This window comes from Ambystoma mexicanum, chromosome 7q (assembly GCF_040938575.1).
Source record: "Ambystoma mexicanum isolate Mex_15411 chromosome 7q, UKY_AmexF1_1, whole genome shotgun sequence".
Lineage (NCBI taxonomy): Eukaryota > Metazoa > Chordata > Amphibia > Caudata > Ambystomatidae > Ambystoma > Ambystoma mexicanum.
The window spans coordinates 1,057,902,248-1,059,055,680 of NC_090941.1; the positions used below are offsets into that span (position 1 = coordinate 1,057,902,248).

A 1,153,433-nucleotide genomic window follows, 5' to 3' on the forward strand; every position below is an offset into this window, starting at 1 on the left:
AATCGCGTATGAGACTACCCATGCAGTGGGGTACGTGTATTCGGAGGGGTGCGCGGGGAGTTTTACAGGCGTTTTCGAGGTTGTGAGCCTGTGCTCCATGTATGGGATTTGTGCGCTGCACATGGCGCACAGGGAGGGGTTGGGGGCATAACTGACGCTGCTGCAGGGTTGATGCGCCACTCTGCGCCACAGCTGGTTTTGGATGTTAAAATCCATGAATACGCTGTGCGCGGAAATGGGTTTTAGCACACGCGGCTGGTGCTGAAAGTCACACGCGCACACTGTGCGCCAGCCGCGTGTGCCACTTGTGCGTTGAATTCTATGAATTACCACCTTAATCGTCAACCCTCTCATCAACTGGGACACACTTTGGACTGGCTTGCAGCAATGCATGTACCCATCACTGACCAAACTACCTTGCCATGCCCATGGTCAGATCATTACTTTGTCAATTTTGCAATTCGGTTGCCCTTTCCTGTCAAACCTAAAAGCAAAATCTCCCCGCCTATAAAGGGACGTAACTCCAAACTGCTCACTTTGGAACACATTTCCCCACTAGTTAAACATCTGACCAACGATTTACTCCCAGAAACAGCCCAGGAACTCTCCACCATACTCATGGAAACCTTCGATGACATTACCAACTGTCTATCCCCAGAGAAAGTGAAAAAACACAAGCTCATCACCCCCAATAAATGCTGGTTTATCGCAGCGCTACACACTCTAAAAGTGGCTATGCGTAAACTGTATTTTAAATGGAAAATTAATTATTCTGATGACTTACGTGTGGCCTACAAAGAGGCAAGATTGTATAAATTGGCCATCCTAGATGCAAAGAAGAATTTCTTTAACAATAGGATTATTGAAACACGATCAGAGGCCAAGGAATTGTTTAAAATTCTCAAGGAGCAGGAATCGACTCCTGTCCTCGAGGTCAACGAAGTCGTAAAAGGCAAGAAATGGTGCCAGGCTATCCAGGATGCTATGGCCACGAAATGACAGGGAATCAAAGCTAATATCAGCCTAAAAAAGGCATACGCCCTGAATGAAGGTAACACCCCAGAACCTCAGGAGCACATTAGAAACCCATTAATTCCAGAATTTTCCTTCTCAGCAATTAAGCTGGAAGAGCTGACGGAGGTGGTTAAACACCTGAAAACAACTAGTTGCAGGGGTGATCCCTTCTCAGGCATTATAATTAAAGCATATCCCCTTTATTGTTAGAGGCCATCCTGCAATTTGTTAATGCCTCCTTTAAAGAGAGTGCCGTACCAGACGAACTGAAACGCTCCTGGGTTACTCCATTGCTCAAAACAAAAAAACAGGCCTTGCCAAAGACGACCCTTTCAACTATAGGCCCATCACTAACTCGGCATTCTTGCTGAGGATTCTGGACCGAGTTGCCTATATACAAATAGGTAAACACATAGAAAGCCACCCAATTCTTAACTGTCGGCAATCAGGTTTCAGGGCGGGTCATAGCACTGAAACGGCCCTCCTGGATCTAAAATCCAGGCTGCTTTCCAACATAGACAAGGGAGTATCCACCATGCTTATGCTGCTGGACCTTTCAGCCGCGTTCGACCTGGTTGACCACACGTTGTTGGTCACCAGGCTCGAACAAGTGGCAGCTTTCTCCACCAAAGCCTCTCAGTGGGTGTCTTCTTTTCTCAAAAATAGGGTCAGCTGTGTATGCTGAGATTTAGCTGAAGCAGACACAATCCCGATTGAGTATGGAGTCCCACAAGGAGCAAGTCTTTCGCCCTGTTTTTATAATATCTTTACTGTCCCCGTTTTCTCTATGCTGGTGCATGAAAACATCGGGTTCACTAATTTCGCAGATGATACCCAATCTATCATTCCCCTTACGGGAGACCACACACAAGATGAAGAGTGTATAAACAAAGTCTACACCTGAATCGACATTGGATGGTACAAAATGGACTGGCGCTTAACAGAACTAAAACAGAGCTCATGGTTTTGGGATCCCCGATTCGGATCTTAAAACCTGACCCCAGGTACAGCAAAATTCAGCTTGGCGAACTAGACACACTTAAAAAAAAAGTCCCTAGGGGTGATTCTTGATGAACACCTCTCTATGAATGCTCATGTGGGAAGTGTGGCATCAGGGGCAGCCTACTATCTAAAACTCTTCACTCACCTCAGACCTATGATTTCTCAGGCCAACGCCGAAACACTGGCGAGAGCCATAGTAGGCACAAAAATGGATTACTGCTGCAGTCTGCTGACTGGTATCAGCAAAAGGGAGATTAATCGGCTGCAAGTTATCCAAAATGGTGCTGTGAGGGTGGTCACAGGCCTCTCCAGGTAGGACCATGTTACACCAGGAAGAAGAGCACTACACTGGCTACATGTAGAGGCCAGAATCCAGTATCGCCTCATGCTCCTAACATTCAAGAGCCTCCTGGGCACTATGCTCCGCTACATTAACAAACTCATTCTGCCCAAGTGTTCCCCTCGCGTTCTCAGATCTCAGGACACTAATATGCTCTTAATCCCCAAAAGCAAATCCCGGAAAGTGGAAAGGGGTGCATTTGCCACACCAGCCCCTATTGCCTGGAATCGTCTTCCCCTGGACCTTAGATTGGAACCGACTCTCGAGGCCTTCAAAAGCAAGTTAAAAACATGGCTCTTTGAATAAAGCCCAGTTGAATCCTTGGTTCTCTCCCCCAGCTTTTTCTGCGCATATATGTTTTTTGTTGACTAGTCTCATCCGCGCCATCATGCCCACGGGTTCATTGCTGCGCAGTACAAATGCAATAAAGTAAAGTAAAAGTAAAGTAAAGGTTGGTTGTGGTTTCTAACAATTTCTCATGGTGAAAATGTAGACATATAAGCCTTTTCTAAATGGCACAATTAAGCATTAGCTCTGAGCTAGTGTTAAAGCAACTTACAAACAGAGCATCAAAAAGTGTCCTAGAGTCCTAAATTAAATCATGTGTATTCAGTCTGGTGAGTCATTTTACAATGGCAAGCAGCCCTATGACTTGGTGAACAAATCCAGAGAGGCCTGCTCATCAGCACAGTGAGTGCCGTTCACTGTGCTTGGGAGCGGGCCTTATATTTTGGGATGCATGGGGAGGGGGTACATTTGTACTAGGCATAAATCTAAATATTTATTATTAATGTGATACAGCTTATTGAAAAAAAACTTTAAACATGAATCAAAAATCATATTAATAGATTTCAATCAAATCAATCTAAATAACACATAACTTATATAGCAAACAAATAATGTATACTATGATTCACAGTAAAAATAGAAGACATGATGTATGTTACATTTGGATCAATCTATCTGTTGTATATAGATGAAGATATGTCAATTTGTGGGTGTATTATTATTAAGAAGGTGACTGGCATTTAGCCACACTCTATACAGGGACAGATGGAGACTGGCATTGAGAGTGTTCAGACACATGTACCAGAACCCGTCCTCCTCAATATGGTCCAAATTGTGAACAAATCTCCCATAATGTTTTACACACAGGAGTCATAGCAGTGCATTTTGTTAATATATGCCTAGCAGTTTCCTGTTCCTCCTGCTTTATACATATTCTGCAAAAAAGTTTGTTTTTAGGTATAGAACGTTCGTAGTTGTAAGTAATGGTAGATGGTTAATATGCAGAAGTAATATAAATCGCCTTAAGTTGACAGACGGGCATAAATTCAGATATTTCCTATAGGTGTATAATATATGTGTCACAAAGCCATAGGTTTTCAGGTTTTCTAAGTGGGCAAAATTATTTTGCCAATCCCAGATATTTACACGGAGGCCTAATTGATATTTCAGAAGATTATAATCTTCACCCCATTTCGGAGCCCAATTGATTGCTTTGAACAAAGTGGCCATGTCAGCAGCAAATTTCTTTTGCTTATTACTGCAGATATCTTCCTCAATACACCTCAGCAGGTGATTAGATGGGAAATTGCATATTTCAATGAATAGTTCAGCCCTCTTTTTTAACACCACGGATCTCAAGGAAAATATTCCTAATTCCAATCTTAGAATCACCACAGGAATACTCTTAGGGAGGCCCAAGAGTTTCCTCCAGAACTTTCCCTTGATAATCTGTAGCCAATCAAGATTCATATTAGTCAATGGGCCTCATTCCGAGCATGGCGGTAAGGGATAGCGGCCACTGGTAACGAGACCGGTGGCGGTAATCCTTTACTGCCATACTCCGAGTTCCCTTTGCGCCCTCGCCCTTAACGCCTGCTTTGAGCAGGTGTTCAAGTCGAGGGCGCAAAGGGGCCTCCAAGCCAATAACGGTGACCGTAATGAACGGTCACCGTTGTTTGCATCTTCCCCATTCCCATTGAGCCCTATGGGGGCTCATTTGGGAATGGGGAAGAGCCTTGGTGAATGGGGAATTACCGCCCCGCCAACCTTGGAATGGGGCGGTAATTCCGCCATCCACCAAGGCACTGCCGGTCCGGGTACCGCGTCAACCAAGGCGTTAATAGCGCCATTGGTTAGCGCCTTACTCGGAATGAGGCCCAATGACTCAAGTCCGTAGGTTATCAACGGGACCAGGCACTGTATATACAACTGACGCGCCCCCAGATGGAAAACCCACTCTGGTTACACGTAAATTGATATATCATAGCCGTGAGCTGAGCAGCCTTGATGTTCCAGACCTGCTTGCATGTTTCATAGCTACCCTTATTGTCAAAATCCACCCCTAAGTATTTATATGAAAAGGTATATTGAATCTCAGTGGAATTAATCTTCAGGCGAGGCCGGGCGACTTTTCTATGCGACTATAACAGGATTTCGGTTTTATTTTGATTGATGACTGATTTGTTTATTTTAGCATATTCCCAAAGTCGTTCTGCCGAACGGAGCAGTCTGCTGAATGTATGGTCAAAGATTACCAAATCATCGGCATTTGTGTTATAATCGCACAATGTGTGGATCCTATCTTAGGTGGACAATTGTGGGCTTCCAAAATGTAGTTAGGAATATCAGAGACAAAGAGGTTGTAAAGCAGGGGCGCGGTGACACAGCCCTGCTTTACTCCTCTGGTCTGAGTGATCGGGCTTGTCAATGTGCCCGCTGTGTTTAATCTTAGTTGTACTGAGGTGTTACTATGTAAGAGTTTCAAGTAGTATAGCAACTCCTCAGGGCAAGCCATCCTTTCCAACTTTTGCCACAACATATTACAGTTGACTACGTCAAACGCTGCCTTGAAATCTACATAGAGGGTATAAAGGGGTGGATTCTTGGGTTGCAACGCCCTATCTCTCAAACTGTTCATAATATATAGGTTATGTGAAGTCGAATAGCCTGTTCTAAAACCACTCTGAAAACTATCAAGGACCACGATCTTGTCCACCCAAGATTGTAATTTCTGTAAAAATAGAGAGGCAAACATAATTGCTTTATCATTGATGGCCAGTAGAAAAATGCAATGCTAATCAGAAAACATAACTAAACAGGCTGCAGCAATGCACAACAAGTGTTATTACGTGGCTAGAGAGACATTTTGGTGCAGCCAGCCTAGCCAGTTCTTAGTGTGTCATGATATTTTTACTGGGCATTTAAGATTAAGAAAACATGATGTGTGTTTACCTGTTGGGCATGTTTTCTTATGTGCAGGTACTGGTATGTATTGGCAGAGCAAGGTTGGACATATATCATTACTGGTATTATGCACAAAGCAAACATGAGTGTGTTCCTATGTGGGAATAATGGCATGTATAGGTTCAACCAGCATGGAAATGTAGGGACACAGCCAGCATGAAACTGTTTTTTATACTGGCATATATTGTAGGGAAAGGCATCATGAAAATGCATTGGAAACTGTTCCTGTGCCCTGTTGGTGACCTGATGACTGATTGCAAATTGTCTGGCTCTTTATCCAATTTGAATGGGAGGCTCTTTGCACGCAGCTTGCTTTTGGGGATTGTTGCTAGGAATCTGAATGGGAGGCTCTTTGCACGTAGCATCCTTGTGGAGGAACATTGCAAGGAATCTGAATGGGAGGCTCTTTGCACGCAGCTTGCTTTTGGGGATTGTTGCTAGGAATCTGAATGGGAGGCTCTTTGCGCGCAGATTCCGTGTGGATGTTCGTTGCTAGGAATCTGAATGTGAGGCTCTTTACTCGAAGCTTGCTTCTGGGGGACCCTTGCTAGGAGTCTGAATGAGAGGCTCTTTGCATGGCAGCTTCCTTTTGGAGGACTGCTGCTAGGAGTCTGAATGAGAGGCTCTTTGCATGGCAGCTTCCTTTTGGAGGATCATGGCTAGGAGTCTGAATGAGAGGCTCTTTGCATGCAGCTTGCTTCTGGAGGACCCTTGCTAGGAGTCTGAATGAGAGGTTCTTTGCATACAGCTTCCTTGTGGAGAATCATTGCTAGGAGTCTGAATGAGAGGCTCTTTGCATGCAGCTTGCTTCTGGAGGACCCTTGCTAGGAGTCTGAATGAGAGGCTCTTTGCATGGCAGCTTCCTTTTGGAGGACCCTTGCTAGGAGTCTGAATGAGAGGCTCTTTGCATGGCAGCTTCCTTTTGGAGGACTGCTGCTAGGAATTGGAATGGGAGGCTCTTTCCACGCAGCTTCCTTTTGGAGGATCATTGCTAGGAATTTGAATTGGAGGCTCTTTGCACGCAGCTTCCTTTTGGAGGATCCTTGCTAGGAGTCTGAATGAGAGGCTCTTTGCATGGCAGCTTCCTTTTGGAGGATCATTGCTAGGAATCTGAATGGGAGGCTCTTTGCAACAGCTTCCTTGTGGAGGGTCATTGCTAGGAATCTGAATGGGCTGGATCTGGGTTTTGTGGAAGTCGCAGAAGTACATGTGTCAGAGAAGGATTGGATTAAGCACTTCAGCACTCTGTATAGCACCAGTTGTAATACTGAGGGGGCAGGTGAGGAGTGCTTATCTGTAGATGAAGAGACATTGGATCTCATTACAAGTTTGCCGGTCTGGAATCAAGAGTGCCGGTAACCCCACTGGCACCCTTGTTTCCGGACCGGCAAACTACTAGTCTGCATGCCGGAGCTGCTCTGCCCTACAGGTCTGACCCTGCCGGGCACAGTGGTCACGGTAGGCAGACCATCACAGAAGCACCGGCACTGTTAGCAAGGGTGCTGGTGCTTCCGTGGTCCCCACTCCCATGGGGTCCTATGAGACTCTATGGGAATAGGGACTTAGAAGTTACTGGCACCTGAATTTCCAGGCTGCCAGGGTTGTAATCTCCTGGTGGCACCGGGAAGTCAGGTACCAGGAAATTATTCCAAGTCCGGCAGCAACCCGCTGGTAGCACCGCCAGGGTTACCGCTGGATTCAGAATGAGGCCCATTCTTGGTTGGGGAATTTATATCTGCAATAGGAAAGCAGGTTTTGATGGGCTGCCAAATGACTTCTTCTGTGCTAACCCTGATATGTGGACTCTGTTCCGCACACAAGTTTTGTGTTCCCGTATTATCACCATGCACATATCAGGTAGCTGGAAAACTGGCATCATATTGCACAAGTTCCAAAAGGGCAAGAACTGCATCTTCCTATCGTCCAGTCGCCCTGCTGGATTTAACGTGTATGCTTTTTGCAGGATATTACTGAATAGACTAGAGGACTGGGTGAGGGAGTTGGGCCTGCTGGACGGAACATGTACGCTTTTTGCGGGATATTACTGAATAGACTAGAGGACTGGGAGAGGGAGCTGGGCCTGCTACACTGAACCTGTACCCTTTTTGCAGGATATTACTGAATAGACTAGGGGACTGGGTTAGGCAGCACAACCTTTTGGCAGATACGCAACTGGCCTTTAGGGCTGGTATAACAGGTGTAGTTTGGGTTGCATCTGTGACATATCTGGTACACATGTGCCACTTTCCCGAAATGAGCTGATACATTTGTGTATCAAAAACATTTTCTCTTATTTCTGTGCATTTTTTAACATTTGGTGATATACGGCCTCATTAGGAGTGTGCCGGTCCAGTAACAATGGTGCCAGTAAGCGGACCGTCACACTCCGAGTTCTATTAGCGACTGCCTTCCTGCATGCCAGGACAGATATGGCAGGCGGGATGGCAGCCGCTAACAGACTTTGACGGAAGCACCGGCACTGTTGGACACAGTGCCCGTGCTTCCATCCTCCCCATTCCCATTGAGTTCTATGGGACTTGAACGGGAATGGGGAGTAACATTTTCCGGCGCCTGGCTTCACAGACCGCCGTGGCTGTAATGCCGGCACGATTACCACCGGAGTTGTAATGAGGCCCATAATTTCAATGCAGCTTGTTCTAAAGCCACTGAATACAGTCTTTTTGCATTTAGCGCATTTCTCACAAAATGTATGATGACACAGATATATCTTTTTTCTCTGTAAGGGAAACACTTAGAGTGCTGAAAATCCCTCTGTGAGCTCACTAGTACTATGCCATTGCAGCCATCTAATTTAAATTCAGCAAACTTGAATACTTTTTAAGGCTCCAAAGGGGACGAACTCAAAATCTTACGCGACACTGAGTTCCATGGCATCGGACCAAAAAAGCCCTTAGACACCGTTTTTTTTTCTGTGTACATTTTTTTAAATTTATAGATATACATTCAATGCAGCTTGTTCTAATTCTCCTGAATACAGTCTTTATTATGCATTTCTAATAAAAATGTTAAACAATTTTGCACTTTGCATCACTGCTTACACAGAGATAAAAAAAATGTTTTCTTGGCGACGGAAACACTTAGAGTGCTGATAATTCATCTGTGAGCTCACTGGTACCATGCCATTGCAGCCATCTAATTTAAATGCAGCAAACATGTAATACATTTTTGAGGCTCCAAGCGGGAACAAACTCAAAAATGTACCCGAGAGAGAGAGTTCCATGGCATCGGACCAAAGAAACCCAATAACACAAAAAGTGAAAAAGATACATATGCGGGACACTCCCTCTACACCAGTGCTGGGTTTTGAGTTGTACTAACACATCAGAATCACATAAACTATATTTTGCCTAGACATAAAAATTAGTGACACCCTTTGTCAGAGCGCCATATATGGCGCTTTGACCAAGCTGTCCTTTTTTCAAAAAGCCGCCTTGCTTGTCAACTATTCTTCATAAAATCCCAAGTGCTACATATATTGGCTATCATGCACAGTTAAACTGCACATTATTATTTTTTGATTTTTATTGTGCTACAACAAAATTTTGGTTTTTCACTGAACAAACCGGCAAAAACAAAAGAAATTAAAAAATATAACATATTACAAAATGAATTAAAATTCTTAAATCATCACAGATACGCTACCCTTGTAATGCATAAACAAATATAAATCTAAAAAGAAATAAGTTAGCAAAATTTCAAAGCAATGAACCCTGTCTCCTGTAACACTCTAACAACATTTATCGTCAAAGCAATTTCATGGCCAGCGATCAATCTCTCCCAAGACATCGATGAAGACAAACGGTCAGTAAAAACAGTAAAACGTCCAAGTTGGTTTTTTCTAGAATCCCAAGTCCCCTGACAAAGGGCCTCATCACGAGTTTGGCGGTAACCCTTAAATCCGGCGGTCACGCTATTACCGCCGGATTTAAGGGTCCGCCAAATCAGGGCTTCAGGAGATTTCTCCTGGGGGGGAAATCCGGGGGGGAAACCCGCGGAAAATTCACGCTATTACCGCTGGCGGGAAATCCGCCGGTGATAAGAGTGTGAAAATTTCCCATTGAGCCCAATGGGGAATGGGGCATTCGCGAATGGGCTAGGTGGGAAATGGGGAATTCCATTACCGCCAAACCCGTGTTCCGGCGCTAATAGCACCAGGGGTTTGGCGGTAGGGCTAATACCACCGGCGGTAATACCACCAGCGTTACCGCCCAACTCATGATGAGGCCCACAATCTTAACTGGTGCTCAATGGTCTGGTGTTTAGGGTTTGTACATTCTGGGCATAGAATTTTTATCCTGTCCTCGAGATGCCAACGGGTACGCACTGATCCCGTTTGAACGAGATTAAGTCGTACTCTAAGAAAATGATTTCGCACCTTAGGATCTGGGAATTTGTATAGATATTTCGGAAGATATCCCAGCTTCTTGTCATAGGGAGAAAGGGATGCTGCAACAGACGAAGCTCGCATTTGCTCGATTATCCGAATCCAATCTGCTGTTAGCAAATCCTTCTTCGTCTTCATGGGATTTTTGAGCAGTGTATCTTCATCGCTACCACAACCAATGAGGATCTCCTGTGCCCTCCTCCTTAGATCTCCCAGCACTGAGGACTGATCCCATTTAAGATGGATCAAGAGGTCCTCATATAGTGTGTTGTCCAAGGGATCTATTATTAGTCTGTACAATGAGAGCAATTTCCAGTCCACTTGGGACTTGAGTGATCTTAAACCCAACTCAAATCTCAAGCTTACTATCGCCAGGCTGTTTGGCAAACCCAGAACTTTCTTCCAGATCCTACCCTTGATTTTCTGCCAATCAAGGGACCATGCCAAAGGTTTGGTCTCTAATCCATAAAGAAGTACTGGGATTACCTTTGCCGTAGAAAACCTTAATGCTGTTAGGAGGGAGAATTTACAGTATTTCCCAACGATCTTTTGCAGTTGTGAAGTCAGCTGCTTGGACAAGAACTCTAACAAAGTTTGGGATGGTCTGGGAGAGACGTATAAGGTATATCCCAGGTAAATTATCCCCTCTACCAGTGGGATAAAATAGCCTCCCACCATCCACGGGAATCTTCCTCCACAAATCCCCTTGTCTCCAAAAATAATGACTCTTGACTTCACTGGATTAACAGTCAGGTCGTTTTCCTTCATGTATATATTCAGAGCATTCAATATTCTTTGAAGACCTACTGGTGTCTTGTCCAAGAGGACAATATCGTCCGCATACATGAGCCATTTAATTACAGTGGAACCAATTTTTGCGCTTGCTGCAGAGTCAACCTCTCGTCCGAAATCAGCGAGCTAGAAATTAAAAAGGAAGGGAGCAACCATGCATTCCTGTCTCACCCCTCTACCCATGTTAACATGTTCAGAAAGATGGCCCTCAGAGTTCAATCTGATCTTCAACGTGTTACCCTCATGAAGAGAGGTGAGAATGTTAATGAGCGATTTCAGGTCTCCACTGTTTTGTAGCTTTGCCAGTAGTCGATCTCTATTGACCAGGTCAAACACGCTAGATAGGTCAATGAAAGCGCTGTATAACCTGGATGCTTTCTTGGCCTCATAGTTGTCACAGAAGGTAGCCAAAACTATGCTGTTGAGGGATGTGAAATATCCCTTCCGGAAACCAGTCTGCTGTTTTGGCAGGATGTTATTAAACTTGGCCCTTCTCTCCAGCTCTTTTAATAATAGACTCGCAAACAACTTGCTTTCCACATCCAACCAAATATGCAAAATGAAGGTGTACTGGTGTCAAGAGATGCCAATTTCAGAATCAGTCCTCAACAGTGAACCGAGCAATAAGGCCTCATACTGGAATTTTCAAGTTCTCACAAAGAAAGTTGTATATATATAGGTTAGATACATATGCGGGACACTCCATGAACACCAGTGGCGGGTTCTGAGTTGTACTAACGCCATCAGAAGCACAACAACCATATTTTGCCTTGACATGAAAATTTGTGACATCTTGGTCAGATGTCACTTTTTTCAAAAAGCTACCTTGCTTGTCAAATCATCTTCTCAAGATCCCAAGTGCTAAATATATTGGCTAGCATGCTCAGTTAAGCTGCAAATATGCAAAATTAAAGTGTACTGGTGTCATCAGATTGTGCATTCGAAAGAGGAGTAGGCCTGCATAGGCCTGCATAGGAATGACAGAAGCAGGAGTCTTGGATCAAGATGGAGCCATTCAGGTAAACATTAATGATGACCTTAGAGGTGTGGAAGGGGGCCAGGAGGGCTTCCCACCAGGTGCCACCATAAATGGGAGAAGAAGAGAAAGGAGAGGGCACAGAGACCATATGAGGAGTCCATAGGTCTGGTGAAGAGACGACAAAGAGGAAGTCGGTGAGCGTCTGTTTGGAGGAAGCACTGGAATAGGTATCAGCGATAGGGAGGCCTCGGTTGGAGACCTGGATATCCTTTTTGAACTCCTTCCTACAAGACTTAGTGAGAAGAGGACGATAGAGAAGCTGTCTGAAAAGACAGGAGAAACAGACAGCGCCATAGAGGAGGTGGGGGAAACAGGAGAGAGGAGAGGGGCGTAGGTGAGGAGAGGGAAAGAGCAGTAAGGGGGAGGAACTGGAGGAGGACACAAGGAGGGTTGCAGGCATATGAGACAAACAGTGACAAGAACAAATAGTGAGTGAGTTAAACTAAGTGAGATGAAGAGCACAGTAGAAAACAAGGCAATCAGGTAAACAGCAATCAGGTTACCAGGACATCAAGAAACAGAGCAGTCGCTAAAATGAAAACCAAGCAAGGGGTAGAGAACTGTCACGCTCAGCTGGTCTCCGCGGGGGCGTAGCACGTAGCTGCACAAATGATGTCTGCACTGGCGTTGCACAGCTTGAGTGATGATGCCTGCCCACGTCTTCTACCTCATTATCACCCCAGGAGGCGTTTGCCTGCAATATCGAAACAAGATATTAGCTAACTGAGTGGAGCCGGATTGGTTCCACCTCCTTTAACCTTCTGATGCCCTTCTCCTCTTCTGTCTCACCTTGGAGTTTTTAATGGTAGGCTCTCCGTCCTGCAATCTCTAGCAGGGACGCGGTATGCACAGTCTTTCCCAGGACCAAGTTACTTCACTGATCCTGCGGGGCTGTTGCAGAGTTTTGAATAGCTGGATTAAGCAGGAGAGTCTCTATGCCAATGGATGCTTGGTATAGGTGCTTAATGTCCTTATTGCCCAGGTTTTAACCTGTGTTTCTCTTTACTTTCAGGCGCGGTCTTGAGCGGCTTTCGGATGAAGATTTGACTCTTCCTAAGATGCTGAGCCGATTTCCTGCAGGTGAGTATTAGCACGAGTGAGTGGCGCTGAATGTCTGTTTGCTGTTTCTTTTCCGTGCGCGACTAACCTGCTGTTTCTTTTCCTTTTCTGCAGGCGCAGTACGCCTCTAGGACGGCGATGGGAAGAACCGCTTCAATGAAATTCCTGAAGAATGCATACCCCGGGTGAGTATTGTGTGTCCGTGCTGATGCCTTCTTCTCTGCTGGTGCAGCGGCCGGGAGAGCAGCTGAAGGCGTGGTCGATTGGATGGAATACTGCAGGTAAGGCCTTAGTTGCTGTAATAACTCCTGTTCTCTTCTTTTCCTTCTCTCAGGTGCCGCTGGATCGGGATCTCAGGACGGGCGTGGCTGTAGAAGTTCGAGTACTGAGCAGACACGGTGAGCGTTACGCTGCAGGAGTGCAGAATAACGCGACGCGTGTTCTGCCTGTAGGGTGTGGCTAAAATAGCCTTGTAAGTAGTTCCAGGTAAAATAGTCCCTCAGCCACACCCTGCAATCTCATGTAAAGTAGTTCCTCAGCCACACCCAGGGTATACAGAAAGGCTCAACCCTATTAGGCTGTGAATGCAGTCCCATGCAATTAGCACATGCTATGACATCCTAGGACAAACTTTTGGGGATTGATAAGGGGTAGGCCCATAAACTCCAGAGTTTTGGGAGTTTGTACCATGACAAGAACAGCCGAACACAGAACATTATACAGCGGTACAGAGCAGTCGGTGAATGAAACCTAGAGGAAGGTTGAATACAGCAGAACACAGAGCAATACAACATACAACAGATCAGTCAATGAGGAAAAACATAGAAGAGGGAAGAGCACAACAGAACACAGGCAATAAGCAGGGGACAGGGAAGCAGCTGGAAGTGGGATGGGGCAGGGGAAAGTAAGGGTAGGACCCGCAGGGGGGCAGGAAAACTGAGGGGGGCATGTGGATGCAGGTGACTGGAGAAGCAAGGGCTGGAGGGAGCGAGGCGCATGTGAACAGGAGTTGAGGGGGACCACGCGGTCATGGACGAGCAGCTGCGGACAAAGCCAACGATGAAAAGTGTGAGGTACCCACGCGATCAGGACTGCGAGGGACCATGTGGGCTTAGGACGCAAGCATGGCAGAGGATGGAAGAGCGCTAAGACGCACGTGATTGGGAGTTGTGAGGGACCATGCGGTCAGGGATGCACAGCTGCGAACGAGGCCAAGGAAGGAAAGTGTGAGGAACCCACGCAATGAAGATAGCGAGGGACCACGTGGGCTAAGGATGCGCAGGCGCAGGCAAGGGACTCGAGGTGCGGGAAGGCAAGGAAGGAGGGGGCGAGGAGGTACACATGATCGAAGATTGTAAGGGACCACGCAGGTCAGGGGACATGCAGTATGAGCAGAGTCAGGATCTAAGTGGCATGGAGGCACATGCGATCGAACATTGTACTGTGAAGCACACATTTAGCCATTTGCATATAAATGCATTTAATTCTAGCCAGAGCAATTAAGTAAGTCCCATAAGGATTGTGATACATGTTCGGGTCCCCACAGTGATGGTACTGAACACGCAATTAAAAATAAGCATTTTTGCAAATCCTATGTATCCTCTATTATGATTATTTTCAGAACATATTTCTTATACTACCATACTTTTAAAACTTTGGGAAAGGGTAGTCCCCACAAGGCTGCTTCCCACACATAGTCCCCACAAGGTAGGTAAAATGTGTGTGTGGTTTAGTAATGAAACGAGCCTATTCCCAATGGCATTTCTGTGCTTTGGTTGGTTAGCACCCCTATCCAGTAAAAAGGGGGTCATGATTTTTAATCTTTTGGTTGCTTTGCTGGAAATATTTATTATCAATGCATCTATAGTGAAAATGAAATATTGATCATGTTGTCAAAGGAAGCGGTAGTCCTTTCCATGGCGGGTAGAGAGAGCGCTGGGTCAGCGACATGCCCAGACTCTTAAGTGGGGTCGCCTAAGCGGGTCACTGACTTATGCAGGGGAGGAATGAAGTACGAGCGCACACATAATGATCAGAGTTTAGGATAATGGGGTGGCATCTGGGGTGGCCAATCAGATTTGCGGGGTAGCACGTCCCACCCCAGGCCACTCCCTGGACACGCCACTGCTCTGGGTGTCTCCAAGACACCGGCATCACAAGGGGTGGGCAACATTTCGACCAGTGAAGCGAAATTAGCGAACTTCAACTTATATTTTGCTTTCACTGTTATGCATGGAAAAAAGAAATTTTGCAGCACATTTAGTCTGAGTGAAACCTAGAATGTCACTTCATGGCTGATGTTTCAGCGACTTACCAATTTCGCAGCAATTCCAGCCACAAATTGTAAGCAATTTGTATGGGAAACAAACATTTTGGGTGGGACAGAATTGTGCTAAATTGGTGAAGGTTATTCAAATTCCAATGAAAATTCTGAAGAACGGATGCTCAGAATTTCACTGTCCTCTAGTAGTTAGATCATCCCCTCTCTCTCGACTATTGATTTTCAGACTCTATGGCCCTGATTTGCACACGTTTTCAATGGGACTTTCCCATGTTAATAAGAGGCTGCTACTGCTGCTGCTGTAGTCATGCGTAGCCCGGAGGCACGAGCTTTACCATTCAACAGAGTTTTCTCTGAGCCATGATTGGGGCACAGAAAGCAGTGATATTTCCTTAGAATCGTACTCGTCAAAGAGCCAATCGTTGATCGGTCCGCTTAACCCTATTCTCCCCTCTTGAGTTTCCTCCACCCCCTGCTCCCCATATCCATCCCAGGTTCTCTGCTACCCCTGCACCCTTACTGATAACCTCTTGGGTGTGTCCCTTTCGTTGATTCGCAGCTGCTTGTGTGCTTTATAAATCCCAGACATATACCACACATTAAGACGAGGTTTACAAAGTTTAGTAGTAAAATAAGGACTGACCCTAGCCGCCTGTGACGCTCTGGATCAGTTAGTTAGAGTTAATTCTAATAATTCAGAAGGAGTCCCGAGACTGAATCTTAGTCATGTGTCATTTATTTTTTTAGTTCAGCTTTTACTGTACATTTTTATCATCGAAACGTATGGAATGAAAATCCAACACTGACACGGTTTTTGTATAAGGGAAACAGACATCATTCTGTTGTCAGAATAAGCTGTGCGAGTCCTTGGTCACTGTAATGACACAAGCGCTCACGCAAGGGCCATCTCGTCTATACACGGATGCCATTTAGGAGTCGCCAGGGGTCTCCCTTGCTACCTAAAAAAAAGAAAAATGTCAAACAATATATATATATATATATTTTTTTTTTTTTAATGGAGGCTCCTGGGATGTGGCCAGCACCCTGCAGCTCTTTGTTTTCGGAGTGGCTGTCTTTCTTGTTCAGGCCTCTTAAAAAAACTGTGGGTTACACAAGTGTAACACTGAACAGTGACCCTAAATAAGAAGGAATAGGAATAACAAATCATTTTTTGATTTTTTTTAATGCTTGATTTAACTGAGTTTTTTCAGTTTTTACAAGTGTTGCATAATCTGAGTAGAGTTTAGTAGAATGGCACGCAATATCTCTATTCGAAGTTTGGAGTTTGATCCTTCAAGTGAGAGGAGTTCATAGCTCCTTTCCCCTTTGATGGCCTAGTGTTTGTTGTCCAGGTTCAAACTTTCCAGAAGGTTTGCTATTAGCACCTTGGTCCATGCCGGTGTCCGCCATGGTGGAATGGGGAATTACCACCCCATTCCGAGGTTGGTGGGGCGGTAATTCCCCATGCCGCCATGGCCCTTCCCCATTCCCATTTTTGCCCCATAGGGCTCAATGGAAATGGGGAAGGCGCTAATTACGGTACCGCAAATTGTGGTACTGTTATTAGCACCAAAGTCCCTTTGCGGGTCTCTACTTTAACGGCTGGAAAAACCAGCCGTTAAGGTCGGGTCCCGCAAAGGGACCTCGTAATCAGGCGTTAAGGGTTTAACGGCGCCGACACCCTTTACGGCGCCGTTAAACCCTTAACGCCAGGGTCGTAATGAGGCCCAAAGTCGTATTATGCCATTACGATATTTATATATAAGTACATCGTATCAAATACGGAGGCAAAATGCCCAACCTTTTTTGTGGAAAACATAATGTATCACCATCACAAAAGGTTAGGCACTGATTACAAGTGCTGATCCAATCCATTTGATGTATCTTAAGTTTTGCTTTGTCGGGATTGGTCAATAGTAGGTCAATCATTATGTCAGCTTTAGCTAAGATATGGTAAACTTTGTCCAGCCAATTGGTTACAAAAGCATATTTGGCAGTAAACAAATAGTGTGAAAGGATTTTCAACAGTACATTTTCCTTGGTGGATAACAGGTATTTCCTAAATAAAGAGCAAAGACACCAACTGTAATGGGGCTGGAGTGAAAGCAGCCCGAGCTCATATCTCAACCACGCTATTGGTGTACGTTGAGGCAGATGGAGCACAGAATGCCAAAATCTAGCTTCCCATTGATTACATTTGAAGGGTGACTCAATGTGCATGGATTCTAAACCATATAACAATATTGGGATGATGTTTTTGGTCCAAAAGTGCCATGCAGGCAGGATCGAGAATTTGCCAAATTTATACATGATCACGCGGGCTTGAGATATGGCAGAGGTTAACTTGCTCTCCACTCGCTCCAACTGACCCTGCCCTTTCCACTTTCCCTCAAAGATCATTCCCAAGTAGCAATAGTTGGGTACTACCTCAATTGGAATGTAATCAATGGACCAAACAAACGACAAGGGCCCTGCACGTCTTGGTGAATATTGAACAATTTGCATTTTAGATTAATGGACAGTTCATTTGACTTTACATATTCTTGAAACGCCTTAAGTAAATGCATAGTCCAACCTGGGTTCGAGAAATTAATACCAGGTCATCAGCATACATGAGTGATTGAATTTGTTCATTGTTGAGCTTGGGTGAATCTGAAATGACCTTTGACAGAGGGTCTTTAACATCATGTATATAGTAGTTAAAAACAGCAGAGGCTAGCGAGCATCCTTGCTTTAGTCCCCGATAGGTAGGAATTTTTTCTGACAAACAGCCCGTCCACATTTAGTCTAATGCGGACGGATGTGGCATGATGGAATGAGTAGATGATATCATATAGAGCTGAAGGGCAATTGTCTCTCAATAGCTTTTGCGTTAGCAGACGGCGACTATCCGAATAAAATGCTGCGTTTAAGTCGATAAATGCAAAAAAGACCTGTTGCTTGGTCTCCTGGCATTGTACTTTAATGGCATTGAGGGTCAGTAGATTGATATACGTTCCCATTCCTGCCAGAAATCCTGTCTGATTAGAGTCGCGATGATTGCAGGTTCCAGTCCAGCTGTTAAATTCCCAAAGGACCAGCCTTGTGAAGATCTTGCCAGGACCGTCTAAAAGCGCTATTTGGCGATAATTAGCTGGAACAGTTCGATCGCCTTTTTTAAATATGGGAATGATTATAGAGGATTTCCATGACAACGGTATATTGCATGTGTGTAATATGTCTGTGAAAATGGTAGACAGTATGTGAGCCCAAATCTGTGGGTGTGTTTTAAACATCTTGTTGGATAGCCCGTCGGGCCCTTCTGCTCGTGAAGAACTGATTTTTTTGAAGATGGCATGAATTGTTTCGTTAGAGGCTTCCAGTTGCCAGGGAGATGTAGAGATCGGTTCGTAAGATCAACCAGCATACTGTGGATCAGCAAATAAGGTTGAAAAGTGGTTGATCCACACCTGCTCAGACACTCCATTTAATTGGACATCTGCTTGTTGATGGCAAGTGTGATTATTTAACAAAAACCATATTGCAGAGGAATTTTTGTTAAGCATGGCATGGGCCATAGCTTCACTATCTTGTTGGTATATGGTAGACTTCCGTCCACGAAGCCAATTCCTGTACTTACATTTTGCAGATTTTAAGTCTTGCCACTTGGAAGATGACACGGAAGTGAGAATTTGCCTTTTGGTTTCCTAAATTCAGCTCTTTCTTTTGCGATGTTGGAGTCAAAGGCATGTAGATGTCTGATAATGTTACCCCGAGGGACTGTAACCGTTCGAGCAAAGGCATGCAACAATTCGGTGTACTGATTTCTAGATGACACTTTCGAGTTGTCATCACCAGATGCTCGAACTGAGTCAATGAATCAAGATTCCATTTCAGACACATGCGTGAGCTATTGACTCCTACATTAGCATGATGATAGACTTCACATCGTTTTGGCATCGGTTCAAATTCTAACCGAAGGATCAGTAAATTGTGATCACTATTAAGGAGGTCTTTAATGATGAATGAATTGATCCTTTGAAATAATTTGCTGTCGACATACATGAGTCGATTATGCTAGTAAGTGAACCGCGATGACAGGTATGATGAGCCGGGATGTCACCTTGAACTGAGCCATTCACCATGTGAAAGTTTCTCTCATGCATTAGTGATTTCCACTTGGGTACTGCTTGATTATGTGAGCTGACTTTCCAACAATCTAGATTTAGGTCACCTAATAGGATGGTATATGTGATTGAATTGTCGAACGAGATGAGAAGAAGCTTGTCATGGAGACCAGCAAAAAAGGTTTCATCGGACATGCTGACTACATTTCGATATATGTTGATCACGGCAAAGACTTTCTTGCCATGAGTAATTTTAACTAGCTGTATGTGTATTCCCACAGAAGCCCATGGAACAACTGAGAAACCTGCTTTAATGTTTACAGCAACAAGAAGGCCTGATGATGGTCTGCCCCCTGTGGGAATGGCGGGAATACGTGATAATTCGTAGTTGCCCCACAATGGAGGTTTAAATAGCCATGTCTCCTGCAACGCTATGATGTGATAAGATTCGCACATCTCTCTATATGAGCTGGATAAATGACTATGACCCCTGGAATTCCAGCTGACAATACTCTCTTTGACAAGGGTATTACATTGTGTGAGTAATAATTTTGATGGTTATTGATGTGAACTCTCAGATACCCAATTTTGACTGATTTCCCGCCGAGTGCCTTGGTAGATCTTGGGTGTTATGATCGATGTTTTGGTTTTGAGTGAGGCATTCTGAGGGTCTTCTGCTAGCAAGGATCCCATGTCAAACAGAAGCATTTTGCTGCACCAAATCGAGTGCCAGACCACTCCTGATGGAATCCAGAGTCTAACTACAGAAAGCGCTGAATCTGTCAAAAATTCAATCTGATCTATATCTAGTGTGAAGATATGACACAATTCATCAATTTCACCAAATATGTTTTGTACACTTTGCCGATTAAGATCGTAAATCGGATGGTTGCCCTCTCTACATTTTAAGATCAATGTGTGGAAGTTCGCATGTTGTGGGTGGAGATGTCGGGAGGGCAACCGGGTTTCAGGTCTACGTGGTGTCCATTTCGCAGAGGCTGGAGTACTAGGCAATTTGGAAGACCATTCATTCCTTTGATTCTGTAAGTCTCTTGGTTCACATGAGTTAGCTACTTTAGGAAAGCCAGTCAAGTCATTGTCACTTCGAGACACATTGTTCGAACAGGGGGGCTGACCAACTACTTGCGAGAGTGCATCGCGATATTCCGGGATAGATATTCATCCACTTTTTTTTTCCAGTTCATCAGTCATTATCTGGGGGACAACATTATCCAGTGGGCAAGGCTGTGGCGGTAGAGGTGCAAAAGTAACTGATTTGTTGCTGGATCGGAGGAATCATTACCGATTGTGATGATACTATTTGGGCCAAAAAAACAGCTCTTACTGTCTTCTGGGAATCAGAGGTCAAAATAGACCTGCCGCATGTAGAAGGAGTGGCGACTGTGTCGATTTTGTCAGTAGGAATTTTCTGAACATCACGAAGTGCATGGATCAGCTGTGAAAGTGGAGAAAGATTCACGGCTGTCCTCAATTTCACACTGGTATCTGGTATTGCAGAAGTATCCTGGATATTTACTTCTTTAGTTTTGGGTTGCTCAGGCACAATAGGGACTGAGGCAGGGGACAGGCGAACTTTAGTCAAGGTTGATGATTTACCAAGTGCTTTAAAAAAGGTATTAAGAGTGCTTTTTGGATTTTTAGATCCAATCATGTTTTTTGTTTTCTTAATCGGTATTATTGATTTTTTTTTTTGTTAATGTCACACTTGGGATTTTTGGATTTCAGGTGTTGTTGATGACTTTGCCCATTAGAACAACCGAGTTGAATATTTGACTTCTCCACATGTCGCGGCGGTGGTTCATCGCTCAGAATTGCATTTGGTAAAGTCGGAGTGATTTTCTCCGCATGGGAAGCCACAGGGCCTATAATGCCCAAAATTGGCAGAAGAGGACAAGGGGCCAAATCAACCAGAGTCACCACCAAAGACGTTTGTATTGGCAATTGAGCATTAAAGGAGTCTGCAATATCTGGATCTGAGGGTTTGGAGATCATGATAACAGACTCATTGGGACATTCCTTGCTTAGGGAGGCTTTGGACAACTGTTGCAAGGACAGCCATTTCATTAAATCCTCAAATTGTACAGTTTGACGCATCACTTTGGAGTCTAGGGATTCAAAGAGTTTGCACAAACTATATACAGCAATATTAATTGCAGTAAGAGCTGGTTATATCAAGAGTAGAGTTTGTGCAATATTGTCAGTTGAATAAGATTGGTTAGGACGAGGGGTCGGTAATGCGAATGAGTTGAGCATTGGTAATGCATTTGCATGAGATGTGTTACAAGATGCAGAAGTGGCACTGGATATGCATTCGACCACCCTGGTGGAATGGTCAGACTCACGTATACTAGCATGAATTGAGAGCGCGAGGGAGTCTGATAGGAGTTGGGGAAATGCAATAGGAGAAATGGACAGTCTCGAGTTGCGAATCCCTTGACAGTTTTTGGTGGATTCCATCATGGTCTTATCCAAGATTGGCTGAGGATTGACATGTCTTGGTGGCGTGTAGTGAGATACATTCACTTTGCCAATGGTCAAAGGGGAAGGTGTGTGTGCCTCGCTTGGTGAAATGGTACACTTGCAGAGATATGCCAGTTCTGCTAGCTCGAAAATTAAAAAGAAATCTGGTTTGCATGTTAGCATATCATGGAGTAACAGATGTGGCAGAGAAAAAGGTTTGGGGAAGCAAGGCAGAGTCAAAAGGGCTTTGTGACATAAGATTGGAATGGGTAACAAGTGACAATGGTAAAATGGAAGGCATACTGGTTGTTAGTTTATAAGAGGTGTAAGAAGTCATCAAGAAAAGGGACAGTAAATGCGGAAAAAATTGAGACACAGAACAATGTAATATGCTTTCTGACTTTGAGAACATTTGGAATCTGAATCTGGAATCTGATTGACCACCCCAGGTGCCACCCCATCTTCCTGAACTCCAATCATTATGTGTGCGTGCGCTCGTACTTCATGCCATCCCTGCATGAGTCCATGCCCCACTTGGGCCACCCCAGTCAAGAGTCTGGACACGCCACTGATGTCTGCGTAGCTTTCTAGCAAGGTTTGCGCTATATAAATCCTTTATATACCGCATGGAGCTAGGTTGTACATTGTACTGTGGGTTTATGGTTTCCTTTTCTTCACGCTACTTAATTTTCTGTACACAACTTCTTCTGATTGCTTGTACTTTTCTTTGCGCAGCTCTCTAGAGAGGTTTTCGCTATATAAATCCCTCACATATCACACTCACGATCACCGCAGATCTGGCCGAGGCAGTCCGTTATAATTGTGTCCATGCTACGGACCCAGCCCCGTTTCTTGGCCCGTCCGGAGCGGGCGCAGAGCTAAATAGCTCAGGAGGAGGGTGCAATAAGGGGCCCACCAATAAAGCTACTTCCGAGCTTGCCGGGCAGTAGATTAAGCAGCCTGCTGTGCCGGTGAGTGCTGCTTCTCTGCCATGTGCGGCTGGTTGATCTCTGCCCACTGTGATGCATTTGAAATATGCAAACAAAGGAATGCATATTCCAAACACAGCATGTGAGATGCTCTGGTGTCACAAACCCAGTGCCCCTCATCCTTTGCACTGACAGCCTTTCAAGTGGGGCAAATTTTAAGTGATGGCTCATTTAACAAGCAATTGTTTTTTTTATATAGTATGTGCTTAACATTTCAGTGTTAAGAAATGAACATGGGTCATTTTTATTCACCAGGCCAGCACACGTATCAGTTAGCTGATCACACTATGCAAAAGAGAATTAACGTGCCACACAGAAAAGTGTAAAACTATTTCCTTTACTTTCATGTCTCTTTATTTGATTTAGCAAAACGTTTTTGTATATTACTTTTTAGTTACATATTGCACATCCTTGGGAAGGGGAACTGTCATATTCTTGCTTAAGTATTCGAGTGGCTGCTTTGTGACATGGACTAAATCAGTTTAGCAGCAAAGGTCTTTTAATTTTCTAAACAAGCAAGCCACTGCCTATCCCGCACACCAGATGGCACCTCAATGTGACTTGGCACCTTGATTAGGAAAGCAGAGTTCATTGTGTGTCACCATGTAGACAGTAGTCCATGGCAAATCAAAGCAGTGATTTGTGTGCAGCAATGATTTGTGTGCTGCCCAAGCCACCACCCTGTTGGTTAATGGCATCTGTGTGGTGCTCCCTTATGTAACAGCAAGTATACCTGTTGCGTTCTAATGTGCCCAATGTCCATACAATAGCACACTGGAATGTGTTGTGTATGTGGCTTTGATGAGCACGCCATACTGTGCCCACATTTAAATACATAAAGCAATCAAAGAAGTTGCCTCAAATTGTACATCCACTAGGTCAAACGCCCTTTCTACACTGCCACACCATGATTTTCACTAGCTGAAGGTAAGAAATAATATGACATGCTAATGCCAGCTCTGTTAGAGCATGGGCCTACTCTTTTTTGCTGAAATACCCCTGAGGCCTGCGTAATCGTGAGGAGGTAGTGGCTGAGGAACTGTGGACCCTTTACCATGCATTAGACGCCGGTTTTGTTTAAAACGCTTCATCAGCTTATTACTGCTCAGGCTAAAGTTTGTAAGATGCACAAACCTTTCTGTGTAGTCTTTCTGTGCATTGTTTATTGGATCTCTCTTGTGCGGTATCCTGTCCTGTCTGTAGATATAATTCCCTAAATATGTTTCTGTATTGGGGTTGGGCATGCCCATACTGAGACCCAGCCCTTCCTCCTCTAAAATTCTTCAGAAACAAGATGTACAAGAGCCTGTGTACTCCATTTGAGTGGCTGATGTTGCAGCCATTTAATACTCGCATCCAAAAACGTAAGCTGTCCAGGTGAGCATGTATGGTTCATTGCTACAAACATTTTAAGTAGTGTGAACCATGATGGGAGCACCAAACCAAGCATCGTTTATGAATTTAGAGATTCACACATAAAATACTTTTATCACAGACTTGTTTATCAAATGTAGAAATCTCTGATCGCTGTTATAGTCCTGAAATGCTCTGTGATTTAATGCAAAGCTTAGAGAAATCCTCATTCGTGCTATTTGTCCCCTTTCCCACTCTCAGGGAGGTACTTTGAAAGAGTACAATAAGAGTGTAGAAGACTGTCCATCTTGGAATGATAGCTGACTATCAGAAAATTATTCATATGGTTAGTCTGGTATTGCTCCTTGCGAAATACAAGTGAGGTTGTACGAAGAGACCCCGGTAGGCTGGTCACATCGCAGTGTGCCAGTACGGACAGTTTGAAACTGCATTCAGGCAAGGACTTCCCTAAGAGATGATGATAGAAAAAACATTTCCTTGGGCAGCAACAGCTGTATTTTCACATTATAATTCTTCTGTGAAGTATTTGAATTACAATGTAGTGATACCAGCTTCATTTATATTGCAATTATTAATTCATATTGAGGTGGGGTTTTGTCACATTGACAGAGGTGTAGTTTGGCAGTGACGTGAGCCAGTCGGAGGGGTGGGGGTCGCATTCTGATGTTTCGCCCTTGGCACCATGTTGGCTAGAAACTGACCAGTACGGACCGTATGTTATCCCATCCTATCGGGACCAAGGCAGTGGTTGAAGTGAGCGGGAGCGGTCGGGAGCGGTGCTCCTCTACTTCTTTTAATTAGGTTTTACCGTTCCATAACTTTTATTTTAAAAAGAAACCGTTCCGGAACGGTTTTGTTTTAAAATAAAAGTCTAGGAAGAAGTTGAAACTTGCACTTTCAGTGCACTGCACAGGACGTTTCCTTAAAGAGCAGGCGCAAGTGTTTTGGGGGTTTTATTGTGCATGGGAGGGGGCGCGGTGATGGTGTCTGTGTGGAGCGTTGCAGGCCAGTAGGGAATATAGTTCCACTACTTCTTTTCGTACACTTCGACCACTGGACCAAGGTAAAAGTTACGTACCGCTTCCTTCGCCCGCTTCCCTGAAAACAGTGGCACTTTGTTTCAGCCTCCTGGACAGTGGTGTGGTTCCCGCCATGCAGTATTTGTAGCGTTCTGGTGCTCCTTAGTGCGATGCACAAGCCCCAGGAGGTGGTGTGCGGGAGCTCATTAACAGGTGCCATATCGCGAAGTGACAGCACATTGAGCATAGCCAATTCAGCAAATACACCAGTGCAACACAATCCACAACTCTTTTATGGAAGCCACCACAGGGCATTGGCTTCTGGGAATTAATTAACATGGTGAAATAATTGGACTTCATGCTGTGGAATCTTCTGAGCCTCACACCTGCGGCTCCCTCCCTGTCCACCCTCTCTGTCACTTTCAGAGCAGCTGCTACAGGTATAGGTATGCTATGCATGAGGGATTCTTACGAAAAAAGGATGCTTTAGTCGTATGCATTTTCCTAACAAGCAAATTCACTCAAGAGATTTCTAGTTAGTGGTGTGTCTAGACTGCTGCAAAGAGAACACCTCTGTTGCATTCTATAGAATAAGGAATATTTGATATGATATGATATGATAGTTTATTTATATAGCGCCTATACACAATGTGTTTCAAAACGCGTCAAGGCAAGGGAGGGGACAAGGGAAAATACAATGACATTCTTACAGGACATGAACAGTAAGGATGTGAAATTAACTATCATACTCGACCTAATGACATTTCAGATAGTGCAAGAGCTAAGACGTAGATATGGAAGGAAGGGGAAGAGTGGGAAGGTAATGGAAACAGACAGGCGACTACCATGCTAGGCCTGACAACATTTCTGGTAGAGACGGAGAAAACAAAAGGTGAGGGAGAGGGGAGCAGAAAGGGAGGGGAGGAACAAAACAAGCGACTATCGTACTAGGCCTGACGACATTTCATATAGTGCTGGAGGGGGGCAGGTGGAAACAAGTAAGGAGAGGGGGGAGGAGACAGACAGGGTTGCTATCATACTAGGTCCAGGGACAATTCTGATAGAGTAAGTCTATAGAAGAAAGTAAGGGGAGGAGATAGGAAAAGGGAGAAAGGGAGAGAAGGAGAGAACAGAGAGTAAGCTGTCAAAAAGTGTGGAGAAGCAGGGGAGAGCGAATACAATTGCAGAAGCCAGTAGTAACACATAGGGCCTCATTACGCGGTAGGAGGTAGCTTACCGCATTCCGGGTCTGGGTTCCCGAAATAGGGACTTACCGGGTCATTCCAACCTTGGAGGACCCGGTAAATCCCCATTCCGGGAACCATTCCCCATTCCCATTCGAGCCTCCATAGGGCTCAATGGGAATGGGGATGGAGCTAATAACGCTACCGCAATTTGCGGTACCGTTATTAGCTGTGAAGTCCCTTAACGGGTCCCGTCCTTAACATCTGGTTAGACCAGGTGTTAAGGAAGGGACCCGCTAAGGGACCTTGGAATAGGGTGGTAAGGGATTACCGGCACCGGTGCCCTTACCGGTGCCGGTAATCCCTTCCCACCTACTGCGTAATGAGGCCAATAATGTTGCAAGCCAGGATACAAGATGTAGTTTGTGGGTTTGTGAGGGAGGAGGACGGTGGGGACCATACTAACCTGACCATTCCTTCAACATCATTAAACTCAAGCATACATTGGTCTCTCACTCATTCATTCTAACTCGCAAGTCACTGCAAGTCCTATTAAGGGAGTAATGTATTGTTCCACAGACTCTCCTTTTTCTTGAGCTCTTTTCCCAAAGTGCTACCGTTCCAAAATCACGTTAACCTTCTTTTATAATGTCTGCCTAGCAATTTCCTATATGTGCCATATTCATTTAACCCTTGTGTGTCATTTTCACTGAGCATGGGTGCAGGTTTTCGAATTGTTCTTATAGTTGCCTAAGCAGTGTATCAACAGAGACCGCTTTCTCTGTGCAGCATAATTTGAGCCCCTTTTCCACCTTTTCCACATTACCGTTGGTTCACCTTGCACTGGTAGAAAGAAATTGGGTTGTGGTACTCCTTGCATTTTGATACTGTTGAATTTGTGTCCTGGTTAGGTGGTTTATGTGTTCTCACTCTTCACAGATGGCAATTACACGTGTAATGCTAATGTTGACTTCATATAAGTTATTTTATCTGTAACAGAGAACAATAAACAAAAATCAAATTTCCAGGTTGGGTATCAGTTTGAGCATTTTTACACAGAGCGGTTCATTCACTTCCAAGAGCCAGGCAACCCTTAAACACTACTCAATAATGCGTGCCTGGCTGAAGGTTTGTTGTGGTTCCCAATCAAAGTCCTTCCCCGGAGACATACACACAAAGTACCTTTCCTTTAAGTTAAGGCCAGCGCTTTCAGGTGCACACATGGCCTGCCACACTCTGGGCTTAGAGCTATTAGCGTGCAGTGCTCTCTGAGGCAGATTCCTCTCCACAATACCATTTGCGCAGGTAACGCCCCTCGCCAGGCCCCAAAGCCTACAGTATCCAAGTTGGCAGTGTATTCACGTACAGCAGGAGTCGCTCATGTTCGCTCCCTCCTGTTGCCTAAGAGGGGTTTGCTCTGGGATTGTCCTGTGCAGATGGGTTCCTAAGGAGGGCTGAGGGGGCTATAGCTCCGGATCTTTTGGTTGTAGCCACAAATAGAAGCTCAGGAGCTGCAGCCAAAAGGCTAGCTAATCCAGAGTACCAATTTACCAGACATTAGTATAACCCCAGACCTCTTCCAGACCTAGCAACACCCTGGTCCTATAGATGGCTTTCTCCACTTCTGGTGCATTCCGGTCCTTCAGCTGCCCGTAGGTGGGGCCAGCAGATTGATTACATCATTGTCAGTGTAATTATGCTGCAGACATATTCAGATTGTTATAGGCTTTTATTCATCATACTAAAGGGCCCCACCCAGGTGCAGTGGAAGGACGGAATGTTCCAGAAGCGAAGAAAGACGGACTTGAGAACACAGCCCACTTGGATATGCTGGATCAAAAGTGTGCATTGTTCCAAGTTCACCCAAGTTATTCTTAATAGTGTGTTTTATTTCCAAGATATGTACACAAAACCACACCCTGGGTGTTACGCTCACCTGGTATCCACAGGGACGCCACCCAGCCGGGTTACTCGCTGGTATGCTTCTCAGCTTTGCCCTGATGTGGTCTGCGGGGAAGGTTCTGCCTGAAAATACAGGAGGACTGTATTCAAGACTGACCGACTGGGGTAAGTATCCTCCCTCCACTCCCGTATGATTTCAGTCCCTCTGGCGCCCTTTCCTCACCTTATGGTAGAATTAGGCGTGCTCTGCGTCCTGCCTTCTTTGCAGTGGTGCATTGTCTTTCATGGGCGAGTGCGGTCCAGTTACTTCACTAACGCCGGCCCGTTTGATATTGTTCCGGTAGGTCTTATTGCTGTTCTTTAGTTTTGTTGTTATCCTACATGCCTTTCTTTGTTTAAAATGTCTCTTTTTTCTCCCTTAGGTAAAAGTCTTGCCTTTGCTAACCTGCGTTTTCCTTCATTGTAGGTCGTGGTGTTCTTCAGCACGAGTGGAATGTCCGGAGTGGTGCCAGCCGAGAGGCGACCAGCCAGGTAAGCCTTTTGAGCAGTTCGTAATTTGTAAATGTCTCTACTGCTTTCTTTAATGTTGCCTCTATCTTCCTCTTTCAGGTTGTTCTGTCCGGGAGGCGTGCAGATTCGAGGAAGCTGTTCTCAGTAGCTGCGAGTATTTAAAGATGAAGACTGCAGGTAAGATGCTGCTGCTAATGATGTTCCTTTTGTCTCCTTGCAGGTTCTGCTTATCCGAGGTTCGAGGGAATAGCTGGACACAGTGAGCGTCACGTTGAAAGCTGCAAAGTAACGCGAAGCGTTTTGTCTTGCTTGGGTGTGGTTTAAATAGCCCCAACAAAATAGTCCAGGTAAAGCAGTCCCTAGGCTACCACACCCAAAACACTAGACCGCATAGGTTGGTTCTTAGGAGCCAAGCTATGTGGATGCCTCCATGTTTTCTGACAATACAATAAAGTAGTTCCCAAGCACATTGTTTTTCATGGTGTATGAGCCCAGCGCCATAGGTGCCAGGACTGGCCCCATGAGGGCTTTTGAAGAGGATGCCAGGCTCTAGAGGCCCGAGTCCTGACTCCACCTGGCCAATGGGTTTGCCAGAGGGGGTTTTGGGCAAGGTTCGTGACACTGGGTTCTTTCTTAGTTCAACCGGCTTTCCACATTTTAACAATGTTTCCCTTATTCCCAATATTGTGCACACAAGCACTTAGCATTTGTCTACTTCGCCACCACACTATAGAAATTAAGCCATTTCACGGTTAACTGAATCCTTTTACTGTCAAGATTAATGTACCATCATATATGAAGAAAAGAGATGTGTGGCATTCTCTAGAATGAGGAATGTTGGTGGGATTGAGAGTGAGAACGAGTGGAGGGAGACAGTTGGTAGAGATAAGGAAGGTGGGACCCTTTAGAATATACTTATGAATAATAACAGCCTTTGCTAACCTGGATGGGCCTGCATCATAATTGGAACTGCCAATCTCAACAAACTCTGAGGGTCCGATTGACAAAACCTTTTCTCTTCTGTGCCCGCTCACAAAGAGCATCAGAATGTACACTACATAAATGCACACATTCGGATGCTCTTACTCTCACCATGCACAGTTATACAAATTAGATGTTGCTGAGGGCTTTAATGCATTAGCAAGTCTTATCCTGATTCACAGATGGAATACGTTTTGAAATGCATAGAAAAGCAAGCCACCTCTATAGCTGGTTTGGAACAGGCGCAGGGGGTTGCATAATGCTGTTAACCGAAATAACAAAAATGTTACATGTGGTTTAAGTGGGCAATGAAGTCAGAGCTCCTGAAATAAGTATTCAGTTAAAAAGCATGATGACGTTGGTCCTTTGATGTTTGTTCAGAGTACCCAGTGAGTTAAATACAACCTAGAAAGTGGTTATTATACCCATTAGAAAAGGCCTACATTTGTTCTTATTTCCCTGTCTCTTCCTGTTTCCTTACCATATTTTTCCCTGATGCTTTGAAACAACATGACTTTGCATATGGCACGTTACAGATCAAAATATAATGAAACTAAATAAAATGCATATTGGGTCATTTGCATTTGTCGTAAATGTGAACTTCATCCGTCTCAATGCTGATTTCCCACTTACATTTCTGTCCCACAAACTGGGATGGAGATTCTTTGGTAGTTTAATTGTTTTTACGAATGATAGGCACTTTAAGGAGTGTCAGAGTGAAAGTGGGCCCAGTGGGTTCTGGGGCCCTGAAATCCATTTATTGCAGGCAATGGCACCTGAACTAGTCTAGGCAAGGGGGCAGTCCAGTGTGTCATTTCATTGGGTGTACAGAGCCAGAGAAACCTGCAGGCCACCTGTGCAGATGTGGTAACATTCATATTTCTTTATCACAGAAATTAACAAAGGACCTCCTCTGCATTTATTTTCATTTGCACAATTCACTGCTGTCACGTATTTTAGCTGGACAGGGGGATATACAGTCAGGAGATACGGGCATTATCCAAAAACCATGATATCCTGTTATAAATTAGTACTGGAGGAGTAGCTCAAGGACAAACACCCCTGCCTTGGAAACAAGATGACTCGTAGCAACACAGGCTTGATCCCCGGGTCTGAGCTTAGAAAACTCTAGGTATTAAGGGCAGTTATAAATAACCAATTATAATAATAATAATTTTAATACTGTTAGGAGACAGATGGGACTTAGATAAGTAGGCATATACATATGCATTTTAGTGCATGCATTTAAAACAAGGCATATTTGCATTTACATTGTTTTCTGCAAGTGAAATATTATGCAATCCTTTACTGTCTCACAAGAAATCCAGGTTATCAGTTAAAAGATATTTTGGTACACAGGGAGAATACTGTAAACATACATTCTGGTCTGCGATCCAATGGCTATTTTTTATGTAAATAGTACCCAATATTCCAGTAAATTATAAACAATGTTCTGATGGACTGCAACGGACTATGAGACAATGCTTGTTGCGGCTTCCGGAGAAGGCCGGCTGCCTTTGCTCGATATTGTTTATGCACATGCCTGAAGTGTATTCATAAATATTATATAAGACTATGTTTTGATATGCCTGGAGCATAGCCAGAAACATACTAGGAGCACATTCGTAAACAATAGCAAAGCCTATACATCAACACACCAGAAGACTATGTTTTGATATGCCTGGAGTGTATTCATAAACCTTCGAGAATCCGATGCATAGACAAGGCAGCTGCCTATGTTTTGATATGCTCGAAGCATATGCATAAACAAACCTGGGAGCTCTACAAATGGAGGATCTAGGGTGGTGAGCAGAGCTGTTTGAGATCTTTGCGAGATGCTGTCGGACTGGAGGCGGCACTGAGGGCCTAAAAGCAAGCTGAAAACCTCTCCATTCAGACCTCTGGAGGAAGGAGGGGCCAATTGCTTCTCTCTTTTTGCTCTGGAATTTATTACAGCTTTTGCAGCATTAAATTGGATGTTGACTGTGGAGGCTCAAAAAGCTTCTTTTTGTACCTTTTTGAAAGAAATATCCTTTTTTATTGAGCTATATAAGGAAGCATCAAGCCCTAACTACAGCAGCAGAAGCCCATTAGACTAACTTGCTCACATCCGGCTTATGATTGCATGATGGTCAATTCCAATTGACACTAGATCTCGTTTAAGGCTTTGTTACAGCATTAGAAGACCACGATTGATTTTATTAGGTGGCTTTCATAATTGGATGTGATATTTCGTGGATTTTGTAGTGATCTTAGGATCGTACAACTGAGCCTTTCATCCAGCTTGCAGCTTTAGACTATCAGCTCTCAGCTCTCTACTATCACTGAAGATAGTTGCGAGTATGGGAAAACGTTTTACCCATTTTTTACTTCATATTGAGAAAGAGAAGAGGTATTGACAAGGCAGTTCAATTCATGAGCCTTTGAGTGACAAGTTATGAGCATATGATTGCCTTTTGAATTGCTATTGTGGTTGTCTGGTTAGTGATTCATTTAAAGTAGGATCTAGGCTAGAAAATGATCGAAGTATTTACATTGATACCTTCTCACATTGAGTGTGTTATGTGTAGTCACAGTAACAGTTGCAATGTTTTTTACTTATTTCTCTAAATAAAAAGGAGAATGTGAGAGCTTTGTTGAGTGTTCTTTAGTGAGAATCTGTTCATGAGCGATTGTACGCATGAGTTAAGTGTGGGGGCATCTATGTAAAGTGCCATATATTGTCTTACAATATATTGTGCTTGATTCAATATGGAATGGGTTGTTAGGGGACTTACTGCAGGGGTAAATTGTATACTTTCTCTTTGATGCACAGTGAAATTATATGCTTTTCCTACCACAACCCTTACTGGGTTGGGGGGTCTAGCATATTGCCTTTGGGGTGGAAGGAAGGGTCTGGTTGTAGAGGTGATCAGAATCACGTCATTTTGGCATCCCTGTGTGGGCTCTAGATATATTTAAAACCACAATCCTACACCCTAATATAGTCTCCCTGCTAAAGAGGGGCTAAGAGTGTTACTACAGACCAGGAGATGCAAAGAATGTTTAAAGTCTTAAAGGTATACTGTAGTGAAGAGCAGGTTATCATTAAGCACGTAATCTTAAGAAGTCTAGCTAAGAGTTACTACACTACACTTTGCCACCAAGCAGTAATTAGATGCTTACAGGAAGGAGGTGTGAGAGATGTCAACACTAATGTTGCAGTGGCTGTGCCTGGAGGATTGTCTGGGGAAACCCTTTTCACATACATGAAGACACCTGGTGTCCAGCCAGGGGCTAGGTTTTAAACTCTACATTAGGAGGTACCTAGACTATGTACAATATGCCCCTTACAGGTATCCTGCGTTGGCTTTTCAGAATGTAGATCGCACAAACTGGTTTCAAGAGGGTTTGACATATCCCACTAGCAGGACCAGGCATGGCCTTTTAGCGATGGAAGGATTAACCTTAGAACACATTAGGTACAACACAAATAGGGAGGCAAATGATTCCTACACCAGGAAACATTGTGACATTTTGAGGCAACCCTTTGAAACTGTTCATGCTCTGTGTGTAGAGGTGAGAGCTCTGGGGGCTTCAATAGCAGCACCCAGACCAGTGGTAGAAGGAGAGGAAGGGGCACTTCCATTCTAGACCCCCAAAGCTTTGTTGAGCACCTGCCCCACTAAGCATGAGGTGATCCCTAAATGGTCTAACACTAAACTGAGCCGGCTTGAGGCTGCCTGCCCTCAGGTTACTCCCCAGCAGAGGCAGAGGTTTTTAGCAATCCCAATGCCAGCAGGTTGTAATCCACCAAATAACACTGTGATAGCTGAGTTTCAGTGTATAGTTGTTGATGGTTTATAGTGATAATTTCGAAACCAAAAATGTCGAAAGTCATTATTTCGAAAACAAATGTCGAAAAAAAAATGTCTAATTTTTTTTCTCAATACGTTTTTTTTTTCGAAATGGGGGTTTCCCCCCCAACCCCCCTTTTTTTGATTTGTTTTTTGTTGTACCCCCTTTTTTTTACTCCCGGACCCCAAAATAAATATATAATTTAAAAAAACGGAATTTGACAATTTTTTTTTCGACATTTTTTTTTCGACATTTGTTTTCGAAATAATGACTTTCGACATTTTTTTTTCGAAATGATGACTGACCACCGTTGTTGATACCTTCAATTGATAGGGACACCCTCTTCTACAGCTTTAAATTCTACTCTGGTAGAGGTATGGAGCGCATAGGGAGCAAAAGCAGCAATGAGTCTAGGGCTAGCCATAGCTGGGGCTATTATCCCATGATTGAGGGGGTCATTATGCCACTTATTTAGGAAAAATCAGTGAGACTCGAAGTCTTTCAACTCCTTGCCATGTTGCCCAGTGAACAGGAAAAGAAATTTCAAATTGTGACAGCTCCATATATGTCCCTAGGTAAAGACCCCCTGAGTAGATGCCCAGGGAAGGGGGCAAAGAAGGTGGTGAGTCAGAGTAAACAGAGAAAGAGAGCACCACGTAGTGGTAGTACTCGTACCAGACAACACATTTTCAGCAAGGGGGATTTAAAGGGAAGGGCACATGCTTCCAGCCTGCCACACATAGGGGAGGAAGAGAGTGAGACCATTCATAGCTGAGCAGTTTCTGTAGAGGGGATGGTAGCAGCCCCAGGTGCGAGGGTGGTTAGGGTAGAAGATCCTATGACAGCAGGAGTGGTGTGGGAAGTACCTATCACCTCATGGATAGGACATAGCTCAGGAAACCACACAGATACAGATATGAAGACTCTCCTTCTTCACAGAAAGAGAAAAAACAGACCTCAACACCCAAGATGGAGCCAAAGCCTGTGAAGAGGGAGGAAAAGGAAGGAGAAAGGAAACAAACATCATTTTTAAAAGTGGACAATGGCAACAGCTCTAAAGCAGAGCACAGTTTGCTGGCTGCAGTGGGGGTTTAGGTAAAGTGGTTATGCCCTTAACCACTAAAATATAGTACAACAGTGTTAGACTATGTTCAAACGTTCTGCCCTTTGATCGGTTAATGAATATCCTGTGAATGCCGTACCCATATGTGTATTTATTTTTGGTTTCCTATAGATCTGCACATATCTAAATGTTTGTATTCCTGACTGGTTGATTCAATTTCAGTCACTCCTAACATATTATTCTAATAAGAACACAAAGCATACATTGTTGTGTTCACAAATCCAAACTTAATTCTTACATTTTGTCTCCCAAAGCTTAGATCATATCATCAAATATATTAGGCCATGCCACAGAACCACAGATATTTAAGCTTGAGAATTCAATTGAGTACAAAGTACACAGTTAATATCATTGTGTATCTCGTATTTGTATTGTGCATTTATTGTTAGTCTTCCATATATTGGTTAATCTACAAATAATGAATTGTTATATATTTTATTACAGCTATATTTAGGAAGCTATCCTATTTTGTATTATAGTAAATAATTCTTATGATTTTGAATGAGCTAACTTTCCTCAAATTTTGAGGTTCAATATTTCCTTCCTTACATACTTCTTTCATCGCATGTCTCCTCTAGTTTCCAATGTTGTAATTTCTATGATTCATATATCAGTTATAGTAATTATTAATGTTTTCTTGAGTGGTCCAAGACTCATGAAGTCATTCTTTAAGAAATTGGGCTTATCCTGCATTTGGGTGGGATATTCAAAATCCTTGCTGTGTTCTGTTTCTGTTGGCATGCCGCGTCACCATTTTGAAGACAAATATAGTCTCATCGTTATATCACACATCTCAAATGTGATGTCATTGACAGATGCACTATGTTTTCAGTGTGTTTCCTCAAGAAAATGGTATGTTATTATTCCTGAATTTAAGAAAGTTTGCTGAGTAAACTAATCCCTCTGAATTCTTATAGGGCTATATATTGTACAATAGCATGGTATCAAATTTATTTTTGAACAATATATACACATCGTGATGTCATAGGTATTGTGTGTGATGTCATTGACTGATGCTCTATGTTTATATTGTGTTTTTATTATAGAGATGTAGTATGTTTTTGTTATTTTTGGATTAAAAAAACGTTGCTCAGTAAACTAATCCCTCATTATTCGTATGGCCATATATATTGTATAGTACAATGTTATAACATACCTTTTTATGAAAGTGAAATCCTCACAATTACTTGCCAGTATTACAAGGTGGTAAGTCATATTGTAGTCTAATAAGGGGTTTTAATAATTGGAAAGCACTTATTTCTAAAAAAAAAATAGATTGGTCAATGTGATGCTGGAAATGCATTGGAGGGACAGGGCCTCCATGTCCGTGTCCTGTATTCCCTTATCATGAGTGTTCTGTGTTGCTTTCTTTACAGGAGTCTAGTTGGGACTCCTGGCAGTGCAGCTCGTCCTCTTTTTGGTTGTGGTGAACAGAGACCCTTCGGATACCGTTATGGCACCCATGGGTAGGTTGTATGATATGATATGATATGATAGTTTATTTATATAGCGCCTATACACAATGTGTTTCAAAGTGCTTCAAGGCAAGGGAGGGAACAAGGGAAAATACAATGACATTCTTACAGGCCATGAACAGTAAGGATGTGAAATTAACTATCGTACTCGGCCTGATGACATTTCAGATAGTGCAAGAGTTAAGACATAGATAAGGAAGGGAGGTGGAGAGTGGGAAGGAAATGGAAACAGACAGGCGACTACTGTACTAGGCCTGACAACATTTCTGGTAGATCCGGAGAAAAACAAGAGGTGAGGGAGAGGGGTGCAGAAAGGTAGGGGAGGAACAAAACAAGCGACTACCATACCCGACCAGACGACATTTCAGATAGTGCTGGAGGGGGGGTGGGGTGTGGGGAGGAAAATACCAGTTAGGGGAGGGGGGAGGAGACAGACAAGGTTGCTATCATACTAGGTCCAGGGACAATTCTGATAGAGTAAGTGCATAGAAGAAAGTGAGGGGAGGAGATAGGAAAAGGGAGAAGGGAAAGGAGGAGAGAACAGAGAGTTAGCAGTCAAAAGAGTGGAGAAGCAAGAGGGGAGAGCAAATACAATTGCAGAAGTCAGTAGTAATACATAATTTTGCAAGCCAGGATACAAGATGAAGATGGGAACAGCATGATTCAGGGCCACCATGAGTACAAGATACAAAGGAAGTCCAATATGAGAGTTGGGAAAGGGTGATGCACCGTGAATGAATCAAGTCCATAAAAGTCAAATCCAGCATTGGCCACAAGACGGTGACGGTGAAACTAGAATTTATCAGGACAGACTCCTGCAGAAGTAGGCTTGAGGAGTGTGAGGGGGGAGCTGGGTAGAAGAATCAAGCAAAACAGGCAACACCTGTGTGCGAGAATGGTGGGGCACAAGGGAACATCACGGGGAGACCAGAGGGAGTAACACATGTTGGTGCATGCTTACCTGCTGTCTAAGCAGGGGGTTGGGCCATGGGTCCTCCTGGTCTGAACAGGTCCAAACAGGAATTGCCCTTTTCTTCGTCTGCCCTTCGCTTCGGACACCCGGGCGAGAGACACCCTTGATCTAATACTTAAGAGCAGAAAGGAAGAGGCAGGGCTAAGAAGGTGGGTGGGGCTTAGGCTAGGTGACCTAGATCCACTTGCACCTGCTCCCCATCTGCAAAGGAAAAGAGGCTGGTGGACTCCTTAAGTAGGGAAAAAGAGTGGCAAGCAGGAAGGCACCAGGTGGGTGGGGCTTGCTAAATGGTGAAAAAGAGCGGCAAGCAGGAAGACACCAGGTGGGCAGGGCTTGCTAAGTGGTGAAAAAGAGCAGCAGGCAGGACGGCACCAGATGGGCGGGACTTAGGCCAGGTGACCTAGATCCACGTGCACCTGCTCCCCATCTGCAAAGGAAAAGAGGCTGGTGGGCTCCTTAAATAGGGAAAAAGAGCGGCAAGCAAGAAGGCACCAGGTGGGCGGGTCTTGCTAAGTGGTGAAAAAGAGCAACAGGCAGGAAGGTACCAGGTGGGCGGGGCTTAGGCCAGGTGACCTAGAGCCACTTGCACCTGCTCTCCATCTGCAAAGCAAAAGAGGCTGGAGGGCTCCTTAAGTAGGGAAAAAGAGCAGTAAGCAGGAAGACACCAGGTGGGCGGGGCTTAGGCCAGGTGACCTAGATCCACTTGCACCTGCTCCCCATCTGCCTGTACCCCAAGTGTATGTTTTTGGCACCTGCGTAGTGGCAGCTCCATGCTGAATTTGACAGGTGCTCTGATTATCCTCCATTTTGGGAACCCAGGCCCTGCCATAGGAATCAAAGGATTCCTGATAGAAGGCAAGATGGCCCCTGTGGCCTCTTGGTTTCTATTGCCTTTTACCTTGTGTTCCCAATGTCCTGGGAAGCCCTGACTCTGTCCCTTCCCCTGACTGGCTGTTGGGTGGAAAAACCATATATGGTATTGTGGGGAAATCCAGGCCAGACTGGCTGGAGCTTGCCCAGTGACTGTATGTTGTGAGTACACCGTTGGGGTGGGACCTGTGTGAATATAGTTTGTTACCAATATGCATTCTATGTTATGGGTGTCTGGTTTCTGTGTGTGTGACACAATGAATGAGACAGCCCTGACTGTAACTGACATGAATGCAGTGTGGTGTGCTGAAAGGCATAATTCATATACTTCTTGCTATTAGCTCTACCAGATTAGGTACCTTCTTATGCAGATCAATTGTCATTCATTTGAGTATGTATTGCAACTCATTTATGTACTCAGTCATGCAGAACTAGCATTAATCTGCCCTAATATCGGACGTTTGCAGGGTGAAAGAAAATACATGTTATAGAAAAGCATTCATTGGATGCTCAATATTTAAACCTTGCTGTACTGTTTGTAGCTTGCATATGAGTCTCAAATCCATTTGCCTCTGCTTCAGATCTCTGTCGCCTCCTCTTATATCACACTTTCTTCTTGTTATCATTCTTGTGGAACTTTTGCCAGTGGGATCCTAATAGCATTTTTGGATTCTGACTTCCAATCATGTTCCTCTTAGAAATTTCAGAATTAAGGTGGGGTTTATGAACACAACAATGTCTGCTTTTATCTCTTATAATAATGTGCTACGAGTGACTGAAATTAAATCAACACGACATATTTCATATGAAAAATCAAAAAAGAATGTTAAGATACTTGCAAAATCTATAGTGAATCAAGAATAAATACACCCTAGCACAAGACATAGGCTGGATTTTCATTAATTGAACATCGGGCAGCATGTTTGAGTATAGGATAACACTGTTGTCTTTTATTCTATATTGTGCCATTTATCCCCATACCCTTTCACATAGCAGATTTATTAACAAAGGACCACCAGAGATCAAGCTGAATGACTCAAGATACATGTTTGCAGTGTCTCTTGCTTTTATTATTAGTATAATTATTAGGGAATTTGTTAAGCGTAGACCTAGCTTTGGTAAGCAACGGAATGCTTTACAAATCATGTGGAGAATCACACAGTAATGAAATACAAGGGAGCAGGGAGCTAACAATGGGGAGGGGAAGGACGGCCAATTTGGTACCAAGGTATCTACAAGTAACCTTGATATAATGCCCCCTAGTGATAAAAACCTGGGGGCGCTGTGGTGCAGCCGACATGATGGCTGCGTTGAGCTGAGCCCCGTGCTCATCATCAAAAGTCTGCTGTTTCTGTACCTGCACTGATACTTTCCTCTCAGAAACTGTTGGGGGACGGTAGGGAGGAGAGCAGGCACCCGGAGTACCCATCAGAGCGATCCTGCCGGAACTGCTGACTGCCTGCGCCTGCGTGTCTATTGGCATGCCTGACCTGGGCCTATGGCATCCATCTCTGCTCCTCTTGGTGCGGGGGCCTTCTGGCGGTGTTGTGGCTTTGTGCCAGGGTGTCCCTGCTGAGTGGAGCCCAGCACCTGCCTGTTCACTCCTGCAGAGCTGCCTGACTTGCTGCCTGAAGTACGACTTGGGGGACTGACCTGATTGCCTGGAATCTGGGCAGATGGCCAGACCGTGCCACGGGTTCTGGAGGGCCCAGGGCTGCATATTCCAGTGGAGGACTGCTGATTTCACCACAATCATCATCACAGTGACTTTTCTCCCCCTGCCGGCTCTTATGACAAAGAGCTGCCATGGCCCTCTAGCACATGCCCCCTGCTGAGGCATCGCTTTTGTGACTGATGCTGGCAGAGCCGTGTTGGGGGCCTCCTGCACCTTTACTTTCATTAGAGGATCTGAACTGTGAGTGCTGTAGTCTATGCTGCCGTGGTGTGACACAAAGGCCGAAAAGGATACTCTGCACAATTCTAGGCCTGGCCCAGTACATCCATAGCTGCATCTACATCTACTCCTCATTGGTGTGGCCAGCTGGACTTAGAGGCGGCACCCCACTGTTTTGGTGGGCTCGACTGTGGACACCTGCCTACACTTTCACCTTTGAATTAGCAGTAAGCACTCCTAGAGGGACTATTTAACCGCTGCATGACATCCTAATTAATTTAATCGTACACTATCATTAATCATTAGTCTCCTCAACCCTGTGGACAGTGCCACTGGGTATCATGACCAAGGGCGGTGGTGGCGAGAAACAGGGGAACATTGATCTGTTCACAAGGCAGCCGCACAGATCTGTGTTGCTTGATGAACCATGCACGAGTGCAGAGGTGGCCTCTTTGGAATCGGAGACCCCACGATCCAGCTCTTACTTGAGAGCATAAGAAATTGCTTTGCTTCATTCAACACTAAGCTTGATGATGTCACAGCCAGCATCAGAACTTTACGTACCAATGTTATTCTATGTTATGTTATCAAATTTCTAAGCGCACAATCGCCAAAGGCATCATGGTGCTAATGAACCAACAGGATGATCTGTCAGCCGTGAAAACCGGTCTTGCCCAACTGTCTCAAGACCTAAAGTTGGTGAAAGTGAAATCAGAGGACTTAGAATCTCAATCACAGTGTAATAATATCTGCATTGTTGGTGTCGCTAAGCACGCTATGGTGGCCAGATGTAAGACTTGTGGAACAACGTCTACTGAGCATCCTGGGGGCTACATCCTTCTCTCTACACTTCACAGTTGAGATGACGCATCAAGTCATCACCCCTAAGCCGAAACCTGGTGCTCCACCTAGGCTGATAGTGGCTTGCATCTTTAATTGCAGGGACTGTGATAACATCCTGTGCTTGGCCCGCTAGAAGCCAGAGCTAACTTTCAAAGAAAAGAGATTCTACACCAACCCGGACTTATCGGCTGCTGTACAAGTGGAGTTTAAAACATTCTCTTTGGTCCAATATATAGCCAATGCTTTTCTTTTCCTGGCAAAATTGTGGTTTCAACACGAGGGCAGGCCATACTTCTCCACACTGCCAGCCAAAAGTGCTAGATTTATAGAAGCCAATATACTGCTCCCTGCACCCATGTCTAAAGACTGCGCTATAGGAACTGCTGGCAATACTGGATAGCCGGCCGAGGGCCTCCATTGTCATCAATACTTGTCATGTGACTATGCCACCCTGCATATATCATGTTATGTTATGTTATGTTATGGGAACTTGTTGAGCGCACGTATGCCCAAAGGCATCATGGCACTGAAGGCGTAAAGGAGGTTTCAATAGAGATACGCTATTAGAACAAAATAGTTTTCCATTTACGCCGAAAGACAAGGTGATCGGCAGTCCTCCGCAAAGCAAGAGGAAGAACGTTCCAAGCTTTGGATGCCACAACAGAAAAGGCACGACCCCCTGATCGGGCCAGCCTAAACCGAGGAACAGCTATCAGGAGGGCAAACTGGGAGCGGAGAGCGCAAGTAGGGGAATAGTGCACAAATTTAGCTTGCAGGTACTCTGCTTCACTACCGGAAAAGGCCCGACGCACAATACACATGGACTTAAACATATTCCGAGCCACAACAGGGAGCCAATGCAGTTGTCCCAACAAAGGGGACATGTGTGTTCCAAATGGAGGGCGTAAAATGGCTCTAGCCACTGCATTTTGGAGAGGTTGTAGCCGCCTAATCAGGTAAAGAGGCTGCCCTAGGTAGGGCGAATTACATTAGTCTAATACACTCAATACTAGGGCGTCAACCACCGGGCTTGGCAGACTGTAGGGATAAAAGTGAGAACCTTCCACAGGACCAGGAGTTTAAAATGGCCAGTCTTATAGACTGCTGCCACCTGCTCATCCATGGCCTGGGAGGCAGTGATTTTAACCCCCACCTTTCTGACCAACAGAACAGGTGTAGGGAGGTGGCCAAGAGAAGAGGGCCAGAAGTCGACGGTCCAGAACAAGTGGGGAGAGGTAGTGCCTACAACCAAAACCTCAGTTTTGCTAGCATTGAGCTTTAGCCAGTTAGATGTCATCCATCCCCCTAGGTCCTCAAGGCATTTCCTCAGTCGGGCAGGTGTCTCAGACTGAGTCAGGTCCAAACGGACCAGAATCTGTGTGTCATCTGCATAGAAATAGTAGCGGAACCCATATGAATTGAGAAGGACCAAAAGGAGTCTAATATAAATATTAAACAAAATGGGAGATAACGCCGATCCTTGAGGAACCCCACATACAAGTGAGATAGGAGCCGAGTGGAAAGGAGGGAGAGAGACCGACTGACAGCGGTCTGCCAAAAGGCTGAGAACCAATCAAGAACGTGGCCAGATAGCCCGGTAGCAGACAGCCGGGAGTTCGGGGGGAATGATCGACCGTGTCGAAGGCCGCCGATAGTTCTAGTAACAGGACGGCTCTGACACCACCCTGGTTCACCAGGCATACCAGGTCTTCAAGCACTGAATTCAAAACCGATTCAGTGCCTCTCCCCGGCCGGAAGCCGGCTTGAAACACATCAAAGTACCGAGACCTTGAAGGAGCGTAAACTGGTTATTGACCTTGAAGGAGCGTAAACTGCAACCACAAGGGAATTATTACTGCGGGGATGGATGGGAGGGGCGATAAGGAATACGTCGGAGGAACATCCCATCGAAAGAACGTTACCAGGTAAGAAGTAACTTCTTCGAAGGGATTGTGTCTTCCGACGTATTCCTTATCTTTGATAGACTCCCATAGCAGTGTTGTGTAATTGGAGGTGGGAGTAAAAACGCCATGCTTTCTTTTAGAAATGAACACAATGTAATACTGCTTTGCCAAACCTAGTCTCTTGACTAGAGGAGGAATCCAGGTTGTAAAATCTTGTGAAGGTATGTGCGGACGACCATGTGGCAGCCGCACATATATCTCGAACTGGAACCCCTCTTTGGAGGGCCGAAGAGGCTGCGATACCCCTAGTTGAATGAGCCCTAAGATTTTGAGGAGGCTCTTTCCCTGCTAGTTTGTAACATTCCAGAATGGCCAAAATAATCCATCTGGAAATAGTCTGTTTTGTTATCGGTAGTCCCAGTTTGTGCCCTGAGTAACCTACGAACAGTTGGTCTGCTTGCCTAATCCTAGCAAGTCTGCTGATGTAAAAGCTTAAAGCCTGCCTTGGGTCCAGCCTGTGTAGCCTTTCTTCCTCTTTCCCCGGATGGGGAGGAGGATAGAATGAAGGTAATGTAATTTTCTGGGTGATGTGGAATTCAGAAACCACTTTTGGGAGGAAATTAGGCTTCACCTGTAGGACAACTTTGTCTTTATGAAAAATTGTATGAGGGGGTTTACAAGATAGAGCTTGTAATTCTCTCACCCTTCTAGCAGATGTTAGTGCCACTAATAAGACAGTTTTAAGGGTGAGAAATCTTAGCGAACAAGAGTGGAGTGGTTCGAAAGGAGTATCCATCAGGAAATGTAAGACTAAATTTAAGTCCCATAAGGGAACTTGGAATGGTCTTGGAGGATAGACATTAGTTAATCCCTTTAGAAATTGTATTACTAAGGGTAATTTGAAATACGATGGCTCCTCTGCAGTGTGCTTGAAGATCGATAGCGCTGCGAGATAGCCCTTGATTGTGCCAACTTGAAGGCCTGAATTTTCCAAATACAGTAGAAAGGATAACACCGTTGGTGTACCACATGAAAAGGGGTCGATATTCTCTTCTCTACACCAGCTGCAAAATTTGTTCCAACGGCAGCGGTATAAAGACTTTGTTGCTGGCCTTCTGGCCGAAAGCAACACCTCCATATCGTCATCAGGGAGGTCCCAATCCTTGTATCTCAACCTTTCAGAAACCAAGCATGAAGGTTGAGGGTTCTGATGTCTGGATGGCGAACCTGACCTCCCTTCTGTGAGAGAAGATTCTCCTTGAGTGGAAGGCGAATTGGAGGGCAGATGGACATGTCCAGAAGGTCCCGGTACCACGTTCTCCTGGCCCAGTCTGGGGCAATTAGGATCATGGTCCTCCGGAATCTTCTCAACCTCCTGATCATTTGAGGAATGACAGAGACTGGTGGAAACGCAAACAGGAGTGGAAACTCCATGTCCACTACGAACGCGTCCCTTAGAGCTCCTCTCGGGGGAAATTCCCTTGAACAAAACAGATCGCACTTCCTGTTGGTACTGGTGGCGAAAAGATCCACTTGAGGGGTTCCCCAAAGGGCGAAGATCTCCTGAAGGACTTCCTGAGCTAGTGCACAGTGGCAGTGATCCCACACCTCCTCTTTTGTTGAGGTAGTGCTTGGCCACTGTGTTGTCCGTCATTATCAGGAAATGTTTTCCCTGTACTGATGGTAGGAAAGCTTTCAGCGCTAGTCTGATCGCTCTCAGCTCCAATAGGTTGATGTGTAGTCTGGACTCCGATGGAGACCAACGACCGCTGATGGTCAAGTCGTTGGCATGGGCTCCCCACCCCGTGAGTGAGGCGCCCGTAACTACTGTTATAGCCCGGCCATGGTTGCCAAAACAGTTCTCCTTTCAAAATGTTCTCTCGATAAGCCCACCATTGAAGGTCTCGGGCTACCTTGTCCAAAATCCGAAGGAGATCTGTCATTTTTCCTGAGAACTGCGACCACTGGGTTCTTAGTGCCCACTGGAGAGATCTCATTCTCAGGCGAGCCTCTGGCACAAGGAAGATGCAGGATGCCATGAGGCCTAGCAACCTCAAAAAGTCAAAGGCTGGGAGATGTTGGGCATTTTGAAACTTGGTGACCATCTGCAGAATATCTTGAGCCCTCACCTCTGGTGGCGAGGCTTTTCCCAGAGAAGTGTCTAGGACCGCTCCGATGAACTGGAGCCTCTGTGATGGTATCATCCAGTTGCTGGATGATACCATCCAGTTTGTGAAGGAAGTGGCAGACATAATCTAGCAATCTAGCCCTGATCAGCAAATCGTCCAGGTAGGGGTAGACGTGAATCCCTCCCTTCCTTAGACTTGCCGCCACTACCGAAATTAAGTTGGTGAAGACCCTTGGGGCGGAGGTCAGCCCAAATGGCAGAACTTGAAATTGATAATGAGAGCCGCCAACTGCGTACCTCAGGTATTTCCTATGTTTGAGATGGATTGGCACATGGAAATAAGCATCCTGGAGGTCCAGAGATACCAGCCAGTCCTGGACCTGGAGGGCCTGAAGGATCTGGGAGAGAGTTACCATCTTGAACTTGTCCTTCGTGAGGAACTTGTTCAATTCTCGTAAGTCCAAGATAGGTCTCAGTCCTCCGTCTTTCTTCGGGATGAGAAAGTAGGGGGAGTACCAGCCCTTGTTCCTCTCCGCTACAGGTACCAGTTCTATGGCACCTTTCGCTAGCAGGTCTACAATTTCCTGCAAGAGGAGCGGATCTGGAACTTTCAGAGAGCTGTTCCCCGGTGGATGACTCTGAGGGATGCGTAGAAAAGGCAGACAGTAACCTTGGGCAACTGTCTCCAATGCCCAAGCATCTGACGTAATAGCCTGCCATTCCGTCAGATGTTGAGTTAACCTGCCCCCTACTGGTGTCTTGTGAGGAGAGTCCTCAGAGCAGGTTGGAGGCTGCTGATGCAGATGCCGAGGGTAAAGAGGTACCTGCTGCTGCTGCAGCTTTCGTATTTTTAACCCGTCCACCTCGGGTGGATTTTTTCTGACCCCTTTGAACCGGCTGTCCTCTGCCTCTTCCGAATGCGGAATAGAAGCGAAAGGACTTATCTCTCCAAGAGGTTCCTGAGGGGCGATATGGTGTCTGGCGGATTGCAGCTCCCAGGGATTTTGCTGCTGCCTTTGATGTTTGAAGCTTTTCTAAACTGTCATCCGCCTTCTTACCAAACAAAGAAGAGCCGTCAAAGGGCATATTCAATAGTCTGCTTTGCACATCTGGAGCAAAACCAGACTTTTGCAACCAAGCAAATCTCCGGGTTGTTGTACTTGCCGCCATGGCCCTGCTGATGCTGTCAGCAGAATTGATGCTTCGCACATTGCGTCCTTACCATCCTTAATGATGTTGAGAAACGCTTCAGTCAGCCGCTGATGAAGCACACTCCCAAAGTGTGTGGCTGAACCTTGCGAGCGTACAAGTAGCATTGATGGATTTCAACGCCATGCTACATGCAGAAAATACTTTTTTGGCCATAGAATCATATCTCTTGTCACCCCTGTCCTGTGGAACAGTAGGGTAAGCCGATTTACTACTTGATGAAGTTGCTGCCTGAACAACCAGACTCTCTGGAGTTGGGTGTTTGGATAAATATTCAGTGTCAGCAGTAGACACCCTATACTTGGCTGATAATTTTTTGTTAACTGCCGGGATAACCTCAGGGGTTTCCCAGCTTGCCAATATTTTGCTTTGTAATGCCGCATGAAATGGCACCACAGGATCCTCCTGTGGACCTTTAACCAAAATGTCTGTAAGGTTGTCTTGCTGAAAAGCAGGTGAAGGTGTAGACCACCCCATAAACTCTATTATCCTTGCCATCAAGGTTCTATAAGGGGTTTCAGCATGTTCCCCTGGGTCTGGTTTGGCAAATTCCACTTCTGGGGAAGTGTCCAACCCACTTGCTTCATGTAAGGATTCATGGAGGTCCTTAAACCTACCTTCCTCAGAGGTAAATTCCTCTGGTACAGGAGTTGCAGATCCCTGCAACTCAAAAGGTCTCTCCTGATCCGAATTCTCCCCTTCCTCATAAATGTATGCTAAGGCTCTGGAATGATCAGATCTTGGAAATGGTATAAATCCCATTTCCAGAGCAGAAGGGGCCAAATTTGTCATAATTGGCTGAGAAAATGTTGACGTCATCGACGCGGACGTTAAAGGCTTCGAAGCCATAGAAAAAGGCATCGAGAAGGTTGGTAGAGGCCTCGAGGAACTCGAGAGTATCGGAATTCTACTCAAGGTTGTCGACGACATTCTCGTGATCGAGGCTCTGGGTATTGCCACTGGCTGTGAGGTGGCTGTGGGTTTGTCCTTTCTCAGCGTCGACGTCGGTGTCGACAACGGCGTCGAATCGACTGACCTGTGTGTCGAAGAAACCTTCGATAATGCGTCGAAGGGATCTTCGATTATGGCGTCGAAGACGTGACCTTGCCTTTACTCGAGGGTTTGTGACGCTCTCGAGTAGCTTCTTTTGCCGGGTGCTGCGACTCGCAGCGTTTTGATCTTTCGGGTTTTTCACCCAGGGTATCACCCTCAGCAGTCTTCAAGGGGGGTCGAGGCCGCTTTCTTGAAGACGCTAAGCATCTTTTTACTGAATTACTCCCACTCAGCCTGAGAGCTATGTTTTGTGGGGCAGGAGACCCTTTTCGGGGAAACGGAAGAAGAAGAAGAAGACGAGGAAGGGGATCTTCGACGTCTCTTTTTTGAATGCTTAGATCTTGAAGAGTGATGGGAACTGCTTCAAGATCTAGAACGAGAATGTCTTTTGTGATGGTGAGGAAACGAATGTCTCGACTCCGCCGAGGAAACTTTTGAAGAAGTTTTAACTGCCTTAATTCTCTCTAGCTTCCCCTTACGCTCCTTCAAGGCTTTTGCCGTCATGGACATGCAGTCCTCGCACTCCGAACAATGGTGCTCGACTCCCAGGCACCACAAAAAGAACCTGTGAGGATCTGTCAACGACATTTTCTTTCCACAGTCTCGACATTTTTTAAAGCCGGACCGTGGAGTCGTCGGTTCGGATGAGGAAGCCATCGAGTACGAGTCGGTATTCATGAGGAATAATGATGTATATTTGACTGAATAACTGAGCAACGATATTCCGAGGCCCCATGAAGCGCGGAAAAACGGAACTGAGCAACGGACGCTGCGCGTGGCTATTTATGGGCATGGTGACGTCGGCGCTGATACGGTGGCTGTCGAGGGACACCAACTCGACGGACGTTGATGCGCAGCGCCCTCTGCTGAAAAAATGTTCCGAGGCCAGCAAGCTGGAGATGAATTATCAAAGATAAGGAATACGTTGGAGGACACAATCCCTTCGAAATTATACTTCTTAATAAACTCAATCGACGGGTGTCATGACCGTTATCCATAAATACCTTTAATTCACATTCACACTGGTACCCCTGAAGTCATTTCTCTTTATGCTGATGACACACCACTATACATCAGAGATCCACATATCAACCTGGCCACAATATTAGATGATATCATCAACTATGGCTCTTACTCAGGACTGAAATTAATCAAACTAAGTCTGAAGTGTTTCCGCTCACAGATATAACTGCTCCTCCCCCTCCTCTAGTATACTGAGATCGTCCATGACTGCCATTAAATACTTGGGTGTCTGGGTAAGCAGAACTTATCGCTCCCTACTCAGCGACAATCATGAGGCATACACTGAACAACTGGCCAATAAACTAAATAGATGAAGTGCTTACCTTTATCTGTGCCTGGACGATTGGCCCTAATAACAACGGTGGTCCTTCCCAAGATGTGTTATCTGTTCTCTAATATTCCGCTCTTACTTTCCATTTCCATGTTTAACATTAAGATTTCATAAATAATTAGAAGTTGATACCCTCCAGATATAACATTCCTGCTAAAAGAACTGCATTACCAATAATCTCATAAAACCAATCTCTTTATCAAAAATGTGCAAAATATAGTTCACTAATATCAACCCAGTGAAGGCCAATAACAAAGATAGAGCAGGAGCAAAGGTAATGGTAATAAGCGTTAAAACACCTCGGGCCCTATGACTCCCTGCCTCCCTTAAACCGTATAATTTATATACAGGTGGTATCTTAGCATCATAGTATACAAAATACAGTAACGTAATAATAAATCAGCATAATAATGCAAAAACTGAGGCCTTATCGAACCCACAGGTTTGCACTACTGATTTTGTTCGGCCTTCAATATAAACATTTCTACTACCTTTCATATCATTTATAGGGACATAAGGAGACTTTTATATACTGCTTCCAGAAAAGGGGGTCCCTGATTGTGTCAAGCTGCTCCCCCTCGGTCCCTGCTCCAGCCTACTTCTGCAGGAGTCTGTTTTGATACATTCTGGTTTCACCATCACCGTCTTGTGGCCAATGCTGGATTTGACTTTTATGGACTTCATTCATTCATGGTACGTCACCGTTTTTCAACTCTCATGCTGGACTTCCTTTGCATCTTGTACTCATGGTGGCCCTGATTCATGCTGTTCCCATCTTCAACTTGTATCCTGGCTTGCAACATTATGTGTTACTACTGACTTCTGCAATTGTATTCGCTTTCCCCTCTTGCTTCTCCACTCTTTTTGACGGCTTACTCTCTGTTCTCTCCTCCTCTCCCTTTCTGCCCTTTCCTATCTCCTCCCCTCCTCTCCTCTCCTTACTTTCTTCTATGCACTTACTCTATCAGAATTGTCGCTGGACCTAGTATGATAGCAACCTCATCTGTCTCCTCCCCCCTCCCCTTACTTGTTTTTTTTCCTCTTCTCCCCTTCCCTCCAGCACTATCTAAAATGTCGTCAGGCCTAGTACGATAGTCGCTTGTTTTGTTCCTCCCCTCCCTTTCTGCACCCCTCTCCCTCACCTTGCGTTTTTCTCCGGCTCTACCATAAATGTCATCAGGCCTAGTTCGGTAGTCGCCTGTCTGTTTCCATTTCCTTCCCACTCTCCCCCTCCCTTCCTTATCTATGTCTTAGCTCTTGCACTATCTGAAATGTCGTCAGGCCGAGTACAATAGTTCATTTCACATCCTTACTGTTCATGGCCTGTAAGAATGTCATTGTATTTTACCTCCCTTGCCTTGAAGCGCTTTGAAACACATTGTGTATGGGCGCTATATAAATATACGATCATATGATATGATATCATATCATGGACAAATCTACCTAGATGGACTATGTAGGCTTTCCCCAGGCTGGGACATTCAGTTAGGACCTGCTTTGCCGTCTCAAGCTGATCTTTATTGAGGCAGATACGACAGAAGAATTCCTATTCCTCAACTGCGCGGGCTGGACCTACAACTGCCAGGACTGGTAAATAGTTAATCCACAACAGGAGAATAGGGGGGTAATTCATGGAATATTTGTGCCGAAAAAAACTGGATTTCTGCGCCATTCTGCCTGCAAATCCCTGTTTAACAAATGGGGATTTACAGGCAGAATGGCACACAAATCCCGTTTTTTTTGGCGCAAATATTTAATGAATTACCCCCTAAATCTTCTGAGACTGGGAGATGGACATACATTCAAATATGACTGTGCTTTCTTAAATGTATATATGTCAGGTATGAATGTATAACTTTTCAGCCGGCCCAGCCAAAGAATATTCTCATTCCAATCCCATAGATAAATATGTTTCGCAAGGGAAATCCTCATACTAGTGTAATCGTCCCCCCAATTAGGGGTCCACCCTATGTCATAAAACAATGCGCACATACTCTTACTCATAGGAGCTTTCTCCTGCTGCCTACGTTCATCAATGCCCATACTAATTAGAAGCGGATTTGAGGGAACATTCATCATCTTAATATAAAGTTGCGCTCTCTTTTTCAGTACCGGGGATTTGAGCGACATAATTTCCAAATCCAATCTAATAATTGCCATGGGTTTGTAATTAGGCAGACCCAACAGCTTTCTCCAAAATCTCCCCTCAACCAGTTGAAGCCATTTCAAGTACATCTCAGTAAGGGTTTCAAGCCTGTATATCACTGTGGATGTCAGACACTGAATATACAGCTGTCTGGCTCACCAGAGTGAATACCCTCCTCTTCTTTTGGAAGATTGGAGCATTAATTCTGTCAACTGCGCCGCCTTCCTAATTCAACTATCAATACAGATACTATAACACTTGCCAGAATCAAATTCGACACCAGGGTATTTGTAATGGGGGGTGTATGCGATCTCAACAGCCTGTACTTCCAGGTGAGGTCTGGCAATCTTTTTGCCTGTGAATAACATAAATTGGGGTTTATCTCTATTGATAATCAGGCCATTAGTATCTACGTACACCCATAATGCCTGTGCCGATCGCTGGATAGCACAGAAAGTGTGATCCAGTATCTCTAAATCATCGGCATAGGCCAGAACTGTGCAATGAGTAGTGCCAATTTTAGGGGGACAATTCTGAATATGCCAGAAATGCAAGGAGGTTGGATACAAATAAGTTGTGCAATAACGGAGGTGTAATACAACCCTGTTTTACCCGCACTCCTGACTAATCAATCCCGTCATAGTTCCCTTAGCATTCAATCCTAAGCACAATGAGGTATTTTTATGCAATCATTTCAAATAATACACAATTGCAGTAGGACAACCCAAGAGTTCCTATGTGTGCCAAAGAAGCTCCTAGAAACCATGTCGAACACAACTTTAAAATCTTGAAATAGAGCCTACAGTGGCGGACTGTTAGATCTACGTGCTCTGGCAACCAATGAACCACAATGGCCACTCACATGTATGATGTTTTGAGTGCTTGATGCAAATAACTTCAGAGTGAATCTCCCAGTGAGTTGGTACCTGCCACATTTTAGAATTAATGCGGGTCTGTGACTGGGAGCTGAGCTAGTTCTCAGCTCCAAGGATTCCTAATCAACCAAGGTATCGGCACACATACAGCAGCAAACTACAAACCACAGAAGGTGGACCTTGGGATGAGCCCTGCAGAGAGGAAAAGGTGACCCAATATGAATCATAAGAAACTTTTGCTGGACTGCATCCTTCAAATACACTTTTCTGAGGAGAAACTCTGCCAGTGTGTGCACACACCAGTCTTCTTCCATTGACCAGAGGTGAACTCAGCAGATCAACCAAGTCTCAAGCTCTCCATAATCCTTGCAATAAGTCACTTGGTTATTACTCCTTAAGTCGGCGTTGACCCGCAAAGGTGAGTATGCTGTTCTTCTAAGAGACATAAAAGCTAGCAGCTTCTTTGATCTGTGGCATTCATCCTTTTCAGATGTACAAAGTTTCTCTATACCATGGAAAGTTCTTCAGACATCGCTGTACCTTACAGCATTGTTAAGCATTGATCAGGGCATCTGGGACACGCTGCCATGACCACAGGAATGCAAGAGAAAACTTGGAAGGCCTTGCTGAGACATTATGTTATAGGTCTTTGCAAGAAACTGCAGTAGACAGTCTGTGATTAGGATTACTACTATAAATCCAACACTGTACACTCATGAGTTTCAAGGACCATGCCAGTCGGTGTTGAGTAATCGGACACCGTTTGCCTTTCAGCTGAAGCACACAGGTCTTATAGCAGTAGCTTTGCCCACACATTAACAGTGAGCCCGATTGGACCACAGGTTGCACGGCAGGTTTTCCACCGGTAGGTGCCTTTATTAGCCTGACTCTGAGCTGTGGCGAGATATTGTTGCTTAGGAAGAAGAACCTGGCCCGAGATAAACAGAAATTACTTATATTTTTTCCCAGTTCCTTGGTAATAAACCAGCGCTGACCGACTCAGAAACACTTTGGGGGTTACCACAAAGTGCTCGGCGGACAAATTCTACTATGATACAAATGACAAAGCCCCGAGAAGATAGAGAAACATTTTACTGAAGGTGAGCAATAGTTTAACAGTGGTATGTGACTGCAATACTACTATCTATTTCACATTCGTTAAATGCAGATTCATTTCCTTTTGTAGAGCATAGTGATTTACAGTTTGAAAGAGTGTCCCTATTGATAATAACTACAGAGCCCTTCAAGGGAAATATAATATTCATGAGCTTTTTCTAACATTTTTAAAGATGGCGTGTTCTGTTGCAAGTTAACTAGAGGAGTCCACACATAGTTCTAAAACATGATTTTTGGGCATGTTTGCAGGTACACATTCACTTTTAGGAATTAGACACCTACCTGCACAGAAAGAGGGAGAACTCAACCACACACAACGCAAGGTAATAATATTATTATGTTTTTGTTTCCTTGGGCTGCAGGGAGGGGTTAGGCACTCACCTCCCACTTTTTCTAACACTACCAGCACTAATAGCTACCCCTTTGTCTTTTGTCTATGTAACCAACAGTGGAATAAACAGTGGCTTATTTGACATTAGGTTCTATTTTGGGAATTAGCTAAGGGTTCTATCTATTGGGCCGTTGGATGAAGTGTGACCCATATTAATCAGCTCCTGAAAAAGGTTCACCAATAATTGTGTTCTAGCAACTGAAACCTGTTGGGCATAAGTCATTGGAATATTACAATGACTGTTGTAGAAAATTGTTGACACTACAACTGAGACAATTCTCCAAGTGATCTAACATTAATTTCCAGACCTTACCAATTTTAATTACCAGTTCTAAGTTAGATAGACAGGTGTCACAACTATAAAGCTAATACATTATTTGTATATTGTTTTGTTAGAAGTGTTTTTGATGAATAATTTCACCTTTATGTTGTCATGTATATTGATTGTATTATGGATGTTGTATACTCATGGTTCTAACATTTTTTTTTTTATATTTATAGATTAAAACTGGGTTTACATATTTTTCTACTCTATAAATTGTGTCCAATTAATAAGCTGCTTTTTGCTTTGGCATACACACTCTACCCCAGCCGCAAGTTGTGCACTGTTTGTTGTTACCTTCTCACTCCTGATCTCATTTTTGTTTTTTGATAAATATTATGTCCGGGGAGAGGTCAGGGCTGCATGTATATTCAGATACAGGTGTGACCCGGTTGCCCCTTTTGAAGTAAAGCGTATACAAGAAAATGCAATGCTCGCTGAGAACAAAAAGGTGGGTAATTTGCCAAAAAGCAATTACAAGCACCCCAACTTCCAGGAGGAATGTACAAACCCCCAAGCACCTAAAAATGCAAAACATTTGTTATTAAAAAAATGTGTTTTAGTGTTTTTCCCAACAGCCTGGACATGTCAGAGTATGCAGAGCTGTGCTTCACCTCGAAATAGGCTTGGTCAAACATTTGACAGTAAACAGCCACCTCAGCTTAGAATCAGTGATTTGTGACAATGCAAATATCAGGTGCAAAGGAAAACCAGAGTACTGGGGGGGTGTTGTGTGAGTCGGGATAATAAGAATGAGCCATGTCAAGCATGTGAACAAGGCTTCCAGAGTTACTTCAGTTACAGGTGAAACAGTAATGGTGCTATCATGGCCGTTAACGGCCCGTCATCCCTGTGTTTTGCTCGCCCAAATATCAGTGCACAGATGTCTATATATCTTATTATTTTTTCCCCAATACACTGAATAGGAAGGCAATGTACTCTTGGAACGCAATCATTCACTCACTCTCAGTAATTATTGAGCAGGCACTTATATGGCTGTTTGTTAGCTCAAATAAACATTACAAAAAAAAATGCAGAATTAGAAAAAAGGTTACAGCCCCATTGGCATTGGTTTGCACCACCCCATCCCTGCCAAGAACTTCAGTGGACAGTTTCTCAAACCAGGCTTGGCGCAGAGAGACCACACAACAGAACTGGAACCAGATTTGATACGTCTACTGTCGCTCAGTTCAGCTGAGGCTATGTGCCCCTTTTTGCCAGCCTCATCCGATGCCCCCCAATCTAACTTACACAACTACAGACTAGTACTTATTCAGCAAGGTCACCTGCTGATAGCACTTCACAGAGACCCGGCATATGTACTCTGTGGAATGCCATGATAAGAAAACACTCTCTGTTTCTCATGGGAGCCGAAAGAACTCCTTACGGCTTCTGCGGAATTCAAAACAAACCTTGACTGGCCTGGGGAAACTCAAGATGCAGAAATGCCGACGATATTCAGAAATTAAGCTTTCACTTGGAATTTGAAGCAAATATCCACTGCTGCAAACGCCCACTGCTGCATTTCACAAAGACTCCATATTTGAGTCAAACATAATACACTTTTTAAATGCATTACATTGCACCCTTGGAAATTTGACTTCCATAACTCAGTGGCACTAAAGTTGGTTTCTGAACCCTCCAAAACATCATAGCTAAACTAGAAATACATTGAAAACAACAACAGAAAAGAATCACAATCATCAAAATGATAAAGATGCAAGCCAAAGTATAACGTTGGGTTTCACCAATAATTGGGATCCATGAAAATAGCCAATCCTACCAGTTCCCAGAATGCAAAGAAGTTACTTGCTTTGTCAAATCCTTCAAAATTTGAATGTGGCTTTGTACAGACTGCGAATTGTCACTCAGATTGAAACAGCACATTCCTTCAAATGCATTACACCGTACATTATGTTTTAATTAGTGGCAATCAATAGCAGCTCTATTTTGCAAATCAACTTTTCTCATAACTTGGCTATCTAAAAGGCTTGAGAAGTATGATTCAACCCTTTCACTACTAAACATGCTGGCTTAATAAAAGATGTATAGCCCCCAGCAGCCAGTCCCCAAACTCCCACCAAAGAATACGCAAAAGCTAGAACCTCTGGTTCAGACAATAAATGCACTTTTGAATCACAATCTGGGGTTAGCCCTATAGATTCAAACATAGATCTCTTAACTCTGTGTAATGCTGTCTGCAAAGCAAACAAGGTTAAGACTAGAGGCGTTACTGTACATGGTCCTCCACAGATGTTAGCAGGAATGTAGGTAAACGTAGTATTCCCGCATGAGAATAACCATCCCACCTGAAGTTTGACATGGTTCAAATGACTAGCAGCTACAATTGAACGGTTACAGGCCGTGGTATTGGTCACATTGGTGCATGTGCTTGGGGCACGTGTACGTAGTTGTTTTTCAACCACGGTCTGGTTGATTTCATTATTCATATTCCATTGCTGACACTTGCCAACCTCCTCTGGCTGACAGGTCATTAGGAAACAAATATCTCCTTTAGCAATATTGCAGGTGTGGATTTTAGTGAGATTTCTCCATTTGTCGTTGGTCTCCTGACAGAACTTAATATATTCATAAAGCGAAAATGACTGATGACTATCATTTTCCTCCACTGAAGAGATGTTATGCATCTCACTAAAAATATGTCTCAAAGTTCAAGCAGGTGCTGGCACGGCTACCAGACAGGTTGTCAGTAGGTCCATTCCATTATGTGAATTTGATAAGCAAAAGTAAGTGATGTGCAAATTGTCCCAAGCCAGGCAGGTCCATATATTCTCTGTTTGGGCAATTTGTATTTGATTCATCGTCAATGCTTTGCGAATCCATTTCTTTGTGACTGCTTGGGCTGGTATGTTGACGTAGCCATCAAGTGACCCGTGAATCTCAATCGCCAACCTGATCAGATTCAGATTGGTAGGTTGCGCAAATGTGACATTTTGAATTTGCTTCTGCTCTGTGTAACTTGAGTCTACCAAATGGAGACCATTTAGAATTACACTAACACCAGCCATGCACCAAACCTGTAAAGCAAACCAGAAAAAACATGTCAGTGTTGATGATCATTCTCTTAAATAACATTTGTTAGCAGGGACACAGTCCGATTTTTTCTTGCAAGGCTCCATTATTAATAATACGTGGTCTCTGCCTGATGCTCTGACATATGCGGCTACAGGTGGGCCACTAGGCTTCTCCACCCACACTTTCGCACTCGGTACCCTGCAGTCTAATGGACCAAAACCACAGTTCCCCCGAGTAGGTAACACTGTAGATGGCTCTCCATGTTTGACCATGGACAGTTTAACAGATATGACAATCAATTGGGCTATCCTGCATCCTACATGGATAGGCAATTTCTGAGCTCCACTGTTCATAAAAATTACTTTGATTTGTTCTTGATAATCAGCATCTATCATTCCTCCCAGTAATTGGATGCCCTTCACTGCTAATCCAGATATAGAGGCAATAAATCACATGTGTTCTGAGGGAATTTGTACTCCAATCCCTGTCTCAATGACTATTATACCCCTGGGTGTTCTAATCTGATTCCTCTCTGAGAATGCAAATCTACTCCTGCAGATTCGTGAGATGCTCAGTAAGGATCTAAGGCACCTGGAGTAAACTCCCAATACAACAAGCTTTTTTGTAGCTAAATTAGGTTTCACAGTAGGAGTTAACATGTGTGTCAAAGGCATCTCACACTCAGCCACTGGACTATTGTTCAACATTTTACATCATCAAACACACCCTCATGCCAACCTATAAAGCTACAATTTCCTGATTTACGCAATTGATCTTTCGACAACCTATTCAGGGCCACCCGTTGTGAATGATATGGGACATGGTAGAGCCACTCAGCATTGTTCTCCTGACAATACTCCTGAATTAGCTTGCCTTTGAAATGTGTGCCATTGTCACTCTGCATTTGCAAAGGCACTCCATAATGCAAATTAAGGGCGTTCAATTGTGTGACTCTCTTGCATAGCAACTCCATCAAATAACCTGAAAAATATCCACAATGGTACAGACATATTGGAAGCCTTTACTAATTGTCATAGGATGGATATAATCGATCAGCCAAATTTGAGCCGGTAACCTGCAAAGTGCCCTGGACAATATGAGGGATGGGTCTATGCTGTTGATGTTGACGCAAAATAACTGTTTTCACTACCTCTAAAGGGATCTCAAGCTTGCGCCCACCTGTGAGTAGCTTTTTCTCCAAGATGCCCACATGTTTGGCGAGCCCACTTTGCCAGACCCTCCAAATCGTCCTCCTGAGCCTCTGCATCCACAGATGAAATCTTGGTGCGTTCATCTGCAACAGAATCAAACCAGCGTTCTAATGAGTCAGCAGTACAGTGTGCATCCACATGATACACTGTTGCTTCACTTTGTGATTGCATTTCACCAATATCTTACCAGAGTTCCTTACCCTACAATTCTTTTGAATGAAGTTTCCATCCATTCTTTTGCCTTGTTGGCAGCCGCACAGCTAGCCCATTGGCTCCTGACCATGACTTTGCGTACAAATGACATTGACCAGGTGTCTCTTGTTTCAGAGCTTGATAGACTTCATAGAGTTCTGCAAACTGACTGCTCTTCCCTTTCCCTGATGTTTTCAAGATCCTTTTTGTCTTCAGATTATATGACACTGCTTTCCAGTAGCGCTCAGGTCCCACATAGCGAGCAGTGCCATCAGTAAACCAAGCATGCTCTGTCTGCTCCGCTGTCAGATCTCCTTAGGTTACTCCCCATTTCACTGGAGACTCATGTACTTCAGTCACTTCCTGGTGTATGTAATCTACGAGTGGTATATTAGCCACTTGCACATGTAACTTCACAATCCCACCGCATCCTGATTTGGCTGTCTTGAATGCACCGTTTGCATTTGATTACACTGGCCTCTTGAGCATGTCCGATTTTGTGTGTTCTATGATAACTCAACATCCATTGCATAATTTATATTTCAGGTCTAATCAGTACATCATGACCCACTGTCAATTGTTCTGTATCAATAAGAGCCAAATAACCTGCTAGTAATTGCTTCTCAAATGGAGTGAACTTATCGCCTACCTCAGGTAATTTGCGACTCCAAAATCCCAAAGGGACTCGCTTATTGTCCTGCTTCTGCCACAGACGCCAGTTAGCAGAGTTTTCCTGTACAGATACATTTAGCGCCACTTCTCGTGACTTCAAAGGCCACAAATCAGGCACACACTGCACTGTGTCCACTGCCAAGTCAAATGCTCTCTACTGCTCTTCGCCCCATTTATTTTTTTCCTGTCTCTTTGTATAGTGGGGGGTAAGATTTGCCCTAAATGTGGTGTATGCTGTCTCCAAAAGCCACACAGCTCTATGAATTGCTGAGCTTGTTTCTTGTGGATTAGTAAATTCAGGTATCTTTTGTTTGGCTTTTGGCACTATCTCTCGGTGCCCATTGTGCCATTGAATTCCTAAAAATATCAGTGTCAACTGGCCCATGAATCTTGTTAGGGTTAATTTTCCGCCTTAATTTTTCAATTCATCAATGATTCTTCCAACTGGTTTTTCACAATGCGCTCTTCTTTGCCCAGAATCTGAATATAATCAATGTAATGTGAGATCTGTATGTCAAGCTTACATGGAAACTTGTCTAAGTGTTCCACCACCAGCTGGTGACAGATGGTTGGACTATGCAAGCATCCCATAGGTAATCTTGTGAAGGAGAACTGATGCCCACCCCAAGAAAATGAGAACTGCTCCTGGCATTCTTAAGCGATTGACATGTTCTCAATCAAGGTAACAGTATCTGGCACTGCAGGAACAAACAGGGGGTGATTTTTTAACTCTCTAAAGTCCACGGTCACCTTCCAGCTTCCATCTCCTTTTTCAAGTGGTCCGATGGGATTGTTCCAAGCAGTAGAGACGGGCCTCAATATATTCTTCAAAGGAGATTTGCCTGGTATTTCGGTGCTGGACTGTCCTTGTGGGTGGGACAAAGACTGATATGCGAATGGATGTTCCTCTTGTGTGAAAAGTACAGTGAGCAAAAAGCGATGGTTGCGGACTCTCAAAATGGAAAAAAACCACATAACAGGTTATCATGCCATGTTCTTTCTAGAGAGGAGTGCTTGCAACCTTTTCTGTATTTTTGCAAGGAACATGGGTTTGTCACCCTAATTTACCTGGGGGAACCCAGACGTGGACCACTTGCTCACTTTGCTCAGAGAGACACAGCTCCACCTCACTGATGAGGCTGAAAGCTGAAACACGTGTCTGGGGTTTCTGTTGGTACTGTTGTTCAAAGGAGGTTTGACTGGCATTTCGGTGCTGGACTGCCCTTGTGGGCAAGACAAAGACTGATATGCAAATGGATATGTCTCCTTTTCCAAAAGTACAGCGAGAAAAAAGCCATGTCTGCGGATGCTCAAAGTGGGGAAAAACCACAGAGAAGGGCGCCTGCTATATTTCTTGGATTTTTACAAGGAACTTGGGTTGCTCACCCTACGTCACTTGGGGGAACCGAGATGTGGACCCCTTGCTTACTGTGCTCAGGGAGGGACAGATCCACCTCACTGATGAGGTCCATCAAGGCTGAAACACGTGTCTGGGATTGCTGTTAGTACACTTGTTCAAAAGAGGTTTGACTGGCATTTCAGTGCAGGACTGCCCTTGTGGGTGGGACAAATACTGATATGCAAATGGCTATTCCTCATTTGTGAAAAGTACAGTGAGCAAAAAGCGATGGCTGCAGACTCCCAAAGTCGGAAAAAAAAACACAGAACAGGTTATCCTGCCATGTTCTTTCTAGAGAGGGGTGCCTGGTACTTTTTTGTATTTTTGCAAGTACTTTGGGTTGGTCACCCTAGGTTACCTGGGGGAGCCCCAAAGTGGACCCCTTTCTCACTGTGCTCAGAGAGGCACAGCAACACATCACTGATGAGGCCCAACAAGGCTGAAACATGTGTCTGGGGTTGCTGTTGGTACGCTTGTTCAAAGAAGGTTTGCCTGGCATTTCGGTGCTGAACTGCCCTTCTGGGTGGGACAAAGACTGATATGCTAATGGATATTCTTCCTTTGTGAAAAGTACATTGAGAAAAAAGCAATGGCTGTGGACTCTCAAAGTGGGAAAAAACACAGAACAGGTTAGCATGCCATGTTCTTTCTAGGGAGGGGCACCTGCTACCTTTTTATATTCTTTAATGGTGTCTGAAATGTCCTTATGTCCCCCGGGAATGTGCTATTGTTTCACTGACACACGCTTCGCGGCCAATAGCACATGCACTGGAGGGATATTCAATTTGCCTACAATAAGTGGTGTTCAAATCAATGCATTCAATCCAAGTTGATAGGTTTTACCTCCTAACCCTAAAGTTAACCCTTCCAAAATGTCAAACCCAATGAAATAGTCAGGTATTGAGATAATCAACACTTGATATTTCTGTTTTTTCAAATTGCCTATCTTCATCTCCACTCCTATTTGTACTGTGGGTGTCTCTTTTCCATCCAGTCCAGTAATGGTAAAATGTTGACCATTAAACCTTGAGAGAGTTCCATGAATCAATGAAGCTTCCGCCCCGATGTCAATCAAAGTTCAGACCTCTTGTGTTTTCCCAGGCTTCGAAAATATCTTTGCATTAACATGAGGTCATCTGTCCATTTTTATGCAAGCTGACTGTCAGGATTTGGTCATAATCCTATTCAAATTTAGAGCATTGCACTCACTGCTTTTCTCAGCTCAGCATGTATTGGCTGATATTGGAATCCCCATCAATCTTTCTCCCGGCTGCTCCTCAGGAGGTGCTGAAAGTGAAGTGTCACTTTTCTATTTGGAAACTACCTGTCTTTTGACTTGTTTTTGGTGTGCTTTCCCAGCAAGCCCTCTCTTTTTGTACAACTCATACAACTCCCTAGTTTCAACACCATCAATTTCATCTTGTGGCACACCACCTTTCAACACTGCTAAAACATGTCCTTTCTTGACACCTGGGAATCTCTGCTATCTTGTCTCCTGTCTTCTGTTCTCCTCTCACTGCACCGCTCCCTCTCCCAAGACTTGTCTGCACCTTTGTTCCCTTTCACCCAGATCTGACAATTGCCGTATAGAATTCACCACTTTATCAGTGGGTTTGCCTGTCATGCCTACCAGCAAAGTCATGATGACACCTTTATATGCAGATGGGGCAGTTCTGATAACCATATTTCTGGTAGACACTGAAAGTGGCACCACCCTCATATGTACTGGCTCAAACACATAATTTGCCTCCTTCATAGCATGCTCCCTGATCTTTTGAACAGTCTCTTTCAAAGTATACCACTTTTTCTACTCAGTGGGCCAATCCATTGAATAGGACACTTTCTATTACACCCCTGTTCTGCTAGGTGCAACAAAAATACCAGAGAGGCCTGTCCATTCACATCTGGTGGCGGCCCAGCTCGCAACACCTCCTGAATATTAGTATCAGTGGACAAAGGCAAGAAGTAGGCCACCAGCTCTGTAATCATACATGCGCAACATCCAAGCCAATAAAGGCTCACCTGACTTCTGCCTCAATCGAGTTATAATTTCAACCCTCTTCCTGTTGAATGTAAAATCACAACACCCCCCACCCCCGGATTATGCTGATCAGGATCTGCTCGCCACCTAGTAACCTCCACCTAGTAACCGATTTAGCAGTAACCTTCCCATGCTGTTTCAGTCGGGATTCTGCTTTCACTTCTGGGCTATAATCTGTACCATCAGAAGGTGAATGTGAAATATGAGCAGTGGCAGTGGCAATGACAGCAGCCATCTTGCATCTACCAGCCTGTCCTCTGCATTTTCTATATTTAAATTGGGCTACCCTAACTTCTGCCTTCTCTGCAATGTCCTGATATCTAGAGGCCTTGTCACTCCAAATGTTTTACTGCAGTTGTTGCATTAAAGAGACCTGTCTATCAGCAGCTAATTTCCTTTCCAATCGCAAGACATCTGCATCTAACTGCACACTCCTCTGATGCATCTTCTGGTAAGAATAGAGCAAAATCCAGCCCCTCCTCCCTAGAGCTTCTGATTCACTTCCTTTAAAAACTGGAACCTTCTCTATACAAGACACCACATCAGTAGGCCCTGCATTGAACAATGAACCATTCCATGGCTCACACAGATGGGACGCACATGCAAATTAATTTGCTAATAAATCATATGGGGCAGCAGTCCAACCTGGAATCATTACCTCACTAGAGTCTCTGCCAGTCTTCTTATCTCACTTTTTAAACAAGGAATGCATCTTCCAAAAACTGTGCACTGGTTCAATGTTCAATGAATAAATCACTGGAGTCTCTTCAAAAATATAACGAAAACAATTACACGCAAAGCGCATGCAACACAGCACAATTCACAGTTGCCAAGAAAGATTTTATTTTTAAAAGTGAAAACAAATGTAAATGAAATTGTGTGTTACAAAGTACCAACACAGATTATGGATTGCCTGGCAATCAAACGGCACAGAGCAGCTGCTTCATGCCACCAATTTGTTTTGCTCTCCCAAATGCCAGTCCACAGATGTCTATATATCTTATTTTCTTTTCCCAACACACTGAATAAGAAGGCAATGTACTCTTGGAATACAAGAATTCCCTCACTCTCACTGATTATAAAGCTGACACTTATATGGCCATTTATTCGCTCAAATAAACATTGCAAAATAAAATGCAAAATTAGAAAAAAGGTTACATCACCGTTGGCATTGTTTCGCACCCATATGTCTACCGTCTCTCAGTTCAGCTGAAGCTATGTGTCTCTTTTTGCCAGCCTCGTGTGATGCCCCTCAATCTAACTTAAACAGCTGCATACCAGTACTTTTCCAGAAAGGTCACCTGCTGATAGAACTTCACTAAGACCCGGTCGATGTACTCTGTGGAATGCCGTGACAAGTAAACACTCTCTGTTTCTCATGGGAGCTGTGAAAAACCAGAGGTTGTTTCACAACCTAGTCCCCGGGGATCCCATACTCAGATGGCCAGGGAAAGGCCATCGCTTTTGGATCCCGATCCTGGAGGTGGACAAGTGAGGGAGGATCTCCTGGGTAGGGGGTCCTCAAAAAGGGGTGGACAAGCAACTGATGGTGAGACATGGTATAACCTTTTCCCACAGCCTATCTAGCCCCTGTCCCTACCTATTTTATGGGAAACTACAGTTCCCATAATTCCTCCCCACTTCACACTGACAACATTACTGAGCCAAGGAAGATAAGGAATGATGTCAGGAAGATTACCTCTAATGACTTGATATTCCTCTGTCCCTTTAATGAGATCAGGCAGAGTCAGGCATGCAATCCTAACTACACACACCTGCCACTTGTTAACACTACCTCTTAGAATAAAATGTGGCACGCACAGCAGGCACACTCTGAGCGAGGCTGGGTATGAGAAGGAGCAACTCTTCCAGGGCTGATGAGAACCAGGCTATCAAAGTTGGAAGGCCAAGGGGCTGATTGGCACTTGTGGAGAATGAGAGAGAGTCATGTGAGAATTCCATACTTTCAGAGAGTCATAAGCTTTCCAAGACTGAAACCGATTGAGAAGAAAGGATATACCTTCAAAGTGCTTCAAGGTGGCCCACTCCCCTCCCAGGTGAACGGCGAAGTCGGGAAGGAGCAGAGGAGGTATTGGTAACAGCCTTGACTGCTACACGAAAGGCGTTGAAGAAAGAAACCCAATTCAGACGACCAGTGAGTTATCGAAGGCAACAAAGGCCCGGTTTGTGTTAAAGGCAAATGAAACTGAAGGTTACGCATGTGCCAATAAATGCGTAATGGAAAAGAGCATTGCTGAACTGTGATGAGAGTATACAAAGTAACAGAGTGGTCCTGCGAGGTGGAATTGCACATTCAACAGTCCCTGTAAAATGTTTCAAGTTGTGATAAAGCGGTACATGAAGGTGGGAAAGTAACTGCGATCTTGAATGAAAGTTGATTGAGTGGAAAACAAAAGTATATTAACTTTAAATACGGCCAGAAGTATGAACTTTAAGGGCAAAGTAAAGAAATTATAATTCCAAGGAACTACAAGTACCAAGAAGCATTGGTGTTGAGAGTTGATGAAAATTGTTAAATTGTTTAAAGAGATGTCGAAGTGGTCTTACAGAGGTGTACGTAAAGTCCTTGCAGTTTCAAAAGTCTCTGACAGTAAAAGTAAAGTAAGATAAAAGTTGTATGGAATGAAACTTGGGGAAGAGAACCCCATAAAGAGAAAAGGGCTTATTCTCCTTAACTTTCGATATGTCATCATACATGTCTGTATATGTGGAGCAGTCATATACATAATCACCTTCATCTGCTAGTTCTGCGATAAAGGTTTCTGGGTTGACCATTCAGCACCTTACAACCTTAGTTGCAGGGTTCCAAATGATCACTTCGCATCCAGACACTCGCTGTATTGTGAACACTGATTTTGTTTTTTGCAAGATTGCTAATAGGCATGCCCTATATACAGTGTTACAGCACAACCCATCGTTATTTTTGCTGATTTCTCAATGGCAAATGCTGTTGCAGCCAATGCTTGTTGTCACTGCAAATGTCCCTTCATTAATGGGACCAAAAGACCACTGTAATACACGATGAGCTTGTACCATAGCAAAGTTCTTTGTGTGAGGACAGCTGTCATCACATACCCATTTGAAGGGGAAAATAAAAAGAATCCTTCTCCATAATTTGGTATTGCTAGGATTGGGGCAGTAGTGATTGCATTTTCCTACTGCTTCTATCATTTATTGTGTCCACTTAAGGGTACTTCCCTCTTCCTGTGTCTCCTTTACTGCTTGCAACAAGGGTCTGATATATGAGGCATAAAGACAAACGTTTGGCAATAGTTACACAATTCCAAAAACGGTTGCATTTCTTTTAATGTGGTTAGTCGGCTGTGTTGTGAATTGCTTGGGCACTTTCTGATGTCACCTTCCCCCTTCTGACAATATTATTTGGCCCAAATAAATCACTTCTTTCTGGCAATGCTGCACTTTCTCCTTGTCCACCTTGTATCCCTTTTCTCCTAGTAATGTTAGAAGTAATGCTGACTCTTGCCTGCATAGCTCTTCTGTGGTACTGCACAACAATAAATTGTCAACATAATGTATGATAGCATATTCCATTTGTAACACTCTGTTAAACACACTGGGGGATTCACATTACCCCTGGGGTAATCTTGTATGTTGAAATGTGTGCCTCTGATAGGTAAAACCTGTTAGATATTACCAGTCTGAATGCAATGGAATAAAAAAGAAAGCATTCTTAAGATCAATTACTGTAAAATATGTGGTGATAGTGTGTATGCTACACACAGTCGTAGCTGGATTAGGGACCAATGGAAAGTCTGCCTCCACAGTAATATTCAAAGGACATAAATCTTAAATGAATCGCCACGACTCTCCTTTTGATTTTTTCACCGGGTACATGGCCGTGTTACATGGGGAGCCTGATGGTATTATAATGCCTTCCTGCAATAGCGTGGCAATAGTCTTGTATAGTCCTTCATCTGCTTCTCTTGACAATGGATATTGTTTTACATCGGGAAATATCACTCCTATCTTCTGTGTAATTTGGACTGCTACCGTGCTTTTGAGGAGTCCTACATCATGTGGATTGCAAGTTCATAACTCTTTTGGTACGTTCTCAAAATCTTCCTGAAAATGTGGTGACAATTTGTTGGCCAATAATATCCTCTGGGGGACCTCTGTGTTCTCTACTCTTACTTGACATGGGATACATATCTCAAATATTAATTCATCATCATTGTCATCATCCACATCATAAAACTGTTGTTCGTCAGTTCCATTAGTCATTTGCAATGCTGGATCAATAGCTAAAACTGTGCACCAATCAATGCATCTTTGTCTGTCCCATGCATGATTACTCTGCCCTCCCTTACCACTGCTGCTTCTAAGTGCACTATAATCACTGTCCCATGTTCAATGTATGTTTGTACTTTGGGTCTGAACAATAACTCTGTTGGTAATCATAAAAGCTTGTTGTATTCTATGAACCCATCCTAATAACACCTGTACTCAATAGGAGAGTAAATCTGCATTAAGCGACATTTCCCTCAAACCTCTTTGGCCACAAAAAGCGGGTATGAATATTTTGCCTGCATATAGTGAATCCCTGCTGTAGTGCACATTATACCCTTTTCTGTGAATTAAATTGTCATGTTCAATTTGTTCATCAAATCTCTGCATAATATGTTCACTGGTGGATTTCGTGAATATAACAGGGGTGATAGCACCATGTGTGTTCCCACTGAGACCAGTAAATCTTCTGTGAATGGAACCACCATCATAGCCCCAGAAAATCCCTGTGTGTCCATGATCATGTCTGACAACATGAACCCTCACTCTCTGACACATGATCGAGTCGCCCCTGTTTCTAATAATAATAAGAGAATGTGTTGTTTCTTATTCTCATCCCTATCCTTGGGTCCTCTTCCGGGTCTGGAGTCACTCATAATATGGCACATGTCAGGCCCTTCTGTGGGCGACCCTGTTGTGGGTATATACTTGTAGCTGTAGATAGAAAGGGGTTCCCTCCTGTAACGGTAACCCCACCAAAAAGCGGTACAATGTCAGCTGGTATTAAATTCTTATCCCATTGTTGTGGTGTTTGCTGTGCTTGATTCTGCAAGGCATTTGGTTGCTGTTGCTGAATTTGAGGCTGTCGTGGTACTGCTACGTTTGGAAATGTATGTTGCTGCATATAATCAAAAGTGTTTGTCGGGCGTATGAAGCCTGCTGTGCTTGTGATGCATTATAGGGATACTGTTGAAGACACTGACCTTTACACATGTCCCAATAATACAACTACACCCCATATGGGAATAAGACCAAGAGATAAGTTGCAAGGATACAAGGTTTATATAAAATATTAATGCCAGCAAAGAATTCTGCTGCACGTAAGCGCTCTGCCAAAACATTACACAGGCAGCACATTATAAATGACAAATGCATCATTGATGATGATTTACACTAAGACACATGTGGTTTTGCTAGTTGGTGGGGGGGCCTGTAGATTTGCCTGCTCTATATGGAATGCCAGGCCCTAATTGGCTGCTGCATCCCAGAAAGTCTTGTTGCACATGGGTAAGCTGGGCTCATCTCTGCGGTGAAGGTCAGTTTGTCCAGATGTTACATTTCTAACTAATCTAAGCTAAACAACAGGAGCCAACAATTTATGAACCAGGACAGATACCTGAGCATCACATGAACCGGGGTTTTATAAAGACAGAGAAAAATATATAGACATGCCGACCCCAAATTCAGGGCTTGTATTATCAGTTCCTGCACCCCAAGGGTCTCGCCTGGGGGGGCTTGATCTATTGCCTACTCTCCCTGGTTGCTCATGATACGAACAGGCATGTGTTGCTGCCTTAGGAGAATATATTTCTGCCTAGGATTAAGTCTATGGTGGGTGTTCTGGAATGGTCCAGGCGAGGGGGTTAGATTTTTAACACCATGAAAGGAATTGGGGGGTGAGGGCTGGTGGACACTGGCCTAGTGGGGTGTGGGTAGAGAGGGCATGGACAGTTCAGTGGAGATGAATGGGTATGTGTGCTGCGGCCTGTTTCTGTCTCACGCTCTCTGTGGTGCACATTGTTTGAAAAACGATACTAGGTAACGGCAACATTGAACGGACAGTGAATGGATGGACTTCTGTGGGAACAAGGCTCCTGTGGAGCCGGCTTGGTGTGTGAATCACTTGGCTCTGCAGGGAGAGAGGCCAAGATTTGAATGCCCCATCCTCACTGAGTAGTTTTTTTTGGGCCTAGTAAAAGATGGAGTCTGGGCTTAATACAAAATGGAATCCTAATGCTAAGGCATGGGTGATGTCATTTGCCTACTTCACTATGTTATGAGGCTCTTACCCTTACAGTGGAGTGGGGCAGCTTCTCCCCCCTTGGTTTGGATTACGTTTATTCTCATGAGCGGTGGCTAAGGGGAAGGGATAGGATCATCTCCTTCAAAACATTCCCCCTTTTGTTACTCATAAAGTAACAAATACCCTCCCCCAACATTTCTACGTTCATCGGCCCTTCCCTCTGCTTCCTCCCATGCAGGGCTCCCTTTTATGGGCATCCATGCTCAACACACGCTTCTAAAGCTTTCCCCCTATTGTGAATATTCCTCAGGTGAACAGATAATATATATACATCCCCCGTCCCCATCTAAGTTCACCCACACCACTTTGTAATTTTCAAGGTCCTGTGGTTGCTTGATAATTGTGTGATAATGATTGTCCACTTCATCCCCAGTATGATATATTGCTACCATTCAGTATTTGGGCTCATTGCTTTCTCCTGTCAGTATCTGTGTGTCCTGAGTCTCATGAGACACCTTATTACTATTTCTATTTCCAATAGTCACCATCATCATTGCACTATTAAGTACTGCCTTTGCACAGCATCGGAGACCTAACTGGCACACACAGAAGAACAGCAAGATAAACATGATGATAGGGAACAGCATCTTTATGATTGTCCCAAGCCATGAGGGTACCAAGCTGAACGCCATGTTGAACCAGTCATCTTCTTGCACTCCAGCTTCGGTTTTCGTTTTCACTCCTAGTTCATACACTGCTGCTGTCACGTGTGATAGTCTTCCATTGTCAACACCTTCAGAAGGTACGAACGTGCAACATGAACTCCCAATCATTTTGCAAACCCTGCCCTCCATAGCTGTGAGGAGGTCCAGGAAATATCTGTTCTGCATCGTCATGAGTCGGAGTGCTCTTAGTTCCACCTTGATGATATTAAAGCCTTCTTCTCTGTCATTGGCCAACTGGATCAGCGCCCACCTGATGATCTGGAGCCATGCTGAATGCTGGGTACCAGGGAAGCAAAAAATGTCTCTGCTGAGTTGAAAAGTTTGTATTCGTTTAGAACTTGTTTAAGCAAATCAAATGACTCTTGGAACCGGTAGTTTGAGGAGCGCTTCCTCCAAAACAGGTGATTGTGCCGCTCATCTTCAGACAGCACTCGAAAGGTGTGGATGGTGCTGTTGGTAGCGACTCGGTGGGCCGAGGAGATGTTTGTCCATCTGCAGTTACCTTTCCCCCATTTAGGTGCTCCTCAGGTATGACCAGCAGTGTGGAATATAGTGTTGCAAGTGCGCATTAGCCCCTCCAGGATGATGGGAGGTACAGGTACGCCCTCTTGCCGCAAACTCAGTAATAGTCCATCAGTGCTGCAGTTCCTTTCCGCATATCTGGAATGATGATTGTTCTGTTGCAATGTTTGTTTGAGTCCATTGACACTTTTCCTTCGCCATAAAAACACAGTTCATAATTTTCTTCTTGCTGTACCTTGATTGGTTTATGAAGAGCGGTGACCCACGTTATTTTTGTAATATGCTCTGTCCATACGTGCTCACATGTCTTCGTTACAATATCCGGTTTTTCATTCGAAAGGCCACAGAGCCCCTCTGCTTTTCCCATGAATGTTGATTCTTGCCATTTATTTTCTGCGAAACTTGTACCATCGACTGCCAGGAATGGTTCATTCAAACATTGGTTGTTCTTTGATGCCATTTTGCACTTTCTGTTGTCTGGGGGGAGGAGCTTCTCTTAATTGTGCTTGCCTGAAAGTTGCCCTTTATCCTATATAGTGCAAGGTGGATGAGACATTCTGAGTCTACTAGGGGTACTTCTTGCTGTACCAAAACCTTAGGCGCCCCAGATGCATGCGATATTAAAGAGCACATGTAGCAGCTCCCATTGCTCACATTCCCGTGGTACTCATGTCTGAGTACCAACTGTTAGATTGCCAGGATATCGAAGGTCCTCTACTTTATGTAATCCTAACCCATGATAGGCATCATACTTGTACTGTTGTGTATGCCTTCTCCTTCTACTACCATGTAGGAGCGATTGTCACCTCCCTGTCAGGCTTGGGCATAATATGTTGTTGTTACATAGTGACCTTTGTACATTAGATGGTAATAACTGAACCATTAAGATGTTGAACAGAGTGGATTGGGAGCTGTTACATGCTATATTAGTGGTAGCCACCATTGCAGGTTGTCTGCTATAGAGTGGGGAGATATCAGTATTTACTTTGACACGTCTGTATACAATAGTGGGGAAAAAGGTGCTGGGTGTGGCACTGGGAACGGGGTCAATAATATGCTAGACATTTCATCAAACATTGAGGTAGACATCATGTTAGGTTGTGAGGTAGTTTGCTGAAATGCAAACATAGTAGGGGGTGGCAGTGTAACATCTGATGTATCAGATATACTTTCAGTCCCATTATATACGGACAACAAAACATTTGGAGTTAGATTTGTTACATTTTTGTGTAAACTCGTTAAATTCAATGACATATTGCTGCTGAACACCCTTTTCACCCCCTCCCTCCTTCTTTTATTTGGGACCCCCAGATAAAAGACGTTCCCCAATAAATTCCCAAGCTAAACATAAGAATTACAAATAAAATAGCATTAAGTGCAACCCGCAATTATAGCAAAATGCGCTGTTTTGCACTTACTTTACTCCTATTGCTATCTAACTCAATAGATGTAATAAGTGGCATCAGCTTCATCGTCATTACACCTATAGAAAGGGTTAAATGGGGTGGGTATTAATAGGGGTGTAGACGGGATATGGGAAAGTGGGATAGCGCCAGAGGGAGAGAAAGGAAGAGGGAGAGAGAGAAAGAGAAAGAGAGAGCGAGAGAGAGAGAGATCACTGCAAGCTTTTTATATTGCTTAACATTTTCCTTTCTCCCTAAATCCAGTTCCTCTGACAATAGTGAGCATGTTACTTATCATTGTCTTGTGTTTGAGGGACCGTGGCATTTGTTTGGCACACATTCTGTGTTGCTGGGATGCTTTCATCCTGTGCTTTTCTGATGTCTGAGAGATGAATACAATAGTGCAGTCCCTTCACTTTTACAGAAAGCGGAGTACAATAGACCACTTCATATGGGCCATGGAATTTGGGAGAGTTCCTTTTACAGACAAAACTCTGCAGATACACTAATTCACCTGGCATGAGAGGTTGTGACCTGTTGTTTGCTGTTGGGACCTCAGTGGTTGTTTCACCCTCTACAGTGAATGGGGGTGAAATTTGCTTAGATATATATCTGATTGGTCTGGTGAGTTGTGTTAGATACTCTTTAAACTCTTCCCTGAGTACCATGCCTAATCGATGGGCATCAGACGCTCTTTGTACTGGTGACAGTGGGATTTGCATTCGTCTAACAGTTACTATTATATGAGGGGACAGCTGGTGATCCTTACTAGGCTGTGTGCGCAGTACAATACACCCAGTTCTTTTTAAGGGACATACATAGCTTAGATAAACTGCTTTTGAGAAGGCCGTTTATTTTCTCCACCATTCCATTTGCTTGTGGGTGGAAAGTCAAACACATTTTGTGTTTTATCCCTAGCAGTAGTGTCATTTCTTTGAAAAGCTCATTGAAAAAATGGGGTTCTGATCGAATGACCTCACATACTTCCATCAGGGTAATACCTTTCTTACTAAGAACTTGGCAACACACTTCGCATCCGGGTGGGCACAGGGCCCTGCTTCCACCCATCTAGAAAAGGGACACACCACCACAATCAAATATCTGGCACCATTGCATCTTTCTCCCATGTCTGCATAATCTATATGCAGCTCCTTAAATGGTCCTACAGGCCGGGTCAGAGTGCCTCGAAGTGTTCTTAATGTCATCCCTGTGCTGAAAACTTGGCGCGTGGTGCATTGGACCACCATCTTGGTTAGGTTTTCTTGGAGGTTGGGAATGAACCAATCTTCTTGGAGATCGGCAGCTATGTGTTGCTTTGAACTGTGTGTGGTAAAATGTAGCTGTTCGAATGCTATATATATCAGGTCGGGAGGCATGACAACTTTCCCTGTTGTGTCCTGTCATCACAGTAAATCTATAGGGAATTGGGTGCACCCCGATTTGAGCCACAATTCTTGCAATGCTGCTGGTGCTCTTCTTTGTAATTCAATAACTTTTGCAATGGGCAGGGCATTCTAACTGTCTTCTTTTGACACTTTTTGTTTTTCTCACTAAAATACATTTGGTGCGTATTGGTACTGGGAGATTTGCTGCTTCTGTAGCTGCTGCGTCTGCGGCTGTGTTTCCCAAAGATATTTCATTTCTGTTGTGCGTGTGAGCTTGGCATTTCATTATTGCTATTACAGAGGGTTTTGCCAGGATGTCAATTAGTTAATTTAACATTTTAATGAACAGGTTATCATGCCGTGTTCTTTCTGGAGAGGGACGGTTGCTACCATTTATGAAATGTTTTTGCAAGGAACTTGGAGTTGGTCACCCTGAGTTACCTGGGGGAACCCAGGCGTGGACTCCCTGCTCACTGTGCTCAGAGAGGCAAAGCTCCACCTCACTGATGAGGTGTCACGATGCCTGCCCCCAGACATCCAGAACAGGTTCATCTGTCCAGGGAACAGGCACCCAAGAAGAAACAGGAATTCCCAAAACCCCACCTAGGGGCTATATGGGTTCAGTCCTGGCGCCATATTGCCAACTTTAAACTATGCAGGTCATCCTGCAAAGAACTCATGTACAGGCCATCATGAGGCCATGAAGGGACTTTGTTATTCGCTGGCTACTGACCAAAGAGTAGCGATCACCTCTGAATCTCCTATGAACCTGCTGAAGTTTTGTAAATAATGTAAATTGCTGTAATTTGTAATTGTTGCACCATGTATAATGCATACCTCATTCCTGTAACTTAACTCTTTATGCGCACATCTACCCATGGGTCTGGAGTGCTATACAAATAAAATAAACAAACAAACAAACAAACTTTCCTTTAGGAACTATTTTGCTGCTTGGGTGTGGTACTGCAACTTCTTACCTGGGAACTACTTTTTTGATGCTATTTAAAACACGCCCCGAAGAGCAGCACACGCTTCACGTTATTCTGCATTTTAGCAGCGTAACGCTCACCGTGTCTGCAGTCCAGCATCCAGTCTACAGCCACCCCCGTCTTGTGTCCGGAGCCGATCCTAGAGAAAAGGAAAGAAGAAGAGAATGTTAGAACAAGGGAATTTCCATTTGAAACATCAGCACCCGTTGAATCGCCGCCCGAAACATTAGCATCTGAAAAGACAAGAACAAACAAAAGGTGAGCGGGGTTCCGCCAAAGACATTCTTTTACTTACCGCAAGATACTTACTCGGAATTTTACCGCTCGAGGCAGCACTGGTCACCATCCTACGTTAGACATTTTCGGCAAGGCGCCGCACCTGCAAAGAAGATAGAGAACTATTGGTTAATTACATTTGGAACAATATTACTTGCTAGACAGTGCTTGGTACCAACTGACTCTTACCTAAGCGCTACCTTCATCCATCGAGGCAAACTCACTCCTTGGCTCACGCTGCAAGGGAAAAGGTATGAAAGGAGCAAGTGTGAATTAACAGACATTTAAACTCTAAAAGAACTATACATTCGGTTTACACACTACCTACCTCGGAGTCATTGTTGTCTGGAACTCTGCCAAATACCTTCGGATCAGTGAAGTAACTGAACTTCTACGTGCCCCTGCACTCCACGTAGGATGGAGAGTTCATCCTTCCAACCAATAGGTGAGACTTTATGAAGGGGAATACTAGAAATTCTCAGAGAAAATAGTGTTAGTGCAACCTCTCTACCACGGGTGGCTAATCCCCTTTACTGCTTTTAGGAAAATATTCTTGTGGGCCAGGCAGACGAAACTGAGTGGGCAAGTGCAGTCGATCATCACTTCACTACGAGTCACACAGGTGGAGACTACAGCAGTCCAGCTTCGTTCGACGCCCCTGTGGAATCCAGGTGAGCGTAATATGAGGTTCAATAAGGCTGAAACACATGTCTGGGGTTGCTGTTGGTACTCTTGTTCAGAAAGGAATTGCCATAGCATTTCGGTGCTGGACTTCCCGTGTGGGTGGGACAAAGACTGATATGCAAATGGTTGTTTCCCATCTGTCAAAGGTACAGTGAGCAAAAAGCAGATCGCTGCAAACTCTCATAGTGTGAAAACCACTAAACAAGTTACCATGCCGTGTTCTTTATGGAGAGGGGCGTCTGCTACCATTTATGAAAAAAGTGTATTTAATAGTAATGTATGTTGTACAGGTGACCCATCAGCTCTTCTAAATCTCCTCCTCCATCTTGAGAGCCCAGCATGTACCGTTGTGGTCATGTATGCTGAGTCTGAATATAGTGTCACTGAGCACCCTTTTACAGCATGGAGTGGTTCAATTAGTGTTATAAGCTCTGCCGCTTGCAGGCAGGAGTGCATAGGCAAGCGTTTTCTGATCAGTGTTTCATATTCCCCTTCTTCCATCCTCACTACTGCTGCTCCTAACATGCTTTTAACCTGTTTCTTGGTCAATAGATGATGACCCATCAACGAAGAACACTTCCCCCTCTTCCAATGCATGTTTTCTTGCCTTGGGAATATCATCTCCTTCCCCCTCGTATGTGGCACAGTCATGTTCTTGCATGTCTTGGATGGTACATGGTTCTGTAACAAAGGTGGCAGGGTTTACTATCTAACTTCTTACCACATGAATCTTTGGACAGGGCAAGATCACTTCATATGCTGAGGCTCGTTGTGTGGTGAGTTTGGATTTGGATCTCTCTAATATGGCAAACAGGGAGTGTCCACAAACAGGGTGACAGAACACCACATGACAATTGTCGAGCTTTTCTCAATAGCGAAGGCTGCTGCAGCGAGGGCCTGTTCGCACGCGAATTGACCTTACATTACTGAATCGAGTGTGCCGCTGTAATAGGTGAGGGGCTTGTGACCCATTGAAATCTTCTCTGTTAATACCACCGTCATAAGGGTGCCATTGGAATGTGAAAAAAGGTAAATCTCCTGATCATAATAAGGTGTTGCTAGGACTGGAGCTTTGGAGATCAATTATTTTAAATCATTAAATGCTGTTTGCATTTAAGCTGTCCAGCGAATATTCCTGTTTTCTCTTTGTGCCTCTTTCAGTTGCTGCAAGAGGGGCCTGGTGTATGCAGCATAATCTAAAATCTATGCCCAACAGTAATTGCAGAGTCCAAGGAACTTCTGCATGTCCTTTACTGTGTTCAGTTTGGCAGTGGCACAAGCTGTTGCCGCCAAATCAGGAATGATCCTTTTTACATCCTTTGAAATCAATTGGCCTAAGTACAGAAACTGTGCCAAACAGTACTGCAGTGTCTTCTTGTCTACCTTGTACCCGTTTTGTGTGAGGAGCTGGAGGAGTGCAATGGAGTCTCTTTGACAACTCTCTTCACTTTCACTGCACACATTGAATAATGGTACTCGGGAATGGTACTCAGGAACTGGATTTTCATGTAATATCCTGTTAAATATGCTTGGGTTCTCACAATAACCCTACAGCAAATGGCTGTGTTCATACCTATGTACATACCTTCTCCCTCCCAGGGTAAAAGCTGTGCGATACTGTTATTCTGGGTCAAGGGGCACAGAGAAAAGGGCGTTTTTCAGGTCCACTGTAGTAAAGTGGGTGGCTTCTTTTGGGATACTAGACAAAGTGGAAACTCCTTTTGGACAATATCATTGAGGGGGAAAAGGTTCTGGATCATACGCCAACTCCCCCCTGTTGCTTTCTTAATGGGGTACACTGCGGTGTTGAATGGGGACGTGGATGGGACAATTATACCTTGCTCTAAGAGTGCTTGCAGTGTTTCTTGGATCCCTTCCTCTGGCACTCTAGACAGAGGGTATTGCCTTACTCTTGGTAGTATTGGTCCTGACTTGTGTGTTATTTTTACAGGAGTCACTTCCCTCAATAATCCTACATCATGGGGGGTGGCGCTGTTGAGCAGCCCAAGACGGCTGCTTAACTCTTGGGCTCCGTGTGGCTACAGCGAGAATCCGCCTACAACTGCGGCTGAATCCTTCCTGAGCAGCCCCCATTTGCCTGATGTGCTGCCCCTACACCTTTGGCTGTATCCCGGAGAAATTCTGGCTCAAATCGGAGCCTGGGAGCCAGAGAACGGATCCTCTGCAACGGCGGCCTCCCAGTCTGCTGGAGCCTTGGCGCGTGCCCGTCTCTTTCTTCCTCCGCTCCGGCTCCCGCTTCCCTCAACTGGCGTGGAGGCGTGGGACGGGTCGCCCAACTTCTCTGCCCTCACCCCTCCTCTGGGGGCCCACACTGTGTTGGCCGCGTCCGGCCTGTGGGGGTGGCTCTGCACCCTCTGCCGCGGCAGCCCTCTCCCCTGGACCGCGCTACTGCATGAACAAGTTCACCATGGGGTCCTGCGCTGGAGCGTGCCCCGGCCTCTCCTTGGACTTTGACTGCCAGACCCTGCGGCGTCGTGGGGCACGGAGCGACTGGGCCGGAGCCTGGCTGCTGTGTGGGGCTGAGGCTCGCCCCAACCAGGTGAGGAGCGGGTGTGGGCCTGTGTTGGGGTCGCCGCCGCCCCCCTGAATCTTTCATCGGTCTGCTGCCCGGCTGGCGTTGGGCCCGCGGGACCCCTCATCCTTCTCAGCTTTGGCCCGGAAGACCCCCTCTGCCCAGCCTGGAAGGCGGGCCCGGGGGATATTGTGCTGCTGACGCCGGCCACCTCTCCACCTCCCCGCTCCGGGGCCTCGGGCCGCGGCATGGCCCATGGGCTGCTGAACATTCCTAGACTGGAACCCCCCCTGGGCGGACTACACTTGGTATCCACTTCATATCTATTTTGTGGCGCCTGGGGCCCTATGGAGGTGTACTCCAGCGGGCTGATCTAATACAGAGCATCCCAGCGATGGGGGGGGTCCCTCGGGCCAAAGCCACTACTTGCAACTGTTGGTTGGGTATCTCTCCTGCCTGGCTCCACGGGTGCCCAGGCGCTCGCTATCCAGCTGTGTCCCCCTCGCCTCTATTACTGCCAGTGTTTGACCTCCCGGCTACCACGGGGGTGGTGCCCGCGGGTTCTCCGACATCTTGGACCCTGGGCCGCCCATCCTCCACCACTGACTGCTCTGGTGGGCCTTCACCGCCTCTGGGTCCTGCCAGTAATGCCGAACAGATCTAAAGGGGCCTCTGGGAGGGGAGCCATGGATAAATTCACAAAGTCTGTCTCGAGGGCGGAGGCAGGGCACTCATCAGCCTCGCAGGAGGACCCTGAAACTGATGCTCACTCGGGTGTGAGGAACCCCAGATCTGACCACGCTCATGGAGTCTATGGCCAAGAATTTTGCCTCCTCCCACAAAAAATTAGACGACATTAATGCAAATGCGCCTCCCTGAAAACCTGAGTAGATCAGGCAGGTACCAGAATTACTGAAGCTGAAAGCAGGATATCAACAAATGAAGATGAGATCCATGTGCTACAGAATACGGTTACCTCCTTGTCACGCGACATGAAGAGTGTGAGAGCTAAGTGTGAAGACCTTGAATCGCGCTCTCACAGAAACAACCTGCGCATTATTGGGGTGCCTGAGAACTGTCTTAAGGGGTGCATGGAGGACGCCGTTGAGGCCTTACTCAAAGATCTACTAGGCAATCCGGCCCTCTCACCGTACTTCACTGTCGAGCGCACACACAGAGACTTATCACCACGCCCCAAGCCGGGGGATATCCCAAGGCCCATTATCGCCAGGATTCTCAATTACCGGGACAGAGACCTTATCCTCCGCCTGTCGCGTGAGAAGGGTGACCTTCGCTTTGAGTCCCACGCCATCAGGATTTTCCCAGACTTTTCAATAGCGGTGCAACAGGAAAGGAGACAATTCCTTGGGGTTAAGAAACTGCTTAGAGAAGCAATGTCCCACAAGCCATTCTGTTCCCGGCACGTCTCAAAATCACTCACAACGGCAAATTGTACTTCTTTACTGTCCCGGAGGAAGCGGTAAAATTCATCGAAGCACATATACCGTTGCATAATCCGGCAGGTGACCGTGCCGGCGATGACTAACCAAATTGAACTCGGCCCGACGTGGCTCACCTTGGCTAGTAATCCTTGATTCTGAATGTGACGATGGTAATAATCTACCGCTTATCATGCGAGCTAGGCCCCCTTTATACACATCCGAAAGGTGGCCCGGCTCTGGGACTGTGGACATTGATCTCCTTCTCCCCTCGAGGGAGTGGAGATGGACTCTGGCATTGGACACCTCTTCAGTCTCACCTGGCCTCTGATGACTTACCAGCTTTGGGGGCCAACATAGGCTCTGTCTTCTGCAGGAACCTGTCTCTGACGGCCCATGTTGTCCTATTAGGATGTTCAAGTAGTTGTCCACACGGCAACAGCGCACCTCACTGCAATTGCAATACTTATGTTTTGTTGGATGTTACTGCTTGTTGGCCCCGGTTGGGCCTTGGAAGGGGCATATCCCCGTTGGATATTGCCCTCCGACTTCTACTTCTCAGTGAGTGTCGGCTTAGTTGGTGACACCTGCATCCGGGGTGTGGGGTTTTCCACTGCACGTTGGGGGTGGGCAGTGAGGGTGGGGGTTGGTAATGTTGGGGAATGGGGTAACGGTAATGTAAAAGACGGGGGCAGATTGGCAGAACGCATGGCATCAGGGCACCCCCGTTAAGGATTGCTTCACTCTTTATGTAAGTTTCGACAACTATGGTGGGATGTACCCTAATCTCTTGAAATGCCGACAACAGTGATGCCCTGGAATGTCCGGGTTTTAAGTAACTACACCAAGGCCCGCAAAATCATGGCCTACGCCAGTAGACATGGATGCAAAATACTACTCTTGCAGGAAACACACTCTACGGGCCATCTGACCAAGTGCATAGCACCATCATGGGGCCCCCATAGGTATTCTACTTCGCGCCAGAGGGGTGTTGACAATGATCCATAGGTCACTTCAGTTTGTACTACACAAGAGCTATATAGACCCGGAGGGGAGATATATTGTTTTACACTGCTCTATATCTAACCGGGAATACTTGCTAGTAAATACTTATGGCCCTAATGTAGACTCTCCCGACTTTGTCGACCAGGTGGCATCCATTTTGCTGGGCTATGTGGGTGTGCAGATCATCTGGGGGGGACTTGAATTTTATATTAGACAGCGCACTGGACAGAACAGGCACAGCCCCCAAACCGCTGTCAAGCGCGGCGCGCAGACTCCTAGTACACAGCACGACTCTTGATATTCGAGACGCATGGCGGGCACTGCACCCAAAGACTCATGAGTACACCCATTACTCCTCCGTGCATGATAGTTCCTCCAGAATAGACATGTTCCTCTGTCCAGTGCGTTGCTGGGGAGGGTGGTGGACACTCAGATACTGGCGCGCACCTTATCAGACCACTCGCCGATGTGGATATCCCTAGAGTTAGGAATTCCTGCCCCTACCATAAACACATGGCGTTTCAAGACCCTGGCCCTACAGGATATAGTATTTAAGGCTGATATTCTTTCTGACATCCAGTCTTATTTTGAGCTTAATACTCCCCAGTCCACCTCCTTGCTTGGGGGTCCGTTGGGAGGCTTTCAAAGTCGGGGAAGGTCCATTTCAAGGGAGGCGGGAATTCTCAATGCCATAAGAGTGGCCCTTGCCCGCTCTGAAGCCAAATTGCGTGAATTAGAGAGGACTCCCCCTTCATCCGTTGACCCTGCCACTCTCTCCCAGATCAGTAAAGAACTCCAATTCTTTAATGAACAGGCCACCAGGGAGGTCCAATACTTCAGCCGTCCACAGGCGGCCCGGAAATACGGAGAGGGGGATAGACCCGGTAGGACGTTGGCTGCATTGGCTAGGGGTGAGTGGGGCCAAACTCAGATTACCTGCGTCAAGGACACTCTGGGGTCGGAACGGTGGTCCGACCAGCAAATCCTGGAAGTCTTCACAGACTTCTACTCAGAACTGTATTCTCAACCCCCCCGAACATAGTGAGTCCCATATGCGTGATCTCCTCGGGCAGATCCCCACGACTCTCGTCTCCCCCTCAACCAGAGACCACTTGGCCTCCCAATCCTGCTGGACAAAATAGTCAAGGCTATATCTAAGTTCCCCAAAGGAAAAGCACCTGGTCCCGACGGGCTGACAGCAGAGTTCTATCAGGAGCACGTGGCCATTTTGGCCCCTAGGCTACTTGAAGTTTGGAACAAGTCGCTCCGGTCAGGCACCCTTCCCCCAACACTGCGTGAGGCCGCTATTACGGTCTTACTCAAACCGGGAAAACCCGCTGATGAGTGCGGATCGTAAAGGCCTCTCTCGCTAATGAATTTGGATACCAAAATCTTCGCCAAAGTAATTGACAACCGCTTCCTGCCGGTTATGTCATATATGGTCCACGACGATCAGTCAGGCTTTGTGCCTGGGAGATCAACATCCCACAAGATTAGAAAGTTGCATAATGTCATGGCGCGCATTGACCAAGGTGTGAGCGCTGTTGCGGTCACACTGGATGCCCAGAAGGCGTTCGACATTGGTGTCCTGGAAGTATTTGTGGTTGGTGTTGGAAACTATGGATATAGGCCCTAATATGATTGCATATATTAAGTTGCCGTACACGTCCCCGGTGGCCAGGGTTCGAGTTAACTCCCAGATGTCAGATCTCTTCCCTCTTTTTAGAGGCACCCGACAGGGATGCCCATTCTCCCCAATCCTGTTCGCCCTGGCAATAGAGCCAATGGCGGACTACGTTAGGTGGCGGCATGTATGCAAAGGGATACATTTGAAAGACTCCCCTGAGATTATCTCGCTCTACGCGGATGATGTGTTACTCTTCATAAGACACCCGGCCGTTCATCTAGACCCAATCTTACGTGATATCACTCGCATAGGTACATACTCCGGGTTTACTATAAACTATGCTAAATCCGAGATCTTCCCCCTCACCAGCTCCACGCTACAACCCACCACTGAGTACCCACTCCGCTGGTCCCCGGATGGGATCAGGTACCTAGGTGTTCAGGTGTCCCTGACCAAAGATAAACTACTGGCAGACAACTACCGGCCGTGGCAGAACAGGCCGAGGCCAAAATTACGCGCTGGCGCACCCTTCCGCTATACCTAGCTGGAAGACTATCGCTGGTAAAGATGATTTTAATCCCCAAGTTGCTATACATATTTAGTAATGTCCCCATTTGTCCGGGTAAGAGATACTTCGCGAACCTGCACAAGTTGCTTGCGCAATTCCTATGGCACTCCGGCGCGGTGCATAAGAAGTAGTCAGACATGTCATTACCCTACGATAGAGGGGGCCTCACCGCCCCACACATGCTACAATATTGGACTGCATCACAGGCACAGTTCGCATCATACTGGTACCCCGGGCCCCCACCCCGTCCTCACGTCAAGCTGGAAGCTCTGGTGGCGGCAGGCACCAACGTAATGTCCTTAATTCTAAACCGGCAGTACGAGCTGGATTCACCCATCGACCCGGTTCAAACCATGGTGCAAGCCTGGGGTCGGATGTTCAAAACTTGTGCCGAACAATACCCGTACTACAAGTGGCTCGGCGCCTGGAACTTTCCTGGGTTGGAACCCACTCATGATACCACCCTGGCGCGACACTGGGAGGCCCTGGGATACCGCGCTCTCACTGATTTCTATCCAGATGGACAGTTTATAACATTACTGACGTGGAGGCCAGGTCACTCGGGTTCCGTTCTGGAACTTCTGCAGTTCTACAGACTCCGCGCTGCTTTCCGAAATGCATGGCCTGACTTTCCCAATGAACCCCAGAACTCCCCTCGGATTGCTAACATCGCCAACTCGAGGGGTGCTCGTGGGGTGGTTTCTTCGCTATACAAACTCTTGCTGACCACTGCCTCACCCCAGCCATCTAAGGCCCGGGAAGACTGGGCATCCGAGCTGGAGTTGGAACTCACTGATCAACAGTGGGAGAGGATGTGCTCTCATACCAACAGGATCTCCCTAAATTTCCGCTACCAATATAAATTGCTAAACAGGCTGTATTACACTACGCGCAGAGTCTCTAGGTTTACGCGCTCTGACCCTCAGCTCTGCCCGCGCTGCGGAGGATGCTGGCCATTTGCACATGTTCTGGGACTGCCCGGAACTAGCCACATTCTGGGGTAAGATCATAGAAACGCTGTCTGTAATCACTGATTCTGTTGTTGGTCCCGATCCGATGGGGGTTATGTTTGGGGTGTGGCAGCCTGAGGGGGCTAAAGATGTTGTTAAGTTCCTGAACGTGAGCTGTGTGGTAGCCAAGAAATGTGTCTTGCAGAACTGGAAGAGCCCCACCCCCCTTCATTCCAGAAAGGGCTCAATTTACTCACGTGGTCCCGAAATTGCGAGGAGGAGTTTCTGGGTATGCTCCCAGCCCACTCTCGTCCCCAAAATATATGGTCCGCCTTCAACAGCTATTTGAACAGTTTAAATGACACCTCCTCAGTGGACGAGTCCCCCCAGCCATCTCCATTGACTGTTTGATAACTTGTGCACTGCGATATTTCGTTACTCATCTACTGTTGTCGCACTACTATTGCTATGTCCTTTTACTTATCTATTCATGTACCATATTTGTTTTGATGGCTCTGATGTGTGTGTATGCTATATGCCTCTGTCAACAAAAATAAAAGTTAAAAAAAAAAAATAATCCTACATCATGGGGGTTATTTGTCCACAGATGGGGCGGGAACTGCTGCATATCGGTCTCACAAAAAGATGGAGGTCCACTGACGAAAGCTTGAAGAGGCTGAGTACCTTTCTATACTGTACCATAACACAATCTCCCCATCATTATTGTCATCAGCGAATAGCTCATTATCAGTTAACTCACGCAATGGCATATTTGGTTCAATGCACAAGCCTGTCAGCCACTCACAGCCGTGAATGTCAGCCCCAATCACAACAATTCTTTTATCAGACACTTACACTCCTTCCAAATCTAAAGACAAGATAGTACCTAGAACTATCTCTGGGGCTGCCATGGGGCAGAAGACAAAATCAGAGGGCACCCTCCACTCCTTCCTGGTGAGTTCTGGTACTGCTTTAACCAGCACCTTAATCCCATATATAAACATATTGGGATTTACAGGCACCCCTCTCATCCTGATCTCGTTGGCCATGGTGTGTATCAATAACATTGCCCTGAGGTAGCACATACCTATGGTGGAGCAAACAATCCCTCTTTTCGTGAATGATATTGTCATGTTTAGTTTGCTGAGCAGATCTCTTCCCACTAGATTGACTGAGGACCTTTCGTAATACAACAAGGGTACTACCTTTCCTCCTATTTTAACATCCTAATCTTCTGTGTAAGGACTGTGACCACAGCCCCAGAGAATCCCAGCGTATCAAGAGTTTGGCAATATAATGGACAATCACCTTCATAAATGCATGATTTCTCTGCCCCTGAGACCACCATGAAAAGGAACTGTTTGTTTCCTATCTCTGCCCCCACTAGTGGTCCCTCTTCTGGATGCAGGGTAGTGGATGGTACTGGTCACGCAACTGCTCTCTGTGGACTGTCCTAGTCGGGATATGTTTCTGTCCCCGGGCAAGAGAAAATGTTTACATGAAGGATGCATGCTCCTTTATAAGGTGACAGTGCGCCATTTGGGGCAGTGGCAAATGGGTTATTATTTCTCATCATTTGTTGGGTGGGGGAGTTCTGAAGTGCTTGCATCATGTGAGGTGGGTGACGCAGCATGCTGTAACCAGGCATCAGGGGAGCTGATTGTACATGTGGCAAAGGTGTCTCATATGTTCCCTGTACTGGTCCCTGCCGACTTCCCATCATGGGTTCCCTTATTGTTGCTGGTGATAGTAAGGTTGGTTATATTGGTAGTTCCCTCCCTGTCTTCTGTGGCATTCTCACGAAAGGTGCCCTCATCTCCCGCAGGACCAACATTGCCCTTGGCTCCCCCTCTAGGGCCTTGTCCTCCAAATCCTCTTCCTCCCCTCTGTCCTCGAGACCCACCTCATCCTCTTGCCGGTCTTCCTTGCCATTTGGGTCCCATGTATTGTTGCTCTCCTCCCACTGCTCTTGCCCGTTGTCCATCCACACGCCTGCCATTCTTGCTTGTGTTACTACCGAGACATCCCCTTCTCTCCTCTCTGCTCTTAGGGTGGCAACTCTGTTGCAGCTGCAACCGTCACTTGTTTCATCTGTACAAGTTTTGCTTCTTCTGCTAACCTCCTCTGAACAGTATATTTTTCTCTTTCTTTGATCCTCCTACAATGATGCACTATGATGCTTTGAATTTTAGGCCAACCCTTGGCTTCTGGTCCCGCTATTTTGTTGAGTGCCTTCTGCACTTCCTTTGGCAGGCATCTCTTTATAATGAAATAGAATAGGGAGGTAGACTGGTCCCACGTTGTGCCTGTCTTCATGCACCACATCTCTTGGACCCAGAGAATTAACTGCGCAGCATCTTCCTCATCCCCCATGGTGCATTGCATTATGTGGTGTAAACCGGCAGTATAAAGGAAGGTCCTTCACAGTGCATCCCATACTTGTGCTCAGACATTATTGAATGATGCCCCGTCATGGTTGTCATTACTTACTTATGGTACCCTGCTTTTACCTACACAGATTCTGCTTGGTCGCCAACAGCAGACACCAGGAGGCTTTTGATATCTCCTATGACGAGGGGCACCCCACTGTGTTTTTCTCAAATGCATAGATACATTGCTCCGGACCTGCTGTGAGCGGGGGCAGGGGGGTGGACTTAAGGAGGTAGTTTTTATCAAGTTGTGCCCATGGAATAAAAGGGGGCCGCCCGCTCCCTTGAGGATGAGGGGCATTTGTAGTTTTTACTTTACCCTTTCACCCTTTACTCCAGCTCTTTCCTTTTTGGCTAGGACCATCCTCCCCAGCCTGCTCCTCAGCGTGTTCTCCACTCTTCGGGTTGTCCATTGTACCTGTTGTACTCCTCCCACTGCGTCCTCCTCTACTTAATCAAAATCACTCCAGTACTCCTCGTCCCTTACCGACCCCACATTCTCATACCCCAAATATCTGTTTCTTCTTCAAGTTCTACCCTAATGGCCCGTATGGGAGCACTGTCAATCCTGAAGAGAAAATCTCCCGATTTCCATTCCTCTTCTGGTATAGTCGGGGTAGTACTTGGGGGTTGTGGCCCACCCTCTGGCTCTCTAGCTACTCCACAAGCTGCTCACAATCAAGCCAATTCCGCTCGATGGACGTTAATGTTACCTCAATATCCCTATCCCTAGTACTTACTGAAGCGTGGATGGGGGTAGTGGTTGATGGGTCATAGGGAGGAGGTGGGGCTATGCTAGGCATTGCTTGTGCACTTTCTCCTGACACATAAGTTGGATTTGAGTACCCTTCTGCCGGCCGTGTGAGCAATGGGTAAATCTCCTTCGGTTGCTCTTCCCTTCCCGCACTACTCCCTTTCACTGTTAGCTGTTCTGGTGATACTTCCTTTTTCTGTGTGGTAGGCGTTACTTCAAACATCTGCCACACATCTAAGACCTCTCGTCTATTTTGCAGCTGTGTCCCTTTATATGTGGCTGTCAGATATGGGGACAAATGGTCAAACATTCCCATATCAAAGGATCCATCTTCTGGCCAAGCATGAGATAGTCCCTCCCCCTTTGTTTCTATAACCCACTGTCTGTGGTACTTTCTGACATGTTCACTGTACAGGAGGAAGTATTTACAAATGTGGGATAGGGGAGTATCAATCTCCATAGCAGATCCCTTTCGTCTACTACGTCAGTCCCAATAAATAGTTGTGTGGCTGATTCCTCCCTTCTACTCCTATGGTGTAGCCTCCTAGTACCCCCCCTAACGTCTAGTAGCGTTACTCAATAGGATAGAGGTCACATAAACATCAGCTTTGTTTATCAAATCATCGACCAGACATGAACATGAAACAATTTTGACAACGAAACAACGATACATAAAACAAAACATATACTTAACAACCCCTATTTATTTCCCTTCAAGCACTTACATCCCTCACCCATTTACTCCTCACTCACATCCCCCTTTCCACTTCTGGGCCTCCTCCTTGCATATCAATGAAAGAAAACACTAAAAATAACAAGCTAAAATAAAGAGTTAAAATAACAAACACTACTTGTTCCCGAGCCCACTAATTATCTCCGTATTTATTCTCTGCACTGATCGAGACAGTGCAATGTGGCTGCCACCCTCTAGCCTCTTTCGGGGTAGGTTCTGTATCTCCTCTTTTATTATCTCTTCACCCCCTTAATATAAAGAATAATAAACGGTCATTAAAAGAAAACACTTTTATTTCTCCCAACCACTCCCTTCAAACATACTGTTCTAAAAAATCTCTTAAAACCCCAGCATTTGTTTCTCCTTGCAATTTACACTCACGAGCCTGTGTTCTTCCAAAAACCTCCATTTGCAGTTAATCCACAACACGTCTGGGCCTCTGCCAGGGGCCGCACCTGGCTCCAATGAGCAGCGGGGTATTTGCAAAGTTGGGACCCACAAGAACCGCTTCTTCTGCATACACGTTTTAGGAGGACTGGTCAACTGTAGGTGGGCACGGCCCTGCCAGAGAGGCCCTCGATCTCGTTACAGGTACGGGGGGTAAGGAAATCACGCTAAGGAGTCACCAAATTAAGGCACTGACCTTTACACATGTCCCAATAATTCAACTACACCCCATCAGGGAATAAGACCAAGAGATAAGTTGCAAGGATACAAAGTTTATATAATATAGTAATGCCAGCAAAGAACTCTGCTGCCCGAGAGCGCTCTGCCAAGACTTTACACGGGTAGCACATTACAAATGACAAATACATCATTGATGATGATTTACACTAAGATACATGTGCTGTTGCTGGTTGGTGGGGGGCCTATAGATTGGCCTGCTCTATATGGGATGCCAGGCCCTAATTGGCTGCTGCTTCCCAGTCCATCTTCTTGCACGTGGGTCAGCTGGGCTCATCACCGCAGTGAAGGTCAGTTCCTCCAGGCATTGCATTTCTAACTAATCTAAGCTAAACAACAGGAACCAATAATTTATGAACCAGGGCAGATACCTGAGCATGACATGAAAGGGGGTTTTGTAAAGACAGAGAATAACATGCAGAAGTGCCTTGAAGTGTCTGTTGGCTGGGAGGAATGCCGGCTGCATACTACCTATGTATGTGAGTTGACATCTTATTCAGCTATATTGATGTCTCTTTATCCTGTGGCTCTGCCCCTTAATTTGAATGACCTTTATATTTTGGGTGCCCGCGCACTGCGGAAGTGCCTTGAAGTGTCTGTTGGCTGGGAGGAACGCCGGCAGCATACTACCTGTTGTGATGCTGGAAATGCATTAGAGGGACAGGGCCTCCGTATCCTTATCCTTTATTTATTTTTATCATGTGTTATGTCTTGTTTTCCGTGCAGAAGTTCACATGGCACTCCTGCCGGTGCAGCTCTTCCTCATTTCGGTTTGGTGAACAGACCTTTGGGATACCCTTATGGCACCCATGGGTGGGAGTACAACCCTGTACTCCTAGTGTATGTTTTTGGGCATCTGTGTGTGGCCCACAGAGCAGGGTATGGGATTGTGGCAGCTCTGTGCTGAATTGACAGGTGCGCTGAGTATCCTCCATTTGGGATACCCAGGCCCTGCCATTGGAATCAGTGGATTCCTAATGAGACAAGATGGCCACTGTGACCTCTTGCCTTCCATTGCCTGTTACTGGGTTTTCCCGTAGTCCCGGGAAGCCATGACTCTGTCCCTTCCCCTGACAGGCTGTTGGGTGGAAGTTCCATATATGGTATGGTGGGGAAGTGAAGGCCAGACTGGCTGGAGCCTTCCCAATGACTGTATGTTCTGGGTACGCCTGTGGGGTGGGAGTGTGTGACGAATACACATTTCATGTTATGGATGTTTGATTTCTGGTGTATGACACAATGATTGAGAGAGCCCTGCCCGAAACTGGTATGAATGCAGTGTGGAGTGCTGAATGTTTGGGTGCTTGTCCAAATCCACATTCCGTGTTGTGAGTGCCTGTATGGAGAAGAATGGCCTGAATGCACTGTGAGCCTGATTGGCTGCCTGCCTGCCTGAATGCCCTTCTGAATGATTGGTTTCCTGAGTGTGACCCATCACAGTGAATGGGAGATCAACAGTATATCTGGGGGCCTCTCACTGATGTAAATCGTTTGGAAGCTGAACTCAAACTGAGGCTTAACTTTGAGGCCCGCTGGAAGAAGAAGAATTGCTGCTGCTGTCCTTCGTTAATCTGAAAGCTGTGTGACCGCCAATGAACTGATCCAAAAGAGGACCTGGCTAGGAGACCTCTTCCCGAACTACGAGGGACCATCGTGCACCAGCTTATCTTCACCAAGGCTCCCTGGAAGTCAGACCCTTGAAAGGCTTCCGACCAGAGAAGGGGATTGCCGAGGAGACTGAAGTTCAGCGCCCGGACATTGAAGTCCACCGTCGACTGAGGTACCACTGTTATCTTGTTGACCGGAGTCGCCATGCTCCATTGCCAAAGAACACTTTGAATCAAGGACCCCCTTGCTCATCACTGTTGACCGCTTTTCTCGAGCTGGAGAAAGTCAAGGTCGTTAACGATCAAGCAGAATCCGCCAGTGGGTTTCCCACCACCCGAAGACCTCAAAGACGCCAAAGAAGTTCCAGACGCCAGTGTGATTGAGTCATGATTGCAATCAGAAGCCGATGACCAGATGCCCTTGCTTGGCATACAGTTCTTCATTTGCTTCCCTGTGCGGCAACGAACACTCATCAGCGAGGTGCACTGCACGCCTCATCTGTTGCAGGATGTTTTTGACCGATCGTCAACGAGCACCGCAAGGACCTAAGCTGCTGCCTCAATGACAGTGTTCACCTTTCTTCATAAAGGAAATTCGACGACCCGTGGCTCCTGCCTTAAAGGAAGTTCACTCAAGAAGGACCCGTCCATGACCCGACGAAGAACTCTCCGACACCAGGTACGTTGGGGGTACAGAATTTTATAAAGGGCCAAGACTATATTAAGCATAACTGGACTGGGCTTGTTAATACGCTTTATTTCCAGGTTGCCCAGTTGGCGGATTCTCACGGGAGTCAGTATTCTGCCATTTCTTGATTTAACCTGTCTTCTTTCTGTTGTCTTTCATTGATTCATCTTACAATCTGATTTGTATATCATTTGAACTGTTAGCAGTTGATGCACTTCAAATGAATCGATAGTTAAGAGTGGTACCACGTAGACCTGTATATATTTTTGCCATTATAGTATTACCAGAGTACAAAGTGCGTTATTGTGATTGTGTACATAACATGAAGCTTATTTATAAAAAAGAGCTGTATTTTTACTAACATAGTGTGTGGACATTCCTTTGTGGGGGCTTGGAGACTACACTGTACTTAAGAACCAGCCTGCATCACCTCCTGAGAGCTTAGGCCTTGATTGCTCAACCACGCTTTACCAAATAGAGAATCTTGGCTGGGATGCTCTGTGCTTCGACTCTGCCATGTAGAGAGCAGGAGTACAGATGCCCCCCTCCAGTCTTTACACCTGTGTCTGTGGATTTGCATCTTATTCAGCCATATTGACGTTCCTTTATCCTGTGGCTCCGCCCTTAATTTGAATGACCTATATATTTGGCGTGTGCGCGCACTAGTGCGTGCACACCGCGGAAGCACCTTGAAGTGTCTGTTGGCTGGGAGGAATGCAGGCTGCATACTACCTGTGTCTGTGGATTTGCATCTTATTCAGCTATATTGATGTTCCTTTATCCTGTGGTATCATCCACCAAGAATACTAGAGATTATTTAATCGTGTGATCAAGTTTTGGGGGCATAACAGCTGTACAATATGTGTTATTGCTCTCTTTTTATATAGGCATTGCCCCTTAATTTGAATGACCTATATATTTGGCGTGCACGCGCGCAAACTGCTGAAGTGCCTTGAAGTGTCTGTTGGATGTTAGTTGTGAGGGAACCGTGAGTCATGTTCTATTAGCTCAGGTCATGTACTTTCATTATTTCCTCTGCGGGGCGCACAAGAGAATTCTTCAGCCCTGTGTCTACCGTGCTGGAGCCGCACGAGCAGCATGAGGTGTGTAACGTATTTAGAACTGAGCTTTTCATTGTCCTTCACCCTCTATCCCTCATGTGCATGTGCTGAGCTCACGTCTGAGGTCGTAGAGGGCGTAGATTTTTGTATTGCCTTGTTGTCACCCATCGTTCAGCTGTTGCTATTGAGTTCTTAATATTGCCGAACTTGCGGACGCATTATAGACATCCCGAGCTTACATACTCGAGCTGCGACCGATGGGCATTTGAACTGTGAACTGCACACGTAGGCATCGAACGCTGTGTTACGCTGCTATATGCCTTTTTCAGTGTTCCTACTCTACTATCTTGTACTAATTGTGACGTGGGGACGTTTATGCCATCTTGCTTCTGGTGGTTGTATGTGCCTTAATATTGTAGAATGGAGGCATACAGTACAATGTCACACCTTGAACAACCTGATGGCGATATGTTTGGTAGTATTACTCATGGAAAAGAGGATAATGATTTGAAACAGAGGGGACGACGGGTATGTCCGACTGAAATAATAACGCAATCTGACCAACAAATGATACCCGAAATTAGACCAATTACTATCAGAAAGTAAGTCAGCTGAACTCTGATGATGCGACCCAGGCTCCATTAGCAGCGACTAACAAGCTTCAACTATCCCTAAGTTGTCTAGGCTCTAAATTAGTGAATAATCTTTTAGTATCTGCTAATTTTAGTGAAAGCGAAAGTGAAATGGTAATCCGGGAGGATAGCTCAGCGGCAACGTGCTCGCCTTGGAAGCAAGACGACATGAAACAACACAGGTTCGATCCCCGGGTCCGCGCTTAGAAACCTCTTGGTATTTAAGCGCATTATAAATATGCAACTAAGACAACAACAACAAAAATACAATTACTACAATTACGCAACAAAAAAAAGTTTCCTGTAACAGCCACGGGCTGTGTGAGCACGTTAAAAATGCAAAAAATAAAAATAAAATAAATAATCCAGGCTGCTGTGTGATGAGATCACAGAGTCTGAAGTGAGTAAGTGATCTAATGAGGCTCCAAAACAAAAGGAAATATATGTTCACTTCGTCTATCTACTGCCCATGAACATGAATTGGATGCCCCACCAGTAAACTTACCCACTCCCACCCTGACAACAGATGCCCAAATCCATGTCTCTTCTCCTGCCTAATTGATCTTAATATGAGTAGGTGTGATGTGGATATTGAGTTTCTAGGCCCCCTGTTAGATAACTTGATGCCTCTCTTGAGTGTTTATGAGGGCTATACATTACCCATAATTTAATCTGAGCTACAAACATAATCAGAATTGGACAATTCTAAGAGAGTAATGACAGAAAACAATGGTCTGTTAAAGGATTGTACTTCTACCTCAATAGAACCAGGGCTATGCCTCTGTTACAACATACCAGTTCTATTGATGACAGAGAGTCTGATTTAAACATTGTTGGCCCCTTACCCAGAGTGCAACCAGATAACCATAGCCCCTACACCAAAACAGCTAGGAAGGATAGCACTACAAGTGTTGATAGCATGACCTCTGATGAAATGTTTCAAGCTTTTGAACGGCTACTCATAACGTTGATAGTTAAGTGCTAAAAGCTTGTAAATTAGATTGAGTTGCAATCCCTCCTGTTATACAAAAGTATTAATCAAGGAAGGAAACATGTACAAGATCAGTACACGAACACTGAGTCCTTTGTGTTCTATCCTCCTGACAAGGTCCTATCGACTCCCCTGATTTTCACAGCCAAACCTAGTGTGATTAACAGGGGTAATACTCACTGATTAAAATCTAAAAATAACATAAAACGGAAAAAGAAAGTGGTGTCAAAGGTTGTGATGTATGCAAAACAACCACAGTATAGGCAGACAGCTAGTGCTATGCCTCTTACGCTAGCTGTCGTACCACAAAGTGACTCAGGAGTCCTTAGTTTTAACAGGATTATGCATGCCCCACCTATATTGTCTGTCAGTAAATGAAACTGCTGTCATGATGCCTACCCCCGGGCATCCAGACCAAGTCCAGCAACCCGGGAAGCAGGCATCATGTTACCCAGAGAAAGCCCAGCAACCCTTGTTAGCGGCTATATGGGTACAGTCCTGGCGTCTATGGCGCCAGGCTCATATGGGGTAACAGTCCTGGCGCCATAGACGCCAGGCTCATATGTTAAAACTTACCTGATGCAGACCATGCTGCAAGAGATCCAAGCCCATGTGAGGCTTGGAAGGAACTACTTTACCTAGGGACTATTTTGTTACTCGGGTGTGGTTGTGGAGGAATACTTACCTGGGACTACTTTGGAGGCTATTTAAACCACGCCCGAAGGGGAGCACACGCTTCGTGTTATTCTGCATCCTTCAGCGTAACGCTCACCATGCCTGCAGTCAGCATCCAGCCTCGTGCCACGCCCGCCTCGAGTCCAGAGCGCCTAGAAAGAAGGGGAAAGAAGAAGAAAGGTTAGAACAAGAACTTTGGGTTTCTTAACTGATTCCGGATTCATCGCACCTTTGAACAAGAAAAATACTTTATTTAAACACGTCGCATCGCCAGCAGCAGCGCCGCGCCATACTTACCGTTCCTCGCAGCATCTCTACGATCCGGCGCTGCCTCCATCATTATATTGCCGCATTCCAGCACCTAAGGGGGGTAAGAGAACAACAAGGTGAGCCGAGGGGAAACAAACAAGGACAATCTCTTGCCACCATATACTTACCTTATTTTACCGCCGGAGGTATTATTCACCAGCACGCCAAATCTTCTTACGCCGCACCTGCAAGGAAAGAGAAAGCAGCAAGTTAAACTTTGGCATCATTTAACGGACAGCACAGACTCTTACCTGAACGCTTTAGCTGCCACAGAACTCTTTTGGGTCTAAGCTGCAAGATAAACAAAGGAATTGGACAAGAGTGATTATTTAGACATTTTTGAACTCTTAAGAACTATATGCTTACGGTCCTTCGCGAGGAGGTTTGGAGCCAAGATTTGTCTAGAACTCTTCCTATATCCTCAAGCCAGTGAAGTAACTGGCCATCAACGCGCCCCTGCGTTCCAAGCAGGATGGAGAGCTCATCATTCAAAACTATAAGGTGAGCTTTGTGAACGGGAATATCAGAGGTGATAAATGGGGACGCAGTGAGGGGCTATTACTCAAATCCACGGGTGGCTAATTCCCTTTCTCTGCCTTTAGGAGACTGCTTCTACGGGTCAAGCAGACAAAACTAGGTGGGCCATTCCAGTCAGTCATCTCTGCAATACACATCATGTTGGTGGAGGCCGTGGCTGTCCAGTATCGCCCGACACCCCAGTGGGAACCAGGTGAGTGTAACAACTGGGCCTCATTACGAGGAAGGCGGTAGGGGGTTAACGGGGCCGGTAGAGCTCATTTACTCACTACGAGGTCCGCTCGCAGGACCCGCTGAGGACGCCTGGTTTTACCAGACGTCCTTAGCGGGTCCCGCGAGCGGTCCAGCGTGCTAAAGACGGGCCCTTTGTTGGCATGCTCCCCATTCCCATTGAGCCCTATGCGGGAATGGGAATGGGGATGGACTGGATCCAGGTTCCTTGAATGGGGAAATACCGGGCCCTCCAAGGTCGGAATGGCCCGGTATTTCCCCATTCAGGGAACCCAGACCCGGTACCCGGAATGGGGGCAGCCATGCCGCAAAAAGCGGCATGGCTACCTCCTTCCTCGTAATGAGGCCCACTGTGTCATAACCGATGATGTCATAACCTCTAGTCTTCAGGCCCAGCCTGTAAAAGGTATGCCAGTGGGCACTAAACGTGATGGATGCTCTGAACAGAGGTATCTCACTGAGTTGTGTGCGCCCACGAGTGGACAAGCTGTGGCCCCTGTAGTCAATCAACCTAAGGAGAATGCCAATTTAAAAGGGGTGAATATGTTAAAAGTACTTCAGCTGCAAGCATTCTCCTCTAATGGGAACGCCCCCCAACTTAATCGGGCAGCTGTGTTTGTTCCATAACATTGCCCTGGTACATGCTATAGTGACGGAAGTTTACTAATATACCACGTTGATAATAGTTATAAACATTACCAATATTTGCTTTGAGTCCACTTCTATGTTAGACTATGCCATGTTTTATCAAGATGATAATTTAAAATGGGCTATACAATAAAATTCCTGTGGCTAAGTCACGATTGTCTCATGAAATAGACAAACCTAATACCAACAAGTCAGCATTGCCTAACTCTGATAAGACAAATGATGCAAGCAGACCTAATGGTCATGTTCTTTTAGCTAACTCTTGTTGTAATCATCAATGTAATCAGAGACCTAAACCTATACCCAAAGGTGATACATTAGATAAAACTGTCCACCGCAATTCATCAGCTGCTAAGGCTACACTCCTTCCTGATCGTCAGCAGGCCCACCCTCCAAAGCCAAACACCAGTTAAGTAGAAAGTGGTTATTGGCAGTGGCTCCCGGTAACATTCAAAACTCATTTTGTGCAGATGTCACAATGACATCCAAATAGAGATGTCTTGGAATACAAGAGGATTTGGCCATATTTTTAGTGTTCAAGGGTTAATAGCCAACTTAAGTAACCATTTGATGATTGCACTTCAGGAGACTTGGCTCAGGGATCCGTTGATTTTGATGGGCGTGCAACCATCCATAAAGCGGCGCTCAAAGCATCTAAAGGTCGACCTAAGGGAGGACTGTTGATATAGGTTGCCTCCCCTTGGAAAATATCAAAGAAATTCATAGTCCTGTATTGACGGTTCTAGCTGCAGAATTGTCTCTCTGCTCGATCCGCCTGGTTCTTATAAATGTGAATAATGGTGCAACAGTGGTGAATGTTGCAACAGTGGGTAATCCATTCAAAAGGTATCACCGGCTAGTGCCGATATTACTAGTCGGAGATTTTAATGCGTTAATAGAATTGGATGGTATAGATCTGTGTGAAAATCATGCGTCTGAGCCAATTATGGTCTCTTGTGCTGCCAGGCGCCGTGGAAAAAAATGGGTGTCCCTCATGGATGAGTACGCTATGACGCGGTTGAATGGGAATTGCCCAAGAGATACGCCCAAGGCCTATACCCGGGTAAGTGGTAAATCGGCCTCTACCTTAGACAAATCTTTGTGAATGAGATGGGTCTGCATTTGGTTAGTGATATAGCAATCATTCCTCGAAGTGAAAGTGATCATCTTCCGTTATGTCTGTTACTGACATCTTTAACTAGAGGTAACCAGCAAACTATAACAGCTACAAATTGTGACATTTTTACTAACATACAGGGTCGCAGAATCCATTGGAATGACCACAAAATTGAAAAGGCATCTAGCCTCTCGCGTATGCTGCTTAGCTCATTCACTCATTCAATAGATGTTACGAGGACCCAAATGCTGGAGGGCATTGTGAGGACATTGTCCCTGCCTTTGCAAAGATGGTGGCATTGCTAAAGGAATCCTCACTGGAGCAGCGTACAAATAAACGTATAGCAGAAAGAAGCAATAGGAGAATGGACTCACAAATTACATATGATCCAGTAATAGGAAATGCGAAGCAGGAGCTTAGAAAATCTATAGCTAAAGTACTTTTGCATCAGATTAGGCATTTATCTCCCAGTGAGGTCAGTAACCATATCAGATTAGTTAAATCGCAATATCATAAATGGCTAACTGATTATAGAGTTGAATGTAATATGAACAAATGGAAGAAAATCGCTCAGTTGGCTCTTGAGAAAGATAACATTGGATTTTGGAAAGCTCTGTGTGGTGCACAACCACCCGGTCTCTTAGCTATTGGAGTTAATTAACCTGATTGGGAGATACATATAGGTAGAACTCTAGGCATTAATGAGTATGATGATGCCCATTGGTCACAAGTAGATGAAACCTGGACTTGTCAGTCCTCACCTTATGATATTGCCAAGATCATTAGACATCTAAATAAATCTCAGGCATCCGGCCCCCACGGAATTTGTAATGCACTGGTCAAAACTGATCCGGACCTCTGGGCTCGTGGTCTAAATCTGCTTTTCACCCACATTGGTGAAACTGGCATAGTATGACCAACCTGGATGGAAAGCCAAATCCTTCCAGTTCATAAAAAAGGCCCTTGGAATTTAGCAGCTAACTATTGCATGCTGGCGATGCTGGATGTGCCATCTAAGATACTTGCCAATGTCCTCTTAATTGAACTGAACGATAGGATTGGTGCAAACAAGATATTACCTCCTAATCAGATGGGATTCATAAAACAATCTAATACTGCCTACAATCTACTGATACTAATATCTTCTATTGAATACGCATGGAACGAAGGAATGCTAAGGTTTATGCAGCCTTCATAGATTTTTCAGCTGCCTTTGATTCTGCTCTCATAGGCAGCCTCTGGAAGAAGCTCATTGCTTGGAATATTCCACTAGGACTTTTGTAGATGTTGATCCTCCTTTATTCTGATACCTCTGTTAGGATTAGGTTGAATGGGGAAGGCAGTCTATATTCCCCCTTTCCTACCCGTTGTGGTGTCAAGCAGGGGTGCATAGTCGATGCCACCCTCTTCAACCTGTACCTTTCTCATTTAGGACTTGAGTTTACGAATCCATTATTGTTTCCTGTAAAAGTAGGTCGGCATCTCACAAGTTGGCTAGCATACGCAGACGATTTGGTGTTGATCGTGCACACAACTAAAGGCCTACATAGCCTAGTTGAATCTCTGGGCAAGTACGCAGGCAATAACGGGTTGGTGATAAATATTGAGAAGAGCAAGACTATGGTATTTGCCCAAACCTCTCGCAAGGGCCAAACATATCTCTGTACCTTAATTTTGTATAACTGATTGCAGTCCTTGCCGGCTTTTTCTTCCTAATTTGGCAATTTCTAAGTGCAAAGTTTAGTTATTAATTTACCTAGATGCTGCACCCTTATGTGTATATTGCGGCTGCTTTAATATTTTATTCAAATTATCTTTTTTAAGAAAACACATATAGAGTGTGCTTCTGGTACCAGAAGCGCACTCTATATAAGTGTTTTCTTAAAAAAGATATCTCTGTACCTTAAATGGTGTGAAATTAGAGAGTGTTGATACCTACAAATATTTAGGTATCTATCTCCAGAGCGATTTGAAATGGGATACACATTTGAACGAGACTAAGAGTAAATGTAACACAGCAGCCAGTACGATAATCCACTTAGTAGGCAAAAAATGTGGTATGTCATTCGAGACGGTCCTGTTGTTATACCATACGATAGTCTGCTCGATTATGTTTCATGGTACTGCAATATAGGGCAGTAGTTATGCATCCATCCTCAGAAGGTACGAAGCAGGTGTTTTGCGTAAGCCATTTGGGCTGCCACCGACACTTCCAGTGAAATATATGTATTTGGAGTTTGAGCTTGCCGGAATTATTTTCGATGCAATGAGAAAATCTATATTATTTTGCAATAAACTGTTAAAACTGGAACCTGATGCTATGATGGGTGCATTTGTGGAGGCATTTTGTGATCTTGAAAACTATCACACACTGGACACCCTGGGTAAGATGATTAGCAACTGCATGAAATGGCATGCAGGATGCTGTGGTGTGCGACCGGATTGTGCAGTGTATGTTAAAAAGAGCTGCCTTAACTTAAAAATATTGGAACATAGCAAAGAACAATATCTGACTAACCTGTTGTCTGGCAAAAATAATACAGCCTTTTGTGAATATATCTCAAGCAGAGACACTAAACCCTCCTATATAGTAGCATTTCCCAGTAGTGCAATAGCAAAGCAGAACGTAAGATTGAAATGTAATGTACGTATTGCTCTTATGACCCAGGGTGCCCTGTCGAGTATTCAGTGTAATGTGCGTTACTGTAGGCTATGTGGCGACGATGTATTAGAAACCCTGGAACACTTATTACTTGAGTGCGAAAGTCTGGAAGGGCTACGATGGAATTTTTTGAAAGCCTATGAGAATAGCACTCATTTGGCAGATCCTGCTATGATATGGTCTAAGTTTCTTAAAGGCTGTGACATTAATCTGATATTTTATCTTGTACAATTTTACTGGAAGTATATGCAAATTATGAATATTATGTATAATGCAGTGTGAATCCTATATTTTATAATGTTTTTAGCTTACTTAATCATGTTTGTTAATTATATACAATAATATTATGGTGATCGACAGTTTTAATCTTTTATGACTATTGTAAGCGCCATCATGTTTTTATTGGTATCTTTTGTTTTACTAGGCGTAACTAAGATATTGGACCTCATCTGGGGGTACGGAGTGAATGGCGCCGTAAAAGGTGCCGGCGCTTTTCACTCCGTACTGCTGCATTACAAGTTCCCCACGCGGGACACGGTAAGGACGCCTGGGAAAACCAGGCGTGCTTACCGGGTCCCGCGAGGGGAAGAGGGAGCAAACAACGGGCCATCTCGTAATGGCCCATTGTTTGCTCCTTCTCCCATTCCCATTCAGCCCTATGGGGGCTGAAATGGGAATGGGGAAGGACCGTGTCCGGGTCAACGGAGGGAGGAATTACCGGGCCTTCCGAACTCGGAATGGCCCGGTAAGTCCTCATTCCGAGGACCCGGACCCCGACGCGATTTCGGCGGCAGCCATGCCGCCAATAGCGGCATGGTTACCGCTGAACTCGTAATGAGGGCCATTGTATTGATGGTTGGTTGTATGTTTTGTACATTGTATATGCAAAGTTAATTGCTAAATGTGTATTAAATAAATAAATATACAGACATGCCGACCGCACATTCAGGGCTTCTATTATCAGTTCCTGCACCCTAAGGGTCTCGCCTGGGGGACTTGATCTATTGTCTACTCTCCCTGGTGCCTCATGATACGAACAGGCATGTGTTACTGCGTTAGGAGAATATATTGCTGCCTAGGATTAAGTCTATGGTGGGTGTTCTGGAATGGTCCAGGCGAGAGGGTTTAGATGGTTATCACCATGAAAGGAATTTGGGTGTCAGGGCTGGTGGACAATGGCCTGGTGGGTTGGGGGTAGAAAGGGTACAGACAGTTCAGTGGAGATGGATAGGCATGTGTACTGGGTTCTGTTTCTGTCTCACGCTCTCTGCAGGGCACATTGTTTGAGAAACGATAATAAGTAATGGCAACATTGACAGGACAGTGAACGGATTGACGTCCGTGGGAACAGGTTTCGTGCTGAGCTGGCTTGGTGTGTGAATGGCTTGGCCCTGCAGGGAGAGAGGGCAAAGATGTCAATGCTGTATCCTCACTGAGTAGTGGTTTTTGGGCCTATTAAAAGATAGTTTCTGGCCTTAATACAAAATGGAATCCTAATGCTATGGCACGGGTGATGTTGTTCACCTACTTTGCTATGTTATGGGCTCTTACCATTACAGTGAAGGGGGCGGCTTCTCCCCCCTTGGCTTCGATCACATTTATTCTCATGGGCGGTGGCTCAGGGGGATGGGATAGGATCATCTCCCCCAACACTGTGTCTGATATTGCAGGGAATATGTAAATACAGAATGTGCTTCCCTTCCTTTGTGGCTATGAGGTGCTAATCTATATGGTGTCATTCCTCTATTCTTATATCCACTAGCTTAATGTCCTCCCATTTCACATGCCCAACATTGTCCTCCAAAATTCAAAAAGCCCCCAAAACCAGCATGGCTCCATCAAATCCTCCTCTGAATGCATATCCAAATCCATTTTCTCGGCTCATTTGTGAGTTCCCCCTTTCTCTTGGGTAATGCATCTGTTCTCGTCTCCCTGCATTATATCCCATTGGTCCTGCTTGCTGATAACCTTGTTCATATTGTTCTTCTTCCACATTCGTGATCAATGACCCTTCTACCGCAATCTTTGCCAATTTCTTTTTCACCAATTTAGCTTCTTCTCTCTCCTTCTGTTCTATTTTCTTCCTTCTCTTGTTTCAACCTACAAAAATGGACAATGTGCGATTGTATTTCGTGTCACTGTTTCATCTTAATCCGCAGTACCTTTCAAAATTGTGTCTGTATGCCTTTGGGAAAACACTGACATATAATATGGTAAAACACTGGGACATTCTTGTCCCATGCTTCTCTTGTTTCTAAGCAACACATTTACTTCATCTCCCTAATATATTGTGCAGAGACCTCATCTATTCATATTTTCTGTCTTGTAATGGCCTCATGTCTGATGTGTCTGGGTACATCACCCTTTATGCCTTCCACATATTTGTCCTAAAGTTATTAACCTGTCATGATTCTGCATATCCTGCTCTCCTCCACAGATCATTTGCCTGATCTCCAAATATTGAAGCAAATACACTTTTCATGTCACCTACAGCTAAAGTAATTCCTGCAGTTCTTTTTTCTAATTCATGAATCCACTTCCCTGTGCCTGATGTGAGGGATGATAATTTATTTTTAAATTATACTTTTCTGTCTCGTGCCACAGGATGTACTGAGTCAATCCTGTACCCTTTTGTACCCTTTCGTAACAAGGGAAACTGCATACCCTTCTTTCTGCATGTGGATATGTCCCCTACTCTTTTTCTCCTTATCACAGCCATGCTGCCTGGTAACTGCTGAAGTCTTTATATAGTGATACTCTCCTCGCATTTACTGGTGGTGCTGGGAACGGGGCCCTGGAATCTCCTCCTCGTCTCTTTGCTGTTCACATTCAACAGGATCGTCAAATTCTTCTTTCCATTCATTTTCTTCATCCACATGTACTGAATCAAAGGCAATGTCAATAGGCTGTCCAACCCTTTGGATGTCCTCCCTCCTCTCTGTTTGCTGGTCTGCTCTGCCTGGCCTACCTGGGGAATCCTCCCAGCGCTTCTGCGTGTTTGTTGCCTCCATTAATCTAACTAGGAGATCATCGGCAGCTCTGCTGTCTTTTTTACACATGATTTGTCCTGCTCTCCACTTACCTGGAGCAAACTCTGCGCCTTGTCCATTCCTTCTCCTCTGTATCACTCTTCTTGTGTCTCTCGCAATTGCTCTTCTATCCTTTTCCGCACCTTACCCTCGTGCTTTAGCGCAAGCGCACTTCTTGTGTCTTCCTTTACCTGCCCTGTCACTCTTTCATTGTCTTCTTCAGGGGGGATAATCTGGGGGATTGGTATCTCCAGCAGCTGGCAATAAAGGGTACTGTCTGGGAAGAGTTGATGCAAGCATGCATTGCAGAGGTGGGGGAGCTGTAGGTGGCACAGACATTGCATTTTGCTTCTTTTCACTGCTATTGCACTTGATTTCCTCCTCTTCATCAAACATTTTCGAGAATGCTTCACCTATTTGGTCCCTTTATATGTACAATCAAATGTTTTTACAAGTGCTGAAGCAATGTCTTTGTATGTGTTCCCTCTATGGGGCAGGGCCTGAACGTTTTACCTACAGTCTCACTTACCCATTTTGAATTTTATTTAACTATTTTCTCCAGATAGTGGGGGAGTGATTTACACATGTGTGCTAGTGGGGTATCCATCATTTAACACAATATTTACTATTTACCAATTATAACGGACACTGTTCCAGGTGTCTTCCAACCTATCCCATTTTCCCCTTAAATCAAATCATCCCTCCCACTTTATATTCTATACCAAAGAGCGTATACAACAAATTCAACTGCCACCCTTCCATACTCATCACCACAATCTCAAAAAACTTTTATCTCACTAATTCAAACAACTAATAACCACTATTATTTACAACAACAACCTCACACCAGCCCTCACACCGGGCCAACACAATATTAACACAATCAATAAAATACTACCTTTTAAAACCAAAAGCCATCTTACCCCTATTGTACACAGGATGCCCTTCCTCCTCTGGGTAATATCCTCTTCATATGCACAATTCTAAACTATGCAATGCTGTCTTCCCTCATTGTATGAGGACAGTATCTTAGGTTTGAAGAAGAGGATCCCACTGGCTTCTGTTCTGGTTGCAGATCCTGGGCCCCTGGGCCTCAGTCATGGGGACAAGGGGGAGGATATCTGGTGGACTCCTGAATTGCAGTTTGAAGGTCGGTGGCGGAATGGGGCTCTTTTCAAATCAGCAGCACTTTGTGGGTTCAGCTATGGGTCAATAGCACCACACGCTTCTTGGACACTTGATGGGCTTCCCTTGCTTCTGGAGTCCAGAATTCTGTTGAGGTGGCTCAGGCTCAGGTTGTCCTGCTTCAGGAGGGTCTTCTGGAGCTTCCTGAAGGTCTGGTCCAGCTTAAAGACGATGCACTCGATTCTGGGTTTTCTGACCTCTGGCACTCGGTTCCAGCAGCAGCAAGGAAGTACAGCCAGCAGGGAGAGGTGTTCCAAGCAAGTTTGTCTTGGGGTCAGTTGGTCTCCCCAACCCAAGAGAAGAGGTTGTCTGTTCCGGACTTCTCCAGTCGATTCGGAGCTTCAGCACTGCAGCAGGGCTTCACCGGGCAGTTCAACAGTTCAGGAGGGTGCAACAAGCTTCTCTTCCAGTTTCCTTCGTCAGATGTTTTGTCCAGTGGTCGACTCTGCCTTCTGTTCAAGAAACCTCAACTTTTATGTAGGTTTCTCCCATTTAGTGCAACATATTAATGCTAGGGATCTCCAATACTAATCTCAGTAAATTGCAACTCCTGCAAAATAAAGCTTTAAGTGCAGCATTAGGGATAAAAAAAAGTCTGATCACATCTCAAAGATCAGGAAAGATGCTCATTGGCTACCCATTAAAGTGAGAATTATTTTTAAAACACTCTGCATTGCACACAAATGTCTTGCCAAAAAAGCTCCAAGCTACCTCAATAATGCATTACAGAAAAAAGAAGACACCAGAACACTCAGATCCAATGGCAATCAATTCTTAGTCGCACCCCGCTACAAAAGTACCAGAGCGGGGGGCAGTAGCTTCCTTGTCCTGGCCCCCAAACACTGGAACGAACTGCCCATCAACATCAAACAAGAGACATCTTTCCCCGGATTCAAAAAATGGCTAAAAACGTGGTTATTTAACCAATACTAGTATTACGGTTATCCAACCGATCCTAGTATAATGCCCATCGCTGTTATGTGCAAATAATGTTCACCAATGTATGGTACTTTCTTCTGTTTTTAAAAATGTGTCTGGACTTTGTACAAATGTATGACTAATTGCCTAAGCTGTCTGTAACCATGCCGTGATACCCCATGGTCTGGGCATGTAATAAATGAATACAATTAAATAAATAAAATGTATGCACAGCCTAGCTGTCACTCACACGGCAGGGTGGCTGTCCTACAAGGACAGCCAGTGAGCCAATCAGCACTGGGTGCATTTAGGTAACCAAGGAGACTAAGAACAGGGAGTTTCGGGCACCTCCCTCGCTTCCTGCCCTTGCAGACACACTTGAGCCAGAGGCGGGATTCAGCCTTGAAGCCTGCCAAAGACAAAATTAACAAAAGGGTCAAACCTGGTTTGGCGTGCAGAGTAAGACCCAAAAAAGACCTCACAAGCAAGAAATGGCAAGAAAAGAAGACTGGAGCCATTTTGACAAAATGGATACCCATTGGTGCATCAAAGCAGCTGAGGATACAGCCTGCAGTAAAAACGCACAATGGTAGGAAAATTAAACCACTGCCACCAGCCATTAAATGTAGTGAGGGTAACATAAAAAATTAAATTTGACTTTACTACGCTTGGGAAAAGCAGTTTACCCAAGCGAAGGTATATAAACCTTATGAGAAATCCAAAGGACTTCTCTGTGACACTGCGCTGAACGTGATGTGTGTCACAATGCAGTTTGTCAGATTCCAAAACCAGAAGAAACACAAAGTCCAAATCAGATCAAAAATACCTGAGAGAGTGAGAAAAGGTCTCACTCACTCTAGGATAAACATCTAAAGTCCTAAGGTCCAGCAAACGAGCTGGGGGTCTCTAAGGTTGAAGGGAATTCCCACAGAAATGAGAATTCTCCCTAACACTAGGCCCCCCAAATCCCAGACTAAGGGACAGGAGGATCATCTCAAGGGTTAGTGGTCTGTCTGAGTCACAAAATTAGATCCATACAAGTATGGTCTAAACTTCTTTAGAGACAACACAATGGCAAAACACTCACGTTCAGTAGTCGCCCACCTTGTCTCGCTGTCCTTCAGTTTCCTACTGATGAAGCAGATAGGGTGTTCCCTGCCTTTCCCATCCAGCTGACTCAAAACTGCACCTATCCCTGTATTAGAAGCATCTGTCTGTACAATAAAGGATTGGTTGTAGTCAGGAGCTCTCAAGACTGGAGCTTGACAAAGGACTTTCTTCAGTTCTTCAAAAGCCTGAGTGCACTCCTCATTCCACCTGAACTTCTTGGGGAATTTGGGTGAGGAGATCACATTCAAGGGAGAAGCTATGGTATTACAGTTCTCAATGAAGTTCATATAGTACCCAGTGAGACCTAAAGAGGCTCTCACTTGGGTTTGAGTAGTGGGGGTAGCCAAGTCTTTTACAGCTTGCACTTTGCTAGGCAATGGCCTAATTTTACATCCTCCTACCTCATGTCATAAGGTAGACCACTTACCAATTTGACATTCAATCGCCTTTATGGTCAGATGGGCCTGCTCAAGAGCCTGCAAAACATATCGAAGGTGGTAAAGATGTTCTTTCCAAGTAGGGCTGAACACTGCAATGTCATCCAAGTATGCCATGCAGAGGTCCTCCATCCCATTTAGAACTTGATTCAGCATCCTCTGGAATGTAGCAGGTACATGTATGAGTCAAAAAGGCATGACCTTAAACTGGTAGAGGCGTCATTGGGTTGAAAATAATGCAGTTTTCTCCTTGCCATGGTCAGTCAGAGCTATTTGCCAATAGTCTGAGGTCATGTCAAATGTGCTGAGGAACTTGGCTGCACCAAGTTTGACACCAACTCATCTATCCTGGGTAAAGGATGGGCATCAGTCATGGTGACTGCATTACAAGCCCTATAGTCCACAGAGAACCTTAATTCCTTGGTTCCTGCCTTGTAGATGGCTATAGTACCCCCAAGATCAAGCATCTTTTTGACCTCTTCCTTTATATGGGATCTTACATGGTCTGGCATCCTGTAACCCCTGCTTTTGACAGGTATACTGTCACCAGTGAGTATGCTGGCCCCAAGGGGCCAAGCCTGGTGTCAATGAAAAAGGGAGGCAAACTGATGATTTAACACAGCATTTCACTCCTCCTGTTGTTGCAGAATCAGATCTGAAGAGAATTTCACTCCTTCAATTTCCTCACCTGAAGGTTGTCGTCTGAGGTGATGAGGGAGAGGCACTCTCCTCCTCCTCTTGGTCAGAGGCTAGAAGCAAAGCTCCTAGTTCTGGTCTGGAAACATAAGCTTTCAGCCGGTTAGTGTGATAGACCCTAGGGGCCTCCTTGGGGTTGCCCAAGTCCACTAAATAATTGACCTCTCCACGTTAGGTCACAACGTTGACGGGTCCAATCCATTTGTCCTGTAAGGGCCTCTGAATTGTAGGTACCATAACTAGAACAACCTTGTCTGTAGTAAGCTCCATCATGTTGACATTCTGGTCATACTAATGTTTGACCAGAGCCTGACCTGCTTTCAAATAATCAGAAGGTTCTGTCATCATGAGTGTCATTCTCCTCCGGAGACCTAGCACATAGTCATTGACTCTCACTGGCTTGAGGGAAGGAGCAGTCTCCAACCCTTCCTTGGTAGGGCCAAAGGGCCTCTAACCGAATGACCATAGAGCTGTTCAAAGGGGCTGAAACCAACCCCTGCTTGAGTGACTTCTCTATAAGCAAAGAGAAGGCCTGGCAGTAGAAGGTCCCACTTTCTTCTAAGGGGTTCCTCTAAAGCACCCATCATGTTCTTCATAGTTATGTTAAACCTCTCCACCAACTCATTGGTTTGGGGATGGTAGGCTTTTGAGAATTTGTAGGTCACTCCACAGTTTTTCCACATGGTCTGCATGTAGTGGGACATAAAATGTGACCCCCCTGTCAGAGATAACCTCCTTAGGTAAAGATACCAAGGATGGTCTTAGCCACTGCCTGAGCAGTGACAGTACTCATAGGTATGGCTTCAGGATACCTGGTAGCATGGCCTACCACAACCAATATATATCGGTAGCCTGAAGATGTGGGAGGTTCTAGGGGACCAACAATGTCAAACCCCACCCTCTCAAAAGGAACTCCCGCCACTGGGAGAGGCACTAAAGGTGGCACATTCTTGGCTACATTCTTGAGAGAGGTCTGGCAAGTGTGACAACTCTTACATAATTTTTCTACATCAGACCCCATATTGGGCCAGTAGAAATACAGAGATAGCCTCTCTTTGGTTTCTTGAAACTGAAGTGGCCAGCCAGAGGAATCTCATGGGCTAACTGTAAGAACTGTTGTCCCACCTCCTGGGGCACTACAGGTCTTCTGTAGTCTCCTGGGGTAGACTCAGTAGTCTCACTGTAGAGGAGGCAATCCTCCTAGTAAAGCCTATGCTTCCCTGGCTGTTGAGGGCAGGAGTGCATCATTAATGCTTAGAGAAAATCTTGTAATTAATGTAAAATGAAGTTTTAAAAATGCTATTTTGACATTCAGACACAGCCCTAGAACAGCGCAGGATGTTTCGGCACGGCCTTTGGGCGCAGCCGGCAGGGTACTGGGACATTTCGGCGCTGAGATGTTTGGGTGCGAGTATAGGTAAATAAGCACCGTGTTCAGCACACGTGTGCTCTGCAGGGCATTCACAATGAAGTTGCCCCATAGCAGTTTTTTATCCAGAGGATGGCACTTCATTAAGGGTTCAGACTCTGAATTATATTGCACATGAGCAACATCCATACATGCACATCACAAGAGGAAAAGTCAAAAACAGCAGGTATGGTACTAAACCAATGGCATTGCTCTTTGTAGATGGACGTGACGCCAGTGATTTTGGGGTCTACCTGCCTCAGCACCATCAACCCAGTTCTGTAAAATGCAATACATGCATAGTGTTACAGCAGACACGGTTCCCTCTTAGCTCCAAACAACTTTATTGATAAATGGCAAAAACAAACTGATTACCACCTCAGTTTTCTCTCTATCGTGCTAAAAACATGGCATACTTAGACATATAAATTGTGCTAACTTCATGACAATAAATTGGGGTCTGTATTATGTTGCAGCTTACTGGTGCCCACCATCTATTGTCAGAATCAGTGTCATTATACTGGCGGTCAAGCACATAAATTACTAATATTAGGGAGGATAGCTCAGGGGCAACATGCTCGTCTTGGATGCAAGACTACACAAAGCAATACAGGCTTGATCCCCGGGTCCGCGCTTAGAAAGCTAAGCATAAATAACCTATCATAGAAGCAGCACAAAGGACTTTATAAATAGGTGTGCTTCACACTCGGCCTTCAAATTCAAAAGCAAGGTCAAATATGCTGTGAAACTTCCCAAGTTAAAATAATGAGGGTGTGTAGACGTGGCTGCAATGCCAAATCGACGGCGCCAGAAAGGCTTCTGCGGCAAAGGAGACACTCGCAGCGAAATGGTGGCGCTGAAACGGGGTGCACCGTCGCTACAAAGTTCAACATTATGTGGAATAAGGATCCGGTTTTGATCAGCTCTAGTGGGTTGAGGGGGTCACGGCAGGGACATGTGGCCCACTCCATCATGTATGTTTGACTTATCTTATTTATTACATACGTTATTTAAATGACTGTCATATACAACATAACGACACATATGATGTTACATAGCACATGCACCTTTTATGTATGATACATACGTTGTTTAGGTTTGCTATTGCTAACAGCTTTTACATGTGGCCCGCCGCCCTACACTCAGGAGCCCGTGTAGGGCCCTCACTTTTGCATAAGAAAGAAATGCCCTTTCCAAATGCGGGTTGGCATAAAAATATATCGCTTACATGGCGCTAAGGGCATACCACGGATCAGCATGATAGGTGTGTGGCATTCTCCAAACCTGAACATATCTCCATGTGCCCCACTTGAATGGCCAACCAATCCCGCAGTGCCTTTAGGGGGGTACAAACACCTCTCTTCTCTGGAGTCCCTACACACAGAGGTTACTGGAATCTGTGCTTGCTCGCTTCTGCCCTCCGCTGGAATCCGTGCTTGCTCGCCTCTGCCCTCCGCTGGATCTGTGCTTGCTCGCTTCTGCCCTCCGCTGGAATCCGTTCTTGCTCGCTTCTGCCCTCCGCTAGAATCTGTGCTTGCTCGCTTCTGCCCTCCGCTAGAATCCGTGCTAGCTCGCTTCTGCCCTCCGCTGGAATCCGTGCTTGCTCGCTTCTGCCCTCGCTGGAATCTGTGCTTGCTCACTTCTGCCCTCCTGGAATCCGTGCTTGCTCGCTTCTGCCCTCCTGGAATCCGTGCTTGCTCGCTTCTGCCCTCCACTCTAATCAGTGCTTGCTCGCTTCTGCCCTCCGCTGGAATCCGTGCTTGCTCATTTCTGCCCTCCACTCTAATCGGTGCTTGCTCGCTTCTGCCCTCCGCTGAAATCCGTGCTTGCTCATTTCTGCCCTCCACTCTAATCGGTGCTGGCTCGCTTCTGCCCTCTGCTGACGGTTCCTTTCTCCTGAGAATTACATGTGCAGCTGGAAGTGCTTTTTAGATGGGGAAACAGGCTGGGGAGCCGGTATATATAAACAGCTGCATTGGCTGGCAAGGCAGTATATATAAACCGCTGCATTGGCTGGCGAGACGGTATATATAAACCGCTGCATTGCCTGGTGAGGCGGTATATATAAACCACTGCATTGGCTGGCGAGGTAGTATATATAAACCGCTGCATTGGCTGGTGAGGCGGTATATATAAACCGCTGCAGTGGCTGGCGAGGTAGTATATATAAACCGCTGCATTGGCTGGTGAGGCGGTATATATAAACCGCTGCATTGGCTGGTGAGGTAGCATATATAAAACGCTGCATTGGCTGGTGAGGCGGTATATATAAACCGCTGCATTGGCTGGTGAGGTAGTATATATAAACAGCTGCATTGGCTGGTGAGGCGGTATATATAAACCGCTGCATTGGCTGGTGAGGTAGTATATATAAACCGCTGCATTGGCTGGTCAGGCGGTATATATAAACCACTGCATTGGCTGGTGAGGTAGCATATATAAAACGCTGCATTGGCTGGCGAGGTGGTATATATAAACCGCTGCATTGGCTGGTGAGGCAGTATATATAAACCACTGCATTGGCTGGCGAGGTGGTATATATAAAACGCTGCATTGGCTGGCGAGCCGGTATATATTAACCGCTGCATTTTTCATTGAAGGACGCACAGGCGGCAAGTGATAGACTGTTTCCTTCAAGCATCACATTTACAAAGTATTAGGTTGTGAGTGAGTCCCTATAAATAAGAAGTTCGAGATAAGTTGAAAGGTTGGGCTGTGGGGCCTGCATTATAATTAAGGCGTCCAGTTTCCGTTTTTACTGATTTTTTGCACATAAATACAGACGGAAATCAATCTGCTTTCTGTCTGTATTTATTGATAAAACCCCAAAAACAGGTCTTTCTGTCTGGTTCTCGATGATGTCACTCATGCATCGCAGGCCAATCACATTGCAGATTGGCAGCATGGCGAGTGTGAAAGTTGTATAAAAATAGCATTAAAGTTCTCCAGATTGCTAACAACATATATCTTAAGGCAGCAGTAGTAACAGGAGAAACCATTTGTTGTTATGGAAAAAATGGAGCAAGCATTTCTTTCCTGTATGGCTGTATGTCTGCTTTAATAAATGCATTTTTTATTAGAATGAATACACAAAAATACTGGTTGTGAATTATCTTTTTAAATGACAAAATGTGGATAAACACAGAAAAAAGGCCTAAAATAAATGTGGCTAAATACAGGAGGAAATGGCAGAAAAATAAATACCATGAAACCAGAACCCTTAATTATAACCCATGAACCCAACAAAATGATGCAATAAAGAATGAATATTGAAATAAAGTTAGCAATTTCTAGTCCAACAGATCTTATCCAGGTTGGAGATGGCAAACCCAGCGGCCATAGTCTCAAAATGAGAGAGGCGTCGAGTGGGCAGTGTTATCCTGGATAACCCAAATTGGTGTCCTATTATTTTACATTTTGATATAGTTTTGCTGCAGGAATCATGTACAACTAGTTGTCTATTTGTTCCGGGTTATTTGACCCTTTATGAATTGGCCCTGCCAGCTATTGGAGGGCGTTGCAAAGGTGGTCTGGTGAGCATAAAATGGGTGTCCAGTCAACTGGTCGAAAAAAAACTGGTCGACTGCAATTTGGTCGACGCAATTTGGTCGAAAACCAAATGGTCGAATTTTTTTTATTATTTATATATTTATTTTTCGGGTTTTCGTTTAGTAAAAAAAGGGGTTTTAAGAGAAAAAAAGGGGGTTGGGGGGGGGGACCCCCCAAAAAAATGAAAAAAAAAGGGTTAAAATAAAAAAATAAAAAAATTCGACCATTTGGTTTTCGATCAAATTGGTTCGACCATTTGTCTGGTCGACCAATTTTTTTCGACCAAATGTCTGGCAACCCATAAAATGTTCTTGTCTACAACGTGAATCTGGCGAGAAGCTGCAGGAGTCCTTCTTTCATCCAGTGTTGGGGTTGAAAGCAAGTTGAAGCCCACCAATGGTAAGCGTCTGGTACATTCAAACAGCCAGTGGTTATGGGGCGTGGCCGAGAGCCGGAGCATGAGTGTGTGGCTTTCTGCAGCTACCGGGCCAACCGTGGATATCCTGCTGAAACCTTGTTTATTCTGTTACAACCACACAGCACTGGGGTGAGGTCCAATGTTAGGGTCCCTAGGGGCACATTTGGACGGATTTGCAGGGAAAAATGAATGCTGCTGGCACCCCAGTGACAGGGGCTGGGATCCATATGTGGCGCCAATAGCTCAGAGCTTAAGATGGCCGCCAGCACTGCAGGAAGATTTCTGCGACGACCTTCGGGCTTCGTTGCTGACGGAGAGAGGTGGCGGCAAGCAGATTGGAAGGCAGTGTGGTGGCAACAGCCGGTCCGGGCCAATGTCAAGGTGCAGGTGGCGAGAGGGCCTGTCAGGGGTGTGACCAGAGAGGGTGCCCGGGCCCGGGGAGGTGCTTAGGCGCAGCAGAACTCTTCCGATGGGGTACCCAGCGTTTGATTCTCAATGTGCAGGCCCAAGGTGGATGAAGGCCTGGAGTGACCTGGTGCTCCAGGACGTGTCCGGGAGTTCCTCGCCGGATAAGAAAGTGCTGCGACAGTTAGGGAGAATTCTCATAAATGTGCTAATTCCTTCTACCTTAGAGCCCTCCAGCCCTTTTGCTAAACTTTGGAACTTTGAACTTTTCATTTTCATTGGGCCTCATTACAACGAGTGCGGCCACGTAATGAACGGTGCCGGTAAGGGATCGGCACCGTTCATTCCGGCCGCCTCATTACGAGGCCTGCAGCGGGTCTCGCTGAGGACGTCTGGTCAGACCAGGCGTCCTTATCGAGATACGCTAGCAGACCAGGATGCTAACAAGGGGCCCGTCATTAACGGGCCCATTGTTAGCATCCTCCCCATTCCTATTGAGCCCTATGGGTGCTCAAATGGGAATGGAGATGTACCGGGACCGGTCCCGGGGAAGGGAATTACCGGGCCTTCCAAGGTTGGAATGGCCCGGTAATTCCCTATTCCTGGAACCCAGACCCAGTATCCGGTTTGGGGGTAGCCATGCCGCTAGAAAGCGGCATGGCTACCTCCAAACTCATAATGAGGCACAATGTGTTTTCTGTGTTTATTCTTTTGGTTATGGAGTCTAACCAACTCCATAGGCATCATTTCTTTTATTTGTGTTACACAACACCTTCAGTGCAGTAACACAGGGATGTCTTTTAGACTTCCCAAAAGGTATAAACACCTTCTCTGGGCTAAATTACTGATTACCAGGGAATGTAAAGTGAATTTGACTTTACTAGTCTTTCCAAATTCCTAGACCCAGCACACACTATTTTCCTATAGAGTGCTGGGGGGGTTACCTAGTATCCTCTGTGTCTAAATACTTATGTAGCAGTCAAATGCTACCCTTTCCTATTGAAATGGCTGGTGGCAGTGGTTTTACAACAAACTACCATGATTTTTTCCGACCGTGAACACCGGTAGCTAAAAATCGCAGGAGCCATGTTTTTCAAGATGGCGCCTTTAGCGCCTTTGTTAAAACGGGTCCCGGTCTTCTTTTTTCACCATTTCTTTTTGGAAAGGTCCTTCTAGGGTTTGTCTCTGCGCGCCAAACCAGGTTTGGTCCCTATGTTCGTATGCCTTTGGCGGGCTTCAGGACTGAAGACCGCCTCTGGCGCTTGAGTGTCTGGGGTGGGCAGGAAGTGAGGGAGGTGCCCGAAACTCCCTTTGCTTAGTCTCCTACGAGACCCAAATGATCTCTGGCCGGATTGGCTGGCTGACTGTCCGGCAAGGACAGCCACCCTGCTGGGTGACAGCTAGGCTGGAATGAATGGGAGAAAACTGTTTAAAAGGCGAGTTGTCGAATGGGAAAATGTATTATACCCTCTAGATCGTGTTTATATATATATAGGGTTTTGTTGTGAAAAAGCGGCGAGTTAGCCGCGAAACGCGTCACGCCTCGAGTGTTGCACTTGGGAGGACCCACACTGGGGTCACACTCTTTATTTTTGGAAATGGATTTCCATGGTTTTTAAATGCTTTTTTTCCCGTGTGGATCAATAAAAGAAGAAAATCAGCAAAACGAAAAACGGGTGGTGTGGAGTTTCATTTCCCCCCCCCCCCCACCTTCGTTTGCTGTTTGGTGGAAACTGGGCAAGCATGGCTTTGTGGAGAGTGCAGCTCGACTTGGCTACTTGAAGGTAGAATTGACAATATCTTTAAACGCTGCGATCGTGTCAGCGTGGAGCGGAGCACCAGTGTTGAGGTTGGAGGAGGAGCGCACAGTGTACACGGAGAAGTCGACTGTATGTCCTGTAGCTGCTCGAATTACGGCAATACAACAGAAGCACGTGAATACGGAGGCGGCAGCTGGAAAACCCATGAGCAACGCGGAACCGCAGGTCGAAGGACAGGCGGCAAGGTAGAGCTGGGTGAGTACAGCGGTTGTATTCTGTAGCGTGTGAGCGAACACATTTTGCATTTGTAATTCTATCTTACTCGGAAAAAGAACACGACTTGAGAAGTGGATTTAGACTTTTCTCATAAGTTCCATAATTAAGAAGCCCCCCACTTTTAAATCAGCAACAATAGGGAAAAACCACACATTTCCACACGGGCAAAGTATTTGGAGTGCATTGAACTCGTGATTACTCTCAAAGGGACATTTGAAAAACATGGCAAACTCCCAGGTGCAGAAAGAAGCAACACGGCGGGCACAAGCCCTTACACTTTTCAATGAAACATTAAAATCGACCACAAAAAAAGATATACCCACAGAAGCAATACCCAAAAATGACAGCGAGATAGGCCTGCTTAAAGAACTTGAAAAATTACAACGTAAGGAGGTTAGCAAATGGTGGGAGGAGCACTCCTTAAAAAATTATGTAGAAGTTGGGCGAATACCAAGAGGATTGAGGATTTTAACAATTCCATCCTTTGAAGAACAGGACCCACTGATGCTAGAAGAATGGAGTGGGGCCACCAACCAATGTTCAAAAACCTTCCTACTATTGCTTATTAAGTATGCAGGCAGTGATCGTGAGAGGCTGCTGGAAAAAATAACAAAAGTGGAAGAAAAATTAAAATTGATTACAGAAACTGGCGATGGGAAGAAATTGAAAGATTCAATGGAAAAAAACCTGCTTGAGTATGAGGAAGAAATAAAACAAAGAAAACAAAGAAAGTTCCTAAGGGACAAGGAAGATTATGAAATGGGCAGAGTATATACCTTCGCAAGAAGGTTTGATCAGCTGAGACTAACAACTTCCAGAGCAGCACCGATAACCACCGAATCTATACCAACAAGTGCAAGCGAATTTTCTTCAATGTCAGAATCTGACATAACAGGGAGCGACACAGAAGAACCACAAGTGCGCAGAAATTTTTTAGAAGAAATGCGTTTGCTACTCCAAGATGGCAAAAAAAACAAACAAAAAAGAGGTGGAACTGCGAATCGTGGCAGAGGAAGAGGCGCCCGAAAAAAACGAGGAGGGGAAAACGGAGCAGGAAGTTCCCAGAACAATACTTCGGGCAGATCGCTGCGCTCTGGCAACTGAGCGAGGCTGATATGCAGGAGGATGGTAGTTTTAAAATAATAAATTTGTCTGATCACATCTTAACAACGACTCAACAAAAAGTTCTGAGTTTGGGACTAAACTACTGTCCCTCTGCCAACAATGATTATGTGGATACTAGGATAGATCTGGACCACTTTATAATAAAGATCCGCCTCAGGAAATTCTTTGCCAACAATATGTGGCAACAAAAGAAAAAGGAAGTACAGACAGGAAAAACAGAGATTACGATTAAGGAAATGGACATACTTACTGATCTTATGGAACTAGAGAAAGGAATGGACATGGGAGAAGAGAACGTATCGACTGATCTTGCAGAGATAGGGATCAGAACTGATTGGATGGTAAAAAGCAATCTGAAATCGAAATCCAAATTCAATCCCACGACAAACGTAGCTAGCACTATTGGTGTATTTCAGAGTCTAGTTATAGAAGACTTAAAAAGTTTACGTCGAAAAACTAAAAATGTGAAATTTAAAGATAATTTGACAAGAAATGAAAGAAGAGCATTAAAAGAACTGCAGGAGCTGAAGAACTGCATTATAAAACCCTCAGATAAGGGACGCAACATTGTTTTGCAGAAAAAAACAGAATATATTAAAGAGGCGTATAAACAGCTCAACGACACCAAGTGCTACACGAGATTAAAGGATAATCCCATGCCAGCATTAGAACTAACAGTGAAATCCTTCCTAAAGAAATATGAAGAAATGGGTATTATATCGGAAGATACATATAAATTTCTCTATATCAGCAAAGCTATAACTCCGACTATATACTTTTTACCCAAAGTTCATAAGAATCTGCAACAACCTCCAGGGAGACCAATCGTGTGCCTAATAGGCTCAGCATTGGAAAACATATCGAAATACATTGACGAGGTATTGTTCCCTTTTGTGTGCACACTCCCCTCATACGTAAAAGACACCACTGATTTCCTGTGCAAAATAGAAAATATTCCTTGGGAAAAAGATTATTTGATGGCCACGATGGACGTTGTTTCCCTCTACACGTCGATAGGACATGAGGATGGGAAAATAGCATGCCTACACTATCTGAACACTAAATCTTTGAACTTTTTGAAACATAATGAGATGGTGATGCAAATGATCAATTTATGCCTCACGAATAATGTCTTCCTTTTCAACAATGAATATTTCAAGCAGATGCAAGGGACGGCGATGGGAACAACTTTCGCGCCTTCCTACGCAAACCTCATGATGGGGTCGTGGGAAGAACTTGAGGCATGGTCAGATGGGAATCAGGTACATACGCAAAATGTGGTTTTATGGTTAAGATACATCGATGACCTGTTTGTTATCTGGAGAGGTACTGCAAAGGGCTGGTTAGAGTACGTAAAGGAATTGAACCAAAACAAAAAAAACTTAAGATTCACGGAGACTCACAGCCGGACACTAATTACCTTTCTGGACGTCAATATCAGAATTGTGAATGAGAAAATAACTTGCGAGCTGCATCGAAAGAAGATTGGCTCAAATACTCCTCTACACGCACATAGTGGACATCCTAAACATGTGATCTGGAGTGTCCCCTATGGAGAATTTGTGAGACTCAGAAGAAACAATACCACTTTGGAGTCTTACGATAGAGAAAGTAAATTGACGGCAGCAGGTTTCAAGAGGCAGATGTACCCTAAAAAAGTCATTGAGAGAGCCTTCCTGAAAGCCAGAATAATTGAGAGACATACCTTATTAGCTGGAAACAAGAACAAAGACCAATTAGAAGGGGAAAAGAGCACTCGATGCATACTTACTTTTGATAACCAGTCAAAAAATATCAAACACATTTTGCAGAAACACTGGAGCATTTTGCTAACTGACCCGGATCTGGCCAAAAGCCTCAAACCCCATCCCGAAGTCACTTTTAGAAGAAACAGGTCTTTTAAAGATATGCTGGTCCCTAGTTTTATGGCCAAGGAAGAAGAAAAGACAGAAGGAAACTGGTTAACAGCGAAAAAGAAAGGCTTTCATAAATGCACACGCTGTAATATATGTAAATTTGCAATTGACGGCGACACTTTTAAACATCCAGTGACAGGACACAAAACAGAGATCAAACAACGGATCACCTGTGAAACAGACTATGTAGTCTATGCCCTCACCTGTGCATGCCACAAATACTATATTGGCAGCACAAAATGCAAGTTAAAGATTCGAATACAACAGCATGTGCGAGCCATCACACATAATGATGTGAACTACCCTATGGCTAAACATTTTTATGAATGTCATAACAAAGAAATAGACAGTTTCAAATTCTTTGGTGTGTATAAAATAGAGTTGGGCCCCCGGGGAGGTGACAAGGAGAAGCAGCTGAGACAAAAAGAAACAAGGTGTATACTAGATTTTGAGAGTAAACAGCCCAACGGGCATAACATTGATGAAGAGTTATACACCTTTCTGGGCAGCTAAAGGAATGCTTTTGTCCCTTATTTGCACATCCCCATTGAAACAGTAACTATATGTTTACTTTGCTTACTTTATGTTATGCAAAATTAGTATTCATATTCCCTTCACGGTTTCTAAAGAATGAATAGGTGCTCCGAAACGATATACGATATCTAATAGTTGGTTTTAAAGTTTTTGTATTTTGAAAAAAGTTTTTGTATTTTAAATAATCTCTAATGGTGTTGGTAATTTTGTGTTTGCTTTTGAGCACATTTGTTGCTCTGCACTATTTTCTCTATACATGGGAATGGGGGAGGAGAGAGGGGGAGAAGGAGAGCAAGTAGAGGCTAATTGGGAAGTAGACTTAACCAGAAAAATATAGTATGCAAACCGGATATCAACCCACTAATGTTGTGTTGTATTTGGGGACAATTTTCCATTCATGGCCAGATATATCGAGTATGTTATCTCGATTTCAATTATTATGTTGGAATTGGGATCTCTCTTGCACTAAGTATTTTATTAAATAAATAGACAAACAGGGGCCCGAGCAGAGATCTAATATTATAAACGATTGGATCCCGGACACTATTATTATAATGAAATAAGACCTAACAGATTAGGGGTGAGCCATAGAGACCCATAATTCGGGGTTTTAGATATTAAGGGAGTTATAGATGGTTTTAATTATGCACTAGTCATTTTAAAATTGAAAAACAATTTAGGCTGTGAATGTTCCATGCTTTTTTAAATCTTTCTCTCTTTTTGCCCAGTACGATCGATATATGTTTGAAGTAAAAGACAAAGAGGCAATCAGAGTCAATGGGTTGAATGAATGTCATTTAGGACATAGATATTTCATCTCAGCTGCTAATGCACAATGCACTTTAAATTTACCTCTAGTAATAAAATGCTCATTCGAATGAATGTATGTCTGTTAGGCAAATACACTAGGCAAAGATGTCTGCCATGGATTTGGTACGTAATGCAGATCACTAAATGTGGCCTTTTTTGATCTCTGTGTTGGCTGCTTGCCCACCCCCTCCTTTCCCTCTCTCCTCCTCCTAGTCTCATGTTTTAAAATGGTGTATGGTGGAGAGGGTTTTTGTTGTGAAAAAGCGGCGAGTTAGCCGCGAAACGCGTCACGCCTCGAGTGTTGCACTTGGGAGGACCCACACTGGGGTCACACTCTTTATTTTTGGAAATGGATTTCCATGGTTTTTAAATGCTTTTTTTCCCGTGTGGATCAATAAAAGAAGAAAATCAGCAAAACGAAAAACGGGTGGTGTGGAGTTTCATTTCCCCCCCCCCCCCCACCTTCGTTTGCTGTTTGGTGGAAACTGGGCAAGCATGGCTTTGTGGAGAGTGCAGCTCGACTTGGCTACTTGAAGGTAGAATTGACAATATATATATATATATATATATATATATATATATATATATATATATATATATATATATATATATATATGTATATTGGCCTAAGCCAAGCCGCTTTGTGAAGAGAATCCGTGTTACAAGGACTCGACCTTTAAATCTGTGTTAGCCGCCATTTTAGGTTCATCGCCATTTGAGATTCTTTCTCTAAAAGTCACCCTGTTGTCCAAGATGGTGCACAGTGTCATTCCGAATGTAACATGGCCGTCTTGACCTCTGTGTACAAGCTAATATGTAACTTGCCTGCAGGCCACATGTTGGGGTCATGAACTGAGACCTTGTCCTTCATTGACCTGTGTATAGAGGATTACCTATGCCAACAAAGCTAATCCGCGAGCACATGTTGAACATAATGTACTCAAATACTGAAATGTGAATACTTGTTTAACTGCATTGTATAAAGATGTGTGAGAAGGCTCAACGAAAAATCCGAAGACACATTGTTGCCATTGTAATTTGTTGGTGAATGTATTAATGGTAAATCCTAAATGTATAGATGTATGAACTCGGCATGAACCCTAGATCTGTGATGTATTAACTTGTAGGTGGGTTGGACATCATGTTTTGGACTGTATAAAAGGTGCAACTATTCTGATGTACAACCCCACTCACTGAACACACCGAACAGGGCTGGAGTTCGCTGTGTTGTACTGAGGACCTGACAGCTATCTGTTGCTTTGTCCTTTGAAACTGTTCAGTATAGAATAAAGATCTTTGTATCTTTCTTTGCAACCCGCGTTTGGTGTATTTCCTTTTGGGGTACTTAGCCTCGACATCTTCTTTTTGATTTCACAGATGGCGCCCGAATAGAGACCCTCAAGATTGATGCCAGCTCGTTGAAGGTTGACGCAAGCACTCGGACCGGGATCAGACGGTGTAAAATAAAGGGGCCCCTTTCTGAATGAGATGCGACATCTCAAAAGCACTGCACGGCCAGATCCCTGGACGGTGAGCTCGTGGTCCGAGTCAGCATCTTGACGAGGGTCCACATATCGAGGCAGGCAGATTTGCCGAAATCACCAAACACGAGGTAAAAATTCATTAGAAGAACTTTGTAATCTGATCGGACCTCCTTAGGATTGATCAGGTGAGTCGTGACCTGATTCTTAAGCATCCTGATAATTTGTTTTGGCGCATTGTATCTACAAATACAATTATTGACCAGGTAACACCAGTATTCTGATATGCCTGGGAAATTGTCTACCTGCTTCAGGGAGTTATTCCGCAGTGATAGACAATCTTTGGAATTTAGCCGTCCGGCACCATAGGAGGGGTCACCAGCTTGTACACTATGTACTGTATGCATGGCATGGGTAGTATAGTGTTTAATGATATTCGGCACAGACAAACTAGACATGCCCCCGAACTTCAGTGGGCGATCAATGGTAGTTTTGAAATCCCTCGTATTGAGTATTTAGAGTCGATTTTATTAAAGAAAAGGGCTAGACCTGCAGCATTTGATGTATTACAGAATTGGAAAAAAGAAGCTTTACAACAGTTTAAGAGTAGGGAAAAACATGCGCGCCGTCATAAGACGAACACCGAAAAAGCATTGTCATATGACCAAGATAAACAGTCTGAGTCAGCTAGGAATATGGATAGGGCTTGGCATTCAGAAAATCTATCCTTCCAAAGACTTTCATGTTTCCGACAAGCTTATCGATAAATTGTTAAATGAACGAAGGCCTGGTGCCACTGCGCCACCTCCATATGTTCCTCTTCCTGCTGGTTTGCCTCTTCCTGCTGTTTTTCCTCCTCCTGCTCCTATCGTTCCTCCTGTTGTTCCTCTTCGTCCAGTCGTTGTTCCTCCTTTTGTTGCTGCTCCTCCACCTGCTCCTCCACTTTTTCCTATTGCACCAGTGATAGTACCTCGGTTGAACTTGCTTGCTCCCCCTCTTCCAAGTGGTCCTGCACCGCTTGTAGTAGATCAGGGAACAGGATCGAGGGTTGTTACTCGCAACACTGTACCTCCAGAGAAGAAACATGAGTTGATTGCATGGGCTAAACATTGTATGGAGAGGGATGATCAAGCTCATGTTTTTGCCACACTTTCTAATATGGATAATTTTCCTGAGAAAAATGTTTTTATTGAAGGATTAGGGATTCATTTGTGTGTAATGAGGGACAGATTAAACAATACAGATCTCCCACAAGGATTGAGGGATCTGAGCACCTTAGCGTTCTCTAGAGACACTGTGGAGAAAGTACAAGAGCATGTTGAGAGGGTATTTGAGTATAGAAAGGAGTTGGAAAGATTACAGGATGAAGATGAAGATAGTATGTATGTACAGAAGCTGTTCCTTCCTTGTTGTAAACTGATATCTTAGGAAATGCGAATTTGCACAAAGGACGCAATTAGATGGATCTCAGACACATTGATAACTCCAGTTGAAGTATGTGACACGTATAGTCAGTATACGCCAGAAATGCAGAGGAAAGTGATACAGGTAATGGTAGAGTACCTGCAGGATGAGTGTGTAAAAAGAAAGATTTGCTGTCCCGCAGAGTTATTAAGTATTTATAAGAGAACTTTTTCACTTGACACTTCTTCGGCTGCTTTAGTGCTCGATTTGGCTCTGTTGCTTAGTAAGCGTTCGGAGTTGCCTACTTCTCAGTTGCCTATGAGAGAGGTTCCTCTGACATTTGTCCCAAAGGTTGAAATCCCTGCTAATGTTGCAGCGGGTACAGCTGCTGTGGAAATACCTGCACATTATGTGTCACAGGTTGTTCACGTCCCGTTTTAGAGACAGGAGGTGAACACTAATAGACAATCTATTCCCGACATTAGGAAAGATCCGACAGGGTTCTATAAAGAAATAGAGTCATTTTGCAGTCCTCAGTATTCACTTTAACTGATATTGATTTGGTTTTTCCTATACTCCTGCCCGTAGATTTGTGGAAACAGGTTAGGACTATAGATGATGTAGCATGGTTAGGATATACATGGGCTAACATAATTAGACTCGATGGAGAAAGGCCAGCTGGAGAAAGACCGCCTCAGGTGATACTAACTTTACCTGACAGAATCGTTGCGAAGTTGAAAACTATAATTCCCGAAAAGAGAATTATTTGGGACAAGCTTACGGCCTGTGTCCAAGGGAAGTCTGAGGGTGCTACCGAGTTCTTTAATTGGTTTGAACAGGTATTCTCGGATTTCAGTGGTCAAGACTTAGGCACAGAGTCTGGGAAAAGGTTATTCGTAGACAAATTTGTGCGTGGATTGCTGCCTGACATCCAGTCACAAATGATGTCTTCTGAGAGTGCTTGGCAGGCGAAGTCTCAATCAGAAGTACTGCACATGGCTCAGTACTATGAGAATCATATCAATAGTGAAAAGGAAAGAGTCGAAAAGAGAAAAGGTGATTTGAAGACTAAAGTATTATTACAGCAAATTGTTAGAGGCCCTAGAGGGGGTAATTCACAAATTAGAGGTCAGTATGTTCCACAAGGAAATGTGCCCTTGGGTCTTGTAAACATTAACCAGTGTGCCTATTGTAGACAAGAGGGTCATTGGTGTGCGCAATGCCCGGTCCTTCCTCAAAGGTCGAATAACGCATTTCGGAATATGGGTAGACCACCCAGAGGTCGCCCAGGTGTAGGGGGCCCTGGTAGAGGTGAGTTTGCACAGGATCCACAGCAATTTTTTTCGCAGGTTAATCAGGCGCCGAGTGTGGATACTAGAAACACATTTGATCATCCTTCTGCAGCTTACCTCTCTGAAGAACTTCCTTTTGACGATATTCTGTTTCACTAGGATTGCCCAAAGCAGGGTTTGGAACCTACACCTATTCTCGTTAATCAGAAAGGTCCCTACGTAGAAATGTTAGTGGGAAATAGGAAACATCTATTCTTGATAGATAGAGGGGCACAGAAGTGTTCCATTAATCATTCTCAGGTTCCAAACATTCCACTGTCCGGGCAAACCAATGTTTCTGTAGGGTTCTCTGGCACCCCAGTTGTCTGTCCGGTTTCTTCGCCGGTACCTATTTCTTTGGGTCCCTTTATGGACCATTGTCCATTCCTTTTGACTTCGAATTGTGGAGAGAATTTGCTGGGGTTGACTCTGTTGAAGGAATTAAATGCAGTAATTCATTGTTCTTCGGATGGAGTGCGTTTGATGATTTTACCACAGCAACTTTCTGTCTCTCAATTCTTGACCAGACCTTTACCGCCGGAATTTAGTATTGTCCCGGAGTGTTTATGGGCAATTGACGACAATGATGTCGGCGTTTTGCAGATCGAGCCTGTTAAAATAGTCTTGAAACATGGAGAAAAGCTGCCACGTTTTCCACAATATAAGATTTCAGTTGAGGGTGAGCAAGCTTTGAAATGCATCGTCTCCGATTTTGTGCATTGGGGGTGATTGAGGAGATTGCAGGTAGTTTGTGCAATAGTCCGATTTTGCCCGTCTACAAAAAAGGCGATAATGCAATTCCTTTTCGTTTCATAAGTGATTTACGTGGCATCAATAAGATCGTCGCTCCACAATTTCCAATTGTGCCTGATGTGACGACAATATTGACTATGATCCCGGCTTCAGCTACTTACTTTAGTGTTGTGGATCTGAAGAATGCTTTCTTTAGTATTCCTATACACAAGGACAGTAGATACCTGTTCGCGTTCACATTAGGGGGACGCTCGTTCACCTTTACCCGTGCAACACAGGGTTACACGGAAAGTCCTAGCATCTACAGTAGGGCTTTGAAAGAACAGCTTGATACTCTTGAAATGCCCTCTACCTGTACACTGCTTCAATATGTTGATGACATGCTCTTAGCTGCTGACTCAGAGAGTGCATGTAAGGAGGGCACTGTGTTGTTGCTTATTCATCTGGCTAAACATGGTCACAAAGCTTTGCTTAAAAAGTTTCAATATTGTTGCCAGGAGGTCACCTATTTAGGCTATCTCCTGTCAAAGGAGGGAAGAAGATTGACACCTGAACGGATAAAACTAATTTCTAGCATGTCTGTCACAAATATACAGAAGGAAGTTAGAGCCTTGATAGGAATGGCTCCTTACTGTAGGCAGTGGATCCCCAACTTTTCGTTAACGATTAAGCCGATGTTGGCTCTGACGAAGAAGGGCATTTCTTCGCCATTGCCGTGGAACATGGAGCACCAGCGTGAATTTGATTTGCTCAAGACTGCATTGTGCTCGGCACCGGTTTTGGGCACACCAAACTATGAAAAGGCCTTTGTTTTGTTTGTGAATGAATGTGATGGATGTACTTTGGCTGTATTAACGCAGGAACATGGAGGGAAGAATAGGCCATGCGGTTACTTTTCTTCCGCTCTTGATCCTGTAGTATGCGCTTTGCCAAGATGTTTTCGAGCTGTCGCTTCTGTTGCTGCGTCTGTAAAACAGAGTGAGGGAATGGTCCTAGGCCATGCTTTAACCCTAATGGTACCTCACACTGTGGATGTTCTACTGAATAGAACTCAAACGCAATACCTCTCTTCCGATCGGTTGACGAGATATGAATTGAACTTGTTTGCGCCACACATACAAATTAAGAGGTGTTGTGTTCTTAATCCGGCTGAACTTTTACCTTTCCCGCAAGGTACTGCTTGCAGTGACGAAGAGTCACATGACTGCCTTTACACTACTGAACAAGAGACAAAGGGTAGAATCAATCTAAAAGATACTCCTTTGAACAATCCACAAGGGGAGCTGTTTTGCGATGGCTCCTGCTTCAAACTTCCGGATGGTACATCTACAGCTGCTTATGCAATCACTACATTGAGCACGGTCGTGGAAACCAAGAGACTCACGCATAACTCCGCAAAGGCCGCAAAGATTATAGCATTGACCCGAGCTTGTGAACTTTCCAAAGGGCTTACTGTGAATATATACACTGACAGTCAGTATGCCTTTGGGGTGGATCACAACTTTGGGAGACTTTGGTCAGAAAGAGGGTTCTTAACTTCACATGGCACAAAGATCCAGCATGGCTCCCTAATAGTACAACTGCTCTCAGCGCTTGCACTCCCCACTCAGTTAGCTGTCGTAAAATGTGCAGCACATCAAAAGATTGTAGATGATATAGGCAAGGGGAACGTTTTCGCTGATCAGATAGCTAAACAGACTGCCACCGAACTCTCTGCAGACATGTACACTTCAAGGGAGACCGCAAATGCCTACGCAATGGATGAGGGTGTTGATTCTGTAAGAGATATCCAAGCCGATGCCACATTAGAAGAGTCCAAGAAATGGGCGGAGGGCTTGGGGAAACTCGATGATGATGGGTGTTGGGTGAACATAGTCGAAGGGTGATGGTTACTTCCTGATGCGTACATCATGATGATAGTCGTCATGGCTCATGGCCCTACACATATATGTGCCCACAAGATTACAAAAATGTTGGAAAAAGTTTGGGCAAATGACAAAATCTCTAAAATAGCTGAGCGCTATGTTCAGGACTGTATGATCTGTTTACAGCATATTGTGGGAAAGGGAACATCAATCCCTAGGGGAATTTTTGGTCCACATTCTGTCCCCTTCGATGTCATACACTTTGATTTCATCAAAATGGAATGGTGCAATAATTTGAAATATGTATTAGTTGTCATCTGTGCTTTTAGGAAATGGGTTGAGGCTTTTCCTGTTAACGACGCTACAGCCATGACTACTGCAAAAACTATGTTAAAGGAATATTTTCCTAGGTTCGGGCTACCAAGAGTCATCTGGTCGGACAATGGTCCGCATTTTGTCGCTGCTGTAATTCTGCAGATATGCGCGAGATTACAGATCGACAAATGTTTCCATTTGGCCAGACACGCTCAGAGTGCCGGACTAGTAGAAAGACACAACAGAATTATCAAGAACAAGCTCGCTGAGACGTGTGCCGGCACCAAACTAAAATGGCCAGATGCCTTACCGATCGTGTTGTTATCCATGCGCACAACCCCTCAAACTAAGACTGGGCTCTCTCCCTTTGAGGTGTTAATGGGGAGACCTGCTAATATCTGGAAACGTCATTCTTTGAGAAATTATGAAAATGTACTTCTTTCAGATTACTGTAGCCAGTTGACGAAAAACTTGAGGCCCACTGCAGGTGCTGTAATATTTGTCTGGTGCGGCTCACCAAAAGGGAGGAAGAACCCAGTGTGGAGCTCTTTGTGGAACAGCTTATACTGGAGACTGCATGTGAAGGGGCTTTTGAAATTCTTTACAGTGAAAGGGCGCATAGGGTGCCAAGCAGAGCCCCACCGCCTGGGAGGCAGCCAAGAGTGATAGTGGCCAAGAACTTAAATTTCAGGGAAAAAGCCGCTATCCTGCATGAGTCCCAAAGGGTCGGCTATTATGAGGTGGGCAATACAAAGCTGCACATTTTTCCAGACTTCACGCTGCAGGTGCAATGGCAGGAGAGAACCTATGACGCAGTGCGACGGCACCTTGGAGAATTAAATATCAAGTACATGATGTTTTCCCAGATAAGTTAAAGGTCATTGCAGAGGGCAAGTCCTGTTTATTTGCGATGCCGCAGGAAGTGTCGAACTGCTTGGACTCTACGACACGGCGCCCCGGCCAACAGGGAGAAGGGGAGCTGCAAAGTCAGGGCCCTGACCTTGGTTGGGGGTGAGGTTGGACTGAGGTCAATTTGCAGTGGACGACACAGCGGCTGCAACTGGGGTGGTACTTATCATACACTAAAGGGGTCCTGATTTGGGTGGCATTGGGGGTTCCTATTCAGGTGAATATGGTCTTGACCGATGAGATGGGGAGGACGGTGGTGCTCTGGGTATGCTTGAAGGGAGGGACATATGTGTGGTCAACTCCTATGAGCCTAATGTGGATGATAAAGACTACTTCCCTTTGGTGTTAAGTCTGGTAGGGGTATAGGAAAGGACTGTTCATATGGGGGAGATTTTAATTGTCTTCTGAATCCAGATTTGGATAGTACAGGGAAATTGGGTCCACTAAAGTAGCAGGCAGCGTCATTGCAGAGAGTATTTGGGGACCTGGATTTGGAGAAATTGTGGTGTGAGTCAGATGGGCAGGAGCAAGCTTATCTTACTTTTCAGGTGTGCATGACTCTTACTCTCATCTGATTGTATCTTTGTGCGGGCCAAATAATTTCACTCCTTTGCTAGTACAGAATACCTGGGGAGAGTCCTGTCAGATCACTCTCCCTTGGTAACATGTTTGCTGGGACTGTGGTGGAGTTCACCGATACGGTTATGGTGCTTACGAGTTAAGGCCCTTGAGGACGTGGCATTCAGGGAATAGTGCAGTTTATTTACATCAATGAAGGGTCGATGGATGCAATGGGGACCCTGTGGGAGGCTTTAAAACTACAATCCAGGGGGTCTATATATCGAAGGTCACGGGAGTAAGGCGGACACTACAGGACGCGTTGCGAAAGTTAGAGGTGGTGGTGCCAGACCTGGAAGGGACTTGGCAGATGGAAGGGGACTTGGCAGATGGGCAGCAGACGGCGGAAGTATTGGCAATGGTATTGGCTTATCATCAGGAGGCGCAGAATTCATTATCGTACTTTGGAGGGAGCCGGCGGATTGTGCTGATTCATGGGGAAGGGGACAAGGCCGTGCGATTAATGGCCTGGTTGATCCGCCAGGAGCAACCTCAGCCTACTATTACACAGATGAGGCAAGAATCGGGAGACTTGGTAAGTGCCCATGAGGCGATTAATGGGGCATTTCGGCCAGTGTGTGTAGTGAGGCCACATACTCCGAAGACGAGGAGCTGCTGGACTTGCTTCATTTGCTGGTGTTAGCTGGGGACCTCAGGGAAGGGTTGGAATAAAGTAATCTGATATAGCTTATGCGCTGCAGTCTATGAAAAAGAGCAGATCTCCCAGAAGTTATGGTTTCCCAGTAGAGTGTTATTGTCAGTATGTGGATCTCCTGGTCCCTCAGTTTAAAAAAGTATACGATGAGGCCTTTGAGAGGGGGGTTCTCCCTGCTTTGATGAGGGAGGCGGTCATAACAGTCCTGTAAAAGGAACCAAAGGACCCCTTGGACCTTGCATCCTACTGCCTTATTTCACTACTAAATGTAGATGCAGAGATTCGGGGGAAGATACTGGCCACCAGATTGTCCAGGGTGGCTCTGGTATTGGTACATCTTGATCAGTGCAGATTCATAGGGGGAAGGAATACCTCAATGGATTTATGCCGCCTGCATCATGTTATGGATCAGGTCAAAGACTCTGAGGGGGAAAGGCCTTCGATTCTCTGGAATGAAAATGGTTATTTAGGCTGTTGGGAGCCTTTGGGTTTGAGTACAACATGTGCCAATGGTTACGACTCTTATATAATAGGCCGGTGGTGAGGGTGAAAACAAATGATTGGGTATCGCTGCAGTGGACGTTAGGCAAAGGGACGCAACAGGGGTGCCCGGTCTTACCGATTCTATTCTCAATGGCATTGGAGCCGCTAGCATGGTTTCTTAGGAAGGATATGAGTGAGGCAGTGATACTAGCTGGGCGGTTGAGACCTATTGTCTCTTTATACGCGGATGACCTGTTGCTATACATAGGAAATCCACTTGACCATATGCGGATGCTGTCAGAATTCTGCATTAAGAAAGAAAAGTCCTTACTGTTTCCAGTTGGGGTTCTCCATGGTCGTGATCTAGAGGCCCTTTCAAATTAGGTCACACGATGGGAAGGGGAATCATTTCGGTACCTGGGAATCCACATTTTTCCATAGTATAAAGGAAACCTTTGTGAATAACACGGGCATGGCATTGTCAGGGATAGGAGACTCAATTAAATTTTGTAAAAAGCTGCCAATATCCTTGATGGGGACGGTGGCACTTTGTAAAATGGTTATACTCCCAAGGCTGCTCTACTACTTCACCAATGTCCCTTATGGCAGGATTTTGAATGAGAAGGTTGGGGAACTGCTGTGGGATGCAGGAAGGAGGAGGGTTTTAATGTGACCTCACGGCATACAAGTCTGGAGGGTGGTCTCAACTTACCAGACTATGAACGATATTTCATGGCTGCACAACTGCAGGCGGTGCTAGTGTGGGCGAACACAAGGGGGGAATTACTGACAGGGCTTCTGGGAGCCTACCCAGTGCATCAGCGAGGAGTAGATTTATTGTGGGGCACAGTGGGAGGAAAGGGGGCCACCAATGTTTTACAGGTGGTACAGGTGGTCTGAAAGAAGCTTCTGGGGAAACTGCATGTAACAGGGTTATATAGCGCAGGTTGCTGTGGCGTGTGGACTCGAGGCTTCAATCTACATTGGGAAGAATGAGGCTCTTGGACCTGAGGAATAGGGGATGATGGACAGTGGGGGATTTGTTTGAAGATGGGAGGCTGATGCCACTTGAGGGGTGGAGGGCCCAGTACGGGGTAACAAAGGGGCACTTCCTAACATATGGAATGGTGACCAAATGATTGGCTGCCAAGTGGAGGGAAATTCCAGAAAGCCGAACACAAGCCCACTGATGCAGGTGCTGCTCACACAGGATGGTGGGGGGGGGCCAGGATTTTCCGAATTTATCAGACACTGCGGAGTGAATTCCCCACAAAAGACCTGGTGGTCAAGGATAAGTGGAAGTGCAAATAAGACCAAAATGATCAGATTAACCGGCTCGCAGTAGGAAAACATGGTTTTGTGTGGAAAATCGTCAACAAGCTACTTGAAATAGTAAATGAGTTGACATTTTGGGGATTTAATCTGTGCGCAAACCCTAATAAAGGCCTTATTACACGGCCCTCGGTAGCAGCTATGTAGTTATGGTTAAGTTGTTAAACTCATAGGAAGAGCACTTTTATGGCGGCTTATAACTTCGCTCCCCCTGGACGAATCCTCACCAAACTTTGCAATAAAAGTATATGCCGAGCTCTGAATGTATTCGCCAAGTTGGGTGAGGTTTTGTGCAGGGGGGGGGAATTATAGGGGGACGTCCCAAAACATTTTTTTTCCATAGACTGAATCAGGAAAATCTTTGCCCTCAGCTACAGGCCGAACGGCTGGACAGATTTTCCCCAAATTTGCGGCCAGAGCGGGGGCTTGGGTCAGAAAGCGTGCTTTTGTGTGTTTGGTGGAAATCTGACTAGTTCTTTTGTTTCAAAGAACTGAAATGTATGTCTCTAAAAATTAGTGATATTTGTTCGCTCCACTGACAGAAGTGTCATTGGCTTGCGTTACGGCGTGCTGACGGAGAAGTTTGAACGCGGCCGGTGGTTGGCTCGAGGGAAGCGTGCTGTGCATCAACATTTTTCGCCAAGTGCCGCCATGGTGTGTCAGAGGACAGTGCAGTGGTGGAAGGTTCTGGAAAATATACCGTATGCCATGTGTTGGCGGCAAGAAGGGATGGAAAGGGTGAGGGAGTGAGAAGTGGTTCATGTGACATATGTAATTATGTGGAAGAAGACGGAGGGGTCCCTACAGTATTCCTGCGTACTGCCCCAATTCGTGGGCACCTGGACAGGCAACTACTTTGTGTGGTGAATGGAGGCAGCTGTCATAACCGCCCGCTAGCTTGTGCAGCAACCTGTTTGAGGTGACCTCTTTCCGTGGTGAGTGGTGCCAGGTGAATTTCAAGAGGGGAGTGAATTGCTCATGACATAGTTTGGGTGAGAGCGCGGGTGGCTGTGCTATGTGGAAGGATGGTGGTAGTTGGGCACATGGTGGCATGCATGGTTGCATAAAGCTGCAGTGGGTATGTAGAAGGACTAGGCCGTAGGCCGTAGGCCATGCATTCAAGAGTCTAGGGCTTCAGCACACCCACCACAGCAAAGCATGTTTGACTCTGCATCAGGTAGAGGGTGGTTCTTGGATAGTGTGATGTGTACAGATTGGTTGGAGTAGGGCTAATGTTGTGAACAATAGGTGGTTAGGTTGGCAGTGACACAATCATTTGTGAATGAAAGTGGGTATAACCATAGTATGTGAATGTAAGTGCATCGGGTGCCAGATACACTGTTTTCTTTGTACATTAACCTAACAGTTTCAGTGTTTGCGGTATATCTTCATTGCGGTGTTCAGGTTGGGTAGGAGTGCTGGAGGCAGTGGTCTGTATATGGATCGTGGTAGTTGGTGACATGGTAACATGCATGGTGGCATTACATTGCGGTGGGTGTGTTAAAGCCATATACTGTTGGGTGCATGGGCAAAGGACATGAAGTGAAGAGCCTAGGCTTTCAGCACATCCATGGCAGCAATGCATTTTTGACTCAGTATTAGTTATTGGGTGGTGACCTTTAAAGAATGGTTGCGGAGTACATTTCAGACGTCATAGAGCATCAGAAGTGAGCTGCCATGATTGGTTTTTAATGTGTAGTTGGAGATGGTGCTGGGAAAAGCCATGCAGTGTGGACATTGGGTGCAGTGTTTGCATACTGTCAGTATGGAAGAGGGTGTGGTTGAAGTGCAGCTTATATGTGCTTGGATAGTGTGCTGTGTGCAGATCGGTTGGATTAGGGGTAATGCTGTGAAGATTGTGTGGTGCAATTACAGTGACACAATAGTTTCTGAATGGCACTGCGTAAGACCATAGTATGTGAATGAAAGTGCATAGGGGTGTCAGAGACAGTGTTACATTTGTACAGTATGGTAAGTGGTGCATTTTTAGTTGTATATCTCCATTGCGGTGCAGAGGTTGGGCAGGCATGCTGGTGGCAGTGGTGCATATGTGGATTGTGGTAGTTGGTGAAATGCTGACATGCATGGTTGCATTACGTTGTGGTGAATGTGTGCAAGGAGGACACCCACTGCAGCAATGCAGTTTTGACAGTGCATCAGCCACAGGGTGGTGATCTTTGGAGAATGGTTGAGGAGCACATTGTTGACGTGTTACAGCAACAGAAGTGAGTGAAAAAAGGATGTATTGTGCGTTCCATGGTTGTAGTGATAGTTGGAATATGCTACAGTATTCGGAAGCAGATGGTGGAGTGAGAAGTTGTGCAGTGTGGCCACAGGGTGCAGTGTGTGTATACTGTGAGTATGGAACAGGGTATGGTTGAAGTGTAGCTTATATGTGCTTGGTTACTGTGTGCAGATTTGTTGAAGTAGGCCCAATGTTGTGAAGATGTTGTGGGTAGGTTGGCAGTGACATAATACTTTGTGGCGAAGGCTGTGCTATGTTTATGGAATCTGCTATTAGTGACATGATTTCCTGAATTGCTGTGTTATGGTATGGGGGAGTTGGGTAGAAGTGCCACTGTGCATGGTATGTTTGTGGATAATGTTAGCTGCCCACATGGTTGCATGTATGGATCTACAGGGTTGTGTTGGACTGTTGTGTGCATGGCCAAAGGTGTGCTGGGTGCGGCTCTGGATCTTTGTGGAGGCTGAAATTGTGGATTCTGCAGCAGAGGTTTCTGGTGGCGGTATTTTGCAAGCAAACACAATGTGCACTGAGAGGGTTTAATGGTAAATATGAAGTGGTGTACAGAATTGATAGTGTGCAATGCAGAGGTTGTTGTGTATGTGCTTGGTGCATGCGTGTCTGAAAATGTTACAGCACCCAATGACAGAGTGGTGGAAAAATGCCAGTGCAAAGGGAAGAAGTATTGTCTCTCATTTACCTGGGCGTGGCTCTCATTGTAGCTGGGAAAGCGCACATGCCATATCCTGCCATTAGGAGCTTGGTGGCCATGGAAATGGAATTGTGGGAAATAGGCAATTAGGTGTGTAGGGTGTGGTTGATAGGAAGGGGCGGTACCATTTTCTCCTAATACTGTGTTGTGAGGTTGATAGAGATGGAGAGATGGAGGGACGCACATTGCTTATCATCGATGGTACCTTTGTGCGCCATCTGCACAGGTATTGTGTGCAAAGAGGCGTTGCTGTTAATTTCGGGTTGGAAGGAGTGGATGCTTTCTGGGGCTGTCAGTATGACTGCAGTTTCGGCAGGATGGCGGGATGGTTCCCCTTTGCAGATATGTGGCCTCCGTCATGAACGTTTACTTTGTGCTGATGCACTATGGAAGTCTACATTTGGGTTACATGTCGGGTGGACGTGTAATCCGTCACCTGAAGAGGTTGCTGAACGCAGTGATGCAGATTTTTCCTACTGCCAAGGTTGTTTTCTCATGCATAACACCAAGAGAAGTATGGGCCCAGGCCGGTGTAATTTGTCCCCAGCCAGAGGTCGGAAGGTGTATCATAAAAAGTATGAGATCATGAGGTTGCATGATATGCAGTCGTTTTGTAGAAAAAGCATTTGAGAGCCATTGACAATGCCGTTTTCGCTTACACAAGAAGCGTTGAACACAATTTGGTAAAAAATGTGAATAGAGCCAAACAGAAACGCATATAAAGACCAAAAAACAAAAAAGTAGCTTGCAAGCACGGAAGAAAAAAAAAAAAAACCTTTGTACAGCGACACTGGAAGACTGACTCCTCTACCCTGCTTGAAATTGCTTCCCCGCTCCATGCCCACCCCTCACTATCATGACAAAGGTAGCATAGGATTATGCGTGCCACATTCTGGGTGGGCATGTGGATGTATGTGGATGGATAAATTGTGTATACTTTTACTGAACTTTGTAGTAGACGTGCTTTGGATTGCCAAGGCACTTGCAATGTCAATGTGTAACGGTACGTAGAATTCCAAGGGAGTGACAGTTTTGGATGACGGTGGCTTGGATGCGATTGGTGGATGCGTGTATCACTATTCAAAAGTACCCTATGAGGTAGTGGTAGAGCAACAGTAGTGGAAAGGGAAGAAGGACTACTCCTGCCTTGCTGGGGTGCACCCGTCAAGGTATTTGGGGAATTGCATGTGCCATATTCTGCTCTTCACACCATGGTGTCCAATGAAAATGGGACTGTGGGAATTGTCCAATCAGGTGGTCGGGGTGTGCATCACCAGAAAGGTCAGCACATTTTTTTTTTATTACTCTGTGCAGTGAGGGTGGCAGGCAGAGATGGACAGACGCACTGTTCTGGTCGTCGGTGATGTGTTTGTGGAATATCTGTTCCAGTATGCCATCAAAAAAGGCTTTAATTCTTTGATTAAGAGGCAGTGGACGATTTGTGGTGCTGTGGCGATGTGCGCGATTTCAGCAGACTACTTGCTGAATGTCGACGGGTGGCCACTTTTGCAACTCTGTATGCTGTGGTTGTGCATTAAGGAGCATTCCATTTGGGTTCCATGGCTTCCAAGTGAGTGGGGAGGGGTTGTGTGGAGAATGTGGAAATTGAGAATCGGGTTCAGGGAAGGTGGGGAAAGTGCGTGTGGGCTGATACCTGGTTGGGAAGATGCAGCCTCCCACTTCCAAGGAGGCTCTGAGCAGGGCTTTACCATGTGGTAAAGGCCCCATTCTGAGCCTCTTGATTGGCTGGGAGGCCATTAGACCCCCCACCAACCCTGCCGGGTACTAATAAAAACATTTTCTTTTAAAGAATTCCACAGAATGGACCACAGGGGGTCTGCAACTGGCTGCCCAGTCGGGGTCCCATCTGCCATTCCCTTATTTGACTATACAAAAGGAATACATTAAATCAAAGTAAAAAGGGGTGAGCACCAATGTTCCCTCTCAGCTGTGCGCATGTGCACTTGCCCAGCTGGCTTCTGTGTTTCACTCAGTAGATTTTTAGCAGCGCACACAGAAAATTCTCACCTATCCAAAAAGATTTAATAAGGTATAAGCCACAACAATTACCTTACATTTGTTTTCTTTTAAAATAACAAACTAATGTTAATATTCTGGGACTCATTTGCATTACCCGACTATAATAATAATAATAATAATTAGGCACTTATATAGTGCCAGGAACCCTCAGGAATCTGAGGGCTGCTTATTGTTACCCACGGTGCGTGGTGCTCATTTATCGACTTCGGAATGTGAAAGGCTGAGTTTAGCCCTGCCGGGATTTGAACCTGCGTTAGTAGGCTCTGCACAGATGTCAAAGCTCTCTACTCGCTGTGCCACTTGACCGGCTGTGCAAGCATGACCTAAACAAAAAAGCCCTAACAACCGAATCCACCCACAAGGGGTTAAATTCTAATATGAAAAAGTGGCTCCATGAACAGAAGAATGTAACCAAGATATCCCTGGACACATTAACCAAATAATGTTCCCTCTCATCTCATGATTCTGATACTTGACTACCACGCTTTTACCATATGACTCTGACTTCTGCCCCCAGAACACATTTAGATATCAACGTAGACTCTTCCTCACTTGGCTCTAGGAAAGGTTACCAGACGTACCTACATCCACTTGCTTCATATTTGTTGTAATATGAATAACGTTCAAGTGCCAGAATTTCTGTTTCTTTTGATGCCTTACCAAAACTGTCACCCACACTATGTAACCCAACTATCAGCCAAACATTGGATACTGACTGTCAGTAAGCAGGCTACATGGATGTGAAGCCTCATTCAGTGCTTCCTCTTCTTCATACATATGTCACGCAAGTGCTTTGCAGCCGTCCCCTTTCAAGTTAACACATTATGAAACTCAAATATAAATTTGTCGTCTAAGGATTTTGAGTGGATAAATGCCATGCTCAGCATCTCTTACTTTAGCATTGCTAACATTACCCTGTAAGTGGAGTGCAACATTGCAATATAATTTACTTGGCCTGCAAGGGTTGATGGATATGGACTGTGCCTGGCATTAATTGTCATGATCTCTGCTTCCAAAAGGTCAGGGTTTTCCCAACTCCCTTGGAAGCAGATCCATAACCCAGGTTCCGAGTGCCAACCAGTCCCAATTGGGACCTTTTGGACCCAGTCCTGGCGCCAGTGGCACCAGGCTCATAAATATGCCCAGTCCCAGCGCTGGAAGCGCCGGGCTCATAATGCTTGGGTGGACTTACCTGCAGCAGACCATGCTGCTTACTTGCCTGCCAGTTGAGTCTCTGATCCTCTTCTGTTTGGAACTACTTTTCCTGTTGGGTGGGGCAGGAGCCACTCCCTAGATTCAGAACACTGGAACTCTTCTGGAAAGCAGGAACTCTTTTCTTACCTAGGCGTGGCTGTGGAAGGAGACACCTAAGCACTACAGGAAGCTATTTAAACCACACCCGATGGATGAATCTTGCTTTGCGTTATTTTGCATTCTCAGCAGCAGAACGCTCATCGTGTCTTCTGCATCTGATCCTGGGCCTAAGGAAAAAGGCTTACCATTCTGAATCCAGTCTTCAGCAACACCTATAAAGACAAGAAAGAACAAGTTAGCATTACGGTCTTCAGTGACAGCTCTTCACTTACCTGGTCCATCGGCTGTCACCAACGCCTCACACTGCATTCCGGCATCTGAAAGACAAAAGCTTACCAACTCTTCGCACGCTCCGGAGGCCTTCGGCGCTGCATCCCGCATCTGAAAGACAAAACAAGGTGTGTTTAAAGACATTGGGGAACTTTAATACTCACGTGCCATTACTCCTTTATACATCTAACCCAGTGGGTATTCCGGCACCCTGCAGCCGCCCCGAACTTGTACCTGCAAAATAAAAAGACAGTTAGAGCGCATCGTGAAGCAGGCAACAAGCGCTTACTTACGTGCTTCCAGGCGCTTCTATTCATCACACGGGCTCCATCTTCAACTCACTTCAGCCCGCCATCCGCCATCGCCGGAACCCTGCAAAACAAGAGACATCATTACTAAAGACTTTAAAGACATTAGAATTACTCGAAACTTACCATTCGTGCAGTAAACGACGGACAGCAGTCCTCTGAAGTCAAGAGGCCTGCTCCCCTTATCCAGTGAAGAAACTGGTTACAGCACCCTGCCTCGAGGCAGATGGAGAGCACGGCGTTCACTTACCTAAGGTGAGAGCGTTAACCTTTGGGGTTCTACAGGAGAAGAGAAAGGGAAGAAGAGAGAGACATTCAATAACCCAGTTCATTAATCCCATATTTTCTATCTGCAGACATCTTACCCTTCGAGCCAGACATACAGTGCACAGAGGTCGAGCCCAAAGAGCCAGCCGTGTGTTACACATCACCTTTGAAGATACGGTATACGCCCAGTCAAGACCGGCGCCTCTACGGGAATCAGGTGAGCGTTACAGAACGCAAAGCCTACCACAAAACTCCCGTCCAGGCGCTATGGAAACCTCGGATACCGACCAGCTAGCCCAGTTACTTGGGGAACTAAGGGCAGAAGTGCATGCAGCCCGTCAGGAAACAAACGCTCTAAGAAGGGAACTGATTATTTCCAAGGAGCGAACAGATGATCTCGCTAGACAATTGCTACAGTCACAAGCCGGACAGACCCCGTTACCCGCATCTGGGGGAAATCTTCCTTCTACATCCTCTATGAATCCAGTGCAGATCAACCTACCTGGGAATGTACCTCTGGCTCCGCCCGAACGATTTCTAGTGACCCAAAGAGGTTTGCAGTATTTATCAATCAGTGCCGGTTGCATTTCTTATGCCGGCCAGCAGCCTTTCCAACTGATCAAGCTAAAGTAGCTTTCGTGCTTTCGTACCTTAGTGGCAATGCGGCAGACTGGTCGATCCCTCTAGTAAATCAAGATGATCCGGTCCTCCATGATTTTCAAGCTTTTCAGCTCAGTATGGAAAAACTGTTCGCAAGACATTCACAGGGGCAGGCCTTGGACAATGAGCTTCTTTCGTTGCGACAAGGTAATCAAGACCTTTTGGCTTATATTGCGTCTTTCAACAGACTGATAGTGGAAACTCACTGGCCTGAGGACAAAAGGATTACGCTGTTTTATAGAGGTCTACGCGGAGAGCTCAAAGATGTGTTAGCCCAAGTAGTGAATCCCCCACAACATTGTTCGGACTATATAGACTTAGTCGTTCAAATAGATCACAGACTGCAGAACAGGAAGGCCGATCGTTCCAAGTTTGATGCTCGAGTATTTTCCAAACCGCCAACTCCTTCCAAAGGAGTAGACTCCGAGGAACCCATGCAAATAGGGGGTCTGAAAGGTCCTCTAACACAAAAGGAGCGCAAAAGGAGAAAACAGTTGCAATTATGCCTCTATTGCGGAAACTCAGGGCACTTTCTTTGAGACTGTCCGGTGAAACCTGCCAAGAAGGCAGTAGGAGCTGCAGTTACCAAAGTTACAAACTCTGAGCAGGGAAACGACCTCCCCCGACAAGAATAGAGGTCCTCTTGCCGAGCGTGAAAACCAGTTCCGTGACCTCGCATTTCGTGATACCTATGGTCCTCATCAGCCCTGATAATCCGGATCGATTACATGCAATTGAAGCTTACGTCGACAGCGGTGCCATCGGCAATTATGTGGATCATGAAATGGTTTTGAGGATGAATCTAACTCTTTGTCCCAAGGCTGTAAAGGACGTCATTACTACGGTGGATGGTACGGAGATAGCCTCTGGGCCAGTAACGCATACCACTCAAGAAGTGACGCTAGTAAGTCAAGATGGACACCATGAGAAGATCGTGTTCGATGTGATCAAGGCCCCTCAGTTTCAGATTATTCTAGGAATACCTTGGTTAGAGAAACACAATCCTCTGATCGATTGGCGAGCAAGAACGGTCCAGTTTCCAGAATGTGTCTCTACTTGTCACCCTCCACCTGGTGTTGCACTGGCAGCAATTTCTTCAGAGACTCCCCAGTTACCTCCCGAATACCTAGAATACCAAGATGTTTTCCGGAAGGATCAGGCTAACTCTCTACCTCCTCATAGGTCTTATGACTGCCAGATCGACCTGATACCTGGATCTACTCCTCCTTGTAGTAGAATTTATGCCCTCACGGAGCCTGAGAACCTTCACCTTCGACAATACCTGGATCAATACCTGGCAAATGGGTTTATTCGTCCTTCCAAGTCCCCTGCTTCTTCAGCTTTGTTCTTCGTTCCAAAAAAGGAAGGAGACCTTAGAACTTGTATAAATTATCGCTCCCTGAACCAGATCACCGTTAAGAATAGATATCCGTTACCTTTGATCCCTGAACTCCTGGACCAAGTCAGAAAAGCATGCATATATACAAAGCTGGATCTTAGAGGAGCTTACCACTTGGTACGAGTAAAAGAGGGCGATGAATGGAAGACGGCCTTCCGCACCAAGTATGGGCTATTTGAATATCAGGTCATGCCCTTCGGACTTTGTAATGCCCCGGCCGCCTTTCAATATTTTATGAACGATGTCCTCAGAGAGCTCATAGATGTGTGTGTTGTTGTTTACATTGACGACATCCTCGTTTATTCTTCATCGGAATCTGAACATCGGAAACACGTGAAAATGGTCCTCGAAAGATTGCGTCAACACAAACTTTTCGCTAAGTTGGAAAAATGTGTTTTCAACGTGACTGAAGTTGAATTCTTGGGATTCATATTGTCACCTGGCGGAGTGTGTATGGATTCAAAGAAGGTCGATGCAGTTCTCAAATGGCCATCACCATCCTCCGTAAAAGGTGTGCAAAGCATGTTAGGCTTCGCTAACTTTTACCGCAGGTTTATCCCCGAATTCTCTCGAATAGTCCAGCCCATCACTGCCTTGTTAAAGAAAAACAAACGTTTTGAATGGTCTACCGAGGCGGAAAAAGCTTTCCAGGATTTGAAGACTAAATTTATCTCTGCACCAATCTTAAAACACCCTCGCCCCGAACTCCCCTACATCGTGGAAACTGATGCTTCAAGCCTTGCCATGGGGGCAGTTCTATCACAAAAGGACCCGGTAACCAATCAGTTGCATCCCGTGGCATTTTGGTCCCGCAAATTCTCGCCTCCTGAAATCAATTACACGATTACTGACAAGGAACTTCTGGCTATCAAGTCTGCCTTTAAGGCTTGGCAGCATTATCTGCTGGGGGCCGACACACTGTTACTGTGATTACGGATCACCGAAACCTGCAATATTTGAAAACCGCAAAAGCCCAATCCTCTAGACAACTCTGTTGGGCATTATTCTTTGCCGAGTTTGACTTCATAATTACCTATCGACCTGGTACAAAAAACGGTAAAGCTGATGCCCTTTCTCGGATGGGAGTGGAAGAACACTTGATCAACCCTAAACCTGTACCAATCATTCCCGAACAAAGAATTCTGGGTGTAATCGCCACAGAATCCATAGAGGAAGTTAAGGATAAAGCCAGGCAACTTGTAACTCCAGCAGACATACAGAATTGGCATCTGCAGGGAAAGGACTTTGCAGTAAAGGACAACTTATTGTATTTCCAAGAACGATTATATCTACCCAGCACAGATTTACAGAAAAAAGTAATCTCTTGTTATCACGATTGTTTAATGGAAGGACATCCCGGTATGGCCAAGACCTCAGAAAAGATCAAGCGCTACTTCTGGTGGCCGTCTTGGAAAAAAGATATCAGAGACTTTATAATGTCCTGTGGAGTATGCGCCCAAAACAAGAGTCTAAAGGAAAGACCAGCAGGCCTCTTACGCCCTATTGACATCCCACCTCGCCCTTGGCATACGCTTTCTATGGACTTCATCACCGATCTACCTCCATGCTCCGGGTACAATACGATTCTAGTAATCGTGGACTTATTCTCCAAGATGGCAAATTTCATTCCGCTAAAAGGCTTGCCAACAGCAGCAACTCTGGCCCGAGAATTTCTCGAAAACATCGTCCGACTGCACGGTTTTCCTTCGGTTCTAATTTCGGATCGAGGTAGTCAATTTATTTCTAATTTTTGGCGAAGTTGCTGTCGGTCGGCTCAAATTGATGTGAGACTATCGACCAGTCACCACCCTCAGACCGACGGACAAACCGAGAGGACCAATCAAACTCTGGAACAGTATTTACGCTGCATGCTGCAACAAACTGAAAAAACTTGGAAAGACATCCTTTGGATAGCCGAATATGCCTACAATAACTCTGTCCATTCGGGAACTGGGAAAACCCCGTTTTTTCTTTTGTACGGCAGTCACCCTCGAACCTCGGAGTTGGATCCCCTCAAAGATCTTGAAACACCAGCAGTAGACTACCTGCATTCTACAATCACCCAAGCCTTTAAGGAAGCTGTTTCTCACCTTCAAAGGGCTAAAGAACAATACAAGAAAGGAGCAGATCAACATCGGAAGGATGCCCCTCAATATCAAGTAGGGGATCAAGTCTGGTTATCCACCAAATATCTACCTCTAAAAGGGCCACGCACATTCAACCCAAGATACCTTGGTCCCTATTCCATCACTACCATAGTAAACCCAGTAGCGGTCAAATTGGACTTGCCCCCGCACATGAAGATACATCCGGTCTTCCACGTCTCTCTATTAAAACCTGTGCAACCTCAAACCCGACTAACCAAATCTCCAAAACCTATCCTAGTTGATGGAGAACTCGAGTTTGAAGTCAAAAGCATTCTGGACTCCAAGATCTCCAAATGTAAACTATTCTACCTAATTGACTGGAAAGGCTACGGCCCCCAAGAGAGATCCTGGGAACCTGCTGAATATGTCCACGCTCCTCGCCTAATCAAAAGATTTCACCGAACATTTCCTGACAAGCCAAAACCCCCGGAGAAGCCCGGTTTGGGAGGGGCCTTGAGGGGGGGTACTGTCATGATCTCTGCTTCCAAAAGGTCAGGGTTTTCCCAACTCCCTTGGAAGCAGATCCATAACCCAGGTTCCGAGTGCCAACCAGTCCCAATTGGGACCTTTTGGACCCAGTCCTGGCGCCAGTGGCACCAGGCTCATAAATATGCCCAGTCCCAGCGCTGGAAGCGCCCGGCTCATAATGCTTGGGTGGACTTACCTGCAGCAGACCATGCTGCTTACTTGCCTGCCAGTTGAGTCTCTGATCCTCTTCTGTTTGGAACTACTTTTCCTGTTGGGTGGGGCAGGAGCCACTCCCTAGATTCAGAACACTGGAACTCTTCTGGAAAGCAGGAACTCTTTTCTTACCTAGGCGTGGCTGTGGAAGGAGACACCTAAACACTACAGGAAGCTATTTAAACCACACCCGATGGATGAATCTTGCTTTGCGTTATTCTGCATTCTCAGCAGCAGAACGCTCATCGTGTCTTCTGCATCTGATCCTGGGCCTAAGGAAAAAGGCTTACCATTCTGAATCCAGTCTTCAGCAACACCTATAAAGACAAGAAAGAACAGGTTAGCATTACGGTCTTCAGTGACAGCTCTTCACTTACCTGGTCCATCGGCTGTCACCAACGCCTCACACTGCATTCCGGCATCTGAAAGACAAAAGCTTACCAACTCTTTGCACGCTCCGGAGGCCTTCGGCGCTGCATCCCGCATCTGAAAGACAAAACAAGGTGCGTTTAAAGACATTGGGGAACTTTAATACTCACATGCCATTACTCCTTTACACATCTAACCCAGTGGGTATTCCGGCACCCTGCAGCCGCACCGAACTTGTACCTGCAAAATAAAAAGACAGTTAGAGCGCATCGTGAAGCAGGCAACAAGCGCTTACTTACGTGCTTACAGGCGCTTCTATTCATCACACGGGCTCCATCTTCAACTCACTTCAGCCCGCCATCCGCCATCGCCGGAACCCTGCAAAACAAGAGACATCATTACTAAAGACTTTAAAGACATTAGAATTACTCGAAACTTACCGTTCGTGCAGTAAACGACGGACAGCAGTCCTCTGAAGTCAAGAGGCATGCTCCCCTTATCCAGTGAAGAAACTGGTTACAGCACCCTGCCTCGAGGCAGATGGAGAGCACGGCGTTCACTTACCTAAGGTGAGAGCGTTAACCTTTGGGGTTCTACAGGAGAAGAGAAAGGGAAGAAGAGAGAGACATTCAATAACCCAGTTCATTAATCCCACATTTTCTATCTGCAGACATCTTACCCTTCGAGCCAGACATACAGTGCACAGAGGTCCAGCCCAAAGAGCCAGCCGTGTGTTACACATCACCTTTGAAGATACGGTATACGCCCAGTCAAGACCGGCGCCTCTACGGGAATCAGGTGAGCGTTACATTAATCCTCTGTAGTATTAGGGAGATTGATATTTAGATAGTAGAATGCTTTTCACACAATCTGCATCCTTTCCAAGTGTTCAGAGTTCCATTGGGCATAGACCTTAACAAAGTATTTGGTAACTCGCTGCTATACAAAAACGGCTTCCCTGAGCACTTGTATAATACTGTAGGGTTGTAGGCGTGGGGTATGTTGCAAGAAATGCACTGCAAAATAATTGTGTACATACAGATTCATAAAATGCACATAATATCATAATGAGACATTAAATATATTTTGCTTGCAAAGTATTATTGGTATGCAAATATCCCAATGATTCTTTACTGCTACAATCCCTCACTTTTTACAGTGTTCTGTCAACTAGTATCAGAGGACAGCACAGGAGGTGGGGGTATGCCGGGTTACAGCCGGAAGGGCAAAGGAGAACACGCCTTGGTGATGAACAAATCATCAAAGTTCAAAAACCAAGTCAACCATTTCGGCAGTACAGGGAAGGAAATGTGTTTGTTTTCTAAAGGGTAGAAAACAACACCTTCTGTGTGTATCTGTACTCCGCTTCTGAGGGCTTTTCTATATAATCATGGGTTTTTCGTTTATTGACTCAAGCATTCCGCTGAAACTTATTTAAATGATAGCAATGAATTACAGAAGAGGGGTCCCTGGTTACAAAAGAAGGCACTCAGTAAGTTAAAAGTCATATATATATATATATATATATATATACATATATATATTACATGGCCACGGTAGTGGCCATGTAGTTATGGTTAAGTTGGTGTTTCCATAGGAAGAGCACATTTTGGGCGGCTTTTAACTTCGCTCCCCCTGGACGAATCCTCACCAAACTTTGCAAAAAAAGTATATGACCCACTCTGAAATTTTTTGCAAAGTTTGGTGAGGATTCGTCCGGGGGGGGAAGTTATAGGGGGGGGTCCCAAAACTTTTTCTTTTCCCATAGACTGAATGGGAAAAAACTTTGCGCACGGCTACAGCCCGAACCGCTGGACGGATTTACACCAAATTTGCGGCAGTAGCGGCAGCCTGGTCCCAAAAGCGTGCTTTTGCAAATTTGGTGTAAATCCGTCCAGTAGTTTTTTTAAAAATGACCAAAATGTAAGGCAAAACATTTGTGATATCTGTGTTCGCTTCGCGGACGGACTTCCCTGTTCGCTCCGCAGACAGCACCCCGATTGGCCCATGACCTTGCGTCATGTCAGCGGACATGTGACGTGTTCGATGTTTGCACGGCAAGGGGCGTGGAGCGCGTCAGATTTTCTGTGGCGCCCGCCATCTTGTATTCGCCGTCGACCGCGTACAGCGCGGTGAAACGTGGATAAAAAATTGTATTTAGTGCCCTGTGTTGGTGTGTAAGAGTGTTTGGGGAGGGTGGGGGAGTATGAGATAGGTTCAATGTTTTGTTTTTTGATGTGCTAGACGTTTTTGTTGCGTTCGATTTGTCCGCGGAGAACACGGCTGTTCTGACATTTTGTAAATAAACTAAATGGTGGGGTGTTTACAGGACGGAGTATGTGTCATTTTTGTTCGCAAGGAAGGTAAAAATGAGCTATGAACACTCGCGGTGTACTTAATTGTTCGTAAATACACAAACTGGGGGTGTCCTCAGGACGCTGTCCGTATTGTAATCTGTCTAGTTGAATGTGTTCTAAGAACACTCGCGGTGTCCCGAAATGGTTGCAATTACACAAAATGGGGGTATTTTGAGAATGTTGTTTGTATTGTTCGTTGTCAGGGTGAAAGTGTTTTAAGACCACTCCTTTTGTCCGCTAATAGTACAATTTCCTATGGGCGTCAACCGACTTTTTGTCCACTAAAGAAATGATAAATCCGGCTGGTGTGCACCGACATTATGTGATAATCCTATGACTGGCGCTATTGACCTGGCTGACTTGCTTTTGCGACACTAAATCATATCTCCTGCCCCTAAGCCTGATATTATCAGAGCATTCATATTCCCCGCCTCTCTCCGTAACGTTACAGGGGGCGTCATCAAACGCGCCCAGTCCTCTCCAGTCCTAAGTGACTTTACACAGAACCCGGAAGACAACACATATTATGTCACAACACAGCGCGTCACAATTCGGAATATGAAACAGTGATTTAAAAGCAAACAGCAAGATTGTAAATTTTGTAAAGTACTTTTATTTGACATCAAATGTTTAGAGAATATTCAGCAATTTGCATTTGTCTTTGTTGTCGATCCGCAAAAGTTCATGTTGAGGCACGCGATGTTCCTTTGCGGTACAGAGGGTGTTAGATCAGCTTACAACTCAGTGCGCCACCATTCGGAATATGAAACTGTGGTTTAAAAGTAAACAGCAGGATTGTACATTTGGTAAAGTACATTTATTTCACATGAAATGTTTAGTGAATATTCAGCGATTTGCTATTGTCTCTGCTGTCGATCAGCAAAAGTTTATTTGGAGCCACGCGTTGTTCCTTTGCGGTAGATAGGCTGTTGGTTTATGATAAAAGCAGTAAATGGTTGCTCCGATAATCGGAAGGTTGCTCCAACAACGAGCCATTAGACCACCCTATTTGTTGGTATGTTGTTTGTAGCCGCTAGTACTGCGTAAGGGCATATTGGTCCTTGGCGATTGTCCCATAAAATGGTGAGGGTCATGAAGTTGCATATTAGGACCTGCACCTGGCAGTTGAAGACCCCATCCGCTGGAGTCTGTAAATCGTGACATAGGCAAAATGGGGCCACATACCTGTTTTAAAAAACATAAATTAGTCTCACCAGCCGATCTTCATTAAAAATCATCATTTTATTTATTAGGGCGTGAAACTATTTGCTATCGAAGATAGTGCAACGTAGTATGTTAGTAATAAAATAATAATATTTTCCCATTCATATAGCGCTAAGAACCGTGAGGTATGTAAGCTGTGCTTATTATTAACCACGGTGTGTGGTGCTCATTTATCGACCACGGAAGGATGAAAGGCTGAGTTTGGCCTTGCCGGGATTCAAACTTGCGTTAGCAAGCTGTGCACGGATGTCAAAGTGAGAGTTGTACTCGCTGTGCCACTTGACAGACTACAGTGAAGTGGCACAGCGAGTAGAGCGCTTGACCGCCTATAGACCGGTTAAATTATTTCTATTAACCCACCCTGTGTCGTCTGCTGTTTCAGAGCCCTCTAAACGACAGGGGATCAATTCGGCGGTGATAGTGCGCGGTAGAAAACATTATGCCACTTTCAACTAACAAGTTCAACTTGAGCGGTCTTTAATGCTACGCTATTGTAATTATATTTGGTATAAAATAATCTAAAGGGTTACTTACAGTACAATTGCAATTTCCATTGTCTACGAGTGGTGCAGTCCCAAAGTACGACTCCGCGTGTGCCAACGATCTTTCGCATAGTGATATAATATATAAAAGTGGTTTTGTTTCAGAAATGTCATCCTTATCTTCTCTTACGTTTTAGCAACACTACTTCAAGAGAAGTCTTTCATCACAATCTCTGTCTGTCAAGGTCAAAACACAATACAACCTTATAGTCCGCTTCGTGAGCCTCTCCAGGGCCCGAGAAAAAAATGGAAGCAGCTGACCTTCACTGTGAACGAGCATAAATTCTTACTTTGCAAGATTCTGTGTAAAGCCATCTGTAGAAGTTGTTTTTTGCACGCCATGTTTGTATATTGTTTGCGTGATATTAAAAAAAGTTTGTTTAAAGGACGTTATGGTTCTAAGTACAGCCGAAAGACCCCTGAAAATCGCAAGTTATGGTAAGCTATGAAAAATAACTTGCGCCACCACCGTGCACTGCTAAGACTAACACCCAGGATTTCAAAGATGACATCGCAAATGTCATTGATAAAATCACTGATGACATCACATGTGTATGCACTTTTCATGGAATTTGTGTACTAGGGATTTTTATTATAATGTTGCGAAAAAAGTGTCAAGGATATTGCAATAAATATCATGCCGTTATTAGTGCTTTGAACGATGTATTGATATAAATAGCATTGTATTATGGGATTCTATCTAGTATACTGAGCTACTAATGGAGAAAGATAGCATTGTGTGCAGAGTACAAGATGAAAGTATAATATTTGTAATGTTAATATGTTGAATAATGAAATGATAATTGTCCTGAAATGTTCAAAAATTCACAAAATGGGGGTGTTCTGAGGACGTTATTTGTATTGTGTGATTGCTTAGCTGTATGCAATGAGGGAATGGCACAGAGAGTAAAGTGGACGCCGTCCGCGGACACCGCAGCTGTTCGTGGACAGGGCGTGCTACATCCGGGTTTTTCCAGGAAATCCAACATGGAAAGAAGACTGTACGGATCAGCCAATCAGATGTCGAGGTTGTGGATTTGTGTTGAAAGAGACTGTGTGTGGTGAAGATGGCAGAAGTAGAGAAAGTCAGGGTGTTGGTGCTCGGAGATATGTTTGTGCATGGTTTACAGCAGTACGCTGAATGCAGGCATGTTGCAAAGAACTTTGATGTGAAAGGAGTGGAGGTGGTGTGGAGCACTGTGCCTGATTGCCATGTACAGGGAATTGTACAAGTTTGTGAGGATATGGCCACGATGAACAGTCCGCATGTGGTAGTTTTGCACTATGGTGCTTTCCATTTGGGCAACGTCAGTGCCCCTACTTTGTTGGCTGATTTGGAACGCTTGGTTCAAGCCGTAATGAAGATCCTTCCAAATGCGAAAGTAATTTTTTCTGGATTACTACCTAGGGCAATATGGGACAATAGTTCAGTTTTTTGTCCTCAGCAAAACATTGCTAGGTGTGTCATCAACCGAGGCATGTGTGCTTCATGCTTAGAGCTGGTATGTTCTTCTGTAACAATGAGAATATTGATGCCAGCAATGCTCTTAATTTTAAAGAAGATGGCATTTATTTATCTTTTACGGGAAATGCCTTTCTATTTTGGAATGTAAGGGTTGCTTTGGAGAAGGTTATGTGAAGATTTTAGGAGTAAAGTAAGAAAAAAAAACACGAAAAAAAATACAAAATAACAGGTGTCTGTCAAGCATCTGTAAAAAAAAAACAAAAAAACGTCTCTTTTCAGAGTCAACTTCAAAGGGGAAATGGGGCACACTATTTAAATTTACATTCACCACGCTCAGATTTTCGATGTGTCGGCGGACATGGCGGTAGTCCGCGGACATGAAAATCACTACGAGGGGGTTAGTATGTTCTATGTTACATGTATATGAAGTCAGGGATATTATGGTTAAGTTGTGCTACTAAAAACCTATGAAATTTAGTGAAAAAACTTTGTTAAAGGGACGTTATGGTTAAGTTGCGCTACTAAGAACCTATGAAATTCAGTAAAAAAAACTTTGTTAAAGGGATGTTATGGTTAAGTTGCGCTACTAAAAACCTATGAAATTCAGTGAAAAAACTTTGTTAAAGGGACGTTATGGTTCAAAGTAAAACCGAAAAACCCCTGAAATTCGGCAGTTATGGTAATATAAGCAACCATAACTCGCGTCGCCACCGTGCACTGCTAACACTAACACCCAGGACATCAAAGATGACATCACAAATGTCATTGATGACATCACTGATGACATCACATGTGCATTTACCTTTCATGAAAAGTCTGTACAAGGGATTCTTAGTGTAATGTTAATAAAAAAAGTGTCAAAGATTATTGGAATAAATATCATGTGCTAATCAGTGTATTAAGCTATGCATTGATATAAATAGCATTCTATTATTAACTTCAATCCAGTATACTGAGGTACTCATGTAGAAACATAGGCATTGTGTGCAGCATACATGATGGAGGTGCAATATTCATAAGCTTGCCATGTTGAATATTGAAATGATAACTGTTTTCATATTAGAGTTTTGCATACAGTGAAACTTGTGATAAGTAGGTAATAAAACCCACTTACTACATAATTGCATTATTATACACAAATCACAAAGAGACAACACCTCATACAAATATGAATATATACAAGGGAATTGAAGTAGGAAAAAGAAACAGCAATAGTAGCAGAAAGTGTTCATAAGCTAAATGATTACCTTTATGGAGAGAAATGATTGTTCTGTTTCAAATCTGTTACTTACCCTATCTATATATATCACATGATGTGTCTGGACCCTAAGGAAAATAGTGTGAGTACAACATATAAAAATATGAGCATATACAGGGAAAGTACAGTAATAAAAAAACATCAAAAGTATCAGAAAGTGCTGATAAATCTACTGATAATTTTAATGCACAAAAAGGATTGCTGTCTTTCAAGGTTGTGACTTCTCCTATGTATATGTTTCATATGATATGACTGGACCATAAGGGAATTATTCTAAGAACATACTTGAAAGATAAGTCTACGAATATAGTAATTTACAATTTTTAGTTCCTGACTGTTACTGAAGAAAATCATGTGGCCTAGATATGTCAGGAAAGGAAAAAAAGGGAGAGCCAGCCACGTGATGTCATCAGTGATGTCATCAATGACATTTGTGATGTCATCTTTGATGTCCTGGGTGTTAGTGTTAGCAGTGCACGGTGGCGGCGCAAGTTATGGTTGCTTATCTTACCATAACTGCCGAATTTCAGGGGTTTTTCGGTTTTACTTTGAACCATAACGTCCTTTTAACAAAGTTTTTTCACTGAATTGCATAGGTTTTTAGTAGCGCAACTTAACCATAACGTCATAACATAACATAAGTTTTTTGCAACATGAGTGCATTGAGCGTACTGTTGTAAACCATACACAAACAGATCTCCAAGCACCAACACCCTGATTTTCTCTACTTCTGCCATCTTCACCACACACAGTCTCTTTCAACACAAATCCACAACCTCGACATCTGATTGGCAGATCCGTACAGTCTTCTTTCCATGTTGGATTTCCTGGAAAAACCCGGATGTAGCACAACCTGTCCACGAACAGCCGCGGTGTCCACGGACGGCGTCCACTTTACTCTCTGTGCCATTCCCTCATTGCATACAGCTAAGCAATCACACAATACGAATAACGTCCTCAGAACACCCCCATTTTGTGAATTTTCGAACATTTCAGGACAATTATCATTTCATTATTCAACATATTAACATTACAAATATTATATTTTCATCTTGTACTCTGCACACAATGCTATCTTTCTCCATTAGTAGCTCAGTATACTAGATAGAATCCCATAATACAATGCTATTTATATCAATGCATCGTTCAAAGCACTAATAACGGTATGATATTTATTGCAATATCCTTGACACTTTTTTCGCAACATTATAATAAAAATCCCTAGTACACAAATTCCATGAAAAGTACATACACATGTGATGCCATCAGTGATTTCATCAATGACATTTGCGATGTCATCTTTGATGTCCTGGGTGTTAGTTTAAGCAGTGCACGGTGGTGGCGCGAGTTATTTTTCATAGCTTACCATAACTTGCGATTTTCAGGGGTCTTTCGGCTGCACTTAGAACCATAACGTCCCTTAAACAAACTTTTTTTAATATCACGCAAACAATATACAAACATGGCGTGCAAAAACCAACTTCTCACAGATGGCTTTACACAGAATGTTGCAAAGTAAGAATTTATGCTCGTTCACAGTGAAGGTCAGCTGCTTCCATTTTTTTCTCGGGCCCCGGAGAGGCTCACGAAGCGGACTGCAAGGTTGTATTGTGTTTTGACCTTGACAGACAGAGATTGTGATGAAAGACTTCTCTTGAAGGAGTGTTGCTAAAACGTAAGAGAAGATAAGGATGAAATTTCTGAAACGAAACCACTTTTATATATTATATCACTATGCGAAAGATCGTTCGCACACGCGGAGTCGGGACTGCACTACTCGTAGACAATGGAAATTGCAATTGTACTGTAAGTAACCCTTTAGATTATTTTATACCAAATATAATTACAATAGCGTAGCATTAAAGACCGCTCAAGTTGAACTTGTTAGTTGAAAGTGGCATAATGTTTTCTACCGCGCACTATCACTGCCGAATTGATCCCCTGTCGTTTAGAGGGCTCTGAAAAAGGCAGACGACACAGGGTGGGTTAATAGAAATAATTTAACCGATCTATAGGCGGTCAAGCACTCTACTCGCTGTGCCACTTCACTGTAGCCTGTCAAGTGGCACAGCAAGTACAACGCTCGCTTTGACATCCGTGCACAGCTTGCTAACGCAAGTTTGAATCCCGGCAAGGCCAAACTCAGCCTTTCATCCTTCCGTGGTCGATAAATGAGCACCACACACCGTGGTTAATAATAAGCACCGCTTAGATACCTCACAGTTCTTAGCGCTATATGAATGGGAAAATAATATTATTTTATTATTAACATACTCCGTTGCACTATCTTCGATAGAAAATAGTTTCACGCCCTAATAAATAAAATGATGATTTTTAATGAAGATCGGCTGGTGAGACTAATTTATGTTTTTTAAAACAGGTATGTGGCCCCATTTTGCCTATGTCACGATTTACAGACTCTAGCGGATGGGGTCTTCAACTTCCAGGTGCAGGTCCAAATATGCAACTTCATGACCCTCACCATTTTATGGGACAATCGCCAAGGACCAATATGCCCTTACGCAGTACTAGCGGCTACAAACAACATACCAACCAATAGGGTGGTCTAATGGCTCGTTGTTGGAGCAACCTTCAGATTATCAGAGCGACCATTTACTGCTTTTATCATAAACCAACAGCCTATCTACCGCAAAGGAACAACGCATGGCTCAAAATAAACTTTTGCTGATCGACAGCAGAGACAATAGCAAATCGCTGAATATTCAATAAACATTTCATCTGAAATAAATGTACTTTACCAAATGTACAATCCTGCTGTTTACTTTTAAACCACAGTTTCATATTCCGAATTGTGGCGCGCTGAGTTGTAAGCTAACATAACACCCTCTGTACCGCAAAGGAACATCGCGTGCCTCAACATATAATTTTGCGGATCGACAACCAAGACAAATGCAAATTGCTGAATATTCTCTAAACATTTGATGTCAAATAAATGTACTTTACAAAATTTACAATCTTGCTGTTTGCTTTTAAATCACTGTTTCATATTCCGAATTGTGGCGTGCTGTGTTGTGACATAATATGTGTTGTCTTCCGGGTTCTGTGTAAAGTCACTTAGGACTGCAGAGGACTGGGCGCGTTTGATGACGCCCCCTGTAACGTCACGGAGAGAGGCGGGGAATATGAATGCTTTGATAATATCAGGCTTAGGGGCGGGAGATATGATTTAGTGTCAGGTCAATAGCGCCAGTCATAGGATTATCACATAATGTCGGCGCACACCAGCCGGATTTTTCGTTTCTTTAGTGGACAAAAAGTCAGTTGACGCCCCTAGGGCATTGTACATTGTACTATTAGCGGACAAAAGGACATGCTGTGCATAGGCCGACATCTAGTGGAAGCTGTGGAGTATTACAGTTTGTTTTTCGAAACTCGAAAAAGGGCGTCGACACAGGGCGTGCCAGTAATACTATCCCTAGTGTGACGTCCACTGTACCCATGATCCCTCACGCGTCTAGGACCCTCAGATTGTATTTTTTCTGACATGAGGTAGCATGAGGAGTAGCATCAGTACGGATAATCCAAGCAGATAGATAGAAAGGTAAGACTACAAGCATCCATGCGCTTTCTCTCAGAGGGGAGGAAGGGTGGGTCGCATGTGAATCTAAGCAGATACAGGCATCAGAAATACGATTTCGGTGAGTAATGTATCCCTTCTGAGGCTTGTGGAATCTGCTTAGATCACATGCTGTGCATAGATTAGCGAGCAGTACCTGAAGAAGGAGGTGGGATGTGAGAAGGGTCATGAGCAAATAAATGTCTTAGAATCGCTTGTCCCACTTGTGTATCTGTCTTGGAATGAGTGTCAATGCAGTAGTGCTGAGTAAAAGTGTGAATAGAGCTCCAAGTAGCTGCTTTTCAAATGGTGTCAAGGGGTACATTTGCAATGAAAGCCAGAGTGGCCCCAATGCCTCTTGTACAGTGGGCCCTAGGTGTGAAAGGCAGAGTTTTTTCAGAAAGTGAGTAACACAGCTGGATACAGTTAATAATCCACTTAGAGATGGCACCTTTAGAGACACGATCCCCCTCTCTGCCTGTAGCTATGGAGACAAACAGCTGATCTGTTTTCCTTAGCGGTCTGGTCTTGTTTACATAGTAGAGGACCACCCTACGAACATCTAGTGTGTGTAGTTTCACCTCAGCCAAGCTTTGTGGGTCTTGGAAGAAAGCCGGAAGCTTGATGGACTGGTTCACGTGGAATTTTGAAATAAACTTAGGTGAGAACCTAGGGTGTGTGCGTAAAACCAGTTTATCTTTATGGACAGTAAAGAAGGGATCTTGCACTGACAGAGCCTGAATTTCACTGACTCGTTTTATAGAAGTAATAGCTACTAAGAAGGTCGTTTTGTAAGTCAGGTGTTTGAGACTGCTTTTGTGCATGGACTCGAATGGGGGGCCCATGAGCTTAGATAGCACCACGTTAAGGTCCCATCCTGGTGGTGGGTTTGAAATAGGAGGGTGAAGTCTCTTTACTCCTTCCATGAAGGCTTTAACTACTGGTAGTTTCCACCACGACACCTTGTTATGGGAAGTGGTGTAAGCTGACAGGGCTGCCAGGTGTACCTTCAGTGAGTTAAAAACCAGTCCTGCATCCAGCAGGTGGAGCATGTATGTAACAATAGTGGAAGGACTGCAATCAACTGGGTTGATTTGTTTATTCTGGCACCAGATAACGAATATCTTCCATTTGTCAAAGTACCAGTGCCTCGTGTTAGGTTTCCTAGATTCCTTTAAGATGTCCATACACCACTGTGGTAAATTGAGATGTCCGAACTCTATGACCTAAGGAGTCATGCTGCCAGGTTCATTGAGATGGGTTGAGGATGCACTGTTTGACCTTGGTGCTGGGACAGTAGGTTGTACCAGCCCGGAGGTTTGATGGGTTCGCACACCGCTAATCTGCTTAAGTGTGGGAATCACGGTTCTCTTGCCCACATGGGAGCAACTAGGCCGAGCGTCATCGATGCTCTGTTCATCTTGTTGACCACCTTCCTGATTAGAGGAGTTGGTGGAAAAGCGTACGCAAACATCCCTGACCAGTTCATCCACAGGGCGCTCCCCTGGGAGTCTGGTTGGGGGAACCTGGATGCAAATCCTGGGCATTGTCTGTTTTTCGTTTGTGGCGAATAGGTCTATAGTGGGGAAACCCCACTGAGAGAAGATATCTTCTACGACTTCTCTGTGTAGACACCATTCGTGTTCCTCTGGGAGGGGGTCTCTGCTCAGAGCATCCGCTAGGGAATTGAGATTCCCTGGAACATGTTGCGATGACAGGAAGATGTTCCGTCTGAGTGCCCATATCCAGATTTTCTGGGCAAGCTTGGACAGATTTGGCGACCAAGTCCCTCCTTGCTTGTTCAGGTAGAACATGGCTGTAGTGCTGTCTGTCCGGATTTGCACTGACAGATTTAACAGGTAGGGCTCGAACGCTTGAAGTGCTCTGAATACTGCCAGAAGCTCTAACAGGTTGATGTGATTCTTTGCCACTGAGTGCGACCAGAGACCCTGAGCTGTGTTGGGGAGATGGTGAGCTCCCCACCCCGTCAGGCATGCATCGGTTGTGACTACCGCCTGTATCTCGTGATCGTAAAAGGGTTTCCCCTTGAACAGATTCTCTCTTGTCCACCAGTGAAGGCTTTGTACAAGTGTTGGCGAAACGACCACTAGATCGTCCCACTGACCACTTGCCTGAGACCACTGTTTCGCCAACCATTCTTGGATGGGACGCATGCGCGTGTGGGGGACCAGGTAAATACATGACGCCATCATGCCCAGCAAACGCATTGCTTTGCGTACCGTTATCTGGCGACCGGACTGATATTGCGGAATTTGCAGCAGTATATTCCGAATTCTTTCCTCGGAAGGAAAGGTCAACCCCTTTTGAGTGTCTAGGATAGCTCCTAGGAACAGTTTGGATGTGCTTGGCACGAGACTTGATTTTTTCTCGTTTATTGAGAAGCCCAATTCGAAGAGGAGGTCGATTGTCCTTTGAATGTTTGCTCTGCAAATTATTGGGGTCCCCCCCGTGATGAGCCAGTCGTCCAGGTAAGGGTACACTGGGATTGCCTCCCTGCGTAGGTGTGCTGCCGCCACCGACAGTACCTTGGTGAATACCCTTGGAGCCAAAGCTATCCCGGAGGGAAGTACCTTGAACTGGTATTGCCGACTGTCCACCTTGAAGCGCAAGTACTTTCTGTGCACTGAGAACATGGAAATATGAAAATAGGCATCTTTCATGTACAATGTTGCCATGTAATCCCCCTTTTTTAGGAGGGGGATTACCTCCTGGAGAGTAGTCATGCGAAACTTTTGGGGCTTGACATACTTGTTTGCAGGCCGTAAGTCCAATACTGGGCGCATTGTCAAATCTTTTTTTTGGCACAAGGAAGTAAGATGAATAAATACCCTTGTTTACCTGGTGTCCCGGGACAAGTTCTATCGCGTCATTTGCTAGCAGATTGACGATCTCCTCGAGGAGGATCTTCTGGTGGAGGATGGTTTCGGGGACGCTCTAACAGTTCTATGCAGTACCCTGCAGATACTGTGGACAGCACCCATCTGTCTGATGTTATCCCTTCCCAAGCTTGGGTGAAGTTGGAAATGCGTCCCCCTACTGGGGTTGCGTAAGAAGGGACCCTGAACTGAGCATCACTGTTTTGGTGGAGGCATGCCACCTCCTCTACTGGGGCTGCCTCTACCCTTCCCACGTCCTCTTTTATTACCCCTGCCGTAACCCTGGGTAGACTGTTGGTTATTATTGCTCCATGGTGTACCCTGCCCCTGGGAATAGTTAGATCCTCTCTGGGAATTTTGGCCATGTGGGCGACGAAAATTGCCATTCCCTCTCTGATTGGGGGGTTTATTGGTTAGTTGGCCTAGGGATTTGAGTGTTTCATACTCGTCCTTGGCATTTTTCAGCGCGTCCTCGACCGCCTTACCAAACAACAGTTCCGGCTCCACTGGTTTATCTAACAATGATGCTTGGGTTTCAGCTTTGAATCCAGACTGCCTTAACCAAGCGTGTCTCTTGATAACAGTTCCTTCTGCTATCAATCTGCCTGCGTTATCCGCGACATCAAGTTTAGAATGCAACCGGACACGGCTCTTCCCTGTGCCAACTGGCTCTTTTAGGGTTCTGGGTCGGAGTCTATGAGTGCCGCGACTTCTTCCCATTGATGGCAGTTGTAGCTGGCCAACAGGGTGGTGGAGTTGGCAATCCTTGCCTGGTAGGTGGAAGTGGAGGCTACTTTCCTGCCCAACCCATACAGTTTCTTGCTCTCCTTGTCGGGAAGAGCTTCGGACGATGACAAGGGTGTTCCAGCCCTCTTACGGGTGTTTGTAACAACTAGGGAGTCCGGCTTCAGATGCCCCCTTATATACAGTGGGTCTGATTGGGCTGCCCTGAAAAGTTTCTCAATCCTGGGGTTCACTGCTTTGGTGAGGTTAGGATTTACGAGTGAAGGGTATATTCTCCTCTGAATAGACTTCAGGATAGGGATGGCCTGAGTAACAGGAATCCTTTCTCCCACTAACTCTTCGGCGAAGTCCCTCTCCTCTTGAGCACCCTGGGTGTCAATGTGGAAATGTTCAGCTGCTCGAGACAGAAGAGGTTGGTTGTCGACAGGGGAGTCGGTAACCGGGGGTTCCTTCTCTACCGGGGAATCTACTCTGTAGGTTTCCGGGTCGTCCTCATCCTCTTCTTGGTCCTCATCATCCCCATAGTAGCCCGTACCAGTTTGTTCTTCCAACGTGCCCAAAACTGGATCCTCACAAAAGGATGTCTGTCATTTAACCTCCTTTGTTAGGGTTGCAAGCAGGGCTCTGATAAGATTTTTCGTCCTACTTGGAGTCAAATGATTTTTCCGCGAGTAAAAAAGTAATAGGGATATTTTATGCTTATTAAAATATATTCTTTCCTCTTAAAATTCCACTTGAGATTGTGCAGCAATCTTATTAGTGCTCTTTCCTATGCCACTGCTCAGCGGTAACTAACTTGACAAAATATCAGTGCAGCTTTGTGGGTAGAAGCCGGGGGTAGACTCCCATGTGTTCATAGTTTCCCATTTTTGTTGGTCACATTTTCCTGTTTTTATGGAGTAAAAACTGATGGTATGTGTTGTCACAGGACAACGTAATGTGGATAGTAAGCAGAGGGCCAGGATTTGTGACCATCACATACACGGTGCAGTTATTCTGATGCAATTGTCATTATTACACATTACATATCCTTACACAATCTATGACTGTTCTCCTGGCCCTTGAATTACTTCATTAAAGTGGCACAGTGTTTTCTTCCACAATAGTTTTAGTTGCCATTATTCCATCTGTAAATATTGTATTCTGTCCAGGTTTCTTGACAAATAACAAAGTGGGTCCTGGGAGGCCCGCTGCCAGACATTAGTCCTCGTTACGCGAGCCTTACCTAGAGTCTTCAGCTCACTATCTTTCACAGAGGAGAAATATCCAAAACATATTAGTCTTTGTCCTGCCCTGGGGCAGTCCAGCACCAAAATTCTAGGCAATTCTCCTCTGAACAAGAGTACCAACAGCAACCCCAGACACGTGTTTCGGCCTGGTTGGACCTCATCAGTAGGGTGGAGCTGTGGCTCTCAAAGAATAGAGAGCAAGGGTCCACGTCTAGATTCCCCTAGTCATTTAGGGTGAGACCCGCACATCGTGGAAGTACATGTGAAGTACTGTTTACTGCGGCTGCACGTTATCGGAGCTCCTCTGGAAGCTGACTCTCCGTGCACCCACGTATCCAACTCAGAGGCATCAGGAAGCCTTTCTTGGATGCACAAGTGCCTGGCCTCCCTGACAGGAAGTGAAGGTGTGTCCTGGAACGATGACCTGCCCCTTGGTCTAGTGACGCCCCCTTGAATGATTCAAAGTACGCGCACCCAGCGCACCCGCGCGCGCACATCGTGGAAGTACATGTGAAGTACTGTTTACTGTGGCTGCACGTTATCGGAGCTCCTCTGGAACCTGACTCTCCGTGCACCCATGCATCCAACTCAGAGGCATCAGGAAGTCTTTCTTGGATGCACAAGTGCCTGGCCTCCCTGACAGGAAGTGAAGGTGACTGTTTGCCTGTGTAGAGCTAAATCACACCCGAGGACTTATGAAATTGATGTCACGTTGTGTCGGTGGTGTTTAGTGTGTACTTGTGTTAGCCTCTTTGTTGTCCTTTGTTGTCCTTGATACGCTCGTGTGTAGCAGCGAGCATGCAAACAGTACAACAAACAACTTACTAATTATGGTAATTTACCTCCCCTTCTAAAGGTGTGTCCTGGAATGATGACCTTCCCCTTGGTCTGGTGACGCCCCCTTGAATGATTCAAAGTACGCGCACCCAGCGCACCGCGCGCGCACATCGTGGAAGTACATGTGAAGTACTGTTTACTGTTCACGGTGCGCGGGGCGCTGGGTGCACAAAAGGACCAAAATCGCGGGCTAACATCCGCGGTCTCCGCACAATACCTTGGGGGAGTATGAAACACTCTTGCATTCTATCGTAAGTCCAAAGAAACTGTATTTGTTCTTATATCTAGATCTCTGGATATAGGTTGTTCTCATTTTTATAACGCAATCTGCTACTTCTCATTTGAGAGGAACTCATGAATATTGAATGCACGGCCTGATTATATAATTCCAGCTAGCGAATTGCGTCGCTGCTATAACACTGACACTATCCAAATAGGTGAAATTCGAAGTGGATTACAAGTGGCTGTTGAGCTGCTGGGCGCTGAGGCGAGAAGCACGGGCCCCTGGGCTAATTCCCAATTAGGACATTTCTTGTTTTGGGTGGTACTTTGGTGGGACCTTACGCTTGCTCCTTACAGAGAGAAGCACGCTAGGCCTAAATAGTTTCTTGCTTACGTAGTGGTCATCCCTTAAAATTGTCTCCTTCTAAACCTGCAAACGCTAAAAAAACACAGAAAAACAAAAAATGCTTCTTTCAAAGGAAATCGTGAGGAACGATATTCCTATGTCGTGCGAAGGCGCTGTCTTGGCAGCGCACTGGGGTCCGGTAACTGACCAGGACCTAATAAAGCATGAGGTGGCATTTTCCTACGCGCGAGCTCAGCCACACGCAGTTGTAATAAAGGGGTCTCCCTCCCTTAGTGCTGACCCTACGTCTAGTAAGAGCTCACCTAAACCACCCCGCAAAAGCTTCCTTAACATGCGTATGGATACCATACCTCCTGGCCATGGACACCCCATTGAGGATACACCTTCCTCACCCTCTGATAATTCCATATTAGCCCCAGTCGTACTTGCTGCACTCGAAAAACGTGTACGGCTCTCGGTTGGACCTTCCACCCCAGTCACTTCAACTAACTGCAAGAGAGCGGATGTGCACATTCATTGCAAAGATGTCGCACATATGGAGGATATAAACATCTCTTCAACACTTCCTTTGCTTGAATCTCAACCCTCCAATTTCCCCACTTCTAGCTCATGGCCTTCTTCTCCAACCCGAGCACCAAGTGGCACTACAAAGTTTGACACAGACCCATTGCACTCCCCTGCCAAAAAGCTATCAAACCACCCATTGGGTTTTGACATTTTAGAACCCACCGAGGACATGCAATCCCTTGAAGCATCCTACCCCGTATTAACAAGAATACTCAATTTACTGGATCGTGGTCACGAGTACACACACTATGAATTGCGGGACTGCAAATCAGCGTTGACAGAAATCCTATTAAAAATTAATAAATTGGAGGGTTTCATATTTGCGGACAATCTGAGACGGGCACCAGAAGAGCAAAGACCATTGAAAATGGACGCACCTCTTAATAGCTCTGTGTCTACGCAAACAAATGGTCTAGCTGCACCTCTGAACGAATCTAGTATCACGAATGCTCCCTGTATTAAGTATGCATTCCCGCAATCATTTGCTCGAACTGTGATTGCTCCAAGACCAAACACCTCCTGTAATATTCTCACACATGCCCAACTATGTATGGAAGTTGCTTCATATGCTGAAAAGCTTGAACATGTGCTATTTTTCTTACAATCTGGCCCTGGGGAAGAGAAATCGGGGGATTCCTTTGACTCTACGGAGGGAGGTCAGATATTCCACCCAGACAGTCCCTCAGTACTAACTAAACTATTTGAAAATAATGACCAAATTGAATTTGTTCCTGATAGCCATCCACCTGTAGTTGCTGAAAATTCCCCCCCAGCCCTCCAAGTAGAGCGCTCCTTTATTTCAAGGAAGGAAAAAATACTTTTTTTCCGTGCCTTGAAAAGGAAAGCAGATCATAAAAAAGCGACCCAAATCTCCACAAAGGAAATTGCTGTCCAAGGAAAATCAGAAACCCCCCCCCCCCAAAAAAAAGTTGACAAATACCAACATACCCCCATCAGTAACGAATCCAGAAATAGAGAAAATCACTGAAGATGGTATGGAAACAATGGAAACTTCCGCTAATAAAAACTGCAAAAAAGTCCCATTTCAAAAGGGGCAGGCCCCCACTGATGAGAAAGTACACTCATCGTCACAGACCCAACTACCTAATTTTTTCAAACCTGCTGACAATAAAATCACTCAAATAGGAAAGGCAGTAGAGAATGCATCCACCAAAAATGAGAAGGAGCCAGATATGAAGACAGCCTCTAGGGATGTCCTAGTAAATGACGACTGTCATCATCCTCGCCTCTTGGGGCAGCAGACCGGGTCTGGCAATAAGCTTTCACTTATACAAGAATCAAAGGGAGTGGGCTAAAAGCACAGAGACTCACATCCGATATATGCTGGGGAAGACTTTGAAACGATGGGTGAAATCCCCAAACAGTCTACCACGATTATAGGATGGGAAATCATCTCAGTCAAGAATGGCATAAAGCGACTCAATCGGTCTGCTCTTCTGCAGGCCTTTGGTCGTATTCCCGGTCTTCGCACTCTGCACACGACTGATATTGAGTGGATTACCTTACCACGGATTCAGAACAATCGCATGGTATGCAAGGTGCAATCGGCCATTATTACCAACCTCTTAATGCAATACATGGAAGAGCTCCGTTATATTGGCCTGATGCTGTACTCTTTCGACTCCATTGATGATGCCATCTCCTTTAATGAAACTCCTATAGTTCATACTCCTGAACATCTGCCAAATTTAACCTCTGGTTCTGCACAGAGTGGGTTGAATACAGAAGTCATTGCCCAATTGGTAGGCCTATCCAACACCAGTAAGGATTGGTCATGGTTAGCTGCCCTACACAACACTTTGAACCCTGCTGTGAATAACACTCCCCACTAACCAGACTTCTTTCGTATCCTTTTTGTCTTGGAATTCGTGTGGTTTTAACAACTTAAAGCAGTGGTTTAACAATCCACATGAAGGTATGAAATGTGATATTATGCTATGCCAGGAAACCATGTGTGACCACAAATTATTGCTACCTGGATACACTGTCATGCAAACAAAAGCGAAACGAGGCACATGTGGTAGACCGTATGGTGGTTTAGCAATATGCTTAAACACCAACCTAAATGCACTGGTGTTAAATGTCTATAATGCAATTACAATGTTGGCCGTATTGATCGTGCTCAAGGGGAAACAATCAACTCCATTTCTTATTATATGTCTATATTACAATCCTGCAATTTGTAACATGACATTTGCCTTTCAAGAGTTAGATAACCTATTTGATGAAGTTCTATCAGTGCATCGTACCTCAGACATTATAATAGGAGGGGACTTCAATGCGTAGTGCATGGAAACAAACACTACTCTCATGAATTGCGAGGCTGCGCAGCAAGGGGTACACAGAGATCGTTTGTGGAAAGAGTATTTGGAATCCTGGGAACTGGACATCCTCCTCTTCGAAACTACCAATGGGTGTTCTACTTGGAGGAGAGGTGGCCATTCCACTTGTATTGATTACTTTGCCATATCTCGGGGCTTGCAGTCGTTCTCAACTAACATCAAAATCTCCGATCCTGGCTATAGTGACCACTACATGATTCATCTAAATCTACAGATAGATGTGGCACTATTAGTCAAGGACACACAGCAAGGTCTGCTAGAAGGGGATCGACCTGGATTATCAATTCAGGATGGGCAACCGGACTTTGTGATAAGGTAAACGATATGATCTCTGCACGCTTAACACTTTATTATAACTCGCACCATCATAGAATTTCCCCAGACCTAGAACTTGATGGTTTATCCAGAATAATAACTGGAGTAATAAACTTGTTGCAGTCGAATAGTCTCCACCCGCCTGTAGGTTGTACCTCCCTAAACTCCAAATTTATCCTTGAAGCCAAAAAATCGAAGAATATGGCTCTTCGTGAAATTCGTAAAACTTCTCCTACGTGGGAGGTCCTACTGACGGAAAAAAAGGGTCTTGAATACTTATCAAAACAAATGCAGAGATCATAAGCACTTTATCCACAATCTGGTAAATCAGAAAATGTTTGGTACTCTTTGTCATAGGGATAGACGATCCACATGGGCATTGCTCAGGGCGGGAACTACTACACTCGCCACTGATCAGTCTTCCATGATTTCTGCACAAGTCTGGAAGTCTTTCTTTGAAAATAAATTTGCCCTCCCCACAGCCTTTGCAAAACTCGAGTATAAATGGACCAGATTAGCTGCTCCATCTTTCCTTCCATGGGAAATAGAATGTATAGAAACCACGATTACCAGATTAAAATACTCGAAAGCAGCGGGCCCCGATGGAATTCCACCGTGTGTACTCAAACGGCATCCAGCCATATGGGTTCAGATATTTAAGAAACTCTTCGACAATATTCTAGTAAGCGCCGACACCCCCCCTCATGGCTAAATTCCATCATTGTGCCGATATATAAAAAGGGAGTGAGGTCTGAGCCAAGCAATTTTCGACCGATTGCGCCAATTGATACTGCTAGGAAAGTGTTTGCTAGCCTCCTTTTGCGAGAACAACAAGTGGTCATTGAACAGTTTAAGATCTTATCCAGATATCAAATTGGTTTCCGGGCAAGGATGGGGACCCCTCTTAATGCAACCATCATGGCGCATCTACCAGCGAAAACTAAATTACGGAACTCTGGCCCGCTTTACATGGCTTCAATAGATCTCACCTCCGCATTTGACTGTGTCATACGCGCACTACTTTGGAAAAAAATGGCCGCCTTGAATATACCTGACTATATCACACAGTTGATATCCAAGCTTCTCACAAACACCACCTTCTTGGTAAGATTCAACAAAGAAGGTGCAACAACGCATCCGATAAAGATTGATGTTGGTGTGAAGCAAGGATGCAACTTAGCGGCCACGTTATTTAATCTCTATTTATGTGCCATTAACGACATTTGGAATGAAGAGATTTCCTATCCGGCAAGGCTTGGCCATTTGAAAATACAATGGCTGGCCTTTGCCGACGATATAGTAATCTTTGATCGAACGCCCAAAGGGCTCCAAATAAAATTAGACGTATTTGCCTCCTATTGTCAGACCCGCAACTTAAAATGTAATGTGGAAAAATCTCAGATTGTTGTATTTAGGAATTTCAAGAGAAAAAACATCATCCGCAACTGGAAAATTGAAAATTATCCTATAACTATTGTGCCTGCCATCCGCTATCTAGGATACACAATATCTGATTCCAATTCCTTGGCAATGTGGAAGGAGATACTACAAAAGAAAGCGGCCCCCCTTGCCACTCAAATGAGGATGGTCTATGTAAAATTCTGTAAATTATCACTGTTGCCACTATTGCAATTCTACATCTTGAAAGTGGAATCTGTGCTCCTCTTCGCATTGGATATGTGTCTTGTGAATATCAACAGCTATCTTGACCAATTACAAGGACGATTATGGAAGGGAGCATTGTGGTTGGCCCAATCCATTCCTAATGTGATAATAAGACAAGAACTAGGTCTAACAGCGTTGTCCGCACGTCGGAACTGGCGCCTAGTCTCTAACTTTGCCAGAATGCTATATCCTCCAGATAATTGTCTGTATGAAGATCTAGGTCAACTAATGGTTGCCCCTGAACGATCCTCCATCACGATCTACTACCTCCAAATGGTTACTCTTTTGAAAGAAATTGCTCTTGAACCAGCAGACTTAGAATACAGACCAAATCATGTAAAATTGCGTATTATTGAGCATGACTGGTACAAAACATTCAACCGAATAGCTGAACTTAAAGGTTACAAGGAAGCAGCCCTTTTCTGCTCCCCAAGACGTCCTCATAAACCATATGTAATCCAGTTTCCCTGTGGTAAAGCCAGAGAAATATATTATCGTTTCAAAATGAATCAATCTCTGACTTTAGAAAGATTCGGTAGCTGGAACCCTCTCCTGAAAGCAGATGGGGAGTTGAGTTGTAGATTTTGTAAAGATGCCGCTATCAAGGAAACGCTGAAACATCTAGTTATATTTTGTCCACATTTTGAGACTACACGAAGATTAACAATCGCAACAGAAGGTTTACTCTCTGAGGCAACCAGGGAATGGCTTTGGCTAACCTGTATGTGGGGAACTAGAACGAGTTTCATATTATCTTTGTGTAGACTCTTAACAATCATTAATTATGAGCTTGAAAATATGTTCAATAAGATGCAAGTTGCTAAGTAGCTGCCGGTGAAACTAACACTCATTGTATACTATTTTTTTGGTTAGCAAACGCTGTTGGCCTGATGATATAATTAGCAAGTGATGTTTCCTTCTGTCATGTGCGCAATAAGAGGCGCGGCTATAACTATGTTAGCCGGCAGATACCTTTTAAAAAAAAAAAGTGCTAAACTTAAACCGCATTAACAGTGTATTACACTACTTTTACATAGGAAGATGTCAAAACAACGGCCCTGTGGCGAACAGGGCATGATTGACTGAATTATGAATTGTCTTATATAATTTATGTTAAATTGTACATAGCACCTAATGGTATAGCTACGCAGAAAGAAAAACTGCATTCAGATAAATGTTAAAATTGTATTATATGAAGAATTGATTAATGTATAAAAGTTGTAAAAGTTTGTTGATCGAACTAATAAACAACGGTTTGAATTAAAAAACATTTTTTTTTTAAAGTTACTTAAAATATGCAAATAACAAAGGGGGTCCTGGCAGGCCCGCTGTCAGACATAAGTCCTGGTTACGCGAGCCTTACCCAGAGTCTTTAGCTCACTATCTTTCACAGAGGAGAAATATACAAAACATATCAGTCTTTGTCCTGCCCTGGGGCAATCCAGCACCAAAATGCTAGGCAATTCTCCTCTGAACAAGAGTACCAGCAGCAACCCCAGACATGTGTTTCGGTGTGGTTGGACCTCAACAGTAGGCTGGAGCTGTGGCTCTCTAAGAATAGTGAGCAAGGGGTCCACGTCTGGATTCCCTTAGTAACTTAGGGTGAGACCCAAAGTTACTTAAAATATGCAAATAACAAAGGGGGTCCTGGCAGGCCCGCTGTCAGACATTAGTCCTGGTTGCACAAGCCTTACCCAGAGTCTTTAGCTCACTATCTTTCACAGAGGAGAAATATCCAAAACATATCAGTCTTTGTCCTGCCCTGGGGCAATCCAGCACCAAAATGCAAGGCAATTCTCCTCTGAACAAGAGTACCAGCAGCAACCCCAGACATGTGTTTCGGTCTGGTTGGACCTCATCAGTAGGGTGGAGCTGTGCCTCTCTAAGAATAGTGACGTCACGTGACTGCTGAGCCTAGAGAACCAAACTACTCCTCACTGATGAGGCCCAACAAGGCCAAAACATGTTTGGGGATGCTTGTGGTCTTGTGCAGAAGGGATGTGACCTAGCAGCAAGGGCTGGACTGCCCCTTTGAGGTGGGACCAAGCTTGATTTGCATATGGTCTTTCCCCTTCTGTAATGGCTTGGCAGGCGAAGAACAATTATCTGGAGGGTTGCCTAGAGCAATGCCAGTGGTTAAGATTCATTCTCAACCTTCCAGCCATCGCCTCTTTGTTTTTGCTTTGTCACCCAGAGTGGGGCGGTTATGCCCAGACATGGGTCCCGTGCCTGCTGGGCCTAGAGACTCAAACTACTCCTCACTGATGAGGCCCAACAAGGCCAAAACATGTTTGGGGATGCTTGTGGTCTTGTGCAGAAGTGATGTGACCTAGCAGTAAGGGCTGGACTGCCCCTTTGAGGTGGGACCAAGGTTGATTTGCATATCTTCTTTCCCCTTCTGTAATGGCTTGGCAAGAAAAGAACGATGGTCTGGAGGGTTTGCAATGCCAGCGGTTAAGATTTATTCTAAACCTTCCAGCCATCACCTCTTTGTTTTTGCTAGTTTTTTGACAGCCACATCTATTATGAAAAGTGATATTTGTTTTTTGTACTACACATTAGTGTTTTTCCAGTGGCATAAAACACACATTTGACCCTGCACAGAAGTATGTTTGCTAGGTACTGTGGCAAATCGCGAAGACTAGTTGATGAGTTGTCTTTATAATAACATCTAAAATATTTTTTTAGCCTACGTGTTTGGAAAAAGTGTTGAAAGATACAACATTTACACAGATTTGTAAAGAATTACAGTGGATGGAAATGAAAGGAAGTCCCTGTAAGGGTACACATAATTCTAAGTTTGCACCTTAATTATGCTCACACCAGAATAAATGTACCCCTCTAGGGAATTAAGGCCAGGAGCCTTTATCTTACAAAAGATAACAAATTTAATCTGTACAGAAGTGATGATGGGGCAAAGGACTCTGCTCCTCAGCGGTATATTCTGTCCCTCAACCGCTCCCAGGTCCTCCAGACTGGTGCTAAGCAGGCGCCTTATATACTGTTTGACGTGGTCACTGGATTCTGGCATAGTTCATCCAAAACTGTCCTTCTTCATTACAAGGGATGCTGCAGTCTTCCTTCTTGCATGGCCGGGTTTCCATTTAAGACAAAACTAATTAGCATACTGCTGCATAGACAAGAATACATTGTAGCTTCATTTTCCATCATTTTGCTATATTATGAACCTTTTATATATACACACCTTCCCACCATACTCTCCCCACTTCACTCATTATTGTCATAGCTTTGTCTGATCCAGTAATTCCCCTTAAAACCTTGTTGTAACATCATTCTGCATTGTGTGCATGAGCCACAGAATGCCTGGGTTTTTTGAGGGACAGGGAACAGCTGCTAAGTTATCTGCTGGCCTGCACTAGCAGAGCACCACAGTGGTACCTGTAGTATATTTTGAGCACAGGCTGCATTCTTTCCGGGAAGGGAGGGGGAGTTTTTTTGACTCAGGTGCTAAGAACTGCATAGGTTTTAACATTTACAAATTCATTCACCTTATATTTAAATAACTGCCTTCTTTTAATGCCACCCTCCCCCTGGTCTTTTGTGGTGCCTAGAAATAGTAGCAGAGGTCTTGCCCAAAAACAATTAACAGAAGACTTGCCTAATTCTAAAGTGCTATAAAAATGAAAAAAGGTTCCTTTCCAACATTCCCTGCTTTCGTTACTTCTACAGTAACTAACTCATCCCCACCCAACATATCTACAATCCCAGAAATATTAGTCTGAGTTTTGCTGTTTATTGTATGGCAAGGTGGTTTAGATCCCCCAATTGATACCATCATATTTGTACTATTAGGGACTATATGAACACAACATCGGAGACCCAGTTGGTACGTGCAGAAGAGGACCAAGTAGAAAACGATTACAGGCACCAGTATTTTTACTGCTGCACCCAGCCATGATGGGACCCAATCAAAGGCAAGCGATAGCCCATCCATGTTCTGAACTCCACGTTCTATCTTCATTTGAACACCTAGATTGAGCATCGCCTCAATGACGTGGTAAAGTGACCCATTCTCAGCATCCTCCGGGGGTATAAAAGTACAGAAGCTGCTTCCCAATTTTTTACACACTCCTCCTTCCATGGCTGTTAGCAAATCCAACATGTAGTGGTTCTCAATGCACGAAGCTCTACTTTGATGGCATTGAACCCATTCTCGGTGTCATTGGCCAAATGAGCTAGCTCCGATTGGACAATCTGAACCCACTTAGCGTTAGCCGCTGCTTGTACCCCAGGAGCCAAAAAAGATGAAAAGAAAGTCTCTGCTGAGCTAAAAAGCCCATACTTATCAGGTATTCCTCTGAGCAGTGTGGAAGAGTCCTTTGAGACATAGTTTGATCACTTTGTTCTTCCCCGCTGTTGAAATTGTCTTTTTCTGACAGCATACCAAATTTTTGTGTGGTCTGCAAGCCTCTTTCTGCTTCTTTAGGTGCTGGAGTGGCTGTTAGCACCGTGACAGGTATTTCTTCTCCCTTTAGGTGTTCTTCAGTGATTACTAGTAGCACTGCGTGCAGGGTGGCCAATGAACACTTGCCCCTCCAGGAGGGTGGGAGGTGCAAGTAGGCTTGGCAGCCACAAACCCAGTAGTAATCCATCACCGCTGCTGTACCTTTCATCATATCAGGGATCACAAGAGTCTGGTTGCACTTTGTGTTTGTGCCAACCAGAACTGTTGCTTAATTGCTAAAACAAAGTTCATAATTCATGTGTCTATGTATTCGCACTGGCTTCTCCATTGCTGCAATCCATGTCAGCCTTGTGATGTATTGGGACCATATTTGTGCAAACTTGCGGCCTGATTCATAGAATCCTGCACAGACAAGGCGCGAGTGCCACGCACCGAGAAGGGGCGTGCGCCAGCCGTGGCGCAAATAAACAATTGCACAGCACGCATATTCATGAATTTTCAGAGGCATCACTAGCCGTGGCGCAAAGAACATCAAGCTGCGCCAGTAACGCCCCCAACAAGCCCCACATGCAGCAAAAAGCAAGCGAAATGCCTAACATGGCGCAAGACCCCGCGCCATCCCTGGACCAGTTAACAGCCCCCCCCCCCCCAGCCAAATCACGTGAAAACTCATTGTGGACGGAGTACGTGCTGAGTTCCCACACGATTTGGCTAGTGTGCATTCCGGGGTACACAATGAGTTTTCACACAATTTGGCTAGGGTACATCCGGGGTACACGATGAGTTCACACACAATTTGTCTGGGGTGTGTCCAGGGTACGCAATGAGTTTACACACGATTTGGCTGGTGTGCGTCCAGTAACATGATGAGTTTTAATGCGATTTGGCTAGTGTGTGTCCGGGGTACACGATGAGTTCACACACAATTTGTCTGAGGTGTGTCCGGGGTATGCAATGAGTTTACATGCGATTTGGCTGGTGTGCGTCCGGGGTACATAATGAGTTTTCAGGTGATTTGGCTAGTGTGCGTCCAGGTTACGCAATGAGTTTCCGAGCAATTTGGCTGGTGTGCGTACGGGGTTCACGCCGAGTTCCTGCGAGTTTTAGCTGGGGTGCGGACGGGGTAATCGAGTGGAATCTCAGCGCGTACCTCGGATGCACAACAGCCAAATCGCATTGAAACCCAGCGCGCACGCACCCTATTCACTCCAACACAACACTCGACACTCACCAAAATCCACAGTAAGCAGGTTCCTCCTGATGGGACACCCACACCCCAGCCCACACCACCCGTCCTGCCACCCTGCACGCAGCACCCACTACATGGGACACCCCCATCACCACAGGCCGCAGGCATCCCCCACCACATGGGATACCCCAGCATCCACCACCTGAGCCCGCAGGCAGCCCACAACACCTGTGACACCCCAGCCCCCATCACCCAAGCCTGCAGACAGCCCACAACACCTGTGACACCCCAACCCCCATCACCCTAGCCTGCAGGCAGCCCAAAACACCTGTGACACCCCAGGCCCATCACCCAAGCCCGCAGGCAGCCCACAACACCTATGACACCCCAGCTCCCATCAACAGAGACCTCAGGCAGCCCAAAACACCTGTGAAACCCCAGCCCCCATCACCCATGCCTGCAACCTGCAGGCAGGCCCCGCCTCAAGTCCCCCATTCTGGACACCACCTGCATGATCGATGCTGACATAGTGACACACGTTCACTCCAACGATGGCATGATCAGGAACTTGCTTGCTGTGTAGTGGCACCCCCCTTAACCTCCTCTTCATCAAATATAAAGCAAACACAAAAAAAAATCACTCACCTGGCCCACAAGCTTCTCTGTCCAAGCTGATCACAAGCAATTGCTGACTACAACCATATCCCAACATGCACATCACAAAAGTGTATGTCAAAGTAAAGCCTAGCATGCTATGTGACAAAGTAATGTTAAGAATCCACATGTGCAAATACTCACACTGTGACAGAACGCAACGCACCCTAGATATATGTCACATAAAGAGACATTGCAATGGTGTGTCATGGCATGAGCTTCAATGAGCACACATCACCTGAACCGATAACCCCCTAAACATACGAGTGGCACACCCATGTGTGAAGGACATCACAAGACATACAAGCAAATGACATGTCATCCAGAATGACATGTACACAAAGGTGCAAAGGGCCAAAGACTCCCGGGAGGGGGAACAGAGTGAAGACAGACACAAGAAACTGGTAGGTGACAATGAGATGGTGCCCGTGCTTGGGAATTGGTGATTGTTGAAATGTGGTTCTGGAGGTGCAACTTCTGCACATGTGAAGGACATTTTAACAGAAACACCCGAAAGGACAAAAAATGTAATGTGGGCAGCCGGCGCAAATTCCAAGCCGAAGTCCAGTCAGGAGTTGCAAACTGTCGGTGGGTGATTTTTTAAAATACATCAAAACAGTCCAAAGATTGTGTCTGCCTGTGTGCCAGTGCAGGTGTGCAAGTGGCGTGCGAGGGCACCTTATGACATGTTCAGGGGGTAAAACATGTTTGGGGATGCTTGTGGTCTCGTGCAGAAGGGATGTGACCTAGCAGTTCGGGCTGGACTTCCCCTTTTGGGGTGGGGCCAAGCCTGATTTGCATATGGTCTTTCCCCTTCTGTAATGGCTTGGCAGGCGAAGAACGATGGTCTGGAGGGTTGCCCCGAGCAATGCCAGTGGTTAAGATTCAGTCTAAACCTTCCAGCCATCACCTCTTTGTTTTTGCTATGTTCAGGGGGTAAGCAGCTGACCATAGCAGTTTTCCACAGGACCTCATCAGGGCAGAGGAGATCCAAAAGCACAAGCACAGAGCTATGAGTCAAGTCATGATTGGGTACACGGCAACCATACCATTTATACAGCAGCAGTGGTCTATCCAGGTGTAAAACCACAACAACCGAAAAATAGGAATTACAAAGCTGGATGTCCAACTGCACGATACACAATTAAATTAGCACAAAGGCATGCTGGTGAAGGCCAAAGCACGACATGTGCTTACACTGCATCAACCAAATCCTGCCCCAAAATTCAATACACATCACGCTCACATCACTCACCCAACCCAACACCCTCACAAACACACTGAGGACCGATACACATTCATGCTGCACATGTGAAATGAAAGGCCACCACACAGTGAACACTCCAACTCCACCTAAACACCCATCCACTGGTCAAGCACACCAGAACATGCCCTATGCAAATGAATGTCAAACATGATACAAGCTGGCATATGTGTATACGCATGAACAACATTGGTCATCATCAGGGCCACAGAACAGAGTAAGGAAGCGTCAAACTTGCCCAAGAACAGGAGAACAAACACCACTTGGAGTAAAGTAAGGAAAATGCATTAATAACAAGTATTAAACTCATACTCATTTCCTTAAAATAAATAAAATGTGCATTAAAATAAAAAAAGCAGGACTCCAACATGCTCCTCTAAAACTCCCTGCAAGTCTCCACAAGGACCTCAGCCCGCCTCTCTGCCGGACACAGTGAATTCTCCGCCCTGCCCATGATGAGTCTTGCCTACCGTGCCTGCTGCCGCTCTGCCCCAATCTGCTGCCCAAAACACTCCAACACGGAAGACATCCTTTGTGTAAGGTCCACGTTTGCCTCCTGCCTTATGGACGATACCTGCCTCCCTGCGATTGAAAACCCTGAGTCCTGTAGCCTCCTACTCCGAGCCTGCTGCTGCCAAATAGCCCGGTGCTTGCCACCTTAAGGACAGCCTCCGGGATGATGACAACCCCCGGGGCTGTCGTACACGTGCCCTGCTCCTTGGTGCCTGCTCTTCCTCCATTGCCACAGCTCCTGTTGCCGGTTGGATCTGTGTTGTGACCACCTCGGCTGATCCAACTTGGACTCCTGACTCTGGCAGGGATGTGATCTCCACCAGACTGGCCGCCGGGGTTGGGACAAGTACACTGGGGGCCCTGGTGGTATCTGGGCTGGAAGATGGAAGGGAGGATGACTGGCGCACACAGGAGGAAGACAAGGAGGGGGTTGCATAAGTGACCAGCCCACGCACCCATTGCGAGACCAGGAAATGTACTAGCCAGTTCAAGACATGCCAGAACTCATTGTGATGATGTGCAACCCCCGATTGGAAGCATACACATCATCACGAATGGTGGCTGTATCCGCAGGTATTGGTGTTTCTGTTTGCATGGAAACATCCGCCACCTGCGGATGGGTCCGGCCTGAGGCATGCCGGATGGCGCATACTGATGCAGTCACAGTCCCAGGGGCAGGATAAGGCACAGGCACCTCCACAGCGACCTGCGCTGCATCCGGCCCCTGAGTCTGGACTGCAGCAGTCACACTCACGTCATCACTCCCGCCGGGCCCCATGGGCTGGGCTGATGCGGTCTCCTCCTCCACCTCCACTAACCTGGATGCCTCCCCACCATCTTCCTCATTGAATTGCCCCTGTGCTACCTCACCTGTCTCTCCCACTGCTGAGGGGCCTACAACTGACTTCACCCTCTTGGGCCTCCCCTCAGCAGCTGCAGGCATTGACTCGGATGCAGCACCAGTCTCCTCACTCCCCAAAGATGAAATGACCTGGGAGCGTGACTGGGCCTTGCGTCTGGCCTGGTGAAGGCATCCCTCAACAGCGCCTTCTCCGCCCTCTTCTTCCATTGTCGCTGTGGATAGGGAGTCATTGAACACAAGCGTCAGGGTACTGAGCATATGTCTGTTTGTCACAAAGCAAATGTACATGAGTGGCACTGTTAAAGGTCACAACCATCATCACCCTCCACAACACACAGGTCATTGCAATTAACACACATGGACAATCATGTATGTCATTCACAACAGACTATCACATCCTTGGACAAGGCACGGTCAGCACCTCCAAATAGAGCATTCCCCACACATGCATCATGACACATACACATCTCATTCACACACATCACCTGACAGTCATGAAGCAGGCCATGGAGCTATCACGTCAGAGTACATTTGAGGCCAATTTGGCAGCATGAGTCAATCACACATTTTAATGCTCAAGTAACATACATCCAAGAGTGTTGTCCAGTCAAACACTCACTTCTCAGACACATACACATGTACACCATTCATGTCCATGATATTGCAGACTGCACCCATGTGTCACACCTCTCACATGGCCACAGCCCTACACATGTATTCAACCATGTGCATGTATTTACATGTTGTTGAGCATCACACATTGCAAAAGCAACACCGTAGATGTCACACATGCTTGAATGGACACACATGCAGCCCTGTCTGGGACATGCACACAGACATCTGTACAAGAGGCATACCTGACATAAGGCCAAGTTGCACACTTTTTTTATTTTTTTTATTTATTTTACATTTATATAGCGCTCACACAGCCCGCAGGCATCGAGGCGCTGTTACAGGAATTGTTTTGTTTTTCTTAATTGCATAATTGTGTTTTTTTTTTTTTTGTCTTAGTTACGTATTTATAACGCGCTTAAACACCCAGAGGTTTCTAAGCGCGGACCCGGGTATCGAACCTGTTGTTGCTTCGTGTCGTCTTGCTTCCAAGACGTGCACGCTGCCGCTGAGCTATCCTCCCGGGACACTCCCACCATACATCAAAATGCACATGCACCATGGAGGACAACAACAAATGGACACTAACCAGTCGACTCCAAATGGAGCTGCAATTCCATGGCCTGGGTGTGCAGCGCTGGGTAGAACTGCTCCAGGACCCGCATGTCGGTGGTCAGACGGCAATGGCGCCCCCCTTGGTTCTCACCAGCATAGAGGAAAAGCCGGGTCTTGTTATGGGTCCTGGCTTTGAAGTCTTCCCAGTGCTTGTGGACATGGATGTAGTTGCGGGGTGCCAGCCCCTCCACGTTGATGGCACCCATGATGTCCGCCCAGATCTTCCTCCGTCCTTCCTTGCCGACTTGAGATGGTCTGTGGAAGAGGGAATCATAATGCCCCAGGACTTGCCCCACCAGGATGTCAACATCCCTGGCTGAGAAGCAAGCAGCCCTCTGCCTCGCTGCTAGGGGGTTGCCACGTGCCTCCGATGATGTTGCTTAAGACATGGCAACCCCGGAGGCAGGTGTGGGTGGGCAAGGTGGTCCTGGGGCTGGGCTGTGGAGCAGTGGTATGGCACATCGGGAGTCTTCTGGATCAGCAGAGGTGGTCACAAGTCCGACGACAGGAGCTCTGGCAATGGCTGTATAGCAGGCACCACAATTGCAGGGCATGTGGGCAGCAGGCACACACAGTGGGCAGATAGCAGCAGATGGCTCGTAAGAGGCAGCTCAGGGCAATTGGAGGCAGGTAAATTGGCTCATAGGCAGGAGCGCGGGTCTTCCGTGTTACTTGGGTAGGCAGCCAGAAACAGAGTGACTCCTCACATGTGAAAACAGCTTGTTAGCGTGTAATCAGTGGAAAGGCCCTAAGCGCGTAAGTTACGTGACGCGCCCCGAACGTTGGGCATTGGCATACAGGATCCGGATAAAGGTCTGCGTGGGATAACATTACAATGTACTTGCAATTTGCAGCGGACGGACGCATGGACTTCTGAGTATTTTCGGGTGCCGCTAATTGTTCACTACTGTGACAGTGCGTACTTCTTGTTTTGGTGGGGGATTTGCCTCTGGGCAAACGCACATGTATTTTTTCTTTCGTTATGAGGTGGTCGGTGAGTCGCATAACCATTTTTATTGCTGTGGGTGCCCCTGTCTGTCGCGTACCCCCCCATTTTCGAGGTCATAGTACCCTACGTGTCCTTCACGTATGCATTTTTTGTGTTGCTGGGTCCCACAGCGTACTGCTTAATGTTTTCCTTTATACGTGGGCTACCGAGGGGTCGCAAACACGTATTTTTACTTTCTGGGGGTGTTTGTGCTTTACGCAGGCAGTTTATTTTTCCCTAGGAGTTACATTGAGCCTTGCTGGAGCACACTGGTATGTTTTACATCACGTACCTTGCCCACTCACTCAAATAGCCCAGGACAATTGATAGCTGCACCTCCCATTGCACTAAATAATCAGTTTCATGACTGGAAGGGCAACAAATGGGAAGGGAGGCAAGGTGGCCAAGGTGGCAGAGGTGGACGAGGTGGCAGAGGTGGCCAAGGTGGCCGAAGTGGCCTAGGTGGCCGAGTTGGCCGAGGTGGCCAAGGTGTCCAGGCCCTTGCAGGGAGACCTATGCCCACCACCCAACAGGGTCAGGGAGATGCAGCTGATGCTGTCATCCATAGCATCTGGGTCCTGGAGCAGCATTGTCATCTGCTGTCCACACTAGCCAGGGTCAGGAAACTGCCGGGGCAGCTGCAGCTACCACCACCCAGGCTCAGGGTCAGCCAGCCAGGACTGTAGTGGTACCAGCCCAGGCCCAGAGAGACCCAGGGGCAGATGTCCTTGACCCTAAGGGCAAAAGACGTGCAGTACAAGGTACTGGCACCAACACCCAGGTACGATTACCTGCAAGGCAAGCTACTGTCGTACCATCAGTGGCTGATGCCATAGCCCAGTCCACCAGTACCCCAGCCCCTACTGACTCAAGTGGTCCCAGCCACTCAGGGTCTGCATGACCTTGCAAGAACCAAAAGCGTGCAGTAGCGGAAAAATGGCTCAAACCCAAGGCACGGCAGAGCTACCCACACGTCGAGGAAGAGGAACTTCTCTAATGAGGAACTGGACCTCCTCATGGACTACGTGTTGGAACACGAACATGACAAGCTTTTGCAGGCAGGGAGCACACATACACCTGCTCAGCGTATGGCCCACTGGCTGTGCATCACGGATCGTATAAACGCCTTGGGCTATGAGAGGCACACAGCTCATGAGGTGGTGAAGCGTTGGAATGACGTCTGATGCAGAGCCAAAGATAATCTGGGTTCCGCCTATGCCAATACTCTGGTGACTGGAGGTGGGTCACCACGAGAAGACGATGAAGTCACTCCACATGAAGAGATAATTAGTAATATGATTGATGTGAAGCAGATCCAAGGCGTAGGAGACCTGCCAAATTATGAGGGAATGTCCGGTGAGTGGTGATGTGTGTGCGTCCAGGTCCTGTGTATGTTGCTTGTTTGGAGTGTTATGATTGTCTGCCAGTTCTGCATACATTTACATGGCTGCCATGGGTGAACCATGTCATGGTGGACTGATATGTGCTTGTTGTCATGCAGACTGCATACAAACTATGTGCTGCACACTGTGACTATCCTCATCACCACACCTGCTCACTCCTTACATGTCATTCTCTGTCCAGCTTCTCTTGTCCCTCTTCCTGCTCCAACCTGTGATGGTGGATAGCCTGTGATGATCTTCCACTCCGCACTCCCCTTCTCTCGTCACAAATCTGACATCTCTGAGAGGTCACCCTACAAGCTACACCTCCTCAGAGGTTTTCTTACTTTCCTCTCCTTCGCCCAACAGATCACTTTCTCCAGAGGACTGGTGATTCCTATGGTGGACTACTGCAACGGCCTCCAACAAGATGGATATGCTTCTACTCTCTTCCCTCTGCAAGTCACCCAGTACAGCAATGTGGGAGTAGTCCTTTTGTCATGGGGCCAGGTATCTCACTAGGACTGTGATGATGGCACTGGCTCCCAGTGGCTACAACTGTTCATTTTCAAATCCTGTGCATTGTACAAAAGGCCCTATGGGTCCTGGGGCCGGTATCCCTACAATTCCATCTTCAATGTTTGCTTCCTTCTCATGGTCTTTAATTATCCCTTTCCTACTCAGGGTCAGTAGCTTCAAATGGCATTTAGTTTGTGGTTACTGTCTATCTTCACCCGGGGCCTCCCACTGGTACAGCCACCCTGCCTCAATGGAACTGGAGGTGTACCTTCTCCGGGTATGTAGGCACTTCTGATGCTTCCTCATGTGGTGTGCTTTCTCTCCTCCTCTACCCTGCTGGAGTCCATGATGACTGCGAGAATGCACTTGTCACCTGGCAACACTCTGATCTGTGACACAGTCCTCTGAGCCACCATTTGTACACATGCACTGGCTCCAGGGCATCCCCCACACTTATGGGGTGTTTACTGTATCCCTACAACCCACTACCAACACTTGACGCCTGATGTCTGCACATACCCTTCCACTGCATTCAGCCCACAACATTTACTAAACTGTTGTCACGACCCTCGTCCAAAACCCCCTCTGGCAAACCCATTGGCCAGGTGGAGTCAGGACTCGGGCCTCTAGAGCCTGGCATCCTCTTCAAAAGCCCTCATGGGGCCAGTCCTGGCGCTTATGGCGCCAAGCTCATACACCATGAAAAACAATCTGCTTGGGAACTACTTTATTGTATTGTCAGCCAACAAGGAGGCATCCACATAGCTTGGTTCCTAAGAACCAAGCTATGCGGTCTAGTGTTTTGGGTGTGGCAGCCTAGGGACTACTTTACCTGGACTATTTTGTTGGGGCTATTTAAACCACACCCGAGCAAGACCACACGCTTTGCGTCACTTTGCAGCTTGCAATGTGACGCTCACCGTGTCCAGCTATTCCCTCGACCCTCAGAGAAGCAGAACCTGCAAGGAGACAAAAGGAAAATCATTAGCAGCAGCATCTTACCTGCAGTCTTCATCTTTAAACACTCGCAGCTACTGAGAACAGCTTCCTCAAATCTACATGCCTCCCGGATAGAACGACCTGAAAGAGGAAGATAGAGGCAACATTAAAGAAAGCAGTAGAGACATTTACAAATTACGAATTGCTCAAAAGGCTTACCTGGCTGGTCGCCTCTCGGCTGGCACCACTCCAGACATTCCACTCGCGCTGAAGAACACCGCGACCTACAAGGAAGGAAAACACAGGTTAGCAAAGCCAAGACTTCGCAGCGCTGCGCATAGGGCTTACTTACCGTGTCATAGCGCTCTTAATGCGCCATCATTTACCAGCGGGCCTCAACCAAGCCAGTTCGCCACGCTGAAGCTCCGAAACCTAAGGGAGAAAAAAGAGACATTTTAAACAAAGAAAGGCATGCAGGATAGCAACAAAACTAAAGAAAAGCAATAAGACCTAACTGAACAATATCAAGCGGGCCGGCGTCATTGAAGTAACTGGACCGCACTCGCCCATGAAAGACAACGCGCCCCTGCAAAGAAGGCAGGACGGAGAGCACGCCTAATTCTACCACAAGGCAGAACCTTCCCCGCAGACCACATCAGGGCAAAGCTGAGAAGCATACCAGCGAGTAACCCGGCTGGGTGGCGTCCCTGTGGATACCAGGTGAGCGTAACAACTGTTTACGTAGTTGTATTTTAATTTGAGCCTGTTCCCATGTACTGCACTGCCCCCTCCCATGTCCACCGCAGGTGTCCCCTGTCCCCTTTTACATGCCTATTCACTTGTGTGATGTCAATGTGACCTGGACTCATGGAATCTGTGTGCCTGGCTTCACTCAATTCCACCACCCTAGCATTGTTCCACCTTGTAACACTAGTGTATTTTGAAATCGTGATTTCCATGTCATGTCACAACCATTGTACATGGCTGTTGGACAGTAGTCACCAAGTTGCATCTCATGCTGTTTAACAGTTCAGGCATGGCTATGCTACGTGGCATCTGTGTATTTGCATCTGTGATGTTGGTGACTCAACTATACAAGTCAGGTTCTTTTGTGCAAAGCAGGTGCTATGCACCATGCACTGGATGTGTTGTTGTGCCCTTTAACACACATCCATGGCTGCTTTCATGATACCCTTCCCTTCCATTGACACTGCATACGTGCGTGAGTTTGTGGTATTACTGACCGGGCAGGTTAATGTGTTCCATGACAACATTGTGATACCTATGTGTGAGGGCATTGCTATTTACAAGTGTCTTCATGTATTTTTCTGTCTATGTGCAGGTGATGAGACACTCGATGCAGAAGAGGAGGTGGAGGAGCTACAGGAGACTGACCTGCAACCACACACCAAGGGAGGATGTGGTGTGGTGGCCCATGAAGATCCACTAGTGCTACAGGCCATCCTGGACATGACTCAGTCTGAGTCTGCCTCTGAGGAAACCTTTGGCTCGGGTGGTGAAATGGATATGGATTCCTCAGTGCAGTCGCAGGTGAGTGCATCAACTGTGGGTGCTGTTCTATCCCAAACATCTGCAGGAGGGAAGACCCCTCACAGGGCCAGTCAGTGTTGGAACATTCGTCTGTATTGCTTACGAGTCCAGGGTCACGCTCCAAGCAGGCATGGGGTCTGAAAACGCGATGGCCGTGTAGCAACAGGCAATACTGTGTGGGAGCAGTCCATGGCCCTCATTACGACCCTGGCGGATTTTTTCCGCCATCGACGGACTTTCCGGCCATGGCGTAAAGTCCGTTTACGCCATGGCGGATGGTGGACTTACCGCCCCATTCCGAGGTCGGCGGGGCGGTAAGTCCCCATAGACCCATTTACCCTTCCCCATTCCAATTTCGGCCCCATAGGGTATAATGGGAGTGGGGAAGGAGTTAATTACGCCACCGTAAATTACGGTGGCTTAATTAACACCAAGGTCCCATAGCCCAATGGATTTTTACGCCCGCAAAAAGCGGGCGGAAAAATGACCATGGCGCTATGGGAACTCGTAGTTGGCGGTAAGGGGTCGGCGCAGCTAACGCTGGCGCAAACCCCTTACCGCCAGGGTCGTAATGAGGGCCCATGTATTCTGTTGCACAACAACAGGGGGTTTGCTGTGAGATGTTGGTTCAGGGCATGGAAAGGGTGGCCAATTCCATTATTCCCCCAGACAGGCAGATGGAGCTCCAGCAGCAGGTATTGCAGTCCACATGCCCCTCACACAGGCTCCACATTGAGGCCAGCAACAGGGGCAGATGGGCAGAACAAAGGCATCTGCGTGCATCCATGGCTGCAGCTGGTCGGGCCCACAGGGCTGCCCTGAGGGCAGAGAATAGGTCCCTCCGAACTACACTGGCTACACTCGAGGCAGCCCGCCGTAGACAGTCAGACCAGCAGATGCAACGGTTGACGCACACCATCTCTGTGGAACTCAGTGCAACCTCTGAGGTGTTGAAAGCAGAACTACGTGCATCCCGTGGGGTGTTGCATGCAGACCTCAGAGCAATCATGTTTGTGATGCAAACATCTCAGTCCTGCATGGCCGCTGCCTTGGAGGACCAGGCCAGGGCTGTGCGTGGTGACCCTCCCTTACCAATTACATCTTCTAATGCTACACCAGAGGGTGGCGACTGCAGCGACAGCTCTCCCAATCCATGCTAGCCGTGCGGACCATGAACCCATGGAGTTTTTTTCTTCTTTTCAACATCCACACATGTGGGAGTTCAGGTGTACCCTGCCCCTCCACCCTCCTGGGTGCACCCCCTACCCTTGCCGGTCCACCATGGGCCTTTTCGATTTTTGTTTAATTTGTGTTTTTCTATTGTGCATTTATGTGACAGTGTGTTGCTTTGTGCGGCATCTGAGGGCATCCACTGTAGGTTCCAGCTGGGCCCTTACAGGCTTGTTGGTGTTTGTGCCTTGGGATCCTGACACATATACCACTCCTGCTTCCCCTTTCCATGGGCTTGCAAGGAGTGCAGCGTGTAAAGGCAACTTACATAGAGGCATTGGGCTTCCATTATATCTGTGGGCAGTCTGAAGTCCAACTTGTGTATACACCCCTAGTGTGATTCATAATTGTTTGTCCAGTGCATGGTTAGCATCCCTTTTTGTTTGTACATTGTGAACCATCATGTTTTCATTATTTTGCATCTTCATGTATTAGCTTGCCTGTCTCCATTATTGTTAGCCTTCATGCTGTATGCGAGTCCCTGCACCATTTACTTAGCAGAGCCACACTTAGAATGGAAGAGTGCCATGGAACACATTGAGGGACTTGTGGTATTCTGATTGGTCACTGTCAGACAGATTCACTGTTGGGTCCTGTGTTTCTGGTATGTTATGATGACCAATTGCTATTCCTGGGTACATTATTATTTTGATGTGTGAGAGTCGTTATTTCTGGACTTGTTCCGTTTATCGTTCAGCGCTTTGGCACAGTGGTGTTATGTGTTGCCCATTTATTTTTCACTTTTGACCTTGCATGCCATGGCATGCTGTGGCAACCAGGTGACGTGAAGTGTGGGAGGGTTTATGTGACATACTGCCATTTCAATGTGTACTTTTGCATGGGGTTAGTGGCATATTGCATCTTACATGTGTGCCTTTTGTGCACACCATATTGGGTTTGTTTAAGTTGTAAGGGATGCACACAATGTATCACTTCCAAGGACAGATTCCCAGGGTGGTACGGTTGCATCAGATGATTTTCCCTTTGTCATCATTGATTGTTTCCTGGATTGTGCCAGGACTGTGTGCACACCGCAGGGGTTGGATTTTAGGTGAAGAATTGTGCCACAAGCTGGGAACAGGCAGCCTTGCCACGTGCCCTTTCCCCTCCCATGCACAGCCACTGTGCATGTGGTTGGGGATGTGGGGGCACCACCATGTCCACTGGTATGCCAAGCCGTATTGCAACGTTGTGCAGGCCACATGCTGCAACAATGATCCTACACACTACTGGTGGTACATATAGTAGGTGTCCACCAGAGTGGTCAAGGGAGCGGAAGCGTGACTTTAGTACTCCAAATGTGCGCTCCACTATGCCCCTATTTGCAATATGGGCTGCGTTGTATCTTACCTGGGGTTGTGTGGTGGGGTTCCGTATTGGCGTCATCGTGTAGGTGCTCAGTGGGTAGGCGCTCTCCCCTGTGGAGGTGGGATGGTTTGTCAGTGTTGTGGATTTGTCTGCGTGAGACAGGCATGCATTTGCAGGGCCATTTGTACTCACCAATGAGCCATGTGTTGCCATGCCACCCAGCTTCCCGGTGTAGGGGTGACATTCTGAATATGAAACTATCATGGGTGGACTCTGGATAGTTGGCATATACAGAGGTAATGATTCCCTTGGCATCACATACAACCTGCACGTTGATGGAATGCCAGTGCTTGTGATTGCGATTTTTTATTTTATTTATTTCCATTTATAAAGCGCACAACTGCCCTGAGGCATCATGGCGCTGTTACAGCAAATTCACTTAATTCACTTAGTACCCGATAAACAGATTGAAATACATCTTAGACAGTCTTCATGTTCCGTGGTTACAATGGAACAATGAAGTGGATGCAGATTGTTTGAATAGTATGGTTTTCAGTGTCTTTCTGAAGGCTATGAGGGATGTTTCTTGCCTGAGTCTGGGTGGTAGTGAGTTCCACGATTTTGGTGCTAGCACTTCAAAGCTGGCGACGCCTGCTTTAGCTCTGTTGTATTTGGGAATTGTGAGTTGATGAGAGTATAGATGGCGCTTGGGTCTGAGTGATTGGGTTAGATGTATCCGTTCGGCCAGGTATGTAGGAGCTGTTTGGGATAGACATCTGTGCGTGATTGTGAGTGTCTTGAACAGAATACGTTCTTTGATGGGGAGCCAGTGAGCCTCTCGTCTGGCCTGAGAGATATGCTCTCCCCTAGGTATACTGAGAGCAGCTCTGAGGGCATTATTTTGCGTAATCTGTAGTCTGTTGATGTTCTTGGCGGAGGTCCCTAGCAGGAGGACATTGCTGTAGTCCAGTTTAGCGCATATGGTAGCTCTGGCAATATTGAGACAGTTTTTGGAGGAGAGGTGGGGTTTTACTGCATTGATGATTTTAGTGGTGATGGCTGCTGATAAAGGGATATAGCTCACTTGTCTATTCATAGATAGGGAAGAGTCCAAGAAGACTCTCAGGGTTTTTACTGAAGTAGAGACTGCGATAACTATGTTCTCTATGTTGAAGTTGCTGTATTTACTGTCTAATTTTTGTAGGGACTCCTTGGTGCCTACAATCAGGATCGCTGTTTTGTCCCCATTGAGACAAAGGCCATTGGCCGCCATCCACACCTGGATGATTGCATATGTCTGTTGTAGGGTTTTGAGGTCTTGCTCATAGTCACCAGTTAGTGGGATAAGAATTTGTGTCTGATCGGCATAATCGGTGAACATTATGCCGATATCTTCTAGGTTGTTGAATAGTGGGAGGGTGAAGAGGTTATAGAGGGTGGGGGAGGTGCAAGAACCCTGTGGCACCCCACAGCCAATGTAGGACGGGATGGCTGATGCCTGGTCTGAGAAGACCCTCATGGCTTGGCCTTCCAGGAAGGAAGTTATCCAGGTGGTGGCTTCTTGTGAGAAATGGGCAAGAGGCTGTGAGGTATTTCTCTAGTGTTTTGTGGTCGACCAGGTTGAATGCTGCAGACAGGTCGAGAAGCAAGAGGAGCACCGACTTGCCCTTATCCATGTTTCCTAGAAGCTGTTTTTTTTAAGTCTAGAAGGGCTGACTCTGTGCTGTGCCAAGGGCGAAAGCCAGATTGTCTCTTGCCCAAGATGTTGTGCTTTTCCAGGTAAAGACTGTATCTGCAAGTAGGCAGCCTTATCAAGAATTTTCAGCAGGAATGGCACAGTGGTAATGGGTCTGTAGTTGTTAGGGGAGTCAGGGTCGAGTGTGGGCTTTTTTAATAGTGGCCGGACCCAAGCTTCCTTAAGGCGGGATGGAACCATGCCGGAGATGAACGAAGCATTAATAAAGGTATTGATGAAAGGGGCCAGTACTGCAGCACAGTCTTTTATTATGTTTGTAGGGCAGATAATGCCTTTACACAACAATGACTTTATGTGCTTCATGATTAGTAGGACCTCAGGAATGGTTACTTCTCTGAAGGCAAAGGGAGTCAGGGGTTTTGTGCTGGTAGCGGCGAATGCGGGCGACTCAACGCCAGTGTGTGCTGGGGGCACAGCCTTGGGTAGATTGTTGAGGTTGGCCTTGATTTTCTCCTGGAGTAAGATAATCTTGTCTAGCATTGCATGTTGGATGTCGTTACACCATTTTCCATCCTTAACAGTCCGATAGGTAGACATGGGGGGAACAGCCAGTTCATTGAAAAGGGCTAATAGTTCCTTGGATTGAGTTTGAGCGTTCTCAATTCTGGAATTGTAGGTAGCGGTTTTGCTTTGGCAATTGCGTTTTTATATTGCTTGGCCATTGTGAGATATGATTCATGTGTGGAAGCAGAGGAGCGCGAGTGCCATTTTTTCAGGGCTTGTCGATAGATGTGCTCTGTGGCCCTAGGTGGATGTAGGGCCAAATGGGTGCAATCGATGGCACCAAGCACCTTAGGGAAGTGCGCCACCCCATAAGAGTCCTGGACCACGGCCTGGCTTTCTGTGTGTGTTCTGGGAATGTATATGTGCCTGAGGACTGAGAGGCGTGCAGTCATGATTGCCAACACCTGGTGTAGTTAGCGTGACTGTGTGGCCTGTGAAATGCCCCCCACTCTGGCACTTGTCTGCTGAAATGACCCAGTGGCCAAGAATTGCAGTACATTGAGCACCTTTTCCAAGGGGCTCAGTGCTTGGGAGCACAGGGTGGGTGATGTGAGGTTATCTTCCCACTCCGTGACCAGGTCTAATAGGATATGAGGTAGAAACCTATACCTGGCATAGACCTGGTCATCGGGCATCCCAAAAAGGCTGGTCCTGGGTAAATAAATGCAGGCCCTGGCTATCCTCCTCCACCTGTGGTGTCCCATGATTACTGCTGCAAAAAGTGGCACATTCATCGTAGCTGTATACATGCGCTTGTTTTTGCGCAGTCTTTTATTCATTGTTTTTGGTGCACAGTAACGCTTACGCCAGCTTTTGCGTGGTGGACGTGTTTCCGGATTAACGTGTCTTTTTCTGCGCACCGGTGAGGCTTGTTAGATTCCATGAATGTGTTGTTAGCTCGTGTGTGGGCGTTGCGAGCATTTTACTGTGTCCCACGTAACACCCACATTTATGCTTGTTGTTCCCCATTCCACGTGTTCCGCCCCATTTTTAGGTGACTGCGCAAGACGGAATGCCCCTTCTCTGGCAGTCTTGCGCAAGGCATTAGTGGTGCTGCAGTGACTTGTTGGACCCACGCATATTCCTTGGAAGTCTCCGGTAAATCCCGCGCATTGTGTTCCATGAATCAATAAACGGGCCCTTGCATGCAGTTCCGCGTGCAAGTGCCCTATTTTCAGCGCTAATAATTCCATAAATCGTGCCCATAGTCTCTACTTGGGCTATTGCTTCTCTGCTGTACTCGATCAGTCCATCTGCCGGGCACGTCACTGTGGTTCCCTGCCATTTGTAGTTGACATGTGAGTAACCTCTCAAGGAAAAATATGGTACTTGTGGACACTGGCAGTATTTCATGTCGTCTTTGCATAACGCTGGGACTAGATCAATGCTCCTCAACTGCACGCTGTGTGACTGGAATGTGTCCTTTATCCTACATAGTGCAAGGTGTACCAGGCATTGTGCCTCTGTAATTGGGACTGAATGTGGAACTAAAACCTTAGGAGCCCCTGATGCGTGCTGGATAAGTGCACACACGTAACAGCTTTCATTGATTACTTTCCTTCCTGCCGTGGGCATATCGGAGTACCAGCTTTTGGAGGTTTCTGGATACTCAATACCAGAAATGGTGTCAACGCCCAACCCCTTATAAAACTCATACGTCATCCATACTTCCCGTTTCATTCGTCTAAGAAAACTTGGAGGGGTGGCCGGCAAAAAGTGAGACATTTTGCGATTGTGTTTTTGTTTCATAGATATATTTATACTAGCATTATTTTCCAATTGTCCATCCTCCCCTTTTTTATGGCCACCCCATATAACAGCCATACCTTCATCCACTCCAACAACCACGACCAGTGTCATACAAAACAACATAATAGTAGAATGTTGTAGATATGTTCTAGAATAAATGCAGTTTAACATAACAGAGGTTGTAATACGTTGTTCAGGCATTCTTGCTTATTCCAAGAGATGAGGGGAAAAAGGTTATCAGAGAGAGAGAGAGAGAGAGAGAGAGAGAGAGAGAGAGAGAGAGAGAGAGAGAGAGACAGAGACAGAGACAGAGAGAGAGAGAGAGAGAGTGTGAGAGAGAGAGAGAGAGAGAGAGAGAGAGAGAGAGAGAGAGAGAGAGAGAGAGAGAGAGAGAGAGGAGGGGCAGGAGGAAAGCAGGGGAAGGGAGACCAGGCAGAGAAGACCGTTTTACCACCAGGGCCGACCAGGTTCTGGATCTTCAGAAAATTGAAGACAAAAAACAAAAAAAATGTAAAAAGAAAAATAGAAAATGAAAAATGAAAAAGAAAGAAAAATTAACAATCAGGTGTGTGGCATTGCACACCACCCTGGCAGGGATCCCTTTTTTGTATTGTGCTCTTCTGTTGCTAGGTCCTTATTGAGCTTTACTTTGTCTCAGGTGCTCTTCGGACATCCAAGAGATGCACCCAATATTTTAACTCCTTAACACGGACGGCAAGAGGAGTACCGAACACCACCTCATAGGGTCCTTGAAATCTTTGATTGTTCCATCTATGCACAACATTTTTCACGTAGATCAGCTCCCCAGGCAATAATGGTCCAGTAGTGGCAGATATATTTGCAGTTGCTTTCCCTTCCGGTGTGTCCTGTCCTTCGCTCCTGGGTGGCACGATCTGTCAAGAGATATATTTGATAGCACATGTTAGTTCTGTTAAATATTCCCTAAATTCTTCTCCTAGTTCTGTCACTGCTTGATGTGCATCTGACGCTTTCCGCACAGAGGAAATGGGGGTTTGCATGCACCTGCATGTGACTATTTCCTGTGGTGTCAAATGGTGGTCCTTACTAGGCTGTGTGCGTAAACTGAAGAGAGCCAAGGGCAAACAGTGCACCCAGTTTTTCTTCAACATGGAACACAATTTTGACAGTGTATTCTTCAAAAGCCCAATGATCCTCTCCACAACACCATTAGCCTAAGGGTGGTAAATTGAGCACATTCAATGTTTTATGCCCAATAGCGCTGCAACATAGTGAAATAGAGTATTAAAGAAATGTGTGCTATTATCTGATCTCAATATTTCGCACATGCCCCATCGTGGAAACACCTCTCTGACCAGGAACCGTGCTGCACACTTTGCATCTGGGTGTGCACATAGTCCTGCCTCCACCCACCTTGAAAGCGGGCAAACCACCACAATAAAGTACCTATATCCATTGCACTTGTTTGTTTGTTTATTTGTTTGTTTGTTTATTTGGTATTGCGCGCCAAGCCCATTAGGTAGCCGGGCGCAGTAGAGGTCAAGACAACTTAAGCTTATTTACAGAAAGTGTACAGAGAGGCATATAATATACAAAACAGTTGGAGAAGTAAGTACTGCCAGTATGGTTACAGTGGCATACAGACGGAAGCACGGTAAAAGGCATGCAGCAGAGACAGGAATGTGAGGTACCGACAAGGTAAACTAGCAGTCATTTGTTCGTAGCCATTTAATTACATCGAGTCTAAATTTTGGATACGGTTGTTCCTTTCTGAGGTCGTGTGGTAATGCATTCCAAGTTTGTGCTGCAATAACTAGGAAGCTAGATCCTCCAGCTGTAACACGTTTAAATCTAGGTATTTCCAGGGTATGGGCATTGGCTACTCTTGATGGACGTGTGGACAATCTTCTGTTTATCCTTTCAGCAAGGTAGGGAGGGGCTAAGTTGTTTAAACATTTGGAGGTGAGGGAGGCTGTTTTTAGGAGAATCCTGGCAGATATTTTTAGCCAATGGACCTCTCTTCTAGCATCTGAAATGTGTTCTCTCCTAGGGATATTCAGGGCTGCTCTTAGGGCGTTATTTTGCATTCTTTGTATTTTGTCGATTATATTTTTGTTAGCGCCTGAGTAGAGAGCATTACAGTAGTCTAATCTCGACATTACGAGGGCATTGGCCAGGGTGATGCAACTCGAGATGGAGAGGAATGGTCTACATGCTCGGATAAGCTTACAGGTATAAGCTGTGGAGGGTGCAAGTGAGTTAACTTGCTTCTTAAGCGAGAGAGTGGCGTCGAGGTAGAATCCTAGAGTTTTGACCACTGGCATCACCTTGATGAGATTGTTGTCGATATTGAAGGCGGTATAGTTTGGGGCTAAGTTTTTTTATGTTAGTTTCAGAGCCTAGGATTAGTATCTCAGTTTTATCGTCATTCAGGCAGAGGCCCTGAGATGCCATCCATGCCTGAATGAGGAGGTATACTCTGTTTACTAAGGCTGTGTCCTCCAAAAAGAGATCCCCCAAATCTGCATAATCCATATGCAGTTCATGGAATGGCCCTATAGGGTGAGGTAATATACCTCTTAATGTCCGTATCATCCGGGTGTTGAAGTTTTGGCATGTCAGACAATGTGTTGCTTTTTTTAAAATGCTCTCCTGGAGGTTTGGCACAAACCAGTCCTCCTGAATATCTGCCACATAGTGTTGTTTGGAGCTGTGGGAGGGGAAATGGAGTTCTCAAATACCACAGAGAGTAATTCTTGGGGCATCACCACCTTCCCAGAGCTCTCCTTTCTCCACAATAGATCAGTGGGAGACTGTTTGCACCCCCCGCAACCATAGCTCCTTTTAACCCTCTGGCGCTTTCCCTTGCAACTCTATAATCTGTTATATCGGCAATGCTTTGTATGGAACTGTGGTCTCGCTCTCTGCAGGGGTGGTCACTCTACATTCTATTAACATTGTATCTCGATATAGGCAGCCAACTTGGCTGCCTGGCCTGCAGCCACGTTACCCTTAGAGATTTCATCTGTGGCATTAGTATGAGCAGCACATTCGATATCTGCCACAGCAGAGGGCCATGCTAAAGCTTCATTCAGTTCTTCCAACAGCCTTGCATGCTGCACTGGATAGCTATCTGCCCTCCGAAAGCCTCTCCTCTTCCACCGAGACAGACACACATGCACTGGATGGAACAATGATCCCTTGCTCTAATAGAGCCTGAATAGTGCTTTGTATCCCTTCCTCTGCTTCTCTTGACAACGGGTACTGCCGCACCCTCAGGAGTACGGCTCCTGATTTCAATGTAATCTGTACTGTGATCACATCTCTCTGTAACGCAACATCATGTGGATTAACAGTCCATAATTGTGCTGGCACATCGCAGGTCCTTATCAATAAATAAAGACAGGGTCACCACTTCCATCAGGGGGCACTGTACCTTGCAATACTGCCCATGATATCACAGGGGATGCATATTTCCAAAATAATCTCCCCATTTTTCTCACTGTCCTCAAATAACTCCTCATCAGTCATTTCCTTCAATTTTACTATCGGGTCTACATTATTGTTACTCTAACCTGGATTACACAAGGGCCTCGAACGAAGCTGGGCTGCTGCGGTCTCCACCAGTGTGACTCGTAGCAAAGTGATGATCGACTGCACTTACCCACTCAGTTTCGTCTTCCTGGCCCGCAAGAATATTTTCCTAAAAGCAGTAATGGGGATTAGCCACCCGTGGTAGAGAGGTTACACTAACACTATTTTCCCTGAAAACTTCCAGTATTCCCCTTCATAAAGTCTCACCTTATTGTTTGGAAGGATGAACTCTCCATCCTGCGTGGAGTGCAGGGGCGCGTAGAAGTTCAGTTACTTCACTGATCCGAAGGTATTTGGCAGAGTTCCAGACAACAATGACTCCGAGGTAAGTAGTGTGTAAACCGAATGTATAGTTCTTTTAGAGTTCAAATATCTGTTAATTCACTGTTGCTCCTTTCATACCTTTTCCCGTGCAGCGCGATCCAAGGAGTGAGTTCGCCTCGATGGATGAAGGTAGCGCTTAGGTAAGAGTCGGTTTGTACCAAGCACTGCCTAGCAAGTAATATTGTTCCAAATGTAATTAACCAATAGTTCTCTATCTTCTTTGCAGGTGCGACGCCTTGCCGAAAATGTCTAATGTAGGATGGTAACGAGCGCTGCCTCGAGCGGTAAAATTCTGAGTAAGTATCTTGCGGTAAGTAAAAGTATGTCTTTGGCGGAACCCCGCTCACCATTTGTTTGTTCTTGTCTTTTCAGATGCTGATGTTTCGGGCGGCGATTCAACGGGGGCTGCGCCGGGTCCTGGAGATGCTCCGAAGACAGGTGAGTATGGCGCGGTGCTGCAGCTGGCAATGCGACGCGGTTTATTTTAATGTCTTTTTCCTTTATCCACAGTTGTGGCTGCTCCAGGAAAAGATGATGACCAAATGGAAATCTCCTTGTTCTAACCTTCTCTTCTTCTTTCCTTTTCTCTAGGATCGGCTCCAGACACAAGACGGGTGTGGCTGTAGACTGGATGCTGGACTGCAGACACGGTGAGCGTTACGCTGCTAAGATGCAGAATAACACGAAGCGTGTGCTGCTCTTCGGGCGTGGTATAATTAGCATCAAAAAAGTAGTTCCCAGGTAAGAAGTTCCAGTACCACACCCAAGCAGCAAAATAGTTCCTAAAGGAAAGTAGTCCCTTCATTGCCTGTACATGAGTTCTTTGCAGGATGACCTGCATAGTTTAAAGCTGGCATTATGAGCCAGGACTGAACCATATAGCCCCTAGGCAGGGTTTTGGGAATTCCTGTGTCTTCTTGGGTGCCTGTTCCCTGGACAGATGGACCTGTTCCGGATGTCTGGGGGCAGGCATTGTGACAATAATACTGTGCGCCACTCGCACCCGTCCTGGCCTGTTGCAATCAAGACTACTCTTTTGTCTGACACTACTAGTCCTTGCAAATCTAATGACACTATTGCCCCTGCCACCACCTCAGGTGGCACCATGGGTCAGAAAATAAAATCTGTTGACACTCGCCAACATTTTGTCGCAATTTGAGGCACTGCTGCTTTTGCTAATATCTTGATACCATAGACAAATATGTCTGGGATCACAGGAACCCCTCAGACTACTGCCTCCCTTGCCATTGCATTGATTATTACCATTGCTCGAGCTACACACATCCCTGGAGTGGAACACACTATGCCTTGATCTGTGAATGATATAGTTATATTTAGTTTACTGAGCACATCCCTTCCCAACAAGTTAACAGGGGAATTTTCTGAAAATAACAAGGGAGCTCGTACTACCTTTCCTCCCACTTTTATATCCAGCTCCTCAGTGTATGGAACTGTTGAAATAGCCCCAAAGAATCCCTGTGTGTCAAGAGTTTTACCTGATAATGGAAAAATCCCCTCCATGATGCATGATTTAGTTGCACCTGAATCTTCCATAAATATAAATTGCTTGTTTTCTATTTCTGCCTCCACCAAGGGCTACCCTTCAGGGTGTGTGGTTGTCAATAGGATTGGACATGCAAGAGCTCTCTGTGGGTTGTCCTAATCATAATTTGTATTTGTCCCATGGAATGAAAAAGGGTCGCCCCCTGCCATTGTAACTCATTGGAATGGGGCGCCTGTTTTCCATGGCATCCTGATAAACTGTGTTCCCTCACCCTGCTGTAGTTGTTTCCCACGTTGCCATTGCCTGTCAGTCCCATAAGGGAACTCAATTTGACCCCCTCACCCAAATTGCTGTTGTCCTATTCCTTGAGCCCCTAGGAGTCCCCTGCCCTTAAGATAAAGGCCCACAATTGAATCCCATCCCAGGCCTGTTCCTGCATTCTCTTGCAAAATGCAGCCATTTGCCGCAATACCAGCATTGTGATGTTCCCAATCCTCCTCCCCGGGGCTGTATCCCCCCAAAGCCTCCTTCTCTTGCTCCTTGAAATCCTCCTCTTCCCCTTGGTGTTCCTTCATACTGCCACTGTGGGTTGGGGCACTGTCCCCCAACCCATTGTCCCTGTCCTCCTTCACCCCATAGTGCCGCAACTGTGGCATTCACAATTTGTGGATTGTCTCCTGTCTTTTCCTCCTGAACCAGTGCAGTCACTGGTGCTTGAACGACAGCCTTATTTAGTTTCTATTCCACTGGTTCTGCTTCATCCGTTTGCCGCTTCTGGGCTGTCTCCCAGTCCTGCTCCCCTTTTCTCTTACAATGGTGAGTATTATACTTCGTATCTCTGCCCAGCATTTGGCTTTAATTCCCACAATTTTATCTAGTGCCTTCTGGAGCTCTTTTTGTAGTCCCCTCTTTACAATAAAATAGAAAAATGGTACCTAATGGTCCCATCGCCCTCCTGTGTCAACTCCACATTTCCTGCAAGTAAAGGATAAACCTAACTGGGTCCTCATCATCACCCATTGTGCACAGCATTAAAGAATGTAAGTCAGGGGTATCTGGGTATATCCTTCGTAGGGCACCCCATCCCCTTACCCTTACCTCATTAAAGGCTGCCCCATCATGTTCATTATCTGCATGACTTACCCCAGGGTACCGAGCCCTTGCCCATATGTCCCCAGCCTGGTCCTCAATAATGGCAACCAGTAAATGCTTAGTGCTAAAGGTACCTCTGCTGTTTGTTTTTCAAATTCATAAATCCATTTACTAGCGCCGGCTTTAAGCTGGGGGAGAGCTTTAAGGAAATGATTTTTGTCCATTTGAGTCCATGGCACATACTGAGTTATACCTACTGCTTTATGAATAAGAGGCATCTGCACATCTATTTTGTTATTCTACTGATCTTGTACTACCACCATTAAATCTGGTCTATTTCTTGGTCTATCCCTCCTCACTGCCTCCTGTGGCGGGGCGGGTTTCTCGCAGCCTCTTTTCCTTGATCTCCTTCTTAGACTGCCTCTTCATTATTTCTACCACCTTGATCTTCATATTCCCTTGCTTATTCTACTTGTTGTCGCAGGACCGTCCATACCCTCTCCCCATCATCTGTTTCAACACAAACATTTCTTATTACCCGAGGGTCGAATCTAAACAAAAAATCTCCTGACTTCCAATCCCCTATTTTCTGGTGATGCTTCTTTAGATTCTTCTAACCTGACGAATCTTTCCCGCAACGCTCTTAACTCATTGTTTATATTTACTTGACGACCCTCTGGGGACACCGATGCTACGGGCATGTCTGCGCTTGTGGATGGGTTATATGGAGGTGGAGGGGCAAAAGCTCTTGAGCCCCCCCCCCACCTAGTTGCTAATCCTGTTGTTGACACTCTCTCTACCACTGGCGGCTTATAGACTGGGTTTGTATACCCTACAGCAGGTTTAGGTATTATGGGGTATATCCCTTTACATTGGATCTCTTTTTTCGCCTTCCTGATCTTCCATATCCTCAAATAATTGCCAGAGATCTAGAATCTCTTTTCTTTTTTGTGAATTTCCTCCATTTATATTTTGCTGCTAAAAAGATGGACATTTTTTATAGCATGTTTTTATTATGGGAGCCCTGCACTGGCCAGCAGCAGGACATCACCCCTTTCTTTGTTTCTACTATCCATTGTTTCGGGTACTTATTTATTCTGTCACACTACAGTGGCAGAACCCTATGCATGTGTTTTATTGGAGTTTCTTCCTCCATAATGTTGCGCGCATCCCTAATGCTTCACTTAGACCCTATTGCTATGCTGCACACACTTCTTCTTTTTAAAAATACAGATCAACCCACTTTCTCCCCACGCTCCTTACTTTTTCCCACATTGATTTCACACAAATACACTGCGACTCATCCACCTTCCTTCCTTTTTTGAACACAAAAGACAGCAAGAGAAAATATACAAAATGAATTGACTAAAATCCAGGCCCATTTCTTATAACGAGCCACTACTTGTTTTTTTTTCCCTTATATTGTTTATAATACCACCTTCCCAGCTTAGTATACTGAGGATCCCATTGCTTTTACTGTCATAAAAACATAATGCCTTGTACTACCTTCTCAAACTATTATGGCTGAGGATCCCTTAGTTCCCAGTCCTTTATAAGCTGAGGCTCACTTTTTCCACTATAAAAAGTAGAAAAGCAAAAATATGCAACAATTTCAATACACAACAATGCTCCTATCCAATGTACTCTTTAACACATCACAATCTACTCCATTGACCTCGTACTTCATCCACATCACCATACTATCATTCATACATACATGTCCCCTTATTGTTATCTCTTGCAAGTGTATATTCACATGTGTTCACTTGAGTATCCTCTTTTACAAAGCTCGCCTGTCTTTCTCTCTAGAGCCATTTCTTTTACTCCTACTGAAACCTCTCAAGATACACGTGTTTTTTTATTTATGGGACCACTCTCGGTAGATTGATGTGTCTCTTTCCTGGTGACTAGGCCTGCACTTCGCTAAGTATGGGGGAAAGACTGAGATCACATCAGGGTCACCACTGAAAGGGAGTCCCTGGAAGGGTACCCCTAATTCTAAGTTATGATTATGACGTTATGATAGGTTATTTATAACGCGCTTAATACCCAGAGGTTTCTAAGCGCGGACCCGGGGATCGAACCTGTGTTGCCCATGTCGTCTTGTTTCGAAGGCGAGCACGTTGCCGCTGAGCTATCCTCCCGAGTTTGTACTTTAATTATGCTCACCCCAGAATAAAGTGTACATTTCTTTCCAAACCCTATTCAGAGACAGTAGCTCGCCAACGACACATGCCCACAAAGTTGCTTAATTTATTAGTCAGTTGCGCCCATGGAAAATAAGGTGCGGACAATAGCCAATCAGTTCCGCACATAGAGAAAAATAATTAGAGGGAACATTGGGGAGCACGTGATCGCATTAGGAATATCTGTATGCGTGCAAGATTTGAAAATGCGCACGCACAATCTGGCGGGTCATGACATGGATACTTTATGTATCGATCTTAAGCTGAAAGAGAGGGCGTTTGTGAAGTGTGCACATATACCAGTGCACAGAAATACAGTTTAATTGTTTTACCAGCTAGGCAAATACTGGTGACGTAAATACACAGTTTCCATAACATTTTACATTTCTGTCGATATTGGTCTTGTTTGTGTTCTGCTAATTTAAAAAGGCAATTCATAGACCACTAGGGGTGCGGAGGAAGATGGCCGCCTAGGCTTGTAGTTCCTGTCCCTATCAGTGACATTGAGATGATGTAGTGCATTTTGGCTCAAGACTGCCGAATCCGAGCGCATCCAAGTGCAGCAGAATCACCCGGGGACTTGAGCGAGCGAAAACAGCAACCCAGAGTGAAGGTCGCAAGATATTACACTAAGGAGTGGGAGCAGTAAAGAAAGATGGCAAGAGGGCCTGTGGCCATCGGAGACCGAGTGACAGACCTGGCTGGAGCACCCTGCATACAAAGAGTGGAGGGCATGAGCACAGAGAGGGGTGCTGTGGAGACTCCCGAGTGACCGATCCGAACCTTGATGGACCCAGCCAGCCCCGGCACCAGGAGGCGTATGAGGAATGGAGTAGGCACCGGTGAGGAGCTGCACACTCTGGGACAGAGCGGCGAGAGAGGCGGTCCCCATCCCAACGCAAGACTTGCACTCTGCGGGGCTCATTCACCCGAACCAAACGTAAGGGGGCCCAGTATCCAGCAGTTCAACCGACTCCAGAAGTCAGCCACAGCGGACCGCCCAGTAGACGGAGAAACGGCTCCCCAGTGGGAGTGAAGGTGCGGGGTGATGGAGGAAGCCCTGTGTGGAGAGGGAACGAACCTCTCCCTGCATAAGGTATGTTGAGACGCCCACGACGCCCTGCACACCCCGAGCAGCAGGGGGGGGGACAAAGCAAACTGAGGATCGCCAGACAAACCCTGTAGGGAGAGGGACTTTGGGAAACATCTAGGTGCCTACAGGCTGCCCCTCTCACAGCCAGCCACTGAACACACAAGGTGGGAACAAACATGTCTGGCCAAATCGGACGCCATCTGTGTGCCGCCTTTCCCAGCACCTCCAGACACAATCAAGGGACATAATTAATAGAAACCAGCATCACAAAACGTGGTAACAGAGGCGGCAGAGAGACCACCATGACTCCCGGTGAGAAAGGGTAGCGACCCCTATGAGATACAGTGCTAAGGGGCAAGAAGGACCGGAGGACCAGAGAGGCCAGCAGGACCAGAGAGGGAGGCCCTGGACACAGGCGTGGAGCTTAAGCACTTCAGCAACACACTGCCCTACAATAACAGAAGCGGAAGGAGGGGGCGATGAGACAGGGCCCAATCGCATGAAGTGTGGCCCCCAAGCAGCGAAACTGGGGACAGCATGACAGTCCCCCTGACTGAGCCCAAGGCACGCTAACCAAGCCGGTGAACACAGAGATGGAGGGGGAGAGAGGCGCGGCCTGTGGCAAAGTACAGCAGGGCTGGAGCGGATGGTAATTTGCCACGGGTTGAAGTGATGAGACCCTCATGACCCTCACCACAGCTCCTCAGGCACGAGGTTGGCAACACGAATAGTTCCCACTTGATACCCAGAGGGGCACCTGCGGAAAGACACTATAACACCCACAACGCACCCACGCTCATCACCCAAAATGAGGGGAGAAGAGTAAATGGCGGAGCATAACGTCTGAAACACGGACCTATATGGTCCCAGGACACGCTAAACAAACCAAAGATCGGAGAGTGGCATGCCCAGACACGCAAGCACATTGCACCAAACTTGAGGAGTATATGAACCCGAGAGCGAAGACAGGCCAACTACGGTCCACCACAACTACGCAGTGCCACACAGGAGACAGGACCGGTCCGAAGCCAAGATCTGGGCCGAGAAATACAAGAAACCCACAGTGGAAAAGAAGAAGCTACACTTATGGCAGGTGGCACTGCAACAAAAGTACCAGGGGCCAGACGCCAAAGAAAGGAAACAAGAACGATGGGGGAAAGTTCCAGTGTCACAAATGGCGACATGAATGGACATGTCCAAGTTCTCACAAAAGAAGACACAGGACACATCCTGGTCGAGATCAAGGCCCTTCTGGGAGACATCAAGGCCTCTCTGGTGGATCTAACAGGCAGAATGACGTCTGTAGAGGCCAAAGTGGAGGGGCTTGAGCACAACCAGTTGAATGTGGACTTGGTCAAAATGAAACTTGATGCGAGGATGACAGAACTAGAGCTCAGAGAAGAGTTACTACTCAAAATGGATTCTCTTGAAAACAGGGAGAGACGCAACAACATATGAATACTGGGGCTGAAAGAATCAGGAAGGGAAACCCTGAGACAAGTGGAGGAGAAAGTCATTGGCCAGATAAACCAGCTCTTTGAAGCAGAAGGGGGCAAATCTGTATGACTTGAGAGGGCCCACAGAGGAGGTAGGCCCTAGGGTGATGGCCCACTCTTCATGGTAGCCAGATTCTTTAGCTACAGAGACAGGCTGGAAGTCCTGAACAGGGTGAAACAACAACTCGATGTCGAGTTTGAGGGCTTCAAAGTAACATTTTACCGGGACCTGTCTAACCACACCCTGGCACGTTGCAGAAGCTGTAGACCCCTTACGACGTGGGTACGTGAAAAAGAAATCTGGTATAGATGGGGATACCTGTTTTCGCTACAATTTGAAATGGAAGGAGTGGAATACAGGCTAACGTTGGCGGAGGAGGGAGAACAGGCCCTGAGACACCTCACAGCGGATGCAGATGCACAGCCGAGAAGTCCGCAAGGCCCGTCAGTAAGCAGGGAATGACTACAATCCCCTCCAGGCCCTCAGAGAAGAAGGAGGGGCCAAACAGGGAGGAAGTTCATGAGGCTCAATGGGCCCTCCCCCGAAAAGTACCCTCTATGCAGAAAATATGACCGGATACCAACTTGAGGGTCCAAACAGTGAGTAAACTGCAGTATGGCAACTGCAGACTGGGCAGATGCCAAGAATGATACAGACGATTCGCTACCAGAGGGCGACTTTGCTCGTTCCAAAGTGGCCCCTTGTGAGAGGAGGGCATCTCTAAAACTAAAGTTCAACACACCAAGTTGGGATTTTTCCTAGTTCAAAAGTTTGGTTGTAAACTCGTTAAAGGGATTGGCACCAGGGCTACACACACAAACGATACTGAGCAGGGTCTCCATACCATGGGACCAGTAGGAATGATGGCGTCCAAAGCCGGACACAGAGACAGGAGAGGGAAGTACAGATGCACGAGCCATGGGGAGGAGGACATGAGAACGAGTCTGACTGTGGGTACACTCATCGTAAAAGGCCTTAACTCACCCACGAAACGGTTGTTGAGAGTACAGGAATTTCGATAGGCCTCACTAGACGTGTTGTTTCTAGAAGAGACTCACCTGATAGAGGGGGGAACAGGCACTGAGGGGGGGGATAGGACCGGTGTACTGGGGATCCAGGAACACTAAAAAAAGGGAAGTCGGCATAATACTCCACAGACAGTGTAGACTGCAGGACTGTGTCGCCACAAACCTGCTAGAAGGGAGAATGCTAATCCTACAGGGCAGCCTAGAGGGAGCAAGGATTCTACTAGCAGTGATATACGCCCCCAACCAGGGCCAAGAGAATTTCCTAAGGGAGGGATTCGATAAAATACAGGGGCTTGCGTCGGACTTGTACTTAGTAGGAGGGGATCTCAACTCTTGGGCGATCGAAACCTGGGACAGGAAAAGGAGAGGTGACCCAGAAGGTGGGAGAGTGGACAGGCTGGGACACCTGGGTTTGGCTATGGAGAAACGAGGCCTGGTGGATGTGTGGAGGAGTAAGCACCCACGGGAGGAGGGTTACACATTCTACTCTGTGCCCCACAAGACATATACAAGGATTGACTACCTGCTCCTCAGTAAGGAGCAGGGAGCAAGGGTCATGGGGAGCGGTATCAGGCCGGAGGGATGGACGGATCATGACATGGTGGCCACGACCCTGGACGTGGCAGGTCTGCATAGGCCCAACGGCATGTGGCGATACAATGAGTCTCTCTGGGGCGATCAGGTCTTTGGCAACCAGTTGGCTAAGGGGATAACAGACTACATTGAATTGAACGACACAGGAGAGGTGGGCACTGAGGTGGTCTGGGATACGGGTAAGGCCACATGAAGGGGTCTTCTGATCAGAGAGGGGGCAAGGAGAAAAAGAGAGAGAGGGCTGATAGAAGACAAGCTCAGGAAAGAGATACAGGAGAACGAGGAGAGGATGCACACCACAAAAGGAGATACAGATCAAATCAGGGAAGAGATGTTGTCCAAAAGGGCAGAGCTCAAAGCACTGGGTATGGGGGAGACCCTTTGGAAACTTAGATACTTAAAACAGAAATACTATGAAAAGGGGCACAAGGCAGACGCACTGGCGGCTAGGCTCCATACTCAGAGGGCAGAGAGATGGGTGGCCAAACTGCGTCACGCCGAGGGGGGGTGGGGGGATAAGGTCAGGCCAGAAGACATAGCTGAAAAATGTGCCCGATACTATGAGAGATTATATGAGTCTGAAGCCATCGATAGGGGGGTGTGGTAGGGACTTACCTAAGCAGAGTGCATATGACCAGGCTAACACAACCAGAGATAGAACACCTAGAGACCCCAATCACGGAAGAGGACATTCGTGATGCAATCTCATGCCTCCCAAACGCCAAGGCCCCAGGTGAGGATGGGTACACCATAGGATTCTATAAAACGCATTCAGGTATCCTGGCACAGTATATGGCGAAACTTTATAAGCATATCATAGACACAGGGAAGGAACCAGCAACATTTAATAAGGCTCTGATATCAGTAATCCTAAAAGAGGGGAGAGAACCAGCCCAATGCCCGTCATACCGCCAAATCTCTCTCCTAAATGTTGATGAGAAAATATTCACTAGAATTTTGGGCGACGAGGCTAGAACTGAAGCTACCCCGCATAGTACACCGAGACCAAATGGGGTTCATAGCAGGAAGACACGGCCCAGATGCAGTTAGAAAGAAGCTCGACCTCATAGAACATACGAAGAGCAACCCCAGGGACCAGGCGCTAGTGAGCTTGGATGCTGAAAAGGCCTTTGACAGGGTGGAATGGGACTTCCTCTTCACAGTGCTGGTGGGGGAAAGAATGTGTCGAGCTATAGGGGCAATATACTCGGGCCGACAGCACAGGTGGTATTGAATGGAGCCAAATCAAGGGAATTTAAGCTCGGCAGGGGCACTAGGCAGGTGTGTCCTCTATCGCCTCTATTATGCGCTTTAACAATGGAACCATTCGGGGAGAAGATACAAAATGATGACCGGATAAAGGGGATACAAGTAGTGGCACAGACTCACAAGCTGAGCATGAATGCTGATGGCATACTGTTATATCTCTCTGACACGGGGACATCGATACAGAAGGTGCTCAGAGCTTTGGAGGAATATGGGGAGGTATCAGGCTTCAAGGTTAACGTCACTAAGTCGTCTCTCCTCTGACTGCATGGGGATACAGAAGTCCTATCTGGCGGGCGGAGTGACCTGGGGATTCCGGTATAAAGAAGCGATGCAAAGTACCTAGGGGTGAGGATACCGAGTGACCTAAACAAACTATACGACTGTAACTTCCCACCTCTGCTGCACAGGGTGTTCAGGGACCTCGAGGCCTGATTGAAACTAACAATCTCCTGGCTAGGAAGGGTTAACGCAATCAAAATGATGCTCCTCCCCAAAGTGCTACATCTCTACCAAGAACTCCTGATCAAACTCCCGGAGCCACACTTTGTGGAGATCAAAAAATGAATACTAAGATTTTTATGGCAAGGTAGAAAGCAAAGGGTGGCATATAAGATACTAATACAGCCCAAGGAAAAAGGAGGTGTGGGGCTACCTGAGATGCGCACCTATCATAGAGCAGCCCAATTTAGAGATCTGATAGCTCACCTACGGTTAGAGATAGATGAGAAATGGGTGGGGATAGAGAACTATCTGTTTTGGCCTGTAACATTAGGGGAATGGCTATGGGCGCCAGCGGTCACTGCCCCAAACAGAAGGCACACCCATAGGATGCTTGGCCCCCTCTGGAGTTTGTGGAGAGTCAACAGGGAAATGGTAGGGGTAACTACCTGGCCCTCGCCCCTAAGCCATTTATGGGCCCTCCCCCCCGATACGGGAAAGTATACCGAATCATGAGAGGTTCCAGGAATGGTTTGAGGTGGGGTTGGAGCGAATGGGACAGGTTTTTAAAAAACAACAGATTTAGCTGACCTTGAAGAATCCCTGGGAATAGGAAACATGTCCGTCTCCAGGTTCTTACAATCAAAGGGAGTGCTTATGTCAGACGACTGGAAGATGGAACTGCAGAGAGACCTTACGCGAACAGAGAGGCTATTTGACTTAGAGAGGGGGACCAGTGGTGTTATATCCAGATTGTACCAGGCAAGAGGGAATGATATTAGCGGGACTAAGAGGAGGTGGGACCGAAACCTGGTAGTGGAGACGGGGCCGCAGCAGTGGGCGAAAATATGCACCAATGCACACTGCAAGTCAGTAGCATGTCAATACAAGAAACACGGTTTGAAGCTGTTATACAGGTGGCAGTGGGACCCCGCGAGGCTGGCCAATATGTTCCCAGGGGCAGACCCTCACTGCTGGAGGAAATGTGGACAAAAAGCCGATTATTGGCACATGTGGTGGGGCTGTGGAAAGGTGCAACAGTACTGGAAGGAGGTCCTTTTGTGGATCAAGGGATTAGAAGGGATCGACAGTGTTAGGGAGAATTTTCATTCTATGGCTAATTTCCCTTACCTATAGAGTCATCCAGCAGCTTTGCTGGATTTGAAGGGTTTGTTTCTTTTTACCTGCTAAGAGTGAGACTCTTTTTCCCATTCTTAGGCATTTTTGCTATGTGTGTTCTAGGCTATTTTTGTGTTTAATGCCTATGGAATCTTTCTCAACCCCATAGGAACCATCTTTATTCACATGTGTTACACAGCACCCTCAGTGCAGTGACACAGGGGTGTCGTAGCGACCTCCAAACATAGACTCCATGCCCTCGGACTGACTACTGTCTCCCAGGGCATGTAAAGTCCCCATTGACTTTACTAGTCAAATCCTATAAACTAAACCAGTACAACCCATCTTACTATGGAGGTACTGGAAGGGGTTAATAGTTTTTCCCCCTATGTTAATTTTTCGAGAGGGTACCGTACAGTCCCTCTCTCAAAAGTTTCTGGCTGGTGGCAGTGGTTACTACCATAAATATTCGACCGCAAATATTTCCCTATGGGATTTTCGCATTGTTCAAGGCTACCACTTTTTCTGACAGCCTCTAACATACCGTGGTGTATTTTAGTATTAACTTTACTCCGGGTAGGTTTTTTATTGCCAGAACTTTAATATAACTTCTTTCTCGTGTCTTCCTCTAAACTCCTAACCCAGGTCGGGGATCCTTTGTTCGTCCTTTTGGAGGGCTTCTGCCGAGAAGCCCTCCTTTCGGCACCACTAGGTTTGGGGTGGGTCCATTGTGTGGGAGGGGGAGTAGGACCCCTGGACAGGGTTGCCTCAGCAACCCATGTCGCACTCTATCCTGATAGGCTGGAGGGTCTCCCGCCAAGATGACCACTCCACTGTGTGAGTGACAGCTAGGCTGTACGAATGGGGATCTTTTTGCATAAAAGCAGGGTCCTGAGGACTGAAAGAGCAAGACGTCGCCACTGGAACTAAGAAGCCGAAAAGGAGAGAAGCCAAAGACATCTGCAACAACTGAACCACCGGTGAAGCCCTGCTGCAGCGTCTCACCACTTTTCTCCACACAACGAGAGACGATCTTCACCTGCAAGAGCCTTCTTCCCTTGAACTGGTCAAACAGTTTGCCAATTGCTTTCCCGGACCTGCCTTGGTCGAATCTCCCGTACCCTGTACTCGGAGGCCAGATAGCCAGGCACCAGTCCACCCGGGCCCCGATTTAAAGGAGCATACTTATTATTCGGCGTGCAGCACCGCGGCTGGTTTCATCCCTGGGTAGTGCAGTAACTCGAAGCTTCCTCCACTACGAGAGCCTCTCTTCCTCTTCTGGATCATCCAACCTGCAGGAACTACCAGGAACAACCGCCACCGCAGGAGCCACTTCTCCATTTTAAGGTACATTGTTCCGCCAGGCCGCCCCTTTCTTCGCGGTAGCACTAAAGGTGTTTTAAATCCTTTACCTACCTGCTGGGTTGGCCGCTCCTCTCTCTTAACATTGTCTTTTCAATGTCTGCATCCACCTTTTCCACTTTGTTAACCTAAGACTTGACTGCAGCTACAAGAACATTTTGCTCCTGGGGCCTTGCCCTGTACCAACTGACTTTGCCACAGGCCTACTGACTCTGGTCACATTTGTTAGATCTGCCTTCTCTAGATTGATTCTCAGCTAGAACTGTGTGGTGCACCTCTTTCTTTTAACTACCCTTCCTTCCCATTTTTAAACCTTGTGAAATGCCATTTTGCTCAGTTTTCACTCTGGATCACTTGGTCTACAATTTAACTTGGGAGTGTGTATATTTTTCCTTTGACTTAATTTAACTTGCTTGATGACTGTGATACATGTGTTTTATTAGAAGTGTGTAAAATAAATATATAACTACTTTTTAAATACAAAGCTCTGGTCAGTGTTTCCTTGTTCCATAGTCTAGTGGGCCTATTGTGTAAACCCTGAATACTGCTCATCTCCCTCTTGAGATAAGTCTGACTGCTCAGCCACAGCTACCAACTAAATCTTTGTGGTACAGACTGATACCAAAAGAGGATTTATTGCTCTCACCTGTAGTCCTAATCTTGTGTAGTGCTCCCTAAGGGAACTGCACAGAATTCTGCCTAACACTGGTGTACAGCGATGAGGACTAAAGTATTGGATTTACATTTTAGAGTTCTGCTGGTGCTTTGGTTCAAATAACCACAAGGCTAACTATCACATCATGTTTATTTTGAACAAAAGTCAGAATTATGGAAAGTTACAGCCAGGAGACCCTCCTTACTAATACTGCTGATTATTTAATCGATCTGTGTAGACAGAAAGGTCTTCCTGTCAAAGGCAAGAAATTAGAAATGATTGATAGACTGTTAGAGAAACAAAGTCTGGATAGTGGTGCTGTAGTGCCCCCTACTCCAGCAAATGTAGCAAATCTTAAGGAAAATAATGTTGAAGATGTTATTGTTGAAACAGATGAGGAAGAGGAGGATAACAATGTCACCCCCTCTGGCCTTCTACCTGCTCAAAGGCCTCAACCTATGGCTACTGGACCCTTACCAGGTCCCACACTAAGTCCTGAATTTATTTCACTAGAAGAAATGAGACTTGATCTTGAATTCAAAAGAATTAGTGCCCAAACTGAACAGAGACATCAAGAACTAAGGCTCAAAGAAATGGAGCTCAACCATGAGCTTGAGATGAAGAAATTGTCTTTGGAAAATGCTTCTCTCCCCAAATCCTCTAGATCTTCCAGTCCAAAAAGACCCAGATGCCTAAAGAGATTGTGGGTATGTATGAACCTAAGTTGGATGTATTAGATTGGCTTGCTATGTTTGAATATAATCATGGACTCCAGGATATCACAGGGAATCAGTTGATCCCCTGGTTATTCTCTAGGCTCCCCCTGTTGCATCTGATTTGGTAATGGAGTTGTGGGAGGTGGATAGGATGGATTATGAATGTGTAAAGCTAGCTTTGATAGCTAGATTTGGGAAGACTCCTTCCCAGTACCTTAAGAGGTTTAGGACCATCAAAAAGCATGATACTACCTCTTGGGCTACTTGGGTGAATGAGTGTTTGAAGAACTTAGAGTGTTGGATTAAGGATTACAGAGTTAACACTTATGAAGGAATTAGACATCTTGTTATGATGGAGTCTATATATGATGCCTGCTCTCCTGAACTCAGACAGCACTGGGCTGATTCAAAAGAACAGGATTCTAAGAAGTTAGCTAAGGCTGCTGACTTGTGGGTTGCCAACAGGGCTACTCACAAGGATTCAGGGGTCACTCAGAAAAAGGATGAGGGAAAGCAGCAAAAGAAAGACAACAAGGATGATTCAAATAATTCCAATTCCAAAGAGGGCCCCAAACAAAATTCTAAGGGTAAGTCACAAGGGAAACCTAATCAGGCTAGTGCACCTTCTGGTCCCAGACCAGAAGGGGGTCAGAACAAGCCACCATTCATAAAGAAATTTGGAAAATGTTATGTTTGTGGCTCTACTGATCATGTGAAAGGGGATCCCAGATGTAAGGATAAACCTTCAGGGATCCACACTGTCTCCTTAGCCTACACTCCAGAGGAGGAAGTACATATGGCCAGTGGAAACTTTCAACTGCTAGCTGAAGATCCCATTGGAGTCTCAGCTAGTGTATCTTTAGTATCTCTAGGGTTGTGGTAACAACAGAATTTAGATGTGTATAATTCTATCCCTCCTAATACTGAAGAGTATTATAAAGACAGTGTCCTAGTCAATAGTCAGGAGACCCCTGCCATTAGAGACACTGGGGCCAGCATAACTGTGGTGGACGAATCTTGTTTCAAGGTGGAGGCTGTTGCTAAGGCACCCAAACGCCTCACCAAGTTAGCTGGAGGGCCTGTGCAGATGCTTCCCCAATTACCAGCTCCCATCCAGTGCAATGAAATGACTGTCAGGATACCTGTGAGTGTACAATCTGAACTACCAGGAAGGGTGGTGTTGGGCAATGATCTGAAAGACCTCGGAGTAGTGTCAAGTACCCCCAGACCTCCTAGAGATTACAGGAGCTTACCAGACCTGCAAGGGAGAGGACCTTGAGGGGCTCTCCTGAGGAGATGATAGAAAAATAAATCACTCCTACTCCTGTCAAAATCTGCAGAAGCCTCCCCCTGTGTCTCCTCACCTGTGACCTCCGGTGTAAGGGTTAGGTTAGACTCTCTGTCTCTTCTTCTTTCCTTTCTGCGTACTTCTTCACCTTTTTCCGCCTTCTTCCCCTTCCTTCGTTCGTAGAGAAAAGGACGCTCTCCACCCGAGGCCACCTTGACAATGATTTGAGAATCGTCAGACGAACCCAAGGGAGCTCGCCCCCAAATTCAGGGAACAAGCCTGGTAAGGCGCAAAAAACCCTGAGCGGAATCAACCTGCAGATGTAGATCTTGCTTCGGAGGAAAGATCCAAATCCTTAACCGGAGTATGCAGTGGACCCAGGTGTAATGGCGTACTAGCTGTACCTCCTGGAACAGGCACGATCCTGAGAACTCGGAGTCCAAATTGGTTCTGAAGGTAGGACAGCCACCTATGCAGGTAAGATAGGGAGAGCTGGAGAGTGATGGCTAACAGAAAAGGGGGAACGATAGGAAAGTAAGAGAGAAAAAAAAAGGCGAAGCTGGCAAGGTGCAAGAGAGGGGGAAGGAAGAGCTGACGTGCGAGGCAGGCTATCAGCGAAGGGGGAAAAGAGAGAAGGAAGGCAAACACGGTACGCGTAAGGATGCGACCGTAGAAGGAAAAAAGGAATTAGAGGAAATCGTCTCGGCCGTCACGAGGGAAGGCAAACATAGGCAAGGAAGATGTACGGTAAGGTAAGAGGGCTGAGAGCGTAGGAAACGGAGCAAAAACCACACGGAGAGAGCACCGAGCGGTCCGACGCGGGCAGTTTGCAGCGCGTCTGGCAAGGGGGCGTGTCGGCCTATGTAAACAAAAGGCACATGAAACACTAGTACGCTGGTACTGATTCCGCGGTGGCCTAATGAAGCCGCCATTTGTTCCATACTTTCCACGGTTGAACCGTGACAACTCATCTGGAGTTACTAACTGCTATTTCCAAGCAACCAGAAGCAAAGGGGAAACCCAAGACTTCAAAGAAGAAACCAGCAGGAAGCACCCCAGTGCTGTCAACCAGGAAATCTGCTAGGTTGTCAAAAATCACACCTGTGATTCCTCCTCCAGCTGAGGCTGAGAGTGAGGTACAACCCTGTGTGGTTGAACTAGAGCCTGAGGACTCAGAACTAGTAGGAGGCCAGGAACTCATTGGAGATCTTGACCCTGTGGACCATCCTGAGCTGCAGTCTTTAGTGGCAGAAGGTGGACCCCAAAGGGCAGACTTCAGTAAGGGACAAAGAGAATTTCCAACTCTGGAAGGTCTTCGCTACCAGGCAGCTTCTCAGCTTGAAGGGCAAGAGCCTGGGAGGTTTAGGTTATACTGGGAAGATGGCCTCTTCTATAGTGAACCAACAGAGTCACTCCCTGGGGACTACAAAAGACTTGTAGTGCCTCAAGCAAACCAACTCCAATTCTTGAAACTAGCCCATGAGATACCTTTGGCTGGTCACTTGAGCTTCAAGACGACCAAGGAAAGGCTCTCTCTCTACTTTTATTGGCCTAAAATGGGGGCTGAGGTAGATAAGTATTGCAAGAGTTGCCACACTTGCCAAACGTCTGGTAAAAGTGGTTCCAAAAACATGGCACCTCTACTGCCTCTCCCTGTGGTGGAAGTACCATTTGAGAGGGTAGGAATCCACATTGTTTGTCCCCTTGATCCTCCAACTTCTTCAGGCAACAGGTTTATACTTGTTGTAGTAGACCATGCTACTAGGTTCCCTGAAGCAATTCCTATGAGGACTGTTACAGCTCCGGCTGTGGCTAAGGCCCTCCTTGGTATTTTTACCAGGGTTGGGTTTCCTGAGGAGGTAATATCCGACAAGGGGTCAAATTTTATGTCCCACTGCATGAAGGTCATGTGCAAAAACTGTGGAGTTACCTTCAAGTTCTCAACAGCATACCACCCTCAGACAAATGGATTGGTAGAAAGATTTAACAGAACCATGAAGAGCATGATAGGAGCTTTAGAGGACCCTCTTCTCCTGCCATGCCTTCTCTTTGCCTATAGAGAAGTCCCTCAGGCGGTAGTGGGATACAGTCCCTTTGAACTTCTCTATGGCCATCCGGTCAGAGGTCCATTGTCCCTGATCAAGGGGGGTTTGGAGAGTGCTCCTTCCCCTACGCCAGTCAGAGTCACTGACTATGTGATAGGACTCCGGAGGAGAATGTCACACATGATGGCTGAGGCAAGTGATAACTTGAAAGCAGGTCAGGCTCTGGTCAAGCATTGGCATGACCAGAAGGCCAACATGGTTGAGCTCGATCAAGACCAGCTAGTTCTTGTTATCGTCCCAACAAGGCAGAGGGCCTTGCAGGACAAATGGATGGGACCCTTCAAGGTTGTGGGAAAACTTGGAGAGGTGAACTATCTGGTGGACTTAGACAATCCTAAGGAGGCTCCTAGAGTCTTTCACATCAACCGTCTAAAAGCTTATGTCTCGAGACCAGAACTGGGAGCTCTTCTTCTAGCTTTTGCTGAAGAGGAGGAGGAGAGCGAACCTCTACCTGACCTCCTCAGAGGCAAACCTTTAGATGAGAAAATAGGAGTTAATCTCTATTCTAATCTGACACCTGAGCAACAGGAGGAGTGCAAAGTTATGTTGAATACATTTGCTTTCCTGTTCTCTCTATCACCAGGCTTGACCTCTTGGGGCCAGCATGATATACAAACTGGTGACTGTTTACCTGTCAAAAGCAGGGGCTACAGGAAGTCAGAAAATGTAAGAACCCACATCAAAGGAGAGGTCAACAAGATGCTTGATCTCGGGGTAATAGAACCCTCTACTAGTCCATGGTCTAGCCCAGTTGTGTTAGTACCAAAGGCAGGATCCAAAGAGTTGAGATTCTGTGTGGACTATAGAGCTCTAAATGCAGTCACTAAGACTGATGCCCATCCATTGCCAAGGTCAGATGAGCTGGAGGATAGACTTGGTTCAGCCAAGTTCCTCAGCACATTTGATCTCACGTCAGGCTATTGGCAAAAAGCCCTGACTGATCATGCCAAAGAGAAAACTGCATTGTCCACCAGAGGTGGCTTATACCAGTTTAAGGTTATGCATTTTGCATTAAAGAATGCACCTGCTACATTCCAAAGGATGGTTAATCAGGTTCTGAATGGGATGGAGGACTTCTGCATGGCATAGTTGGATGACATTGCAGTGTTCAGCCCTACTTGGAAAGAACATGTTGACCACCTAGGATATGTTTTGCAGGCTCTTGAACAGGCCCATCCGACCATAAAGCCAAGTAAATGCCAAATTGGTCAGAGTAGAGTGGTCTACCTTGGGCATGAGGTAGGAGGTGGTGAAATAAGGCCTTTGCTCAGCAACATTGAAGCTGTGCAAAATGGGACAACCCCTTCTACTCAAACCCAGGTGAGAGCCTTCCTAGGCCTCACTGGATATTACAGGAATTTCATTGAGAACTATGGATCCATAGCTTCTCCACTGAATGTAATCTCCTCTCCTAAGTTCCCTACAAAGATCAAATGGAATGATGAGTGCAATCAGGCCTTTGAAAGCCTAAAGAAAGCCCTTTGTCAAGCTCCAGTTCTCAGAGCTCCTGACTACCACCAACCCTTCATTGTACAAACAGATGCTTCCAATATACGTATAGGTGCAGTACTCAGTCAACTGGATGAGAAAGGTAGGGAGCGCCCCATTTGCTTCATCAGTAGGAAACTGAAGGAACCTGAAACAAGGTGGGCAACTATTGAGAGAGAATGTTTTGCCATTGTGTGGGATTTGAAAAGGTTTAGACCATACTTGTATGGATCTACTGTCATCATTCAAACAGACCACCAACCCTTGAGATGGTTGATGCAAATGAAAGTGGAAAACCCAAAACTGCTAAAATTGTCAATATGCCTCCAAGGGTTTCATTTTACCATTGAGCACAGGTCAGGATGTCACCACCAAAATGCTGATGGTCTCTCTAGAATGTTTATAACCGACTAGAGGTAAGAGACTCATCCAGGAGTGGATTAGATCCTCCTGTCCCTTACTCTGGGGGGGGCGAGTGTTAGGGTGAATTTTCATTCTATGGCTAATTTCCCTTAACTATAGAGTCCCCCAGCAGCTTTGCTGGATTTGAAGGGTTTGTTTCTTTTTACCTGTTAAGAGTGAGACTCATTTTCCCACTCGTAGGCATTTTTGCTATGTGTGTTCTAGGCTATTTTTGTGTTTAATGCCTATGGGATCTTTCACAACCCCATAGACACCATCTTTATTCACATGTGTTACACAGCACCCTCAGTGCAGTGACACAGGGGTGTCGTAGCGACCCCCAAACATAGACTCCATACCCTGGGACTGACTACTGTCTCCCAGGGCATGTAAAGTCCCCATTGACTTTACTAGTCAAATCCTATGAACTAAACCAGTACAACCCATCTTACTATGGAGGTACTGGAAGGGGTTCATAGTTGTTCCCTTATGTTCATTTTCGAGAGGGTACCGTACAGTCCCTCTATCAAAAGTTTCTGGCTGGTGGCAGTGGTTACTACCGGAAATATTCAACCGCGAATATTTCCCTATGGGATTTTCCCATTGTACGAGGCTACCACTTTTTCTGACAGCCTCTAACATACAGCCGGTGTATTTTAATATTAACTTTACTCCGGTAGGTTTTTATTGCCAGAACTTTAATATAACTTCTTTCTCATGTCTTCCTGTAAACTCCTAACCCAGGTCGGGGATCCTTTGTTCGTCCTTTTGGCGGGCTTCTGCCGAGAAGCCCTCCTTTCGGCGCCACTGAGTCTGGGGTGGGTCCATTGTGTGGGAGGGGGAGTAGAACCCCTGGACAGGGTTGCCTCAGCAACTGATGTGGCACTCTATCCTTATAGGCTGGAGGGTCTCCCGCCAAGATGCCAAGATGACCACTCCACTGTGTGAGTGACAGCTAGGCTGTATGAATGGGGATATTTTTGCATAAAAGCAGGGCCCTGAGGACTGGAAGAGCAAGTCGTCGCCACTGGAACTAAGAAGCCGAAGAGGAGGGAAGGCAAAGACATCTGCAATGACTGAACCACCAGTGAAACCCTGCTGTAGCGTCTCACCACTTTTCTCCACACGACGAGAGAAGATCTTCACCTGCAAGAGCCTTCTTCCCTTGAACTGGTGGGGCCAACCAGTTTGCCAATAGCCTTCCTGGACTTGCCTTGGTCGAATCGCCAGTACCCTGTACTCGGAGGCCGGATAGCCAGGCACCAGTCCACCCAGACCGCGATTTAAAGGAGCGTACCTTTTATTCGTCGGGCAGCACCGCGGCTGGTTTCATCCCTGGGTAGTGCAGTAACTCGAACCTTCCTCCACAACGAGAGCCTCTCTTCCTCTGCTGGATCACCCGAACTGCAGGAACTACCAGGAACAACCGCCACCGCAGGAGCCACTTCTCCATTTTAAGGTACATTGTTCCGCCAGGCCGCCCCTTTCTTCGCGGTAGCACTAAAGGTGTTTTAAATCCTTTACCTACCTGCTGGGTTGGCCGCCCCTCTCTCTTAACATTGGGCCTCATTACATGGACGGCGGTAAGGGTTAACGGTCACCGTTAATGGCAACGGTGACCGTTAACCCTTACCGCCGTACTACGAGGTCCCTTTGCGGGTTGGAGGAATCAACGCCTACTTCTTGCAGGCGTTAAGTACCAACCCGCTAAGGGACCTCGGAGCTAATTACGGCACCGCAATATTGCGGTGCCGTAATTAGCGCCTTCCCCATTCCCATAGAGCCCTATGGGGCAGAAATGAGAATGGGGAAGGGCAATGGCGGAAGGGGGATTTACCGCCCCTCCAACCTTGGAATGGGGCGGTAAATCCCCTTTCCGCCAAGGCGGTGCCGGTAATTTACCGGCATGGTCCAGGGTGCTAATAGCACCCTGGATTACCGCCTTCCGTGTAATGAGGCCCACTGTCTTTTCAACTTCTGCATCCACCTTTTCCACTTTGTTAACCAAAGACTTGACTGCAGCTGCAAGAACATTTTGCTCCTGGACCCTTGCCCTGTACCAACTGACTTTGGCACAGGCCTACTGACTCTGGTCACATTTGTTAGATCTACCTTCTCTAGATTGATTCTCAGCTAGAACTGTGTGGTGCACCTATTTCTTTTAACTACCCTTTCCTTCCCATTTTTAAACCTTGTGAAATGCCATTTTGCTCAAGTTTAATGTAAGTATTGCTTATACTGATGCTCTGCCTTGCTTAAACTGGTTCACAAACTGATGGGAAGTGTTGCTAGGGTGTGTAAGAACCTATTTCTATCTAACTTGTGCTTTCCCTCCCTTGTGAGGAATTGTTAGAGGATCCCTTGTGTGTAGTTGTCACTGTGCCATTTTGCTCAGTTTTCACTCTGGTTCACTTGGTCTACAATTTAACTTGGGAGTGTGTATATTTTTCCTTTGACTTAATTTAACTTGCTTGATGACTGTGATACATGTGTTTTATTAGAGATGTGTACAGTAAATATATAACTACTTTTTAAATACAAAGCTCTGGTCAGTGTTTCCTTGTTCCATAGTCTAGTGGGCCTATTGTGTAAACCCTGAATACTGCTCATCTCCCTCTTGAGATAAGTCTTACTGCTCAGCCACAGCTACCAACTAAATCTTTGTGGTATGGACTGATACCAAAGGGGATTTATTGCTCTCACCTGTAGTCCTAATCTTGTGTAGTGCTCCCTAAGGGAACTGCACAGGATTCTGCCTAACAGACAGGAAAGCGGAACCCATGCTGGTATTGTTTGGCATGGAAACAATGGAAGGAGAATGGATGAAACTCCCGCACATGCCCCACTACCTCCTCCTAGTGGCCAGGGCATGCATGGCAGGGGGTTGGAAGACTGAGAAGCTCCCGTCCAAGACTGAATGGGCTCATAAAGAACTGGACCTGTACAGAATCGAAGACCTAAGCAGACGTTTGCATGACAATACCTTAACCTGGGCCACAGAATGGGCCACATTCCTGGCCAAATATGATCCTGAGAGACCGCAATGGGTAGAAGATAAGGGGGACAGGATGGCCTCGACATAAGTAAATATTCCCCCAGACCCACGGTGAGAGCGAAACCACAGAGGGGGAACCACACCAGTGTAGGCGAATGGGGAACTGGAATAAAGATGTGTCCCACGAGACGGACCCATACCTGCCTAACATCCAGATTTTTCCCAGAGACTCAGGAATTTTAGCCATTTCTCTGGGTCTCAGGAATTTTTATGGGGGAAAGCTTTCACTTATTGCTTTTTTGTTTTTAATGCTTGCAGGATTTCGCCGCCACAGACTCCCTGCCTGAGTGTGGCTTTATCTCTGCAGTAATGACTGTAACGCTTCCAGCACATTGGCAAAAAGAATGCAGGTGAAGCAAAATAACGCAAGTTTATTTTGCTTCATCGTTCATTCTTTTTTGCTGACTTTCAATGTGAACGCGCGTTTCTTTTGCTTTCTTTCTTTTTGCCCAGGTTAGGGTGGACTCAGCCCCATTGAACAACAGCCATCAGGTTTGCAGTCTGTAAAATTCACCACTGCACTACATAACCTGATGAAATACAACTACGGTGAAAAGTCCAATTTCGCTACTACAAAATTCAGGGAAAAACTTTGTGTTGGTTCTTGGAGTTTACATGTGCACATATTAAAGTGTTGATTTTATGGAAGGCGAATGCCCTTTGTCCTATGCAATTTGGGTGGTTGTGAAAAGGCAATTTAATGAAATATGCATATTTCACATTGAACTGCAAATTACTGACGTCACATCACATTACAACAGAGTTTACCTTTTTGACATGTGTGCGGAGCCATGTGAAAATGGGCGGAGTTTTGTGTGACTGTGGGCGGGGCATAAATCTCAGGAATTTTGATTTTCAAATGTAGGCAGGTATGGACGGACCCGTGAAAAAGATTTTAGGCTCTGTTAGGCTTCTAAGGCCCAACTAAAGAAGGAAGACACGCCAAGTGTGTGCATACATCTTTCTTTATTGAAGTTACAAAAGGAAGTGCCTAATCCCTTCTTCCTCCTCCCTCACCCTGACGTCACGTCCCACGTGGTCTGGCCCACGTGACACTGTCTCTTCCTTAAAGAGACACTAGCCCTTCAACAACACCCCCGGACAAATGTCCTTGCTTCACTCTGAACATTCTTCAACTAGGCGTGTTGGCCGCCTCACGATCCTTTGAGGCCGGCTGCCTGTGCCTTCACTTGAGCTTTCGTCTGGTCGATCTGCTTTCTGCGCTTTTGGTCGAGGTAAGAACCGGGGAGGAGTCCATAGGCTGTCTCTGACATCATGTGGCTCTGGATCTGGATCCGGAGGTCTCTCACTTTCACTGGTTGCAACATGTTTGAATAGCGAGCTGTTTCGAGTTACTTCTTTCTCCTCGTTTGCAGCAGTCAACCATGGTTGAGGTGACTTGAAGGGGGTTTGGGGCAAACAAAGAGTCGCTTTTCCTGACCATTGCTTGTTGTACTAGCACTTCATCTCCGATGTGAAATTCTTTCGGTCGTGCCCCTCTTCTTTCATCGGTCTCTATGCAAGCTCTTTCTTTCCACTCTGCATCCATTCTTAAGATCTCAAGGTCTGCTTCTGGCTGACTTGCTGGATGTCTTATGATTCTTGTGCGAACTTGGTACTTCATCATGAGTTCTGCTGGTGTCTTGTTCGTGGCCTTGTGCAGTGTATTGCGATAGTCACGAAGCATGCGGCATAGTGCTTGATGGGGGTCGACGTTCTCAATTCGAGCTCTCTATAGGGTCTTCTTGATAGAGGCCATGAACCTTTCAGCAATCCCGTTAGCCTGGGGCCAGCGCGGTATGATTTTCTGATGTCTGAACCCCAGGTGTTTGATGAATGTTGCAAATTCAACGGCGGACCATTGTCTGACTTGATGATTTCTGGTATTCCCCATTCGCTCACTACTTCATCAAAGACGTCGGCTACTTGGGCAAACGCCGTGGACGTGGATCACTTTACAATCGGGAACCTGGAGTGTTCATCGATGAATTACAGAAGGTATTCACCTGATTGGAGTGGTCCATAAAAGTCTACTGTAACCTTTCCCATGGGTGTTCCGGGATCTGTGTTGGCTGCAAAGGTGTTGGAGCTTCGGCTTTGGCTGTGCATTGGCACGCTACACCGTTTTTTATCCACAGGTCCACCATAGCATCCAGGAAGGGGACCATACGTGGCACGGTAGCTGTCTTTTGGTGGTGTCTGCACTGCGGTGCCCTTCGTGAGCTGTCTTGATGACTTCTGATCATAGGGTGGCTGGGACCACCAATCTGCATCCTTGTAGGAGTATGGAGTCATCTATCATGGCCAATTCCGCATGCACTTTTGCTAGTCTTTCTAGTTCGTCCCTGCATGCTCCTGGATGTGCCTATAACGCCCTCCTATAGTCTTTTCACTTGTTGTTTTCGGTGAGGCTGATTGCCAGGGCCATGGAGGGGTCTGCAGCTGAGGCGATGGATTCCAGTGAGATCGCTGGGGGAAGCGCATTTGTGGTGACGTAGCTGATGTATTCGACATCTCCGAGTCTTGGCTGTGGGGTGTCTGGATAAATAGTCAGCCGGGTTGTTCTCAACCCCCGGATGATGAATGATCTGGTAGTCATATTCTTGGAGTATAATTTTTTTTTTTTTTTTATTTGATATGGTTAAAAATTTCAACCTTTCAAATTCAGAGTATCACAAGTTTGCCACACTTTAAACAATACATTATACAAAACAAAACCAAATTACAAAATTACAAAATTACAACTATATGTCTATCAGCTTATCTTAAAATAGATATATTGCTTCCATAAGCATAAGAAGGTATAATGATTTCATTATATTCTGTTACAATTTCATAAAAGGATTTCTCAACATTCTTTCTAAAGTTAAGGGATCCTTTTGATTAAAAAGCTGGGGGTTGCGTAACTAAATTTTAAAAGTTGACTCTAAAACACACAACTTTAGAGGAACTAAACAATATAAAAGCACTTCGACATCAATTGACATCATCCTTAGCAGTATATGGTAACACTGTTTGGACAAATTGAGTTAAAGCAATGTGTATTACTGTTCTGTTGCTCGTGATCAAGGCAATCCATATTTCATAATGTGAGCGCAGACAAAAAAATTGCATTACATTTTTGAAATATTGTTCTCTCAATCCAGACAGAGCCAAACATTCTACAATTACGTGGCTTAACGTCTCAATTTGATTCAAATTAGTACAAAACCGACAAAAGGCTTCACTTTTGGGAATGATTCCCCGTCTTGCTAAGATTTGATTGGTTGAACACAAATTCAATCGTATTCTTAACATGGTGGCACGAACCACACTAGACGGACATTTAAGCAAGTAGTCGCTCATCTGTCTAATTTTTTTATGAGGGAAAACATTGATGTCAAAGTCAACATAGCCAGAACAAACCTGTTGGGTTATAATCCAATCATGACGATATAAACTTGTTTTGGCTTTATTCGGATTAGAGAGCAGCATCTCTATAGAAATATCTGCATCCACAAGAGCATTTAGCACAAACAGCCTCCAATTCTTAGAAAATATATCTGATGAGGAACACATATGGTGGCCAACGAGTCCTAGAATGTTATCTGATTGTAATCCCAATAAGAGTTTACGATAAAAATTGCAAAATTTCCACAACACCTGTGCATGCATTGAGGTCAGGCCCAATTCATATCTTATTAACCATATTGGAGTACAAGACGGTAGGCAAAAGACTGTTTTCCAAAACTTTCCTTCAAAGTAATCCCAGTATCGTCTTTCCCTGGGCGGGAAAGTTTCAGCCCCATAAGACAGAATTGGGACAACTTTCTGCATATAGAAAGTCTTGACATGACTTGTGGTAAATTGCCCATACTTGGATAGGATAATTTTGGCTTGTGATGTCAAAGCCATACTTTTGGCTTTGATAGTGTCCTCAAGGATCGAGTTTGTTCTTGACCCTGAAAATGGAAGGCCCAAATATTTATAATGCAGTACTTTCTTCAAAGATAGAGTGGACACCTTCCATTGGTAATTCATCATTTTTGGATTGGCTTTTCTAAGACAAGACACAATTTGCGTTTTATTTGCGTTTTATTTGTGTTAATTATTAGATTGTTCTTAGTCGTGTAAGTATTAGTTGGAGTATAATGCCCCATCGTTCTATCCTGGGGGGCATCTTCGTTCCGGAGTTCCCAAACAGTGATAGTAGAGCCTGGTGATCGGTGATGAGGGTAAACTTCTTGCCTATCACAAAGTTATGGAAGTGTTCACACGCTCATACTGCTGCCAGACTTTCCTTTTCGGCTTGTGAGTATGCAGGCTCAGGGGGTGCCAGTGCCCTACTGGTGTATGCCACTACATGTATTGAGTGGGCATCGATCCCATTGGTCTGCGCCAGTATGGCCCCTAGTCCTACGGGACTTGCATCCACTATGATTTCGGTATGTCACTGCGGGTCGAAGTAGGCAAGTTTCCTGGCCTCGGCGAGGGACTGTTTGATGGTGTCAAATGCATCTTGACATTCTGCTGACCACACGAAGAGGACATCTTTCTGGAGCAACCTCCTGACGGGCTCCGTAATGGTGGCATAGTGCGGGATGTACCTGCCACAATATCCTGCCATGCCAAGAAATTATCTGACTTCCGCGACTTGCCTGGGCTCTTGCAGGTTGAACATTGTGGAGACCTTGTCGGGATCAGGGGTCATGCCATCCGCAGAGAAGATGTGCCCAAAGAATTTCAATTTGGACTTGCTGAATCAGCATCTGTTGACGTTGAAAGTGAGACCCGCCTCTTGTATGGCGCAGCATGTGGCACGGAGGGCTGTGTCATGTTCTTCTTTCGATCGTCCATACACTGTAGTTCAGTACACCGCTTATTGGTCAGATGACTTGCCCAATGGCTTTGTGAAAGATTTCCGATGTGCACGAGATGCCAAAATTCAAACGTTTATAGCGGAAGAGACCATCATGGGTGGCGAAGGTGGTGATGCCTCTCAATTCCGGGTGGAGCACCATCTGATGGTAGCCCTGGTTGAGGTCCAGTTTGGAGAAGAGTATCGATTTATTAAGTTGGACTACCATGTCTCCTATCCATGGGCCTGGATAGCACTCTCTCTGGATGGCGGTTGGCCATTTGCATGTCTACACACAGTCTGAGTCGTCCTCCTTCCTGTGGCACTATGACCAATGGCGAGACCCATGGTGTCGGGCCAGATGCCGGTTAAATGATTCGGTCTTTCAGTAGTTGTCTGAGTTCAGCTGACACTGCTGCTTGCAGATGAAATCCAACTCTTCTTGGATGTTGGGGAACGGGTCGGACTGCTGGATCAATGTGTAGTTTCACAAGCACGCCCTTCATCTTCCCCAGGCCCTCGCATAGGAGTGGAAATTCTTTCATTATGGTGTCTTTCGTTATGGCACCGACTTGTGAGGGCCCGTACCGCATGTTGTATACGTGATCTCTTGCGTCTGGTGCTGGTGCCGTCGAGCGGATGGTGTCACCCTCTTGCACATGTATGTCTATGAGTCCCAGGCAGGAGGCGGTCCGTTAGCTCAGGAGGCATCTCCCTTTGGTCGGGCTCTGAATGACATGAATGATCGTCGTTGTGGAGTGATCAACATGGATGAGTCGACATCCAAACGACCCAATGTTCTGCAATGGGACATATTCACCCCATTGGAATTTCTTGGAGGCTGACTGTGTTAGCACTGATTTCTCAGGGATCTGGTGAAACTCCTTCTCACCCATTATAGTTACGGTGGCTCCTGAGTCGACTAGGAAACAGAAGGGTCTGCCACCTATCTCCACAGGTATCCTGGGTGCTTCTCGGGCTTCTCTTTCATCCATGATGAGATTGACGTATTCATCTTGAGAGTATTGATCATACTGGTAATCAACTCCTTGCTGCTCTACGCCGTAGTAGGTCTGGTGTGGTGGTGGTCCATCATATTCATCTCTAATACGTGAGATCTGGTCATGTGTCTCGGCTTCATGTGTCTCAGCCTCGGGGTAAATGTCTTCAACCACCCTGACGTATCTTCTTGGGATTTACTGGTATGGACGCATTTGATATGGCTGTGCTTGTGGGTTCATATTGAATGTCTTGTATTGCGGGGTTGCAGGCATTCGTATTGTAGGAAAAGGTCTGCCTTCCCCGCAGACTAACTGGAAATGGCCTTCCCTGCCACAATTTCCGCATCTTTGGGAGAGTGCGGGACAGGGAATAGCCATCCCGCAGAGGTAGCACTGACGTTGTGTTCTTGGAGTCGCCATGTAGGTGCTACTTGAGGGTCTGTCTGTAGTTCTGGTGTTGCTTGGTTGTATTGCTGCTATCATTTCATTCTTGTCCTGCTTGGCTGAGGTGTTGCCCACTTATCTGCGTTACCTGCTTATCGACCCTTTCGAGAATTCTGGCCATCTCACTGACCTCTTCAATGGTGATTGGCTTCTTGAGGAGTTGCTTTTTGAGGGTTTGAGATACGCACCCCTCGATCACTCGTAGGCGGATGGCCTTGTCAAGGGAGAAGACATCGAATTGACAGTGTTCACCTTTTAGTCGTAGGCGAGTGATGAATTAATCCACTGTTTCATCAATTCTTTGGGTACATTGATTAAAAATGTACCTTTCATAGTCCCTGTTGGGCTCGATCACTAGCCTCTTGTTCAAAGCTGTGATCAGCGCTGGAAAATCAGGGTGTTCAGCAATTGGGATGGTCTTAATGAGTATTTTGACTACATTCCGCACTAGATTGAAGAACATGCTGCGTAGTCTTGGTGAGTTATCTTCGCCGCAGGCTGCAATGAAGGTATTAAAGTCTTCCAGCCATTCAACCCACCTCGCCCCTTTGTCGGCCTGTGGCGTCATGGAGAATGGAGGTGCCATGCACCAGACGGTGACAGTAGCATTCCCTGTGGGCGCCGGGGGAGTTGGAGCTGGTTGCATTGGTGGAGAGCTCATGGTGGCTGAGTCTATCGGTGGTCAGTGATGAGCACTGTTGTTTGATGGTAATGTGGGTGCACGTGTCCTGCGGCACACTGACAGGCTCTTTGTGCCCCCCTCTGATGTGTGTCCTGTGAGGTGATTATAGTAGACATGGGACACTTGTGGGTTTACATGCACTCTGCACGTGTCTTTTGGCACTGTAAAGGCTTTTTTTTTTCTTGGTGCTTGGTGCTGTGTAGCAGTGGGAAACGCGGGGCGCCACCTACCTGGATTGTTTTTTTTTTCTTTTACTGCACGCCATCCGTCACTGTCGCAACTGCAGTCATCCGTTGGAACCGCTGGCGGGTTGCCGCGCGGTGTGTGTGTAGCGCGCTGCACGTGTGCGCACCTTCAATCAGGCCTGGCGTGACTGCAGTAATCCGTTGGAACCGCTGGCGGGTTGCCGCGCGGTGTATATGCAGTGCACTCCACGTATGCGCAATTGTAGCAGGGAAGGAGGTTGGCATTGTTCTGCACTTGGCTCGACGGCACGCGTGATCTGCTTGCGGCCGCAGGCGAAGGAGGATGGAGGCGGGGCCCGGGATCAGGCACTTGTCGGGGCTGGCTGGTATCAGCTGTCTGGCTGCACTGGAGCTGGATCGCTCGTGCGAAAAGGAGGAGGAGGAGGAACTCGGCGGTCTGGGAGCAGACTCGTCGTCAGTTGTTAGGTTTCTAAGGCCCAAATAAAGAAGGAAGACACGGCGAGTGAGTGCATACACCCTTTCTTTATTGAAGTTACAAAAGGAAGTGACTAATCCCTTCTTCCTCCTTCCTCACCCTGACGTCACGTCCCATGTGGTCTGGCCCACGTGACACTGTCTCTCCCTTAAAGAGACACTAGCCCTTCAACAGGCTCACTGCGTGCACCCGGCGTAACAGGAACGCTTGACTCAAAGGGACCTTTTGAGTGGTAGCTCAGGACCCACATATGACTGATGGGGGGGGGAAGGGGAGCGGGAAGGGGAGTTGGAAGTTGATGTTTATTGTTGGGGGAAGGGTGAAAATGTATGAAAATCCGTATGGTGTTCTGGTGTATCTATGCGCTTGATATTGTCTTAATATACTGTAACTACGCTACTGCACCAATAAAACAAATTTGAGAAAAAAATGCAATTTATTCCATGCACTAACAGTGTCATGTTTGTGCAGTACTCTAACCATTCCTGCATTTCTTCGTGGAAGAAACATAACTTTTGTCCTCCTTTTCTACAGTACATGCAGCGACCTCCTCCATCAACCAGTAGATGGCAGCAGCGCATCATTAATGCTTAGAGAAAATCTTACAATTTAAGTAAAATAAAGATTTAGAAATGCTGTTTTGTCATTCAGACACGTTGCTACAACTGCGCGGATGTTTCGGCGCAGCCATTGGGCGCAGCCGGCAGGTGCTGGGGTATTTCAGGGCCGGGATCGGATGTTTCGGCGCGAGTATAAGTAAATAAGCACCGTGTTCAGGACGCGGGGCATTCACAATAAAGCTGCCCCATAGCAGTTTATATCCAGACGATGGAATTTCATTAAAGCGCACACTGACGTGTATGTCTATGCATAAAGGGTTCAGACTCTGAATTATATTGCGCATGCGCAAAATCCATGCATGCAGCTCACAAGAGGAAAAAGTCAAAAGCTGCTCTTTGTAGATGGACGTGACACCGGTGATTTTGTGGTCTACCTGTCTCAGCACCATGCACCCCGTTCTGTAAAATGCAATATCAGCACAGTGCCACAGCAAACAAGGTCCTCTTTTAGGTTCCAACAACTTTATTGATAAATGGCAAAAACAAACTGATTACCAGCTCAGTTTTCTCTCAATCGTGCTAAAAGCATGCCATACTTAGACATATAACTTGTAATAACTGCTTGTAAATAAATTTGAGTCTGCATTATGTTGCAGCTTACTGGTGCCCGCAATCCATTGTCAGAATCAGTGTCATTACCCCGGCGGACAAGCGCGTAAACTACTAAACGTAGCAGCAGCACGAAGGACTTTATAAACGTGTGCTTCACACTCTGCCTTCAAATGCAAAAGCAGGTTCAATTATGCTGTGCAGCTTCCCCGAGTTAAAATATTGAGGGTGTGTAGACGTGGCTGCAATGTCAGCCACGTCCAAACGTCCCTCGCACCAAATCGGCAGCACCAGAAAGGCTTCTGCGGCGAAGGAGAGGCGCCGAACGGCCCGCCGTGAAACGGCGGCGCCAAAACGGTCTGTACTGTCGCTAAAAACGTCATCATTAAGTGGAATAAGGGTGTGGTTTTGATCGGCTCTAGTCGGTTGAGGGGGTCACGAAAGGGACATTGGGCCTGATTCATGGAATATTTTGCAATGTGCAAAGTGCTTTTCACTGGTGCAAAGTGACTTTGCACTGCCAACAAACACGATGATTCATAGAACAGTGCAAAGTGTCTTTTTACCATGCAAAGCCACTTTACACAGCAAAAATACAATTTGCACTGTTCCATCAATCAGGGTGGAGCAGTGCAAAGTGTATTGCACGGCAAAAAGACACTTTGGACTGCTCCGTGAATCAGGGTGTTTGTTGGCAGTTGCACCGGTGAAAAGTACTTTGCAACGAGCAAAATTTTCCATGAATCAGGCCCATAGGGTCCACTTCATCTGCATTGCGAAAATGTAGTAAAGATATATTTTAATTATGCTGCAATCACATGCGCTCCTGATTCTTTTGACTACAACTCCCATTAGCCTTAGCCAACCGGGTCAATTTTGAGGCATCATGGGAATCCTAGTACAAAACATAAGGAGAGCCGCTGGCTGTAGGCCCTTGGGGACATTCTGGCCTAGTTTCAGGCACAGCACACTGTTATTCTGCTGTAGCGCACATCTGCTGCGAAAGTTCCACATGCTGCTTTTGAAACATTCATGCACGTGTAATACATGTATGTTTGACTATGTTATTTAATACATACGTTATTTAAATAACTGTCATATACAACATAACGACTGTAATGCTGGAAATGCATCGGAGGGACAGGGCCTCCGTATGCTTGTCCTTTTCTGCTTTTTATCGTGTGTTCCGCACAGGAGTTCATGTGGGACTCCTGGCGGTGCAGCTCTCTCTCTTTTGGTTTGGTGAACAGACCCGTGGGATACCCTTATGGCACCCACTGGTAGGGGTACAACCCTGTGCCCCTAGTGTATGTTTTTGGGCACCTGTGTGAGACCCACAGAGCAGGGTACGGGCTGGTGGCAGCTCCATGCTGAAATGACTGGTGCCCTGAGCGTCCTCCATTTTGGAATATCCAGGCCCTGTCATTGGAATTGGTAGATTCCTGATGGCCCCATGGCCCCTTGCCTTCCATCACATGTTACCTTGATCTTCCCGAAGTCCCGGGAAGCCCTGCCTCTGTCACTTCCCCAACTGGCTGTTGGGTGGAAGTTCCGTATATGGTAGTGTGGGGAAGTGCCGACCAGACTGGCTGGAGCCTTCTCAACGACCATATGTTGTGGATACGCCTGTGGGTGGGACCTGGTTGAATGGAGTGTGTGCCGAATATGCATTCTATGTTGTGGCTGTCTAGTATCTGGTGTTTGACACAATGGTTGAGACAGCCCTGCCCGAAACCGGTATGAATGCAGCTTGGAGTGTTGAATGGCTCGGTAAGTGTCCCAATACACATAATTTGTTGTGAGTGTCTGGAGAGAAGTGAATGGCCTGAATGCACTGTGTGCCTCATTGGCTGCCTGCCTGCATGAATGACCTTAGTCATGATTGGATGCTTGAGTGTGACCCAGCGGAATGAATGGGAGATCAACAGTATATCTGGGGACCTCTCACTGCTACGAATCGTGTTTGGAAGCTGAAGTCCACTACGACGAGTAACTGGAGTAACTGAAGCTTAACCTTGAGCCCTGCTGGACGAGAAGAATTGCTGTTGCTCTACTTCACAATCTGAAAGCTGCTGTGCCTTCAAGGACTGACCCAGAGAGGACCTGGTAAGGCGCCCTCTTCCCGAGCTACGGGGGACCATCATGCACAGCTGATCTTTGCCTAAGCTCCCTGGTAGACAGACCTTCGACAGGCTGCCCACCCGACACGGGGATTGCTGTGGAACTCCAAGGAGAAGCGCCCGGACTGTTGTCCAACACTGTCGCCGACAGCCGTCGCTGACTGGAGCCGCCGTGCTCCCGTTGCCTAAGAACTTCATTGATCCAAGGATGCTCTCGTCCGCATCGTTGCCGCTGTATCCTGCTGGAGAAGGCCTGACCATCGAGGCGCCGAGGAGCATCCACCGGTGGGTTTCCTGCCAACCAAAGACCACAGAGACGCTGACGACTCGACGCCCTTGCTGGGCCACCGTTGTTCAACTCTTTGCAGTCCAGAACTATCGACACCGAGGTGCCCCGCACGCCTCTTCCTTGCAGGACGTTTACGCTTCCCCGTCATCGAGCAGCACTAGGAACGACGCAGCCACTTCACTGTGGTAGCTCGACCTGTTCTCCGTCAGACGTTCGACGACCCGTGACTCCTGCCTGAAAGGGAGGACACTCAAGAAGGGTTGTCGATTTCCCCGACGAGGAACGCTACAACGCCAGGTACTTTGGGATTGCAGAACTATTGGAAAGTCTAGTGGGAACAATATATGGACTGGGCTTGTACCTTTCTCCTATAGGGTGCCCAGGTGGGAGGCCTCCACACAGAGCTGTGTTTAGCGGTAGTTACCAGTATTCTGCCTATTGCTCATCCATCTTGTTTTCCTTCTTCTCTCTACTGCTGGTTTCCTCTTTATTTTGATCTGTGTCTCATTCTGACCGTATGCACTTGAAGGAGATCTAATAACGTTAGTGGTACCACTTTAGAATTGTACATATTAACCATTGTTGATTTTCAGAGTACAAAGTGAGTTATCGTGATTGTGTATATGACCTTAAATATTAATTATATAAAGACTGTGTTTCAACCGATACAGTGTATGGACATTCCTTCGTGGGTGCTCGGGGACAACACTGTACTTAAGAACCAGCTTGCATCACGTCCCGAGAAGCTAGGCCTGGATTGCTCTACTAGGTTACCATAATAGAGAATCTTGGCAGGGGTCTCTATGCCTCCCCTCTACCATATAGAGAGCGGAAGTGCAGATCCCCCCTCCGGTCTCTACAACGACACATATGATGTTACATAGCACATGCACCTTTTATGTATGATACATACGTTGTTTAGGTTTGCTATTGCTACCAGCTTTTACATGTGGCCCTAAACTCAGGAACCCGTGTTGGGCCCGCACCTTTGCATAAGAAAGAAATGCCCTTTCCAAATGCAGGGTGGCATGAAAAAATATTCCTGACAGGGCGGTAAGGGCATGCCACAGATCAGCATGATAGGTCTGCGGCATTCTGCAAACCTGAACATCGCTCCATGTGCCCCCCTTGAATGGCCAACCAATCCCACAGCGGCGTTAGGCGGCCTGGCTCCAGGAATTTTTATCTGGGTGGGCCAGGTTTGTGATCAAGGGGGCCAAACTTTTCTCAGATTGGTGATCCGGCAGAAAATGTCTTCCTGGATCAGAAAAATCAGTTTGCCCTTAATTTGACCTTAACTCTTTAGCCTGTTACACTGTTTTATAAGGTGCAGAAGCCTGGATTCAAACCCAGGGTTGACATATTTACCCACAAGACTACTTGAATGTCTGATAAAGATGCTTGTTGGGATTGCACTCCCTGGCAGATTCAAGCCAAATGGATCTTGGGTAGGGCTGACAGATGGTGCCGGGTAGGTGGGGCATGGGTGTGGAGCTTATGATGGGAATAGTTAATCGCTGTCATGAGTGCAACAAATGTTACATGTTTAAATTGTCTTTTTCTACTATTGGAGCTGAATGTTTAGGGGTAGGACTGTAGCTGGAAACAGCCTGTTCACCTCACCAGCTTTTGCTGACATAAGATGATTTGCACAGGTTCACTCAATTTGTTCAAATTGGAAACCTGCTCTCGCCTTCCACCTGCTCATCCCTTCCAAAATCACAGGCTCTCCAGTACCTCTTCCACAGTCATTTGCTCTCTTCTTCCATTTGCTCCTTTGTTTCCTTCCCTAAGCTCCCTCAGTACTTTGACCTTCCATTGGCTACTCACTTCATCTTCCATATGCTCCCCCATCTCATACGGAAAACGTCTTCCAAAAATGAAAAAATAAAAGCTGTATACTGCACTTAACAAGAGTATGAGAGATTACTCCCAATTCTTCATGCCCTAAGAAATAAGTTTTATACCATTTTTCAACTGCTATAATTGAGATATAAAAAAACAGTACAGAACAAAAGAGAAGCAGAACAACTAGTGTGGCAATATCACCTTCCACCAGCTACCCCTGACTACCATTCCCATTTACAATCACTCCTACCTACCCCATCCTTCCCCCACCATGTCTTCTTGGCCTGGCTCGGGATGATGCCACCTCCTCCTCTGCAGGGACTGAGCAACGAGGACGCCAGTCCTTATTCCAGCTAACATAGTGTTTGCTCAATAATACCTCCCTGAATACTGTGGCTACTTCCAGGAGGCCACGTAGGAGGTGCTTGTGGTCCAGCCATTTTGTTGTGAAAGACAGCCCCCACCCCCTCGATAAATATTGAAGCAATGAATAGGATATTTAGTTTCTTACAAATGACATTTTGAAGCACAAAATTGTATTTTTGTTGCAATTTTGCAGTTAGTTTTAATTGAGTTGAGGGTGTGTGGGAGTTGGAGCGCTAGCATGCAGGTGAGGGTGGGATCAAGAGCTAGACAGTGGGGTTTGAAGGGTTTCGGGCCTCCTGGCATCAATCCTGGTTGGATCGGGCAGGGAAGAAGGGCCGCCGCTCCCCAGCCACCCCTATACATCATTGGGTTTCATTACGAGGCTGGTGGTAGCGTATTACAGGCACGGCTGCAGCCGGTATCCATTTTTTTCCGGCACCCGCGAATGGGCAATTACCGGGTCATGCCGAGTTTGGCTGACCCGGTAATTGCCCATTCGCGGGTGCTGGTAATAAGGGACTCCCCATCCCCATTCGGCCCCATACGACTCAATGGGAATGGGGAGGGTGGTAGCACCGGTACCGTTAATAACGGTACCGGTATTACCATCAAGTTCTGCTCACGGGTGCCAGTACGGCCACCTGGTCAGACCAGGTGGCTACAAGGGCACCCTCGAGCAGAACTCATAGTATGGTGGTATGGTAATAACAGTGCCGGTAGCGATACCGGCGCTGTTGTTGCCTTGCCGCCATACCCGTAATGAGGCTCATTGTCCGTTACTTACTGTTTCCATACTGTATATAATATGCAATTGTCCATGATCACTTCTTATTTGACATTTTACTTTGCTATTTTGAATGTCACAATGTTGATCAATAAATGTGGCCTTATATATTCCAAAGAAAGATGTGTGTATGTCTCCTTGGCGGGCCCTGACCTATCTATTAAAACATACTGCAAACGGGATCACTACTAGGGGCTCCTAATTTTGGCAGGAAACACAGAGTGAGATTAAATGATTTTCCCAGGATTACACACTTTGGTTAAGTGGTAAAGCCAGAATGTCAGCATAGCCTGAAATAAAGGTACTTGACCACACATTTTCCCAGCTAAAGGTGGTACAAATATGTAATTAAGTTTTGTTTTAAATACCTAAAATATTACAATTCTGGGTCTTTGCACACAAGTCACCTTTTGTACAGATTTTGAAATGGTACTCATACCCTGCTTACCTTAGCTGTTACTCTGTATATAAAAGAAACTTCAAGTGATAGGGATGATTTATAGGAAAACATTTTTTATTGTCAAGAATTGCATACTTTTATACCAATGATTGCAAGCCATGAAAATAAAAATGTTGTTTATTTTGTAAGTTTCTGTATTCGATTTTTCTCTTTACATTTATTTAGTTTCTTTTTCTTACTTTGCTAACTTTTTTTGTAAAGGTTTGTAATAAGCCATAACCAATAACAAATAATAATACTCACTTTTATACAGATTACTTTAAAAATGCACAAATCACATGATAAACCAACCCGACAATGTGTTCATCATTGTAGAATCGGGTTCATGAAAAAGAGTATTGGGTCAATTTTGTTTTGAATCCTAAATTGCATAGAGAGCACTGCTACTGTTTGCACCTTTTTTGCAAAAGGGCCCCTACAGGCAATTTAATGTTTTTCCACAAAGTACTGGAAAAGTAAATAGCAAAACTTAGGCAAAATCGCCTTTTCACCTCATTTTTTGCACTATGTGTCTGGGAAAGTATAAATCTCTCCCACAATTAATGATTTGGAATCTGCTTGCTTTTACCAATAAAGTTACAATCATAGGTGGTAATTTTCCAAGTTCTGTGGAGTGGAAAAAGTGGCGGTAAAATGATTTTTGATTGTAGCTTTATTTTCCCCGTTCTGATTGGAAGCCTAAAAGCTCCAGAATGCTAATTAATCAGAACTTACAAAAAATCCCATACAGACACAAAGTGAAATGAAATGCATAACAAAGTCATTGTTTCACACAGCTTGTTCTGTACCCCCATCATTTCTAATTACCTAACAGCCACACTTAAATAGCTTAATAAAAGCGTATATAATTTAAAGAAAAAAGTACCTTTTCCTATCACTAATCACTTCCTATTTTAAATAATCTGCCTCTGAGACATGTTAAAAATTCATTTGTCCCTTGTCTGACTGTTAAATCCACCTCTGATTGCTCTCTCCAGGGAATATTTCAATACCCTTTTTTATGTTTAACAGATGTGCACTGTTTATACGTTGACAGAAACATATTAAGAAATGCTCTTCTTGTCTTATTTTCAAGGTTTCATGGTCATTCTTCTGAGAGACAAATGTTTATTGGGGGAAGTGCTAACAATCCACCAGTCAAACACCGCCCCCATCCTCTCTGTCACTGGTGGGATCCCACAGTAAATAACTTCAATTTCTGGCCCTGCCTAAACACCTAGCAGTTATATCATACTTTTCAAACAAGACCCACAATACACATGATGTATGCAGTTTGCATAAAGACATTAATTTTTACTCAAATAGTATGATGTTATTAAGGCATTACTCATCTGCCCATTTCACGGAAAGTTCGAGCCAGGCAGCCTAGACTTCCACGCAGACAAATATGCATACTATTTAGGTCAGAGCCCCACTTGTAAGTATGTATGAGAAGATGATCTGAAGTTGGTCCATACTTGCCATCTTAGCCTTGATATGTTCAGGTAGGTTCTTGTTGGACCAACTCAGTGAGGTGCAGTTTGAATCCCTAAGCATTGCAAGGCTCCCACATCAAGGCATATATACTTTCACTTAGGGAGATAAACTGAAACCAACACACATTGACAAAGCCAAAAGTGAGGGCTTTTGAATACACATGGCAAAGGCATTTGCCAGGCACTGCCATAAGGGTACCACCTGGTAATAAGGTGGGAACATTTAGAAAATGGTGGGAGTACCTAGGCATTTGATGTCATTGTCTGGAAAATGCCTGTGTAATATTTATGCACATGTTAAATGGTTGGCTATGCGATTGCTTGTTTTAGGATTCCATTGCAAGGAACAGATGTGACGGCACCATGTTGTTTTTAAATCTACTGGCTGAAAACAAACCATTTTAAGAGATTTTTTATCACAACAGCATTTTGCAGAGACAGTCATTGAACACTCAAAAGAATGCTTAGATATAACACAAGCATGCCCAATACAGCACAACATTTGATGTTACTTTGTGACAGAGCTGGCTCAAAGTGATCGCAAGAGGGTATGTTTCAGCAGGGAGGGGGCAGGTAGTTGGTGGGAATGCCATAAAGATTAACATGGCAATGGATGGGTAAACAACCAAACACATGCAATGAATGTGTATCTGTCCTAGCATCCTTTCTCCAGCCTATCTGTGGTGCAATGCAATTGTTCTGGCTTACACCTAATAGCCTTCTCCAATGCCTTACATCACTTTGATTTTACTACACTCTCCCCGCCAGAATAACATTGTTCTCCATACCAACCTTATTGTTTCACTTATACTCAAGTAGTTCATGCAGCCGAATATATACTTTGAATGGAATTTGTAAGGGTTCTCAGTCTGATGAACCACTGCCATTGCTTTGATCAGGCTTCCATACCGTTATTTACGAATCAACCTTGGCTGGTACCGAGCCCATGCTGTGTGCTGTGCCCGTGTTCACGTGTGCTCTGACAGATTCAAGAAAGACAGCCAACCAACCAGGTGAGGCGGGCCGCACTACCTCCATCAGCAGACAGCAGCAGGTGACCCATGTGAGGCTGTGGCTGGGACTGAGAGCAGTAGCCAGACCTGAAAGGTAAGGGATTATTTGTATGTGTGTGCCCCTCTCCCATTCTGCTTAGTGCTTCTGACCCTCACTCTCACCCTATGCGGTAAACCTTTTCCAATGTGCTGTAATATTTTCTAGCCATCATGCTACAATGTTTTCTTTGTGTTGCTATCCTGCATCCAAGTGCTGAACCTTTTTCTTACTATGATGCCATGGACTGTAATATTCTCCACCTCTGCTGCAATGTGTTCCCCCTTTGCTGTAATCATTTACCGGCCGGGGTTGTGTAATATGTTCTCCATAAGCTCTAACATTCCCCTTCCTGTGCTTCAATGTTCCCTACCTGAGCTATTCTGTACAACTGCACCCTGTTTACCTAATACCTGCTCCTTCTGCTCTGTTACCCGACCCCAAACTGAATGGGGATGGTTATCGGGGTGTAGTGGGAATACTGGCCACCCATAAACCTATTAAAATACACTTCAGCTCTGCTATGCAACACCAAACTAAACTGCTACTCCAGTACTGCCACTCACACCCACCTCTACAAATGTACCTTACCATGACCTAAAGGAGCCCCTACCTATGTCATTATAGAGGCTGACACACCGCTCTGCTAATGCACCTCTTCCCAATCCTGACCTCCCACACCCCGCAATTGCAGTACGTTGGAGCCATACACTGCTCTGCCAGTGTGCCTCAGCACTGACCTCCATTGATGCCTGCTGTTCCATTACAGCAACTAATGCAAGGCTCATCTGACTGTCATTACTACTCCACCCTTACCAGCAGTAACACCTTTGCTTTTATAACAGCTATTCACAAAACTGTGCTAATGGACCTCAATCCTAACCAGCAGCAACCCCTGCTGTTCCATAACAGTGGCTCACATAAAGCTCTACCAATGAACCTCAATCCTGGCTAGCTCCAACCTCTGTTGGTCCATTACAGTGGCTCACACACAGAACTGCCAATGGACCCTCCATCCTGGCCTGCAACACCTCCTGTTGTTCCATTACAGTCAGTGGCTCCTTCACACACAGCTATACCAGTGTAACTCAACCCTGGCTAGAAGCAACCTCCTTCCATCACACTCACTCCCACAAAGCTCTGCCAATGGACCTCAATCCTGGCCAGCCGCTGTCTGATCGTTCATGCTTGTGGTAGGTGGTGAAGTCTGCATGCCACCGGAGTTGGCCCTGATAACCAGGTCTAAGGTTATACTGTTTCTGGACAGGGAGGAGTTGTGTATGTGGGAGGGGGGAAGGTTCCAGCACCCCCCTCCGCAAACCACCTATCTTATCCGGTTGTATTTTGGGTGCCTTAACATGGCATCTCTGCTTCTTGACCCCTCTGCCTCTGCGAGAGCAATAGCACATTTCAGCGATTACAGAATTTCTATGGCTGCAGAGGGGGGCTGCAGGGTGTGCAGATGTCGGCTCAGGCCCGCAGGTGCCACTTAGCAAGGAGCTTACCGCCTTGTGCTGTAACATTCTCAGCGGGGGTAGTGTGCTCTCCCAGTGCTGTACTGTTCCAGCCACGTGCTGTAATATTCTCACTGTCTGCTGCACCATCCTCTTCCCGCTGTAACATTGGCCTCTTCTGCTGGTACAGTCGCTCCCTGTGGTGTGCACCTCTCTTCCTGCACTTTAATGCCCACCCTGTAATATATCACTGTGCTATGATTTCCCAAAAACACCTGCACTAAATCTCTCCTTGCTCAGCAATCGTCAGCTAGTACATTATGCCCTGCCCACCCCCTTGCTCCACACACTCTCTGTCCTCCCCCCGACCTTCCCAATCCTCAAGACTCCGATGGTAATTTCATATCTGCCCGGTTTATTCATGGGTGCCTGCCTGCACGTGCCGTTGTCTTCTCGCTGCGCTGAGCACCCCACCCCACAGCTTGTGCATACTGTGTAATCCTGCAGCCCACCACTGCTCGATGGTTCCCCTGGTGTGTATAACCCCAGCCCCATGCTGTAATATTTCTTCCACATGTGAAAAATCCCCTTCCATATTATGTAATCCCTTAGCCCTGCAAAAAGCCAGCCCTGTCGCTGTAGCATGACCTACCCATTATTAAACAAACAAAAATGGGTGCCCTGATGGACTGGCAGTGGAACAGACAATAGTAATGTTAGGAACACACAAAGGGGACTGCTACCGGTGTTGGTATTCGTCTGGTTATTGATTTTTAACCACCCATGACATAATATGTATTTGCGCCAAAATCGTCCAGCCCTGTGTTGTAATATTTCACCCTCTGCTTTAACAATCACATTTGCCATCACACCCCCACGCCGTGTGATTCCTCTGCTGTAATATTCACTACACGCTCTCTTATCCTCATCTCTGTGCTGTTTTTTTATTAGTTTGGGCTTCTAGATAGCGCTTACACCAGCTATAAATCAAAACTATTGCATAAAAGTATAGATGGGCAGAAATCGGCTATGAGGAGGGACACCCACCGTGTAGGTGTTGTTTGGTTATTTGCCCACCCATTGTCTGCCCATGATAATCCCTATGGCTATTCCCACCCAGTTCCCGTCCCTCCCTGCCAAAAACACCTCCTCCAGAGAACTCTTTGACTTTGCTTTAATCAAGCCTTACCATCAAACTTTGCTCTCTTAGTGCCTGTCAGTGTTTTGTCGAAGCATCCTCCTGAGAGTTAATGACTTAATTGGAGTTGTAAACCCACTGCTGGTGTAATAAAAATTTCTTCACCAGGTCTACTTTTAGCCACTCGATTTATAAGCACTATGCATGCCCTTCACTTGAGTCCTGTTAAAAATAAACATTGGTAAAGCCAACAGTTTTGGCTTGTGTACAAGTATTAGGCATTTGCCAGGCACTGCTAATAGGTGCCCAGGTACTCACACCGTTTTGCACCTGCTACCATTAATGACCAGTTAATACCAATACGGCGGTGCTTGGAAAGTGCTCTTGCCATGCCTACACAAATTGTTGGCATTGCCAATGCTTGTTTTCAATATGATGTAATCGACAAGTCCTATTTTGCAATAGTGCCCTTGGTGCAGTAATATTTTCTTGTGCACTAATATTGCTAGCTTGTACGGCGAAATATTGAGCCACTTTGATCAAATTGTCCAGGGCCTCTTTTGATTCCCAGTCTGGCCCTGCTTTCTAGAGGGGCCAGGGGCTAGCCTTGGGGGGGCCTGCCCCCCCTGTCCTCCCTGATGGAGCCGGGCCTGCATTAGGGAGGAACAAACACCTCTCTTCTCTGGAGTCCCTACACACAGAGGTTACTGGAATCTGTGCTTTCTCGCTTCTGCCCTCTGCTGGAATTTGTGCTTGCTCGCTTCTGCCCTCTGCTGCCGGTTCCTTTCTCCTGAGAATGACATGTGCAACTGAAAGTCGCTGCATTGTTGATTGGAGGACGCATAGGCGGAAAGTGATAGGGTCCTTCCTTCACGCATCAAATTTACAAAGCATTATTTATTTATTTATTTATTAGAATTCTTATACAGTGCGCTGCACGCCCGCAGGCCTCAGGGCGCACACAAAAAGCACAAAACAAAATAAGAAGAGAAAATGTTGTAGTCAAGTCAGAAAGGGTCAGAAGGTCAGGGGGAGAGGCAGAGGGCAACTAATCAGGAGATTGATTGAACAACATTGGGGGTCATTCCGAGTTTGGAGGTAGCCATGGTGCTATTAGCGCCATGGCTGCATCCAAACTCGGGTCCGGGTAGTCAGAATGAGGACTTACCGGGTCATTCCAACCTTGGAGGACCCGGTAAGTCCCCATTCTGAAAACCATTCCCCATTCCCATTCGAGCCCCCATAGGGTTCAATGGGAATGGGGAAGGAGCTAATAACGGGCCTGCAAATAGTGGGCCCGTTATTAGCTCCCTGTTCCCTTCACGGCTCCCACTAAGGACGGCTGGTAAAACCAGCCGGCCTTAGTGAGACCCGCTAAGGGACCTTGGAATGCGGCGGTAGGGGGTTAACGGCACCGGCATCCTTACCGGTGCCGTTAACCCCTTACCGCCAGTGTCAGAATGAGGCCCATTGGGCCTCATTACGATGTGGGCGGTAAGGGATTACCGGCACTGGTAAGGGCACCGGTGCTGGTAATCCCTTACCCCCTACTACGAGTTCCCTTTGCGGGTCCTTCCCTAACACCTGGTTTTACCAGGCGTTAAGGACGGGACCCGCAAAGGGATACCGGGGTCAATAACGGTACCACAATTTGCGGTACCGTTATTGCCGCCTTCCCCCTTCCCATTGAGCCCTATGGGGGCTCAAATGGGAATGGGGAATGGCTCTGGTGAATGGGGAATTACCGGTCTCGCCGACCTCGGAATGGACCGCCGGAGTCGGAACGATTTTGTAGGCAGCCATGGCGCTAATAGCGCCATGGCTCCCTCCAACCTTGTAATGAGGTCCATTGTCTTAAATGGTTGTCGGGTGAGTCCCTATGAATAGGAAGTTTAAGATAAGTTGAAACGTTGGGCTGTAGGGCCTGCATTATAACTAAGACTTCCAGTTTTCCGTTTTTACCGATTTTTGCACATAAATACAGACGGAAATCAATCTGCTTTCTGTCTGTATTTATTTATAAAACTGGAAAAAAACAGAAAAACAGGTGTTTCTGCCTGCTTCTCGATGATGTCACTCATACATCGCAGGCCAATCACATTACAGATTGGCAGCATGGCGAGTGTGAAAGTTGTATAAAAATAGCATTAAAGTTCTCCAGATTGCTAGCAACATATATCTTAAGGCAGCAGCAGTCACAGGAGAAACCGCGGGCTCATTATAAGTCAGGCGATAAGGGGTTAACGGCGCCGGTAAAGGTGCCGGCTTCGTCAACCCCGTACCGCCTGATTACGAGGTCCCCTCGCGGGACCCGCTCTGCACGTCTGGTTTTACCAGACGTGCAGAGCGGGTCCCGCGAGGAGAAGAGGGAGCAAACAACGGGCCGCTCGTAATCGGCCCGTTGTTTGCTCCCTCTCCCATTCCCATTCAGCCCTATGGGGGCTGAATGGGAATGGGGAAGGTCTGGGCCCGGGTTCCTGAAGGGAGGAATTACCGGGCCCTCCGAACTCGGAATGGCCCGGTAATTCCCCATTCTGGGAACCCGGATCCGATTTTGGCAGCAGTCATGCCAAAGTCGTAATGACGGCCCGTTTGTTTACAATTACAATAAATACAGAAAAATACTGGTTGCGAATTATCTATGACAACAAATAAATGGGGATAAATACAGAAAAAAGGCCCAAAAATAAAAATGGATAAATACAGAAGGGAATGGCAGAAAAATAAATACCATAAAACCGGAAGCCTTAATTATAACCCATGAACCTAAAAAAATGATGCAAAGATGGCAACGCCAGCAGCGATATTCTCAGAATAATGAGAGGCGTCCAGTGGGCACTGTTATCCTGGAGAAAAGCAGGATTAAATGCCAAGTTGGATAACCCAGATTGGTGTACTATTATTTTACATTTTGGTATAGTTTTGCTGCAGGAATCATGGACAACCAGATCCTCATGGACTACGTGACCAAGCACCACCATGACATGTGCCTGCAACCGGGGAGCAGACATCCACCTGCTCATCGTATGGTGCATTGGTGGCATGTCAGGGATCAGATCAACACCTTAGAGTTTGAGAGGTGCACTGCTGCTCAGGTAATCAAGCGCTGGAATGACCTCACCCGTCACAAGATCCTGCTTTTTCTACTTTCTACATTAAACAACAGGTATGTATTCTACAGACATATGGAGCTTATTGAACAGTGCTAATAGGGGGCAAAGGGTTACAGATGGCAGCTATCTAAGTCTATGTTCATTCATATTATAGGCCAAGACAGAACCAATTTTTGGTTTCTTTGACCATAGATGCAAGCTCCTGCTTTATTCAGGATTCCATCTTCTTAAGATCCTCTCTGCAGACTAGACCAGATAAATTACTTTCCTTGCCTACTCTCGATATAATGACAATATCCAAAACAATTTGAGCAATAATAGCTTACCCACCTCTTCTTTCTTTCTCTTTCTATCAACAGTCACATCTGTCATAACGAGCAGATGAATTCCAATTGTGAAAAAGAGCTGAAATTATTTTCAATTCAAGCTACTAATGTTTTTTAATCGTAACACTAACTACATAGTGACACACCTCCTGAAGAAAGTTCCTAGAATAACATATGAAAACGGAAACATGGTGAGTTTTCTGTCCCGGTAAAGGTTTCTACTAGGGATAAGTTTACAATCCACTGAAAGGAATTGACAACATCAAGAGGGTAACAAACCTCTAGGTTGCCATCTGATTAAAGGTGTCAATTACATACACCGCATCCTACCCCATCTAAGTGTTTTGTCACAAATTATTGTCTTTGTTTTAGACAGTGTTTTAACATTAATATTTTGTGTAACAGTGACTTCTGTTGATTTTTGAGATTTTATATACATATATCTTTTTAATAAAAAGATATTGGGCCTCATTACAGGTCGGGCGGTCTGGAAATAACAGTGGCGGTAAACCCGCCGCCACTGTTAATTCCGGACCGCCCGATCCCGAGTCCTGCAGGCGGGAGGTGATATTCCCGCCAGGTCTGACCTGCCGGGTTGAACACCTCCCGCCTGCAGGCGGACGTGGAAACACCAGCACCATCACGAGATGGTGCCAGTGTAACCACTTCCCCATTCCCATTGAGTCCTACGGGACTCAATGGGAATGGGGATTTACACCATTCCGCCTCTGGGATTCCCAGGACACTAGGGTCGTAATGCCCTGGTATTTCCGGGAGTCACGGAGGCGGAATGGTAATACGAGTCTGGCGGTAACCAGGCGGTTTTACCGCCGCGGTTACCACCGGACTCGTAATGAGGCCCATTGTGTATAATGAAATATGTATGACTATATGTGAATCGCAGATAACTGTTGATATTCTCTAACTACCTTCTTGCATACTTGGATGTAATAGCATGTCACAGAGCCACATGGCCATGCCCATTTCACTGGTATTAGTCAATAGTTTGCTGTGCTATGTGCCATAATGTGCTTGCTAATTACCATATTTGTTGGCAATGTGTCCATTGGCTGCATGGCCTTGAGCAGGGAATGCTGTTGTGTTGTCAGTCTGCATATACCATGAGCAGATGGCTTCTTGTACATATTGTGTGGATGTTGTTTCTAGGATGGTGACATGCCCTGCATTTTGTTGCATGACAGCAATCTGATACACTTGTTTACTGTAGACACGTTGCACATGACTCCTCATGTCTTTTTCTGTCTGTGTGAAGGTGAGGAGGCACCAGATGCAGAGGAGGGGGGAGAGGGGAAAGAAGAGTCTGTGGCGGACCAGACCACCAGTGGAGGATGTGGCATGGCAGGCCGTGAGAATCCACTGGTGCTACAGACCATGCTGAGCCTTGCTGCATACAATTCTGACTCTTTGGACTCCAGTAGCTCTGATGCTGAACCAGAAGTTCAGTCCTCAATGCTGGCAGAGGTGAGTGCACCAATTGTTGGAGCAGTTGGGGCCTGTGAGTCTGCAGGGGATCATGTGCCTTCACAAGGCCAGCCAGTGGTGTCAGCGCCGTCTGTTGTGGTTACGGATGCAAGGCCAAGCTTCCATGTATTGTTTTCTGTGCGTGGGCCAGATGTCCAAGGGAGGATTGCAGTTCTGCAGCCAGAGACAGTCCCCAGTCGCCCCCCGCCAGTCCTTGATAGACATTTTTGATTTTATTAATTTTTGTGGATACTTTTGTTCAGCCCAGGCCCGAATGTTGACATTTTATTTTTGCGTTGCCCCTTTCCTGGTTTATTTTTTATTATTTTTATTATTTTTTCCTTGAGGTGTGCTGTTGACATCTCAAGACCATGACGTTTGCAGTGGTGGACATGCATGCGTGCATAGTGAGGCCAATTATCATGTTTGTATGGTGGTGCACAGGATGGCATGTGGGAGTAAATATGGTTTCTGTGTTCCATCGCACATGTGTGCTGTGTGAATGGCACTTCACTATGACTGTTGTAATGTCTTTTCCCATGTTGTATCGGTAATCCGTGATCGGCAATGACTGCTGTCCCGGGGGAGACACCCTGCACCCTTTGACAGCCATGCCCTCCACCAGGCACTGTCCCTCCTGTGCCTGATTAAGAGACACAGTTCCGGGTGAAGGTGATGTGGGTTCCACACCATGCCGGCACAATCAGCGGGTAAGCATGAGCACTGTCTTGCATGTTGAACATGCATCATTGGTGTGCATGTTTGCTGCATGTCTTATTTAACTTATATGAACTTTGCATTCTAACATGCCGGTATGGTTATTTAAGTGGTGCTCATGTCACTGTGTTACCTACCTTGGTGAATTCCTCCATGGCCGCACCTACTGTGGAGTATAGCATGTCATTGTCCATCTCCAATCCAGGCAGTGTACTCCTTGATGTGGCATTTCCTTGGGCTTCCCTCTCAGTGTCACTCTCTCTCCCTCTCCCTCTCCCTCTCCCTCTCCCTCTCTTTGTTGTATTATGCTGCCCTCCTGGGCTGATCTCAACCTATTTCCTGTCACCCTCTGGCACCCTGTGTTGCTCCTGCAGTGGGTGTTCTCTGTTAGGCAGAATTCTCATAAATGTGCTAATTCCTTTCACCTTAGAGACCCCCAGCAACTTTGCTGGATTTTGAGGACTTCATTTGTTTACCTGGAGAGAGTGCGACCCTTTTTTCCCATTCTCTCATGTATTTTGATGTGTGTTTTGCTCTTGTGTTCTTTGATTATGGAGTTTTAGATAACTCCATAGGCCTCATCTTTTCATTAGTGTTACATAGCACCTTCAGTGCAGTGACACAGGGAAGCCTTTCAGGCTGTCCCAAGGTCTAAATACCTTCTCTGGGATAAAGGACTGTTTTCCAGAGAAAGTAAAGTTAAATTGACTTTACTAGTCTTTTCAAATTCCTAGGCCAAGCACGCACCATCTTCCCATAGAGTGCTGGAAGGGTTACCTAGTATCCCCTATGTCTAGAAACTCATGTAGCAGTCAAATGCTACCCTTTCCTCTCGAAATGGCTGGTGGCAGTGGATTTACAACAAACTACCATGATTTTTCCCGACCGCGAACACCAGTAGCTAAAAATCGCGTGAGTCATGTTTTTTAAGATGGTGTCTGAGCCCCCTTTGTTTAAACAGGTCCCGGTCTTCTTTTTTCGCCGTTTCTCTTTGGAAAGGTCCTTCTAGAGTTTGTCTCTGCGCGCCAAACCAAGTTTAGTCCCTTTGTTCCTACGCCTTTGGCGGGCTTCAGGACTGAAGACCGCCTCTGGCGCCTGAGTGTCTGGGGTGGGCAGGAAGTGGGGGAGGTGCCCGAAACACCCTGTGCTTAGTCTCCTAGGAGACCCAAATGCACTCTGGCGTGGTTGCAATGCTGCTGAATGAGTGGAAGCTAGGCTGAAATGAATGGGGGAAAACTGTTTAAAAGGCAAGTCTCTGGGCTTGGAAGGCAGAGTCGACCACTGGAACGAAAGAACCAAAGACGAGCTGGAAGAGGACGGCTGCTGCTACTCCTGGACCATTGGTTTAGCTGGTGAAGCCCTACTTTAGGTCCAAATTGCCAAGTTCATCTCGACAGAGAAGCCCTTCAAGGACGACTTCTTCCTTTGAGTTGGTGGGAACAATCAACTCGTAAGCCACCTGGACACCTTTCTGAGAGCTGGTTGTATTTTCCTCAGAGTGCTGCAGGAAACCGAATAACCAGGGAGAAGGACACCAGTTTGTGTGCTTGAAGACAGCTACCAGAATCAAAGATTTGCCAGCTTTGTGACCAGTCCCAGTGCAGGAGTCCCCGACGTCCTCCCTCTTGTCCCCATGACTGAGGCTCAGGAACATCGAAATCTGCAGGAATTGCCAGGAACAGAAGTCTTCAGTTGCCTCTTTTTCTTCAAAATAAGGTACTCTGAAAACTCGACAGAGAGTACTTACCTCTCACTGCGAAAGTGTGTGAAGCTTTGGCAACTTGCAGGCTTATTCAGCTTGTGACCTGACATATGAACCTTTCTTCTATGAACTACTCCTGAGAACCGTGGCAAAGACTTTTCCATTTAAAATACCAGAACCGTTTTTACCTATACAAGACTCTAGTCCATTGAGTTTGGCCTACCTATTGCATTGAACTAACTCCTCTGGTGAACTCAAACTATTTGCACTGTTTAAGAGTAACTGTAATATTCGTTTTATTAACTTATGCTTTTTTGCTCCTACTTCAAATGCTCTGAATGCCATTTTGCTCCTTAAAAGTAGTGTAAATGCCTCAAAACCTAATAGAGTGAAGTACTGTAGTATATTTTTGTGTGATATTGATTGCCTCCTTTTAGTGAATGTTTTCTAACTGACTGTGTAATAAATTAAGAAGTGTTTTACCAAGAAACCCCGAGTATAAGCGTCTATCTGAATACTGGTAATTATAGACCTCTGTGTAACTCCCTTACAAGCTCACATTCACTCTTGAGATAAGCCTGGATGCTCAGCTCGCTACCAAAAACTCTGTGGTACAGACTTATACCAAAGGTTGGTTTTGCTTACACCTGTAGTCATAGTTGTGTGTAGTGGTCCCAGAGGGTACTGAATGCAAACTTTGTCTAACACTGGTGGCAGGACATGAGGATAAAGTGTATAGTTGTTAGATTGAGAGGTCTGCTTTACGTTTGTTCAGACAGTAACTTTCACAAGGCTAAGCACCACTAGAAAAGCAATTTTATCATGCCTGATATGGATAACTACAGACAGGGGGCCCTGATCATTTTAACAGTAGATCAACTGAAGGAAATGCGTAAGGTCAGGAACCTCCCTGTTAAAGGAAAGAAAAATGAATTGGTAGAAAGATTGTTGGAATTTTAAAGTCTGAGAAGTAGGTCTGTTACCCCTACTCCTTCAGCAAATGTGGAAAATGTTGATGAGGATGATAATGATTCAGAGTCTAACTCTAATATTATTGTGTAGCAAGAACAGTTTGAGGAGTCTCAGGATGTGAGCCCATCTGTACCTCAACAAGCTCTTAGGTCTCAACCTTTAGCCACAGGGACCCTAGCAGATCCATTTCTGAGTCCATATGTGTCTCTCTTGAAAAAAATGAGACTTGAGTTATTGTGCAAAAGGCTCCAAATGCAAACTGAAAGTAAACATCAAGAAATCAAACTCAGAGAAATGGAAATGCATCATGCTCTTGAAATGAAGAAATTGTCTCTTGTAAATTGTTCTATCGCAGAATCTTCTAGGACTTCCAGTCCTAAGAGACGTCGCATGCCTAAGGAAGCTGTGAGTATGTATGAGGTGAAGCTTGATATTTTGGATTGGTTGGCTGATTTTGAATATAACTATGGGATTCAGGGTTTTACAGGGAATCAGTTGATTCCTTGGGTCTTGTCTAGGCTCCCCCAGGTTGTAACTGGTGCTGTAATGGAGGGGGAGGAACTTGAAAGATTGGAGTATGAAAATGTGAAGCTAGCTTTGATAGCTAGATCAGGGAAGACTCCTCCCAGTACCTTAAGAGGTTTAGGACTCTCAAAAAGCATGATGGAACCCCCTGGGCTACCTGGGTGTGTGAATGTTTGAAGAACTTAGATGATTGGGTAAAGGGTTACACAGTTAACACTTTTGAAGGAAAGAGAAATCTATTTTTGTTTGAATCTATTTTTGATGCCTGCTCTCCTGAGATGAGACAGCACTTGGCTGACTCTAAGGAACTTGACCCAAAGAAGTTAGCAAAGGATGCTGACTTGTGGGTTGCCAAAAGGGCTACTCACAAGGATCCTGGGGCAACTCAGAAAATGGATGAGGGAAAGCAGCGCAAGAAAGATGGCAAAGAGAATTCTAATACCTCCAATCCAAAAGAGAGCCCCAAACAGAAAAAGGGTAAGCCACATGGGAAACCAAATCAGGCTAGTGAAACCTCTGGTGCCAAACCAGAGGGAGGTCAGCAGAAGCCCCCATTTGTCAAAACATTTGGAAAATGTTATGAGTGTGGGTCAACTGACCATGTGAAAGGGGATCCCAGATGCAAGGGTAAACCTTCAGGGGTCCACACTGCCTCCTTAGCCTTTTCCCCAGAGGGAGAAGTACATATGCGAGTGGAAACCTTCAACTACTGGCTGAAGACCCCATTGGAGTCTCTGCCATTGTTTCTTTAGTGTCCCTGGCTCTGTGGGAACACAGAATTTAGATGTATATAATCCATTTCCAGATAACACAAAAGAATATTACAAGGACAGTGTACTTGTACAAAGTCAGGAGACCCCTGCCATTAGAGACACTGAGGCCAGCATTATAGTGGTGGATTAATCTTTTTTCAAGCATGAGGATGTTGCTAAGGCACCCAAAGGCCTCACTACACTTGTTGGAGGCCCTGTTCAAATGCTTCCAAGATTACCAGCTCTCATCCAGTGCAACAACAAGACTGTCAAGATAAATGTTAGTGTGCAGAGTGAGGTGCCTGGGAGAGTCCTGTTGGGGAATGACTTAAACGCTCTTGGAGTTGTATAAAGCACCCCTAGGCTTCCCAGTAAAAGGAAACAAGAACAGACAGGGAAGGCCAGAGAGAGTGCCTTAACTGACTCTCCAGAGGATGTTACAGAAGAATCTATAACACCCAGCCCACAGGAACTACTAACTGCTATTTCTAAGAAGAAAGAGACAAAGGGGAAACCCAAGGTCTCAAAGGAAAAGCAAGAGAGCACTCCTGTGCTTCCCACCGGGACATCCCTGAGAGGACTGTCCAAAGTCACACCTGTGAATGCTCCACCAGCTAAGGTTGAGTGTTAGAAACAACAAGGAGAGGTTGAATCCGCTGCTGAAGATTCAGAGCTGGAGGAAGACCTTCCCCCTGTTGATGATCTGGATCATAAAGACCATCCTGAGCTGCAGTCTTTACTGGCAGAAGGTGGCCCCTGTAGGGCAGACTTCATCAGAGGTTAAAGAGAGTGTCCTACTCTTGAAAGACTTTGCCAACAGGCAGCTTCCCAGCTGGACGGGCAAGAGTCGGGGAAGCACAGGTTGTACTGGGAAGATGGCCTCTTCTACAGTGAACCAACTGAGTCTATCCCAGGGGACTACAGAAGACTTGGAGTGCCTCTAGAGACAAGACACCAGTTCCTACAGTTAGCCTATGAGATTCCTTTGGCTGGTCACAAAAGCTTCAGGAAGACCAAGGAAAGGCTTTCTCCCTATTTCTACTGGCCTAAGTTGGGGTCTGATGTATATAAGTCCTGTAGGAGCTGTCAGACTTGACAGACATCTGGCAAAGGTGGAGCCAAGAATGTGGCACCTTTAGTGCCTCTGCCAGCGGTGGGAGTCCCTTTTAAGAGGGTAGGAATCAACATAGTTGGTCCCTTAGACCCTCCAACATCTTCAGGCAACCGGTTTATCTTGGTTGTAGTAGACCATGTTACTAGATGTCCTGAAGCTATACCTATGAGGACTGTTACAGCTCACGCTGTTACTAACGCTCTTATGCCAATAGTTTTAAAGCATCCATGATCTTTCTCAGGTTTGTCTGGATACCAAGAACCTGGAAAGTCTTCATATCTGTGAACTTTACACCATTGGTTTCTCCGTGCCCTGATGCCTGCGGGTTTACGGCGCGTTATATAAATAGGGGATCAAACGTTATGTCCCATTACATGAATGCCATGTGGAAAAACTGTGGAGTGACTTAAAAGTTTTCAACTGCCTACCATCCCCAGATGAATTGGTTGGTACAGAGGTTTAACAGGACTATGAAGAGCATGATAGGTGCTTTAGAGGAACCCCTTAGAATAAAGTGGGACCTGCCATGCCTTCTATTTGCCGATAGAGAGGCCCCACAGGAGGGAGTAGGATTAAGTCCCTTTGTGCTTCTCTATGGTCATCCAGTTACAGGTCCATTGGCCCAAATTAAGGAGGGGTTGTGGCCCTAATTAAGGAGGGGTTGGAGAGTGCTCCTTCTTCCAAGCCAGTGAGAGTCACAGACTATGTGCTAGCTCTGCGGAGGAGAATGGCACACATGATGACAGAAGCATCTGATAACTTGAAAGCAGATCAGGCTCTGGTGAAGCATTGGCATGACCAGAAGGCCAACATGGTTGCGTTTACTCAAGACCAGCAATTTCTAGTTATGGTACCTACAAGGCAGAGGGCTTTACGGGAAAAATGGATTGGATCCTTCAAGGTTATGGGAAAACTTAGAGACGTCATTGTTAGGCAGAATCCTGTGCAGTTCCCTTAGGGAGCACTACAGAAGATTAAGACTACAGGTATGAGCAATAAATCCCCTTTGGTATCAGTCTGTACCACAAAGTTTTAGTTGGTAGCTGTGGCTAAGCAGTCAGACTTATCTCAAGAGGGAGATAAGCAGTATTCAGGGTTTACACAATAGGGCTATAATACTATGGCACAAGGAAACACTGACCAATGCTTTGTATTAAAAAGAATATATATATTTATTTTACACACTTCTAAAGTTAACACATTATGATATGATACTTCTAAAGTTAACACATTAATCACAGTTATAAAAGCAAGTTAAAATCAGTCAAGAAAAGTATACACAACTCCCTAGTTAAATTGTAGACAAGTTTGAGCAAGAGTGAAAACTGAGCAAAACGGCACAGTGAAAACCAAACACAAATGGCACTCTAGCAATTTCTCGCAAGGGAGGGAAAGCATAAGTTATACAGTAATATATTCTTAAACACCCTAGTAACACTTCCCATAGGTTTTTGAACAAGTTTAGGCAAGGCAGTACTTTAGCATGTATAATACTTAAATGAACACCGAGCAAAATGGCACTCCACAAGTTTAAAAAATGGGAAGGAAAAGGTGGTTATAAGAATTAGGTGCATCAACACAGTTCTAGTTAAGAAGCAATCTAGAGAAGGCAGTTCTAACAAATTCAGCCAGAGGCAATAGGCCTGTGTCAGAGTCGGTGGTACAGGGCAAAGGGCCCAGGAGTAAAATGTTCTTGTAGCTGCAGTCAAGTCTTTGTTAAACGATTCGAAAAGGTGGATGCAAAAGGTGAAAGACAATGTTAGAAGATGGGGCGGCCAACCCAACAGGTAGGTAAAGGATTTAAAACACCTTTAGTGCTACCAACGAAAAAGGGCGGCCTGGTGGAACAAAGTACCTTAAAATGAAGAAGACGCTCCTGCGGTGGCGGTTGTTCCTGGTAGTCCCTGCAGTTTGAGAGATCCAGCAGAGGAAGAGAGGCTCTCGTCGTGGAGGAAGGTTCGAGTCACTGCACTACACAAGGATGAAACCAGCCGCGGTGTTGCAAAACAAAATAAAGCGGTACGCTCCTTTAAATCGCGGTCCGGGTGGACGGGTGCCTGGCTATCTATTCTCCGAGGACAGGGTACTTGCGATTCAACCAAGGCAGGTCCTGGAAGGCGATTGGCAAACTGGTTGGCCCCACCAGCTCAAGGGAAGAAGGCTCTTGCAGATGAAGATCTTCTCTCGTCGTGTGGAGAAAAGTGATGAGACGCTGCAGCAGGGCTTCACCGGTGGTTCAGTTGTAGCAAATGCCTTTGGCTTCTCTCCTCTTCGGCTTCTTAGTTCCAGTGACAACGTCTTGCTCTTCCAGTCCGCAGGACCCTGCTTTTATGCAAAAAGATCCCCATTCATACAGCCTAGCTGTCACTCACACAGTGGAGTGGTCATCCTGGCGGGAGACCCTCCAGCCTCTCAGGGCAGAGTGTGATATGGGTTGCTGAGGCAACCCTATCCAGGGGTCCTACTCCCCCTCCCACACAATGGATCCACCCCAGACTCAGTGGCGCCGAAAGGAGGGCTTCTTGGCAGAAGCCTGCCAAAAGGACGGACAAAGGCTCCCCGACCTGGGTTAGGAGTTCAGAGAAAGACACGAGAAAGAATTTATATAAAAGTTCTGGCAATTAAAACCTACTGGAGTAAAGTTAATATAAAAATAAACCGGCGGTATGTTAGAGGCTTTCAGTAAATGTTGTAGCCTCGAACAATGGGAAAATCCCATAGGGAAACATTCAGGGTCGAATATTTTTGGTAGTAACCACTGCCATCAGCCAGAAACCTTTGAGAGAGGGACAGTATGGTACCCTCTCGAAAATGAACATAAGGGAAAAACTACTAACCCTTTCCAGTACCTCCATAGTAAGATGGGTTGTACTGGTTTTGTTCATAAAGATTGACTAGTAAAGTCAATGGGGACTTTACATGCCCTGGGAGACAGTAGTCTATGTTTGGGGGTCGCTACGACACCCCTGTGTCACTGCACGGAGGGTGCTGTGTAACACATGTGGATAAAGATGGTTTCTATGGAGGTGAGAAAAACCCCATAGACATTAAACACAAAGAAATAGCCTAGAACACACATAGCGAATATGCCCAAGAGTGGGTAAAAAGAGTCACACTCTTAGCAGGAGAAGAAAACAAACCCTTCAAATCCAGCAAAGCTGCTGGGGGACTCTATAGGTAAGTGAAATTAGCCATAGAATGAGACTTCACCGTAACACTTGCCACCCCCCCCCCCCCCAGACTAAGGGACAGGAGGATCTAATCCACTCCTGGATGAGTCTTTTACCTCTAGTCGGTTATAAACATCCTAGAGAGACCATCAGCATTTTGGTGGAGACATCCTGACCTGTGCTCAATGGTAAAATCAAACCCTTGGAGGCAGATTGACCATTTTAGCAGTTTTGGGTTTTCCCCTTTCATTTGCATCAACCATCTCAAGGGTTGGTGTTCTGTTTGAATAATGAAAGTAGATCCATACAAGTATGGTCTAAACTTCTTCAAAGATCACACAATGGCAAAACATTATCTCTCAATAGTTGCCCACCTTGTTTCGGGTTCCTTCAGTTTCCTACTGTTGAAGCAAATGAGGTACTCCCTACCTTTCTCATCCAGTTGACTGAGGACTGCACCTATACCTATATTGGAAGCATCTGTCTGCACAATGAAGGGTTGGTGGTAGTCAGGAGCTCTGAGAACTGGAGCTTGACAAAGGGCTTTCTTCAGGCTTTCAAAGGGTCTTCATTCCATTTGATCTTTTTAGGGAATTTTGGAGAGGAGATTACATTCAGAGGAGAAGCTATAGATCCATAGTTCTCAATGAAATTCCTGCAATACCCAGTGAGGCCTAAGAAGGCTCTCACTTGGGTTTGATTCGACGGGGTTGTCCAATTTTGCACAGCTTCAATCTTGCTGAGCAAAGGCCTTATTTCACCACCTCCTACCTCATGCCCAAGGTAGACCACTTTACTCTGACCAATTTGATATTTAATTGCTTTTATGGTCAGATGGGCCTGTTCAAAAGCCTGCAAAACATATCCTAGGTGGTCAACATGTTCTTTCCAAGTAGGGCTGAACACTGCAATGTCATCCAAGTATGCCATGCAGAAGTCCTCCATCCCATTCAGAACCTGATTAACCATCCTTTGGAATGTAGCAGGTGCATTCTTTAGTCCAAAAGGCATAGCCTTAAACTGGTACAGGCCAACTGGGGTGGAGAATGCAGTTTTCTCCTTGGCATGGTCCATCAGGGCTATTTGCCAATAGCCTGACGTGAGATCAAATGTGCCAAGGAACTTGGCTGAACCAAGTCTATCCACCCGCTCATCTGTCCTTGGCAAAGGATGGGCATCAGTCTTAGTGACTGCATTTAGGGCTCTATAGTCTACACAGAATCTAAACTCCTTGGATCCTGCCTTTGGTACCAACACAACTGGACTAGACCATGGACTAGTAGAGGGCTCTATTACCCCGAGATCAAGCATCTTGTTGACCTCTCCTTTGATGTGGGTTCTTACATTCTCTGACATCCTGTAACCCCTGCTTTTGACAGGTAAACAGTCACCAGTATTGATATCATGCTGGTCCCAAGGGGTCAAGCCTGGTGCTAGAGAAAACAGAGGGGCAAATTGATTTAACAAAACTTTGCCCTCCTCTTCTTGCTCAGGTGTCAGATTAGAAGAGAGATTAACTCCTTCTACTTTCTCATCTAAAGGTTTGCCTCTGAGGAGGTCAGATAGAGGTTCACTCTCCTCCTCCTTTGAGCTGAAGCTAGAAGCAAAGCTCCCAGTTCTGGTCTCGAGACATCAGCTTTTAGACGGTTGGCGTGAAAGACTCTAGGAGCCTCCTTAGGATTACCTAAGTCCACCAGATAGTTCACCTCTCCAAGTTTTCCCACAATCTTGAAGGGTCCCATCCATTTGTCCTGCAAGGCCCTCTGCCTTGTTGGTACCATAACAAGAACTAGCTGGTCTTGAGCAAACTCAACCATGTTGGCCTTCTGGTCATGCTAATGCTTCACCAGAGCCTGACCTGCTTTCAAGTTATTACTTTCTTCAGCCATCATGTGGAACATTCTCGTCCGGAGTCCTATCACATAGTCAGTAACTCTGACTGACATGGGGGAAGGAGCACTCTCCAACCCCTCCTTGATCAGGGCCAATGGACCTCTGATCGGATGGCCATAGAGAAGTTCAAAGGGACTGTAACCCACTCCCTCCTGAGGGACTTCTCTATATGCAAAGAGAAGGCATGGCAGTAGAAGATCCCACTTTTTCTTAAGGGGGTCTTCTAAAGCTCCTATCATGCTCTTCATGGTTCTGTTAAACCTTTCTACCAATCCATTTGTCTGAGGGTGGTATGCTGTTGATAACTTATAGGTAACTCCACAGTTTTTCCACATGGCCTTCATGTAGTGGGACATAGAATGTGACCCCCTGTCGGATATTACCTCCTTAGGAAACCCAAACCTGGTAAAAATACTAAGGAGGGCCTTAGCCACAGCCTGAGCTGTAACAGTCCTCATAGGAATTGCTTCAGGGTATCTAGTAGCATGGTCTACTACAACAAGTATAAACCTGTTGCCTGAAGATGTTGGAGGGTTAAGAGGACCAACAATGTCGATCCCTACCCTTTCAAACGGTACTCCCACCATAGGGAGAGGCACTAAAGGTGCCACATTCTTGGAGCCACTTTTACCAGAAGTTTGGCAAGTGTGGCAACTCTTGCAATACTTATCTACCTCAGCCCCCATTTTAGGCCAATAAAAGTAGAGAGAGAGCTTTTCCTTGGTCTTCTTGAAACTCAAGTGACCAGCCTAAGGTATCTCATGGGCTAGTTGCAAGAATTGGGAGTCTGTTTTCAAGGGGCACTACAAGTCTCTTGTAGTCTCCAGGGATTGACTCTGTCGGTTCACTATAGAAGAGGCCATCTATACTTCCCAGGCTCTTGCCCTTCAAGCCGAGAAGCTGCCTGGTGGCGAAGACCTTCCAGAGTTGGACATTTTCTTTGTCCCCTACTGAAGTCTGCCCTGTTGGGGCCACCTTCTGCCAGTAAAGACTGCAGCTCAGGATGGTCCACAGGGCCAGGATCTCCAATAAATTCCTGGCCTTCTACTAGATCTGAGTTCTCAGGCTCTAGTTCAACCACACAGGGTTGTACCTCACTCTCAGCCTCAGCTGGAGGAGGAATCACAGGTGTGATTTTTGACAACCTAGTAGATTTCCTGGTTGGAAGCACTGGAGTGCTTTCTGCTGGTTTCTTCTTTGAAGTCTTGGGTTTCCCCTTTGCTTCTGGTTGCTTTGAAATAGCAGTTAGTAACTCCCGTGGAGAAGGAGTGATTTCTTTTTCTATCCTCTCCTCAGGAGAGCTCCTCAAGTTCCTCTCCCTTGCATGTCTGGTGAGCTCCTGCAATCTTTTGCTGGGAGATTTGGGAGTATTTGACACCACTCCCAGTTCCTTAAGGTCATTCCCTAAAAGAACCCTTCCAGGCACTTCAGATTGCACACTAACTGGTATCCTCACAGTCATTTCATTGTACTGGATGGGAGCTGGTAATTGGGAAAGCATCTGCACAGGCCCTCCAACTAACTTGGTGAGGCGTTTGGGTGCCTTAGCAACATCCTCCACCTTGAAAAAAGATTCATCCACCACAGTTATGCTCTCCCCAGTGTCTCTAATGGCAGGGGTCTCCTGACCATTTACTAGGACACTGTCTTTATAATACTCTTTAGTATTAGGAGGGATAGAATTATACACATCTAAATTCTTTTGTTCCCACAACCCTAGGGATACTAAAGATAAACTAGCTGAGACTCTGATGGGGTCTTTAGCTAGTAGTTGAAGGTTTCCACTGGCCATATGTACTTCCTCCTCTGGAGCGAAGGCTAAGGAGACAGTGTGGACCCCTGAAGCTTTACCTGTCAGTCTAGAAAAATTAGACACCCCTCGAACTGAAGGCAATGCAGGATAATTGGTTGGCCGAAGATCAACCGCCTCATTTAAGGTGTTAGGAATATATGCTCATTAGTCATTACATAGTTACTAGCTCAACTAGAGTGCGGTCATTTTAAGATGACCAGAATCGCCATTTTGTTTTCTCTCTCTGTTCTCTCTAACGCTGCTACTTTGCCTCATGTAAAACTGCTTTGCTCTACATATTATTTCGCTTCAATGGTTACTAAAGACATGTTGAAACATTACGCTGGAGAGCCAGACAGAAATGCCCGGTTCCCTCACTCACATATACTTGAAGGCAAGGAGCAAGGCATTTTAATCAGTACACGGATGCCAGCGAGTCTCTTTAAAAGAATAGCAATGTACGAAACTAATATTAAAGAGTTTGAATTATGTTCTTCTTTACGGCCCCCCTTCTGAGCACTGTGAGGCCCCAGAGAGCAAGCTGACCTCTAGGACGTGAATCGAAACCAGGAGATAGTAAGGCCTGGAATGTGCCAGTCCCCTACGCGCAGCTTGCCCATGAAAACAGAAGCGCTGTGTTCTCTCAATTAAAGAATGGTGTCTGTAAATTCGAGATTGCAAACTGTTACTAAATATGGTGGTCTAAGGTGTCATATTCGTCACCATGGTCAATCTTCGCCTCCAATTCAAAGGGAATGAATTAGGGGCGGCATCGAATGTGTCATTACTGATTGTAAGATGCTCATTTTGTATATATGTAACTGATGTACGATTTTCACTCTCTTGCGTCCCCGAGGTCTGTTAGACACACATCGCGGGGCGTGGGATCATTTGGCCAACTGGGACTATTTGTTTTGCAATAAATCCTAGATTTTGGGAATACAACCTCGTGTCTGGTGTATCAGTTTGTGTGTGGTGATTGTGCCTTGTTTTCACATCCGAGGGTCCTTCAGGGGCCCCTTCAAGATGGCGCACGAATAGGGACCCTCCCCCACTTGTTCCATCGTGTACGTTGCAAAATAAGGAAGGCGGTAAGAACGGCGAGGACGGGAGTGATAGAGCCGGGATCAAGAGGTGTTCGGGGCACCCTGCGTAAGTGATGAGATTCCTTTCTGCAGATCTGCACACAGCTGATCCCTGATCGATGTCCCCGGCCAGCGAACAAGGGGGCGAGGGTCCCGAAACGAGGCCGAGCCAAGATACGCAGACACGACGTCATTGGTTGCGTCAGTATACGGACGAATTATGTCTTGAAAAGACAAACTGACTAATCAGGTGAGTCGTGCTCTGATTCGTAAGTGATCCTGATATTGGTTGAGAGTTGATTTTGCAAAATCAAACACCCAGAGTAAGTTTGATTAGCCAAGGGTAAGGTTAAAACATGCCTGGGGTATTGTCCACCTTAGCAGGGTTTTTCCGCTGCGGCGAACAATCTTTGGAAACTGGCCAGGTCGCGCCTCCGGGGGGAACGCCAGCTTATGATACGTATGTGAAGTATGGTGTGGGAGCAATAATGTTTTGTGAAATTTGGCATAAGCAAACCAGAAAGCAGGAAGATCTTCAGTGGCCGAGTAATGGTAGTTTTGAGATGATAAGTAAGAAAGCACGCCCTGCGACACTTGATCTCCTTAGGGACAGGAGGAGGGAAGCAATGCTCCGATCTAGAAGTAGAGAGAAACATGTGCGCAGGCATAAGTCAAAAGCGGAGAAAGCTGAGGAAAAGGAGGAGGAGGAGTGGAGTAATAGTTTGAGGAAGGCAAATAGACGCGATCAATTGAATATTGAAAAAATATATCCACAAAGAGAGCTACACTCAGACGAATTAATAAACAAAATATTAACTGAAACAAAACAAGGCCCGAGGGGAGAGACTAAAAAGACTACATCAGTAGCTGCCGCTCAACCCCCTCCCGTTGCTCAGCCCCTCCCAACCCCAGCACAGCCACAGGCTGCATCAGTAACTGCACTGCCCACTAGTCAGCCAGCCCCGAGTGTTTCGCAATTACCACAGCCCCAACAGACATCTCCCACTCTCACTGCCCCCTCCGCACTTCCCGCCCAAGAGGGTGCCTCTGTCCCGACTGCCCCCCCAATGAGCGAATTTGAACAAAGTGAATGTATGAGAGTGACCCGCAGCGCGATCAGCAAGGAGAGAAAGCGTGAGCTGCAAGAGCAGGCGGAAATGTATATAGACGAGAATGATGGGGCATCCACGCTAGCGTCACTGTATGACTTCAGAAGGAACAATGAGAGACAGGTATTGTTGGAATGCATGGGGGAATATTTGTTGGCACAATGGAAAAAGTTAATTGTGAAGTTACCACTGCATCGATTGTTGGATTTGAATGCATTAGCCCGTTGTAGAGGGAGAGATGAAGAAATAAAAGAGCATGTGAGCAGACTGTTTGAGCTTAAGAATGAACTTGATGAGGAATATTCCGAAGTACTTGCCACACCGGGGTATAGGAGGAAGGATATTGAAAGAGGTAGGAAGAAAGCGGCGGGACCTTATATGCAGCAGAATTTTGCACCACCAGGTCAGGTTGGTGGTGAACTAAAAATATGCACACGAGAAGCGCTAAAATGGATTTCAGATCCTAGTATTCCTGCAATGGAAATACATGGAATATTTGATGAATATTCTTTACCGATGAAAAGGAAAGCACTACAGACGATGGTTGAATATCTGATAAACAGAGATATAAGTGAGGAGAAAGCCAGCCACCCCCCCCCCAAGACCATGGCAGTATATAAGAGGGCAATGGAACGAGGGACGGGAGAAACAGCCTTGTCCCTCGATCTGGGAATATTGTTGCATATGAGAGAACGGGGAGGAACAGTGAGTGTGGCATTCCCCATGAGGGAAGTACCCCCTACCTTTGTACCAAAGGTAGAGACTCCCGCGGTAGGCACTACGCCAGCTCAGGTAATTCCAGCACATTACACAGCCCAATATGTGCACGTCCCCTTCTCTAGACAGGAAGTGAATAATATAAAACAAACGATCCCTGACATATGGAAAAATCCATCGGGTTTCTATAAAGAAGTAGAGTCTTTATTGCAATCCTCAGTGTTCACTATGAGTGATATAGATCTAATATTCCCTGTAATTCTGCCAGCGGACATATGGAAACGAATAAGGAAGGTAGATGATGAGATAGCCTATGGCGCCACTTGGGCAAATTTAATACAGGAGGATAAAGATAAAGAAGAGGGTGCAAAGCCAGGGCAAAATATGATAGCATTGCCGGCACGAATAGTACAAAAATTGAAAGAATTTGTCCCAGAGAAAAGAATTCAATGGGACAAATTGACTGCGTGCGTTCAAGGTAAGGACGAGCTGGCTACAGATTATTTTAACAGATTCGAAGAAGTATTTACAGATTTTAGTGGGCAGGATGTAAGCACAGAAGCGGGAAAAAGGTTATTTGTTGATAAATATGTGAGAGGATTAATACTCCCGATTCAAAATTTAATAATGACATCAGAAAGTGCATGGCAAGCAAAAACGTTAGAAGTATTACACATGGCCCAATATTACGAGAATCGAGTAAATACCGAGAAAGAAAGAGAAGCGAAGGATAGAACAAATTTGAAAACAAGGGTGTTACTCCAGCAAGTATCAGGACACAACAGGGGAAGGGGAAATGCACAGGGCAGGAATAATTTAAACATGCATGGAGGGCCTTTGGGATTAAATCAATGTGCGTATTGCAGAGAGGAAGGATACTGGCGAGCGCAATGTCCACACTTGCAAAATAGAGGCGGGTATGGTCAGAGAAGGCAGCACAGAGGGCACCCAGGAACAAATGGCCACAACAGAAACCATATGCAGCTGCACCAGAATAATCAAGGGAATGGTGCACAGAATCAAGGCCAGGCTCCGAATCAAACTACTTTTACCCAGAGTCAAAATCAGCAGGGTATACAAAATGGAAATAGAGGAAGAGGCGGGAACATTTTTGATACTCAATCGGGTGCATATTACAATAATAGCAGTGACTACACTTTGGATGATGTGTTGTTACCTCAATAGGACAGCCCACGACAGGGGTCGGAACCGGTGTCCATTCCCATGAATCAGAAAGGACCCTACGTAGAGATGAAAGTCGGGAATGAAGAGCATAGATTCCTCGTAGATACAGGGGCACAGAAGTGCTCGATAGACCATCACTTGGTTCCAGATATACCTCTGTCAGGGCGACAAAATATCTCAGTAGGGTTCGCAGGTACCCCAGTAATAAATCCCGAGTCCAAATCAGTAGCAGTGACAATAGGGCCTTTTGCTGAACATTGTCCATTTCTTTTAAAGGAGAATTGTGGGGAAAATCTCCTGGGATTGAATATATTGAAAAAACTAAGCGCAGTTATCCACTGTACACCAGATGGGGTATTCTTGACTATTTCTCCTCAGAATATGCCAACATCTGAATTTGTGACTAAACCTTTAACAGGGGAATTGAGTGAGGTGCCAACTTGTATTTGGGCAGTGAATGACAATGATGTGGGATGCTTGAAGATAGAGCTAGTGAAAATTGTTTTAAAAGAAGGAGTAACGTTACTGCGCATCCCGCAGTATAGAATATCAGCTTAAGGAGAGAAAGGATTGAAAAGTATTGTTTCTGATTTAGTGAAATTGGGAGTGATTGAAGAGATTACAGGCAGCACATGCAACAGCCCCATTCCTCCGGTGTATAAGAAAGGGGGTAATGAGGTACTGTACCGTTTTATAATTGACTTGCGTGCATTAAACAAAGTAGTAGATCCCCAATTCCCGTTAGTTCCAGATGTTACCACAATTTTGACCATGATTCCTGCTTGGCAAGACTACTTTAGTGTTATTGATTTGAAGAATGCTTTCTTCGGCATTCCAGTACACAAGGAAAGCAGATATTTGTTCGCCTTCACGTTAGGAGGACGATCATTCACATTCACACGCATTCCACAAGGCTACACTGAAAGTCCAAGTATATACAGTAGATCATTAAAAGAACAGCTAGACATGCTAGAACTTCCGACAGGCTGTGTATTGCTCCAGTATATTGACGACCTATTAATTGCTGCTGACACGGAAGAGATTTGTAGAAAAGGTACCGTCTCGTTATTGACTCATCTAGCTGCGCATGGTCATAAAGCAAGCTTAAAGAAATGTCAGTATTGTCAGAAGGAGGTAGCTTATTTGGGTTACCTACTCTCAAAAGAAGGGAGAAGACTAACGCCGGAGAGAATAGAGAGCATTTCCGGTATGCCTATTCCAAAGACAAAGAAAGGAGTCAGAGCTATATTTGGCATGGCTTCTTATTGTCGCCAGTGGATTGTGAATTTTGCGTTAATTGTGAAGCCAATGGTGGAGTTGACAAAGAAGGATGTAGTGATGCCGTTGCAGTGGAACGAAGAATGTCAGAAAGCATTTGATCTGCTAAAAACTGTATCGTGTTCTGCTCCAGTTTTGGGCACGCCAAATTATGAAAAGGTTTTTAGGTTGTTTGTGCATGAGAATGAAGGCTGCGCATTATCTGTTTTAACACAGGAACAAGGTGGAAGAAATAGGCCGTGCAGTTATTTTTCCTCTGCGCTGGACCCTGTAGCGTGCGCACTACCACGATGTTTGCGAGCTGTTGCAGCGGCTGCTGCGTCAGTGAAACAAACAGAAGGGATGGTATTGGGGCACACATTAATTTTGATGGTGCCACATGCCGTAGACGTTCTGCTCAACAGAATGCAGACGCAACACCTCACCTCTGCTAGATTAACTAGATATGAAATAGTGTTGTTCGCACCCCACATCCAAATTATGAGGTGTAGCGCTTTGAATCCAGCAGAATTGATGCCAATGCCGAGGAAGACCTTGGTGGAAATTAATCACCCCCCCATGATTTCTTAATGGTTACTGAGGAAGAAACAAAAGGGAGAATTGATTTGAGTGATACTCCACTAAAAGAACCAGATGGAGAACTGTTTTGTGAAGGTTCCTGCTTTAAATTACCTGACGGCACATCAACTGCCGCATATGCCATCACCACGTTAAAAAGCATTGTAGAGAGTAAAAGAATTCCTCACAACTCCGCCCAGGCAGTGAAAATACTTGCCCTAACGAGAGCCTGTGAAATTTCTGAAAATCTAAGCTTGAACATATACACTGACAGCCAATACGCCTTTGGCGTGGTTCATAATTTTGTCCGACTGTGGGCCGAGAGAGGTTTTCTAACATCACACGGGGCTAGAATCCAATATGGCCCTTTGATTGTACGATTGCACTTGGCAATACTAAAATGTGAAGCACATAAAAAGGTGACACGCAAGGTAGGAGAGGGAAACGCATTTGCAGACAGAATTGCGAAACAAACTGCCACTGATTTGAATACAAAAATGTTAACAGTACAGTCGGAGGAAGTACCCTGTATGATAGAGAATGGAATTGTCACTGTCAAAGAGATGCAGGCGGAAGCCACTGTCGATGAAATACAAGGGTGGGCTGAGGGCTCTTCAGAATTGGATCTGGAGGGTTGTTGGGTGGACAAGAAGAGCGGGAATTGGATGTTGCCAAATGCCTATGTAAATGCAATGGTTACAATGGCTCACAGTCCCACCCATATTTGTGCAAAGAAAATAATTCAACATCTAGCCACAGTCTGGGAAAATCCACTCATAAAAAAGAATGCCGAGAGGTTGGTACAGAATTGTTTCACATGCCTACAACAAAATATGGGAAAGGGAACAATGACTCCAACAGGAAGTTTTGGCTCTCCCTCTATGCCATTTGAGGTGATCCATTTTGATTTCATAGAAATGGAGAGATGCCAAAACTTGAAGTATGTTCTGGTGGTCATATGTGCGTTCAGCAAGTGGGTGGAAGCGTATCCATTAAAAGACTGCACTGCCATGAGCACGGCGAAAGTAATGCTGAAGAAGTATTTCTCTCGCTTTGGTCTGCCCCGTGTCATATGGTCGGACAACGGTCCGCATTTTGTAGGTACAGTGATACTGCAGATTTGTGCAGGCCTCCAAATCGATAAGCGACTCCATTGTTCGAGACATCCAATGTCGGCCGGTCTTATTGAACGCCACAACGGAATCTTGAAGTCCAAGATTAGCAAGATCTGTGCAGGTAGCAATCTAAGTTGGGTAGATACATTGCCAATAGCGCTACTGTGTATGCGAACATCTGTGCAGGCGAGAACTGGGCTCTCCCCGTACAAAATTATCATGGGGAGACCAGCGAATGTTTGGTGCGCACCTAAGCCCGAAAGGCTGAGGGAAGTGGAACATCCTGTACTCAGCGTTTATTGTAATCTGTTAATGCAAAAACTGCGTTTGATTCATCAGCAGGTGCAGGAGGCACTGCCCATAAGATTGGGAGGGGGCCCAGATCTCGGTGTATCAGGATCTTTCAGCCTTTACCCTGGCAAGACGTAGACTTTGCTCCCCGTAGACGAAAATGCTCCAGACCAAGGGGGTCCGGTATAAGTGGTGGTACCCATTCTCACTTTCCTTCGAGTTTGAGGGCTATAAGTACGCCCTGGTCACGGAGGACGATATTCACAGGGTGTCGGGTGAACTTTTGGACGGTCCAAATATGGAGTTGGGCGAACAGGAATGTGAGCGAGCCCCGACAGGCCCAAAGGGGAACAAGGTTCCAAAGGAAAGGCGTAAGGTCCGGGGCCATAGGAAGTTCAGGAGAGTGGCACCAGCATCCCCAGAACTTCCGAACAGTTGAATGGGCTCCAGGTGCTCGATGATTAAGCCTGTATTCGATTCTGTGAGTGGAGGGGTGACGTAACTGTTCATAGTATGCATGGAGCATGGGGGTGGGGGTGGGCTCGAGTTGTTGTTTATGAACAGATAAAGAGCCCAGAGGGGGGAGATAATGGTGGCCTGGTTTGGCGACAGGATGAAGCCGCTGACCTACCAGGCGATCAGGGAGAGGGTGGAGGGGGGGCTGAAGTGTGGGTGTTTTAATTGTGGCACGTCAAGTTTTCTGGACTACTTTGCATCCCTAGGGCTGTCTTGGGCCACTGGCAGGGTGTGGAATCATTGCGGGAGTGATGACATTTGCTGCTCCACAAGGGGAGCCATGAGATTTCACCAGCGTTTTAATGGATTCGCTCCAATTTTTGACAGTGGGGTCGTTAAATGTACGTGGGCTTAACTCTCCTACAAAAAGGTCATTGGTGGTGAGAGAATTCACAAGGCTCTGGCTTCACTTCCTATTTGTACAAGAAACTCATTGGGTTCAGGGTAAGGAACCAAAGCTCAGGGCCAAAATCATTGACCAGGTGTTTGCAGCGTCTTCCCAGGTAAAAAAGCGCGGAGTAGCTTTACTGGTTTCCCCGGGGCCCATTTCACGTTCAAAGCTCAGAAGTCAGATTCGGAGGGTCGATATCTTATGGTTAAGGGGGAGGTGCGGGCCGGCTGTTTACCCTGGTTTGCATATATGCTCCAAACGAAGCACAGGATGCTTTCTGGGTGGGGATGAAAGAGATAATAATGTCATTCTCTGAGGGCACTCTACTGGTGGGTGGCGATTTTAATAAGGTTGTCTGCCCCAAGAGGGATAGGAAGTCTGCTAATCCCTGTCCTAACTTGCGACTCCACAAAAAGCTGGCGGAAGCTTTCCAGGAAGTAAATGGGGAATTGGGCTTGAGTGACACGTATACTTCCAAGCAGGGCCGGAATCCCGCCTATACCTTTTACTCAAAGCCACATGCAGCATTTTCCCGTATTGATTACATTCTGGTCGACTCCTCGTTAAAGGGAGAGGTCACGAGTTCGGGAGTGGAGATCGTCCCCTGAACGGATCATGATATGGTCAAGATTAGGATGGGTATTCCCCCTGCACCTGGATCCCAGTGGAGGTGCAACGACCTCCTTCTACATGACAAGGAGGTACGCCAATCCTTCTTAGTAGCCATAGAGGACTATTTTTCCATCAATGATAAGGGGGAGGTTGGAGTCATGGGAGTATGGGAGGCATTCAAGGCGACCATCAGAGGCACCCTTATTGGAATAGGATCAAGAAAAAAGAGGGAGAGGAGCCATGAGGAGAAACTACCGAGGGAAAAGATAGATGCTATTCAGCCGGGGGGGAATTGAAAACGCAGATGTTCGCCGGGAAATGGGAGGAACTACGGAGACTGCGCTCTAAGCTGGCAGACCTCCTGGTGGGACAAACGGAAAGGAAGCTATCTTTCCTGAAACAGAAATATATGGAAAAGGGGAAAAGGCGGATAAGATACTGGCTTGGAGGCTCCGTGAGCTCAGAAATAGTAGGAGGGTGAACTCCATTCGCACCCCGGAAGGGGAATCGACCGTGAGGGATAGCAAGATAGCTGAACAGTTCAGGCCATACTATGAAAGATTGTATTGTTCGGAATATGTAGGGGACGGAACCGAGGTTGACAGCTTCCTAGACTACCTCCCGATCCTGGGTCTTCTACCCGATAAGGCTGATTCACTGGAACTGCCCATATCCCCACAAGAAATAGTAGATACCATATCCTCTTTAAAGAGCGGTACAGCCCCGGGGGATGATGGGTATACAGTCAAGTTTTACAAGACCTATCGATCCACCCTAGCCCCGTTCATGGCCAAGATGTTCAATGCAGCATTGGATCAGCGCTCCCTCCCACCTACGATGATGTCCGCTTTGATTGTAGTCCTCCCTAAAGAGGGGAAGGATCCCTCCTAGTTCAATCATATCGCCCTATATCCCTCCTTAACACTGATGTTAAGATCTTGGCCAAACTCCTAGCAAATAGACTGGCGAAACTCCTCCCTTCCCTAGTGCATGGTGATCAGGTGGGCTTTATTCCGGGTCGCCAGGGACCAGACAACATAAGAAAGACCCTCGATCTCATGCATGAGGCATCAGGGCAGGGGGTGGAAGGTTACCTTCTCTCACTAGACTCAGAAAAGGCCTTTGACCGCGTCGAATGGCCTTACATGGGCAAAGTTCTTCGAAAAATGGGTCTGGGAGATCATTTTTGTGGGTGGGTCGCAGCGTTATATAATGGCCCCTCGGCGAGAGTGTTGGTCAACGGAGGCACCTCTGAACCTTCATCCCTTTCTAGGGTCACCCGACAGGGATGTCCCCTGTCACCCCTTCTGTACGCTTTGGCAATGGAACCCCTGGCTATAGCGATTAGAGCTGACCAAGAAATCACAGGGATAAGGTGTGGCGACTGTGACTTTAAACTCTCCCTGTTCGCAGATGATATCCTGGGTTACCTAACCAACCTTCAGGACTCCTTACCCCGGTTATTCGATCTCATAAGCTACTTCTGCACCTTTTCAGGGCTCAAGGTAAACACGTCCAAGTCTAGCATTATGCCCATGGGTCCGGGGGATCAAAATATTGGGGGTAACACCAAAATACTGGGTGTGAGAATAGAGCGGGTATCCACCAGGTATCTGGGCACCACCATTCCCAGAGATCAGTCTCAACTTTATCAATGCAATTTTCTGGGGATCTTGGCTCAGATCAGTAGCGAACTCAAACGTTGGGCACCCCTTACACTCTCCTGGTTTGGGCGTATGGTCACGGTAAAGATGAACATCTTGCCATGCCTTCTTTACCTCCTTGCGGCTCTCCCCGTGGTGATTCCCGATGCCTTTTTTGAGGTACTGCAGTCCCGGGTCCTCCAGTTCATTTGGAACGGTAAAAGGACCAGAGTTAAATTTTCTACCTTGACTCTTCCAAAGTCTAATGGCGGATTCGGCCTCCTGGATTTTAGGCTTTATTATAAAGCAGCACAGCTCCGGGTGATGCTGGAGCATATGAGTGACGACTTGGGAACGTATTGGACCTATATTGAGGACATCCACACCCACCCGAAAAAAGTCAGAGACTTATTGTGGCCTCTCCCTAAAGCTGTCCCTTCCCACCTCAAAACACACCCCACCTTAGTGGCCCTTTGGGCAGCTTGGAAACCTAACAAAGACAAATAAACAGCTTTCATCCTGGCCGTCCCCCTTAACATCGCTCTGCGCCCCCCCCCCCAAAAAACCTGGGCTCCAGCGGCTTTCGGAATACCCAATCTTGGTCAGATATGGGCCTGGAGAGGGTCTCTCAACTCTCCCATGAGGAGGGCTTCATAGAATACGACCAATTGATCGAGGCATGCTCCCTCTGTCTTTATGCTTGAAGGGGATATTGACCCATCCTCGGTGGGCCGACCACTTCAAGCGCCCCCTCCCTCCTTTTGAAAATATCTTGGCCAAAAGCACATCCCGGAAGGGCTCCCTATCTATGTTTTATAGTATTTTGATAACGGCGAACCTGGAGGGTAGACAACCCTTCAAAAGAATATTGGAAGAAAGGCTGGGCATGACACTGGATGACCACACATGGAGGGCAATTTTCAAATCCATCTTTACGGGATCACTGTATACCGCTGCCATGGAACACAGCTTCAAAATACTCCACTCATGGCACCGTCCCCCGGCCACCTTGTCCAAGATGTTTAAGGATGTATCCCTTTTTGCCCTAGGGTATGTCATCAACGAGGCACCTAGTTCCACATGTGGTGGGGGTGTCCGGTCATTCAGGTTTACTGGTCGGAACTACTCAGCTGGATTAAGGATATAGAGGGGTATTGCCTGTTCCTACTACCTCTGGAAATCCTCCTGGGTACTCCTATGCCTGGAGACAGAACAGAACACATTCCCGAGGGTCATTGGGGCAATGTTGAGAGCGGGGAGACTAGCACTTGCCCAAAAGTGGAAAAGTGCCCTAGCCCCGTCCAAAGAGGAATGGCTCTGCAAACCTAGGTCCCTTTTTACTTATGAAAAACTCACTGCGATAACGAATGATACTATGTCGGACTTTGTACAAGAATGGACTGCAGTTCTTCTCAACGAGGATTGCATTTCTATGCGTCGGTAAAATATAATTCACAACGCTTCCATATCATGCCCCTCTCCACCACCTCCAGGGACCCAGTTTGTTTCCTAATCTGCTGATAATCAGGCAGACCCCACTATGTCAATTAGTATGTCTAATAACTAAATGGTAAACTAATGTTCTTCCCGCAGCTATTATAGCTCACAAAACCTCAAAACTTGGTATGTTGAAAAATTGGGTGGGTGAGGTGGGAGGGGGGGGAGTTGGGAAGGGAGTAAATACTGAAAATACTGACATTCATGTTTTTTTGATGTACTGCTGGCAGGGATTGCTCGCGCACCCAGCCTTATATGTAAGAAGTCAATAAAAAAAACAAAGTTTAAAAAAAAAAAGAGGAAGGGCAAAGAATGCCCCAACGTTGTCCAGCAGATTCTGCATCACTGCTGGCCGACACCAAGCGTATACCTCTGTGGCGTCCACCATCTTCTGTTGCGCCACAGCCTGCATCGTCGCCTGGGCGCCCATCATCTGCCATTGCGCCCCAGGCTGACTCCAAGCTTGAGACCGGAAGTGCACCTGCACTATTTGTCGACCACACGATACCGGGAGCAAATAGGTATAACCTGCGGAGCAGAAAAAAGGAGTGACCACACCTTCATCTTTTTGTGATTTTATTGCCTCTGTTTCCTATTCTTGGATGAAGTAGGAACCGGAGGCCTAGAGGAGAGTGGCGTGAGGGTTGTGCAAACCAGACAGCTCAACAAACGCAACTCCTCGGTGTTAAATCCATGTGTCCGGAATCCGAGCGGACAAGCGGGGCGCACATGGTACAAAGGCAACTGCTCTGAAACTCTAGAGCAATGTGCGAATGCACGGAGATCTTGCCAAACGACTAAGCAATCCAGGCTGATAAGAACTGGCATGGAAAGACTGTGGACATTTATTGAACTCTCTAACATTCCAACAAGCACATCGACAGGAGAATATTCACAACGAATACGGCGGAAGAAGAAGAATGATGAGAGAAGATGCCGGAGCCAGCCAACGTCTCCTTCTGCACCAATGCTGATGAGTTAAACGCAGTACATAGAAAGGTGAAAAAAGGACATGGTCGGAAGAATTGTATTCTGGTCTAACAATAATAATGTGTATAATGAGTATATTAGCCCCAATATTGACTGTATCAGTATTATGGTACCTGGAGGAAATGCACCCTCTAGAGGTACTTTTGCCTGTTGTGAACATTTCCACGACGGAAAGCCCAGTTCATGTGATTTCATATACCTTGTCCCCAATGGAAGAGAGACATAGGGAAGGGTATGGGAACAACACATTACTATTGATAATGAACATGACACACTCAATACTAAGAAAAAACAACTGTTGGGTGTGTGCCCACTTGCCCCAGCATGGTGGTAAGGGAATAGGATGGTATGTACAGCCCCTGCCATTGACCTCTGCATGCTATGCCTCTCTGAGTGCCTTATATTATGGGAAATGGAACGAGAGTGAAACTGGTCAACTAGACAAAACAAACATGAATGAATTCGAGGAGGTGATTGTGAAACCAGTGGGTTGCTCCATATTCCACAAAAGATGATTAATTACACCAACAATAATGCCACAGGATAGATTGTCTGTGCCTTATAAATCATCTGTGATCACGTTTCATATGAACCCAGAAGGAAACAAGGATGCGAAGCCCCCTTCCTATACAGTAGATTATAATCCACGTTCGGTCCCTTTTTGTTTACAGAAAAAGGGCTCTTTTCAGGTGGGGACATTCACTGGATGCAAAAACATAGCATTCCTTGATAAAGAAGTGGAACCAATATATGTGGGAGATCCTGTGTACTTCATATGTGGAGAAAAAGCATATCCTTGGTTACCTAGGAACTGGGGAGGTACGTGTTATTTGGGATTTCTGTTTCCTGGGGTGTTTCTTTCAAAAATAGCAGATATAGCCAAATTGACCAGGTCACGACCTCACCGGAATATTGAAGACGGGTTGATTGTAGAAGACATAGCGAAATCATTTATACCATTTTGGGGCCAAGCAATAAACTCTTATAATATAAGACGACTGTCCAGAATATTAGAAGAAACAATAAATGGAACAACCGACATATCATATAACATGACTCTTGAGGAAAAAGGAATTAGATTAATGTCACTGCAAAATAGAATGGCCCTTGATATAATCTTAGTTGATCGCGGTGGTGTTTGCAAAATCGTGGGATCAGCGTGTTGCGTATTTGTAAGCGACTCCTCCCCCACGATTTTCGAAGCGATAAGAAAATTGCATGTATTAAGCTCTGATCTTCACCCCCCTGGAGGAGGCTAGGAATTGAACATAAGCTCCTGGTTCTGGGAAGTTTTGCGGTCCTGGGGATGGAAGCTATTTGCAATCTTATAAGCAATTCTAGGAATATTCGTGACATGTTTTTGTTGCATACATTGTCTCCCCATAGTATGCACTGAAATTAGTGAGGAATGTGTACAAATAGTAGAACGAAAAAACATTACTAGACCAAACACTCACAATAGTAATGAATCCAAAACGATCAAAGAATTCATGGCGATCGATATTGATAATAATAAGGAGGATACAGCGACTGTATATGAGTCAGAGTTCGAATCAGATTCCAAGTCTGATCTAAACACTTGGTCGGAGGAGGATGCAATGTATGGATGAGGCGTTTGGCATACGGCCAAGAGGAGGGTTTGTCAGTGTAGAAAAATTAGACATCCCTCGAACGGAAGGCAATGCAGGATAATTGGTTGGCCGAAGATCAACCGCCTCATTTAAGGTGTTAAGAATATATGCTCATTAGTCATTACATAGTTACTAGCTCAACTAGAGTGCGGCCATTTTAAGATGACCAGAATTGCCATTTTGTTTTCTCTCTCTGTTCTCTCTAACGCTGCTACTTTGCCTCATGTAAAACTGCTTTGCTGTAGATATTATTCCGCTTCAATGGTCCAAGGTTACTAAAGACATGTTGAAACATTACGCTGGAGAGCCAGACAGAAATGCCGGTTCCCTCCCTCACATATCCTTGAAGGCAAGGAGCAAGGCATTTTAATCAGTACACGGATGCCAGCGAGTCTCTTTAAAAGAATAGCAATGTACGAAACTAATATTAAAGGGTTTGAATTATGTTCTTCCTTACGGCCCCCCTTCTGAGCGCTGTGAGCCCCGAAGAGCAAGCTGACCTCTAGAGCATGAATCGAAATCAGGAGATAGTAAGGCCTGGAATGTGCCAGTCCCCCTACGCGCAGCTTGTCCATGAAAACAGAAGCGCTGTGTTCTCTCAATTAAAGAATGGTGTCTGTAAATTCGAGATTGCAAACTGTTACTAAATATGTTGGTCTAAGGTGTCATATTCGTCACCATGGTCAATCATCGCCTCCAATTCAAAGGGAATGAATTAGGGGCGGCATCGAATATGTCATTACTGATTGTTAGATGCTCATTTTGTATATATGTAACTGATGTACGATTTTCGCTCTCTTGCGTCCCCCGAGGTCTGTTAGACACACGTCATGGGGCGTGGGATCATTTGGCCAACTGGGACTATTTGTTTTGCAATAAACCCTAGATTTTGGGAATACAACTCGTTTCTGGCGTATCAGTTCGTGTGTGGTGATTGTGCCTTGTTTCCACATCCGAGGGTCCTTCAGTAGATATATATTTATTTTACACACTTCTAAAGTTAACACATTAATCACAGTTATAAAAGCAAGTTAAAATCAGTCAAGAAAAGTATACACAACTCCCTAGTTAAATTGTAGACAAGTTTGAGCAAGAGTGAAAACTGAGCAAAACGGCACAGTGAAAACCAAACACAAATGGCACTCTAGCAATTTCTCACAGGGGAGGGAAAGCACAAGTTATACAGTAATATATTCCTAAACACCCTAGCAACACTTCCCATAAGTTTGTGAACAAGTTTAGGCAAGGCAGTACTTTAGCATGTATAATACTTAAATGAAAACCGAGCAAAATGGCACCTCACAAGTTTAAAAAATGGGAAGGAAAAGGTGGTTATAAGAATTAGGTGCATCAACACAGTTCTAGTTGAGAAGCAATCTAGAGAAGGCAGTTCTAACAAATTCAGCCAGAGTCAATAGGCCTGTGCCAGAGTCAGTGGTACAGGAGTAAAATATTCTTGTAGCTGCAGTCAAGTCTTTGTTAAACGATTCGAAAAGGTGGATGCAGAAGGTGAAAGACAATGTTAGACGATAGGGGCGGCCTACCCAACAGATAGGTAAAGGATTTAAAACACCTTTAGTGCTACCAACAAAAAATGGCAGCCTGGCGGAACAAAGTACCTTAAAATGAAGAAGAGGCTCCTGCGGTGGCGGTTGTTCCTGGTAGTTCCTGCAGTTCTGGAGATCCAGCAGAGGAAGAGAGGTTCTCGTTGTGGAGGAAGGTTCGAGTCACTGCCTACCCAGGGATGAAACCAGCCGCGGTGTTACCAAACAAAATAAAAGGTACGCTCCTTTAAATCGTGGTCCGGGTGGACGGGTGCCTGGCTATCCGGTCTCCGAGTACAGGGTACTGGCGATTTGACCAAGGGAAGTCCAGGAAGGCGATTGGCAAACTGGCTGGCCCCACCAGCTCAAGGGAAGAAGGCTCTTGCAGATGAAGATCTTCTCTCGTCGTGTGGAGAAAAGTGGTGAAACGCTGCAGCAGGGCTTCACCGGTGGTTCAGTTGTTGCAAATGTCTTTGGCTTCTCTCCTCTTCGGCTTCTTAGTTCCAGTGGCAACGTCTTGCTCTTCCAGTCCTCACGACCCTGCTGTTATGCAAAAAGATCCCCATTCATACAGCCTAGCTTTCACTCACACAGTGGAGTGGTCATCCTGGCGGGAGGCCCTCCAGCCTATCAGGGCAGAGTGCAACATGGGTTGATGAGGCAACCCTGTCCAGGGGTCCTACTCCCCCTCCCACACAATGGATCCACCCAGACTCAGTGGCGCCGAAAGGAGGGGTTCTTGGCAGATGCCCACTAAAAGGACGAACAAAGGCTCCCCGACCTGGGTTAGGAGTTTAGGGAAAGACACGAGAAAGAATTTATATAAAAGTTCTGGCAATTAAAACCTACTGGAGTAAAGTTAATATAAAAATAAACCGGCGGTATGTTAGAGGCTGTCAGTAAATGTGGTAGCCTCGAACAATGGGAAAATCCCATAGGGAAATATTCACGGTAGAATATTTTTGGTAGTAACCACTGCCACCAGCCAGAAACTTTTGAGAGAGGGACTGTACGGTACCCTCCCGAAAATGAACATAAGGGAAAAACTATTAACCCTTTCCAGTACCTCCATAGTAATATGGGTTATACTGGTTTTGTTCATAAAGAGTGACTAGTAAAGTCAATGGGGTCTGTACATGCCCTGGGAGACAGTAGTCTATGTTTGGGGGTCGCTACAACACCCGTGTCACTGCACGGAGGGTGCTGTGTAACACATGTGGATAAAGATGGTTCCTATGGAGGTGAGAAAAAACCATAGACATTAAACACAAAAAAATAGCCTAGAACACACATAGCAAATATGCCTAAGAGTGGGAAAAAGAGTCACACTCTTAGCAGGAGAAGAAAACAAACCCTTCAAATCCAGCAAAGCTGCTGGGGGACTCTATAGGTAATGGAAATTAGCCATAGAATGAGAATTCTCCCTAACAGTCAATTATTTGGTGGGCTTAGGCAATCCTAATGAGGCCCCCAGGGTCTTTCATGCCAACCGTCTAAAAGCATATGGCCCTCATTACAACCCAGGCGTTAAGGGGCGGCGCCGTTAAACCCTTACCACCTGATTACGAGGTCCCTTTGTGGGTGGCACTTTAACGCCTGCTTTTAGCAGGCGTTAAAAAACCAACCCGCAAAGGGACCTAGGAGCTAATTACGGCACCGTAATTTACGGTGCCGTAATTAGCGCCTTCCCAATTCCCACTGTGCCCTATGGGCCAAAAATGGGAATGGGGAAGGGGCCATGCTGAATGGGGAATTACCGCCCCGCCAACCTTGGAATGGGGCGGTAATTCCGCCATTCACCATGGCGGACCCCGGCATGGACCATGGTGCTAATAGCACCATGGTTTAGCGCCGGGGTCGTAATGAGGCCCTATGTCTCTAGACCAGAAGTGGGAGCTTTGCTTCCAGATTCTGCTCAGGAGGAAGAGGAGAGTGAGCCTCTACCTGATCTCCTCAGAGGAAAACCTTTAGATGGGAAGTTAGAAAGAGTTAATCTCTCGTCTAATCTGACACTGAAACAACAGGAGGAATGCAAGTTTCTGCTAAATCAGTTTGCTTCCCTGTTTTCAATATCACCATGCTTGACCCCTTGGGGCCAGCATGATATTCTCACTGCTGAATGTTTACCTGTTAAAAGCAGAGGTTACAGAATGTCAGACCATGTAAGAACCCACATAAAGGAAGAGGTCAACAAGATGCTTGATCTCAGGGTAATAGAGCCATCAGTCTCTACCCCTCCCCTTGCCTCTCAGGCTCTTTGCAATGCCCTTGCCTCACACTTTATCTCGAAAACCCAGGACATCCTGTCCACACTCTCCTCCACCCCCTCTCCTCTCCCCTCTCCGTCGGTACTCACTGAGCCTCCTCCAGCCACCCCCCCACCCTCCTTCTCTTCCTTTCCTCTCTTCTCCCCTGATGAGGTCGCTAGAAAAGTGCGATCTATGACAGCCTGGTCAAAACAGGTTCATCCCTGTTCCTCTAAAAATCCCTGTTCCTCTAAAACTCTCAAGGACCACATTGATACCCTCGCTCCGGCCCTTGCCGACTTCTGCAACCATTCCTTTGCCTCAGGATCCTTCCCCTCCCCTCTTAAGCACTCCCTTGGGCATCCTCTTCTCAAGAAACCCACAGCGGATCCCTCTTGTCCGGCCAACTATCCCCCAATTTCCATTACCCCCTTCTTAGGCAAACTCCTTGAAAAGCTGGCCATCTCTCAGCTAAACCTTCATTCTGATTCTGTTGGCTGTCTCCATGACCATCAGTCTGGCTTCAGATCTGGCAGAAGCACGGAAACTGCTCTCCTGAACATCCGTGAAGATCTGCTTTCCAACCTTGACCCTAGCATTCCCTCTGTTCTCATCCTACTTGATCTCTCCTCTGCCTTCGACACGGTCAACCATACCATCCTGCTCAACCGTCTTCGGGATAACTTGGGCATCACCAATCAGGCTCTGGCCTGGCTGAACTCTTTCCTCTCTGACCGACCCTCCCAGGTCCAACTTGGGTCCTTCCTATCATCTGTCTTCCTCTCCACCTGTGGTGTTCTCCAGGGGTCTAACCTCTCGTCCTGGCTTTTCAACCAATACCTGGCAACTCTCGCCCGCTGTATTGCCATTTTCTGCTCAAACTTCCAGTGCTACACAGACGACACGCAACTCATTTTCAGGCTGCCCTCGGCCACCTCCCCCACCTCTCTCAACACTGATTGCCTAACTGCCATGCAAGATTGGTGTGCCGCCAACGATCTTTGTCCTAATGCCAGAAAGACAGAGATCCTCCTCACTGGCACACCATCACCTTCCTTTCCCCTCACTCTCTGGCCGTCTTCCCTTGGCCGGTCAAGTGGCACAGCGAGTAGAGCACTCGCTTTGACATCCGTGCAGAGCCTGCTAACGCAGGTTCGAATCCCGGCGGGGCCAAGCTCAGCCTTTCATCCTTCCGAGGTCGATAAATGAGCACCACACACCGTGGGTAATAATAAGCAGCGCTCAGATATCTGAGGGTTCGTAGCGCTATATAAATGCCAAATTATTATTATTATTATCATTATTATTGGCTCTCCTCCTATCCCCACCTGCTAGGCCAAGAACCTTGGTGTCACCTTTGATTCCTCACTCTCCTTCTCTGCCCACATCGCTGATGTATCAAAAAAGTCAAACCTCCTACTGCACCTCCTCAGAGGTATTCTTCCTTTCCTCTCATTCCCCCAGAAGCTCACTGTCTCCCAAGCTGTGGTTCTCTCTAAACTGGACTATTGCAACAGCCTCTTTCTTAATCTACCTGCCTCGACTCTCCGCCCTTTACAACTTATCCAGAATAGGACTGCGAGACTTGTCCTTGGCCTCAAGCCCTGGGATCGTATCTCTCCAGCTCTGAAATCTCTCCATTGGCTCCCAGTGGATGCAAGGATTAAATTCAAAACCCTCTGCATTGTCCACAAGGCTTTCTGGGGCCTGGGTCCAACATACCTTCAGCTATCCATCCGCAAATACCAGAAAGCTGAAGGAACCTGAGACAAGATGGGCAACAATAGAACTTGAGTGTTTTGCCATTGTGTGGTCTCTGAAGAAGTTTAGACCATACTTGTATGTATCTACTTTTGTGATTCAGGCAGACCACCAACCCTTGAGATGGTTAATGCAGATGAAGGGGGAAAATCTTAAATTGTTAAGATGGTCAATCAGCCTACAGGGGTTTGATTTTACCATTGAACACATGTCAGGGTGTAATCACCAAAATGCTGATGGTCTCTCCAGAATGTATGACCGACTGGAGTAAGGAGATTCATCCAGGGGTGGATTAAATCCTCCTGTCCCTTAGTCTGGGGGGGATGAGTGTTAGGGAGAATTCTCATAAATGTGCTAATTCCTTTCACCTTAGAGACCCCCAGCAACTTCGCTGGATTTTGAGGACTTGATTTGTTTACCTGGAGAGAGTGCAACCCTTTTTTCCCACTCTCTCATGTATTTTGATGTGTGTTTTACTCTTGTGTTCTTTGATTATGGAGTTTTAGATAACTCCATAGGCCTCATCTTTTCATTAGTGTTACATAGCACCTTCAGTGCAGTGACACAGGGAAGCCTTTGAGGCTATCCCAAGGTCTAAATACCTTCTCTAAGATAAACTACTGTTTCCCAGAGAAAGTAAAGTTAAATTGACTTTACTAGTCTTTTCAAATTCCTAGACCCAGCACACACTATCTTCCCATAGAGTGCTGGAGGGGTTACCTAGTATCCCCTATGTCTAGAAACTCATGTAGCAGTCAAATGCTACCCTTTCCTCTCGAAATGTCTGGTGGCAGTGGATTTACAATGAACTACCATGATTTTTCCCGACCGCTAACACTGGTAGCTAAAAATCGCAGGAGTCATGTTTTTTTAAGATGGTGTCTGAGCCCCCTTTGTTTAAACAGGTCCCGGTCTTCTTTTTTCGCCATTTCTTTTTGGAAAGGTCCTTCTAGAGTTTGTCTCTGCGTGCCAAACCAGGTTTGGTCCCTTTGTTCCTACGCCTTTGGTGGGCTTCAGGACTGAAGACCGCCTCTGGTGCCTGAGTGTCTGGGGGGGGTCAGGAAGTGAGCCTGAAACTCCCTTTCCTTAGTCTCCTAGAAAACCCAAATGCACTCTGGCGTGGTTGGCTGGCTGACTGTCCGGCAAGGACAGCCACCCTGCTGGGTGAGTGGCAGCTAGGCTGAAATGAATGGGGGAAAACTGTTTAACAGGTGAGTATCTGGGCTTGGAAGGCAGAGTCGACCACTGGAACGAAAGAACCAAAGACGAGCTGGAAGAGGACGGCTGCTGCTACTCTTGGACCATCGGATTGCCCGGTGAAGCCCTGCTGCAGGTCCAAATTGCCAAGTTCATCTCGACAGAGAAGCCCTTCAAGGACGACTTCTTCCTTTGAGTTGGTGGGACCAATCAACTAGTAAGCCACCTGGACACCTTTCTCATAGCTGGTTGTATTTTCCTCAGAGTGCTGCAGGAAACTGAATAACCAGGGAGAAGGACACCAGTTTGTGTGCTTGAAGACAGCTACTGGAATCGAAGATTTGCCAGTTTGCCAGCTTTGTGACCAGTCCCTGTGCAGTGCAGGAGTCCCCTGACGTCCTCCCTCTTGTCCCCAGGAACAGCGAGATCTGCAGGAATTGCCAGGAACAGAAGTCTTCAGCTGCATCTTTTTCTTCAAAATAAGGTACTGTGAAAACCCGACCGAGAGAACTTATCTCTCACTGCGAAAGTGCGTGAAACTTTGGCAACTTGCAGGCTTAGTCAGCTTGTGACCTGACATATGAACCTTTCTTCTATGAACTACTCCTGAGAACCGTGGCAAAGACTTTTCCGTTTAAAATACCAGAACCGTTTTTACCTATACAAGACTCTAGTCCATTGAGTTTGGCCTACCTATTGCATTGAACTAACTCCTCTGGTGAACTCAAACTATTTGCACTGTTTAAGAGTAGCTGAAATATTCGTTTTATTAACTTATGCTTTTTGCTCCTACTTCAAATGCTCTGAATGCCATTTTGCTCCTCCTTCAAAGTAGTGTAAATGCCTCAGAACCTAATACAGTGAAGTACTGTAGTATATTTTTGTGTGATAACGATTGCCTCCTTTTAGTGAATGTTTTCCAACTGACTATGTAATAAATTAAGAAGTGTTTTACCAAGAAACCCAGAGTATAAGTGTCTATCTGAATACTTGCAATTATAGACCTCTGTGTAACACCCTTACAAGCTCACATTCACTCTTGAGATAAACCTGGCTGCTCAGCTCGCTACCAAAAACTGTGTGGTACCGACTTATACCAATGGTTTTTCTTACACCTGTAGTCATAGTTGTGTGTAGTGGTACCAGAGGGTACTGCATGCAAACTTTGCCTAACAGTCTGCATTTTTTCTGTAGCAAATCATGTGTTGTCATGGATGTGCATGTTGTTTCTGTTGTTACCATGAATGTGATTGCATTTAGGGGGAGCGTATCCCGATGATGTGCATAGTATGCAAGGCAGGTGTGTACCCTGTACAGGTAAGTGAAGGGCATTAGCAGACGCTTGTGTGGTGTTTGCATGGGAGTGTAGCACTGCGTGTGTTCACTTGGGATTGACTTGTCTTGTGGGGCACCAGTACTTCTTAATGGGTGCATGTTTCACAGGGTGTGCTTCTGGTGATGATCTGGGCAGGGTGTTGTTTCGATGGATTGGTGGGGCCACGGGTTTCACATTCTAAATTGTGAGCATTCTAACTGTGTGAGTGTCATGATCCCTGCTTCCAAGGGGTCAGGACTTGCCCCACGACCTTGGAAGCAGGCCCATAACTCTGATCCCAGGAACCAGCCAGTCCCTATTGGGACCTTTTGGACCTTGTCCTGGCGCCAGTGGCGCCAGGCTCATGAAGGTGACTGGTCCCGGCACAGGAAGCGCCGGGCTCATATTAGATAAGAGTGCTTGGTGGACCTACCTGTAGCAGACCATGCTGCTTACTTACCAGCTAGCTGGTCTCCTGATCCTTCTCTGCCTGGGACTACTTTTTCTGTCTGGGTGGAGCAGGAGCCACTCCCTGGAAGCAGAACACAGGAACTCTTCTAGAAATCCGGAACTCTTTTCTTACCTGGGTGAGGCCGTGGAAGAAGACGCCTAAGCACTACAGAAGGCTATTTAAACCACACCCGATTGGTTTCACGTGCTTCGCGTTATTCTGCATCTGCAGCATGACGCTCACCGTGTCAGCTCCAGGAAACCTCCAGCTCCAGATCCTGTGAGCACAAAATCACCTGCTAGGATCCAACCTTCAGTCTTCAGCCGCTCCTGCAAAACAAAGGCACAGGTTAGACTAAAGCAAAGGCAGCGCATCTACTTACCTAATCCAACGGCAGCATCCAAGGTGCCTGTTTCAGCCTTTCTCTTCCGGCATCCGACATCTGCAAAGAGAAAGAACACCGGTCAGTAATATTTAACTACAAAGTCTGCTTACCTGTGTTACGCCCGTTCCAACTCAGCCCGCGCTGCATTCCGGCACCTGCAAGACGAGATACATCGGTTAGTAACGCTTAGTTACAAGACTGCTTACCTGTGTTACGTTCGCTTCCAATCTGTTCGCGCTGCACCTCGGCACCTGCAAAGACAAAAGAGACATTACGGTGCATTCTACAGCGCTAGTGCAGTCTTTCTACTTACGTGCCATAGAAGAATAATCTTCACCGCCACAGCATCTGAAAAGGAAAAGACATAGGCCCTCATTAGGACCCTGGCGGAGGTCCATGGTGCAATTTGCACCATGGATCATGGTGCAGAGCTGCCAATACCGCCATGGGGGTTGGTGGACTTACCGCCCCATTCCGAGGTTGGCGGGGCGGTAAGTCCCCAATCCCCATTTACCCTTCCCCATTCCCATTTTTGCCCCATAGGGTATAATGGGAGTGGGGAAGGCGTTAATTACGCCACCGTAAATTACGGTGGCGTAATTAACAACAAGTCCCGTAGCGCCATGGATTTTTCCGCCTGCAAAAAGCAGGCGTAAAAATCTCCATGGCGCTACGAAATGTCGTAGTCTGGCGGAGAGGTACGCCATGCATTACGCTGGCGTAAACCCCTCTCCGCCAGGGTCCTAATGAGGGCCATAGACTTTAAAGACTTAAGACTTTTGAAAGAGAAGAGAACAATCTAAAAGGAACTTACATACTTACAAGGCACGCTTGTGCAATAACGGCGTCTTCGCTCTCAGCTAGCCCTCTGCTATCAAGAGGCAGAGCTCGCATCCAGTGAAGCAACTGGACCCAGCGCCCCTGCACAAGACGCAGGATGGAGAGCCCGGCATTTACCTATCTAAGGTAAGCGCAATTATCAACCAGTTCCACGGGGAAAGAAAGGGCGAGAGGGGCTAGGAACTTTCCCAACCTTCCAATCACTAATACCTTGGTTTACCCTTGCAGACACCTCACTCTTCAGCTTAAACTTTCGGTGAGAAGGGGGCCCTGTCCGGGAGCAAAACAAACCCTGCACCTAACACTGAAGACGGTATCCCCACCAGATCAAGGCCTGCGCCTCCGAGGGAACCAGGTGAGCGTTACAGAACGCGAAGCCTTACCACATAATTCCCGCCCAGGCGCAATGGAAACCTCAGACACAGACCAATTGGCCCATTTACTCGGGAAGTACACGCCGCACGTCAGGAAACAAATGCCCTAAGGAGGGAGTTAGTGGTCTCCAAGGAGCGAACAGACGATTTGGCTAGGCAATTGCTGCAAGCCCAAGCTGGACAAACTCCTCTACCCACCCCTAGTGGGGGCCACGCTCCTACAGCTTTCTCAAATCCGGTGCAAATCAATCTACCAGGAAATATACCTTTGGCTCCGCCCGAACGCTTTTCAGGTGATCCGAAAAGGTTTGCTGTGTTCATCAATCAATGTCGCTTGCACTTTTTGTGCAGACCCGCCGCTTTTCCAACGGACCAGGCTAAAGTGGCCTTCGTGCTCTCTTATCTCAGGGGCAGTGCCGCAGATTGGTCTGTTCCTTTAGTGTCTCAAGATGACCCCATTCTCCATAACTTCCAGGACTTCCAAGCCAGTATGGAGAAACTGTTCGCAAGGCACTATCAGGGACAGGCCTTGGACAATGAACTTCTTTCACTACGACAGGGCAATCAAGATCTTCTGACTTATATTGCATCATTTAACAGACTAGTGGTGGAGACCGGATGGCCGGAGGATAAGAGGATCACACTGTTTTACAGAGGTCTGCGTGGGGAATTAAAAGACGTTCTGGCTCAAGTGGTAAATCCTCCACAAGACTGTTCCGAATATATCGATCTGGTAGTGCAATTGGATCATCGACTACAGGATCGGAAAGCCGATCGATCCAGATTTGAAACCCGACTTTTTCCAAGGCCACAAAGTTCCACGAAAGGAGCTGATTCTGTGGAACCCATGCAAATAGGGGTTGTTAAAGGACCTTTAACCCAAAAGGAGAGGGAAAGGAGGAGACAACTGCAATTATGCCTCTATTGCGGAAACTCAGGGCTCTTTCTTCGAGATTGTCCAGTGAAGCCCAAGAAGAAGATAGTAGGGGCGTCTGATAAAGGTACCGAGAATTCTGAGCCGGGAAACAACCTCGCCCGGCAAGTGTAGAGGTCCGCTTGCCGAGCGTTAAAACCAGTTCTTTGACCTCGCATTTCATCATGCCCATGGTCCTCGTGAGTCCAGAGCAACCTAATCGTATGCATGCCATTAAAGCATACATTGATAGTGGCGCAATCGGGAATTACTTGGACTGTGAACTGGCAGCCAGGATGAATCTATCTCTTTGTCCAAAGACGGTGAAAGACGTCATCACCACCGTGGATGGGACGGAAATAGCTTCCGGACCCGTAACTCACACCACCATGGAAGTAACGTTAGTAAGCCAAGATGGGCATCAAGAGAAGATCGTGTTTGATGTGATCAAGGCCCCGCAGTTTCAAGTCATCTTGGGAGTTCCTTGGTTGGAGAAACACAATCCTCAAATTGATTGGCGAGCAAAGACAATCCGGTTTCCAGAATGCGCTTCTACCTGTTACCCTCAGCCCTCCACCAAACTAGCTGCAACTGTTTCTGAGAGTCCACAACTGCCTCCTGAATACCAGGAATTTCAAGATGTCTTTCGGAAAGACCAAGCTAATTCTTTGCCTCCCCACAGATCATACGACTGTCAGATAGACCTGATTCCCGGATCCACTCCTCCGTGCAGTCGGATTTATGCCCTCACTGAACCTGAAAATCTCCACCTAAGGCAATATTTGGACCAGTACTTGGCTAATGGATTCATCCGTCCTTCGAAGTCCCCGGCCTCCTCAGCTCTGTTCTTCGTGCCAAAAAAGGAGGGAGACTTAAGAACGTGTATAGACTACCGTGCCCTGAACCAGATTACAATTAAGAACAGGTATCCATTGCCATTGATCCCAGAACTACTTGACCAAGTCAAAAACGCCTGTATATATACTAAGTTGGACCTCAGAGGAGCCTACCATTTGGTGCGAATAAAGGAGGGCGATGAATGGAAGACGGACTTTTGTACCGAGTATGGACTGTTCGAGTATCAAGTGATGCCCTTCGGGTTGTGTAACGCACCGGCCGCGTTCCAGTTCTTTATGAATGACGTGCTCCGTGAACTCATTGATGTGTGTGTAGTTGTTTACATTGACGATATTCTGGTTTATTCGTCCTCTGAGGCAGAACACCGAAAACACATCACCGCGGTACTGGAGAGGCTCCGAAAACACAAACTTTTTGCAAAATTAGAGAAGTGCGTCTTTCATGTCACTGAGGTCGAATTTTTGGGATTTATTTTGTCGCCTGACGGAGTTCACATGGACTCGAGGAAAGTAGACGCAATCATCAAGTTGCCCTCACCAACATCTGTAAAAGGGGTTCAAAGTATGTTGGGCTTCGCCAACTTCTATCGTAGGTTTATTCCAGACTTCTCTCGGGTAGTCCAACCCATTACAGCTCTCCTCAGAAAAAACAAACGTTTTGAATGGTCTACCGAGGCAGAACAAGCCTTCCAGGAGCTAAAGACTGAATTTACCTCAGCCCCGATTTTAAAACATCCCCGCCCGGAACTACCTTACATCGTCGAGACCGATGCCTCCAGCCTCGCTATGGGAGCAGTGCTTTCACAAAGAGATCCAGAAACCAACCAGTTACACCCCGTGGCGTTTTGGTCTCGCAAATTCTCGCCCCCAGAAATCAACTACACCATTACTGATAAGGAACTTTTGGCTATTAAGTCCGCCTTTGAGGCCTGGCGGCATTATCTCCTAGGAGCCCGACACACTGTCACCGTCATTACTGACCATCGTAACCTACAGTATCTTAAATCAGCCAAAGCCCAATCCTCCAGACAACTTCGCTGGGCATTATTTTTTGCCGAATTTGATTTTATAATCACCTACCGACCAGGCAATAAGAATGGTAAAGCGGATGCCCTCTCTCGAATTGGAGTAGATGAACACATGGTTAACCCTGAGCCCGTACCTATTATTCCTGAACAAAGAATCCTGGGTCTGATCGGCATGCAATCCATTGAAGAAATTGAAGCCCAGATTAAACAACTTGTAACTCCAGCAGACATACAAAAATGGCATCTTCAGGGGGAAGACTTCACAGTAAAGAACGACTTATTGTACTTCAAGGAACGACTTTATCTACCCTGTACTAGCTTACAAAATCAAGTCATCTCTTGTTATCACGACTCCTTAATGGAAGGACACCCGGGTATGGCCAAGACCTCGGAAAAGGTCATGCGTCACTTCTGGTGGCCATCTTGGAGAAAGGACATCAGAAACTTTGTCATGTCCTGTGGAGTGTGCGCCCAAAACAAGAGTCCTAAGGAGAAGCCAGCAGGCCTCTTACAACCAATTGACATCCCACCTCGTCCCTGGCATACCCTCTCCATGGACTTTATCACCGACTTACCTCCCTGTTCCGGATACAATACAATCCTGGTAATCGTAGACTTATTCTCAAAAATGGCACATTTCATCCCACTAAAGGGTTTACCGTCAGCAGCAATCCTGGCTCGAGAATTTCTTGAAAACATCGTTTGGTTGCACGGCTTTCCTTCAATTTTAATCTCGGACAGAGGAAGTCAATTCATCTCCCACTTCTGGCGGAGTTGCTGTCGGTTGGCTCAAATTGATGTGAGACTTTCAACCAGTCACCACCCACAAACCGACGGTCAGACCGAAAGGACCAATCAGACTTTGGAACAGTACCTACGCTGCATGCTGCAACAGACAGAAGGAACTTGGAAGGACATCCTTTGGATAGCCGAGTACGCTTACAATAACTCAGTCCACTCTGGAACCGGAAAGACCCCGTTTTTTCTTTTGTATGGTAACCATCCTCGAACCTCTAACCTGGATCCACCTCAAGATCTTGGAACACCAGCAGTTGACCAACTACATTCAACCATCACCCAAGCCTTCGTGGAAGCTACTACCCACCTTCAAAGGGCCAAGGAACAATACAAGAAAGGAGCAGATCAACATCGGAAGGAAGCCCCTCAATACCAAATAGGAGATCAAGTCTGGTTATCCACCAAACATTTACCCCTAAAGGGACCATGCACCTTTAACCCAAGATACCTGGGACCCTACTCTATCACTGCCATAATAAATCCAGTAGCGGTCAAAATGGATTTACACCCTCGTATGAAAATGCACCCAGTCTTTCATGTTTCACTACTAAAACCTGTTCAACCAGAAACCCGATTGACTAAATCTCCTGAACCTATCCTAGTTGACGGAGGACTCGAGTTTGAAATCAAAAATATCCTGGATTCCAAGATTTCCAAATCAAAACTACACTACCTGATTGACTGGAAAGGCTACGGCCCCCAAGAAAGATCTTGGGAACCTGCAGAACATGTACATGCACCTCGACTAATCAAGAAATTTCATCGGACATTTCCTAACAAACCAAGACCTCCGGAGAAGTCAACCTTGGGAGGGGCCTTAAGGGGGGGTGCTGTCATGATCCCTGCTTCCAAGGGGTCAGGACTTGCCCCACGACCTTGGAAGCAGGCCCATAACTCTGATCCCAGGAACCAGCCAGTCCCTATTGGGACCTTTTGGACCTTGTCCTGGCGCCAGTGGCGCCAGGCTCATGAAGGTGACTGTTCCCGGCACAGGAAGCGCCAGGCTCATATTAGATAAGAGTGCTTGGTGGACCTACCTGTAGCAGGCCATGCTGCTTACTTACCAGCTAGCTGGTCTCCTGATCCTTCTCTGCCTGGGACTACTTTTTCTGTCTGGGTGGAGCAGGAGCCACTCCCTGGAAGCAGAACACAGGAACTCTTCTAGAAATCCGGAACTCTTTTCTTACCTGGGTGAGGCCGTGGAAGAAGACGCCTAAGCACTACAGAAGGCTATTTAAACCACACCCGATTGGTTTCACGTGCTTCGCGTTATTCTGCATCTGCAGCATGACGCTCACCGTGTCAGCTCCAGGAAACCTCCAGCTCCAGATCCTGTGAACACGAAATCACCTGCTAGGATCCAACCTTCAGTCTTCAGCCGCTCCTGCAAAACAAAGGCACAGGTTAGACTAAAGCAAAGGCAGCGCATCTACTTACCTAATCCAACGGCAGCATCCAAGGCGCCTTTTTCAGCCTTTCTCTTCCGGCATCCGACATCTGCAAAGAGAAAGAACACCGGTCAGTAATATTTAACTACAAAGTCTGCTTACCTGTGTTACGCCCGTTCCAACTCAGCCCGCGCTGCATTCCGGCACCTGCAAGACGAGATACATCGGTTAGTAACGCTTAGTTACAAGACTGCTTACCTGTGTTACGTTCGCTTCCAATCTGTTCGCGCTGCACCTCGGCACCTGCAAAGACAAAAGAGACATTACGGTGCATTCTACAGCGCTAGTGCAGTCTTTCTACTTACGTGCCATAGAAGAATAATCTTCACCGCCACAGCATCTGAAAAGGAAAAGACATAGACTTTAAAGACTTAAGACTTTTGAAAGAGAAGAGAACAATCTAAAAGGAACTTACATACTTACAAGGCACGCTTGTGCAATAACGGCGTCTTCGCTCTCAGCTAACCCTCTGCTATCAAGAGGCAGAGCTTGCATCCAGTGAAGCAACTGGACCCAGCGCCCCTGCAAAAGACGCAGGATGGAGAGCCCGGCATTTACCTATCTAAGGTAAGCGCAATTATCAACCAGTTCCACGGGGAAAGAAAGGGCGAGAGGGGCTAGGAACTTTCCCAACCTTCCAATCACTAATACCTTGGTTTACCCTTGCAGACACCTCACTCTTCAGCTTAAACTTTCGGTGAGAAGGGGGCCCTGTCCGGGAGCAAAACAAACCCTGCGCCTAACACTGAAGACGGTATCCCCACCAGATCAAGGCCTGCGCCTCCGAGGGAACCAGGTGAGCGTTACAGTGAGACTTTCATGGGTGTTTGGGAGTGGGTTTCATGACCGGCTGTTTGTGGCCTGTGACAGGTGTTGCTGGTTCTGCTGGTGTGTGTCTCATGACACTCATCATGTGTAATGAGTGACACTTGACATCCCTTGCAATGTTTGTGGGTTTATGGATCGACGGCACATTTGGGCTGTCTTGATTATGGATCAACCATTACAGTGTGCAGCACCAGTTGAAAGCCACAAACATGTGGGTATGTATGCACTTTTTTGGGATGCTATGTTGTGTAACAGCACATTAGGGTTAGTAGTGTTAATGCTTTCTCATGCATGTACCATGCATGCTGCATCATGGTGTTTGCAGCTTCAAGTTCACTGCAGCTGGTGCATGGTTCTGCTGCATTCGATTGAATGCAGTATTTGACCAATTGTATGCTGTGACAATAAAGTCCACATTGACCATGCTCTTTTTGTTTGCATCCTACATTTAGCATGTATTTATCCTTGCTTGCTGTATCACATTGCTTTGTGTTGTCTGCTAATGGTTCCATAGCAGTTCCCTCGGTGGCCAGCATTTCATTGTGACATCGGCCTCTGTGCATTTATGCATCCAGCATGGTCCTGCCGGCAATGCAAGAGGTGAGTATTTGTGTACTTGCATTCTTGTTGTTTGCATCAGGGCTACACACAAAATGTGCTGCAAACTTGCCAACCCATCTGCTGTACCTTCTGCCCCTACTCCTTTACAGTCCCTTTGTAATGCACACGCATCTCATTAATTTTCAAAAAGCCAGGACATACTAAACTTCCCTGTGACAGGCTCTTCCAACACAACCCTCCTCGCTCTGCCCCACCCCTCACCACTCACCCTCCTCCTTCCTCCTTCGCTCCTGTCTCCCCTAAGAAGTCACCAGAGTTGTCAACTCCATGAAGTTCTCATCCAAACAGGTGGGCCCATGCTCATCCAGAACCATCAAGGGCAACATCTCCTCTCTGGCCCCTGCTCGTGCTGATCTCTGCAACCTCTCCTTTGCTGCAGTTTCCTTTCCATCCTCCCTCAAGCACTCCCTTGTGCACCCCATCCTTACAATACCATCTGCAGAGCCTTCCTGCCCAGCTAACTAGTGCCCCATTTCAATCACCCCCTTCCTGGGGAAACTGCTTGAGAAGTTGGTCCTCCCCCAAATGGAATCCCATGACGTACTTGTTGGCGATGTACTTGTACACCAGTGTGGATTCCAACCTTCCTGAGCCACGGACACTGCTCTCCTGAAAACCCATGAAGAGCTGCTAGCATCCCCCAATTCATAATCCCCTGCTGTCCTCGTCCTTCTTGATATCTAATCTGCATTTGACAGAGTGAACCATTCCATCCTCATTAAAATGCTCCATGAGTGAGCAGTGGACTGGCTTAGCTCATAACATTCTGTGCCCTTTCTCCTCCCCTACTTCATCCTCCACCTGTGGGGTCCCGCAGGTCTCCATTCTTTTGCCATGCGTCTTTAAAAAATACCTTTCCCTGCTGCAATGTGTCATTGCCTCATTCTCCCACAAATTCCAGTGCTATGCTGACAACACACAACTCTTCAGCAAAGTTCCTACTGACACACTTGCACCTTCATTCACGCTGACTGCCTCTACGCCATCCTGGCCTGGTGCACTGCGAATGACCTTGGCTTGTACTCCATCCAAACCGAGAGTCTCCCTATTGGATCCCCTGCAGCCTACTTCTTCCATTCACTCTGTCCTTCCTCCATGGGCTCAGCCCCTGCCCCCTCCTCCGAAGCCAGGAATCTTGGAGTCATTTCTGACTACACCCTTTCCTTCATCCCTCATATTCTCAACATTCTCCAGAAGTCCCACTTTCAGCTCTTCCTTCTCAAAGTAACTGTACCCTTCCACACCTTCACCCAGAGACTCAATGTTACCCGTGCTCTGGTTCACTCCAGGCTACACTACTGCAACAGCCTCCTCCTTAGTGTTCCTTGGTCCACCCTGCGACCCCTCCATCTTACCCAGAATAGAGCAGCAAGACTTATCATTGGCCTCAGGCCCAGGGACCGCATCTCTCCTGCAGTACAAAGCCTTCAGTGGCTCACAGTCTCAGCACGGGTTACATTGTAATCCCTGTGTATCATCCACAGGGCTATCTGAGGCTGGGTGCCTCTCTATCTTCAATGCTTCCTGATCAAATACCCCCCTTCTAAACCCCTGCGTTCCTCTGGCAACAACTCCCTGCGTGTGAAGCACTTTGCTATAGAAAGGGCGGTTGGTGGATCCATTTCCTCAGTGGGCTGCCTTCTATGTAATAGCCTCGCTCCCCCTCTGCGTCTTGAACAGGACCTCCTTAAATTCCCAAGAAGCCTCACGTCCTTTCTCTTCTCCTCTTCCTTCTCCCCCTCTATTCCATGCTAATCATAAAGTAGCGTGACTGAGGTGCAGGGCCCTTATGTGTCCTCGGGGCCCTGACCCCCCACATGTATCATCGAAGCAACTGTGTATACTGCACTTGCTCACCCTCAGCCTCACCGCGGGAGTTTGCACTTATGTTTATCTTTTATTATCTTAGCACTTCACCCTGAGCACTTCTCCATGAACAGCTCAGAACATTTTCCCTTACCACCCTCCCCCTGTACACTTGCATGTGTGGAACACTCACTGGGCATAGTGTTTGTCTCCCCTCCCAGTAATTGTCATGATTTGTTTGTAACATTGATTCTATTATTTATCTCTGTTAGTAATTCATTTTCTACCTTCCCCTGTCCCCACCCTGTTGCCCTGTGTGCACTTAGAAAGAGGTGGGGTCATTGTATAAGTGCCTAACAAATGACCTATACATAAGTGTATTAATAATGTGCTCCCATGACTGTGTTCAGTGCACTGTCACAATACTACGCAGGTGATGGCATGCCTTGTCATGTCATTGGTAGTCATCCAGGGGTGTACCAGCTTTTTTGTGGGATCAATTATCTACATATATTCTGATTTTCACTCAGCATGTTGACTGATGCATGCATTGTGTATGGGCTATCGTCTCGTGAATGGGGCTATATGACATGCACATTTGCTGCATGTCATTGCGGAGGACAGGCAGTGTGGGGGATGTTGTTTGTCAGTATGTGTGTTTTGTGTGTTTGATTGGCATGCAGTGTGCATGTGTTTGTGCATGTGTCCTGGGACACATGTTTATGGTTGTCTTGTGAGTTGTTGTTTGCATGTGTTGCATGTCACTGAGGGGTGCCTGTGGGTCTTCATTTTCTGGGGGCATGTATGTGGTAGCTGCACTATGTTTCATTTTGTTCATTGTCTGCAGATCCTTCCATCAGGGAATGGTGGCTATTTCATGGGATGACATTTGACTGTCAACTGCCTGCCAAGGGGACAGGCAAGATGTTCATTTATATTGATCGTTATGGAATGTTGAGAAACTTCTGGGTAAATACTGCACTTCTTTTCTACACCCCACAATGGGGACATGTTTGTGAGCATCATGCACAATCTGGACATGTGTGCATATATTATCCATTGTGCTTGTTGCAGTTTGTGTACATGTGAATAGCTGAGGCCATGTATGGCTTGCAGCTCAGACATGATGTTTCTGGATTTATCGATGCTTACACATTTGCCCGGTAGGTTAGTCAGATCCACCACAGCAGAAGGGGACCACTACAGTGGGTATGGTGCACGGCATAATTATCCTTTCACATTACATATGGGATGGTTTTGGTGCCCCAAAAGTGATTCAATTGAATGGTTGGCATGGTGGTAGTGGGGTACTCCCTCTTCAATGTGTTTCTTTTGGAAAGAAAAGAACATGTGCCTCATTACGACCCAGGCGGTCCGGAAAAAAGGTGGCGGTAAACCCGCCGCCACTGTTGTTTCCGGACCACCTGAGTCCGACCCCTGCAGGCGGGAGGTGATGTTCCCGCCAGGTCTGACCTGGCGGGTTTAAAACCTCCCGCATGCAGGCGGACGAGGAAACACCGGCAGCATTACGAGATGCTGCCGGTGTTTCCATGATCCCCATTTCCATCGAGTCCCATAGGACTCAATGGGAATGGGGATTTACACCATTCCGCCTCCGTGATTCCCGGAAAACCGGGGTTGTAATGCCCCGGTAATTCCGGGAATCACGGAGGCGGAATGGTAATACGAATCCGGCGTTAATCAGGCGGTTTTACCGCCTCGGTTAACGCCGGACTCGTAATGAGGCCCCATGTCTTTTAATTCTAAGGGATGCACACAATTTAGCACTTCGAAGGGCACTTTCTCAGGGTGGTTTTGTGGGCACAGTGGATTGGCCCATTGTCATCATTGAATGGCACTGGGGATTTGGCGGGATCATGTGCGCTCCACAGGGGAGGGATTTTAGATGAAATACGATTGTACAAGCTGAGTGCGAACAGCTCCTCCACGTGCCCTTTGCCCAGCCATACGCAAGCGTTGGGCCTGTGGGTGGGGTGCCACCACCATGTCCACCGGGACGCCACACCGTGTTGAAACATTGTGCAGGACACACGCTGCAACAAACATCCTGCAGACTACTGGTGGTGCATATAGCAACACACCACCAGAGTGGTCAAGGGAGCGGAAAAAGGTGACTTGAGCACTCCGAATGTTGGCTTCACTATGCCCTGAGTTGCAATATGGGCAGTGTTGTATTTTACCTCAGCAGGTGTGTTGGGGTTGCGTATTGGCGTCATCATCTATGTGCTCAGAGGGTAGGCACTGTCCCCTGAGGTGAGAATGGTTGTCATTGTCATTTGTTGACATTGTCTATTGGTCTGTGTGCAACATGCATGCATGTGCATGGCCATTCATACTCACCAATGAGCCATGTGTTGCCATGTGTCCCAGCTTCCAGGACCCGGTGTAGCGGGGACATCCTGAAGATGTAACTATCATGTGTGCTACCAGGATAGTTGGCACACACTTCAGTAATGATGTCCTTGGCATCACACAAAACCTGAACATTGATGGAGTGCCAGTTTTTCCGGTTTCGATAGATGTGCTCTGTTGCTCGAGGTGGACGTAGAGCAACATGGGTGCAATCAATGGCACCTAGAACCTTGGGGAAGTGTGCCACCCTGTAAAAATCCTGGAACACTGCTTGGCTTTCTGCAGGTGTTCCGGGCATATAGATATGCAGGCAGACAGACGGATGTGCAGTTATTGTTGCCAACACCTGGTGTAGGCAGCATGAATGCATGGCCTGTGAAATGCCACCAACTATGGCAGTGGTCTGCTGGAATGAGCCAGTGGCCAAAAAATGCAATTACAGTGAGCACCTTTTGCAAGGGGCTCAGTGCTTGGGAGCACGGGGTGGTTCATGTGAGGTCATCTTCCCACACTGTGACCAGTTCTGCGATGATATGGGGGGTGGGGGGGAGCTATACCTAGCATAGACCTGGTCATCAAGCATCCCAAAAAAGCTGGTCCTTGGGTGGAAGATCCAGGCCCTGGCCATCCTGCTCCTCCTGCGGTGTCCCACGGTCACTGCAACAAACGGTACATTAATTGTGGCTGTATACGTGCGTTTGTTGATCGCACATGCTTTTTATGGATTTGTTTGAGTGCGCGTTGATGTTTACGCCTGCTATCGTGTGGTGTAGGTGTTTCGGGATTTGTGCATGCTTTTTCGTGCCGCGATCCCTCTTCAATTCCATGAATACGGCTGTTTTGAGCATGTATGGGTGGTGCGATTATTTAACTGTGGGACGTCCCTTGTAATGGCCACATTTTCGCTTGTTCTCCCTCATTCCACGTGTTCCTCCCCTTTTTAGTTGGCTGCGCAGGCCCCGCAGGCCCTTCGCTTGGAGTCTCACGCAAGGCGTTCATGGTGTCGCAGTGACGTGTTGGACTAGCGCAGATTCCTCGCAAGTCCCAGGTAAGCCCCGTGGATTATGTTCCATGAATCGACAAACAGGGACTTGCGTGCAAGTCCCTGATTTTCAGCACAAATTATTCCATGAATCAGGCCCTGAATGTTTACGGCACCGGCGAGGGACGGAAGAGCGTAAGGTAAGTGGGGATGGGATGGGATGGGGGTGTGTGGGGAATGTGGAAATTGAGGATGGGGTTGAGGGAAGGGGGTTAAAAGGGCGCGTGGGCGCTCTTACCTGATAGCCGTCGGGGAAGATGGCAGCCTCCCGCTTCCGAGGAGGCTCGGAGCAGGGTTTTACCATGTGGTAAAGGCCCCATTCTGAGCCTCTTGATTGGCTGGGAGGCCATTACACCACCCAGCCCCGCCGAGTACTAACAACATTCTTTTTGAAAAAGAAATCCACAGAATGGACCACAGGGGGTCTGCAACTGGCTGCCCAGTCGAGGGTCCAAGCTACCATTCCCTTATGTGGCTATACAAAAGGAATACATGAAATCAAAGTAAAAAGGGGGGAGCACGTGATCGCATTAGGAATATCTGTATGCGCGCATGTTTTGAAAATGTGCGCTCTCCACCTGGCGGGCCATGACTAGGATGCAGCATGTATCGATCTTAAGCTGAAAAGAGTGCATTTGTGTTTAATTATAGATGCACATTTATTATGGACGTGCACTTCTACCCACTGGATTATGTACTGAAATGTGCACATATACCAGTGCACAAATACTGGTGACGTAAATGCACAGTATCCATAAAATGCTACATTTTCTTCAATATTGGTCTTTTTAGTGTTCTTCTAATTTAAAAATGCAATTTATTCCACGCACTAACAGTGTCATCTTTGTGCTATATACACTCTGACAATGCCGGCATTTCTTCGAGGAAGAAGCATAACTTTTGTTCTTCTTTTCAACAGAACAAGCAGCGACCTCCTCCATTAACCAGTAGAGGGCAGCAGCACATCACTAATGTTTAGAGAAAATATTATCAGTCATGTAAATTGAAGTTTTAGAAATGCTATTCTGTCATTCAGGCACGTCGCTACAACAAGCGCCGGACGTTTCTGCGCGCCCTCTTCGGCGCAAGTCCCGTTTCGCTGCGGCGCTGGGACATTTCGGCGCCGATATGTTTGGGCGTGAGTATAAGTAAATAAGCACTGTGTTCCGCACACGTGTGCTCTGCGGGACATTCCAGAAGATGTCATTTCATTAAAAGGTTCTCTGACCAGGACTGTACTGGGAACCAAAAGAGGCCTTGGATATAATTCACAAAGTGGCCATATATTACACATTGTTCAGCAAGCCCTATCTTCAGGGCTTTAAGTGGGGCAAGAAACTGAGGGGGGAGGTGGGCTCAAGTTGGGGCGTGGCTTGCATGATGGGCGTGGCCTGAAAAGTACACAAACCATAATAAGGTATGCAAATAAATATATAAATGTATGTAAGCATTTACATATTTATGTGCGCACCTTACTATGGTTTGCGTACTTTGCAAGCCATCTTTTATAAATATTGAAATATGTTGCTTATTTCTATGTTTATAAAAGATGGATTGCATAGTACACAAACCATAGTAAGGTGCGCTCATAAATTACAGGACCTGCTGTAGTGGCCCTGTAGTTATGGTTAAGTTGCTCAACTCATAGGAAGAGCACTTATTGGCCGGCTTATAACTTTGCTCCCCCTTACCAAACTTTGCAAAAAAGGTATATGGCCACGTCTGAATTTCTTTGGCAAGTTTGGTGAGGTTTCATCAAGAGGGGGCAAAGTTATAGGGGGGTCCCAAATTCTTTTTGTTTTCCATAGATGCAATGGAAAAAAGAATTTCTCACTCCCACAGCCCAAACCACTGAATGGATTTTCATCAAATTTGCAGCAGGAGTGGCGGGTTGGTCCCGAAATTGTGCTTTTGTAAACTTGGTGTAAATCCATGCAGTAGTTTACTTTAAAACGGGCTAAAAGCAGGTTAAAAAAAATGTGTGATATCTGGGTTCGGTCCACTGACTCACTTCCCTGTTCGGATGCGCCCGCTGATTGGATGGTGAAAAGCGTGAAGTGCGGCAGATTTTTAGAAGCGCCCACCATGTTGGGTTCACGGACAGCAGCCGGTGTCCGCGGACATCGCGGTACAAACATATAAAAAACCACAACATTGCGCTTGTCAAACCTATCAAACAATCTCTGTGGAGTTGAGGGGTGATTAGGGTGCACATGACTGAAAATTCCAATCACCATAAACATTAGATGTTTCACAATATGCCATGAAAGACTCTGGAATTAGGCTTTCCTCCTCACCGAAGGGGGTAGAATACAGTGTCTCTCCTGTCGTGGCCACCACCGTCCCTTGGTACTCATCTTCTCCCCCATGATCCTCCCTCCTGACACCTCCCACAGGGTCAGGATCAGGTAGCGACTGCCTTTCCCGGCCATGGGAGAGGAGACTACCACCGGGGAACCAGTGATGATTCTGCAGGATTCATCACAACGTGGAGAGCCAAAGGTTGCAGACAACTGCTCTGATACAAGAGAAATAGATTACCTCATTACCCATTACTGGCTTAACTGCGGGAGCGGGTGGAGCATATGTTAGGGAGAATTCTCCAGAATGGCTAATTTCCCTTATTTACTGAGTCCCTCAGCAGCTTTGCTGGATTTCCGGGATTTATTTTTTTCACCTGGTAAGAGTGTGAGCCTTTTTTTCCCACTCTTACATGTGTTTTGCTGTGTGTGTTTAACATTGTTGTGTTCATAGACTGTTGAGCCTCACCTACTCCACAGGCATCATCGTTTTACTGTGTGTTACACAGCACCTTCAGTGCAGTGACACAGGGTTGTATTTTAAACTTCCCAACTCAGACTCCATTTTCTGGGACTGACTGCTGTTTCCCAAAACATGTAAAGTTTCCATTTACTTTATTAGTCTCTTTTAAAACCACAGACCCAGTACAAACTATCTTACATAGAGTTCTGGAAAGGGTTTATACTTATCCCTTTTTGTCTGTTTCTCTTGGAACATTGTTTTGTTCCCTTTTCAGTAAGACTTGGTTGGTGGCAGTGGTAACTATGCATTTTTTCTACCACGGCTATCTTAAATAACCCTGGTATTGTTTTAGGCTAGCTTGGTGGCTTCGAACTTAAACCTGCTTGACCATATACGTTTTTAGATGGTTCCGGCTGGGTTTATTCGCCATTTCTTTTTGTAAAAGTCTTTCTCGTTTTTTACTCTGTGCTCCAAACCAGGTTTGGTTCCTTTGTTCACCGTCTTTTTGCGGGCTTCTACACAGAAGCCCTCCTTAGGCGCCTGTATGTCTGAGGGGGACAGGATGTGAGGGAGGGGTTTAGGACTCCCTGCACAGGGTCTCCTTGGAGACCCATGTCGCACTCTGAAATGATTGGCTGTGGTGACTGTCCCGGCAGGACAGCCACCCTGCTGTGTGATTGACAGCCAGGCTGTGTGAATGAGGGAAAACTGCATAAAAAGCAGGTCTCTGGGGCTGGAAAGGCAGAGTTGCCACTGGAACGAGAGAACCAAAGAGGAGCTGATGAAAGAGGACCCCTACCACGGCTGAACTGCCCGGTTAAGCCCTGCTGCAGGTCTGAATCCTCGAACTCCAACGACAGAGGAGATCTGCAAGGAATCTTCTTCCCCTGAGCTGGTGGGACCAACCAGTTCACCCAAACTCCAAGCAAGGCCTCCCTCCCCTCTTGTTGCAGTGTGTCTCTGAGTGTGGGTGACATCACTGATGGTGGAATGTGGGGATGTCAGTGAGTGTGGAGTCCTGAGGTGTTATGTTCTGAAGTACTGTTCTAACAGTTACAGTTGTAGACCTAAGCTGGCATGAAGGGACATGCCAGTGTCTTCCTGGCATATTCTTACTAATAAACCTACAGATAACTTACCTGCTGGTCCGGATGTTACTTCAGGTACCAAGTTATTTCACTGGCGACGAGGATGGGATCCTGTCGAGGAGGAGATAGTACAGAGCCAGGAACATCGCCCTCCGTTAAGTTCACGTCCTGTGTTGAAAGTGCCAGCAGGTTTTAACCCCAGTAGTCCAATCGGAGTGTCTTCAGCAGGCCGGGTGGTGCTGAAAGAACATATTTACACCTCGGTGCTGTGTTTACATTTGCACAGCTGTGTCCGAGGTGACAAGAGCCAGTGGCCGTCTCCCATCCTCATCCTGGGCCAGTGGCCGGTTTGCCTGAGGAGGTCAGGATGGGCAGCGCTTAGGAGGACAAGGAGCTTTGCGGATCGCAGGAGGCCCGTGGCCATATTGGGTCCGGTGAGGGATTAAGCACATCCCTACGGCAAGCGGGGGAGAAGAGGTGAGGAGAGATGCGGGGTTCTTGCCTGCTGGAGACTGACTGGAGGCTGGGTGGTCCGGTCAGCGGGAGGTGCGTCCCGATAGAGCAGACATCTGTTGCCGTTGCAGTGACTGGAGGCCAGGTGGTCCGGTCTAAGGCAGGCGTGTTCTGGGCAGATGGTGATAGAGCGGCCATCTGTGGCATTGACTGCGCCCTAGGAGCATCAAAGGGGCTGTCTGTCTGGCGTTAGCATGTCCATGGCTATGTAGCGCATTGGTGAGGAAGGTATCCGCTGCCATGGACTGTCAGCAGATCTCCTGGGGCCTGAGTGTCGAAGAGGTGCCTGCTACGGCGTCAGTAGCGAAATGATGACATCAAGGGATCACCACAGAGTATTCCAGCATGCAGAGCTGGAACGCGGAAGAGGATTCGAGCGCGCTGTGTGTACAGCGCGGGTTCTGGAGCATGTTTGGGAGTCACGTTCAAGACGAGCAGGTCATTTTATCGTGGACACGTTGATGTTGTTTCGGAGCGCATGACGCTGGAACTAGTGATGAGGTCGTGCGAGATTAACAGGACCTGTAATCTGCTGTTGGGGTCCTGGAACTGTCCGACGGGCGTTTATACCTGTCATTGCGTGGCTGCTGCTATGTCAGATGTGGAACTGCGGAGGTGTCGAGTTTAATTTTGGCAGCGGCGCCACGGGAGGAGGACTGTGGCATTTTAGCAGTATCTTAGTGAGCCAACATGTCGTATGTGAGACCAGGATGTGAGGTGTCTTGTCTTGGTGTTGTGGCCTCTTGGATAGTGACCTGGTGAGTGAGAGCCAGTATGAGAGAGAGAGAGAGAGAGAGAGAGAGAGAGAGAGAGAGAGAGAGAGAGAGAGAGAGAGAGAGAGAGAGAGAGAGAGAGAGAGAGAGAGTTTTGATGGGGAAACATGCTACTGTATGTTAATTCATTTTTTTTTATTAACCTATTTTTCTTGCAGGTGGGTTAAATCAGTGGTCACCTGGACTCGTGGGATGCGGGTTCTAGCATGCTGTACTGTGCTATTTTAAACATTTAAACATTGCTTCCTTTTACAGGTGGGGTCGGATTGGTCTGGTTGACCTGGACTCGCAGGTGGGTTTGGACTAGTGGGTGTTGGTCCACAAAAGACTAGCGGGTGGGTTGGACTTGTTGGGTGATGGCTCAATTCCTAATTGTTGCTTTGTGTTTTTATCAGCATTGTTCATAATTGACTGCCAACAAGGGAATTGGAACTTTTGTCGCTCAGTGACGATGTTTAGTGACAACATCATTGTCATTATTCTTGTATTGTTCCCCGTCTTCTGTGTTAGACTGTGGCGGGTGAGCCAAGAAATTTGGAGCAATTATTATAGGGGCTAAGTGGTCCTGTTGCTGTAGTGAGATGTGTAAAGGATGTTTTCCGTGACTTTGTGTGTTGCAGAATGGGTGTCCTTATGGTAGCCTAGTTTGATCTAGGGGTCCCATAGGATAGTGATGTGGTCTTTGTAATGTTGCATTTTGGCTTGGACTAGGGGTCCTGAGTTGTAGTGTTGGTGTGCTGCTGCAATGTGCAGTTTGACTAGGACGTGGGGTCCAGAGTTGTAGTGTTGGTGTGCTGCGGTGGTGCAGTTTGGCAAGGACTGGGGGTCCTGGGTTGTAGTGGTGGTGGCTGCGGTGGTGCAGATGGCAAGCACTAGGGGTCCTGGGTTGTAGTTATGGTGTGTTGCGTTGGTGCAGTTGGCTAGGACTAGGGGTCCTGGAGTGTGGCGGTGGTGTGCTGCGTCAAGCGCATTTTGGCATGGACTAGGGGTCCTGTGTTGTAGTTATGGTATGTTTCGGTTGGCAGTTGGCAGAGACTTGGGGTCTCTAGGTGTGCATTTGGTGTACTGCTGTGTGGCAGTTGGCAAAGACTTGGGTCACGTTAGTATGGTGGTTTAAGGAGTGTGTTTTGGTGCGGTTTAGGTTGACCGTGTTTTCTAAGTCAAGTCAAACAAGTTTATTCGGATTATGAAAAATCCATTAAACGACAAAAAAAAAAAAACACAATTAATCACAAATAAAGTTACATTTCATAAAACTCATCCTAATAATAAAATCATAGGCATTCGTAACCTAGATAACCTGCCATAAACATTGATCAAATAATTACATGAATGATTAAAACCCATGAAAACACTAGCAGTATCAGTTAGATAAGAAAGGTGAACTTTAAATCCCTATTAAAAAAATTTTTCAGAGTGCTAACTAGCATCTCGCTGCATTAATAATAGACCCTTTCTAAAGAACATCGCTCTCTTCAAAAACATAAGCAGTGCCCACGCTGTATAGGGCGTGTCGGCACTCAATAGAAACACGAGAGCTGCCCTGTGCGAACGTATCGCTGTCTTCTTAAGGGCAGGGATCAAGGTCGCTCTACGAATGCCGGCATATCCAGTACAGAAAAACAACAAATGGGCTAAATCCTCGAGATGATAACCACAGACTGGGCAGCCTGCAGAATCAGGGAAGCCTTTCCATTTGTAGGTATTCCCTTGTAACCTTAGGGAATCAAACCGTGCCCTCGTGATCAGCCACCTATCCTTTTTGTGAGGGCTCCAGGTCAGATAGGGTTGTATTCCTGTGAGCCTGCTAATACTGGTGTGGAATTGACCAGATCTGTGGTCATACTCCTCCAGAATTCTTTTCCTCACATTAATCTCCCCCAATGCTATTTTATATTGCACCCCCTCACACTTTGTAATTAATACGGCGGGTGGGAAGAGGGATCTTAAATTAGCTGCCCCCAGAGTTTTCCAGACATATACAAGCCATGGGATTTTTTTCCATCCATCTCTGCCCAGCACAGCATGAATAATGGAATGGCAGAGAGAGGCATGTTCATTGGCCCATAACCGGACCCAAAAAAGAAGTGGAACCATTGCCCACTGATCCTCCCAGAACTCCACGCCCAGTTCTCTGTGTACAGCTATTCCAGAGACGCTGGGCGGGAGTCCCAGCAGGTTTTTGAAAAATTTTGTCTCCTTCCTTTGTATCTCGGCTGCATTCTGGAGACCCCAAATGGACGCACCATACATAGTGGTGGCTACGGTTTGTACTCCGTAGATCTTGGTAATCACATCCAGTGGTTGTCCCTTACACTTGGTCATAAATCTAAAGATGCCCCCTAGTTGTTGGCTCATCTTGGCTGATTGTTTAGCCACATGGGCTACACCGGTTAGTGCTTCTGAGAAACTAATTCCCAGATAATCAAAAGCCTTAACTCTAGGTATGATTTCCCCAACACAAAGCATTGGCTTCATGGGGGCAGAACGTTTTCTGCCCACACAAGCCATGACTGCTGATTTCTTTGTGTTTATTTTTAAACCCAGGTTTATCATAAATGTTGCATAAGCATTGATCAGGGCCTGTAGAGCCCTAGGTGTTCTTGCTAAAAGGACTGTATCGTCAGCATAGGCCAGTACCAGGTAGCCCCTACCCCCCAGAACCAGGACGTCTGCCAGAGTATCAATAAGGTCCTGGGAGAGGCCATTAATATAAAGACAAAAACAAATGGGGGCCAACACACAGCCTTGTCTTACTCCACACCCCACCTGAAAGCAGGCTGTGCAATGTCCCTCTGGACCACTACGAACACATGCCTGGTTGTCTGTGTGCAGATCAACCAGCGCCTTCAAAATATCCCCAGGGCAACCCAAGGACCCAAGCACAGCCCAGAGTTTAACTCTGTCCACTTTATCAAAGGCTGTGCTCAGGTCCATAAAGGCCAGGTAAACTGCCTCACCCCGGCTAAATACTGAGTTGGCCACTAAGAGGTATAAGTTGAGACTTTGTTCCATTGTGCCCACACCAGGGCGAAACCCAAATTGGATGTCAGAAAGGATAGACTGTTCACATATCCAGGTTTCAATTCGGGCCAACAGAATTCTTCCAAAGATTTTAAATGAGGAATCCAACAATGATATTGGCCTATACGCACCTGGGCTTGACATATCCCCCTTCTTGAAAATTGGGAAAATTATCGCCTTTTTCCAGGAGGGGGGATACTTCCCCGATCGAAGGCACGCATTAAACACCACCGTTAAGAGTGGGGCCCATAAGTCAACAGGATCTTGAAATAGATCAGAGGGGATCATATCAGGGCCCGGGGCTCTATTATGCGCTTGAAGCCTAATGGCCTGTTCAGTCTCCTCCACCTCAAATTTCAGGCATGGCCCAGCATAGTCATGGTACACCTGTATACTTGTTGACCCAAACAAGCTCCCAAAATGAGTTAACCAGGCTTCTTCTTCCACATGGGTACCACTGCCCACGTCGGACCAACAGCTCTCCGGCCCATTTTTTACATGGGCCCAAAAGGCCTTCTGGTCCCCCCTCAAAGCAGCACTCAGAAAACCTTCCCACGCTAACCCTTCCATCTCCAGTTTCCTCCTCTTTAGCTCAAGGCTATACGCCTTCCTGGCTATGGCAATCACAGATCTGCTGCTCAAAACATCCTTGAGTGTCCGCAGCAGGGATTTCTTCGCCCTTTTACATGCCTCATCAAACCACCCTCTCTTCAGTGTCTTCCCCGTGGCCCTTGCAACTATGGTGAATTTGGTTGTGAGAGCGTCTGACAGTTCTACAAATTTCTCAACTACACTCTCTGCATGTAAGTGGTCACCCAGAATGCCCATCACAAGGGGCTCATTCTCACCAATTGTTTTGTAATGCAGCTCCTCCTCTTGGATTTTCCCCCATTTTATTCTTCTTGAGCCCGGAGGCACTCCCAGCAATGGGCTGGGGGCTATATCCTTAGAGACTCCTTCCCCCAGCAAGCCCTTGAGTGACAGGCAAATAGGATAATGATCACTATTGAGGTCTGCTGATACCTCAAAGCTTGCAGCATATTCCCAAAGGTTCACCGAAATACAAAAATAGTCTATGGTAGAGCTGCCTTGATGGCTATTAAAGGTCACTTCCCCAGGAATATCTGGAGCTAAGCGGCCATTTACTATGCGAAAGCCCCATTCCAACAGCCAAAGGCCGAACTGTAGGCCTTTTTGACAAGTTCTCTCATCCCTCATACGCCTGGGTGGGATATTCTCCACCATATCTTCATGATGGTCCAAAATATCCCTTACTGCCCCCCCACCCATTTTGAGGTTGAAGTCCCCCCCCACACATAAGAGATGACTTTGTTCCTGCCCTTATGCAGTAGGTCCTCTATAAAGCTCTTGGCCTTAGTTAATCGATCAAGATCAGATATATGGGGGCTGTTATAGAAGTTGATAATACATATTTCTTTCCCTTTTTCCGCTATTAATAGCACCACCTGCATAAAATCCAGCCCTGTCGGAATCACCTCAAACCTGCATTCTATGGATGCCTTGATCAAAATACACAAGCCACCATAATATCTGCCTCTCGGCTTTTTCTTTGCAGGGACACCAAAGGAAACAAAACCATCAAGATGTGGGGGTTCAATAGCCCAAGTTTCTTGGAGTAAAATCACTGAGTTTAATTGCAAAAGCTCAATAACTGGCCCCAGGTTCATCTTCCTAGTTGACCCCGCAATGTTCCACGAGAGTAGACGTAGCTCCGAGCTCTTACTTAGAGCACCTCCCTCAGGTACAGATGGCATTTGTAGGGCTGCACTGACCTCAGTCACAGCCTCTTGTCAATCTACATCCTCACAGGACGTTAAGATTTCATAGGGATTGTCTATTGGCACGGAGGCCATATCATTCCTCTCCAGAGCATTACGTTGTCTCTTATTCGTGGGGATGGTACTCCAGCCGGCCAACAGTGGGTTAATTTGGCCCGGCCGAACTAAGGCAGTGTTCCTCTCGACAGGACCCCTGCCAGTCCTATTATCCATGGACTGGTTATGCACCACCTGCCCCACGCTCTGGACATAGAAATAATCCAGGGGAAAAAGTTTGCTCACCAATTTATTACCATTGGGCTTAAGTCCCCGGGCCAGATTTGTGTTCAGAAGGTAGTCAGTTATTTGTGGGTCAGAAAAGGTTACCACCACACAGTCCCCATTCAGGCGCTTATGCCTATTCCCCACCCAACCCACTCGCCTTGCCATACGGATAATTTTAGGGTCAATCTTGGGCCCCATCAGGTTCGAATTTATCCAGTGGGATGCCTTATTTATCAGGGAAAGCGTTGATTCAAAACTCCCCGAGAGAAGCCCAGGTAATCCGGTAATGACCCCCACAAAGGGGACTGCTTCTGGTGGTAAATTTAGGGTTGTAGCGTTCCCCTGTCCACTCCCTGACCCCAGTGCAGATGCACTTTCAATCTGGTTACTACCCGATGTATCCCTTCCAGACCCCCTCGTACCCTCTTGTTCAACAGGGACCACCTCTGGTTCCCCTATGGCAGCAGCAACAGCTTGTCTGTCTAGTATATCAGAGGCCTTGTCACCAGAGGAAACACCGCCAGTTAGGGATATAATTGTGGGGCACTGACATTGCCTATCAACTACTCCCCTTTCCTCAACAATGCTGACCAAATCACACAGTTTGAGGGAGACTGCCCTGATTGAGTCATCCATAATTGCAAGAGTATTTAAAACACCCTCTTTTAACCCTCTCAAGGAGGTCAGCAACTGTTGCAGGGGTCTCAGTTTTTTATCTAATAGTGCCTCAAGCTATTCTTTATCCCCCTCACAGTCTACGGAGCTATCCAAACTTGCGGCTTCCCTAACCTCATACGCTAGGGTATTAGTTCCGAGCACCCCCTCCCTGGGATGCTGGGTAGGCAGTGGCGTCTGATCTACCCCCCCTCCATTATTGACCCCGAGTACCGCCCCCCCAGCCAACAAGGGGCCAGGACAGATATCTGTTGCCCCCACACACTCGTTTCCCGGTCCCTCTGCCCGGGTGGCAACCTCTCTTGTGGCTGCCCCTGCTGCAATCATGCAGTTTACTATTTTATTGGCCATAACATCCATGTAGGAATCCAGGGATCTTTGTGATGTATTAGGGGCTAATTTCGCTTCTTTGGGGACAGTATTGGGGGATGATTTCCCAGTTTTCTTGGGTTTTGCGGTTTTTATAGTTGGGGCATTTTTGAGCTTTTTTGCCCGTTTCCCTACAACCCCTTCTTCCCCCCCATCCCCTGCTTTTCTCTTCCCCATATGTGGGTTCTGGGGCTATGCTCACGGCCCAGAAACCCAAACTCCAACCGGTCGACTTGACCAAAATAGCTGAATGCAATATGAGGTCAAAGTCACAGCGCACAAAGCGTGGCAGAAAACTCACAGTAGGTACTTAATAAATTAATGCCCTGTACCGTCAATGCGGTGACCCGGATCGCGTTGGGTTATTCTACCTTTTAGGGGGTAAGGGGGTAAGGGGGTGAGTGAAGAGGAGAGGAAGGGAGAGAAAACAAACTCATGCCCTCTCACTCTGAGGAGGGGTATGACACCAGGTTAGGAGGAGAGGGAGGAGAGGGGGAGAGGAAAAATCTCGCAACCCCCTCACTAGGGAGAGAGAAAATTAAAACGCGGATAAAAATACTAAATAAAAAGGTAAAAATTTCAACCTATTACAACAACAAAAAAACAAGAAAAATAAAATCAATAAAAAAATACATCAAATAAACTTTTGTGACATATGTTCTTAAATATTAAAACTAAAGCTTTAAAATCCAGTATCCATTGTCCCATAAGCCTTATGTGGGCAAAGTCAGACAGTATAAACAGTATGGCAGTATGGCAGTAGACCTGTATTCTTAGAGTCCTTGAGTCCATTAACCGGATCTGCAAAGGAGGCACATTGAAAAGCGCACTCCCTCCCTCCAGAAACCCAGACCCAAAACAACACAAGTGTCACTGAGGCTGGAAGGGTGGGGGAACGCCCGACAGCTTAAGGAGCTGCCAGAGTCCGTCTCTCCCCCCCCCCCCCCGCCCTCCAGCAAACCTTTGCTAGCAGGGATGTACAATAAAAACAACAACTCAGCAGCCCCGAGCGAAACTGGAGAAGCAGACGTACCCAACGCAACTGCTATGCCGGAAGACAGGCGTTAAGGTTCCACAGCTTCTCGCACCTCCCTTGCGTAACAGTTCGCAAACTTGCTCGCTTGCGAAGACACACGCGGCTTCTAGATGAACACGAACAGTGAATAATGCGCACAGCCCACTCGTCACCTTGTACTCCTGTACTCCTGACGCGAAGGACGTAAAGGACTCAGCTGGACTCCGCGCGCTCCGCGCTTCCCGGGGTATTTATGTAAATGTCTCCTCCTCCAACCGCTAGTAGAAAAGATTAACCCCTTGTGGTGACACACGAACACAGAGCTCTGTAGGCTCCCAGCACCCCCTAAACGTGTTTAGAGCATCTAGGCAAAATGGAAACTCGTAAAGCATGCCCTTCTTTTGATCGCCGTGTTTTCTTAGGGGGTTCTTGTGTGTTAGGTGTGCTCTTTTGAGTGCTGTTATGAACTGATGTTGTGATGGTGTGCTTGTTGTTGCTCTTGTTGAGCTGGGATTGTGCCTGGGGGTGGCAGCCCTGGTGCACTAGGATGCAGACTAGGGTGGAAGGTAGTTGGTGCACGGCGTGTTTGGCGTGTTAGTGTAATGTACTTTTGGGGAACGCTGGAGCGTGGCAGGCTCTAGGTTTCAAGGGGCAACTTGAAACAGGTGGAATTCGTAGTTTATTATTTTAGCTCCTCGGATGGCTTCCAGTTCAGATTTTAAGGGAGGAGTTAGCCCTTATTCTACTTTGGTGGGTTCCTCATTGTTAGTGTTTTGTGGGGGCGGAGTGGAGTTGGAAGTATTCTTCAGTGTAGTTAGCCAAATGTATGGATTTTCTGGCACGGTTATGGTTCTTTGTTGTCCATTTGTTTGTAGGCACAGTTAGGGTGCATATTCGTCGGGTGCCACGTAGGTTATAGTTGTTCCGTGGTTTTAGTGCTATTTGAGGTGCAGTTTCCGTTAGTGTTTTTGCATTTTGGTTGGCATCCGGTCATTTAATGTATGGTGTTGGGGTTGTGAGTGAGTTCCAGGTGGTCAGCTTTTGTGGCGCCCATTTGGGGTCCGGTTTGTTGGTGCATTTACGTGCTGGCCACACATACTTGTGGGGGATTGTTTTGGGTGAAAGTTTTAGTTGGAAGATCCTTCTTGTTCAAGAAATGTAAGGAGGGAGAAGTGTTGTAGTTTGTCTCTGAGTGTGGGTGACATCACTGATGGTGGAATGTGGTGATGTCAGTGAGTGTGGAGTGCTGAGGTGTTATGTTCTGAAGTACTGTTCTAAGAGTTACAGTCGGAGATCTAAGCTGGCATGAAGGGACGTGCCGGTGTCTTCCTGGCATATTCTTTCTAATAAACCTACAGATAACTTACCTGCTGGTCCGGTTGTTACTTCAGGTACCAAGCTATTACACCTCTCCACCATACGCATAGCTGATGAACCCCTGCCTCCCATACAAACACACATAAACACACACAGACACACACCTTCTCCCAAGCCCTCTTCCCACTACAAACACTAACCCATAACATGCACACATGTACGCATACAGAAAAACACTTACCTGTCAGACATCTTCCGTCTTCCCCTGCCCTTACTGACTCGCCTGTCAGCTACAATTTAGAAAGATCGCTTTGAGCGTTGTGCTTACATTAAAAAGATGTTTTCACTCCATACGCTGAGTACATCTCAAATTAGGACTTTGAATTTGTGGTTTCAAAACGGAGGTGTATTGTGATTCATTTTACACTAAGCTTAAGAGTGATTTGAGCTTATTGCAAGTAAGAAACATGGACAGGCTTTAGGGCATCCTACTTATGCCATGCCTCATTAGCTGGCTGCTCACTGTTCTGTTAACGATGCAGCAGGTACCAATGATCTGTATATGAGCTGTACTTCAAACTAAACGGCAGGAGTTACCCGTGGAGAGGAACTTCAAATATCAAGGTGTGAGTCCATGGCTGATGAAAACCAGTGTTCTAAATGCAGTTTATGCATCTTTCCCCCTCTTTGTTCTTATGCATCGGAGCCGCATTCAAAACGTGTATTGGCAACTACCAAAACTGATGACAAATGGTGTGGTGCATTACCCCAACTCATCAACGATCAAGTTGTTCCCACTCCACCCTGCAGAAAGATTCAAACCAAAACTCTCTCTGAAACCATGCTACAAGAACATCTCCCCTATTAACCTATCTGAACCACACTGCCCCCTTCCGTTCCTCTCCAGCAGCCTGTTTCTCATGTCCAGAGGGCTCAGAAGGGGTCGCAAAGCTTCTTCCCTTTCCATCAGTAGCTAGCTGAAGGATATCTCTTTGGCTTACTTCTTGCCAGGCTCCCTCTTTGAGTACATCCTGGGTAGGTGTACTAGGGGCATGGTGGCTTTCTGAGCCAAGGCAAAAAGGGGTTTGCTTATAGACATGTGTGAGGCCGCAACCTGGCCCACTCCAGGAACTTTCATGAGACATTGGGCCTCATTACGAGTCCGGCGGTAACTGAGGCGGTAAAACCGCCTGGTTACCGCCGGACTCGTATTACCATTCCGCCTCCATGATTCCCGGAATTACCGGGGCATTACAACCCCGGTTTTCCGAGAATCACGGAGGCGGAATGGTGTTAATCCCCATTCCCATTGAGTCCTATGAATGGGAATGGGGATTATGGAAACACCGGCAGCATCTCGTAATGCTGCCGGTGTTTCCTCGTCCGCCTGCAGGCTGGCGGTGTTAAACCTGCCAGGTCAGACCTGGCGGAAACATCACCTCCCGCCTGCAGGAGTTGTGATCGCCCGTATGGAAACAGCGGTGGCGGCGGGTTTACCGCCACCATTGTTTCCATACCGGGCGATTTGTAATGAGGCCCATTATTGTCAATGGCATTTACTGGGTTATGCGATGAATCCTGCAGAATCAACACAGAATTCCAGCCTAAAGTCTGCTCCCATGTGGCCAGGGAAAGGCAGCTGCTACCTGATACTAACCCTGAGGGTGGTATTTGCTGGGTGGATCACATGGAAGAAGAAGGCCATCAAGGGAATGTAAGGACTCCGTCAGGAGATGCGCAGTAGTCATCCTCTTCTGAGGGTGAGGGTTTCCTAATGCCTGAATAGCTGATGGCATGTAGTCATAGTAAGTCTTCCTCTCCCAGACTTACCCAGGATACAAGGTACAAGATTCCTTTTGGTAAACAGGACAACAATATATATAGGGAACAGGGAGATAATGCAACTACTTTTAGTTGTTATGATTTTGTATGAAGTTTTGAAAAACTGAAGGGAAAAACATTACTTCCCTTAGAAGCTCCTCCAAAAAATATATCCTGTGAACCTCTTAAACAAAGTAGATTAAATGAGGTTAACACAACTAAGAACAATATAGACTTCAAGTCCCATAATGCTCTTAGTACTGAGACGAGGATGAGGGACGCAGAGTGAACGGTCTAGTTGTTGTAACCACCCACACCTGAGCGGGACCTTTAAACATTTAAAGGCCCTTCAGGTGCAGGTTGAGGAGGAGCAGTGGGAGCAGTGTGAGCAGCAGCCAGAGAAATCAAAAGTGGAGACCAACACGTTGTCAGCAGCGATACACAGTGCAGAGCACAGTCCAGTGTGTGACCCTCTTCAGGTGGAGTGGGCTGGAGCTCCCACCAGCTGCCTTGCATCCTTGCCCTGCATCTGTTGGTAAGCACACCCCCATGCTACCATCCAGCCACCCCATGGTTGTTGAACCATAGCCATTTCCAAAATGTCAGGCGCGATGCGGCCTCAGAACGAGGCTCAGCCTTCCCTTGTTGCTAGGCAACGCAAGGAATAATTTTCGCGAACATCCACCGGCAGGCGGAAGCCAGCTTCAGCTACAGCCAGCATAAGGCCCGTTAGCTACTGTTAGCGCTCTGGTTGCGCTGCTGAGCTGCACGCCTTCCACTTATCTCCAATACTCAAGGTAAGAGATCGACCGTCTGCGCGCCAGTGCTTGACTCTGTGCCCTAATAGTCATTACCGTGCCATCTCTGTAACTTGATTACACCCTGAATTTGTCAATTCACCTGGCCCACTACTAACAACGTGTTCCCCACCTACACGTGCCTCACGTTGAGGTGCATTGTGAACTTCGCTAAAGACAAACCTTGGTCCACGTTACAGGCGCCTTCCTTACACCTACCAATTTACCCAATTTATATTTTTGGCCTGTATATTATTGCATGTTACCTACTGCTTGCTCAAACTGTATACACGTGCGCCCACTAGAAACGTATGTCAATCAATTACCGATGCAGTGCTTCTAAATGCCCCACGTACACTGCTGGCCAGATTGAGATACTTAATGTCTATCAACATGTCTTACATTGCAGACTGCCCACCTAAGATCCGGAAAATACTGTAATTTATATGCGCCTTCTAGACGCCATCCCAAGGCCGACCTAATACTTACGGTTTGCTCAAATATCTATCATCTTATTGTTTAGCCAGGCTTCAGTGCCCAGTGTGCCATCATTGCGACTGACTTAAAAATATTGGCACATACAAGACATGTCTTTCTGTTAACAAATTCACATTTACTGGTCAAAGCGAAGTAGCCCATGATGTTTACGCAATCTGATTTAGATTACTTTACGGCCTCTGGCATCTGAATCAGGCTATTTTGCCTTCAATGTATCTTGAATCATCCTATGTTTACTGCATCTAGTGTACATTGTATTACCCTACTTGCTGTATTATACTTGAACTAGCCTACTGAATCAACCTTTATGCTACATATCTAAGTAAACCGATCCGAAATTAGCCTTTCTGTACGGCATTGTGTGTAAACTGTATCACCCTATTGTGCTTGTTGTACCCTGTACTAGCTCATTATTTCTCTGTATACCGTGCAACTTACTAGCCTACTCCATTACATACCTAGCAAACTAACCCAGCTCCTTCACTGCCGTTCATGCAAACTGATTTAGCCTATTCTGTGGTTTCGACAAACAAATCCAGCCTATCCTGCTCTCGTACCTCACATGGTGCCTAGACTATACCATAGCACCAGTAGCCATATCCTACCACTGCGTCACCACAAGATGCGTGCCTTAGGAGATTTCTTACCCCTCCTCACACTGTTCATAGTCTTAGCCTGCAAGCATAGAATACTGCCAGCTCCCCACCAACTCTCGGCCTACAACTTCACAATAACACAGACCCAAACCCAATCTTTGATTAACCCCAGAGATCATGCGGGACGACAGCAACCCCACACATATGGCACCGAACCATGCAATACTATCTTGAGAAATGCAAGACTTCGCTCTAGACTAGCTAAATTATATGAACCACTAGCTAGAACTCTCATCACTTCTAACAGCAGGAAGATCACGCCTACTGAAATTCTTTATAATAGTGTAAAAAGACCTCACAGCCTCCCTCTGGGGGTACATGAGGTACATACACACACTATTTCTATGACCCAATCTACAGGAACGCCCTGTACACCAACAACTACTATCCCCCACATGAAGGGTGTCTTAATTAATGCTAGATCTGTGGTAGCTCATGCTACTGAGATTTCAGACTTTATCCAGATCGAAAACTTTGACTTCTTGGCTATCACCGAATCCGGGTTACATGCCGCTGCAGGACCAGCCCTTATGCTAGCTATTCCCAATGGATATACTATCTTAAGATCTGACAGAAGTGAAGCCCGCGGAGGAGACATAGCCCTTATTGTCAAATCCAATTTGTCAATTAGACTAGCTCCATCCAATGGAATTAAATCTTGCGAAAGTTTCATAGCCAAGTTACTGATTAACAACTCTCAGACTCTAACTATTCACCTTATATACAGACCTCCAGGCCCCATTGGAAACTTTGAGGAGGATATCTCGACTATCCTGTCCAACAATTAAAATAATTCCTCACAAGTTATTCTCTTAGGAGACTTCAACCTAGGTGTCAATGACCCTAATGACTTTCATGCAACCAGTGTGGCCAATATTCTAACAGAACTAGGCCTATCCCAAAGAGTACTCCACCCCACCCACAACAAATGGAGAATACTCGACTGGGTGGCGGATTACAACTGTAACGCCTCTATCTCATCAATCTCCCCCCAGATATGGACAGACCATCCCCTCATAGCATTTGCGCTAGCAACTAATAGACCTACTTCCACTCCCACCCAGCTGGCTGCGCCCATTCCGACAAGGAATTAAAAAAAACGTCACCCTGGACAATCTACTCCCCGTGATTCTACCTAAACTCAACACGCTGCCAGAAAACTTGGGCCCTGAAGCTCTGGTGAATTAGTACAATAACATTATGTCCACCGCGAAGGGGGCGTGGCTAACCAGCCATGGAGTAGGACGTGCCTTGCTGGGCAGCTCCTCATGATCCGACATTGATCCGAATTAACACGCTGAAATAATGACCTGTGTACTCCAAGAATAATAGCAAAGGTGTCGGAATTGGTGGCCCGTAACAGCTGCAAGAAGCAGGGAAGCTGAGCGAAGTATCATGGAGAAAATTAACTTTTAAACATGCGGCCACGTATACGTGTGGACAGGCAAGATGGCGTACAACAAAGGGGTCGCAGCCGCGATCGAGGAGGAAACTGAGCTGTGCCGGGGAGATTAAGGAAGCGGACCGGCATACGACACATGGGTGGTGCTTTGTTCTCGTGCCGGATCGCTCCCCATGTTGCGAGCGGTGCTGGCTTACAGAACGCAGCGCCTAGCAATATTGGGGCTTCTACGGCGCTTGGAGCGATGGAGCGCACTGTGTAGCAGGCACGGTAGACGCGTTCAGCGGACGCTCGCTACAAAAGCGTTGCAGCTACAGGCACCGATGGAACGTTCCAAGCGGCTGCACACACAGTAGCAGGCGCGGATTGAAGGGAAGGATACATTGTTGCATATAACAATCCCAAACGAACATTGGCAAAGAAGCCGCGCTGAGCGAAGAAGTCAGCGCGGCTCGCATGGAGAGGATAAGCTGGGTAAATGACCGGAGTGCCCCATAAATGTAAATAAAGACGCCGGAAAAGGTGTCCTGCGATACCGAAGTGAAGCACGAGAAGCGAGTGCAAGGTTGAGACGAAAAGGAACCTTTATGTATACGGCTGCATATACACGAAAAAACAATATGGCGGACAACAAAGGGTCCGCAGCAGCGACAGCAGAGATGACAGAGCTGTGCCTTGGAGAGTGATTAAGAGGCCTGGCTTCCAACACTTGCACGGGGGTTTTGGCTTTGTCCCTGCTCGCTCCCTACATGATGAGCAAAACAGGCTCATACCACGCAGCGCTTTGTTAGGGTGAGGCCATCTTCGGGACTCGGAGCGGCGGGTGAACAGCGCAATAGATGGATTAGCCGATACAATGGTGCTGGTGCCCCAGACAGGATCGGACTGTCCCGACCGGTCGCATAGCTGATGGGGGGAAAATATGGTGATTGGCACTGCAACCTCGAACGAACAAGGATGAACGGGCCGTGCTGTGCGAGAGGGAACCAGCGCAGCTTGTGTGCTATATCTTTGTCCATAAATGCATAAAAGGAAGCCTTGAACAAAGAGTTTCCCTCCCACTGGTGTCAAGTGAACAAGCACACTGTACAGAAGAAAGGCCATACTGGTGCCCAGAGGACACGGACGTTGAATATCAGTTGCTAACCGCAGTAAGGAACAAAATGGGGCGCAGGCACAAAAAGCCTGTCATGTAAGAATACTGTGCTGTGCAATACGGATGCGACGGCATCTAAAAAGAACTACACCCGACTCGCCCCGAGAAGACGCTGGATGACTGCATGGACTGAATATAGGTATTGGACAAGTGGGCTGCCGACACTGTAGGCAGACCCTCGCTAAGGGGCTTTTGTGGCACCAGATACAGTGCGAGTCTGAGGAGCAGTGGAGTGACGCTGGAGGAGAGGAGGGTATATCCATTGCCCTAGAGAACGAATGTGCAGGCCACTGATCACCACCGTGGTGGAAACATTGTAAGCAGGGTTGAGTTAAAACACTGGTGATATCAGAAACATGGGAGGACGCAACCCATTTGAAATATAACTCAACACATAGTAATACGCACTGCAGCTCTCTGAGGATAACGCTGCCGGACTCCAACTGTCCTTGTGGGTTCACAGCAGAACGCGCTAACAAAACTGGCACGTTACGACAGCACCAGAACTGGACGCACAGGCCAGACAGCACGATGGCGGCGAGAGGGACTAAGCTTAAGGCTAAACAACCCACGATGGACATCTTTGCCAAGATTCAACAGACCCCCATTGCATCGGCACAAGGCGCAACAGCTGCACTTGAGGAAAGCACCCTGACAAAAGAAACCACCAGATCCTCGCAGCTATAACAGAGTTGACGTCCTCATGGGGAATAACCATGGCGGACCTACGAACTGCATTGGAGGCCAAAATAGATGCAGTGAGAATAGAAGTTGCCCTACTGCGACAAGATGTCAGAGCGCTCGAAGAAAGAAAGAACGAGTAGCTTGGAGAGTGCGGTGAAAACCAACACAGAAACCAGCGCAAGTAATACAAAGGAGGTTCACATATTAAAGCAGCAGGTAGCTAACCTTGAGAACCGAGCGGAAGAAGCAGAAGGGAGGGCGAGACGCAACAACATTCGTGTGGTCAGCCTGCCGGAAAGGGAAGAAGGTCAGGACCCCACGGACTATGTGGAGAATATGATCCTGCAAGAGATAGAGGCCGACAAACTCTCACAGGGATTTACTGTCGAGCGTGCGCACAGGGCCTTGATGAGGAGTTCTCGGCCTGGGGCTCCCTCCCACCCGGGCAATAATTGCAAAGATCCTGAACTATAAAGACAGAGAGAAAGTTCAGGAGTATTTTCGCAAAGGAGGAACGATAGAAAGTATGTCTGCAACTGTCACAGCGTATCCTGATTACGCTATGCTAGTGCAGAGACAGCGTTACAGCTATGTGGTGGTCAAGAGGAGGCTGCCCACGGCTGGAATCAAGTACATGTTATTGTATCCTCCGAAGCTCAAAGTCCTGCATAAAAGTAAAGCATTTATTTTTTACTCTCCAGAGGAAGCAGCAGCATGGCTGGATTTGCAGGGCTGTCCAAAGCGAGAAGGGGAGCAGGACCGTGAGAAGCACAATAAGTGATGGGGATTTTCATGTATGATGAAATGATGAAATGATAAATGGGGGAGGAGTCCCGGAAGAGACTGTGGTATAGATAACAAGGGAAGGGCATAGACGGGTAGCGTTGAAGTTGTATTGGGATACCCTGAGACTTGTTGAACTTGTTGGACTGGATTATAGAGCATAAAGTACACATGTAAACTGGGTAGCATGGAGTGTGACGAATCTGAAGTAAACAGGAGCAGCAGGATGAAGGCTCGTTAACCCCAAGAAGTAGTAGTAAGGTAGCCACTAGGGCGACTTCACCCTGCTGAGCCGCGAGTACAGGCAATTGCCAGAAAGGGCTAGATGCGGGGGTGCCTGAGATCCAGGGATGGAGCTGGGCAACAGTTGGGGAGGGCATTGTTGGGGCAGGGAAGGGAGGTGGGAGGGAGGGGGGGTCGGGGTGTTTGATGTGTTTTTAGTTAAGGGGATGTTAAGTTGGGAAACAAGCCTCTACAGAAAGGGAATAAACTTGGATATGGACTGGACTGCACTGATAGGAGGAGGGGGGGATCCTAATAGGCCATGGGGGACCTTAAAATAATTACTTGGAACATTAGGGGGCTCAATAGCTATTTAAAAAAAGAACAAGGTCATGTTATACCTGCGCAGACAAAAGATAGACATAGCCCTGTTGCAGGAGACTCACCTGACGCGACATAAAATGGAAATGATTGGGAAGAAATGGAAGGGAACTGTGGTGGGTGCATCATATTCGGCCTATGCTAGGGGAGTACTTACCTGGGTAGCGCCACATGTCCCGTTTCAGCTGGTACAGACGATAGCTAAGACGGACGGGAGGATGGTCATAATGAGGAGATTGGTGGAAAATAAGGAGATAAGTATTGTAAATACGTATGCCCCGAATCAAAATACAGGGGCATATTTTAGAACACTGTGCAACAACCTCAGCAGGTGTGTGGGGAGCGCAGTGATGTGGGGAGGAGACTTTAATTGCGTAGTAAACCCCAAGGTTGATAGATCGGATGGGAAAATGGATAGACCTGCCCCAGCCTCTAAAGCGTTGTAGACACTGCTGACTGATTTTGGGTTCAGGGATGTGTGGAGGACACTACACCCCCATGAGAGGCAATATTCACATTATTCTGCCCCGCAGCAGGTTGGACATACAAGGTTGAACTATGTCTTTGTCACACCAGACGTGCTGACGGAGATCACACAAGCAGAATACAAAGCAAGGGTCCTTTCGGATCATTCGCCCCTGATCCTTGGATGGCAATATCGACCCCCAAGACCGAGGATTCCGACATGGCACCTTAGAGCAGAGGCGCTGAGAGAGCCCTTTTTTCGGCAGGATATGAGGGAAGAGATTGTTAACTACTTTGAGACGAATACTGGCAGTGTGGACTCGGCGGGCGCATTGTGGGAAGCCTTTAAAGTTGTGATGAGCGGGGTAGCTATAGCAAAATCTAAAGGATTGCAAGAAGGGATCCTGGCTGACCTATGGGAAACAGAGGGAGAATTGGAAAGGGCATTGAGGGGAGAAAATAATACCAAGGAAGACACTGAACTGATACTTAGGCTGAAACAGAAATGTGCTGGGCACAGGGAAAGACTGTGCAACCTTAATTATAAAAAATATGCAGAGAGACAACATGCGGGAGGGGATAAACCATGAAGGATCTTGGCATGGCTATATAAAAGTGAATCCCCCAGACCCATGATTAAAACAATAACAAGGGAAGATGATAGTACAGTTGATACCCAAGAGGAAGTAACCAGGAATTTGCATACTATTACAGGCTATTATATGGAGATGATGGGGAGAGTAATAGTACGATATCAGAAACACTGGAGGATATAGGATTGCCGCAGATTAGTTCTGAAGAAAGAGAGGGTGAGACAGCTGCCCACCAGTAAGACTCCGGGGGCTGATGGACTCCCAAGTGAATTCTATAAAGTATTTAAAGGAGAGGTGCTCCCCCCACTGTTAGAAATGTTGAATGGGGCATATGAGCTGGGAAAACTGCCAGAGTCACTTAGAGAAGCAATTATAATACTGCTTCCTAAACCTAATAAGCCGGGGCATAGCTGTGGTTCATATAGACCCCTGTCAATGTTAAATCAAGATAGCAAAATACGAACGGCCGTTTTGGCAAACAGACTGAGGAGGGTTATTGGCAAATTAATACATCCTGACCAGACGGGCTATGTCCCGAATAGGAACATATCCAATAATCACAGACGACTCCATCGAGTGATTGAGTATGGAAACGAGAACAAAGGCGAATTGGCAATTGTGTCACTGGACGCAATAAAGGCCTTCAACTCGGTCAAATGGCCATGGCTGTTGGCAGCCTTGGCTGGCTATGGGATGAGGCCTGGATATTTACAGTGGGCGAAAATGTTATATAGTGAATCGCTGGCCAGAGTTAAAACAGGAACAGTGATATCGGAAAGATGGCAACTCTGTAGGGGTACTAGACAAGGATGTCCTTGGTCTCCTATGCTCTATATATTGGCCCTGGAACCCCTAACGATATACTTGAGGCAACAATATGATACGATAGGCATTGCCGTGGGAGGAGAACGACATCTGGTCTCCCTCTATGTGGATGACATGTTGTTGTACCTGCGACACCCGGAGAAAAACCTCCAATACATTTTGGAAGTTATGGAAAGATATGCGGGGCTGTCTGGTATAGCGGTGAACCCTCAGAAATCTAGCATGTTCCCATTGGGTGGATATAAAGGGGTCCCATTGAAACAGCTACCGGTGTTACAGATACCTTGGGAGGTTAGCACATTTCGCTATCTGGGGATAGATATATACCACACAGTGGAAGAGGAGCATAAGTGCAACACAAAGGTAGCCATTAAGAAAATCGAAAAATGCATGAGATTCTAGGTGAAGCTACCCTTAGCAATGATGGGACGTGGGGCAATGTTGAAGATGGTGGTCCTACCTAGGCTCCTGCACTATTTTGGGAATATACCGCACTTGATACCAAAGATGTTCTTCACTAGATTGGACAGTATGTGCAGGGATTTCCTGTGGCATGGCACGCGGAATAGAGTGGCCCTCTGGACGCTACAGAATTTCTATGAGAAAGGGGGTATAAAACTGCCTAACTATGAAGTCTATTATATAGCAAGCCAACTGCAATATGTAAATGGTTCTCAGAGGAGGTGACCTCTGAATCCAGGTTGTTCGGACAAGATTGAGCCCCATTTTGTTTAAGAGAAATTATGTGGCTGCCCAAGGCGGAAATGGAGGGGCGTCCAAAGATGATGGTACTTGGGTGGAAGATGTGGCGCAGGGCATGCCAGATGATGGAGAACCCATTCCTGTGTTCCCCGCAGGTACCGTAAATTGCACTGACGGGTGGAGAAAGCAATTAAGGATGATAATCAGAAACCACTGGGAACCGGTTGGGATAGCAACAATGGGTGATATTTGGAGAGAGGGGACTATTATGGATTTCGAGGTGTTGGGGGAGGAAACCGGGTTGAATACAGGCCAGTATATCACGTACCACAGAATGGTGCGGAAAATTAAGGGAACATGGCCTGAAATGGTACTGGTGGAAGAACCAGATGCTGCTATAGATATAATAGATGACATAGCAGAGGGGGGACATGAGATATCTAGAATATACGAGATGATGATGTCTAAAGTAGGAAAGGAGGTAATACAGTTGAGACAAGACTGGGAAGCAGAAGTAGGAGCCCCGATGGATGAGGGGATGTGAGAGCGAGCCCAAGGATATCATAAGAAGGTGTCGAGGAATGCAAGACTACAGCAGATGCAGCTGTATGTTATGCACAGGGCGTATATGACACCACAGAGGATATCTAGGTTTAAAAATGCAGGGTGGCAAGCATGTCCTAAATGTGATGAAGAGAATGCGGGTATGGTGCATATGTTTTGGTCATGCCCAGTTATTGAGTGCTTCTGGGGCGAAGTGGCACACAAACTAGCAGAAAGAGCAGTTAAGATTGTGGTTGATACAGTGTGGGCCTGCTTGTTGGGGGGAGGGTTCCCTAGACCATGGAAACTCAAGCATGTGAGCAAACTAAAGGACCTGGCATATGCGCTTGCAAAGAGGAGAACCGCGATGGGGTGGAAGACATGTCACAAACCAAGACTAGAGGTATGGTGGAAGGATTTGCAGAAATGGGCGGAGGCAGAAACCATGGTGTGGCAAGAAGCGAGCAGTGCTGGGAGGGAGGAGGAGACAGAGACCCTGATGGCCTGGAAATTATTAGTAGCAGAGTTGTTTGGGTCAATGCAAGACCCAACGGAACCAACAGAAGGAGATACCATACCACAAGATGCAGGAATAGAAAGTGAGAAGTAATAGGCTCGAAACGGCGGGTGGGATAAGGGAAGCAGTGAATATAATTAAGCGATGTATAATTGAAATGTTATTGTATGCACTGCAAGTTTGGTTTGTATTGTTTGTTTGAATAAACTAATAAAATGCTTTTAAAAATATATATATTATGTCCACCGCACTTGACTCAATCGCACCGCTTAAAATGAGACAAAGCAAACCTAAAGCTCATCTTAACTCCTGGTATACACCTCACCTGAAAACACTACATACTAAAAAAAGACAATGTGAGGTCGCACAGAGAAAACGACCTTCTGAAGAAAACAAAATCAACCTTAGGGATATAACTAACCTGTATAAAAAGGAAATACTGTTGGAAAAACAGGAAACTTACAACACTAGAATATCCCAAGCCAACTCAAGCATAAAGGAACTTTTTGTCATCTTGAAAGAAATAGAATCTCCCATCCCAGTGCTAGATAACCGTGTAAAAGATCAATCCTGGTGCTCCAACATACAGCAAGCACTTGCCAACAAAGTCACAACTCTTCAGGCTAATATTGGCAAGAAAAAAGTGTCACTGATCCCAACTACCTCGCCCAAAATTCTCACCACACCTCCTAAAATCACTACTTGCCCCCCCCCGTTTCAAGTTTTCTAAAGTGTCTATTATCGAGACAGAAAAAATTATACTATCGCTCAAACCCTCCAACTGTCAGGGAGACTAATGCCCAGCCCAATTGATAAAGGATGCAGCCAGAGACCTGGCTCCCTTCATCTCTAAACTTATTAATGCTTCATTTGCCACAGGATCCATACCAAGTAACCTAAAAGAATCTTGGGTGCTCCCTTTACTTACAAAACAGGTTCTAGAACCTGCCATAACTACCGCCCAATTACAACAGTGCCCTTTCTTCTAAAAATCATAGATAAAATGGCGTACTTACAAATACAAAATCACCTAGAAGCCAACCACCTGTTAGGAGCATGCCAGTCTGGTTCCCGACCCCAGCACGGGACTGAAACAGCCTTAATAGACCTAAAGGCCCAGATTGATGAGCTCAGGGATAAAGGGAAATCAGCCCTACTCCTCTTCTTGGACTTATCAGCTGCATTTGACCTTGTCGACCGTAAGGCCCTATGTAGGCATCTGGACTCGGCTGCCCACTTTTCTGAAGAAGCCATAGCATGGATACAATCCGTTCTCAACAATAGGACCATGAGAGGCTTTTCCCCCCATTGCGGCTGCAGACCCCATCCTTATTAACTGCAGAGTGCACCAGGGTTCATGTGTTTCTCCCACCCTATACAATATTTTCATAAAGCCCCTTTTCGATGATCTGGACCTTCTTGGTATCACCTACACCAACTATGCAGATGATACTCAGATTCTCCTACCACTTACTGGTGATTATGACAAGGATTTGGCCTTGGTGAATAGGGTGTATCTCATCATCCAGGCATGGATGGCCACCCATGGACTATGCCTGAATGACGAGAAAAAACTGAAATCATTATCCTTGGCACTGCCTTCACCCTTAAAAAACTGGGACCCAACTATTCCACCTTCAACATTGATAATAACCTTATTACCACCGCTCATGAGGTGAAAACCTTGGGTCTTTATCTTGACTCTACCCTTTCCTTCAATAAACAGGTCAATGCGATGGCTCCCGCCACTGCATACACATGCAAACTGATAAGAGCAGGTAAACCTTTCCTGTCCAACAATAACTGCATCACCCTTGCTAGAGCACTCATTCTTTCGAAGTTGGATTATTGTTACTCCCTTTACATTGGGCCAACAAGTAAACCATCAAGAGAATCCAACGCCTTCAGAATAATGCTCTCAGAGCAGCACTAGGAAACTCCAGGAGAGACCATATCTCTGAAACCAGAAGAGCAAATAATTGGATTTCGACTCATGAGAAAATCCAGTTAAAAGTTGCTTCACTTGTACATAAATGTCTAAACAACGCTGCACCTTGCTATCTCTCTGAGAGACTTACTAGAATAAGTCTTACAAGATTCACCAGATCTTCCAACACCAACTGCATTACATTACCTAGATTCAAACTTTCCAGAGTCGGAGGATGCAGCGTTAAGGTCAAACCCGCTCAACTCTGGAACTTCCTACCTCTCCCTCTGCGAACAGATCAACCTTTCCTTAAATTCGGACAGAACCTCATAAGGTGGATTAAAGACTCGGACAAATAAAGCCCGGCTTTATACCTGCTTATGACTGACTATTCCCATCCACCTTCACCGGGCTAACTTTGTATATTTGTAAATACCTACTGACCCTTAGTGTTCTCTGCATTTGTAGGGTATTTTCTGTGTCTATCCTGTAATTACGTGTATGTATTTGATTTGCTCTGCTATATATATTTATTGTATTATGTATGTGTTCAAACTGATATGTAACGAAGCTGTGAGCTGTCTTATGCAATGTGCCCTGATACCCTTGGGTCTGGCGCGCAATACAAGTAGTAAAACAAACAAACAAAAGGTGAAGGTTGGTACATGGGGCAGATGCAGAGGACATTCAGCGGGAAGCGTTGTGGGGGACTGCTATCCCAGTGGAAAGAGAGGCTCTCTGTGTGCTGCCGGAGCTGTCAAAAGTCGGCGAAGGCCGACGTGTAAGGAAGCAGTGAGTCCACGGGGGCGCAAAGTCAATCTGTTGAATTGGCCTATTAGAGGTAACTCTGGTGTGCTCCAAAATAGACTGCTGGGTACAAGTGCAAATTTTGAATACCGAACTATTAAATTAAAGCGAGCAGCAGAATATTGTAACACGCTTTGCCAAAGCCAGGAGGGGACAATAACTAAAGAAAGCAAATGTACTCTCCCACAAGTGGAGGAAAAAGAGCGGGGTCTTAAGTGTCAGCGCTCTCCCCTGTCGGTTGTCAGAGAGGTATTTTCAAGTAATTAATTCAAATATGAATCAAATTCCAATTGGATGTAGTTAGCAACACAATATCCACTTTCAGAGGTATTCCTTAAGCACAATTTGTACAGCCGACACGTGTTTCATCCCATCTTGGTCGTCCTCAAGGTTGTTGTTGTACATACATAATAGCATAAAACAGACAAAACCCAATAATACGTGCGTTATGTTCACATGTTCGTCGACCATGCCATATTGACAGAAAGGCTTATGTCAGTAGCCAACTGCTCGCGGGCCGCCACTAACTGGCTACTCTCCTTCCTATCTAATAGATCTAGTAGAGTTTGCGCCCATAATGCCAAAGCCCCGGCAATCCAGATACACTTTGGCGTTCCTCAGGGAGCCAGCCTGTCACCTTGCATATACAACATTTTCATGACTCCCTTCTTTGCCCACCTTGCCCAGGAGGGCATTTTATTTTCTAACTACGCAGATAACACCCAATGTGTCATCCCTCTCACTGGAGTAAACAAAAACAAATTTTCAGGGTGAGAGGTCACACCACTCCAGCATTCTGAACATATATCACAGTCACTGGAAATACATTTTTTTCACATCAGTGTGTTTTAATAACATCTATCCCTATCAGTTTTATCCAGAGCACCCAGGAGTGTTTGAGAACACAATACAAATTAGTATGATCCAGTGGACAGAACTGGATCTCAATGCAATAAACAGCAACAGCAAAATGTAATTCTTGTTCGATTATATCACTTGTGCAGTCACAGGAACGAACATAAAGTCAATTTCATGAACATGTATACAGTAAATCACAAAGAAAAATAACAATGCTAGGATTGTGCACTGTTCAGGTGGTGTTTAACGTCGACACAACAGTGTTTCGGCCTAAAGGAGCTGTGAAGTGCAGCTAGGTGGACAGGCCTTCATCAGGACGTGTGATGGAACCAATGGTAGTCCCGGGATCTCTATCAAAGACTTATCCAGTGCAAGGGTAAGCGAGAAAATCCATCATAAGTATAGATGTCTAGACGGCAGTGAATGCGCCGTAAGGGAAACAAGTGTGTACCTCAAACGGTAACAAAAGTTTTCAAAGTTGATAATGTTTGTTTGTTTGTTTATTTTATTTGTATGGCGCTCCAAACCCAGAGGTAGAAGGGCGCTAAGAATTTGGTTACATATTTGAGAGGTATCAGTGTTGCATACTTCGTACAGGTTTATAATATATACATATATATACAGAGGACAATAAATAGAGCATGTGTAGTGAGTACAATATACAATTTCCTGAATAAGTACAGTGTCTAAGCTAGTAATCGCGCAGGTCTAGAGTTAGTGGTGTTGCTCTTTGTTTAGTAGCCAGCTAATGACCTGCTTCCTAAAGATCTGGAAGGATTCGAGGGTTTTGATGTTGAACGGTAGGGAGTTCCAGAGTTGGGGAGCAAGCACTGTAAAGCTTGCCCCTCCAGCTCTTTTTAGGTGGAATCTGGGTACTAGTAGGCAAAGAGTGTTGGAGGATCTGGTGAGTCTGGTGGCGGGTTTCAGGGTGAGTTTATTAGCTAGATAGGGTGGTGCTAGGTGGTTGAGGGCTTTGTACGTGAGGCAGATGATTTTTAGATCAATTTTTTGGCGTATGGAGAGCCATTTGCAGGCTTTCCTAGTTGCAGAGATCTGCTCTTGTCTTGGAATGTTGAGGGCTGTGCGCAAGGCGTTGTTTTGAATTACCTGTAATTTATTGAGTACGGATTGATTAGCGCCAAGGAACAGGCTATTGCAGTAATCCAGTTTGGATTGTATTAGGGCCCTGGCAAGGGTGAGGCAGCTGTTGGGTGATAGGAAGGGTCTGCTGGCCCTAATGAGCTTGCCGGTATAGGCAGCAGCTGAAGCTGTCATATTGGTATGTTTGCTAAGGTTGGTGTTGGCGTCTAGATAAAAACCAAGGGTCTTTACGCTTTTGGCTATGGCAATGGAATGACCATCGATGGTGATGTTATTATAGCTAGGGTCAAGTTTGGTTAGAGTGTTGGGGGAGCCGACGATTAGGAGCTCTGTCTTCTCATCATTCAGGCAGAGACCATGGGAGGCCATCCATGCCTGAATGATGGAGAATATTTTGTTGATCCGGACCGAGTCTTCTTGGTAATTACCAGAGATAGTGAGGAGTATCTGGGTGTCATCTGCGTAGTTTGTATAGGTGACACCCAGATGATCCAGTTGGTCGAATAGAGGCTTTGTAAATATGTTGTACAAAGTGGGGGATACACAAGAACCTTGTGGGACCCCGCATGTGATGGGGATGGGGTCTGCAGCAGCTGTGGTGGAGAAGACTCGTATGGTTCTGTTTGCCAGGAAGGATTGTATCCAAGTGATGGCAGGTGAGGAGAAGTGGGCTGCGGTGGCAAGGTGATTACAGAGGACCTCATGGCTGACCAGGTCAAAGGCCGCTGAGAGGTCTAGGAGGAGTAGGATTGCGGCATTGCCTCTGTCTTTTATTTCATCGATCTGGCTTTTGAGATCAACAAGGGCGGTTTCAGTTCCGTGTTGAGGTCTGAAGCCAGATTGACGAATTCCTAGTAGTTGGTTGGATTCTAGGTATTCCTGAATTTGGATGTAGGCGACTCTGTCCAGGATTTTCAGTAGGAAGGGGACTGTGGTGATGGGCCTATAGTTTGTGGGTGTGGCCGGATCGAGGGATTGTTTTTTCAAGAGAGGGAGAACCCATGATTGTTTTAGGTTGCTGGGGATGGAGCTATTGGTGAAGGATAAGTTGATGAGTTTGGTGATGAAGGGGGAGAGCTCTCTGGCTGCATCTTTTATGATTTGAGCCGGGCAGCTGTCTCCTTTACAGTTAGAGGGTTTCAAGGAGGTGATGATTTTTTGAACTTCCGGGATGGTGACTTTTTTGAACGAGAAGCCTGCGCTGGTGGTGTTAGGTGTGGGTAGGCTAAGGTTGGTGACATTGTTGTTGGATAGTTGTAGCCGTTTGTTTTCGATTTTAGTTTGGAGTCCTAAGATTTTGTTGTTAAGGGCGTTCTGGATGTTGGTGCACCAGGGTTTGTCTTTTAGGCAGGTTTCTGGGGGCGAAATAGGGTTTTCTAGTTCCTTCAAAATTTTGAATAATTCTTTAGTGGAGGATCCTGCCTGAGTGATCCTGGTGTTGTATGAATCTTTTTTGGTCCTGATTATCTCGCTTTTGTAGAGTGAGGATAGGATAGGTTAGTGAAGTTGGATTTGTTTTCCGCAGTGGGGTTAGTCTTCCAGGCGTGGTGAGCCTTAGCTTTCTCTTTCCTAAGTAGTTTGAGCTCAGGGGTGTACCATGAGTTCAGATGAGCTTTGGGTTTGGCTTTGCGTATTTTCAAAGGGGCAACGGTGTCCATTGCTTTGGCCATGGAATCATTGAAGGTGTCAATCAGCATGTTTAAGTCAGCGTTAGCTGGGAGAGCATTGAGGGTAGGTAAGACCAATGGTAGCAAGGCTTCCGCAGTGATGTTGCGTTTGTTCCTGGTGGGGCATGCTGGTGCCATGGGGTGCTTATTGGGCAGTACCTGATTGGTGTTAAGCTCAAGGGGGATCATGTGGTGATCGGTCCATGCCAGGGGTTGGGGGTCTTTGCAGGTTGTGTTACAGTTGTGGGTTGCTACCCAATCAAGGGTTCTGCCTTTTTGGTGGGTAGGGAGCACAATGTGTTGAGTGAGACCGTGATCAGTTAGGATATTGGCTAGGGATGCAGCAGGTGCATCGTTTGGGTCTTGGTAGCCGAGGTTGAAATCTCCAAGGATCATGATTTGTGCTGTTAGTTTGGAGGTTTTGGTGATGAGGGATGTGATGTCTTCTTCGAAGGTCCCGGGGGGACCTGGGGGTCTATATATGAGGTGGATGGTTATCGTGGTTGTGGGGGAGGTTTGTAGTTTGGTTGTGAGTAGCTCGCAGGATGTGAAAGCGACTGTGTCGGTTGGTCTAAGGCCTAGGGCGGATTTAGATATGATTGCTACGCCTCCACCTCTGGCGTTTGGTCTGTCCGCTCTGAGGATTGTGTATTTGTCTGGGATGGCTAGCGATAAATAGGGTCCGGACGCTTCATGAAGCCAGGTTTCTGTTAGGGCTAAGAAGTCAAGGTCATTGGTGAGGATGATATCTGCAATTTCTGTGGGGTGGGCAGCCAGGGATCTGACGTTGAGTAGGGCGCCTTTTAGTGTGGGAGGAGTGGGCTTGCTAGGTGCAGTGTGCTTTGTATTCGTTTTGGTGTAAGGTTTGGAGTTAGGTTTAGAATTTGTGGTGGGGAGCCTGGAGCCTAATCTGTCGTTGCGGGTTGTGATGTTGGGAATGAGGGAGAGGGGGTTTGGCCCGGGTGGCTTAAGGCGGGTGGGCGGTTTGGAAGTCATTTTGGTTAGGTTAGAGTTATCAGTGGGACTGTGGTGGTTGTTGGTGGGTAGGTCGTGGATGACGATGGATTTGGAGGTGAGAGGGTGGTGGTAAGTGGAGGGGAAGGGGGGTGTGGAGGGTAGGAACGGAGTGGGGCAGGGGATGGGGTGGTGCCTGGGGCATCCTAGTTTGGCTAGGCCGTCCTGGTGTGCTATGTAGCTGTTGTTGCTACAAGGTACATTGTCCTGTGTTAAGCAGAAAGGGAACATGGTTAGGGCAAACCAGAAGATCATGGTCTGTGGGCAGTCGTGGAGTCTAGTGGTGCTGGTGGGGACTAAGTGACTATGCAGTGACCGTGAGGGGCAGCACAGATTGGATGTGGTCAGCTATTGACCATAAGGCACAACACAGTCTCAATGAGGTCTGTTAATGACCATAAAGCACAACATAGACTAAATGCGGTCAGCTATTGACCATCAGGCACAACACAGTCTAGATGTGGTCAGCTATTGACCATAAGGCACAACACAGTCTAGATGCGGTCAGCTATTGACCATAAGGCACAACACAGTCTAGATGCGGTCAGCTATTGACCATAAGGCACAACACAGTCTAGATGCGGTCAGCTATTGACCATAAGGCACAACACAGTCTAGATGTGGTCAGCTATTGACCATAAGGCACAACACAGTCTAGATGCGGTCAGCTATTGACCATAAGGCACAACACAGTCTAGATGCGGTCAGCTATTGACCATAAGGCACAACACAGTCTAGATGTGGTCAGCTATTGACCATAAGGCACAACACAGTCTAGATGCGGTCAGCTATTGACCATAAGGCACAACACAGTCTAGATGCGGTCAGCTATTGACCATAAGGCACAACATAGACAGTGAGGTCAGTAGGTATTCGTGAGCCAAGTAGGTATAGGGCTCTATAGGTGGACCAGCAAAAGACACGAGAGTGTCGAAGGTGTGAGGAGTTTGTGTCAACACTTGAAACTGAAGACTGAATGTTGAGGTAGAGGTAATGTACTTGCATTACCTCGTGAGCGCAGTTTGCAGGGGGTCTGTGCGATGTAGCGTCCAGATTCTTTGAGGAAAGTGCTCAGCTGCCGCCTCCAGGTTATGAGGCGGGGATATGAATGAGTAACCGGAATGAAGCATGCTCCGATGCTCCCACGACGAACAGGGCAAACAGGGATGGCCTTTGTCTGGCCTTCGTCGCCGGCTTTCCGCCTGCCGGCGGATGTTGTTAGTAAAATGGAGCGAGACTACGAGGCGTTGCTAAGCAACGTATTCAAGCCTCGTTTTGAAGCCGTGCAGCGCCCGGCATTTTGAGTGCGGAGATCAGCTGTTCTCCGATTGCGGGACAGCTTCGGAGGATCGGGGCCAGAAGTAGAAGAAAAAAAGCCTCGATTACGATTCTGGAGCACGATGGGCAAAGGGGCCTTACCCTGCCTTGTGGAGTCTGCTGATTGTGGGCCTCATCTGGTGTGGTTGCTTCTCGTGGGTCCTCGGTGTTTGCAGGTGAGGGGTTAGGGCTCCTGCCCTCTCCCCTGCCTGGATGAAGTGAGGGTGCAGGGCAAACAGGGATGGCCTTTGTCTGGCCTTCGTCGCCGGCTTTCCGCCTGCCGGCGGATGTTGTTAGTAAAATGGAGCGAGACTACGAGGCGTTGCTAAGCAACGTATTCAAGCCTCGTTTTGAAGCCGTGCAGCGCCCGGCATTTTGAGTGCGGAGATCAGCTGTTCTCCGATTGCGGGACAGCTTCGGAGGATCGGGGCCAGAAGTAGAAGAAAAAAAGCCTCGATTACGATTCTGGAGCACGATGGGCAAAGGGGCCTTACCCTGCCTTGTGGAGTCTGCTGATTGTGGGCCTCATCTGGTGTGGTTGCTTCTCGTGGGTCCTCGGTGTTTGCAGGTGAGGGGTTAGGGCTCCTGCCCTCTCCCCTGCCTGGATGAAGTGAGGGTGCAGGGCAAACAGGGATGGCCTTTGTCTGGCCTTCGTCGCCGGCTTTCCGCCTGCCGGCGGATGTTGTTAGTAAAATGGAGCGAGACTACGAGGCGTTGCTAAGCAACGTATTCAAGCCTCGTTTTGAAGCCGTGCAGCGCCCGGCATTTTGAGTGCGGAGATCAGCTGTTCTCCGATTGCGGGACAGCTTCGGAGGATCGGGGCCAGAAGTAGAAGAAAAAAAGCCTCGATTACGATTCTGGAGCACGATGGGCAAAGGGGCCTTACCCTGCCTTGTGGAGTCTGCTGATTGTGGGCCTCATCTGGTGTGGTTGCTTCTCGTGGGTCCTCGGTGTTTGCAGGTGAGGGGTTAGGGCTCCTGCCCTCTCCCCTGCCTGGATGAAGACACTTCCTGCAGATGGTATCTGCTAAGCCAGATTGTCCAACAGTGACAAGGCTTCTGTGAATCGAAGTGTTTGTCTCTGCTGAGAGGCGCGGCGTCCGCTCTGGACGCGGAAAGGGTTGTGTTTGTATTGTGTTCTCAAACACTCCTGGGTGCTCTATCCCTATCAGTTTTATCCAGATGTTATTAAAACACATTGATGTGAAAAAAATGTATTTCCAGTGACTGTGATATATGTTCAGAATGCTGGAGTGGTGTGACCTCTCACCCTGAAAATTTTGTTTTTGTTTACTCTAATATACCTACCTGGGTCTTTCAGGGTTTTGCCAGGTGCCCTAATATTTAATCTATCCCTCTCACTGGGCAGCATGACCAGGATGAAAAAGAACTTAACCGTATTTTCACCATCATTGAGTTTGGATGATGTGGAATAATCTTGCTCTTAACCGTGGAAAGACGTTACTCATGATAGTGGGCTCTGATAGCATCTTGGCCAAATTAGACCCAGCCTATAAACACTTACAGCTTGGAGATGCCTTGATCCCCACTCTTCCCAAGGTAAAGATTCTGGGGGTGGTTCTAGACCAATCGCCCACCATGAACTCTTATGTGGCCAGTACTGTGTCTTCCGCCATCTATTATATTAAATTGCTATCCCACTTGCGACCACTTATCTCTCACCCTAACGCAGAGTCCATTGCTCGTGCGATTATAGGCTCAAAATTGGATTATTGCTGCAGCCTACTACCAGGTGCCAAAAAAAGGCCATTAGCCGCCTTCAGGTGGTTCAGAATGGAGTCGTCAGAGCTATCTTTGGTCTTGCCCATACAGCACATGTATCTGAGGCACGTCGTGCCTTGCACTGGCTGCCCGTGGAGGCGCGTTTTACCTTCAGACTCATGGTCATCACCTTTAAATGCCTTAAGGCACTATGCCTACCTACCTACAAAGGGACATAGGAATTAAACCCAATCTCAGAAATCTGCACTCCAATAATCAGAACATGCTTCACCAACCCAAATTGAAGACCAAAAAAGCACAATGGGGTGCTTTTGTCTTTGCAGCACCGGCCATCTGGAATACCTTACCAGGTCAGCTGAGAAACTCCACAGCCCTAAGCAACTTCAAGAAGGACCTAAAAACCTTCCTCTTACAGTAGTAGTATACGATACTAAGACTTTCCTCTCGGTTCCCGGTTCTCACGGTTTCTTCTTTCTGTTTTTTGTTCTTGTCCGCGCCCTCACACCTATGGGTTTATGGCTGCGCAATATAAATGCAGTAAAGTAAAGTAAATGATAAACACTAATCATAATGTATGGTAAAAGCGCACAAATATTATACAGTAAAGTAAGTGGTGCAAAAACAGAAGAAGAAAACATAAATCATTCATGTTACATACCCAATGGTAATTGTCACAAAGAAAGGTATTGCCGAAGCGGGTGAGAACAAAACGAAAACATAGGTCATATTATTCGAGGTTCTATATACATCACAAATGTAAGTCAGTGATTCACCCAAAGTCACAGAAAAAGAAATGGGTGTGTTATGTGGAAAGAAAGCAAAATTAGCTAAAATAAGGAAAGGGTGAGTTATATGTACTTTCTTTGCCAAGCACACACTGCATTCTCGAGAAAGTAGAATGAATAATAGTGAGTTGGAATTCCAGTACCTTATAATGGCTAATTGCATGCCGTTCAACTTACCAGGAACTGGTGGGAAATAACAGAGAGCAGCCACATTGCCAGCACCCGAATATGGTGTGTACAGAACCAAAGCTGGTTTAGATATACCAACAAATATGCTCACCAAGTCAGTCTGTATTCAAATCCCTGGTGGAAAGTATATAAAGATAAATAAGTATATGGCTCCATCCATAAAATGCAGAAAAAAAGTGCCACAAAAGACAAAACAGAAAGACGTACCCAGTTAGGATTCCATGTAAAGCGCATTAGTCTTAAAACAATAAGCGGTACTTCACAAGTAGAATATATCCACAACAGCATCACATCCAAGTCTGTCTGAGAAAACAGATCGACAGTGTCTATGTTAACGAATCCCTACTGCAGACCATGTGGCTAATGCCTGCATATAATAAAGTACGACTAAGTATGTATAAAGAAGCCATTTGACTCTTACACTTTTGCCGTATTTCTGTTGGCTCAAGCAATTCTGTTGAGGTTAATATACAAGGTAAACAATTCTGGGATGTATCCCTAAAGTAAGACAATATAATCAGATCTATACGTTTAATCTGATTGAATACCAATGTGCTTAAGAGCAATAAAAAGTTCAAGAGTGTCCTGGGCACCATGGACCGTGTCTAGTTACCTGAACAAAAATCCACGAGAACCTATACAAAATGGCGTTCCGTGGAAGAGAGCAAACGCCCGTGCCGTTGATATGTACAACAATGTCTACGTCATGGAGCGTGTGACGTCACACGTCCGACATAACGGAGCACGCAGTGTCACACGTTGACTTGGTGATGTCATTTGTTGACATCTGGGCCGCGCATGCGCGAAACCCGACATAAATGCCCGCGCAAGTAAAGAAACAGATAATCTAGTAGCAAAAACAGGTAAGGAGGAATAGGCTGAGGATTGATGCAATCCTAATACAGTGTGTATTTTTGTTCACTGCAATCATAGTTCAAAGAGAAAAGTGTATCACATAAAAGCAAAAAAGGATTCACATATTTCTAATCAATAAGCCCCGTTAAACTATAAGTAGAACAAAGGTGTAATAACTGGAGAATAATCAACTAAAATGGAGCAGCATCCCCCATGGGGGGCATGTCAGTGTCAGTCCAGATATCCAAAAAGCTGCACATTAGTAAAAAGAAAAACAGGATTGAATCAACTCTAATAGAACAGGGTGTCTGGGAAACTCTCTACCAGCACAAACACAGTCCATTGACTTGTTCTTGGGTGGATGGCCCCTGGGAGAGTCTCAACCAAGTCTTTAGCTCACTGTTCTTTTCACAGAGAAGAAATATCCCCACATATCAGTCTTTGTCCTGCCCAGGGGCAGTCCAGCACCGAAATGCTAGGCAATTCTCCTCTGAACAAGAGTACCACAGCAACCCCATACACGTGTTTCAGCCTAATTGGGCATCATCAGTGAGGTGAAGCTGTGTCTCTCTAAGAGCAGTGAGCAAGGGGTCCACGTCTGGAGTCCCCTGGTAACTTAGGGTGAGACCCAAAGTTACTTGGTATGCAAAATGGGGTGGGGGGTTCTGGGAAACTCTCTACCAGCACAAACACAGTCCATTGACTTGTTCTTGGGTGGATGGCCCCTGGGAGAGTCTCAAACAAGTATTTAGCTCACTGTTCTTTTCACAGAGAAGAAATATCCCCACATATCAGTGTCCTGCCCAGGGGCAGTCCAGCACCGAAATGCTAGGCAATTCTCCTCTGAACAAGAGTACCACAGCAACCCTAATAGAAGACTTCCAACATTGTGGGAAGATGCAGTGTGTGCTCAGCAAAGAAAAGATAGCACAGGTCTCCCCACCCAAGGCTTGGTTTAAGAGGTGTTTGACATTGCAGGTATTAGCCGCACCAAACCATGAAACAACAGATACAACTAATCCTGAAAGTTCAGGTTAAACATAAAAAGACACTCATTTCATGGTCTGTGTTCAGACCTCTTTCAATACAATGAAAAAAGCATATGCATTTAATCTCCATTTGCCTAAGTTTTAATTGTAGATCTCCACCCCTCTTGCCTCTTTTGGCTTTCATTAAACCCACAAATCTGATTTCCGATTTGTTAGCAAATTGAAGGTATATTTGCTAGTGCACTGCTAGTGGTACTAGTTGATCCTGTCTACTCAAACTAGAGAGGTGCTCTCTGATCCTAATTTGGGGCTGCCGAATTGTACTCCCCACATAGATCAAACCGCAGACACAAATTAGTGCATATACTACATGAGTAGTCTTGCAATTAATGAATTCCTTAATTGCAATTGTAGTGCCAAATGAGTCCGAAAAACGTGTACAGTCTGAGTGTGTAAATTTGCTCATTGTGCATGTTCCACATTTGTGGAAACCTGTTTTGGGTTGTAGCCAATTGGAATTCTCTGTTCACATCTTTCTGCTAGTGTCAAGATGTGAAGGACAAAGGTGATTTTTAATCGATTGTGCTCTCGTGTACACAAATTTGGGTTGATCCGTTAGAAAGGGACACACGTCTTTATCCAAACGCAAGATGGGGCAGTGGTTGGAGACCAATTTATAGAGTAGTCATGCATCTGTTGAGTATTTAGTTATAATACTCCGTTTTTGTTCCTGCTTTGTTTTGGTAGTACGAGTGGTAAGCAGATTAGTTCTAGCCACACTCTTGTATTTGTCAAAGGCTTTGTCTATTATCTTCGGTTGGTAACTTCTATTCAAAAACCTGTTTTTCAATAGAGCACATTCCTGGTTAAAGTCCTCTGTATTACTGCAATTACGCTTGGCTCAATACATTTCACCACATGGGATATTGTTAATGGTGGACCTTAAATGACAGCTTTTGGCATGCAAAAGGGAGTTCGCCTCTGTGGGTTTCTGAAAAGTGTTGGTCTCAATTTTGCCACTCTGAATAGTGATATGAAGATCTAGAAAACTAATACTGAGAGGGTCACAATGACCTGTAAACTGTATCCCAAAAGTATTGTCGTTGACAAATGTTACAAAGTCATTAAACACATCTGTGGTACCTTGCCAAACATTCAAAACATCATCAATAAATTGGATCCAAGAGACCACATTTTTAGAGAAGGTAATATTATTCAACACATGAGTTTCTTCAAAGAAAGACATAAATAAGTTGGCAAGTGAGGGAGCAAATTTAGTCCCTATGGCTACGCCCTTTGAGTAGCCAGGATCAACAAGTACCACTAGCAGTAGCCTGGCAAAAATACCATCAATATGCTATCAAATTCGAAATCAGATTTGTGGGTTTAATGAAAGCCAAAAGAGGCAAAATGGATGGAGATCTACAATTAAAACTTAGGCAAATGGAGATTAAATGCATATGCTTTTTTTGTTGTATTGAAAGGGGTCTGGACACAGACCATGAAATGAGTGTCTTTTTATGTTAAACCTGAACTTTCAGGATTAGTTGTATCTGTTGTTTCATGGTTTGGGTTGTATCTGTTGTTTCATGGTTTGGTGCGGCTAATACCTGCAATGTCAAGCACTTCTTAATCCAAGCCTTGGGTGGGGCGACCTGTGCTATTTTGTCTTTGCTGAGCACACACTGCATCTTCCCACAATGTTGGAGGTATTTTATTAGAGTTGATTCAATCCTGTTTTTCTTGTTAGTAATGTGCAGCTTTTTGGATATCTGGACTGACACTGACATGCCCCCATGGGGGATGCTGCTCATGTTTAGTTAATTATTCTCCAGTTATTACACCTTTGTTCTACTTATAGTTTAACTGGGCTTATTGATTAGTAATATGTGAATCTTTTTTGCTTTTACACAATACAATTTTCTCTTTGAACTATGTTTGCACCTCCCATTTAAACGATCATCGTATGCCCGTTTGAGATTGGGGGTTACGCAAACAGCATGTTTAACTAAAAGTTTGATAAATAATGGTTCGGGTTTGTGCCCCATCTGTAGGTCAACAGAAGAAACATGTACTCACTATATGTTGATCTGCCCCAATACAATGAAACTGAGGTGTTCCTATTTGAAACCTATTTTGAAGGAAGCAGGGATTCGTCATATAGATGAAGCTCTGACGAATATAAAACAGTCAACGCTACTGCATGTTATATTTGTAACAGCAAGGTTTATGCATAGGTTGTGGCTTCAACGATCAAAGACTCTGAATCATGTTATGGGAACCTAAATAACATTTTTATGCAATTATATAGCCAGACTTGTTACTTTTATTATGAAATCACGTTCATCATTTTGAGGAGCAGGTGTGTAATTCCGTGAGACTGCGAGCTTGGCTCTCCTCGTAAACATAATCCAGGCACTTCCAAATATAGGCACGCTGTTTTCCTTTAGATGATGACATATGTTAGTTATTGTATGATTTTAGCGGTCAATTGGGAAAATTTGATTTGACCTGAATTTAACATTTGAAATTAGGATCTGTTGTATATAGTTTAATTCTTGAAATGTGTTTTCAACTGTGTTGTATGGTGTGTGCTTTTTGATTTTTGTATTTAACACTTGGATGTATTTAAACCGTGTATAGCTTAAAGCTGTTTTTAATGGAACAATTGGCTATGTATTGACTATTGGGCTTTGAAGTACAAAACACATTGGGCCTCATTACGAGTCAGTCGGTCCGGAAATAACGGTGGCGGTAAACCCGCCGCCACCGTTGTTTCCGGACCGACTGATCTCGAGTCCTGCAGGCGGGAGGTGTCATTCCCGCCAGGTCTGGCCTTAGCTGGTTTAACACCACCCGCCTGCAGGCGGACGTGGAAACACCGGCACCATCACGAGATGGTGCCGGTGTTTCCACTTCCCCATTCCCATGGAGTCCTATGGGACTCCATGGGAATGGGGATTTACCAAATTCCACCTCCGGAATTACCGGGTCACCGAGGTTGTAATGCCCCGGTGATTCCGGGAATCATGGAGGCGGAATGGTAATATGAGTCCGGTGGTAACCTGCCGGTTTTTCCGGCTCGGTTACCGCCGGACTCATAATGAGGCCCATTTTGAGGGGTCAGACATGAGAGGCGACACAAAGTGGTAACTTTCTCAACATTAGACATTTTATTAGCAAAAAAAGGGTTTGGGATGAAGGCCTAACTTTCCCATTTCTAACATGAATGTCCCTTCCTTTGAAACTAAAGCTAAAGCAGGATGACCTTGTGTCCAAACTCAGTCTCACCCTCACACTAAGATACACAATTAAACAGTGCAAGGCAAACATTTCCAAGTCCAACTCAAATCTATGCAACAAATCAAACATATCATTTCAACCAAAATAATTCTTGTAACCAGGGGTTGGTTCCCTTCACCTGGATTATTTCAAGTAAATGGTTCACAGTGTTGTGTCAAGACCAGTCTCTTAAAGGCATTACCAATGTCTTTTACTTAATACTCTCCCCGGGATGGCAAAACACATGCTCCTTCCACAAGACTAATTGAAAAGAGGAAATCGTACCAAAACCGATGTCAATTGGTGTGGTGCATCACCCCAAATCATCATAGGTCAAGTTGTTCCCACTCCACCCTGCAGAAACACCCCATCTCCAATACTCTCTCTGAAACCATGCTAGAAGAACACCACCCCTATTAACTAATCTGAACCACACTGCCCCCTTCCGTTCCTCTCCAACAGCCTGTTTGTCATGTTCAGTGGGCTCAGAAGGGGTCACAAAGCTTCTTCCCTTTCCATCAGTAGCTAGCTGAAGGATATTATCTCTTTGGCTTACTTCTTCCCAGACTCATACATCCTGGGCAGGTCTACTGGGGCATGGTGGTTTTTTGAGCCAAGGCAAAAGGGGCCTTGCTGATTGGACATTTGCGGGGCCGCAACCTGGCCCACTCCAGGAACTTTCAGAGGCAATATTGACTGCAATTAATGGGCTATGTGATGAATCCTGCGGAATCATCACAGAATTCCAGCATAAAGTCTCGTGCCATGTGGCCAGGGAAAGGCAGCTGCTACCTGATACTAACCTTGAGGGTGGGAATAGATGCACAGTATTCATCCCCTTCTGTGGGTGAGGGTTTCCTAATGCCTGAATAGCTGATGGCATGTAGTCATAGTAAGGCTTCCACTCCCAGACTTACCCAGGATACAAGGTGGAAGATTTCCTTTTGGTAAACAAGATAACAATGTATATAGGGAACAGGGAGATAATGCAACTACTTTTAATAGTTATTATTTTTTATGAGGTTTGGAAAACCCTAAGGGAAAAACATGACCTCCTTTAAAAGCTCCCCTTAAAAATATATCCTGTGAACCTCTTAAACAAGTAGATTGAATGTGATTAAAACAACTAAGAACATTATGGACTTCAAGTCCACACATGATATTTGACAGTACTGGGACGAGGAAGAGACGACTAGGAGTTATGCACACCAAACTGCACCACTTTGGCACTGAGTCGAGGAAGAGGGCCTCATAGGAGTACCACTGCAAAGATCAGGCATGTCTTGCTAATAAGCCTAACTACTGTAGTTAGGTAATTAAGGAATTACACCTGCAACCTCTTTGCACAACTCATATGTATAAAAGGGGCATGTGCCAGAAGGTGAGGGGAGAGAGGCAAGACACTGGTGGGAGCTGTGGTGAGCCGTGCTGTAGCCGTAGAAGCACACTGAGGACTGAAGCAGCGGAGGGTCCGGGCGAGTGTGAAGTGGGAGCAGGAGCTCTGTGGCACAGAGGCGAGCCGAAGGAAGGAGACCAGATGAGTGGATGTCCTTCATTCCATCTGAAGGACTGCTCATTCTCCCATGGCGCTGCAAGAGCCTGAGAGTGTCTGAGGGGCAGAGAAAGTCCCCTTGGAATGAAAACGCCAAGTTCGTGGCCAGCACGATATAAAAAAGGACTTCAAAGTGAGCCAGTGAGTTTCCCCGATCACGAAACCCAGTGTTACTGTAACCGCAAGTCTCACGAAGTGAACCGCTATTGTTGATGAGGCCTGAGACTTGTACAATGTAGCAATGTAGCGGAGTGGTCGCGTGTATTATTAAAGGAACAAGCCCATTTTCAAATGTCTCTGAACGTTATGAATCCTTCCTTTTAGAACTAATTGAGCTTGTTGGAGTGGCCATGACCCTTAAAAATTGAACGTGTTCTGTACTGAAAACCAATGTATATTGAATATTGAACTAAAGGCTGATTTAAAATAAGTGAGTATATTTTGAACACCAAACTAAAAGGGACATTTAACATTGAAATTTAACATTGAAACAAACCAGTAAAACACTGAATACTGAATGCATATTGCTTAACAAACAAACTAAAATCTTGAAGCTGAATATAATTAAGCAACATTAGACTGCATTAAGCTCTGAACTGCAATTGATTATATACTGAATGATTGCTGCACAATGAATAAAGCCCAAACAGCAAACCTTAATGAATGAATACAGTGTGACAAGTTGGAAAGGGGTGTGTGACACATGGTGACAGAGCCACGAGGTGCCTAAGGAGAAATCAAAGGAGCCCAGGAGCACACCCTTAGTCCAGAAATCAATAAAGGGAATCAAGTAAAAGTAACTTGGTGCACAGGAGCAAACATCAAGGGACCTGTGTGAGACATTGATGTCCAGAGGAAGGGACACCTGAGACTTGGCAGGTTTATATGCGTTGTCTTGGGATTGGAGTCACAAGACCCACTTTGTTTGGATTGTGTTGTTTTGAAACTCAGGGAAGGGAACCCCTGGAGTGATTCTGAACTATATTGATGTCAACTCGAGAAAGGTAAACTTCAAAACTATTTTTCATTGAACTTTCTTATGCTTGGGGAAGAGGAGCTGAGAGAAAGCTGTGAGCTGGATGAACCTCAGAACTTTGAGTTAAACACTGTTTATTTTGACTTTGAGATCCCTACACATTTGTTTGTTCTAGTTGTGAGGGCAAGAATATGTTCTGGACAGAGATGGACTGTTAAGTTGAACTCTTTGACTCAGACTTTCCTTAGTTTGTTCACGTAGGGAAATCCCACCTTAGCATAGGGCAAGTTAGGCCTTCAGACATCCTGACATTTAAGTTAATAACTATCTTTTGTTTGAACTTTAAGTCTGTTGTCTATGTCTTCATGATGCCTTCACACCACCCACACCTGAGCGCGATCTTTAAACATTTAAGGGGCCTTCAGGTGTGAGTTAAGGGGGAGCAGTGGGAGCTGTGTGAGCAGAGTGAGCAGCAGATGGAGAAAGCAGAAGTGGGGACTGATACGTTGTCAGCTCCGGGACGCTGTGCAGAGCAAGCAGCGAAGGGCGGTACCCCAGGCAGATGCAGAGGACATGCAGCAGGAATGAGGCCGGCTATCCCAGAGGAGAGAGAGGCACTCTGTGTCCTGCATCTTGCACCGGTGGACCGTTGTCACCGAAGCGTGTGTGGAGCAGCGGGTGCTCCAGTGACAGCCAGGATGAGCAGAGGAAGGTGAGCCGAAGCTGTCAAACGTCGGCAAGGGACGACGTGTAAGGAAGCAGAAGCAGCGAGTCCACAGGAGCCGCCAAGACAAACCAATGAGTTGGCCTATTAGAGGTAACCCCAGGATGCCCCAAAACAGACTGCTGGATACAAGTGTACATTTTGAATACCAAACCATTAAATTAAAGCAAGCAAGAGAATATTCTAACCCGCTTTGTCAAAGCTAAGAGGGGACAATAACTAAACAAAGCAAATGTACTCTCCCATGAGGGAGACAGCAAGCAGGAGAATATTGTAACAAGTATTGCCAAAGCCAAGAGGGGGCAATAACTAAGCAAAGTAAATGTAATTTTCTAAGAGGGAGATGGTGAAAAAGAGAACACTATAACCAGTATTATCAAAATCAAAAGGGCACAATAAAAGAGCAAAATAGATATCACTTGCTTAAAGAGGGATATCCAACACAGATTTCATTTTGATTTTGAGTATTTATAACCCGCTCAAGATGGGCTTAATCGTATAAAGGCGCAGCTGGAATCCCAAGAAATGTAACACTCAGATAGCGTAAAGGGAGTTGCACATATGAATTTGCTAAATAAGGAGAAAACAAAGGGCCCTCCTTCAAAGGGACCTTATAACCTAGATTGCCAACAGTCAAGAGGTTTTATAAAAAGAAATCAGAAACTGCAGGACGAAGGCCCTCCTTGTAGAAAGGATCAAGGGGCAGAGGAGTATAACCTGCATTGCCTAAGGCAAACTGATACATATGAGAAGTATTGTCCTTTTGTACCGTATACCTGTAAAAGAGGTTGTGACCCAATTGTGCTTAAAGTCAAGAGATTGACTCAAGAAGCAGTTGATGATTTCCCTTTCCCCACTGAGGATTTAAATGTGGAAAAACTGGAATAAACCTCACCACAAAGTACAAATAGTAGTGGTAGGAGTTCTTTCCTGGCAGTCGAGTACACCAGGAAAGGGAAAATTAGAGGTTAGTCCCGGCAGGCGAGTGGACCAGGAAGAAGATGATTTAAAGTACTATAATGCGGTAGACGGTTGTGGTGAAAAAGAGATCACAATTCCACCAATGTGTTTTGATCAACTGTTATTTAAACCATGCTGACAAAACGACATTGCGCATGAAGTAGAAATGTGAAATGATAACAAGTGATTTGTTTCAAAGTGGAGAATGTTTACATTGACAATTGGTTTGACATCTGAAGAGAGAACCCTTTTTGGTCTACCAAGAAAAGATTGTGAAAACTGTGATAATTGTTTTCAAGATAACAAACTTTTGTTGGAACTGAATTAGTAAACTTAGCCCATACTAAGGACATTTTCGAACTGTGCATTTTACTTGGCTAATGAAATTGTACTTTGGGTTTGAAACATCCTGTATTGATCCAGGGGAAGGAGATCGAACCCGGATTACAAGGATCCTTGTTTATTGTGTTTCTGAATTCATGAGTTATTGTGTAAAGCTCTCATTGCCAGTCATTTACTGGATGTTTTGTTAAATGTATATTAGTGAGGGGGACAGATGCCTTTGGACATTAGGTCATTTTCCGTCAGCCTTAGTTTGCTAGTTAGGGAAATCTTTGTTAGACTAGGGAAAGATAGGCGTTCATCTGACCTTTTATTATTTAACTAGTGTACAGGCCCATGTACACGGGCCAAAGTGCAAGTTTTTATTGACACAGTAGGACCGCTATATATCCTAAGCCAACAGCTCCCTCTAGAGGTGACAACAGGCAAAGCTATGTGAATTGGCATTGTCTCTATATAACCTAAGGCAACAGCTCCCTCTAGCAGTGACAACAGGCGAAATTATGAGTGCATCAGACAAACATACAGGGACAAACATACATCTTGCCTTTTATTACATTTTTAGATGAAATGGCTTAGTGTGAGAAAACGTTATCTACTTATCCGTCTCGTATTTCTGACCCCTCACAATTAGGCTCTTATTAACTTTGCTGCTGCTGTCATGCAACACCTGATGCTCTTCGTCATTCTTTGAGTCTTTTCTTTTGACTTCTTCTAGTGATCATCCATGGCATTGGATCATCCATGTGTTAAGGACTGGGACGAGGAGGAGAGGACATGGGGGTAATGTTCCAATTACTTGCCTGTAAACTTCATTACACCCAGACTCTCTCTTCCTCGTCACAGTCCTCACTCCTGCCATGCCCTCTTCAGGATGATTGATCGGACCGTTCCCTTGGTTATTATCAGGTGGATCACAGCTAATCCCACCCCTTTTTTTTATTACTATGGGATTAGGGAAGACATGGCAGCATTTTTTGATTTTGAAAAGGAATTCCTGGCAGAATGGGTTGAAGGCAGATCACCTTCATGTGTTGAGGGCTGTCACAAGGAAGAGAGAGACTAGATGTAATTGTGATTGCCATTAAGCATTCAGAATAGGTTTGTGGTGGGGGAGAAGTTCTATCCAGTTGTGAACGCCTGAAAAGGTGTTACTCGAAGAGCAGGGTCTTGAGTTCCTTCCTGAAGTGCAGGAGATATTAGGCAAACGTGTTACAGTCATGTTCTGAAGACATTGTACACAGCAGAATTTGTATAATAAGTGTGGCCAAGTGGAGTCGAGCAGGAGCTTGGCTGCGTTGCTCTTCTTTTCCTCACTGGCTGTTCGTAATTACTTACCTTGGGCAGAAGACACGGCTGCTGGAGTCCCCTTGGAAGAGGCTTGTTGGCACTATCAACATAATTTTGCCTAATTCACCCTAATCTATGGCATTCTCATTCTGTAACCCATGCTATGTTCTCTGACCATCTGTTGGCCATCGACAGTACTCTGTTATCTTCCTCTAAATCGCACAAGCCATTTCCAACTAACGACTTAATGGGGCCGATTGTGATGAATTGGATTCTGCCTCGCAGGAGTACAAGGATGAGTAGGGGTAAAATGGCCCACTCAGTCCTCACACTTCTACAAACCAAAACACAACACAATCATGAAGGTAAAACAGGGACAATCAAGAGATACCCCTCCTTTGCCTTTTGTTGTAACGCAGGCCAATGGAAGGTTGTACTCTTAAGAGGGGTGTAAAGATGAACCACTAGTGATCCAAACAACTCAGTATCACAGTCCAAAATAAAGGGAATGTGCAATCAAGATTCTATAAAAATATAAACACTTAAATAAAACACGTCATCTGCAAGTAGAACGAAAAAAGAGATTATTATACAAAAACCCACCCCAAAGGAAAGACCAGAGAAGATGCAACAGATTGGAGAAAGTAGCACTTTAGGTGTATTTCCAGGTTTGGTAGGTGAAAGGATACTGAGTTGAAAACAGGAGTGATTGTAACCTAACCAGTCTCTAGGTTCCCAGTGTACCGTGGGGGCAGTTCAGGGTCACAATACCTGTATTCAGTTCTTGGTTGGCTGATGCATAAACTCAGGCTTGAACGTGATTCCAGCTGATCAGGCTCAGTCGGCACGTAGGATAATGGAGGCACTGGCAGCAAGCATGCATTACGTAGGGGCGAAGACAGGTGCTATTGCAGTCGAACAGCAGAGGTTCAAATGATGCAGGTTGGGGTGATCCCAAGAATGATTTGCAGTTGGCCAGGCCGAGTCGAGCTTTAGCCGCTTGAAGAGATTAGCGAGTGACGCTCCAGCGGTTCAAGTCAGCGGGCGACGGTTGTCGAAATGGTGATCGAGGGTGCGTCGAGGTGCTATCAATGAGGCGGCAGGTCTCAGGCTAGCTGAGCTGAACCGTGGTTGTACCCCTGGTCACAGTCGGTGAGTGACCCTCCAGAGATTCGGTTCAGGTTCCGGCATTGAGCAGTTGTTTCAGGCCTAGCAGGTGACGTGCTTCGCTAGGACACAATACAGTGTCAAGCTGGTTTAGATGCAGTTCAATAGTTCAGCTCAGGCACCAGCACTCATGACTTCCCTATTGTTCAGGATGCGTGAAGCATGGAGCGACTAGTTCGGTGCAGGAGAACAGGGAGGTTTGGCTGGTCTGGCTTTCCGGTTGCATTGACGCCTTTGCAACTGACTCAAGGACAGGATACTCCAGTACAGTTTCTGCTGATTCATGCAGATTGGTTGGTCGGGTCCTGGTCCACAAGACTGGTCACTCCTGATAGTCTCTGGGAGTGGTTAGGGGACAGATCTTCCTTATGTCTTGGGCAGCTCCTTCTTCACCTCCAGTGTAGGGCTTTGGACAGTGCAACTGTCCCAATGGAAGTCCAGGTGAGAATGTTCAGAACGTCTCTGCAGCCTTAAAGGATCCTTGATGAACTGAGGCAATTCTGTTGAAGGGGTGCAAGACTCTTTCTTTTAAAGGCACAAGTCCTCAGGTGAATGGTCTGAAAGCTGGCCTGCTTTAGTGGACCAATCCCTGCTTCTGACTGGAGTGAACTTTGCTTGGTTGATCTTGTACCCACAGTGCTTTGCTCCAGAGGAAGTAGAAGAGACAGGATGGGGAAAGAGAGACAGTATGAAACAAGATGGTGGAAGGCTTCTTCTAGTGTCCAACACTCCTGCCTATCCTACTCCCGCCCCTTTCCTCCTACTGAGAACAAAAACCTTTGGATATGCAACACCCAGGTGTGCGGCACCTCCTCCTGAATGGGTGTGATCCTTTCATACTTGGGCCCAGGACAGCTGCCTGCTTTGTGGCTATCTCTGGGGAGAGTGGTTACCGGTCCTTCCTAAGAGAATCAAGAATGGCTGGGTCCTCTGAGCTTCTGTCCTTCCGTGTGGCAGTTTCGGCCCATCTGATCCCAATACACATTCCCTTCCACAGTAGAGCTGACTCACAAGAGCTGACACATGTGCAATATCAATTGGAACGTGGTGGCCATGATCATAAGTCCCGCCATGCACAATGCCCAAACACAGGTATAACTTACTCTTAGAGATTACCTTGCCACCAGCATGCAGTACTCATGGTAGTTTAGGTACGGGGGCTTATCTTAAATGTCACCCCTGTTGCTGCGGCGAGCATCTTGTAACCTTTGAACCTGCTGCGCGTCATGAGCAGAGTGGGTGCTGCGGATCAGGCTACTGATGCAACAGGGCACAAGTGCACTATGCTTTTGCCATGGAGTTGTGGCAAAGGGGAATCTAGTTAGCAGATTGCCCCTTTGGAGAAGGTATCACCTACACCATTTTATGCACTAAAAATAAAATAATCCACTGATTTGCACCCGTGCCAGATAGCAATTCCTCATACGGATACAAGATCTTCAACCAACGAGTTCCGATTCTATCCCAGCCTTATATTTTGTTTTGAATGCGCTAGTCGGTTTGTATGAGAACATCAGTTCAGAGCTAGAAGCCCCAAATTGAGAAGCGACTCGTCTCCTGGGAGATTGCCAGACACCAGCTGCCTATGCCTACTGACGTAACAACTTGTTCCAATTTCGATGACACTTTGACCAACATTGTTGCTGATTACCCGGAGGATAGTTAGGTTACTGACAACTTTATGAATAACAATTTGATTTCCATATCGCCTCAAGATGTACAGGAAGCAACATTTCCTGAGATTAATTAGCCTTCCCAGGGAGAATACAACAGAAGAAACTAAAGCATAACAAAGGTATCTCGAAAAGAAGATCAAAAAGTATCCATGGCAAGGAAAAAAGGGAGGTTTTTACAGTTGCTGAAAAACAAAGTCCAAAACGCAAATGTTGGGGTACTATCTGGAACTGAGGTCTCGGCCCAAACATGTGAAGTGGTCAAAAAGGCACAAGAGGCTAAAGTGTTGCATGCCCTCTAACTGTACGAAAAAATCGAATCACAAGAAGATCTTAAAAAAGAAGCATAATAAAGCCTGGGCATATATTATTGACTTTTTCAACAATCAGCGGGTGAAAGATCCCTGTAGTAAAGTGGACCATAATGAAGGAGGTAACGTGCACAACTCCATAGTTTCTGAGAATCTTAGCTGCTCACCACACACCTCAGTCTTGAGAAAACTGTCTCCCACTGGAATAGAGAAGGATTCCACGAGCATCATATCTGACCATGTACCAAACCCTGTACCCACTCAGGAGTCTGCAGCCTAAATCCTAGAGATTCTAATACTTCCTCTAACAAAATACAGTTTGTACTCAAGATGGACCTGGAATTCATTACCTCCCCAATATGAATATTGTCCTAAATAGTACCACATGTGAGGCATTGGGGGGCAGATGTGCAATGGTGACCACCCATTAGTATCAAACCTTGAGGGGTCTAGGTGGGGAGGGGGGGTTGGCAATTTCATGTTTTCAGAATACCGGTAAAAAAAGGGAAGTATATCTCCCTCACGGAGACCAGTGGGAACAAGAGATAACAGAAGATTTGGCTTGGCTGTCAACAGTCCTGCAACCCCATGTAATGACACACCGACCAGAATTGAGGGCTCTTTCACAGGCACTCTGCGCGGACAATATCATGGAATTCCTGTGCTCATAGGCCACTATCTGATGATATTCCAGGCAGCCCAGACTTTTATAAAAAAATGATGCTGCAAGAGGTCTGGCTGGTCAATATGCCATTTTTGCGCGGGTTTCCTCAATTCTTCAGAAAGCCGAAAGTGGCTCAATGGGCAGATTGTCAGACTCTCTACTTATTGCAATTAAAAGACAATTGTCTTACAAAATCGAAAAGTGAATATTGCCGTGCCAGGACCTACTAGCTGGTAAACTATCACTTAGCCAATCCTCTGTCTGTCAAAATATTCTTCTGATTAATTTGCTTTGGAATCGCGTCAAGATGAATTTGGATGATTCTTGAGGATTTGCTCTCAGAAATATGTGGTATGGGTAGGCCAATTACGATTTTATTGTGATAGAATGTGATTTCAATACCAATTGTCCCAAGATTAATCCTGTATTCCAATCAGTGGGTGGTTATAGATATGGACCACGTAATTCCCGGTCAGACAACAGTTTCATCTGGGGGAATTTCTGGAACATTTGGAATCTAGCTCAACCAAGCCTTTCCCCTTTGGGAAAGTCTCTGACGATTTCTACATGGCAGCGTAGTGATTTATACTCCTAAAGAGGCTATTTTGTAGTACAAAAAGAAATTCTTGAATTTTGTAGTTCTTTTAATATAATTAAGACAATGGCTAGTGATCATAACTGGCTACAGAGGAACATTGATTTGAGTTTGCCTCCCTTGGCTAACTTAATGCCCAGCCATCTCTTAAGGGTCTCTTTTAAAGGGACTCATTTACAAGTATTAAAAAAAGAAATCGACAGAGAAAAATCAGTTTTGAATATCTTCTCAATAGTTTAAATTCTATCAAAATAACCTAATTGCTTGCTCCTACATCTTGATTTATACTAGAAAAGAGTGTTACTTTTTTAGGAGCCTGCAATAAGAAAGTACCCAGACCGTTGAAAAATGAAATACACAATTAGATTACAAAGTATGAGAAAAAAAGGGAATTACGATGCAGCCCAAAGTACTTTAAAGGTCTAATTTGAAGGTGATTCGTTCAAACAAAGAACTTCTAAATTAAAAAAAGAACTACAAAACATGTATTTTTTTGGCATAAATCTAAAATATTACTCACAGATAGATCAGCTATGTTGCAAGTCCTTCTTAAGAAAAAGGATTCAGATTTCTGGGAGATGACAAATCACAGCCACGAGAGACATACGTTTTACATAACTATCGTCATAACAGAGGACCAAGGGATATAGCATTTGAGTAAATGTTATGCTAAACCAAAAAATATATCAAAAGATTCACCAACAGTTAGTCTGTTGGTATAGATAGGCAGAACATTGAATCCCTAATAATGAAATTGAAAAACGTGGGTGCTGCCGGCTCCGAAGATCTGACAAATAAAAAAGATATGTTTATAAAAAAGCACCCATATCATGGTCTGATATGTTGTCAACTCTCTTTATAGAATGTGTCAGACGGGGCAGGATTGCAGACTCCTGGCACATGGATCACGCAGTCCAAATCTTTAAAAAAGGAGACGGGACCATTCCATCCAATTACTGGCCGATCGCATTGCTTGTTACTAGCAGTAAGGTATTTGCTACAAATGTGTCAGGAAAGCTGGAGGATTGGGCCTGTGTCAACAAGATTATTCCTAAAAATGACATGGGATTCAGATGTATCTGAGGAACTCAGTTAAACCGATCTATTATAGCCAGTTTACAGAACAAGGTTATGAGTGGAAAATATAATGCAATCTACGTAGCAACAATAGATATTAGGTCACATTTTAATAACATCGACAGATACTAATTATGGGAGGAATTGGAAATGTAGGGTCTCCCAGAGGGGCTGCTGAGGTTACTTATTGTTTCGCACAGTGATACTTACATTAGTGTCTGGCTGGATCCTCAAGGAGTGCTGTATAGAGACACATATAGGTTTGAAGCAGTGTTGCATGTTAGTTCCCAGCCTATTTAACCATCTGATCTGGGATGTGCGCTTGCAGGCACCCCCAGTATCCCGCCAAAACTTGGGAAAATTGAAATAACATGACTTTCTTATGCAGCAAATGTTCTTCTCATCGACACAACAACCATTGCCCTTCAGCTCCTGATAAAGAGATTTGCAAGATCTATGCAAGATAACGAGCTAGAAATAAATAAGAACAAAACAAAAATGTTGATAATATCAAAGCTGCGACATCCTCCAAAAATCAACTGGAAGATTGATCATAGCAGCTTAGAAGTAACTAGGCATATGACCTACTTGGACTTTGTGATGAAGGAGGGAATTTGTCCCTTCTCCCAAAGGGGGAGTTCCCCCGTGAGGCTAGGGAGTGAGCCCCCTTCGCAACACCCACCCTAGGGACCTCACCGGGAGAGACTCCCCCTTTGAGGACAAGGACTCTAGTTCCTGTGTGAAGCTCACTGATGCCCTCCACAAGATGGCATATTTCAAGTCTAAAACACACAATAATTACAAGATCCAAGACTGGGAAGAAGAGAAAGTTAACTTATGCCGTTACCAAAAATAATAAGATTTTGTCTCTAAAGCAAAATCTCCAGTTAACTGCGACAAGTGCTTTGAAGGGGGAGGACACGAAAAAGGAAGAGGAGAGAGTGCGAGAGAGAGAGAGAAATGCAGATGCCACCAGGGGAGATCCCCTGTGTGTCAATCACCTGAAGTAGGTGGAACTGAAGCAGACCTTGAAGCCTGTGAAGTTCAGAACTGCTGCAAGCAGGAGAAGGAAGTGCTGGAAACCCGGGATGTACAAGAAGCCAGAAGCCGAGACGGCTGGTGCAGAAAGCTCAGTGATGGTGTGACCACGAAGCAATCACAGTTGGCAGGCTGCCCGTTCAATGACTCCAACACCACCTCCCTGAGGAAGCAACGAACAGACCAGTTACCCATACTGGTATCGAGAATCCGAGAACGAGTAAGAAACTTGCAAGAAATGGATGTTGTGGAAAGTGAACCGAGAAGCAAATGGAAGGAAGGAGAAGGTCCTGAGTATATACATGCACCAGAGCCATTTCACAGCAATAATGAAGGTAACGGGGAGAAGAGGAATACCCGGATGTCAAAAAGGACTTGTTATATAATCTGAGAAACTCGACCCAGTACAAATGACAAAAGCGTGAAAATGATTGTATAGAACTTCAACTGCGTTAATGTGACAAAGAGAAGCATATAAGCCTTAAATAGTGAGAGAAATAGAATTGGAGTATCACTACCTTGGGCAGAGGGGAAAATAACCCACTATCCAAGAAACAAAGAGTGGGCCATAACAGGGAGAGATAATTGTGAACTACAGACCAGAGAGGTCCCTAGGACCAATTTTGTACAAGAAGGTCCATACCAGGGAAAAGGGAACTATAATTATTTGAAAAGCCAAAGCCCCAGTGGAGAAGGCACCATATACAGATATTCAGAACTCTCTAAAACAGAGAGAAGGATTCAGACAAGGGCAAGGAAACCCCATACTAAAGAGGAGAGAAAGATTACCAGTCCCATAAGGGAGTTACAGGAACTGATACAAAGGATAACGAGAGACTGTTTAGAAATTGCATATTAAAGCAAGCACTATAAAAGAAGGGAAGACAAGTGCAAAAGCATGACCATCGGGAGAAGGGAGTCATTCTTAGTTGATTAAACTAGTGGTAGGGTCAGTTGTGATTAGTTTTGGACAGCAGGCGTATTCCTTTTGGACATTCACTGATGACTGATGAGCACCTTAGTTAGTAAAGTAGGTAGGGAGCGCCCCATAGCGATAGGGAAAAATAGACTTTATTTCTTATTCTTTAATAAGGATATAATGAAAATTAATTTAACCCAACTATATGATCTTTTGAAGCCCAAAATCTCATTCTAGGCAGCAAAGATGAAGTACATCAAATTAAGATTCTATCAATTCTCGCTCATTCCTCTTATGAAATGTTAAAATGGTACGGTGGTACCAGGCCTCTGCTACGGTCTGGGGATCTACAATTCAGTGACTTGGCATAAATTACAGGTATGTGAGGGTACTCTCTGGAAGACAGTGCAAGGTCTGCCTAGTTGAGTGTCCATCACAGCAATAAGGAATGAGCTTGGTCTGACTTCTCTTCAGGCTTGCGTGCAATAGAATGTATTATTATTTTTCAATAAAGTATTGGATGCAGCAAAGAATTCCATGTACAAAGACCAGAATTCCACCATACGGACAGCCACTGGCGTGGATTTAAACTGGTCTACTGAGTATTGTATTGCTAATCCAACGAAAACTAGATTGTGGGATTTTGAATGGATTGGGACTAAGACCACGATAGCCACTTATTCGCTTTATCACAACTTGGTTGCTAAAGAGAAAAGACGCACTATTCTTCCATCTCACATGATCAGGTTTCCTAGTGCTGGGTATAGGACTATAATTATGAGATTTGGTCTAAACATCTTGCCCATTGGAAAAATTAAAGAGATTCAGAATAGAGAAAAAAGTAAGGACCCAATTTGTAGTTTCTGCAGGTTAGGGTTTAAGGAGACCTGGAAGCATTTGTTCCAGGAATACACTGGATCCTATGAATTGTGGTGTAAATACTTTGCCATGTTATTACATGATTTTGGTCCTTATAATTTTGAGTTTATGTGGCATACAATATGGGCTGGAAATGTGTTGTCATTGTCAATAGCAGAGGTGACATTTATTAAGGAAATTTTTATTTAATAATGAATTGATGTTAGGATGTGTGTTGATTCACATCCATATGAAATGTTATAAGGTGTACCTTTTACCTGTCTCTTTTTGTGTGATTGATATAAGTTGTGTAATTTATTCTGAAAGGTTGAGTAAACCAAAGCATGATCAGAACCATACAATAATAAAAATGTTATGCATTTCTCTAGGAATTCAACATAACCTTCTTAAGTTTTCATCAATTCCGAGGTGAAGTAGAAACATTTCGAACTGTGCTGTTGGCAGTAATAACACAACTGTTTAAATGCAAGCTGCAAATCCGATCTCTGTTGCAAAAAAACTCTTGCGCTTCCAGGCATTAGTAAGAGTGACTTTGTTAAAAGACTAACTCCTTGTCTCCCTTGAATGCCAAACTGCTGTCTGTGAAATGGCCAGAGGTTCCCTGCTGTTTCTGTTATGTCCCTGCTCTACTTTGGAATCCCTGCACAGTATATACATCTTTATGTTACCTGGTATGTGCAATGGACCATGCATCTTGGCATGTGGTTTTCAGTGGCTTGAGGCATCATGTTTCCAAGGCAAACAGGTCCCATTTTCTTTAGAGCACTAAACAGTATGGCAATAGTATACACCGTGTTGCCCGCATGATTAAATTAACATGTGTGAAGAAAAATCTCTCAGTGCCTCCACCTGGCACAAGTAATGAAATCAAGAATTTGCACAGAGCTGTATTGAGGTTCTGTGTCCAGTCAGTGCCAGTAGCACGCGTGGAATGATGCCAATTACATATAGAAGTGTGACATCAAGGTGTTGTACTACTCTGGTGTCACCTTCCCTTAGGGGCTGCTTGAGCTAAAATATTCCATGCATATCAAAGGGATCAAAATCCAAGAAATTATTGGCACTTCCATAGTAACCCTAGGTACACATCTCCCATTAGTGTATATTAAGTTAGCACAGGTTCCCTCCATGCGATGAATCCCTTCTGGAGCCTTTGGCATGGTTACTGCACTTGCAGTTGGAGAGGCAAAGACCATGCAGGAAGGAGTCCCCGGGCAGCATAGTGGGCCAGTTGAGAATCAGGGTTATTCGGTGTAAGAGATCTAGAGTAAAGGCAGCTGGGCTGGTGAGGAGATTCATCCAGAGGAACAGGTGGAATTTGGTCCCACTCAACACCTATAATCCAGTAGCAATGCCTGGGGACAGCAACACTCCAAGACTGTCTGTCTATCCCCAGAACTCAAGATCCCTTCATCTCGTACAGGTAAAGAGCTCTGTCACAGAAAGGATCCCAGAGGTTTAGACATATACGCAGGGGAGGATGAGATGCACATTGCTTCTCTGGGCTGATTAATTGCAGACACCAATGTCCAGGTTAATAGATGCAGGCCTTGTCTTTGCTGCGTCAAGGAAACTTATTTCTTTAGTGCTATTGGGAATCCTTTTTTTTGCTCCTGTAACAGTGTATGTCTCTCCCATTTCCTTTCAGGTGCACACAGTGTCACCAATCTGAGCCGGGGTCCTACAGGCGTCACTGCTGCTGCTGGCAGGGTCTGCCACAGAGCAGGCTTTCTCGCACTATCAATGTTCAGGCAGTAATTCTCCTTTCTTTTTTTTATTGTTATCTAGTTCATTACAAACCTTTACCATCAAGATACAGTTAATTACCACACACAACTTTACAACTTCATTCCGTCTTAAATATTAAAATTCAAAAGGTTTCAATCAACACACATGAACCGTAAAAAGCAGCATCCGATCAATGTCTACATTTTAGCACGACGATATAAATCAACTCCGAGATATCATATTAAAAGTGATTTAAAAATGTCATCCAAGAATTTTGTTAGTACAAATGTTAATTTACATTTTTCAAACCAGCACAAAACTCCCACTGTTCTGATGCACCCATTGACGGGATGTCCGTTATGAATTCACCTAGGCACTTAGTTCTTATAGTCCTCAAAGTTGAACAATAAAGTGTTTTGTGCTTCAATGTCCCTTTTGTACTATGACACAGTCTGCAGACGTCAGTTGTAATGTTACACCAGTTAGGTGAATTTATAACTTCCCCAATATAGAATAAATTCATCCGGAGTCTCATGAAAAGATCGCAGTGACAAGAACTCGGGAATTTGACTAGGTATTTAGGCAGTGTATTCAAAGCCATAGTTTCCTTTTTAAATAATCAAATAGATTATAACTTATTTTTCATGTTTCTGTCTCAATCCAATCCCTACACCAAAGCTTTTTTTTAACAACAATTGGATTGGTCTTTAACAGATCTTCAGAGGGCTCTAACTAGTTTAGAATCTCAGACCACTGTCCACATTTCCAGTGCCCAATCACTGTTTCCCCGCTTACTTCCCCTTAGCACTGCACATTGTATTCATGACATATTTGGGGTGCAGGGATAGAGACTTCCAAACTACCATAGCATAAATTGAAAGAAGCCCTTGTTTGTGCCTTATAATACATATTCAGAATAGAGTCTTTCTCCAAAATAGGCCTTCGAAATTGGACCAAATTTCCCACGGAAGGCACAAGGAGGCTACAGCACCGTAGGACAGAATAGGTATCATTTTCTGTTTGTAGAATTTTACTACAGGTCAAATCAAAAATTTCCCACAATTTCTATGATTTACAGCACCCTGTTTAACTGCTTAATATAGATTTCAATTCAACTATTCATGGTGCATTGTGTACACTTGAATTTAATCCAATTCCCAAATATCTTACAGTGTCCACTGGGTTGACGATTTAATTTCCCATTTGCCATTAAAATGAACTTTTTTTTCTGCCATTTAGACGTTGCAGCAGTATGTAAGCGATATTCAATCAACACTACAGCTAAGTCAATGCCTGGTCTGGGATGCTGAGGAAAACCCTTATTGATGTATTTTTATATCCAGTTCAGTACTCTGGATGACAACCCTTGTATAACACCCCCCTCTTAGAATCCCCCTGACCCAAGAGGTAGGTTTTTTTGCAAATTAAAAGGTTTATTTGAAAATTTAAACAATATATATATCACACTTCTATAAATAAATTGATAATGGATATTACACTTGTGAATATGAGCAGTAATCAGCAAGAGGTAACTATGAATAGGAACAGAAGAACAAGGTGGGAAAGAATGCTTTATATGGTTCAAGGAAACGCAAGGTGGAATAAAATGCAGTACAGAAATAACTTGTTATGATTTTAGCAAAAGGTAATATGATCACTTTTTCTTTTGACAATTCACTCCCCCCCTATGCAATACCAGAAATGGAAGGAGAGCACACAGTCTTCAAGAATCCCAACAAATCACACTTTATAATGCAATACACAGTTCCAGTTCTCCCAGCAAGCTTAGGGAAAACAGGGATGAGTTTTAAACACATGCGAATTACTTTAATGTGGTTTGCAAGGAAGTGAAAAGGTGCTAAAATTGCTTTTAATTCCCTCTAGAAGTTCAGGGTAGGTGATGGCTACTTTATATTAGTTCAGGCTCACTTTAACAATACTCTATGAATGATTAGTAGATTGCAAACAAATTTTAGCAAAGAGAAGCAAAAAGCTGCTGATTTCTACAGATGAAGAAATCGGGCCAAATCGCAAATCGCGGTAAATTTCGCGAGTGCGTAAATCGTGATTGCGGAAAAAGTATAAGGAGTAGGAAGTCGGGTTTAGGTTCGTTGGAAAGCCTAGATTCTAAGCTTTCAGATGACCAAACGGTTCCAGAGATACGGACGATTAAATAAAGGTAGTTTTTCGGATTTAAAGTAAACTCAAAATGACAGGTGACAGCTTGCAGCTGCAGAATTGACAGGTGACAGTTGTGCAGCTTTAAAAATGACAGATGACACGATTTCTAGGAGGCAGTTCTACTTAGGTTAAAATAGTTTGGATTAGATTATTTTAACTAAGAGATTGGTTCTACACAGTTCTGCTAGGTACTCACAATATAAATTTGAACTAGACCTCGTCACGGATCTGGTCAACAAGTCCGGCTGTGGTTCTGTCTGCTCGGCGGGTCAATCAGGCACCGGTTCTGCTCACAGCGATCTGGGTCAGCTCTGCTCTGCTGGTCTAGCCTCTCTGGATTCTGGATGTAACACTGCTTTCTGGGTACTGCTACAGGTTCTTGCAAAAATTCTCGGCAAAACTTCAAACAGCTCGCCCGGCTGTTGAATAGTTTGGTTAGTTTTGAGGCCTGCTGAAGAGGATTCAGCTGGTGGATTCAGGCCTCTCTGCTACAAATTCTGGAGTTAATTTCTGCTACAGGTTCTGGAGATTGATGGATTTGAAGTCTGGATCTCTGGATGTGAAGTCGTCGGTCAGCATGCTCCGCAGCAAATGGAATTGAATGTCTCTACCTGTCCCAGCATTCTCTTTTTATGTGTTTTGGAAAGTGGGTGTGTGCGTTTGTCATAACTAAACCTGCCCCTCTCTACTTGTCATTGGCCCAATTCTCCCCTCTCCCATGATTGGGGGAACTGAGTTGTGAGTCAGAGTGATGAGGTAGATTTTATGGCCAGAGGGCCCTCCCCTGTCATCTTTACACACAAATCTATATTTGATCCAAATACATATTTCCCAAATACACTGTTGTTTTTACATCACCTACACACATCATATATCACATGAGGTAGGCACTGTTCCGACTCTGGTGTTTCTAGGAGCTTGGGTAAAGAAATGGCAACTTATTTTCGATTTTAGTGGGTTATGCAACATTGGTTTTTCATTAAAAATTATACACATATACACTGCCTTTCCATACATACTCCAGTAAATTCCCATGTCTCTAGCTTAAACACAGAGTCTGTAGTATCAATAAATAGTGGGGTTTTGCCCCAGAACATCACACAAATTGGAGTTTGGGATTGAATTGTGGGCAAAGTTTTCATTTTAAAGATCCCCAAATTTCACATTTCTGTCATCTGGTTACCAAGAGTTATCAGTGTTTCTGTAAAATATATATTTGCTTTCAATTCAAAGTACTTCAGTGTTTGAGTCCGCCCCCAAAGTTTGGGGATGACAGTGATCACATGTCTCTCCTGGCTGGCAGATCTTTGTTGACAGGAAACAGTCAAAATCACCATATCCTATTCAAGGAAAAAGGTCTTTTGTATGGGCTCCAGCAAGCTGAGGTCAACAGACCAGGGGGCCACTTTGCATTTGGTTAGCATGACCATGTGATATCCTGGGCTTTCTGAGGTGAGAAGGTTTCCCAGCCTTTTGGCCTGTTAATCAAATCAGATTGTCTCTGGGAACAGCAGGTGGTTAGATTTTCAATTAACTAACAAGCTTTGAAGTCCCTGCCCCTCTTGCAACTCTTAAATACAGTTTCCCTGTCAGGGTTTAGACCGCTAGCGCCACCTTGGGGAATTTGTCGGTACTGCATCCATTTTTGAGTTGTCTTGAATTACTGCATTTCAATAGAGTGGTCTTACATGGAAGTATATTATCCAGGTTCAGCACATGGCACTGGTGTGGTTCTGCAGTAAAATAATTTTGTGCCCATAATTTAGCCATGTTTGACCTGAAGAAAATGAATTCCCAATAGTTATGGGTTGCTTTTGGCAATCAGCATTGGCCCTTTTGCAGTGGTTTCAGACTACTGTGTGTAGCCCAATGGTGGTTTTAGGCAGTGCCCTTCTGTGCCCACAACATAGGCAAAATGGGTGGCAGCCTATTCTTCATGCATTTCCCTGTGCATTTTCTGGGAAGTTCTGGCCATCATGATGTTTTCAATGCCAGTAATGCACAGTTTTTGTGGTAGGGCTCAGATGCATGGGTAAAACATCCCACAAGCCCCCCCTTCTTGCAATGGCCATTCTGATCCTTCACAGATGGAACTCGCAAGATCTGGGATGTTCTCCACATCTTCTTCTGGTAGATGGCACAGTTCAGCATCTTTTCCCCCATCCGGTTAGATCGATCGGTTCTCCTCGCCGGTCCTGATGGGAATATTTTGGGCGGTACCCGGGCCCCTCGGATCTTTTCTCCCGGTCCTTGGATCGTTCTCCTTGGCCAGTCTCCAGGTTTTCTTTCTCCTAGGATGACAAAGGAAAAGCGGCAATACCTATTCGTAGACATTTTTCCATCACTACTAATGGGGTGGCAGACATATACATTTTATACTTTAATATACCTAACATTTTACTTTTGAGATACAAGTTATCATTCAAAGACAGTGGCTTACAAGAGTATAATATTTTAGAGACTATATGTGGGATATTTTAGGGTTGGAACTGAATTAATCTGGAGCGGTCCCCTCTGGTATTGCAGAGGACTCCTCCAGTTGCTGCAGCGTGTGCGTGGGATGGCAACAATTTAGCTGATTTATATGTACCCACTTGTCTTCCCCTTCCGCCAAACTGCCTTTGGGGATGCAGATCTTGTATGCAACAGGGGAGATTTTGTCTATAATTTCAAAGGGTCCCTTCCATGTAGGCAAAAATGTTCGCTGTTTGGCCTGGTTCCTTTGGAAATTGTATAGATAGACCCGGTCCCCCACAGTATTTTCCTTCCTGGTGGTCTTCAGGTCGTAGTGGGTTTTCATGCTATCAGCTGATCTTTCTAGATTCCGCTGAGCATAGGCAAAAGCATGTTGGGGGTGTTTCCTTAAATTCTCCACATACTCATGAGTTGTGGAGGCATTTATCAACGTTTGCTCTTGGGTTCGGTAGAGCAAATGCTGGGGAAGCACCATCTTGCGTCCGGTCATCAACTCAAATGGTGACATTTTAGTTGCAGATGATGGGGTAGATCTGATGGCCATTAGGACCAGAGGTAATCGGATATCCCAACTTGGCCCAGAATCTGCCACAAACCTTTTAATATGCTCACAATGGTTCGGTTGTATCTCTCTACTGCTCCAGAAGAAGCTGGCCTGTAAGCAATGTGTAGCCTCCTCTGAACCCCCAGTATCTCCCACATCTTTGTCATTACTTCACTGGTGAAGTGGCTACCTCTGTCTGACTCAATCCTTTGAGGTAGACCAAAACGGGAAAAGATGTGGTTAATCATCAGGGCAGCTGCTGTTTCTGCCTTGCAGTTTGGGGCTGGGAGACATTCCACCCACTTGGTAAACAAGCATGTAACGGTCAACATGTACTTGTTTCCTCTAGACGAGCGAATCACAGGGCCTACAAAGTCGATTTGCAAATCTGACCATGGCAGTGTCATCCCCCTCTTTTGGAGAGGTGCACAGTGTGTGAGGGATGATGGCTGAAATTGTGCACACACAAGACACCCCTTCAAGTATTGGTCGAGGTCCTGCCCCATGTGTGGCCAGTATGCAACCTCTCTTAAGATTTCCAGTGTTGTGTGAAACCCCCTATGACTGGCGGTGGCCGCATCATGGGTGTGACTTAACATCAGGCTTCGGAATGAGGTAGGAACCACCCACTGATCATGGCCAGCTTGGGATTTCCTTACCAACAAACCGTCTTGGATTCGGAACATTTTTGGACATTTCATCAACACTCTTAGGTCCTCTTTCCCAATGTAATCGGTATCCGTCAGGGGAAAGTTCTCAGGGTCCTCAAGGTGTTGGTAAAACTTACCAATAATTGGATCCCCCTTCTGAGCTGTAATTAAATCAGCATCAGGGGTCTCCTTACTCCATTGTGCAGTTGAAAGATCATTGTGAGCATTTGTCTGGGACCTAGTGATAGCAGTGATCTGGATTTCCCCCAACAGGGACTCTATTTCTTTCCGGTTTTGGCCAGCTGATCAGCTAAGTCATTTCCAGTTTTGTCTGGTCCATCTACTTTGGAATGACCCTTGATCTTTTTCCAGTAGATGGTCATCCCATTCGATGTGACCAGATCATCAATGTTTTGAATTAACTTCCCATGTTTCAAGGGTTTGTTATTAGCACATAACATGCCTCTGGTTTTCCAGTTAACCAGGTGCTCCACGAACCCGTTCCGTACATAATCCGAATCTGTGATTATGACCAGTTTGTGGAGTTGATGCTGGACAAAGTTCTGGGAACTCCTTCACCCATGCATTCCCTACGCCAGCCACCAGTTCTTTCTCCCCGTCGTTGTCAACATGGTAAGAGCATCCATCCACATAGACAGTGGGCATTCCCTCACACTTGTCTTCTTCAAAGACTTTGTGTGGGGAATTAAGGTATGCCTCCATGTTGTCCTTGATTTTTAGACTTTCGTCCTCGAGACAGTTTTCTCTGGCACAATCATGCAAGTCAGCCAGAACTTGCGCAAGGGGACTCTTCTTGTTTTGGCCATATCTGATCTCCACAGGAAAGCCTTGCATTGACAGAATCCAGGAAGTAATTTGGGAATTACTCACACTTCGGCCCTGATTCTGTCACTTTGGAGATATTGCAGAGGCTGGTGTGGAGTCTCCACTATGATGTGTTCCCCCTGGATAAACAGGCGGTAATTCTTCAATGCCCACACCGTTGCCAGGAGTGCCTTCTCACAATTGTTGAATTTTTCCTCCACAGAGGATAAAGTTTTGCTCGCATAGGAGATTACTTTATTGACCTTGTCATGCTTTTGGTATAATACTGCCATCAAGCACGTATTAGAGAACCCCGTCTCCAGGAATAACTCCTTCTTTCTGACAGGGTAAGCTAGGCAAGGCGCTTGTGAGAGGCTTCTTTTGAGTTGTCTTACCGCCTCGGATTGTTCTGGACCCCATTCCCACTTGACCCCCCCTTCAAGAGATGAATCTGGGGTCTAGTGATCTCTGTGTAGCCTTCAATGAACTTTCTGCTGTAATTAGTCAGTCCAAGGAGGCTCCTTAGTTCCCGCAGAGTTGTGGGGTCTTTCAGTTTCTGGAGTGCTTCCACTTTCTTTTCTTGGGTCAGAGACCCTGAGGAGTAATCTCATGCCCCAAGAAATTAACACGGGTTCTACACCACTGTGCTTTCTGAAAGGAAAGTTTTGCTCCGGCGGCCCTCAACTGTGTCAGAACATAACGGATCTCCTCTATGTGTTTCTCCACAGATGAACTTTTGATGAGGACATCATCTACATAAGCCGGGTCACCCCTCGCACCCAGGTCGGGCATGGCCTTATGTAGGAAAATGTTGAATTCATTGCCGGAGTTGAGGTATCCGAAGGGAGTCCTAACCCTTGCTGTTGGAGAGAAGCATTTAGATGGATATAAGCATCAGGGTTTTTCAATTTTTGTCCTCTTTTAACTTTCACTTCCAGGGAGAATTGTCGGGTCCTTTCTGGGATGGTGACTTCCTCTTTGATCTGAATTTCAATTGCATAAGGTAGCAATTGAGCTGACCTAAATGCTTTTTCTGGATCATCAAAGCCCATGGGATTATCTGCTAATCGGGCCCAAGCTTTGAAGTTTATTAGGTCCAAACTAATGGCAAAACGATTGAGAATGTCACTGCCTAAGTAAAAGGCGGCTGTGACGTCTCGCACGACCTAACAATTATGGACTATGCTCTTGTTGCCAATGGAGATTTTGAGCATACACCTGCTTGGCAGGAGATGTTTGGAATTAGGTGCTTCCAGGTCCATTTCCCATTTGTCTATCAGTTTGAATGTGGGAATGGCTGGATCTTTTGGGAGTTGGCGGAACATGGCTTCGCTGATGAAGCTCTTACCGTTGTTCACACACACTCGAGCGAGAACAGAGTCCTTCCCATCATTTAACTGAACAGGGATGAACAACTGCTCTCCAATTTGCTGAATATCAGCCAGGCTCTGAGCTGATTTCACATCTTTCTGGAATATAGGAGTGGGAGTGTCTGATTGTGGATTAGTAAAGAGTTTCAGAGTGTTTCCTTCCAGTGTGGAATACCACCTTAAACTGGAAGGAAGGTTGATTTTCAGAAATAGAGAGGACCCCCCATCACCAGTCTGTTGTCCTACTGCTATTACTGTCACGTCTGGAATTTGGTTGTTCTGGAAATGAAATTCTACTTGGTCAGATTTTTGTTCAACCATGTGGCAGGTGCCATTTAAGCTAACATGGTTGACACTCTGTTTTAATTTTATTGGTCGGCTAGTCTGGGTCCAGAGGACCTTGTTTACACAATCTATTAGGGGTGACAACCTTCTCAGGAGGTCATTCCCTAGTAAATAAGGGGTGGCCTCTGGAGTCACTACTATGACCGGGTGTTTCACTTTGTGTCGCCCAATTTTGATGTCCAAATTTGCAGTCCCCTCGACAGGAATTTCCTTCCCGTCAAAGTTCTGCAGTTGTCCAGGAAGAGAGGTGAGAGGAATACGGTAATTCTCCCCCCTTCCTGCATTTAGTTCATCAAAGGCCCTTTTGGACAGAAGGGTAGCTTGGGATCCAGTGTCCACCAGTGCCAAAATTGTACCCTGCCCCTGTAATTGTACAAGGGGCATAATATCTTCCCTCCTTCTCCTCAAGGGGGCACAGGTAATGCACATTTTTGGACAACTGGTGGGCTAACTTTCTGGTTTTGGACATTGCTAGCGAAGAGATTTGGGCAGAATTCGGTGAAGAGCCTGGGGAATCTGAAAGAAAAAGTTGGCAACTGGAGATCAGAGCCATTGTGGGTTCCCCTGGTTCCGGTTCTGGGCCGCCCCCCCCACTTTTTGGAGGCAGTCATCAGGATGGGTTTGACCCATGGGATTTTGGTATTGTCGGTTCTGGGATGAGATGATGGGCGGCGGTAGCTCAGTCTCCACATCTCCCCAGTCTGAATTGGCATCTCTTGGGACACATTTGTCCTTGGGAGGAGTTCCCCCATCTCTGAAGGAGAAGATCCTTTTCCCAGGATCTTCTGAGGATCCCTCTCCCTCAAATTGGAAGACCTGCACCTCCTCCACAAAGTGGGTCTGTTTGGGTCCTTTGTTTCTCCTACCCCCCCTCTGCTCCTTGGGAGGCAGGCTTTCAGGGACAGGAGATTTTGTTCCGGTTCCTGGTTTTCCAGGGGCTGTTTACAAGTTGGGAAGGAAGCTTCCTCCAAGGCTTTACACCCCCCTTCCTCTTTGGGCCTCCTACCTGGGAACTGGTGGGTTATCGGGGTGCTGCCCCCGTCATTGTTCTGGAGCACCAGGTCCAGAGTTTGGGGCATTCTGCGGTGGCATGCTCATCTGAGGGTTCTGTTGAGCCCTCAGTATGTGACCCAGATCCCGTGCCATATTTTGGACCTGGCGCTCAAGTTGTGAAACCCGCTCAGGCTGATACGGGGCTCTATTTTCTCCCCTGGGCTGATCCCGGGAAGGGTAGCTATCCCTTCTCTGGTAATACCCCGGATTGGGAAGATTTGGGTACCCCTCCACCCTTGGCCTCCCCTCTCCCGGATTAGGTTGTCTGGGCTCAGGGAATTGGGGAAAGAAGGATGGATGGTTTTGGGGTTGGAAATTGGGTGGATACCTCGGGAAAAAGTTCTGCCCAGGATTTGGAGAATTTCTGCCCTCCTGCGGGAAGTTGGGAGGGAAGTTCCCTGGGTTAGGTGCTTGGCTGGATCCACCCCCTTGGGCTGGACGAGTCCACACATAACCCAGGATTGGTCGGTTTCCCTTGTAGCGGGGACTTACATAGTCAGGGGAGCGGGGGACCCCATTTGTGGGACTACCTCCTCGACTCCCTGTCTGTGACTGGCCCGAGGGCCTTCTGGGCTGTGAATTATTTGGTGCAGGCAGGTTTTTAGGCCCCCCCATCTCCAAATCTAAAACGGGGGCAACCTTTACCTCTGCCACCTTGGCAGCAGCAAGGATGCTGTTGGTTTTGGGGTTTTTCGGCGCATTATTTTCGTTTTCGATGGGCTTCTGCACCTCATAGATCCGGGTAGCCTGTTCAATGACCCAGTCTAAAGATCTTTTCTCGTGAAAATCTCTCACAAGCTGTCATGATCTCTGCTTCCAAAAGGTCAGGGTTTTCCCAACACCCTTGGAAGCAGATCCATAACCCAGGTTCCGAGTGCCAACCAGTCCCAATTGGGACCTTTTGGACCCAGTCCTGGCGCCAGTGGCACCAGGCTCATAAATATGCCCAGTCCCAGCGCTGGAAGCGCCGGGCTCATAATGCTTGGGTGGACTTACCTGCAGCAGACCATGCTGCTTACTTGCCTGCCAGTTGAGTCTCTGATCCTCTTCTGTTTGGAACTACTTTTCCTGTAGGGTGGGGCAGGAGCCACTCCCTAGATTCAGAACACTGGAACTCTTCTGGAAAGCAGGAACTCTTTTCTTAGGCGTGGCTGTGAAAGGAGACACGTAAGCACTGCAGGAGGCTATTTAAACCACACCCGATGGATGAATCTTGCTTTGCGTTATTCTGCATCCTCAGCAGCAGAACGCTCATCGTGTCTTCTGCATCTGATCCTGGGCCTAAGGAAAAAGGCTTACCATTCTGAATCCAGTCTTCAGCAACACCTATAAAGACAAGAAAGAACAGGTTAGCATTACGGTCTTCAGTGACAGCTCTTCACCTACCTGGTCCATCGGCTGTCAACAACGCCTCGCGCTGCATTCCGGCATCTGAAAGACAAAGGCTTACCTACTCTTCGTGCGCTCTGGAGGTCTTCACACTGCATTCCGGCATCTGAAAGACAAAAGCTTACCAACTCTTCGCACGCTCCGGAGGCCTTCGGCGCTGCATCCCGCATCTGAAAGACAAAACAAGGTGCGTTTAAAGACATTGGGGGACTTTAATGCTCACGTGCCATTACTCCTTTCCACATCTAACCCAGTGGGTATTCCGGCACCCTGCAGCCGCCCCGAACTTGTACCTGCAAAATAAAAAGACAGTTAGAGCGCATCGTGAAGCATGCAACAAGCGCTTACTTACGTGCTTCCAGGCGCTTCTATTCATCACACGGGCTCCATCTTCAACTCACTTCAGCCCGCCATCCGCCATCGCCGGAACCCTGCAAAACAAGAGACATCATTACTAAAGACTTTAAAGACATTAGAATTACTCGAAACTTACCGTTCGTGCAGTAAACGACGGACAGCAGTCCTCTGAAGTCAAGAGGCCTGCTCCCCTTATCTAGTGAAGAAACTGGTTACAGCACCCTGCCTCGAGGCAGATGGAGAGCACGGCGTTCACTTACCTAAGGTGAGAGCGTTAACCTTTGGGGTTCTACAGGAGAAGAGAAAGGGAAGAAGAGAGAGACATTCAATAACCCAGTTCATTAATCCCACATTTTCTATCTGCAGACATCTTACCCTTCAAGCCAGACATACAGTGCACAGAGGTCCAGCCCAAAGAGCCAGCCGTGTGTTACACATCACCTTTGAAGATACGGTATACGCCCAGTCAAGACCGGCGCCTCTACGGGAATCAGGTGAGCGTTACAGAACACAAAGCCTACCACAAAACTCCCGTCCAGGCGCTATGGAAACCTCGGATACCGACCAGCTAGCCCAGTTACTTGGGGAACTAAGGGCAGAAGTGCATGCAGCCCGTCAGGAAACGAACGCTCTAAGAAGGGAACTGATTATTTCCAAGGAGCGAACAGATGATCTCACTAGACAATTGCTACAGTCACAAGCCGGACAGACCCCGTTACCCGCATCTGGGGGAAATCTTCCTTCTACATCCTCTATGAATCCAGTGCAGATCAACCTACCTGGGAATGTACCTCTGGCTCCGCCCGAACGATTTTCTGGTGACCCAAAGAGGTTTGCAGTATTTATCAATCAGTGCCGGTTGCATTTCTTATGCCGGCCAGCAGCCTTTCCAACTGATCAAGCTAAAGTAGCTTTCATGCTTTCGTACCTTAGTGGCAATGCGGCAGACTGGTCGATCCCTCTAGTAAATCAAGATGATCCGGTCCTCCATGATTTTCAAGCTTTTCAGCTCAGTATGGAAAAACTGTTCGCAAGACATTCACAGGGGCAGGCCTTGGACAATGAGCTTCTTTCGTTGCGACAAGGTAATCAAGACCTTTTGGCTTATATTGCGTCTTTCAACAGACTGATAGTGGAAACTCACTGGCCTGAGGACAAAAGGATTACGCTGTTTTATAGAGGTCTACGCGGAGAGCTCAAAGATGTGTTAGCCCAAGTAGTGAATCCCCCACAAGATTGTTCGGACTATATAGACTTAGTCGTTCAAATAGATCACAGACTGCAGAACAGGAAGGCCGATCATTCCAAGTTTGATGCTCGAGTATTTTCCAAACCGCCAACTCCTTCCAAAGGAGTAGACTCCGGGGAACCCATTCAAAAAGGGGGTCTGAAAGGTCCTCTAACACAAAAGGAGTGGGAAAGGAGAAAACAGTTGCAATTATGCCTCTATTGCGGAAACTCAGGGCACTTTCTTCGAGACTGTCCGGTGAAACCTGCCAAGAAGGCAGTAGGAGCTGCAGTTACCAAAGTTACAAACTCTGAGCAGGGAAACGACCTCGCCCGACAAGAATAGAGGTCCTCTTGCCGAGCGTGAAAACCAGTTCCGTGACCTCGCATTTCGTGATACCTATGGTCCTCATTAGCCCTGATAATCCGGATCGATTACATGCAATTGAAGCTTACGTCGACAGCGGTGCCATCGGCAATTATGTGGATCATGAAATGGTTTTGAGGATGAATCTAACTCTTTGTCCCAAGGCTGTAAAGGACGTCATTACTACGGTGGATAGTACGGAGATAGCCTCCGGTCCAGTAACGCATACCACTCAAAAAGTGACGCTAGTAAGTCAAGATGGACACCATGAGAAGATCGTGTTCGATGTGATCAAGGCCCCTCAGTTTCAGATTATTCTAGGAATACCTTGGTTAGAGAAACACAATCCTCTGATCGATTGGCAAGCAAGAACGGTCCAGTTTCCAGAATGTGTCTCTACTTGTCACCCTCCACCTGGTGTTGCACTGGCAGCAATTTCTTCAGAGACTCCCCAGTTACCTCCCGAATACCTAGAATACCAAGATGTTTTCCGGAAGGATCAGGCTAACTCTCTACCTCCTCATAGGTCTTATGACTGCCAGATCGACCTGATACCTGGATCTACTCCTCCTTGTAGTAGAATTTATGCCCTCACCGAGCCTGAGAACCTTCACCTTCGACAATACCTGGATCAATACCTGGCAAATGGGTTTATTCGTCCTTCCAAGTCCCCTGCTTCTTCAGCTTTGTTCTTCGTTCCAAAAAAGGAAGGAGACCTTAGGACTTGTATAGATTATCGCTCCCTGAACCAGATCACCGTTAAGAATAGATATCCGTTACCTTTGATCCCTGAACTCCTGGACCAAGTCAGAAAAGCATGCATATATACAAAGCTGGATCTTAGAGGAGCTTACTGTACGAGTAAAAGAGGGCGATGAATGGAAGACGGCCTTCCGCACCAAGTATGGGCTATTTGAATATCAGGTCATGCCCTTCGGACTTTGTAATGCCCCGGCCGCCTTTCAATATTTTATGAACGATGTCCTCAGAGAGCTCATAGATGTGTGTGTTGTTGTTTACATTGACGACATCCTCGTTTATTCTTCATCGGAATCTGAACATCGGAAACACGTGAAAATGGTCCTCGAAAGATTGCGTCAACACAAACTTTTCGCTAAGGTGGAAAAATGTGTTTTCAACGTGACTGAAGTTGAATTCTTGGGATTCATATTATCACCTGGCGGACTGCGTATGGATTCAAAGAAGGTCGATGCAGTTCTCAAATGGCCATCACCATCCTCCGTAAAAGGTGTGCAAAGCATGTTAGGCTTCGCTAACTTTTACCGCAGGTTTATCCCCGAATTCTCTCGAATAGTCCAGCCCATCACTGCCTTGTTAAAGAAAAACAAACGTTTTGAATGGTCTACCGAGGCGGAACAAGCTTTCCAGGATTTGAAGACTAAATTTATCTCTGCATCAATCTTAAAACACCCTCGCCCCGAACTCCCCTACATCGTGGAAACTGATGCTTCAAGCCTTGCCATGCGGGCAGTTCTATCACAAAAGGACCCGGTAACCAATCAGTTGCATCCTGTGGCATTTTGGTCCCGCAAATTCTCGCCTCCTGAAATCAATTACATGATTACTGACAAGGAACTTCTGGCTATCAAGTCTGCCTTTAAGGCTTGGCGGCATTATCTGCTGGGGGCCCGACACACCGTTACTGTGATTACGGATCACCGAAACCTGCAATATTTGAAAACCGCAAAAGCCCAATCCTCTAGACAACTCCGTTGGGCATTATTCTTTGCCGAGTTTGACTTCATAATTACCTATCGACCTGGTACAAAAAACGGTAAAGCTGATGCCCTTTCTCGGATGGGAGTGGAAGAACACTTGATCAACCCTAAACCTGTACCAATCATTCCCGAACAAAGAATTCTGGGTGTAATCGCCACAGAATCCATAGAGGAAGTTAAGGATAAAGCCAGGCAATTTGTAACTCCAGCAGACATACAGAATTGGCATCTGCAGGGAAAGGACTTTGCAGTAAAGGACAACTTATTGTATTTCCAAGAACGATTATACCTGCCCAGCACAGATTTACAGAAAAAAGTAATCTCTTGTTATCACGATTCTTTAATGGAAGGACATCCCGGTATAGCCAAGACCTCAGAAAAGATCAAGCGCTACTTCTGGTGGCCGTCTTGGAAAAAAGATATCAGAGACTTTATAATGTCCTGTGGAGTATGCGCCCAAAACAAGAGTCAAAAGGAAAGACCAGCAGGCCTCTTACGCCCTATTGACATCCCACCTCGCCCTTGGCATACGCTTTCTATGGACTTCATCACCGATCTACCTCCATGCTCCGGATACAATACGATTCTAGTAATCGTGGACTTATTCTCCAAGATGGCGCATTTCATTCCGCTCAAAGGCTTGAAGTTGCTGTCGGTCGGCTCAAATTGATGTGAGACTATCGACCAGTCACCACCCTCAGATCGACGGACAAACCGAGAGGACCAATCAAACTCTGGAACAGTATTTACGCTGCATGCTGAAAAAACTTGGAAAGACATCCTTTGGATAGCCGAATATGCCTACAATAACTCTGTCCATTCGGGAACTGGGAAAACCCCGTTTTTTCTTTTGTACGGCAGTCACCCTCGAACCTCAGAGTTGGATCCCCTCCAAGATCTTGAAACACCAGCAGTAGACTACCTGCATTCTACAATCACCCAAGCCTTTAAGGAAGCTGTTTCTCACCTTCAAAGGGCGAAAGAACAATACAAGAAAGGAGCAGATCAACAACGGAAGGAAGCCCCTCAATATCAAGTAGGGGATCAAGTCTGGTTATCCACCAAATATCTACCTCTAAAAGGGCCACGCACATTCAACCCAAGATACCTTGGTCCCTATTCCATCACTACCATAGTAAACCCAGTAGCGGTCAAGTTGGACTTGCCCCCGCACATGAAGATACATCCGGTCTTCCACGTCTCTCTATTAAAACCCGTGCAACCTCAAACCCGACTAACCAAATCTCCAAAACCTATCCTAGTTGATGGAGAACTCGAGTTTGAAGTCAAAAGCATTCTGGACTCCAAGATCTCCAAATCTAAACTATTCTACCTAATTGACTGGAAAGGCTACGGCCCCCAAGAGAGATCCTGGGAACCTGCTGAATATGTCCACGCTCCTCGTCTAATCAAAAGATTTCACCGAACATTTCCTGACAAGCCAAAACCCCCGGAGAAGCCCGGTTTGGGATGGGCCTTGAGGGGGGGTACTGTCATGATCTCTGCTTCCAAAAGGTCAGGGTTTTCCCAACTCCCTTGGAAGCAGATCCATAACCCAGGTTCCGAGTGCCAACCAGTCCCAATTGGGACCTTTTGGACCCAGTCCTGGCGCCAGTGGCACCAGGCTCATAAATATGCTCAGTCCCAGCGCTGGAAGCGCCGGGCTCATAATGCTTGGGTGGACTTACCTGCAGCAGACCATGCTGCTTACTTGCCTGCCAGTTGAGTCTCTGATCCTCTTCTGTTTGGAACTACTTTTCCTGTTGGGTGGGGCAGGAGCCACTCCCTAGATTCAGAACACTGGAACTCTTCTGGAAAGCAGGAACTCTTTTCTTAGGCGTGGCTGTGGAAGGAGACACCTAAGCACTACAGGAGGCTATTTAAACCACACCCGATGGATGAATCTTGCTTTGCGTTATTCTGCATCCTCAGCAGCAGAACGCTCATCGTGTCTTCTGCATCTGATCCTGGGCCTAAGGAAAAAGGCTTACCATTCTGAATCCAGTCTTCAGCAACACCTATAAAGACAAGAAAGAACAGGTTAGCATTACGGTCTTCAGTGACAGCTCTTCACCTACCTGGTCCATCGGCTGTCACCAACGCCTCGCGCTGCATTCCGGCATCTGAAAGACAAAGGCTTACCTACTCTTCGTGCGCTCTGGAGGTCTTCACACTGCATTCCGGCATCTGAAAGACAAAAGCTTACCAACTCTTTGCACGCTCCGGAGGCCTTCGGCGCTGCATCCTGCATCTGAAAGACAAAACAAGGTGCGTTTAAAGACATTGGGGAACTTTAATACTCATGTGCCATTACTCCTTTCCACATCTAACCCAGTGGGTATTCCGGCACCCTGCAGCCGCCCCGAACTTGTACCTGCAAAATAAAAAGACAGTTAGAGCGCATCGTGAAGCAGGCAACAAGCGCTTACTTACGTGCTTCCAGGCGCTTCTATTCATCACACGGGCTCCATCTTCAACTCACTTCAGCCCGCCATCCGCCATCGCCGGAACCCTGCAAAACAAGAGACATCATTACTAAAGACTTTAAAGACATTAGAATTACTCGAAACTTACCGTTCGTGCAGTAAACGACAGACAGCAGTCCTCTGAAGTCAAGGGGCCTGCTCCCCTTATCCAGTGAAGAAACTGGTTACAGCACCCTGCCTCGAGGCAGATGGAGAGCACGGCGTTCACTTACCTAAGGTGAGAGCGTTAACCTTTGGGGTTCTACAGGAGAAGAGAAAGGGAAGAAGAGAGAGACATTCAATAACCCAGTTCATTAATCCCACATTTTCTATCTGCAGACATCTTACCCTTCAAGCCAGACATACAGTGCACAGAGGTCCAGCCCAAAGAGCCAGCCGTGTGTTACACATCACATTTGAAGATACGGTATACGCCCAGTCAAGACCGGCGCCTCTACGGGAATCAGGTGAGCGTTACACAAGCTGGGTCATTATGTATTTGGGTAAGGCATGGAAAAACGTATTGATAAATTCTCTGCTATCCGTGCGCACCCTTCTGGTGGTTGTGGAGGGTTTTGACCCATGTGGAATCATTAGACGGGGTGAATGTGGGGATTAAGCTGTCGCTGCCCATCATTTTACCCCAGAACAAAAATAAATCATTGGAGTGCGTAAAGATGGGGATGCGCTGTCGCCGCCCATCATTTCATCCCAGAATCCAGGAGAGCTGCGCAGTTGTGCGCACACCAAAATGGTTACCTAACTTGCCACCCCCCAGTGTAAAGAAAGGTCTTTGTTAACAAAATCCACTGTTACTGATGTCAAAAAGTTGCTGAAATCGTGACTCATTGGACCACTTTAAAGATTCAACCCTTTTTGTGGGGTTCCACATAACCATCTTACTATAAGGAGCCCCATCAAAACAATGTTAAGCAAGGATTTACTACCATGTAAGAACCATTCCTGTTTAGAATGCATTAATCCAAGAAAATTCCAAAGTTGCATGCAGTGCCAACAAAATCCCGATGGTGGCGCTAGCGGTCTAAACTCTGACAGGAGAGCTGTTTTGCAAGATTGTCTAAATGCAAAGAAAAGGGGTCTTATTTCATCAAAGGTTCAAAGGGGTTGCCTGTCTGGGAACTATTGACACTTCAGAACTCAACACAAGAAGCCAGGAAATAACAGGGTTCTGTTAATTAAATGCAAAGTGGCCCCCTGGCCTCCTGATGTGAGCTTGCCGGACACCACACAAAGGACCCTTTCCTCTGAAAGGAATATGTTAATTCTGGATGTTTGCTGTCAACAAAGATCTGCCAGCCAGCAGAGATCTGTGACTGACCCACCCAAGTCTTGGAGGCGGACCTCAACACTCTGAGGACTGAATTGGAAGTAAAATATATATTTTACAAAAACACTGATAACTCTTTGTAATCAAATGACAGAAATGTATAACTTTGAGAGCTTTAATTTAAAAAATGTACCTTTAATTCAAGACTAAACTCGAATTTGTGTGATGTTCTGGGGCAAAACCCCATTGTTTATTAATATTACAGACTCCCTGTTTCAGCTAGACAAACGAAAATGCATTGGTATGTGGGTAGATATGTGAGGAACAGTTGTATAAAATTTAATGAAGATCCAATGTTGTTTAGCACATTAAAAAGTGCTAGAAGTTGCCATTTGGGAATGCAAGCTCCTAGAAACAGCAGATTTGGACAGAGACATGGCTAAATTCAGCCACACCATGTATGTGTAATTTCAAACAACTGTGTAACTCTGAAGTATGTATTTTGATCATATATAGATTTGGGTGCACAGATGATAAGGGAGGTTCTTCAAGAGATCATAAATGGCTGACATCACTCTGACACAACTTAGTTCGCCAATCAGGGGACGAATGAAAGCTTGACCAATGATAAGTGAGAGGGGCGAGTTTAGTTATGACCAACACACCCACCCACTTGCAGAACATATAAATGGACCACTGAAACTTAGGTAGAGACCTTCAATTCCATTTGCTGCAACGCGCTCTGCCGGACCATACAACATCCTGAGATCCAGACTTCAAATTCATCAACCTACAGAAAGCCAAACTAGAGACCAGACCAGAGAGAGAAAGCAGTGCTGTACCCAGAGAGAAAGCAGTGCTGTGCCCAGAGAGAGACCCGAGCCCAGTCTAAAACCCTGACCAGATCCGTGATGAGGCCCATTTAATTCAAGAATATAGTGTGAGTACCCAGCAGGACTGTGTAGAACCAAGCTTTTAGTTTAAATTCATCTAATTCAATCTATTTAACCTAAGTAGAACTGCCTCCTAACTGTCACCTGTCATTTGCAAATCTGTCACCTGTCATTCTAGCTGCAAAAAGCTGCACTTGTCTTTTTGAAACTTTAAAATTTCAAATCTGAAAAACGACCTTCACAAAATCGCTCATATCTCCGCAACCGTTTGTGCTAGAGACTTGCAGTAACTTTCATTTTGAAGCTGAGATCCTAGGCTTTCCTAGGACCCCAAAACGATAGAGATAGTCCTTGTGGTTCCTCTGTAATAGCGCTCGGCGCATCCGCGAATTTTGCCGCGATTTGCAAATTTCTTCACGTGTAAAAAGACAGCAGTTTTGCCTTCCATTTGCCAGAAATTCGTTTAACCTGCTAATCATTCCTGAATCATTGCTAGTGTGAGCCTGGACTAATATTAACTAGATACCACTCATCCTGAACCTCTGAAAGGGAATTAAAAGCAAATTTAGCATATTTCTCATCCATTGATATTTCAAAACTCCTATCTGTTTTCTGTTGTCTAAGCTTGCTGGGGTGAACTGAATTACATTGATTGCATTTCTGAGAACTGTGTGTTTCCTCCCATTTCCTTGCATTGCATAAAGAGGGGGGGAGTGAATAGCCAGAGAAAAGTGATTACATTGTTGGGTTGAAATCATATTGAGTATTTTCTGTACTGCATTCATTGAATATTGCATCCACCTGAGCTTACATAAAGCATCCTCTACCACATTATACTTTTGTTCCTATTTACCAGTGTGCTACCTTACCCATTTCATGTCAACTCATTCGTGATTATAAGAAGTGTGCTAGTGCCAGATTCTCCGTTGTTGATCTTTATCATATCAGATTAAGTGTGCTAGTCAATTATTAATTTATTATAAAGTGTGATATATATATATATTTTAAATTATCAAATAAACCTTTTAAACTTGCAAAACAGAACTACTTCTTGGCTCAGTGGGGTCAGGGGGATTCCAAGAGAGGGGTGTTATATAGGGGTAGTCATCCAGAACGCATAAAGATATATCAATAAGGGTTTTCATTCAGTATTCTAGACTAGGCGTTAACTTAGCTGTAGTGCTGAATTGAATCCTCTTACAAATTGGGGGCTCGAGCCGAGACGTTGGGTTAGATTTACCATTGTGCAGCTTAATACAGTGTGCTAACTGACGGGATACATACATCCGGTCGGATCACCACGCTGCATTACGCTGTGAAGCATTCCTCAAAAGGGACACTCCAAGAAAAGTTCTGTTCTGCAAAACTAAAATACTAACTTCTGTAAGTCAGGACAGAGACCAATCTCTAGAATGACGACCTTGGTAGATATGAAAATAGCCAGAGAGCACTTCTTACACAAACTATTTGTGAGAGGTGAATGGACTCACCAGGACCAAACAGTCTGGTTGCAGGCCATCACGCAACAGGTCACTGAAACAGGGTCAGATATATATAGAGATCAGGGTCCATTACATGTGGCCCTGAGTGAACTATATATGGCTCCTAAGGCCAAAGATGAGCACGACAAGATTGTTAGGATAGCGGCATATTTATATTTATACATGGGAGCCATACAGAATAAATGTGCTGAAGGCCATGATCTGGCAAAAAGGCAACAGATGGCGTTAGAGAAGGCCCAATCTGATCTGGACTCTTCTGAGCAAAGGCTGCACAGAAGCCAGGAGTCAGAAAATGAGACCAGACAGTACATCACTAAAATAAAGGAGGATATGGATGTGCTGCAAAAGGAAAAGTCAGAACAGGATACCAGATTTCTGGCCTTGCAGAAGGAACACCAAGAAGGTTTGGACTCCCTACTGCAAAGCCAGAAAAAGCTGGAGCAACAGCTAGACTTCAATAGGGCATGTGCTGAGCAGGTAGTCACCCTGCAAGGCCACCTAGATAGAGTGAAGGAGGAGAGCAATAAACTGATTCTGAAAGACCTGGATACCCAGGCAGAGTTTGATCAGGAGCGCCAGAAAGCTGGTGCCTTCCAAAGGCAAAGGGACGACCTGGCGGCACAAATGCAGGCTCTTAGTCAGGAAAGAGACGCCTTAGGCCAGGAAGTCTGCCATTTAAAAAGAAAAATGGAAGAAAATCACCTGGCCCACCAGGGGCTGGGTGACCTCCAAAAAGAAAACCAGAACTTGGTAGAGCACACCAGAAGGGTGGAGGATGCTCTAGCAAGAAAGGAGCAGGCCAATAGGGACATTGCCCAGGAGGTAACCCTCCTGCAGCAAAGACTGGCCCAGTTCTCCAGGACCAATCAGGAAACACAGAGAGAGAATGAAGCTCTCTGCCACCACAATGATAGGCTCCAACAGCAGGTAGCGATGCAGGAGAGACTGATAGAGTCGAGTAAGGCCTTAACTGAGGAACTGAAGGCACAAATGCAGGCTCTTGCATTGCAACAGGGAGCAGGGGCGGATAGAGATGAGGTTCGCTGGGAAATGGAAACTCCGGAGCATAACCTCAGGAGCCCTAGTACCAGAGGCCCTCATACCTCTCAGTCCCTGGACTCTGCCACCCCCATGTCCCCTGGCGCACATGAGCACAGGGCCACAGGGATGGCAGATTACTATCCAGCCAGAAGCATGGGGCTCATAGGCCAGTACCATCCAGGAATGGAGGGGTGGGCATCCGGGTATGGGCACCCAAGTACAATACAGTTCAGTGGGGAACCCCAGGAGAGTAGGCCCATTAAGGGCATCCTGAAAACCTCTGCCCAGTTAGGTCAGTGGAGGGGGTACCCATCAAATCCTGGCAGCAAGGAGGAATCTGAAGACTCCTCTGAACTGCGCAGGACACAGGAGACCAGGTCCCCACATTCTGCCAGCCATTCCCAGGCTCGCAGAACCCGGGAAAACCTGGAAGAACAGACGGGAACCTCTGGGAGCAGTGCCTCTGAGTCCGAGGAAGAATGGACAAGGGTTACCCGAACCAAAAAGGCCAATAAGGCAAAAAGGGCCTTGCTTAAGGACCCCTTAAAGCAGATTAAGGCGATCAGGAGCGTCATCACGCCTTACCATAAGAACGCTAAGTATTCTGTTTGGGAGCACTTAGAGTTGTTTGAACAAATGATGGAGACTTTCCATTTGAAGGACAGCCAAAGCTGCATTCAATATGTAAAGTGGACCTTCTCCCCGGAATACTCCAGTTTCTTTGCAGGGCTGGAGGACCAAAATCATTTAAGATGGTCCACCTATAAGGCGGCCATCTTGAAACATTTTTCTGTTCACAGAAATCCTCAAGAGGCTCGCAAGGCAGCCTACAATTTACAATGTGGGGAGGATCAGGCCCCACAAGAATTTGTGCAGGAGTTAAAGCGTGCTTTTGCACAGACCACAAGAAGGGTGCGCACAGATAGTAGAGAGTTTGTCAATACATTTTTCCATGCCTTGCCCAAATATATAATGACCCAGATTTTCATGAGAAAAGATCTTTAGACTGGGTCATTGAACAGGCTACCCGGATCTATGAGGTGCAGAAGCCCATAGAAAATAAAAGCAATGCCCAGAAAAACCCCAAAGCCAACAGCACCCCTGCTGCTGCCAAGGTGGCAGAGGTAAAGGTCACCCCCGTTTTGGATTTGGAGATGGGGGGGCCTAAAAACCTACCTGCACCTAATAATGCTAGGCCCAGAAGGTCCCCGGGCCAGTCACAGACAGGGAGCCAGGGAGGCAGCCCCACAAATGGGGTCCCTCGCTCTCCTGACTATGTAAGTCCTCGCTACAAAGGTAACAGACCCATCCTGGGTTATGTGTGGACTCCTCCAGCCCAAGGGGGGGGATCCAGCCAAGCACCTAACCCAGGGAACTTCCCTCCAAACTTCCCACCGGAGGGCAGAAATTTACCAAACCCTGGGCAGAACTTTTTCCCCAGATATCCTCCCGACTTTCAGCCCCAAAACCATCCATCCTTCTTTCCCCAATTCCCTGAGCCCAGACCACTGAATCCGGGAGAGGGGAGGCCAAGGGTGGAGGGGTACCCAAATCTTCCCAACCCGGGGTATTACCAGAGGAGGGACAGCTACCCTTCCCGGGATCAGCCCAGGGGAGAAAACAGGGCCCCGTATCAGCCTGAGCGGGTTTCCCAGTTAGAGCGCCAGGTTCAAAACATGGCGCGGGATCTGGGTCACATACTGAGGGCTCAGCAGAACCCTCAGATGGGCGTGCCGGCGCAGAACGCACCCAACTCTGGACCTGGTGCTCCAGAACAATGACGGGGGCAGCACCCCGATAACTCACCGGTTCCCAGGGAGGAGGCACAAAGGGAAGGGGGGTGTAAAGCCTTGGAGGAAGCTTCCTTCCTCACTTGTAAACAGCCCCTGGAAACCCAGGAACCGGAAACAAAATCTCTTGCCCCTGAAAGTCTGCCTCCTAAGGAGCAGAGGGGGGGTAGGAGAAACAAAAGACCCAAACAGACTCAATTTGAGGAGGAGGTACAGATCTTCCAATTTGAGGGAGAGGGATCCTCAGAGGATCCTGGGAAAAGGATCTTCTCCTTCAGAGAGGGGGGAACTCCTCCCAAAGAAAAATGGGTCCCTAGGAATGCAAATCCAGACTGGGGAGATGTGGAGACTGAGCTACCGCCGCCCACTATCTCATCCCAGAACAAACAGCAAGAAAACCCCCTGGTTCAAACCCATCCTGGTGACTGCCTCCAAAAAGGGGGGGGCGGCCCAGAACCGGAACCAGGGGAACCCACAATGGCTCTGATCTCCAGTTGCCAACTTTTTCTTTCAGATTCCCAAGGCTCTCCACAGAATTCTGCCCAAAATTCTTCTCTCGCGATGTCCAAAACCAGAAAGTTAGCCCACCAGTTGTCCAAAAATGTACATTATCTGTGCCCCCTTGAGGAGAAGGAGGGAAGATATTATGCCCCGGTACAAGTACAGGGGCAGGGTACAATCTCGGCACTGGTGGACACTGGATCTCAAGCTACCCTTCTGTCCAGAAGGGCCTTTGATGAACTGAATGCAGGAAGGGGAGAGAATTACCAAATTCCTCTCACCTCACTTCCTGGACAACTCCAGAACTTTGACGGGAAGGAAATTCCCGTTGAGGGGACTGCAGATTTGGACATTAAAATTGGGCGACATAAGTTGAAACACCCGGTCATAGTTGTGACCCCAGAGGGCACCCCTTGTTTACTAGGGAATGACCTCCTGAGAAGGTTGTCACCCCTAATAGATTGTGTAAACAAGGTCCTCTGGACCCAGACTAGCCGACCAATAAAATTAAAACAGAGTGTCAACCATGTTAGTTTAAACGGCACATGCCACATGGTTGAACAAAAATCTGACCAAGTAGAATTTCACTTCCAGAATAGCCAAATTCCAGACGTGACAGTAATAGCAGTAGGACAACAGACTGGTGATGGGGGGTCCTCTCTATTTCTGAAAATCAACCTTCCTTCCAGTTTAAGGTGGTATTCCACACTGGAAGGAAACACTCTGAAATTCTATACCAATCCACAATCTGAAACTCCCACTCCTATAGTCCAGAAAGATGTGAAATCAGCTCAAAGCCTGGCTGATATTCAGCAAATTGGAGAGCAGTTGTTCATCCCTGTTCAGTTAAATGATGGGAAGGACTCTGTTCTCGCTCGAGTGTGTGTGAACAACGGTAAGAGCTTCATCAGCGAAGCCATGTTTCGCCAACTTCCAAAAGATCCAGCCATTCCCACCTTCAAACTGATAGACAAATGGGAAATGGACCTGGAAGCACCCAATTCAAAACATCTCCTGCCAAGCAGGTGTATGCTCAAAATCTCCATTGGCAACAAGAGCATAGTCCATAATTGTTGGGTCGTGCGAGACGTCACTGCCGCCTTTTACTTAGGCAGTGACATTCTCAATCGCTTTGCCATTAGTTTGGACCTAATAAACTTCAAAGCTTGGTCCCGATTAGCGGATAATCCCATGGACTTTGATGATCCAGAAAAAGCATTTAGGTCAGCTCAATTGCTACCTTATGCAGTTGAAATTCAGATCAAAGAGGAAGTCACCATCCCAGAAAGGACCCGACAATTTTCCCTGGAAGTGAAAGTTAAAAGAGGACAATATTTGCAAAACCCTGATGCTTACATACATATAAATGCTTCTCTCCAACTGCAAGGGTTAGGGGTAAACCCAACTCCATTAGTCAACATAGAACATGACACCATTCTAATAGAGGTGGATAACAGCGACTTAAAGAGTATTACTCTAGCCGCAGGCACCATTATTGGAATGGCGGTTGATGACCGACATTTCTCCATTGATCTTGTAAATGAACTGTTAGGACCAATCCCCAAGGACTGTGTTGACAGTGACAGTGAGGACAATAAAACACCAGACAGGATTTTCACCCGGCATGGGGGGAACTTCCTGGTGTACACTTCCTGCCCCTATGGTAAGGAAGATGTGACGTGTGACTTCAGGAGGGATGAGGTGATCTTCCAGGTACATGAGGGCTGCCTTTCCCACCTGAAGCCTCCGGTCCAAATCAGCACTCTGACCAGGGACTTCTCCACCCAGCTGGAGGAGGCCGCGGAAATAGCCAAACCAGAAGTCTTTCCAGGCTTCAGGCAGATGGTGGAAGAGAGAGTCAACCTAGCTGATGCCTGTGTGACTCTGGAACAAAAGCAAAAGTTGAAACAAGTTTTCTTGGATTTCCAAGATCTCTTTGCGGTAGACTCATATGACTGTGGTCGCACTGACATCCACACAACAACAATCCCCACGGACCCTTGCATGACTCCTGTGTTTGTGAAGCAATATCGCTTGCCTCTCGCATCAATGGAGTCCCTTACTGAAATAATTAAGAACCTTGAGTCCCGGGGAATAATCCGTCCAGTCCACAGCACCTTCAATAATCCGGTGCTGGGAATATTGAAGCCAAACGGCCAGTGGAGACTCTGCGCCGACCTCAGGGAGCTCAACAAACGGGTCCATACTTCCCGATGGCCACTGCCCTACATTGACCAAGGGCTGGCCCAGATCCAGGGGTCACAGGTATTCACTGCAATAGACCTGACCAATGGGTACTGGACCGTGCCTGTCAGTAGGGAGGACCAATACAAACTGGCTTTTACCTTTGGGGGCCAGCAGTACACATGGACCCGGACTCCCTTCGGATACCTTAACTCTGGTAATGAGTTCAATATTTTCCTACATAAGGCCATGCCCGACCTGGGTGCAAGGGGTAACCTGGCTTATGTAGATGATGTCCTCATCAAAAGTTCATCTGTGGAGGAACATATAGCGGAGATCCGTTATGTTCTGACACAGTTGAGGGCCGCCGGAGCAAAACTTTCCTTTCAGAAAGCACAGTGGTGTAGAACCCGTGTTAATTTCTTGGGGCATGAGATTACTCCTCAGGGTCTTTGTCCCCAGGAAAAGAAAGTGGAAGCACTTCAGAAACTGAAAGACCCCACAACCCTGCGGGAACTAAGGAGCCTCCTTGGACTGACTAATTACAGCAGAAAGTTCATTGAGGGCTACGCAGAGATCACCAGACCCCTGATTCATCTCCTGAAGGGGGGGTCAAGTGGGAATGGGGTCCAGAACAAGCCGAGGCAGTAAAACAACTCAAGACAAGCCTCTCACAAGCGCCTTGCCTGGCTTACCCTGTCAGAAACAAGGAGTTCTTCCTGGAGACAGGGTTCTCTAATACGTGCTTGACGGCAGTATTATACCAAAAGCATGACAAGGTCAATAAAGTAATCTCCTATGCGAGCAAAACTTTATCCTCTGTGGAGGAAAAATTCAACGATTGTGAGAAGGCACTCCTAGCAACGGTGTGGGCATTGAAGAATTACCGCCCGTTTATCCAGGGGGAACACATCATAGTGGAGACTCCACACCAGCCTCTGCAATATCTCCAAAGTGACAGAATCCGGGCCGGAAATGTGAGTAATTCCCGAATTACTTCCTGGATTCTGTCAATGCAAGGCTTTCCTGTGGAGGTCAGATATGGCCAAAACAAGAAGAGTCCCCTCGCGCAAGGTCTGGCTGACTTGCATGATTGTGCCAGAGAAAACTGTCTCGAGGACGAAAGTCTAAAAATAAAGGACAACATGGAGGCATACCTTAATTCCCCACACAAAGTCTTTGAAGAAGACAAGTGTGAGGGAATGCCCACTGTCTATGTGGATGGATGCTCTTACCATGTTGACAACGACGGGGAGAAAGAACTGGTGGCTGGCGTAGGGAATGCATGGGTGAATGAGTCCCCAGAACCCTCCGCTGGATACAAAATTGGTCCCCGAAGTAGTCAGGTGGCAGAATTGATGGCTGTGCATCAGGCCATCCTCACTGCTGTCCAGCATCAACTCCACGAACTGGTCATAATCACAGATTCGGATTATGTACGGAACGGGTTCGTGGAGCACCTGGTTAATTGGAAAACCAGAGGCATGTTATGTGCTAACAACAAACCCTTGAAACATGGGAAGTTGATCCAAAACATTGATGATCTGGTCACCTCGAACGAGATGACCATCTATTGGAAGAAGATCAAGGGTCATTCCAAAGTAGAGGGACCAGACAAAACTGGAAATGACTTAGCTGATCAGTTGGCCAAGACCGGGGCCATCCAAGGGGATCTAATTGAGATTGAGTCCCTGTTGGGGGAAATCCAGGTCACTGCCATCACTAGGTCCCAGACAAATGCTCACAACGACCTTTCAATTGCACAATGGAGTAAGGAGACCCCTGATGCTGATTTGATTACTGCTCAGAAGGGGGATCCAATTATTGGTAAATTTTACCAGCACCTTGAGGACCCTGAGAACTTTCCCCTGACGGATACCGATTACATTGGGAAAGAGGACCTAAGAGTGTTGATGAAATGTCCAAAAATGTTCCGGATCCAAGACGGTTTGTTGGTAAGGAAATCCAAAACTGGCCACGATCAGTGGGTGGTTCCTACCTCATTCCGAAGCCTGATGTTAAGTCACGCCCATGATGCGGCCACTGCCGGTCACAGGGGGTTTCACACAACATTGGAAATCTTAAGAGAGGTTGCATACTGGCCACACATGGGCCAGGACCTCAACCAATATTTGAAGGGTTGTCTTGTGTGTGCACAATTTCAGCCATCATCCCTCACGCACCGGGCGCCTTTACAAAAGAGGGGAATGACACTGCCATGGTCAGATTTACAAATCGACTTTGTAGGCCCTGTGATTCGCTCGGCTAGGGGGAATAAGTACATGTTGACTGTGACATGCTTGTTTACCAAGTGGGTGGAATGTCTCCCAGCCCCAAACTGCAAGGCAGAAACTGCAGCTGCCTTGATGATTAACCACATCTTTTCCCGTTTTGGTCTACCTCAAAGGATTGAGTCAGACAGAGGTAGCCACTTCACCAGTGAAGTAATGACAAAGATGTGGGAGATACTGGGGGTCAAGAGAAAGCTGCATATTGCTTATAGACCAGCTTCTTCTGGGGCAGTAGAGAGATATAACCAGACAATTGTGAGCATATTAAAGAAATTTGTGGCAGATTCTGGGCCAAGTTGGGATATCCGATTACCTCTGGTCCTAATGGCCATCAGATCTACCCCTTCATCTGCAACCAAAATGTCACCATTTGAGTTGATGACTGGACGCAAGATGGTGCTTCCTCAGCATTTGCTCTACAGGACCCAAGAGCAGACACTGATAAATGCCTCCACTACTCATGAGTATGTAGAGAATTTAAGGAAACACCTCCAACATGCTTTTGCTTATGCTCAGCGGAATCTAGAAAGATCAGCTGATAGCATGAAGACCCATTATGACCTGAAAACTTCCAGGAAGGAATATCAGGTGGGGGACCGGGTCTATCTATACAACTTCCAAAGGAACCAGGCCAAGCAGCGCAAATTTTTGCCTACATGGAAGGGACCATTCGAGATCATAGACAAGATCTCCCCTGTGGCCTACAAGATCCGCATCCCCAAAGGCGGTTCGGCAGAGGGGGAAGACAAGTGGGTCCACATAAACCAGTTGAAATGTTGCCATCCCAGGCACACTCTGCAACAACTGGAGGAATCCTCTGGAATCCTAGCGGGTACTGTCTCAGACTAATTCAGTTCCAACCATAAAACATACCACATCTAGTCTCGAAAATATTGTGAGTTGCATGAAACTGTCTCTTAGTTATATATTTGTTTTTTCAAAATAAGAATGTAATGTTTCGTTATGATGAAATGCATATGCTGCCCCACTATCTCAACAGTGGTGGAAAAACGTCTATGAGTAGGTATTGCCGCTCTTCCTTTGTCGTCCTAGGAGAAAGAAAACCGGGAGACGGGCCAAGGAGGACGATCCGGAGACCGGGAGCAGAGACGCAACGGGCCCGGGGTACCGCCCAATCTTCCCATCAGGACCGGCGAGGAGAACTGATCGATCTGACCGGATGGAGAGGAAGATGCTGAACTGTGCCATCTACAGAATTGGAAGAAGATAATGTGGACATACCAGCGCCAGGGTTCAAAACCTCCCTTGCAACCGACTCCCCCTCGACTCAAGTCAAAGCGCAGTCGGGCGGGGGGGTTTGTGGAGGGTTTTGACCCATGTGGAATCATTAAACGGGGTGAATGTGGGGATTAAGCTGTCGCTGCCCATCATTTTACCCCAGAACAAAAATAAATCATTGGAGTGCGTAAAGATGGGGATGCGCTGTCGCCGCCCATCATTTCATCCCAGAATCCAGGAGAGCTGCGCAGTTGTGCGCACACCAAAATGGTTACCTAACTTGCCACCCACCAGTGTAAAGAAAGGTCTTTGTTAACAAAATCCACTGTTACTGATGTCAAAAAGTTGCTGAAATCGTGACTCATTGGACCACTTTAAAGATTCAACCCTTTTTGTGGGGTTCCACATAACCATCTTACTATAAGGAGCCCCATCAAAACAATGTTAAGCAAGGATTTACTACCATGTAAGAACCATTCCTGTTTAGAATGCATTAATCCAAGAAAATTCCAAAGTTGCATGCAGTGCCAACAAAATCCCGATGGTGGCGCTAGCGGTCTAAACTCTGACAGGAGAGCTGTTTTGCAAGATTGTCTAAATGCAAAGAAAAGGGGTCTTATTTCATCAAAGGTTCAAAGGGGTTGCCTGTCTGGGAACTATTGACACTTCAGAACTCCACACAAGAAGCCAGGAAATAACAGGGTTCTGTTAATTAAATGCAAAGTGGCCCCCTGGCCTCCTGATGTGAGCTTGCCGGACACCACACAAAGGACCCTTTCCTCTGAAAGGAATATGTTAATTCTGGATGTTTGCTGTCAACAAAGATCTGCCAGCCAGCAGAGATCTGTGACTGACCCACCCAAGTCTTGGAGGCGGACCTCAACACTCTGAGGACTGAATTGGAAGTAAAATATATATTTTACAAAAACACTGATAACTCTTTGTAATCAAATGACAGAAATGTATAACTTTGAGAGCTTTAATTTAAAAAATGTACCTTTAATTCAAGACTAAACTCGAATTTGTGTGATGTTCTGGGGCAAAACCCCATTGTTTATTAATATTACAGACTCCCTGTTTCAGCTAGACAAACGAAAATGCATTGGTATGTGGGTAGATATGTGAGGAACAGTTGTATAAAATTTAATGAAGATCCAATGTTGTTTAGCACATTAAAAAGTGCTAGAAGTTGCCATTTGTGAATGCAAGCTCCTAGAAACAGCAGATTTGGACAGAGACATGGCTAAATTCAGCCACACCATGTATGTGTAATTTCAAACAACTGTGTAACTCTGAAGTATGTATTTTGATCATATATAGATTTGGGTGCACAGATGATAAGGGAGGTTCTTCAAGAGATCATAAATGGCTGACATCACTCTGACACAACTTAGTTCGCCAATCAGGGGACGAATGAAAGCTTGACCAATGATAAGTGAGAGGGGCGAGTTTAGTTATGACCAACACACCCACCCACTTGCAGAACATATAAATGGACCACTGAAACTTAGGTAGAGACCTTCAATTCCATTTGCTGCAACGCGCTCTGCCGGACCATACAACATCCTGAGATCCAGACTTCAAATTCATCAACCTACAGAAAGCCAAACTAGAGACCAGACCAGAGAGAGAAAGCAGTGCTGTACCCAGAGAGAAAGCAGTGCTGTGCCCAGAGAGAGACCCGAGCCCAGTCTAAAACCCTGACCAGATCCGTGATGAGGCCCATTTAATTCAAGAATATAGTGTGAGTACCCAGCAGGACTGTGTAGAACCAAGCTTTTAGTTTAAATTCATCTAATTCAATCTATTTAACCTAAGTAGAACTGCCTCCTAACTGTCACCTGTCATTTGCAAATCTGTCACCTGTCATTCTAGCTGCAAAAAGCTGCACTTGTCTTTTTGAAACTTTAAAATTTCAAATCTGAAAAACGACCTTCACAAAATCGCTCATATCTCCGCAACCGTTTGTGCTAGAGACTTGCAGTAACTTTCATTTTGAAGCTGAGATCCTAGGCTTTCCTAGGACCCCAAAACGATAGAGATAGTCCTTGTGGTTCCTCTGTAATAGCGCTCGGCGCATCCGCGAATTTTGCCGCGATTTGCAAATTTCTTCACGTGTAAAAAGACAGCAGTTTTGCCTTCCATTTGCCAGAAATTCGTTTAACCTGCTAATCATTCCTGAATCATTGCTAGTGTGAGCCTGGACTAATATTAACTAGATACCACTCACCCTGAACCTCTGAAAGGGAATTAAAAGCAAATTTAGCATATTTCTCATCCATTGATATTTCAAAACTCCTATCTGTTTTCTGTTGTCTAAGCTTGCTGGGGTGAACTGAATTACATTGATTGCATTTCTGAGAACTGTGTGTTTCCTCCCATTTCCTTGCATTGCATAAAGAGGGGGGGAGTGAATAGCCAGAGAAAAGTGATTACATTGTTGGGTTGAAATCATATTGAGTATTTTCTGTACTGCATTAATTGAATATTGCATCCACCTGAGCTTACATAAAGCATCCTCTACCACATTATACTTTTGTTCCTATTTACCAGTGTGCTACCTTACCCATTTCATGTCAACTCATTCGTGATTATAAGAAGTGTGCTAGTGCCAGATTCTCCGTTGTTGATCTTTATCATATCAGATTAAGTGTGCTAGTCAATTATTAATTTATTATAAAGTGTGATATATATATATTTTAAATTATCAAATAAACCTTTTAAACTTGCAAAACAGAACTACTTCTTGGCTCAGTGGGGTCAGGGGGATTCCAAGAGAGGGGTGTTATATAGGGGTAGTCATCCAGAACGCATGAACTGGACATAAAGATATATCAATAAGGGTTTTCATTCAGTATTCTAGACTAGGCGTTAACTTAGCTGTAGTGCTGAATTGAATCCTCTTACATGGTCTGCGCAAAAGCACGCTTTAATTCTTGCACAAACTCTTGTGGGGCCTGATCCTCTCCACATTGCAAATTGTAGGCTGCCCTGCGAGCCTCTTGAGGATTTCTGTGCACAGAAAAATGTTTCAAGATGGCCGCCCTGTATGTGGACCACCTTGAATGGTTTTGATCCTCCAGCCCCGCAAAGAAACTGGAGTATTCTGGTGAGAAGGTCCACCTTACATATTGAATACAGCTTTGGCTGTCCTTCAAATGGAAAGTCTCCATCATTTGCTCATAGAGCTCCAAGTGTTCCCAAACAGAATACTTGGCGTTCTTATGATAAGGCGTGACAACACTCCTTATTACCTTTATTTGTTTCAACGGATCCTTAAGCAAGGCTCTTTTTGCCTTATTGCCCTTTTTGGTTCGGGTAACCCTGGTCCATTCATCCTCCGACTCAGAAGCGCTGCTCCCAGAGGTGCCCGTCTGATCTTCCAGGTTTTCCCGGATTCTGCGAGCTTGGGAATGGCTGGCAGAATGTGGGGACCTGGTCTCCTGTGTCCTGTAATGCTCAGAGGAGTCTTCAGACCCCTCCTTGCTGCCAGGATTTGATGGGTACCCCCCCCACTGACCTAACTGGGCAGAGGTTTTCAGGATGCCCATAATGGGCCTACTCTCCTGGGGTTCCCCACTAAATTGCACTGTGCTTGGGTGCCCATACCTGGATGCCCGCCCATCCATTCCTGGGAGGTACTGGCCTATGAGCCCCATACTTCTAGCTGGATAGTAATCTGCCATCTCCGTGGCCCTGGGCTCATGTGCGCGAGGGGACATGGGGGTGGCAGAGTCCAGGGACCGGGAGAGATGAAGGCCTCTGGTACCAGGGCTCCTGAGGTTATGCTCAGGCGTTTCCCTTTCCCAGCGTACCTCGTCTCTATCAGCCCCTGCTCCCTGTTGCAATGCAAGAGCCTGCGCTTTCAGTTCCTCAGTTAAGGCCTTACTAGACTCTATCAGTCTCTCCTGCATCGCTACCTGTTGCTGGAGCCTATCATTGTGCTGACAGAGAGCCTCATTTTCTCTCTGTGCCTCCTGATTGGTCCTGGAGTACTGGGCCAGTCTCTGCTGCAGGAGGGTTACCTCCTGAGCTGTGTCCCTATTGGCCTGCTCCTTTCTTGCCAGAGCATCCTCCACCCTCCTGGTGTGCTCTAACAAGTTCTGGTGGAGGGCCAGGTGATTTTCTTCCATTTTCCTTTTTAAGTGGCAGGCTTCCTGGCCTAAGGTATCCCTTTCCTGACTAAGAGCCTGCTTCTGTGCCGCCAGGTCGTCCCTTTGCTTTTGGAAGGCACCAGCTTTCTGGCGCTCCTGGTCAAACTCTGCCTGGGTATCCAGGTCTTTCAAAATCAGTTTATTGCTCTCTTCCTTCTCCCTATCTAGGTGGCTTTGCAGGGTGACTATCTGCTCGGCACATGCCCTATTGAAATCTAATTGTTGCTCCAGCTTTTTCTGGCTCTGCAGTAGGGAGTCCAAACCTTCTTGGTACTCCTTCTGTAAGTGGTATCCTGGTCCGCCTTTTCCTGTTGCAGCACATCCATATCCTCCTTTATTTTAGTGATGTACTGTCTGCTGTCCTTTTCTGACTCCTGGCTCCTGAGCAGCCTCTGCTCAGAAGAGTCCAGATCAGATTGGGCCTTCTCTAACGCCATCTGTTGCCTATTTGCCAGATCTTGGCCTTCAGCACATTTGTCCTGCGTAGCTCCCATATATAGATACAAATATGCCGCTATCCTGGCAATCTCATTATGTTCATCTTTGGCTTTAGGGGCCATATATAGTTCACTCAGGGCCACATGTAGGGGACCCTGATCTCCCCATATATCTGACCCTGTTTCAGTGACCTGTTGCACGATTGCCTGCAACCAGACCGTTTGGTCCTGATGAGTCCACTCACCTCTCACAAATAGCTTATGTAAGAGGTTCTCTCTGGCTATTTTCATATCTACCAAGGTCGTCATTATGGAATTTGAGTTCCTTCCTGACTTACAGAAGTTTGTATTTTATTTTGCAAAACAGACCGTTTCCTTAGAGCGTTCCTTTGAGGGATGCTTTCACAGTGTAAAACAGCATGGTGATCTAACAGGATATGTGTATCTGGTAAGTTGGCACACTGTATTAATCTGCACAAGTGTTAAATCTAACCCAGAATATCCTGGCTCCGAGCCCCCACTTTTGTAAGCGATATTCAATCAACACTACAGCTAAGTCACTGCCTAGTCTGGGATGCTGAGGAAAACCCTTATTGATGTATTTTTATATGCAGTTCAGTACTCTGGATGACAACCCTTGTATAACACCCCCCTCTTAGAATCCCCCTGACCCAAGAAGTAGGTTTGTTTTGCAAGTTAAAAGGTTTATTTGAAAATTTAAACAATATATTTATCACACTTCTATAAATAAATTGATAATGGATATTACACTTGTGAATATGAGCAGTAATCAGCAAGAGGTAGCTATGAATAGGAACAGAAGAACAAGGTGGGAAAGAATGCTTTATATGGTTCAAGGAAACGCAAGGTAGAATAAAATGCAGTACAGAAATAACTTGTTATGATTTTAGCAAAAAGTAATAAAATCACTTTTTCTTTTGACAATTCACTCCCCCCCTATGCAATACCAGAAATGGAAGGAGAGCACACAGTCTTCAAGAATCCCAACAAATCACACTTTATAATGCAATACACAGTTCCAGTTCTCCCAGCAAGCTTAGGGAAAACAGGGATGAGTTTTAAACACAGGCAAATTACTTTAATGTGGTTTGCAGGAAGTGAAAAGGTGCTAAAATTGCTTTTAATTCCCTCTAGAGGTTCAGGGTAGGTGATGGCTACGTTATATTAGTTCAGGCTCACTTTAACAATAGTCTATGAATGATTAGCAGATTGCAAACGAATTTTAGAAAAGAGAAGCAAAAAGCTGCTGATTTCTACAGATGAAGAAATCGGGCCAAATCGCAAATCGCGGTAAATTTCGCAAGTGCGTAAACCGTGATTGCGGGAAAAGTATAAGGAGTAGGAAGTCGGTTCTAGGTTTGTTGGAAAGCCTAGCTTCTAGGCTTTCAGATGAAAGTTAAATTCCGTTCCTAGCCCAAACGGTTCCAGAGATACGGACAATTAAATAAAGATAGTTTTTCAGATTTAATGTATACTCAAAATGACAGGTGACAGCTTGCAGCTGCAGAATTGACAGGTGACAGTTGTGCAGCTTTAAAAATGACAGCTGACACGATTTCTAGGAGGCAGTTCTACTTAGGTTAAAATAGTTTGGATTAGATTATTTTAACTAAGAGATTGATTCTGCACAGTTCTGCTCGGTACTCACAATATAAATTTGAACTAGGCCTCGTCACGGATCTGGTCAACACGTCCGGCTGCGGTTCTGTCTGCTCGGCGGGTCAATCAGGCACCGGTTCTGCTAACAGCAATCTGGGTCAGCTCTGCTCTGCTGGTCTAGCCTCTCTGGATTCTGGATGTAACACTGCTTTCTGGGTACTGCTAAAGGTTCTTTCAAAAATTCTCGGCAAAACTTCAAACAGCTCGCCCGGCTGTTGAATAGTTTGGTTAGTTTTGAGGCCTGCTGAAGAGGATTCAGCTGGTGGATTCAGGCCTCTCTGCTATAAATTCTGGAGTTAATTTCTGCTACAGGTTCTGGAGATTGATGGATTCGAAGTCTGGATCTCTGGATGTGAAGTCGTCGGTCAGCATGCTCCGCAGCAAATGGAATTGAATGTCTCTACCTGTCCCAGCAGTCTCTTTTTATGTGTTTTGGAAAGTGGGTGTGTGCGTTGGTCATAACTAAACCTGCCCCTCTCTACTTGTCATTGGCCCAATTCTCCCCTCTCCCATGATTGGGGGAACTGAGTTGTGAGTCAGAGTGCTGAGGTAGATTTTATGGCCAGAGGGCCCTCCCCTGTCATCTTTACACACAAATCTATATTTGATCCAAATACATATTTCCCAAATACACAGTTGTTTTTACATCACCTACACACATCATATGTCACATGAGGTAGGCACTGTTCCGACTCTTGTGTTTCTAGGAGCTTGGGTAAAGAAATGGCAACTTATTTTTGATTTTAGTGGGTTATGCAACATTGGTTTTTCATTAAAAATTATACACATATACACGGCCTGTCCATACATACTCCAGTAAATTCCCATGTCTCTAGCTTAAACACAGAGTCTGTAGTATCAATAAATAGCGGAGTTTTGCCCCAGAACATCACACAAATTGGAGTTTGGGCTTGAATTGTGGGCAAAGTTTTCATTTTAAGGATTCCCAAATTTCACATTTCTGTCATCTGGCTTTGAAGTCCCTGCCCCTCTTGCAACTCCTAAATACAGTTTCCCTATCAGGGTTTAGACCGCTAGCGCTACCTTGGGGAATTTGTTGGTACTGCATCCATTTTTGAGTTGTCTTCAATTACTGCATTTCAATAGAGTGGTCTTACATGGAAGTATATTATCCAGGTTCAGCACATGGCACTGGTGTGGTTCTGCAGTAAAATAATTTTGTGCCCATAATTTAGCCATGTTTGACCTGAAGAAAATTAATTCCCAATAGTTATGGGTTGCTTTTGGCAATCAGCATTGCCCCTTTTGCAATGGTTTCAGGCTACTGTGTGTAGCCCCGTGGTGGTTTTAAGCAGTGCCCTTCTGTGCCCACAACATAGGCAAAAATGGGTGGCAGCCTATTCTTCATGCATTTCCTTGTGCATTTTCTGGGAAGTTCTGGCCATCATGATGTTTTCAATGCCAGTAATGCACAGTTTTTGTGGTAGGGCTCGGATGCATGGGTAAAACATCCCACAAGCAAGACTGCAGATTTAGGTACATTTATCTTTAGGCCATTGGCCTCTACGTATTCATGGAGAATTTTTAATTTATGTCGGATGCTGTTGGGCGTTTGGGCAAGAATAACCAAATCATCAGTGTACATCATCCATGCCAACAGGTTGCAGTTCATTCTAGGAGGGAAGGACGCACTTGTATCCATGACATCTTTTAGGTCTGAAATAAAAAGATGAAATAGTGCTGGTGTCAGAGTGCAGCCATGTTTCAGGCTTCTGTGTGTGGGAATTATTTTTGAAAGCATACCTGTTTGGTTCAACTTTACTGGAATTGAAGTATCATTATACAAAGCCTTAATCGGCTGGAGGAGATCACTGTGGCAATCCCACGTTAACAATTTCTTCCATAGTAAATCCCTATCTATACTATCGAAGGCTTGCTACAGGTCTATAAAGCATAGATAGATTTTAGTTCCTTCCTTTAAGTCCCTGAGTTTTAGTACATTAATGAAAAAAAATTCAACCCACATCAAACCTCCTTCGCAAAGCCGGTTTTCCTGCAATCATAATGTTCAGTAGACACCACCCACTTCTTCAAGCGAGCCAGGACAAGGGAAGCGAAGATCTTTCCCAAGACATCAAGAATGGCAATAGGGCAATAATGTTTAATATCAGCCCTATTGCCATTCTTGAAGATAGGCACCACTATGGCCGACTTCCATGAAACAGGAACATACTCCTCTCTCTGCTAACTTAAGCATGCAGTTAGAGAGACAGTCTGGTCCCGGTGCCCGTGAGCTGCTCGCCTTCCTGATGAAATCAACTATATGCTCTTGGTCGAATCGTAAGTTCCAAGCCTTTCTGACTGGAAAAACCAAGGCACGGTATTCTGTAACTGGCCGCACAAACAAGGAGCCAAAGGATTGAATCCAATTGACTTACTGTACCACGTTGCACTGTAGGGCACTCTGGGTTTTCCCTGTGTCATTAAGCACCTGCCACAAACTTCTAGAATCATTGGAAGCTATTATTATGAGCATCCGCTCAGCATCGTGTTGGAACATGGTACTCTTATGTGAAATCAACAAGTTTATATAGCGTTGCCGGCGGTTTTTAATCCGGTCAGCTATAATTTGGACAGGCAAATCGTACATGTTTCTGATATCAGTACGAAATTGATGTTTTTGAGACAGAATTTCCACATCATATGTGTGTTTTCAGTTTGAAGTCTGGTTTCCTCCCAATAGAGTTAGTTTCAATAAAGTCAACGAGTAAAGGTAGGTGAATGGATCCTATGAGGAGTTTACACAAGGCAGAAGAATATCGCTTGGTTAGTAGAGCCGCCTCCATAGGATTCAAACTAAGTCTATTTCTACCCTGCTCCACAGCCACTTCTGTCACCCACCTTTCCTCGTTTCCCTGTATAGGTAACCACCACTTCAATTTCATTAAGTTGTGATCAGTAATCTGCAGTGTAATTACTTTGAAGTTTGTTTCCTGGTTTCACTTAGGGTGAGGATTCTTCACCCGTGGGTCCCCCTCTTCCGGGCACTGAGCCCTGTTTACTTTTGGCTTTTCCTTCCTTCACAAATCTCAATGTCTGTTTAAACAGTTCCAGTGGACATCTCTCGGTCGGGTCCACTCTTGTCAACACACTGAGCCTCATTACAAGGTTGCCGGTCCAGTAACAACGGTGCCGGTAAGCTACCAGCAGCGTTGTTTCCGGACCAGCAAACTACAAGTTCTGCAAGAGGTTGCCTTTCCGCCTGCCAGGTATGACCTGGCGGGCGGAAAGGCACCGGCTTGCAGGCCTTGACGGATGTACCGGCACCATTCATGAATGGTGCTGTTGCATCTGTCCTGCCCATTGAGTACAATGGGACTCGAATGGGAATGGGGAGTTATGGGGAGTTATATTTTCCAGCGCCAGTCAATGATGAATGCCGGGCGCTGGAAAATAAATGGCTCAGGCAGCAGCCGTACCGTTTTTACCGAACTCATAATGAGGCCCACTGTTTATTGTTACTTTAGACTTGACCCCTTCTCATCAGCATCCCTCTTCCGGGTTCACTCTTGCCAACTTCACATTCACATTTACTTTCTATGTCTGCGGGATTCACTTCCATTGCTTTCTTTATAGTTCTTGGGTCAAAGGCTTTCGACTATACAGGGATTTTGCTCTACCTCCTGTGTGACACTATGACCAATCCAGGCGGCTCTCCTACTGCCTTCTGACATCTGAAGTTTCTCTCAGACGGGAATTGACCAGGGTTTCTCAGAGCAGCACCCACTTGGTACCAGTCCCCTTTTGCAGCTGGTCTCCCCTTCACAATGTTACAGTTCTTTTAAACTTCTTTCACTTTGCCACTTTGCCACTTTCATTCACCACAGCCCGGTTCTTATCGGCTCTCCCCTCGACTCACCATCTGTGATGAACCACCTGACGTTGCTCTTTACTGGAGTCAAGGCCGGTAAAATGGAAGCAGGAGTCTCCATTGTGCTGGCTTATCAGCGTCGATGCGCTTTGTGTACCGTTGACAGGTGTTACAGCACACCTCGGCTATTGTCCTCGATTTTACGATTTGTTGAAAAGGGCAAGGTTGTGTTTCTCCTCATCAGCCTCTTGATATTTGCCGCCTTTCTCCTCCTCTTGAACTGCCGGGTCTGGATAGCTCTCTCTTCATTCGGTCTGCCTTGCCCATACAGTGCTCTCTTGCTCCACCTTTAATCCCTGTGGAGAAGGGAAAGGACCATTAGGTGTGTGTGATTCTCGTCAATTGCCTGATTTTGTCTGACCGTTGTATTGGGAAATGTCAGGTAAACAGCTCTGCTGTTAGTCCCTTGTGCGAAAGTGTTCGTGTTAGGAAAGGGGAGGCAGTGTTTTTGAATATCCTACGTGGTAGGATGGGGAAGAGGTATTGAAGGAAGGGGGATACCACGTCTCACCTGTCGGTGTCCCACTCCCACTCCCTGAGGACCCCCCATCCAGGTGATCCTCCCTAACTAGTCCACCCCCAGAAACTGGATCCAATAGCGATGGCTGTATCCTGGCCACCTGGATGGTAGATCCCAGGGACTAGCTAGGGAGACACCTTCAGGTTTCTCACATTACCCACTGAACAAGCCCTTTCGGAAAGTGTTCCTGGGCCATCCAGCGAACTGTCCAGCCTCAGGGTAACCAGGAGCACTGCCGCCATCTCGAGTGCAGACCCGATACTTGGAACATCACTTGCTTGTGGTCCCGTGCATTCACCTGCCAAATTTCGCAGGCCTAGCTCCTCTGTGTCCCGAATAAGGAGAGTGCGTAACGCTGCTGCATCCACGATTCCTGCATCACTACCTGTTGGTGACGGTTCACCTGCTGTTCTGTTCTCCTGTGCCCTGAATCCAGCTACACTAGAATTTTCTTCATACCTCCTTCGGAAGCTGAGAAAAGGCAACTGTCCCGTCCTGGACAATTGTTCTTCACCGCAGCCGCTGGGAGCCAGAGCCCCACGAAACTGCAGGACTCGAATCTACTTGCGACCTTGACTGAACTGGCAAAGTTTGCTCTGGACTGTGCCGAGGGTCGGTGATTACTTGCATAACTTACCGGTGGACCTCTGGCACAGCCGAGTGTTTTTACGCATGAGTATCCCTTTAAGGTATTCACACTTGGCTGGGTTAGCCTGCGTTCCCTAGCTATTCCCACCATTTGGACACTTCTTTGCCGCCAAGGGCAGGGCTTACTCGAATAGTGGGAACCAATTCTTCATCGCCTCAAGCCACTTCCTGCCTTGCTAAAGCCCCTACAAGACCTGCTTTTTGTTCATCTGTGCGATTGTACGTTTTTACGCACAACTGTGCTGTTGAGCACAAGGCTCCCCACTTCTTACGGTTGGACTTGAAAGTTAGGGAACGAACTCTGAAGAATTACCTAATGCCATTTGTGTGCTAACCTAAGCCTCTCTTCACAGGTTGTGGTAATGCCTTATAGCTGAAATTGCATTAGGAACTGTATTGTGTATATATTGTATAGCTTAAGGATTTGTGTGATAAACTGTTTCCTCATTGCTAAAGTTACTTGTGTGTATTTGATCCGGTCGACAGTAAATGTATAGATATTTTTCATATACACTTGTCTAAGAGTAATTTGTGGTTCGTTGCTGTGTGTGCTCTTTGTGGGCTTCCAATCACTCTCACCCCTCCTCAGACTTATTCCTGACCGCCTGCCAAGCTACCTAGATTGGTCTGGCGTGTCCAGAAGGTCCCCCTGTTTCACTAAACCGAGGGTGGCCTCCTAAAAGTCTGCCCTACAAGTCAGAGTTTAGAAATCCCTCTTAAGAAACATCTATCAATTTGACCTGTCCCGATGAAGGCTGCCCTACAAATAGCATCTGCCAACTGCTTCTTGTGGCCGAAACACAACTGTGTTGACATCCCTACACAGTATTGAGTGTTCATACTGTTTATTAAGATGTTTTATTATTAGCAAATAGAATGACCATGGCTCCCAATAAATGCAATGGGACCTTCCTACATTTGCAATAATTTATGCTTTCTTTACATGCCTAATTGTACTATGCTATTGTATCGTTGTTTTTATTATTAATTTTTTCTTTGATGTGACACATTTGGTTTACACCATTGTTAGTAAATGTCTTACACTATTATGACATATTGAATTGTGATGTCTACTTTCTATCTAATCTATTAATAAAACTCATTGAAAATTGTTTTTCTGGAGTCATAATGTATTTGGGTACGCCCTGATCAATTTGTGTTGTTCAGTAATAAGGGAATTACCAGCAGCCCTTTTGTTTATACCAGTTCAGGTGCTTGCACAAATCCGCACCGGAGGCCATGTTTGCCGGGTCCATGGATGGCAAGGTAGCCAGGGTGGTGCGAGTGGCAGGGGGTTAGAGCCACTCCATTCATTTCCCTCCCCCAATTAGGGTTGCTGTTCTTTCTCATCTCGAACATCAGTGCTTCACCAGCTATTCAACCGGAGCATGAGAGCAGTGAGAGCCAAAACACAAACAGTTGCACAACATGGAGCAGTCAACAGCTGACCGGCAGGTGACGGCTTTTAGCAGCTTGTCTCATCTTATTCTAAGCCCCCTATTCCAACTCCTATGGTTATTGGCACAGGAAGGATGTTTCTTCTTTGCTGGGGCCAAGCACAGTCCATGAAGGCAACAACAACAAGCCCGCAGGAGGACAATCTTGAGAAACTGTGTTTAGGCCCCTTTTGCTGATATGTTGGGGCTTTGCCGAGCACAGAGATCATTAGATAAAGTTAAAACATACTGGGCAGAGAGCAGCACTTTGTCCTGTGAAAGCTTGAAGTGGCAACCAGATACGTGTCCAGTGCTACTGTTTGTTGCGCTGCAGGCACTCTCTGTCTTTCAAAGAGATGGCTCTTCATTCCAGGGACATCGGGAGCAGAGCCCTTCCACTTATAAATGCACAAATTGCATGGATCTTTTAATTTTTTTCTTCTTCAGTTCATGTTGTTCATGCTGTATGTTAGTGGGCAGCTGGAGAATAGTGAACCTGCTAACATCACCAGAGTGTCCAGGCATGCGTGGGCCAGAAAGCATTAGCAGTCGTTGCATGGTGTGCCGGGACAGGATGCTCCTTCCTGGTGTAGGTTGGCATTTCACACTGGGGCTTCGTCTTCAGAGTATGCACGTGTTAATCTGTTGTCACAACTAGGACTGCACCACTGAGCACTCATTTTTCCTTTTCTACCAGCTCCAGTCATGGAGGGCTGGCTTGCCCTGGCAGTACCCTCATCCCTTGTACAATCTTGCCAGCACCTTTATTCTTCTGAACAACTCCCCTGTCGGAGTCCAGCACAACTCACCGCCGGTTGGCCCAAGCCATATGCAGGTTGTTTCCTTGCGCCGACCTGGGGCGCTTCCGTTTTACTTCACCGCCCTCACGGCAGCAGGCGTTGTTGTCCCTTTCATTCATTCATCTTCTTTATATTTCCACTTTCAAACACACCAACGTTGGGCCCAGAATCTTTTAGGCAGCAGGGCCTGTCTGTTTTTGAGCACAGTCATGGAGCGCTTGCCAATACTCCTTTTCCATCGTTGTTTCCTTTATTCTGAACGATTCCGAACTCAGAGCACAAGTCCTTCACCTCTTCAGATGTACCCGCCTTTTGGGCCCAGGATCTTCCTTTCTTCGCCCCAACTGAGGCACTGCATTTTTATCTTATTGCCCAGGCATGAGTCAATGCTAAAATTCACCAGGCGGAGGTCTCCATCAATAAACACACTATTAAGTGAGTTTAACAATAATTTATTGCAATACAAAGCTTCCGCGGAAGGGCTGACTGCAAGATGCACCATAGGGATGCTATCTAGAGTGAGCTGATAACATTACAGTGAGCATGCTCTTTATAGGAAAATGTTTACATTGAGTCTTATGACTGGTGCAAAGCCCAGGCACTTCCTGACATACAGTTTCCTGCCAAAACACTTTTGGCTGTTATTCCAGACATTGCGGTGAGATTTACAAAGGCCGGACATTGCAAATGGTCATTACTCATATAACTTATCTAAGCAAGTCAAAAATATCCTTCAGGATGCACGTGTAACCTTTAACATGCGTGGTCGTACAAACAAGCTAATTCATCACATTTGACACAGTGGGGAATTTGCAAACTATACATATCTTGCCGCGGTAGCGATAATAATATCCATTTATGGGCTGCTGGACAATAGCAGGACATATCTTTTTACAGAGTGACGCACGAGCGCCTGACACAAGTTCCCCTTCCCACCTATCCCAGAGAATAACAACTCCGAATATAGATACGCTTTATGCTTATGTTTCGGGAAAGAGTGCGGATGCTAGCAATCATCATTCATAGAGTGGACCCCAGGGTCAGTGAACACATGCTGACTCGCAATGCCACTTTAGACAGGACGGGAAGTGCAAGAGCGTTAACAGACATTATTTATGTAGCTTTTACAGGAAAGAAGAGCAGAGGGAACATTCCTAAATCTATGAGTAATATATGTTCAAGGCGAAAACCCTGGGCCTCGTGTGCAGACACAAAAGCAGTTGGTCTAACATGGACATAATGCTATAACATGGGCAATGGTTTTAAGTCTTGCTGAGGCAAAGAAACATGGCAATTACATGATTTTGGTATTTACACACAACCCTTTTGCGTCAGCAAGACTTTATCAGTAATATACATGGTTTGGTTTATATTAATTCATTCTTTCATTGTCGTTGTCCGACACATCAATCTTCTGCAACCCCTCGATTGCCTCCTCTAATTTTATCATCTCGTTGATGGCCATGGCATTAGTGGGTTTGTGTGCCAGTGCTCCCATCATTTTCCTGCAGCAATCTCCTATGACGGACATACATAAGGGAAAGCACTGAATGCAACAGCAGCAAGCAGCTATTAATCCTCCTATGACAAGAAGAGGGGTGAGGAGCTTCCATCCCCAGCTCCGTAATAGATCCCAGAAACAGGATGTCCCATCCCCAGGGCCAAATTCAGAATGGATTTGAGCTGCCATTTTATGCATTTCATTGATCCCTTTAAAGATATCGGTGCTATAATCAGGTGTAAAAGTGCAGCAGGAAGTGCCAATTATTTTGCAAGCCCCTCCTACCTCTGCCAGCATTGTGTCTAATACTAGTCGGTTTTGTAATGCGACCATCCGGACTGCTTGTACTTCTTTAGTGAGGTTTGCCAGTATGTCGCCGGTCACATTTAGTTCCTTTTCTACTAATCTAGCCAAGTGCCTAATGCTTCTGGAATTCATAACTATTCCCATGGGCATCACTATGCCCTTTAGGAAATCAAAGAATTCATCCCAAGTGGTGTCTTCTTTAGTAATAACACCTCTTTTCCTTCGCTGGTAATCCTGTATACCCATTTTTATTCTCTTTTCCTTGGGTTTTAAGTTCACTTCCTCCACAGATTTGTAATGCAAACCTAACATTACGTATCCAACGGTACATCTACCTTTCCAATAGCGGGGTAACCAGAGGTATGCTTCTTTCCCACAAATAAACATTGCCCCCTTAGGGGGACTGAAGGGTGCAGATATACTATTTAAATCTACTACATTCTGGCAGTTGTGTCTACCCACGAAAACAGCCTGAGCATGTGTTTTGTTTCGTTGGTAGCAAAAGGGGGCCCTACGAGCTATATTTTGTACAGGGATTGGGCGCGGTAGTACTGCTTTGTTGTCTCTTATATAGTCGGTTAGAGGAATCATTTCTATTTCTTTAGATGGGCAGGAAATGGATCTATTAAGATACCTAGTTACATTGGGTGTGAGGGAAATATAAATTCCTCCCTGTAGTCTAGTCTGAGTGCTTGTCTCATTTTTCCTATTTACAAATGTTAGTGTCACATATTCGCTATAGTTTCGGGAGGCACGCAAAAGATAATCTCGTCAAGGCATGCATGTATCACTTGTAGCAGGAGTCGAGTACCATTCGGGTCCGCTTTCATGGCTATGGGGAACATATGTACATATGTAACAGTTGGTTTTATTTAGTATCTGGTTTGTTTCATTCATCCATGTGAGGATGCTATTCCTAGGGTGCTTTTTCCGATACTCCTGATCTATATGGGGAATAGTTACTAGTTCTGGTGTTGGAGGCTGAGGCGTGGGAGGCAGCAAACTATGGGCAGCATAAATATCATGGTGCTCAAGGTACCAAAGGAATATGGCAAACCCTGTTGTTATAAAGATGGAGATAAGGGATAAAATAAGCTTCTCCTTTGGGGTGCATGCATATCTATTTACTCGAGGACGCCTTTGTCCTGCATTCTCATTATTCATTATAACAACCTACTTTATTCCCTCACACAGGGCTGATCCCAAATGGCTGAGTTCCGGAACTTGGCCGTCAAGTGTCACATGTTTATATATAATATATATTTACACAAAAATGTTTCAAAAGTCCCTAACAATTACCCTAACGGTGCCGTCCGTTTATGCGCTAGATCGCAAGGGTTGCACAGTATAACCCGTCCTGCAGTCACCGCTTCTGGCACCTTACCTTGACACGTCTCGTTGAGGCTACTTCCTACCCTTGAGGGGACGCTGAGTCCGTTTCATCTGTGTCTCGGTGGGGCTACATCATACCGAGGAGGGGCTGCTGAGGCCACTTCATCTGTGTCTCGGTTGTCCTTTGTTTGTTCCAACCCTTTACCAAGTCCTTTCTCAGCCAGATGTCAGAGTTCAAACATAGGCAATCAATGTTGCTTCCTGGAGCGTAGATGATACCTGGGAGTGTCCTCCGTAGGTTCGGCTGCAACGTGGTCTGTGTCCTTGGCCGGGGGGTGGACTATCTGAGGTGGTGCCTTTTTAGGATGGTTGGCATGGATCCACATTTTGTGGCCAGCAACCTTCACAGCAGTTTGCGTCACCAATAGGACCAAAAATAGCCCCTTCCAGCGGGCCTGCAAGCAATTGGTGCGATCACAACTCTTCACGAGGACGTAGTCCCCTGGTTTTATGGCGTGGCCTTCTCCTTCCAAAGCTGACGGAGCTGCGTCTTTCACCTGTTGATGGATAATAGACAGTTTATGCGTGAGCTCAGCACAATAATCCCTCAACAGCGGTTGTTCGATATTACCAATAACTCTTGGGTTTGGGACGGACCATGCACTTGGGGGGCGGCCCATCACAATTTCAAAAGGGGATAATATGTGCGTCCCCTTTGGAGTGGTCCGCATACTCAACAATGCCAAGGGGAGGGCATCTGGCCACTTCAGAGTTGTAGAGGCACAGATTTTTGCCAGTTTGTTTTGACTACGGCATTCGATCGTTCAATAATCCCAGCACTCTTGGGATGATAGACGGAATGGAATCGCTGATCGATACCTAAGGCAGTACATACATACTTCACAACTTGACCTGTAAAGTGTACTCCGTTTTCAGAATACAGAAAGCTGGGCACAGTGTACTGGGGCACCCAGTATTTCAGGATACATTTAGCTGTGGAAATAGCAGTGTTGTCTCTTAGGGGGAAAGCATCCGTCCAACCAGAGAACCCACACCTCATAACAAGACAATATTTTAATTTAGCAACTGGTTCCATTTGTATAAAGTCCATATACAACACCTCAAATGGCTGCGTAGGAAGTCTGCTATGACCTGCTGGTACTTTCACAGACTTGCCCACATTATGCTGGAGGCAGACGGCACACTGTGCTGCCCATCTCCTGCAATAGGATCCAATTTTCCGGTTTTTCCATACTTTGCTCAGAATGTCCTCCATTGCGCCTGCATTAACATGGGCATTCCCGTGTGCCATATCAACTACCATGGGTAAATAACTGTCAGGGAGCAACCACCTCATTTTGATTTTGTCCAGCCACACCCCTTTAGAAGTTTGTCCATTGTTACTGTCTTTAGTCCATACTTTAATATCGCAATCTGCCGCTTCCTTTTGAATGTCCTTTACTATCTCCTCAGGGTCCTTTCCCAATCCGCCCTCATCCCCTTTTCCATCCACATCCCTTTGCAGCATGTTACACTCTGGAAGGGGTAGTTTACAGTGTTCCGTGGCATATTTAGCTATCTGGTCTGCAAAATCATTTCGCTGCCCCACAAAATCTACCACCTTTTTATGGGCGGAACACTTCACTATAGCCACCTGAGCGGGTTCAGCCAGTGCCGTCAATAATTTGTTTATCAAATTACCATGTTTTATTTTGGTACCATGTGAGGTGAGAAACCCTCTTTCTTTCCATAGTAGGCCAAAATTAAAGGCCACACCATGTGCATAGGCTGAATCCGTATAGATGGTTACAGCTAAACCTTTACTTAATTCTAGAGCCTTTGTCAATGCCCTCAATTCTGCAGCTTGCGCTGATAACTCGGGTATGCGCTCCATATGAACAATTTCACTTTCAGTTGTAATCGCGTACCCAGCCACCGTCTCCCCACTTTCCAGCTTGTAACATGAGCCATCACAAAATAGAATCCCATCACCTCCCTCCAGGGGAAGGTCACTCAGGTTGACCCTACCTCGGGTCTGCTCATCAGTGCGTATAAGGCAATCATGCATGTCTTGATCTCCCTCACCACTCGGCAAGGGCAAAAGGGAAGCCGGGTTCAAAGTATTACATCTCATGATAGTTACATTTGGTGCAAACAATGTCAGTTCATATTGCGTTAAGCAGGCAGCTGTGAGGTGCTGAGTCTGAGTTCTATTTAGCAATACATCCACAGCATGGGGAACTCTTACAATGATGGCAGTTCCCAACACTAAACCAGCACTTTGCTTAAGAACTACCGCTGCTGCAGCAACTGATCGCATACATGGGGAAAGCGCTGCAGCCACGCTATCCAAGGTGCCAGAAAAATAAGCACAAGGCCTTTGCCTTCCATGTTGTTCCTGTGTCAATACAGATAGGGAACAACCTTGCTGTTCATGTACAAAAAGAGTAAAAGGCTTGCCGTAATTGGGTGTCCCGAGCCCTGGGGTACTGCACAATGCGCTTTTCAGAGCATCGCAGGCCTCTCTCATTTCTTGCGTGCAAGTGAAGGGTGTCTGATTCTTTTCTGTTTTCAAACATTGTAACAGGGGCTTAGCTATCAGGGAGAACTCTAGGACCCAATGACGGCAATATGAGGTAATACCTAACAGTCGTCTCAATTCGTTAAAGGTACTGGGATAGGCCATTTCCTGTATTAACTGTACCCTCTCAGGTGACAGTGATCGACCCTCTGCAGTGAGGACATATCCCAAATAATCAACCTTGGACTGTACATACTGCATTTTCTTAAGCGACACTTTGTGGTCATGGTATGCCAAATGCTGTAGCACAATCAGGGTACCTTCTTTACAACTTAATTCAGTATCTCCACAAATGAGAATATCATCCACATATTGTATGAGCATCACACCAGAGGGTAACAGAATTTCATCCAACTGCTGTTTTAGTGCCTGGCTAAAGATAGCCGGGCTCTCTGTGTAACCTTGGGGTGCTCGACAAAACCTGTATTGTCGCTGTGCTAACACAAAGGAGAAGAGGTATCTAGATTCTTCAGCTATGGGTATGGAGAAAAAGGCGTTTTTCAAATCCACTACACTAAAGTGAGTGGCCGTGGGAGGGCCATAGCGAGAATACTTGTTACACTAGGGACAACTGGATACCTGGGGTCCACAACCTTATTAACTCTCCTGAGATCAATAATAAATCTGTACGGGGTCACTTCATCTCCTTTCTTATGAACCGGAAGAACCGGGGAGTTACATGGACTGTCATCACACTCTTCAACAACTCCAAGCTGCATGAGGTCCTGTACAATCCAAACCAATGCTGCTTCCCCTTCTGGAGATATTCTGTACTGCGGGGTTCGGGGCAGAGGGACTCCATGTTTTACCTTGATCACAACAGGGGGAATGTTCAAAACACCTACATCATTACTACCAGCAGCCCAAAGCTCTGCGGGCAGTTCCTGTAACTCTGGTGGCAATGGTTCAGCCAAATAACAACCACCAATTTTGGATTTATATATGGTCATACGAACGCCTGTTGGGGAACAATAGATAGTTGCATTCAAAGCTTTCAAAAGATCCAACCCAAGGAGATTCTCGGGGCACCTGTTAGTAAATAACCATTTGTTAGTCAATTTCACTCCACATATAGACGTCTCAACTCTCTAGGACACTGGAGTACATATGGGTTCCCCACCAAACCCTACGGAAACTTTGTTTTCACCCGATAGTGGAACTGAGGGGACGGCCTTGGCGTCAACAGAGCTGTTACCTGGTCCGGTATCGACCAAGCATCTAACGGTGGGGTGCTGTCCTATTTGCAATTTAACATACGGTCCTTTCTGGTCTATAGGAACAGACACCGTCTCCTCAGGTTTACTAGGGGCGTTTCAACTCATTGCTGCTGTGTTATCAAAGAACATCATTCCACTTAGTTCATCCTCCACAAACTCATTGCCATCCACTCTAACCATTTGTCGCTGTGCTGCGCTGTTTGAGAATACATTATTTTCAGGGTTTACAAACCTTCCCTGGCCTTGAGGTGGTCCTGCGGGGGGTCCACCTCAGCCCCTTCCTCTCCCACCCGCCGGTTGACCATTCCGCACCATCAATATGGGACACTCATTTTTCCAAGTCCCTTCTGCTTGCAAAATGAACACTGGTCTATTCGCGGGGGTGTCCATTGCGCAGTGTTACCTGTGGGGTTTCTTACCTGGGGTTCCTGGCCCTTCGGTTTACTGTAAGGCGGTTGCACCAACTGTTGCATTAGAACCTTATTTTTTAGATTCCTATCTGCCTGTTTCTTACCTTCCATTTCTTCCTCTTCCTGTCGCTCGTAATATTTAGCCATCTCTAGGATCTGGGATGGGGTGCTTGCCTGCCAAGTACTCTCGCCCAATTTAAGTGGTTTCTTAATTCCCTTTCACAAACTCTTCACAAAGCCCATGGCGAAATATCTCTGACCCGTGGGGTTGCTAACAGGCTGACCACTATGTGCCTTAAATGCATTTTCAAATTTCAGGAAATAGTCCCCAACTGTTTCTGCAGGGCCTTGTATAACTGCATCCCTTTTTTCGACATTCACATCCACCTCTGGCAACACGCTACTCAGTGCCCTTAATATTCTTATCCCTAGTGTTTTTAGGTCCTCTGGAATGGGGTCAGTTGGTTTTCGGTCTGTATCCTATTTGTCTAATTCTGTCCAATTGATGGCATGCCCAGGGGGGTCCCGAGATCTAAAAGGTTCCCATACATCAGCCGGGGTCACAGCGGATATTACATGATCGATGTCCTGCAAAGTCAGGGTACACATTTTAAATAGCGCTCTCAACTCTTTGTAGAATCCCGCGGCATTGGTCCTAGGGTCTGGGGTGCTTTTTATTATACTGAACAGTGCTGCTCTAGTAAGGTCTACATAGACATATGTTTAGGTTACGGTGAGGGTCTTGTCAGTTGGGTCATGGGCTGCTGTAACAATGGGTGCACATTCCCTCAGTGTTGCCATCACTTGGACCAGCTGGGTCCCTGGGAGAAACACTTCCAATAATTCTTTGAACAATCTACTCGTCCTAAGATCCTCCGCTTCCCGGTTCGGTTTATATGTTTTCAATTCAGCCTGGCATTCTCTCACTTTCTTGCAAACATCCTCCCGCCCTCCTGTTTCACATTCTGATCCCATTTTGTTCAAGAGTTCTTGCAAGCATACCAGTCGGGTTGCCTTGCTATGGGTGGAAAATAGGTCCGTCCAATATCCCAACTTCCCTGGCTCCTTTTCATCATATATCCTTTTAACCAACGCTTTTGCCGTTGGTTTAGCATCATGCAAAGACTGCTCTCTTCTACAGCATTCTTCTTCTTCCCCTTTTAACTGATCATCGTAATCTTTCATAACTTTTGTTACCTTGTCAATTATTACATCATATTGGTGCCACAGGGTTGCCCGATCTTTCTCAGTGTCAATGGCCTTATAAATATCATACAAACCCGCGGGCCACTGGCGTTTAGCCTCGTTCCTCATCCATGCATGAAGAAGGTCACAATGTATTTTCATTACCTGTCGAAATTCCTTCTTTTGGCAGGTATATAACTTTTGTTTTATCCCTGAGGTCGGGTTATCAAACAATTGTTGTGCCATGCGCTCTAATTTTGCATATTCAACCGGGGGAAAGAAGGGCCCCTGCCTAGGTAAGTGCCCTATTTCCTGCTCCTCGACACCATTTGGGTCCATAGTATCAGTCTGGGTACCATATGGGGGTGGGTATTCAGGGGGAGGGGGTGCAGTCGGGGCAAGGTGCGCGCCGTTAGGCTGGGGTCTGACAGGTGTTGTTAATCGCAAAAGGTTCTCTGTCAATCTGATTGTATCCTGATCAGCCTCGCTGTCAAGGCTGATTATCTCTTTCTCTGGCTTGGGGAGGAGTGGGTACATGCCTTTACTGAATTTTATCAATGCAGCCCGATCCTCTACATCTAGCCGGTGTTCAAACTCTTTGTTATCTAATTCACATGCCTTCTCCTGTAAGGTTCGCTTTTGCTTTTTCCTATCCTTTTTGTCTTGGGACATTTTCTGCTTTATCGCTTCTGTTTGCCACTGGCGAATAGCATTGTGCTGGGCGGGGCAAACCTTTCTTTTTAATAACACTAATTCAAGATGTTCGATTGTGGATATACAAAAAGTGCCTGCTTTGGCCCATTTAAATTGAATGGACTTCTTTGTGTATTCCTCCCAGTTTTTACAAAACTGTACCGCCCTCAACCCATAATTGGTTAACATGGTATAACATGGAGTGCCTTCAGCGGGCGCATGCATAGGTTCCTCATTCTTATTTTTATCGCACAAATTCCCCATTATTAATTACAATATCCTTACCACAGTCAAAATAATACGTACCATAAAACTGATACCAATGTGGCTTACCATCCACCAATACAATTTTTTCGCAGATACAATTCACTCACCGCACCAAGGAGACCACCCCTCTGACTGGTTCGTCTGGTCCTTGGCAGAGCAGTCGTTCCCTCCTTCTTCCTGATCTCCGTCTCAAGTGAGGACCGAGCTGTTTTGCATTCAAAGGTGCGATAGTGTTTGGGCCCAGTTAAGTCATCCGCCGGAGACAGGAGCTCAATGGAAGGCACGCATCAAAGCGCTGGACTGCATCTGTAAGGCCCACCAGTCAGGGACGCCAATTAGTCAATGCTAAAATTCACCAGGCGGAGGTCTCCATCAATAAACACACTAGTAAGTGAGTTTAACAATCATTTATTGCAATACAAAGCTTCTGCGGAAGGGCTGACTGCAAGATGCACCATAGGGATGCTATCTAGAGTGAGCTGATAACATTACAGTGAGCATGCTCTTTATAGGGAAAACGTTTACATTGAGTCTTATGACTGGCGCAAAGCCCAGGCACTTCCTGACATACAGTTTCCTGCCAAAACACTTTTGGCTGTTATTCCAGACATTGCGGTGAGATTTACAAAGGCCGGACATTGCAAATGGTCTTTACTCATATAACTTATCTAAGCAAGTCAAAAATATCCTTCAGGATGCATGTGTAACCATTAACATGCGTGGTCGTACAAACAAGCTAATTCATCACATTTGACACAGTGGGGAATTTGCAAACTACACATATCTTGCCGCGGTAGCGATAATAATATCCATTTATGGGCTGCTGGACAATAGCAGGACATATCTTTTTACAGAGTGACGCACGAGCGCCTGACACAAGTTCCCCTTCCCACCTATCCCAGAGAATAACAACTCCGAATATAGATACGCTTTATGCTTATGTTTCGGGAAAGAGTGTGGATGCTAGCAATCATCATTCATAGAGGAGAACCCAGGGTCAGTGAACACATGCTGACTCGCAAGGCCGCTTTAGACAGGACGGGAAGTGCAAGAGCGTTAACAGACATTATTTATGTAGCTTTTACAGGAAAGGAGAGCAGAGGGAACATTCCTAAATCTATGAGTAATATATGTTCAAGGCGAAAACCCTGGGCCTCGTGTGCGGACACAAAAGCAGTTGGTTTAACATGGACATAATGCTATAACATGGGCAATGGTTTTAAGTCTTGCTGAGGCAAAGAAACATGGCAATTACATGATTTTGGTATTTACACATGGAGCGCTTCACTTCGTTCATCTGCTCCGATGTCAGGGGCGCAGACACACCACTGGAGACCCAGGATTGCACCAAGAGGTTTGGGCATATGCTGTGGCATCCTCATTTTTAACTGTGAATTGGAACGCTCCGGTCATGGAGAGTTTTACACCACCCATGGCCTGGAAACACTGCAGAGCTATTAAATTGTACTTGACTTGCACCAACACTAAGCGCTTAATTGCTTTCACCCCCAGGCGGCCCAGGAATACTGCCAATGGGGTTGCTGGCACATCAGAGTGTTGCCCTGTGGTGTTAGTGGATTCGGGCAGCCTCTTTCTATTCCTGCTGGCATCACACTCTGCTTTCACATACGGCCGAGGCCACTGAGGACCCTTCCTTCTTCATGCTCTCTGGCAGCACATGGGGCCCCTCAGGGTTCTTTCTCCCTTTGCTCCGACAAGGGGGCACCGTCGATGTTATGGCCACGGCACAGCGTGTGGATGCCACTTACATTTTTTTCTCATTTAGTTCTATTTTCAGCACGTTCATGGAGCGCTTCATCTCTTCTGCAATTGCGCTGCCCAGGTCATCAGTGTTGGGCCGGCTTCAACGCAGGCTCCCGCAGACGGTGCTGCTCGCAGGGGTCCGACGCACACCCTCTGTGATGCCAGGGAAGGTATTTCAACCCTCTGGTGTCAGCGGGTCTCCCGCAAGGCGGAAATCAGGAGGTCACTGTCATGCTGGAAATGCATTGGATGGACAGGTCCTCCATGTCCTTGGCCTGTACTCCTTTTATCATGTGTGTTCTGTTATTTTCTGCACAGGAGTCCATGTGGGATTCCTGCCAGTGCAGCTCTTCCTCTTTTTGGTTGTGGTGAACAGACCCTTCGGATACCCTTATGGCACTCCTGGGTGGCGGTACAACCCTGTACCCCTAGTGTATGTTATTGGGCACCTGTGTGTTGCCCACAGAGCAGAGTATGGGCTGGTGGCAGCTCCATGCTGAACTTGACAGGTGCTCTGAGTATCCTCCATGTTGGGATAACCAGGCCCTGTCATTGGAATCAGTTGATTCCTGATGGGAGACAAGATGGCCCCTGTGGCCTCTTGCTTTCCATTGACTTTTACCTTGTTTTCCCAAAGTCCTGGGAAGCCCTAACTCTGTCCCTTCCCCGGACTGGCTGTTGGGTGGAAATTCCATATATGGTACTGTGGGGAAGTCCAGGCCAGACTGGCTGGAGCCTTCCCAAAGACTGTATATTGTGGGTACGCCCTTGGGGTGGGACCTGGGTGAATGCAGTGTGTGACCAATATACATTTCATGTTATGGGTGTCTGGTTTCTGATGTGCGACACAATGAATGAGACAGCCCTTCCCAAAACTGGTATGAATGCAGTGTGAAAATGCTGTATGGCTGGGCGTTTTTCCCAATCCACAATCCTTGTGAGTGTTTGGATGGAGAAGAATGGCCTGAATGCACTGTGTGCCTGATTGGCTGCCTGCCTGTTGAATGCCCTTCTGAGTGATTGGCTGCCTGAGCCTGGCTCAGCAGTGTGAATGAGAGACAGAACAGTATATCTGGGGACCTCTCCCTTACTGGAGTTGTTCAGAAGTTGTAGTCGAAACTTGATGCTTACTCTCAAAACCGAGCCGGTAGAAGAAGAATTGCTGCTGCTTTTCTTCAACGCAATCTAAAAGCTGTCGTGCCTTCGAGGACCGATCCAAGAGAGGACCTGACTAGGAGACCTCTTCCTGAGCTATGAGGGAGCATCGTGCACCAGCTAACCTTCACCAAGGCTCCCTGGAAGTCAGTCCTCAAAAGGCTGCCGACCGGAGACGGGGACCGCTGAGGAATCTGAAGTGAAGCGCCAGGATGTCAAGGCGATCGATGAGCGTCACCATTGACCGAGGTTCGGAGGATCGCTGTAACCTCATCAACCGGAGCCGCAATGCTCCATTGCCTAAGACACTTTGAAATCTAGGACTCCCTTACTCATCACTGTCAACCGCTTTGTCCTGCTGGAGAAAGTTGAGGCTGCCGACAAACCGAGTAGAATATGCCAGTGGGTTTCCTGCCACCTGAAGTCCACAAAGACTCCAACAAAGATCTGAAAGCCAGCCAAGGTCGAGTCCCGAACATCGACGCCAATGTTGATGACCCGACGCCCTTGCTGTGCCTACGTTCTTGATTCAGTACTCTTTGTGGCAACAAACTCTCATCATCGAGGTGTATCGCACACCTCGTCTTTGCAGGACGTCTACGGTCGATTATCGACAAGCACCGCCAAAGCTGAAGCTGCCGTCTCAATGACATTGTTCACCTTTTCTTTGAGGAATCTCGATGGCCCGTGGATCCTGCCTTAAAGGGAATTCACTCAAGAGGGATCAGTCGACGACCCATCAAAGAACTCTGCTAAACCAGGTACATTGGGGTAGTAGAACCTTTTTAGAAGGAACCAAGGCTATATTAATCAATATATGGACTGGGCTTGTTGATACACTTTATTTACAGGTTGCCCAGGTGTGGAATCCTCACACAGAACTGTGTCTTTGGTAGGGACAAAGTATTCTGCCATTTATTTAACCCAAATTGTCTTCCCTCCTATGTCTAGTGTTGATTCACATTGCTATTAGACTTGTATGTAATTGCAACTGTCAGCAGTTGGTGCATTGTAAAAGAGACAAAAGTGAATTGTGGTACCATATAGATATTGTACATATTTATATTAGTATTTCCAAAGCACAAAGTGTGTAATTAATTGTGTATATATTCTGAACCTTATTTATATAAAGCACTGTGTTATCACATAACATAGTGTGCTGACATTCCTTTGTGGGGGCTTGGGGACTACACTGTACTTAAGAACCAGCCTGCATCACCTCCTGAGAGCTTAAGCCTTGATTGCTCGGCCAACGTTACCATATAGGAAATCTTGGCTGGGGTGCTCAGTGCTTCTACTATGCCATATAGAGGGCACGAGTACAGATAACCCCCCTCCAGTATTCACAGTTGTGTAGGCACTGCTGCCTCTGGTCGTTGGGTGGGGCAGGCAGGTCACTCACTGTGGGTGCCGCAGGTTCATATCCACTCTGGCAGGGTGCCGGGGTTCCACTTCTTTCTTGCAGCAGTGCATGCCCTTCACTTCTCCCCCTGTCAACGCGGCAGATGCTGCTGAGCTGTACCTAGTTACAGAGCTGGGCACTCTCTCCCTCTTCTGGGAGTAATCCTGATGACATTTTGGCGAATGCCGAGGGGATGGCGGGCACCGCAGGGGCTGCGGGATCTAGCCCGCCCCGGGAGGGTGTTGGGGCATCCTCTCCCTCTATTCTATTATGGTGATGGATGCCGCATCCTCTCACATACTCACAGCGGCGATGAATCCTGCCTCCTCCTTCCCCTTCAGGCAACAATCGCACAGCGGGGGTTCGTCAACTTCATCGCCAATGTTGTTGGGGCCGGCTACTGCATCACGCTGGCACCATGGGTGCTATGAACAACAGCACCCTGGAGGCCCAGTGCCTCAGGGGACTGCCGTGGGTAGACCCGGTCTTATGTGGGAGCATGGCAGACCATACCCAGACCATGTGGACCCTAGCCACCTTGCTGGCACGAGGGCCTCACAGCATAATGGCCTGCAGGCCCATCCACACATGGTATGGGCCTGCTGGCCTAAATGAGACACACAGTCAGTCATTCTCTTCTGGAGTCTGCAGCCAGCCTGAGGCAAGTGCCTGCAGTTGCTCCTTTTATTAGCATGGGCTATTACACAGTCATGGCCCATCTTAAAAGGGCAATACAAGTGGGAAAGCCACACATAACACTGCCAATCTTAAAAGGGCAACACACTTGGGAGGGTCACACACCACACCCATTGAGTTTCATTGGGCGAGGAATATATTAGGAGATTGAAATTCAGAAAAATAAGAAAAATCTGAAGTCTCCCTCATACACAGGGAGGGATGGCATGGATGGAACAGAGGCCCAAATGCGGCAAACACTGGAACATTTTGAGAAATGGTGTGGGGGTCTGGCATATGATAGCAGTGCCTATACAAAGCTAAAACAATTGTTTTTCATTTTTGGAGAAAACCTCATAGAGAAAAACTAGCATTTAAAAAACTGTAAAATATCCAGTTAAAATACATCTTACATTATCGCAGAGAATGTTATTCGCAAAATGAGTCCGGAAAAATATTGGTGTATTGTACATTGTGCATTTCCGATTGTATTGGGAATATCGGAGTCAGGGTCATAGCTTCTAGACTCCCACTTTATGGTCGGGATATTGGTTGTTAGGAATATGATTACGTGTAGGGTCCGCCTCTCGACTGACATGCTTCCATTTGTAGCTTATAGTGTATCCAGTGTGTTGGGCTGGATGTATATCCCGCTTTTTTCCTCATACGTGCAGGAACGTGTAGTCCTCCGCCATGTCCTGCTGGGAAGTGTAGTTCCGGCGCCCACAGCGCAGGTTCCGCGAGGCACCGCGGGAATTGTAGTTCCGACGGCGAACACGCGCAGTGACCTCACAGGAAGTGAGGCGGTCGGGCAGGAAGCGCAGCTGTGCAGCAGCTTCCCCGCAGCTTCTCAGTGTGAGCCGGGCAGGGGGACGCCCCAGGGCAGTCAGCTGCATCACAGGGTGAGTGAGCGACGAGTCCTGGAGAGGGGCAGGGCCTGCGCTGGCCCGCACGCACGGCTGGGACTGCCCCTTCCTCCCAGCCCCGGGAATCCTTTGTGAGCAGCCTGCTGCATCCCAGTGATGCTCTGAATGGGTGCTGGTGACACCCACTTTCAGCCGCAAGGGCTCTCCTAGCAGGCTGGCTTATCTTGCCATGTTTTCTGCCTTTATGGGTTGAAGTGACAGCACCTGTCAGTGGCGCGCACACACACCACACACCACCCCCCCCCGAAGATCCCTGAAGCCTGCATGCCTGTGCACCGCAAGGGTGCATCCTGCATTATTCACAATATAAATACTGCCCTTAATCCGTGCACGCAAGCCATTCACTGGAAGGACCGTAGCAGCCTGATCTCGGTGTTGGCTCACACTGTTCTGCCTTCTTGGGGGGCAAAGGATGAGTTAATTGATATATTTAAATTTAAAGTGCCGGAATTCGTTGAAAATGAGTCTTTGCAGTTCAAATCTCAGTATCGGGGCCTTCAGGACCAAAGTCGCTTCATTCAAAGTGCCTGATACGACAATCAAACAATCAAAAGTTCCTTTCTCCTCCGGATTCTCATGTACAACCTCTTGGGTGATTTTCGGTTTACACCGGATCCCCCTGCCGGGCTCAGACCAGATTCATGTATTTTTCCAAACTTTCACAATTTCATCAAAATCAAAGACTTTCGATCGCCTGGATACCTTACAGGGGCCTTTGATTGAGCACCCATGCCGTGCTGGACCACTCTGTCAAAGGTATTGTAGCTTACTTTAATGTTCAATCACTCATCAGAAGTTTAACTTCACTCGTGTCTCTTATCACATGCGTTTTGTCTCGGGAGGATAGCTCAGGGGCAACGTGCTCGCCTTGGAAGCAAGACGACACGGGCAACACAAGTTTGATCCCCGGGTCGTGCTTTGAAACCTCGATGAGGCCGCGTGTTATAAAATCATATCATTTAACAATGTTCATTCCAGAGCTCGCCATACAATGTTGCTGCTTGAAACCTGGGCTCCAACACAGACTGGTCTTGTATCTGCCTCCCCAACTCACTGGCTGTGTTTCTTTCACTGAAGCAGCTTTGTTCTTGGAGCCAAGGACAGTACCACAGTGGCTGGTGATTCTCCCTGCCTTGATTATTGATCCAAGAAGGCCCCGGGTATCTCCAACACACAATGTAGGATTCTTCAGCCTGGTTTCCTGGTCTTGCGCTTTCTCTCAAGCTTTTGGAAAAGTAACGGTTCCTTGCCGAAAAGGTTAAGGGAATTTACCTCCCTGCAATCTCCTTCGGTTTTGCCACCTTTTCCCTTGCTCGGCTGCCATCTCGAAACTGCTGTTTCCTTGTGTGCTTTGCCTCACTCAGATTGTTCTCTCGTGCTCCGCCTTTTATCCATGTGGGGAAGTGTAATGGAATTCAGATGCAAGTTATTGTCGATAATTGCCTGACCATAGCATTGGGACATGTCAGGTACACCGCTCGGGTGTTGGTTTGTTTTCCCTTAAAGCGGGCTGTCAGTGAGAAAGTGTTTGTGTTGTAAAAGGGAGTGTGGGGGGTAGAGTTCCTTACCGGTTAGGATGGGGTAAAGGTCTTACAAGGAAGGGGATACTGCATCTCGCCATCTGGTCTCCCTGTCCTGAAGACCCCTCACCAAGGTGATCCTCCCGCACTGGTCCACCCCAGGAACTGGATCCGAAAGCAATGGCTGTGTCCTGGCATGACAGATCCCTGGGGACTAGTGGGTGAGACGCCTTCTGGTTTCTCACGGAGTTCTCCTGAAGTGCCTTACAGAAGGGGGAATGTTGAGTGACCAAGGGATTGAAATACGGTTTTATTGATCAGAGGCTAAAACCAGCTCCTAGGTATCCAGCATCACCCCATATGGAGGAGCTACCCCTGCGGAATGAGGAGCTCATTAAAAGGTTGATCCTTGAAGTGCATAGACTAATTTGTCACAGATTTTGAAAACCTTCAGACCAGTTAAGTGAAAGGGAACAAGGCATGGGAGAAGAGAAACAATATTAAGTACAAGGGGCAAAGGATGCAGGATAAGTGCAAACCTATAATGTGCCCATGTAAGTGTGAGACCATAAATGCAAACAAAACAGGAGCAGCCATGACAGTACATGTGGTAGAGGAGCATCATCAAGGTAGACGTGCATCAGATCCAATGCAAGCTCATGCTTTTAGTAGATGGCTGGTAAAGTTCTGGACAAGTTCATGTGGAGATCAAGACTCAAAATGCAAACTCTTTCCTTGAAAGGAGATTTGATGTTATTTTCCTAGGCGGGGATTGCTCACAGATTTGATGGTGGTAAGGAGATCTTCCAAGATGGAAGAGCCCGCAACAGCAAGAGTTCTGTCAACCAACATTTTCTTCTGTGTACGGCTGTCACTGTTATCAGATCGCCTGCCGATCCCAAAGCCCTTAGGTGGTAGGTATCTCTTTGCCAAAGGCCTAGCTTACCTGGTGTCTAAGCCAAGGTAGGTTTCACCTTTATTCTAATAGTGCATGTGGCAAAGACATTTAAAGCAAATGCATGCTGTAACCAGATGCCAGTGCAAGGCCATTAGAACTTGTGTGATGGCAGGATCTGAATCTGCTGGGAGCTATTTAGCTCCTGGTATTAGCCTAAATGACTCAGATTAGCTTGGCACGACCAGATACAAGGTTCTACCTTTGGCTCCCAGGCCAACTGGTGCCATACAAAAATAACAATATGATATTAACTGTGTTTATGATATGATAGGTTATTTATAACACGCATAATAGCCAGATGTTTCTAAGCACGGACCTGGGGATCAAACCTGCATTGCTCCGTGATGTCTTGCTTCCAAGGCGAGCACGTTGCCCGTAAGCTATCCTCCAGAGACAAGTTAATTAGAAGTGTGTATAAAAGAGCATTAGGACACATCTAGCAGCCATGAAAGAAAGCCTAATTTTGACCAAAAAGTTAAAGATTTCATCTCATGTTGAACTTAGATTTGCGGCATAATATGTACTTATTGGAAAATGCACCATTACACAATATGCTTTATACAGGCCTCAACATCTGCCCTCCACAGTAGCCAATGGCAAGTGATAATTGACTAGTTATCAGTCTATAGATAGATTAAGCAAGTAAAAATATTTCAACTTGCAACCTACTCACTCCTTGCCTCCTCAATTATCTGCATGCACAAAATATATTGGGTGCATGCAGAGAGAATTGAGGAGGCAAGTTACATTTTATGATAGGCAAGTTGGTTGCAACTTGAAATATGTGTCCCTTGATTAATGTATGGCCTAAACGCTTGAAAATACCTATACACCCATAGGCTTTGCCTGAATATATCATAAAAACCTACAATCCTTACCCCGACAGTAATTAAGGTAGTACCTACAAAACAGTGACATCTTGAAATGTTGCTAATGCATTGCTCTCAGTTTTCACAGGTCCATTCGTGAAAGCCGTCCAGTCCTGTTTCTTTTCTTGGTATTTTGTATTTTCATTCAGCTTGTAGTTCTCTATTTTCAATTTTAAATGTAGGACTACAATGTTTTACTTTGTTTAAAATAATTTCAGTGAATCTATTAAGTTTTATGTATGTTATACAGCATTTGTACTGGGCCCTGCACCACCATAGTGGTTTTACGGTGCCTAAACCATGTCTGAAAATGTTGCTTATTGTGACTCTGCCAGAGAGTTCACTGATCTAGAACTGCAGGAAGGTAAAAATTGAGTTAGAAAATGCATGAAAAGCAGGACGATGAACAGTTTGGGCCAAATTAGATGAAAAGGAGGGAAAGAAATAATGTGAAACAAGATCAGTTGGGCAGGACAGAAGGAAAGAGGGTTAAGGGATATGGTTGTGGTTTGACTGGGTGATTGTGTGATAACTGAAGGGCATTATCATTGCAAAGTGCAAAGGTTATATGCAGTTCGATTTATCGTGATGACATATTCTAGATCAGTTAAGTCTGGGAGCTTTTTTCGGGTTGGAGATTGTGGGATTGATGTGAGAGCTGCTCAAGCAGGCACTAATATTGTGGGGGCTTTCACCAGGTAATTTCTTTGTAATTGGCCCTGTTGCTGGGAGACCACTGGTTTTGCTGGTTTGAATTAAATTAGAAATGTACAAATTATCTGACTCTGCATGATTATGCACAGCACCGGAACTCTGAAAAATACAATTGTGCAATACTGGTTTGCTTTCACTGAAAAAAAAGCATAAATTGTTAAAAAATAAAAACAAATTCTCAATTGCAACTTCGTTTTCCAGCTTATTAATTATACAATCCTAAAATTCTAGGAAAACGTGCACAGTGCTTCTGAAGCTGAATGGAAAGAAACCATTCCTTTTATCAGTGTGCAGTTTATTTTTTTGAAAGGCTTCAGAGAAATTCATTCTGTTTCAGAGGTGGCTTGCAATTACATCCATGTAGATAGAAATCACAAGAAGCCTTCTGGTTTCTGTCAAGTAACCTGACCTTTGCACAGCCCTCTGCTCTAAACCTGTGTGTAAATGTACCCAGGAAAATAATAAAGCTGGCGTATTTACAAGATTTTCATGCGTAAAAAGGCCTCGTACTCGCCTTATCGGGAGCCCTGACTACAAGAGATTTTCAGTACCTTCACATTTTTTCAAAGAAGGTGAGAATTTTGAAGGGTCCTAAAATCTCTTTGAAACTCCCTGAAATTCTCAAACTACTACTTTACATGAATCAATTTAACCACAGCATGTATATGAGCTAGTAGTCTGAGTTAAGGTTCAGTTTGCAACGTGATGGAGTTTTTTAACATTGTCAAAATCAGCCCTGAACTTTGGCATTGTTGCCTGTTCCTGCTTATTACTTGTATGAATGTATATGATGTGTCATATGCATTTCCAACTTTTGTAGATTTCATCTTTTAAAAAATAATAATTGGTAACCTTATCTCTTTATCTCCCCTATATATAACATTTGTTGACTTCAGGTCGGCTTTCGATCTTGTAAGCATAGCTAGGCTCTGGAGTAAAATGGAGGGTATGGGATGTCCTGGGTGGCTCCTGGACATAATCAAGAAACTACACGGAGATACTGGAGTACGGGTTTGGTTAGACAACGATGAGGGGTTGTCCACTTTGATTAAGCTCAGCAGGGGTGTCAAGCAGGGTTTTGTGTTGGCTCCACTGCTATTTAATATGTTTATCAGACCTCCCTGCAAGGTTGTTGGCCGCTTCAAATTGCCCTCCCAAGATTGGTCAAACGAGGATCACAAGCATGTTGTTAGAAGAGGCGGTTAGATTAATGATACGTTTGACAATTTGGTGAGGTCTACTTTCCATGCTATTAACTGGTACCCAAACTGGAAAATAAAGGGTGGGTACCAAAATCTGAAAGTATCATTTAAAGTGAAATTCAATCTTTTTGATTGGAATAAAAACTATCCACATATTGCCACCCTAAAAAATGTAAGCAACATAACAAATGTGATGCATAGTTATAAAAGACCACAAACCTATATCACATTGAGTCCGAACCTAGAAGTGCGATGGCTTATGCTGCGACTTCGAATAAAGAAATAGCTGTTGCTTTCCATTCGGTGTCCACAACGGAAAATACCTTTGCAGGGTAGACACTGCCGTGTTTGCATGAAAAGCGAATGCTTGGAAACATCTAAGCATTTGTTTACTTGGTGCTCAATTTTGTGCACACTGTAGTTGTACATATATGAGCCCTTTATCCACAACTACGATTCAATCATATCTGCCGAATTTTTTGGGCCTATTGTTTGAATTCCCATTCAGTCTCAGTGCACATTGCATTGCTTAGGTTAAGACGTTACCTGCTGACACCGTTCCCCATAGAGATTATAAGTAACTGTAAAACAATATTTTTTTAAACAAAGGCCTAAATTGGGCTTTAATTAAAGGACCCCTGTCCAATACTACTTGAGCATGTATACTCTGCTTATTGTTAGTAGGATAGCCAATGCGATTAATGTATGTTTCGTGTTTCATGAAATAGTTAGCAGACAGGAAGTTATAGAGAGGAAAGATTGAATGGAAAGGATTTATGTATTTTTATTATTTTATTTATTGGTACTTGTCTGTTCGTTTTAATGTTCAGTTGTTTCTTTTTATTGATGTATATATTTAAATAGAAATTGTAAATTGAATTGGTTGTTATGTATTAATGAACTAATAGATGATGATTTCTTTTTGTTGTAAAAAGTAAATTTGACTGAATACAATAATTATAAATAAAAGATGTTTCTTGTGTATGCTCATGCTTAGGTACGTTTGGAGTATGGCATGTGCATGTTGCCTTATGTATCTGCAGATTCAGTGTTCTAGCTGCAGTGACTCACAAATCCTGCATATACAATTCACAGCATATTCGATGTGCATATACACGGAGCAGAATTTGAACTTGTGATCTACTTGCAAGGCATGAAAAGTTACTCCCCTCCACCATTCCCACAATTAGCCACATGTACACAGCACAGCGTTTCTTACTTGTCAATAGTCGATTTTGGCTAGTCCATTTTGGGGACCTGCTTCGTACATGCATTGTGAGCATATAGTTTGTAGTCCTCGTCTGCTTTCCAAGTGTATTTGCATAATCAAAGTGACTCATCCGTCCTTCCATGAATTCCAAATTGAGTGCATATTGTGCTCCAATGACGTCCTGGGAGTAGCAAGCACACAGTCTCCCCTGCCAAGGGTTTTGGGACTGATGATTAGGAATGCCAAACTCTGCAGGGAGGAGAGGGTTAGGGTACTTGAGTGGATGGATAACAAGGAGTCTAGGAACAGTGGAAAGAGGGTTAGAGTCTTTTGGTTTTGGCCATCTAAGTACTGCAGAAATCATTGCCACAGAGAAGAGATAAAGTGTGTTAGGAAGCAGAATATCAGGTTGGCATGCCAATCGGCAACGCTGTGGCATTAATTGGCTGACTCACTATATTTTTTCTTTTTGCCTTGTGCCATATAACCCATTGAGGACTTGTTTAATGTATCTATCTCAATTCAATCAAAGGCTCCGAGACATGAAGCTGCATGCCAGGGGTTTCCTGTGAGAAGGGGCCAGGCACAGTGATCTTGCTTCCTTCCTTCCTTTTTATGCCGTACATAGATGGACCAGAATGGAGACGCGGTACTGTCTTGGCCACTCTTCTGGATTAGCTGGAGGGGGCGTAAGGTAGGAAAGAGGGAGATTGAAAAAGAAGCTCTTACAGTAGTCCAGCCTGGATCGGACCAGAGCTCTGGAGACATTGAGCTTCTGGGGGAAGGTGAGGAAAGGAAGAATACCTTTGAGGAGGCGGGCTGGAAGTAGGACTTCTTAGTAAGGTCCATGATGTGAGGGGTGAAGGAGCGAGCGGAATCGAAGATGACCCCGAGGTATTTGGCCTCACAGGATGGTGGGGGTAGAGGGCCCAAAGAGGGTGGGCAGAGGTTAGGAGGAAAAGAGGGTGCAGGTGTCCCCATCAAAAGGATCTCCATCTTATTGCTGTGAAGGCAGATATCATTAGCGGCACACCATACCTGAATGTCGGGCAGACAATTGGGGATAAGAGAGTAGGATGAGAAGGCTGTAGAGGGAAGTTTGAAGGCAAGCTGTTAATCGGCATAACACTGGAAATGAGGAGATGCAGGAAATCAGGTGAGCAAGATGGGCAAGATAGATATTGTAGAGTCATGGCGATTGGATAGAGCCCCAGGGGTCGCCAGAAGTAGACATTGAGGTGGTGGAGGAGACAGGGCACAGTTGCAACTGGGAAGGCCGGTTAGTGAGAAAATAGGTCAGCCAATCCAGTGCCCGGTCAGTGATGCCAAGGTTGTCGTTTTATGAAGATGTAATGGTTGAACATGTCAAAGGCAGAGGAGAGAACAAGGAGAATGAGAACAGCGGGAGAGTTGGAATCGAGATTTGCGAGCATGGTATCACAGGTGTTCAGGAAAGCAAGTTCTGTGCCTCTGGATGCCCGGAATCCAGATTGATGGTCATGAAGGCAACCAACCAGATCACTATGGGTGGTCAGTTGGGGGAGGGCCAGCTTCTCCATGAGTTTACCCAGTAAGGGGGTAGTTGGCTGGGTAGGAGGCGTCAGTAGACAGCTTTTTAAGAGAGGGTGCACAAGGGAGTGCTTGTGGGGTAGGGGAAAGAGCCAGTGGGGAAGGAGTGGTTACAGAAGGCGGCAAGAGCCGGTGCGAGAGAGGAGATTTTGTCCTTGATGGTTCTGGAGGAGCAAGAGAGCACATGTTTGGAGGAGGCCTTGATAGAGCGGACCACTTTAGAGACCTCATCCGGTGCTATGGGTGGAAGAAGTGGAGCTAAGGGAGGCAGGGGGCAGGCTTGGGAGTGGAGGAGAGTGAGATGTCCTGTATTTCTTATGTGAAATTGGAGGCCAAATCGCTGCATAGAGCCTTGGAAAGTAGGAGAAGAGGTGCAGACTGCAGCTGGATTGGCGAGATCCTTGCAGATTTTGAAAAGTTCAGCAGTGTTGTTAGTGGCTCCGGAGATGCGGGCTTGGATGTGGGCCCGCTTCTTGGAGCGGTTGGAGAAGCGATGTTGCCTTTGGAGCAGGCAGCAGGGCAGTTTGTCAGAGGGTAAACCCAAGGTCTGCCACTTCCATTCAGCAACTCTCCACTTGTGTTTCAGAGATGCTAGATCAGAGTCGTACCAGTGGAGGCAGGTTTTATGGGGGGGATCCTCATGACAGGGGCAAGTATGTCAAGGGTGTTAGAGAAGGCGCGGTGCAGGTTGGCCAGGACAGAATCAGAGGTGGGAGGGGGATAAAGGTGGAGACGAAAGCAGCGACTGACGCTAGCTTCATAGGTCGGGTGACAGCGAAGGAGGCTGGCTGCGCTGGGGGTGGCTCTGATAGAGGCCGAAGGGGTCCCAGGAGAGGAGAGAGTGGTCAGGCCAAGAGAGGGGAGTGGTACCCGGATTAGAAATAGGGATGTCGCCAGAAATGAGGGCATCCAGGGTGTGAGCTGCAGAGTGGTTCGGGCCAGAAGGGAGAGAGGGAAAGAGGGAGAGAGGGAGGGAGGGGGAGAAGGAGACACGCGCAGAGGACACGGAACCGAGAGGTGGATATTGAAGTCACCAAGGAGGAGGAGTTTGGAAGTTGAGAGGCACGAGTCGAGGTTGGCCCATTCAGCGGAAGAGAGAGATGGGGCCAGGGGGCCTGTAGACAGTGGCAGGCTGAGAGAGAGAGTAGGTGAGACCCCAAGCCTGCAGACGAGTCATTCAAGTAAGGAGTAGGATTGAGTAGGTAAGATGGAGGCAGGGACCTACCAGGGAAGATCAGGGCTACTCCACTTCCAGGGCGGTTGGGTCTGCGTTTAGAGAGGATTTTGTAGCCCTCAGGAAGGAGAGTGTTGAGAGCAGTGAAAGAGCTGGCATTGAGCGATGTCTACTAGTTCAAAGTCTTCGAGAAGGAGACAGATGGGGGGAGTGTTTGACAGCAGAGTGAGCATTCAGTGTAGCTAAATGAAGCTGGATACCACTTTTGTAGGTTTTCTGACGGGGAGAGGGAAGGGGTAGAGGGGAGAGTTACTCCTGTCGGTGGTGGTGTAGAGGAGAGGAAGGAGGAGTGGCAGGAGAAGGGGGTGGGGGGAGTTTAAGAGAGAGGCCAGGCGCCGTTCGAGAAGGAGAAGAGGAGGTTGAGAACCTTGGGCCATGATGGTGCCATTGTGGTAGACATTAATGATGTTCCTAGAGGATGAAAAGTATGCCAGGAGTACTGCCTGTAAAGGACTGGAGGGAGGGGGTGTCTGTACTCCTGCTTTATATATATATAATTTTTATTTTTTTTAAATTGTCAATTTACTAGTTTGAACATACAAACTTTAATTACAATGTTTGCCAGTCTTATTTCCATTTAAAGCCACGCTTTCTCTTTCGCATTACAATTGCAAAGAAAAGAAAAAAAATCTAAAAGTTATAAGATGAAGGTAAAAAAAGAAACTTTCTCGCAAGTGCGGCCTAGTTGCATGTGGAATTGGTCAGTCAAAAGCAAGTCCAAATAGTTGACTATTTCACAGGTCAGCATCACATTTTTTCCTCCGAGGATTGTGAACCACCAGTCTTCCATGTTCAGGTTTAGTGGGGCATATTTGCCTAAGTAGAATGTTCTTTGAGTTTTTAATTCCACACATTCAACTATTAGATGTTTGGTTGACTCTACTTTTGCGTTGCAAAATCTGCATTGATCGTCTTCCATGTCTTTGGCGTGTATCGTCTGGAGTAGCTCCTTGTTCCTCACGCTATTCAGCCACAATTTCAGAAACTTGTCTCGGTGGTAACATGAGGGAAATTGTTTTAAATAGGTGGGGGGCGAATCTAGACCATTCGCTACCCGACCTAGATAGACAGCTGAAGCTAGATTGTTGTAGCATTCTTGGGATGGATACATTTGTTTTTTGTTTGTCCACCCTAATCCACCCCCATCCTTTTTGTCTTTACATATGTATCTGCGCATGGAAGTCTGTCTCGATCATCATCTTAAAGTTGCCCATTTCCCTTCGAATTGGTCTCTCAGAGTGCAGGCTGCTAGATGAGACGTTTTGTATTGTGTGAAAACATTTCTCTTGCAATAAATGTTCTTGCCACATTTACAGCATACAGTATTTAGGAACAGACATAGCAACTTTCTTCTTCTCCCATCTCTTTCATGTGCTGATACCATAAGTTATTTGCTAAATGAGCCGATTTTTATCAAAATGTTGATACTTTAATTATCTTCCCCAGCAGCTCTTTACTTGGCAAAAGTGTTTTTAATATCATCAGAACGTAATGGGTTTCTTGCTCTCTTAATCTGGAAATTAGGATAAATGGGGCTGGTTGCGAATGCCTTATTTTTTGGCTTCTCGCTACTTATAATATTTGGGAATGCCAACGTTGTAAGAAGCATAGTCAAAATCGGAATACCACAGAAAATTCCTAAAGTTATTTTACGTTTAATGTATCTTTTTCTTGGGGCTACAGTTCACACCTCTTGGAACATTTCCATTGTCACCACTTCATGTTTAATAGATCAGTTATTATCGTGTTAACTGTAAATCATACATTTATAATAAAAACTACAAAATGATTTCCAAAACAATTCTTAAAACGATGATGCCATTTTTTTGGATCGCTTAAACATGTCACAATGTTTGTACTTCTTAATATTAAAGATGGATAAGATTGAAGTATGTAAGAGAAAAAAACAAGTAAGAATGTGTGCACGATGAGCAACATAAAAGCTCAAATATTCTTTTTCCTCTTTTATTATTTTGTAGTTTTATCTATTTCAGTCGGGAGAAGATGTTTCAAGATTACTGCAGATTAATTAATCCATATATCAATCCTAATCTGAAAGTCTTTTACTTCGTTTGTTCAAGTTCTTGACCATCAACATTGTGGTCATTCTTTGCTGTTCTTCTCTTGCTTCACTGTGGGGACTTTCTTTGCTGGAGATGCTTGCTTCACTAGGGACGGGTGCAGAAGATACTCTTTTATAAAATTTTACATTGTGTAGGTGGATGCAAGCCCCTCTTCCTTTCAGCTTCACCTCAGTAGGGCTTATGTCCTCCACCTCATGTGGGCCTTCAAATCGAGGGGTACTCCACGTGTGTACAAATTGGCACACTTACACCTGGTCCTCTATATGTACTAGCAGTGTCTTTAATGCATTTCCCAAATTGTTAGGCAAATTGACCTCTTTGGTTACGTTTGACCCCTACTGTTGATGCTTGATCTGTTGAGAAATGAAAGGGATATGTTGATTCATCAATTTTAAATAATCGTGCATTTCATCACCTGGAGCTACACTGTGGCCGTCTGTATTGCCCTTGTTGGGGGAGGGGAGGCAGGGGTTAGAGGAGTTCTCATCCGCGTCCAGTCACCAGCTGATGGGGCGTTAAATGGTGATCTGAACCAGGTTGATTCCCCAGTGCATATAAGGCAAGAGGTAGGCAATAGAGGTAGGCAATGTAGCCATTCTTATGTTAATTTGGGCTTTCCAATCCTTTCCTTCAGAAGTCCATTTAATCGCTCACATTCTCCGTTGGCTTGCGGGTGATGGGCCAAAGCAAACGTATGCTTAATGCCTAAAAGCAAGACTACATTTTCAAAGAGTTTATTCACAAAATACGGGCCATTATCGGATTGTGAAACTTCACACGCACCCCATCTTGGAACGACCTCACGGACCAAAAACTTTGCAGCGCATGCAGCATCAGGATGCGTGCACGGACCTGCCTCAATCCATCTGGAAAAGTGACAAACTGCAACTACCATGTATCATTAGTGATTCCAAATAGTCTATGTGCAAATGTTGGATGGGGCCACAATACAGTTTAGCATGAACTGTGCCACATGCTCACTAAGGTTCAGTACAAACCAGTCTTCTGCTATAGTAGCAGCTAGACTCTCTAGGGTCACATGCGTGGGATAGTGAAGCTGCTCCAGTGCTACTCTCAATAAGGCTAGAGGCATAACTGGCTTTCCTATGCTGTCCTGCCTCCAAATTGCCTCAGCGGGGGATAAAGAACACATAATTCCTTTTCTTCCTGTGATGCTCATCCTTGTATCTCAATTAACTGTACAATGGACGTCCTATTAAATCCTTCTTTAACCAACACGCATCGCCCTTTCGCCCCCTTTTGCTTTCTTTAAATCTTTTAAATCATATTTATACATAGTTGAATAATATGCGGCACGTTTGGCCTCTATGTATGCGTATTCGTTCCCGCGAGTCTATTCTTATTGAATGCGCATTTCACAATTGCTACGGTTGCTGGAAAGCATAAGGCTTCAGTGAGTTTGTCCAATGGCCCTGCATGTTGCAATGGAGTGCTATCTGCGCACAGGAAGCCCCTCTTCCAACGTGCTAGGCCTGCGCGTACTGTTGATGTCACAAAGTCTGAGTACACGGTCACTTTCTCATCCTCAAAACTTTGTAGTGCATCAATAAGCGCAGCAAATTCTGCAGCTTGTGCTGAATAGGTTGACAGAAGTCGTCTGCTCATTCGCACTTCAAAAGTCCCCTTTCTGGTCACCCTTAATACTACCGATCCTGCATGCCTCACCCCAGTTTGTTGGTCGATTTTTAATCGACCATCAATGAAAACAACTGGCCCTCTTCCTAGAGCATTCTCTCGTACATGGGAAATATAATTATAGCAATCAGTGTAAGTAGCGCAATCATGCAAATCATCATCTTCTCAGATTGGTTCAGCTATGAACGTTGCTGGATTCACTATACTACACCTTATAATTTTAATTGCCGGGTTTTAAATAATTGCTTCATACCCAAATGCTCTTTGAGTGGTCAACGTGCTCTTGGGCTTTTCTAGGATTGCAAATAAAAGATGCTTGAAGCCTTTTCCATGGCAAATGCAGCATCCGCCAAAGATTGTTCACAGGGATAGTGTCCTTTCATAACTGGGACTCGAATCCCAGTATAGTAAGCCAATGGTTTATTACCATGTCCTAATGTTGTCGTCTGTGTAAGGACTGCTGTCATGACTTCTCCATTCGAATGGGAAAATAAGTACAATTATTCACTGTAATTTGGAATCCCTTATAGAGGAGCTGTGCTGATCAAATGTTTTAATTAATTAAATCCTTCAGTCATGTCTTCTGTCCACACCAATTTAGTTTTCGCCACCTGTGCTTCTTTAAGCGCTTTTAAAAGTGGCTGAATATATGTACTGTGGTCAAAGACCCAATCCCTGCAATAATTGTATAGACCTAAAAATTGCTGCATTTGTCTCACTGTGTTTGGCTGCACGGTTCTCATAATAGCTTCTGCTCTTTCAGGTGTCCTTCATTTCCCTTCATGAGATATTTCATGAGATATTAACTGTCCCATGTATAATACTCCTTATTGACAATATTGTGATTTGCTTTGTACCCTTTCTCTGCGAGAATTGTCATAGGTTTGACAGAGTATTGTCTACATCTCTTTTCTGTCTCACTACACCCTAAAATGTCATCTACATTTTGAATTATGGCGCTTTCGAGCTCAACATTTCCTAAGTCCATCTGAAGGACTCTGTTAAAGATGGAAGGCGACTCCCACTACCCCTGAGGTAATCGAACACGTTTCATGCTAAATTGTTCTATATGAAAAGGAAGTCTAATCCTGTGAGTCTTCATGTAAGGGAATTGAAAACAGTAAAATACCTGACGGGATATTGCATAATATTGTTGCAGGGTTTGGAACTAAAGGAAACTTTGCTTGGACTATGTGATTTAAAGAGCGAAGGTCCTGGATGAATCGCCATACCTCCCCCTTGCCCCGCTTTGATTTCTTAATGGGGTACACGGCCATGTTGCACTTCAAATCTGATGGTCCCAGAATGCCTTGTTTCATTAGTGTGAATAAAGTTTTGAATATCGCCTGCTTCTCTGGACATAGGGTATTGTTTTGCACTTGTCAAAATAGCTCCTTTATTTGAGCTTCATTTTCACTGCTCCTACTCCCTTTAATCGGCCCACATCATATGGGCTTGTGGTCCATCAGACGCTTGGCTGTTTTTCCATGTCTTCCCGAAAAAATGGTGGCTTTATTTTTTACCAGCGCCATTCTCTGTGGTCCTCTATACTCTCAACTTTGATCCAAAAAGTGAGACGTATAAAGAATACTAATTCGTCATCTAAATAATCATCTCTAAATAGTTCCTCATCTGTCAAGTCTGTCAGTCTGTATCCTTCATTGTGGGCGATCACTGTTCTCCATCCCCTTCCCTCATTGTCTGTCTTGTGAAGCATCACCCTTTCTTCTCTTACCACTGCTGCTTCTAATTCCAACTTGCCCTCCCTCATCATCCATGGGAATTTCTGTCTGTCCTGAACAAGTAGTTATCAGGCATCCTTATTATTTTACCTGCCAATTTAGGCAACTATGATACTAAAACATGCACTCCATACAAAAATACTTCCTCGTCTAGAGGGACTCCCCTTAAAGCTTTCCTTCCTGCAACGGATATATTCCCTCACATTTATATAATGTACCCCCGGGGTTGAACATACTATGCCTTTGTCAGTAAAAGATATCGTCATGTTAAGTTTTGCCATTAAATCATGTCCTAATATATTCACTGGTGTCTGTTTAGGATATAGCAATGGCATAGCCATGTCGTGTTCCCCTATAGAAATAGGTAATTCATCTGTAAATGGAACTAAAGGCGTCGCTCCAATAACTCCCTGAGCATTCATGGCAATGCCGACATTGAAAATGTTCCCTCACGGATACGTGAACAAGTCGCTCCAGTGTCCACAAGAAATGAATATGTCTTGCCTCCTATCGTCACCTTAACCCTTGGTTCCTCTGGGGAACTGGTGTTACAGATAGTACTGAACCCATCAGTTCGTCCTGTGGGTTGTCCTATTGTGGGTATAAATTAATTCCAGTGCCTGTGAACGTTTTTCCTCCCGCCACAGTCACACTTCCTACTTTGGGTTAAACTACCTGTGTCCATTGTGATGCTCCTGTCTGTTGCATAGGAATATATTATATCTGTTAAGTGGGTGCTTGTTGCATTTGCATAGGTGCTTGCTGTTGCTGCCCCTGTAATGATTGGGTTTGCATTGACGCTTGCTGAAACTGCTGTGGTTGTGGCGCTTATGCCCGATTTTATGTGTGTGATCTTGTGCATCAGCGTTCTACTCTGGTGTATATCCTATCCCCCTCTTGAAGATGGCTTATTCTGTTGTGGCATGGCTGCTGTACTTCTACATACACTAGCCATGTGTCCAGCTTTCCACAATTCCAACATATTAATGATTGTCCATTAAATCCTACCCGTCCTTGAGGGTTTTGAAATCCTCCTCGAGGCCATTCCCTCTGCCTCTTGGCACATAATTATACTCATTCTGATCTTGAACACAGACTACATTATTTTGCTGTGGGACCGCCATTACTTGTGCTGTGCTTCCCTCATTAATTGTCAACACTGCTCCTTCTATGGCGAACTTTGATAATCTTTTTTGCTCCAACTTCGCCTCTTTTTGCTTTCTACCCTCTTTTTCTTTTAGCGTTCTGCAGTAATGCCCGATTTCCAAGTGTATCTCTGGCCATGGCTTTGCTTCCATTCCCACCTGTTTTGTTAACTGCCTCTGTACTGGTTAATATGTGGTAAAATAACAGTACCGTTTTTTTCCCACGGTTGGTGTGTTTCTGTACTCCATCTATCCTGAATGAAAGCAATGAAAGCAATGAGGTCTTCATCCTCCTTCATCATCCTAGTTGTTATCTCCTCAATATCTGATGTCTGGATATTGTACTCTAAGCGCTCGCCATAGGTCTGCTCTACAATTATTGAGTGGCGCCCCATCATGCACTGTGTTTTGCGCAGTTAATTTTGGATACCCTGCTCTTTTCCAAATGTCATCAGATCTCTCCCGTAGAATGGCTGACAAATAGGCCTTTGATACCGCCTATAGCTGGCGTCCTTTTCTCCACCAACAGTCCTCCATTTTCCTAATAGTGGGAATTGTGAAAACCCTAATCGTTTGTCATACCTACCCACACTCCAAGCAGCATTATCATCACCTGCTTGTTTTTTCCCTGGCAATGCCTTAGTCTGCTCACATAGGGCGGGGACGCATACTCTGTACTATGCAATAGTACTTGTGGCAGTATATGGTATTGCAAATTACCAAGGGGGGTCCTGGGAGTCCCTCTGCCAGACATTCGTCCTGGTTACGAGAGACTTACCCAGAGTCTTTAGCTCACTATCTTTCACAGAGAAGAAAATATATGGTATTGGTACTGGTGATGTTCTCATAGGGTCCTCTAGATCTAATCATTTTAACCCTTTACGCTTGATTCTCTTGAAAATCCATACGCACCTTCTTGCGTCTTCTTATTTTGTTTTCTTTCTTTGTCTGACATCATTATACCCCAACTCGTATGGCTATTGTCCTCTTCCGCATCCTCAAGATCTAATACACTTAAGGATATAGTCCTACGATTTTCTGATATCTAAATGTCCACCTGTTATATATATATTTTTTCAGTGAAAAAAACTTTGTTAAAGGGATGTTATGATTCCAAGTAAAATCGAAAAACCCTTGAAATTCGCCAGTTATGGTAAGCTAAGCAACCATAACTCGCGGCACCCCCGTGCACTGCTAAGCTTAACACCCAGGACATCAAAGATGACATCACAAATGTCATTGATGACATCACTGATGACATCACATGTCCGACACCCCCCTTTTTCCTTTCCTGACATATCTAGGCCACATGATTTTCTTCAGTAACAGTCAGGAACTAAAAATTGTAAATGTACTATATTTGTAGACTTATCCTTCAAGTATGTTCTTACAATAATTCCCTTATGGTCCAGTCATATCATATGGAACATATACATAGGGGAAGACACATCCTTGAAAGACAGCAATCCTTTTTGTGCATTAAAATTATCAGATTTATCAGCACTTTTTGAAAGTTTTGATGTTTTTTTTATTACTGTATTTTCCCTGTATATGCTCATATTTTTATATGTTGTACTCTATTTTCCTTAGGGTCCAGACACATCATGTGATATATATAGATAGGGTAAGTAACATCTTTGAAACAGAGCAATCATTTCTCTGCATGAAGGTAATCAGTTAGGTTATGAACACTTTCTGCTACTATTGCTGTTTTTTTTTCTTACTTCAATTCCCTTGTATATATTCATATTTGTATGTGGTGTTGTCTCTTTTTGATTTATCTATAATAATGCAATTATGTAGTAAGTGGGTTTTATTACCTACTTATCACAAGTTTCATTGTACACAAAACTCTAATATGAAAACAATTATCATTTTACTATTCAACATGGCAAGGCTATGAATATTGCACCTCCATCATGTATGCTGCACACAATGCCTATGTTTCTACATGAGTACCTTAGTATACTGGATTGAAGTTAATAATAGAATGCTATTTATATCAATGCATAGCTTAATGCACTGATTAGCACTTGATATTTATTCCAATAATCTTTGACACTTTTTTTTATTAACATTACACTAAGAATCTCTTGTACAGGCTTTTCATGAAAGGTAAATGCACATGTGATTTCATCAATGACATTTTTGATGTCATCTTTGATGTCCTGGGTGTTAGGCTTAGCAGTGCATGGTGGTGGCGCGAGTTCTTAGCTTACCATAACTGGCGAATTTAAAGGTTTTTACGGTTTTAACGTCCCTTTAACAAAGTTTTTTCACTGAATTTCATAGGTTTTTAATAGCGCAACTTAACCATAACGTCCCTTTCAATGGATGAAGACCACTAGCATCCTAGGTTCTCAAAGTGGGAACCCGGGGTGGTTAAAAAAAGATTTTTCTTCCCAAACCGGAACCAAGATGGACACCATGGAAAGGGAAGGCGGGGTGTATAAAGAGAACACAACAGGGCATGGGTAGGGGGGACCAGGAGGGAGACACGGGGCATGAGGGGGGTGGGGGAACACGAGGGAGACACGGGGCATGAGCGGGGTGTGGGGGGCAACAGCAGGGAGACACGGGGCATGAGCGGGGGGTGGGGGGAACACGAGGGAGACACGGGGCATGAGCGGGGGAGGGGGGGCAACGAGAGGGAGACACGGGACATGAGCGGGGGTGGGGGGCAACGAGAGGGAGACACGGGGCATGAGCGGGGGTGGGGGGTACAGGAGGGAGACACGGGTAATGAGCGGGGGTGGGGGATACAGGAGGGAGACACGGGTAATGAGCGGGGGTGGGGGGAACGGGATATCCGCTCCTCGGTCCTGCGCAGGCCACTGTGTACCGATGCCGTGTCTCCTGAAAGTCTGCAGCAGCCTGGGATGTTCAGGAAGTGTAATCCACATGAACCTCACACAGCCGCATTGGAGGCCCAGCTGTCCTCTGATCTTATCGCATCAGAATTTTCACTTGTTATGTTGTGATAATCACTTGTGAAGTCTGAAGTCACCGCAGAGCTTGCCACAGATGCCAATATACGAACAATAAACTAAAATGGTGGGCGTCTCTGAAAATAAGACGCATTGCACGCTTTACTGCAGCCAATGGGAGAGCACGTCAGTGTCCACGGACATCACGCAAGTCGCTTGCCCAATCCCCGTCCTGTCCGCGGAGCGAACAGGGAAGTGTGTCCGCGAAGCAGACACAGATATCACTAATTTTGTTCACTTACATTTTTGTCTTTTTTTTTAAAAACGACTGGACGGATTTACATCAAATAAAAAAAAAAAGCACGCTTTCGGGACCAAGCCGCCACTCCTGCTGCAAATTTGGTGTAAATCCGTCCAGTGGTTTGGGATGTAGGCGTGAGCAAAGTGTTTCCCCATTATGTCTATGGGGGGAAAAAAAAGTTTTGGGACCCCCCCTATAACTTTGACCCCCCTGGACCAAAATTCAGAGTGGGCCATATACTTTTTTTGGAAAGTTTGGTGAGGATTCGTCCAGGGTGAGCAAAGTTATAAGCCGCCCAAAAAGTGCTCTTCCTGTGGAAACAGCAACTTAACCATAACTACATGGCCACTACTGTGGCCATGTAATATATCTTTTTATTTGTATTTCTTTTCCCACTTTACGTACGTCTTCTCCCACTACCTTAGTGGGTGCATTCTTCTTTTTTTTATTTACACCCACTCTGCAAGTAGGAATCCTTAATGTTCCGATATGGAACTATAGTGTGTGCCCTTTCCATCTCTCTTGAGCCTGTGAATTTGAGGTATTCGTATCTCTCTTTATATAATCCCCAAATATCTAGTTACTCTCTGTTTTTTGTTTATAACATGACATAATTCCAATCCCTCTCCCCATATGCTTTTACCAACTATGATGGTCTACTTACGTCTGGTCCTCTGCTCAAGTCTGCCGTCATTGACTGATCCGTAATCAGCTAGTTCGCCTTTCGTCCGCGGGGCACCTACAGGGACCTAGCAGGAATTTCTACAAAGGGGGACCTGTCGACCATATGTCGATCACGTGACTTTAGTTTAGCGCACTGTTCACCGTAGGGTACTCCGCACTCGTCTAGCTTATGGCGGGAGGAGTCAATTGTCTGGGAACCTAGGTCTAGGCTCTAGGTCGATTAGACCAGAACCATCTGCAGTACTACCAAATGCGCTCTAGCACCTTGAAGCATTTGTTGTGCTAAGTTGGAAATACCAATAAAATACTTTGGACCCAATAACTGGACAGACTCAAAGGAGATGGTAAAATACGGCTTAATCTCAAGAAGTAAAACAGGGCGAATAAACACTCATCAATTCGACTCATGCAAAATCACACTGTCATATCATTTATTTGCAGCTTATATAATGCTAGATGTGTCATCTATGACGTCTTCGTATGTGGTAAACTTCAAAAACCTATTGAGGGGTGGGATTGGATTAGGGGATCATGTATAATTATAGAAAATGTGCGTGTTAGTCACTCATTGGTGGTTTCTGTTCTGTAAGACACACCCTGAGCTACTTCTAATCACATCGTTTAGGGTACTTGTCATAGCAAGAAACTTATACTTTGCAACATTGTATATAAAAGTACATGGCAGGCAATTCTTATTGGTTGGCAACCCAAATCCAACCTTGGACATTCGGCTTGTTAACAGCACGTAAATAGAAACGAAACCCCAGGTGGTTGGAGATGTGTCAGCTTCCCGTTTGTTTTCCAATTAGGCCACCCTCTCTCATCGGTAGGCCTCATGCCAGTGTATTCTGTTTGAAGACTGACCTTGCCAGTCTGCACTGGCTTGGGACATTCAAGGGAAGGGATTGTATGTACACCACTATTTTAGCCCCAGGCCTAATGAATAGCCCGTGTTTGCAAGCTCTTTGTCAAGTGTTGCAAGACCATGAATTTGTTCATTTCGACAGTGCATTTAACATAATTTGTTTCAATTTTGTTAGGTGCATTTGCTCCTCTTGGCCTTTAGAGACTTGCTCACTTTATCCAATATTGACTTTATGCCCTTTTAATTATCCAATGTTTGACATCAATAGATGTTCTTGTTGACCTCCTAATCTTTGGGAAATATGTCCTTACACATGGTCTGCTCATAGACTCTCTTTGTGCTTTTCCTTCATCTCTTGAAATGGCATCCTTGGTTCAAAGCCAGTGTACTTCTTTATTTTGCAAGGGTAAAACCGATTCTGCATCGTCTCTTTACGTTTAAGATCCTGGGCTCGTATTTTGAGGTAGCCGGGTTGATTGACATGAGTCATCGTCCATCTTGTTATGATGGTAGTCCTAAACGTTGAATATATATCTCTCATGAGCAAGCTTTTATGTATTCTTTCTAGCTTGCGTTTCAGAGTATTTGCAGTTAATGACTAGTGAACATTTCATTCTTCTTTGTATTTTTTAAATACTGCATCATGGAGTACCAGTTTTTCTTAGTATTCCAATTGGATTGTCATTCTTAAGTATTTACATATCGTTTCAACATAGGTTCATATATCTTCTTTCGGATGTTCTTTTGTGTTATTAGACTTCGTTTAACGTACATCCATATCACACACCATTTTATTCATGGCTGCTTTTGGACAACTTGGCAAGGGACATCCTTCTTGATGTGTTACCCTCATGTTGAAACAGTGGAGGTATCTTCTGAATGGCTGCCTGAGTGCATATCGTTTTTACTACAGTCGGCGTGGTATGGACATGTCGCATCAACTTGTGCATGGGTTCCCAATTGTGGCTCCTCGTGTCATTCCAATAGGGTGAGGGTGCGTTGACTAGGGAGAATGCGTGCATTTGCTCCTCTGCATCACTGTCTCTCAGCGTCCACACCTGGTCAAATAGTGTGATCAAAGGCAAAACCATACTTCGCCAAGCCTTCCTTCTTTTCTCTTTTAACACAGGAGAAACCATTAGAAACAGGTTATTTGTTGACAGTAAACCCAATCGAAAAACTGTACCGGACCCCCAATCTGGTGGGCATGATGTTAGGTTGGAATGACCCTGAACTTTCTACCCATTCCACCCGCAGATGTGGTCTAGTGGCTAAGTTGTTCGCATCCCCAATTGACCACATTGTGTGATCATGGTCAAACTTTTATCTCCCAGCTTTCCAAATTAAACAAAATCATATTTTCGTGATCAAATCACTTTTAATGGGAAGAAAAAAGCTAAATGCTGGTAAACAAATTGGAACAATGGCCAATTCACTTGACGAATACAGTGCAATACTGCTCATCACCAAACATGTTAATTTGTAGCAAACATACTTACTTGCTCACCACACACAATCTTGCAAAATAGTACACAAATATCTGCATGTTCACCAAACATATCTAAATTCCCAGAGCGATTGGCTTTGTCTGTGCTTGTTACCAATGTAGTATTAGTGTCTTCTGCATTACAAACTGAAGTAAAATGGCAGCAGTGTTCATAGAGGTTTAATTTCAGACTGAAAAAGTTGTAGAGTTTTAATTATTATTATGGTGTTTCAATCAATCCAAAACACTATTTGCCACATGGCCATAATAAATGCACAAAATACAATTCAACAATTAAGCTAAAAACAAAACAACCATGTAGTTCCACATAATCGTAATGAACAATTCATGAAACAGCCCTTCCATTAATACTGGCTCTGGCATAATGGTGGGTAATTTTAAAAGGCAAAAAAGAAATACGAACAGTTAATCAATAAAACTGTATATGGAAAAAATCATAAGGATGGTCTACATATTTATTTAAATTTACATTTGTAGGAGCACACTTAACCCTTGGGCGTCCAGGCACTAGTTCCATGCAGATAGTGAATGTGCATAAATACCCGGCAGATAGCAAGCGAAAGGGATGCTAGTTGAACATGCAAGTCTTTCGTTGTTTCTGTAACAAGCTCGAAGATGGTCAGCCCTCAAGGCGGGAGGGAGCGAGTTCCAAAATTTTCTGGCAGAGACAGGAAGGCTGTACCTTTTGGCTTTGGATCACTTGAACCTATGTGGTTTCAGTAGGTGGCGCGCGTCGGTCTGGTTGAAGAGTGTCAGGATAGCCTTTGGGCCAGATAGCGAGGGGCAGTGTTAAAGAGGCCAATGTTGTGTAATGGTGAGGATTTTGAACTTTATTCTTTCTCTGACGGGGAGCCAGTGTGCCTCTTTCCTTGCCGCGGAGACATGCTCATGTTTGTTGAGGCCAAGAGCGGCTTGGAGTGCATTGTTTTGTACGGTTTGCAGTTTGTTTAGGTTGTTCTCAGAGGTACCCCAGAGGAGCACATTACATTAATCCAGTTTATTGCCAATAATAGAGCGAGCAATGTTGAGGTAATTTCCTTATAGATAAAAAAGGGTCTATTGGCATTGATGGATTATGTGGTGTACGTGGCTGACGAGGCAATGGCATTGACCTGGTGCTGCATACTCAATGTGGCATCTAGGTGGAATCCAAGCATTTTTACAGAGGAGCTGTAGATGGTGTGGTTGTCAACGGTGCACGAGTGATAAGCTGGGCTCAATTTGGCGATGTGGGCTGGGTTGCCTACAAGAAAGAGTTCCTTTTTCTCATTGTTAAGGCGTAGGAGGTGGGTGGCCATCCAGATTTGAATGGTTTCATAGATCGGACTTTTGAGAGTCTGGGTGGTGGTTGCCAGTGAGTGGGAAGAGAATCTGCATTCAATCAGCATAGTTTGTGTATTTGATGCTGAGTGAGTCGAGGTGGCCGAAGAGAGGTGTAGGAAAGGCATGGTATCACAAGTATGTCACTAACACAATAGATACAATTTGTAAAACCTTTATTGAAAATGTTGGGGTCCGAGAAACTCATATGTTGCCCTATAACTAAAATGGGAGTAGTCTCGACCATCAAACGATAAACAAAACAGTCAATTCAAAATGGCCTATGCTAACAAAACCTAATGTCTGCCCTATTTCTTGTACAAAAAATGTAGAAAGGTGAAGTTTATGCAAAGGAAGAATTGGTGTTCAAAAGAATAAAGATAGTTGAACCTCCTCCTCCCGTTAATCCTCACGGAGTAAGGCTGTCCTTGTAGGCAGAATGACACACTCTGGCTCGGTCTCTGACACTCTAAGCAGTTCCAAACCGTGGATTGAGGCCCACATGACCTTCCACGTTAAAGTCTTTCTTTGCCTTTCAAAATTGTATTCCAACGTAAAGTTCACAAAGGTCCCCCGCTGCTGGGCTTAGCCCTTACAGCACACAAATCACATAGTTCCCCCCGCTGTCGGGCTCAGACCTCTCCCGCCACAGTTCAACACAAACTTGCTAGTGGGCTCCCTTCCTCAAGCTTGTTGTATTTCGGGTCTCTCTCAATCAGGCTCGGACCCCTTTTGGATGTCGGAGACTTTCGAATGTGCGTGGCTCTCTTTACAGACCACTCCAGGACCACTTGATTCAAAGTTCACTCTTACTCTCATTACAATTCACCTTTACTGTTTGTTCGCTTTATAGCTTTAAACTATGTACCTTTCACAGAGACTTTCGAATGGGCTACTTCCTTTCGCTGGACCACTCTGTTACTTGGTATCGCTGATCTCATAGCTGCCTTTTACTTCCAAGTTCATTCACAGGTTTGCTTTTCTTCTCGTCTCATCCACACGCGTGCAGCTTTTGCTTGTGATATAATGTTGCTACTTCATTCGCTTTCACACACACCGATCTCTCAGGTTGCTTGCCACCTCACCGGCTGTGTGTGCTTCTTTCTTGTTTTGCAATTTCCAATTTACGAGTCAAGGCTAGTATCGTAGGCTTTGCCTCACCTCCACAACCCTGCCGTTCACCCGGGAGGGTCGCTGGCATCCTTGAAACACAATGCAATCCTCACTCGTGGGATCTGGCCTTCTCTGCACGTCTCTTGCGGTCTTTAGGAGGCAGCGACTTCCAGTAGGGAACCCTTGAGGGTTTCGGCCTGCTGCTCTCGTCCCTTAGTCTGTTGCTCTGCTCCAGTAGGTGTGCCTTTGTCCTGGAAGTTCTGCGTACTCGTTCTTCGTACTCGTGTTCCGCCTTGTTCAGAGTGTGTCTTTAGGTGTTGCCTTTTATTTGTGTGAGGAGAGCTAACTGGTGTCCGGTGTATGCACTTAGTGTCAAGTGCATGACTTTGCCTGACTCGATTAACGGGACATGTTCAGTACAATGTGCAAGAGTTAGTCTGGTTACTCAGTCGCCCTCTTCCTCTGCCCAGCGTTTGTGTAAAAAGGGTGGTGGGAGTTGGGATTTTAGAAAATCCTACAAAATAGGATGGGGTAGTGAACAAAAAAGGAGCAAATACCCTGTCTCACCAGCAGCTGTCTCATCCCCACTTTCTGAAGACCCTCACCCAGGTGATCCTCCCGCACTGGTCCACCACAAGGAGCTGGATCCAAAAGTGATGGGCGTGTCCTGGCCACTTGGATGACGAGACCCCGAGGACTAGCGGCTGCGACACCCTTTGGTTTCTTATAGAGGTTTGGTATAACCATTGTAGAGGGTGGGTGACACACAGGAACTCTGCATGTAGATTCTGTGGGGCATGAGGAGTGGTTGTCGGAAAAGGCTTGGGTGGTGCATTTGGCGAGGAAGCATGCAACCCACTCGGTGGCAGCTGTCGAGAAGGAGGCAGAAATGGTGAGGTGGTGGCAGAGGGTGGTGTGGTCAACGAGGTTGAATGCAGCAGACGGGTCAAGGAGCATGAGGGGGAAAAGGTTGCAGGAGTCTCTGGAGTCGTTGAGCTGGTTCTTGAAGTCGTTGAGCTGGTTCTTGAAGTCAAGTAGAACTGTTTCCTTGCCCTGTGTTGGGCGGAAGCCGGATTCGCGAGGGATAAGAATGTGGTTTTGCTCAGTGTTGCTGGCTTTGGATGTAGGAGGCTTGGTCAATGATTTTTACCAGGAAGAGGCCTGTGGTGATGGGCCAGTAATTGGTTGGAATAGATGGGGTGAAGTGAGAGCTTCTTGAGGAGGGGAGAGATCCAGGATTCTTTACCGATGTGGGGACTGAACAAGAGGCGAATGAGGCATTGATAATGGCAGTGATTTACGGTAGTAGGAGGTCATTGCATTCCTTGATGAGTGGTAGGGGGCAGAAAAATAAGTATATATTAGTCTCATGTGCTGCCAGTATCCCAAGATTTAAGGAATGAGCAGAGGTTCAACAGACTCGAGGTAGCATTCAAACCCAAATTCCTGTTTGCTCCTTATGTAACTTGGGCCCAATTTCAGACTATGGTAGGCTTCTTACATATTTTATTTTATTATTCACTGTGAACAATTTCTTTACTTTGTGCAACGTGGCTTTTGTGATGAGCTCTGGGTGCTCCCTTAGATTGCATTCACCCAGATCAAAAAGAGTTTTCTTTATGTGCAACTCATGGTAAGCTTGTTTCCCCCTTAGAGGCTTAGCAAATAGAGTAGTGCAACGCGGTTTGCGGCAAGACCTGGGGCGTGCCATAACCTCAGCCAGAACAAAATTGTCTTCATGACCACTGTATCCTATGGGGCACAAATCAACCTCCATATGAATTAATACATTGGCCGTCCCCTGGGTTAGCATAGGAAGACGCTTCAGAAATGTGTTTTCTATTTTTGCTAAGCCTGCAGAGTTGGCATATCCCCGAGATTCTGCCCCATAAAGAGCAGAAGTAACAGCTTGTTTCCTGTACATCTCAACAGCTGGGCTCATCGCCCCCCTTCCGTACCGATTTAACAGAAGTAAAAAAAAAAATCCCGACAGCACCACTATATTTTTCTAAGGTGACAGAAGTTGTGTCCATTTGTGCCGACCAGGACCCATTCTCATTGAAACGAGACAATGGGTAATCATAAAACCTGTTTTGTTGCCCTAATATTACGGGGCTTTTGTTTTACAAACTTCGGCTTGAAAAACCATGGACTTAGTTTTATCAATGTTTAGGAGCAACTTAAGCTCCCCACATTTCCTCTTGAACAACGCCAAGGAGGCTCTAACCCCCTGAGGTGAAGTAGACAATAAAACTGAGTTGTCCATGAAAAAAAGCACAGGGTATTTTTCTGAGCCCCGTTTCAGGCGATCTACAATGAAGATGCAAAACATCAGGGAGGGGGGGGGCTAGAACCTGCTAGAGAAGACTTCCCAGAACACCGGCAAATGCTGTTTTAAGCATATAATTTGATCTTCCTTAGGTCGGTGTATTTTTGAACAAGCATGAACAAATGAGAACTTTGATAACCCGTGCCCTTTCTATGACTGCATTTTAAAGGTGGACGAAATTACGAAAAGGGTAATCGAAATTTTTGGGTGGGTTGGAAAGGCTAGATAAGGGGTTGTGGTGTTCGTGAATAGTCAAAAATCGGTGGCGGAGGCAGGTTTGCACCCCCCACCCCCCAAAGATTTTGATGACCTTTTCGGAATTTTATACACATTTAAAAGGCATTCGTAATAATGTCAGACGATGAAAGAACATACAACCGTACTAATGATGTTGTTTTCTTCAACCCATGACTAGACAAGCGCTAGGATGACCCTGGCAAATATTTTGCCAGAAACATCCTTGAGCGAAATTGGCTGATAATTTGTTGGTTGATCTTGTATATGGGCACTATTTCGGCTTGGTGCCAAGAGTCCGGCACTATGTTCTTATTGACGCATATAGAAAAAGGTTTCCACAAGACAGGGACCCAGATACGTGGCTCATCTTTAAAGATCTAGATCGGATCCCGATCTGGACTCGATGCCTTTCCCCTTTCTGAGATTTAAAAGCATTAACAATATTGTCCAGCCCAAGGTTAAGCCTGCTCCATTCCATGGCAGGGCAATCACTAACAACATCAGAAGTAATGCTGCACTGAATGTCCTCATTCCCCTATACTTCAACATCCAAAAGTGCAACAACCGCCACTAACCTGAGCATGTGCAAGACGCTCCCGTGTTTGTTTAAGAAATGTGTCTTTCTTCATTTTGGTTATTCTTTTGTAATGTGCTCTGCTTGAGAGCAAAAGCAACTTGTCCACGAGCGGCCGTTGATAGGCTTGTTATTGTCCATTGTTTGGCTTGCATGCAATCCTCATCAAGCTATTCCACCTTTCATAATGCATGTTTCTTAACTGCTTACTTGGGATGACACCAACCACCTTTCCAAATTAATGGAACATTTCCGGATCTTGCATGCCTTACATGCATATGGTATTGTAATGAGGGAGGGAACAAGGGGAAAAAACGAGATATTCAGAGCCCTTGAATTTCTGAATTATACGATACGATTCTGCACAGGCAGAGTAAGTGCATATAATACAATTAACAGTGTAGATAACAGTAAATGAGTTTGACGCAGTTTTTCCAAGTGCATTGAGGTGCCACCTTGCAACGAGGGGATACATGGAAGATAAATAGACTATCTTCTAGGCAGGGTACGTCCAGATCGTGCACGGACGGTACAAGAGGGGGGGATAACGGCAGGGGTCGGGGTTCCAAGTGCGCCCAGTCAGTCAGAAGCTGGAGTAAGTGCTGAGAGATGCCACTCTCATGGGTCATTGACCAAGTGCAGTAGCGATGAGGCAAGTGCAGGCCCGGAGGCTAGTGCGAGACGACTGGCAAGGGTGCCAGGGACCTGTGAGACTCTGAGGTACACCCTGCGGCCAGTCAGCAAGCTGTGTGGAAAAGGAGGGAGAGGGGGATAGTGAGAAGAGAGAGGGAGGTTAGCAGGGTAGAGGGAGATATATACTTTCAATATGAGGCAGAATGGACTCGTAAAGGTCTGGTCTTGCTCCGTTAATTTGTCCCACTTAACCGCCCTATGTGCATGACCGACAACATTTAGTGCCTGATTTGAAAAAGTAGCGTCATTAGTTAAAAACAAGTTATTACAAAGATAAAAATGAGAGGGATAAGGGACTATGATCGCTGTCAAATTTTTCCAAGACCTCAATTCGATTGCCTTCTACCAGTCTCTAGCAGATATACAAACATAGTCAATCGGGGTGGAACCGTTTGGGCCAAAAAACGTTTTGCAAGCTGGTTGGTCATTACTAAAATGCTCATTGCATGCTCTCAAATCAAGCATATATAAGATGTGAGCCGTTTCAACAGCAAAGCAATGAGTCCTTTTCGGCCGTGCAGCAATCCAAGGTGGAATGTCCCAGGCCTCATCCTGGTCCTCTCAAGTCCCCTCTAAATCCAGCAAGGGTTCTATTTGAAAATTGAAATCCCCACAACCACTTAATGGGTATTATTCAAATCGGACTCATCCCAGAACAGTACCAAATCGTGGATCCTGTTTATAGTAGACATGGTGTTCGGCGTATTATATACATTATATAACATGAAACCGTGTCCATTGGTAGCAAAGGCTGCCACATGTCGGAGATTAGCCAGATCGCTTGTCCGGGCACAATATGTCAACCCAGAATAGGTTCAACTCAAATAAGTAAGCCCCCGCTGTGGTGTCCCTAGGTCCTTTATGGGCATGGATCTTGTGCAATTGGTAGCCTTGCATTTCCACCTGTTCCGTGACCCAGATTTCCTGAAAGAAAATGAGTTGGTACTGCCTTATATAATTACTTCAGTACGAGATCGACAAGAGTTTAGAAATACCTGCAATATTCCAGGAGAGAATTTTACAAGGTATGGCCGGGGCATCCACCCTGCTGCCCAAATTATGTCAATCAACTCCGTCAAGGTCTTTTTCAGTGACAAGTTGGCAACCACTATTTGCATCTGCAGTGAAGGGGGCACCTATAGGTACGGTAACAACATACCCTGAGTTTTCTACACCCCCCCTCCCCCCGACCTTCCCTAGTGTATCCCGTCCGGTGTTCCTGTGACAGAGCATGGGCTCTTAAACTTATTGAGGTGCCTTGGGAAGGGTACGTTCGATAATCAATGGCCAAAAGGCCACCCACCCAGTGCCTATTGACTAAAACAGTGTGAATGCAGTCAGACTGACTGTTTGGCAACCTTGTTGGCACACAACTTACAATATCTTCCCTTACAATAGAAACACACCACTATACACCTCTGATCCAGTGGGTACATTTGTTTGTCAGGGAGGTTTAACACTCAAAAACACTGGAGAGCAAGCTAGGAGCACCATACATGGTCACAGATGAAGGATCAGCCCTCATTAGCCTCCTTTTTAAGTTGTGATTACCCAACATTTTTCCCTCTCTCCCAAGCACTTATGCAGCAGCTGCCCTCTGATTATATGACACTGAATTTCTCTTTTAATAATCGACACAGCTGACCTTTGGGCTCGAGCAGGGACTAAGGCGGTTCCTCGTCGTCCAAGGACACAACTCCCTTTGGTGGGGCTCCACATCTCCACTCTATGTACTCAGCAGGGCATTCAACGAATGTTCCAATTTTGCAGGGCTCACACAAATTTACCCAAATGGGCTCGGTGACAAAAATGCTGATGCAAAACCTGTGGAGCCCAACACTGCAAGCCTGCCCTTGTCAGCCCGGGCTTCACTGTGAGGCTTTGTAGACGTTCAAGCTGGTCTCTACAGGAAAAGGGGACAGAGCACCAACAGATCGCACCCACGGCGCCCAACACTGCAAAACCGACCTTGTCATGGTATTTGAGAGTGGATCTAGCTTCAGGACCAACTTCGGAGCTCGGAGAGCTTTACAAAGGAAGGAGACTGTTAGAGAAGCAGAGGTACAAGGCAGCTGGGCGCTAACAACTGGGTAGGGGTATTTTGTGCAATTTGGCAGCAAGGTATTTACAAGCAACCATCGGAGGAAACAGTCTAAGGTAGGGTGTGGAGTGGATTGTGTGTGGACCTAAGTGTTAGATAAAAATTGTAGCACAAACCTCTGGAATTTTGTTTCTGATGCTTGTTAATCTGCTTAGAATCACATGCTTTGCATATAGTCCGACATCCAGTGGTAACCGCAGAGTATTGCATCTTGTCTTTCGACGATCGAAAGGGGACGTCGGCATAGGCGTGTCTGTAACACTGTCCCTAGCGTGACATGTAATGTACCCAAGATCCTCACACGCCGAGGTCCCTCAGATTGTTTTTTTCCACCCAGATAACTGGTCGCCCTACAGCGGAGCTCTTACAGGAGACATTGTTTATCTTTGACCGACTATTGGTTTCCCCGTTAAGTCACCTCGACAAGAACAACTTCGGCGGGGGAATTTTCTACGGCGTTGGTTTTCGGCACCTAAAATCCGGCGGCCGCAACTTCCACTTGGTGGGGCCCTCAGGCTGACCTTTACAGTAGGTAGAGTGGGGTTCGAGGTGGCCATATTTTCGGTATGTTTTTCCTCCTTTCCCCTCTTTACCCTTTAGGTCTGGTCATCTTCCCCTTTTGCTATGGAAAGGACTCCTTTTAGGTTCTGCCCTAAGTGTAGGTCAGATATCCTTGGAAAGACTAGCACAATACATGCAACGCCTGTCTCCCATTGGATTATAACGAGAAGCTGTGTGCAGCGTGTAAACTCCTTCGGCCTAAGACCCTTATGGAGCGCCGGTAAAACGGTGGGCCGTGTATGGTATGTTGCGGGTGGAGCCCCCTTCCCCCACCGCCACACCTGCCGAAAGTGACGGTGGGGGACTTCTGATGACCAAGCATCCGTTGCATATGTGATCGACCTTGAGGCGGACACTTCTAGGTCCGCCACGCCCGTCCCTTCAGGGCCTGACTATGGTCTTGCTTCAGGAACAACACCCGGCGACAGGGGCGTACAACCACATCTCACTAAGCACACAACCCCTAAGCCTATTTCGACGGGTACGTCGAAAAAGGTGAGAGCACTAACAGGACCGGACGAATATTTCGGCAGATTCTTCGGATCCAAAGCCTTCCCCTCATCCGCAGCAGCGTTTTGCGACTGGGCAATTGAAATCAAACCAGGGCGCTACCCCTAAATCAGGTGCACACGTCGAAACACGGAAATCGGCCGCGGTGGGCCCAAAAATCACGACTAGGCCTCAAGTTGAAAAGCCGACCGCTAGGCCCTCTAACGCCGCAGAAGGTAATAAATCTACCGCTAGTCCATCAGAGCATCTATCTCACGTAGATTCGGCTATTATCGAAGAAAGCATTGAGAGAATTACTTTGGTGGTTGGGCTTACTCCCGTTCCACCGAAAAGCATGGGACAGGCCGCGGATACTCCATGGCACCCGATCCTCAAGAGGACTATGAGGACAGTCAAGAGCCTCTTTCTAATACTCTAAGAGGCCATTTTCGATGCCATAGCGTGAAAGACAACGTTTTTCCAACCGTAGACCCTTCTGGGTCCTCTAAATGGACCCAGAAGGGTCATAAAGACTGTCGCCCACTGGTACTGCGCAGAATTCGCCCGACCTCCACAATTCAGACCACCACGCTCACAGCGCCTTTCACCGGACCATCTAGAGATCCTGAATCAAGAGGTGGAAGCGCTGCTGGGAAAGGACGCCATAGAAGTCGTCCCTATTCTTCAAGTAAACAAGGGTATTTATTCAGTGTACTTCCTTGTACCCAAAAAGGACCTCACATGCGCCCTGTTCTAGACCTGTGCCCAGCGAACAAGTTCATAAAACCTCAGAAGTTTTGCATGGTAGCGCTACAGGAGGTGATCCCACTATTGAAACCGGGAGATTACATGGCAACATTGGACATGAAAGATGCATACTTTCGTATTTCAATGTTGCCAGCGCACAGAAAATATCTAAGGTTCATGATAGAGGACAGGCATTACCAATTCAAGGTACTCCCCTTCGTCATCGCATCGGCGCCAAGGGTGTTCACGAAGGTCCTGGCACTAGCTGCAGCACACCTGCACAGTTTATCAGTCCCGGTTTACCTTTACCTCGACGACTGGCTCATAACAGGGGATTTGTACATCACATGTTTTTTGAACACCCAAAAAACCGTAGACCTTCTCTTCAGTCTGGGATTCTCCATCAACAAGAAGAAATCCAGTCTAGTCCCCAGTCAAACAAAACAATTTCTGGGAGCTCTAATCCGGACGAAAGACGGCCTCGTCTTCCCCTCCGACGAGAGGGTTCAGAACATGCTTTTCCAGATCCCTCAATATGTAACCAGTCGGGAGGTGACGGTGCGCAAAGCCATGCGCTTGCTAAGAATGATGGGGGTCATGCATATACTTGGTTGCCCGTACAACCTGTTGTCTCAGGACAGGGGGGGGAGACCCTACACCCGTGCCCACAAACTCTGAATTTAGCAGCCTGGCTCCTGAGATCATAGAGTTTGGACACCTACTGCTCCCTGGACATACTCAGAGAAGCTAGAAAACCTAACACACGTTATTGCTATACCAGCAAATGGAAACATTTTGTCATGTGGTGTAATTCCAAGGGCGTCAATCCCATTGATTGCTCACCCACACACATTGTGCTGTACCTTACTCATCTGTTAGACACTGGGTTGGTCTTCAATTCCCTAAAGGTTCCTCTGGCTGCACTCTCAGCCTACACCACATCTCAACAAAAGGTGTTGTGGTAGAAGATACCAGTGATCAAGGCCTTTATGGAAGGGGTTAAGAGGATTTATCCTCCCATTTCTCACCCAGCTCCTGGGTGGGACCTAAATATGGTTTTGACCAGGCTCATGGGAGCTCCCTTTGAGCCAATGCATAAAGCAAGTCTAAAATACCTGACTTATAAAACGGCCTTCCTAGTGGCTATCACTTCTATTAGAAGGGTTAGCGAACTACAGGCTCTTTCTGTTCTAGACCCTTTTGTTACAGTGCACAGGAATAAGGTAGTTCTGCGCACTCACCCCAGATTTGCGCCTAAATTCATCTCGAAGCTCCATGTAAACCAATCGATTGAACTACCTAATTTTATCCCGAATCCCACTAGCAGGGCCGAAAGAAGCCTACACACACTAGATGTGCGCAGGGCAATCATATTCTATCTGGAAAAAAACTAAACCACTGATCAAAACAAACCAGTTTTTCATTTAGGGGCAGCTGGTAGAGAAGGGGATCTGTCTCTAAATCAGCTATCTCAAGGTGGATTGTCAAATGCATCACACTATGTTACACTCTTGCTAAGAGAGAACTGCCCTTCAAGCCTAGAGCACATTCTACTCGAGGCACTGGGGCATCCATTGCATTCATTGCAAATGTTCCCCTTGAGTCCATTTGCAAAGCGGCAACCTGGAGTTATGTACACACCTTTACAAAACACTATTGCCTAGACACTCATTCTAGGTCTGATTCTCAGGTGGGACAAGCAGTACTAAGACATCTTTTCTCTACTGTTCCTTCTCACAACCCACCTCCAACTCCGGGTACTGCTCGCTAGTCTATGCACAGCATGTGATTCAAAGCAGATTAACAAGCATCAGAAGACCTGCATTACTTACCATAATAGCATTTCTGATGATTGTATCTGCTTAGATTCACATGCGCCTTCCCTACCTCCCCGCTCCGTGTGGAAGGAACATAGACATCTTACTACTGCTCTCTTCATGTACTCACTCACAATAGCCTTGGGCTCCCTCATGGCAGAAAAAATGCAATCGGAGGGACCTCAGCGCGTGAGGTTTTTTTGGGTACACTACACGTCACGATAGGGATAGTGTTAAGCCTATGCCGACGTCCCCTTTCGGTCCCCAAAAGACAAGATGCAATATTCCGCGGTTACCACTGAATGTCTGACTATATGCACATCATGTGAATCTAAGCAGATACAATCATCAGAAATGCTATTACGGTAAGTAATGCATGTCATATTTCACAGAACTCCGACCTCAAAGGACAAACACTTACAAATATATAAAACACAGTTGCTAACCTTGAAGATGTATTTCTATGAAGTTCCAATCGATCGGAACTTCAAAACTGCAATGTTAAGCCAGTGGGTCTGTGTTGGGAAAGTTTTCTCTTGGAGCAACGTTTCCTCAATATTTTATGAGATCCCAAACCTTTTATTTTTACACCTTGTGCTGACTTTTTACAGAGAAGTGAAGTCTTCAGCTTCACTTCTCTGGCCTTTTGCTGATGTGTTATGGGGAAACTTGCTAGCCCTTCAGACTGCCAGTACTGGGAAACTATGCTTCTCTTTTTCTTTGTACATGCTATCTATTTTGGGTAAATATTTCATATTGCACAATGCATCTTCTAATGCAGTACAATGGGGATACTTTTGTATCACCCTAGAGCTACACGGAAAGGATTTCTGGTTACTTTTAAATCTGCCTAAAAAGTTGGTTGCAGCAGTTAGATTTTTGCCAATATTTACTGTCTTTTTTTGTTAGCTTTCGTGTGTTTATCGCATTTGGCTACTAACTGTAGCTAGTGTCCTAACATGGCCGTGCCACAAGGTTATTCGCTTGTTCTTTGGACATTCTATTCTTTGGCCTTCTTCCTGCCTTGCCAGGTCAGGAATTTCCTTTTATGGTCCTGTATTTGACCAGGAAAGCCGTGTTTTTCTCTGGCTACTGGAGGCCAAGTGTGCTAGAAGCCAGGAAGTGGGCTGGGACTGTCTGGTCCCAATCCACAAACTGTTTTCGGTGTGTCTAGAGTGTATGCATGAGTCTGCCCACAGTGGTCCCTGATTGGACCACTGTTGGGGTGCGTTTGGGGTGCGGGGTGGGGGGGTGCAGATCTTTTAATTGGAGGGAGTTTCTGCACTCACCTAAATTTAAGATGAGAAGAGCAGCCCTGCAGCCATTACAACAGATCTGAAGAGGAGCCAAGTATACTGTGTAGCTGTGCAGATGAAGGAAGACCTGTGGACCCGTATGGAAGAGGCTTGGTAACCAACTCTTGCTGCAGTCCCTGTGGAGCCCTGTCTGGCTACTCATCTCTGAACACTGTTGCTCATTCTTCGACACTTTGGACTGGTGGAAATAACCAGTCTCTACGTCTTCTCGTGGCCCTGCAGTTTGGCGTTTTTGAAAGTGTCCCTGGCCCATCCAGTGGGCTGGCTGACCAACTCCACTTTGGGATACTTCGGTGGAAGTGTTGCCGTTCCGCATTTTGACTCAGACCTCAGGGGTCATCAGCTTGTGTTGCAAGTAGTCTTCCTGTGAAACCTCGGCATCCCAATATCAACGAGCACTGAGATAGAAGGCTTTCTTCGACTGCAACAACTGTGACGCCTGGCGTCGCCTTGCATCGGTGACCATCGCTGGAGCCGGCCTTTCTGCTTCTGGTAGTGTTCAGAAGAGTCCTTCATCGGTGCCTGCTGCATTCATCCATTGGAAAGTGTTACATTCTGCTCCTGGACCTGTCCGGAACTACACTTGCACCCGCAGCTCCTGAGCATCAGACACTGGATCCAATGGTGGAAAACCCTACCTCCAGCGATCCTCCTTCGACCTGCTAAGTCTGAGGAAAAATCAGAGTGCAGGTGGCGAGTGGTGACAATACTTACTGGTGCCCCCATCTCCACCCTTCAAATGTTTGTGAAGAACTTTGATTTAGTTTAAAACTTTTTACATTGGCAACACTTGTTCCAAAAGGGAGAAACGTGTTTTACTCACCAGTAAACCCTTTGACATCCATCTGGGCCAATCTTCACATCCACAGGACCCTTTCCCTAACTTTTTCCCAGCTTCTAAAAACTGTCTGAGAACTTTGAACTTTTGGGCACAAGTTCCCCAGTCAATTTGGGGTTGGACTTAATAAGTTAGGGTTCCTATTCCTGTGTACTGTTGGTGCAATTGTCAGTTACTTGCCTTCCCTTTCAGGTATTGAGGGGAGGGGGTGTGAATTTGTATTCTTTGTGTTGACTAACAGTCACTGTATATATGTTTTATATTGGTAGTAGTGTGTGATAGAATTACCTGCTCTGTTCGTTTTTTTATGGTGTGTTCTTTGGCCAATAATAAATATAGTATTTGTATACTTCCTGTCTGTGTAATCTGTGACCGCTTCACTGTGTGGACTCATTGTGGACCCCTCACCCCACTCACCTTGCCTTAGACTAAGCCAAGACCACTCTCCATGCTACCTTGATTGGTGTGGCTGAACTCCCAGAGTTTCCCCTGGGCACTATAACTAGGGAGGCCTCCTGAACTCTGTCCACTAGGCCAGAGTTTAGAAATCCATTTTAACAGTCAGCATCGCTGATCCCACCTGAGGATAATTCTTATATGGGAATTGAGAAAACAGTGTTCTCTTTTTATCCCCTCAACGGTCCGCAAGGCACCAAACCTTTAAGTAGCTCATCTCATAATTGTCTACTCCTTCCAATGTCTGTTTCATGCCAATATTTGCCCGCTTTAAAAAATAAAAATTTTTTTAAAAAAAAGAAATCGGCTTCATTCTCTTTCTCTCATGAATGTCAGACTTTCTATATAGTTTCTTCAATTACCTTTTTGTTTTATTGCCTGCACCCAGCAGGGCCGTGAATTTTGAGAGCAATGATGATGATTAAGGACATGTCTCCGTATCTGGTGCTAGATTCTCATCAACACAAGCAGACTTCGCTTAGTAAGAAGCCAACATATGTGCATGTGTCTTTAAAACTAAATTGCATGATTTGGTATTATTTTCTTTTTTTGTACCACTTTTGTACCAGTAAAAAAAGTCAGTTTATTTTGACCAAGTTCACAACACCTGCACTTATTCCAAATCTGAGCCCTGTGCATGAACCATTAGCCCTTACGTACATATTCACCAGCCTGCCCAAACCTGCTGCTCTGCTGTGACTTTAGTGTCTACATTGTGAAGTAGAATCAATCCTCTACTGTGCTTGGCTACATTCACAATTCACCCACCCGAGATAGTGGGGGGGGGGGGGGGGAATGGTTTATAGTCTTTCCATCGAAAAATGTGTCATTGAAAATTAAATCCATCTAAAAAAAAGCCCCAAAAATTAATCCATTGAAATGCTATCTATTCTGTTGCAAAGTGCATATCCATCGAAACTGGTCCATCAAATATATGAATAAGTTCCAGGGAGCTGTCCAGTGCTGAAAACTTTAATTGGGCAGTTTCTAGGAGGGTGCCCCCCTCCCCAACCCCATTTTCCTAATGTAACCCTTTCCGCAACCCAAGAACCCAATTTCCAACACAGCCATACATCTACTTTAAGAGTATTTTTGTGTTGGAATTCCATCAAAATCCAGTGAATTTCCTTCAATCAATATGCTTTTCAATGGAAAAACATTTAAATGAGTGAAATTCGATGCAAATGAATTTGTTGGAAATACTGGATACCGGAGGAAATCACACTTGCAGGTTTATCAGTAGAACCACTTAGCAAAGCACAAACAATGAATGATGCATGACTGTGCGACAGTCCAGATTTATTGTGCCTTTTAACATGCTTACATTGCAATAAATGCATAATATACACATGGCTCTGGTAGGCTCCAACCAGTACTCGAGGTGGCAGTGGTGCACCTGAAACTACAAAGTAACACAGGTATTCTAATTCTACTCAACCCTCTCCTGATCTACCAAAGGCTGCTTAGGAGCTGCTGCTGAGCCAGACTTGCATGTGTTTGCTCTTCTGTGGAAATAATAGTTTTGTTTGTCAGTGCCTGACATGTATAAAAATAGAGGACAGACTAAATCATCCTCTCCATGCGCAACATAGGAACACCAGATGGAAGAAAGCAAGCAAGTCCCTCCTTATGCTGATTAGTCCAGATCATCCCAACAGCCCAATAATCATGCATTACTTTGACATCCATTGGTGCCAAAAGTGCCATCGGAAGCCAAAACAAAAAATAAGACTGTAAAAGGGGAGGGATCAGTCAGGATAACCCTTTTAACATAACAGGATGACGGATGATGGGAGAGTTATTGTTGAACTGATTGTGTTGTAACTTCTTAAACTCCTGCACCCACTGAGGGGGGCCCAGAAGGCCACAGATAAAAAAGAATCATTTGCCCTGTGGACTCAGGACATTGTGTGGCGGGTAGGGGAGGAGGACAGAACTTGCTATCCCCTCCCGCCAAAATAGGCAAAACTAGGCTACTTTTTAGGATGCTGTGTATCGTAAGGGCGCTCAAATAGTTAAAGCATCAATAGCTATATTATTTACAAATAGCTTTATTATGCCATTTAGAGAAATCGCCAAATAGGGACAGTTTCAACACTCTTGTTTGGCTGCTTTTAATGTCTTTGTTAACAAGGTCAGGATTACATTGTATTACTTTGTGCGGTAAGAATATTGGATGAACCTGTTAGAAGATGCATTTTGCTGTCCTGAGTCCAGTTCTCTCATACACCTTTTCATTCTTTGGCAGGTAAAGAGTCTATAGAAAGAAACATGGAAGGGCACCATCTGCAACCGTTTTCTGCAAAACAAGAGCCACCGGACACATTTTTGGGAGATCACAAAGGCAACCTGTTCATGCCTTCTGTGGTTCCTCGGTACTGCGAGGGTGGACCGAATCCAGTACCGCCACCGGTGGATCCTGCTGGTGATGGACTCAATCCAACCGATGTATACAGCACTGTTTTCTGTAAAGTCGAGAACCACATCGGAGAGCAAGAAGGAGACGCTCTGGACAAGTGTGGAGAATCTGCCAAACCCTCCCCGGGCAAGAAAACTTTGAAGCCAAGTTCAAAAAAGGCCCATGGAGAGCGACAGTTCAGCTGCAGTGAGTGCGGCAAGAACTTCATGCGGGGGGCTGATCTTGCCAAGCACCTGCGGACACACTTGGGCGGTGTGCGAGCCTATGTCTGCAATGCGTGTGGAAAGTGCTTTCGGCGCAACACTTCCCTCATCATTCATGAGCGGATTCATACTGGAGAGCGGCCATACGAGTGTGTTCAGTGTGGCAAGAGCTTCATCCAGCGCCAGCATCTGACCACGCACCAGAAGATCCACACTGGGGTGCGACCCTTTCAGTGCATTGAGTGCGGCAAAGGGTTCCGTTGGAGATCTGAGCTCATAAAGCACCAGAAGATTCACACAGAAAAGGTACTTTTTAAATATATATATGTAATGAGATGAATGCATGCAGCAGGGTAACAATCACTACCAAGATACCTGTATATCATTCCTACGTGTGATAGAGTGCCATTAAGAGCAGATTATCCCTTGGAGACTGTCCCATTTCATGACTTGGGCTGCCATTTTGTGAACTCTTAATAATGTCATGCTCTTGCACCAGCAAAGAAAAATCTGTTGATTGAAGCCTCAAAAGAAATAAAAAATGGAAAAGGCAGAAATTCTCTCTGGCCCAGCGTTTCATTAGAGCACTGTGTGATTGTCTAAACAGCTCCAAATGAAAGCCAATCTAAAAATATGACTTGCTAAGAATGCATTTCCTAACATAGGCATCATCCTCCAGATTTATCAACGTTGATAATGACTCTGGCACATAGCCACTTTTTGGCAGTCACAGTCATCCGAAGCTTCAGTGATGGAAAGTACAGGCGTTCTAATTCAACACACAATTTACTCATCCAAATACAAATTTGAACTAATTAAACAATATTGTTAAAATTACCTTAAATTGAAGATATGCACACAATGAAGCTGTGCAGTCTTATATGTTGTGCATTTTGAAACTCGTCCACCTGCTACAAAAGCACCCAGTCTTGATACAAGTATGGTGGAATTACCAGTGGTTATAAAGCCTCAGAAGTGGAGGTAAATTCTACAGAATACAAGGTGGTAGTGTTGCCCATGGAGATTTCAGGAATTGCTGCCAGAGGCTAAGTGCAAAATGTATTTCCTCCTCTTTGCTATAGTAGCTTAAGTGATGTCCCTATGTGGAATACAAATACGCTGAACTACAACACACTGTCAAAGGCCAAAACCTCAGAGAAGCTTGCATGAGCGGTTTAAAAAGTATGGTTTTGCAAGCCCATGGAAGTCTCAACCTTTGCTGACACTAACCAAAAATGTTGTAATCTTCGAGACCTGGACTGCTGAAAGGCTGATGCAAACAGAGTCACAGCGGAGCAGAGAAGCAGCACGGAACCACTCTCCATGTCTGAGAAATCCAAGATGGTACGCACGCCACAGGTTAATTTGCTGTTTTTCAGGCCCACACTGATGTCACGACCCTGAAACAAGGGACCCCACCGATAATACAGTAATAAGTCCTAATAGAGCCTATCTCACAATTATCAGTCCGCTCTAAAAAATCCAGCAATCCGCTTTAATAAATCTTCAATGAAGAAACACCTATCGGGGAGGGGTGTGAGTAACGACCCAGCCAGTAGTCCAGGAGCATAAAAGATTGCATTGAAACATAGAGGGGGACTACCAGAGTTGGTAGACTTGCATTCCTGTGCTCCCTTGACACAAGAGGAAACGTGTGGCAACAAGACCGGCTGGAAGAGGGTGTACTGGAGGAGACTCTGTGCTCACTTGGATGAAGCCAGTGAGCACAGTCATTGCGCCCCTGAAAGAGAAAGGTAGTCATGGGATGTGTTGCATTGATGTCCTACCTACAGGTTACTGGAATGCTAAAGTCAGAGGCCATCACCAGTAACTGAGGTTTAACAGAGGATTCGGTGGTTGGGGGAGGGGATTGAAAAATATCAGTTGCCTGACATGGACCCTGAAATGGGAGGAGAAATACTCATTACCAAGATGTGCGAAACCAATGTCCGGAGGGGAACAATTTGTCAGGATTAGTCAGGCGAGTACAAAGGCAGCAAATATGGCAAGGGAAATGTGCACCCAGGAACAACGACTCAGGTATGCTAGAACCCAGGAGTGCAAATAGAGTGTGACATCAAAACCAATATATGAAAAGGGATGTGGGGTAAGCACCTGACCGCGAGGAAAGTCGGCAAGCACCTTACCCCCAATTGCTGTTACAGGTACTGACAGCGCTAAACCCACGTGGAGGGCCAGCAATGACAGGATCTGTGTACTAACACTCTTGATGGTATTACATAAGGGAACTTAAGAACTGTACTCACGAGGACGAGATACACCTCTTGAATGTCAGCTAGCCCACGAATCCTGTTGATGAATCTGGGACCCAGAAAAGGCTATAACAGCAATGGGAGAAGTAGGGAGGTCCAGAGGACAAGGGCTGAAGGCAGCCGGAATGAGGCAGGCTGCCGGGCAGGGAGCCCAGAGGACAAGGGCTGAGGCTGGGAATCAGCAGAGCGAGATCCGCTGCAATGTAGAGAGCCCGGCAGGGCAAGGGCGGAGACTGGAAGGCAGCAGAGCGTGATCCGCTGCTATGTGGAGAGCCCGCAGGGCAAGGGCGGAGGCTGGAAGGCAGCAGAGTGAGATCCGCTGCAATGTGGAGAGCCCGGCAGGGCAAGGGCGGAGACTGGAAGGCAGCAGAGCGTGATCCGCTGCAGAAAACTAAATACCTAAGTTGGAATAGGGAGTACAAATTAGTGGGGAAAACATAAGCATTCACACAGGAGCTAGCTACCACCGCACACCACACCTAATGATCAAATGGGAAATGGATGCAGAAGTGAAATGGAAAACATGGAATGGATCCTCTAGAAAGTAAGGATCAGGAGCAGGGAAAAACGAAATAACCTATGCAAACTTCTCCCTACCCCTTCAAGGAAAAGACAGGAAACTAAACTAAGAGGAAGGCTAAGGCAAATGGGTAACAGCAGCAAAGGACAGAGTCAAAGAAATATAGAACACAGACAAACTGGGCTGCATCTAAAAGGGGAAAGCACTGAGAATTGCTGCCTGCAAACAGGGGAAGACAAAAAGGGAAATCAAGGGAGCAGAAATCAATTAGCGCATGAATCCGAAATTCAGGGCGGAGGAAACAAGAAAACAGGAACAAGGAAGTAGGTACAAAGGCAAGGAACCAGGGACCAGGGACTAGTCAAAAACAGGAACACTGCAAACGATGACCAGCGCTGGACTGAAGTGAGACTGAGGCTTTTAAAGCTGTTTAACGAGCACACGCCTCAGGTGTGCTGACTGCTGCACCTGCAGCCACAGGTGTTGCCTATCCTCCACCCAACCTTGTCCTGCAAGGGTGGAGGTGGAGCAGTGGGCCAGGCATTCTGGGAAGCACAGTCATTTGGTTAAAGAAGCATGCTGGCTGCCAAAAACCTGGAATGGATCCGGAAGGGAAGTAGTTTGGAAAATAGGGATTTAGCGCTCCCAATTCATTACAGCACTGTGGCATTAGGTTCGGAGGAAATGTCCAGCAAGGAATAAGCCCCAAAACATGCCCCAAAGTGGCGGGAACGGGAGCGAAGGGAGCGAGTCGTGACACAATTGTGGGGCTAAACCTCCTGTGAAGAAGTTGCGGTCCAGAGGTGCTGTTTGGAAACTACTGCGAAGTCACGGTCCAGTAGGGACCCGTGTGAAACCACTTATGAAGCCAAGATCAGGAGAGACTAGCTGCAAACCGAAAGTCCAGAAGACACCTATTGTGAACACGTTTTAAAGTCAAGGTCCAGGAAGGGCCTCTTGTGAAACCCAGGTCCAGTAGGGACCTACTGAGAATCCACAGGGCTAGTCGAAGCCCTGAAGCAGCAGTAACTAAGCTGAAGAAAGCAGTGAGAGGTGAGAGGTGAGAGGTGTGTGTGTGTGTGTGTGTGTGTGTGTGTGTGTGGGAGGTAGGTGTGTGTGGGAGGTAGGTGTGTGTGTGGGAGGTAGGTGTGTGTGTGGGAGGTAGGTGTGTGTGTGGGAGGTAGGTGTGTGTGTGGGAGGTAGGCGTGCGTGTGTACACAAGAGGTGTGCTTGCGATAGTAAGAGAGCTGTGCATGTGAAAATCGAGAGAGATGTGAAAGAGGTGTGAGAACCCAAACTTTTGGAGGGCAGTGTCAGGACACTCGTAAAAGCAGAGAGGCCAGAGTGTGAAGGAGACAGGCTGTGAGTAACAGATTAATTCCTTCCCAGAGGGAAACTTTTGTTTTTGTTTATAATTTAGGGATGACCTTTTCAAGAGTAGGTTTAAGACTTTGCTTTGTACTAGTTGTTGGAACTGTTTGCAGAGAAACTTTAAGAAAATTGCATATATCTGTGTTTGTGTGTTTTTTCATGTGTGTGTGTGCTCGCGTGCGCATGCGCACTGTCCTTTACAATATCTCTGTTTATATTTAATGGGTATGTGCAGTGGTCAGAGGAGGCAGCGAGATGTTAAAGGGGCCTCAAATGCAGAACGGGCACGCAGCTTCCAGAGGCACAGGGTGCCCAAGCACCCCATCGGGTGAGATTACGCAAGCCCAACTCCTCAATTCAGGATAGAGATGCCAACTAACCAATAACACTAACAATTTCCTCCTCCTGCCTACACCTCTCAAACTCCAAACCAAACACAACCACAAACCTCCAGCACAACAAACCGCACAAACTTCACTACACTGCAACAACAAAACAAAAAAAAAACACAGACTCGCACAACAGTACACGACGACTACCAGCCGCAAACACCCCAGGCCCAGCCGACGGACCCACCGGGCTGAAGCTGCCAACAGCACATCACTGCACTCTTGTACTTTTCCAGCCTCCTCTCACTAACTCACCCTCCCTCCCTCTTTCAGAGCCTCCAGAGCACCAGGGCACCACTCCGGTGGTGATAGTGCGCGATACAAATGTCCTATAACGTTAACAGTGCGTGAACATATACAGATGGCTGGACTCTGGCGATAGGCGGTGCTTCGACGTTGGCCCACAGACTTTTTTTTCCGGATGAAGTACCAATTCTTCCCTAGATTAATGTATGTATGAGTTTGGCATTGCATAACTGTTTTTAGTGTGTATGTGTATGTGTATATATTCAACAAAAAAACTTTAGTTGCAGGGACGTTAAGGTGAGAACTTAACGCAACAAAACCCCTGAATTCAGCTAAACCCACCTTAACTTTGCACCCCCTGTTGCACAGCCTATGACCAAACAGATGACATCACTCACTAATTACATTTAGTATGAGAACATTGATTGTTTCACTGGTGATAACACAAATGATATTGTATATAACCGATTACATCAATAATCACGTCAGATAATGAATAAGTTAGCTCATAAAAACGTTGATTATCAATTTTCTTAATAACAATTTAGGCTGTGGACTTGGCCATGACGAAGGCTGTGGTCACGGGCCATCACCAAACACCATAGCTAGTGGTCAGTTAGTGTTGTAGAATATCAATGTGCATGGTTAAAAGCCATGCCTAGTGGCCTGTCACGGTTTTAAAATATACAGTGGGCAAGGTTGAAAGCTGTAGTCAGTGGCCATGGGTAAAGGCCATAGCTAGTGCCCATTGATATGTTAGAATATACAGTCGGCACGGACAAAGGCAGTGGCCACTGGCTAGTATTGTGTTGAAGTCCATGGCTAGTGGCTGGTTAGTGTATATATTATACAGTGGCCATGGCCGAAGGCCATAGCTGGTGGTTGGTTAGTGCTGTATAATACACAGTAGGCACGTCGGAAGGTCATACCTTATGGCATGTTGGTATTTTAAAATATACAGTCGGCGTGGGTAAAATATGTACAAACTGCTCATGCTCAAAGGCCATGGCTAGTGGCCTATTTATATGTAGAATATATAGTGGGGACAGTCAAAAGCTGTGGGCACTGGCTAGTATTGTGCTAAAGACCATGGCTAGAGTCTGCTTGGTGTATATAATATACAGTGGACACGGTTGAAGGCTGTAGCCACTAGTGAAGGACAAAGTCTATGGTTTGTGGTCTGTTAGTGTTTTAAAATATACAGTGCACATGGCTGAAGGATGTGGCCTGTGTCCATGACTGAAGGCCATGATTAGTGCCAATGAATGTATTAAAATATATTGAGCCATGCACACTGACCATGGCTGAAGGCCATGTTTCGTGCCGGATACTGTTTTAATGTAATTAGTGATGTAATCTGTGATGTCATCATTGTGGTATTATGCTGTGGTGTAGTAGTATGGCTTCCTGATTGCTCCAGTAATGAACAGTGGATAAGGCCTGCAGAGTACCTGTTGCCGACCGAGTTCTAACTCCTGAGATGCATTGGACGTGTGCAAACCTCTCCTGAGCCTGGGAGCCGAGTTGTGACTGGAGGCCAGCGGCGGATGAGCTGGGCCAGTGTGTCTGCGCAATGGGGCCTCTCGCATGACCCGCATCTAGTCTATCCTGCCTGGGGAGCTGGGCTGCGGGCGCGAGGCGGGAGTTCGGAAGCCGGCGGAGGTGAGGGCGGCTTCTGGATCACTCCTGCTGAAGTGGAGCTAACGCTGCGTGTCCCAGCTGTGGCTTGTTCCATTAATCCGGTACCATCAGGGGCTGGAGCTGCCCCCGTGAAAGGCACGGCATTAGCGGGCCACGGCCTGTGACCCTTTACAACCCCACCCCCCCCACTGCCCGGTGACCATTATTGTGTGTGACTGCTGGTTTGGGCCTGTGGGCGCCTGTGGGCCCGGATGTCTGTACTGCCTGGGTTGTCTGCTTCCCCCCCCCCCACCTCCGGTCAAAGGCTGCTCCCTGCTTTCCTGCCCTCCCACTCTTATAGAAGTGAGTATGTGCCGGGAGGCCTGGTAGAAGGGGGGGGGGTCTCCCTCTTCTTTTGATTCAGCCCCATGGCTGGTGGTGGGGTGCGAGGGCCCCATTCCTGGAACGGTCCTGTGCAGTTGCCGGGGCAGGTGCGGTTGGCTGCGCACCCTGCTAGCGAGTTCTTGGACGTCATGGGGCCACTGACTGCATCCAGAGATCTGCCTTGGTTTCCATGGGGGCCGACCCCTGCCTATCCATGCTCTAGAGAGCTGCCCTTGCATACCAGTGCAGACCCTCCTGAGCCTGGATAGGTGACACTGCCATTTTAGCAACTCAGTAGTTGGGGGCCGCCTGGCTGGAGCTTCCTTTCTTCGCCCTGCTTCAACGGGCTGGTCCACACCTGGCGGGGGTCCGGGCCCTAGGCTCATCTGAAAAATCCCATTCATCCTCGGACATCACATCCCTGCTGCAGATTCAAGACTGGAACAGAAAAGAGAGCACAACAGTGACCCAGGTCCACGGAGGGGAGGCAACCATGACCCCCAAGCCGTAACTGGCCACAAAGGATGACCTACAGCAATGGCTAACCGAGATTCGAAAGGATATCCCGGGTGGCCTGGCGGAGATGATGGGGATGGTTTCCACTATGGATAAGTGTCTGACAGACACTGAGTGAAGAGTGGAGGAAGTTGAAATCGCACCCTGAGCAGTCCTACGAGACCAGTGAATGGTCCCAACACATGGAGGCACTGGAAGAGAAGGTGGCCTTCTTGGGGGACAAGTATGAGGCCTCAGAGAATCGCTCACAGCATAATAACAGTCACATCAGGGGGGTCCCTTCCGAAATACCTGACCGTGACCTGGAGGCCTACATTACAGATCTTTATCGTCAGATACTGGATGCCCCGGTGGAGGAGGCGATGGAGCTGGACAGAACACATTGTGTCCGGCTGTTGGGACCGGATTGACACGACTTCAAAACCGATGTTCTCACGAGAGTCCACTTTTACAATGTGAAGGGCAAAATTTGGGCCCGAGCTAGGCAGGTGGATAAGATTTGCTTCAGTGAAACCACCCTGGCCCTCTATCAAGACCTAGCGGGCATTACCTTATTCAACCGCAAGGCACTTTGACCACTAACAGAATGGCTATGTGAGAAAGGTGTGTGCTACAGATGGGGGATTCCCCACGGCTCTCCACTTTACCTATCCAATCCTGATCGGTCTCAACAATGAAGGAGGGTGAACATCTTCTCTTCCCGGACATGACTGGCCTGCAGGCGGATGTGGATCCGGATCAGTCGACCAGGGTCGGAGCTAGGGTGGGCCTTTGGACCAAGGTGGCAAAAGGCCAGAGGAGGAAAAGGAATCGAGGGTTCGTGAATGACCTTTCATGGACTGGAGTCGGGCTTAGATGACAGGCTACCCCCTGTTACAGGTTTGCCCATATTGGTTCTTTGGTCGCTTATCGGCCGAAAATTGAGATGTTTGTAATATTTGTTGAGTTGATTTGAGATTTCTGTTGGGAAGGTGGGTGGGGGGGGTTGGGAGTGGCACCACAGTTGGGACAGAAATTGGAGCAAAGGCAGATAGCACAGGGTGGAACTCTGAGATGCAGGCAGTGTGGAAAAATGGTTACGGGTCTGATGGTTAACACTGCTGTGGACTCACAGGATAGTACGCTGTCCATGCTCTGTTGGAACGTGCAGGGCCTAAATTCGCCAATCAGGCGAAGATATCTAATTGCAAAGCTGGGTAAACTATCCCCCTTTGTGATCTTCCTACAGGAGACTCATCTTTTGAAGGCTGACGAAGGGGGACTCTCACATGGCAGTTTTTCACCAGTGTACTTTGCGACGAGCGGAACGAAGCAGAGAGGCGTAGCCATACTGTTCAACAAAACCACTCCCTTCCCCTTCACATGAACTGGGACCTTGCGTGACTCTAATGGGAGATTCATGGGATTTAAGGTCCCCTTATTGGGTAACACTTTCACGTTAATTGCTGTATACTCCCCCCGCCCCCCCCCAATGATCGACATAACCTGTTCTTGCAGGGCCTCTTGAACAAACTGCTTGTCTTCGCCAAAGGGACCCTGGTCATAGCAGGGATTTTAATGTGGCCCGACACTGAGAAGACTCTCCAGACCTCAAGGGTGGACTATAGAAACTCACCGGCTCTCCTGCACGAGCATCGTTTGCTAGATATCTGGAGGCTGCGGAACCTGGCTGCCGTAGACTGCACACATCATTCACATTTTCATTTGGGTTACTGGTGTATTGACATGCTATTGGTCTCTGCTTCCTTGTCCCCTTTATCCCAGAGAGTACCATTAACGTGGTTGCCGTATCGGATCATGCACCAGTTTCATTTTCTCTCTGTTACTGGCTCCCCCCAACCTGCACTATAGTTTATAGTTCTATTTATAGTTCTATTTCGAACGCAACATCACGGGCGATGGGTCTTTAGCAACGGTATGTGATGCCTTGACGGTGACGGTCAGGTGTGAGGTCATAAGCCTCACCACCTCTTGCACGCAGGCCAGAATCCACTTGTAGCAAGATCTATAGGACGAGGTCCAGCACATGGAGGCCGCGCATAAGCATTCGGCTTCCATTAGGGATAGGTGCTTCTTAAACATAGTCAGTTCTAAACTTAATGGCCATATTCCAGGCCTTTCTTAAGATCAAACAACATTATTACACCAGGGGAAACCAAGCCAACAAGATATTGGTCTGTAAACTGGCTAAATGTAGGGCCCACAATAATGTCCACGGCTTATTAAATGATGAAGGCGGGCTCCTCCTCACGGAGGAGGATAAACTATACTTGGTACACACTTACTACACGCTGGCAGCCTCAGCCTCCCCACCGAGCACGGATGTCCTGCTGAACAATTTGGGCCCCTTCACTTTCCCCACCCTGGCTCCCCCCTGGTCACGCAATTGGAACAGCCAATATCAATCGCGGAAGTCTCTGCTGCCATTAAATTCTTAATCTACAGCCCCTGGGCCAGACAGATTTACCTCTGATTTTTTACAAGGACTACTATGAGATACTTTTTCTGAAACCAGTACGCGTACGCCCACAATGCTCGAAACCTTCACCATCCTTATCCTGAAACCGCATAATGACCCCGTCTGCTTGATTCATATTGCCAATCACCCTCATTAACTTAGACGGTAAATTGTACTCGGTCCTTGCCACAAGGTTAATGATGGCATTGCCTACATTCGGACCAGACTGGCTTCATCACTCACTAATCCACCCAATATAGTACCCAAAAAGCCCTCAATTTGCTTGAGATGGCAGTCAGGCCAAAAACTAAGGCCGACCTCCTAGCTCTTGATGCCCATAAGGCTTTTAATCGACTGGACTGGTCCTACCTTGAATCTATCAGTCAAGTCAGTCCTGGGTCTGACATTCCGTCAGTCGGTCCTGGCCATCTATTAAGCCACGATGACCGGATCCTAGTCAACAGTGTTAGGAAAGATTTCGTTATTGTAGGGAACTTTCCTTCCATGTGGCAACCCCTAAACTTTTTGCTATTGTTTTCAACCTGTTTTCTTGACTTTGCCAGAGAAGTGCAGCCTTCTGCCGTACTCCTCTGGGCTTTCGCTCCTTTCTTACGGGGAAACTGACATGCCCTTAAGACAGTCAGTACCGGGGAACGCTGTTTCCCGTAGTTTCTTTTATCGTGTCGCCATTTTAGTGCAACACGACACAAGAGGGCACTGTAAGCTAAGTTACAGCTCTCTTGGGTCTCTAGCCTTCTACAGACCCTAGACACTCTTGTAGGATGGTTTTTGGATCGGTGCAAGTCATTCAGGGACTGGGCTGGTGGCAGCTATCATTTGGTTTATTTTGAGCTCCTTTTGCCGTTCTGAGCACCTTTTTGCCGCGAACACAAAAGGGTGGCCCGGCTACCCAAAATGGCCGGACCACGAGGCTCCTTTGTCTCGTCCACTGTCCGTCTTGCTCCCTTTACCTTCCCCCGGGTCAGGCGACCCGGGGCCTTCCTTATTTGGGCATGTAGTTTCCCGCGAAACACGGTTGCTTTCGCGGGCTTCTACATGTCGTTTGAGTGCCCCCAGGATGTGGGCTGGGCTGTCTGGTCCCAATACACATCCTGGGTGCCAGAGAGTCTAGGGTGGTGTGAATGCCTGGGACCACTGTGGTCCGTGATTGGTCCACGTATGGTATGTGTGTTGATGAGCGGATCTCCCATTGGCTCCCCTCCGTTTTGGCGCGAAGGGAACCGTGGATAAGAGGGAGCTGGAAACACCACTACCATGTCGATCTCCTGAGTTCTTACGAACCCAGGGATACAGGAGCCAAGTATCCTGCGAACACGAGGCTGGACCGAGGAATCGCTGGTGACCCCCTGAAGAACTTCTGCTCCTCATTGCTGTCGTCCGGTGAAGCCCTTTCCACCTAAGATCGAACAAGAAGGCCTGTACTGGCGCTTCGACCTATTGGAATAGCAGGACCAGCTATTCCCGGCACCTTCATCAACTCCTGCCGTAAGCCTTCGGAAGTGTCTCTGGGCCATCCAGTTGACTGACCAGCTTACTAAGGAGTCCTGCTCTGTAATCGCCGACAGGTTGGGTGGTATTCTGAGTCCGGGGCACGCTCACACTCTTCGTTTGCTTAGCAACCCTAAGCTAGAGGTGAACGGTGCTCGTTTGGCTTGAATACACCCGGCCGTTCCGTTGCCCTGCTGTGGCGACAAAACTGTGCTTGTTTCTTCGATCGGGACGTCTTTTTACTCTGCACGACGACGAGACGTTCCCTGCTCTTCAGAACCTGCCAGAAGCTGCATCTATCGAGGAGAAGCTCGGGCCTGCTTGCTTCGGGGACCGGTGAGTAGATTAGCTAGGATCTGGTCGCCCTCCTGCAGTGCCCTTTGCTTTTCCCCGCTGTGAATACAGCACTCCTTGTCCGTACTCGCGCCCTGCTTCTGCCTCACAGTGGAGGCTGCGCTAGAGTCGCGGACCGTGTTCGCCTTCATTAGAGCTCCCTACAGAGCTGTTCAACGTCCTCCGAAGAGCTTCACCTTCTGCCCATTGGCACCGGCGTGTGCAGGTACTTTTGAGCGCTAGGCTCCACTCTTCGTAGGGATTGGACTACCATCTAGTTAGGGGCCTCAGAAGGCGGACATATCACACGCATTGGTTCGCACTGCCTGTTTTCCTTCCCCTGCAGGTGGATAACATATTTCGTGCTGCTAATGCTGTGAAACTGTGTATTCTGTATATATATTGGGTGGATAGTGTATGTGTTGGTTTAATATCGTTGTATATTGCTGCTTTTACTGTGGTTATTAGTTTCAAGGCCTTATAATAAATGTGTATCTATTTTTGATATAAACAACTGTTTGGAGTAGTTTGTACGCGCTCTTGCTTTGTGTGCTCACTGTGGGCTTTCAGTCACCCTCACCCCTCTTGAGACCTAGTCTTGACCGCCGCGATCGCTACCTTGATTGGTCTGGCTTGTCCAGAGGTTACCCTGTTCCAAGTAATTAGGTTGGCCTTCTGAACTTCTGCGCCACCAGGACAGAGTTCAGAAATCCGTCTTAACAAATTGGTGTACAGCGGTGGGATACGACTGAAGGTATCCAGTGTTGCGCACGAGCTAAGGCGTTTTCAGGTTATTCCAACCAGGACACGCAGTAAAGTATTGAATATAACGTTAAAAAGGCCATAGTCCTATCAACAGTATGGAAACGAATACTTTATTAACCTTAAATGCTTCGAAATCTGAAACATTGAAGAAGATGTGTGCGGAGAGAGGGGTTTCCTCTCAAGGCACTAAATTGGAAATGATCCAGAGAATCGTGGCGTGGCAAGAAGCGCAGCTTGACGCTATAACTTCCGAGGACAGTGCAGAAGGTGGTGGGGCTGCTCTCACTGGCAGAACCGACGGTTCTGCCGCTGCACTGATCCATCACGACCACGAGGACAGGGAGGATGTAATGTCTAACGTTTCCTCTGCCAGTGTTGATGGGGAGGCTATGCTTGAATTCAAGAAGCAAGAGCTGCGGTTTAGGCAGCAGGAGCTTGAATTCAGCATAGCCAAACTGAAAATCGACCAGGCAGAAAAACAAAAAGACAGGGATCACCAGTTGGAACTGGCCAAGCTTCAGTTCGCAAATGGGTCCAAGGGTCCTGGACATGGTTCTGGGGCTTCCTCTCATCCACGGTTTCCAAAAGATCTGCTCAGTGTGTATGAGGAACGAAATGACATTATGGACTGGTTAAATGCGTTTGAGTATGCATGCGAGGTTCAAGAGGTTGATAATGCGGATAAGATTGCATGGTTACTCAGCAGACTGCCCCATTCTGGTTGCAGTGCCATTATGGAAATGTCGAAGGCTGAGCGCGCTGATTTTGCAATGTTGAAGCAGACTCTCATTTTAAAGTTTGGGAAGACTCCGACCCAATATTTGAAAAGGTTTAGAGAGTATAAGAAAAAGGAAGGTGGTACTTGGGTGTCGTATGTAGCTGAGTCCCTGAAAAACTTGACTGGCTGGGTTGAAGGTTATAAGGTTTCTACCTTCGAAGGCATGATCAATCTGGTCATGCTGGAACACATTTTTGCTTCTTCTTCCCCGGAGCTTAAGCAGCATTTGGCCGATTCGAAGGAGATAGATCCTAAGAAGCTGGCCATTGCAGCAGACTTATGGGTGTCACATCGAGTGTCCCATAAGGACAAAACTCATCCTGGTAAGCAGGAGGAAGGGAAAAAGTCCAAAGATATGGAGGGTGGGGAATCTGCTAAATCTTCTTCCCATAAGGGCCACAAAAAGAAAAATAAGGGTAAGCCATACGAGAACTCACAGGGTAGTGGAGGTTCGCCTCCGAAACAGAACTCTGGTTATAATAAGCCTCCCTACGTAAACAGACCCAATGGGGCTTGTTTTTCTTGTGGAGCAACTGACCATGTGAAGGGGGATCCCCGTTGTAAGGTTAGACCTTTGGGGGTCCACTCCGCTAATCTGGCCTTCTCCTCCTACGAGGAAGAAGAGATTACAGGAGCATCCTTCTCCTCAGACTCATTTCCCAGCGGAATAGAGGCTGAGGTAGTTTTAGTGTCCCTGGGTTCCTGGGAGCCTAAAGTCGCTGAGGCGTATGCTAGGATTCCGGATAATACCAAGCACTACTTTAAAGACAGTGTGCTGATCAATGGAGTGGATACTCCAGCTCTTAGGGATAGTGGGTGCAGTCGAACTGTAGTGGATTCTACCTTGGTAGACTCAGAGGAAGTTGCCAGAGCTACTCTGATGCCCACTAAGTTGGCTGACGGCCCCCTCCGTATGTTTCCCGTGATCCCTGTTAATCTAACTTTAAATGGTACAGCAGTTAGGATTCCAGTGAGCATTCAGAGAAACGTCCCGGGAAAGGTCTTGTTGGGCAATGATCTCAGAGCTCTAGGGCTCGTAGGAGACACTGCCGAAAGACCCTACACACGGTCTCAAGCACGGGCAGCATTGGCCAAGTCCAATACGCCGCCCCAGCCGAAGGGGAAACCCAAGGCGAAAGGAGTCAACAAGTCCCGACGGGGGAAAGAGAATATTCCCCCGAGCTCGCCTACCACTGCGGTGGAGGGAGTTGGTCAATCGCCTGAGCCTGACGAGGAGGTGGCGATGCCTGAAGTGTTCGACCCCAACGACCATCCTGAACTAAAAGACTTGTTAGTTGAAGGAGGTCCTGATAGGGACGACTTCAGTAAGGGCCAACGTGAGTGCCCATCTCTGGAAGGCCTAAGGAGACAGGCCTGCTCCCAGCTTGAGGGTGAACCTCCTGGGAAGCATCGGATTTATTGGGAAGGTGGACTCCTGTACAGTGAGCCCACAGAGTCTACAGAAGGAGACCATAGGAGGTTGGTGGTTCCCCTTTCTGTTAGACCCTTCCTCCTGCAGTTGGCGCATGAAGTTCCCCTTGCTGGTCACCTTGGAATGAAGAGGACCAAGCAAAGGTTATCTATGCACTTCTACTGGCCCAAGATGGGGGTGCAAGTAGAAAGTCACTGCAGGAGTTGTGCCTCCTGCCAGTTGTCTGGTAAGGTTGGCGCGACAATCCAAGCTCCGTTGGTACCGCTCCCAGTTGTGGGGGTACCATTTGAAAGGGTAGGGATCGACATCGTTGGTCCCCTTGACCCGCAAACATCCTCAGGCAATAGGTTTATCCTGGTGCTGGTCGACCATGCAACCAGGTATCCTGAGGCCATCCCATTAAAGACTGTAACTGCCAAGTCAGTTGCAAAAGCTTTACTCGGCATATTTACTAGGGTTGGCTTCCCTAAAGAAGTTGTGTCAGATCGTGGCAGCAACTTTATGTCGAAGTATATGCAGGCTATGTGGAAAGAATGTGGGGTCACCTACAAGTTCTCTTCTGCATATCACCCCCAGACCAATGGTCTGGTGGAACGTTTCAACAGAACGTTAAAGAGCATGATTGGGGCTCTGGAGGAGCCCCAGAGAAGAAAATGGGATCTTCTTTTACCATGCTTGCTGTTTGCCTACAGAGAGGTACCACAGGAGGGTGTTGGCTTCAGCCCCTTCGAACTTCTGTTCGGTCATCCCGTACGGGGACCCTTAGCCATCGTCAAAGAGGGATGGGAGATGCCCACTCCCCCTGTTACTACCAATGTAGTTGACTATGTGCTAGGGCTCAGAAAACGGATGGTACTCCTGATGGGCTTGGCTAGTGAAAAGTTGAAGGCAGGACAAGCGCTGGTGAAACATTGGTACGACCAGAAAGCTTCCTTAATTCACTTTACCCCTGGTCAGCAAGTCCTGATCATGAACCCTATAAGGCCTCGCGCTTTACAGGACAAATGGTCAGGCCCTTACACAGTGGTGGAGCCCCTGGGTGAGGTGAACTATTTAGTGGACCTTGGAAGGCCTGGACAGGCTCCAAAAGTGTTCCACGTAAATAGGCTGAAGGCTTTCGTCCCAAGAGTCGAAATCGCAGCACTGCTACTGGCGTCAGACGTTGAGGAAGAGGAGTCAGAACCTCTTCCCGACCTGTTCCAAAGCGGTCCTTCAGATAGCTCCGTTGAGGGTGTCCGAGTGGCCCCTCACCTGACTTCTGATCAGCAGGCTGAGGTGAAAAATTTGCTTAGGCAGTTTTCCCCCCTGTTTTCACAGTCGCCTGGTTTGACACCTTGGTGCAAACATAACATTGACACAGGAGACAGTGTACCTACCAAAAGTAGGGGATACAGGATGTCGGATAAAGTACGGTCTTATATTAAGACCGAGGTCAACAAGATGTTAGACCTTGGGGTGATTGAACCCTCTAGTAGTCCTTGGTCCAGTCCTGTGGTATTGGTTCCAAAGGCAGGCACTTCTGAATTGAGGTTCTGCGTGGATTACAGGGCTCTGAATGCTGTCACCAAGACAGACGCTCACCCCTTGCCTCGAACTGACGAGCTGGTGGATACCTTGGGTGCCTCCAAGTACCTCAGCACGTTTGACCTGACTGCGGGCTATTGGCAAATAGCTTTAGCAGAACATGCCAAGGAGAAGACAGCATTTTCAACTCCCGACGGGCTTTACCAATTCCGGGTAATGCCGTTCGGATTGAAGAATGCACCTGCCACTTTCCAGAGGCTTGTGAATCATGTGTTGAATGGGTTGGACGAATTCTGTCTTGCATATCTGGACGATATAGCAGTTTTCAGTGCCACCTGGGAAGACCATGTGAAACACCTCGGGATTGTGCTCCAGGCTCTTCAGAAAGCCCACTTGACCATAAAGGCGAGTAAATGCCAGATTGGACAAGGCTCAGTGGTTTACCTTGGGCATGAGGTAGGTGGAGGAAGGATACAGCCTCTCCCCAGTAAAGTACAAGCAGTACAAGACTGGCCTACCCCCACTACACAAACCCAAGTGAGAGCCTTCTTAGGACTCACGGGTTATTACCGCAATTTTATGGCAGACTATGGCACCATAGCTGCTCCTCTGACTGCCCTCACAACTCCGAAGAAACCCAAAAAGGTAACTTGGACTGACGAGTGTGAGAAGGCCTTCAATGGCTTGAAAGACTCCTTGTGCCAGGCCCCTGTGCTCAGGGCCCCTGATTATCAAAGACCTTTTATCGTGCAGACGGATGCCTCTGACACTGGGATAGGAGCTGTACTATCACAAGTAGATGAGAAGGGTAAGGAACACCCTATCGGTTTTATTAGTCGCCAGCTTAAGGACAGAGAGCTCAGATGGTCCACGGTAGAGAAAGAATGTTTCTCTGTTGTGTGGGCCCTAAGGAAGCTGCGGCCCTACCTCTATGGGACCCACTTCACTGTGCAGACTGACCATAAGCCGTTAAAGTGGCTAATGAACATGAAAGGGGAGAATCCAAAGTTGCTTAGGTGGTCCATAAGTCTACAAGGCTTCGACTTCACTATTGAGCATAGGCCAGGTGTCCAACATAGCAATGCTGATGGGTTGTCCAGAATGTTTTACCGACCTGAACAAGAGACTCATCCAGGGGTGGATTAGTTCCCCCTGTCCATAGTCTGGGAGGGGCGAGTGTTAGGAAAGATTTCGTTATTGTAGGGAACTTTCCTTCCATGTGGCAACCCCTAAACTTTTTGCTATTGTTTTCAACCTGTTTTCTTGACTTTGCCAGAGAAGTGCAGCCTTCTGCCGTACTCCTCTGGGCTTTCGCTCCTTTCTTACGGGGAAACTGACATGCCCTTAAGACAGTCAGTACCGGGGAACGCTGTTTCCCGTAGTTTCTTTTATCGTGTCGCCATTTTAGTGCAACACGACACAAGAGGGCACTGTAAGCTAAGTTACAGCTCTCTTGGGTCTCTAGCCTTCTACAGACCCTAGACACTCTTGTAGGATGGTTTTTGGATCGGTGCAAGTCATTCAGGGACTGGGCTGGTGGCAGCGATCATTTGGTTTATTTTGAGCTCCTTTTGCCGTTCTGAGCACCTTTTTGCCGCGAACACAAAAGGGTGGCCCGGCTACCCAAAATGGCCGGACCACGAGGCTCCTTTGTCTCGTCCACTGTCCGTCTTGCTCCCTTTACCTTCCCCCGGGTCAGGCGACCCGGGGCCTTCCTTATTTGGGCATGTAGTTTCCCGCGAAACACGGTTGCTTTCGCGGGCTTCTACATGTCGTTTGAGTGCCCCCAGGATGTGGGCTGGGCTGTCTGGTCCCAATACACATCCTGGGTGCCAGAGAGTCTAGGGTGGTGTGAATGCCTGGGACCACTGTGGTCCGTGATTGGTCCACGTATGGTATGTGTGTTGATGAGCGGATCTCCCATTGGCTCCCCTCCGTTTTGGCGCGAAGGGAACCGTGGATAAGAGGGAGCTGGAAACACCACTACCATGTCGATCTCCTGAGTTCTTACGAACCCAGGGATACAGGAGCCAAGTATCCTGCGAACACGAGGCTGGACCGAGGAATCGCTGGTGACCCCCTGAAGAACTTCTGCTCCTCATTGCTGTCGTCCGGTGAAGCCCTTTCCACCTAAGATCGAACAAGAAGGCCTGTACTGGCGCTTCGACCTATTGGAATAGCAGGACCAGCTATTCCCGGCACCTTCATCAACTCCTGCCGTAAGCCTTCGGAAGTGTCTCTGGGCCATCCAGTTGACTGACCAGCTTACTAAGGAGTCCTGCTCTGTAATCGCCGACAGGTTGGGTGGTATTCTGAGTCCGGGGCACGCTCACACTCTTCGTTTGCTTAGCAACCCTAAGCTAGAGGTGAACGGTGCTCGTTTGGCTTGAATACACCCGGCCGTTCCGTTGCCCTGCTGTGGCGACAAAACTGTGCTTGTTTCTTCGATCGGGACGTCTTTTTACTCTGCACGACGACGAGACGTTCCCTGCTCTTCAGAACCTGCCAGAAGCTGCATCTATCGAGGAGAAGCTCGGGCCTGCTTGCTTCGGGGACCGGTGAGTAGATTAGCTAGGATCTGGTCGCCCTCCTGCAGTGCCCTTTGCTTTTCCCCGCTGTGAATACAGCACTCCTTGTCCGTACTCGCGCCCTGCTTCTGCCTCACAGTGGAGGCTGCGCTAGAGTCGCGGACCGTGTTCTCCTTCATTAGAGCTCCCTACAGAGCTGTTCAACGTCCTCCGAAGAGCTTCACCTTCTGCCCATTGGCACCGGCGTGTGCAGGTACTTTTGAGCGCTAGGCTCCACTCTTCGTAGGGATTGGACTACCATCTAGTTAGGGGCCTCAGAAGGCGGACATATCACACGCATTGGTTCGCACTGCCTGTTTTCCTTCCCCTGCAGGTGGATAACATATTTCGTGCTGCTAATGCTGTGAAACTGTGTATTCTGTATATATATTGGGTGGATAGTGTATGTGTTGGTTTAATATCGTTGTATATTGCTGCTTTTACTGTGGTTATTAGTTTCAAGGCCTTATAATAAATGTGTATCTATTTTTGATATAAACAACTGTTTGGAGTAGTTTGTACGCGCTCTTGCTTTGTGTGCTCACTGTGGGCTTTCAGTCACCCTCACCCCTCTTGAGACCTAGTCTTGACCGCCGCGATCGCTACCTTGATTGGTCTGGCTTGTCCAGAGGTTACCCTGTTCCAAGTAATTAGGTTGGCCTTCTGAACTTCTGCGCCACCAGGACAGAGTTCAGAAATCCGTCTTAACAAACGGCAGGGCCACCCCCGACCCCTAATAAAATGTAGGCAGAGGAACAAGACAGGGCTGTCCCCTATCCCCTCTCCTGGCTTTCAACAATAGTCTGCTTATAGAACTATGTTGCACAAAAAGTGTACTTGTGGCATTATCCCTCCCTCCCCCCGATCTTGACTGGGAGACTACAAATACCAGAATGCAATTCAGCAAAAGGTAAAAAAATTGTCTCTGAGGGCAAAACCTTTGAGGACTAACAGTATCACGGTTTAAAAAAAATAATGCGGATGCAGTGCATTATGACATATTTAAAACTAAGAACATGCACAGCATTTGGGACTGTGGACTGACTCCCATCCATGCAGTAACCGAGCCCCTAATCACTTTCGAAATTTCGAATTTAAGGGGTTCCTATGGTAGTCTGACTCACCATGACTAAAGGGCGGCTATTGCTACCCTAATATATAGTATTCCATTTCAGCAAGTCACCCATTCCCCAATGCTGCCTAGTAACCAACGCTGGAAGAATACCTCCAGTTCAGAGCCACATCAGCAAGGCATTGTGGGTATGCAAATTAGCTCAAAAGCAAGCGGTTAGCTCCCGAAAATTGTCTTTGTTTTAGGGGGCAGTGGTACTTTATTCATAGCTTAATCAACCAGACGAACATTTCTCAAGACTGCAGAGAACATACCTGGTTTCACCCTTATTATGGATCATCATTGTAGTATAGTCTGACATTCTTGTGGTTGGAGCCTTGGGTCAGGTTTTACAAACACCAGCTCAATTATGGTGGATTTTAAAAGGCTTGGAGAAAAAAAAAACTTCCAGCAAAAATGTGCAAGTGTAATATAACATTTGATCCAACTCCCACATTCCACAGCGGCACCTAGTAACCATCGCTGGATCTACACCTCCAGTTCAAAGCCACATCCAGTGCTCCAGATAAGATTTTGAAGTGTGAGTATTTTACTCCCTTTTTTTTTTTTAAAGTGAGGCGTAAATACCATTCCCAATGGGAGTATTTTATAAGTGAGTACAAATGTTTTAACTAAATCAGAAATGTTTTTGCGCTAAATATTTCTTTGCACCTAGTTATTCATGCACATTAAAAGATAATGTTGGGGGGCTGCTGTTGCGCGTCATGGCGGACTGAACCAGCCCTGATCTAGCTCCACTCCGACACCGCATTGGTAGGGCTGTAGGTGCCCTCAAACATTGGTTGAATTGCCAGCGAAAGTGGGGGCAAGCAGCACAACTGTGGGGGCCTGTCTGGAGTCGGTGGCAGCTCGGTACCAGGCTCGCATTGAGTCAATTTTACCCCAGACTGGGGATGGCCTTAGGGTGCACCAAAATGGCAGTGTGCCCTCAATTTAGATGGAAAGTGCGAAGGCAGTGCAAAAGGGCCGGCGCATCAGTGACCCGGAGGCAGGACCGGGCCCCCTGCTATAACCTTATCTGCGCCTGGGAGTTGACATGCAGAAGACGGAGTGGACATCCCCGGGGCCCACGGATCAGCAGCCCGAAGCAAGAGTGGGGAGGAGAGAGGTGTCCGCTCTCTCCCGCCGAAGTGTGTGGCAGCGGCTTGGGCCCCGAACAAGACCCCCCTCCTGTTGGCCAACTGAATGAGGGGAGAAGGGTGCAGTGAGGCGCTCCGGCAGTGTCCCACGGGATGGGCAGAGGCTGCATTAAGGGAGGCTGCGGCATGGACCCCCTGCCCGACCGTGCAGGGCCATTGGAGATGTGAGCCAAGAGCACTGACGGCAGCGGGCCCATAAATCATTGGGCAACAAAGAGTGGAACAGGAGCTAAGGATAGTCCGGACCGCTGGCAGTCCAGCCTGTGGCTGCAAGTTGACCCGCATCACCCTGGGGTGTCTGGGGTGTGCCTCCTGGGGAGCAGAGGGACCCGCACCATCCCTTTGATATCTGAGGTGCTCCTTGAGGGGCATGGAGGAGCCTCTATTGCTGCAAAGCATGACTATCAGAGTACTCGGGCCAGGAAACATCATGGGCTGGCTGAGACCCATAAGGCAGGGGGTCAAGCCAGTGAGCAGCGGAGGAGTGGGAGAAAGGCAGAGCAGGCCACCTCACCTCTAAGGATCGAAAGTAGGGTGTGCGGTTACACCACAAGTAACTTGGACTGCTGCATTCCAGATTTAGGGAGTTACATATACTTCAAACTTACCCAGAGACGACCGAGAGCCATGCAGGGGCTGCAGCAGAGTTGGAGAGTCAGAAAGTAGGTCCATCTGTCTTGTGTAGGGGCACCTTAGTAGGGACTCACGTGGCTGGAACCAGTTGGGCACCTGGTAGGAGGGGCAGAAAGTGTCGGCACAGAGGGGGCAAAGAGGTGAGGAGGAACATCCACTTAGCAAAGCAGCGAGGGACACTAACACAGGCTACACAGCATGGGGAGCAAGGGCCCCCTACGCAAACCTCCTTTCTCCCAGCGAGCAGATATGGGGGAGGAGGGGGAGAAATGGGGGTAGTTGGAGGTGTACCCCAGCAAAAACGAAACTGGTGACAGGGAGGCGTGTCCCACAGGGCAGCAGGGCAGAGAGCCACTCGGGAGGCAGTGCCTGGAGAGATGGTGAAAGACTAGAACAAAGGAAAGAGGCCACCTATCAAAACAAAGGTGGACTTGTTTATGACCCCCCCCCCCTACTGAAGGATCAGGGTAGAGTGGCAGCCCCAGACAACCCCATCTTTGAATGAACTGCTCCAGTCCAAGACCTTTCTGAGAGTAAAGCGGACGCTGTAAGGGCAGAGGTGAGCTTCTTGAGGGAAGATCTCCATAAAATTTCTGCGAGAGTGGGGGAAGCAGAGAACAGACTGTTGGAAGTGGAGGGTGCAGTACTGCTGATGCAGAAAGACATCCAGGAGCGAAAGAGTAGGACGAAGGCACTGGAAGAAAGGGTGGACGATGCGGAAGGGAGGGCACCTCACAATAACATCCGAATACTGTGGCTTCCGGAGAAGATTGAGGGCCCCTGTACGGAATTGTTTTTAGAAGGATGGTTGAAGTAGTGGATGGGCCCTTATGGACTGTCAGTTTTCTCAGTGGAGAGGCTAACAGAATCCAGTAATTGCAAAGCTTTTAAACTATCGAGACAGGGATGCAATTTTGCAGATGCTACGTAAGAGGGGGCCGGTCCTGGCTAACAGCTCAAAGGTAACAGTCTATCCAGACTTTACTAGGGCCATGCAGAAGGCCAGGCACTAATTTGACGCTGTTGCGGGAAAGCTGATGTCAAATACGCTATGCTGTTTCCAGCCACCCTCGGAGTGGTCGTGCCAAACGGGGTTCACTTCTTCCACAGCCGGAGAGAATCATGGGACTGGGCAGACGGCGAGAGAATAGAGGAACCGGCTGAGGGAGGCAGCCCGGACTGAAGGAGTAAAACATGGACAGCGGAACCTGCAAAGCATGAGCACTACAGTGGACATCGGAAGCCGGCTAAATCAATCTAGGACTTCAACCGTCGGAGCAGAGCTGTAGAAACATGGCGTGTGCATACGTCAGACCACCCAGGAGGTGGTCACGGTTAAGAACATACTTACGGGACGACAGATGCTTCGAGTTTGGGTGGGGAGGGACAATTTGTCGATTTGTTAGGGAAGTTCATCTTTTTCATTAAGTTGTCATCAGTGCAAGCACACCGGAAGGACTGGGTACCAGTGCTGCCACCAGATAAGTGTGCCGGTCTCACCCAAGCAACAGAGCAGATGGCGTTAACTGGGCATGGCTGGAAGGGATGATATGGGGAGCAGAACAAAAAGGTGTCTGGTGAAGACTTCACCAGACCTGGGGTCATCAAATTATGTAGTGAAAACTACCGAGTGTGTTCATTCACTTTATCATAAGTAGTATACTCGTCATGGAGCAAACAAGATGAATGAAGCTGTGTTAGTTTAAAAGATGTACAAAGTCTCTAGTTTTATTAGAGTTTGTTTCTCCATGTAAATCAAGCAGAAACCTCTAGCGCTGATGCATTTAGGACTGAGGTCCTAACAATATGAAATGAGCACTAATTTAGAAAGGAGCTGACTATATCAAAAGGATAACTAAATCATATTTGCCTCATGGATATAAATACAAGGCAATGAGACAAAAGGTAAAAAAGAAGGCGCCTCGTACCGGCGATCTTGCGAAGTCATGAGGACATGAGCATACATAGGGTAATATCATATTCCATTTCTGTAAAACAGTGAATGTATATGTAAAGATACAGGCCCTCATTTCGAGTAGGGCGGTAAGTATAGGCGATTACCGGCATGGCGTAAAGAGCGTTTCCGTGCTGGCACAAGACCGTAAAAATCGGCCTATTCCGACTCCGCGTGCACGCGCTTTGCGCCATGCCGGTAACGCACCTCCCTTACCGGCAACAAGCGCACCTTACATAACACTACCGACATAGAGAACTTAGCGGTAAAAAACGGAACCGGAAAAAACGTCATCGCACATGAACGGGAAGGAGCACGGTGGCCATCTTTAAAATCACAATCCATTGCCATCCTCTCAATACAGGACCCCTAGCCATACAAAAATCAGAGAAATAGGCTTTGGAGACCAGCATCATGCCCAAAGCATTAAAGGGTGCTGCACGCATAAGAAAGGAGCGCTTTACCCAGGATGAGCTCCAGGTACTGGTCGACACTCTGCACGAACATGCAGACACTGTATTCAGCAGTGATATGCGGAGGCCCACCGTCGCCGGGAAGATAGAGATCTGGGCCTTGGTGGCACAGAGGGTGAGTGCCGTGGGAAACACCCCCCCGCACCACCAAGGACTGCAGATAATGTTGGGATCGCCTCCGTCTCAGGGTGCGGGCCATCCTCTCGGCAAACCGAAGTCAGGCCCTGGAGACAGGAGGAGGGCCAGGTTCCCCCATCAAAATGATGCCGTGGGAGGAAACGTGTGCGGCCATGATGGGCACAGAAGCCATAGAAGGTGTTGGAGAAATGGAGTGCGGTGCAGCGTTATCCGATGATGGAGGTAAATGTCATGAGTCAAGATAGAACATGCATTCCTAACGTAAGTCACTGCCAAGGGCTGGGCAAGGTGTCACGTCTTGGTTGGGCAACCCCCCCACTCCCCAATGAAATCATGCTTTAACAAGTGGGACCCAGGCTGATGTCGGGTGCAAGGCTGTAACCCATATGGCCCATACCACACAAAGAGGCCGAATCTGTGAGGCACACGGGGCAGTGATTGTAAACATTGTGAATGTGAGTCATCACAGTACTCCGCCAACATGAGTGACCCAGACATCTGCATGCATTGACCATCCAAGCCCAGATCACTGTCCCACTCACCACCCAAATGTCAACAAATCACTGCAATCCCATTGTGATACCATAGGCATGTAGAAATGCTGAGCCCCAAATTATTGCTCATGCCGTCTCTTCCACCCCCCCCCCACGGGCAGCGAGCATGACAGCGAGGACCAGGAAAGCACCCGGGCCAGTACCTCCAGGGACAGAGTCAGGGGCCGCCACATACCTGCAAGCAGGAAGACAACACAGGCAACACCACCTGCTCCAGCAACCACCAGGGAGGGTGCACAACCCCCTCCCGCACCCCTACCCATGCCTGCAGTGCCGTCCCACACTGCACTCTGAGGAGTCCAGTGTGGCTGGTGAGAATGCAGCCATGTGCCTCCTCGATGTGCCAGACAGCCCCCTATCAGTATCGGGAGCCAACGTGGAGGACACCATTGACATTGGCCATACCCCTGACACACCATCATACAGCCAGGTGGCACACAGCGACTCCGGGGAGAGTGATACCCTCTCACAGGGCAAGGAGTACAACCTGCCTGTCCTGTATCCACTTCCCCTGCAGAATCTCAGCGAAGGCCTGCAGGCCCAATACCAAGCCTGCCAAGCACATCGGCCACATCGGCCATGGATGTAGTGCGCTCCCAGCATCTCGCAGGCCTCCATTGAGGAGTTCATCAGGGACAATCGCGAATCAAGGGTGGAGTGGCGCAATGACCTTCAGGCTCTGGGCGAGGTGATCACAGCGAAACACAAACCGGCTCTGCGGCGTCCTTGGCCGGATCACAGATGCCCTGGAAGCAGCACACCCCACACCACAGCCCCAGCGGGAGGAGCCACCTTCACAAAGCTCCTCCACCCAGACCAGCCCGGTCCGTCGTTCACTGCGTACATTGCGCCGCCACAACATGGATCCCCCTGGCTCTGGGAGTGCACATTGACCATCCCGGCACACATGTGGCCTATGTTGCCCTAATTGAACTATTGTGGGGTTGTTGTGGGGGGAGGTGGAGGGGGGTGAGGGTGTGTGTGGGAGTTGAGGGGGAGGGGGGTGAGGGTGTGTGTGTGTGGGAGTTGTGGGGGAGGGGGAGGGGGTTGGGGTGTGTGTGGGAGTTGGGGGGGGGGGGGGTGGTGTTGTAGGTTTTGTTGTACACATTAGAACTTTATCATTCAACACACTGGTTGATCATCCAAAAAAAACAGAGTGGACATTGATCATTGTGCATGTGTCTTTTAATGTTCCACAGTGCATGGTGTACATGTATCCCCACACCCAGTGCCTGATGTCCCGTCATCCTCACACCCTCAGCTGACTAGTGAGTCAGAAATATTGTCCGATCAATGATTGCCGCACGGCACGTCCCTCCTGTGCATCGGCATCGTGATGCTGTCCTGCCATTCCTACATCCTCCCCCTCATCATCATCTGGTGGTAGCAGTTCCACGTTCCGACGGATGCACATGTTGTCCAGCATTACACATGACATGGTGATCTTGGACACCTTCTCGTGGCTGTAGATGAGTGCCCCACCCGACCGGCTGAGGCAACAAAATCGTGCCTTCAACAGGCCGAAGGTCTGCTGTATCACCACCCGTGTACGGGTATGGGATCTATTGTAGTCCTCCTCGTGCCTGTTCTGTGGGTTGCGGACCGGGGTCATGAGCCACGGCTTCAAAGGGTAGCCAGCATCACCTGCATAAGAGTGGAATGAAAGTAAGTGTTTGTAAATTCATGGTGGAGAACTGTACTAGTCTTACATGGCAGCAGGTGATTACTGGCCAAACACACATGTCCCAGGATGCATTCACCCCATTACTGGCCCGGCTATGTGCCCTGTGAAATGGAATGATGGAGGGGGTAGCTTCTTCATGATGGGTTATGGTGTGAACTCACGTCTTGTTGCATGTGCATCGTATATGCATGCAACAGTGTTGGACTGCATTCATTGATGTGCTGTGCGAGTTTTGGTGACGGGGGGGGGGGTTGCCTGTAGTTAGTAGCATACTCATCATTCTGCACTGATCTGTGCCATTGTGACTTGCAGCAATCCTATGGGTGTGCAGGACCAGTCACACGGTGTGGGATCCCTGTTGGACTCCCTTCTATGCACTCCCAGGGATGACTGTCCTGTTTGGTGAGATGCAGGAGTCTGCGACATGGTGCTATTGCACTGCATGGTGCAGGATGCCATTACGGTGTGTAAGGGCCGCCGATGAGTGGTGCATGTGTTGTGGTATTTGGGCAGGTTTCCTGTTAGTCATGTTGTGTTAGGTGTCGGCTCTAAATCATCACTGTGTGGTTAGGTAGTCATGTGCCGTGTCACGTGCCTTGGGGCACAGTGTTCTGTGAGGTGCACATCGTGCACTGGCGTGAACATTCCCACACAGGTGAAGTTGGCATCTCCCCCCCCCCCCCCTTTCCCACCCAGGTGAAGTAGGCATCCCCCCCTTTCCCAGCCAGGTGAAGTAGGCATCTTCCCTCTCCCCCCCTTTCCCAGCCAGATGAAGTAGGCATCTCCCCCCCCCCCTTTCCCACCCAGGTGAAGTAGGCAGCCAACATACTCACAGCCCCAATGCACTGCCATGGCCCATTCAGGTTACTCACCAAGCAGCCAGGCACGTCATCCGGCATGTCGCTCCATGTAGCGTGGTAGTGTGGAGTTCCGCAGGACCAAGGAGTCATGAGTTGATCCGGGGTATCGGGGATGCAATGTGTGATGGCTTTACTGGCATTACACACCATCTGGACGTTGATGGAGTGGTATTGCTTGCGGTTGCGATACGGCACCACCATGGCATGCGGGACCACCAATTCAACGTGGGTGCAGTTGAGGGCACCTATGCAATTTGGCATGCCTGCCAGTGCATGGAAGGCAACTTTTGTATCATATATCTCCTGGGGAGTCCGGGGTAGGGATATGTAGTCCCTTGTGTGATTGAGGAGGGCATCCAGCACTTGGTTGAGTATCCGGGAAAATATGGGCTGTGAAATGCCATGCATGTGTCCGACTGTATGCTGGTAGGTGCCTGTGGCAAGGAAGTGGAGCACAGACACTACCTTCGGTAGAGGGGGAATGGCAGTGCTGATTTCTATGAGGCTCACTATATCGTCATGTATCCGGTCCACTATGGTGGTAATGGTGTCCCAGTCAAGCCGGTACAGGGTGTGGCTCTGCTCTGGTGTGAGCTTGAAGGGGGTGGCTCTGATGCGGGGGATTGGGGGCTGGCGGCGTTGTAATGGTGGCTGCACCGGTAGGGCATGCTGGGCCTGTCTCGCCCTCCTTCTCCTCCTGTGTATCCTCTGTGGTGGGGGATGTGGTTGTTGTTGTTGTTGTTGTAGTTGCTGCTTTGCAAGCAGGGCCTCCAGCTCCAGGAATGCTGCTACAATTGGTATCATCTTGGTGTGGGAGGGGGTGTGGTGTGTGGGTGTGCTCTTTTTGTGCTGTGCCAGACTCCATTGCCTCCACCTGTGCTGATTGAGTGCACCTGTGCCTCTTGGAAACACTGCTCATGGTTCTTGACACCTTCTCGGCGATGTCGTTATTTACTCCATGTAAGTAAGGTACTTTGCGGCCTTGTGGAGGCCGTTTTTTGCATGTCCGCATTACTTGGGATCAGCTCCGGTTTACGCCATGCAGCTTAATTTACGGTGCCGTAAATAACGGTCTGGTAGGGCAGAATAGTCCGTAATGGGAAACGATGACGGTAATCCTTTTCCGGCATCGTTTCCCCCTTACCTCCTAACTCGGAATGACCCCCCATACAAACTTTGAACGTTCATATTATATGCAGAATTAGAAAACTGGCAATGCATTAAATGTTTCTTACCCCTGTGTTGCAGTGCGTGTCATATTCTGATTTGATTTTTGATTTTTTTAAAAAATGTTTATTTGGTTGCATTTATAGAGCGCGCATAACGAACCTAATCATGTATTGGCGCAGATGATCTAGACTGGGTAGATATTACGATGAAATTTAGGATCCCCAAGCAACGGGGGGGGGGGGGTCATCTACCTAAAGAGGAAGGTTTTCAGTGCTCGGTGAGATTTTTTTTGGGGATATTCTGCAGGCCGACATAAATGTGTAGATGTCATGAAAAGGTCAAATGCTCCGGTCACTACTTAAATTCAAGCGTGTCCCTCACGGGTGATATGGGGGCAGTACATAGACCTGTATGTCATGGAATGTTGACATGCTCCTGGACTAAATCAAACTAAGCCTAGTGGAGGAATTCCTCGCATCTCACCAGGCGGACATAGTGCTCCTCGAGGAGACCCATATGCTGGGGACGGAATGCTGGTTCTTGTGGAGGGGCCGATATTCGGTGGTAGCGCACAAAGGGTTTGCCAGGGGAGTGGCAATATTGGTTAAAACATCCCTACTGTTGCAGGTGCACAAGGTAGAGGGGCTGAAGGGTTCCCTGTAGGGAGGAGACAATATGTATTGTCAACGTGTACGCCCCCCCCGCAGGCGACTATCTTAACACTTGTCCACGCATTGATGGCTAAACACAGGGCGGGGGGAGGGGGGACCTGACCTTGGTGGGTGGGCGACTTTAACAACACGGCACAGCCGTCGCTGGATAGAAAGTCCCTGGGGGATGAGCGATGTCTGGAGGGAACTCCACCCCCTGGAAAAGTTTCTCTTTCTATTCTAATGCCCATGCATCATTCTCCAAGATCGACTACTTTCTACTTCCGAGACGGGAAGGGTGACGGCAGCCAAGTAGTTGGGGTTTTTTAGAGCACTCCCTGCTGCTGGTCAGCCTGAGAGGGGTGGAGAGCACTTAGGAGGGCTTGCAGAGGGGGGGTGGGGAGGTTGGTTCTGAATGCGTACTACCTCCTCCGTACCTAAACAACGAGAAGATATTGGAGGCTCTCCGGAAGGAATCGGAAGCATATTTCCAGACTAACGCTAGGTCAGTTGATAATCGCTCCACCTTGTGGGAAGCCTACAAGGTAGTTGTGAGGGGGAGGGCGGTGCAGGTCATTAGCCAACACCTAAGGGCCCGGATGGGTAGGATTGTGGAGTTGGTGCAGGAGGTGGAGACAACGGGGACCAGGTTTCTCAAGGATAACACTGACAAAAACAGGGCAGTGTGGCCTCGGCCATTGCACCTTTGTGGGTCGGAGGCGAGGGATGAGGCGAGGGCAGCTCGGAGGGACAAGCAGGCATGGCTGTTCGATGTAGGGGATTGATGCAGAAGGGTCTTGGCGTGGCTGGAAAAAAGGGACAAAGGGTCCAGATGGGTGAGGGAAATCATGCGGGCGGATGGGGCGATAGGGTACAAAAATGAGGACATAGCCAAAGAATTTGCCGACTAAGGGGAACCGTAAGGGGCGATGGCGGACGAGAACCCTGCTGCTATAAAGCTGTACATGGGGGTGGCGGGACTGGGTTGCTGCAGGTGAGTCAGAAGCAGTGTGTTGGGTAAGAGATGGATCTGTCCCTGCAGAGATCCAAGCAGCCATCGCACAACTTCAGACGTGGAAAGCTCCGGGTCCCAAACTGGTTCCCGGCAGAGTTCTGGAAATTGATGGGGCAGCGGCCAGCAGAGGAAATGAGGGCAATGTTTTTGGAGTGTTGCGAGAAAGGTGCACTCCCGGACGATCTTCGGCAGGCAAACAATGTGGTTATACATAAGGAAGGGAAACCGCCCGACTTATGTAGGGGTTATCGCCCAATCTCACTGATCATTGGGGAAGCCAAAGTCCTTGCGAAGTGCTAGTCAATAAACGTATCACGGTTATTAAGGCTCGTACATCCGGACCAGTGCAGGTTTGTTGCCGGGAGGGCGATTAGAATGAATAGGTTTGTTGCCGGGGAGGGCGACTAGAATGAATATCCGGAGACTTCACAGCGCCATGAGCGCTGGCTCCTCCTTGGAGGGACCTCATGCGCTGATCGCAATAGACGCTGATAAGGCCTTCGACTCGTGGGCTGGGAATACCTCTGGCCGACTATGGAAAAAGTTTGGATTTGGCCCTTGAATTGTACAGTGGGTGTGATTGCTCTACACAGAGCCGGTAGCACGAGCCAAGGTGAATGGGTTCACCTCGAGAGCTTTGCCGCTACAAAGGGGAACTACGCAGGGCTGCCCACTATCACCAGTCTTGTTTCTTTTAGTAATGGAGCCATTGGCCATAAGGGTAAGGGCGGACCCCCTACGGAAGGGCTTTGCCTGACTGGAGGGTGGGGAAGAACGCATATCTTTATACGCAGATGATGTCCTTATCTATGTAGCTGATCCCAGAAACACGGGCCTGAGTCATGAAGGTGTTCATGGAGTTTGGAGAAGTAAGTGGTCTAAGGACAAACTGGGTGCTCATGCCAATGAAAGATGTATAGGAGGCAATCCCTGAGGGATGCCCCCTGCTATAGAGCAGGGCTCCATTAAGTACCTGGACATCAGAGCTGGAATGGAGTCGTCAGGGTTCCATTGAAACAACTTGGACCAGGTCCTGGATAGACTGTAAAGGGATGCTAGGCACTGGGCGACTCTCCTAATCTCAATGGTGGGCAGGGCAAACCTATTTAAAATGATGGCGCTACTGCGGCTACTCTATATCTTACAGAACACATCAGTAAAGGTCCCAGCAGGAACGTTTCGAACCATTGAGAAACTGCAGCAGGAGATTTTATGGGGGAACAAAACCCTGAGGATAGCGCCACAAACACTGACTAGGTCGGTGTGGGATGGGGGTTAGGGCTCCTGAACGTTGAGCACTATTTTGGTTGCGAATGAGTGGATATATGATGGGTGATAGCTGCCATATATAGCATTGGACCTGAGCAGGATGGGAACACGGTTGCCATGGCAGAGGTTGTACTGGGTGGTGGCCCCCTCGGAGGGATGACGCAACCAGGGAGCTGTACGATGAGCTCACGCAAAGCGGTTCTTAAGGAGGTGGGCTGGGAGGGGGGGTGACTAAAGACGCCCCCATCTGGGACAGCGCAGACATGCCGGAAGTATGCAAACTGGGCAAGCAGACAAGGTGGCAGGAGAAAGGGGTAAGAAAAGTGGGGGACATCCTTGTGCAGAACAAATTCGCCACTTTTCAACAGCTGCAGGAGAAGTTGGAAATGTACACATATACCAGATTGCGACATACAATGGCCCAAGAGCAGCGGGACACGTGAGACATCCCTGATTGAGGCAAATCTTATGGAGAGGGAAATTCAGGGGAAGACAATCGCACAGTTATACCAAATGATCAGCAGGTTCACAACTAGGCCCCTACAGAAGTTGAGCGAGAAATGGGAGATGGACCTGGGGGGCACTGGAAGAGGAGGACTGAGAGAGGCTAGCGTATGTATGAGGTTGCGTCTGAGACAATATAAGCTCTTGCATAGGGTGTACAATAGTCTGGATTGGCCGTCCTCTACCATGATACTTTTTTCTGTAAAATTTGTTAACATGTTTTAATGGAAACTGACAATTTATTGATCATTTTCCTTAACCGCATAGTATGATATTAAAGGTAAAATCGAAGTTGTCAGAGATGATATTACAGTGCTTTCTGGTTAAGATCCTATAGTGTCGTAAACATCCCAAGATTTTGTCACTTCTCTGATTGTCTCATTTTCCAACAAGATGAATTTGCGTTGACCTTTTACAAATTACACAAAGGAAAACTTTTTTTCTCTAATGCTTATTGAAACTAAAACTAATAGTTATTAAAACTATTATTTCATGCCATCATGTGTTTCCAGCTATGCACTCTTCATCCGGGCTGATTATATATGGCTAATTATATATCTTACAGAGTAAATGATAATAAATGAACAATAGTCAACATAATTAACAAAACAAGATACATAATGGTTAGTTGAATCATAAATAAATCTTGGCGATATTTAAACGCACAACCACTTTTGGTCATGATTGCATTAATCAAGCTCATGTGTATGTTCTGCACGGTTCGACTCTGTATCTGTGCAGGAAATGACTGCTCAAAATGGTTGTTCATGTGGATACATAATTAAAAGCACAGTATAACAAAATTGTATCAAATATTTCAATTTTTTAAATCTAAAATGCAACCGTGATCTTTTGCGATGCACATAAATGCATGCCTGAGACTGACTCTGAAATGTAGCCAGGATACATTTGGAGGGTAAATCTGGTAAAAGCACACGGCAGACGTTCCTCGTATTAAAAGACTCACTGGCAACTGTTCCTTGCCAAAATAATTCAATATGATCCCGGGCAGCAAAACCGCCAGGACAGAAGGTAAATGCTGTCCCACTTTTGCAAATGACACATTCCTTTATGAATATTATGAATGTGTTCCAGGGTTCATCTCCTGCCCTTCCAAGTAAGCGCATGCAGTCTTCGTCTGACATGATCTGTCATTCTCCCCCATGTATTCAAGGACAACCTATGTAATTGTTTACTATCGCCCCAAGATTCCTAGCTGTATCTCTAGCCCACCCTTTATTTTTTCATTCATGGTTAATTGCACTACCCCATCTACCTAGGAGGTTCATTCTCAGGTCCTCTGGTGTTCTCTTATTTGTTTTTTAATGTGTTGTGATTTTATATTGTGTTTTATGTATGGAACAATGCGATTTCTTAAATGAAAACTTGATTTTGTTTACTTTGAAATATTTTTGTAAAGATGTAAATTAATTTTTGCTACCCAAACAATGTTAAAAGAATTAAAAAAAAATATATTTAAAAAAATTATAAATTCTCTTGTCTAGCACATCATACAATTCGATTGCTACTTGTTCCCAAATATTTCAGATCCCCTGCCACACCAGATCATGAAGAAAATGGTGCCTTCCCTTGAATGTCAATGAAGGCTGCTGAGCTCCATAATCACTCCATCTAAAATGGTCTGTCCTGGTATAATGAAGTCTGGAAAAGCTTTCACTTCTGTAGGAGATATCAACGCTTCTGTCTATTTTTCCAGTCCCTATGTCGCATCCCCAGCTTTCTTGTAACTTTCTGCTAAGGTGTAAGAAGCACCTTGTAAAGAATAGGCACATGTTTCTCTACCATTGGTTCGTGTAAGCCAATTATTTAAAGAGGGGTATATTCTAGGAGTACCCTCGAGGCCCTTGTGTGGCAGTTGCACATCTCTCAATTTAGACCACTGAGCCATATCTTTACCATTCTCAACAGAGATTCCGGAGTGTTCCTCTCCTTTTCCTCCATGCCTGTGTTGTTGCCTTTGACCATGTCATGACTACCCCATTGTGCCCTCATACAGCCCTTATTCTCTTGCATTGCAGTATTATGTATGCTCCAGTGTATCGATTAGTTTGCAGCTAAAATCTGTGATGCCTAATAACATCGAACATCAGAATGCCAGAGTTCCCTAGCATCCCAACCTGTAAAGTGTGGCGATCGCTATTTTGGGGGCCCCTTTAGCATAGAAACCCATGAACCATACTTTTAATGCCATCAAATGGAGGAGATGGGGAATAGAGTATTCTGGAAAATGTAAAGAAATTGGGCAAAGGCTGCCATTTTCAACCGTGCCACCCACCACATCAGTGTCAACAGGAGCCTGGCCCAGCGTTTAACATCTATAATAAAAAGACAAAGCACTGGGTTTGCTTGTGGAGATCACCATGCACTTTTTTCAATTTAATTCCCAGATATAAAAACAAAATGCCCTCTGAAGAGGCACTGCTATTGTTTTGCCCCTGCTCCATGGACTGGCAACAGACTTGACTAGCTTAGCTTAAGCCCACTGTGCTTCTCAAACTGCCTTAGTCTATCCATGACTCTGGGTTTGGACATCTGGTGAAAGTATAATCAGCATATCGTCTGCATAGATGGAAACCATGTACTCGCTATCCCAATTTCCCTCCCCAACAAGCCTGATCGTATTCATCATGCTAAAGGCTTGATAACCAAAACAAACGGCAGTAGTAAGAAGGAACAGCCCTTCCTTGTACCCCTTCCCAGTTGAAAAAAACTGAACAAGTGTCCGTTCACTTGTACCTTAACAGATGCACATAATGCAATCTCACCCGCAACATTAATATTGGGCCAAGCTCCAATTAATATAAATCGCTGCCACAAAAAGGCCGATTCAACAGGGTCCTTCTCCCAGTCAAATGAACTTATCGCGTAAAGCTTCAGTCCTTTCTGCCTGTGCTGCTGCATTTTACGGTCTCATCTGGTTGAGTCGTGTGGCCGTCAACATGTTGAATTAGCACTTTTTTGGTTGCATCAGTTGTCAGGGAGATTGTTTAGATAGTTGGCCCAATCCTCTATGGATTTACTCGTTTACATATGGGACTTTTATAGTAGTCTCCATCAGATTTGGTGGCCAACTCTTCTTTGCAGAACAGGAGCATGTCCAACCTATTTTGAGACCTTTCTGCTCAGCTGCTTCCATTACTCGTTGGATAGGCTTTTCGTACCAAGCAATTTCTTTGATTGTAGCTGTTGGATGACCTGCTGTATTTCTTGAGCCTTTTCGTCTTCTTCTAGTCCACCACAGGTTCACCAGTAAGCTATCTGTGGTATCCTGGTATGACTGTGATGAATGGCTGAGTGTGTGCAAGGGCCTCCTAGAATGTTTAAGTGGAGCTTGGAGTGTGTGGGGGGCCTGAGGATTCTGGAGAGTGACGGTTGGGACTGGGAGATGGACTAGGAACCAGGGCAGAGGCTTATCACCTACTCCCCTACTTCTTATGAGTATGCTATGTAACCAAGAATAATAAAGCCTGTTTCCTTTAACACTTACCAGAGTCAGCCTGGTTCCTGCTCCCTGTCATCACTGGCTCAGGATACATCACTATCCCGCAGGGATGTTCCTCGAGAACCCCTCTGATTTGCCTGCGGGCCTCTCCCTGGCAGATGTGCACAGACACTTGTAATATTTTGTTAAAACCTGGGCAATGTCTGTCTCCTTCTGTTGAACATCTCTATCCATGGTTGCGATCATCCCAACATTTCGGTAGCCCTCCCCTCGTGCCAGCCAGGCCAAAAGCTTACCTGTTCCTTCCCCAAATGCATATACTCTACACTTTGCCTCCCAATTTAGCCTTTTTGTGCAGTCTTTCTTCCTCAGGCAATATTCCTTCTTTTTTCACACTAACTTAATGTGCATTTCCTTACCCCGTTGAACTGAGACCCTCTCTAGTACACTTTTTACCTTCACCATTATTCCTCACTCTTCTCATGTTCTCTCAAATTCTTGGCCCAGCGAAAACATCTAATTTGAGCTAGAAAAGGAATAATGGACCCCAAAGTGGAAAGGAAACCCATTTATATCCTCATGCCTTTCCGTGAAGGAGTCCACGAAACCCAGCATGTCAACAGAAACCTTCAATGTCCTGTTCCTCCTTTGGACCTCCTGATCTGTCCCTTAGAAGGGCAATTACATTATTAAAGTTGGCTCCTAAGAGTAGAGCTGAGGCTGCAGTGAAAGTAGGGGAGGAGCATGCACGATCACTAATGTGACCTGTTCCCTACCCACTGTCCCTGTTATCATGAGGTATCTCGCATAGCGTTCTTGTCGGCTAAAGGTTAAAGAGAAACTATCTCCACCCACAGGATTACTTTATAACTCCTGCATCATCCACCAAACTGTATTAATAATTAATTTAATAATTTGGCACTTATATAGCACTTTGAACCCTCAGGTATCTGAGCGCTGCTTATTATTACCCACGGTGTGTGGTGCTCATTTATTGACCTCGGAAGGATTAAAATCTGAGTTTGGCCCCGCCGGGATTCGAACCTGTGTTAGCAGGCTCTGCACAGATGTCAAAGCGAGCGCTCTACTCGCTGTGCCACTTGACCGGTATTGTGAGCTCCTGGACTATTGACAGTTTGTACCTTAAACATGCTTCTCTTGGAACAGCACATCTGTTTTATGCTTTTCACAGGCCTCTGAATTTCGTTTGCCACCTGCCTTTGGCTAATGATAATTGGCTCTTGCGAGGAAAACATGATGGAGTGTGTGTATGTGGAGAATTGAGGGGGGTGGGTGAGGTTTTATGCCTGGCCTAGTAGTTTGCAATTTGACTGTCCTGTAATCTATAAATGCTGGACCAATGAACGCATTTCTTTAGGAATCTGTCCCTTACACAACTTCCAGGTATACTTAATATAAACACCTGGGAACATGGATGATCATAGCCCTTCTCCTGGCTAAGCAATAGATCTCTCTTTACAGGCTTCAAAATGTCCACTCCACCCACCACTATTCATTGGCTAGTGATAATGGACTCTTGGAGGGTGAGAAATAGAGTGCTTTCTGTATGTGGCGAAGTGAGGAGGCTTGTGCAATTTTATGCCTGGCTGGCAGCTTGACATTTTTACCCTTGACCCATTAGTCGATATCACTAATATTGCACCAGTGTTGAGATTTCAAGAGATCTAAGGAAATCGGGATTCTTTTTTTTGCGTGTATTACACTTTCTTAAATAAAAATATAGGGGTATGACTGCCCCTTGAAGATTTAGCTGTTCAGGAGTTGTAAATTGATATTGACATTTTATTTGTATCGCGCTCGTACACGTTTTTCAGAGCGCAATGAGGAAAGGAAGGGGAACAAGGGAGAAAAAAACAATGATCTTACTAGGCCCAGTAACATTGAGAACGCGCAAGTGCAAGGGAGAGGGAAGAGGGGTGAGGAGGAGAAGTGGAAAGTGCTGAGCAAAGGAATAAAACAGTGGTAGTGCAGCCAGCAAGTAGCAAAGGTCCTTTCTCATTTAATACAGGAGTGGAAGATGCATATTCCCCTATTTGGCATTTTCGTTCGTGTGTGCACCACTTTCCATTTAGTGTTTGTACAGGGTGTCTCTCTTTGCTAGTGCCAAAGCCGGTACTCGCAATACTGTAATGTGTGCCTCAGGGTACACCACAGCCTTTGTTAACAGTGGCATTGGATTTTAGTGTAGTTGTTTTACCATAGCACCGCATATGTGGCTGGTGAGAAAAAGTAGTAGACCACTAAATCGGGTATTTATTTATTTTTATTTTATTTTTATTTTTTTATTTTTTTACATTTGTAAAGCGCCACACAGCCCAGAGGCATCGGGGCGCTGTTGCAGGATAATGACTTAGTTGCAGTGCAAGGAGGGGTAGATCGAGGAGATTACAGCAAGATCGGATCTACCGCTAGCCTGGGAAAAAAGGACGTTTGACATTACAGCGGTTATACAGTTGACAGGGCCCAAGTGGGGTTTATACAAACAGCATCGTTTTTATTGCTTTCCTGAAGCACAAGTGGGATTTGATACCTCTAATCTCGGCGGGTAATATGTTCCAGTAGATGCCACCCAGATCATATGGGGATGTAATGTATCAAATGAAGCCCTAGGAGGTCCTCTGTCCTAAGTGAGCCTTTCTAGTAGCTGCCTGAGGGCGGTGCACCTATCCTAGAAACAACATTTGGGAATAATAACCATCTTTTTTAGAGTGATTTGACTAATTGGAGAGAGAGAATAGTGTGATCCAGCGTTCAACCTTGCTGATCAGAAATTCCAACCTTTGCACAGGATGTTCATGGTACAGTCTGACCTGGGAGGTTTTACCGTTCTTATGGTTTCAGTCTTAAACTTCTAATATTTCCATGTGGCAACATGCACAGACGAGATTCAGGGCCCCATTTACCAAACCCACCCCTTATGTTGTGAAGTTGCCATTTTGTTAACTATACTCTTAAGTTGCTGCTTTTTAGCTAAGGAACATTTGCATTATAAATCGTGTTCCTCCTGGGAACGTACACATGATCACATAACAAACGGCTAGGTCGCTTACGAACTCCGCCAGGCATTAGCTGGTCAGCAGCTGATAAGCCAGAAAGCCTCATTGCGTGAGTTGTTACAGTTTGTACTAAGTACCAAAATTGCTGACGCTTCTCCTAGATAGTGAAGCCACTATCAGATTGACAGATTTATTTCAGCCTTCAAATAGTTTTCACGTTTTGAAATTTTAAGTGCTTTTTACAAAGTACATGTGTATTGTTGTTTGCCATTGCATATTTCTGTTTTTTTTAGCTATAAAGGCTGTTGGAATAATAAACGCAACGCACATTATACTAATTACAGACGGTGTGTGTGGAGACAGTTTGTTCTAGCTAAGTAGTTTTGTCCTTTTTCCCCTCTGGACGAGAGACGGCCAGAGAATGTGACCCTGGCAATTTTGTGGTGGCCAGCGTACTGATTTCTGATGCACTCAAGAGTGTTGTTGTTAATCTACAGTGTAAGTGTGTATGCACAGGATATTATCAGGACTTGACTGTGCTCTTGAAATTGTCCCTGTTTTCTGTACAAGAAACATATGGCCTCATTAATTTTGTCTACATTTGCATGTTTGCAAGATCACTGTATGTTTTGCTTACACCATGAATTGATAAAGAATCTTTAAATAACACAATAATTGGCTGGATGAAATCTACAACACAGTGCCTCCTCCGGGCAAACAAGACTCTCCTTCAGTTATCTATAGTGACTACTGGTGAAATTTTCAATCCATTCCACTGAAGGAAGTTTGTAAATCTCTAAGCAGGGTTGCCACAGCCAGGAGAAGGCATTTGAACAGGCATTTTCTATTGATGCTTCAGCATGTAGCACTTGCTCCCTCCTTATTTGAATTATGGAATGCCCCAATGACCTATATATTTGCACTCTGTGAAAAGACGCTGTTTCTAATCCCTGTTGATGTGTCTTTTCAGTGGGGGAATTATTGGCAAAAGAGACAAACTTGATTATAGCGAAGCACTTAGGCTGGTTTCTGTTTCAGGCGACGGATACCTTCGATGACATTGCAGCCTCATTCCCAAAGGAGGAGTGGATGGAGTTTGAAGAGTGGCAGAAGGAGCTCTACCGGAATGTGATGCGGGAAACCTCTGAAACTTTGATCTCGCTGGGTAAGCGCTCTCTGTTATCAGGACACCAGATGGGAACCTTTCATTGGCATGTTTTGAGTTTGCCTATTGCTTGATGGTGGTGGGGGTTTGCAAGAGGATAAAGTTGTACACATGGATTACACCATATTGTGTGACCCTCCGTAATTGTTTGACATGGTTTCCGTTTTGTTCAGTATCTCTTTCCCAAATTCTTTTTACCGCATGTGCTCTTTCCCACTGTTCAGCTTTTAATGTTTCTATATGTGATTGTTAGGCAAGATTTGGTGCAGTACCCTTTGGGTGCACTACAACAACCTTGACCTCCTGGCAATAGGAACCCAACCTTTGGTATTGGTATAAGTCTGTACTACACAGGCTGGTAGTGTGGCTGAGCAGCCAGGCTGATCTCAAAAGGGGTCAATGTGAGCAGTAGGGGTTACACCGTGATTCACAGTGACAAGTATCCAAATAAACACTTACACTCAAGGTTTCTTGATGTAACAATTATTAATATGTTTAACAGTCCGTTTGAATAAGCCTTCTTCATAAGGGGCAATATAATAGTAACACACAAATGCACTCCAAAATACAAACTCTTAGTTTCTCTAAATTAGCAAATACCCATTTGGGATGGCACACACACTTCCTACACCCTCTGGTGACTTCAATAGCTAGGGCACTGTGGACATTAATATATCACTGGTACATGTAGAGCAATACTGAGATGAGTGTTAAAGTAAAGAGATTTCAGAATAAAACAAGCGATCGCACAAATATTCTGAAGCAGGTAAGTACTTTTGAACCCCTCAATGCAAAGTAAATTAACCCTTTCCTGGAGGCAAGGTAAGACACAAGCAGAGGAGAGAAGAGACATTCAGGGAGCCAGGCTAGCCAATGTCAATTGGGAAAAAGTCAAGGTGAGCTGAAGCACTTCTTGCAGGTAAGTAAATGTTTTGCACAATGTTTTAGAAGTCTTTGTAGAAAAAGTAGAATCAAGTAGGGTTACAAGCTGGGAGGTTTGTGGGAGGTAGAAGATGCAAGCAACTCTACACAGATAACCAAGACAAGTCTAAACTGAGATCAAGTAAGGCTACAAGACGAGAGGTAAGTTCTCTTAGACTGTACAGTACCTTTGGTTAGAAGAAATAGTTCCAGCTGGCTTCTCTTCCTGTGTGACTCTGTAGATCCTGTTGTTCCTGGGCCTCAGTCGTGGGGACAAGAGGGAGGACATCTGGGGACTCCTACAACACGACGGGACGATCAGCGGCAGAAAAGGACCAACTTCTATTCAGTGGCACTTCGTGGTTTCAGCTCCTCGCGTCTCAGCAAATGGCACCACCGCGGTCTCGCGGATACCACTCTGGACTTTCCTCGCATCTGGGGTCCAGCACTCTGTTGTGGTGGCTCATGGTTGGTCAGTCCTGCTAACTGGGAGTCCGGAGGATCTTCGAGCATCTCGGGTCCGTCTTAAAAGTGATGTACTCCGTTTGGTGTTCCTCTCCCTGGCACTTCGGTTCCAGGAGGAGCAGCAGAGGAAGTAGAGCCAGCTCCGAGAGGATGTCCAAACGAGTTCACTTTGGAGTTGATTGGTCCCACCAACTCAAGGGGAGACGTCATCTTTGCGGGGCTTCTCTAGTCGAGGCGAATTCGAAGCTTCAGCTCAGCAGCAGGGCTTCACCGGGCAAACCAACGGTCCAGGAGTTGCAGCAGGCGTCTCTTCCTAGTTCTTCTTCGGATTCCCTCTTCCAGTGGTAGACTCTGCCTTCCAAGCCAAAAAGCCTTGATACCTCTCGATCTACCTCTGCCTTAGTGCCTCTTCTGAGAGTTGGTATGGCCAGGGGTTCAACAGACAACTTGAAGCCAAGCTGTTGAGTTAGTTTATTAGATACAACAGACATATCAGGGGATTATACATGATTGGGCTCACGGGGTGGGGTATGGGAGCATACACATAAGGAAGTAACTTTCTCTTTAGTGCCATGACCCTTAGTCCTGTTCTTACTTCTCCCGAAAATGTCTGCCTGCCCAGTGGTGAATCAGTTACTCAGTTCCTGGGGTTTTCAGTGCCTACACTTCTTTCTTGGCACCTTCCAGAGAATCCTTCTTGGCTCCACGGTTTGGTTAGGATGTTGCCTGGTCCACCTGAACTAGTTTCTTCGGGTCTCTATCTAATGGCTTGCTCGATTGAACATTTTGTAGGGAGTTTACAAAGCACGTCTACATATTCTTACAGGTAAAGGGATTCATGTGGTTTCCGTGGGCAAATTTATGATGCAAGGCATACACTTTCGAAATTGACCTTCTATATAACAAGCAGTCGGTGCAGTGAATCTAGGCTATGAGGCACATAATCATATTTTCTTAGTCCCAGCAATATCCTTGCAGCTGAATTTTGCATTCACTGTAATCTAGATGAGTTTTTTTTGACGATAGGCTGTGATGGGCACTATTTCCAAAATCCAGGCGTTCTGAAACACGCAATAATAATGCTAACTTTATGACTGAAAGAGAAATGTGGTCTCTTTTATATTTTTTAAACTGGGGAAAAGGAGCAAGATTTAGAGACCTCATGACACCTGCTGTTTCGGAGACTGATTTCAGTCAAAGTATCAAGATTTTCTGCATAAGGAGATGGGACTGGATGCTCCCAAATGAATTAAAACAAAGTATTGTCACAGCAATAGTATTTAGCATTGACTGCTAGAACTTCAGTTTTGGTCAGATTAATTTTAAGACCGTTATTATTGGTCCAGTGTTTGACTGCCACTAGTTCCTGCGGTTGTTAGCAGAGGGACCCTGCCCCAACAGCTTTATAAAAAGCAGTGTATCATCAGAGTAGTTTAAAAAAACATACCACAAGCTTGGATGATGTTAGCCAATAGGACCATAAAAACAGTAAATAAAAACAGGGGGAAAGAGCCGATGTCTGAATAACAAAAGCATGATAAAAGGCTTTTGCTTGAGAAAAAATAATTCAGTTTTACCATTTGATAAAAACGATTTAATCCATTTTAGAGCTTGACCATTTATGCCCTGCTGTTCAAGATAATCGGTAGTACGTGGTAGAAACCAGGGGGCAAAAATTCAAGTTTCAAGTTACTATCCAGCCATCAAAAAAGTTACTCGCCCACCTCTACATATACACACAGCACACAGTTTCTAACTCTCCAAGAGTCAAATATCACTAGCCAGTGCCGAGTGCAAATTTGCACTCTGGTGGAAACCGTATTGAATGTTGCCGAAGAAGAAGAAGAATCAGTGCTCTGGCACCCCAACCACCCAGCTTCTTTTACTTTATCAAGCATGATAGTGGTGACCTTTTCTGTGCTGAAGTGAGGCCTAAATCCAGCTTTATAAGGTTTGAGAGCATCTGAAGGTTCCACAAAATCTCTTGTAAATCTTCACCCATTTCTGTGGAGTTGTCCAAATGGTATGACCCCCTCCTCTGAAAACATGTTCAACTTTTCAGAAGTTGATGGACAACCTATTTTTGGTATATGTGAGATGTAGATCAGTACCTTTTGATCTAATCTGTAAAGTGGTCTAAAAGTACTTCACTCCGTTGCCAGATGACAATGGTGTCATCTGTGTAATGGTGCCATTCTATAATCTGCACAGCAAATGGATTTTCTTTGAAGTACCTATTAAAATGGTTAACCTAGAGGGTGGCCACATTTGAAGCCACTATGTCTCCTCTGGCCGTACTCTCAATTTGTTTGAACATCATACCTTGGAATTGAAAACTGTTTTCACTCAAAGCAATGTGAGTGCACCAAAATATGAAATCTACAGAACTCGTGCTTCAACCTAGTTATAATATAAAATGCTTTGGACAGTTTGTGGTGTGGGCTTCTGTGGAATGCGAGTGTACAGTGACTCTATATAATTATTATACAGACACATAGAACTAAGGTTACTTTAGTGCTATCGGGAAGCTCCGCTGCCTGTATATCTTCGGCGGGTGGTGGGGGATTGATAAAGAAGCAGAACTGTGTAAGATTTGACATTTTGCATGAGAACGTAGGGAGCGTTTAGTAGGGTGAAGCTATAAGCCCACATGCATTTCTGTCAATAGGTTTATATGTCGATGCCTATGGTCTCGTGCAGAAGTGATATGACCAAGCAGTTAGGGCTGGACTGTCCCTTTTGGGGTGGGATCAAGCCTGATTTGCATATCATCTTTCCACTTTTGTAATGGTTTAGAAGGAGAAGAACGATGGTCTGGAGGGTGGCCCAGAGCAATGTCGGAGTTTAAGATTTATTCTAAACCTTCCATTCATCACCTCTTTTGTTTTACTATACTGTGATAGCCTATCTCCAAGTAAGGCACCACTGTGTCTCACTGAGAACTAAAATAATCTCTAACATGACATGTAACAACTCTTAATTATAACCTTTTTGAAAAGAAGGTTTAGCGTTTTCAATTTTACTCTGCTAGTTCGATCACGCCATTCATTTATCTATCTTGCTATCAGCATTCACCTTTCTACATCAGTCTATTCTTGGCTATGCCACACTTGTTCAGGCTGGACATACACTGAATTAACATTCAGGGTTATGACCTGGGTACAACTAATAGAGATGTCCAGGCAAATAAGCCACAAAAGTTCTAGGATTGACTGAGCACACGCACCCCTCAGGTATCTAATATTGCATTGTTTGCTAATGTACATTTCTCCAATCTGCCTTGGAAACTTTGGTAGGTCAGAATCCGGAGACAAACAAGGTGGCATTGTAGCTGATTTTCTTGTATTAATCACAAACTTGTGCGTTCCCAAGCTCTTGCCCCCTACTCTATAAAGGAACAATAAAATGGTCAGGAAGGTTGTTATAAAAACAGGAAAGCCCTCTGTCAGGAATCCTAAGCTAACCTGAATTCTGTCCCTACCACTGTAAAAGAAGCTAATTACTCAACAAAGGTACAGGTAAGCTCATGGCCCTAACAAGTAAATGGTGGATGGTTTCTGACTCCCACACTTGTGTCTTTCTCAGTAGGGTTCCTTGCCTTCCGTGCAGTCTAACCAAGTAGGCCTAATGTCTCTTCAATCATGATTCAGTGAAGTCCTCACAATTGTCTCTTGTCCTCCTCTCTCACTTGGGAAACATCTGGTCCATCCCCACCCCCTATGAGGATGTCCCGGGTATTCTTTACCAAGACAGTTCCTGACGTTTTCTCCCTCTAGACAGTTCTTTGATGTTAACCTGCTGTGGTCTTGGTTTTTCTCACCCCACCTTGGGGTCTGTTATCTCTCACCCTGCCTTGGGGTTTTGCTCATCTCATCTCGCCTTGGGGTTTCACTTCTCTCACCCCACTTTAGGGTCTTGCTCCTCGCACCCTGACTTGGCGTTTCACTTTGGCCACCCTGAATCGGGCTTTTCCTTTGCTCCTCCTGCCTTGGGGTCTTGCACCTTTCACCCTGCTGTGTGGTCTTGCTGGGCCTCAGCCCTCCCCCGATTGCCAGGAGCAACCACGTACCTCTGTTCTCATAGTGGTGTTCTTCAGGAGAATTGGGGAGGTAGGTCCAGGCGTCTATGCTTCTTCATGATGCTTTCCTTTGGGTGAAGCTTGTGCCTTTTTACCTGTTCACTGCATGCAGGTCTCCCATGCTGACCTCTCAGCGCACCGGTTGTCTGTTGGCTTGTGTTCCACGCTGCTCTTCTCGGCAGGCCCTCCCTGTTCCTGGTCCGGCAGGATTGTCTGCGTTCCACAGCCTTGGCCACGGTCGGGTCCACCACATCTGGTGTGCACTCTGTCTCTTGCCATTCCTACTAGAAGAGGGGTCCTGTGCCTCTTCAACTTCGCGGCGGTCTTCTCCCTCCGGTTCCAATCCCTATTGGCTCTTCGTCCTTCCCTTTGCCAGGGTGTGGGACTATTATACTATTCTTTCCTTTCCAGCAAGTCCTGTGCATAGAGAGGATCAGAACCCACACCAGCCATTCTTAGAGGAGGTCTCAAGTCATCATACAGTTTAACCCCCATGTAGCCAACAAAGACATCCGGATCTTGAGAATGGGAGGGGCAATTTATATCCCTTTCTAAAGATCTCCTGCCTTCTAACAGGGACAGCAGGAGGGTCACTCTCAGTGGCATCCCGCTTCTTGCCCTGTTCCCTAATGGGTGTTAAGTTAGTAGGCTCCCCTACCTAGTCCCAAAGGGGGTGGCTCCCCTTTGGGGAGAAGGGTCACATTTCCTGGATTCATCACAAAACTCAACCATCGACACTTTAGGGCATATCCACCTCCTCCCCTTTGCTAAACTATGATCCACCTAACAGGACTCCCCTGGATCCATACTATCGCACAATATTCTTCCTCAACTGCATCCCACCATCCACCATATTGGTTCCATTTTCTTTCACGCTTTCCTATCTTATTATCTTCCCATTTTCCTCCAGTAAACAAAGCTTAGAATACCCCGGGCATGGTTTAAGTACCCTACTCGCCAGGCAAATCTAGGTGCTCTGATACTACTTTGGTGGTAATTTTACACAATATAAAAGCATATTAACATAAAATAAAATTAATTAAAATATCTGAATTGCAATTGATTACATTTGAGGTTACTTCTTTAGCAGTAATAGGCTTTGCTTAGCAAGGTGTTTGTGGTCACATACTTACCCTCCTTCAGAGGCGTTCCCTCATATGATTTCCAGGGTAAGGCTTAAAGAATCTACATTCACATTGATGCAGCCTTCCCAGTGTTTTAATGGCAAGCATGTAGGGATGTGGTGCTGTTAACCACATCACAATATGGCGATTGGTTGCCTTCTTTCTGTTAAGCCAGATTAGAGAGGAAAGGTCAGTGATCAGCTGGAAATGTCTGAAGCTTCCACCACCCACTTAATTTCAAACATTTCAGTTTGACAGTGGCATTCTTTTCACAAGGGAACAGATATTCACTGATGCACACAAAGTGTAGGCAACATCTGCATTCAAGTGAAGAGTGTACAGCTCTTAGCCACACTCGAGAAGCAACTTTTTGTAAAAGGAACTCTTGAAAAAAAAACTTGGGCATGATGGGGAGTGGTGGATAGCATTGAACATGCTTCAGCTTCTCGTACGTCCATCGCACTTGATAAGTTTGCAAGGCTCTTAGTTGGCTGGCTAACCGCCCTGCTATACTTGAAATCCAGGGAATAAATCTTCAATATCTGACAAGACAAAGAACACCTTGTTCCTTTTTTGTAGTGGGTAGTGAAAATCATCTGTAGCAGCTCTTCCTTGCCTTCCTGTGTTTTTATAAAGCCTTTTCCAGGTTGGAAGCCCAGATACTTGGCATTGGGCAGGGCGAGATTACACTTTGCTAGATTGGCCTTCAACGCCACTTTCCACAAAGTTTGGGTCACCACGTAGAGATGCCATATGTGCTCTAGGTATGACTGTGGTCACAATGCTACACACAGGTAGTTTCCAGCATAGGCCAGGTACAATTGCAAGACCTTGTACATGAAACATTGTAGCGTGGCAGGTGCTCCATAGAGTCTAAATTGTAGTACTATAAACTGGAAGAGAACCCTTGTGATTTAGAAGTCTGTCTTTTCCTTATCTTTTGTAACCAATGGAATATGGATGGGTGCTGTTAGGGAGAATTCTCAGAAATGTGCTAATTCCCTTCTACCTTACAGACCCCCAGCTCTTTTTGCTGGACTTTCAGACTTTTAATTTTTTTCATGAAGAGAATGAGAGCTTTCTCCCACTCTCTCATGTATTTTTCATTGATTTGAACACTGTGTTTCTTTTGGTTTTGGAGTCTGACAAGCTCCATAGGCATCATCATTTTACATTGTGACACACAGCACCTTCAGTGCAGTGGCACAGAGAAGTCTCTCAGATTTCAAATACCTTCTCTTGGTTAAACTACTGTTTCCAAGAGCAGTGAAGTGAAATTGACTTTACTTAAATGTGTAACCTTCGAGACCCAGCACACACCATCTGACGATGGAGGGATTACTTAGTATTCCCTTCGTCTAGTTTCTCATGTAACATTTTTATGTTACCCTTTCTACAATTAATGGATGGTGGCAGTGGTTTACTTTTTCCTACCATTGTGTGGTTCTACCACAGGCTTTGATTGCAGCTGCAGTAAAGCGCCCATGGCTGCCCATTTTGTCAAAAAGGGCCCGGTCTTCTTTTTTCATCATTTCTTGTTGGAAAGGTCCTTCTTGAGATTTACACTGCTCACCACACCAGGTTTGGTCCCTTTGTTAATTTTGTCTTTGGCGGGATTCACCAGTGAAGCCCACACTGGGGTCCAGCGTGTCTGGCAGGGCAGGAAGTGAGGTAGATGCCCGAAACTCCCTGTGCTTATTCCCCTTGGTTACTGGAACTCACCCGAAGGTGATTGTCTGGCTGTCCTTGAAGGACAGCCACCCTGCTGTGAGAGTGAAAGCAATGCTGAAAATTAATGGGAGAAACGAGCATAAAAGACGAGGCCTTTTGCTTGGAATGCAGAGTCGACCACTTGACAAAGGAATCCGAAGACGAACTTGGAAGAGACGCTTGCTGCAACTCCTGGACCGTTGGTTTGCCTGGTGAAGCCCTGCTGCAGTGCCGAAGCTCTGAATTCCCCTCGACTAGAGAAGCCCTGCTAAGGAAGACTCCTCCCCTTGGGTTGGTGGGACCAATCGACCCCAAGATGGACTCATCTGGATATCCTCTGGAGCTGGCTGTACTTACATTGCTGCTGCAGGAACCGATTGCCAGGGAGAGGAACACCAGAATAGAGTGTGTCGTCTTTAAGTCAGACCTGAGCTCCGGGAAGATCCTTTGGACTCCCAGAAGCAGTACTGACCGAGCCTGAGCCACCTCAACAGAGTGCTGGACCCCAGATGCGACGAAAGCCCATAAGGTATCCGAGAAGTGCAGTGGTGCTATTCGCAAGAAGCTCAACCCGCGAAGTGCTGCTGATCTGAAGTTTGCCCATTGCTGCCGCTGACCTTCAATTCATAGTGCAGGAGTCCTCGGATGTCTTCCCTCTCGTCCTCACGCCTGAGGCCCAGGAACAACATGATCTGTCATACTGCAACTGGAACAGAAGCCAGCTGGAACCAATTTCTTCAGACCCAAGGTACTGTAAAACTAAGAGGTACTTACCTCTTGTCGTGTAGCCTTGCTAGCTCTCAGTTGAGACTTGTCTTGGTTGCTTTTGCAGAGTTGCTTGCAGCTTTGCCCCTAAGAAGCCTCCCAGCTTGTGGCCCAACAGTGATTTCATTTTCCAGAAAGATTTCTAAAACATTGTGAAAGACTTTTTTACTCGCCTTCAAGAAGTGCTTCAGCTCACCTAGACTTTTGCTCAATTGACATTGGATGTCCTGGCTCCCTGAAAGACTCTTCTAACCTCTGACTTTGTGCCTTAATTATCCCTCCAAAAAGTCACACTTTCTATAACTTGTCTTGCTGGGAAAGGTTTAATTTACTTTGCATTGAGTGGTTCAAAAAGTACTTACCTGCTTAAGAATATTGGTTAACCATTGTGTTATTACTTAACCTTTGCCTTTTGACACCAAAGTCAGTATTGCTCAAAATGTACCAGTGATATATTAATGCCCACAGTATCCTAGTTATTTAAGTCACTCCAGGGTGTAGGAAGTGTCTGTGTGCCTGATAAATTGAAACGTGAGTGTGTATTTCCAAAGTATATTTTAAAGCGTTACATATTTGCTCCCTTCTAAAGAAGGCTTAATCAAATGACTTTTTAATTGATAAATAATTGTTTAATCAAGGAACCTTGAGTGTAAGTGTTTATTTGGATACTTGTCACTCCAAAACTCTGTTACAATCCTACAGCTCACATTGACCTCTCTTGAGATGAGCCTGACTGCTCAGTCACTCTACCAACTTGTGTAGTACATGCTTATACCAAAGGTTGTGTTAACTATTGCCAGGAGGACAAGGCTGGTGCAGTCTCCCATAGGGTACTGCATACAATCTTGCCTAACAGGTGCAAAGCGGGCAATCTTATTCACCTTCCAAAAGTTGATGCATAAATGCCAACTGTCATCTAGGTTTCCTACAAACACAATAGGTGATGACTTTGGAAAAGCTCACAACCTGCAAATCCATTGTCTTTTGGACTTCTACCTGAACCTCTTGACATCATGCCTTGGAATGATGGACAGACTTTCCTGGCAGAGCATGCATATATGAAAAATATCCTTAATCTTTCCTGGTTTGTCCTATAACATTTCTTGGAACTGACCCAGAAAGTCTTGTAGGTTGCTAGACTGTCATGGCTTCAGGCCTTCTGCAATCTCAAGGGTCAACCGAAATTGTCTTTGGGAGCCTCACAGGTGCTATTGTGCACCATAACTAGATATGGGTCCTTCCAGGTAAGCAATACATCTGAAAGTGTTCTTCGATCTGGGCCAATAACTTGTGTTCATATGTTGGCAGCAAAACGAGAACCTCAACTCCCACTTTGATCTTGTGTAACTAAGCCTGTCTGTCAAATGTGTTACTTTTTGTCCTGAGCTTAGAGAATGTGCAGAGTTCTGTGCTTTTTTCTTCTTTGCTCTGTCCTTTTTCAACATGCTCGGAACCGCCCAAGGCTCTCCTCCATAGACTTCCTCAAAGATGGAAAACATGTAGCTGCTTAGAGTCTTATTGACAGTGAATAATGCCCATGGGATCAGGTTGTCGCAGTTCTTCCCATCTTCATTCACCAGCTTCCTAGGGATGTTCTTCAGTGTTTGCTTGAAGCGATTCACTTAACCATCAGTTTGAAGGCAGTAGGTTGAGGTGCAGAGATTGTGTATATTAAGGAGGGATTTTACCTCTATTTTCCCCCACCTGCATGAAGTTGGACATTAAGGTAGACCTCTGGTCTATCTTAATTTCCTTTGGGAAGCTTTTCAAGGAAAGGATCAGGTGTTTAAGCAATTGCGTTGTGGTATTATTCAGTAACAGAAGGGACTCAGGCTAAAATGTGGCATAATTAACTGTAACTAGTATGTACCGGTTTTGTGTATTAAAGGGTCTCGGGAGACCCATGAGTGCCATACCCAGCCTAGAGAACAAGACCTCAATGATTGTCAGGTATTGGAGTGGAGCTAAGCATGCATCTACTCTAGAAGTCTTTTGGGAGATGAGACAAGCTTTGCAAAAGTGTTCATGCGTGAAAAATCCCAGGCTAAGATAATCAACTAAGGATATGTTATCATGCCTTCTCTCTGTACGGCTGCCCTGCTTTTAAGTGGGAACCGGCTTATTATAAGACTGCTTTGCAGGAGGTTGTGCTGACTAAGAGCTTGTACCGGCGGGTTTCATCCACCTTCTTATTGTTCTCCTTTCTGTACAACAGACCACTTTTCTCCAACAAGAATTACCTATGCTTACTTGCCCCTTCCTCTACTAACACCACCTTGCAAAAGGCATTCTGCAGCAAGGCATCAATGCGTTGAGCCACCACAAATTCTAGGGACAAGGAGAGCTCCTCAGCCAGGTCTGGAGATGGTGTGGATGGGTGGAGACAAAACGCTTTTCTACTCTTTAGTCGGTCTCAACTCCTTAACATCTCAACCTCGCAGAGGAAATTGAGCTCACAACTAAGCTGAGCGATCGAGCCCTCATTATTGATGAGATTCTGATTAGGAGTGTTAGGGAGAATTCTCAGAAATGTGCTAATTCCCTTCAACCTTAGAGACCCCCAGCTCTTGGCTGTACTTTAGGACTTCTAATTTGTATCATGAAGAGAGTGAGAGCTTTCTCCCACTCTCTCGTATTTTTCATTGATTTGAAAACTTTCTTTTGGTTTTGGAGTCTAACAAACTCTTTAGGCATCATCTTTTTACACTGTGACACACAGCACTTTCAGTGCAGTGGCACTGGGAAGTCTTTCTAATTTTCCAAATGTTTAAATACCTTCTCTTGGTTAAACTACTGTTTCCAAGAGCAGTAAAGTGAAATTGACTTTACTTACCTTTTGTAACCTTGTAGACCCAGCACACGCTATCTTCCATAGTGCTGGAGGGGTTACTTAGTACCCCCTTTGTCTACTTTCTCATTTAACATTTTTATGTTACCCTTGTGGTTTACTTTTTCCTACCATTGTATGTTTTTACCGCGGGCTGGAGTTGCAGCTGCAGTAAAGCACCCATTGGTGCCCATTTTGTCAATATGGCCCCGGTCTTCCTTTTTTTTTTTTGCCATTTCTTGTTGGAAAGGTCCTTCTCGAGATTTACTCTTCGCGCCACACCAGATTTGGTATCTTTGTCCATTTTGACTTTGGCAGGGTTCGCTGCTGAAGCCTGCCTCTGGCTCCAGCATGTCTGTCAGGGCAGGAAGCGAGGGAGGTGCCCGAAACTCCCTGTACTTAGTGTCCTTGGGTACAGAAATGCACCCAAAGTTGATTGTCTGGCTGTCCTTGGAGGACAGCCACCCTGCTGTGAGTGACAGCTAGGCTGCGAATGAATGGGAGAAACCTGCATAAAAGGCGTGTCGACCACTGAATGGAGGAATCTGAAGAAGAACTTGGAAGAGCCACTTGCTGCAACTCCTGGACCGTTGGTTTACCCAGTGAAGCCCTGCTGCAGTGCTGAAGCTCCGAATTTGCCTCGACTAGATTAGCTCTGCAAAGGACGACCCCTTGGTGGGACTAATCGAACTCATCTGGAAATACTCTTGTTGCTGGCTGTACTTCCGTTTGCTGCTGCAGGAACCGAGTGCTAGGGAGAGGAACACCAGAATCAAGTGTATCGTTTTTGAGTCGGACCCGTGCTCCAGGGAGATCCTCCGGACTCCCTCGAAGCAGAACTAACCAAGCTTGAGCCACCTCAGCAGAGTGCTGGACCCCAGAAGCAAGGAAAGCCCACAAGGTATCCGAGAACCGCAGTGGTGCTATTCGCAAGACACTTAAACCGCAAAGTGCTGATGATCTGAACTTTGCCCATTGCTGCTGCCGACCTACGAATTGTAGCGCAGGAGTCCCCAGATGTCCTCCCTCTTGTCCCCACGACTGAGGCCCGAGAACAGGATCTGCCATACAACAACAGGAACAGAAGCCAGCTGGATCCAATTTCTTCAGACCTAAGGTACTGTAAACTAAGGGCTACTTACCTCTTGTTGTGTAGTATTGCTAGCTCTCAGTTGAGACTTGCATTGGCTGTCCTTTGCAGAGTTGCTTGCAACTTTGCCCATCACAAGCCTCCAAGCTGGTGGCCCAACAGTGATTTAATTTTCTACAAAGATCTCTAAAACATTGTGCAAGACTTTTTACTTACCTTCAAGAAGTGTCTCAGCTTCCCTAGGCTTTGCTCAAGTGACATTAGCTGTCCTGGTTCCATGAAAGACTCTTCTAACCTCTGACGTGTTTTAACTATCCCTCCAAAAAGTCATACATTATTTACTTGTATAGCTGGGAAATGTTTTTTTTTTTTTTAATAGATTTTTATTGATTTTTCAACACAAACAACGATACAAACCAAACAGCAGTGCAATAAACAATATTCCAATAAACATTTAACCATCAGTGCGCACTACTCCCCTGATCCCTCCCCCCTCGCGAGCCATTTTCCATGTCTTGTTCCGCTTCTGTTGCACATGAGCGAGCATCGTCATCATCTGGATCTCCCGAAACCCCTGTCCCGAATATGCAGGATATCAATGTCTTCCATGCCATCAAAGAGCCCAGTTCCTCCTCCCAAGACATACAACTCGCCTCTTGCCACACCGCTGTCTCAGCCTCCGCCCATTTCTGTAGGTCATTCCACCACACCTCAACCCGTGGCTTGCTACATTTTTTCCAGCCCATGGCTATTCGTCGTTTGGCCAGCACATACGCTAAGTCTTTCAGTTTGCTTACATGTTTCTGCTGCCGAGGTCTGGGAAACCCACCCAGAAGGCATGCCCAGGCGGTGTCTATGGCAAACGTGACCCCTCTCTCTCTCAGCTTGCGCGCCGCCTCCCTCCAGAACCCCTCAATCACTGGGCACGCCCAAAACATATGCATCATGTCCGCATTTTCTTCGTCGCATTTGGGGCACGCCTGTCTGCCTGCATTCCGAAATTTGGATATCCTCAGAGGGGTCATGTACGCTCTGTGCGTGACGTACAGTTGTATTTGCTGCAGTCTGGCATTTCGAGACACTTTCCTGTGGTACCCCAAAGCCCGTTCCCACATCCCATCTCCCATTTCGATCCCCACCTCACTCTCCCATTCCAATCGTAGGCATGCCAGTTCCTTCCCAACTTTCGACATCACCATCTCATACAGCCTAGAAATTTCATGTCCCCCTTCCGTTGTATCATATATCCCCGCCATCGTAACCTCCGATTCGTCTGCCATGATATTCTCAGGCCACAGTTCCCGTATTTTCTTCCCCAATCTGTGGTATGTAACATATTGGCCTTCGTGCAATCCAATCTCCTCGCTAAGTTCCACAAACCCCTTAATAGCACCCTCCTGCCACACATCGCCCAATGTCACCAACCCCACCGATTCCCAGTAGGTCCTAATAATCTCCCTCAGCTGTCCATCCACCCCCGCCAGGGCAACCAGTGGAATTTGCGGAGAACACGGAAGTGGGTCACCCATCATTGTACATGCCCGTCTCCACACCTTCCACCCCAGCTTCACCATCGCCGGGTACCCTCTCGTGACAGCCTCGGGCAACCAAATGACCTCCTTTAAGAAAAATGGGGCACAATCTTGCCCGAATAGTCTGAGTTCTGGGGTCTCTTCGTCGGACAGCCATTTAGACACAAACTGTAGTTGGCTCGCTATGTAATACGCCTCAAAGTTTGGGAGTTTGACTCCCCCCTTTTCATGAAAGTTCTGTAACTTCCAGAGCGCTACTCTGTTACGAGTACCATGCCACAGAAACTCTCTGCAAACCCCATTTATTTTAGTGAAAAAACCCTTAGGGATCATGTATGGGATGTTGCTAAAGTAATGTAGCAGCCTAGGCAGAACTACCATCTTGATCATCGCCCCACGCCCCATCATCGCTAAGGGCAACTTCTGCCAAAAGCTCATACATGCGCGTATCTTCTCAACAGCCATCTCTGTGTTGCGCTTGTATTCTTCCTCCACCGTGTGGTAGATATCTATTCCCAGGTAACGGAATGTATTGACTGACCAGGGCACCTGGAGCACCGGCAGCCGCTCCGTGGGAACACCCCTATAGCAGCCCAACGGGAAAATGTACGATTTCTGGGGGTTGACCGCTATGCCCGACAACCTCGCATATCTCCCCATCACGTCCAGGATATATTGTAAATTCTCCTCCGGATGACTCAAGTACAATAACAAGTCATCCGCATACAGGGATATCAGATGGTTTTCTCCCCCCACCTCAATGCCCACGATATCATACTGCTGCCGCAAGTACAGTGCCAGAGGCTCCAGGGCCAAGATATACAACATCGGGGACCAAGGACACCCCTGTCTAGTGCCTCTACTAAGCTGCCATCTCTCGGATATAATCATGCCCGTCCGAACTCTAGCCAGCGGAGCGCTGTACAGCAGCTCCGCCCATCTAATATATCCTGGTCCCAGTCCGTATTCTCTCAAGGCCGCCAGCAGCCACTTCCAATTAACCGAGTCGAAGGCTTTAACAGCGTCCAACGACACTATCGCCATTTCCCCATCACTGTTAGATCCCATTTCAATCACCCGGTGGAGTCGTCTATGGTTTTGGGCAATGTTTCTCCCCGGGACATATCCCGTTTGGTCCGGGTGTACCAGTTTGCCTATCACCCTCCGCAGTCTGTTGGCCAGGACAGCCGTTAGTATTTTGCTGTCCTGATTCAGCATAGATATTGGTCTGTACGACCCACAACTATGCCCGGGTTTATTAGGCTTAGGGAGCGGTATAATAATCGCTTCCCTGAGCGATTCCGGCAACCTCCCCTTCTCGAACGCCTCATTAAGCATATCAAGCATCGGGGGGAGTACTTCCGCTCCAAAAGTTTTATAAAATTCACTGGGCAGGCCGTCCGTTCCTGGGGTCTTGCTAGTGGGTAGCTGCCGGACGACCGCCTCCAACTCCCCTAGTGTTATTGGGGCATCTAGTTCCTCTCTTTCCTCCGTGCTTATCCTGGGCAGCCCGATATCTTGCAGGGTCTCCAACATTTCCTCCCGGTCGCCGCCACCCGGATCCCCATACAATGCTTTATAGTAATTTACGAATTCCTCATTGACACCCTCCTGGGTATTTATCTGCTCCCCATCCTCTCTAATTATTGTCCTAATCGGGGGCCTCGGGGTTTCTCTTTTATATAACCATGCCAAAAGACGACCCGTTTTATCTCCTCCCGCATGTTGCCTTTCAATATACTTTTTGTAATTTAGATTACAGAGCCTCCCCCAATGTTCTGTACACTGCTGCTGCAGTTTAAGCACCAGTTCGTTATCTATATGCTCGCTCTTCAGCACCTTTTCCAGCTCTCTCTCCGCCTTCTGTAAATCGACCAGGGCCCCATTCTGCAAACCTTTCGATTTAGCAATCGCCACCCCTCGTACCACAACCTTAAAGGCCTCCCACAGAGTTCCCGCCGAGTCAACGCTGCCAGTGTTGGTATCGAAATAGCTAACTATTTCCTCCCGCATGTCTTCCCTAAAAGCCTGGTCTTTAAGCGCCTCTGCGCGCAGGCGCCACGTCGGGATCCGCGCTCTGGGGCGGCCATATTGCCATCCCACCACCATAGGCGAGTGGTCCGAGAGGACCCTCGCTCTATATTCCGCACTAGACACATCCCCCAAGACGTCCGACGTGGCAAAAATATAGTCTAGCCTAGTGTGCAACCGCTGCGGGGCCGAGTAATGCGAGTACTGTCTCTCATTGGGGTGCTTGGTCCTCCACACGTCATCGAGCTCAAAGTCCCGCAGCAGCGTCCGCAGCACCCGGGCTGCCGGGGCGGGCCTAATCACCTTATCGTCGGATCTGTCCATCCCCGGGTCCAACACACAGTTAAAATCCCCTCCCCAGAACACCGCACTCCCCACACACCAACTCAAGTTGGTACTCATGGTCCGGAAGTACTCTGCCGTGCCCTGGTTCGGGGCATACGTGTTCACTACACACATCTCTCTGTTCTCGACTACCCCTCTCACCATAGCCAGACGCCCCTCAGTATCCACACGTTCCTGCTGCAGTTGAAACGGGACATGCGGCGCCACCCAGATCAGCACGCCTCTAGCATAAGCTGAGTACGCGGATCCTACCACCGTTCCACCCCACTTTTTCTTCACCAGCTCTAATTTGTCTCGGGTCAAATGCGTCTCTTGCAGTAATGCGACGTCTATCTTTTGTCGCCTCAAGTACAACATAACTTTGTTCCGTTTAAGATAGCTATTGAGGCCCCTGACGTTCCATGTCAACAATTTTAGCTCCCCCATGATGTACTGATATCTTGCACTCTCCCCCCCGACCATCCCTGCTCGTTCATGCTATCCAGAAGTCTCATCCAAAATCTTCCCTCAGGGCTCGCGATCCCGTTCAAACCTCCCAACACTATGTACACCCCAACTGCCCCCACACCCCCCATTCCCCCTGCCCATCCCCTCCCCCCCAACTCCCTCCCCAACTGTTGCCCAGCTCCATCCCGGGAACTCAGGCCCCCCCACATCTAGTTCCGGCTGTTACACACAGAGCCCAGTAGGGTAAAGTCGCCCTAGCGGCCACTTAACTAAGAAATACTAAACGGGGGTGAATGGACCAGCCCTGAAAGGCTCCCATGTACGACAACAATTACAGTGCAAACAGTGCATTTAACATCCAGTTCCAGGCCCGACCTCCCCAGGCCATAGCAATAACTATAGTCAAGTCCCATAGTCTCCGGCAACACCCTCTCTCGTCGTAGAGCACTTATCTCTCATTGCCACCTTCATCCGCCCGGACCTCCGACTCCTGGGGGCTGCCCTGCATGTCCAGCCAACCCATGGCTTCCTCCGGTGACTCAAAAAACAGGGATCTATTATTGTGGATCACCTTTAATTTGGCCGGGTAGAGGAGCATATATTTCTTCCCTGCCTCTCTCAATCTTCTCTTGACCGCCCCGAAGTTCATCCGACTCCTCTGCACCATCATGGTGTAGTCTGGGTAGGCCGTTATAGTGGCCTCCCCCCTTTTGATGGTTCCTCCTTTACGAAAATGCTCTAAAATCCTTTCCCGGTCACGGTAGTTAAGGATTTTGGCTATCATTGGCCTGGGCGGACCGCCCGGTTGAGGCCTCCTAGCCAATGCTCTATGTGCTCGCTCCACCGCAAAACCCTGCGACAGCGCACCCCCGGTGATCTCTTGAAGCAACATATTTTCAATGAAGTCCGTGGGGTTATGACCCTCCAATCCTTCCGGGATGCCCACAACACGGATATTGTTCCTTCGGGCGCGCCCCTCCGCTTCTTCGGCCCTGTTCTCCAAGTTGCGTACTTTCTGTTCCAAAATATGCAGGTCGGCCTTGTGTGAGGCACAATCTGCCGTGTTGGCGCTGCCCTCCTTTTCCAGACTCTCTGTGCGCTCCGATAGGGCCTTCACATCCTGTCGAAGTAGGTTCACCTCCTCCCGAACTTCTCCGACTTTGAGGTCGAGCGCTGTTTTCAGGTCCGCCACCACCATTTCAAGCTTGGCCTCCCAAGCGCTTTTCAAGTCCGCTTTCAGTTCAGCGAGAGCAGCTAGCACGTCCTGGTTTGGGCTAGCCACGGCCATGGGTGGCTTCTCCTTGGTCCGAGCACTCTCTGGGCCCGTCGGTGTCTTGGTAAACTCGTCCAATGTGGGCTGTTTTGCTCTCTGTCTGACGGCCTTATTCGCCATTCCACAGCCGCTGTAAGCCGTGGGCCCGTACACGCGACCCCGTCGTAGGATCAGCCACTATCCGAGTGTCCCCCAAAGGTCAGGGCCAAAGCACGTAGTCCGTTGCACCAGTCAGCTCAGGCGGGTCCTAGTGCCGACCGCCGACCGTCGCCGACCGTTTCCCAGGCCCGCGTTAGGTCATCGGTGCCCACAGAGACGCGCTGACGCTCTCCCAAAGGCTTATCTGTATCTCCACGGCCTGCACCGCCCACGTCGCCGCCGATCACCGCGAGGGTGTTCCTTTCAACGCGTTTGTGTCCCCTCCATTGTCCGGTGTGGCCGCCATTTTCACTCCGTCCGGTCCGCGACTCCAGGAACTTCGATGGCATTTATCTACCGTTGCCGGGCTTGTGGAGGTTTCAGCTCTTCCATAGTTGTGCAGCTCACATTCATGGACAGGTACCCTCGTTTCTGGCCTGCGGGAGTTAGTGCCAATGCACTATTGCACAGGATGGATGTAGGATCTCCGGGAGCTCTCCCAAGAGCGCGTCCTCTCACATGGCTTCCAAGCCACGCCCCCTATAGCTGGGAAATGGTTAATCTAAATTGCATTTGGGGGGGTTCAAAAGTGCTTACCTGTTGGAGAAACTTGTTAACCATTGTTTTCTCCCTTAACCTTTTGATACCAAACTCAGTATTGCTCTGAATATACCAGTGATATATCAATGCCCAGTGTCCTAGTTATTGAAGTCACCTGAGGATGTAGGAAGTATCAGTGTGCCATCTCTAATGGGTATCTATTGATTAATTGAAACTGAGTATTTTTGAAGTATATTTAAGTGTTACATATTTGCTCCCTTCTAAAGAAGGCGTATTCAAACTGACTTAAATTAATAAATTGTTTAATCAAGAAACATTGGGTATAAGTATTATTTGGATACTTGTCACTGTGAAAGTCTGTTACAACCCTACTGCTCACATTGACCCCTCTTGAGATAAGCCTGGCTGCTCAGACACTCTACCAACTTGTGTAGTACATGCTTATACCAAAGGTTGGGTTAACTATTGCCAAGAGGACAAGGCTGGTGCAATCTCCCACAGCGTACTGCATACAATCTTGCCTAACAAGGAGAATGGTTTGAGAATGACCATCACTACCAGTCAGTCTGCCTGCACGGAGGAAGAAGCAGTGAGCATGTACACCTGCCCAGCCAGCATGCTTTGGGAGCAACAGTCATTCAGTTTCTCCTGGAGAGCCCTAACCAAAGTGCCCAACATAATACTGGGCTACAAAATGGGAACATCGGCTCCTTTCGAAGATGGCCGCCGGCCTGTCTACTCGCATCAAAGGGCTCTGATCAGCCCCAGTCCTGCCTACACTCCAAGCAGATTGGACATCTGCCTTCTTCTTTAAGCCTATCACAGGGAGCCGGCAGATGAAACCAGCCCTAATCGAAGGCCTCTGTTTAAAGCACCCGACCCCTGTCTGGGCCTTTCTGGGAAGAGGAGCGCCTGTATCTATCAAGGTACACTTCGTATGTTTAGATTCTGTTCACCATGATTCTGAGCTTGTTTGCACATACCCTGCCGTTCATTCTGCCCAGAATGTCTTTACGTATGTAGGTACCATATTCTCCAAGTATATCCACTTGAAGAGCATTTCCACTTTTTTCTGATTACTCTTGCTCATTCGTGTGATGCAATGCTTGTGGACTTGGCGCTCCTGAGTATGCTCCCATGAGTCCTACTATGATTTATTGCCCTATGTCGCTTAACTGCCTATGGCATGATGTACGCTTGATTCCATATTCTATTGTAGCCTCACTGTCCATGTGGCTCCTGTTGTCCCATCTCCGACGCAGCCCCCATCACTTATGGTTGTGGCCTTTCCAGAGTGTGCGCACTTCAACTTCCCCCTCCTCGGCATCTCAGTATTCATTACAGACCTAGTTCTCATTTCTGCATTACGGCAGTGTGCCTGCTAACATTACAATTGCGTGACTCATCTTGTCTTGTTGATGTGATCCCATCTCCTATGGTTGCAGCTTTCCAGGAGTGTGCCCATATTATCCTCATCATGACTTACCTTTACGGCTGCCTTAGTATGCCCTCCGTATGTAACCTGCTACTGTTACATTACTTCTGTCTCATTTGCTTGTATGCATGTCTGTTGTAGCCCCCTGCACCATTAGGTAAGACTTTGCATTCTGTATACATTTACCTACCATGTCTCATTTACTTTTATGCACGTCTGTTGTAGGCCCCCCGCACCTTGAGGTGAGGCTTTGCCAGTCTTTATACATGTACCTTACCTTGTCTCATTTGTTTGCACATTTGATGTAGCCCTGCGCACCATGAGGTGAGGCTTTGCCAATTTATATACATGTACCTACTTTGTCTCATTTTCTTGTATGCATGCCTAATGTAGCCCCCCCTCCCCCGCACCATGAAGTGAGGTATTGTCAGGCCGTATACATACATTATTGTTTTGCTTGTAACCCATATGCTTTTCCAGCACTTCATGTAATGTAACAAACACTTTCTGTAACTAGCGCCTAGATACCTCAGGGTTTTGTTTGCTGATATAAATGCAAAGTAAATACTTTCCACTGTTTTTGCGGTCGATCCCTCCTGCTCAGTGTCACTGCCGGTATTGGCAGCCAGGCTTGATCCATAGGAAATATGACCAGACGTCGCCTTGAGAGTTAGCTCTTAAGTCCATTAGAAACCAAAGTCTCTCCCAGGGAAGGGCTGCTGTATCTTTACTCCTCTGTTATAACCAGCAGACTGTGACGTTGCTCACTGGTGAGATTAGTGCACCTGTTGAATCGTATGTCACCCCATAGAGGATTAATAGTCAACTCAAAGCCAAGATCTTGGTTTGTTTTCATTATTTGATACCACAGAAAAATCGAGGCATTGGGCTTGACTGAACCTCATGGGTACGATTTTGGGAGCAAAGTGAAAAGGCTGTTTTTTAGAGCTCTGGGCCTAAATCCATCCTTTGCTACAGTGCACAGGTCTGCATTCACAGTGGCAAAACCAGTGCTCTTAGTGAAGATTACTATGGAAAAGAAGACTGCCACTCATGGTAATGCCACGCTAGACACTAGCTGACCTGATGGTGGGGTAGAGGGCACCTCCCAATAACCTTTCTTTACTTTCCTATTAATTTGGGAGCATTTTGTAAAAATAGGCCACTGAATCGATCCGCTACCTGCACTCCGATTGCCAGTGCTCCTACCGTTTCATGCCAGGCCATGCCGGCTCAAGCAGCAAACTGTTCTGAAGACTTGTAACCCATCTGTGCCCAACAGGTCAGGAGGATGGAGCCCTGACTTCCCAGTTCCCTTTGGCCTGGAGAAGGCCGGTAATCACAGATCTCAGAAAAGATGGAGAGATTCACCTTGGGAAATGTTATCTTGGTCAGATTCTGCAGCAGAGCTTCTTCATTACCCTTTTCTGGTTGAAGTATCATCTTGCATGCTTTTGGATGCACCCTGCTGATTGCAAAGGTAAGGTTCAGAGTGCCTTATCTTATAGGGATGTTGGAACTAAATGCACACTCTTCTTCCCAATACAATCATGTATATGTTCAATCTTTTGAGGGCCACACAATCATTTTGAGGCTGCCACATTAAAAACCTTCCCAATCTTCTTCCAGGGAAATCACGCTCTGAGTGTTGAGTCAACCTTGATATCCAGACTTCCTATACAGTCACTGGCCAAATCTGGTCTTGGCCACCTATGTCCTTTTGTGCAGACAGTGGCCATGGCCACATATGGCCATATCAGTATCCTTTCATTCAAAGGAAACCAAATTTTTGCTGTCACTCCAGTGTTATTTCCCAGACAACTGCCATCCAAGAGCACTTTTCAGAGAACAGTTTTATGTTCCCAAAATGTAAGAAAGTTGCAACACTGTTATGTGAATGGGTTTTATACCATGACCCGCTGCCATTTGCAAGTTCTTTTGCCTGGAAGAGCAAAAAAAGGAGGGTCTGGGTTTGCTGTTGTGTTGATGCATGTAGTTTGGATGTACCATGGTGCTGGTCTGTAGCAAAGTAGCACTGCCATCAATCCATGGAGTGAACACCGCTATCGGGGCAATGTTACTTGTCCTGAGACAAACAGGTAAAAGAAATCCATTGCATCATGGTGAACACAAAATGATACCAAAAAATACTAAATATTTTCAAGTGTAAGAGGTCCATTGTTCCAAATGCATAACAAAGAAATCAAAACACACTCCACGAAATGGCACACCAATAAATAACTATATACAAAAAGTGGAGCACAGTCCAAAAACTCAAAAAAAACAAGAAAAATAAATGAAACCTACACCTAAATAACTATATACAATGGCAGAGGGCTAGTCCTTCTCACCATGCTCCCTCATAGTCTCGGCCAGGGCATCATCGAACACTGCGTCCACTTCCCCTAGGCGGCCTCCGCTCTCCCCTCGAGGGCTTGCAGGGACTCCAACATGCTCCTCTAAAACTCCCTGCAAGTCTCCACGAGGACCTCAGCCCGCCTCTCTGCCGGACACAGTGAATTCTCCGCCCTGCCCATGATGAGTCTTGCCTACCGTGCCTGCTGCCGCTCTGCCCCAATCTGCTGCCCAAAACACTCCAACACGGAAGACATCCTTTGTGTAAGGTCCACGTTTGCCTCCGTCCTTATGGACGATACCTGCCTCCCTGCGATTGAAAACCCTGAGTCCTGTAGCCTCCTACTCCGAGCCTGCTGCTGCCAAATAGCCCGGTGCTTGCCACCTTAAGGACAGCCTCCGAGATGACAACCCCCGGGGCTGTCGTACACGTGCCCTGCTCCTTGGTGCCTGCTCTTCCTCGATTGCCACAGCTCCTGTTGCCCGTTGGATCTGCGTTGTGACCACCTCGGCTGATCCAACTTGGACTCCTGACTCTGGCAGGGATGTGATCTCCACCAGACTGGCCGCCGGGGTTGGGACAAGTACACTGGGGGCCCTGATGGTATCTGGGCTGGAAGATGGAAGGGAGGATGACTGGCGCACACAGGAGGAAGACAAGGAGGGGGTCGCATAAGTGACCAGCCCACGCACCCATTGCGAGACCAGGAAATGTACTAGCCAGTTCAAGAGATGCCAGAACTCATTGTGATGATGTGCAACCCCCGATTGGAAGCCTACACATCATCACGAATGGTGGCTGTATCCGCAGGTATTGGTGTTTCTGTTTGCGTGGAAACATCCGCCACCTGCGGATGGGTCCGGCCTGAGGCATGCCCGCAGGTGCATACTGATGCAGTCACAGTCCCAGGGGTAGGATAAGGCACAGGCACCTCCACAGTGACCTGCGCTGCATCCGGCCCCTGAGTCTGGACTGCAGCAGTCACACTCACGTCATCACTCCCGCCGGGCCCCATGGGCTGGGCTGATGCGGCCTCCTCCTCCACCTCCACCTCCGCTAACCTGGATGCCTCCCCACCATCTTCCTCATTGAATTGCCCCTGTGCTACCTCACCTGTCTCTCCCACTGCTGAGGAGCCTACAACTGACTTCACCCTCTTGGGCCTCCCCTCAGCAGCCGCAGGCATTGACTCAGATGCAGCACCAGTCTCCTCACTCCCCAAAGATGAAATGACCTGGGAGCGTGACTGGGCCTTGCGTCTGGCCTGGTGAAGGCATCCCTCAACAGCGCCTTCTCCGCCCTCTTCTTCCATTGTCGCTGTGGATAGGGAGTCATTGAACACAAGCGTCAGGGTACTGAGCATATGTCTGTTTGTCACAAAGCAAATGTACATGAGTGGCACTGTTAAAGGTCACAACCATCATCACCCTCCACAACACACAGGTCATTGCAATTAACACACATGGACAATCATGTATGTCATTCACAACAGACTATCACATCCTTGGACAAGGCACGGTCAGCACCTCCAAATAGAGAATTCCCCACACATGCATCATGACACATACACATCTCATTCACACCCATCACCTGACAGTCATGAAGCAGGCCATGGAGCTATCACGTCAGAGTACATTTGAGGCCAATTTGGCAGCATGAGTCAATCACACATTTTAATGCTCAAGTAACATACATCCAAGAGTGTTGGCCAGTCAAACACTCACTTCTCAGACACATACACATGTACACCATTCATGTCCCTCTTTGATAGGCTTAAGGTCTCTTAGTGGGCGCATAACAGAATTGTGTCCATACTAAAGCCTTAGATTAGGACTTGCTATGCAAAAAGGATCCGTTAACGAGTTCAGAAAGGTAAAATGTTTGCGGCTTACCCTAGAGCTATAACATGGCACTTTCTGCACTCAAAGAATCCACATCGGAGCCTGGGGGCAAGGATTGTCTTCTCTGTCATGCTCATCTTCCTCCTCCCATTTCTGGCTACTCTAAAAGGCCTGCTGTGTCTTCCACGTGGTCTCTGGCTCTGTGCTTATGGGAGTCTTTGGTGCTTAAAACTGATCTTACCATGCCTGCAAGGGCAAGCTTGTGCTTTGATCCCAATCCTTTGATCCAGGTCTTGGGACCGTCTTGTCCACTGACTAACCTGGGACTGTTTTGAAACTTTTAAATTCATTATCTAGTTCTGTGTCTGAATTTGGAATGGCAAATGTGTAATTGACAAATGCGAAGTGCCCCACTGGTCACTGTGAATAGCCCAGACTGGGTTCGCTGCTTGTGGCAGGTGCCCCCCCTCGCTGCAAGTGTCCCATGTTCAAAGAAGGCAATTGGCTTGATTACCTGGGTCTTCCTCTTGACACAGTCCCTGTTTTATCAATGCTAGAGCAGCCCAAATTTTATGACGGACAGATAGACACTCATTTTTGCACTTCCGTCTCTGTGCTATCTGCATTTCTCTGAACATGTATAGCTTTCTTTGCTGTAGCTCTATCATGTCCTCACTCTGGAAAATCAAAATTGTGGAGAAGTGAGCGCCCTAAAACCTTAACCCAGATTAAGCAAGGTTGTAAACTGGGAGTAAAAATGTCAAGTTGGCAAGCAATAGGGAAGAGATCAGTGGCCGGGGAGCTGTTGACGCGGATGATGCTGCGGCTCCGGTTGCAGCAGTGAGATCATTGGAACACTTGTGAGCTGTGGAGACCTGCATCTGCCTGTGTCCCTGCGCTTTAGATGCCGGCACTTTGGCCCCATTATTATTGTTGCATTCACTGGTGGTGAGGGGAGTGGATGTGCCATGGCTCCCACTGTGCTGTTCTTTTTCCCAGCTCTCATGATTGGGCTGCAGTGGGGTCAATAACGCGATGGGACTGCTGGTAACGATGAAGCACTGGGACTACTGCTTGTGATAATCTCGGGGTCTATGCTCCAGCTGGCTGTGTTGCCCCTCTATTTTATTCCTTTTCTTTTTTCTACTTTCTCTTCTACCTCATGGATTGCGGCCTGGCTGGTGCCCTTTACTCGTGTCGCAGACTTGGGGATAGCTCCTGTGGGCCTTGGCTTTTGTGTGGTGCCCCACCCATTGCCGACCCGTGCAGAGGATACACGCTGTTATCAAAGGGGGGGGGGAGGGAATCCCTGGCATGTCCTCTCACGGTCGTGGCCAGGGCTTTTTATCCACAGGGGTTGGCGGTGAGCTGGTGTGGGTGCGCTGCTTTGCCCAGTTTGCATGCCCCGCAGCTGTTGTTCCTGGATTGTTGGTGTGGCGTACCCATCACTGGAGGTTCTTGTAACGCTCACCTGATTCCCACGGAGGCGCTGGTCTAGGCAGGAAGGAGTCTGTGACTCGAAAAGTGATGTGCAGGACTCGATTGGCTTCTGGGGCTGAGCCTCTTCGCACTGTGTGTCGAACTCGAAGGGTGAGATTTCTGCAGATGAAAGAATATATGGGGTTAAAGATCTGGGCAATTGAGTGTCCTTCTCTCTCTCTCTCTCTCTCTCTCGTCTAGCTTCTCCGTAGAGCCCCCAGGTAAACGTACTCACGTGCTCACCTTAGATAGGTGAATGCTGGGCTCTCCATTTGCGTCTGGTGCAGGGTGCCGTTGCCAGTTCCTTCACTGGGTGAAACGTAGGCCTCTTAACATCAGAGGATCGCAACCGCCGTTAACAGCACGAGCGGTGAGTTTCCGGACACCTTTTAGTCCATATAGTCTTTAGGTGCGTGGACACGTAAGTATTGAACAGGGCTCGGAATAATGCTTTGTTCTATTTGTTTTGCAGGGCTCTAGCGTTAGAAGATGGTATGAAGAGAGCCAAAGCTGGAGCCAGAGCCTTGGAAAGAAGCGCTTGGAAATGCGTGAGTATATGCAAGCGCTTTAACTGTCTCTTCCCTTCACAGCTGTGAGTTCGTGCTGAAGAGGTGGTGAAAACGCCGGAGTAGTTGCAGGCGCTCTATTGTGGAGAGCACGATGGGCGTAAGTAAATACCTGTCTAATGTCTCTTCTTTTGTCTTTCAGATGCTGGGTTGCAGTGTTGAAAACATCCGGAATTCGCGGATTGCCGGTGAGTAATAACTATGCTTTTGTCTCCACAGGCGGAGGTGCAGCATGAAGAAATGGTCGCTGCCGATGGACCAGGTAAGGAATGCGTTGCATGTGAAGTCGTCGTGCTAACCTGTTGTTTCTCGTCTTTTACAGGCGCTGCGGAAGACTGGATACTGGAATGGTAAGTATTGTTCTTGCAGGTACAGGATCGGAAGAAGAAAAGCTGGAACAGACTCGGTGAGCGTTCTGCTGCAGATGCAGAATAACGCGAAGCACGCTTCATCAATCGGGTGTGGTTTAAATAGCCTAGGAGTGATGAGGCGTCTTCCTCCACGGCCCCGCCTAGGTAAGAAAAGAGTTCCTGTTCCAGAAGAGTTCCAGTGTTGTATCCAGGGCGTGGAGCTTGCCCCACCCAGGTAAGAAAATAGTTCTGGCTTACAGAGGATTCCTATGTAGCTGGTAAGTAAGCAGCATGGTCTGCTGCAGGTAAGTCCACCCAAGCATCTTCACATATAATATGAGCCCGGCGCTTCCAGTGCCGGGACCGATGGCCTTGATGAGCCTGGTGCCACTGGCGCCAGGACAAGGTCCAAAAGGTCCCAGTAGGGACCGGCTGGTGCCTAGGCTTAGGATTAGGGGCCTGCTTCCACCAAGGACATTGGGCTGGTCCTGGCTCCTTGGAAGCAGTGATCATGACAGCACCCCCCCTCAAGGCCCCTCCTAAGCATGTCTTCTCCGGGGGTTTTGGCTTGTCGGGGTGATTCAGATGGAATTTCTTGACCAGACGAGGTGCGTGGACATATTCTGAGGGTTCCCAAGATCTTTCCTGGGGGCCATATCCTTTCCAATCAATCAGGTAATATAATTTACATTTGGCGATTTTGGAGTCTAGGATGTTCTTTACTTCGAATTCAAGTTCTCCTTCTACCAAAACAGGTTCTGGGATTTTAGTCAATCGGGTTTCTGGTTGTACTGGTTTTAATAAGGAGACATGAAAGACTGGATGTATTTTCATATGCGCAGGTAATTCCAATTTGACAGCCACCGGATTAACTATGGCAGAGATGAGATAGGGTCCAAGGTATCTTGGGATGAAGGTGCGGGGTCCTTTTAGAGGCAGGTGCTTAGTGGATAACCAGACCTGGTCTCCTACTGCATAGTGAGGGGCTTCTTTACGGTGTCGATCTGCTCCTTTTTTGAATTGAGCTTTAGCTCTTTGCAGATGGGCAGTGGCTTCCTTAAAAGCACGAGTGATCTCCGAGGGCAAGTAATCCACAACACGTGTTTCGAATTCTTGGGGAGGATCCAGGTTAGAGGTTCTAGGATGGTGTCTGTATAATAGGAAGAAGGGAGTCTTCCCGGTTCCAGAATGAGTCGAATTGTTGTAAGCGTATTCAGCGATCCAAAGAATATCCTTCCAGGGGTTTTCTGTTTGTTGGAGCATGCAACGTAGATATTGCTCTAAAGTCTGATTTGTCCTCTCGGTTTGTCCGTCAGTTTGGGGATGGTGACTGGTTGAAAGTCTTACATCAATTTGGGCTAGACGACAGCAACTTTGCCAAAAGTGGGAGATGAATTGACTTCCCCTATCGGAGACCAAAACCGAGGGAAAACCGTGTAACCGAACGATGTTTTCTAAGAATTCTCGGGCCAATACTGAAGCTGAAGGTAGGCCCTTCAGGGGAATGAAGTGAGCCATCTTGGAGAATAGATCCACGACTACTAAAATGGTATTATACCCTGAGCATGGAGGTAAGTCCGTGATGAAATCCATGGACAGGGTATGCCATGGACAGGGAGGGTTGTCTAATGGGTGTAATAGGCCGGCTGGTTTCTCCTTCTGACTTTTATTCTGGGCACACACACCGCAGGAGATTACAAAGTCTCTAATATCCTTCTTCCATGATGGCCACCAGAAATGTCTTTTGATCTTTTCCATGGTTTTGGTAATGCCAGGGTGACCCTCCATTAGAGAGTCGTGATAACAGGAGATTACTTGTTTTTGTATTTTCTCACAGGGCAAGTACAATCGTCCTCGGAAATATGGTAGGTCTTGATCCACTGAGAATTCTTTTCCCTTTAATTGCCAGTCCTGCAGATCGGCCGGATTTAGGAGCGATTTGACTGTAGTCTTGATGTCTTCAAAGGATTGAGCACTGACCAAACCCAAAACCCTTTGTTCTGGGATTATGGGTATTGGTTCTGGATTGGTCAAATGTTCATCTACTCCCATTCGGGAGAGAGCATCTGCTTTTCCGTTTTTACTGCCTGGTCGATAAGTAATTATAAAATCAAACTCAGCCAGAAACAGAGCCCAGCGAAGCTGACTGGAAGACTGAGCTTTGGCTGTCTTCAGATATTGTAAATTGCGGTGATCAGTCATCACGGTGACTGTGTGTCTGGCTCCCAAAAGATAATGCCGCCAGGCTTTAAAGGTCGATCTGATGGCTAAAAGTTCCTTGTCTGTAATTGAATAGTTGATCTTGGGAGCCGAGAATTTGCGGGACCAAAAGGCTACAGGATGTAATTGGTGTGTGACCGGATCTCTTTGTGATAAAACTGCTCCCATAGCAAGGCTAGAAGCATCCGTTTCCACGATGTAGGGGAGTTCTGGGCGAGGATGTTTTAGAACAGGTGCAGCAATGAATTTAGCTTTTAAGTTCTGAAAAGCTTGTTCTGCTTCAGTAGACCACTCAAAACGTTTGTTCTTCTTTAACAGAGCGGTGATGGGCTGGACTAGCCGAGAGAATTCAGGAATGAATCTGCGGTAAAAGTTAGCGAAGCCTAACATGCTTTGAACTCCTTTTACAGAGGTTGGTGATGGCCACTTAATGATTGCATCGACTTTCTTTGAATCCATATGGACTCCGTCAGGTGACAATATGAATCCCAGGAACTCAACTTCAGTTACGTTGAAAACGCATTTTTCAAGCTTAGCAAAAAGGTTATGTTGACGCAATCTCTCGAACCTCTTTGACGTGTCTCTGGTGTTCCTCTTCAGATGATGAATAGACGAGGATGTCATCAATGTAGACAACAACACACACATCTATGAGTTCTCTAAGGACATCGTTCATAAAATACTGAAAAGCGGCAGGAGCGTTACAAAGTCCAAAGGGCATCACTTGATATTCGAACAGCCCATACTTGGTGCGGAATGCCGTCTTCCATTCATCGCCCTCTTTTATTCGTACCAAGTGGTAGGCTCCTCTGAGATCCAACTTTGTATAAATACATGCGTCTTTGACTTGGTCCAGGAGATCAGGGATCAAAGGTAACGGGTATCTGTTTTTAACGGTGATTTGATTCAGGGCGCGGTAATCTATGCAAGTCCTAAGGTCTCCTTCCTTTTTCAGAACGAAGAACAAAGCCGAGGAAGCTGGAGATTTTGAAGGATGGATAAACCCGTTAGCTAGGTATTGGTCCAGATATTGTCTGAGGTGAAGATTCTCTGGCTCGGTGAGGGCATAAATCCTACTACAAGGAGGAGTTGTTCCGGGTATCCGGTCTATTTGACAGTCGTAGGACCTATGAGGAGGCAGGGTGTTAGCTTGGTCCTTCTGAAAGACGTCTTGGAATTCCTGGTATTCGGGAGGTAATTTGGGAATCTCGGAAAAGATCGCTGCCAGTGAAACATCAGGCCGAGGATAACAAGTGGTAAAACATTCTGGAAACTGAACCGTCTTTGCTCGCCAATCGATCTGAGGATTGTGCTTCTCTAACCAAGGAATCCCAGAATGATCTGGAACTGAGGGGCCTTGATTACATCGAACACGATTTTCTCCCGGTGTCCATCTTGGCTCGCTAACGTCACTTCTTGGGTGGCATGCGTTACTGGTCCGGAGGCTATCTCCGTGCCATCCACTGTAGTAATGACGTCTTTTACTGCCTTAGGGACAAGAGGTAGATTCATCCTTGATACCATTTCACTGTCCACATAATTACCGATTGCTCCGCTGTCGATGTAAGCTTCAATTGCATGCAAACGATCCGGACGTTCTGGGCTAATGAGGACCATAGGCACCACGAAATGCGAGGTCACGGGACAGATTTTAACGCTCGGCAAGAGGACCTCTACACTTGTCGGGCTAGGTCGTTTCCCTGCTCAGAATTTTGGGTACAGGTATCTGCGGCTCCTACAGCCTTCTTAGCTGGTTTCACTGGGCAGTCTCAAAGAAAGTGCCCCGAGTTCCCGCAATAGAGGCATAATTGCAGCTGTCTTCTTCTTTCCCGCTCCTTTTGAGTTAAAGGTCCTTTCATGCCCCCTAGTTGCATGGGTTCCACGGTGTCGGCTCCCCTAGTAGAGGTCTGTGGTTTAGAAAATACTTGGGTATCAAATTTGGAACGATCAGCCTTCCTGTTCTGTAATCGGTGGTCTAATTGGACAAATAAGTCAATATAGTCTGAGCATTCTTGTGGAGGATTCACAATTTGAGCTAACACATCCTGGAGCTCTCCACGCAGGCCTCTGTAGAAAAGCGTTATTCTTTTATCCTCCGGCCATTGAGTTTCCTGACGAGCTGCATGTACCTCTGCTCTTAGTTCCCCAAGCAATCGGGCCAGTTGGTCTGTGTCCGAGGTTTCCATTGCGCCTGGGTAGGAGTTTTGTGGTGGGCTTCGCGTTCTGTAACGCTCACTTGATTCCCACGGAGGCGCTGGTCTAGGCAGGAAGGAGTCTGTGACTCGAAAAGTGATGTGCAGGACTCGATTGGCTTCTGGGGCTGAGCCTCTTCGCACTGTGTGTCGAACTCGAAGGGTGAGATTTCTGCAGATGAAAGAATATATGGGGTTAAAGATCTGGGCAATTGAGTGTCCTTCTCTCTCTCTCTCTCTCTCTCTCTCTCTCGTCTAGCTTCTCCGTAGAGCCCCCAGGTAAACGTGCTCACCTTAGATAGGTGAATGCTGGGCTCTCCATCTGCGTCTGGTGCAGGGTGCCGTTGCCAGTTCCTTCACTGGGTGAAACGTAGGCCTCTTAACATCAGAGGATCGCAACCGCCGTTAACAGCACGAGCGGTGAGTTTCCGGACACCTTTTAGTCCATATAGTCTTTAGGTGCGTGGACACGTAAGTATTGAACAGGGCTCGGAATAATGCTTTGTTCTATTTGTTTTGCAGGGCTCTAGCGTTAGAAGATGGTATGAAGAGAGCCAAAGCTGGAGCCAGAGCCTTGGAAAGAAGCGCTTGGAAATGCGTCAGTATATGAAAGCGCTTTAACTGTCTCTTTCCTTCACAGCTGTGAGTTCGTGCTGAAGAGGTGGTGAAAACGCCAGAGTAGTTGCAGGCGCTCTATTGTGGAGAGCGCGATGGGCGTAAGTAAATACCTGTCTAATGTCTCTTCTTTTGTCTTTCAGATGCTGGGTTGCAGTGTTGAAAACATCCGGAATTCGCGGATTGCCGGTGAGTAATAACTATGCTTTTGTCTCCACAGGCGGAGGTGCAGCGTGAAGAAATGGTCGCTGCCGATGGACCAGGTAAGGAATGCGTTGCATGTGAAGTCGTCGTGCTAACCTGTTGTTTCTTGTCTTTTACAGGCGCTGCGGAAGACTGGATATTGGAATGGTAAGTATTGTTCTTGCAGGTACAGGATCGGAAGAAGAAAAGCTGGAACAGACTCGGTGAGCGTTCTGCTACAGATGCAGAATAACGCGAAGCACGCTTCATCAATCGGGTGTGGTTTAAATAGCCTAGGAGTGATGAGGCGTCTTCCTCCACGGCCCCGCCTAGGTAAGAAAAGAGTTCCTGTTCCAGAAGAGTTCCAGTGTTGTATCCAGGGCGTGGAGCTTGCCCCACCCAGGTAAGAAAATAGTTCCGGCTTACAGAGGATTCCTATGTAGCTGGTAAGTAAGCAGCATGGTCTGCTGCAGGTAAGTCCACCCAAGCATCTTCACATATAACATGAGCCCGGCGCTTCCAGTCCCGGGACCGATGGCCTTGATGAGCCTGGTGCCACTGGCGCCAGGACAAGGTCCAAAAGGTCGCAGTAGGGACCGGATGGTGCCTAGGCTTAGGATTAGGGGCCTGCTTCCAAGGACGTTAGGCTGGTCCTGGCTCCTTGGAAGCAGTGATCATGACAGTTCTCCGAGGTGACAAAGGGCGCTGGCAGCAAGAAATGGGGAGCATGGATCAGTTCACAAAATTCATCCCTAGACCATCTAATAACACCACAGCCACTGTCCACCCACCGGATGACTCCCAGGCCACTGTGTCCGCCTGCCGGCTTGACATGCAGTAAATCCTGAAGACAATGCAGCGTGGTTTTGCTTCAGTGCACATAAAACTGGAGAACACCAATACCAATGTTGCTACCCTTCGCACCCAGCTGGAGAGCGAGAGAGAGAGAGAGAGACAATGCAAATTACGACTACAGAGAGCTATAACACCTTGACTGAGGGTGATGTTTCGGCACAACAATCCACTGTTGCTACTCTGTCAAAAGACATGCAGCTGGTCAAGGTGAAGTGCGATGACCTGGAGTCCAGGTCCTGCAGAAACAATATTCTTATAATAGAGGTCCCGGAGGAGGCGCTCTGCTGATCATTGAGGTAGCGGTTGAGGATCTGCTCTGTAACTTGCTGGATAACCTGTCATTATCACCACACTTCAGATTGGAACATGCTCACAGGGCTCTGGTGGCAAACCCTAAGCCTTGCGACTACCCCAGGCCTATCATTGCATACATTCTGAACTACCCCAACTTAATACTACGTTGAGCCAGAGAGAAGAAATTGCGTCTGGACTCCCGTTCAATTCATATCTACCCAGACTTCATCTTGGCAGTCCAGCAGGAGCGAAGCACGTTTCTAATAGTTAACAACATGCTCCTTGAACGGAACATCCCCTATGCAATGCTTTTTCCAGCATGTCTCAAACTTCAGTTTAATAATTAGTCATATCTTTTCACAGTGCTGTAGGAAGCTGTTTCTTTCATTGAGTCCAAGATCCCTCTGAGGGGTGCTGGGAGAGGTAAAGCTTCTGGGCTGTGATGAGTATTGGTTGACTTTTGTTTGGCATTTTATTGTCACTGTATAATTATTGTATGTAATCATTGCAATATGTTGTCTATCAAGCCTGTCTCTAAAACCACCTCCTGGGTTGGTTGTCCGACATTGACGGTGTTTGGGCCTGCACTGTGCTGGTGATGGTAGGTGGAGGGATTTTTGGACTCCATGGCAGCCCAATAAGATGACCCAACCTGTGGCTTTCTTAGCCGGAATGTCCAGGGACTGGGCGACCCAGTTAAGGCTTGCATAATTGTATCCTATGTTAATCGGAAGGGTGCAAAGGTTTTATTTTTGCAAGAGACTCTTGCGCTGGGGAAACAGGCCACACAGCCTTTGCACCAGACGGGGGTCCCCAACGCTATTATGTGACCTACTCTTCACACGCCCGGGGGCTAATGACTCTTATACACCGATATCTTCAGTTTACATTGTTGGACACCAGGATTGATGATGAAGGGCGTTATGTAGTGATGTATGCTATGAGGTATTGCTGCTTAATGTATACTGCCCCAATGTGTACAATCCTGATTTTTATGACTGTGTGTTTCAGTTCTGAGATGCATATCCCATGGCTGAAATACTCTGTGGAGGCAACTTCATTACAATTCTTGATCCCGCACTTGATCGTACGGGCACTGTTGCAAGGTTACCCACTGAAGTGCCTTGGCATATCTGCTCGTGAATGACTGCCATGAACATTTTTGACACTTGGCGCACCCTGCATAGTACTGGTCGGGAGTGCTCATTTTATTTGTTCTGTGCACAGTATGCACTCAAGTATGGCATCGTTAAAAAAATGAATGGTAGATGTGTTCGAATTTCGGCTATACGAAAATTATGTACAGCCGAAAATATCAAATAGATCTACCATTCACTATCATTACAGTGAACAAGGGGAGCAGGGCTTGGGGGGAGGGGGTGACCCCGCAACCTTCGATATAAAGTTACAAAAATGTTTTTGTAAAAGAACCCTGCAGCACCAGCTCCCCTGCACAGAAGTAAGCGGGTGTGGGGGGGACGTTGTCGGAAATGTCTGCGGGAGACTAAACCGAAAGTTTATTTCAAACAAATAACTTTAGTTTTTTTTTCTCCTTCGGACATTTCGTTAACAAAGTAATAACGGAATCCCTGACGTATAGATTGACTAGTGTCTAGCTCCCTTTTGAACAAGGTGGTACACTGTGAGATTTTGCCACGTACTTTGTCAGATCATGCTCCCGTACAATTGGCTGTGAAGCTTCAGCCTGGTGTCAGACATCATCCGCTGTGGCAATTTAAACCAGCAGCGCTGCAGGACTCGGATGTTCTTGCAGATCCTGCGTGTTCAGGTCGCCTCACATTTTGACACAAATGTCTGGGGGGTTGACTGTGGCAACTCGTTGACAGCTGTTTAAGGCCATTGTGTGGCTATATCCACAATGTCTGGCGTTCTTCGGAGCATGCAGGGTGACCTGGACTCCAGGGAGTCCAAACTCGCGACCTTGCAGAAGCAATATGTGCTTAGCCCCTCACCCATGTTGAGATACACTATTTAAGACTGAGTTGGATGCTTTTTCGTGAGGCAGCACAGAGGGAGGTAAAGTATTTGGATAGACCTGGTTTTGCTATGAGGTATGGCAAAGCTAAAAGACCTGGCAGGGTCCTTGCACGCTTGGTAATGAGGGGAAGCTGGCAGTGGGCACATACCGTTTGTCAAGCAGCAGATGGCATTGGCCTGTATGAATGATGAGATGAATAGCATATTTTTCCAGTTTTTTTCTACCCTCAATCAACCTAAGGGCAGTGCAACCCCCCCTTTAAAACCGAGCATTTTTTGGACAGAATAGTGGCTACTTTATCTACCGAGGCGAGAGAGACTGAATTGCCAATGGCGGTGGAGGAGTTCAGGGCAGCTAGAACGGACTATAACGGACTTGCTGAATGGCAAAGTTCTGGGATCCGATGGATTCTGTGACTCGTGCTATAAGGAGTTTATAGGTACTCTTGCCTCTTGTACTCTTGGGAAGAGGCACTGTCACTGGGGGTTTTGCCGGATACTATCCATAAAGCGATTTATTCTATTGTTGAAACCCGACAAAGCAGCTGAGGATTGCGGGTTGTGGAGGCTGTTGTAACTTTATAAATACTGATCCTCAGGTCCTTGCAACTATTCTGTCTCTGCGCTTGATGGACCTGAACCTGAGGAGACTTTATGGTGTGATGGCGCTAACCCCCCCCTCCCATTGTGGGGTTTATCGGTGGTGTTGCACACAACTGACAGAAAGATTGAAAGAAGCTGGCATAATGCACAAATTCTTGCCCATGGTGATTTGTATGTTGACAAAAAGTGGAGTACTATTAAGATCCACATAGGCGATGATCCTTTGCAGATGTATTACCATGTTCGTATGAGAGCTGCCTTCATGGCACGCTGGTCGGCATTTCCGGCAGAGCCTCCCTCACATGCCTGTTTAAAATACATGCTGTTTTACCCATGATGGACACAACGGAGGGGCTGAAGTCCAGGCGTAAGTGGTGTGCAGATTTGCACGTAGAATTTAGCGATTCACAATGGCAGAACATATGCAACTTGACTAAGGGGGTTTCACTCAATTTGAAATTCCGTCTTATTCATTTAAAGGCGCTTAACAGACTGTAATACCCACCTGCTACGATTAACGGATTTGGCTCCTCGAGCACTAAGGACTGCCCCAGATGCCATCAGGTAAACGCCACGCTTTTGCATAGGTTTTTGGGGTGCCCTAGGCTGAGTGGAAACTGGGCATCGGTTTGCCAAACCCTGTTGGGTATACTTGGTTGACAGCTTAACCTTGAGGCACATGACTGTTTGTTGGGGCACATGGGCAAGATAGCAGTTGTTAAACAGAGATTTTTGAATTGGGGGCAGCTACTGGCCAAGAACGCCATCTTGCTGATGTGGTCCTGGAGTTGGCCCCCTACTCATGAGAACTGGTTGCATGACGTCATGTGGGCAAACCACACCAAGGAACTGTATTTTTAGTTGTTGCCACCTACGTGTCGACCGAAGAATGTGTGGCAGGATTTGTGTCATTATTTTCTGAGGAATGATACTCCCTCAAGCTGAGGTCAGACATTTTGAAGGGGCACCATATGTGATGCAATATGGCATGCCCTTCCGGGCGTGCCAGTGCATTAGTCTTTTGCTGTAGTTGTATGTTGATCTTGCTGTTGTTGAACACTTAAATGCCCTGCTGTCGGTTCACCAAGTGCTTAATACAAACAAAACAAAAAAAAGTTGGAAGGCACTAACCAGGCATAAAAAGTTACTCGCCCCATCAGTTCTCCACATGCATGCATGCAGCACATCATTTCTTACTGGCAAAGAGTCAATTATAGATTTCTAGTGGCAACTGCACATTTGGAGCTCTGTTCTAATTTCAAATGTTCTGGCATATCTGTCATAGAGTAAAAGGAGCAGAAAATGGGGTGCGCATCAGTTTGTAGAAGTGGGGCAAAAAGTCTTTCAAGAATGCACGGGTTACCAAACACTGCCTATAAAACACTGTTTCTTCCTCAGGTGCCCCCCACTAAATTGTCCCCATAAAACTGAAAGAGTTCTCCCGAGAGCAGCAGGCAAAGAGGAAGCTGCAATGGCAGATGGCATACTTGAAAGGATAAACTGGAGAGGGAATGTTGCCTGCTATTGATCTTTCTGAAATATACATTTCCTCAGGATTTTAGGGGAAATATAAGTCTGGGAAATATAATATAAGTTTGTTTACTGCTCTCACAGAAGTAAAGACAGATGTAGGATTATACGAGCCTCCTATTTTGGCATAGAATCTTTCTTGGGGTCGCCAATGTTAACCTTTAGCCTTTTGTGGCCGAGGATGGTAATTCTCTTTGATTTTATTTCTAACTGACCTACATTTTCTCTCCTACCTGACCTTTTTTTAGGTCGGAATAGAGAGCACTCTAACTTTTTTAATTGTTTTTTTATTTTTTTTATTTATTTGTATTTGGTACAAGTATCTTTACAAATATTCATTTGTAATATCACAATACAGAACATAATCAAATGATACATTTGAAAACATAACTTCTAAAACAACCAACATATTTACATACACTTAAAAACATAAATGAAATATTTCTGCTCTTCCATAGTAAATGAACATTATTAGATACAAAATTCATCATAAGTTCTCATACCCATGTGGTAATACCAAACAAAAACGGAGAATACTTTTTATTCATTTCAGTTTCCTTTTAAACAGTATTAGTAAATTCTACACTCTCCCTTTGTTCCATTTCACTTAAGTGCACCTGCATTATGGTTAGGTACCGAGTAAGGGCTAGTACCAGGGACTGTTTGATGCCCCACATACTGTGTCCATAACAATTCTCTTGAGGAAGCAAGATCAACATTAAAGAATGTCCCCAAGTTTGTTATGCGGGCACCTTCAAAAAACTCACAATCTATCACAAGATGTTTCAATGTTTCTAGGTTCCCCACAATTTGTGCAGCATTTTTGTTCCTGGTCCAATGCTTCATCTTCTCATTGGTATGAAAGAGATTTAACTTGAATCTCAAGTATAGGTTTCTTGTGTTATTCCATGGAAAGATCAACAAGTATTGCAGCCATGGATATTGTTTGTGACTGAAGCATGTATGATCTGAATATGATTTATAGGAAGCATTTTGCACAATGATTTGTGCCCAGTCATATTGGAACAATCTTTTCTTTACAGTACTAGTTCCTTCGTGCAAATCTTTCTGTTCAGTAGCAATCCGATTCAGGATTGTTTTCATCTTAAGGACATATCTGTTTAACGAGGCTAGATGTCCATTCGCCACCATTTCTTTTTCAAGATCTTCATATAATGAGTCTGCAGGCGGACATAACATTTTCCATGATTCACAAGCATTCTCCAATAGAGTTTCACTGCCAAAGAATTAAGGCCTCATTCATGTAAAATCATCGTATTAGACAATGATTTCGGTAGCCCTACAACCGCTTTCCAAATTCTGCCCTGTATTTTATTTACCACAATGGATAGATCAAGTAAACAGAAGTCCAATCCATACAGAATGATGGGTTCAATCTTCATAGTATAGAAATCTAAGATCGGTGTTAAAGAAAATTTAGCATGCCTGTGATAAATAATTTTCATTTGAGATATTAAATGGACTATTTTCAGGTTTAATGTCCTACTCCACATTGCCAATGAGGTTGCATCGGTCAGATTGTATCCTAGATACCTTCTCATAAGTGCCCGTTGCAAACTCGCCCCATCCATCTTCCAATCAAACCTACACAATTTTCTTTTATTAGCAAATACAATTATGGTCGATTTAGATGGGTTTGTCGAGGGATTATGCCCGGTAGCATATGCAGAAAACAAATTCAACTTGTTCTGGAGACCATAAGGTGTTCTATTGAACAGAATTGTCATCTGCAAAGGCTAACTGGTTTATTCTGTCATCTCCCAATTTGACTGGGTATATGTCTAGGTTTTCCCAGATTTTGTCAAAGTCAGCGATATAAAGATTAAAAAGTATTGCTGCTAATTGGCATCCTTGTTTGACTCCTAATTCAGTCTGAATGGGATCTGTCATGTACCCAGAGTGATTGATGCATACTCGATAAGAAGTCTGATTATGGACAAGAGCTATCAGTCCCACCAAATGAGCAAGTATGCCATATTGGAGCATTTTCATCCACAGCAAAAATCGAATGACACTATCAAATGCTGCAGATACGTCTAGTGACGCCATAAAGATTGCCCCTTAGGAAGTGTAATGTGAGGTTTCAAGTAGGTGGGCCAAGATCGTGGCATTTAAGGTGGTGCCCATCGATTTTTCTAAATCCCACTTGGAATCGGGATAGAAGATTTTTCACTGCTACATACTGTAGCAGTTCTTTGAGGAGAAGTGTAGCAAATACCTTGGCAGGAACATTGATCAAAGAGATTGGGCGAACATTAGAAGGCTCATTGATGGGCCCTTTTTTGTGAATGGGAACAATGATGGCAGTAAGCCATGAAGGGGGGGGATAATGTTGGTGACAAAAATAAGGTCAAATGTAGGTTTAATCATTTTTGCCCAAAAACATGGATAATCTTTTAGAAGACATCGCGGGAGCTCGCCTGGCCCTGCAGCCTTTGAATAGGTTAGTTTGTTAATGGCCCATAGCACATCCTCTAATTGCCATGGACATTTAGTGGGAATTTTGATTAATATCAACAGAGGAAAAGTTTTTGTGGGGAATATATCTTTCTCGAATATGCGAACTTCACTGGTGAGCTGTGATTGCGGAGGTAAACTCTGATTGTTGCGTGCTCTTCTGATTCCGAAGTATGGCCCATATATCTTTTGTGTGGCGTTTACACAATAGCCGAATCATTTTTTGATTTTCAGCGAGTAATTTAGTACCCTTCAACCTTTCACACTCTGTTTTAAATTTACTTTGAATTATCTTTTTAGCCTTAAGGACTGCTGCAGGCGTGCCATTCCATCTTTTTACCCTTCTAATCTCCCTGTTGCATGTACCTTTTAATAAAGCAATTTCAGTATTATAACTGTTAGGGTGAAAAATAGCGATATTTGACAGATGTTGATTTGCGAGGTAGATAAGATGCTTTTTTGATCAGAAAGGTATTATATTGTACCACAGATAAATTGTGAGCTGCGTGTTTGCACACATCAATGTCTTCAACATGTCCTGATTTACCAAGTAGGTGAGGTTTCTACAAGTTTTTGGATGCCATCGAATGGATAGTGTATGTCTATCCATTTCTATTAAAGACAACTTATTTGAATGTTCAAATGATTTAACGTTGATGTTTACTTTTAGTTTTAGCGTCATATGATCTCCCAAACTTAAATCACATATTGAGGGCGGCGCACACAACTCCAAAAGATTTTTCGAAACAGCCATATAGTCAACGCATGACTTTGCATTCCCTCTCTTCCATGTAAAGTCGCTTTGATCTTGTGCATTAGGGACTAGGTGGAAATTCCAGTCTGTTCGAAAATCCATCCAACATCTCCCATATTCACATGATAAAGCATTAGAGGAATGATGAAATTGACCCATTCCATAACCATAGGAATCATTTAAAATGGCATTGAAATCTCCTCCCAGTAGCATCTCATACTTTTCATTGCGTAAAAAGGCTTTTTGTAGAATTGCATCTAGGTCATTTATGATTCTCTCATTACCATGTGCCGCTGCTTCCCTACTCCAACATATAAACAATTGCATATCTTTAGGTACCTCTTCGAAATTCCTAGCCTTAATGAGAGGAGTCCCATCTACTATGCGAGACCCTTCTGTCCCCATATCATCAACAATAGAAGGCAATAGGTCATGTATCTCCTCCCTAGCATTGGAATTTTCATCTTGGTTAGAACTACACTGTGGCTCTTCATTTGTGTTCAGTATATGGCTACTAGACAAATTATCATGGGCCATCTCGGAGTTTGCAGGGTTATCTTTGCTAGGATTACTATGCTTGAGACATATGTCAGCTGGTTTTGTTTCAGTTAGCTTTATCTGCCCCACCGAGTAATCTCCTGCCCACACTCTCCATCGCAACTGTCTTTTCTGTATGTTCGATTGTTTTGGTAAAAGGATGCAAGATTGGATTGTTTCATAGGTTCCCCAAAGGAAGTGTTCTCCCCTCCTGTGGTTGCTTGAGCAACCTCTTTTATAGCCCCTGTGGCTCTGACTGGGTTTTGTGCATTACTATTGGGGACAGTTTTGGCATGAACAGGTAGTGATTTATTTTGGGCATAAGTAGACTTTACCAACGTGTGGCCTTTCCAATTGCAGATGCCCTTTGGATTCTGCATCAAGCTGGCTTAAGTTTAAACCCTGATCATCAGACGGGTTAATCATGCCATTTGGACACTCCTGGTTACTCTCATTATTTTCAGTTATTCCACTTTTATGAGTGTTGTTACTCACCGGTTCATTTGCTGAACCACCAGATTTCCGCTTTTGGACCTTTTTGTTGTTGTTTTTTTGCTCTTAATTGCAGCTTTTTTGCTTAGCGGGACATGAAATATTTCCACTCCTGTTGTTCCTCCGTCTTCTCTTTCTCTACGATGTTCTCATCCTGACTATTTTTAGTTAGTGCCTGTTGTTCGATAATTTCCATCAGAGCAGAAGCATTCTTTCATGTTGAAGCTTGGCAACTTTAATGTGTTAAAGCTCATCAATTTCTTCTAAGGAGGGTATATACCCTTCTTGATTCTGCAATGGCTTTGCTTCATCTTTTCCATGCATCTCATCATTCTGTTCACTAGACTTAGGTTGCGTTACCTGAGACGACTTAATGATATTCAGGTTGAGTAGTTCAGAAGATTCATAGCTGGTCTGAGTCATGCTGTCTATATGGATTGCCTGGCTAGGTCGAAACGTCTCATATGCCAGCATGAATCCTTCCAACCTATTCAATTTACACGTCATTTCGGCTATGGAACCTTTCATCTCCCTAATTGCATAGTGAGTAAATCTGTGTCCCTTGTCTAGCAAATTCAAAATCCGTGTTAGTAAGGGAAACGTTTGGCAGTTCATTGAGGTCTAACATAGTTTCATCAATGAGATTGTGTTGTTGTTTGTTCATATCATGATGGTGAGGTGTCCCCTTTTCGTGCGGATTCATAGCCGCTGGAAAAGGGTCAAACTCTCAACTCCTGAAGTTTACATTGATTCCCCATGTCACTCACCAAAGGGAATTTGGAAGGCTCAATTGGATTACTATATCCCTCCTCCGCCTCCTTGTACTGATCAGTAGGAATAGAACACATGTCAATGTCACCAGTACTATGTAGATGTACATGGTCCCTATATCTTCTGGGAGTAGATACAGGAGTGGATGGCCCCAAAGACATACATACCCGTTTATCTAGCTCTGCCATAATGTCCGGGGCTAACATAGAAACATCAGCAATGTCACAAGGGATTTTTAAAGCATCAGGGGATCTAGGTGGATCCAAATGTGCATCATATGCTTGTGAAAAGTCCACATCATTGTTATGGATACCATTCAGTTCACTCGGGTACAACACCATGTCATTATTTGTTATTGTCTGCTTCTTAAGCCCGCCTCATGTCCTTGCTCCTCTAAATGTGTTACGGAAGCATTATAGGGCAATTTGGACAGAGTGAGAATTGAGGGCACAAAAGTACAGCTCAAATTATCTGTTTGACTTTCACTTTCTTTATCTTCAACATAAATCCTCTCCTTCCTCCCAATCTCCAACGGGGATTTTATGTGTGCCTTTTCCATTTTGGGAACAGGGCATTTACGAAATTTCCAGTTTCTAGGAGCACTCTCCATTCTATTCGATGCCAATTCTAATTAGCAGCACTATCCCAAATGGTCTGTGTGTGTAAGCAAGGGTTTATTAGGAGAAATTGCCTTCACTATTATGTACTAACAGATCACAGGGGATAGAATCACACAATCACATCACATATCAAGCACGCCAATACACAGCTCTGCACAAGGCTCACAATTCTCCTATAGGAGGAATGTCAAGAGGTTCAAAGGCTAAAATGCCCGCAGTCACCTCAAATACTCCACTTCAGTGAAGTGTGAAAACATACATGAGCCACATCTCTCAGTTTACAGAACATAAGGGCTCAAAGGCGCACATAACGGCCCGCAGCCACCCCTCTGCTCAACTAGTTCTTTTAGCGGCCAGAGCGTGCAACTTCTCCAGCATGGGGTCTGGCATGGATTCACATGCTCATGAATATTCCCTGTTGTCAGGCTGGAAATCCTCGCTAAAGAAAAAATCAGTATCAGTTTCGTTTCTGATCTGTCTTTCTTAGTAGTAACCAATCACTGATCTCTGGGTCACACTGCCCACAGCCAATGACTGCCCTCTCCCTAAGCCCCTCCCCTGGCAGCCATCCTCAGATTTTTACCGCACGTTCAAGTATTGGGAGTCCTCGTGCTTTAGCTCTCGAGCTTTTACTGCGTTTTCGTGCTTTTTCAGGAGATTTTCTCATTTTTTCGGTTTAATCGAGCCTCAAGCTCCACCGTTTCCACTTCCAATAACGGGGACCCGTTTCGGAATTCTTCTACGCCCCTCATCGGTGAAGTTTTCGTCGAGTTACGCTTCTTGGAGGTTCTAGAAGATCTGAGGCCTACCTCAACGGACATGGCCCAGGACAAGGGAAGCTCGACTCCCGGGTCCAAGCTGTTCAGGAGCTGCCCGGGATGCGGATTGCAAAATGTTTTCAAGGAGGACGAGCATTTGAGATGTCTCTACTGCCTTCATGAGGACAAGACGCACGTGGAGAAGGACTGTGCGTTCTGCAAGAACCTGTCAGAACGGACCAAGCAAGATCGTTGTTTCCGCCTCGCCGTCTGGCTGGAGAAGGGCACAGCAGGTGAGAAGGCAAAGAAAAAGTCTGAGCAGTCTTCTAAGTCCTGTGAGGGCGCATCGGCGACGGGGCCCCAACAGAAGGCCAAGCACCGCGGGCACCGGGAGCACCGAAAGGTCAGGCTCTTCGGCTGCCAAGCAGGGCACGTCCTCCCCGACACAATCAACCACGAGCCAGCGCTCTGCTTCGGGGAAGAGGAAGTCCGAGAACCCGGGTAAGCTTCTGGAGAGGCCCAGGTCGATCTCGAAGGGAGCCGAGGGGGAGCGAGGCGATGACCCTCCCCCCAAAGCGAAGGCCCAGGACGCACCTAAGGTGGTGAGGGCCTTGATCGACCCGGCAAAGGCCTCTATCGAGGTTGTCGCAGCGGCCCTGGCGAAGCCGGCAGAGACTACGCCAGTGGAGGCGGCCTCGGGGCCCAGAGATTCCTTGCCACCGCGGAGGGGAATCCTCTTTCCAGCCCATCGTTAAGACCCCGGTGGAAAAAGAGGGGGGGGGGGGCGGTGGCCATTACGGACTCGGATTCAGCCTCCCGAGGAGCATCTGGTGGAAACCATGAAAAGGCCTCAACGAGAGGTTCGATCCCATGGGAAGGTTCCTGCTGATGTGATCGAAGATAGCGACGATGGCGATGGCGAGGGCCCAGTGGAGCAGCCATCCCGCCCGTTGCAGCCATTGCCCGAGCCCCAGGATAGCTCGGCGGCCATTTTGTTGGCGATCCAATCCTTATGTACTGAGATAATGGCGAGGTTACCACGGACCCTGATGGAGGATCCAGAACCAGGACCGTGGGGAAGCCCTCCGAACAAGCGGAGGAGAGTCCACCCCGCACCGCCCTTTGTGCCCACGAGGCCTGTGGACCCCTCATCCCCCTCGCCTGACCCTCGGGATGATACGGCGACGGATACAGCGACGGGGACGGACGACGACGGTGGCGATGATACAACGGCCATTCCTTCATCACCCCTCCCCCCCCGGGCCTCTCCGCCCAATGAAATTGGCTCTTTCCACGCCATGATAGCCAGGGCATCTGAGCTCTTCCAGCTCTGCCCTGAGGAACAGAAAAAGGAATGTTTTCTTTACCAATGACTGGAGGCCAAGAGAAAGACGGTCCTCGCGGTACCGTTGCTCGACAACATCTGGGACGAGGGGCTGGCTATTCTGAAGAACCCTACGACACCTGCCAAAAGGGACCGGTACGAGAAGAAGTACCGGGTCCCCGATGCCGCCCCCTTGTGCCTCAGGGCCCAGCCTATGCCGGACTCGGTCGTCTCGGCAGCGGCCAATAAGAAAGCGGCGGGTGCGGCGGCTTCAACTTCCACTTCCCTGCCGGTCAGCGAGGGCAAGAAGTTGGACTCCATGGGACGACGAGTCATCTTGTCAGCGGTGACGACGATTAAGGCGGCCAATGCCTTAGCGATTGTGGCCCGTTACGAGAGGGAGCTTTGGTTCAAGATAGCTCCCCTGCTAGACTTCCTACCAGATGACAAGAGGGCGGAGGCCCTACAGATTCTGCAGGAAGGTGAGGTGGCATCGGATCACGCCATAACGGTGGCAATGGACATTGCCGATACCGGATTTCGCCAGCTGGGCAACAGGGTTTGCCTTCGACGACGAGGATGGCTCAAGGCGACAGACTTTCGCCAGGACGTCCAGACCAGAGTGTTGGACATGCCGTTCGACGGCAACAACCAGTTTGGGAAGACGTTGGATGAGTCCCTCCATGCCATCAAGACCGACGCAGAGACAGCCCGAGCCCTAGGAGTCCTTCAGCAACGGCAGCCCTTTCGGAGCTCCAGAGGCAGACAGGGAGCCTCCAAGGGATCCATCGGTGGCTCTTCTACGTACCGCCAGGCGGCCCGCTCCTCGTCCCAGGACGCCTACAGAGGCCGCACCAAGCAAGGAGGGTCTTGTCGCCGTCGTCAAGGAGGCCAAGGCGGCAAGGCCTCTTCCAACCAGGACTGAACCGGCCTTAGCGTCGGCCCCCCACCGAAGCACCCCGGTGGGAGGCCGGCTGATGAAGTTCGTCAGCGTGTGGTAGTCCATCTCCACCAACCGTTGGGTGCTGGGCAACCTGGCCCACGGACACTCGCTAGAATTTCAAAAGAAGTGTCCTTGCATTCCTCCCGTGGCCAGGAAGGAGACTCACGTCCCTCAACTGCTGTTGGAGGTAAGGGCGATGCTCAAGAAAGGTGCCATCGAGCTCGTCCTCAAGAGGCTCCGGGGCTCCGGAGTATACTCAAGGTACTTCCTCGTCAGAAAGAAGACAGGCGGTTGGTGCCCCATCCTGGACCTGCGTCGGTTAAACAAGTACATCAAGGCACAGAAATTCAGGATGGTCACCCTCCAGCACGTGCTGGGACAGCTGGAGGAGGCCGACTTCCTATCGGCGTTGGACCTAGAGGATGCTTACTTCCACATCCCCATTCTAAAAGGACACAGAGTTCCTCAGATTCGTAGTCCAGGGGCGTCACTACCAATTCAGAGCCCTGCCATTCGGATTAAAGTCAGCACCCAGGGTGTTCACCAAGTGCCTTGCACCAGTGGCGGCGCGGCTGCGCCTGCAGGGGATCCACGTCTACCCCTACCTGGATGACTGGCTAATCCGCGCAAGGTCAAGAGAACTCACCGTCAAACACACGGCGAGGACCGTCCGCCTGCTCACAGAACTGGGATTCTCCATCAACTACCCCAAATCCCACCTGGTTCCGTCGCAGGTGGCACTGTTTCTGGGAGCGATTGGCATCTCCGTCGGAAGAAAGGACAAAGGCCATTTTGGGCAAGGTGCAGCGCCTGTTAGCCACGGATGTGGCCAGGGTGAGGTCCATCAAGTCCCTCCTCGGGATGATGTCCTCATTCATCTACCTTGTGCCCCTTTGCAGACTTCGGATGCGTCCGCTACAAGAGTTCCTCGGCGCTCGCTGGATTCAAGCAGCGGGCAGCTTCAAAGACAGGATCCCGCTCGACGAGGAGTTCCGTCGGGCGATTCTATGGTGGGGTACCCGTGCGCACCTCACGGCAGGCACAGAGTTTCAGACCCCGACTTATCAGGAGACGGTGACGACGGACGCCTCCCTGGAGGGATGGGGGCCCACACCGGAGATCTCCACACAAGAGGCCTCTGGCTCCCGGAGGAGAGGTCTCTCCACATCAACATCCTGGAGCTACGAGCCCTGTTCTGGGTGCTCAAATCGTTCCTTCCGTCCCTCAAGGACAAAGTGGTGAGGATCTTCATCGACAACACCACCACGATGTTCTACATCCGGAAGCAGGAAGGCACTAGATCCCCAGCCCTATATAAGGAGGCCCAGGATCTGTGGCACTGGGCCATCGGCCAGGGGATGTTTCTGGTTCCCTTTCACCTGGCAGGAATAAAAAACACCATTGCCGACTCACTCAGCAGGGAGCTGCGCTCGTGCCACGTGTGGGAACTACGCCAGGACCAGGTGGATCGGCTCTTTCAACGATGGGGCAAACCCCAGATCGACCTGTTCGCGACGGCGATGAACTCCAAGTGCCAGAGGTTCACCAGCAGGTTCACACAGCCGAGGAGCAGGGGCGATGCTTTCTCGTTCCCTTGGGACGGCCTGTTCCTGTACGCGTTCCCTCCGTTGCCGTTGCTGCTCAGTCTCATCAACCAGCACAAGAGGTCCAGGTGCAGGATGATCCTCGTTGCACCGGCGTGGCCGAGACAGATCTGGTTCCCGGACCTTCTGGACTTGTCAGCGTCCCCACCTATCAAGCTGGCGACAGACACGGATCTTCTCTCCAGAGGAGGAGGTGCCATTCTTCATCACGACCCGGAGTCGCTGAACTTGCACGCTTGGCTCCTGCAGCACTAGAGTTTGGAGGGCACGATATCCCGGCTGACTGCAGAGAGGTTCTTGCAAAAGCCAGGGCATCCTCAACTCTCAAGTGCTATGGACATAAGTGGAAGAGGTTCTCTGTCTGGTGCCGTGCACAGAAGATTGACCCTCTGCGGGTTACGGCCCCTCAAGTATTGCCGTACCTACTGTCGCTGGCAAAAGCTGGACTGGCTTACGCCTCCATCAAGATACATCTGGCTGCCATCTCCCGATACACCACAACTACAGGACGGGCGTCCTTGTGGTCTCATCGCCTGGTGAAGGAATTTATGAAGGGACTATTCCGATCGTTCCCGCCGGTGAAGGCCCCTGACCTGGCGTGGGAGCTCAACGTGGTGCTGACCAGGCTCGTGGGGGGCCCCATTCGAGCCTATGCATTCAGCGCCATTGAAGTTCCTGTCGTGGAAGACAGCATTTCTCGTGGCCATCACCTCTGCACGACGAGTGGGAGAGATCCAGGCCCTATCTTGCAAGCCTCCATACTTGACTTTTCACGACACGAGGGGGGTGCTGAGGACGCACCCCTCCTTTATGCCCAAGGTGCCGTCGGACTTCCACCTCAACGAGCCCTTGGTGTTGCCAATTTTCTTCCCGTCGCCTTCGTCGCAGGCCGAGAGGACTCTGCACTCGCTGGACGTAGCTAGAGCGCTGAAGTTCTACGTGGACCGCACAAAGAGTTTTCGGAAGACATCACAGCTGTTTGTGAACTTTGGACCTGTGAATCAAGGGAAGGCTCTCTCGAAGGCTTCCATTTCCAGATGGCTCTCCGGCTGCATCATGCACTGTCACCGGTTGGCAAACAGACCGCTGCCCGGCCGTCCGAGAGCCAATTTGACCGGAGGGATTGCTGCTTCCACGGCATTCCTGTCTGGTGTGCCCCTGCTGGACATCTGCAGGGCTGCTACATGGAGGTCGACGCACACCTTCACAAGATTCTGCTGTGTCGATCAGGACTCCAGGGAGGAGTCCAGGGTCGGCCAAGCAGGGCTGCGCAACCTGTTCACTTAAGGTGAGCCTGGTGAGTAGGTAAGAGATGCTTAATGTTGAGTTGTTGTATTGCTTAATGTTGAGCCTGTTGCCACCTCCCGTGGTTGTGCATGTGTGTACTGCTATGTATTCATATATTCATGAGCATGTGAATCCATGCCAGACCCATGCTGGAGTGGATTCACATACAAACCCTCCCTCCTTCCCCTCTGCGGCTCTTCACTTGGTCATACTGCCACTTTATGTGCTACCAAATCTGAGGATGGGTGCCAGGGGAGGGGCTTAGGGAGAGGGCAGTCTTTGGCTGGGGGCAGTGTGACCCAGAGATCAGTGATTGGTTACTACTAAGAAAGACAGATCAGAAATGAAACTGATACTGATTTTTTTCTTTACCGAGGATTCCCAGCCTGACGACGGGGAATATTCATGAGCATGTGAATCCATGCCAGACCCATGCTGGAGAACAACAGTTACAAGTAAATAACTTATTTCTGCTTTCTGCTGTTCAATGCCAGGGGCTCAAAGGCTCCAGGCCCACAGCCACCTTCCTCTTCTACTACAAAAAAGAGGAATTCAGGGCTCAAAGGCACTACTTCCCACAGCCCCTCTATTCCGCTTGATGCTTAAACAATTGTACAAGCAACTACTTTCTCCTTTGTGTTGTAGAGTACCAGGGGCTCAAAGGCTCACACCCACAGTCACCTCACTGGACTCTAATTGCACTACGATGAGTAGTGCTTCCCGCCTTCTTAGTAATTGTTGCCATTAAACCGCGGCACTCAAGAATTGACAGCTGCAACAGTTGAATTATGTTACAAGAAAGTTTGAGCATGGATAGACAATGGTTTGTTCATATGGCATAACAGTTGTTATATCCTCATTCAATATCTACAACTGCTTTAAGAATGAAGAATTTCGATTTTGCTTCATCGGCATCGACATAGGCTACATGCTCAGACCCCTATTGCATGGGGTAGGACCTGCCAGCACAGTAAGTTCCCTCGCATTATTATTCAAGTCGGTACATCCTCCAACGTTTTGCAAATTTAGCACGTTAGGGTGGCAGGTACCTTCAACCACCGAATTCCACTAGGGGTATACTAGTGGCCCTACAGTTAATCCACTAGCAATACTATCCACTGGTTTCAGCACTCTTTATCAGTTAATGTTTATAGTTCACCAATCCCGTAGCTATGACAGAAATATGGAGTTCACTCAAATTGCAGAAGTGTTGGTTACCACTGTGTGACCTCAAAGTTAGCGTAGTGTTCCGACACGACCGCTACCGCACTGTGCACAGAACACAAAACACACTGCTGGCACACCGCGCTCCGTGCATGCGCAGTATGTTTAAAGGAAAAAGCTCCAAGTATAGACACAGAAAGAGGACTCAGTTGTAGACAGTGTTAGTCAGAATCCTGTGCAGTTCCCTTGGGGAACACTGCAAAAAGATTAAGACTACAGGAGAAAGCAGTAAACCCAATTGGTAGCAGTCTGTACCACCCAGATTTACCTGGTAGCTGTGGCTGAGCAGTCAGACTTCTCTCAAGAAGAGTTAGGCAGTATACAGAGGATACACAATAGGGCTAAAGACACAGTAGAGCAAGCAAACACTGACCAGAGCTTTGTATCAAAAGTATAGAATTATTTATTTAAAACACACTTTAGAAAATACACTAGCACTATGAGTCAAAGGAAGTTCAAAACATAATCAGAAAAGTATACATACCTTCCTTAGCAATTACTAGACAAGTCTAAGTCAAAACACCACTTTTTGTCAAAACGGAGGTGAGCGCGTAACTTAGATGGCACTCCAATAATTAGGTTAAAGGGAGAGAAAAAGGCAGGTCATAAAAATAAAACAGTTCCCAACACTTTTATGGAACCAAAACAAGTTAGTGAAGGCAGAGTCTACTGTGTAGCCAAAGTTCATAGGCCAGGCCCGCTTTAAATGGAGCAAGGTGAAATGTGCCCCAGATCACACAGTTGAGAAATGCATTCAAGTCTTTGTAGAAATGTTCAAAAGAGGTTGGGTTGATTCAGAAGGTAAAGTTAGAAGGTCTGGGGGCCAACCCAGTTGGAAAGTCAAGGATTTAAGGGTCACCTTTAGCAATCCGTAGGAAGGGAGGCCAGGTGGAACACAGTACCTTTAAAGTTGAGGAAGCTCCAGCGGTGGAAGTTTTTCCTGGCAGCGGGTGCAGTTCGTAGTTTCGACCAGGGGAAGAGAAGATCTCGTCGAGGAGGAAGCTTGGAGTCGTTGCACTGCCCAGGGAAGAAACCAGCCGTGGAGTTCGTCGGTTAAAAGGTGCGTTCCTGTTATTCGCGGTCACAGTGGTGAAGCTTGGCTATCCGGCCGCCAGGGTGCTTGGCACGGGCAATTCGACCAAGTGACGTCCTGGAAGGCGAAATGGCGAACTGGTTGATCCCACCATCTCAGAGGAAGAAGACTCTTTCAGCAGAAGATCTTCTCTTGTCGTCGGGAAAGTGGTGAGGTTGTTGCAGCAGGGCTCCACCGATGGTGTCGTCGTTGCAGATGGCTCAGCTTCTCTCCTCTTCGGATTTCTTAGGGCCTGTGGCGATTTCTGAAGTTGCAGTCCACGAAGCCCTGCTTTTATGCATTAAAAAACCCTATTCAACAGCCTAGCTGGGCCAATCAGAACAGAGTGCGACTTGGGTTGCTAAGGCAACGTAGTCCAGGGTGCCAATTTCCCCACCCACACATCCTGTAGAACCCAGAGTGGCACCCTTCTGTGGAGAAGCCCGCCAAAAAGTGGAACAAAGGGCCCGACCTTGGTTGGAGTTACAAAGACGGACACAAACGCCATTTTAGAAAAGAGTTCTGACAAAAAGACTCAAGCAGTGATTTTATATTACATAAATAAACCAGTGGTATCTTTAACATTGCACCAAAAAGTGGTGCGTTTAAAATCAATGGGAAAATCCCATAGGAAATATTCTGGTGGAATATTTTGCGTGGTAACCACTGCCACCAGCCAGAAACTCGACAAGGGGGGGACTGGACAGTGCCTCCTTGAAAACAGACCGAGGGGCAGTCTAATTAACCCCTTCCAGTACTTCCACAATATGATGTTTTGTATTGGTTCTGTTCACAATTTAGGACTAGTAAAGCCAATGGTGACTTTACATGCCCTGGGAGACAGTCAGTCCCAGGGTATGGAGTCTATGTTTGGGGGTCACTATGACACCCCTGTGTTATTGCACTGAGGGTGCTGTATAACACACACTAAAAACAGATGATACCCTATGGAGTAAAAGACCCCGTAGCCCATAAGCACACAAATAGTCCAAGACATCCCTCAAATCATGCCCAAGAGTGGGAGGAAAAGAGTCTCACTCTTGGCAGGAGAAAAAAACAAACCCCTAAAATCCAGCAAAGCTGCTGGGGGACTCACTAGGTTTGGAGAATTCTCCCTAACAGACAGTCCGCGTCAATGGGTCCAATATAGCACACAGAGGTAACACAAGCATGACCGTCTCCCAGTACTCCCAAAACACATTGCTGTGTACGTTTAAACTTTGAGCTCTGTGGCGCGTAATGTAAAGATGCATTATGGTGAATTAACCTCTGCACTACATTATAGGAGAACAGTTTTGTATATAGATTATTTTTGCAAGTTAGTGTAATACAGTGGTGTCAGAAATAAGATAGTGTCAGAAATGATCACTGATTCTAATGTTGAAACCAGGACCACCCAACCATATATATTTAGAATAGTCCGGAAATACCCGTTTCTTGCAAGTACTGGCACAGTAGCTAGATGTAACATATGCCTTAACGTTGAATATAAAAGGTATTTCATTTGGATAACATGTTGATGCTCTTATTTGCCCAATAATTCGTTTTGTAACAGGAACTAAGGAATGTATTAACCTATTTCCTCTCAATTAGGTGAAGGACTTATCGACAAGGCCTTGAGTGAGAAGAGTAAAGGTCCAGAGAAAGTGGAGCCCCCAGAAGCCCTAAATGGAGAATCACAAGACCATGTTTACTTGTCAGCACAACGGAATTGCACTGGTCAGGCCTCCGAGTGTCACCACAATGTATCTGCCGTAGTCCAACCCGGAAACCCCATTGATTGTAGTGATGCCCCCCTCTTGGCACTTCCCAACAACCCAAAGGCAGAGCGAATGTGCGCTGCTTGTGCAGAATGTGGCAAGATCTTCTACAACAAAAAGACATTAAAGGCACATCTACAGGCACACTCTGGTGAGCGCACCTTCATCTGCAATGTCTGTGGGAAGTGCTTCCGGCGGCATACCTCCCTCCAAATCCATGAGCGCATCCATACCGGGGAGCGCCCCTACCAATGTGGGCAGTGTGGTAAGAGCTTCATCCAGAGACAGCACCTCACAACGCATCTGAAAATCCACACCGGGGTGCGTGCGTTCCACTGCAGCGAGTGTGGGAAGGGCTTCCGCTGGAAGTCTGAGCTTCTCAAACATGAGCGGGTTCATGTGCAACAGGTAATGCATGAAACACGCATATGATCAGTGCAAAAGCAAGGCCATGAGTGTATGATCCAAGGCAGCTTGCTCGCATGAACTACACCTGTTCTTTGTGAAGTTTGATTGCATGGCCACTGGCTTTCGTGTATGTTATATATGTAAAGGAAGCTTGAACTGTTGCTGTGTGTGCTGCCTCTGTTCTGAGTGTGAGGAGCTGCAGATGGGCCAGGAATGCCCCCACTACTACTTTCTGTGGTCTACCTTTTGGTTGTGTGTGGTAGCAAAGCTTACTCTGCTTCTGCTTGCGCTGTCCCTTTGTGTGTTAGTGAAGCTTGAACTGCTGTTCTCTGTCCCATCATTTATTGTTTTGGTTTGAGGAGAACGTGTACATCTGGTGATACTGCATCCCTTTCCTATGGCAGGTAAGGGGTGGTGGTGATGATGATTGATCAGGATAAGGAGCACTTACTGTGCACTTGTGCCAAACATGTAATGACACATGGGCATCACATATTATTGCTGTAAATCAAGCAACTCTACTGCTGTCAATGTACGTCACAAGCACAAGTTTAAAGTCAGCCGGTTTGTGTTGCAGGCGGCACCTCTCAATGCCTCAGTCCTAGACCTCAAGAAGGAGAGGAATGATTCTGAGGAGCAGCAGAAGGAGGGGACTGCTGAAAGCTTTCAGTCGACAACGGTGGAGGGTAAGGATAAAAATCCATTCTGTCGAGTGGACATTTCATTGAGTGTAATGAAGCAGCCCATGACTGTTTTTTTTCTGGTTTTCCACTTTCAATGCACCTATAACATATCTGTTTACTAAGCGTAAATTGACCTGGCGGTCTCTTGGTACCGTATATCTGTGGTACTCCTTGCATTGGCCTCAAAGATGAAGGCCCATGCCCTTTTCGCGCCTTGAAACACTTGTGTATAGGCGCGTTTCCAATGCCATTTCATATCGTATCATATCATGCCTTAGTCCACTGAACCATAGACCTAGTTAGTCCTGTAATACATCCTTTTTTGTGTGGTTGCAGGATAGGAAACAGATCAGTATGCTTATGGTTGGATCAGTGTTCATGTCCCTATTGCTTGGAAAATAAGAACATTTGAGGGATTATTTTCTGGAATGAGGGTGGGGATGATCTGAGGTGGTTTCCACTGCCGTTACAGAGAAATAAGCTTGCTAGTGGAGCTTGTGTGTCTATCAAGGTGTGTACAAGAGCAGTGGCCAGATTTATCTTGATGGCTGATCGTAGTGGTCTGATCGGTTCGTAATTGATGATTTTTTCACATATGTATGGTCTGGATTTGTTAGTAGATTTTGGCATCGTATTGGTTGTGACTTGAAAGAATGCAGTGGCATTTTAATAAATGCATAACCAACCGCATGAAAGGGAACCATTTGTACAGTAAAGCGGCTGGATTGGTGTTGCAAAAATGCCTTCGGGAAATAGGGGAGGAATGTGATGCAAGATTCATGGTGAGTGATAGTGTTACATTAGGTTAGGGGTCTGCAACCTTTGGCTCTCCAGATGATTTGAACTATAACTATCATGATCCCTCACCTTTGACTCTGCTGGCTGGGATCAAGAGGAATTGTATTCCAAAACACCTAGAGAGCCAAGGTTTGGAGACCCCTGCAATAGATGCAAGACCTAGTAAATTTGATCAATGCTAGCAAAGATAATGTGGGCTTGTAAAAAGGCTTCAGATGAGATCCTGGATATGACAGATTTGATAGAATCCAGGGTGGCCTGGAAATAGGTACGTCAAGGAGAATGGCGTGAAGAAGAGGAAATATGAGTACTCTTAAATCTATATAAGGTGCAAAGCTTGAGGACCAAGTATAAGAGAGAGTAGGGTAAATGAGTTGCTAAACCAGACACATTTATACATGTTCTGATCATCCATGAGTTCCTTCCCCAAAAGCAATTAACCAAGAATAAAAATACTCTTACGTTTTAAGGATAACTGTGGGGGCAGCTCTCCTCTCACCTCCTCCTGCACACCCCCAGTGTACTTGAGAAGAGCCTTATCCCATCCCTCTATTGGGGTCCTGATTGCTGTCCTTCTCATCACTTCTCTACACCTATTATGTTCCTATCCCTCCTCAATGATTCATCACATGCTTGTTCCACCTCCCTTGGGTTCAATCCTTTCAGAATGGGTCTTTCCTCTACCACCCTGCCTACTACAGATGATCCCCAACCCCACGTTTACTTTGCCTGGTATCTCCTCCTACTCCTCTCCAACCTCCTTTCCAAATTTCTACAACTGCCTCTTTCCAATGTTGGCAACTTGCATAAACTATTTGTAGCTCCTACCCCTTGATCAGACCCTCTGTGAGAATCTGCACATGTGATTGCAAATTGTTAAGGGGCTTGGTTTGCCTAGGATGAATCTGTTCATCTAGGCTCACTAACGGACAGAGGAGGTGGACCAAGTCTTTAAATGGCTGATCTACTATCTTGGATTTTATGAATGTCTTTGTTAGGCCCTGCAGCAAGGCGGAGGAACTGTGGTGTACTCCTTTACCAAGGCCGTGTTTAGCACTGAATCACACCTTTGCTGTGTATCTGACTCTACTCTGCATTGTGCTGTATCCTCTCTGGGATGCTAGTTCTGAATGATGTGTGAAGCGAAAAGCCAACACGACGATTCCAGAATATGAGAACCTGGACATGCTGACCTGACTCTCTGCACCGTGGCCGAGTTTCCCCTGATTTGCGTAGTGCCAGGACAGGGAAGCGTTGCTGGAATCTGGCAACTGGATCCAGGCGGAAAGGCAGTAGACCATGAGCAGACAGGCAGAAAGCAAGGCGAGAGATTGGAGAATAGCGAAGAAGAAAGTACCCGAAGGCAGGAGCAAGACAAGCCCAGACTATGAAGGGAGGAAACAATGGCAAAAGCAGAGTAACCCCTGCATTTCCATATTTTACCTTCCTTGGAATGTTTGGCAGGCCACTGGGCAAGGTGTCTGGTGATTTGTGGTTAGATCTGAATTTGGAGGGCAGAAGGGGGGAAATATTTATTGAGAAGTCTTAGTATCTGACTTTGATCCACCTTTTATATTTACCCTGCAACCATGTAATTCGTAACCTCTTGTAACTGTAACCCAGCGCTTTGCACTGCTAATGTAGTCCCCAATCCACTCAGTGTGGCTTTTCCAGCAGATGCACAGTGACCCGCGTTACTAATGTTCCCTTATTTGCCTGCTGTGAGCACACACATCCACCATACTTTATCTTGGACCCAGAAGGCAGGGAACCTCTCAGCCTTCTTTCCTGCAGGATGATATTACAATGTCTTGTACTTCGTAGTATCCGACTTTGATCTACCTCTTATATTTACCTGCAACCATGTAACTTGTAACTTCTTATAACTGTAACTAGCAGCTAGCGCTGCTGTAAATGTAAAATAAAATAAAATAAAACAAAACCCTCCATAGGCCAGGGCCAGAAGGAAGCCAGGCAGTTGCAGGGAAAAACCTGAGACAGGAGAGACAACTGATGGCATGAAGGGAGATACACTGCAGCAGTCTTCCGGGCTGTTTAAATAATGTTCACTGCCTGGAATTACAGAGCCTGAGTCTGTGCTGTTGCTGTGATTTCCCTGCCTGCTCTCCATACTGCACATGCGTGATACCCTGATGCTAAGCATCTGCACCTGTATGGAGGATACAAGATGGTGGCACTCCTGCGATGGCAACTTGTCGCTGTCTGGGCCTATCCGGGCCCCAGGTAGAAGCCACCTTCCTAACGCAGCCCATGATGTGCAAGGAGCCTGGCAGGGGAGCGTGCTGGTTGTGGGACGTGGCGTCCATAATGAATGGGAGTGAATGCAAACGTGTTTGACAAGGCAGCATTTTAAAATGTCAGTAATTGCTGGGCAGGTGGTCCAACATTCTCTGCATCACCTATGTTTGCTCTGTTCAGGACGCTGTTGTCAGTACAGTCCATGGTCTGATGTGAATTCGCATTGCAGACCGCACAGGAAGTTTCCCCAGGCCACGCAGGAATTTACTACTGATGTTCTGGCAAGAATTTACAAGGGTCCTTGCTGTCTCCAATGGCTCCGGCACAGGACAGTGATTTCTCGTGCAGTATTTTCTGTGAGTGAGTGCTTACTGTCTTGGGCTCTTAAAGGGACCGTGTCATTAGTATGGTGCTTCATGAAGCAGAGCAAGCGATGACGATAAGGTCCCAGTACTGCAGCAAATGGGTTGCTCTCTGATCTTTCGTGAGCCAGGGTGCCACTTCGATGTTTCTTAAAAGGACAGTTTTGTGGTTGTTTTTCTTTGTGGCCTGTCCTGTGGCATGCCTTAAGTGGCAGTGGCCAAAGGAGCCTCTTCAGACCACCCGCGGGCCCGTAGTTTGCTTGTTTGGGGGGAAGTGGGGGGCAACCTTGGTTGCCCCACTAGAGGTGACCAGAAACAGGAAGGATGCTTGGTCACAGGGACATAAAGAAAAATTGGGAAAGCAAAGGGGTAAGGAAGGAAGAATGACGGAAAGGTCATGTGAAGTCTTATAAATTATTTGCGGGTCTGCATTTAATAATAACTTATTGGAGCTGGAGACCCAGGTTGTTTCACTTGCAGGCCCTGTCAGGTGAGGGAGACAGCCTGGCCCCACACCGCTTTCCTGTGCCTGGGTGCAAGCAGGCCCCATTCCTGCCCCTCCTTAACGTGTGTGAGGCGGGGTCCATGGGGAAAGGAGATGCCGGGAGGGTGGTGCCGTGGGACGCAGCAACTGGTTGTGCAGCACCATGGGTTGCCGTAAAGACAACACCGACCACTGGAGGACGTGGCATGGGAGAACAAAACATTGTGGTGCAGCAACCGGAACAACACCTGTCGCTGCAGGAGTAAAGCACGGCTCCAGCTGACTTTGTCAGCAGCAGTCCGTGCAATGAGGAGCCACCTCTAGCCCACCAGGTATTGATATTTATGAATAAACTCCCAAAAGGGGCCTTCTGGATGGCATTCCTACTAAACCACCAGGGAGACTTGTAGACAGAAGCCCCTGCAAGCTCATACTAAAAATGAAGCAGGAACGGGGCAGGGTTTACTAGCCCATATGAATCCTCCCAACCCCTTCCCATGTCACACCCTCTGGAGACAGGAAAGCTATTGGTTCAGGGTATGTATCCAATCCTGGGAGTGGGTGGGATACTTGAGGTGTGTGCAAATACTTGAGTGTGGGTTAGTTGAGAGAGGAAAGGATGTGGTGGAAGACATCCGAGAGACCAGAGGAGGTGAGAGCGAAATGAGCGCGGAAGCTATGGGAAGGAGGAGATTTGTGGAGTGTTTGTGTGTGAGATGGGAGAAAGTAAGGAGTAGAGGTAGAGTAAGAGTAGCAGAGTGGTGGTAGTGGCAGAGGTAGTAGTTGAAAGGTCAGATTGTAGGAGTAGCGAGTGAGGGTAAGGTAGTAAGTAGTAATAGTGGGTGTTTGGAAGTGTAACAGGCAGTGGTGCGGTAGTTGGTAGTAGAGAGCGGTAGTAAGTGTTAGTGAGTAGATGCATCTGGAGACTGACAGTAGTAGGAGAGGGAAAGGTAATAAAGGGATAGTGTTAATAAGGAATAGCAGTAGAGGGAGAGTAATAAGAAGTGTCAGGAGAATAGAAGTCGTAGGAGCAGCGAGAGACTAGAACAGAAGAACAGCAACAGATAAAGAAATAGAGATGGAGAAAGGAACCAAAGGCGATAGCAGGAGGTAGTGACAGTTATAAGTGAAATAGTTCAGATGAGGGGAAGTAAGATCAAAGGGTGGAGATGGAAAGGCGGAGTGATAGGCTGGAGTAGTATGGCGGGAGGAGAACATCTTAAGGCCAGTGTTAGTGAAGGGTCCGGTAAGACCATGTGGGAGAGACGAGGGAGTGACACCAGGTGAAAGATGGCACCATCCCTAATGACTCCCCTAGAACACTAGTTGGGCTAGGTCAGGGAAAGCCTAGAAGGCCCAAGGCTGTCAGTTAGCTATCGAATTTGGGAAACCACCACAAGTATAAGTTGGCCAACAGACAGACCAATGTTACTGTTGGCCAGTTCTACCATCCCGTCACAGACACCTGGGCTAGGGAGGACGGAAAGGCCGGAGAAGTCAAGGTAGATGGGGATGGCCCTAGTGCCAACTCTCCAAGGACCCGCTTATCCCTTAAAACTAACCGAGAATCCCTTCGACAACTACTTGTAATTTTAAATAAACACCCTTGGATCATTACTGGAGCTTCAGAGTGGTTATTTGTGGTAGACGCCCCGCCACACACTACAGCAAGTGTGATATTTCCCTTGCCAGAAAAACTGTACTCAAATGAAATGAATTGCATTCAATACAGCATGGAATCTTTTGCATTCCTTCCTTTCTAGTTTTCCCCTAGTGGCACTTCTTTATTCCTGTGTAAGTATTCCATGCCTGTCAACACTTTTTCTTTCTTAGTCTCAGTCTCTCTGTGATTTAGCCTCCTATGTTTCCCGTTAAATTTTGAACAGCTTCTTTGGCCTTCAGAGTTTCTTAGTCCTGCTAAGCAGCTATCTTGATTTTCACAATGATCCGTCAATAGAGCATTGTGTCCCATAATAGGGGACTACTTGCTGAAATGTTATCCCTCCATAAAATAGATAAGTAATATTTCATATGATGTGATTACACATTAAGAATAATTTTCAGAAGGCCACCAGGGGCGCAGGCAAGATGGCTGCCTGAGCCGAGAGCTCCGTATCCAGCCCGGGGAATCAGCGGAGACGAGACGGAGTAAGGGTCCCATCTTACATATGAGCCTCAGATAACGCTGTGGGAACCAGTGGCCCCCCACAGGGTCCAATTTGGGAGCCTCGCCGACACTCCTGTGCCGAGTTCGGCCGCCTGAAAGTTCTTGCGGCCCCTCCCCCACAACCTTGAGTGACACACTTGTGGAGACCGCAGAGGCCGCGATCCACGCGGGTGCCAGGGAATGCTTCGGCAGGCCCAGGTGTGCGCCCGCCCAACGGAGGAGGAGGCCGCAGCTTGCAAGTGTGGAGGGACAGCTGACGGCAGCGAGGATGCTGAAGCCCCGTGATCCGGACTCCCGGGTGAGCCCCTTGGGATCGCGGCAACGCGGCCCCGTGAGACGGGAGCGCAACGCCTCCACCCGACTCGCAGACTCATAAGCCACACGCTCGGGGGCAGTCACCGAGAGGAGACTGCCTGGCCCTCGCTGCGAGGCAGAAAGGAGCAGCACGGGGCTGACGCGGGAGCGCGCCCCCCCGCTGCTGTGTACACTGAAAGGGGGCACCCGGGGCGCCAGATGTGGACCCCCCACCACCTCAGGAAGTCCTGAGGAACTTCGCCATACCACTCACCCGTAGGTAGGGCCAGATCAGGCCCCCAATGTCACGGAGACACCACAGCACAAGAAGCCAAAGAGGCCTCACCTACCTCCCCATCTGGGTCCCCCCAGTCCGGGCCGTTGCGGGAGCGCGCCCTCAATCCAACAGACTGGGGGACACAGGAGGCTCCACGTTTCAGGTGAGGGGCCCCCTGGGCCAAGACCCCCAAATCCACCCCTCATGATCTAGACCCCCGGGGGAGCGCTACCCGGAGAGAGGCCTGGCTGCGAGCAGCACCACAGAGGACACCTTTCACGCTCGACCCACGGACAGCCGCCCAGTGCTTCCCCACTCCCAGGGGGGATAATCCACGCTGCCACCACCACCTCAAACCCAGAACGACCTCGCCTAAAGCACCCAGAGACTACCACCACAGGGGTACCTGTCCGTCCCAAGCGAACCCGACTCATCCTTGGAACCAACACCTACGAACAACGCATTCCCCCCCTCCCCCTAACGAGTCCCAGTACGGCTGCAGGCTAAACAGTGGTCACTAATAGCAGTCGTCTGGAACAGGCACCCTATGAGTTGGAAAGAGGCCCTTTCTAAATACCAATTAGTGGCCAACGAGGGCAACATGGCGTCCGGGGGCCCATCCACTCTGCCTCCCGATCTGGGTGTCATCCAGAACAATATTTAGATGATCCTGGAAGAGATCCGTGGGATAAGGTCCGACATGGGTGCCAAACTGGCTGACCTCACAACTAAAGTCACCACCTTAGAGGACCGTATGGAGGGAGTCGAAAACAACCAGCTTTCCACGGCGCTCCTGGAGACTCAAATGGAAGCTAGATTGCAAGAGATGCAACGTCGCAAAGAACTTCGGCTCAAGGTGGATGACATGGAAAACAAGGAGAGGAGAAATGACCTGCGCATCTTTGGCCTAGTAGAATCCGAGGGAAAAGCCCACAAGGCCTAGAGGGCAAGGTGCACGACATCATAAGGATTGTCATGGGGGCGGATGCCGACGGCGAGATCAAATTTGACAGGCTTCATCGTGCTGGTGTGGGGGGCAGGGGCCCACGCTCGGTGCTGGCTCGGCTACTCTACTACAAGGACAAAGCCAAGATCCTGGAAAAAGCGAGGAACCTCGGTAATATACAATACAGAGACGCCAAGGTGGCTATTTTTCAGGACCTCTCAGCCCTCCCTTGTTTATAAGGAAGAAGTGTGGCAACCTCACCAGATGGCTTCAGGGAAAGGGGGTCAGATATCGCTGGGGCCACCCCTTTTACCTGGCACTCAAATGGTTGGGGGAGAGACACCACTTGGTGTCAGAGGAGGACATCCAACGGGTCACGGATGGCTACTCCGGCGGGCGAGAAGGAGAAGCCCGGGACCCCCCATGGGGCCCTGACAGACTGGAAAAGCTCAGCGGTAAAGCTAAGGTTAGGGGAGCCCGCAAGTTTAAAAAAACCAGGCACCCATGGGACAAGGGTGGAGGGTGGGGAATGACCAACGAAAATGATAGGATGGAGACACCAAGAGGGGTTAAAGGGGGGGCGAGCTCCATGCTTTGTAACAGGCCTCACATCAGAACTATACCAAGGAGCAAAAAGAAAGACTCCAAAGACGACAATGGTTGAAGGCAGGATAGGCACACTAAATGTCAAGGACCTAAACTCCCAAAACAAAAGATCACTGACTAGCAATATGTCCCGCAAAAAACAGCTAATGGTGCTCTTCCTACAGGAAACTCACTATAAACAGGGGAAAGAATCACCCATCAGAGGAAAGGAAATCGAGTCCAACTTCTGGGCCTCCCATAGAAGCTCAAAGAAGGAAGGGGTGGGTGTCCTCCTGAATAAGACATTCCATCTCTCAAACATAGAAACCAAGAGAGGCTTTGGGGGGCGGTTCCTGGGGATCAAGGGCACCTGCGAAGGCGAACATATCACTCTGGCCACCCTACACGCACCCAACTCGGGCCAGATACGGTTTCTGACCCATGATACTGGGGGGTGATTTTAATCTCATTATGGACCCCAAATTAGACTGGTGGACAGCGAGAGGGGTGGAGTCAAAGGGGATCACCAAAGACAACCTAGCACTGCAGACCCTCCTAAAAGAACATTATTGGGTGGATGTCTGGCGTGCGGCGTATCCGGGCCTGGGGGGTTACACCTTCTTCCACCCCCCCCCCCCCCGCACTACACCTACACAAGAATTGACTTGCTCTTGACCTCAGAGGAGGGGGTTGGGGTGGCTACAATTCCAAAGGTTGAAGCAATAACATGGTCCGACCACGAGTTGCTAGTGGCAAGTTGGTCGCTGCCCCTGTACCCCTGATTGTCACGCTGGCGTTGCAATGACATACTCTTGAGTGATCCAGTGTTCAAGGACATCTTAAGAAATGAAATAGTGGCATACTTCGAAACAAACGACAATGGAGAAACAGATATGGTGACAGTGTGGGAGGCAGCAAAGGCCACCTTCTGTGGTCTCCTCATAGCTGATGGCGCCAGGCGTAAACGGGAGAGAGGGCTCATTGAAAACAAGATACGAGCAGAGTTAAAGGCCCAGCGTGCTAGGCTCAACCAGGATGGGGAAGACAGGGAGCCCTTCTGGCAGCAATGCGAGAGAAGAGACGAGCACTGCACACAATCCTCATAGTTGAGGTGGTTAAGAGATGCTACTGGCGTGCAGAGCCATGGGATGCAGAATGGAGAGGAGGGTCGGGCCTATCAGGGATAGGGGGGGCAATGTGCGCAATAAAAAGGAAGATGTAGTAGACTCCTTCGCTGACTTCTATAGGGAACTCTACACAAAGCAGGGGGGGTGGAATCAGTGGAGGAGATACGGGCATACTTGAGGGAACACCCGCTACCCCGGCTGACTGAGTTGGAACTGCAAGTGCTGGAGGGGGATATAGCAGTGGAGGAGGTCGAGGCAGCCATCAAGAGATTAAAAGTGGGAAAGGCCCCGGGGGGAGATTGGTACACGGCTGACTTTTACAAACAATTCCAGCCCACACTAATGGAGCCCCTAGCCAAATTGTTCAACCAAATCAGAAATCAAGACATGATCCCGCCCACTTTCCTACAGGCCTTCATCACAGTAATCCCTAAGCCGGGTAGAGATCTGGCAGAGTGCGGCTCATACAGACCCATTTCACTCCTGAACCTTTGTGCCAAGATTTTCGTCAGAGTTCTGGCAACCTGCCTTGAGAAATGCCTACCCCGTCTGGTCCACCCGGATCAGGCGGGCTTCATACTTAACAGGCAAGTCTCCGACAGCATGCGCAAAACTCTCCACATGTTAAACTCCAGGGTAACCCGAGACGAGGGGGCTCTACTGCTGACTGTAGACGCAGAGAAGGCCTTCGATAGGGTTAGCTGGGCATTCATAGGGGAGGTCCTCTCGGTGATAGGGATGGGCCAGAGATGGTTGGGAATGGATGTCGGCATTGTACTCCGCCCCCATGGCCAAGGTAGTTGCCAATGGGATGGAATCAGAGGCCTTCCCGCTAGGTAGAGGCACAAGACAGGGCTGCCCACTATCCCCCCTGATATACGCCCTGGTCATGGAGCCCTGGGCGATTTCTGTGCGAAACGATGAAGCGATCAACGGAGTGCGGATAGGCGACTCCCACTGCAAAATCAGCCTATTCGCCGATGAGACTCTCCTCTACATCACTAAACCTTCACAAACAGTCCCACATGTGTTGCGGGGTCTGGCGCACTACGGGGATCTTTCAGGGTTCAAGGTTAATCTGGGCAAATCCGTGGCATTTATAGGGGGTCACCTATCAGAAACCGAGACAAAATATGTGGAGGAGCTCCACTTCCGGCTTCAGCGAGATGGGTTCCGACACCTGGGAGTCCAGATCACAGCCAACTCGATTGACCTCTTCCCCAACAACTTCACCCCACTATGGACAGATGTCAAGAGAGATATAGAGAGGTGGGCGGGCTCAGGGTTTTTGTGGATGGCACGCCTCAATCTGATTAAAATGGTAGTCCTCCCCAAATTCCTGTTTCTCTTCCAGATGCTCCCCGTCTAGGTGCCCAAGACCTTCTTAATTTCAATAAAACGCACCCTGCTCAGGTTTCTCTGGGCGGGCAAGAAACATAGGATCTCATATGACGTACTAACGAGATCCAAGGAAGACGGAGGGGTGGGGTTGCCAGATCTTGACACATACTACAGAGCGGCCCAGTTGAGAATCCTTGTAGACCACTTTAACTCCGGGACAGAAAAGCAGTGGCTGCCCTTGGACAATATGTTACTCGCCCCGGTCACGCTTGATGAGTGGTTATGGGTCCGAAGATCACAGGTCCCCAGACGGGTCCAGGACCGCCCGGTGCTGGGAGTTCTGTGGTCTATATGGAAGGAAGGAGGGTATTACAGATAGCTCCCAACCTGGCCCTCCCCGTTGAGCTGCATTTGGGCCCCTCCGTTCATAGACAAAGTGGCCGAACCAACCGCCTATCAGCAGTAGTACGAGGCGGGTCTCACCAGGGCGGCGACCTGTGGGTGGGGGGGTCCTTTATGCCCCTACTGGACCTTGAGGAGGTCTTGGGGTTGGGAAAACTGTCACCGTTCCGTTACCTCCAGCTCAAGGGAGCTGGGGTGACACCTTCAGGAGGGACCCAACGGACTTCGAGAAAATGATAATTTCCACCCGGGGCTCTAAGGGGGGTCATATCCCGCCTATACAAACTCCTCCTGCTTTCAATCCCGAGGGAACCCCCACCAGCACGAACACAATAGGAAAAAGATCTGGGAGAGGTGATAGACAACAAAAGGTGGACAAAGATGTGCATCCGTGCCCACCGCTCAACAACCTCGCCTCAATATCGACACCAAGCCTTAAAAGTATTACACAGGTGGCACTACCCTCCACAGAGGATCTCCAGAAAGAGCCCGAGCTACGACCCATACTGCAGGAAAAAACGAAAGGTGATTATATACACATGTGGTGGACATGTCCCAGGGTACAGTCATACTGGGAAGAGGTCCTGTCTTTGATCAGGGGGGTTGACGAAGTGAGCAGGCCCCTGTGCCCTTGGCTGCTCCTGGAAGATCTCTGGCTCCCCTTTTTTGAAAAGTATGAACGCCCGACCTGAAGGGAGAAATCCAAACCTGAGGACCTACCCAGTCATCAGGGTATAATGAGAATGAGGCCCCATAGACATGAGTCAATGAACACATGGTCTTTCCAATGGGGCACCAATAAGCCGAGCTCAAGACAGGTGTGCATAAGACCATTTGACAGTCTGAGTCTGTGAACGATCTCTGCAAGCCTGTTGGACAAATCAGAAATCAACGCTCGGATCATCGGCTTTGGGTGGGGTGGGGGTTTATGGGGGATAAGGGTTATTGTTAAAATGTTCTTTGGAAATGCATATGGTTGAAACGGCAGGCATGATGTAATAACCTAAAAAATGCTAATAAAACTTTATTTTCAAAAAAAAGAATAATTTTCAAATCATTATCTGTTCTCATCCAGATCAGATGGCAGTGTCTTCCACAGTTAAATGGACTGCATATTGTCGGGCTTGAATAGTTGGATGTTTATAAAAAAGCACATAAGATCCTGTTCTTCATTAAGGCCCATTAGACAAAAATTCTGTAATAATTCAATCCTAAATTATTCACCTCGTAATAATCTTTGTTTCCCCATTGGGAGTGGATTACTTGCGGAGAGCGGAGTCGACAGAGTGGTCTGTTGTGGCCTCAGTCTTTTCACTCTGGGCATTGTTGGAGGCAGAGCCACCTTGAGCTGCCCACAGTGAAAACCTTGAATTCAGCGCAAAGCGCTGCGCAGCGAGCAGAGTGGAGACAGAGTGGTCTGTGGTCCGTAGAGGACCGGCGGCACTGTGGCGAGGTTGCTCGCTTCCTTATCCAGTAATATTGAGGTAAGCCTGCCTGGTACTGAGCCAGACTAACGCTCCTTTTTTTACCTACACAAGAAGTGCACTGGGGTGGAGGGTATTTGAGCAAAAGCACTATGCCGAGCAAGGCTCCAAGTAAGCCCCGTAACTATAATCTCAGAAAGCCCAAACCCTATGGTAAAGCAAACGGCTATAAACTGAGTGCTCACCAGGAGACGGCGCAGATTAACTCCAAGGGGGAGTGACAGGGGAGAACCGAACATAGAGAAATCTGTAACCATCTCTCCCCCCCATTGGGCACAGTGGATATGGCCGCAAAGCCCGCGCGGAGGTCGGCAGCCACCAAGCAACCCGTGAATGTTGTTACAGAGGGGACACAAACTGCTTATCCTTTCTACCAAGAACCCCAGTCATCACTGGGAGACATTGATAACGATTCTCTCCTAGATTTGTGTTACTCTTTATGTAACAGGGAAGTATTGTACCTCCCGTAGTAGGTGTACCAACTGATTTAATTGAGGAGAGGCCCCCGTTCCTGGATACAAATGTCTCACCTTATGAACAAAGCGGGCCCGAGCAGAGGCTATCTATGGCCCCCAGATCTGAGGGCCCCCCCTCCTTCATTGCCTTTGAGTTGCTCTGTCCCGGACCCATTAACGGGTGACAATGATGAAAACCTCAACAACAGCAGCCCAAATAAAACATCTGGGGCTGAGCTAAACAACTAAGTCCTCCATTTCTCAATTAACATCTTGCAGAAGCTTTGCACTCGCATCCATGAGGATATTACCAAATGGGGGGTAGCGCTTGGTCTGTTAAGTGCCTGGTGTGAGGACAAGATACTGCGGCCCTATCCTCAGGATGCACCTCCCCCTAGGACGTGTGCCGACGAAAGGGTGCAGGCTGTCGGCAAAGATATTGTGATCATCGAATCTCAGGATTTTTCTCATCAAGCAGAGCCTCTGGCAGCCTCTTTACTATCACCTTTAAGTTATCCAACACGGAAACAGCATTGCTTGCTTAAGCGCAAACTTGACTAATGGTGGGGATCCTAAGGAGGCTGCACTGAGGGCGTAGATATCTGTGGACCAGCCCTTGAACTCTACAAATATAATTGAGGTACCCATAATTCAAAAATTGAAGAAGGGTAGGTAGAAAGAATCATAGTGGAAAAAAGGACAGCAGTTGTCAACTGGAACCCTCACTAACTAGCTACTGATGGAGGACCACCCCCAAAACTGCAATCCATGGGAAATCGGAGGTGATTATTGAAAACTGGGAGGAGTGCAGGAGTTAAGATGCCACGTCGCCTGTCCGTAAGGTCATTCATACGTACGTAAAATAATGGGGTTCCCCAATAGCCTAAGCCTACTGGGACGGTGCGGAAGGTGACTATAGATATTTTCACAATTGGTGCGTTATCCAAAGACAGTACAGGGAAGGCCCTAAACCGCTCGTCGCTGTTAAAATTATTCACCAAAATCCCTGCACTTTGCATCCCAAATTCAACTGACTTTGACTTTGTTGAACCTTTGGCCAAAGAGCACAGTAACCTGACTAGGATTCACTGCTTCCTTCCTGCAACAGCAACCTTGATATGTGCTCAAGGGGAATCGCTAGCACATCTGGGATATGACTTGGATGGGGAATCGGAGTGCACAAAATCAGTTGTGTTGCGGTCACTGTATGGGGCAGTCAAGCGTTGCAGCCAGACTACCACCCACACAAATAAAGTAAAACAAGGCAGTTAACGGGTATGACAATGTTACGGGCTGGGACTGGTTGAAGGGCCTAATACCTGGCGTGGAGTCCCTTAAGGGCTGATGCTACAAAGAAGTCTCGTAGAATACCAGGGGCCACTACCACCTGGTTGGTGTCTCCTTTCATCCTGGACAGTTTTGTGATCTACCAATAATACGCAAAAAAAAGGTCCCTTAGGTCACCCCTCTGGTGGAGTGTTGATAGGAGTTAGGCACAGCCTTAGTTCCACTTTAATTACCCAGATCAACGCCTCTGGAAATGTAATGGCGGTGGAGGTCTCGGTCGAGATTCAGCTGTGGACTGAAAATACTGCTGTTTCTGAATCTCTATGACACTCCCTGGGGCGCAAAAACTGATGACAAATTAGACAATGTAGATCAGACTATCACAAGGTGGGGATGTTCTGCTAAAAGTAATATATTATTACTAGGAATGGATTCCAATGTGCGCTGCGGCGAGACATTTTGCCGGCGTCTCACTCACATATATTGCCTACTAATAGTCTGGTCTTCAAAGAGTCTAATATTAGGGGGCAGCAATGGGTCAGATTCCTACATGAATCCCTGGTAAACCCACATTTCAGGTGGGGAATAAATGGGCGCCCCTCGATTACCTTTGTGGGAATAATCAGCTGTTGGAATGGGTCTGCGATATAAATGTATGCTCCATCATTGTTAGCGACCATGCCCAATTGAGTTTGCATTTGAATGGGGGAGAAGATGTGTATGGAGTATGGGGCGGGGGAGAGATTGGCACTGTAGCAAATCAAGCTGGAAACCATCTGGGACATGCTAACTGCTGGACCAGATGCACTACGGCAGCTTTCTGGGGATGAAATTGAAGCATAGCTTTCCACAACTGCCCACCGGGTAGGCCAAATTTGCAGGAGGAGTTCCATAATTGTAGAAAAGAGGCTTGTTCCATTCGATCCCGAAATACAGGCAGCAAAACGAGCACCCCGCCGAGTGATCCGACAAATTAAGATCCATGGGGTAAATGGAGGTTGTGCCCACATGGAGACAAAAAAGGCCAGAAATAGTTACACAAACTGGCTAAAATGAAGGAAGGCCGAGGGGCTGACTACCCAGTGGGCAGACATTACTATACACGATCCCAAGCCAGTGACTGAGAACCATGTGGAGAGTGCTTACTTTGGCGCAGGGCCCGAGTGATGCAAACAATGTTGAATCCTATTACTGAGTCTTGCTGGAAAGGCTATGTTGAGCAAACAATGTTTCAAATGTACAATATGCCAGCAATAGCACTAAAGGTGGTTTAGGTGGGAGCCATGCAGTTTAGTGTGGAAGGTCTGCAGACAAGAATTTACAAATAAAAAAAACTGTAGAGCCCACAGACCCAATGGTTTGGCTGCTGCAGTGCTTAATTGAGATTGAGGGGGGCTAAGCTCCTGAGAATGCTATTCACGAAGGTCTGTGCAACCCAGAAGATACCTGAGTTTTGGAAGTCGGCAATACTGATCCCCGTCTATAAAGCAGGAGACACTAAAGATTACTATCACTCCTGGACATTTCCGGCAAGGTGTTTGCATCCTGTGTTCTGGACTCCTTCCAAGAATGGGCTGATGAGCATTGTATTTTGCACCCATTCCAGACATGATTCTGCTCTGGGTCTAATACCACTCATAACATTAGAATGCTCGATACTTTGTGAGAGGCTGTGCCAAGTGCGCGGGAAATCCGGTGCTGTATATCACATTTGCTGATTTCCATGCAGAGTTTGACATGGTCAATAGCAATCTGTTATGTGCCAAGTTAAAGCGTTTGGGGTACTCTGGGTGGCTGCTCCAAACATTGATGGAATTACACACACAGACCTCTGCGAGAATAAGACTGGACTTGAATGGGCTGCTATCTGGCCACATTGAAATAAAAGGTGTTTGGCAGGGGTGCACACTGGCCCCCTTGCTTTTCAACTTGTTTTTGTGGATATGTTAAATCAGTTGGCAATTAAAGCTATGTGTCCCCCAAAAGTAGGAACTACACCTGTAACCACAATATTGTATGGCGGTGATCTGGTCCTGCTTCACCAAACCTATCTGTCGATCAACCTGGTAAAGACCAAGGTTATGCTGGTCTCTTCAAAAAAGGTCAATAAGCCTGTAATGAAAACGGCATTGGGGGTGATAGAATATACTGACACATCCGGTATCTGGGGCTTGAGATAACCAATCGTCCCAATACGAGCTCATCATAGATGCTAAGATCAAGAAAGCCAAGCAGATCACCTCTGGTCTTTGGATTTGCCAGGCAATAAGTTGGTTATTCACTGACTGGGATACTTGTGCTATACGAACAGTGGTATTGCCCCGCAGTTCTATGCGGACTGGAGGGACTTGCATGCAAGGACCTACGTTGGCTTAATAAAGGGATTCTATTGGTGTAGCGTTATGGGGCTGCCCCAATCCACTCCTATGGAGTACCTGCGATTAGAATTGGGACTCATCTCACTAAAAGGTATGGCCCTGAAAAGGAGAAGTGAGCTGCTCATTAAATCTGAGTCGGCCCTGAAATATCCCCTGTTAGCCCTCATGGGGACATAGCACAGAAAAGAACTGGTAGCAAAAAGAGGCTCCTTCACGAAAGTAAATAATGAATTCTTTGAGACCCTACATTGGTGCCCTGATCTGGAGCCAAAAAAGCCTTTTGAGGTGCTGAAGGCTGCACTTTCTAGAAGAGTGGATAGATGAGACTGGGGTACTAATTATGGCCACACTACACGAACATGCCCCGGTGGCTACGCTGACTCATGTTTTTAAGAAGCCCCAACCATATATAGTGAAGTGCCCAGACCGAAAGGTGCACAGGTTTGCGACTCTTAATTTACACAAACCAACTGCCACTGCGTGCCTTTCAATGGGGCCAGATTGAAACTGCCTAGTGAGTCAAGGGGCCTCATTACGAGGTGGGCGGTAAGGGATTACCGGTACCGGTAAGGGCACCGGTACTGATAATCCCTTACCGCCCTATTACGAGTTCCCTTTGCGGGTCCTCCCTTAACGCCTGGTTTTACCAGGTGTTAAGGACGGGACCCGCAAAGTTACTTTGGTGCTAATAACGGTACCGCAATTTGCGGTACCATTATTAGCGCCTTTCCCATTCCCATTGAGCCCTATGCGGGCTCAAATGTGAATGGGGAAGGGCCCTGGTGAATGGGGAATTACCGCCCCCGCTAACCTTGGAATGGGGCGGTAATGGCTCCATTCACCAGGGTGGAGTCGGTAAGGGTTTGGAGGCAGCCATGGGGCTATTAGCGCCATGGTTACCTCCAAACTCGTAATGAGGCCCAAGGTATTGTAGAATATGCCAGCTACCGGAAAACAAAGAGACTGTAAAATACATGTTCACTGAGTGCCCCAGATTGGGTCTGCTGTACATGGTAACTCTGGGTATGCTGGTACACGATCTTGACTCGATTAAATCACAAGACTTTTGGAACTACTGCCTCAACACACACTCAGTAGCTATGCACATTGCACTGATCGTGTTTGGTTATACGTAAAAAAACATTAGGAACAGTACTGTTAGTGATATACTAGACGGGAATGGTATAAGATGTTTTAGGTGAAATGGTCTTTTTAGGGCTTCTTTTTATTAGTCGTTTTCTATGCATTTATTTAATATATTTTTTTTTTTAAACTTTAGTTTTTATTAGCATTTTGTAATAGAACAGAACATTAGAAAAAACCCTGCCCCCCCCCCTCCCCAACACCGACACTCCCCCCTTCCCCGTGTCCAGTTCAAAATGATAGACAAAGGAAACTCGTAATGTTCACTCCGTTCCCTGTGCCTCGGAGGCGATGCGACGGGTGACCAATTCACCGACTGGCTTGGCGTCGACCTACCCCGGGCCGTGGGACCCCCGGTGCATTGTTGTTCCTTTCGGGGCCGTAGGCACTCTTCTCAGTTCGGGGACCTACCCTTGAGATCAATGCACGTCCCAACCCGAAGTTTGTTGTACCCCGTACCAGTTTGTGAGGAATGAGCTTGTGTCTTTATTTACCATGGCCGTCATTTTGTCCATCACGAACATGCTTTTCACTTTTTTCATCCACTCTTCCTTGGAGGGGGTTTCCAGGCTCTTCCATTTCTGAGCGAGGGTCACCCTGCCCGCCCTCAGCATGGTTTCCCACATCCTTGGGTAACAGTATAGTTCTGCTTCCTCTGAGGGGAGTCCCACTAACATGGTCAGGGGATTGTGTGGCAGGAGTTCCTCCGTTACTTCCGCTATCCAGCCCCTCACTGACCCCCAATAGGTCTGGACCTTCGGACAATGCCACCACATGTGGCTTCTGGTGCCTGTCTGGCCGCATCCCCTGGGGCACCTTGGAGTCACCCCCGGGAACATCTTTGACAGTTTTGCTGGGTCTCTGTGCCACCCCTGCAGGATTTTAAAGTTATGTTCCATATCCAAGGTGAATAGGTTCCCATGAAACGCTATTTTGAAAATTCTGGCCCAGGCGTCCTCTTGAGATCTCTTCGCCTGCAAGGTCGTTCCAGAACGTACAGAAGCTCCTCCTATCCTGAAGGTCGTAAGTGTTTAGGATTTTATACATACTGGACACCGCACCCTTTTTGGAGGTCGCCGAGTCAAGGAGCTTCTCAAGGGGGTCAGTTGTCTCCTCAGATTGGGTCCCCATGACTGCTCGTAGAGGCTGCCCTTAAGGTGGAGGTATTCAAAAATGGAAAGCGCTCCACCCCCAGAGCTTCCTTCAGGTCTTCATAGGATAGAAATTCGTCCTCCCTGAACATCTGGCCTGCCCATTCCAGACCCATGTCCGACCATTGCTGGGAATGCCGGAACCACCTGCCACCCAGGGTGAGGGGGTGGCCCCATAGGGAAGTCATCCGGGACGGCCAAGAGGTTAGGTGTGCTGTCCAGGGGCCTTCCTTCCAGATGTCCCAGAGAACTCCCAGGGTCGGGTGGGACCTCACATGTTTCGGAATTGTCTTGCGCGGGGCCCACAGGAGGTCATGAACCTTTAAAGGGTGGACATCCATATCCTCTAAGTATGTCCAGTACGTTCCCAAGCCCTCTTTCATATGTTCTAGGAGAACGCGCAATTGGGCGGCATAGAAATATAAATGAAAGTCAGGCAGCCCAAATCCCCCCTCCTCCCTCGGTAGAGTCAGGGTGGTCCTCCCAGTTCTCGGGGTCTTCCCCTGTCACACAAAGTCTCGGACCCCCTTTTGAAGGTCCTTGAAAGTCTGAGCGGGGACCCTGGTTGGGAGCGCTGTGAAGGGGTACAGAAGCCGTGGCAATATGTTCATCTTTACTGCTGTCATCCGGCCGTACCACCAGAGAATCATCTTGCTCCACCTCCTCAGGTCCGATGTGATCCCTGCCATTATGGGGTCATAGTTGGTGGGTCCTAGTTTCGATAAATCCCTAGTTAGGAGGATGCCCGGATATCTTATGGCGTCGGTCTCCACCGCAATCCCGTGAAACCTGCGCAGGGGGTCTAACACCGGGTCCACTGGTCTCATTGGGAGCAGGACAGATTTAGCCGTGTTAATTTTCAGCCCCGAAAAGCACCCGAAAGTGTCCATCAGGGCCAGGAGGGGGGGATCGAGGAGCCCGGGTCTACCAAGTAAGCCAAGATGTCATCCGCAAACAGGGAAAGCTTAAATTCCACCTCCCCCCTTCTGATTCCCTTGATGTCTGGGTGGGATCTAATAGCTATGGCTAGTGCCTCCATCGTGAGGACATAGATTAGGGGGGAGAGGGGACAACCCTGTCTTGTCCCCCGTGAGAGGGGAAATGATTCGGACAGCGACCCGTTCACCTGAACCCTTGCCGTGGGGGCTCTGTAGAGGGCGGCCACCCAACTCATGATGTGTGTCCCGAAGCCCATTCTCTGGAGAAGGAGTTCCATGTATCTCCACTCGACCCTGTCGAAGGCCTTCTCTGAGTCCAGCGAGAGGACACACGTGAGCTCTGATGTTTGGGCAAAGTGGAACAGGTCTAATGTTTTACGGATGTTATCTGAGCCTTGTCTGCCCCTGATGAAGCCCACCTGATCCCCGTGAACTAGCTTCGGCATGATCCCCTCCATCCGCCTCCCCACCACCTTGGCCAGGATCTTGACATCAATGTTTAACAACAATATGGGCCGGTAGGAGGCACACTCTGCTGGGTCCTTTCCTTCCTTGGGTAAAACAACTATTATGGCCCCCATCATGGAGTCGAGGAGGGAGCCCCCCTCCAGCACGGTGTTGAAAACTCTCACTAGGTAAGGGATCAAGGAGGAGCGAAATCTCTTAAAAGAAATAGACTGAAAAGCTGTCTTTCCCGGGGGAGGTTCCCACCTTCATTCTACTGATGACCTTATCTACCTCCTCCTCCGTGACCGGGCCCTCCAACCCCTCTGACATCTCTCTCGACAGGGACGGGATTTGTATGGAATTCAGGAAGTCCTCTATCTGGGAATCGCCCCCGTTATATTCAGAAGAGTATAATGACTCGTGGTATTGGCGAAAGGCCTCTCCTGTGTGGGGGTTGTCGCAGCCAAGGGCCCCCCGGCTGTCCCTTACCTCTTTCACCCTTCTGCTTCTCTGGACCTCTCTCAACTTCCAGGCCAAGATACTATCCGCCTTGTCCCCCTTGTCGTAGTATTTTTGTTTTACCATTTGGAGGCTCCTCTCTGTTTTGTGTAGGAGTAGGTCTTTTAGCTGGAGCCTGTAGTCCTCAAGTGCAGCCACCCGTTCGCTCTCCAAAGCCCGTTCCGGAGAGCCCCCTGGTTGGAGACGGGCTATTTTCTCTCGCAGGGTTTTTTCCTGGGCCTCCCTCTCCCTTTTCTTCTGGGCTCCCATTTTTGTAAGTACTCCTCTTCGGGTTGCCTTAAAGGCGTCCCAGAGTGTGTGCGTGCCCACCTCCCCGTTATCATTGAGGTCGAAGAAATCCGCTATAGCGTCCAGGACAGCTTGCCTTCCCTACACCAGCCCACCGCTAAAGCGACTCGGACAAAGTCATGGTCTGACCAAGGGGCCGGGTCTATCCTATAGCCTGTGACATATGGGCGAAGGATCTCATCCACCAGAATATAATCTATCCTAGAGAACGCGTTGTGGAAGGTGGAGTAATAAGAGAAGGAGGGGACACCTGTTCGGGGGGCCGGGTCCGTGTCTGCCAGGCCCAAGCACTCATTCTCCCTCTGAAAGCTTCGAGCCATGGCTTCTTCTGCCGGTCTGTTAGGGAGAATTCTCTGTTTAGGCTGAATTTCCTAACCTAGTGAGTCCCCCAGCAGCTTTGCTGGATTTTTGGGGCTTATTTTTTTCTCCTGCCAAGAGTGAGACTCTTTTACCCTTACTCTTGGACATGATTTGAGTGGGTTTCTTTGAATCTAGATGTGTTTAATGGGCTATGGGGTCTTTTACCCCATAGGGCTTCATGTGTTTTTGTGATGTGTGTTACACAGCACCCTCAGTGCAGTAACACAGGGGTGTCATAGTGACCCCCCCCAGTATAGACTCCATACCCTGGGACTGACTACTGTCTCCCGGGGCATGTAAAGTCACCATTGACTTTACTAGTCTTAAATTCTGAACAGAACCAGTACAAACCATCATATTGTGGACGTACTGGCTGGGGCAATTCAATTGCCCCGGGGTCTGTTAGTCGAGGGGGCACGTCTCCGTCCCCCCTGATCGAGTTTTGGCTGGTGGCAGTGGATACTACTTTTTATATTCAACCGCAAATATTTTCCTATGATATTTCCCATTGTTTTAGGCTACTATCTTTATTTAATTATTTACGGTAGCCTCGAACATACCGCCGGTTTATTTAATATTAATTCTCCGGTTGGTATTTTTTGCCAAAACTTGATTCTAAAATGGCGTTTGTGTTCTTTTCTGTGACTCCAACCCAAGTCGAGCCCTTTGTTCCACTTTTTGGCGGGCTTCTCCACAGAAGCCCTCCAAAGTGGTGCCACTCTGTCTGGGGTACTTAGGAGGGGTGGAGGGGGATTTAGGCACCCTGGACTGAGTTGCCTAGGCAACTCAAGTCGCACTCCGTTCTGATTGGCCCAAGTGGTGAGCCGGCCGGCTCACCACTTAGCATGTTTGAGTGACAGCTAGGCTGAGTGAATGGGGTTTTCTGCATAAAAGCAGGGCTTTGGGGACTGGAACTTCAGAAGTCGCCACAGGACCTAAGAATCCGATGAGGGAGAAGCTGAGCTGACCTGCCACGACGACACCACCGGTGGAGCCCTGCTGGACCGTCTCACCACTTTTCCCAACGACGGAGGAGAGCTCCCGCCGGAGAGTCTTCTTCCTTTGACTGGTGGGGATAACCAGTTTAACCGTCCTTTCGCCTTCCCGACGTACCTCGTGGCCGCCTTGCCTGTGCCAAGCACCCCGGCAACCGGGATACCACGTTTTACCACGACCGCGAACAAAAGGTACCACCTTTAACCGGAAAACTCCGCGGCTGGTTTCTTCCCTGGCAGTGCAACGACCTTCATCTTTCCTCCAAGTCGAGATCTTCTCTTCCCCTGGACGACGCGACTTGCACCCACTGCCACGAACAACTGCCACCGCTGGAGGATCCTTCCCACTTAAGGTACCGTGTCCCGCCTGGCTTCCCTTGCTACCGACTGTACGGGGTAGATTTAGCCCCCGGCTTTCGAACCTTCTAAGCCTAGTGTAACTGTGTGATCTTGGGCGCATTTGTGCACTGCTCTCTCTAAGAGTGGGCCCAGCCTTTGGACTTTGGCTCACCAGTGCCTTTGCTAACATTGCCTTGCTAACAGTGTTCCTGAATCTTAGAGTGGTGTACCTTTCCATATTCTGTCTTTTTTCCCTCCCTTTTTCACAAACTTATTGGAGTGCTATCTAGTCAAGCGCTCACCTCTGTATGAAAATAAGTGGTGTTTAACTAAGACTTATCTGATAGGGAAAAAGGGGTGTATATATTACAATAGTAACTGTGTTTAGAATACTTTACAACAAGAGTGGTGGAGTGTTTCAAACAGTGTGTTTTTAAATAAATAATTATATACTTAGACACACTAATACAAGCAAACACTCACCAGAGCTTTGGTATCAGAATGCCTATTGTGTATACTTTGCATACTGCTTAACTCTTCTTGAGAGAAGTCTGACTGCTCAGCCACAGCTACCAGGTAAATCTGGGTGGTACAGACTGCTACCAAGTGGGTTTACTGCTAACACCTGTAGTCCTAAATCTTTTGCAGTGTTCCCTAAGGGAACTGCACAGGTTTCTGCCTAACACGGTCTAGGGTTTTGGGGGCCTAACCGCTTTCTGTCCCTGGATGAGTCCAGGACCATTTTAAAATCTCCTCCCACCACCAAGGGACCCTGCACGAACAGTCTAAGCCTGTCCCTTACTCCTTCCCAGAATAGGGCTTGACCTTCGTTCGGGCCGTAGACTACCGCCAAGGTTAGGGGGGAGCCCTGTAAGGAACCACGCACCATCAGGTAACGGCCCTCGGGGTCCTTCAGGATTGACTCTTTCTCGAAACCCACGCCCCTGGCTATCAGGATGGCCAGCCCTCTTTTCTTAGCCCTGTGGGATGCGTGAAAAACCTCGATTCCTCCCCCTCGCATTTTGGGCTCTTTCCCCCGCGCCCAGTGTGTTTCTTGCACGAAGAGCAAATCTAGTTTCGCCCTCCTAAATTCCCTACAGATCAGGGACCTTTTCGTAGGGGTGTTCAAACCCTGCACATTCAGGGTACCCACTCCCAGGGCCGGTCGGTCCTCAGCCATAATCTGTTTTCCTTTTTGGTGGTCAGTAACGTTGCATCGTTACTCTCTCCCTGCCTCCTCTGTTTCCTCGTTTGGACACTTTTAGAACGTTTCCCCAACTATCCCCCCCAACTCCCTCCCAAACAAACAAACCCCAACTAATTTGTGACCCCTCCACCCCCCTCCCCGGCGTCCAGCCAGTTAGTTCCGCCATTTCTGGCATTGTGGCCGGACCACCAGCCTGCCCCCTTCGGCCAGGCGTTGTTTGCCAAGCTCTATTTCGTGAGTCCCCCTACCCCCAGCTTCGTCCCCTCGGTCCACCCCACATTGATCGCTTTTCAGAGGGACTCTAAGTTTGACTTAGCCCCGGATTCTACGGGTCCCGATCTATGAATGGTCAGGACTTCCCTGTGCCTCTGTGGTCATCCACTCCACGGGGCCGGGTTTCCAGCCTTCCTTCCCCTGCTAGGACCTCAGTATATCATGACCCCTCTTTCCCGTGGCTGTGTTCCTTCAATTGCTCCCATTGTACTTACTGTTCATGGAGAAACTGTCCTCGGAGCGTCCTTCGTGTCTTCCCTTTCCACTCCACTGCAGATCCGGGAGCCCTGGTCATCAGCCCCCTGAGTCGATATGCTCCTCCTCCATTGCAGATGGCGGGGTGTTCAATTTTCTGAATTTCCTCGAACTGTTTTTCCTCCTCCTGGCACCCTACTGGCCGGGGGTGCCCCTACCTAGTGCTTCCGGGCCTATTGGGCCCCTCTGGGGGGGTAGGCTCCACCACATAATCTTGGATGTCTCCTTTTATATCCTCCTCTGTAACCAGCAATGTTCGTTGGCCCAGGTATTCAAAGGTCAGAGAGAAGGGATATCCCCATATGTAGCGCACTCCCTTCTCCTTCAGTAGTTGTGTAAGAGGGCGGCACATTCTTCGTTTGGCTAAGGTGTAGGCGGAGAGGTCCTGAAAAATGGAGATCTGGGCGTTATTGTAGGTAATCACCCCCGCCTTCCTCGCTTCTTCCAGGACTTTAGTTTTTTTGGTATAGTAGTGGAACCGAACCAGTACCGATCTGGGGCTCCCTGCCCTTCCCCCTGCCCTGTGCACCTGGTCGAACGTGGGTTCAGTTACCTTTTCCTCCGCAAACAGTAGAGTAATAATGTCCTTCACGACTCGGGTCAAATCTCTCTCCGTCTCGCCCTCCGATTCCGGGACCCCAAAAAGTCTGAGGTTGTTCCTCCTTTCCCCATTTTCATAGTCGTCCATCTGTCTGGCTCTTTCCTCGTCCCTCTTCTCCAAGGCCGCTAGCCGCATATTGAACCCAAATTGAACCTCCTGGGAAGCCGTGGAAGACTGGTTGGTTTCCACTTGTAGGAGTCTGTCCTCGAACTTGTCCACCCTTTGGTCCATCTTTTCGAACTTCTGGGCGATGTCAGATCGCATTTCCCTGATCTCCTGGAGAATGGAGGCGAAGCCCCTCTCCATCGTCATTGCGGACTGTGTCGAGGTCTCTGGGTGAGCCATGTCCCTGGCGCGAGTAGGGCCACTGGAGTTGCTCTCCGTCTCCCTGTAGCAGAAAGCCTGCAGAGTCTCTTGCCAGTTCATATAGTCGTGCTGTACACCCACCTCGGGGTCTGCCTCGGGCTGGAGGGCCCACGGGGGGTACCACCCCGCCCTGTAGGAAGCTGGATGGAGCATCTCGGGGGAGTTTATGAATGGTATGTGCTCCTCTGCGGGCGGGGGGGCAGTCTTCGGGCGGGCACTCGCCCCACCAACTCTGGATGGGGGGGCCTCTCACCTGGGTCTTGCCTCGGCGCTGGTGATGTTTCTCCGGGTTAGTGAGTCGCTGTTGCCGTTCCGCTACCTCTGGCCGAAGCCTTTCGTCGCCAGGTGGGCACACGTTCTGGGGCCGAGCCCAGGGGCCTCCACCTGCTGGGGCTGGATGTGGGTATGCGCTGTCCCCCCTGTCTACGAGACGGTAGCGGCCTCTGGGGCCCTGGAGCCCTCTCGGAAGCGGGGGGGCACGCTTCCCCTCCAACTGCGGGGTTGCCGTGGTCCGTTGGTGTTGTGGGGGCCTTCCGCAGGGCGATGCGACCGATGGCGGCCCTGCGCTGGGGGGGGACTTCCGCCCGTCCGTGAAGTGGTGCGTTTCGGGGGGCCCTCATTCCCGAAGTCGCTTGCCTTCTCGTGCCGCCTCCGGAAGGCGTCAGGCCCCGATGCCTCAGCCACCCGGTTCCCGTCGCAGGTGGATGGGGGGGGGCCGGGCCCTTCGCCTGGACTTCCTCACCCCGGTGGGCCGCTCCTCCTTTACCAGCGCCGGGGCCGAAGCGCGCCCCGCCGCTCCTCCGTCACCGCCCGTAAACCGGTTTCCCGGGGTCCTGGAGCTTTGCTCTTTCGCACAGGTGAGTCACGGGGAGGAGGGTCACTGGCGCGGACCCGTCGAGTGAATCCGCCTTTGGGGTACTGGGGGGGGGGGCCTCACTCCCCTGAAAAAAGCCCAGCCTCGGCGGGAACCCAGCGATCAGGCAGCCATAATCTGATTGTATGTATTTAAGTATGTGTAAAGTTTGAATTCAAACTATCACATTAAATAAATTAAAATGACTTGATATATTTGGTATCTCTGTTGATCTGATGATTTTCCAAATAGAGTTATACAGTTCGAGAACGCAGATCAGTGGCAAATATGTCTCCCAGCGTGGATAACCTTTATTCCTGCACATCGTCCCTTTAATTTAGCTTTATATGAAGACATTACTAAATTAGAATAATCTTGCTATATCCACTGAGATGCATAATGGTTAATATCTTTGTTCATATTGAGTAAAGAGAATATTCAGTGGAATTCTAAGGTCACATGGTGGAGAGGACAAGCGGATATGAACATAGAAATTCACTAGCAAATGTAGAGGGGAATGGCAATTTCAGATATCGTCAGGTAGGTTGATGAGCGACGCGTCTACCTATCTTTGGAGACGGGACTTCAAGGGTAGGACTCTTCCCTATTTATAATATTGCAGTTTCTATTCTAGAATGATCCCAGTTAGTTTGCTTCATGTCACAAGGGCAGGGCAGATAAAAGTGGAAGTTGGTGGGTGCGTCAGGTTGTTGTGTTCCCATATAGTAAGCATACTGTTCTAGTAACTGTCTTGCAAAACAATAAAGCTGTTGGTGACCTTGCCGCTTTTCGAGAATTATTTTGTGAGCCTGGTTGTTCTGAAAATGTATGTATACTTTTGTGAGGCTTGTGAATCTGCTTATATTCACTTGCATTCCTTAGGCCGTCATCTAGTTTTTGGTTTGGAATACTTTGTTTTGCCCATCATCAGATTATTCATTCTGCAATTGGATGGTATCATGCACGCCGAGTAGAAAACAAACCAGACACTCAATTTAGTTTTATTGCCTTTTTTTTTTTTTTTTTATTTTATTTTAATTTTATTGGTTTAAAACAAACCTTTAAAATATTGCACAAACATCTACACCAAACAAGAGTTTTACCGACTCCGTCATCATTTAACAATGCCCCCGACTGGATCGATTTCATTCTCCCCAAACCTTCGGCCAGGGATATTCACCCAAATTACCCCTTAAAAATGGTTTTTAAGAATTCTCAACCCTTTTCTCCGGCTCCTTATTGACCTGCGTTCTCTTTTAATTTCGCTACGATAATAGCCAGAAAGGAAGTCAAGGGCAAGATTAGTTTCATGTCCAGTCCATTCCACATTTTCCGCCACCACTCTTTTGCGCACGCAGAACGATTTGCATCCGCCCATTGACCCAGATGTATTGATCTAGCGTCTCTTAGAGCTGAGCAGAAGAGGACTAAGTGTTTTAAGGACTCTAGCTCCTTATTACAAAAGCGACAAGTAGAGGTTTGACCCGCATTACACGCCCAATAACTGGTTCGCTCTTTAGTTCTTAATGCATTCAACCGGAACAGTAAAAATAATCTTCTTGCCTTTGCGTTTGGAAAGCGGGACAAATATTTTTGCAAGATGTTGTACCTTCTTGCTTCCGTCGGAGAGTCTGTCATCGCATTAGCCATCGATCGCTCACGACATGTATTTATCCAGTCAGCACGCCATAGTCGCACTTTTGCGGCCGCAGGATTACTATGGAGCATTTGCAAGCTGATGTTGTTGATCGCCAGAAGATCTTCACATCGTTTTATCCATTGAGAAAGGATATCTGGATGCCGCCTTGTGAAATATCTGGAATTGAAATATTCCCGCTTCTACACACGTTTTTCGAAATAGTGCAAGTTGATTCCAGCATATTCTCGCATGCAAAGAGGTTAATGCTAATTCATACCGTATACAGGCAGTTGCGAATCCAGGTGGTAGATTTAGGGTCTTTGACCAGAACATATGTTCTAGTGAACTCCAGTGTGTTGATGGACAACCAAAGGCATTTTCTGCACCATATACCAGAATGGGTACTACTTTTTGTTCATAAAAGTTGCGTAATGGTATCATTGAAAATTGCCCATATTTTTTGTGAATTACTAGACCTTGACAGGCCAACTGGCCACATTTCCTTTTTGAATCGGCCACCCAAGGCTCCTCATAGATACTGGAATTGAGTCTCATGCCAAGGTATTTTACAGTTTTTGATATCTGCAATTTCTCTTGATTTAGAGACCATACATACTTTGAGCCTTTTGAATTGTGACTTGTTTTCAAGTTCTCGAGCACCAATATTTCTGTTTTAGATGTATTGATCTTCAGATTATTCTGGTAAACGTAGTTCTGTACAGCATCAAGTTTGCGTTGGAGCCCGATAGGTGTTAAATCCAGGATTACTAAATCATCTGCGTACAGCAGCCAGTTTATCTTCGATCCATTGAGATAAGGTGGAAAGGATCTCACTGTTTGAATCGCTTCACCGATATCGGAGATGAATAGACTGAAAATCGCAGCTGCTAGTGGGCAACCCTGCTTCACTCCTTTCAGTGTCTTGATTTGGGTGGACAACGTTCCTGAAGGATCCAACCGAATGGAAATTGAGGTGTTTGTGTGGAGAGCTTTAATTGCCGCTAGTAGGCCAACCGGGCAACCCCACAACTCTAGTTTTTCCCACAACAGTTCACGATCGATCATGTCGAAGGCCGTGGAGAAGTCGACGAAGGCAAGATACACTTTCGTGTTCGTTCTTAGGGCTTCCATTTTAAGCAGATTTAGAATCAGCAGGTTTAGCGAGCATCCAACAAATTTCACAAAGCCCGCTTGTCGTTCATCTATTTTTTTCGCTGTTTTGGCCCAGTTAGTCAGTTGCACTTTCAAGAGAGATGCAAAAATCTTACCCAACACATCAAGCAAGGCCACCGGGCGATAGTTTTTTGGTGATGCTCTATTCCCCTTCTTGAAGATCGGCACAATAATGCCAGTCTTCCAAGAGGTTGGGACTTGCTTTTGTTGGTTGATTCTCGTAATAAGATCATAACATATGTCAGTCCATAGGTCCGGAAATTGTTTGATCATACAATTAGATAACCCGTCAGGACCGGGCGCACGAGAGTTTTTAGCTCTCACAATTATCTCTCGGATTTCATCCTTGGTAAAGTGTAGGTTCCATGAGGTTATGTTGGAAATTGGCACAATTGGAACAACGTCTTTGGAGTATAGGTCTGTAAAGTACTTGACCCACTCCTTTTCTAATACTGGGCACGCTTGCAGAGCCATTTGTGAGGTTTCCATGCAGTTGATGGTACGCCAGAACTCGCCACTGTTCTTATTCCTGAGCATCTTCATCATTGCTTCGGCGTCGTTTTGCTGTCGTACGACTCGATGACTTTTAAGCCAGTTTTTATAGGCTTGTTTAACCGCTTTGTTTTTTGCAGTTCTTTCAGACTTGGGGCCCTGATTGTTTTTTCGAAACTCTGCTCTCATGGATCTTTTCCGTTGCATTATCATAAGGTCAAAGCTATGTTTTTTCGCAAATGAGTGGTTTTTGAGACCAAGATTCTTGCTTATGAACTGAGACAGAATTGGCGTATATTCAACCTCTTTCGTCGTTGCCTTAAACTGGCGGCTTATCTTCACCACGTTTCATTGCCTTTTTGAGACTGAAATATCACTGCAGCCTTGAACATTAAAGAATCGGAGACCAAGTTGCAACATTGAGGCCGCTCGGCCGGGTCAGCTGCCTACAAGGTGTACTGTGGGGAGACTGAGGAGGTACATTGCTCATCTTTCTCTAGAGTGTCTCGAAATTCCATTCTCATCTTTCAAGCTGCACTCGATTCCTGGACCACCAAGGAAGAACACACCGTTTAAGTTTTGCCCCAAGTGCAATTCCAAGTTCTCTTGGAGGGACACAGGCAGGGTGTAATAATGACCTTCCAAGGGGCCTCAAAATGTACAATTGTCAGGCGTGTAAGCGATTTAAGTCCAAAAACCTTATAGAGCATGATTTAGGGCAAAATCTCTGCCTTGGTTATCAGGGTTGAGCGATCAGGAGCCTTAGTCGATATCTACAAGTTCCAAAAAGAGGTATCAAAAATTCTAACTTTGCAGTTGGCCCCCAAGTCCAAAAGACTGGTGCTGAGCCAGTGCATGGAGAAAACTCCCTGCAACCACGGTACTGTTCAAGGGCAAGCTAAGGCTAAAGTATGGAAGCACCTGCTGTGGCTGGTGGAGCCACTAAGCCTATGTGATTGTCTCCAAAAGTGGTCAACCAGACTAAGGCATCAAGTTCATCCAGCACAAAAGCTTTGAAACGAGGAATGAGGGACCCTATGCATGTTGAGATGTTGAGCAGGGAATGAACAAACCAAGAGCAGCCAAAGGTGGTTTCTCTAAGCTAGTCTGGCATCCTTATGAGACCAGACCCCCACCCAGTAGATACTTGGACAGGGCCCAGTGCTAGCCTCCTCTCCACAATGTAATATAAAGGCTTCTTACAGTTCTCATCTTCAGAGTATGAGGAGGGGAGAAGAAGGCAGGGAAGGAAGAAGCTAAACCCAAAGCACGCACAGCGGCATGCAATTGGGTTGGTCACGCCAGGGTTTACAGAATCCTTATATAAAATTACAATTTTTAGAGGATAGGAAATGCAGGTACAGCGCTGTGGGGAGCGACCTTTTGCTGATACACCACCGACAAAACAGATGATGTGGAAACCATATGAAATTCATATACCACAGATGAGGAAGATCAGGTCTATGATGATCAGGGGGAGGAGTTCCTACAGGAAGAGGAAGACCCAACAAGTACCTTTGTGAACACACTGTGAATGGAGGATAGCACAGGGGCAACGTGCTGGTCTTGGAAGCAAGACCACGCACAGCAACAGAGGGTCGAATCCCGGATCCGCGCTTAGAAACCGAACTCGGATATGGTATTAGGCATGTTCTAAAAAAGAAATTTCATTACCTTATGGACTCTCCTGAGGATGGGGAACCACTGCTTCCTGTCTCCCCCATGGAGGATCACTGAGTACACCAGATTGCTAAAATAGGTTTGGTATCAAGGCCCAAGAATTGAATGACGTTATCGATTTTATCCCTTGAGGAGCAAATACCTTGTGTCATATACCCCTAATGAAATCTGTTTAAAGCGCCTAGCTTCGTCCCTGCGTGGACTCGCAATGACTAAAACCATTAATCCCTGCATTACGAAAAAGTACCAACCATCTCTATAAAACCATATTTACATTTGGGGTCATCATACACCTTCATTCTGTGGTGGTTACTATCACAGAGAAAATCTTCTGGCGCTTCTACGAAAGGGAGTCATTTAACAGGTCCCCAAAAGCCAGGTAAATGGAGGGATTTATTCACTGTACGTTCTCATACCTAAAGACAAAAGAAAAAGACCAGTGCTAGATGTGAACCCTGCCAAAGATCATTACTACCACATGGCAACACTCAACATGAAAGAGACTTATTTTCATATTTCAATATTCCCAAGACATCCTAGCTGTGCACACTCTGGACATTGCTGATCTTATCAAAACTCAGGAACTCGACTTCATCGCCATCACCGAGACCTGGCTGCACGCGGCTTCCGGCCCAGCACTCTCATTGGCCATCCCCACTGATTACTCCATCATCCGATGTGATCGCACCTCGAGAGGTGGAGGAATTGCTTTCATATTGCTTTCATCACTAGAAACTCATTAGGATTTAGAACCATCCCAAGCACTAAGGTGGAAACTGCAGAGTTACTCTGTCAAGCTTGGACTCTCAGCTAACCAAACGGCTACCATCCACCTAATATACAGACCCCCTGGTCCTCCCACATCCTTTGTGGATGATATCTCTACGTTAGTACTCAACAATGCTAAATCCAACTCCCAAACCATCATTCTTGGCGACCTCAATCTAGGACACCAAGACCCTAATGATCCTGCGGCCCTCGACCTAGCTAATACCTTAACAGATTTAGGTTTCACTCACCACATACAGGAACCCACCCACATTAAAGGGCGATCCCTTGACTGGCTTAGTGACACCAATTGCAATATTAGCGTAATCTCCAACACCCCTTGCTTGTGGTCTGACCACCATGTCATCACTTTCAGCATTGAAGCAACCCCACCACCCAGGCCTTTGGTCGCCCCAGCCACCCTCAGTAGAAATAAAAAGAACATTACGACAGAAAAAATACTCCCCCTTATCCTTACCACACTAAATAACGCTCAGACCCCACCAACCTAGCCGACATGTATAACCAGTCACTGCTTGCAGCCATCAACTTTATCGCCCCGCTCAAACTGAGGAAACCCAAACAACGAGCACACCTTAACTCATGGTTTACTCCCCAGAGTGTTACGCAAAGAGAAACGCTCAGCAGAGTCACGCTGGAGAAGTCACCACTCCGACGCCCACAAGGACAGTCTTCTGATAGCCACCCTTAACTATAAAGAAGCTGTACTCCAGGCAAAAAAAGATTCTTATAATAACCGCATTATGTCAGCCCAGTCCAATACTAAAGAACTCTTTAATATCCTTAAGGAACTCGAGACACCTGCAGTCCCCCCTGACTCTTGCTCCAAAGACAACACTTGGTGCACCAATATTCAGTCAGCACTCCTGGGTAAAATTGCTACCCTCCAATCTAAAATCAGGGACAAACAGAAATCCCTACAGCTTGACCAACCACCGACCACACCTACACTTAATACACATTTAACCTATCCGCATAAACCTTTCTCCTCCCCACTCACTACTCTCGAAGTAGAAAACATCATAAACAATTTAAAACCTTCCAATTGCCAAGGCGACCCCTGCCCAGCACCTATTATCAAGGGAGCATCTCATGAGCTAGCCCCGTTCATTACAGCATTCATAAATGCTTCTTTCAAGACGGGTATTGTCCCCAGCAACCTAAAGGATGCATGGGTTATCCCACTCCTCAAAAAACCCTCCCTTGACCCTAATATCCCAACTAACTTCAGACCTATCACTACAGTCCCATTCCTGCTCAAGATCCTGGACCGCGCAGCCTACCTGCAGATTCAGGATTACCTCGAACTAAACAATCTCCTGGGCTTAGGACAATCAGGGTTCCGCCCTAAACATGGCACGGAGTCAGCTCTGATCGACTTGAAAACTCAGATGGAGTCACTGAAGGACAATGGGAAGCTAGCTCTTCTCCTTCTCCTCGATCTCTCTGCGGCTTTTGATCTGGTCAACCACCAAATACTCTGCCAGCATTTCAAATCCGCAGCCCACTTCTCCGACTCTGCCAATGCCTGGATCCACTCATTCCTGAGCAATAGATCCATGAGGGTCTTCTCACCGCTGGCATCAGCGGATCCCTCGCCCATTCACTGTGGCGTTCCTCAAGGCTCGTGTGTATCCCCTACGTTGTATAACATATTCACCAAGCCCCTCTTCGATGTGCTTGACTATCTGGGTGTCTCCTACACTAACTACGCGGACGACACCCAGATACTCATCCCTATCACAGGAGACTACACAGCTGACACCAAAGCCCTTAACGATGTTTACTCGGTCATCCAGGCCTGGATGGCACAGCACGAACTTTGCCTTAACAATGATAAGACTGAGCTCTTACTTTTAGGATCAAATCATCGGCTCAACAAACTAGACCAAACCTACAAGTCCTTCATTATTGACGGCAATGACATTAAAGTCTCCAAAGATACTAAGACGCTAGGGGTCTACCTTGACTCCTCGCTTTCTCTGAACAGACAAATAAATGCAGTTAGGTCAGCTTCGGCCTATACCTGCAAACTTATCACTGCCTGTAGACCCTTCCTAAACTCCACCAACTGTATCACACTCGCCAGAACTCTTGTTATGGCCAAAATCGACTACTGTAGTGCTCTCTACCTAGGGACCAGTCAGTCTAACCTTAATAAATTGCAAACGGTACAAAATAATGCCTTAAGGGCAGCCTTGAACATCCCGAGACGCTCTCATATCTCCTCCGTCAGATTGGACTTACGCTGGCTCCCGGTAAAACAGAATTGCCCTGAAAACCCTAGCTTTGACTCACAAATGTCTGAACACCAACGCCCCACCTTACCTGTCCACTCGCTTCTCACGCCACACCTCCACTCGACCTACCAGAGCAGCCCAAACTCACAGCCTTATCGTGCCTAGATGCAAACTCCAAAAAGCTGGTGGGGTGAGCTTCCCCGTCCTGGCCTCCAAATTCTGGAACACCTTGCCCACACCTATCAGAATTGAACCATCATTCCACTCCTTCAAGAACAGTGCTAAAACATAGCTGCTCTCCCAAGACTCATGAGACCTTGACACAGTCCAGACTCCATGTGGGGTACAGAACTGAATATACATTTTCTCTCTGCTCTGTCCCTGTATTATGCGCTGTTAATGGTACCCTTCGGTACATGTATATATGCTGTATATTTTTGTAACTTCTGTAACTACTGCGTTTTGTAACATGTTAAGAGTATGCGCCCGGTTGCCCCTGGGCCTGGTTTTTTGCGCTTTATAAATAAAATAAAATCAAATCAAATCACAGTTCTCTTTACTTCAAAGTGGACACACAACACTTTCAGTTCAAAGTCCTTTCTTTTGGATTGGCACCGGCACCTCCTGTGTTCACAACACTACAATCGATTTTGGCAGCTCATCTGTGACGCCAAAACATCCCTGTTTACCCTTATGTAGACAACTGACCAATAACAGGGGTGTACTCTGTGTTGGACAGTGTGTTAGGCAAGATTGTATGCAGTACCCTTTGGGTGCATTACAGCAGCCCTGACCTCCTGGCAATAGGAACGCAACCTTTGGTATAAGTCTGTACTATACAGGTTGGTAGCGTGTTGAGCAGCCAGGCTTATCTCAAGAAGGGTCAATGTGAGCTGTACGGGAATTACACAGAGATTCAGTGACAATTATTCAAATAAACTGTTACACACAAGGTTTCTTGAGTAAACCATTATTCATTTATTTACCAGTCAGTTATAGTAAGCCTTCTTCAGAAGGGAGCAATATAAACCATACACAAACTCCAAAATACACACTCTTAGTTATCTAAATCAGCAAACACCCATTTGGGATGACACACAGGCACTACCTACACCCTCAGGTGACTTCAATAGCTAGGGGGCTGTTGGCACTAATATATCACTGTTTCATTTAGGTTATTCGTGGGAGTAGTATTAAAGAGAAGAGAGTTCAGAATAAAACATGTATTCACACAGTTATTCTTAAGAAGGTAAGTACTTTCAAAACAACTCCCCAAGTTAGTTACCCCTTTCCTGGAAGGAAGGCAAAACACATAAGCAGAAGAGAGAAGAGTCATTCAGGGAGCCAGGCCAGTCAATGTTAAGTTAGCAAAAGTGAAGGTGAACTGAAGCACTTCTTGCAGGTAAGTAGAACGTCTTTTCCAATATTTAAAAAGTCTTGGTAGAATAGAAGCAATCAAAGTAGGGCCACAAGCTGATTAGGCGTGTGAAGTAAAGAAGTTGATAGTAACTCTACACATGCAACCAAGTAAGTCTCCAAAGAGGACAAGTGGCTACACAACAAGAGGTAAGTTCTCTTAGACTTTACAGTACCTTTAGGTTGAAGGAAAAGTGCAGCAGATGACTTCTGTTCCTGTGCAGATCTCGCTGTCCTGGGCCTCAGTCGTGGGGACAAGATGGTGGACTTCTGGGGACTCCTGCACTGCAATGGGACGGTCACCGCTCGCAACCGGCAAACTTCAAACAAGTGGCTATTCGGGGTTTCAGCTCCTCCCGTCTACTGCAAATAGCAACACTTATGTTCCTGGCTGTCGAGTTGGGCTTTCCTTGCGTCTGGGGTCATGCACTCTGTTGAGGGGGCTCGGGCTCGGTCAGTTGTGCTTCCTGGGAGTCCGGAGGATCTTCCTGGAATTCTTGGCCAGCTTAAAAGCAACACACACAAACTGGTGTTCGTCTCCCTGGCTATCCGGTTCCAGCAGCGACTGCAGTGGGTACTCGACCAGCTTTGAGAGGATGTCCAGGTGGCTTACTTTGGAGTTGATTGGTCCCACCAACTCAAAGGGAGAAGTCGTCCTTGCAGGGGCTTCTCTGTCAATACAAATTTGGAGTTTCAGCACAGCAGCAGGGCTTCACCGGGAAAACCAACGGTCCAGGAGTTGCAGCAGGCGTCCTCTTCAAGTTCTTCTTCGGATTCCTTCGTCCAGTGGTCAGATTCCTTCGTTCAGTGGTCAACTCTGCCTACAATCCAAAAAGCCTTGCCTTTTATGCAGCTTACTACCATTCATTCCATCTGGTTGTCAGTCACCCAGCAGGGTGGCTGTCCTTGCCGGACAGCCAGCCGGCCAATCGCCTAAGAGTGCATTCCTGTCTCCTAGGATACTAACTAAGCACAGGGAGTTTCTCCCACCTCCCTTGCTTCCTACCTCCGCCAGACACCCTGGAGCTCGAGGCGGGCTTCACTCCTGAATCCTGCCAAAGGCAAAACAAACAAAGGGACCAAAGCTGGTTTGGCACGCAGAGTAAATCTCAAAAAAGGACATTTCCACAAGGAAATGGCAAAAAAAGACCGGCCATTTTGAGCACCCATGGGTGTTTTACCGTGGCTGCGAAGGCAGCCCGCAGTAAAATCGCACAATTGTTGTAAAAAATAAACCACTGCCACCATCCACTCTGTGAGGAAAGGTTAACATAAAAATGTTACATGAGAAGCTAGACAACGGGGATACTAAGTAACCCCTCCAGCACTCTGTTGTAGGATAGTGTGTGCTGGGTCTAGAAAGCTACAAATGTAAGTAAAGTCAATTTCACTTTACTGCTCTGATAAATCGTAGTTTATCCCAGTGAAGATATTTAAACCTCTGGGGAATCTGCAAGACTTCCCTGTGTCACTGCACTGATGGTGCTGTGTGACGCAATGTAAAAGATGATACCTATGGAGTTTGTCAGACTGCACAACCAAAAGAAACCAGTGTACAAAATCACATTAAAATACATGAGAGAGAGGTAAAAAGGGTCTCACTCTCTCCAGGTTAAAAAAATCAAGTCCTCAAAATCTAGCAAAGTGGCTGGGGGTCTCTAAGGTAGAGGAAATTAGCACATTTCTGAGAATTCTCCCCAACACAGTGAAAATGCAAAAAACTATCCCACATCAATGGGGATTTTCAATTGGCTCAATAACTAGGATTTATCTTGGATACAAACAAGGCATTAGCCTATCCCTCTCAAGAGAGAGTACAAGTGCTTCTGTCTCGACTCACTTGTTTTCAATCCCATCATTCAATAATGGGTTAAAAGGTCTTGAGACTATTGGGAATGACAGCGTCATGCATCTTCGTTGCCCCCTTAGTGCACCTCAACCTGCACCCAATACAATAGTGACTTGCAAAAACATGGTAAACTCACTGCTGTGGTGAACGGAAACAAACATGTTAAGGGGAAGCATTTTTGTCAGTCCACTTGTGCAAGTAACCATTACAACTGATGCATCGTAAGCTTGTGGGGCAAATTGCCAGGCATTCCAAGCTCATAGACAGTTAAGCAAGTGTCGCAGCACATAACCCTTTTGAAACTGCGGGCAACCAAAATTGCCTTATGTACATTCCAAACAAGAGGGTCCTTGTCATCACAGAAAACCAACACATCAATGTATTCCACAAACAGGGCGGCACTCACTCAAAGGCGCCCTTCCTTTTCGCCCAACAAATTTGGCACTGGTGAACATGCACACACATTTTCATTCAGGCGCAGCTCGTGCCAGGAGTGCACAATTGTTGGATAGCCTAAACATGGTCCCCAAGACAGGGATATCTAGGCAACGCACTATGAGGAGCTGGTAAGGGATATTTGCATACACTGTTCTCCCAACTGTTCGAATTCAGCTGGGAATTCGCAAGCTACTGGAGGAGGTCTAAACCAAAACTTGAATTGCCCCAACGTTGGCAAGGCAACCATGTTATCGTCACCTCCTGCGCATGTCGGTCTATTCACCAATCAATCCCATCCAAATCACAGCTTTCTGACACAGCAACCTCTGCAAATAACAAATCCAAATACTATGAACCTGGCAGCTTGGCTCCAGAGGTCCGTGAGTTTGGACATTTACGCATGCCGCCGCATTGTATGGAAATGCTGCACGAGGCATGAATAATAAACGCAAGACACTGCTACTTCAAGAAGTGGAAGTGCTTTGTCATTTGGCACACAAATAAATACATGGATCCTATTCACTGCTCATCTGCCGATATTGTTACTCGTTTTACCTCCTCAATTTAGGATTAGTTTACAACTTTCTCTAAGTACATTTGGCCACAATAGCAGCATACACCAAGTCACAACAAAAAAGGCATTGTGTTTGAAAGTGCGAGTTGTCAAGGTTTTTATAAAAGGTGTAAAGCATATTTACCCACCAGCCGCACCACCCTGCTGCCCACACCTGGCTAGGATTTAAGCATGGTCCTTTACAAGCTAATGGGGCCCCTTTCGAGCCAATGCACAAAGCTTCTCTGAAGGATCTCGCGTGCAACGTTGACTTCCTGATTACCATAATGTCAGAAGGGTAAGCGAACCAGCTTTTTCATTTGACTGACCATGAGCCACTGTCCACAAACATAATGGAACTAATTCGGAGTGTTTTCCTATGGGGCTTTATCATTATAAAACGCTTCGGGGAATTGGGCCCAATTTATTTTTCAGAACACATCCATAGTTCTCTTACAAATACTTTTCAAAGTTTCATGGTAACCGTCTATAAAATTCCCAATCTTCACAAATCTTCAGGGGGTCGAAGCACTGCACACACTTTATGTTCAAGGAGCCGTATTTTCTGCTTACATTAACCCAATGGCCAACGCGAAACAAGCCAGTTCTTCGTGCCTTTTGCAACAGTAAGAGGTGGTGATTTAGTCACTAAATGCACCCTCGCTAGGTGGGTTGTTTGCTTTATTCAACTTTATTAATCATTGGCTCCCAAAACTCTTCTCTTTGCTCCCAAAACACCCCCCAGATAAAGTACTGGAGAAACGCTAGCCTTCATTCCAAACACATCTCAATGCTTTTTGCTAAGCTGGAACATGGGAGTTCAAGTCAAACATTCGCCGAACACGATTGTGTGTATTCACAAGCTTGTGCAGATTCACAGGTGGACCCAGAGATACTAAACCTCTGTTTTCCACTGACTGTTAGCTCACCCACCACCATCAGCAGGTACTGCTGAGCCATTCTATGGAGCGCGCGTGAATTTATATTCACAGGCCTCTGTCCGTGGCCTATCGCAGCTTGTTGTCACATTCTTTGACTAAGCTGCCATATAGTAGTTGGGTCAGAGTATGACGCTTGTTTTTTAAATAGAATTAGAAATCTCGCTCTGTATTGCGATAAATCTACCATTGTGTGTTTTTCTGGTATACGATTGGATCGTTGGGACCCTTTCTGGGTTGCTACTGGACCAAGGGCCTCATGGAAGGGAGCCTCCCAGACCTAACATAGTATTGGGTCAGCTAGCCGCCATCCTGGTGGGGATGTGAGTGCTTGGTACTCTGCCAGCAGCACCGTTTATCATGCTGGAACACCCAATCCTGATAAACGTTTTAACACCAAATCAGCAATATCTGTAACCTTGATGTCACCCAGAGCATATAGTTAAGGTGATACCGAGCTCTGACTTGCTGTGGCTGAAGCATTCAAACTAGTGGCAGAGCAGAGGTGTTGGGGCAGTTTTTCTATAGTCCACACAAGGGGCTTTATAAAAGTATACTTTAGGCAATACAGTAAACTCCAACTCTTAGTATAGACGTGTACTACTTATTGTGGCAGTGTGGACAGAGCCGTCGGGCTTATTTTAGCAGGGAGAAGAGGGCTGTAAAAAGGTACAAAGAATTTGTAGCATACATATGCTTCTGGGAAACACTGATACACTGATGCATTGTAAACAAATTATGGTTTATTTTATATTTGTATTTTGTATTTGTATTTTGTTTATAGTGCGCACACCTTGCCCGAGGGCTTCTGGGCACATGTTTAGAAGCAGTTACAAGTTACAGTGTATCAACAAGAGAGCAAATTACATAGAGACACAATTTTACAACGTGTTCAGGGTGGAAAAAAGCAGGAGAGGAAACGTGAAAAGTACAGTACCGGCCAATAAATACATAGAATATGCGATTAAACAAATATACAAGAGTTCAGGCAAGTCCAAGTATGAGGTCAGGTCGATATATGTGCAGAGTACCATAGGGTTACCAGTAGGAATGTAGTGTAGGGGCTCAGGCATCCTGTTCATGTAGCCACTGTTTCCTTTTAGCTTTAAAGGAGAAGCAATACGGCACGTTTCTCAAAGCATTAGGAAGTGAGTTCCAGAGCTTCGCTGCAAGGACAGGAAAACTAGCACCACCAGCTGTCCGTAGTTTGAAACCGGGGATCGCCAGTGTGTGTGCCTGGGCAGATCTCAGAGGTCTGGCTGCAGTGTGTTGTGTGAAGCGCGTGGACAGGTAGGCAGGGGCTGTGTTGTTCATGGCCTTGTGGGTAAGTACAAGTGCTTTGAGGGATATATACGATGAGAGATAGGTATCCAGTGCAAATTACGTCTGGTCTTGGAGATATGAGAGTACCTAGGTTTGTTAAGCGCGGCCCTTATGGCATTATTCTGCATAACCTGGAGTTTGTCAAGGTTTTTCCGACTAGTCCCTAGGTAGAGGGCATTGCAATAGTCAATTTCAGACATGAGGGTTCTGGCTAGAATCAGACAGTTGTCAGAAATGGGCGACAGGCTGTGATCAATTTACAAGTACAGGATGAGGCCGAAACAACTGCATTGGTTTGTCTGTTGAGGGATAAGGTGGTGTCAAGATGTATTCCCAGAGTTTTCGTGACGTTGGAGACTTTGATGTCATTCCCGTCAATATTAAAGGAGTTGTATTTGGGGTCAAGCTTGGAGAGTTTAGGTTGGGAGCCAAGGATGATTAGCTCTGTTTTTTCATCATTAAGGCAGAGCCCATGATGTGCCATCCAGGCCTGAATGACCGTTTAGACTGTTGTCAGATGAGTATCTGGGTGTCATCCCCGTAATTATTGTAGGAGACACCTAGATAGTCGAGTATATCAAAGAGTGGTTTAGTAAAGACATTGTAAATTGTGGGTGATACGCACGATCCTTGTGGGACACCGCACGGGACATGGGCTGGGTCAGCCGCAGATAGGGGAGAGAAGACCCTCATGATTCTGTTTGCTAAGAAGGAGCTGATCCATGATATGGATGACTCCGAGAAGTGAGCAGCAATCCTGAGATGGTTACAGAGGATTTGATGATCGACCAGATCAAAGGCTGCTGAAAGATCAAGAAGGAGCAGGAGCGCCTGTTTGCCCTTGTTTTCAGGTCCTCGATTTGAGTTTTTAGGTCTACGAATGCAGTTTCCGTGCCATGTCTAGGACGGAACCCAAATTGTATAAGTCCTAGAAGATTGTTGGTTTCAAGGTAGTCCTGGATTTGGAGATAGGCCGCTCGGTCGAGGAGTTTGAGAAGGTATGGGACCGTGGTGATGGGCCTGTAGTTGGAGGGATTACTGGGGTCAAGATTAGGTTTTTTGATTAGTGGGATGACCCAGGCATCCTTGAGGTTGTCAGATACAGTTCACAATTCGAATGATGCATTAATGAATGCAGTAATGAAGGGGGCAAGATCATGTGCCGCTTCCTTTATGATTGGAGCAGGGCAAGCGTCACCTTGGAAATTGGAAGGCTTGAGCTTAGTAATGATATTTTCTACTTCCTTGGTGGTGAGAGATGAGAAGCTGAACGGTTTGAAGGCGTGTTGAGGTGGTGTGGTTTTGTATAGTATGGGGTTGCCAGACGAGTCAGAGAGGAGGCTTTTTTTTGCATTGATTTTGGTGTGGAGGTGGGCAATTATGTCTAGCAGTGCTTTTTGAATGTTCGCGCACCACTCGGAGTCAGGGATACACGTATCAAATGGGAGACTCAAATTCCTTGAGGATCTTGAAGAGTTCCTTAGTGTTTGATTGGGCTTGAATGATCCTTTTGTTGTACACTTCCTTTTTTGCAGCTAGGATAGCTTCTTTGTAGGTCAAAGAGGCTGATAAGAGGTTACTTTTGTTGATTAGCAATGGTAGGCCTTTCCAAAGAGCCTACGCTTTCGTTTTTTCTTTCCGCAGCTCGCGTAGGTGAGGTGTGAACCAGGAGTTAAGGGGGAGCTGTGGTTTTTGTTTGCGTAGTTTGATGGGAGCTATAGTATTGAGGGCTTTAAGCAGGACGCAGTTATAGGTGTCAACTAAAACCGTGGCGTCCGAGCAGGTGGCAGACACAGTTCAATAGAGGGAGGATAAGCGGGAGTAGTTTCTCAACCGTATTGTCCTTTTTATTGCGTGTCTGTGTAGGGGGAGCAAGATTAGGTTTAACTAAGGGGGGACTGGAGTTAATGGAGAATGAGATTGTGGTGGTCGGACCAGGCGCACAGCGACTTGGAGGTGACACCAAGTGCACAGTTGATGTCAATAACCCAATCTAAAGTTCCGCCTTTGGTGTGGGTGGGCTCATTAACATGTTGGGTGAGGCCAAAGTCGGCCAGGACATTTTCTAGGTCAGTGGCTTTGGGGTCATTTTTGTCCTGGTATCCAAGATTAAGGTCACCCAGAATAATAATTTGAGAGTTAGGCTTAGTACTAGATGCTAGGATAGAAGATATGTCTTCTACAAATGAAGAGGTAGGTCAAGGGGGCCTGTAGATAAGATGTACTGTGGCCGTGTGGTTGGGTGTGATGGGTAGTTTACTATTTGAAGTCATAAACGCATTATAAAAACCAACTCACTGCTTATGGTAAGTAAACCAAAGCATAAGCCACATTTAGAATAGTAGTATACAGTTCAAGGTGAGTAAAACCTAGTGTTACACATTTAGAATGGCAGTATGCTATTCAATGGGAGTAAAACCACATTAGTAGACTTTTAGAATGACCCAAGGCAATTCAAGCTAAGCAGATCCTATTTGTAGTACACTATGTTACTTATTAAGTTTCTAGAATAATATAGTTACACCAACATTACTTTTCAGAATAGCGGAACACAATTCTAAGGTAAGCAAGAACTTATGCATTACTTTTCAGGAGGGAAGTATGCACTTCTAGGGTAAGTAAGAATGCAGGAATACACATTTAGAATGGCAATAAACTATTAAAGGTGAGTAAAACCCTATTGATGATGGTAAACCCTTACAATTATTCTATTTCAGGAATATGTAGGCACACCAATGTTAATTTTTAGAAGAGGAGACACACTTCAAAAGCAAGTAAATTCCTTTGTATACTTTTCAGAATGGCAGTCAGCAATTCATAGGTAAGTAATAACTTGGTAACACTTTGTAACTTATTCTGTTTCAGGAGTCAAAGTTATAACACTTAACACATAGCAATTACTTTGCAACATATTTTCTCCGCAGAGGCCTTATATTTTGGAAGTCCTTCCCTATTCTAAGGCATGAGTGTTCTCAGAGGCAGAAGGGGGTCCTGGTGGTCCATGAGCCAGATGTAGGCAGGTCAGGATAAGGTAGAACTGTAAGAAGGTCAGAGTTACAAAGGCTGTCTCGTCAGACAAGTATCAGACGTTGGAGCTAGAGGAAATGTTCAGGGCAGGGACGTCATTTCACCAAAATTCCAGGGGTAGCGAAAGGGACATCGCACAACCCTTTACTTCGGATGACATTATGGGAACTGATGGCACACAACCTTTCACCCCTTAACAAAACAGGAAGTGGCATCACATTGCATTGTTCCTCAGTACACTGAGAAAAATATGGTTACAATATCACTTTAATATGATACACGTACAAGATTGGATCACTATATGAAGCGTCAATATCAGTGTGTGTATAGGCCCATATTACCAAATTACTGTGAATGTAAGCAACCATCCAACACAGCAGCCTGGACTATTATACATCACTAAACGGACAGAGCTTCTCGGGAGGTCTAAACCCCAAAGCGCAGACATTCAGTGCCTGCCAAGTGTTTAGTCACAGACTGGAAACAGCAACTGACCAGGACAGGTCCAACCAAAAGACAATCCAAGGCTGTATAACTTCATGCTTTTACACTTGGACAATAAGCACAGGGATTTTCTTGTCAATAATGCACTATGAATCATTGCACAGGAAACCACTCCCCGCAGTCACCCAGAGCATGAATATCTCCCAACCATTTTCACCACGGTTACCCCACCATCCACTGTCAGTCGCTAAGGACCCCCCGTCAACAGCTTTAAATGCCTGCCACCCACTCCCGCCCTCCAACACCTTACACCTACAATGCCTTGCTCCAACACCTTCATGTTTAGAAAGTGCCACCCTCCAGCAACTTAGTCTCCAGCATTCTCCAACAATATCAACCTCAAGCAAACAAGCAACTTAAGTCTCCAGTACCCTCCTTCAACACCCCCAACAGTGTGAGTCTCCTCATACTCCTACGTCCCGTCCCCTTTCCTCCATACTTATGGGACATCTCTCCGTCCTGTGGGACGGGAATGGAGCACTTTGTAAAAAGCATCCACATTTTTTTCAAAAATGTGTCCCTCCTCTCTTTCCTGTGCGGGGCCCGGCACGCGGCCGTAACCCCGCCCACCTTGGCTCCGCCCCGCGCATCGCCCATCAGTCCTTTCCTCCGCACGATCGGGGCCGGACGCACTCGCATCCTCGGAAGACTTTCTTCCCTGTTTTCCTCTCTGGCTCTCGCTAGCGTTCGTTTACTAGTCTATGTCTTTTAAACTAGATTTTCCAGACTGTTCATCGTGTCACCGTCGCTTCGCGAGGGCGGATCCCCATCCTCTTTGTTTAGAGTGTTTGGGTCCGGAACACCGTTGGGACTCCTGTTTTTACTGTGACTCCCTTTCGGTCCGGGCACTTCAACGTCGGTTGGAGCGGTGGAAGGAGGTGTTCGGACAAACTCCTCCTTCGCATTTTCAGGCATTCATCGACGAGAAGAAAAAACTCCCGGTAAGTTCTTTACTTTTCAGAGCACCCCAGCCGGGGGATACCTTTCCGGGTTCCTCTCGGGCCGGGAGGGGCGTTGATCGCTCTGTTACCGGGGTTCGCCCTGAGGTGCCTGTCGGGCCTAATAATTCTACCAGAGTACACTCCGAGGCCCCTCCTGTGGGGGCTGTTTGTAGACCCAGTTCTACTGAGTCGTGGGGTACCGGAGCTTGCTCTGAGGCTGCTCTTTCGGCTTCCCTCAAAAACAAAACCGGGGTGCGCCCCGAGGTCTTGACTGGGCTTGAGGTTACCGAACGGATGTTCGAGGCCCATGCCGATAAGGCTTCTACCGGGCCTAGGTCTGAGGTCCCTCGTACAGAGGCTAAGGATACCAACAGTTCTGAGGGGCCGGGCAAGGCCCTGTCGGTGAAAGCGGTTGCTCACCGTTCCCGCTCTTGTGGTGACACCAGATCTGTTGAGGGGGCAAAGAAGAAAGTTTCTTCTTTTACCGGCAGTGCCGAGGCCCTTCCTTTGAAGGCTCAGTTGGCGGTTGGTATGTTGCAGAAACATTCCAGGCCTCATAGTACCGGCTCTGCCGAGGTTCCTTACGTTAAGGCTAACGTTAAGACCCCTGACCCATCGACGGGGACCCTGCCTCACTTCCTCACGTGCGCAGTTCCCCTCAGATGAGGACAAAATGGCGGCCGTTCCCGCCACGATCACGGCGGCCATTTTAGGTACTACCCCTACAACTATGCCATCGGCCCCTGGTGTAGGGTTCGGTCCTTTGGGTGAACCTAAGGTCCCTTGTGCGCATCCTTACCGGCCGGTTTATGATTGGAACGCCCGGATGCCTCTTCCGCACAATGTTTTGTTGCCCGCAGGGGCGGCTCCCTTGATTTATGTGGATATGTCGGTGGAGGGGCCAGTGTGGCACCCTTCCCCGTTACGTCCCTGGATTTGTCCACCTCATGAGAGGCCTCCTCAGGTTCCGAAACAATCTCCTGAGGGCGCCTTTTTCGGTAAATTTCAAGCGCTTATGCGCACCGACCCCATGAGGGAATATTTCAAAGGGCTTTTCAAGGAGATATGTCCACCTGCACCTCCGGCTCCACCCGTTCTGCCGGTACTCCCGCCCGGCGCCTCCCTTGCCAGTGGTGCCTTCCCCTGCATTTCCGCCTTTGCCACCATTGTCCCCAGTGGACAAGGCAGTGCCTGACACGGCTCAGCAGGATCCTGACCTGTCAGATGACCCTCAAGGCGATCAGGACAACGAGGACCTCCCCGCTCTATCAGAGCTTTCCATGACCGGGTGCTGGACATGATGAGTTTCTTAGATGTTCCGGTGCCCGGGGCACCCGCTCCGCAGGAGGGCGTGCTTTCTGGGGCGTTCACCTTGTCTCCTTTGGAGCGTACCAGCCTGTTCTTGCAGAAGGACGTTCTGGCCGAGGTACGAAGAGTTTGGGAAAAGCCACACTTGAGACTTTTTGTCAATAAAAAGATTGAGGTACAGGCTGCATTCTTCGGAAGAAGTGGCCTTGTCGTCTTGTCCGCCTCCCTCCTCCACAGTGGTGGCTGCAGCTACGTTGCAATCCAGGCCTGCAGCATCCTCCTCCGCGACGGCAACTCAGGTCTTGGGAAAGGAGGTCAAGCTCCTGGACTCCCTAGGGAGGGAAATCTTTGCCAATTCGGCCTTACAGCTCAGGCAGACCAATGAAGAATTGATTTTGGCGGGAGCTAACATGCGGATGTGGAGAGGTCTGTCGGAGTTTGAGGAGCACATTCCGGTCGAGAAGATTTCAGAGGGGGCCTTTCCAATGCCAGGGTCTTCGCCCAGGATGTCCTGGAGGCTGCGGCTCATCACGTAGACACCTCAGCTCGGGGTCTGATGCTTGGGGTTGATACCTCACGGCAAGCGTGGCTGCATGCCACTAAGTTTTCGAAGGAAGTGCAAGACGAGGTTCTGGACCTTCCATTCAATGGTAAGGAGCTTTTTCACTCTTCTACTGATGTAGAGCTCACCAAAACCAAAGATGGCACTCAGACGGCTAAATCATTGTCTGTTCAGGTTAAAGCTCCCTGCAAGTCTCAAAGACTGTTGTCGCAAAGTCGACCTTCCTCTGGTTTTAGGGGCTTCCTCGACCGCAAATCTCGCAGAGTGGATACTCCTGCGGGGAATAACCGCTGTAGACAACAGGGTACGCGGTTTTTCTCCCGCTCCTCAGCCTCCTCATCAGGTTCAGGTGGCACCGCCACCGATAAGCCTGCCAAATGAGGGTTTTCCGCGCGAGACCCCGGTGGGAGGACGCATTGCGTCTCATTGGGAGGCGTGGCAGACCATCACAGAAGACAGATGGGTCTTGTCAGTCGCTCGAGCGGGCTTCCGCTTACCTTTACCCCCTACCCCACCCCTCAACCCTCCTTTTCAGCTGTCGGGCTCACCCTCCCTCAAGGCCGAGGTTCAGAAACTTCTGCACCTCAGAGCTGTGGAACCCGTTCCCCTTGGGGAGCGAGGGGAGGGTTTTTACTCCCGGCTGTTTACGGTGCCCAAACCCAACTAGGCTGGCCTGCACACCATCCTAGACCTTTCCCAGTTCAATCTTTTCCTACCCCAAGAGAAATTAAAGATGATCACGCCCGGCCAGATTCGCTCCTCTTTGCAGATGGGCGATTGGCTCAGCTTGTTGGATCTTCAGGATGCGTACATGCATATCCTGATTTGGAATCCACACAGGAGATACCTCCGCTTCTCTTTGGGAGAAGAGCACTTCCAGTTTCGGGTGCTTCCTTTTGGCCTCAGTTCGGCGCTGCGTGTCTTCACGAAGATGTCGGTGATTGCGGCCTATCTTCGTCTCCAGGGTATCCATGTGTATCCCTATTTGTTTGTTTGTTTGTTTGTTTTATTCACTTTTTGTGCGCGCCAGACCCAGGGGTAGCAGGGCGCAGTCGGCAAGAAAATGCGAAACGTACAAGGTTACATGATAGCAAAATGTACATTAGAAATTACATTAGGGTCACACAAATAATTACAAAATATACAGGTTCAAATAGGTCAATCAGAGTTGCAATTGTATAGAATGAGGTCTAGTGATTTATACCAGTAGGAGGTAGTTAACACCAGTCAACTGAGGTCAGTCGAGGTAAGGATTGAATGACTTTTTTCCTAAAACAAAGGTAGGGCAGGTCCGCTCTAAGGTCTTGTGGTAGTGAGTTCCAGGTTTTAGCCGCCTTTACCGGGAAGCTATTTCGTCCAATAGTAGTGAGTCTAAAATTCGGTATTGTCAAGCAATTAGAATTGCCAACTCTAGTAGGTCTAAGATGTTCTCCTGTGGAATTTGTCAGTCAGGTAGCTAGGGGCAGAGTTATTAAGGGCTTTGTGGGTCAGGGATAGCATCTTGAGTTTTATTTTGTTCTCCGTGGTCAACCAGTTGTGATGGCGTCTGGCGGAAGAAATATTTGGACGACTGGCTCCTACGCAGCCCTTGTCCGTTGGCAGCAGCGGGCAACCTCCAGTCTCTCCTTCAGCTCCTGTTCCATCTTGGGCTGTCGATGAACTGGCGGAAATCCTCTATGACGGTCTCACAGGACCTGACTTTCCTGGGTTTTCGTTGGAACACGATTCACTGCCGAGTGTATCTGACCGGGGACAGAATGGCGGATCTGTTGGCCACGTGTCAGATGTTTGCGCAATCGGAGAGCATGTCGGCCTGGTGGTTCCAGAGGCTACTGGGCCTCATGGCCTCGTGTGTACTGGCTCTTCCTCTTGCTCGTCTCAAAATGAGACGTACCCAGATGGCTCTTCGGAGTTCTTGGCGTCAGGCTCTGGACCCGGATTCCAAGCGGATAATGATTCCGGATTCCATGAGAGTGGACCTGGACTGGTGGTCATCTCTCAGCAACCTGTCAGTGGGCGCAGGGTTTCAAGACCCAGCCCCCATGGTGATGATCACGACAGACTCCTCCCTTTTGGGGTGGGGTGCGACGTTAGATCTTCTTCAGGTCTCGGACCTCTGGTCGCCTCAGGACAAGCTCCTGCACATAAATCATTTGGAGCTTCTGGCAATCTTTCTGGCGCTCAAGGCGTTCAGACGGCTCATTGTCAACAAGGTGGTCCGCATAAGAACGGACAATGTGGTATCAATGTATTACATAAACAAGCAAGGGGGAACGAAGTCTCCCCTCTCGTGGACCTGTCCATCCAGATTTGGGAGTGGGCCGTGCTTCATGGGTTCTGGCTGCTTGCAGTGCACATCCCGGGCCAGCTGAATGTCACTGCGGATGCCCTCAGCCGGCGGACAGTGGTCAGCTACGAGTGGGAGTTGAAGGCGGAGATCCTCTCATAGATTTTCTCGCGTTGGGGCACAACGGAGGTGGGCCTCTTCGCCACGGCAGTAAACAAGAAGCTTCCTCAGTACGCCTCCAGAGGGGGGCTGGGAGCCTCCTCTCTGGGGGACGCTCTCGAGATTCCATGGCACAACATGAGAGCTTACGCCTTCTCGGCTCTTCCCCTAGTTCATCGAGCAATTTGGAAGTTGAAGAGCTCTGTCAACTGGTCTCTTCTACTGATAGCTCCGTGGTGGCCGGCCAGGTTTTGGTTTTCAGAACTTCAACACCTGTTGGTGTATCCGCCGATCAGGTTACTAGTAACTCCCGATCTTCTTCACCAAGGGGAACAGTAGATGTGGCACCCCTCCCCACAATCGCTCAACTTGGCAGCTTGGTGCCTGAGTTCACGTCTCTAGAGCGTTTGGGTTTGTCTGCGGATAACATGCGCATTATCCAGGCAGCCAGGAAACCCTCGACCAGATCCCAATACAAGAGTAAATGGCTCAGGTTCTGTCATTGGTGTTTGGAGAAAGAATTGGACCCGAGGGAGTCAGGGGTTCATGGTCTGTCTTGCAGGACTTCTCTCTCAGCGGTTTCCGCTTACCAATCTACAGACCGGTGTTCTTATTCTTTAACTAACCCGGTGGTGAAGAGACATTTTGCTGGCTTGACACGCATCTACCCTCCGGTTCGTAGTCCGCACCCGCCTTGGGACCTAAATGTAGTCCTGACGGCGCTGTGCCATAAACCCTTTGAGCCAATGGCTACGGTTGACCTCAAGTACGTGTCCTGGAAAGTGTACTTTCTGGTCGCCGTTACGTCAGCGAGGAGAGTGAGTGAGCTCCAGGCATTGTCGGTGCAGCATCCTTTCTTGGTCTTTCACAAGGACAAGGTAGTCCTTCGGACGAACCCAGCTTTCCTACCAAAGGTAGTGACCGAATTCCATCTGAATCAGTCGATTTCCCTTCTGGTCTTTTTTCCGAACCCTGCCTCGGAGGCGGAAAGGGTTCTACACTGCCTGGATGTCCGAAGAGCTCTTAAATTCTACCTGCTCAGGACTTCCGAGCTTCGGAGTTCTTCCCAACTCTTTGTGACCTTCGGTAACCCTCAGGGCAGGCCGGCATCTAAGGCATCTATTTCCAGATGGATTGCCGCCTGTATCACGGAATATTTCACCGTCTCAAAGTTGAAACCTCAAAAAGGTATCCATGCACACCTGGTGCGGGGCAAGGCAGCAGCGGTTGCTTTTCAGAAGTATGTTCCCTGGGAGTCCATCGCTAAAGCGGCTACTTGGGCCTCCCCATCTGCTTTCTGTAAGCATTACTGCCTCGATATGAGCTCTAGAGCTGACGCTCAGTTTGGCCAGGCTGTGCTGAAGAACCTGTTCCATCCACCCATAGTTCCTGTAAGGAGTGCTTGGGAATCTCCCATAAGTATGGAGGAAAGGGGACGGGACATAGGAGTATTACCAGGTTACTCACTCGCACTGGCGCGAGATCTCGTCATTAAGTTGATATACATTCTTTCTCGCTCAGGCATGGTAAGTTTGACTCCCCCTGTTTCTGCTATCTACACGCGCTAGTTCAAATTTAAAATAACTTATTAGTATCTAATCTTCATATATTTACACTTACGGTCTATTAGACCCTAGTCACTCCAAGATGGCGGATTTTCCGTCATGCAGAACCATAGAGTTCTTTTTCAGTAAAATTTTAACTGTGTATCATGTGACGTGTGAGTAACAGTTGAGAGGAGCACATGACATGGCCTATGAGTTAATATAAACACGGGAACACACTAGTTGGGAACAACTACAAGCCTGAGGAAGCTCGCGAGTCGAGCGGAACGCGTGGCGTTTTTCCACCCGTTGGGGTGAGTGGTGCCTTATGCCTGGTCTGACCAGGTATTGCTATGTATGCTTTTTATGATGTTTTGCACAACTTTTGATAAAATAAAGGAAAATAATGTTTTACTTAGTAAATGGTCGTGAGTGCTTGGGCAAGTTTTGGCTAAAGTTGGAGGTGTTGTTCATCTGCCTACCTGTACCTTTTTCCTGACGCCCTTTTACAATTTTTAGAGCCCAGCCCAACAGCACCAGCTCAATGAGGCAGAGCGCAGACGAGGGGCTGACAAATGCTTTCATATATATAGATCAAGCGCTGAGTTGTTTTGCAGGCTGTGTACCATGGCGTCCTGCTTTTGTCTGTCTACCTGTTGCTGCCCATGTGTTGTAAATTATTTTGTACAATGCATTTTTTACCTTTTAAAAAAAAAAAACATTAAAGACATCTGTTTTCTAGGCAGTGTCTTTGTGAGTTTTGTCCGGTATTTTGGAGTGCGTTTTCAACGCCTGGCCCGAGTGCGGTTCATCATTTCCTCTCGCCAATTCGATATATATATATATATATATATTTCCAAAGGAACTGGCTAGCCGTCAGTTATTCGAGGAGCACTCTCCTTCATACCATGCTTGAAAGATCAGACCGTCACCAGCATATCCATAATAGCCTCTTTATTAGTTAAAATACTTGGCTCTCAAATATCTAGCCATCTTTCAGTCTTCCCATTGGATGTGTGTCACCTTTTCTGTGAATGTACAAGTTTTCCTCTGAATAAAAAACCAGCTGAACATATTTGTGACCACTTCCCCATCCTTTTTTGTGCAAATTTACCACATCCAGTGGTTTCTGTATAGTTATCAAGCGTAGCCTGTGTAGATGGTAATCCTCAATAATTTAAGATTTATAACAGGTTACAACCAGCAAGCTAAGCACATCAGGGCTATCATGAACAGACATTGGAACATATTAACCAATGATAGAGACCTGTGCAAAGTATTGGAACAGAGACCCAGTGTGACTTTTCGCAAAGCTCCGACATTGAAAAATATACTGGCACCGAGCACTGTAATAACCGAGGTTTCTTCATCGAGCTGGTTTCCTAACAAATATGAATATGTAGGTTTCAAAAAATGTGGCAAATGCAAAATGTGCAAATATGTCTCGAGAAATTCTCCAATCAGTGCCAATGGGCAAGAATGGAGGTATACGCACAAAATAACCTGTCTTACAAAGTTTGTGGTTTATGCAATAACATGCAGCTGTGGGTTACACTATATAGGATCTACTATTGGCCCGCTAAAACTGCATATTTTACAACATTATAGAGCTCTTGGCACTGCCTCTTTGCCCAGTGGCCCAGGGGTTGGAAGGCCAGGTCTAGAGGTAGCAGAGCGGGAGGGGGTGCCAGGGGTAGCAATGGTACCCCTGGCAACCCCCAACTGACACCCCTGGTTCAGGGACTCCTAGAAGGCTCCCTAGATGTGTTCCAGTGTTAGGCCTTGTAGCAGTATGGGCGAACCCCCAACTACACAAATCGCCACCTTAGCCAAACAGGAGCCACACAAGACTTTAGATAAGTATTACCCTAAGCAGCACAGTTCCTCAGCAGTGAAGAGGAGCTTGCAGATGGACGCCTTCACGACGCAGCAGCACAGGACCCGGACTCTGGATTCTTTGTCGTGGTGATGAAAGAATGGACACTGGATGGGCATTTGCAGCAGCAGTCGACGGTGCTTCTCGCGGCTCTGTGATTTTGGCACCCTATTCAAGGTACCATGTGAAGGATGGTCGTTGCCGATCAGATTTGCCTCGCTATCTGCCTCCAGCACTCTGCTGAGGGGATATCAAGGAGTGGAATTGCACATCGGGAGGTTCAGCAGGAGTCCACTAAAGTTTCAGCGAGATTTGTTCTTCAGAAGACATTGCACGGCACTCCGGCTCAAGGTCCCTGGGTATCGGCAGTTTGCAGCCCAGGAAGATCACAGCTCGTTGTGGGATAGCTCAAACTGCTGGTTCTCTTAAGACTGATTGGTCCCATCAATCTATTGGTCAGAGTTGTCATTTTATGGGCTCCTCCATCGCAAGGAAGAAAGGATCAGCACAGGCAGCGGTTACACCGCATGCATCTCCGGTCACTGAAAGTAGTTACAGCAGTCTTCTCCTCCTTCTTCTTCATCGGATTCAGCTCCAGTGCTCGACTTGTCTTCAGCTTCCAGATCCAGACCAGTTTTGCAGGAACCCACACTCGTCGTCTGCAAACTATCCGTGCAGTTTACAGAAAGGGGCTGGTGGCTGTCCATTGGCTGTCCAGTTAGAACACCCAACCCCTTACCCCCCAGTGAAAACTGGATTTGCTCAGGCAAACCAGAAGACAAAAGGTGAGCAGAGTTTCAGACTCCTCCCTCACATCCTGCCTTCACAGCACTTTGGAGCCTCGGCCGGCTACACAAAGGGTTCCTGCTGAAGACAAAAGTATAACCAGTACCTCCCCTATTCAAGACGGCAGAAGGAGTCCAAGAAAGGACGAGCAAACAAGAAATGTTGAACAAAGAAAGAAGTCGCCATTCTAGCTGAATGGTCACTCGCCCTTCTGTGCATCACTGCAGGTGTAATGACAGCCTGCAAGTAAAAAATGATACAAAAGTCAGTCAAATATGTCCTCTGCCACCAGCCATAATAATAGCCTTGTCACTGTAACAGAAATGAAGAAGTGAGAAAGGGGATACAGAGTAACCTCCCAGCACTCCACATATGTTGGGGTGTTCTGGGCTCACAATATAAAATTAAAATATAGAGAGGATACTGTTATAATGTACTTGTTGCCAGTGCATGACTGCAGGAATGCTGCTGTGTCCTAGTTTGGAACGCGGTGTGAGCCTGCGGAATGTTTGGCTATGAATCCAGCTCCTGGGTTCCTGCCTGGTCAGTTGAGCCTGGGTGATGGGACCCGGTGGTCTCTCCTAGATAACAGCTTGTGTAACTTGCAATAAAGTTCTTACAAATAACCCTAAGAAGTCTACAGAAGCTGCTTTATAATATTGGCGACGAGGATTTTAAAGAACCGATGCAGAGAGGAAGAAAGCTGAGCTGTGGTGGAGGAGCAGCAGAAGAAACTGAGAGGCCACTGCCCCCACTCATCCAGAAGTAAGTCCCATCACCCAGGGGCCCAAGAGCGCAGCGGGTTAGAAAGAGATGGTAAGGGGGTGTGGAAGAAGTGAAGAAGAGAAGTGAAGCCTCAATAGATAATTAAAACCCTAAGAGTATATGCGCTGGCCCCACAAGTTTGAAGTATAAAGCCTGAAGTAATCTTAGCAGATGAAAAGTAGAGCGCAAGAGACTTGGTAGTAATCGAGGGTGGCACCATGGTCAAGCAAGCGGTGAAGTTAAGGGCACCCTGCGCGAATATAATAGGTTCTGAAGTAGAAGTAGTAACTTGGGAAAGCTGTGAAGCCCCAACATAGAACCGTATCCACGTATGAAAGTGAAGCCTCCAAGTGGAAGTTAGAAGTTTGTACCCAGGTGATGTAGAGCGCATGAGATTTAAAAGTAAACAAACTCCAGTTGAGCCATAAGGAGAAGTGTGCTGCGGGTCCTCCGTTCGTGAGGCAAGAAGGAGTTTTTAAGAGCTGAGGGCTGAGGCTATCGAAGTGAGGGAAAGCTGTGAAGCCCTTGTAAGAAAACTCCAGTGTAAAGAAGCAGCATTGGGGTAAAGTGTAAAGCCCCATTATGAAAACATGGCCCCTAAGGGAACGTGTTATGATGGATGTCAGTGGAAGAAGCCACAGGATTATGCAAGTGGAAGTAATATGCTATGCAAAACTACAGCTGTGCATTACTCGCCGTGTGACGGTTGGGCTGCGGAGCTCAGCATCCCTCCGACCCTGAAGTAAAACTGATGACGTCAATAGTGGAGCAGTAGGAGTTGGTGAAGCTGCGTTATGTGAGACTTCATAGTAGATGACAAGGAGTAGCATAGAACTCTGTGTGCGTTTCGGTCAGTGTCAGGAGCAACTGCGCATTACGTGGCCCGTTGAAGTGACTCGGGGTCTGAGGAAAGGATCCATCTACGTTCGCTGGAAGCAGGAAGTAAAGCATTGGCCAATGTAAGATTTTGGACGTGTGTCATAAGCAGGAAGAAAAAGGAAGACTGTGCTACGGAGTTGGTAACAAGACTTTTGGTGCAGCGTAGTTCGTCCGGCACTGTGAGGAGTTTGGAGATTGTTTTTAGAATATCGCAGATGGTTGCAATGTGTAAACAGGTCATGAAGATTTCCCCGGAGAACTCAGATGAAGATATCACCGGCAGCGTTTCACACGAAGGAGAAGTCCAAGCAGTGCCGAAAGTTTGTGGTGACAATGAACTGTTAAGTGGGAATTCAGATGAGATTCAAAAACTTCGCCGTGTATCCTTTACTGTTTTTGACTAAGTATGACATATAATATGGGCTGTAAGCAACCATGAAAAGAAATGTAAAAACAGCTTATTGATGGAAGTGTGCATATGATTTACTCTATAAGTATTCGTGGGAACGAGTATTCAGTAAGTGTAATTGAAGAGGTAAACAGTGTCAGAGTTTAACCTATTAGAGGCTTTTTAGGGTAAAAGTGGACTCATTTGGACTTCCTGAATATGCACAATTTATGCAAGAGTGTGAGTGACCAGTACGGTGTCAGTCGCTAGATGTAACATTTTGAGGAATTTCAGGTTACGTTGCAAATAGCAACATGGAATCCTAGAATGAAGAAAATGTTGTTTGATGTTTAATTGTTTAAAGGTTGCATTGTAGTGTAGCAATTTACTTATACAAATTGTGTGGTATGTCGGTGTCTCCCGTCTGAAGTTTAGAGGTTGTAAATCTGAACTTGAGGTTTTAAAGTTAGAAGTAACATTTCCTCCAGAGTTGTGAAATCTGAAGTCTGAATCTTGAGGGATTATATCCCTTGTCAGTAAAGTTGAAGTTTTGAAATAAGAGCCCCAGTGAGCTAGTAGTAACCCGTTTGAGGCATTTCAGGGTACGTTGCTAATAGCAACATGGACTTATTGAAGCTAATGCCTATGGACTAGTGGCAGCAGAAAAGGGTGTATGCAAATGTTAGTGTGAAGATGTTGAGCTAGCACTAACTCTTTTAAGGCATTTCAGGGTACGTTTATAGTAGCAACATGGACTTTTAAGTGTGCAGTGAGGCTTAGGGTCACCATGTGGCCATGGGCTTGTAGGAAAAATAGCATAAAGTTGAAGTGATGTAGATAATGTTTAAAGTTTGCGTTAAGTTTAAGGAGTGTGGAAGCATATTTGAGATTACCAAATGTTTAAGAAGTGTGGGAAGTGCAGTAAATTGTCAAGGTTGAATTGTGCAAGAGGTCTCAAGTAGATGAAGGTAGCACTTTCAAGAGAGGATGTAGTGCACCATGAGTGAAGTAAGTCTAAAGTTGAAGTGGGAGTAGAGACCCACTGTGTGTAGGATGATGTCCCGGAGTAGTTGAGCATGTAGTATGCACTTTGAGGGATCACGTCTCCTAGGGGCAGAGCAGAAGTCTGAAGTAAGTGCACCATGAGTGAAGTAAGTCTGAAGTTGAAGTGGGAGTAGATACCCATTGTGTGTAGGGATGACGTCCCGGAGTAGTTTAGCATAAAGTTCTGAACTTTGAGGGATTACGTCCTCTAGGAGTAGAGCAGAAATCTGAAGTAAGTGTAGGGATATTTTCCTATATAATTAAAGTAGGAAGTATGGGCAGGGATTATGTCCCCTAGCAGTAGAGTTTGAAGTTTTGAAGCGAGTTTAGGGATTTTGTCCCATTGCATTGAAGTATGAAGTCTGAAGCCAGTTTATGGATTATGTCCCCTAGCAGTAGAGTTTGTAGTCTGAAGTATGTGTAGGGTTTTCTTCCCATATTATGATTAAAGTTGTGAAGATGAAGATGTTGTAGGGATTACGTCCCATTTTAGTAAAGTATTAAGTCTGAAGTATGGGAAGGGATTACGTCCTGAGGCAGCTTGCCATGGGAACTAGAGCTATAGCAATACAGGTGAAGCTGTAAGCGTTTTGTATGAGAAGAAGTAGGCGTTTAGGGCTTTTACAAAGTGTGATCGGTGCAGAGGCAGTACCAGGAAGAATTCGCACTAAAGGTTGATGCAAAATTTACAGGCCGTAAAATGCTTAAGATCTGTGTTTAACTGATGCTTTTCAGTAAAAGAGACAGAGTTTTGTGTAGTGACGGTGGTTTCTGACATCTAGTGATCAAGAATGCAGATGCCCATAATGTGTATGCACTTAAGGTAGTGGCGTGTTAGTGACAGAACAGAACTTTGTGAAAGCTACATGCCAGCCGGTACGTTGGTCCGGTGCAGGGAAGATGGCGCTGAGCAGGGTCACAGCGAAGTATTACTCTGTGGACAGTTAGAGCAAAGTACCATACAACGTAGATACAACGTGGGCAGGAAGTTGTGAGCACACCAGTGTATAAGCGAAGAAAAGGGAAGCTGCCCCTATTATAGATGTTGAGCAGAGTAAAAAGAGCTCTGTAAAAGCAGTAGGGACCCTAAAGAAAGGCTTCTTTTGTCCAAGCCATGGAAAATGAACGTATCCTTTTTCAGATGTACTGCTAGATGAACCCAGAAATATACAAATGTTATGATGCTACAAGAGATGTATGAGGTTAACATAACATGTAGTATATGTATTGAGTATGAATGCACCAAGTGACATTTGCATGAAAGCCAGATATGTATGGTATATATATATATATGTATATATTCAATGATGTAATCTATTGAGGAACTTTAGGAAAATATGACGTCAATGGACGTTTTAAGTTTTAGATGATCTTAAGAATGGTGTTTGCCTCCATGAGATAGTGAGTTAGAACTAATGATCTTGAAGAATGTCAGGATTACGTTGCCCAGTGGCGACAAGGACTGTTAGGAAGCTGGAAGGATTCAGCAAGGTGTAAAAATTAGCCTGCCAGAGGGAAACATGGACTTTTAGGGCTCCATATGTTGGCAGTTTTACAGTGCAAAATGTCCTAGGCATATGGTAAGAATGTGTGGAAGTTCTGAAGGGGAGATGGCGTCTTCCCAGTGTCCTCGGTGTGATCAAAGAGTTGAGTTGGGTAGAGGCAGCCGCCTAATAGTGGAGGGTAGCGCCTTCCCATAGTTTGCTTAGTATGAAGTTGTGTAGGTATATTTTCCAGTGTATGGGGGAGATTGCGTAGGGATTCCATCCCAGTATAGTGGGAGGGTAGCGCCTTCCCATATCTAATAAGTGTGAAGAAAGTGTAGGGATCCCGTCCCGGTATAGTGGGAGTGTACCCAGTATAATAGAGGTTAGCACCTTACCAGTGCACATAAGTTTGAAGCATGTGTAGGGATTCTGTCCCAGAGTAGTATTGTATAGAGGTTAAGTGATACATTAATAGTTGTATAGAGCTTGAAGTGAAGCAGGAAGTAACCTCAGTAGGATATTCAAAGTCTGAAGTATGTTTAGGGACAACGTCCTAGTTATTTCTTTTGAGTTGCATCTCTCCAAAAGATGCCTAGCATTATGACCCGTATTGTTGTGTTTGACCTCTCTTTGTTTGGGTCATCATTGGGAAGAGAGGAGATGTGTTATAATGTACTTGTTGCCAGTGCATGACTGCAGGAATGCTGCTGTGTCCTAGTTTGGAAAGCGGTGTGAGCCTGCGGAATGTTTGGCTATGAATCCAGCTCCAGGGTTCCTGCCTGGTCAGTTGAGGCTGGGTGATGGGATCCAGTGGTCTCTCCTAGATAACACCTTGTGTAACTTAAAAATAAAGTTCTTACAAATAACCCTAAGAAGTCTACAGAAGCTGCTTTATAATAGATACAAATCTCTATGTACCCTTGGGAACATGTGTTCTGCAAGGTAATTATGTAACTGTAACAGAAATGGTACAGCAACATTGAGAAAGGGATACCATTTATCTCCTCAGTCCTCTACAAAAGGTGGGGTGCTCTGATCTCACAACGGGGATTTAGAAAGGATCCCATGTATCCTTCTACACTTCGGAACAATAGTTCACATAAGGAGCTCAAGAGAAAATAAAATGGGAAGCTCAAGGGACACCCCAGCAACACTGCACAGAAAGTGCAGTGTGCTGCAATAATAAATGTAGATACCCAAAAAGTTATAGGAAAGTATAGATTTAAAAATAAAGTATGGAAAGTCTGAGAAATGACACCCATAAAAACAGTAAAAGAAAGGCTGAGTGGGGAAGGTTCCCACTGACTCAGGAACATAGAAAGAGAATCTACAAATCCAGCAAAAGGTGCCGTGGGTCTCAAGTGTGAAGGTGATTTGTCAAATAAATGAAAATCTAACCTAACAAGAGTTTTTTATCGGCTCCACCTCGGGTTGTTTGTCGGAGACTGTCACTTTTATTAGGAAGTACCAGTGGTTTATTAGAGAGTTTAATGTATCAACCACTTTGTCAGTAGGAGTCCCCTTTTAGACCTATTTGCCCCGTTTGGGGGTGTACCATAAAACCTAAGAGATGCTCTTCCTCTGGACTGGTCCAACGAGACCCTTTATGCCTGTCACATAGTTGACATGAACCAACACACAAATGGCCTCCCACAAGGATGTGAATAACAGAAGCTTTATAAGGGGCTGTGTACAAACTGGGGCCAAACAAATAAACAGAGAGGCTTTTAACTAAACAAAGGTTGTTGGGACAGGGCAGTTCAATCCAAGTCAGTTCTAAACATAGTATGATGTGGCTTCTGTCATTCCTTGGTTAAGCTGTATGTACAAGCAGGTGCAGCATGGGGCTCAACTCATACTTCATTCATTAACTTATTGGTACATTGAGCCCAGTGGCCACTGGAATCCGGTTTATCTGCCATCACTCTCACACTTCTGTAATTATACACATATACATTTACCCAGACATAACTATTAACCTGAGTAGACCCAAGGTGCACACTACTCCGTGTTGTATCCCATGTGCATGCAATATTCCTAGAGCATACTCCTTTGCAGTACTGGTATGAGAATGCTGCTCATTTACATGTGTACACTCACCAAATTAGTAGCATCCTAGCAGAAATATACAGCGTTGCCTGGGCTACAAAGTGACAACATAAATATGTTTTCCACTGCTTCCCTGGCTGCCTCTTCACACCGAGCATCAGATGACTGTGTCGGCTTGTTGTTTGGCTTGTCCCTGTTCTGGTGTGTCTTGCTGTCTGTGCTTGCTTAGTCTTTCATGGTGTTGTTCAACTGTCTCTGCTTCCCTCCACTACCTCCTCTTCGTCCTCTCTCATCCCCAACTGTCTGATCGCCATCCAGACATGGTGTGCGGCTAACGATCTCTGTCTCAATGCCAGGAAGACAGAGATATTCATATTGGGACACCTACACCCCGTTTCCCTCCTACCATCTGGTCTCCCTCCTTGGGCCCTCTACCCTCCCCATCCTGTGAGGCCAAAAACCTTAGGGTCATTTTCAACTCCTCTCTCTCCTTCACCCCTCACATCTTGGACCTTGCCAAGAAGGCCCACTTCCAGCTTCACCTCCTTAGCGGCATTCTCCCTTTCCTCACCTTTCCCCAGAAGCTCAATGTCTCCAGAGCTCTGGTCCTCCTCTAGGCTGGATTACTGCAACAGCCTCTTCCTCAATCTCCCCCTTTAATCCATTGCCCGCTACAGCTAATCCATAACAGAGCTGCCAGACTTGTCCTTGGCCTCAAGCCCAGGGACCGTATCTCTCCAGCCCTAAATTCTCCCCACTGGCTCCCGGTGGCCTTGATGATTTAATGTAAGACCCTCTGCATCATCCACAAGGCTTTTTGGGGCCTAGGACCACGCTATCTCCAACTTTCTCTCCCTAAATACTGTGCTGATAGAGCTCCCTGCTCCTCTAACTACAATTCTCTGCGTGTCAAATGCTTCCCCAAACAGAGAATGGGGGCAGGTCTCTCTCGTCTGCTGGTGCCTCTCTTTTGAACAGCCTCCCTGCCCCTCTCAGACTTCAGCCGGACCGTCTTAAATTCTGGAAACTACTCAAAACTCTGCTTTTCTCTATCCTTTTCCCTCTTTCGCTTCACTGCTAATCGCCCCACTGCCACTGAGATTGGCGACATGGTCCCTCATGTAACCTACCAGGGTACCAGGCCCTCTACCCAGTCTACACCAGCATGCCCACCACTTCCCTTGCATGGATCCCTTCCCTTGCAGGCATCCCTTCAGCACTGCCCTTGCAGGCCCCCTGCCTGGTGGCTGTGCACCCCCCCTTGGAATTCCTCTGCCTTAGCACTTAGCCAGTGGCCTCCTATGTGGATCCCCGTCGCACTTCCCTCCGGGGCTCCCATCAGCACTTATCCATACCCTGCCACCTCCCCCCGATTCCCTCCTTGCTTCCCTATCCCTTCACTGCACTTGCATGTCCGAATACCACAAGACCTAGTAAAACCACGATCGTATCTTGACTTTTTACTGTTTTTGTCATGTTATTCACCCCACTTACCTTGTGGCGCCTGGAAACACCATTGGTTGTATAAGTGCCTAACAAATGCTCAATAAATACATTCCCCGACTGCCTCTTCACACCGAGCATCAGACAACTGTACCAGCCTGGTTGGCTTGTCCCTGTTCTGGTGTGTCTTGCTGTCTCAGTGCTGCCTGTCTGCTTGCTTGTGCTTCCAGTCTTTGATAGCGTTGTTCAACTGTCTCTGCTGCCCAGACTGCCTCTTTACACTGAGCATCAGGCGACTTTTCAAAAGTACATTGATTTCTCAGTGCATGTTGCTTGAATTACAGGTTTTTTGTCACTGAGTGTGTACTTTTTGAGTGTTGTTAAAACTCATTTCCTGGATTTTCTAGTCTCAATTTCCCCAGATTACATGTATTAATGTTTGGCGCATAGTTGGCTTTTATTATGGTTGTTTGTTATGCAAATGTTTAGCTTTTGTTATGGTAATTTGTTAAGCAAAATAAGCATCAGTTCAAATTTCGTGTACCAGTGGTGCCACCTCAGCAAGTTGAAATTAAGCAAAATAAGCATTTGTTTTTTCATTTTCCGCACCAAAGGTGCCACTTTTTACTTTAAATTAACCACACCATTAGGTGCCTTGTGAAAGGTTACCCCTGTGAGTCCCCTTTGAAGCCCTCCATATTTCATAGCGGGCAAATAGACAGCCAGACACTTTCAAAAATATATCTTCGATTAATATGTACATCCAGACTTTTGCACACAATTTTGTTCTCAGTCAGAGTGCAAAGAGCAGCCATACAGAGTTTCTGACACTACACACAATATACACCTTTACACCTTGTGTACACCTGTGTACTTTTTCACACTGTATTGCCTTGAACTCAACTCATCAAACTATCCCAATGTTCTAGGTCACTTCCACTGGCTTCCTATCTTATTATATTGTGCTGGGTTACCTTTTTGGCTTTCATATACAAACAGCCTTCCTATATTGCTGATAAGTTGTAGATTTCAGGTGGATCTAGACATCCGTTATCGGTGCAACTAATACTTTTAAATGCCTTGCAACTTTCTTCCAGTACATGTATCGCTTATTAGTCAAGTGTATCCCTTTGGATACACCATTTCCCTTTAGGCACGATGTACATTGGCAGTTGTTTTAATATTTATCTTTCAAGTTTGATTTTCTTTTGATATGATTCAAGTATTTGTAGCATGCACATGGACTACAGCAGAGCAAACTCTATTGCCTCAAGTTGCATATTAAAGGTCTGAAGGCCAACAGACCAGAGACACCAGATGTACAGGATTGTTAGAAAGGTTGTGTTGGGGGGGGGGGGGACGACGAAGGGGAGCCGTGGCCTGTCAGTAGGCTAATGGAGTGCGACTTCGTTGGAGCTCCGGGAACGATGCTGCTGGAAACAACCCCATTTAGCCTGCTGCTGACTCCTATTGATTTGGTTTTGCAGAGAATGATAGTGCGGACCCGCAGGCCTCCCAGGACGCTGTTCTGACAGCTTAAGATGGCAGCTGATTCCTCAAGTCTCTGCTGAACGGATCTCTGCTACCCGACCCTGTGGCTGGCACGGCGCCAACTATAGGAGTGCTGTGCGCTGACTTTTCCGACGCCTTACTACTGTTTTGTGGAGGGCACTGGCTGACGGCTGGGCAGTGGGGCGGACCCCATCTGCAGGCTCCGATTAGTGCAGAACTGTCCAGCCAGTTGGGCTTCAGTGTGGGGTCTGCTACCTGGTCAGCTTCCCCCCTTCCCTTTGTACCACAGCACGACAGGACATGGCGGAGCTTGACAGCCGGCGCTGAATGTGACTCTCCGCTTGGAGGTTAGGGTAGTAGGCTATAGTGTGGAGTCTGCCTCTCTTTACATGCTCAGCACGAAGGCAAGAACCCTGGGTTTGCAGGTGTGTTCCCCCCACACCCGCTCTAAGCCCATCATGCATTCTCCCAGCCAGACACACTGCTTCCAGACCTATTCAGAGTCTTGAGGTACACCCAACCATCATCGGGCTGAACAGGACTCCATAATCACCTGCTATAGGGGTAGCATTCTAGATCCTATTTTAACTTTACCTTGGGGTGATTTATCCCATAAGCTGAGATCAGCGGGCATCATGAAGGCAACTAAACAAAAGCATAAAGCCGGAACATCAATCAAGACTTGCTCCAATCACCTCTATCCGTCCCTGCTAGCCAACCTGACCTTTCACCGTCACTACATCCTGATAAGGATTCACCGCTAGCCACAAAGGCTTACATTGCATACCTACTTCAGGTGATTCAGAACAAGATACCACCCATCCTTCAAGAACTTAAGGGCTCCTTCGCTGAACTGGCTCACAACATACAACAGGCGGAACATAGATATTTGGGGGATCATGAAAATGCCTTCTGCGACCATGGCAATAACTTTGCCCAATTGGAACAGCGAGTCTCAGCACTAGAGTTGCATCTTACTTCTGTAGAAGAGAAACTGTTGGACAGTGAAACTCGCTCTTGTCAAAACAACGTCCGAATTAGGGTTATTCCCCGGGAAGTGTCAGATCAAGACCTGGACTCCTACAACGTCAACATTTGCTCCCGGATGTCCTCACATGAGTGCACTTTTTCAAAACTAAGGGCCTGCTCTTCCTGAAGACAAGGTCACAATGCGGGATCTTACTTGGAGCCACCACTCTTACTATCTTTCAAGACTTGGTGCAAGGCACTATCCAAAAACGCTGTCAGATGAGGCCGCTGACACAATGGCTAATAAATAAAGAGATCCAATATAGGTGGGGCTACCCGTTCCAAATTATGGTTAAATATAATGGGGTGCAGCACCAATTCACGTAGCTTCAAGCAGCCATTGATGCACTTCTCATTCTGGCTGCTGAATTGCACCACCCGGTTGTGACTGAGCACGACGCCCCGCAAGTAGATTGGTCTTGCACCAGATCTAGGAAAGATCGCTAAAGGGATTGCAGGGGGCCCTCACAGGACCGGCGAGAAAGGAATGGCAATACTGAAGGGCCCACTTGAACTGTTGGTTTCAAAGTTTATTCTGTGCTGGCATCCGGGTCGGAGCAGGAGCTGAGCAGTTTATCCGACAATGTTCTTTATTTAACTTGATCCGCACTAGTTGGCGGGTAATGTTCCACGAAGTTGCACTATTATTGAGCATTGAATGATAGGAAGGGCATCAGGAGTACCTAGCCATGCATGCGGTTTCTTGTTAACCTAATGTATACACATGTTCAGGCTGTTTTGCATTATTTGGTTTTTAAAATGTTCTCAAGGTATAGATACACTTCGAACACTGGCAGATTGCAGGCTTTTGTTGTTGAGCCTTTTGGGTTTTGATACAATTCGGGCCGGGAGTTTGTGGTGCTACCATATGGTGTGGCTTTCTCGGAAGGGCCGAGGGGTGCGAAGAGGGGTGCACTAATATTTATAAGCCATCATTCCTTTGATGCAGTTGGTTGGTAGGCTGGCTTAGAGCAGTTGTGGGGTTCTGAAATGGGTGATCTTAATATTGTCTTTCTCTCAGGAAACTGAAAAGCGTTTTGGTGAAACTCATGGAACTAAAGGTAAACATAGTGCCCCTCCAGGAGACGCATCTCCTAAAAGCAAACTGGCCACAGATGCGTTCTAAATGGTTTCCACGCTAATATTTTGCATTTCCACTGTATAAGAAGACGGGAGTTGCAATCTTGTTCAGTCACACATTGGCCTTAACAAAGGTTGGGGAAATGAAAGATAACCAGGGGAGGTTCTTAGGCCTACCCATTAAATTGGGAGAAAGGGATCTGACCTTGCTGTCAGTGTATGGCCTGAACCAACCCCAGGATGCATTTTCCTGCATTGCCCAATTTCAGAAGGGAGAGCTGATTGTTAGTATTGGACAATGGGATTGCTATATCGGTGACCTTGGCAGAGCCTGACCTCACTAGAACCACCTCACTTACCAGGGCGATCGATGACTTGCAGTTGATGGATGTGTGAAGACACCTACACCCTCATGACTGGGATTCTACACACTATTCCTTCGTGTACCGTAGTTTCTCTTGGCTCGATTTTCTTTTTCTCTCCCTCATTTCTATGACCTTCCTGCCAGCTATCGCAACCTCCACCATTGAGCTGGTGGTTGTCTCGCATCATGCTCCCATAACAATTCGAATGGATGCGTACGCCTCACACTCGAGGAAATCAGGTTTATGGAAGGTGAATGACTCCCTCCTGGCGGATTTAGCTTTTTGCTCCTCAATCTCTGAGAACATTTCTCTTTACTTTAAAGAAAATACAACAGAAGATGTCTTGATGACCCTTTAGGCCCACTCTTGGGGGGGAGCTCACTAGCTTAGCCGCGGCAAAGAAATGCATATTGGCCACATTACGGCTTGAAAAAGAAGATGAGGTGAAGGCCCTAGACATGCAATACAAGAAGGGTGGTCTGCGACGCACATATAGACAGTTGAAGGTTGGAAGGGCCGAACTGAAGGCACTTTGGTCAGCAGATATTTTCCTTAAAATGTTAAGGACAAAACAGTTATATTTCAACACCTCCAACAAGGCCCCATGAATTTTGGCCTATACGCTACGGGCCCAATGTGCTCATAACACCATAGTCCAATTGAAAGATGAAAGGGTCTGCACACAGGAAGATGATCAGGTTAAATCAAATACCCCATCCCGTTTGTATTCCGATTTAGAGCTGACGATTTGGAAAGAGGTACACAGAAGGACTTTATTTGCACGGCCCACCTCTCTATGATTCCTGAAGAGGATAAGCTGAGAGGGCCTGATAATGGCAGAAGAGATTTCGCAGGTTATTCACTCCCTACCTACTAAGGCACCAGGGCCAGATGGGTCCTCAGCCCTTTTTTCATAAGAAAATCTCTGAGTTTCTGGTCCCACATTTGGTTTAATTATTTAACAGCTTTGCTGCAACTGGTTCATTAACACCCACAATGGGGGAATCCTTACTGACTCTGATAGGTAAACCAGGCAAGAATGCCACAGAATGCTCCTCATACAGACGAATTGCTGTCCTTAATTATGATTCCTGTATCTATTCCAAGGTCTTAGCTATTAGGCTTGCAGGCATTCTCCCTGGGGTTATTAATAAAGAACAAGCAGGGTTCATGCGGGACGGCAGGTTCAAGATAATGTATGTAGAGCCGTAGATGTCATCGAATGGGCAAGACGAATGAACCGGAAACTGGCAGCTTTACCAGTCGATGCTGAAAAGGCATTCAACAGAAGGCCTATCTCTCGGAAGTACTAGGGGGATTTAATTTTGGCCTCATCTTTATTAAGAGAGTCATTGGCCATTTTGCCCATCAGACCACTAAAATTAAGGTGAATGGTGCAATTTACAAACCTCTCTCGCTGTATAGAGGAATACGCCAAGGGTGCCCACTATCACCTCCCTTGTTTGGTCTGCACATGGATCCATTGGCATGCAAGATTAGGGCCTCCTGAAACCATTCAAGGAAAAGACATAGCGGGAACGCAACATAAAGTTACATTATATGCAGAGAATCTCCTATTTTTTCATGAGGGACTCTCAGTCCACACTCCCACACATTAGGCCTCATTACGACCCTGCCGGTCCGGAAAGAACTGTGGTGGTAAAACCGCTGCCACCGTTCTTTCCGGACCAGCTGATTAAGAGTCCTGCAGGCGGGAGGTGTCGCTCCCGCCAGGTCTGACCTGGTGGGTTTAACACCACCCGCCTGCAGGCGGACATGGAAACACCGGCTCTGTCAAAGACTGAACCAGTGTTTCCATGGTCCTCATCCCCACGGAGTCCTATGGGACTCCATGGGAATGGGGACTTGCAGAATTCCGCCTCCAGAATTCCTGGGTCACCAGGGTCGTAATTCCCCGGTAATTCCGGGAATCACGGAGGCGGAATGGTAATACGAGTCCGGCAGTAACCTGCCGGTTTTCCCGGCTCGGTTACCGCTGGACTCGTAATGAGGCCCATTGTTTCCTTACTGGATTTATTGTACCAGTCATCTGGGTTTAAGATTAATTTTACTGAATCAACCATTTTGAATGCTTTGGAATGCCCTATCACGGTAAGAGAGTTAAAGAATGCTTTTGCTTTTCAATGGAACTGTCAACCTGAAATATTTAGAAATTCATCTCACACCCAGCTATGATCAGTTGCATGCCTGCAATATTCCTGGGTTAATCTTCACTCTTAAATCGGATCTAGATAGATGGGGGCTGGGGGAGAGCCGACGTTTCATGGCTCGGGAGGCTAGCAGCATTCGAAATGGGAATTTCAGCAGCATTTTATGGGAATCCCACATCCCCAAGCCGGTGATACTTAACTTCCTAACCTAGTTTTTTATGTTAATTTGTGCAAAACGATGTCCCAGGGTTCGCAGTCATACATTGCAACAAAAGAAAGGGGTGGCTTTGGTGTATCAGATTTTGAAATGTATTTCTATGTGGCACAGATCGCCCCTCTCCTAGATGGTCAAAATGCGGTTCTTGCCCCGAAACACTGGATATTGAGCGATTAAGGATTGGCATCCTGCTTCATCATTGGTGTTGGCACTCCCCCAGCGCAAGGAAAGGAAGCTATCATTTGCTAATATCCACTAAAACTGAATGAGATTATTGGGATAGGGACGTGCGTAAACATGCTGTGAACCCCTTTACCTTCCACACCTGGGTGAATTTGGCATTCTCTAGACTTTCCCCCAGGTCAGTAGGTGAGGAGATTCGCTCATTGGAAGGAGGGTGGGTTATTGAGAGTGGGCCAGTTAGTCGAGGGTGAACAACCAGTAAATTCTGACAAATATATACAAATGTCTATGGGATGTGGACAAATGTGGTTATATCAAACTGCAGCATTGGATCACAAATGCAAAAGTGGCAAAACAGGCTAAGATGGATACCACCATACCAGTTCGAAGACTTGTTTCTAGGGATCCCACATCCCGTAAAGTGTCCTAGTTATATAGAGTCCTAAATGCGAACCGCTTTAAATCTCCACATCCCTATATGACCTGGCGGGAAGCAGCTATGGATTCCCCGATCGATGAGCTCAGCTGGTATACTATTTGGTCAAGAGCTGAGAAATCCTCTAGGTGTGGGCAGCTAAAGGAGAATAGGCTAGAACATACTGTATAGATGGTATTTTACCCCTGAGCGGCTCCACAAGATGGATTCAGAGATATCACCCCACTGCTGGAGACGTACCCAAACCCAACAATGTTTCACATCTGGTGGGCGTGTGATCTCATTCAGACCTATTTTAAGGAGGTGCTCGCTCAAATTTAAGCGATCACGAGTGGATTTGCCTACCGACACACATAGTGTTGCTAAGGAATGTAGGTCCAGGAGGACTATACAAGGTGAGAAGAACATCTTCCAAACTGATTACCCACCTCTTGTCTCAGCGAGGGTGGTACTAGCTCGTAATTGGAAAGTCTCACAAACCCCTGATATAAGAGAGTGGTGGGCTCAAATATGGTCCGTAGCAGCAAAATTGAGGCCGCTTTTAAGGGTGAGATGTCCAAATTTATGGGTGAATGGGAGCCCTTTCATTTCTTTTGTTAGCCAGAATGACTCTCTAGCTGTACACCATGGACCCCAAGATATGTCCTTTTATACACTGCTGTGAAAGTTAAATTGTACCCAGTGCACCAATTTTCTGAATTAGTATTGCTCTCCTTGTTTTATTCAATAGAATATTCACTGTGTTTTAAACCTAGAACTGACTGAATTGCGTTATGTAAGAATTCACTAATGCACATTTCTGTAAATGACAGACGGTTAATTGCCTTTTTTCTTTCTCAATTTACATTGATTATTATTGCTATATTGACTCGCATGTTTGTAAATCTTAATAACATGTGAATGAGAAAAAAGAAAAGTTGTGTCTTGACTGACTTCTTAAAGGTGAGCTGATTAGACTGAAGACTGTTATCAAGAGGGAATGCAGTATCGGGGCTTCTGAAGAGAGTTCCATCGGGGGACACAAACAGCAGCTGCCAGTTGTTAATTCCAATTGTGCAGTGGTGGCTGATGATGTGGATTTTATAACTTTTTGTGAACTTGAACTTACATTTGCAAGGGATCTTGCTCTCTTGCCCTGACGGAGGACCATTTAGAACTGTTTGTAATAGCTCAAAAACAAACTCCACCGTGGATGATTCTTATTCCCTTCCACTCTATCCACTTCGAGTGGTAATCCACTAAAACCACAATGAACTTAAATCCCCCCTCCAGACCTTGAATGGGCCCATTAAATCCACTGCCGCCTTTTGCCAAGGTTCCCCAGGCACTTGCACCGGGCGAAGTGGTGCTCCCGTACCACCCTGCTCTTGCCAATTTCCAAACAAATGACACATCTCCTTATTACACTCAACTCCACCATCCATTGCTGGTTACAAATAGCTCTGTCTCGACATCCTTTTTTTGTACTGTTAATTCCACAATGCCCTTGATGAGCAATATCGATCAGCTTTTCCCTACTACCTTCGGGAAGAACCACCTTATTACCTCTCCTGAGCATTCCTCCAAACATAGACCACTTCTCCTTTATTTCATAAAAGCAATCAAACTTCCTGTCCACATCATTCTTACGAGGCCAACCTTCCACTGTCCACTCTATTACTTCACTAAGTTCTGGGTCATCTTTTTCTGCCAACTTCCATTCTTCCTCATTTAAAGCACCCTGCTCAATACTGGCAACAATCATTTCTTCTTCCCTTCTCCCTATTCACCCTCATTACCACCTTTCACTGGAAGTCGAGAGAGGCAATCCACCACCACATTCTCCTTACCTGGAACATAGCACACCTGAAAGTCATAGTTCTGCAATCCTAATACCCATTTTAAAGTTCTAGCTGAACCCTTGGACCAATTCCCACAAGTTAACATCGATACTAATGGTCTGTGATCTGTTTTTACTGTAAAATGTTGGCCCCACAGAAAGAACTTAAAATGCATGATGGCCCAAAACGCTGCCATCGCTTCTCTCTCAACAACTGAATAGTTTTTTTTCTGCACCCATCGATGGTCTAGTGTCATGATGCCTACCCCCGGGGAACCAGACCAGGTCCAGCAACCCCGGAAGCAGGCAACAAGTTATTTTGAGAAAGCCCAAAAAACCCTGCTAGGGGCTGTTTGGGTGCGGTCCTGGCGCCTATGGCTCATATGGAGAGTCAGTCCTGGCGCCATAGGCGCCAGGCTCATAGAGTAGAGCTTACCTGATACAGACCATGCTGCAAGCTTACCTGGTGCAGACCATGCTGCAGAGCTCCAAGCCAAATGAGGCTTGGAAGGGACTATTTTACCTAGGGACTATTTTTTTACTTGGGTGGGGCTGGGGAGGAATACTTAACTGGGACTACTTTGGAGGCTATTTAAACCACGCCCGAAGAGCAGCACACGCTTCGCGTTATTCTGCATCCAGCAGCGTTACGCTCACTGTGTCTGCAAGTCTGCATCCAGTCTTCTGCCACGCCCGCCTCGAGTCTGCAGCTCCTAGAAAAAAGGAGGAACAGAAGGAGAAGAGGTTAGAATAAAAGCAAAACCTTCGATCCTTACCTGAATTCCGGATCCACTGCGCCTTCGAGCTGGAAGAAAGAAGAATTTTACGCGCGCCGCCTCGCCTGCTGCAGCGCCGCACTGAACTCGCCGGCCTTCGCAGCATCCTCACGATCTACTGCATCCTTCTGAACGTTCCTGCCGCACTCTGGCACCTAAGGGGAACACAAGAACAGCAAAGGTGAGCCAAGGGAATAAACAGAGGCAATAGTAACTACCCCCATAGACTTACCTGATTCCCGCCGGGGGTACTATTCCTCGTCATGGGTCGGCGCAGTGTCCATTGCATCCTCGCCGTACCCCGGCCCCTAAGGGGAACAAAAGGACAACAAGGTGAGACTGAGGGACAAACAAGGGGAACTCTTCTCACCACAATAGACTTACCTAATTTTACTGCCGGAGGCATTATTCCCCGAACTTCATATTTTCTCTCCACACCTGAATAAGGGAGCAAGCCACAGGTTACATTCTGGCCTTATTTTATTGAACTGTGTAGGATAAGCCAAACCCTTACCTGAACTTGGTCAGCTACCACGAGGAACTCTTCGCTGGGGTCAAGCTGCAAACTGCAAGGAATCGGACAAGAGTGAAAGTCAGACATGTGAACTCTTAGGAACTACTTACTTTTCGGAGTCAATATTGTTCTGGAACTCACCAACTCCTTCGAGCCAGTGAAGCAACTGGTTATCAACGCGCCCCTGTGCTCAATGCAGGATGGAGAGCTCATCTTTTCAAACCATCGGGTGAGACTATAAGAGGGGACATCAAAGGTGATCTGTGGGGAGAACAGCGGGGGTGGGGGGATTTACGCTCAACCCCACGGGTGGTTAATTCTCTTTCTCCATATACAGAAGAATATTCCTACGGGCCAAGCAAACGAAGCTAGGTAGGCCAGTCCAGTCCGTCATCTCGGCCCTACGGTTCACACTGGTGCAGACCGCAGCTGTCCAGTTCAGATCGACGCCTCTGTGGGAGACAGGTGAGCGTAACATCTAGATGCAAAAGCGATTACATATTCTTCCTTCCCACAGTCCAACTGTGACAAAGACGCTCACAGATCCAATAAGCTGGCATCAACTGTCAACAATGTCTTCTGTCCACTCACAAACCCCCCCTAAAGAAGGTGCATGGGAAATCCTTCTTGATCTACTGAAATGCTTCCATACACTCATCTGACCACAAAAATGTACCACCTTTAGTAATGCTCTCAACGGTGTCGAGATAAAGGCAAAATTGACAAACATCTGATAAAATTCTGCCATGCCCATGAATGAGCTTAACTGATCCTTATCCTGCAGTGCTGGGCCCTACTAATGGCATGTACTAGATTATTCTTAGGTGAAATTCCTTGAGCTGAAATTTTGCGCCCAAGATACTCTACCTCACAAACCCCAATCCTACATTTGTTGCGCTGCAGTGTTAGGCCTGCTTCACACAACCTTTCCAACACATTCCTCAATACTTTTTCATGTAGTTTGACACAATTGCCAAAGATGAGAATGTCATCCTGAAACACAATCACATTACTGACACCCTCCAAAGCCTTCTCCATAACACGCTGAAAGACAGCCGCAGCTGATGCCAACCCAAAGGGCATCCTAAGATACTTAAAGGTTCCTTCAGGTGTAATGAATGCTTTAACATTGTGACATTCTTTTGACTAGGGTACTTGGTGGTAGGCAGCGGACAAATCCATGACTGTAAACCACCTTGCTTCTCCCAACACAGCCAACACTTCTTATATGACTGGCAAATGATGGTCTCTCCACTAGTATGTTCTTATTCAGTTCCCTCAAGTCGGCACATAAACAAATCTTCCCATTGCTCTTCACTACCAGCACTACCGGAAATAGCCACTCTGTACCATGCACCTCACCCCTCTCTGCAGGTGTCCATCGAGTTCCCTATGTAGCTGTTCCTTCATGTGGTGAGAAACTGGCCACACCTTATGCACTACTGGCTGTACTCTTGTCTTCATCTTAATACAGTGTTCAAAATCTTTGTTTCCCAAAATTCTCTGTGAACAGCATAAGAAATTCTGAGGCCCATTTATCGTCCACTTCTGCTATCGTCACCGGAAAGGTTGCACTTTCCTGAATGCGAAACCATAGGTTCTTTTGTCCCTCCCATCCCAGCAATGATGATCCCTTCCTTGCCACCAGGATGTTCGCTGTACAGTCCTTCCTTTATAGCCAACGAGTCCTTGAAACTTCCCTACTAGTTTAATCTCGGTCTTGCCATAACCACACGGTTGAACATGAGGTGGTGCTAGTTCTTGTAATCCTCTTGACAGTGTTTCTGTGAATGTTTCTTTCAAGATGATAGTCCATGCAGAAGCACTGTCTGCCTTTATCGATAGACTTGAACCATCAATGTGAAAAGTGTCCACAGGGCCTCCATCGTCCAGGCGCTGCTGATATTTCAAATATGTGTTGAGGTTTACTTTCCCCACTCTGAGAAGCTGGTACTCCTTCTTGCTCATATTGCGCTTGCCTGTACTCCACAGCATTAATGGTGTTCTCCTTACACATACGTGCAAAATGACCCTTGCGTCTGCACTTGATACACTCAGCATTCCTTGCTGGGCAGAGCACTCTGGCAGCTGCGTGTCTTGGATTCCACCATCTGTAGCATTTCCTTCCTTGTCCCAGTGGTTTTCCTTTGACTCATTGCACATAATTATTGGCTGTGCTGCTCTATCTTCATCTCCTTCATGTACTGCGTCGTTTGCTCAATACCCCTGGTGTTCTACAGCTTGTCCTAAGGTCATGTCCTTTCCATTGGGTCTTGTGTTCGTTGATAGAATTTGTCTCACAAAGGTTACATTTTTCTTTGGCTCAAAAATGTTCCTCAATTTTTCTCACAGCCAAGGTAAACTCATCCAGGTCTCCCACTCCTTCTCCTTGCGGTTCTGCGGCCCTGCGGGCCTAGATTATGAAATAATAATGCTTGTTTTCTGGAGGGGTTAAACTTATCTCCACCCATGGCCACAATGTATGTTTCGAACATCTTATTGGAGGTGTCCCAGGTTCAGCCAAGAATGCAGTTTTGGGACATCTTATTAGAACACAACATGGTGCTGGAGAGTTTTCAACACAAGATAAATCTGAGATTTGTTCCCCACTTTTCCTTGTCAATTGTTTGAATCCTCTTTTAGCCAGTGATCAATCATTCGGATGTACGGTGGCACCCTTGGCGGAATCCCAGTGGAAGGGTGTGACTCTTACGAAACGGGGAAAAGCAGGTGGGGCACAGACTATAGGAAAGCAGAAACTGGTAGTTCATCATATACTGGAATAAAAAAGTTCTCACTGGAAGTGGGCTCCTTAACTCGTCTTGTTGCTATTGGTACAAACCCTGATACAGAAAGTTGTGAAAGCTCTTTCTGATCTTAAAGAAAATGGTTGAGTAAGGTAATAGGTGAGATCAGGAGTGTTTAGGAGAAGGTGGTATCTTTGGGTGCTGGGGAATCTGGACATAGTGGAGTTGGCTCAGGGTTTACAGAGCCCCCTATATTTAGTGCCCCTCGTCCACCCGGGGTCAGCCCTTTTTTTAAAAGCTCTTTGACCGATTCGGTTGAGAGCATCCCCAAACCCAGAGTTGATCGTCCTTCTTTTCTTACGCACTCCCTGGGGGGAGGGGAGGGCGCATTCCAGGGGTTCCCAAAGTAAACGTTATTTTGTTCTCCCTTTATCGGGATCTAATGCATCCGCCGAAGTAATCCATTTGGACCCAAGGGGATAAGACATACATGTTATATAGTTGTAAGCAACTTAAGTGTCATGATGCCTACCCCCGGACATCCAGACCAAGTCCATCAGTCCAGGGAGCAGGCATCCAGACACCTATTGAAAACCCAGCCTCCCCGGCTAGGGGCTATCTGGGTCCAGTCCTGGCGCCATAGGCGCCAGGCTCATATATGGGATCAGTCCTGGCGCCATAGGCGCCATGCTCATATGAAGAAACTTACCTCATGCAGACCATGCTGCAAAGAATCCAAGCCAACGTGAGGCCTGGAAGGAACTACTTTGTTTCAGGGACTATTTTTTACTCGGGTGTGGTCTTGGGAACTTCTTACCTGGGACTACTTTGGAGGCTGTTTAAACCACGCCCGATGAGCAGCACACATTTCGCGTTAATCTGCATTCTGCAGCGTAACGCTCACCGTGCCTGTCAGTCCAGCATCCAGTCTTCTGCCACACCCACCTCGAATCCGGAGCTCCTAGAAAGAAGGGAAATAAGAAGAAAGGTTAGAGCAAGAACATTACCTTCATTCTTCATCTGATCCTGGATCCTTCGCGCATCCGAACAAGGAAAAATACTTTATTTTGTGCGCATCACACGGCCAGCTGCAGCGCTGCGCTATACTTACCAGTCTTCACAGCACCTCCTCGACCCGGCGCTGCTCCATCATTCATCGCCGAACTCCCGGCACCTAAGGGGACGAAGAAAGACAATAAGGTGAGCCGAGAAAACCAACAAAGACAATTTCTATTATCATTATAGACTTACCGAGTTACCGCCGGAGATATTATTCTTCTACACGCCACATCGTCTTACGCTGCACCTGTAAGGAGAGAGAAAGCAACAGGTTAAGCACTGGCATTTTTTACCGGACAGTGTTGGGTAACACAGACTCTTACCTAAACACAATCAGCTGCTACGGGACAACCTCCTCTCGAATCAAGCTGCAAGACAAAGGAAGGAATCGGACAAGAGTGAATAACAGACATTTTGAACTCTTAAGAACCAAATACTTACGGCTCCTCGCCACTTACCTCGGAGTCCATCTTCGTCTGGAACTCACCCACTTCCTTCGGACCAGTGAAGTAACTAGTTATCTACGCGACCCTGCACACCACGCAGGATGGAGAGCTCATCATTCAAAACCATAAGGTGAGACTGGTGAAAGGGAATATCGAGGGTGATTAGTGGGAAAATGGTGGGGGTGTGCTCGCTCAATCCACGGGTGGCTAATTCCTTTTCTCCGCTTTCAGGAGAATACACCTACGGGTCAAGCAGACGAAATTGAGCAGGGCAGTCCAGTCAGTCATCTCTGCACTACAATTCAAATTGGTAGAGGCCGCAGCTATCTAGTTCCAACCATCGCCCCTGTGGGAGCCAGGTGAGCGTAAAATTAAGGCCTTCAGTATTCGTGACTAATGTGCCTAGGTTAGACCCCCATTCTTTAAAGTCTACAGCAACTTTGAAAAATAAATATATCCACTGGATCCGTCGCACTAAGGCTTGCCTCTTAATTGTTATGGAGGATATTGTGTATTGCTTTAGGGGTGTTATTCCCAATACTGGCTTTGGTTTCATATAGGTGTTCTTATTGTCATGGTCTTTGGTGGAGGGTTTTCTCAGTGTCGATAGACCTACCCTTCCAGGGGTGTTGCGATTACTTTAAGATCTTCTGATTATTTTCAGAAGCTATTGCCATGCTTTATGCATCCCAATAGTAAACATATCCTCTGATTCCCTATGAGAAGGTATTATAGTGCAAAACAGGGTTGTCATTTCAGTAATCTGGAAGAAGCGGATTGACTGAATGGGGCGAAGGGTGAATCTGTAGAAGTTGCTTATGGTTACAAATTAATATCCAAGAACATAATGGGTGTGAATAGGTTGCAGGGTTTCCCTGATTGGTGGTCTTTTTTTCCCGCAAATTTCATATCATAGCTTTACAGGAGACATGGTGTTCTGAAGCAATCCTGTTTCAAGGATATCAGACTTTCCATATTCCGGCAACCTAAGGCCCCAAAGGTAGACCTAGTGGTGTTCTTTTGATGAAATAGATATTTCTCTTGGTTGAAAGACGGAGGCTGTTTCTACAGATTCCCCATCTCCAGTCTTTGTTAATCTGAACAGGTAAAGGTAAATTGTTTTTTCAATATTTACAAAAGACCCTCGACTATACTGCGCCGGAAGGGAAGGCCGCTCTTCCTCACCATCGTCGTCTTCCTCGGTTATCTCCCGAGGATCTTCCTGACGGGATCGAACTTTCTCGAATTGGACTTTGAGGTTCCTCACGGCCTCGGTCAGTTCCTCCTCCGAGGCTGACTCCGAGCTCGAGGAGGGCACCGTGCCCCCCCTCGCTTCTTCCATCATGGCGGCCATGACGATGGGCTGAAAAGAGGATTCCCTCCTTGGCGGCAGGGAAACTCTAGTCCCGGAGGCGGTCTCCGCTGGTGGTGTCTCTGCTGGCTTGGCCAGAGTCGCCGCGATAGCCTCGATAGAGGCCTTTGCCTACTGGGTAGGGGCCGTGACCACCTTAGGTGCGTCCCGGGCCCTCTCCTTCGGGGGAGGGGCGACGCCTCGCTCCCCCTCTTCCGAGATCGGACGGGGCTTCTCCCGAAGCTTACCTGGGGTCTCGGACTTCCTCTTCCCCGAACCGGAGCGTTGGCTCGTGGTTGACGGTGCCGGGGAAGGTGCGCCCTGCCTGGCGACCGAAGAGCCCGACCTTTCGGCGCTCCCGGAGCCAGCGGACTCGCAGCGCTTGGCATGGTGTTGGGCCCCCGTCGCCGGGGCGCCCGCACAGGACTTAGAAGCCCGCTCGGACCCTTTCTTCTTCTTCTCACCCGTCGAGCCCTTCTCCAACCAGCTTGCGAGACGGGATCGACGGTCCCTCATGGTCCGCTCCGACAAGTTCTTGCAGAACTGACAGTCCTTCTCTACATGAGTCTTGTCCCCATGAAGACAGTAGAGGCATCGCAAATGTTCGTCTTCCTTAAACACATTCTGCAGCCCGCATCCCGGGCAGCTGCAAAACAGCTTGGGACCGGGTGACGAACTCGCATCCTGGGCCATCTCGAAGTAGGCCGCAAATCTTCTGGAATCCTCCAAGAAGTTGATTCGACAAAATCTTCACCCTTGAGGGGCGTAGGAAAAACCCGCAACGGGTAGCCATTAACGTAAGTAGAAACGGTGGAGCTTGAGGCTCGATTAACCGAAAAAATGAGAAAATTCACCTGAAAAAGAGCAAAACACGCAGTAAAAGCTCGAGAGCTAAGCACGAGGACTCCCAACACTTGAACGTGCGGTAAAAATCGGAAGATGGCTGCCAGAGGCGGGGCTTAGGTAGAGGGCAGTCATTGGCTGTGGTCAGTATGACGCAGAGATCAGTGATTGGTTACTACTACGAAAGACAGATCAGAAACGAAACTGATACTGATTTTTTCTTTACCGAGGATTCCCAGCCTGACGACGGGGAATATTCATGAGCATGTGAATCCATGCCAGACCCATGCTGGAGAACAACAGTTACAGGTAAGTAACTTGTTCCTTCTGGGCAAATGTAATGAGTTGTCTTTTACTCTGAATATTGATAAATCTAAGGCAGTGGTATTCAAACCACAATATTCCAAACACATACCTGTAATTTTGAAGGTATGAGGATCCCCACTTGAACAGGTAACCTTTTATGATTACCCGGAAGTGAGATTTCATGAGTCTTGTGGCTGGTCTGCACAAATCAACACATCTGCAGTTACTCTGGAGAAGTTCAGTGGAGCTATAATGACTTTCTACTTTAAACATGGTATTGGTGCATTATCCCCAGCCACGGTCTTGTATCAAAAACAAGTTCTAACTGCCTCAATTTATGGTTCAGGGGTAAGGAGCGTATGCCAATTCTGGTAAAATGAGCATCTGTGAACACAAACGTTAGAAAAAATTGTTGATGCTCCCTCTTGGCGCCCACTCCTCTCTGGTTTATTTGAGGCTTGACAGTGTGCCAGTTGGTTATCAAGTTACTATAAAAAAATAGCGCACCTCTGTGAGAACAAACGCGGGTAAATGACCTGTTCTTTGGTACGGTACCCACTTGAGGTTCCGCAGCCAACCTTTTTTGTATTTTGCAAGGAACTTCGGGTTGGTCACCCTAAGTTACCTGGTGAACCCAGACGTCGACCCCTTGCTCACTGTACTCAGAGAGGCACAGCTCCACCTCACAGATGAAACACGTGTCTGGGGTTGCTGTTGGTACTCTTGTTCAAAGGAGGTTTGCCTGGCATTTGGATGCTATACCGGCCTTGTGGGCGGGACAAAGACTGATATGCAAATGGATATTCCTCCTTTGTGAAAGTTACAGTGAGCTAAAAGCAATGGCTGCGGACTCTCAATGTGGGAAAAAACCATAGACCAGGTTATCATGCCATGTTCTTTCTAGAGAGGGGCGCTTGCTACCTTTTTTGTAAGTTACTTTTAAACCTGTTCTTTTTTGGGCCAGACTATAGAAGCAACAGGAGGGCGGAAAAAGCTTGAATTTGCTTCTACATGTCAAAAGAACCCTCCAAAGCTGGGATACATCTGACTTGTGGGTGAATCCCCAAGGTGCGACCTTCGTAGCTATTAAGAATCAAAAAATGCAGCTACACTGAGAGTGAGTGAAAATCTTATGGTTGATGCTGCTAAATTAAAGAGAGGTTTAGATTTTATCTTTAGGTTACAGCCTGGATTCAAATCCTACCTGGACACAATTTTTCCACAATTTGAAAAATCTTTGTATTTGCGTTTTAGGTTGGGGATACTCCCAGTTGCCTCCTTTACTCAAGTATGGAGGATCTCAGAGCCGAGTATGTGTCCATTGGGTGGGGTATCCAATGAAACTGCTTTACGTTTCTTGCTGATTTGTGACAAGACACTGCGATTGAGATGTATGTATCTTTGATCAATTCTAAGCGAAACCGGGATTTGTTCATCTGACCTCGTCTTCAGATTCTTGAGTCTGTGCTTGCACTCTCATGTTGTTTTTTCAACTCAACTGCCCATTATAGCTATAGGGTGTTGTGGCAAAGAACTAAAGCTCTGAAAAATGTAAGCTTAGAATTAGGTGGCTGTTGATTGGCTGATGTACTGATCTCATTCTTTTAAAAATGTGTATTGTGCATTTTTTACTTATTTTTATCATTTTCTATTTTATTAAATTTGTTTTTGTATCTTCGACTTGATGGTTTATACCGAATACAAGTCTGAAAATGAATGAAATGAGAAGTGCTATAATGCCAGTGAAAAATCTCTTTGGTACTGCTCTAAAATTATAGCGTTGTCATGGCATGGTCAGAGGTGCGAGGGGTTTGCAAATAAGGGTGTAACTATTGAATGAGTATACCGTCTCTTCAAAGGGTAGAAAAGAAGGGGTATAAGATCAGCACAGTGTAATTAATGGTATTTCAATCTGACACATGTGAAACACCTCTGCCCTTTTATTTGGATATTCAGGTCAGGAGAAACTAAAGCCTGATCCTCAAGGTCCGGAAGAAGCAGAGACACCAGAGTCTTCTGGGACTTCGAAGGCCAGCACAACAGGAAAACCGGTCACTTCCAGAAGTGGGAAGGGCATACTTAAGCCAGCACGTCCGAAAGCACCCAAAGTAGATAGAACACCTGCAGAGTGTGCAGAATGTGGGAAGATCTTCTATAACAAGAGGACTCTAAAGACTCATTTGCATGCTCACTCTGGGGAACGTTCCTACATCTGCAATGTGTGTGGGAAGTGCTTCCGGCGGCACACCTCACTTCAAATCCATGAACGCATTCACACCGGGGAGAGACCATACAAGTGCACTCAGTGTGGTAAGACTTTTATCCAGCGGCAGCATCTCACCACTCATTTGAAGATCCACACTGGGGAGCGGGCGTTCCACTGCAGTGACTGTGGGAAAGGGTTCCGATGGAAGTCTGAGCTCCTCAAACATGAGAGGGTCCACTTGGAAAAGGTAAGAATGCAATTTGCGACGTTTGCTTTTGTGACTTGGGTAGATTATACTGGAAGAATACAGCAAAAGGGTCAGTGCCCAGACAACAAAAATATATGAAACAAATGGGAAAGTAAGCCTTTAGTTTAAAACTTTGTATGTCTTCTGCACATTGCCTCTTCTTCTTTTGGCACAAGGCGTTTTGAGTAGGCAGAGGTATTCTAGGAATGTTTTGCTTGCTTAACGTGCTGTACACAAATTGGTGCTAATTTAGGTGTCTCCCCTTCTGTATTCTGCCTGTCTGCTTCCTTTTCCACTGAGGATGGCCTGGTGTTGAACTCCATGTAAGCCTCTTGCAATGGTTTGCCAGCAATCCAAAATGTATCCAAAGCCAAGATATTCTATTCTTCCTTCTGTTGTTTTCATTTCTTCTTTCAATATCCTTCTTCCAGTCAGTCTGTCTTTTCCCTGAAAGCTGGGGTTTGGAAGACCTTTCCTTTAGAAATGTGAATCCTTCTCCATTTTAATTGGTCCGTCTTTGATTGGACAGTGTTCCAAGAGTGACATCACACTAAGCCATCTTGTTTGTTCTCATTAGGCATATTTATGAAGAGGCCAGTGCAGTGGGAATAACTTTTGAAATCCAGGGGGGGCGTGGCTTGGTAGCCATGTGAAAGGACGTGCTTGTACGGGAGCTCCCGCTGATCCGTACATAATCCGACTGATACCGCGCAAGGACCGCTGTGAGTTGGCGAAAATTGGAAGACTGTGTACATGAAGTCCGGCTGCACGCGAGGACACATTTTTATATGGGTTCGTAGTGCGCACGGACACTTAAGAGCCGAATGAAGCACTGGCGGCCAAACCTCGGCGGATGACAAAATGGCCGCCGCCGCTTGACGAGGGGACAAAGGAGCGGTAGATCGGGACCACAACATACGTGCGCCCTCTCAGCGGTACGAAGGGGGCAGCGCGACCCTGCCCACCTGGGGGGAGCGCCGGATAACAGCGGTGCCTGAGACTGCTGGGCGAGCTGAGACTCTCAACAGAGTCGTGGTGTATGGGCACAGTGCCTCCCTGGTTTGGACCGGGGTGCGACCGGAGGGACGCTCCTGACTGGAGATATGTCGAACAAGCCTCTGAGGGCGAAGAATAAACAGCCCACGCTCGACGAATACGCCAAGACGTCGCCTGGCCTGGAGGGTGCCAGGAGCAAGGATAAGGCTCAGACCAAGGAGATGGCCGCCGGTGGTGCGAACCAGGAGGTTCTCGCTGCGATCGCGGATCTGAAGACGACGTGGGAGACCAGGCCCCAACTTGCTGTGGTCGAATTGAAAACCGCGTTGGAACTACAGGTTGGAGCGGTGCAGGAGGACGTGAACCTCCTGAGGCAGGATGTGCGAGCCCTGGCTGAGCGCACGGAAACTTTGGAAAAGGAGATGAGCCCTACTGTAGCGGACTGCACTGCACATAAGCGCGATATCCATGCCCTGGTGCAGCGGGTGGGCAACTTGGAAAGTAGGGCTGAGGAGGCGGAAGGACGTGCCCGGAGAAACAACGTTCGCATCGTGGGTCTGCCGGAGGGGGCTGAAGGCCAGAATCCCACGGAGTTTGAGAACTTGCTGCTGCAGGAGATCACTGGGGGAGCCCTGTCGCAGGGGTTTGCGGTGGAGAGGGCGCACAGGGCCTTGAGTAGAAGACCACCGCCGGGGAACCCACCTAGGCCTGTGATCGCCAAGATCCTCAATTATCGGGATCGGGAAAGGATCCTTGAGCACTTTCGTAAGGGGGGCACCAAACGGCGAGGAGAGGCGACCATTACTGCTTACCCCGATTACACCTTGCAAGTGCAGCGCAGTCGCATGAACTTTGGGGCGGTCAAGAGGCGATTGCGGGCAGCAGGGTACAAGTATATGCTGCTTTACCCGGCCAGATTGAAGGTTTTCTTCAAGACTAAGATGCTGTTCTTTGACACTCCGGAGGAGGCCATGGAATGGCTCGATGCACAAAACTGTCCTCAGGAGCCAGATGAGCGGACGGCGGATGGAACGGGAAGAGATAAGTGATGCTGCGGGCCCGGTTGGGCTATGAACATTGGGACTGGAATATAGTCGGGATGACTCTGTTTGGTAGTGTATGCGTTAGGACTTTGAAACATGGTCCGTGTGCGCGATACGGAAGTGCGGGAGGGGAGCCTCCGAGGGCTGGTCTTTGTACCCCAGTTTGAGTTTAGTTTAGTCACTGTGTGTGGGGTGACACCCTGTCGGGTTCTCTACTTGGGTTCCAGAGAGAACCGAACACAGGGATGCCTGAGATCCAGGGATGGAGCTGGGCAGTTGGTTGGGTTAAGGGGGTTAGGGGGATGGGGTGGGTCAGTTTTTATATGAGCCTGGGAGAGAAACTGGTGATGGGGGCCCTTGCGGTAGGGGGGAGGCGAGTGGTCCTGGGAGAGGGATGGGAGCTACGGATGCGTCATGGGGGACCTTAGGATACTAACGTGGAACGTTAGAGGTCTTAACAGCTATCTTAAGCGTAACAAGGTCCTGTTGTACCTAAAAAGACAAAGGATAGACATCGCCCTGTTACAGGAGACACATCTGACACGGGATAAATTGGAACTGGTGGGGAGAAAGTGGAGAGGGACTGTAGTTGGATCCACATATTCTGCCTATGCTAGAGGTGTGCTGATTTGGGTTGCACCACATGTCCCGTTTAAGCTACTTGGGGAGGTTGTGGAGGCTGATGGGAGGCTGGTCATGGTAAGGGGGCTTGTGGAAAATAAAGTAGTGTGTGTTATAAATACCTATGCCCCCAACCGTGACACGGCGACATACTTCAGGACACTGACCACTAGACTGGGTGAGGGGATGGGGGGTCCTGTGATTTGGGGAGGGGACTTTAATTGTGTACTAGACCCCAAGGAGGACAGGTCAGACGACAGGGTGGACAGGCCCAGCCCGGCGGCTAGGGTACTGCAGGCGCTGCTGGTAGACCTTGGCCTGGCAGATGTGTGGAGGACGAGACACCCTGGCGTGAGGCAATATTCACATTACTCGGCCCCGCACCAGTTACACACAAGGCTGGATTACTTTTTCGCCACTCCGGACATTGTCGCGGAGTGTGACCAGATAGACTACAGGGCGAGAGTCCTTTCGGACCACTCGCCCCTGGTCATGCGTTGGCAGCTTTGTCCCCCACGTGCGCGTATTCCAACATGGCGCCTCAGGGCGGAAGCGCTCAGGGATCCAGTCTTCAGAGAAGAAGTGAGGGAGGAGATTGTTGCTTATTTTGAAACGAACACAGGCAGCGTCAAGTCGGCTGGTACTTTGTGGGAGGCCTTTAAGGTTGTAATGAGGGGGGTTGCCATTGCTAAATCCAAAGGACTAATGGGAGGAGTCCTGGCAGATCTGCGTAGAGCCGAGACTGAGTTGGAGAGAGAGCTGGGGGAGGGGGGGACGGACATGGAGGAGGTCATTAAACTGCAACAGAGGTGCGCAGAACATTGGGACAGGCTTTGTAACCTGAATTACAAGAAGTACATTGAGAGGTTGCATGCCGGGGGAGACAAGACGGGCAGACTTCTTGCTTGGCTGTATAAGAGCGAGACCCCAAGATCCCCGATCCGGTCAGTTATCACTGAAAAGGGAGTGGAGCAGAACACCCAGGAAGGGGTGAATGGAGCATTCGCAGAATATTATCAAGCATTATATGAGGATCGAGAGGGGGGAAGCCGGGAGGATATAGAGGTAGTACTTGAAGACATAGGCCTGCCCAAGATAAGTGACGAAGAGCGAGAGGAGATGGATGCTCCGATCACTCTGGAGGAGCTGCAGGAGATTGTGCGGCAGCTACCCACTTGCAAGGCCCCAGGAGCGGATGGGTTCCCCAATGAATTTTATAAAGCATATGGGGAGGAGGTGCTCCCGCCCATGCTGGAGATGTTTCATGAAGCGTTCGAGGTGGGGCGGTTGCCGGAATCACTCAGGGAGGCGATTATAGTACCGCTCCCCAAACCCAATAAACCGGGACATGATTGTGGCTCCTACCGACCCCTGTCGATGCTGAACCAGGACAGCAAGATCCTAACAGCTGTCCTGGCGGCCAGAATGCGGAGGGTAATAGGCAAGCTGATCCATCCTGACCAGACGGGCTATGTTCCGAACAGGAATATTACCCACAATCACAGGCGCCTTCACAGGGTGGTGGAAAAGGGGGGCAGTGACGACAGCGAAATGGCAATAGTGGCGCTGGACGCGGTTAAAGCGTTCGACTCCGTCCGATGGCCATGGCTCCTGGCGGCTTTGGGGCGGTTCGGACTGGGACCATGCTACATGAGGTGGGCCGAGCTATTATATAGTGCGCCTCTGGCTAGGGTCCGTACGGGTGCAGTAGTGTCAGACAGATGGCAGTTAGGCAGAGGTACCAGGCAGGGATGTCCTTGGTCCCCAATGTTGTACATACTGGCCCTCGAACCCTTAGCAGTTTACCTCCGGCAGCAGTATGATCCGGTGGGCACAGAGGTGGGAGGAGAGTGTCATCTTATATCCCTGTATGCAGACGATATGCTGTTATACCTGAAACACCCGGAAGAGAACTTGCAGTATATCTTGGAGGTATTGGAGAGGTACGCCTGGTTGTCCGGCATAGCGGTTAACCCTCAGAAATCCGTATTATTCCCACTGGGCAGTTATGTGGGGATACCGGCGGAGAGGTTGCCGGTGCTGCGGATTCCGTGGGCAACGAGCTCCTTCCGGTACTTGGGCATTGACGTGTATCACACGACCGAGGAAGAACACAAGTATAATACTGAACTAGCTGTGGGAAAGATTGAGAGGTGCATGAGGTTCTGGGAAAGATTGCCTTTAGCAATGATGGGTCGCGGAGCTATGCTTAAAATGGTGGTGTTGCCCAGGCTCCTGCATTATTTTAATAACATCCCGCATATGATACCTAGGAAGTTTTTCGCCAGGTTGCATAGCGTGTGTAGGAATTTCCTGTGGCACGGCACGCGCAACAGGGTCGCATTATGGAAATTGCAGAACTCTTACGAGAAAGGTGGCGTGAAGCTGCCGAACTTTGAGGCCTATTATATCGCGGCGCAACTGCAATATGTGGCCAGGTGGCTTTCAGATGAAGAGACCCCCGAACATAGGCTGCTAGGGAAAGACTGTTCCCCCTTCTATCTGCGGGAGGTGATTTGGGTGACTGGCTCATGGATGAGAGAGCGTCCTAAGATGCTGGCCCTTGGCAGGAACATATGGCGGCGTGCCTGTCGGATGATGGGTGACCCCGCGCCGTGTATGCCGCAGTTCCCTCTGATCGCCCTGGCAAAGGAGGACGGGCAGCTGAGAACTATTATCCGGACGTATTGGGAGTCAGTGGGATTGATTACAATGGGCGACATCTGGCAGGAGGGGACCCTGATGGAGTTCGATGAACTGGAGGCAGGGTCGGGACTACACAGGGGTCAATATGTAACATATCACAGGGTGGCCCGGGAGGTCCGGAGCACGTGGCCCGAAACTACTTTGGCCGATGAACCGGATGCCACGCTGGAGACGATGTATGACGCATCAGAGGGCGGACACGAGGTCTCTAGGTTGTACGAGATGTTGATGACAAAGGTTGGGAAGGATTTAGGGTACCTGAGACTGGAGTGGGATGCAGAGGTGGGGGCTCCGATGTCGGATGGGATGTGGGAGCGCGCCCTGGGGTACCATAAAAAGGTATCGAGGAACGCCAGGTTCAAGCAGATACAGCTCTATATTACGCACAGGGCATATATGACCCCCCTCAGAATTTCCAAATTCCTAGGTAGTGGGCGCCAGGCGTGCCCCAAGTGTAACGAAGAGAATGCGGACATGATACATATGTTCTGGGCGTGCCCAGTGATCGCAACTTATTGGGGTGAAGTGGCGCAGAGGCTGGCAGGAAGGGGTATTACACTTAAGGTGGATTCGGCGTGGGCTTGTCTGCTGGGAGGGTATCCCAAGGCGCGTAAGCTTCGACATGTTGATAAACTTAAAGATCTGGCCTATGTGCTTGCCAAACGTAGGATAGCCATGGAGTGGAAGAAATGTCACAAGCCGCGAGTGGAGGTCTGGTGGCGGGATCTCCAAAAATGGGCGGATGCTGAAACGACAGCGTGGCAAGATGGCAGTATGGCAGGCGATGGGGAAGAAATAGGCTCTCTCATGGCATGGAAGTTGTTGTTAGCTGAACTGTTTTGTGCGGGATCTGCCTCGGCTGGACTTGAGAGCGATGAGGCCCCACCGCACGGAACGGACACTGATGGTGAACACTCTACAGGCTCATAGGGGGGAGGGATGGGGATTGCAGTGCCTTACTTTTTGTTCGTTTGGCTTTGTTGTTTGAAGTGTTTTATTTATGTTTCGTTGTAATGTTGTTTGGTTGAGATAAAATAAAAATACATTTAAAAAAAAAAAAAAAACTTTTGAAATCCAGTTCCCTTTCCATTTAATGTGATGCCATCATAAAATAAATTGTGATTTTCTAAAACATTGTGTTCCACACATGTGATTAAGTTGCTAATTAATTTGCCAAATTGCTCTCCCTCTGGTTAATCGAATGATGCTAATCTCATTGCAACATTTTATGCGTGTATGACAGATTTTTGCTTTTAATTCTGAAACTTTCGCTCAAGTATTCTATTCCCATCTCAAAATATCAGCACAGACGCGAGGATATGTGAACCACTGAGGTGGGACATTCCTGTGCAAAAATATTGACATTCATATAATTTGCATAATTAAACAAATACCATGAAATATTGATTTATATTCAGCTGATAGTTCACTCTAAACAATTATTTGCTACAGCACTCTTATCAAACGATATGCAGGAAAATATGATTCCATATGTAAGATTTAAAGATACTTATTTCCCTGTCCATGTAATGGGTTTGACAAAATGTTAAATAGCGTTCCCTTCCCAGGCCTGGCAATGGCCATATGGTGTCAGTCGTTTGAGGTTCAGAACTGGGCCATTTATCAGTCCTGAGAAGCTTGGTAGTCATGGCACTATTGTCAGAATGTTCTTTGAAATTAGACTGCTCAGAGCCAAATGTTGACAGTCCTGTGCCTGTTGAGTGGTCATACCAACTGCTGTAATAGATGCCAGGCTCCATGACACTGCAAGCATGAATGGCATTGTTGAAAGTTGCTGATACTTTGGGGCAAGTCCACTGTTGGCCCAGGTTTTTAGAGTATATTTCTGTATTTTTAGGTGATTGATGGATAGACCCAGTGTCAAATGAAAACTGTTAATGTTTGCCATTTGTTTTCATTACCAAGGCCTGCTTCTCAGCAAAGAGAGAATGCAATTTTGATTTTTAGGCAGTGTTGCTGGTTTCATATACAGCTGTAACCTATGAAGTCGCTTTCTTTTCCATCGTATATCTACTTTAAGCAGGGGCATTATAACACTTTGGCAATTGGGATCCTGTTAATAAAAATGTACACTTCAAGTATTTGTAGCAGAAATAACGTAGGCCTCAATTCGAGTTTTACTTTTCTCTAAAATGCTTTGCCCTTTTCAACCCACATTGAGTGTTCTCTATTTAATACATTGCTATATACTTTGACGTAACTGAAGAGATTGATTTTGGGCTTTATCATTTACTGAGGACCAGCACACTTTTATTGTAGCTGGTCTGCTGACATCCCAACATTTACTTGCAGGTGTTTCTTTCAAATGCTTCGAGCAGAATGCAGTTCATATATTTATTTACCAATGTGGAATTTCCATTTACAATCTTTCCTTTTTGTATAGAGTGCCCTAAAACATATTAGGATCAACAACCTGAGAGCAGATGTTGGGGGGAGGCGAGAGTTGGTGTTCTACTGCATAGTGGGACCTTCTGTGCTCTCTCCCCACCTCTCGCCTCACCTAGCATGAGGTGCATTGCAGTGCAAATATCCTGGAAACCGTGCATCCTAGGACCTGGACCTCGAGTTTTGTTCCTCATGTCCGGACTGGAACTTCTACGACGACATTGATGTTTCGCCGATTTCAGGCAATCGTCTCATGTGTGAAGATGCTGAAATCAGGGAAAGGTGTGGGGTGTCCAAATGTCATGTAGCTAGTAATGTCCGGAGGGTCCTAACAGGTAACTATGCAAAATTTGGTGCAGTTTGCTGAAATTGTATAAGAAACAACGCTTCGCCAAGCCATCTCAAACTGGCAGATTCTGAAAACTAAAAAGAAATTCCTGTTTGTGAAGTAGGGTATATACTGGCGACATTTAGAGTATACCAGAGTTGTTAAACTGGGAGTATTGTGAGATTGCCAACCTCAGAATGTACTTGGGCTGTATGATCTGAGTGCATTCTACGATTGCCAAATTGAAAGTGTACTGGGGTTTTCTACATTGGAAAATGTTAGAATTTTAAAACTTGGCAATACTAGTATATACAAACCGGGAGTAAATTGGCATTGTGAAACTGGAAATATACAGGGATAATTCTGTGGACATTGGAAATAAACTGGGTTTGTCAGGCTAGGAGAATATTGGGGTATTTAAACTGGAAGAATACTGAATTATAAAACTGAGGGGTTGGCAAACTATGCTAATGCAAACAGTATGTATAAGTGGATTGTAAATCTGGGAATAAACTAGGATTGTGAAAAATATTAATATATAGGGGTGCTCAAAGAGGATATGCTGGTTTGCCCAAACTAGGAATACACTCGGTAGTGAAAACTGAATATATCATACTAGGTTCATACTATGATTGTGAGTAGTGTGAAGAGGCACCACAGTTCAAACAAAAATAGTTATCCGATTTTATCATTCAGGACCAGTATTTGGGGTGAACCAAAACCTGGAATGCACTAGCTACTACACAGTATCATCTGGAGGAATTATTCTACCATGGATGTGCCAACCATTTTACCAAGTACTCCAGTTACCAGCACAAAAATTGTGGTGATGTGAAGTCTATTCATTAGCAGACATAGCCATGAGGGTGGACTGGTCTAGTTCGAAATGCATCGGCTTTGGTGTTCTGCACCAGTAAAAATGAATTTTTAAGACTGCCGATGGCATGCCAATAAAAGTCTATTAACAAAGCAATTTAATTTAAAAAATGTTCCTATGTTACTAAGGAGGTATATTGTACTAGTATTCTGATTAATAAGATTCACCAGTCTGCTGTTTACTTGGATATTTGTACTGTGATTGCACAATATAGTTAAACTCCCTAGATTGACAAACTGGACATATATTGGAATTAAGAAACAGTAAACAGTTTTGTAGTATCACAATGCACACAAGTAAAATGAGTATGCTTGTATTGTTCAAACTGGGACTATACTGGTACAGTATATACTGAACGTGGCATGATCTAAACTGCCAACGATATATTAGCCAGGTCCAGATATACAATGCTGAGAATAATACATTTTAATCAAAATAGTTAGTGCCTTATAGTGGCATTGCACTTTTGGTTTATCTTGAAGGTATGCATCAAAAAAGAAACACAATTGTTACTCTTTGTGACTCCTTCAACCGATGACGCAGGTCTAAGTACTTCAGCGGAGCAGGTGAGAGAAAGTGGGCAACACCTGCAAATTTGTCATTTTCATTTGAGGGTGTTTTGGTCTGATTTTAGTTCAATAAAACGAGCAGGATATAACTATATTTTGAACTTTGGCTTCAAATACATGTTTCCAGATGGGAAGTTATTGGAGGAATACTTGATCTTCCAGTGACAGAAATACGTGACCGCTATGCGTTTTCTCTGGGCCTGCACCTCATTACATTGCTGAAGATCCAAGCCTTGCTCTTCCTAACTTGGACATGCATTAAAAATGTGTTTAGCTGACTACCCCCTTCAGCACCTTCACTTCATGCTCCCTTGCATGCCATAATTGTTTTACTGAATTTGGGGCTGAGGCTCAAACTTCAAGTTGGCAAGTATCTACTTGCACGTTTAATTTATTTTTCTCGCCACAATATATATACAAACATGGAAGGAGATACTCTAAAAAATATTACTAAAGATTGTGAGTCCAAAAAGTGCTGGGGGTCTCACTGGGAGAGGGGATGAAGCATACAAATGATAAATCTCCCCAACACTTACTGTGTTCATTTTGGATCAAACCCATTTCCAGCAGAAAGCCACAAGAGGATCCCGTACAGAAGTCCCCCAAACGCTCACACCAGAGAAAATACAACCCACTAGGGGAAAAAGGCCCAGCACACCTCTTGCAAGGAGAACAAGGTTTATTCTCATAAAAAAAAGCCAATACGCGAGAGCAAATAACTCTGCTGCCACGGAGCGCTCTGACGAAATCAACATGGGTGATAGCTTATAATGAAAAACGGCACCACAACTGGCGTATATCACATAGTTTCAAATCCACGTAGCTGTTTGGTGCAACCCTATATATAGGCAACCTGCTCCATATAGGATGCCAGGTCATTGGTCCCAGCTTCTCCTGTCCGTCTTCTTCCACGTGGGATTCTTCTTAGCACATCGTTGGGCACAGGGCTCCTAATTGCCCATTAAAAGCACAAATCAAGACCGGCCACCAGGGGGCGCACGGACGACGAGCAACGCCGTGTGAGCTCCGCACCCTCGGATCCCAAAAGCAGTTTGAGCCCCCGCTTTTGACCCCCCGTGGAGAAGCAACTGCTGCTTGTGCCACCCGAAGTGGCCCCCCACCCGCTGAGCGAAGTCTGGGTGAAAAACGGACTTCCCATCCCGGAGTAAAGTCCATCCGACAGCAAGACCCCTTCCCGCCCCACACGCAGCAGCCGGAAAGCGGGACGCGACTACGCGCCACATCAAGGAACCCGGCTCCCTCCACGAGGCGACTGCGAACGGCGCAGTCCCTGCTGCGAACCCTCGGCGGCCGCAGCCCTTCCGCCTGTCCTGCTTCGCCTGCGTAGCGAACGACCATCTGGGGCAGGCAAGTGTGTCCGCACTACCAGCGCAGCTACCCGAGCAGCTCCGGGCCATGGGCGAAAGGAAACTGTATAGAGGGTAAGTGACACCCCCCCTCGGAGCACGCAGCGGCGCTTCGCCTGGCTCCCTCACCCCCCCCCCCGGCACTCTCCTCATCAAGGGCCCGGGGCCGAAGATAGCGTTTGGGGTGCAGACAGGAACCGCCCACCATAACCAGGCCCCTGCGATAGGCGGCACGCGGCCTCAAGAGGGCCCCCACATCAAGGCCAGACACTCTGGCCACTGTATATATTGAACGCGGCCTACGCCTTTGGCCCAGCTGCTCCGATGGACAAGCGCAGTGCCCTGGGAGACTTAGACGCCACAGTCAGTCACGGAAATCGGGGCGAGGGACTTAAGCCCGAAGTGAGGACAGTGCAGAGGGTTGGGCCCCCAACTATGGGGCGTGTGCCCTCCTCTGCACAACCACCAGTCTTTCGCCCCCTCCGGGGCCTGAACCTCAATCTAAAAGCTACTGGTCAGGAGATCTCCCCCACGCCATATTGCTGGGCCTACACCCAAGACCTCGCCGACAGCGGAGAACCCCTCCCATTGGAAAGGCGCCCCAACACAGAGAGCTGGGCCCCCGTGTGCTGCGGGGCGTGTGCCCTTCTCAGAGCCAACGTCCATAACGATGCCCGCCTCCACTGGACCTCAACACGGTTAAACGGGTGCCCCCCAATGAACCAAGGAGCAGCGGACACCCTCCAACCTTGAACCATATTCAGTTGGGTGGCTGTGAAACCAGGGACAAGCCCCGATTTCCACTCTCTGGCTGTACCCTTAGTGGGATCTCCTGCCCAAACACCGCCAAACCCAACGTATGAACGTCAATGAGAGACTGGTGGCATACCAGTTCTCACCCTCGCAACACAGCTATTGCGCACCCGGAGTCGCCACTATGTCAGCACCGGGCCCCCGAGGCAGCCTCCACCAAAGCGGACGTCGCCGATATCCTCAACGAAATGTGGAGTATGAGAGCTGACATTGGCGGCAAGATCGATAAAATAACTCAAAGGATGGACAAGATGGAGGACAGGCTTGAAGAAGTTGAGCACAACCAGACCTCGCTGAACACCCTAGAGACCCAAATGGACGTGCGACTCGCCGGACTCGAAGCTAGGGAAGAGGAATTTCGCCTAAATATCGATGACTTGGAAAACAGAGAGCGGCGCAATAACATATGCATCTTCGGAATTCCGGAGAATGAAGGCGAGACCGAGTCAGACCTGAAAAGAACATTGCATAGCATAATGAAGTAGCTTTTCAATAATGACTCAATTGATGAACCCAAAATTGAACGTGTGCACAGGTCTGGGGGAAAACTAGGAGGCCCGCGATCGGTGCTTGCCCGATTCCATTACTACTCAGACAAGGCCAGGGTATTGGACAAGGCCAGAAACACTCCGCAAGTCGCGTTGGGCCCGGTACATGTCTCCATATATCAAGACCTATCCTCCCTCTAGCAATGCGGAGAAAGTGCCAACCACTCACCAAAATGCTATAAGAAAAAGTGGTCCGATAGCGTTGGGGTTATGCCTTCTCGCTTTCCTTTGAATGGGAAAGCAATGCCATCAAACTAGTCTCAGAAAAGGATATTAGGTGCTGCATATTTGACCTACTGGGTACCCAAGAGGAGGAACCATCACAGAGCGGAAACAGGCCAGAGGCAAAGGAATGGCACACCAAAGGTCCGACGAGAAAGAAGATGCAGGGCGCCAGGAAAAATAGACGGATGAACGCCTCCCCGGACACCGAACACTGAACCCACTTTGTTCTTTTACTTGTTTCTCTTTTCATGGGTGCGCCTGACGACGGACATTAGGCTAACTAGAGACCCCGGAGAACGTTAGATGGACACCCATTGGGTAGCAACGGGGGAGGGTGGAATCGTTGTCCTCACACCACCTCAACTGATGTGGAAGAGGTGCTTGCAAAGCAACCTGGGATGAGGGTACACTTAGATGATGTGACTCGATGCGCTTAAGTGGACCCTAAAGTAGATGGAGGAAGCCGAGGTCTGTGTGAGGCCTGAGAAAAGGGTAGCACGTAGGAGGTGGTGTGAACCGATATGAAAATGAAGGAGGGCCCTTACAAAGTTTTACCGGGGGCCAAATATCGGGCGCAAATGACTGAGATTCTATGGTTGAAATGCAGTTCAGTTCGTTAACATGTTTACATATGCAGGGGGGAGTTGGGGGCTCATTGTTATGTTTTATAATTATGTGGTTGGGACCGTTTGAGGTGTGGTTCCTGTTGGTGGTCCGAAGACGATTGGGTGAACATAACCCAGCCAGATCGGGCGCCATATGGTTTAGGGGGGGGGGTGGGCTAGTGCGACTAGAAAGGTCAGGTGGAACGGATGAATACGAAAATGAGAAGAAGAGAAAGGCACACTTAATACTGTTGAAGGCTGAGCGACAAGGATGCTCAGCGGCCCCCATAAGGCCACATAGGAACCGGCTTACTTGCGTAGAAATAGGCATATGGCAGGCGCTTGGAGAAGAGACATTGAGGCAGGCGCACTTATTGGGCTACCTCACACATTGCAATGGCAGCAACACCTAGACATCACAAGCTACGCATATGCACACTCAATGTAAAAGGCTTGAATTCCCCCACTAAACGCTCGCTGGTAGCGAGGGAATTTAAGAGGTCGAACATTGATATTATGTTCTTACAAGAGACGAAATATCAGAAGGGTAGGGAGAAGGGGATCCCCAGTGGTCTGGTGGGGCATACATATTGGAGTTCGGGTGTCCTCAAAAAAGCTGGGGTGGGGATCCTGGTCCGGAAGAATCTCCACATGAAGATCCTAAATTCCTGGTCTGACACGGAGGGTAGGGCCATGTTAATAGTGGGATCCATTCAAAACACAGTCGTAACCCTTGCCACAATGTATGCACCCAACCAAGGCCAAAAAAGATTCCTCCTTAAAACGACCGAATGGCTGTTTAATAAATCGCAAGGTCATACTATTCTTGGGGGCGACTTCAACACATGGATGAGCAGTGCCATGGATAGGCAAACCGCACACAATGTCTCCCAACCTCCCCGGTCGCTGGAACATGCAGAAATTAAAACAATGCTTGCCCTGTACGGCCTCTCGGACAGTTGGCGTCACTTACATCCAATGGACAAAGGATTTACCTTTCGATCCATCCCTCATGACACGCTCACAAGAATAGACGATCTGTTCCTCTCGGAAGACCTAATGAGAATACTCCACACCGCAGACATACATCCCATTGCATGGTCTGACCATGACATGGTTGTGGCGGAACTAGACTGGGATGGCCTTGCCCATCGCAACACTAAGTGGAGGTGCAACGAAACGTTGTGGTCGGATGTGGTTTTCAGGGAAGGATTGGAAAATGAAATCAAACAATTCTTCATGACCAATGATACGGGTGAAGTTGCGAAAGTGAATGTCTGGGAAGCGGCAAAGGCCACGTGGCGTGGGATCCTAATCAGGGAGGGGGCGAGGAAAAAGAGGGAGCGCACCTTTCTGGAGGCTATTGTTAGAAAGAAATTAGGCGAAGCAGAGAGTCTAGCCCAGACGTCTCCCCAAACTACGCCGCGCCATTAAGGCAATATATTCAGCTCCCCAGACCTCTGTAGCGGTGAACGGTGGCTACTCAAGGTGGTTCCCATTAGAGAGAGGCACCAGGCAAGGCTGCCCATTATCTGCTATACTGTTTGTGTTGTCTCTCGAACCACTGGCACAGAAGCTTAGACTTGACGAAAGGGTGGGAGGAATTAAAGTAGGGGATCAGGAATACAAGCTAGGCCTATATGCTGACGATATCCTCCTGCATACAACGAACCCCCTGAGCTCGATACCTGCGGCCATGGAAATAATTGGGGAATATGGTCAACTGGCGGGCCTGAAAATCAACGCAGAGAAATCTGTCCTCCTCCCGCTAGACAAGAGTAGGGACTCGGAGGTTGAGCGATTTGCACCCCTAGGGATGGAGGTTAGTCTCACTACATTGCGATATCTGGGCATCAATGTGACTCGTAACCTGGGTGACCTGTTTGAAGCCAACTTTCCCCCGATGCTAAGCACAATACAAAGAGACATTGAACGGTGGACAAGGCTCACCATCTCGTGGATGGGCCGACTGAACACCATTAAAATGGTAATCCTGCCAAAGTTACTTTACCTATCTCAGATGCTCCCCATACAACTCCCCAGAGACTTCTTTATAACCACCAAAAAAGTCCTACATACCTTCCTATGGCAAAACAAAAAACCCAGGGTCCCTGCTGCCTTCCTTCACCTCCCGAAAGACGATGGTGGGGTGGGTCTCCCAGACATAGAGCTGTACTATAGAGCAGCACAACTGCGAGTACCGATTCCACACGTCAGACAACAAAAAGACCCTCAATGGATAGACTTAGACAAATACTATCTCCGTCCTTTTATTGTGGGGGAATGGTTATGGGTACCTTTGCCCCAATTACGAAATAGCATCAAAAACCACCCCATCCTGGGGACCATATGGGCCATATGGAAACCAAACAAAGGAATGAAAGGAGTCACAACATGGCCCTCCCCCCTGGCGCATTTGTGGGCCCCGGGCATCCGGGATGACATTCCCAATCCAGACAGTTTTTAATCATGGTACGAGGCAGGGCTTGAAAGGGCAGGCCAATTACGGAGGAGTAACGCTTCATCACTATCCAAGAACTGGATGACGCTCTCGGCATAGGTCGGCTCTCAGTTTTCCAATACCTAAGACTAAAAGGTGTTCTGACCCGGGAGGTCTGGAGGGAGGCCCTACAAAGAGACCTCACACGGTTCGAAAAAATTCTAGACACATACATAGGCTCCAAGGGTCTCACCAGTGCAATGTATGCAGCACTAGTTGGAGTCAACACAACCCCTCAATCACTTTGAAACATAAGTGGGAAAAAGACCTTGGGAGACACCTCACCCAAGAAACATGGCTCAAGATTTGTAGAAGGACCTCGAAAACCTCTATCTCCTGCCAGTACAAATTGCACGGGATCAAGCTTTTGTATAGGTGGCAGTATGACCCACTCCGGCTAGCCAGGAAGTATCAGGATGTGAGTCCTTTCTGCTGGCGGGGCTGTGACCAGAAAGCGGACTACTGGCACATGTGGTGGGGATGTAGGGCGGTCCAGGCATATTGGGACGAAGTGCTCAGTTGGATAAAAGAGATTGAAGGAGAGGAAAGGGAGAAGCACCCACTCTTGATCCTATTTGGTTTGGTCGAAACAGAAGAACAAACAACCAAATTGCCCATAATGACACATGGGCTCTTGCTTGCTGCGAGGGCCTGCCTTACAACTGTGTGGAAAATAATTAATTTACCAACTAAAGCTGAGTGGATCAACGTCTCCCGTAATATCTTCAATATGGACAAGCTAACAGCAGCCATTCATGGTGACCGCACTTCCATTGACAATGAATGGTCCGAGTTCCGAGCCAAGTATATCGCACAAAGTTGAGTGTGCAACATGATACAGCTAAAGCGCCATTGCAATGATCTGCCAACTGCTCTAATGTTAATTCTGAAATGTCTTATGCAAATGCCACTTTTCCAGAAATTCTTTTGCCTATGAACTCGTTCGCCGGACTGTAAAATTTACTTTAGACCAGCTGTCGCTTCAAGGGCTGCTGGGTGAGGGCAGGGGGGAGGGGGTCAAGTTGTGGTTAGTCGTTAAGTATGTGCAACTGTAAAGCAGTTGAGTTATTCTGTATTCTTTGTAATGAAAACTGCATTCTCTAGGTTTGAAACACAATAAAACCAATTTTCAACAAAAAAAAGCACAAATCATATCATGCCCTATCTGTGGCCTAATGTGCACCGTGTACTGCAGACATGGTCGCAGAAGATACGCTCGATGTCACACCATCTTACAAACGTAAGCTCGATACCAGACGCGTCCACACCATTCCAGTTCTTCCCGCCCGTACTTAAAGTTGTTACTTTCCCTCCCTGGCACTTCACAGCACAAATCATAGAGGCCCAGGATATTCTGCTGTGATCTTTCCTATAAATTGGTGATCTAACAGGTTTATGGTCGGTGGTCTTGGACTGGCTGGTGCTTTGGAATGTTTGTCTTTGGACAGGGGCATTGGGGTACTGTACCTTAGGGTTTGGGCTATGGAGGTCAGAGGCTCGTGCCCTCCTCGTGGGATAACTGTTCACAGGTAGCTCTCAGCCCCCTCATGGCCTTGCAGGGCTCATTCTTTCTTGGTTACACGTGCTAATAGCATGAGACGATGAGAAGTTTGAGTCCCTGCGGATTTGGCTTTTCCCACTGCTGCCCAGATTGCAACCTGCTCCTGCATTCAACATGTATCTCTATGTCCTGTGCTTGGGCCTACTGTCCTGGCTGCAGCGCAGCGCCAGGCCTCGATTTCAAGATCGCTGCTATTTTCTAAGTTGGCGTTTCATGTTCTAATGCAATCTACACTGAGCCACATGATAACCTACCCATAATGCGGCCTTTATTGACACCCCTCTCCCTTTTAACCTCCCCAAGCATCTAGAACACCCTCTTAGGCCTCTTCCACATTTGGAACCTCTTGGGGGGCCTGGGACGATTGCCCCCACTTCACAACACGCCTCTGGCAATACTAATCAGGAAGAAATCGGCTCATCCCAGCAGCAGCAGGGACAATATCAGAGACACCAACTCTGATGGACTAGGCGATCAGGTGACAAGAGCATGCGTCATTCCTTCTGAACTTCCTAGGGCATCCAAATAGGGGCGTCCCAGTGAAGGGTGAAGAACAGCTCTTGACCGGCCCGTTTGCCTCTTGAGCCGTTGCTTTTGCCTTTCTCCCTGTTGCCCCTGTGAGTACCCAAAGCTTCCTAATTACTGTGCTGTCTCTCCACACTGTGCTACTAACCTATAATGCATTCACTCCTGCTGCTCCTCCTACTACTCCCTATGGTTTCTACAATCACTCTACAACTTCCTCCTTTCTTATCCCTATTATAAAACTCACAACTCGAAACTGCCACTACTCCATTTCTCTTCCTCCTCCTTCCAACAAACCAAGCCTACGAGCTAACCATACCTCCTCTAAAACCTATACACCTCGCCTCTCTTTCTCCGAGACTCAACTTCTCTTCCTTACCTCATCAACTGAACATTGCACTCTGGAATGCTCAGTCTGTATGCAACAAAACGGCCTTCATCACCGACTACTTTTACTCCAGCTCTCCTCCCCTAGACCTTCTTGTTATCACTGAAAGCTGGATGTATCCCTCTGACAGTGCCCTACATGACTCCAAACTATCCTTCGTTCACGATCTTTGACTGGCTGGCAGAGGTGGAGGTGTCGGACGCCTACTCCCTTCCCACCTCAATGCCTCACAAATCTCCAGTGTCACATCATCTCCTACATCTTTTGAATTCATCTCTACTATTGCTTTGACTCAGGCTGTTCACATCATCTCCATCTATCGCCCTCCTGGTTCTAATGGACCATTCTTTGATGACCTCGGGCAACACCTTGATTCTCTTTCCACAAAACATCCCCTCATTCTCTTTAACCTTCCCTCTCCGAACCACTTCTCCGAAATCTGAACTACAGTCTTTTCTTAGTGATCATGATCTCCACTCTGTCCATAACCCACCTACCCACACAGGGTAACTCTATGGATCTCCTATTCATCTCCACCTCTATCTCAGCCACTAATACTACTGTCACACCATCCATATCTGATCACTCAATTGTTTTAACCACCATCGCTTTTTCACCCTTTGACCTTTCCTCACAACTTACTACACCCATTACTAAACGGAAATGTAAAACCTCTGCCATTCACCCCATTCTCTCTGACCTTAAGTTCTCCCTCTCCTCCTTCACACCCAATAACTCTTAAATTATCCTGAGTGGGTTCCTTCTTCCATCGCACCCACCCAGCTCTATACTTCCTTCTAGAGCCTGGTCTGCAAGTTGGGCATCTCTCCCTCTTCCACTCTGACCATTGCTACCATCTACCGGCCTCCAGGCGCTACCACCCTGTTCCTCTCCAAATGGGCTGATTTCTGCTCCTCCTTACTTTCATCCACTTCCAACCTCCTTCTCTTGGGGAACTTCAACATCTAATTTGACACCGCTGCCTCAGCACCCACTCTTTTCATTGACCTCTGCGCCTCTCTCACTCGGCTGGACAATCCCTGAACACCATCATCCACTGTGAACTCTTTTCGCTCCCCCTCTGGCCTCCCCTATAACCTGGCCAGGCCATGCTCTTCTCTCCACCCACCTGGGTCCCTCCGGCCCTCCTACTACACCCACAAAAGCCCTGCCAACCTCGTTCTTGAACATTTGCCAATGAAACGAGTGTCAGCCCCTGCCTTTACATCTACCTTCACCCTCCCTTCCCCCTGCCTCAGTCTCCACCTCAGACTTGGCTCTCAGCGATCTTCAATCAGCAATACCCTTGACAGCCTTGCCCCAGTCATGAGGAATCCGCCTGAAACCTGCCTCTAAGTGTAACACCTGGTATGACTCCGATCTTGCAGCCCTGACACAAAAGTGCAGAGCAGCGGAACGGAAGTGGCAAATCTCTGGTTCACCCTCTGACAAACCGGCCTGCCGCCTGCTCCAAAGGCAATACAGACTCTCCATCCCTGTCAAGAAAAGGGCCCCCATTCAGGCACGGGTATCAGGTGCATCCATTAACATGAACTTTTCAAAATCTGCAGGGACCTAGCCAATCCTTCCGCAGTCTCGTCCTCCCCTCTTCCTTCCCAGGCCCACTGCAAAGCACTGGCCGCACACTTTGCCACCAAAACTCAGGACATCCTGAACATCATTGTTTCTCACCCACCGTACTCATCCCACACCCCCTTGCCTCCCTTAGCCACGTCCCCTTCTCCTTCCGCCTTTACCTCCTACACCCCTGTTACACCTGAAGAAGTTACCAGAGTTGGCCGCTCTATGAAAGCTTCTTCCAAACAGGTTCCCCTGTGCTCGTTCAGAACTTTCAAGGACAACATTGGCTCTCTTGACCCCGCACTCTTTTGCTACTGGCTCTTTCCCCAGCTCCCTCAAGCACTCCATTGTGCACCCACTATTAAAAAAGCCTTCAGCAGAACCTGCCTGTTAATCCAACTACTGTCCTATTTCAATCATCCCCTTCCTGAGGAAACTTCTGGAGAAGCTGGCCTTGCCCCAACTCAACTCGCACACTGAACTTGTCGGTGGTCTTCACAATCATCAATCTAGATTCCAAGCATCTAGCGGCATGGAAATTGCTCTTCTGAACCCCCCTGAAGAACTGCTTGCATCCCTGAACTCAACTCCTCAGCGGTCTTCATTCTACTTGATCTCTCTCTGCTTTTGACACTGTCCACCAGTCCATCCTCATACAAAGGCTCCATGATACCCTTGGCATCTCTGAAAGGGCACTGGAATGGCTGACTTCTTTCCTAAATGACCAATCTTCCCATGTCCTCCTGGGCACCTTCTCCTCTCCTACCTCTTTCTCCACCTGTGGTGTCCCCTGGGGATCTATCCTTTTCCCCCTGGCTCTTTAACATTTACCTTGCACAGCTGGCACACCTCCTCTCCTCCTTCTCCCTCAACTTCCATTGTTATGCAGACAACACTCAACATTTCTCAGACTTCCTGCTGACTCACTTGCACTTTCCTTCATCTTGGATTGCCTGTCTGCCATACAGGCTTGGTGCTCTTCCAATGATCTCTGCCTCAATGCCAGCAAAACTGAGATCCTTCCTGCTCCCTCTTTCTTCCCTTCTATCTGGCCTCCCACCTTGGGCTCTCCCCCTGCTCCTTCCTCTGTAACCAGAAACCTTGGAATCATCTTTGACTCCTCTTTGTCCTCCCCTCCACCCCCTACATGCAGGACATTGCCAAGAAGTCCCACTTCAGCTCTTCCTTCTCGAAGTAATTCTCCCATTTATGATATATGATATGATATGATATGGCATTTGTAACGCGCCTATACACAAGTGTTTCAAGGCGCGACGAGGCGGGGCGGGGGGGACAAGGGGAGACAGACAACGATCCTACTAGGCCAGGTGTCATTCAGATAGTGCAAGGGTAGAGGGGAAGGCGAAAAGTGCAAGGGGAAAGGGAGAGGGGAAGTGCAGTACAGGGTTAGTAGAATACACAATAAATAGGGCCAGCTGGTGGCAAGTGCAATGTAAGTGCCGGGAGGAGGGGCTGTAGGATACAGAGACAGTCCCGTAGTGCAGGGAGGCAGTGCAGGGAAGAGTGGCTGGGCCAGGGACCGAGGTCGGTGAGTGGCCCAGTTGCAGATTCAGTGCAGGTTCAGTGATATTAGCAGGGGAGTGAGGGAGAGAAAGCGGAGGCAAAGAGGAAGGTTTTGAGGTACTTCCGGAACCGGAGATGGTTCTCCTCAAGTTTCAGGGATGCAGAAAGGCTGTTCCAGAGGGAGGCCCCTGCTGCGGAGAGAGATCTACCCCCGCTTCTCGTTGCTTGGAGAAGCGGCTGACCCTGAGGGAGTTGGAGGTGGATGAGCGAAGAGCTCTAGAAGGAAGATATTTAGGCAGAGAGAGTTGAAGGTATTTTGGCCCAAGGCCCCAGAAGGCCCTGTGGACAATGCAGAGGGTTTTGAACTTAATCCTCGCAGCCACTGGGAGCCAGTGTAGTGATTTCAGTCCTGGAGAGATACGGTCCATGGGCTTGAGGCCAAGGACAGGTCTCGCAGTCCTGTTCTGGATGAGTTGCAAAGGGCGGAGAGTAGAGGCAGGCAGATTTAGATAGAGGCTGTTACAGTAGTCCAGCTTCGAGAGAACCAGGGCTCTAGAGACAGTGAGCTTCTGGGGGAAGGAGAGGAAAGGGAGGATACCTCTCAGGAGGTGTAGCTGGTAGTGTGACTTCTTAGAGATGTCAGATATGTGAGGAGAGAAAGAGAGTGTGGAGTCGAAGATGAGCCAGAGGTTTTTTGCCTTGCAGGTAGGAGCAGGAGGAGGGCCAAGGGAGGCCGGCCAGAGCTGCAGGGAAGGAGGGAGTGGGTGTACCGATGAGTAGAATCTCAGTCTTACTGGTATTAAGGCAGAGGTTGTTGGCGGCACACCATTCATGGATAGCAGAAAGACAGTCAGAGATGGGGGAAGGGGAAGAGGAGGCAGAGGGTAGCCTGAAAATGAGCTGGGTATCATCCGCGTAGCACTGAAAGTTGGGACAGAGAGCAGCGATGTGGTGGGCAAGAAGTGCCAGATACTGGTTGAAAAGCCAGGGGGAGAGGTTAGATCCCTGGGGGACACCACAGGTAGAGAAAAAGATGTCAGAGCGGAAAAAACCCAGTTGGACCTGGGAGGGTCGATTGAAGAGGAAGGAGGTCAGCCACGCCAAAGCCTGACCAGTGATACCCAGGTTATCACGAAGACTGTTGAGCAGGATGGTGTGGTTGACAGTGTCAAAGGCAGAAGAGAGATCGAGCAAAATGAGAACACAAGGGGTGTTAAAGTCAAGGTTTGAGAACAGGTCCTCACGGATGTTCAGGAGAGCAGTTTCCGTGCTTCTGGCATCTCTGAAGCCAGACTGATGGTCATGAAGACTGCCAACAGATTCAGCATGGAGATTAAGCTGGGAGAGGCCAGTTTCTCAAGGAGCTTGCCCAGGAAGGGAGTGATAGAGATTGGGCGATAGTTAGCTGGGCAGGAGGGGTCGGAAGAGGGTTTCTTAAGAAGAGGGTGCACAAGGGAGTGCTTGAGGGGGATGGGAAGACTCCAGAGGCGAAGGAGTGATTGCAGAGGTCAGTCAGGGCAGCAGCCATGGAGTCAATGTGGTCCTTGATAGTTTTGGAGGAACATGGGTGTAGCTGTTTTGATGAGACTTTCATAGATCGGACTTGTCTCGAAACCTCGTCAGCAGAAAAAAGGGGAAAGGCAGAGAAGGAGGGAGGAGGGGTGGCTGCAGAAGGGCCAGAGGAAGAGCAGGGAATAGAGGGGGGGAGGCGATAAGAGGAGAATGAGGACAGGATGTCCTGGGTTTTTTAAATGAAGTGAGAGGCCAGTGCCGTGCAGAAGGCCTGGGAGGGGACAGGAGAGGTAGAGACTGCAGCAGGGTTGGCCAGCTCCTTGCAGATTTTAAAGAGTTCGGCCGAATTGTTAGATGCCGCAGAGATGCGGGCTTGGATAAGGGCTCTCTTCTTGGTGAGAACGGAGAGCCGGTATTGCCTTTGGAGCAGGCGGCAGGCCAGTTTGTCAGAGGATGAACATGAAGCGCACCATTTCCTCTCTGCCACCCTGCACTTGCGTTGAAGGGTGATGAGATCTGAGTCATACCAAGAGTTACATTTGGCCTTGGGCTTCAGGCGGATTCTCATGACAGGGGCAAGGATATCAAGAGTGTCAGAAATAGCAGAGTGGCGAGTGGAGAGGGCTGTGTCTGGGTGGGAGTTAGCCGAAGGGGGAGGGGGGGTGAGAAGGTGGTAGCGAAAGCCTCAACTGACACGCGCTTCATGGGTCGGATGACCGCAAAGGTGGGTGGCAGTGATGAGGGTGGCTTTGTCTGAGGGGTAGGGAAGGTGAGGTGGGAGGATAGTAGAAAGTGATCACTCCAGGAGAGAGGAGTGGAGAGAGGGACAGAGAGGGGAAGGTCAGAAGAGATCAGAGCGTCAAGAGTGTGCCCTGCAGAATGAGTTGGCCCAGACGGGAGAATAGAGAGTGAGAGAGAGTCGCAGAGGTCACGAAAGAGTCCAGAGGGAGGACAGGAGGTATCAAGGTGGATGTTGAAGTCACCAAGCAAGAAGAGTTGAGAGGTAGAGGACAGGAGTGAGGAGGAGAGGTCTTCCCACTCAGAGAGGAAGGAGGAAATTTGACAAGGTGGCCGATAGATAGTAGCCACGGTAAGGGAGTGGCTGGGAGAGAGAGAGAGTCGGCAGACAAGGCATTCAAAGGAGGAATAGGTCTGCGTAGGAGTGACCGTGGCAGGAATCCACTCAGGGAAGATGAGGGCCACGCCCCTCCGCCCCAGCACGGTTGGGCCTGGGCACGGAAAGGATCTTGTAACCGTCCGGTAGGAGTGTGTCAAAGCTGGTGACAGAGCTGGCCGTGAACCATGTCTCAGTGAGACCGAGGATGTCAAGGTCCAGTTCCTCAAGAAGGCGACAGATATCGGAGGAATGTTTGACGGCAGAGCGAGAGTTGCGTGTGGCAATGTGGAGAAGGTTGCCATCCTTGAAGGACTTCCGGGGAGGGGTACAGATCAGAGGTACGCCCTGTGGAGGTGAAGGAGTCCGAGAGAGGGCGGGATGAGAGGGTGGAGGCAAGGTAGCCGAGGACAGAGAAGAGGGGGCAGCAGGAGAGGAAAGGAAGTTGATGAGGCGCGGGAAGCGTCTATCAAAGAGGTGGAGGTTGGCCTGAGGGCCTTGGACCAAGACGGTCCCATTAGTGTAGACATTAATGATGGCCTTAGAGGAGCGGAAGGGGGCCAAGATGACATCCCAACGGGTGCCACCATTAATGGGAGAAGAGGAGAAGGGAGAGAGCACAGAGACCATATGAAGGGTCCATAGGTCAGGGAAAGGCATGAATAGAGGATGTCAGTAAGAGTTTCCTTGGAGGAGGCATTAGTGTAGGCGTCATTTCTCACTTTCCCTGAGAAGCTCACTGTTTCCTAAGCCCTGGTTCTCTCTAGGCTTGACTAGACTATGCAACAGCCTCCTCCTGAATACATGCGGCCACCCCTTCAGCTAATCCAGAGTAGAGCAGTGAGACTTATCCTTGGGTCTTAAGCCCAGGGACTGCATCTCTCCTACCCTAAAAATCCTCCACTGGCTCCCGGTTGTTGCATGCATTAAGTCAAATCCCCCTGTATCATCCACAAGGCTGTCTGCGGCTGGGGACCACACTATCTGGAACTTTCTCTTGCCAAATACTCTCCTTCTAGACCTCTACGCTCCTCTGGCCACAACTCTGTGCGAAAAGAGTTTTGCTAAAAAGAGAGCAGTAGGCTGCTCTCTTTCCTCAGCTGGATCCCTCCTCTGGAACAGCCTGCTTCTCCAGCTGCATCTGGAGCAGGACCTCTGAAAACATCTCAAGGCTCTCCTCTTTTTCCTCCTCCTTCCCTTCTTCCTTCCTCTGCTAATCCCACAGTTGCTGTGATTGGTGTCTTGGACCCTTATACATCCTCTGGGCCTCTGACCTTTCACACCCAATCTCCCAGCATGTTATAAATGCCACATCATATATTATATTGTATCCATCTTCCCTCAGCACTTGCCTCGGCACAGCCTCCGCACAGGAGATTCACACTTTCCACCCAATGCAGCTCCCGGCCGAATAGAACTTACCATACCTTGCTCTTCATCTGTGGCTCACCCTCGAGCACGGACACCACAGCACCAATCCCACTGCCCTCTTCCTTCCTGCACTTGCACGTTCTGGATACTCAAAAGGCTGTCCCTTACCCTCTGTATTTTATTTTGTATTTAATTGTACTGCTATCCCATGTTCCCTCCCTGTTGCCCTGTGGGTGCTTTGAAATAGTATGTATTTCCTGTAGTAGCGCCTAACGAGCAAACAATAAATAAATAAATAAAGAAATACAAACTACCTTCTCCAGCTTCCAATCCCTACTATATAACTCATTCTCCTCTCACTTCCCTCTGCTTTCTTTCACCCCAGCATCCTCAACCATGGGTCACCCCATTCATACGTTCTCTCCGCACAGACATGCGTCGGCTGCTGCTCAAATGGATGCACACCCACTTGCATGAGGACCTGCAGCTCTACCTCTCTGCCCTGAACTCTCTCAAGTCCGCTCTTGATAGAGCTAAAAGGGAATTCTACATAACCCTTATTGACTCTCACACCAACCATCCTCGCCGGCTAGAGGGCGCCCTAAACTCACTCCTCATTCGTACTAAGTCTGTGACTATCAACTTCACTCAAAGCTAATGACCTAGCTGAATACTTGGCTGCAAAAATTACCAAAATTAGAAACACACTGCTGACTTTCCTCACTATTGCTCCTACATTTTACTCTGCCTACTCTTTTATCATCCTCTGCCTCCTTTCCCACTTTAGTCACACTAATACTGACAATGTGCTATCTCTATTGATGAAAGCTAACCCCTCTTGTGCCCCATCAGACCCTCTTGGTCCTCAGCTAGTCAAGCCTATTGCCCCTGTAGTGGCCTCTCATCTCGCTGAAATCTTCAACCTGTCCTTCAACTCCACTTGCGTTCCCTCTGTTTTCAAAACAGCTGTAGTCTTCCTTTCATAAAAAAGCAAGAGATTGACCCGAACCTTCCAGCTAAGATTCGCCATGTGTATCTCCTTCCGCACTACTCAACCGTCTCACCAATTTCTTAGACATCCACAACCTTCGAGACTCCCTACAAACAGGTTTCAGCTCCTGTCAATCCACAGAAACTGCTAACATAAATGTGTCCAACTTCATTTCCTCTGCTAAGCACTCAAACCTATCCTCTATCCTAATTTGCCTTGACCTGTCTGCTGCCATTGACACTGTTGATCGGTCTGATTTCCTTAAGCCCTTACTTCTTGGGATTCACAATCAAGCCCTTGCCTGGATTGAATCCTACCTTGCACCTCGCCAATTCTGTCTCCTGGAGCAACAACACCTCTCAACTCACTCCTCTAAATGTTGGGGTTCCACAAGGCTCTGTCTTGGGTCCACTCCTCTTTACACTCGACACTTCTGCTCTTGGGGCACTAATCTCCTCTTTTGGGGTCTCGTACCTATGGCACCCAAACCATCTTTTTTTCTGAACTCTCCTCTGATCTCTCCATCAAAATGTCCAACTGTGTCTCTGCCATTATATATTGGATGGCTTCGCACTCTCCGATGTTAAACTCTACCAAAACAGAGGTACTCTTCTTCCCTGCCAAAAGCACTGTCATCTCTTCCTCCCCTATCCAGTACCCATCTGATACTCTCCCATACTCTTCTTCAGCTAGAAACCTCAGCGTCATATATGACCCTTCTCACACAGTCTCTAGTTTCATCGCCAAAACTGGAGCAGCAGCTCACCTCAACCTCTTAAATATTAGGAAAATGTTGGCACCTCCTTCCTTTCAACACCACCAAGCATCTCTTAACCCCTCTAGTATTCTCTAAACTGGACTACTGTACCATTATCCTCTTTGGTCTCCCCAATTATGCTTTCTGTCCTCTAGACAAGATCATTAACTTTCCTACCAGGGCTCTCTTTGAAAACCCTCACTCCACACCTACTTCCTCCTATCATCACCAGGCTGGATGGCCGATGATGCAAAACACGCCCAGATGTCTTCTCATGGTTCACAAATCTCTCCACGGTAAGGTACCACTGTATCTATCCTCCTCTATCCAACTCTGCAAGCCTTCTCGTAATCTCTACACTGCCTCCTTGACTACCCTTGTGGCTACTCGCCCTCCCTGTGCTTCCTCTCGATTCAGCTCTCTTCTAGCTCCACTTCTCTTCCCCGGACATCCGAGAAACCGTCCACGTGGATTTGTTCAAAATCAAACTAAAATCTTACCTCCTCGCATCTGAGTTACCCTATTAACCTACCTAACATCTGCCTGCTAGCTACCATTTTTCCCTCACCTCTAACCTCCCTGTGTCTCCCACTTCCTCTGCCTCCATTCTAGCACTTCACCCATCATGGTCACGCCCCGAGCACAGCTGGTCATACCGCCTACCTGCACTTAAAAATGAATGGCCAATGTTGGTTGTCCTTTATGTATGTCCACTTGACTGTTCCATTTACTGCCCTCCCCAACCTGGTCAGAATGTCCCTCAAACTCACCCCATTGTAAGAAGCTCACAGCTTCCCGTCAAATCTGATTTCTTATCTATTGTACTTTTTTGTGATCAAAACAGCATTGTTCCTCCTGTATATAAAATAAATACATTTCACAAAAATATTTGTGCCATTTAGTATTCAACATTATCAGTGGAAGAAGTCATAGTAATTGGCACAAACACCTTGTAACTAAACTGAAAAATCATCATACTACAAAAGTAGATGCAGAATTTTTCTATGTATGATATTTTGCAAATCCACACCCTAAATATAATGACACTTCTGATTCTTTTAACCAGTTGTGGTGAGTCACTTGGGATGATAATCTCCCACATGAGCTACTTCCAATATGCCTATTGCCCGAAGCAGTAAATGAAGATCTAGAAACACCATTTGGAAGTTCAACGTGGTAGAGCTAGATATACTTGAAAAAATATCTAGTGATTTTTAAAGTGCACTAGACTGTTCCACATTCTTTAGAAAGTGGTGCCGAAGGTGTACCCACCTTACTTCAAAATAACTGGATCTAAAGTCGCCCCCCACTGAAGCACTCTAACGTTTTCACCCCACATTGTGGTCCATGTAAACCAGTCAGTAATCCGAACGTTGGTTCTCCTCCCAACAGTAAAAATGGAAAGAAACATTTTTTCTGAGAAGACCGTCTCAATGGCTGCAATAAGAAGCGACATCTTAAAAGGAAAGGCTTTAAAACCGAACACTAATCTAAGCACCTTCAGGCCGTACCCTGCCAGATACCAGCCATGTGCATTTCGCAACTCATCAGTATAGTCTTCTATCGGCAATCATGATTTTCCCCAAGAGCATGTTTTAGGTGCTGATGGCTTTGGCTGGCATAGATAGACTGCTGCTGAGGGGATCCATTGGCCTCTCTTCAGCTTGTATTAGTAATGTAAGGAACTCATGGTGGCAATAGTAAAGACGGACACAAATGATCACAGTACAAGGGTGCCTAAATGGGTAAGAAAAATGCCTAATCTAAACCTAAATCTAAGAAGAGAGCCAGCTATGACCATCAAATAACAAGGCAGTCCTAGTGGCGTCTTGTCAAATAAAAGGGCCTATATAAAAAAACTATTGCCAATCCTTACCGCTAAGTTACAAAATAGTGTGGGGTAACGTTCACCAGAAAAGAAATAAGCGTTCACAAAATAAGTCGGGATGGTATGGCGGGGGGACTCCCTTCCCCATGTTTTAAGCACGGGACAATGTGTGACTCCAGAGCATGGCACACTCCTGTGCCTCGCCAGCACAAAGATCACAGCTCCATTCAATGATACCAGGACCTTCAGGGGCCAAGTCTCTTTCCTACAAGTCTCTTGCCTTAGAATGCCTACTGCACCAAAACAAACAAACAAAAGTTCCTTTGGTGCTCTTGCACATTGGGCAATTGCTCTTTGCCCCTTGGATCTCCCTCCGCCAGGCTCGGATCCTTCTTGCATTGTTGGCCTCCCTCTGTCGGGTTCACTATGGCCTTTCAATCTCAAGTTCCACAATCATTCACTGTGGACAATCCTCGGCCGGGTTCACTCTTGTCAACGCAATGTTCTTGAGTGCTTTATGTTTTACCCTTATTTGCAGGCATCCCTCAGCCGGGTTCACATTTGCTAGATACACAGTTCAACGTTGCTTTATCACGATGCAGGATTTCACTTCTCTTAGTTTTTCCCTTGGCATCCCTCTGTCGGGTTCACATAGCCATCTTTAACACAGTTCATGAGTTTCTAACATAGTTCATGATTTGCTTCATCTCATCAGAAAGTGGGGTTCCCTTCCCCCAGCTTTCTCTCGGCATCCCTCTGTCAGGTTCGCACTTGCCACAGTTCACAAGACGGTCTCTTTAAACCCCTTAGGTTCTTCCCTTCACCCAAGTCCGGGTCTCAGCCCTAGTCGGGCTACACACCATTTTTTCCACACAAATTAACTTTTAGCGTGTCAGGCTTTTGATTGTACGGGGGAGAGGGTTGGTCAACCCTCGTATAACCCCTTAGACACTTTGCACCGGCCTTCCCCAAGGCCTCTTGACATATGTAGTTGGCGTCAGGCCACTCTGCATCTGGACCTTAAATAGGCTTTCTTTAAAGTTCCAAAACACACACAAGTCCTTTGTTCACAATATGTTGCTGATTGCAACTTTCAGCTCAACACAGTCCGGCTTACTATCAGCTCTCTTTCCGACTCACTGGCTGTTCTGAACTCTCTGGCGTTCCTTGTCTCTGGAGTCAAGGATGGTGCCTCGGTAGCCAGCATGCCTCCCAGCCAGAGCCATCGGCGCGGGAGGCCCCTGTGCACCGTTGACATCTGCCACGCTACACACCAGCTGTATATCCCGGTCTTATGTTTCCTTTCACAGAGTCTTTGTGGGTCTGGGTTGAAAAGGACAAGGGCACTTCCCTCCTTGTCGTCCTTTCGGGTCTCCCCACCTTTCTTCTCCTTTTGAACTGGTTCGGAATAAGTACTGCCTCGTGCGGTTGGCCTTGCTCGTAGTGTGCTTTCGTGCTTCACATTTTATCCATGTGGGGAAGGTAAAGGGCCGTCAGGTGTGTGTGGTTGTCAGTGGCCTGCCTCTTGTGTTGGGACATGTCGGGCTCTGGTGTTAGTCCGTTGTCTGTCACAGTGCAAGAAAGTGTTTGTGTTGGGAAAGGGTAAGGGGGTAGAGCTTCTAATACCCTAGAGGGTAGGATGAGGAAAAGGTGTTACAGGAAATGGGGTACCGCATCTCGCCTGTTAGTGTCCCACTTACACTCCCCGAAGACCCCTCATCCAGGTGATTCTCACTGATCCACCCCCAGGAACTGTATCCAATAGCGATGGCTGTGTCCTGGCCACCTGCATGACAGATCTCTGGGGATCAGCGAGTGAGACACCTTCAGGTTTCTCACAGGAAGAATTGACACTTATCTTACGAATTAATCTTGCCCGGGTCAATGGTCTCATATTGAGTATATGCAGGGAAATGTCTATCAGTTTGGTTTCTTGTGAATTTACAAAAGTCAGCTGGATTTGTAAATGTATTTATTTTCAACATCCTGGCCGGTACCAATCAACTGTATTTGAAGTCCTATTGTCTGTGAGCTGTTTGAGGGCTATCTAGGGACTCCTTTCTTTTCTCTATGGTCTCCTTACAAAAGTCCTGCTAGTGTGGCAAGGCCAGTAATCATGGGCTGGTGGTCAATAGGGGATGGGAACCCCTCTCACCCATGGATGGGAGGCCTACCTATAAGAAATCCAGAGCCAGTCATTCCCTGAGGATGACGGTGGCAGTTAAGCGGGCCCTAGTTCCTGTCCGTCCCCCTTGTGCTAGTATGTTTTTGCTAGCTTGTCTCACGGATGTCTTGCAAACAAAATGCTTGCCAGAGTCTTTCTATCTCTCACAGGAATAATGTACCAGGCTGAGGAAGCGGGAAGAACCAGGAGAACGAGAAAGCAGGCTCACATTGCCACGCGCTATCCGTCTGAGGCAGCCAAAGGCTGTAATCCAGCAATGTACAGTCCCCTTCAGCAGCTTGCACAGTCCGTCAACCCGCAGCTGACAGGATTAATGGGGAAGAACAAGAGCGCCACATGGGAACAGCTGCAGTACACAGCGGCAAGACGGCCTGCGCTGTGCTCCATGGCAGCCACCACGAACAAGCGTGGTTTGCGGACAACACCCAGACTACCAAGGACTGAATAAGATGCTACAAACCCTGGCATAGACTCTCCTTACCTTATGGGTACCCGTAATAATACCCCATAACATGAACATGGACAATGCACTATCTGGGCTGCCAGTGCTATCCTGTGGTGGAGCGAAGTACATACTTTAACATCTTTGCTGTGACTAACCTTTCGCAGAAGGAATATGGGCCCAGATCAGCTAGGGAAAGTGGGCCAATTCAAGCAAGAGGGGGGAAGCATAAAGAGTGGAAGCAACATGTTGTGGGTTGATCGGTTGAGGTCAGAGGAGGAGGTTGCAGAACAAGAGACCAGCAGGAGGAAGGTAGGAACAGTGAAGTGTGGAGGAGATGTATTCAAAAGGTGAGTTATTGCAAGCAGTACTGCAGTATGAATGTGTGGTGGATGTGATTAGGTGAGGTAGTGTAAGGGGTGAATGTGAAGTGTTTGCGACTGAGTGATAGGAGAGTGTCTGATTAGGAAGTGGGTGACGTTGTTTTAGGCAAGGTCTGTATGCAGTACCCTCTGGGACCACTACACACAACTCTGACTACAGGTATAGGAAACCCAACCTTTGGTATAAGCTTGTACTACACAGTTTTGGTAGCGTTTGGAGCAGCCAGGCTTATCTCAGGAGGGGTCAATGTGAGCTGTAGTGGAGTTACAGAGATTCACAGTTACCAGTATTCAAATAAACTCTTACACTCAAGGTTTCTTGTATAAGCAGTTATTAATTTATTCATCAGTCAGTTAGAATATGCCTTTTTCAGAAGGGACTAATATAATGGTAACACACAAATACACTTCATTACTGTACACTCTTAGTTTCTAAATCAGTAAAGACCCTTTTGGGATGGCCCACAGACACAACCTACACCCACAGGTGACTTCAGTAGCTAGGGTGCCTGGGACATTAATATCTTTCTGTTGGCATTTAGAATACTCTTACAAGTTGGTAAAAAGTAAATGTTATTAGAACAACAAGAGACCACAAATATTCTTAAGCAGACAAATACTTTTGGATCCCTCAAGAAGAGTCATACAATTCAATAGGCTAAGCCAAAGACAATGGGCAAAAGTTCTTAGTAGTCTTTGATGAAAAGAAGAATCAAATGTAGGGCCACAAGCTGATTAGATTAGACTTGTGAGTTGTAGAAGTTGCACGCACTCTACAGTAAGAGGTAAGTTCTCTCAGACTTTTTACAGTACCTTAGAAATGAAGAAAAAGATGCAGCTGATGACTTTGGTTCCTATGCAGCCCTGCAGATCTCACTGTTCCTGGACCTCAGTCGTGGGAACAAAGTGAGCACGTCGGGGGACTCCTGCAATGCTCTGAGACGGTCAAAACTCGCAACCGGCAAACTTCACTTTCAGTGGCTGTTCAGTGTTTCAGCTCCTCGCATCTACCGCAAATAGCAACAGCGCGATTCCTGGCTGTTGAGATGGACTTTGTTTGCTTCTGGGGTCCCGCACTCTGAGGGGGCTCAGGCTTGGTCAGTCCTGCTTCTTGGGAGTCCGGAGGATCTTCCTGAAGCTCTAGGCCATCTTAAAAGCAACGCACACAATCTGGTGTTTTTTTCCCTGGTTACACGGTTTCCAGCAGCAACTCTGTGGAAATTCAACCAGCTCTGAGATGGAAGTCCAGGTGGCTTACTTTGGAGTTGATTGGTCCCACCAACTCAAGGGGAGAAGTCGTCAGTGCAGGGGCTTCTCTGTTGATGCAAACTTGGGGTTTCGGCACTGTAGCAGGGCTTCACCGGGCAAACCAACGGTCCAGGAGTTGCAGCAGGCGTCCTCTTCACGTTCTTCTTTGGTCCCTTCTCCCACTGGTCTACTCTGCCTTCCAAGCCAAAAGACTCGCCTTTTATTCAGTTCTCTCCCATTTATTCCAGCCTAGCTGTCAATCACCCATCAGGGTGGCTGTCCTGGCCAGACAGTCGGCTGAACAATCACCACAGAGTGCATTTGGGTATCCTAGGAGACAAAGCACAGGGCGTTTCGGGCACCTTCCTCACTTCCTGCCTACCCCAGACATTCTGAAGCCAGAGGCGGGCTTCACTCATGAAACCCACCAAAACAAAGGGGATACTAAGTAACCCCTCCAGCACTCTATTGTAAGATAGGGTGTGCTGGGTCTAGCAAGTCACAATGGTAAGTAAAGCCAATTTCACGTTATTGCTCTTGGAAACAGGAGTTTATCCAAGAGAAGGTATTTAAACCTTTGAGAAATCTGAAAGACTTCCCTGTGCCACTGCACTGAAGGTGCTTTGTGACACAATGTAAAAGATGATGCCTATGGAGTTTGTCAGACTCCACAACCAAAGGAAGCACAGTGTTCAAAATCACAATAAAATACATGAGACAGTGGGGAAAAGGGTCACACTCTCTCCAGGTTAAAAAAATAAAGTCCTCAAAATCCAGCAAAGTAGCTGGTGGTCTCTAAGGTGGAGGGAATGAGCACATTTCTGAGAATTCTCCCTAACAAGTTGTAGTGGAGTGGATGAGGGAGCAGTTCTAGGGGAGCAGGGCGTAGTGCAGTGAAGGAGGTGGGAGTAGTGGAATGGAAGAGGGAAAAGTAGAGGACAGGAGGAAGTAGTAGCATAGATAAGGGAGGAGTGACATCAAAGGGTGGAGGAAAGGCCTAGAAGAAACAAGAGACATCTTAAGGACAGCTGAGGAGAGAGAGTCGAGGCAATGGAGTTGTAAGAGAAGAGTAGCGAGAGGTAAGAGGAGATGAAAACAAGAGCCTGGTAGAAGGAAGGCCAAGTCAAGCTGGGTGTGACATAATTCCAGATGCCTTTAGAACACCAACTACTGGATAATTTAGGGACAGGTTTATGAAGCCCTTGAGGGAGTTTAGTTAAAGAATGAATCTTGCCTTTCGGCTCTGCTATTAGTACAAGTAAGATCATACACAGTAGGAGTTCATATTCATTGTCTAATAACCTGGGGTCAGAGACGCTTGCGTTAGGGAGGAGGTTATTAGATGAGAGAGGAACGGCCATAGTAAACCAATAGAAACCCTTGCACTGTTTCTGAGCTCTGGTGTGTTTATTGCACCATCTGTGTCTTTTGTGGCTTTCAACTATAAAAGAATTACCTTTCTTTACCTCTTACCTAATAATTCTTCTTAAATATGCACAGTAAAGGACCATGGTGATTATTATTCACTGCATTCCTAGGTCTGATCCTTTGGACCTTGTAATTGAAGCAAAGATGGTGGGGATCAAAGTATGGTACATTATGGATATTTACGTTTCATAAATTGTATGGGGTAGTCTCACTTCTCTCCTGAACAGCATATGTTACTGCCTACTCATGTCTTTGAGATCCATAAACGCAGATGCAAACTCTGTCACCTTATGTTGCAGTTCTTCCATGCCAACCAGTCTGCCCTCACTTTGGTGGGGGAGAGACTTGTTCCCTCTCTGCCACATCTCTAAGCCATCAGACTTAAATCCTAATGTTGTGTATATCGGGTCTGTCTCTATTTTGCTGCTATCTGTTGTATGAATTATCTGCCTTATTGCAGCAATTTCCACCAAACAAGATCCAGTGACACCTCAGGGTCAAGTTATTTACGAAACGGCATTGTTTTGGCTCTCAGCAAGGGTCCGTATTGATGAGCGCTCCGCACCCAGTAGGAGATCCAGTTGTGCAGATTGAGTAATATCTACCATACTTGTGACCACTGTATTGTGTGTCATGAAGTCCTTGAAAGGGGCTTTGAGAGAGTAGGTTAGGGTCCCTGCACTTCTAGCAAGTGGATCCTCAACTCTTTAGCACCTGATAAGTTTACCGTAAGTCATCATCATTTCCAAATGCCTATCTCCAAAACACCAGAGAACCCTCATGTCAATGATCAACATTAAACTATCTTGCACTGTTTTCTCACTAAAACAACAATCAATATAGGGCTTACTACTCCTATAATAATAATAACAAATGCACTCCGACTTCTACTTAGCATGTGTGCAATCATTATTAAGCTGCATCAAGCAATTCCTACTGAAAGCAAAGGTATACTTCAATGCAAGGCCAACAACCTATTTTTCCCTTTGCTTTTAAAATTCTAAAGCCTCACAGCCAATTATCAATATAAATCTAGAATATGAAAATGTAAAACTAAAACTGTACTCTTATTAATGCTGTTTGAAAAGATGATCCATCAGTCATGTGATGCTATTCCGCCATTGAAGTAGAGCTAAAAACTATTAAAGTCCAATGGCCTAAAAAATAAAAAAGCTCACAATACATTTCAGGTTAAACATAATAGCAAGCCCCCTGCTGGTCCGTCTCTCCTATCTTTCAGATTTGAAACCTCGGTCCTAGCTAGCAGAAGTACCAGGAGAAGCAAAGGATATGATCTGCGCTATATCCCAAACCTGCACCCTAACTTGGCTAAGTGTATCTCGAGCATCAGTGAACAGTCAAAACTCCAACCTAATAAAAAATATAGTCCCTCTCTACTCCTATCCAAGACCATGAAAAAAGCCAACAGTTTTGGCATGTTTATAGGTACTACTTAGGCAATTGCCAGGCACCACTATAATATGCACAGGTAATTGCACCATTTTCTACCTTTTGCCACTTACGGCCATGTAAGTACCGTTATAACAGTGGCTGATGAATGCCTAGCTCATTCCTACACAAAAGACAAACTGTTTCCTTTGAAATTGCTTATTTTTAACCTCGAGTGCAACAAACAGATATAAATCGAGTGACAGATGGTACACTTGCTTAAGATATTTTTATTACAATAGTAGCACATTTACTGCTGAAATTAAGCCTCTAACGCTCAGCAAAGTTTGATTTTACTGCTTGATAGGGTAGAACTAGGTCAAAGAGATCCCTGGAGGTTGTGTTTTGGGTGGGGTTGGTTGGGGCAGGATGTGAGTGTGAATGCCCATAAGGATTTACATGGAGTGCAGGGTCAGAAGGAGTAGGACATTATGTGAATATTTTGAGGTTCTTTTACTTCAATAAAAAAGAAAAGGCCCATCTCCCCCTCTAACTATAGGGGAATTTGCTACCTAACTAAATTAAACTAAAGGTGCTTGTTTATCATCAGGAAGTAAAAATAAAAAAAAAATGTCCTCAGTCCAAACCTAAATCTACCTGACCCTACCACTAATAAATAACTAAGCTGAGCCAAAAGAAATTCTCTTCTAGCGGTGTCCCCTTTGCCTTTTATCTTGATGCGTTCCTTCAGGGCTTTCTTATTCAATACAACTCTTCAATGTGCATATCTCTCTTTTGGGAAGGAATAGGCCAAAACTACCGAATATTAAATTGCCGACCCCACAAAAGACCTAAAACGCATGCCTTAACTTTTTGTGGTATGTGTCTGTCTTTCGGTGAGGTCAGTAAAAAAAAAAAAAATGACTGCAGGCGTATCCCACGCAACACCCCGCTCACTATCCTATACAGCTCACCTGACCAAAAAGAAAAAAGCTGGGGGCTTCGGTGATGTCCCCCGCCAATCCCTGTTCACTATACTATACAGTAAAATGAGCGGTAGTTGCGGGGGCCAGCCCTGCAGCTGACCCGACTAAAAGAAAAAAGAAAAGGACCCTGCAGCGTCGGTTCCCGATGATGGAAGTGAAAGGGAACTGGCGCTGCAGGGACACAGCGTGTCGGGATCAAAGGTAAGTAAGGGGGTGGGGTGTGTTGACGGTGGGGGTGTTGGTGTGGTTGTGTGATTATATGGATTTGGGGTTGTTTTTGAATGGATGTCCGCATGGGAAATATACGAACATTTTTGTATTGCATACATTTCCTATGCAGTCATTTCTGTCGCTGGTTATTTAGCCGCAGGAAAATCACACAGATTCGTTGGGGAAAAAGCTTCTTGTGGTGGTCTCTTCTGATAAGGGTTGAAGGTGTTTGTTTACTATCTAATTTAGCTCTTCCCAACTAGTCATGGATCTTGCCTTCAAGACCAAATTTCCTTATCTTTGTTCTCCTTGAGATAGTCTCTCAAGCATCTTCCTTTCGCTTTATCTTGTGCACTTGCTTTATCTGCTTTGCGTGCTCCCCCCAGCTCTGGGGTCTTCGCATTTCCTCCTTTACCCACTCTGTATTCTTAACTCACAACACGTTCTATAACCTTTTGTTAAGTGGTCTCCCACTGTGATGAGTCGGGTATGAAACTCGGAATCAAGTTAGCAATGATTTTGGTTAAAGACTTTTAAAAGGGGTTGGGAAAATGCCTCTCTGACCCTACCGAAACCAAAAAGCAAGGCTCTGTCTTTGTCAGAATGTCCAAGACATAAACTGTCCCTTGTCTAAAGTTCTATTCTGACCCTCGCACCATAAACTAAAACTAAGGCGAGGATGGTAATGTCTTTACTCTTGGATAGTTTAGAATAGTGTTCACAGAGAAAGAATGGATATCTCCGACACAAAAGTTCTTCAAGGATAAAGATTCTTGCTCCGGGGGTTGTCTCCATTCCCCTGGGTTTCTCTTTATATTATTGGGTGTTTTCGCCAACAACAGTTCCTTGTGCCTTTCTTGGCTAGCAACAACACTGGCACACAAAACCCTCTGAATTTGTACTTTGGTCTCTTTCAGGATTTATGATATATTTTTCTGCCAGGATTGTGCTCCTCTTCTGGTTAACACAATCATTTTTCTAGTCCTGATGTTTCTTCTCAGGACCTCTTTAACTCTTGTACATTTCTTGTAACTGCCCGGTATACTTTCCAGCCAGGGATTATTATATTTGCACACTTGTAATTGCCTGCTATACTCTCCTGCGAGGGCTTCTTGAATTCACACACTTGTCATTACCTGATATAACCTTTTGCCAGGACCACCGTTAATACAGGGTCTCTGCCCTCTCCCAGAGTTGTACATATACTTTGTTTGATAATGTATCTTCTTGATATATTATCCTGTCTTGGGTTTCCCATATACTTGTACTGTGTGCATTCATAAACATGTAAGGGTTTTGCCCATAGTTAATTAATTTCCCCCCTTTAACATGAAGTTCTTTCGTCCTTTCTCTTTCGGTTGCTTTATATACAATTGCTGCCATTCGGCGTGGCCGCTGATCTGCCCTGGTGTACCTGCTGTCTTGGGTGGACTCACTACCTCTTGTTGGCATTCATGGATTCTCCCGCGGTCATCCAGTGAAGGTCTCTTGTCTGTCTCCTTCTCGCGGCCACTTCCTCTTGGCTTTCCCATCTCTCGACTCCTAAGTTTAAGGCCACTGCAGAGAAATTATGAAAAAGTGTTGGAAATTACTTACTTGCTACGTGTTAGTGTGTAACTTTGAATCTTGAAACCAAATGTGTTCCCAATGTATTATTTACCTTTGAAATGCTGACTGCTGTTCTGAAAAGTATGTTATTTACTTACCTTTGAAGTGTGTCCCACTTCTAAAAAAAAGTAACATTGGTGTACCTACATATTCCTGAAACTGAATGAGTGTAAAGGCCTATTACTAATAGGGGTTTACTCACGTTAAATAGCTTAGTGCCATTCTAAATGTTTATCCCGAGTTCTTACTTATCCATGAAGTGCATACGGGCCCTCTGAAAAGTAATTCAGAATGTATTGCTTACCTTGGAACTGTGTTCTGAAAAGTGATGTTGGTGTAACTATTTTATTTTAGAAACTGAATAAGTTGCATAGTGTACTATCAGTAGGGTCTGCTTACCTTGAATTGCCTTGATTCATTTGAAAAGTCTACTTATGTGGGTTTACTCCCCTTGAATAGAATACTGCCATTTTAAATGTGTATCACGTTTTGACTCACCTTAAACTGCATACTGCTATTCTAAAAGTGGTTTATGCTCTGTTTTACTTACCATAAGCATTTTATTGGTTTTTATAATGTGTTATGGTCTATAATAGTGCTTGCCTTTCTTAAGAATTCTCTTTTGCCTATGTATGTAAAATAAACATCTATGTTTACAATAAATCAGTGTATACATGTTTCTGTGGACCATATGTATGCTACAAGTTCTTTGTACCTTCCTACAACCCTCTCTCCCTCCTAAGATAAGCCTGACTGCTCTGTCCATGCTACCAAAATAAGTAGTACAGGTCTATACTAAGAGTTGGAGTTTACTCTATTGCCTCTAGGATCGTTTCATGAAGCCACTTGGGTGGACTTAAACTGCCCTAACACCTACCACTTTAGAAAATGTCTCTGTGAAAGGATACAAACTAGGAGAGGGGGTTAAGGCAAGAGGGGTATATTCGGTCACCATGCATCACGCCAAGCAGAAGGAATAGGATGAATACGTGGAGGGTGGTACTTAATGGGGTTGATTGACACTAATCTCAGCAAATAGGAAGTCAATATGTAGTTTGGAGGTACCTTCCTCTAATGTTGGGGTTGTTGTTGTGGCCGTTGACGGGGATCAGCTGGACCGGAGGAGGAGCCCTGTTAGGAGTGGGCCTACTAGTCAGCCTGTTCGTGCAATGAAGTATATGTTATAAAAATACAGTTGGTCCTTGTGAGTTGGCCCTTTGCCCATTGTGTTGAAAAAAAGAGGTGAAGCGGCATCTTAGTACGCGAGCCGCTCTGGAAAGAGAGAGACCTGATGACGGCAGGGACTGCATTGGGAGACGAGCCACACAATACAGAGTGACTCTGGACCCCACCAACCAGAAGGAGGAGCCTAGCGTCTCGCCGACATCTAATGACTGAGCCTATGAGAGGGGGCGTTGTACAGCTGACACAGGCGGCTCCCTGGAACAACTGATGCTGCCGGCACAGGCACAGAGGCGAGGTCAGGCTCCAGCGGCGAACAGAGCGGACGCCTGCAGCGGAGGCACGAGAGGAACTGTACCGGACGGTGAGGGGCTCATAGTAGAGAGACTGAGTTTATATGAACTGAAAGATAATCAGATGGGATATTCCTGAATCCGAGGTCCTAGCGGAGAGTCTGGATCATAACGAGTGTGTGAATGAGGCCAAGTTGAAACTGATAAATGAAAGAGCCATAACAAAGTACATAAAGCGTTGACTTGACACAACCTCCACAAGCAAAAAGAGGAAAGTGCCAGCAATAATTACATAATACAAGAAAGTCTGTCCATAAAGCGGAGTCCCGACCAAAGTTTGTTGGACTGAAAAAGATTGGACAGATATAAAAACATTTTAAAGCAAGCTCAACAGAATAGACAGCAAAACCATTTGTGTTTTTTCCACTGAGGAAATCAGCTATGTAAACAGAAACTTTGAAGGATGACAAGCTTCTCCAGCATGGGGTCTGGCATGGATTCACATGCTCATGAATATTCCCCGTCGTCAGGCTGGGAATCCTCGGCAAAGAAAAAATCAGTATCCGTTTCGTCTCTGATCTGTCTTTCCTAGTAGTAACCAATCACTGAGCTCTGTGTCACACTGACCACAGCCAATGACTGCCCTCTACTTAAGCCCCGCCTCTGGCAGCCATCTTCGGATTTTTACCGCACGTTCAAGTGTTGGGAGTCCTCGTGCTTAGCTCTCGAGCTTTTACTGCGTGTTTTGCGCTTTTTCAGGTGAATTTTCAATTTTTTTCGGTTAATCGAGCCTCAAGCTCCACCGTTTCTACTCCCGTTAACGGCTACCCGTTGCGGGATTTTCCTACGCCCCTCAAAGGTGAAGATTTCGTTGAATCAACTTCTTGGAGGATTCCAGAAGATTTGCGGCCTACTTCGAGATGGCCCAGGATGCGAGTTCGTCACCCGGTCCCAAGCTATTTCGCAGCTGCCCGGGATGCGGGCTGCAGAATGTGTTTAAGGAAGACGAACATTCGCGATGCCTCTACTGTCTTCATGGGGACAAGACTCATGTAGAGAAGGACTGCCAGTTCTGCAAGAACTTGTCGGAGCGGACCATGAGGGACCGTCGATCCCGTCTCGCAAGCTGGTTGGAGAAGGGCTCGACGGGTGAGAAGAAGAAGAAAGGGTCCGAGCGGGCTTCTAAGTCCTGTGTTGGCGCCCCGGCGACGGGGGCCCGACACCAGGCCTAGCGCCGCGAGTCCGCTGGCTCCGGGAGCGCCGAAAGGTCGGGCTCTTCGGTCGCCAGGCAGGGCGCACCTTCCTCGGCACAGTCAACCACGAGCCAACGCTCCGGTTCAGGGAAGAGGAAGTCCGAGACCCCGGGTAAGCTTCGGGAGAAGCCCCGTCCGATCTCGGAAGAGGTTGAGCGAGGCGTCGCCCCTCCCCCGAAGGAGAGGGCCCGGGACGCACCTAAGGTGGTCAAGGCCCCTACCCAGCAGGCGAAGGCCTCTATCGAGGCTATCGCGGCGACTCTGGCCAAGCCGTCGGAGACACCGCCAGCGGAGACTGCCTCCGGGACTAGAGTTTCCCTGCCGCCAAGGAGGGAATCCTCTTTTCAGCCCATCGTCGTGGCCGCCATGATGGAAGAAGCGAGGGGGGGGGCACGGTGCCCTCCTCGAGCTCGGAGTCAGCCTCGGAGGAGGAACTGACTGAGGCCGTGAGGAACCTCAAAGTCCAATTCGAGAAGGTTCGATCCCGTCAGGAAGATCCTCGGGAGATAACCGAGGAAGACGACGATAGTGAGGAAGAGCGGCCTTCCCTTCCGGCGCAGCTGGATCCTAGGCCTCAGGATGGCTCGGCGGCCATTTTGTCAGCCATCCAGTCCTTATGCTCTGAGATAAGGACGAGATTCCCACGGCCCAGGCCGGAGGACCCGCAACCTGGCCCGTCGGGAAGTCCTCAGAACAAACGACGGAGGACCCAACCCTCTCCTCCGCTCGCCCCCGTAAGGCCTACAGTTCCCTCCTCATCCTCCCACGAGTCGGGAGATGACGGTGCGTTGGGCTCAACGATGGGTTCTGAGGGCGGCGGCGACGACGACGGAACGGGTCTCCCGTCGCACGGGCCTCGCCGCCCGACGAGATGGCTCATTCCACGCCATGATCGCCAGGGTGTCCGAATTGTTCCAGCTCTGCCCGGAGGAGCAGAAAAAGGAAGGTTTCGTCTATCAGCGCCGGGAGGCCAAGAGGAAGACGGTCATCGCGGTGCCCCTAATCGATGACATCTGGGAGGAGGGCCTGTCGGTTCTCAAGAACCCCTCCACGGTACCAGCCAAACGGGACCGGTACGAGAAGAAGTACCGGGTCCCCGAAACCGCTCCCCTGTGCCTCGGCGGCGGCGAAGAAGAAAGCGGCGGGGTCAGGAGCCTCGACGTCGAATTCCCCGCCGGACGGCGAGGGAAAGAAGTTGGACGCCATGGGGCGGCGGGTCATTTGGTCGGCAGCGACGACGATCAAAGCGGTCAACGCCCTGGCGATCGTGGCCCGTTACGACAGGGAGCTTTGGTTTAAGCTGGCCCCCATATTGGACTTCCTGCCGGACGACAAGAGGTCCGAGGCTCTGGAAATACTGCAAGAGGGCGAGGTGGTGTCGGACCACGCCATAACGGTGGCAACCGATATTGCCGATACCGGGTTCCGCCAGCTGGGCAACGGTGTTTGCCTACGACGACGGGGTTGGCTCCGGGCGACCGACTTCCGTCAGGACATCCAGACCAGGGTGTTGGACATGCCGTTCGACGGCAGCAACTTGTTCGGGAAGGCGGTGGACGAATCCCTCCAAGCCATAAAAACGGACACGGAGACGGCCCGCGCCCTGGGAGCCCTTCAGCAACGACGGCCTTTTCGGAGCTCCGGAGGCAGACAGGGTGCCTGCAAGGGATCCAGCGGTGGCACGTCGTCCTACCGCCAGGCGGCACACTCCTCGTCTCAGGAGGCCTACAGGGGTCGCGGCAAGCAGGGAGCGCCTCGCCGCCGTTGGCAAGGTGGCCAGGGCAGCAAGGCCACCACCTCCAAGCTCGACTGAACCGGCCGTTGTCTCGGGCCCCCACCGAAGCACCCCGGTGGGAGGCCGGCTGACGAATTTCGTTGGCGTGTGGAAGTCCATCTCCACCGACCGTTGGGTGCTGGATACCCTGGCAAGAGGACACTCTATCGAATTCCTGAAGAATTGCCCTCACGTTCCACCTGTGGCCAGGAAGGAAAATCACGTCCCGCAACTGCTGTTGGAAGTACGGGCGATGCCCAGGAAAGGCGCCATCGAGCTTGTCCCGAAGAGGCTCCGGGGTGTACTCAAGGTACTTCCTCGTCAGGAAGAAGACGGGCGGCAGGCGCCCCATCCTGGACCTTCGTCGTTTGAACAAATATATCAGATCACAAAAGTTCAGGATGGTCACCCTCCAGCACGTACTGGGACAGCTGGAGGAAGGCGACTTTCTATCGTCGTTGGACCTGGAGGATGCATACTTCCACGTTCCCATCCTCAAAAGTCACCGAAAGTTCCTCAGGTTCATCGTCCAGGGACGCCACTACCAATTCAGAGCACTGCCGTTCAGATTGAAGTCGGCCCCCAGGGTCTTTACCAAGTGCCTAGCACCAGTGGCGGCGCGGCTGCGCCTACAGGGGATTCACGTCTACCCCTACCTGGACGACTGGCTCATCCGCTCAAGGACGAGGGACCTCGCCGTCGAACACACTGCGAGGACCGTCCAGCTACTTTGGGATTCGCCATAAACTACCCAAAGTCCCACCTGGTGCCGTCGCAGGTGGCCCTGTTTCTGGGAGCAAAGCTCGATACAGTGAGGCGCCTGGCGGCCCCGTCGGAAGAACGGACGAAGACCATTCTAGGCAAAGTGCAGCGCCTGCTAGCCACTGACGTGGGCAGGGTGAGGTCCATCAAGTCCCTCCTGGGGATGATGTCCTCTTGCATCTACCTGGTGCGCCTCTGCAGACTACGGATGCGCCCTCTTCAAGAATTTCTCGACGCCCGTTGGATACAGGCGACGGGCACCTTCGAAGACAGGGTCCCCCTCAACGAGGTGTTCCGCCGGGCGATTCATTGGTGGGGCGTTCAAGCGCACCTCACGGCGGGCAAGGACTTTCAGACGCCGGCGTACCAGGAGACGGTGACGACGGACGCCTCCCTGGAAGGTTGGGGCGCCCACACCGGAGATCTCCACGCAAGAGGCCTCAGGCTCCCGGAGGAGAGGCTCCTGCACATCAACGTCCTGGAACTCCGAGCCGTGTTCTGGGCTCTCAAATCGTTCCTCCCGTCGCTCAAGGGCAAGGTGGTGCGGATCTTCACGGACAACACCACAACAATGTTTTACATACGGAAGCAGGGAGGCACCAGATCCCCAGCCCTATCCAAGGAGGCACAGGATCTGTGGCACTGGGCGGTCGCCCAGGGGATGTTCCTGGTTCCCTTCCACCTGGCAGGAGAAAGCAACACCATCGCCGACTCGCTCAGCAGGGAGCTGCGCGCGGGTCACGAGTGGGAACTGCGCCAGGATCAGGTGGATCTACTCTTCCGACGATGGGGCAAACCCCAAATCGACCTGTCCGCAACAGCGACGAACTCGAAGTGCAAGAGGTTCGCCAGCAGGTTTCCCCAGCCGAGAAGCATGGGCGATGCGTTCTCGTTCCCCTGGGACGGCCTATACCTGTATGCGTTCCTTACGTTGCCGTTGCTGCTTCGACTCATCAGCCAGCTCAAGAGGTCCCGGTGCAGGATGATCCTCGTCGCACAGGCGTGGCCGAGGCAGATCTGGTTCCCGGACTTGTCAACGTCCCCTCCCATCAAGCTGTCGGCGGACGCGGACCTTCTCTCCAGAGAAGGAGGTGCCATCTTCCACCACGACCCGGCGTCGCTGAACCTGCAGGCCTGGCTCCTGCAGCGCTAGAGTTTGGAAGCTACGATATACTGGCCGATTTGCAGAGAGGTTCTTGCAAAGGCCAGGGCGTCCTCGACTCTCAAATGCTACGGTCAAAAGTGGAAGAGGTTCTCTATCTGGTGCCGAGCACAGAAGATCAACCCCCTACGGATTACGGCCCCTCAAGTGCTGCCGTACCTGCTATCGCTGGCAAAGGCTGGGCTAGCCCATGCCTCCATTAAGATTCATGTGGCGGCGATCTCCAGATATACCAGAACCACAGGACGGACGTCCCTGTGGTCCCATCGACTGGTAAAAGAGTTTATGAAAGGACTGTTCCGGTCGTTCCTGCCGGTGAAGGCCCCGGCCCCGGCGTGGGAACTTAACGTGGTGCTGACCAGGCTCATGGGGCCCCCATTCGAGCCGATGCACTCCGCACCTATGAAGTTTGTGTCGTGGAAGACTGCGTTCCTGGTGGCCATTACCTCCGCACGACGAGTGGGAGAGATCCAGGCCCTATCCTGCAAAGCACCATACTTGACTTTCCATGCCTCGAGGGTGGTGCTTAGGACGCACCCCTCCTTTATGCCCAAGGTGCCGTCGGACTTCCATCTTAACGAGCCCTTGGTGTTACCGGTTTTCTTCCCGTCTCCTTCGTCGCCGGCCGAGAGGACTTTGCACTCGCTGGATGTGGCTAGATCGCTGAAGTTCTACGTGGACCGCACGAAGAGTTTCCGGAGAACATCACAGCTGTTCGTGAACTTTGGACTTGTGAATCAAGGGAAGGCTCTCTCGAAGTCTTCTATTTCCAGATGGCTCTCTGGCTGCATCATGCACTGTCACCGGTTGGCTAACCAACCGGTGCCAGGCCGTCCGAGAGCCCATTCGACCAGAGCGATCGCTGCTACTACAGCGTTCTTATCTGGTGTGCCCCTGCTGGACATCTGCAGGGCTGCTACGTGGAGGTCGACGCACACCTTCACGAGATTCTACTGCGTCGATCGGGATTCCAGGGAGGAGTCCAGGGTCGGCCAAGCAGTGCTGCGCAACCTGTTCGCTTAAGGTGAGCCTGGTGAGGAGGTAAGAGATGCTTAATGTTGAGTTTTTTGTATTGCTTAATGTTGAGCCTTTTACCACCCCTCGTGGTTGTGCATGTGTGTACTGCTATTTAATCGTATATTCATGAGCATGTGAATCCATGCCAGACCCCATGCTGGAGAAGGAACAAGTTACTTACCTGTAACTGTTGTTCTCCAGCATGGGGTCTGGCATGGATTCACATGCGAACCCTCCCGCCTACCCCTCTGCGGCTCTTCACTTGGTCATACTGCCACTTCACGTGCTACCAAATCTGAAGATGGCTGCCAGAGGCGGGGCTTAGGTAGAGGGCAGTCATTGGCTGTGGTTACTACTAGGAAAGACAGATCAGAGACGAAACTGATACTGATTTTTTTCTTTGCCGAGGATTCCCAGCCTGACGGGGAATATTCATGAGCATGTGAATCCATGCCAGACCCATGCTGGAGAACAACAGTTACAGGTAAGTAACTTGTTCCTTAACTACTTGAGATAAAGAGAGAGAGAAGAGACATCAAAGAGATAAAGTTTCTGATATTTAGGTCGTATTTAAAGTTGAATAAAATTCAGTTTTTTTGCTTTAATCCAAGTTGGTGTTGTCGTTTGTCCCACCACAATCTTTGTGACAGTCTCTAAAAGGAAAAGGAGGCTTTCACAATAGCCTCGGAATTGGTTTCTTCCGGACCTGGTTCGTCGAAGACGTATCAGTCTCAGAGCTCCTTTTAGAATGTTTTTACAAAGTTCAGTCTTATTATATATAGAGTTTGCCAATTAAAATTATAAATGTCTTCTGGATAGTTTTCTCCTCCCCCATTTGAGAAAAATGTGAATTCTTGTTATGTGTTTCAGCTTTTTACCACTGATTACATCCTTCCATGATCACGTTGCACACCCTTCTCTGTATCCCACCTTGTGGCACTAGGACTTTCCAAAGTCCCGTGGCTCTTTGGTATGGTTCTATCCCTTTCATTCTCTTTTTCCCAGGGTATGTGCCCATTTGATTCTCGTAAATTCTTGCACTGAGGGTGCCTTCTCCAGCCTTGATATGCAGAGGAAATATCTCTTCCCTTCTGTTTTACTTGGGTCACGTGCCCATTCCACTCTTTCAGACTTTCATAATGTTGGTGGCTTCTTGAGCCTTGATATGCAGTGATATGCAGTACTTGTCTCTCTCACTCTGCTTTAACTAGGTCTTGTGCCTGTTCCTTTTTCCCAGCTTCTCGTACCGTGAACGGTTTCGGCAGTCTGTGACCCCACACTTTAAAGCCCTCACTGGCATCCTCACATCGGGGGCGTTCGCTTCCCTTTTCGTGCTAGTCTCATTGGTTCTGGCACTCGGTTGCTGGAGCTTGGGGACTCAGGCTACTTTCTTTCTCCTGGTCTCTGCGTCATTTGTTGAGCGCCAGGACCCCCACTGTTCTCTAGTGGTTGCGCCACCAGGGAAGATGCTTTGCTTCCCACCTTTGTTCCGACCCTGACTGGAGTGCTTCCAGCTAGCGGGTCCTGCTTCCGCTGGCTCTGCATAGCTCCGTCCTGCCATGCCATCTCCACAGAGGCTTGCCTCTGCGTTTTGAGGATTCTCTTCCCTCCATCAAGTCACTCAGTGCATGCGAAATCTCTCCCAATTTACAGTTCTTACTCTGGTTAAATATGTTATCACAATCTAAAAAAGGTGTGTCCTTCTTCCTTGACAGTGGGGTTTAAATAAGTCTGCATTACCTGAAGCCAACAGGGTGGAAGGAGGTTCACTGGTAGTTGTAGTCAAAACATGAGAACAAAACAGTTTTTCAAGTTCCATGTAGGTGTACAATGTAGTCCATTCAGGGAGATCTTCATTGGACTGGGAGTATTTGTCCCCGAGAGGGGAGTCACTCCCAGTGAGGTCCCACTCGTCCGGATCCCTGGGAAGAGTCTTGCGAAGTGGGCTCACCTCCCTAGCTTAACATGGGGTGGCTCCCCTCTGTGGAGAAGAGGCAAATTGGCCAGATTCTTTACACACTGTTATTCTTGACATTTAAGGATGCCTGGAACCGTCAAGTTGGACGATTCGGAAAAACTCATAAATAATTTTTCCCTTTCTCAACCACATTAAAAGGATGGGCCTAAAAAAGGTAAATTTCGAGGACTTGCATACGGCCATGACCTCAGCATACATTTTCCTGGCAATCTGGTCTTTTCACCTAACGAGAAGGTGCCAAAACTGGAGAATTGGTGTTTCATTTAAAGAACATTTTCGTCTACCACATGGGTAATTATTTTTCAAGTCTTAAGTGACCATTCCATTCTTCAAACCTCAAGAACCGGGAGCTTGACTTCCTGTTTATAAGACATGCTAAGGTATGATAGCCAACGATTGTACTGGTAAATAGCCTTTTCTATTGTCATTTTTAAGCTGTTACTTACTTTCAAGATAATGCACATTCCTCACAAATGGTTTCTGTTTCAGGCATCTGACACTTCTGTCAAGGTAGAGACCAGAGGTAAGACACTTGCCCTTTAATTCATGAAACTGATAAGAGAACATGCATATGAATGTGTGTAGGGATATGAGGTGTTCATTAAAGTAACATGAAAAAAAAAATGTTTATGTGGGATTGTGTAATTGTGTGACTGCAACAGTATGGTCTATACTCTTGAGACTAAGAGAATTTATCGGTTTGTCTACTTTATGCAAATCTTATAACTTGAATCGGAGTGAACCTGCTTTCTCTAGTGTTAACAAGATCCCTGCTCCTCTCACTACTGTATGTGGTTCAGATGTGAAAGTGTGTGAGAAAGGTCCAGTGGACTAGCCACCTTCTAATACATTTACATTGTTTTTAGTGTATCACATAGCAGGAAATACATACACTCTTGAGGAGGCAGGTTGCAAAAGTAGTGTTTAGTAAAGTATGCTGTCCGTTCAAATTGAATAATTGATGGTTCCTGTAGAGATCGACAAATCAAATTTAGTAGATGTTTTGTGTCACTGTTTTGTCTTAGAATATCATAACCCACATCAAGGGAGTGCACTGCCTTATTTATGGTGTGCGAGTCAAAGGCCATCAATGAAATCCAAGAACATAGGTATTGGAGTTAGCTCCATTGAGTGGCGTGGCAGGTAGCCCTCATCACATCAATGTGCTTTCTCTGTAAGCCTTCTTGGATGTTGTCTGACTCTAGTGACCGACCTGTGCGATAACTGTAACACTTGTACAATAATTCCCAGTCTTCAGTTGGAATTCACATCCCAGTTAAGTTATGGAGCTAACCTTATTTTTGTTAACTTCTATTTAATTCCACACCCCAAACACTGGCAAAGGCATCAACTTGAGTATGTCAAAGCTACTGTTACATGAATATAAGCATATTCGTCACTGAACCTTTGGTATAGGTTCCTACAGCTGTAGCAGTGACTCCAAGAAAGAGATGGTGGTAGCAAATCCCACAGGCTTTGTCACAAAACATGTACATCCTGCTGCTTGTACTTGCAATGTAGACCTGAGTTTTTCAGGCTCCGTTGGATTTCTAAACTCTGTCTTGGTGGACAGATTTCAGGAGGCCACCCTAGTTACAGTGAATAGGGGAGCTCTGAGAGGTTAGCCAAACCCAAACAAGGTAAGCGTGAAGAGTGGTCAAGGCTTAGTCTGAGGAGAGGTGTGGGTTCAGGAGTCCACATTGAGTTCACACAGTGAAATACACAATGATTCTGCTTGGACAGGTAAGTACAAAAATACTATATTTATACTAAATTTATTGTAGGCCCAAAAAACACTAGAAAAATGAATCAAGCCGGTAATATTATCACACAATCCTATAAACATATATACAGTCACCTTTGGTTATAGAAATGCACACAATTCATCTAGAAGTGTGTCTGATAGCGTGCCCTTGGTATACCTTAGAAGTGTACCCATTAGCGCTCCTTAGTTGAATATCCTCACTGTGCAATTTTAAATTTGGTTGAATAACATCATCCCCATTGCAAAGATGTTTTGTTTGCCTATTATCCTCTTTCTGCAAAGCTGAATATAGAAGTGTGCCTATTATCCTCTTTGTGCAAAGTGGAAGTTAGAAGTGTGCCTAATAGCGTGCCTTAGTTGAATTTAGAAGTGTGCCTGATAGCATGCCCTGGTTGTCCTTAGAAGTGTGCCTTTTAGCGTGCCTTGGCTGATCTTAGAAGTGTGCCTAATATCCTCTAGGTACAAAGTTGATTCTAGAAGTGTATATAACAACAACACTCTGGCATAACGGGATTTGACAGTGTCCCCAATAACATCAATGTGCCAAAGTCTAGAAAGTCTGCCCTATATCGGGTGAGCGGGTGAAGTGGATGCCCTATATCGGGTGAGTATGTGGATGGAACGGGTGAAGTATGTGGTTGGAACAGATGAAGTATGTGGATGGAACGGGTGAAGTATGAGGATGGAACGGATGAACTGATGTAGAATGGGTGAAGTGGGTGGAACAGGTGAAATGGTAGAACGGATAAAGTAGGTGAATGAACGGGTGATGTGCTTGGAACCGGCGAAGTGGGTGGAACTAATGAAGTGCATGGAACGAATGAAATGGTTGCAATTAGTTAAGTGAATGGAACTTGTGAAGATGACGCATGTGGATGGATGATGCTTGGAGTAAGGATAATATGGGTAGAACGAATGAAACGAGCAGTGTGAAGATGATGTATGTGTATGGATGATGAATGAAGAAAGGATAACGTGGGTAGAACGAATGACAGGAGTAGTGCATAAAATGGTGGAGTGCATAAAATGGTTGAAGGACATGGAACGGATGGGAGTGCATGGAACGGATGGGAGTGCATGGAACGGATGGGAGTGCATGGAACGGATGGGAGTGCACAGAATGGCGTGATGTACATGGAATGGTTTGGAAGGCATGGAACATCTGAAAGAGCTTTGAAAGGAACGGTCTGAGTGTTTGAAATGGTCGTAATGCACGGAACAGTCGAAGTACATGGAACGGATGAAGTTCATAGAACTATTGGAGTGGATGCAATCTCAAGCACCTACAGTAAACCACCATATTCACTTCTCCACGCTTACTCTCTTCTTTACACCACCACTCAAATAGAACACAACGATACTATGACACCATTCGGTATAACTGTTCTCATACCAACATCTGCCTCAAACCCCACATCACTCTAACTAAACACTGCTGGTTGCACACCCCCCAGCCAGGCGTTCTCCTCAGGCCCAACGCAGCCACAATCGGTCTGGATAAATCCTGCCAGAACGAACACATACTATTGACCTCTCAACCACCACACCTACCTCTAAGAAGCAGCTATTTCACGAATGCCACACCAGCTGCACACATATCCGGTGCTCACACGCACCTTTGACTCTCTCTACTCTCTCTACTGACTTGAACTTCGGTTCCCAAGGGCGTTCAACCTACCAGCGCCTTCAGACCATACCAATGGTACATAAGGCACTATATAAATGCAAAGTAACATAACATAACATAACTAAACACCTCAAAGGAAGAGAGGTAGTTACGCAATAGGAAAACCAGTTCACCAGAATAGAAGCCCTAACTTCTAGGACTTAAAAGTCCAATCCCTAGGTTGACTGGGGCCTTGTGCTCTAAATTCACAAAGTTCCCTTAGGAGAGGGACCAACATTGGGAAATGTTACTGTGTTGGTGAAAAATATTCCAGAAGTCTTCTTGAGGCTTTTATAGTTAAGTAAGGTACCATTTTCTATCTTTTAGAACAGCTTTTGAAGGAATGGAACAAATCCAAGTTCTTCAAAAACATTTAGAATGGAGGAGATGTGGCAGCTGTAAGTATTCGATTACTCACTGCCCTTACTCTGATTTTCCCAAGTGACTTGGCAGGTCAACTGGGAGTCGCTAGGGGAGAGGTTTTCCTGCCGATGGATCCAGTAGAAGAAGCCCAGGAGCTGCGGGTGGAAGGAAGATTCCAGTTGGGTCTAGGAGCTGTGCAACCTTTTCAATGAGAAATGCAGCAGGCACCAATGCAGGCCTGTTTAGGACACTGTACCAGATGGAGGAGAGACGATTCCAGCGACAGTCACCAAACACAGCCGACAGCAGGCGTCGCTCAAGATGGTCTTACAGGACAGAATCCCTTGATGCAGAGAAGCTGAACCTTGGCAGGAAGGTGACTTGTAGGAGCAGGCGACCACCAAAGTTCCAGACGAAAATGCGGAACAGTAACACTTCTGACAGGGTAGCCTAATTCAGATATTCAGAGCTGGTCGGTCCACCGGGCCATCCAGGCCCAATTCCGAAGTCCCAAAGATGCAGGAACTTGAGAAAATGTCTAGATTAGCTGGTCCCACCAGTCCAAGGGTGGAAGCACTGACGAGGGCCTTCTCAAATCAGTATTCCAGCAGGGCTTCACCGGGACAGCTGCAAGAAAGGTCACCAGGCCTCTTCAGGTGTCGTCCACGGGTCTTCAGTCTGCTGCAGGACTCCTCTTCTTATCCTAAATTCAGGTGAGCGATCAAACTCACTGGTCATCCAGCAGTGATCCAATCAGGGACCACTAAGGGTTTTACCCATGCATGTACACCAGATTTACTGGCACCAGTTTGTGGATTGGCACCAGACAGCGGAAGCTTTCCCGGGTAAATACATGACCATATTAGGAATTTCCTGGCTTGAGAGGGCAGGAAAAAGTCCAAGAAACAATTTGGCCAAAGGGCAAGCGAAAAACTGTGTAGAATGGCTGTTTTAGGGCACTAGCCACATTTAGAAGCCAAAGGCGGTAAATGCACTCTAAAAGTACTGCAGAATTTATAAAAATGTAAATGCTACCACCAGTTTGTCTTTAGGCGCATATAAAAGTAACCACAAATCCCCAGTTTAAAAGACTAGGGTGATACAAAAGTATCTCCATGCACTGCATTGTACAATGCTGTGTGCACTGTAAGAAAAAAGAAAAACAGGTTAAAAAGTTAAAGGGAAACACAGTTTCTCAGTACTGATAGTCTGAGGGACTGATCAGTTCCCCCATGACAAAATGAGCAAAACTGGCAGGGAAGTGAAGCTGAAGGCAGGTCAAAAACAAAAGCAAAGAGGGGGGGGTGCTCGAGAGCCTGAACAAGATGGCCGCGGGGACCGCAAAGCTCCGTGAGGGCCCGCCGCAACGACCAGAAATAACCCCCATGGACTGCCAGTGCACACCATAAAATGCACTCAGTCGACGTGGAAACGGGCTGACCTACCTCATGTGAGCGCTCAGCCAATTTGAAGCCTGTTATGACGCCTTCCGACGCCCCCCAAGGGTGAGACCCCCCCTGGTCACACGAAACGAACGCGAAGACCAGCACCGCGTATCTTGGTACCCCGTCATCAAAGGAGGGTGGGCCAGGATACCGGGGCGCCCCACCGGACCTGCACAGACTGCACCCTCAGCCACAGACCAATACAGGGACCTGCAGCAGAACTTAATGCTGAATATCTCTGCATTTTTTTCAGGTTCTCTGACTTTTCTAGAGTTTGTTTATAGTCGATGAAACTTTTTTAACATATTTTTTAACAACTAATTTAGCGTATTTTATTTTGTTTTTACTTTTTAGGTCCTTGTACCATGTTATATGCTCTTATATTTTTTGCCAGTCTTCAGTCATAAGGATGTGTACATGATACTTCTGTGTCAAGTGACTTCCCATACACAGTTGTGAAGATACGTTTTAGTGTATGGAGAGTAGGGTAAAACCTGAATGTATGCTCTATATTTATGTGCAGAGAAAAGTCGAAAAGCATTTTTAGCAGCATACAGGAATCTGTTTTTCTAGAATAATTAACCTCCAGAGAGCGCATTGTTGTTAGCTTTAAAAATTACTTATTCCCCTAACTTTAAAAGTGGCCTAAAGCGAAAACAGTGAGGCAGACAGGCTGTCAAGTAAAAGTGCAGGGCTGCCACTTTAAGGCCAACACACTTCTTGTGACGAATCTGGCAACACCGTCACTGATCCTCTGGAGGGAAGCTTCTCCTACGTGACCAGGGAAAGACAGAAGCTACCTGACCCTGTGGGTGGCTAGCTTTGGGAGGACCACGTAGGGGAGGCAAACTCCATGAAAACACTGGACCAAAATAACCTTGCAGCCATAATTCCTAGTGCCGCCCAAATGCATCTGCAACATGCCTATAAGACCTATTGTGATGTAGATGAGGTATTACCAGGCTTTTCCAACCAACCACCCTATCCCCCCGCCCCCTTTTTATTACTGAGACAAGGAAGAGAGATTGTGCAATGAAGATAACCAGAAGCGGTAGGCCAATGCCACATTTTAGACTCTGGAAATTGTTAAGCAGCGCCGGGAAATTTAAAGTGGATACAGCTGATCAGAGAAGCAAAGACATTTTGTAATGAACTTGTTCTGATGCTGGTCAGAACGCCCGAAATGAGCAGACAGTGAAAAGCAATGCAAAGGCTGTCACAGAGGACATTCAGAGTGAACAAGCTGATGGAAGCGCATTGTTGAACGCCTGCAGGAAGCTGGAGCAACTGAAAGCAGAGGAAGGCGAGGCAAAAGCCAACCGGCTAACGGAACACACGTCCAGTCAGCAAACAGCAAGAAAAGAGGATGGAAAGTCACGTGGAAACCCTGAGCCGCCTGGTAAACCAAAAGAAAGCGAATGGGATTCCGGAGTGCCTGAGGATGAATATTGCATTGATTTTTCAGTGCGAGAGAGCACACTTGAAGCTGGTAAAGAACTTAAAGCTAGTGCGAACAATGTTATAAATGTGAACAGTGTTAAACAAGGGCTGAGGACCCAACATTTGGAAAGTGAAGCAGAAACAAATACAAACTTTGTCGAGAGAAGGGCATTAGCCACATTTTGGAGAAACATTATTTTCTGGATGAAAGAAAGAGTGAGCAAGGAAAGGAAAAGACCTGGCAGGCTAGTGAACCAGGCACACAGTGAGTCTGGGAGTCGCACCCAGGAAAGGAGTGAGAAAAGAGGTTGAAGAATATCCTGGCAGGAGAGTATACCAAGAGTGAAAGGAAAAGTAAACCTGAAATTGTGACAATGACAAGTGAATGAAAAAAGGGAAGAAGACGTACCCTTTTATAAGGATTGATAAGAAGATTACAAAATACTCTGGCAGGACACCAGGAGTAGAGAGAGAGAGCAGAGTGTGAGTAATCGAAGAAATGTGTGCTTAGAGGGAACTCAAAGAAAGGCTCATCACTCTTGAGTACAACTGAACTGTGAGAAAGTGACATTTAAATAATCGGAAGAAAGCTAGGGGGAAGGGAAACCCCTCTCACAGCAGCTTTGCTGTTTTTGCACTTTGGAACTTTTGTTGAGAACCTTTGAAGAAAAGCTATAAGTGTGTAGTTTACCAGAGCCCCTTTGTGCACCTTATATTGAGTTTAGAGTACAAGGGTCAATTTGGGATTTTTGGACACAGGATGGAGGACAGTCTTTTGTTTAACATCCTGACACAGACATTCCTTAGTTGTGTTGAGGTTTGGAAACCCCTCATAGGATTAGGGATAGATGGGATTTCTCCCAACCCTCTCTATTTCCTAGAAATAAAAGTCTATGTCCAGGGCTTACTCTTGATCCCTTACATTCTCCATCATTCCATAATGCACAAGAGTGGTAGTTGGAAGTTCTTTTTTCCGACTAAAGCTAGGCTCTCTCGAAACTCAACCTTCTCAGCTTTACTGTTCCTCAGAAAATACTTATTGAATGTTTTGATTTTTGATCAATATTGTGAACCTTGGTGAGTGTCTCTCAGGGGCATGTTCTCCTTACCGTTGTGGACTTTACCGAAGAATGTTGAGGTCTATTGTTGCAACCTTGGTTTACCAACCTCCAATCATTATTTTCAAAATCTGGAAACTCCAGGAATCACCCCGTCCTATCTCTTTACTAAGAGGGATACTGAAACCAATCAGGGACACATACCTAGCTTCATCATCAGTGTCAAATAACTCAAGGTGGAAAAAGAAATATTAGCACCTGGGAAGCGAGGAATCCACCAATCAGGTTGCTCGGATTGTGGGCTGAATCCCATGATCCAAGCCCGCGTTACGAGCAACCTATCTGTTGTTTCCCCCACCCTCACCTCCCTTAACTTCATTTTACCCATCCCACCCACCCCCACTTTAGTGAATGTAATATATTTTTTAAACATTTTATTAATTTTATTTCAACAAATAATACAAACCAAACTTACAGTGCAAATAATAATCAAATATAAATTTCTGCGTCCAAGTCCACTGTTTCACCCATTTGCCCCCTCCCTCCCACCGGGCCTACTCCCCCACATTTTCCGTTACTACATCCTGCAGTAGGGTTTCCTCTCCAACGTTATTTGTTGAATCTCGGTCGCTTGACTCTATATGCGTGGGCCCAAATAGTTCAGCTATCAGTTGCCTCCAACCTAGCAAGGTTCCAGCCTCTTCCTCCCCCCCACCTTTACACGCTTCCTGCCACACCTTAGTTTCTGCCTCTGCCCATTTTTGTAGATCTTTCCACCACGTCTCCAGTCTTGGTCTATAACATGCCTTCCATCCCATAGCAATTCTTCTCTTTGCTAGAACATACGCTAGATCTTTCAGTTTGCTCACATGCTTAAGTTTACGTGGTGTGGGAAACCCTCCTATCAGGCAAGCCCATGCTGTATCCACCCCATTTTGATCCCTTTTTCATCCATCGAATGTAATATTTATTTTGATGGAAAAAGCTCCACAAAAGACAACGTACAAAGAGACTATACAAATATAAAAATATATATTGTATTATAAAAGCACAGTACAATAAAATCCATAGAATGTACATCATTAGTCATTTTTGCAGATTGACCGCAAGCAGCTGTATTATCGCTTTCAAAAACATATACACAGCCGCGACCACCTCTAGATGGAAAAGAGTAATGCCTCTTCAGTCAACCTGCAATTTGACTTTCTTAAGACTGAGTTTTAGCCTCGGTTCATAAGAGAGTGGACAAAAAAAACAAAAAATGTACTGGCTCAGGAGTTAAAATCACATTCTAGGGGCAACATATAGTTGATGGCCCTCAATCAATGACAGAAAACAGCTAGTCCTCAGGTGGAGCAAAACGCTCCTTATTCGCTTATGGTGAGACGGTATTACCCAAATTGACCTTTTGTCCTAATTAAACTAATAGTGGTCCTAATTGACCTTATGTACAATTGCACTTTACCTTTATTTTACTTTTTAGATATATGTGTGTAGGGTGGGTTTGGAGTAATAAATAATATAATGGGATTGGGTTTCCCCCCGCATATATGTCCTAATTGACCTTCATTTCACGATCAATTGTGCAGAAGGTCAATCCTCCCGCGATCAATTGTGCAGAAGTCAATTAGTATACATCCCGGTGAAACCAGTGCATATAATAAGCATTTAGCCCACTGCAACCATAATCAAATTGCATGAAGACCGACTGATTCATCATCTCAATGCAGTTGCGCTGATCCCTTCGGTACTACATATATTATTTCCGCACCAGTATAATATCAGCGCTAGAAAAGTTTGCCGGAGACCCAGCAAGCCAAGACTACCAAATATTTTCCCCACTTTATTCAGCCAATTAATATTCCTACAGCTATCCAAAGATATTAATTCTTGTTGGAGCTCGTGTGTTAAGTGAATCTCCGTTTGAGCCCATATTCTTAACCAGAAAAGCAGGGGTTTTAAGCTTATTAGATCAGCTATATAATCTTGGTGGAGCAGATAAGTTGAGGAGCTCCTTACAACCCCAAAATACTCAGCAAGAAGCTGTTTTCTTCAAGTTGGATAGAACACAGGCCCCACACTTCTGCAGCATAAATACATGATGCAACATGCTTGCCTAGATACAAATATCTAGTGTTGGCTTCATGGTTAGCCCATCCATCTCCAGAACAAATCTATATAGTGCACTAAAAGCCTGGTTATATTTTTGCGTTGCCTCAACGATATGGTCTGTCCAGTTGGCCCTACTATTAAAGGTCACCCCAGATAAGTACATTTTTCCACCCATCCAAGTTTTTGAGCGGATGCAAAAATGAGGGGGACATTTTTTGTCTGCCTGCCGACGCACGTAACGAGCTGTCTTTATACTTACTGACAAATCTCTGCTGTCCAAGTATTTAGCATAAGCATGAACAAGCTTCTGTAATGCTAGTGAAGTATGTTCCAGCAAAACTGCATCATCGGCATAAAACAGAATGGTAACATTTGATATGATATGATCGTTTATTTATAAAGCGCCTATACACAATGTGTTTCAAAGTGCTTCAAGGCAAGGGAGGGAACAAGGGAAAATACAAACACATTCTTACAGGCCATGAACAGTAAGGATGTGAAATTAACTGTCATGCTTGGCCTGACGACATTTAAGATGGTGCAAGAGCTAAGACATAGGTAAGGAAGGGAGGGGGAGAGTGGGAAGGAAATGGAAACAGACGGGCGACTACCGGTAGAGCCGGAGAAGAACAAAAGGTGAGAGAGAGGGGTGCAGAAAGGGAGGGGAGGAACAAAAGCGACTATCATACTAGGCCTGAGGACATTTCAGATAGTGCTGGAGGGATGGTGGGGAGGAAAAAACAGTAATGGGAGGGTGGAGGAAACAGACAAGGTTGCTATCATATTAGGTCCAGGAACAATTCTGATAGAGTAAGTGCATAGAAGAAAGTAAGGGGAGGAGATAGGAAAAGGGAGAAGGGAACGAAGGAGAGAAAAGAGTAAGCAGTCAAAAAGAGTGGAGAAGCAAGAGTGGAGAGCGAATACAATTGCAAAAGTCAGTAGTAACACATAATGTTGCAAGCCAGGATACAAGATGAAGATGGGAACAGCATGATTCAGGGCCACCATGAGTACAAGATGCAAAGGAAGTCCAGCATGAGAGTTGAGAAAGAGTGACACACCGTGAATGAAGTCCATAAAAGTCAAATCCAGCATTGGCCACAAGACAGTGATGGTGAAGGAAGGCACCAGGTGGGCGGGGCTTGCTAAGTGGTGAAAAAGAGTGGCAGGCAGGAAGGCACCAGGTGGGCGGGGCTTAGGCCAGGTGACCTAGATCCACTTGCACCTGCTCCCCATCTGCAAAGGAAAAGCTGGAGGGCTCCTTAAGTAGGGAAACAGAGCGGCAAGCAGGAAGGCACCAGGTGGGCGTGGCTTGCTAAGTGGTGAAAAAGAGCAGGAAGCAGGAAGGCACCAGGTGGGTGGGGCTTGCTAAGTGGTGAAAAAGAGCGGGAAGCAGGAAGGCACCAGGTGGGTGGGGCTTGCTAAGTGGTGAAAAAGAGCGGGAAGCAGGAAGGCACCAGGTGGGCGGGGCTTGCTAAGTGGTGAAAAAGAGTGGCAAGCAAGAAGGCACCAGGTGGGCGGGGCTTGCTAAGTGGTGAAAAAGAGCGACAGGCAGGAAGGCACCAGGTGGGCGGGGCTTACTAAGTGGTGAAAAAGAGCGGCAGGCAGGAAGGCACCAGGTGGGCGGGGCTAAGGCCAGGTGACCTAGATCCACTTGCACCTGCTCCCCCTCTGCAAAGGAAAAGAAGCTGTAGGGCTCCTTAAGTAGGGAAACAGAGCGCATACATGCCAACACTCCTGATTTAGGCAGGAGACTCCCGATTTTCTTAGTTAAAAATACTGCTGTTTTTCACGTTCTCCCGCCTAAAATAATTATTTCCCCAATGCATTCCTATGGGGAAATTGTTGTCTCCCGATTTCTCTGTAGAAATCTCCCTCCCAGGCATGTCAGAATGTTGGCATGTATGTGAGCGGCAAGTAGGAAGGCACCAGGTGGGTGTGGCTTGCTAAGTGGTGAAAAAGAGCGGGAAGCAGGAAGGCACCAGGTGGATGTGGCTTGCTAAGTGGTGAAAAAGAGCGGGAAGCTGGAAGACACCAGGTGGGTGGGGCTTGCTAAGTGGTGAAAAGGAGCAGCAGGCAGGAAGGCACCAGGTGGGCGGGGATAGCTAAGTGGTGAAAAAGAGCAGGAAGCAGGAAGGCACCAGGTGGGCGGGGCCTCCTGCCCTTTGTGACTTTATTTGATGTATGTGAAAGGAACTTTTTTTTTATATAAGGTCTCAAGAGAAAAAGACCAATTTACTTTGACCGATATTGTTTTGATGGGAAATTCGGCATTACAAAGGTATTTTCCTCATGGGACCTTTTTAAAAAGCGGTTTCCCTTTTTTCTTTTTTAATATTCACACCCCCCCTCCCTCTACGGCCATTGTTGAGCCCCAATCACGGAGATTTCATCCACAACCACAGGCGCCTCCCGCCATGCCTCAACCCCTAAACCAAAATGCACACAAACGCACACACACGCGCGTTCTCCTCGCCCTCTGCATCCTGGTCCCACAGAGCCAGGTAGCCTATGCGCACACTTGTGTGCCGCAGGGGCGTGACGGATCATTTAAGAAAGACTGATGCGTGCGGTCTATAACGCTATATTGTGCCCTAAGATTGGATCTCAATTCCTAAGAAAACATTGTCTGGCCATCTGCCTCATTGTACATGTCCGACCCCTCTGGATAAGGCATAGTAAAAAGAACTGCACCAAAATGGTTACAAACTTAATGAGCACCAAGTACTTCTGCTCTGCATGTCATCTTTGTACATTTTTTGTTGTAAAGCCATTTTGCAGGCACATGTTTTGCATTTACTTCAGTGCTTTATCAATGCTAAAATGATCAGTTGGTTTGGTATAGGTAACCAGTGTAACAAAAAGCGGTACAGTAATGTTCAGGTAAGGAGAGAGGGAGATGTTCTGTGTAAGAAGGGAAGAATGAGTTTGAAATATAAGAGATTAACTCATTTATACATTACAAGCATGTGGCAGGATGTGCCCAAATCGTTCCACCGACGGTTAAAAGGAAAATCTGACGTTTACGATTTGAAAAATATGTTCAAGATGTATACAAGCAGGCTAGTGGGTCAAGTAATGGTGACATCAGATTAATATATAGTGCAGTGGCAAATGCATAAGCTCCTGGTGATGACAGATGAACATGTGATTGGTTGAACAGTTTGGTTACTCAGTTTTACAGTGTACATATGATATAGTGTGCTAAAGTGAATGCAACAATAGCAGAAAACATGTTTTTTCGAAGGGATTGTGTCCTCCGACGTATTCCTTATCTTTGATAATACGTTTCCAGCTTGCTGGCCTCGGAAATTTTTTCTGTAGAGGTCGCTGCGCGTCGACGTCCGCCGAGTCGATGTCCCTCGATGGCCACCGTATCGGCGCTGACGTCACCATGCCCATAAATAGCCACGCGCTGTGTCCGTTGCTCAGTTCCGTTTTTCTGCACTTCGTGGGGACTCGGAACGTCGTTGCTCAGTTCAGTCAGGATGACTCTATATCTACTTGAATAATACCTACTCGTTCTCGATGGCTTCTTCATCGGAACCGACGACGCCGCGATCCGGCTTCAAGAAATGTCGAGACTGCGGTAAAAAGATGTTGATAACGGATCCACACAGGATCTGCTTGTGGTGCTTGGGATCCGAGCACCATTGTTCGGAGTGTGAGGACTACGTGTCCATGACGGCGAAAGCCTTGAAGGAGCGCAAGGGGAAGCTCGAGAGAGGTAAGTCAAAAACCTCCTCGAAGGTTTCTTCGGCTGAGTCGAGGCATTCGTCTCCTCGCCGTCAAACATTCCCATTCTAGATCTCGAAGTAGCTCCCACCATTCGTCGAGATCAAGACACTCAAAAAAGAGACGTTGAAGATCCCCTTCCTCGTCGTCTTCTGTGTCCCCAGAAAGGGTCTCCTGTCCCACGAAACACAGCTCTCAAGCTGAGTGGGAGGAATTCAGAAAGAAAATGTTAAGTGTCTTCGAGAACGCGGCCTTGACCCCCTCGAAGACAGCTGAGGGTGATACCCTGGGTGAAAAACCCAAAAAATCAAAATGCCGTGAGTCGCAGCACCCGGCGAAACATTCCACCCGAGAGCACCACGAGCCATCGTGTAAGAAGGCACCATCTTCGCCGTCGTCGAGGATTCCTTCGACGCCGTCGTCGAGGATTCCTTCGACGCATGGATCGGCGCCATGGACGCCGTTTGTCGAAGGGTTCCTCGTCGCATCGGTCGATCGACTCGACGCCATCGTCGACGCCGATGAAAGAGAAGACCAAGGCTACTCCACAGCCAACGGTGATTCCAAGGGCCTCCGGCACGACGCCGAGACCTTCGTCGATGTCCTCGAGTAGGATCCCGATCCTCTCGAGTTCTTCGAGACCCCTTCTAGTTTTTTCGACGCCGTTCTCGGCGCCTTCGAAGCCAGTCACATCGGCATCGACGTTTTCTCGCCCAGTACTGACGAGTTTGGCTCCTTCTGCCTTAGAGATGGGTTTCACACCATTTCAGAGGTCAGAGTACCCTGGACTATCTTCAATTTATGAAGAGGGGGAAGATTCTGACCAGGAAACATTTGGGTTACAGAGGACCACACAGCCTATTTCAGAGGATTTCACCTCTGAGGAAATAAGGCTGAAGGACCTACAAGAGTCACTTCATGAGGCAAGTGGGCTGGACACTTCCCCAGAAGTGGAATTTGTTAAGCCAGACCCAGGGGAACATGCCGAAACACCCTATAGAACCCTTATGGCAAGAATTATTGAATTTATGGGTTGGTCTGCGCCTTCCCCTGTTTTTCAACAGGATGACCTAACAGACATATTAGACAAAGGTCCGCAGGAGGACCCTGCGGTCCCCTTCCATGCAGCCTTACAAAGAAAAATTACATCTAATTGGGAAACTCCTGAAGTTATCCCTGCGGTCAATAAATGATTGTCAGCCAAGTATAGGGTAGCGGCTGCTGACCCTGAATACTTATCAAAACACCCGACTCCAGAGAGCCTGGTGGTTCAAGCGGCAACTTCATCTAGCAGTAGGACCGCTTACCCTACTGTCCCACAGGATAGAGATGACAAGAGGTACGATTCTATGGCGAAGAAAGTCTTCTCTGCTTGTAGTATGGCATTGAAGTCCATCAACGCCACCTGTACGCTCGCCAGGTTCAGTCACACACTATGGGAGTGTGCTACATCAGCGGCTGCCTGCACACCCGAAGGAGAGGAAAAGGAAGCCTTCCTTAACATTATTAAAGATGGCAAAGATGCCATGTGCGAATCACTTCAAACTGGCATCGATTCCGCTGACAGTATCAGCAGGGCCATGGCGGCAAGTACAACAATCCGCAGGCATTCGCGGTTGCAAAAGTCTGGCTTTGCTCCAGATGTACAGGCCAGACTTTTGAATATGCCCTTTGACGGCTCTTCACTATTCGGAAAAAAGGCTGATGACAGTCTAGAAAAGTTAGACTTCTAAAGCAGCAGCAAAATCTTTAGGAGCTGCTATCCGCCAAACTCCTTTTCGCCCCTCAAGAACCTCTGGGAGAGGAAAGTCCTTTCGCTATTATTCCGCATTCGGGAAAGGCAGAGGACAGCCGGCTCAAAGAGGCCAAAGGAGATCTACCCGAGGTGGACGGGTCAAAAGTACTAAGGCCGCAGCAGCAGCAGCAGGTGCCTCTTCACCCTCGGCATCTGCATCAGCCGCCCCCAAACCACTCTGAGGCCTTTCCACACAATACACCTGTAGGGGGCAGGTTAACTCGCCATCTGACGGAATGGCAGGCTATAACGTCAGATGCTTGGGCATTGGAGACAGTTGCCCAAGGTTACTGCCTACCCTTTCTACACATCCCTCAGAGTCATCCACCGGGGAAAAGCTCTCTAAAAGTTCCAGATTCGCTCCTCTTGCAGGAAATTATAGACCTGCTAGAGAAAGGTGCCATAGAACCGGTACCTGTAGCGGACAGGAACAAGGGCTGGTACTCCCCCCTACTTTCTCATACCAAAGAAGGACGGAGGACTGAGACCCATCCTGGACTTACGAGAATTGAACGAGTTCCTCAGGAAGGACAACTTCAAGATGGTAACTCTCTTCTCAGATCCTTCAGACCCTCCAGCTCCAGGACTGACTGGTATCTCTGGACCTTCAGGATGCTTATTTCCATGTACCAATCCATCTAAATCACAGGAAATACCTGAGGTTCGCAATTGGCAACTCTCATTATCAATTTCGAGTTCTGCCATTTGGATTGACCTCCCCGAGAGTCTTCACCAAGCTGATGTTGGTAATGGCGGCGAGTCTAAGGAGGGAAGGGATCCACGTCTACCCCTATCTGGACGATTGGCTGATCAGGGCTGTATCTTCGGAACAGGCCCAGGCCCAACTAGATTATGTCTGCCACTTCCTTCACAAACTGGGCTTCTCCCTCAATTTAAAGAAGTCACAGATGATACCATCACAGAGACTCCAGTTCATTGGAGCGGTCCTGGACACTTCCCTGGGAAAAGCCTCGCCACCAGAGGTAAGGGCTCAAGATATTCTACAGATGGTCACCAAGTTTCAAAATGCCCAACGTCTCCCAGCCTTCGACTTTTTGAGGTTGCTAGGCCTCATGGCATCCTGCATCTTCCTTGTGCCAGAGGCTCGCCTGAGAATGAGATCTCTTCAGTGGGCACTGAGAACTCAGTGGTCGCAATTCTCAGGGAGAATGACAGATCTCCTCCGGATTCCGGACAAGGTAGCCCGCGACCTTCAATGGTGGGCCTATCCAGATAACATCTTGAAACGAGAACTGTTTTGGCAACCATGGCCGGAGATAACAGTAGTCACAGACGCCTCACTCACGGGGTGGGAAGCCCATGCCAACGACTTGAACATCAGCGGTCGTTGGTCTCCATCGGAGTCCAGACTACACATCAACCTATTGGAGCTGAGAGCGCTCAGACTAGCGCTGAAAGCTTTCCTGCCATCAGTACAGGGGAGAAATGTTCTGATAATGACAGACAACACGGTGGCCATGCACTACCTCAACAAAAGAGGAGGCGTAGGATCACTGCCACTGTGCAGAGAGGCGATGCAGCTCTGGTTTTGGGCAATCCAAGAAGGAATCTCTCTATCGGCAGTCCACCTAGCCGGAGAGAAGAACTTGACAGCGGACGCACTGAGCAGGCAGAGCACAGTTTCCCACGAGTGGGAGCTAGCTCAGGAAGTCCTTCAAGAGATCTTCGCCCTTTGGGGAACCCCTCAGGTGGATCTGTTCGCCACAAGCACCAACAGGAAGTGCGATCTGTTCTGTTCAAGTGAATTTCCCCCGAGAGGAGCTCTAGGAGACGCGTTCGTAGTGGACTGGGAGTTTCCACTCCTTTACGCATTCCCACCAGTCCGTTATTCCTCAAATGATCAGGAGGTTGAGAAGATTCCGGAAAACTATGATCATAATTACCCCGGTTTGGGCCAGGAGAACGTGGTACCCACATCTTCTAGATATGTCCATCTGCCCTCCAATCCGTCTTCCACTCAAAGAGAATCTTCTCTCGCAGAAGGGAGGTCAGGTTCTCCATCCAGACACCAGAACCCTCAACCTTCACGCTTGGCTTCTGAAAGGGTGAGGTACAGGGATTGGGATCTCCCTGATGACGTCATGGAGGTGTTGCTTTTGGCCAGAAGGCCAGCAACAAAGTCTTTATACCGCTGCCGTTGGAACAAATTTTGCAGCTGGTGTAGGGAAGAGAATATCAACCCTTTTTCATGTGGTACACCAACGGTGTTATCGTTTCTACTCTACTTGGCAAACTCAGGCCTTCAAGTTGGCACTGTAAAAGGCTATCTCGCAGCGCTTTCTATCTTCAAGCGCACTGCGGAGGAACCATCGTATTTCAAACTTCCTCTAGTGCTACAATTTCTCCAGGGATTAACTAATGTTTATCCCCCAAAACCATTCCAGGTTCCCTTGTGGGACTTAAGTTTAGTCTTAAACTTCCTAATGGGCACTCCATTCGAACCACTTCACTCTTGTTCGCTGAGATTTCTCACGCTTAAAACTGTCTTATTGGTAGCACTAACATCTGTAGGAGGGTGAGCGAGCTACAAACTCTCTCCTGTAAACCCCCACATACAGTTTTCCACAAGGACAAAGTTGTCCTACAGGTGAAGCCTAATTTCCTCCCAAAGGTGGTTTCTGAATTTCATATTACTCAGAAAATGACCTTACCTTCGTTCTACCCTCTTCCCCATCCGGGGAAAGAGGAGGAAAGGCTACATTGGCTGGACCCAAGCTCTCAGCTTTTATATCAGCAGAATGGCTAGGATCAGGCAAGCAGACCAACTGTTTGTAGGATACTCGGGTCACAAGTTGGGACTACCTATAACAAAACAAACCATCTCCAGGTGGATTATTTTGGCCATTCTGGAATGTTACAAACTGGCAGGGAAAGAGCCACCCCAAAAGCTCAGGGCTCATTCAACCCGGGGTATCGCAGCCTCTTCGGCTCTCCAAAGAGGGGTACCGGTCCGTGACATATGTGCGGCTGCCACATGGTCGTCCGCACATACATTCACAAAATGTTACAATCTGGATTCCTCCACTACTCAAGAGACCAGATTTGGCAAGGCCGTATTACATTCGGTCCATCCCTAAAGGGATACATAACATTCTCACTCCAACCTCCAATTACATGCCACTGCTATGGGAGTCTATCAAAGATGAGGAATACGTCGGAGGACACAATCCCTTCGAAGAACAAGTTACTTCTTACCTTGTAATGTTCTTTTGGCGGGATGTTCCTCCGACGTATTCCTTATCGCCCCTCCCATCCATCCCCGCAGTGATACTTCCCTTGTGGTTGCAGTTTACGCTCCTTCCAGGTCATTAACCAATCAGGCATGACTTTTCTTATGCTACAAAACGGAACTGAGCAACGGACGCAGCGCGTGGCTATTTATGGCCATGGAGACGTTGGCGCCGATACGGTGGCCGTCAAGGGACATCAACTCGGTGGACGTCGACGTGCAGCACCCTCTACAGAAAAAAATTCCGAGGCCAGCAAGCTGGAAACGTATTATCAAAGATCAGGAATACGTCGGAGGAACATCCCGTCGAAAGAACGTTACAAGGTAAGAAGTAACTTGTTCTTTGATTTCATACCATATGAATTCTAAAAAATAAAGCACAGTAATAAACAAATGTTGTGGTAATGCTCCACAATGTGGGCGCACTGTACCAATTGCATAAACTTCAAGTATGATGCCTTGCAATAAACACTGCATTTTACTGTTGTCTGCTTTCACCACTGTTTGCATGCTTTACAACATGTGTACATGGTATCAGACCATTTTATAGGTAAATAGAGAGATGTTGTCCAATAATTATTGCTATATCTGTGTACTTGGATGTCTTGTTGGTTATGCCTAAGCTGGGTGTCTGGCAATGAAATATCAAAGTCCCGCTGTGACGAAAATAATTATGCCTCACAGGAGCACAAGGGTGAGTAGTGGCTAAACTGCCTAAACTTCACCGTTTGTGGTAACGTGGGCCAAGAGAGTACCTTCAAGAGGGGTGTGAATGTGAAACAGTACAAAGTAAAGTACAACAGTCCAAAATAAAGGCATATCCAATCATTATATAAAAATAAATACTTTAATTACAGACACCATATCCACCAACCCATTAAAACACTATAAAAGGCCAGCCCCGTGCAGGGTTGGAAAATGAAGGGAGTTGGGAGCTACTTAGCTCCTGCCTGTAGCCTAGAAGAGCCTGGTTAGCTTGACACCAACAGCTACCAGGAGTTACTTTGGCTTCCCAGGCCGACTGAAGCCAAACACACCTATGTGAATTTAACTCTATGTATTTGGGACAATCTGTAATTCAGCATTATGACACATCTACATGATATTCAAAGCATAAGGAGTGATAAATAATGGGCAAAAGGATAAATGTGCACCTTATATGGACGTTCCATTTGCAGAACGGTATGTACTAGCTCCTTGTTCTCCAGTGGTAGCACTTGGTCACTGGGTAATGCTGGACGGTAATCGAACCCTCGCCTTGCGCCTCGGAAACTAGTCCCTTAACCGCAAGGCCACTGCAATCATCGGAAGTAAAGCTGCAAAATGTCTTTTATTTTATACGGACATGTTTTGTTACAGGGCGCTCGGATTTAAAAGGTGTGTGCATTTTATACTTAACCATCTAGGTAATATGTCAATCGGTTTGCTTGGCAAATGCTTTTTTGTCATGTGTGGTTTTTTCAATCTTGAAAGACAAGTCTGAATGAAATGTGCATATTTCATATTGATGTTCCCTGCTATTCACTTCCAAATACTCACCAGAGTCCCTCACTTTTCTTTAGGGCTTGAGCCATTCTCAGGGTGGCACGGTCAGCTCAACAATCTACTTTCATTTCACAATCCCATATCCTAAACAGAAGATTAAGCAGGTCCACACAGGTTCGGTTCACCCACCAATGGCAAGTGAGGGAATGGTTTCTACTTCCCACCTGGAGTAGAAAAAGGCCTCTATGCAGAGCCTTGCCAAATGAGTTGCAGGGATGTGTCTTGGCTCTTGCCTGGCTGGATTCCATTCTTCCCAGTAGGAGGGAAGACGTCCATCTGAAAGAATGCAGACTTGACCATTTCTCTGACATGTGAATTCATGCTGAGATCTGCATTAGTAGGAATCGACTGCATAGGTTGTGGTGGAGATCTTCAGCAAGTGGGGGTTAGCCCATATTGACCTGTGTATTTCCAGCACAGACGAGAACCTTTTGCTTCAGGGAGTATATCTCAAGTGGATCCCCGATAGATACATTAGTGGATCCCTGGTTGTTGTTTGTGGTGTATCCCTACCACCCATTCCCGCTGATTCCTCAGTGTTGAGTATCTGAAGCACTGTGGGGAATTATGTTAGTTATCTGCAGGACTGAGCATGGAGCACTTGGTAACTAGTTCTGCTGGGCATGCTGTTGTGCCCGCCTTGGAGAAGGATACCATGGATAGGGTATTTTCTGTCGCAGGTTTGCACCAGGATACTTCACCCTAATCTTCATGTCAGCTTTCGAGAGGCTCAGATACCAGAGTTGAGAACTGTTTAAGGAATTACTAGCGCCATCAGCTCTTCTCTTTCAACATCATTGAACAAAGGTCTCCAGTTGGTGCTGTCCATTAGCAGTCCTTAATGTTGGTACTGTGAAGGTTATCCTGCAGCCCTTTCCTTTTTAAAAGATCACCAGAAGAGGGTTTGTACTTTTCCATGCTGACTTCGGTTTAGTTTCTTAAAGGTCTAGTTAACACTTTTCCCACCAAACCCTTTGTGGTTCACATCATGGGACTGTAATTTGGTCCTAATATTCTAGCCGGTGGCTCCTTTTCAGCCTAAAGCATTCATGGGTACTTGCTCGAAAGTTGTATTATTAGGTGGCAATAGCTTCAACTGGAACCTCCTCAGTGACATGTGTTTGTCCCATCTCTATAGCTTCTCTAGTGTTGGAATGACCCAGTTGTCCACAGAGTAAATCAATCCCTCCTTACCCCTGCCGTCTAGGAATTGCTGATAGAGTTTGAGATGGTTATGTGGCTAGAACCATCGCACTTACTTCGACTTTGTGATCTGGCTCCATGCCAAGGACGAAAGGAAGTTTTGAAGGGGGTAACTCTGTACATAGAAATGTTGGGACATGCTCCTTGCTTATAAGAGCGTATCTGTTGCATTAGAAATACAAGGTAATTGTTCATCCTTAAAGTACAAGATAGTCAAAGATGTCAAAGGCACTGTTTTGTGTTCATATCTTTTATTAAAACATGTACAATATTCGTGGAAGGGGCACTCATGATAGGGCGTGATTTTAATATGGTTATCGACCCTGAAAATGAAACGCCAAGTCTCTCTTCCGGCCTAAAAAACCGATTGAAGGCGCTTTGATGAGATTATCATTACGTTTGGAGGGGTGCACTAGTTTAAAGATGTGTTAAGTCCAAACGGGTAGGGAACTTATTAAAAGTACTTTCAAGGTGCACCTGCTAAAGGTATCCCTGGCTAAAGGGATAACAAAATACAACAATTTTTCATCTGAAATTAATCCGACTTATTGCAGTGCGCACAATGCAGAGGAAAAAATACCTCAGGAAATGATTACAAACATATTGTGTTTAACATGAATACTAATTTGTTACTCAAAAGAATGCTAATATTTGATTGAATTATTAACTTTTTTTGTTTATGTGAATTTTACTCTTATCAGTTCATTCCAGAAGGTGTGTAAATCTGTAATCATTTCCTGAGGGATTTTATTTCCCCTCCATTGAGTGCACTTCTATTCGTCTAATTAATTTCAGACGACACAATTGTTTTTCTTGCTTTAATGAGATTGGCCAGGATCTGGTAATTGTATACGCTATGACCGTGCCAAGGGAGGGCGATCCATCATGTACATACAACTCGGCGGTACACGATTCATATTCCAGAATAGATTTGATTTTGGAAGAACTGGAGGTGAGGGCAAAGGTTAAGTGGCTCTCCTTCTCCGATTCCATGGTCGCACCACAATCTAGTGATTGCAAGTATAAGAGAATGGTCGGAAGAGGCCAGGAGAGGCAAGTGGTCATGCAGCAACTTTATCTTAAAGGACAGAGAAATAGCACATATTAACAAATATAAAGCCCCTGGGCTTCTTGCGCGCTATATAAATATAAATAAATAAATAAATAAATAAATAAATAAATAAAGGAGTGCTTTCAGTTTAACAACAGTGGCGAAGTTAGTGGCTCAACATTATGGCAGGGCTTCAAAGCGACGATGAGGGGAGTATTAATCTGGATTGGGGCCCAGAAGAAAAGAGAACGTATGCTGGAGGAAACCAGGTTGAGGGATCCCAAAGAGACACTCCAACTGGGAGGCCCAGGCAAACCCTGTATTAATCCATCTACCTACTTTAAACCCTTATTGCAGATGAGACAGAGAGGAAATTACTATCTCTAAAACAAAAATACCATAAGGGTGAGAAGGAAGACAAAATCCTTGCATGGAAATTGAGGGAAAAAGGGGAAGTCTAAATTGATCCATAAAATCCACTAGTCTGAGTCTACAACAGTCTATGTAATTACAACATAGGCAGAGAATGTATGCAATTGTACGAGAAATTATATAGCTCAGAATATGATGGCGATGATCGGTTAATTGACGGGTTTATGGACCCGTTAGGGCAGCCTGGTATCTCTAGAGAAGTTGTCGAACAACTAGATGATCCTATAGCCGAAGAGGAAATTGTGCCATGAAGGGAGGCACTAGCACTACCCCTGGGGATGACAGGTTCTCTCTTCGATTTTACAAAATGCATCTATCAACCCTAGACCCATACTTGGCGAAGGTATTTAATGAAGTAATCCGAGAGGGTGAGCTACCCGACACTATGATGGGGCGATTATTGTAATACACAAGGAAGATAAGGACCCTTATCCTCTTGTGCCTCGCACAGAGCCATCTCTTTGCTAAATACATATGTGAAAATCTTGGCCAAAACCCTAAGGAACAGACTAGTGAAAATACTCCCAACGATAATACACAGGGACAATTATGGGCTTTCTTAGGGGCAAACGGCAGCCTGATAATATTACAAAAACCCTACATCTGATCCACATAGCACGGAATCAAGAACAGAACGCGTGCCTGGTTTCATTAGACTAGGAAAAGCATTTGTCAGGGTGGAGTGGAGGTACTTGGGGAGGGTCCTGTTCAGATGGAGGTTGTGCCCAAATGTTCATAAATGGGTTGCAGCCTTATATAGATCAGCCATGGCTAGAGTTCAGGTTAATGGTGTTCTCTCTTACCCGTTTAGACTTTTTCAAGGCACCAGACAGGGATGTTCTCTATCCCCCTTGCTTTATGCAATGGCTATAGAGCCTATGGCGATGGCTGTAAGAAGAGATCCTAACATAAAAGTAATTTGCTGTGGTGAGTTTGAATTTAAACTATCGCTGTTCACAGATGATATTCTGTGTTATATGGGAGAACCTCAATATCGACTACAATGGATACAGTAACAACATTTGGGATCTTCTCGGGTTTGAAATTAGATGGTGCCAAATCCAGGATATTACTGAATGGGGAGATTACCCCTGGCTTCCTTGGGTTGATGGAGAGGCTGGGTATGAAAATAGAAAGCAAAGCCATAGACTATCTGGCCGTGAAAATTCCCAGAAGGCTGGCGCAGTTAGTCTTTGAACTTCATCCCATTCCTAGGAACCATCCAGATCTAGCAGAAGATGGCGCACACTCATTTTATTATGGTTTGAACGAATGACATTGGTTAAAATTAATGTTGCCTCGCATCGTCTACCTATTGTTAGAGAGATGTTTCATTTGTATGCCAAATCCCCTCTACCTGTGAGCTCCCAGCACTTTTTGCTGGGATCTTGGACCTTTTTCTTATTCTCCTTTATGAGGGGCACCTTTTTTTCCCTCATTTATTCTTTTTGCTCTGACTATGGGAACCGTTTCACTCTGTTTTTACTTTGTTTTAAGAAGCTTGGCTTTCCTCCATATTTTTCAAGCCATCTGTGTTTCACTTTGGCACCACACAGCATATTTTGTGCAGTGTTGCCGGGAGCCCTTTGAGCTCTTTTTTTTAATATTCATTTACTTTTCCTTGTAAGAACTAACATTCCCAGGGATAGGGGGATACTTTTTATCCTTACCTTTTCTTTTGTGAGATCAGCACACTCCCGCTATATGGAGTGCTTAGGGTTTACATGATATCCCCTTTCTCACTGCTCTTATAATATTTCTATTATAGTGACAAGCATACCTGAATAGCTGGTGGCAGTGGGTGTGTTCTACCAACGTTTGTGTCATTTTTGCTCACAGGCTGGCTTCACAGCTGCTATTATACACAGAAGGGTCACCATTGACCCAAATTGGTGTCCCTCTTCATTGTTTGCCATTTCTTGTGTGCTTGTCCATTCTTTGTCCTTATGCCGTCCTAGGTGGGGGAGGTCCGGGTTTGACTTTGTCTTCATCAGGAATCCTTTGTGAAGCCCGGCGAGGCTCCTGAACATCTGTGAGGACAGGACGCAAAGGTAGCTACGACCTTCCTGGGCTGCAAACCGCAAATACCCATGGACCTTGAGCGTGAGTGCAGTGCCTAGTCTTATAATCGAGGTGAATCATTCAGAAGAGAACCGTTCTTCATTGGAGTCTGTGATAAGGCACCAAAACCACAGATGCCTTGGAGCACGAATGATCCATTGCTGGGAGTCCTTTCTCGCGACTTCTGCTGCAACATCCCTTCCAGATTCCCTCCTTTCATCACCACGACCAAGGAAACAGGCGACCGGGTCTACCGCTGCTATGAGTGGAGCCCCTTTTCCACTCATTCATTCTTATTTGCTCTGATTTTTGGAACTCTGTTCTGTGTTTTACTTTTAATATGGAGTCTTCCTCCATATCTCTTTTAAGGCATTGTATTTCACTTTTGCAGCACATAGCACCTTGTGGGCAGTGTTGCTGGGAACCCTTTGGGTTCTCCTCTGAGATCCTTTCTTCATCCTCGAGTAACTACAGTTATTAAGAATGGAGGGATACTTTGTATCCCTCCTATAACGTTTATACTATGGGAGATTAGCACACTCCACCTTATGTGGAGTGCTAAGGGGATGCCTCGTATCTCCCTTTTCTCTGCTCCTGTGACTTTTTAGTCGCATAAACAACCTTCTGGTTATGACTGGTGGCAGTGGACATGTTCTATCAACAATTGTGCTATTTTTGCCATTTCTAGCGTGGTTGTCCTTTGTTAGCCCTTCTACCATTCTGGGTGGGGGAGTTCTGTGTGTGTATTTTGTCTTTGGCGGGATCCCTTGGGTGTCCCCACTTAAGCTCCATTGTGTCTGGGCAGGCAGGACGTGGGAGAGGAGTTTTTTACTCCCCTTTCCTTTGTCTGCCTGAGTGCCTGAATGGAACCAGTGCCTGCTGTTTGGACAGCCACCGGCCTCTTTCTGTAAACTGCTCAGAGAGATTGCAGAGGAGTGTGTGCTGAAACTGAATAAAAGGTGAGGTTCCTGAGGTGAAAGGCAAGTGGATCACTGGAAACTGAAGTAACCAAAGAAGAAGACGACCTGAGACGCCTCCAGACCCATTGCATCACCGTGAAGCGACCACTGCTGTCCTTACCTCGTTTTCCACTCGACATAGGAGCTCTAAAGAGGACGACTCCTTCCCTCTGGCTAGTGGGACCAACCAGCCCTGAGACGAACTAAAAACTGAGCCATCTCCCGAGGTGCTGTGCCTCTCCAGAGCTGCAGACCACAAATACTGGGAGACCTCTGACCCGTTTGCAATGCATTGTCTTTGAAAGGCCGATTTCTTCCAAGTCTTTGCTGAGCGCCAGGTGAACCTCCAGAGACACAATATGACTCATCCAAGTACACTCACCAGAGTGCAGAAATCAAAGAAGATTGGCCGGGAGAATACCATCCCTTGTTGTTGCTGAGAAAAAGCGAGCCAAAACCGCAGACTGGCCAGAGAAGCTGAAGAAATCCGTACCAAGTGTCCTCTCTCAAGACTACTGCTGAGGCCCCCCCCCCTTTAGCCCCTGCCAGAGACCGTCCTCTCGTCACTAGACTGAGGAACCTGGAGACCAGGTATGTTTCTGCTACATAGTGGAAATCCAGACACTAACATTTCTTCTAACCTAAGGTACTGTGGGGTGAAATGTATTACTTTTAACAGAGAAGTCACTCCAGCGCTTGAGTGCACAAAGAGGTGTCCAGGGTGACCACTCTTACCTCTGACCCAAGGTGCCAGCTTGTTTCCCTTTTGAGAGTCCTTTAAAGAGGTCTCCAACGTTGTTAACTCTTCCAGTATCTCGTCGTAGAGGCTGAAAGTATCCACCAGAACTGTTGCTGTTCTGCTGCTTCATAAGACTTTGAACACTCTCCAAACTGACTTTTACATAGAGTTAGGGATCAGACTTGAAAAGCTTTAGCTTTAGTGAAAACCAATGAGGAGCTTTGGCATGAGGTATTTGCAACACAGAAAATTACAGTTAGAATAGCAGCAATCAATATATTGGACTTGGCCTTCGCTTCTCTTGATAATATCAATGGGTAGATAAGCAAAGCTATTTGAAATTAGACAACCAGCTATTTGAGACGGAAAAAGGGGCTGTAAGTATCTGGAGTCTAACTTTGCACTGTACTGACACTAATTTGATTGGGGCAAAATTTGATTTGTAATCTTGACATGTTAATCAAAATCATGTGAAATTATGGTTTTTTTTGCCTACTGTGCAAGTAATGTCTGAAAGAAATGAATTTTACCTGTTAACAAAATATTAAGCTGTACATTTTAAAATCAAGAATTGTTTTATAATTTTTGAAAGGTTGCATTTTTCAACCAGGTAAAATAAAATAAAAACTTTAGTTTGCTAAGAAACCGCCTCTAGAACGTTAAGCTCTGCTATGTATGACTAACCAACCCTTTTCCTTCCTAAAAGACTTTGTGGTTTTGCTAACTAAGTACAATTACCGTATAGCTTTGTCTTTGGCCAAGTGCGCGATCGTACCAATAATACGGTAGAACTGTCATTAGTGTCAAACTCTGTAACAATTGTACTGTGAGCAACTATCTACTAAGCAGTGGCCTTTGAAAAGTGTTTGTTTTGTAAGTGTTCTAAGTATTTTAAGACATTCCTTGTGTAAATATAATATATATTTCAATATAACTTTTTTGGTGGAAGTGTTTCTTTGGACTACTGTACTAACTTGGTTCAGTCTACTTACCTACAGCTCACATCTTCCTCTCATGATAAGCCTGCTGCTCTGCCACTCTACCAAGGTTCCTTGAGTAGTAAAGACTGATACTAAGAGTTGGGAAATGGATACCAAAGGGATAGTTTCATGTAGTCTTACCTCAATTGGACTTTTGGAATACTCCCTTAACAATAGGGATGGACTGCTATTGTTGGTGTTGCTTACGTTTTATTCCTACATCAGAGTATTTTTGGTTTGCTATAACAGTGGTTTTACTTACCTTTTGAACTGTGTTCATTAACTGCAAGTTTTACTTTGTGGTTTACGCACCTGATGTATTGCATTGGTTTTCCTATTGTGTTTATTAATTTGAAATAGTACTCGCTTACCTGAAGAATTAACTTAACCTTGTGTATATAAAATAAATGACTATTGTGGTATAACTACAAATGTGTAAGTGTTTCTTTGGGCCTATGTATAATCTACATTCTTTGTACCCATCTACCGCTCATCCTAGGTGTTCTGCCATACTACCAATACCTTGAGTGGTACAGACCTATACTAGAAGTTGGAGCTCTGTATACCAAGGGATAGCTTTATGAAGCATCAATACAGGTAGACTTTAGGAAAACTCCCCTAACACCGATTTACTTCCATTCCAATTCCTTCCTGGGTAGTTTTTTAGGGGAGATAGACCACACGATTGTTAGGACAATTTTTCTGAAGTCCAATTATGGGCTTAGGAAAACCATAAGACTGAGGCGGTTCCAAACCACACACTTAGTACAAAGCTTTACCACCTGAGTATTTGGTAGCGTAGACAGAGCAGCCAGGCTTATTTTAGGAGGGGAAAGGGCTGCAGGAAGGTACAAAGAACCTGTAACATACAAATGGTTTCCAAGAAACTCCTACACCCAAACGTATTTTAAAAAATAGAGGTTTATTATAAATACAAATAGGCCAAAGTAAATCTTGGTGGGTAAGTTCTTTGTCATAGAATCATAACCACGGGGGCGTGGCCTGGTGCTCATGGAGCGAGGAGGCTAAAACCTCGAGCTCCGGACGAGCCCGTAATCCGATCCTGCACAACGATCCCTGCGACCAGTGGCGCCGAAACCAAGCTGATCCATCCGAAGCCTGGGCGAATCTGCCCACGTTCCAGCTTCACACGACGAGAATCGGAGCTTGGGGACCGAGTGCGAAGCCTCGACTCGGCGTCCCCCCCCCGGCCGTGGGCGAGATACACAAGATGGCCGCCATGACCGCCTGATGAGACGGAACACGAGCAGCGAAGGCGGCGCTCCGTCAGCAGCAGCGGCCGACTAAGACCCTGCCTTGGCCGCCGCCCGGAGGAGCATGGCGGGGCGAAGAAAGCGCTGGTCCGGCGCCACGCGACCCAGCCGAGGTGCGTCCTCGGTCGGCCGAGGAGAGGCGGCGTTCTGCGCCCGGTCGACCTCGGGGGGGAGACTGCCACCAGCACCTCGCACTCCGGACCGCCCGGGTGGCGGACAGCGGGCGGAGCCCCCTCTGGGGAGCCCGCGGTGGGAGCGTCCGGAGAGTCGGAGGAGACCCGGGGGCGTGGGGGACCCTTTGGAGGCGGAGCTGCCTTGGGTGACTCTGACCGGAGGCCGCCACGCTGTGGGAGCGCGCGTTACGAACTGCCTGACTCGCTAGGCTCAGACGGTCTGGTCCCGGTGAACTGCCCCCCCGAGGGCCCAAAGCTAACCGGCACGCTGCGGCAATAGGCGCCAAGCGCCCTTCATCATCGGCACCGCCTACCCGGCCCCGCTGGGACGCCTCCCCTGCCCGCCACGAACGCGGGCCCTGCACCCTCGGGGCGGATAAGCCCCCAGGACCTCACGCCTGTCGGGGTCTCTCTGGCCACAGGACCGTGGCAACCCAAGGCGGGGCTCCACCGAGGACAGCAATACACCCCACGAGCTTGGGTGGGACGCGGCCCTGGACGGGCCTATACAAAAACCCGGCCTGAAGAGGCGAGCTAGCCGCCAGCACCAACCAGAAGGCTCAAGCAACACCGCAATGTCCACCCTGAGAAACAAGGCCAAGACCGCCACGATGGACCCTTTCCTCACGACCAGGGCCCCCCCCGTCGCCCAATCCACTCCAAAAGGCGCGACGCAGCAGGCTACCCAGGAGGAAAGTCCCAAAGACAGTCAGGTACTGGAAGCAATAGCGGCCTTAAGGGAGTTTATAGACACTAAGATAGGAGAGGTAAAGGCCGACATACAGCTTAAACGTCAAGACGCCCGTAACCTGACAGAGCGTGTCACCAATATAGAAACCACCCAGAAGGAAACGATGGAAGACACGAATGACCTTAAAGCTGAGGTGGTAGACCTAAGGAGGAGGGTGGGCATCCTGGAGGCAAGGTCGGAGGAGGCGGAAGGACGCGCCAGGCGCAACAACATCAGAATCCTCAGTGTCCCTGAGGGGACAGAGACTTCCGACCCGACAGCATATGTGGAATCCTTAATTCAGCAGGAAATTGGGGCGGAGAAGCTCTCACAGGGCTTCGCCATAGAGAGAGCCCACAGATCACTACAGAAGAAGCCCCCTCCGGGTTCCCACCCCCGACCCATCATTGCGAAGGTCCTTAACTTCCGAGACAGGGAAGTGATCCTGAAATTCTCGAGAGAGAGGGTGGGGTGATAGACAGAAGTAACTCCAAAATCACCATATACCCGGACTACACGCAAGTGGTACAGAGAGCAAGGAACTCCTTCATCCCGATAAAGGCCAGCCTGAGGCAGCTAAACTTGAAGTACATGCTGCTGTATCCCTCCAGGCTGAAAGTGATCCACAAGGGAAGAGCGATATTCCTTGACACTCCAGACGCAGCCACCATGTGGATGGAACATAACAACCTGGCCGAGGTCCTCGAAGAACCCATCGCCGAGAACCGCGCTGTAACCCGCAAAGATAGATAACATGGCGCTGGAGCCCCTCTCTTCTGGCGCGTACAATGGACTTCATTGCAAAAGGGTACAACAAACAAGCTGGAACACCACTATAATAAGAGATAGCAACAAGATTACGTGGCCCGCCGGGCCTCCCACACATGGGCACGCAACGACAACCCCCGGAAGATCAGTGCAGGCCTGTTGCCAGCACAAACCTGCTCGCGCCGGAAACCCTGATGGGGCCGGACTGCGCGAGAGCACCTGAGCACTGCACCTCACCGGCAGGAGCTGGGTGCACCAGTTAGTTGTTTTTTTTCTTTTTTTCTTCTCCTTCTTTTCTTCTGTGTTCCCGTTGAAACCGTCCCTCTCCCCAGAACCACCCAAGCAATCAATGAGCACCCGACGCCGAGAAATGAGGCTGGCCGAGCCGCAAATGCAGAACAAGACATGATGCGCAGTAGCAAGAGATCTTGTGGGGGCGAGACAAGGGGCCAACCACGACGACAACCACACCCAAGGGATGGCACCACAACTTAACATAATCACATGGAATGTCAGGGGGATGGGATCCTACGTAAGGAGAAACCGTGTCCACTCATACCTGAGGCGCAAGAGGGTGTTGATCGCGCTCCTCGGCGCATCTTACTCCAAATTCGCACGGGGAGTGTATACATGGGTGAGCCCAGACACACCATTCCATCACATGGGGACAGATGTGGATAAGGACGGAAGATACGTAGTGGTGTGGGGCATGATAGAGAACACAAGGATATGCATTGTAAACTCATACTTCCCCCAGCACGGCGTGCCTTCCCACTTGAACCAGCTATGCGCCAGAATCGCGCACCACAGAAACGACACCTTCCTATGGGGGGGAGACTTCAACTGCGTCATGAACGAAGAGCTGGACAGGTCCAGGACGCCACGAGCCTCCAACAATTCCGCTTCGAGGGCACTCTGCAAAGCAGTGGACGACTTGGCACTGGTCGACATCTGGAGAGACCTACACCCAGCCGATAGATCCTACTCATATTACTCATCTCCACATGGCCTCCACACCAGGATGGACCACTTTTTCGTCAACGGCGAACTACTCCCACAGGTGCACTCCGTAAACTACCTGGACAGGTCGATCTCGGATCACTCCCCTCTGCTCATGCAACTAAGTCTGAAAGGCCCGAGGCCCCCCATCCCGATGTGGCGTATGCCCACGGAAACTCTGGCTGACCCCTCCTTCAAGGACACCCTAGGGGAAAGGCTGGAAGAATACGTGAGGCTCAATAAGGGGTCGGTCGAGAAGTGGAGCACGCTCTGGGAGGCAATGAAGGTAGTGACCAGAGGCCAAGTGATAGCAGAGGCAGGTGGCAACTAAAAAGAGAACTTGAGACCATGGAAGAGGAGATTAGACAACTGGAAAACAGCCCGACCCCAACCAGCGAGAAGGAACCTAAGCTGGCAGAAATCAGGGACGGCTGCCGTCTCGCCTGGGAGAGGCTATCCAAATTCGACTTCTCCACACGCACTGCACAGGCGCACAAGGAAGAGGATAAACCGGGCAGGATATTGGCCTGGCTGTGCAGGAAGGAGCACCCAAGGCACACTCCCAAGGAAATCAAGGATGAACACGGCGCAACCCAGAGGGCACAACAGGCGATCAACGATGTCTTCTCAAACTTCTATGCCAAGCTCTACGCTCATGATGAACAGGTCCCAGTGGAGGACATTCGGGACACCCTGGCTGAAGTAGGCCTCCCCAGACTGAGCTCGGAGCAACGAGAGATGCTGGGCGAGGCCATCACGACGGAGGATATCTCCGAGGCAATCAGGTCCCTCTCCACAAGCAAGACTCCCGGAACGGATGGCCTCACACCAGAATTTTACAAAGCCTATGAGGAGATCATAGCCCCGATACTCCATGGAGTGTATGAAGAGGCATATGAGACTGGCACACTACCTGGCACCATGAGAGAGACGCTTATTATCCCAAAGCTTAAACCTGGAAAACCCGCTGATGAGTGCGACTCTTATCGCCCTCTGGCAATGCTGAACTATGACAGCAAAATCTTAACTTCCATACTGGCGAAAATACTGTCCAGGGTGATGGGGTCTATAATACACGAGGACCAAAACGGCTTTGTCCCGGGATGCAGTACCACAGCCAACCTGAGGAGGCTCCAACATGTCATAGCTCAAACCGCAGAGAGTGAGGAGGAACTGTCAGTACTCTCGCTGGACGCCATTAAGGCATTTGACTCAATATTCTGGGAATGGCTGATTTGAGACCCTGAGGGAGTTTGGGCTCGGCGAGCACTTCATCCGGTGGGTCAGAGAGCTCTATAACACCCCAGTGGCGAGGGTAAAGACAGGGGGCATGGTGTCAAAATCCTGGGACATCCAAAGGGGAACGAGGCAAGGATGCCCACTGTCGCCAATGCTGTACGTCCTCGGCCTAGAGCCTGTAGCGATCTACTTCAGGAAGCAGCTTTTTGATGCAGGGATCAGGACGGGCGAGACGGATAACATCATTTCGCTGTACGCAGACGATGTCCTCTTGTACCTGAGCAACCCCAGAATGAATGCACCATTGGCATTAGACATTCTAGACAACTTTGCGAAATACTCCGGGATCAAGTTTAGCAGGCAGAAGTCATGCTCCTTTCCTTTGGCCGGGCTCCTAGGGAGGGGAATGGATGAACTACCTGAGATTGGGATCCAGTGGCAGACAGAAGCGTTCCGCTACCTAGGACTCACCATTACGCACACGCCTGCTTCCACACACTAAAGCAACACGGAGGCAGCAATGCGAGGGGTGCGAAAATCCACCAAATTCTGGTCCAGACTCCCACTCTCTGTGATGGGCAGAGCGGCTATCACTAAAATGATAATACTACCGAGATTCCTGTACTACTTCACCAACATAACGTACTACATTCCTCCCCCCTTCTTCAGGAAATTAGAATCCCTACTCAGAGATTTCCTATGGGGCCCGGCCAGACACAGACTTTCGCTGAATACCCTCACACTTCCACACAGGGAGGGTGGAATCCAACTCCCCGATTTCCAGAAATACTAACTCGCAGCACAACTGACACACGTTGTCAAGTGGTTGTCCGATGAACCAACAGCCGAGACAGGCCTCCTTCGCCAACTGATAGCACCAATGTACCCCAAAGAAGTAATATGGAACTCACAGGTAGGGCCCTCCGATCCCCCCATGCTGGTCAAGCTGGGGAGACAAGTCTGGAACAAAGTCCGCTCATCGCTCGGCCCGAGCCCACCATATATGCCCGAAATCCCCTTGCTCGCCGGTGTCTGCAAGTCACCGACCTACCGGCAATGAGGAAATGGGAGAACTCTGGCCTCTACACATGGGGGGACATGTTTGCGGACGGAATATTCCGGGACTTCGACTCATTACAGACGGAAGAAGGGCTTGCCGCTGGCCAATTTTTATGGTATCAGAGGGTGAAACATGCTGCCAAGAAGACCTGGAGCACATGGCCCGAGGAACCGGAAACACACCCCCTAGTGCAGGAGATGCACAACCTGAGCGATGGCTGGAAACCCACGTCGAGACTATATGCCCAGCTAAATGACAGACGCAACCCGAGGAGTGAGCACCTGAAAGAAAGGTGGGAGGCAGATCTGGAGACCAACATCACAGAGAACGAGTGGGGCAGGGCCCTGATGTACCCGAAGTATCCCGCAATGCCAGGTTCAGGCTCATCCAGCTGAATGTCCTCTACAGGACCTACATGACCCCACATAGGGTGTCCACATTCAGTGATAAAGCCCCACCAGTGTGCCCCTGGTGCACCAGCGAGCCCGCAGACCTAATCCACATGTTCTGGACCTGCTCCAGAACTAAGAAACTCTGGTTCGCTGTCGAGAGGACATGCAGGGGGGCCGGCGTGGAAAGCTACGAGTGGACACCCAAGGAATGCCTCCTGGGCACGTATCCCAGACTGAGCAAAACTAAGCATATAGTGAAATTAATGGACATGGCCTGCATTCTAACGAAGAGGACGATAGCAATGGCTTGGAAATCTCCCGGAGGCCCCAGATTTGAACCCTGGATCAGGGAAATGGAGAGATGGACCAGCGCTGAAACCAGGGCCTGGGAAGAAGGGAATAATCGGGGAGGCGAGGATTTGAGTGCAGCACTGGAATCCTGGAAGGCCCTCCTGAGAGACATGATCTTCTCGACGGACTTCAAGCCCCCCTGAGCAGATCCTTTGTCATAGACAGTTTCCATGGAAAAGACCGGTGAACTACACCCATGCTCACCCCGGCAATGCGACTCTTTGAGACAGCCAAGCGGTGCCTGGATCGCGGCCCAGAGCAGGGCTAACAAGTAACTCTATGGTGGTGGGGGATGGGACGGCCAAGTTAATGTTCGTTTGTTTACTGTTATTGTTTTGTAATGTTTATTGGATAAATCTTGTAACACTCCGGATGCTAGGATGCATTCGTGCTCAACTGCCTTCTATTCTTTACAAAATGCCAATAAAAACTATTTAAAATAAATAGAATCATAACCACGGTATAAAAACACAACACAATGCTTCAGGTGCACAGACCAAAACATAGACCTTGGTCGGAAAAACTAACAGTATTTCTAGGCAAGTCACATCTAATCATGCACATTCAAAATAGAACCCTCCTATTCAGGGGGAGTAAAACCACAAGTTACTTTCAGTAATTCAAGGGTAGTAGACCCTTTCAGTCATGCAGTGACACTCAGCTAAGGAATCACTTAGTAAACCAACCCTGTTGCAAGGATATTTTTCTGAATGGTGAAACACAAATTCATGGAAAGGTATAAACCTATAACTACATTTAGGATAACTCTGTTATATTAGGTGAGTAAGACCGAATGGTATAGCAAACTATTACAGTTGCTTTTCAGATCAGTGGAACACAAACTAAGGTAAGCAAAATCTCTTTACACTTATTAAGAATGGCACCCAGATATTCAACACTACAAAACCCATAAAGACGGCTTCCTCCCTTTAGGCTATAGAACTGTCTGTGATATCTGCCAGACACATTAACAATCCACCCTTTTCAATTTAAGATGGGTACACAAGATTATTAAAAAAATATACATATTTTAATGTCTATCAAATTCATCAAACACATTATAAAAAGATCAACCTACATATTATAAAAACCTATTGTTTCATCAAAAAGTGTCTTTCTCTTTTTAAACACCATTTCATTGCAGTGAGTATGCATCACAACACATTTCGCTGCGTTTTTCAACCCGATCTTTGCATATACCCGCAATTGGCTATATTTTCAATGCAACATTCCCCCTTTCCTTGAAGAGCTCAGGCTTGGTCAGCACTGCTTTTTGGGAGTCGGAGGATCTTCCAAAAGCTCTAGGCCAGCTTAAAAGCAACACACACAATCTGGTGTTCTCCCTGGCTATACAGTTTCCAGCAGCAACTCTGTGGAAATTCAACCAGCTCCGAGATGGATGTCCAAGTGGCTTACTTTGGAGTTGATTGGTCCTACCAACTCCACGGGAGAAGTCATTCTTTCAGGGGCTTCTCTGTCAATGCGAACTTGGTGTTTTGGCACTGCAGCAGAGCTTCACCGGGCAGACCAACGGTCCAGGAATTGCAGCAGGCGTCCCCTTCAAGTTCTTCTTCGGTTCCTTCGTCCAGTGGTCGACTCTGCCTTCCAAGCCAAAGGACTCTCCTTTTATTCAGTTCTCTCCCATTCATTCCAGCCTAGCTGTCAATCACCCAGCAGGGTGGCTGTCCTGGCCAGACAGACGGCTGAACAATCACCACAGAGTGCATTTGGGTATCCTAGGAAACAAAGCACAGGGAGTTTCGGGCACCCCCCTCACTTCCTGCCTACGCCAGACATACTGAAGCCAGAGGCAGGCTTCACTCATGAATCCCACCAAAGGCAAAATGAACAAAGGGACCAAACCTGGTTTGGCGCTCAGAGTAAATCTCAAAAAGGACCTTTCCACAAAGAAATGGTGAAAAAAGACCAGCGCCATTTTGACAGAGATGGCTCCCGTGGGTGCTTTACTGTAGCTGTGAAGGCAGCCCGCGGTAAATGCACACCATGGTAGTTCAAACGAAACCACTGCCACCAGCCATTCAATGAGAAGAGGGTAACATAAAAAGTTACATGAGAAGCTAGACAAAGGGGATACTAGGTAACCCCTGCAGCACTCTATTGTAAGATAGTGTGTGCTGGGTCAAGAAAGTTACAATGGTAAGTAAAGTCAATTTCACTTTACTGCTCTGGGAAACAGTAGTTTATCCCAGAGAAGGTAGTTAAACCTTTGGGAAAGCTGGAAGACTTCCCTGTGTCACTACACTGAAGTTGCTCAGTGATACAATGTAAAAGATGATGTCTATGGAGTTTGTCAGACTCCACAACCAAAAGAAATAAAATCACATTAAAATACATGAGAGCGTGGGGAAAACGAGTCTCTCTATCCAGGTTAAAAAAATCAAGTCCTTGGGGGCGCTGTTGCACACGATGGAACTGGCAGCCTGAGTGCCGAGCTCTGGACTGGGGCGATCTTTTTCCAAAATATAACTGGCTTTCAACCGCAAATTCTCCTCATCTTTTAACATTTTGCTTGCATACCTGCATTATATGACCCTGCCGATCCGCGGGACCCGTGATCCCATTTCCACTGAGATACAGCTGCCTCGAATGCCGGTGGAGGAACTCGGCTGTCTCCCCCTGCGCGGCAGCTCCAGGAGGGGGGGCTCGCCCGGCTACGCTGTCCCGCGGCGTAGCGGCCTGTGTGGGGGAGGGGCATCGGACTCATTGCTTCGCGCCTGTGTGCCGGCGGAAGATTGGGAGCGGCTGGTGACACCCGATCAGCGCCAATCAACGCTGCAGGGAGACTCTGCAGGACCGCTGCGGGGGCGGTCTGATTCCCGCTGGGCCCCGTGCTACTGGGGCTCGGTCTGGGGGGGTGGTGCGGTGCTGCGCTGGTGCCCCGTTGGGACCGCGGCATCACTGAGGTGCCCGCACCGGTCTCCCGGCCCCTCCCGCCCCCTCTGCTGGAGACGGAACACCACGAGTTTGAGGACACGGTAGGGAGCTGGGGGGGCTTGGCGGGGCCCGGTGCGGCAGGTCCCCACGCTGGTGACACATGCATTTGCAGACTCTGGGGCTCAGTCAAGGGGGCTGTTGACATTATAGGAACTGGCTGCAGCCATTACTCGCCCCCACAACTACTGCTGGAAGCAGCACGATTTCCAATATATTAGCCCTACTACAGTTGCGGGAAAGGACACCTCCCGCCCCCCCAACCATCCAGCGTCCGCTGGCACCGGATGCTGGTTGCCCATAGTACTGCAACCTGAGCACTCCATTCAAATTAATCTGGCCTCTGCCTCAATATTCTACAGTGGACCACCGGGTGTGGTGCGCTACCCACCGGCCCTCCACCATATTGAATACAGCACCTATCCTGCACGCGGACGGGTGAGAGCCCTTGCCCCAGCACCTGGCACTAACCCCCCCCCCTCAACAGATAGGGCGGAGACACTACTTCAGTAACACGCTCGTTGCCCCCTGGAAGGCCCGGAATATACCCTGCCTGAGTGGTCCTAATACAGCTCTGGCAGTGACTCGACCAGGGCATCCTTTGAAATCCTGCTGCACGCTGCGCAGCGGTAGAGCTCTGACATCTCTAGCCACCCGCTCCTGCCCATACTCCCAGAACCCCCCGCCGCCGACACCATGACCAAAGGAGCTGGTGCGGGGAAGAAGCAGAGCTCCCTTAACATGTTTACAAAGACCCCTGCTAAGGTAACACCTCAGACTCTGGATGAGGCCCCAGCAACATCGGCCACACCGACCCCAGAGGACTCGCAAAAGATGCTAGAATATATTTGTGAGGGGTTTACCACTCTGCACACTAAACTTGATGATATGAATGGCACCATCTCATCTATAAAGGCACACATCGAAAAGACATATGGCCGGGTGGTGGAGATTGAAACAAGGGTGGGGGCCAGGGAAGATGAGCTAGGTTCTTTACGGGCCACGGTCTCTTCGCTCTCCAATCGAGTACTGGCGGTAGAAAAAAAGAACGATGATCTAGAATCTCGTTCGAGACTCAATAACCTACGCATAATCGGTGTGCTGGAGGACAGTATCAACAAACCCATGGAAGACTTTGTCGAACACATGTTGCTGACAGTTCTAGACTTGCCTAAACTCTCCCTGCAGTTTGCAGTAGAAAGAGCCCATCGATCTTTAACAGCAAAGCCTAAGCCTGGCGCACCCCCACACACCATTATAGCCAGAATCTTACATTTCCGTAACCGCGATGCTCTCCTGAGAGCTGCTAGAGTCAAGGGAGAGCTGCGACTGGGGGCTGCTACGATCCATCTTTACCCTGATTTTTCTGTAGCGATGCAGCATGAACGCAAATCCTTTGTGGCAGTTAAAAAAAGGCTTTGAGACCTAGGGGTCAAATACTCAATGTTATTTCCCGCCAAACTAAGAATTGAACACTCTAATCGGACATTCTTCTTTACGATCCCGGTGGAGGCTTCAAAATTCATTGATGAACATTTCTTTGGCTGATGTCACACCGCTCCAATGGCGTTGAGGTGGCCCGACCCTAGCCTAACCCTTGTTTGGAAACGGGCCTATCGACGGTTTCTCATCCAGATGAGGCCACGCTCCACGAGAATGCAATAACAGTTGGTCTTATTCTCCTACTGACCTAGGGGGTTTTACATGGTCCCAATCAAGCTTCACTTACCTTGGGGTGGGGGTTTCCTGTCACACTGTGAAGTTGCACAAGGACAACTACCGGAATTACCTCACAAATTTGGCCAATAAAACCACCAGCTGGGCTGAACTACCTATTTCCTTAGCGGGTCGGCTAGGAATACTTAAAATGGTTGTGCTGCCGCAATTACTTTGATTCACCAATCTCCCCCTTTGGCCAGGCGATGATTTTTTTCCAGACCCTCCGCCACATAACCAATACCTTCCTCTGGCACTCCGGCGCAGTCCGTCTCAACTTAACAACATTGACCACACCGTTGGAATGCGGCGGGTTTAGCGCCCCCGACTTTACCAGTTACTGGCTGGTTGCCCAATCCCAATTTGCTTCCTACTGGTTTAACACCATAGACTCCCCACCCCCGCATGTCCGGCTGGAGAGGCTGAGGATCAGCGATCGAATAATTGGTTCCCTTATTCTCAAACCCATCATGACTGACCCGGACTCGGCGGACCCTGTTAATAGTACATCCCTGGCTCTCTATAAAATCTGGAAACTGGTGGACACGCCTCGCCCCTTCCACGGGGACCTTCCCCTCTGGAACGTCTTCCCAGATGTCCCACACATCCCACAATCCATTGTATCCCGATGGGCTGACACAGGCTTTTTGGCACTTCAAGATGTCTATGACCAGGGCAACTTTATTGAATGGGCAGACCTCCCACTCCCCCTCAAACGAAGGCCATCAGCATGCCTGCAATACTCCTCTTTCCGGAGGAATCTCAAAGCAAGATACCCCAACTTCCCCACATTACCACTGGACGAACCCCTAATTGATTAACTTTGCTCTTTTGATTCCTTTAGAGGGAAGGTGTCAAGGCTTTAGACCCTCCTCCAGACTAGAGCTGCCCCTTCCTTCACTAAACTGAGAAGCAGATAGGAGGAGGATCTGGGGGTGGAGATCACTGATGAACTATGGTCCCGAATGTGTGCTCGCACCAACAACGTATCCTACAACTCTCGATTTAAATTAATACAATTTAAGGTGTTACATAGATATCATCACACTCCGGACAGACTACACCGTATGTTCGGCGATCTTAACCACCAGTTGCCCCAGATGTGGAGCCGAACAAGCTCCCGACATCCATATGATCTGGTCCTGCCCTCACCTAACGCAATTCTGGTCTAAAATATGTTCCACACTATCTGCCATACTGGACTATACTATAGACCCTTCCCCTCTGCGATGCCTCTTCCACGACCTTCCCCAGCTGGGGTGCGACTCTAGGAAACCAGCTGGACTCTGCATGCTACTAGCTGTTAGCTGCTTTTTGATGAACTGGCTGCGGCCTAGAGCACCCACATATGCACAGTGGCTGAGGACAGTCTGGGGTGTACTGCAGCATCCGCACTCGAGATCGAGAGACATTTAGCATAAATTCTGCAGCTATATGTCCATCATGAACTCGAACTCAGACACTGCCTCCTCTATCTCTGCCCCTTCTCCCCCTGGTGCAACCCTGTGAATAGTGACGCTTGTATTCTATATCTGTGGCCCCGCCCGGACCCCTGCTCCCCTCGATGGTCATGAAATCTTAGCACTGTACTGTAAAGTATGCATTGTGTAAAGCCATGTAATGTTGTAACACTGTGAGCGTCTCTGTTCAATCGTGTGTTGTCTAGTCTAATAAATAGTTTTTTAAAAAATCAAGTCCGGGGTCGTGGCTTGGAGCGCCATCGATGTGGTCGCTCCTCTGAGGCCGCCCGTGGGATGCCCGCCGCTGCCGTCAATTCCCGGCGGTTCTAAGCGGGTTTCCGTGTCGCCAATGCCATCTAAGGCGACCGGAACCGACATGGCACAACCTGGCCAAACATATAACCTTCGACCGAAGAGGCGTTCGGCCGCTGAATTCTGGTAGAACTTCTCCCCCGTCTACAGCCGAAGAAACCAAGATGGCCGCCAAGCCGGAACCCAGCAGCACACTCTGCACCTGGTGGTAACGGGGCCTTAGAGCGCCGGGGAGTTGGAGAGGGGGAGCAGACTCCAGCACAGAGCCATCCGATTCATACCAGGGCTGCCCGGAACGCACACAAGTGCATCCTCGGCTGCTGGGGCCTGAGTACCCGACGCACACTCCGAGGGACCGGGAGAGCAGGCTTCCACCCCTCCCCCCGCTACGCGGAACGAGTCAGCGAAAGCCGACATCATTACAGAACCGCACACGGGAGGTTCACAGAGGGGCCTGGGACCTCCATCAGCGAAAGGACCACCGATGAAGACTTGAGGAGGGGCGGGGAAGCAGCGAGAGAACTGCTTTCATCCAGAGAGGCCTCGAGCCCGTGGGCCTCATCACAGTGACATACCCCCCGCCCCTCACGCAACAGTCGGCCATCCTGCCCCGTTCCCGACTCACTGAGACCCCCCCCACACTAACGCTTCCTGGGGCCCCTGCCCACTCGCCCAGATCTGGACCAGAGAGGGGGTCGAGAGCGATACAGCATGTCTAGGCAAACAAAGGTGAGCAAGGGCACAGATATCTCCACCATGTTTACTGCACCGGAGAAACCCAAGAAACAAGATCCTCCTAAACTGACCCCACAGAAGCCACAAGAGGACAGGGGCGCCCTCGCTACCAAAGGAGACCTGATAGCCTTCATGGAGGATATTAAATCGGAGTTTCGCGCCTGCCTCTCGGAACTCACCGCTAAACTTGAACAGACGGACCAAAGGGTCACAGAAATCGAACAGAGGCTTGGAGAAATCGAGGACCATTCTCAGGACCATACTACCACGCTGGGGGAAGTGCAAAGATCCATCGATTCCCTGCACCACAAATGCGAGATCCTGGAGTTCAAACATGAAGACCTTGAAAATAGGGCACGTCGCAACAACCTCCGCATTCGGGGCGTCCCAACCTCTGTCCCCGACAGCAAGTTAGCGGATTACGTGGGAAGCTTCTTCGAGGCCCTACTCCCGGATCTGGACAAATCTCAGTTCCTGCTGGACCGGACCCACAGACTCCGCCCGTGCCGAGGGACAGATTCGGACCCCCCCCAGATGTTATTACCAGGGTCCACTTCTTCACAACCAAAGAGGCAATATCAGCGATCAGTCGCCAAGGAGAAGAGATCACTTTTCAGAGCACCCCACTTCAAATATACCAGGACCTCTCACCACTTACTCTTCAGAAAAGAAGAGCACTCCGGCCTCTGGCAGTGTTCCTTCAGGAGCAACAGATCCGTTACAGGTGGCTGTTTCCGACAGCTCTCCAGTTTACATATAAAGGCACCCTACGCCGAATCAGCCACCTGGAAGACGCAGAGAAAATCTTACATCCAGCGTCGCCCCAAGATCCTTCCACGCCAAACCCGGAGAGGACCGAGGACTCTGGACCGCCTCCCTCCCCAAAGCCCAAACGCATGTCATGGTCGTCAACCCAGCGGAGCAACAGAAAGAGATGAACGAGGACGCTTCCACGGTCCCAGGTTCTGTCAGCAATTTAGCCTGGACGCAGGTGCCCTTACCTAAATTAGGACCCGTCACCTTTGTCTCGAACTAAGGAACCTTGAAGGCGGTGGCGACGGGCCATACCCATGGTTCATACCCACTCCAAGGATACTTTCCAACCTTTGTTCCTTGGAAACCCACAGTTCACAATACGTGATGGGACAGTTGGCCCTGTTGGCCGAGGGTACGCCCGTACTTGCAATGTCGGTCTACCCTCCAGTTAAAGTTGCGGCCCCCCGTTGGAGTTCCGCGTTAAAACCTCAAGTGCAGGATGATATCAAGAGATTCCCCAACAGACATGGCAGCTGAATCACCGCCCACAGCCCCCCCCCCTAACCCAAGGAAAGGAGAGTGAGACTTCGGCGGACCTCCAGACGCTTCGGTTCCTCTCCCTGAATGTTAATGGCCTGAACTCCCCTAACAAGCGAAAGGCAATTCTACTGAAACTCCGGGACGAAGACGCAGCGATAGCCATGCTCCAAGAGACTCACTTGCTGCCGGTAGATGTGACCCGGCTCCGGTCCCGGTTATTCCTGCTCCAATTCTTTGCCTCTGGTACGAACAAAAAAGGAGGTACGGCGATCCTCTTCAGGAAAGACTTGAACCCACAGATTCTGGAAACGAAAATCTGCCCAGAAGGCCGATTTACAGCGGTCAAATGCCTTCTAATGGGAGATCTATATACTCTCGTCTCGGTGTACGCCCCTAACACTGGACAATCACACTTCTATGACTCCTTGGGCACATCTCTCGCAAGCTTTGTGGAGGGCCAAACAATAGTCGGTGGGGACTTCAATGGGGTTCCCGACCCCACCAAAGACTGGTCACACCCCCCGACTCCAAGACTTCACCCAAGCACTTAGCCTCCTCCGACTCTTCAGGACCCTGGAGATAATAGACTCATGGCGGGTGTTCCACCCTGACGAAAAATATTTCTCTTTTTACTCATTCGTCCATCGCTCCTTTTCAAGGATCGACCTGTTCCTGATCTCCCCGCAAACTTTCCCCTCAGTCAAAGAAGTCTCCATCGGCACAAGAGCGATATCCGACCACGCCCCAGTGCTCTTGGAACTCCAGGTTCAGAACCCTAACCTCAATAACCCACGTAAATGGACGTTGAACGACCCGATCCTTAACGACATGGCTACCAGAGACAAGATCGCAACAGGAATAAGAAATTTCTTTAACGAAAATCCAGCCTCGGACACCTCGTTAGCGAACAACTGGGATGCCATGAAGGCAGTAATCAGGGGCTCCCTAATTGCCCAAGGTGCGGCCTACCACCGAGACAGGCGTCAGACCCGGACGGCTCTAGAGAACGAACTAAGAGAGGCCAAGGCACTCCACAAGGAGAAAGGCTGGTCCCCCAAAACGCAATGGATCATTCGTACGGCAAGGAAAAAACTGGAAGCCCATTATGCGGAACAAACCGCCCAACTAATGGCGAAGGCCAAACAGTCATATTACGCGAAGAGTAACAAGGCAAACAAGTTCCTGGTGGCCAAGCTAGCCAAGCAGAGACGCGTCAACGCGATCACTGGTCTGCGTGATCCCAACGGGGTCACACTATACTCAGAGCCTGAAAAGCAGCGACTCGCAATAGATTATCTGACCCAAATCATGAAGGCAACCCCACGAAACTTATCACAACAGAAGGAATACCTGCAGCAGGCAGCAGTGCCCCGTCTCTCTGACGCAGCGAGAGACGAACTGGAGGAGCTCATTACAGGGGAGGAAGTTGAGGAAGCCATCAAATCACTTAAAACACGAGCCCCCAGCCCAGACGGCTTTCCAACCAGGTTTTACAAACTATTCAGAGCACAACCGACCCCCCCACCTGGTTACCCTATTCAACTCCTTCAGGGAAACGGGAGCAGTGACCCCATCGATGCAGGAATCAACCACCATCCTCCTGCCCAAACCTGGAAAAGATCCAAGAAGCATAATGTCCTACAGACCCATCGCACTTTTAAACATTGATGCGAACATATACTCAAAAATTCTAGCAACCCACTTAAATCGCATCTTCCACCCCGACCAGGCAGGTTTCATCCTACACCGGACAGCAGGTGACAACATCCGGAGAACCCTGAACCTGGTGGACCTTGCCTCCCGGAACTCCCAAAAATTTGTCTTAGTGGCTCTCAACGCAGCTAAGGCATTTGATAGGGTGGATTGGGCATTCATGAGACACACCATAGGGGCCTTCGGCTTCGGGTCAACTTTCCAAACGATGGTTCTAGCCAACTATAATAGCCCTAATACTAGCCTGAGAATCAACGGACACAGCTCGGCTCGAATCCCCCTATCATGCGGAACCCGGCAAGGCTGTCCACTGTCACCCTTGCTTTTCGCACTCACCATGGAGCCCTTTGCACAAAAGATCAGGCGAAACGACCAGATCAAGGGCATACAAAGAGGCCCCACGCATCACAAAATCGCCCTATACGCGGACAACATTCTGCTCACGATCTCAGAGGCTCACTCATCTCTAAAACACGCGATATGAGAAATCGCCAGTTATGGCGAGGTCTGTCTTGATATGGGCAAATTCTTCCTCGGGGCCAGCCCTTTGAGAGCAAAAAATACCCAATTCAGCCCAAAATACAGGTTCTATTGTGCTGAGCAGTGAACTCATGCTAGTGACAAATGACACCTTCAATAAGTTTTAGTATTTATTCTAAACAGTGAATTTCATATACATTTTGGGATTCAAGTTAGAGAAGATTACAAAGCACAAAACTTAGAGAAATGCAAAATATAGAGAAACATAGAACTTCATCAGCACTGGGAGACCCTGGCCCTCATAAGCTATCTGTAACAAGCCCCGCTCAGAGGACAGCGCTGCTGGGTGCCGTCAGAGCTCCAATTCCGGGCACTTGATCTTGCTCGAACCAAGTCCACAGGACGATCTCCCACCTGAGTCATGTGAGCATGCATATTTTATAATCTCGTGCTGTCTGTCCATGACGCACAGTTCCAGAACTTTCCCTGTGCAAAATATAGGCTGGCTCATGGAAAAACCCAGCTCTGTAAATTTCCACTGTACTCCTTCTTCTGAGCCCCTCCCTGGAGCCCATCTGCGCGAAAGCTCAGGAATGTCTTATCAGTGCCTTCCCAGAGAAAGGGAGATTAGTTTACAGGGCTACCGTTAGAGAGGCAGAATATTCTAAGGGAAGCTGAGATGTATTAACCCTATTAGAGCAAGCTCTAAAAGGCATGCACTCATAGTTTAGTGTTCATAGCGCTTAAGACTGGCTATTTAAGCGCTATATAGGTGCCATAATGTTCCAAACACTCCAATATTGTCTATTAGCTACAGAGCTCGGGGCCCTCGCCCTGCCTGCATAATGTGACCTATCACTCCTACTAGGCCTGCATATTCCTTGTAGCTCACTACTGCATAATGGAAGTGCTACAACAGACTACTGTCAGCATTTTTGGCACATACTTTGAATTCACTATTGGCTTTCAGCGGCTAATGCTGTCATCTAAAGCCCTGATTGGCAAAGTTGCAATTTTGTGTATCACTACATTCCACCCCTATTCAAAGTGTGTGCGACAATGCTGACTAATACCCATCAATATAGTATTTAGTGCAGTGATAAAGACCTTGGGGCTTTGCAAGAGGTTTAAGCAAACTATCTTCTAGCGGTTAGTCAGCGTGGCATGCAAGGTAAAACACTACCTAAACAAAAATGTACACAAAGTGAACAGTGACATATACCCTTGCCAAAATCTGGCCTACACAAAAATACCTGCACAAAGTGAACATGGACATTTACTCTAGCCAAAACCTGACCTACACAAAAATACCTACACAAAGTGAACATGGACATTTACTCTAGCCAAAACCTGGCCTACACAACAATACCTAAATAATTATTGTATAACTGGTTGTCAGTTAAAAAGCAGCATGCAATTAGAATGTCAAGGCAATCCGGTGTAGTCTAATCTACAATGCACTATTGCATTTATGTATGGTTACCAATTCTAAACCTGGCATCCTTTCACTCTAAGGGCCTACCCTCCCCCTGATCCCAGGGCATTCAAACGTGACTATGGGCTGTGTGATTAGACACTTCCCCCATGTATGTGGAACCCAACCAGAAACCATCTAATTTCGTGAACAAGGTGAACCCATGGGCACCAGGTTATCTAAATAAAAACAATTCTATTAATTTGCATCAAAGCATGGCATGTGTTATTCATGCAATCAAAAGCAAGCGATTTGATCCATATGTTTGCTGGCAACTATAGCTCTGTGTGCCAGTGTGTGGAGGATGGTCGCCCCCACTCAGTAAAAAGCCAACACCTGCTGATTTAACAATGCTTACCATAAAATGCATCATGTGTATTTAGCAGTCTTGTTGATCTGCCCTATGGCAGAAAAAATGTTTTCATACCTAAAATTCTGCCATCTCCAGTGGTTGCCAATACTTGTAGCAGTGTTGGGCGTATCAATGGGCCCCACTAGGCCAGAAGTTCTATAGCAGAGCTGGCATCAGAACCCATAGTGGCTAGCTTATTGTGCACAGTTTCTATGTCACAAGCATATAAAGCTCCTGTTACTCCCCGCTGCTCCTGCAATTAATGAATCTAGCTCCCTAGCTATGCGCACTCTAGTGATGGGCCATAAAAATGGACTCCATTTGTAGCAGCTTGGTAGTACTAAGGAAACATTGCCTCATGATAAATCTATGTCTAAGTGTATCACTCTAATAATAGAGGTGTGCATTACCAGCCTACAATTTAAATGTTGCCTTACTACTGGAAAATCTAACATGTTCACAGTGTCTACCTATTGTGACTTGGAGAATATCCTTCTTCAAGTGGGATATCTACCATATACAATATTAGTTTTAGCTACAAACACCATACTACCATCCGGCAGTGGCTGTTTCATCACACCATTGTGTAAAATGCATTTAGTCAAATTATAGTCCATAAAATCTTGGCGAGAACACTCGCTGCAGTTCTTGGTCAGAAAAACATCACATTAAACAAATCAAACAAATCATTGTATCCATTCACTGAAACATTTGGGCCTAGGATTTCATAGGTACCAGTCATATGGGTCAGTGACAAAAGATGCCCGACAATGTGCCAGGCCAGTACGCTAGCAATTCCATGTGGATACTCATTTGTAGCGCTTTTCCAAAGAATTATTCCAAATGTCTACAATCAAAAAGATGACTCTTTGCATTAGTGTGCTGGAGACAGCTGTCCCCACAAAAACATGAAACTGGTTGGTTTAACAAAAACCGTGTCACACACTGTGTCATAAAATCAAATAACTAGTCAGTCATGGTTTCATTTACCCGCCTTAAAGCTGGCTGTAAAAGTATCCAGTGTTTCAAAGGTTACCATCTCAAATTAGAGCTCATACACTTGGCAGCATTACTTCAATTAAGGATTTTAACCTACGCACAGGTGACTTTGATGTGCGCACTCATTTTATCTCAAAATAAATTACACTCCTACTTGCATATTTCTGCTGCCCCAACAATTCATAAATCATTTTCCTGCCTATGTGCAACGTAGAAGTTTTTTTTTTTCAAAAAAGCAAAGCATCTCTGGTTAAAGCAATTCAGTTGGAAGAGCAAAACCATTTCGTTTTTTCAGATTTATCTCAAAAAGTGCATTTAAAAACCATTTTTCAATGTGTTAGCATTCAAGTGCTGTGTCTCACAGCTGTTTGTGGTGCATGATGTCACAGTCCACAACTCATTGTACACAGTCCTTTAAACAAGAAAGGCAAGACATGTCAATTAAGTTATTTCCAGCAACTGAATAATTTGAATGTGTAGCATCAAATATTTGATAACTAGCCAAGTCTGCACCGTGCCAGTTCAGCAAAAGTTATTACTCTGTTGGACACCTTTCGCAGGTTGCAGAACAAATGTCCTCATACGTCATGCATGTTAGCAGCATTGAGTGCGGTGCAGGACATTTCGCAGTGACTCGCCTATTTCATCACGCAGTGACTCGCTTTCTCTGAGAATGCGTCTGCTTGACTGATCAGTGTCACCCGCAAATTGAACACATCTACTTCAATAATGGCACGCACCTGTCTTGCTTTTTTGCCTAGGCAAAATACAAACAGAAATGTTAGGATGTCATCAAAACTTCAATATCAGCGTTATCCACCCCTTCCCTTAACACCACCCCCACCTTCAGAAGTCTCATCAGGTAACTACACACTTTATCATTGCTACTGCAATTATCTGTCACCCTTCTGTATGTTATTGGGGGCTTATTTACACTCAACCATACGGGGTGTAACTGCCTAATCACAAACTCATTTGTGCAAGGCGATCATAGTTGGTCAATGGTACCTCAGACTGATCTGTGCTTTTACAAAAGCCATATAATAAGTACCCAGGTCGCACAATGCTTTTCTTTTTCACCAAAGCGATCACGAATGCCAGGCGCCAACTTGCTTCCAGTGTCTCATGATCTTGATTTAGTTTGCCCTGCTGGCATCACTCCATATTTCAAAGGTAAAGTCCTTCAGTCCAATACTGCCTGCAGTTGCACAAGCAGCTTTGTTTATTTTTCTCCATACAGCTAGTATCTTCCAAGCCTCTGGTTTTTTCACTTATCATTTTCTCAAAGGGTGTTTGCTGATTTCTTGGCCCACCCCTTTGAGCGCGATAGTCTAAGTCAGTTTCTTTTGTTGCTTCAACAAATCATTCATTCTTGCACTAAGCCGTGAGGCTTCTGGATCATGGCTAATGTGCAGTGTTCATGTTGTACTCCAAAGTCCCGCTCTGCATGTTGTCTCTTGCAAAACGGCTAAGCGCTTTTGTCAGTTTTACTTCCATCTGGAATGCCATAATGTCTTTGTCAGTTACTCCAGCCCTGGCAATGTAGCTTGCATTTTTAAACAGCTGTGTATTTTCACTTCTCAAAGCGCCTAGAGGTTTCTTCTCCAGTGCACAGCGCTTTACTTCAGTTCACATCACATGGAGCACTGGAATGCAGCTTGCACAGCAATGTCGCTTCACTTCACATCACATCACATGGTGCCTGGGAATGCAGCTTGCACGGCAATGTCTCTTGAAATGGGCAGGTGTCTTTTCTTAGCCCATTCACAGATGCACAGGTTCCCCAAATGTTCAGATGTGATGTGCCCATCTGCCATCCTGCATGCAGCGTTTGTTTTCCTTCCAGTGTTGATACTGGGCAAATTCTTTACTTCTGATCAGCATTTCTGTCTTTGCACCCCCTCTCCTCAGTTTTTTGCTCACACTGATGGTGTCTCTCACAGGGGATGGAATGCAGGAATGTCATTGTTTATCTTTCACGCAGCAAGCTTATCTCTTTGCTCTATAACTCTTAAACTGTGGCGGCTTCAATGGAAGGCACTCGTTTCAGACAGTTCATCCAGATTAACTCTTTCTTGCACTGCTCTTCTCCAGCAACTCAGAAAAGCTCTCATATCTGCCAGCTTCTGTAAACACCATTTCACTAAACAGGAGCGCAGTATTCTGCTTTTGTCTGCCTTCCTCCAACAGTTTTTTTTTTTCTTCGCGCACCTCGCCCAAGACAGTGCAAGTTATCTTCAAGGCACAAGCTCTGCACACACAGCAAGATTCTTATTTTCAAAAGAGGCACTTTTTCTTGTCATCAGATTCTACTCCATGTAATTTTGCAAAATGTCAAAGCGTCTTTTAGCCTGTTTTGAACTGATTAATGTCCCATTTAAAAGCATACGTTTTTTTTTCTCTTCTTTTTCCTCGTAACCTTGTAGTTTGGCTTCACGAGCTCTCCAATGCAATGTGCGATCTTTCAAAAGAACCCACAACCCACTAAATCTTTGTGCTGTCTTATCACACACAGATTTTTCATTCTGTTGTACCATTGCCAGAATATAACCACTTATTTCAGTGCATTTAAAAAATGCCATGTTTAGTGCAGCTCCCTACACGTTTTTTTTTCCTGCAAGAGCAACCCACACTCTATATTGCTTGTGGGCTGTTAAATGTGTCAACAACATTTTTCACCATGTATCACAGTTAACGGGTCACTATTTCCAAAACATGCATCACTTATAAGGCAACAGTCCAAATCCATGGCATAGCGTGGGAACAGTCAAAAATACTCCATGGGCAATTTAGAGGCAATTTAGAAAAATATAAATTGTTTTTTCCCCCCAAACCATTGCAAACTGATTCTGCAATTTCAAATCAATACACAAAAATCGAAAATCCAAATAACATCACTCACTTTCTTTTTTAAGTGAGTCTCTCACCCATTATAAGCATGGCACAGCTTAAAATGCAATATAACCATTTTAGTGTGTTTCCTTTAAACAGAATTCGCCACCAGCACATGGAATTTACAGTTGCCAAAAGAAAAACAAACCCTCTAGGCTCTCAGCACAGATGTTACTCTTTCTCCTAAACACGGCTCATTCCCCACGTTATCTTCAGGAATGTCACCACTTCAAAAGCATACATTAAAAAGCGAACCTTCGCCTCCGTACATTACAGCCCCCCACTCGCTAGCACACTGGGGCTGAGTCAATGGTTAGATTACTGTTCACAATTTGCATGGCAAATCCTTGCAATTATTTTTCCCTGCCCTCATGACAGAATAGAGTTGAGAACTCCGTCTCACTTTGCATTTCAAATTACAACTTTAAACTGGGGAAACCGCATGATAAAATTCTTTCCTAATTGAACATACATCTTTCTTGACCATTCATCGGAGCGCTTTCAACAAACCCATTTCCCGCTTGTTTATCGCCTTGTACTCCCTGGCTCCATTCCCAAGCAATAAATCAGTCACGACTGATTTACTGAAGGGAGTCTTAACCACACAAGCTATCGGCCACGGCAAGCCGACACAACGCTGCTGTCTTTTGAAGTCTCAGAGCTGCAGTGAGACCACCAAGGAAATGCGACAGCCTGCTCCTCACTCTGCACTGTGTTCTCTCACACAATTTGTCATTTCACAGCAAGGCACTGCTCTGCACAAATCCCCAAGCTGCCACCAAATGTCTTGATATGGGCAAAATCTTCCTCGGGGCCAGCCCTTTGAGAGCAAAAAATACCCAATTCAGCCCAAAATACAGGTTCTATTGTGCTGAGTAGTGAACTCATGCTAGTGACAAATGACAACTTCAATAAGTTTTAGTATTTATTCTAAACAGTGAATTTCATATACATTTTGGGATTCAAGTTAGAGAAGATTACAAAGCACAAAACTTAGAGAAATGCAAAATATAGAGAAACATAGAACTTAGAAAAACATAGAGAAACATAGAGAAACACAGTCTTACGCCCCTTCAATCAGCACTGGGAGACCCTGGCCCTCATAAGCTAGCTGTAACAAGCCCCGCTCAGAGGACAGCGCTGCTGGGTGCCGTCAGAGCTCCAATTCCGGGCACTTGATCTTGCTCGAACCAAGTCCACAGGACGATCTCCCACCTGAGTCATGTGAGCATGCATATTTTATAATCTTGTGCTGTCTGTCCATGACGCCCAGTTCCAGAACTTTCCCTGTGCAAAATATAGGCTGGCTCATGGAAAAACCCAGCTCTGTAAATTTCCACTGTGCTCCTTCTTCTGAGCCCCTCCCTGGAGCCCATCTGCGCGAAAGCTCAGGAATGTCTTATCAGTGCCTTCCCAGAGAAAGGGAGATTAGTTTACAGGGCTACCGTTAGAGAGGCAGAATATTCTAAGGGAAGCCGAGATGTATTAACCCTATTAGAGCAAGCTCTAAAAGGCATGCACTCATAGTTTAGTGTTCATAGCGCTTAAGACTGGCTATTTAAGCGCTATATAGGTGCCATAATGTTCCAAACACTCCAATATTGTCTATTAGCTACAGAGTTCGGGGCCCTCGCCCTGCCTGCATAATGTGACCTATCACTCCTACTAGGCCTGCATATTCCTTGTAGCTCACTACTGCATAATGGAAGTGCTACAACAGACTACTGTCAGCATTTTTGGCACATACTTTGAATACACTATTGGCTTTCAGCGGCTAATGCTGTCATCTAAAGCCCTGATTGGCAAAGTTGCAATTTTGTGTATCACTACAAGGTCTCAGGCCTCACCATAAACTTCGATAAATCATCCCCCCTGGGTATCGGCCTCACCCCAACAGAAGGGAACCACTGACTAAAATGTGCCCGATAACATGGGAAAAAAGAGCCATCCCCTATCTAGGGGTCCACATCCCGGCTGACCCAAGAGACACATACAAAGCCAATTTCCCCCGACTCTTTAAAGAACTGGAAGGCGACTTGAAACGCTGGGAGACCCAAGAAATCTCACTGCTCGGGCGCATCACTGCATGCAAGATGAACCTCCTTCCGAGGTTCCTATACGCCTGTGCCTCCCTACCAGTAGCGATCCCCACACCAACTCTTCGAGGGATCCAGAGAAAAATGCTGAACTTTATCTGGAAAGGTAAGAAGCGAGAATCCCTCTCAGAACTATGCTGGGGAGTTCCAAACTGGGAGGATTGGGGGTCCCAGACTTTCAGGCCTACAGAGTGGCAGCTCAATTGGCACAGGTCTAGGCATGGCAAAATACGACAAACCGCCCTAGATGGGTAGAGTTGGAACAATCACGAGTGCCCCTACCCTTACAATTTCTACCACACATCCCACCCCCCCTCAGGACTCAATGGGGAGATCTCTTGCTATCAACCAAACACACCCTTAGCTCCTGGGACTGGGCGCTAAAACGAAAGGGAGTGCCAAGAGGACTGAGCCCACGCTCCCCGGTCTTCCATAATCCAACGTTCGCACCGGGAACGAATCCTCACAATTTTCGTAACTGGATTAAGGGCGGGCTGGAGACCATAGACCAGCTGTACATGGGGTGGAGATATGGGGGGGGGGACCTCTCACATTCGCCCAATGCAAGGAGGAATTCCAACTCCAGGAAAGGGATAGATTCACCTACGTTCAATTACGCCACTGGTGCTCACATCCCCAAACTCTGCAAGCAGCGACACACCCTCCTACTGCCCTAGAACTCACTCTGGGAGACCTTCCAACCCGCGGCAGAGTATCCACCCTATACAGGCGCTTCCTAAGTGACTTCCTGACCACAAAAACCCGCTGCATGGCCCAATGGGAGGAGGGCCTGGGTCACCCAATAGAGGATCAAACCTGGGTGGACATATGGACCAGAACACACACCTCGTCCACCTGCATTACCAATAGAGATCACGCTGCGGTGGTACTACCCGCCCCTCAGACTTCACCATATGAACCCCCAGGTGGATCATTCTTGTTGGAGAGGATGCGGCTACCCAGGCTCCTTCTTCCACATGTGGTGGGCTTGCCCAAAGGTCCAACAATTCTGGAAATCATGCCTGGGGTCCATCACACAAATTACCGGAACAACGGTTCCCCTGGAACCAGAACCAGTTTTGCTGGGAGCTCCAATCCCCGGGACCTACCCGCGCTCCGGGACCAGAGCGAAACTACTAACCCACTGCCTACTAGCAGGGAAAACGGTGGTGGCCCGAGCTTGGAAAACCCCAGAAGGCCCTCGAATAGCCCAATGGTGGACCAAACTTTGGGACATTCTGGTAGCGGAGAAGGTGACGGCAGCACAAGCGGGAACTCCATCGTTTCCAGAATATCTGGGCCCAAGTGCTGGAATTCGACCAGCGCTTCCCCGCCCTGACCTATAAACCTACCAGGGCCCGCTGGATCCTGAAAACCCAAGAGATCCCTGAGGAAGATACATAGACGCTGAGGCGCAAACTGGACAGCCCAGGAGGGAAGATTCCGCCTACAAGGCCTAAGGGACAGAGGGACCAAAGGGAGGAGGGAGGGAGGAAACTCAGGGGGGGGGAATAAAGGACTGGGGATCAATATGCCTAAATAATCACTGCTTATAATGTTTGTAATTGCCATCCTGCCTTGATTTAAAATAAACAAAGTTAAAAAAAAAAAAAATCAAGTCCTCAAAATCCAGCAAAGTTGCTGGGGGTCTCTAAGGTGGAGGGAATTAGCACATTTCTGAGAATTCTCCCTAACAAAACTTAAGGCAGACTTTTCCAAGACCCGCTAAACGGCAGGTCAGGGGAAGCAAGACCCAGTTGGTATACTTTTACATTTAGTTCCTTAAATAAATAGTAAAGTGAAGCCAACAGCATTACTTTTGGGGAAGAGGCACAACCAATTAACAGGTGAGTAAACTAACCTGATCTATACTTTTCAGATTAGTAAAACAAAGTCAAGGTAAGTAGGAACCATTGTAACTCTGAGTGACAGTTACCAACCAACTGTTTCAAAAATAACTTTCAAACACTTGTTATACTTCTTTTTGCCTTTTTTTAATTAGCATTTAAGAGATCCAGACATTTTCCTAGTATCAAACACTTACATAGAAAGCGTTAAATGCCAATGACAGACTAGATCCCCTCTTCCCTCCCTCCCTAACGCTCCTTATTAACCACACTTTTTGTACAATGGTTCAAGGTCTCGCCGATAATGTCTCTGTTCCGAAGGTCATTATGCTGTCTGAACAAACTCCTCTTCGGCTCCCATCCTGGGTCTTCCCGCTGCCGCTTCCTTGGCATGACAATCTTCCCCACACCATATGCCCCCTCCTCTGGGTTAGTCAACTTGGCTGCTCTCCTCCAGCCCCCATTTGAGCAGTAGGGCTGACCATTCGTCATGGTATTCCGCCATTCTATCATTCACCACTGCGGTGAGCTTTTCCATGAGCATCATGCTTTGTACTTTCCCTTCACACACCTCTTTCGTAGAGAGCGTTTCCTTTTTCCACCATTGGGCTATAGCCAGTCTCCCCGCTCTTAACATGGCTTCCCACATATTCAGGAGTCTGTTCTTGCCTACCTTTTTGCGGGTTCCCTACTAGCAGTTGCAGAGGGTCCAGGTCCAACCCCACTCACGTTGCCTCTTCCATCCAGCTGAACCCCTCTTTCCAATAAACCTGCACTTTGGGGCTCCATCACCACATATGTGACAGGGTTCCTTGACTACCACACCCCCATGGGGAAAACGGGGATACCCCCTGAAACATTTTAGACAATTTCACTGGGTCCCTATGCCAGCCTATTAACATTTTAAAATTATGCTCCATTGAGGTGGTGAATGGCCCTCCCTGGAAGACCACTCTGTATATCTGCAACCATTCCTCCTCAGTGATTTCTCCCCCCAACCCCCACCTTCTCCTCCCAGTATCTCTGGTAAGTTTGCCTCCCCTGTAAGTGGGTTCCGTTCATTGCGTGTACAATTTGGACAGTACTCCTTCCATGATACTGATTGGTCCAGGACCTTTTCCACTGATGTTAGTTCTCTTGACCACCCTTACCCCCACTTAGGACCAGTCAATGATTATGATGGAGTCCTCTCCCAGCCTGTCATGCACCTTATCCCATTCCTGGAAGCTCTCCCCATCCCCTTGAAAAGTTGCCCCACCCGCTTCAAACCTGCATCTGACCACTTCTGTAAGTACGTGAAGCCTTGGCACCCCAATTCAAACGCAGGCCCCCAAATTGAGGACATTGGGGAGGGCCATGATGTGTACCCGCGTGTTGCAATTGAATCTTTCCAAATGGACCAAAAGACTCCCAGCGTAGGGTGGGATCTCATTAGTTCCAAAATTAACCTTGGTGGGTACCAGAGATAATCTCTAACCTTCAGGGGATGGACTATCAGATCCTCCAGATAGGTCCAGTAGGTCGTTAAGTCCTCCCTCATATGCTCCAACATCCCTCTAATGTGTGCCGCTTGATAATACTTTAGAATGTCTGGGAATCCAAATGCCCACTATATCTTGGCAGCATATGCCCAAGTATCTAATGCATTCCCGGTGGACCTTCAAACCCAAGGAACTTCTTTTTGTGTCTAGGAGCGGGCTCCATGCTAATAGCAGCAGTATGGCAGATTTCCCCTCGTAAATTGCGAGCCCCGACAAAAGACTGTTCTCTGCTATCTGGGACATTAGTGCTGGGAGAGAGACCTGTATATTTGTGAGGTATGCCAATACATCGTCGGCGAACAATGACATTGTGCATTCCAGTTCCCCTACCCCCCATTAATCTCTTGATCTGGTCGTTCGTCCGTATTGCAATTGCTAAGGGCTCCAATGCGAGGACATACAGTAGCGGGAAGAGGGTGCAACCCTGTCTGGTGCCTCTCGTAAGTTCAAAGGACTCTGTAAGCCCCCCATTTATCCGCACCCTGATCCTGGGCCTATTGTACAGTGCCGTCACCCGTTGCAGGAAATACATTCCCAACCCCATCTTCCTCAGCACCTGCATCGTGAATGGCCACGCAACATTATTAAAGGCCTTCTCCAAGTCAAGCGTCACTAGGCATGAGTCCAGCCCTACTGTCTGTACTCCATGGATCAGGTTGAAGGTTTCCCTGATATTATCCCTTCCCATGATATTTCTGGTTTAAGAACAGAAGCCGTGAAACCGCCGCAGACCAACTGGATTACCACCTCCCCCGTGTCATTAAACAAGAAGTATTCCTCGATTCCCCTTAGCAGCTCCTGTTGGACCTCTTTATCCTTAAGCAGGAAGTAATTGCACCTCCAGCTCACTCGGGGCATCTTCATATCCCGTATCGACTGTTATTGCGATCATGTCATGATCCAAGCACGGCACCAGTACTACTTGACGCCATAATATTTTATCTCTATCCACAAGGATTGTCTATTCTCAAGAAGGAATCGTGGACTGCTGAATAGTAGGTGTAGGGAATATCCCCAGCTGGCACCGGGCGGAGGGAATCATAGTCCCAATACCTCATTAACCCTTTCAAACCGCTCTGATTACCTTGGATTGGTTACATTCCCTCGTACCCCGCCTATCCCCTTGCAGTCCCTCAGTGGGTCCAACACCATATTGAAGTCCCCTCCCGCCCGCAGTTGACCCTCTGCAAATCTATTCATCTCTGACTTTCTCCCAGAAATTACTTAATGTACATTTGGGGTGTATATTGAGTCTATCGTGAATTTAGCTCCCTGCAGCAGACCTTTCACAATCACGTGCCGCCCATTTGGGTCAGCCAGAACCTCATCAATCGCAAAGCTCAACATAGCCGACACCAAGACCGCTACCCCATGCCTCTTATTAACATATGAGGCCGTAATCAGTTGCCTGACCTCCCGGGAGCTTAGTCTGGGTTCCCCTCCCCTTTTCCATTGTGTTTCCTGTAGACACATCAAATCGAGGTTGGACCTCTTAAATTCACGTAGCACCATAGATCTTTTAGCGGGTGAGTTGTGGCCCTGGGCATTGTGGGAGCCTATACACATCTCATGTTGGCCAGACATCTCCTTGCTTCCCCTGTGACCCTTCGTTCCCCTCACTCCTGAGACAAAAACCTGTTCTGGATCCTTTGAACTGGGTCAACACTCAACACCATTGCTGTAAAACAATAACCTTTTCAGAGAAAACCCCTCTTCCCCTCCCACCCACCCTTTGGCATCCAGCCCTGTCTGGCTCCATCTCCTCCAAAGAGATTGAATCACCAGAGTATCTTAGCCCCCCCTCCCTCCTGGCCTGGTTCTCACACTCTCCCCTTTTTGAACCCCCAAACTGTTTTTCTACTACCTACATACATTCTTTCCATACAGCCCCCCCATTTAGACATTGAAGCACTACATAGTGCCCCTGTGCCCTTCCAGCAGTTCTTCCGTGACCCTCTTTATGTCCTCCTCGGTCACGAGTGTATAATTGTAACATTACTGGATACCACCCAGGACCTTCTGACAATTTTGGGCAAATGCTTGTCTACCTGCTCTCAGCAATGCTTCCCACATTCTGGGAAATCTAGATTCCTCTATATCTCTCGAGGGAATACCCAACAAAACCAGTAACGTGTGTATTTCCAACCCTACTCCAGTCATCTCTTTAATCCAGGTTCCGCCCAATACATCTGAACTCTTAGGCATCACCACAAAACATATTTTAACAACCCCACTAATCCACATCAAGGGGGTATAGTGGTGACACACCCTTGTGCTTCATAGCCAATGTGGATAGCCTCCCATGGAAGGTAATGCTATAAATCGTATCCCAGGTATGGTCCTAGGTTTTTGGCTGCAGATCGTGAAATCTTCCTGCTACAAACTCTTCTTCTGTGCTGAGGTACTGTGTTGACTGGGGTATTTACTTACTTTAAGCCTGTGTGATTTCTGTATAGCTTTTGCAGTGTTTTCTGTCACTGGGAGTCCTCTCGTGCAGTTCACCTAGGACCACTGCTAGAATCCTCCTAGGGTGTCTTCTCTGAAGTCCCTGGACCCTAACTAACTCTAAAGTGAAATACTTACTTGTTTGAAGAGACTTCCTCAGGAACTCGGACTTTGCCTGCAACTAAACCCTATCTCAACCTGCTTACAGCTGACACCTAGACCACTAGGGTCCCCTCTTCTGCTCCTGAGAGAACTCATGCAATAGATTAGGGAAGGAGTGGATAAGAAAAGGATTCAGTCTTTAAAAGTATAACAAGTAGAGGCCACCAGGGGGCACGCGAATGATGGAAGCAGCTGTGTAGACCTCCCGCCTGAGACCGACGAAAGTGGAATGAGCCCCCACTTTGCTGCACCCCTCACCCACAAAACCGTGCCCCTCTGCCCCATATAGAGAACCAGCAGGGGCACCCGGGGGCGAAAGCAGAGACAAAACCCCAAAGTCGTTGTGGAGAACAACTGAATAGTGTGTCCAGTGCCTACAACTCAAAAACGTTACGTGGCCTGGCTGCGGCGTGGAGCCACACGCACAGCAGGAGAGACCCGTCCAAATTGGGATTGTAGAGCGGAACAGGAGGAGGGATTCACCAGAGCCCAGGCGGTGAACGCTAATCTCTGGTGGGATAAGCAGAGACGTCATTAGCCCCTTCGGGGGTTAGCCTTTCACAGCCTGGGTTATGGCAAATCCCTCCTCCCGTTCCACTCTACAATCCCTCTGGGGCGGAAGGCGGGGTCGCGGGCGCTGGTGTGCCCCCACAGTGCTCTTCGTTGGGCAAGGACCACCCCTACCCATAGAAGGACCGCAAGGGAGGTAAGGAGGTCCTTACCTCGACTGTCACCTGGGTGGCCGGGGCGGCTTGGTGCACCGCCCTGCCGGGGGAGGGGCTCCCCTCTCTTTGCGGTACGAGATCGGAGCATGCTCCAGATCACACAAAGCAGCCTCCCACGGCCCCAGAAGAGCGTCGACCGGGGAGGGCGAAATAAAGAGCATTGGAACTGCAGCTCCCGCGGGGCCTCTCCCATCGCCCACCTGCAGCGGGCAAGTTCGCACGGGTCACTTTCACTGGCCAAAACAACAGAGGAAAGGAACATCCAACAGGGTACAGCGTGCCCCGGCTTGGTGCAGGGAGAAAATAACCCAGGAGGGATCAGGCCTTGAACAAGCACTGAGGGTGCCTCCAAATCTGTGGAGATAAGCAGTGAGGCGAAGGAGGGGGCAAAGTCACCACTCAACTGTAGTCCTAAGTGTGCAGCCCAGGGGGGACACGCATCCCCACCACGCCTGGAGACTCGGAGAAGACGAGGGAAAAGAGAAGCAGGCCTGAAGTGAATCCACACAAGCCCGGGAGCTATCGCCAAAGCCAGGATAACAGCGGAGTGCAGACTGAGCCCGGGGTGAAGGCCCCCGGGACTCCTTCCTGGGGCGTGTGCCTGCCCTATCAAGGATCCGATTGTTGGGAGCTTGGGGTATGGAGGAGTACACAAGAATTGGCAGCGACCAGCCCTTAGTAACGTAGGACATAGAGGGGGCTCCACCACACGAGACCCTCCCCCACATCCACAAGCCCCCCTCCATTCACAGCGACCATCCAGAGGCCCCGACCAGATCGTGTGCAATAGGGATGTAACGGTATAACGGTATACCGTTAAAGATACCGTGAACCACTTAATTGAACAATAATAACCATCACATTGTTTATACCGGTATACCGTTTATACCGTTAAGTGTGCTTTTCAATCTGATTTGGAAAGGCTGCAGTAAGCAAGTGGTGCACAGTCTTGGTCTTGCACTGTTGGATGTGCCGTCTGCCAAGTAGTTTTAGTTGGAGCAGTTTTTAATGCCATTCCATAAACCACACGTGCCTGACATAAAATCAATATGTTAGCAATAGGAAGAATAAATACAGTGCCAAAAAAGGAAAAGGGTTTACTTTGGGATGGCGGCTTTGGGGTTTATATATTTATAATGGATAATGTTTGCTAAACATATCACAATGGGGGATTTCCCTGGTTCCATCAATGAATTTACATATTATAAGTCACACTGCTAGATTCACTCAGCTATGTGGGTATTCCCTGCTGCCATACCAAAGGGTAACATGTCCGTGAATACTGAACACCTTTTGGCCCGCAAGTAAACTGAAGGCTGTAACGTAAAGAGAGAGAGAGAGAGAGTGTGTGCGTGCGTGTGTGTGTGTGTGTATGCGCACAAGCATATGCTACCATCAGCCTACATTGATCTGTGGCATGCAGGTTATCAAGATGGCAACATGTTCATCTTCACCAGTAGCCAGTGGGGGAGCTAAAAGCCTAAATGACCACTTAAGAAAAGCTATTCAGTTTGCTTTGCCAGTCGCAGCAGTGCTCCCCCCGCCCCCTCATCTCCTCTCCACACTTGTGTTTGGTGGAAGCAAGGGGTGGCATTTCAGTGGAAAGTATGTTGAAAACCCCAATTCTGGCCCTGGGTGCCTGATTTTGTTTGGGATGATAAATCTGACAATTTATGACCTTTTAAAAAATATTTGTTAAGATTAGTTAACTCCACCTGCTATACCGCGATAACCATGATATACCGTCATTTGGCAAGAAGGTTATCATACCGTCATAAAACTAATACCGTGACACCCCTAGTGTGCAAAGGCAGCAACAAAGGCACTCGACGATGCCTGGCTCCACGGAAGTAGGGGAATAGGGCCCTGAAATCAACAAGAACTGAACATCACTAGGCGTCAGTTGCTGGGCCACGAGCCCCCCAATCCTTCGGGGCGATTGACCTCTGCATGGACTGGAAAGCACAACTAGAGCGCTTTGAGTATCAGAAATGAGGACGATACCCAACATGTCGGAAGCAAGGGGCGATGCAATGTCCACCAAGAGAGACATTGCCTCCCTCCTAGAGGAGATTAGAGTGATGAGGGCAGATATCGGAGGACAAGTTGACGGAATAAATGTGAGAATAGATGACATGGACAAAAGACTACAGGAAGTCGAATATAATCAGACATCCCTCAGAACCCTGGAAACCCAGATGGACATGAGGATAGCGGAATTGGAGAGGAGGCAGGATGAAGTAACACTGCAGATGGACGACTTCCAAAAGTCCACCCACCAAATAAAAAAAAAGAAATCAATATTTTTCCATTAAAAAGGTTTTGGTAAAAAAGCATTCTCTGAAATGTCATTTGTTGACATAGCATAGATCCGTCCTGGACAAGGAAGACTGGCTACAAAAGGTCTGGGACCTATTTATAATGGAAAAGCTAACACATGTAGTTCATGATGACGTGGGCTCCTTTAATGAGGAATGAGGGGAGTTCATAAGTAAATGGGGAACAAGTTGGACAAGGGGTACCCAGGAGACGACAGGGGAGTCCAACTCACTAGATAGTGGGAGGTAAAACCCCAGTAAACCAGTTTCTCCAGCATGGGGTCTGGCATGGATTCACATGCTCATGAATATTCCCCGTCGTCAGGCTGGGATTCCTCGGTAAAGAAAAAATCAGTATCCGTTTCGTTTCTGATCTGTCTTTCTTAGTAATAACCAATCACTGGTCTCTGGGTCATACTGCCCTCTCCCTAAGCCCCGCCCCCTGGCAGCCATCCTCAGATTTTTATCGCACGTTCAAGTGTTGGGAGTCCTCGTGCTATAGCTCTCGAGCTTTTACTGCGTTTTGTGCTTTTTCAAAGCGATTTATCTCATTTTTTCAGTTTAATCGAGCGTCAAGCTCCACCGTTTCTACTTCCGATCAACGGGGACCCGTTTCGGATTTATCTACCCCCCTCAAGGTTGAAGTTTTCGTCGAGTTACGCTTCTTTGAAGATTCCAGAAGTTTCTGAATCCTACCTCGTGGACGAGAAGAACATGGCCCAGGAGAAGGGAAGCTCGACTCACGGCAAACTGTTCAGGATCTGCCCTGGATGCAACCTACAAGATGTGTTCAAGGAGGACGAGCATTCGAAATGCCTTTACTGCTTCCACGAGGACAAAACGCACGTGGAGAAGGACTGTGCATTTTGCTTTAACTTGACGGATCGGACGATGAGGGATCGCCGGACCCGTCTTTCCAACTGGCTGGAAGGCAAGTGAGAAGAAGAAGAAGAAGTCCGAGCGGTCTTCTAAGTCCTATGAGGACGTCCCGGCGACGGGGGCCCAACAGAAGGCAAAACACCGCGAGTCCGCGGGCACTGGGAGCGCCGAACGGTCTGGCTCCTCGGCTGCCAGGTAGGGCGCACCCTCTCCGACGCCATCAAGCGCAACCCAACGCTCTGGCTCGGGGAAGAGGAAATCCGAGAACCCGGCTAAGATTCTGGAGAGGCCCCGGTCGATCTCGGAGGAACTGGCCGAGGGGGAGCGACGCGGTGACCCTCCCCCTAAGGTGAAGGCCTCAAGCGCGCCCGAGGCGGCAAAGGCCTTGATCCATCCGGCTAAGGCCTCTATCGAGGGAGTCGCTGCGGCCCTGGCGAAGCCTGTGGAGGCTATCCCAGTGGAGGCGACCTCGGGGCCTAGAGTTTCCCTGCCTCCGCGGAGGGAATCCTCTTTTAAGCCCATCGAGAAGACTCCCGTGAAGACCCCGGTGGGGAAAGAGGGTGGGGTGGTGACCGTTACGGACACAACCTCCGAGGAGGAACTGGCCGAGAATTTGGAAGAGGCTCAGCCCCACGGGAGGAATCCCGAGGAGGGGGACGACGAGAGTGAGGGTGGCAACGACGATGGTTGTTCCTCCACTGGAACCTCGTCGTTGCCACCCTCACTCTCGTCGTCCCCCTCCTCGGGATTCCTTCCGTGGGGCTGGGACGACGAGGTTCCCGTGGAGGAACAACCGTCGCTCCTGGCTGTACCGGGTCCTTCGGGAAGCTCTCCGAACAAGAGGAGGAGAGTTCATCCAGTGCCCCTTCAGCCCACAAGGCCTTCTCAGCCTTTGTCGCCTTCGCCGATCCCGAGGGACGACACGGGAACGGACACGGCCACGACGGGGACGGATGACAAGGGCGGTGACGACGGGACTGGCCTCCAGTCTCCGATTCCTCAGGCGTCCCCGCCCGACGAGATTGGCTCCTTCCACGCCATGATTGCCAGGGCATCCAAGCTTTTTCAACTCTGCCCTGAGGCGAAAAAAGGAAGGCTTCCTCTACCAACGGCGCGAGGCCAAGAGGAAGACGGTCCTCACGGTGCCATTGCTGGATGACATCTGGGACGAGGGGCTTGCCCTCCTCAAGAACCCGTCCACGACACCTGCCAAGAGGGACCGGTACGAGAAGAAGTAACGGGTCCCCGACACCGCCCCGTTGTGCCTTAGGGCGCAGCCGACCCCGGATTCGGTCGTCTCAGCAGCGGCCAAGAAGATAGCGGGGGGGGACATCGGCTTCATCTTCTACTTCCCCACCGAACGGCGAGGGAAAGAAGCTGGACGCCGTGGGACGACAAGGCATCTCGTCGGCGGCGACGACGATTAAGGCGGCCAACGCCCTAGCGATTGTGGCCTGCTACGACAGGGAATTGTGGTACAAGATCGGCCCCCTGTTGGACTTCCTCCCGGACGACAAGAGGGCAGAGGCCCTGGCGATCCTACAGGAGGGTGAGGTGGCATCGGACCACACCATAAATGTGGCCATGGACATTGCCGACACCAGTTTCCGCCAGTTGGGCAACAGCGTTTGCCTTCGACGGCGGGTATGGCTCAAGGCGACGGATTTCCACCAGGACATACAAGTTAAGGTTTTGGACATGCCCTTCAATGGGAACAATCTGTTTGGAACGACTGTGGATGTACGCTGCAGGCCATCAAGACCGACACAGAGACGGCTCGGGCCTTGGGAGTTCTGCAGCAACGGCGGCCACCCTTTCGGAACTCCTGAGGCAAGCAAGGTGCCTCCAAAGGATTCGGCGGTGGCTCCTCGACCTACCGTCAGCCGGCCCGCTCCTCGTCGTAAGAAGCCTACAGGGGACGAGGCATGTCTGGGGGATCTCGCCGTCATCGCCAGGTAGGCCAGGGTGGCGAGGCTGCTTCCAAGCAAGACTGAACTGGCCGTCGCGTTGGGCCCCCACCGAAGCACCCTGGTGGGAGGCCGGCTGACAAAGTTCGTCAGCTGTGGAAGTCCATCTCCACCGACCGTTGGGTGCTGGATGCCCTGGCCCACGGGCACACTCTGGAATTTCTAAAAAAGTGCCCCCGAATTCCTCCCGTGGCCAGGAAGGAGAACCACGTCCCTGAACTACTGTTAGAGGTAAGGGCGATGCTCAAGAAAGGAGCCATCGAGCTCGTCCCAAAGAGGCTCCGGGGCTCCGGAGTGTACTCAAGATACTTCCTCGTCAGATAGAAGACAGGAGGTTGGCGTCCCATCCTAGACTTGCATCGGCTAAACAAATACATCAAGGCACAGAAGTTCCGGATGGTCACCCTCCAGCACGTGCTGGGCCAGCTGGAGGAATGCGACTTCCTATCGTCGTTGGATTTGGAAGATGTGTACTTTCACATCCCCATCCTAAAAGGACACCGAAAGTTTCTCAGGTTCGTAGTCCAAGCGCGGCACTGGCAGTTCAAGGCCCTCCCATTCGGATTGTCGTCGGTGCCTAGTGTGTTCACCAATTCTCTAGCACCAGTGGGTGCGCCTGCAGGGGATCCACGTCTACCCCTACCTGGACGACTGGCTCGTCCGAGCAGGGACAAGGGAACTCACCGTAGAACACACAGCAAAGACCGTCCGGCTGCTCATGGACCTGGGATTCTCCATCAACTTCCCCAAATCCCACCTGGTCCTGTCGCAGGTCGCGCTGTTTCTGGGAGCCACGCTCGATACAGTAGCGCAGTTGGCCTCGCCGTCGGAGGAAAGAACGCAGGACACCCTGGGCAAGGTACAGCGTCTGCTGGCCACAGACGTGGCCAGAGTGAGGTCCATCAAGTCCCTTCTCGGGATGATGTCCTCTTGCATCTATCTGGTGCACCTGTGCAGGCTTCGGATGCGTCCTCTGCAGGAGTTCCTCGACGCCCGTTGGACGCAAGCGACGGACAGATCTCGCTCAACGAAGCATTCCGCCATGCAATTCGATGGTGGGGGACCCGCGCGCATCTCGCCGGGGGCACGGACTTTCAGACCCCAGCATACCAGGTGACAGTGACGACGGATGCTTCCCTGGAGGGGTGGGGAGCGCACACCGGAGATCTTCACGCGAGAAGCCTGTGGCTCCCTGAGTAGAGGCCGCTCCTGATCAACATACTGGAGCTCCGAGCAGTGTTCTGGGCCCTCAAGTCATTCCTCCCGTCCCTCAAGGGCAAGGTGGTGAGGATCTTCACCGACAACACCACCACGATGTTCTACATCCGGAATCAGGGAGGAACCAGATCCCCAGCCCTGTCCAAGGAAGCTCAGGATCTGTGGCACTGGGCCGTTGCCCAGGGGATGTTCCTGGTGCCTTTTCATCTAGCGGGGATAAAAAAAACACCATCGCCAACTCACTCAGCAGGGAGCTGCGGTCGTGCCACGAGTGGGAACTACGCCAGGATCAAGTGGATCATCTCTTCCGGCGATGGGGCAAACCCCAAATCGACCTGTTTGCGACGGCGACAAACTCCAAGTACCAGAGGTTCGCAAGCAGGTTCCCCCAGCCGAGGAGCATGGGCGATGCTTTCTCATTCCCCTGCAACGGCCTGTTCCTGTATGCGTTCCCGCCGTTGCTGCGCAGGCTCATCAACCAACTCAAGAGGTCCTTGTCGCACCGAAGTGGCCGAGACAGATATGGTTCCCGGACCTTCTGGGCTTGTCGGCGTCCCCGCCAGTCAAACTGTCGATGAACACAGATCTTCTCTCCGGAGTCGCTGAACTTGCAGGCCTGGCTCCTGCAGCACTAGTGTTTGGAGGGTACGATATCCCGGCTGACTGCAGAGAGGTTCTTGCAAAGGCCAGGGCGTCCTCAACTCTCAAGTGCTACGGACACAAGTGGAAGAGGTTCTCTGTCTGGTGCCATGCACAGAAGATTAAACCTCTACGGATTACAGCCCCCCAAGTGCTACCGTACTTGCTGTCGCTGGCCAAAGCTGGACTAGCTCACGCTTCCATCAAGATACATCTGGCAGCGATTTCCCGATACACGAGAACTGCAGCACGGTCATCCCTGTGGTCTCATCGCCTGGTGAAGGAGTTTATGAAAGGACTGTTCCGATCGTTCCCACTGGTGAAGGCTCCAGCACCGGCGTGGGAGCTCAACGTGGTGCTGCATTCGGCTCCGTTGAAGTCCCTGTCGTGGAAGACAGCGTTTCTTGTGACCATCACCTCTGCACGATGCATGGGAGATTCAGGCCCTTTCCTGCAAACCTCCATACTTGACTTTCCACAAGACAGGGTGGTTCTGAGGAAGCACCCCTCCTTCATGCCCAAGGTGCCGTCAGACTTCCATCTCAACGGGCCCTTGGTGTTACCAGTTTTTTTCCTGTCGCCTTAGTCGCCGGCCGAGAGGACTTTGCACTTGCTGGATGTAGCTAGAGCGCTGAAGTTCTACGTGGACCGAACAAAGAGTTTTCGGAAGACATCACAGCTGTTTGTGAACTTTGGACCTGTAAACCAAGGGAAGGTTCTCTCGAAGGCTTCCATTTCCAGATGGCTCTCCGGCTGCATCATGCACTGTCATCGGTTGGCAAACTGACCGTTGCCCGGCTGTCCGAGAGCCCATTCGACCAGAGCGATCGCTGCTACCATGGCATTCTTGTCTGGTGTGCCCCTGCTGGACATCTGCAGGGCTGCTACGTGGAGGTCGACTCACACCTTCACGAGATTCTACTGCGTCGACCGGGATTCCAGGGAGGAGTCCAGAGTCGTCCAGGCAGTGCTGCGCAACCTGTTCGCTTAAGGTGAGCCTGGTGAGGAGGTAAGAGATGCTTAATGTTGAGCCTTGCCACCTCCCGCGGTTGTGCATGTGTGTACTGCTATGTGTTCTTATATTCATGAGCATGTGAATCCATGCCAGACCCCATGCTGGAGAAGGAACAAGTTACTTACCTGTATCTGTTGTTCTCCAGCATGGGTCTGGCATGGATTCACATGCGAACCCTCCCTCCTTCCCCTCTGCGGCTCTTCACTTGGTCATACTGCCACTTTACGTGCTACCAAATCTGAAGATGGCTGTCAGGGGCGGGGCTTAGAGAGAGGGCAGTCATTGGTTGGGGGCAGTATGACCCAGAGACCAGTGATTGGTTACTACTAAGAAAGACAGATCAGAAACGAAACTGATACCAGCCTGACGACGGGGAATATTCATGAGCATGTGAATCCATGCCAGACCCATGCTGGAGAACAAACGTTACAGGTAAGTAACTTGTTCCTTGTGCTTGAGCTCTACTACTACCTAATTTGGGAGTTACCCAGTGGAGAATTATAGGCAGTGTCATCCTAACAGAATGATGCATATATACCAGGGGAAAAGTGTCTTTCGCATTATTATGCAAGTTTTACAATAATCAGTCGCATTGTTTAATATTGTCTAATCCCACCAAAGTGGTCCAAACCTAACTCTACCTGGCCCTACCACTAGTTTAACCAACTTAAAATCAAGGTCGGTCTTCTCCTGGGCTTCTCTTTCTGATCGTCTCTGAATGGAAATGCCTCTCTTATACTTGAGTTTCTTAATGCAACCTTTTTTTGTAAGCTCTGGATATCTCATCCATGAGCTCTTGTAAAACACTTCTGGGCTTGGTGTTCTCTTTAAGAACATGCTGCTTAAAGCTTGTTTTGAGATAGTCTCTCATTGCCTTGTCTTCACTTATGACCCTTTTACAGTCTTTCAGTGCATTCCTGGCTACATTGCATGGGCCTTGATCCCCCTTTTTGTTTTTCCGCACTTCCAGGTTCTCCCTTTTATACTCATCCTTCTATTATCTGGTTCTCTTTATAGTCTTATCATTTTCCTTAGAAGCCGTGCTTGGGCTGTGTTTTATTCACTCTTTGCCTTTTTGTTCATAAGACCTTTTCCCTTCTTCCCAGGGGTAATTGTCTCCCTTCTCTCTTTATTCTCCTCACAGGGTTATTTGTTAATTGCTTTATGCTCCTTTCACAATGGCAATCAAAAAACGTTATTCCTCGTATCTCGTCTTTATGAATGGGACGAGTTGCACTCTTCATGTACTATTTTCCTGTTCTCCCCAGTACCTTCATCTGCATAGGGAAATGTTGGCTTGGCCCGTGTTTGGATATTTTCTGTTGGTTTTCCCGTTTTGGATGTTTGTCGGCATCTCGTTCTTCCCCTCGCAACCATCTAAGGGGGTTCTAGGTCTTATTTTCGCATTTTGTAGGTTGCCTAACAAAAAGACCCTTTTTTTTCGGCCGATTTTATGCAGTCTACAAAAGTAAAAAGATTGTTGCCTCGCCCTCATCCCCCACTCCTCCCCCCCACCCCCCCCCCCCGCTGACGGAATTTGCGTGAAATCTGGGTTTCAGCCAAACACCCGCCCTCCGCACTCAATACTTCCCCTAAACGAAACACACACAGATGCACAACTCGCACGCACCCATACACTTAACCATTCTCCCCAACGCTGCTTCCGGGTCCTGGTCAGCCTGTCAGCCCCTGCGCGCACTCGTATGTTGCAGGGGCATGACAGTTTGATTAAGAAAGACTGCTCTGTGTGGGCACAGAGCGGTCTTTCAAAATCAGTCTTTTTCGCAATAGTTTTAACAAAAACTATTTTATAACTTAAGACCGTCTAGGGATGCAGGTGACGGAGAGCTACTCGTGCTCCCAGCTTTGATGGTCTCGGAGTCGTTAAGCGGCCGTCTCACCCACCACGAGTCGCCATCACCAGCTCCTGGATACTTCTTTTGTCTTGGGCAGCGGTTTCCCCATTGTCGTTCTCGCCAGCCTCCCGGCATCTCACTGTGGTGTTCCTCGCCGATTCGAATGTCACCCACTCTGCCGCTTGTCTCTGCTCTTCCCCTACAAGGCGCGATCACGTCAGGGGCTACCCTTTCGTACCATACATAACCAAACCTGACTATTATCATTGGCTCCCACATTGAGAAACTCTCTACCAGTATTTCTGTCAATTCAGTCTGAGCCTTTAGGCTCAATGCCTCTGCATATATGGGTTCCCTTGCAGGGTTGTACTTAGTTTATGCTAGGTACCTGTACTTAGTATAAAAGAAAGTAGCAGATTCTCATTGTACGGGTTGTTCATCCAAATGAAACCCACTTATCTTGATGCTATTTATCTACTCTCTTGGCAAACGCTTTTCCTCTCTTATCTTTAACTGTCACCTCTTCACTGACGATACTCGGATATTCTTCTCATTTCCCTCTTTCACCCCTGCAATCTCCCAATGAATAACCAACTGCCATACGCCACTGAACGGCTCTACGCTGCCTCATGCTAAACTCTTCAAAGATGAGTTTGATTTCCCCCTGCCTCCAATGCCATTGCCACTCTCCTCTCTCCCATCTCTTCACCCTGACCTCATCACCCCTGCATCCATGGGTGCCAAACTTGGAGTTCTCTTTGAAGGGACCTGAAACTCTTAACAGTTCATCACGGGTACTGCCACTGTATCCAGACTCACCCTCCTTAACATTAGAAAAAATCCTCCCACACCTCGCACGCCACTGAACTAAAACACTTATCTCTACACTTATGCTCAGCAAACTGGACTTCTGCACAAGCCTTTTTCTTGGTGTACCCCTCTATCCTTTTGCTCCCCTCAACAAAATCCTCACCTTTGTGAGACGCAATCTCTTCAGCCTACCCAGATCCTCTCTCACCTCTACGTACCTTTACCACGCTGCATGACTTTCCATGCTAATTTGCTCTCTGTAAATTCCTGCTACTAATCTGCAAATCATTCATTGGTTTTGCCTCCCACTACCTCAGTCCACTGCCTCCATATCTCCTGCCCCTTTCGCTCCTTTTCCCATTCCACTGGAATAATCTCCACGTCCATTAGAGCCATTTCAGTGGAACTCTGAAAGGTCCACCTAATAGCAATGGGAGGAGCATCTCCAACATCTCCAACCACCTACCTCAACTAACCACCCAACCCACCTCTCCTGCATTATGCCCTTAGACCATGCTGATATTTGTAAATATGTAAATACTGGCCTCAGGCTCCCAATGTTAAAATGTTTTAATGTCCTCCAAACACTCTCCCTGGTTCTTGTTCCTATGCTCACCCCTTCACTACCGGCATATATCATTCAATCCGACAGTGCTCTTATGTAAAGACAACTTATGCTAGAAGTGCCTCAGCTCTCTGTTTTTGCCTACTTTGTGAATTATTTCTGTTCAAAATGACATCCTGTTCTTAAATAGAAAATATGACATCCGCTCCTTTGCAAAGATGGTTCTGGCCCGTCTTTCTCCCGATCAGCAATGTAACTATTTGTACCTCCTATCTTTGTGTAATACCTTTGCAGCTCTCCTCCTCTCTATGGTCATCTTTGTGTATTTGGGCTTTCCTCCTCGTTTCCTTTCACACGCTGCTATTTCGCTCTGCTTGGCTTTGACGCCACTTAGGTCAGAGAGCATCCCCATCAAATAGTAGCTCTAGCAGTGGCAGCTCTTGCCCTTCTTTCCTGCTTCACTCTCGCTTGGTGGTAGTATTTCCATCTTGGCAGGGACCTTGCCTGTCTTTCTCATTGCTTGAAATCGAATGGTGCAAGTGAATTTGTCTGGAATATGACGCTCCAGGACAGCTGGTCCTGCCCTCGTCTCACCTATGCTCCATGCTCTCCTAGCAGCAGATACAGTGGTATGCACAGTCATTGTCCCGCGGGCTGATGGCGATGTGACCTCTTCCTCCAGATAGATTTGTAGAAGCTACTGATGTACCACGGTGGGGACCACGTGACTGCCCTCATAGTGAACCGATGGCTGCCAGCATTCCCCTCTGACTCATTACACACAAAATATTCTAATTTCTCTTTTATATTTCTAAGAAAATGTCTGTCTCAAATACATACATAGTTTTTCTGTACAATCATATTCCATTTCTTAGTATAGCAACCTAGCCATTATTTCAATAGTTTTACTATTGTACAGATTACAGTTTTTTTTTTTTTTTATTTTGAACGCACAACTTAATTTAGAAAAATTACACATGGCACTTCAAATGTTTGGTTTAGGAAACCGTCTCCCATAGCAAACCGTTAAGCTCGAGACTGAGGTCCTCCCGACAGGAATTATATTTTTAAGTAGACTTATTTCTATGTGGATCATCTAATTAATGCATCAAAACCTATGAATTGGATAACATGGATATCCCTAAAAGCCTATTTCAAAGAGGTCAAAGAAGGCAGTAGAAAGGCAGTAGAAAGGATAAAAACGTGTCTGCTGCTAGGGAGTGTGAGGATCAGGCCGTCCCAGAGGAAACCAAGGTTCTGGTGGCAGAAGTTGTAATCGGTTTCCATAGTAACCAGAGACCTGTGGAACTGTCTGGATAGCGGCCCTTTCTCGTGTATCGCCTCGCCTCAGTTACTTGATTTCCGCGCGGGGTCACAAACTGCACGCTTTGGGAGTAGTTCCGGAAGTCATTACAGGGAGTTGGCCCCACCAAGTCATAGGAACAATGCCATTCTGCAGAGCCTTTGTCTGGTTCCAGATTCTCGCATCTGCAGGTACCGACAGCTTCACTGTCAGGGTTGTTCTAGGATGGATTTAGACAAAGTGGGAGAGCAACAGGAACATGTGGCTACCACTCCAAACTCGTCCGTGTATATGTGTGATGTTGAAACAGCCTGCTGCCGGAATCCGTTAGGGCAGTGTTCCTGTGCTCCAAACAAGGCAAAGGTGGGTGAATGTCAGATTCCTTCGATATTGGCGCTTTGTACATAAGTGGTAGGTTTTAGGAAAATTCCTATGTTGTGTTGGATCAAAATTTGTTGGGATATATAGTCCAGGCAAATGTGGCGTGTTGCCAGTGGTGGTTGGATGCACGGAGTAGTGCTTCTTAGTGGCGTAGTGCCTCTGTAGTATACAGTCCTTGTGCCTTGATAAAGACCTCTAGTGGTTGAAACGCATGACGGCACCCACAGTGATAATAAAGACCTAATGGCATGAATCCATAACGAGTGGACTATATCTCTCAACAAATTGTGATCCAACACAACATAGGAATTTTGCTAAAATCTACCACTTATGTGCAAAGCGCCAATATCGTAGGAATCTGACATTCACCCACCTATCCCTAGATCGAGGAAGGGCTGCAAATCTGGAAGTCCTCTTTCAGTTGTGGTGCCCAAGTTAGAACTCATTAGGGAAAAGTGAAGTAACCGGCCAGGGAAAATAAGTCACAGTTCAGGACTTTGGACCTCACAGATGTGTATTTGCACGACACGGGAACCAGAATACCTAAACCAAATTTGAGGATGCAAGAGTTCTTGTTATAGGCCGTCTCATTTCACTTGCAGCTCCTGTATGAGGTGGGGGGGGGTGGCGCACTGTGTGTCTACTACTTGAATAACGAATAGAACCTGGAAAGGGACCGAGCGTGAAAACTTAATTAATTGGGCAGGCTGGACCTGCAGATAAGTGACAGACATTATTCACTAAAAACAGGCAAATATTCCCAACAAATAAACACAAGTAAAAATATTGCCAACAAAATAGGAAACGATGTATAAGAAAGAGCTTGCTCCCTCCCTCCACATCAGCTCCATGGATCTTTGATCCGTGATACCACTAGGTCAGTGCGTCATGAAGGAGTTTGAATGTTATTTTTGTTGGCTCTGAAGAGGAATCTTTTAATTTGCATGAGTTATTAGGTGGAATGAGCGTAGATTACAAAAGGATGTCTGTTTTAGAGTTACAATATATTTGTATGTGCCAAAATAGTACCCCTGGGAATAAGAAAATGTTTACTCTCAAACACTATTTTGCTCTCAACCTGAAAAAGAAATACTTGAGACTTGCTGCAGGCTGTGTGCTTCACTCTGAATGCTGGGAAGGCAGATGCATTGACATTGAATAAGGGTTATTTAGCAGGCTGATTTGCTCTTCAGCTTGGGCAAGTTTTACTACATATGGTGCGTGCACAATAAGACAACACAGAGAAGAGGATGGTGCAGCTAAACTTGCTGTCTGGTCATGCGGGATATCATTTCGAATCAGGCCAGAATCAAGGCACAGTTTTATGAATACTACAACACTCAGCAGAAATGCACGTGAGGAAGAAATGCAAATTGATGCCTAAAGCACAGTTATCCCAAATTTGATGCCAGCCCCTTGTATCTGCCGAGTTACCAGAAAAATTAAATTACTTACTGTACAATTCATTCCCAGATAAATTTTTGAAAAAAGTAGCATGCCTAGTTATGACACTGAAAAGGCATTTACCGATAGCTATCCAAGTGGTTTTCTTTACGGAAAAGTGAGGAAGTGTGCAATTTTTGATAGGATTTATAAATCTTTATGGATTCATATTTGGCAATTATACTTATTGGAATATGAAAACATTTACCTAGCTTTATTTAGAAGTTTAAATTTACACTTCAGATGGCCATGAGTTTTATATGGCATAATTGGGTATCAATATCTATATTGATTGTTAAGATACCATCTGTGTGTGTACATGATTATTTATAGGTTAGAAGGTTGGACAGATGAGCTGCATTTTCATATTTTTATGGCTTGTTTTATTTACTTTCCAGGAAAAAGGGCGACAAGGTCCAGACTCGCGAATGAAAAGGATTCGGGAAAAGGCCCAGAGTTGCGAACCTTTAGTAAACGAACTAAATTTCTTCGCCGTCACAAACAACTCAAGGGTGAAAAGGCGCAGACCTGTGCTGACTGTGGGAAAAACTTTCTCAACAAGAGGACACTAAGGGCACATCAGAGGGTCCACACCGGGGAGCGCTCCTATATCTGCAATGTGTGTGGGAAAAGCTTTCGGCGCCACACCTCGCTACTCATCCACGAGCGGATTCACACTGGGGAGCGGCCCTATCAGTGCGCCCAGTGCGGCAAGACCTTCATCCAGCGGCAGCACCTGACCACGCACCAGAAGATCCACACAGGGGAGCGGGCGTTTCACTGCCCCGCTTGTGGGAAAGGGTTCCGCTGGAGGTCAGAGCTCCTCAAACATCAGAGCGTTCACACGGAGCAGGTAATTATTTCTTTCTCATTCCCAAAAATGCCACTCATGAAGGCAGTACATTATTCTAAAAGGGAACAAATTGCGGAATGCTTTTCTAAAGATTTCCTATGTTCCTATGGTGTCTGACTGCAGCTGAAATTGTCGTGAATGCAACCAAAAATAAAAGGGTGTGGCACAAGCTACCAATATGCCACCATTGTTAATGCATACTAGAGAGACAGAGTAGATTTACTGTGCTAAGTGCAGCATTGCAGTCTGTGTATATCCTTCGACATGGCATCTGACGAGGTGGTGCATTGCTAGTCGACACGCAAAGACTGCATAGTATACAATGCTGTTGAATGCAGAGGGAGAGTAGAACCACCATGTGCCTCGCTTGTTAAATGCAGGGCGATGGAGGGAGATGGTCACAGCATACCTGCTCTGTCCTGCGCGTTTCCTCGGCCCATGAAGTGCTCCTCATGCCCGCACCCCCACTTAGGATTGCTGTTAGTCATCAAGGCCAGTGAAATGGGTGCAGCACTTGGAGTTCCAGTATCCATTCACATCTTCGCCCCAGCTACCCTTCCCAAATCAAATGTGAAAATAGGCGAGGCTGTGGGAGTAAGCATGTCAGGATGACCACAAGGACATCTCTAGGATTCCTGCTCCCCGACACACCTACTTAAGTGATCATACTGTGAAGTTCACTTAGACTGGGAAATGGGATGAGGGAGAGTAGGAATGTTGTCATCCAGTTTTCCTGCTCTCCCCCATCTCTCACGTCCTTTGAAAAAAATAAAAACATGATTAGGGAATGGGTGGGGCAACAACGCTTCACTCCTCTCCTGCAGGCTTCTCCTTAGGAACACATAAAAAAACTGAAAAAAAACAGTATAGAAATATCTGCTGCCACCAGCCTGTCTTGGACACATCATAGACATAACAGCATATGCGGGAGGAGACCCCTGTAGCCCCCCGTATTAATATTATATACCCCCCCACATATATATGTGGTGTAAGTGGGGGTCCAAAACAAAAAAGTCTGCATTTTCGGCTGTCGTAATTGTCAGGGAGACATGTTGGTACAATTCTGTGATGTGTGCCACAAAAAAACAATTAGGCATCCCTCAAAAGGGTACAGGGTCCACTACAATGGTAGCCTTAAGGGGCAGGCCAGTGCCCCAAAAGAGATGAACGGAGCAAGGAAAGTGATGCAAAAAGGCTTTACTTACCCCAAAAGTTAGGACAGTGGCCAAATCATGGTAAACGATTGGTGGGGTTCCATTGATGCGAATGGATGGAAAGCTGCACACATTAAATCTTCCCTACCCATTCCACCCTTAAGTCTCACCTTTGGAAAATAAGGATATCATTCTGCAGGTTCAACACCCTGACCATCTAAGGACGTGGGCTATGATAGGACCATTCTTCATATCCCTTCAATTTTGTGTAATCCATTCTCTAGGCGCAGCATCCAGGTGGGCCCCTTTTTACCTCTTTCACCAGAAGCTGCACCATTGGTATTGTATTGATTTCAATGTGGGGCCCATGTTAAAAGACAGTGGAAGAGAAATGTATCATTCCATATCAGTCTATGCATTGACTGACTAATTCCCAAGGGTAGAGGGTGTGGGTAGTAGTTTGGTTGTTTTGGATTCGGTTCACATGGCTCTTTATATAAAGTAGTCCATTATTGGCAACCAGATATCAGTTTTTAGTTTGATCATAAAGGAGACAGAAGTAGTTACCATTTATAAATTCTACTAGAACTACATGTGAAAATAAATTTGCTGCTCTGACTAATCTGGAACATGTGAATTAACTCCAGGATAAGAATCCTAGGGCTGAAACAAAGGACAACTCTGCAGTAGAGGCATAACATAAAAGGTAAGTGGTTGAATCAGGGGCTGGTATCCAAGGAGCAGCTTATAATGGGACAATGAACAATGTAAGCCGGACAATAAAGATAGGCTACAGTTTTCAACAAGCATTGACAAAGTCGGTAGTTTTGAGGGGATTCCTTGGTTAATGTATTTTACCTTAAATGCGTAAATGCTTGCGCAATATATCATGAGTAATACGTTCTAAAAACGTATCTACAGGTTAGTGCAGACAAAGCATTCTCTTGTCCCAAAATGAATCAATTTGCAAACAACTTGGTTTTAAAATTATATGTGAAACAATGCTCATGAGACACAGAAATGTGTGAAGATGGCTCCCATGTCCCCTACAGCATGAGCATTCTGATGACCCCGAATTGCCAAGCTCGCCTTCTTGACAGCACACCCATTCTGGCCCATGATGGATAGCTAGCTTACTGTGCACAGAAATGCCAAGATGCTAGCCCACTTGGCTGCAAACAGCCTCGCATCCACCTAGCAAATGGTGCGTCTGGACCAGCCTGCAGAAGAAAGATACTCATGATTCAGGGAGACTCATATAATCATGCAGTATAAAGGCAGTCATGAACACAATTTCTGCTGCCCAGTAGCGCTGTGTTAAATCATTAAATGCCACACATATGTCTTCTTGCCCAGGCCCTTTTGGGGGGGGATGGCTGTGACTATAACTGGGAGGAATACCACAGATCAAATGTCAGCCTTCCTGACTGATGGGCAGCAAATATTCCCTGAAATAGATAGATCAAATGAGGAAAGGCTACATTTGTGGCGTGGTGCAATCTCAAACACCTTAAAATTAACATCTACAAAAGGCAGATGTTGGTTGTGCTTGAGCTCGAAGGGAACCCAGTCAATCACCCTCACTTACCATAGCAATGTACCAGTGAAGTGATTCAGAAGGGCTAATTGAGCGCGTTAGAGACCGGTGGTCTACACATAAAAAACATGCAGCCTGAAAGGAAAGTGTTAGCCTGAGATCGGTTCTGGGTATTAATGTTGCTAGCGCGCTCATATTAGGTACTTGCATGTATCCTTTTATTATTATGGTATTTCCTGAGCGCGGACCTAGCTTCGAGAAGCAACGGAGCGCTTTACAGAGGTATACAACCGCACAGATGCATAACGGAGCGCTTCTCAGAGGTAACAGAACAGATCTACAGCGGGGAATGGGATATAGAGGGGCAAAGAGGAGGGATAAAGCTGTACTGGGTGGCAGGGAGGTGAGGAGCGGGAGTCATCACCAGGTAGCGCAATGTGATGGCCTACGGTAGTACAGCTAAGCTTCGACAAGAATGGTCTGCATGCTCTGATCAACTTACATGTGTAGGCGGTAGAGTACGCCAAGGCGCTGACTTGTTTGTTGAGAGTGAGGGCGGACATTTTTTTTTTCTACCTTTGTCATGTTGATGGAAGTGCCATCAATGGTGAAGGAGGTATAATTCTGTCCTCGTTTGTTGAGGTTAGATGTTGAGCCCTGTATTAGTAATTCGGTCTTGTCATCATTGAGGCAGAGGCCATGTGTGCCCATCCATGCCTGAATGATATATTTTATTCACCAAAGCCAGGTCCCTGTCATACTCGCTCGATAGGTGTATGGTGTATGGGCCACAGTGGTACTAACCATCCAAGGTCACAGAATCTATCATTTAAAACGTCATTGCCGCGGAGCGATATGAGGTTGCACCTGCCCCTAAGCTCTTATCCCTCTCACTCAACCACCGTTGCGACCCAGGTGTGTGGGCAGCCCAGACACATCTGCAAGATTGCTCAAATCAAGAATAGTGTCTCACGCCAACTAAACAAATGCCAAACGGGCCTTGCAGCACTAGGTTCCTTCGAGACAGGCTAGACCCTGAAGGATTGTACCTTTTTTTTTAAATTATTTTTTTTTTTTATATATATATTTTTTTTTAAACAGTGTTTTGCATTTTCTAGCTCTGGCCCTGGTAGTAACAGTCCCGCCAGTATTGGGGGCAATTGCCCCCTTCGCACCCCTTGAAGCTATAGTGTTTGCAAGCTTTTCAGGAATAATTTTCATTTAGTCTATTGTAGTCTGGGGTTTCCGGGGGACCTTGAAGGACCAGGGTGGTCTGGCAAGCAATTCTTATATCTGCCCTCCTGTCTCAGCCAGCCTCTGGTTGGCTGCAATGACAGCCCCTCTTCCTGAACCCAATACACTTGGGTTTGTTCTGCTGATAGTTATCCGAGCATTTGGACTCTCAGGTGAACCTCTCGCATGTCAGAGAAACACAATAATCTGTACTGCTCACCCTCTTCTGCGTCTCTTGCTACTTTTGGTAGACTTCCACACATTCCACTTGTCCTTTTATCTGGGTTGGAGCCATTGCTCTATCATGCATGTACACCTTGGCGGTCGGCTGTACCTTTCCTTACATAGTATTTTCTAAGCAAACTACAAACATCGTTGGCTCACTGACGTCACCCTTCCATTTCCTGGATACCTTTTAGGTGTGTGAGTATCCAGGAATGAGACTTGGACAGAAGGGATTCATGGTTTTGGCCAAAAGGTTTTATTAAAATAAAAGGGGGTTGGGAAATACCTCTCTGTCCCTTAACTCTAAGGTGAAAAGGGTAATGTCTTTGGCCTTGAAAGGTGTATAAATGTTCAAAAAGGAAATGCGTAACTCCAACACCAAAAGTTCCAGAAGGATGGAGATCCTTCTTCAAGAGGGTGGTTCCCTTCCCCTGGATTTCTCTTCACTCTGTTTTATATTCAAGAATGCCAGTTCCTTAGGTTTCTCTTGATCAACAACACAACTGGTATACAAAACAACTTGGCTGATAGTCTGTATTTTGTCAGGATACCTGGTGCACTCTCCTGCCAGGTTTTCTCCCCTCTTTAATGCTTTCTGCAGCTTTTGGCTAGTCCTGATGTATCCTTATTAGAACTTCCTTGGATACAGTATGTTATGCACTGTTCAACTCGATGATGCCTGGTGTGCTTTCCTGCCAGGACTTTTCTCATGTGGGCTCTATGCACCCTTGCAATCTCCTCATATATATACATATATTTGCACCTTTTAATTTGCCTGGTATTCTCCCCTGCAAGTGCTTTTGTTACAAGGCTACTGTATACACTCACACACTTGATGATCTTTTACACTTATTTTGTTTTGCCTCTTTAGGAAATGTACACATACTTCATACATGTTTGGTTTCGCACTGGTGTCCTCTCTTCCATTGGGTGGACTCACATGTTCTTGCTGGCGTATGTTGATTCCCTTGCAGCTAGGCGGTAGCGTTCATTCAAGTTTCCATTCCCTTTCGCCTCCTCTGGGCTTCGGTGGCCTACAGGCTGCCTTCAAGTACCTGCAAATTGCCAGAAGACTTTTGTTTGCTTCTGGCGTTCTTGCAGCGTACTCCCGTTTGCAATCTGCTCCCTTTTTCCTTGTCTACGAGCCGGGTAGCACCACAGATACCTCTACAGCCCCAGTCTCTAGGTCAGCACAGAGAGAAGCAGTATTCCTCTGCCAGCGTCTGGTCGTCAGCTGGTCTGCCGGTCTAAATCTCCCAGCATCAGACTTGTTCCTGCAACAACTAGAGCGCAGCATTTGCTCCTGGCTTCCAGTAATCTTCACTACTCTGATCATCTTCTTAGTCATAATATTTTTAGAGTAATCAAATAAGCTGTAATGATACCTATGTCTGTGTTTGTATGCAATGTGCCATTTACTGCTACCACGTCTGTACCCCTGTAACTAAGCTCATGGAAGTAACAGCGCCTCAATGCCCATGGGCTGCTTGCGCGCTATATAAATATAAATAAATAAATAATGATAGTCTGTTTCTGATATCTTGCATGCATGACTGAAAAGATCCTTTCAGTGTTCTTGAAAAGTAAGTCAGATTTTAAGGTCTGTGAAAGTGTTTCCGGTCCCTTTCCTAAGTGGGTGGGGGAGGTATGACAGACAAAATGCCAATTAGGCATGGGTAATGACAGTGGTTTCCTCAAAAAGAAAAGTGAGATACCATGTCTCTTCCGATGATGTCATGACACCCTACCGCATATGATCCTCTCTTTTATAGCCGCCCCCAGGGTCAGGATCAGGTCGCCGCTGCCGTCCCCTTGCCACATGGGGAGATGCCACCGCCAGGAAAGGTGCAATGATGCTATCAGATTCATCACAGGTGGCATCAGAGGTGGGTAACAAGGTGAAGCAACCCTGACAGAATCTTGCTGGTGTGCTGTTTTGCATCACACATATGTATACATGAATATATAGGGCTGATGTGGTGGTAGTCTGGTAAAAGTTGGCCCTTTTTTCCCAATGGCAATAGTTATAACAATGCATGAAGGTGCTTTACCCGTCCCTTAGCTCACAGCACAAATTACTTTTTAATCAAATATTTATTCATAGTATGAATGTTCCCAAATGCAAAACTGAATTGACATGACCATGGAGACAACTTTACACACACACAAAACATAGGGTTTTGTTATGGGATCCCCAAACATGAGTCCTACTGAGTCATTGTGACTTCTTTTTAGGCTTTGCTATACATTTCTTCATATTTCCTCCATGAAATATGTACACATCCTTGGTTGTTCTTGGTTAAGTTTGTCATAAATTATGTATGCAGTTTTGAAGAATAAAAGGCAGAGAGAACAACCAACATTTGCGCATAATTCTGGGAACCAGACTCTGTGTGAGTTGATTTATTTCTGCAGTGCCCTTCTCCCAAATTCCTCTTAAAGCGAGAGACCGGGATGTGAAGAAATGAACCTGACATCAACCATTCCCTGCTCGGTTTTACAAAGGTTTTTTTCTGTCCCAATAACTGTTGATTTATTTATTGTAGGCACAAACAGCTGTCCCTTTTCCCAAGAAGGAGTGTATAGAAAATACTGGAGGCTCACAAGGTACAGTTTTCTTTTTGGACTATCACGTTTGAGACTTAAATAATTGTAAAAATGGTTTCTTTGTATTGCTTGTTAATCACTGTTTTGGGGTTTTTGTTTCACTATGTATACACCAACTCAGTGGGTGTTGGGTAAGATTTTCATAGTAATGATAAATCTTCCTGACCTGTGTCAACCCCAGACCTTTTTGCTTTAGTGGTGGATTATTTTTCCTCATACCTCAGTGAGTGGGAACCCTTTTCCACCCTCAGTCTTTTACTCTTTTTACAGGTGTCATTTTTTAAACTCTCCATAGTGCTGTTTTAAGTGTATCCTCTTTGACAACTTTTGGCACATACTGCCTGTTGTTGCTGGGTTGCCCTTTGGGCTCCCCTTTTAACTTTCTCTGGCTAGCCTTGTGAGAACTACAGTTCCCAAGGGTAGAAAGAATCTTTGGATCCCTTTTACATATTTGTTGAAACCAACACACCCCACCTTATTTGAAGGTTGGGGGAGATGCAATGTATCCCCTTTCACACTAAAACTGTAACAATTATGTTACAGGGACATACTTTTAATGGCTGGTGGCAGTGATACCTTTTATTCATTTGGTGCACCTTTACCGTGGGCTGTGTGCACAGCTCCAGTTAAGGCACCCATAGGTGCTAACTTTACCAAAGTGGCCCCAGTCTTGTTTTTTCGCCATGTTAGTGTTCCTTGTACTTTTTTCCCTTTTATTTTCCTCCCCTGGACATCCAGGGTGGGAATTATATTGTGTGGTTTTTATCTTCGGCAGGAGTGCCATGGCCTCCACACCCAGGCTCCAGTCTGTCTGTGAAGGCAGGAAGCAAGGGAGGAGTCCAAAACCCCACAACCCTTTCTTCCTCCTTGCCTGAATGGGGACAAATCCAAGTGGGGGGCTGGCAGTCCTGATTGGACAACCAGACCGCCCCTTGTTGTAAAAAGCAGGGAGGGAATGCAGAAGATTTGCTGTAGTTCCTGTTAAATACTGTGAACCTGGAAGCTGAAGACAAGTCGACCACTGCAACCAAAAAACGAAGAGGATGAGGAAGGAAAAGTGTCAGAGACAATTTCCAGTGACCAGAGAGCCTGCTGTGTAACCCAAACCTGCTGCAGCCCTTCCTTCCAATCGACCTGGGGACTCCAAAAACGACGACCCTGACCCAGAGACTGGTGACATCCACTAGACTCAAGAAGACCTGAATTTGTAGCCATCCCACGTCGTGCTGCAACTATGCGGGCTGCAATACTCCAATACCCTGCAACCTCAGGCCATTGTGCGGTGCACGGTCTTCCGAATCTAGCTGAAACTTCATGGGCATCCTGCTGAATCTCCATAGGCACGATTCCAGTCAGACAAGTCCCCTCACCATAGTGCTTGACCTTTGTAACGACAAGAATCTGACGGCAATATTCGTTCTTCATCAGTGCTGTTTGAAAGGCGCTGAAACCACAAAGAGCCGCTGAATCTTACAAAATCCGTAGCTGACGAAGTCCTTTCCGGAGTACTGCCGCAGGAGTCCACCAGGTGGCCTCCCTCTTGTCCCCATGACTGAGGCACAGGAACATGGGTCTGCTTGGCTGTACCAAGGAGTAATCCAGCTGGAACACTTTCTTCAAACCAGAGGTACTGTGCGGACTTGTGTTGTAAGTCGTGCTTTCTCACTTGAGAAGGGTACTTGCTTAACCTTTTGGAGTTGATCTCAACTCCCCTTGCACAGGCTTAACAGTTTGTGTGCCTCCAGTGATTTTCCTGAGTATCTGACTTTGTGAAAGACTTTATTCAAGAAGTGAATCAGAACCATAGACTGTTTCCATTTGACTTTGGCTGTCCTGGCTCCCTAAAGGCACCCTTCTACTTCTATTGACTTTGGCATTTCTTGTCCTCTCATAGGTTGCAATTTGTTGAACACTTTTACTACTGGGAAAGGCTTACTTAGACCTCATTAGAGGATTCAAACAGTCTTCACATTATAAGAAAGTATGTTCTAACATTTCTGGAAAGTAAATAGAAGGATAGTTTACTTACCTTAGAAATGTTCTGCCATTCTGAAAAGTAGATATACGGTTAATTTACTCACCTGTGAATTGGTTGTACCTCTTCCCCAAAAGTAATGCTGTTGGCTTCACTTAACTATTTCTTTCAGAATCTTAGTGTTTAAGTTTCTCATCTTGGTATTGCTTCCCCTGACTTGCTCTTAGCCTGTCCAGAATAAGTCTGCATTAGGTTTTACCTACCTAGAAAAACCTGTAGTCATCTATAAAATAAATAGTAACGCTGGGTTTTGCTTTCCCTGTTCTGTTTTATACAGACACAAAAACAGTTATAAGGTGTATACCTGCCCCACGTTGTTCATAGCTCCTTGAAAAAGTATATGAATTTTACTTAACTTGAGTTAGCTGTGGCCATTCTAAAATATGTTACCAGAGTTACTGCTCATCTCAATCTTTGTTTCACTGATCTCAAAAGCACCTATAATTGAATATTACATCCTTAGGTTTTACTCACCTATTATAAATTTGTATTATCACAAAAGTAGTTATAGGTTTTTACTATTCTTAGAATATGTGTTCCACTATTCACAAAGCGTGTATTGTCCAGTTGACTCATTATGTGATTTCTTGCAGGGCATCCTGGTGCAACTGTTAGGGTCTCCTACCCTGGTATTACTGAATGTAATCTGAAAGTAACCATTGGTTTTACTCCCCAAGAATAGGTGTGTCCTATACTGAATGTGTTTAAAACGGTTTCACTTCCCAAGAACTGCTGTTAGGTGTTCCAAATAAGGTTATATGCTTTAGTCTGTGTACCTTCAAGCATTGTTTTGTGTTTTTTTTTATACTGTGTTTATGACTTTGACCAGTACTTACCCCAAGACTTAACTTGGCCTAATTGTATTTAAAAAAACCTTTATTTTGTATTATACCTCTGGTTGTTAGTGTTTCTATTGAATCCTTGGTATACCACAGGTTCTATTTACTGTCCTACATCCCTCTCCCTCTCCTAAGATCATCCTGGCTGCTCTATCTACGCTACCATGACCTCAAGTGGTACAACCTTATACTAAGAGTGGAGTCTTGTACTGTCTCAGTTGACTGTTTTTTATGAAGTTGGTAGAACTTCAGAAAAACTGTTCTCACAGTAGGCCTAGTGAGTGTTTGCTTGGGCAGGAGTTCTTGTGGTGTTCAACAAAGGAAAAAAGAATATGTATTTCAAACTAAGATGTCCTTCTAGATGTTGATGGCTCAAACTGGCAATGAAAATTGTAAAGTAAGATTTAGCTTCCTTCGCACTTATTCCTACGGTTCTACATTATCTTAAATTAAATTACTTTGTCATAATTTAATTATAATTACTTCAAATTGTTTTTTTTCTTTCTCATCATTTTCCCCATAACCTCATTCCACCGTTCATCCCTACCCCCTACCGCTTCCCGGTCCCTCATGCCACTAACCCTTAATTACATCTACACAATTATATCCCCACAAAGTAATTCGAAGTAATTACAACAAAGTAAATACCTCGAAGTTATTTACTTTGTTAAAACAAAGGCATATCATTCTTACAGGTGCAAATCATAAACATCTACAAAATACTCCAGAGATAACAAAAATTGGGAGACTTGAGCCGATTATAGATATTCAATAGCAGTCTTTTATCCAAATTCTTTACTTTATATACAAGATCTGGAAATCATGGGGCTCTTACTCTTTGACTTCCACATTTAATTCAATTGATAATCCATGTTATCAAGCTCCTTTTCGTATCGTCCATTTGCTTTAAGATTATTTGATGGTTAGTGTATCAACGTTTATGCATGCCAGTCCTCTTGGAAGCACCATTTGTCAATTTCTGGCATAGAACGAACCCATTCCTGTTTCTGCCAGCACAACTTTCATGGTTTGCAAAGACGATTTTCTAATAGTTACTCAAGCAGCTGTTACATATGTGAGGAGGCATGGTAGCAGGTGCCTGCTGTCAATCTATGGATTCTGTATTGTGAACCTGAAGGTTGTAATGCTGGAAAAGCATTAGAGGACAGGGCCCCTATGTCCATGTCCTGTACTCCCTTATTATGTGTGTTCTGTGTTGTTTTCTACACAGGAGTCCAGTTGGGGCTCCTGGCAGTGCTGCTCTTCCTCTTTTTGGTTGTGGTGAACAAAGACCCTTGGGATACCCTTAAGACACCCATGGGTGGGGGTACAACCCTATACGCCTAGTGTATGTTTTTGGGCACCTCTGTGTTTCCCAGAGAGCAGGGTAAGGGCTGGTGGCAGCTCCATGCTGAATTTAACCGGTGCTCTGAGTAGCCTCCATTTTGGAATACCCAGGCCCAGCCATAGGAATCAGTGGATTCCTGATAGAAGGCAAGATGGCCTTTGTGGCCTCCTGGTTTCTATTTCCTGTTACCCTGTTTTCCCAATGTCCTGGGAAGCCCTGACTCTGTCCCTTCCCCTGACTGGATGTTGGGTGGAAGAACTATATATGGTATTGTGGGGAAGTCTGGGCCAGACTAGCTGAAGCCTTCCTTGTGACTGTATGTTGTGGGTACACACTTGGGGTGGGACCTAGGTGAATTGAGTGTGTGACCAATATGTATTCTATGTTATGGGTGTCTGGTTTCTGTGTGTGTGACATAGTGAATGAGACGCCCTGCCTGAAACTGACATGAATGCGTCAGTGTTGTGCTGAAAGGCTGGGTGCTTGCTCCAATCCACATTCCTTGTTATGGGTGTCTGGGTGGAAGTGTATAGCCTGAATGCAAGTGAGCCTGATTGGCTGCCTTCCTGCATGAATGCCCTTCTGTATGATTGGCTGACTGAGCCTGGCTCAGCCACAGTGAATGAGGGACAGATGTGTATATCTGGGGACCTCTCACTTCCCAATTTGTTCAGAAGCTGAAGTTAAAACTTAAAGCTGCTTATCGTTGAAGCCCAGCTGGAAGAATTGCTGCTGCATTTCCTTCAACGCTGTTGAGTCTTTCGAGGACTGATCTGAGAGAGGACCTGGCTAGGAGACTGCTCCCCGAGCTATGAGGGAACATCGTTCAAAAGCTGACCTTCATCGAGGCACCCTGGAAGCCTGTCCCAAAAGGCTGTCGACCGGAGAAGGGGTCTGCCGAGAATCTTGAAGCAAGGCGCCGGGACATCAAGGCCATCTAAGTTCATTGCCATCGACTGGGGTTCAGGGGATTTCCGTCACTGCTGGAAGCCAGTCGAGTCGTGTTGCTGAGAAGTGGGGACAGCTTGACGCTGTGCTGCTCGACGACCGGAGCTGCAATGCTCCACCTTTGCCTAAGAAAATTTAAATTAAGCGCTCTGTTGCCATCACCGTCGATCGCTTTGTCCCACTGGAGAAAGTCAAGGTCATCAGCTACTGAGGAAAGTCCGCTGGTGGGTTTCCCACCACCAGACGCCGACAGATGTCCCGAGGACACTGATGACCTGAAGATCCGAAGTCCAGCCAGTGGTAGAGTCCCGATTGCCAAAACTATTCCGAGGTACGTGCTACGGCTGCAGCACCGACAGGCCAGAGGACCACCAAAGCATATCCCGACGCCCGCTACGGCCTACACCCATCACTGAGTCTTCTTTGCAGCACCAAACTCTTTGCACCGAGGTGGACCGCACGCCTCATCTTCGCAGGACTTCCACAATCGATCGTCGAAGAGCACAGCGAAGATCAAAGCTGCAGTCTCGATGCTACTGTTCAATTTTCTCCGAGGAATCTTGACGCTCTTGCTTTAAAGGGAGTCCACTCTCGAGGGCACTGTCTATGAACCATCGAAGAAACTCTTCTATCTCACGTCCATTGGGGTGGTTGAACATTTTGACCAGGAAACAAGACTAAACATGAATGGACTGCGCTTGCTAATACTCTTTATTACAGGTTTCCCAGGTCGGGGGGGAGCCTTACTCAGAACTGCATTTAGGTAGCTGGAGAAAGCATTCTGCCATTGTTTGACCTAACTTGCCTTCCTTCCTATGATCTATGCTGGTATACATTGCTGCATGATTTGAAATGCCATTTGTAACTGCAGCAGCTGATGCATTTTGAAGGAATCAATAGCTAATTGTGCTACCACATAGACATTGTATATATTTGCCATATTGGAATTGCCGGAGTACAAAGTGTGTTATTAATTGATGTATATATCTTGAACCTTATTTTTATATACATAACTGTCTTAGCACATAACATAGTGTGTGGACATTTCTTTGTGGGGGCTTGGGAGCTACACTGTACTTAAGAACCGGCACGCATCACCTCCTGTGAGCTTAAGCCTTAGTTGTTCGCCCATGGCTACCACAATAGGGAACCTGGGCTGGGGTGCTCCATGCCTCTGCTCTGCCATATAGAGAGCGGAAAAACAGATACCCCCCACCAGCCTTTACAAAGCTTACTTTGGATTTGGGTTGCAGTTCTTTCGATATTCTCTTGGTATTAACTGGTGGGACTGCACAGGCCTCGCACATTCTTGAAAATCCCACTAGACCTGCAGGACAAGTTCATTAGTTTACATACTCAATCTAAGAGAAATGCACTGGTCCCATCGTGATGGGTGACAAAATATTTACCAGTGATTGCTGTAAAATGGTGCATGTAACCATAAACACACTTCATATTTGGTGTAATGCTGCCATCAACCGCCAGCCACGCACAGGGAAACGTATATTTGCCATTTACTGCAAACAAAATTTGTTTGCAGGAAATAGCAAGTTTCAAAGTTTCCCATACTCAACAGCAAGGTCAAGTACGATGCAAATGGCACTCGCCCTTCATAAAATCTCTTTGCCAATGTGAGTGAGCCAGTAGATTTTGTGAGCCCTGGTGCTTATTGAGTATTGTAATTCGGGGGTGAACAAAAGTGTACCCTTAATCTGAATCTTTGTGCCCCTTGTTGATGAAGACTTAAATAGAAAGCAACCCAAATGCGAAGGAGCAGTCCCTGATGTCTAATTTGATGGCATTTGTGGTTAAACCATATGAGGCTAATTCTATTCCATCCCACTTGTTTGTTGCACATCCCAACCCCTTACTGGTCCAAATCTTTGGATTAGTACCAAGACATTGGAATGTGTTTGTATCAGTGTAAAGTCTTTTTACACTGTCTTTTAGAAAAGGGACAAGTAGGTCATAACATCAGCTTTAAAAAAGAAAAAATGTACTATGCCTCATCCCCTTTTTTCAATCTGTTTTCTTGTTCCCTTGCACAAGATGCTTTTCCAGAGATGCTAAGACCTACAGATCTTGAAACATGGATGTACAGACATGTTGCACTATAACGTGACTAATATAGTGCATTCATGTGTTCATCGTGGATGATTTCCAATCTCTGTGACGGATGTTGGGCTCCCTTTGCCTTAGGTATTGCACCTCCATGGGGCATTATGCTTTGGGTTTCTCCCTGATGGGCCTGTGATGATCTTCCTGGAATTCTAAGGGGCCTCTTCCACCCTCCCATGGCTGGTGGTGTTTTTTTATTTATCTGCCTAGCAATAATGGACACATTTTCTGAGGATTAAACAGAAGGGACGGGTCATCAGTAATCTATTTGTTTAGGGTAGGGATTACAGAATGATGGAATTGACCCACTCCAGTCTTTTTGTAATCCATACTTGAAAAGGACCTCCTCCAAGTACTATGGTGCTATTAGGGCTGGGATGGTACTACCGTCATTGGTGTGGCCATTTTCTTTCTCATGAACCCACCCGCGTCACTTCTTTTCTAATTATTCTTGTCTGGTTTTTAATTAATAGTTTTATGGCACACCTTCTCCAAGATTCTTTGTTTAACCTTGATAGTTTATGTTGTGACACTTTTCTTTTTTATCAATTCTACTCCTGATGAATTGTGTTCTGGTGTGTGCATGGGATAACATTGACATCATTTTCTAGCCAGCTTTGTGTACTATCATGTGGATTAGAAATTCTATTTGCCCTTGAGCGGCCAGCACTGCAACAGTGCGGGGGCAGGCTGCAGAGCATGAATGTGTTTGGGCAAGGGGTGGTGCGAGATCTGCAGCGGGGAAGAGGATGGAGAGCACAAGGAGCCAGCCGCCCCCTGGGAACTGCAGATTCTGTGTCCTAGATGATGAACAGAATACAATCTATTAACTGAAGCTGGATAACCAGAGTGTCCAATTGACTATTCTTTACCAAACATTCTCACTCTTCTGGGGAAGCGGCTCACAACTGGGTTAAAGCAAAGTATCTGATGTGCTAGGTGGCTTGTGGCAAGTGAATCTCACCAAGCCTCAGTTTCCAGTCTATGAAACTTTAATCTACTATTTTATACTTTAGAGATAAGGCCCTCGTTTGGTTCGCTTCATACCTTGTCCTCAGACACTTTCAGGTGTCCTGGAGCAGCCCTACTTCCTCACTCACCTACTCCCCCGCTTACTGTTGGAGTTTCCCAAAGGGTCTGTCCTTGGTTCATTTCTATTCATTCTATATACTGCAGCTGTTAACACGCTGATCTCCTCTTACACATTCTCCTGTCATCTCTATGCTGACGACACTCGGGTCGTCATGTTTTACTCCTTATCCAAAGAGCTATTGTCAAACTGTCTCTCCGCCATCAAATATTGGCTGGCGTCTCACTTGCTCATGCTCAATTCAACTAAGACTGAACTTCTGTACTTCCCAGCCATACAGGCTATCTTTTCCTCTCACTCCCCAGCGCTAATGGCTCCTTTGGGGAGTTCAGTGCTCCTTTGCTGGTCTGTCTGGCAGCTAGAGGCTTTTCATACGATTCCAGGCATCCATGAAACAGTAGTGAGCTGCTGAGCTTGATGAACCAGTAACCAGGGTTTCCAATCCACTCCAATGCAGTACCAAAGCAAGGAGCAGAGGGGTGAACAGGCACGCAGCTTTGTGAGCATCTGTACATGTGTTGGCTTCTTTCACTGGGTTACGACTTACAGTTTTGGGTAGTGAGGAATGGATGAGTGGGCTCCTTACACTGAGTAGGCAAATGTTTTGCTCTGGCTAGTTGAAAGGCAACAGACAACACAGTTGGAAATAAACCTCTTTTGCCACTTTTCTGTGCACCAAGATTCGAAATCTGGTTGGCTGAGGGTTGTAAGATTTGTAACCTTTCTGTTGTAGGCATTGTAGTTGCTGAGGAGAATAGGTGGGTACATAGACAGTTGGGATTGCGAAACATATGCAGGGTACAACATTTTAGGTTGCAACCTACTAGCCAACCATAAAAAGGTTCACTTTCCACCTCAATTATATACATGCAGACAGCACACCATTTCTTGCTCGCCAAAAGTCAATTATCACTAGTCAATGGCTAGTGGCAAGTGCACATTTTGTACCCTCCACATGGCTAGTGCCTACCAGTGATGCTTCGATTTGAGAGATCTTGCATTTCTGAAAACAATCCAATTTTCCCTGCCTTCATCTGTACCAAGTTTGGAATGGAAGATGGTGCGTGCTGATGGACAAAACAAGTACATCATATCAGGCGACACGCTGTCCAGATAGCCCCTCATGTGGGATATGTTCATAATGCTGCTGCACCTTCTGGGGTTGTCAGACTAGCATCTGCCATAGAATCAGCACGGACAAATATACTAGAAATCTATTCCATCCTAGAGCCTTGCACTCCTTCCAACACAGATGATAGCTGGCTGGAATTTGAGACCACAGGATGAAGGGATAATGGAAGGTCAGGAGGGAGTTGAACATAGGCACTTAGCCCAAACAAAGACATATAGTTTTCCTGACTCCCTGGCTAACCCAGTTCCTGAACCATGTGCTGTCTATCTGCTGAAAAATGTAATGTACTGTAAAGTGATCTTATATAGCACTGCCAATAATGTTTGTCCTGCTGCACATGGCTCTGTAAGAAAGGAAGGCAGAGCGGTTTAGTCAGATAGCGTGAAGGCAGATGCACTACCTTTGCTGTTGATTGATGCATGTTGGAAGTACTAGTTACCTGTGTGCCAGTATGAAAATCTCTGTTTGTGGTTGGTACCGACCAAGCAGGTTAGCCATATTGGCACCGCCTAGATTGTGGCATGCATAAATTGACAGCATGATTGTTGATAAAAGATGTAGATGGCCTGACTCTGTTAAGTACGTTAGACCTGCAGGTCGACTGAAGGAGTGTGGGGATGTGCAAGGATGCCACATTTTTTGTAGTCCATAGTTAGTTGAGCGAGGATAGCTCGTTGTTCTATATTTCACTGAGATTGAGGTGCAGACTAGTATCACGCAGCAAAAGATCCATGAATCAAACTGGTTTCCTACAAATGGTAGTGCCAAATGTTTCACAAATTGCTTGTCATAAATTAGCCGAGGTTTCTGGTGCACAGTATTTACTCGGTTACTATTCTTCTTCATTTCTTTCAAAGTGCTTGGTATAAAAGCTGTTTCCCGAAATTCAGGGGGTTCACTTCCAGGCCTAGATGTTTGGGCAGGATGTTCCACAGTTATGGCTAGAACTGAACAAGGGGATCATCCATGCTGTTTCTTGTTGAAGTTGGGGACAAGTGCAGTATTGCTGGACCTATGTGTTCTGCGGGGAGTGTAGTGTTGAAACTTGGTTCTAAAGGAGGAAACATCTTATGTGGTATGAAAGATTGACGATGCACAAGGTTTTGAAAGGTACTCTTTTTTTTGATTGGTAGCCAGTGGAGAATACGTAATGCTGGCGTAATATGTTAAAATCGCTTTATTCTGAGACGTAGTCTTGCCACTGCATTTTTAACTCTTGTAGTTTCCTCATTAGGTAATTTAGGAATCAGAGATAGCTTGTTTGCATAGTCTAGTTTGGATAGTCTTAGAGAAATTATGGCCATGGCCCTGTGGGTGAATGTTAAGTATGGTAAGATGTGGCATAACATGCACAGCTGGGAGAAACGGCTTCTGACAATGGCTCTGATCTGTGTATCAAGAGTGAGAGTGTTGTCCGTCCATTGTTGCCCAAGATTCCTTACTATAGTTGATGGTTTAGGCAAGGGCCCATCTCATCAGGCAATGGGGTTGGGAGGGTGTTAGAAGTCGCCCCTCATCTCCAGGTACACAAGGGAATTTAGTCAATATACTTCCTTGTACCCAAAAAGATTCTAACCATGCAGCCTGTTTAAGATCAGTGTCCTGTGAACAAATATGTTAAACCAAAAACATTCAGGATGAAAACTCTTCAGGAGGTAACCCCACTGCTGCAGCAGGGGGTTTACATGGCTATGTCCCGGGAGGATAGCTCAGCGGCAACGTGCCCGCCTTAGAAACAAGACAACACAAAGCAACACAAGTTCGATCCCCGGGTCCGCGCTTAGAAACCTCTGGGTATTAAGCGTGTTATAAATACGCAACTAAGAGACATATTCCTGTAACATCGCTGCGATGCCCCCGGGCTGTGTGAGTACTTTAAAAATGCAAATAAATAAATAAATATTAGACATGAAAGCTGCATACTTTCATATTTTTAATGTTGTCAGCGCACAGCGCACAGAAAGTAAATCAGGTTCAAGATAGAGGACACACATTATCAGTTCACGGTTCTCCCCTTCGGCATTGCCTCAGCCCAGAGGGTGTTTATAAAGGTACTAGCGTAGCGGCGGCTCACCTGCGCAGGCGGTCCATCCCCATGTACCCTTACCTCAACGACTGGCGTAACTGAAGACTTGTACGGTACGGAACATGTACAGTAGATCTCCTGTTTAATCTAGGATTCTCAAGACTGGTCCCAAGCCAAGTCCAACAGTTTCTGGGGGCCCTAATTCAGACAGAAGACTGGCTCATCTTCCCCTCCAACAAGACTGTTCAAAATATGCTGTTCCAGATCCCTCATTATGTAGCCAGTGTTAGGCAAGATTGTATGCAGTACCCTATGGGAGACTGCACCAGCCTTGTCCTCGTGCAGACCCCTGCTGCAGTCCTTTGATGTGTGTAGGAGGCGGTTGGTGATCGGCGCCACTGCAGTACTATTTGCAGTGCTTCCATGTGTGTGCTTAGATGTGTGCAGAAGGAGAAGAGACCACGCTCTGAAGAAGGACCGTCAAAGGTTTGAAATGCATTGGCCAATTGTAATGGGAGTACACCATTCCATCTTCCTTCGTCGAGGGGTGAGGGCAGGAGCCCCCCCAGCCCAGCAGAGGATCCAGGCTCCTAGCGAGCAACACGGACAGGGCCTGCCTGACCCTGTCCCATACGGCGCCTGACTTGCCCATGCCGGGCGCGGCGCGAAACCGAGGCTGAGCCTCGATTACATCAGCTGGTTCCGCCGGCAGGCGGATTCGCCGGCGGCCAGTCCGAAGGCCATACAAAGGCCTGTTCCTGCGCCCCAGATCCCCCCATTCCATCTTCCTTCGTCGAGGGGTGAGGGCAGGAGCCCCCCCAGCCCAGCAGAGGATCCAGGCTCCTAGCGAGCAACACGGACAGGGCCTGCCTGACCCTGTCCCATACGGCGCCTGACTTGCCCATGCCGGGCGCGGCGCGGCGCGAAACCGAGGCTGAGCCTCGATTACATCAGCTGGTTCCGCCGGCAGGCGGATTCGCCGGCGGCCAGTCCGAAGGCCATACAAAGGCCTGTTCCTGCGCCTGTTACGCGCATGGGAGCGCGGCGTGGCCACCCCCCCTGCACATTTTTTCTCCAACCGATAGACTACCACTCGGACAATGAAAACGTACTGTAAGTACATGCCAACACTGGAGAAACTACTGTATGTTTGTAATTTTAACCCCTTCTACTGAAATGTGCTCACAGTCTCTAATACTGGTCGCCTACAGACCACATTAGACTGCTGTATTGTTGTCATGATCTCTGCTTCCAAAAGGTCAGGGTTTTCCCAACTCCCTTGGAAGCAGATCCATAACCCAGGTTCCGAGTGCCAACCAGTCCCAATTGGGACCTTTTGGACCCAGTCCTGGCGCAAGTGGCACCAGGCTCATAAATATGCCCAGTCCCAGCGCTGGAAGCGCCGGGCTCATAATGCTTGGGTGGACTTACCTTCAGCAGACCATGCTGCTTACTTGCCTGCCAGTTGAGCCTCTGATCCTCTTCTGTTTGGAACTACTTTTCCTGTTGGGTGGGGCTGGAGCCACTCCCTAGATTCAGAACACTGGAACTCTTCTGGAAGGCAGGAACTCTTTTCTTACCAGGAACTCTTTTCTTACTTCGGCGTGGCTGTGGAAGGAGACACCTAAGCACTACAGGAGGCTATTTAAACCACACCCGGTGGATGAATCTTGCTTTGCGTTATTCTGCAACCTCTGCAGCAGAACGCTCATCGTGTCTTCTGCATCCGGTCCTGGGCCTAAGGAAAAAGGCTTACCATCCTGAATCCAGTCTTCAGCAACACCTATAAAGACAAGAAAGAACAGGTTAGCATTCCGGCATCTGAAAGGCAAAGGCTTACCATCCTGAATCCAGTCTTCAGCAACACCTATAAAGACAAGAAAGAACAGGTTAGCATTCCGGCATCTGAAAGGCAAAGGCTTACCTACTCTTCGGCGCTGCATCCCGCATCTGAAAGACAAAACAAGGTGCGTTTAAAGACATTGGGGAACTTTAATACTCACGTGCCATGACTCCTTTCCACATCTAATCCAGTGGGTATTCCGGCACCCTGCAGCCGCTCCGAACTCGTACCTGCAAAATAAAAAGACAGTTAGAGCGCATAGTGAAGCAGGCAACAAGCGCTTACTTACGTGCTTCCAGGCGCTTCTATTCATCACACGGGCTCCATCTTCAACTCACTTCAGCCCGTCATCCGCCATTGCCGGCACCCTGCAAAACAAGAGACATCATTACTAAAGACTTTAAAGACATTTGAATGACTCGAAACTTACCGTTCGTGCAGTAAACGACGGACAGCAGTCCTCTGAAGTCCAGAGGCCTGCGCTACCTATCCAGTGAAGAAACTGGTTACAGCACCCTGCTCCGAGGCAGATGGAGAGCTCGGCATTCACTTACCTAAGGTGAGAGCGTTAACCTTTGGGGGTCTACAGGAGAGGAGAAGAGGAAAGAGATAGGGACACCCCAATAACCCCAGTTCATTAACCCCATATTTTCTATCTGCAGACATCTTACTCTACACGTCAGGCATACAGTGCACAGAGGTCCAGCCCAAAGAGCCAACCGGGTGCTACACATCTCCTTTGAAGATACGGTAGTCGCCCAGTCAAGACCGGCGCCTCTGCGAGAATCAGGTGAGCGTTACAATTGTGCCCTTTGGTCGTATACAGACCACATTAGACTGCCGTATCGTGCCCCTTGGTCGCCTACAGTCCACATTAGACTGCCTTATTGTGCCCTTTGGTCGCCTACAGACCACATTAGACTGCTGTATTGTGCCCTTTGGTCGCCTACAGGCCATACTAGACTGCTGTATTGTGCCCTTTGGTCGCCTACAGACCACATTAGACTGCCGTATTGCGCCCTTTGGTCGCCTACAGTCCACATTAGACTGCCTTATTGTGCCCTTTGGTCGCCTACAGTCCACATTAGACTGACTTATTGTGCCCGTTGGTCGCCTACAAACCACATTAGACTGCTGTATTGTGCCCTTTGGTCGCCTACAGGCCATACTAGACTGCTGTATTGTGCCCTTTGGTCGCCTACTGACCACATTAGACTGCCGTATTGCGCCCTTTGGTCGCCTACAGTCCACATTAGACTGCCTTATTGTGCCCTCTGGTCGCCTACAGTCCACATTAGACTGCCTTATTGTGCCCTTTGGTCGCCTACAGACCACATTAGACTGCTGTATTGTGCCCTTTGGTCGCCTACAGGCCACATTAGATTGCTGTATCGTGCCCTTTGGTCGCCTACAGACCACTTTAGACTGCTGTATTGTGCCCTTTGGTCGCCTACAGGCCATACTAGACTGCTGTATTGTGCCCTTTGGTCGCCTACAGACCACATTAGACTGCCGTATTGCGCCCTTTGGTCGCCTACAGGCCTTACTAGACTGCTGTATTGTGCCTGTGGTCGCCTACAGACCACATTAGACTGCCGTATTGCGCCCTTTGGTCGCATACAGACCACTTTGAGGAATTAGCACTGTGCCTTATGGTCGCAGCTTGCCCTGACACTAACCCAATATGCAAACTTGGTTGCCCCTCATCATGTTCCCGTTCTGCATTCTCCCCAACCACACACCCTGCTTGGCCCACTACTACTGGCCCCATAATAACGGTCTCAGCAAGCCGGCATGCCCCCGGCATCACCCTATCCCATGTCCTACACCGTTCCTTCCCTCTACTCCCCCATTCCCAAATAGCGCAAGTCTCACGCCTAGGACCTATCTGAATACCATCAAGCATCATGCTATCAGCCCTGATCCAATCTCACATGTATTGCCCACAGCAGAGTCACCTCACCACAGCCATACCGAAAAATTCTCTAACCCCGTGACAGGTGCAGCAAGACACTTCCGATTAAGGTCTCGTACCTTCAACCACCCCAACCCAGTCAAATATGAACACACACCTCCCAAACAAATTAGGCCCAGAGTACCTCCCCCTCATCAAAACCATACTCCTAGCCAGAAACCCAACACTACTCCCAAACCAGCTCCGGACACCCCCAATAAATTACTATCCACCTTTAAAGGAGCCCTTATCAATGCCCGCTCCTTAGGGGCGCATGCTATAGAAGTTCACGACCTCATTATGGAATCACAGCTCGACATACTAGTAGTCACAGAGTCCTGGCTCCATCAAGCATCAGGTCCACTACTAACTCTGGCAATCCCATCCGACTACACCATATTCAGAACAGATAGGACCCACTCACAAGGAGGCGGTGTTGCTATTATAGCCAAGACTAAATTACAGCTTAGATCTTGTCCCATTGAAAGTATTGAAGGGTATGAAACATTACTCGTAAAATTTCCCATAAATGCCAAAACTACTATTAATTTAATAGTAATTTATAGAGCACCTAGCCCCAACAACCACCCAGAGACTGAAATTCCGTTGCTATTAGCTCCACTAATAAAACCCAGCTCGAAATACATCTTCCTGGGCGACCTTAACCTAGGTTTCAATGACAGCCAAGATGCCAAAGCAGAATCACTGTACTCCACCCTGAAGGACATGGGTTTCAGCCAACTAGTTAATGCACCCACACATATCAAAGGCAGGACTCTTGATTGGATCCTCTCCCTTAATACCCCCGTAACCATTGAGGTCATCTCCCCTCTTATTTGGACCGATCACCATAACATTGTATTTACAATCAATCCCTCCGAACCCACACAAAAAAAACCTAAAACTATGATTACCTATGAAACTAGAAACGCCCGCAAACTCACGCCAGAAAACTTCACGCCTCCTCTCTCAAAAATCCTAGCTTCTACCTCGATCACCAGTGACAACCCCTGTCTCCTAGCAGACATATATCACAACTGCCTCACTACAACCGTTAATGCTATAGCACCACTCACCACCAAGGCTAAACGCACAGACAAGCGATCTAGCTTCTGGTTCAATGATAATCTTATCGCCCTCAGAAGAACCAAACGCGCGTATGAACATGCCTACAGAAAGCATCCTACTGCAGAGGCAGAAAAAGCCTACCAAGAAATAAACAAAACCTATAAAACAGCTACTATTACCTACAAATCTAATGCGTATAATAATAGGATCAGCAATGCTACTTCAGATACCAAGGAATTATTTGCCATTCTAAAAGTATTGGAAAACCCCACTCCAGCCATAAACCCAACCATCCCCAGCAAGGAATGGTGCACCACTATACAAGACGCACTAACAGCCAAAATCGAACTACTCCAAATAAAAATCACATCCAAAAAACAATCACTAGCCAACAAACCTGCCCTCCTTAACCTAAATCGACCACATCAGGAATTCACCAGCGCCCCATTCCATTTCACACCTGTATCCCAAAATGTAGTGTTTGACACCATCACCAAACTTAAAGCCTCCAATTGCAAAGGCGATTCTGTCCCCGCATCAGTAGTCAAATCCTGCGCTCACACCCTCACCCCCATTATCACCAACTTTGTCAACGCATCCTTCAATGCTAACCTAGTACCAGCTAGCATTAAAGAAGCATGGGTCACCCCTCTCCTGAAAAAACCTACCCTAGACCCCACTGTGCCCACTAATTACAGGCCAATAACAACTGTCCCATTTCTCCTCAAAATATTGGATAAATTAGCATACAACCAAGTCCAAACTCACCTCGAACAAAACCACCTCCTTGGCACGAGGCAATCAGGCTTCCGCCCCAACCATAGCACAGAAACGGCGCTCCTTGACTTAAAAATCCAGATGGATACCATCAGAGACTCAGGGAAACTCTGCATCCTCCTCCTACTCGATCTCTCCGCAGCGTTTGATTTAGTAGACCATAATAAACTATGCACCACACTAGCGAAAGACTTCAACTTCTCCACCGAAGCTACTACCTGGATCAAATCCTTTCTTGCTGACCGCACCTCCAGGGTCGCCATAGGTAAACAAGCCGCCAACCCCATCATAGTACCCATTGGTGTCCCCCAAGGTTCCTGTCTCTCACCAACATTATACAATGCATACACCAAACTCCTCTTCTCAGCGCTAGACGACATGGGTGTCATGTACACCAACTTTGCAGATGACACCCAGATCCTCATCCCTTTATCGGGAGACTACACTCAAGACACCGACACTATCAACAAAATATATGCCATAATCCAAAATTGGATGGCACTAAATAGCCTCTGTCTCAACGATGAGAAGACTGAGATTCTCATCGTGGGCTCCCAATCCAAAATAGAAGCATTACATCCTGATTACTCATCCATCAACATTGATGGCACAAACATATCAGTACTCAAACAAGTGAAAACACTAGGTGTCTACCTTGATGCCAACCTCACCATGACCAAGCACATCAACGCCCTCTCTTCCTCTACATCCTACACCGCAAAACTTATTGCTCTCAGTCGCCAATTCTTGACACCAACCAATTGTATCACGCTGGCAAGAGCTTTAATCTTATTCAGGCTCGACTACTGCAACGTACTCTACCTGGGTACCTCAAAAGCCAATCTAAAAAAACTACAGCTCATCCAAAATAAAGCCCTTCGGGCGGCCCTTGGAATAAGGAAGTCAGATCATATCTCAAATATTAGAAGAAACCATCACTGGCTCCCCATCAAAGCCAGGGTCACATTCAAAGCTCTGTGCGTCACATTCAAATGCATCCACGCATGTGTCCCCATCTACCTCAACCACGCCATCACCAGAAAAGTATCTAAGAGGCCCCTCAGATCTAACAGTCAATTACTCCTAGCCATCCCCCGCTACAAGACAACCAAGGCAGGAGGCAGTAGTTTCCAATACCTCGCACCCACATATTGGAACACTCTTCCCCTCCCCATCAAAAATGAGCAAACATTCTCAGGTTTCAAGAAATCCCTGAAAACGTGGCTATTTAACCAAGACTAAAAAAAAACCCTCCATGCTTCAGGAAATATCAGTGTACTGAAACCCTGCATTTAATGTCTTTGTGTATGATTATTTTTGTATTCACAAGCACTGCGCCCGATTGGCAAAGTCCAAGAAATGTTTTAACCAAGCTGTCTGTAACATCGCCGTGGTACCCAAGGGTTTGGGCGAGTAATAAATGCAATAAATAAATAAATAAATAAATAAAACCTTTGGTATAAGCATGTACTACACAAGTTGGTGGAGTGACTGAGCAGCCAACCTTATCTCAAGAGGGGTCAATGTGAGCTGTAGGGTTGCAACATAGTTTCACAGTGACAAGTATCCAAATAACACTTACACTCAAGGTTTCTTGATTAAATAATACTTATTAATTTAACAGTCACTTTGAATAAGCCTTCTTTGCAAGGGAGCAAATATGTAACCCTTAAATATACTTCAAAATACACACTCTCGTTCAATAAATCAGTAGATATCTGTGATGATGGAAATGCATCGGAGGGACAGGGCCTCCGTATCCTTGTCCTTTACTATTTCGATTGTGTGTTCTGTTGTGTTTTCCGCACAGGAGTTCATTATGGCATCCATGGGTGGGGGGTACAACCCTGTGCCCCTAGTGTATGTTTTTGGGCCCATGTGGGTGACCCGCAGAACAGGGTATGGGCTGGTGGCAGCTCCATGCTGAATTTGACAGGTGCGCGGAGTATCCTCCATTTTGGGATACCCCGGCCCTGCCATTGGAATCAGTTGATTCCTGATGGAAAACAAAATGGCCCCTGTGGCCTCTTGCTTTCTATTACCGATTACCTTGTTTTCCCAAAGTCCTGGGAAGCCCTGACTCTGTCCCTTCCCCCCCTGACTGGCTGTTGGGTGAAAGTGCCATATATGGTGGTGTTGTGAAGGCCCGGCCAGACTTTCCAGTGATGTATGTTGTGGGCACCTCCTGTGGGTGGGACCTGTGTGAATGGAGTGTGTGACCAATATGCACTTCTTGTTGTGGTTGTCTGGTTTCTGTCATGAGAGACAAAGACTGAGACAGCCCTGTCCGAAACTGGCCTGAATGCAGTGTGGAGTGTTGAATGGCTGGGTACTTGTCCCAATCCACATTCCTTGTTGTGAGTGTCTGAGCGGGATAAGGATGGCCTGAATACACTGCGTGCCTGATTGGCTGATTGACTGCATGAATGCCCTTCTGGATGATTGGCTGCGGAGTGTGACCTAGCAGTGTGGATGAGAGACCGAATAGTATATCTGGGGACCTCTCACCACTGGAAATTGCTCAGAAGCTGAAGTCCACTACGACGAGTAACTGGAGTAACTGAAGCTTGACCTTGAAGCCCCGCTAGACGAGAAGAAGTTCTGTTGCTCTCCTTCACAATCTGAAAGCTGCTGTGTCTCCAAGGACTGACCCAGAGAGGACCTGGTAAGGCGCCCTCTTCCCGAGCTACGAGGGACCATCGTGCACCAGCTGATCTTTGCCAAAGCTCCCTGCTAGACAGACCTACGACAGGCTGCCGACCCGAGACAGGGACTGCCACGGAATCGCAAAGGGAAGCACCCGGACTGTTGTCCACCACTGTCGACGACCGCCGTCGCCGACCGGAGCCGCCGTGCTCCCATTTGCCTAAGAACTTCATTTGATCATCGGACGCTCTCGTCTGCATCGTCGCCCGCTTTATCCCGCTGGAGAAGGCCCGACCGTCGACGCGCCGAGGAGCATCCGCTGGTGGGTTTCCCGCCACCTAAAGACCACAAAGACGCTGACGACTCGATGCCCTTGCTGGGCCACAGTTCTTCATCCTCTCTTTGCGGTCCAGAACTATCATCACCGAGGTGCTCCGCACGCCTCTTCCTTGCAGGACGCCAACGCTCCGTCGTCGTCGAGCACCGCTAGGAACGAAGCTGCCACTTCACTGCCTTAGTTCAACCTGTTCTCCGTCGGACGTTAGACGACCCGTGACACCTGCCTAAACGGGAGGGCACTAAAGAAGGGCCGTCGATTCCCCGACACCGAATGCAGAGTTCGTCGACGCCTCTCGACGATCCGTGGCTCCTGCTTTAAAGGGAGTCACTCAAGAAGGATCGGTCGACGCATCTTCGGAGAACTCTACTCCACCAGGTACATTGGGGGGTAAAACCTTAATAGGAGGAAATAAGACTATTGAACAATATATGGACTGGGCTTGTGCTGTATATCTTTATTTACAGGTTGCCCAGGTGGGGGATCTCCAATTCTGCCTATTGTTTCAACCATCCTGCGTTCCTTCCTATCTCTATTGCTGGTTTTCTCGTTATTGATCTGTGTGACATTTTAACCGTACAGTTGATGCACTTTAATGAGATTTGATAACATTGGTGGTACCACTTTAGAATGTAAATGTTTATCGTTGATTTCCGAGTACAAAGTGCGTTATTGTGATCGTGTACATATCTTCGAATATTAATTATATAAAGACTGTTTTCAGTAATACAGTGTGTGGACATTCCTTTGTGGGGGTTCGGGGACTACACTGTACTTAAGAACCAGCCTGCATCACCTCCTGAGAAGCTAGGCCTTGATTGCTCGACTACGTTACCAATAATAGAGAATCTTGGCTGGGGTCCTCTGTGCCTCTCCTCTACCATATAGAGAGCGGAAGTACAGACAACCCCTACCAGTCTTTACAATATCCTTTTGGGATGGCACACAGACACTTCCTACACCCTGAGTTGACTTCAATAACTAGTACACTGTGGACATTGATATATCACTGGTACATTTAAAGCAATACTGAGTTTGGTGTCAAAAGGAAAAGGTTAGGGAAGGAAATAATGGTTAACAAGTTTCTCAAACGGGTAAGATTTTTGTAAACCCCCCCGCCTCCCCAAATGCAATGTAGAGTAACCCTTTCCCAGCTATACAGGTAAGGTATGACTGGCTTTTTGAAGGGACAGTTATAACACAATGTCAGAGGTTACAAGAGTCTTCAGGGAGCCAGGACATCCAATGTCACTTGAGCAAATTATATGGGAGCTGAGGCACTGAGGCACTTCTTGAAGGTAAGTAAAAAGTCTTGCACAATGTTAAAAGATAGTTTTGTTGGAAATGAAATAACTGTTGGGCCACAAGCCGCAAGGCTTGTGATGAGCAAAGCTGCAAGCAACTCTGCAAAAGGCAGCCAATTCAGGTCTCAACTGAGAGCAAGCAAGCTATACAACAAGAGGTAAGTACCCCTTAATTCACAGTACCTTAGGTCTGAAGAAATTGGTTGCAGCTAGCTTCTGTTCCTGCAGATCCTGTTGTTCCTGGGCCTCAGTCGTGGGGACAAGAGGGAGGACGCCTGGGGACTCCTGCCTTACGATTCGAAGGTCAGAGGCAGCAATGGGCAAAGTTCAGATCAGCAGCACTTTGTGGTTTCAGCTTCTCGTGAATAGCACCACTGCAGTTCTTGGACACCTTGTAGGCTTTCCTTGCTTCTGGGGTCCAGCACTCTGTTGAGGTGGCTCAGGCTTGCTCAGCCCTGCTTAGAGGATGTCCGGAGGATCTTCCTGGAGCTCGGGTCTTGCTTAAAGATTCACTCGATTCTGGTGTTCCTATCCCCTAGTACTCGTTTCCTGCAGCAGCAATGGTAGTACAGCTAGCAAAGAAAGGATTTCCAGTCGAGTTCGTCTTGGGGTCGATTGGTTCCACCAACCCAAGGGGAGAAGTCCTTTGCATGTCTTCTCTAGTCTAGGCGAATTCGGAGCTTCGGCACTGCATGGCAAACCAACGGTCCAGGAGTTGCAGTAATCTTCTGTTCCAAGTTCTTCTTCGGATTCCTTCGTCCAGTGGTCAACTCTGCCTTCCTTGCCAAAGACCTTGCCTTTTATGCATGACTGCCCCATTCATTCGCAGCCTGGCTGTCACTCACACAGCTGGGTGGCTGTCCTTAAAGACAGCCAGCCAGCCAGCCAGCAAATCACCTTTGGGTGTATTCCTGTAACCAAGGAGACTGAGCACAGGGAGTTCCGGGCACCTCCCTCGCTTCCTGCCCTGCCAGACACGCTGGAGCCAGGGGTGGGCTTCACCAGTGAACCCCGCCAAAGACAAAACGAACAAAGGGACCAAACCTGGTTTGGCGTGCAGAGTAAATCTCAAGACGGACCTTTCCAACAAGAAATGGCGAAAAAACAAGACCGGGGCCATTTTGACAAAATGGGCACCCAGGGGTGCTGTACAGCAGCTGCAATTGAAGCCTGCGGTAAACACACACAATGGTAGGAAAAAGTAAACCACTGCCACCAGCCATTAATTGTAGAAAGGGTAACATAAAAATGATACATGAGTGTGATGAGCCAGAGGAAGTTGAGGCACCTCGGAGTCAATTGAATAGTGAAATACCATCAAATCCCTATGTTTGCAGGAAGAGTGAGCTGCAGGTCTGATGTCATAAAGGGTTTTGGAGGGAGGGCCTTCCTTATTGACAGACAAGCAAGTGCTCCAATGAGAGAAAGAGTGAGATGGGAGAAAAGGTGCTTTGCTTTAATACTGGATCTTTTGATGTTGTGTTTTGATTTGGTAGGCGATGGAGAAGGGCGAGGAAGAAAGGGCCACTTCGGAAGAAGAGCCATTTTATGAATGGGCCTATTAAATAAACCTGTTCAGAGTTAAGGCGAGGTACGTTCCGGTTGAGCGCCTCGTGAAGTGTGTTGTATAAAGTTTAAGACGTGCGGAGAAGTGAGGTGGAGAAAGGCAGTGTCGAGAGGCCAGGAAGCTGTTAACTGTTAAGTGTCTAATGACAGACAACACTGAACAGCTGATAACACGATTGAAGACAGGGGCGGCCTAACGTCCGGAGGCCTGAAGCAGCACTGCCCCAAGCCCTGCGCTGATCTGGGCCCCCACCTTTGCAGGGGCGGAGCTTGCTTGGGAGCGAAGAGCCGAGCCTCCAAGAGGCTCACTGAAGCAGCGGCAAGCCTCGTATGAAAGGGTCACAGAGCATGAGAGGATGCAGAAATCCGCTAAGAATGCTGTTTAACTGACAGGCAGCAAAGGAACCCAGAAGCTGTCTAATGAGGTGAGAGGCTTGGCAAACGAATGCTAGAGCGGCAGGACTTCCAGAGTCAAAACTTTTGCATGAAAAGCAGAGAATGTGGATGATAGGTCTCAGTAAAGGGAACATGGAGACTGAATATCTTATAAACTATATTTGATGAAAGAGAGGCACAGAAGGGAACTGACTTATTGAAGTAAATGAGGCAGAACTCGATATCTGGTTCAGGAGCTTTAATGTGCGGCCCCCGGAGGTCGGACCAAACAGCAACCGAATCACAAAGAACGTTTGGTCGCAAGGATCCAACATAGAACATAGGGTTCTATAATTACATCATGAACATATTCTATAACATCTCCCTTACTGGGAGAAAGCAAGGGAAAAGAAAGGAAGAGAAGGGGGGCGACAGGGGGAAGGAGGATGTATAGTCAAAGATTTACATTAAAGCATAAATAAGAAGGTTAAATTTGTAGTAGATGAAATCCTGGTTGAAGTTTCGGATGATCTTCTGATTCCTCCCCGACAGTCTATTATTCAAGGCTTCTTCGGTGCCTCCATGAAATTCATTTTCCTCCCGTTGACTGTGATGAATTGTTCCACTGGGAGGAGAGTTTATCCCTGAAGGAGTTTCATGTGACCTGTGCTTGAATGTACTAGGTCTGTGAATGTCTGTTGTTATCTTTACTAGGTCATCTCCTGACTACTTCTTCCCATCAACTAGTATGGCAGATTTACCCTGACAATGGACGACCCTTTGTGGAGATCTGAATTTGGTTTCGCCCTTGAGTCTCTTTCTCGGTTCTTTGACACAGACCCAATCTCCGTCTCGAATTTGCATTTCTTTTACAGCATTTTTTGAGTAGTAATATACTTTATACTTTATACTTTGCCTGTTTCTTAAGTACTCTTTTCTGAATTTGTTCCATGTCGTACTTGGCTTCTCCGCCATTCATGAAGATCCAAGCTGGTCTTAGACGGTTGGTTGCAGCTCTACCTCGCATCATGGTGAATGGCTCGATGTTGGTGGTGGTATGTGGTGTTCTGTACGCACACAGGGCTTCTTTGAGAGTTTCTCTCCACGGAAGAGTGTTAGCGACACTAGTTGGATTATGCTTTTTACGAGCCTGTTTATTCTTTCCACTAATCCGTTGGATATTGGGTGATATAAGGACGTGGTCACATGTTTGATGGATCTGTCTTTGAGGAATTCTTGAAATTCAGAAGATATGAACTGGGATCCGTTGTCTGAGACCACTTCTTTAGGGTCTCCTTCCCTGTTAAATATTTCTGTCAGAAATTCTGTGACTTTTGTAGTGGTAACATTCATTTCAGCAATTCCCTATTCAGTCCATTTTGAGGTATAGTCTACGAGGACTATTATGTATACTTTCACAGCTTCGATGTTCTCAAAGGGACCCATAATGGCGATTTTTGACCATACATCTTTGGGTGGTTCTATGGTCTGAAGGGGGGTCTTCCTTAGTACTTTAGACATGTCACTCATGGCACAGGCGGAACAGTTTTACAGTCTCTTCAGCTTCTCTCCACATGTTCGGCCACCAGTAGTTGCTTCTCAGCCTATTATTTGTCAGGCTTCTCCCCAAATGGCCTTCATGGGCCAGTTCGAGGAGTTTCTTTCTGAGTAGCACGGGCAGAATCAGCCTATCACCTCTGAAGATGTGTTTCTCATTCATGGTTATCTCATCTTTGACAGGTACGAATTCTGATAAAATTCGATTAGGTTCAATCCAATCGTTGACTATAGCTTTTCTGATTTCTTGTAGCTCTGTGTCGTTGTTGGTGATATTCAACCAGTCATCTTTGGGAATGGCAGGATTGATGGTAGCTATAATGTCCTCATCAGGGTGATTGATTTCGTCTTCCTGGTTGGTGGACAGCCTAGAGAGCCAATCGGCTAATTGATTTGAGAGACCAGGAGTATAGCACACTTGGAGATTGTATTGCATGATGTTGAGGAACCAACTTCTAATCCTTGGTGATATGAGGTGCAGTGTTTTGGATTGGAGGACGTTTACCAAAGGTTTGTGATCGGTTTTGAGTGTTATGGGTAGGCCCCATATTAAGTTCCTGAAGTGCTGTAGAATCCACTTCACCCCCAAAGCTTCTCTCTCAATGGTTGAATAATTTAGTTCTGCACCTCTCAGTACTCTTGAGGCAAAGGCGATGGTTACAATGCCCCCCTTTTGTTGTTGCTCAAGGACACCGCCAAGTCCGCTCTTGCTAGCGTCTACGGAAATGATGGTTTTCGCCTTACAGTCGAACATCGCTAATGCAGGAGCCTGATTGATGTTGGACTTGATTTCTTCAAACTCCTTCTTACATTCCAAGGACCAGACAAACTTGGTGGCTTTTTTCATGAGATTCCTCATGTGTTTTGTCTTATTGGCATAGCTGCATATAAATTTTGAATAGTACTCGGTCATGCCGAGAAAACTTCTGAGCTGGTCTTTGTTTTCAGGTTCGGCGAAGTTTAATATGGCATCCATGAGTTTTTTCTTGGGGCTGATCCCCTTGGCATCGATGGAATGGCCAAGATAGGATACTTGATTGCACTTTATATTGCATTTTTCCAATTTGAGAGTGAGTCCACTTTTTTGGATCACCTGGAGGACACTCATAAGTTTAAGATCATGCTCAACTTCCGTACTGGCAGATATAAGGATGTCGTCTTGAAAACAGTGTACACCGTCGAGACCTCCGAACAGGTGTGTCATTAGCCTCCGAAATACTGCCGCGGCCAAGGCAAGGCCAAAAGGCATCCTGTTGAATATGAACGCCCCCAAGGGCGTGACAAACGAGGTGAGGTTCTTTGAAGTCCCTTTCAATGCAATCTGATGATATGCTGACGAAAGGTCAAGAGTGCTGAAGTACTTAGCTGCTTTCATGGTTGAGAGAAGTTAGGATATGTTAGGGAGGGGGTGTCTGTCCGCCCATATGTTCTTGTTCAAGTCTCGTAGATCAACACACATTCTTATGGAGTTGTCAGGCTTGCCGACCAAGGCGATGGGAGCGAGCCACTCCGAACTCTCTATGGGCTGGATGATGTTTTCTTCACACAAGCGAGTGAGTTCCTTCCTCAGAAAGTCTTTGGTACCAAAAGGAATTCCCCGGACACGATGGGCTACAGGAATGCCGTCCTCCTTCAAGACTATTCTGTGTTGAAAACCTTGGAGGAGCCCCACTTTATTGCTGAAGACCTTGGGAAATTTCTTGGCCAAGGTAGACTTTGTCGGTGGGCTCTATATCGGTGGCATCACTCAGTACACTCAAAATGGGGATATCTTCTCCAGGATTGATTTTTATTTGTAAAGCTCGGGTCTTGCTTAAAGATTCATTCGATTCTGGTGAATCGAGCGAATCAGGATTGATTTTTATTTGTAAAGCAGCCTGTTCTTCCCACCCTACAACCGAAGAGCCGTTCTTGGCCACAAAAAGCTTGCAATAAGTGTCTCTTCCGTGAAACTTGAGTTTCACCCACGTGTATCCAATTATCTCGATGGGAGTCTTTCCATAGCCCGTGGCTCTCACTGGCGTGTGTCATAGGTCTTGTATCTTTCTGGAGAGAGTTCCCAAAAATGTCTGGATATCCACCATCGTGTATGGGGAGCCTGTATCCACCATTACCTGTAACAGCGTCCCATCCAAGTACATGTCTACCCATGGGCCTTTGGGGTCATGTGAGGAAGTGACGGTGAGTATTTGTATCGGTGGGGAGACATGATCAACGAGCAGCATATTATCATAACCGTGATCGTTCTCTATGGATCACACAGACCCTGATCTGATGAATGACCCTCTGTTGTATCTAGGGGGCCTGCTTGTTCTTCCTCGCATGTTGTTGCAAACCTTAGCGAAATGTCCAAAACGGCCACACCTGTAACACTCGCCATTGTTTGCAGGACACGTCTTTTCAGCGTCCTCATGTTTAAACCACCCACATCGCTGGCAGTGGGCAGTGTCTCTGTAGTCACTAGTCGAAATCCTCCCTCTCCTGGGATTGAATCTTGAGCCTCGGGAGGCTGGAGCTCTTCTGACCAGGGCGAGTAGGCTATCGGTGGTGTCGACTTCTGGACTGGTCTCGACGGACTGTACCTCGACACTTCCTTTTTGAGTGAGTCTCTCCATGCAGTGGTCACCAAACTCCATGCTTCTCGCTATCTCAATGGCTTGGTCAAGGGGGAGGTTTCTTGTCTGCCATAGTTTCTGCTGTATGCGAGGGTCAGCCACGATAAGGACGAGCTGGTCCCTCAAGTACTCGTCACTGACTCCAGTGAACTCGCAAGTTGACATTAGCACTCTCAATGATGCAATGTAAGAGTCGATCGACTCGCCCTTCAACTGCTTCCTGGTAAAGAACCTGTACCTTTCCAGTACAATGTTGGTTTTATTGCCGAAATTTCTGGCAAGTTTGGCCAGGGCCGTGTCGAACTTGTGGTTGTGGTTGCCATCACCCCCAACATCGTCAGGTTCTGGCAACGCCCTGAATAGTCTTAGGGCCTCGGCTCCTATGCAATTCAAGAGAGTTGCCTCTTTAAGGTCATCATTAAACTTATTGCCCCCAATGGCTCTAAGGTAGACGTGGAAATCGTCAATCCATTGCTCCCAGGGAGAGGCTGGAGTTCCGGGGCAAGGAAGAAATTTGACAGGACGAGGGACGTTCTGCATGCTGGAAATATGGTAGGTGTGGGGCAATATTGCGGTTTGTTGACGGTGAGGAGGAGGCTGTGCAAGTGACTGGCGCAAAATAGGAGGTCTGCTGCACTGAGGAGGGTGGGCTTGGGCTGCAGAGCACTAGAGCAGTTTGGCAGAGGTGAGGGTTGCTTCCTTTATGTTCTCTTTGACTTTCAGCAATAAGAACTTGTTTGACTTTTTTTGTGTTCTAGTCTCACATATATGCTTAATTTTATTGTTGGATCAGGTATGGATGAAAATCAGCCTGATCAGGACTGAACTTGAAGATGCCGGAGTGTTCGGAAATGCCTGCATGGAAATATGAGCTCCATACGATCGGGACTAAGCTTGATGGTGTCGTTGCCGTGGTTACAGTGACAGAAAACAAAGATGGCTGCACGTAAAGGCACGCGCTTAGGTCCTTTCCTCGAATCGTCGTTAGTCGGCGATTCATAAAATGCTTGTATCGCGGAGTGGTTGGAACCCCAAAAAAGGAAAAGGTACCTCTGAAATGTGTCGAAAATGTTGGGGCCGGTCACACGTCACTCTGCTTCACTCTCCGCTCTTGCGGCTGCTCTGCGCTGCCCTCACAGGGCCGGAGAGAGGCGTGGCGGCAGTGTATGCAGCGCTGCCTCACAGCGGGTGCTGCTCGTCGCTGCAGGGCGCGGTCGGTAGATGGGAACAGTCCGACGTGATCCGGGGGCCAGAGTTCGCTGGCCCCTCATCGCCAATTGAAGTAAATGAGGCAGAACTCGATATCTGGTTCAGGAGCTTTAATGTGCGGCCCCCGGAGGTCGGACCAAACAGCAACCGAATCACAAAGAACGTTTGGTCGCAAGGATCCAACATAGAACATAGGGTTCTATAATTACGTCATAAACATATTATATAACACTTCTGATTTAGGCTGTAAAGTCCTCGAATAAAACATTGCTGGGCAAGGCTCGTTAAAGGTAACAGGAGAGTCTACAAGAAGATAAACCATCTATTCTTGCCAACTCTTGTAAAAGGCCAAGGTTTCACCAACCAAAGCATAGAGACTCCTTCCTCTGAACTGCATACATGCTGATCCATACATCAAAGCAGAGAAAGCCTGGCAGCCAAACTAAAGGCCTAGAAGTTGCCAATAAACTTTTAAGCTTTACTGTTATGAAGAAAAGGGAAGTTAATAAACACAGTTCAAACAAAACGTACAGTGTCTAGCCTATCTCTATATGCTCTATCACAATTAATTGTAGAAAGGGTAACATAAAAATGTTACATGAGAAACTAGGCCAAGGGGATACTAAGTAACCCCTCCAGCACTCTATGGAAGATAATGTGTGCTGGATCTACAAAGTTACAAAAGGTAAGTAAAGTAATTTTCACTTGACTGTTCTTGGAAACAGTAGTTTAACCAAGAGAAGGTAGTTAAACCTTTGGGGAATCGAAAGGACTTCCTTGTGCCAATGCACTGAAGGTGCTTTGTGTCACAATATAAAATGATGATGCCTATGGAGTTTGTCAGACTCCAAAAACAAACACAGAAAACACATAGGATTAAAAGTACAAAGTCCCAAAGTTCAACAAAAGAGCTGAGGGTCTAAGGTGGGAGGAATTGAACACTAAAATGAAATTCTCCCTAGCAGCCAGTCACCGGTTAACCGTTTGCAAGGCCATGCAGCTGCTGGGGATGATGGGTTCCTGCGGCTTTCTAGTTCCTCACGCCTGTCTGCGCATGTGCCTCATGCAGGACTGGCTCTCGAGCCAGTGGTGTCAGGCCAGCAGCCAGTGGGATGATCTTGTGGTTGTCTCGACAGCCCTTTTTCAGTCTCTGCAGTGGTGGTGGAGGGAATACCTTCTTCAGGGGAAAACCTTTACCACCCCCGCAGTAGAGGTCACTCTCACCACAGACGCATCTCTGTCGTGGTAGGGGGCCCACCTCCTTCAAAAGAGAGCGCACAGCATGTGGTCCCCATCGGTAGCATCCAATCACATCAATCTGTTGAAACTGCTTGCAGTGTTCAAAGCCCTGAAAGCCTTCCAAGCACACCTTGAGGGGAAGGCAGTTCTTGTCCGAGCAGACAGTACCATGGCTATGTACTCTCCTGAACAAACAAGGGGGCACTCACTCTCTAGGGCTATCCAAACTGTCCCAGAACATCTGGAATTGGGCACTCAAACATGACATGTTCCTCCTCACATGTTCCAGGGGAACAAAATCTTCTGAAAAATGCGCTCAGCAGAGACTTCAACCTACCCATAAAGCACAAGTTGTGCTTGCAAGAGCACATTCTACTCAACGTCTTTGCAGAGTGGGGTTTTCCAGACATTGACTTGTTTGTGACTGTGGAGAACGCCCACTGGCAAGATTACGCCTTCAGGTACTCACAGATGCCCTCCAAAGGGAACGCTCTGGATGACATGGTCCGCCTCCTCTTCCTCCCCACCCCCCGATTCCTCTTCTCAACAGGATAGTTAGTGCACAAGATGCACCAGGAACAAGTCACAATGATCCTGGTGGCACCAATATGGTTCTTCCATCTCATGAGACTGTCAGTCTCTCCTCACAAGAAACTGCCATGCCTGTAAAACATGCTGTTGCAAGACCAGAGGGATACATTGCATCCGTGCCCCCAAACACTTAATTTAGCAGCTTGACGCCTGAAGTCATAGAGTTTGGGCACCTCCAACTCCCTCAAGATGTATGGACATACTAAGGGAAGCATGAAAACCCAACACCAGACATTGCTACTCCAATAAGTGCAAACTCTTTGGTATCTGGTGAAATACTAAGAACGTGAACCCCCATTGACTGTTTCCCTAAATATATTGTGCTTTTCTAACACACCTATTAGACTCAGAACTTGATTTCAATTCCCTTAAGTTTCACCTGGCCGCTCTCTCTGCATATACCACATCCCAGAGCAAGTTTTCATGGTGGAAAATTCCTGTCATTAAGGCTTTCATGGAAGGGGTAAAAATACTTCACCCCACCCCCACCCTGTTTCCATCACAACTCCCGGATGGAACTTCAATGTTGTCCCTACAAGGTTAATGACACCTCCTTTTGAACCCATGAACAAGGCTAGCCTTAAGGCCCTGATCTATAAGACTGCCTTCCTAGTGGCCATCACCTCGATAAGGAGAGTTAGTGAACTGCAAGCCCTTTCAGTTCAAGACCCAATTTTAACTATTCACAAAGACATGGTCGTTTTGCGCACCCTCGCCCACGTTTTACCCCTAAATTAATTTCGAAGTTCCATGTGACTCAGTCAATCGAACTTCGCACTTTCTTTCAAACCCCACTAATTTGGCAGAAAGAAGCCTCCATACCCCGGATGTGAGCAGGGCAGTAATATACCAGCTAGAGAAAACTAAGCCACAAAGAAAGACAAACCTCTGTGGCTGCTGTTAGAGAAGGGGACCCTGTCTCTAAATCACCTATTTCCAAACGGATTGTAAATTGCAACACACTGTGTTACTCTCTTGCCAAGAGAGATCTATCCTTTACGCCCAGCGCTCACTCTACTCGGGGCAAATGGGCTACCTTAGCATTAATTGCAAATGTTCCTCTAGATTCCATTTGCAAAGCAGCAACCTGGAGTTCTGTTCATACCTTCACCCAACACTACTGCTTAGACACACACTCTAAGTCTGATTCTCAGATGGGACAAGCAGTGCTAAAACATCTCTTTGCTGCTGTTCCTTCACATATTCCACCACCATCTCCTGGTACTGCTCGCTAGTCTATGCACAGCATGTGATTCTAAGCAGATTCACAAGCATCAGAAGACATACGTTACTCACCGTAATCGTATTTCTGATAATTGTATCTGCTTAGATTCACATGTGCCCACCCTTTCTCCACTCTTGGAATAGATGGAACATAGACATCTTACACATTCTCTCTTCTGTACTCACTCATGCATTTTTCAAGGCTCCCTCACGGCAGAAGAAAAACCAGTGGGACCTCGATGCGTGAAGGTTTTTGGGTACACTGCACATCACGTATGGTATAGTGTTGGTAACTCCCATGTTGACGTCCCTTTTCGATCTTCAAAAAAAAGATGCAATACTCTGCGATTACCACTAGATGTCGGACTACATGCACAGCATGTGAATCTAAGCAGATACAATCATCAGAAATACCATAACGGTGAGTGATGTATATCGTATCGGAGTAGTCGTTTGTCTCAGATGAGCATATTTTCGAAAGTCTCTGGTGTAAAACACTGGCGATTGTTGAACTGCCAGGTACACTATGTATCGGTAAAATGCAGTGTGTTTAAGGAACCACATATTCGAAAGTCTCTGAGTGCTGGGCAATTCATTTAAAGTGAATTGAATGAATGTTGAACAACAGATTGAATTGAAAATGAGTCACGAGCAAAGCCCATAGCTATTGATGAGTTCTGAAGTGAATGTAACTTTAAAGAATAAGCAGAACAAAAAGATACTGAAGCTCGATTTAAAATTATACCAAAGAGAGGAGTATTGGATACCAAATTGTGTGAAAGCTACATGAATATACATTTGAAAGCAGAATGAACTGAACTCTGGCAATTAAAACTAGGAAGACAACAATATATTTGTGGAAACAAAACTACATCCTGGGGAAGGGAACCCTTGAGATTTGAGACATTTGCTGACTTGAGGACAGAGTCTCAAGATTCTTCTGTGTTTGAACTGTTGCTTGGAACTTGGCAAAGGGAATCTCGAGTATTGGTTAAAAATATAGCATCTTGAATCCAAGGAAGGACATTTTTAGATTTTCTGTGGAATTGTTGGATACTTGGGGAAGGGAGCTGAAAGGAATCTGCAAGCTGGAGGAAGCTCGGAACTTTATGTTAAACACTGATTCTTTTGGTTGCTGACATCGCTAACTCATTGTACAGATTTAGTTGTGAGGGCAAGTATAGGTTTTGGACACAGACAGATTGTTAAATTGAACTCTTTCCTTAGTTACATTAGGTAGGGAAATCCTCCCTCAGCATCCCACCTTAGCATAGGGGAAGTTAGGCCTTTTTTCCATCCTGACATTTAAATTAGTTGAGTGTTTTATTTTAGATTCTGAATCTGTTGTCTGTGTCTTGCTTCATGATGCCTTCACACCTGTTACTAGAATACATTGAAAGAATGTTTTTGCACTAGTACAAACGTTGTCCTAGTGCTAATAACGTGAAAAATGTTGCTTGTACCAGTGTACATTTTTTGTACTCTGGCCCTAGGTGTTCCACTGAGAAGGATCCCTTTTTCATTCATGTCCCTATATTTGCGGGTTCCCCCCTGTCCTGCGCTTGTGATATCTGTCCTTCTGGAGTACAATATCCACCATATGATCCTTTATAGGTACTATATAGACCTGGAGTTCTGTCACACAAACTGTCTTAACGTTCTATCTGATGCAAATGTCTTCATGAAACTGGATAGAAATCCTATGTTGGAAATTGCAGATCTCATAAAAAGTACACTGGAGCGTGCAGAAGAGAGTGGTTGGATCTCTTCTAAAAACAAGGACTTTCTTACAAACTCTTTTACAATAAATCTGGTCTTTTATGCCTTACCTAAAATACATAAACATGCTACCATACCACCCTTTAGATCTATTTTAGAAGGCACAGAGAGTGTCTTTGACCCTCTGGATATTTATGTTGATAAGGTATTACAACCTCTTGTCCAATCTACAGACACATACCTACGGGACACTACTAATTTCCTCAATCACTTGGAAAATTTAGAATCAATTTCCACCACCCACATACTATGTGCATTAGATGTAGGTAGTTTGTACACATCAATACCCCATCAGGATGGTATGGAAGCGGTTGAATGGCTCATACTTGAAGATGATACTGGGAGAGGGAACAGACAATTAATCATTCAACTATTATACATCATTCTACAGAATAGTTACTTTAGGTATGATAACAAATATTATGCCCAAATTTCAGGCATATTTTCATGTATTTTTATTTTGAGAAGAAAAAACATTTTGGAGAATGCCAACTGTTCAAAATACCTTATATTCTGATAGAGATACATAGACAACATAACAAATCGCAACTGTTGGCATTTTATTAATGTCTCGTCAAGGTTCACCACTTTGTCAAATTCACCCTGGTGACAGGAAAACCCTACCTACATTTTTTAGATGTGAAGCTTAAGATAATGGAGACTGGCTTGGAAACCAATATATACACCACAAACCCACAGATGTTAGTAGTGTTTTCCACTATGCCAGCTTCCACCCAAGACAAATGATGCAGAGTGTTCCATACAGTCAATTTTTGCGCATTAAAAGAATAACTACAAACACTATATCCCTAGAAAAGGAATAAGCAGACCAGAAAGAGAAATTCATCAAAAGATGTTTCCCCACAGAGGTAGTAGAACTAGCCAAGCAGAAGGCGGACATAATAGATAGAATAACACTACTACATCCAGCACCTAAAGATAAGGGTATTCCTCTATTATACATATTAGAATTCTCTAGACAAAGTATGCATTTACAGAGAATTATCTACAGCAATTGTGAATACTTGCATCATGACCCACAATTTAGAAACCCTAGATAATGGCTTACAGGAGAGGGAGATACTTCGGGAAGGAACTAGTGAGAGTTGAAAGAAGTCGTCCTGACACACAGAGAATTCTGGCTACACAGAAGAAGGGTACATTCTCTTGCCTCCAGTGCTGTAACTGCAACAATATCATCAAGGGTAACAACACTCAACACCCTCACACAGGTCAGAAAATTGTTCTGAGATTTTGCCACATTTAACAGCACTGGGTTGATATGTGCAGGAAAATGCCCATGTGGCGACCTATATGTTGGACAGACGAGCAGATCAGCCAGGGATAGGTGGCTGGAACATAAATCCAACATGCATACTCAAAATTTAAAGTCACTAGTAGCCAGAAATTGTAAGGAATACAGACATAATCTATCCTAGATAAGATTCATGATTTTGGAAGTGATACGCCCTCCCTCTAGAGGAGGTGATAAAACAAAGAAACTCGTGCAGAGAGAAATGCATTGGATCCATCTTTTGGATACAGTGCATCAAAAAGGAATGAACGAAGAGTTCAACTTGCATTGTTTTTAATGAGTTGATATCGAGTGATTTTACTTTATTGTATGTACATATTTCATATTGTGCACCATTTGATTTGCCAACATGTAACAGAATCTTAATTTCTTAAAGACATTTTTTGAGGTATGCAATTATTTCTCATTATGTATTACTTTGTATTCCGTTCCACTAGCATGTTTGCTTATTTATTGCGAGATTCCCAAGCACTAATATACTATAAAATAGATACAGATTGATCTATGTGAAATATCTGTTTGATTAGTACCATTTCTAGAATATATCCTGGCATCACTGTTAGTGAAATTAGAATAGCACACCTTCAATTCAGTGTTCTGTATTTGTTTTGGGAGAGATCAGTCAATAATACACAACCTAATCGGCAAGTCTGTAATTTTATATTTCTTCTGTGTGAGTTGTCGGCACAGAATGTACCCATATTGTGTCTGTCCAATATTACAAAATATGAATGATTACCTCTGGTACCCTTCTCAATGTGCCAACTTCAAGTAAGAGCTTATTCAGAAAACAGGGTCAGCCAGCTTCATTCCATTCTTGTTGTGTATTTTTGACCTTTATTTCTCTTTTATATCTTCTAAGAAATCATCCATGTGCTAATTTAAATGGTAACTCAAGTTCCATTTATTATTTTATTTATTTCTTCATGTTTCCCCTCTATATACTAGTGAATCATCAGGGGAGAATCTACAAAATTATAAAACCAAAACAAATTATAAAGAATAAAAATAATTTGTCTCCAAAGGTTACAGATTTTATCTTCAATAATAATTTTAGACATTTCTCACATATTCTATTCTTATCTTATAGACACCCTGTTACTTCCGATTGGTCCTTCTGTTATGTTTTAGTTTAAATATTGGTTTCCCACTTTTCCAGCCAAAGTGGTAATAAACCTAAGAGAAGATTAACAAGGGCCTTCCTCAGGACGAAGTCAAATGTCTGCTTCTAAATCAGCATACTCTAGGGATGCTAATCTGTAGGTTTCTAATAAAGTAGTTGGAACATTCCCTGAATTCTTGGAAAACTGGATCAGATTGTCCCCAGATACCGCCGTTCCACGATTCCAATCAGCAGAAAAAATGGCGGCCTTATATTTACAAACGCGACGACGTCATCAAGATTGTTGACGCAAGACATCACACATGTGCGTCCTGCGGCCATCTTAGTTTTCCCTTAATATTATACAGCTTCATATTCATTCCATTATCCAGACCTAGTTGATTCATATTTGTGCTTCTAGCCTTATATCCAACCTTGTCAGGATTGTGTTACCTCCTCTGCACCCATGGTTTTGAATCACAATTGACTTTTTTTTTCTTTTTTTTTCTACTTTACCGCCAAGAAGGTGTCCACATATACCATTTGGATGCTTCCTTTATAGGTACTAGCCAGAGAAGGAACTGTATATTAACATTAGTCTTCTGTAACTAAAGCCTATAGACTTCATTACAAGTTTGGCTGACATTTAGTGGGAAATCGGCCGAATTACTGCCAAAATCTGTTACTGTTACCACCACTCAGTCACATGGGTTTACGAGTGTCTGAAAGGTGGTGTAAATGTTGTCTTCTGGGTCTTCCACACCCATGCTCAGTCTTAAGGACACCTACTGGTCCCATGTACCCAAGATATGCTCCAGGTTAGAATTTGTGAACTTTGAAATGCTCAGCAAGTGTTCTTTAGTTTCATTGGTGGACTTGCCAGTCTAGCCTCTTACTAGTTAATTCAGGGCTATTTTATGCTTGGTCTTTGTCACTGCCTGTCTCTGGTCATTAAGGCTCACAACAGCTTTAGCCCTGGCATTCTAATCCTTTCACACTGCAGGCACCCCTGGCTCCACCTTATAACTTTTGGCCCTCCTTCTCATTATTAGCCGCCTTACTTTGGTTGCGGTTAGGAATCCCTGGACTGTATTGTCCACCAGTGGCTCCTTCCCAGCTCCTCCTGATTGTACTTTCTCTCCAACATCACTTCCTCTGCTCTTCCGGTATTAGCAACCCTTCCTCCTCCTGCTCTTTCCCTTCCTACACTAATTTCTCTCCCTGCTCATGCTTTCTTTCTCCTAGGTGTTTCCCCTCTTCTTGCCTTCCTCCACTTAGCTTCTGTTCTGCTCTAACCCACCCCATACCCATTCTTGTCGCTGATAGTCGCTTCTTTCTCCGCATTGCCTCACTTTCTCCATCTGGCTCCAAACTTGCTCACTAACACCAGCATTTCCCCCTTTTATTTACATCCCCAGGGTTCATTGATCTGATTGAATATTCAAGTGTGTGCACCTGCGTGAACTCTGATTGGGCCCTAGCCTTGGTCGTATCCCTCTTGCCAATGTTTTGTCCAATATTTTGCAGTCCGTTTTAATTCACTGGTGTATAGCTCCTGGATTGACGTGCAGAGCACCCTCCCTTACATTTTTCTGAACTTGGCCATTTCCCATATTTCAAACTGTTGTATGCCTTCATCAGTTCTGCTAGTGTTGTTTCCTTCTCCAGCTGTACTGGTTCATCAGGCGTCCGTTTCGGCAAATCCACATCTGAGAAGGACAATTCTATCCTATAACTGTTTGATGGCTTCTCTACGTTGTACCATTTTCCGAAGAAGCTGATGCATTTTTTGATCTCATCAGGGTCATGGGTGATACACCACCTCCAGACCCTTCCTGGATCCGACGGATACCTTTCACTATCCATCAGTTTCAGCCGATGCCTGTAGTCAACTACACTTCTCCATTTCCTTGTAACATGTGTTGTGTCCTGAACAAGGCATATACCAATCTTTCAGACATTATCTTGTTCATATTCCGTTTCTTTTTTCCAAGTTACCACTTTGCTTCCTCAGTTTGGCACTAAGCATATGCATTATCCAGCCAGATTATCTTTTCTTTCAGCTCTTGAACTCTCCCTAATGTTTCTATGTATACGTTAAAGAACAGCCAAAAGACCCACATTTGAAAGTTTCCCACACTACTTGGTCCTGCACCTTGAAATTCATCTTTCCTCGCCATTAAGAAACATCTCTGCCGCCTTCACAATTCGGCTTTAAATTCTTCAATTTCCAGTATAGATGCATTTAATTTCCAATGGCCCATCCTGCTCAATGTGTGGTTTAAGGTAACAGATATCATGACTGGAGGATGACCTGATAGTTGGATGTTACCTATCTCGCGCTTCAAGCAGCTCTCTGTGGCACGCCACTAGGCCAGAAGTAGCTCTATCCACAAATACACATTGTGCACTACACAATGAAATCTGTATGCTCTGGCTGTGGGGTGTTCTAGTCACCCTACTAGTGACAAAATCTGAATATTTCATCGAATGATTAAGTGGGGCTTAACTTGTTCATTCCAGCACTCATCACCTCCTTGCTTTGTATAATTTTCTTGTTAAAACTGCCTACAAGCACAATTGCATCTTCCAGGTGTTGCTGTAGTGTCACTTTGTTATGTTATTGTGAATTCTACCGCTGCCATTTTCATGGTCTGCAGACACCACAGCAGATCTAAAAAGGAAGTGGGTTGGGATGGGTTAGTTAGTGGCACAAGACAGCTTTGATGTGGTGTTGCTAGCTTCACTGTCACTGTGTGCTGGTTTGTTTTTAATTGATCGATGTTGCGTGGTGTTTGATGCGTGGTTGTGTATGGGTGGTTTATGTCTTGGGTGTTCTGGAGAGTCAGTAGAGTGCTTGTAGTTTTCAGTATTTTTGATTTTTTCTTTTTGCATCAGTGGTATGTTTCTGGTTTCTTCAATGCTTGGGGGCAGGTATGCAGAGCTTTTGAGATTTTTTAGTAGGGTTAGTCACAGTTGTCTTTCTATGGGTTGGGTTAATCTTATTCTATAGTGTTTGGGGTTGGGTGGTTTATTTCTCTGGGTGATCCAGTTTCAGAGTTTTGACTTGTGTTGCGTTGGTAGTTTTCCTTTACTGGTGTCGCCTCTTTAGCTTGGGGAGTTAATGAGCCATGTTTTTAACAGTTTCCTGAATTTTAGGTGATCTTCTGTTGTTCGTAATTCCTTTGGGAGAATGCTGATCCCCCGAATTTGTGCTTTGTGTATTGTTTCGGTTCAAGGCAAATGTTGTTGCTGAACCTTAGTGTTTGTTTGTAGATGGAGATTTTTCCCTGTATGAATTCCACTCCTTGGACGTGGATTGGTATGTGTGTTATGAAGATTTGTTTTTTGACTGGTAGCCAATGTAGTGATGGTGTGATGTGTTCTCTCTTAGTGAGTCTGAGGAATAGTAGCGTTCTGTATTCGTTGTAGTTTTCGCATAAGGTATTTTGGCATTCCCAGATAAATGCCGTTGCATAGTCTATTCTTGACATGATGAGAGCGATGACGGCGGGTGTTTTGTGGGAAGGTGATGTGACCAATCTGAGGATGTCTCTTTTTCCCTAGAGGGAGACCTTCTGGGTGCTAGGGGCATACATCCACAATACACTACTGCTCTTGTTTGTTCCACACAAGGGAAAGAGTATGCGGTAGAAGAACTCCACACTAAAATTGGGGACTAAGACCACCGGAGAACGCAGTATCTAACTGATGTAATAGACCCCACTCCTTTCCCCTCTTTCAATCATTCTTATACCTGCCCAGACAGAACTGACATGTTTTATTGCCAATTTATTCCATCTGGCTTAACAAACATATGAGAATCCAAAGACCCCCAGATATCGGACACATAGCTTTATGTTAATGTTAAAGGATATTTGTACCGCGCACTATCACCACCGGAGTGGTCCCCTGGCACTCTGGCGGCTCTGGAAAAAAAGGGAAGGGGGGGCGAGTTGGTGGGAATAAGCTGGAAAAGTGCAAGAGAGCAGTGATGTGCTGTTGGCAGCCTCAGCCCGGTGGGTCCGCTGGCTGGGCTTGGGGTGTTTTACGGCCGTTAGTCGTCGTGTGCTGTTGTGCGAGTCTGTGTGGTTTGTTTTATTGTTGCAGTGTAGTGAAGTTTGTGCGGATTGTTATGTTGTAGGTTTGTGGTTGGGTTTGGTTAGAGTTTGAGAGGTGTGTGCAAAGGGGTGAAATTGTTAGTGGGTTGGTTAATTGGCATTTCAGTCAATTGCAATTATGTCTGGTGTGATGCTTGCTATCATTTCCTATTCCATCCGAGTGTGTCACTTGCTTATCTTCAATATCCTATCTAGATGTGAGGCAAGCTGGTGATGATGATTCCATCTAATATGCACATGTCTATCTAGATGCGACACAGGCTAAGGTTAAGAATTCCATCTAAGTGTGGCATAAGCTAACATTGTTACACTTGTCTGAAAGTTACACAGGTTAATCTTCACAGTTCTCTCTAGGTGTGGGACTAGTTAACATTGGCCAGTACGTTAGTATGAAATGCAAGGCAACATTTACAGTCCAGCCATGTATAGATTTAGGCTGGTGGTCACAAATCTCTCCAAGTATGCATGGTGTAAGTCTATGGCAATCTATGTTATGGAAAGGGAAGGCAGAGTGGCGCGGGCTTTCTGGAGTAGAGTAATTGCTCTACACCCCACCCATGCCAAACTTACAGTTTTTTGTTGGTGTCTATTGACTGCTGGCTTCATTGGCTTCCCCTGCGGACACCTGCTGACACTTTCTGGAGCCACCAAAGTAGGAGCTGCCCTTTGCCTTGGGGCTCTTAGCCTTGGGGCTGCCGGGCGGAGGGCTGCCCTGTAAGGGTCGGTAATGACCGGAGTGGGTCACCAATATAGGTAGAGGGAAACGGGGAATGAACAGCTGGTGGCAGTGGAGCCTGTAACGGGTGTGCATGGGCCTGTGGAGGCACTAAATCCGGGGCAAATATCAAAATTAAGAGGCAGAGAGGGGTCTAAGGCCATGACACTCATCGGAGGCTGCAGGCGCAAGTAATGTGAGCTGTAGAGCTGTACAATGAAATAAGTAAATATAGGTATCCAAGTAAACACTTACACACTTAAAGTTCTATAATAAATATGCATTTATATATACACAACGATATTTAAAGCATTCTTTAAAAAGCAGCAACTAACAGTAACATTAATCCCAAAGTTAGGATTCAATTTGGAACAGAAGCAATAAGGCATGTGACTAACTTTTCATATGTTATACATTTTCCAGCACATAGAGTGACGTCATTTGAGGTCAGTAATAACACTTATTTGTGAGCACCATTGCAATATTGAGTTATAAGGAGGGAAAGGTTATAGTTGGATCAGAACATACTTTGTACTTAGAAAAACAGTTAGATTCTCCCAGAGGGATGCAGACAATCTTTTATCCCAGCTATAATAGTGTTCAACAATTAAAACCTCTAAGGGAACAAGTACTGCCAAAGTCAATAGGTTCAGAAGGGGGCCTATCGGGAGCCAGGACAACTAAAGTCAATGTGCTAGTTCAAAGTTCTGATGCTATATTCTTAGAACAACATGTTTTAGCAGAGTCAGTGAATCGAAAAGTAAATCACAGCCACTCAAGAGGAGTCACCTTGAAGAAGCACAAGCTGAAAGGCCAGTGCAAGTGAGTTGAGGTCAACTCTAAAGAGGGTAAAATAGCACTCCCCAAGGTAGGAGGCACCACAAATGGCAAATGGTTGATGTACTCCAAGCCCCCACTGCACCAGTGAACTGAAGAATGTGTTCTAGCTGAATGCCTTCCTGTTGCAGTGTAGCAGACCCTTGTTCCTGGTTCTTGGTCGTGGTGACAAAAGTGAGGATGTCTGGTGGGCTCCTGCGGCATCTCTCTCTCTCCCTCTCTCTCTCTCTCTCTCTCTCCCTCTCCCCCCCTCCCCCTCTCCCCCTCTCCCCCTCTCCCCCTCTCCCCCTCTCCCCCTCTCCCCCTCTCCCCATCTCCCCCTCTCTGCCTCTCTCCCTCTCTCCCTCTCTCCCTCTTTCTCTCCCTCTCTCCCTCCGTCCCTCCCTCCCCAAAAAAAGAGAGGGACTATGGATTCTCCTTGATTCAGCGGCTCTTTGTGGTTTTGGCCCCTTTTTCTCAGCGCCAAAGAAGAACAAACAGCTCTGGTTAGAAGTTACTTGATCTCTCTGTCCTGGTCTCTGGTGAAGGGACTCTGGATGAAGATTTCCTACTTCTGTAGGGTCCTCTGGATGCCCCCGAAGTTTTGGCTGGATTTGCACTTTGGAAGACAATGCACTCAATGATGGTCAGGCGTCCCCGGATATTTGGATTTGACAGCCTTGGTAAGGCTCAGCAAGTCGGGGGTTGCACCAAAATGAAGCTCGTCTTTAGGCAAGTTGGTCCTACCAGCCCAAGGGAGGAAGTTGTCCTGTGCGGGTCTTCCCAGTTTAAAGAGAAACAGGGTCAGCACAGCTGCAGGGCTTCACTGGGCACTTCACGGTCCACAAGGGTGCTGCAGGCGGCTCTTCTTGTCTTATTCATCGGATGTTGTCTTCCAGTGGTGTGGTCAACTCTGCCACCAGTCCCAAAAACCTCACCTTTTAAGGAAGTTCCCTTTCATTCACAGCCCTAAGCAGTTGCTCACCAGCAGGATGGCTGTCCTCCAGGACAGCAAGCCGGCCAATCAGAACTGGTTTCATTCAGGCACACCTAGAGACAAGGGACAGGGACATTTCGGGACCCTCCCTCACTTCCTGCCTTTCCAAACACACTGGAGCCTGGGCGGGTTTGAGGGCTGATGCCTGCCAAAGGCAAAATACACAAAGGACTCAATCCCGATTCAAACAACAAAGTAAAAGCCTAGAAGAAACTACCCAACAAGAAATGGTGAAAAAAGAAAACGGTGGCCATTTTGGGAAAATGGTCACCCTTGGGTGCTGTACTGCAGCGGAGGATTCAGCCTGCAGATACATGGCACAAGGTAGTAAAAAAAAGAATCCACTGCCACCAGCCATTCAAGTGAGTTAGTTAAACAGAATGTTACATGAGTGAGATAAAGGAGACACTATGCAACCCCCCAGCACCTCACACAGGATGGTGTGCGCTGGACCCACAAAAGAAAAGGTAAGTAGGACCGGGGTCATCTTACTATTCTTGGGAACAGTAGTTCACCCAAGAAAATGTAGTTAAAAATTGAGACGTCCATCGGACCTCTCAGTGGCACTGTACAAAGGGTGTTGTGTGTCACTATGCAAAAAGCAGATGCCTATGGAGTTTACTAGACTCAATTAAACGGTAAGAAACACAAAAATCATAGTCAGAAAAAACACATGAGAGAGTGAGAAAAAAGTCCCACTCACTCAGGAGTTAAAATTAAAAAGCCCCGAGTCCAGCAAAAGAGCTGAGGCTCTGTAAGGGTAAAGAGAATTGGCACAGAAATGAAAATTCTCCCTAACAGGGGATAGATACCCAGCCTAAACCCAAATGTTATAGGAAACTATAACTCCAATCACACACTATGGAGAGACATACACAGGTCAACCACAAAAAGCTTAAAAGACTAGGTAAGAGGGGAAAGCGATTCCAACTCACATAGGGACCATGGAAAATAATCACCAAGTCCAAGAAACATTTTCTGGGGTTGCCACAGGTCAGGAAGATATGTCATAAATATGAAAATCTTACCCAACAATTACCTTGTGAGGACTACTGCTCTCAAGTGTAGAGGGATATTTGTTATCCTCTCTACATTTTATATTGCGAGATAAGCACCCTCTGCCCTATATGGAGTGCTGAGGGGCCACACTGTATACCCCCTCTCACTGCCCCTGTAACATTTCTGTTACAGTGAAAATCATACATGAATGGCTGCTAGGACAGTTTGTCTGAAGCCCTACCATTCACTTCATCAACACAGTACAACTGAGACACTACAAGACTCCACTCTTAGTATAAGGCTGTATCACCCGGGTTCAGGGTATCCTAGACAGAGCAGCCAAGCTCATCTTAGGCTGAGAGAGGGCTGTACAATCAGTACAAAGAAATTGTTGTACACATATGGTCCAAAGAAACACTGAAACTATGTATTTAAAGGGGTTTATTTAAATACAAGTAGGCCCAGTTAAATATTAGGTCGGAAATAAGCACCGCCACATTATATACAACCACAATTTATAAAAACACACTATTCTTTAAAGTATACAGACCAAAGCATAGACCTTATTTAGAAAACTGACAGTATTTCTAGGGAGGTCAAACCTTATCATAAACATTCAGTATAGGTCACACCTATTCTTGGGGAGCAAAACCATAACTTACTTTCAGATTACCTTACAGTAATTCAAGGGTAGTAGACACTGTCAGTTTTGGAGTGGCACTTAACAGATAAATCACATAGTAAACCAACTAGTAAATATACTTTTCTGAATAGTTGAACAAAGATTCAAGGAACAACATATACCGCTACGTTTGGGATAACACACAGTTATACTAGGTGAGTAGGACCTTTTTGGTGTAATATAAAATGAAAGTTGCTTTTCAGCTCAGTGGAACACTATCTAAGATCAGCAAGACCTCTTTGCACACATTGTGGAAGCACCAGGCAGACGAAGGTGAGCTACACCTAAAGGAACACTTTTCAGGAATGGCACATAGCTATTCTAGGCAGGGAAAACATATACTTTTTAAAGGAGCTACCAGTATGACCTAAGGCAGACTTATTCTGGACAGATTAACAGTAAGTCAGGGGAAGCAAGACCCAATTGGGGGCACTCATAAATTTATCCTAACCGGGATAGTAAAGTGAAACCAACAGCATTACTTTTGGGGAAGAGGCACAACCAATTCACAATTGAGTACATTAACCTTACATATACTTTTCAGAATAGTGCAACACACATTCAAGGTAAGAATTTTTGTAGCTACCAACTTCTTTTACAAGTAAGTAACTTGGTATTCTTTTCAAGGCAGAACCCTTTTCTTATACATCCCTTCTGTTATTCTGTAGCACGAGTTCACTCGGGGGCAGTAGAGGGACCCTAGTGGTTTAGGTGCCAGATGTAGGCTGTCCGAGATAGGGTTGAGTTGCAGGAAAAGTCGGGCAAAGTCAGAGTTCCAGAGGAAGACTGTTCAAACAAGTAAGTGTTTTAGTTGAGTGTCCAGGGGCTTCAGAGAAGACACCATAGAAGAATTCCGCAGTGGGCTTGGGTAAATTGGATGTGTGGCATCCCAATCAAAGAAAACACCCCAAAGCTATTGTTACGCTCACCCGGTTCCCACAGGGGCGTCGATCGGACCCGGACAGCTGCGGTCTCCACCAACATGATGCGTAGTGAAGAGATGACAGTCTGGACTGGCCCGCCTAATGTTGTCTGCTAGACTCGTAGAAGTATTCTCCTGCAAGTGGAGAAAGGGATTTAGCCACCCGTGCACTTTAGTGATGGCCCTCCCCCCAACTGTTCTCGTTCTCCCCACTAATCACCTTCGTAACCCGCTTGGTAACCTCACCTTATGTTTTTAAATGATGAGCTCTCCATCCTGCATGGCATGCAGGGGCGCGTAGATACCAGTTACTTCACTGGTTTGAAGGTACTGGAGGAGTTCCGGAGGAATATTGACTCCAGTGTTTATAAAGTTCAGAGTTCAATATGTCCGATGTTCACTCTTGTTCCATTCCCTCGTTAGGTTGCAGCTAGGTCCAAAAGAATATTGCCTAAAGGCAGCTGATGGCGTTCAGGTAAGAGTCTGTATTACCAAACACTGTCCGGTAAAAGTTGCATGAGTTTAACTTGCTGTTTTCTCTCCCTTTATAGGTGCGGCAGAGAAAGATGCGGCGAATTAAAGGATAATACCTCCGGTGGTAAAGCAGGTAAGCCTGTGGTGGCAAAGAGATTGTCTTTGTCGGTTTTCTCGGCTCACCTTGTTATTCCTTTTGTTTTCCCCCCGGTTCTGGGTTTCGACGAAGAAAATGATGGAGGCAGCGCCGAGTTGAAAGATGCGGTGGACTGGTGAGTATAACGCAGCGCTGCTGCTGGCAAAGCGACGCGTGCTGAAATAATGTCCTTTCCCGGCTCGGAGATGTGCTGGGTCCGGAATCGGGTAAGGAATCAAATAATGTCCATGATCTAACCTCTTCTCCTTTCTTTTCCTTTTGTCTAGGAGCAAATGATTCGAGGCAGGCGTGGTAGAAGACTGGATGCTGACTTGCAGACACGGTGAGCGTTAGGCTGCTGGATGCAGAATAACACGAAGCATGAGCTGCTGTTCGGGTGTGGTTTAAATAGCCTGCAAAGTAGTCCCAGGTAAGAAGTTCCCCAGAACCACACCCGAGTTAAAAATAGTCCCTGTAATAGAATGGTCCCATCCAGGCCTCACGTTGGCTTGGACTCATTTGCAGCATGGTCTGCATAAGGTAAGTAAAGTCTATGAGCCTGGCGCCTATGGCGCCAGGACTGATTTCTATGATGAGCCTGGCGCCTAAGAGCCAGGACTGAATCCAAACAGCCCCCAGCCGGGGCTGTTGGGGTTTCATTGAGTATCTGGATGCCTGCTCCCGGGGCTGATGGACTCGGTCTGGATGCCCGGGGGTAGGCGTCATGACAGCACTCACTCCCTCCCCCCCCCCCCCCCACCCAAGGCCCCTCCTAAAGTTGTTCTTCCCCTTGGCCCTGGCTTGTCTGGGAAGTCCAGATGGAATTTTCTCACCAATCGAGGAGCATGAACGTCGTCACTAGGTTCCCATGACCTTTCTTGTGGTCCGTAACCCTTCCAGTCGATTTAAATAAAAAAGTCTTGATTTAACCATTTTAGAGTCCAGGATGTTTTTTACCTCGAATTCAGGTTCTCCATCTATTAGGATGGGGTCAGGTGGTTTGGTTAATCTTGTCCCGGGTTGAACTGGTTTTAGAAGTGAAACATGAAAGACAGGATGAATCCGCATATTAGGGGGTAATTCTAATTTGACGGCCACCGGGTTGATAATGGCCTTAATGGTGTAAGGTTCCAAATATCTAGGATTAAAAGTCCGAGTTCCTTTCTTGTAGCCAGCCAAACTTGGTCTCTGATTCGATATGGTGGGGTCTCACTTCTATGTTGATCAGCATTTTTCTTGTATTTCTCTTTTGCTTGTTTCAAATGTTTTGTTGCCTCTTTAAAAGCTTGTGTAATAGTAGAATGCAGATGAGTTACTGCCAGCATTTCTAAATGCTGGGGTGAATCGAGTTCTGAGGTTCGAGGATGATGTCCATATATGGTATAAAAGGGGCTTGTCCGGTTCCTGAATGTACAGTTATTGTATGCGTATTCATAAATCCATAAAATGTCCTTCCAATTACTTTCGGTTTGGTGGAGCATACAACGTAGGTATTGGTCAAGAGTCTGGTTGGTTCTCTCCGTCTGACCATCGGTTTGGGGATGGTGACTGGTTGATAACCTTACGTCGATTTGTGCCAATTGACAACACTTCTGCCAAAATTGCGAAATGAACTGACTACCTCGGTCAGAGATCAATACAGAAGGAAATCCATGTATTTGAACAATATTTTCGATAAATTCCTTGGCCAAGATTGAAGCAGAAGGTAATCCTTTTAAAGGAATAAAGTGGGCCATCTTGGAAAAAAGATCCACAATAACTAGAATGGTGTTGAATCCATTACATGGCGGTAGATCTGTAATAAAGTCTAAAGACAAAGTGTGCCATGGTGTGGGTGGAATATCTAAAGGTTGTAAAAGACCAGCTGGTTTCTTCTTTTGACTTTTGTTCTGGGCGCAGATGCCACAAGACAGTACAAATGACTTTACATCTTTTCGCCAGGTGGGCCACCAGAATTGTCTTTTAATTTTAGCTTCAGTTTTTGCAATACCTGGGTGCCCTTCCATCAGAGCTTCATGGTAATTGGAGATTACTTGTTCTTGTAGTTCCTTGTGTGGTAGAAATAGACGCCCTTGATAGTAAGGTAGGTCATTGACAACGGAATAATCTGGGCCCTTTTTAACCCAGTCCTGCAGGGCTGCTGAATCGAAAAGTTGTTGGATCTTTAAATGAATATCTTCTAAGGTCTGTAGAGTGGTTATCCCAAGAATTCTTTGTTCAGGAATTATAGGCACCAGTTCCGGGTTCAAATATGCTTCTCCCATCCCAATTCGGGATAAAGCGTCTGCCTTACCATTCTTACAACCTGGTCGATGAGTGATCACGAAATCGAATTCAGAAAGGAATAAGACCCATCGAAGATGATTGGGCCTTGGCTGTTTTTAAATACTGCAAGTTCCTGTGATCGGTGATTACAGTAATGGTATGCCTGGCACCAAGAAGATAATGCCGCCAAGCCTTTAAGGCTGATTTGATGGCTAACAACTCTTTATCGGTAACTGCATAGTTTAATTTGGGGGCCGAGAATTTTCTGGACCAAAATGCTACTGGATGAAGTTGACCGGTTTCCGGATCCTTCTGGGACAGGACAGCCCCCATGGCTAAACTGGATGCATCTGTTTCAACTATGTATGGGAGCTCGGGCGTGGATGCTTTAAGACAGGTGCCGACGTGAATTTGAATTTCAGTTCTTGGAAGGCTTTTTCAGCCTCTTCGGTCCACAAAAAGCGTTTGTTCTTTCGCAAAAGTGCTGTGATGGGGTGTACAACATATGAGAAGTCGGGAATAAATCTGCGGTAGAAATTAGCAAATCCAAGCATGCTTTGCACCCCTTTAACTGAACTGGGTGATGGCCACTTGAGAATTGCGTCTACCTTTCGAGAGTATTCGGACTCCTTTTGGAGTCAGGATAAATCCAAGGAATTCAACTTCTGTAGCATGAAAAACACATTTTTCCAATTTTGCATATAACTTGTGCTGCCGTAGTTTCTCAAGGACTGCACGAACATGCTTAACATGGTCTGATTCTGAGGAGGAGTACACTAGAATATCATCTATGTATACGACGACACAGACGTCAATGAGTTCACGAAGGACATCGTTCATAAAATACTGGAAGGCTGCTGGTGCATTGCACAACCCAAAGGGCATCACCTGATATTCGAATAATCCGTACTTGTTGCGAAGCGTGGTCTTCCATTCGTCACCCTTCTTTACACGTACCAGATGATATGCCCCTCTGAGATCTAATTTAGTGTAGATGCAAGCATCCTTTACTTGGTCTAGTAGTTCGGTGATCAGAGGCAATGGATATCGGTTCTTCACCGTGATCTGGTTTAATGTGCGGTAGTCTATGCACGTTCTGAGGTCACCTTCCTTTTTGGGCACGAAGAATAAAGCTGAAGATGCGGGGGACTTAGATGGACGAATGAAGCCATTAGCAAGGTATTGGTCCAAGTATTGTCGTAGGTGACGGTTTTCGGGTTCCGTAAGGGCGTAGATCCTACTGCATGGAGGTTGTGCACCGGGTTTGAGGTCAATTTGACAATCATATGATCTATGAGGTGGTAAGGTGTTTGCCTGTTCTTTTTGGAAAACATCCTGGAATTCTTGATATTCCTGAGGTAACTGCATGACTGGATTAGCGACTGTGGCCAGGCTTTTGTTCAAGGTTTTTTCCGGGTAACAGGTGTGTGCACACTCCGGGAAGGTTACTCTCTTCTCTCGACAATCAATACAAGGATTATGTGTTTCCAACCAAGGTATAACCAGTATTATTTGGAACTGCGGGGCTTTGATTAAGTCAAACACAATAGTCTCTCGATGCCCATCTTGACCCAACAGTGTCATCTCTGTGGTGGAATGAGTTACAGGCCCCGAGGCAATTTCAGTTCCATCGACTGTTGTGATAACATCCAAAGTGGTCTTTTTGCAGAGAGGTAGACTCATCCTAGAAGCCAATTCGTGGTCCACATAGTTTCCTACGGCCCCGCTGTCAATGTATGCCCTAACTGCGTGCATACGTGATGGCTGCCTTGGATCAATAAGGACCATTGGTATGATTAGGTGCGAGGTCTGAGTGTCCTTCTTTAAGCTCGGCAAGCGGACCTCTACGCTTGTCGGGCATGGTCGTTTCCCGAATCAGGCTCTGTTTGATTTCTGTCAGCAACTCCAACTACTTTCTTGGATGGTTTTATAGGGCAATCCCGTAGAAAATGTCCTGAAGCCCCACAGTACAGACACAACTGCATCTGTCATCTCCTTTCTCTTTCTTTTTGAGTTAAGGGTCCCTTAACCCCCCGATCTGCATTGGTTCTGATGCATCTGTTCCTTTGGGAATAACATTGGGTTTAACCAATACCCGATTCTCGAACTTTGCTCGATCAGCTTTTCTATTCTGAAGTCGGTGGTGTAGCTGGACCACTAAGTCTATATATTATGCGCGATCATGAGGTGGGTTCACAACTTGGGCCAAAACATCTTTGCGTTCACCCCGAAGTCCACGATGAAATAATGTAATTCGCTTTACCTCTGGCCATCCGGTTTCCACCACCAACCTATTGAAAGTTGCAATATAAGTTAGCAGGTCCTGGTTTCCTTGTCGTGGGGATAGAAGTTCGTTATCCAGGGCCTGTCCCTGTGAATGTCTGGCGAATAGTCTTTCCATGCTTAATTGAAAACCCTGAAAATCCCGAAGAAGGGGGGTCATCCTGGTTGACTATGGAATTGACCAATCCGCTGCGCTGCCACTAAGGTATGACAGTACAAAGGCTACTTTGGCTTGGTTGTTTGGAAAAGCTCCTGGTCTGCATAAAAAGTGCAAGCGGCATTGGTTCATGAACACAGTGAACCTTTGCGAGTCCCCAGCAAAGCGTTCAGGTGGAGCTAAAGGAATGCTCCCTGGTAGAACCACTTGCACAGGGCTGCTCGATGAAACGGGGGTTGAATTCCCCCCAGGTAGTGGTGTTTGCCCGGCTTGGTTTTGCAGCAGTTGTCTGGCAAGATCATCAGTGCGCTCCTTTGACACAATTAGTTCTCTCCTGAGGGCATTAGTTTCTTGGCGCGCGGAGTGCACTTCTGCCCTAAGTTCTCCTAACAATTGGGCTAGTTGGTCGGTTTCTGAGGTCTCCATTACGCCCGGGTGGGGATTTGTGATAGGGTTCGTGTTCTGTTGGTTCCCACAGGGGCGTCGATCGGACCCGGACAGCTGCGGTCTCCACCAACGTGATGCGTAGTGAAGAGATGACAGTGTGGACTGGCCCGACTAATCGTGTCTGCTGGACTCGTAGAAGTATTCTCGTGCAAGTGGAGAAAGGGATTTAGCCACCCGTGGACTTTAGTGAACCCCCCCCCCCAACTGTTCTCGTTCTCCCCACTAATCACCTCCGATATCCCCTCTTGGTAACCTCACCTTATGTTTTTAAATGATGAGCTCTCCATCCTGCATGGCATGCCGGGGTGCATTGATACCAGTTACTTCACTGGTTTGAATGGGCTGGAGGAGTTCCGGAGGAATATTGACTCCAGTGTCTATAAAGTTCAAAGAGTTCAATATTTCCGGTGTTCACTCTTGTTCCATTCCCTCGTTAGGTTGCAGCTGGGTCCAAAGGAATATTGCCTGGAGGCAGCTAATGGCGTTCAGGTAAGTGTCTGTATTACCAAACACTGTCCGGTAAAAGTTGCATGAGTTTAACTTGCTGTTTTCTCTCCCTTTATAGGTGCGGCATAGAAAGATGCGGCGAATTAAAGGATAATACCTCCGGTGGTAAAGCAGGTAAGCCTATGGTGGCAAAGAGATTGTCTTTGTCGGTTTTCTCGGCTCACCTTGTTATTCCTTTTGTTTTCTCCCCAGGTGCTGGGTTTCGACGAAGAAAATGATGGAGGCAGCGCCGAGTTGAAAGATGCGGTGGACTGGTGAGTATAACGCGGCGCTGCAACTGGCAAAGCGACGCGTGCTGAAATAATGTCCTTTCCAGGCTCGGAGATGTGCTGGGTCTGGAATCAGGTAAGGAATCAAATAATGTCTGTGATCTAACCTCTTCTCCTTTCTTTTCCTTTTGTCTAGGAGCTCCGTATTCGAGGCGGGCGTGCCAGAAGACTGGATGCTGACTTGCAGACACAGTGAGCGTTACGCTGCTGGATGCAGAATAACACAAAGCATGAGCTGCTGTTCGGGCATGGTTTAAACAGCCTGCAAAGTAGTCCCAGGTAAGAAGTTCCCCCAGAACCACACCCGAGTAAAAAATAGTCCCTGTAATAAAATAGTCCCATCCAGGCCTCACGTTGGCTTGGACTCATTTGCAGCATGGTCTGCATAAGGTAAGTAAAGTCTATGAGCCTGGCGCCTAAGGCGCCAGGACTGAATCCAAACAGCCCCCAGCCGGGGCTGTTGGGGTTTTATTGAGTATCTGGATGCCTGCTCCCGGGGCTGTTGGACTCGGCCCGGATGCCCGGGGTAGGCATCATGACAGCTATACAGAAATCACAAAGGCTTAAGGTAGGTAAAATACCCCAGCCAGCATGTGAGGGACGACATGGGAACATATTGGACCTATATTGAGGACATTCACACCCACCCGAAAAAAGTTAGAGACCTTTTGTGGGCTCCCCCTAAAGCTCTCCCCTCTCAGCTCAGAACACACCCTACCCTGGCGGCCCTGTGGGCAGCTTGGAAGGCAAACAAAGTTAATAAACAATTGTCTTCTTGGCTGTCCCCCTTGACTTCGCTCTGGGCCCCCCCCATCGACCTGGGCTCCAGGGGCTTCCAAGACACCCAGTCCTGGTCAGATATGGGCTTGGAGAGGGTCTCTCAGCTTTTTCGTGAAGAGGGCTTCATAGAATACGACAAATTGATCAAAGCATTGGAAGATAGCCCTCCCTCGGTCTTCGAATACTTGCGCTTAAAGGGGATTTTGACCCATCCTCGGTGGGCCGACCAATTTAAACGCCCCCTCACTCCCTTTGAAAATATCTTGGCCAAAATTACATCCCGGAAGGGCTCTCTATCTATGTTCTATAGCGTTTTGATAACGGCAGACCTAGAGGGTAGACAACCCTTCAAAAACGTATGGGAAGAAAGGCTGGGCATGCCACTGGACGACCATACTTGGAGGGCAATCTTTAAATGTATCTTTACGGGATCTCTATATACCGCTGCCATGGAACACAGCTTCAAAATTCGCAATTCATGCCACCACCCCCCGGCCACGTTGTCCAAGATGTTTAGGGATGTGTCCCCCTCTTATCCTAGGGGTTGTCATCAACGGAGCACTTGGTTTCACATGTGGTGGGGATGCCCGGTTATACAGGTTTACTGGTCGGAATTACTCAGTTGGATTAAGAATATCAAGGGGTTTTGCCAGTCCCTACTACCGTTGGAAATCCTCCTGGGCCTTCCCATGCCGGAGACAGAATTGAATGCATTTCCCAAGGTCATCGGGGCCATGCTGAGAGCGGGGAGACTAGCACTCGCCCAAAAATGGAAAAGCGCCTCGGCTCCATCCAAGGAGGAATGCCTCTGTAAACTTAGGTCGATTTTTATATATGAAAAGCTCACTGCAATAACAAACGACACTATGTCGGACTTTGTACAAGAATGGACAGCAGTTCTTCTCCATGAGGATTGTATTTCTATGCGTTTGTAGAATGTATACTAAGCTGCTTCAATATTGTGCCCATCTTCACGTCCCCCAGGGACTCGGTCTGTTTCCTAATCAGTTGACTTTCTGACAGACCCCACTGTCTCAAATGGTATGCTTAATAATCAAGTGTTCTCCCCAAAGTTATTATAGTTTGCAATTCCTCAAAACTTGGTATGTTTAATTATTGTGGGGGTGGGGTGGGAGGGGGGAATTGGGGAAGGGAGTTAATACTAAAAATACTGACAACCTGGTTCATTTTGATGTTTTTGCTGGCTGGGTTGGCTTTCACACCCAACCTTATATGTATGTTAAAAAAAATTAAAATACCCCAGCCAACACAGTACCTCAGCGCAGACGAAGAGTTGCAGCAGGAAGACTTCAGGATCTGCAGTCAAAAACACAGTAGATGAATTCCTTTTTCAAGAAGACGGAAGACAGGACTTTAGAAGGACTTCTGCAGCAGGGATCATGGGAGAAGGCTCCAGGCAAGAGTTTCCTCATGGCTGGATGCGGCTCTGTAATTTTGGCACCCTTTTCAGGAGCCAGAAGAAGACTGATGAGGGGACTTTTCAGACTTGATAAATGTCGCTGGGGGTCCATAACGTTTCAGCAAATTTAGAATTCGCAAGACTGTGCACTGCACAATGGCTCGAGGTATCAGGGTATTGGGGTATTGCAGCCCTGCAAGGTCGCAGCACGACGTGGTATGGTTCAAAATGCAGGTCTTCCCGAGTCTAGTGGGTCTCACCAGGCTCTGGGTTGGGGGTCGTCATTTTCGGAGTCCCCAGGTCAATTGAAAGGAAGGGTAACAGCAGCTCCAGTTACATTGCAGGCTCTCTGATTCTCTGGAAATTGTCTCAGCCATGTTTTGTTAATCATCTCCTTCGGTTTTAGTGGTTGACTACCTCTTCATCTTCCAGGATCAGACTTTTATGCAGGATCCCAGCCAATCAAACAGCCATGCGACATTCAAACTTGGGGGGGGTTGGCAGTCCTTTCAGGACAGACAGGCTTCCAATTTGAATTGATTTCTCGTAGTCAGGCTGGAATACAAAGGTCTACAGAGTTTGACTCCTCCCGCGCTTCCTGCCTTCAAAGACATTCTGGTGCCTGGCCGGGGAATCCAGAGGATTCCAGCTGAAGATAAAAATCACACAAAGGAATTTCCCGGCCTGGATGCCAGGAGAAGGAACAAGAAAGAACAAGGAACACTAAAATTGCGACAAAAGAAGACGGGGGCCATTTTGGGCAAATGAGCACCCATCTGTGCCCTTACCGGGGCTGTGCAAAAAGCCTGCGGTAAAGGTGTACCGAATTTGTTAAAAGGTTCACTGCCCTGTGGGAGACTACACAACCCTTGTCCTCCTGGTATTAGGTAACCCACCCACCGGCACAAGTCTGTACCACACGAGCTGGCAGCGCGAGTGAGCAGCCAGACTTCCCTCAAGAGGGGCAAATGTGAGCTGCAGAGCCGCAGCAACGAAATCCACCAATACAAGTAGGCAAGTAACACCTTGACTAAAGGTTTTTAGTTAAAATAACTATTTAACAGTAGTTTTTAAATAAGCATTCTTTGACTAGTACTGGGATGAAGGAGAGGACTGCGAGTACAATGATTGTCTAAGAAGCCATACGAACGGTCTAGTCTTCTGAAAATGCTGATTGGCCCAAAGCAGTATAATGAACCGTTGCAGGTGTTTCAAGGGTGTTCAGGCTCTGCTGTAGAGACGAGCTCGGGAGAAGAGAGCGACGAGGGCTAGCTCCTTGGATGCCTAGCACAGTGGGGAATAACACAGGAAAGGTCCCCGACGCCGGGACTCCTCACGTCACTGCTGTAAGAGACTTCCAGGCTTCCATTGCACAGGTGAGCGATCCTGGGGATTGGACACTCAGCCGGGAAGGAGCAGACACCAAACGAACCGCTGCCAACCGTGGCATAGTCCTGATCTAGACCAGAGCATAGTCCTGATCGAGACCAGAGCTTCCAGAGAAACAGCGCAAGCTCGGAGAACACCCATACCAACCTGGAGAGAAAAAATGGTTACGTGGGTCATCTGGGAGCTGCACGAGGTCTGGGGAGGCACAGGGCTGAGCAAGTGAACCGCAGAGAGGTGGTCTGGGACCCTGAGGAAAGCCTCCAAAGGTTTTCTACTTGACAGGAGAATGAACCAAAGGGTGACAACCGTATTGTGCCAGTAGAGGGACCCACACCTCATGGAGAGGCCCTGAGACCCTGAAGGAAGTCAGAGAGAGGTGTCTATTTTGCAGGTAAGTGAATCAAGGGAAGAGAACCCTACAGTGCGAGTTGACAGCCCACACCCCAAAATAAGGAGACCTAGAACCGTAAACCAACCAGAAAGAGTATGAGCGACTAAGCTGAACATTGATAACACAGTAGTGCAAGTCTGGTACTCACACCCACATGAGAAGAAAAAGCAGAACATTAATAAAGGAAAAACCCTATTTTGGCAAGAGGAAGAACCAAAGCCCGTCCTTTTTGGAAGTAGGGGCTCCACCCATACAAAGAGACCAAAAGCAGGAAATCTATGACTCAAGACTGAAAAAGTGATTGCCGACGTTTAGAAGACCTTAAGGTGGCAGGATGCCAAGAGGGGGTTCAAGAGACAAATTTCCATATACTATACCGTGCTAAAGAAGAATAAAAAGTCCAGGGGAAAGGAGCGCTGCCCCCTGCCTTGGAACTTTGTATTTTGGAACACTATTTTCTTTATGCCTTAAACACCAGCAATGCTGAGAACTTTTCTGTTTTTTCAAAAATACTATGAACACTTTATATTTGGAGAAAAGACATCCATTGCACATTTATCTTAGAATGTTAGTTGTAGGTACAGAAGTAGGGTTTGCGGACATAATAGTTACTAACTATAGTTTGACTGCCTGACATTTCCATTAGTTTCTTCAGATGTAGGGAAATCCTTCTTAGACATGGGGACAGAGAGGCCTTTCCCAACCCTTTTATTATTTGATAAGCCTTTACTCTAAAACATACCAACTTTGTGTCTGACTCTTGCTTCTGACTCCTCACAGTGAGGAAGGGGAGTATCCTATTGATTGTAAGTGGAAGAAGCATTTCTTAACTACGGAGTTGACTTATGGTTCTGGTGTTAGTTCGTTGTACATTAGGATTCTGAGATTTTTAACCGCTTCCAATGGTTTTGGTGGGTTTCCCAGTTCAGTAGACCATGGAATGAGGTGATTGTTGGATGGGTCATTGGGTGCGATCATGATTTCTGTTTTATCCGGATTTAGTTTTAGGCTGTTGGGGCTCACCCAATGATTTAGTTCAGTGAGGCAGTTGGTAAAGGTTGTTTTTTTTTTCTTCGCTGGCATGGATTTTGTAGAGGAGTTGAGTGTCATCTGTGTAGTTGTGGCCGGTGAGGCCATGTTGTCTGATCAAGTTAATCAGGGGGTCATGTAGATGTTGGAAAGCAGTGGTGAGAGCGATGAGCATGTTGTTTTACGAGGTGCTGACTCGAATGGTGCTATCCAAACTGTTTCCGTTCTTTCAGTCATGAAGGATTTTAGGCAGAGGAGTGCTATGCTGATGATTCCTATAGCTTCAAGTCTTTTGATGAGGGTTTCGTGGTGGACTTTGTCAAAGGCTGCTAACAGGTTGAGTAGTATTAGTGCTGATTTGACGTTAATCTGCATTGGTTGTTAGATCATCCCATATAGATAGTAATGCAGTTTCTATTCCTCTCATGGGTCTGAAACCTATTTGTGCCTGGTCTAGTATCCGATTGTTTTCTGCATGTTCCAGGAGTTGTTCGTAGACCTATCTTTCTAGTAATTTCGCGGGGTATAGGATGTTTGAGTTTGGTCGGTAGTTGATTAGGTCTTCCGTGTTTCCTGATGGGTCTTTAAGGAGCGGCTTGATGTAGACTGATTTGAAGGCTAATGGCATGGTTCCTGTAGCTAGTGAGTGGTTGAAGAGGATGAGGAAATATTCTGCTGGTGTTTTCTGGGTGAGGACAGTCTTGTATACATCTGGTGGGCATGGGTTTGCTTTAGGTCACCAGGCTGTTACATTTTTCTGTTGATCGTTGGGAGGTTGTTTAGTCTAGTATGGTTCTTGTGTTGGCTGGTTGAGGGTGTTGTTGATGATTTTCTGCTTGTTCTCAATGATTTATTTAAAGTGGTCTGTAAGGTCATTGTTAGGTATGTTTTCATATTTATGATAAATCTTCCTAACCTGTATCAACCCCAGAACTTTGTGTTTGAACTCAGTACCTAGTAGACCTTGTCCCTAGGTGAAGGGGAATCTCTTCCCCCTCTCATCTAGTCTTTTACTCCTTTTATGGGTGACCTTTTTATGTTTCTCCATAGTGTATGGTTGGAGTTATAGTTTCCTATAACTTTTGGGATTAGGCAGGGTTGCCCCTTTGGGCTCCCCTGTAAACATCTCTTTCATGTACTTGGGTGAACTACTGTTCCCAAGTAGTAGAGAGGGATTTTCTTCCCCTTTACTGTTTGTATAAGTGAGCCAGCACCCTCATCTTATGTGGAGTGCTGGGAGGATACAATGTATCCCCTTTCTCACTTACCGGGTAACATTTTTGTTACAATTGCGAGTTTATATGAATGAGTGGTGGCAGTGGTTTTACCTTTGACTTTTAGTCTTTATTACTCGCAAGCCGTTAATTATGCCTCAGTAATGCACAGAAGTAAATGTATATGTTCACCAACTGGGTTTTGCTTCCCCTGACCTTCTGTTTAGCCTGTCTAGGACAAGTCTGACTTGGGTTTTACTTAACTTGAATAGCTGCTTACCTGTGGGTTTTACTAACCTTGGTCTGCCTTGTACCCTCCTAAAATAGTGTAAAGAGTGATTGTTTACCATAGTCTGTGTTCCACTGATATGAAAAGCAACTGTAATAGTTTCTTACAACATTAGGAATGTGTGTGCCACTATTCAGAAAAGTATCCTGGTAACAGGGTTGCTTTACAATGTGATTTCTTAACTGTGTCCCTGCATGACTGACGGGGTCTACTACCCTTGAATTACTAAAAGTAATTTGTGGTTTTACTCCCTCTGAATAGGTGTTTTTAATTCTAAATATATATGATTGAGACAGACATACCTAGAATTACTGGTAGTTATTCTGAAAAAGTTTTATGCTTTAGTCTGTGTACCTTAAGCATTGTGTTGTGTGTTTTTATATTGTGTTAGAGTCTATGACAATCTACTTGGCCTGCTTGTATTTATAATAAACCTTTGTTTATGCTACTTCTGGGTGGAAGTGTTTCTGTTGAACTATTTGTACGTGACAGGTTCTTTGTACTTTCCTACAGCCCTCTCTCCCTCCTAAAATAAGCCTGGCTGCTCTGTCTATGCTACCAAATACTCTAGTGGTACAGCCTTATATTAAGAGTGGAGTTTTGTACTGTCTCAGTTGTAAAGTTTTACTAAGCCCTTAGCTGGACTTCAGAAAAACTGTCCTAAAAGTCATTGCATAGTTTTAGTGATGGGATTGGTGTGTTGTTGCATGCTGCTGGATTTCTTTGCTCGTTTATGTTAAACATCTCTTTCTGGGTGTTGCTTGAGTTTGTGATCCGTTCGTTTTTGCTTCAAGTATTTTGGCTTTGTATAGTCGTATCTGTCTTTTGTATGCGTATTTTGTAGTGTTTGCTCCATTCTTGTTACATACTTGTATTATTTATCAGTGCTCTAAGGTGGGTTGTGAAGCATCTTGCCATTGTTTTCTTTAGAGGGAGGGGGAGATTGTTATTTCTGGTGCAATGTCATCGAATGTTTTCGCAATCAATTTTTGGATTGTGTCCGTTCTTTCTTCTATGCTGGCTGAATCTAGAACAGTGATTGATGGTTTGGTGGCTTCCTCGCTCGCGTTTAGTTCCACACTGTTAATGGATTTCCAGTTTAATTTCAGAATTGGAGGATTTGTTGGAAGGTTATCAAGTATCCATGTTGTTGGGTGGATCACGAAGGGTATAATGAAGTGGTCGCTCCAGAGGATTTAATTTGTGGTGCAGTTGTAAACAGACTTTGGTTGGAGAAAATTACATCTAGGCTGTGGCCTGCTGTGTGTTGATCCTTTCACCAGTTGTTGTAGATGCATTGTTGCTAGATGATGTAAAGTTTTGGGTGAGGTGATGTTCCCTTCTTCAAACCAGATTTTGAAGTCTCCCAGTATGATCAGTTGATCTTGTCTAATGTCGATGTAGGTGATGGCGTCTATGGAAGGTGTCTGTGAAGATAGGGTTGTATGTCGTTGGCCTGTAGACAAGTAGAAACGATAGGTTGTTTTGGAGATCCAGGCTAGGGGCAGGAGGAGTGATTTGCAGTATGGGATGTTTAGTGGTGGTGCTGTTGTTATTTTTAGCTGGTCCTTGTATCCTATGGCGAGCCCACCTCTTTTTACTTCTCTGTTTTTAAGTTTGAAGTTATTGGGTAGAGAGTTGTGTACTACTACCTTGAAGTTTTGAGTTAACCAGGTTTCGGTGAGGAAAAGGGTGTGTAAAGGCATCATGAAGCAAGACACAACCAACAGATTCAAAGTTCAAACAAAAGGTTTGTATCCACTCAAATGATCAGGCTTGTGTAAGGCCTAACTTGCGCTATAATGAGGTGGGAGTTCCCTCCCTAAATAGACTAAGGATAGTCTGAGTCAGTAAGTTCAACATCTGTCTGTGTCCAAAACATATACTTGCCCTCAAAACTAAAGCTAAACAAAGTGTAGGGATGGCAGCATCAAAAGAAACCATGTTCAAAATGAAAGTTCTGACCTTCTTCCAGGACAGGATTGGTTCAGTTTGCCCTTCCCCTGAATTCAAAATAGTTCCACAAAGAAAGGCTCAAGGCTCCCTTCCCCAAGCGTAAAACAGTCCAAAATCTCTGGGGTCCCTTTCCCACGTTCGCCACAGTTGCATGGTATCTCAGGGTTCCATTCCCCAAGATACACACACTCTCAAATGGTTCAAGTCTCTTGAGATTCACCAATATTACACAGTTCCAAATGGTACTCCTTGTATTAAAACAAATGCTCTCCTTTGCTGTAGCGCTTGTATCACACAGCCTTTGTCCCTGGGCTCTTCTTGGCTCTTTCCCAGGTTGGGCTAATCAGTCTAGGTGCAGTTGTCGGACCACATGCTCCACCCATTATAGGTGACGCAACCGATAAACCTTGACACTTTGTGATGCTCTTCATCCTTCTTAGTTAACACTGGTTTTCCTCATAGTACCAGTGTCAGCACTTAACATTTGCTGTGGTTTCCTTCTAACAACTACAGCGCTGGATAATCACTAATATGTTGTCAGTCTTTTAGCCTTGCCACAACTTGCATTCAACTTGCCCCTCTGAGTCAACAGCTTGTTTCTCCTTATTGCTTTTCATTCAGTTCAGAAATGTTCAGTACAACTTTCGCTTTGGCTTCTTAATATTTGAAACAAACGTAACTCCTTTCAACATAGCACGTTATTCGTTTCCACTTGTGCTACACAGTTCACATGAGTTCCATATCTTTTCTTTAATTCGGTATTCAATATGGGCCCTTGTATCTTCCCCGATACTGAGTACCTTTTCCATGATTCAGTATTTGTTTAAAGTCACTTGATGATGTCTTCGTGATTCAAATGGATTGTGTCCTCCCACGTATTCCTCATATATGATATCTGCAATATCCTGCTCCAGCTGCTTTGACAAAAAAACTTCAGTAGGGGGCACTGTGCGTTGATGCGGTCGACTTGACCTCATCGAAGGTCTATATGGAACGTGCTGCGCCCATTGGCTTCAGTTCAGATTTTTGCTTCGTGAACTTATTGCTTTGAGATTGTGAATAATGTCTTCGTCTTAAACAACCCCGAAGACCGGGTTTGCAAAATGCCAAGACTGTGACGCTAAAATGTCACTGACAGACCCACATCGGGTGTGCTTGTGGTGTCTTGGTGTAGAGCACAAGACCTTGACCTGTCAGAAGTAACAATCGATGAATGGAAATGTTCTGAAGGAGCATAAAGGAAAATTGCCGGTAGGTAGACTCGCCAAGAAATTCCCTCCGACTACCCCATAGGAAAAACATTCCCCCGACGAAGCAAGAGAAGACTCTCCTCAACGGAAGAAGACTAAAAGGTCCAGGAAACGACGTGGCTTTCGACACTCATTGTCGCCATCGAGGAAATCGAGGAAAAGGCATTATAAATCACCTGCTTTGTCTTCCTCGTCCGACTTCTCCATAGAGGAGTTTATCTTGACGTAGTAAGGCCTCTTGTTCGGCTTTTCTTCGGCTGAATGGGATTCATTCAGGCAGGAAATGCTAAAAATGTTCGAGGGTCAGAATCCCTCAAAGCAAGTACGCCATGCTCCTACCGCGCCTTCTGAAGCTGGTAAGAAAAGGGCTCCAACCAAGTCCCACGTGCCCTCGAGCCCGGGATGAAGGCCAGATTCTCATCGAGAGCAGTTGGGGACTCGACACAATGAAAAGTTATCAAAGAATCCGTTGAGCCATCGAGGTCCGTCACGGACAAAGTCCACAGACAAGTCGACGTCCAATTCATCGGGCCATTGACCCCCAAGACGTCTTTGTCTAAGACATTGACGCAAAAATCACATTTGGTGACAACTCTATCGGCATCTAGCTCGAAGCCATCAACACCTTTACCAGCAATTCAAAAATCCTTTACACCATTGCCTTGAAAGTATTTGTTTAAATCTCTCACATCCATTTATGAAAAGACAGTGAGCCTTCAGACAATGATCCAACTTTTGGATTACAATATGGCACTCCTAATGTTCCTGATAGTTTTATATCGGAGGAATCTAGGTTGCAGGACCTGCGTGAGAATTTACAAACGGCCAGTGTGGTGGAAACCTCAGTAGAGTTGGATGTTGGCAAGCCAGAACCAGATGATCACGCAGATGCCTCTTACAGGCATTTAATGACCAGGGTCACTGATTTTATGAGATGAAGCAGGCCTGCCCTCCCTTTCGAGCATGATGACCTCACAGATATCCTAGACAAAGGTCCCCAAAGGGATCCAATCCTACCTTTTCATGTTACACTACAAAACAGAGTAGGTGCAAACTGGGAGGCACATGAATTAAGTCTGGCAGTCAATGAAAATTTAACAAAAAAAATATAGGCTATCAAGTAGTGACCCCAGCTACTTGTCTAAACATCCTACCCGAGAAAGCTTGGTGGTGAAAGCAGCAACTGCTAGCTCCAAGCAAGCTGCCTATCCGACCATTCCACCAGATTGGGATGATAAGCGTATAGACTCCTGGTCAAGGAAAGTCTTTTCTTCTGGGAGCATGGCTCTCAAATCCGCCAACTCTACATGTGCCCTTGCAAAATGTACCCTCACCCTATGGGACTGTACATCCATGGCGGCTGAACATATTCCCGAAGGGGAAGAAAGAGACAGCTTCTTGGCCATTATAAAAGATGGCAAAGAGGCCACGTGTGAGTCTCTACAGTCGGGTTTGGATTCTGGTGACAGTGTCAGAAGAGCCATGGCGGCAAGCACAGTGATCCACAGATTTGCGTGGTTAAGGAAGTCTGGATTTGCACCAGACTTGCAGTCTTGCCTCCTTAATATGCCTTTTGACAGGTCTCTTTTTGGCAGCAAGGGTGGCAAAAGCCTTGAGAAGCTGCAGACCTCGAGGTCGGCAGCCAAGTCTCTAGGTGCCGCTATTTGGCAGCCTCAGCCCTTTCACCCAGTGGACCTTCTTGGAGGGGTACATCCGTTCACTATTACTCCTCAGTTGGAAGAGCGAGAGGAATGGCTGGTCAAAGAGGCCAAAGAAGATTCCCTCGTGGTGGACGAGGAAGAGGTGCAAACCCCGCCCAAGCAGCGGCATCTTTACCATCAGCCGCTGCTCTGAGGTCTTGATTCACGACATCCTAGTGGGAGGAAGACTGTCTCAGCATCTGAAAGAATGGCCGGGTATTACTTCAGATGCTTGGGCATTAGAAACCATAGCCCAAGGATACTGCTTCCCCTTCATTCAGAGACCTCAGTATCATCCACCGGGAAGCCATTTGTTCCTTTTGCAGGAAATGTTGAGCCTGCTAGGGAAAGGTGCTATAGCGCCAGTACCTGTAACGTAGAGGAACAAAGGATGGTATTCTCCATATTTCCTAATACCCAAGAATAACGGAAGACTGAGACCCCTCTGGGACTTGAGATACTTGAACAAGTTCCTCAGGAAGGGAAAGTTCAAGATGGTCCCACTTTCTCAGATTCTTCAGGCCCTTCAACACCAGGATTGGATGGTGTCATTGACCCTTCAGGATGCTTATTTTCATGTGCCAATCCATCTCAAGCAGAGTGTACCTGAGGTTCACTGTTGGCGATTCTCATAATCAGTTTAGAGTTCTCCCGTTCGGGCTGACCACCGTCCCAAGGGTAACTGATGGCGGTGGTGGCAGCCAGTCTCAGGAGAGGTTGGATTCACGCCTAAACCTACCTGGACAATTAGCTGACCAGGGCGTGTTCTCCCAAATAACTCCAGGATCATCTCAGCGTGACCTGCCACTCTGTCCACAGACTGGGCTTCTCCCTCAATTACAAGAAGTCCCATATGATACCATCTCAAAAGCTCCAATTCATCGGGTGGTACTGGATACATCCTTTGGAAAAACCTTGCCACCCGAGGTGAGGGATCAAGACATTCTGCAGATGGTGACCAAATTTCAGAGTGCCCAGCCTCTGCCAGCCTTTGACTTCTTTAGGTTGCTTGGCCTCAGTGCATCCTGCATTTTCCTGGTGCCAGCGGCTCGCCTGAGAATGAGATCCCCTCCCCCCCCAATGGGCTCTCAGGACAGTGGTCTCAATTCTCGGGCAACATGTCAGACCTACTTCAGGTTCCAGACATGGTCGCACGGCATCTCCTGTGGTGGGCCTGTGAGGACAACATTCTGCAGGGAGAACCGTTTTGTCAACCATGGCCGGAGGTAACAGTAGTGACGGATGCCTCACTCACGGGGTGGGGAGCCCACACCAATGATCTGACAATCAATGGTCGTTGGTCTCCATCAGAGTCCAAACTACATATCAATCTTTTGGAGCTGAGAGCAATGAGACTTGCGCTGAAGGCTTTTCTGCCCTCTGTGCAGGGAAAGAATGTCCTGATAATGACGGACAACACATTGTATTGTATTGTTTTATTATATAGCTCCTATACACAGGAAAGTGTTTCAAAGCGCTCGAGGAGGGTGGGACCATGGGGAAAAAACAACAATTCTGAGAATATAGTCTGCACAGGCAAAGTAAGTGCGTAAGATACATTTAACAGTTGAGAGACAGAAAATCGGCCTGACAGCGATTCTGCAGTTTTACCAGTGTGATTAAGGGGAGAAGACAAGGGAGAACAGAGGATCTTCAGGCATGTTGCATTTGGATCGTACGTGTACATAGATGGTCACAGGAAGGGGGAGGTTCAAGTGCATCGAGACGGCGGAGACTGGGTAAGTGCAGAGAGAGCCACTCTCTTGGGTTATTTCTAAGTGCAGTGAAGGTGGGTGGATGTAGGGTAGGGCCCTGAGGCAAACACGAGAAAGGACTGGCGTGGGTACCCGGGACCATTGAGACTCTTAGGAACACCAGGTGGCCAGTCAGCAAGCTCTAAGTAATGTACTGACCATGTACTACCTCAACAAGAGAGGAGGTGAAGGGTCACTTCAACTGTGCAGAGACGCAAAGCAGCTGTGGTTCTCGGCAATACAAGAAGGAATCTCTCTACCGGCAGTACACCTAGCCGGAGCAGAGAACACTGCGACGGACACTCTGAGCAGGCAGAGCACGGTCTCCCACGAATGGGAATTATCTCAGGAAGTCCTTCAAGAGATCTTCACCCTTTGGCGAACCCCTCAAGTGGATTTGTTCTCGACTGGTGTTAACTGGAAGTGCAAATTGTACTGCTCCAGGGAATTTCCCCCAAGAGGAGCTCTTGGGGACGCGTTTGTAGTGGACTGGGAGTTTCCACTCCTGTATGCGTTTCCTCCAGTCCCCGTCATTCCTCAAAGTGAAAGAGAAAGTTTGGGAAATCCATGATCCTAATTGCCCCGGATGTACCCAGACCTTCTGGACATGTCCATCTGCCCTCCACTACGTCTTCCACAGAGAGGGATCTTTTTTCACGAGAGGAGGGTCGGGTTCCCCATCCAGAGGTAAAGACACTCCGCCTTTCCGCATGGTTTCTGCGAGGCTGAGGTTCAAGGATTGGGACCTCTCAGATGACGTAATGGAGATTTTGCTTTCAGCCAGAAGGCCAGCAACAAAGTCTTTGTATCACTGCTGTTGGAACAAATTCTGCAGCTGGTGCAGGGATAAGAATGTGGATCCTTTTCGATGCAAAACACCAGAGGTGTTGTCTTTTCTGCTGCATTTGGCCAACCATCAAAGGTTATTTAGTGGCGCTTTCCATCTTCAAGCGCTCTTCTGAGGAAACGTCCTATTTTAAAATACATTTGGTGATATAGTTTCTAAAGGGACTCACTAACTAGGTTGCAGGACCTGCGTGAGAATTTACAAACGGCCAGTGTGGTGGAAATATATGTTCCCTCCATCTCCTTTTCAGGTTCCTGTTTGGGACCTTAATCTTGTTTTGAAGTTTCTCATGTGTGCACCATTTGAACCACTCCATTCATGTCCCTTAAGACTACTAACATTCTAAACCATCTTGTTAGCAGCATTAACATCATCCCTTAGGGTGAGTGAGTTGCAGGCTCTATCACATCTGGGACAAAAGTTAGTATTACCTACCTTTTACCCACCACCTCATCCTGGCAAGGAAGAGGAAAGGTTACACAGTCTTGACCTAAGAAGGGCTCTGAGTTTCTACATTTCAAGGATGTCAAAGTTTCATCTAGATGACGAACTGTTTGTAGGATATACTGGTCATAGACTGGGACAGGCTGTAACTAAACAAACCTTGTCCAGATGGATTTTATTAGCTATTACTAAAGTCTATAGACTGACTGGGAAAGATCCCCCAGAAGGCTTGAGAGCCCATTCCACTAGGGGCATCTCTACTTCTTCCGCTCTGCAATTCGTGTTCCAATAAAATATATTTGTGAGGCAGCCACTTTGTCTACCATTCACACTTTTACAAAGCATTAATGCCTTGATTCCACCTTAAGTCATGATGGAAGCTTTGGGAAAGCAGTCCTTCATTCGATTCATAACAACCCTTCATAAAATTCGTACTCCCTCCGCCAAAACTAATACTGCTTTGGGAGTCTATCATAGATGAGGAATACGTGGGAGGACACAATCCATTCGAAGAACATGTTACTTACCCCTGGTAACGTTTTTCGACTGGATGGTCCTTCCACGTATTCCTCATCGCCCCTCCCAGCCTACCACGCAGTAGAATTTCCATTTTATTGCTGTTTACCTTCCTTCAGAGTCTACTATGGTCTAAACCACATTAATGCTGGTAGTTCTACTGTAAGAAAGACATGGAAAAACCGAACTGAAGCCAAGGAGCGCTGCACGTTCCATATATACCTTCGATGGCGTCATCCTCGACGGAGGCCCTCGAGGGACATCCAGTCGACCGCATCGATGCACAGCGTCCTCTGCCAAAAAAACTATTCCGAAGCAGCTCAAACTGGATATTGAAGATCTCATATATGAGGAATATGTGGGAGAAACATCCAGTGGAAAGAACGTTACCTGGGGTAAGTAACTTGTCCGTCCTTTACTTTCATTAGAGTTCCAAACACTCTTGTTATGCTCTTTTACACTTGCCTGTAAACATAAAGGGCCTCACATTTGCCCCACAGCACCCCATTATGAGTATTTGCTCTCTCATACTCACTGAAGCGGCTCTCCTTCATCGGGCATCCTCACGCTGGTTTTTGTTCTGCTCTCTCCTCCCGGATAGGCGTTGGAAGACACAGCGAGCAGCGCGCTCGCTTTCGGAGAACCCTCGGGCAGCATCCTACGGCAATGGGGGGTTCTGTGTTCCCCAGCTTCTGCTGGGAACGCATGCCACCGGCAATTGTTGGGCCTTTGGTCCTAGTGCGGCTCGCCCAGGTTGCAGCACCTGCTTCTTCACCGGGGCTCACACAGCGCCCTCTCGCCAGTCCTGCTCCAGCCTGCCATATGCCAGCCACCTCCTCTTCAGGCAGGTTTCCTGCTTTGATGTGTGGGCCTGCTTTTAAGCACATCTAGCCTCTGGTGCAGGTAGATTTGCCTGACCCTCATTAAAACAATTAGGACATACCTGACCTTTTAAAGGAATCTTCCTTGTCTCAGTCCTAAAGTGTGGAAACTGACTAGAAGTATGCATTGCTCCTAGTCACTGCTTCTTCGTCCCAGTTTTAAAGGGATATGTTTTCAGGTGTGTGTGTGTGGAACTGCTTTATATGGGGACCGTCTTCTATTTGTTTATTGTCTGAGCGGATATCCTCATAAGGGTTCTGAAGGAGTTCTATCTGGCCCATATAGAGAGAGAGGTCTTTTGATTTGTTTCTAGCCTTCCTATGCCAATGGGGTTTCCATTTGTCATCCGGATCATCAGGGACCAGAGTTTGTTAACATGACCCCATAAAGGCCTCAAGAATGGAGGGTTCATCATGGATTGGAAACGGGGAATACTGCGTCTCGCCTACAGACGTCCTCTTCCCACTGTCCCTCCACACAGGTGATCCACCCTCGCATATCCACTCCCAAGTTTGGATCCAAAAGCGACGGCCTTTCCCTGGCCACCTGAAGGTAGGAAGTTAGGGAGGAAGAAGTGAGAACGCCATTGGGTTCCTCACAGATGTCTGTCCCTCCATCGCTTAACTGTTTGTATATTTCTGTTGTGTGTTTTGACATTGATCTGGTATTGACTAAGTTGCAGTATATCTTTTTATTTTCTGCGGTTTGTTTGATCTTTGGCTGTGGATTTGGAAGATTTTGTTGATATGGTCTATTTTTCCCTCGACTTGTGCATTCAGATCTGTTTTTGCAAGATTGAGTTTTGGATTGATGTTTTCTTCAGGGTCGTCTGCCTGCTGAAATTGATGATTCAGGGTGTCATGCCAATTTATGTGGGTTTCCTGTTGTTTCATTGTGTTTCCGGTTATCCTCTTTGCGTGCTTACGATTCTTGAGGTTGGATGGTTGTCCAAGTGGGTGGCTTACCCAGGTGTTTGTGAGCTAATCCAGGGGTGGGGGGGGTCATTAGCTAACCTGGGGTGGGTGGAGTCATGAGCTAACACGGGCGGGTCGGGAGCTAATCCGGGGAGATGAGGAGGAGGGTCAGGGCCTGTCCCAAGGGTTGTGAGCTGTCCCAAGGTCGTAAGCTGATCTGTGGCCTTTGGGGTTTTCGGCAGAGTTATTTCAGGATTAAGCTGCTCCTGGGCATAGCTATACCAGAGTGGAGTTGTTACCGGGCTGGATTATTTGCCAGAGCTGGATTACTGAGTGGTACATTCTTACTGTGTTATGGTTCCTGTTGCCTTGTATTGATGAGTGACTTAGATTGGTTGTGGTCTCCCAAGTGTTTGATATTGTAATGCCTACCTGTGAAGTCTTGCAGGGAACGTCCTGGAGCACCTTGTGATCGTCTTCCTCCACTCCTGCGCCAACCACCAGGGGTCCCCATCATGACAGATATTCCCTTGTGGGGTCCTGTATAGTTATCTGCTTCAGTGGTGAAGGCCTTGCTGTGGTGGTTGTATCTCAGTCTCAGAGTTTCATGTTGCTTGGGAGTCCCAGCTTTTATAGTGTTACCAGGTTCACAGTGGCGAAAGCCTCCCTGTGGTGTTGTAGCGTATTCTCCGGACTTCGTAGTGCTTGTGGGCTCCACTATTACCATAGTGGTATTGGAGGCTGTGTTGAGGTTTTCAATATTGGTACTAGAGGTTCTGAGTGTGGAGTCCAAAAGGTACAAACTCACATCGGTGATGCTGTGGAGGGAGGGGTACAATGTGATGGAACACACCACCAGCGGGACACAATTATGCAAACAGTCCGACGGAGGAGATACACTGGGTGGAAAGAGTAGTGTGGTGGCACTAAACCAACACAGCGAGCTGCCAAACATGTACCCAGCCCTGAGTCCCGTGGGAAGAAAATGCAGTTTAGTGGAGCACAATACTAGCAAGCTGCAAAATGTAACCAAACTTACATCAGGTTTGCGCTGTGGGAGTAAATGTAATGTGGTATAACTCAACACTACTAGAATCAAATGAAACTATGGAAATGAAAGAATTGATGATCTTCCGTCATCGGGGTATATGTGTCCCCATTTATTTCTTTGCTCAAAGCCCCATTGCTACCCATGTTTTTCAGGTATGCTAGTACCTTCTTCATTTTTGATTTGGTTGCTGAGACCGTTGGCATTCAACAACAAAAAATCATGCTCTGTTTTGTCATGCCCCACTCATATTAATTCACCCTCCCAGATGACATCACATTCCTTATCCCCTGTGCACCACTGTTCCCCTTACTGGGGCACAGCAGTAAAACCTTGTATGTAGCCATCAGACAAGCTTTGTATTATGCCCTCTGCTATCTCCATTGATGCATATAAGGTTAATAAATATAGTGTTGGGTGGAGGGTTATCTGGACCTATGCCTAGCCGCATGCTTCTAAATAGACATTCTTCTAAATCAGGGTTGTCCAACCCCAGGCCTCGAGGGCCAGAATCCTGAAGGGCTTTCAGGATACCTCTCGTTAATATTAATGAGATAATTTTGCAACAATGATTCTAAATGTATTGACATTTTTTCTTAGGACTAATAAAGAGGGATATCCTGAAAACCCTGTTAGGATTCATGCCCTCAAGGCCTAGAGTTGGACAACCCTGCTCTAAATAATCGTACTTAAACCTTAAGTGTGACTAACCAGGTACCTATAGCTGACTAAGCGTATTAATCCCTTAAAGCTTACTCCATGGACATCACCATATCTTCAACCATTGACTACAAGCCTCTTTTCCAGAGGGCCCATTCCCTTTGCGTGCCTGTGTTTCTCATACTTGTCTGCCCCACACCTAGCGGCCGGACCCCTCCTTAGATTTATTTATTTTAAAACATATTTTTATTATTAAATGATTGGAGCATAGTGATGAGGCAACATCAAAGGTAAAACCATTGTAGAATTTGGTCGCCTGTGATAGACTATGATCAGCGCTTCCCGGTCCTAACACATAAACCACGTTTGGTGGCGAATGCCCAACGAGCAGCAGGCTGGGACCCGACTCAATTAGCAGAGGAGCAAGTTCCGGGAGGCAGCCAGAATTAAAGGGTGGGGGGGAAACTCAGGGGATGATGAATATGACTTAATGATGTTATGTATGCTGAATTGATGTAATACAATGTTTTCCTGTGCGCTAACCAAAAATAAACAAGTTACAAAAAGAAATCGTATCCATTTCCCCCTTTCACATGGTTCCCTCCAGCCAATGCCTTTTTCTCCTCATGTTCTTCTCATCCATTCCCATCCTGACCCAAATATAGCCGTGCCAGGTGGGGTTTAATCCCTTAAGTGCCAAGGGCGAGGTATCTCGTCCTTGGCACTTAAGGAATGGCGAAATACCAAAATCACTAAAAAAGGCCTTGGCACCAGGGGGGAAAACCCATGGCAGTTAAAAGGTTAGGTCTGGGTATTTGCAGTCGTACTCCAGAAGAGGTGACCAAATTGTGTGAAATTGGTGAAGCTTCCCCTCACTTGCTGCACTTTCTCCGACACAACACATCCCAAACCTTCCCCCACCATAGAATCATATAAGGGCCCTCTAGGGCTTTCCAGCATCGGGCAATGCTGATGTGCGCCACCAATAGCAGCTATATCAATAGTTTAGCGTGCCCCCCCCCAGATCTGGGATAGACTCCCTCCACTGGAGACCCCAGCAGAATAGTTCTAGGGCAAATCGGGAGTTTGCTCCCCGTTATATCTTCTATCGCCCCCACAATAGACTCCCAAAACGACTGGACTCGGGGGGGGCAACTCCACCACATTTGGAAATCTGTTCCTTGTGCCCCACAGTTCCGCCAACAGGTGGGGGGAATGGATGCCTGAAAATAGTGAATCTGTGTCGGAGGGTAGTACCATCGAAATAGCAATTTTAAGGCACATTCATTTTTCGTTGCGCATCTAGACGATAAATGGCCCCTCCTTTGATTTTGAAATGTTTGTATTGTGCACTTGACAAACTGATTTGTATCTAGATGCAGATTAATCTGAACAACATGCCATCACATTGCGGGCTACCCCAAAAGGACTGGACCAAGCTGAAAACCTAAATTCATTTTTTTCTAGTATGGCTCACTGTGCGAGCTATTTCAATAGGTCAGTTTTCAGCACCCTGTGAAACTGATATAGTGATTCAAGGACCCTGATCTCCAGCCATAGGTTGTTCCATAGTTTAGGCCATACACACTATGGTCACCTCTAAACACATGATTTGACCCAGGAATTTCCAATAGCATTTTATCGCTAGAGCGCAACCTTCGAGGATGGTACAGCTGTATTTTCTTAGATAAATATGAAGACGCCAAATTGATTACACACTTTAACACTAGGCGCAGAATTTTAAAATCTATTTGGTCCTTCACTATAAGCCAGTGCAAGGATCGGCGAAGACTTACTCACTCTAGAAATCAGCGTTACTGCGCCAATTTGGCCTTTTTGTGTTTGGGTAAGTGGTATGCCTGCCAGCAGTCCATTACAGTAATCTAAGCGACAATTCACCATAGCCCCGACCACCACTGGGTGGTTCTCCACCGGGATGAAAGGAAGGGCCTATTGTAGAAGATGCAGTGTTCCAAAACAGATTGTACCTTTGCACTTACCTCGGCAAAGAATCCTAGATTTTCTTGCCAGAGGCAGCCTAGATTTTTAATTTCTGGAATAAACATAAGTCTGCATCCAGGAACCATGGTGGGTCCAGGCGCCTATTGTAATTTAGGTGTTTTAGGCTGAGCAGTGCAACTTCTGTTTTACTGGCATTCAAGAGAAGCCAGTTGGAGGACCTCCATGCCCACACCTCCAACAAGCATTGTTCGACCATCTGTGTATAGGCGTGTTACAAATGCCATATATCATATCAAAGGTCTCTCCCACGTTCCCTAGCTTTACGAATACTTGGGTGTCATCCGCATAGGGATGGAAGTTAAACTTATGCGTTGTGAGCAGGTCCATCAATGGGCACCAATATCATTTAAATAACAGGGACTCTTCATCCCAGTGGGGCGAGGGGGTTGAGGTAAAACCACAGATCTTGACCTGTTGCTGCCTTTCTGTAAGGAAGGAGGCAAACCACTTACTGTTTTGGAAAGACAGGTTTCCATTCCCTCTGAGCCTTCCCAGTAGGATACGGTGATCCACCGTATCGAATGCTGCAGAGAAATCTAACAGGACCGTGAGGGACAATTTTCCCTGATCTTCCACCTCAAGGAGATCATCCCACACAGCCATCGGTGCAGTCTCTGTTCCAAAGCCTTGGCGGGACTTGGATTGTAAACGATCCAATATGAATTTGTCCACCATATATTTTTGTAGTTGGGAGGTCACTATCCTCTCCAATATCTCCAATATTTTAGCAGGCTAAGGGAGACTATCGTTTTGTAACTCCCTGGGGTCCAGGTTAGGCTTTTTTTCAAAAGAGGCAAAACTGTATCCTTTTTTTAGTGCTGGGGGAATAACACCAGTTGATAAAGACATATTGACAAATTGTGTCACAAAAGGGGCGATATCCAAAGCTAACCTTTTTTACCACCCATTGCATGGATGGGGAATAGTAGGTCAGTTGTGGGTTTCAGGTTTGTCAGGAGACCCGCTACATACTCTTCCATAGCTAGTAAGAAAGAAAAAGGCTCTCCTTTAGGAATAGCTAAAGCTGGCTTGGAGTTGTTGATACAAACTTCTCCCTCCGCACATGGTGCGTCATATACCCAGCTCTGGAGATGCTATGGTCTTCAGATTCCAACTGCCGGAGGAATAGCCAGCCATGCACATAGATAAAGTTTATCCATAACCCCTTCCACCTTTAGTGTTTCTTCTGTTTAGGTCTCAAAGACCTATTTCCTATCCAGCCATAACCATCTCTGCCTATACCTCCTCGTTATGTAATACATGTGAGCACATTGATCTCATCCGCTTTTATCTGGAATGCTTGAGCAGCCCGGATATCCATTCCTCGAAAAATGCTGGTTGCATCCATGAATTATAACCCTGTTTGGCCGCTGCCCCATCTACATTAATTGGCCTCTTCTCTCTCACTTACCTATGTCCTTAGATCAGACCCATCTTGAGTTGTTTTTTAAGCAGCTGAGTTTGTCCTTCAGCGTAGGGTATGCAAACTCAGCTGACATGTCGGGCCCATCATAGTTTCACCAGCTGATATCTTCCACCAGGTGTTAGGAAAGATTTCGTAATTGTAGGTAATTTTCCTTCCATGTGGCAACCCCTAAACTTTTTGCTGTTGTTTTTCACCTTGTTCTCGACTTTGCCAGAGAAGTGCAGCCTTCTGCCGCACTCCTCTGGGCTTTCGCTCCTTTCTTACGGGGAAACTGACATGCCCTTAAGACTGTCAGTACCGGGGGACGCTGTTTCCCGTAGTTTCTTTTATCATGTTGCGGCTTTCGTGCAACATGACACAAGAGGGCACTGTAAGCTAAGTTACAGCTCTCTTGGGTCTCTAGCCTTCTACAGGCCCTAGATACTCGTTTAGGATTGTATCTGATCGGTGCAAGAGATTCAGGGACGGGAATGGTGGCAGCAATCGTTTCTTGTGTTTTGAGCTCCTTTTGGCGTTCTAAGCACGTTTCTCGCGCTTTACCCAAAATGGTGGCCTGGCTCCCAAAATGGCCAGACCACGAGGCTCTTTTGTCCTGTCCGCTGACCGTCTTGCTCCCTTCACCTTCCCCAGGTCGAGCCGACCCGGGGCCTTCCTTATTTGGGCATGTACTTTCCCGCGAAACACGGATGCTTTCGCAGGCTTCTACATGTCTTGTGTGTGCCTCCAGGATGTGGGCTGGGATGTCTGGTCCCAATACACATCCTGGGTGCCAGAGAGTCTAGGGTGGTGTGAATGCCTGGGACCACCGTGGTCCGTGATTGGTCCACGAATGGTGTGAGTGTTGATGAGCGGATCTCCCATTGGGTCCCCTCCATTTTGGCGCGAAGGGAACCGTGGATAAGAGGGGGCTGGAAACACCACTACCATGTCGATCTCCTGAGTTCTCACGAACAAAGGAATACAGGAGCCAAGTATCCTGCAACCAAGAGGCTGGACCGAGATATCGCTGGTGACCCGCTGAAGGACTTCTCCTCTGCACTGCTGTCGCCTTGTGAAACCCTTTTCACCTTTGATCGAACCAGAAGGCCTGTACTGGTACTTCAACCCTTGGAATAGCGGGAACAGCTATTCTCGGCATCTTCACCATCTCCTGCCAGTAAGCCTTCGGAAGCGTCTCTGGGCCATCCAGCTGACTGACCAGCTTACACGGGAGTCTTGCTCTGTAACCGCCGCCAGGTTGTGTAGTATTTCGAGTCCTTGTCACTCTCACACGCTTCGTACACTTGGCGTTCCCAGGTCTGAAGTGAGTAGTGTACATTTGGCTCAGATACACACGGCCGCTCCGTTGCCCTGCTGTGGTAACAAACTGTGCGGGTTTCTTCGATTGGGACGTCTTTTTACTCAACACGACGACGAGGCGTTCCCTGCTCTTCTGAACCTGCCAGCTACTGAAACGGACGCGGAGAAGCCTGGGTCTGCTTGCATCGGGGACCGGTGAGTAGCATAGCTAGGATCTGGTCGCCCTCCTGCAGGAGCCCATTGCTTTTCCCCACTGTGTCAAACAGCACCCTTTTCCGTACTCGCGCTCTGCTTCTGCCCACAGTGGAGGCTGCGCTTGAGTCGCGGAACGTGTTTTTCTTCATTTGTGCACTAAACTGAACTGCCTGATTTCCCTCGAAGAGCTTCTCCTTTTGCCCGTTGGCACCAGCGCGTGCAGGTACTTTTGAGCACAAGGCTCCACTCTTCGCAGGGCTCGGACTTCCATCTAGTTAGGTGCCTCTGAAGGCGAACTGGGTCTAAGCGTTATTTTGCACTGCCTGTCTTCCTTCCCTTTTAGGTGGACTACCCATTTCGTGCATCTAACGCTTGAGACTGTCGTATTTGTATATATATTGTGTTGATATGGTATGTGTTGGTTTACTATCGTTATATTGTGATTTTCTCGATACGGTCATTGTTTTAAAGGCCTTGAAATAAATGTGTATATATTTATAATATAACAACTGTTTGTAGTAGTTTGTAAGTGTTCTTGCTTTGTGTGCTCATTGCGGGCTTTCAGTCACCCTCACCCCTCTTGAGACCTAGTCTTGACCGCCGCGATCGCTACCTTGATTGGTCTGGCTCGTCCAGAGGTTACCCTGTTCCAAGTAATTAGGTTGGCCTTCTGAACTTCTGCGCCACCAGGACAGAGTTCAGAAATCCGTCTTAACAAATTGGTGTACAGCGGTGGGATACGACTGAAGGTATCCAGTGTTGCGCACGAACTAAGGCATTTCAGGTTATTCCAACCAGGACACGTAGTGAATTGTTGTAGTATAACTTTAAAAAGGCCATAGTCCTATCTAACAGTATGGAAACAAATACCTTGTTAACTTTAAATGCTTCCAAATCAGAAACATTGAAAAAGATGTGTGCGGAGAGAGGTGTTTCCTCTCAAGGCACGAAATTGGAAATGATCCAAAGAATCGTGGCGTGGCAAGAAGCGCAGCTTGACGCTATAACTTCTGAGGACAGTGCGGAAGGAGGTGGGGCTGCTCTCACTGGTAGAACCGACGGTTCTGCCGCTGCACTGATTCATCGCGACCACGAGGACAGGGAGGATGAGATGTCTAATGTTTCCTCTGCCAGTGCTGATGGGGAGGCTATGCTTGAATTCAAGAAGCAAGAGCTGCGGTTTAGGCAGCAAGAGCTTGAATTCAGCATAGCCAAACTAAAAATCGAACAGGCAGAAAAACAAAAAGACAGGGATCACCAGTTGGAACTGGCCAAGCTTCAGGTTGCAAATGGGTCCAAGGGTCCTGGACATGGGTCTGGGGCTTCCTCTCATCCACGGTTTCCGAAAGATCTGCTCAGTGTGTATGAAGAAAGGAATGACATTATGGACTGGCTGAATGCGTTTGAGTATGCATGCGAAGTTCAACAAGTTGACAATGCTGATAAGATTGCTTGGTTACTCAGCAGACTGCCCCATTCTGGCTGTAGTGCCATTATGGAAATGTCGAAGGCTGAGCGAGCTGATTTCGCAATGTTAAAGCAAACTCTCATTTTAAAGTTTGGGAAGACTCCGGCCCAATATTTGAAACGTTTCACAGAGTATAAGAAAAAGGAAGGTGGTACTTGGGTATCTTATGTCACTGAATCCTTGAAAAACTTAACTGGCTGGGTCGAAGGTTATAAGGTTTCTACCTTCGAAGGCATGATAAATCTGGTCATGCTGGAACACATTTTTGTATCTTCTTCCCCGGAGCTTAAGCAGCATTTGGCCGATTCGAAGGAGATAGATCCTAAGAAGCTGGCCATTGCAGCAGACTTATGGGTGTCACATCGAGTGTCCCATAAGGACAAAACTCATCCTGGTAAGCAGGAGGAAGGGAAAAAGTCCAAAGATATGGAGGGTGGAGAATCTGATAAATCTTCTCATAAGGGCCACAAAAAGAAAAATAAGGGTAAGACACAAGAGAACTCACAGGGTAGTGGAGGTCAGCCTCCGAAACAGAACTCTGGTTACAATAAGCCTCCCTATGTAAACAGACCCAATGGATCTTGTTTTGCTTGTGGAGCAACTGACCACGTGAAGGGGGATCCCCGGTGTAAGGTTAGACCTTTGGGGGTCCACTCCGCTAATCTGGCCTTCTCCTCCTACGAGGAAGAAGAGATTACAGGAGCATCCTTCTCCTCAGACTCATTTCCCAGCGGGATAGAGGTTGAGGTAGTTTTAGTTTCCCTGGGTTCCTGGGAGCCTAAAGTCGCAGAGGCTTATGCTAGGATTCCGGATAATACCAAGCACTACTTTAAAGACAGTGTGCTGATCAATGGAGTAGATACTCCAGCTCTTAGGGATAGTGGGTGCAGTCGCACTGTAGTGGATTCTACCTTGGTAGACTCAGAGGAAGTTGCCAGAGTTACTCTGATGCCCACTAAGTTGGCTGACAGCCCACTCCGTATGTTCCCAGTAATACCTGTAAATCTTACTTTAAATGGTACAGCAGTCAGGATTCCAGTGAGCATTCAGAGAAACGTCCCGGGAAAGGTCTTGTTAGGTAATGATCTCAGAGCTTTAGGGCTCGTAGGAGACACTGCCGAAAGACCCTACACACGGTCTCAAGCACGGGCAGCATTGGCCAAGACCAATACGCCGCCCCAGCTGAAGGGGAAACCCAAGGCGAAAGGAGTCGACAAGTCAAGACGAGGGAAAGAGAATATTCCCCCGAGCTGGCCTACCACTGCGGTGGAGGAAGTTGGTCAATCGCCCGGGCCTGACGAGTAGGTGGCGATGCCTGAAGTATTTGACCCCAACGATCATCCTGAACTAAAAGACTTGTTAGTTGAAGGAGGTCCTGATAGGGACAAATTCAGTAAAGGCCAACGTGAGTGCCCATCTCTGGAAGGCCTAAGGAGACAGGCCTGCTCCCAGCTTGAGGGTGAACCTCCTGGGATGCATAGGATTTATTGGGAAGGTGGACTCCTGTATAGTGAGCCCACAGAGTCTACAGAAGGAGACCATAGGAGGTTGGTGGTTCCCCTTGCTGTTAGGCCCTTCCTCCTGCAGTTGGCGCATGAAGTGCCCCTTGCTGGTCACCTTGCTATGAAGAGGACCAAGCAAAGGTTATTCATGCACTTCTATTGGCCCAAGATGGGGGTGCAAGTAGAAAGTCACTGCAGGAGTTGTGCCTCCTGCCAGTTGTCTGGTAAGGTTGGCGCGACAATCCAAGCTCGGTTGGTACCGCTCCCAGTTGTGGGGGTACCATTTGAAAGGTTAGGGATCGACATCGTTGGTCCCCTTGACCCGCAAACATCCTCGGGCAATAGGTTTATCCTGGTGCTGGTCGACCATGCAACCAGGTATCCTGAGGCCATCCCATTGAAAACTGTAACTCCCAAGTCAGTTGCAAAAGCTTTACTTGGCATATTTACTAGGGTTGGCTTCCCTAAAGAAGTTGTGTCGGATCGTGGCAGCAACTTTATGTCGAAGTATATGCAGGCTATGTGGAAAGAATGTGGGGTCACCTACAAGTTCTCTTCTGCATACCACCCCCAGACCAATGGTCTGGTGCAACGTTTCAACAGAATGTTAAAGAGCATGATTGGGGCTCTGGAGGAACCTCAGAGAAGAAAATGGGATCTTCTTTTACCATGCTTACTGTTTGCCTACCGAGAGGTACCACAGGAGGGTGTTGGCTTCAGCCCCTTCGAACTTCTGTTCGGTCATCCCGTACGGGGACCCTTAGCCATCGTCAAAGAGGGATGGGAGATGCCCACTCCCCCTGTTACTACCAACGTAGTTGATTATGTGCTAGGGCTCAGAAAACGGATGGTACTTCTGATGGGCTTGGCTAGTGATAAATTGAAGGCAGGACAAGCGCTGGTGAAACATTGGTACGACCAGAAAGCTTCCCTCATCAACTTTACACCTGGTCAGCAAGTCCTGATCATGAATCCCATAAGGCCTCGAGCTTTACAGGACAAATGGTCAGGCCCTTACACAGTGGTGGAGCCCCTGGGTGAGGTTAACTATTTAGTGGACCTTGGAAGGCCTGGACAGGCTCCAAAAGTGTTTCACGTGAATAGGCTGAAGGCTTTCGTCCGAAGAGTCGAAATCGCAGCACTGCTACTGGCTTCAGACGTTGAGGAAGAGGAGTCTGAACCTCTCCCCGACCTGTTCCAAAGCGGTTCTTCAGATAGCTCCTTTGAGGGTGTCCGAGTGTCCCCTCACCTGACTTCTGATCAGCAGGCTGAGGTGAAAAGTTTGCTTAGGCAGTTTTCCCCCCTGTTTTCACAGTCGCCTGGTTTGACACCTTGGTGCAAACATAACATTGACACAGGAGACGGTGTACCTACCAAAAGTAGGGGATGCAGGATGTCAGACAAAGTACGGTCTTATATTAAGACCGAGGTCAACAAGATGTTAGACCTTGGGGTGATTGAACCCTCTAGTAGTCCTTGGTCCAGCCCTGTGGTTTTGGTTCCAAAGGCAAGCACTTCTGAATTGAGGTTCTGCGTGGATTACAGGGCTCTGAAGGCTGTCACCAAGACAGATGCACACCCCTTGCCTCGAACAGATGAGCTGGTGGATACTTTGGGTGCCTCCAAGTACCTCAGCACGTTTGACCTCACTGCTGGCTATTGGCAAATAGCGTTAGCAGAGCATGCCAAGGAGAAGACCGCATTTTCTACTCCAGACGGCCTTTACCAATTCCGGGTAATGCCGTTCAGGTTGAAGAATGCACCTGCCACTTTCCAGAGGCTTGTGAATCATGTTTTGAATGGGTTGGACGAATTCTGTCTTGCATATCTGGACGATATCGCAGTTTTCAGTGACACCTGGGAAGACCATGTGAAACACCTCGGGATTGTGCTCCAGGCTCTTCAGAAAGCACACCTGACCATAAAGGTAAATGCCAGATTGGACAAGGCTCAGTGGTTTACCTTGGACATGAAGTAGGTGGAGGGAGGATACATCCTCTTCCCAGTAAAGTACAAGCAGTACAAGACTGGCCTACCCCCACTACGCAAACCCAAGTGAGAGCCTTCTTAGGACTCAAGGGGTATTACTGCAATTTTGTGGCAGACTATGGCACCATAGCTGCCCTCTGACTGCCCTCACAACTCCGAAGAAACCCAAGAAGGTAACTTGGACCGACGAGTGTGAGAAGGCCTTCAATGGCTTAAAAGACTCCCTGTGCCAGGCCCCTGTTCTCAGGGCCCCTGATTATCAAAGACCTTTTATCGTGCAGACGGACGCCTCTGACACTGGGATAGGAGCTGTACTATCACAAGTAGATGAGAAGGGTAAGGAACACCCTATTGGTTTTATTAGCCGCCAGCTTAAGGACGGAGAGCTCAGATGGTCCACGGTAGAGAAAGAATGTTTCTCTGTTGTGTGGGCCCTAAGGAAGCTGAGGCCCTACCTCTATGGGACCCACTTCACTGTGCAAACTGACCATAAGCCCTTAAAGTGGCTAATGAACATGAAGGGGGAGAATCCAAAGTTGCTTAGGTGGTCCATAAGTCTACAAGGCTTCGACTTCACTATTGAGCATAGGCCAGGTATCCAACATAGCAATGCTGATGGGTTGTCCAGAATGTTTAACCGACCTGAACAAGAGACTCATCCAGGGGTGGATTAGTTCCCCCTGTCCATAGTCTGGGAGGGGCAAGTGTTAGGAAAGATTTTGTAATTGTAGGTAATTTTCCTTCCATGTGGCAACCCCTAAACTTTTTGCTGTTGTTTTTCACCTTGTTCTCGGCTTTGCCAGAGAAGTGCAGCCTTCTGCCGCACTCCTCTGGGCTTTCGCTCCTTTCTTACGGGGAAACTGACATGCCCTTAAGACTGTCAGTACCGGGGAACGCTGTTTCCCGTAGTTTCTTTTATCATGTTGCGGCTTTCGTGCAACATGACACAAGAGGGCACTGTAAGCTAAGTTACAGCTCTCTTGGGTCTCTAGCCTTCTACAGGCCCTAGATACTCGTTTAGGATTGTATCTGATCGGTGCAAGAGATTTAGGGACGGGAATGGTGGCAGCGATCGTTTCTTGTGTTTTGAGCTCCTTTTGGCGTTCTAAGCGTGTTTCTCGCGCTTAACCCAAAATGGTGGCCTGGCTCCCAAAATGGCCAGACCACGAGGCTCCTTTGTCCTGTCCGCTGACCGTCTTGCTCCCTTCACCTTCCCCAGGTCGAGCCGACCTTCCTTATTTGGGCATGTACTTTTCTGCGAAACACGGATGCTTTCGCGGGCTTCTACATGTCTTGTGTGTGCCTCCAGGATGTGAGCTGGGATGTCTGGTCCCAATACACATCCTGGGTGCCAGAGAGTCTAGGGTGGTGTGAATGCCTGGGACCACCGTGGTCCGTGATTGGTCCACGAATGGTGTGAGTGTTGATGAGCGGATCTCCCATTGGGTCCCCTCCGTTTTGGCGCGAAGGGAACCGTGGATAAGAGGGGGCTGGAAACACCACTACCATGTCGATCTCCTGAGTTCACGAGCGAAGGAATACAGGAGCCAAGTATCCTGCAACCAAGAGGCTGGACCGAGGAATCGCTGGTGACCCGCTGAAGGACTTCTCCTCTGCACTGCTGTCGCCTTGTGAAACCCTTTTCACCTTTGATCGAACCAGAAGGCCTGTACTGGTACTTCGACCCTTGGAATAGCGGGAACAGCTATTCTCGGCATCTTCACCATCTCCTGCCAGTAAGCCTTCGGAAGTGTCTCTGGGCCATCCAGCTGACTGACCAGCTTACACGGGAGTCTTGCTCTGTAACCGCCGCCAGGTTGTGTAGTATTTCGAGTCCTTGTCACTCTCACACGCTTCGTACACTTGGCGTTCCCAGGTCTGACGTGAGTAGTGTACATTTGGCTCAGATACACACGGCCGCTCCGTTGCCCTGCTGTGGTAACAAACTGTGCGGGTTTCTTCGATTGGGACGTCTTTTTACTCAACACGACGACGAGGCATTCCCTGCTCTTCTGAACCTGCCAACTACTGAAACAGAGGCGGAGAAGCCTGGGTCTGCTTGCATCGGGGACCGGTGAGTAGCATAGCTAGGATCTGGTCGCCCTCCTGCAGGAGCCCATTGCTTTTCCCCGCTGTGTCAAACAGCACCCTTTTCCGTACTCGCGCTCTGCTTCTGCCCACTGTGGAGGCTGCCCTTGAGTCACGGAACGTGTTCTTCTTCTTTTGTGCACTAAACTGAACTGCCTGATTTCCCTCGAAGAGCTTCTCCTTTTGCCCGTTGGCACCAGCGCGTGCAGGTACTTTTGAGCACAAGGCTCCACTCTTCGCAGGGCTCGGACTTCCATCTAGTTAGGTGCCTCTGAAGGCGAACTGGGTCTAAGCATTATTTCGCACTGCCTGTCTTCCTTCCCTTTTAGGTGGACTACCCATTTCGTGCATCTAACGCTTGAGACTGTCGTATTTGTATATATATTGTGTTGATATGGTATGTGTTGGTTTACTATCGTTATATTGTGATTTTCTCGCTACGGTCATTGTTTTAAAGGCCTTGAAATAAATGTGTATATATTTTTAATATAACAACTGTTTGGAGTAGTTTGTAAGTGTTCTTGCTTTGTGTGCTCATTGCGGGCTTTCAGTCACCCTCACCCCTCTTGAGACCTAGTCTTGACCGCCGCGATCGCTACCTTGATTGGTCTGGCTCGTCCAGAGGTTACCCTGTTCCAAGTAATTAGGTTGGCCTTCTGAACTTCTGCGCCACCAGGACAGAGTTCAGAAATCCGTCTTAACACCAGGCCCTCATAACGTTCCGGGCAACCTCATCTCAGTTATCACACTGCGTTCTCTTCAAAGTAAAAGAGCCTGTTCTGGTTCGCACCAGCCTTCTCTGTCCGTGTCATCTGCGATCGAGCATGGCTGCTCGTGATTCCCATCTTGCATAAGTGAAACATTAAGCGCTGAAGGTCAGTGGTGCCATTTTTTTCAACAAAAGTTCATCTGCATAGACTACAAATGTTTTAAGCAGCATAACCTATCCTCCGTGGGCAAAGGGTAATGGGGTGACTGGGTAAACAGGTTATTCCATCTCCTCACCAGGTATCGCTGTGGGGGGACCCCTCCAGACTAAACCTATCCAGGATTTAAATAAATCCTGCTCAGCTCCTTCTTAGCCAAGCCAATGCCTGGATGGGATCCACAGTGCTCCTCATATCATCCAACAGGAAAATCCTTACATTTGCATTCCTGATATTTAGTTACCTTAAAAGTGCTTTACCCCTCCCTAAATGCTTACCTTTTCTCCACCAGTTCTAAAGGGAAGTCCAGGAAGGCTGACATTGGTGCATCTCTCAATTTATTTCTTCCACTCCCTCTCAAAGCCCTTAAGATTTTTTCCTTTTTGCCAATCCTTAGCAGAGTCCTTATTACCTGGCATAATTCCTCTGGTGCAATTTTCGTAGCCCATCAGGCCAAGTCAGAGGAGGTTATGACCGTGTTTCAGGCTTCAGACCATTTCTGTGTAAAAAAGGCAGTTATGTTTCCCAGACTGTCACATGATTCTGATATTCCCACAATCTGCAAGTTGTGTGATCTGCTTCTCCTATCAATCTCTCTGTATTGCAGGTGCATGTTAAGATAGATTTCTAGAGTCTGGCCTGGTGAACATACTTTAGGAGGCCACCGTAGCTATGATGAACAGGGAACTCTGATAGGTTAGCCTAATCCTAATCGAGGTAGCAATGGAGAACAGTCAAGGCTTATTCTCGACAGTCATGTTATAAAACTAGTTATTTACTATAGGCCTTCTGAACACTGGAAAGTGAATTTTACAGGTAGAATTATCACACAGCACTCTGATACAAATATATAAATTTGCCATAGGTTTAAATATACATCAAATAACTTAGTTAGCAAAGGCAAGTAAGTATTTGAGATGCTGTCAATGACGGAACCAGATCACAAGACAATAACCAATCTTAAGAGGTCCAAGCCCTAAAATGAATGGCGCCTTGTACCCAAAAGTCACAGGAGCCACAACGTTTCTCACCAGAATGGAGTCTCTGTAGGTACGTTCATTAAGCTTGGGTTGGTGATAGTTTAAAATGACTAGAACAATTTTTGAGAGGTATGTGTTTTCCTTTTTAAATGTTTAGCCACAATTTACCAGAAGACAGGAAAATTCTCGTCTCTTCCAGACCCAAGGCTAACCCAGGGACAGCATACTCGAGCCAGGTTTCATGACCAAAAAGTGATTGAAATGGAATAAGGAGATAAAGGGACTGGCTCCCAATGTTATCATTTGGAGTACTGGGTTAGGCAGGGGACAGATGCACTACGTTTACTTACCCCACTGACTCAAATTTTCCCACATGTCGAAGTGGATCATCTGAGGGTCGCAGGGGGCTCGATCTTCCGCTGTTGGTTCTGGTGAGAGGTGCCCAGTAGTTGTGGTTTGTCGATGAAGAAATGCAAGAACCACCAATTTAGGCCTCTTCAGGACACTTCAAAGGTTGGAGAAAGGCAAGTTCCAGCAACTGTCTCGGCACACAAGCGATGACAGGCATCTGTCCAGTCATGGAGACTGAGGGTGCTCCAGGGCAGGATCCCTTTATGCTTGGACGCTGAAATTCGGGGAGAAGGCAACTTGTGGCACAAGCTTGCGACCATCAAATTTTTGCACCCGAACGCAGAACGGCAACGCTTCTGGTGAGGTAGCCTACGAGAGAACTGGTCAGTCAGCTGGGCAGTCCAGGGACACTTATACAGGATCAGAATGGCAGGATCCTCGAGAAGGCGTTGAGCCTAGTTGGTCCCACTAGTCGAAGGGCTGAAGCACTGCTCAGAGTATAAGGAGATCAGGCAGAGGAGCAGGGCTTCACCGACTGGCTACTTTAAGGGATACTGGGCCATTTCAGGAGTCGTCTTCGGCTCTTCAGCAGGCTGCTCTTCTTCGAGGGATTCTTGGCTCCAACAGTGTTCTGAAGAAATGACTGCAGAGGTCCTCTTCTTATTCAAAATCAGAGTCCAAGCCCACCAATGGTAAAGATCTGCACCATTCAAAAAGCCAGTAGTTGTTCAATCAGGAGCAACTACTGGTTTCACATTTGTAACACGGCCAGGCTTTCTGGCACCAAGGATGTGGAGTGGTACTAGACAGTCCCACCCCCTTCTTGGGCCACACATTCACAAAGGCATCACTATCCTGCGAAAGCAGAAGCTTTCCCGTGCAAGTGCGTGACCTTATAAGGACTTTCCTGACCTGACAAGGCCAAACAAAAATATGGCCAAAGAAGTAAGCAAGCTCTCAAGGCACAGCCATTTCAGGGCACTAGCCGCGTTTAGTAGCCATACACGGTAAGCGTGAATGTGCACACTAACAATAATGCTATCTTTAGGCACATAAAAAAGTAACCAAAAATCCCATGTGTAAAAAGCTAGTGATACAAAAGTGAAACCATTGCACTGCAATTTAAGGTGATGTGTGCAATGTTCAAAAGTACAAGAATTCAAAACGTTCACATAGTTTCCCAATACTGATAGTCTGAAAACTGATCAGTTTCCTCATTACATGGGGCAAAAGGCTTCAATTCCCCTCACAAACATCAGCCAAGATAAACCGAGCAAAATAACTCCTTCCTAACAGTACATATTTTGGACATCTCCCCCTTAATCCTATTATATACTGAGCTCCCAGCAATGTCGACTGCAGGATCCTCAGTATTCTTCTCCACCCTAGTCATCCTGTCCTTCAGGTGGGTCGCTTTTACGAGAGAGATTGGTTGTTATTTTCGTGCCACCACATCCTGGGTAACCGTTAGGAAGAGCATCTCTGTTTCAACACCAGGCCCCATCACAGGGGTGGGGTGTTGGGGTGAGCAGGAGCTTCCAGCTCAAGCTGTTCCATCATCAGCTGACATTGCAAAATGTTTTATGACAGATCTAAAACTCCCCAAAACGTACTAAGAGAAGAGCGCGGAAAGGGCACCAGAATGACTAAGAAAGTAAATGTATGTTTGGTGATTGATTTTGTGAAGTTTGTCCTTTCATGCAATATGTCTTTAGAGAGCCATTACTACATGCAAAAACATGCCAAAAAAGTAATTTGCAAGCATCTTATGAGATGTTCTACATGAAGATGGAAGTGGGGGAATGTTTGCAAAGATAACCATGGTTATTTAGAAATGTAAGATCAATTCTTATACTGACTGATTTTATCCTTTGTCCAGCAGGAGATGAAAAATGTTCTGAAGACCCAGCGTTGCAAATGCACTGTTCAGGAGATTCGAGGCACAGTGATCCCCTGAATCTGGAAGAGGAAAGACCACCAAATGGAAATGTTCATGGAGTGGAGCCATCTGTATCCAATGATGGTGGAATAGGTTCCATTAACCACACCACGTTGCTGCCCAATATCCAAGCAGGAGATGAGCTACATAACTCTGCCATAATTGGTGGAAGCTATATGGACCAAAAATCCCTTCCGGTCACCCCGCAGAGCCGTGTAAAGGAGAGACTCTTTCCATGTACTCAGTGTGAAAGGAGTTTTGTACGAAGCTATGATTTGATGAAACACCAGAGGAATCACAAAAGTGAGAGACCCTACATATGCAATGCATGTGGCAAATGTTTCCGGCGCAATACCTCCCTCATCATCCACGAGCGTATCCACACTGGCGAGCGGCCATACCAGTGTGCCCAGTGTGGTAAAAGCTTCATCCAGCGGCAGCACCTTACCACACATCTGAAGACGCACACTGGTGAGCGGCCATTCCCATGTGTCCAGTGTGGGAAGAGCTTTAGGTGGCGATCAGAGCTTGTCAAGCATCAGCGTGTGCACATAGGCGAGGTAACATTTATGTTATACTTAATGTAAGATCATGAAATGTAGAAATAATTCATGGGCCACTGAATTGAGGTTTCTTCCAGTTTCTCTGTTAGCTGTTAGCCATGCAAAGAGGGGCTCATGTGGGAACTTTAGCTAGTGCTTATGTTGTGGTTAAGGTGTATGCAGGGAACCTACCCCAGTGCTGTGTAAGGTGTCTCCTTCATGATGGTGCTCAGTTAACATTTAATGTGTAATATCATACAGAACAAGAAAGAAACATTGATGTATGCAGAAACGTATGTAAGATTGTTTTTGGGTTTAAATTGAAAAAATATTAGCAATTTTTCTAAATCCTGTCAAATCAATAATACCTCCTTTAAGCATCCCATAAACCCTTCTATTGGGAAAATAATCACTTATTGGCCCGACTATTACTTCCCATGTATCCACTGTAACGGGTACCCGCACCATACACTTATGCAACTATCAAACTGTTCTAAAAGGCCAACAGTGGCATAGATCTGTCCCGGTTCTGTTATTGCATAAAAGCATTTACCTGTACCCCATATTTTACTCTTGAAATCCACATTGTTGGGGAGTTTTGCACAGGCTGCTTAGGTGAACAAGGTTACACTTCTTAGTTCAGGCCTGAACCACACCATGTTTTGGTAGAATGGTGAGCAGCCAGACTTGCTCTAAGGGTGGAGGAGGGCTGTTGTGAGGTACAAAGAACTCAGAGCATACACTTAGTGCAAGAAAACACCAATACACTTAGGAGTCATATATATAATTGCAAAGTATTATACACACTAAGGCACAGGTGATCATTCACAAGCCAAGTAAATACTTTAAAACAGTAGGGTAATATAAGATCACTTTGTAATATTCTTTGGATAACAAACCACAGTTGTAAGAACCTTCAAATAGCATTGGTAGTAAAACATCACTTAGTAAAACAATCTGAAACATATGCAAACTGTTCCAGACGTGTATAACAAGTGCCAAGGACGAGTATGCTCATCCTTTTTTCATAGACTTGCATAATAGCCTGGCATTTAAAGGGTTTCCAGCCTATCGTAATGAGTCCGACCCTATCCTAAATGAGTATCTGTGTTCAGCTGGGTCGCTGGACCACCAGCGGCCAGGGGTGGATCAGGAAAGCAGATTAAAAGGCTCAATATGGTAGAGTCCAGCGGGAGTCACTTCCAGTATTGCAGGTAAGTAAAGTTAGTTTTACAGAGGAAAGGGAATCCAGGTGTTCCCTTGTCAGTTTTGAAGGCACCCCCCTGTACGCTCACTCCAGGAAAAAATACAACCCGCTAGTGAAAAATTGTTATGATCAAATCTCAGGGTTACTCAGAAGGGATGCTCTGCTAGGCTGCAGGTATTCTTCAAGTTACTTTAATCAGGTAACCTAGATCACCAGGTCACATCGGGTACATTAAGGAGATAGGGAAGTACAGAGGGGAACCCACTGGCTCCCACCACCTAAGCTACATCGTCCAACTGCCCTGGGTGGAATCACATTCACACACAACATTCCAATCATTCTCCTAGCATTCCATTCATATCATACCTTGCATTCACACCTCATGCATTCAGGAAGCAGGGACCAGGCAGGAAAGTCAATCATAACAAAAAGGCCCAAGTCACTGTTTGTAAGGATAACAAGTATTTATTTCTACAAAATACAAATGCATCAGCAAAGAACTCTGCTGCCACCGAACGTTCTGCCACATTGAGAACGGGCAGCAAGTTAAAAGGACGCCTTGTGTCATTGTTGTCGTAATCCTTTACAGTGAAAACCTGTGAGGCTGGTTAGAGCGACCCTATGCATGGGCGTCCTACTCCATAGGGATACTAGGCCATTGGTCCAAGCCGTCTTGTTCGTCTCCATCCATGTGGGTGCTGCTGGGCTCGTCATCCGCGATAGAACGGGGCCTAACAAGCAATTACCTATTCTAAAAACAATGTTAGTCTATCACTGTAATGGTGCACCTGGCAGACACAGTGATGAGCTCAGGGGGAGAGCCAAGGTCACTCCAACTTGCATACCTCACTCACTCCCAGATGCGCTAGCAGCCTCCAAGGATCTCCACCCTTGTTTTGAGCTATCATTTCATCCCTCCCTGGCACCCCGCAGCACAAATCACGTAACCCAAATGTGAAGGCAAGATAACCTTGCTTTCTGATCGATCGGGGGTCTTACAACTTTATGGTCGGTGGTCGGGGCCTGGCTAGCACTGTGGTATGTGAGGGTCTTGTGATCAAAGCCTTGGGAAGCTGTAACTGTAAAGTGTGAGTTTTTGGCACTGAGAGGTCATGCTATCTGTATCGTAGGATGGTAACTGCCAGGATGTGCTCTGCCCCCATCTCGTGGCCTTGCAGAGCCCATTCTTTCCGGGGTGCGAAGGCCTACAGCCTCTGAGACAATAGCAGACTTGTAACTGGGCAAAGCTTACTCGTGGTGGGGGTTATGTCTATGTGGACCATGGGAACCTACTAGTACCACATTTGGTACTTTAATCCATGCTTGCGCCTACGTTAAAAATGGCTGCCTACAAATAAGATGGCGTTTTACACTTGCCTATGGTATATAGCTCCTCATGCATGCACTACGTGTTCATTCACTCTCTTGTAAGTACGCCCCTTCCCCTGCTCCCTCGATGTGTGGTTTACAGTTTGTTTCTTATTCAGAATCGCTTAGGGGGGGCCAGAAGACCCTCTCTCCTTCCCAACAGTTTTCCCCAAGGACCAGTGTCCTAAGGCAGAGTTAGAGTACAGAAAATGGTCCACCCCAATGTAACTCTATGGGTGACCTGGAGGGGTGCGAGATACGCCATCTGCAGCCCCCCGGGATCACAGGATGAAGCAAGCAACCCACAGGTAAGTTGTACCATCGGTAAGACAGTATCTTTAGGTGAAGAAACAGTTGCTGCAAGACGGATTCAACATTTAGGCGATAACAGAACCGACCACTGGTTTCTCGATCTTGGAGACAGAAGAAAGTGATGTCATCCCATCTGGTGACAGCTCTCGTACAGACTGCGGCCCAGCAAAGGATCTTATTGGTTCTGACTTGTTGGTTCCTTTTTCCAGGCTCGTTGAAGGATGGTTATCGCAGCAGGTGTCTCTTTTCGTTTTCCCGGTCCTCGTCTTGGTTGAGGGGACTTTTGGGAGCTGGATCAGGTCACTCCAGGTTTAGGATTACCACAGTGTTTCAGGCGAAACTGCGCATCTGACATGATGCACAACGATGCAGCTGTGGTCCCAGTGTATTGACGAATAGCAGGCAATGGAGGTCCCAGCTCTTCAAGGGATGGTGCAAAATGCAGTTCGTCTTGGGACTGGTTAGGCCCACCAGTCCAAGGGAGGAAGTAGTTGTCTTCGGATCTTCCCTGACGCCTACAGGTTGAGGTTTGGACATCAGCGTTACTCATGGGGCGCTGGCAGTCGCTGGAAGTTGCTGGTGTTGTCCTTCTTTGTCGTTCGTCTTTGGATTCTTCTGTTGCAGTGGTTCTCTGAGTTTCAGCTCGGGGACCTTTGGATTAATGCAGGAAACCTAGCTGAGTCCACCAATCGTATCCCATGCACCATTAAAAATTGGGGATGGCTGTCCAATGGGGGACAGCTGAACTCCCAGTATGAACTGGTTTCCCTCAGGCACACTGCAGGACAGAGGAGTTTTGGTTGACCACCTCCACTTCCTGTCCTGCCAGCCACTCAAAGGGTCCTCGCCGGCTTTCCAAGGGAAGCCAGTCGAAGACAAAGGAACAAGAGGACCCACACCCACCTAGCATGGTAGAGGAAGGCATTAGAAAGGGGAAGGCCATCTTGTTTAAGACTTAAAAAATTGCAGCCAACATTTTGGGCAAATGGTGTCCCTTATGCACCCTGCCGCAGCTGTGAAGACCGCCTGTGATGATAGTTCACAAAATGTTGTGTAAAATGTTCACTGCCTCCAGCCTAAACAGATAGACCTGGCACAGACAGCAAAAAGTTAGCAGAGAGTCGAGAAAAGGGATATATTGGATCCCCTCAGCACTCCATATAAGGTGGGGTGTGCTGATTTTGTCAAATAAAACCCAGCTAGCATAAAAAGTATCCCCCTGCCTTGGTAACTTTAAGACTTTGCCAAGTAAAGTAAACACAATCATTTGGAAGCTCTAGGAGCCTCCCGCAGCACTGTACAGAAAGTGGTGTGTGCTGCTTTAGTAAATTGTAGATGCCTTTAAAATTGGAGAAAAGCATGACTCCACAAAGAATTACCAAAAAGAGGGGAAACGGGTTCCCATGATCAGAGTAAAAGAATGAGTGTGTGTGGACGAAAGTTCCCACTCATTTGGAAGAATCAGTCAAAAAATCCAAGAGTCCAACAAAATGTGCTGTGGGACTCACAGGTGGAGAGAATTTCGGACAAAGATGGAAATCTAACACACACAAAGCATGCTTCTTTTTCCGAGAAGATATATTAATTATGTGAATAGGGAAATCATTAATTTAATTTAGTTTGATGACTTCCCCAGGGAGAGCACACAATATGCTCCATTTGATGCAAACCTCAGCATTGTAAGACCGATGCAGGGGTGATGGCCGCAGTATAAATATTTCACAACATAGCACCGGCCCAGCCTCGATGGAAATGCTGCTATTACAAATATTGATCAGTATTCTCTATTAACTTAAACACTGTATACAATTTCCTAGGGCCCTTCTTATCTAATAATCTTCTGGCACGAAAAACCTTGCCTTTGGCATAATGGTCTAAAATCAAGAAATGTTTAACATCAGATCACGAGTAACCTTTCCCAGTCAAGTAAACTACTGTTAAGTAGTAAAGTCCCCTTAAGATCCAAAGTCAATTTAGTGCAACATCTCGAGTGTCTGTGCGTGGTGCAGTGGGAATCAATGTTTACTCTGCTTTCGTTTAAAGTTCATTAGTTGGGTGAAAAGGATATGTTCCTATAGACCAGAATGTTTCTTTTCAGTATGATTCTGCTAAGGTGAACATTTTACACGCTACTGTCAAAAAGTAAAGTTACGAGTAATGTCATTGGAAGACTAAGTAATTGAAATATATGCTAAACATGTATATACAACTAAGTCTGTGGGCTCACTTGTACCAATTTCGCATTATGGAGCTCTCTTCCCTGATTAGAGTGAATCCTCTATATGACCACATATTGTAGGTACAGCCACACAAACGGTCATACAGAGATTGATATATAGGTTGTCTCATGTCACCACTCTGCTCTCCTGGTTAGATGAACCACTTTTAAAGCAGTGGTCGCAAAGGTGCATCCCTATATGTTTTGCCCTATGACTCCCATCATCCTTCACAATTGGGTATGATGGGGTTGATGGTAGTTGTAGGCCCAAACATCAGGAGAGTTGCAGTTGCCCACCTCACACCATCACATGCATCCGTATTTCAGAGCTGTTTCTCTCATTGAATAGCTTCACTATGTATTGTTTGTGTTTCAGGTGCCAGTGACATTCGATGACATTGCATCTTGCTTTTCTGAGGAGTGGAAAGATTTAGAAGAATGGCAGAAGGAGCTCTACAAGAATATGATGAAAGAAAATTCAGAGGCATTGATGCAACTAGGTAAACATATTCATAGGCAGGGGAATTACCCTCCCTTACCAAACAAGCTTATATTTCTCAGTGCCAAAATGAGTCAAATGGACCACAGTTCTGGGATAGTTCTTTCTTGCATAGCATGAATACATTCCCTGTCAATATTTTGAGGTGTGTGATTGTGTTCCCAGGTTCAAGAAGCTGTTGATTCCATAAACTGGCTTACTGTTTTCTGTGGCGCTCTCTGCGCTTGATCAATAGCTTCCCGATGTCTGCTTGGGACTTCGTTTCCCCTGGAGCTTTGCAGTACGCTCTGTGTTTGCGTCATCTTCCGGGAACCTCAGGGCTTAACAGACTTGTGTCAGCGCTCTAGCCTATTTTTGCCTGTTGTGAACGCTTTTGGTTGTTGGGCAGGAGGTGCTGCTTTTTTTCCCCAAGCAGGATTTTACGAGCTACGGGCAGCCCGTAATTTTCGCGTATTCCTGTGTGGTGAGCCAGGAATGAGACACAGGCACAGAGGAGACTTTGTTGTGGTTACAAACTTTTATTAACAAAAATGAGGTTTCGAAAACACCTCACTATCCCTCATCTACGTGGAATTCCCCTACCTCAACCAAACTAATGAATCTGTCCACTCTCAAGATGTCCAAACAAAAGGTCTGTCCTATGTCTGTAATCCTATTCTGGCCCTCCCACTCTAAATAAGCTCTATTGTGTAAGGGTATTGACTCTTACATTTTCAGAGTTCAGCACAAAAGTTCCACTTCAACAAAAAGATTTCAGATGAACAATGGTCACAGTTCCGGGGACAGGTTCCTTCCACAGATTCCTTGTATCAAGTTTCACCAACTTAAAAGAATATTCACATTCCAAGTGGATTACTCTCTCCCCTCAGTGTATTTACTTCTCCTGGGTTATCGGCTCTCTTCCCCAACCTTTCTCTTCCTCTTTTACTCTTTACAAATCCCAAGTGTATGTCCCTCCCTAAGGACTCTTTCTTTCAGCACAATTTCATAATAGTTCAATTACTCAAGGGTATGTTCTTTCTTAAAGTTATTTGATATAGGTATTTGGTCTTCACCTGTGATACTCTCCCATCAGGCCTTGTCACAAAAATGCCTAACTTTCACTTCACCTGGTGCACTTTCCTACCAGGACTTTTTATACAAACATCAATCTACCCCTGGTATAACTTCCTGCCAGGGCTTTACTATACACACATACTTAACTTCACCTGATATACTGTCCTGCCAGGATGTTGTTACACAGACACATTTTGTTATGCAAACACTTTGTTATACCGATATTTAACTTCACCCGTTATATTTTCCTGGCAGGACTTTGTTGCACAAACACTCTTTGTTATACAGCACTTCTTTCAGCTTGAAGTTAAATAACCCAATGATAACTTGCTTTGCTAATACTCTCGCTTCTTTAGTAAAAGCGTGATTTCCCGCATGCTGTGTTCTCAAGAAGTTTATTTGGCCACCCAGTAACCCACTTGTTCCTTTTAGGTTTAATGGTTGCTTCTGTTGCTTCTGCAGAGCGAAATATACTCGCTGATCACCCTTTTTCCTTCCCAGGGCTTACCAGTTGTCTCTTCTCCGCTCTTCCCTGCTTCGGCGTACTGGCATCACGTGCGCCCACTCAAAGGTTGCACTCTCATGACGGCTTCCACAGTGCGCGGTTCCTGCTGCGCTCTCTCTCTTTCAGCAGCAGACCGCCCACACCCTGTTTTTTCTGTTCCCTTCTTGGGTTCACTTCCAGGTCGCCTGCCACAGCGTGCTTGCCTACACTGTAGTGCTCAGCAGTCTTACGGGTTGCTGAGGCAGTCCTGCTTCTGCAGGTCTCCTCTAATTAACTACAGCCGGGCTGTATTTGAACTTCCTGGCTTGCTTACTTATTTGCCAACAACTAGACCACTGCGTTGGTCGCTCGGTTTCATGATCCTCATTACTTTGTTGTTCTTTCTTGTGTTAGTCATTATGGAGTTGCTTTCTGGATGACTTGAAGGATGTGGATATTGAGCCTCCTGGGAAGTGATCCTCACTACTCTCCGCTTCTTCCTTGTCCTAGTTGTCAACATCTTTTCTCTAATGAGAGTTTGGGGATTAATCACAATAGATCTTTTAGCAGGTGGGGGTGAGTGTAACAATATACAATTAAGGCATGGGGGGAATTAAGTAAACATCCCTGGAAGGGAATGGGAGCATGTGGTTTTCTCCAACAATATCATCTGGTCTGCACTCCTCAGCAGGTCCCCCTCATATAGCCATCCCCAGGGTCAGGATCGGGTAGCAGTTGCCATCTCCTGGCCACATAGGACGAGGTCATCTCAGGGAAAGGAGTGATCTAGTCAGATTTATCACAGCTGCTACAGATCTGGGACCGTAGTTCTGGTGCTTTTACCTGCTGAATAAGATTTGGTTATTTATTCAGCTTACTATTGCCTTAGTTTCTTACTTTCTCAGATATCATGATATGCTATTCTAATACCACACTTCTATCTCTCAGAGACAATTTAGGCTCTATCTCTCAGAGGGCCTACAATAAACAATATTAATGGTTTTGTACCTGTAACTACAGACATCCCTAGAGGAAGCACAACTCAAATCAAGTCTGCTTTAATTAATGCTAGACCGGCCATAGCTCATGGTCATGTGCTGTTCGACCTAGTGGATATACATAGTGTGGATCTTGTATTTGTTAGAGAGACTTGGTTTAACAATGCCTCCCCTATCTTATTACATACTATGGCTCCACGTAACTATTCTATTAAAGGGTTTAACTGTTCATCCCGCATAGGAGGTGGAATTGTGGTGATCTAGATAAACCAGTGGAATATCACATTTTACTGTGTTAATTTGGACGGGAATGAGGATTCACAAACTGGCTGTATACATTTTACACTATCACATATAGTGTGTCAAAATTATCTTATGTTACAGACCTCCAGGGTTGGCCAAGACTTCTTTAGCCAATATGGAGCAATCCTTGGCCACCACTGCCCTCTGATACACCTAGCTATTGCTTATAGGCGATCTAAATATCTGGCTAGATGACCCTACCACCTGATTCAGCTGAACTATGGAAAACAATGAATTAACAGGACTTGCGTGCTTGAACCACTTCTCCTTCACACCAACGTGGACATTGGGCTTCGTTATGAATGTGCCGGTTGGTAATAACATACCGGTATTACTGCATACCAGCACGTTACTGCACTGGCACACTCCAAGTTTGGTGGTGGGGTGGCCGGATTTACCTGCAGCTCCGAGCTGCCAATAATTTTGGCACCCTACCACCAAATAATGCTGGCATTACCAGCACAGTGTTACCAGTGCCAGTAATACTAGCAATTCCATGGAGTCTGGGGAATACCCACCCTCACCGGCACTTGTAATCTGACGGTCATTCCGGCGGACCAGGTGTCGGTAACGGTAATACCTTTTTGGTGGTATCCCACCGGATTTACCTGCAGAATACCACCAAACTAATAATCAGGCCCACTATCTTGATTTGGTAATATTGCATGGTTCAGGCATCCAGATGGAAAATACAGAGGTGGCGTCCCAGTCGGACCATTATATCATGTTTTTCTTTCTCTTGTACAGGGAGGTTAGGCTCCTTTGACCAACATCAGGGGGTATTAGGTAAGTTTTCCTTATGTGCCAATTGGAGGTAAGACTTAAGTAAGCTATCCCAGTGATCTGTAGATCCCCAACTCTTAGTATCAGTCTGTACAACTCAGAGACCTTGGTGGAGTGGCAGAGCAGTCAGGCTTATCGTAAGAGGAACATGTGAGCTGTAGGTAAGTACACTGAACCCAGTTTGTAATGTACATCAAAGAAACACTTACACATACATTTATATAAAAGTATAGATTTATTATATTTACACAAGAGTGAATGTTAAATACGTAGCACAATAAACCAACACACATAAGTATACTTAACAATTTATTTATTTTATTTTGCATTTGTTCCACGCCCAAACCTGGGGGTTCCACGGCGTAGGTTACTTAGAAGCTTAGCTGGCTACAGATAATGTTACATAAAGACAGGAGTTTCAAAAGGCTACTTCTTAGTTTGTAGTTGCTGAACACGCACAATTGTTACAGGAGTTTGACAGGTCTACTGTACTATCGCTAATAATGCGCACCCACAAGTAATACGGTATATGCATTTAGTCGGCATACACATATAAAATAGTGATTTTTGGGAACAAAAACAGTTGGTTAGTGTTATCAAGCAGAGCTTCAGGTTCAAGTCTTTTAAAGTCTAAAAGGCAGTTCGGAGAGGATTAAAGTCTTGAAAAGCAGCATAATTCAAACGTTCCTGTGGATGCTTTCTAGTCTCTAGGAAAGATGATACAAGAAGGTTTCACCAACGTTGGAGGACCTGTTAATGGACTCGCTAAACGGACACAAGCAGCGACTTGAGTCAGAGGTAAGGGGGTGGGGGGTGGAGCGACTTTCTGGACTAAGGTAACCAATACCTTTTTCCCCACAGAGCCTTAGTGTTGAAGAAAAATGAGGTCAGGACAACAGTGGTCACTTCAGTGTTGCAAAGGGTCTGCAGGCGTCTCAGGTCATCTCCTTCTTCGGTTACTTCAGCTTCCAGTGTCAATGTGCTTTTTACCCCAGGATCCTCCCCTTACAGTTCCAGCACTCACTCCTCTAAGTGGGCATTAAAGGATGGGTGTTGAGAACTCCTCCCCCACTTACAGCGTCCCCAAACACTGGAGCCTAGGCAGGGGGTCTCTGTCTCTGACTGTCTGTCTCTCTGTCTCTGTCTCTCTTTCTCTCTCTCTGTCTGTCTCTGTCTGTCTCTGTCTGTCTCTGACTGTCTCTGTCTCTCTCTCTCTGTCTCTCTGTCTCTCTATCTGTCTCTCTCTGTCTCTTTGTCTCTCTCTGTCTCTCTCTCTGTCTCTCTCTCTGTCTCTCTCTCTGTCTCTCTCTCTGTCTGTCTCTGTCTGTCTCTGTCTGTCTCTGACTGTCTGTCTCTCTGTCTCTGTCTCTCTTTCTCTCTCTCTGTCTGTCTCTGTCTGTCTGTCTCTGACTGTCTCTGTCTCTCTCTCTCTGTCTCTCTGTCTCTCTCTCTCTGTCTCTCTCTCTGTCTCTCTCTCTGTCTCTCTCTCTGTCTGTCTCTGTCTGTCGCTGTCTGTCTCTCTGTCTGTCTGTCTCTCTGTCTGTCTCTGTCTATCTGTCTGTCGCTGTCTCTCTGTCTCTGTCTCTGTCTGTCTCTGACTGTCTCTGTCTCTGACTGTCTCTCTGTCTCTGACTGTCTCTCTGTCTCTGTCTGTCTCTGACTGTCTCTGTCTGTCTCTGACTGTCTCTCTGTCTCTCTGTCTATGTCTGTCTGTCTCTGACTGTCTCTCTCTGTCTGTCTCTGACTGTCTCTGTCTGTCTCTGACTGTCTCTCTGTCTCTCTGTCTATGTCTCTCCGTCTCTGACTGTCTCTCTGTCTGTCTGTCTGTCTCTCTCTCTCTCTGTCTCTCTCTCTGTCTCTCTCTCTGTCTCTTTCTCTCTGTCTCTCTCTCTGTCTCTCATGCCCCTATCGTGCACTACCGCCGAGGCTATGGGGATAGCCTGCGGTGGAAAGATTACACAATAGTTGGTAGAACACTGCCACCAGCCATAACTAGGAGTTTGTCTAGGTGACTAAAAAAATCACAGGAGCAGAGAGAAGGGGCATACTAGGTATCCCTTTGGCACTGTACATAAGGTTGTGTGTGCGCCAATCTCTCAGACTATACAGTTTAAGGAGAGATCAAGAACTCTAGTTTCAATGGATTGCTTTTCTTGGGCAGATTCCTCATCATGACAGTGTGAGAAACCTGTCATCCAGGTGGCCAGGACACGGCCATCGCTTTTGGATCCAGTTCATGATATGATACGATAGGTTATTTATAACGCCCTTAATACCCAGAGGTTTCTAAGTCTTGTTTCCGAGGCGAGCACGTTGCCTCTAGGTTATCCTCCCGGGACTATGTTCATGGGGGTGAACCAGAACAGGAGGATCACCTGGTTGGGGGGCCCTGTGGGAGTGGGACACCGACCGGTTAGACGCGGTATCCCCCTTCTTTAAACACCTTTTCTCCATCCTATCACGTAGGATATTCCAAAACACTGCCCCACCCCCCCTTTTCCGACACAAACACTTTCCCACAACATGAAAGACAACAGACTTACACCAGAGCCACTTACCTGACATGACTCAATACAAGGGTCAGGCAATTGACCAGAATCACACACGCTTGACGGTCCTTACCCTTCCCCACAGGGATAAAAGGTAGAGCACAGGACAAGCAAGGCAGACTGCATGGCGTGAGAGCTCCCATTTTAGATTTAGGTTTAGGTGTTTTTCCAAACACCCTTGAATCCTGATCACTTGTGTCTGTCTTTACTGTTGCCACCATTAGTTCCTTATAATAGATATCCATCATCCAGCTCTGCTGTTCGGAAACATTTCGACAGGGGGGTGTAGTGGACCTCGACTCAGCCAACGATCTGTCTTGTCTGGCTCTCGATTGTCGGCTCCGGAAGTGACGTCCGGCGTTGTGTGTATATATAGCACGTCACTATGCCTTATGCTTCAGTTCCTTTTGTCCGCACGCTTGCACACTGCATCAGGAACACGACTCGGGTTTACTCTACTTTCTTTTTGTACTTTGCGTTGAGGTTTTCGAAGGAAAACGTACACAATGTCTGACAGGGTGTCGGGCTTCAAGCGATGAAAGGCCTAAATGTCTGACCGACCCCCACAACCTCTGTCTATGGTGTCTAGTGATAGTCCCGACACGGAGGCCTGCGCGTTGTGCGCAAAAAGGCAGCCAAAATCCCTTTGTGAGAGGGCCGACAAATTGGCTTTGGGCCGACCATGCGCCAAGTCTCTGATGCAGTCGCTCATCCGGTCTTCGGAAGCCGAGACTGAGGAGCCCATTCCCGATGAAAACAAGACATGGTCCCATTCCAGGAGCCATTCCTCCTCCTCTTCCTTGTGAAAGAAGAAGCAGCACCACCGCCATCAATGCGGGTCCAGCTCGTTGTCGGAATGAGGTAAGCCATCAGTGGGTCCGACCACTCGGTAAGAGTGGTAAAGTTTTAAAACTTCATTGCTCTAAATGTTTAAGATGCAAGCTACTGTGGGTGCAGTGCTCGGTGCTCCCGACCCCAATCCAGCCACTCCGACGGCATCAAACGCCTTTGTGCGTCACTCCTAGGCATAAGTCACCAGAGGGGTGTAAGGCAGAGGCCCAAGCCCATCGGTTATCTGAGCGTCCCTCTGCCCCGAAAGAACCTTCAGCATCGAAAGCTTCAGCTTCAAAACCTATTCTCGAGCCATTCGGTGCTGACCGTCGGCGACGGTTCATTTGTGCCGCTGTTGAGATCGTATTTCTTCGACTAGATGCAATCCATATTTGGCGTCGATGACCCAGAGGACTCAGTCGATCCCCGTTTACACGTGTTGATTTTTTTCGACGACCGGCTGATTTATTGTTTCCAGCTTGGGATCTACAAGACGCCAGTGGTCTGGGTACTTGTCCAGACCTTGAGTTACAGCAAAACCAGCCCTATACCCATGCTAATATTAAGTTCAGGGATCTGGTTCACAGGGTTGTTGACACCCTTGGGTTGAAGGCGTCCACTACACCACTTCACCGGTATGAACTCACAGACATTTTGGAAGAGGATCTTACAGTTGAGCATAACATGCCATTCAACCCAATCATTGCGGACCCTTAAACCTCCTTATGGTAGCACCTTTGTACCATTCCCCCTGTGAATGCCAATTTTACAGGTAAGCATAGGTTGGCAAGAGGAGACCCTTCTTTCCTTGCCACACACCCTTCCCTGGAAGGGTTGGTTTTACAGGCTGCCATTATTTCCACCAGACCTGCTGTATTCATGTCTAATCTGCCTACGGACAGAGAGGGAAAGAAATCTGACGCATTGGCCAGCAAGGTGTTCACCTCTGGTAGCATGGCGCTGAAAGCCACTAACGTAGCCTGTGGGTTTGCCAAGTACTCCTTTGGCTTACAGAAGAAGGCTGTGGAACATGCTGCTGAATACATCCCTGAGGGCGCCATGCAGGGTCACCCATGCCCTCTATGCCGCTTTGATTTCCTCTCCCACGATGCACTGGTTGGTGGACGGTTAGCAGGGCATTGGTCCCAGTGGCAGGAAATAACTTCAGATGCTCGACCCCTGCAGTTGATTCGGGGGGGGCTATTGTCTGCCTTTTCTAAAGAGGCCTCCAGGCAGACCTCCACCTCCCCCAAACCAACTACGACAGGAGTTCCAGGAGGAACTGAGCCCTGTTGTCGAAGGGTGCCATGGAAGAGGTACCTCCCGATCAGAGAGGGCTGGGTTGGTATTTACCAGTATTTCGTGAACAAGTTCCTGAGGAAGGACAAATTCAGGATGGTGACGTTGAGAGAGATGGGGAATGCATACAGTACAAAATAATATGGAATTGCCGGAATTGTTACGGCATAAGGATCTTATTGTGTATGAGTTACACCTTTTGACATAGGAAAAATCATATTATTAGTACCCATTTACATTGATATACTTGTGGTGTTTTATGTTTTGTATTTGTTTTATGTGATATGATTGTTTTTATGATGGTTTTTATTAGGAATTCTATTTTGTGTGATTAATAAAATTAGCATTTTTGGGAAATGTAAAATATGAAATGATATTATCTAACTGTTAGACAGGATACCCATTTAGATAGGCACCTTTGTTATTGAACTTATTTTTTCAGAATATAAGTACTTCTCCATAGAGTAAGAAGTTTGTGAATCCCCCGTTGTGGATACAGCCATTATGAGAGTAGTGTTGAGAGAGATTCTCCACGCTCTCAAACTCCAGGGCTGGCTGGTGTCAATTGACCTACGGGATGCTTATTTCCATGTACCGATACACCAAAAGCACAGGAAGTTCTTAAGGTTCCTCATAGGCGACAAACACTATCAGTTCAAAGTGCTCCCCTTTGGGTTGACCTCCGCACCAAGGGTCTTCACCAAGCTCATGGCGGTGGTTGAGGCTCACCTAAGGAGGTCCTGAGCCCATGTATTTCCGTATCTGGTTGACCCGAGTTAAGTCAGCGGGGCAAGTCTTCTCTCATCTGGAAGACACCTGCCTACTACTGCACAAGCTGGGCTTCTCCCTCAACTTGAAGTCCCATTTGATACCAGTTCAGTGGCTCCAGTTTATTGGAGCAGTCCTAGACACCCGGGTAGGGGAAGACTGTTCTCCCGAGGAGTCAGCAACATAGCTCAAATGGTGCATTTGTTTCAGAACCACGCCACCCTTCCAGCAGGTTTCTTCCTCCGTTTCTTGGGTCTCACGGCCTCCTGTACTTTTCTAGTGCCAGAGGCCAGGCTGCGTATGAGATCCCTCCAGTGGCTCCTGAGGGACTAGTGGTCCCAGTATCTGGGAGCGCCCACGGATCACATTTGTGTCCAGCCAGGTAGTCTGCGAACTTGGCTGGTGGAACAAGCACAGCAATCTATTGGCGGGGGCACCCTTCGTGCCTTCTTGGCCCCAGGCCCGATTGGTCACGGATGCGTCCCTGAATGGTTGCGTCGCCCACTGCGAGGATTTGCAGGTGAGCCGCCTATGGTCTCCATCAGAAGCCAGGTGGCATATCAACAGGCTGGAGTTGCAGACCATCAGGTTAGCCCCGAGGGCCTTGCCCCGTCTCTGAGGGAAGCATGTGCTCTCCCTGACAGACAACATGGTGGCCATACACTACCTCAACAAGGAGGGTGGTGTGTGCTCCTGCCTACTCTACGCAGAGGCAAGTCAGATGTGGTTATGGTTGCGAGAGAACCAAATCTTGGTCTCAGCAGTTCATCTGGTGGGGACAGAGAACACCTTGGTGGATGTTCTGAGCAGGCAGAGCTCGGGTGGGAGTGGAAAGTGTGTCATGAAGTCCTGGAGGAGGTCATTGCTCTCTGGGGTACCCCAGCAGTGGATCTGTTCGCCATGGAGTCCCAACAGGAAGTGCAAACAGTTTTTCTTGAATGAATTTGCAGAAAACGGCGCACTGGGGGACGCGTTTCTGGTGGATTGACTCTTCCCTCTCCACAATGCCTTCCGCCCAATTCCCGTCATCCCTTGGGTTTTCAGGAGGTTGAAGAGATTTCAAGCGACCATGATCTTGATCGCCCCAGATTGGGCGATGACAATGTGGTACTCCAATCTCCCGGATCTAACCATCTGTCTGCCTCACCGGTAGCCTCGGCGTCAGAATCTCCTAACCCAGTCGGATGGTCGAGTGCTCCACCTGACCCAGGATTCTCTCAACCTACATGCGTGGCTCTTGAGAAGATGAGGTATGATGACTGCGACCTGTCAGAGGAGGTACTTGAGGTATTGCTGGCATGCAGGTGAGGAAGATTTGAGGTGGGGGCAGGAAATGACCGACTGACCCCATCTTTTGCCCCACCACCACTGGGGTTCCTTTTTTTTACTATTCCTGTCATGGCCCAGTTCCTAAAGGGCCTTCTCAACATGTTTCTGCCAACCCCATTTGTTGTCCCAGATTGGGAATCTTACTCTAGTTTTGACCTATTTGATGGTGGCTCAGTTTTAGCCTATGCATTCATGTTATTCCTTAAGACAGCCTTTTTGGTCAAGATCGCATCTGCCAGGAGGGTTAGCAAACTGCAAGCCTTGTGCTTCAGACCTCCCTTTCTGAAGTTCTTCCATGAGAAAGTCTCCCTTAAAGCCAGACCCAGATTCCTTCCTAAGGTGGTTTCAGAGTTTCATATTTCAGTGGCAAAGCGCTCATCTTGGAACCAAGTCGACGTAGAGCAACACAGGTTACAATCCCGGATGCGCGCTTAGAAACCTCTTTGGTATTAAGCACGTTATAAATAACCAATAATAATAATCTGTCCCAGTCTAATGATTTACCTGTCTTTTACCCTCCTCCACATCCCTCAAATCCGCCTTGACCCCAAGAGAGAGTGAAGCTTCTTTGTTGCTCGCACATCTGAGTTTAGGAAATCGGACCAGTTGTTCATGGCCCATTCCTTGTCTAGAAAAGGTCTTGCCATCACTAAACAAACCCTGTCACGTTGGATTATTTTGTGCATATCAAGTGTTCCCAATTGGCAGGCAAGGAGCTTCCAGCACTGGTACACAGGATGAGAACTGACCTACCCACATGGGTTATTTTGCGCACTTCTAATTGTAGTGCGATTATTTTAACTTAAGGTGAGGCTCATATAAAGTTCGCCTACAAGAGCAGTAAATGTTGAACCCTAAATAGCTCTGGATATATCAATTAATCTATACCCTTGGCTGACCTAATTGGAGACAGATGCACCAATAGAGAGAGCGAGCAACGACTCTGACATACTACTGTTTTGACTTAGTAGCCACTATTTAATTTAAAAAGTAAAAAAGTTAAAATTCCAGATGTTTTACCAACAAATGGTGTACATACATAGAAATTCATACAATCATTAGTGGAAACAAAACAAATGGCAAAAACAATACCACAAACGAGTAAAGAAAGCATTTGTGAACAGAATTCGTTTCAATTTTACAAAAACCACAAATCTAGAACAGCATTCTTTGTTCTGCGAACATGATCAGCAAGACAACCTAATTCTGCCACAGTCATGTGTGGTGTATAGAGAAAAGTGAATTAACCACCCACAAGAGTCCAACCTATTGATATCTGGTATGGGAAAGTTCTCAATCTTGTTGTCTAAGAGTGAGCTGTTTCTAATTCTGAACCAGTTCAAAGAGAATTAGTTTCCTGGTGGACTGGGAAATCAGTCAATGGATACTGTGGATGTGTAGAGACCAATCCTAGGAGCTTCCAGCGGGCATCAGGGTCCACTCGACCAGAGGGGTCTCAGCCTTTACAGCCCTCCAGAGAGGGGTACCTGTTGGGGATATATGCCGGGCAGCCACTTGTTCATCCTTGCATGCCTACGCCAACCACTATGCCTTGGATGTTGCACAGGGAACTGATGTAAGGTTTGGTAGGGTGGTTCTACAAAATCTACTGGTTTAAATCTGCTTGGGAGTCTATCATTGTTAGGGAGATTTCTCAGAAATGTGCTAATTCCCTTCTACCTTAGAGGCCCTCAGCACATTTGCTGGACTTTGGGACTTTTAATTTCGAACCTGGAGAGAATGAGGCCTTTTTCCCATTCTCTCATATATTTTGTCATTGATTTGAACACTGTTTCTTTTGACTTTGGAGTCTTGGAGTCTGACAAACTCCAAAGGCATCATCATTTTACAGTGTGACACATAGCACCTTCAGTGCAGTGACACAGGGAACTCTTCCTGATTCCCCAAAGGTTTAAATGCCTACTCTTAGATAAACTACTGTTTCCAAGAGCGGTGAAGTGAAATTGGCTTTACTTACCTCTTGTTGTGTAGCCTCATTTGCAGTGGAGACTTGTCTTGGTTGCTTCTGTAGAGTTGCTAACAGCTTCTTTACCTAATCAGCTTGTGGCCCAACTTTGATTTCTTCTTTTCTACAAAGACTTCTAAAACATTGTGCAAGACTTTTACCTACCTGCAAGAAGTGCTTCAGCTCACCTTGACTTTTGTCCAATTGACTTTGGCCTGGCCTGGCCTGGCTCCCTGAATGATGATTCTTCCCTCTGACATTGTATTTGGTCTTCCTTCCAGGAAGGGGTTAACTTACTTTGCATTGGGGGGGGGGTTACCAAAGGTACTTACCTGCATCAGAATATTTGTGAGATCTCTTGTTTTATTCTAATAATCAGTTTCTTTGACATACTCCTAAGTATTGCTCTAAATGCAACAGTGATATATTAATGTCCACAGTGTCCTAGCTATTGAAGTCACCTGAGGGTGTAGGAAGTGTCTGTGTGCCATCCCAAATGGGTATTTGCTGATTGAAGGAAACTCAGAGTGTGTATTTTGGAGTGTATTCATGTGTTAGCATTATATTGCCCCTTCTGAAGAAGGCTTACTCAAGCTGACTGTTAAATAAATTAATAATTGTTCAATCAAGAAATCTTGTGTGTAAGAGTTTATTTGAATACTTGTCACTGTGAATCTCTGTGTAACTCCCTTACAGCTCACATTGACCGCTCTTGAGATGAGCCTGACTGCTGAACACACTTCCAACCTGTGTAGTACAGACTTATACCAAAAATTGGGTTCCTATTGCTTCGAGGTCCGGGTTGTTGTAGTGCACCCAAAGGGTACTTTATACAATCTTGCCTAACGCACATTTTGCAAAGGAAAGGGTCAGTGACCCAATATTGGAGAGGTGTTGTCTCTTGGATACAAAAGAGAGTGAGAAGAAAGCAAAGAAGCCCTGGCAGGATAGTGAACCAGGTAAACCATGTGCCTGGGCCTCGCACCCAAATAAGAAATGTGTAACACCCTGGCAGGAGAGTAAACCAGGGTTGAAAGGAGAAGTGAGAAGAGACAAAAGGGGTTAAGAACCCACCTTGAAAGTGTGAAACATTAATCGGTAATCAAAAGGAAAGACCCATTCCACTTTTTGAGGATAAACTACAATACCCTGGCAGGAGAGTATACCAGAGAGAGAAGAACTAAGAAAAGCCCAGGGGTCAAAACCCATTTTTGGATTCATGGAACAGTGTTAAAATGGAAAACGGGGAAACCAGATCCCTTTTAAGGATTAGTTTAATTGAAAAGAACTGTGTATTGTGGAGGAGATTCAGAGAAAGGGCCTACTCCTTTGATAAACTGGAACTGTGATAAAGCAATATTTAAAGCCACTAGAAGAAATCTAGGGGTAGGAAGAACCCCTTTCCTGGTGGAACAATCTTCCTTTTCATTTCTGCACCTTAGAATTTATGTATGGAACTTCAAGAATAAGCTATAGGTTTATATCTCCGAGAAATCCCCGTTTTCACCTTGCAATTAGTTTAGCATGTAAGGGTCAGTTTAGGGTTTGGGACCTAGAACTGAAGACTCTTTATTTGTTTAACATCCTGACACAGACGTTCCTTAGTTTTGTTGAGGCAGGGAAACTACTCATAAAATTAGGGATAGATCGGATTTTCCCAACCCCTCTTATTATTTTGACTATAGAAGTGTATAACCAACTTTTAACATGCCACTGTGTCCGAGTCTTACTCTTGATCCCTTGCAGTGTTCTGAATGTTATCTGCGTTTGCTTGGTCAAGTGAGAGTTGGACCTGAGTAGGACAATCAAGCAAATGTTGATGCTCACAAACAGAATATAAAACAAGTTTTTTAAATTGTCAGATTTCAATTTAAAGTTTTCTACAGAAATAAACACCAAAATCCACTGTGCCTTCCAGGTGGTCTACAGAATATTTCTTTCGAGGGGATTGGGTCCTCCGACGTATTCCATATCTATGACATGTAATCACCACAGCTGTGCTGCTTCGGAAACCTTTTTTCTGCGTCCTGCGTCGATGACGTCGATGCGCCGTCGTCGAGGGCCTCCTCCAACGTCCAACGTCATCCGATGTGATAAGTAGGACGCACGACGCCCGTAGCCTCAGTTCCGTTTTTTCCGCGAACGTGTTGCTTCGTGATTCTCGGTTAACACCTTGACTCTTTGGAGTTCTGTTCTTCGAACCTGTTCGTTTTGTGAAAATCCTTCGTGTGAAGATGTCTTCTACTTCGTCTTCGACCCCGCGTCCGGCTTTCAAGAAGTGCGGGGAGTGTGGGTCCAAGATGTCGGTGACGGACTCGCACGACGCCTGCCTCTGGTGCCTCGGGGAGGCCCACGACACGGATGACTGTATCGACTGCCAGTCGCTCACGTCCAAAGCCTTACGCGAACGTAAGAAGAAGTTGTCGGTAGGTCGGGTGTCCAAGCCCAGGAAGTCGAAGTCTGCGGGGCTTTCGACGGAGGATCGAGGGGTGACTCTCCGCGTCATCGTCGGAAGTCTCGTGGGTCTCCTTCTAGGAGTCGGTCTCGCCACTCCTCAACCTCTTCGTGGCATTCTCGGAAGCGCCGACACCGGTCGTCTTCCAGGTCCTCTTCGGAGGACTCTGCCCGGCACGTCGCTTACCCCACCAGCCGTGCGACGCCGGAGGAATGGGCTTTCTTCGGGAAGAAAATGCTGGCGATTCTTGAGTCGCAGGGTACTAAGCCGTCCGCGCCCCCGAGTGGGGTCGGTCGTGAGAGGTCGAGAGACACCGCTCGCAAGAGTGGTCGGCACAAGTCACGGGAGAGGTCCCGTTCGGACAAGGAGACTCGATCTCGACGTACCCGTTCCAGGTCCCGGTCCTCGACGCGTTCGAGACCGTGTGCACCTGTGAGGTCTTCGAGGAAGACATCGACGTCTGAGGCGTCGATGGCGTCGACAGGCTTTCTCGAGGCTCCGGCTCCGAGGAAGTCGTCGAAGCCGTCGACGCTCATCTGACGTCGACGCCGATTTCCTCGACGCCGATCCTCTCGGCGCCGATGCCGGTTCTCTCGACGCCGGCGCCGATTCGCTCGACGCCATCAACGCCTTCGTGTCGGAGGTACCCCTTGGCACGGGAGAACCCCCTAGGAAGGCTCTGGTTAAGAGCAAGCACTCTCGGGTGCCTTCTTTTCGCCACCTGGACTATATTTCAGAGGCGAATGAGGATTCTGATGGCCTGGTTCCTAGTCAGGTTCCAGATGAAATTGTCTCGGGCCATAGTCAGTTTGACGATTTGAGACAGTCACTGCATGATGCCAGTGGACTGGACACCTCTCCGGAGGTGGAGTTTTGTAGGCCTGAGCCTGGCTCTCATGCCGATTCCTCGTACCGGCGCCTTATGGCTAGGGTTTCTGAGTACTTGGGATGGTCTGCTCCCCCAGGGGAGTTTGTGCAGGATGATCTGACGGACATCCTTGATGTTGGTCCCCCAACTGATCCGGTACTGCCGTTCCATATGGCTTTACAGAGAAGGGTGGCAGAGGCTTGGACTGCTCCGGAGAGTCTCCCGGCGGTGGGCAGATCCTTGTCGCGAAAATACCGTCCAGCCAGTAGCGACGCCTGCTACTTGACCAGGCACTCCACTCCAGAGAGTTCGGTGGTGCAGGCGGCCACGGCCCCGGCAAAGCAGGCGTCGTACCCTACCATCCCTCCTGATAGGGACGACAAACGTTTTGATGGCTGGGCGAAGAAAGTGTTTTCTTCTGGTGGTATGGCGCTTCAGGCGGCCAACTCCATTTGTGCCTTGTCTCGTTTCACACACACTCTGTGGAACTGTGTTGCATTAGTGGCTGAACATATTCCCGAAGGGGACGAACGGGATGGTTTCCTTGCTATGGTCCAGGATGGTAAGGATGCCATGTGTGAGTCCGTTCAGTCGGGTTCGGACTTAGCTGAATGCGTCAGTAGGTCCATGGCGGCGAGCACTGTAATACGCAGGTTTGCCTGGTTGCGGAAGTCGGGGTTTGCTCCTGATGTGCAGTCCCGGCTCCTCAACATGCCCTTTGACGGTGAACACCTTTTTGGCAGCAAGGCTGACGAGAGCCTTGAGAGGTTGCAGACCTCAAAAGCTGCGGCGAAGTCGTTGGGCGCTGCAGTTCACCAACCTCCGCCTTTTCGTCCAAGGGGACAGCAGTGGAGGGGTGGTTCCTTTCGCTATTACTCCTTCAGTAAAGCGAGAGGAGCTGGCAGTCACAGAGGCCAACGCAGGGGTACCAGAGGTGGACGACAGGGTACCCGTGGTGCCAAAGGCCACTCGGGCAGTTGCCTCTTTGCCCTCAGGTAACGCCGCAGCCACTCCCATTCAGTCTTGAGGCCATGTCCCATGGTTCGCCGGTTGGGGGAAGGCTGGCGCAGCATCTTGTAGAGTGTCAAGCCATTACTTCAGATGTGTGGGTTCTGGAGATCATAACCCACCTACTGGCGACAATCCACCGAGGAACCTCTCTTTGCAGAGTCCGGATCCGCTCCTTGCGCAGGAAATTCAAGCCCTGCTGTAGAAAGGCGCCATAGAACTGGTGCCTGTAGCGGGGAGGAACAAGGGATGGTATTCCCCTTATTTTTTGATTTCGAAGAAAGACGGGGGATTGAGACCCATCATGGACTTGCGCGGTTTGAACAAACTCCTCAGGAAGGACAAGTTCAAGATGGTTACTCTCTCTCTCAAGTCCTCCAGGCCCTTCAGCTTCAGGACTGGTTGGTGTCACTCGACCTCAAGGATGCTTACTTCCATGTGCCGATCCATCCCAAGCACAAGAAGTACCTGAGGTTCGCGGTTGGCGACTCGCACTTTCAGTTTCGGGTCCTGCCGTTCGGATTGACCTCCGCCCCGAGGGTTTTCACCAAGCTCATGGTGGTGGTGGCAGCGCATCTCAGGCAAGGGGGGATTCACGTCTACCCCTACCTGGACGATTGGTTGATCAGGGGGAGCTCTCCCGAGCAAGTCCTGGATCATCTGTCCGTCACCTGCCACTCCCTTCACAGGCTGGGCTTCTCCCTCAATTTAAAGAAGTCCCATTTGACGCCAACACAGCGGCTCCAGTACATCGGAGCAGTGCTCGACACTTCCCTGGGGCAGTGTTGTCCTCCCCAGGTGAGGGCTCTTCACATTCAGCAGATGGTGCACAAGTTTCAGCATGCCCAGACGCTCCCAGTGGTCGAGTTCATGAGGTTGCTCGGCCTCATGGCATCCTGCATTCTTCTGGTGCCAGAGGCTCGCCTGCGGATGAGATCTTTGCAGTGGGCGCTCAAGAGGCAATGGTCGCAGTCCTCCGGCAGGATGTCGGACCCGGTTCAGGTGCCGCCCTCGGTCGCCCGGGACCTTCTGTGGTGGGCCGTAGAAGGCAACTTGATGAAGGGGGCTCCATTTTGGCTTCCCTGGCCGGAGGTGACGATCGTGACGGATGCATCCCTCATGGGTTGGGGAGCTCATGCCAACGGGCTGACAGTCAGCGGTCGTTGGTCTCCGTCGGAGTCCAGACTCCATATCAATCTGTTGGAGCTGAGGGCCGTCAGGCTTGCCCTGAAGGCTTTTCTGCCGACTGTGCGAGGAAAGAGTGTCCTGATCCTGACGGACAACACAGTGGCCATGCACTACCTCAACAAAAAGGGGGGGCCAGGGTCACTTCCTCTGTGCAGGGAGGCGATGCAGCTCGAGTTCTGGGCCATCCAGCAGGAAGTTTCGATCTCGGCAGTTCATCTGGCCGGAGAAGAAAACGTGACGGCGGACGCTCTGAGCAGGCAGAGCACGATCTCTCACGAGTGGGAGTTGGCTCAGGAGATTCTCCTGGAGATCTTCGCCCTTTGGGGGATCCCTCAAGTGGATCTCTTCGCCTCCAGTGTCAACCGGAAGTGCGAAAGGTTTTGCTCGCGGGAATTAGGAGCCTTAGGAGACGCGTTCGTGGTGGAGTGGTCATTCCCGCTGCTGTACGCGTTTCCTCCAGTCCCCGTCATCCCGCAAGTGCTGCGAAGGTTACAGAAGTTCGGTTCCCGGATGATCCTCATTGCTCCGGCGTGGGCTCGGAGGACGTGGTACCCGGACCTTCTCGACTTGTCCATCTGCCCTCCGCGTCGTCTTCCCTGCAGAGACGATCTGCTCTCACGGGCGGGGGGGTCAGGTTCTCCATCCAGAGGTCAGATCCCTCAACCTTCACGCTTGGCTTCTGAAAGGTTGAGGTATAGGGATTGGGACCTCCCTGAAGACGTGATGGAGGTGTTGCTTTCGGCCCGAAGGCCAGCAACAAAGTCTCTGTACCGTCGCCGTTGGCGTAAGTTCTGCGACTGGTGCAGAGTTCAGAATGTGGATCCTTTTGCATGTGACATACCCATGGTTCTGTCCTTTTTACTTTCTTTGGCCCACAGGGGCTTGTAAGTGGGTACCATTAAAGGTTACCTGGCGGCGCTGTCCATCTTTAAGCGCTCGTCTGAAGAGTGTTCTTACTTTAAAATCCCTTTAATTTCACAGTTTCTGAAAGGGCTCACTAATGTGTTCCCTCCGTCACCTTTCCTGGTGCCCGGTTGGGATTTAAACCTTGTTCTTAAGTTTCTTATGGGTGCTCCGTTTGAGCCTTTACATTCTTGCCCTTTGAGGCTGTTAACTCTGAAAACTGTGTTTTTAGTTGCGGTTACTTCCGCTCGCAGAGTGAGTGAGTTACAGGCACTTTCAGTTAAGCCACCCTTCACTGTATTTCACAAGGACAGGGTTGTCCTTAGAGTTCGTCCTTCTTTTCTTCCGAAGGTAGTGACGGAATTTCATTTGGCCCAGAAGGTTGTTCTTCCGGCATTCTATCCTCCTCCGCATCCTGGTAAGGAAGAGGAGAGGCTCCATAGGCTTGATCCTAGGAGAGCTTTAAGCTTTTATGTTTCACGCATGTCCCGGGTCAGAGTGGACAATCAACTCTTTATTGGTTACGCTGGAAAGCGTTTGGGGCAAGCTGTGACGAAACAGACTTTGTCTCGCTGGATTATTTTGGCCATCTCGGAGTGCTAGCGCTTGGCGGGTAAGGACCCACCGGCTGGCTTGCGGGCCCATTCTACCAGGGGTATGGCTGCGTCTACTGCCCTGCAGAGGGGTGTTCCTATTCGCAACATCTGTGATGCAGCCACCTGGGCTTCAGTACATACATTTGTACGTCACTATTCCCTCGATTCCATCCGAGCACAGGATCTGGCCTTTGGCAAGGCGGTCCTTTGCTCTGCTATTTGATTGGCTATTCTAAATTTTGATTCTAAATTCTTTCCCTCCTCCTTGCTCTGGTACTGCTTTGGGAGTCTGTCATAGATATGGAATACGTCGGAGGACCCAATCCCCTCGAAGAACAAGTTACTTTCTTACCTGGTAACGTTCTTTCGATGGGATGGTCCGACGACGTATTCCATATCGCTCCCGCCCTGCCTTCCCCGCTGCAGAATTTCTTTTGAGATTGCAGCTTACGTTCCGCAAGGCTTTGTGTCTGACTGGCAGTTGACTAGTGTCACACGTTCTGGGGGAAAAAACTACAACTGAGGCTACGGGCGTCGTGCGTCCTACTTATCACATCGGATGACGTCGGACATCGGAGGAGGCCCTCGACGACGGCGCATCGACGTCATCGACGCAGGACGCAGACGCCAAAAAAAGTTTCCGAAGCAGCACAGCTGTGGTGATTACATGTCATAGATATGGAATACGTCGTCGGACCATCCCATCGAAAGAACGTTACCAGGTAAGAAAGTAACTTGTTCTTTTTACTTGATTGAAATTGAACACATTCGCCTTCAAACATTCTGGTTGCACAACGCAAAATAAATGTGGCTCCTCAGTTCCAGGCTCCTACTAGTCGTGCATGCACTACAACAACTGCAAGTACCAGAGCAAGACGAATACGGGGGTCATGGTCACAAAGAGTGATGGCAGCAGGGACAAAAACTCATAGATGCTGGGGACATAGCAGCCGTGGCATCTGCTCATGGTTTGAGAACTGCCTGGGTCGGTGGATTCATTGTTGCGGGTACGTTTGATTCAATGGTGAGTAACTTCACCAGTCCCCACATTGTTTAAAACTCTGGTATCTCCTGTATTCTTCCTCTGGATCGCTCATGAGATTCAGGGGAGTCTGACTCTGCAGATGGCGAGTCAGCAGGTGAACTTGGATTGTGGTAGTTCCCTCTGGTGCTGTGACTTCCTGCTGAAGGAGCTTTAGCAATAGTTTTCGCAGGGCCCTCACAGTGGTGCAAAGACTTAGCAGTTGTGGGTTTCGTCTCAGCATGTCAACATATTGGCTGATTGAAGGTTGGGCCCTCGATCTCTGGTACAGTTTGTTCTGCTCCGGAACACAGGGTGACTCTGGCACGGGGCTAGAGGCATCACGGAAGGTGCCATCGGGGGTGTCACCAGATCTGGTGCTAGTCCGAGGAAGACCGGTGGGGTCGGTGGTGATATCGGCTGGAGCGGGCATCTTGCAGCAGTGCAACAAGTGGATCCAAGACCGGACCCCATCACACTTAACAGCAGAGTTTTAGTGACCTGGAATGGCCCACGCCACCTTCGTTTAAGCGCTGACTTCTGCCGATGGATCTTTACCAGGACCGAGTGTCCTGGCTGCAGAGGTTGGCAGGGCCTCGCGGTGGAAGGGCCTTGCGGACCTGTGCATGGAGAGATCGAACAGTTTTAATCAACGTGCAACAGTACTGAATCAATGGTTCATCCTCTAGCACTAAACTCTCGACTGTCAAAACTGTAGGTGGGGCAGTTCCCATTCTCATTGGGTGTCTTGTGAGGGTTTTGTGAGCAGACATCTGTGTTTGCGCTGTGGGTTATTTCTCATAGGTAACAAAACTAGAGTAAGCGCATGGGGCCATTTCAGTCCAGTTCCTTTACACACTTAGCCTCAACTTGAGGTAGTGTACGTGTGGGCTTGAACACGTGTGGTAAGCACAATGGAAGTGTTCTATTATTCTTAGTGCCTTACTGACATCCCTAATAACCTGACCAGTAAAATGGGTACCTCGGTCGCTGTCTATACTGAGAGGCAGTCTGAACCGAGGTATAAACTTGCTGAGCAGTTTCTTGACTACTATGGCTGCATTAGCCTTCCTACACGGGTAGGGCTCCACCCACCCTGAAAGCACATCCACCATGACTAGACAATAGAGAGACGTCATGCATGCAGGAGATGTAGGAAGTCTATCTGCACATGTAAAAATAGACCGGCCGATGCAGGACACGCAGATAGCTTTGTAGGCACCGCTCTCACAATATTATATGGTAAACGGGTAACACCGTTTTCGCAGTAATGTTGAGACATGGAGGCTAGACCAGGAGCTATCCAGTCTATCTGTACTAACGTGATGGCATTTTTAGCGTTTTCAATGTTTTATTGGTTTATATTACATACAGCATGAAGTTCAACAAAATTGGCTGAAAACATTGAGAACAGTTTTAACATTATGATTTTCCAAATGCATAAATATAAGATTACAATCCTATCAAGTAAGTATCAAAGAAAGAAAGAGAAGATGGTGGCATTTTAACCCGCACTTGGCTACGCAATGAGCTTTGTGGACCAAATAAGGGCTTAGCTCCTTGGCTGCCACTAGGCGGCCATCTGGGGAACGCCCCAGGGAGTCTACTCCCAGGCTATACCTACGCTGCGTCCAGGTTACCCTCTCAGTCTCCTGAGCTTGATCTTGGAGAATTGCCAGACTGGTAAGGGATGGAGTGGGTGTCAGGAAGGCAAGAAGGCGATGGATATGGCAGGGGAAATGTGCACAAAATACACAGTAAACAACCTTGAATCTAACAACGTGCATTCAATACCCAAGACTCGTGTATACCACTATATGAAAAGGAATGTAGGGTAAGCACTTAGAACCTCCTTATGACTGAAAGGAAAGTCGGCAAACTCCTTACCCACTATGCTATTACAGATACTGACAGCGCTAAGTCCACGTAGAGGGCAAGCAGGGACAGAATCTGTAAGCTGACACTCTAGACGGTATTGAATAAAGAATTTGGAAACAGTACTCACAAGGACCGGAATGACCACATGAATGCCAGTACTCACGAAGACCGGAAAGACCACTTGGATGTCCGTATTCACGAGGACCGGAAAGACCACTCAAAAGTCGGTACTAACCCACAACCCTGTAAATCAAACAAGAACCCAGAAGGCAGTAAAGGCAAAGAGTGAGGATAACTAAATACCTAAACCCAAGTCAAGAGGCAAGAAGGAATAGTACAGTGTGGAAAACAAAAGATAATCACACAGGAGCTAGTTACAACAGCTTCCCACACCTAATAATAAAATAGGAAATAAATGTAAAAGTGTAAAGGAAAACATGGCATGGATCCCAATAGAAGGCAAGGATCAGGAGCAGTGAAAACGATATCAAAAGGGAAACCTTCCCACCCATCCAAGGTGAAAAGGCAGGAAACTAAACCTGTAAAGGAAAGATTAATGCAACAAGTCTTTCAGTAGCAAAGGACAATTTCTAGGAAACAGTGAACACAGGCAATTGGGCTACAGCAAAAGGAAAGCTCAGAGAAAGGCTGCCTGCAGACAGAGAAAGGGAGAAAGGTATTTCCAAAAGGCAGAAATCAATTAGGCATACAAATACGAATTCCAGGACAAGGAACAAGAAACACTAACTAGAAACTGGGCACAAAAACTAGGAACAAGGGACCAGTCACGACAGGAACGCTGCAACAATGACCAGCGCTGGACTGAAGCAAACTGAGGCTTTTAAAGCTGCTTAACGAGCACACCCCTCAGGCGTGTCGCCTGCTGCACCTGCAGCCACAGGTGTTGCCTATCCTCCACCCAGCCTTGTCCTGCAAGGGAGGAGGTGAGGCAGTGAGCCAGGCATTCTGGGAAGCATAGTCATTTGATTAAAGTAGCAGTAGCATGCTGGCTGCCAAAAACCTGGAATGGATCCGGAAGGGAAGTCATTTGGGAAATAAGGTTTTAGCGCTCCCAATTCATCAAGACAGTGTAGCATAAGGTTCGGAGGAAATGTCCAGTAGGGAAGAAACCCCAAAACATGCCCCCAAGTGGCGGGAACGGGAGCGAAGGGAGCGAGCCGTGACACTATACCCCCTCCCACGGCCGACTCCAGGCGGCCGTTACTCGCACAAAACATCTTCTTTCCATGACAGGAGCGCTTTGTCTTCAGAGGTGGCACTGACGGAAACGATGACCCACGGGCAGAAGCAGAAGGACTGGAATGAATAGAATCAGGCCGCAGTCTATAAGAGCCATAGGCGGGTTTTCGGTGAGGAAGAGACTCATGGGTCGAAGAAAGGCATGAAGGACTTGCAGGACCTGAAGCAGAGTTGGAAGGTCCAGAAAGCTCAGTCTCTGGGAGCGAACACTCATACATCATTGCGGATGGAGGCAGGCTGGTGCAACATGCTTTGGACAATGATTGATGCTCTGGTAGCCCCCCTGCTGAGAGTGGACACATAGGAGGTGAGAAAACAGCAGGTTTCAGGAAATGTTCATGTTCAGACAAAGAAGGCGGCGGCCGAGGTAGAGGTTCGGATCTTCTCTCATCATCCATTTGATTAAAGGCCTGTGGTTGAGGGTGACCAAGGTTCGACTGCATCTGTCCCACGCCTTGGGGGCCTGGAAGTCCAATGGGTTGTACGAGGTTGGCACTCTTGGTGTCAGTCATGTAGCTACCTTGTTGCTCATGGAATACAACCGCAGGAACGTTTGACATACCGATAGGAGTGACAGACGCAGTACTTGGTACATCAGGCACACTCGCAGCAGGAGCAATAACGGGCACATCTTGAACTGCAGCAGTCATATCCTTCCTTTGGCTACTAGCACCCGAATGGTGCAGCAGTTGGGGGGCCGTGCCCGTCCCTTCCTTCAGGCTCATGTGGGATCCGGCAACAAAAGGGCTGTCAAGCGGCTGATCCAAACCGGCCCCCAAATGTGAACCGTCCAGCCCGTTATCCTGGTTGGCTACTTGTTCGATGTCTGGGCCATGGCGGATGGTATCCGTCTCCCCCTTGTAACACTCCAGGCAAGTCCAACGGCCTTGCATGTAAGGCCCTCCCGAGTCGTGATCCAGCTTGATGTTTCTGGCAGAAGTCTCAGACTCAGATGTAGCATATGCGGGAGGTGCTGATTCTACAGTCAAGCAGTTGGGAGAATTAGCTTGTGTAAGAAGCAGGCCTTCTGGTGATCCTCCTGAAGCATAAGAAGGGCAGATTGGACGTTCATCCGTAATAAATGGTTGGGATTTAGGAGGTAGCTCTGAAGTAGATGAATCTGCAACACAATCAAACCGAGCAGACAGGTGCACCTACGATATTGGCGTAGAGGCTGAACAGGATACAGGTCTTTCATGAACTGAAGCCAAACTAGCAGTAGGCTCTGGGACCGAAGACAGGCACTCAGGATGTGCTACCGGAGGTTCCATGGCTGAAGGATAATCCGCTGGATGAGTCACTGTAGCCGAAGACAGACATGCCAGAGGAAATTCTGAGGCTGAGGGCATGCAAGCTGGAGCCATCTTGTTAGCTGGAGACAAACTTGTCAAGGTCTTTGGCTCTGACTGCGTACATGGTGAAGGCTCTTGGGTGACTGGCAGACATAGCAATTTTTTATTGATCGAAGATACGTGTGCCAACGATGACTGCAGAGCTGTGGACAGGATTATTGAAGAGTCAATGGTAGTAGGAGGACAGTCTGAAGTCCCAGAATTCGACAGACACACTTGTGGTTCAGGAATGGAAAGCCCCTTTAAGGCAGTTGACCCCTTGGCACCAGTAACCAAAGTCTGAGCTGTACCCCTGCCGTCCCTCTCCTTAGTGGATGACACAGAGTCTCTTACTTTGTAGAAGTCAAAATCAACCAGAGGAATCACCATAGTAAAGTCTCTGTTAATCAGGATTTCGTCAATTGACCATTCCTCTGTCTTAGCTTCTGAAAGTGGCTGATTAACAATCAACAGTTCAGGGATCGCCTGCCGGGTTTTTGGTTCAGTAATCTGTGGAATGAGTCCATCAAAACATGAATTCTGCACTATCTTTGACTGCTCGTAGTGACCGAAATTGGCAGAAGGAAGAGCGAACACAGAGGTAGCATCGTTTTCCACATCAGCTGGAATGTCTACTTCAGTCTCAGCAGCTAGATCAAGGGCAGAACCTAAGCCTACAGTTGTGACTGATTCTGTGTATGCCACCATTGTGGATTGTGTTTGGAAATCAGAAGCATGTATGTATTCAAGCTCAGAGTTATGACAAACTGCTACACAGGAAGCCTCAGGTAAAGGAGTGGCTTGTGAATCTTCAGCGAACAGAAATTCCTGACAAACGGTAGGACAGTTGTCAGAACCTGTGCCCTGAATAAGCGCTGTGCTTGAAAAAAGACTTTCACTCCCAATAGATCTTACATATTGACAAGTATCATGATTTACAAAAGTCTCCGCACTCAGGGACTGAACAGTATTCACTTCATCAACGGATAAAGTTGGAGGTGTATTCAGAAAAGACTGTAACATCTTATTCTCCTCTTTTAAGGAAATGTATTCTTGTTTTAACTCCTCAAATTCTGCTTTTAGCATGTCCCGCATTAACTGTACATCCTATCAGTAGGCACAGGGGAAGGCATGGTGGCATCAGGGCTGGATCCTGCCCTAGCCATCTGGAAGTGCACTGATTGTATATTGTCATCTACTGCTTGCAGGTCTTGTGATCTATACTCTCTCTTACCGACGTGGTCTGTGTTTCTTTTAAGCAGACTATTGGCATCAGACCCCTTGACATTAGAGACCACAGTAAGAACCTGTGCAGAGGAGTAAGCTGTAGACTGAGGGCAGAAAACAGAAGATATGCAAGGAACCCCTCCATTCTTCATGCTTGAATCATGAAACTGTTCAATCTGAGGTAAAGCACAACCGGAGTCATGGGGTTCAATAACAGAGGTACTTGTGTGTATAAATTCTAGCAGTGTGTTGTTTTCCACTGCTAAGGCTTGTGCGGACATAGACTCTGGATCAAAATTAAAGACAGAGCTAGGATCAGGCAATGTAGGATGGGCCACCCAGTGGGTAAAATACTTTGCACGTAAATACCCATTTGTGTCAAGGAGTTCATTTAAGTCAGGAGCAGAGTTTCGATTTTCACGGGTAATTGTAAGGGAAGCTTTCTGTATAAGCTTGTTAGAGGCCTTGCTGCCTTTCCTTCGTATTCTGGCCATGTTCAAACGGGAACAACGGCTGGTCATTCTGTCAGGAAAGGAAGAAGGCGATGGATATGGCAGGGGAAATGTGCACAAAATACACAGTAAACAACCTTGAATCTAACAACGTGCATTCAATACCCAAGACTCGTGTATACCACTATATGAAAAGGAATGTAGGGTAAGCACTTAGAACCTCCTTATGACTGAAAGGAAAGTCGGCAAACTCCTTACCCACTATGCTATTACAGATACTGACAGCGCTAAGCCCACGTAGAGGGCAAACAGGGACAGAATCTGTAAGCTGACACTCTAGACGGTACTGAATAAAGAATTTGGAAACAGTACTCACAAGGACCGGAATGACCACATGAATGCCAGTACTCACGAAGACCGGAAAGACCACTTGGATGTCCGTATTCACGAGGACCGGAAAGACCACTCAAAAGTCAGTACTAACCCACAACCCTGTAAATCAAACAAGAACCCAGAAGGCAGTAAAGGCAAAGAGTGAGGATAACTAAATACCTAAACCCAAGTCAAGAGGCAAGAAGGAATAGTATAGTGTGGAAAACAAAAGATAATCACACAGGAGCTAGTTACAACAGCTTCCCACACCTAATAATAAAATAGGAAATAAATGTAAAAGTGTAAAGGAAAACATGGCATGGATCCCAATAGAAGGCAAGGATCAGGAGCAGTGAAAACGATATCAAAAGGGAAACCTTCCCACCCATCCAAGGTGAAAAGGCAGGAAACTAAACCTGTAAAGGAAAGATTAATGCAACAAGTCTTTCAGTAGCAAAGGACAATTTCTAGGAAACAGTGAACACAGGCAATTGGGCTACAGCAAAAGGAAAGCTCAGAGAAAGGCTGCCTGCAGACAGAGAAAGGGAGAAAGGTATTTCCAAAAGGCAGAAATCAATTAGGCATACAAATACGAATTCCAGGACAAGGAACAAGAAACACTAACTAGAAACTGGGCACAAAAACTAGGAACAAGGGACCAGTCACGACAGGAACGCTGCAACAATGACCAGCGCTGGACTGAAGCAAACTGAGGCTTTTAAAGCTGCTTAACGAGCACACCCCTCAGGCGTGTCGCCTGCTGCACCTGCAGCCACAGGTTTTGCCTATCCTCCACCCAGCCTTGTCCTGCAAGGGAGGAGGTGAGGCAGTGAGCCAGGCATTCTGGGAAGCATAGTCATTTGATTAAAGTAGCAGTAGCATGCTGGCTGCCAAAAACCTGGAATGGATCCGGAAGGGAAGTAATTTGGGAAATAAGGTTTTAGCGCTCCCAATTCATCAGGACACTGTAGCATAAGGTTCGGAGGAAATGTCCAGTAGGGAAGAAACCCCAAAACATGCCCCCAAGTGGCGGGAACGGGAGCGAAGGGAGCGAGCCGTGACAGTGGGTAACCGTGGAACTGCAACACAATCGAGACATTCATTAGGACGAGGAGCCCTTTAAGGGCCGATGAGTGAGCTGCACCAGCAGCTAAAGCATTTCATAGGGCACTAAAGGACTCTGAGCGGTAGTGCCCTCTGCATTTGACTATGGCTACGATTGCAGGGATAGCAATGCGTCCAATAGGGCTGCAACATATTTCGATTTTTAATTGGGGTGCCAGTGGCGGTTAAGTATCCACGCTGTTTCCAGAGGACGCAGAAGTCGTGGACCACCCTGTGGGCCTACCTGGAATCTTATCTTTGGAGATTATAACTGATGTAGCTTGAGCCAGCGCGCACTCACATGTGAGGGCCATGAGCTCAGCGACATGTGCCGTTTGGCTGTGGGCAACCTGTATGCTTCTTCAACTGAATGGGGGGTACACACAGCATATCCCAAAACCAGCTCCCCAGTCTGAATCCAGGAGACAGCGACAGATCACAGAGGAGGAGAATGTACACTACTCTGGGGAGCCTTGGAGAGGTGGAGCGGAGGGAAACCACTGAGCGCGTGGCTGTTCGAACAGCGGCGAACACTATTCTTAGATGCTGGAGGCCCGGCATCGCAGACAACGGAGAAACCATTGGCAGGCTATGCTGAGAAGAGCCGTCTGATGTGGTGGTGTGTCCATGGCAATACCGTGGTGGGCCAGGTGCCCATGGAACAATGCTTAGTCCAGAGAAAGTCCAGTGAAAGTCCACATGCTTACAATGCTTAGTCCAGTGAAAGCTCTCACCCACCAGCGTCTGCCAACCGCGGCACCCTGTACAGACGCCGAAGGTTGAACGAATGCAAAGCCCAAGACCTGGAAGCGAGAAAGCAAAGCAACCTGCCCTAGCAAGTGCCGATTCCTGCAAGGTCACCCTGGACACCATGGTTGGTGTTTCTACTCGTATGGCGCTGGTGCATTTAATTGTTTGCATTCACTTCATTCACTCTTTTGAGCATAGTAGGTATAGTCCACACGTTTTCGCTTTGCGTCTTATTTGTGATTTATTGAAAATGTGATCATCAAAAAAGTGGTGCCGACACGTGTTTCGACCATAAACAGGTCTTTATCAAGGCTACCATTGTTAACAGGTTCATAAGGTATCATGTGTTTTGAGCATACACCATTGTTGTGACATGTGCAGTGTGATCAGTGATTCAGTGCATTAGGTGAAATTACATTAATATTCATTTTTATAAATGACATGAGTGTAATTTTGAATACAGGTAGGGGGGATGTCCCAGTTTGCATATATAGGACATGGGTATCCACATAATGTAACAAAAACCGTTGTTATTGGCAGTATGATAGGTTCAGGAATATAAACTACATACATCAACATTGTAGAAATGACAGAAGAAAATTGATTCATACATAGACAATTATGGCCATGAGAGGAGAGAGTGAAGCACAAGGGAAGGCAGAGGAGAGTGGGTTAGCTGGGTTATAAGCAAGAAGGCTGTAGATAAATTGGCGTGTGGGAGTATAGCAGTGGGTGGGTATGCTCACCTGGGTTTGTGGTGTTTCAATAGTAGAGATTTAGATGGAGGCATGTGCCCTCGAACTGTAGTTAATTTCCTTGTATGAGATTTGAAGAGGCGTGTATCCTTGGGCTCAAGTTGTCCTCTCTGGTTAGGTGCATCTGTATGGAAGAATGAGTAATACTAGTTGAAAACGAACAGGCGTAATAACGCCTTGGGATTAGGTGTATACCGGTAGAAAGCTTCAGCAATTCATGTGGCTGATAAGTAACCGTATTATGGGCTAAAGGGTCACCCCGCGAAGGGCCTATGGGCCGTGAATATACAAATGGGTTGGTTAATTCTGAGTAGAGTGGGGTGAAGCGCCACTCGGAGGGCGTGATACATGGTAGGTCGAATGCCTAGTAGCATTGTATCACGTGATGGTCAGGGTTGAGTATGCGAGCAAAATTAAGCAAGTGCTTAAGAGAGACGGTAATAGTGTGGGCGTGCTAGTGACATTGAGCAGATAGTGCTAGCATCAAAGAAGGAGCTGGCACCCACAGGAGTGACTACTTGGTGCCTGTAATCTAACGGCTGACGTGGTGGAGCTGGGGGCTGTGAGTGACATGGCTGCACATGCAAATGGTTGTTACTAGATAGCGTTAGCAAGGTCTGTGTTAACCTGTTGGAGGCACAGACTGGGTGAATGGCGTCTCGAGCAATTGACTATGGAGGGCGTGGATGCCCGGGGACTCCTCCGCCAGTACTGCTGTCTACTGGTAGCGGAGGGTTCAGTGAGTGTGGGGGTCCTGGTGTCACCCATGAAGAGACCATCGAGAGCAGTGAAATTACCGCTTTCACCACTTTGGTATGACGCGGAAGATGCCTACTAAGAGTTGTGGGGATCAGGCATGTCTCTCCGATTGTGGTCAGGCAGGGCTAATTGCTCAGCCACACCTGCAGCCTGTGAAGGGGCTGCAGGTGTATAAATGGAGATCAGTTAGACGGAGAAGAAAAAAAGGAGCATTAGACTGGGAGCAACGTGTGAGGAGGCACCCTTGGTGGGAGTGGAGCAGCACAAGCCAGGACACTGAGTGATACCCGCGGAGTATTGTATCTTGTCTTTCGAGGATCGAAAGGCAACATCGGCATAGGTGTGTCTGTAACACTATCCCTACAGTGACATGTAGTGTACCCAAAACCCTCACGCGCCGAGGTACCTCCGATTGTTTTTTTCCCGCCCAGATAACTGGTCGCCCTAATGCAGAGCTCTTACATAGAGGTAGCGTTATTGTCATTATTGACTTTGTTGTTATTACCGTTAAGTCACTTCGACTGTTGAATCCTGTGAAACAACGCCAAAGACTTCTGCAGACTTTCAACGCCTGTGGATCCTGGCAGCGCTGCCGTCCACATGGCCAGGCCTTCTGGCCAGCCTGCACAGTAAGGAGAGTGGGGTCAGGGTGGACATCCTTTACAAGTTTGCCTTTCCTCTTTCACCCTCTCTGCTCCCTGGGTTTTGTCATCGCTGTAATTGTCTTTCGCTATGGAAAAGACACCGTTTAGATTTTGTCCCTCGTGCAGGGCCAAATATCGTTGGAAAGACGAGCACGCTCGGTGCAACAATTGTCTGCCCCTCCACCACAACGGAACGAGTTGCGTGGCCTGTAGACTCCTGCGCCCTGAGACACTTATGGAGCGCCGCTTAAAGCCGTGGGCGGCCTACAGCATGTCGGAGGGCGGCCTACGGCATGTCGGATGCCAAATGTTCTCCCCTCGCTGTTGCAACCGGCTAAAGTGATGGGGGGGAACTAGCGATGATCAGACCTTCGTGTCGGGAGCCATTGACCTAACGGCAGACAGCTCTCGGTCTGCGACGACCGTCCCCGACCCCACCAGGCCTGACGTGAGTCACGCTATTGGGAAAACACCCGGCGACCAGTGCGCACACGATCATAACACCAAACGCACAACCCAAGGTTCTGCTTCGGTGGCACTGTCGAAGCATACGAAAGCGCCAACGGAACCATCAATCTTCGACGGGCTCCTCTGATCAGCAGCCTTCCCCGCAACCACAGTCGCGGCCTGAGACTGGGCAATCCAAAGTAAAGGGCGCTAACACTAAAGGAAACGCGGACGTCGAGGCGCTCCGGGAGGATGCGCAGACGCTGCTTAAGGCCCCGGGGTGGCGAAATTCACAGCTCAACCCCTGGTTCACCCGTTGTCATCAAAATCCACTGCTCAGCCTCCGGTTCAGCCAGTAGACCGCCTGGATTCTCCGGCCATTACCGAGAGCATCGCAAGGATTACTTCGTCATTCAGACTGAAGGACCGGTCGAAGGAGGCGGCGAAGCACAAAGAACGGCCAAGAGACATGACACAGCGCCTCGAACCCTGCTAGGACTCCGTGGAGAGCCCTGTGCCTTTGTCAGGCACATTAGGGGAAAAATCTCGACGGCACAAGGAAGAAGATGAACCCTTTCCTCCCCTGGACCCCTCTGGTTCATCCTCATGGACCAGGGAGAAATTTGAGGGATGCATGGACAGATTAGAAAAATGTCTTATTCTGAGACCCTTGCTCCCAAAAGGCCTTGAGAAGACTTTCCTTCTACTCCTATATCCAAGTTTCAAAGGAAATTGGAAGAGCCACATGAGGAGTTTACTTGTGCCCTCACAGATGATGATGTTATGGACACTTATGATCAGGATGAAGATGACACCTTTCTGGAAAACTACAATGTGGATGATCAGACAGCTCTTATGGACAATTGGGAGGACAGCCGTCAGATTGATGCTTAACCCCTACTCCCACCCAGGACCCCGATGTCCTGTGCATAGATTCTACCCCCCACCCCCTCCACTCCCTCTCGGCAAGCCTCCCCACTGGACGACCAGATGGCGTTCAACACCATCTTGAAGAAGGTGGCTAACCATTTTCAGATAGCCACTCAAGAGACCTTGCCAGATTCTGATTTTGTGGAGGATATACTCAAAGAAAAACCTCCGGCCAGCCAAGCCATCTCTTTGTTGAACTCAATCAAGAGGAGATTGGCACCAGGGTGGTGAACCCTATGGTGAAGAAGCTGTTTAGGCCTTCTCCAACCGACCCTGCCTACATCAAGGGTCATGTCACTCCAGATTCGTTAGTGGTTACCACTACTAGAAAATGGGCAGGTGTTCCCCTGTCTACAGGAGAGGCACCACCCGATGAGGAGTCAAAGAGACTTTATGCACTGGGGAAAAGGGTAACAACTGCTGCTGCGTTTACCACCCCTATAGCCAAAGCCAATAACACTACGCTATTGGCCAGCTATGCAGACGTCCAGTGGAATCTTCTGCAAGAAGCCCTTCAGGAAGTGCCAGAACCCACAAGGACCAAGTTGCTCGCCATAGTTTCTGAAGGCAAGCAGGTGAACCAGAATGTGCTAAAAAAAGAAACACTCTGGACGCTGCCGAGACAGCAGGGAGAACGCTGGCACAAGGTACCTTGCTCAAGAGACATGCATGGTTTCAAGCCAGAGACCCAAGCAGCACTGATTTACAAACCTGTTGAGGAGACCAACCTGTTTGGCATGGCAGTGGACGATGCTCTTGAAACAGCCAAGAAAGAGCATGAGACACTCAAGTCCCTTCAACAGATTACCCTCAAACCCTCTCCTCAGGGAGGGAGCGGCTCACGCCGTTCCTTTCATGGGCAATCTTGTTTTTCGCATAAACCAGTATAATGTAGGAAACCACTGGAATTCGGGACAAGGGTCAAATACCACCACCACTTATCCACCCAGAGGACAGCGGCATGGGAAAGGTAGAGGACGAGGTTCCAACCCCAGAGATGCTCCAGCCTTTGGTCAGAAATGACCTGCGGATCCAGGTCCCTTACCATGCAACCCCGGACGTATCACATCTTTCCTTTCTGCATGGGAGGGGATAACAACAGACCAGTGGGTACTCAAGACGGTTGCCCACGGGTACTGTATAAAATTTGCCTGACCACCCCAATTCAGACCGCCAAGATCAAGACGCCGGACCACCTGCAAATCCTACTGCAAGAGGTGCAGACCCTTCTAGGAAAGGACGCCATAGAAGTCGTCCCTATTCTACAGGTAAACAAGGGTATTTATTCAGTGTACTTCCTTGGATCTCACCATGCGCCCTGTGCTAGATCTGTGCCCAGCAAACAAGTTTGTCAAACGTCAAAAGTTTTGTATGGTCACTTTACAGGAAGTAATCCAGCTGTTGAAACAGGGGTTTGCATGGCAACACTGAACATGAAAGATGCATACTTTAATATTTCAATGTTGCCATCGCACAGAAAATACCTAAGGTTCATGATAGAGGACAAGCACGATCAGTTCAAAGTACTCCCCTTTGGCATTGCCTGGGCACCAAGGGTGTTTACAAAGGTACTGGCAGTAGCGGCAGCAGACCTGCACAGACTATCCGTCCCGGTTTACCCTTACCTCGACAACTCGCTCATAATAGGGGAGTCCTACGAAACATGCCTATTGAATACCAGGTGCCAAGTGTTAGTCTTTACACTTTTCCAGTCTCCCTGCTTTCACCATGTAGTTAGATCTCTGGGTTTTCAGGCTTTGGCCACTCAGCTACCTGCTTCTACTGGGTGTTCTACTAGTGCTTTACACTGCACCATTGACTCTCTGACCATGGTACTCCATGATACAATCAAGATCTCTTACAGACCTCATGTTTCTTAGAACTGGATTCTCTTAGGCCACGTTTCTTAGTTCTAGGTCTTTTCTAGATCTCCCCAATATCAGGCTTTTCACAATCCTCTGATTTCTCTGGTTTGGTCTCTATCTAGCAAGAACGGAACCAGCAAAGTGGCCAATCTGTGCCAAGTGACACTCTCCATATCTCGGCAGAAAATGGTGAGAAACACATCGGGTGGCAACCAAACCCAGCCCAGTCCCTAGTGACTCGGCCCTCCCCTAAAAAGTTTAGAGAGTTCTGCCATCTTACCACAGATGGTATTTTGCTCATCTCTGTGGTGTAGTTCTGTTCATTCACCTCATTACGTGGGTTGTTGTTGTTGTTGAAAAAAGGACCACTGACTATTCAGCTAGATTGGTGACCAATTTATTAGTAGAAAGCATGCAACAGGACAACACACGCCAATATACGTAGCGTAACCAGACTGGGAAAATGAAAAATTAGGGTCAAAGGCAAATGTAACAACATTGATCACCACACTGACGTTGGTGGGCAAGTAATGACATTTGCTAGTTTCCATGAACAGAGGACCCGGATTGGTGTAGTATACAAGAACAGATGCTGGTGAGGAAAGGTGCTGTGCTGCTAGTTTGATATGTACTTGGTCTGGAGTGGGGAAATTCGGAGGACCAGTGAAACCCAGATGGGAATGAGCATCCCTACAAGGTCCAGGGCATTGGGATTGGGTGACCAGCTTGGGACCCAAACAGACATCCCCTCACTGGAAGGGGATGGGTGCAATAGGGAACTTGGAGGATAAATCTTCAGCGAGATGAGCACAGACCCAGCAATCAGTAAGATTGGAAAAGACAGGCATACTGTCGGGAGAGGTGCAGGGAAGTGTTATCACTGTGAACCCAGGGATGTGCATAGGGACCATCATTTTCATGACCGCTTGGACGGAAAGCAGCCATCACAGTGAAATTATAATATATCACTATTCTGACAATAACAATGATAACAGAGTTATAGCCAGACATAGAGTACACTAGGTGGCCGATCCCCATGTTCAAGAAACGTGTCGTTGTACCAGTACAAAAGTTTGTGGCTTAAAAACAATGTTCTGTTCAGTTCATCAGGACAGGTGCTGTGTGGGGCACAAGTGATATAAGCTCCCCAGGCCAGAGATTTTAGTTCAAAGTGTTATAGGCTCCGTGAAGTGGCAGCAAGGTAGATGTCACTATTCAAATGTTCCAACTAAAATCAGGTACTGAGTGCCAAGCTGAGATGTTCGTGAAGACTGCGTACCTGTTTTCCTTGATGTGGATCTTGTTGGGGCCGCCAGACTGCAGTCAGCTGAATGATGAGTGTGTGATTCGGGGAACCCGCCTCTCCACCACCCAAATGGTACAGGGTGGAGGATGGACAGACTCCCAGCGTCACGGAAGGCACTCTCCTGATTAACGTGACGGTGGGACTGTGCAAGCACAGACAGGAGAGGCAACAGTCAGTTTGAAGAGTTGAAACAAGGCGAAGTCCAAGGTGAAGGTCGATGCACCAAACTGCAGGCGAACTTCGGATAGCTGGTTGAAGATGGGACACCAGGCACCAGACGGAATCAGACTGAAAAAAGGGGAACCAGATTGGAAGGGAACAGACAGGAAAGGGCCCAATAGGTCCCCAGGGAATCAGCGGGGAACCCTAGAACCAGGGAACCAAGGAGACTGAAATCAGAACAAGAGGGACCCAAAGACCCTAAGCTAACTAGACTCCCTAGCAGACAAAAGGGTAAGGATGCAACAGGACCCTAGGTAGACTGAAGGTAAGGTAAGTAGAACAGGATACCCAGGCAGGCTGAATGCAGGGCAAGTAGGACAGGATACCCAGGCAGGCTGAATGCAGGGCAAGTAGGACAGGATACCCAGGCAGGCTGAAGGCAGGGCAAGTAGGACAGGATACCCAGGCAGGCTGAAGGCAGGGCAAGTAGGACAGGATACCCAGGCAGGCTGAAGGCAGGGCAAGTAGGACAGGATACCCAGGCAGGGAAGGAAGCCCAGGCAGGCAGAGGACAAGACCGGGTAATTGGAAGCTGGAATCACAGGAAACCAGGAGCGAGCAACACGAACGAAGCTTCCGCGTTGAGACGCGATTAGCTTCTGTTGCGGTTTCCTTTTATGGGCCGCCGGCACCCGCGAGGCCTGAAACGCAAGCCGTTTCATCTCCGAGCGCCGGCGGACCCAAAACGAGGCTTGGAAGGCAAGCCCTTCCCAATGTACAGGCCCGATCTACGGCGCATGCGCGGAACCGAGACAGCGGTCTCCCGCGCATGCGCCGCAGCCCACCAACAGCGGTTCCTGAAGCTCTCCTCCTGGCGGCTCCCCAGACGCGAAAGCGCGGGTAGATCCGCCAGGAAGGAGAAGGGAAAGCGATCGCACTGGACCTCGGTCTCCCCAGAAGTGGCGTGACACTGAGTGACGAAGTCCTTAGTCCAGTTTGTAATCGTAAGTTCGAACTAGAGGTATCCAAAATACCAGAGCCACGAGCATTTGAGGGTTATTCGAACAAAAGGAATGACCAGCAGGTTGTAACAGCAGGGGCCATATCTTGCAGGTATTGATGAATCAACAGTGGTGGCCTCCACTCTTTGTCGGTGCACTGCCACCTCAGGGGGATTAATCGTCGTCAAGGGGACAAATCCAGGGGCGAGCAACGTAGTGAATTGCGACTTTGTTCAGAGCTACTGGTTATCTGGAGCTTTTCCACGGGATCACAAAGCGTACCCTTTGGGGCCTGCGTTGAGATCCAGAGGGGTCAGGCACTGAAGGTGGTACGCCACAAGTGGAGCCTGAATCTGGATCGTTCCCTTCAGGGGTTTGACCGACTGAAGAAGGAACCTTAGCAACAGTTCCCGCAGGGACCTCACTGTGTGGAAGAAGTGCAGTAGTTGTGAGCATACTGGGTGATCCAGGGGCACGCCCTCATCCTCTGGAACTTTCCGTTCCAGAAGCGCTGGAAGGGTCTGACATTGGCAAACCACTGGTGGCGTCACTGATGAAGGGGTTGGTGTTTGCGGTGGAACTGGAGCCAGGCCAATACACATCCGTCCCATTTGAGGTGGTGTCGTCGGCTGGGTTGTCGATCCTGTGACAATGTGCAGCATGAATCCAGGCCGGGATCCCAGCACACATAACTGCAGAGTGTGTAGTTAAGAGAACCTGGAACAGGCCACGCCACCTGGACTGGAGCCCTGTTGTCTGCTGATGGACCATAACTAGGATCCAGTCTCTTGGCTTTAAAGGGTGGCAGGATTCTGTTGCTGGTTCAGGCAGGGCTTAACAGAATGAACAGTTTAAATCAATATGCAACTGTTTTGGTTTTGGCCAAAATGACTGAACCGAAAGTTCCGACCTTACAAAAAGTCTGAAAATGCATAGCACCAAAGTTTCGAACACCAAAAGTTAGAACTTTTTGTGGTATACATTTTCGGTAGGTAAATAAAAATATGACTGCAGGGGTGCCCCCGCCTCACCCGCGCACCATACTATACAGTATAGTGAGCAGGAGTTACGGGGGACAATCCTGCAGTTGCCCGAAAAAAATAAAATTTGAAAAAAGGCTGCGGGGGTGTCCCCCGCAACACCCCGCTCACCATACTATACAGTATAGTAGTGAGCAGGGGATCCAGGGGACACCCCTGCAGCTCACCGTCCAAAAGTTAAAAAAAAAAAAAAAAGTACAGTTCCCTGCAGCGCCGGTTCACGATCACGGAAGTGAAAGGAAACCAGTGTCGCAGGGACACAGCGCGTCAGAAAGAAAGGTAAGTAGGGGCTTGGGGGTGTGGGTGGGGGTGGGTGTTAGTATGGATGTGGTGTTTTTTTAATGGTATTGCGTACATTTCCCATGCAGACCTTTTACCTGCAGTGATTTCCGTCGCAGGAAAATCACATAGATCCACTGTTTTGGAGTAACGTATCCAATAAAGGTAAACTTAAGATGTAGGTAACTGCTGGGGGTGCAGTTCCCATTCTCCTATGAGGACTTTGTGTGCAGACATTTTGTGTTTATGCTGAGGATTATTCTGCATGGCAAAAAGAACCAGGGGCATGGCTTGGGGCCACTTCAGCCCTGTCTCTTTACACAATTTAGATAGCCTTAACTTAAGATCCCCGTTACGCCATTCTACATGCCCGCTAGACTATGGTGATAAGCGCATTGGAACTGTTGAGCTATGCCTAGGGCTTTGCACAATTCTTTAATAACCTAACCAGTAACATGGGTGCCTCGCTCGCTGTGTATGCTAAGGGGCAGTCCAAATGGGGTATAAACTCTGCCAACAGCTTTTAGGAGTCAGGGGCCTGTTTAAGGCAGCTGAACGAGCTGCACCATCTGCTAGTGTATTTCGTTACGCTGTGAGTGACTGAGAGAGATGAAGTCCTTTACATTTAGCAATAGCAATAGCTACAGCTGCAGTTAGTAGCAACGCATTCAATAAAGCCGACCCATTCTTTCCATTTGATGTTGGGGTAGCTGTCAATGTTAAATATCCATGTTAATTCCAAATGATACAGAAGTCGTTCACAACCCTGTGAGCATACCTGGAGTTGGTTTAGATTGTGGCTGAGCTATCCCGGGCCTTGTAATGGGTGAGGGCTAAGAGTTTGGCGACCTGTGCAAATATGGCCTTGGCCTATCGATATGCTTCTAAGATGCCATGGGGGTACATACAGAATAACCAGAGACCAATTTCACAGTTTCTGGGACACGGATGACAGAGCCATCCACGAAGAGGATCAGATTGGGGTTTAACAGGGGCACATCTGATAAATAAGCACGGGGTGACATACATGTTTGAACAACAACCTGACAGTCATGTGATTTGATGTCATGCCGGGTTGGTAGCATAGAAGCGTGATTCAGGATAGACCATTGTTTCAAAGTTACATTAGCAACAGAAATTAGTAACTCTTCATATTAGCTGAGACGGGAGTTAGACACATGCTAGGTCTTCCCTTTAAACAATAATGACAATGCGGCATGGGGAACTACAACTCTAACAGGATGACCTTATAACAATGAATCAGTCTTTTCTATCAGCAAAGCAGCAGCAGCGACAGCTCGCAAACAAGCTGGGAGTCCAACAGCTACTGGATCTAAGGCGACATTATGGAAGTATACAGGCCGATGCTTGTCACCGCGTAACTTGGTCAAGACAACCTGTTGCACTCATCGCAGTAGAGCACAAAGGGCTTATTATGATCAGGCAAAATGTCGGACCTGCTGCGAGTACTTGCTTAATAGTGGCAAAGGCATCTTCTGCTTCCTGGGGCCATGGCAGGAGGTCGATTTGTGTGTGATGTTTTGAAGGGGCTCAACTATGGTTAAGTATCTGGGGACACACTGTCTGCAGTAATTGACCCATCCTTTCATATGCTTTCTGGTCTTGTGCGTGGGGACTTTCTAGATCACTGTAATTCCATCTTGGAATAGATATCTTTCCCCAGCTGAAATCTCATGGCCCAGGTATCGCACATGGGGCAGGCACAACTGTACCTTATCTTTAGATGCCTTGTGGCCCTTTTCAGCAAGCACTGTCAACAGAATAGGAGAGTCTTCCTCACATGCTTCCAAGGAGGGGGCAGGCTAGGACCAGATAATTTACATACTGCGCCAGCATCAATCCTGCTTGGAAATGAACTGAGTCAAGATATTTCTTTAAATTTTAGCAGAAAAGGGTAGGACTCTTTACGTATACCATTGAAAGACAAGTGGACTCATGTTGCATGGGTTTATGGGTAAATGCAAACAGATACTGGCTGTCAGAATGTATAGGTATGGAGAAGAATGCTGAAGCTAATTTTGCTCTGCTAAAACGTTTATATTTTTACTGTTTTGTAACATTCCAAATTATAAAATGTTCTCTTTCAAAGCAAAAAGTTGCCAGTAATTGTGTTTTAAGGCGACAGTCCTGCTGTAATTTCCAATATACCCCAGTAATGGCACTGTACGAATACACTCATGTGGGCTTCGACAGTCAAAAACGTGGCTGCGTAGGGCATGCATGACTGGATGGTCGCCGGGTTAGGTACAACAGAAAAATCTGGTAGCATGGCCACATTAACTGTGTGTAAATCCAAATTAAAACGTCAAAACTCTTTACCTGGCTTTTTGTGGGCAAAATCAAGAGTATGGCAGGGACTACGAGTTGGTACAATAATACGTTGTATGAGAAGGGTTTCTATTACAGGACAAATGCCTTCTTCAGCTTGTTGGGAAATGGGATACTTTGGTACAGATGGCAGGGGTTTGGCAGGATTCCGAGTAATTTTAACTGGTTTGTTTGAGAAACCTGAGGACATCCTCACATTTTCTTCCCTTGGATCATCGGTTCAGGTGGCCAGGGCATGGCCATCGCCTTTGCATCCAGACCCTGGTGGTGGACAAGTACGGGAGGATCACCTGAGTAGGGAATCCTTGGGAAGTAGCAAGGGGATGCCCAAGGGTGACACGCGGTATTCTCTTCCTCTTTCCGGATATCCATCACCCTGCCCTCCCTCAGCCTTTGCAGAACACTATCCTTCTTTTCCTCACAGCAATATGACAGACTTACCTTTTATCCTACAAGACACTACAACTCCCACAATCCCCATTTCTCACTTGCTTGTCTAAGTACTTAGACTATGAAGAAACAACATAGAGGAGGAAAGATTACCCATAGGAACCAATGTACCATGAGTTCCTATGGGCAGTCTCTGTTTTGTCCCACTAATAGTCAGGCAGGGGCAGGCAATCGAGCACAACCATACACAGCGGATGTTCACTTAACTCTGGCTGGGAGTATAAATGCAGCTGTCAGAAACAGCATTTTGAGCGAGCCGGAACTACAGAGAGGACCTGGAGAGCCCAGAAGCAGGAAGGAGCAGAGGAAGCTGTGGAGAGTGTCCAGAGGAGAACAGAATGGCGAGGAGCTGACCCAGTGCCTGTGTGGTGCTATAGAGCAGCTGATAAACCGTATCTCCAAAAGGCCAAGGAAGGCAGACTGCAGCCAGCCTGCTGTGTCCACTGCAATACTGGTTGCCCATGGGCATGTGAAGGGAAGCCCAGATATTTGAGGGGCAGGTGGTGAGACCCTGACCTCAACCCAGAAATCCCATAGAATTGCCCACCAGCGCTGTGCTATCCGGATGAGTCTCATGACCAGAGGAAGAGAGGAACCCGGTAAGCGTGTGTGTAGCTGGAACAGGAGAAGGGGGTATACGTTTATTGAAACATGATCTGCATTCTAGGACGTGCAGTCCGAGAAAACAGCTAAGAACGCAAAGTAATGCTGAACTTTAAAACTGTCATTTTGAAATACATTTGATTACTAGGTTCGAGCCTGGCAGAGGGAAACCTAGATGAAAAAGGATTCAGTTTAACTTTTGTGTATGAAACTACAAGACCCAAGAGTCATTGGGCTAGAAGAGCAAAGTTAAGTCAAAGTAGTCCTTCAGAGGTCTGAGAAAAATCCTTGCTCAATCAAAAATCTTCGACATTAGGGAAAGGTCTGAGCCCGACGGAGGGAGACCTGGAATGTGAATAAAGCTTGGGTAAGGGAGTCCCCTCCCACTGGCATTCCCTCTTAACATTTATTATTTCAGAGTAAGGGCAGGCATTCTTTTTTTTCTTTTTCTTTAGTATAGGCCACTTTTATTTGACTAAGGACTGACTAGCACTGCGTTTTCTTTGATCTGATGGTCGAGACTAGTCCCATCTTCGATATAGGTCTAGATGGGAGTTTTCCAACTGTATCCAAATATTCAAATAAAAGGTTTTGAAAGCCTGTAACCCTTGTGTTTGCCATACCTTTGATACCATGAGTCTCTCCCATTCGGCTATGACTATATAACCGGCATCATTTGCATCGGTTGACCAAAACTTGGCCAGAACTCAGTCCAGCAATCCATGTCGCGAGCAAAACGTGTCAGCACGGTCTTCAGGGTTCGAATGCGTACCTTGTGCTCTCTGTGAGTTGGGATGTCAAGTTATACACGATCAGGGGAACAGCGAATAGAGCAATTTAGCTCACACAATAAATCTAATCCAAGAAAATTCATGCGAGAACAGGGACTCAACAAGAATGCATGTTGGTCAGAAATTGTACCTATTGTGACTATAAGCGGGGTAGACACAAGATGGGGGATTGGTGTACCCCTTATACCTACAGCATTAACAATTTCATCAGTATGGAGGTTTTTTTTCAGTATCTGGGAATATTAAGTGCTGACTGGGATTGAATGTACAGGCAGAATATGGATAAAGCAGCAGCCTCCTTTGATAATGTGCTGGATTTCTGTGCACGATTTCCAATTTCGATGATGGGACAAACTGCGCTTGTAAAAATTATTATACTTCCGAAACTGCTGTATGTGTTCCAAGTAATGCCTATGGTTATACTGGCGGCCTGCTTCCAGGCTCTTCACAGGACTATGTCTACATTACTGTGGAAAGGGTGTGTGCTGAGGGTAGCACTCACCACACTGCAATTACCCACGTGTAAGGGGTGAGGGGGGGACAGGGACGCCAGACTTCAGGTCTTCATAGCATTGGTGTTGCAACACATGGTGGACTGGTTTGTCCGTTCACATGAAGACCAACTCAGACTGGATCATGGCTTAACCAACTCTTTTAAAGGTGATGGAGTTGCTAAGGGTGTGTTAGAGGGAACTCTGACAGCCTTTGACGCCGGTCAGCACAATTATATGGATATGATGGAAGGCTGCCAAGATTCCAGGACAGTTTTTCCTTTTATGGCAGAACTCTCTCTCATGTGTAGTGGGCTGGGGCACACATTTCAACGACGGTGGAGGAGCACACTACAACGTGGCTTAATTTGTTGGAATTCATGACACTAATGGCGGTGGTGAGAACGTCGTGGCAGGGTTTTCCGGACAGGCCATGTACACATAGGGTAAATGAGCAAATGGAATAGGGTTCTCATGCATGCAAAGCAGGTTTTTAGGTATGCCTGCTTTCAATGGATACAATACAAGATTGTGAGGCGGGCGTATGTCACTGCAGTGAAAGTGAGCAAATGGTGCCTAGAGCGAGCCCATCTTGCTGGAGGTATTGAGGGGTTACAGGGATGTTCCTGCATATGTGGTGGGAATGTGACTGGGTAAAGGGGTTCTGGGAGGGGTTTGTGAAGAGATCCGTTTTAGGTGATGCTCAGATCCATCTCAACTCGCGGTGCAGCACTGTGTACTGGGACTGTGGCCCATATACGGAAAGGTAGGTGTGGTAGGGCTATATTCATGCTGGTATCGCTGGATCTCCTTGATATAAGTCATTTATGATGCGCCTATACACAAGTGTTTCTAGGCGTGACAAGACAAGGACGGGAAGACAGGAGGAGTACAAAAGTCACTCAAATCGCACAAGTAGGGGTGGGGGAGAACTGCTAGAGGGGGTAAGGGAGAGTGCAAAGGAAATCATAATGGCTGCCTGGGAGGCAGCTCATAAGTGCAGAGAGTCAGGGAACTGTAGGGTTGCAGATACAGTCCTTAAGTGGTTGGGAGGCCTAGAGGCAGTGAAGGGGCAACTGGTTGTGCAGGAGCCTGGTCCCGTAAGTCCAGTGGGTGGCCAGGTAACCAGTATGTGCAGCAGACGGGGACATCAGCAAGGGAGCGGGAGAGAGAAAGCAAACGTGAAAAGGAAGGTCTTAAGTTGTTTCCAGAACCTTAGCTGGTCCTGCTCAAGTTTGAGAGAGTCAGGGAGGCTGTTCGAGAGGGAGGTCCCAGCCGAGGACAAACATCTACCCCCAACACTCTGCCTGGAGAAGCGTCTGACTCTGAGAGAGTTGGAGTTGGATGAGCAGAGGGCTCGAGACGGAAGATGATTAGGAAAAGAAAGTTGGATGTAGTGTGGTCCCTGGCCCCAGAAAGCCTTGTGGACGATGCAGAGGGTCTTGAAGTTGATCCTTGCAGCCACTGGGAACCAGTGCAGAGATTTCAGGGCTGGAGAGATACGATCCCTGGGCTTGAGGCCAAGGACAAGTCTTGCAGTCCTGTTCTGGATACGTTGTGAAGGACGAAGAGTAGAGGCAGGCAGATTTTAGTCCAGCCTAGAGAGGACCAGGGCTCTGGAGACCGCTTCTGGGAGAGTGTGGAGTCGAAGATGACACCAAGGTTCCTAGCTTCACAGGAAAGTGCAGGTCTAGAGTCTAGATTAGAGAGCAAGTCTTCACGGGTGTTCAGGAGAGCAGTTTCCGTGCTTATGGCTATTCTGAAGCCAGACTGGTGGTCATGGAGACAACCAACAGATTTAGTATGTAGATTAAGCTGGGAGTTGGCCAGCTTTTCCAGGAGTTTGCCCCAGGAAAGGAGTGATGGAGATCGGGTGATAGTTTGCCGGAGAGGAAGGATCGGCAAAGGGCTTCTTAAGTAGGTGGTGCACAAGGGAGTGCTTAAGTGGGAGAGGAAGGTTCCAGTGGCAAAAGAGCGATTGCAGAATTCGGCTAAGGCTGGAGCAAGGGTGCCAATGTGGTCCTTGATGGTTCGGGGTGAGCAGGGGAGCTCCTGCTTTGACAAGACTTTCATAGATCAGACTTGTCTAAAAACCTTGTCGAGAGTGAACTGGGAGAAGGAGGATAAAAGAAGAGGAGGTATGGCCAGAGAGGGGCCTGGAATGGTGGAGGGAGAGAAGGTAGAAGAGGAGAGTGTGGACAGGATGTCTGAGTTTTAGTGGTGAAATGAAAGGGCATGGTAGGGAACAGGAGAGGTCGAGACTGCAGCAGGATTGGCCAGCCCCTTGCAGATTTTGAAAGGTTTGGCCGAGTTGTTAGAGGCTGCCGAGACGTGGGCTTGGATGTATGCTCTCTTAGAAAGGACAGAGCGTCTGTATTGCCTTCGGAGCAGGTGGCAGGCAATTTGCAAAGGATGAGCCCGATGCCCTCCACTTCCTCTCAGCCACCCTACACTTGCGCTTAAGGGTGGCGAGGTCGGAATCGTACCTAGAGTTGCACTTGGACACAGGCTTCAAACGGTTCCTAATGACAGGGGCAAGGACATCCAGAGCGTTAGAGATTGAGAGATGACAGTTGGAAAGTGGTGTGTCATAGTGTGTCGCCCAAAGGTGTAGGGGGAGGAGAGAAAGTAGCGGCAAATGCCTCCACTGACGCACACTTCGTGGGCCGGATGACCAAGAAGGTGGGTGGCAGTGCTGGGACGGCTTAACCTGAGGGGCAGAGAGCGACGGGTGAGAGGAGAGAGGAAAATGTTCAATCCAAGAGGGGAGTGGTTCGAGGGTTGGAGAGAGGGCAGCCTGACAAGATCAGAAGATCCAAGGTGTGCCCTGCAGAGTGAGTCAGGCAAGAGGGAAGAAGAAAGAGAGATTCACAGAGGTTGCAAAAGAGCCCAGAGGAAGTGCTAGAAGCATCCAATTGGATTTTGAGGTCTCCAAGGAGGATAGTCTCTGGAGAATAGCTCAGGGGCAACGTGTTCGCCTTGGAAGCAAGACGACAGGGAGCAACACAGATTTGATCCCCAGGTCCACGCTTAAAAACCTCTGGGTATTAAGCACGTTATAAATATCCAATCATATATCAAGGAGAATTTGAGCGGTAGAGGCAAACGTTTGTACGTTGGGCGACTGCTCTTCGCCCTTTGGATCACCCTCAGCCAGGCGCTGATCCATCTGGCAATGTTAGCCTCCCTCACTCGGGTTCACTACAGCCTTTCACTCAAAAACGAATCACTTAACAGTTTCATTGTCCTTTTCACCAACTATCCTTTGTGGTTATCCCTCAGCCAGGTTCACATTTGTCATCGCAATGTTTACGGGTATATTAATGTTTACCCGCAGTTTGCAGGCATCCCTCTGTCAGGTTCACATTTGTCAGTTTCAGAGTTCAGTCAGCGTTCTCCCATGTGTCTGACTTTCGAGTGTACGAGGGGTTTTGCTCAACTGTCGTAGGACCACCCTGACACTTTATGCTAGCCTCTCCTAAGGCCTCTTGGTATTCGTAGCTTTAACCAAACAAAACACAACCCCAAAAAGGCTTCAGTCGGAGTCCTTCAAATGAGCGCCCCTACGACGCCTGACCACTCTGCTTCTGAACCTTTTACTAGGGTTTCTTTAAAGTTCAATTACAAAAGTTCTTTGTTCAACAAGGTTGCCGCCTGCAACCTTGTGCCCAGCAGAGTACGGTTTCACTATTTGTCTTCTCCTACTCACCGGCTGTGCTGAACTGTTGGTGTCTATTGTCTTGGGAGTCAAGGACGGCACTACAGTGGCCCCAGGCACCTGTCACACCACATGCCATCTGGACTTCCCGGTCTTATGAGAAAAGGGCAAAGGGAATTCCCCCCTTGTCGTCCCTCCAGGTCTCTCTGCCTCTCTCCTCCGTTTGAACTCCCAGTCCGGATTAGCTGCTTCCTTGTGCGTTCGGCCTTGTTCGAAGTGTGATATCGTGCTCCACCTTTTATCCCTGTGGGGAAGGAAACAGGCCATCGGGTGTGCGTAGTTATTGTCAATTGCTGACTCTGCCTGACCCTTGTGTTGGGAAAGACTTAGACTTAGACTTAAGTCTTAGACTGTCACGAAAGTATTTGTGTTGATGTGTTGGAAAGGGGGGGTAGAACTTCTGAATATCCCATGGGGTAGGATGGGCACAAGGTGTTATAGAGAAGGGGGTACCGCGTCTCTGTCCCACTTCCACTCCCCGAGGACTCCTCTTCCAGGTCATCCACCCGCACTGGTCCACCCCCAGGAACTGGATCCAATAGTGATGGCCGTGTCCTGGCCACCTGCATGACTGATCCCCAGGGACCAGCGGGTGAGACGCTTTCAGATTTCTCACAGTGGTGTATGGAGATACATAAATGGATGAGGGCTGAAATGCTGATTAAGCGGCATGCTACACGATATGGCTTGAAGTTTGGGATAAGCTCGGAGTGCAATAGGACCTACGTCCTCCATAGAGTAGAGGGCGACCTGAATTGGAAGTGGGAGTGGAGGGCCCTGATCATTTACAGGGAGTTGGTTGCGGCTTAACATTGAACAGTTGGCTCAAGGCAATGCTGGCCTGTCAATGAGCTGGACAGTGAAACACACCCCTTTGGTATCTGGTAGCAAGAATAAAAGGACTTCCCCCTCCCCCCCTTGAATGGAGGAAGAGGAGAGATATGCAGAGGCGAGCCTCCGATGTACCAATATCATTGGAAAGTGGAGCAGTGATGCCGAACGGAGCCGGCTGTGGTGCAGATGAACCCGGAAGGATGTCCACAGAGAGACCCAGAGAGAATGAGAAACGTGGCTGACGATGCACAGAGGTGTGCAGAGTCTGCGAGGTTGAACAGAGCAGGCCCTGAGGGAAGGTGTGACCACGCAGAGGACATGGTGGGCCTGGAGCCCAGAGAACAATGCCGAACCTGGATGAGCGACAGAGCAACAAATTCCTCATTCACACTGTGAAACCAGAGAGAGAGCAACATAGCGGCAAGCGAAGCAACATTCCTGCTTGCATTCAGGAAGGCACCTAGGAACTGGGGAGAACATCAGCATCACCGGGCCAAAGCCACCTTGTTGGATCAGGACCTGCTACAGAGAAGGTACATGGGTTGCTTACAATAGAGGAGGGCACAGAGATCAGACCGTGAGAACAGGAGAATGAGCAAAGCGTCTATATCCCTATGAGGGACAGCCGGGTCCAGAGAGCGAGATGGACATAAATAATAAGAGAGGTTACGGAAGCCCTAAAAATCTAAGCCTTGGAACCAGTCAACATTTTCAAAGCTGCACTCAAAAACCAAGTGAAGGATATAGTAAGAGGGGATGCACTGATCAAGTGGCAACAATAGAACCAAGGGAGCTAAAATGTTCCTATAATGCAAGTAAGGAATAATTTCAAGGAATGAAGCATCTTGACCCCTACGAGGGGCAACCAGGTCCATAGAGAGAGGCAGACATAAATAATGATAGCACAGGGGCAACACGCTGGTCTTGGAAGCAAGACCATGCAGAGCAACAGAGGTTCGAATCCCGAATCCACGTTTAGAAACCAAACTCAGATACGGTATAAGGTGTGTTATTTAAAAAAACAATTAAATAAAGTTACGAGAGCCCTACAAACCCTAGCCTTGGAATTGGCTAAAAACCAGGTGAAAGATATATTAGAGGGGATATGCATACCCCAATTTACCAAGTGAGAAAGTGGGAACAAGAGACCCAAGAAGAGCCAGGAGGGCTCTATAAAGAAAGTAAGGAATCATCCAAAGACAAAATCAAACCAGACTGGAATGTTGTAGGGAGAGGCCCACTTAGTTGGTATAGGAGGGCAATGTAAATATCCCTGCATCTACGATCCTTGAGAGAATTAACTTTTTTTGGAACTTGAGTTTGTTACATACCTGAGGAAAATCTTTTCTTCATTTGTAACTTTGACAAGATGGACACAAACTGATAGTCAGGAGACCTGTATCATATTGAATAAAACTGATAACTGAAAGTAGGAGAGATTCCTAGAAATACTGAGAGACAGCAGAGTAAAGAACACTGAGGGCAACCAGCACTGCCCGCTTTCCCTTTTAAGCTGTTTTTCTAAGTGGTAGGGCCTGTTTAGAAGTTTAGAAATATTCATTATTTGTGTCTAATATTGACAAGCACCCTTAGTTTTAGTTTGTTAGGTAGGGAACTTCCCTATTAGCAATAGGGTCAGTAAGGCGTTTTCTTTCAGTAAAATCAAAGTCCTATATTAAAAGTATGCCTTCTGGTCCGATTCTTTCTTCTGGCACGCCACAACAGGTAAACAAAGCAAGCCAGCAATCTCAAAGAATCTTGCAGGAGGAAATGCACATTCAAAGAGCACATACCATATTCACATGGATATAGAATGTGCTCCCATATGGATTACATCCTTTTGAACGTACATCTGGGCAGTGAACTTGAGGGAGCCCTAAAAGGAGATGTCACAGTAGCTGGCCATATGCTAGTACAAGGAATAATAGATATTGGCCCTCCACTAAAGAAACATGGGAGACAGAAGCTGAGGGACCAATCACTTAGTGACCAGTACACCATGATTAAGGTCCTCCAAAATGATATTTCTTTTTGCAGTAATGCTTAGGAAGATGAATTCATCCCAAAAATACAAAGAAGACTATAGTGTAGGAGGGTTTAATAGTCATATGAAGTAATCACTATAGAGCGCCCTAAATCATGTAATATATATGTTGGAAATTAAGAATCTCAAGGCAGTGCATGAAAACAATCAGGAACTCTGAAGAATGACTGCAAAAGCAAAGTGGGAAATTAACACTCTGCAATGCAGATTATTGTGCGCTGTTGACATTAAAGCAGCCTGTTTATTAAATTAATACAAAAATAGATAATGTGGATGACTTCCAAGATGGCCGCCAGCTTAGTGTGACCGCGCTGACAGAGCTCCCCGCATCCCAAAGGCAATGAGGTGCCCACCACCCCGACAGCGGGCTAATAAGACACTAAAGAGTGTTGCTGTGACCGGGGGAGTTGGAGGCGAGAAGTGACGGCGGGACGACCCTGAGAAGTTTAGTAGAGCCGTCCGGCGGCTCTCGGCAGTTGGGACACCCCAGGCCCGATCCTTGCGGGGAAAGAGGAGCTGTGGAGGTGGACCCCTGGTTGGTGGAGGACCCTCAGGGAGGCGGCCCCTGGAGGGGCTAAGGGTCCAGTGAAGAGAGCTCCGGTCACGGACATTGGAGCCGCGGCAGTGGTCCCGTAGCTACGCTTCCTCGCGGTGCCTCAGAGGACGGCGGAGCGGTTTACCCGGGCCGGCACTGCTGGCGGGAGGCTGTCGGTCCCATGCGCCACCCCCGCGGGGGATTGGAGGACCTCGGCAGAGTCTTGGAGGGAGAAGAGCCCGGGAGCCGTCTCCGGCTGGAGCAGGCACTACCAGTGAAGATAGGACACGGCAGCGGATGGTGAGTGCGGTGGCTCGAAGTTCTCCCGGGGTGGTGAAGCTCCCGCGGCCTAGATTGTGCCCGGGAGAGGTAGGCGCTGGTCTGATCGGGCAGGTGGGGAGCAGTGAATTGCAGAGAGGCGCAGCGCCATTGGAAAAAGCAGGGATTGACTGTTGATGGCCCTGGTTCCCCCGCTTCGGGTGTTGGTGGGGGCCTGGGGTGTGGCCCGGGGTCCCCCACAGATGCAAGGCGAGAAAAGGAGCAGCAGGACTTGGGCGACAGACCCTGGGAGGGGGGAAGCTTAGAAGATCGCCCCAACGGTAAAAATTAGTGCGGGTGAGCGAGTGGCCCAATCGTTAAGGCGAGGGCCTATTGCACAGCGCAGCTTGAGTGTCTGGCAAAGGAATCGGCTGTGGGGCCGGTGGGTGCCATGACTACGAAGGCCAAGGGAAAAGGAGGACGTGCCCCCCACAGCGCGAGCGACATGCCTGCCACTCTCTATGGTCCCCACAGGACACTGGAGTGGGAGCGCAGAAGGACCAAGAGGGGGCAACGGACCACATCCCCTTGGAAGCTGCGCAGGGGTCCGCCTTGATGCCAAAACAAGATTTCTTGGGCGAGGTACACAACTTGCAGACCAACCTTGCTAAGACGTTCCAGGATCAATTTCAGCTCATGAGAGCGGACCTGAACGAGGCTCTAGGGGAGATCAGGCAAGAAATGCGACAACTGGGGGAAAGGACTGATCTACTGGAGAAAGGCCTTCAGGATGTGGATAAGGATACAACTGTCACGCTCACCTGGTCTCCACGGGGGCGTAGCACGTAGTCGTATGACCGAGATCTGCACTGGCGTAGTTTTGATGGCATAGCGGTGTCCTCTCCTTTATCTCCCCAGGAGGCGTTAGCCTCTGAGTTTGGTTCATTTGGCGCTCCGTCCTGCTTGACCTCCAGCAGGGGCGCGGTAGGCTCAGTCTTTCTCTGGGCGCAGTTACTTCACTGTTCCAGAGTGCTGTTGCTGCTTTTTTGAAATGCTTGGATAATCAGGTGAGTCTCTATCTCAATTACAGCTTGGCATAGATGCTCAAAGTCTTATTGTACCAAGTTTTAAACGTGTTTGTCTTTCTTGCAGATGCAGTTTCATGCGGACGTCTGGAAGAAGATTCGACTCTCCTCGGATGCTGAACTGGTTGGCTCCAGGTGAGTATAGGTGCAAATGAGTGGCGCTGGATGACTGAATAAATGTTAGTTTGTATTGTGCGCGACTAACCTGCTGTTTTCTGTTCCCTTTTGCAGGCGTGGCGCGGCCCCTAGATGAAGAATGGAAGAACCGCCCTGAAGAAACACGGAGGATGCAGAATCCCGGGTGAATATCGGGAACCTGCGTGGAAGTCCTTTTCCAACAACGGGGTGGTGATCAGAAAACCAGCTGGAGATGAGACCGATGGACGGAATTGCAGGTAAGGCCTTTGTCGCTGTAGTAACACCTGTTCTTCTCCTTTTCTTCTTCCAGGCACCGATGGATGGAAAGCACTGACGGGTGTGGCTGTTGCAACTCGAGGACAGAGCAGACACGGTGAGTGTTACGCTGCAGGAGTGCAGAATAACGCGAAGCGTGTTCTGCCTGCAGGGTGTGGTTTATATAGCCTTGTAAGTAGTTCCAGGTAAAGTAGTCCCTTTACCACACCCTGTCTCCCAGGAAAAATAGTCCCTCTGCCACACCCTGGATTATACAGAAGGCTCAGCCTCACTAGGCAGATCCAGTTGTTCTATGAGTTCAGCCAACGGCGCCAGGACTGAGTCCATGAGACTCTGGGGGACTTCCTTGGGGCCTGACAATTCCTTCTGGGTGACGGGGACTAGGATGGGCCCAACAGCTCCAGGGGTTTTGGAGCACGCACCATGACAACAACCGCCAATAGCGAAGCAATTGAAAGACTAGATGTGGCCACTCGGAACCTGGAGGCACAGGTCGAAGTTTTGGAAAATAGATCCCGTAGGATTAACATCAGGGTGAAATTGTTGCCGTAGTCGGTTAAGGACAAGGACCTAAAAGCAGTGAGACAGACCATCTTTGCGGAAATACTGGGAATTGACTCCCTGGAGCAGGTCGAGCTGGACCGGGTCCACAGGGTGGGGAGAGCTCCGAAAGGGGCAGCATCAAGGCCAAGGGATGTGTTGGCCGCCTTTGCCAGGTACGCTCAGAAAGAGGCAGTCCTTCGGCTGGCACGGCAGAGGGAACCGGTAACATATCAGGGCCAACTGATAGCTCTCTATCAGGATCTGGCGAGCAGCACATTAGTAAAAAGGAAACTGATGGCTCCCAAAAGGCATCAGATATAATTGGACCTTTCCGTTCGGCCTAGTGTTTGAATGGGGAGGGTTCGACAAAGCGCATTACAACAATTCAGGAGGGAGCTGATTTGCTGCAAATTGACCTGGAGGGTAACCCTGAACGGAGCTCCCCTAAAACAAGCGAGTTCAGGCCTAGGTTGAGGCCATGGGAATGGTCAACAGTGGGGGAAAAAAGGAGGCCCCAGAAGGGGGTCAAGTCACGTCCCACAGGGACGACCGGGGAAGTTGAGTCGGGGGCCAGGGGGGGGGTCCCTAAACATCGGATGTGACAGGGGTGGGGGCCTCGTAAGGGTTCATTGGAACAGGAGGGCTGGGGGAGAGGAGCGACTAGCGGTGATCAGATCATCTTGGGATGAATAAGGGCAGAAGTGTCCTTGGAGGTGGGGAGGAGAAGGAGGGGGTTAGGGAGGAGGGGACGGTCTCACCCGAAGTTGGGGTTGCAGGGTGAGGTTGAGGCTGGGAGGGAAATCACAGCTACCAACGGAAATGGGCGATCTTGGGGGGTTGGCGGGACAGAGATGAGGAAGGTAGGGGAAGAGGGAAGTTTTTTACTCCCGTCCCGGGGAGAGCGGGGAGGCACTCTAACGGATGATCCAGGGGTAGGGCGGGTAGGTGGGCGGAGGAGGAGGCCAGGGGCTTTAACGCAGCCTTTAGGTGGCTAACACAACGTGAGGGGGCTAAATTCCCCCCTAAAATGGGAAAAGCTGGAGCAATTCACTAGGTCCCATAAGACGGACGTGTTGGCGCTGCAAGAAACTCATCTTTTGCGGCAAGACCAGAACCGCCTACACTTGAAAGGCTTCCCATAATTATTCTTTGCATCAGGCCCAACAAAGAAACGGGGGGTAGCCCTGGCCTTCGGGAGAGGGATTCATTTTAGTCTACAGGATGTCTTTAGGGATAGGGACGGCAGATATATCATGGTCGGGGGAGATAAAGGGCTCGTGCTATACCATTGCTTCGGTGTATGCCCCTAACGCAGGTCAGGACCAGTTCCTGCGTGAAACCCTGAGTACCCTAGAGAACTTTGCGAGATGGCAAGTGATATTAATGGGAGATTTCAACCTTGCTTGGGACAGGGGGCGGGACAGGTTTCGACAAGAGAATGTAGGGGGCGGCCCGGTTGCGACCCCCCAATTAAAGGAAAGATGGGAGGATGCCGGGTTAAGGGATGTATGGCGCACTCTTCGGGGGGAGGAGGAGGAGGGGTTTACCTTCCTCTCCGACGTCCACAAGACCCAGTCACGAATTGACTACATTTGGGTGTCTGCCAGCCTGCTGGGTACAGTGGAGGCTGTAGAGGTGGGCCCTTTGGGGATAGCTGACCACAAGGTAGTTCAGATGTCCATGCGCCTCGGGAGGCAAAGGCCGGTGGTGTGGAGTTGGAAGTTTCCGGGGGAACTCTTGAGGGATTGTATATTGAGGGAGAAAATTGGGGACAAAATTCGGGACTTCTTCGAGAGGAACAATGGGTCGGATACAAGTCAGAGTACGAGGTGGGATGCCTTCAAGGCGACCTTAAGGGGGGAGCTCATCACTATGAAGGCGGAAAGGAGCAGGCAGCTAAGGGGGTTGGAGACTCAGCTGGAAAGAGAGGTTGAGGCTGCCAGGGCACGAGTACGGGAGACCCCTACGAGGCAGGCCTACAGGGAGTATAGGCTGGCGGAGGGACAGTTGGGGATCATTAGGACAATAAAAACGCAGAAGAGGCCATGTTGAGGGTAAGACAAGGATTCTACTACATGGATAATAAGGCGGACTCCCTTCTGGCCCACCTTTTGAGAGGGCAGATGGAGCAGAAGATTATAACGGCCATTAAAGATGATGAGGGTAGGAGGCTCACGAGGGCTGAGAAGATACAGGGGAGATTAGTAGAGTTTTATGAAGCATTGTACTCTTCACAGGGCCCACACTTGCAGCCACAGAAAGATTTCCTGGGGAACCTGTCCCTCCCGCGATTATCTCGGGAGGAAAGTGAGGAGCTGGCTCGTCCCATTTTTGAGGTCGAGGTGCGGGCCGTCATCACGTCACTTCCGCTTAATAAGGCTCCTGGGTCTCATTGCTTCCCGGCCTCCTTTTATAAAACGTACTCTCACCAGTTGGTTCCGCATTTAACAAACTTATTCAACACGTTTCGAGGCGGAGGCGGGATCACCCCTACAATGGAGGAATCCAAAATCTCCCTTATCCATAAAGCAGGGAAAGACCCGGAGGACTGCACCTCCTACCGCCCAATCAGTACGGAAGCCAAGATTTTCACCAAAATATTGGCGAGGCGCTTGGAAAGGCATCTACCCTTGCTAATTCACCAAGACCGGGCAGGATTTGTGCTGGGAAGGCAAACCTCCGATAATATCAGGAGGGTGGCCCACCTGATAGAGAAGTCCTGTGAGACGAACACTCCGGTGATCCTCTTGGTGCTCGACGCTGAAAAGGCGTTCGATCGGGTGGAGTGGTCGTTCTTATTTCAGGTGATGACTAGAATGGGCTCGGGAGCGAGGTTCATAAGCATGGTCAGTGCTAATTATAAAAATCCTACGTCTCGTATTCTGGTGAATGGGGAAATGGCCAAGCCATTTAGATTGCGGCGGGGGACAAAACAGGGGTCTCCCTTCTCTCCGTTGCTTTACGCAATATATCTGGAACCACTTCTTCAGGCGATACGGGAGGCGGACGACATTCAGGGAATACCATTCGGGGGAGCCCAGCACAAGGTAGCAGCTTTTGCTGACGACATGCTGCTCACGCTGACAAATCCAAAGATGTCCATCAAGGCCAGCATAGAGCTACTTGCCAAATTTGGGGTAGTGCCTGGACTGCGTGTCAACCTACAGAAATCAGAGTTAATGAATCTGTCCCTAGGGGAGGGGGAAGCGAAAGAGACGAGGGCGCTCTGTGTTTAAATGGAGTCTGAATGGGCTGCGTTACTTGGGGGTCAGGATAACCCCCTCGCTGGCGGGCTGGTTTGGGGGCAAACTATGAGCCCATACTACTAGCAATCAAAAAAGATTTAAGGAAATGGGGTGCCCTGAGGATATCCTGGCTGGGGAGGGGGGCGGTCCTAAAAATGGTTGATCTTCCCTGTCTATTATATCTGTTTCAGGCCATCCCCTTATCGGTCCCGGAAAGTTTCTTAAAATTAGACCAGGCGGTCAAGGACTTTATCTGGGAGGGCAAGAAGCCGCGCCTTTCCAAGTGCTTACTAACTACATCTAAGGGGAAATGGGGACTGGCTTTCCCCGATTTTCGACACTATTACGAAGCTGCACAGCTCAGAGTAATCAGGGAATGGTTCTCTGCAGTTTATCTCAAACACTGGGTAAAAATGGATAGAGCTGTAGCTCGGCATCATTTGGGGGAAGTACTGTGGCTCCCACGGAGGTTGAGACCACCCCACCTTTACTTAAGCGCGATCATGAAGGGAGTGTTGATAGCTGGGATAGGGCAGTGGTGAGACGAGGAATTACGTCCTTCCCCTCACCTTTCACTCCGATTTTTAACAATTGCGACTTTACGCAGGGGGTGGAGGGAGGGGCGTTTCGAGAGTGGGAGAGCGGGGGTTGTAGAACCCTGAGGGACATGTTCAACGGGGCAAGGGTTAAAACGTTCGAGGACTGCAAACGGGAGTACGGGGTGGGTGAACGGGAGAGACACCGATACTTCAGATTAGGCACTGGGTAATGTCTACAGAGGTGAGAAAGGCCGTGATACGGGATTTAACTCAGTTTGAACGATTTCCACTAACGCACAAAGGATCTAAGGGACTAATATCCGACCTCTATAAGCAATTGGAGCCCACGAGCTCGAAACCCTCCTGGCCGTACATGAGTAACTGGGAACAACAAGCGGGAGTCAGTTTGGGGCACGAGGGTTGGGAGAGGCTGTGGAGACAGATCCCGAAGATAACAAAAGCGGTACAATTACAGGAGGCATGGTATAAGTACATATATAACTGGCATTATAACCTGGCCCGTCTACACGAGATGTATCCGACCATGTCGGGGGAGTGCTGGAGGGGATGTGGGGAAGAAGGTACTATGGCCCACAAATGGTGGGATTGCCCCAATCTCAGGTCCTTCTGGAGTGATCTCGCACTGGCCCACACCCAGGCACTAGAGGAGTGTGGCGGCCAGGACCCCCGGGCGATACTCTCGGGTAAGGGTGGACAGGGGGAAGAGCGGGGAGGCAAGGTCATACCAAGGCAAAGGTGATCTCTATTCTGGCGGCAATGGCTCTCGTCGCACAGAGGTGGAAGTCTCCCTCGATCCCTACAGAACAAGACTGGCTAAGGAAAATGTGGGACATAGTCTCGATGGAATGGGCTACATATGCAGCTAATAACAAGTTGGAGAAATTCTCAGCGGAGTGGGGAGAGACACTGGCCTATTTGAAAGGGGAATTCAGAAAACAATGGTGCCCTCAAAGACTCAAGCTATTGGACATCTACGGTTAGGGGGTGGGAAGGGGAATCGCTGGGGGGGAATACCCAATGGTGCTGTGGATGGAGGGGGGCAGGGAGGGGGATTATCTTGATTCTTTGTGTTCGCTTGGTTGTTTTTCCATGTGTCTTACGATGCAAATAATAAAAAAGTTTTTAAAAAAAATAGATAATGTGGTAGTACATAGTTTAAAAGGAACACAGATTGAAATCCATATTCAAAATGAATGGTGGACAAGGGGAAATGTTACATGAATAAGAGCATAAAAGGGTTTTTTAATGCAATGAACATCTTACCCCTAGCTATAACGCACACAGTGACACAGCAACCAGGCGGCCCGTAATTCAGAATTATGTTGATAAGGCAGTAACAAACTTCAAAATGAGCAAGATGCATGCCAGTGGACATGCATGCCTTTTTCTTTTTAGTGTATGCCATCCAATATTAAGCCAATCGTAACATTATTTAACTTATTTTGTGAGATAGCAAGGGTGACCAGTGCAATGAAGAAACTTTCAAGTTCCATTTCCAATCGGACGCCAGCAGCAATCTTAGAAGGAATCTCTACATGGAAAAAGCATCTTAAAGCTCGCCTCCATCGTGCTTGTCCGGGTCAAGTTATTTCTCCATAAATAGGTTACCTACTGTGGTGGATCAAAAGGAGGCAGACAAAGTGGTGGCGTTCTTACCAATTAATTTATTTACATAAATAAAAGGCCTGTCTATCCCTAACTATAGGGTGTGTGCCCGGCCTAACACAAATCTATCTATGGTGCTCGTCGTCAGCGATGTAGTGCAAATCAAATAGTCCATCATCCATCCAAAAACTACCTGTGATGAATCTAGTGATGTCATCACTGCCTCTCTGGGGAAGCTCTCTCCTCATTTGGCCAGGGAAAGGCAGCCGCTACCTGATCCTGACCCTGGGGGTGGCTGCCTGAGGGAGGACAATAGGCAGGGAGAAAACTCTCATGGGAGGGAAGGAGACTCACTAGCAGGATGGTATCCCTCTTTTCACTCAGGCAATGACATCAACCCCTGTAATTCCCAATACCATATGGCCTGTTGCAAAGTAGAACCAGACCATCCAATAAGACTCTTTCCTATACCTTTAGTAAAAGGACTGGGACGAGGAAGAGAATGAGAGCAATGCTGAGTGCTGAAGCCACGGAACCAGAGATGCGCTCTAGTTGTTGGATGGATCCAATACGTGCCGGGACATTTAAAAACCCTGCACAGCAAGCAAGATGAAGATCCAATACCCCTGACGTGGGTCGGCAGGCGAGGGAGAAGCCAGCTTCAGCGGGGAGCAGCAGAGCTCCTATCAGCGTTGTCATGAGAGGCTCGGAGATTGAAAGTACGCTGCACAGTGGCTGGCAGCAGGAGAAGCTGTGGAGAGAAAGCAGAGGTGTAGCGGGTACCGGAGCGCGGATGGGAGGAAGCACCCCGCTGGAGGAACCGCTGAGCACAGAGAATACAGAGAGACCGGTGAGCCCACCGAGGAGAATTGGGATGCTGGGGCACTTCGCAGCGTATATCGCACATCGATGAGCGACAGTAATACTGATGGGGTGAACCTAAGCAAGTGAGCTGGGACACCGAGTACATTACTAATTGAAGTGGATGAAAGAAGGTCAAAGACCCAGTGCCTGAATGAGTCAAACTGTTAATGTTGAGCAAGTCCTGGCAGGAGAGTATACCAGGCAACCGGATTACGAGTATGGGAGCCGCACCCAATGGTGTGAAATCCCGGGGAAGTGAACCATACCCCCTGGACTGCGACGCCAAATTCCCAATTTGCCATTCAATCCGCTGGCGTAAGTACCTCTGGTGGAATTACTTCCAGCAGTAATTCTGCCAATAATCAGCTGAATCACTGCTGGAGGTCCGCCAAAAATATAAAACCTATTTCTGCCCAATTACAAGAGCAAAGTCAGTGGAATTACCTACACAAATTGGAGGAAATTCAGCCAAAAACACAGCACAGTTACCTTCACCAAAAAGGTGGAGCTAAATGCAGACAGGTGTCTGAAATCAAGACACAGGCGCACCAGACCAACTCAGGAGTAGAAAAGGGCCACACCTAGCCCCAACACCCATCCAAGCTGACGTTGAATATGGGATCCACAACCAACTACCATACAGCCAGCTACAGCAGCATGTAAGACTCCAGCAGGGCAGGAGACAGGTACCACAAACGCACAAGAGATGTGTGCTGTGTCGGGCCACCATACCATGTGTATTCTAATCAGTGACTCTGCATTGTTTGGACCGTCCCACCATCACAAATCAGCCCACCCGAACCCGGGCCAATCACCAGAGTGCCATGACAATCGGAACTGCTGTCCCCACTCCCCAGCTGAAGCTTCTGTCAGTTCTACACTTTGTGCCATGGGTGGATGCAAGCACACTGTTGGTACACTGCATGAGATATCCCAACCCACTTAATCAAAGGTGCCAGACCAAGTCCTGGATGCGCACATGAGGCATGCCCATAAGCACATCTCCATGCCCATCACCCATGCGTAGTTGCATGCATCAAAGGCACGTTCCTACACCATTGCCCATTCCTCCAACACTATAGAGGCATTGGGTTGCACACATGGACACAGACCTCACAATAAGCCACTGATGCGGCTGATACCCTGATGCCACACATGATGCCATGATGCTGATGAACAGCACCCACCAGTGTACATAGACGGACACAGAGGACAGCTTACCTGGCGTGTGGCTAAGTAGTAGGCAATCCAAATAAGACTTATCACTGTGACTTACATGGGGGACAGAATGATGAGTAATGTGTCACAACTACAAGTCTCATGATGCACCAACAATTAAGCGCACAACATGCAACGAGCCATGACTGACCTACCCCCGTACACAGACTGAAGACCTGTGACTACACAGGACCTCCAAGCATGCAATGCTGAAGAATGCAATCCGGGCACCCGTCAAACCCAAACCCTGACTAAGCATCGTCATGGTCCATATATGGCCTACAACCACATCAATAGTGATGACTGAATTGCTGATGACATTGCATACACAAATAAACGATTAATGATGTTCCATACACTGTAATGACTACAAGTGTACCATGTCGGACAATTCCCATCCACTGCATTGTAATCAGTGTTAGGAAAGATTTCCCTTTAGGTGCAATTTTTTCTCCATGTGTTAACCCCCAAACTTTTTTCTTTTGTTTGGCTTACCTTACCTGACTTTTACCAGTGGAGCACAGCCTTCGGCTGCCCTCTTCCGGGCTTTCACTAATGTGTTATGGCGAACTTGACACGTCCTTCGAGCTGTCAGTACTGGGAAACTGTTTCCCTTGGTCTTCGACTTTGTTTCCATTTCTTGGTAACATTTTATCTATATGCCAAGTACCTTAATGTACTGCGCATAGGGGTCCTTTTCTTTTATGGACCTAACCTCCTCCTAAGGATTTTTGTACAAGTGTGTCTAGGACGAACTGATAGCAGCAGTTTACTTTTAACATATTTTTAATTCATTTTTATGAACCATACTGCCTTTCCTGCGTTTGACCCAAGACTTTGGCCAGTGCCGAAAATGGCCATGCCACCAAGCCTTTTGTTCTGTCTTGTTGGCCAATTTGTCCCTTTGCCTTCCCCCAGGTCGTGAGACCTGTGTAATCTACCCGCTTTCCTTAGCAAATGCAAGTACTTGCCTAAGGGTGTGTCTGATTTAAAACTTATTGTGGACTAGCTTTGGTCAACTAATTACTTGTTAAGAAGGTTTATTCATGTTAACAAGTTTTTGTTTTATGTATCTGTGCTATTTTATGTTGTAAGTTTTGTTTCGTGACAGCGCTCGGATGCTTGCGGACATTAGTGCTTTATAAACATATAAATAAATGAATTCCTTATTTGGGCATGCAGTCTCCCACGAAAACCGCAACTTTCACGGCTCCTGCATGTTGCGTGTCCTAGTGCCCTGGGAAGAGAGTTGGAACGGTCTGTCCCAATTCACACTACTCGTGCCAGTATGCCTGGTAGCCTTAAATGACTGGAACCACTGTAGACCATGATTGGCCTACACCTGGCGTGGTGTCTAGTCAAATTGTCGACAGACAAATGGTCGACAGACAAATGGTCGACACAATTTGGTCGACAGGTCAAATGATCGAAAACATTTTTTAGCTATATATATTTTTTTAGGTTTTCGTTTAGGGAAAAAACGTGGTTTTTAGCAAATAAAAGGGGTTGGGGGAACCCCCCAAAAAAAAAAAAATTGCTAATTTGACCTGTCGACCTTTTGGTGTCGACCATTTGTCCTGTCGACCATTTAGATTTGATCGTTTGACCTACAACCACCTGGCGTGTGTGCAGGAGAGCAGATCTTCCATTGGCTATCTGAGATTTTAGCACAAACCGAATCTTGGATAAGAGAAGGGGCTCTGCATACATTCCAGGTCGATCTACTGAGATTCACACGAACCTCATAAGGAGCCAAGTATCCTTAAGAAGAAAGCAGAATCGAGGAACCACCAGTGACGTGTTGGGAAGGTTTGGCACCCTGACCCCGCTGTTCTCCTGTTGGACTCCTGTTTCTTCATTGCACCAAGAAGGCCTGCCATGGTGCTTCGCCCCTTTGGAGTAGTGGAAACGACTACTCTCAGCTTCTCCTACTTACCCTAGCAAAGAGCCTCTTCAGAAGTGTTCCTGGGCCATCCAGTGAACAGACCAGCACGAACCCAGGGTATCGCACAGGAACGCTGCCGTCCCAAGTTGAGATTCGAGACTTGAGGAATTGCTAGCTTGTGGTCCTGGGCCCTCTCCTGCCAAAATTTCTCCTAGCTCCTCTGGGTCGCGATGTACGAGAGTGTGCCACGCCGCAGGCATTTGTGGTCCCTGCGTCGCCCCTCTGTGGTGACCATTGATGAAAGTGCCTGCAGTTCTTCCCTCCTGTGTCCTGAGATGAGCCACACCACAAACCTTCTTCCTTCAAGGGCTGAGAAAAAGCAAACGTCCCGTACCGCAGCAGCTGAGAGCCAGAGCGTCCCACAACTGAACGGTTAACACCAACAGGCGAAGTGGGCTAGACTGCCAGGTTGGCCTGGACTGTGTCAAGGGTCAGTGAGTACTTTCCTAACTTGCCGGTGACCCCCTGGCACATCCATTCACTTTGACACACAAGTGTCCCTCAGAAGATGCTCACCATGGCCGGGGTAGCCTGTGCTCCCAGTTATTTACAAACTCTGAAAGTCACTCTGTCCGCAAGGGTAGACCCTCTTCTAGAAATAGGAACTTATTCTTCATCGCCTAAAGCCCCTTCCTGAGCAGTTACAGCCCCCTGAAGAGAACCCGCTTCTTGGTTTACGCACAACCGCGCGTTGTTAACGCACAACTGTATTTTGAGCGCTATATAAGATAGGAATTGTTGATGAAGGACTGCCTAAACTGATACCTGTGTGGATTTAACCCCTTTACTGTTACAGGTCGTGGTTTTCTTCCCCCATCATCAGCCTTAGGCTAATCGCATTATTGTATATATGTTAGTGTATGATCTTGTGTGGTATTGTGTCTTCATAACTGTGATGTAATTGTGTTTTGATTACAAAGGCCTATAATACATGTATTTTTAATATACATCTGTCTAAGAGTAATCTGGAGTTTTACTGTGTGTGCTCATTTTGGGATTCTGATCACTCTCACCCCGCCTGAGACTTAGTCTTGACCGCCTGGTCCGGTTTTTCCAGGAGGTTCCCCTGTTTCACTTAACTAGGGTGGTCTCCTAAACTTCTGCCCACCAGGTCAGAGTTTAGAAATCCATCTTAACAAGGGTGCATCATGCACATGCAATGACATGCACACATTGGGCCAGCATCACATCTGGACTATATACATTTACCCAGACCCACACACACCATGTCTTCACACAGTCCATACATGTAATGCAGGTGTCACAGGCTATCCCCAGTTACCATGTCTGATGACACCTGTGAGGTACCCTGATACACCACAGGAGACAGCCAACAATGCGGCCCAGAGGACGTCCAGGTCATTACATTGTGTGCACATTTGGACTGCTGAAAGCCAGATTCATGTGCCTCCACCACATATGTTGCGCCCTCATGTACAGCCCTGAGTAAGTAAGCAAATAGTTGTCAAATGTACTGTGTTGCACAACTTGTGCATACAAGGATCATAAAAAGGCCTCCAGATGATGCCCATCTACCCTCAGGCTCAGATGAGGAAGACTTTGCAGGTGACTGCAGGACACCACACAACAGGACAGATATGGGGAAGTCAGGGAAGGAAGAATGGTCCCCCGGGGACTCATGGCCAATATCTGCAGAATAGTCACAAATGCACCCCATACTTCAATGCACATGCCCAGAATGCACATGTACCAACACCATGGAATAAACACTGTACAAATAATCATGACTTGAATGTGATTCATTTTCCTAACAACCGTGACCCCAACACAATCACCCACCCCACACCCTCAGCCCTAACAAAGTCACCCACCCCACACCCTCAGCCCCAACATAATCACCAACTAGTGCTTCCTTTACTCCCCTTTGTCTGCAGGCTTGTAAGCATGTTATGTGTGGTGCTGTGAGCACCTTGGTGGGGTGCTTGCCAACGACGCCTCAGTAGGGTAGCGGACACCGAACTCCCCTACACACTGCCCCACAGGTTTTCCATGTGATGCTGATGACTGTTCTAATTGCTCCCTCACACTCTGACTCACAAGGCTGTTGCTGGCATTGCTGTGGACAGTGCTCTTGCACAGTCAATCGGGACACCCGTCTTGCTGCCCCCATATGACATCCTGCATGGCCTGGGAATGGCCTAATTGTTCCTACACTATTGCGTGCATTTCAGCCTGCCTATGCTCCATTCTGTCAAGCCGATCCCAGATTGCCTGCTGCGTTGGGCCCCGGCGCTGGCTTTTGGGAATGTCTATGTCCATGGCCCACATTGTGTGATGAACATCGAGCTGGCTTGGGCAGCTCATCAAAGGAAGCTTCCTGTGGGTACTGTGAGAAACATTAAGGCGTCTCCCTGACTAGTCCCGGGGATCTGTCATCCAGCTGGCCAGGACACTGCGATCGCTATTGGATCCAGTTCCTTGGGGTGGACCAGTGAGGGAGGATCACCTGGATGGGGTGTCCTCGGGGAGTGGAAGTGGGACACCGACGGGTGAGGCGCAGTATCCCCCTTCTTCTAATAACTTTTCCCCATCCTGCTATATAGGAAGGTCAGTAACCCTATCTCCCCAACCCCCTTTTCCGACACAAACACGTTTGTACACTACGAAAGACAATGGACAAACATCAGAGCTGTTTACCTGACATGTCCCAACACAAGGGTCAGGCAATTGACCAGGATCACACACACACACACACACACACACGCACACCCCCGACGGCCCTTTCCCTTCCCCACAGGGATAAAAGGCGGAGCATGAGAGTGCAATACAAGCAAGGCAGACCGCACGACAAGACAGCTATATGACACAGAAGTTCAAAAGGAGAATAATGGCGGTGAGAACCTGAAAGGCTGACCAGGAGAGAAGAGACCTTGCCCTTTTCCATCCATACCCACGAGACCTCCGTGGAGGGAATTGTAAGACCGCGAACAATAGCCCAAGTGTGTTGCAGTAGATGTCAACCGTACACAAAGCGTGCCTATGCTGATAAGCAGGACAGAGGGCGACGCCTGCTACCGTGGTACCGGCCTTGACTTCAGATATACTGAAAAGCCAAGTGGTTCATCACTGCCGGTGAGTTGAAGAGGAACCAATAAAGAAACCGAACTGTGTTTAATGAAAGTCGCAAAATGGCACATTGAGGGAAAAAACTGTAAATTGTTAAAGGAAGACCAGCTGCAGAGGGGGGCGGCACCACATGGGTGCTCACTCGAGAGACTCTGGGTGATCCCACGTTGAATGAAACTGCTGATACCAGAAGGCCGTAGAAGACTCATCAGGAAAGGTCAAAGTGGTCATACAGGTGCCTAGCAAAATCCCTGTACAGTCAAAAGTCTTTGACTGACAAACCATTGAGAATGCAAGAGAAGTGAATCCCAAAAGAGAAAGTAAATGGAATTGCAAAGTGGCAAGAGTGAACCCAACGGAGGGAAGCCAATAAAGAGGGGCGAAGTCTAAAGTCCCAAGGAACAGTGTGTTGACAGAAGTGAAACTGACAGAGGGATGTCCACGATGCACTGTTTAAAAAGACATTAAGATTTGTGAGTGCCAAAAGAAAAATTGATTGGTGAAAAGCCGTTGTGAACCCGGTGGAGGGAGGCAGACAGTTTAGAGGGGTCTGAGCCCGGAAGAGGGGGAGCCCATGTGTGAAGGCATCACCCAACGTACATTTGAAAGGAACCTTTTGTTATTATTGGAGGCTATCAGGTCCTCATAGGAAAAAGGATACTTGACCACTGACGGCCCTGATATCTAAAGCACAACTTCTCGTGCTGGGAAAGCCAGAGCATGTGCTGTGCTCAGGAGTCCCACCTTGTCCCGTGCTCAAAACGTGGGAAGGGGTGACCACCGGCTACCACATCCTGACTTATCATTTGTGAACACTTCTTTCTTTCTTGTGAACCCTATCCCACACCCTTTTGTATTAGTTGTAAGGGATGGCAACATGTTTTTCTTGGTATGGGCCCTTTCTTTTGACAAGACGCCAATAGGGCTGCTTTATTTTTCATTTGATGGTCGTAGCTTGCTCCTATCTTAGCTTTAGGTTTAGATTAGGCGTTTTTCCAACCTACATATTCAGTTTAATAAACACCCTTGAACTGTCTATTCCTGATACCATGCCTTCCTTACAGTACTGATGTGCACAGCGAGATGGCTGATGCGAAGGAGGCGGGTTCAGTGGCGAGAGGCTTTGCAGGGGGACGACTAGGTGAGATATGCTAAATGGTGGTTGTGGTTGGATTGATGTGGGGGAAGATGACTCGGACAGCACGACTGCAGTGGTTGCTGTGGGCTGCTGACATGGTAGGCTGTCGTACCCACTCTGGCTCATGTTTGTTTCTGCAGTTACCCCAGTTGTGGTGGCGGTTGCCCCTGTTGCTGGTGGAGCTGCTTTCATAATTGTGTCCTGTGGTGTCATTGTGGCTGCATCTTTCACACCAGTGGACGTGGCAGTAGACTGCATGCTTCCATGAGGTCTTTTTTTGGTGGCCCGCTCCGAGACCTGGCTGGGCCTGTGGGCTTAGTGACACCTGTTGGTGCTAGTGTCGTGGAGGGTCCGGCCACATCAGATGTTTCCGGAGTGTCTTGAGTGCCTGTTGGGAGACATTTAAATGTGCTTTAGTACATTGGTGGTGATGTGCATTGCGAGTCAACATTCACTGTCACTTGTACTGTTGCATCACAGTGTGTTTGGCCTCCGGGGGGGACATTCCTCATGTGACTGACAGTTTGGAAGTCACATGCTTTATTCAGGGCGACCATGTAGTTAGTGTGGGGTGCCTCACTTGCTTTGGATGTCCAGTCCTAGGCCAGATTGTCCTACAGGGTCACCTGTGCACATGTACGTCAAACGGTTGATGATTGGTTTGCAGGTAGTGCAGTCAGCTGATTGGTGTACATTGATTTGTGTGAGAGTCGTGTTGACATGTCAGACATCATTTTGTCAATGTGTGCCTTTGTGGTACGTTGCAGTTGCTGGGATCGTAGGTCTGACACCACAGGTCCACTGTTGTTCACTAATGGACATGGGCTCTGTGATCATTCAATGATTGCTGTGTTGACTGTGCATGGGTGACCAGTGCGCGGGCAACGGGTGGCTGTGATGTGCGCCATTAATGTGCATTGTTCATTCTAACTTGCAGTGCAATGGTGATACTTGGCTACATCATTTCCTCCCCACCCTGCCTGGTTGCCATGCAAGAGGTGTCATGGCTTCACGGACTCATGTTGTTGTGGCCTGCAGCCTCATGTGGATAGTTCAAGCGTTGTTGAGGTTGATGTTGCATGCATGCCTTCATGGTTGTTCATCTATGGGATCATCTTTCACTCGGGTGCTTACCAGATTTCCCCTTGCTGCTGTCTCTGATCTCTGCTAAGCCCACTCCCTTGATGCCGACCATGTGGAGGATTCCACTGACCATGTCCTTCCAGTGGGTAATTTGGAGTGTTTCTACACTACCACCAGCAGTGGCAGCCATCTCCCTGCGGTGGATGGAAATCAGGCTCTGTACCATGGGCTTCAGGTCATTCCACCTTTTCTTCAGGTCTTCTGTGTCGCGTTGGACATGTCCTATGGCCACCACCTTGTCCCTGATCTCTGTCCAGATTGCATTCTTGCGCTGCTGGCTTGTTTTATAGTGTTGTGCCCCATATAATTCCTCAGAGAGGCCACCACCTGCTCTGCCAGTACAGTGAGCTCCTGCTCAGTGAGTTTGGCATATCGGGCACCCTGGATTTCACCTTTACACCTGACATGATTCCACTTGTCTGGTGGTTCAGATTGCTCTCCTACGGCCCTGAATTTTGACATATTGTGTTTTACAAAATGGCCACCACTGTGCTTCGTTTTAACACAATGAATTTCCGCCAGCAGCGATAACGGTAATTACCGCGTCACACTTGGTTTTCAGTGGTAGCGGAATTACCGTTACCGATATTGTTGTTTGCGCGTGTGCCTGCCATGTTGGAACATAGAGGTAATTCCGCTGCACAACACAGCAGTAATGGTAATTCCACTGCAGCAGAATTACCGCTGATTCTAGCCCAGACTCATAATGATGCCCTTTGTCTTGTGGCATGCCTGCCTAAACCAGTTCCAACTGGGAGGCTGGCTGACCTGAAAGGACAGCCATCCCCCAAAGTTTTAATGTAGCATGAGTGCTGATTGGCTAGGTCCCTAGATAAATGGCCTAGATCTTGAAGCTGAAGACAAGTCGACCACTGGAGCTGAATCTGATGAGGAAGTGGAAGAGAAGAAGTTTGGCTACTTCCAGCGACCAGAGATGCCTGCTGAGTAACTGCTGTCTGAGCTGACCCTTTATTCCATGCGACAGAGGAGTCCTGAAGACAAGAACTCCAACCCTTGGACTGGTATGACCAATCATTCTTAAGAAGACCTACATTTCGAGCCAGCCCGCGACAGGCTGTGATCTTCCTGGGCTGCAAATAGCCAATACCCTCAGACCTCTAGGCTGCAATGTCTTCCGAAGAACAAATCTCTCTGAAGCTTTGGTGGACTCCTTCCGGACCGCCTGATGCAAGATTACACTCCTTAAAGATCCCTCACCATAGTGCTGGACTGAGATAGCGAGGTCAATCGTTTGGACGGCACCCGTTCATCTGGTGTCTTCAAAAGGGCCTCAAATCCACAGAGCTGCGAGAAGCTAAGAAGAAACCTTTGCTGGGAGCCGTTGCTGGGAGCCATTACACGAGTCCTGCAGCTGCTGCTTCGAAAAGGTGTCCCCCTACATCATCTTCTTCATTGCAGAGGTATTGTGGGACTTAAGGTAAAATGTACCTAAAGTTGTGTAGCTCCTGTGTGGCTAGGGTGGTGGTTTGCACATTTGGGTGTTCGCCCATACCGTTCACCCATCTCTAACGCTGGAATGCATTCAGGGAGCCCTCTATGAGGTCCCTGAATTCTTTTACCAACTACAAAGTCTGATTCTTAATTTTTAGAGGCTAAATCCTCTGGAACTCTGTATTTCCTGCAGTTGCCTGATCCTGTTCTGCCTACTAGTGGCCAATGGGCTACCAGTATCCCCTTCTGCCTGAGAAAACGAATGCCCTAGATTAGGGATGAACTTCAAAAGCATAAGGCTTCTGTGGAGGAACTGCAAAAGCATAAGGCTTCTGTGGAGGAACTCTTACAAGTGAAAGTACTTACTTGCTATTGTTGGTGCTGTAACTGAATTATTCCTGAAATGGAATAAGCTACATATGTTGCAAAGTACTTACCTGCTACTGAGGGTAACTGTATCATTCCTGAAACAGAATAAGTTACTGGGGGTGTCATGTACTTACTTGAATTGTTGGTATTATAACTGTATTATACCTGAAATTAATAGTTTACTACAAATTGGAGTTTACTTAACTTGAACTGCATACTGCTGTTCTCAAAAGTATTTTACATGGTGGTTTATTTACCAGAAAAGTTGTTTGGACCCTATGTATGCTACAAGTACTTTGTACCTTCCTATAGCCCTCTCTCCTTCCTATGATAAGCCTAGCTGCTCTGCCAACTTTACCAGTATCTTGAGTGTTCCAGGCCTGTACTGAGTTGGAGCTCTGTATTGCCCAAGGGATAGTATTTTATTAAGTCTTACTTAGGTCCGTTTTTCAAAAGTCCACTTAACAGTAGGGATGAACACAATTTAAGGATACACTTTTGGGCACATTTTCTATGTTGTTTTTTTCATTCTTATTGTAGTTACTAGCTATTATCGAGTTAAGCACTGTAAAGGCCATGTATAGTTTAGTTTATTATTTATAATGCGCACCAGACCCAGGAGCATCAGGGCGCAGCAGAAGGATATGTTCAACTTAGTTACATGGCCGACCAGGCCGACATATATAATAGCACATCAGCATATACAAAGTAAATTACATAATCACAAGCGAATGCATTGATATTACATGGGTGCATGAGGTACAGGACAGAGTAGACAGTGGCATATCAATATGTACAATGTAAGTTACATGGTTTGGGTGGCATAGACTAAGGTAGACGCAGTACCTTAGGAGAGTTGACCAAGGGGACTGGTGCAGAGTAGGTGAATCCATAGGTAAAGGAAAGGAAGCAAAACGAGGGTGTTGTGTTAGTTTGGATGTATTTGTCGTTTTCTTTTAGCCAGTTGTTCAAATCTGTCTGAATTTGGCATAAGGCTGGGGGGCTCTGATAGTTGGAGGTAGGGAGTTCCATATTTGCGCAGCCTTGACTGGGAAGCTATGTCCCCCCAATAGTGGAAAGTCTAAATCGTGGAACTTGGAGGCAGTTAGAGTTAGCTATTCTCGTTGGTCTGGAGGATGTTTTTTGCAGATTCTGTCTGTGAGGTAGGGTGGTGCATTATTATTGAGGCACTTGTGGGTGAGGGAGGCAGTCTTGAGTTTAATTTTATCAGAGGTAGATAACCATTTGTATGCTCTTCTTGTAGAGGAGATATGCTCACTTCTATTAATCTTCAATGCTGCTCTCAAGGCATTGTTCTGGAGAACCTGTATATTATGGATGGTTTGTTTGTTCGCTACGATGTAGAGTGCGTTACAATAATCCAATTTGGAAAGTATGAGGGCTCTAGCCAGCGTGAGGCAACTGTCTGTGGAGAGTAATTGTTTACTGGCTCTGATGAGTTTGCAAGTATATGCAGTAGCCGATGCAAGGGAGTGAACTTGTTTAGTGAAGTTCATGGTAGCATCTAGGTAAAAGCCTAGGGTCTTCACTTACTTTGCTACTTTTATGTTATTACCATCAATAGCGAAGTTGGCATAATCTGGGCTAAATTTGGCTAGGAGGGTCGGGGTGCCTAGAATGATGAGCTCAGTTTTGTCGTCATTCTGGCATAGACCATGAGTGGCCATCCTTGCCTGAACGATACTGTAAATTCTATTCACCAAAGCCAGATCAATGGCGTAATCTCCTGAAAGCGGGAGGAGGATTTGGGTATCGTCTGCATAGTTAGTGTAGGCGATACCCAAATGGTCCATTTCGTCAAAGAGGGGCTTGGTGAATACGTTATAAGAGTGTGGGTGACACACAGGATCCCTGTGGAATGCCGCAGGTTATGGGTATAGGATCTGCTGAGGCCGAGGGAGAGAAGACTCTCGTGGTCCTGTTACTCAGGAAAGACTCGATCCAGGTTATGGCCTCCTTGGAGAAATGGGCTGCGGAGTCTAGGTGGCTGCATAGGACTTTGTGGTCAACCAAGTGAAATGCAGCCGAGAGGTCTAGAAGGAGGAGTAGGGCTGGTTGGCCTTTGTCTCTAAACTCATCTATTTAGGCCTTAAGGCCAATTAGAGCCGTCTTGGTGCCATGTTGAGGGTGGAATCCAGATTGACGAGATCCTAAGAGGAGGTTAGATTCCAGGAGATTCTGTATTTTAATATAGGCCACTCTATCTAAGATTTTTAGAAGAAATGGCACCGTCGTGATAGGTCTGAAGTTCGTGGGAATGGCAGGGTCAAGGGTTTGCTTTTTCAGTAATGGCAGAACCCAGGATTCTTTCAGATTATTCGGGACAGTACCAGTGGTGAATGACGCGTTGATAAGTTTAGTAATGAAAGGAGAGACTTCTCTCGCAGCATCCTTGTTAAATTGCGCCGGACATTGGTCTCCTTTGCAATTGGACAGTTTAAGTCCCAGTATGATCTTCTCCACCTCGATAGTCGATACTTTAGAGAAACTGAAACGTGTTTCTTGTTTGTGATGAGGTAGGGGAGCTGTGCTCTGAGGCGTTTGGGGTGCTAGAGAGGCTTTCTTGTGGGCAATTTTGGTCTGTAGGTTGGCTACTTTGTTGGCAGTGTGTTGGATACTGGAACACCACTTTTTGTCTTTGCAATTTTCTTTTGGTACAATTGGTGTTTCCAGTTCTTTCAGGATAATGAACAGTTCTTTAACACTAGACTTGGATTGGGATATTCTGTTATAGACTTCCTGTTTGGCTAAGAGGGTGTCTTTCTTGTATTGAGATGAGACTTTGGTAAGATTTAATTTATTATCTACTGATGGGGAGAGTCTCCAAACCGTTTCCAACTTTCTTTTGAGTAGTCTCAGGTTTTTTAAGTGTGGGGTAAACCAAGAGTTGAGGTGTTTTTTAGGTTTACTCTTCCTTAGTTTCAGTGGTGCAATATTGTCTAGGGCTGAATTCATGACTTTGTTGCAACGTTGGTCTAGAGCGTTAAGGTCCATATTGTCCGATATAGAATTGAGTTTAGGTAAAATATGGGGTAGCAATTCTTCGGCTGTCATAGGTTTTTTATTCCTCGTAAGTGAGGGAGGGGTAATCAAGGGCTGGGCCGTGGCTGGGTTAGTGGCTAGTGTAAATATTAGGAGATGGTGGTCTGTCCAGATCTGCGGAACAATAGCTGTTATATTCCGCAATCCAATCGAGGATTCAACCTTTGTTGTGTGTAGGTAAGTTGACTTTCTGGGAGAATCCAAGCTCTTGCAGAGTCGTAGCAATGGCCATAGAGTGGGTATCCTTAGTATCATTATAACCTAGGGTGAAATCGCTCAGCACTAGTGTTTGGGTAGTATTTTGTAGGTTGTTATACAGGGCCGTAGAGATCTGTTCCGAGAAGGTTCCAATGGGACCTGGTGGCCTATAGATAAGGAAGATGTTTACCGTTTGTGAGTTGGCCGTGGCGACTTTGACCGACAGGTATTCACAAGGTTTCATGGTTGGTGCTGTCACAATTCTCAAGTCTAGGTTATTCTTGGCTATTATTGCTATTCCTCCACCTTGAGAGGTGAGTCTATCTGCTCGCAGGATAGTATAATTTGCAGGGACTGCTAGCGATATGGCAGGGCCTGCTGCGTCATGTATTCAAGATTCTGAGATGGCCAGGAAGTCTAAATTGTCCGTTAATAGAATGTCAGATTTAATATAGGCATTTAATCCACTTGTATGCCCCTCACTGCCTAGGCGGTAACAATAGAATAAGCATGAAAAAGGTGAATCACCAAAGGCTTTAAATATCCAGTAGAAACAGAGCAAATTCTCTATTTATGAAGAACCTACTGGGAATCCTTCTCCCCTTCAGTACTTGAGGTAGAATGTGCATCATATTGTTGGTTGGGTGTTTAAACCCTTCCTTGGCAGGTAGGTCTTGTTGCCCCACAGATTGAGTGTACATACATTTATTAGGTGCTTGTACTGAACCCATGCGACCATCATGGTTGTTTAAAAGAGCCAAAAGGGCTAAGACAATATGGGTGGGGTGGATTGTGGAAGGGAAACCTGTTTTATACAAATCCTGCATTCGTTTATGATGCTTCTTTACCTCTATCTACAATTGCCATTGTTTCCCATTGTATTCAGGTGCATGCTAATATGTTGCTTGTTTTTTTGTTTCTAGCAGGTGAAGGCTGGATGAATAAAAATGGGAAAGAGCACCTACCAAAAGATTTGGATAGAATGGATAACCAAGAGGCCTGTCTTGGATCAGCCCAAGACCACGGCCAGCCATGTTCTGAGCGGGAACGCAACTCAGAAGGGCAGGCGGGAGAGGGTCTTGGAGATGAGCAAGCCCCTTCCACAGATTATGGTCAAGGTTTTAGTATTCAGGGGGAACATGTGCTACAGCAGAGAATCCACTCTGGAGAAGGAACGCATGCGTCAACTGACTCTGGGACCATTCTTGACCTGGGCTCTCACTTGATGGAACGTCAAAAGATAGTGCGAGAGAAGCCTTTTCCGTGTACTGAATGTGAGCGAACTTTTGCAAGAAGTTCTGATCTCATCAAACACCAACGGGCCCACCGGGGGGACCGTCCGTATGTATGCAATGCCTGTGGGAAATGTTTCAGGAGGAACACTTCTCTCATAATACACAAGCGGATTCACACGGGAGAGAGACCCTATAAGTGTAAGGAATGTGGAAAAAGCTTTGTTCAAAGACAGCATTTGACAACACACTTGAAAACTCACACAGGGGAGAGGCCGTACCCCTGCCCAGAGTGTGAGAAAGGTTTCAGGTGGAGGTCAGAGCTCGTCAAGCACCAGAAGGTTCACGAAGCCGCAGACCCATTGCAAGGTACTGAGTATACACGTGGGTGAACATCTATTGCTCATTGATGAGTATGGGAAAGGCTTCATTTACAGCAATTTCCCTGGTCTAATCCCGGAAACGCACTTCACCAAGGAGTGAAAACCTTATGCATGCATGCAATATGAGCCAATTTTCAAACGGAAGTAGACCCTTTAAATCGACTGCGGGTTCCCATGGGAGAATCCTGGTTTTGTTCTGTTTATTTTGGCAGATTCAATGACTTGGGGAAACTCCTGCAGGTGCACACAGAAGAATGAGCAGAGCTTAACTGTCTTGCATGCAGGGCTGATCAAGCACCGAACATCTGTCTTTTGCCTGGAAATGTTACCTGTAGCCACGGTCATATCTTACCATATTTAGAAGGCATTCTCCGCAGGGCAAGCACGAAGGGACTATGTGGTGAAAAAGAGACTGACACAGCATGTGCTGCAGAATAACCATCTTGCTTGAGGTGCCAATTGCCAATTAAGCACCTTGTGAATGGGAGAAGATTCAAAAGACTGTTAAATAGGGTAGCAGTGCTACACAATCTGTGTAAAGAAAAGAAAGGCAAAGTTAAACACTACACTGTGGCTTCATAGGGGGCATCTATGAAATGACATATGCCCAGGATCAGACTGTGAAAACAAATCCTAAACTCAGTGTTCGGGTGCATTGGCATATCAAGAGCAGCCTTCTTCTACGCGCACTCATCGGAAACTCCTTGGTGCTTGGCGGGACGACAGATTTTGAGTAGGGTTTTTCCAGATTTGCACCTTAGTGAGATGGGGGGGTTCCCCATGTACAGTACAATACAGAGTGAATGCATCTGTCCCAACATACACCACAACTGAAAGCATTGCCTGTTTTTTTCAGCTCATTGTATATGAATTTGAGGAACAACTACATTTTAAAGCTCTTAATTATTTGGACAGTTTTATGTACAAATATTGTTATTTAAATATTATAGTATGTTATGCTGTATTGCTGCAGCACTGAATTTTTTACCAGGACTTGTTTTAAAAGCTGCATTCTCTTAATTAAAAGAGTCAGGTTTTACAGACGAAACTAGTGAACAAGTGCAGTTGACTGCATAAGTAAATACTCTGCACGACAGGCGTGTCTATATATCTGCACTGTATCATGTTTGCACACTAGTAGAATTAAACAAGAAGAGTAACTTGACTTTACTAACTGCTGCTCTGTTGTTCGGCGAAATGCATCACTTACTGGGTGAATGTTTGGGGCTTAATTTATCACGGCAAACCAAATCTAACCTTTTTATTTTTACTTTAGGCCTGAATTTGAACGCAACCAGTGCCTGGTTCTGCCAGGATGTACTTGTACGTGTACAGTGCACAAGATAAAACCTATTTAAACTGTATGTTGTGACATTGGAAGTGGTGGTGGAGTCTAAGCTGCCCAAGTATTTCCCACTCTTCCTCATAGGCCTTTGTGGAGGAGTGTGGGGCTGTGTGCCCCATGTAATGGCTGCATCCTGGTGTGCTGCTGATGCTTGCAAGTAAAGGGCGTTGTCCCTTCTACAGTCTCTGCAAAATAAATGCAGATGTCACGCAGTGCTTGTTGAGCAGGCTTTAAAAAGCTACTACGCTCCCCAGGAATTTTCTCAACCTCGCTGTTATCAGTAACCTGGATGTAGGGGGCTGATCTACTCCATTCTATGTCTTTGACTGTACACTTGTCCTCTGAGTAGGATTATTACAATAGCCCCTTCACTCCAATGGTCCTCAAAGAGACACTTAAGGCAATTTATGGACTCCTTCGCGAGAGCAGACGCAAGCCAGGCAGAAACACAACCTCCCGTAAACAATGGATCTTTCTCCTGATATATCAGCTGTGACGGGGCGTCCGCCAGAAATAACCACTGTGACTCTCAGGTAAAGTTCCAAGGGTGTTTATTCTGATATTGAAACAGACAGAATGGCTGCAGAATTTTAGAAAGGTACTCCGGACTAGCAGGGCTTTGGGGAAGATGGCGCTAGGGCCATCCCTACCTATCTGGTTTGCACCCTTACTAGCCCAGGCATCCTTAACGGGATGTTAGGAACTCACCAAGGGTGAACCCTCAGTCTTTCTCTTACTTGCACTGTTTGTGGTTACCCTAAAACTGGGGATGACTGACTCCCTAAGCTTCTTCTATTCTTTCCCTGGCCCTAGCCCGCTTAGTTTTCTAGAGGAGTCGTTTAGGGACGGTGCCTTCTTCCACACTGTCAACTACTATCCTTACATGCTCTGTCTCGCCTAACCCTATGATGCGTTGAGCCCCAAGATGTTCTCCTCCCGCTGTACTACTGTACCTACGGGTCTCCCACCCCCACTTCCTACCTCCACCCATAGATGTTACCACCTCCTTATTTCTCTGCACTCATCACTCCTACCTACAACTACCACCAATACCTCTGCTACAGTGTCATTCCTTCCTCGTTAGTACTACTCCACCTTCCACTACCACTTTCTGTTCCACTACTACCTCTCCACTCACTACAGTCCATTACTACCAAGTACCACTCTCTCACTCCTACTCTACTTCCCACACTCCCCTACTCTCACGCACAATCACTCCGCAAATACCGTAAATACCTTCCCACTCGAGCTCTTCGCTCCTCCAACTCCCTCAGGGTCAGTCACTTCTCCAAGCAACGAGTTGGGGGTAGTTGCCACTCGGAAACTTGAGAAGAAGCATCTCTGGTTCCGGAAGCACCTCAATACCTTCCTCTTTGCTTCTGCCTTTGCTCTTCCTCCCCCCCTGCTGAACTGTGCTTTGGCTCCGTACACCTGGCTACCCTCTGACTTCGTGCCCAAGTCCCTGCCCACCCAGACACTCACACGCACTGCCTCCTGGCAACCCACGCACTTGGGCCTGTATCTGTAGCCCTACAATCCCCTTACCTGCACTTATCAGACACAACCTGTCTGCACCTTAAACCTCGCACTTGCCACCTTGCTGGCTCCACGACCAGTTCTTTTTATCCCTTGCTCAGCACGTATCGCCATCCCCTCTCCCTTGCACTTTCCCCATTCCTTCTCCCCTGCGCTTTTGCGTTCTCAATGTCACTGGGCCTAGTAAGATCGTTGTTTTGTCCTCCCCTGTTCCCCTCGCTTGCCTCGTCGCGATCTGAATTGCGTGTGCATGAGCGTGATACAAATAAAATATATCATATCACAGACCCCTCTCGCCAATAACCTCCACGCTCTCCTCATATCTCTTGGACTTACGCCTCCTGTACTCACCCAACTAACTCACACTACACACTCACAAGGCTTCCCTTTCATATGCCACACCCTCCCAGGATTGGGTCACTTAACTTGTCCAGTAGCTTACCTGGCTGAATGGGATGTGATGGGGGAAGGCAATGGGGAGGGCTTCAAAAGGGCTTGTAAGCCGTGCCCCCGTTCCATCATGCTGCTGCCAGCATTCCTAACTTAGGCAGTGCAATAGCCCACAGGCAATCATTGTTCCCCCCCTTTTCCATGGCATTAGCGGAGGTTCTTATTTACAAAATATATTCTCCAGTGGAGTATTAGGACCTTCTTGGTTGCCCTTATTTCTACTTTCCCAACTCCCTGGTGGGCTAGTGGCTTACATTTCTTTTGGCAAGCCCCGCTGTAGCTGCTCTCTTTGCATGTACGCTGCAGCGGCTCACTGTCCTTTCGCGGTGTCCCTCCTGTTGGCTCTACCCCCTTCCTCTCTCCGTACCGCTCTGGGTGTTGTGGCACCTGCCGTGTCACGCCGAATGCTGGCACACCCGGCCGACCTTCACGGCCAGCTTCTTCTGTCTCCTGCTGCGGCGAGCTCTTTGGACGCTCTGAGCCGTCATCCTCTCTGCGGCACTCTTGCCACCATCACCCAAGATAAGGAGGGATTGGCAGGGGCCCAGCCCGCACCCTGGCACCTTAGTGGTTTTGGGGGTTGGGCTCCCTTCCCTGACAAGGCCGGGCATCGGGTATTGTCACATATTGGAATGTGAAAGACAGACAGTAGCACCAGTTGACCTGGTGAAAAGGACCGGGACAGCAACCAGCTACTTGCAGTAAGTATTAAAAACACAATTACACTCGGGACAACCGGCCTTTGTCACAACATACCCCAAGTTATAGTTCATCTATCTGTTCTCCGTGTTTTTTGTGTTTCTGGTTCTCCAAGGGTGTAAATGGTACACGTCCATAGGCCAGGCACTCACCTGCTGTAAACTTCATAGGACCGGCGCATCAAGTCCACAAAGTCTTTCCAGGGACCAAACCACACCGACACAAGGACACTTCTTAGTAGGGGAGAGACTTGTGTGGAGATGAGAAGCAACCGTATAATGGGTAAAAGAAATTCCAGCAGGAGAGGCATTCCAGTTCACAAACAGCAAATAGGTTCCAGCACAAGGGATATGCAAAACCACCAACTCCGAACAAACGCACACTCAAAATCCCTAGGAATTCCAGGTCAAACACGAAAAGAGCACTAAACGCCATGCCAACCAAAGGGTGTCCAAAAGGAGTTCCAATAGGCAATGCTGGGTCAAACACCAAACGTCAAGACAAAAAGGAAATCCAAGGGCACATCCAGCACCAAACTAATTCCAGAATCCAAGGTCGAACCTGTCCACTTCTTCAAGAGTCTGTACTTTTGTATTTGGAAGAACCGCAGGAGCATATTGGGTGCGCCCCGTAACTTGATGGCGTTACCCGATGCTGCATCCGCCGGCAATGGTCCCATTTACAAGATCCAAGACCAGACGGTGTAAAGGATGAGGACCTGCGCTTGCCACCACCTGACGCTCCTATAAGGCTGCGTTCAGGCATACAAAAATAGGGGTTTATTTTGATCATAATGACACACGTGACAATTTATAGTTCTTTAAAAAAGTAATTACAAATACTGTAAATGTACAGAATTTGTTTTAATCCACTACCAACATCCAGTGACAAAAATACAAAAAACACAGTGCAACAAAATGTAAATGTACCAATACGACACCCAAAGTTGCTGGTTGCCTGATAGTACCCCTTCTCGTTAAAGGTTGTTGGTTGTTTTATGGGGGTACTAGCCAACCCCTGCATGTTTTTTTTATCCCTTCAAGATCTGGACTTGCCTCAAGGGACTCGTATAGTCCATTAAAAAAAAAAGAAAAAAAACTTGCGTAGTACAATCTAAGGTGTTCATCACATTTCTGGATCATTTTGTCTTTTTCTATCTTTTTTACTACCATCTATTCTGTAATAACGTGAGTCAACAATGACAAGATCACTATTCATAAATGATTTTGGAAGGAGCTATGTGGAGTTGCGAGGCTTATTTAGTGATCTGTACGGAAGACAACACGCTGATAAATCATGAACTAATTATCAGTAACTATCTGCAAGCAAGGGCTGGATGACATTCCTTCCCGGAGAGCCACGATTTATGGATTTCAGTTCTAAGCAGGATACACAGTGTTTGTCCTAGAGACCCAAGCTACAGTTCACTGATGATGCCCAAAGAGGCCGAAACATGGGGGTGGGGGGTTGTAGTCTTGTGCAGAATGTATGTGGTTGCTACAGATTGCCCCTTTCTTCATGTGACCAAGGTTGATTTTCATATGGTCTTACCCCTTCATTAAGCTTTGGCAAGCTGATGAGATGAGCAGTTTTTCAGCCTGCCATGCCTTTATTCAAAACCTTCCATCCTTCTCTCTTCAGTTTTGCCTACCCCAGGCCTTTGGGTCCAAACCTCTCGTCCTTTCAAAACAGGATATGGGAACATGAAATTCACTAGGTCTGTGAGTCTCCCCTTTCTATCCTGGTTAAGCATAGCTTGCATATCACAGCCCTTAGCAGCCACCTTGGCATGCATGCTATGCAGAATGCAGCGAGCTAACATAGTCCAATCATGGTGTTTCCACCATTCACTGAATGCTCCTCAGGATGCTGAGGGTGGGAATACCCCAAGCGTGTGACTCCTGCCTTCTTTTACAACCTGTGTGTCTCTATTGACATTTATTCATGGTATCTGAATGATTGGTTTGCCAGACTAAATGCACCATGGTCTCCGTTGTTCACCCCTTTTATGCCAAATAAAACAATTGTTTGCTTCTACCTTCATAATTAGTTGGGATCTGAAATAATAAAGACACTTCCTTTCAATTGTCTAGTGTGTTTGTTTGTGTGTGTGTATATGTATATATTACGGGACCAAGCCCCCGCCCCTGCCGCAAATTTGGTGTAAATCCGTCCAGTGGTTTGGGCTGTAGGCGTGCGCAAAGTTTTTTCCCATTATGTCTATGGGAAAAAACAAAAGTTTTGGGTCCCCCCTATAACTTTGCCCCCCCTGGACGAATCCTCACCAAACTTTGCAAAAAAGTATATGGCCCACTCCAAATTTTTTTGCAAAGTTTGGAGAGGTTTGGTCCAGGGGGGGCAAAGTTATAGGGGGGACCCAAAACTTTTGTTTTTTCCCATAGACATAATGGGAAAAAACTTTGCGCACGCCTACAGCCCAAACCACTGGACGGATTTACACCAAATTTGCGGCAGGGGCGGGGGCTTGGTCCCGAAAGCGGGCTTTTGCAAATTTGGTGTAAATCCGTCCAGTAGTTTTTTTAAAAATGACCAAAATGTAAGGCAAAAAAATTAGTGATATCTCTGTTCGCTCCGCGGACGGACTTCCCGGTTCGCTCCGCGGACAGTGCCCTGATTGGCCGAGCGGCTTGCGTGATGTCCGCGGACATGCAACGTGTTCGCTGATTGGACGGCGTGGTGCGTGAAGCGCGTCAGATTTTCTGTGGTGCCCGCCATCTTGCTTTTGCGGACGACCGTGGACAGCGCGGTGAAACTTGGATTAAAAATTGTGTTTAGTGGAGTGTGTTGGTGTGTAAGAGTGTTTGGGGTGGGGGAGTATGAGATAGGTTCAATGTTCTGTTTTTTTTATGGGCTAGACACTTTTGTTGTGTTCGATTTTTCTGCGGACAACACAGCTGTTCTGAAATGTTCGTAAATAAACAGAATGGATTCAGTGTCAAGTTGAAAGTGTTCTAAGAAGACTCGCGGGGTCCTGAAATGTTCATACATAAAGAAAATGGGGGTGTTCTGAGGACGTTCTCCGTATTGTGTGCCTGCTTAGCTGTATCCAATGAGGGAATGGCACAGCGAATGAAGTGAAAATGGTAGAAGGGCTGTCTAAGAGTTATGCGGTCTGCGGACAGGGCGTGCTACATCTGGGATTTTCCAGCAAATCCAGCATGGAAAGAAGACTGTAGGGATCAGCCAATCAGATGTTGAGGTTGTGGATTTGTGTTCAAAGAGACTGTGTGTAGTGAAGATGGCAGAAGTGGAGAAAGTCAGGGTGTTGGTGCTTGGAGATATGTTTGTGCATGGTTTACAACAGTATGCTCAATGCAGGCATGTTGCAAAGAATTTTGATGTTAAAGGAGTGGAGGTGGTGTGGAGCACTGTGCCTGATTACAATGTACAGGGAATTGTACAAGTTTGTGAAGATATGGGCAGGATCTACAGTCCCCATGTGGTAGTTTTGCACTATGGTGCTTTCCATTTGGGCTATGTCAGTGCCCCTACTTTGTTGGCAGATTTGGAACACTTGGTTCAAGCAGTAATGAACATCCTTCCAAATGCCAAAGTAATTTTTTCTGGATTAGTACCTAGGGCAATATGGGACAATAGTTCTGTTTTTTTTCCTCAGCAAAACAATGCTAGGTGTGTAATCAACCGAGGCATGTGTGCCTTCATGCTTAGAGCTGGTATGTTCTTATGTAATAATGAGAATATTGATTCTAGTAATGCTGTTTATTTTAAAGAAGATGGCATTTCCTTATCTTTTATGGGAAATGTCATTCTGTTTTGGAATGTAAGGGTTGCTTTGGAGAAGGTTATGTGAAGATTTTAGGAATAAAGTAAGAAAAATAAAATAAAATACAAAATAACAGGTTTCTGTCAAGCATCTGCAAAAAAATACAAAAAAACGGCTCTTTTCAGAGCCAGCCTCAAAGGGGAAATGGGGCACACTATTTAAATTTACATTCACCACGCTCAGATTTTCGATATGTCCGTGGACATGGTGGTAGTCCGCGGACATCAAAATCACTAGCTAGGGGTTCAGTATGTTCTATGTTACATGTATATAAAGTCAGGGACATTATGGTTAAGTTGTGCTACTAAAAACATATGACATTCAGTAAAAAAACTTTGTTAAAGGGACGGTATGGTTAAGTTGCGCTACCAAAAACCTATGAAATTCAGTGAAAAAACTTTGTTAAAGGGACTTTATGTTTCAAAGTAAAGCCGAAAAACCCCTGGAATTCGGCAGTTATGGTAAGATAAGCAACCATAACTCGCACCACCGTGCACTGCTAACACTAACACCCAGGACATCAAAGATGACATCACAAATGTCATTGATGACATCACTGATGACATCACATGGCTGGCTCTCCCTTTTTTTACTTTACTGACATATCTAAGCCACATAGTTTTCTTCAGTAACAGTCAGGAAGTAAAAATTGAAAAGGTACTATATTTGTAGACTTAGGGTCAAGTCATATCATATGAAACCTATATATAGCAGAAGACACAGGCTTGAAAGAGAGCAATCCTTTCTGTGCATGAAGATAATCATTAGAGTTATCAGCATTTTCTCATAGTTTTATTTGTATTACTATACCTTCCCTGTATATGCTCATATTTGTATACATTGTACTCACACTCCTTTCCTTAGTTTTCACTGACATCATTTCATACACATACAGTAAGTAGCAGCTTTGAAACAGAGCAATCATTTCTCTGCATAAAGATAATCAGTTAGGTTATGAACTCTTTCTGCTACTACTTCTGCTTTTTTGCTTACTTCTCTGTCCCTGTATATACTCATATTTGTATGTGGTGTTGTCTCTTTGTGTTTTGTCTGTATTAAGTGTAATTATGTATTAAGTGGGTTTTATTAGCTACTTATTACATGTTTCACAGTACGCAAAACTCTAATAAGAAAGCAGTTATCATTTCATTATTCTACATGGCAAGATTATTAATATTGCACCTTCATCATGTATACTGCACACTTTGCCTAAGATTCTGCATGAGTTGCTTAGTATACTGGATAGAACTTCATAATAGAATGCTATTTATATCAATGCATTGCTTAATGCACTAATTAGCTCATGATATTTATTCAAATGATCCTTGACACTTTTTGGTCAACATTATAAGAATCCCTCCTACAGAGTTTTCATGAAAAGTAAATGCACATGTGATGTCATCAGTGATGTCATCAATGACATTTGTGATGTCATCTTTGATGTCCTGGGTGTTAGTGTTAGCAGTGCACGGTGGCGCGAGTTATGGTTGCTTATCTTACCATAACTGCCGAATTTCAGGGGTTTTTCGGTTTTACTTTGAACCATAACGTCCCTTTAACAAAGTTTTTTACTGAATTTGATAGGTTTGTAGTAGCGCAACTTAACCATAACGTCCCTTTTAACAAGGTTTTTTCACTGAATATATATATTTCTGAGGCTTGTGGAATCTGCTTAGATCACATGCTGTGCATAGGCCGACATCTAGTGGAAGCTGCGGAGTATTAGTTTGTTTTTCGAAACTCGAAAATGGGCGTCGACACAGGCATGCCAGTAATACTATCCCTAGTGTGACGTCCACTGTACCCAAGATCCCTCACGCATCTAGGATCCTCAGATTGTTTTTTCCCACCATACTGGTCGGAAGCATCTTGCGGAGTCCCCTGGCCTTAGCCATACTTTTGCTAATAATTGAAAAATATAATTCTTTATTGACATCCTTCCCCACCTCAACGTCGACCCTCGACACTCGACGACGGCTGGAGAAGACATCGACCGTCGGCTGCCGCACGACGGATCTGGGCCTCGGAAGGCCGCTGGCCTCGGCCCGGGCCTGGTAGGCCGCTGGCCTCGGCCCGGGCCTGGTAGGCCGCTGGCCTCGGCCCGGGCCTGGTAGGCCGCTGGCCTCGGCCCTGCAAGTAGGGAGAGTGGGGGGTGGTACATACTCTTCACTCTTGGTATATAAGTACACCTTATCTTATATATTTCATACACTTACCAGCCCGCTGCCTTTAGGTGCGTATGGAGGGTACCCCTTTCCAATTCTGCCCCAAGTGCAACCGCAAATACCCTTGGGTCGACAGGCACGCCACGTGCAATCTCTGCTTGCCGAGGGACCACCCCGAAGCGAACGGCAGAGCGTGTAGTAGGTTTAAACCTAAGACACTTAAGGACCGTTCGACTAAGCATTGGGCCCACCACGCCAGGCAGGCGGCCATGGCAGCGGAGGGTGCCTTCAGCGATGGCAGCGACGCCATACTTTCGGACGGCGAGGGCATTACGGCGTCGAAAGACAGCCGAGCGCAGGTCCCCGACCTCGGAAGGTCGTCCGGCAGGGCGGCTATGGGGAAGACCCCCGGCGACGCAAGCGCTACACACCCTACACACACTAAGCACACTAAGTCCAACCGAACCTCGACGACGTCGACTTCTCGGAAAGAGGCACAGATAGAACGGTCCGACTCGGTGTCCTCTGGGCGCTCTCGATCGAGATCGCCTCATGACGCAAGGCAATCATCCACTCTTGCTAAGAGTGCCTCGCTCCCTAGATTAACGGAAGTTCGATCGTCGGAGGACGAAGACGACTTCCACCCCCAGGCCGCGCTCCAAGAGACGGAGCCCGTAGTTAACACCAGCGAGGCCCCACGCTCGAAAAACACAGATACCTCTCCCAATCCTCAACGCCAGGCGTCGAAAGTCTCCGGGGCCTCCAAGGGACAGGGAAAACATTTTTCCACGCACGGGGAGGGGGGGAAACAGCGGAAAGCACATTCTTCCACTCCTGTACGACCATCCTTCCCCCCCTAAGCAAACAGATAAATACAAGTCTACAGAGAGATCAACATCCAGCAAGGGTACCCTTGATAAGTCCCCAAAATTGCCTACTAAAGTCATACCCTGTTCCAAAGAATGGTCCAGTGAAGACATAGACAGGGTCATGTCAAGGATGTCTTCCTTGGCTGATTTCTACGACAAGAATCCAGAGCATTTCCTCTCGTATGACCCTCACGGGGCCACACCCTCAGGTTCCACTGATCCTATCCCCCTAAGTAAAAAGGCCCGGTTCGAAAGACCTGAACCCTTCGAGGTGCGGCCTTACTCTACTCCATTCCCTGAGGGGGACCAGGAGTTTGAAATTATGGAGGAACAAGCCGGGACGGAATACTATGCGGATGATGAGGATCAGGAGGAGGGAGAAGATGAGCAGGAAATTTATAGAATAGATTCCCCGGTAGAGAACGAAGCCCCAGTTACCGACTCGCCAGTCGATAACCAGCCCCTCCTTAATGAGGTTCTCGCTCGTGCGGCAGAACATTTTCACATCGACACCCACGGTGTACAGGAGGAAAGGGACTTCGCAGAAGAGTTGGTGGGAGAGAGGAGGCCGATCGCTCAGACCATCCCTATCCTTAAATCCATCCAACGAAGAATAGATCCGTCCCTGGTGAACCCAAACCTCACCAGAGCAGTCAACCCCAGGGTCGAAAAGCTTTTCCGGGCAGCCCAGTCTGACCCTCTCTATATAAGAGGACATCTTAAACCAGACTCCCTAGTTGTTACCAACACTCGGAAGAGGGCTGGAACACCCTTATCTTCATCAGAAGCTCCTCCCGACAAGGAGAGCAAGAAACTTTACGGGTTTGGCAGGAAGGTAGCCTCAACGTCAGCAATCCTTGCTTGGTAGGCGAACTCCACCACCCTGTTGGCCAGCTACAACTGCCATCAATGGGAAGAGGTCGCGGCGCTCATAGCCTCTGCTCCTGATCCGTTAAAGGGCCAATTGGCTCGGATCTCGGCAGAAGGGAGAGCCGTGTCTGGTTGCATATTAAAAGCAACTTTCGACGCCGCGAACAACGCAGGAAGATTGATAGCAGAAGGTACTGTTATCAAAAGACATGCGTGGTTACGGCAGTCGGGGTTCAAGACAGAAACTCAGGCTTCATTAATAGACAAGCCGGTGGAACCCGATCTATTGTTTGGGAAAGCGGTCGAAGACGCACTTAAAAACGCCAAGGACGAATACGAGACACTGAAATCCCTTGGCCAACTAACCAACAAACCCCCTAACCAGAGAGGGAATAGTAATTTTCGTCGCCCACGCGGCCAAAATTCACAAAGAGGCAACTATGCCCAGGTACAGGGTACACAGTGGAACAACAGCCAGCAGTCTACCCAAAGTTACGGCAGGTGTAACAAGAGAGGGGGTGGAAGAGGCAGAGGCAGCCCCAACAAGGGAGGTGGCACGCCTCCACCAAAGCAGTGACGCTCAGTTCAGGGTCCCTTCTCACGCAACCCCAGTAGGGGGACGCATTTCCAACTTCACCCAGGCTTGGGAAGGGATCACCTCAGACAGATGGGTGCTGTCAACAGTGTCCACAGGATATTGTATAGAATTACTGCAGCGTCCCCGGAACCATCCTCCACGACAAAGAGTACACTCCTTAGAACATCAGAAGATCCTTCTCGAGGAGATTGCCATTCTGCTAGAAAAGGACGCGATAGAACTCGTCCCAGGACACCAGGTAAACAAGGGTATCTATTCAACTTACTTCCTTGTGCCAAAGAAAGATTTGACAATGCGCCCAGTACTGGACTTACGGCCTGCCAACAAGTATGTCAAGCCCCAAAAATTCCGTATGACCACGCTACAAGAGGTAATGCCCCTCCTAAAAAAGGGGGATTACATGGCAACCTTGGATATGAGAGATGCTTATTTTCATATTTCCATGCTCCCGGCGCACAGAAAGCACTTGCGCTTCAAGGTGGACAGTCGCCACTACCAATTCAAGGTACTGCCCTTCGGGATAGCTTCAGCACCCAGGGTATTCACCAAGGTACTGGCGGTGGCAGCTGCACACCTACGCAGGGAGGCAATCCCAGTGTACCCTTATCTGGACGACTGGCTCATAACGGGGGAAACCCCAGGAATTTGCAGGACAAACATTCAAAGGACTATCGACCTCCTCCACGAATTAGGCTTCTCAATCAACGAGAAGAAGTCAAGCCTAGTGCCAAGCACCTCAAAACAGTTCCTAGGAGCAATCCTAGATACTCAGAAAGGGTTGACCTTCCCTTCGGAAGAGAGAATTCGGAATATACTACTGCAAATTCCACATTATCAGTCCGGTCAACAAATAACAGTACGCAAAGCAATGCGGTTACTGGGCATGATGGCGTCATGCATTTACCTGGTCCCCCACGCGCGACTGCGCATGCGTCCTATGCAGGAATGGTTGGCGAAACAGTGGTCTCAGGCAAGTGGTCAGTGGGACGATCTAGTGGTCGTTTCGCCAACACTTGTACAGAGCCTACACTGGTGGACAAGAGAGAATCTCGCAAGGGGAAAACCCTTTTACGATCCCGAAGTACAGGCAGTGGTGACTACAGATGCATGCCTGACTGGGTGGGGAGCTCACCATCTCCACCACACAGCTCAGGGTCTCTGGTCTCACTCAGTAGCCAAGAACCACATCAACCTGCTAGAGCTTCTGGCAGTATTCAGAGCGCTTCGGGCGTTCGAGCCCCATCTAATAAACTTGTCGGTGCAGATCCGGATGGACAGCACGACAGCCATGTTCTATCTGAACAAGCAAGGAGGGACTCGTTCGCCAAATCTGTCCAAGCTTGCCCAGAAAATCTGGATATGGGCACTCAGACGGAACATCTTCCTGTCATCGCAACATGTTCCAGGGGAGCTCAATTCCCTAGCGGATGCTCTAAGCAGAGACTCCCTCCCAAAAGAACACGAATGGGTCCTTCACAGAGAGATCGTAGAAGATCTCTTCTCTCAGTGGGGTTTCCCCACTATAGACTTATTCGCCACAAGCGAAAACAAACAATGCCCAGGATTTGCATCCAGGTTCCCCCAGCCAGACTCCCAAGGGAACGCCCTGTGGATGAACTGGTCAGGGATGTTTGCGTACGCTTTTCCACCAACTCCTCTCATCAGGAAGGTAGTGTACAAGATGAACAAGGAATCGATGACGCTCATCCTAGTTGCTCCCATGTGGGCGAGACAACCATGGTTTCCACACCTACGCAGGATGGCGGTGTGCGAGCCCATCAAACTCCCAGCCTGGTACAACCTACTGTCCCAGCAACAAGGTCAAACAGTGCACCAGCAACCCAATTCAATGAACCTGGCAGCATGGCTCCTGAGGTCATAGAGTTTGGACATCTCAATTTACCACAGAGGTGTATGGACATCCTAAAAGAATCCAGGAAACCAAACACAAGGCACTGTTACTTTGACAAGTGGAAGAGATTTGTTATTTGGTGCCAGAATAAACAAATCAACCCGGTTGATTGCACTCCTTCCAACATTGTGACATACATGCTCCACCTGCTGGATGCAGGATTGGTTTTTAACTCTCTAAAAGTACACCTGGCTGCCCTCTCGGCTTACACCACATCCCATAACAAGGTGTCGTGGTGGAAAGTACCAGTAGTTAAAGCCTTCATGCAAGGAGTAAAGAGACTTCACCCTCCTATTTCTAACCCACCGCCAGGATGGGACCTTAATGTGGTGCTAGCTAAGCTCATGGGCCCCCCTTTCGAACCCATGCATAAAAGTAGTCTCAAACACCTGACTTATAAAACTGCCTTCTTAGTAGCCATTACCTCTATAAGAAGGATCAGTGAAATTCAGGCTCTGTCAGTGCAGGATCCTTTCTTTACTATCCACAAAGACAAACTGGTTTTACGCACACACCCTAGGTTCTCACCTAAATTTATATCTAAATTCCATGTAAACCAGTCCATCGAGCTTCCGGCTTTCTTCCAGAACCCGCAAAGCTCGGCTGAGGTGAAACTACACACCCTAGATGTGCGTAGGGCGGTCCTCTACTATGTAAACAAAACCAGACCGCTAAGGAAAACAGATCAACTGTTTGTCTCCGTAGCTACAGGCAGAGAAGGAGATCGCGTCTCTAAAGGCGCTATCTCGAAGTGGATTATCAACTGTATACAGCTGTGTTACTCTCTTTCTGAAAAAACTCTGCCTTTTACGCCAAGAGCCCACTCTACTAGAGGCATTGGGGCCACTCTGGCTTTCATTGCAAATGTTCCCCTCGACACCATTTGCAAAGCAGCTACTTGGAGCTCTATTCACACTTTTACTCAGCATTACTGCATTGACACTCATTCCAAGACAGATACACAAGTGGGACAAGCGGTTCTGAGACACCTGTTTGCTCATGACTCTTCTCACATCCCACCTCCTTCTTCTGGTACTGCTCGCTAATCTATGCACAGCATGTGATCTAAGCAGATTCCACAAGCCTCAGAAGGGATACATTACTCACCGTAATCGTATTTCTGATGCTTGTATCTGCTTAGATTCACATGCGACCCACCCTTCCTCCCCTCCGAGAGAAGGCGCATGATTGCTGGTAGTCTTACCTTTCTGTCTATCTGCTTGGATTATCTGTACTCACGCTACTCCTCATGCTTCCTCATGTCAGAAAAAATACAATCTGAGGATCCTAGACGCGTGAGGGATCTTGGGTACAGTGGACGTCACACTAGGGATAGTATTACTGGCACGCCTGTGTCGACGCCCATTTTCGAGTTTCGAAAAACAAACTGTAATACTCCGCAGCTTCCACTAGATGTCGGCCTATGCACAGCATGTGAATCTAAGCAGATACAAGCATCAGAAATACGATTACGGTGAGTAATGTATCCCATATATATATATATATATATATATATATATATATATATATATATATATATATATATATATATATATATACTTGCTTCTACCTGTTAGGTAGATGGTTCGAGCTGCACTCTCCACAATAACTTTAACAACCAGTCACATTGCAAGAAATTGAAATCCAAACCGTTGTTTTTCATACCAAACTGTTCCTTTATTCATTTCACAGGGAAAAAGTCACGTTAAAAATCCATGGAAATCCGTTCCAAAATTGGAAAAAGCAAACATAAATACCAAAATGTCCAGGTCCTCCCAAGTGCACCACTCCTCATGAGGAGGTGTTTACGCGTTTCGCGGCCAACTCGCCGCTTGCTCACAACAATTAACCTCATTGTTACAGAGCCGTTTTAAAACGTGAGGAAAACAGGCAAGCAGGGGGAGGGGGGTAGGTGGAGGGGGAGGAGCACAAATTGTAGCAATCATAGAAGGACTAGTTTCGCCTTTCCCAAACTTTACCTCTTTGACATGGCCATCTTGGAACAGTAAATTTTGCCATGCAATCTTAGGTATTGCCAGTCATACTTTGTAACCTGCTACATTTTGTGCTTTTCCTTCACAGTGCATTAAATAGCAATGATTTCTGTTTCCTCCCATCCTACTATTACAGTGTGACCTACCCAATTTCAGTTAATAGCAAGTGCCCATGTGTTACAATTTCTCTGTTTTGTTGATGTGATTATACTCGGACTAATTTAGTCCGTTTGATATTCAACCTTTTCCCTTATACAAGGCTAAAGTGCTTCGTGCAAGTTTTATAATGTCATGTGCTCAAGGCAACATATTAATTTCGAACAGTTTTCTGTGTACTGCATATTTTGCTAATTCTTTGCTTAAAATGCACAGTGCATTTTTCCTGCTATCTCTTCTCTAGAGAATAGCTTTGTGAGGCTTATTCCGCATCTGTATGCAGAAATTTATAAAAATTTATAAAAAGAACTTTATAAAAAGAAGAAAGAAAAAATGTCAAATACATCTCTCGCTTCTCAGCGTGATAAAATGCTTAGTGCATTAACAGCCTTCACTCTTCAATATAAAGTGGCAAGTGCAAAATAGATGTGATAACTAGTCTTTTTCACTGTTCGAATATATATAATTTCTGAAGCTTATAGATCTGCTTAGGATCCACATGCTTTGCATAGGCCGACATCTAGTGGAAGTTGCAGAGTATTGCACATGATGTTTAAGAAGTTCGAAAAGGGACGTCGACATAGCATGGCTGTGATACTATCCCTAGTATGACGTACCCTGTACCCATGATCCTCCCGCGTAGAGGTCCCTCAGAGATTTCTTTTCTGCCATTGTGGCAAGTCATTATTTAGCAGAGTCCGTAGCTGTGCGCTACTTAATAGTTTAAATTCTTCAAAACTTCTCTTATCGTTTGCATTCGAGGCAATAATTAGATGGCTGATACCCAGAGCTTCTCGACGGCTGATTCCGGCTTCCGAACCAGATGTCTCCTCTGACAACGGGCTTCGGCCTACACCTGGCTTTGGTCTAACCAGAAAGGAGCGTGGGGGGGGGGGGGGGACTGCTCCTTTCTTATTCAGAGAATGCATACCCCATTTCCTGCCCCTACTACCTTCGTCTTGCTGCCTCTCTGACCGTCTTCCATTATGGAGTGCACTCCTTTTAAGTTTATAACCGCTGCCTTCCATGTGACCATCTTGAATCCTGTTGTGCTGTGTGCAAGCTCTTTTGGCCCAAGAATCTAAAGGCGCGCAGAACAAAAAGGTGGGTGGCACACACCATGTCGGCGGAGTCGGAGACCGCCGCCGGGATCTTCGAGTCAAACTACGAAGGCTGAGGTAGCCGTGACTCAGATTCGGATCTTGAAGACAATTCAGCAGAACTGTCTAGTTATCACATGCTCGCCCCCAGCCTCGAAAGGCAGTCACAGCACGCTGCTTTTAGTAAGGCCTCTGGTGATGCCGGCATACCCGCACACACCTCTTCCCATTAGCACACACCCCCAAGCCGTCCCTCGATGACTGTCAACGGAAAGCTGTGCACCGTCGGTTGGTGCCTCTCGGCCCACCGACCTCACACCGACTGTGCCCGCTGAGGTTCCGCCTGCGCGTTTACCACATGGCGATTATGCACAAACTCAGGCGAAGGGTGCGCATAAACACTGCTCGACGTCTGAGATGGAGACGCTGAAACAGCTGTCGAAAAAAGCACAAATCACACTTATGCTCAGAAAAACACCATACGGAGCCCTCTGCTCACGGTCGACGGGCTTCTCAGATCTCTGGAGACTATGAAGAATCCTCACCTCTAGATATGGCCCTTAAGAAGAAGCGCCCTAGGGAGAGCCCCAAGGACACATTCAAAACCCCTTGTCTGGCAGAGGCACCACCTGTGCCAAAGGTCACCTCTGTGGTACCTATCTCCATCCTGTCTGCTACCCTCCTGGACCCAGTCACAGTTTGAGGACACCATGAGGAAAATGTCATTCTTTGTGGATTTTGAGCAAGCTGCCCACTCCTTCAAAGCCTGCTGAGCAGCCTCCTGTACCTCCTCTGGTGCCAGTGGCAACCTCTCTTCCTACCCCAGCCCTACCGCCCAGAGAGCCCTCATAAGGTTCTCTTTATGGGGACATGCAGTCCACACAAGCTGACCAAGAAATGTGGGCAGATGAGCAAGGTGACCCCGGTCAGGAGAGTGATGATATCTACCTGCAGGATCAGGACAAACCAGACCACATCTTTGTCAAACCTGTTCTTCTCCCATTGTGGACCAGCCTCTCTACAATGAGCTGCTGAAAGAAGGCTGCTCACCACTTGGGCATAAACACCAACAAATCCAGCCCTGCAGGGACTGACTTCAATGAGGATATTCTCAACGAGAAGAAACCTGTTGATCAAGCTATACCTCTTCCGGAGTTAATTTTAAAAAAATCTTTCCAGCCCAGTCTACCCCCTCCCTTTCTAGAATGGTCAACCCACGGGTGGAAGTCTTTCAGGCCCTCTCCTTCAGATCCCCTCTACATTAGGGGTCACGTTAAGCCAGACTCCCTGGTAGTCACCACTACAAGGAAAAGAGCTGGTTTTCCACTCTCAACCTCTAACAAGGAGTTGCAAGAAATTGTCCAGACTGGGCAAGCATATCACAACCTCTGCTGCATACCTTACTAGGATAGCAAACAACACCACCCTGCTTGCCAGCTACAACAGTACCCAGTTGGATGCCACCTTCTTAAAACAGGTCTCCCAAAAGATCCTGAAGAATCTCTTGGACTCTGCGGACACCTCAGGAAGAGTCATTCCACAGGGAACCCTCCTTAAAAGACATTCCTGGCTTAGAGACTCTGGATTTAAGCCAGAGACACAGGCACCCCTGATTAACATGCCCATCGAAGAGGGTCTCCTCTTTGGCAAAGCGGTCGACCACCAGCTGGAGACCGCAAAGAAGGAGCATGAAACCATCAAGACCCTTTGTCAGATTTCCAACCGATCCATGTTCCCTCCCATGCGTCCCCAGTCGGGGGTCGCATAGCACTTTTTGCCCAGTAAGGGGAGGGAACAACGTCAAACCGGTGGGTCTTAGATACAGGCCAAAGGATACTCCGTGGAGTTCCTCGAAACACCTTGTCACCATCCACCTCGCGTAGGGCACATTTTCTCTGCACACCTCGACATCCTGAATGAGGAGAACAAAAACATATTACAGAAAGGAGCCATCGAGCTGGTGCCCTTCATGGAACAAAATCAAGTTATTTATTCGATGTACTTCCTTGTTCCTAAGAAAGATATAACAATGTGCCCAGTGCTGGACCGGCGCTCTGCAAACATGTATGTCAAACCACAAACACTCAGGATGACAAATTTGCAGGAAGTCCTCCCACTATTAAAGATGGGGGATTACATGGCGACATGGGGCATAAAAGGTGCATACTGTCATATTTCAATGTTGCCAGCGCACAAAAAATACCTCGGATTCTAATTGGGAAACAAGCACTACCAATTCAAAGTGCTACCATTCAGCATTGCATCAGCCCCCAGGGTATTCACAAAGGTCCTAGCAGTGGTGGCAACACACCTGCAAAGGCAGTCCATTCCAGTGTACCCTTACATAGACTGGCTAATTATCGGGGACTCTCCGCAGAGGTGCCTTGGAAAACATGCAGCAAACAATCAATCTGTTGTTCCAATTCGGCTTCTCCATAAACGAGAAGAAGTCAAGTCTAGTGCCCAGCCAAGTAAAGCAATTTCTGAGGGCGCTAATCAAAACGGACGTCGGGATAGTCTACCCCTCTGAAGAGAGGGTCCAAAACATGCTATTTAAAAAAACTCAGTACGTGGCCGGTTGTCAGGTGATGGCACGAAACGCAATGTGCCTGCTTGGAATGATGGCTTCCTGCATCTACCTAGTGCCTCATGCCAGGCTGTGTATGTATCCAATGCAAGAGTGGCTAGTGAAACAATGGTTGCAAGCAAGCGGGTTGTGGGACAATCTAGTGGTGGTTTCGCAACCTCTGGTTCAGTCGCTACAGTGGTGGAACAGAAACAATCTACTAAAGGGTCAACCTTTCTGCACAGTAGTGATCGAGACCACTCTCACAAGAGACGTGTTTTATGACTGGGTGGGACGTTCACTTCCTTCACCGTACCACGCATGGCCTGTGGACACAAACACTGACCAGGAAATACATCAACCTTTTGAAGCTGCTAGCGGCTCACAAGGCACTTCAGGCCTTCAAGACTCAGCTAGCTCACAAAACAGTCCTAGTTCTCACAGACGGCACCACGGACATGTTTTACATAAACAAACAAGGGGGAACACATTCTCCAGGGCTGTCCAAACTAGCCCATAACATCTAGCGGTGGGTATTAGGCAGAATCCTGTGCAGTTCACTTGGGGACCACTGCAAAAAGATTAAGACTACAGGAGTAAGCAGTAAACCCAATTGGTAGCAGTCCGCACCACCCAGATTTACCTGGTAGCTGTGGCTCAGCAGTCAGACTTCTCTCAAGATGAGGAGGGCAGTATACAGAGGATACACAATAGGTCACACAGTAGTCAGTCCCAGGGTATGGAGTCTGTTTGGGGGTCACTATGGCACCCCTGTGTTGCTGCACTGAGGGTGCTGTGTAACACATACACTAAAACAGATGATACCCTATGGAGTAAGAGACCCCAAAGCCCATAAGCACATAACAAGTCAAAGAAATACCTCAAATCATGCCTAAGAGTGGGAAGAAAAGGGTCTCACTCTTAGCAGGAGAAAAAAACAAAACCCCAAAAATCCAGCAAAGCTGCTGGGGGACTCACTAGGTTTGGGAAATTAGCCTTATTAGAGAATTCTCCCTAACACTGGGCACTACATCACAACATGTTCCTAGTGGCTCAACATGTTCTTCTCTGGCAGACGTGCTAAGCAGGAGTACAAAACCCTCGGAGCACGAATGGCAACTAAACACAGACGTGCTAGACGTCTTCTCAAACTGGGGGTTCCCAGAAATAGACCTTTTCGTGACCCAAGAGAACACGCAATGCCAAGATTATGCGTACAGGTTTCCCCAGAAAGGATCCAAGGGGAATGCACTTCTGATGAACTGGTCAGGGAAATTTGCATATGCTTTTCTCTGACACCCCTTCTCAACAAAATAGCCCACAAGCTACACCGGGAACAAGTAGCACTGATCCTGATGGCTCCAATGTGGGCCCGCCATACCTGATTCTAACACCTACAAATAATGTCCCTGTGTCCTCCCTTGAAACTACCCTGCACGGACAACCTGTCGACCCAGCATCAGGGAACAATGCCGCACCCGTGCCCTAAGAACCTGAACGCCGCTTGGCTCCTGAGATCATAGAATTTAGTCACATTAACCTACACCAAAAGTGCATGTTAATACTCGAGGAGGCACGCAAGCCTAACACAAGGCACTGCTATTTCAACAAATGGAAACGCTTTGTGTTATGGTGCAGAGCACGGGTCTATCAATCCAACTGCGCTGTTCACCAACGAATATAGTCAAATACCTCCTCTACTTACTTGACTCGGGATTAGTGTTTAAATCACTTAAAGTACACCTAGCGGCTCTCTCTGATGACACCACGTCGCAGAGTAAAATTCCGTGATGAAAGGTGCCCGTAGTTAAGGCTTTCATGGATGGCATCAAAATAACAGTACCCTCCAATCTCTAATGCTACTCGTGGCTGGGACCTCAATGTCATACAAGGCTCATGGGGCCCCCCTTCGAGCCTATACCAGCCTTAAACATCTCGCATACAAAACAGCCATCCTTATAGTCGTTGCCTCTATCATAAGGGTCAGTGAATTACAAACTTTGTCTATACATGACCCCTTTGTAGTTATACTTAAAGACAAGGTGGTGCTATGCACACATCCTCGATTTTTACCATAGTTCTTTTCAAAGTTCCATGCAAATCAAACTATAGAGCTTCCTGCATTTTTCCAAAATCCCACAAAACGCAGCAGAAAGAAGTCTACATACACTAAATGTACACAGAGCTGTCATGTTCTACCTTCAAAATGCAAAGTTGATCAGGAAGACAGATCGCTTGTTTGTGTCTGTAGCTGCTGGAAGAGAAGGGATTCCTGTATCTAAGGCAGCAATTTCGAAATGGATTGTCAACTTCATCCAACTCTGTTACTGTGTTGTCAAGAGAACATTGCCTTGTAAGCCCAGAGCCCACTCTACACAAGGCACTCTGACAACATTTGCCTTCATAACAAATGTGCTCCTAGATAGCATTTGCAAGGCTGCTTCTTGTAGCTCAGTACACACCTTTACCCAACATTACTGTCTGGACACACATTCTAGGGTTGACACGCAGGTGGGACAAGCGAGGCTGAAACATCTCTTTGCAGAGCTACCTTCTAACAACTCAACTCCTTCTACTAGTACTGCTCGCTAATCTATGCAAAGTATGTGATTGTAAGCAGATCCACAAGCCTCTGAAGGGATACATTACTCACTGTAATCGCATATTTGAGGCTTGAAGCTGCTTAGATTCACATGTCCACCCTTCCTCTCCTTGCAAGCATCATAAATATGATTGCGGTGAGTAATGTATGATATATATTATTTTATAGGGCATCTATCGCCATCCTATAGTTCAGTTGTTTCGGGCTCCCATAGGAAACTCTTAACATTCTATTGTTAATAGCTTTTGATTCGAGTAACGGATTTGGCTGAAATTCCGGATGTGATTAGGGACTTGCTGGCCCACCCAGACTGCAAGGTTTCGTAACAATTGGTTAATAAATTCAAAACTTACTAAGAAGACAAAAAAAAGATTGTTTTTCCAGTTGTGGCCTACTTCCCCTTCATTTTCCCATTGACAAACAAGTCCATTTTTGCCAAAGCGCACGGCCCAAACCGCTGGAAGGATTTGGACTGGGTCCGAATCAACTTGGGCAGGAAGCGTTCAAAAGCGTGCTGTTTGTGGTTTGGGGTTATACCGTGCAGTAGTTATTTGAATATTTGACGGAGAAGGGGGTGCCCCCTTCTCAGAAATAGATAGGGATTTGCCCAAAACTCCGTGTGTTTAGAAATGAAACAGCCACCATCTTATTTTTCTCTCGATGTGAGCGATAATTGAGGTTATAGCCAAGGTTATGGGAAAATGAAACATGGGAAAGAAGCCATTTGCAGATCAAAAAAGATGCAATCAAATGCAATCAGGCTAGATGTGTGTGGGGGGGGGGTGTGTTGGCTAGAGGGCACCAAGTTAAATTTGGGAGTTGGGGGGGGGGTCTAGGGACTGACTTTGCAACACAACGCTTTCTGTAGCCTTGGCAATAGCTGACATATCAAAGCAAACTTTGTCACAGAAACAGCGTGTGTTGTGGGGGGAAAGGGAGAGGCGAGAGGTGAGGCGGCCATCTGGGGAGTTAGCATAGATGATGGTGAAGGCTTGAGGGGGGTCAGGAAAGCATTTTTATTCCGGCAATTTGTCTGATATTTGCAGCTTATTTTCTGATATTCGAGGCTATAAAGGACTACAGTTAATTTTACAGCTATAGTGACGTTGCGGGTAAAAAACCATCCCAATTGCCCCTTCATGCAGTAACCTGGACAGATCCTACTTAGCTTTAAAGTAAGGAAGGGGCTGGTCCCCTCTGGCCATGCTGCCTGCTGCAATACCACTTGGAGAAACGGGCCAGCCCTTTCTCTGCTTTGAAGCTAGACAGGATCAGTCCCGCTTTGAAGGTAAGCAGGGTCAGTCCCGGTTACTGCATGGATGGGCGACTGAATGGGCATCCGAAATATTTGTTTTAACCTTGCTTTTGTCAGTCCTTGAAAGTTTTGCACTCACAGGCCATTTTTATCCTTTTTGCTGAATTGCATTCTAGTATTTGTAGTCTCCCAGGCAATAATAATAAAAACACTGATATTTTTTTACAGCTAAAGTGGGTTTCCCATTGAAAGTGAGCAGTCCCCCAAAATACAATACAAATTCCCCAATGAGAGTCAATAACGGACACACCCCGGTAGGGAATGAGACCAGGACCAATTGCGGGTGAAGTTAAGAGATAAAACTTATCAAAATCAAATAGGGCACACAGAGGACTCTGCACATTCCGAGACCACTCTGGCGAACAATACACCATCAGTACATTTTAAAGGGTTACAGTGTCATTAGTGACGAAATGCATATAGTACAAAAGTCACATTACAATTGGTGGGGTAGTTGACCCAGTATGGATATGTAGTGACCGGCTTCATGTGATTGGATGATGGTTTGGCGGGACGTCGGACATCATGTGCATCAGCAGAGCTGGTCGTGCGAGGTGAAGGTCATGTTGGTTCTGAGTGAGGCGGCTGGTGCTTACTCTCTAATCTTCACATTATTTCAAAGTATGCAATAAACAATTACAAGTTACACATTTAGGGAGAAAACCATATATTTCATGTGTACATTTATATTAATTCACTGCAAATTGTTGACCAAGTGAAGGTGTGGGGGTTGTTTCTTTCAGGGGCATGGGAGCACAGACTCAGTCGAAGGATGAAAAGAATACATTTGTAACATCAAGACATCCGTGGGACATGAGCTCAAGCAACACAAGCGCAGGAGGGGAAAAAGGTGGGGGTCATCAGTGATCGTATTGCGTGGCGCTGCAGCGGGGAGAAGAGACTTGGGTAAGACAATGAAATTGAAAATATGAGTACGTTTTGCAAGTGCCATCTCTACATATGATCTGTGAGGGGGTTAGTTCAAGCTATAGTTGTGCTTTTACATGCATTACGTTACACAACCCTGGTCATGTCCACTTTATAGCAAGATACAATTTTGGTTGTTACCGCCCTTGGGACCACGAGATTTACATTATGTCACATGGTTCTTCTAACATCATACCTATGCCTACATTATGCTAACAGCAATTGGCCTAGACTGAGAGGCTGGGGCACCTGGGCCCAAATCTCTTATCTACTACAATCAATCATCTAACATATTTATCAAGCGTTCGTTTAGACCTCATAAAAGCTACTTTATTATGGTTTTAGTACAAAGAAGGATAAATGGTCACACGTGGGATTAGTGATAGGGGTAAATCTGAGTGGCACACAGTCGTTGGGCAGGCATCTGTTACATCAAATAAGGGGTGAGGTTAAAGGTTGTGTGAGTAGTATATCCTTCGAGTGGGGTCTGCGAGTGCAGAGCAGGTTTGTGGAGATGGATGGGCTTTGTCCAAGACCAGGCCTTGGCCCGATCATTCACAGGGCAGTGAGGTAAGGAGGAAGGTGAGAGATAGTGTTTTGTTTGTAGCCTTTCGCGCCAGCTTTCCGTGAGAACAGGACAGTCACAGAGACACCAGAGGGGAGTTGGAAGGGGGAGTAGCTGGCTTACTGTGCGCGGACCCATGGGAAAGGTGCGGGCCTGCAGGCTGGCATTTCTGTGAGGCCTACTAGAGAACATACAAAATGGAGTTGGTTTTCATACTAAATGGTGTCAGTAATCAGCTCTCTTGTAAATGTTGCACCTGTATGTGTCGTCCCGAGGCTGTCCGGCACCTTTGGCCAGAGGCACATGGCCAGCTGTGGAACGAGCATAGTGTGCGTGCGGGGATGGGAATGGAGGGGAGGGGGGCCTAAACGACCTTTCCTCCCATACATTCCCCCCTTTAGTTACTTAAGTAATGAATATTGTAATCCTCCTAACCTTTGGCGCTCATTCTCTTCCGCTATTGCTCTCTATACACTCTATTACCTTTTTAGACAGATGTTTGTGTAATCCTGGCACAAACCAGTTTTCTTGTATTTCTGCAGCAATGTGCTGTTTTGCATTGTGGGCTGGGAAGTGGAACTTCTGGAATGCTATTTCTAGCAATTTTACTGGCATTACTACTTTACCCGTGTTATTCAGTCTACATAGGAGGTCTGTGGATGACTCCCAACATCCCCTTTTTCCCCAGAACTCCTCTTAGGGCGATGCTTCTTGCCACAGCTCAATTATTTGAGATATAGGCATTGAGTTATATCCATCACCTTGCCCTTCCTCCACATGCTTTTGTAAAACAAATTCTCCTGACATTTCTTTTTTGAGATAGGCCGCCTCTTTTGCGGCAGCATCCCCTGCTGCATTTCCTAGTGAGATGACGTCACTATTGTTCGTGAGCTTGGCACTTAACCAGTGCTACCACTGTTGGTTCGTTAAGGGCCTCAATCAATTCCATCAGTAGTTCGGCATGATGGACAGGGGACCCGTCTGCTCTCCTAAATCCTCTTCTGCCCCCCCATGCACTGTGGTTGTTATGTACGCAGAGTCTGTGTATATTTTTACTGCATACCCCCGGGCGGTATGTAGAGTTTCAATCAGGGCAACCAACTTGGCTGCTTGTGCTGAGAAATGTGCAGGCAGTCATTTTTGTACAATCACCTTGTATTCCTCCTCCTCCTCTCGTTGCACCATTGCTTGCCTTACATGTCTTTCGTCTGTCTCACAATTTATCGATGCTGACCCTACATCATCTTCTTCATTGCAGAGGTATTGTGGGACTTAAGGTAAAATGTACCTAAAGTTGTGTAGCTCCTGTGTGGCTAGGGTGGTGGTTTGCACATTTGGGTGTTCGCCCATACCGTTCACCCATGTGTAACGAAGGAATGCATTCAGGGAGCCCTCTATGAGGTCCCTGAATTCTTTTACCAACTACAAAGTCTGATTCTTAATTATTAGAGGCTAAATCCTCTGGAACTCTGTATTTCCTGCAGTTGCCTGATCCTGTTCTGCCTACTAGTGGCCAATGGGCTACCAGTATCCCCTTCTGCCTGAGAAAACGAATGCCCTAGATTAGGGATGAACTTCAAAAGCATAAGGCTTCTGTGGAGGAACTGCAAAAGCATAAGGCTTCTGTGGAGGAACTCTTACAAGTGAAAGTACTTACTTGCTATTGTTGGTGCTATAACTGAATTATTCCTGAAATGGAATAAGCTACATATGTTGCAAAGTACTTACCTGCTACTGAGGGTAACTGTATCATTCCTGAAACAGAATAAGTTACTGGGGGTGTCATGTACTTACTTGCATTGTTGGTATTATAACTGTATTATACCTGAAATTAATAGTTTACTACAAATTGGGGTTTACTTAACGTGAACTGCATACTGCTGTTCTCAAAAGTCTTTTACATGGTGGTTTATTTACCAGAAAAGTTGTTTGGACCCTATATATGCTACAAGTACTTTGTACCTTCCTATAGCCCTCTCTCCTTCCTAAGATAAGCCTAGCTGCTCTGCCAACTTTACCAGTATCTTGAGTGTTCCAGGCCTGTACTGAGTTGGAGCTCTGTATTGCCCAAGGGATAGTCTTTTATTAAGTCTTACTTAGATCCGTTTTTCTAAAGTCCACTTAACAGTAGGGTTGAACACAATTTAATGATACACTTTTGGACACATTTTCTATGTTGTTTTTTTCATTCTTATTGTAGTTATTAGCTATTATCGAGTTAGGCACTGTAAAGGCCATGTATAGTTTAGTTTATTATTTATAATGTGCACCAGACCCAGGAGCATCAGGGCGCAACAGAAGGATATGTTCAACTTAGTTACATGGCCGACCAGGCCCACATATATAATAGCACATCAGTATATACAAAGTAGATTACATAATCACAAGCAAATGCATTGATATTACATGGGTGCATGAGGTACAGGACAGAGTAGACAGTGGCATATCAATATGTACAATGTAAGTTACATGGTTTGGGTGGCATAGACTAAGGTAGACGCAGTACCTTAGGAGAGTTGACCAAGTGGACTGGTGCAGAGTAGGTGAATCCATAGGTAAAGGAAAGGAAGCAAAACGAGGGTGTTGTGTTAGTTTGGATTTATTTGTCGTTTTCTTTTAGCCAGTTGGTCAAATCTGTCTGAATTTGGCATAAGGCTGGGGGGCTCTGATACTTGGAGGTAGGGAGTTCCTTAGCTGCGCAGCCTTGACTGGGAAGCTATGTCCCCCCAATAGTGGAAAGTCTAAATCGTGGAACTTGGAGGCAGTTAGAGTTAGCTATTCTCGTTGGTCTGGAGGATATTTTTTTGCAGATTCTGTCTGTGAGGTAGGGTGGTGCATTATTATTGAGGCACTTGTGGGTGAGGGAGGCAGTCTTGAGTTTAATTTTATCAGAGGTAGATAACCATTTGTATGCTCTTCTTAAGGTCAATTAGAGCTGTCTTGATGCCATGTTGAGGGTGGAATCCAGATTGACGAGATCCTAAGAGGAGGTTAGATTCCAGGAGATTCTGTATTTTAATATAGGCCACTCTAGCTAAGATTTTTAGAAGAAATGGCACCGTCGTGGGAATGGCAGGGTCAAGGGTTTGATTTTTCAGTAATGGCAGAACCCAGGATTCTTTCAGATTATTCGGGACAGTACCAGTGGTGAATGACGCGTTGATAAGTTTAGTAATGAAAGGAGAGACTTCTCTCGCAGCATCCTTGATAAGTTGCGCCGGACATTGGTCTCCTTTGCAATTGGACAATTTAAGTCCCAGTATGATCTTCTCCACCTCGGTGGTCGATACTTTAGAGAAACTGAAACGTGTTTCTTGTTTGTGGTGAGGTAGGGGAGCTGTGCTCTGAGGCGTTTGGGGTGCTAGAGAGGCTTTCTTGAGGGCAATTTTGGTCTGTAGGTTGGCTACTTTGTTGGTAAGGGCGTGTTGGCTACTGGAACACCACTTTTTGTCTTTGATGCAATTTTCTTTTGGTACAATTGGTGTTTCCAGTTCTTTCAGGATAATGAACAGTTCTTTAACACTAGACTTGGAATGGGATATTCTGTTATAGACTTCCTGTTTGGCTAAGAGGATGTCTTTCTTGTATTGAGATGAGACTTTGGTAAGATTTAATTTATTATCTACTGATGGGGAGAGTCTCCAAACCGTTTCCAACTTTCTTTTGAGTAGTCTCAGGTTTTTTAAGTGTGGGGTAAACCAAGAGTTGGTGTTTTTTAGGTTTACTCTTCCTTAGTTTCAGTGGTGCAATATTGTCTAGGGCTGAATTCATGACTTCGTTGCAACGTTGGACTAGAGCGTTAAGGTCCATATTGTCCGGTATAGAATTGAGTTTAGGTAAAATATGGGGCAGCAATTTTTCGGCTGTCATAAGTTTTTTATTCCTCGTGAGGGAGGGGTAATCAAGGGCTGGGCCGTGGCTAGGTTAGTGGCTAGTGTAAATACTAGAAGATGGTGGTCTGTCCAGATCTGCGGAACAATAGCTGTGATATTTACCTCAGTTATATTCCGCAATCCAATCGAGGATTCGACCTTTGTTGTGCGTAGGTAAGTTGACTTTCTGGGAGAATCCAAGCTCTTGCAGAGTCGTAGCAATGGCCATAGAGTGGGTATCCTTAGTATCATTATAACCTAGGTTGAAATCGCCTAGCACTAGTGTTTGGGTAGTATTTTGTAGGTTGTTAGACAGGGCCGTAGAGATCTCTTCCGAGAAGGTTCCAATGGGACCTGGTGGCCTATAGATAAGGAAGATGTTTACCGTTTGTGAGTTGGCCGTGGCGACTTTGACCGACAGGTATTCACAAGGTTTCATGGTTGGTGCTGTCACAATTCTCAAGTCTAGGTTAGTCTTGGCTATTATTGCTATTCCTCCACCTTGAGAGGTGAGTCTATCTGCTCGCAGGATAGTATAATTTGCAGGGACTGCTAGCGATATGGCAGGGCCTGCTGCGTCATGTATTCAAGATTCTGAGATGGCCAGGAAGTCTAAATTGTCTGTTAATAGAATGTCAGATTAAATATAGGTATTTAATCCACTTGTATGCCCCTCACTGCCTAGGCGGTAACAATAGAATAAGCATGAAAAAGGTGAATCACCAAAGGCTTTAAATATCCAGTAGAAACAGAGCAAATTCTCTATTTATGAAGAACCTACTGGGAATCCTTCTCCCCTTCAGTACTTGAGGTAGAATGTGCATCATATTGTTGGTTGGGTGTTTAAACCCTTCCTTGGCAGGTAGGTCTTGTTGCCCCACAGATTGAGTGTACATACATTTATTAGGTGCTTGTACTGAACCCATGCGACCATCATGGTTGTTTAAAAGAGCCAAAAGGGCTAAGACAATATGGGTGGGGTGGATTGTGGAAGGGAAACCTGTTTTATACAAATCCTGCATTCGTTTATGATGCTTCTTTACCTCTATCTACAATTGCCATTGTTTCCCATTGTATTCAGGTGCATGCTAATATGTTGCTTGTTTTTTTGTTTCTAGCAGGTGAAGGCTGGATGAATAAAAATGGGAAAGAGCACCTACCAAAAGATTTGGATAGAATGGATAACCAAGAGGCCTGTCTTGGATCAGCCCAAGACCACGGCCAGCCATGTTCTGAGCGGGAACGCAACTCAGAAGGGCAGGCGGGAGAGGGTCTTGGAGATGAGCAAGCCCCTTCCACAGATTATGGTCAAGGTTTTAGTATTCAGGGGGAACATGTGCTACAGCAGAGAATCCACTCTGGAGAAGGAACGCATGCGTCAACTGACTCTGGGACCATTCTTGACCTGGGCTCTCACTTGATGGAACGTCAAAAGATAGTGCGAGAGAAGCCTTTTCCGTGTACTGAATGTGAGCGAACTTTTGCAAGAAGTTCTGATCTCATCAAACACCAACGGGCCCACCGGGGGGACCGTCCGTATGTATGCAATGCCTGTGGGAAATGTTTCAGGAGGAACACTTCTCTCATAATACACAAGCGGATTCACACGGGAGAGAGACCCTATAAGTGTAAGGAATGTGGAAAAAGCTTTGTTCAAAGACAGCATTTGACAACACACTTGAAAACTCACACAGGGGAGAGGCCGTACCCCTGCCCAGAGTGTGAGAAAGGTTTCAGGTGGAGGTCAGAGCTCGTCAAGCACCAGAAGGTTCACGAAGCCGCAGACCCATTGCAAGGTACTGAGTATACACGTGGGTGAACATCTATTGCTCATTGATGAGTATGGGAAAGGCTTCATTTACAGCAATTTCCCTGGTCTAATCCCGGAAACGCACTTCACCAAGGAGTGAAAACCTTATGCATGCATGCAATATGAGCCAATTTTCAAACGGAAGTAGACCCTTTAAATCGACTGCGGGTTCCCATGGGAGAATCCTGGTTTTGTTCTGTTTATTTTGGCAGATTCAATGACTTGGGGAAACTCCTGCAGGTGCACACAGAAGAATGAGCAGAGCATAACTGTCTTGCATGCAGGGCTGATCAAGCACCGAACATCTGTCTTTTGCCTGGAAATGTTACCTGTAGCCACGGTCATATCTTACCATATTTAGAAGGCATTCTCCGCAGGGCAAGCACGAAGGGACTATGTGGTGAAAAAGAGACTGACACAGCATGTGCTGCAGAATAACCATCTTGCTTGAGGTGCCAATTGCCAATTAAGCACCTTGTGAATGGGAGAAGATTCAAAAGACTGTTAAATAGGGTAGCAGTGCTACACAATCTGTGTAAAGAAAAGAAAGGCAAAGTTAAACACTACACTGTGGCTTCATAGGGGGCATCTATGAAATGACATATGCCCAGGATCAGACTGTGAAAACAAATCCTAAACTCAGTGTTCGGGTGCATTGGCATATCAAGAGCAGCCTTCTTCTACGCGCACTCATCGGAAACTCCTTGGTGCTTGGCGGGACGACAGATTTTGAGTAGGGTTTTTCCAGATTTGCACCTTAGTGAGATGGGGGGGTTCCCCATGTACAGTACAATACAGAGTGAATGCATCTGTCCCAACATACACCACAACTGAAAGCATTGCCTGTTTTTTTCAGCTCATTGTATATGAATTTGAGGAACAACTACATTTTAAAGCTCTTAATTATTTGGACAGTTTTATGTACAAATATTGTTATTTAAATATTATAGTATGTTATGCTGTATTGCTGCAGCACTGAATTTTTTACCAGGACTTGTTTTAAAAGCTGCATTCTCTTAATTAAAAGAGTCAGGTTTTACAGACGAAATTAGTGAACAAGTGCAGTTGACTGCATAAGTAAATACTCTGCACGACAGGCGTGTCTATATATCTGCACTGTATCATGTTTGCACACTAGTAGAATTAAACAAGAAGAGTAACTTGACTTTACTAACTGCTGCTCTGTTGTTCGGCGAAATGCATCACTTACTGGGTGAATGTTTGGGGCTTAATTTATCACGGCAAACCAAATCTAACCTTTTTATTTTTACTTTAGGCCTGAATTTGAACGCAACCAGTGCCTGGTTCTGCCAGGATGTACTTGTACGTGTACAGTGCACAAGATAAAACCTATTTAAACTGTATGTTGTGACATTGGAAGTGGTGGTGGAGTCTAAGCTGCCCAAGTATTTCCCACTCTTCCTCATAGGCCTTTGTGGAGGAGTGTGGGGCTGTGTGCCCCATGTAATGGCTGCATCCTGGTGTGCTGCTGATGCTTGCAAGTAAAGGGCGGTGTCCCTTCTACAGTCTCTGCAAAATAAATGCAGATGTCACGCAGTGCTTGTTGAGCAGGCTTTAAAAAGCTACTACGCTCCCCAGGAATTTTCTCAACCTCGCTGTTATCAGTAACCTGGATGTAGGGGGCTGATCTACTCCATTCTATGTCTTTGACTGTACACTTGTCCTCTGAGTAGGATTATTACAATAGCCCCTTCACTCCAATGGTCCTCAAAGAGACACTTAAGGCAATTTATGGACTCCTTGGCGAGAGCAGACGCAAGCCAGGCAGAAACACAACCTCCCGTAAACAATGGATCTTTCTCCTGATATATCAGCTGTGACGGGGCGTCCGCCAGAAATAACCACTGTGACTCTCAGGTAAAGTTCCAAGGGTGTTTATTCTGATATTGAAACAGACAGAATGGCTGCAGAATTTTAGAAAGGTACTCCGGACTAGCAGGGCTTTGGGGAAGATGGCGCTAGGGCCATCCATACCTATCTGGTTTGCACCCTTACTAGCCCAGGCATCCTTAACGGGATGTTAGGAACTCACCAAGGGTGAACCCTCAGTCTTTCTCTTACTTGCACTGTTTGTGGTTACCCTAAAACTGGGGATGACTGACTCCCTAAGCTCCTTCTATTCTTTCCCTGGCCCTAGCCCGCTTAGTTTTCTAGAGGAGTCGTTTAGGGACGGTGCCTTCTTCCACACTGTCAACTACTACATGCTCTGTCTCGCCTAACCTTATGATGCGTTGAGCCCCAAGATGTTCTCCTCCCGCTGTACTACTGTACCTACGGGTCTCCCACCCCCACTTCCTACCTCCACCCATAGATGTTACCACCTCCTTATTTCTCTGCACTCATCACTCCTACCTACAACTACCACCAATACCTCTGCTACAGTGTCATTCCTTCCTCGTTAGTACTACTCCACCTTCCACTACCACTTTCTGTTCCACTACTACCTCTCCACTCACTACAGTCCATTACTACCAAGTACCACTCTCTCACTCCTACTCTACTTCCCACACTCCCCTACTCTCACGCACAATCACTCCGCAAATACCGTAAATACCTTCCCACTCGAGCTCTTCGCTCCTCCAACTCCCTCAGGGTCAGTCACTTCTCCAAGCAACGAGTTGGTGGTAGTTGCCACTCGGAAACTTGAGAAGAAGCATCTCTGGTTCCGGAAGCACCTCAATACCTTCCTCTTTGCTTCTGCCTTTGCTCTTCCTCCCCCCCTGCTGAACTGTGCTTTGGCTCCGTGCACCTGGCTACCCTCTGACTTCGTGCCCAAGTCCCTGCCCACCCAGACACTCACACGCACTGCCTCCTGGAAAGCCACGCACTTGGGCCTGTATCTGTAGCCCTACAATCCCCTTACCTGCACTTATCAGACACACCCTGTCTGCACCTTAAACCTCGCACTTGCCACCTTGCTGGCTCCACGACCAGTTGTTTTTATCCCTTGCTCAGCACGTATCGCCATCCCCTCTCCCTTGCACTTTCCCCATTCCCTCTCCCCTGCGCTTTTGCGTTCTCAATGTCACTGGGCCTAGTAAGATCGTTGTTTTGTCCTCCCCTGTTCCCCTCGCTTGCCTCGTCGCGATCTGAATTGCGTGTGCATGAGCGTGATACAAATAAAATATATCGTATCACAGACCCCTCTCGCCAATAACCTCCACGCTCTCCTCATATCTCTTGGACTTACACCTCCTGTACTCACCCAACTAACTCACACTACACACTCACAAGGCTTCCCTTTCATATGCCACACCCTCCCAGGATTGGGTCACTTAACTTGTCCAGTAGCTTACCTGGCTGAATGGGATGTGATGGGGGTAGGCAATGGGGAGGGCTTCAAAAGGGCTTGTAAGCCGTGCCCCCGTTCCATCATGCTGCTGCCAGCATTTCTAACTTAGGCAGTGCAATAGCCCACAGGCAATCATTGTTCCCCCCCTTTTCCATGGCATTAGCGGAGGTTCTTATTTACAAAATATATTCTCCAGTGGAGTATTAGGACCTTCCTGGTTGCCCTTATTTCTACTTTCCCAACTCCCTGGTGGGCTAGTGGCTTACATTTCTTTTGGCAAGCCCCGCTGTAGCTGCTCTCTTTGCATGTACGCTGCAGCGGCTCACTGTCCTTTCGCGGTGTCCCTCCTGTTGGCTCTACCCCCTTCCTCTCTCCGTACCGCTCTGGGTGTTGTGGCACCTGCCGTGTCCCCCAGAATGCTGGCACGCCCGGCCGACCTTCACGGCCCAGCTTCTTCTGTCTCCTGCTGCGGCGAGCTCTTTGGACGCTCTGAGCCGTCATCCTCTCTCCGGCACTCTTGCCACCATCACCCAAGATAAGGAGGGATTGGCAGGGGCCCAGCCCGCACCCTGGCACCTTAGTGGTTTTGGGGGTTGGGCTCCCTTCCCTGACAAGGCCGGGCATCGGGTATTGTCACATATTGAAATGTGAAAGACAGACAGTAGCACCAGTTGACCTGGTGAAAAGGACCGGGACAGCAACCAGCTACTTGCAGTAAGTATTAAAAACACTATTACACTCGGGACAACCGGCCTTTGTCACAACATACCCCAAGTTATAGTTCATCTATCTGTTCTCCGTGTTTTTTGTGTTTCTGGTTCTCCAAGGGTGTAAATGGTACACGTCCATAGGCCAGGCACTCACCTGCTGTAAACTTCATAGGACCGGCGCATCAAGTCCACAAAGTCTTTCCCGGGACCAAACCACACCGACACAAGGACACTTCTTAGTAGGGGAGAGACTTGTGTGGAGATGAGAAGCAACCGTATAATGGGTAAAAGAAATTCCAGCAGGAGAGGCATTCCAGTTCACAAACAGCAAATAGGTTCCAGCACAAGGGATATGCAAAACCACCAACTCCGAACAAACGCACACTCAAAATCCCTAGGAATTCCAGGTCAAACACGAAAAGAGCACTAAACGCCATGCCAACCAAAGGGTGTCCAAAAGGAGTTCCAATAAGCAATGCTGGGTCAAACACCAAACGTCAAGACAAAAAGGAAATCCAAGGGCACATCCAGCACCAAACTAATTCCAGAATCCAAGGTCGAACCTGTCCACTTCTTCAAGAGTCTGTACTTTTATATTTGGAAGAACCGCAGGAGCATATTGGGTGCGCCCCGTAACTTGATGGCGTTACCCGATGCTGCATCCGCCGGCAATGGTCCCATTTACGAGATCCAAGACCAGAGGGTGTAAAGGATGAGGACCTGCGCTTGCCACCACCTGACGCTCCTATAAGGCTGCGTTCAGGCATACAAAAATAGGGGTTTATTTTGATCATAATGACACACGTGACAATTTATAGTTCTTTAAAAAAGTAATTACAAATACTGTAAATGTACAGAATTTGTTTTAATCCACTACCAACATCCAGTGACAAAAATACAAAAAACACAGTGCAACAAAAAGTAAATGTGCCAATACGACACCCAAAGTTGCTGGTTGCCTGATAGTACCCCTTCTCGTTAAAGGTTGTTGGTTGTTTTATGGGGGTACTAGCCAACCCCTGCATGTTTTTTTTATCCCTTCAAGATCTGGACTTGCCTCAAGGGACTCGTATAGTCCATTAAAAAAAAAAAAAAAAACTTGCGTAGTACAATCTAAGGTGTTCATCACATTTCTGGATCATTTTGTCTTTTTCTATCTTTTTTACTACCATCTATTCTGTAATAACGTGAGTGAACAATGACAAGATCACTATTCATAAATGATTTTGGAAGGAGCTATGTGGAGTTGCGAGGCTTATTTAGTGATCTGTACGGAAGACAACACACTGCTAAATCATGAACTAATTATCAGTAACTATCTGCAAGCAAGGGCTGGATGACATTCCTTCCCGGAGAGCCACGATTTATGGATTTCAGTTCTAAGCAGGATACACAGTGTTTATGTCCTAGAGACCCAAGCTACAGTTCACTGATGATGCCCAAAGAGGCCGAAACATGTGGAGGGGGGTTGTAGTCTTGTGCAGAATGTATGTGGTTGCTACAGATTGCCCCTTTCTTCATGTGACCAAGGTTGATTTTCATATGGTCTTACCCCTTCATTAAGCTTTGGCAAGCTGATGAGATGAGCAGTTTTTCAGCCTGCCATGCCTTTATTCAAAACCTTCCATCCTTCTCTCTTCAGTTTTGCCTACCCCAGGCCTTTGGCTCCAAACCTCTCGTCCTTTCAAAACAGGATATGCGAACATGAAATTCACTAGGTCTATGAGTCTCCCCTTTCTATCCTGGTTAAGCATAGCTTGCATATCACAGCCCTTAGCAGCCACCTTGGCATGCATGCTATGCAGAATGCAGTGAGCTAACATAGTCCAATCATGGTGTTTCCACCATTCACTGAATGCTCCTCAGGATGCTGAGGGTGGGAATACCCCAAGCGTGTGACTCCTGCCTTCTTTTACAACCTGTGTGTCTCTATTGACATTTATTCATGGTATCTGAATGATTGGTTTGCCAGACTAAATGCACCATGGTCTCCGTTGTTCAACCCTTTTATGCCAAATAAAACAATTGTTTGCTTCTACCTTCATAATTAGTTGGGATCTGAAATAATAAAGACACTTCCTTTCAATTGTCTAGTGTGTTTGTGTGTGTGTGTGTATATGTATATATTACATGGACGCGGTAGCGTCCATGTAGTTATGGTTAAATTGGTGTTTCCATAGGAAGAGCATTTTTTGGATGGCTTATAACTTTGCTCCCTCTGGACGAATCCTCACCAAACTTTGCAAAAAAGTATATGGCCCACTCCAAATTTTTTTGCAAAGTTTGGAGAGGTTTGGTCCAGGGGGGGCAAAGTTATAGGGGGGACCCAAAACTTTTGTTTTTTCCCATAGACATAATGGGAAAAAACTTTGCGCATGCCTACAGCCCAAACCACTGGACGGATTTACACCAAATTTGCGGCAGGGGCGGAGGCTTGGTCCCGAAAGCGGGCTTTTGCAAATTTGGTGTAAATCCGTCCAGTAGTTTTTTTTTAAAATGACCAAAATGTAAGGCAAAAAAATTAGTGATATCTCTGTTCGCTCCGCGGACGGACTTCCCGGTTCGCTCCGCGGACAGTGCCCTGATTGGCCGAGCGGCTAGACACTTTTGTTGTGTTCGATTTTTCTGCGGAAAACACAGCTGTTCTGAAATGTTCGTAAATAAACAGAATGGATTCAGTGTCAAGTTGAAAGTGTTCTAAGAAGACCCGTGGGGTCCTGAAATGTTCGTACATAAAGAAAATGGGGGTGTTCTGAGGACGTTCTCCGTATTGTGTGCCTGCTTAGCTGTATCCAATGAGGGAATGGCACAGCGAATGAAGTAAAAATGGTAGAAGGGCTGTCTAAGAGTTATGCGGTCTGCGGACAGGGCGTGCTACATCTGGGATTTTCCAGCAAATCCAGCATGGAAAGAAGACTGTAGGGATCAGCCAATCAGATGTTGAGGTTGTGGATTTGTGTTCAAAGAGACTGTGTGTAGTGAAGATGGCAGAAGTGGAGAAAGTCAGGGTGTTGGTGCTTGGAGATATGTTTGTGCATGGTTTACAACAGTATGCGCAATGCAGGCATGTTGCAAAGAATTTTGATGTTAAAGGAGTGGAGGTGGTGTGGAGCACTGTGCCTGATTACAATGTACAGGGAATTGTACAAGTTTGTGAAGATATGGGCAGGATCTACAGTCCCCATGTGGTAGTTTTGCACTATGGTGCTTTCCATTTGGGCTATGTCAGTGCCCCTACTTTGTTGGCCGATTTGGAACACTTGGTTCAAGCAGTAATGAACATCCTTCCAAATGCCAAAGTAATTTTTTCTGGATTAGTACCTAGGGCAATATGGGAAAATAGTTCCGTTTTTTTTCCTCAGCAAAACAATGCTAGGTGTGTAATCAACCGAGGCATGTGTGCCTTCATGCTTAGAGCTGGTATGTTCTTCTGTAATAATGAGAATATTGATTCCAGTAATGCTGTTTATTTTAAAGAAGATGGCATTTGTCATTCTGTTTTGGAATGTAAGGGTTGCTTTGGAGAAGGTTATGTGAAGATTTTAGGAATAAAGTAAGAAAAATAAAATAAAATACAAAATAACAGGTTTCTGTCAAGCATCTGCAAAAAAATACAAAAAAACAGCTCTTTTCAGAGCCAGCCTCAAAGGGGAAATGGGGCACACTATTTAAATTTACATTCACCACGCTCAGATTTTCGATATGTCCGTGGACATGGTGGTAGTCCGCGGACATCAAAATCACTAGCTAGGGGTTCAGTATGTTCTATGTTACATGTATATAAAGTCAGGAACATTATGGTTAAGTTGTGCTACTAAAAACATATGAAATTCAGTAAAAAAAACTTTGTTAAAGGGACGTTATGGTTAAGTTACGCTACTAAAAACCTATGAAATTCAGTGAAAAAACTTTGTTAAAAGGGACGTTATGGTTAAGTTGCGCTACTAAAAACCTATCAAATTCAGTAAAAAAAACTTTGTTAAAGGGACGTTATGGTTCAAAGTAAAGCCGAAAAACCCCTGGAATTCGGCAGTTATGGTAAGATAAGCAACCATAACTCGCGCCACCGTGCACTGCTAACACTAACACCCAGGACATCAAAGATGACATCACAAATGTCATTGATGACATCACTGATGACATCACATGGCTGGCTCTCCCTTTTTTTTACTTTACTGACATATCTAAGCCACATAGTTTTCTTCAGTAACAGTCAGGAAGTAAAAATTGAAAAGGTACTATATTTGTAGACTTAGGGTCAAGTCATATCATATGAAACCTATATATAGCAGAAGACACAGGCTTGAAAGAGAGCAATCCTTTCTGTGCATGAAGATAATCATTAGAGTTATCAGCATTTTCTCATAGTTTTATTTTTATTACTATACCTTCCCTGTATATGCTCATATTTGTATACATTGTACTCATACTCCTTTCCTTAGTGTTCACTGACATCATTTCATACACATACAGTAAGTAGCAGCTTTGAAACAGAGCAATCATTTCTCTGCATAAAGATAATCAGTTAGGTTATGAACTCTTTCTGCTACTACTTCTGCTTTTTTGCTTACTTCTCTGTCCCTGTATATACTCATATTTGTATGTGGTGTTGTCTCTTTGTGTTTTGGCTGTATTAAGTGTAATTATATATTAGGTGGGTTTTATTAGCTACTTATTACATGTTTCACAGTACGCAAAACTCTAATAAGAAAGCAGTTATCATTTCATTATTCTACATGGCAAGATTATTAATATTGCACCTTCATCATGTATACTGCACACTTTGCCTAAGTTTCTGCATGAGTTGCTTAGTATACTGGATAGAACTTCATAATAGAATGCTATTTATATCAATGCATTGCTTAATGCACTAATTAGCTCATGATATTTATTCAAATGATCCTTGACACTTTTTGGTCAACATTATAAGAATCCCTCCTACAGAGTTTTCATGAAAAGTAAATGCACATGTGATGTCATCAGTGATGTCATCAATGACATTTGTGATGTCATCTTTGATGTCCTGGGTGTTAGTGTTAGCAGTGGCGCGAGTTATGGTTGCTTATCTTACCATAACTGCCGAATTTCAGGGGGTTTTCGGTTTTACTTTGAACCATAACGTCCCTTTAACAAAGTTTTTTACTGAATTTGATAGGTTTGTAGTAGCGCAACTTAACCATAACGTCCCTTTTAACAAGGTTTTTTCACTGAATATATATATATATATATATATATATATATTCTTGCTTCTACCTGTTAGGTAGATGGTTCGAGCTGCACTCTCCACAATAACTTTAACAACCAGTCACCATTGCAAGAAGTTGAAATCCAAACCGTTGTTTTTGATACCAAACTGTTCCTTTATTCATTTCACAGGGAAAAAGTCACGTTAAAAATCCATGGAAATCCGTTCCAAAATTGGAAAAAGCAAACATAAAGACCAAAATGTCCAGGTCCTCCCAAGTGCACCACTCCTCATGAGGAGTTGTTTACGCGTTTCGCGGCCAACTCGCCGCTTGCTCACAACAATTAACCTCATTGTTACAGAGCCGTTTTAAAACGTGAGGAAGACAAGCAAGCAGGGGGAGGGAGGGTAGGTGCAGGGGGAGGAGCACAAATTGTAGCAATCATAGAAGGACTAGTTTCGCCTTTCCCAAACTTTACCTCTTTGACATGGCCATCTTGGAACGGTAAATTTTGCCATGCAATCTTAGGTATTGCCAGTCATACTTTGTAACCTGCTACATTTTGTGCTTTTCCTTCACAGTGCATTAAATAGCAATGATTTCTGTTTCCTCCCATCCTCCTATTACAGTGTGACATACCCAATTTCAGTTAATAGCAAATGCCCATGTGTTACAATTTCTCCGTTTTGTTGATGTGATTATACTCGGACTAATTTAGTCCGTTTGATATTCAACCTTTTCCCTTATACAAGGCTAAAGTGCTTCGTGCAAGTTTTATAATGTCATGTGCTCAAGGCAACATATTAATTTCGAACAGTTTTATGTGTACTGCATATTTTGCTAATTCTTTGCTTAAAATGCACAGTGCATTTTTCCTGCTATCTCTTCTCTAGAGAATAGCTTTGTGAGGCTTAGTCCGCATCTGTATGCAGAAATTTATAAAAATTTATAAAAAGAACTTTATAAAAAGAAGAAAGAAAAAATGTCAAATACATCCCTCGCTTCTCAGCGTGATAAAATGCTTAGTGCATTAACAGCCTTCACTCTTCAATATAAAGTGGCAAGTGCAAAATAGATGTGATAACTAGTCTTTTTCACTGTTCGACTATATATAATTTCTGAAGCTTATAAATCTGCTTAGAATCCACATGCTTTGCATAGGCCGACATCTAGTGGAAGTTGCAGAGTATTGCACATGATGTTTAAGAAGTTCGAAAAGGGACGTCGACATAGCGTGGCTGTGATACTATCCCTAGTATGACGTACCCTGTACCCATGATCCTCCCGCGTAGAGGTCCCTCAGAGATTTCTTTTCTGCCATTGTGGCAAGTCATTATTTAACAGAGTCCGTAGCTGTGCGCTACTTAATAGTTTAAATTCTTCAAAACTTCTCTTATCGTTTGCATTCGAGGCAATAATTAGATGGCTGATACCCAGAGCTTCTCGACGGCTGATTCCGGCTTCCGAACCAGATGTCTCATCTGACAACGGGCTTCGGCCTACACCTGGCTTTGGTCTAACCAGAAGGGAGCGTGGGGGGGGTACTGCTCCTTTCTTATTCAGAGAATGCATACCCCATTTCCTGCCCCTACTACCTTCGTCTTGCTGCCTCTCTGACCGTCTTGCATTATGGAGTGCAAGTTTATAACCGCTGCCTTCCATGTGACCATCTTGAATTCTGTTGTGCTGTGTGCAAGCTCTTTTGGCCCAAGAATCTAAAGGCGCGCAGAACAAAAAGTTGGGTGGCACACACCATGTCGGCGGAGTCAGAGACCGCCGCCGGGATCTTCAAGTCAAACTACGAAGGCTGAGGTAGCCGAGACTCAGATTTGGATCTTGAAGACAATTCAGCAGAACTGTCTAGTTATCACATGCTCGCGCCCAGCCTCGAAAGGCAGTCACAGCACGCTGCTTTTAGTAAGGCCTCTGGTGATGCCGGCATACCCGCACACACCTCTTCCCATTAGCACACACCCCCAAGCCGTCCCTCGACGACTGTCAACGGAAAGCTGCGCACCGTCGGTTGGTGCCTCTCGGCCCACCGACCTCACACCGACTGTGCCCGCTGAGGTTCTGCCTGCACGTTTACCACATGGCGATCATGCACAAACTCAGACGAAGGGTGCGCATGAACACTGCTCGACGTCTGAGATGGAGACGCTGAAACAGCTGTCAAAAAAAGCACAATTCACACTTATGCTCAGAAAAACACCATATGGAGCCCTCTGCTCACGGTCGACGGGCTTCTCAGATCTCTGGAGACTATGAAGAATCCTCACCTCTAGATATGGCCCTTAAGAAGAAGCGCCCTAGGGAGAGCCCCAAGGACACATTCAAAACCCCTTGTCTGGCAGAGGCACCACCTGTGCCAAAGGTCACCTCTGTGGTACCTATCTCCATCCTGTCTGCTATCCTCCTGGACCCAGTCACAGTTTGAGGACACCATGAGGAAAATGTCATTCTTTGTGGACTTTGAGCAAGCTGCCCACTCCTTCAAAGCCTGCTGAGCAGACTCCTGTACCTCCTCTGGTGCCAGTGGCAACCTCTCTTCCTACCCCAGCCCTACCGCCCAGAGAGCCCTCATAAGGTTCTCTTTATGGGGACATGCAGTCCACACAAGCTGACCAAGAAATGTAGGCAGATGAGCAAGGTGACCCCGGTCAGGAGAGTGATGATACCTACCTGCAGGACCAGGACAAACCAGACCACATCTTTGTCAAACCTGTTCTTCTCCCATTGTGGACCAGCCTCTCTACAATGAGCTGCTGAAGAAGGCTGCTCACCACTTGGGCATAAACACCAACAAATCCAGCCCTGCAGGGACTGACTTCAATGAGGATATTCTCAACGAGAAGAAACCTGTTGATCAAGCTATACCTCTTCCGGAGTTAATTTTAAAAAAATCTTTCCAGCCCAGTCTACCCCCTCCCTTTCTAGAATGGTCAACCCACGGGTGGAAGTCTTTCAGGCCCTCTCCTTCAGATCCCCTCTACATTAGGGGTCACGTTAAGCCAGACTCCCTGGTAGTCACCACTACAAGGAAAAGAGCTGGTGTTCCACTCTCAACCTCTAACAAGGAGTTGCAAGAAATTGTCCAGACTGGGCAAGCATATCACAACCTCTGCTGCATACCTTACTAGGATAGCAAACAACACCACCCTACTTGCCAGCTACAACAGTACCCAGTTGGATGAGGTTTCACGATATCTGGATGCCACCTTCTTAAAACAGGTCTCCCAAAAGATCCTGAAGAATGTCTTGGACTCTGCGGATACCTCAGGAAGAGTCATTCCACAGGGGACCCTCCTTAAAAGACATTCCTGGCTTAGAGACTCTGGATTTAAGCCAGAGACACAGGCACCCCTGATTAACATGCCCATCGAAGAGGGTCTCCTCTTTGGCAAAGCGGTCGACCACCAGCTGGAGACCGCAAAGAAGGAGCATGAAACCATCAAGACCCTTTGTCAGATTTCCAACCGATCCATGTTCCCTCCCATGCGTCCCCAGTCGGGGGTCGCATAGCACTTTTTGCCCAGTAAGGGGAGGGAACAACGTCAAACCGGTGGGTCTTAGATACAGGCCAAAGGATACTCCGTGGAGTTCCTCGAAACACCTTGTCACCATCCACCTCGCGAAGGGCACATTTTGTCTGCACACCTCGACATCCTCAAGGAGGAGAACAAAATCATATTACAGAAAGGAGCCGTCGAGCTGGTGCCCTTCATGGAACAAAATCAAGGTATTTATTCGATGTACTTCCTTGTTCCTAAGAAAGATATAACAATGTGCCCAGTGCTGGACCGGCGCTCTGCAAACATGTATGTCAAACCACAAACACTCAGGATGACAAATTTGCAGGAAGTCCTCCCACTATTAAAGATGGGGGATTACATGGCGACATAGGGCATAAAAGTTGCATACTGTCATATTTCAATGTTGCCAGCGCACAAAAAATACCTTGGATTCTAATTGGGAAACAAGCACTACCAATTCAAAGTGCTACCATTCAGCATTGCATCAGCCCCCAGGATATTCACAAAGGTCCTAGCAGTAGTGGCAACACACCTGCAAAGGCAGTCCATTCCAGTGTACCCTTACATAGACTGGCTAATTATTGGGGACTCTCCGCAGAGGTGCCTTGGAAAACATGCAGCATGCAGCAAACAATCTGTTGTTCCAATTCGGCTTCTCCATAAACGAGAAGAAGTCAAGACTAGTGCCCAGCCAAGTAAAGCAATTTCTGAGGGCACTAATCAAAACGGACGTCGGGATAGTCTACCCCTCTGAAGAGCGGGTCCAAAACATGCTATTTCAAAAAACTCAGTACGTGGCCGGTTGTCAGGTGATGGCACGAAAGGCAATGTGTCTGCTTGGAATGATGGCTTCCTGCATCTACCTAGTGCCTCATGCCAGGCTGCATATGTATCCAATGCAAGAGTGGCTAGCGAAACAATGGTTGCAAGCAAGCAGGTTGTGGGACAATCTAGTGGTGGTTTCGCAACCTCTGGTTCAGTCACTACAGTGGTGGAACAGAAATAATCTACTAAAGGGACAACCTTTCTGCACAGTAGTGATCGAGACCACTCTCACAAGAGACGTGTTTTATGACTGGGTGGGACGTTCACTTCCTTCACCGTACCACGCATGGCCTGTGGACACAAACACTGACAAGGAAATACATCAACCTTTTGAAGCTGCTAGCGGCTCACAAGGCACTTCAGGCCTTCAAGACTCAGCTAGCTCACAAAACAGTCCTAGTTCTCACAGACGGCACCACGGACATGTTTTACATAAACAAACAAGGGGGAACACATTCTCCAGGGCTGTCCAAACTAGCCCATAACATCTGGCGGTGGGTGTTAGGCAGAATCCTGTGCAGTTCACTTGGGGACCACTGCAAAAAGATTAAGACTACAGGAGTAAGCAGTAAACCCAATTGGTAGCAGTCCGCACCACCCAGATTTACCTGGGAGCTGTGGCTGAGCAGTCAGACTTCTCTCAAGATGAGTAGGGCAGTATACAGAGGATACACAATAGGTCACACAGTAGTCAGTCCCAGGGTATTGAGTCTATGTTTGGGGGTCACTATGGTACCCCTGTGTTACTGCACTGAGGGTGCTGTGTAACACATACACTAAAACAGATGATATCCTATGGAGTAAGAGACCCCATAGCCCATAAGCACATAACAAGTCAAAGACATACCTCAAATCATGCCTAAGAGTGGGAAGAAAAGGGTCTCACTCTTAGCAGGAGAAAAAAACAAACCCCAAAAATCCAGCAAAGCTGCTGGGGGGCTCACTAGGTTTGGGAAATTAGCCTTATAAGAGAATTCTCCCTAACACTGGGCACTACATCACAACATGTTCCTAGTGGCTCAACATGTTCTTCTCTGGCAGACGTGCTAAGCAGGAGTACAAAACCCTCGGAGCACGAATGGCAACTAAACACAGACGTGCTAGACATCTTCTCAAACTGGGGGTTCCCAGAAATAGACCTTTTCGTGACCCAAGAGAACACGCAATGCCAAGATTATGCGTCCAGGTTTCCCCAGAAAGGATCCAAGGGGAATGCACTTCTGATGAACTGGTCAGGGAAATTTGCATACGCTTTTCTCTGACACCCCTTCTCAACAGAATAGCCCACAAACTACACCGGGAACAAGTAGCACTGATCCTGATAGCTCCAATGTGGGCCTGCCATACCTGCCATACCTGATTCTAACACCTACAAATAATGTCCCTGTGTCCTCCCTTGAAACTACCCTGCACGGACAACCTGTCGACCCAGCATCAGGGAACAATGCTGCACCCATGCCCTAAGAACCTGAATTTAGCAGCTTGGCTCCTGAGATCATAGAATTTAGTCTTATTAACCTACAGTGCATGGAAATACTCGAGGAGGCACGCAAGCCTAACACAAGGCACTGCTATTTCAATAAATGGAAACGCTTTGTGTTATGGTGCAGAGCACGGGTCCCTCAATCCAACCGACTGTTCACCAACGAATATAGTCAAATACCTCCTCTACTTACTTGACTCAGGATTAGTGTTTAACTGACTTAAAGTACACCTAGCGGCTCTCTGTGATGACACCAAGTCGCAGAGTATAATTCTGTGATGGAAGGTGCCCGTAGTTAAGGCTTTCATGGAGGGCATCAAAATAACAGTACCCTCCAATCTCTAATGCTACTCGCGGCTGGGACCTCAATGTCATACAAGGCTCACGGGGGCCCCCTTCGAGCCTATACCAGCCTTAAACATCTCACATACAAAACAGCCATCCTTATAGTCGTTGCCTCTATCATAAGGGTCAGTGAACTACAAACCTTGTCTATACAAGACCCCTTTGTAGTTATACTTAAAGACAAGGTGGTGCTATGCACACATCCTCGATTTTTACCATAGTTCTTATCAAAGTTCATGAAAATCAAACTATAGAGCTTCCTGCATTTTTCCAAAATCCCACAAAACGCAGCAGAAAGAAGTCTACATACACTAAATGTACGCAGAGCTGTCGTGTTCTACCTTCAAAATTCAAAGTTGATCAGGAAGACAGATCGCTTGTTTGTGTCTGTAGCTGCTGGAAGAGAAGGGATTCCTGTACCTAAGGCAGCAATTTCTAAATGGATTGTCAACTTCATCCAACTCTGTTACTCTGTTGTCAAGAGAACATTGCCTTGTAAGCCCAGAGCCCACTCTACACAAGGCACTCTGATAACATTTGCCTTCATAACAAATGTGCTCCTAGATAGCATTTGCAAGGCTGCTTCTTGTAGCTCAGTACACACCTTCACCCAACATTACTGTCTGGACACACATTCTAGGGTTGACACGCAGGTGGGACTAGCAAGGCTGAAACATCTCTATTTGCAGAGCTACCTTCTAACAACTCAACTCCTTCTACTAGTACTGCTCACTAATCTATGCAAAGTATGTGATTGTAAGCAGATCCACAAGCCTCTGAAGGGATACATTACTCACTGTAATCGCATATTTGAGGCTTGAAGCTGCTTAGATTCACATGTGTCCACCCTTCCTCTCCTTGCAGTACAAGGCGCCTGAGAAAGAAGCCTAGATCTTTCACACATCATGGTCTCTACCTACACGCTTACAACTCACACTCCTGCTTGTCGGAAACAAAAAATCTGAGGGCACAGGGTACGTCACACTAGGGATAGTATCACAGTCACGCTGTGTCAACGTCCCTTTTCAAACTTCGAAAACGTCATGTGCAATACTCTGCAACATTCACTAGATGTCGGCCTATGCAAAGCATGTGAATCTAAGCCGATGCAAGCATCATAAATATGATTACGGTGAGTAATGTATGATATATATTATTTTATAGGGCATCTATCGCCATCCTATAGTTAAGGTGTTTCGGGCTCCCATAGGAAACTCTTAACATTCTATTGGTAATATTTATTTATTTATTTATTTATTAAATTTATATAGCGCGCAGGCAGCCCAGGGGCTTTGTGGCACTGATACTTGCAAGGAAGACTTAATTACAATGTGAGCAGGTTGTGCCTTGGGTTACAGTAGGCAGTGACCTGTGATCAGATATACCGCATAATACATCATACAATACAATTATGAGGGCTAGGCCATGTAATTGTTAGATGAACAGGGTCGTTTTCAGGGTTTTCCAAAAGGCGGTCAGTGAGGGTTCAGAGCGCAGGGAGCTAGGGAGAGTGTTCCAGTGTACGGCAGCGAGGTACGGGAAACTGGAGCCCCCTGCTCTGGTCCTTTTTACCCTGGGTACTGAGAGCATGCTGGCATAGGGTGATCTAGTGGGTCTTGTGGAGGAGACCAGGTGGACCCTCTGGGAAAGGTACATTGGGGCAGCAAGATGGACACATTTGTGGGTGATGCTTAGAGCCTTGAATAGGATCCTCTCCTTTATGGGGAGCCAGTGGGAAGCTTTTCTGGCAGCGGTGATGTGCTCTCTCTTGGCAATGCCTTGTGCAGCGCGTAGGGCACTGTTCTGTATTACTTGGAGCTTCTCAAGATTTTTGTTGGAGGTCCCAAGGAAAAGAATATTGCAGTAATCAAGTCGCGAGCCGGTTATGGCCCTGGCTATGTTAGTGCAAGTGTCTTTTGACAGATAAGGTCTGATTGCGTTAAGGAGTTTTGCATGGTAAGCGGCCGAGGAGGCAATGGCGTTTACTTGTCTGGTCATGGATAGATTGGAGTCTAAGTAGACGCCTAGTGTTTTTACCGTGTCAAGTACTGGGATCGTGATTGAGTCAATGGTGAAATGGCTGAACTGAGCGTCAAGTTTCTTGATGGTGTCAGGGGAGCCTACGAGTAGGAGCTCAGTTTTGTCGGAGTTAAGGCAGATGCCGTTGATAGCCATCCACATTTGAATTGTGTTGTAGATGTTGTTGAGGGTAGCAGAGTCCGTGTCATAGTCGCCTGTCAGAGTGAGAAGGATCTGTGTGTCGTCGGCGTAGTTGGTGTAAGAGATGCCCATGGCGTCAAGGATGAGGAAGAGGGGGCGGGTGAAGATGTTGTAGAGGGTGGGGGAGAGGCAGGAGCCTTGGGGCACCCCACATAGCATGATAGAGGGTGATGCAGTGGCTAGGTCAGAGAAGACCTGCATGGTCCTGCCTTGGAGGAAGGAGGTGATCCATGTAATGGCTTCTTGAGAGAAGTTGGCTGTGGAGGAGAGGTGGTGGCAGAGGATGTCGTGGTCTACAAGATCAAAAGCTGCCGACAGATCCAGGAGAAGGAGCAAGACAGGTTTGCCTTGGTCCCTTGCGTCGTCCATTTGGTTTTTTAGGTCGAGTAGGGTGGTCTCTGTCCCATGCCTAGGGCGAAAGCCGGATTGTCTCAGTCCAAGGAGGTTCTGTTCTTCGAGGAAGTGCTGGACCTGCAAGTAGGCTGCTTTGTCTAGAATCTTGAGGAGGAAAGGGACAGTGGTGATGGGGCGGTAGTTATTAGGGGAGGTGGGGTCAAGTGTGGGTTTCTTTATGAGGGGTCGGACCCATGCTTCCTTTAGGCAGGCGGGGACTCTCCCTGTGGTGAAGGAGGCGTTGACGAAGGCTGTTAGAAAAGGGGCCAGGGTGTCTGCGCAGTCTTTGATGATGGAGGCAGGACAGGGGTCGCCTTTGCAATTGGAGGGTTTTATGTTTTTCATAATGTTGATCATGTCGTTTTCTTGGACGGTTTTAAACGAGAAGGTGGGTGGGGCCTCAGTGGGTGATGGGGGCAGTGGTGGTGGGGAGGGTGTAGTGTGGGTGGAGAGTGTTAGTTTGGTGTTCAAGATTTTGGCTTGGAGAGAGCTGATCTTATTGTGCATGGCTGTTTGGATGTTGTCACACCATTCTTTGTCCTTAGTGAAGTTTTGGGGGGTGGGTGTGGGGTTCTCAAGTTCCCTGAAAATGGCGAACATTTCCTTGGTGTTCGACTTGGCCTTAGTAATCCTCTCTTCGAAGGATTTAGCTTTGGCTTTAATGATGGCTTTCTTGTAATTAATTGCAAGGGATTTGAAGTTCAGTTTGTCTTTCTCATCCCGTGATGTTTGCCAAAGAGCTAATGCTGCCCGTTTGTCGGAGCGTAGTTTTAGAAGGTCTTGGGTGAACCACGCATTAGCGTGTTTAGTGGGTTTGGTTTTCCGAAGTTTAAGTGGGGCGATGGTATTGATTGCTGCTGTGATGGCCGTATCATAATTTTTTGCCAGAGTTTCCGGGTCGTTGGAGAATGGGGCTGTGAAGGCAGGTCCCTGTAAGAAGGGTAGGAGTCTTTCTTCGGTCAGTTGACGGGCACTCCTTGTAAGGGCAGGAGGCAAGGGAGGAGGGGGGTGGGATGTGGTTGTAGTGGTGGGGATGTTAAAGGTGATGGTGTGGTGGTTGGACCATGGGGTGGGGGTGTTGCCCGTGACTGTGATGGGGCAATTGTGGTGGGCGATCCAGTCTAGTGATCTGCCTTGGGCGTGTGTGGGGTTGTTGATGGTGTTGACGAATCCTAGGGTGGCTAGAGCTGTGTCAAGTGCTTTGGCTGTAGGGTCTTTGGCGTCATTCAGGCCAAGGTTGATGTCTCCAAGGAGAATGGCTTTGGATGACTTTTTGAGGTTGTCCGCCAGGAGGTGGGTGATGGAGGCCTGGAAGCCTCCTAGGGGGCCTGGTGGTCGATAGATGAGGTGTATGGTGATGGTGCATTGGTGTGAGATGGTGAGTTTTAATTGAAGGTAGTCGCTGTTATTGTTGATAGTTTTGTCAGCCTTTCTGATGGTGATTGAGTCTTTGGCTATGAGTGCGACACCGCCTCCAGTGGTCATGCGATCTTGTCTCGTGATGGCATAGCCAGGTGGGAGAGCGAGGGATAGTGCGGGGCCTGAGGCTTCATGTAGCCAAGTTTCGGTGACCATTAGAAGATCTAGATCTAGGGTGGTGATAAGGTCGTGGATGTCTAGTGCATGCGCATTGATGGAGCGGGCGTTGATGAGGGCACATTTGAGGTGCGGTTCAGGGGTGACATTGATGGTCGGGGGTGGCCTATCCGAACCGGTGGGAGGCATGTTTTCTGGGGTCATAGACATAGATAAAGTGGCATTTGCATCATTAGGTAGCAAGGCAGTGGTAGAAGAATTGCAAATAGCTGTAATTTCATTCAAACCAGTGGGGGCATGTTTTCTGGGGTCATAGACACAGATAAAGTGGCATTTGCATCATTAGGTAGCAAGGCAGTGGTAGAAGAATTGCAAATAGCGGTAATTTCATTCAAACCAGTGGGGGCATGTTTTCTGGGGTCATAGACACAGATAAAGTGGCATTTGCATCATTAGGTAGCAAGGCAGTGGTAGACGAATTGCAAATAGCGGTAATTTCATTCAAACCAGTGGGGGGCATGTTTTCTGGGGTCATAGACACAGATAAGGTGGCATTTGCATCATTAGGTAGCAAGGCAGTGGTAGAAGAATTGCAAATAGCGGTAATTTCATTCAAACCAGTGGGGGCATGTTTTCTGGGGTCATAGACACAGATAAAGTGGCATTTGCATCATTAGGTAGCAAGGCAGTGGTAGAAGAATTGCAAATAGCGGTAATTTCATTCAAACCAGTGGGGGGCATGTTTTCTGGGGTCATAGACACAGATAAAGTGGCATTTGCATCATTAGGTAGCAAGGCAGTGGTAGAAGAATTGCAAATAGCGGTAATTTCATTCATACGTGTGAGTGACACATTAACAAGAGTCTTAGACATTGTATCCAATGCAAATGGCTCACGGTGGTGCTTGATAAGTGGGGTCAGCTTCGTTGTGTGGATTAGTTTGTGGTATAGATGCAGTACTGGGGAGGTGGCCTTTCGGTTAGTTGTAGGTAAGGTTCTCGACTGTAGTCGTGCATTGCGTGCACTTGTGGGGATGGGCAGAGTGACCAATACGCTAGGTAAAGTACGTGTGCGTAGGCGGTCCCGCAGCTTTTGATTCGAGTAACGGATTTGGCTGAAATTCCGGATGTGATTAGGGACTTGCTGGCCCACCCAGACTGCAAGGTTTCGTAACAATTGGTTAATAAATTCAAAACTTACTAAGAAGACAAAAAAAAGATTGTTTTTCCAGTTGTGGCCTACTTCCCCTTCATTTTCCCATAGACAAACAAGTCCATTTTTGCCAAAGCGCACAGCCCAAACCGCTGGAAGGATTTGGACTGGGTCAACTTGGGCAGGAAGCGTTCAAAAGCGTGCTGTTTGTGGTTTGGGGTTATACCGTGCAGTAGTTATTTAAATATTTGACGGAAAGTTAAATTTGGCAGTTGGGGGGGTCTAGGGACTGACTTTGCAACACAACGCTTTCTGTAGCCTTGGCAATAGCTGACATATCAAAGCAAACTATGTCACAGAAACAGCGTGTGTTGTGGGGGGAAAGGGAGAGGGGAGAGGTGAGGCGGCCATCTGGGGAGTTGGCATAGATGATGGTGAAGGCTTGAGGGGGGGTCAGGAAAGCATTTTTATTCCGGCAATTTGTCTGATATTTGCAGCTTATTTTCTGATATTCGAGGCTATAAAGGACTACAGTTATTTTTACAGCTATAGTGACGTTGCGGGTGAAAAACCATCCCAATTGCCCCTTCATGCAGTAACCTGGACAGATCCTACTTAGCTTTAAAGTAAGGAAGGGGCTGGTCCCCTCTGGCCATGCTGCCTGTTGCAATACCACTTGGAGAAACGGGCCAGCCCTTTCTCTGCTTTGAAGCTAGGCAGGATCAGTCCCGCTTTGAAGGTAAGCAGGGTCAGTCCCGGTTACTGCATGGATGGGCGACTGAATGGGCATCCGAAATTATTTGTTTTAACCTTGCTTTTGTCAGTCCTTCAAAGTTTTGCACTCACAGGCCATTTTTATCCTTTTTGCTGAATTGTATTCTAGTATTTGTAGTCTCCCAGGCAATAATAATAATAATAAAAACACTGATATTTTTTTACAGCTAAAGTGGGTTTCCCATTGAAAGTGAGCAGTCCCCCAAAATACAATACAAACTCCCCAATGAGAGTCAATAACGGACAAACCCCGGTAGGGAATGAGACCAGGACCAATTGCGGGTGAAGTTAAGAGATAAAACTTATCAAAATCAAATAGGGCACACAGAGGACTCTGCACATTCCGAGAGCACTCTGCCGACCAATACACCGTCAGTACATTTTAAAGGGTTACAGTGTCATTTGTGACAAAATGCATATAGTACAAAAGTCACATTACAATTGGTGGGGCAGTTGACCCAGTATGGATATGTAGTGACCGGCTTCATGTGATTGGATGATGGTTTGGTGGGACATCGGACATCATGTGCATCAGCAGGGCTGGTCGTGCGAGGTGAAGGTCATGTTGGTTCTGAGTGAGGCGGCTGGTGCTAACTCTCTAATCTACACATTACTTCAAAGTATGCAAGAAACAATCACAAGTTACACCCTGGCATTTAGGGAGAAAACCATATATTTCGTGTGTACATTTATATTAATTCACTGCAAATTGTTGACCAAGTGAAGTTGTGGGGGTTGTTTCTTTCAGGGGCATGGGAGCACGGACTCAGTGGAAGGATGAAAATAATACATTTGTAACATCGAGACATCCGTGGGACATGAGCTCAAGCAACACAAGCGTGGGAGGGGAAAAGGTGGGGGTCATCAGTGCTCGTATTGCGTGGCGCTGCAGCGGGGAGAAGAGACCTGGGTAAGACAATGAAATTGAAAGTATGAGTACGTTTTGCAAGTGCAATCTCTACATATGATCTGTGTGGGGGTTAGTTCAATCTAAAGTTGTGCTTTTACATGCATTACGTTACACGACCCTGGTCATGTTCACTTTATAGCAAGATACAATTTTGGTTGTTACCGCCCTTGGGGCCACAAGATTTACATTGTCACATGGTTCTTCTAACATAATACCTCTGCGTACATTATGCTAACAGCAATTGGCCTAGACTGAGAGGCTGGGGCACCTGGGCCCAAATCTCTTATCTACTACAATCAATCATCTAACATATTTATCAAGCATTCGTTTAGACCTCATAAAAGCTACTTTATTATGGTTTTAGTACAAAGAAGGATATATGGTCACACGCGGGATTAGTGATAGGGGTGAATCGAGTGGCACACAGTCGTTGGGCAGGCATCTGTTACATCAAATAAGGGGTGAGGTTAAAGGTTGTGTGAGTAGTATATCCTTCGAGTGGGGTCTGCGAGTGCAGAGTAGGTTTGTGGAGATGGATGGGCTTTGGCCTTGGCCCAGTCATTCACAGGGCAGTGATGTAAGGAGGAAGGTGAGAGATAGTGTTTTGTTTGTAGCCTTTCGCACCCAGCTTTCCGTGAGAACAGGACAGTCACAGAGACACCAGAGGGGAGTTGGAAGGGGGAGTAGCTGGCTTACTGTGAGCGGACCCATGGGAGAGGTGCGGGCCTGCAGGCTGGCATTTCTGTGAGGCCCACTCGAGCAGATTCAAAATGGAGTTGGTGTTCATACTAAATGGAGTCAGTAATCAGCCCTCTTGTAAATGTTGCGCCTGTATGTGTCGTCCCGAGGCTGTACGGCACCTTTGGCCAGAGGCGCATGGCCAGCTGTGCAACGAGCATAGTGTGCGTGCGGGGATGGGAATGGAGGGGAGGGGGCCTAAACGACCTTTCCTCCCATACATTCCCCCCTTTAGTTACTTAAGTAACTAATATTGTAATTCTCCTAACCTTTGGCGCTCATTCTCTTCCGCTATTGCTCTCTATACACTCTATTACCATTTTAGACAGATGTTCGTGTAATCCTGGCACGAACCAGTTTTCTTGTATTTCTGCAGCTATGTGCTGTTTTGCATTGTGGGCTGGGAAGTGGAACTTCTGGAAAGCTATTTCTAGTAATTTTAAGTAGGAGGTCTGCGGAGGACTCCCTACATCCCCTTTTTTCCCCCAGAACTCCTCTTAGGGCGGTGCTTCTTGCCACAGCTCAATTATTTGAGATATAGGCATTGAGTTATATCCCTCACCTTGCCCTTCCTCCACATGCTTTTGTAAAACAAATTCTCCTGACATTTCTTTTTTGGCTGCCTCTTTTGCAGCAGCATCCCCTGCTGCATTTCCTAGTGAGATGACGTCACTATTGTTCGTGAGCTTGGCACTTAACCAGTGCTACCACTGTCGGTTCGTTTAGGGCCTCAATCAATTCCATCAGTAGTTCGGCATGATGGACAGGGGACCCATCTGCTCTCCTAAATCCTCTTCTGCCCCACCGTGCTAGTCCCTCATGCACTGTGGTTGTCATGTACGCAGAGTCTGTGTATATTTTGACTGCATACCCCCGGGCTGTATGTAGAGCTTCAATCAGGGCAACCAACTCGGCTGCTTGTGCTGAGAAATGTGCAGGCAGTCATTTTTGTACAATCACCTTGTATTCCTCCTCCTCTAGTTGTACCATTGCTGCCCCTACATGCCTTTCGTCTGTCTCACAATTTATCGATGCTGACCCGTCTACCAAATATACCTCGCCCGCTGAGAGAGCATTTTCACAAGCTGTGGATGTCTCTTCATCCTCCCCCTTGTGTGTTGCGCAATCATGACTTTGCATGTCTTCCACTGTACAGGCTTCTGTGATAAACATGGCTGGGTTCACTGTTTTGCATCGTACTATGTGTATGGTTGCACTAGACAAGATAATTTTCTATGCAGTGGCTCTCTGAGTTAGTGTACTTTTTGATCTTTCAAGTATTGCAAACAATAAGTGTTAGGGAGAATTCTCTGTTTAGGCTGAATTTCCTAACCTAGTGAGCCCCCCAGCAGCTTTGCTGGATTTCTGGAGTTTGTTTTTTTCTCCTGCCAAGAGTGAGTCTCTTTTCCTCCCACTCTTGGACATGATTTGAGGGGTTCCTTTGACTGTTAAAATGTGTTTTATGGGCTATGGGGTCTTTTACTCCATAGGGTCTCATGTGTTTTTACTATGCGTTACACAGCACCCTCAGTGCAGTGACACAGGGGTGTCATAGTGACACCCTACCATAGGCTCCATACCCTGGGACTGACTACTGTCTCCCAGGGCATGTAAAGTCACCATTGGCTTTACTAGTCCCAAATTATGAACAGAAACCAGTACAAACCATCATATTGTGGACATACTGGTCGGGGCAATTCGATTGCCCCGGGGTCTGTTATTCGAGGGGGCACGTGTCCGTCCCCCCTGATCGAGTTTTGGCTGGTGGCAGTGGATACTACTTTTTATATTCAACCGCGAATATATCTCTATGGGATTTTCCCATTGTTCGAGACTACCAACTTTAATTATTTAATTCCTATAGCCTCGAAGATACCGCTGGGTTATTTATTTAATATTAATTCACCGGTTGGTATTTTTTGCCAGAACTCTATTCTAAAATGGCGTTTGTGTTCTCTTCTGTGACTCCAACCCAAGTTGAGCCCTTTGTTCCACTTTTTGGCAGGCTTCTCCACAGAAGCCTCCAAAAGTGGTGCCACTCTGTCTGGGTACCACAGGTGGTGTGGGAGGGGGCTTTAGGCACCCTGGACTGAGTTGCCTTGGAAACTCAAATCGCACTCTTGTGTGATTGGCCCAACCACTTAGCATGTTTGATTGACAGCTAGGCTGAATGAATGGGGGTTTCTTGCATAAAAGCAGGGCTTTTGGGACTGGAACTTCAGAAGTCACGACAGGACCTGAGAATCCGAAGAGGGAGAAGCTGAGCCGACCTGCAACGACGACACCACCAGTGGAGCCCTGCTGAACCGTCTCACCACTTCCCGACGACAGAGGAGATCTTCTTGCCGGAGAGTCTCTTCCCCTTGAGCTGGTGGGGACAACCAGTTCGCTTTCCTTTTCGCCTACCAGGACGTCTAGTGGTCGAATTGCCCGTGCCAAGCACCCCGGCAACTGGATAGCCACTTACCACTGAACTGCGAATAAAAGGACCACTCCTTTGAATCGAGAAACTCCGCAGCTGGTTTCTTCCCTGTCAGTACAACGACCCCCTGCTTTCCTCCCCGACGAGATCTTCTCTTCTGCCGGACGAAGCACCAACTCGCAACTGCTGCCAGGAACAACTGCCCCCGCTGGAGTGTTCTCACTATTTCAAGGTACTGTGTCCGCCTTGCCTCCCTTTCTATAGATTGCTACAAGGTGACAGTAAATCCTTAACCTTCTAAACTGGGCTGGCCTCTTGACCATCTAACTGGTCCCTTTTTTTTGGTCCAACTTCTTTCTGAACCTTTTCGAGACTTTTGTGCACTTTTCAACCGTGTGACCTCGGACACATTTCGTTCTGATCCTCTTAAAGTGGATCCGGCTTTCTGAACTCTAACTTCACGGTTTGATTCTGCCTTCCTCTCTTGCTGTGTTCTTTTGAAACTGTTGGGATCTATTTTAATTTATGCTCTGCCTTTCTCTCCCTTTTAAACCAAATTATTAGAGTGCCATCTGCGTTAAGCGCTCACCGCTGTCTGAAAATAAGTGGGGCTTTACTTAAGACTTGTCTAATATTCTCTTAAGGGAGTGTATGTACTTTAGCAACTGTGTTTTTAACCTTGCTTGAGATTAGTGCCAGTGTGTTTTCTTAGATGTGTTTTTAAATAAATAATTATATATCTTTTACACCAAAGCTCTGGTCAGTGTTTGCTTGTTCTACTGTGTGTACCTGCCCTATTGCGGATGCTCTAACTCTTCTTGAGAGAAGTCTGACTGCTCAGCCACCGCTACCCAGGTAAATCTGGGTGGTGCAGACTCCTACCAATTGGGTTTACTGCTAACTCCTGTAGTCCTAAATGTTTTGCAGTGGTCCCTAAGGGAACTGCACAGGTTTCTGCCTAACAATGAGTGCTCCATGAACAGCGTCACTGAGCATCCCATCACGATTGTGGCACTTTTTTCAATAGCGAACGCTCCGGCTGCGAGAGCTTGTTCACAGGCGAAGTGTCCCTGCATAACTGCATCAAGGATGCCGCTGTAATATGCCAGAGGTTTGTGGCCTAGCGATGTATTTTGCGTTAGCACTGCAGTTATTAATGTTCCATTGCAGTGTGAAAATAAGTAGAATTCGCGATCATAGTATGGTGTCGCTAGGAGGGGTGCTGTGGAAATCCGTCTTCTAGCATTTCAAAGGCAGTATGCATTTCTTGAGTCCATACTAAAACTGTATTTTCTCTCTGTGCCTCCTTGAGTGCATGGCGTAAGGGTTTTGTGTATGAGGCATAGTCTAATATCCAGGCACGGCAGTTATTGCACATGCCGAGGAACTTTTGCATTTCCTTTACTGTTTTGGGTTAATTTACTGCCCGTACTGCTGCTGCTCTGTCTGGATTTATCCGTTTGCCATCTTTCGATATCAGTTGACCCAGATATAGGACTTCTGTTAGGCAATACTGCAACTTCTGCTTGTCCACCTTGTATCCCTTGTGTGCTAACAAAGTGAGTAGTGCTATCGAGTCTTTTCTGCATGCTTCCTCATTCACACCATAAACCAACAAGTCATCCACATACTGAATAATGGTGATCTCAGTATCAACATTCCCAAGATCTTCATGTAGTATCCTGTTAAAAATGCTTGGGCTTTCACAATATCCCTGGGGCAGCCTGCAATATTCGTACCTTTTCCCGCCCAGTGTAAATGCTGTCAGATATTGTGATTCGGGGTCTAGTGGTACTGAGAAGAAAGCATTTTTCAAATCCACCATTGTGAAGTGCGTTGCTGTTTTTGGGATGCAGGATTTGGGACAAGTGGGAATTCCTTCTGTATGACATCATTGAGGGGGCGTATGTCCTGTATCATCCTCCATTCCCCTCCCTTTGCCTTTTTGATTGGGTAAATGCAAGTATTACAAGGAGAATTTGACGGTACAATGATCCTCTGCTGTAATAGTGCGGGTATTGATTCTTTTAATCTCTCCTCTGCTTTCCTTGACAGGGGGTATTGTTTCACTCGGGGCAATAATGCTGCGACTTTGAGTTTTATTTTTACAGGTGTCACTTCTCGCAACAGTCCTACATCATGGGGGCCTGTAGTCCACAATATTGGTAGCACTAGGTGCATATCTTCGCTAAAATACTCTGGCGGTGCGCTGATTATGGCCAAGAGGGGGATAGGTACCTGTCTGTGTTGGATCATTCTCACAGGGGATTGCTATTTCCATAATTATTTCCCCGTCAGTGTCTGCATCTATAAATAAGTCTTCATCAGAAACATCTCGTAATGCTATAATGCCATTTATACACAGCACTGTTTGCCACTCACATCCATGCTCATCCATGCCAATCACTGTAATCCTTTTAGTTGACACCTGCACTCCATCTAAGACATCACTGATCCTGCTACTATTTCTGGGGGTGCTACGGGACGGAACACAAATTCGGATGGCACTCGCCACTCGTGGCGGGTAAGTTCAGGCACAACACGCGCCAACACTTTTAGTCCCTGTATGAACATATCTGGATCAACTGGTACCCCACGCACTTTTTGTGCTGTGGCCTGTGTGTGTATCGTTAACATGGCACGCACAGCACATATTCCTGGTGTTGAGCACACTATTCCTCTCTCTGTGAAGGATATTGTCATGTTCAACTTGCTAAGGAGGTCCCTCCCTAATATGTTTATGGGTGAGTCTTCATAGTACAATAGGGGTGCTGGCACTGTCTTCCCTCCTACTGTTAAACCAATTCTTCTGTATATGGAACCTCGACCACCGCCCCAGAAAATGCCAGCATCTCCATTTTATGATTTGACAACGGAAACTGGCCTTCTCTTAGGCATGATTTTTCCACTCCAGAATCCACTATAAAAATGAATTGTTTGTTCCCTATCTCCACCCCCACCAGTGGTTCCTCTGCTGCATTGAGGGTCTTGATAGTACTGGACATGAAAGTGCTCTCTGTGGGCTGTCCTATGCAGAGGTTCTTGTGTTTTCACTATTCTCGAAAGCATTACCTCCTACCACTCCTGTTCCTCTGAAAGGTGCTGGTGCACGGTTTGCTGTAGTAACAAAGGGATTTCCGCGGGCATGTGTTCCCGCAATTGTGGGTGTTGTACGTTTTGTGGGTGTGCCCTGTGTTCATCTGTGTACCTTGTATTGGGTTGCTCTTCTCGCCTGAAACCACCCATGGGAAATCCATATGGGCTGCCTGGGTGAGGGTGGCCGTATTGTTTTCATAGGGGCCCATGGGACGGCTTCGACACTCTCGAAAAATGTCCCCACCTTCCGCAGTTCCATCATGCCCCTTGTCCGCCTCCCCTGGGGCCCTGTCCTCCATACTCGTACCCACGCCCTCTGGACCCTATGTACCCATATCATCGTCCTCTCCCGTTCCTCCCTTGCCATTGGGCTCCTACATATTGTTCTTCGCCAGCCCATTGCTCCTGTCCATTTCCTGCCCAGTTCACTGCCATCCTCGTCTGTATAGCTATTGGCCCTTCCTCCTCCTCCTCACTTTCTCTCTCTGCGGGGAGGGCGGCTACTGCTGCTGCAACCATCACTAGTTTTGTCTGCACTAATTTGGCCTCATCTGCCAGTCTTCTTTGGGCTGTCTCCCTTTCTTTGATCCTTTTACAACGGTGCACTGTAATGCTCTGTATCTCTGGCCAGCCCTTGGCTTCTATCCCAGCTATTTTATCAAGAGCCTTCTGCACCTCCTTTGGGATCCCTCTTTTAATTATAAAATTAAAACAGGGAGATGGATTGGTCCCAAGCCGTGCCCGTCTCTGTTCTCCACATCTCCTGCACCCGAAGAATGTAAGCAGTCGCATCTTCCTCCTCCCCCATTGTGCACCACATCACTGATTGTAAATCTGGTGTATCTGGAAAAGTCTCCATGCATCCCATACTCTTGCCCTTAGTGTATTGAATGACGCCCCATCATGGCGATCACAATCTAGTGTTATTCCATGGCATCCTGCCTTTGCCCACACCCTGTTAGCCTGGTCACCTACCGGAGACACCAACAGGCTTTTGACATCGCTGATTTCTAGAGGGACCCCTGCATTATTTTTCTCGAATGCATATATCCACTTACTTGCTCCTCCCGAGAGCGGGGGTAACGTCTTTAATAGATTTGCTTTGTCCATTTGGGCCCAAGGGACGTAATTGGGCCTTCCGGCCACTCTGTGTATCAATGGTAGTTGTAATTTGCTCCTTGTCCTCCCTGTACTTACCTTTGCTCCCTTCTTCCCTAACACTGCCATTCTTCCTGTTCTATTCCTTAACCTTCCATGCCACTACTCTTCCATCACCCTCCCCAAGGGGGACTGTTCTATTCCTGATGGCCCTCCACCCGTTGCACCTTGTAGTGTCCTTTCTTCTTCTTCTTGCTCTTCTATGTCGCACCAGTATTCCTCCTCCCTATCTGATTCTGCGTCCCCACCTTCCGCACCCATCTCACTAGCCACTTGGTCTATTTCTATTATTCTCGTGGGGGTGTCATTAATTCGAAACAGTATTTCTCCCTTTTTCCAACCTTCCTCCGTTGACCTATCAGGTGTTTGGAGCATTTGCGTCTGTTCTGCTCTGGGTGTAGGCAAGCAGCTCTGTTCACATATACCTCTTAATCGTGACAATTCTGTTTGGGCCATTGTTAATCTTGAGTCTAAGTCTTGGGTAAACTGTTCTATGTCTATAGTTGGGGTACTCACCTGTCCACCTGCTCCTCAAAGATCATATGGGGGTGGTGCTGGGGCTGTTGATAGGGGTGCAGGGGTTGATGTGGGCTTTGACACATACACTGGATCACTATATCCCTCAGCTGACGCTGGCTTGGGCAGGAGCGGGTACAGCCTTGCTACCTCTACCCCTCTCTCCTTGTTTTCCCCTTCCCCCTCACCGCTACTTGTTGCCAGGGGAGATGTGCCCTGCTCTTTTTTTTGGTCGGGGGTATTTCTTCCAACAGCCTCTACAAATCCAATATTTCTTTCCTGTTTTGGAGCTGTTTTCCTTTGTATTTTAGGAACAAACGTGTTGCTACCATATCCAAAACACTTTTGTCAAACGACCTCCCTTGGGCCATATCTGGGGCAAACCTTCCCCTTTCAATTCTGTGATCCATTGATCATGATGCTGGTTAATTCTGTCTGCATACCCTGGCAAACTTTAACAGATGTGTGAAAGTGGTGTTTATGCACCCATTTTATTCTATCAATATCTTTCTCTCCTTTGTGGGTCAAATCAAGACAATCAATCAATAGGCTATAATACCGCACCACCTCTTACGTCACCCTTTGTGACAATACCTTTGATTAAACGCAGTCTGTCACACTTTTTCTAGCAAGGCATGTTTCAAATCACTTTTGTAATTACACTCTTCTGTTTCATTAATTAGTCACAAAACGCAGCGTGCAGCAAACATAAACAACATTTATTATACACCACAGGACTTGAACATAGCACAGATCCTCCTTACTTGTCCCTCTCTCCCCCCCTTATGCTATTCTCTCCTTGTATCCCAGCCCGTCCACCTATCTTAGTCCCTTACGGACCACCTCTCCTCTCTGAGTGTACCTTTACTACAAAAGAAGAAAAAGAAGAAGTGTTTCTAAATTCTATTCCGAGTCTTCTCCTTTTGTGAGACTCCTACTGTTTCCACTTATTTTCCTCGTTATATCCTGTACTAGTCGAGATAGTACTATGCAGCGCTGCTTTCTACCCCCTCGCGGAACTAGGTTTCCGTACCTCTTTTCACCTCGTAATCTCCTTAGCTGTCTTAATGGCCATATGCAGAAAGAAAAGAAGAGAGTTAAAACAAGAACTCCCGCTATATTCTGTGAACCTTCTCCTCTCTATGTCCCCTCTGTTCAATCCCAAATGTCCTTTTATCTTACTCCCAGTACTACTGGTTCTCTCCTCCCCTGCTATCTTTTAATGTCGCTTGAACTTGATACTCACGTGTCTGTCTTGATCCGAGACCCTGCGGACCTGGACTGTCAAGGCGCCGCCCCACCCTCAAGGGCCGCGCCCGGCTCCGGCGAGCAGTACGGTGGGTATTTGCAAAGCCAGGACCCATTGACCCTCTCGTCCTATTGCGTGCGCACGTCTAAGGGGTACCGGTTGCCGGAGGCAGGCAGCTCTTGAGGGGGCGGGCCCTGGGTCACCGCTGTGGCCAGGGGATGTCTTGTGTCAGAAGGAACAGAAAGAACGCTATCACGTCAGGGTACCTAAATGAAAGTGAGCAGTCCCCAAAAATACAATACAAACTCCCCAATGAGAGTCACTAACGGACACACTCTGGTAGGGAATGAGACCTGGACCAAGTGCGGGTGAAGTTAAGAGATAAAGTTTATGAAAATCAAATATGGCACGCAGAGGACTATCTGCCAAACAATACACATTTTAAAGGGTTACAGCGTCATTAGCGACGAAATACATATATTACAAAAGTTATTACAATTGATGGGGCAGTTGACCCAGTATGGATATATAGTGACCGGCTTCATGTGATTGGATGATGGTTTGGCGGGACGTCGGACATCATGTGCATCAGCAGGGCTGGTCGTGCGAGGTGAAGGTCATGTTGGTTCTGAGTGAGGCGGCTAGTGCTAACTCTAATCTACACATTACTTCAAAGTATGAAATAAACAATCACGAGTTACACCTTGGCATTTAGGGAGAAAACCATATATTTCATATGTACATTGTATTAGTTCACTGCAAATTGTTGGCCAGGTGAAAGGTGTGGGGGTCGTTTCTTTCAGGGGCATGGGAGCACAGACTCAGTGGAAGGATGAAAAGAATACATTTGTAACATCGAGACATCCGTGGGACATGAGCTCAAGCAACACAGGTGCGGGAGGGGAAAAAGGTGGGAGTCATCAGCGCTCGTATTGCGCAGCGCTGCAGCGTGGAGAGGAGACCTGGGCAAGACAACGAAATTGAAAATGCACATAATGGGTCTTGAGTACGTTTTGCAAGTACCAGCTCTACATATGACCTGTGAGGGGGTTAGTTCAAGCTAAAGTTGTGCTTTTACATGCATTACGTTACACAACCCTGGTCATGTCCACTTTATAGCAAGATACAATTTTGGTTGTTACCGCCCTTGGGGCCACGAGATTTACATTGTCACATGGTTCTTCTAACATCATACCTATGCGTACATTATGCTAACAGCAATTGGCCTAGACTGTGGGGCAGGGGCGCCTGGGCCCAAATCTCTTATCTAATACAATCAATCAGCTAACATATTTATCAAGCGTTCGTTTAGACCTCATGAAGGCTACTTTATTATGGTTTTAGTACAAAGAAGGATATATGGTCACACGTGGGAATAAAGATGGGGTGAATCTGAGTGGCACACAGTCTTGGGGCAGGCATCTGTTGCATCAAAGAAGGGGTGAGGTTAGAGGTTGTGTGAGTAGTATATCCTTCGAGTGGGGTCTGCAAGTGCAGAGCAGGTTTGCAGAGATGGATGTTTTTTTTTCCCAAGAACAGGCCTTGGCCCGGTCATTCACAGGGCACTGATGTAAGGAGGAAGGTGAGCGATAGTGTTTTGTTTGTAGCCTTTTGCACCCAGCTTTCTGTGAGAATAGGACAGTCGCAGAGACACCAGAGGGGAGCTTGAGGGGGGAGTAGCTAGCTAACTGTGCGCAGGCCCAGGGGAGGGGTGCAGGCTGGCATTTCTGTGAGGCCTACTAGAGCAGATACAAAATGGGGTCAGTAATCAGCCCTCTTGTAAATGTTGCACCTGCATGTGTCATCCCGAGGCTGTCCGGCACCTTTGGCCAGAGGCACATGGCCAGCTGTGGAACGAGCATAGTGTGCGTGCGGGAATGGAATGGAAGGGAGGGGAGGGGGGCCTAAATGACCTTTCCTCCCATACACCATCCATGCAGTTAATGGGACCAACCCTGCTTAGCTTCAGAGCGAGGAAGGGGTCAGCCACCAATACACATACTTCCACTTCCTCTGTACACTGTTATTGTCTAGCTGCCTTTTCAATTACAATTAGCCATGGAGGGAACTCCTTTTAAATGCTGTCCAAATTGTAACAGAAAGTACCCTTGGAAGGACACCATCGAGTATGCAACCACTGCCTTCCCTGTGACCACTGTGATGAATCTAGTGATGTTATTGCTGCCTCTCTGGGGAAACTCTTCCCATATGGCCAGGGAAAGGCAGGCACTGCCTGATCCTGGAGCGGTTGGGGAGGACTATCTGAGGGAGGACCATATGGGGGAAGACACCCCTCATGGGAGGGAGTTGGACTCACGAACTAGAACATGGTATCCCCCTTTCCACTCAGGGTATGGCACCAACCCCTTGAATTCCCAATCCCGTATGGCCTGTTGTAATATAGAACTAGAACCTACAGGTTGATCTGAAAAAAAGGTTCTTTCATACCCTTGTAGTAAAAGGACTGAGATGAGGCAAAGCACTAGAGCAATGCAGAGCACTGAAGCTGCGAACCCAGAGACGTGCTCTAGTTGTATCGTTCTGGTGCCGTGCCGTTTAAAAACATCAAGCGACAAGAAACATGGAAAACCATTACTCCTGACACGGGTCGGGAAACGGAGAGGAAGCAAGTTGCATTGTGGAGCAAGAGAGCTCTTGCATGTTATGAGAGGCTCAGAAGTCAGAGGTTTGTCATGCAGATGCCGAGAGCAGAGGAAGCTGTCAACCAAAGGCCAAGGCATTGCGGGGACCGGAGAGCTGATGAGATGCCAGCGAAAGGAGGAAGCGAGCCACTGGGGAAATTGCCAATCACGTAAAATGCTGAAGCAGTCAGGAGAGACCAGTGAGCACAGAGAGGGGAGTTGGGATACCGGGGCACTTAGCAGCGTATACCGCACACCACTAAAGACAGAGAGATGAACTGAGTGAACCTGAGCAGGGGAGCTAGGACGCCAAGTCAATATTGAATGAAGCAAGTGAAAGAGGTTTAAGGACCCAATAGTTGAATGAAGAGAATATAAAAGAGTGAAACTTTTACAAATAGAGAAAGTCCTGACAAGAGAGTACACCAGTGTTAGGGAGAATTCTCTGTTTAGGCTGAATTTCCTAACCTAGTGAGTCCCCCAGCAGCTTTGCTGGATTTTTGGGGTTTATTTTTTCCTCCTGCCAAGAGTGAGACTCTTTTACCCTCACTCTTGGACATGATTTGAGTGTGTTCCTTTGACTCTAAATGTGTTTAATGGGCTATGGGGTCTTTTGCTCCATAGGGCTGCATGTGTTTTTGTGATGTGTGTTACACAGCACCCTCAGTGCAGTAACACAGGGGTGTCATAGTGACCCCCCAGTATAGACTCCATACCCTGCGACTGACTACTGTCTCCCAGGGCATGTAAAGTCACCATTGACTTTACTAGTCTTAAATTCTGAACAGAACCAGTACAAACCATCATATTGTGGACGTACTGGCTGGGGCAATTCGATTGCCCTGGGGTCCGTTAGTCGAGGGGGCATGTCTCCGTCCCCCCTGATCGAGTTTTGGCTGGTGGCAGTAGATACTACTTTTTATATTCAACCGTGAATATTTCTCTATGGGATTTTCCCATTGTTCGAGGCTACTATCTTTATTTATTTAATTACGATAGCCTCAAACATACCGCCGGTTTATTTAATTATTATTAATTCTCCGGTTGGTATTTTCTGCCAAAACTCGGTTCTAAAATGGCGTTTGTGTTCTCTTCTGTGACTCCAACCCAAGTTGAGCCCTTTGTTCCACTTTTTGGCGGGCTTCTCCACAGAAGCCCTCCAAAGTGGTGCCACTCTGTCTGGGGTACTTAGGAAGGGTGGAGGGGGATTTAGGCACCCTGGACTGAGTTGCCTAGGCAACTCAAGTCGCACTCCGTCCTGATTGGCCCAAGTGGTGAGCCGGCCGGCTCACCACTTAACATGTTTGAGTGACAGGTAGGCTGAGTGAATGGGGGTTTTCTGCATAAAAGCAGGGCTTTGGGGACTGGAACTTCAGAAGTCGCCACAGGACGTAAGAATCCGACTAGGGAGAAGCTGAGCTGACCTGCCACGACGACACCACCGGTGGAGCCCTACTGGACCGTCTCACCACTTTTCCCAACTACAGAGGAGATCTACTGCCGGAGAGTCTTCTTCCTTTGACTGGTTGGGATAACCAGTTCACTGTCTTTTTGCCTTCCCGACGCATCTCGTGGCTGCCTTGCCTGTGCCAAGCACCCCGGCAACCGGAATACCACGTTTTACCACGACCGCGAAACAAAGGCTAATACCTTTAACCGGAAAACTCTGCGGCTGGTTTCTTCCCTGGCAGTGCAACGACCTTCAGTTTTCCTCCAAGTTGAGATCTTCTCTTCCCCTGGACGATGCCGAGACTTGCACCCGCTGCCAGGAACAACTGCCACCGCTGGAGGATCCTTCCCACTTAAGCTACCGTGTTCCGCCTGGCTTGCCTTGCCACCGACTGTACGGGGTAGATTTAGCCCCCGGCTTTCGAACCTGGGTTAGCCTGGGACACCCTGGCTAAACTTTTCTGAGCCTCTCTAAACTCTTTTTGAACTCTCTGCAAGAATTTCAAAGCCTAGTGTAACTGTGTGATCTTGGGCGCATTTGTGCTCTGCTCTCTCTAAGAGTGGGCCCAGCCTATGGACTTTGGCTCACAAGTGACTTTTGCTCTTCTGCCTTGCTAAAAGTGTTCCTAAATCTTAGAGTGGTGTATCTTTCCATATTCTGTCTTTTTCCCTCCCTTCTTCATGAACTTATTGGAGTGCCATCTGTAGTTAAGCGCTCACCTCGGTCTGGAAATAAGTGGTGTTAACTAAGACTTATCTGATAAGGATTAAGGGTTGTATATATTATAATAGTAACTGTGTTTAGAGTGTTTTACAATAAGAGTGCTGGAGTGTTTCAAACAGTGTGTTTTTAAATAAATAATTATATAATTTGATACCAAAACCCTGGTCAGTGTTTGCTTGTATTATTGTATCTGAGTGCCTATTGTGTATACTTTGCATAATGCCTAACTCTTCTTGAGGGAGGTCTGACTGCTCAGCCACAGCTACCAGATAAATCTGGGTGGTACAGACTGCTACCAAGTGGGTTTACTGCTAACACCTGTAGTCCTAAATCTTTTGCAGTGTTCCCAAAGCAGTGGTCGAAGTGGGCGGGAGCGGTCGGGAGCGGTGCTCCTCAACTTCTTTTAATGAAGTTTTACCGTTCCTATACTTTTATTTTAAAAAGAAACCGTTCCGGAATGGTTTCGTTTTAAAATAAAAGTGTAGGAAGCAGTTGAAACTTGCACTTCAGTGCAGTGCACTGAACATTCCCTTAAACTGCAGGCACATGCGTTTGGGGGTTTATATTGTGCATGGGAGGGGGTGTGGTGATGGGGTTTGCAGGGAGCAGTGCAGACCAGTAGGGAACATAGCTCCACTACTTCTTTTCGTACACTTCGACCACTGTCCCAAAGGGAACTGCACAGGTTTCTGCCTAACAACCAGGCAACCCGATTGCAAGTCTGGAACCAGCACCCAAGTACAAGTGAACATTGAGAACGTCCAGGTGAACAGATATCGAGTCTGGGACTGGCATCCAATTGTATAAACATAAAGAGGGCCTGGGACTAACTCTCATGCTTGTAGAAAATCTACATATGGGAGAGGAGAGGGTCAACCTCTTGGGAGATTAGCTCAGGGGCAACGTGCTCGCCTTGGAAACAAGAGACACGGAACAACACAGTGTCGATCCCCAGGTCCACGCTTAGAAACCTCTGGGTATTAAGTGCGTTATAAATAACCTATTATATCATAACCTCTGCAGTGTGTGGCATCCAGGGAAAGGGATCCCCCCTGAGCTGGAAACCGCAAGTCTCATGAAGTGAACCCCAATCGTCAATGAGGCCCAAGACTGATATAATGTAGCAGAGTGGTCATGTGTCTTGTTAAAGGAGCAAACACATTTTCGAAAGCCTCTAAACATTGTGAATCCTTCCTTTGTGAACTAATTAAGTTTGCTGTAGTGGTTGCGAGCCTTAAAGGAATGTTTTCAAAAGTCTTCAACAACAGAATGAAAGTACTCAAAATAATGTTTATTGAATACCGAATTAAAAGGAAATGTAAAGGAAGTGAATGTATATTGAATACCGAACTCAAAGAGAAGTTTGACATTAAAAGGGACTAGCAAAACGCTGAATGCTGAATCCATGTGTGAGAAACCTGAAAGGGTCTCCTAACTAGTCCTCGGGGATCTGTCATCCAGGTGGTCGGGACACGGCCATCGCGATTGGATGCAGTTCCTGGGGGTGGACCAGTGAGGGAGGATCACCTGGATGGGGGTTCCTCGGGGAGTGGAAGTGGGACACCGTCGGGTGAGATGCGGTATCCCCCTTATTCCAACACCTTTTCCCCAACCTACCACGTTAGGATATTCAGAAACACTGTCCCCCTCCTTTTCCCCACACAACGAAAGACAATGGACTAATATTAGAGCCTTTTACCTAACATGTCCCAGTACAAGGGTCAGGCAAAGTCAGGCAATTGACCAGAATCACACACACCTGATGGCCCTTCCCCTTCCCCTCAGGGATAAAAGGTGGAGCATGGGACGAGCAGGCAGCCCGCACAAGGAGAGAGAGCTATCCTGGTACGGCAATTCAAGATGAGTAGAAAGGCAGAGAGAATCGAAGGGGCGACTAGGAGAGAAGTGACCTTGCCCTTTCCGAAACAGTCTTACGAAACCTCCATTAAAGGAATCGGAAGACTGCGAACAATTGCCAGCGTGTGTTGCAGCAGATGTCAACAGTACACGAGCATGCCTACGCTGATAAGCAGGACAGAGAGAGACGCCTGCTACCGTAGTACTGTCCTTGACTCTATTGAATACCGAACTAAAAGGGAAATTTAACAGTGAAGCAAACCAGTGAAACGCTGTATACTAAATGTATGTTGCACAGCAAACAAACTCAAATGTTGAAGCTAAAAATAAGTACGCAATTTAAGACTGCATTAAACTCTGAACTGCAAACGGATAACAATGAATAATTGTTGGACAACGAAGAGAGCCTAAACAGTGAACTTTAAGGAGTGAATAAAGTGTGACAGAGGTGTCATTCAGAAAGGGGTGTGTAACACATGATGGCAGCTAAAGAGAAACCAGAGGAGCCCAAATAGCATACCCTAAGTCCCTGAAGCAATAAAGGGAAGCAAGTGAAAGTAGCTTGATGCACAGGAGCAAGTTCCAAGGAGCCTGTGTGAGACATCGAAGTCTTGGGGAAGGGAACTGTGAAGCTTGGCAAGTTTATATGTGTTGTCGAACTGGAGAACGGTAAACTTCAAGATTCTTTTTCATGGACATTTCTTTTGCTTGGGGAAGGGGAGCTGGAAGAAGCTCAGAACTTTAAGTTGAACAGTGTTTATTTGGACTTTGACATCCCTACACATTTGTTTGTTCTAGTTGGGCAAGAACAGGTTTTGGACACAGATCGACTATTAAGTTGATCTCTTTGACTTAGATGTTCCTTAGATCCGTTCGGGTAGGGAAATCCCACCTTAGCATAGGGCAAGTTAAACTTCAACCATCCTGACATTTAAGTTAATAAATATGTTTTGTTTAAACTTTAAGTCTGTTGTCTGTATCTTGCTTCATGATGCCTTCACACCCCCTAGGATTGGAAAGACAAGAATCACTAGCATGTTATATGCTGATGACTTTGTCATTTTTGATCATACTCTCTCTGGATGCAGATCCATGTTGGAAGATCTGCCTAACTATGAGAAGGAGAATTATCTCATAGTCAAAATCGAGAAAACCAAGATCTTGTTGATTTACAGTAAGAAGGTCAACACAGTGGTGCTCACCTCTAAACTGGGAAACATTGACTACATAGACCACTACCCATATTTAGGGTTGGAGATGAGTGCAGTGTGTGATTATTCTCACATTCTAGCCATTAAGAAAAGAAAAGCTGGCATGTTATCACATCTCTTTTATAGGTTTGCACATCAGACTGCAGGTTACTTCCTCGAGGGCATGCTAACTTTATATAAACAGTGATTCTGCTCTGTCATTTTATATGGTCTCGAGGCACTTAGAATGAAGGACTTAAGCTGGCTAAATCGTGTGGAGGGAGCCTTTTGGGGGAAGATACTGAAACTTAGACCTTCAGTATCTATGGAACTGTTGCGTTTGGAACTTGGGCTGATCTCACTAGGGTGACAGGTGGAAAGGAAGAGGGGAGAATTGTACTTAAAGTCTAAGATGTCACCCACATGCCCTATTTTGAACATTTTGGGTACCAACTATGGGAGGGATCATCTCACCAGTGGCTACAGTTTTGACGATCTCGTAAAAATTATATTTGAAATGTTAAAATGATACCCAAATTGGAAAACCAGGTGTGGCTACCAAGAGTTAAAAGCCTAATTTAAAGCAAAATCTTACCTATGGGACTTGAACAAAAATTACAATCATACTTGCACCTTAAAAGGTTTCAGCCATGTGTCTAGAATGGTGCACGAGTTGAAAAGACCACAATCGTACATTATCCAGAGTCCTAATCCTGCAATACGGAGGCTCATATTGTGCCTACAAACAAACCAACTTCCACTGTTGTCAGTACTAGGCTCTCAAATGAAATTATCTTTAGACGAAAGAAATTGCTGTGTTTGTAAACTTCACAGCCTTTTAGAAACTGCAAAAAATCTATTCAAAGAGTGTACAATTTTGAGTGCTGTTTATATGTTAATGTTAAATATCTTTTCATGGGCGCAACTCTCCCGTGGGCCTCAGTGCGCAGCATGTAAGAAGAGAAACAGGAAGTCTAGAAAGCCAAAAGTAGACGGGAAGAAGTAAGGAGCTTAGTCATTGGAATTAAAGAGATACGTTTTTAGAGATCTCTCAAATGAGGAAGGTTCAGGGCGAAGACAAAGATCAGTGGGCAGCGCGTTCCACATGCGAGTGGCAATAGAATCAAAGCAGGTGTCGCCAAATCGAGCCAGTCTATAGCAAGGCTACTCAAGTCTATTAGAGTTGTTAGATCGGAAAGGACGGAAGATACGGGGTCGCCTAATCCTTTTCTTCAGCTAAGGAGGTGCTCTGTCACTGAGAAACTTGTAAGTAAGGAGAAGAATTTTATAGGTTACACAATGTTTAACTGGAAGCAAATGCAGGGATCTACGAGCCTAAGTGATATGATTCCTTCTGGCCAGACCACAAACAGCTTGAACAGCATTATTCTGAGCCACCTGTAACAAGGCCAGGTTGGGCGCAGAAGTGCCTGCCAATAGACTATTTCCATAGTCCAGTTTAGAGTTGACCAGGACAACAGCGAGGTTAGCAGTATTAGTTGAAGAGAGGAAGGGCTTGATTTGCCTAATGAGGCGAGTAATGTAGTCACAGGATCTCTTCACCTGGCTAATGTGCTTATTCATGCTAAGAGAGGCATCAACATAGACACTATGTGCCTTGACCTAGCGGCTGGTTTTAATAGAGGTATCAGAACTTTCAAAGGCGGCATACCTGGGATCTAGTTTACCAAAGCATTGGGTGGTGCCCACCATCAAAAGTTTGGTCCCGTTAGGGGCCAGTGAGGAGTTAATCATGTGTGTCCACGAGAGTCTTGTAAACAGTTATGACCCTATAAAATAGTATGACTTTTGGAATTATGGTTTAAATTCTTCCTCAGTCTCGGTACACATTATTCTTCATAGGGTCTGATAGCAAATAGGAAAGTTCACAGATATTGGGGGAAAAAAAACATTTACAACTGATTGGTAACAATGTACATATGTTTACTTGCCTATTCCCCAGTATGTAATCAAATGCATTTTAGACGAATGTTGTCTCATTTGCACATTGCTTGTTTTGCACATAACTAATAATTGTGGGCCGATACATCCGCTTACACCTTATTTACACACATGCATATTTGCACATGATATCAGAGTACCATTAGTGTAGTATGGAGAGTGCATAGTTTGGTTTACAATATGTTTATACATTTTTTTGTATACTGTTCATTCCCACGTATGTTGACTTTTTAAAACGGTATTTTACTCATTTGCCTGTTTTGCACATGGTATTGGATTTTTATTATTAACTGCAACATGAGTTGCATGAATTGGGTATCCTTATCAACACCATTGAAGTGCCTTTCTAACAGTGAGTATAAATAATGAGAAATAGTTTTATCCTTATTCTTAAGATTTCAAATTGGCTAGGAGAATTTTAGGATATGTAATGTTGTTTGGATGTTTGTGTCCATTAATGATTTGTAAAAAGTCATTTGACTAATTACAATGAATACATTAAAATTACCTTTACCTGCACCTTTCTGCCAGCTATCAGCCCAATCAATTACCCAGAAGCTTAGGTGCCACTTTCTTAGCTTCATGTAATACTTGCACACTATTGGTTTAGGCAATGAACTGTTCTTAACTTGACAGTATTGTTCTTTAACTCTGAGAAATGTTTTCCCTGTTAGTATGGGATTCCTCTTGGATTGGGCAATGCTTGCTCTTCTCTTCAACAGTTGTATGCTCTAACTTCTCATGAATGAAGGGTATGTCACTTTTACAGACAGTACAAGAATCAGTCTTTCTGCAGAAACCACAATTAGGCACATGCAACCTCTCTTTGATGTAGTTTTCAAGGATTAAAGATGGATCTGTAATTGTATTCCCTTGTAAAGGCAACAGATAGAGTTCAGGCCTTCTTTGGGAATAACAATTATGTACAAGTGACCATGCTTGATGTCGTTTTCACACTCTAAAGTGTATAATTTGTCTATTGTCAGGGTTAGGTATTCGGTAATGGTCCCAACAGTGTTCCCTTTCTCTAACTGGGGACACCTGACCACTCCTTCAGACAGCAATAGTCTTTAAATAACGTAACAATGGAGTTCAGTAACTTTAGCTTCTCACGTGAGCAGGAGTTCTTTCATGGTATACGAAAGTGCTACAATGCCGTCGTTGATAATATTTTAGATGCAACAAACAACTTGTACTCGCATATAGTCTTACGTGAGTTAACAAGGAGATGGAAAGTGTTAAGGGCAAGTCTGAACACTGTGCTTCACTCACCGGCTTCTTATACACTTGCTCTGTGGGTTGCACTGTTTTCCCGACTTCCACCACAATGTCTACTGCTTCTGGCTCACTGGGGACACACCCTTCTCCTGAACAGGTATCTCTGGTCTGGCCATACGTTTTAGGAGTTCCTCTTACTTCTGAGACCTTCAGCATGACAATTTCTTCTTGCATCAGTCTCCTGCACGTCCACAGCTCGGCGACCACGGCAATCAGGCTCACATGGGGAAAAAGATCTCTCCTGCACGTCTTCCGCTGTGCAGAGTGAGGGGTCAGTAATGCAAGGCGGATAAATATTTGTAGATTTTTCCAAATATGTCATTTTGTTTTTAAAGAAAATATATCAAAACGCCTCACTGTTCCTACTATGCTGATGAATTCCCTACCTAGTCTAAAAGCTAAGTGAACACATTCTAACACAGGATAACTGGCCCTCACACTAAACAACAAACACATAAAGAAAAGATATGGCAATTCAACAATGAACATTATTTACATTTCCTAAATGACCTTCTAATGTCTATAAATGTCTAAGTCTAATGAAGATAAATCGCTGCAGGGAACCACTGAAGGACCAGGATTCGAATACTGACATAAGTGGTACCGATATGAATGGTTATGTTGACTGTAATGTGGCGCGTTCTACAGCTACGAGTGTATTCCAAACTCATGGTATAGCGAAGAGCAGTACTAATTCTAATAGTGTCCCCACTACACGCAAAAAGAAAGCTACATCCCAAGCTTTCATGTATGCGAATAGATCAAAATTGTGTAAGAATGTATGTATTATTCCGAGCATGATCGGTAACCTTATTGCCTCTGAAGTTACTAAGCTCTCCAATCATATCCAGTCAACGACTCCCGCTACTAACAATTCCAATCTTCCCGTGTTGGAGAGGGAGGTTCCGCCTTGTAGTGACATGGTGGCAGCAGTCTCCATGCAAACTAAATCTTTGCCACCCTCCGATGGTTCTGGTATAAGTGCTGTTAAGCTTCCTGGCATTCCCTCCGTAACATTGAGCTCCTCTTATGAAGCTGGGTCACTAGGACAAGGAAAATTGACAGATATATTGTTACTCACCGAACGGGAGTAGACAAGACAGGAGGCCTGACCAGCGAGGCTGTGCGTTGATTGAAGAGCTCGGGTTGGAGCCTCCACCCGAGCCTCCTCTCTATGAGGGAAAACGACCTTTCTGATGATATGACCCTCTGCTGATAGGTGTGCCAGACAGAGGGACCGATCACCCGAAAGAGCGGGGAGAAACACGCCGCCACGGACCCAGCTGCAAGAAACAACACACAATTAATCACTTGGAATAACAGCAACTACCAATAGATGGAGACAAGACAGAATAGTACCTAAACAACCCAGTCCCTGGATCCTGAAATTACAATGCCCTGATATCCCCTGAAATTATAGACAAGGAATTAGAAACTATCCTGAGTAGTGTAAATAACAAAGAGAAAAAGGCACTGAAAGTCTTACCCTAGGAAGTCAAAGTTCCCTCGTACTCCAAGATGCAGAACACAACGACAGTGCAAAATAATAAACGGGGAATGTTAGTTGGGTAACTAGTCCCGGGCGGAACGAGGGACGCACTAGATCCGGGTGGGTGCACAACTGCAAGGTGTCCTCAAAGTGCACTTATAGGGCGGAACCAGGTATAATCCATAACAGCAAACGTCCTTTAATAGTGGAGCCAAATGGAAAGATTCCAGAACAAGCGAGAGGAGGAGTGCAGGTGAGGGTAGGGTGCGTGGGAAAGGCACACAAAAACAAATACTTAGAACTTTGGGAAAAAATGCTAAGGCAGTCCGTTGGGCGGTTTTCCTATTCGGTACACAGGCGAGAAGGTAACAGAATCAGCAGGCAGGCGGTCCTTACAACAATCCTCAAGTAAGTACACAGGCGAGAAGGTAACAAACAGCAGACAGGCAGTCCTTAGTTCAAAAGAGGGTTCGGTACACGGGAGGACGGAATGAAGGAGAAGGAAACAGTATTCCGTTGAGCAGACTGGAAACTGAAAAGAGGAGCTTCAGGAACAAGGCGATAAAGACGGAACTTAAGCGCAGGCTGTAACATTCAAACAGAAGCAGCGTCCTCCGGGCTGCAGCCGCTTAAATCAATGAGGAGGTGGAGCCAAGTGAGGGGAGGCACACGTGATGTTATGGACTACGAATTCCCTTAGGTTTCATGGGAATCGTAGTTCGAAACCGTCTGGCTGGTGCAGTAGTCGTTAGCCTCCATGGCATTCTCCACTTCATCAAGAATGGCGCTGCAGAATGCCGAACAGAACGGCAAAGTGCAATAGTTTTGCCAGATGTCCTTTTCCGCTGTCGGTCCTGAGGTATGAAGTATGAAGCACGGGGTCGTAGTGTGGAACGGCGCCGAGGTGTGACAGCATCCACCCCCAAAGGCGGCACCAACCCCCTGCGCGCATGGAAGTGGCGCAGAAGCCTAAGAGAATGAATACTATGCAGCGGTTCCCAAGATCTATCTTCAGGACCGTAGCCCTTCCAGTCGATCAGGTAGAACGGGCGACCCCTGCATAGTCGGAAGTCCAGGATATCCGCCACTTCGTATTCAACATCGCCCTGCACCCGGACAGGAGAAGGGCGGAGTGGTAAGCGAGTAGCAGGAGGACAGGGCTTCAGGAGGCATACATGAAAAACCGGATGCAATTTCCAGGAGGCGGGTAGAGAAAGCCGCACCACCACAGGACTAACCACATCAGTGATAGAATAGGGACCCACAAATTTGGGCAAAAGCATGCGTTTACCAGGGATTTTCAGGTTGCGTGTTGGCAACCAGACCTTCATGCCCACCTTGTATGTCGGCGCAGGAATCCGACGCTGGTCAGCATATTTCTTGGCCCTATTCTGGGCAGTAAGGAGATGCAAACGAACTGCCATGTGGACGGATTTGATGTCCCGAACGCATGCCTGAGCTGCCGGATTGTCCAAGGGAACAGAAGGATCCAAGGGCAACGATCGTGGGTGCTGCCCATACATGGCGTAGAAAGGTGACACACCAGAAGCCGAGTGCAAAGAGTTATTATAGGCAAATTCAGCTGGCAACAACATTGTCAACCAGGAAGACTGAAAGCGTAGGCACAGACAACGGAGGAACTGCTCTAGAGTAGCGTTGACTCTCTGTCTGCCCATCTGTCTGGGGATGATAGGCAGTGCTGTACCGATCGTCAATGCGTTAAGATGCAGTTAAGGCTCTCCAAAATCGCGAGGTAAACTGCGGGCCGCGATCTGACACTACGATGGACGGCGAACGTGATATTTTGCATTGGGCACACACAGAACAAGCGGCCAGATAGTCAACCACATCCCTAGACATGGATGGCCACCATGCCCAGCGACGCAAGGAGTCCAGAGTTTTTTGTTGACCCGGGTGGGCCGCTATCAATGAGTCATGAGACCATTCCAGGGCACGGGGACGCGCCTCCCCAGGCGGCAAGTATAAACGACCCTGAATGTATGGCAATCCCTGTACTACATCGAGATTGAGGGCCATGCATTCCTCTGCATGTGAGGAAACCCAGTCCGAGACCAGGGAACGAAGCGAAGGCTGAGGTGTGCAACCACAAACCACCCTACAAGGCAACAATAGAGAATGGAGGTCTGATGCAGAACTGCCCGGATTGTGATCCAGACGCGACAATGCGTCAGCACATGTGTTGAGCCGGGCCGGTCGGAAGGTGATGGTGAAGTTGAACTGGGAAAAGAAGAGATGCCAGCGGGCCTGCCGAGCGGTGAGGCATTTCATTGATTTAAACGCCAGGAGACTCCGATGGTCAGAGAAGACTGTGACCAGATGACGTGCACCCAGTAAATGGTGCCTTCATTCTGAGAAAGCGTCCTTAATGGCCAAGAGTTCTCTTTCAGTGATGGGGTAGTTGCGCTCATATTGGGTTCGTTTTCTAGAATAATATGCAACTGGATGAATCTCCCCTGAGTCAGGACAAAGTTGAGACAGAACCGCCCCAATGGCGGAACCAGAAGCATCAGCCTCCACTAGAAAGGGTAAGTGAGGATTAGGATGTTGTAACACCAGAGCGGTGGAGAACGCAGCTTTTAAAGCCTCAAAGGCGTTATGTGCCTCCTCATTCCATCAATATGGTTTTTTAGAGCTCGTCAGGGCCATGAGGGGAGCTGAAATGAACGAAAACGAGTGGATAAAACGCCTGTAGAAGTTCGCAAATCCTAGAAAGGACTGCAAGGCTTTGGTTGAGGTAGGGACAGGCCATTCAAGTACCGCCTTAACTTTGGAACGACTCATTCTGATGCCCTGGTTGGTAAGGTCATAACCGAGGAATTCAACCTCGGTAGAGTTGAATACACACTTCTCTGCTTTGACAAATAGATGGTTTTCTCTAAGTCGTTGTAATACAAAGCGTACGTGTTCAGTGTGTTGTTCGCTGGAGGGTGAGTATATCAGGATGTCGTCCAGGTAAACAACAACAAACTGGTCAAGACAGTCATGAAAGATGTCATTCATAAAGGCCTGAAAAGTGGCCGGAGCATTGCAGAGTCCGAAGGGCATCACTAGATACTCGAACAGTCCATACCGGGTTTTGAATGCCGTTTTCCACTCGTCCCCTTCACGCATTCTGACGAGATTGTAGGCGCCCCGGAGATCCAATTTGGTAAAGATAACAGAAGAACCAAGTTGATCCAAAAGGACCGAAATCAGTGGAATGATCCGCCCCCCCTTTGTCAAACACATCCCGAAAGGAGAGGTATTCCGAAGGAATATGCGTAGTGGTAGAAACGGCCCCGATGACTGCCATGGATGCTACCAACACCTGAGAAGATGATTCTGGACACACTTGTGTTCTGAAAGCATTTTTTGTTGCACACAGAGGAAGGAAACTGAACCACCCTGTTTGCCCAGTCGATAGCAGGATTATGGTGTTGTAGCCAAGGGATTCCCAATATGACCCGAAACTGAGGAGCTTTGATCAAATCAAACGATAAGGTCTCGACATGCCCTTGCTCTGTCTGCATCTGGACCAGAGACGTGTTTTGGGTAACCAGACCGGAGATCAAGGATGTACCGTCAACTCCATGTACAGTTTCGGGTTGGGCTTTGGACAGGACTGGTACGTTGTTCTTTACAGCATAATCGTAGTCCATATAATTACCGGTGGCCCCAGAATCAATAATGGCAAGGGATGAAAATGAAGTGTCAGGAGCCACGGTAAAGACTACCGCCAGGCGGACTGGGGCGGAAGCGACCCCGTGAGAGTCCAAAGAGTATACCCCCGGCGTAGGGACTCCATCTATCGCCGGGTTCTGGCGTTTCCCGCCTTTTTGTTGGGTCTTTTTGGACAGTCTTTTAGCACATGTTCGGCCGATCCACAATACATACATAAATTGTGTAATCGCCGGTGTTCCCTTTGTGCAGGTGTTAAAGGACCTCGGACGGCCCCCACCTGCATAGGTTCTGGAACAGAGGAAGGAAGACTGACAGAATCCAAGGGAGGGGGTATTGGTGTGGTTGACTTGCGTTCTCCTTTCCTTTCAGCTCTTCTAGCGTCAATCTGTAATACCAAGTCCAGGAGTTCACCGAATACAGTAGGAACTACTGGTACCGTGGCTAGGGTGTCCTTCAGCTCTTCTGACAACCCTTTATAGAACACTGCTGACTTCTTTTCTTCGGGCCAGTCTGTCTCAGCAGCGAGTTGATTGAACCTGGTAAGAATAGTGAATAGAGAAGATGTACCCTGACGTAAGTTCAGGAACTCTAGGTCTGTAGCTTGGGATTTATAACTGGTATCAAAAACCCTGTTCATGGCGGTGATGAGAGCATCAGTCATACAAGACAAAGCTATTTGCTTCGAGTAACGGATTGGCCCAGGCTGCAGCCGTCCCCCTTAGATGCGAGAGGACAAAAGCCGCATTTGTGGTCGAATTGCGAAAGGCTGTGGGGCGGCAAAGAAAGTGCAGTTTGCATTGATTGATAAATGTCCGATAATGCTTTGGATCGCCAGTGAAGCGTTCCGGCGGGGCCAATGGAAACTGTGTGGCCATGAGAACAGGGGCTACCGTAAATCCCGACGTGGAGGCCGAAGAGACACCGGAACCTGAAGCAGTGGCACCAGACGTGTCAACCCCCAGTGTGTGGGGAGGCGGGAAGCGTTGCAAACCATCAATTCGGTGGTGCAAGGCATCATGTGCTGCCGTCATATTCGACCGTAGGTCGGATACCAAACATACCAGAGCAGCCAAAGGGTCCGTCTCTTCCATGGCTTCTGTTTTTGTTACTCACCGAACGGGAGTAGACAAGACAGGAGGCCTGACCAGCGAGGCTGTGCGTTGACTGAAGAGCTCGGGTTGGAGCCTCCACCCGAGCCTCCTCTCTATGAGGGAAAACGACCTTTCTGATGATATGACCCTCTGCTGATAGGTTAGTGGTAAAAGTGCCTTCACTATCGACTATGTCTTCGTGAATCAGCGGGGATGTCCTTGGTGTAGGACATGGCTATTCAGCCTTGCGAAGAAAGTGACCACCTATCCATATGTTTTCTTCTTAAGCATTTAAATGTAACCTCTGCGACTAGCTCGTATGACCTAAATGGTGACATATATGTAAACAACAAGAGTAATTGCATACATTGGAATGCTCCCAATCTGCTTCAGATAGCTTACTGCCTGTTTTTATAGAGCAACTTGATGACCCTAGTTGTCCTACCATAACTAATATTGTCACTGCTTTTTCTGCGCAGATTGCCAACATTAAAGAGATCACTAAAAAAGCATAGGAACTATAAAAGCGCATACGAGCAACGTAATACGGTGTATAATAAGCGTGTTAACTTCGATGTCAGGATCGTTGTAGCTAGGAAGAAATTGTGTGCTGAAATATCTGAAGCTCAATATCCAAGTTTGTGTATATATACTTCTATTGAGATTAATCACCATGTCAAACTTACCAAATTAAAATATCGGAGATGGCTAAAACAGCACCAATCTAGATGTGAAAAGGAAAATTGTCAAGAAATAGCCCACCTGGCAACCCTAAAAAACAACTTCACAGTTAGCCCCAATTAGGTTGCTAATACTTAGTCTACTACAGAATATATCAGAATGTTTAATCAAAAGAAATTCAGAAAGTCGTGAATTTCATAGCAGGAAATGTTTAATGCACATTCCTGGAGTGTCTACTAGTAAAGTTTGTCTTCGTAAATCACACAATGAGTGTTCATCTAAGATTGCCCATAATACTCTGGTGCCAATGCATTTCGGATAAAACCTTCATCAGGGCGGTATTATAGCAAAAAATGATATCACATGACTGTTATTGTAACAACGTTCACAGAATGCATCACAATAAACACATAGCAGTCATTATCAAAAATATTTACAAAAGCACATACCGATCCGTGAACGACATCGATAGATTGTGGAGAGAATGAAACAAAAAAGCATTCCAATTAGTTAACTGTAGTGATTGTGCTTGTTCTGTCTATGTATCAGCCATAAAGGCAAGTCATACCGTAGTCATGCCAAAAAACGCTTCGATCGTAAAGTTGTGCGGTTGCACAACGGGTAGATCTACAAGGAAATAATTAAATGGAACTATGAGTCACCCTCGCAAGCTTTCGAGGGTTGAGCATATATGCCGCTGAATGTATCAGTGCTTACCGAGCAGCTTGCAGGACGTGTTTGCCGGAGAGCTGCTTCTAACGCGCTCGCGGTGGAATTACTTTCGTTTTAAATGTTACCATGGAGACGGTGCGAGGCGTTGTGGTCCGTCTGGAGCACGTACGCCTCGCGCCCCACCCCCGGGCGCAAGCCCGGGGGTGGGGATGTCTCCATGGTGACTGACACTTGGAGGATGCCTACGCGTAAATTGAATCTCATGCCTGCGGGGACTTAAAGGAGATTATGTGTTTGAATAGGTCCTAGTGCTACAGGACCGTTTATGGACTGGCAGCTCCAGGGAAAATATTTTAAAATAAACTTCTGTATTTTTTCATCATTTTATGCAATCACTTGAAGACTATATTTACAAGTGGTGCCCTCCTCTCTCTTTTCATTTTTCAACCCTAAAAAACAACACTGAAATATGGAAAGTAATTAGGGTTGTTGAAAAACGTGATTTAGCAATATACTGTGTTCCTGAACCTGCAAGGGCTGCCCATATTGAGGCAACTCTCGGTGCCACCTTTCCCGTTGATGCCAATATAGTACTTCCTGATCCTACATGGGGTATGTAAGGCTACGATTCTTGACATCACTATAATAATCGAGTGTCTCAATAACTCGCGTGCAGCTGGCCCAAACGGTATATAACAGTGTCCTTAAACTGTCTCCAGGGATGTGGGCGCATGCCTTGCATCTTCTCTTTGTACATATTGGAACATTCAGTATGCTACCAGAAACATGGTGTGAGAGTCATATACTGCCTGTTTATAAAAAGGGTCCTTGGAATGTGCCTGCTAACCAGGGCTTTAAGTGGGCCAGGGCTGGGCCCCGGCAGGCTCCGAAATTTCGTTTTGAGGCAGGGCCCTGCCGGGGCCCAGTAATCTCCCCTGGCAGCCCCGGCCACTACACGAAAAGGCAATTTTTTCTACAGCCTGAAGCGCTCGCTCGTTTGCGAGAGCTTCAGGCTACAGAAAAAAATGCCTTTCAGCCATAATGGCGGTGCCGCACCTGCGAGGCATCCCTTTAATCAAGAGATTCCCGTCGGCCGGCGCCACCATTATGGAAAAAACATTGCTTTCTAAATACTGGAGCTGCCGCGCATTCGCGGGAGTTTCAGTATTTAGGAAAAAGGCCTCTGCTTCCAGTGGCCTCACCCTTTTAGCCTTAATGGTGGTGCTGCCCCTCCCCAGCTGGCGAGGGGCAGCACCACCATTAAGACTGCATAGGCAGGCGCTGTCCCCTGCCAGGCAAACCTACACAAAATAAATGCAGAGATCAGCACCCTCTTCCCCGTAGGGGAGAGGGTGCTAATCTCTACAAAAGGCTGCCTGGCAGGGGTGGCAGTAGCCCATTGAGCCGGGGCTCGTCAAGGGGGCGTGGCCTAACGGGCCATCAAGACCCCCGCTGTTAGGCCACGCCCCCGGCTCGATTTGTAGTGCCACTTAAGGCACTGCTGCTAACTATCGTATGTTGGCAATGCTGGACATACCGGCAAAGATCTTTGCAAAAGTGTTATTAGCAGAACTTAACCTTTGGATTATAGAGAAGGGTATCCTACCCCCAAACCAGACGGGTGTCAGAATGAAAGCCACTACTTCCCACAACCTATTAATACTGGTTTCCTCTGTGGAATACGCATGGATGAGAAGGGAGTGTGCAGTCTGTTGGGCGTTCATAGACTTCAGTGCCGCTTTTGACACTATAATACGGAACAGACTGTGGCAAACATTAGTTTCATGGAATATCCCACCTGGTTTACTAAAAATACTTATGTTTTTACACACTGACACTAGCATTAGGGTTCGGCTGGATGCTGAATGTAAACTGTCTGCTTTTTTGGCTACTCATAGAGGTGTGAAACCAGGATGCATTGTAGCAGCAACTCTTTTCAACCTCTACCTTGCTGACCTGCGAGATGCATTCAGTAATTTACAAAATTGTCCTGTGAAAGTTGGTTTCCAACAAACTGGCTGGCTTGCATATGTTGATGATATTCTTTTATTGGACCATACACCCAAGGGGTTGGAATGCTTTGTTACTGCTCTGGGTGAGTATGCCGATAGTAATTGCAAACAGTAAGATCATGGTGTTCTCTCGAATGGCATGGAAGTTCTAAACTAGATTGTGTAAAGTCCTACAAAAATTTAGTTCTGCATGTTGAGAATACCTTAAATTGGAATTTGCACTGGTCGGAAACAAAAGTAAAATGCATGAAATCCATGTACACGATTAGTTTATTTATTGGGAGGAACAGGAATCCTTCTCGACGATTCTGTTGTTGTATACTTCGAAAATCCTATCGGTACTATACTATGGAATTGAAGTATGGGGCCATAAAAATGCATGGGAACTAAAAATATTCGAGGTTAAATGCTTCATAAATTGTTTACAATGCCACAAGCATTGTCTGTTGAGTTTTTGGATCTTGAATTTGGTCTAAATGGAATATGTACAGACTTCATTTTGAGAGTTGTTATGTGCTATGACCATCTGCGAGTGCTAAATAATGGCACGATAATGGTTACGTTTCTTCAAGCCTTCTTAAGTCTCGACAGATGTTATTCTATGGGAACCTTGGGAGAAATGTTATCATTATATACCAACTGGCATGTAGGATGTGTAGGTCAATCTGTGTCGGGTGATGTGTATGTGGATAAGAATCGGTTAAAACAGAAACTTACTGTGGGGCCCTCGAGAGCCCGAGAAAGATGGCCGTGGGCTGCTGACGCTCCGACAATACTGCAGGAATGCCACCAACTCTCTCCCATTGCAGACCTCAGATAACCATATTTATGGGACCAATATGAAGGCAAAGGACTCCGGAACCTCTGACGCAAGGATCAACTGCTGGGATCCTCCTGCCCCAGAGATATGACCGTCTGTGCAGTGAGGGACGCACAGCCTGAGCACGGTGTGCATGCTTATAACTCCTAACCGCAATCACAGACAGGCTTGGATCCAAACACGGATGGGAAGTGGGACACCCACGGAAGAGGCTGAGCTCCATACCGACAGTGGGGTGTACACCCTCACGATGCCACAAAAGAATGCTGCATACCCCGACCCAGCGCCATGCATGAGGCCGGGCCCGCCTTGAAGTGAGGGACAACACGGGACGCCACTGTGCCGACTTTGGGGCTCGCCACAGGGAATGAGTGGCTGTTCGGCCCTGGCACCGTCCTGTTCTTTCTCCCCGGCTACCCTGTCTCCAATGAGACACTGACACAGCTCCCCCTCCAGTAGTACGCACAGGCGAAGTAACGATCAGCCAGCCCTGAAGCAGAGGCTTGCAGTGGCCTCTACAAGTTGCACCTGGAAACCGCCATCCACGCGTAACTGCACACTGGTACATCGCTTTTGCTGAGATAGCTGTGACTGGTCCGCAGTGGTGACTCCCCCTGGGACTACACCGTAGGGGGACAAAGAAACATTTATCCAGGGATGGTGGAGGGTGAGGGAGCACGCCCTGCACTCGGGGGGTGATCTTGTGCCTGGGGACAGCCGGCTCGGCGATCCTGCACCATCGGGGGGCACAGAAGGCCCCAACTATACTTGGCAGATCTGGAGATTGAGGAACTGCGGGCTGCTGAGGGTATGGTGGCATCTCCCCCCACAAGTATGTACAGCACACCAGCCCCACGTACGGGGGGCACGATACCACACCGGAACAACAGAATAGCAGCGGGCCTACCATTAACGGCTTCTAAAGCACTTTCGGCGCACAACTGGTGCCTTCCATCAACCACCACCCTCTATACACTGGCTCTGCTGCACCCGGCCTTGATTCGCCCCCAACATAGTGGCCCAACATTGAACAACGCTGCCCACCACCCATGTCGCGCCCACGCCTAGGTCTGGGACTGTGATACAGGTGCAGGGGCCTACATGGACTGCATGCACAGGCAACCTCAGCGATATGCTACCGGCACATCCGGATGCGGCCTCAACTACCTCATCTACATCATCAGATACCGCTAACATGGTCGCCCTACCACGCCGCTCTGCATGGCATAAGGCAACAAAAATGGATATTCCGGCACAACTTCAGGCCATTCTGGAAGAGGTGAAAATCATAGGCCAACTGATGCAAGAGACCAACAATGGTCCAAGATATCAAATGTGACCTACAAGATGTTCAGAAGAGATTGAATGCAAAGGCGGAGAGGACGACCGACAATGAGCAGCGTATTAGCTCCCTAGAGGACAATTACGAATCTACATCAATGGAGCTGGACGGAGTGATCCGGGAAGTGCAGCGTCTAGGTGCTAAACTGGAGGACCAAGAAAATAGATCGAGATGCAACAATCTCAGGATGGTCGGCCTGCCAGAAAACGCAGAGGGTCCAGACCTTGAAACTTTCATGTACAACTTCTTACAGGATGTGCTCCACATAGAAAATCCCTGGGAGTATGTCATTGAGAGAATCCAACCGATCCCTATACCGGCAGCAGGCAAGTGACCTAGAGTAATAACGCTCCTGCTTCTGAATTTCCAGCACAAGATGGCCATTCTGAAAGCATACAGAACCGTAGGCCAAGTGGAAATTGGGGAAGTTCTGATATGCCTTTTCAATGACTATTCTGCGGAAGTCTCCCGCCGCCGGGAAGGCTTCAATCCTATATTTGAAGTGCTCAAAGGGAAAGAACATAGGCACTACCTCAAGTTCCCAGAGGTATAGTGTATCCAGCTTGACCACCATGGCACATCTTTGAGGACCCAGAAGATGCCTGGCAGAATCTTGTCACAGTGGATTTTCCACACGAAGGGGCACAGGGGACACACTCACCACTGTCGCTACCAATGCCAAATCAGAGATAGTCCTGTGATAAAGGTAGATGCCAACGAGCTGGTAGAAGCCTTTGGGGCACAGATCATTAATGGAAGGAGTTCTCGAAATGAGAATGCTACTTTTAGATGAACGGCAGTCGAGAATATCGACCCCTGCTCGTTGGTAAGCAGGTCCTACAAGTATGACCGCTGCTGGTGTGCCCTGGACGTGCAATCGAGAACTCACCGGCACAGCACGCAGGCACCTGGGCCCATCCCGAGCGGCGCTGACCTGTGGAGCGAGTCACCAATGCACAGATACGTCTAGGGCTCCAGCTCCTGCGGCCAGATCGGCTTCCCCTCGATAATGACAATCATATTTAGACTGACACTCACACTGTCGACAATGCCAAACGGAACACATCCCGTTGGGCAATCCTGTCATGAATGGAACACTGGTTAGGTCAAACACACCTGGACCATAAAAAGGACACAGGTCATGAGATCAGACCTCATTAAAGGATACAGGTTGTGTGAGTAGTACTCCACAGCTTGGTATTCTGCTAGCAGATCTAATGGCAGACTCCAACGGAGAGTAGAGATTCTGGTCTGAGTAAGACCTTCCAATTAATGACACTTTCTGCCTAATACTTAAATACAGCCAGAGTGAGTAATCAATGGAAAGGGCACGGAACACGAAACAATCACCAGGCTGTATAAGAAAAGAGTAATATCAGTGTATATTCCTAGCTTTACCAGGTTATTTTATTCACATCCAAGCCCACACTAACCTGTTGGCGTATGCAGAGACACAAATTAATCCAACATAGAACCACCAGGTAAATCCAATGGAAAACGACGACTAGAAAGGGGAAGGTTAGTAAGGGAGCTAATTCCGAATGGCACGAGGGTCGCGATAGTGCCGGGTTGGTGCACACCTGGATAGCATCCAAATAGTTCAGTGCACTATAGGTAATGTCCACAATAGTTCAGTGCACGAGTAACGATAAGGAAAAAGAAAATACAAACAACGCCCGGATCAAGTTCAAACGTGGGATAACAAAGCAGCTCCAATGCCCTTGGAGGAAAAGAAAATGAGAGGGCTCACAATCAGGACTGACTGGAGCAAAAGGCAAACTGCAGCTCCCTAGCAGGTTGAATACGGAATGGAATTGGAAAGGTCCGCAGAGTCCTAGCAGAATGGGCAGAACTTGAAAAATCTGGCAGCCGGAAATAGTGAAAGCAATCTTGAATGTCCTGCAAGCCGGCAAAGTAGAAACCGCTACTGGTGTAGAAAACAGTTCGGTGGAGCAGGCTCAGTTCAGGTAACACAAAGGAAAGTCCGTCTGAAGAGGAGCCGGCGTATCACACCATTTGATTGCACCAGAGGAAATACTAAATATAAACACCTCGCTCGGGAAGACCACGAGGAACCAGGAAGAAGGCCAATGATAGCCCTGAGGACCGCTTTGAAGAGGAACAGCTGCGGTTCGGAATCCGCTATCAGAGGATCAGGATAGAGTGGGTCAAATGAACCAGAGCTTCAGACCGAATACTGCAACAAACAATCAGAAGCAGCGAACGCCTCCCAACTTACTGCTAAATATGTAAATCAGCGACACGTGATTTGTTAGGATAACACGTGATACCCAAGGGCTATCGGCTGAAAATGCTGCTTTCCAGGAAGGGAATCAAATAGTCTCCATCTCGTGTAGAACGGTCTAGCTGTTCTGTATGCATAATGTACACTTTGAGGACTGGTTGGAACAGATGTAGTCTTCAAACAAGGAGCAAGAGTCACTACAGGCGTAACAGTGCCATCCCCCAAAGGGACCGCGTAGAGGATAAACAAGGTTTGATGAATGAGACATGAAAAACCAGATGCACCCGCCAACGGGTTGGTAGAGCAAGACGAACAGAGGCTGGATTAACAACACCGGTGATCTCATAAAGACCGATGAATCTGGGTAATAACTTCCTTTTGCCCAGAATCTTCAGATTCTTGGTAGACAACCAGACCTTCATACCGACCCGATAGACCGGATCCTGTGTCCTATGAGCATCGGCATAGACCTTTGACCACTCCTGGTCTCTTGTCAGATGTCATTTGAACCGGGCATGTAGTACCATGAGGTCTCTGACGTTATTAGCAGCAGCGCGGTTATCTTGGGAAAGCACTGGATCTAACGGAATCGACCTGGGATGCTGACTGTATAAGGCATAAAACGGTGAAGTACCTGTTGATGAGTGTAAAGATTTGTTGTAGGCAAATTCAATCGACGGCAACACCGACAACCAAGTAGATTGGAATTGTAAACACAGACATTGCAGATATTGTTCCATGGTACTGTTAGTCCTCTCTGTCTGTCCATCTGCCTGCGGATGGTATGAACTAGACATCCTGTCATCAATAAGGAAAGCGGAGCTTAACGCTTTCCAGAAGCGTGACGCAAACTGGGATCTCCTGTCGGTCATGATAATGGAAGGTAAACATGCCGCATGAACAAGTCCGCCAGAATAGGAGCTGTGGGTACCCCCATACAAGGAACAAAAAGGGCAAGCTTTGTAAAGTAATCCCACAACAACCCATATAGGGGGTCATTACGACCCTGGCGTTAAGGGTTTAATGGCGCCGTAAAAGGTGTCAGCACCGTTAAACCCTTAACACCTGATTAAGAGGTCCCTTTGTGGCTCCCGACCTTAACAGCTGGTCTGGACCAGCCGTTAAAGAAGGGACCTGCAAAGGGACTTTCGAGGTAATTACGGTACCGCAATTTGCAGTACCGTAATTACCTCCTTTTCCAGTCCCATTGAGCCCTATGGGGCAAAAATGGGAATGGGAATGAGGAAGGGCCAATGGTAAATGGGGAATTACCGCCCCGCCAACCTTGGAATGGGGCGGTATTTCCCCATTTACCATTGGCGGACTCGTTGGCGCCATTGGTTACCGCCGGTGTTGTAATGAGGGCCATAGTGTTAAAACCTTGAATCTGCGGTAATTCCACAACGAAATCCATGGATACCATGTGCCAAGTTTTGTGTGGTATCGGTAGAGGGTGTAACAGCCCCATCAGCTTGCCCAGGCTGTTCTTGCATTGCGTACAAACAGAGCAGGACGAAACGTCGTCTGTTACGTCACGTGACATGGAAGACCACCAACACCATCGTCTGAGTAGTTCCGGGTTTTTTTCTGACCTGGATGTGCCGCTACCATAGAATCATGCCCCCACCAAAGAGCCTTGCTTCGGGTACTTTCAGTTGGTAGATACAGAACACCCTATATGAAAGGTAGACCGTTCTGTATATCTAGATTGAGTTCTTGTATCTCACGAGGATTCTGGGACACCCAGTCCTGATTCTTTTGTCTCAGAGAATAAAAGAGCTTTTTGTTTATCTGTGGCCAAGTAGACTAACATGGGGTTAATTACTGGCAATCCAATCTAACAGACCCGAAATGAAATTAGGCCCGGTATTGAGAATTTAGGGCAATTAATACCTTTAATGTGTTATCCTCCCAAGGGCACAGAGGCCATTAGCACTCGTGACACATGCAGGGACAAAACACAAAAGAAAAGAGAAATCGTTAGCAAGCACATGCGCTGGATAAGGAAGACAGCAAATAGAACCACTCCCATTCAAAGATGGCTGCCAAGAGAAGCGTGCTACAGAAGACACATGTGCCCTTTTGACGTTTACTGTGTTCCACCAAGAAAGCAAAATTAGAGTAGAGCAGGGACCCAAAGCCATGTCAGCCAGGAGAAAATGAGGAAGGTGACGATCAGCATGGGCATGGGAGGCTGGGAAAGGCTGCGTCAAGGCCAATTGGACCCACTGGATTACAGGCATCTCACAGTAGTTAGGGTAATTGTCCCAAGAGCCCTGGCAGGCTACACCTCAATACATTTCCTGTTCTCAACTGCTACCAATCAGACTTTAGACAAGGTTTTGGAACCGAGACTACACTTCTAGAGTTGAAGTCGAGGCTCCTGGGACGTGTTGACAGGGGTTTATCATATTTGTTAATGTCACTAGATCTGTCGGCCGCAGTCGATTTGGTTGACCAATCCATCCTGCTTGCCAGAATGGAAGAAGTGGACAACTTTTCATCAGTTGCGGTTCGATGGATTTGTTCTTTCCTGGACAACAGAGAAAGCTGTGTTTTCTTTGAGGAAGCTGAGGCCTCGCCGGTCTCAGTTAATTTTGGAGTTCCGCAGGGAGCCTGTATTTCTCCCTGCTTGTATAACATCTTTATGGCCCAATTTATTGCTCTCTTGGAGCAGGAGTGGGTAATGTTTTCCAACTATGCAGATGACACTGTGTGTCATCCCCATTGTTGGCATTCACTCACAGGATGAAGAAATTAATAGAGTGTATACTCTGGTGGAGAATTGGATGGTGCGGAACAAACTTGCCTTAAACAGAGATAAAACGGAGTTGCTGATTGTGGGCACGCTTTCAATGCTGGCCAAGCTTGGACCTACCTAGAATTGCTTTCACCTAGGAGAAGTTAAAGTAATCCCCCAAAAGAAAGTTAAAATTCTGGGAGTGGGTTTTGATCAGCAGCTGAATATGAAAGTGCACGTTGGGAGCCTTGTCTCAGCGGCAGTTTACTATATTAAGCTTTTGGCTCATCTCAGACCTTTCATTTCTCAGGCTAACGGACCTGACAATTGCTAGAGCCATTATCGGCTCAGAAATAGATTACTGTAGTAGCCTTTTGGTTGGGTTTAGCAAAGCTGATACCAATAGACTATAAGTAGTTCAAAATGGCGCGGTTAGAGTGCTCATTGGTCTAGCTCGCTGTGACCACGTTTCAGAGGATGACGATCCTTGCACTGGCTCCCTGTGGAGGCGCGTGTGCACTTTCAACTTCTGATTATTACTTTTAAATGTAGACTTGGCTTTATGCCCTTGTATCTGCAAGATCTCATCTCTAACAAGGTGAATAGCAGATCTCTCAGGTCCAGTAACCAGAATTATCTAATCCTCCCTAGATGTAGGACTAAGAAGATAGAAAGTGAACCAAAAGCCTGGAACCTGATTCCCCCTGTCCTCCGAGGCCAGGACTCCTTGGAGCTTTTTAAGAAAAAATTGAAAACATGCTTGTTTGCTTAAACTCTCGTGGCAGTTCAGATTGAGGTTTTACCTGTGTCTGATAGTCTTTTCCACTGTTTGTTTTTCTGTTTAATGTTCCTGTCTGCTCCCTGATGCCCATGGGTCCATGGTTGCGCTATATAAATATTTTAAAGTAAAGTAAAAGTATTCTGATGGGTCAGCACCCAGAAGAGGGGGGCCCAGGGGTGAATCCACCACCCAAGGTGTGTGTAGAACAGAACTTGGGGTTTGCTTGTTATTTTCTTGAAAAACCTATCAGGCCCACAGGATCAGGAAACCACCTCCCCAAAAGCCTTGATATCGACAGGAACTGTTTATAGGATCTTATCCCAGAAGAGGGAATTCCAAGAGGTGAAAACCGATCATCGAACATCATGAAGAATAGGGGTCGGCGCCCAGGAGAGGGTGATCCAGGGGTGAAACCATCACCCTATGTGCACTGTGGCTAACAATTGAGAAGAATCAGCACCCCGAAGAGGGGTACTCGGGGGTGAACCCATCACCCTAACAAACTTTCATTTGGTTAAAGGAACTTTTATTTTTTGAACACGTCGCCCCGAAAGGCAAGAGACTTTCAAAGTAAACGAAACATGGCCATTGACGGTCCTAAGTACTGCCATTGGAACTATCGTCTAGAGAAGCCTGAGACAGTACTGTGCTCCAAGCTCCCATCTTAGTATTTCTGTTTTTATTATTGTTCAAAGTGGCGACACGTTTTTTTTAATCATATTTTATTAATTTTGCGTTATAACATTACATAGTATATTTAACCACAAATCACCATGAAACCAATTATAACACGTCCCCCCCCTGTAACTTCCCCCACCCACCCCCAGTTCGAGCTCTCGTGTATAGTTCACCTAGCGAGATCTTGGAGAGCGTAACAGTGTTTATACAGAATGTCACTTTGCGCGCCAAAGTTTCGGGCCAAACGTTGGGTAGCTCTCAGTTGGTCCGGTAGGAAGAGGCCTTTCCCATCTGGGGGGGTAGCCCCCAGTGCGAATCTGTCCTTCTAGGCAGGGCGTCCATATTTTTCAAAGAAGGGGAGCGATACTTCTTCAATGTTTGATTTGGACTCATCTAGCAGATGCGTGAGAAACTCCATGTCGTAGATGGCCCGTACTTTAGTGACCCATACCTTTTCTCCCAGCATGCCGGGACGTGTCAATTTCTGTGCAAGACAACACCTAGCCGCTACCAGCATAACCTGTAACATGTGGCTCTGGGTTCCCTCCTGACCATCCCCCGTGTCGATTCCGAAGAGGAGGAGCCAGGGGCAAGGGGACCTTTCGATTCCGTCCACCTCTTTGATCCAGGATAGTACCTCTCCCCAGTACGTTTGGACCACCAGGCATCTCCACCACATATGGATATAGTCCCCTCTTTCCGTCCTGTATTTCCAGCAATGTGGGTCGTATCCCGGCCTCATTCTGGCAATCCTCTGCGGGGGGAAGTGCCATCTATGTAATACCTTAAGGGCCTGGTGTCGGAATTGCAACGAGGCCGTGGAGCGGTTGGCCCGCCTGCACATTTCAGACCACCTTTTGTCATCAATATCTTCCCCTAGGTCCCTCCCCCGTTGTGTGCGTGCTGGTGGCGGATCCCTTGGGGCGGAGAGCAGGAAAAGTTTGTAGAGGCGAGATATCACCCCCTTGGTGCCCCGGGTGGAAATGAGGAGTTTCTCAAAATCAGTTAGGTCTCTCCTGAGGGTATCCCCCCCATGATGGTTCGGTAAGAACCCCCTTGAGCTGGAGGTACCGGAATGGGGACAGGGTGCCTATTCCCAGAGCTTCCTCTAAATCTTTCAAGGGTAGGAACGAGCCTCCCACCCAAAGGTGGCCGGTCCTGCTTAGACCGGCTTCAAACAATTTCTGAAACGTGGCTGGCTCTGCTATCTTGTCTATGAAGGGGGGAGCCCAGATATAGCTCAGTGGGGATGGCCAGGTTGTGACCCACCGGTAGTAGTCTCCCTCCCTCAAAAGGGCCCACAGCACTTTCAAGACTGTGTGGTTCAGGACCCCTCTGGGGATGTTCTTTCTAGGAACCCAGAGCCATTCATCTACTGTGACAGGTGCGAGGATCTTGTTATCCATGGCTACCCATTGTTTTTCTGTACCAGGGGTGAAGTGGTCGATCAGCACCCTCAACTGGGATGCCCTGTGGTATGTTTCCAGGTCCGGGTAACCCACCCCGCCATCCTCTTTTGGCCTGGTTAGCACCTCATAAGAGATCCTGTGTTTTTTACCGGACCAGAGAAAATTCAGGAGTACTCGTTTTGTTTCTGTAAAGAATGTCTTGGGGATCTGGACGGGAAGCATTTGGAAGAGGAATAGAAACTTAGGAAGAATCACCATCTTTACCAGGTTGAGGCGCGCCATCCAGGAGAGACCCGATCTTGCCCATCTCTCTATGTCCTTTCTAATTTTAGACCAGAGCGGGGGGAAGTTACCCGGGAACAGGCCATCAGGGTCTCGTGTCACTTGAACCCCTAGATATCGGAACCCGTCCTCCTGTAGTCTAAAAGGGAGCCCTCTCACATAATTTGCCTCTGGGTGTGCCAGGTCTCCCCCCACAAATGCTACCGACTTCCCGAGGTTGACCTTGTACCCGGAAAGCTCCCCATAGCGCGTCAGGCCCCGCCTGTGATGGCCTCGTAATGTAGAGTAGTGCGTCATCTGCGAACAGGCAGATCTTGCAATGTGTATCTCCTATTTGTACCCCTCTAATAGCCTCATCGTTGCGGACAGAAATTGCCCATGGCTCCATTACCAGCGCATATATTAGGCGGGACAGTGGACACCCCTGACATGTGCCTCTCTCCAGGGGGAACGTCCTAGATTCCATCCCGTTTGCAACCACCCTAGCCGAGGGAGAGTAGTATAGCGCCGACATCCAACCAATCCACCTCGGCCGCATCCCCAGAGCTGAGAAAACCTCTCCCATGAAGGCCCAACTGACCCTGTCGAAGGCCTTCTCTGCATCAAGGGCCAATAAAAGCGCCCCCTCTTCCCGAACCACCCTGGAACTGAGCACATGGAGGGTCTTTCGCATATTATCGGAGCCCTGTCTATTTACGATGAATCCTGCCTGGTCAGGGTGTATTAGGCGGGGGAGGCAATCTTCTAATCTGGATGCCAGGATTCTGGAAAAGATCTTGGCATCTAAGTTCAGAAGCGAGATAGGTCTACACGACCCGCATTCTGCCTGATCATTGCCAGGTTTGGGTATGACCGTGATTAGGGCCTGTAGAAACGTCGGTGGGATCCAGTCCCGGTTTCTGATTTGGTTGAACAATTTGGCCAGTGGCTTCACCAAGATAGATTGGGATTGTTTGTAGAAGTCCACCGTGTAACCATCTCGCCCTGGGGCCTTCCCAGCCTTTAGCCTCTTGATGGTGCCCTCCACCTCCACCTCCTCAGATAGTTCCCCCTCCTAGCCCTCCCGCTCCGAGTCACTCAGCCGGGGTAGGGGATTTTCTGCCAGGTAGGACCGAATATTGTCTAATGACTCGCCCTCCTGTCTGGAGTAGAGTTCACTGTAAAAACCGGCGAAGCCCTCTGCCATTTCCTCCTGACTCTTATGGACCCTACCCTCTTTGTCCCTAAGGTGGCCCACCCCCCTGTCCACTCTGCAACCTCAAGCCCTTTGTGCCAAGAGTGTCCCCACCCTGTCCCCCCGTTCGTAGTACCTTTGTTTGGTCTATCTAACTTTCTTGATGACTTCCCCTATGAGGACCATGTGTAGCTCCTGTCTTTTACCCTGCATCTCCACTAGGAGAGCCTCGCGATCTTCTCCGGGCACTCCCAGCTTAGCTTGCAGGGCGGCCAGCTCTGTTCGGAGCTTGTTTTCAAGTATAAAACAAGCTCCGAACAGCCCTTTCGCGCTTACGTCTTGAGCCTTCAGCTATCAAGAGGCCCCTGAAGTTGGCCTTCGCGGCCTCCCAGTCCACGGACATATCGGTCTCCCCATTATCATTTGTCTCGAAGTAGGCTACCATTTCTTTCTGCATGAATTCCCGAAATATTGCGTCTCTAAGGAGTGTATCGTTACACTGCCATCGCGATGATCTCGGGGAGATGGGCAGTGACCAGTTGGCTATATATAATTTGTGGTCTGACCACGTTATTGCCTCTACCCTTGGTTGTTCAACCTCCCCTCTCCCTTCCTCAGAGATTATCAAGAGATCAATTCTTGTGTAGGTGTAATGTGGGGGTGAAAAAAAAAGTATATCCACCCTGGGACGGATATGTTCTGCCCCATACGTCTACCCAGTAGTGTTCCTTCAGAAGGGTCTGCATGGCTAAGATGTCCTTGGAGATTCCCTTGGGTGTTCCCCCCCTCTGCTGACCACCAATCCAGACGGGGGTCCATTATGAGGTTTAAGTCACCCCCAAGTATCATGGCCCCCTCTGCCCATTCATCCATTATCCTGAAAATGTGAGTAAGGAATCGTACCTGGCCCGAGTTGGGTAAATATAGGGTGGTCTAGGTGATGCGTTCCCCCTTGCCGGTACCCTTCACGCCCACGAACCGTCCCCCAAAACCCCTCTTGGTTTCTATATCTGTAAGGTGGAACGCCTTGCCCAGGAGGATGCCCACCCCCTCCTTCTTGGTGCTTCTGTGGGAGGCCCAATAATTACTACCGATTTCCTGCCCCCTTATCATAGATTCCTTCCCCTGTTTATGATGTGTTTCCTGTAAGAGTAGGACCATTAGTCGTTGTTTGCAAAACATGTTACTCGTGAGAGATCTCTTATTCTGGGTGTTTAGGCCCTTAACATTCAGCGTGCCTATTCTCCCCTCAATCATTGTCATTTTTCATCTTGTGCTCTTTAAACCCCATTGTGCATTTCCTGTGTAGAACCCGTTGTGAAACAAAAAACCATGGCTCGAACTGGCTTTCCCCTTTCCCCTCAACCCAATCAAGAGCTCTGACCCCCCCCTCCCACCCTCTGTCTCCTTTACCCATTTTGTAAGGCGTTTGTCACCGTCGCCCCGGGTGGGGTTAGAGCGAGCAACGAACCGCCAGGGTTGCTACCCTGGCCCCGGGAAAAACATAGTGTAGAGCATTTCTTTGTGCCCCGCACTAAGGAGTGTCAGCCCCTCTCCGACAGGGACGGGGACCCAGCAAGGGCCCTCCGTCTCCATGACCCTCCCACTGACCATGATGTATGATCCACTCCACTTGGCCCACGTCAAGTGCTTCTCGGCGTATGTCTGCAGGCCCTCGTCCCCTCCCGAGTGCAAGTCACCAAATATCACTCAACTCAGAACTTAAAACCGCCTCACGCCAGGCAACAATGCAACTTTAACTTAAGTCATTTGAACAGAGGCCCGCCAACCGCGGAAAAAACAGAAGGTAACAAACGCATTCTCCTGGTCATTAGGTTCACTTAAAGGCTGTAAGCTAAGCCTCAACCTGGTGGTTGAACCTTTAACACTGCTCATGTGCCCTTGGACTCCCCGCTAGGTCTTCCTCAAGAATTTCACTCTTTGGTGGGGGCTACACTGCATTAGGGCGCATTTCTCTGCTGGTTTCCCGGTGCCGTGTGGGGAGCGTGAAGTTTAGGCAGCCATCTTGCCTGCGCTCCCTGGTGGCCCTCCCCCGACACGTGTTATGACCCCACAATGGTCTTTATCAAGTCAATTAATATGGTCTGGTAGGCTTGGTAATTATGTCTGGTGCCCTGCGTTGAGCTTCTGATAATTGTTCTGCTGGCTAGCACACTAAAAGGCTGGTTGGCCTCTGCAGTCAGGGTGGGCAGTCTTGGTGATCAGAAACAGAAAAGGAAACCAACCAAAAGCATGAGTGATCCTTCTTTCTTGCGATCCCCCTAAGAACCAAATAGGTTTATTTAGAATTCAGATACAAAGCACTGGTTTCCCCTGCTTCCCACCACAACCCCATCCTTTCAAAATTTCGGGACAATTGAGCACTGTCCCATGGGAAACTACAAACTGGCAGCAGAATGTATATTACAAACAAACTCTGATCAGCATGGCATCACAACGTTCCCTGTGCTCTAAACTCTTACATTGTAAACATAAATATATAAATCTTGCATTTATATATTTGTTTGTGTGCCTTACTATGGTTTGTTTACTTCAAGATGGCTTGAAAAGTAGACAAATCATAGTAAGGTACGCACACATATATATAACATTTATATATTTGTGTGCATACCTTATGGTTTGCGTACTTTTCATCTTTTTTTAACATAGAAATGTTTCTATGTTTATAAAAGATGGCTTGAAAAGTACACAATCTTATACCATCTTTTACAAAGCTTTGACGACAGACAAAGTCAGAGGCGTCTTTGTCCGTCAGCAAAGCTTTTTTTTAAAAAAAGATGGCTTGAATTGTGTACTTTTCAAGCTATCTTTTATAAACATAGAAATAAGCATGGAGTCCCCGGGTTTGCTTAGGGTCAAAGACGCCTCTGTGACCTGGGGAGGGGGCGGGGAATCAAAAGGACACTGACAGAAGTGCCAGCTACGCACAGCTGTGGCTGGCTGGCACTTCTGTCAGCTTGCCAAACTCGAAAATGGTGGGCGCATCTCCTGTCGTAGCTGTGGCCGCAGCAGGATAATATACATGCCAACATTGTGAGGCACCTAGGAGGGAGATTTTACGAGTGAATTCAGGAGAAATTAATTTCCCCATAGGCATGTATTGGGATTAGAATTATTTTAGGCGGGAGTACGTGAAAAATAGCAACATTTTGCTACACTTTTAATTTCAATATCGGGAGTCTCCCGCCTAAATCGGGAGGGTTGGCATGTCTGGGATAATGTGTCCCGCCAATGTTGTGGTGGGACTAGGGGGCCCTGGTAGGGCCCTGCGTCAGCCACACTTTATGGAGACTGCCGGGACACAGCCCACTTAAAGCACTGGTCTACTGCCATAATCGGGAGAGTGGGCATGTCTGGTCCAACATTCACCAGGAAATCCCCAGACTGGCCCACATTGTCATGACATCGGGCTACTAACCTGGCACTTACGCAAGGGTGCCAAGGACCACAGGGGTGACGGATTCAAGAAGCCAGGGACCAAAGGAGAGCGAGTCACCAAGGAGTGAAGGATCAGTTGGGCGACGGACCAGAGAAGCCAATGATACACTTTTAAATTCCATATATACAAGATATGGAAACAAGAGATACTATATTGCAGAAACATGTAATTATAGTCAAATACTTTTGTTCAAACACAATATGTCTGTGTTCTAGAAAGTAGGCTACTGCTTTTTAAGCAGGCCTACCGCTTACATATTTGGGTGACACATTCTACTGCTTTTTCCAATGGCAGGTCATTTATGTAACTGTCTAAGGCATACATGCCAACATGTGGACGCACTTGGGAGGGAGATTTCATCAGGGAAATCGGGAGACCAGCATTTTCCCATAAGAATGCATTGGGGCTACATTTATTTTAGGCGGCAGACCGTGAAAAATAGCATTATTTTTCACTGAAAAATAGGGAGTCTTCTGCCTAAATCGGGAGTGTTGGCATGTATGCTAAGGCAGGCCGCTTGAGACCGGGCATAGGACAAAGCATGCCACACATTAATTTGTCTGTCTGTGCCGTGGGCGGGTAAGTGATTACTTTGAGTGATCGGCTCTGATCAATCCATTGACCTGATAGCTATGTGACTTTGCCCTTCACTCTTACCGGGACAGAATTTTGGTGAAACACCAGTAAAGACAAGTGGCAGAGCGTACCACCATAACACAGCTTCTGCCTATCAGACGGGGGAGGGTATCAGTCTGTTGTTCAGTATTCAACTTGTACTGCAGGAATAAGTGTGTACTAGCAGGGTGCTGCTACAGAGCAGTGACAAACGTTGCCTACCAGCATACATGCCAACATTTCAGCGTACCTGGAAGGGAGATTTTGTCAGAAAAATCGGGAGATGTTAATTTCCCCATAGGAATGCATTGGGACTAGAATTAGTTTAGGCGGGATAACGTGAAAAATAGTATTATTTTTCACTGACAAATCGGGAGTCTCCCGACTAAATCGGGAGTGTTGGCATGTATGTACCAGCTCTATGTGATTATCTCATACATGCCAACATTATCGAACACCTGGGAGGGAGATTTTGAAACAGAAAGCGGGAGACAGGAATTTCCCCATAGGATTGCATTGGGGATTTCATTATTTTAGGCGGTAGTAAGTAAAAAAGACATAGCTCTCAACTCACACGCTTTTGGCGGGTGTCACCCGCCTTGTAAAGGGCTGAATCACCCGCCAAGCCTCCTGCACGCCCATTCATTCCAATGGGCGTCTCACCCGCCATAAACAAAATCGGGTGCTTTCACCCGCCTTTGCAGCACAAATGGTTGAGAGCTATGAAAAAAGAGCAATATTTTACATCAAAAAATCGGGAGGGTTGGCATGTATGTTATCTTCTGTGAAGTTAGGTAATTGAATTTGTTAACTTAAGTAGCTGACAGGTCAGTGGATTTGTCTGAGCCCAATCAAAGTAATCACCTACTAGCCTGTACAGACAGACAATGCGTTGCATGCTTTGTCCTGGGCTGGTCTCCAGCAGTCTGCCTTAGAATCACATAAATTACTTGCCACTGTAAAAAGCAGTAGGATCTGTCACTGAAATCTGTAGGCGGTAGGGCTATTTCAAAAGCAGTAGCCTACTGCCTAAATCTGTAGGGTTGGCAAGTATGCATCTTTCCATGTTCTGTTGTTGGAAGGGTTGTGTATTTTAGAGTGCTCCAGTGGTGCCAACAATATATGTTTTGTATTTTCCTGTGATGTCAGCATTATTTTAGAAACGTGAAAAATCCTACATCGTTTTGGTCACAGAATGTTGCAAAGTATGGCGCTCTTTATGTGCGTTCATACCATTGGGTATGTTTCTTACTTTTGAGACCTATCGACAGCGTTTTAGGAGTGCGCCAGTTTTTTTCTGCTTATTTTGGATAGGGCTTAGCTTGTTTCGTGCTTGTTTTGGATGGGCATTCGGCTTATTTTTCCTTCCGACCCGGAAACACTGCTTCGTGCCATGGCGCGCTACCACTATCCACCACGTTTTTGTAACACGAAATATCGCCCGCTTCCGGCCCAGAAGACTAACCGCCCCTTTTCAATTCCGGAAGCGCATCGGGGAGCGCTTTTCCTGCGCCCTTCCTTGTCTTGAACGTGGTTACCGCGCTTGGAGCCCTTGTCCAGTACTCCTGCGCCGATCGAGCCCCACGCAGAAGCCCGTTTCAGGTACGTTTTGTTCAGCCCGAGAGTGCGCCGCGGCCATTACAGTAGAGCGAAAGTAAATAATGGTGCGCAAGAGCCGGCTCAGCGGAGGTAGTACGTTTTACCGAGCTCGGCCTCAGCTCCTCGAGGCCTGCGGCGCTCGTGTCGCGATGTGTGGGTCCAAGAGCGCTCGCTTGAGTTAGTGCATCAAATAAGTTTTATAGCGTTCGTTCGACGCCGTCTTTCCTCTTTGGATGCCGCGGAAGGAAGGCCTGTGGTTGAGTGGGTCTCCTGCGCTGCGAAGCGCGACAGCATGGGGCAGTAGGTTGCTAATACTCTACCTTTCAACCCGCATACCTGCCCCAGCGAGGACCACCCTCCACGGAAACGGGCAGGCCGGGTCCGGATCTCTGTCTCCTGGTGATACGGGGCGGTGCCTGGTCGAGCGAACGGGGATTCATGCCCCCGGGAGAAACCTGCTGCACAGAACCAGGAGACCGGAGCCTGGCTCCCCCGGCCTCCCCGCCTCCGATTGACGTGGGACAGTGCAGCCGGAGCCCTGCTTCCTACCCAGGCAGCGGTCACGCAGGACAGGCATCCTCGACCGGAGCTTGTAGAATCTGGCTGTGGGTAGTCGTGCATTGCTGCGTACCACTCAATGACCCTACCATACCCCCACCCCCGGCAGAACATTTGCCGGACCAGTACTGCCTGCCATTGGATGGTCCGATGTCGCAGGACAAATTCCTCCCGGGGGTTTGGGGGGGGGGGGGGAGGTAATTACTCACGTAATCCCACTCCCTTACTACACGACCACCCCACGAGGATGGTATTGCGCAGGTCGGGAAGGGCTTTGCAGCGGGCTCCTTTCGATGTTTAAAGCTGCCTTCCTTTTCGGGGCTTTTATGAATACACACTGCGCTGGTCCAGCGGTAGAGAAGAGTACTGGGGCCGGATACCATCTGTCGATGCCGCCAGCCTCTTCGGTGTTAGGACCTCGCTGACCCCCACCCGGTCACCATGAAGCGGGGCAGCAAGCTGGCCTAGCACGTTGCCACATACACCCCTGCTGCTGGTCTCCCTGCTACACCCCGCCACAGGTAGGCGGGCATCGGATGAATGTGTGTGTTATAGTATTCCTGTTATCACACTTCACCCTATGCTGTTACTGAAGTCTCCCCATGTTCACAATGCAATGGTTGCCAAGCTATGCTCTTTAGCATTTTTCTAGGCAGCGAGTCCTTGGTCCTACCAGGCCAAGGACTCTAAATAGGTAGATACTAGCCAGTCCTTTATTTGATGGACATCGTATGGGCACTTATCACCGGGAAGCCAATACGTATAATGCGAAGGTACCTGCTTGTTAAGCTCTCCGGTGCGTCAAGTCTTTAAATTACCTGAATGGCTGAAGACACCACTGCCCATCGTAGTAGCTCGCCCCCAACTGACATTCACGTGGCACATTAGATCAACACTCGCCATATTGACTCACATCAGCATTTGAAGCCTCATGCAGTGGCCAGCGGGGAAAGCAGACGTTACTTAGAAATCTTGTGATTTGATTGTTTGATTACAGTGGGAAGTCTTGTGGAACGTGATGAGGTATGTGGAACTTGGGGAAACCTGGAAAGTCAATGGGGTCTTGGAGTGAAGATGGGGACCAGTGCTGAATGCTTATGACAATCTCGCCCTACCTCTCCTCTAATTTCTTATGTTGTAACCAAGAACAGAAGGAGCCTTTGGTTCCTGCTCCTTGTCTCACTTACCTGGCCGAGCTACATCAAATCTCTCGCCCCCAGACTTCTTCCCAATCATCTGTCACAAAACACCCCCCTTCCTTGCACTCAACCAAACTAACCAGGCGCGCTCTAAGAACTTCTAAGCATTTGATATACAAGCCTCCCATACCAGTTATTCATGAGGGCTGAAAGGAAGTGCGCATCCACCCTACAATTTTCCCGTCTTGTGCAGAGACAGTATAGGGATATGTACCTCTCATACAAGGGCAGGGACCTTTTTGTCTGCAAGGTCTGACACATTCACACACAGCGTCACCCTGACCTGTACCACAAAGCTTTGACAAAACAAACCCCATGTCTGCTGGTGTGGGATACTCGAGCAAAAACTATAACTTGCCGCCCAAGGCACGCGATCAACCCCCACAAGCCAGGAGTTTCCACTTCCCAACATGCATGTTCCCTTTGTTTGTCCGCGATAGAGCTCCTATTTGGAGCCGCCACTGGGCGGGTGATTAACACATTCCGCTATTTTAAAAAGTGCTCTTACAGGGCAAAATTTGTACTCCCAGTGGGCTAGTGATATTTCACTCTTCGAGTAAGCAATGGTGTGTATGTACTGAATTGAGGTGGCAAGTGACTAGTTTTATAGCATACTTTAAATCTCTTGCACATACTCTGCGCTGAGGATCCTGCAGGGCTTTCCTTAACACCTCTTTGGTATGGGGGGTGAGTAATTTTTACGTATTTAATTTTTTTTTATTGTCCTTCTGGCCACTGTGTGAGGCTAAAACTGTTTATATGCAGGCGCAGCTCAGAGAATGTTGAATGAATAGTCCATGGGGAAATCGTTTCAAAGAATGTCATTTATATTGTGTTGCTATAAGGAATGCTGAGCTGCAATGTCTGCTCCATCTCTGCCTATGTCCACTTCCCATTGCTTCCTGATTTTCAACTCATCGCCAGGTTATGCAAGTAATCTAGCCATATAGATTGTAGCTATTACACGTTTCCCCGTGTTAAAAGGATCCTCTTGGGGTGAGCTTTCTTCATATTCTCTCGCCAATTCTCATCTGCGAGTACTTGCTTGATCTGTAGCTAATGGAAGGCTGACGAATCCTATATTTAGTAGATTTTCTAACTGGGTTATGAATCTATAGTGTCCCTGTACCACACTTGTCCTGCTCTTATTCCTGCTTCATTCCAACCACATGTATTCAGCTCCCCTGATACGCTTGGGGGAATACCCCCTTAGCGGCAAGCTGTGCCATTAGTTGGGGAAGGTCTAGTACTCGGAAGTAATGGCAGAAGTGCATTGCCCGAATGGGGATAAGAGTTGTTGGGACCTACAAGTATCCAGTTGAGGCGCTGTTACTGTTGATTTGCTGCTCTGTTGGTGATTTGTCAGTTTGCTCCCTGTGTCAAGTTTGTGTACCGGGGTAAGCACTGACATGCTGATTGGATTCCGTCAGTGCTTTGAGCCGGATCGGCAAAGATCAGAATAATACCTGGCTAGTATTGCAATGTGAAATTTTACCCGTTGTGCCGATTCCCAAACATGCCACCCTGTTTTTGTTAGTTTTATATAGCACCATTTTGCAGGTAGCGAAAGGTCTAGTTGGGTGGTATGCAACATAGTGAAGACAGAAGCGGAATGCCACATCTTGGTTGTAGAAGCCATACTTAGAAGTATTCAGGTTTGCTACTGTATTCTTAATGTTTAAAGTGTGGACCTAGCACACAAACACCAGAGTGCTGTACAGCGTGTGGGTGGCCAGTGTCTGGGTTGTCATCTTTTTAATTGTAGCACAGTGCTGAGATTTATCTGGACTAACATGTCGGAGTGTGTTGGAAAAAGCCACGTTTTGAGAGATTTACAAATTTGGAGTGGCAAGAGAAAGACTGTTTGCATGTGATCTCTTTGCCGGTGAGTTGGGATTCAGGCTGGTTGTTTTGCTGTGCAAGGAGCTTGTGCCAACAGATATATCGAGCTTAGCTGCCACGTATGTTTGCTACTTGTGACTGCTTTGTAGTTGATGAATGTAGTCTTGAACAGTTTTCAGCCCTTGAGTGGAAGCCAATGTAGTTCCCATAGTATTGCAGGGATTCAAACTTCTGTGCACCCGTAATAGGATGTGCTGCAACAAGGGCATTTCCCCCCCAGATATAAAAGGTCATGAGGGCCTGCATTACGCTCCTAAAGTCCTGGCAGGATGAAGTGTTTGATTTTGTCAGGGGTGGAGATTTGGAGCTAGCCCATTGGGGCCTTCTTGGCTGTGTTTTTGGAAGTACAGGCTGCTCATGAAGCCTATGGATTTTTCTAAATCCGGTAGTTGTGGATCAAAACCTCCTGGTGCATGTCATTGTTGGACATGGGATTGTTTAGCGGGGTTCGAAACTGGGATTGGGTAAGGAGTACAAAGCAGCTCTTGGTATGCATTAAGCTTTGACCAGAAGCTACCACTGGGGAACAAGGAGCTAGTACATAGCGTTCCACAAATCTAACTTCCACATAAGATGCCAACATATCAATGTGTCCATCTTGACCCCATATGCTTTAAATGGATTACGTGTCCTAAAGTTTGTTTATAAATTCAACCAAGCGCACAGTTAAATTCACATGGTGTTTGTTCGGCATCAGTGGCTTGGAGGGCCAAAAGTAGCTCCTGTTGGTGTCAAGCTAACTAGGCTCTTCTAGGCTACAAGTAGGAGCTAAATCAATTCCGAATCCTGTATGGGCGGGGGGAGTGGGGCATTCGGTATTGGTTGACGTTAAGTTTGAGGAGGGAAGTCCACATCCAGGACTAATTGTAGAGACAGCTGATGTCCTGGTGGCTTTTTATCAGTGTACATCTGAGAGTATCTTTGAACAGTGTGCCCAGAGGCTCCATGTTAAAGGTTGAAAAGGAGCCTTGGGAGATTGGTGGATGTCTGAGAGGCAAACTAATTTAGGACCGTGCCAGAGAATCTATCCTTTCGACGAGGAGGCAGATGAAAATGTGTTGGTCGGCTGTGTCGAATGCAGCTAAGGGGACGGGGAGGATGCATGAGTCGCCCATATTCTTGAATTTGGGAGGATAATCAACCACCTAGGTGTCTTGGTGCTAACCTTTGAGAGGTACTGTGATTGATGTTGGTGAGACTGAGCAGTTGGTTTGGGTTGACTAGGGTTGACGATAAAAGACGAGCCATAGCAAATAAAACTGCGCCTACTCTCAGGACACACCCAATAACCACAGCAATCTATTCTACTTTAATCCTTTGACTCAGGAAACTGTGCTGGACACAGTTTCCAAATTAAAAGCCTCTAAATGCAAAGGAGATACATTTCCGGCACACTTAATAAAACTCTGCGCTCTCACATTGACACAGAGTATCACCAACTTTATTAATGCCTCATTCCACTCTAATGCAGTCCCTGCCAGCATTAAAGAAGCCTGAGTCACCTCCTTAAAAAGCCAACACTTGACCCATCAATACCCACCAATAACTGTCCCATTTCTCTTAAAAATAATAAATAGCGTACATCCAAAAACACCTAGAACAATATCACCGCTTAGGCGCCAGACAATCAGGATTTCGCCCTAATCATAGCACAGAAATGGCACTCTTGGATCTGAAATTCCAGATGGACTCCTCAAGAGAAGCCGGCAAACTATGCCTACTGATACTGCTAGACCTCTCTGCGGGGCAGTGCTCCAGATAAGATTTTGAGGTGGAAGTATTTTACGCATGATTTTTCAAATTGGAGAGTAAATGCAATTTCAAGAGTAAAAATTCTCCGCTGCAAGAGTAAAACGTATCCAACATACACCAAGTGCATACGTAAAATCCGACCCGTAGCCCAAAAGAGTTGTAGATCAAAGTTGTCTGGCTTGGCTTTAACCATTTTATTACAGTTGTGGAAAATATTCTGCCATAAAATAACTTGCAAGTACCCGGTACTCACACAGCATCCTTTTCAAAATTCTAGAGCCTAGAAATTCTGTTAAGAACTACTATAGATTGAGACTGATTTATTGCGTGCAGAGGGCATGTGAGTAAGTAATTGTTGGCATATGATTTACTTACAGGAGCTTGCACACATAATCTTAGCAGAAGCCACAAACTGCTAATCTTCCTTTCCCGCTGTCTGCTGCTGGAAATCAATGTGGATCGCCAGACACTAGTTAGCAATGTCACTTCAAATAATGAAAAAGTGCATGCAAGCTGAATTGCATTATGGAAGGCATATTTATAGTTTTACTGGTTTGTTTGTGTACAGAGCCAAAAACATAATTCTGGCAATTACAGTTGGGAAGAAATGCAGGCGAGTGCATACATTTAAGACTGGTCCCAAAACCCTGCTTCAACACCAAGTGTGTGATCCTGCACAAATACTTTTGCCACTGTGCCTTTTTAGCAAAAATAGAAATTGCTAATACAAGTGATTTATTTCCAACTAGTTACTACCCAAAAAGCCTGACTGGCCCCCTGTTCCACTGTTCGACCTGTAGCATGAATACTAGTGACCATTTAAATAATGCACATGACAAAGTTTGTCTCTTGGCTTACTCCTTGCTGCTTGTTTAATATAACTTCACATTAACTCAAGTATTTAAGACTTGTCTGTACCTTCCCCCATCTTCTCCTTCCACCCTAGGAGAGCAGTCTTGATTGCCCGATAGGTTTCCTCCTAGATAGTCAAGAAACTGCATCTTGGACATAACACGCATCACAGCAAATTCAGCCCATGACCGCTAATCACATCAGTGGTGGAAGTGGAAAGAAGGAACTAGTTGTCCTCTGGTTGCATGTAAAAAGGAGGGAGTAGGATGGCCGGGCAGATGGGGTGGGAGGCTGGGGACCAGGATCACATACCTTGGCTGAACAGTGAAGCAGGGATTTTAATCCACTCTGCAAATTTGACCACATACCTTCCAAGCGTTACCCAGTACAAATAGTTTGAATTTGAAGGTCTACAGTAATGATGTCTTAAAGAGAACTTCCAAAAACACAAATTGCATAATAACACCACATGGCAACATGTAAATCCTTACATCAACATGTTAAGTCTGAATGATAAACTAGAAGTCCCAAAAATCTAGTTAACCCCGCTGTAATTTCAGTGATTTAATAAAAGTAGTTGTGTAATACACTCAGATGGAGATTACCCTCTACTGCCATCTAGTGGAGGAAAGTATGCTTTCTAATGAGAATAAATACATCATAAACGGTACGCAGAAGATAATTAAATGCAGAAGATAATTAAATGCACCGTAATGGCTATAATTACATGTGTATAAGGGCAAGATACGCACCTTATCTGTATGGCTGCTGCCCGGGTTCAATTTAGTAGAGCATGAAAAATTGTGCACCACCCTCATCAAAAACTTAAGCTTTTCTAAAGATGCAACCCAATGGGTAAAATCCTTCCTAGCTGAGGGAACCTCGCGCATCACAATTGGAAAAGTCGGCTGACCCTATACTAGTTCCTATTGGTGTTCCTCTAGGATCCTGTCTCACCCACCCTCTACAATGCCTATCCAAAATTATTATTCGCAGCCCTCAATGCCATGGGTGTCATCTACACCAACTTCGCAGATGACACTCGGATCCTCATCCCCATGTCATGCAATCATGAACAGGACACCCTACTCGTTAATCAAATCAATGCATTCAAAATTGGATGGCTCACAATAGCCTTTGTCTCAATGACGAAAAAGTTGCTCTTAGTTGGACCCCCAACCAAAATAGCTACCTTACAACCTGACTATGGTGCCTTCAACATTGATGGCACTACTATACCATTCTCCAAACATGTGAAAACCCTGTGTTTACTTGGATGACAAAACAAATGAATGCCCTTTCTTCAGCCACCTCATACACTGCTAAACTCATCTCCTTAAGTTGGAAATTTCTCACTGCCAAAAATTGTCACTAGCAAGAGCTGTAATCCTCTCAAAGTTGGACTATTGCAATGTACTCCTTCTAGGCACATCTAATGCCAACCTTTCAAAACTCCAGTTGATGCAGAATAAAGCCCTACGGGCAGCACTCGGAATCAAATAATCATCATATTTCCCACATCAGGAGAGAACACCATTGGTTGCCCGTCAAAGCAAGAATCATCTACAAAACCCTGTGTATCACCCATAAATGCATCGCCAACAAAGCTCCTACATACCTCAATGTTTTTTTTAAAAAAAAAAACTACCACCAGATCACTCGGATCCAATGCTAATGGAGGCAGCAGCTTCAAAGTCAAACGCTGAAACAACATCCTGGTAAATATAAAAAATTAGATTTTCTTCCATCAAGAAAAAAATCAAGGACATCCTACAAAACATACCAACCGACCACAAAATACTACCAAGCGAACCTATCACAGAGCCTCAGCACAAACTCAAAAACTTTCCTGAAATATCAGCAGAGGCATTCGCAATGTTGGTAAAACACAGCAAGAAAGCTGGATCACCCATGGATCCCTTTCCCCGGACATATACAAATCAATTATTCGCAGAAGGAACGCCAGCAGAATACTACTGAACCTATCGCTAGCAACAGGAACTGTACCGAGGACAGTAGAAGAACTCCACCTACAGGCCCATTTCAAACATTCCATACCAGTCAAAACTCCTGGAAACCTACGTATACAAACTAACCCAAGAACATGTAGAAAAACACCACCTGCTAGACCAAGCTCAAGTCGGTTTCAGACCCGCAAGAGGAACGGAAACAGCACTACTATCCATCTGGGACAACCTAAAAACTAACGCAGACTCAAACACAACCTCAGCCCTTTTCCTACTCGACCTCTCTGCAGGCTTCGTCAGTTAGTCATAACACCCTAACCAAAAGACACATAGAAGACCTAGGCATAACAGACGCAGCACTACTCCTGACTAAATCCTTCCTGGCAGACCGAACAAACCGTATGGATTAAACCCCTCAAATCCACTCCCAAGAGCCAACGACTGCAGTGCCACAAGGATCCTCACTATCACCACTGTACTTAAACATCTACCAGACTCCGGTTATCCGAATCTTCAAAAAGTACAGCATTACATGCTACAACTACGGAGATGATACTCAAATCTACAAAATCAGACACCCAAGCCGATCGTTCAACCCTAATCGAGTGTCTAAAAAGTCTTCAACTGGATGACTGCCAACAACCTGAAAATCAAACCAGGAAAGACAGAATCATAATCATATCCAAAGACCAAGAGAACGGAACCGCCATCCCGTGGCCAACCGAAATGGGAAATGCACCTTCTAAATTAGTAAAAAAAAAAAAGCTGGGCGTCATGATGGACAACAACCTAACCTTAGAACCACAAATAAATGCAACAGTCAAATGCTTTTTCCTCCTCCACATGGCAAGAAGAATCCTACCTTTACTCTCCTTCACTCACTATCGTCGCCCTCCTGTCAAGAATCGACTATGCAAATAGCCTCTATCTCAGAATACCTCCTGAAGAAACTACAACCGATCCAAAATGCAGCAGCCAGACTACTCCTCAAACTATCAAGAAGAGAATGCATCACTCCTGCTCTAAATACACTACACTGGCTCACAATAAACATTGCATCACCTTCACAGGGCAATCGGCGGACAAGGAGCAGAATTCCTACAAAAGAAAATAACAATCTACAAGCCAACAAGACCCCTCGGGTCAAGCAACGACATCCGCCTGGAACCAAAACCATACCTCGAGAAAAAACTTAGAGGCACCTCCTTCTAGCACTTAGCCACAAAAACCTGGAACATCATCCCAAAAGAAATAAGAAACACCAAAGATCACCTAAAATATAGGAAATTACTAAAAACCCGGCTTTTCAACACCAGTCTCAAACTGGAAACAGAAAGGAAAAGGGATGACTAAACTAGATGGGCACAGACCACTCCCATAACCGACTGGGTAGCTCCCACGGCACCTGGACGAGTTATGCAGAGTAAAGAGTGGAACTCGGGCGAGACCCACAGAGACGGAGTCGTCAACCCCACCCAACACGCGCACTCGCCCCCTAGTTCCCACCAGGTACCACAGTGTTGTGAAATTGTTGGGATATTATCAAACACCACAATAACTGAGCTGTGGACATTGGCAGGTGCACTGGCCGTATGAGTGGGAAGGGAAGACAGATAGGGAGGCGGGGGCAGAATGTGAAAGGGACCCTGACTGGCCCAGATCAGGACAGGGGTGCTCCTATTTAAGAGCTGCCAGGGGACCACTCTGGTGGTGATAGTGCACGCAAATGACCTTTAACATTAACATCACTTAAAAACTTACCCAACTGTAATGTACCCATGCCTGATTTGACGTACCACCTGCTCCACTGTATATTACCATTGCTTATCTACTGATGTACCTTACCCATTGCTAATGCCAATTTGAAAGTATGCATTAAGCTGTCTGTAACTACGCCGCGATACCTCAAGCAAACTGACATCTCGCTCATTGGCACGTTACCAGCCTACTAGACCCCTATCTTTTGATACCAGATGCCCACCTGTAACAACGTTTGAGAAATTGTAGGCTAGGCCTTACGACATGCTGTCCTGCCTTATGCAAAGTGATATTTCATAAACTGGATAGTCCCTTCTCACTATTGGAGGGTAATGGCATACTACAGTAATACTGTTGTATGTGTGCCCTTGGAACACGGGGGGCATAGTGCACATGACCACTTCCAGTTTGGGCCAGTGAAATCCTTTACCCATGGGTCAGCAGCCTTCTCACAGCAACTGGGGACTGTGTAAAGGCTCATAATCTGCTGTTCTGGTGCACACCGTCTGTTCATACCAGACACTACTTGTCCATTGCATACAATGAAGAGGACTTTCATCTATCCAAAGTTTTCTAAAAGAAAACGTCTGGGGACTGCTTTCATAGGGTAAAGAGAACTGTATTGTCCATAGACAATGTTCCTTAAACGGAAACCACCTCCTCTCCACCTGCCCCATTGTTGACCTTCTTATCTAGTGCTCTAGCACGGGGGCTGCACCACGTCTGTAAAACTGGAGTGCGTTCCTGTGAATTGGTTGTTCTTTGCTGATGGTCTGGTTGAAACCCCACGCCTTGAGCGGTTTCTTCAATGTCTAGTGGGTTCTCCCTTGCAGAGATGGTGTACTGTTCCGCGTGTCGCATCCACTAGAAAAAGCATCTGCCCTTGGGTTTTCTGTTGTATTTCTGGACTGTGCTGACTGCAGCGTTGCTGGATGAGTGCTGCAGTCTAGTGGGCCCTTTCCACAATGGGATCTGTGGGCGGTGCAGAGGTTTCTGACAACCAATGACGTCTTGAGGCGTGGTCAGGCTGCCGCATTTCACTTTCTGTATCCTTCATGCGAGGTATATGGAAGGCCAGGTTAGAGGCTGTTGGCGTTCTCATGTTGGCACTAGAGGTTTGTATTTATTTTATTTATAAAGTGCAGCCAGGGGCATTCAGTCACATACATTTAAGACAAGTTGCAGAACGTTACAATTGCATACAGTGTTCACATGTTAGTTACATACAGTAGAATAAATGCTGTCAAAGCAATATAGTATTTACAGTAGGGCCGACGACAAGCCTAGTATCAAGAGGTTAAACCGTCATTGTATCCGAGGCCTGAAGCCATTGCTTGGCTTTGCGCTTGAATAAGTGGGGGGGTTCTGATCTAAGGGAGTCGGGTAGTGTTTTCCATAGCTTTGATGCCTGTATAGGGAAGCTAGCACCTCCCGAGTTATGGAGTTTGAATCTCGGTATGGACATTGTTTGCTTGAGCCACTCTACGTGGTCGTGAGGACGTATGCGACGTGAGTTGGTTAATAAGGTAGGCTGGGGCAAGGTTGGCCCAGGCTTTGTGTGTTAGGGCAAGTTTTGAGAGAGATTCTATGCTCTACCGGGAGCCAGTGCAAGTTGGGTCTAGTCTGAGAAATAGGCTACTTCTTGGGGATGTTAAGGGCTGCCCTGATGGCATTATTCTGAATTACTTGTAACTTGTTTAAAGTTTTTGTGGCTAGTGCCTAAATAGAGGGCTTTAAAATAATCAATTTTGGAAAGAACTAGAGTTCTAGCCAGTGTGATGCAATTAGGTGTGGTAATGAACGGCCTGCATGCAGTGATTAGTTTACAGGCATATGCAGATTTTGCTACCGCATTAGTTTGTTTGGAGAGGGATAAGGTGGCATCAAGGTAAATGCCAAGAGTTTTAGTGTTTTGAGACGGTAATGGAGTTGCTGTCAATAGTAAATGATTTGAAGGCAGTGTTTAGTTTTTTCAGTCTAGCATGTGTGCCAGGGATAAGCAGCTCAGTTTTTTCGTCGTTTAGACGGACCATTTTGTGCCATCCATGCTTGTATTACTGAGTAGATTAAGGGTTTACACTCGGGCTGCCTGACCCCCTGATGCAGCAACCACGGAATCCACATCACTGGTGAGCTGCCTGCCTGCATAAACAGCCCACTCTTACCACCACTTGGGACACCATCCGAGCCTTGCTGGCCACCAGAGCCCCACCGGGGCACCTGCGTTCATCCATGGTGGAGATCCACCATCTTGTCCTAAGCAAGCGGCCTGACCCTAAAATGGCGGGCGCAGCGCGGCCCGAAAACGAGGCTGCATACTGCTGCTAGGCAACCTGGTCTTTCTTTGCCCAATCCCCGGCACCGATAGGCGGGAGCCGACACCTCGGGAGAAGGCCCGAGGGAAAAGGCCCTGTTCCTCCCCTGTTCGCCCCGGGTCGCAGCGGTCAGGCGTCGCCATCATACTCGACTCCTGCGCCCTCACGCACCAACACGGACACAACTGGCCCTGCCTTGCCCTATCCAGCCTGCACGTCCCTGCGGCACACCTCAGGTACTATCCTTCGGTTTACACGCCATCCTGACTACCGTCACTCTGTGGACATGAACAGCATTACTGATCTCGGAGCCAGGAGACTTGCCTGGTCAATTCACCCGTAATTTCTGTCACTCACACTTGTCCATATTGATGCTGAGCCTTATGGTCGCTTTCAGACCACATCTGAATTGTGTCGCGCCAAATAGCTACTCACCGGTGATCAGGCCGGTGCCTCTTGCCGCGCCTAGCCAGTTATATGCTAGTTCATATAGTTCATTTGTTGTTTGCACTACCTCTGCACGCTGTGAAATATGACTCTACCACGATATGTTATGATCTTTTCAGCATCAAAGTAAATACGGTAACCTGTCCCATCAATATATCCGGCTCAGGCCAACGTCACGGCATTGTCAGACCCTCTTCTTAGAGCAGGAGCTTTGGCTGCTCCCTCTCCCCTTTTGCACCCTAGCTACAACCTCGCATTTAGCCTTTGCCTACTGTGTTTGCTTCATTTGAACTGCCCTTTTGCACCTAGCAATAATTTCGATTTTAGCCTGTGCCTACCTGTGTTTGCTTCATTTGAACTGCCCTAACTACAACTTCGCATTTAGCCTGTGCCTACCTGTGTTTGCTTCATTTGAACTGCCCTTTTGCACCTAGCAACAATTTCGATTTTAGCTTGTGCCTACCGGTGTTTGCTTCATTTGAACTGCCCTTTTGCACCTAGCAACAATTTCGATTTTAGCTTGTGCCTACCGGTGTTTGCTTCATTTGAACTGCCCTTTTGCACCTAGCAACAATTTCGATTTTAGCCTGTGCCTACCTGTGTTTGCTTCATTTGAACTGCCCTAGCTACAACTTCGCATTTAGCCTGTGCCTACCTATGTTGGCTTTATTTGAACTGCCCTTTTGCACCCTAGCTACAATTTCGATTTTAGCCTGTGCCATCTGTAGCGGTATTACTGAAACTGCCCTTTCTGCACTATAACAGCAACTTCAATCTATAACCTCGGCTGTGCTTTAATTAAAATTGCCCGTCTCCGCACCACACCAGCTAGTTCAAATCTTGCCCCTGCCTATCCTACTGCGCCAACAACCAAACTACCCACGCTCTCCTCAATTCCAATTATGATCCATTGGCTCATACTCACCATGTTCCCTTTCTGTATCTTAAACAATAACACTCCATGTAGCAATAACAGCTACATACCATACAACAATGGACTAGCCAAACTAGGCTGCCCTAGGCACCACCCCATCCCCTGCCCCACACCCTTCCTCCCCTCCCCTCCACCTTTCTCACACACCCCCCACCAACAACTCTTCGCTAAAAGTAAGGCCACACCAGCCAACATCCTACCTAACAGTACCAACTCAACAAATGCCAATCATACTGCCTCCAACCTTCTCCTTCCCAACCTATTAGATCACTGTCCCACAACTTACCCCACCTTCCAAGACCGCAATAATAGACTTGGCGTTAGACTCCCCACCACTTCTAGCAAACTGCCTACCAAACCTATGACTAAAACTTCAACCACTAAGGATAGTGCCATGACCACTAACGCAACTGCTCTAAAAGGTGCACTACTCAATGTTAGATCTCTAGTAGCCCACCCCACCGAAATTGCTGACATCCTCTCAGGAGACCTCGACTTCCTTGCCACTACAGAAACTTGGTTACATGAAGCAGCAGGACCCTACCTCACTCTGGCCCTCCCCGACAACTACTCCATCCTCAGAGCAGACAGACCTAATGCTCGCGGAGGAGGTGTAGCTATCATTTTCAAATCCTCACTCGACTTCAGACACATCACCTCCCCCCCGCTAAAGTCCTGCCAGCACCTCACCTACAAAGTACAAACTACCCCCAAGAGCACCATTACTGTGCAACTAATATATAGACCCCCAGGCCCCACAGGTTCCTTTGAGGAAGACATTACCACTCTCATAGCAGAGAACACCAAACCCCACTCCCAAAATATCATTTTAGGAGACTTCAACTTAGGATTTAATGACCCTAACGACTCTCCAGCTGCCTCCCTGGCCAACGCCTTATCCGAGCACGACTTCACTCAAGTCGTTACACTACCCACCCACCAGAAAGGTAGAACCATAGATTGGATTGCAGCCCACAACTGTAATATCACCTGCAAAGCCCCACAACCACTCGCATGGACTGACCACTCCCTCATATCATTTGAAATCAACCTAAATAATCCCAACCCCAAACAGAGCCCCTGTGCACCAGCCTGCCTGTCTAGAAACAAGCGCAATATCTCAGCAGAGACCCTCACACCTCTGATCCTCCCTTCGCTAAACACACTGCCTGCCACTGCCGACCTGAACCTTCTAGTCAACACCTACAATGATGCCCTCACCAGCGCCATTGATACTGTCGCTCCCCTAAAGGAACGCAAAGGTAAACCCATAGCCCACTTGAACCCTTGGTTCACACCAGAACTCAAATCCATAAGAAAAAAGAAAGCCAAGATGGAAGCCTTATGGAAATCCAACCCCACTGCAGAAAACAAATCTAATCTCAAAACCATCTCTTCCTTCTATAAGAAAGAGATAATCCGCACTAAAAAGGAAACCTACAATACTAGAATAAATAATGCCCAATCGTCGGTTAAAGAACTCTTCACCATCCTGAAGGAACTAGAAAACCCTAACCCTCCTACCGATACCTGCGTGAAGGACAAGCCTTGGTGCACCAGTATCCAAAATGCCCTCGCCAATAAAATTACTGGTCTCCAAAACAAAATTGAAACCAAAAGACAACAACTCGCCAACAGCAATGCCCTCATTCCTAGCGCACCCACCCCGACCCATAACACCTCTGGCTTCACTTTCAAACCGGTTACTATTCCTGAAATCCAAAAAATCATAGCATCCCTCAAACCTTCTAATTGTAAAGGGGACAGCTGCCCCGCCCAGATCATCAAAGATGCTGCACGAGACCTAGCCCCCTTCATCTCCAAACTAATAAACCTTTCATTCTCAACCAATTCTGTACCTAACAACCTGAAACAGTCCTGGGTTCTGCCCCTCTTAAAAAAACAATCTCTCGACCCGGCCATTCCCACCAATTACAGACCCATCACTACGGTCCCTTTCCTGCTAAAAATCCTCGACAGTCGCCTACCTGCAAATCCAAGATTACCTGGAGACCAATCAACTGTTAGGCCTGCGTCAATCTGGCTTTCGTCCTCAACACGGAACAGAAACAGCCCTCGTTGACCTCAAAAGCCAGATTGATGGCATCAAGGACAACAACAAAGCAGCCATCCTACTCCTCCTAGACCTCTCAGCAGCCTTTGACCTGGTTGACCACAAAATACTCTGTAACCACCTTTCATCTGCTGCCCACTTCTCACACTCTGCTGTCACTTGGATACAATCTTTCCTAGCCAACAGAACCATGAGGGTTTTTTCATCTTTGGCTGCAGCAGACCCCATCCCCATCACATGCGGTGTCCCACAAGGGTCCTGCGTCTCCCCTACCCTCTACAATATCTTTACCAAACCCCTCTTTGACAAATTGGACCATCTGGGTGTCACCTACACTAACTACGCGGATGACACCCAGATACTCCTCACCATCACTGGCAACTACAACACTGACGCCACCAGGATCAACGAAATCTTCGCCATCATTCAGGCATGGATGGCCATACACGGCCTCTGCCTGAATGATGAGAAGACCGAGCTCCTCTTGGTCGGCTCCCCCAATAACCTACAGAAACTCAGCCCTGACTACTCCAAATTCATCATAGATGGCAACATCATTCCAGTTGTAAACCATGTGAAAACCCTAGGCTTCTACCTAGACGCCAATACCAACCTCTCCAAACAAGTTAATATGACCGCCTCAGCTACCGCCTACACGGGGAAATTAATTAGGGCTTGTAAACCCTTTCTATCTACAAACAGCTGCCTCATTCTGGCGAGGGCCCTCATACAATCTAAGCTCGATTATTGCAACAGCCTCTACCTTGGTGCCAACCAAGCTATAATCAAGAAACCTCAGATCCTCCAGAATAATGCGCTGAGAGCAGCTCTAAACATTCCCAGGAGAGAGCACATCTTACACATAAGACTAGCTTGTAAATGGTTATCTATCCAACAAAAAATCGACTTGAAAACCCTCTGCCTCACCTATAAAGCCCTAAATCACCTTGCCCCCCAGTACCTCACCAACAAATTCTCCCTCAAGCCTAACACAAGACTCACCAGATCATCCAATACTCTCTGCCTCACCGTGCCCAGATTCTCCGCCAAAAGAGCGGGGGGCTCAAGCTTTAGTGTCCTTGCCCCTCAACTCTGGAACACCTTGCCACTGAGTATTAAATTGACCAAATCCTTCCAACTGTTCAGAAGATCAGTCATTAGCTGGCTTCTAGAGAAGGAAATCCCCAGATAAATTAAGCTCAGTCCCACTTGCGTTTACTGTACATACCTTGAATAGATGATTGTCTTAGACCTGCACCAACTGTATATATTGTACATACCTTGAAATGCTCCTACTGCCTGCCTGTATACTCTATATTTGGCATCTTAACGCCACAATTGTATAACTGATTATTTACTGTAATTATGTAACCTATCCTTAAGCGCCCATTTACCCCTGGGTCTGGAGCGCTATACTAAATAAAACAAACAAACAAACAGATAGTCAAGGATATCAAATAGGGGCTTCGTAAAGACGTTATAGAGCGTGTGGGACACACAAGAACCTTGCGGTACCCCACAAAGTACTGGGGAAGGTACAGCAGAGTCAGTAGGAGAGAAGACCCTCCTAGTTCTGTTCGCCAAGAAGGAGCTGATCCAAGATGTGGCTCAGTCGGAGAAATGTGGTACAGATTTCAGGTGGTGGCATAGTGTTTGATGGTTGACCAAATCAAAAGCTGCTGACAAATCAAGCAGTAATAGGAGTGCTAGTTTACCATTGTCTTTTAATACTTTAATTTGGGTGGTGACATCTATCGAGGCTGTTTCCGTGCTGTGTCTTGGTCAAAAACCAGATTGCCTTAATCCCAGTAAATTGTTGGATTCTAGATCCGCCTGTATTTGCAGGTAGGCTGCTCTATCCAATATTTTTAATAGAAAGGGTACCGTTATCTGCCTATAGTTAGATGGATTGGCAGGGCCAAGAGTCGGATTTTTAATTAGTGGAATGACCCAAGCGTCTTAAGTTGTCGGGCACTACACCAGTTTTGAAGGAGGCATTGATAAGGTTAGTAATAATGGGGCGATGTGCTGCTGCTTTGATCGGAGCGGGGCAGGCGTCACCTTGGCAATTCGAAGGTTTGAGTTTCCTAATGATGATTTAGACTTCCCAAAGGGGTGAGAAACTGAATGGTTTACAGGTAGGCTCAGAGGTGGAGGGCTTATTGGGATATTGTTTATATTCAGGGTCAGAATTGCGAGCATTTTTTCTCGTTGATTTTAGATTGAAGCATAGCTATTTTATCTAGTAACGCCTTCTGGATGTTAGTACACCATGATGCATCTGTGATACATTTGTCAACAGGGGCGATAGGAGATTCTAGTTCTTTTAGGATCATAAAAAGTTCTTTTGTATTTGATTCCGCTTGTATGATCCTTTTTGTTGTAATTGTCTTTTTTTTTGCGAGTATAATGTCCTCTTTGTAGTTAGCAGATGCTAGGGTTAGCCTGTACTTATTAGTTACTGAAGGGCACTTTTTCCAATGTGCTTCTGCAGTTCTTAGTTTTATGCCGTTCTTAGATGCGGAGTGAACCGCGAATTCAGATGACGACGTGGTTTAGGTTTCCGCAATTTTAGAGGGGCGATGGTATTCACAGCTTTAAGTATTGCCTGATTGTAAGTGTCCACTAGGTCTGTGGGGTCAGAGGTGGCAGTATTATAGAGAAGGTGGAGTAATAGAGGGAGGGGTTTGTCGGGCGTAATGTAGTCTTGTTCCTGGTGTGGGTGGCTGGGGCGATGATTGGTACAGGACGTTGTGTGGTAGCTTTGATGGAGGAGGTTATTTTATGGTGATCTGACCAAATACATGGTTCGTTGGATAGAAAAATCAATGGTGCAATTAAGGTTGGTGAGCCAGTCCAGAGTTCTTCCTTTATATGTGTAGGCTCGTGAATGATGTGGGTGTGACCAAGGTCAGATAGGGTATTGGCTAGTTCAATGGCATTGGTGTTCATGGGGTCGTTAAGACCAAGATTAAAATCCCAAGTAGGATACATTGTGAGTTGGGTTTGGTATTGGTAGATATCGGGGATCACAGCTGCAGACATTTGTATAAGATTCCGCTAGGGTATCAATGCAAGTCTGGCGTTCCTGGTGTACACTTATTGGTGAGTTGGAGCTGCCTCCTCACTATGCTCTTCATCGGCCTGGCTGTCAATTACACTGCCTCTGGTTGTTACCCATGCTGATGTGGAGGGCAAGAGTTTCTCTATTGACAGGGGTCGGGGAGGGGGGATATTTTACTGCTGTTTGTCAGTTGTTGTTAGTCTAAGCAACCAAAGTTGTACCCCAAGTGCCGTGACGGCTTATCTGACTGATGTGGAAAGTGATCCTCTTGTGTGTCCTACCCTCGTGAGTTCAATATGGAGGCTTGTGTCATGATATGCTGGAATGTGAGAGGGTTCAATAAGTGCACAAGGTGGTGAACTATTGGGAGAGACATGGAGCTAACATTTTACTCCAGGAAACACACTTGGTGGAAACGGCCAACGAGGGGTAGCCATGGCCTGGGAAACTGATACGATCACTTTGATTTAGTCTTTTGTTGCACCAGGTGTACCCGGAGGGCAGATTTGTCCATGTATTTGGAATTTTGGCTCTCACACATCACCATTGGCAATATATATGGGCCTAATGTAGATGACCTTACCTTATACGAAACCCAGGTGCACACACTACAATTCTGAACTTGTCGAAAGATCTACCGGTGGCCCCGGGCTTCTCTCTTTACAGCGCTTACAATTTTCCAATTAATGAATTTGAGATGCTGGATGTGTGGTGTACATGCACCCTGAGGACAAGTTTTCCTATTCCTCATCTGTGCTTATGATCTCAAATTGACTGTGCCGTTCGCTGATGGTGCACATGACCACCAGGGAATGTGCTTCTTCCAAGAATGCTCTTGGGCGACTCTTATCCAGTGGATGAATGCTCTTGAAATGGGTACGATGGTGAGACCATTCTGGCGATACAGGAGATGTAGCATCATGGCGAGGTTCTGGCAGTTATATCATTTTTTGAATGCAACGGGCGTCTGTGGCCACAACTTCGTCCCTTTGGAAGACCTCACCTTTAAAGTGCATCTCCAAGGACACTGAATTTCCCTGGAACACAGTATGCTTAAGGCTATTGGACAGTAACTGCCTTGAACAACGTCTGGGCAACCAGGACACTGCAGAGATATTTGCAAATCTTAGGTTGACACTGGCCACCTCCCGTATGGCGGCAGACACAGGTGAACTATTTGGCAATCCTGTGATGGTACGCAAGTATGGTGTGGAGGGGAGACAGGCATCCAGTGGCATCGATGCTCGGGTGAGATGGGAGGTACTGTGGATATTGTTTCAGACTTGGTCCTGATCCATGAAACCATTTGTGTGTGTTAAGCGACTCTATGCAGCCCATGGGCATCCATATGCTTTTGCTCTAGCTAGACCTGGTTGATTACAATTATTTAGCTTCCCCTATTACCGCTGAGGACATTCTGGCAGCGGTGAGAACGTTGCCTTCCTCAAATGCTCCAGGTAATGATGGTATCGCAGCTGAATTCTATACAGAATTTGCGTCTGCATAGCTGACTGTGCGTTCCAGATATGGTCAGAATCACTGCAGCTTACTCCCCCCTACTTTGGGCATGGCTCTCATGTCTCGGATTTTGAAGCCTGGTAAAAACCCATTTGAGTGTGCTTCCTACAGGCCCATCTCACTATTGAATCTTGACACCAATGTTTTTGTCAAAATACTGGCAGGCCGTCTTCTCCCTCCCTTTACTATGATCGATCAATCTGGTTTTATGCCTGGTAGATCCACTTAGCGGAACTTGCGTCGGTTGTTTGCAATACTTTATTGAGGACTGAAAATGCATTTGAATCTGTCACTTGGAAAAGGCGGACCTACCTGATTACTTTCTACGATCTGTAAGGCCCCTCTATTCAGGCGCAACCCTTGCATTGGCCTGTTTCGTAAACTATCACCATCTTTCTCTTTGGGTCAAGGCACGCGACAGGGGTGCCCGTTATTCACTTTGCTCTTTTCACTTACTATAGAACCGTTGGCTATACACCTGCATTAAGTTGCATTGTGCCCGTCGGTTGGCTCTTTGGGGGGTGCGTGAAATTGTTTCGCTCTATGCAGGCATATTCCATTTAAAGGATCCCGATGCCAATCTGCTCCCACATAAGCAAGAGGTTTAGAATTTTCGGGTCTATGAATTAAGTGGTCGATCCTTTTCCCACTGAACGACAACACAATACAGCCAATAGATATGGGCTCCTATAGATGGGAGTAATTCTCTGTACAATATCTGGGTGTTACATCCGTAGAAATCCTATCTCACTTTTAGGGACAATCGCCTGGCTTACCTGCAAGCCCTCCGGAATAACGTAGGACAATGGAGCACTTTGCTCTCTGCGCATTAGGCCGTATTGCCATGGATAAAATGGTAGTTGTATCTAAACTGCTGTACTAATTTCAGAATGGCTGGGGTGCATTTTGTTTGACCAAGGATCCCAGAGTCAAGTGGGAAAAGCTTGTTAAACCGTATGAGCCAATATTCGCACCAAAGCTCAGCACCCAGTGTCTACCGAGTTGAAGCTGCCAACAGTACACCACTCCTCTCTATCCTACTCCCAACCTTACTTACCCATCCCACCTTCCCTTTTACCGATCCACCAGAGCGCCTGGGGACCAATTCCGTTGGTGACAGTGCGCTATATAAGTACCTTTACATAACATGACCAGGGTGGAATGTGTGCCCCACATATGGAACTCTTTCCTGGCGCCTCCGCTTCGCTTTATCTTACTGGGTATCTGGGCCTCTTCACTATCCTTATGTACGGATCGAAAGCAGCTCAGCCCACCCTTCTCTCCGGGGTGCTTTGGTGTCTATGCAAGTAAGCGACGCTCATACGACTCTGTAGCTTGTACCATCCATGCATGGGTGAGGCTACTCCATTGTCTGCACATTGATGCCCACTATGCACCAGGACCTGGCGCTTGGAGGATCATGTCCTTGAAGCAGACTTGTGATGAGACATCGTCTTGAGAGGAGCTGGTGATCTGCCATATGTTTGACTTTTACACTGGAAGGGGTTGTCTCCAGGGAACAGTTTGAGGCAGTTGGTCTTGAGTTTTGACTTACCTTTTCAGTATCTGTGGTTGCGAGCGATGTTCCAAGCCTGGTCCCTGGTCTTCCCGATTGCACCATTACTGTAGTTTCTTATGAACTCTGTCACTAGTCGTAGTATAGTCTCCCCCATTTACTGCATGGTTCAGCGGGAGGCTCTGAAGATGAAACTAACTCGCAGAGCGAATTGGAACTGGATGTAGGCAGTGAATTTAGTGATACAGTGGGCGAACTTGGAGTGTACGTGGTTCTGTTCTATGAACACTAGATCAAAATGATCCGATTTAAGAGCATATCTCGTCACATGCTATTTGACTCCACTAACGATGAAACCTTTCCTAGATGCCATGCCCAACTTGTGGACTTAATAAATATGATCTGGTCCTGCCCGAGGATCTCGCGGTTTTGGAGCAAGGTGATCTCTGATTACACAAATGCTGGGTGTTTTAAGAGTAAATGTTTTTCTTTTTGTGAACATTACAGTTGAAAGCTACTAGCCACACAAGCCCCCCCCACCCGCATTTTCAAAAACGTATTTGTCTGTCCCATCTAGCATACATGTACTTATTTTTAATCGCTCTACTAATAAACAGAACACGAAGATGTGTTGCACTCTGTCCTGGGTTTAAACAAATAACCAACCCTTATCATCGAACTTTGCACTCGTGCCTGCACTGCAAGTGTTTTTTCGCAAAGCAGTCTTCTGAGAGTTAATGACTTAATTGGCGCTGCAAGTGCGCTACTGGTGCGATAAAAGACTAAACCAGGTCTGCCAGCCCTGCCATCCTGTTTGGAACAAGCATTGGCAAAGGCAAGTGTTTGGCTTGTATAGAAAGGCAGTAAACTGGTGGTATACTTAAAGAATGCCTTTATAAAATGGGTGAAGCGGCCCCTTTGAATCACTTTATGGTACAGTGTGTACGTTCCTAAGACCCAAGCACATTACAGTGAATGAGAAATGTCCTATATTATAGTTGGTGCAGTTGAAGTTGCCAGGAGGCCTATCGGGTGCTATACAATGGGCTGCAACACCAGAACAGGCCTTTCGTTTTTTTGTTTGGGGGATTTTTTTTTGTTCCATAGTATTTTTCACATGCAGGATACACCTTCCCCGTGAGAACTTGTGGCAGTTCCGGCATAGGCTATAGCCCACAATTAAAGTTACCATAGGAGGACATTCTTTAACGCATAATGGCGATGTACAACACATCAGTGCTCAATTTAGTGTGAAGGGTTCTTTACAAGCTGTTTTAACATTTAGAGATGTGTCAAACAAAGCTGTATGTGCGCTTCTTTTATTTGATATTGATTGCATGTTTAGGAAATTAAGAGAAGGCACTGGAACCCAGCCTGGTCATGTGACCACACATGCTGCAGCCAGACTACTCCTCAAACTATCCAGAAGAGACCACATCACTCCTGCCCTAAAAACGCTACACTGGCTCCCAGTAAAACATTGCATCACCTTTGAGACATGCATGACACCCTTTGAGACAGTCAACTTCCCAGCCAATCCCCTCCTCACTCCACCTCAATTGCTACCATGTACCAAAATATCAAATGGATTGCAGAGACACTGGCAATCACCACACTAGCTGAGTGGTGGACATTGGCAGGTGCACTGGCCACAAGAGCCGGTAAGGACACCTCCTGGTGAGGTGGGGGCCAGATGTGAAGGGGACCTTAGTGCAAGATGGGCCCAGATCAGGACAGGGGAGCATCAGAGGACTTTGCAAGCCCAGCACCTCAATTCAGGATAGAGATGCCAACTAACCAATTCTACTAACAATTTCCACCTCTGCACACACCTCTCAAACTCCAAACCAAACACAGCCATAAACCTACAGCACAACAAACCGCACAAACTTCACTACACGGCAACAACAGAACAAAAAACACATAGACCTCCACAACAGTACACGACGATTACTGGCTCCAACACCCCCGGCCCAGCCAACGGACCCGCCGTGCTGTGGCCGTCAACAGCACATCACTGCTCTCTTGCATTTTTCCTACCTCCTCCTTCACCCTCCCTTCCCCTTTCAGAGCCGCCAGTGCGCCATGGGACCACCCCAGTGGTAGTGCACGGTACAAATGTCCCATAACATTAACATTAGCTAAATGGATTTTATTAGGGGCCTGAAATGATGAATGTGACAGATTATCTTTGACTTTAGCAAACCATCTGGTAAGGGTTTTTCTGAAGTTTGTGCTTGGAACCAGTTTGAATGTGACGAATCCAATGGTTCTGTTGCAGGCTCAGTTTTGTGATGTGGGGGCAATTCTGTGGGTTATGTTTAATTCTAGGTCAACTCCAGCTACATGTACCATGGAGTAGAGAACTAAATACAATGCTTTCCATCTTGGGTCACAATTTTTTGTTTCTACATACTGATCGGGCAATAGTTGAAGAATAAATGCGCACATTTATATTTTCCCCGTGAGTTCGCAATTGAAAGGTATGTCTTAGAATTTGATTTTTTTCTACACATGGCATCCGAATTGTAGGAGTATGCTGAGAAATCTAATTTTTTTTCAATGCTGTGAGAATGTTTTCTGGGACCCAGGCTGAGTTTTGCTGATAACCCGCGCCAGGTGCTTGGGCTTTAGTTTTTTCTACATGTGACAGGTCGTGTGTATGGTCATAGTTATGTCATGTTAGGTTACTTGCCATTTATACAGTGCCTTATGTATCATTGGTATGATCTCAAAGCGCTGGTAGGTTGAACGGCCTCTGAAGGTTTTTAGTTTGTTGAAGAAAATTTTGGTGCGCATAGTTTATGCAAACTGAATTTACCGGGGTAGCCTTTTCACCATGGCAGTGAGCAAGAGGCGTAATCCAAAAGGAAGCATCCATTTTTTGAATGGCAGCTCTCGCTCTTTCTGAAAGGACGTTTTGCCATTTTTCTTCAGGCGATCATCCTTTGGCAATTAAACAGCCACGGAAATAAGTAGAGGGAGATATGTCTCACTGCTATTGCGCAATTTGGACGCTGGAATAGTCTTGGTCTGTAGAAGCGTTGATTGGGCATGGGCAGGTTTCAGGGCTGCTGTTTATGCCTTGCCTGTTGTGGAATTTCAAGCAGCAGTTTGGGTGTGGTTTAAGGGATTTGGTTATTTTACACTGGGTATGATTTTTCTTTTGTATCTGTTCTTTTAGTTTGATTTCTGCTGTATGTTTGCTATTTTATTGTAGTAGATGCCCAAATGATTGTAGGTCAGACCTCGAAAGTTTTCACATAACCAAGGTTGTATTCGGTATAACCACGGTTATAGTAGAGCATGGGTGCACAACATACGGCCCGCGGGCCAGTTGCGGCCCGCCAGGCCCTTTTGACCGGCCCGCGAGGCACAAAGACTTTCGTAATGGAGGGCGGCCCGCGGCCGCCCTCCATTTGGAAAGTCTTTGTTTTCTTCCGGGCCGGTGAAAACACTGGCCCTCATTGGCTCAGCACACACGCATCACGTCGCTCCTACGAGCCACGTAATGCGTGTGTGCTGCACCAATGGAGGGCCAGCACTACGGCTGGCGTGGTCCATAAGGCTTGATGCCGGAAGGCATTTCAGCCTTGGACCACGCCAGCCGTAGTCTGATTCCAGCTCACCTGCCTACCTTCCAGCACGTCTCCGGTAAGTGGTCTGTTTGTGTTTGTGTGTCGGGTTTGTTTTGCTTTATGTTTGTGTGTATGTTGCGGGGTGTGTGTGTCGGATGTGTATGAATGTTTGTGTTTGAATGTATTTTGTGTGTATGCTGAGATGCGGGGGTGGGGGGGGGTGTGTCGGATGTGTATGAATGTATTTGAATGTGTGTATGTTGAGATGTGGGGGGGTGTGAATGTTTGTATTTGAATGTATTTTGTGTGTATGTTGAGATGTGGGGGGTGAATGTTTGTATTTGAATGTATTTTGTGTGTATGTTGAGATGGGGGGTGTGAATGTTTGTATTTGAATGTATTTTGTGTGTGTTGAGATTTGGGGGGGGGTGAATGTTTGTATTTGAATGTATTTTGTGTGTATGTTGAGATGTGGGGGGTGAATGTTTGTATTTGAATGTATTTTATGTGTATGTTGAGATGCGGGGGTGGAGGGGTGTGTCGGATGTGTATGAATGTATTTGAATGTATTTTGTGTGTATGAGATGTGGAATGTTTGTATTTGAATGTATTTTGTGTGTATGTTGAGATGTGGGGGGTGTGAATGTTTGTATTTGAATGTATTTTGTGTATGTTGAGATGCGGGGGTGGGGGGTGTTGGATGTTGGATGTGTATGAATGTTTTGATTTGAATGTTTTTTGTGTGCTGAGTTGGGCTGGGGTTCGCGTCTGTATGGGTGCTTGTTTGAGAGTTTGCTGATTTGGAGGGGTGGTGGGGTTCGGGTCTGTATAGGTGCATGTTTGTGTGTGCGGAGTTGGGGGGGGTTTGGTTGGGGGTGAGGGGGCCATGGGGCATAGTGTTTGGTTGGGGGTGAGGGGGCCATGGGGCATAGTGTTTGGTTGGGGGTGAGGGGGCCATGGGGCATAGTGTTTGGTTGGGGGTGAGGGACATGGGGCAAGATGCAATTAATCTCCAACCCCACATAAATGGACCAACTCATTTTAAAGGACACACTCTCGATGCCATCTTTAGCTCCGACACCCAGATTCAGTTAAAGCCCCCAACTCCTATCATCTGGTCCGATCACTTCATTCTCTCGTTTGCCAGCCCTGCACCCGGGCCCCCTTCCCGTATCCGCATCTGAACCTCCAATCCTACGCAAATGCTGGAAAAAACTAATAATCACCCCTGACCTAGCCGAGGCACTCCTCCGTTCCCCAGATGGTTCACTCCTGAGCTGAAGACCAGTAAACGACACTACAAATACCTAGAAAGCAATTGGCAAAATGAGAAAACCCACGAAAGCAGGACCACCTTGGCCCGTCACCTGTACCGGTACAAGGCTGAAATCCGGAAAGCTAAAAAAGCCCACTACAACACCCGAATCCTAATCTGAAAAAACCCAAGTAAAGAACTCCACAAAATCATCTCCGAATTCACCAATCCAACTTGTAATACAACCGTCCCGACCCCGTCACAATCACTGTGTGACTCACTCTCCCTCCACTTTTACACCACAGCTATTGAAAGGACAAAAACTAAACACCAAACTGGCTCTCTTACAACCAATTGACAATCCTCCACCCGTACCGGCCAGCCCGTCAACTACAACCTCAACTCAACCAACATTCGAATCCTTTAGTCCAATATCACCAGAACAATTTCTCAAACTTCTATCTGTCCGCAAACCATCTGGATCCCCTCTGGACCCCTGCCCAGCCACAACCCTTAAAGAAATCTTTGCCTCCACCTGCGCAGGAGAACACGCAAGATCTATCATAAATGCCTCCCTTTCCTCCGGTATTTTTCCCGAAGCATTCAAAATGGTACACGTCAAACCTCTAATTAAAAAACCCTCTCGAGCCCAAAAACTACCGCCCAATCTCAAACACCAGATTCCTCGCCAAACTCATTGACCGAACCGCCTACTCCCAACTAAACGCCTTTGTTGAAGCCAACAATCTCCTTGACCCCGCCCAATCGGGTTTCAGAACACGTCACGGAACTGAAACCACCTTAACCTCGATCTGGGACGACCTTAAAATGACAGCAGACTCCGCAGGATGTGCCGCTCTAATCCTTCTTGACCTATCCGCTGCCTTTGACACGATCAATCACTCGATACTCCTAGACCGCCTCCACTCGCTAGGAATTTGTGGAACCGCTCTTAAATGGATAGCTTCATTCCTCAAAGACAGGCACCAAATAACGACACTCTCCAGCTTTACCTCCCAAGCCCGACCAGTCAACATGGGAGTCCCTCAAGGAGCATGTCTATCCGCCCTCCTATTCAATCTCTACCTGATCACCCTCCCACCAATAATTCGTTCACACAACATCCTATGTTACAACTACGCCGACGACACTCAACTAATTCTAAAATTCCTGAACTCGTAACCCAGCTCCCAACCCGACCTGGCATCCTGCCTCGTAAACATAGAGCGCTGGATGACCCAAAGCCACCTCTTGTTAAACCCCTCCAAAACAGAAATCATGGTTTGCGGCAACTCCGACCTTCTTCCGCACCCACTACCCTGGCCACCCGCCATGGGCAACTCACCTACACCCTCCAAAACAGTAAAAAATCTTGGATGCACCCTAGACTCCGACCTAACACTCTCGCGCCAAGTCAACAATGTCTCAAAGTCCTGCCACCATCACCTTAAAAACCTAAGGCGCGTCTTTCCATACCTCTCATTTCCCAACAGAGTCTCCGCTGTCCAATCAATCGTTATATCTAGACTGGACTACGGAAACCCCCTTTACCTCGGAATCCATACCTAACAACTGAATAAACTCCAAAGAGCACAAAACGCAGCAGCCAAATTACTACTTGCGCTCAGTCCAAGAGACCACATATCCCCAGCCCTTAAAACACTGCACTGGCTTCCTGTAGCCCGTAGGGTAGCTTTCAAAACCTTATGCCTCTCGCATCGAGCACTGCATAAAACTGGACCGCAATATCTTCAAGACAAACTAATACCTTATCATCCCACTCGCACCCTAAGATCAAGCTCAGCCGGCCTCCTAGTAATTCCCAAGACAAACTCAGTCAGGCTAGGCGGATCATCATTCTCTGCACTGGCTCCAACCCTGTGGAACTCACTCCCACCCCACATCCGCTTAACTGAAGACTTAACGTCCTTCCGCAAACTACTGAAAACCTGGCTCTTCCCATAAAACCAATCCAGCATCATCACAATAATACCGACCCATCAAACTACCTGAAGCGAGAATGACAGCTAAATAAACTCGAATGTAAACTAGAAAGACAAGCAGGCTTAAACGAGTAAAGTAGATCAAAACAATGAAACAGAAAATACGAATAAATCATTGAGAAACTCAGGAAATCTGAACCGATCAAAACGACATAATGAATGAGAAGGGAATACAGTGAATGACATAAATGAAACAGTTAGAATGGATGAAGCGTACAGAACAGACAATTACACTAAACGGAAGCATGTGGATGTGACTGGAGAGCGGATGAGTTGTGGAGAGCGGATGAGTTGTGGAGAGCGGATGAGTTGTGGAGAGCGGATGAGTTGTGGAGAGCAGCAGAGGAGTGTGGAGAGCAGCGGAGGAGTAGGGCAGATGAGAGCGGAAAGCGGGTGAGTGTGGTTGAGCGGGAGAGTGTGAAGAGCGCGGAGAGCGCATGAGTGTGTGTGAGCGGACGAGTTGTGGGGTGCGGATGAGCGCGGAGTACGGTTGAGTGCGGAAAACGGTTGTGTATAGAGCGGCTTAGTATGAGGAACCGAAAAAAGCGGAGGACTGTGGAGAGCGGAGGACTGTGGAGAGCGGATAAATATGGAGATCGGGTGAGAGCGGACATCGGGTGAGTGTGCGGAGAGCGGTTTGAGAGTGGAGAGTGGATGATTTTGAGAGCGCATGAGTGTGGGGAGCGCACGACTGATTATGGACTGAACGAGTGTCCTACCTCGACCAGTATGTAGACTGGACGAGTGGATAAACTACACGAGCATATAGTCACGACAAGTGTCTAGACCTGACGAAGTGTGCGGTCTGGACGAGGGTGCGAACCAAACGTAGGGTGCGGACTGGACGAATGTGTGGAGCGGTCGAGTATGAGGAACGGACGATTATGTGCAACAGACGATACTTAACATGCCTTGGAATGAAGGAAACTCTTGAAAACATACATCACGCCACACCCCACGCTTACTCTCTCCCTTACACCACCACTCATCTAGAACACAGAGATACTATGACACCATTCGGTATAACTGTTCTCATATCTACATCTCCCGCTTACTCCACATCACTCCAAGTAAACATTGCTGGTTTCTCACCACCCAGCCAGGCGTTCTTCTCAGGCCTAACGCAGCCACACTCGTTCCGGATAAAGCCGACCAGAGCGAACACATACTCCTGATCTCTCAACCACCACACCTACAGCTAAGAAGCAGCTACCACTTGTTTTCGCACCAGCTGCACACATACATAGTGCGCACACGCACTTTTTGACTCCCCCCCTACTCTCTACTGACCCAAACTTCGGTTCCCAAGGGCGTTCAACCTACCAGCGCCTTCAGACCATACCAATGGTATATAAGGCGCTATATAAATGCAAAATAACATAACATAGTGTTTGGTTGGGGGTGAGGGGTAGGGATGTAACGGTATAACGGTATACCGTTAAAGAAACCGTGAACCACTTAATTGGACAATAATAACATCACATTGTTTATACCGGTATACCGTTCAGTGTACTTTTCAATCTGATTTGGAAAGGCTGCAGTAAGCAAGTGGTGCACAGGCTTGGTCTTGCACTGTTGGATGTGCCGTCTGCCAAGTAGTTTTAGTTGGAGCAGTTTTTAATGCCATTCCATAAACCACACGTGCCTGACATAAAATCAATATGTTAGCAATAGGAAGAATAAATACAGTGCCAAAAAAGGAAAAGGGTTTACTTTGGGATGGCGGCTTTGGGGTTTATATATTTATAATGGATAATGTTTGCTAAACATATGACAATGGGGGATTTCCCTGGTTCCATCAATGAATTTACATATTATAAGTCACACTGCTAGATTCACTCAGCTATGTGGGTATTCCCTGCTGCCATACCAAAGGGTAACATGTCCGTGAATACTGAACACCTTTTGGCCCGCAAGTAAACTGAAGGCTGTAACGTAAAGAGAGAGTGCGTGCGTGTGTGTGTGTGTGTGTGTGTGCGCGCACAAGCATATGCTACCATCAGCATACATTGATCTGTGGCATGCAGGTTATCAAGATGGCAACATGTTCATCTTCACCAGTAGCCAGTGGGGGAGCTAAAAGCCTAAATGACCACTTAAGAAAAGCTATTCAGTTTGCTTTGCCAGTCGCAGCAGGGCTCCCCCCGCCCCCTCATCTCCTCTCCGCACGTGTTTGGTGGAAGCAAGGGGTGGCATTTCAGTGGAAAGTATGTTGAAAACCCCCAATTCTGGCCCTGGGTGCCTGATTTTGTTTGGGATGATAAATCTGACGAATGACCTTTTAAAAAATATTTGTTAAGATTAGTTAACTCCACCTGCTATACCGCGATAACCATGATATACTGTCATTTGGCAAGAAGGTTATCATACCGTCATAAAACTAATACCGTGACACCCCTAGTGAGGGGGCCATGGGGCATAGTGTTTGGTTGGGGGTGAGGGGGCCATGGGGCATAGTGTTTGGTTGGGGGTGAGGGGGCCATGGGGCATAGTGTTTGGTTGGGGGTGAGGGGGCCATGGGGCATAGTGTTTGGTTGGGGTGAGGGGGCCATGTGGCATAGTGTTTGGTTGGGGGTGAGGGACATGGGGCATAGTGTTTGGTTGGGGGTGAGGGAGCCATGGGGCATAGTGTTTGGTTGGGGGTGAGGGAGCCATGGGGCATAGTGTTTGGTTGGGGGTGAGGGAGCCATGGGGCATAGTGTTTGGTTGGGGGTGAGGGGCCATGGGGCATAGTGTTTGGTTGGGGTGAGGGGGCCATGGGGCATAGTGTTTGGTTGGGGTTGAGGGGGCCATGGGGCATAGTGTTTTGTTGGGGTGAGGGGGCCATAGGGCATAGTGTTTTGTTGGGGTGAGGGGGCCATGGGGCATAGTGTTTGGTTGGGGGCGAGGGGGCCATGGGGCATAGTGTATCTAGGGTCAATAAAATATATATATAAGTTAAACAGGCGTGATACAATAACTAAATAGAAATAAATTATAACAATGGAAAATGTGTAGTACAAAATGTAAGTTTGAAATGCAAATAAAAATCGTTACCCCTCAAAAACATTCTTTTTCCATGTGTTTAGTACAAATTGGGGGTTTAAAAAGCCTCCTGCCCCGCCTACCGCCCCGCCCACATTTACTTTTCGGCCCACTATCGCCCTCATGTAAGGTACTTTCGGCCCTCTGTCAAAATCAGTTGTGCACCCCTGTAGTAGAGATAGTAGAAAACTAGATTGGGACGAAGTGCGTCACAGGAAATTGGTTTTGGGGAGGAAAAATGGGACTTAGTGGTGGCATGGCAAGAGAATGGGGGGCACTTGGTGGGTGCCTTGGAGGGCAGGGAAGAGTTTGGGCTTTTGCACTTTTTTTTTTTATGGAGAGCTGCAGTTATTTGCGGCTATTCACGGATAGCCACGTTATTTGTAGTACATTGCTTATACCGGGGATACTTTAATGTGGAATTTTAGAGCTGCATTGAGGTGGGGGTAATGGGTGTGGCCGAATGATATGGTTACTGGGTTACCTAAGTAACCAAATGGTCCTTTGTGGAAAGGGGACACAGCCAGCAGCCATGGCTAGTGGGCCGCAACAAAACCTATACAAAATCTATTGGGGGCGACAAATAAAGGGACTCCCGAAGGCCATGGCTAGTGTGTTCAAAAGAAACCGAGTGGTGTGGCCACAGCCGAAGTCCATGGCTAGTGGGGACCAGAAGAAAGCTTTTGGGGCAACATGTAAAGGGTCTGGGGTGAAGGCCATGTTAGTTTATTTTTTAATTTTTTTATATATCTACAGTGGGCACAGCCAGAGGAGGTACTCTTCCCTGGCTAGTGGCAACGAAAGATTCAGCGGATGTGGGAAGTCGTGACCAGCTTAACTCGCATGTTCCCGTTGCAAAGCACATACATACATATCCAAACAGGCAGGATTCACAATGACATGCAAAATGGACATCTGCAGGAGCGTGCAGAGTTAAGCTCGTCATGACTTCCCACATCGCTGAAGGGCAATGCTTTAGTTATGGAGTAGTTGTGTTGCACAGATCTATCTCCTCCCAATAGCCAAACCTGCCAATCTTCAGCTAAGGCCCAGGACACCTCTGCCCTGCCCCGTTGGCCCCCAATAGATCAACCTTTCACTGACTTCAGTAGAGAGAATACACAAAGAGCATGCTTGGTTAGCCCTTGCCGGTGCCTGCCAGAACCATGAACATGTTTTTTACCAAATGTTTATGCAATGCATTTTTATAGAACTAAATATAGATTACCTGGATGCATCGATAATATCTTTAAGTTGACCAGTTTTCACCCTTTTATTTTCTCTAGGAATTCATCTCGAAGCAGCCTTGAAGTTGGTGAACAGTTCCTCTTTATGGGCTTGAAGCACTGATTGGACAACAGTGAATGTTAAAAGGACACTGGGATATACTAGTTAACTTGGACTGGTACTTGAGGTGGCTGTAAAGCCAGTTTGGTTGTCTTAACAGGCAGTGTTGGGTATTCGTGTGAGTGTAGCTGTCATGGCAGAGTCTGGGTTTTCCTCGGCCAATGAGAGTGATGAAGAGATTGGTCTTGATGTTTTGTCTGGGTTTGTGCCAACTGTATACAGGTCATTCAAAGAGAAAATGCACCCAAACCGTAGTAATTCACTTTCAGCTTCCGCGACTATGAAAGAGTTACCTGAGACTGAAGGCTTTTATATGGTAGTATCTCGCGCAGCCAGTTCATTGAACTTGGATGCTGCTCCCTTTGAGCCACTCAAATCTAAACATATGTCTGCAGTCCCATCTACAGATAGGGTGCTGCTGTCGCTGGATGAGTCCATTGTGAAGCAGTGCAAGTTTGTGTGGGAGAAACCTGCCTCGGCCACACCAGTCCACAAGGCAATGGATCGTAAGTATAGGGTACCCAAAGAGTCACTCATACATTGCTTCTCCCACCCACCAGCTGATTCTGCAGTGGTGAAAGCAGTAAGTGGGGGGCGCACTTCAAGTGCTGCTGAGTGTCCACTCACTGACACTGAATCCAAAGTGATGGATTCCATTGGAAAGAGAGCCTACCACTCTGGGGGTCTGGGTCTTAGGCAAGCAAATATAGCCTTGGTATTGGCGCGCTATAACAAGCAGCTGTGGTCTCAGGTCCCAGATGCTTTTGGAAGTCTTCCTGAGGATTTGAAGAACAAAGCCTTGGAGATTCAAAAAGAGGCTTTGGCTGCAGCTGATGTTGGACTTGAAATCGCACGTGATCAGGCAGACGTGGCTGCTAGAGTCATGGCCGCTGGTATTGTTCTCAGGCGCAGAGCTTGGCTTAGAGAGACTAAATTTCCATATGCCTTCCAGAGTTTGTTAGTGGATCAACCCTTTGATGGTGTCAACTTGTTCAGTACCACAACAGAAGAGTTGATAAAGAACCGAAAGTCCCCGGCTGCAGTCACGGCAGCAAAGACTAATGGTGTAAAGCAGGTCGCAGAGACAAAATCTCCCAGTGCATCCACAACCCCCGCAGTAACATCCCCTAGAGTAGCTGCAGAAAAATCTGCAACGAGGAGCCCAGGCACTTTTGCTCCCAAACGAAAGAGAAGGCGCAGAAACAACAAGCCCGATCAGGAGTAATTTTTCAACTGCATTGCCCTCTCACAGCACCCCACTCCAAAGATCACCTGTAACTTGCTTCTCAGGCTACTTTTGAATAACAGCTTAAATATCTGAACACCACTCCCGCCCGCATTCGTGTCCCTTATCTTTATTGCTTACCAGTGTGGTGGCCCTTTCCGTCACTGCATTTCCCTCCTTTGAACATGGGGACATGCAGCGGCAAAGGGTGGTGAAGTCTATTAGGTGACTTTGGCAGTGTTTTTGTTTTTATATTTAAAATGTTAAAAATAGTGTAATGGAAAGGTGGTGTGTAGAGGCTTCCAGAAGGGGTGCGAGTGTGCACACTGTGCTAGAGATGGGTGCATCTCAGCAGTCTTCTTGACCCTAATATTGCTATAATTTGCATCGGAAGAGTGAGCGAATGCGTGCAATTTGTTTTTTATACCCTCCTTGCGACCCCTCTTCCCTAGTTCATCCATAAATGACTGTCTCCCTACGTTTGGTGTTTTGGATCTTTTTATAAATACTTGAGGATGAGGGCAGTGACCGCATGTTTATGGGCCTAACACATTCCTAGTCTGTCATCTTGATTGTGCCGTTCCGATATTGGACCTTTTTAGAGAGATATATATTTTTAGTTTTTCAGTTAGATATTTGGTGGATGCGTATTAATGTGTAAAACATGTTTAGCTTAATTCATTTGGTGTAAGATGTGATTCGACAATTTGGAAACCTCTGAAGCTGCAGTATTACCTTAGCCTACAACAGCAAAATTGCTTTCCTCGTTCCATTCAAATGCCCAACTGCTTTTGGCTTTTAAGTGTTAGCTGTGAGTTTATTATACATTATCCTTATTCAGTTGTAAAAGTCTCAGCAAAGACCGCCGTCCATGTTGGCTTATGTTGCATAGGAACCCCTCATCGTAATCTTCAAGGCACTCATTGTCTGGTCCTGTTAACTTCTGCTATCTTACTGATCCAGCTGTTATCCTGCAAATATTCGGCACGGAAAAGGGGACACCTACTTGAAGGTAAGGATCTTGTTAGAATTCTCTATAAATAAAATATTTTGTCACATCAGTCGGTATCGCAAAGTCCAAGCAGGTACCTATGTGATCGTGCTGGGCACACTCTTGTTTTGTTAGTAATTAGTTCTACTTAAAAGTTTACTCTGCATCCTCTGTTGCAAGCATTAAAACCTAATGTATTGTGCATTTGTAAGGCGCTAACATGGAAATTAAAAGCAAATATAACAATGGTAAATAGTGGCAGACCTAGGAGACCTTGTGAGTATTCAGACCAGGCAAGTGCACAGAGAAAAGCGACGAGGGAGAAGTGCCAAGAGTACCACAGAGGGAAGTGCTAGGGAGTAAGCCTATATTTCCTCTTTTGCTTCTGGTATTTCCTTAAGTCTCCTTATTAAAATGTAGAGGTATCCTGATCTGCCCAAAAAACTGCATCGTATTCCTTGTCCATGGCTTAAATCTCGTTGCTCTGCTCATTGGCACAATTCGAACTTGGATAAATTGTCAATATGCTAGTTCTGACCGTCGGGTGTATTTTCTGATTGCATGCACACACTGTTAATCACTTTTAGATCTAGCAACCTATTTGGTATGTGCAAATTAGCAACTCTGGCCCGTTTGGTTTTATGACCGTCAACTGGGTATAAAAGCTCAATGTGCAGGCGAAGAAAGTGACCTGTGTCATGATTAGCATAATCTATAGACTTGCCAAAGGCGTTGAGCGTTCTGGTGAAGTGGCGAGGCAGGAGGAATGGAAACTGATTATAGTGGGACACTCATGTATGTGTGGGAGAACTTTGCAGTACAAATCTTAACCATGTAGTTCTCGAAATTGTAATTGTCCTAATAATCAAAACAGGGCTTGGCTTTTGCTATGTGAACACTTCAGTAGGTGAAATGGCCTTTTGATGGAACTGCCCACTTGGGTGGCACTGGAGAGGGGCACATCAAAGATGGGTTCTGGTCAGTTTTTTTTACACCTTTCCTAATATGCTAGGGTCAGTCTGGTGTCTTAAACACCTAGATCCAGCACTAGAGGTCCACTAAATTTCAACAGCTGTGTATGTATGGCGCATGGCGTGCGGCAGACTCTATAGCTACCCCAGAAAGTTTCTGCATAGTGTGTAGGACTCATTCAGTATCTCAATTGAGGATGGATTGTGTTCACAGTATGAATCTTGCATTGAAGATTGACATTCTCTTGTTTTGTCTTTTGCAGGCGCAGGCAAGGTGGTGGATACACCATGCAAAACATCTGCCTGGAGTGGATCAGTTAATCCCCTGGAGTGCCACAGTACAATTCTGGGTAACCTGACTCGGAAGGTCACGCAGGTCAACCTCTGGATGACTGGACCCTTATGTTCATGGTTACAGAATGAGTACCATGTCATGGAACAGAGTATTGCTACTAAAGGAGCCACATGTATGGAATTTCTTGCCATTCTTGAAGCATGGCTCTCGCTTAATGGGGAGCCAGAGGATTGTACAAGAAACTTGCTTGAATGTAAACAATGACAACTCTGATCTCATTCAGCATTAACTGGCCCATGGAGGAGACTGTGTGCACAATGCTTCTATACGTAAAAGGATGCATACATCTTGGTCATAAGAGTGGAAGGAACATGGTTACACCTTGGTTGAAAGGCAACGTATTACAACCCACCTGAAAACGGTGCAGTGGCTCTGCTGACAATTAAACAATTTGCAGACCTTTTGATGAATGCAGTTGAATACTTTAATTTTTTGGTTGAGTGGGGCAGAAGATGGAACGATCACTTCTCCCAGGAGAAAAACACATATCCATAGACCTGATTGTTTTAGACACAAGAAAAAATTATTCACATGAGGGAATACTGTCCTGTTTAGAAATGTTACTGACTTTGTATAAATCGGCTAGTGTACTGAGGGCAATAGTTAGTGCTGAACCCCAGTGCCTTGTGTTGGAACACGTAGTTAACATCTGCAGATGGCCTCTAGCACATCTCAGAATGTGTTCCTTGGCATGGTTGTTGCTAATGTAACCTCTTATGTGTGGTTGAGATCTAGTGGGTTGTTAATTTTGTTAAGACTACACTGTCTATATAGTGAAAATAAATATGAGCACTTGGTCTGCTAAATTGGCTGGCACAGTGTGTGTTCAGGTGGTTAATGTCTCGCATATCTAGCTGCATTTTTGGCACAGTTTACAAATGGATATATTTTCTTGGATGTCAGGACTTAATGAGGTTTCCTATTGTAGATTCCCATGTAAAACGCACCAAATGAATGATTCCATCCCAATATAAACACATTAAAAAGTGCTTTGTCAAATTTGTATGCAATGGACTGAAAACATTTTTATTTAGTTTTCTGTTGACAAGACTTGTTTTGAGCAGGACTGTGTCCATTTTAAACGAGGACAATAAATGCACAAGTGAAGTAAGACTATCAACTACAATTACTATATTGATGTACTGACAAGGCTTTGTGTTTGTGCCCATTTCATGTTTGCCCACCAGTAAGATTAAACCTCAAGTTGAACTTTGCTTTGACAACTGCTTCTTTCTGTAAAGCTTTATAATGGCTGGACAACTGTTGGCGCTTTACATACTATAATGTTATGTTAAAGGTACTTGTATAGCGTACCGTTAACAACGGAATTGGTCCCCAGGCGGATCTGCAACTAGGAGGAGGGCAGGTAGGGTTAGTCCGGAGTGGGAGAAGTGGTGTGCTGTTGGCAGCTTCAGCTCGGTATACAGCGAGTGCTGGGCTTTGGTGCAAGTATCGGATCGGGCGAGGCCTCGTGTGCTGTAGGTGCTGTTTATGTGTTGATGCCGTGTGGTAAAGTGCATGCTGATTTCTGGGAGAGAAATGGTTGAGTTGTGTGGGTTGAGTATGCAGAAAATTGAGGATTAAGCTAGTGGGGCCTGTTTCCTGGTTCAGGTACTTCGGGTTCTGTTTGAGCTGTATCCCTGTTGGAGTTGTTGATGGTTCCTCATGGGCCGTCTCGCTGTGGTGGTGCTGTGCGTGTCCAGCTGTATCATAGAGAGTCTTGTATGGGGTGGGAGGATAGTAGTAATATCACCCTATTAATCTACTTCTTTTTCAGGATGTGACAGCCTTTTCGCAGAGCAAACCTTTTCAAAAAGGAATCCGATGTGCAATTGTAGCACCTGTTGCACCAGACTGATTTTACGCATTGTTCCCCTCGCTGTCATTTTTCTGTTTGGCAGACCAGATGTAATGGCTTAGGTTTCAGCAAGTTGGATCGATCAGGAAAGGGAATTAAAATTAAGTGTATAGTAGCCCTATATTGTGGGGAACGTTTCCTTATTGTCAGGACTAGTCATTAAGGATCATGAGAGTTGTAGGCCAAAACATCTGGAGAGCTACAGCTTGCCTGGCCGTGACCATTGGGAGGTCAAAGCAATAAGATCCAGAAAATGGTTTAACCTGGATTCTACTCTCTAGCCTCACAGGTTTATTTTTGATGTCATGGACCAGACTTGGCATTAGCTCTGCAGTGACCTCCAGAACATCGCTGCTTCAGGTCAATGGAATAGCCCATGTCACTACCCTGCAAATGTTCAGCAGACCACTCCTTTAATATGCATGTCTCTTGTAGCATGAGCGTGAATATGTTTGGGTGCTTAATCGGAATTTTAATAAGGCACGGTATATTCACATTTTGGGCAGTGCAGAGACTTTTGGAGGACAAGCACATCAAAAGGAGGTTTGCATGGTTTGACATAAAATGGGAGGGCGCTACAACTTGCATTGGCAGTTTGCCATTCTATTTGTATACAGGGAGGAGTGATGATTTTTGAATTGGAGTGAAATTCTAACTAGGTTATGGGGAGTACATGGAAATGTCACCAGAGACAGTACATGGTGGACTTGCATAAGTTAAGGACCATCAACATTGTACCTGTATTACAGGTAGGCAGTATGGCTATCTGTGTTGGGGATGTGACCTGGATGAATGGATGGAGTGGAGGAAGAGCAAGTGAGGCGAAAATATTAGCTAGAAGGCAGATGAGATTTAGGTTAAACGGGTAACTGCGGCAGGGAGGTAGGTTTTTAGTTTGGTGTGGACTGTTTCTCGGGTGTCTGGGGATGAGAATTCATGCAAGTAGAGTAAGACAAAGCGGGAGCGAGAAGCACAGGTAGTGCCACAAGGGTAGTTTAGGAAGTGGAGCAGAGATTATGAACAGGCTAGTGTAGTTAGATGGTGGATAATGGGTGACGGTAAGAGGAAGTAGGTGAAGTGAGGACGTTGGGAGTCCTGGAAGCAAAGTTAGTAATCCTGTTTAAGAGGACAGAAGGCATAATTGGGGAGACCAAAGAGAATGTTGGCACAGTAGTCCATTTTAGAGAGAGTATGATTAAGAGATGCTTGGCGGTGTTGAAAGGAAGTGCCTGATTTTCTTAATATTTAGGCAGTTGCGGCAAGAGTAGGGGAGTATCAAACGGTTGCTGGGTAGGTAAGTGAACCAATAGTATTTGTCTGGGAAGAATGGCTTTTTTCTTTGGGGGTGGGTGTAGAATTTAAAATCAAATGGAGGTTCAACACGCTGGTCTTGGAAGCAAGAGGTTCAAATCCTGGATCTGCGCTTGGAAATGGAACTCTGTGGTATTAGGCGTGTTATAAAAAGCCAATTAAATTAATCAAATGGTGCAAAGCCATCCAGTATTGAATGGCGGAGATAGTTGGAGAGGAAACTTGCTTGTAGGGGGGCCTTGTAGGGTATGGATGCCTAAGATTGTAGGACGGTTGAACACCCCTTTTGGGTACTTTAGAGTAGTGCAGAAGAATAGAGACGGGGGCCAGTGGTTTGGGTGTGGGTTTGGCCCTTGCTGTTTTGGGAGATGGGTGACCATGTGTCTTATTTCTTTTTTAAATAAGAGGGAAGGTAGGCGGGGTTGAAGGACAGGTTGGAAAGTTGAGTGAGGTGAGGGGCCACTAAAAGGGCAATAGGCTTAACTAGCTGAGGAGCAAGCGGGCCTGATGGGGCACACAATGGTTAGCCTTTATCAGAGGTGGTACTTCAGTATTGTGACTAAATTGGTAGGGTAGGAGTGGGTGGGATGAAGTTCAAAATAGTCTTTAATTTGGGAAATGTTTGCAGCAAACTATTCAGCTAGTTCATTAGCTGTGAGAGTGGAGTTGATAGTCATAGATTTAGGTGGAGTGAGTTTAGGGTTCCCTGTAGCTGCTGAGGATGGTTGGAGTGAGTCGAAGGTGAGGTACAATTCTGTTTTCAGTTTATGAATGCAGGACCTGGCAGAGAGGTAGAGTTACAGGTCATCATGCGAGTGGTTAGGCCTGCCATTTGTGCTGCAGCATGTCAAGGTGGAGGCTGTGAATGAATGGGTGATCCATGTTACCGGGGTACTTTCCCATGGAGGAATTGATCATATGTGGTGGGCCTGAATGCTTATTGTGATAAAGCCAGTGACTGAAGGGAAAGTAGTATGGTAGGTACTTGAGCATTGTCATGGAGCTAATCACACACTTCAAATTAAACTGCTGGTTAGGTTTTATGGAAGCCGATCTGAACTACCATAACAGGTTGGAAGGAAGAATGTGGCTGATAATTTTTCCTGGTCCAACGGGACTGTTTCCAGTTGAGTAGATTATATTTTTGTGACCAGTTACTCGCTCCTTCGGGTGCTGGACTTTTGCATGAATCGCGCAGTACTTGGTGACCAAAGTTAGAAATTGGTAATCTGAATACGGACTTTAGTTCACAGTTGGAAGGTCTTGGTAACAGGGTTTGTTCTGGACCGATACGAATGTTGGTTGTTTACCTATAGATCGAGTAGTCAGAGCTTGCCCCTAACTTGGATGTAGATGGGATAGTGGGGAATTTATCACAATACGCTTATTGTAATGGAAGTTCCCATTATTGATAAACTACAACCAAATTGGGTGCAAAAGCACAAACTCCACCTGGACCATGAATTGGCAGCTGACCTATAGAATGGCAAGTGGTTTTGGCAGTTTATTAACATTCTCAAATGCCCCTTTAAAAAAAAGCAATCCTATCGGGGGTGGAGGGAAATTCAAGTGGCAAGCTACCAGCCAACAGTCACTCTCCTCCTCAATTCGACATGCACACAGCACACTCGCTCTAAGTTGCGAAGAGTAAAATAACATTTGCTAGCGCCGATGTCAAATTATGCACCTTGGTCCTATTACAGAAATGATATTGTGAATGTTCTGGTCTAATGGGGGGTGGCTCTGATAATACCCAATATTAATTTTAAGATGGAGGTGGTAACTCTGGTAGAGGCATTGATTAGCTGATAAAAGGGCGCCTGGTCTGGATGTGTTGTCTAACCTAGTGCTAAAAATTGCCCCTTGGCTTTGGACTACAGTTTTGTGCCATGTAGTTCAAAACATTAGGGCAGAAGCCGTTATTCCAAGCTCCTGCAGGAAACCATTATTAATTCCAGTGTTGGGTGCCTTGGGAGAATCACACCAACAATAGACTACTGGCTATGCAGGATGCTCCTGTAAACGTTTCTGTAGCCTCCTCTTGATAGCCTCTGCCAATGGGCTGATCAAAAAAGGCTCCTCTGCACCAGAGGGGTTTCCGCAGGATTTACTCATAATATCAGGCAGTATCTCTTTATACCCTTTATCAGATACCAAATACTCTAATCGTAGATTAGCAATCGGCTGTGTAGCTCACAAACGATTTTTACAAGTGGGGTATCAGCTTGGGCTCCTCAAATTAATTGTGCAGTTTTATACTGATACCTTGGCAATTGGGCTTTAGCAGCGCTGTGTTTGTGCCCATGCTTATAAACCTGTATGTGGCTGACCTCAATATTGCCTTTGAGTGATGGGAATAACTTCCTGCTTAAGAGGTTCCTGACTTATCCCATGGTTCTCATGTGCTGATGATACTGTTAGAGGTCTTTGACAGCCCTTCATGACTATTCTAAAAAGAATTGCCTGGAGATGAATTGCTCAAACTAAAATTATGATTGTTCGTGGACGACACATGCACTGAAATTTAGGTGGAAATTGGAAGGGTTGACATTGACCTGGTGAATTAATGTGTATTTGGGCACTCCTTTTATGGGCCCCCTTAAGCAGTACGTTTCCCCTAAGACAATGAATACATTTGGATTAGTCAAAAACTTTGCCCATATGAATGGGGGTTTCTCGATTGAGGGAATGTTTCAAGTTTATAGAATAAGTAGAGTGCCAGGTAATGTGTAAGGGATGTATACCGAGTGAGGGCTACAATGACTGAAAATCTTGGCGGGTCAACTTTGGAGAAGTACTCTGGATCTAACCTGATTGTTTCTAATTGAGGCTATACAGGTGGAGCTAGTTTATCTTGTCTCAATTAAAATCAAGAGGACTCTTATTTAAGATTATGATCGGGAGAAATGCAAATCTGGCAGAAGCATTCAGGCTATTTATCCGGTAATGAGGGAAATGGTTACGTCCTGTAGCATGCTCCATAACACTACGCAGGTGGATGGATGTGCCTGAAAACGTTATGTTAAGAAATCTTCAATAAAAGAAAAAGCATGAGTGAGATGCATAATGCAGATTTTTGTTTCTTTGCAGGGGGAAATTACCCTCAGGCAGTACGCCAAGCAATGCTTCCTGTACCTTTTTATTTGGTAACTTTGAGTGATCAGTGATGAGGTATTTTATGAAATTGAGATTTTACTTATTGCATTCATTTATGGTGTTTGGAGCCTGATTGCAAATCTCTGCTGAACGCCTGTGTAGAAAGAATTGATCCACTGGGGGCCTTCTCGCACAATGTACTTGTTGGAAAGTGTTTATGGAAATCAATTATGGTTCAGTTATTCCGCAAGCTTTTATGCTATATATTTGCTATGGAGACATTTGGTTTATCGAAAATGCATTGTGTGCATAATTGATCAAGGTTTTAAAAAGTATTGTGCATATTATTGTAATTTGAACGATGTATTTTTCTTTTGTATTCTGAAGTGTTAAGGTTTTCATTACCCACTTTTCAGTGGGTCTGAGGGTGGAAAGGAGATGGTGAAATAATGGAGTGATCAGATAGGGATGTGACAATAGTATTAGTGGCTGGAGGAGATGAATAAGAGATCCAAATAGTTAACCATGTGGAGGTGGGTTATGGATAGGGGAGGTGGGGGGGCAGAGACTGAAGCTCAATTTCTGAGAAGTGTTTGTAGAGGGAATGTTAAGTCATCTAAGATTTAGCAGAAAGAATCAACAGGTTGCCAACGTTCATCAAAGAATGATCCTGTGGGACAGGGCGATAGATGAAGATGTGAACTGAGTGAGGAGGAGCAATAGTAGAAATTTTTCATTTAAAAGCAGTTAGGACAGGCCGTGGCATTGGAGATTGTGAGGTGGAAATGGGAGTCTGTGGCTGCCTCCGTCTTTGCCAGTCAGATCAGTAGACTGAAGGAAGGATACTTTGAATTACTGTAGGGCTGCCAGAGTCAGATGGAGAAATCCCGTTTTCAGTGATAGCAAGAAGGTCTAGCGGAGGAAAGCTGGCGTGAAAGTAGTCTGTGATAAATAATGTTTTGTTGCATAATGACTGGGCATTCCAGGATGCAATGGTCAGTTGATGTGGTAAGGAAGAGTAGAGAAGTTGAATTGCGAGGTAGAGAGGTGAGGTGGACAGGTGTTTGGGTAGAAGAGGCATGGTTAGTGCTTGAGGTTTGTTGAAGTAGGTGGTTCAAGAGCAATGAGTAGTGGGAGTTCCTATAGGTGGGGTGGGGCGTGGGGGGAGCAGGAAGTTGCAGCATGATTAGAGAAAGTGTAGGTAGAGACTGAATGGTCCTGGCAATGCAAAATTCAAAGGAGATTAAAAAAGAAAATGGGACCCCTGTTGGTGAGTAAAACTGGTCACTTGCTGAGAATGTCCTACATGGCTACTTCACTCGGCGCTCACCCGAGTAACAAAGAATACTACAAAACTTGTGGAGTTTGAAAAAAATATGAAGGCACGGGGTATAGGCAAAAAAAACATGCATCAGTTGGGTGCTGGACGCCCTAGCCCAGGGCCACGCGCTCTAGTTTCAAAGAAGGTGCCCGCGCGTCTCCCCCCCCACCTGCCCCCCCCCCCTGCCAGGAAAGAGCTTCACGTCCCTCAGCTTCTCGGGGAGGTAAAGGCGATGCTCAGGAAGGGCGCCATCGAACTTGTCCCAAAGAGGCTTCGGGGCTCCGGAGTTTACTCAAGATACTTCCTTGTGAAGAAGACGGGAGGATGGCGCCCCATCCTAGACCTACGGCGGCTGAAAAAGTTCATCAAGGCACAGAAGTTCCGGATGGTCACCCTCCAGCACGTCCTGGGGCAGCTGGAGGAGGGCGACTTCCTGTCGTTGTTGGATTTGGAGGATGCCTACTTCCATATTCCCATCCTAAAGGGGCACCGAAAATTTCTCAGGTTCGTGGTCCAAGGGCGTCACTATCAGTTCAGAGCCCTTCCCTTCGGTCGGCTCCCAGGGTATTCAAGTGCCTTGCACCAGTGGCGGCGCAGCTGCGCCGAGATGGGATCCACGTCTACCCCTACCTGGACGACTGGCTCATCCGAGCCAAGACGAGGGAGCTCGCCGTGGAACACACGGCAAGGACCGTCCTCAACTTCTCACGGACCTGGGATTCTCCGTGAACTACGCCAAGTCCCACCTGGTACCCGCGCAAGACGCACTGTTTCTGGGAGCGAAGCTCGACAGTGTCCCTTCTGGCCTCCCCGTCGGAGGAAAGGACCAGGGCCATCCTGGGCAAGGTACAGCGGATGTTGGTTGCCGACACGGCCAAGGTGAGGTCCATCAAGTCCCTCCTCGGAATGATGTCGTCTTGCATCTACCTCATTCCCATGTGCAGGCTCCGGATGCGCCCGTTGCAGGAGTTCCTGGACGCGCGCTGGATCCAAACGACAGGCGTCTTCGAGGAGAGGATCACACTCGACGAGAGTTTCCGACGAGCGATCCGGTGGTGGTGCACCCGCCAGCATCTGACGGCGGGCATGGACTTCCAGACCCCAGGCCACCAGGAGACAGTGACCACGAATGCCTCCCTGGAAGGGTGGGGAGCACACCGAAAATCTGCACGCGAGAGGCCTTTGGCTCCCGACGGAGAAGTCCCTCCATATCAACGTCCTGGAGCTCTGTGCAGTGTTTTGGGCCCTCAGATCCTTCCTTCCGTCCCTCAAGGGCAAGGTGGTGAGGATCTTCACCGACAACACCACCACCATGTTTTACATCAGGAAACAGGGCGGAACCTGGTCCCCAGCACTGTCCAAGGAGGCGCAGGACCTGTGGCATTGGGCCGTTTCATCTGGCAGGGATAAAAACACCATCGCCGACTCACTCAGCAGGGAGCTGCGCTCGTGGCACGAGTGGGAACTACGGCAGGATCTAGTGGATTGCCTCTTCCGACGGTGGGGCACACCCCAGATCGACCTGTTCGCGATGGCGACGAACTCCAAGTGCCGGAGGTTTGCCAGCAGGTTTCCCCAGCCGAGGAGCATGGGCGATGCTTTCTCGTTCCCCTGGGAAGGCCTGTTCCTATACGCGTTCCCTCCACTGCCACTGCTGATCCGGCTCATCAACCAGCTCAAGAGGTCACGGTGCAGGATGATCCTCGTCGCACCTGCGTGGCCGAGGCAGATATGGTTCGCGGACCTTCTGGACTTGTCAGTGTCCCCGTCAAGCAAGCCAGTGGACGCGGATCTGCTCTCCAGGGAAGGAGGCGCCATCCTCCACTATGACCTGAAGTCGCTGAACTTGCAGGCCTGGCTCCTGCAGCGCTAGAGTTTGGAGGATACGACATACCGGCCGACTGCAGAGAGGTTCTTGCAAAGGCCAGGGCGTCCTCGACTCTTAAATGCTACGGACACAAATGGAAGAGGTTCTCTGTCTGGTGCCACGCACAGAAGATTAACCCTCTAAGGATTACGGCTCCCCAAGTACTGCCGTACCTGTTGACGCTGGCAAAGGCTGGACTGGCACACGCGTCCATCAAGATTCATCTTGCGATCTCCCGATACACCAGAACCATGGGGCGGACGTCCTTGTGGTCTCATCGTCTGGTGAAAGAGTTCATGAAGGGACTGTTCAGATCGTTCCCGCCTGTGAAGGCTCCGGCCCCGGCGTGGGAGCTCAACGTGGTGCTGACCAAGCTCATGGGACCTCCGTTCGAGCCTCTGCACTCGGCCCCGTTGAAGTTCCTGTCGTGGAAAACAGCGTTTCTTGTGGCCATCACCTCCGCACGACGAGTGGGAGAGATCCAGGCCCTATCTTGCAAGCCACCATACTTGCCTTTTCACGACACGAGGGTGGTGCTCAGGACACACCCCTCCTTCATGCCCAAGGTGCCGTCGGACTTCCACCTCAACGAACCCTTGGTGTTGCCTGTGTTTTTCCCGTCGCCTTAGTCGCCGGCTGAGAGGACTTTGCACTCGCTGGATGTGGCTAGAGCGCTGAAGTTGTACGTGGACCGCACAAAGTGTTTTCGGAAGACGTCCCAACTCTGTGAACTTTGGACCTGTCAATCAGGGGAAGGCTCTCTCGAAGGCTTCCATTTCCAGATGGCTCTCCGGCTGTATCATGTACTGTCATCGGTTGGCAAACCGACCGCTGCCTGGCCGTCCGAGAGCCCATTCCACCAGAGCGATCGCAGCTACCACGGCGTTCCTATCTGGTGTGCCCCTGCTGGACATATGCAGGGCTGCTACGTGGAGGTCGACGCACACCTTCATGAAATTCTACTGCGTCGATCGGGATTCCAGGGAGGAGTCCAGGGTCGGCCAAGCAGTGCTGCGTAACCTGTTCGCCTGAGGTGAACCTGGTGAGGAGGTAAGATGCTTAATGTTGAGTTTGATGTAATGCTTAATGTTGAGCCTTTGCCACCTCCCGTGGTTGTGCATGTGTGTACTGCTATGTATTCTTTATTCATGAGCATGTGAATCCATGCCAGACCCCATGCTGGAGAAGGAACAAGTTACTTACCTGTAACTGTTGTTCTCCAGCATGGGTCTGGCATGGATTCACATGCGAACCCTCCCGCCTACCCCTCTGCGGCTCTTCACTTGGTAATACTGCCACTTCACGTGCTTCCAAATCTGAAGATGGCTGCCAGAGGCGGGGCTTAGGTAGAGGGCAGTCATTGGCTGTGGTCAGTATGACGCAGAGACCAGTGATTGGTTACTACTACGAAAGACAGATCAGAAACGAAACTGATACTGGTTTTTCTTTACCGAGGATTCCCAGCCTGACGACGGGGAATATTCATGAGCATGTGAATCCATGCCAGACCCATGCTGGAGAACAACAGTTACAGGTAAGTAACTTGTTCCTTACCGGGCCCGCAAAAGTCGGAATGGCCCGGTAATTCCCTTTTTCGGGACTCGGACACAAGTTTGGAGGTAGCCATGCCGGTAATGACAGCATGGCTACCACCAAACACGTAATGAGGCCCAGTGTGTTGAGTATTCAATGATCCTGGCAGATTCTCTTTGCTATTCTTTTGAGAACATCTGAGGTGACACTAATGTAAGATGGCAATGCATTGGCAAAAAGGCAGTAAGAAAGTCATCAGAGCATTCAGTGATTTTTAGAAATATATATTTTTATTACTTTGGAGGCACCAGTCCATGCAATTATTGGCCTACATGGTGGAACGCGTGGTTATAGTTAATGGGTTGAGAGGGGAAAATGTAAGATAGCTTTGCTCTTGTGCTGATGTGTACAGACCAGATGTAGCAAAATAAAGAGGTGATGGCTTAGAATTCATCTTAAACCTCTGGCAATGATATGATATGGCATTTATAACGCGCCTATACACAAGTGTTTCAAGGCGCGACAGGGCAAGGGAGGGCGAACAGAGGGAAGACCGAGACAATGATCTTACTAGGCCAGGTGGCATGGAGATGCAAGTACTCTTGTTCAGAGGGGAATTGCCTAGCATTTTGCTGCTGGACTGCCCCAGGGCAGGACAAAGACTGATATGTTTTGGATATATCTCCTCTGTGAAAGATAGTGACCTAAAGAATCTGGGTAAGGCTCTTGTAACCAGGACTAATGTCTGGCAGAGGGACTCCCAGTCCCCCTTGTTACTTTGCATAGTTAAGTAACTTTGGGTCTCAACCTAAGTTACATGGGGAATACAGACGTGGGCCCTTTGCTCACTATTCTTAGAGAAGCACAGCTCCACCCTACTGATGAGGTCCAACCAGACCGAAACACGTGTCCGGGGTTGCCTTTGGTACTCTTGTTTAGAGGAGAATTGCGGAGAATTGCCTAGCATTTCGAATAATAATTGGCAGAGACTTTAATGCTGAATGTTGGAAGCAACCTCTCACTAATATGGATAGTGAGCTTGTTTTTTCTGCATGTGGAACCGGCATTTAGCATTTTGGGATATTTCTCCCAGTTCAAAACCCAGGTTTAGGGTATACCTGGAAGAGGGGGCCATTTAGATCCTGCATAGATCATTTTGCGATCTCATTGAACATACAAGATTTTTGCAACCACACATTAACAATAGATCCTGAATATGGGAGTCGCATGCTAATCCTGCTGACCATACATACCAACGCAGTTGTTTTAGACCATGATCCCAATCAGAGATTTTTGGAAGATGTTCGCCCTCAGCTCTCAATTAGATGGACTAATCGTCTGTGATAGAATCAACATTCGCATTGATAACTAACTTGACGGGCTTCAGGGCCGCTCTCAAAGGTATCAACCCCCCATAGAACCAGCCAAGTATTTGGAGATGATAAAGAAAACTGTGGTTACGATCCAAAATGAAACCAAATACTATAAATCGGTCGAATGGCTGTCCTGAACTCATAGCAAAACTCAAATACGCAAGCTTAAAAAAATTCCTTGCACATTGGAGGATTCTGAGAAGTTGAAAAGAGTGATTATTAACACTTATCGTAATAAAACAATTCTGATAATCAAAAGTTATTCAACTCTATGCCGCAATGACCGGCGATCGACATGGGCTATCCTGAGGTCGGATGCAAGTAAATTACCCATGAATCAGGCTTCCACGATTATCACAGAAATATGGGCCAAATTTTATGAGAATAAATATGCGCTCACACCATGCTTCTCTACCATCAATGCAATTGAACCAACCGTTCCACAGTTGCTAATCCTGCGGTCACTCCAAGACATCGAGTGTGCAATAAATGCACTTAACTACTCAAGGCAGCTGGTCTGGACGGCATCCCTCCCTGTGTCTTGAAGCGACATCCAATACTTTGGGCTAAACTATTGAAAGCCCAGTTTGACAATGTGCTAACATCTCTAGTTATTCCTTCTTCTTGGCTGGGTTCAATTATTGTACCCATTTACAAAAAGGGGAAAGGAGAAATCCCGCAAACTACCGGCCTATCGCATTGAAAGATGCGTCGGCAAAAGTATTTGCCATTCTACTCTTATGGGACCTCCAAGCATTTTTGAAAACTAACAACATTCTATCTTGCTTTCAGATTGTTTCAGATCACGGATGGAAACTTCCCTTAATGCAACACTCATGGCGCACCTACTCGAAAAAACAAAGATTCCGGACACAGGGCCATTATACATGGCCTCGTGGATTTAACAGCTGCCTTTTACTGCGTAGTGCGGGGCCTTCTCTGGCAAAAAATGCTGGTGATGGGTGTTCCAGGTCATCTTATATACCTAATTAAAAAATTGCTTACCAACAAGGTGTACTTCATTAGACTAAATCAAGCTGGAGCAACCACGGGTCCAATTCCGATTGCACTAGGAGTCAAAAAGGGTTGCAACTTGGCTGCCACCTTGTTCAATTGATATATTTGCAGTATCAATGATATCTGGCTCCAACAAACCAGCTATCCAGCACGATAAGGCCACTTAAAAATCCAGTGGCTCGCATTCGCTGATGATCTAGTCATCTTTGATTGAACACTGTCAGGTTTGCAAACTAAGTTATCCCTGTTTGCTGAATACTGCGTAGATCACAACCTGCAGTTTAATGCAGGTAAATCTAACCTTTTTGTTCAAGAATTTAAAAAAACGTTTATGCCCTCGTCTCTGGAACCATTGGCTCGATTTCCATTCCGTGGACACCCACCATTCGATACTTGGGTTATCTGATATCGGACTCAAACGCAATTTCAACTTGGAAGAACATATTGAATCAAGGCAAAAATTCATTCAACACAAATGCACATGAAATTAGTCAAATACTGCAAGTTTTCCTTGATTCCCGTATTTGAATTCTACACCCTTAAAGTCTAGGCAATATTATTGTATGCCCTTGACATGTGCTTGGCAAATATAGATCACTTCCTCGATCAGTTACAGGCCCGTATTTGGAAGGGTGTGTTGCATCTGGCTAACTTGCTTCCAAAAGCGGTGTTAAGACAAGAACTAAGATTGACATCATTGTCTGCCCGCTATAACTGGCGCCAATTAACAAACTTCGCAAAAATGTTATTTCCTCTTCAAAATTCCTTGCATGAGGATTTGGGGAGGATGATTAATGATCTCAACCCGCCCCCCCATCCATTAAAAAAATTTACTTAGATGAGATGGCACTAACTCCTGCTGATCTTGAATATCGCCAAGCGCATGTCAAGATTTGTTTATTTGCGCACGACTGGTGTGGAACATTAAATGCTCTGGATAAGTCCTACAAGGAAGCTGCCAAATTTGCTACAGTTCGTACTCCACATAAGCTATATCTACAGCAATTTCCTTGCCCAATAGCCAGGGACTTGTACTTAAGGTTTAAACTCAATCAATTGCAAACCTTAGGAAAAAAAACATAAATTGGATAAAATACTCTTGAAACTGTGTCTGCAGACACCTGCAGATTCTGTAAAGTGATAAACTTGCACAAACTTGACCATCTATTTTGAAGTGCAATGTAAAGAAATATTAGAACTCGAACATGCGAGTGACTCTTCGGAATCAAGGGAATGGCTCTGGCTGGTATGTATGTGGGGCTCAACAACCAAAGCCATCTTACGGCTTACGCGCTTTTTATCTATACTGAATGTTGATTTAGAAAAACAAACTGCCTACTAAGTAAGAAATTTTGCGTTCAACTCCAATGGAATTACTTAAGAAGCCTTTACCATGCTGAAATCTGGGCAAAAATACTCTGCTGTATCTATGCTCAAATATTCCATTGAAGTAGATATCAAATCGATATTGTGAAAGTGAAAATTGACAATGCGATCGCATGTTTGGGGTTGATCCATGGAAATTGAAAAGTGGAAGGGTAAGAATGGGGTGAAATGACAACATGACAATTTTTACTGTGTTGCAGAATGTATTTTAAGTGCTTTTTACTTTTGTATTTATAGGGACAGTTCTAAAAATATTGTTTAGAAAACTTTTGTGGAAAAGAATATGAAGATTTGTAACTGAAATTTGTAATGTAAGAGAAAGTTGTAAAAGTTTGGTAATCAAACAACGGTTTGAATAAAAAAAAATTGCTGCAGGACGTGAGCTGAATGTGTTTGTAACACCATTATGGTTTTTGGTAGCCACAGGTGATGGTTTCAGAATACTTGACGATAGGAGAATTCTTTATTCCCAGGTGGATTCAAAAAAATACATAATACCCAAGATAAAGAATTCTTTCTTGCATTTTATTACACTTTCTGAAAATGTTTTATATGAAGCAAAATTATTGATGCAGAGCTAATTAATTTGCAATACCTGCTACCAAGTATGCACTATAGACAACTGCTTTTCTTAAAGTGTGAGTAACACATCCTTCATGCACAATACATTTTTGGTGACAAAAAAAAATGCAGTGCAGCTGTACACTAATTGCCAAATGATCTCCCTGCAATGTTGACAGAAGACCTTTATATAATGATGCAGGTGGTGGACATACTTTCTTGATGAAATGCTAAGTGCTACAAACCTAGCACCTATACTTTCACAAACCGGCAAAATAGGATTCACCTAACTGCCACAAAGCCTATATTCAAAAGAACCATCCCTGCCTGTTGTTGGTTCATAATATCCCAGGTGCGTGATGGAAACGGTGAAGACCAGTGCATCACCTTTTTGTGTTTGGTCCACCCTGGTCACAACTCTTCAACTCGCCTTGTTAAATTGTGCTTTCCTAGCCATCACCATGCTTAGAAGTGTTATACTTTCTCTTATCTGCCTTCGTTTGTTGGGGCCTTTGTGTGCCCACAACCATTGTCCTGTCACTCTTCTATGCCCAATTTAGTGTATTCAGGTAGTTGCTTAAAACGCCTGCTCTCTTACTCCACTTTGTCAAGGTCACTGTAATTCCCAATTATTTGGCAATAAAACCCTCTTTGGCGACCATTTTCACTCCCATGGCAACACACACTGTGATGGCTCTCCGTGAAACGTGATTTCTCCTGATTTTGGGATGGTGGTGTTGGTCTGATAAGTACAACAAACCATCAACCCCCATGTTCACACCTGTTTTTGGAACACATCCGCCCAAACCCTTGCTCCCATCTGCCACTCTCCTACTTATTAACTGTCACCCCAGCACCCTGATACTCCTGCGAACTCCTGGCTGTCCTTCCTGCTATCATTATGGGTAATGTCATCCTTGCTAGCTTGTACAAGGGTTATCCAATATGGCTGGACTTACTGGTTAGTCATTCTACAAAACCACGACAGGTAACTCCCTTCCCTGGCTGCTCTTGTCCACTTTAATATCTGTTGTCGCCTCTTTCTACCACTAAGTTCATGCTATACCATGTTCCCTATTTCCACCAAGTGGGCAATTCCCACCAAGCTCTCGGTCCCAGTTGCTGTCCATTGAACTTGTCTTTGTAGCGTTCAGCACGTCTCGTGCTACACCCTTTGGACTGCACTAGCCGGCGTGCGACTTCACCGCCACTTAACCATGAAAATCTGTGGCCAACCAAGAGCTGATCTCAACCGTGCAGCTTAACGGCTGGCGTGAAACATTCTCCATTGGCTCCCCACAAGGACTCCCTCCTTGCCCTCACCCTTTGATCTGCTAAATACTACTCCATTCATTGCACTCTTGCAAGCTCTGCAGCTGATGCTTGCTTGCCACCCCCCGCCCCCTCAGTCTGCTCCATATCCTCCCTTTCTGCTGAGGACTTTGCCTCCATCTGCTCTAAAATCGCAAAAATACATGTCTGCCCTTCTATCAACTTCTTTTCACTATTGAATTTCATTCCTACCTGCCACGAGGAGGCATCCTTCGTTCAAGTGTTTGCACCCTAAGAGTGCACCAAATTACCTGCTATTACTTTGCCTCATGTATTAATCTGTTTTGACCAGTGGGCATTGTTAGGCAAAGTTTGTATGCAGTACCCTTTGGGACCACTATACACAACTATGACTACAGGTGTAGGCAAAACCAACCTTTGGTATAGTCTACTACACAGTTTTTGGTAGCGAGCTGAGCAGCCGGGCTTATCTCAAGAGGGAATGTGAGCTGTAATAATACAGAGGTCTACAATCACAGGTGTTCAAAAACTCTTACACTCAAGGTTTCTTTGTTAAATACTTATTAATTTATTTAACTTTCAGTTATAAAACCTTCAGAAGGAGGCAATATAATCGCACACAAATATACTTCAGTACTGTACAAGTTTCTGAGGCATTCAGAATACTTTGAAGGGGGAGCAAAAAGGCATAGTATATCCGAACATGGAAAGAATACAGTAATTTCTTAGGCAGATTGAGTTCACCAAAAGCGTCAATTCAATAGGCTTGGCCAAAGTCAAATGACCAGCCCACCTAATCAAAGAGTGTGCAACAGCCCTAGCACAGTTTGTCACATCATTTATCAATGCATCCTTCTCAAACAGCACCGTCCCACTCGCCCCCATTCCCCCCCCCCCCATCCCCAACTTTCAAGGAAGCTTGGGTTAGACCTCAGTCAAAGAAACCTACCCTTGACCCGGACTCTCCCAACAACTACCGCCCAATAACCACTGTGCCACTCCTGCTAAAAATTCTAGACCAGGCTGCGTACAGATTCAATCCTGCCTTTGAACTCCCAATATATTGGACAAAAGACGACCTAGCTTCCGCCCACTTCACGGCACAGAATCAGCTCTACTGGACCTTAAGAACCAATTACTTGAAGCCATGGACAAAGGCAAATCCTCTCTCCTCCTGGATCTCTTGGCAGCCTTTGACCTGGCTGCCGCTTCCGTCAGTCACACGAGGGGTCACCTGTTAGGGAGAATTCTCTGTTTAGGCTGAATTTCCTAACCTAGTGAGTGGATTTCTGGAGTTTGTTTTTTCTCTCCTGCCAAGAGTGAGACTCTCTTCCTCACACTCTTGACATGATTTGAGGGGTTCCTTTGACTGTTGATGTGTTTTATGGGCTATGGGGTCTTTTACTCCATAGGGTCTCATGTTTTTTTACTATGTGTGTTACACAGCAACCTCAGTGCAGTAAAACAGGGGTGTCCTAAGTGACCCCCAGCATAGACTCCATACCCTGGGACTGACTACTGTCTCCCAGGGCATGTAAAGTCACCATTGGCTTTACTAGTCCCAAATTTTGTAACAGAACCAGTACAAACCATCATAATGTGGAAGTACTGGTAGGGGTAATTCGATTGCCCCTGGGTCTGTTTTTTGAGGGGGTACTGTGCAGTCCTCCCTTGTCGAGTTTCTGGCTGATGGCAGTGGTTACCATGCGTAATATTCCTTAAGAATATTTCCTATGGGATTTTCCAATGTATTTTAAACGCACCACTTTTTGGTGCAATGTTAAAGATACCACTGGTTTATTTATTTAATATTAATTCACTGGTAGTGTCTTTTTGCCAGAAATCTGTTTTAAAATGACGTTTGTGTTCACCTCTGTAACTCCAAACCAAAGGTCGAGCCCTTCGTTCCACTTTTGGCGGGCTTCTACACAGAAGCCCTCCAAAGTGGTGCCACTCTGTCTGGGTACCACAGGGGGGGTGGCAGGGGGTTTAGGCACCTTGGATTAAGTTGCCTTGCCAACTCAAGTCGCACTCTTGCGTGATTGGCCCAAGTGGTGAGCTGCCCAGCTCACCACTTAGCATGTTTGATTGACAGCTAGGCTGAATGAATGGGGGTTTGCTACATAAAAGCAGGGCTTTGGGGACTGGAACTTCAGAAGTCGCCACAGGACCTGAAAATCCGAAGAGGGAGAAGCTGAGCCGACCTGCAACGACGACACCACCGGTGGAGCCCTGCTGAACCGACTCGCCACTTCCCAACGACAGAGGAGATCTTCCCGGAGAGTCTCTTCCCCTTGATCTGGTGGGGACAAACAGTTCGCCTTCCAGGACGTCCGGTGATCGAATTGCCCGTGCCAAGCACCCCGGCAACCGGATAGCCACTTGCCACTGAACCACGAATAAAAGCACTGTACCTTTTAATCGAGAACTCTGCGGCTGGTTTCTTCCCTGGCAGTGCAACGAACTCCTGCTCTCCTCCACGACGAGATCTTCTCTTCCCCCGGACGAAGCACCGACTTGCACCCGCTGCCAGGAACAACTGCCCCTGCTGGAGCGTTCTCACCATTTCAAGGTACTGTGTCTGCCTGGCCTCCCTTTCAACAGATTGCACTAAGGTGACAGTAGACCCTTAGCCTTCTATACTGAGTTGGTCTCTTGACCTTATAACTGGTCTCTTTCTTTTGGTCCAACTTCTTTCTGAACATTTACAAGACTTTTATGCACTTTTTAAACCGTGTGACCTTGGACACATTTCGTTCTGATCCCCTCAAAGTGGGTCTGGCTTTCTGAACTCTACTTCACTGTTGTATTCTGCCTTTCTATCTTACTATGCTCTTCTGAAAGTGTTGGGATCTGTTTCAATTTATGCTCGGCCTTCTCTCCCTTTTTAACCGAATTATTAGAGAACCATCTGCGTTAAGCGCTCACCGCTGTCTGAAAATAAGTGGTGCTGTACTCTAGACTTGTCTAATAATCTTTGAAGGGAGTGTATATACTTTAGTGACTGTTTTTTGAACTTGCTTGATATTAGTGCCTGTGTGTTTTCATAGATGTGTTTTTAAATAAATAATCATATCTTTTACACCAAAGCTCTGGTCAGTGTTTGCTTGTTTTACTGTGTTTTTCTGCCCTATTGTATATGCTCTGTATACTGCCTAACTCTTCTTGAGAGAAGTCTGACTGCTCAGCCACAGCTACCAGGTAAATCTGGGTGGTGCAGACTGCTACCAATTGGGTTTACTGCTAACTCCTGTAGTCTTAAACTTTTTGCAGTGGTCCCTAAGGGAACTGCACCGGTTTCTGCCTAACATCACCAGAGACAGTTACTGTCCCTGGTGTCCCCAGGTCGCTAATGTCTTTTACCCTCAGCAAGCCTGAGGATTCCTTGACATATTGCAAGGTTTATGAAAGATGGCTTGAATTGTGTACTTTTCAAGCCATCTTTTATAAACCCTGAAATGTTTAAAAAGATGGCTTGCAAAGTACACAAACCATAGTAAGGTATGCACACAAATATATAACATTTATATATATTTGTGTGCATACCTTATGGTTTGCGTACTTTTCAGGCCATCCTGTAAAAATCTTAGTAGAAGTTGCCATTTCCTGTGGACTGGGTGTTATTGTAACAACCTCGAGAGTCATTTAGGGTGATCTCTCTGGCCTTCCTTGCCTGCTCCTGTTTCCTTTTACTTGGAGGCCTGGGGGTGCTTGATGGAACTCCAGAGTTTTTAAGTCATTCCCCAACAGGACTCTCCCAGGCACCTCACTTTGCACACTAACTGGTATCTTGACAGTCATGATGTTGCACTGGACGAGAGCTGGTAGTCTAGGAAGCATTTGGACTGGGCCTCCAGCAAGTTAAGTGAGGCTTTTGGGTGCCTTAGCAACATCCTTTGCCTACTGTAATGCTGGCCCCAGTGTGTCTAATGGCAGGGGTCTCTTGACCATTTTCAAGTACACTGTCCTTGTAATATTTGTGTTATCTGGAATAGAATTCTAGACCTCAATGTGTTTTTTGTACCTGTGAAGGAGCGCTTCTGCAATCTGAACGATCGCTCCTGCCAGCTGTCTAACAGCCCACAGCAGCACTGCGAGCAGAGCTCTTGCTGCGCTATCTGCTTCCTGGAGGGGGCAGAGTCCTGTCTGAACATATGACGGATCACGTGACTGGCATCCACTACAAAGTGCCGGCCCAACCGCCCGAGCGGTGTTAAGCCCTGGAGGCAGTAAGGGCTGGAACCGCTGTTGTGCTGTTAGGCTGTGATCTGTGCCTGGGCTACAACTGTGTGAGTAGACCAGACTGAGGTTCTAAACTGCTATTCGATCTGCTGCATTCGTAACCAGTCCATAGGGTAAGGAGGGAGAGTCGGACACTGGCAGCTCCTTAAACTGTCAGCGTTCCTTACCCTAAGACTTGACACTTCCTCAGTTCTATCTTAATTAATTCAGTTCATGAACTTCTATCAATAATTAAAGGACATATTTTATATTTTTCACAAATGTATACTCCTCTAGCTATCTGTTGTGTTCTATTGGAAAAGCTGTTGATTCTATGGCTGACAAGAGGCAAACCTTACACTCTGCGCACGGACATGCCCTGTCCTGCACGACTATGCGCATTCTGTGATCCTGTAAATGGAGAAAATCCTCTTAACTCCAAAGCCATCTCATTTCCTTGCTAAAGGCCCGCAATCAGACAAACGAGATGGGGGAAAAAACGCAGCCGCTGTAACACCCCGGCTGGTGATATTAGAGACTTTGGGTTTGGAACATTGCGCATTAGTCGTTTGATGGCAAAGATGCCAGAATTAATGAATTTAAGTGTATCGAATGTTGATGCTCAACCGGTCCCAGATATTCAAGAATGCTTGATTATAAAACAACCCCTAATGAGCTCACCAACAGCATCAGACCCAAATGTCAGTAATGAAGGTTGTAAACAACCATGTAATATCTCATTGTCTGACACCATGATTTTACAAAATGCTTGTTCAAAAGCATTATTGTTGTAGCTGATGAGGCTATCATTGATCTCCATTCGACAAATGCGTGCTTCTCGGCCAGAGAAAATGATCACAATCTGTCTAAATCTCCTATTCTGTTTCAGAATGAAAGTATATCTGAATCTGAGACCTCTATATCATTCATTCCGCCTACTCCAAGAAGGCCAAATCGAAATAATTCTATAATAAATAGAGGATCTTCCTTAAAGAAATCCCCGTTGATAACACTTGAAGTGATGTGTCTTGCCAAATTATTTGACGTTCTTGACTCCAAAGTAAATACCATCGTTGATAATCTGAGAACTAGTACTATCTGGCAAAAGACAATTACTGATTCTTTGGCATAGAGGCAGGCGTTTGATGATGGAGTTGTCTCCCATAGTCACCAACCCCACCGATTCCTGGTGGTTCCTGATTGTCATTCGTAGCTGCTCATCTACCCCAGCCAGCGGTATCTGCAGGGAACATGGGACTGGGTTTTCCATCATCTGGCATGCTCGGCGCCACATCCTCCACCCAAGCATCATCATTTTAGGGCGCGCTTTCATTTCTGACTTGGGCAGCCAAATCATCGCTTTTAAACAAAATGGGGCACAATCTGCTCTAACCTGGATTCAGGGGTCGCTTTGTCTGAGAGCCATTTAGCGACATATTGCAGTTGGGCCGCTATGTAATAGACCTCATAGTTAGGCAGTTTTATTCCCCCCTTTCATAAAAGTTCTGCAACTTCCATAGTGCCACCCTATTCCTGGTACCCTGCCACAAATCGTCCCTGCACATGCCGTTCAATCTGGTGAAGAACTTTTTAGGTATTAGGTACAGAATATTCCCAAAATAATGCAGGAGCCTGGGTAAGACCACCATCTTGAGCATTGCTCCTCGTCCCATCATGGCTAGGGGCAACTTCACCCAAAATGTCATGCTCTTTTCAATTTTCACTATGGCTACCTCTGTATTGTGCCTATGTTCTTCCACTGTGTGGTACACATATATCCCAAAGTACCGAAAAGTACAAACAGCCCACGGAGCTTGCAGCACCGGCAGCCGCCCAAAAGGGATCCCCTTATAACTACCTAGTGGAAATATAGACTTCTGAGGATTCACTGCTATGCCAGACAGCCCTGCGTACCTATCCATAACTTCCAGGATGTACTGGAGATTCTCCTCCGTTTACCTCAGGTACAGCAGCAAATCATCCGCATACAAGGAGATAAAGTGTCGCTCCCCTCCCACCTCGATGCCTATAGTATCGTACTGTTGTCTGAGGTATATCGCCAAGGGTTCTAGAGCTAATATGTACAGCATAGGGGACCATGGGCACTCCTGTCTGGTACCTCTGCCTAGTTGCCATCTCTCGGAGATCACTGCTCCTGTTTTGACTCTGGCCATTGGTTCACTGTATAGCATCTTTGCCCATCTTATGTATCCAGGCCCCATACCATAGCCCACCAAGGCTGCCAGCAGCCATGGCCACTTGACAGAATCCAAGGCCTTCACAGCGTCTAGTGACACTATTGCCATTTCACCCTCATTCTTAATGCCCCATTCAACCACCCGATGGAGCAGTCTGTGGTTATGAGTTATGTTCCTATTCGGGACATAGCCCGTCTGGTCGGGGTGTATTAGTTTGCCAATGTCTGCTTGCCAAGACAGCCATCAATATCTTGCTGTCCTGGTTCAGCATTGACAATGGTCTATAGGAGCAACAGCTATGTCCAGGTTTATTAGGTTTGGGAAGCGGTATTATGATCGTGTCTCTAAGTGATTCTGGCAGCCGTCCCATCTCAAACGCTTCATTTAGCATGTCCAACATCGGGGGGAGCACTTCTGCCTTATACACTTTATAAAACTCACTTGGACACCTGTCGCCCCTGCGTTCTTACTAGTAGTTAGCTGTCTCACCACTTCTTCTAACTCCTCCAAGGTAATTGGTGCGTCCAGCTCCTCTTTCGTCTGCAATTACTTTAGGCAAACCTATGTCTTCTAGTGTATCTATTATTTCTTCATAACTGGTTCTCTCCTCGTCCCCCATATAGATCCCTGTAGTAATTTGCAAACTCCTTATTAACTCCCTCCTGGGTGTCAGCTACACTGCCATCTTCTCTCGTTATCGTCCTAATGGTGGGTCTGGGGACCTCGCTCTTGTATAACCATGCCAAAAGCCTTCCTGTTTTATCTCCTCCCGCCTCTCTATATATTTTTTATAGTTAAGATTACACAGTCTATCCCATTGTTACGCACATGTCTGTTGCAGTTTAAGTATCAACTCCATGTCTCTTTCAGTATCATCTCTCCCCTTCAGCGCCTGTTCAAATTCCCTTTCTGTTTCCTGTAGATCGGCCAGGATTCCTCCTTGTAGGCTTTTAGATTTTGCTATGGCGACGCCCCACATCACCACCTTAAAGGCTTCCCATAGCGTGCTCGCTGAGTCCACACTACCCGTATTCACCTCAAAGTAGTTTATAATCTCCTCCCTTATATCTTCCCTAAAAATGGGGTCTTTAAACGCCTCTGCCCAGAGATGCCATGTCGGGATCCTCGCTCTTAGGTGGGGGGGGTATTGCCAGCCAATAACCAGGGGCGAGTGGTCTGACAGGACCCTCGCCTTATATTCTGCCTGCACCGTCTCCATCATTATTTCTGACGTGGCGAAGACATAGTCCAGCCTCGTATGCAACTGTTGTGGGGCAGAATAGTGCGAGTACTGCCTTTCTTGGGGGTGTTTCATTCTCCAAACATCCGCCAGACCAAGGTTGTCTAGCAATGTCTGCAGCGCTTTGGCTGCCAGGGCAGGTCTATCAAACTTCCGATCTGATCTGTCCACCTTAGTGTTCAGTACACAGTTAAAATCCCCACCCCAGATCACTGCACTCCCCATACACATGCTAAGATTAGTACTCCGGGTTCTGAAATATGTTGCCGTATTCTGATTGGGGGTGTAGGTGTTCACAATGCATATCTCCCTGTTCTCCACCAGTCACCTCAGCATAACTTCTCCCATCTGCTTCCGCAGCTTCCTGCAACAAGTGAAATGCAGAGCACAGGCGGAATATGTCGAGCCCGCCACGACCCCTTTCCATTTCTTCACCACCGTTCCCAGCTTTTCCGAGTCTCCTGCAGCAGTGCAATATCTATCTTTTGTCTGTGCAGGTACAACATAACCATGTTCCTTTTTAGATAACTATTGAGGCCCCTGACATTCCGTGTAATTTTTTTTTTTCCAAACTTGTATTTATTAGTTTTACATGAAAAGAAGCAAGAACAAAAGGAAAAACAATATAACTTTGAATCTTATAACATTCCCTTCCCCCTCCCCCCTCGGGTCAGATAGAATCATTTTGTCCAGGGTTCCTGTTATGCGTTGAATATGTCTGAGATTTTTATGTTGTGGGGGCACCATTGTTCCATAAAGTCTGACTGGAGGTATTGCAGGGTCTCTTCCCATTCTTTTACAAATTTGTCTCCTGTTCCTTGAAGTTTGTGTAATTTTCTCCATTGTTATATGGGCCCATACTTTCTGTAGCCAGGTATAGGTCAGTGGGGTATTTTTGTTTTTCCAGTTCTGCGCAATGGTGGTCCAAGCTGCTATGAGTAGTCCCATGAAAGATCTCCATTGCGTTTTGCTGTATTGCCTTGCTGTGTCGTCTCTGATTCTGCAGAGCCACACTTCCTCCCCCATCAACCCCACATCCGGGAATATTTTGCCCATCTCGTTTTTCACTTCTTCCCAGAAGGGTCTAATGCCTTTACAGTCCTGCCATATGTGTCTCCATGTTCCCACTTCGTCACATACTCTCCAGCAGTGGTTGGACGTGTTGGGGTACATTGAGTGGAGCCTCTCTGGTGTGTAGTGCCACTGTGTCATAACTTTGACCCACATCTCCCTAGTTTGTGCCGACCGGGTCATTCTGGGGATCTGTTTCCATAGGTCCTCCCATTGTTTATCCGTTGGTTCCACCCCCAGTGTTCTGCCCCATTTTATTCTGTATGACCATTTAATGCTTTCCCCTTGTGAGTTTATGTATTTGTATAGAGTTGATACCCACTTTTTTTCCCCCCGTGTTGGATATGATGTATATTTCGAACCCTGTAAGGTCCCTGGTTGCTGCCTCGGTGATTATTGGAGAGTTTAGCCAGTGCTTTAGTTGTTCCTACCTATATCTATCGCTCTTAGGGATTTTCGTACCTGCCAAGCACGACTCCAGGGAGACGATTTCCTTGCCCTCAAACATCTCGCCTATTTTAGTAATGCCCGCCTTCTCCCAGGTGTCATATGCCCCTTGTTCCATCCCCGGTGGAAATAGCGGGTTTCTACAGATGGGTGTAAAGGGTCCAACTGCCGTGGTCATTATGCCTTTTTTTTGTTTGGCTATCCCATGCTTCCAGCGTGGTTTTCATAATTTCGCTTAGCCTTAGATTTTCGTGCCTGTGCTGCCTCTGTTTCCAGAGAAGTTCTACTAGTGGGGTCCTTGCTACTGCTCTATCTTGTTTGGCCCATATCTGTTGCGGATCCTCCCCCACCCACTCCCTCAGAACTTTAAGCTGTGCTGCTTGGTAATATTTTCTAAAATGGGGGAGCGCCATTTCTCCTTCTCTGGTTGGGGCCGTGAGTATCATCCTGGCTATTCTCGGTGTTTTCCCTTTCCATAAGAAGGACGATACTATTTTTGTTAGGGTTTTGAAGAACGTGTCTGGGACCCCCACCGGGAGCGCCTGAAAATAATATAGTACTTTTGGGAGGATGGTCATCTTAATTGATTGTATTCTACCCCACCAGGATATCTGTAGTGGGTTCCATCTATTTAATTCCTTTCGGATGTTTGTAATTAGCGACGGGTAGTTTTCCCCGTAGAATTGTTCTATTTTTGGGGGTATATTTATTCCCAGATATTTAATACCTTTCTTTTCTATCTTAAGGTCCAGTTTTTTTTTTGCCTCCCTTTCTATGTTCGTTCTATCCCCTGCCAGGATGAGGATCTCTGATTTTTTTTTTTTTCTATTTATTTTTAGGCCAGAGATGGCCGCATAGTTTTCCAGTTCTCTAACTGTAGCCGATAAAGTGGATTCAGGGTCTTCTATGGTTATTAGCATATCGTCCGCATACGCAATTACTTTGTGTTGATGGCCCGCCATTTCTATCCCTTTGATGTGTATTGACTCCCGAATTTTAATTAGGAGGGGTTCTAAAAAGAAAGCGTACAGTAGTGGTGATAGGGGGCAACCCTGTTTCGTTCCTCTCGTTATCGTTACTTTGCCAGTGAGCTTGCCATTAATGGCTATTCTACTTGATGGGGAATTGTAGTTTGCTCCGATACTCGCTATATATTCCCCGAACCCCATGGATTCCAGTATCTTGAACAGTATTGACCACTCCACTCTATCGAACACCTTCTCAGCGTCTACTGACAGTAGTATCGCTGGGGTGTGGGTTATCCCTATTTTCTCGACCAGATGGGCTAGCCTCCTAGTGTTATCGTGGGTTTGCCTACCGGGAATGAAGCCTGATTGATCCTCACTTATCAGTTTAGGAAGGAGCGGGGATAACCTTGTTGCCAGGATTTTCGTATATATTTTTGCATCTAGGTTGATTAGGGAGATTGGTCTGTATGATGCAGGGTTAATTGGGTCTTTGCCTGGTTTGTGGAACACCAGCACCTTCGCTTCATTCATTGTGGGGGTCACGTTGCCAGTGTCCTTGAAGGAGTTTAGGAGTTTTGTTAGGATCGGAGTCAATATGTCTGCATATTTTTTATAAAATGGGGCCGTGAACCCATCCGGGCCTGGAGCTTTGTTACTTGGGAGTCCTTTTATGGCTTTATTGACTTCCTCTTCGCTGATAGGGGTCTCTAGTGCTTGTTTGTCTTCTTCCGAGATTTTCGGGATCTTTAGGGCCTCTAAATATGTTTGGGCGTTAATATCGGGGTGTTCTGTTGAGTAGAGCGTTTGATAGTATTGCCTCAGTGTTTCCCCCATGTCGTGCGTAGAGGTTTGAATGACCCCTTTCGCATCGCATATGGCCTTAATTGTTTCGTTTCGCCCTCAATTGTCGCGCTAGGAGTCTGTCTGCTTTGTTCGCTCTTATATAGTATCTCTGTTTCAGATAGAGTAGATTCCTTTCTGCGCCCTTCGTACGTAACATCTCTAGTTGGCCATGTGTATGTTTCAGTGATTTTTTTAAATATCTTTGTGGGTTGAATCGTCAGCTTCTCTTGGATCTCCTCAATTGTTTTTTCCAGCTCTTTTTCTCACCGATCCCTTTGTTTATCTCTCGTGGTTTTCATCGCTATCATCTTCCCCCTCAAGACTGCTTTAAACGCATCCCAGACTGTGCTCATTGCTACCTCCCCTGTGTCGTTTTGTAAGAAGTATTCCTCGATCATTTCCCTTATGGCCTCCCCTGCAACTGGGTCATGGATCAACTCTTGCGGTAGCCTCCATTTCCATAGCCCACTCTTCCTCCCTGGGAGAGTCACGTCCAACCATAGAGGGGCATGGTCCAAGAGGGTTATAGAGCCCTTATCCAGCCCTTGTATCTTTCCCAGCAGTCCCACTGACACCCAGAGATAGTCGATTCTGGACATAGAGTTGTGAACATGTGAGAAATGTGTACCCCCTCTGTTCGCCTTTCAGTTCCCTCCAGACATCATTCAGAGCCAATTGGTCCATTTGCTGTTTCAGACGTTTTGATGGTGCCCCCTGTCCATGTATGTTTCCTGTGCTCCTATCCAGCTTTGGGTTCCATGCCAAGTTAAAATCCCCCCCCCCCCCCCCCATTATCACTTCCCCTCTAGCGAAATCTTCCAGTTTCGATAGTGCGCTTCTGAGAAAGCCATCCTGTCCCTGATTGGGTGCATATATTGTGGCGAGTGTTATGCAACATCCTTCTATTTCTACATTGGCAAAGGCGTATCTTCCTTCCTTATCGGTTTTAGTGTCTAGTGGTGTTATGTCCTTTCCTTCTTTTATCGCTATCAGGACTCCTGCTTTTTTTCTCTGTTGTCGTTGCCTGTGCCCATATTTTGTATCCTTTTATCCGCATTTTGTGTTTATCCTTAGTTTTGATATGGGTTTCCTGGAGTAGTACATCCGCCTTCTCCCTTTTGAATTGTTTCTCCAGTTTCGCTCTTTTTGTTGGGTGGTTCATGCCCCTAATATTGTAGGTCATAAGGCGTATCATCCCCATTCTATTTTGTTTGTGTGCCATTGCATCCGGTCCCCTTCTATTCTCGATTCAACTCTTTGATTCTTCCGATCCCTTCCCCTCCCATGAACTTCCCTTCCCCCCCAACTTTGAACTTTAAACCAATTAACCTGTCCCCCGAGTAGGGCTAGGGTTCCTATTGTTGCTTGGGCGTTGCGCCCTTCGCTCCCTGCCCTCCATACCCTCGGGGGGGGTATGTTGTGGGAATTCCTAAACCCCACTGAACCATTTGTCTTCACCTGGTTCCAGACCGTTGGGTCTCGACCAGACCGCCCTCTGTGAATTGTCTGTTCCGCACCGTTCCCATACTCCCGCTCCCCCCCCCCCGGACTGGGCCTCTGTGGCAGCGTTACCATGTCTGTCCCCCTGACATGTTTTTCTTCTGTTTCTCATGGTACCTTTCTCCGGGTGTCTCTCCCCGTATTTGCCTTCTTCTGTCTGCTGGATTCCCAGCCCATAGGTTTTCTCGTTCGTTCTCTCCTGTGTGTGGCCTCCCCCTGCTCCATCTGCTCCATCTCTTCATCTTGTAGTCCCATCGTGCTGAGGCCTTCTTCCAGTGTGGTCACTCTTTTCTGTTTTCCTTCCCATGTAAACAGTAACCCAAATGGGAAGGTCCATTTGTAGTGGATTTGTTTTTCTATTAGTGCTTTCACCAGTGGGGCCATTGCTCTTCTTTTTTGAAGGGTTATTAGTGCCAAGTCCTGATACAGTTGGATGTCTTGCCCATTCATTTTAATATGTTCCAATTCCCTGGCTCTCCTGAAGATCTGTTCTTTCTGCGGGTAGGAGGACAGCGCCACCAGGACATCACGTGGTCTCTCCCCTGGGGCCCCAGCTCTTTTCGGTCCCACCCTGTGAATTCTGTCGACTCCGATATCTTCGATGCCTTGTGTTCCCAGAATGTGTCTGAACACCTCCTGCACCGCTTCCTTCAGGTCTTTGTCTAGCACTGATTCCGCCATGTTCTTTATTCGGATGTTAGAGTGTCTAGAGCAGTTCTCTAAATCCTCACATTGTAGTTCCAAGTTGTGAGTGAGTGTCACCAGGTGTTCTTGCGTTTCGCTTGTCTGTCTCGTGTCTTCTTCAAGACTTTGCACCATTCGTTCCACTATATCTGTTCTTTCTTCTAGGTTGTTTATGTCAATTCTCATGTCTTGTACCGCTTGTTTCATTTCGTTCTTCATGGATGTAAATTGTTCCTGGACTGTGGACATGAACTTTTCCTGGAGGTCCATGAACCAGGTTTGCATGTCCTCCCTGGTCAGTGGTTGCTGTTGTTGGGATAATGGTTCTGCCTCCCCTGTGGAGTCTCCCTGGTTTCTCCCTCTCGGTTGTGGCGTCCCCTCTGTTGACCACATTTGTAGGATATCGGCCCCTTGTTTCGCTGTTTGGGGTTCCCCTTTCCTTTTGCTCTAGACATGGTAGGGTTCTCCGTCAGATAACGTGGCGCCTGCGCCCTCTTTTAGCCCTCCAGTGGGGCCTCCTCGCTTCTTGTCCTCCGAGATGTTTCTCCTTCCTGGGTTTCCCCCCTTTCCTTGCCCCTGTCTTGTGGGCCTTGGGTCCAATCTGCGTGGGTGGCGGGGGGGGGGGGTGGGGATGTTTGCGAGGTGAGTCCTTGTGTCCCGGGGGAAAAACTAGTTGGTGCCGGAGAGGGGTCCCCCCCCCGGGGTATGTGCGCACGGGCGGGCGCCTTATTTCTGGGCCTCCCCCTGGGCCGGCTCACCTTTAGTGCTGCGTCCTCTGTGCAGGGCGGCCCCCGCGGCTCCGCTCCTGCGGTTCGCGCTGTTTTCTCCCGGCGCCGTATCTGCTCCGCTGCACACCGCTCTCCCCTCACCTCGGGGCAGTGTGGGGTGGCGTTCTTCGGGTTCCGCTGTGTCCCCGATCCTGCTCTCTCGCTGACCGGTGCCTCTGAGTCGCGCCGCGCTGGACGGCCCTCTGCGACGCGGGAGAGACTCCTTCGGCCCCGATGGGGGAGGGGCGGCCTGCCTCGCTCCTCGTGTTTTCTGCGGCGCACGCTATCTCACTGCGCCTGCTTCCTCGCCGGGGGGGGTGTATGGGGGGCAGTTTGGTATTCGGGGGGGAGCGAAGGACGGTCCGTCACGGCTTCGGTCGTGCTATTTTCGGTGGCCCGGACGGAGCGCGGTTTAGCTGCGACTCCTCACCCCGGTGGCCATCTTGGATCTCATCCCGTGTAATTATTTTAAGGTCCCCCATGGCTTGTTAGAGATCCCATTCCTCCCCCCCCCCCCCCCCTACGTGCAGACCAGTTTCCCTTCCCGTTCCTGTCTATATAGGCTCGTTCCCCTAACTACAAACACCGCTCCCTCTCTCGCTCCCGCCACCCATCCCTAACACCCACCCAGCTCCATCCCTGGATCTCAGGCACCCCCGCAGCTAGCCCGGACCGGCAAAAGCCTGTGCTCGCGGCTCAGCAGGGTAAAGGCGCCATAGCGGCCGCCTTACTACTAACATTTGGGGGATGAGAATAAGTCTCTATTCTGTTGCTCCTGGTTGTCCTAAATTTGCTACGCATAGCGCTACCTAGCTCACTTATGCAATTAGTGTACTATATTCCAGTCCAACTCGGCGGCGGAGTCCAGAAGCTACCTATTGTCGAGCAAATGTTCCCAAGATTAGTACTAGGACTCCCCTCTCCCACTTATCCCCACACTGGACATGATGTATTCTCATCACTTATTGTGCTTCTGGCGGTCTTGCTCCGGGCAGCCCTGCGAGTCCAGCCAAGACGTCACTTCCTCCGGGGTGTTGAAAAAGAACGCTCTGCCTTTATGCAAGACCTTCAGCCTCGCGGGGTACAAAAGCATGTACCTGATGTCAGCTGCTCGCGATCTTCTTTTAATTGCCAAATAGCTGTACCTCTGTCTCTGCACCAGCATAGTATAGTCAGGGTGTGCAGTGATGTTAGTAGAAGCCCTTTCTATCGTTCCACCTTTGCGAAAGTACTCCAGGATCTTCTCCCTATATCTATAGTTAAAGATTTGTGCAATTATCGGCCGTGGTGGGGCCCCAGGCCACGGTTTCCTCATCAGAGCCCGATGTGTACGTTCAATCGCAAACCCCTGCGAGAGCTTATCCGCCCCTATCTCTTGCAGCATCATGTTCTCCACATAGTTTGTAGGGTCCTGGCCTTCTTCTCCCTCCGGCAGCCGGCCACTCGGGATGTTCCGTCTCGCCTGTCCTTCCGCCTCTTCCACTTGATTTTCAAGATTAGCCACCTGCTGTTTGAGTACTTGGACCTCTTTTGCGTTATTCGTGCTAACCTCTGTTAGTCTTCACCGCGCTCTGAAGGCCACTTGTCCTTTCTGCCAGCACTCTAACATCTTGTTGCAGCAGGGTGACTTTGATTCCTACTGCGTCAATTTTATTCTCGATGGCGTACGTAGGTCCGCCATTGCTGTGCCCCATTTAGTGCTCAGTTCTGTTATGGGCGCTAGGACCTGATGGTTTGCTCCTTCTGGGGCTCTGTCCGCAGAAGCCGCCCCCGTACTGTGTGTCGGGGTCGAAGGGGTTCGCTGTGCTTTCGCAAAGGTCTCCGTCGTTGGTTGTTTGCTTTTGGTCCTCAGCCCTTTCACTGACATCTTGCGGTCTTCTTTGCCTATCTGGCCTCAACTCTGCAATGTGACTTTGAAGTCCCCAGTCCGGTCAGGCACCGGGGTATCCGTCCCAACCTGCTGCGCTATGCGGCGGCTTGGAAGCTGCGTTTCGAGTGGGGCTGTGTCCTCCCACGTTACTTCGTTAGCCTCTATAGTGCGTTTCCTGAGAGCCAGTTAGTTTAGTCTGGCCAGTCTATCGTGTCTCAGTTATGGCCACATGCCTTTCTAAGTGTGCTCAGACCATTTCTTCTACTCTCCCTGCGCAATCCGACTTGATGCACAGTTTTTCTGGTGAGCGGTTCGTCCCTAGTCCACTATCTTCCAACTCGCCACAGCTTGCATGCGCCTAACCAGCGTTGAGCCTTGCGGTGTCCTCGCGGGCTTCTATGCCCGACCCAATCTTTATGACTGTTAACAGCTCCTCGCACACCTCTACCACCCTGCGCACAGTCTCAGCACTATGTTCCTTGATGCGCTTCCGCTTGTATGATACAATCTTTGGTGTTTGCCTGGCAGTCCAGCAGGCATACTTCCGGGCCAGATGCTCTTTATTGTCACTTGCTGTTGTGTATCAGGCTTGTAGCATCTTCCTTAGCCACATTGTTTGCAGCAACCCCTCCTCACCACGACACGGGACTTACTGTAATGGGCAGCATTCAATGTGCCCAGTGCCCGCCCTGAGTTATTTTCGTTCAGCTTGCAAGCTTGTGTCCAGGCACCACCATGCACTTTTGCTTCATCCAGTCTGACCTATTTTGTCCTGCTTCAGTGGGCACTTGCTGATCTTGGCAGCTCTTCTATTATCTCCAGGGCCAAAAGACTTTTATGCAGTTTAGTGTTTTATTTTCAACGTGCCACCAGGCACACGTGTATCTATACACTTGCGTGATTGCTGTGCACTATATTCGGCGTTCGTTCGGCTTGCAGCATTTAGCTTGTGGGCACAAGCCATCCGTCTTCACAAACCTGCTATTCTGCAGGTGTCCTTGCCGGCAGCCGCCTCAGTGGCCTCTGTGCCCTTGCTGCAGTATCCCCTACCAGGGAACACTCATCACCCTTTCAGTCCGCCCACGGGCCCGGGACCGCTCCGATCACAGCGCGGTCTGCTGTTCATGCATGCTGCTTCCCTCTGATGCCGGCCCTGCTCCCCTCACAGGGAGCGGGGTCCGCTCTGGTCCCACCGCGGATCATTCACACACGCCCTCACGGCGTTGTGGCTCCTGTTGTGTGCACGCCCCGCTCACCGCACCTCGCAGGGGACTTGGTCTGCTCCAGTCTTGCCGCGGTCACACCCCATCCTTCATTACTTCTGAGCTCCGCTCAATGGGGGCCGGGTCCGCTTCAATCATACGGCGGGCCACGGTTCATGCTCACACGCCCTCGCAGCCCCTCACCTCAGTCTCCCTTCGCTGCCGTCTCTGCTCACTTTACTTTCTTTTCTCTGCGAGTCGGGCAGAGCGCAGTGCAGACTCCGCATCTGCTCTCATTGTAGTGGCTGTGTCCTGCCTCCCATGCAGCTCATTTCGTGCGCGCTCAGTTTCTTCAACAGACCCTTTTGTTGCTGCAGTCGATCCGTGCAACAAAGTGTCACAACACATGTTCTCCTGGGCCGATTCAGGTGTGGATGAACTCCGTCTCTTCCTGCCATTTTCCCACCGCCATAGCGTTATTTTCATATGTCAGCTTGCAGTGTGTTAGCTCCAGCATCCCAGGATCGATCGTCGGATCACCGAGCACAGTAGAAACCCAACCTACTCCACGGTTGCCAAGCCACGCCCCATACATAGAAAGAATAGTTATTTCTTAGGCAGTGCAGATATTTTGAGTTCACCAGAAGTCAATTCAATAGGCTAGGCCAAAGTCAATGGCTAAAGTCTTGGATAGGATAAAGCAGCTCTGGTAGATCAGCAGCAAAGTCTCTGTAAAAGTCCTCAGGAATAGTTTGTAAAAAGAATCACATGTTGGGTCACACGCTGATTAGGCCTGTGAGTTGGGAAAGTTTCAAGCACTTTCACTGTGAGAGGTAAGTACTCTTGTCTGGTTTTACAGTACCTTTACAAATGAAGAAAAAGATGCAGCTGGTGACATCTGTTCCTGCAGATCTCGCGGTTCCCTGGCGTCAGTCGTGGGGACAAGAGGGAGGACATTGGGGGACTCCTGCACTGGGACTGGTCAAAAAGCTGGCAAATCTTAATTTCCGGTAGCTGTAGTCATGCACACAAGCTGGTGTCCTCCTCCCTGGTTATTCTGTTTCCTGTAGCACTCTGAGGAATATACAACCTGCTCTGAGAATGGTAGCTAGGTGGCTTAGTGTTGAGTTGATTGGTCCCACCAACTCAAAGGGAGAAGTCCTTGCAGGGCTTCTCTGTCGAGATGAATTTAGCGATTCAGACATGCAGCAGGGCTTCACTGGGCAAACCAACGGTCCAGGAGTTGCAGCAGCGGTCCTCTTCAAACTCATCTTCGGTTCTTTCGTTCCAGTGGTCGACTCTGCCTTCAAGCCAAGAGGCTTGCCTTTTATTCAGTTCTCTCCCAATCATTACAGCCTAGCTGTCCCTCACCCAGCAGGGTGGCTGTCCATGCCGGACAATCAGCCAGCCAATCCCCACAGTGTGTGTTTGGGTCTCCTAGGAGACTAAGCACAGGACGTTTCGGGCACCTCCCTCACTTCCTAACTTGGGTGCCAGAGGTGGTCTTCACTTCTGAAGCCTGCCAAAGGCGAATGAACAAAGGAACCAAACCTGGTTTGGCGCACAGAGCAAAACTCTAGAAGGACCTTTCCACAAAGAAATGGCGAAAAAAGAAAATTGGACCTGTTTTTACAGAGAGGGGCTCAGATGCCATCTTGAAAAACATGGCTCCCATGATGTGTTCGCAGTCGGGAAAAATCATGGTAGTTTGTTGTAAAATCACTGCCACCAGCCATTTTGAGAGGAAAGGGTAGCATTTGACTGCTACATTAGTATCTAGAGACAGGGGATATTAAGTAACCCCTCCAGCACTCTATTGTAAGATAGGGTGTGCTGTGTCTAAGAATGTAAAAAGACTAGTAAAGTCAATTTCACTTGGGAAACAGTAGTTTATCCCAGAGAAGTTATTTAAACTGTGGGAAAGCCTGAAAAGGTTTCCCCTGTGCCACTGCACTGAGAGTGCTGTGTGACACAATTGAAAAGATGATCCCTATGGAGTTGTCTAAAACAACATAACCAAAGAAAACACACGAGAGAGTGGGAAAAGGGTCACATTCTCTCCAGGTAAAAAGAAAATCAAGTCCTCAAAATCCAGCAAAGTTGCTGGGGGTCTCTAGGGTGAAGGGAGTTATCACATTTTTGAGAATTCTCCCCAACAGGCATCTACTCTGCTAGCTATACATGCCCATGCTCCTACCAGTTTTGAAAACATTCTGGGCTCTACAATCACACTAACCGACCTGTAGCATCACTCTTCCTTGATTGAATTATCTTTTAATTGCTTTATCAACTATCTTGAGAGAAATCTTGAATGTGAACCCTTCTGATCTATTTTTCTTCTTCAGCAAACCCATCTCTGAGATGGTGCTCAAGCCTTCTCACTACTGCTAACCCATTTCTTTTTGTTGTACTTGCTCTCTTCCACCTTGAGCACTGGCTCAACCCTTCCACAGCCAAAGAATGTTCTCCCTTGGCTTTAAAGACGCAATCCTTAAATGTGTGGCTGCATACCCTTGACCACTCCTTTACCATCTCTTTGAACACTTTACACCTCTGTGGGCAAACTTGATCACTCGGTTTTTCATATTGCCTCATACCTACTTAAGAGCTCTCCAGTCGCGTTTCATTTGCAGATGGGCAGCAGGTGCAAGAGGATCTAGGTCCGCCTAAGCCCCGCCCACCTGGTGCTTTTCAGGTTGCTGCTTTTTCCCCACTTAGCAAGCCCTGCCCACCTGGTGCCTTCCTGGTTTCTGCTCTTTTTCCCTACTTAGCAAGCCCTGCCCACTTTTGCATTCCTCGTGGCTGCTTTTTTTCCCTACTTAAGGAGCCCTCCAGCCTCTTCTTTTTGCAGATAGGGAGCAGGTGCAAGTGGATCTAGGTCACCTGCCCTGAGCCCTGCTCATCTAGTGCCTTCCAGGTTGCTGCTCTTTCATCTCCCCCCTGTGCCCCCAACTTGGCAAGCCCCGCCCACCTGGTGCCTTCCAGGTTGCCCCCCCCCCCCCCCCCCCCCTCCTTAGCAAGCTCTGCCCACCTGGTGCCTTGCTGGTTGCCGCTCTTTTTCCATACTTAAGGAGCCCTCTTTTCCTTTTGCAGATGGGGAGATGGTGAAAGTGGAACTAGGTCACCTGGCCTAAGCCCCGCCCACCTTCTTAACCCTGCCGCTTCCTTCTTGCTCTTAACTCTTAGATCAGCCGACTGGGCGTCTGAAGCGAAGGGCTGACAAAGAAAAGGGCAATTCCAGTTCGGACCAGGAGGACACAGGGCCCGACCCCCCCCCCCCCCCCCCCCCCTGATCAGACAAAAGGTAAGCATGCACCAACATGTGTTTACTCTCTCTGTCCCCAGAGGCCATCCCCACACCCCTTTGGTCCCACTGTGATGTTCCCTTGTGCCCCCTCCCTTCTCGCACACAGGTGTTGCCTGTTTTGCTTGAGTCGTCTACCCTGCTCCACCTACACCCTCTCCAGCCTACCTCTGCAGGAGTCTGTCCTGATGCATTCTGGTTTCACCATCATCGTCTTGTGGCCAATGCTGGATTTGACTTTTATGGACTTCATTGATTCACAGTGAGTCACCCTTTCTCAACTCTCATGCTGGACTTCTTTTGCATCCTGTACTCATGGTGGCCCTGAATCATGCTGTTTCCATCTTAATCTTGTATCCTGGCTTGCAACATTAAGTGTTACTACTGACTTCTGCATTTGTATTCACTGTTGCCTCTTGCTTCTCCACTCATTTTGATTGCTAACTCTCTGTTCTCTCCTACTTTCCCTTTTCCTATCTCCTCCCCCTTTCTTCTATGCACTTACTCTATCAAAATTGTCTTTGGACCTAGTATGATAGCAACCTCGTCTGACTACTCCCCCTTCACCTCTCCCCCCCGCCAGCACTATCTGAAATGTTGTCCAGCCTAGTACGATAGTCGCTCGTTTTGTTCCTCCCCTCCCTTTCTGCACCCCTCTCCCTCAACTTCTGTTTTTCTCCAGCTCTATCTGAAATGTTGCCAGGCCGAGTACAAAAGTTAATTTCACATCTTTACTGTTCATGGCCTGTAAGAATGTCATTGTATTTTCCCCTTGTTCCCTGCCTTGCCTTGAAGCGCTTTGAAACACATTGTGTATAGGCGCTATATAAATAAACTATCATATCATACTGTATCTTGTGCATTCCCTTTTTCAGCCTGACATCTGAGAATACTGCTGTCATGCTACAGTTGTGTTGGAGGGCACTCTGTTCCCTAATGCTAAACTAGTGTAAACTAAAGCCTTTCTTCTTTACTGATAGGGAAGAAACTCAGCTGTAGCAATTTACAGACCGTTTATTGCATTGAAATAGTATAATGGACTGTGTTGTTAGACGTTCATGCTGTACTGTTCACCACCGTAGTGGTCTTACTGTGCCTAGCCTTGGCTGAAAAGTTTCTCTATTGTGACCCTGCCAGTGTTTTGCCAGACCTTAGTCTGTGTAAAGGGAGAATGGGGATGAGGGAGGGTTGATCAGAGAGGGATTAGACAGTGGAACAAACACACGGAGGGAGGGAGGGAGGGAGGGAGGGAGAGAGATGTGATTGTGGTAGTTGGAATGTATTTTTGTGAACTGGTTAGGTATTGGTACGTATGAGAGAATTTCTAAGGAATGTGCGGCTCAATTTAGAGTAGATCCTTCTGTGATGGCAATATCTAGACCGAGCAAAGCATGGTATTAGATGTAGTTGGTGAGTGGTTGCATGATAGACTTGATAGGTGTTCCAGCAGGCTGTAGTAGTGGAGGCTTTCACCAGAATACTTTGTACGAAACCATCCCTTTATCGGGGAGAAGCACTGGGTTTGCCAAGCCAGCTGACGGATGTGTTGGTGCCAAGAGAAAAACCCTGAAAACCACCTTATTCAAGTAAACCTGCACTTGCCCCACTGTTCCCCTGTAACCTTGGAACACAAGCAATGTCTGTAATCAATCCTTTTTAACTGCACTCTCAATATTGTACTTATGTGAAGTGAGTATTCTATAACAGCAACTCGATGCCCGAGGGCAGTGTTTGCGCTTTATAAATGCAAATAAATAAATAAGAGATGGACATGTATATACGTTTGTGTGGGGGAAGACCTGGTGTAAGTGGTAGGGGAGGAGATGTAATAGACTTGCATCCAATGATATTAGTTCTATAGAGTATGAATTGGGTATAATTCCTTGTGGTTTTTAAGATGGGTGAAATATGATATTAATGTCAAGATAGGGTGAAGTTATGGTAACGAGGAAAAGAATAAATGGTTAATGAGTGACCCTAAATAGTCCTTGAAACTAGAAACTGAAGCAGTGGGGACATGCTTTCCTTTTGGATCTCTATCTTGGCAATTACAGTGGTGCTGGGTCCTGTGGCAAGAGCAAGAGGAGTTAGAAATGGCTTATTATTATTTCTCTACACCTTGCTACGGGAGGGCTGCTAAATCGAGCAAGTGTTGGGAATAAATTGGCTTGTTGGAAAGTGCAGTGAGGTCTTTGTCCAGTAGAAGATAAAATTTGCATCATGTCGTGACTGTGTAGCTAACATAGGCATTTAAAACATGCACATGGCTGGGTGAGAAATTGGAGTATGTCCCGAAAACTGCTAATACATCATTATGGATCCCATGTGTGATAAACCAGAGGGTGTCTCACCTGCTAGTCCCTGGAGATCTCTCAGGTGGCCAGGGCACAGCCATCGCCTTGGAGCACAGACCCTGCAGGTGGACCAGTGTGGCAGGATCACCTGGGAGAGGGGTGTTCGGGGAGTGGGGGTGAGGGGCAGCCAATGGTGAGATGTGTTATTTCCCCCTTATTTTGTTTATCCAACTCATCCAGTTTTTATAGGATTCTCTGAGGTCCCAATTACCCCCCCCCCTCCCTCCCAAAATCCCCCTTTCTTCACAAACACTGGGCCACAAAGGAGGGTGGCTGAGATGAACACTAACTTTCACAGCCGGTGAGTTGGCAAGGTGACCTGACAGACTGGTGTGTTAAAGTTTTAAGTAGCAGCATTATAGCGCAAGAGAAGGTTGCCTGTGTGTGAATGAGATGTGAAGAAAGGCAGACCTGTGAATGAACTTCGTTACTTGGTATCACTGATTTCACAGTGGTCCTTACATCAGAGTGGTTCTGTGAAAGGAAGTAGCCCCCTTCAAAGTCTCTGTGAAAGGTACATTGTGTTGAACGGCAAAAGTGAAGTAAGCAAAATTAACTCCTAAAGAAGGGGAGATTGAAAGTTAAGCTGTGAACCTTAAGTTGAAGCGGCCCTGCAGTGGTCTGTAAAGAAAGGCACGCACATTTGAAAGTCTTTGACATCTGAAAGTGGTCTGAGCCTGACAGAGGGGGACCCGAAGTGTAATAAGCTTGCGGTACGAGCCCCCTTGCAAGTTTTGTTGAGTTTTGTTGAGAGGTCTGAGCCCCGCAGGGGGACCTATGCCAACGTTTTGTTGAAATGTTATGTGCAAGTCAGGAAAACAACGTGGAAGGCCAGGCGGACATTGACCCATGTTTTGGAACTGTTTGTGTTGAAAGCCGAGCCAAAGTGTCATCCTTGCTCTGTGAGGTCAAACGTGGGGAGGAGAGCTGGTTCAACCACATTTATTCTTTTGAGCACTGATTTTTCCTTTACATACATTTCTCCTTTATCCACCTTTGTGCAAGTGAAAGGGCAGGCATTCAGTTTTGTTAGCATGACGGACTCCACTAGCACTGATTTTGTTTGTTTGATGGTTGAGACTATTCCCATTTTATTTATAGGGCAAAGTAGGAGGTTTTCCAGCCTCACCAACTTTAATAAAAGTTTTACAAATTGTACCGACTGTCAGTGTCCTACTTGTGATACCATGCATCCCCTACACATGCTGCTGCCAATGCGCATCTTAGCGGAATAGTTGTAAGATTTGTATTAATGGGCTAATTACACTGTGGCTTTGCTATCATTACTTCTTCTCATCACCCGGCTCCTTGCATAAAGAACCAGTGGGGGTTCAGCTGCAAAAGGGGCACATTTCGTCAGGTTTTATGCTCATTTGAAACACACAGAACGACCTTTTCATACTATTTTTGGCAAAGTATATTCATTGTCTAGCCATATATTAGATATTTAACTCAAGATTCTGTTAGCTAAAAGGGAAGTGTGCTGAGAAACACAGCAGTGCCCAAAGGAGGCATCGATCTCCTGTGCCCTCAGTCGGGAACTCAAATTTTCCTCATCTCAATAATTATTGCATTACACCCAATAACTATGCAGTCTTCTGAGCACACAGTGTGACGTAAAGGTACTGGCTTAAAATTGATGCAGCATATGGAAATGTCTTCTCTTTGGTTTTTCTGATGACGTCAATCATTTACTTTTGCCCCACTAATTAAACTGAGAAATCAAACACCACCATATCGAGCACTGATGACTGCTAGCTGCCCTGTGAAATTCGTCTGAGCCTTTGTGTAAAAGCAGGTATAGTCTGCCCATCTCGTTTCTTGCTAACTTTCCATGCAACCTAAGTCATAGTAGGTTTATTGTGTTGTGTGGGATGCTCCTTTCACCTTCCTCATTGGCATCGCAGCCAGGTCCAGATCAATTCCCCCCTGCCTCGCCACATGCAAGCTGTAGCCAGGGTTTTAAGAGGGCTGGGGCATTATGGAAGAAAGGTGAGGCTGCGACTTTTTTTTTTAATATATATATATTTAAAATATTACATGGCCTGTGTTAGCAGCCATGTAGTTATGGTTAAGTTGCTAAACCCATAGGAAGAGCACTTTTTGGGTGGCTTATAACCTCGCACTCCCTGGACGAATCCACACCAGAATAAGTATATGGCCCACTCTGAATTGTTTTGCAAAGTTTGCTGAGTTTTGGTCGGGGGGGACCCAAAATCTCTCTTCCCCCCCTAGACATAATGGGAAAGCATTTCCGTCACGCCTATAGCCCAAACCGCTGGATGGATTTTCACCAAATGTGTGGCAGTAGCGGCAGCTTGGTCCCGAAAGCGTGCTTTTGTTAATTTGGTGTAAATCGGTCCAGTAGTTATTTTTTAAAAAGACCAAAACGTAAGAGAAAAAAAATTGTGATATCTTTGTCTGCTCCGCTGACTCCCTTCCCAGTTTGGTCAGCGGACCTGGCTCCGATTGGCCCAAAGAAATTTGCAGAGTTTTGCCTGGTCCACTGGGGGGGGGGGGTAGTGGGGGGGTGGGTAGTGGGGGGTGTGGGGTAAGGAGTGAGGAGAGGAGATGAGGGATGAGGATTGGATATGGCCATAAGCTGAAAAATGGGGGTAGTCCTGTGGTGTTCGCAGACACTGTACCTATTTCTGAATTAGAGTTGGGGGGGGGAAGCAGTTTTTGGATGGCTTATAACTTTAGCGCCACTCAATGAAACTGTCATTTTGCCAATTTTATTCTAGAACTAATCCTGAATGGTTTGCAAATTTTTGTGGGATTCTGTCAAGAGGGGGAAAAATTAGAGGGGGGGGGTCCCAAAATATTGTAACGGCATATAAATGTGGTGTCATTTGATGAATCTGCACAACATTTGGCAAACAGATTTTGGATCTAGATATAAATGGTTTTCTAAAGTTTGGGATTTTCTCAAGAGGGGGTGAAATTAGAGGGGGGGGGGGGGGGGGGGTTTCAACATTTTTAGATGGCTTATAAGTGTTGCTATTTGATGAATGTGGACAAAAGTTTTGAGAAAGATTATAAACCCAACCTTCAATGTTTGTGTAAAGACTGAATGGATTTTGTCAAGTGGGGGCTAAGATGGCAAGGACATTAAAGCATGGTTTTGCAAATGTGCCCGTGTTTTATTTTTTGACAAGTGTCATGTAGGTACAAAAAATTGTCCTATACCTTTTGGTGACTGAGGTGTATATATAGCCTGTGGCCGTGGGCAGTAGCCAGATTGTCTGTCCGCATCATGACCTTATGCCATGAATCAATCTGGCTACTGGTCATGACCACTAGGGAAGAAAAATTGTGTTAGAGTGGCTATGTCTACCTGGGACCGGCTATGTGGTAAAGTTATTTGAAGATAGGATAGGTTTGAAAGGGAAAAAAAGTGCTTGTGGTGATATGTTCATAGGATTTTGCAGGCTGCCATGCAAAGGGAAGAGGGGCTGTGTATGCAGCCCTGCCTTCTCTTTCCATGTTGGCTGTCTTGGAAAATGATTTTCCTTCCTACAGCGGGACGCTGCAGGTGTCCCGCTATAGGAAGCAAAATCTATGTTTTAGCACCCTGGGTTCCCGCTTTGGGAACCAGGGGTGCTAATGGCCTTCATCCCCCATTTCAGGGGCTGCAATGGATGATAATGGTCCGTAGCCCTCCTTGTTTATTTATAATGCGCCAAAGCACGCAGACATCAGACCGTGTGGTTACAGTATTTGTTGAGGAAGATGAGGTGGAGGAAGACAGCTTACTACTTGCTGACAAAGGAACAACTTTTCTGAGAGCTTTGCGGTCATTGGATTTGGTGTGGTGGTCCATGGAGGTGGTCCCGTAGGAGTACTGTACAATCAGTCTGCGACTGATTACAAAAATATGGGCCTCGAGCTTCATAGCGCCAAGAAAAGGAGATGAGATGTCCTGACTTGCTGACCACCACTACTCATTATTCAACGTTGGTTAAAAAGAAAAACATCACTAAAGTCATAAACTGGTGCAATCGTTGAAACAAATGATCTCACCAAATAATGTATCGCTAAGCTTCCATTTCACAACTACATGACTCAACATTCTATTTAAACTCATTGCATTACACTCCATAACTCAATGTTGCAAAAGGCACCTGTTCACAAGTACGGTACTTCAAAGCTTCCAGTTGACAGACATTTTAAAGTCAAATAATTGAGCCTTTTATGCAAACTCTGTGACATTCCCGGAATATGCAACATCCTAATGTCTCTGAAATGCAAATGTGTCTCCCTTCCCATCCACGAGCCAAAAGGTCACACCCCACAATAGACCGTACAATATGAACTGCGCATCTTATAAAAAAACTGTGCACATGAGATATCACCGCCATCCCCTCCATCCTGCTGTGCGCATGCCTGCAGCCCACCCGTGGCCTTCCCTGCATGTCACATAACACAGCACAGACCCCGCATGACTAAAATGCATCACACGCGATCTGTGTACAACCCCAAGACTCATTCTGGGATGTGAACATGTGTGCCGAAAAAATAAAACGTGCATTGGCACTTTTACCTAAGAATTTCGTGTATAAGCGAATACCACAGCCCTGTACACAAAGCAGCACATGAAACTTCAAAGCTAACGGTGCTGCAGACTCGCAGCTCGGGATTGATTGGAGGTAATCTGAGTCGGGGCAAACGCACACAGACATCCCTCCGAAGTGTGGCGTCACTCTCACACCTCAGCAAACAAATGGTCTCACAGCCCCGATCCTCCTCGTCCAGTAGGTGGATTATCAATGGCAATAGTTTGGGCGTTTACTGACGTTGTGTGCATTTTGCAATTATAGGTACCGGGGTGCACGGAGGCAGGTGGCTACTTTTGAAAGGAGGATGTGATGAGGGGCGCTGGTGTGCAAGAGAATGAGCAGGAAGAAGAATGGAGCTATAACCACCAAAAAGGGTGCTGTGATGGAGCCAATCTAGCCGAAGCAGAGCACCCAAATAGCACATGAAACCAAAACCTAAATATGTATATAAACTAAATCAGGAAAGATATGTGGTCAAGTGCCTACATTGCCCAGATCAACCGAAGTGTGTGCTCTTGTACAAATCCTTTCATTTCACAGTGTCTTATCTGGAATCCTGGTAAGTGATTTATTTCATAGCTTATATTATTAATAGTTGAATTACAACAGGATCCTGTGGGATCCGTATTGCGCTAAAGTTTAACAGGGTAATTCATAGAAATTCACACAAAAGTGGCGCACGCGGCTGGCGCACAGTGTTCCCGTGCGAATGTCTGCGCCAGCCGTGTGCGCTAAAATCGATTACCGTGCACAGCGTATTCATGGATTTTAGCCTCCAAAAGCAGCCGTGTCGCAGAGTGGTGCAGCACCCTGCAGCAGCGCCTGTTACTCCCCCAAGAACGCCCTTGCGCAAGGAAAAGCCATCAAAATCCCCAATTCAGCACTAACCCTGGACCAGTATACAGGGCTGGCAAACAGCAAACGCTGAGCGGGGAACGTGTATTTCTGGGGTACGCTGGAAGTTCTACACACGATTTCAGCAGGGTACGTGTATTATAGGGGTGCGGGGAAGTTTAACATGCGATTTCAGCAGGGTACGTGTATTACAGGGGTGCACGGGAAGTTTAACATGCGATTTCAGCAGGGTACGTGTATTTCTGGGTTGCGGGGAAGTACCAGACGCAATTTCAGCAGGGTACGTGTATTTCGGAGGTGCAGGGAAGTTCTACACGCAATTTCAGCAGGGTACGTGTATTACAGGGGTGCGCGGGAAGTTCCACATGCGATTTCAGCAGGGTACGTGTATTACTGGGGTGTGGGCAAGTTTCACACGTGATAAGCCCTGTGCGAGTGGGGTACGTGTATTTCGGGGGTGCAGGGGAGTCCTACATGTCAATTGGCAGTGTGGGTCCTCCCAGGTGTTCCCTCTACACCCTCCACGGCCCCTGCAGGCAGACCACACTATATGGGACTACCCTGCACCCCTGGTCATGTCCCGCAGGCAGCCCATCCACCATGGGCATGCCCCCCCAGCCAAGCCACATGTCACCTGCACAAGTGATCACCAACGCATTACCCCCTTGAACCCCCACCCCACATCAGTGCAGGGCACCTGCCAGCAGGCCCCCACTCATGTCCCCTTGCACCCCCACCCCCAGCAGTGCAGGGCACCTGCCTGCAGGCCCCCACTCATGTCCCCTTGCACCCCACCACGCAGCACTGAGGGGCACCTGCCAGCAGGCCCCCACTCATGTCCCCTTGCACCCCCAGCAGTGCAGGGCACCTGCCAGCAGGCCCCCACTCATGTCCCCTTGCACCCCCACCCCCCAGCAGTGCAGCGCACCTGCCAACAGGCCCCCACACATGTCCTCTGCACTCCCACCCCCCAGCAGTGCGAGGCACCTGCCAGCAGGCCCCCACTCAGGACCCCTTGCACACCCACCCCCCAGCAGTGTGGGGCACCTGCCAGCAGGCCCCCACTCATGTCCCCTTGCACACCCACCCCCCCGCAGTGCGGGGCACCTGCCAGCAGGCCCCCACTCATGTCCCCGTGCACACCCACCCCCCAGCAGTGCGGGGCACCTGCCAGCAGGCCCCGACACATGTCCCCCCAGCCAACACATCATCACAATCTAGATCCCTGGCCCTAATGGTCAGCCTCCACATGCCAAAGACCCACCCAAGTATCCACCCACATAGAAATGCAAATTACATGATACAACCCCAATGGCAAGTATGTAAATGAACACATGTCTCTCTTCTCTCTCTCTCTCTCTCTCTCTCTCTCTCTCTCTCTCTCTCTCTCTCTCTCACTCTCTCTCTCACACACACCCCTCCCCCCCCCCCCAAGTGAATGTCAAAACCCATATCATGACATGCATGACACCAAGGAGATGATATCACAAATGGAAGTATAAAAAAATATATATTAAAGATAACATGAACGCAAATCAAATTAAACACACAACAATGGGAATAACAAAAGAAATGGTCCATTGGCCTCATTACGAGGTATGCCGGTAGCCATGCCGCTATTGGCGGCATGGCTACCGGCAAAACCGCATCCGTGTCCTCGGAATGAGGACTTACCGGACCATTCCGAGTTCGGATGGCCCGGTAATTCCTCACTCGAGGACACGGTTGATCCCCATTCCAGCCCCCATAGGGCTGAATGGGAATGGGAGAGGGAGTAAACAACGGGCCATTACGAGATGCCCTGTTGTTTGCTCCCTCTTCCCCTCGCGGGACCCGGTATGCACGCCTGGTTTTCCCAGGCGTGCTTAACATGTCCCGCGAGGGGACCTCGTAATGTGGCGGAACGGGTTGAATGGCGCCGTAGCCTTTTACGGCGCCGTTTAACCTGTTCCGCCAGGGTCGTAATGAGGCCCCATGTCCGATAAATTATGAAAATCAAGAAAACATAAGCAAAATAAATACAAAAAGAAATGTTGTCCAAAGTCACAGTTCAAAAAAATCAAATCCAAGGGAAAATAAAAACCATTGCTCCATGGTGAACACACAAAAATTACCAAAAAAGATGAATCCAATGTAAAACTATGTACAATTGAAGAATCCAGGGTCCATGAGCCCAACTTAAGAAATGAAACCTACCAAAAACTACTACCTAATAAAAAAACTATATACAAAAATGTGGTCCATTGTCCAAGCGGTCCAAAATAAAGAAAAAACCAAAGGAAACCTAATACTAACTAACTATTTACAAGGGCAGCGGGCAAGTCCAACGGGTCACTTGTTGATGTTCCGGGCCAGGGCATCATCGAACTCCTGCTCGATGTCCCGGAGGCGGTCCTCTTCCATGGCCCCAAGGGTTTTTCAGGGACGGTGACATCTGGAACTCCAGGTCCCTGCGAATGGCCTCGAGGCACTCGGCCCGTCTCAGGGCCCTACACATGGAGTTCTCCACCCTGACCATCGTGAGCCGTGCCTCTTCCGCCCGCTGCCGCTCCGCATCTATCGCATGGCCCAACCGCTGCCACACGGAAGACACTTCCCGTCCAGGGTCCTCCTGCCCTCCGGCCGATGCCTGCCCCTCCGATGATGAAGGCCCCGAGCCATCATGGCTCCCACCTTGTTGCTGCCGCTGCTGTGCCCTGGCTCCTGCTGCCTGCACATCCTCCTCCAGCTGGGGTGCAGTTGTTGAGGTGGCCACCCCCTGCTGGACGTCCGACTCCCGACTGTGGCAGGGATGTGTCCTCCACCAGCCTGGCCGCAGGGTCAGAGGCAGCTCCACAGGGCACCCACACATGGATGGGAAGATGGCACGGAGGACGACTGGCTCATAGGGGGTTCAGTTGAGGAGGGGGTCGGAACAAGTTCCAGAAAACGGAGGAATCCGGCCCTGGTGAGCTGTCCCAGTGGGTCAACGCAGTCAACGAGCCATGCGAGAAGACGTGCAGTCTCCTCATGAAAAGACTGCAGGTCAGCTCGCATGGCACGTTGACGCAACGCCACCCCACCCCACCCCACCCAGGACAGGCTCAACCCGGTGCTGGATAGCCACATCCGCAGGGAGAGGAAGGCCAGTTGGTGTAAGCCAATCCCCTCCCTGAGAACGGGTCTGGACGTAGGTATCCCTGCTGGTGCAAGATGATGCAGTCACAGGATTGGGGACAGGATTACACACAGGCACCTCCGCGGCGGCCTGTGCTGCCTCCTGTCCCTGCACTGCACCACTAGCACCAGTGGAATCCCCACCTCCAAACCCTGTCTCTGTCCCTTGCACGGCCTCCTCCTCCACCAAACCCCCCACCAACCTGGATGACTCTGTGCCATCTTCCTCCATCGGGCCCTGTGGGGTCTCAGCTGCCCCTTCGGCTGCCGAGGAATCCAACTTCAACCCCTGCCTCTTGGACCTCCCCTCGGCAGCTGCGACCTCGAACGCGGCACCGGACTCCTCACTCCCTGACGAGATGACAACCTGGGAGAGGAGCCGGGCCTTGCGTCTCCGGTTGGCGGTGCGATCACTGCCGCTGTGCTCCACAGCACCTTCTCCGCCCTCTTCATCAGTTGACGCTGCAGACAGGGAGAGATAGGAGACAGGCATCAGGGCACTGTACAATGGACTCATACACACATGACAGTTGTACATGAGTGGCATTGTCAAACTTCAGACATGGCATCACAATCCCCAACACACATGTCATTGCAACTCACACACATGAGCTATTCCACAGCCATATTGCAACAGCCAGCACCATCCATGCACATACAACAGCATGAGCAGCCAAAGGTGAGCCAGACATCACATGAAACACAGGGAGTGCACTAGACATGCACACACGCCCCCACAATTACATGCATGTGTACACCTCCGCCAACTGTCGCAGTGATGAGATTGGCATCCATGTCACATCTGGCAATCAGTCTTCTACATATCAGTCTCACATGCATCCATGTTGCATCACTGTTGCACCCATTTCAAATACACACACATGCACATGGTGCAGATACATGCAGCTGGAACCAACATCCATGTGTGATACCACAACCATGCCAACTTACATACACAGTAATCCGAACATGTGTGCTCACACATCTGCATTTGGCCTGCATGCTTACCACTCATACACCATCCATGTGTCTCACACATGTAAGGACGTGCATGTGTCAGCTTCACAGCCCTGTACATACACATCCATACATGGCCCTACAAAACCACATGTACAACCTGCACACTACTGGCACACCACCACACGCACAGCTTCAAATCAGTATGCATGTACACTCTTGACATGTTGGAAGTCGCGGACTGCCACCCCCTCCGTGTTGATGGCAGTCACGATGTCCGTCCAGATCCGAGTCCGTCCTTCCTTGTCGGCGGCCGACCTTCCGAAGAGGGCATCATACTGCCCCAGGACTTGCTCCACCAGGACACCAACTTTGGTGGCAGTGAAGTTGGTGGCCCTGTGCCTCTCTGGCTGGGGGTTGCCAGTGGTGCCAGATGGTGTAGTGCCCGACATGGCAACCCCAGAGGCAGGTGTGGGTGGGCAACTGGGTCCTGGGGCTGGGCTGTGGAGCGATGGAATAGCAGTCAGGAGTCTTCAGTTCCAGCAGGGGTGGTCACAGCAACAGCACCCCGGGCTGATGTGCAGGCAGCAAATGGCAGGGCACGTGGGTAGCAGGCAATCAGGCAGCAGCAGATGGCAGGTGGGAGCGTGCTCGGGGATCTGGGGGGCAGTAATTCGGCCTTCTGGGCAGGAGCGTGGTCTTCCATGTGCGAACGCATGGCCAGCTTGATACGGAGTGATTTGGCACGTGAAAATATTGCACGTCAGCGTGTAATTCGAGGAAAGGCCCTTAGCGCGTAAGCGCGTCAGCACGCGTACGTGATTTCATTGGACCAAAGGCCCTTAGCGCGTAAGCACGTCTGTGACATGCACGTGCGGGTGTTTCCCTGAACCCGGGTGCATGTTACACGTCCAAGAACTGCACGTCCGAGTGTCAGCTCGTGTGATTGGAGGATAGGGCCTTAGCGCATACAAGCAGAAGTGACGTTGGATGTGTGGGCCGGTTCAAAAGGTATGTGTAGGACGTAATTTCCTTGTACGTGCTTTTAGTGGAGAGCGAGTGGGTGAATTCTGTACTTCTTGTCGGTTCACACGTGATTTACTTCACAGCATTTCTAGTTCGTACTCCCTGTTACCTCTGACAGCTTTTTTCTGATTTTCTGTTGGGCCTGTTTCCTCAAACAGCGTTCACTTCTTCTTTTGTCCTGTCTCCTCAGACAGCGTACAATTCTTCTTTTGGCGGGGGTGTTGCCAACGCGCATTTTTCACGCTCTTTTTACAGGCAGACGGTGAGTCGCGCACATATTTACCAACTGTGCTTGCCCCGTGTGTCGCATACCCCTTCAGAGGTCATTGTAGGCTGCGTGTAACACGCGTACGTTCATTTTTGTTTCTGGGTGCCACAGCGTAGTGTGGTTTCATTTTTCCACGCACGTGGTCTGCGAGGGGTTGCGTGCACGTTACTTTCTGTTTTTGGGGTGCCTGTGCGTTGCGTGACCCGTCATCTTTCCCCAGGGGTCACATACAGCCTTGCTAGAGCACTAGGGTATGAATTCCATCTAATACCCTACCCCTTTGACCCCCAATTGCCCAGGACAATAGTTTACTGCAACTCCCATACGCACAACAACATCAGTGCCATGATTGGGAGGCAACCAAGCGGTAAGGGTGGCAAGGTGGCCGAGCCTCAAGAGGTGGGTGTGGTGGGCGCGGTATGGGACGTGGCCGGGATTTGCAGGGTACCCCCTAGCCCCCCATGTGTGGAGGACCAGTCAGGGACACCCATGCACCCCCCTGCCCCTAGTGGCCAGAGCGGCGTAGGCCACTCAGGATCCCCACCACCTTCTAAAAGAAAGAGGAAGAGTGCTCGTCCAGTACAGGCTGATACCCGAGACACGGCTACGCAGTCCGGCACGCCAAGGAAGCCTAGCTTCAATGATGCCGAACGTGATGCACTTGTGCAGTATGTGTCCGCACATGACAGCGAAATGTTGATCACTTCAGGGTGCAAGACCACACCTGCTCGACGTCAGGTACACTGGCAGACCGTCGCAGACATCATAAGTGCCCTTGGATTTGTGATGTGCACAGCTGGTGAGTGCTACAAGCGCTGGAATGACCTTAAGCGCAGGGCAAAGAAAAAACTGGCCTCAAGTCATGCCGCTACTCTGGTGACTGGAGGTGGGTCTCCACAAGAGGACATTGAACTCACTGTACATGAGTCTGTTGCTGGGACCTACATCACAGAGGAATAGATCCAAGGTGTGGGAGAACTGCCAGATTACGAGGCATTGTCCGGTTAGTGCACATGCATGTGTGTGTGATCCATGTGTATGTTGTGTGTGTGAGGGGTTCTGATTGAGTGCCAGGTGATGGTGTGTGTGCCTGAGTGGTTTGGGTCACCCATGTGCTTCATCCAAAACATTCTGTGCCCCTGGATTTGGGTATTACAGTATCCCTTCTGCCCACAGTAGACATTTTGTGCAACATCACGCCAGTTGCCCTTGAAGTGGCATCTTGCAACAACATTGTTCCGTATTTTTCAGTGTTCATCAGGCTGATTGTTTCAATTCCCACACTTTCACTACTCATTTCTCAGCCCTATTGTCAAACAATATGTGACATGCCTATGGTACATGCCATCTGTGTGATGGCATGTGTCATGTATGTGGATTGGACATGCCACTCACAGGCCAATGTGTGATGGCACTGCTAGCGAGCATGCAGCCAATGTGTTGCTCTTCCATCTTGGTGTCATCAGTGTCTGACATTTTCCTCCCCTTCCAACTCAGTGACAGTGCATGCATGGGAGGATTATAATCATGTGGGACATGTGTCAATCAAGTACTGGTTCTGTAGATTGTCAGGCCTAATTGTGTGCCATGGTGCTAATCCCTGTTTCCATTTTTTGTCTTTCATGTTTTTGCAGGGGATGACGCACTTGATGCAGTTGAGGGTGAGGAGATGGTGCAGACCCAGGAGGGATCTCAGGCACGGCCGGGCGCCAGTGGGGGACGGGGTGTGGTGGACGGGGTGTGGTGGTGGGTGAGAACCCACTCTTGCTGCAGACCGTTCTCTTCAGGGGTGTCTCTGGGTACACCTCCCAAGACCTCTATTCAGGTGTTGTTTCGGATGATGAAACCTATGTGGCTTCGCAGGTAGGTGTTTCTGGAAGGGATTCTGTTCTGTACGACCCACCTGCACCAGGGGTACAGCCCACTATGGGGATGTCAGTGTTGGTAGGTCCGCCTTTGGTAGTTACGGATGCAGGGCCACACTCCGCAACATCTGATCCTGTTCCTGGGCCAGCAGATCAGAGGGGGAATGCAGACCTGCAGCTTCAGGCAGTGCCGACACAGCAAGGCACAGTTCGCCTTGCCCCCCAGACAGGTGTGGTGCCCGCAAACGCGGTGGCCGTACGCCACCAGGCAATACCGCATGGGAGCAATCCATATACGGTATGGCAAACCAACAGGCAGCATCATCTGAGATGATGGCTCAAGCAATGGAGAGGGTGGCCACTTCCATTGTCCCCCCAGAAAGGCAGATGGAGCAACTACAGCAGGCAACAGACTCCATTTGCCAATCACTCGGGGAGGACATGTTGGCGTCCAACAGGGGCAGACGGGCGGCCCTGGACACTCTGCGGGAAGCCATTTCTTTAGAGTCCCAGGGCCAGAGGGAAGCCCTGAGGGTAGAAGTCCATCACCTCAGGCAGACTCTTGTGGACCTTGAGGCTTCCACTGTCACGAGGACAGAACAGCTGCTGGAGCGGGTCACACGTACGCTCTCAGCAGAGATGCAGGCAACTCGGGAGGAGGTCCGGGCATCACATCAGGTGGTGCATGGGGATCTCTGCACCATATTCCTCCAGAACGAGACCTTCCACACCTGCATGCTTGCTGCCATGGAGGACCAGACTAGGGCTTTGCGTTGGCTGCCTCCCATAGCACCACCACCTCCTGTGGCGGCAGCAGCACAGAGTGATGAGAGCAACCACAGCGATTCTGAATCTCTCACGGTAGCGTAGCCGTGCAGGCCATGAGCCCATGGAGGTGTTTTTTTTCCGCAACATCCACACATGTGGCTGTTGGTGTGCACCCTGTCCTCGGACCTCCTGGGTGGCCTCCCGCACCCCCCCTGGCTCCCACATGGCCATTTTTTATTTTTTTGTTACAGTGTGTTGCCTTGTGTGGCTCCCGTGGGCATCCACTGTATTCCGACTGGGCACATGCAGGCTTGTCCTGATTTTGGTTTAGATGCTTGGGTTCGTGAGACACACACCCCTCCTGCTTCCCGTTTCCATGGGCTTGCAAAGGGTGTGCCCAAGTGACAGTGACTTACACAGTGACTTTGGACTCCCATGACATGTGTGGGCAGTCTGTAGTCAATACTGTGTATACATTCCTAGTGCATATTGTTGTAGTATTGTACACTGCATGGTGTATTGATGTGTGCTTGTGCATCCATGTCTCCCTCCTAATTTGCAGGTTCATTCCTCATGTCTTCACAAGGCCGTCTACTTTGGAGATGGAGTTCATGTTGTAAGCAGTGCACTTCCAGATTTGCGTGGCACCAACAATGTACAGTTGGAAGTGGTCGATGTGCTAGCATCACCAGGTTGTAAGACTACGTATCCTTTAACATAGTACTGTCATGTGAATGCTATGTTTGGGGTTGGGTAGCTGCATTGTAGTGTGGTAAGTATTTGGCTATGTGTGTTGTCAGTTCTACATTAATAGGAGCATATTGTGTGTGGCCAGTTTCCATTCTGGACACTGTACTTTGTGACACTTGTGTCATGTTTTGGGGATTCCTTTGTTTGATCTCACATGGCATGACATGCCATAGTGTGTTAGGGGCTGACGCTGGGGAGGGGTTGGGTGACATGGCACTGTTGTCATGTTGTATCTTGCAAGGGGGTAATGATTTTAGCAGCATAGAAGTGTGTCTTTTGATGACACAGCATTGGTGGTGTTTGTGTAGGTAGGGATGCACACAATGGAACACTTCCAGGTGAACAATCTCAGGCTGGTATGGTTGTGACAGTTGACTGTCACTTGACTCATCATCATTGATAGTCAGCTGATATGCGCCAGGGCTGTGTGCATTCCACAAGGGTGTGATTTTAGGTGAAGTAATTATCCACCAGCTGCGTACGGGCACCCTACCCCCGTGCCCTTGCCCTTCCCCTTCCCCTTCCCCTCCCATGTGCAGTGGGCGTGCATGTGGTTGGGGATGTGGGGGCACCACCATGTCCACAGCCAGGTCCCGGCATGTTGCAACGTTGTGCAGGACACATGCTGCCACTATGATCCTGCACACTACTGGGGGAGCGTATAACAGCTGCCCGCCAGAACGGTCAAGGGAGCGAAAGCGTGACTTGAGCACTCCGAATGTGCGTGCCACTATGCCCCGGGTTGCAATGTTGTCTGTGCTGTATCTTACCTGGGGTGGCGTGGTGGGGTTCCGAATAGGCTTCATCATGTGGGTGCTCAGAGGGTAGGCACTGTCCCCTGGGGAGGTGGTGATGGTTATCATTAGTGGGGTTGTGACATTACTCAGTATCTGACATGCATGCATGTGCAGTGGCATTCATACTCACCAAGCAGCCATGTATCGCCATGCTGGCCAGCTTCTAGGTCTCGGTTTAGGGTTGACATTCTGTAAATGAAACTGTCGTGGGTGGACCCTGGATAGTTGGCATATACTGAGGTGATGATTCCCTTGGCATCACATACTACCTGGATGTTGATGGAATGCCAGTCCTTGCGGTCTCTATAGATGTGCTCAGATGCCCTGGGGGGACATAGAGCCACATGGGTGCAATCAATGGCACCTAGCACTTTGGGGAATTGTGCCACCCCGTAGAAATCCTGGGCGGCAGCCTGCCTTTCTGCAGGTGTTCTGGGCAGGTATATATGCCTGCGGACTGATGGGCTTGTAGTGATGATGGCCAAGACCTGGTGTAGGCAGCGTGACTGCGTGGCCTGTGACACCCCCCCCACTATGGCACTTGTCTGCTGAAATGATCCAGTGGTCAAGAAGTGCAGTACATTAAGGACCTTCTCCAGGGGGCTGAGTGCTTGGGAGCACAGGGTGGGTGATGTGAGGTCATCCTCCCACTCACTGACCAGGTTGAGTATTATGTGAGGTGAAAACCTGTACCTCCCATACACGTGGTCATCAGGCATCCCAAAAAGGCTGGTTCTGGGTGTGACAATTCTGGCCCTGACTATCCTCCTCCTCCTCCTGCGGTATCCCACGGCCACTGCTGCTAGGAACGGTATATTCATCCTGGCGTCTGAGTTTGTTTGTTGTTTGCGCACACTTTTATGATGCGCGGGTTGACGTACGCCTGCTTCCTGCTGGCGTACGTGTTTCCGGATTGGCCCGTCTTTTTGGGCGCATGCCTTAGCCACGTTCGATTCCATGAATACGTGTTGTAGGCGAGCGTGTGACACTTCCCGCGCACCCCAGTAATACACGTACCCCGCTCACCCAGGCCCGATCGCGTGTGAAACTTCCCGCGCACCCCTAGAATACATGTACCCCGCTCCCCCAGGCCCGATCGCGTGTAGAATTTCCTGCGCACACCTGGAATACACGCACATGCTATTTTTCACACAGCGGGTGTCGCTGTTTTTCGCGTACCCCTTTGCACGTCATTTGTCCTAGGGGGCCACAGTATGGGACATTCATCAGAGCTGTAAATTCATGCTTTTTGTTAGCGCACATTTTGGGGACGCTACCGCCTGCCTTCGTGTGGCGGACGGGTTTGGGTCTGTGCGCGTCTTTGCCCGTGCGCTGGTTTGCCCTATTCGATTCCATGAATATGTGTTGTAGGCGAGCGTGTGGGCGTTCTGCGCACTTGCCTCCTGTACTTCCCCTGTGACGCCCACATTTTCACGAGTTGTTCCCCATTCCGAGTGTTACACCCCGTGTTCCGCCTACTTTTGTTATGTGCGCCGCGCTATGTGCGCTTTCGCTGTGGCCTTAGCGCACGCCGTTAGATGACCTGTGCGCATGCGTGCGCTGCGCACTTTTTCAGAGCACATCCCTGATTTTACTCACGCACAGACTTCCATGAATAGATGTGCGCTGGTTTCCCTGCGATAGTCGCACTTGCACTGCGATTTTCGCTCTTTCACTGCGAATCGCACGTTTTCGCACGCTTGCGCCGATATTTTCAGCGCACATTAATTCCATGAATCGGCCTGTAAATCTTTTTCTTACATTTAGGAGTGCGGCAGAATATAAGGTATTCCACTATTGCTGTATCTTATTGTGTAATTTGGAAAAGACTTTGAAGAGCACATACATTGATTCATTAAGCAATGGAACCAACATTTTAATTCGAGTATTCAGAAACATACGAAATACCATAGACCAGCTTACAATTGCTAATAATATTCCAAACAAAACTGAAGAGCTCGCAATAGGTATTTTGTGAAAATAAGACCTGTCTTGTGAAACGCATGTTGGCAAATTAGAACTATTTTCCTGATGTGGAGGGATAGAATTGTAAACAAGGGATAATATTTTCCTTGGAAGATTATAAAGACTAAATTAATTGTAACAAGTAATTTACATTGGAAATTCTCCTGCATTGAAAGCGATTGAGTAATATTAACAGCACTCACAGTGGTCACCTTTGGATTTAAAAAAAAAAAAAAACCTGCGTATGGTTTAATGACTATAATGTTGTAGGGTTCAAGATTCAATGAACAGGGGCTAAAACCAACTCCTGGTTGCTTGGCATCACCCAGTAGGCAGGAGCTTCCACGGGGGAACTGGGCACCAGTACTCGGTGCCTCACAAGTCTGACTTCCACATGAGATGCCCACTTTCACCTATTGTTCATTAAGTTAAAACGTGTATTAGATATGCCCCAATTCTTGATTAACATTCTGGAATACTCCAAATTAATGTCACATAAATTAATGTGGATATTTGGCTCCCTGTTGGCCCGAGGAGCTAAATGTAGCTCCTGGATCCAAGCTACCCAGAGTCTCCTAGGCTAAAGCAAGTTCAATAGCTCCTAGCAGTTTCAAATCCCAGAGTTGCTGCTTATATAATAGTGCCCTTCATACTATAAAGTTACTTGTCTCACATCAACTTCTTATAAAGTTACTTCCCATGGTCACTCCTTACCACTACCAAAACTGCCCCTAAACACCCTTGTCTTGGGAAAATCGTTTCCATTGCTCTGATCCACAGAATCTTCTTTAAAACGATCCACAATCTCCAAATCATGTAAGCAGCATTTGAGAAGGTCACCTGATAAGATCACTTGATAAGGAGGCCGCACATTCTCAAAAGTACCATTGACATGGTTTTTCAAGTAAGACCTGCACAAGTGACCTCAACACAGGCAGCTGCATGAAATGCATCATCTGGACCGGGGTCGGACTGGGGCAAGAAATAGGCCCGGTCACCCAAAAAAAGTGGCCCACCCCTCACCTCATGACCCTTGACCTCTGATGACATCACCGGATGTGATGTCATTTGACCCCCACCCCAAAGTGACATCCTGATGACCCCTTGACAAAACAGGAAGTGGCATCAAATAGCATTGTACCTAAGTACACTAAATTACTGTGAATCCAAGAAGAAGTCCAATGCCAAATGATATGTTATTGTATAGCACTTACGCTTAAGCTCTTTTTCATAGAACAAATATGCATACAATATCACCCAACCTGTGTTGGTACTCATTTATCAACCTAAGAAGGATGAAAAACTTTTTTGAAAAAGAAAAAAAATGTGGGAAAAAAACTTTTTCCCAAACCGGCCCAGGCATGGCCAGGAACTGGCCCCCACTCCTCAGCGACGATTTCCGCCCAGCCATGGGCCAAAAGGCCAATCCAACCCTGATCTTGACTATTTGCTCCACCATGCAGGCTCAGCATTATGTTGCGCTTTAGACAGTGCTGAACTTTCAGCTCAACTGCAAACGGTTCTGATGAGCGCTGGACAAATGACATCCATATTTAAGACACAAGAAACCAGTGAAAGATACGCTTGCTCCAGGACAACCAGGAAACAAGTGTTTCCAGTTCAACACTTTAAGGCCAAAACAGAAAACGAGTTCAGGGAATCGGTATATGACAAATGCAGCAGACTATCAAGACTTGGCATGAAAGTCTCACCATTCCGGCTCAGGTTCCTGGACTACCCTACAACAGCACTAGGATATCCCCCTCTAATCCAACAGATCCCCACCTTGAATCTCACCTGTTGTGGGTGGGGTCTGCTCTGTCAACATGGGTTTGATACAGGAATAGCATACGATACTCTTGTCCAGCCCCCCTCATGTGATAGGGTCCATAGGAGTCATGACCTTTCTTCGTAGGTAGTGTTACTAAAGCAACGCGTATGCATTTTTCCCCGTCCTCCAATTGACAATTTACGGTCTGGAAGCATGGCACAACAGTACGTGGGGGCATATTGTGTTCCCTGGTACAAGGTAACATTTGCTGTACAGTTTATCTGTATTGCTCCTGGAGCATAAGGTCAGTCTGCTCCAAAGCCTGGGAATAGGGCTTTCTTTAGAAGAGCACGTAGCAGCTGCACATTATTACAATTAATGGTTTAGTAAAAAGAACATGGTTGAGACAGGTGGGCACCTAACCTCTAGATTAGCAATGCTTCTACAGAGACTTCAAAGTTGTCAGGACTTGAGTGTAGCGTGGACTATGAATACCTCCGTCCCTAAGCAACCAACAGCGAGATACAAGATACTCGCTGTTCGGGGATAAGGGCCACAGGTGTATAAAATAGGAACACCGGGTCCTCCAGATTGCTGCTGAAAGTACAATGAGCAGGTTAAGGCAAGGTTCAATATATGTCTACTACCAGAATCTGTAATGCCACAAAGCACCTACCGGAGGATGGACGCTGTGCTGATGTAAATATAGTGATGGACTGGGGGTCCCCACTATGGTTCCTGTTGATTGGGTGAGCTTGGGAGAGGTATAACGAGGAGATGGAAGAAGAGCCCAGTCAGCTCACCCGCAGCACCTGAGTGGATGCACCATCAATCCGAAAGACCGGGATTACTGAGGCTCGTGGATTCAAACAGCAGTAAACCAAAGGAAATCCAAACACAATCCGTGAAAACAGTCCGTGGTCAAAAACAAGAACGGATTTAAACCAGCAGGCAAGGGTTAGGCAGTGGCAGTCCAGGAAGAAAATCTGTGATCAGAGCCAGAAGAAAGCAGTTTGATCCGAAAGCAACATAACCAGAAGGGAGTAGCAAATCAATCCAGGTAAACAATATCCGTAGTCCGAACAACAAGAAGCAAGGTCCAACGAGGTTGCAAGCCAAACGCCGTTAATACAGCTGAGAAGCACTGATTGTACAGGAACCGGTGTTTAAATGCCTGTTGCTGCGGTCACGTGATTATGGTCTGTGCGTCACGTGATGGTAGCATGGATCGTTGTCATCGTTGCATGTTCGTAATTCCTTTGCCTGGACTGGCGCTACTGGTGAGACTTGTCACGACGGGCCCCAGCTGGACTGCACTTCCCTGATACAAACACCATGGGAGTTGCCACGGGCGGGCTGATGTCCGGGAGCGTAGGCGCCATACCTCTGGTGCTGCAGGTGAGCGGCTCGGCGCCCATAGGGTAATACAGTGTGCTTGCAATGGAGGGGCCGGGAACAGGACACAGTTAACCTACAGGAAGGCGTTAGAGAGGATGAGGAAGTGTGCATGACAGGAACCCCCCCCCCCAAGGGTCCACAACCCCGTGGGCTGGATGGATTATCCCGATGAAAGCGCGAGACAAGGAGGGGAGCATGAACGGCATACCAGTCAACGAGGTCGTGTAACCGTTTTCCGACGACACAACAACCAAGTATGGCATTGACCTCGTACTCCTCAGAGTCGCCACGCACCACTGGAGTAGGCGGCAATACCAGTCTCGTGGCATCGAGGAAGGGCTTGAGAAGGGAGGTGTGAAAAACAGGGTGAACCCGCCAAGAAGCGGTTACTTCAGAAAGTAACAGGCAAAGGTTTGTCCCAATAGCTAAGTTCTGTTTCCAACAAAAAGTTTGGTCACTCCTTGGAGGATTTCACTTGGCGTCATGATTGTCTTATAATTAAACAAAGTTCAACACTCTTCAGCATAACATTCCTAAAGGCTTTAGTTTGTCAAACCAAAAGTCTTTTGTCTTTACTCTTCCAGTGAATATTTCAATATGACTTTTCTCCTCTTCAGAAATACAATTACTGCATACTTCTTCTAATGTTTTTATCAGGATGGTTTTACCACAGTTCACCAAACCCATTAGTGGCCTTGCCAGTCTCTCTATAAACAATACAGGGAAATATGTTGTTAAGTACTACAAAGCTAGGGTACTTTGTTCTTTCTGTTATCTTCTTTGATATTACCACACAAAACAGAAATCGGAATAAGCTTCTTTTGAGCTAGTTAGTTGGCAGCCCATCAAAATGTGGCCCTAACACTCTCCTTAAACAGAAGAACACCCTTTCCCTTCATGGTGCTCACTGGTCCTAGAAAGCGCTGTGGCACCGCCTACCTAAAAAGAGATAGAAAGAGGCAAACTCGCCCTACTCCTACAATGAATGGGAACCTTTGGGGCAGAGTACTAACACTTAATTAGCTTTTTACAAAAACACCAATATTGGTAACACTGGTTAAAAAATTGTAGTTGGGTTTTCAATCTCCCCAAAACGACATGCTTTGGTCAAACAGACAGTTTGCGTGGGACTAGACGTCACACAATTGTACAATTTAATTGCCCTCCGCAAAGTGTGTCTGATTTCCTCAAAGCCAATAGTAATAAAACAATTAAGAATATAAATAACACTCACAAATTGTTGTTATACTCCTTCAAAACTCCTTCTCTCTCCAGAGTCTACACAAGGGTTGATTTTTGAGAGTATACATTATCACATAAAAACAATTATAATATCCGCTTCATTAGTGAGCGTTCCCAATTGATCAAGTCCACTATGTGTCTCCCTTAATCGGGGGACATCAGAGAGTCTGGTCGCCAGTTTCAATGATTGTTTTTTTCGTACATCATCTTCTTCAGGACCAATTACTTCTTTTTTGAAGACCAAATCTGTGCGCCCATCAGAAAGTTATTTAGCATATTCTGTGGGGCAAACAAAAGAAAAAGTCAGGGTGACTTCTCCCGTCTATTAGGCTGAGTGTATCGCACTAAATGCTTTAGTATATATGACAAACTTGCTTTAATTCTTATTCAATTAATGAGAGTCATATCTATGACATTATAAACAAGCTACTCCTCTCACCCCCCGCCTGGGGCATGCGACACTCATATAGCATTTGGTATTGTTAGGCACACCAAATCGTACCTGGATTGTTCGTTGTGTGTGCAATGGGTATGCACACCTAACGTTATAGTTATGGCAGTTCTACTTGCTGGATCGGTACTTCCGCCTTGATGCTGTTCCTGTAACGACAGCATACAGTCATATATTTTTGTCTTATATCTGTTCTGGCTATTATCAACGTGCTTCCAATATTACACACTCCCCATTACCCAGTGGGCACATGGCTGTGCAGACTATAGTATTTATTGATCATTATTACCTGGCTATGAATAGTTGTCAGGCTTGAAAAGCAGTTTTTAGTTGATAACTCGGATCGTATTCCTCACGCAGTTCTTATCTCGTGATGATTCTGTGGGGTGAGGAAAACCATTAAGTAGGAATACCCAAAATGTGTTATTCCAATGTTGTTATATTAGCGATTAATGTTTTAGGGAGATATGATATTCAATGCTGGCTATACGCCCCTTATTACATAATGCAGTCCATGAAAATCTTTTTTTGCCAGATTTCACTATGCACCACATATTCTAACTCACATGTGCGTCCCCATTACGCTAAAGATGCCTTATTCAGCGTCTCCTAAAAGCATGCATCAGGCGGACCGCATCATCGTATGGATCGAATTCTCCACGTACTTATTTCATCTGAGGAGGTCCGCTCGATGATTCAGCGGCTCGCGTGAACGCCGTACTTTCCTTGCGGCGTTCTACTTCTATTGATTCGCGTGAGGGCTGTGCGCGTATGGTGTTTATAGTGCAGCGACCCGGCAGCCATGTTGGAGTGGGCAGGGAACCGGCAGCCTAACAGCCATTTTGGAAAGGGACGGGCCGCCCTCTGAATATCACCATATTTGGGTGGGCAAAACAGGATACATACTGCATTCACTGGGCCAAATGATGGGCGTATTATTGTACCCGGATACATCACAATCACAATTACAATTGCGGACTCCTTCCTGTCCGTGTTCAATATTGTCAAATATGATCATTCCGTGGTACTTATTCGTACAGCGGAGATCTGTTACATGTAATTTGCAATCACCCACGCTATAGCCATTGGGGATAAAGTCCAATGCAGACATGCCATCATTTGATTAAATTGGATGCTGGTCACAGGGGGCTGTCATTTTAATTGCACTGATTATTATTTTGGATGGACATATTCCTCATGTGTCGATCTGTACTCCCAGCAGAGAGGTACTTGTAGTGTGTCTCACATGTCCTGCTCTATAATCAAGGCATGATCCTAGGTTAAAGCCTGACGTGAGTGTTACTTTATTAACGCCAGGCTATTCCATTGAATTTCTTCTTTGAGGCCATGCTTTACTGTCTTTAAGCGAAAGATCCATTGTTGTTCTTTTTTTAATAGGATATCATGGAAGTTACCGCCTCAGCGGGGTGGATATATCTTTTCCAAAATAGTCCATTTAAAGTCCTCCCCCGTATGTTTTTGGACTACAAAGTGGGAGACTAAAGGTGCTGTTAGTTTCTTAGTCCTCAAACACGACTTATGTTCAATAAGTCGTGTTTTGACTGCACGTGCTGTCATCCCAACATATCTCAAATTACAAGGACAAGTAATGAGATATATGACCCCTTTGCTGTTACAATTCGTCGGGTGTCTCTGTATCCATGGTGTTTTCCACCCAATATCAATGGATTTACTTCTTATAGTCTGTTTACACATGACAGATGCCCCACATGGGGTATGCCCAACTGGACTAGTTGTATTGTGGTCCATGCTCCCCTTCTGCTCCACAAGTGTATGCACCAGTCTATCCCGAATATGAATTCTCCGTTTGATAGCAAATAATGGGTACGCAAGTTCAGATGTACCGGTATTCAGAATTGGCCAAAGTTTCTTTCTCTTTTTTCAGAGTGTTAAAGATTGGAGAATAACTTAACACTGCTGTAATAGTGTCTTCTTGGGTTGTCTTCTCATGCTGTTGCAAGGTGATCACCCATGGAATATTCCTTGCACGTTTTTGAGTGTCCTTTACGATTTGTCTTGGATATCATTTCTTCAGTAACTGGCTTTTCAGTTCTTCTGATTGATGTTTGAAATCTGAGATCTTCGTACAGGTCCGTCTCTATTGCAAAAATTGCCTTGATGGCAAATTATCGCGCAAAGCCTGCGGATGGTAACTACCATGGTTTAATAGGGCATTACGGTCAGTGGATTTTTTATAGACTTTTGATGTCAAACCTCCATCGGCTGCAAAAATGTGAAGGTCAAGAAAATGCGTTTCTGTTTTACTGTAATCAATGGTAAATTTCAGGAATGCATTCCGATTGTTTAGCCACTGGTGGAACTCTTGCAAAACATTCTCATCACCTTCTAAGATGATGAAAATATCATCGATGTACCTCCGCCACAGTTTGATTTTACTCAAAAGGGTTTGTGGCAGAGTATACATGCTCTTTTTCGAAATGGTCCACGTAGAGGTTGGCCAAGCTTTGGGCGAACCTGGCACCCATGGCTGTCCCAGAGATTTGCTGGTAGATTTGGTTGTTAAACAAAAAGAAGTTCTTTGTTAATGCTATTTCTGTTAGAGAAGTGATAAAACCGACATGCCCCGCACCGAGGTCCTGATTTCGTAGTAGATGTCGTCTTACCAACTCGATTGTTTCAACTTGCGGGATGCTCGTATAGAGCGACTACACATCCATTGTTATGAGCCACTGGTCAGTCATGCTGAAAGGGAATGTATCTATCATTGTTAACATCGCCGTCGAGTCCTTCACATATGATTTCATCTTTGGTATATCATCCCGCAAGAATCTGACCACATATTGTGACAGAGGTTCCAAGATGGATTGTATTCCTGAAACAATCGGTCTCCCGGGAATAGGGGAAACTCCCTTGTGCCCCTTTGGTAGTGCATAAAATGCTGGCAGGCGAGGATTCGGCTGTGTGAGAAATGCAGCCTCATTGTTGGTAACCAGATCTTCAAGAAGCGCTTCTTCAACCAATGATGCAATTAAACCTCTGATAACCTGTGTGGGATCCGCTGGCAACTTGCGATAGCTTCTTTCAACCTTCAAAAAGTCCTCGGGCATTCTGTCATAGTCCTCTTGGCCCATTATTACCGTGCCTCCCCCTTTGTCTGCTGGTTTTATTACAATAGCATCATTCTTCGTTAGATTGTTAAGGGCGGTCAATTGATCTTTTGTGCAGTTGTTGTTAATAAAGGGGAGATCTTTTTCCAATTTCTCCAGCCTCTTCATAAGAGCCTGCTCAAAAGTGACTGATTCCAGTGTATTATTGTGCGATGGTGGGATAAAATGTGATGAAGGCCGTAGGCCTGTATCATTAACTGGTCTGTTGTCCCCCTTATCTTCAAAAAACTGTTTTAGCCTTATTTTACGCATCAGTTCAATGCGAGTTTGGAATGGATCATATCTTGCCGTTGGCACGAATGAGAGTCCCTTCTGTAGTATTTGTTCTTCTGCTTCTGTCAGATGATGTTGTGAGAAATTCATAATTGGGGAAACACTGGCTGAGGGAATAGCTGTCCCCTGCTCCTTGTTACTCTCAGTGAAAAAGTCTGCCATCTGGGTCTGCCCCCAGTCTCTCTCCATGTGCGGGGACGATCCAGAGACTGACTCCAGTTGCTGCAGAGCCTGGCTTGCAGGCGAGTGGAAGCCTGCGGCTGGTCGAGCACCCGAGGTGAAAATGGTGCCTTCTGCTTCTGGACCCACATGAGACGAGACTTCAGGTGGAGCAGGTAGGAGGAGACCCTGAGGTGGTAGCAGGAGTTCGGAGGCAGAGGGGCCCCTCTGATGGCTGTGAACATGCAGCGATCTGCCTGTAAGCCCCTTGAAGATTGTGGGTGGCAGGCGCATCACGCCGCACTGATTGGCACTGACCTGGCTCATGTTAGCATGATGATTAGCATTTAGCCGTGGCCTCCCTCCAGTACATTTAAGCAGCATTCATGACAGAATCCTAAGACTGGGATGAGCAGGGCCCCAGGCTCTGAATTGAAGCCAATACTGACAGGCGTAGGAAGGCCTGGCAGTGCAGGCATCACTACTTGGGACATCTGGCCACGATGGAGAGGCTGCGCCATACACTGGCTGGGCACACAGCAGCAAGTGGACTACATACAGCGACGATCGCCCTGGCAGAGGTGAGAACACTAGTACTCTGCGGTTCTCCACTAGGCATTACCCCTATCCTGGGGCTTTAGTGTCAATCAACACTGCCGGCTAGCCTTGTGCTGGGGAACCACCTGAGACTACACTGCAGAGGCAGACCTGAGTGCGCAACTGGCAGTCATTAACAGGGCCTGGCAAGACACAGGCTTTAGTACTTGGGACATATGGCCTGTGGTGAGGCTGCGCCATACACTAGCTGGGCACACAGCAGCAGCGTGGGCTACAGACAGCGACAACAACATCGACAACATCAGCAGAGGTGGGAACACTAGTACTCTCCGGTATCCCACTTGGCATTACCCATGTCCTGGGGCTTTAGTGACAACCAACACTACTGGCTAGCCCTGCGTAGGTGAACTACCTGAGAATACACTGCGGGGGCAGACCCGTGTGTGGAGCTGGCAGTTATTAACAAGTTACAGTAGGAATTCACCCCAATCACATGCTGGACAAAGCACAAGGGGAAAGCAAGGCAAACTAAAATGGTGGCTTTTGCGCGCAAAGGAGATGGCGGAGGTGCTGCCATGGAGGAGGGCTGTGCCATGCAGATGGCCTCCCCCCTCGGGCAACAAGGAAGAAGAGAACCAAATACTAAAGGCTATTGCAGCGCTGCAAACAACACTTAAGAGGAAAATTGACAAGGTGATCACTGATATGGGCCTCCTCACACAGGATGTCCGGGCACTTGCTGATAGAATGAAAACCATGGAAACGCAGGTGAATGAGTGAAAACCACATAAACACAGGTGAATGAGAACAGGCAACAGCCCTTTCAGAGGTGCAGGAATGGAAAATGTGGGTAAAAACACTGAAACACAGGACTGAGGACGCAGAAAACCGAGCCAGACGAAACAACATACAGATCTTGGGCCTGCCGGTGGGCGCAGGGGGCGGCGAACCCACAATGTATATCAACAACATGCTGCTGCAGGAAGTTGGGCTGGGCACCCTGTTGCAGGGCTTTACGGTGGGGCAGGCACCCTGGTCCTTAGCCAGGAGACCCCCGAGGCCATTGATTTGTGGTGCTTTAAAACACAATTCTGTTGTATAAAGCGCCATACAAATGCTCAATAAAATAAATAAAATTGATCGCGAAAATCTTGAATTACAAAGACAGGAAAAGAATCCTCGCGTTCTCCAGAAAAGGTGGGGTAATCCAAAGGGGGACTGCCAAGATTGCTTTGTACCCGAATTACATGTTGCAAGTACAGAAACAGCACACATCGTTCGGCCAAACCAAGGAGTGACTTCGGCAAGTGGGCCCAAAGTACATGTGGATCTATCCCACCAGACTCAAGATCCTCCACAATGGCACCTCGCACTTCATTGACAGCATGGAGGGTGCTCACGCTTGGATGGACATGACAAGGCAACTTGACTGGCAGAGGATACTATGGGAAAACTTGCTCCAGGGCAACACGTTGTGCGTAGTAGGACATTGACTGTTTTTTTTCGCTCAGTGGGGGAGTGGACGCCTTACCAGCAGGAAGACCATGACTGCGTGGAGCAGGTCGGACGATTGGGGGTGCTGGCAGTATTCCGTTGACACTACATCCCCTGTTTTCCTTTTATTTGGGTGCCAGTAAGAAGTATCTGGCTGCTGCACACAGAACCAGCGGATTTGTGGACAGGGAGCTGTGTGTGTGTGAGAGAGATGCGGGTGCGCCAGAACAGGCAGTTAGTTCTTGGGCACTTGTGTCTGATGTTATGGTTTCGGGCTATTTTTAATGTGGATCCCACCTGCATGCTGCGCTGCATTGCCCTATAGACCTGCCCGTTACACTGCTGCACTGTGCTTACATCTCTGAGGAACACGCAGGAGGTGTAGAGCGATGAAGCTGTGTGGAAATGATAGGCGGGCCTTTCCACTTTGGGGGGGGTGACGCTTGCAGGACTGGCACATGGGCTGTAGCCATTTGGGGTGCAGTCATGAGGGTAGGCGAGTGGCTGCCCGTGGAGGTGGATGCTAGACAGCAGGGATGAGCCACATTAAGATCACCTCCTGGAATGTCACGTGATTAAACGGCTTCATTAAGCGCAACAGGCTTTGCATGTAAAACTAATATGCGCCCTATTAGCAGTAAGACTACAGACTAAAATAGTAGGCCCCAACTACCTTGACTATCAGAATAGTACCATGGCAAACAAAACCCTTCCGCTATTGGAAATTAAACCTACCACATTCCTCCGACGGCTCACAATTGGCAATCAACTGTCAACTATCAAAACAACCAAATTCTTACCTACGCTAATCTTAGACACTAATCCTACTCTGCCAGAATATGCTAGTGGCCTGGGCCTTAACTACCTGCCACCCACTACTCTAAATACTAACAGTATCTTTAGCAAGACAAACATACCTTGTTCCACTATAGCCAGAAATAATAAACTTTGTGCCATATTATGTAAATTCCATGAAACCACTGACTAACACTCAAGATAAAACACCGCTTCCTAATACGGAGAACAGCCATAATACCAAAACTAATGACAGATGAAAAATAATGCCACAGACACTCATCAAAGCTCCAATAATAAAACAAGTCAGGGCAAATAAATATACTGGTATTCCTAATATGGGGAACAACCACATTACTAAAACTAATGGCAGACATAAAAATAATGCCAGAGTCAACAACCCAAGCGCAAATAATAAATGAAGTCTAAGTAAACATATTGCCTCCCCAACCATCACCAATACCCTCAATATCAAGGGCGCCCTTATTAACGCTAGATCATTGGTGGCACACGCTACTGAGATAGCGGACTTGATCATGGCTGACAACCTTGACTTCCTAGCAGTAACCGAGTCATGGTTACACGCAGCCGCAGGCCCTACCCACTTACTTGCAGTACCTGACAGCTACAATATCCTAAGAGCAGACAGAGTGGACTCCAGAGACGGAGGCATTGCCCTCATTGGTAAGTCAAATTAAGCTATGAGAATAGCCCCTTCAGCAACTGTTAACTCATGTGAATTACTTACAGTTAAATTACCTAACGCCAACTCCGGTATGTTAACAGCCCACTTAATTTACAGACCACCAGGACCGATCTGCTCATTCAAAGAAGACATATCCATAATACTATCTGATAACACTAAAACCTCCTCCCAAATTTTATTACTAGGGCACCTTAACTTGGGTTTCAATAAACCTAACGACCAACATGCCTCAGCAATATCTAATGTGCTCACCAAACTGGGATTCACCCAAAGAGTGACCCAGGCCACCGATGACAAAGGTAGAACCCTCGATCGGGTGGCAGACTTCAACTGCAAAGCTACAATAACCTCTATTAATCCTCAAACATGGACAGATCACTTCCTTCTTTCCTTCACCCTCCTGGTTAATATCCCCATGACCCATGTCAATCTATTAGCACCCCCACGCCTCACGAGGAACAAAAGGACTATTACGGTGGACATGATTATACCACTTGTAACCCCCCCACCCTCAACCTACTGCCAGACTCCTCCAATCCAGATACCCTAGTAGATGTTTACAACGCTACTATGACTAAAGCATTAGATGCAATCGCCCCACTCAAAATGCGGAAAAGTAAACCCAGAGCTCACCTGAACTCATGGTTCGCTCCACAACTAAAATCAATGAGAGCAGAAAAAAGAAAATTAGAATTCCCCTGGAGACGCGTTCCTACTGAGGAAAATAAAACAAACCTGATCAATGTAGCTTCCACCTATAAAAAAAGATATAATATGCACCAAACAGGAAACTTACAATGACAGGATCAATAAAGCCAGTTAAAGCACCAATGAACTCTTCACTATTTTAAGGGAAATGGAAGATCCTATACCTCAGACAGATGACTGCCTGAAGGACAAATAACGGTGTAAAAACATCCAGAATGCCCTAGCTAATAAAATCTCCCTCCTCCAGAACAAGATTATAGATAAAAGAGCTAACCTACCTCACATAGGCCAGCACGCCACAACCAAAACACCTTCAACTAAACCTCCTCATCGCTTCAGATTCGGACAAGTTTCCATCCATGAGGTAGAAAAAAAATCATTGCCTCCCTCAAACTCTCAAGGTGCCAAGGAGACAGATGCCCAGCTCAGATTATTAAAGCCGCTGCCAGGGACTTGGCGCCTTTTATCTCTAAATAAATGAGTGGCTCGTTCTCCTAGCAATTTAAAGGAGTCATGGGTTTTACCCCTCCTAAAAAACAATCTTTGGACCCCGCCATCACTACTAATTACAGGCCGATTACCACTGTAAAGTTCCTTCTCAAGATACTAGGCAAGGTTGCCTACATTCAGATACAGGAGTACCTAGAAACTAATCACCTCCTAGGAGTCTGACAATCTAGCTTTAGGCCACAACACGGTACTTAAACAGCACTATTAGATCTAACAACGCAGATCGAGGAATTTAAAGATAAAGGAAAAATGGCCTTGCTACTTCTCCTCGATCTTTCTGCCGCCTTCGATTTTGTGGATCATAAAGTACTTTGTACACACCTTGCCTCAGTGGCTCACTTTTCACAGGATGCCATTACCTGGATCATGTCCTTTTTGAACAACAGGACTATGGGAGTTTTCTTTCCTTCAGCGGCCGCTGACCCTATTCCAATTACTTGTGGTGTGCCACAAGGTTCTTGCGTCTCACCAACCATTTATAATATATTCACAAAGCCATTATTCGATGACTTGGACTATCTGGGTGTCACCTACATGAGTTATGCAGATGACACCCATATCCTCATACCGCTTACCGGAGAGTACGACGAGGCACTAGTGAATAAAATGTACTTAATCATCCAGGCATGGATGGCCACACACGGCCTATGCCTGAATGACGATAACACTGAGCTCCCAATACTCTGCACTACAGCCAACCTTAATAAACTGAGTACTAAATACACTTTGTTCGAGATCGATGGGAACAACATCAAAGTGGTAAAAGAAGTAAAAACCTTAGGTTTTTACCTCGACTCAGCCCTCACTCTAAGCAAGCAAGTCAATGCCATGGCCTCCTCTACAGCATATACCTGTAAATTGAGCAGAGCCTGTAAACCCTTTCTTTCCAAAGAAAGTTGTACGATCCTAGCTAGAGCTCTTATCCTCTCTAAGCTGGATTATTGCAATGTATTGTACCTGGGTACGAGCAAGAACATTGTTAACAAAATCTAAATTCTTCAAAACAATGCACTCAGAACAGCACTTGGCATATCTAGGAGAGAGCACATTTAGAAACTGAGGAGACAGAACAAATGGCTTACTACCAAAGACAACATTTTGCTGAAAACTGTCTCATTAACCCATAAATGTCTTAATCAAGCGGCCCCACTCTATCTTTCTGAGAGAATCTTCAAAAAATCCACCTCACTACCACCAAGGACGGTCAATTAATTCTGTCTAGTCGTTCCTAGATTCAGACTAAAAAAAACAGGGGGGGGAGTAGTTTCCCTGTTATGGCAGCGCAAGCCTGGAATGCCCTCGCTCCTTGAGAGCTGACCAACCTTTTCATAGCTTTAGGCGAGACACTATAAATTGGCTCATAGCCAATGATCACTGACACAATTGTATAGCCCGAGCCGCATTCAAGTGCGGCCCATGGCACTGTAACCTCTGCCATTGACTTCCAATGTACTTTCTGCTGCACCTCTACTGCATATATACACTTTTCTGTTTTATATGCTTAACTTATTGTAAATATTGTAACTCCTGCCGAAAGTATACTTGCAAGTCTATGTAAAAGAGCCCAAACACCTCCGGGTTTGGTGCGCCACATAAATCAATAAAACAAACAAACAAACAAAACGAGTTATAGCACCTGCCTCTGCACCAGTCATAACACCCCTAAATTCCAAGGCACTAGTTGAACCCAGACCACCGACCATAAACCAATCAACTGTAAACAATCTACGAGTATGGTTGTCCCACCTTTATTCTACAATGGCATGATTTGTAATGCGAGGTACAGGGGGGATAAATTATAGTTCAAAAGCGACGGTGGAAGCCTTGGAAGTCGAGAGATGCTATCAGGATGAGTGAAATGTGTTTGTGGGTTAGCGTGCCTTGAGACTCCCTCTGTGCCAGTCTTTAAGCCTGTCAGGTGCACTGTATAATGATAGAGTAGCCTTATTTGCAAATGTAGTTTCTTTGACCTTGGTTCCCTGGAGATGATGAACTCAGCAGACCCCCAACGTGATGGAAGACTGACGGACTGGGCTGGGACCAATGGTCTAGCATCTCCTATGGTCCGCCCATGTATAGGCTCGCGCCAACCAGCCGCGCAGGTTTTCATCATATGTAATGATATCACATGTGGTGATGTAGCTCCTCTTAAGCCACTGCTCACACTCTTTCTGGTTAGAACATTCCTGGGAAGCAGAGTTCTTTGATGGCAAATAAAACTTATCCTTGCAAGAGTTTCTTGGGCCTTTTTCCAAGAAGGGTTTTATTTTTTCTGGTGTGAGCGTTTAGGGGTGTGCCTTCATTTGGTGACCTAGACGGGATCCCAGCGCTCCCTGTGCTTGTGAAGGTGTCCAGGCTGCTTCTACGGAGGGGCTGTGCCACCTACAGCGATCAGTCCAGAAAAACGCATATACCCGAGTGGTTTTACAGGAGCCATGTTTGCTGAATTCCTGTCTGCTCTTTGGAGTGGGGTGTGGCTCCGAGGAGAGTGCAGGCTGGTGTTATTGGAACCCTGTGGCAGAGGAGTTTGGGTGAACACGTGCACGTGAGTATACACTTGCAAGTGATAACAAGTGGAGGATGGGTATATGGGAATTTGTGAAGAGTGTGAGCACATGGACATTTAGGTTGTTGGTGTGGAGTGTGAGGTGTTTGTTTTGTTTTATAGTATTATAAGTGGTTTAAGGGGAATATTAAGGAAAGGAAAATGGAAGGGTAGGAAGCCTTCCAGAGTGAGGGGAGAAGGTCATACCACATATAGTGTTTAACGGAGGAAAAAAGGAAACATGTAGGAGCCCTGCATAATTAGTGGGCTCGGTAATTGTAGTTGTTCTTCTTTTAGCTTGTTATTTTAGCTTGTTTTATTTGTGTTTTTATTGTGTAGGGTGGAGGCCCGAGGAGGGGCGTTGTGTGATTAGTAGTGCGTTTTTTGAGTATGTGAGGTGTGAGAGTGAGAGTGAGAGCGGGAGTGGGGGAGTGGGGGAAAGGGGAAAGGTATTTTGCTTTTTTTGATGAGAGGGAGGGGATGAAGGACTGACCTTTTTTGACAAGCAGCAGCAGCATGTGTGGTGCACTAGTGAAGGCATAAGGGCAGCAGGACACATCCACCATTATAATGGGAGGGGAAACACCCATAGGGTATGTGTGTAAGGCTCTACCACTGTACCAAGGCAAGCTCGAGAAATACCATAAACAATGGGGGATGGTGACAAGAGTTAGGGGGATTCCCCGCCCGTGGTCCGAGCATGGCTCTCATAATAAAGTATTTTGGAGCACATGTCCGTGGCCCTCATTACAACACCGGCAGTAACCAATGGCGCTATTAGCACCATGGTTGCTGCCGGTATTGTAAAGAGTCCGCCATGGTGCAATGGGGGAATTACCACCCCATTCCAAGGTTGGCGGGGCGGTAATTCCCCATTGCACCATTGGCCCTTCCCCATTCCCATGTTTGTCCCATAGGGCTTAATGGGAATGGGGAAGGTGGTAATTACGGTACCGCAGATTGCGGTACCGTAATTACCTTCAAGGTCCCTTTGCGGGTCCCTACTTTAACGGCTGGTCCAGACCAGCCGTTAAGGTTGGGAGCCGCAAAGGGACCTCGTAATTAGGTGCTTAGGGGTTAACGGCATCGCAGCCTTTTACGGCACTGTTAACCCCTTAGCGCCAGGGTCGTAATGACCCCCCCGTATTTTTGACAGCCAAATATAAGGGGAAACCATTACAGAAAAGGAAAGAAATACTAGATCTTTGGAAAATGTTTGAAGACACGTAAGATTGTGAGGGAGGGGGAGTGCAGAACGATAGCAAGGGCAATTGCCCAGTAATGGAGGGTGGGGTACCAGCGGAGCACGGGGGGGATATACCCACTGACAGCCCACCCCTACGGATGTCCCAGTGCATGTGATGTTAAAAAAGAGACCTAGAAGGGGCACTGGCAGCAGCAAGGACAGAATTGACTATTTTGCCAATAGTACAAAGTGAAGTGAAAACTGATAAGCCATTAGAGCAAGCCTCAGATGGGTGGAAAGCAGGGGACTTTCTATTCAGGATGGATTTCGCATCCATAAAAACATGCACATAGAGAAAGAAGGGGAAGGGAGCGAAAGAGCGGACAGCCTAAGAAAGATACAAGAATTTCAGCTCTCATTGAGGAGAGGAAGACGAGTGGACTATGTTTGATGAATTCAAGGATGATGAGGATGAGGAGGCAGAGCAAGTGCCTGAACAAACTCCTCAGGTGGAGAGCTTGTGGGAGGGTAGCTTAAGAAGCTGGTTTGGCTGGATGTCAGTATCAAGGAAAAAGGAAAGAGGGGTGATGGGAATAGGACAAAGATGCAAATGCTTCTTATACATTAGGGTTCTGGCAGACCGCACTATGTGCCATATGCACAGATGGATACAAACAACCTGATAAAGGCTCTCCCGCCTGTCACTGCGGGCACGGGTAAGTGGAGATATGCATTTGAAAAGCAGACAGCCGGGGGGGGGTATCCCTAGTGATCAGCGACATCAAAAGCATATGGTAGCGACATAGGAGACCCGGCTGTGGATGTGTGGGTAAAAGCAGGATACTCAGGAGTAACTTTGGGGAACGATACACATGATGGATCATCCTACAATAAGATGCAGCAAATATATGGGATGCGCTGCGGCAGGTGTTCCCAGACACACCTGATCTACAGTCAATAATGCAATCTACTATGGGTGATGATGAAGACCCCTCTCAGTTCATTCAGGAAATGTGGAGAGTGGAGATGGGTAACTCGCGGGACCAGTCAATACCCTTTTCCTATTTTATCGTCAAAAGGGGCCTACCCAAAGAAGTATAAAAGGCACTAGATAAAATCCTAGGCATCGAGGCGAAGGGGTGGGCCAAAATACAGAGCATAATAATACTCCATTGCAAAAGAATCAAAGAGTGTGACAAGGAAACGCCACAGAGGGGGCAAGCAGAGGAAGCAAAACTAGTACAGAATAAATTATCCGAAGTTACTGTAGAAGTATCAGGACTAACACAATGATCTATGGTGTCTGCTAGAGGGTCTGCAATATCTTCTTCTTCACTGGTATTACTGCGTTCCCCTGTTCTCCCCTCCTCCTCCTTCTCACCTGATGAGGTAGAATATTCCAACTTCTTTCTGCGGGAAAGTCCGGCGTATGTTTTTTTCTTTTTTAGTAGATAGGGTCTGCCTCGGAAGGAAGCCACTGTGACTCCAAGATAAAGAGACCAACCGTGACTCCCCTCCGCGACAGCCAGAGGGGAAAAAAGCCGTTGGACGGAAAAAAAAAACCTTGGTCCAGAGTGGGTGCAGGTGTGATGGAAATCCACCGGATCCGCAGCGATGTCTGGTAAATCCTCCTTCAGGGATACGGGGACCGTGAGGCCAACGTACCCGTGCTGACCGGTGGTCGATGGCAGCCGGAAAGCAGGTGAAACAACACAGCGCCTGGGCGGAAGAGATGAGAGAATACCAGGGAAGCCAGGAGAGAACCAAGAGAGCGAAGGAAGGAGCAACAGGGGAGGAGGCAAACGGGAGGCAATGGGAAATAGCGGAGAGAAAAAACGGGAAAGCAAGCGGGCAGAAGGGAGGAATGGAAAACCGTCGCCGCAGGGCGAAATGTAGTCATAATAGGAAGGCAAACTAGCGCAGGTAACGGAACAGGAAAACAACTCAGTTGCAACGTACAGAGCCGCCGACTGCCGCATGATGATATACATCTTGGGAGACAACTAGACCACGGCAAGCAGAAGGGAGAAAACGTGACGGAACATTCTAATGGCGTCCTTGTTTCCACCTTCTACACAGACGCCAGACGCCAGCGGCTGTGACAAGAAGCGTCAGTATCAACGCCGGTGCAGACGGAAATGGTCAGAAACGCCCAAGACTTTGTCAATGCCAGAATAGCTGTGATTTGGTCAGAAGGAGGGCAAGGACAGTGGGGAAGATGTCCACAGTACCCCGGGACACAGTGGCAACAAGGAGGGAAACAGCGAGGAAGAAGTGGGTTTCGAGGTGCGAGGGGAGGGTGTTTCGGGTGAATGGGCCCTAAGGGGTGGGGGGCCCTCACAATCCTGGAACTGTGGAAAGTGGGGCCACTTTTCAATGGAGTGTAGAAGCAGACAGTGGACGGGTTATACCTATGGCCCTCCACCTCAGGGACCCCCACAAGTACAGATGCCTAGAATGACTTCTATATCTCATGAGTTGCACCACGCCTACACACAATTACCTCTGTACATACCTGGCCCACCTTCGCAGCAGCAGCTAGCGATACAACAATATACGCACTAGCCTACATTCCAACAGGGAAGTGGTACAACCCCATTTAAAAGAATGCCAAATGGTACGGTCGGCCCTTTTTTGAGGTGCAGCCATGTTCGGGAAAACCCCTTTTCGTTACCGGGGACAAATACATATCCTGACTAGGACAGCCCACAGAGAAATCTTGCATGTCTGGTCCTGACAAAGAACCCTTGGTGGGGGCAGAGATAGGAAACAAACAATTCATCTTTATGGTCAACTCAGGTGCTGCAAAATCATGCATCAGTGAGAGGAACTTCCCATTATCTGGCAAAACTCTTAACACAGAGGGCTTCTCTGGGGCTATTTCTATGGTTCCATACACCAAAAATCTAGTTGTAAAGGTAGGAAGAAAGGTGGTCCGCGCTCCTCTATTGTACTCTGAGAGATCTCCTGTCAACTTGTTGGGCAGGGCCCTGCTCAGCAAGCTGAACATGACAATCTCATTCATGGATCACAGCATTATTTGCGCCACACCAGCGATATGCGCAATGAGAGCAATGGTAGTAATACATGCAATGGCAGGAGAGGTTGTGGTCTGTGGTATACCCATAGATCCAGACATGTTAATCTATGGAATAACAGTACTTGTTGAGGCGGTGCCACAAATCACCAAAGGTTGTTGGAGAGTGCTGACAGATTTTATCTTCCGCCCTTTCGTGTCCCCAGAATTGATTGCAGGTGCCATTCTGTCCCTAGATTTGCAAGGCTTGTTAGTATCAGCTAAGAGAGTGGTTGTACTAGGCAATACAAGCACAGGTGCACGTGGCGCATGGTACTTTGCATTGACACTACTGTACACTTAAAAGAAGTGACAGACGCAGAATTTTTTTAGAACAATGACAGATAGTAGCGATTTGTATCCCCTGTGAAATGATGGTGCAGTACTGAAGAGTGCAGTGCCCCTTGATTGTCGTTGTGGCCCCACACCCCTTCATTGAAAGAGATCTAGTCTATGTACCTGACCAATTATGGACCACCAATCCACACAATGTCGGCTCTTACAAGAAGTGACCCCAGTAAACATGACACTAAACCAGGTGAATTGCTACCCCGAGTAAAAGAGTACCCACTATCGAGAAAAGCAGAATAGAGAAGCAGAGACTCAACGCAGGACCTGCTAGATCAAGGCATAATAATGCCATCTTCATCCCTGTGTAACACGGCCATATACCCAGTGAAAAAGGCAACAGGGCATTTGGAGGATGATCCAGGATATAAGCCCCCTAAACAAAGGTGATACAGAAATAATTTCCTGCAGTCCCTAACCCTGCCACCATCTTGTGCAGTATCTCCAAGGAGGCAACCCACTTTACAGTAGTGGATTTGAAAAAAGCCTTCTTCTCAATACCCTTGCACCCCTACTCACAATACCTAACTGCCTTTAACCATGGTGGAAAGCGCTATGAACACACTCGTTTGCCCCAGGGGTACTGCGAGAGCCCAAGCATTTTTAACAGAGTATTGCACGCTGACTTAGGCAACATTGAAGTACCTGGCACGATCATCCAGTACGTGGATGATTTACATGTATGCAGTGACAGTGATCAGACCTGCCGAAGAGACTCTATCACGCTCCTCCAACTCCTGGCCCAGAAGGGGTACAAGGTTGACCAGGTCAAGTTGCAATATTGCCAACAGGAAGTGTTGTATCTGGGTCAGTTGATCTAGACAAATGGCAAAAGAATAATACCAGACAGGGCAGCATCTGTGCCAGCCACCCCAAACCCATCGACAGTGAAGGACATGCAAACATTTTTAGGACTATGTAACTACTGTAGAGCATGGATTTTAGATTATGCAGCATATACCAATCTGCTCCTGTAGGTCCTTAAAGAAGCACAAAAGGACAATCACAACCTCGAATGGACAGCCGACATGATAAACAATGTCAATGATTTAAAAGAGTCGATATCTACAGCCCCAGTGCTCGCCACCCCAGACTATGCATAAGAATTCTACATATTCTTGCATTTAAACAGTCAACTCATGACTGCAGTACTGACCCAAAAGAGTGCTATGGGTCACAAGCCATTGGCCTATTACAGTGGCACATTAGACTATGTGATGAGGGACAGTTCGCCTACGAACAAGCACTTGCTGCAGCTGCATTTGCAATTGAGAAGAGTTCCACAATTGTAATGGGCTGTTCTGTAACTTTATATGTGGAACACTCAGTGTTTTCCATTTTCGAAAGATTGAAATCTACACTAATCACACAAAGAGCATCAGCATATGAGATCATCCTCTCAAGCCCTAACATCCATATTGTGTGCTGCAAAACAGTGAACCCTGCCACCTTTTTAACAGTAGCATCCACAGAAGAAGACTTAGCATTACATGACTGTATTACATATGAAGGGGAAGAAGATGATATTCCAAAAGCAAGGGACAGTCCACTGGAAGAAGGAGAAGTTATCTTCATTGATGGGTCAGAAAAAATGGGGGCCACAGACACACAGGGGCAGCCATAGTGCGCCTTGAGGGAGGTGAATATGAGACGCTGATCTTGAAATTATTGCCAATGCATTATTCGGCACAAGCAGCAGAGCTCATAGCGCTCATCGAAGCACTGCGAGGGTCACAGGGATGCCACGTAACCATATATTCTGATTCGGCATACATCACTACAACAGTACATGCCAGTCTGTCATGTATGGAAGGCATGGTATCACAGGTATGACACTGAAACAATGGATACAATTTATAAAACCGTTATTGAAAATGTTGGGGTTGGAGAAACTCATAATTTGCCCTCAACCATCAAACGATAAACAAAACAGTCCTAGTGGTGTAAGTCAAATCAAAATGGCCTATGCTAACAAAACCGAAAGCCTGCCCTATCTCTTATGCAAAAAGTATAAAAAGGAGAAATGTATGCAAAAGGAAAGATCAGTGTTCAAAAGAATAAAGGTAGTTGAACCAGCTCTCCTCATCACATTACACCTCAGGGAGTAATGCTGTCCCTGTAGGCAGGATGGCACATTCTGGTTCGGTTTCTAACACCCTAAGCAGTTCAAAACCGTGGATTGTGGCCCGTCTGTCCTTCGACATTAAAGTTTTTTTCTTGACTTTTCAAAATTATATTTTCAGTGTAAAGTTCACAAAGGTCCCCCTCTGCCAGGCTCAGACCTTACAGCACACAGTTCACAAAGGTCCCGCTCTGCCAGGTTCAGACCTCTCACGTTCAATGTACCTTTCTCAAAGACTTTCAAATGGGCTACTTCCTTTTGCCGGACCACCCCGTTACTTAGTATCGGTGATCTCACTGCTGTTTTTTTACTTCAAAGTTCATTCACAGGTCTGCCTTTCTTCGCGTCTCATCCATACATGTGAATCCTTCACTTGTAATGTCATTTTGCTACTTCATCCCCACGGATCTCTCAAGTGACCAGGGCACGGACATCCCCTTTGGATCCAAACCCTGGGTGTATACCAGTGTGGGAGGATCACCTGGGTGAGGGGTCTTCGGGGAGTGGGAGTGGGACGCCTGATGGTGAGACACAATACCCTCTCTTCTCAGTAACATCTTTATCCCATACTACCAGGTAGGATATATGGAAACTCTATCCTCCAGCCCCCTTTTCCTGCATGAACACTTTCACACGGACAGCCCACTCTGGAAGAGAACAGACTCACACCCAAGCCATGTACCCGACATGTCCCATTACCATGGTCAGGCGATTACTAACAATCACTCACACCTGACGGCCATTAAACTTCCCCACATGGATAAAAGACGGAGCACGAGTGCACACTCTGAGCGAGACAAAACACACGAAGGTACAGCAGTTTCACGTTGGCAGCTGAATGAGGGGAGAAAGACAGCAAACCAAGGAGTGTTTGTAAGAAGGAAAGCACCCTTGACGTTTTCAAGCAAGACGTAGTTACTTTCAAGAATCCTTCAAGGCATAAAGCGTAAGGCGGGAAAGCATACTGAAGAATCCTGCATTGTGTGTCGGAGATACCGAGGTCCCTCTTGCATAACTGACTCAGGCGGGCAGGAGCAGCAGATGCTGTGGTATCGTCCTTGGCTCCACAAATAAAGGAGCAACCGAAAGATCACAGAGCCAGTGAGTTAGGGAGTTTGATGCAAGACCGGTCTGTGTTGAAGTCAAGGTTGCAAGCGGCAACATTGTATAAGGAGCGCTGAAACAAACATTGTCAAACACATGTGATGAAATACGTGAGTAAAGCTAAACTGCTGATAAATGTTTGAACTTGAGAAGGAAAGATACAATACCATTGACACACTGGTCCGGCACCTTGAATGTGCTCAATCGAAGGTCTCTGTAGGGTATCCCACCAAGAGAAACAAAAGTAGAAGATTGATGAGAACAATTGTGTGAAGTGAATCAAAGTGGTCCTTTGACGGTTTAAGCAAAACCCATCGCACATTCAAAGGTTTTCGATTCTGATATCAAGAGGATCTGAGCCCGAACGAGGGGGATCCGTGGTCCGAGACCAGTTGTGGACTTGAAAATATGAAAACCGTGACAAAGGAACGTAACTTTTGTATTTTGTTTGCTACACCAGGCCGTCTACAATAAGAGACTGTCATTTGGAGAGAGACTTTGGCAGAAGGTCATGATGCCTAGATTTTGAACTGTTACCTCGTGGACAAGAAGCCAGAGTGTGTGCGAAGCTCGCACGTGCCGCTTTGCCCCATGCTGAAAACGTGGGGAAGGGAAGCCAACTTCTCAACCATCCTGACATTTTCTTTCTTGAACACTTTCTGTTGATCTGTTGAACAGATCTGTTGAACAGATCAACACACCCTGTGAGTTGGGGAGACTGATGCAAGACCGGTCTGTATTGAAGTCAAGGTTGCAAGACAACATTGCATAACGAGCGCTGGAACAAACGTTGTTAAACGCATGTGATGAAAGACGTGAGTAAAGCTAAACAGCTGATGATTGTTGAACTTGAGAAGGAAAAATATAATACTCTTTACAGAGTGGTCCGGCCCCGTGAATGTGTGCAATCAAAAGTTTCTGTAAGGTATCCTGCCAAGAGAAACAAAAGTAGAAGATTGATGAGAACAATTGTGTGTAGTGAATCAAAGTGGTCCTTCAAGGGTTTAAGCAAAGCCCATCGCACATTCGAAGGTTTTCAATTCTGACATCAAGAGGATCTTAGCCAGAACGAGGGGGGTTCCGTGGTCCGAGCCCAAACTAGGGGGACCAATTGTGAATATTGTGGAAAAGGGGCCTGAGCCCAAATGAGGGGAACCCGTGGTCCGACCCCAAACGAGGGAGACCAGTTGTAAACTTGTGAATGTGAAAACCCTGACAAAGGAAAATAACTTTTGTGTTTTGTTTGTTACATAAGGCCCTCTGCAATAAGAGACTGTCATTGGGAGAGAGATTTTGGCAGAAGGCCCTGATGCCTATATTTTGTACTGTTACCTCTTGGACAAGAAGCCAGAATATTGGCAAGCTTGCACGTGCTGCCTTGCCCCGTGCTGAAAACGTGGGGAAGGGAAGCCAACTTCTCAACCATTCTGACATTTTCTTTCTTGCACAGTTTCCTTTTGCATACATTGTTATCCCACTCAATTTGTACTTAGAAGTAAGGATTGGCAATAGGTTTATTAGTATAGGCACTTTTATTTTGACAGAGGCTCCACTACGACTGCGTTATTTATTATTTTTTGGTCATAGCTTGCTCTCATCCTTAGATTTAGGTTTAAATAGCCATTCAACCAACCCATTTGAAGTTCAATAAACACCCTTGAACTGTGATCAGTTGTGTCTGTCTTCACTGTTTGATACCATGCCTTACTTACAGTACCATGTAGCATGATTAACGATTACGACAACATATTTACTACCCAGTCTGGAGGTTTCCAACGGTCCAATGATATCCATCCCAATTCGGGAGAAAGGGACTTCTATTATCTATAAGGCATTTAGAGGGGCAGGTAAGGGAATATGTGCACTGGTTTTCTAGCATATTTCATATGTACGAATAAAATCCGTTATGCCAGCATGAATACCTGGCCAGTAGAATTTCTCACTGATGTGAGTTTGGGTTTTAGACTGTCCTAAATGTCTCCCTGTCAAATGAGAATGTGCAATCTCTAGCAAGATCTTGCGATGGGTTTTGTGTATCACTGAGTTTCACCCAGGCCTTCTCTGGAGGTTTGCTTTCTAGGTAGTAATCGCTGTGTCAAGAAGATTAAGGGGCTCCCCTTTTCTTGTCCTTCTCCTTTAGGAATCACTTGGAAGAAAGCCTCTGCGAGTGCTGGATCATTTCACTGGGCGAAGGCTAGATCAGGAAGGATGGTAGGTTTTCATTGCCTCTTTGCTCGGTGATAGGTGTTTAATCAGCCTCTCTAAAGCCTAAGCTACCTCTCTCAGTTTCCTCTGGTTTACTTTCTTCCTTAAAACGGGGCAATAGAGCCTTCTCAAGAATTCCCTGTGCAATTTTGTCCCCACTGTATATTTCAAATTGAGTTTCGCCATGGTTCTGTAGGAGAACCTTTATGTCTCTCCGAAAGTCTGGATCTGTGATGCATGCTACGACATCTAGACCAAACTTCCAGGCCAGACTTTTGTGCCAATCTTATAGAACAACCTGCAGGGAGTATTAGGACTAAGTCCTTAGGATTCATCCTTCTTTTCACAGGAGGGATAGTGGCTTCTCTGCTGCTACAAATATCAAAGCCTATGGATGCTTTTGTGGCAGGAGAAAGGTCTGAGGCTGTGTGACTACGTTTCTGGAATTTCAGGGTGCCCCAATGTGTCTCAATTGAGTCACATCCCACTCCTGACACCATATGTAGAGAAGGCATGATATCACACATATGACACTGACACAATGGATACAATTTGTAAAACCTTTATTGAAAATGGTGGGGTCGGAGAAATCTTATTTTGCCCTGTAACTAAGATGGGAGTAGTCTCGACCATCAAACGATAAACAAAACAGTCCTAGTGAGGTCAGTCAAATCAAAATGGCCTATGTTAACAAAACCTAATGCCTGCCCTTATCTTATATCCAAAAAGTGTAAAAAGGAGAAATGTATGCAAAAGGAAAAATCAGTGTTCAAAAAAATAAAGGTAGTTGAACCAGATCTCCTCCTCACGTTACACCTCACAGAATAAGGCTGTCCCTGTAGGCAGGATGACACACTCTGGCTAAGGTTCTAACACTCTAAGCGGTTTCAAACCATGGATTGAGGCCCGCCTGGCCTTACATGTTAAAATCTTTTTCTTGACTTTCCAAAATTGTATTTCCAATGTAAAGTTCATAAAGGTCCCCCTCTGCTGGTCTCAGACCTTACAGCACACAGTTCATGAAGGTCCGCCCCTGCCGGACTCAGACCTCTCACGCCACAGTTCAACACAAACTTGCAAGGGGGCTCCCTTCTCCAAGTTTACCGTACTTCGGGTCTCCCTCAATCGGGCTCGGACCCCTATCGAAGACTTTTGAATGTGTGTGATGCTTTTACCAGACCACTTTGGCTCAAAGTTCATGGTTACTTTCACTTAATTTGCTTTCGCTTTCTGTTTGTTTTATAACTTCAAACAATGTACCTTTCACAGAGACTTTCGAATGAGCTACTTCCTTTTGCCGGACCACTCCGTTGCTTAGTATCGCTGATGTCACAGCTGCTTTTTACTTCAAAGGTCATTCACAGGTCAGGCTTTCTTCGTCTCTCATCCACACGCGTGCAGCCTTCACTTGTGATATATTGTTGCTACTTCATTTGCTTTACCACACATTGGTGCCTCAGGTCGCCTGCCAACAGGCGGTGTGCGCTTCTTTCTTGTTTTACTATGTTCAATTCACGAGTCAAGGTTACTACCACAGGCTTGGGATCTCCTCCCCACCTCTGCCGTTCACCGGGGAGGGTCGCTGGCATCCTTGGAACACAATATAATTGTCACTTATGGGATCTGGCCTTCTCCATGTGTCTTTCACGGTCTGTCGGAGGCAACGACCTCCAGGAGGGAACCCTTGGGGTTTTCAGCTCGCTCTGCTTGTCCCTTGGCCCGTTGCTCTGCTCCAGCAGGTGTGCCCTCATCCCGGATGTTCTGCTTGTGCTCGTGTTCCGCCGTGCTCAGAGTGTGTCTTTAGTTGTTGCCTTTTATTAGTGTGAGGAGAGCTACCTGGTATCAGCTGTATAAATTTAGTGTAAAGTGCCTGACTTTGCCAGACCCGTTTAATGGGACATGTCCAGTACGATGTGAGAGAGTTAATCTGCTTGCTCTCAGTCATCCTCTTCCTCGGCCCAGTGTTTGTGAAAAAAGGTGGTGGGGTTGAGACTTCAGAAAATCCTATGAAATAGGATGGGGTAGATGAACAAAAAAGGGGGAATACTGCGTCTCACCATCGGCTGCCTCACCCCCACCCCCAAAGACCCCTCATCCAGGTGATCCACCCACGCTGGTTCACCCCCAGGGTCAGGATCCAAAGGTGATGGCTGTGCCCTGGCCACCCGAGAGAGAGATCACCAGAGACTAGCGGGAGAGACACCCTATGGTTTCTCACAGTCACGATGTAAAAGGTGGGGTTTCCGAAGAGCAGACGGTTCCCCATTTCAGCATGCTGCGCTGCTAGACATACTGATTTCCATGTTATCCCAACCCTCTGTAGTGGTGGTCATCAAATGTGCCGCCCACACCAATAGCATTTCACTGGGGAATGCCGCTGCTGATGCAACATCCAAAATGGTGGCCTATCTTCCGGTCCCAATAATTGCTGAATACGTCCTGACTACACCTTCAGACAATCATCACAACACCCGTACACAGCTTTTCCCATTACGCAGCTCATTGAACTGCAAGGCGGCGCGCCAAATGAGGAAATAAAACTGAGGTTAAAAAGAGGGTGCAAACAATCCCTGACCACGCTGCTGTGGCCCCAAGAATGCACTGGCAAAGCAGTAATGCCATATGAACAATTAACAATGGCTTTTGATCAACTCCACCATACCTTCCACAGCTAAAAGCAACACATTGCAGCAGACATACAGGAAGATTGGTTTATCCGCAATCTTCATGAACATCTCACAAACAGGGCCATACACTGAACACATGGCAAACTTTCAGCACAGACGCGACACTCCGGACACTGCGAGACACCTTGCCCTGCGTTATTGGGCCATTTGTGAGTTACACATAGATTATGTAGACATGGGAGAGAGATGCAATGGGTCCCATCATTTGTTTGTTGTTGTATGCCCTTTTTCACACTGGGTTGAGGCAGGACCATGTGCACATCTGGATGCCAAATGAGCAGCCACATTATTTGTGCACAAGGTCTTCCCCGATGGGGTGTTTGCGATGTGTTTAGGTCCGACAAAAGCACACATTTCTTCAATGAACTCTTTAAAGAAATCACAGCACTACTTGGCATCAAGCAAAGCATGTGCTCAATGTATCACCCCCCCAGGCCAACAGCGTTGTGGAGAGGATCAACAACCTCCTTAAGAGTGTTGAGGAGAATTCTCATTTCATGGCTAATTTCCCTCACCTAGTGGACTTCTGCAGCCCTCAACTTGGCTGGACTTCTGGAGTTTATTTTTTCACTTGGTAAGAGTGTGAGCTTTTCCCCCACTCTTACCTGTGTTTTGCTATGTGTTTCTACCTGTTTCTTTGTGATTGTGGCTCTCGAGTACACCACTTCAGTAGCCCCCTCCTTTGTGTGTGTCACCCAGCACCTTCTGTGCAGTGGCACAGGGTTGTCGTTCAGACTCCCCCGACTCCATTTCTGAGGCGACTACTGTCCCCCAGAAAAAGGTAAAGTTACCATTAACTTTGCTTAGTCAATCTACCACAGATCCAGTACACCCCATCTTCCATGGAGTACTGGAAAGGGTTAATTCGTATCCCTTTTTATCTGTACCTCCTAGAGCATTGTTTCACTCTTTTAACATTTAGACTTGGCTGGTGGCAGTGGTATCTACCCTAACTTTTCTACCGTGATTATATTAGATAAACGTGGTACTGTTCTTGGCTATTATATTAGCCACGAACATAAACCCGCTTGACCAAATCATCTTTCTTTTGGCTCCGGTTGGGTTTATTCACCATTTCTTTTTGATAAAGTCCTTCTTGTGTTTTACTTTGCGTGGCAAACTAGGTTTGCCTTCTTTGTTCACTGTCTTTTGGCGGGCTTCTGCTCAGAAGCCCTCCTCAAGGCGCCTGGGTGTCTAGGTGGGCTGAATATGAGGGAGGGGGTGTAGTCACCCACTGCACAGGGTATCCTAGGAAACCCAAGTCACACTTTGTCATGATTGGCCAGGGTAGTTGTCCGGGCTGGACAACCCCCCCTGCTGGGTGATTGACAGCCAGGCTATGTGAATGGGTTTTTTTTGCATAAAAGGCAGGTCTCTTGGGCTAGAAGTCAGAGAGTCGCCACTGGAACTACAAGGAACCGAAGAGAAGCGGAGAGAACGACGGCTGCTGCAACTACCCCATCCCGGTGAAGCCCTGCTGCAGTCCTGAGCTATCTTCCCTTCACCAACGTAGAGAAGATCCAGTCCGGAGTCTTCTTCCCTTGAGCTCGGTGGGGATAACCAGCTCCTCTTCCACAGCCAGAGGATCCTCTTCCTTGGTCGAAATCGCTGCACGCTGCTGTAGTGGTCCGGATAGCCATCTGAAGAGCGTCTCCTGTTTTTAAGGAGCACACCTTTTATTCATCGTCGCTGCTGCCGGCCTCATCCCTGTGTGGTGCAGAGGAATTGTGGGTCTGCGGGAAACCAACAGGAACAACTGCCAGGGCACCAGCTGCACCATTGGAACAAGGTACTGTGTTCTGCTTGAGGAAACTGGGTGAATCCCTTTTCTTCTTCTCCAATGCTTGCCCTTGTCTTCCCTCCTTCTTATAACTTTTGCTTCCGAACATTGACAATATCGAAGTACTTTTGGCTACGTTGAATCGTGAACTGTCTGACTGTGTGATCTTCGGCAACAGGCCCCCGGTGTCATTTGACCCTGGCTCCGGCCCTTTGACTTTTGAACTCCTGTCTCTGAGTGTTTCTCAATTCTGTCTGCCTAACCAAAATATTGCCTGTGATTTTTGCCTCCAACTCCCTCTGGGTATCTCAGGTGCTAAGTGTGTTTTTGCTCCGGTAGCATTTCATGTCACGGATACGCGTTTATTTAGTAGACCGAACTGTCCAAAAGTGATCGCAATTGTATTCGTGGTAATGTGTTTTGTTCGTAACACCGGTTCATTCAAACACAGGGTACTTACCTTAAGACTTACTGTACAAAGTGAATTGGTTAGTTGTAGTATATTTAACATGTGGTTTTTATTTAAGTTTAATAGAAGTTTTGTGTTTATAATGAATGGTTTAAAAATAAATGTACTTATATTTTTCTACCTAAAACCTTGAGTCAGTGTTTGCTTGAGTCACAGTAATTGTGGTACCTTTGTGTAATCTCTGCTACTGCTCATATACTCTTGAGATAAGCCTGCGTGCTCCGCCACTGCTACCACTCTGACATAGTAGTACAGGCTTGTACCAAAAGTAAAACTTGTATTGCCACCTGTAGTCTTAATTGTGTGTAGTGGTCCTAAGGGCACTGCACAGGATTCTGCCTAACAAAGAGCAAGCTATCTAAGCTTTAAACCATGTTGAAAAAGAACTGGGTGCATTGCTTGCTCTTGGCCCTCTTCAGTTTATGCACACAATCCAGCAAAGGCCACCATTTATTGCCCCGCAAGGTGGTAATTGGCTGCTGCATAAATCCGCCCATATCCCCTGTCAGGAGGGCATCAGATGCCCATAGGGCAGCAGCCATTTTAGGTGAAGAATTCAAAGAACATTTGACAACCCTAACACATGTTATTAAATGTATCTCCCTACAGATTGCCTCACCCCGACCAGAGGACACATCGGACACTGCAAACACAAATGCGACAGGTTCGCTGCCCCCCCCCCAGCTGCTGCTCCCTGGTGAACCTATTTATGTAAGGAGTTTTGACAGGAAGTGTAACAACCCCCAGATTTCATGGTCCCTACGAATTGGTGTTTTCCATGCCTCTCGCTGTAAAAGTGAAAGGGCTTCATTATTGGATACTGTGATGCTGGAAATGCATCAGAGGGACAGGGCCTCTGAATCCTTGTCCTTTATTGCTTTTTATCATGTGTTCTGTCTTGATTTCCATGCAGGAGTTCATGTGGGACTCCTGGCGGTGCGGCTCTTCCTCTATTCCCACCCGACAATCTCAGAGACACCGACAAAGCTACTGAAGCCAGCCGTGGTGACGTCCCGTTTGCTGACGCCAGAAGTCGACGACTCGACGCCCTTGCTGGGCCAAAGTTCTTCATTGACTCTTTGCGGCAATGAACCATCGTTGTCGAGGTGCACCGTTCACCTCCCCTGTTGCAGGACGTTTTCAACCGATCGTCAATGAGCACCGCCAATCGTCAAGGATCGTCAAGGACCGAAGCTGCTGCCTCAATGACAACGTTCACCTTTTCTCCATCTCGGAAGTTCAACGGCCCGTGGCTCCTGCCTGAGAGGGGGCGCACTCAAAAAAGGCCAGTCGATTCCCAGACAAAGAACTCTCCAAAACAAGGTAAGTTTGGGTTGCAGAACTATAGAAGGAGATAAGACTCTAATAGACTTAGAGGCCGATTCATGGAATAATTAGCGCGGCGCAAGTGGGCAAAAACGTGCGAATCGCAGTGCAAGTGCGAAAATCGCAGTGCAAGTGCGAAAATCGCACGAAAAGCAGCGCACGTCGATTCATGGAAGGCCGTGCGCGAGAAAACCAGCGGATGTGCGATAAAAAAGTGCGCGGCGCACGTTGGCGCACAGGCCATCTAACAGCGTGCGCCAGGTCACAGCGAAAATCGCACAGGCCACAGCGAAATTCGCACATAGCGCGGCGCACGCAACAAAAGTAGGCGGAACACGGGCGTAACACTCGGAATGGGGAACAACTTGCCAAAATGTGGGCATCACGGGGGGAGTACAGGGCACAAGTGCGCGGAACGCCCACACGCTCGGCTACAACACGTATTCATGGAATAGAATAGGGGAAAAAAGCGCACGCTCAAACCAGCGCACAGGCACAAACACGACCGCCACAAGAAAGCAGGCGGTAGCGTCTCTGCGGCTGTAAGAAATGTGCGCCAAAAGGTGCGCCAACAAATAGCACCTATATACTGCCATGATGAATGTCCTATACTGTGGCCCTCCAGGAAAAATGACGTGCAAAGGGGTACCCACAAACACGGACACCCGCTGACAAAAAATACGTGTGCGTGTATACCGGGGTGCATGGGAAGTCTCACACGCGATTTGCAGGGTACGTGCATCACAGGGGTTCGCGTGAAGTTATTCACGCGATCGGGCCTGGGGGAGCGGGCTATGTGTATTTCAGGGGTTCGCGTGAAGTTTCTCACGCGATCGGGCCTGGGGGAGCGTGCTACGTGTATTTCAGGGGTTCGCGTGAAGTTTCACACGCGATCGGGCCTGGGGGAGCGGGCTACGTGTATTACAGGGGTTTGCGTGAAGTTCCTCACGCGCTCGGGCCTGGGGGAGCGGGCTACGTGTATTACAGGGGTTCGCGTGAAGTTCCTCACGCGATCGGGCCTGGGGGAGCGGGCTACGTGTATTCCAGGGGTGCGCGGGAAGTTCCACACGCGAATAGCCTGGGCGCGTGTATTTGAGGGGTGCGCGGGAAGTTCCACACGCGAATAGCCTGGGTGCGTGTATTTCAGGGGTGCGCGGGAAGTTCCACACGCGAATAGCCTGGGCGCGTGTATTTCAGGGGTGCGCGGGGAGTTCCACACGCGAATAGCCTGGGCGCGTGTATTTCAGGGGTGCGTGGGAAGTTCCACACGCGAATAGCCTGGGCGTGTGTATTTCAGGGGTGCGCGGGAAGTTCCACACGCGAATAGCCTGTGCGCGTGTATTTCAGGGGTGCACGGGAAGTTCCACATGCGAATAGTCTGGGGGCGCGTGTATTTCAGGGGTGCGCGGGGAGTTCCACACGCGAATAGCCTGGGTGCGTGTATTACAGGGGTGCGCGGGAAGTTCCACACACGAATAGCCTGGACGCGTGTATTTCAGGGGTGCGCGGGGAGTTCCACACGCGAATAGCCTGGGCGCATGTGTTTCAGGGTTGCGCGGGAAGTTCCACACGCGAATAGCCTGGGCGCGTGTATTTCAGGGGTGCGCGGGAAGTTCCACACGCGAATAGCCTGGGCGCGTGTATTTCAGGGGTGCGCGGGAAGTTCCACACGCGAATAGCCTGGGCGCGTGTATTACAGGGGTGCGCGGGAAGTTTTACACGCGAATAGCCTGGGCGCGTGTATTTCAGGGGTGCGCGGGAAGTTCCACACGCGAATAGCCTGGGCGCGTGTATTTCAGGGGTGCGCGGGAAGTTTTACACGCAAATTCTGCACGGTACGTGTATTTCAGGGGTGCCGGGGAGTCCCACATGTGATTTGACAGTGTGGGTCCTCCCAGGTGTACCCTGTACACCCTCCACGGCCCCTGCAGGCAGCCCACACCACAGGGGATTACCCTGCATCCCTGGTCATGTCCCGCAAGCAGCCCACCCAACATGGGCATGCCCCCCAGCAAAGGCACATGTCTCCTTGAACTAATGAACACCAACTCATGTCCCCTTGCACCCCCACCCCCCAGCACTGTGGGGCACCTGCCAGCAGGCCCCCACCCATGTCCAACTCATGTCCCCCACCACCCCCACCCCCCAGCACTGTGGGGCACCTGCCAGCAGGCCCCCACCCATGTCCAACTCATGTCTCCCACCACCCCCACCCCCCAGCCACCAGGGTCACCCTCCACCAGGCCCCCACTCATGTCATCCACCACCCCCACCCCCCAGCCACCAGGGTCACCCTCCACCAGGCCCCCACCCATGTCTCCCACCACCCCCACCCCCCAGCCACCAGGGTCACCCTCCACCAGGCCCCCACTCATGTCTCCCACCACCCCCACACCCCAGCAGTGCAGGGGCACCCTCCACCAGGCCCCCACTCATGTCTACCACCACCACCACCCCCACCCCCCCAGCCACCAGGGGCAGCCTCCACCAGGCCCCCACCCATGTCTCCCACCACCCCCACACCCCAGCCACCAGGGGCACCCTCCACCAGGCCCCCACTCATGTCTCACACCACCCCCACACCCCAGCAGTGCAGGGGCACCCTCCACCAGGCCCCCACTCATGTCTCCCACCACCCCCACACCCCAGCAGTGCAGGGGCACCCTCCACCAGGCCCCCACTCATGTCTCCCACCACCCCACACCCCAGCAGTGCAGGGGCACCCTCCACCAGGCCCCCACTCATGTCTACCACCACCCCCACCCCCCAGCCACCAGGGGCAGCCTCCACCAGGCCCCCACCCATGGCTCCCACCACCCCCACACCCCAGCCACCAGGGGCACCCTCCACCAGGCCCCCACTCATGTCTCCCACCACCCCCACACCCCAGCCACCAGGGGCACCCTCCACCAGGCCCCCACTCATGTCTCCCACCACCCCCACACCCCAGCCACCAGGGGCACCCTCCACCAGGCCCCCACTCATGTCTACCACCACCCCCACACCCCCAGCCACCAGGGGCACCCTCCACCAGGCCCCCACTCATGTCTACCACCACCCCCACACCCCAGCCACCAGGGGCACCCTCCACCAGGCCCCCACTCATGTCTACCACCACCCCCACACCCCAGCCACCAGGGGCACCCTCCACCAGGCCCCCACCCATGTCTCCCACCACCCCCACCCTCCAGCCACCAGGGGCACCCTCCACCAGGCCCCCACTCATGTCTCCCACCACCCCCACACCCCAGCAGTGCAGGGGCACCCTCCACCAGGCCCCCACTCATGTCTACCACCACCCCCACACCCCCAGCCACCAGGGGCACCCTCCACCAGGCCCCCACTCATGTCTCCCACCACCCCCACACCCCAGCAGTGCAGGGGCAGCCTCCACCAGGCCCCCACTCATGTCACCCACCACCCCCACCCTCCAGCCACCAGGGGCACCCTCCACCAGGCCCCCACTCATGTCTCCCACCACCCCCACACCCCAGCAGTGCAGGGGCACCCTCCACCAGGCACCCACACATGTCCCCCTGCCCCCACACACATGTCTGTCACACACATACACAATGGGTGCAAGTCAATGTCAAAACCCATATCATGACATGTATGAAACCAATGAGAAAATACCACAAGTGAAAGTTAAAAAGAACATGTATTAAAGATGAAAAATAAGTAAAAAAAACAAACTTACAACAATGGGGATAACAAAATAAATGGTCCATGTCCGAGAACAAATGTAAAAATTAAAAAAAAAAAATAATCCAAAAACAAATGTTGTCCAAAGCAAAATCATGTGGAAGTAAAATAATGAAAAACCATTTCCTCATGGTGAACACAATAATTAATGAAAAAAATGTTTCTTCAAAAAGCAAACTATATACACGTAAATTCCAGGGTCCATGAGCCCAACACCATAAATGAAACCTACTACTACCTAATGAAAAGGAGAACTCCGCACTGACCATGGTGAGCCGCTCCTCTTCCGCCCGCTGCCGCTCCGCACCTATCCGCTGGACCAACTGCTCCCACACGGAAGACACCACCATCCCAGGGTTGCCCTGCCCTCCGGCCGATGCCTGCCCCTCTGATCTTGAAGGCCCCGAGCCATGATGCCTCCCACGTCGAGCCTGCTGCTGCCTCCGACGCCACTGCCTCTGCCAGCACGACGGCATCCAGGCTGATGGAAACCACCGATGCCGTCGTGCACGTGCCCTGCCTGATGATGCTGTCACATCTTCCACCTGCTGGGGTCCAGTTGCTGTGTTGTCCACCCCTGCTGGACCTCCGACTCCCAACTGTGGCAGGGATGGGATCCCCACCGAGCTGGCTGCATTGGTCGGGGCAGGTCCACAGGGGGCCCTGGTGGCATCTGGGCCGGAAGACGGCAAGGAAAACGACTGGTGTATAGCCTGCACAGAGGAGGAGAGGGCCGCCAGATTGGACAACACATGCAGAAAACCCCCGAACATGGCCGATCCCAATTGGGCCACGTCGGCACGGTGCACTTCGTGATGGCGTGCGTCGTCCTCCCGGGAAGCATGCACGGCATCACAAATCACAGCCGTGCGCATCGCGACCCCAATCAGGACCTTCTCCACACGGCCAGGGGTTCCCACATCCGCAGGTGGAGGGGAGTCAGGTGACATGGACATCCCCTCTACCTGCGGACGGGCCTGGGACGGGGCATCCCTGCTGGTGCATGGTGGTGCACTCACAGGGTCAGGGACAGCGACATGCACAGGCCCCTCCACGGTGACCTGTGCTGCCTCCTGCCCCTGGCCCTGGACTGCACCACTTGCACCAGCAGGGATGCCCCCACCAGGCCCCATGTGTGCCCCAGTGGCGGCCTCCTCCTCCTCCTCTGTGCAAACCACCAACCTGGATGGCTCCTCACCGTCCCCCACCGTAGCAGGCCCCTGTGGGGGCTCACCCACCCCTTCCGCTGCAGCCGTGGGGGCATCCCCGCCGCCTTGCTCCACAGCGCCGTCTCCGCCCTCTTCTTCACTAGCCGCTGCGTAGAGGGAGACAAAGAACACAAGCATCAGGGCACTGTACAATGGTCCCCTAGACAGGAAGCAATAGCAGATGGGCACCACTGTCAAAGTACACTTCCATCATGTCCCTCCACAACACATGGGTCAGTCCAGGCAAAACACACACAGTAACAGGCATGGTGCATGCCATGGACATTTCCATGCATGTCCAATGGACTCTTGAAACATTCAATGATATGTAACTCACATGCATCATGGCTCATGCCTATCACATGCACACACTTCACCTCAGTCACATCCATCTGGCCCCAAACACAGCGGATACAAGGGTAATTTGGCTGCTTCACTGAATCTGTGCATTGTCACACACATGTGTCATGCATCCATGGCATGCACAAGTCACAGACACGCAGGTCAGGCACACAGACATGGCTACCATATATGTACCTGGCATCAGCACCCATCCCTCACCCCCACCCATGTCCAGGTACAGAGACTGGCATGCTCTCATGTTCAAAATCTGCATAGGGCTCCCCATGCGGCATTTGGACACATGCAACAACCATGTGGGTCACACATCACTGGTCGCACATGCATTACCATGATGTCCCTGCACACATACATGCATACATGGCCTATGGCACACATACAGGCAAGTATCATAGAACCAGCACACCGCAACATGCCCTGTCTCACACAGTAATGCTTGGACACTTACCGCTCAACTCCAGACGGGCCTCCCTCTCAAGGATCTGGGCGTGGAGCGCTGGGCGTACGCGTTCCAGGACCCTCATCTGGATGGAACTCATGCGGCCCCGGCCCCCCTCCACGAGGCGCCGGGCCTTCACAAGGGTCCTGGACCTCAAGTCCTCCCAGCGCTTCTTGATCTTCAGGACGTCGCGGGTTGCCACCCCCTCCGCGTTGATGGCAACCACACAGTCGGCCTAGATCCTCTGCCGTCCTTCCTTGCTGGCGCGGGACGATCCAAAGAGGGCATCATACTGCCCCAGGACATGCTCCACCAGGACACCAACTTCGGTGTCAGTGAAGCTGGTGCCCCTCGGCCCCTCTGGCCTGGGGTTGCCACTGGTGCCAGATGTGGAAGTGCCCGACATGGCAACCCCAGAGGCAGGTGTGGGTGGGCAACTGGGTCCTGGGGCTGGGCTGTGGAGCGATGTAATCCCAGTCGGGAGTCTTCAGTTCCAGCAGGGGTGGACACAGCAACTGGACCCCTGCAGATGGCTGATGTGCAGGCACCAAATGGCAGGGCACGGTGGCAGCAGGCAGGCAGGCAGGCAGGCAGGCAGGCAGGCAGGCAGGCAGGCAGGCAGGCAGGCAGGCAGGCAGCAGCAGATGGCACGTGGGAGGCTGCTCGGGGCACTGGGGGGCAGTAACTCGGCCTTCTGGGCAGGAGCGTGGTCTTCCGTGTGTTTTCGCGTGGCCAGCTTGATACAGAGTGATTTGGCACGTGAAAATCCTGCACGTCAGCGTGAAATCCGAGGAAAGGCCCTTAGCACGTAAGTGCGTCTGTGACGTGACCCGCACGGGTGTTCCCCACTCAGCACGTGATGACGGGGCACACGTGGAAATACTGCACGTCAGAGTGTCATCGCGTGTAATTGGACAAAAGTGCGCGTACACGCGATTGGCCTATGTACGTGTATTTCATGGGTGCGCGGGCACTTACACACGCAAGTACGTCAGCGAACCTGTATCCCGTGGTGCGTGTGAATTTCCACACGCTATTGGACTGGGAACTGGATTCCAGGGGTGCGCGGGTCACACGCTGTATCCCGTGGTGCGTGTGAATTTCCACACGCTATTGGACTGGGAACTGGATTCCAGGGGTGCGCGGGTCAAACGCTCGCCTAGAACACGCGCAAAGCATGATTTTGCGCACTTTAACAATAACAAGCCAGACGCCAGGATGAACATACCGTTCCTAGCAGCAGTGGCAGTGGGCTACCAAAGGAGGAGGAGGAGGATAGTCAGGGCCAGAATATTCACACCCAGAACCAGCCTTTTCGGGATGCCTGATGACCAGGTGTATGGAAGGTACAGGTTTCCACCACACATAATACTGGACCTGGTGAGTGAGTGGGAGGATGACCTCACATCACCCACCCTGTGCTCCCAAGCACTCAGCCCCCTGGAGAAGGTCCTCAATGTACTGCACTTCTTAGCCACTGGATCATTTCAGCGGACAAGTGCCATAGTGGGTGGGGTGTCACAGGCCACCCAGTCACGCTGCCTACACCAGGTCTTGAACATCATCACTGCACGCCCATCAGTCCGCAGGCACATATACCTGCCCAGAACACCTGCAGAAAGGCATGCTGCCGCCCTGGATTTTTACGGTGTGGCACGATTCCCCAAAGTGCTAGGTGCCATCGACTGCACCCATGTGGCTCTACGTCCCCCCAGGGCATCTGAGCACATCTTTAGGAACCGCAAGCACTGGCATTCCATCAACGTGCAGGTAGTATGTAATGCCAAGGGAATCATCACCTCAGTATATGCCAACTATCCCGGCTCCACCCACGACAGCTTCATTTACCGAATGTCCACCCTATGCCGGGGCAGCATGGCGATACATGGCTGCTTGGTGAGTATGTATGCCACTGCACATGCATGCATGTTGGATACTGAGCAAGGTCACAACCCCACCAATGATACCAATCACCACCTCCACAGGGGACAGTGCCTACCCTCTCAGCCCCCACATGATGACGCCAATTCGGAACCCCACCACGCCACCCGAGGTAAGATATAACACAGCCCACATTACAACCCGGGGCATAGTGGAGCGCACATTCGGAGTGCTAAAGTCACGCTTTCGCTCCCTTGACCGTTCTGGCGGGCAGCTGTTATACGCTCCCCCAGTAGTGTGCAGGATCATAGTAGCAGCATGTGTCCTGCACAACGTTGCAACACGCCGGGGCCTGCCCGTGGACATGGTGGTGGCCCCACATCCCCAACCACATGCACAGCCGCTGCGCATGGGAGGGGAAAGGGCACGTGGGGAGGCAGCCCGTACACAGCTAGTGGCTAATTACTTCACATAGAAATCACACCCCTGTGGAGTGCACACTGCCCTGGCACATTCCATCTGACAATCAATGATGACTCAACCTGACACTGATCCTGAATGTCTGGAGAATGAACCGTGAATACCATATCAGCCTGAGATTGTTCACCTGGAAGTGTCACAATGTGTGCATCCCTACCCACACAGACACCACCAATGCAGTTTTGTGGAGTTACACATTCAAGCAGCTAAAAAGAATACCCACTTGCAAAATGCAACAAGAGGACAGTGCCATGTCAGCCAACCCAACCCCAGCACCGCCACACGACACACCGTACCATGTCATGCTATTTGCAGGTAAACAAAGTAATCCCCACAACATGACACTAGTGTCACTATGTACAGTGTCCCTATTAGAAACCTGCAACACCTGAAATGCTCACAGCAATGCCGGACCAACAACATACTTGAGCACGTACTACCATTAACATGACATCACAAATTTTACATATTAGTAGTCTCGCCACCTGGAAATGCCTGCACTCCCACCACCACCAACTGTGCAGTGTTGGCGCCATGTAGAGTTGTAGGTGCACTGCTGCCAACATGGACCCCATCTCCAGACTAGAGGTCCTTGTGTAGACATGAGGAAGGGACCTGCAAATTGGGAGGTAGACACAGAAGATGAGTTACACATCAATGCAACATGCAGTGTACAACACAACAGCAATATGCACTAGGAATGTATACACAGTATTGACTACAGACTGCCCACACAGCTCATGGGAGTCCAACGTCACTGTGTAATTCACTGTCACTTGGGCACACCCTTTGCAAGCCCATGGAAATGGGAAGCAGGAGGGGTGTGTGTGACTCAAACCCAAGCATCTGAACCAAATACATTACAAGCCTGCATGTGCCCAGCCACAATGCAGCGTATGCCCACAGGAACCACGGAAGCCAACAAATCGTCCCAAAAAAATAGGGAATAAAATAAATAACAATAAAAATAAAAATAAGAAACAATCAAAAATGGCCATTGATGGGCCCGGGGGGGTTGGGGAGGCCACCCAGGTGGTCCGAGGACAGGATGCACACCAGAACCCACCTGCGTGGATCCTGGGAAAATAAAACACCTCCATGGGCTCATGGCCCACACGGCTACCCTGTTGTGGGAGTATCACTGCTGTCGCTATTATCACCCTGTGCAGCTGCATCCGGAGGTGGTTGCACTATGGGAGGCAGCCCACGCAAAGCCCTAGTCTGCTCCTCCATGGCTGCAAGCATGCGGGTGTGGTAGGTCTGGTTCTGGAGGATGAGTGTGCGGAGGTCCCCATGCAACAACTCACGGGATGCCCGGACCTCCGCCCTCGTTGCCTGCATCTCAGCTGAGAGCGTACGGGTGAGACGCTCCAGCTGCTGTTCTGTCCTTTGGTGTGTTGAAGCCTCAAGCTCAACAAGAGTCGTCCTGAGGTGAAGGAGCTCCTGCCTCAGGGCTTCCCTGTGGCCCTGGGACTCAATGGAGATGGCCTCCTGCAGAGTCGCCAGTGCCGCCCGCCTGTCCCTGTTGGACCCCAACATGTCCTCCCTGTGTGACTGGCAGATGGAGTTGGTTGCCTGCTCTAGTCGCTCCATCAGCCTTTCTGGGGGGACAATGGAAGTGGCCACCCTATCCATGGCCTGAGCCATCATCTCGGATGATGCAGCCTGTTGGGTTGCCATACCGTAAATGGATTGCTCCCATGCGGTATTGCCAGGTGGCGTACGGCCACCACGTCGGCGGGCACCACACCTGTCTGGGGCAAGGCGAACTGCGCCTTGCTGTGCCGGCACTGCCTGAGGCTGCAGGACTGCATTCCCCCTCTGATCTGCTGGCCCAGGAACAGGATCAGATGTCACGGAGTGTGACCCTGCATCCGTAACCACCGAAGGCGTAGCTGCCAACACTGACATCCCCATGGAGGGTTCTGACCCTGGTGCAGGTGGGTGAGACAGAACAGAATCCCTCACTGGAACACTCACCTGCGACGGCACGTAGGTCTCATCCGAATCAACACCTGAGTACAGCTCGGGGGAGGTGCAGCCAGAGACACCCCTTGAGAGCACGACCTGCAGCACTTGTGGGTTCTCCCCCACCCCCACACCACGTCCCTCACTGGTGGTTGGTCGGCCCTCGGACCCCTCCTGGGTCTGCACCATATCCACAACCCCAGCAGTATCAGGTGCGTCTTCCCCTGCAAAGACATGAAAACAAAGAAATGGAAACAGGCATTAGCACCATGGCACACAATGAGGGCTGAGAAGCAAGAGAACCAGTACTTGATTGACACATGTCCCACATGACTAAAACCCTCCCATGCATGCACCCTCACTGCGTATGAAGTGCAGGCAAATGGCACACACTGATGACACCAAGATGGTAAATGAACACATTTTGTGCATGCTGCCTGGCAGTGGCACCACACATTGGCCTGTGATTGCCAGGTGAAACACACATGCCATCACACAGATGGCATGTACCATTGCTATTGAGTGAAGATGGAGAGGAGGGCAGCACCTATTCATTCAGTCCAGTTCCCGCATGTAATTGCTTTTCTAATTCTAACAGGTCAGATTTTTCACCTGGAGCTGCCAGTCTGAAATTGTCCAATTGCACAGGGACATGTGTGTACAAATGATATCCAGGTAACAAAGTCACTCCACTTCACCATAGCCATGTCAGACATGTGACTAGTGGACAGCGACATGGCTAGTAAAAGTGGGGGAATGCAAACAATCTGACTGAATGAACAGTGAAAAATAAGCAACAATGTTGTGGCAAGGTGACACTTCAAGGGCAACTGGCGTGCAGTTGGGCTAGATGTCTACTGTTGGCAGAAGGGATACTGCTATGGCCAAATGCAGCTGCGCAGGAAGTCTTGCATGAAGCACATGGCTGACCCATACGACTCAGGCGCACACACTCTCACCTGGCACACAAACAGAAGCCCTCACACACACACCATGCACATGGATGACACACACATGCATGTGCACTCACCGGACAATGCCTCGTAATCAGCCAGATCTCCCACGCCTTGGATCTGTTCCTCCGTGACGTAGGTCCCAGCGACTGACTCATGTGGAGTGAGTTCCGTGTCTACTACTGGAGACCGACCTCCAGTCACTAGAGTTGCGGCATGACTTGAGGCCAGCTTACTCTTTGCCCTCTGCTTTAGGTCATTCCAGCGCTTATAGCAATCATTGGCTGTGCGCCTCACGATTCCAAGGGCACTTACGATGTCCGCAACGGTCTGCCAGTGTGCCTGGCGTTGTGCAGGTGTGGTCTTGGATCCTGCAACAATGACCATCTCGTTGTCATGTCCGGACACATACTCGACAAGTGCATTCAGTTCGTCATCCGTGAAGCTGGGCTTCCTGGACGGGCCAGACTGTGTAGCCGTGTCTGGGGCATCAGCCTGTGCCGGACGAGCACTCTTCCTCTTCCGCTTGGAAGGTGGTGGTGATCCTGAGTGTCCTGCGCCGCTCTGGACACTAGGGGCAGGAGCCCTGGTGGACTCTGTATCAGGAGTGTGGGATTGCACACTCAGCATGGGAGTTGGTGCAGGCATTGGCTCTAGTGTGATGGTGTCAGGGGGAATGTCAGCAGCATGGACTAGGACCGACACTGTCCTGGCTGGGTGTGTGAGGGCTGGGGTGGATGGAGCCGCAGCTGCCCCTGCAGCCTCTCCGCCCTGCCTCCTTGGTGCAGCAGATGACCTTGCTGCCCCAGATCCACGTGGCATGATGGCATCAACGTGCACCAGCGCACGTGTCGTAGCCCTGCTGACCTGGAAGTCAGCCATGGAGTCAGCCAGGTCTGGTGCCACAATGGGCTGGTCCAACAAGGGCTGAGCATGGATGGTGTCAGCCACATCAGCCTCAATGGGAGGGGGGGAAGGAGGAATTATGGGTGCCCGTGACTGGTCCTCCACACATGGGGGGACAGGCTCACCCTGCAAGTTACGACCACGTCCCCTACCGGATCCACCACGGCCACCACTTGTGGCTCTTCCACCTTTGCCACCCTTACGGAATCCTCGCCTCCCAGCCATGGCACTGATGTTAATGTGCGTATGGGAGTGGATGTAGACTATTGTCCTGGGCAATTGGGGGTCAAAGGGATTGGGTACCAGATGGTAATTGTACCCTAGTGCTCTAGCAAGGCTGAATGTAACCCCTGGAGAAAGATGACGGGTCACGCAACGCACAGGACGCCCAAAAAAGGGAGATAACGTGCACGCAACCCCTCCTAGACCACGTGTGCAGAAAGAAAAACCTGCACTACGCTGTGGCACCCAGTAACACAAGAATGAACGTATGCGTGTCACACGCAGCCTAGAATGACCTCTGAAGGGGTAGGCTACACACGGGGCAAGCACAGATGTTAGATACGTGCGTGACTCACCGTCTGCCTGGTAAACGAGCGTGTAAAAGGAGCACGTTTGGTTGGCAACACCCCTGCCAAAAGAAGATTTGTACGCTGTCTGAGGAGACAGGACAACAGTAGAAGGGAACACTGTTTGAGGGAACAGGCCCAGGTAAACCAGTAAAAGAGAAAAAAGAGAAAAAGCTGTCAGAGGTAACAGGGAATACGAACTTGAAACGCCGTGAAGTAAATCGCGTGTGAAACGACAAGAAGTACAGAATTCACCCACTCGCTCCCCACGAAAAGCACGTACAAGGAAAACGTGTTCTACACGTACCTTTTATACAGGCCCACACGTCCAGCGTCACTTACGCGGCGTGTACGCGCTAGGGCCATTTCCACCAATTACATGCTTTGTCACTTCTGCGTGTAGGGCCATTTCCACCAATTACACGCTCTGTCACTTCTGCGTGTAGGGCCATTTCCACCAATCACACGCTTTGTCACTTCTGCGTGTAGGGCCATTTCCACCAATCACACGCGATTACACTCTGACGTGCAGTCTTTCCACGTGTGCTCTGTCATCACGTGCTGTGTGGGAAACACCTGTGCGGGTCACGTCACAGACGCGCTTATGCGCTGAGGGCCTTTCCTCAGTTTTCACGCTGACGTGCAGGATTTTCACGTGCAAAATCACTCCGTACCAAGCGTACGCACACGGAATACCACGCTCCTGCCCGGAAGGCCGAACTACTGCCCCCCAGAGCCCGAGCACGCTCCCACCTGCTGCTGCCTGACTGCCTGCTGCCCCTGCACTGCTGGGGGGTGGGGGTGGTGGGTGACATGGGTGGGGGCCTGGTGGAGGCTGCCCCTGGTGACTGGGGGGGTGGGGGTGATAGGGGACATGAGTGGGGGCCTGGTGGAGGCTGCCCCTGCACTGCTGGGGGGTGGGGGTGGTGGGAGACATGAGTGGGGGCCTGGTGGAGGGTGCCCCTGGTGACTGGGGGGGTGGGGGTGGTGGGAGACATGAGTGGGGGCCTGGTGGAGGGTGCCCCTGGTGACTGGGGGGGTGGGGGTGATAGGGGACATGAGTGGGGGCCTGGTGGAGGCTGCCCCTGCACTGCTGGGGGGTGGGGGTGGTGGGAGACATGAGTGGGGGCCTGGTGGAGGCTGCCCCTGGTGGCTGGGGGGTGGGGGTGGTGGGAGACATGAGTGGGGGCCTGGTGGAGGGTGCCCCTGGTGGCTGGGGGTGGGGGGTGGTGGGAGACGTGAGTGGGGGCCTGGTGGAGGCTGCCCCTGCACTGCTGGGGGGTGGGGGTGGTGGGAGACATGAGTGGGGGCCTGGTGGAGGGTGCCCCTGGTGACTGGGGGGGGTGGGGGTGATAGGGGACATGAGTGGGGGCCTGGTGGGGGCTGCCCCTGGTGACTGGGGGGGTGGGGGTGATAGGGGACATGAGTGGGGGCCTGGTGGGGGCTGCCCCTGCACTGCTGGGGGGTGGGGGTGGTGGGAGACATGGGTGGGGGCCTGGTGGAGGCTGCCCCTGCACTGCTGGGGGGTGGTGGGAGACATGGGTGGGGGCCTGGTGGAGGCTGCCCCTCCACTGCTGGGGGGTGGGGGTGGTGGGAGACATGAGTGGGGGCCTGGTGGAGGCTGCCCCTGGTGACTTCGGGAGTGGGGGGTGTGGGAGACATGAGTGGGGGCCTGGTGGAGGGTGCCCCTGGTGACTGGGGGGGGGTGGGGCAATAGGGGACATGAGTGGGGGCCTGGTGGAGGGTGCCCCTGCACTGCTGGGGGGTGGGGGTGGTGGGAGACATGAGTGGGGGCCTGGTGGAGGCTGCCCCTGGTGACTGGGGGGGGGTGGGGGTGGTGGGAGACATGAGTGGGGGCCTGGTGGAGGGTGCCCCTGGATGGTGGGGGGTGGGGGTGGTGGGTGACATGAGCAGGTGTGCAGGGTAGTCCCCTGTTTTGTGGGCTGCCTGCAGGGGCCGTGGAGGGTGTACAGGGAACACCTGTGAGGACCCACCCAGCGTAATCGCGTGTGTAACTTCCCACGCACCCCTGTAATACACGTACCAAGCCAAATCGCGTGTGAGAATTCCCGCGCACCCCTGAAATACACGTACCCTGCTGAAATCGCGTGTAAATCTTCCCGCGCACCCCTGAAATGCATGCGCCCAGGCTATTTGCGTGTGGAACTTCCCGCGCACCCCTGAAATACACGCGCCCAGGCTATTCGCGAGTGGAACTTCCCGCGCACCCCTGAAATACACACGCCCAGGCTATTCGCGAGTGGAACTTCCCGCCCACCCCTGAAATACACGTAGCACGCTGGGAGACATGAGTGGGGGCCTGGTGGAGGGTGCCCCTGGTGGCGGGGGGGTGGGGGTGGTGGGAGACATGAGTCGGGCATGAGTGGGGGCCTGGTGGAGGCTGCCCCTGCACTGCTGGGGGGTGGGGGTGGTAGGAGACATGGGTGGGGGCCTGGTGGTGGGTGCCCCTGGTGGCTGGGGGGTGGGGGTGCAGGGGGACATGAGCAGGTGTGCAGGGTAGTCCCCTGTTTTGTGGGCTGCCTGCAGGGGCCGT

The 1,153,433-nt window shown here is 47.0% G+C and overlaps 2 protein-coding genes across 7 annotated transcripts; both read left to right on the forward strand.

Moving 5' to 3' along the window:
• Positions 1 to 401,998: 401,998 nt before the first annotated feature.
• LOC138528604 (zinc finger protein 585A-like) lies at positions 401,999 to 914,077 on the forward strand. 6 transcript variants are annotated; one of them, XM_069640389.1, is made up of 13 exons: positions 401,999 to 402,106; positions 441,157 to 441,836; positions 480,909 to 481,035; positions 534,317 to 534,891; positions 535,469 to 535,577; positions 616,345 to 616,841; positions 665,387 to 665,420; positions 739,472 to 739,926; positions 745,848 to 745,961; positions 746,622 to 746,682; positions 833,118 to 833,737; positions 839,201 to 839,324; positions 912,216 to 914,077. In XM_069640389.1, the coding sequence occupies exons 2-13, from the start codon at positions 441,180 to 441,182 to the stop codon at positions 912,914 to 912,916; spliced, it is 4,074 nt and encodes a 1,357-aa protein (XP_069496490.1). In that variant the 5' UTR covers positions 401,999 to 402,106; positions 441,157 to 441,179; the 3' UTR covers positions 912,917 to 914,077. The 6 variants fall into 6 exon arrangements, with proteins under 6 accessions (XP_069496490.1, XP_069496493.1, XP_069496494.1 ...); XM_069640392.1 differs by having other exon boundaries at positions 833,121 to 833,737; XM_069640390.1 differs by having other exon boundaries at positions 402,010 to 402,886.
• A 99,171-nt stretch (positions 914,078 to 1,013,248) lies between these two features.
• LOC138528606 (uncharacterized) lies at positions 1,013,249 to 1,051,314 on the forward strand. The gene is made up of 3 exons (XM_069640395.1): positions 1,013,249 to 1,013,498; positions 1,046,498 to 1,048,795; positions 1,050,009 to 1,051,314. Exon 2 carries the CDS (start codon positions 1,046,692 to 1,046,694, stop codon positions 1,047,781 to 1,047,783), a length of 1,092 nt encoding a protein of 363 aa, XP_069496496.1. The 5' UTR covers positions 1,013,249 to 1,013,498; positions 1,046,498 to 1,046,691; the 3' UTR covers positions 1,047,784 to 1,048,795; positions 1,050,009 to 1,051,314.
• The last annotated feature ends 102,119 nt before the right edge of the window (positions 1,051,315 to 1,153,433 follow it).

Excerpts from the sequence above, each read along its gene's own strand:
- LOC138528604 (XM_069640389.1), top strand. The coding sequence starts at position 441,180 with ATGGAAGGGCACCATCTGCAACCGTTTTCTGCAAAACAAGAGCCACCG. Across the intron at positions 534,892-535,468 it reads AGCGGGTTCATGTGCAACAG|GCGGCACCTCTCAATGCCTC; the intron begins GTAATGCATGAA and ends TTTGTGTTGCAG. Across the intron at positions 746,683-833,117 it reads AAATACTGGAGGCTCACAAG|CAGGAGATGAAAAATGTTCT; the intron begins GTACAGTTTTCT and ends TCCTTTGTCCAG.
- LOC138528606 (XM_069640395.1), top strand. The coding sequence starts at position 1,046,692 with ATGGCAGAGTCTGGGTTTTCCTCGGCCAATGAGAGTGATGAAGAGATT.